Source organism: Podarcis melisellensis (genome assembly GCF_964234715.1).
Source record: "Podarcis melisellensis genome assembly, chromosome: 12".
Classification (NCBI taxonomy): domain Eukaryota; kingdom Metazoa; phylum Chordata; class Lepidosauria; order Squamata; family Lacertidae; genus Podarcis; species Podarcis melisellensis.
In genome coordinates, this window is record NC_138544.1 from 17494673 (window position 1) to 18641723 (window position 1147051).

Here is a 1147051-nt window from a genome sequence, read left to right on the forward strand (position 1 = left end):
TACCACTCCAGCGGGAAGGTAAACGGCGTTTCCATGCATTGCTTTGATTCGCCAGAAGCGGCTTAGTCATGCTGGCCACATGACCTGGAAGCTGTACGCCGGCTCCCTCGGCCTGTAAAGCGAGATGAACGTTGCAACCCCAGAGTCGGTCATGACTGGACCTAATGGTCAGGGCTTCCTGTACCTTTATAGACAGGTCCACACACTTCAAGGCACACACTGGGTCAGCATCCTGTTCTCACAGTTGCCAACCAGATGCCTGTAGGAAACTCGCAAGCCAGATTTGAGCCCAAGAGCACTCTCTAGGGGTGGAGCTTGGTAATATGGTGCCCTGAGCGAGGACACAATTTGGTTATTGAGCTTTCATCCTGATTTGTTTGTGGAGAAGTTGTGTCAAAACAAGTGTTATCCCACACTTCCCATTGCATTTGACTGATGCTTTTCCTAATTTCAAAAAGTCTGATCTTTGGGGAAGCAGGTTTGTTGCATAAGTCCCCCCAATCAATTATAATTGTGCAATTTGAATTTCCTGATGTCTGAATCCCACCCAAAAGTAGTGACCCACTGAAAGTACCCTAAGCCTACAGTGGGCTAGTTTGGGAAATATTTTCAGCTTTTGTCCTGGCCTTATGCATGGAGCCAGCAAGTCAATTCTGCCTTCACCAGTCCCACTCAGCCAGTCCGAATGATGTCTATTGGTGTGCAATCTTAGCTATGTGGGGCAAAATCACATAGTGTATTCCCCAAAAATTCAACCAAAAAACATACCTGAAAGCTGTTTACACCAATAGGGGGGAAATACCAAAGAAAAAATTATTAACTCCTTCTGAGAATGCACTTGGATGAATTTCTGACCATTTAAAGTGGTACAATCTCAAATTTCAACAATACTGTCTCCAGGATTTACAGCTTCATTTCATCTTGATTCTCATTCATTTTCCTAACTACTCCACTATTTGTCTTTAATTACTCAGTTCCAAAAAATCACTATGCCTATTTACAATGCATACAACGAAGTCTGCAAAATGTGTTATAGAAGGCATCCAATATGCATATCGATGCAAATATAGAAGTAAAGCAAGTATACTATACACATAATAAAGGTTAAGGTACTCTGACAGTTAAGTCTAGTCACAAACGTCTCTGGGGTTGCGGCGCTCATCTTGCTTTACTGGCCGAGGGAGCCGGCGTTTGTCCGCAGACAGTTTTTCCGGGTCATGTGGCCAGCATGACTAAGCCGTTTCTGGCGAACCAGAGCAGTGCATGGAAACGCCGTTTACCTTCCCGCTGGAGCGGTACCTATTTATCTACTTGCACTGGCGTGCTTTTGAACTGCTAGGTTGGCAGGAGCAGGGACCGAGCAACGGGAGCTCACCCCGTCATGGGGATCCGAACCGCCTGCCTTCTGATCGGCATGCCCAAGGCTCAGTGGTTTACACTACAGCGCCACCCGCGTCCTAAAGTGTAACCGGAGAATGCTAAACACTTGTAAATGGTTTTCATGATCAATACATTGTACTACCATAGCAATTAGGAATTTCAGCACATGACTTTTTTGCTCTTTGCGTAATCACTTCCACTAGTTCAGACTCGTTCTTAGGAATTCATTCATTGCTGTAAAAAATGTTTAGCCTCAAGGAAGGGCATTTACAAAAGGTTACCTGCCAACAGATTTTATAAAAGTCTGAACTCAAATCGTCAGGAGGGTACCCTGCATTTTGCTTATTTCCTTGACATAACTAACTTGGATTATATGTTGCACATAATTAACAAGAGTATTATCAGTTCCTCTGTATAGAAATCAAATTGTTACATTCCATATTCGTTTAATAATTCATTTATGTTGAACAGAATTCCTGAGATATAAATTTTATATTTATGTATACAATGAGAAAGGTGGGCAGTGACAGAATCGCCTTCCCCACATTTCATCCATTAAAATGCATGTCTGCAACCTGCACTGGTGCATATATAAGCTTGAAGGCGATTGCAGAACCTTGTGTGACCAGGTATCCTGCTTTTTCAGGATTGACTGGGAGTTCCACCTACTTTGTAGGCTTGTACTTAAGGGCAGTAATTCTAGACACAGGCATGGAGGATAAAGCTATAAATGGCCACCAGCCATGACAGCCATTTTCTGTCTCCACTGTCTGAGTCGATAAGCCTCTGAATACCAGCTTCCGGAAATCACAAGTAGGAGAGAATGATCTTCCTCTCAGGTTATGCTTGCAGGCTTCCTATGGACATCTGGTTGGTCTCTGTGAGAATGGGATGCTGAACTAGATGGGTCATTGGCTGTACCAGCAGCAGGCTCTTATGTTCTTATATGTATGTTTGCAGAACGTAACACTGCCCACTGTCATCATATGTGTGGAGATGTGCCCTAAAGTGTGAAAAGTGAAGTTTGCAAATGCCAGAGATTATCATTAAAACTAACCTTGTATTTCCTCCTTGGCACGTACAGTCATACCTCATGTTATGTCAACTTCATGTTATGCTCTTTCAGGTTATGTCCCGCGGCGACCTGGAAGTACCAGAAAGTGTTACTTCTGGGTTTCGCAGCTCGCGCATGCGCAGAAGCACAAAATGACATCATGTGCAGAAGCAGTGAATCGCAACTCACATGTGCAGACGCGCCGATGCGCGTTGCGTTCTTTTCATGTTGCAAACGGGCCTCCGGAACGGATCCCATTCGCAACCAGAGGTACCACTGTATATATAAACTTCCTATGCCTTCTCTAGTTAATCTCCTGATTTGCAGCATTAGGGTACATGTGGAACTCCAGATCGAGTTGATGGTGACCAGGAGCAAGTATTGCCAACCAAAATACTCTTTGGTTAGATTTCAACTGGGCAGGAATCATTTCAAACCACTTTACTACAATGCTCTTTGAGTGAAGCTTCTTTTGATCGCTGCCCAGGGTTAGAAGCCAATTCAAAATGTGGTGATCTGGCCCATAGTGTTGTTGACATTACAGATATGCTCCAGGTCTTCCTTGATAAGAAATGTTTAAAATGTAAATAAACATGCAAGCGACAATTCAGTCTGCACGTACACTAGGATTTCTCAAGATTTCCAGCATTTCTTCTCATTCATTTGTGTCACTTGTACCCAACAACTGAAAATAGTATATACATGCTTGCCTTTAAAAATATCTCTGGGTCAGTCAACATCAGGAAGTACCCATAATTATACAACAGAATGTTATCAAAAAGTTCTTATACAACTTGGCAGAAGCCAGACATTCAGAAGACAACTAGGTTCCTGAAGTACTGTTCACTGTAGGTACCACTATTGTATTTGAAGGTTACTGTTGATAAATACAGTATTGGTTACTGGTTTGCATTTGTTTGTTTTTATTATGTATTTTGTATTCTCGTTTTGTATTTTTCTTTTGTGAACTGGCCTGGGATCTTCGGACGATAGGGAGTGTACAAATTTAATTAATAATGATCAAAAATGGTTAGAGGGCTGGGCTATGACTTGGGAGACCAGGGTTTGAATTACAACTCAGCCCTGAAATTCACTGGGTGACCTTGAGCCAGTCACCATCTCTTAGCCTAACCTACCTTACAGTGTTGTTGTGAGGACGAAAGGGGGGGGGGGAAGAACCATGGACACCACCTTCAGGTGCTTGGAACATAAAGGTGCTGTATAAATGTAATAAAGAAATAAAATAAATCTCACAGTATTATTTTCTGCTATATCCACCAGTTGGATCTTGAGCGAAAAGTGTGTTGAGTTTTGCAAAACTGGCAGCAGAAATGCGTTTTTACTTTTTTGCACATCTATATTCCAGGAATAGGTTTGAAATAATATAAATAGATGGGTTGCAGGCACAGGTATTCTTCTCTGCTGCATATATTCTGTCCTTCGAGAGTTGTTCAAGAAAAACATGGCTCCGTAGATAGATGGCAAAATTTGCCGTGTGTCAGAGCCTAGTCCCATATCAAATGTAGCAACCACAGTGGTATACTTATTTTTAAAATCATCATTCCACATATGGAAAACATTGAAGATAATCTTCAAATAGGTTTTCAAGGCTTTTGAAAATGAATTAACTTGCCCTCTCCCTTCCCTCCCCAGCCTCCCAGCTTATGCGCCGATTAGAACGTAAGAAAATTTGTTCTTCAGCACATCCAGTCCAGTAACCTGTTTCTTGCTGTAGCCTCTGGAAACAGTGGTGGAGGAAGAGGAGTGTGGGGGGAGCGCACCGCCCCTGGCAGCATGATCCCGGTGGGGTGCCATCGCGGCTGCCCTCCCCCCGCCTGTGCTGGGCGCCACGCCCCCACAGGCAGCATGCCATGCCCCCAGGACGCACACCACACCCCTGTGGGTGGCATGCCATGCCCCCAGGACGAGCACCAGTCCCACCCCACCTGCTCTCCGCTCCCTGGTGCCAGAGCATGAAGCTCTGCCACTGATGTACAGTGGTACCTCTGCTTGCAAACAGGATCCGTTCCGGAGGTCTGTTTGCAACATGAAAAGAGCACGTCTGCGCACGCGCTGGTTGCGATTTTCCGCTTTTGTGCATGCATGTGATGTCATTTTGCGCTTCTGCGCATGCGCGAGCGGCAAAACCCGGAAGTAACCCTTTCCGGTACTTCCAGGTCACCGCAGGACGTAACCTGAAAGAACGTAACATGAAGTAAACGTAACATGAGGTATGACTGTAGGCACAACTGTTGCTCCCTGTCAGCTGGTAGTCGGAGCAGGCATATCACTCCTGTTATCCGAAGGTGACCCATAGCCATCTTGACGAATAGCCATAGATAAACTTTTTCCTTCATGAATGTGTCTAATCCTTTTTTAAGACCACCCAAGCAAAGTGATTGTCACACCTCATGGAAATTCCATACATTAATTACATGCTGTGTGAACTATTCCCCCCACCCCCAATACTCGTTCAGGCAGGAGGCTAGGAACCTCAGAATGGGTCCCTCTATTACCTGTTCTACCTGTCTATTTGTGATAGATAGATAGATAGATAGATAGATAGATAGATAGATAGATAAGTAATTAAAGGCATTGTAAGTTTCCAGCCAACATAGGTTGTGTGAGGTCCCTTCTCAACTCCTGCCCCTTCTTCTTCCAAGCAGTGAAAAGTTTTGGGGTGCCTTTGCAGCAGGGGTGGTGAACCGTTACCCAATGAAGGGCCATTGACCCATTGGAAAAAGTCAGTCAGGGGACAGAGCCAATCATGGGCTGGGCCAGACCCAAAAGTGGACAGAGAGATTGTCAAGTACAGTGGTACCTCGGGTTACATACGCTTCAGGTTACATACGCTTCAGGTTACACACTCCGCTAACCCAGAAATTGTACCTCGGGTTAGGGACTTTGCTTCAGGATGAGAACAGAAATCGTGCTCCGGCAGCAGCAGGAGGCCCCATTAGCTAAAGTGGTGCTTCAGGTTAAGAACAGTTTCAGGTTAAGAACAGACCTCCGGAACGAATTAAGTACTTAACCCGAGGTACCACTGTACAGTATGCAGGCTCTGGGTGTGTTTGCTTTTTTCCAAAGAAGTGTGTCTCAGAAACATTAATACGCAGTTCTACATCTGATCCAGGGCAATATTTGTTCATTTTCCCCAAGTTCCCCACTCAGCTCTTTCTCTAGACCAGAGGTTCCCAAATTTATTTGGCCTATTGTCCCCTTTTCGGGGGGGGGGATACTCAGTGCCTCCTGGAAACCTACCTTCTTTAAGCAAACAAAACAATCGCTATAACTTTAACTCCATATTACGTCCGTAAGCATCAATACACAACAGATGAAACATGTGCAAACGGTTTTTCAAAAATTTCTTCTTTCTTTATGCTCCTACTGCAGTCCAGATCAACACTGAGGTCCTCTCTCTGGCAGTGGTGATAGCGACTTTTGCTCTAAGTGACTGCCCCATGAGTGAAAGACCAAGTCACCTCCAACTTGTAGAGCCTTGCACTATAAGACTGCACGTTTTACAACAACCTGTGTGCCGTCTAGCACAATTGATTCCTGTTTTGTAGCTTGCAGCTCTCGCTGCAAATAGTATCTTTAGCAAACCAGGCATGGGTAATCATTAAAATGTTGTTCTAACATGATGTATGGGAGAGTTTCTCTTTAGTCCCTTTTCAATTAATGGGAGCTGTTACAGTGATGGATTTGAAAGGATATCTCCTTAATGCTGGTGTAAAGCTGTCTTTGTACTTTAATTACACGTCTCCCAACATCTCAGGGCTGTTGTCTCATCTTGCCCCTTGCTCGCTGGTGAATGAAGCAGAGAGTGGTGATGCTATCCTGACTCATGTAGCTGGGATTAATGATCTCATTTCATGGCTTGGGATACAAAGATACACTTTTAATACAATGGTTGTTGGTCGAAGCATGGATCCAGGGGTGCTAGTTAAGATGGCGTGCGGGAGAGATCGTAGTAGTGAAGGAAAGCAATTCAACAAAATACAAAGTTTTGTTTTTGGAAACATTCAAGGTTAAATTACTTTAAACTCTGTGCCAAGGCCATCTCTTAATACCTTATAAAACTATAGCACTTTTTTTCCAACAGACATATTGCATCGCCCACCCCACCCCAGCTAAAGGGGTGTGCAACTTTGGCATTTCATTACATCACTGTTTATAACAATAACTGGTATGTTAAACCAGTGAACTAAGCAGTTAGATATGAGTGCCTGAGGGAAATCATAGTAAAGGTCAAGGGACCCCTAGCCATTAGGTCCAGTCGTGACCGACTCTGGGGTTGTGGCGCTCATCTCGCTTTATTGGCCAAGGGAGCCGGCGTACAGCTTCCGGGTCATGTGGCCAGCATGACTAAGCCGCTTCTGGCAAACCAGAGCAGCACACGGAAACGCTGTTTACCTTCCTGCCAGAGCAGTACATATTTATCTACTTTGACGTGCTTTCGAACTGCTAGGTTGGCAGGAGCAGGGACCAAGCAACGGGAGCTCACCCTGTCGCAGGGATTCGAACCGCCGACCTTCTGATCGGCAAGTCCTAGGCTCTGTGGTTCCCATGAGGGAAATCATACTGGACCTGAAAAACAGGGGTGCTTGTACGTCCTGCTCCACCCGTGACCTCCTTTACAAGTTTCTGTAACTTTTATTTTACACTTGGTCCACATGTTTGGAACTGAATTTTAATTTGTGGCAACTGGAACCCATAGAATGGTCAGGGAACCCCTGATGCTATAGTCCTGATAAAATAAGTAGGTCTCTGGACTTGAACAGGGAACTACTGTTCTGGGAGACCCATGTAACATGTCTGTCTGTCTGTCTGTCTGTCTGTCTGTCTGTCTGTCTGTTGGTGCTCTATAGGTGTTAGAGATATATTTTGTTACATGTGTCCTAGTGTTGTATGTGTGTATCAACCGTAACCAAATGTTTGAAAAATTAATTGTCCTTTCTGCATATTTATAACTCTGTGCATTGGTTTAGTTTCTCACGTTTTGCTTCCGCAACTTACAATCCCAACACTTTTCTTTGTTCCTTTAACAAAAGAGAACGAATACAAGCCTCGTGTTGTTGAAGATGCACAATCTACAAAGATCCTTTTCTGAAGCAGCAAGATAGAGATTTCGTTGCTGATAACTAGCACGCACTGCTGAAAACATACTTCAGAATGAAAAGGTCCTTTTAGCGGCTTATCTGCATGTTGCTTCCCTTGTGTGAGAACTATGTGTAAGGCCTGTTCCTAGTCACGGGGTGGGGGGGTGGGGGAGGGAGGCTGTGTGTGCAGCCCGGCACTCTATGCACATTTATTCAGAAATCAGTCCCATCGCATTCAGTGGGATTTTCTCTTAGGTGGAACTCCAGCTACGAGTCATTTTGCAAGACTATTGAGAGCCAGTGTGGTGTAGTGGTTAAGAGTGACAGACTCGTAATCTGGGGAACCGGGTTCGCGTCCGCTCCTCCACATGCAGCTGCTGGGTGACCTTGGGCCAGTCACACTTTTTTGAAGTCTCTCAGCCCCACTCACCTCACAGAGTGTTTGTTGTGGGGGAGGAAGGGAAAGGAGAATGTTAGCCGCTTTGAGACTCCTGAAGGGGATTGAAAGGCGGGATATCAAATCCAAACTCTTCTTCTATACAGGGGTGGCCAACTCCCAAGACACTGTGATCTACCTCATAGAGTTAAAAACTGGCAGTGATCTACCCTCTTTTTGGGGGTTCAGGTCAAAGTTGTTTCCTTTAAGAAGGAAAGCCCTGTTTTTTTGGGGGGTGCAGGCCAACACTGTTGAACTTTTTTTAGGGGAACCAAAGTTGTTGAGCTTGTTTGGGGGAGCCAGTGATCTACCACAGACATCAAGTGATCTACCAGTAGTTCACAATCTACCTGTTGGATGTGCCTGGTGTATAACATGAAATTGTAAACACAGACACACACCCCGCCAGCCCTGAATCTGAATTAACTTTCATCCTCTTGAGAAGGAGAGGGTAGAAATCAGAAGCAGCATTCTTTTGCAAAGAACAGTCAAGTACCACTAACCTACTGTCAGGGAACTGCCATCGGATCAGGGGTGAGAGGGGCAAAGCCGGATGGATTACAGAGAGCCTCCAAAGATCGTGGGAAGCAGCACCTCCTCAGCGGAGGAGAGTAACCACGCCTCCAGTGGAGAGGAGCTTCAGGGCTCGGAGGAGGCGAGGCGGTGCCAGGGCACCTTGCCCGGGCAAAGCGGGGAGGAGAGACGTCCTCCATTACCCACGCCCTCCTTGCGCAGTAAGCTTTCGCGTCAAGAGGGGAGGTGCAGACTGGGTGTCAATAAACTACTCTGCTGGGGAAGGTTTAAGGACCGCCCACTCATGGATTCTGCCAGTGAATGAGCCAGCCACGGGAGAGTTGCGCTCTGGACAGATAAAGTTTATTTTGGCATCAAAAGCAAGGCTTCACAGCCGAGCAGGGAGGCATCTGCCTGCTTGCTCTCAAGCAACCCCTTGGAACCATAACACTTACCAACAACAGTATGTACACGGGTGCTTCTGGGACATCTACCTGGTACTGTATGGGATATTTAGACTAAAATCAGGGTGGGGATTTCGTAATGGTCTGTGAATCGAAAAAGGAATTTTTCTCCTAGAATAATCTTGTGTTGGATACACCAATGGGTATGAGATGTATTCAGTCATGAAACCAGAGGTATGGGACGTGTTTTCTGACTACAACTCCCATCATCCCTGATGATCCCAGCCATGTTGCTGATTGGCACTAGAGTCCAAAAACATCTTGACAGCTACAAGTTATTCAACCCTGCATTAAATACCATCAATGTGACCTCAGAGTGCCCATCTACAGAGCGAGAGACCTGTTGTGTCTCCAAATAAGTAACTTGGACTTGCTTCCTTATCAACCAGACTATTAGAGGGCAAGTGGAACTTTTCCCCATTGGAACAATTCATCCCCATGTCAGATCAAACTACTTTTTTTAAACTCCCCTTATTTTCAACAGTGGTTTGCCCAGTGGCATAGTGTGGGGGGTGCAGGGGGGGCCGGCCGCACCGGGCGCAACATCTGGGGGGGGGCCCGCTCCACGGGTTAGGGGGCACATAATCCACAGGTTAGGGGGCGCAAATTACTTGCCTTGCCCCGGGTGCTGACAACCCACGCTACGCCACTGGGTTTGCCAAGCAGAAGGGAGTGGGGCTGCTGTTATTTTCTTTAAAAAAAAATTTAAAGCTTCCACATGGTTCTTTGGATCACATGGTTCTTTGGATCCTGGACTATGTGCTATGCTTCCTTCTTTTCCAAGATTTGGTCATTTGTGACCTCACACTAAAGAGCATTCAGATAAAATATGACAAAATCAATCTGCTTTAAAATAATCTTCATGGGGGTGAGGAGCTACAAAACAGTAACCAAACACTCAGTCTTGAGCATCTACGTGTTTGTCAATTGATTAGAGAATTTTTGTTAATTAACATATTAACTGAATAATTAATTGTTAGCTTATTAATTGTTAAATTAATGGAGCAATTGCATACTCGTGCATTTTTCAACGTCTTCCTATAGGTGCCTTCCAACAAATAGATCTAGCTGAAACATTTAGCTGATGATGATGATGACGATGATTTATTATTTATACCCCACCCATCTGGCTGGGTCTCCCCAGTCACTCTGGGCAGTTCCCAACAGAATATTAAAAACACAATAAAATATCAAACATTAAAAATTTCACTAAACAGGCCTGCCTTCAGATGTCTTCTAAAAGTCAGATAGTTGTTTATTTCCTTGACATCTGATGGGAGGGCGTTCCACAGGGCGGGCGCCACTACTGAGAAGGCCTTCTGCCGGGTTCCCTGTAACCTCACTTCTCGCAGGGAGAGAACTGCCAGAAGGCCCTCAGAGCTGGACCTCAGTGTCCAGGTTGAAGAATGGGGATGGAGACTCTCCTTCATGTATATTGGGTGGGCCAAGGCCATTTAGGGCTTTAAAGGTCAGCACCAACACTTTGAATTGTGCTCAGAAACATCCTGGGAGCCAATGAAGGTCTTTCGGGACTGGTGTTATATGGTCTCGACGGCCACTCCCAGTCACCAGTCTAGCTGCCACATTCTGGATTAGTTCAAGTTTTTGAATCACCTTCAAAGGTAGTCCCGCGTAGAGCACATTGCAGTAGTCCAAGCGGGAGATAACTAGAGCATGCACCACTCAATAATAATAATAATAATAATAATAATAATAATAATAATAATAATTTATTATTTATACCCTACCCATCTGGGCGCCACTACCAAGAAGGCCCTTTGCATGTATGCATGCAGACTTTGGGAAGGGATTGATTGCTGTTTTGCAGTGTTGCATCAATTCAAGGGCTAACGAACAAAGTACCGGTATAACTCTATAAAATATAATCCTGTTGAGGAAAGTTGACCACATTCTCACTGTGCATTTAAAGCACTCTTGTTCTGCTTTACGAGTCATGACTTCTCCCAAAAGAACCCTAGGAACTATAGCTTGTTAAGGCTCTCCTGACATCTCTCAGAAACCTTAATTAACTACAGTGGAGAAGCCGTGACTCTTGAAGGGAAATAAGAGTGCTTCCCATTTCTTGGGGAGAGAATGGTCACATCCGTAGCATAGCGTATGGACAGAACCATCCTCTCCCAAAGAAATGTTCGTTAAAGGCAATGTCAGTCCAGGTTGCAAAGGATATCAGGGAAATGGAGCCTGAAACTGTAGAGCATGGGTAGGCAAACTAAGGCCTGGGGGCCAGATCCTGCCCAATCCCCTTCTAAATCCGGCCCTCGGGCGGTCCGGGAATCAGCGTGTTTTTACGTGAGTAGAATGTATGCTTTTATTTAAAAGGCATCTCTGAGTTATTTGTGGGGCATAGGAATTCTTTCATTCCCCCCCCCAAATATAGTCCAGCCCCCCACAAGGTCTGAGGGACGGTGGACAAACCCCCTGCTGAAAAAGTTTGCTAACCCCTGCTGTAGAGGAACAGCACAAAAACTCCCTGCCCTCTTCCCAGTTTCTGTTCTGTAGGACAAAAAAGACACAATAGAATTGCAGTGGTACCTCGGGTTACATACACTTCAGGTTACATACGCTTCAGGTTACAGACTCCGCTAACCCAGAAATAGTACCTCAGGTTAAGAACTTTGCTTCAGGATGAGAACAGAAATTGTGCTTCAGCGGCGCGGCGGCAGCGCAAGGCCCCATTAGCTAAAGTGGTGCTTCAGGTTAAGAACAGTTTCAGGTTAAGAATGGGCCTCCGGAACGAATTAAGTACTTAACCCGAGGTACCACTGTACAGTTGTTGGTCCAGAACCTCAAAGATGTGCACCAGCTCTGATATTCTTGGCTTCTTGGCTGCGGGGGAGCAGTAAGGTAAAGGTAAAGGGACCCTTGACCATTAGGTCCAGTCGTGGCCGACTCTGGGGTTGCGGCGCTCATCTTGCTTTATTGGCCGAGGGAGCCGGCGTATAGCTTCTGGGTCATGTGGCCAGCATGACTAAGCCGCTTCTGGCGAACCAGAGCAGTGCATGGAAACGGCGTTTACCTTCCCGCTGGAGTGGTACCTATTTATCTACTTGCACTTTTGACGTGCTTTCAAACTGCTAGGTTGGCAGGAGCAGGGACCGAGCAACGGGAGTGTTGAATAGTGGGTAGACATGGCAAACGACACAGCGATTTCTCCAAAGCAGCTCTTTATTTTGTAAGCTGGAACAGAAAACTGAACAGCAAACAGCTCAGCCGGCCTGCTTTTATCGGCAGCCAGCAGTCAACATTGTAGCAACAACAACCCAGGGTTTCCTGCCTAAAATAACTGACGTGAACCTGAGTGAAAACTATCTACAGTATCCCCCTGCTGGCCCAGGGTGAGAACTTCAGTACATAACAGGGAGCTCACCCCATCGCGGGGATTCGAACTGCCAACCTTCTGATCAGCAAGTCCTAGGCTCAGTAGTTTAGACCACAGCGCCACCTGCGTCCCTTGTGGGGGAGCAGTAACTGTGCCCTATTGTACTGTCCTAAGGCAGAGGGTCTCTGTTGCTGCAGAGGCTTCCTCTTGAGGTCTTGTGCAGAGCACAGCCTGCCCCCAAGTACTTGGCTTTTATAGTATAATGCAGTACAGTACTGTAGCATGAATCCCTATTTTGGCTTCCCGTGCTGGATGGAAATACAATTTGTGGAAAGAGAGGCATGAACAAAGCATCAGTGTTGTGTAAGAGTGGCTGAACTGCTAGTGTGATTTGCATAGTGTATGGCTTCCCTTTGGGGATGTTTTTACAATTAGGGAAGAGAGACAGAGTGGGTGAATTTGATACCTAAATGCGATAGGATATTATTGGACAAGTTTAAAACGTCTCTGCGTGCTTTCAAGCCACACAGGTGTTTTTCATCTGGCGTAGGTGTTTTGTGCAAGGCAGAGCTTTAAGATATAAATTCAATATGGTTGGAAATGCAAGTCTTGTGTCTTGTTAACTTCCAGATGTGAAGGTGGCTAAATTCATTCCAGGAAATGTGGAGTGAATATAGCAGTCCCTTTCCCCTTGTCTTATACTTACTGATTTTATACTTCATGAAATCAGCCCTCGGTGGACTCCAGGAAGTACAAAGAGAGCAGTCCAGCAGAAGTCAGAGATGCTGAAGCCTTGCTGAGATGAGTGGGATCAAGAAAGCGTTCAACTATATGCACCGTATTTTTCACTCTAGAAGACGCACCAGACCACAAGCTTTTGGAGGAGGAAAAAAACACAAAAAAATATTCTGAATCTCAGAAGCCAGAAGAGCAAGAGGGATCGCTGCACAGTGAAAGCAGCAATCCCTCTTGCTGTTCTGACTTCTGGGATAGCTGCGCAGCCTGCATTCGCTCCATAACACGCACATTTTTAGGAGGGGAAAAGTGAGTCTTATAGAGCAAAAAATACGGTATTTCCTAAGTTTCTTCAAAGTGCACCTGGGGCCTGGTGCAGTTGAATGAAGTGGCATTGGACGTTTCCCTAATGAAAACAATGCTTCAAAATAAGGAGCTTATGGTGTGGCGACTTACAACAACCCATTTAAGGGGAGCTGGTTCTTCTGCAGCAGACTTTGGAAGGCATGCAGAATGTGTTCCAGCTGGAGCCAGAGGCTGAACGGAAGTTGGAGTGGACTGGATGCCACTGTGAACAATAGGGCCTCTTGCTGCTCTCCCTTAATTGTTTTGTTGTTCATTTATTTCCTTTGCTCTTGGTATTTGGAACCAATTACATACACAGCGATTAATTTAAACAGCATGATTAGCTGACTGGATTTGGGCAAACGTTCGAACTGCGACGTTTCCGACTGTCACTATCAATCTGATCCATTTAAGGTCGAAGTGCGCGCTCTCCGATCCCAGAGATTGTCGCTGAAAAACAAAGACTGTTGAAAAACTCACGACACTTTACTTATTGCTGCTTTTTACACTGCGGCAATCTCTAACATGCCTGATGCTGAGGAGGGCATACCTATCGAGGAATCTCTAGCCTCATGATTGCTCATCTCAAATGCACAATTCAAAGTGTTGGTGTTGACTTTGAAAGCCCTAAATGGCCTTGGACCTGTATTCCTGAAGGAGCACCTCCACCTCCATTGTCCAACCCGGACACTGAGGTCCACTTCCGAGGGCCTTCTGGCAGTTCCCTCATTGCAAGAAGTGAGGTTACAGGGAACCAGGCTGGGGAGGGGGGCTTCTCGGTGGTGGCACCCATTCTGTGGAATGCCCTCCCATCAGATGTTAAGGAGATGAGTAATTATATAACATTTAGGAAACATCTGAAGGCAGCCCTGTATAGGGAAGTTTTTAATGTTTGATGTTATACAGGGGTACCTCGGGTTACATACGCTTCAAGTTACATATCCTTCAGGTTACGGACTCCGCTAAACCAGACATAGTGCTTCAGGTTAAGAACTTTGCTTCAGGATGAGAACAGAAATCGTGCTCCAGCAGCACGGTGGCAGCAGGAGGCCCCATTATCTAAAGTGGTGCTTTAGGTTAAGAACAGTTTCAGGTTAAGTACAGACCTCTGGAACGAATTAAGTACTTAACCCGAGGTACCACTGTATTATGCTTTTATATGTGCTGGAAGCCATCCAGAGTGGCTGGGTCAACCCAGTCAGATGGGTGGCATATAAACAATAAGATGATGATGATGATGATGATGATGATGATGATTATTATTATTATTATTATTATTATTCATCATCATTCCATTGACTTGAAAAGGAATAATATAAAATGTAAGCTCTCTGTCATGCGTCATAGGATCCAACCTCCATGCCAGGAACAAATAAGACAAGGAAGTTCTTACCAATTGCTTTTTATTCAATGTTCACACAGAGAGGCTTAGAAAGACAGCCTCTTGGAGTAATGGCGTTGCTCTGAGTAAATCTCCCCTCCCCTTCTCTCCCACTTCCTCATTCGTCATCCCTTCTATGGCTGGCGCTGAGGGCCTTTTGCTCCTGAGCCCTTTGCCCTCCTATTTTTAAGGCTTGCCGCGTTCTGGGAGATGGTGGGTATGGAATGCTTTCCAGTGATAACGTGTCAACCAGCTGCTCCAGCTCTGCCTCCTCCTCCTCTCCCATTATTTCCCAGCTTCCCCCCACATCTTCCTCTGAGCTGTGATCTCCCTCAAACCCATTGTAATTCTGAACTACCTCCTTGTTCTCTGGAAGGGTCAGGCTGGGGAGGCGGTCTCCACCATTCCTCCTCTGCCCAGTCCCTGACATTGCCATGAGAACACAAGGGGCACTTCCACACTGCAGTTTTGCAGTGGACTCAGTACTCTGCATGCATGCAATATTTCCCCCAGCATCTACACAGTGTGTCACCCACATCAAAATGCCATCCCAAAATGCCACTAGAGGCGGTTTTAAGGTAGCACAACCAGTGTGGTTGCGCTGGGTGCTGCACTGCAGGGGGCGCCACACCAATGCCATAAGACACATTTTCTGCTTCAAAACCCCCACCAGGAAAGTATAACTTGGGCCTACTTTAACACCGCAGCACAAACTTTGAAATGGGCTCCACGCAGTTAAGGGGTAGCATGCATCTCTGTGCTCTCCTCTCTTCTTCCCTTCAGAGTTTCACTCGGGCTCCCTTTGAAGCCCCATTCTTTGCAGCTGTGGTGTATATCTCATATTTCTTTCTGCTTCCTGTGCTTTCTCTATGGAAGCCATATTTCCCCCAGGTGTCCATGCAGTTTCTCTAGTCCTTTCATCTCCCTGCTTGCTCAATCTTGGGTGAACCAAGCAGAGAGGGAACCCAGCAGATTCTGCAAAGGATGGAAAAACCAGCCTCTGCCACATAAGCATGGGGTTAATTATATTTATTGCACAAAAAGTGCACTAAGTTTTACGCACTTCGGATGCTTTAGACATTGGCTTGTTGCAACTATTTCTCAGCTGGACGGAGACAATGGAAACTGGTGGGTTTTTTTTAAAAAAGTAAGAGAATCTGCTTAATTATTAGAAGCAACAAACAAGAACGTGATAGGTTCACCATCAGGAGCATAACCTATCACAGATCATCATATTGTGCTTTATCTCTCTGCAGTTGTTAAGCCGGCTGCCAAAATAAGTTCCTGACAACACAGTATCTGAAGCTCTGCACCGTCCCAACTGTGGTAAAGGAAAACACGTCCCTGCTCTGTTGCTATGTACATTGGCAGGCACACGGTCTATCCAAAAAGCTGAGCTCAAAGCCCTCCAAAAACACCTGCCAGCAGACTGTTGGGAAACGTTGCTTAAACAAATATATCTGCCAACTTTCCAGTGCTATCAATTCCTCTGTGCCAAAAAACAGGCATTATTTTAAACCAGGCATGATGGATAACAGGAATTGGGCCGGGATAGAGATGAGGCACAGAATGTGATTCAAATTGTGTCTATAATCGCCCTCAGAGTCACAACCATGTCGCAGTATATAAAAGTGAATTGGGCCCAGCTTCTTCATAGAAATAGACAGTCCTCTGGAGAGAATTGTTGGACCAGGAACAAGTTGAGGTTCTAAGTTCCCTTCTTTCACCATGGGAGAGTTGTCTTATATTTTGTACTGAGTCGTCCTAGCAGTCTTTGGATAACCCCAAAGGGGGGGGGGAGAGATTTATTTATGTATTTATTAAATATCTATACCACCCTTCATCCAAGAATCACAGGGTGGTTTACAATATAAAAACACAAAAATACATACCATAGTAAATAACAAACTAAAACAACAACACCCCACACACAATGTATAAAGGGCCATAATTAGACAAAGACCTGTCAAGTACAGGTCTCTCCCTTCTGGTAGCTCACAAATAAGAATTAACAAGCATCTGGTAGATTTATAGTCTTTTTATTACAGTATCATGTTGTGAGCACAGACCAGTATCTCTCTGCAAGGATAGCAGTTGCTCACTCTGACTCCTCCCCCCCCTTCCGCAGCAGGAAGCACACCAACGAGATGACCCTCTTCCTCTGCATCTCCTTTGTTCTTTGACACGCTTGGACCTCCAGGTTTGGGAGGGAGGGAGGGGTTTCCCCCTACTCTCGATCGATGTATTGCTCAGCTGCTCCCTCCCTTCTGGTTGCTTACCTACTATCTCAAATCTGAGTAGCTCCTCCCTCAACTGTGCAGCTTCTGTCTCTGCCTGTCTCTCTGCTTCTGGAAACGCTGAGAATGGGTGGTGGTGAATATCCCCCCTCCTCTTATGAACCAAGCTGATCTGCCTGCTGCTGCATTCCCCAGCCTTCGTCGTCATAGTATTCCCTGACAAGGCCTGAGAGAAGGAGGATATTTTTGCCTGGTGCCTAAAGACAGATAAGGAAGGAGCCAGGCGAGCCGCCCTGGGGAGAGCATTCCACAAGCAGGGAGGCACCACAGAAAAGACCTGTTCTCGTGTCCCCACCCCCTGGACCTCTTACGGAGGAGAAACACAAATAAGGACCTCAGATGAGGATCACAGAGTCTGGGTTGGTTCACATGGGGAGACACGGTCCTTGAGGTATTGCAGTCCTGAGGCTGCATACAAGATTAGGAGCTAGACTGGGATGGGGAACCTGTGACCTGCCAGATGTTGCTGGACTCCCACCAGCCCCAGCCAACAAAGCTAATAGTCAGAGATAGTGGGAACTGCTGTCCAATAACATCTGGAAAGCCACAAGTTTCTCACCCCATCCCTGTTGCAAGACAGTTAGGGAACATTACTCTTCCATGCGATCTAAAATCAAAGCTGCACATTTTATGCCATCAGCATAAAGTTCTTTAAGCTCTGCCTATGGGGGCGGAGGTCCATATAGTTATGGTTTTCCCAGTAGTGATGTATGGAAGTGAGAGCTGGACCATGAAGAAGGCTGATTGCCGAAGAATTGATGCTTTTGAATTCTGGTGCTGGAGGAGATCAAACCTATCCATTCTGAAGGAAATCAGCCCTGAGTGCTCACTGGAAGGACAGATCCTGAAGCTGAGGCTCCAATACTTTGGCCACCTCATGAGAAGACTCCCTGGAAAAGACCCTGATGTTGGCAAAGATGGAGGGCACAAGGAGAAGGGGACGACAGAGGACGAGATGGTTGGACAGTGTTCTCGAAGCTACCAACATGACCAAACTGCGGGAGTCAGTGGAAGACTGGAGTGCCTGGCGTGCTCTGGTCCAGGGGGTCACGAAGAGTCAGACATGACTAAACAACTAAACAACAACAACAATTCCTGGAAGAAATCTAGTTTTCCTAATCAGCATCTGCAATGGACACACATATATATTTTCAAAAATACAACTACTATCGCAACAAAATTGGGGCATAGTATCTTAAAATACAAATTTAACAAAGCAACACAGGGTTGCGGGTTGTTTTATTATTGTGCAAGGAAGATTCTCAGTATCTTGGTCCCTCAGCCCATCTTTTAAAAGGATATGATTCAAGAACAAATAGAACACTCTGAACTGACTGAAAAATGCGACACCTTGGGATTCTTCTCAACGTTTGAAGTTAAACAGATGTTTAGGAAAACAGATGTTTGCTGAGTTAGGTTATGTGGTGATATTTGGAGACAAGGTGAACTGGGATCTAATAATGTGCTACAGAATTTGTAAGGGCAAGGTGCCCATGACAAAAATCACCAGAAAAAGTCAGCATGGTTTTGTTTTGCTTGTTTGAACTGACTCATTGGATATTGCTTCAGTGAGGCTGAAAAGTTTAATGGATGCAGCTAGAAAGACTCACAAATGACAGTCTCTGTATTCTATGCTTGGAACAAAGTTCCTTGCGCAACAAGATACATGTAAATTACATCATCGTCGTTTTGGAAAACAGATAGGGGGAAACAAAAAAACAAAGGGAAGTTCCCCCACCCACCCAACCTAAACTTGTGTTATTCCATTTACCACATCTGTAACCTGCATGTCTGGTTTAGAGCTTGGCTTGAATCTGTATCTTGCCTGGATTGGTCCATGACTTCCTGTAAAATCTATCTACGGCTCTGATGGTTTATTCTGCCTCCAGCAGAACCAATTCTGCAGAAGCAGCCCATGCATGGGGGCAAGTCTATATTGATTGCCAGCCTAGTGGACAGGAGAAAATCCACATTAACCTCATTCCTTGAAGAAGGAGAATCTGATCTTAGTATCCTGACACCTGACTTTGCATTCCCCCCCCCCCCAATGTGGTTAGCCAATAGTGGAAAAAGCATTCCACACACCCTCCCCCCATTTTTCAGTTTCCTTCCTCCCATCCTTCAGCAGTTTTGAATATATGTACCATTATTTGTAATTTAATAAAGTTTTTAAATGGGTTATTATTTACCAGCTACGGTACCTAACATGAAGATGAATTGAGCTCCGTGCACAGAATGTGAAAAATCAACATGTGGCTTTTTGCAAGTATGTAATTTCATCTGGAAACGTTTAGTTCCATCCCATCCTGTCCAACAAAAATCAATAGGATTGTTGCTTCTTGACTTCAGAATAAATCTCCAGATAACCCAAAGGCTCCCACGTTCTAGCCACAGTTCCATGCTTCAGCACGAATGTAACATTATGCATAATAAGGAATCATTTGATACCTCTTCCGCCCTTTTTTGAGGGGTAAAATTGCACAGGTCAAGCCATGGCAGCATTCTTGAATCATTTTCATGGTCTCAAACAGTCTTCAGCACAAATCTGGGCAACACTTCCTTCAAGATCATCACCCCATGGAACCATAGCAGCAATAGGAACAAAACCAATAGAAGGAATCTCATTGCTTCTGTGAATTGACCTGAACAGAATAGAACCTGGGTAGCCATAGTGGTGCCCTCTAGATGTTGTGGACTACAATTCCCATCATCTCTCACCATTGGCTCTGCGTGCTAGGGCTGATGGGAACAGCAGTCCACAACATCCAAGGACACCACATTGGCTAAGGCAAATCTTAAAAAATGTAGTATAAACACTGACAACTGGGAAACACTGGCCTACAAGCGATCCAGTTGGAGAACAGCCTTTACCAAAGGTGTCATGGGCTTTGAAGACACTCAAACTCAGCATGCAAGGGGAAAACGTGCTAAGAGGAAGGCACGCTTGGCAAATCCACACCGGGATCAACTCCTGCCCAGAAACCAATGTCCCCACTGTGGAAGGACATGTGGATCCAGAACTGGCCTCCACAGTCACTTACGGACTCACTGTTAAAACCGTGTTTATGGAAGACAATCTTACTCGGCTAAGAGTGATCACCAAAGATTCTAGCTTAGAATGTGATCCTGGTGATGCTGAATCCACGTTTTTCATATGAAAGACATTATGAACACAATATGATGAAAGGAAGCCGCTTGTTTTGTTTAACAAACTGGGTATAATTTATTATTTATACCCCGCCCATCTGGCTGGGTTTCCCCAGCCATTCTGGGCGGCTTCCAACACAATATTAAAATACAATAATCTATTAAACATTAAAAGCTTCCCTAAACAGGGCTGTCTGTTCCAACAAAGCATACAATGTCCCCCAATGGGTCAGTGATATGCCGAAGAGAGAGAGAAAAATACCGTACTTTAAATGGGATAAGTGAGTTGGCATGAAGAAGGCACATGCAACAGGCTGCAATCCAATATGTGCTTCACTGAGAATAAGTCTCATTTAATTCAGTAGGACTTCTGAGTAGACATGCAATAGATGTTACACTGCAATCCTACACAGGTCACCCTGGACTCATTCGGGAGGAAGGATGGGATATAAATTGAATGAATGAATAAACAGACTACTCGGAAGTAAGTCCCACTGAGTTAATGGGACTTACTCCTTGGTGTGGCCTTCTACCTGCTGCTGGACCTCAACTCCCATAATCCCTAACCATTGGTCATGTTGACTGGTAGTCTTTGGAATTAAGAGTCCCGCAGCATTTGGTTTCGTTTGCTGTGCACCAAATGAATGTCCTAACTCCACTGATATTTATTTATATGTGGGTTAAACTACAGAGCCTAGGAGTTGTTGATCAGAAGGTCGGCGGTTCGAATCCCTGCGACAGGGTGAGCTCCCGTTGCTTGGTCCCAGCTCCTGCCAACCTAGCAGTTTGAAAGCGCGTCAAAGTGCAAGTAGATAAATAGGTACCACTCCGGCGGGAAGGTAAACGGCGTTCCCATGCGCTGCTCTGGTTGGCCAGAAGCGGCTTAATCATTTGTCCACATGACTCGGAAGCTGTACGCTGGCTCCCTTGGCCAATAAAGCGCAACCCCAGAGTCAGTCATGACTGGACCTAACGATCAGGGGTCCCTTTACCTTTACCTTTACATATTTATAGTCTGTTGCCCAAAGATGATGAATGCGCCACCCATCTGTCTGGGTCACCCCAGTCACTTTGGGCAGCTCCCAAACAAAATATTAAAAACACAATAAAACATCAACCACTAAAAGCTTCCCTGAACAGAGCTGCCTGCAGATGTCTTCTAAAAGTCAAATAGTTGTTTATCTGTTGGACATCTGATGTTCCAACAGTAATGAGACAGCAAACAACATTTTAAAACATTAAGTGCAATAAAATAACGTAACGTTTTAAAAACAACTTGAAAGAGAGCAAAAGCCAGAAATAAAACATATTAGCAGTCTGATCCTATACACATTTATGTCAGCAGCAACAGTAAGACCAGCAATAAAAGTAGAATCTGTTATATTCTAGGGATGACAAAAAAGGATGTTTAGTTGTTACCCAGAAGCACTGAAGGCGAGTTCCTGAAATGAAGAAGGAGGCCCATCATAGGTGGTTAACAAAAACTCCCCTCCACCCTAGCCAACATTGTCTCAGTGCTTGGAATTATGGGAGTTCTGAAGCATCTGAAAGTTCTCCAGGTGTTGTTGGACTATAACTCCCATCAGCCCGAGCCAGCTTGACCAATGACTAGGTATGATGGGAATTGAAGTCAAGTAGCATTTGGGGTCTATGGGTTCCCCATCCCTGATATACTTTGTGGTATATGTTTGATATATATTTGTGGCATAGGCCTATTAACATCAGCGGAAGTACATTTTAAAATCTACCTAGAAATAAACTCCTTTGAGTTCGATGGGGCTTAATCCTGGGTAAGTGGTGCAGTCTAAGACTGTAATCCTAAAAGGGAGTAATTTTCAAGTACAGTGCTACCTCGGGTTACATACGCTTCAGGTTACAGACTCCGCTAACCCAGAAATAGTGCGTCAGGTTAAGAACTTTGCTTCAGGATGAGAACAGAAATCGTGCTCCGGTGGCACGGCAGCAGCAGGAGGCCCCATTAGCTAAAGCGGTGCTTCAGGTTAAGAACAGTTTTAGGTTAAGAACGGACCTCCAGAAGGAATTAAGTACTTAACCAGAGGTACCACTGTATAGTCATACCTCATGTTGCGAACGCTGCAGGTTACGTCTTTTCAGGTTGCGTTCCACGGCGACCCGAAACTACCGGAAAGGGTTACTTCTGGGTTTCACCGCTCACGCATGTGCAGGCACTCAAAATGACGTCACGCGCATGCACAGAAGCGGCAAATCGCGACCCATGCATGCGCAGATGCAGGTTACGTTCCTTTCAAGTTGCGAATGGGGCTCCGGAACTGATCCCGTTCACAACCAGAGGTACCACTGTAAGCATGTTTGGGACTGATTGATTGATTGATTGATTGATTGATTGATTGATTTTAGTCCCACTGACGTGTGCAGAGGAGTGCAATAGAGATGATCAAGGTGTTTTGGCATCACCAAGATTACTGGCAATGTTTGTAAAGGTGCTGTTACTAAAGAAAAAATCATATTGACACCCATTGTACTAAGGCAAACATGAACAAGCCTAAACTCCAAAGGTCTTGGTGTGCTAATCTGTGGGTACTTTATCTTGTGTGTTATGTACTCCTTTGGGCTGATAGGAAGGCTGCAATATCTCTGCGGGGCTACTGAGTGGCCTTGCTTTTATAGAACTGTCTGGCTGACTGTATAGTAACTCATAATGTTTACATTTCTTGTCTTAGAAAGCTGCGATATGACCGGTTATTGAACTGTGATTAATTTTATTTGATTGAAACATGCCAAAGCGTGTGTGTGTGTGTGTGTGTGTGTGTGTGTGTGTACATGTACTCTCAGTAACCAACTCTGGAGATCTCTCTACAAGGAGCTCTCCATTTCAATCTGATGACCTATCCCTTAAAACAGGGGTCAGCAACCTTTTTCAGCCATGGGCCGGTCCACTGTCCCTCAGACCATGTGGTGGGCTGGACTATATTTTTTGCGGGGAAATGAACAAATTCCTATGCCCCACAAATAACCCAGAGATGCATTTTAAATAAAAGGACACATTCTACTCATGTAAAAATACGCTGATTCCCGGAATGCCTGCGGGCTGGATTGAGAAGGTGATTGGGCCGCATCCGGCCCCCGGGCCTTAGGTTGCCTACCACTGCCTTAAATAGAAGATAAATTAGTTATCTCCTGCCTATATGCAAGTCTTTCTACTGATGGCCAGTGTTCATAATTATTTCTGGAGTGGTTGTTTCTTTGTGTTTAATGCTTCCTCGTGAAATTGTCTTTTGACAGGGAACACATTGCTAGCTAGCCTTTTGTAACTCCTATAAAAATTTGATGACTGAAGGCCAGGGGTTATGGGAGTTTTGTTCAACCACATATGGAGGGAACTGGGTTGAGTATCCCATCCATAGATATTTTGCTCAGACTAAGTGGTTGTTTTGACAGGGATTGAGGATTAGGAAATGACTGAAGACAAATGTATTAAAAGGTAAGTTTTGGTCTGTGGGAACTTTTCATAGGCTGAAGAAAAGGAAAATTCTGCAGCTGCTGGACAATTTACATAGATATTTAGATGGACCTTAATAGCTATGCCACAATATACTTTCTTACCACCACCATCATCATCATCAACAAATAATCTCCATCGATATATATCTCATGTGCTCCTTGGTTTACTAATTCGGATGTAATGCAGAGATTGCTTGTCCTTTTTTAAAGGGCACACAGAGTCACACATTGACGGGGCAGCCAAACCTCTGGGAAATCACAGGGCACAGATAGCCTTGCCGCTACAGATGCCACTTCTATAGGCTCATCAGGAGCATTTTCGGGCCAGGACAGCGATTACTTTATTGAAGCAATCCGTGTGCGACTAGGTAGCAAAGAACACTATGTGCTTAAGCAAAAAAAACCAAAACCAATCCCCCAATCTCATTTTTCCATAAACACGACTGGGCAACAGAGACATAACTCTTTTTAATGCTGTCTCGATGACTTCATTTGCTAAACATTCCAAAGCTCACCAGAGATCATGTGATTCACTCTGCTTCACTCAATCTGGAAACTGATCTGTCCTTTTGATTCGGTAACAGCGGAAAGGTCATTTATCAAACCTCCACAAGGAGTGCATCTATGGGGGCACAACAGCCCTGAAGGCAGGTTTTGTTCTCTTCCTTATAATCCTCTCCTCTTTGCTATCCTCTCCCCTCCAGTCACTGTATATTTGCAAACAAATAGTTACATTCATATGCTTCAGCATCAAGTCCGATGATATGAATACTCTTTCTCTATATGAATATATTAATCTGTATCATACTGATTCAGACGATGGTTCCATCTGGCTCATTATGGTCTATGCCAGAGGTCACCAACCTTTTATGGGCCCGGGGGCACATCAGAAAGTGTAAGAAACCACCAGCCATGTGAACTACAAAATTTCACACAGGGGGGGGGGGAACTGTTGATGTTCACAACCAAGCAACTCCTGCAAACAAGCAAAACACCTATACATACCACAGACAAAAAAAGCAGGTAATATATCCCCCTCAAAGGCAACTCTCACAATAAAAAGCCCAGTGGTGTAGCATGGGTTGCCAGTGCCCGGGGCAGCATGGAGGAGTAGGTGGGAGGGAGGCTGAGTCTGTATGCACATTCACCTGCCTAATGTCACCCAGGAGATTGCAGCCTCAAATTTAAGATAAGAAGAGTTGTTCCATTGTCTGGAGAGGTCACTTCCTGATTCGCACAGAGAAGCCATTTTCACACAGAGAAGCCGCTCGAGCGGCTGCCATTTTAAGAGTCCCTCTCCAGAGCCCTTTTGCACACTGCTCATCATCCCACCGCTGCCACCGTCGGCAGCCCCTGATGCTCGCAAGACACAGGTAAGCAGCCACCGGGGCTCGTGGTGCTGTTGCATCATTTTTTCTTTTCAAAATACAGTGGTACCTCAGGTTAAGAACTTAGTTAGTTCCGGAGGTCCATTCTTAACCTGAAACTGTTCTTAACCTGAAGCACCACTTTAGCTAATGGGGCCTCCTGCTGCCGCCGCGCCGCCGCTGCATGATTTCTGTTCTCATCCTGAAGCAAAGTTCTTAACCCGAGGTACTATTTCTGCGTTAGCAGAGTCTGTAACGTGAAGCGTCTGTAACCCGAAGCGTATGTAACCTGAGGTACCACTGTATACAGCCCTCCAAAAGGTCTGAGGGACAGTGGACTGGCCCCCTGCTGAAAAAGTTTGCTGACTCCTGCCCTAGGTTGTCCAGACAGTCATCTGGTGGACTGAGCAGACATGTTGTAGAGGGAAGTGAGGGGCAGATGGGGCTCATCAGCCTGGGAAGGTAGCCCATCTAGGAGAAGGAAAACTTTGATCCTAAACCTCCACTGCCTTGAGGAATATCTTCAGGAGAGGAAAGGCCTATGGAGTAAACCCTTCACAAACCCAAAGTCAAGTCCCTAAGATGGTTGGATGGCGCCTTGTAAGCCTCCTTCTGGCAACTCCTGCAGGTGGTGGCAAACGTTTTGCTCTGTTTTCCTTTGGACCACCTCAGTGAATCTGGGGGTGGTGGTGTCTTGTTGTCTGGGCATTTCAGGACCTCCATATACACTGCCCAGGTTTGCGCCCTGGAGAGGTTACTTCGGTGCTGCTAACACAGCAAAACAACAACAACCCAGGAAGCGGCAGCTATGAGTTCCGGGTCTCTACAGCCACAGCAAGTGCTGTGATTCTCCAGTGCTTTGACTTCACCTCCAGAGGCGCACTCCATTGTCCCTTGAGATAGAATCATAGACGCATCGCATATGCACATAGACTTGTGGCATAATTGGGTTGGAGAGGGCAAAGTGTGCCCTCATGTTTCATTCAGCTCATGGATGCCCAAGACAAGCACCTGAAAAGGGCTTGTATGAGCTAAGGATAGAAATTGTGCCATATTTAGCCACATGCTCGTCTACAGGAGAAAATGAAGGTGGTATTAAGAAAGATGCACTGTACTCGCTTCTTTGTAAAAAAATAATAATAATGTTTTTAAAACAACAACATTCCTGCCCCACATTGCATTTTAAATGGGACATGGACCATTTGATATGAGAAATGCACAGTACAGTACTTAAAATATTCTTCCCTTTGGGCCTCCTCTAGACTGCAAGAGAGTAATAACTTCTTGAGCTTCAAAACAACTTGTGCTGGGAGTTGAATTGGGTCTGGGCCCAACAGCAGCTCCAAGTCAAACAAGCCCACCAAATGCCCAGTGTACCTTTTCCTGCGGTTTTAAAAGTTGGCCCACTTTATCGTAGCTCACTTCCTCTTTCCATGCTCTCCGCTCTGAAGTCAGAAGAGCAGGGCATCAAACACTTGGCAGATCTGTACAAAACAATCATACTGTTGCTAAGGCTTGGGATCTCATAAGCCCAGAAGAAGTGATCCACTTTTGGAATATTTTGCCCACTCAGTCACTTAGATCTGGGGAACTGGCATTTCTGAATGGGCAACAAAGTGGTCATTTCACATTTGAAAGAATTTGTTTCTTTTGAGTGGCGGCACCTATACTTTGAAACTCCCTGCCCATTCATTATGCCACAGATGCTGTTTGGGTTTTGGAGCCTGTCCCATCACCTCCTGGCAAATAGAAGGGGAAGAAATTGAGGCAGTGAGAGATTTTACTTTCTTGGGCTCCATGTTCACTGAAGATGGTGACAGCAGCCACGAAATTAAAAGACGCCTGCTTCTTGGGAGAAAAGCAATGACAAACCTAGACAGCATCTTAAAAGTAGAGACATCACCTTGCCAACAAAGGTCCATATAGTTAAAGCTATGGTTTTCCCAGTAGTGATGTATGGAAGTGAGAGCTGGACCATAAAGAAGGCTGATCGCCAAAGAATTGATGCTTTTGAATTCTGGTGCTGGAGGAGACTCTTGAGAGTCCCATGGACTGCAAGAAGATCAAACCGATCCATTCTGAAGGAAACCAGCCCTGAGTGCTCACTGGAAGGACAGATCGTAAAGCTGAGGCTCCAGTACTTTGGCCACCTCATGAGAAGAGAAGACTCCCTGGAAAAGACCCTGATGTTGGGAAAGATGGAGGGCACAAGGAGAAGGGGACAACAGAGGATGAGATGGTTGGATAGTGTTCTCGAGGTTACCAGCATGAGTTTGACTAAACTGCGGGAGGCAGTGGAAGACGGGAGTGCCTGGCATGCTCTGGTCCATGGGGGTCACAAAGAGTTGGACACGACTAAACAACTGAACAACAACAAAAAAACCCCTTTTGGTTGCAGCAGGCCTACCAAGGCCTGTGATTTTCACAGATGATTTTAGCAAGTTTAAAGGTTTTAAAATTTTATTTTGTATTTTAAAATGTTTGACGTAACTTCGTGTGATGGGACGATGAGCTGCTTGTGCGTAAAATGCAAGTCCCTCAGAGTTTGATCAGGTTTTCAAACCTCTGCCTGTGACGGAGCCCCTCCAGCATGGCTGCGTCAATCACTAGTAGAATCCGAAAGTGGCTGCTTTCGGAAACGTTTCCAACATAAAAGCTCCTTAACGGAAACACGTCGTCTGGCCTCTCGGCGTGACAGTTTCCGTCGAGGTGTGGGTGTCCCTATAGGAGGTCCTGAGACCTCCCCACTGGTTTCGCTTGAAGCGTCTCTGAGCCATCCCTCCGACTCACTTTCCCTTGGAGTTCTTGCTCGCCCTCTACTGGTTCCCTCTTCCGCTGCTACTGCTCTCTCAACCTCAGGGAGCCTTTGCACCTGCGGCGCTTTAGATGTCAGTTCCCTGACATCCACCTCCCCTCCAGGGCCCCCTTCACCCCCTCCCGTCTCCTCTCCTACTGGCGGTGAGGAGGTAAAACCCCTGAAAGAACCTCCCTCATCTTCCGACGTCGCGAACACTTCCTTCCACTTGTTGCTGTTCCTACTCTCTAGGTACTCTTCGTCATCAGAGTCCACTCCATCTTCCAACTCCGACTCCGCGAACCCTTCCATTTCCTCTTCCTCATCGGTGGTGCCGAAATACTCCCTCCTAAACCTTGCTATAGGCTGAGGTTTCCTCGGGAACCTTTGGTGGAACGTTTCTGTTAAAACCTCGTCATTGACTTCCTCTGCACTTACCCAGGTGTTTTCTGACTCCGGTTCCCCTTCCCACGCCACCAAATACTCCACCTGATTACCCTTCCACCTGGAATCGAGGATTTCCGCTACATGGTTGCGGCGTTCCCTCTCTTCCAAGGCTGGTCCCCTGACGTGCTCCCCTTCACGTCCCCCCCTGTATGGTGACAGTAACGACCTGTGGAACACTGGGTGCAATTTCATGTGGTTGGGTAATCGGAGTTTGAAAGCTACCGGGTTGACCTGCTGAATCACCTCAAAGGGTCCCAATCTTCTGGGCCTCAGTTTCTTACAACCCCCTTTGAACGGCAACCCTTGGGTTGACAACCACACTTGATCCCCCACCCTTATGGTTTCACCTTCCCTTCTGTTCTTGTCTGCCTGCTTCTTATATTGTGCCTTGGCCCTTTCTAAGTTGAGCTGGAGCTGCTGATGGATGGCTTCCATCTCTTCTACAAAATGTTCAGCCGCTGGAACGCTCCATCTCTCCCCTCCTTCCCCTGGAAATGCCCTGGGGTGACACCCGTAATTAGCCAAAAAGGGACTCATCCCTGTGGACACATTCTCCGCATTATTGTAGGCAAATTCTGCCAACGCCAACTTTTCGACCCAATCGTTCTCTCTGTCATTGACATAACACCTAAGATATTGTTGAAGAATGCCATTTGCCCTTTCCGCCTGCCCGTTGGTTTCAGGGTGCCGGGCAGTTGAAAAATTAACTTCCACGTGTAGCAAGCTCATGAGCTTCCTCCAGAACCTGGAAGTAAATTGTTTGCCTCGATCTGAGATCACCCTCGAGGGAGCCCCGTGCAACCTAAAGATATGTTCCACAAACAACTTCGCCGTTTCTTCCGCTGTGACTGCATGTGAGCATGCTACAAAATGGCACATCTTAGTTAACAGGTCTACTACTACCATGATGGCTGTTTTCCCCTTGGACCTTGGCAGATCCGTCATAAAATCTATTGATATCGCTTCCCAAGGCCGTTCTGGTGTGGGTAAAGGTTCTAATAACCCTGCCGGCGCCCTTCTTTCCCCTTTGGCTCGCTGACATTGGTCACACCCTCTTACATACTCCCTTACATCTTCCCTCACCTTAGGCCACCAAAATTCCCTGGTAACCAACCACATGGTTTTGTGTTGCCCAAAATGTCCCGCCGTGGGGCTATCATGCAACTGCTTGAGTACTCTCCCCCTCAATTCACCTTCGGGTATATACAGTGCCCCTTTGTAATACAATGCCCCATTTCTTTCCTCAAAACCTCCGGGGCTCTCGCCCTCCCCCCTGAGACCTCTGAGCTTATCCTGGGCATATTCATCATTTTCCGTTTCCTCCACCAGTTCCCGTTGCCCCACCAGCGCCGCCCCACACACCCAGCGGTCCTCCGGGATGACATGTCTCTCTTCGATCACCTCCTCCCCTTCCCAATATTCTGGTTTGCGTGAGAGCGCATCCGCCCTGACGTTTTCTGGGCCTGGCACATAACAAATCTCAAAGTTAAATTTGGAGAATTCCTGTGCCCATCTCACTTGTCGTTGGTTGAGCACTCGAGCTGTTCTCCAATACTCTAAATTTTTGTGGTCGGTGCACACTTGCACCTTGTGTTGTGCCCCAATTAATAAATGTCTCCACCTCCGGAATGCTTCGTGAATGGCAAGTAGTTCCCTGTCATACACCGTGTAATTCCTCTCGGACTTATTCAGTTTCCGCGAGAAGAATGCACACGGTCTCCACTCCGACGCACTCCTCCCCGGTTGAAGAAGGACCGCCCCTATAGCCCGGTCGGATGCATCTGTTTCCACTCTCATGGGTTTTTGTAAATCCACATGCAGAAGTTGTTCTTCCGAGGCGAAAGCCCTTTTCAGTTCTTCAAAGGCTCGATCCGCCTCCACCGTCCAAACAAATTTCTTCTTGCTGCTGAGGCAGTCGGTGATGGGCGCCGTCAAGTGGGCAAAGTTCTTGATGAACTTCCGATAAAAGTTCCCAAACCCCAAGAATCTTTGCACGTCCTTCTTGGTCTTCGGTGTCTTCCATTCCAGTACCGCTTGAACCTTGCCTGGATCCATGGCCAATCCCTTGTCTGACAAGCGGTACCCCAGGAATTCCACCTCCTTGGTATGAAACTGGCACTTCTCCAGTTTCACCCACAGCTGGTTGGCTTGCAGCCTGCCCAACACTTCTCGAACGTCCCTCACATGCTGTTCCTCATCTTCCGAATACACCAACACGTCGTCTAAAAAGGCCACACAGTTCTTGTAGAGCAAAGGTCCCAGAACGTGGTTTATAAAAGCTTGAAAACAGGCGGAGCCCCCTTGTAGACCGAAGGGCATAACGAGGTATTCAAAGGCTCCCAAAGGGGTAAACATGGTGGTCTTCCATTCATCTCCCTTCCTTATGCGTATCAGATTGTACGCCCCCCGTAGGTCCAGTTTTGTAAAAATCTTTCCCTTCCTTACTCTGGTCAAAATGTCGTCAATTCGGGGCATAGGGAAAGCCAGGGGCTCCGACACTGCATTGAGGGCCCTGAAGTCACACACCAGTCTCGGTTTGTCTGTGTTCTTTTTGTCCACAAAAAACACTGGGCTGCCCCCCACCGCTCGGGACTCTCTGATGAAACCTCGCTTCAAGTTTTTGTCAATGAACTCCCTCAGCTCCTGCATCTCCCTGTCTGACATGGCGTACAGCTTGCCTACTGGGAGTTGGGCCCCTGGGAGTAGGTTGATTTGACAGTCAAAGGGTCTATGCGGTGGCAGTTTGTCTGCTTCCCTTTCGCTGAATACGTTGCTCAGATCTGCGTATTGCGGGGGCACCTTCCCTTTGCCCATCACTTCCATCCCCGCTAGGGTGACTCTGTCTCCTCCCGAGACCTTCCCCTCCTTGCAGTGTTCTAGGCAATGCGCTGACCCAAAGGAGACCACCCTCTGATGCCAGCCCACTAGCGGATCGTGTAGCGCCAGCCAGCTCATCCCCAAAATGATGGGCGCTCCTCCCAGGATGGCCACATTAAACGCTATCTGTTCGGTGTGCCTTGCCACTCTCATTATCATCGGGACAGTCTGTTGGCTAACTTCTCCCCCCAACAGCTCTCTGCCGTCAATCGTAGTCACCTGCAAGGGGTTACTTAAAGGGATGGTCTGTATCTGGTGCTCAGCTGCAAACTCCTTACTCATGAAATTACAGGAGCTGCCTGAATCCAAAAGCGCCTTGACCTTTAGTGGGTGTCCGTTTGGCAGTTCTAGTAACACCTCTATCACTAAAGCAGGTCTGGGAGGTTCTGGCATGGGCACTTTCATTGCTCTTTGGCCTGGCTGCTGTGCCCCGACGGTGGCAGCCAGGCGTTGGCTTTTACTTGCTCCTTGCTTTCCTCTTCCTTTCCCCCAACAGCTCCTGCCATCCCTTGCCATTCCTTTCTTTGTGGGCAGACTCTGGCAAAGTGCCCTGGCTGTTGGCAGAGATAACATCTCTTGGCGCTCTTTCCCTCCTTCTTCCGCCCTTCACTGGGATTTGAAACTGCGCGCGCCCGCGCTGTTCCAACTTCCATCGGCTCTGCCGGCGGGAAAGATGGCTCTGGAATGTCTGGAATGCGGAACTCCCTCCAACGGTCTCCTTTCCCTTCCCGCCTTTCCAAAGCCCTCGCCTCCTGGCGCGCTCCTATGGCCAGCGCAGATTTGGTTAATTGGTCCATAGACTCCGCCCTGGGCCCCCGGGAAAGCTCATCTTTGACGGTTGAAGAAAGCCCCTCTTCGAAAAGCATTTGGATGGGCTCCGCCGATAGGTCCCACCCCAATTTATGAATCAGCATAGTAAATTCAGTCCAGTACTCACGGACAGATCTGCTTCCTTGCTGGCAAGCCATTAACTGCCTTCGCACCACCCCCTGCTCAATATCGCTGGAAAACATCAGGTCCATGGCACGAAAAAACTTCCTCGTGTCCTTTAAGATCTCATTATTCGCTGCCATCAGGGGTCTAACCCAATCTTTCGCCCCGGATTCGAGATGGCCAATCACATACGCCACTCGCGATTCCTCGTCGGGGAAGTCATCAAACTGCAAGTTTAGAGCGTATTGCATCTCTGTTCTAAAGGCATGATAGTTCCTGGGATCCCCCCCGAATTTCTGCACCAATCCTGGTACCTTTCTGGCGAGCGGGGTGGTTTTCTCCTTTCCCTTTTCTGCATCCTGAGCCCTCCTCTCCTCAAGCCTCGCCGTTTGCAGCGCCAACTGGATCTCCAACGCTCTGTACCTTTCTTCCAGGCTTGGACCCCCTCCAGCTGCTCCTGCACCCCCGGTTCCGGCTGGGTTGCTCATGATGCTTCTCTCTGCACAAGCTGGCTTTCGGTGACTTTCGGATTGCTGTGATGGGACGATGAGCTGCTTGTGCGTAAAATGCAAGTCCCTCAGAGTTTGATCAGGTTTTCAAACCTCTGCCTGTGACGGAGCCCCTCCAGCATGGCTGCGTCAATCACTAGTAGAATCCGAAAGTGGCTGCTTTCGGAAACGTTTCCAACATAAAAGCTCCTTAACGGAAACACGTCGTCTGGCCTCTCGGCGTGACAGTTTCCGTCGAGGTGTGGGTGTCCCTATAGGAGGTCCTGAGACCTCCCCACTGGTTTCGCTTGAAGCGTCTCTGAGCCATCCCTCCGACTCACTTTCCCTTGGAGTTCTTGCTCGCCCTCTACTGGTTCCCTCTTCCGCTGCTACTGCTCTCTCAACCTCAGGGAGCCTTTGCACCTGCGGCGCTTTAGATGTCAGTTCCCTGACACTTCGTTTTAATGTTTGCTTTTTTAAAATTGGTATTTTAAAATGAATATTTTGGACAACCTGTTTTAGACAACCCTCAGAGGTCTTCTGTTCTACTAAGGGGTGTGTACATTTTGTTAAATAAATACATAAATAACTCAAATAAACAGAAAGTGAAAAGAGTACCAGTGAGGCCTGTGCCACAAATTGTAGCAAAGAAGAGACACAGATTTTTGTAGCCTAAACACAACCAGTCACCTGGGGAAGCAATTTCTGTGAGTGGCCAGCAGCACTTGTTTCTAATCTCCAGTTGTTGTTGGTTTTTTTAAAAAAAACTGCTCTAAATTTGCCTGAATTCAGAACAAGAATTCTAAGTAAATGCCTGCCAGTCTGAACCTGGTCTCTTCTATTACAAAATTGCCAGTGTTATCAGAAATCAGTAACCAATGTTACCTATAACTACATAATGTTTCCCTCTTCCTCCCTACCTCTGAAATAAGAAGAAGAAATGGGGTTTTTTGAAACTAAGGGTTATTTTACCAATACTGGAAGAAAATATGCTTAAAACTTCAGCCAGTCATACTTCTTCTGGGTACCAAAGTTCACAGTTTTCCTTGAGGTTCTTCTAGCTGAATTCTTTTCCTTTATGGCATCAAGTTATTTAAAGGACAGAAAACCCATTCGAGTAGGAAAAGAAGTTTTAAATGATCCCTGGTCATTTATTTCAGTGTTTAGGTAAGGAAAGTGTACTGGAAAAGGAAGGGAAAGTAGAAGGAGGGAATGGTGGACTTGAAACAAAGACATTTAGGGTTCAGGTCTTCTTATAGCTGCAGCCCTTGGAAGAATTCCAGATCACCATCCATCCAAGTGAAATTTACACACCACGAAATTCCGGCAAAAGAAGAATGGCAGACAAAATTAATGGACTATGCAGAATTGGACAAAATGACAGGAAGGATTCGAAACCGGCGGGACCAGAAGATTTACAGAAGATTGGAAGAAGTATATGAATTATTTGAAGAGCAACTGTAATCAACAAATTACTCTAGTAGGACTACAAGCAGTTTTGTAAGGAGAAATATACGAAGTGTTACAAAGCAGAAAAAGATAGAGATATTGGTTATGAGTTTGGAATGTAATAGGGAAGATAAGAAATGCATACTGAGAGATTAGGTTGGAAAATTTTCAGGCAGGATTGATGGAAGTCAAAAATTTGAATAAGATGTGAATTAATTACTGTTGAAAATGATATGTTAAAAATACTAATATATATATATACTAATATATATATATACTAATATATATATATATATATATATATATATATATATATATATATATATAAATAAATTACATACCACATTGCCATTGTAAGTATAAAATCCAATGCTGCCCACTGCCAAGTTTGTCTTCCATAAAACCTCAATAGTCCACAATTTGATTATGCAGGAGGGCATCTACCTAGCATGTATTATCAAGACCTGGGTGGGTGACCTGGGCCTGAGAGATACTGATGTCTCTGTTGTGTCTACCAAAGTTCTTGCTGCAGCACCAACTTTAGTTCTGTCACTCAGGGGAGAGTTTCGGGCATGATGGCTTCATCATCTCCTATCCAAAAAGTTGCCAACCTTTGAATTCCACGGCCACCATTGGGTTTTTCAATGAATGCTGTAGGTGTCACCCATTCTGGTCACATCTTTGCCTCCTCTCAGTGGATCAGTGCCACCCTAGATACAGAAAGAGAGAACGTGTGCACGAAAACACTTCACTTTCCCTAAGGAATCTGTGTGAAAGTTGCATCCAGTAGAATTAATCTGAACCTTGATGTTATGTACTGAGTTGAATAGGCAGTCTGATTGGTCCTAGAACAATAGGATTCAGAATGCAGCAGTCTGATTGGTCCACAGGAGCCACCCAATCCAGCTCCAGGTGGAAGTGAATCCGCAACCTGATTGGCCTACAGGAGAATCCCGGAATTAGCCAATCACGTGGGGCCCATTGTGTAAATGATGTATATAAAGCAGACATTCTGGGGGAACTTCCATTCCTCCTCACCACTATGAGCTGAATAAAGAGCATGAAATCCACTCTCGACTCTGAGTATATTTCACTTGAAAATCACATAGAGCTGAAAGAGGAAGTAGGAAAGAGGGCCACACTTCCAACTTCCTCTTTGTTATGTACTGAGTTGAATAGGATCCAAAATGCAGCAGTCTGATTGGTCCTAGAACAATGCAGCAGTATGATTAGTCTGCAGGAGCCACCCAATCCAGCTCCAGATGGAAGTGAGTCCACAACCTGATTGGATTACAGGAGAATTCCAGAATTAGCCAATCACGTGCAGCCCATTGTGTAAATAATGTATATAAAGTAGATACTTTGGGGAAACTTTCATTCCTCCTCACCACTATGAGCTGAATAAAGAGCATGAAATCCACTCTCAACTCTGAGTATATTTCACTCTTCCAGCTTTGTGTACTTTTTAGTGGAGGAAAGGAAAAATAACCACCCTCATCACCTCATGACCAAGGGGACAGTAAGTGTGGGGGCTCAAGACACAGGACCTTTCTCAATTAAAAGGCTAGGTGCTTTTTGTTTAATGTTCAGTTCATAGCTATGTGTAATTCTTGCTGGGCTTTTTCAGTGTACTGCTGATATGCTAAGTGGCATTATGAGCTGTGTTTTTCCTTTCTTTCCCCAAAGTGCCTGAAGATGGATTTACATTACGTGTCAGACTCTAAAGGCATCCTTGGAACACTTACATATTTTTCTTGGTGTAAATAATTGGAGTAGCGTCAATTGTGTCAGCGATCTGTTTACCCAGGATACAACAAACACTGCAGGGGAACCATAACTGTCACATTAATAAGGTGCATTAATAAAATGACGTGAGTGTGTACGCTAAGTTTGTATGCTGTGGTTCAAAGTTAAAAAAAATGTTTGCCAGCCTTTCCAAAGCTTAGGCTCAGCCGGGAGGGCCGTGTGCCTTCTAGTTGAGAATCAGCTTTGGGGAACGCAAACAAGGGCAAAGCAAATGTATGTTGACGATAAGACAAATGCGGAGAGGAAATAAACAAATGTGTCAACGTGTTGCTAAAATAATGGAAAGAAATTATAAAATGCTTCTTAGTCAACATCTACAATCAGTCATGGGTGAACGCTGAGCAGTGTGGCACAGTGGTTAGTGTCAGGCTAGAACCATGGGACAGGAGACATGGGCTTAAATCCTGACTCAAGTCATGAAATGCACTGGGTGATCTTGGGCCAGTCACTCTCTATCAGCCTAAACTACAACACAGAGTTGTTGTGAGGATAAAATGGAGAGGAAGGAAACTATGTACACCGCCATAGTTGAACTCTTTGGAGGAAGTAATAATAAATAAAGGGTTGTATCCAACTAAGTTTTCCTCTGAGTGAGGAAATGAATAAACCTCAGGTTAGTCTTGCTCATTAATTCCAGCTCTGAGCAGGACTAGCATTAAGTACAACCCAAATAAAGAACTATTAAGCAGAGAAATAACTTATTTTTTTGAGTAGAGGTCTTGTCCCAATTAAAAGAAGGAAGGCAGCGAGAGAGTGAGAGAGATAACGCTGTATATTGACAATAAGTAAAGTGGGCAGGGAGGAATTTGAAGAATGCAATTATAAAAACATTAAGACTACCTGTAGAAATGCTTTTAGATGCTTCAGAAGCAAGAAATAAACCAGGGAGGTGGCCTGACAATGAGACAAAGGTTCTGAAAGGTTATCTGAAGTATCTGAGGGATACTTCAGAGAAGTTAAAACACATTCATTACACTGATCATGACTATGGGGAAATGCTGGCCAGATACCTGAGACTTGGCAAATGTTATGTTTCTTAAGAGTGCAGAAGAAATGGTAGGAATGTAAAAGTGCCCCCTGCCCCCCCCCCATATATATGGGCCTGGGGCAAATATAAAAATTTAAGAAACAGTCATGGGTACCGCAAAATAACCATTTCGCTGAGGAGAAAATGGTGGTGCTCATAAACACCTCCCCCCCCAATTAGGCAAAACACCTGCTAAAGCAAATGAAACATGGAGAAGAAGAAAAAGCAAACAGCTCCCCTCCACACAAAAAACCCATGTATGTAAAATGGTAAAAGTGAAGGACCCCTGGACTGTTAAGTCCACTCAAAGGCAGCTATGGGGTTGCAGCGCTCATCTCGCTTCAGGCCGAGGGAGCTGGCGTTTGTCCACAGACAGCTTTCTGGGTCATGCAGCCAGCATGACTAAACCATTTCTGGCACAACGGGACACTGTGATGGAAACCAAAGCACACGGAAATGCCGTTTACATTCCCGCCAAAGTGGTACCTATTTATCTACTTGCACTGGCATGATTTCAAACTGCCTGGTTGGCAGGAGCTAGGACAGAGTAACAGGTGCTCACCCCATTGTGGGGATTCGAACCGCTGACTTTCTGATTGGCAAGCGCAAGAGGCTCAGTGGTTTAGACCACAGCACCACCTGCATCCCTTTACCAAACAACAAATAAATATCAAATGGGGAAGGGAAAGGGACAAGGGTGGTGTCTGATGGTGCCATGTTGGAGATCCCAGCATTAAGGAGAAGAGCAACAAAGTGTACAGCCTGATTAGGTCAATAGCATCCCCAATGCTGGGCCCTAGGCATGTCCAACCCAAGCTGTCAATTTTTCCCTTTTCTTGCGAGGAATCCTATTCGGAATAAGGGAATTTCCCTTAAAAAAAGGGGAAAGTTGACATCTGTGGTCCAACCAATAGACACATTTTGTAAAACATTTTATGCAAGAAAATAAAAAGTGTGTGTGTGTGTGTGTGTGTGTAGAAATTCATCACAAGCTGTTCAGCCTTACTGTGTACAAAAACCACCAGTGTGACAGATGAAGATGAATAACGCAAAAATAGAAAACCCTGAATACTGCCATTTTTAAAAGATGTAATTTAAGCCTGGGCCTTCATATTATTTGGATGTGAATGAATTGAACTCTGTCATTCAGAGATGTAAGATGAAATTGCACTTTTAGAAAAAGATATGAAAGAACTGGAAGGTGGGGAATTAATATTCATGTGCTCATAGACCCTAATGACAAACGATGCCTCAGATGTAGATTGAAAATTGACTTCCATTTGCTTATGATGGGTTTTGTATTTTAGGATATTGGAAAAAGGAACGAGAGAAAGGCAGGCCCTGAAATATCTGTTATTAGACGTGCTAGCGGTAATTGGAATATGTATCCATTTTCTTTACTTGTCTCTTACCAGTTTTGTGAATGACTCATAAATCACAGATGCTGAATCCAGCCGGTACTTGGGGGATTCGCAACCAACCAGCTGAAACACATACCAGTGTAAAAAGTAAAGTTCAGACTGTTTCAAAGTATCTTCATTCTTGACAGCAGCCTAACATTGCACTATGTATGCAGTAACACTGCAGAAAGAAAGACATATCGGATTATGCTAAGGGCAGGACAGATATTAAAATCATAGAATTGTAGAGTTGGAAGAGATCCCAAGGATCGTGTAGTCAGGGGCGAATGACGGCGTTGTGACACCGGGGCGGCAAACCACTATGTACGGCACATGTGTGGCATCGCTGTACATAACGACGCCACACATACTCTGTACATAGTGGTTTGCAGCTGGTGCAAGGATCCTCTGCTCGCGGCTGCAGCGGCACGATGGCTGCTCGCGCCACCACAAGCCCCTGCAGGGTGCCTTCTTGTCACCCAACCCAGACATGGCACCTGGGGCGTATCACCCTTGTTGCGATGCCACTGTGTGTAGTCCAACCCCCCTGTGATGCAGCCAATTCATTTTAAGCACCCAATCCATTTTAAGAGTCCATATGAGTGCTGTGCCAAAATCTGCCCTGCAACTTCTCAAGTTTTATTTCCCTTCAAAAAAAAGGGCTTGCCTTTTCCCGCTCTTTTTCAGGATGCTTTACAAACTTTCAGGTTTACATTCATATATATATATATATATATATATATATATATATATATATATATATATATATATATGGTGTGTGGTACCTCAGGTTAAGAACAGTTTCAGGTTAAGAATGGACCTCCAGAACAAATTAAGTTCTGAACCTGAGGTACCAGTGTGTGTGTGTGTGTGTGTGTGTGTGTGTGTGTATCTCGGCTGTGAGAGCCAACTTATTTTATCATTTCAGGGTGGCCAAGAGTGGTGTATGTCTGCTTCGTCTCCTTTCAACTGTTCTTCTATACCAGAGTTTTCCAAATTTGGGTCTCCAGCTGTTTTTAAACTACAACTCCCATCATCACTGACAACTGGGCCTGGTAGCTAGGGATGATGGGAGTTGTAGTCAACAACAGGTGGAGACCCAAGTTTGGGAAAACCTGTTCTACACTCTAAACCTTTCCCAGTGCTTCCAGGCTCTCTGTTTTGGGGCGGGATTCAACCACATACCAGCAAATTCAGGTTGCGCAAACCAGCTCCCCCCAAAGATTGGATTTTCTGGGATAAGGAAAGCGGTGGGGAGATGTGAGGTAACACTGTACACAAAATCTCCTCTGAGAGAACAGCACACCACCCAGACCCATTACTCCCAGTTGCAGTTGCTATATCAGTTGCAGACTTTGGAGCCTTACTATAACCATTCACAGCTCAGCTCAGACCACCTCATGGTTCCCCCCTCTTAATTTCCACATCAAAAAAATTCTGAGTGGATTTGTATTGAAAAATCCCCACATGGAAACAGGATGGAATGGACTTTAGTCCCAATCCTTGGCCTAAAAAGGATTTCATCATTCATTGACGAAGCTCAATTCATTGTTGCTCATCCCAAGAATATATTGGGACCCCCTTAAACTCAATCCCACCCACCTGCCATGAAAGAATCCAACAAGAAATAATGAAAAACAGATATAGGAGATTGCACCCTCCTCCTGTAGATTCTCCCTAATGCAGATTTATTAGTATTTCTTCACACGTGTAATTTGCGGCAATTTAATGACATTTTGGCAGCAGTTGCTCTTGTTTCCGGAGCAACTCTTTGTTTCTTCAACAGCATGTTTAATCTTTTAAGGATCATTGGATTAGATGTTTCCGGAACCATGAAAAAAAGAAATCGCCATGTTATCTACTAACGGTCTTCTCTGCAGTCAATAATTTGCGCTTTATGAGTTTATTGCACGCTGACAGAATATCTGTTCCTGTTTACCTATTATTTAAGTGAAAAAGTCAGGAAACATTCTAAAATCATATTCACTGGCATCTTTTGGAATTGGACGGCTGGCACTGCTGATGTAATGATTTTCTTAAAAATAGGGGAAAGTATAACTATAACATGCCTGCCTCCAAAACTCACACTTTCTGTGAAATTTAGGCAGCTCTCCATTTCCCCGTATATTACAGTTTTGGCTTATGCATGGTTGCAGAGTTTTGTTATTAAGTTCTTAATTCAGCCATTATTTTCCACCACTCCACAATGCAAATAAAATGGCATCTGTGAATACATTGTAGGTTCTATCCAGCTGCTCTGCCGCCCCTTCCAATTTCACCCTCCATGTGGGCTTTGTGTCATTTAGGGAGTCCATTACTGGTCTCCTCAAAATTCTCTCATTTTCTCTCCCTCCTCTTTCTACCACTAGCAATAATCACCGCAGGTGAGAATGATCCTGACCACCCTGGGGGGTAATGAGCAAAAGGTAAGCACTTTTACATGCCATGGGTTTCAGTGGGAGAGAATGCTCATTAAATCTGTTGAATTCAAAATTACTCTTTTAGTTCAGAACGTCAGGCAAGAAGCGACATGACAGAAATGTATTAAATTCTGCGCAGTGTGGGGAAAGTAGACAGAAAGTAGTTTTTACACCTCTCTCATATAGCACTAGAAGAAAGCATTTCTTCACAGAGAGCAGAGTTTAACTATGGAATTCACTTCCCCAAGAGGCAGTAACGGCCACCAACTTTCATGGAGGACCACACAGATTCATGGAGGAAAAACTATTAATTGCTCTTAAATAAAAAAGAATTTACAGTGGTACCTCGGGTTACATACGCTTCAGGTTACATACACTTCAGGTTACAGACTCTGCTAACCCAATTTGGTTATAATCAGTGATTTTTTCCGGGGGTATGTAGGGGTATGCGTACCCCTAAACATTTTGTGAAACTAATGGGAGAAGAAACTAAAATAAATAAATAAATAAATAAAATGGTGAATCATCAGTTCCATTGCTACCCTCAATGGCAGCCTCATTTCCTGTCACGGTGTTTCCTGAGTCTCAGACTGAAGCGGGCGTTTAATGTGTGAAGTAGGATTTGGGATCTAGCATGGTGATTGGTCAGTTTCGTTGTTACCACCTCCGATGGTGGCTTCATTTCCTTTCCCAGTGATTGTCTTGAGTCAAAATGAGAGCACAATGGTACCTTGGGTTAAGTACTTAATTCGTTCCGGAGGTCTGTTCTTAACCTGAAACTGTTCTTAACCTGAAGCACCACTTTAGCTAATGGGGCCTCCTGCTGCTGCCGCGCCGCCAGAGCACAATTTCTGTTCTTATCCTGAAGCAAAGTTCTTAACCTGAAGCACTATTTCAGTCTGTAACCTGAAGCGTATGTAACCTGAAGCGTATGTAACCCGAGCTACCACTGTACCCCCAAACATTTTTTAAAGAAAAAAGTGCTGGTTATAATAAGGCTTACGTTGGATTTTTGTAATTGAAAACTAATAAAAATTATTGCAAAAAGAGAGAGGGAATGAGTGTGACTTAACCGTTAAAAGGGTTGAGGTGACCTGCGTTCAGATCCATTCTCAGCCAGGAAGCTCACTGGCAGAGGAATCTTATACATGTTTACTCAGAAGAAAGTCCCACTAGGTTGACCCAGGTGTGTTTAGCCTGGGTAATCTTGGGCCCAATCACTATTACACAGCCTAACCCTCACAGATTTCTTGTTTTGTAAAATATGAAAACGAATCCATCACTTTTAAAACCTACATAACTGGGCATATTTAAAATAAAGTCGGCTCAAGTGTCTTCCCTCCCTCCCTCTTCTCTCTTTTGCAAATGCAAAGTAAAAAAAGCAGGAAAATCTGATAACGCATAAGGACTCCTCTGAGGAAGATTTTAAAGAACCATTAGAGCCTTAAATCACTTCAACTAGTTGGAAGAAAGTTTAAATTTCTAAATAGTAAAAGAGAAAGAAAACTATTCCAGGATCTTTTGAGTATCTTCCTGATTGCAAGGGAAAATCTATGAGCGCTTAGCAGCAATTTAAATTTGCATTTTCAGTTATCCCTGCTGAGGCCATCTAAGATGAAACAGTAGGTTTAAATGTAATTTACTGCAGGAACTACTCAAGACTGCTCTAGCTACACACACAGAACTTGCAATTATTTTTATGAATACTCCTTTGCCAATTGCCAATTTAATTTTTTTTTTTAGCGGGGGGGGGGGGGAGGGGACCTAACTGCTTTAAACCTTATTCCCAGTCAGCATATTAGAATAAGATGCCATGTGTTGAAAAAAGTACATATCTGACAGTTTTGCCCCCAGTAAGGCAGATGAAAAGAAAAGCACAAAATCTTGTGAGGTAAACACTTTTTTCCCCAGGAAAGACAGATGCTAGCACAGTTTTTATGCTGAACAATACCTCTAGTTCTGCCCCCACCACTTCTCACACAGAGAAGTTAACTCTGTGTTGGAAAAATATTGTGTGAAAGCAGCACGAAGTCTGTAATAGTGTGGGACACCAGGGATTTCTTCTCGGGACCCTTAAAATACAGGGGACGGCATGGGAGGGGGGCTATATGAGATTCTGGAGCAGAATTCGGGCTTTGTAGGCAAAACATGCCAGGTTCAATCCTTGGCAGACCTGGGAAAGAATCCAGTCACTGTGCAAAATGGACGAACAGTCTATTCTGCTACAAAGTAGGTTCCTGGTTTCCTGTTTAAGAAAAGGCCTTGGGCAGAATTAAAAAGAATAGATAGGACAGGTAGGATTATTGGCAAACACCTAAAGAATTTGTAGGGCGTGTGCGCTGAATCTGTAATTCAGATCTATGCATATTTATCCAGATGCAAGTCCCATTCGACTTACTACCAGCCAGGTGTGTTTAGGATTATAGCACAATGGCAGACCCTCCAAGTGTCCCTATTTTCCAGAGACGGTCCAAGATTTACAGAAGCCATCCCAGTTTTTGATTTGATCCTGGAATGTCCATCTTTTCCTTAGGACGTCCCAATTTTCATTGGAGAAATGTTGGTGGGTATGGAGTTATGCGAGCCCCCTGAGCCAAGGAGGTAAGTAACTATACAGCCTTTAGAAGACATCTGAAGGCAGCCCTGTATAGGGAAGTTTTAAAATGTTTAATGTTTCATTACATTTTTATGTATTTTGGCAGCTACCCAGAGTGGAAGGGGCAGCCCAGTCAGATGGGTAGGATAATGATGATGATGATGATGATGATGATGATGATGATGGAATAGGACACCCCTATTTTTATTGGTGACACGGGTGGCGCTGTGGTCTAAACCACTGAGCCTCTTGGGCTTGCCGATCAGAAGGTCGGGGGTTCGAATCCCCGCGACGGGGTGAGCTCCTGTTTTTCGGTCCCTGCTCCTGCCAACTTAGCAGTTTGAAAACATGTCAAAGTGCAAGTAGATAAATAGGTACCGCTCTGGCGGGAAGGTAAATGGCGTTTCCGTGCGCTACTCTGGTTCGCCAGAAGCGGCTTAGTCATGCTGGCCACATGACCCGGAAGCTGTATGCCGGCTCCCTCGGCCAGTAAAGTGAGATGAGCGCTGCAACCCCAGCGCTGGACCTAATGGTCAGGGGTCCCTTTACCTTTACTTTTACTATCCTTAACATTCCCACAAGCAGACTCCCACATTAAAATCTGCCCCTTCATGTTTGTTTAGCTACAGTTCCCCCCCCCAACCAATTGAAGGAAACATTTGGAGGTATTAAAAAGCAGAACTAGAAACTAAACAAAAGTGGCAGGATTGTCACCAAGGTCCACACTTCTGCGGGTTCTCAGCTAGGGAATCTGCCATGAATTCTGAAATGTGCTGACTACTGTCAACTTCCATGCACAGCTGTTTATACAGACCTCCGTGGTTTTGTTTGGATAAGAGGCATTTGACCAAAGAAACCCCACCCCTGCCCTTTCGACAAGGCTGTTGATATAGCTCGCTCTTTCACCGCCTGCAGGAAGTCATGGGCAATGATGCATTTTAATGTTCACCATTTTGCGTCCTGCGATGAACCATAAATATTCAAGGCGCATAACATCAAGTCCAACATGAGCAACACTTTGGGATGGGAGATCTTTACCACAGCTGCACTGCACACACGTTTCCTCTGCTTTCCATCCTATCAGATACACATTATGAAATAGAATAAAATGTGAATTAGGTAAAGATAAAGGGACCCCTGACCATTAGGTCCAGTCGTGGTCAACTCTGGGGTTGCGACGCTCCTCTCACTTTATTGGCCGAGGGAGCCGGCGTACGACGTACGGCTTCCAGGTCATGTGGCCAGCATGACTAGGCCGCTTCTGGCAAACCGAGCAGTGCATGGAAACGCAGTTTACCTTCCTGCCGGTGTGGTACCTATTTATCTACTTGCACTTTGACATGCCTTCGAACTGCTAGGTGGGCAGGAGCAGGGACCGAGCAACGGGAGCTCACCCCATTGCGGGGATTCGAACCACCGACCATCTGATTGGCAAGTCCTAGGCTCTGTGGTTTAACCCACAGCGCCACCCGGGTCCCAAAAGATGTGAATTATCTAGCACCAATAAGAGATCAGAGCAGGACTGCAGGATCTGATGCCCTCTGTTGCTGGACTACAGTTCATGCACACCCTGCCCATTAGTTATGCTGGCCAGGGTTAAAGAGGATTGAAGTTTATCAACATTGGGAAGTTTCCCATTTCTAAAACACCTGACAGGGCAAAATCTGTTATACTTTTTTGTCCTAGAATGAGTACCTATAGCATGTGATGGAGAAAAATAACATGGTGTACCTGACACAGTGGCAGACATTTTGCTGATGAACGATGCCCAAATTTTGCCCTCTTCACAGAGAATGGGACTCACCTGCACTCCCGCAATACGTGTCTTCATATTTTTCCATCTATATATTTCATGGGTTGTGTTTTTTTAAAGCTTACTATTGCCTATCATATGCTTCTATATTTACATGAATAATTCTACCTTAAGACCAAGCCTGACATCACTCAGAAGCATGCCAGGTTTATTTTTAATTAATAGTTGTCATTGGCGAAGGGTTGGGGGGAGGCATGGCGAACATTTTTAATTGGGATTACAAAGTGCAGAAAGGGGAATATTACCTCTTCTCCCTACAGACACAATCCCAATGAAAATTTAGCTCCCTTAAATAATAATAAGAATACCCTCCTATTTACCTTCAAAAAGGGATGAATCATTATATGGGGGAGGGCAATTTTCTCTGGGATTGTGGTTGGGGAGAGAATGTTCTTCTTCCCCTCTCCATGTGCTGTAATCTAAATAAAAAACCCCACCTCCCCCATGCCTTCTATCATTTTCCAAAAAGGGGAGGTGGACCTGGTGTGCTTATTAATGGTGTGTTTAGTACAGGGCTGGATTAAGACCTTTAGAGGCCAATATACATCTAATTCAAAACTTAAACAAGAATAAAACGTAAAATGAAATTTTACTTTTCGAAATGAAACGAAACCTACAATAAGATGAAAAATAAAGTTTATTTTTGTAAACTTCCACTTTACTTATATTGGGGAGAGGATCCTGCTTTTTCTAACTGCAGTTCTATCAGAGCCTCAAAAATAATCTTACGTCACACATCTACTTCTAAACTTAGTGGATCTAAGGCATCCAGCTGGCCTTGTTGCGTAGTTGTTCCGTTGTGATTTCTAATATATTTCAACTGAGAAAATGAACGCTCAGCTGAGCAATATGGGACCATGAGTGTTAAAAATCCAGCAATGGGAAATTTCTTTGGCGCCCTCCTTCCCTTGATGCCCTAAACATGTGCTTATTTTGCTAAATGGTTAATCTAGCCCTGGTTTAGAATCATGTTTAGCAATTGTTCCTAAGTTAACAAATAATGTTTTCTTTAAAAAAAACCCCAGCTTTGAATCTGCACTGTACAAAATACTTCCAAAAGCTTCCTGTTCCCCACTTTCCAGTTGTTCTTGTCCTCAAGCCTCTCCTTTCAGAGACACAGCTCTCAGTGGGCTGTTGCTTCTACACAGTTGCAGACAGGGACAGTGCCTTGCAGCTTGTGATATCCAGAGACATTCTCCCAGAGCTCATTTGCCTGGCTTCTCTGAACTCTCCACTCCTCACACCTCTGCAGGCACATCTTCTGCAGATAACGGTAAAGGACCCCTGACAGTTTAGTCTAGTCACGAACGACTCTGGGGTTGCGGCGCTCATCTTGCTTTACTGGCCAAGGAAGCCAATGTTTGTTCGCAGACCAGCGAACAGCTTCCGGGTCATGTGGCCAGCATGACTAAGCCGCTTCTGGTGAAACCAGAGCAGCGCACGGAAACACCGTTTACCTTCCTGCTGGAGTGGTACCTATTTATCTACTTGCACTTTGACGTGTTTTCGAACCGCTGGGTTGGCAGGAGCTGGGACTGAACAATGGGAGCTCACCCCGCTGAGGGGATTTGAACTGCCGACCTTCCAATCGGGAAGCCCAAGGCTCAGTGGTTTACACCACAGCGCCACCTGCACCCAGCCTTCTTCTGCAGATAAGACTACATAAATATACACTTGGCACAAGCATGCATGCAAAGCAAGCATGCAAAGTAGGTGTCCACACTCCAGAACAACCCACACCAACCCCATATCCCATCTTCTCTTTGAGGGGCACAACAGCTCTCTTCCAAAAGGAAATGATAACTAGTTGTGAGTCTCAGTCAAACCCCCCCCCCCCCCGTTTTCCAGCCACATTTGCTCACACCGCATATTGTTTCCCTCCAGCTTTGGGTTCTGGCCAGACTCTAAAACCCATGCATTTCTGTCTTGATGTCTACAGTTAACTTGCATTTCTTCATTATCCTTTTGCCAGCTGGTGATATTAAAATATACCATGTCATAAGGGACTGTATCAATTACATGAGCATTAAAAAAGAAAAATCAAAGGCAAGAGCAGAGGCAGTTTTTCTCCTTTAAAAAATGAGCAAGTGCTTCTTATAAAATATTATGCTTCGCACCCCCCTCCAAATTGTAGCTTTTTCAGATGACATATGCTGAGTACGAGTATTCCCCACAAGCTGTATGTGCTTATTGCCTGAATGTTATTTCAACGTATGGTCCGTAAAAAACAGGGGCCAGCAGGTAAGGGCTGCTCCACAAGTTAGGTGGCAGGTGAGCATGAACACATAATGTCTGAATGAGACCTGAATGTCTATATTATACATGAAAGCCGTGTCCCAAGAGCTGCCATTGGCTACAGTTCCCTAAAATATACGTGTTTCACAGAGACTAAGCCTCTCGTTTCATAGGTAAGGGTATTCCATGGGAATGATGGGTTGAGACAAAGAGCTGTTATAAAGAAAAACAGCTCCTTTTCCCTTATGGGGTCCCCAAGAGCCCATACAGAGTCCTTTTTTAGGTTCTCTATCGGTAGGAGAAAATAACAGAGGCAAACCAAAGAATATTGAGAAGCAAAGCAGCTAGTAAGTCTGATCTTTATTAAAGCTGTTGCAACAGGGTGCTCCCCTCACACGCAGGAGGCAGGAAGAGGACCCCAAACCATGTGCGCAAGCCCTTATATAGACTTTTGAACTGCCCACCCTGGAGCCCAATACCACCCCTTCATATATCACAGAAGGGGTGTAGCTCAAGACCACCCCCCAATACATCATACATCAGAGAAGCAGCAGACTACAACAGAAATCTGAGTGTGTTGATTTTCTCCTGTTTGCCAGGTTACCTGATTGGATTACCTGGGCATCATGGCCACGCTCTTGTTATGATAACTACTGTACTCTATTCCTGAATCCAAGTCACAGGCTCACCCTATTCATATCTTAAATGTGCCCTTGAGACAGGATTTGTGAGCAAAGAGACAATGGGCAGGCTCCCCATTTCCTTCGACCTTGCAGAGAAATATTTGAGGTCAATTTGGAAGAAACAAAATGGTTTCAGGGTTTTTCTTGTACTGATTCAGACATGTGGTTTACATATTTATGTATGTGTTTGCCTGGTACATTTATTGTATATCTTAGACCTTATAATTCTTATGACAGAGCAATGCCATCTGATACATAAAGCCTGACTTGCCCCCGAAATGGGTATCAAAACCATAAGCCAACAGTAGCCAATTTTCTTTTGACTACAACTCCCATCATCCCTGACCCTTGGCTGTGCTGGCTGGAGCTGATGGGAGTTGTACAGTATTCCAACAGCATCTGAGGCCTCCCAAGTTGGCTGCCCATGTAATAAGCTGTTGGTGAGACATTCATATGTACTGTGAAGTCTGATATCTTTCTTTTCCATCACACTACAATCCAGAAATGCCTCACTGATGTCAGCAATGGCAGGGGCCATAAGCTAAGAAGAGATCATGGTATACTGTACGTATACAATTCTATCATTCCAATAAGAAGCAGATACATAGGCTGGCAATAATTGCAGGTGATATTGCGTTCCCGCTTCCATGCGTTCTTCAGTTGTGTATCATTAGGATACCATGATGTTCCTTGAGGTGGAGGAGCTAACCCAGAATGAGGATAGCTTGGATAGCTCAGCTGGGGAGAGTGTGGTGCTGATGACGCCAAGGTTGCAGGTTCGAATCCTATATGGGGCAGCTGCATATTCCTGCACTGAAGGGCTTTGGACTAGCAAATTCTCAGGGTCCCTTTGATCTCTACAATTCTCTGAGATGAGGTAGCAGCATTGGAGATGGGAGGGAGATTTGGTTCAGTTTGCATTCTAATGTGCAGCTACATAATTTGCACTTAAACAAAGGGGAAAGCAAAATGAAGCCTATCCTTTAGAATTGGCATTTCCCCGGAAGTGATAGAAGGGAAAGTGAAATTACTGAAAGCCGCATACAGCATATTATTAGAATGGGAGATGAAAGATGAAGAGGTAAAATCAGTTATGATTAAATGGGCACAAGATGTAGGTCACAACATTATGATGGAAGATTGAGAAAAATTATGGAAAACTGATTTAAGATTTACAGATTGTTCCCTATTGAAGGAGAATTACATGAAGGTGATGTATAGATGGTACACAACACCAGTGCAGTTAGGGAAAATGTACAAAACTAGTTCAAATATATGGTGGAAGTGTAAGGAAAAGGAAGGGACATTTTATCATATGTGGGATTGTAATGTAATTTTAAAAAAACTGGGAAATGTTATACAATGAATTGAAGAAAACGTTCCTGTCAGAGCCACCCGTGTGGTCCCAGCTCACAAGAGACCCAACTCCAATCCGGTTTATTTACAGAAAGTCTTTATTGAAGATCATGGTTGCGTTTACACTCCATCTTTGTGACTCTACGTCTGTACCGTTAGATCGCTGCAGTACCCTCTGAATCTGTCCCGCCTCGGCACCAATTTAAGAGGCTTGTGCTGGACCACCTCTTCCTCTCTTTCCTTTTCCGCAGGGTCTTTCTGCCCCCCTGGGTTCCCCCTCGCCGGGACTCGCCCGAGGCTGAATCCTCTGACGCCTCCGCCCCCCTCCTTCTCGCTTTGGGGCCGGGCTCCTCCCCAGGGCTCTCCTCACTTCCGCGCGCCTCTACATTTGAACTTGGCGCGCGTACGTTGCTTCTGACCTTTCTCTCGACCGCTACACTGCTCCCGTTGCTACTCTCCACCCCTTCCGGCTGAGCGTCCTGCTCCGATCTTCTCCCCCTGTCTCCTTCACGCTCTGCTCCCTCTGACACCCTGGTAACTCCACCCCCTTCACTCCGTTCCGGCTGAGAAGCTGGCTCCTGTGTCCTACTCCTACTGAGGCTTCTCCCTTCGCTCCCCTGTTCCTCCCTGCTTCCCCCTTGGCCCCCCTTTGGTCTGACCAGGGGGGCTCCCTTCTGGGAGTCCTCTGACTCACTGGACAAACTCATGGATGACCTTTGGTCATCGTCATCCTCCTCCTCATCTCTCTGGGATTCTTCCCCCTCGCTCTCTGTCTCCTCCCCCATCTGCTCTTCTCTCCCTGAAACCCTGACAGTTCCATTTACCATTTGTTAAAAAACCCGAGGCATTTTTGTTGGGGATTGTAGGGAAAGACCTGCCAAAATAATCAGCTAAATAGTTTGAGGATCTATACAACTTTGTAACATGCAGCAGTCTCAGAGAAACCAAAGACTGGAACTGAGGGAAGTTGGGGGGTGAGGGTGGGTGGGTTTTGGGGGGGGAGGAAAATGGGGAGAAAACAAGGATGATATGTTTTTGGATAATATGTCTTGTTTTAATTTTGAATAAAAAAAAACTTGAAAAAAGAATTGGCATTTCCCCAAACTGCATGCAAAAATTTGTATACTAGGAGAAATCCCCATATCACCCCCCGTCACTGTGTCCTAAGAAAGGGCTGGGGTGTTTTCTCCCCATAAATCAGGGCTGCTGCATTATTATTTTTTAAAGTGCAGATTTCTAATCTGCGCCAAGCAACTCCTGAAGGCAGCTGTCTCTCTCACACTTAATGGCTGACCTGGCTGTGCTACATGCAGTCATAAAGCATTGGTGTAGAGGATATTGTGTTCATTTTCACTAAGCTCATGAGGAACCCCACGAAGGTGAGGGGGAGTGAAAAATCTCCCTTGCTCCAAGACTGGTGCTTTACAATTATCTGAAGTGTGTGTGTGTGTGTGTGTGTGTGTGAGAGAGAGAGAGAGAGAGAGAGAGAGAGAGAGAGTTGAGAAAAAAGAATTACAGTATTCAGGATTGAGGCTGGGAGTGGGGGAAATGATATCTAATATTCTGCATTCTCCCTCAATTGAAAAGCATTTTGAAACACGGAAACAATAGTAGAATTGTTGCCATCAACAATACTGGTCAAGGCTTCAGTGATACTCATACAAATCATGAACAATGCATTCATCAAGTTGGAAAACTGAGGCTTTGTGTGATTGAAAAGAGCGCTTTTGAAAAGTAATTGAACAAATGTACTTCTTCCCTTCCCTTTTACAGTGAATTCCTCGGGGGTTAGCAAAATGGCAAAAGGCTACATACTTTATTGTGCATCAGCAATTTTTTGCATGTGCAGCGCTACAGAAATGAAACTATAGCTTTGTTTCACAAGGAGTTTCCTCAGCCCACAGAGTAATAAAGCAATTCTTCAAGCCAACAAAGATGGAGTATTTTAACCAAAGGACATTCCTCGGAGATGAGGCTCGCTGCTGATTAGAAAAGGCCCATTCTGCAATTAAAATGGTGCCGCCAATTTACAACTTGAAATATTTGGAATGGTATCACAGAAGGCTCAGAGCAGCTGTCAAGGAAAGATGGTATTTTCTCATAAAGGCGTCCTTCAGAATATGAGCTCCCCTTCCAGTTTTGCCTAGTAGGAGATATCTTAAATGATCCTTAATCGTCAATATAAATCAGAAAAAATCATAGCAGAACAGACAGCCCAGGGTTAGTTGAACTTGTACAAAGCAGCAATTATTTGCTCAACAACCTCTCTAATGGACTTGTATCAGGGTTTTTTACTTCTTCGTAAGTTCATGCCACATAACAATAATGGATTTTTAAAAGTGCTTGCTCTTTTGTTTCGGAAACAGATTTATCATTCTGTGTTTTAAATGGATGAGGAAAGCCTACCGTAAACTAAAACGTTTAACTCCACCAAAAAATATTCTTGATCGAACATAGATGTCATAGGAGAGACCTATTGGGAATGTCTCACTGTGGCCATAGTTCATTAGTTTAATGGCAGAGGCCTAGGCACCTCTGTTTTACAAGGTATGCTCCCCCTACAGACACTCCAAGTGTCCCTATTTTCTAGGGACAGTCCCAGATTTACAGCAGCCATCCCATGTTTCTGATTTGATCCCAGAATGTCCTGCTTTTCCTCAGGAAGTTCCTATTTTCATCAGAGAAATGTTGGAGTGTATGATAGGACGTCCCTATTTTCGTCAGAGAAATGTTGGAGGGTATGGAGTTATGCGACATCAACCCCCCCCCCAAGCCAAGGAGATAAGTATACCTGAAGAAGCGTCTTCACCCCCATCGTTCTGCCCAGACGCTGAGGTCCAGCGCTGAGGGCCATCTGGCGGTTCCCTCATTGCGAGAAGCAAAGCTACAGGGAACAAGGCAGAGGGTCTTCTTAATAGTGGCACCCACCCTGTGGAACGCCCTCCCATCAGATGTCAAAGAGATAAACAACTACCTGACATTTAGACGACATCTGAAGGCAGCCCTGTTCAGGGAAGTTTTTAATGTGTGACATTTTAATGAATTTTTAATCTTTGTTGGAAGCTGCCCAGAGTGGCTGGAAAAACCCAGCCAGATGGGCAGGTTACAAATAATATATATATATACAATCTTCAGAAGACATCAGAAGGCAACCCTGTAGAGGGAAGGTTTTTTTTAATGTTTAATGTTTTATTATGTTTTTATATATGTCAGAAGCCACCCACAGTGGCTGCAGCAACCCAGTCAGATGGGCGGGGTATTATTATTATTATTATTATTATTATTATTATTATTATTATTGATGTCCCTATTTCCATCAGAGAAATGTTGGAGGCTATGGCCCTGTAATTTCCATAAATTATTCCCTCCCACTACAACAGTGGTAGCTGGGGGTGGGTGGGGGCAGTGAGCACACTTGAAATTTTGAGAACGTGTTGTGAGCACCAGTCACAAAATGGCTGCTGTGGGGGCATTGCATGGAACAACATTGCTATTGTAGAGTTGTTACTTAACCACAAAATGCCTGCCATATCCAAAAGAGAAAGAGAGAGGACCACAAGATGCTGTGTGCATGCCTTTTCATCTGCCGCCCCATCAACGGGAAAAAGAGCATCTACATCAGCCAATGCTTCCCTTGCTGACAGAAGCTCTTTGCACCTTCTCTGTTCAGAACAGGAGGAACAGAAGATGCTCAATCCTGGTATACGGTGAAATGTGGAGATACCTACAGGGGCATGTTCAGGAGGGTCTGAGCTGCTGCAAAAAGGAACTAAGCAGAACGAGCAAATGGTCTCTCATGTATCTTGGATTTTTGATGACATATTTACCAAGTCCTTTCATAGGAGGTACTGGTGGGAGCACTGGCATCCATGAGACCACTTTGGTGTTGTCTGCACTCCAGATTCCCCGCCGCCGACGCCCCATCCCATGCCATTCCGGGGGTCCTCCAAACTTGAGTTGCGTTTCAGAGGACACAGTGAAGCAGAAGGGGATGTGAGAGCCCCATTGCCCAGACAGCGTTTTGCTTGCACTTCTTTGGATTCAGCTCATTGTACAGACCCAACAATCAAAGTTCAGAATCAGAAGAGTTCCAGAGTGTTGTAAACAAAATCTGCCCTTCTTCCCTTATGGGTTATCCAAGGGCCCATATGGAGTCCTTAAGTGGGTTCCCTACATCACAGAAGGAGTGTAACCCAAGACCACACCCCACAAACATCATACCTACGTCACAGAAAAGGTGGTCTACAACAGAAATTTGAGTGATGTTCATTCAAAAACATTGTTTTTCCTGTCCAGCAGGTTCTTTGATAATTCCTTATCTGATTGCCTTTCCTAGTAGTTTGGCCATTCCTTTGAAATGGTGATTACCCAATTCCTGAGACAATGGGAAGGTTCCCTCACCCCCATCCTCCTTGCAGAGAAAACATTTGGTCAGTTTGGGAGTCAAAATGGTTTCAGGACGGTCTTCCTGTGCTGCTCCATATATGTGGTCCACATATCTATGTATGTGCTTGGTTGGTACATTTATGAACATTTATGATATATGTTGTTGTTGTTTAGTCATTTAGTCGTGTCCGACTCTTCATGACCCCATGAACCAGAGCACGCCAGGCACTCCTGTCTTCCACTGCCTCCCGCATTATGATATATATAAGACCTTAATTTTTTTATTACAAGAGCATTGTGTTTCACCACCCCAAAATACAAGTGGTTGTGCAACCGACTATGCCTTTTATGCTACGCAGCCAATAACTGTGACTGTGGGGTCCAGGAATGGTGGAATCATCATGAGAATCTCTGGGCATTGCAGTGAATGTTAGATGGAAAATCCACTTGCAAGCCTATCAGTGTAATCAGTTGCTGAGTATAACGAAGTACCAAATAACCTTCCTGGGATTGCAGCCAATGGAACAAATTTTCTCTGGCTTGGCAAACGAGAGTCATTCAGCAAAAGGGAAGAAGAGAGCAGGTGAAGGAAAGGGAGGTCTGGTTTTGTGGCTGTTTTGCACTGCAACTGCGAGTGTGAAAAATCTGGAATATCCCATTTGCACTCTGCTGGTTTGTACGAACAATGATCTCATCGCCACCCAGCTGCCTCCCTTCAGCCCATTACTTGGAGCAAATTGCATGCTGCTTCAACATTTGACCTTGGAAGCATTTTTAAGAGGTAGGAATGAAAATCCATTAGATCTGAAAAATGTGGGGGGAATTATTTTTAAGAGGGTTTGTAGAAAATAAAAAAAAACAGTATAGGAAATAGCCTGCTAAACAACACAAATACTTTCTAACCGCCCAGTGGTAATAAACAATCATTAGGAAGTCAGGTATAATTTGAAGCATGTTTATAGAAGATCAACGTTTAAGTTCTTAAACCTTTAATGAATCAAAATCACCGACCTTAGACTTCAATAGATTTGTGCCCTCCCAAGTGGGGGGCTTAAAACCAAAGTGGAGATCCCAGCAGAAAAGATAGGTGGGATTCTGCTTATGATAGCAGACTGTTCTTGGGCCTTTGAACCAGCTTCTACTTTGAGCCCCCCAAAAACGGGCTACAGAAGGTATGCCGAACCTCTAGAATAGCGTGAGAGGTAGTGAGGGAGACTGCAGGAGGAAAGGGACAAAACTGATTCTGTAGCCCACGTGCTGCAAGTTTATTTGTTTTTCAAAATAACTACAGTGGTACCTCAGGTTACATACACTTCAGGTTACAGACTCCCTTAACACAGAAAAAGTACCTCGGGTTAAGAACTTTGCTTAATGGGGGGTGCAAGGGCAGGGGGCTGCCCCAGGTTCCATCATGGAGGGGGGTGTCAAAAAGGAACAATTACTGCCCTACTAGGGCGGTTCATAAAAAACTTTTTTTTTAAAATGCCTGCTCCAAAGGTCTTACTACACTAGGGATTATATAGCTATACAGTGGTACCTCAGGTTACATACGCTTCAGGTTACATATGCTTCAGGTTACAGACTCCGCTAACCCAGAAAAAGTACCTCGGGTTAAGAACTTTGCTTCAGGATGAGAACAGAAATCGTGCTCTGGCAGTGCGGCAGCAGCAGGAGGCCCCATTAGCTAAAGTGGTGCTTCAGGTTAAGAACAGTTTCAGGTTAAGAACAGACCTCCGGAACGAATTAAGTACTTAACCCGAGGTACCACTGTATTCTAATTAAGACTGAGCTTTTCAAAATGGACAACCATTGAGGGAAGGATCGGTCTTCTAGGACAGCAATTTTTTCAATTATGAGCAGTGGGAGGAACATGGAGATATGTAGACTGTATCTAGCATTCCATGCCTTTGGAAGGGGCAGGATCTGCACAGCATTAATCCTCCCTTCTCTTTGACCACAGATATATCAGGGATGGGAAACCTGTAGCTTTCCAGATGTGGTTCTTCAACATCCATCAACATCACCAATGGTCAGGGATGGTGGGAGCCAAGGTCGGTCCAGTTGTTAGGCAGAATGAGTAGGGGGCATCCCTCTACCATCTCTCCTGACTCATTCTAAGCTGGATGCCCTCATTCTGCAAAACTAGTTGACATTAGCTGCAGCAGAATATGCTATCCCATCCCCGGTCTTCAAGTATGACTTCACCGCCAGTCAAAACGGATTCTACCCATGGAATGGGATGGCACCATATTCCCTTTTTGTCTCTGGCGGCAAAATGTCTTGGGCTGACGCTTATGGGAACTTTAGTCCAACCACATCTGGTTCCCAATGGCTAAAACAGGCAGTGATATCATTCCAAGAAAGGAAGTAAATAAACACTTAAATTTCCAGGCAAGACATTCTCCTTTGGGCTGGAGTGGTTGTTGTTTTTTAATTGAAATTCACCACAGCTCACTGACGGTGCAATTCCCAGATAAATCTAACTTACAGCTGCTGCCTTTTTCCCCTTCCCAAAGCTCTCAGGAGTAATGTTTCATGCTGGATATGTTGGCATCTGATGAGGACTTTGGGGCAAAAGAGTACCATTTTTTTCCAGAACTTCCCATTGGAGCAATGCTACATCATCATGTAGGGTGTCTTTAGAGACTGAGGTTGGGGAACAGCAGTTGCCAAATAGAGAGTTCTGGCTGTGGATACCTATAACAGCCAATTTTAACCCCCATCCTAAGATTCACAAGAACCTAGAAAGTATCATTTCGAAGAACAGCATTGATTACGTAATACAGTCCTACCTTGGTCTTCGAACAGCTTAGTTCATGTCACAAACCCAGAAGTAGGTATTTCAGTTTGCGAACTTTGCCTCGGAAGCTGAACGCTCCTGCAGCCAATCAAAAGCCGCGCCTTGGTTTCCGAACTTTTTGGAAGTCGGACGGACTTCCGGAAAACATTCTGTCAAAAACCAAGGTACAACTGTACAGTAATCAAAATTGTGATGGGCAATCTTGGGACATCCATTCTGATACTTTTCAAAGAGACTTTAATGATTGGCATATTCAATAAAAGCAACAACCAGCTTTTAGAATTAAATCACTGGTGAACTTTGCTTTCCATCAAATATCTATTGCTTTGTATTTTACTTTCAATTAAGCCTGCCATTTGACTCAATGCTGGAATAAAGTGTTAATTGTATGGAATGTCTTTGATTTAGCAGATGTTCGGCCAGTTGTAAAATCTGATATTAATTGCTTCTAAAAGAGAGTCCACTGAAAGCAATAAGGACAAAACAGATACTGTTGTGCCGTATTCCTAAAAATTAGAGCACAGTTTTATTCTCAATGCATTCTTCCATTCAGAAGACAAAAGACTCCTTTCCTATATTAATACAAACCATAGCTACGCACTCTCATGATTTAAAGATATCATTCTTCTTTTACAATTCCACATGTCCACACAAAAAACCCGCTGAAGTGAATGTTATTTAAATAGAAAGAGGATAATTGTATGATGCAACACAAGTAAGAAATTAGGAGGATACCCTCTTTCCATAAGAATTTGGTCACGCGCATTCCTAATTCCTGTTCAGGACTCCTTGATAGTTAGACCTCATTTAAACTACAGTGGTACCTCGGGTTACATACGCTTCAGGTTACAGACTCCACTAACCCAGAAATAGTGCTTCAGGTTAAGAACTTTGCTTCAGGATAAGAACAGAAATCGGGCTCCAGCGGCGCGGCGGCAGCAGGAGGCCCATTAATTAAAGTGGTGCTTCAGGTTAAGAACAGTTTCAGGTTAAGAATGGACCTCCGGAACGAATTAAGTACTTAACCCGAGGTACTACTTACTTTATACATTTAAAACAGTATCATGCCCCTTTAAACAGTTGTGGCCTCCCCCCAAGAACCCTGGGAAACGTAGTTTGTTAAGGATGCTGATAGTTGTTGGCGGTGGCGTAGCGTGGGTTGTCAGCACCCAGGGCAAGGCAAGTAATTTGCACCCCCTAACCCATGGATTTGTGCCCCCTAACCCGTGGATTTGCGCCCCCTAACCCTAACCCCCAGATGTTGCGCCCGGTGCGGCCGCCCCCCCTGCACCCCCCACGCTACGCCACTGGTTGTTGGGAGGACCCCAGCAGACAAATTATGTTGGAGAATGCTAATTTCAAGTGCGCCAACAAATTTCTATTCAAATTCAAGTTCAGAGTGGAAAACATTTTTTAAAAAAACCTATTTAGCTCACCAGTTTCTCTAGATTATTTTGCATCTAGGCTGTTTTCCTAGCCTAATTTCTCCTCGAGGGCTCAATGAATGTTAAATTCAATTCATACGCTGCATTAGTTGTGCAATTACTTTCCTTTCCTTGCTTAAAAACATGCAAACTATTATTATTATTATTATTATTATTATTATTATTATTATTATTAATTCTTTGGTTAACACCACATTTCACTTGGGGGGAGTTATCTTGAAGGGATCTTCACTAAAAGGTACAGGACTCCAGGAGATGATGTTTGAGAACAATTGGTGATCATAAGGGCTTAGGAAACTGTTCCCTGGCTAGGTATAGTCTACACCAGGGGTCGGCGTCAGAGGATGGGCCAGAGCATGTGCTCACGCGCACTCTTCCGGGTCGGAGGAGCGCCCGTGCGCATGCGCACACACTATTTCCGGCACTCCTCCGACCTGGATGTGCGCCGCATAGCTGTCAACCTTCCCATTTTTTGGCAGGAAATTCCCTTATTCCAGCGCCGTTTCCCGCTGCTTCCCCAGATATCCCATAGACTGTCCCCGGGACAGGTGAGGCTGCTGATCCTTTCTTTTCAAATCTGAAAAGCACACGCTATTTCCAGCACACATCCAGGTTGCGGGAGCGCCTGTGTGCATGCGCACAGGCGCCATCAACCCAGAAGTCAGTTCCTGCACCGCACTGGTAAGAGCGGGTGGCGGGGGGTGGGAGGGGTCCCCATGGGCTGGTTAGACGAGCCCCATGGGCCGCTACCGTGGGTCCATGGGCCTTATGTTGCCGACGCCTGGTCTACACTAATTGCCAGTGGCGTGCCAGGGCTTCAGAGAGGGGACATCTCCAAGCTTACCTGGAGATGGTGGGAAATGAAATCTATCAAGTGTGTGGCACATGGAATTGTGTCTTCCTGTTGCATGAAGAATGGGCTATACAGTGGTACCTCGGGTTAAGTACTTAATTCGTTCTAGAGGTCCGTTCTTAACCTGAAACTGTTCTTAAACTGAAGCACCACTTTAGCTAATAGGGCCTCCCGCTGCTGCCACACCCAAGCGTATGTAACCCAAGGTACCACTGTACACAGATGGCTACAAGTTTCCAGGGCTGGCCTAAGACAATTTGCTGCCTGAAGCAAGTGGTGCCCTCTGCCCTCCGTGGTACACAGTGCCCAAGGCTGGTCAAATTATTGTGGCACCTGAGGCAGAAAATCCTGTGGGCAGCCTTCACCTTCTCTGGCAGGGAGCACATTAACAATTTGCTGCCCTTTCAGGACAGCTAAGATCAGCTGCTTGAGTTGGCCTTCTCATTCTGTCCAGTGACAGGACTGGCCCTGAGTATTTATAATATGAACTTTCAGAGTGTGGTCCAAGATTTTTCTCCTGCTCTGCTGAACCAGAAGCAAACTTTTTTTTTGAAACGGATGCCTAAATTGGAACTGTGGGCCCTGCAAATTAGGTGAGTACAAATAACCTTCACCCCCCAATGTGAATTTTTGACTTCAAAATAAGCCCGGTTCCATATTGTGGGTTTTGGAAAAAATTGAATTTCCCTGTAGTAAGCTTAAACAAACACTTTCTTCTGCTGAAGCAAGGAATGACGCATTAAATGAGCTGGAAAGTTTTCTTTTTCTTTTACTGTCAAAACAATTTCCAACCTTAGACTAAAGGAGCTGGATGTAAATAAGCCGGCGGGTGGGGGTGGGGGGTTGTGGAGCACAGCTATAGAGAACATACCGTATGCAAATATCAGGCACAACAAAGACGCTGATTTTTTCTTACGTCTGAGACTATCTCAGGGGATGTGCCAGCATAATGCACTGCGCAGCATGATGCCTGTTTAAGTAAGCTCATGCATTAATGAGTCCTACTTTGCAAAACCTTAATGAATTGTAAGCTGGTTTTTTAATTGTGGACAAAACGCATGAGTGCAGGCTCCCCCCTTTGTTCTTTTTAAAGGTCTCTCGATTATGAGATTAACTTTTTTTTGTAAGCGCGTGGTTATTCTGAATCTATTGTTGATGTGGACATGGGGCAGTGTGAACGGCCAATATAACCTGCCCCTTTCATTTAAGGAAAAGAATCAATACTTGGACCAGTGGAACTGGTCTGGCGCGTTAAGTGGGGATTTTGTAGGATCTGCTCTGATCCTCAACACAGTAGATCTCTCCATTCCAAGAACAATTTTACTATAAAATTAACTTACCATATGATTTTTATTCAGGTACGGTCCTTTCATTAGAAATGGCCTGTTACTGCCCAGGATAGATTTAATGCTTGACCTGCAGACTTTTCTCTGTCTGCTTCAATCAAATCTAACTCAAGAGTTGGTGTAGCAGAATGACTGAGTATGACCTGTGAGCCAGGAGGAAATCCCTGGGACTCATCCCGTCTTATGGCTGAGACAGACATAATAGGGGAAGCTTATCTCTTCACCTGATCCATTCCTATATAAAATTGTTTGTGTGTGTTGTATGCGTCTGATTTTTACTTAGAACTTTCAGCTCAAATTTGAGGGTCTGAGGGCTTCTAAGGTTTTGCTGAAAATGTCCATTGGACTTGTCTTTTGTACAATTGTCAACTGTGCCAAATTTGGGCAAAAACAATACCCCTCAAAGTCTCAGCATTTGAGATTCTTAAATTAATAAAGGTAAAGGGACCCCTGACCATTAGGTCCAGTCACGGACGACTCTGGGGTTGTGGCACTCATCTCGCTTTACTGGCCGAGGGAGCCAGTGTACAGCTTCCGGGTCATGTGGCCAGCGCACGGAAATGTCGTTTACCTTCCCGCCGGAGCGGTACCTATTTATCTACTTGCACTTTGATGTGCTTTCAAACTGCTAGGTTGGCAGGAGCAGGGACTGAGCAACGGGAGCTCACCCCGTCGCGAGGATTCGAACCACAGCCCTTCTGATTGGCAAGTCCTCAGCTCTGTGGTTTAACCCATAGTGCCACCCGCGTCCCTCTTAAATTAATATAGAGGCCTAAAAGGCTGCATTTGTGCTTGAGATTTTCCACACCTGTTCCCAGAGTTTGGAAGCAATGTCAGCACCTGGCATTGCTACTTCACTAAAAAATACAGACTTAGATGCTACCAAGCATTTTGGTGGCTGGCATAAATATCATCACATGAAGCCAAGGATGATGAGTTGTTCAACTCTTATATTCACTGCTTAGGGTGAAAAACATTGCCTGCCACCTGCTGCTTCTCTCAAGTTCCATTCTAATGCAAACAAGACTTGAGAAATTTGATTGGTAGATAAAAATTGGGAGATGTGATTTTAATCAGCATAAAAAAAGCTCCCACCTGTATGGCTTATCGAGTCTAGAAGGGGTTCATTGCCATTATGGGACCTGCACTGCCATTATTACAAAACATGCACAGATAACCTCAATTTAGGAAAGTAATTTTGTTCAGATCAAAGAAGCCCATTTAAAGATACCCTTAAAATTGCTGAAAACACTGCTTTAGTGCATTTTAACAACTGGAAATTTAATAGGATGTTAAATTTTTGACTGTGCTTTTCACTTACCGGCCAGGAGCAAGTTTCTTGCTCAATATCTTAAGGGAATTGCCGATGATACGATTGAAGCCAAACTGAGATATCTACTAATTGATGATGACCCCCTAAAATCACTCATGGTTGCCAGATTCCTGATCAGCGTCCTATCCCTAAAGAAGAGAAACAGTCTCCTGTGTGATTCGGATAACCCCTTTAAACCATGACCTATGTTTTAGGTGATATCACCATTGTTTTAAACCATGATCTATGTTTTAGGCGATATCACCATTGATATCCTTGATTAATTTATGAGCAGAGGGCGATGTATAGGTTACAAATTTATTGTAATGTATGATGGTGGTTTTTGTTTTTGTTTTGCTTCGGTTACTATTTGTCTTTTGTAAGTTTTGGCGATTTTAAATTTGGAGGTTTAAGTATAATATGTTGGTATGGGAAACTGTCGTGTAACAGGCCAACGGCCGTAATAAAGATCAATCCAATCCAATCCAATCCAATCCAATCCAATAGGATGTTCAGAAGGAATGGAGAACTGATTAAACAACACGGGATAGCTGAGAACAGCAGAAAAATTCAATTTAAGGTTTGGCTACCTTGGAATGCATTCAGTTAGCCAACACTTTGAATTTTCACCATAAATTTAGAAAGCTTGTAAGACACTGCTCATGTTCCTCCCTCTCTCACTTGTAGTCTGTATTGCACTGGGAGCAAACACTTTTTGTACTTATTGGAATTTTCTTGGTTATTTGTGTAGAGCCATGGGAGTCAGCAGGACAGTCATGAATCATGGGTCAGCTGCTTCATGTAGCAACAAAATGACACATTATTTTCCACTGGCAATAAAGGGGGGAGCCAGTGCTATTGCGAGCACCTCCCCATTTGGCGAAACCATTTGGCAATGAAATGTTTCCCCACTGAAGTCCGTGAGACATCCTTCACTTACACCCAAGCATCTGTGGACAGTCAGTGCCTTCAGTAGACCCCAAAATGACCCACTGGTTATTTGTCTGGAGTGAAAAAGTGTTCCATTTCCTCTTTTGTTTTGCAATCACTGAACAAAAGGAGTGCATGATATAGAGCAAGCTTACCATTGTTGTGCATAGGTCAAGGGCAAATGGATTTGTGGCTATGGACTATTTAGCGATGAAGTCAACATTACTTTTGTGTGGCTGATATACCCTGCTATTTGTTAAAAACCATGTTAGACTCTAACCACAAGAGAGTGGAAAGCATTTATTACTTAAAAATTGGAAGAGAAATGACAATATCTACTTTGAGTTCAATTCGCTGCCTAAAAGCTTGCAAAAGTTCAAGGAAACTCTCAGATCGTCTATAAGAACATCAGCTCCACAATGGAAGCATTACTTTTATTCAATTTGTAGACAACTGGACGATTCCACTTGAAACTTCAAGTACTTCCAGGCTCACATGAGAATTTACTCCATTGGTTAATTAAATATGATTAGGACATGATGCTTTTGAATTCTGGTGCTGGAGGAGACTCTTGAGAGTCCCGTGGACTGCAAGAAGATCAAGCCTCTCCACTCTCAAGGAAATTAGCCCTGAGTGCTCACTGGAAGGACAGATCCTGAAGCTGAGGCTCCCATACTTTGGCCACCTCATGAGAAGAGAAGACTCCCTGGAAAAGACCCTGATGTTGGGAAAGATGGAGGGCACAAGGAGAAGGGGACAACAGAGGACGAGATGGTTGGATAGTGTTCTTGAAGCTACCAGCATGAGTTTGACCAAACTGTGGGAGGCAGTGGAAGACAGGAGTGCCTGGCGTGCTCTGGTCCATGGGTTCACGAAGAGCAGGACATGACTAAACAACTAAACAACAACTGGACATGATGTGAGTCCTATTTCTTTCAAGGGGATGTTGGCCAACCCTCCTAAAATTCCCTGGAGTTCTACATACTGTGTCAAATACAGAAATGAATTTTGAAATGATTCTGCCATCAAATTTCTCAGCTCTAAATCATAGGAGCGAGTGCTGTACATTTTCCCACAAAGCAGTTAATTCAGGTGCAATTTTGTGTCTTCACTGATGTGCAGATGCAAATGGCACATTTTGTAGCTTAACTATATGACTTGCAGGTGCAGTCCCATGGAAAGGCTTGCCAACTTTTTAAAAATTCATTTGCACTGAAAGAGAACATTGGTCATAAAATATTATCTTCACAGCAGTTCTGGAAATTGGATACCAAATACAGATTAAAACCAAGGTCAGAACTGTTAGATCTTCTATCACACACCACAGTAACCAGATTGCAATACAGAGATTTTCCCTTTTCTTTCAGTTGGGAAATTGAACTGCAGCTTATTCCACCTGTCCTTCTCCAGCTCTGTTAACTGCCCCTCTTCTCCCTCCCTCTGCCATTGTGCACCGGAAGTCCCAATCATTCATGTCGTCACTGAAGTTTATAACTACTTGGTTTGGCATACTAATTTCCCCAACTTGTGTTGCTTCACTCTCAAGGAGAATGCTCAGGAGAGTGAATGGTGAATCTCCAGATCAGGATGAAAAGAGATCCGGGGGTCCCAAGCCCTATTAGTCAGATGCACAGAAGTTATTTAAAGTTAAGCCCCCACCCACAGGGATTGGGAACATGTGGCCCTCCAGATGTTGTTTGACTCCAACCCCCAGCATCCTCAGTCAATAGGACCAGTTGCCATGGATGATGGGTATTGGAGTCCAAGAACATCTGGAGATCCACAGGTTCCCCATTCTTCCCTGCTTTGCCCCTTCTCAAAATCTGGTTGCTGTGAACTACATGATGAGACCAGCCTTTTTATGTGGTATCTTCACTGTTTGGGGGCAATACTATTTTTTTGCATTGGTTGTTCCCCATGAATATTTTTTTTATATAGAAACAAAGACACAAAACACCTCTTTGATATCTGTTTGGGTGTGTGTGCTGAAGATATGAGCATTTCTTTGCCGTGATGGGTACTGGGAACTACATTTCCCACAGTGCAATAGGATAAAGCAGATTTTGTGATGTCATCTGTGGTGGCATGCACCATAATTTTGAGCCATGAAGGTACTTTTAGAGAACAGATACTTTCCCCTTTCATGTTTGCTGAGAGAGCTCACAATTACTGAGCCAATTCTGAGTTTAACGGAGTTGAATACGTTCATTGTTTATATATATATGAGAAAAGTTTTCAATTATAAAGCAATAAAACGATACAAGGAACGCGGGTGGTGCTGTGGGTTAAACCACAGAGCCAAGGGCTTGCCGATCAGAAAGTCAGTGGTTTGAATCCCCACAACAGAGTGAGCTCCCGTTGCTCTGTCCCAGCTTCTGCCAACCTAGTAGTTTGAAAGCATGAGGTGCAAGTAGATAAATAGGTACCACTCCGGCAGGAAGGTAAATGGCGTTTCCGTGCGCTGCTCTGGTTCGCCAGAAGCAGCGTAGTCATGCTGGCCACATAACCTGGAAGCTGTACGCCGGCTCCCTCAGCCAATAAAGAGAGATGAGCTCCACAACCCCATAGTCGGCCACAAATGGACCTAATGGTCAGGGGTCCCTTTACCTTTACCTAAAGTGAAACAAAAAAGGGGGGAAAACAAAACACACAGCTGTGTAAAGGGGGGGCAGGAATATACAGTGGTACCTCGGGTTACAGATGCTTCAGGTTACATACGCTTCAGGTTACAGACTCCGCTAATCCAGGAATATTACCTCAGGTTAAGAACTTTGCTTCAGGATGAGAACAGAAATTGTGCAGCAGCGGTGCAGCAGCAGCAGGAGGCCCCATTAGCTAAAGTAGTGCTTCAGGTTAAGAACAGTTTCAGGTTAAGAACAGACCTCCGGAACGAATTAAGTTCTTAACCCAGGATACCACTGTATACAAAAATACCCTATCCCATAGATTCTTTTATATATTTGATATTATTATCCTAATACTAATGTAGCCTACTAAATTTTGTATAAATTTGTTCCAAATATTGTCATATTTAAACAAGCAGACTCTTTGTCTGTAAGCAGTCCGTTCGTAGGTTGCAAATGTTATCATATTATCAATCCACTGATTAAAGGAGATCATGTCTTTACGGAGTATGCTCATTGTTATGACTGTTAAAAATTATAGAAGATGGAGAAAGGGGGAAGAATCAAACATCTGGAGGATGCCAGGCTCCTCAGCCCTGCACTATATCAGCTACAGCTAAGAGATAGTCTCTTGCCTATGGGCCACCTAATGAGTTTGTGGCTGAAGCAAGACCTCAACCCTTTCCTGCTCGGCCACATGCCGCAGTAAGTGAGGATGAATGATACCATTCAAAGAGACTTCACCGACAGTGTAAAATGCACGCAGCACTGAAGACGTTATGAAACGCTGTGTTTTCGAGATGTTTCCCCCTCATATTTATTTGCTCTGCTATTTGCTCTGTCCAGCATTATTTTTATTACTTGTTTCCGACTGTATACTCAGCCTGCTGTGCCCTTCCAAAAAATACAAATTATCTCCGCCGCAGCCACAAAGAGACCTTCAGCAAAGGGCTGGATTTTGACGGCATGAAAGAAACATATGTCGAAAATGGACTCTCAAGAGCGATTGTGCCAATGGAAGCAAAGTAATGGAAACTTACAGCCAGTCCTAAGCGCATAATGTGGAACTACAACTGTAGCCAAGTGAACTGGCTTCCAAGTAATTCATTTATATGCTAGCATGCATGGTGGACACCCTGTGTTTAATTTCTCCATTTCAGCCTCAGCTGATGCCACAGGAGCTCTGAGGTCTGGGGATCAGAGGATATTTCTATTATCATGTAGATAAGGCTTCTTTCTGATCCAACCTTGTTTACAGGGCTAATTTTACTACTGTTACTTCCCCCATCCTATGAGAAAAGTTGCTAGTGGCATGTTTGTCCTCCCTAAACCCTTTGGGTGAGTTTCAGCTTCAGGATAGATTAAGGAACAGCTAATAATGCAAAGTGTGTTTAATCGAGTTCAAACAACAGCACTAATAGAAATACTATAAGCTTTTGTTTTAACAAAATCAATTTTCACAGTCTTTATCAAGGGTTCACAAGGCTTACTGAGTGAGTCTCCAGTGCACCAAGAGTTTGTCTTGGTAAGAAATATGGTTGATTGACACTCAACTCCTGTGCATTCAGCAGCGTAGTAACCACTTCCAGCACCTGGGGTGGAGCTTTTTTTAAAAAAGAAAGTTGTTTTTGGAGATTAGCCAAAGTTAAGGAGCTTTTTGGGGAAACATAACCAAAACTTCTTTAGCTGCCATTTTGAAGCACGGACAGCGGCTCCAATGCCCTGCAGCTCCCTTGACACCCAGCAACCCCACCCACCCCACAAAGGCACCCAGGACCTACATAAAAGTTTTGCATCCACATAATTAAGGTACTAGCCTAGCAAAAGCACTCCTGATTAAGTCCCACTGATCTCAAAGTATATGTACAAAGTATACATACAAGCATAACATACATAAGCATATATATATCTTTTCATTGTGCAAGATTAAACGGCTTCTTAAATTAAAAACAATAGGTATTCTTAAGTCAGCATGAATGCTCATGAGAAACTAGTCTTCTAATTAAAGAAGAAGAAAATTGGCGCTTCTTGTTCCAGGAATTGTTTTGCAGTATCACAGCTGAATATGAGCACTTTTAGTTAAATTTTTTTTTTTACCCATTTGATGTATTTTAATACACGCTGGAACATTTGGAAGGACTTTCAGCAATTACACAAAACGTACTGCCTTAAAACCAAATCAATTTCTAAAATCCTCATTTAATATATATTTATGTATCTATAATCTAAAGTGCTAATCTTTGAGCTGTCATCAAGTGCATCAGGTGCATCCGCCCTGGGTGTCATCATTGAGGGGGGTGACATTCGGCACACAGCCCACCCATGACTCCCAAGCCTACCCTAAGCTGTGACCCTTCCCCCTTCATTTTGACAGCTCAGGGGAGGCTTGGGAGTCACGGGTGTGCGGTGCGCCATTGCCCACCCCTCCTGGGCTACTTCCTGGTGTCAAAAGGAAGAGTGAAGTGAGGAAGGCTGTAGGCAAAGCGGTGCAGCTCCCTCCCCCCGCCCAGGAAGCAGTCCGCCATGGGTGGCTCACTCCACCCCCCCCATGGGTGTCTCGCTCTGCCCCCCGGGGCGCCTCACCCCCTGGGGTGCTCACCGTTGACGGCAACCCCCTGGGATTATCGCCCCGCCCCCATAGCCCTGTGGATATTTTCACCCCCTCCCATTGCAAGAATCTCCTGACAATGTTTTCAGAAGGGAGGGGGTGGAAACTGCTCTTTGCTTCTTCCGCTCCTTCCTGACTTTGAAGTAGTCTGAGTGTTATCTGTGTAGAGATAAGATGACTGCATAAGAAACTGCAACACTCATGCAGTCCAAAAGCCTCCTCTAGTCTTTAGTTTATTTTTAGTTTGCAGTACAGTGGTACCTCGGGTTAAGTACTTAATTCATTCCGGAGGTCTGTTCTTAAACTGAAACTGTTCTTAACCTGAAGCACCACTATAGCTAATGGGGCCTCCTGTTGCCGCTGCGGCGCCGGAGCACGGTTTCTGTTCTCATCCTGAAGCAAAGTTCTTAACCCGAGGGACTATTTCTGGGTTAGCAGAGTCTGTAACCTGAAGCGTTCGTAACCTGAAACGTATGTAACCCGAGGTACCACTGTAGCTGTAAGAGAATAAAGAAGTTATGCCTCAGAGCTTTCGTTCGTGTAGTTCATACTCTGCTGACTTTGGTGCTCACAGCTCAATGTTGTGGGTCTGTTGCACTTCGACCTGCTCTCCCGCAGTGGAAGGTCTCTGGAAGTGCTTCCGAGTTCGCCTAGCCCAGTCGGGCAGAAGAGGTTAAGCCCAGTCATTGGCACCGGATCAAAGGTGAAGCTGACAGGCCCCGCCCCCAGGTGCACAGCATGTGTGCCACTCCAGGTGCCAGAGCAGCTAGCTCCACCTCTGAAAAGAAGGTACTTTTTATCATATGTGGTGGTCATGTAAGGTAATACAGTGGTACCTCGGGTTACCAACACTTCAGGTTACAGGTGCTTCAGGTTACAGCCTCCGCTAACCCAGAAATAGTACCTCGGGTTAAGAACTTTGCTTCAGGATGAGAACAGAAATCACGTGGCGGCATTAGCTAAAGTGGTCCCTCAGGTTAAGAACAGTTTCAGGTTAAGAACGGACCTCCGGAACAAATTAAGTTCTTAACCTGAGGTACCACTGTAAAGGCTTTCTGGGAAATGATATATAATGAACTGAAATAAATGTTTAAAAGAACTTTTGTAAAAAAACAAAACAACCAGAAGCCTTTCTATTAGAAATTATTGGTACTGATATTCCAAAGGATCAGAAATGACTCTTTATGTATGCGACAACAGCAGCACGGATGCTACTAGCCCAGAGATGGAAAGAAGAAAAAGTCCCTACCGGAGAGGAATGGCAAACTGAGCTGTTAGACTACGCTGAAATGGCAAAACTATGAAGCTATGACTGTGAAATAATGTGCAGTTGGAAATGTTGACAATAGGACTCATGGAGGGGATTTGAGGGGAGTCTCAAGATTCAGAGACATCTCATTTTAGGGATATGTATTTGGTGTTGCAATTAATTTACATTTGTAAAATTAAAATGATTTCAAAAAGAAAGGAAAAAAGAAACAGCAAGCAACAACAACAACAAAAAACAATCTTGCTGTGACTGTATGTGTGTTTGTCTCAAAATGTGTGTGTGCTTGTGAGAGTATCTCCTGAGAAGGCACACTGAAGAGGAAGACTCCCTATTGCATGAAGATTTCACTTGAATAGTCGAAGAGTCAAGAGTCTTCTGTCAGCAGGGAGAGTTCTGTAGCTAGTGATTTAGAAGATTCACATCTACCTTTCTGATCCCCCCCTCCCCAGCTAAATTCAATCTTTTGTTTTTTAAAAGGTTCTAAGCCACCGTTCATCCAAACAGATTCCAGGGCTGGGCACAAGAGTTCAAATACAATATAATAAAAACAACACAATATCCTTCATTTCAATGTAAGATGGAGAGGCAACTCATGGCAGAACTATGAAGCAAGAGAGAGACAATGACACCATTCGTTACAGTCATCCCAGACTAATTTGTGACCTACAGTGAACACCACTTAACCTCTGCAACCTTTGTGTTGTCCTTTTTTTTAAAAAAGCTATTGTTTGCAGAAATAACCACAGTACTTTTGCATGGGAATGTACAGGGGAAAATTCCTGCACTCTTTTACAACAAAAGCCTGAGGGGACACACATCATTGCCACCATTGTATGAAACTCAAAACACAGGAAGTTGACCCTTTTATCGCAGGAGGAAGAGGAGGAAGACGTTAACAACATAGACAACAGAGAAGGCAAAGCCGACTCCCGTTAGAGTAGATTCCAAAGTAGATTGGAAAGAAGTGGAAGGAAAGAAAGCAAATAATTACCAGAGTTCACACTGCCACACCACAAAGGAAGAAAAATGAGCACCCTTATCGCAGATGGGGTTGATAGACTGGATGCGTGCTGCATTTGTTGTTAAATCTCTTAGTTCATTCTGTGTACCAAAGCATCAAGACAATATACAAAGCCCAAGGAAATGTCACGCATTTCCTTCCTCCTGTGTCAAAACATGTTGGAGTAAGGGAGAGGGAGGAAAACATGGAGGGAGATTTGCTCTTTAGAAAAGGCACCCTCTGTGTTGACAAAGAGGATTTGTGTCTCGGGGACACAAACTAGATGTGACACACTGTCACAGATGTCTTTCTTCCAATTTGCTTTTTTTAATTAACAGCAGCCTTGGAGACTGTAAGTAGGAGTGGAAGAATGGGGGCTGTTAGCATATAGTGAAGGCGCTGCTGAGATATTCTTTCTAGGATGTTATGGGGCACCCTTTACATTTTCCTTCAAAGATGGAGAAGTAGCTTGGGGAAGAATGGTTTTGTCTGGAGAAATGGCCAGAAGGAGAGTGTCGAGCATTTTTCTCCACCTTTTCCTGCTCCTGGCTGTAGCCTCTTTTTTATTTGTTATTTCTTAAATAAAACTGGAGAAAGAGACTTGCAACTTGCATGTTAGTTTGAGCCATAGAACCAGTTCAATGTGGTGTAGTGGTTAGAGTGTTGGGACTTGGGAAATCAGGGTTCAAATCCCTTTCAAGCTCACTCAGGGCAAGTCACAGTACAGTGGTACCTCGGGTTACAGACGCTTCAGGTTACAGACTCTGCTAACCCAGAGATAGTACCTTGGGTTAAGAACTTTGCTTCAGGATGAGAACAGAAATTGCGCGGCGGCGGTGCAGCGGCAGTGGGAGGCCCCATTAGCTAAAGTGGTACCTCCGGTTAAGAACAGTTTCAGGTTAAGAACGGACCTCCAGAACGAATTAAATTCTTAACCCAAGGTACCACTGCATTTCAGCCAAACCTACCTCATGGGCGATGGATCTACAGTCATGGTTTATAACATTAAGGAAGGGTTAAGGAATGGTTTTCATAATGTAGATGGACACATTACGTCCCACTTTTTACATTCCAAATGCAGTATTAAAATGTGACACCACAGGGCTACAGAGCAAGCAGGAACCAGCAGCAGGGAAGCAGCGTTTTGACGGACAAAACAAGGTAAGAAACGCTTTTAATCTACAAGGCTGCCCTGTGACGTTTTAGAACGATATATCTAATACCGTTCTAATGACGTTAAGCAGGGCAGTGTAGATCCAGCCAGGATTGTTGCAAGGATAAAATGAGGAACCCATGCAGGCCATATTAAGCTCCACGGAGGAAAGGTGGAATAGAAATGCAATTTAATACATAAATAAATATTAAATTGCATTTATATTCCAATAAATGTTGTTTCTCTCTATTATGCCAAGTGTCCCAAAAAACATGTTGCTTGCTATGATTTTAGAAAAGTGTGGTTAATGCTAAAACAACCTGTGCCTCGCCAACTGGGCACAGGCTATGTATTGTAGCCTGCCTGCAACCAGAGAACCATCTGGCTTTGCTGACTGAGCAGGACTGCAAAAACAGGCTTGCCCAGTGCCTTGGAGATAGTTTGGTAGGTTCAGCTTGGTGGGTCGTGCCCCATTCAGTTTCTGAATGTCAAGATTGTGTCTATTGAAATTTAGCAGCTTCCCTGGTTATATCATTAGTCTTGAACTCCAGGTTAATTGTCATGACGTTTCAAAAAGAAGTGCTACTCTTCTTTGGGAAAAAATTCTTTCCAGTAAGGAACGAACAGGAAGTGGGTCCATCTGGACTAGAGGTGTTTAGGCTAGGGATGGACAGATCTCTCTATTGCTGGTTTGTGTCAGCTTTGCATGTATTCATTTGTCAGTCTGCACTGGAAAGAGAATAAGACTGCAGTCTGATATCGGAGGTCTGTCCACCTCAAATAATGCTGCAGTGACAAGATATGGTTGGCAATATTATAAACTTAAGGAGGTATTTCCAATGCAGCGTGAAGGACAAGATATATTTTTGTTTATGTAATTTTATGTATTACTCCATAAAATGTAAAAGAAGGGCAATCTAAAAATACATCTCAAGTTTACCTTTAAAATTTGGAGGATATTTAAATCCCCCCTGCAAAAAAACCGTAAACAACTAATTTTCTTGATTTACCTGAAGTGAAATGTTGTTTGCATTAAAAAATCATTTGCTTTTCTTTAAGAACATCACTTACTGGAGGAATTTAGATGTTCAAGTTCCTCATCCCTGGTTAGCCCAGACATTTTTTCCCCATACCTTTCCTATGATCCACTGTCTTGATTGCACTCTGAAAAAATAAAATAAAAATGTTATTGTGTTATGTTTGAAGAAACCTGTGTGTGTGTGTGTGTGTGTGTGTGTGTGTGTGTGTGTGTGAATGTTGTCCGGGATCCATACTGCCTTATCAATGATTAGCAAGTGTCATCTACATAAGGGGCTTCATTATAATCTCATCTCCTAGTATTAGCCTGGCTAAATCAATAAATTTACAATAAGAGAAGGAAATGGCAACACAAATTCTTTTTTAAAAAACAAAGAAAAAACCTAACACAGTTCTTAATTTCCTGCAACATATACTGTACAGGAATTCTGTGTGTTCTTTAGAGAATAATGGCAAAAATTAGGACCGCTGGGGGAAACTAGTTAACAGGATTTACGTTGAAATTATCTGGTATGAATTGAATATATTAGAAATAATGAATCATTACAAGCCGGTGCTTTTGAATGCTAAATCCTCATTTAGTTTAAATATACTGGCGCTGCATAGGAATGATCTCAGAGGGTAATGGGAAGCACAATAATGACAGATTACTCAGTTCGCTAACTCCCCTGATTAAAATCTTTCTCAATAATGAGCGAACCAAATTAAAAAGATGCATGATGTGTAAACAGATACAGGCCATATTTGTTAAACTTTGGAGCAGTTCAATACACTGCTTTTTGGAACCAGCCTAAACAACCAGCTAGAAATAGGTACATATTGCCATCTGCTTATGTTACATGTTGCTGTGAACCTTGAACCTCCATGGTATCATGAAGAGGGCAAATGTTATCCAATTTATTTATTTTTCTGAGACTCCTAGCTACTTCTTTGTCTATGTGGAGCCATAGAGCTCCATGGTTCTCGGCCTACCTCTGGGGAGACCGTTGCCATGGCTGCAACTCCTCAGCAGGCCTCACTGTAGGGCTGTGTGTGCTCGTGCGCTGAAATCATTGGTGGAGTATCACAGTGTTGTGCTGCCTAGCCCTCCGCCGCCACCACTGCCCCACATGTCAAATGTACCCTGCCTCGGCCCAATATACCTGAAGGAGCGTCTCCACCCCCATTGTCCAACTCGGATACTAAGGTCCAGCTCTGAGGGCCTTCTGGTGGTTCCCTCACTGCAAGAAGTGGGGTCACAGGGAACCAGGCAAAGGGCCTTCTTGGTAGTGGCACCCTCCCTGTGGAATGCCCTCCCATCAGATGTCAAGGAAATAAACAACTATCTGACGTAGAAGACATTTGAAGGCAGTCCTGTTTAGGGAAGTTTTTAATGTTTGATGTTTTATCGTGTTTTTAATATTCTGTTGGAAGCCACCCAGAGTGGCTGGGGAAACCCAGCCAGATGGGCGGGGTACAAATACCGTATTTTTCGCTCTGTAACACGCACCCGACCATAGCACACACGTAGTTTTTAGAGGAGGAAAATCCGTAGGCATGCCACCTGTAGGCATTCCCTCCATAACACGCACAGACATTTCCCCTTACTTTCTAGGAGGAAAAAAGTGAGTGTTATGGTGCAAAAAATACGGTAAATCCTCCTCCTCCTCCTCCTCCTCCTCCTCCTCCTCCTCCTTCTTTCCTTCACAATGGCTGTGTATTTTGATGGCTCCCACTTTTGGGCACAGTGCTTGGACTCTCTGTTTGAGGAAACCCAAACGCTTTCTTCAAGAAGTCGGCACACAGTGTAAGTGTTAGCTGAGGGTTATGGGATACACAATTCATAAATCTATTCCAGGGTCCAAGAACCTGGGTCCAACCCTCCAACTCTCCCTCTGCCTTTGCCTCTGCCTCCAGTTTGGCTGGCTAGCCCTGCCAGTTCACCAGTGGCCTCCTCAACTACCATGGAAACAATGCTCAGTGGGTGAAATGGAGACTGGCCACAACGTGGCAGATCCCTCCCCTGAGTCATCGCTCGAGCTCTTCCAAGGCTCCCAGACCACTGAAGACATAACATCTTCTCTGATAAATCTTGCCCCATTCTGAATGTCATCACAGGGCCCAAGATAGTGACTGCAAAAGCTCCCCGTACGATATCTCTTTTGGTGGAGAAACCAGAGCAACCAAACGCATGAGGGTTGACGTGAATGTACGTAGTGTCCCCTCAAATGATTGCTTAAAGTGCAGCCAGTTCACCTCCAACTGGCATGTGTGGCAGTTTCCACCATGCATACTGTCAGCAGAGTGCCAAGCTAGCTGCCCCCTCACATGTGGCTTTTGAAATGAAAGGTCTTCCTCAGGGTCCCTTCCAACTCCACCATTCTAGGATTCTAGAATTCTTGTGCCATCCTGCTTCTGAGGCAATGGGGAATGGTTGCTAGATTTAGCCTAGAGAAGTCTGAAAGGGGACACGTTTTCTTGAAATGCCTGAAAGGCTGTTACACAGAAGAGGGCAAAGTGTTGTCCTTTGCAGGATTAGATATCAGGGAGTAGAAGGCAGGATTGGACCATCTAATGGACTTAGGAGGGAAGCTTTTGGCTGAACATAAGGAAAACCATCTTGATGGGCAGAGCAACTTGACAATAGAACCAGTTGTTTAGTGGAGTTGACCTCCCACACTGGAGGTCCTCCAGCAGAAACTAGATACCCGTCTGCTGAGCATGCTCTAGCCCTGGATTTCCTGCAGAGTACAGGATGTTTGGACTCTATGATCCACAAGGTCATTTCAAACCCTGCAGTTCTATGGTTTTAGGTCACTGTAGCATGAGTGTATTATTTCTGGGCTGGCTAATGAGGCTCATGATAACCCCTGCTTCTTCCAAGGCTGTTCCCTCTCTGTCCAATCTTCAGTGGTCTTTCCCTCAGTCGAGGATCCCTCTCCTGTGTCTGGTCTAGAGGCCCCAGCAAGGTAAAGCTATCTTTTTAAATTCTGATCCTACATCATTTTAATAGATACATGGTGTACAAAACCACAGATGAATGGCCCAGACCTATGAGTCAGTTGCTTGCAGCGCCACATGCTGATTCCAATATAGCCCCACCCATACATTGATTGGGACGTGGGTGGCGCTGTGGGTTAAACCACAGAGCCTAGGGCTTGCTGAACAGAAGGTCGGCAGTTCGAATCCCCGTGACGGGATGAGCTCCCATTGCTCAGTCCCAGCTCCTGCCAACCTAGCAGTTTGAAAGCATGTCAAAGTGCAAGTAGATAAATAGGTACCACTCCGGTGGGAAGGTAAACGGCGTTTCTGTGGGCTGCTCTGGTTAGCCAGAAACGGCTTAGTCATGCTGGCCACATGACCCGGAAGCTGTACGCTGGCTCCCTCGGCCAATAAAGTGAGATGAGCGCCACAATCTCAGAGTCGGTCACGACTGGACCTAATGGTCAGGGGTCCCTTTACCTTTATGCATTGATCATCATTGATCTTAGCTTTGACAGTACTGCAGGCTACAGCATGAGAGATCCTGAACCCAAGTACAATGTAGATCCTGGAAAGCAGCTGAACTCACTAAGAGACATATAGGAAATTCCATGTTCTCAGCTCTTTCAAAATGATCTGCCTGGCCAGGCGGGTTTTGCTGAACAAGGGCTGTGGGGTCATAGGCCGAAGGTCAAAACAGATAACTACCATCATCAGTATGTGGGGAAATGTATTAAAAGGTTTGTACATGACTATGAGTAACCAAATAATTACTTACAGTTGCTTGTGGGTCACACCCACATTAATCCTTCTTGTTTTGGCAGTTCTGGATAATACACAACTAAGAGATGTGGAATGAATTTTGATATAAATCTCGGTAGCAAAACACATCATTCTTCGGAAATGGGAAACGGAATCCCTGCTGACTTATGCAAATAAGACAAAGAGAAAACTCTGCATCGCAATAATAGGAGAATGATAATTATATGCGGTGATCCTCACTGAAACACACACACAAAAAAAGCACAACTTTCCAATTTAGACAACAGGAATGAAGACCGGTGAATATATGCAAATAGTCTGCAGAAATTTCAAACTCTATTCAGCAGAACATCCCTCCCACCCTTGGTATATTATGCTTGCAGGGATGGGGCCGTTCTAAGATATGAATTACATTTAATAAGTGAAATGATTTATGCCCTCAAAGCATTCCGGTTGTAAGAAAGCAAAATCTGAAAGCCGAAAATGTGGATCTGAAATGTCAGCTTCAACATCCAGAGTTTTGACAGATGATTTCTCAAGGTCATTACTCTCTGGTCTCGGAAATGATTTGCAGAGACCAGCACTTTGGGGGAAGAACCAGGGGCGTACGAAGTGGGGGGCAAAGGGGGCGGGTCGCCCTGGTGCCACTCTGGGTTTTTTTTTTTACAAGATGGCCACTGCCTCCCCGCAGCTGTAGAGCGGCCGAGGGCACGCGGCGTCCGTATGGGCTGCCGCTCTCACGGCTGTTGCAGATGCGCACTCCGTATGGTTGCCGCACACATGCAGTCCGTACAGGATGCGACACATGCGCAGTCCGTACAGGCTGCCCTGCCCCGGGTGCCGGAGAGGGTTCCTCCGGTACGGGGAAGGACCACAGCTTGGTGTTTGGAGGCACGGAAACGCTGTTTACCTTCCTGCCACAGCGGTACCTATTTCTCTACTTGCACTGGTGTGCTTTCGAACTGCTAGGTTGGCAGGAGCTGGGACAGAGCAATGGGAGCTTACCCCATCGCGTGGATTCAAACCGCTGACCTTCCGATCAGCAAGCGCAAGAGGCTCAGAAGTTTAGACCACAGCGCCACCTGCAGATGTGTGGTAGGTATATGATCTCCCAGTAGTAAGAGAAACAACTCTGGGAGGTTTTTCCCATAACACTAAACTATGGCTTGGCATTACAAAAATAAGTCACAGGCTTGAATACTCCTTCCTCTTTCCTCTTCCACCACTGCCACAAAGAGTGTTGTTCTAGATTAACCACAGTTTATCATTATCCAAACCCTAAACTGTGATTAATCTCAACTATGATTTCTTGACACGAGCCAATTTCTAAACCGTAATTTCAAGCTGGCTTGCTTCGACAAACCATTGTTAAGTTAACCACAATTCTGGGAGTTCAGATGACCTAGCATGCTGTAGCTAATCAAAAATGGAAGGCAAAGTTTGCTATCTTTTCCTTGTGGAACTTGCAAGCCTGAGAGCTTGGGCTCCTAGCGTCATTTTCATAAATGGACTTGCGTTACTTCTGAATCTGCCCACTGTGTATATGCTCAAAGGCACTCACAGCTTAGCTACCCATGACCTTGAATTGACCAAGCCAGACTCTGCTAGCCCTGAGAACAAATTCTTGTCTAAGCCCTAGCAAAATGTAAACTTTAGGTGTTAGTCTGAAAATCCAGAAAGCAGCCAAGTCCCTTAACGTCTTGGCAATGACACTTGGTTCATATTAAAAGCACGTATTTCAGTATGTTTCTAGACTAAGGCTAGTGATCTCAACACTTCAGTACTTTGCAGGTAGAGATGCCATGCACATCAATAACACCAAATTGAGACATTTGGCATGAACACAGCTGGATGGTCTGTGCCTCAATTAAAGGTAAAGGTAAAGGTATCCCTGCCCGTACGGGCCAGTCTTGCCAGACTCTAGGGTTGTGCGCTCATCTTACTCTAAAGTCCGGGAGCCAGCGCTGTCCGCAGACACTTCCGGGTCACGTGGCCAGCGTGACAAGCTGCTTCTGGCGAGCCAGCACAGCACACTGAACGCCGTTTACCTTTCCCGCTAGTAAGCGGTCCCTATTTATCTACTTGCACCCGGGGGTGCAAGGTTGGCAGGCGCTGGGACCGAGCGACGGGAGCGCACCCCACCGCAGGGATTTGAACCGCCAACATTTCGATCGGCAAGTCCTAGGCGCTGAGGCTTTAACCCACAGCGCCACCCGCGTCCCGCCCGTGCCTCAATTTGTCTGATTTAAAAGGCACCCCAAAGAATTTCTGAATAGCCAAAGAGTAAGATAAGATATTTGGTCTGTAAAGCTATTGTCTTTTGGGTAACAGATGAATAATCGATGTGTGAGATGAAACAGGGAAAATGTATCTTTATCTCTGCAGTGACTGATTAATCTGTCTTGTTGCATTAAAATGGAAATATATTTCAATTTCATAGTTATCTCAAAGAATTACATTCTGCTCACAAATTAATGTCCTTTCCCTCAGTTTGAAAATGAATATGTGGGAGGGGAGAATATTGTTTTACATTTTTTCCCATTCTCTCTGTCCTCTACCCACCGACTCACCCAAATCACATTACCGGGTTCTCTTCTTCTACATATTTCTCAGTATTTACTTTTGTTTCTTAAAAATAACAAAGCTACAGATTTGGCACAGTTGCAGGCAGATGCATCAATCAAACACACAACACAATGCTCTAGCTGCCTCCTCAAAAGCAAATCCCTAAATCAAAAATCTCTGACTCAAAGGGGGCTTCCTCCTAGGTTAGGTGGATAGAAAATCACAACCTCAGCCTCTTGTCTCTTCGGATTCACAAAGTTCAAATTCCTCAAGCACCCCTGTTTTACAGGTTGCTGCTTTTTGAAGTCCTTGTTTTATTATGTTCAGTTTATTTTTCCTCTCTGACTTTGTTGTTGTTGTTTAGTCGTTTAGTCGTGTCCAACTCTTTGTGACCCCATGGACCAGAGCACGCCAGGCACTCCTGTCTTCCACTGCCTCCTGCAGTTTGGTCAGACTCATGTTTGTAGCTACAAACATGAGTCTGACTTTGTTACGACAGCTTATTCCGTTTCCCTTTTCAAATAACTTATCCTTCTGGAAAATGGACGCAAATGAACAAGGAACTTCATACAGTGAAAAAATTCTTTCTTTAACTCAGCGGGCATTTCCCTCTCTTAAAAAATTCCAGTGTCAGACTATAAACCAGGGCATTTTTTTCCCCTGTGACGTCTACTTCATTCTAACCTTTCCTTTTTCTCTTACCATTCTGAAGGCCTTGCAAAAAGTTTTGCACCTACCTCAAACTGTAGGAAAAGAAACATTCCTTAACAAGCAGTCTAGCTTTCTGCCAAAATTAAGGGGTTCTTGTTTGTTATGGCATGTCTCTCTAACACTGCATTTCCATTCTCCGCTGGGGTAGTGCAAACCCTGCCATTGACTTGAAAATAATTAGATAGTGGTAGCAAGGGTGTTTTTCTTCCTTGCTCTTCAAACTAACAATTCGACTCCCTTCAGGAGCATCAGACTTTCAAACTGAATAATGACGGACTTGAAGGAAATATCAGTAAGGATCCCAGCAGCAAGAATCTAGCTCAAACATACTGGAATCCAATTTTCCTGGGGAGAGCAGCTCTGTCTTTTAAAGCCACAATAATCCTTTCTACAATGTATGATGTAAAAGGTAAAGGTAAAGGGACCCCTGACCGTTAGGTCCAGTCACGGATGACTCTGGGGTTGCAGCACTCATCTCGCTTTACTGGCCGAGGGAGCCGGCGTACAGCTTCCAGGTCATGTGGCCAGCATGACTTAACCACTTCTGATGAACCAGAGCAGCGCACTGAAGTGCTGTTTACCTTCTTGCCGGAGCGGTACCTATTTATCTACTTGCACTTTGACGTGCTTTCGAACTGCTAGGTTGGCAGGAGCAGGGACCGAGCAATGGGAGCTCACCCTGTTGTGGGATTCGAACCACCGACCTTCTGATCAGCAAGTCCTAGGCTTTGTGGTTTAACCTACAGTGCCACCCGTGTCCCTATGTGGTGATTAGGATGGGCAAATCTCTCAGTTTCAGTTCCTCCACGTTCCTCATTTTTCCAAGTCTAAATTCATCTATCCACATTCCCACATTGGTTTGTGATTATTATTAATTTTTTAAAGGCCTCGTGAAAATGTGCGATTTAGTGCAAACTTCTCTTCATGTACACGTGCTCATATGCACCTTTCCCTGAATGTAAACATTTTTTACAAACTCATCCCTAATGTAGAGCATTTTCTGTAATATATATACATCCATATGCATAGTTTACCCTAGTATATGCATTCTGGCTACAGAACTGTTTTCTCTCCTTGGGATAAAAATGAAACTTGACTGTGAGAAGTTGAATTTGAGTCTGGCAGTGGCTCTTCTCATCTTATATAGGACCATGCTGTTAGCTAGAAATAACCCTCGTTGTTCAATTTGGCTTGCTCCCAAGGAAGCAGACACAGGACTGCAAGCACAATCTCTTTTAGGAAACTGAGATGGCAAATAGCAGTGGCAGCAGACACTGATATACTTGTTAAATAGAATACGACCGTCATAACCTACCCTAACAGTTCTTGCAGGGTGTAAAATGTGCAGCTGCGGAGGAATTAACTGATATATTAAACACATTTTATTTGTGGAGAATTATGGGCCTTTCTAAAACTCCTCTGCTCTTGTCACCTTTACCGGGGAACACGATGATTATTCCTGTCATGCTGTGAAATACAATGAGGAAGCAGGAAAATTGAGTCATCAGTCGAAATACACCAAAGATAGCACACAATTTGTCAAAGTTACCCGGGGATGTTTGCAAAATCAGTTTTTGCTCAACCTAAGCAAATTAAATGTAATAGCATTTAAGAATGGAGCTCATTTTCCAGCCGGTCCCTCCAGTGTTGTAAAATGTAGAATATGTGATAGACTATAGAAAGTCATGTCCAAATGAACTATATATAAGTTCATGTCCCCGTATTCTATCCGGACACATTGGCCTGATTGGTATCACAATCCAGTACATAAAATGATGGAGCAATCCTCTTTGAAATCTGAGCACAGCAGCTTTCTGGACGAGTAGTTGGCACTGTGAAATGAAAAACAAAACGAAAGAAAAGCTAAGAATCTCAGGGACTCTTCAAGACAGGTAACAAATTTATTGTGGTGTTATTTAATGCAGGTTTTGGTTGTTGTTGTTGTTCTGTAATCACACCAGGACACTTAGGGTGGCATACTGCTTCTTTTATTATCACAGTAATCTAGTGAAGTAGGTAAGGCTGAGAGATAGCAGCTAGTCCAAGGTCACCTTGTTTGCTTCATGGCTGAAACCCTCCTTCAGGTGTCGGCTGGCAAATAAACAAAGGGGCCTGTAGGAATGTGTGGGGCTTGTTCTGCCCCCCCCCAGAGGCATAGGAAGGTCAGGTGGTACCCGGTGCAGAAAATTTATTGTCACCCCCCTCCAACATTGATTTATTTTTTAATTTTTTGCCTGCAAAAATAGGTTTACATTACAGTGGTACCTCGCAAGACGAAATTAATTCGTTCTGCGAGTTTTTTCGCCTTGCGAATTTTTCGTCTTGCGAAGCACGGATTCCCATAGGAATGCATTGGGGGGGAAAAGGAAACAAACTTGCAAGACGTTTTCGTCTTGTGAAGCAAGCCCATAGGGAAATTCGTCTTGCGAAGCAACTCAAAAAACGAAAAACTCTTTCGTCTTGCGAGTTTTTCGTCTTACGAGGCATTCGTCTTGCGAGGTACCACTGTATTTCATATTTTCTTACAAAGGAATGTGGATTATGGGCCTCTGATAACAAGGAGGCGACTGTGGACAGATACTTAAATCTACAGGATGGGTTGAATTTTCAGCCTTCACGACATATGAAAACGGCCAAGAAAACAGTTATTTTCGTGGAGGAGGGTTGAGATATTAACTGATATGCATGAAATTTCAGATATAGCTATATAATCCCTAGTGTAGTAAGATAAGACCTTTGGAGCAGGCATTTTCAAAAAAAAGTTTTTTATGAACCGCCCCAGTAGGGCAGTAATTGTTGCTTTTTGACACCCCCCTCCATGACAGAACCTGGAGAAGCCCCCCGCCCCTGCCCCCCCATTTTGCTGCATATGTGTCACGAACCAATTAGACAGAGAGAAATGATGGGAGGAACCAGTTGGGGGACAGCCAAGGAAAGAAGGTGTCAGTTTTCATTTCTTAGTACAGAAAGTATTGACCTGATGTGTAGAGATCTTTTCTATTCAGTTTAATTCAAGAAGGTTCTGGAGGCTTCTCTGTGTGCAAGAAGCAAGCGGAAGATTCATGATGCTTGGGTTGCTCCTTCAGAGAAGCTGAGTACAGCTGGTTTCAACTGGTTCTGTTATCTCTTTCTGTCAAGGTCACGCTGACCACAATAAGAGACCAGAAGGAGCATGGCTTTCACTCTCTCTCTTTCTGTCCCTCTTTCGTTCTGATGTTCTGTACATAGTGTGCTTAGTGTTAAGCAGTGCTTTTTTTTTCTTTAAAAAAATATTTAAGGCTACTCTCATTTTCCTACTCATATTGAAATACTGCCCCTCAATGAGGCCAAACTTAGATTCACAAAATGTTTAGGGGTATGCGTCCCCCCAGGAAAAAAAGGCACTGGTGTTAAGGTTTTAGATTTATTATAAGTTGTTGTAAGTTTAAGTTACGTCTGCTGCAACTGGATTTCTTATGGACAGCGCCAATTCTGAATGTACAGTCGTACCTCGGGTTACATATGCTTCAGGTTACATACGCTTCATGTTACAGACTCCGGTAAACCAGAAATATTACAGATAGGTAGCCGTGTTGGTCTGCCATAGTCAAAAAAAAAAAATTCCTTCCAGTAGCACCTTAAAGACCAACTAAGTTAGTTCTTGGTATGAGCTTTCGTGTGCATGCACACTTCTTCAGATACACACTTCTTCAGATACACAGATACACTTCCGTGTATCTGAAGAAGTGTGCATGCACACGAAAGCTCATACCAAGAACTAACTTAGTTGGTCTTTAAGGTGCTACTGGAAGGAATTTTTTTTGTTCAGAAATATTACCTCGAGTTAAGAACTTTGCTTCAGGATGAGAACAGAAATCGTGCTCCGGCAGCGCAGCAGCAGCAGGAGGCCGCATTATCTAAAATGGTGCTTCAGGTTAAGAACAGTTTCAGGTTAAGAACAGACCTCCAGAATGAATTAAGTTCTTAACCTGAGGTACCACTGTATTGGATTTGTGACCATTATTGTCAGAGACTGCCTCCAGGTCCCAGCTCACAGAAGACCAACGCTAGCCAGCGGAACTGTACAAAGTCTTTATTGAAGTTTAGTTCCCATTTTCAAACCCTAGCGTGCATCTCTACGTCTAGACCCTAGACCAGCGAAGCCTCATCTGAGTCTCCGCCCCCTGTACACCAGTTCAACACTCTAGCCTTACTCCACCTTCTGCGTTTCTCCTTCCGCCTCTGGGTCCTACTACCCCCCTGGGTGCCTTCCTTCCTGGACGCTTCGGATGCGGACCCCTCGGACTCCTCCCCCTCTCTTCGGCGGGCTTTGGGACCCAGCTCCCTCTCCGGGCTGCTTATGGCGCCACCCTCTTGTACATTCGAACTTGGCGCGCGCGCGCTGCCCCTGACCTTCCTTTTGACCGTTTCCTCGCTCTCTGATGCAGGCGTGGCTAACCCTGACTCCTGTCCTTCCGCTGACGGAGAGCTGCCTGCTCCCGATGCCTGGGGCTCCTCCCCCCTACTGCTCTCCGGTGGGGAAGCTGGTCCCGATTTCCAGCTGCTGCTCTCTGAGCCCTCTCTGGCCCCTCCCTCCTGGGGTGTTCCCCTTGGCAACCCCCTTGCTCTGATCACGGGAGCCCCTTTCTGTGAATCCTCTGATTCGCTGGAGAGACTTAGAGACCTCGGACGGCTATCATCGCTGACTTCTCCCTCGGATTCCTCTCCCTCGGTCTCTAATTCCTCCCTTCCCTGTCCCTCTGCTCCTGAACCCCTGACATCCATCCCCCCCTCGAAGCCCCCCCTTCCCCCCTCCCCTCCTTCCGGTGTGGGTACTGGGTGCTCCGTCGTAGCGGGGGTGCGTGCAGGATACAGTTCGTCCCCCATGTACTCGTCGACATCTCTCTCCTCTGCTTCCATCTCTCTGTCTCCGTGCTCGAACCCCACGTCTTCCCCCAACACGTCCATGTCCGTCTCGCCCCCCTCCCCCTCTTCGGGTGATCCCAGCCAAGGACCACTCAGCCACTTCCTGCGCCACTGCTCCTCTGGTCGATCGTCCCACCAATAAGAGCTGTCTGAGGCAGACCCCGGTGGCGAACCCACCCGGGAGCTCGGGACTGGGGCCTGTTCTTCGTCCGAGTCGAACCCCTGGAATGTGCTGGCCGAAAGAGTGGTTGTGAAGAGCCAGTCGTCGAAATACTCGGCTGGCATGGGCCTGTGTGGGAAGAGGGCATGAAACTCCTCTTTGAGCAGCGGCTCCTCCAAAGCATAGTCCGGAACCCAGCTGTTCGCAGTGGCCGGGGTACCCTCTCTGGCTAGGAGATATTCTACTCCTTCTTCCCCCCATCTCGAGTCTAAAATCTCTGTGACCTCGTTGATGTGCCCCCTCCTTGGCGACCCCCCCTGTCTGGGCCCTTCTCTGGGCGTGTCCGGTGCTGTGTCTGGCTCCTGAAATCTATGAGGTGCTTTGTAGGGCGTGAGCACTGATCTATGGAACACCGGATGCATCCTGGAACCCTCCGGAAGCGCTAACCGGAAGGCCACTGGATTGACCTGTGCCTGGACTTGGTAAGGTCCTAGCTGCTTATGTCCTAGCTTCTTCTTCGCTAACGATCTGGTCGGCACTGCTTGCGCTGCTAACCAGACCCAGTCTCCCACCTGTATGTCTTCCCCAACTCTTCTGTGTCTGTCTGCCTGCACTTTGTATGCGTGTTTTGCGAGTTCTAACTGCCTCCTGAGCTGTTCGTGGACTTCCTGCAACTCCGACGCTAAGGCTTCCGCTGCCTGTGGCTCCCCCTCCCCCACTCTCTCTAAACTCGGGAAGGTTCTGGGATGCCTCCCGTTGTTGGCAAAGAACGGCGTCACCCCCGTCGACACGTGCTTCGTATTGTTGTAAGCGAACTCAGCGAGTGGCAGGTAGTCCACCCATGTCGTGGGCTGCTGATTGGCGTAGCATCTCAGGTACTGCTGCATGATGGCGTTGACCCTCTCCGCTTGTCCGTTGGTCTGTGGGTGTCTCGCCGACGCCAAATTGACTTTGACGTTCAGAATGCCCATCAGCTTCTGCCAGAAGTTCGAGATGAACTGTCGCCCCCGGTCGGAGAGAATAGATCGTGGCAGACCGTGAACCTTGAACACGTGGTCAATGAACAGTTTGGCGGTCTGCTCTGCCGTGGCTACCTTCGCACACGGAATGAAGTGTGCCATTTTAGTAAACATGTCCACCACCACTAGCACTGCTGTCTTTCCCCTCGAACTGGGCAGATCCGTGACGAAGTCCAGGGCCACCCTCTCCCACGGTTCAGCCGGTGTTTGCAGCGGTTCCAGCAATCCCGCCGGCGGTTTGTGAACTGACTTGGCCCTTTGGCAGGTGTCACATCTCGCGACGTAATCCGCGACTTCCCCCCGCATCTTGGGCCACCAAAAGTCTCTGGCTACTAGTTCGACAGTCTTTTCTTTGCCAAAGTGCCCGGCTGTGGGAGCGTCGTGTAGCTGCTGCAGAACCCTTGCGCGGAGGTCGTCTCCCGGCACGTAGAGTGCTCCCTTGTGGAGGAGCAACCCATCGCGTATCTGGAACTCGTCGGCCCTCGCTGTGCCCCTGTGCACCTCCTCCATCCTGGCCTGTGCGAAGGGGTCTTCCCGCAGCGCTCGACGGACGGCCTCCAGGTCCACGGTTGCCGACGCGCATGCCCACGCTTCCGGTGCGAAAATGTGCTTGGCCGCCGGCGGTGCCGCCTCCTCCAGGTATTGCGGCTTTCTGGACAAAGCATCCGCCATCACGTTGTTGTCGCCCGGAATGTACTCTATCTTAAAGTCGAAGTCCGCGAAGAACTCCGCCCATCTAATGTGTCGCTGGTTGAGGAACCTAGCCGTGCGCCAGTACTCCAGATTCTTGTGGTCCGTGTGGACCTGCACTGTGTGTCTGGCTCCGATAAGGAAGTGCCGCCATGCCTTGAACGCTGCATGGATGGCTAGCAACTCCCTGTCCCAGATGGTATAATTCTGCTCCGACTTGCTGAGCTTCCTCGAGTAGAAGGCGCACGGCCTCCAGTCCCCCTGCTGGTCTTGTTGCAACAGGACAGCTCCCACGGCTCTGTCTGAGGCGTCTGTCTCCACCCTCATGGGTCTGCTGGGATTCACATGCAGCAGCTGCTCCTCTGACGCGAAGAGCCGCTTGAGTCTCTGAAAGGACTGCTCCGCTTGCTCCGTCCAGATGAATTTCTTCTTCTTGGAGCTGAGCGTGTCGGTGATGGCCGCTGTCTGCATGGCAAATCCCTTGATGAACTTGCGGTAAAAGTTGGCAAAGCCGACAAACCGCTGGACTTCCTTCCGATTGCGTGGGCTTTTCCAGTCCAAAACTGCGCTAACCTTGGCGCTGTCCATGGCGAGCCCCTTGTCTGACAGCTTGTAGCCCAGGAAATCCACCTCCGTCACGTCGAACTGGCACTTCTCCAGCTTGGCGTACAGCCTGTGCTCCTTCAGTCTCTGCAGAACTTCCCTGACATCCCTCTCGTGCGCCTCGCGCGATTCTGAAAAAATCAGGATGTCGTCCAGGAAGCATACGCACTTCTTGTAAAGGAGCCCCGCCAGCACATGATGCATAAAGGCTTGGAAAGTGTGAGAGCCATTTTGCAATCCGAAGGGCATAACTCTGTATTCGTAGGTGCCCAGTGGCGTGAACATGGCCGTCTTCCACTCGTCGCCCTCGCGCATGCGAATCAGGTTGTACGCCCCACGTAGATCCAACTTGGTGAAAACGCGTCCTTTCCGCACCGTCGCGAGCAGGTCGTCTATCTTGGGCATGGGGAAAGCTGAGGGCTTGGTTTTCGAGTTTAAGATCCTGAAATCCACCACCAGCCTCCGTTGGGGCGTGTCCCGCTTCTTCACAAAGAATACTGGACTGCCTCCCACCGCTTTCGACTCCCGGATGAACCCACGCTGCAAATTGTGATCTATGAACTCCCTGAGTTCCTGCAGTTCATCCTCAGACATGGAGTACAGTTTCCCCGTTGGCAGCGTCGCCCCCGGCAGGAGGTCAATCTTGCAATCATAGGGTCTGTGAGGAGGTAGCTTGTCCGCCTCCTTCTCGCAGAAAACCTCCAAAAACTCCGCATACTTGTGGGGTACTGCTTGCAGCGTGCCCAACTGTAACTGCGGGTCCTCCTCTTCCTCCTCTGGGCTGGGTATGATGCAGTGTTCTGCACAGTAGGAGGATCCAAACGTTAGTTGGCGCTGGTACCAAGCCAACGCTGGGCTGTGCCTGTGCAGCCAACTCATGCCTAATACTACAGGCGTGTCTGACAGTTGGGTGACATTGAAGCTGATGACCTCCCGGTGATTCCCAATTTGCATCACCATCGGCGGCGTCTGCTGCACCACCTGCCCCCCTAGCAGTTCCCTGCCATCCACCGTGACAACCTTCAGGGGCAGCGTGGCTGGCAGTAAAGCTATGTTGTGTCGTTGAATGAACTCCAGTCCTATAAAGTCTGCATTACTGCCAGAGTCAATTGTGATAGGCACTTCTAAGGTGAGTCCATTGGGCAGCTGGAGCGATGCGGTGAGCTGCACCACTGGTTTGGGCGGGAGGGGGTCTGTGGGCTGCAAAATCTCCGGGGACTTCTTCACTGACTTGTCTGGCTGGGCCCCAGTGCCTCCTATTCCAGCCAGACTTCGTCGTTTCCCTGCTGTGGTTCTCTCTGCTGAGTTGTTTCCAATACTGTCACTGAGGCTGCAGTTTGCTTGCGGAGCCTCTGGGGACACTCTTTCGCCAGATGCTCCTCACTCTCACATATATAGCACTTCCTGTTCCTTCTAGGCAGCTTCGGTTTTACTGCTCCCGGTGTTAAGGCTCTATTAGCTGAGAGAGCCCTAGCACCTCCAATCTCCATCTGCTCTTCGCCCCCTCCCTGTGGAGGCGTGGACTGCGCACGCGCTGTCTCTCTAGACAAGAGGGGGGGCACCCTCCCTGGTGTGCGTCCCCAACGTCCTTCTTCTTTGCTCCATGGCCGTTCTTCCTGCCTCACCCCAATCGACAGCGCTCTTTCCACCACTTGCTGAGTGGTTGTGGGTCTCTCTCCCCGTGCCATCTCATCTTTGATCTGTGGGCTCAATCCCTCCAAAAAAAGGTCTCTAACTGGCGGAGAATCCTTATCCCAATTCAGCGCGTTGACCAATGCAAAAAACCTGGAATGATACTGCCTGACGCTGGCTTTCCCTTGTCTTAGCCCAAATATGTCCTTTCTGGCAATATCAATGTCTATGTTTGATAAGAAACAGGAATCCATCGCCTTAATGAATGCATCTGCGCTTTGGAGCGCTGGATCCTTGTCCCTCCACAGATTTCGCAGCCATGCTTTCGCGTCCCCATGCAAATGGGACAGGATGAACCCCACTTTCTCTTGCTCATCTCTAAAGTCTCTCTCCAACAGCTGCAGCGCAAACAGCACGTCTGCTCGGAAATTGGGGTACTGCTGCAAATTCCCATCAAAATGAGATACAATGCTGGCTCCTCTTTTCCCCAACCCAATCCCCTCGGATCTGGGTCCCGGTAGCCCCTGCTTCGCAAGCCCCTCTAACCTGGCTTGAAGATCTCTGCAGGCAGCCGCCGCTTCTTCCTCTCTCTTCCTGGATGCGATTATTTCAGCGCTGAGTTGTGTCACCGCTTCTTGCAGGGAAGCTATTTTCTGTTCTGTAGTCATCTCGCCTGACTTTTGTGAGCTCGCAAGGCACCAGTCTTCTGCCCTCCCTGCCTCGCTCCCGTAGCGATGCTTGAGGCGAAGAAAACCGGTGAAAATTTGAGATGAGGCTTACTGTCAGAGACTGCCTCCAGGTCCCAGCTCACAGAAGACCAACGCTAGCCAGCGGAACTGTACAAAGTCTTTATTGAAGTTTAGTTCCCATTTTCAAACCCTAGCGTGCATCTCTACGTCTAGACCCTAGACCAGCGAAGCCTCATCTGAGTCTCCGCCCCCTGTACACCAGTTCAACACTCTAGCCTTACTCCACCTTCTGCGTTTCTCCTTCCGCCTCTGGGTCCTACTACCCCCCTGGGTGCCTTCCTTCCTGGACGCTTCGGATGCGGACCCCTCGGACTCCTCCCCCTCTCTTCGGCGGGCTTTGGGACCCGGCTCCCTCTCCGGGCTGCTTATGGCGCCACCCTCTTGTACATTCGAACTTGGCGCGCGCGCGCTGCCCCTGACCTTCCTTTTGACCGTTTCCTCGCTCTCTGATGCAGGCGTGGCTAACCCTGACTCCTGTCCTTCCGCTGACGGAGAGCTGCCTGCTCCCGATGCCTGGGGCTCCTCCCCCCTACTGCTCTCCGGTGGGGAAGCTGGTCCCGATTTCCAGCTGCTGCTCTCTGAGCCCTCTCTGGCCCCTCCCTCCTGGGGTGTTCCCCTTGGCAACCCCCTTGCTCTGATCACGGGAGCCCCTTTCTGTGAATCCTCTGATTCGCTGGAGAGACTTAGAGACCTCGGACGGCTATCATCGCTGACTTCTCCCTCGGATTCCTCTCCCTCGGTCTCTAATTCCTCCCTTCCCTGTCCCTCTGCTCCTGAACCCCTGACAATTATACTCATTTGTCTTCAGTAACAGTAAAGCTCTGCTGGATGAAATACAATTGCCTCTGATCTATTTTTGGGGGGGAATCCTGCAACGTGTTTAAGTTGTTACTCTGCTAACTATACATTGGAATCTACTCTGGACCAATGCTGTGTAGACTTTCAATGACAGAAGGCGCAGTTATTACATCACATGGGTCAATGTTCCGAACAATTTTTAGAGACTTGATGCAGCAATTGTTACTCTTGGCACAGAATGCATTTGCTGGCCCAGTGCTATAATCTGCTATTTATTTACTTATTGTGACAGAAAACAAAAACAGGACCACCAAGAAATCTCCATGTGCGGAAGCTGTTTTGAAAAGCAAGGGGTTCTGTGGAACTTTCAGTGATATCCGAGCGTTTAGTGAGGCAAAGTGAAGAAAACTCTACAGACACAGAAAGGCATGTTTTGCAGAACTCAACTGGTTACACATGACTAGAGACTAAGGCTGACATCCAATTGGGACATCTTGCTTACACAACAGACATTTATCCTTTCTGCTCTTTCCTCAGCCTCACCCCCACACCCCGAAATCTGCTCCAGAGAGTTGAAGGCCCTTCTGGAGCAGAATGAGGGAGGGTGCTGGAGGAAGAGGAGGAAAGGGGTTCTATTGTGTCCACTAGCACGAAATTGGGTATTGTTCCCATAACAGGACAGAAACGCACACTAACACATCCAAGAAACTGCAAGTGAGTAAGCTTCACTCTCACCACACCCAGTGTCTGAAAAGAGTTGCAGAGCTCTTGCACAACCCTTCAGAGCCCTTTCTCAAATTAAGCCACGGGAATGGATCTTCATTATCCGCCTTCTGCCAGAAGAAATTTCTGGAAGTTTACACAGAAAGGTCAAAACAATTTCACAAAACTCTTACGACTGGCTGATGTGGGACAAAACTTGCACAAGACATCCGCAAGCTTTCCGAGGAATTCAATAACGTTTCAGCTTAATCACTCTCGAAAGCTTAAGGGATTATGCAATTGGAAGCGATCATTTTCACAGAGACAAATCAAAGCCTCGCACTTCTGGGAAGTGCAACAAAGAGCGAGGGATCTCTGACAGCTGTGGAGCGAGCAGCCGCCGTTGTTGTTGGAGCCTCTCTGACTCACAATGAGGTGGACCCAGTAAAAAGCTTTTTAAATACTTGGCAACTTCCGCAGTCGGGAGTGACTCAGGGGTTCATCATTACAAACCTCGCTGTGTGCTAACCGATGGAGAAATGTTATGGAAAATAAATAAATAACGCAGCCCCAAAGGCTTGTCTTCTTTGCTGGAATTTGGGAACAAAACGCTTGGCGCTCACCCTACAGAATGTTGCAGACTGACCTCTGTTCCCCCCTACATCAAGGGGTGGCGGTCTGTCTGACCAATGGCATTTGTATATCTACGGATTCATGCCAGGAACAGAAAATCTTTGGAAAACTGCTCAGAAAAGCTGTATCTGCTTTCACCCCAAGCCTAGCTGGTTTTTTTTTTAAAAAAAAAAAAAGAGAGAGAACTAGGGTAGGAGAGTGCAGAAATGAAAGGCCGGCTGCTAAGAAAGAGCTGAACTCCCATCTCACCTGAAATCAATGCATTAATATCCCAGAGAGAGCATGAGGTTGTTGTTGTTTTTACCGTGGTACCTCAGTTGTCGAACGCTTCAGAAGTCGAACGTTTTGGTTTTCGAATGCTGACAACCCAGAAGTAAATGTTTCCGTTTTCAAACGCGCCTCAGAAGTCGAATGGCTTCCAAGGCGCATTTCTCCATTTTTTCATTGGATTTTGCCGACTGCCTATTGTGCCTCAGTTGTCGAACGTTTTGGAAGTCGGACAGTCTTCTGGAACAGATTACAGATACCACTGTATTATTATACCCCACGCATCTGGCTGGGTTGCCCCAGCCACTCTTGGTAGTTTCCAACACATAAAAACATAATATAACATCAAACATTTTAACTTGCCAATACAGCGCTGCCTTCAGACGTCTTCTGAAGGTTGTATAGTTTCTTGGCTCAGAGGTTGCAAAGCTCCATACCCTCCCATACCTTCTAAAAGTTGTTTAGTTCTTTATCTCCTTGACATCTGATGTGAGGGCATTCCACAGGGCAGGTGCCTCTACCGAGAAGGCCCTCTGCCTGGTTCTCTGTAGCTTCACTTATCGCAGTGAGGGAACTGCCCAAAGGACTCTGTGGTAGGATAGAATCATGGACTCATGGAATTGTAGAGTTGGAAGGGACTCAGCTGGATCATACATAAAAACTTCCAAGGAAGAGTCCACCACATCCTGAGGGAGACCATTCCACTGTCCAACAGCTCTTACTGTCAGAAAGTTCTTCCTGATGTTTAGTCAGAATCTCCTTTCTTGTAACTTGAATCACTTGGTTTGAGTCCTCCCCTCCAGAGCTGGATAAGGCTGCTGTGGTCTCTGTACAATTCATGGCATGCCTTCCTATGTAAGGTTCCGGACAAGAAGCCCATTTGCCCACCATAACAATGCCCATGTAAGAGAGGAAAAGCTGTCCTACTCCCCAACAGTTCTCGGATGAAAATCGGGATGTTCTAAACAATAAAGGGATGCAGGTGGAGCTGTTGGTTAAACCACAGAGCCTAGGACTTGCCAATCAGAAGGCTGGCGGTTCGAATCCCCGCGACAGGGTGAGCTCCCGTTGCTCAGTCCCTGCTCCTGCCAACCTAGCAGTTCGAAAGCACATCAAAGTGCAAGTAGATAAATAGGTACCACTCCGGCGGGAAGGTAAACAACGTTTCTGTGTGCTGCTCTGGTTCGCCAGAAGCGGCTTAGTCATGCTGACCACATGACCTGGAAGCTGTACGCCGGCTCCCTCGGCCAATAAAGCGAGATGAGCGCCGCAACCCCAGAGTTAGCCACGACTGGACCTAATGGTCAAGGGTTCCTTTACCTTTACCTTTATTATTATTATTATTATTATTATTAGCCAGCTTCCAACATATATAAAGCATAATAAAACATTAAACAGTAAAAAACATCTGTATACAGGGCTGCTGTCTGATGTCTTTTAAAAGTTGTACAGTTACTTCTATCCTTGGCTCAGCGGTCACATAACTCCATACCTCCAACATTTCCCTGATGAAAATAGGGATGTTCCAAGGAAAAGCAGGACATTCCACGATCAAACCAGAAACCAGGATAGCTTCTGTAAATCTGGAAAATAGGGACACTTGAAAGGTCTCAGTTGTTGGGAAGAGGCAGCAAGTTGTTGAGCCTCACAACTTGTGAGGCTCTGCGCTCTGATTGCCTGACGTCTCGTGAGAAGTGGGATTAAGGCTGAGATTTCATAAGATGTTGAAAAAGAGCCAGGAATACAGTCTACAAAGCCCTCAGCCCCTGTAAGCCTGATTAAGGGTGGAAGAGGAAAGCAACACCCCCATACCTCTCTTCCTTCATCACCAACCAGCTCAGACTTCCTCATGTGTCAAGCTTCTCTGGTAGACTGGGGAAGCAGGGTTTTGAAGGCTTGATTACCTAGTCCCTCCCAAGGTGAGCTAAGCCTGACCGGACAGTTTACTCTATGGTCTTAACCCCTTCATGCATTAATTAGACTTAAGCGTGTTAGTTATATGAGGCCAGTTATCTCAGGACTTTAACATAGCCCTATGGAAACATGATTTAGCTGCTTTTCCATCCACCCCTTTTCTGTAATGCATCCTTCGTCAGAATTGCATGTGGGTGAGCAGTTTCTTTTATATCTTTCAGGATTGCTGTAAATCTGTGCATCTTTGCCTCTGCTCCTCCAGGCCTGTATAATCCCAGGTGGGCCAGTTTGCTGAGCCCACGTTCTACATCAGATACAAAGTCCATAACCTTGACAAAGAATTCAAGCAGTAAGCAATCAATGAGGCGAAATCCATTTTGAGAATTTGGAGGACGGAGCAGCTCCTCTTCATGCCTTGCTGAGAAGGCAAAATTATCTCCACAACAAATTACGTTATCGTCTAATAGCGGAGAAAGCTGCAACTTAATTAAAAGGATGCATGCATGTGGCTACGTGGAGAATCTGAGCTCTGGGGAAGTAATCTCTTGGAGTTTCAGCAAAATGCAGAGGTACTTTGGCCCATTTCCCCAATTCTCTCCTCTGGGTTAATTCCTCCTTAATTCTTCCTGGGTTGAAGTCGTGTGTGTGTGTGTGTGTGTGTGTGCGCGCGCACACACACACACACACACATATATATATATGAATGAAGGCAGCCCTGTTTAGGGAACTTTTTAATATTTAATGCTGTACTGTACTGTTTTTAACATTTGATTGGGAGCCGCCCAGAGTGTGGCTGGGGAAACTCAGCCAGATGGGCGGGGTATAAATAAATTATTATTATTATTATTATTGCACAATTATTCTAAAAACAGCTTCTGGTTGAAAGTACAGTGGTACCTCGGGTTACACACGCTTCAGGTTACATACGCTTCAGGTTACAGACTCCACTAACCCAGAAATATTACCTTGGGTTAAGAACTTTGCTTCAGGATGAGAACAGAAATCATGCTCCGGTGGCGCGGCAGCAGCAGAAGGCCCCATTAGCTAAAGTGGTGCTTCAGGTTAAGAACAGTTTCAGGTTAAGAACGGACCTCCGGAACGAATTAAGTACTTAACCCAAGGTACCACTGTACTAATGAATTAAAAAAGGAAAACATTCAGAAGCCCAGAAATAACCTGGAACGAACAAATTGACTTGCTAAATGTCCCTTGTCTGAATCTCTGGAGCTGCTACCAATCAGTGTGGACAATACTCAGCGAGTTGAGCCAATGGCTTCACTTCGTATAAACCAGATTCCTGATTTCCTTTGCAAGAGCCTCCAGCCATGACGGTGCTTATTCTTTTGCTGAAAGATACGCTTAGAACAATATCATTGCCTAATGACAGGCTATCGCACTTCAGAATAAACCTTGGCAGCCGCTGTGTGTGAAATTGCAGCCTGCCCACCGCATGGTGTCTTGGTGGTCACACGCACGCATTCCCATGCAGATGCGCTACAGTCAAGATGCATATTCCCCCTCCCACAGTAATTTAACTTCTAGAGACCCTGGAGAGGGAGCTGAACCTTGCAGAACAACAACACAATGTTAACAAGGCATCGCCAAAAAGCTAAGGGGGTGGAAAGAGTGACACAGTAGGGGCAGTGATTTTACCCAGAAAAGGTAACAGAAAACAGGGGCTGTCCGTCGTAATTAGAGACAGCTGGATCTCATGAGCTTACCCCTGCATGATGGACAGGCAGACTCTCAAATGTTATTTTTATAGGACAATACCGCAATCGAATTATACCGTCACAACAGCAGTGTGTTCTTTCAAGGCTCTTTCTTCTGGCCCGAGGTAATAAACAAGTCAGACTCCACAGCAGTATCTTCTATTTATATCAGGAGCTCAGGTTTCTTCTTTGTCACTTCCCAGCACGGCTTCAGTCCCGCGGCCTTTGTGTGTGAGCCCGAACAACCCCTATTTAGGTTTTACATGCCATTTTCCTCGTTGGCTCCCTTCGGTGCCTCTTCAGAGACGTCGCTGCCATATTTTCACCTAAGCTAGACAGGGTTTTTTAAAATATATATATATAAAAAGAAGGGTTCCTGCCAAGAATGGCTTTAGACATCATCAGGCTGCAACAAGCCAGCCTACTAGTTGACACCTGAAGCACTGTTGCTTCACTGGAAATAGAAAAAAATGCTCCTCATAGACATTTTCTTTTGTCTGTGGCGGTAACTTAAAAACAACGGTCTCTTTATTGAAGCCAACTTGATTCCGTATTAAATTAATCACCCGCATCCAAGAGGGGGTAAAGGCTATAAAGTGAAGCACGGACGAACAGGAAATTAGAAAGCTAAAATTACCTGTTCTGTTCCCTCAGGAAGTCACCTATATGCTGATACAAATTCATGTCTTCTGCTTGCGAAGGTAATCCCACACCCTCAACGCAGACGAGAAACGCTTCAGCACACTCAAAGTAAGCCCAACTTATTTTTATTTTATTCATTTGTTAAATCTGCATACCGCCCTTAATCTGTAGATCTAAGGGTGGTTCACAACATAAAAAATACAACATGAAAACACAAAATACATGAGAGAAACAAGAACAAGAATCACAAACCCTTAAGCCTCCCTCCCTCCCCCACAAAGACAAATGAAGGAAAAGAGAACCAGGAAAGCTCCAATAGCCCTATTTATTTATTTATTTGTTGTACAGTGGTACCTCGGGTTAAGTACTTAATTCGTTCCGGAGGTCCATACTTAACCTGAAACTGTTCTTAACCTGAAGCACCACTTTAGCTAATGGGGCCTCCTGCTGCCGCCGCGCCGCCGGAGCCCAATTTCTGTTCTTATCCTGAAGCAAAGTTCTTAACCTGAAGCACTATTTCTAGGTTAGCGGAGTGTGTAACCTGAAGCGTATGTAACCTGAGGTACCACTGTATTTGTAACCCACCCTTTCTCTACAAGGTACCCAATGTGGCACATGTAGTCCTCTCCCCCCTCATTTAATCTTCGCAACAACCCTGTGAGGTAGGTTAGGCTGTGAGGCAGCGACTGGCCAAAGGTCACCCATTGAGCTTCATGGCAGAGTGGGGATTTGAACCCTGGTCTCCCAGGTCTTATTTTCACACTCCAACCACTATGCCACACTGACTAACTGGCATGAAAAGTCAAGTGACAGAAGGGGAGGAAACTGACAACTTGGTGTGAGGAGGGAATAGACTGGAACAGGACATATGGCAAGAAAATAGGGTGAATCTACACTGGTTGGTTTTAACGTTAAAAATGTGTTATAAAAACGTCACAACAGAGGGCGCTGCAAGGCAGCAATCTATTGGCAATGGGAAATTGCATTGAGAGCTATATAACAGGGTTTTTTTAAAAATAGCCTTTAATAGTGTTTTTACGTATCAGTGTAGATTCAGCCCTGGTCACAAGGAGAAGCAATTTTTGAATGTTTCCAGGGGAAGAAGAGAGGGATACATTTCTTAATAAATAAGGGTGGTATATAAATCTATTGATAAATTTAATAACAGAATCACTCCACCCTGCAACATATTGTTTGTGGGCTACAGAGGCAGTTTTAGGATAGCATGACTTGTGCGACTAGAGGGGGCGCCACAACAATGCTGTAGAATGGATTACAGGGGGGTTGGTTTAGCATCACGCAGGGCACCACTGAAATCTGAGAGCTCAAAGTCTGCCACTGCCTCAAGTATACACCCCATTCTAATATATGTGCATTACTTAAAAAGGTGTTGTTCAATTAACATCACAGTACCAAAATAGAAAGAAGCTGGACCATAAAGAAGGCTGATCGCTGAAGAATTGATGCTTTAGAATTATGGTGTTGGAGGAGACTCTTGAGAGTCCCATGGACTGCAAGAAGTTCAAACCTATCCATTCTTAAGGAAATCAGCCCTGAGTGCTCACTGGAAGGACAGACCGTGAAGCTGAGGCTCCAATACTTTGGCCACCTCATGAGAAGAGAAGACTCCCTGGAAAAGACCCTGATGTTGGGAAAGATGGAGGGCACAAGGAGAAGGGGACGACAGAGGACGAGATGGTTGGACAGTGTTCTCGAAGCTACCAGCATGAGTTTGACCAAACTGCGGGAGGCAATGGAAGACAGGAGTGCCTGGTGTGCTCTGGTCCATGGGGTCACGAAGAGTCGGACACGACTAAATGACTAAACAACAACAACAACCAAAATATAACAACAATATCAGCAATATAAAGCGCATAATATAACTATCACATCTTTAAAAAAGTAGAACATTATCAGCAAAGGTGATGAGAACAGGAACACCAGATAAAACAGGTCCCCGCTGAAAGCAACACAACCTGACAAATTAAAAGCCTACTGGAATATCCCAGAACTATCCCCAGCCCCCCAATAAAAACTAGAGAAAAGCAATCAAAGATGGCACCAGCTGAAACTCATGGGGCAAGAGAGTTCACAGTACAGTCGTACCTTGGAAGTCAAACGGAATCTGTTTGACTTCCAAAACGTTCAGAAACCAAAGCCCCGTCGGACATTCGGGTTCCAAAGAACGTTGGCAAACTGGAACAGTCACTTCCGGGTTTGTGGCATTCAGGAGCCAAAACGTCTGAGTACCAATGCTTTCGGGATCCAAGGTAAGCCTGTATTATTATTTTTTAATTCTAGATTTTCAAACACAGGGAATGTATTTGCTGAATCTCTATACTGCCCTCCATTTCAATAAGTTACGAGGATGGATTTTATGTAATGACGTCTTAGAATATTAAAAAGTATAATTAGAAGGATGCATTTGTTTTCCTCAGCTCCACAAGTAAGGATATGCATAAATGTGAACGCTGTTTTAAGAGGCAACATTCCCAGAGTACTAGATGTGGATGAATGCAACAATTGGTTGGTACTGTAGTGATCTTAAGGGAAATCACTCTAATATCCAGAACTGGATGTCATAAATATTCAAACAAGTGGGAGCTACAATAAAATGTTGCAGCGTGAATCGCTTCTCCATGACATTCAGCTCCATTTCTTCATGGATGTGGCTCCCATACTGCTCCCCGTAAGCATTTCATGTCCTCATTGCAGGGCTGGATTTAGTTTTGATGAGGCCCTAAACTATTGAAGGTAATGGGACCCTTTATATGTCCACAGTGGGTGGCGCTGTGGGTTAAACCACAGAGCCTAGGACTTGCTGATCAGAAGGTCAGCGGTTCAAATCCCTGCAATGGGGTGAGCTCCCATTGCTCAGTCCCTGCTCCTGCCAACCTAGCAGTTCGAAAGCACATCAAAGTGCAAGTAGATAAATAGGTACCACTCCAGTGGGAAGGTAAACGGCGTTTCCGTGCGCTGCTCTGGTTCGCCAGAAGCAGCTTAGTCATACTGGCCACATGACCTGGAAGCTGTACGCCGGCTCCCTCAGCCAATAAAGCGAGATGAGCGCTGCAACCCCAGAGTCGGTCATGACTCAACCTAATGGTCAGGGGTCCCTAACCCTAACCTATATGTCATATGGTAATTTATGGACCTAATACGTATCTAAAGCCATTTGCACATGCAGAATATAGGCACCCGATATATAGCAAACCAGTGCTATATATGAGCAAACCAGTGATATTTTAGGGAGCAGGCTAGCAGGCGGGGGCCATGACTTACATCATAGGAGCCCACACAACACAAAACACTGTTGCTGTATGTAGGTTTTATTTTATTTGTTTTTTATCTTATGTTTTGGAAATGTACATCCAGTGTTTTATTCCTTTTTTAAAAAAAATTGGCTCCCTAAAGAGTGGTGCCCTAAGCTATAAGTTGTTTAGCTTATACGTAAATCTGGCACTACCTCATTGGGTTGGTTTTGCTACTTCCACTCAGTTCCCCATGTAGTTTAGTTTTTCTCCATCCCCCCATTTTTTATATATTTTTTAAAAAATGTCCTCCTGAACATCTTGGAGTTCTCCCAATTGGGAAAGATACTTCCTGCTTGGGTTTGGAGGCTGCCACTTTGGAAACATTTGCAACAACATTCAAGCCTGAATGTCAGAAACAGAAATAATGATGGATGGGTAGATATATATTTAAGCTGTCACAGACAATTGTTGAAGATATCATTCCTTTCACATGGATTTGCTTCATGCCGTCTGCTCATGTCACATGATAGCTAAGGCTGTGAAAGAATTGTTAAAAACAAGTCCTGAAATCATAGAAATTAACATTGTACATCTTCTTGGCAATTTTTTAAATTTATTTTTTTGCGGGGGGGAAATTGTTGTCGAAGAACTGACATCAAACTTATCAGTAGTGGCAAAAGGCTACATTGGGACAAACTGAAAATTCGTTTTAACCCTTGAAGAAGAATAAAAAAAAAAATAACTACTCACTCCAGATCCTGAAGCCGAGGCTGAGGCTCCGATACTTTGGCCACCTCATGAGAAGAGAAGACTTCCTGGAAAAGACCTTGATATTGGGAAAAATTGAGGGCACAGGGAGAAGGGGACGACAGAGGACAAGATAGTTGGACAGTGTTCTCGAAGCTACTAACATGAGTTTGACCAAACTGTGGGAGGCAGTGGAAGACAGGAGTGCCTGGCGTGCTCTGTTCCATGGGGTCATGAAGATGTTGGACACCACTAAACAACTAAACAACAACAACAAACCAATCACTCAGTTAACTTACAGTGGAACCCTAAAAATGCTTACTCAGAATACTTTTTCACTTCAATGGGCCATGCTCCCAGGTAAGTAGGTATCAGATTTCATTCCTTGTTTATTAGAACCCCATGACAGTAAATGTTTCATTACATTGTTGAAAGACTAAATATGTTTGGTGGAAACTGGAATTATAATTTTACAGGCAATGCTCAAAATACAATACAAAGACAACCTGGGGGTCGGCTGTTAGTTCCTGGCAGAACATCTGTTTTGCATGCAGATTTCAAGTTCAAATCCCCTCATCTCCAGTCTAAAACCCTGGTGCATTGCTGCCAGGTAGTTTAAGTAAAGGGACCCCTGACCATTAGGTCCAGTCGTGACCGACTTTGGGGTTGTGGCGCTCATCTCACTTTATTGGCCGAGGGAGCCGGCGTACTACTTCTGGGTCATGTGTCCAGCATGACTAAGCCGCTTCTGGGGAACCAGAGCAGAGCACGGAAACGCCGTTTACCTTCCCGCCAGAGCAGTACCTATTTATCTACTTGCACTTTGAGGTGCTTTCAAACTGCTAGGTTGGCAGGAGCAGGGAACGAGCAACGGGAGCTCACCCCGTCCCGGGGATTCGAACCGCCCACCTTCTGATTGGCAAGTCCTAGGCTCTGTGGTTTAACCCACAGCGTCACCAGGTAGTTTAGGCAATACCAAACTAAATGACTTGGCTTAAGACAGATTCCTATTGTCCTCCTATTCTTCTTTCGCTTCCCTGAGAAACACTGAGGAGCTTCTGCCAATCAGTGAAGACAATACTCAGCTAAATGGGCCAGTGTTCTGACTCACTATGAGACAGGTTCTGGCGTTCCTAACTATTTCCTTTCAATATTTTCTTTTTTAAAAGAAAGAGTTCTGTGGAGATGATACCACATATTCCTTTGCATATAAGGTCACTGCTAGGGGCACACACTGCTAGGGGCTATGTCTTGGAAAAGTTTGGTGGCATTATCTTGCAGTGGGATTCAGAGACTGCTCCTCAGAAGAGGAAAGGCTTTTCCAAGTAGCCACGAGTGCCAAGGAAAACATTAAAGCAAGCTCTGCCAAAACCCACTAGCATTTGGAACATCAATGAGCTGAAGGAAATCACTAGGAAGAAAGATGAGTTTAAAGATAAGTGTACAGTTTTGAATGAAGATGTAGGAACGGGTGTGAGGAACCACATATGTGGTCGGCAATATGTTCCTTTACTTTGCTGTTTCGCTGGCATCCCTGTTTTCCTTTCTGTGGTTAGCAAAATGCTGCTCCCAGCTTTTCCATTTGAATTAAACGCCCGCATTCTGCAAAACCCATTTGTAAAAGCACTTTAAAAGTTAAGGCCCATCTCTCTTTTCAATTCACTCCTATGGAGTATGACCAAAAAATGAAAACATCATGTTCTTGGAGGAGGTATTTGGGTCCCACTCATCTGTGTGGGGTTTATTTTCCACATTTAGTTTTATCGCCTGTTTCGTATTGCCAACATCTGTGAAAAGAATTCTTGTTACCTTCCCATGGTTAAAGTGATCAGAGCACCACAATAACTTCTCGTTTTGCTCTACAAAGCTTTTTCTTTTTGAAAAGGTGGCATTTCTTCCCCTGCCTTCTCAAACTTCTCTGAGCAGAATTCACTAAATTTCAAGTTCAGATGTGACACAGAATAAGAAAGGGATTTTTTTCCCCTGTTATGGTTTAAATGCTTTCAGAATTCTCTCTTGACTGTCTTCCTTCTCTTCCACTACTTTTGATCTGCTTTGTCTTTTGTTAGCATACATTTGAAATATTCTTTCTTCAGATGACAGGAACTTAGGCAAGATCTTGGCTCTCCCTCAATGTATTCACAGCAGCTTAAATAAGGGTTGGACTTTTCGCTACATAATTAGAGGAAGAGAAGGGAAATAAGTACACCAGTGCTTCAGAAGGGGGAACACACATCTGGAGAAGTGGCTTTGGAGTGTTGTATTTCTTTACGCAATCCAAAAGTGAGGTAGCACTTTCTTTAACCATGAACTCTGATTCTCCCTGCTGTGGGAATGCTCTAAATAGCTTGTGGTTTAGACTTCCCAGAGTTTGAAGAGGCTCTGTGCTCCCCAAGTGTGTTGGAGTGCAAATCTAACCAGTCTATATTTTAAAAGGAGAGGAAAATAATCCCAACATGGTTCTTCTGGGCCTCACAGTCTCCATGCACCATATTTGCCACACACCCTTCCTTCGATTTATTGTGTAAAGATGGGAACTCACACTCTTGCTGTTGGTTCAGGGGATTGCAGGCCTATCTCCCATAGGGCTTCAGAGCGTGCTTTGATGGATGATGTGGAAAAGTTATCTTAGTCCACAAGTAAGTTCTTTTATTATTATTATTTCTGATCAAAAGTTAACAGCCTAGCTTTTTGCACCAGGGAAGGATATTCCGGAACCTCCAGGAAGTTAATAATGAGCTACTTAAAGCCCTGGTGGTTTGCGAGACATTGGTGGATGAGATTAAAAATGTTTATCAAATGAATGACACCAAAGGGAACTCAAGAAAAACTGTTATAAGACACCTTGAAAGCTATTGTGAGAAGCAAAGTAATCAACCGTGCTCTGTGCGGGAAGAGAAGGGTTTTCAGGCAAAAGCAACAGCTTCTCTGAAACAGTTCAAAGACAAGAAAAACAACATGCAAAAACAACAAAAAGCCGGGAAAGATACTAAAAGAACTAATTAATGTCTGAGGTGAACATATTGCATTGATCACAGTTAGAGTCAGAATATTATGAACAAAGTTAACTAAGCGCTAAGACCGTAGCAAATGAATGCCAAACTCGAAGGGTGGGGAGTGACATATTGATGTCACAATGAATAGAACAAAGGGAACATTAAAGTTGACCCGTGCACCGTTGGGGAAAACTTTGGCAGGTTTTTTTTCTTTTAATGAAAACGAGTCGAGAACAATGCCCATTTGATTAGAAGACAATTTAACAAAGTGCACTGCTTACAAAAGAACGGAAAACGCTGCTGAATGTGTGCCTCTCCTAGTGAAAACAAAGAGCTGGCGTGTGTGTGGAACACTTTATTGATGTGAAAAATCACAGGTCCCGTCCCGGGGGCGCTGCTTCCTCTGCCAAGAACAGCTATGGCGCACAAACATAAGGCAATAGGCAACTTTAGCTGCTAAAGATAATGAAGCCCACCCCCAATCTTTGATTGGATGGTATCAAAGAAGGAAAAATCAGAGGGAAATCTAAGCCCTGCTCAGGCATTCAAAGAACACATAGATTCATAGAATCATAGAGATGGAAGGGACCTGCGGCAACATCTAGTTCATTCCAAATATGCAGCTGTCCCATCCAGGGATCAAACTTGCAACCTTGGCATTATCAGCACCACGCTCTACCCAACTGAGATATCCATAAGGGAAAAAAGGTAAAGGTAAAAGTAAAGGTAAAGGAACCCTGGATGGTTAAGTCCAGTCAAAGGCAACTATGGAGTTGCGGCACTCATCTTGCTTTTCAGGCCGAGAGAGCTGGTGTTTGTCCACAGGCAGCTTTCTGGATCATGTGGCCAGCATGGCTACACCGCTACTGGCACAATGGAACACCGTGACGGAAACCAGAGCGCATGGAAACACTGTTTATCTTCCTGCTGTAGTGGTACCTATTTATCTACTTTCGAACTGCTAGGTTGGCAGGAGCCGGGACAGAGCAAAGGGAGCTCACTCCGTCGCGGGGTTTCGAACCTCCAACCTTCTGATCGGCAATCCCAAGAGGCTCAGAGGTTTAGACCACAGCGCCACCTGCGTGCATGGGGGAATAAAGTGTAGAGGAACGTGCCTACATGCATGCAGGTCCCACCACAGACCACAGTCTTCTCCGTTATGGCGAGATGAATTGTGCTTCTGCTTAAACTATGGGGATTATTTCTAAATGTGCATAAATGCATATATCCTGATGAATTAACAAGTCCAAAACGATTTTATTTTTTTTTGAGGTTAGAGAGAAGCGACAGCTCTATATGGTTCCTATGAAGCCTCAGGTCTACTGCCTTTAATTTAGGGGAGATTTGGTAAATCCCTTTCCCCCTTAACAAAGAAGTCCAGGACTTTTCTTATCCTTAGGGCCCCAGGCACAAGTAAACAGAGCTTTCAAAGTCAGGCTCCCCCCCTTCCTCCTCCAACCAATTAATTCCTTTCTCGAAGTTCACTCAAAACCTTGCCCAACTATCCAATCCGCTCCTTAGTGTCTCCCACACTTCCAATCTGTCATTGCCTGTGATGCTGAGATAAAGGGAAATTGCCGCCCAATTACACCTTCCACACAGCTGTGTTTACTTCCAACTTGGGTGGGGGTGAATTGGCACAGCAAAGAGGTCTCTCCAGCTTCGGTCAACATATCAATCAGCATACACAAGTGTTGTGCAAATCTGTCTTTTCTGTGGTGATGCATATTTTTGGGGGTACCAATGTGGGCACTCTACGTAGGCTGAATGTTCTTTGGTTTCTTCAAACCAGCAAGTCCTGGGCCACAGTGAGTGGTGTTTGCCTCTGCCACTAGATACTTCCGAACTCTCCTGACAAAATCAGCGTCATTGACAGCCTGAGAACATACGGTCAACATTTCTCCGATGTAAATAGGGATTTCTTCCTCTTCTTCTTCTATTCCAACCCCACCATCTGACTGCATTGCCCAACCACACTAGATGGCTTCCAACATACGGTGGTACCTCAGTTTTCGAACGTAATCCGTTCCAGAAGGCCGTTCAAATTCTGAAACATTCAAAAACTGAAAACTCAGTACAGAAGCCTCAAAATGGAAAACTCAATACGGAAAACCCAATATGGAAGCCGCGTTTCATGTTCGACTTCTGAGGAGCATTTGAAAACTGAAACATTTACTTCCGGGTTTACGGTGTTCGAAAACCGAAATGTTCGTCAACAGAGACGTTTGAAAACCGAGGTACCACTGTATATAAAAACATAATAAAACATCAAACCTTATTGTGCCTGGACTTCCTTCCATCCCTTCAACGCTTTTCATGTCTCAAATCTTTTCTTACAGTTTCTTATTTACACTCCATCCACATCACAAAATTTACATTAATCCTGGTACAGTTTTAAAATTCTTACAATTACTCCGTATATATTCAACAAATTTACTCCAATCCTTTTCGAACTTTGCTTCTTTTTGGTTCCGAATCTTATAAGTCAATTTCGCCAATTCTTTGTATTCAAACATTTTTGTCTGCCACTCCATTAAAGTTGGGATTTCTTGGGATTTCCATTTCTGAGCCACTAAGATTCTAGTGGTGATCGTTGTGTACATGAATAGTTTGTAATCTTCCTTTTTTAATTCATCCCCTGTTATCCCTAGCAAAAATGCTTCTGGTTTCTTTGGGAAAGTGTATTTAAATAGCTTTCACAGGGCTGTGGCCACGACTGGACCTAATGGTCAGGGGTCCCTTTAACAACTACTTCTTCTTCTTCTTCTTCTTCTTCTTCTTCTTCTTCTTATTCGGCAGCTTCCAACATATATAAAACATAACAAAACATTAGACAGCAAAAAACATCTGTATACAGAGCTGCCGTCTGATGTCTTTTAAAGGTTGTATAAGTTACTTATCTCCTTGGCTCAGGGGTTGCAAAACTTCATCCCCTCCAACATTTCTCTGTTGAAAATAGGGATGTCCTAAGGAAAAGCAGGACATTCTGAGATTGAATCAGAAACTAGAATGGCTTATGTAAGTCTGGGACTGGAAAATACAGGCACTTGGAGGGGCTGTGAGAACCAGGATATATTTTTGAAAGGTCTAACAGGGTACCAATCGGAATGGCAACCTCTGCCACTGTATAGTTAGAGGGGAAACTATTCAAGCAAGGCGATGTGAGTTTATTTTCAGTAAGCCATTAGAATTCCAGTATGCCCGATGTAAAACACCTCTCCTAGGAAGACTAACATTCTTTTCTACCTACGTCAAACAACAAGGAAAAATAACTAGCGAGTTCCTGAACCTTGAATCTCAGGTCATAAAATTCAAAGGAGGAAAAAAGACTTTCACTGAAACCAAAGGAAACAGCCCAATTCGACAGTGGAAGCTGGAGTGTGACAACACATGTTTGTGCAATATGGCCATATATGGGAACAGAGCATGTAAAAAGCAGGCACTGAAAATAATCAAAGGTTGAAAATGTTAGTAAGCCTACTAAATTGCCAAGAATCAAAGAAGTTGCCTTGGCTTTTAAAGGGACCCTTGACTGTGTAATGAAGCCTTGGATGAGAAAAAGCACCGCTGACCATTTCAGCTTTACCATTTCATATTTGAGAAGTAGCTCGTCAGAAGGACTGCATTTGCAAAAAAGCAAAGTGGTGGTGCATGTGGCGTTTGCCCACTCATTATGGAGATGTCGTACTGGGGGGCAGAAAGAAAGGGTTAATAGGTTGGACCAATAAGAAAGCCCAGGGGCAGAGCCTAACTGTGTTTAAGGCTCAATGCAGCGGTTTTGGCAGTTAGTTCAGTTGGTTTCTTGTGGGTGGGAGGCATAGGAGTCAGAGTGAGTTAGAGACAGAGAGTGTAAATCAGATTACAGTGTTTCAAAGTACCATATTTTTCACTCCATAGGGCGCACCTAGTTTTTAGGGGGGGAAATAAAGAAAGAAAAAATTATCCAGCTTGGCTTCCTCTTTAGCCACGCACAACCTCTCCAGCTGGGAGAGGCTGCGCGCGGCTTTGGCAGAAGCCAAGACAGCGAGCGGGATAGCGCTGCGCTCCCCGGGCTTCGGGCTGCAGGCTGCTATCCGCAAGCCTTCGGAGCCCGGCGGGAACTCCTGCTGTGCTCCGAAGGCTTGTGGATAGCTTCCTGAAGCCTGGAGAGTGAGAGGCGTCGGTGTGCACCGACCCCTCTCACTCTCCAGGCTTCAGCGAAAGCCTGCATTCGCCCCATAGGACACACACACATTTCCCCTTCATTTTAGGAGGGGAAAAAGTGCGTCCTATAGAGCGAAAAATACGGTATTTAAAACTTGTTTGCATTCACAATACAGTGGTACCTCTGGTTGCGAACGGGATCCGTTCTGGAGGCCTGTTCGCAACATGAAAAGTGCGCAACCCGCAGCGGCGTGTCTGTGCATGCGCATGATGTCATTTTGTGCATGTGTGAGCGGCGAAACCTGGAAGTAACCCTTTCTGGTACTTCTGGGTTGCAGTGGGACGTAATCTGAAAGAACATAACATGAAGCGGACATAACATGAGGTATAACTGTAAACTGGAATCTTTGTTAATACTGTTAAGTTGTGGGAGAACATATCAGACAACACAGCGATTCTTCAAACAGCTCTTGTTTATTCACAGGCCAGAACAGAACTGAACTGAAGGGTTCAGTTAGCCTGCTTATATAGAGCTCCAGTACAGTGTAACTGTAACAACTTTCTAAAACTATCCAATCACTGAACATCACTTTCGATCCCTTATTTGCATAACTATCTACAGTATCCCCCTGCTGGCCCAGGGTGAGAACTTCAGTACATAACAAATACGTTACAACCGGACTGAGTCTGAATATATTACTGAGGAAACCTGGTTGGTGGCAGTGGAAGAGATAAGATGTGGTGGTGCAGGGTCAATAGTCCGTGGAACGACCGGGGGCTCTGTGCGAACGCCACAGTGCAGAATGAGACTTTCAAGCTAATAGGTAATAAAACAGCCCCCTGTTCAGGATTCATAGAATTGCAGAGTTGGGAGGGATCCCAAGGGTCATCTAGTCCGACCCCCCTGCAATGCAGGAATTGCTACTAAAGAAGCCACGGCAGATGGCCACACAACCTCTGCTTAAAAAACCTCCAAAGGAGAGTCCACCACATTCCAAGTGAGTCTGGTCCACTGTCCAACAGCTCTTCCTGTCAGAAAGTTTTCCTGATGTTTAGTCGGAAGGTCTCTTTTTTTGTAACTTGAATCCATTGGTTCAGGAGAAAACAAGCTTGCCCCCATCTTCCATGTGACAGACCTTTAGATATTTGAAGATGGCTCTCAAATCTCTCACTCTCCTCTTTTCCAAGCAAACATAATTATAATTATAGTTATAATTATAATACAGTCATACCTCATGTTACGGACGCTTCAGGTTACGTGTTTTTGGGTTACAGACTGTGGGAAACCCGGAAGCACCGGAACGGGTTACTTCTGGGTTTCGTCACTCAGGCATGCGCAGAAGTGCTAAATCGCACTTTGCACTTGCACAGAAGCGCCGAATCGCACCTGCGCAGATGCGTTGCTTCAGGATGCAATCGCTGCAGGTTGCAGATGTGCCTCCGTCACGGATTACGTCCGCAACCCGAGGTTCCCCTGTATAATAATGATGTATTATTTATACCCCACCCATCCGGCTGGGTTTCTCCAGCCACTCTGGGTGGCTCCCAACAGACAGAATATTAAAAACACGATAAAACAACAAACATTAAAAACTTCCCTGAACAGGGCTGCCTTCAGATGTCTTCTAATTTCAGATAGTTTTTTATTTGCTTGACATCTGATGGGAGGGCATTCCACAGGGCGGGCTCTACTACTGAGAAGGCCCTGTAACCTCACTTCTCGCAGTGAGGGAACCACCAGAAGGCCCTCAGATCTGGACCTCAGTGACCGGGCTGAACATACCCAACTCCCTCAACTGTTCCTCATAGGGCTTGGTTTCTGACCCTTGATCATCTTGCTCATTCTCTTCTGCACACCTTCCAGCTTCTCAAGATCCTTCTTAAATTGTGGTGCTCAGAACTGGACATAGTATTCCATGTGTGGTCTGACCAAAGCAGAACAGAGCAGGACTATTACAGTGGTACCTCGGGCTACAGACGCTTCAGGTTAGAGACTCCGCTAACCCAGAAATAGTACCTCGGGTTAAGAACCTTGCTTCAGGATGAGAACAGAAATTGTGCGGCAGCGCAGCAGCAGCGGGAGGCCCCATTGGCTAAAGTGGTACCTCAGGTTAAGAACAGTTTCAGGTTAAGAATGGACCTCCAGAACGAATTAAGTTCTTAACCCGAGGTACCACTGTATTTCCCTTGATCTGGACGCTATACATCTGTCGATGCAGCCTAGAATAGCATTTGCTTTTTTTCTGCTGCACCAGACTGTTGACCCGTGTTAAGCTTATGTTCAACTAAGACCCCTAGATCCGTTTCACATGTACTCCTGGCAATCCAGATGTCCAGTTTTAACAGAATTAGACAGCACTGCTACGTATACTTACCTGGGAGTAAGCCCCAATGAAGACATGCACAGGACTGTAAACATGTATAGAGTTATGCTGCAAGACACGAAAAAACCTGCTATGCACTGTAGAATTCAGAAGGACTTGATTCCAAGTAAACCTACATAGAAATAGACTGCAAGATTACTGCCTCTTTCTTGTTAGGGCTTCATTGAATTCTTAGCATGCAGATCAATTTATGTCTTTTGTTCCAGGCTCATCAGCTAGGCATTGTGCCCTTGGGACAGGCATCCCTGAACTCAGCCCTCCAGATGTTTTGGGGCTACAATTCCCATCATCCCTGACCACTGGTCCTGTTAGCTAGGGATGATGGGAGTTGTAGTCCCAAAACATCTGGAGGGCTGAGTTTGGGGGTGCCTGCCTTGGAAGCTAGAAACATGGATAACAATCCCCATCTCATCATATGGGAGCAGGGGAATCAGAAGTACACAGTGTTTATGATTTAGCAACTCTTTCACCATCCCGATTGTGTGAACAAAGAGCTAGTTAATGTTGCTTAGGAAGGGACTAAGCCACATTAATTCATCTTGTGAATGTCCTCTCCTGTAACGGTTCAGGGATCACTGGATTCATGAAAGCTCCTGTTGAATGTTTGTATGAAACAGTCTGTTTGTGCAATTGGTGTTGCAGCAGATCAGGATCTGCCAAATCTTTATTACCAGATTTCCTGTATTAATTACAAAAGGAAAAACAAACAAACAAACAAAGGAACATTTCATGAAATCCTATCTGGTCACTGCCAGTACCCTATTCAATTAGGCAGTTAGGATCTATTGCAGTGCAGTCCTATGCATTTGTACTCAGAAGTAAGTTCTGCACTAAAATCAGTGGGGCCTGCTCCCCATAAGTGTGTGTATAGGACTGAACATTCACAGCTTCATGTTTACTGGCAAACTGATCCATTTGCTTTTCCCGTCATTGAAATATATAAATTATATATAACATACAGTACGTGCTCTCTGAGCCCTGTAAAGTAGAAACAAAGCCAGATTTTAAATATCAGCAAATCCGCAATAAGTAATGGGTTGTATTTGCTGATTTTGCAGCACTTTTACTGGCATGTGATGGACATTTGCCAGTATTTTTTTTAATTATTATTTTAAAACCCAGCTGTTTGCAGTGATTCATTTCCTTACATTTCCCCAATGACCCATAGCAAACCAGAGCAACCCTTTTGAAAGTAATAGTTGCCAAGATTAGTGTTGCTTTTTAAAAAAACAAAACAAAACTCCCAGGCTTTTAGAATTGAGTTTGTTAGGTGATTTCCCCACCCTAACCCTTGGAGTTAAGTTGCAGCTATTCCCACTAATAAAAATAGAATTCCCAGTGGACAAGTGTAATAAGTACACAATGCACTATCTGGTTAGGATACTAGGCCAATAGCCACGAGGGCCTCTTCATGAATTATCTTTCAAAACACATGTCTTCCCATGGCCAAAAGGCAGCCAGTTATGAGCTCCATACAGCTGATATAATACACATATCTTAAACCACCCAATGTGGGGTGTGTGTGTGTGGCTATGAAACAGGTGCACTTTGAACCAGCGCTGAGTGAAAGGGGAGGGGCGTTTTTTTCTTTTCATGAACAAATACACTTTGGCAAGCTTTCTATTTTGGATGAAAAGGGCAAAAACATTTCAAGGACATGTGTTGCGTCTTGTGATCAATTATGTTCCCTAATGCTACGAGTGAGAGTGACAGAAGACTCATCCGTACTGGTGAGTTATAACAATAAAAAGGTGTTATAAAAGTGGGACACCAGAGGGTGCTGTAGAGCAGCAATCTGTTGCCAATGTGAAATTGCATTGAGAGCTTTTTTATGGCGTATTCTTATAGCGTTTTCCAGGTCAGTGTAGATCCAGCCAGAGTTTGGTCCAGGCTCTGAAGTGATAGTGACATGGAACACCTGACAAAAGCAAGGGTGGTGTAGCAGACATGTTTATGAGCATCCTGACGCCCAGCAGACATGAGGGCACAGATTCCATCTGCCTTCATTATAATTCTGATGATTGTAGTGAAACGGAAAAACAGCCATCAGACATTTTTTAACTAAAAGGCAATTTAGCCCAAGGCACATTAGCAGATGGCCCAGATAAATAGGGAAAAATAAGTCGAATGCAGAGAGAAAAACGGAATACTCAGTTTCCGAGTTCTCTCTGTCTCTCTCTCACCCCCAATGGTAATCCATTTAAACTATGCAAAACTCTACTTAATCTCAAGTGCTTCTCAGAGGGCGCGAGGGGGTGAAAAGTGGCCTAGAGCAAAAATTTAGTTACCTTTTCCCAATAGGCAATAAGATCTCATTATTTCAGCGTCACAGTAATGAAATGCAGAGCTATGCACACTGAACTTCCCATGCACAGGGGAACGTAAGGCAATATCCAGGATTTTATATTTCTGAATGCAGAAGAAAAATAATATGAGGATGTAGCCACAAAAAAACCCCCTGACTTTCTCTTTCAGTATCTCTCTCCTCCATCCCATCCTAAAGAAAAAATAAAAAGAGCTTTTGCACAGCAGAAGTATGAGCAAGGAAGATTAAATGAGGAAAAACTAGAACCGTACAGAGTTCCTGAACCCCTAGAGGTTTACATGTACAGGCCTTCCTTTCACAGGCATCTCGGTAGTGATGCCTGCCCTGCGGAACGCCCTCCCATCAGATGTCAAGGAAATAAACAACTATCTGACTTTTAGAAGACATCTGAAGGCAGCTGTGTTTAGGGAAGCTTTTAATGTTTGATGTTTTATCGTGTTTTTAAGACAGAAGTACTGTTTTGGGGGGACAGGGGGCGGGCGGTTGTGGAGGACACCCTGGTCCTGAATGGGGTAACTGTGCCCCTGAAGGACCAGGCGTGCAGCCTGGGAGTCATTTTGGATTCACAGCTGTCCATGGAGGCACAGGTTAATTCTGTGTCCAGGGCAGCTGTTTACCAGCTCCACTTGGTACACAGGCTGAGACCCTACCTGCCTGCGGACTCTCTTGCCAGAGTGGTGCAGGCTCTAGTTATCTCCCGCTTGGACTACTGCAATGCGCTCTACGTGGGGCTACCTTTGAAGGTGACCCAGAAAATGCAATTAATGCAGAATACGGCAGCTAGACTGGTGACTGGGAGTGGCCGCCAGGACCACATAACACCGGTCCTGAGAGATCTGCATTGGCTCCCAGTACGTTTCCGAGGACAATTCAAAGTGTTGGTGCTGACCTTTAAAGCCCTAAACAGCCTCAGTCCTGTATACCTGAAGGAGCGTCTGCAACCCCATCGTTCAGCCCGGACACTGAGATCCAGCTCTGAGGGCCTTCTGGTGGTTCCCTCCCTACAAGAGGTGAAGCTGGAGGGAACCAGGCAGAGGGCCTTCTCGGTAGTGGCGCCCGTCCTGAGGCACGCCCTCCCATCAGATGTCAAGGAAATAAACAACTATCTGACTTTTAGAAGACATCTGAAAGCAGCCCTGTTTAGGGAAGCTTTTAATGTTTGATGGTTTATCGTGTTTTTAATATTCTGTTGGGAGCCACCCAGAGTGGCTGGGGAATCCCAGCCAGATGGGCGGGGTATAAATTTATTATTAGTAGTAGTATTAGTATTAATATTAGTATTATTACAAGAGTTAACTTTTCCTACCATCTCTGCATCTTGAGTGCTGACGTGCACCTGAACCAGCCCTGGCACATAAGCATCTGCATAGTGCTGTTCAGGCCTTTTCTCCACAAATATATATATTTTTAAAGTCTTCAGAAGGGTGTGTGGGACGACTCTGCAGACCCTGCCGTGTGCACTGCCCCACTTGACATAAAGGTATTCTGCACAGGGTCTGCAAAGATACAGCTCTCTGTGTGGAGGTGCTCCAATTGTTCAGGCTCCCAACCGGAAGGTCTGTCTGAGCATGCAGCCAGCACATGTGGCCAGGAACAGCCACTTCTGTGCTTCTGTACATTTACCTTACACGTAGGGATGATGTGAGCAAGGCTTATTCATTTATTTACTTTTAGGACTCGTATCCCACCGTCGACAATAGAAGAGGCACAGGACAGGTCACATTACATAGAATCAACCCAATACGTCCATGGGCACCAGAATTAGATTGAAAACCAATTGTTCCTCCACCGTTCAACTTAGAATCATAGATTGTAGAGTTAGAAGGGACCACGAGGGTCATCTAGTCCAACCCCCTGCAATGCAGGATTCTTTCACCCATTTTGGGGTGAAACTTTGGGGAAGTTTTTAACATTTGAAGTTTTATTCTGTTTTTAGTTTTCTGTTGGGAGCTGCCTAGAGTGGCTTGGGAAACCCAGCCAAATGGGCGGGGTATGTATGTATGTATGTATGTATGTATGTATAAATAAATAAATAAATAAATAAGTAAGTAAGTTGTTGTTCTTCTTCTTGTTGTTGTTGTTGTTGTTGTTAAACCCACAAACTTGGGATTAAGAGTCTCATGCTCTACCAACTGCGCCATCCCTCAGTGCCGAACTATATTAAAACAAACTGAACTATATGAAAACAAACAGAAGTCGAAAAGAAGAATCGAAAGCTGCTTTAATAATAATAATAATTATAATTATAATTATACTCCACCCTCCCTGGCCAGAGCTGGGCTCAGGGTGGCTAACACCAGTAAAATTACAGTAAAAACATAATGGGGGGGAAACCAATTTAAAATACAGGTTAAAATGCAATTTAAAATGCAGCCTCATTTTAAAGTAGCCCATAGATCAAAACCATAACGGGAGGGAAACATAAGGGTCAGACTGAGTCCAAACCAAAGGCCAGGCAGAACAGCTCTGTCTTGCAGGCTCTGTGGAAAGATGTCAAGTCAGATACTGAGTCAGATCATTGGGCCTTGGAGCTCAGTATGTCTACACTGACAGCAGCTTTCCAGGGCTTCAGGCGGATTGCTCTGCCAGCCCTGCTTGGAGATGCTGGGGATTGAACCTTTGACTTTCTGCATGCAAACCACATGCTCTACCACTGACTATGGCTTTCCCAAGTTCCCAGTGCTAGCGCCAGCCTAAGTTCCAGAGGAATAGAGCGCTCTACAATGAAGATGCTGCCACTGAGAAACTTTTCTGAGTTTCAGCCATTCACTAGGTGTGTCTCAAAGGGTATCTGTGGCTCATCTCAGCTCATGGGAGGACAGGATCTCCTTCAAGTAACCGTTTCATAGCATGAGGTCGTAGCTTAGGGGTGGAACCTAGAGAGCTGCTGCCAGTGCTCCTGTAAGGTGAACCAATGGTCTGACTTGATATACAGCAGCACCATTGTGTGTCTGTTGTGAACCATGCCCTTGATGCAACCCAAAAGGTCTTTCAGTGTGGTGTAGTGCCAGTGTGGTGTAGTGGTTAAGAGGTGGTAGCCTCGTAATCTGGTGAACCGGGTTCGCTTCCCCGCTCCTCCACATGCAGCTGCTGGGTGATCTTGGGCCAGTCACACTTCTCTGAAGTCTCTCAGCCTCACTCACCTCTCAGAGTGTTTGTTGTGGGGGAGGAAGGGAAAGGAGATTGCGAGCCACTTTGAGACCCCTTAGGGTAGTGATAAAGCAGGATATCAAATCCAAGCTCCTCCTCTTCTTTCTTTTTAGGATTAATCCAAACCATACAGCCAAATGCTCCCATCTATTTTGATCTTGTTCTCCATCAGACATTCCATAAGCCATACTGTTAAATATATATATATATGAACAACCTTGAAGGTAATCACGCTGCATAGGGTATTTGTTTTACTAGAATGTCAAGACTTTGGAAAGTTTTCAAGGTCATCCCCCCCCCGCCTTGAACAAATACCATTATCAGCTCACTGAAGCATACCATAGGCAGATGGATGAGATTTAAACATGGACGTGAAAACCCCCAAAGCCCACCCTCAACCCTGCTTCTCACGTTTATACACGCAGGAGACAATCAATGGGAACTGTCATGTCATTGGAATAATGCCAACTATCATTTTGGGCAAAAACAACAGGAAAATAACAACCCCAGAACAAAACACACAAAAAAAACAAATCACTGTGGATTGGTTCCAAAGCTGTTTTTTGCCATGTTGAAGATGCCACCTATTCATGGCAGTTCTGCCTTATATGACAGCATTATATGAGATAAGTTAAACTATATCTAGACATGGTCATCCCCTAGTAGGAAGAACTTGCACGATCTTTTGGAAGCATAAGGATCATAGAATTGTAGAGTTGGAAGGAATCTCAGCTAAAGCATCCATGACAGATGGCCATCCAGCCTCTGCTTCAAACCCTCCAAGGAAGGAGAGTCCACAACCTCCTGAGGGAGACCGCTCCACTGTTGAACAGCTCTTTCCTTCAGAAAGTTCTTCCTGGTGTTTAGTTGGAATCTCCTTTCTTGCAACTTGAAGTCCTATCCTCCAGAGCAGGAGAAAACAAGCTTGTTCTCTCTTCCATGTGACAGCCCTTTAGATGTTTGAAGATGGCTACCATATCTCCTCTCAGTCTCCTCTTCACCAACGTACCTAATTCCCTCAACCATTCCACATAAGGCTTTCTAGACCCTTGATCATCTTGGTCACACTTTCCAGAGCCTTGATCATCTTGATGTTCCAACTTGTCAATATCCTTCTTAAATGGTGGTACCCAGAACTGAACATTGTATTCCAGGTGGAGTCTGGCCAAGGCAGAATAGAGCAGGACTATCACTTCCCTTGATTGAGACACTATACTTCTATTGGTGCAGCCTGGAATAATATTAGCTTCTTTTTTCCTGTAGGACATGTACAAATATCTACATATACAGCCTCTTGCACAAGGCTTTGTAAAAGTGTTTGCAGAAAAGTGCCTGCATGTGTTTTCTTTCAACTTAAATTTGTTCAAATGGCACAAACTATTGCACTGGAATCATTCTTCAGCAATAGTCAGGGATGATGGGAGTTGTAGTCCAAAACATCTGGAGGGCACTAGATTGGGCAAGACTGATCTACTCTCCAGTCAACATAGGAGTAGCTGAGAAGAACTTTTTGGTGTCTTCTAGAGCAGTGTTTCCTAACCTTTGGCCTCTAGCTGTTTTTGGACTACAACTCCCATCATCCCTAGCTAGCAAGACCCAGTGGTCAGGGATGATGGGAATTGTAGTCCATAAACAGCTGGAGACCAAAGGTTGGGAAACACTGTTCTAGAGGTTCCAATTCTTTGATGCAGATGTTTCATCCCAGGTTTCATGCAAAGAAATCACACTTCATTTCTTGTTTATGGTTAATTGCAGGCACTTTTCTGCAAACGTGAATATTTTATCAGGTAGACCAGCCTTTCTCAAGCTTGGGTCTCCAGATGTTCTTGAACTACAACTCCCATCGTCCCTGACCACAGGCCATGGCGTGGAATGATGGGATCTGTAGTCCCACAACATTTAGAGACACAAGGATGAGATACAGATGATGTACAGTTCTTTCACGTAACATGTTCCAGAAAGGGCTTCAGACTGTGTACATACCATACAATTAAAGCACTCTCCCCAAAGAATTCTGGGAACTGAAGTTAATACCTCATGGAGCCACAATTCCCGGCACTCTTAACAAACTCCCAGGATTCTTCTTGGTGAAAGCTTTATATTAAAGATTTTCTTGTTTTACAGAAGTATGTGTAATGTCTCTCGTATTTTTTCTCGGCTGTTCATGTGTGTTTCTTTGGTGGTGAGAGAGGTTGGGGTTGGCCTAGGGTGTGGTTGTTTGTTTGCGATTGGCTGTGGTGATCTTTATATGTAATTTAAATGTATGGTTTGTCAGCAGCCACATAGTGACAGCTTAGAAAAGGCATGTATGCGGTCGATGGAAACATGACAGCTTTTAGCGTACAGTAATCAAGGCTTCATCACATCATAATATCTCGGGAAAGAGCATATGACAGCCACATGATCCAAAAAACAAATCCACTAGGATTCGTGGAGATAAAATGCATACCAGATGAATTCACAAAGGATCGCATTAATAAAAATAAAAACAAAAAGTTGTACAAATGTTTGCATTGTGATCTCAGCTATCAAATAAAAATCAGCCTAATGTGCTAATTTAATTACTTTGCTGTTCTCGCCGCTTTCCAACCGAGCTCTAATAGTACATGTTTGCAACATTACATTCTGCACAGGACATTTGGCATGCGGATGAGCTGAGCAGTTTTTGCTTGTAAAATTTGTCGCCTCTTATTTTCTGAGACGTCAGTTTTCAGTGCTGGATTTGGGGCCAATAAGCGGCCATAAAACCATGTACCAGTTATTACAGCAGCCACTTGCCTGTCCCTGAAGTTAGGTCATGCACCACCGAAAGAGAGGTGAAATATACTCGGAGTCAAGTGTGAATTTCATGCTCTTTATTCATCTCATAGTAGCAATGAATGAAACTTTCCCCAAAAGGTCTAGCTATATATACATTATTTACACAATGGGCCCCACGTGATTGGCTAATTCCGGGCTGCTCCTGTAGGCCAATCAGGTTGCATATTCACCTCCTCCAGAAGCCTGGTTGGCTGCTCCTGCAGGCCAATCAGGTTGCTGGTTCACTTCATCCAGGAGCCTGATTGGCTGCTCCTGCAGGCCAATCAGGTTGCTGATTCACTTCTACCTGGAGCTCGATTGAGTGGCTCCTGTGGACCAATCAGACTGCTGCATTCTGGACCCTATTGATCTAGGATGCAGCTCAGTACATAACAACAGGGCACAAAAGGGCAAATGTTTGCATTGAAATTTCTATGTGTTTCCAATTGTATGCCTAGCTGCAAACGTAGATAAAACCACTGAGATACCCTAGGCACCCCAACAAGCCTTACATTTCAACGTGCGAGTGCAGTATCATAGAACTCAAAAATATATCAAAACTTCAAAATGCGAACATATTTAGAAAATACAAAAAGCAAGCCTAAGCTTTCCAATTAAGCAAGTTGCCTGCAGAAAAGCCTTGAACAAATTACATTGCTGCTAGAGCTTAGCACTGATTTTCATTGAAAGAACAGACATCAGAGAAAAAGTGGGGGTGGGGAGGCAAAACCTAGCATTTGTTATGCCAAAAGGCACCTCCCACCTGCCACACCCCCCCCCCCCCGGAGCCTCACTGCTGCTGCAAACTTCAATAAACTATTAGTATTTTTAAGTAATTAGCAGAGGCATTAGCAGTACTCCTCATCCTCCATTCTGAGCACAATCGCACTCTAGACTCCCGTTCCTTCCATCACAATCTGTAGTTGTGCAGAACCAGGGAGGGTGTTTGATTCAATTAGGGTTTAATTCTATGAGGTTGGTGGGGTGGTTTTTTTTTTGTAAGCAGATTTTTTTAATGGAAAAGTAAAGAAACTATTTTCAATGTGTATACAGAAATCTATTAAATAATTGCATAAATATAAATGAGCGCACCTCTGTTTTATTATAATGCATTTTAATGTAAGATACTTCCATTTCAATAAACACAGTAAATAATGCCCCTGTATGCATTGTCCTACATATTGTGGAAACATTTAAATATTGTGACGGGGTATTGTTTGTTTCGTTATTATGTTATGTATTTTTGTGTTTTTATACTGCCCTGTAGGTAAACTTAATAAATAGATAAAATAAATAATAAAAATAAAAACGTGCCGCCATTTTGCATGGCCACACCAATCAAATCTTTGCATTCCACCCCTCCCCCCCACTCTGCAACACAAGCTAGTAGGTCATTTCTCCTCAGCTGTGTTTCAAGCTACATTCTTACCTTGCTAGGTAAAGGTTAAAAAGTGCGGGTGGCACTGTGGTCTAAACCACTGAGCCTCTTGGGCTTGAGGATCAGAAGGTCAGCAGTTCGAATCCCTGCAACAGGGTGAGCTCCCATTGCTCTGCCCCAGCTCCTGCCAACCTAGCACTTCGAAAGCATGCTAGTGCAAGTAGATAAATAGGTACCACTGCAGCGGGAAGGTAAACGGCATTTTCGTGCACTCTGGTTTCCGTCACAGTGTTCTGTTGCGCCAGAAGTGGTTTAGTCATGCTGGCCACATGACCCGGAAAGCTGTCTGTGGACAAACACCGTCTCCCTCGGCCTGAAAGCGAGTTGAGCGCCGCAACCCCATAGTCGCCTTTGGCTGGACTTAACCGCCCAGGGGTCCTTACTCAACACACCAAAGATGGGGCATGAATGTATTCCCTCAGTGCCTATTGTCTGATTTGTTTCCCCATGTCTGCCACCCACCTCATCCCCTAACTCCTCATCGAAATAGGTCTCAAATGTACTCACTTCAACTTAACCATGGCTTGCACTTTCAAATCAGATAAAAGTTGGATTTGAAGGGAAATGCATCGAGGAGCAATATTTCCCCAAGAATCTGTCGCAGGATGCATGTAGACTGTGGGCTAGCTTCATGCGTACTCTGCTTCGAGAAGTTGCGGTGGGAGCCCACCAGGTCCACAGTAATAGGTCCAAACTGTAATGTGTACACAACCAGGGTTTGGATAAGCAATTCCCTGACCCTGCACTGAACCTCTGAGCCTGCAAAGCTCCAAAATTCATCCATCACTTAACCACAAGTATCTATAGACTTAGACACAGTGAATCGCCTCTTTGTTCCAGGATATTTGAACTGGGATTTTCCATATTGCTAGGATAAGAGTTGTTATTTACTGAAGTTCTCACCCTGGGCCAGCAGGGGGATACTGTAGATAGTTTTCACTCAGGTCCACATATGCAAATAAGGAATTGAAAGTGACGTTCAATGATTGGATAGTTACAAAAAGTTGTTACTGTTGCTTTGTAGTTGAGCTCCATATAAGCAGGTTGACTGAACCCTTCAGTCCAGTTCTGTTCTGGGCCTGTGAATAAACAAGAGCTGTTTGAAGAATCACTGTGTCGTCTGATATGTTCACCCACAACTTAACAAGAGTTAAATTGCTTGGGATTCTTTTAGGAGTTTTCCTCTACCCCTGACTTCCCTCCTTTTTGAGCCTATTGTCACCTGTGACATTCTCCACCCTTCTACAAACTGTTCTGCAGATGTTTTTCATAGAAAGGCTGATGTGAGCTTCTCAGACCCTTTTATGATTGTTTGTGCTCCTTCACAATGAGCACAGCTGCCTTTGTTTCAGCACAGAGAATCCCTCTCTGCTGCTTTCCGCTAGTTGAAAATGCACCCGTGCCTTTCAGTGTCACGGCAACTTAGCGCAAGTTTTAATATCTCTAACTGGCCACTGTGGCTCAATTGCATTTCCAGTCAAGAGAGAGAGAGAGAGAATGTGCATTTAACTGGGAAGAAATATAATCAGCAGCAAAGACTATCATCGTTCCCTCTATTTCTGAAACAAGTTTTCATGCCCTTGTGCATATTTATTCCTTTATTTCTACACTTACATCCCACATTCCCTCCAAGGAAAACAAAAATCCCCTCCATCCCTCTTTTTTTAAATGAAGACATGTGTGATCAACCTTTTAAGCGATAAGGACTTGTGTGGCAGAGACAACAGCAGTGTTTTTGTTTTTCAGGGATGTGAGGCACATTTGATTTTAACGTGAACCTGCCCGATACCTGAATCAATACACGAACCAAAGAACAGCTGTCCTTCAATATCAACATTTCTCAGAACTTTGCAATGCAGTTCTCCAACCAAAAAACATTTCTAAAACTGTACATATTCTTGGCCACAATTTAATTCATTTTTTTAAAAAAAGTTCATGAAATTATCCTTCCCAGGCTTATAGGTCATGTCTGCCATCAAATCTCTTTCTTTCACATACTTGGGCTCTCTTACAAGGCCAAACTGGACAGGATAGTTATAGTTTCTTGTGCCTAAGATATTTTGTGCTAGACAGAAGAAACATTTCACTTCTCCCATGCTTTTGGCTTATTAAACCATTTGTGTCCTTTTAAACTGGGGGGGGGGTATTGTTTTCGTTTGTTATTATGGTATGTATTTTTGTGTTTTTATATTGTTAACTGCTCTGTGATCTTCAGATGGTGGGAGATACAGAAATTAATAATTATAATAAAACATGCAATTTGCCCAATCACATTAAAGGAGAGGGTGCACAGATTGGAATTGTGCCTTCCCCATATTCCCACGTTTCCAAGCACAATTCAAAGTGTTGGTGCTCACCTTTAAAGCCCTAAATGGCTTCAGCCCAGTATACCTGAAGGAGTGTCTTCACCCCCATCGTTCAGCCCAGACACTGAGGTCCAGCTCCGACGGCCTTCTGGCGGTTCCCTCACTGCGAAAAGTGAGGTTACAGGGAACCAGGCAGAGGGCCTTCTCAGTAGTGGCACCTGCCCTGTGGAACACCCTCCCAACCAGGAAATAAACAACTACAGCGGTACCTCAGGTTAAGTACTTAATTCGTTCAGGAGGTCTGTTCTTAACCTGAAACTGTTCTTAACCTGAAGCACCACTTTAGCTAATGGGGCCTCCCGCTGCGGCCACGCCGCCGGAGCACGATTTCTGTTCTCATCCTGAAGCAAAGTTCTTAACCCAAGGTACTATTTCTGGTTTAGTGGAGTCTGTAACCTGAAGCGTATGTAACCTGAAACGCATGTAACCCGAGGTACGTATGTAACCCGAGGTACTTAGGGAAGTTTAATGTTTGATGTGAAGCCGCCCAGAGTGGCTGGGGAAACCCAGCCAGATGGGCGGGAGATAAATAATAAATTATTATTATTATTATCACTCTCGGTCTTGTTACTCAAACCCAGTCCTGAAGCAAGTGAGTATTTACATGCATCCTTGAAAGACAAGGAAAGTGTCTACCAGATTTTATGTTCCCCCACCGCTCATTTACTCATGCCAGCCCTTGGGAAGAAGCACATCAACACATTCTTGCTGTGCATTTGGTCGCTATTTGCTTTTTGGGTGTATTTAATCACATATTCCGAGTCCCGCGTTTAATAATCTTGCACATTCATTATCCACCACTTTGCACCTTGTTAGTGAAGCACATCTTCAGAAGGACAATGATGGCACCCAGGAGAAATGATACTACACAGGACATCACAAAACACAGTGTTGATAGCAGGCTCAAGAGAATGCTGGAATAATGGTGGCAGATGCCTGCCTGGGGATTCGGAAATTGGAAAATACCACACTTGGCTGCCTCTGTGAATTGATTCCAGGTGGTCACCTTCACCACTAATTATGAAGGGACCCTTGGTAGGCAATGCTAATGAGACCCAGGGGGGAGAAAAGAATTCTTCTGCTAAGTTCTCAACCTTCTTGGGGCTCCACAGCCTGGATGAAAATCTTCTTGTCAGGTGAAAGATTAGAAGGAACACCTTATCAGTGGCATCAGGAAGGTGGGACTTTGGTCAGTCCGGTAAGTTTTTGTATACTTGTGTTTCCCACAAAGTTACAGTCATGATCTGCATCTTTAAAAGTAAATAGTGAGGGTTTTTTTTAGAAAAAGCCTGAGGGATTCCAGCTTGAATAGAACCAGACATTAGTGCTTAATTAATGTCTAGCGTGAGGGCGGGAGGAACTAATGGTTATTTAAATAGAATAAATAGAAAAAGCGCACATGGGCTCTCTCTGCCACTTCCAATCAATCTGAAAGGAAGTCTCCTGAAGAGCTGTTTTGCTATTGAACACTGTTTTGTAATTTTGAATTATTATTTTTTTTAAAGAGCCAGGGCACTTGGGCCTTTAACGCTGGCATGACAGGTAGAAATTTCAACATGTGCAGCTTTCACCACCTCAGAATCTCTATGCTGAGCCATAATATATGCACTGAATTTGTTTCATTTGTTTATTATACAGTGATACCTTGGTTCTTGAATTTAATCCGTTTCGGGAGTCCGTTCGACTCCCGAAACGGTTGGAAAACCAAGATGTGGCTTCCGATTGGCTGCAGGGGCTTCCTGCACTCAATCAGAAACCATAGAAGCCACGTTGGACGTTCGGCTTCTGAAAAATGTTCGCAAACCAGAACACTTTGCGACGTTTAGGAGCCAATTTGTTCAAGAGTCAAGCCATTTGACTACCAAGGTACCTCTCTATTTCTGTGCCTCTTTTCAATCAAGTGAGTCACAAAGTGGCTTACATACAGCAAATAACCACATAGTAGAACATCACACTTGCAGCATGAATTACAGAAAATAACTCACAAATCATCCATAAAAGAACCGCCGTCTATAAAACATTCTTAACTAAACAACTTTAAAAAAATAGATCAAACAGTACAACCACAAGAAAAGTCGTATTATAAAATTAGCAAAGTGTTAGAGCACTCATAATGCACAAAACAATGTTAGCAACATTCACAAACGGCCAAAAGGAAACGAAGCACTGCTAAATTCACACCCACCGACCCTCCCCACCCTGATGACTCATAGTCGTCCACTCAGATCATCACAAGACACATTCACATAATGGCTGTGATAGCAACTTCCTTCTGAAAGCTCCAAGGGCTCTGAGGACTGGAGGGTGGGTCAAGGCAGGCGGGACAAGGCCTTTCCTGATAGCCAGCAGAGATATCCATCTCCTTCACATTAAAGGTGCAGGAACGCCACTAGGAAACCAAAGATGGCAACCATATGGCCAAACTGACACACTTAGGCAAGCTTTTACAAAACTCATTATAAAAACTGGCAGCTTGGAGCAGACCTCTTGCCAAACTCTTGTTCAGGAAGACGTGTGTGTGTGTGTGTGTGTGTGTGTGTGTGTGTGTAGGAAGTGTGTGTGAAAGGAAGGATGAGATATAAAATCAAATAATTAGCAATAGCATCATTCTATTGTTGAGTCACTAGGTGCAACTGGATTGAGTGGAACCTAGGTGGATTCACGAGTTTCCTAAGACAGATAATAAAGTTTGTCTAACTCCCTGACTGCCTGTTGTGTCTCTGAGCTAGGGATGGGAAATCAACTCAAATTCCCATCCACCCTTGCCACTCTGCCCAATGGTTAGTGTCAAAGATTATGTTCTCCCTACTATGCTGTTATTTATTCATAATATATATGGAAATTTCCATCTGTTCTTCATCTTGCCTTTGCATCCAATTTTTTTCCCAGGAAATACCAAGTCACTCATTGTTACAAGCTGCTTCATTTTTAACTTTTTATTAACCCGTGTCTACTCTACAGTTTATAAGTTTTATTACTGTGTCCAATTTTGAGAAATCTGCTAGGAACGTGAATGCAGATAGATTTGTTATGCATGAGGACAATTTACTGAATCGGGTATGAGATGCTGTATTGCTGCCCATCGTACGCTGTCTGTCCTGGCTCCCTCCCAAAACACAACGACTCTTACCTGCGTGTAAGACACAGATCTTTATTCAGGCAAGTAATGGCATGAGCTCAGTAGTAGGCAAAGCAGGAGGAGTCAAGAGTTCATGAGGCGGGCAAGAATTTCAGAACTGAACAGAAGCGACAAATATGTCCTAATATGTTCCCATGCCCTTCATGCCAAGCTTTTTGAGATGAGGCTCTTTTGCCTTGTGAGAATGTTGAGTTTGTAAACCCATATTCAATTTGGGTGGGAGAGTCTATGGAGGCACCTTCTGGCCCTTGGTGACCAGATGAGCCCTCCCCTTCCGACTGCGGTTCAGCCTCTGCTTGTTAGGATATAGTTCCGTTCCACCTTAAAAGGGACAGGCAGGACTATTGTGTGTCACATGCCTGTTTACATTTCCAGCACAGTCTGCTGGGAACTTCCGTTTTGTATATAGCTTTTGTGTTACAGTACTGCTATTTTGCTGGACACGAAGGGAAGCAGACATGTTTTTTTTCCCCTTTGTTCCTGAACTATGCTGAATAAAAGCTTGTAAATATGCTTACACACATCTCTGTCTGCCACTTCTGTTGCGGAGATTTATTCACTCTGCTAATTAGCGTGCTTGGTAGCTTCAGAAGGCTACTGAGGCCCGAGTCGCTGACTGATTGATGCTGTACTGGAGATTGTCCAGCTGTCGGCCGGTGGCTGGAGCAAGCTGGGGACCTGCCACATGCCCCCGTCTCCCCGGCAGTATTCCAACAACAGGATTATGGGCCCAGATCCATGGCGCTTATGGGAGAGTAAGACTGCTGATCACCCCTTTAGCTCAGCCATCCCCTGCAGTGGTCAATGCCCCACTCAGCTCTCAATGAAGCTTTTCACTCTGCAAAAGGAGTGGAAAAGAGAGAACATCCGTCCTCCACTCCCAGTTCCCACGATTCAGCTCCCTTCTGCTTCCTCCTCATCAGTCTGAGCTTGTCAATCCATCCTTGATCACAAGGAGGGCTCAGGACTCATAACACTGTGTTGGAATCCAGCAATAGTGATGCTAAGATTGTAGAAAAACCTGGTGCCATGCCTGGCTTTTGGTTTGGAGACAATTTACATTAAGAGTGTTGTGTTGTTGTTTAGTTGTTTAGTCGTGTCCGACTCTTCGTGACCCCATGGACCAGAGCACGCCAGGCACTCCTGTCTTCCACTGCCTCCCGCAGTTTGGTCAAACTCATGTTAGTAGCTTTGAGAACACTGTCCAACCATCTCGTCCTCTGTTGTCCCCTTCTCCTTGTGCCCTCCATCTTTCCCAACATCAGGGTCTTTTCCAGGGAGTTCTCTCTTCTCATGAGGTGGCCAAAGTATTGGAGTCTCAGCTTCAGGATCTGTCCTTCCAGTGAGCACTCAGGGCTGATTTCCTTCAGAATGGAGAGGTTTGATCTTCTTGCAGTCCACGGGACTCTCAAGAGTCTCCTCCAACACCATAATTCAAAAGCATCAATTCTTTGGCGATCAGCCTTCTTTATGGTCCAGCTTTCAAAAAGTGAGAATCCAGACACAAAAGTTGTCAAGCTTTTTCCCCTTTTCTTTTGGGGCCAAAGATTTTGCAAAAACTCCAAATATAAGGAAACTCGCCAAAAAACCAACACTTCAGACAGGGGTTGCCATACACCTAAGTTTTCCCGGATATTTTCTTACCGCTTTTCAGAAATTCCGGCCTATTTTTGACGGATGAATCCCGGATACTTCTGGGAAATCCCAGAAGTATGTCAGCCCTAAATAAGAGGGACCCTGCTCCCTAGGTTGTTTTTATTCTGCATTCCTTATGATTTGTGCTTTTGATGGTGTTGTGGATGACAGAAACATAGACAAGGGAATGGATGGGATGTGAATGCAACAATGCAGGAGCACTGGGAAAGCACAGAACAGCAATTGTTAAAGTAGGATGATGGGTGGGCAGTTCAGTATGAATCTGCTTCAAATGCACTATTGAAGCACTAAGGACATGTTGCTACATAAAGATAAAGGTACCCCTGACCGTTAGGTCCAGTCAAGGACGACTCTGAGGTTGTGGTGCTCATCTCGCTCTATAGGCCGAGGGAGCCAGCGTTTGTCCGCAGACAGCTTCCGGGTCATGTGGCCAGCATGACTAAGCCACTTCTGGCGAACCAGAGCAGCACACGGAAACGCCGTTTACCTTCCCGCCAGAGCGGTACCTATTTATCTACTTGCACTTTGATGTGCTTTCGAACTGCTAGGTTGGCAAGAGCTGGGACCGAGCAACGGGAGCTCACCTCGTGGCGGGGATTCGAACCAGTGACCTTCTGATCGGCAAACCCTAGGCTCAGTGTTTTAGACCACAGCGCCACCTGCGTCCCTATGTTGCTGCATACACTTGCAATAAAAACAGTCTGGGCCCAGGGACAACCATTCTGTTATTTTCCAGTCATAGCTTTGCAATGGCAGTAGGCATCTGTGTTAAAGAGTGTGTGTATTAAACAATAAAAATTAAGCAAAAATGTGATGCTTGCCAAATATATTGATGGTAGGCCACACTACGTTACAAAGCCCTCCCATCAGATGTCAAGGATATAAAGAACTACGCAGCTTTTAGGAGACATCTGAAAGCAGCCCTGTATTGGGAAGTTTTTAACGTTTGACATTTCATCATGTTTTGATATTTTGCTGGAAGCTGCTCATAGTGGCTGGGGAAGCCCAGGCAGATGGGTGGGGTATAAATAAAATAATAATAATAACAACAGCAATGTTGAAAATACAGCAATGAAACCTGGGGAGTGAGAGTCTTATCTGTTTTTAGGTAAGATATTGAGAGACACCTGCAGACCATGCAACATGGTAGAACGTGTAGTGAGCCCAGACTCCCTGCTCCATTTGACCGATCAAGATGACAAATTTACCTACCATTGCAGTTGCTATGTCAACACAGTGCGGACCAACAGAAACAGTGAAACGGCTGGACAGCATCAAGGTTCCTACATGCCTGCTTCCTGCCGCAGGCAAACTTCCCAAGCGTTAGGAGCTGTTGTGGCATTTCAATAGATCAAAGGCCTTGCGGCAGGTGTTCCTCCAGCTGTTCCTGTCCAAGTTTTGCTTAACTGAATCACAAGTGATGAAACTTTTTGTGGGTGGAAGCTAAAAGACAGGGCAAGTCAGAAACTAGGCAAATGCAAAAGAGTGTAACAGCCTAATCCTAATCTTGCTTACTCAGAAGTAAGTCCGATTTAATTCAGTGGGGTTTCTGCCTACATAAATGAGGTTGGGATTGCAGCCTGAAGCTATAATCTTAAAGGTATTTTACTGGTATTAATCCTACTGAATGCAGTGCAATGCAGTTCCTAGTAATATTTTTACAGTTTACAGTTCAATCCAAACCATTGAGTTCTATTAGGTTTATTCCCAGGTAAATGGGGTTAGGACTGAAGCAGTGGTTCCTAGCAAGCTTTAGGAGGTGGGCTGTAAATCTGAGGCTGCAATATATTATGTTATGGGAACAGTTACTTGCATGCTCTGTACATTATGGCTGAATCAAATGTACCGTATTTACTATCAGCTCCAGATTTGAAGGGCACCTTGGTCAACAAGATGCTTCCAGTGGGTTCACTCCTTGAATTGTTATAAAATCAGTGTTTTTTCATGGGAGCACTCAGGGGTATAGGGACGCAGGTGGCGCTGTAGGTCAGAGCCTAGGACTTGCTGATCAGAAGGTCGGCCGTTCAAATCCCCACAATGGGGTGAGCTCCCGCTGCTCGGTCCCTGCTCCTGCCAACCTAGCAGTTCGAAAGCATGTCAAAGTGCAAGGTACCGCTCCGGCGGGAAGGTAAACGCCGTTTCCGTGCGCTGCTCTGGTTCGCCAGAAGCGGCTTAGTCATGCTGGCCACATGACCCAGAAGCTGTACGCCGGCTCCCTGGGCCAATAAAGCAAGATGAGTGCTGCAACCCCAGAGTCGTCCGCGACTGGACCTAATGGTCAGGGGTCCCTTTACTCTTTACCTTACTCAGGGGTATGCTGTACCAACATCTTTTTTCTAGAAGAAAAGAACTGAATAGAAAACTCATTGGGTTTTTCGTTTTTTAAAAAAGATTGCCCCTGAGGATATGCAAAAACACCATTCACTCATCTTCGATTAGCCAACCCCTCAGAAAAAACATTTAGTCCGTCATGAACCCACCACCAATCAATAACCCTCAGGTGTGCGAGTCTTCCTGAATTCTGTTATTACATGGAAAGTGTGGGGGGGGATCTCCACCAACTTCCTAGCCGATATTTGCAGTATTATGAAAGTCATCCCCAACCTTCACATATGAAAACAATTCACTGCTGCTAGGTTTTCTCTCCTTCATAGAAACAAACACACTGTTCTGAATTCGTGGCTCTTTTCCTCTCACCTGCACTCAATAAGTGTTTGTTCATTCCCTAACCCCACGTTCGAATTAATTCCTCTTTTTCCCACTCCCCCAACCTTGGAAATCCATTTGTCTCCTAGTTATTTCCCGCAGAATGAATTGTTCCTTTCCCTATATCCTACGTACTCCCAAATTAATTGCTCTTTTCCAAGTCCCCTCAGGGTATTCATTGCTTCGTCTTTGCCTCACAGCCCAACTGTTCAAATGTAGGGTTGCCATATGTACAGATTTTTCCTGGACATTACTGGGATTCCAAAGGCGGCATTGACATCTGGGGGGAATTTCTGAAATGTGACGTTTTGTCCTAGATCTTATGCAAGTTTAACAACTTTTGGGGTGTCCTGGTTTTTACTTTTTGGCAACCCTATCTAATGCTGATTTATTAAATACCTTTAAAAAGTGGTGGACCTAAGAATACAGTAATGGATTTTATTAATAAGATCTGCTTGAAACGATCACAAACAGCTCAACCTGCCACTGCCTCCCCACTACTGTTTTGTTTAGAAATTTGTGGGCGAGATTAAGAGCATAAGAAAAGCCCAGCTGTATCAATTAAGGCTCATCTAGTCCAGCATCTTGTTCTCAGAAGATGCCCATGGGAAACCCACAAGCAAGACCTTGGTGAAACTTGCTGTTTCTAGCAACCAGAGGACTACTGCTTCCAATCCTGGAGGAAGTACACAACCATCACATCTAGTCAATACTGACTGATAAATCAAATTAATAAAGGATAAGGCTCTCTCTCATATATATATTTAGATACCACTTCATACTAAAGACCATCACTGTGGTCAAACAACCAATACAGTATATATAACAAACTATGGGGAGCCGGCGTACAGCTTCCGGGTCATGTGGCCAGCATGACTAAGCCGCTTCTGGCGAACCAGAGCAGTGCATGGAAACGCTGTGTACCTTCACGCTGGAGCAGTACCTATTGATCTACTTGCACTTTGAAGTGCTTTCAAACTGCTAGGTTGGCAGGAGCTGGGACCAAGCAACGGGAGCTCACCCCATCGTGGGATTCGAACCGCCGACCTTATGATCGGACCTGGAAGCTGTACGCCGGCTCCCTTGGCCAATAAAGCAAGATGAGCGTCGCAACCCCAGAATCAGTCACGACCTTTATCTATGAAGCCGAGAGATGACAATGCCATGCAAAGCTATAATCAAATACAATAAAATAATAAAAAACACAGCAGCACATTTTGAAACATCTCTAGAGTTGGGATCCCTTTCCTCTTTGTGCTCCCGTTTATCAAGGCACAACCTGATTCACTACACATCACACTCACATTCTGCCTTCCAGCTCTACAAATCATAAAACATCTACTACTCACTCAGTTGTGGGGAGCATCAGGGAGGAGGAGAAAAGCGTGGGATAACCATACTCACATAACCAACATGCTAAAGTCTAATTAAGACATTAAGGGGTTAATACGATAGAGTAAGCTGTCCTGGAGGGCTTGACTCACCTTGGGAGGAACTAGGTAATCAAGCCATTGTTGCCCAGCTGATGAAGTCAGCAGGTGAAGCCACTCATGAGTTCTTAGACCAGTGATTGAGGGACCACTATAGCTAAGCCTAGTTTTACTGCCTGGGCAACGTATTTTCTGAATGCTGCATGGATAAAGCACGTGAATTGAAGAGTTTGTAAGTAGACCATCTCTAACTGAACCAAACTTGTGCTGTTTTTCTAAGCTTTGGGGAAAAGGGAAGTTTTGGAACTCGCAAGGCGTAATTTTAAAGGTCTTATATTTTCATGCTGTGGTTTGCTGCATGTTTTCTGATTTAAAATTTCTGCTGGGGTTTTCTCACCCAGGAATACTTGCTTGAAACCTGGATTGTGGCACCCAGGAAGGCATGTGTGTGTGTGTTGCATTGCATTGTGTTGTGTTGTAGTGGGTGCAATCTCTTGTTATCAGGCCTAGTGGTACGCAGCCAGCATGTCAATACTTGTGGGTGGCAAGAGTTGTAGTTCGACAACGTTTGTAGGCTCCATGCTAGTAACCCTTGGCCCATTCACAATGGTAGATGGTACAGTTGTCCATTTAACTGGAGATTCTGGAAATTGAACCTAGTAGTGAAGGAAGGTGAAGGCAGGTGGCCCCACCTAGGCCCGAAGTCACCCTCCACCAAAGCAGGCTCAAAGCTTCTCAGAGCTTTTCAAAATCATTTTTCTCAGCAGCTAAAAGGCATTAGCTAAGCATCAGAAACATTTCGCTTGCTGTAACTAAAAAGATTGCAACAAAGGTAGGGAACACAGTCCATTGTTTCTCTGGCCTTTCTCATGCCTTCTGGCCTTGCTAAAGAACCACATTGCAACTTACTTTCTGTCCGGGAACTATGCCAGAACAAGAGATTGAAACATATCTGAACACTCTGAAACCCCTTTCCTGGGAAGAGTCCCAATAGTCCCAAGACAGCTTTCTGTTCATGCTCAGAGGGACTCCTGAGGGAGGAGAAAGGGGGAGGGAACTGGAAAGGGGTATATATGCTTGTGCACATGATTGTGAACTCATGCATGCTTTTTGTGACTTATCACACTTGCTCCTTCTACCAGTTCATGGATGGTAGAAATAAAAGCCTTTTCTCCGAAACTATTCCTTGAGTGTCTGTTGACTCCCACTTTCCTTTCCCAGGCGCAATGTTCAGTAGCTTCTGCTTGAGACATTCATTTTTCTGCCGCTGGTCTTGGTCTTCAGAGAAAGACAGTTGTGTGGCCTACAGCACAGTGAAACAGTCTGAAAGATTCAAAAGCATAACAAGATCTGTGGGATGGGCTACTGCATTCAGTTTAGGTTTCCCCACCCCCACCCCCTCCAATGGCATAAAACAGGGGTTAGCAAACTTTCAGCAGGGAGCCAGTCCACTGTCCCTCAGACCTTGTGGGGGGCCGGACTATATTTTGAAAAGGAAAAAAAATGAACGAATTTCTGTACCCCACAAATAACCCAGGAGTGTATGCCCCAAATAATAATAAATCCGAATTTTACAGGAAATTGGAAGAGAAGCTTTGGGAATTCGAGAATGGAAAGATAATTTTGATGGGAGATTTGAATGGAGTTAGATCTATTGAAATGGATAACCCAGAGATGCATTTTAAATAAAAGGACACATTCTACTCATGTAAAAACATGCTGATTCCCAGACCATCCGCGGGCCGGATTTAGAAGGTGATTGGGCCGGATCCGGCCCCCGGGCCTTAGTTTGCCTACCCATGGCATAAAATATGGCCATCGTTTTCTTCGATAGGCTTCGTTAAAGTGTTACTGTCTCATTTTTAAAACTTTGGCCTTGTGGAGAGCATAATTTCATTGCTATGATTTCCCTAAAGTATGAAAATGTTATATAGCAACATTCCTAGAAGTTATACGGCTTCTTGGAATTCCAGTCCTGTAAAATGGGGCCTTGGTTGTTCTCGTATTTGTGGGGGTCGCTGCCAGGAATTGTAAAAGTTCAGAACTTCATGCTAGTAGCCTGTTGTTGAGAATTGCTGAGGTCACATTGTACTGAATTAAGTGGAAATGTGTGTGTGTGTGTGTGTGTGTGTGTGTGTGTGTTGTACTGGCCATTCAGAAAAGGATAATAGCCAACTTGTTCAGGAAAAAGCTCTTCAAACCAGTGGCCACAATGCAGAGTTAAAATAAATAAGTTTAAGTTTACTGTGATTACCTTTGAGGAAATGTAGCCTCAAATATCGTAATACAGCTTTAGCAATAAAACAACCTTTTTTAAAAAAGGAAATAAATGAAGAAAATGCAGCTCTGAATAGCCCCTGTGAATTTATCATAATACACACATATTTTGTGTGTTATTTTTTTCCTAAAATATATGCATCCATATGCATACTCTTCATTAGTATATGCATTTTGGTACACATTACTTGGCTGCTAATGTCACTGCTAATGTCAGAGATCGCTCAGTTGGTTAGAGCGCAGCGCTGATTACACCAAGACTGCAGATTTTACCTCCGTATGGGACAGCTGCATAGTCCTGCAGAGGGTTGGACTAGATGACCCTGAGAGTCCCTTCCAACTCTTCAATTCTATAACTCTAAGTGACAATTTTAAGTAAGAACTGGCCCCTGAGCAAGGGTGGATGGATCTGTCAGTTTTGGTTCTCCATTTCTCATTCATTTATTTCCTCCTCCCTCCTGATACATTTACTTTCTATGCTGCATCTTTTAGACCAGTGACGGCCAAACTTGGCTCTCCAGCTGTTTTGGGACTACAATTCCCATCATTCCTGACCACTGGTCCTGTTAGCTAGGGATGATGGGAGTTGGAGTCCCAAAACAGCTGGAGGGCCAAGTTTGGCCATCACTGTTTTAGACTGAAGGCAGGAACTGCCTTGTTTTTATTGATCTGCAAGTGGCTATGGGGGCGGGGCTGTACAGCAGATTAACAATTAGATGGATAACAGAGTCTTCCGAGTTATGCCTGGGCAGTCCATTTGTTTGCAAAGCTCATTGGATGATCACTGTCTCCTATCACACAAAATCCCTAAAGTGGAAATCTCATGTATGTTGCTGCTCTGAATATCTTGGCAGAAGGGCAAGGCACTCACATAACAAACAAACAAACATTAATGGATTAATTGATGGTTTTGCTGAGCTTCTGCAGGGTTAACTACCGCTAGCGCAGCTCTGGAAAGCTGCCAGTGATTCCTTTGAATTCAATTACTAACCATTTGCTGTTGCCATATATCTGTTTCTCACAAAGCACCTTTGCTTAATGATGTGAGCAGTCACCAGATGGTACGTTGATATTTCAAATATTTTGGCAATCGGACAAGATAGTTGGCCTTCTGAGCGCCTTTAATGCAGAGACGGGGGACCTGGACCTGTCTTAAGAAGTTGCTGGACTCAAACTCCCACCAGCCTCAGCCAGCATGGAAAATGAGAAGGCATGCTGGGAATTGTAGTCCAACATTATATAAGGAGGGATACAGGTTCCCCATCCCTGTTCTAATGGCTTTGATGGAATCCTGACCTTAAGGGATGGTGGTGTCGTGAAAATGCAGCTTCTCCAAGGTAGGATTTCACTTACATTAAAAAATAATTATAATTATAATTTATTATTTATACCCTGCTCATCTGGCTGGGTTTCCCTAGCCACTCTGGGCGGCTTCCAACAGAATATTAAAATACAATAACCTATTAAACATTAAAAGCTTCCCTAAAAAGGGCTGCCTTCAGATGTCTTCTAAAAGTCTGGTAGCTGTTTTTCTCTTTGACATCTGGTGGGAGGGCATTCCACAGGGCAGGTGCCACTACTGAGAAGGCCCTCTGCCTGGTTCCCTGTAACTTGGCTTCTCGCAGCAAGGGAACCACCAGAAGGCCCTTGGCACTGGACCTTGTCAGAACGATGGGGGTGGAGATGCTCCTTCAGGTATACTGGACTGAGGCCGTTTAGGGCTTTAAAGGTCAGCACCAACACTTTGAATTGTGCTTGGAAATGTCCTGGGAGCCAGTGTAGGTCTTTCAAGACCGGTGTTATATGGTCTCGGCGGCTGCTCCCAGTGACCAGTCTAGCTGCCACATTCTAGATTAGTTGTGGTTTCCGGGTCACCTTCAAAGGTAGCCCCACATAGAGTGCATTGCAGTAGTCCAAGTGAGAGATAACTAGAGCATGCACCACTCTGGCAAGACAGTCCGCGGGCAGATAGGGTATCAGCGTGCGTTCCAGATGGAGCTGGTAGACAGCTGCCCTGGACACAGAATTGACCTGCGCCTCCATGGACAGCTGTGAGTCCAGAATGACTCCCAGGCCGCGCACCTGGCAAGACCACTGATAAAAGGGTACCTATGAAGGATGCCTTGCTGTTTATTGATTGAATGAATTCTGCTGCAGTAGTACAGGACCTCTGGGTCAAAACCCCAAACCCCGACTGTCTCAGGAGACAATGGAGGAGTGATGCCTTTGGGAGGGTTGGAAGGTTGCAACGCCTGCTGTGGCTGTAGGGAACCAATGCAGGAGAGACCTGTTTTGTTGCAGCTGGGGCGTCCGGTTGTGTTGCTGCAGATGTGCCATGCCATTTCTTCTCTCTGCGTTCCTCCCAGCGGTAATTCATCCTCTCATCCCTCAACTGACAGATCAGTTGTAAATGTAGATTCAAAGTGGGGCTCAGGTCCTTGTGTTTGGGGCGGGCGTTCATTTTGGAGTTTGGGCGGCTTGCGATGTGTGTGAGAAGGTTGTAAGGAGGAGGCTGGTATGACACGTTTTCTGAATTTTCAAATTGGGCCAGGGAGGGGGAGCTATTTTGAGATATAGATAGATAAAGGTAAAGGGACCCCTGACCATTAGGTCCAGTTGTGACCGACTCTGGGATTGCGGCGCTCATCTCGCTTTATTGGCCAAGAGAGCTGGCATACAGCTTCCGGGTCATGTGGCCAGCATGACTAAGCCGCTTCTGGCGAACCAGAGCAGCGCACGGAAACGCCGTTTACCTTCCCACCGGAGCGGTACCTATTTATCTACTTGCACTTTGACGTGCTTTTGAACTGCTAGGTTGGCTGGAGAAGGGACCGAGCAATGGGAGCTCACCCCATCATTGTGGAGATTCGAACTGCCGACCTTCTGATCAGCAAGTCCTAGGCTCTGTGGTTTAACCCACAGCACCACCCGCATCCCATAGATAGATATCATTAATTTAGCCCAGTTCTAGATTGAATGGGTTATTTGCCCATTGCTAGCATGGAGGCATTTGAAGAATTTGCCTGTTTACTTGGTGTTCTCAAGAGATATGCTGGGATAGCTCAGCTGGTAGAGCATAAGACTCTTAATCTCAGGGTTTGAACCCCACGTTGGGCAAAAGATTCCTGAATTGCAGGGCTTTGGATTGGATGGTCATCGTGGTCCCTTCCAATTCTACTATTCTATTGGCCTCTTGGCCCTTGCTCACTTAAGAATATGGCCCTGAAAAAGGGGGTGAGTACTCTCAACTTGGTCTAAGGAGCAACTGTGAACTTGTAGAAGCAAATAATAAATGGCTCAACTAATGTGTAACACTGCTAAGATCGAGCCAAGAGCTTGATATTCAATGTAATGTACATATAATCCCAAACACTGGCCTCAACTTGCATTGCTTTTCTAACAAAGAAAGAGGCATGCACAATAATTGTGCTGAAAAAATGGTGCCTGCTTGGGCCAGAATATTTAGCAAGGAGGAGGAAAGTGGCATTTGGTACAATAGTAAAGGTAAAGGGACCCCTGACCATTAGGTCCAGTCGTGGCCAACTCTGGGGTTGTGGCGCTCAGCTCGCTTTATTGGCTGAGGGAGCCGGTGTACAGTTTCTGGGTCATGTGGCCAGCATGACTAAGCCGCTTCTGGTGAACCAGAGCAGTGCATAGAAACGCTGTTTACCTTCCCGCCAGAGCGGTACCTACTTATCTACTTGCACTTTGACGTGCTTTCGAACTGCTAGGTGGGCAGGAGCTGGGACTAAGCAACGTGGCAGGATTCAAACCGCTGAGCTTCTGATCAGCAAGTCCTAGGCTCTGTGCCACCCGAAAAAAAAGTACCATTTGGATTTGTGCCACGTGTGCTAGGAATTTGTGGAAAGGCAAATCTGTGGTGAATCCTAAATGCAAGCTTGTGCATTTAAAAATCACTAGGCAGCTTTCCTGTGATCCTGTGGCTTAAAATAGCGCTGACTGCTTGAAGGATTGCTGCTGGGCTCTATAAAAGAGACAAATAATCACAATGGAATTGATTTGTGAACTACGGTCTGGTATAGTGGCTAAATGCTCTAAGAGTAAGAGATAAAAGAGAGGAAGAAAGGGGGCTTTTATGGGGACATCTGCTTTTTGCATATTTAAGATTCAAAGCACAAATACAGGCATGCCATTGAAATGAGTACTGTACATACTAATTCAGCTTACAGTCCTGTTGTAAAAAGTGAATCACTTCAAGTTCAGATATAGTGTAGCTCTATGTATCAGAGTGTACCAGTGTGGTGTAGTGGTTAAGAGCGGTAGACTCGTAATCTGGTGAACCGGGTTCACTTCCCCGCTCCTCCACCTGCAGCTGCTGGGTGACCTTGGGCCAGTCACACTTCTTTGAAGTCTCTCAGCCCCACTCACCTCACAGAGTGTTTGTTGTGGGGGAGGAAGGGAAAGGAGAATGTTAGCCGCTTTGAGACTCCTTCGGGTAGTGATAAAGTAGGATATCAAATCCAAACTCTTCTTCTCTATGCACCAGGTGGGGCAAACAACAGACACAGGATGGAGTATTGGTGGCCCTCCATAAGTTGCTGGACTACAGCTCCTATCATTCATTACTGCTGGCCATGGTGGCTGAGGCTGATGGGAGATGGAGTGGCATGAGTTCCCCACCTGGAGGCTCACCTGTTCCCTTATCCCTCTATTTCCCCCAGAGGAAAGTAGGCTTTTCCAAATCCTCAAGTCTTTGTTTTGTAATAGAGAGATATCAAAAGTCAACACATGTTCAGTGCTGTTTCTTGCACATCCATTCCTAATTCTCCCTTTCAAATGGCTATTGATTGTGCACCCCCAGGGACACGGGTAGCACTGTGGTCTAAACCACAGTATGGAGACTGATATGTAAATCTGGGGACTGTCCCTGGGAAACAGGGATGTCCGGTAACCTTAAACCAGAGGTACTACTGTAATAAACCAGCATTGGATAGGGTTGCCAAAAAGTGTAAAACCAGAACATCTCAGAAGTTGTTGAGCTTGCCTAAGATCCAGGACAAAGTGCCACCTTTCAGAAATCCCCCCGGACATGAAATCCCGGTAATGTGCAGGAAAATCCAGACGTATGGCAGCCCTATTGTTTACAGGCTTAGGGACATAGGAAGCTAGCCTTTCAGTGCTTCTCAAACTTGGTCTCCAGCTGTTGTTGGACTACAACTCCCATCATCCCTCACTAGCAAGACCAGTGGTCAGGGATGATGGGAGTTGTAGTCCAACAGCAGCTGGAGACCCAAGTTTGAGAAATGCTGCAATGGAATTGGACCATTAGTCTACCCAGCCCAGTATTCTTAACACTTCCTGCGTCGGGGACATAAATCCAGATTAGGTTGTTGGTTGTATACCTTCAAATGCTGCGGAAGGTTCTTTTCAACCTTCTCCTCTCACCTTCAGCTTAGAGGTGGCAAACGATCCTTTCATATATTTAGCGCAGATTTCTTTCTCCGTTATCTGACCGGTGCAGCGAGGAAATGGCATGCCTCTTGTTACGGTAGTGGCTACGAGCTGTCATAAAATGGCACGCTAATTATTCTGACGCCTGTACTGGAGCACCTCTGCAAATGAGTTCCACCTTACGGGCCCTTCCAGCATTGCCTTGACCTATCACCACCGCTTTCAAATTAACTATCCGTATTCCTCATTTTCGGTTCCCAGATTCCCCGCACGCATTACATCACCCCGAGTCCAGTTACAGTCGGATGCCAGAACTGCAGCTGGGAAACACCAAAGGTGGGGATTGCAGAATAAGCCAACACCTCAACGTTAGGCTTTGACCAGATTTTAAGATAACATACACCGCTGCAAACAGGGCAATGGCTCCCTGTTTATTTCCCTCTTGCAGACGGTGCTTTGAACACCCAGAGGCCGGCAGCCTCATCAGCGCCAAGTGGCCAGTGATTTATTAAAAGCTGAGCTGCAGTATAATTGTGCTCACCATGTGGCTAATAAGCAGCCGCTTGGAAAGAAAGCTGGAGGGGGGGCGGATGGACCAGGGACTTTTCTTGGGATAGTTTCAATGCAGCCATCGGCATGTGCCAAAGCAGGCACACACACACACACACGCTTAATGGATTGAAGTGTGCCTTGAATGTTAAACAGACAGGAACCTGGCACCTTCTGAGTTGGTATAATTTCATGAGGCAGAAGAAGAATATATTAATGCTAAAATAGCTATGTGTGAGTGAGTGAGAAAGGAGAGAGAGAGAGCAAGTACTTTTAATATTATAATTTGGAAGGCATTTGAGTGCACCATTTGCAAATCTGACAGAGACCAGAAATGGAGTGGCTTTTCCATTCTTGTCACTGAGCTCAACAGTCAGAGCCAGATCATCATAGTAATAATTAATTAATTAATTATACCCCACCCATCTTGGCTGGTTTTCCCCAGCCACCCTGAGCGGCTTCCAACGGAATATTAAAAACGCGATAAAACATCAAACATTAAAAACTTCCCTAAGCAGGGCTGCCTTCAGATGCCTTCTAAAAGTCAGATAGTTGTTTATTTCCTTGACATCTGACGGGAGGGTGTTCCACAGGGCGGGCGCCACTACCGAGAAGGCCCTCTGCCTGGTTCCCTGTAACCTCACATCTCGCAGTGAGGGAACCACCAGAAGGCCCACAGAGCTGGACCTCAGTGTCTGGGTTGAACGATGGGGGTGGAGACGCTCCTTCAGGTATCCTGGGCCGAGGCTGTTTAGGGCTTTAAAGATCAGCACTGACACTTTGACTTGTGCTTGGAAACGTCCTGGGAGCCAATGTAGGTTTTTTGGGACTGGTGTTATATGGTCTCGGCAGCCGCTCCCAGTCACCAGTCTAGCTTCCACATTCTGGATTAGTTGTAGTACAGTGGTGCCCCGCAAGACGAACGCCTCGCAAGACGGAAAACCTGCTAGACGAAAGGGTTTTCAGTTTTGGAGGCGCTTCGCAAAATGAATTTCCCTATGGGCTTCCTTTGCAAGACGAAAGCCCATAGGGAAATCTCCGGGACAGCGGGGAAGTGCAGCGCGTCTTCCCCACTGTCCTCGGACCTCCTCCGAAGGCTGGCGGTGGGGCGGAGAGACCTCCTTCCACCGCCAGCCTTCGGAAGGCTGCTCCGAAGGCTGGCGGTGGAGCGGAGAGACCTTCTCCCCGCGCCAGCCTTTGGATGGCTGTCCTGAAGACTTGCGGTGGGAGGAGGGTTTTCCTTCCCACCGCCAACATTCAGAATGCTGTTCTGAATGTTGGCGGTGGGGAGGAAAAACCCTCCTCCCACCGCAAGCCCCGGGAACAGAAGAGAAGCGCTGCGCGCCTTCACCTCTGTTCCCGTACCTGTCCTGAAGGCTTGCAGTGGGGAGAAAAGCCCTTCTCCGCACCGCCAGCCTGGCAAGCAGTCTCCATAGGAACGCATTAATTGATTTTCAATGCATTCCTATGGGAAACCGTGCTTCGCAAGACGAAAAACTCGCAAGAAGTAAAAACTTGCGGAACGAATTAATTTCATCTTGCGAGGCACCACTGTAGTTCTAGTAACTGCTGAGGTCTCCTCAATGATAGGTAAAAGGTAAAGGTACCCCTGCCCGTACGGGCCAGTCTTGCCAGACTCTGGGGTTGTGCGCCCATCTCACTTAAGAGGCCAGGGGCCAGCGCTGTCCGGAGACACTTCCGGGTCACGTGGCCAGCGTGACATCACTGCTCTGGCGAGCCAGAGCTGCACACGGAAACGCCGTTTACCTTCCCGCTGGTAAGCGGTCCCTATTTATCTACTTGCACCCGGAGGTGCTTTCGAACTGCTAGGTTGGCAGGTGCTGGGACCGAGCAGCGGGAGCGCACCCTGCCGCAGGGATTCGAACCGCCGACCTTTCGATCGGCAAGTCCTAGGCGCTGAGGCTTTAACCCACAGTCCTCACAAAACTAGATGACCCATCCACTTGAGTTCCACATCCACTCTTTGGTTTCAATGCCTGTTGCCTTGGAAACCAGGGTCATGTGCATAACTTAGTGACTGATGCTCTGTAACAAAAATTAGTTTAAAATGCTGAACTAAGCTGTAAGGTGGGGGCTTTGGTTTTGTGTGTGTGTGTGTTAAAAAATCCACAATTTTCATATGGGATTCCAGTACATAATTTTTTTTTCTTTTATTGATATAATACAACAATCTCTAATTATTTCTGTTGCTCACAATTCAAATCCTGCTCGCTAATTGATCGTATTGTAACAGTTCTTTAAACAGTCTAAAAAAGCCTTTCATTCTTCCATAAAACAGTAGTAGTTATTAAGTTCTCTTATTTTAGCTGTTAGCTTTGCTGATTCAACATCGTACATCACCTTCCTTATCCTTTCTTTTTTGGTGAATAGAGAATCCTGGCTGCTGTAGTTCCATACATAAACAACTTAACCATCTTTTTTGGAACTTCTGACCCTATAATCCCTAGAAGAAAAGCTGTGTGTGTGTGTAATCACTTTAAGCATTTTTTATCTCATCATATATCATTTCCCAAAATTCCCTTGCTTTCTTACAGTTACACCACATAAAAAAGGACCACTTGTTTGTTTGCACTTCCAGCAGTTATTAGGAACCTTCTTGTACATTTTGGATAATTTATCAGGTGTTCAATAGCACCTACGCAGGGGTGGAATCCTTTGTTTTCCCTCTTGTACAATTTTTCCTGCAAAGGAATATTTGCATGATGAAGCTGCTTCAGTGAAAATATTCCCAAACCACCTGGATCATCAGAGACACAATTGTGCTGCCTCCTTGACTTGAAATACCTGAGATTTACTGAGCTGTCATCTTGGATGAGTCATCTTGGATCAATCATCTTGGGACGTTTTCAGGAAACCACTTCAGAACAAAGAGCACCATGTAGAGATTATCTTTCGTTTAATCTTTGTTTTGCAGGCGTTTGCTTGGCCCAGAGCTCATTCTTCTGGCAGAATCTGAAACCCAGGAAAGCACATGACGGAACAACAGGAAGGAACACCATTTGAACATATTCAGCAAAAGCAAACCCCCCCATCGCCAATTCTCCATCTATTTATTATGCTCCTTTCTAATCAGCACAGAGAGGAAACATGCAGAATATCCTGTGATCACCTATGCATTATATGCTAAACAATCTGCAAGAGGCATTTTCCCACAAATCTGGAAGGATATTTCAGCACAAGTGCACGTAGGGAATATATTAATCTTAGACTGCTGCATTGCAGTGCTGTAAAGAAACATGGGAAGAAATGAAAAGAGCCAGGAGGTCACTATAAGGATGTAGGGCAGCGATTCATAGCAGAGCTGCACTGCTTTCCAGTTATTCCCCTCTGTTGCAGAGTGGGGTGTGCTCCACAGCCTGACCTGGCTCACCTAATAATAATAATAATAATAATAATAATAATAATAATAATATTTGTATCCCGCCCATCTGGCTGGGTTTCCCCAGCCACTCTGGGTGGCTTCCACAGAGACCAAAAATGCACTAAAATGTCACACATGAAAAACTTCCCTGAACAGGGCTGCCTTAAGATGTCTTCTGAATGTCAGGTAGTTGTTTATCTCTTTGACATCTGAAGGGAGGGCGTTCCACAGGGCGGGCGCCACTACCAAGAAGGCCCTCTGTCTGGTTCCCTGTAACCTCACTTCTCGCAGGGAGGGAACCACCAGAAGGCTCTCGGCGCTGGATCTCAGTGTCCGGGCTGAACGATGGGTGTGGAGACGCTCCTTTAGGTATACAGGGCCGAGGCCGTTTAGGGCTTTAAAGGTCAACACCGACACTTTGAATTGTGCTCGGAAACGTACTGGGAGCCAATGCAGATCTCTCAACTACCCACAGGTAGTTGAAGTTAGATTCAGCTGCCAATCCATTTGGCTGCTTTACAATGGAGACCCCTGGCGGCAGGCAGAGTGGGATGGCTCACCCCCCCCCTAAAAATCCTGGGCCTAGGACTCTGGACACTGCACCCCCTGGGTCCCCCACACCATGCCCGCGCCCTCACTCTCGACAGAGAAAAGGCTGTGTTTCTCTGTGAAGCACTTCAGAGAGGCCAGATGGGTTCCTTCCGTCCAGATTCAGTGGGTCCGAGGAACCGCAGCCAAGGTTAAAAATATGAAAAAGATCTGATCACCCCTATTTAAATTTCTGAGGGAAGCGAGCAAACTTTGCCACTCTTAGGTCAGATACTTCCTGAGCAAGCGCAATTAAATCATCTGAATATTTGGCTGGCTTGGTGCTATTATTCCTCTCGTGTCCCAGCTGCTGGGGAGCAGTCTCAGGGCAAGGCCTTTGCCTCTGTGTCCTGCTTGTGGGCTTTTCCAGGGACATCAGCTTAATCACTGTGGGAAACAGGATGCCAGACGCGGATGGTCATTTGGTCCGATCAAGCAGGCTCTTATTATATTTCAAAGGCTGCAGTGCTGAAATCGCTCCCAATAGTCTTGGAGAGACACAAATAGGGCTGCTTCGTGGGTCTTGTTTACTCCCTGGGATGAACATGAGGCTCTTAATCTCAGGGTTGCAGGTTTGAACCCCACATGCATAGAATCATAGAATTGTAGGGCTGGAAGGAACCCCAACGGTTGTCTACTTCAGCCCCCCGTGATGCAGCAATCTCAGCTAAAGCATCCATGACAGATGGCCATCCAGCCTCTGCTTCAAACCCTCCAAGGAAGGAGAGTCCACAACCTCCTGAGGGAGACCACTCCACTGTTGAACAGCTCTTACCATCAGAAAGTGTTTCCTCATGTTTAGCTGGAATCTCCTTTCTTGCAACTTGAAGCCATTGGTCCGAGTCCTATCCTCCAGAGCAGGAGGAAACAAGCTTGTTCTCTCTTCCATGTGACAGCCCTTGAGATATTTGAAGATGGCTACCATATCTCCTCTCAGTCTCCTCTTCACCAACGTACCTAATTCCCTCAACCATTCCACATAAGGTTTTCCAGACCCTTGATCATCTTGGTCACACTTTCCAGAGCCTTGATCATCTTGTTGTTCCAGCTTGTCAATATCCTTCTTAAATGGTGGTACCCAGAACTGAACATTGTATTCCAGGTAGAGTCTGGCCAAGGCAGAATAGAGCAGGACTATCACTTCCCTTGATCAAGACACTATACTTCTATTGATGCAGCCTAGAATAATATTATCTTCTTTTTTGCTGTAGGACATGTACAAATATCTACATATCCAGCCTCTTGCACAAGGCTTTGTAAAAATGTTTGCAGAAAAGTACTTTCCATGTAACAGCCCTTGAGATATTTGAAGATGGCTATCATATCTCTCCTCAGTCTCCTCTTTCCCAAGCTAAACCTACTCAGCTTGGGCAAAAGATTCCTGCATTGCTAGCGGCTGGACTAGATTGCCCATGGGGTCCATTCCAACTATGACTGTAGATGAGAACTGGGTTGTAGGGGTGTGCATACATGCATGTGTGCTTTGCTGCACACCCATATGCAACTTTAAGCAAGTTCATTTAAATGGTTGTGGACTGCTAACTTTTAGTATTTGCAACGTGGGCTTATTTGAAGCCCGTTCATTTAGCAAGAGACGCAAATCTTGGAATGCTTGACTGACTCTCGTTTGACATCAAACTCATCTGTGATAGCGGTACTTGCATTATGCTAACGACATGCCACAACAAATATGCCAATCAGCCACAGCTCCCAAGCTCATTATCCACATTCATTGTGGCTCGCAGATCGCAGCTGTTGCCCAACCTTGCCCTAAATGACACGTTCCCAACCAAATCCATCGTTGGTGGTTAGTGCTTTCTGCAGCCATTCAAATGTGATAGCCCTTCCCAATCACAGAGGACGACTGACAAAAGGCATTTGGCGACAAGTGGCAGCTTTTCTGTTCTGAATGTGCAGATTTCCAGTTTTTTTGCAGAACCGAAGCTTCACTTTGGAGACTTGAGATTGCATTTTTTAAAAGTTAGACAGAAGGGGCACTTCTGCAATTCCCAACGGGCCCTTTGCCAGCTCCTCAAATCTGTTAGTCCCAGGAGAAGCTTTGGAATGGAAGCTCATCCAAAACAACAACAATGATGGAGGAAAGTTGTGTAGGAATCTTGCGCATCATTTCTAACCATAAATAACGTTTCATTTCATTTTAGCAGCATGACAAAGCAAGGAGGTAATGAGCCATTATGGAAACCCCATCTGTTGCTCATCAAGGGATAGGCTTTCTGCTAGTAGATTTATTTAGTGGGGAGGGGGAAAGCAATACTGGCCCTCTTATTGTTAATGAGACATGTGCATCTCATGGCCCAAGCTGAAAATATATCCTCCTATATCGCTTCACTGTCAGTCTACATGCAGTACCATGTGCTTTCACCATAAGGCAAACAAAGACAGAGGAATGCAGAAAATTCAGGCTGAAATGAGTGGGGGGGGGAGAGTTAAAAGTGAAAGAAATTGGCTCAGGGCCAATCGGCATGTTCCAATAGCCACAGGGCTGCATCCTCATGTCATGTTCATTCTCCCTGGCTTAATTAGCACTGTTTGAAACAAGATGCGAACCAAAATACAGCTATCCTTTGAAAGCCGCACTTCTCTGAATTTTGCAACGCAGTTCCTGGCCAAGATGATGTGCCCCCAAGTGCACGTATCAGTTTGCATAAAATGCATATATTGGTGAAAATGACACGCAAGCATGAATTACAGTAAGGGGAAATTGCCGTAGGGAGATTGTGCATATTCGTCGAGACTGCGTTAAAATGTGCTAGGAAATATTCGATCTGAAATGCTGGTGGCTTTTCCCGAGGGTTTTAATTTTATTTACAAAATTCCCAAATAGCTGTACATATGCTGAATTTATGATTTGAAAAATGAGAAATGTAGAAAACGGACAAATTTGCCAATCCCCACTTGGCTCTCAAAGAATTACAGACACTGGAAAGAAAGATGGATATGTACATCCCGTACCATGACTAACAGCTTTAACAGATCTATGCTGTTGGGCGAAAAAATTCCTTTATCTATCCAAGCAGGTCCATTTACAATGCCAACAGGTACATAGTAAGATTATCACTTGACAAGCTTGGCTTTGTGGGCAATTAATCCATTCATTTACTAAGAAAATTCTACTGGCAGTCATTAATCTTTGTTATTTCACATGTTCAGATTCATCTTTTGAGTATGCAGTGTTGGGGAAAGCTGCATCTGTTAAAATGTTTGCCTGTCGTGCAGCCTGCTGATGGATCAAAGCCACTCTCAGGAAGATGGCATTCCTGCTGACAAATGGGACCTGCAATGAAATGTCATACTGTGCAATGCTTCTTTCCAGCCTGCCAGTCACATCCTTTTTCCGGATACTCCATTTCAACCTCTCTGCCATGTTGGGACTCCCATATACAGTGGTACCTCGGGTTAACTACTTAGGTGATGGCCTGGGAATCAGATTCAGAGGCTGAACCTGAGGAATCCCAGCCTGCACAGGAGTCCCTGCCTCCAGGACCGGCTGAGCCGGGGCTTGAACCTGAAGATGTTTAGTGCTTTCATTTTATGGATCACTAGTCTCATTAGATAGTAAAATTCATGTTAAATTGCTGTTTTAGGGGATGTTTTTAAAAGTCTGGAACAGAGTAATCCGTTTTGCATTACTTTCTATGGGAAAGCGTGTCTTGGTTTTGGAACGCTTTAGGTTTGGAACAGACTTCTGGAATGGGTTAAGTTTGAGAACCAATGTACCACTGTATGTATATATATATAAATAATAATGATGATGATTAATATAATATAAAACCCCAATGTTCCTACACAAAACCTGTCTATTTCCCTTGCTACTTGATTCACCAGCTCCAAAACAGCTTTTATTTGGGAGGACACGAGCTCATCAATTTCCTTCTGCCTCTCTCTGATGGAGTTCAATGGTTGCCTCCTCAGAGGCTTGCTGTGGGAACAGAGTTTTGATCTTTGCGAGCCTTGAAAGCAACGTGATCAAATGGATGATTGAGGGGATTTGACAGATGTGCAGCTGTATATTGTGGCTCATCTGCCCCCTGACTTCGTTGCTCATCTGTTTCCCTTGTCTCTGAACACACAGAGAAAACAGGCGAAGGAGATGAAAGTTGCATTTCAAGGTGTTGCCATTTACTATCCATGCATGAAGTGGTGTAGCAGCAGAAACCAGAGCATAAACACAAAACGGAATCACAGTTTCCCCATTGGGAAGATTTCCCCTCCCTATTGAACCATGCACTTTGAAATTGAGAATCCAGCTTGCAGCATCTTCAAACGGCTCTGCCCTTCCCTGGTCCTGTGGCCTGTCTAGGCAAGATCACTGCAAAAATCCTGCTGTGCTGTCTGGGGCTAATGGCCTGGTTGTACTCCAAAAAATTTGGAGGGCCCCAGAGTCGGAAAGGCTCCTCTCTTCCCAGTGCCACCCTGGGAGCAGAAGAGTTCTCCTTTCAGGAGAGTTCTTTCTTTTCAAGAAAGAAAAAGGGTACAGTGGTACCTCGGGTTACAGACGCTTCAGGTTACAGACTCCACTAACCCAGAAATAGTACCTCGGGTTAAGAACTTTGCTTCAAGATGAGAACAGAAATCTTGCTCCGGTGGGGCGGTGGCAGCAGGAGGCCCCATTAGCTAAAGTGGTACCTCAGTTTAAGAACAGTTTCAGGTTGAGAATGGACCTCCAGAACAAATTAAGTTCTTAACCTGAGGTACTACTGTCCTTAAATATGCAGTCTCCAGTATTACCGGCCTCAGACTTGGATTGTGGCAGTCTAGATCCCCACTATTGTTGAAGGCATCCTACCCATTTTTTACTGTGATTTTACACTTGCCCTTCATCCCATACCCCACAAGTGTTCCAGAAAAAGAAATGTTTCTTTCCTGTGAGAGCACGGCGGCCATTTTGGGCACTGTGATCTCGTACAAATTTGCACTGAGACCCGGCCCTGAAAAAGTGCTTTTCTCTAGGTTGTGATTTCATGCTTTGCCACCAAGACATGGATTTTCATGCGACGTGAGGGCGCAGCCCCGAAAGCAGCACATATTTTGGGCCCTGTGATCTCACGTGGGTCACATGACTCTCATGGGAGCGTGAACTGGAAGACGTGCATCCCAGTTGGGAACTTAACCATGTTGGAGTCAAGTCAACCAGTGTGTTCTCTGCTTTATCCTCAGAAAAGTATGCTTTGTGACTCAGTGGGGGGGACACATTGAACTCGGGCCTTTCTGGTCAAAGTCTAGGTCGGGTTCTCCTTCATGGAGAGCACGTGTTGCGGTGGGGGCAACCAAGACGTCCCTCTGTTGCTGGGTGGGTTAGGATAGATGGCCATGTTTCTGATTGGGCACATCTCAGTCGTTGGGAAGAATTTGGTGTAGCAATTTTATGATTGACTGTTGAGGAGCTATTTATTCCCTGTGCGCAGCATTGTGCTTCCTCTTTTCGCTGCACACATTAGATCACCTGCCCACCCTCCCTATATTTAGGGCTGTTCGCATTGACCTTGCTATGTCTGTCATGAGGTCGTCTGCTTTCGGGGCAGGAGCCTGGTAGGAACTTTGATTGGCTGGTGCCATTTGGTTTTTGCCTACTGCGTAGCAAATCATCACAACTTGTAAGGTTGTGGTTAAAGGTAAAGGGACCCCTGACCATTAGGTCCAGTCGTGACCGACTCTGGGGTTGCAGCGCTCATCTCGCTTTATTGGCCGAGGGAGCTGGCGTTTATCCCCAGACAGCTTCCGGGTCATGTGGCCAGCATAACTAAGCCACTTCTGGTGAACCAGAGCAGTGCACGGAAACGCCGTTTACCTTACCTTCCAGAGCGGTACCTATTTATCTACTTGCACCGTGATGTGATTTCAAACTGCTAGGTTGGCAGAAGCTGGGACCGAGCAACGGGAGCTCACTCCATCACGGGGATTCAAACTGCTGACCTTCTGATCGGCACGTCCTAGGCTCTGTGGTTTAACCCACAGTGGTTAGGCATTGGTTAATTTTGGTTAGTGGAGGGGGTATGGTTGGCTGTGCCAGCCCCTCCAATGCTGCTGCTGCAAGGATATTCCATTAAAGGAATCCAGGGGCTCGCCATGCTCTTGTCCAAACCCCTGTCAAGGGGCTAGGGCTACGCAAGAGCCCCTGGGAGTATTTGGGGAGAGGTGAGAGCCTGGCGCCCAGTTCCATTTTCTCCCCAAAATGTTTTCCCTTACTGACTTTCGCAGGCTTGCAGATGTCAGTTCTGTTCCTACCTTTAGGCTGGAACAGATACTCACGAACCAATGCCTAAGCAACCACTCACATGCTGTAATCAACAAAGCTGTGACCAAAAATTATGCCAAAAACCTTTAAACAAAATTCTGCGTGAATTGTCTCTTTATTTGAGGGTGGCTATGGGGAGACCTCGACACGCAAATGGCTGCATCACTTTGGTTCTCTATCGAGCCAACAGATCCCACATTTTCCCATTCTGTTTTGGGTGGTTGCTTAACTTTTCCCAGGCTGAGAGATTTTAATAAGCAGCTATTGGCACATAACTAGGCAGCGGACCATAGACCAATTACCTTGTCCCCTCAGGAAGCACACCAGGTTCCCTCTTTATCTGACACCCTGTTGTGCCTTGGTGCTTTTAAGTGGCATCTCTAAATTAATTAAAATCAAGGAAGCATTGAGCTACTCTGGAGAGAAACATCTTCAATGACCTCGTCTGGATCCTATTGATATCACACAGTCTGATGAAATGGCATACTAGATTGCATTTCAATGGGAATTTATTGTGGAGGAATTTCTGTGAGCTCCATGATCTGGGTCTTTTGTCAGGTTTCTCATTTCGTTTCCCCCCTGATGTAATGTAGGAGACTGTGAGAAAGTGGGTTGGTGGTGGCTACCGCACACAAGACAAGATGACTACTGGGCCTAATTAAATGGTCTTTAATTAATTATTAATTAAAAAATGTAACACTTCATATAATTAAAACCTGTAAACAATTTACATAAAAAATGACTTTCTCCCCTAAAATACTTTCCCCCCTGAAAGCGAGTGTAAAAAGAAGATAAAAACAAAAATACAATTATTTATCACAAATAAAGCTGAGTGGTTTAATGGAATATCTCACATGACACTTGACGGTTAAAGCTGAAAATGCTTCTGAAAAAACTCCCTTTTCATTTCTTTGACTTTGGGGATTGCATCTTCCTCCAAATGAAATGCAGTTGAGCCCAAAGGATGGTTGAAAATAAATAAATAAATAAATAAATAGTAAATTGTCCCTATTAGTATACAGATAATACACCAAACATTTGTTTGAGAGAAGAGAGCAAAACAACTTGGATATTTTGGTTGTCGTCTGTCGCCTTGCATCATGTTATGTTTAGGATTCTGTTCATTTACGGTACTCTGCCCGTTGACCAGTGGTTATGGGTTGTTGTGGATGGTGTGAATGGGTTTGTTGTGGATGGTTTGAATTTTAATATCCAGGAAGTGAAACAAATTTGTTATAAATTCGTCCACATGGCTGTCAAAGAAAAGAAAACAACTCGATGAAAATGTCAGCTTTGCCAATCCTTGGAGGTGGATTATTATCTCACAAGCATGAGTATACCCAGAATGAGGGAAGCATTTTTGTAGGAATGTTTCTTGACTTTGGCTCAACGCTTTCCGCTTCCCCTGTATATGTGCAAGTACCTACCTGACTTAAATAACTACCAAACTTTTAGAAGACATCTAAAGGCAGCCCTGTTTAGGGAAGCTTTTAATGTTTAATAGGTTATTGTATTTTAGTGTTTTGTTGGAAGCCACCCAGAGTGGCTGGGGGGACCCAGCCAGATGGGCAAGATATAAATAAATAATAATTATTATTATTATTATTATTATTATTATTATTATTATTATTATTATTATTATTATGAAGATGGCCAGGCAGCATTTTGAAGGTCCAGCAATGACCTGACCTGAACTGAGCGGCTGGGAGATGCTATTTTAATACCGCACAATGCCACTAATGTCGTGCTGCTGTGGTGCAGCAAAATTTTAAAAAGGCAGCTCATTACAACATTCAGCATTGTGCATATCAGTGTTTTTTTCAGCACAGCAAACAATTGTTCTTTGTTGCTTTATCTTACAGAAATTAGATCTAAACCATCCAAGTTTGAAACAGCTTCAGTGGATAGAAACAAATGACACTCAAGATCAGCTGTACGCTCGCTTAATTATGACGAATTCCATCACATCCTTTCAATGGGCTGGATCCAGACTAGGCTGGTTGCACATCGTCCCCAGTGAAATTCATAATGACCAACTTGTCTCATTGATTTCATTGGGGCCAAAGTGCAACCAGCTTAATCTGGGGCCAGCCCAGTATTGGGGGCACATAATGCACATTACATATCTTCCCTCTTTCAAAACATCTATAAACTTTGCCTATATTGTCGTACATCTTGCCAACAGGGTGCCTGTGACACTTACTGAAATGCTGTTAGAGTACGGAGTACATGTGAGTCGTGTTAGCATTAGCAGAAATGGGTTCAAGAAGGCCAATTGATTCAGATTACCATGGGCAGCACACGATGAGCTTTTACTTGTGCAACAAATTCATCAAGTAGGTTTACGGGACTTTATTCCTGGGTCAGAACTAGTAGAGCAATACAGTCATACCTCATGTTTCATCCACTTCAGGTTGTGTGTTTTCGTCTTGCGTCCCGCAGCAACCCGGAAGTACTGGAATGGGTTACTTCCGGGTTTCGCCACTTGCGCCTGCGCAGAAGCGCCAAATTATGCTACGTGCCTGTTGAGTTGTGGGTGTTTCACATTACAGACGGGCCTCTGGAACGGATCCTGTCCGTAACACGAGGTACCACTGTGCCAAAGAGGGTAAATGGACTGAGAGCATGTGATAAATGGCGCTCTAATTAAGTCAGCTGACCCCAGTGCCTGGGTCAGGCTGGCCTGCCATTGGTCAAAGTCTATTTTGACGTTTGGTCTGAGGGAGCGTGCTGTCTTCTCAACCATATCTTGGATGACAGAAATTCACGCTTTTGCCGAAAGGAAATAGGTTTTGTGCTTCCGCCCAAATATGTGAAGTCAAAACAAAAATAATCACAGGATTAAATGGATTGTAATGGCTGAGTACTTTTAAGGGCTAATATTCTTTGGCACTCCTCCTTTGCCATTTTTCCATCTGGAGATAATTGTGTGATATCATGCAGAAAGCCAAGACATAAATCAGCCTGGCTACTGAGCAACACGGAGAACTTCAGTCGAAGCTCATGAATGTGAAAAAGTAGTGCTCCATTTGCAACCATATGCCAGCCAAGACAACAAGAAGAAAAAGGAAAGGAAATGGAACAGTGGTTGATGGGCAACTTCCTAGTTGTTTCATGAGCAGCAATAATTATGGCGAAATTACTTTTGGGGAAAAAAGTAAACTCCTTTGGTTATTTCTTGAAGCTATTAAGTTCTCCTGTTCAACCCACATCTCCAAGTGTTGTTTTGAAGGTGCAGCGCTTACCCATACAGTCGTACCTGGGATCCTGAACGCCTTGATACCCGGACGTTTTGGCTCCCAAACACCGAAAACCCGGAAGAGAGTGTTCCGGTTTGTGAATGTTCTTTGGAATTTGAACATCCTATGGGGCTTCTGCGGCTTCTGATTGGCTGCAGGAGCTTCCAGAACGGACTTCCAGAACGGATTCCGTTCGACTTCCAAAGTACGACTGTATTTGGATACTAAAGGTCATTGGAGACTTACTAACTTTCAGATTTCTGTGCCCTGAAGCAACAGTTGTTGATAGTCTATGGTGTGTCTCCTTGAGAGCTGATGGCCAGAGGCAATCACGTAGCCAGTTATGACTTACCCCTACGTGTAGGATAAGAATAAAACAGTTTGAGACAGCACTGCAGTCCTCTATGCTCTTACCTGGCATAAGTCCCATTGAACTCAACAGGGGTTTGGGCTCTGTGAACTTCTCAGGGTGGTAACAGTTTCACTAGAGATCTGATGTGGGAAAGGTGGGTTTTGGCTGTCAAGGGCGATCAAGCCATGCTTGTATATAAATTCATGGAAAATTAAGCTATTAATGGCATCCAGCTATGTACTTACCTCCAATGGTAGTTTGCCTCTGAAAACCACTAGCACATGGGGAGAGTGCTGTTGTGCCCAGGTCTTGCTTGTGGGCTTCCCATCTGGTTAACTACAATGAGAACAGGAAACTACAATAGATGGGCATTGGTTCTGGTCCAGCAGATGTCTTCTTATGTTCAGCCACTTAGCATGCAGCACAGGTGAATAAGAGCATCATAACAATTGTAGAGCTGCTGTTCGGAACACGGAAAGGGGCCTAAGCGGAAACTTCATCTTCTCTTGCTTTCTTGTAAATCTTGAGTTCTTCCCTGGACTCATTCTATCCCGCCTCTCAACACACCACCAGCCCTCTCCAGTTTCCTTATATAGCCATGTGACTCACATTATAAGAGTTTCAAAAGCAGGATAAATAGTTAGGGGTAGATAGGAATTTGCAAGTGGCTGAGCAGCTTCCTTGGGCTTGTCTCTTTAGAACTGACTCGAGGACTTCACCGCATCCAAGATGAGCAGCTTAATTTTCCATCTCCGACATGCCTAAAAGTCATCATTTCATCATCATGTATATCTGAAGGAGCGTCTCCACCCCCATCGTTCTACCTGGACACTGAGGTCCCGCACTGAGGGCCTTCTGGCGGTTCCCTCACTGCGAGAAGCCAAGTTACAGGGAACCAGGCAGAGGGCCTTCTCGGTAGTGGCACCTGCCCTGTGGAACGCCCTCTCACCAGATGTCAAAGAGAACAACAAGTACCAAACTTTTAGAAGACCTCTGAAGGCAGCCCTGTTTAGGGAACCTTTTAATGTTTTATGTATTTTAATATTTTGTTGGAAGCCGCCCAGAGTGGCTGGGGAAGCCCAGCCAGATGGGCGGGGTATAAATAATAAATTATTATTATTATTATTATTAGTTATTTGTATTTGTATGCCGCCTTTCCATAGTTAGAAAATGCTCAAGGCGGCTTACAACATGACAAGATTTACATAATTACCAACATAACAAAAGTCATAATAATTAAAGCACATCAAAATGTACACAACCAAATTGATAACAATTTCCTCATAAATCATATAATCTAAAACTAAAAAATACAACATTGATATCAATAAAAATTTAAAATGACATAGATAAAAAAATAAAAACAAATTTTAAAAGGAGCCATCTCTGCTGAGCAGCAGCAGCACTCCCTTCAGGCCCCAACTTAAAATCTATCATTATTCTAGATTTGTTAGCCATTTGTTATCTGACGGTCTCCAAGCAACCTGTCATCATTTGCACTTGTTAGTCACTTCTTACTTGAAGGTCTCTAAGCAACTCACAACACATTAAAAACATAAATATAAATACATTATACCATCAAAACAAAAGAAAACAAACCCTGCAACAGCCGCAGGAAGCTCTGGCAGCAGGCTAGTAGCAAAACAACACCAGTCTATTAAAAGCCTAGAGAAAGAGGTAAGTCCTTACCTGGAGCCAAAAGGTAATGTCGCCAGGCAGACCTTACTAGGACCTACCTCAATGGTGAAGTCAAACACCTATTTAACCCTGTGGCTACTCAAGTCTTATGAATTCCCTTGCTTATAGCTTATCTGGTTAACTTCCTTTGTAGAGTGGACATAGCTATAACCTATAAAGGTAAAGGTAAAGGGACCCCTGACCATTAGGTCCAGTCGTGACCGACTCTAGCGCTCATCTCGCTTTATTGGCCGAGGGAGCTGGCGTACAGCTTCCGGGTCATGTGGCCAGCATGACTTAGCTGCTTCTGGCGAACCAGAGCAGCGTACGGAAACGCCGTTTACCTTCCAGCCGGAGCGGTACCTATTTATCTACTTGCACTTTGACGTGCTTTTGAACTGCTAGGTTGGCAGGAGCAGGGACCGAGCAACGGGAGCTCACCCCATCACGGGGATTCGAACCGCCGACCTTCTGATTAGCAAGTCCTAGGCTCTGTGGTTTAACCCACAGCGCCACCCGCGTCCCATAGCTATAACCTAGACAAGCTTTAAATGCAGCTGAGTTGATAGTTAAAAGATGCAATATGGAAATAAATGAAACATGGAAAAGAGGAGATTGAGAGGCGATAGATGGCTATCTTTAAAATATCTAAAGGGTTGTCACATGGAAGATGGAGCAAGTTTGTTTTTCTCCTGCTGTGCAAGGTAGAACTCAAACCAATGGAGTCAAGTTATAAGATAGAAGATTCCAAATAAACATCAGGAAGAGCTTTTGGACAGTAAGAGCTGTTCAACAGTGGAACAGACTCCCACAAGAAGTGGTGAGGTCTCCTTCCTTGGAAGTTTTTAAACAGAGGTTGGATGGCCACCTGTCATGGATGCTTTAGATGAGATTCCTGCATCTCAGGGGGGTGGACTAGATGACTCGTGGGGTTTCTTCCAACTCTATGATTCTATGAATTGTTCGTGAATATGATAATGCTCACTTAAGTGTTGGAAAGTCATAATTTAATGTTTCGTTTTTGTTAAAATCAACCAGGGCCCAGCTGATCCTTCCATTAGGCAGAGAGAGACAGAGATGTTGCAGGCCAAGGAATGGTAATGACATATTGGTGGCAGGGATAGGCAAGAATTTTGGTTTAGTTTTTCAATTCTCTAGGCAATATGTAAACCAAAACACAGCTATCCCTTAGAAATTTGTATTTCTTCAAATGTTTGTGATGTAGTTCTCCAGCCCAATGATGGGTACAAAAAGCTATACATTAAGGTGCATAGGTGAAAGTAAAGGGACCCCTGACCAATTAAGTCCAGTCATGGCCGACTCTGGGGTTGTGGCGCTCATCTCGCTTTATCGGCCGAGGGAGCCGGCATACAGCTTCCGGGTCATGTGGCCAGCATGACTAAGCCACTTCTGGCGAACCACAGCAGCGCACGAAAATGCCGTTTACCTTCCCGCCGGAGTGGTACCTATTTATCTACTTGCACTTTGACATGCTTTTGAACTGCTAGGTTGGCAGGAGCTGGGACCGAGCAATGGGAGCTCACCCCATGGCGGGGATTCGAACTGCCAACCTTCTGATCGGCAAGTCCTAGGCTCTGTGGTTTAACCCACAGCACCACTCACGTCTCGTTGCAGGGAAATGCACATATTAACGGGGGAAATTGGGTAAAATTGATGGTAACTGCAGCCAGACATGTTATAGTGAGTAATTGGGAAAATGCAGAAGAGCTAGGGGTGAACCAATGGAGGAAAAAACTGAATAATATTATAATTTTAGAATATATAACTGTGAAGATACACAAAATGAAAGGGTTTAAGGTCAGTGAGAAAGAGGAGGATTGGTTTGAGAAGATACTGAATTATTTGGGTAGGTTTGAACAATTTGAGGCACTTAAAATGTTAAAAGTTAAATAAACCTTGTGGATGGAGGAGTGTTAACATATATAGAATTGTACATATGGTTGAATTGAATATGTTGTTATTGATTATGTATACCCAATGTATCAGCTGCCTGGGGGGGTTCACTGTTTGTGTTTTGGTTGTTGGTAAAAAATAAAAAATAATTTTTAAAAAATGCTACGTAGCTTGCCATCTCATCACCCATGTTGAAATAAAATTCTATTCACATCTGGTTGACATAGAAGTGGGACAGCCTCGTGTAGATGCCTTGAAACACCATTGAAAGCAGTGCCTTTTTGTAATTTAAGGAATCTAAACAAGGGCATTTACCTGGGCAGCCCTGGGGAGCAGCTTGTCCCCCCCCCCACTTAGTAACTTCAAATCTACCTATGCAAAATGGTTTTAGTGCAGGAAAGATAGACAAGGAAACAAAGAAATCTGTACCCGACCGCGCCACCAAAGTAGGAGCTTGCTGCTGGAGGAATGCTTTTTGACCTCTTAAAGAGGGTCACTGTCATTTCCCCCCAGCGCTCAGGGATAAAAAAAAACTGTTCCAGGCATTTGAGTGGTTCAGAAGTGTCGAGCCACAAGAGATGATAAGATTACAGGAAACCCAGGCATTGTATCGTGATTCACAGCGGCCTGCGATGTGGAATTCAAATTCCATCAGGCAAACACACACCCATCAGTATTTCACAGATGAAAATAAAGCCACTCTTGTGTCCTTCTAACAGCCTTATTCACACACCAGGGATCAAAGTTTCTGCCTCCGCCCACTCACTTCTGCATATTTCCGAAGCCACTGCCCCCCCCCCCCAGCGCTGCAAACTCAGACACTTTCAGTAGCATTCCTTATCTTAATAGGCAGTTACATGAAAGATTTTGGGGGAAGAAAAATGGCACACTGTTGAGGGTTTTTTTTAAAAAAAAAAAACAACAACATCTATATGCAGTAGAATCAAGACTCGCTCCGAAGTTAACTTTCAGATAATTCTCATTATTTAATTCCTTTATTATCTGACCCGACGTAGGTGCAAATCTTCAGAGGGTCTTTAAAGGAAGGAGGCGGTGTTTCAGATATTTTGGCTGTTTAGGGCTTTAAACACTCTGGTGAGCAAATTGAATTGGGTCTGGAATGAGTATGCCGCAAGTGCACTTGTTTCAAAACAGGAGTTAATAATAATAATAATAATAATAATAATAATAATAATAATAATAATTTATTTGTACCCCGCCCATCTGGCTGGGTTTCCCCAGCCACTCTGGGCGGCTTCCATAGAAACCAGAAAACACTAAAATATCATACATTAAAAACTTCCCTGGACAGGGTTTGTGTTAAGCGGTTTGTGAATGGAAGCCCAGCCAGGAATCTGGGTGCTGCGTTTTTTGACCAGCTGAAATTTCTGAGTCATCGATAGCGGCAGCCCCACGTACATCATGTTGCAACCATCCATTCTGGAAATTGCCAGAGCATGGAGTGCCATGGCCAAGTCATCTCTGTCCAAAAGAGGCAGGAGTTGGCAATGCAGCTGTAGCTGAAAATAGGCACTCGTCACAAAAGCCACCTGAGCCCACATTGAGTCGGATCCAGGAGTCAGTCCCAAATTGCAGACCTGCTCCTTCCAAGCCCGTCCAGGACAGGTCATTTCCCTATCTCCTGGTCAAGAACTCAGACCACAATGTTGGCATCCATCTGTCTCTCTTTTTTAAAAAAATAATAATAATAAAGTTTTCCATTGTACATTTTCCACAGTTAAATGTCTACCAATAAAACAATACATTCATTGACTTTCTTCCTCCTCCTTCCGTGGTTCTTTTAATTTTCCCATTACAGTGGTACCTCGGGTTAAGTACTTAATTCATTCTGGAGGTCCGTACTTAACCTGAAACTGTTCTTAACGTGAAGCACCACTTTAGCTAATGGGGCCTCCTGCTGCTGCTGCGCCGCCGGAGCACAATTTCTGTTCACATCCTGAAGCAAAGTTCTTAACCTGAAGCACTATTTCTGGGTTAGCGGAGTATGTGACCTGAAGCGTATGTAACCCGAAGCGTATGTAACCCGAGGTACCACTGTATTACTGCATATTCTAGTAAAGGTAAAGGTAAAGGTACCCCTGCCCGTACAGGCCAGTCTTGACAGACTCTGGGGTTGTGCGCCCATCTCACTTAAGAGGCCAGGGGCCAGCACTGTCCGGAGACACTTCCGGGTCACGTGGCCAGCGTGACATCGCTGCTCTGGCGAGCCAGAGCCGCACACGGAAACGCCGTTTACCTTCCCGCTGGTAAGCGGTCCCTATTTATCTACTTGCACCCGGAGGTGCTTTCGAACTGCTAGGTTGGCAGGCGCTGGGACCGAGCAGCGGGAGCGCACCCCGCCGCAGGGATTCGAACCGCCGACCTTTCGATCAGCAAGTCCTAGGTGCTGAGGCTTTAACCCACAGCGCCACCTGCGTCCCCTCAACTGCATATTCTATTTCAGCTATTTATTTCCCCCTCCTTTTTCATATTACCTCAACTTGAATTATACTGTTGAATTTGCCTTAATCCTGCTAGCGTTTTCACTTGTTTACAACTGTTTTCCAGATATTCCAGCAAAAAAAGTATAATCCATTCCTCTTTATAAATTCGATCTTCTTGTTCTCTTATTCTGCTGGTTAGACTTGGTAACTCTACATATTCCATCATTTTAAAATGCCATTCCTCCTCCTGTGGGACCTTTCTCACCCCTCATTTTTGGGCAAAATCTGAGCTGCTGTAGTTGCATACACAAATAAGTTTTTTTTCTGACTCCTGGGAACCTCCGTCTGCACCATTCTTAAAAAGGAAAACCTCTGGTTGGTTGTTGTTGTTGTTTTGGGGGGAGGGGATGTTCTTTTAAACAACTTTTTCATCTCATTGTAAATCATTCCCCAATAATCCTTAACTATTCTGCATGACCACCACATAGGGTAGAACAGGCATAGGCAAGCTCGACCCTCCAGATGTTTTGGGACTACAACTTCCCATCATCCTTGACCACTGGTCCTGATCGCTAGGGATGATGGGAGTTGTAGTCCCAAAACAGCTGGAGGGCCGAGTTTGCCTATGCCTGGGATAGAGCATCCCTTCTACATCTTTACATTTGCAGCATATACCTGATTCAGATTTGCACATTTTCACTAATTTACTCGGAGTTAAGTACCATCGATATATCATTTTCATGTAATTTTCCTTTTCAATGTGTAACATACGGTAAATGTTAAGTCCTCCTTCCATAATTTCTCCCAAAAGTCAAATTCTATATTTTGTCCTAGATCTCTTGCCCAGTGAATCATTGATGATTTTGCCAGCTCATCTTTTGTTTCCCATTCCTATAATAACTTAAACATTTTATACAATTGTCTCCGGGAAGCAATGGAGTGCGCCTTTGGGGGTGAAGTCAAACCACTGCGATGCAGCACTAAAACCCATCTTTTCAGTATCCAGCTTGAATTTAGAATGGGGTTGAAACCTAAAGAATGGCAAATTTCAGAATTCGTACTAACACCGTTTAAAAAGCGCTCCCTACAATCTCTCCAAAAGACAAAATTCGGAGGAAACTTGTTGACGAAGGGCAGATACCAGTTAATAGGACATTTGGAGTATGTGCACACATAATCGTAACCAAGGACTTAGCAGAGTGAACATGGTCTAAATGAGGAATGACCTTGAGATGTTTTTCAACTCAAACTCCCATTAGGGAGTTGGAATGATGATCAGGGATGATGGAAGTTGGAGTTCAGCAAAACTGGAGGGCAACAGTTCCTCATCCCTGCTTCACCGGAGAGGCTGAGCTTTTGCCCAATTCTTGCATTAACTGGCTGCTTCCCACACTGCTCCAGTAACCTACATAATTGTGAATTTTCTTCTTCTTCTATTTTCAAACTAGTATGCCATTCCTCTATTTGATTTACAACATCAATTTCAGTACAAGTAAATTTCATCCATCAATCGATACAAATTCAGATTAAGCTCAGTACTTTTTAAATAATAATTTTTATTAATTTTCCATTTCAATCCAATAATAGCCTCATTAAAACAATACCAAATTAGAATACAATTACTAATACCAATTGTTCAAACACCAAATTATATAGGTGGCCTCCCACATGCTAGAATTGATGGTTTGATGATTTTCTTCATTTCTGAGTTCCAAAATCTTATTCATTTCAATTACATCCCAGTCAAAATAACAATCCCTTATACGACAACTGCAATATTAATAACTTCTATTCATGTTGACACATTAAATGATTTATAAATCTACAAGTGAGGCACTCAAACTATATCCTTGTTCTTCCTGTGTGTGGCAATTATCCTGTCCGTGGTGTTTATTCCAGGCCTTGTAAAATGTTATGTCTATCTTTTCCCAGTTGTTGCCGTTCTCCATCATGCCTTGGGCGGAGATGATATCCCATTGTTGTTTCAGAAATTTCTCCATTGCTCTGTTCAGATTAAGCTCAGTATTGCTCGTTAGAGTGTATCTGTATCTCCAAATAGATATGTAATTGTGAAGCTACATGGAAGGTTCAAAATTCCATATTCCAAAGGCACTGGTACCCAGAAGGTAGACTGCATACTTTGCATGCAAAAGGTCTCAGGTTCAGTCCCTGGCATTGTTGCTTAAGATTGGGAGATGCCTTTGCCTGAAACACTGGGGAGCTGCTGCCAGCCAGTGTTGCCATTATTGGGCTAGATGGAATCTGTATCGGGCAGCTTTCTATATAAAGGTAAAGGTAAAGGGACCCCCGAACATTAGGTCTAGTCGTGACCGACTCTGGGGTTGCGGCGCTCATCTTGCTTTATTGGCTTCTGGGTCATGTGGCCAGCATGACTAAGCCGTTTCTGGCGAACCAGAGCAGCGCATGGAAACGCTGCTTACCTTACCGCTGGAGCAGTACCTATTTATCTACTTACACTTTGAGGTGCTTTTGAACTGCTAGGTTGGCAGGAGCAGGGACTGAGCAACGGGAGCTCACCCCGTCGCGGGGATTCGAACCGCCAACTTTCTGATCAGCAAGTCCTAGTCTCTGTGGTTTAACCTACAGCACCACCCGCGTCCCTAGCTTTCTATATACATTGTTCCTAACTGATGTCAGACGTTCCTGTGTAAACAAAGCCCACAAACAGACCTGTTTATCGACCTCCAGTAACCAGCACTGTTGTATACCGAACAACCTATATTTAACAGGGGGAAGTGCGGAATTGACCAGCCTGAGCCTGATAATATGAGGATAGATTATGCATTGTACAAACTAAATCAAATAGTAAAGAATGACTTGAATTCCACACTGCCATCTGGTGATGTTACGCGGAATGGCAAATATTGTATATGTGTGCATATGTATGTGTACGTACAGTATATCTTTGTTTATATCTATATAAACGACCAAACTAGATACAACAATGGTCAGCCCAGTGGACTGGGTTGTAACTGGAGGTGTGGGGAAGCTATAGCATCCACAGACAGGAGGTGACTCCTTTGCCAATTCATGTTTTCCACTAGAAATTGGATTCTGTATACAGTGGTACCTCGGATTAAGAACTTAATTTGTTCCGGAAGTCTGTTTTCTTAACCTGAAACTGTTCTTAACCTGAGGTACCACTTTAGCTAATGTGGCCTCTTGCGGCCACCGTGTGATTTCTGTTCTCATCCTGAAGCAAAGTTCTCCACCCAGTGTACTATTTCTGGGTTAACGGAGTCTGTAACCTGAAGCACCTATAACCCGAGGTACCACTGTAGCATTCATATAATCAAAATGGTGATGATAGATATAGATGATAGATAGATAGATAGATAGATAGATAGATAGATAGATAGATAGATAGATAGATAGATAGATGATAGATAGATGATAGATAGATAGATAGATAGATAGATAGATAGATAGATAGATAGATAGATATGAAACCATATAACCTATTCTCATTTCTGCAAGTGGCTGCCCTTGCTCATTATTGTTTGCACATAATTTGTCACACAAAGCTGAATACAAATAAAAACGAGCTGATAGATTCTGCATTCATTTCCCTTAGCTTTGGATTAGCATCTTGGTGCAGCTATTAGCTGCTAACTAGTGAGAGAGAGACATGAAAATAGCCGGGCTAAATCTTTATGGTGCAAGGCCAAAAAGCTTTTCACGGCTCCTCACTGGCATTTCCATAATTACTGATGGAATCGGTGAGCAGTTGTGGCCAATGTCCTCTCCAACCCCCCTTCTCAGTTGGCTAGGACAGGAGGCGAAATGCTTTCAAAAGTAACTTAATCTGCTTGGCACAGACAAGGTTCTTTTGAAGAGCGCGAATGTTTTGCCACTGCACCAGCCTAAACGAGAAGTATGCTTCGGTTATTTAATTAAAGCCGATTGTGTAGGCTTCCATTAGCTGATCATCCCTCTGTGGTCGCATTGGATCATACTGGTGCCACTGTTGAAGTAGATTTGTGTACAAGCGTCCATAATGCTGCCCTGTTGGAAGGGGAAAACAGAGAGGGCCATGAAAGGACTTGGAACTTAGCTGGTTCACGGAGGAGGGAGGGAAGACAGAGAGACAGTGAATATCTTTCATAATCTAAATTCTGACTGCCTACTGCCAGCAAGGCTGAAACAGTGCCTGATTGTCCGAGGTTAGCATGAGTTCATACAGGGAATACTTGGCTGTATTTGCCCGAGAAAAGGCTTGGTTTTCGTGCTTAATGCAGCGCTGACTTCGGTTTGGAATTCTGCAGATACAATTTGTGCAGAAACAGCCTCCAAAGGAAAAGCGGTATTTGTTTATTTGATTTCTCTCCCACCCTTTCTTTCCAAAGACGCTAAGGGCAGCAAACAATAAAGTAGTAAAATAAAAACCCCACTAAAATGCAGCTAAAATCAACACGTTTCAAACAATTAAGAACATCTGAAAGCAGGGGAAAAAGACCTCCATCGAATTCTGAACTTTTAAATTTCCTTTTCCGTGGCCTCATATCAGCGTGGCAGTGACTTTCTGAAGATGAGGGGCATTTCTCAGCTGCTCAGCTTGCACTGCTATTTCCTCATTCTTGGGGCATAAAATATGCACTGTAGCAATTTCGCAACAAGATCCAGCCACGCATCATGCCGGCTCGCAAATCAAACTGTGGCCCACATGCAGCTGGCATTTAACACAGAGGTGTGCATGTACAAAATCGGCGTTTGCAACAAATTTTAGGCTGCACACCCAAACATTTTCTCAGCAGTGAAGCAAATTGTCAGCAGGCTGCTCTACCCGTGAGTGTCAAGACTAAAAGCACTAAAAGAAGAGTAAACTAAAAGAGAGAGAGAGTAAATTACCTCGCTTGAAAGCTTTGCCAACCAAGGTGGCATAATGGACAGAGTGGCTGTGGCAAGGGCCAAATTAAAATCCTTACTCAGCTGTGAGGCTCAATGAGCCAGTCCCTATGGTCTCAAGGTTACCCTACTTCACAGGGCAGCTGTGAGAATACCGTGGGGAGTCACAGCATATATACCAACTTGAGGTGGTTGGTCAGTGAATGAGATATAAATGCAACAAATTTCTTTCCCCATTTCTAAGATTGTACATGAAATTCAGAATGGCCCTCATAAATAGAGCCATGGACAGGAAATCTGGGGGGGAAATAGTTTGATTAGGCTTTCATTTTCATTACAAGCATGAAAAACAACAACAACAACAACAACAACAACAACAACAACAACAATTTTATTATTTATACCCCGCCCATCTGGCTGGGTGGCTCACAGCATATATCGGAACATACTAAAACATCAAACATTAAAAACTTCCCTAAACACGGCTGCCTTCAGATGTCTACTAAAAGTCAGATACAGTGGTACCTCGGGTTAAGAACTTACCGGTACTTCATTCCGGAGGTCCGTTCTTAACCTGAAACTGTTCTTAACCTGAAGCACCACTTTAGCTAATGGGGCCTCCCACTGCTGCCATGCGATTTCTGTTCTTATCCTGAAGCAAAGTTCTTAACCTGAGGTACTATTTCTGGGTTAGCAGAGTCTGTAACCTGAAGTGTCTGTAACCTGGAGCGCCGGTAACCCAAGGTACTACTGTAGTTGTTGATTTCCTTGACATCTGATGGGAGGGTGTTCCACAGGGCGGGCGCCACTATCCAGAAGGCCCTCTGCCTGGTTCCCTGTAACCTCACTTCTCACAGTAAGGGAACCAGCAGAAAGCCCTTGGGTCATCTGCTTCCCTTAAAAATGGTCCAGCATCTTCAGTTAGTACTACAGTATGAGACTGTTGGGATGGGAGCTGTTGTCCAACAAACCCCAAAGGACCTAGGCAGGGGAAGGCTGCCTTAATGAAGTGAAAACTAAAATCGCAACTGAATTCTCTTCAGTCAAATCATGAACTGAAGAAGTCTGGTTTGAAAAGATTCAGGAGTTGTCTGAAGCAACGTGAGTCTCCTCCAAATCAGTTCGAAGAAAACCGGGCTGTTCCTGAAACTTTGGGACCAGTTCAGGGGAGCACGGTCAGTGTCTCTGCTGAAACTAATATGTCACCTCTAGCTCTGAAATGGTTGTGGACGCTGCCGTACAAAAACGCTTCAGAAACTGTCCACGTGGCAACTCAATGCTTATCCTGCACTCCCTGCAGTGAAGCACTTTTGCCTGATCAAAGGTATTCACCAAAATACTCTTACACTGGAGAGCCAGTGTGATGTAATGGTTAAGAGCGGTAGTCTCGTAATCTGGGGAACCGGGTTCGCGTCTCCGCTCCTCCACATGCAGCTGCCGGGTGACCTTGGGTGACCAGTCACACTGCTGGGTGACTGGGTGACCAGTCACACTTCTCTGAAGTCTCTCAGCCCCACTCACCTCACAGAGTGTTTGTTGTGGAGGAGGAAGGGAAAGGAGAATGTTAGCCGCTTTGAGACTCCTTCAGGTAGTGATAAAGCAGGATATCAAATCCAAACTCTTCTTCTTCTTCTTAATCAAGGGGTTGGTCTGAGCCTCTGAAACGGGTCTTGGCGATGCAGTCGAGTCACAGGGAAATTGTGCGAAGTGCTGGGGTGATCAATACAGTAGCACATCATTATGCTGGTTAAGCACCCCCCTTAAGTTCTCTAGTCCCTGAAGGTCTTCTGAATATGTCCATAGCTGAATGTGGCTTCCCTTTGTGCCAACAGTGATAAATGTGTGCAGGAGCAAGGACTTGGAGGTCAAATAAAAGAGAGAGAGAAAATGGGGAGCTGATACTGCATTTCCTACACACACACACACAGAGAGAGAGAGAGAGAGAGAGAGAGAGAGAGAGAGAGAGAGAGAGAGAGAGCAACACAATGTAGGGACTTGCTGTGCAATAATATATACACTTACCTCTGAGCAAGCCTCACTGTGCTCCAGGGGGCTGTCTTTTGTCCAAACATGTATGCGATTGCTCTGCTAGAGCTTTAATTCACACCTCTTTGTACAAAATGCAGCTAGATTATTCATCGCAATTCTTCTCAGCCAAGCTATCCCCTTTCATGCAATGTTTGTGTGCGATCTGCCTTCATCTTCCCAGGTGATCAGACTGAGGGGAGGGAAGCACACATCAACGCTGGGATACAAAGGGAGCATGACAGATGTGTTTATATAATGAACAGCGAAGGGGAACCGTATTATATAACTTTCCTTCACGATTCATCGTGCAAATACATCTGCTGTGCTTTCTCTTTTGAGCAGTTCCACAGCCGTTGATTATGCAAAGACGCGTTTACACGAGTCATTCCGCTAAGCTGGACAATTTGCTCGGGGGGCAATTTGCATCTCCCTGAAGTTATGACACTTCTTCCTCTGTTTGTAAAAGGTGTGCGTATTCCGAGCAGCATTGAACACCCGGCATGGGATAGATTAAATCAACCTTCAACAGCCCTAGTGCCTGCCAGGTATTTTGGACTCCAGCTCTCATCGGCACCGGCCATATGGAGGGCACCAGGCTGGGGGAGGCTGGATTAAACCACCTATCACCAATAAAGGTCCATCATTGTAGATGCTGATTAGGAAAACTAGATTTCTTCCAGGAATTAGCAGGCAACAACTAAGGATGAGCAAATCAGTCAATTTTGGTTGTTTTCAGCTTCCCTGTTCATGTGTTATGTATTTGTATATAGATATATCCTCGGGGGGAAACGTGACAGCAGTTTACTGTGCGTTTCTCTTCATATGCACATTTTTGTATGATATATTTGCACGTTTTTACAAGCAATCATTGTGTGCTATTTTCACCAATATGTTCATTTTTCACGTACCCTCTAATTATACCCTTTTTAAGTTGGGAGAAGGTCACCACAAAATTCTGAGTGAAAGGTGTGTTTTTGTTTACATGTTGTTTAGTGTACACACACACACAAGCACACAACATTTTGCCATGCTTAAATAAAAATGCAGGTGGCGCTGTGGTCTAAACCACAGAGCCTAGGGCTTGCTGCTCAGAAGGTTGGCGTTCGAATCCCCACAACAGGGTGAGCTCCCGTTGTTCATTCCCAGCTCCTGCCCACCTAGCAGTTTGAAAGCACGAAGTGCAAGTAGATAAATAGGTACCACTCCAGCAGGAAGGTAAACGGCGTTTCTGTGCGCTCCTTTGGTTCACCAGAAGCAGCTTAGTCATGCTGGTCACATGACCCAGAAGCTGTCTGCGGACAAACACTGGCTCCCTCGGCCAGTAAAGCAAGATGAGAGCCACAACCCCAGAGTCGTCCATGACTGACGTAACGGTCAGGGGTACCTTTACCTAAATAAAAACCAGGCAGCAGAAACAGAAGAAGATTAAACAAACAGAACAAGGACACCCATCAATTCTCCAGTTTTTGCAAACATTTTTACACTCTAAAAAAGTATGAGTACCAAGGCGTTCGGCAAGCAAGGTAGGACTGTAGGAGGACCAACCCCAAAGTTGCAAAATAATACACTTTTTAGGTCTCTTGTTTAGGCTGGACATTAAACAAAAATAGTGAAAGGGTGAGAGAATGTTTTGGGCATGGCAGGGATGCTATAGTGTGGGCCACAGCATTATTTCAGAAAAGTAGAAAATGTAATTTCACAATTGAAAAAGACACTTTTGTTATTTGTGTATGTATGGGATGGGATCCTGGTATGTGTTTGGGAGTTTGTGCCAGGGGCAATGCTTGGCTCCTGCTTGCAAACAACCTGCAGTGTGAGCCAGAGTTGCACCACTGGTATTAGTTTGTGACACACTTGCTGAAATGTTTGCCCACTGGATCAGCGATATTTGTGTTCCATTGACAGAAGGATTTATCTGTATTTAACTACCCTTGATTTCAATTGGACTCAAGCGCTCCTTACAAAAAAAAAATGTGTTCTCTATGTGTTCTCTATTCTGTCATTACTATCAGTTAAACTTATGCAGAAATTTGCTTTCTTCCTTAAAGTATTGCAAAGTCTTCTAGGTCAGCCCGGCATTCTTTTGAAAATGCTATCCATTTAGTACAGGAAGAAGGCTTGCTTTCTCCACCTAGTGGCTCAAACATAACAATGTGGAAAAGTACATTTTTCATTACAGTATAATAATTGTCAGATAAATAAATACTTAAGTAGCAAATCCATAATAGTCCAAACCACTGCAGTATATTCAGTATGCTGCAACTTGGCCTGTTATTGGTTTATTAATGAAGAATTTATCTAATAGCCATTTCATCGCAATTTTAAAAATTGTACTTTAAAAAACCCCCACACACCATGTGTTTCCTTAACTCTGTTTTTGTTGCTAGGTGTGGTGTTAAATATTATTTTTGCTTTTGGTTGTCTACGTTCAATCATAAGAATAATGTTTGTGTATTAAAGTAACATGAAGCTGGAACACAAACAAACAAATTTATTTCAACAAATGATTGCTTTTTAAATAAGTACTTAAGCTTTCATGAACACATCAATTCTATTTCTGAGATTAAAAGTGAGCATCTTATTAATGTACAGGGTTTCAAACTTTAGCATAGCAATCCTCCCCAATCTGGAAAACACTTGAATGAATGAATGAATGAATGAATGAATGAATGAATGAGTCTTTATTTGCATCGGCCATAGCAATAAAACAACAATACAATACAATACACAAAGAATAGAAATAAAAAGTCAATTATATAAAATACATTTTAGGGTTTTGACTCAATAGTCAAATAGTGGATCTTCTTTTAATTGCCCCAGCTAAAAACCTTGCAACCTTTGCTGTCACCTGCTCATCTTGATCTGCCAAGAGAAAGGACACTTTGGCAGTGGTTGAGTGACCGGGGATGGACAGCAAAAGGGGTGATAACCTCATTCCTCAAGTCTTTTTAAGAGTGCAAGCCAGAAGGGCATGCACCACCGATTCAGTACTGCCTTCTCCACAGGGACATAAGCGTTTTTCGTGTGGAATCTGTTGGAATCGTCCCTCAAGTACAGCCGAGGGCAATACATTCAATCTTGCGAAAGTAAAAGCGCGTCTGTACTCAGCGGCGTAGCGTGGGTTGTCAGCACCCGGGGCAAGGCAAGTAATTTGCGCCCCATAACCCGGGGCAAGGCAAGTAATTTGCGCCCCTAACCCCTAACCTGCCGCCGCTGCCAGCTTCTTGCTGCTGCCTGGGCCGGGTATTCAGTTCTACAAATCTTTGGCGCTGGCTTGCTCCATTAGTTTAACTTGGGGGGGGTGAGAGAGAGATTGCAATCGTACTATGTGCACCGAGAGGGGGGGCACGGTTGTAACGCAGTGGGGGGGGGAGAGAAGAAGAGAAACTAGCAGGAGAACCTTGATTTCCCTCTGCAGCTCTGTGGGGAAGGAGGGCGCAGACTGGGCTCCTTCCTCGCCACAAGATCCCTCGGCTGGCCGGGCCCAGGCCCCGCGGGGCTCCTCCGCGCTCCCCTCCCCCGGCCGGCAGCGCCTGCAAAGGCTGCGGGTTCCGCTGCACCTCCGTCTCTCTTTCCACTGGTAGCGAGAGCGGGTGGGAGGAGGCCACCCGGGAGCCGGAAATGGGCGCCAAATAAGGAGAGCGGGGGGCCTGGATCCTGGCCTTGTTTGGCGCTTCCCCTTGGCCGGTCGCCCAGCCAAGCCCGCGGCGGCGGCGAGGCGATGCCCGCGCAGGGGGGCGCCCACCCCTCGGCCCCCGCCCGGCACTGCCGCCCCAGCACCTGCCCGCTCCTCCCAAGGGGCCTCCTCTCCCTCCCGCCTCTTCGCAGCAGTCCTCGCGGGGCGGACAGGCTCGACTCTCCCCTCCCTCTTGCGCCCCATCCCGCGCCCGATCCTGGCCAGGCTCCGGCTCCGGACCTCCTTGCTGGCGCCTGCTGCTCCCCCTGGTCACCCAGCCCGACCCCTCCTCCCAAAGGAGCTGAGCCCCGAGGCTCTTCGGCGACTCTGGAGGTGGCGAGTGCGCCCCCCCAGATGTTGCGCCCGGTGCGGCCGGCACCCCTTGCACCCCCCACGCTACGCCACTGTCTGTACTTTAGAATTGCTAGGTTATGCAGATAGGGTGCTAGAGAGTCGAAATGGGAAGGGCGGAAATAGTCAATACCATGGGCAAAATTTCCTTATTGTGGCCAAGTTGTTCTGACGCTCGATATCATTTAGGCATTGACAAATCAGACTGCTTACTTTACTAAAACCCAAAGTGAGTAGCTGTTGTGGTGATAAACCACAAGAATGAAGTTTTTGATAGGCAATTTTAGTCCAGGTGTGCTTGTGACAATCTCACAACACTAGGATATTAGACCAGGGGGGAATTGAGTTTAGGCAAAGCCAATAGTTAAGTGTCCTACACCAGATCCGTAATTCTACCGAGGGAAGATTAGCCTCTAGGTGAACTGATGTGTTTGGGACGCAGGGTGGTACAGAGAAAATTTGCCTTAAGAACTTTTGAGCTGGCCCAAATGTGATTAGTTTTTGCTTCATGTGACCACTGAGTAGATAGTAGAAATGAGGGAAACTCCAGGAAATGCTGTCTATGATTATTCCTCCTGTCCAGCGTGTGACAGGTGGACTCGGGCAACGATTCAGCTTGTACAGCTTTTTTAAGCAGCCATTACAGATGTGTAGGAATCATAGAATCATAGAGTTGGAAGAGACCACAAGGGCCATTGAGTCCAACCCCCTGCCAAGCAGGAAACACCATCAGAGCACTCCTGACCTATGGTTGTCAAGCCTCTGCTTAAAGACCTCCAAAGAAGGAGACTCCACCACACTCCTTGGCAGCAAATTCCACTGTCGAACAGCTCTTACGGTCAGGAAGTTCTTCCTAATGTTTAGGTGGAATCTTCTTTCTTGTAGTTTGGATCCATTGCTCCGTGAGTAGTCCCACAGGACAGACTCTCCGTGTGAAGTCGCTCCTCATGCCCAGGTTTTTGAGCATAATGAAGCAATCCTTTTTTAAAAGTTTTGAGTGATTTGGTTTACCAATTGCTTGTTTGTAATGTTTCTGGAACACCCTAGGGAGCTACTTCACCCATGCGTTGCAGGTTCGATCCCTGTATAGGACAGCTGCATATTCCTGATTCGAAGGGGGGTTAGACTAGGTGACTCTTGTGGTCCCTTCCAACAATTCTATGATCCTATGACTCTTTCCCAACTTGGGGGGAGGAATAGTGCCTTCCTTAACACAAACCTCTCAAATGAAGGGTAATGTGCTTCATAAGATCCGATGTTGCTAGGTTAAATATCTTATGCTTTCCTAGCAGAGGCCCCGGTAGAAACCTCAAAACGGCTCCTTGTTTAATCCCCTGCAATACTGATCTCTAAAGCAAACTCCATTTATCTGGCCAAGGGGACTAGAAATAAGGATCAATAGGAGACGAGGACAGATTTACCAGGATGTCTGGGCGGGGGGGAGAGAGGAATGTATTTCACTTCCATTTACATGCTGCTGCTGATCGCAGCTACAAATACATAAACATCTCTAGATGCCTATTTACTCAAAGATCCATTGTAAGCTTCTACTTTGCCTCCAGTTGGAGGAAGGTTGCAAAAGATGGGATAGGAGGCCTGGTTGCTGCAGCTCACGGCTATTAAAAAAACCAACCCTAAGCACCCTAAATGCCTCATGCTGACAGATGCAGTCAAAAGAGGCAAGGTAATAGCTATTAAGCCATCTTCACTGTATTCTGCAGGTGCTTTTATTCCCTCCCTCCCAAGCCCCTGTTTTGGCAGAGGAATCTAGTGGAATAGGGTAGCCAACTTTTCTTTTCTTCTTTTAATTTTTATTTATGCGTTTTCCGTTTTTTCCATTTACGCATCGTGTTTCCTCCATGCCGAATAAGGGTGACCAACTTTTCATGCAGCCTCTAGAATTGTGTGCGTTAACAGTATTGTACAGTTATCATATTTATTTATTTTTAAATTAAATTTCCATTTTGTAATATTTAAGCACATCCTCTTTTCCACTTTACTTCTTTTGCTCATATGAGCCTATCGACTTCCCTCCTCAAGGTTTTCAAAGTTCAATGTATATCATAGCATTTGTACATTATCCATTTCACTCATTCAAAATATCACCATTTTTGAATAAATGTAAAAGGGTAGTAACCATTACCATTATAAGTCTTCTTACCACCCTGCTAGTGTTGTTAATTGCTTACAATGGTACTTCAAGTATTGTATAAATTTACTCCAGTCTTTTTGGAAAGCTTGATCACGCTGGTTTTGGATTTTTCCAGTCAGCTTCACCAGTTCTGCAAAGTCCATCACCTTCATCTTTTGTTGGTATTTCTTGTTGCTTCCATTTTGGGGCTAAAAGAATTCTGGCTGCTGCTGTTGCATACATAAACAATTTTTGGTCTCCCTTTGGTATCTCTTCTCCCACTATACCCAATAAAAATGCATCGGGTTTTTTAACAAAGGTATTCATTATACATTTTCCTTAACTCATTATATATCATTTCCCAATATTCTTTTACCTTATTACAAGTACACCACAATGGTAAAAAATTCCTTCCTTTTATTTACATTTCTAACACTTCGAACCTAGCAGTTAGAAAGCACACCAATGCAAGTAGATAAATAGGTACTGCTCTGGCAGGAAGGTAAACGGCATTTCCGTGCGCTGTTCTGGTTCGCCAGAAGCGGCTCATTGATGCTGGCCACATGATCTGGAAGCTGTACGCCTTCTCCCTTGGCCAGTGAAGCGAGATGAGCGCCACAACCCCAGAGTCTGCCACGACTGAACCTAATGGTCAGGGGTCCCCTTTACCTTTACCTGAAATATTAAAGACTTAACAAGTCTCTAAAAATGTCAGAAGCACCTCCCAACTTTCACAAACAGAGAACAGGGCTGCACAGGTCAGGATATGTTTGTTCCAGCTCTGAATTAAATATTTCTCCCTTTGTTGTGAAAAGCATTTAAAAGGCGCAGCTACGATAGCCTGTCCACCCCACCCGGCAATTAGTTGTCTTCTCTAGTTGGGTGGTTTGCCTTCCTCTGATCAACACTGGTGTGTAGCTGAGCCAATTCGAGATAAAGAGTTCATAATAGCAGGGCAGGAAACCTGACACAGGAAGATAATGATCAGCTTGCAAGCCTGGGAAGAATGTATACTTCAGGCAACAGGGCTGCTTAATGGAGTATGGATGGCTTGTTATGTCAAAACGATGCCCAAAAAGCTATGTTTTGCTGACAAGCAAAGGCTAAAGGTATCTCTGGATGTTGTTGGACCACAGCTCCCATCAGCCCTGGCCAGCATAGCCAGTAGTCAGGATGGTGGGAATTGTAGTCCCCCCAGCAACCAGTTCTAGGCTGTTTCTAGACAAGAGGTTCAATAAATGTGCCAGCTCCCTGAAAGCTGGTATTTGTGACCTGAGCAAATGCATAATGTCTCAGTTTGAGAAAAAGAAAGGACACACCAATCTTTCTTTTTGGTTTATCCCAGCCTACAAGCATCATGGGCCCCCACAGTAGGATTTCCATACAATGGTACCTCGGGTTAAGAACTTAATTTGTTCTGGAGTTCCGTTCTTCACCTGAAACTGTTCTTAACTTGAGGTACCACTTTAGCTAATGGGGGCTCCCATTAACTAAGGTTCTCAGTCCCATGCTTCCTTCATAATCCTGTCTAGAGGTGGGAGCTGCTTCCAGTGTGGTGTAGTGGTTAAGAGCAGTAGTCTCGTAATCTGGTGAACCGGGTTCGCTTCCCCGCTCCTCCACATGCAGCTGCTGGGTGACCTTGGGTCAGTCACGCTTCTCTGAGGTCTCTCAGCCCCACTCACCTCACAGAGTGTTTGTTGTGGGGAAGGAAGGGGAAGGAGAATGTTAGCTGTTTTGAGACTCCTTCGGCTAGTGATAAAGCAGGATATCAAATCGAAACTCTTCTTCTCCTCTTCTTTCTTTTCTCACCTGCTAACGCACCATGCTCACCATTTTAAAGGCTCCCTTCCGCCTACCGGGTTCTAACTGCCCTGGGAGGGAGGCTTTTGTAGGGGGAATTGGTGGCCACAAGAGTGTCTGAATCACTTCGCTCACCTTCAGGAAGTGCCTCTGGACCTAGATATTTTAAGTAAAACAGAAACATCGCCACCTGCCCCCACCCATCTTTCCCCTCCTCCACCTCTTTCCCCCTTTCTTCCTAATGTCTCAACAAATGAAACTGATTTGTACAAATGTTACATAACAAAAAAAAAAAAAAACGAGAGAGAGACATTGCACATACTTTTGTAAATCAAGAAAATCTTTAATAAAAATACATTTTTTTTAAAGTGCCTCAGGGGCTTCACATGCTCATTTCACATACATGAGTTTTGCCAAGATGTCTCTGAGTTCAATCTCAATTATCCAGGCACAACAGAAATTGTGAATTGCACCCAAGTTAACTGACCAGGGTAAGTTTACTTCAATTCTGTTCGGATTCTAAAACAGGAATTTTCTTTTTTTTGTTTTTGTTTCAAATTGCAGAGAGGACACATATCATTGATAGTATCTATATATTATCAGCGTAAGCCGTGTTTTCTAGTTTTGCCTTGTTTTAGGTTCCTTTTTGGGCTTTTGTAATGCCTCGGGGTGCCATTTATAGGGCTCAGCTTATTTTTATATATACTCCTTAAATGTGATTTCATTTCCTGCTTGGTCAAAAGCAGCACGAGAAAAAGTGAGCCACATATTACTTTAGCTCCATAAACCATTCCCAGAAGTCACACACCAAAAGAAAAGTAAATACAAATCCAACTGTGCCAGATTTGGTTTTGATTTAACAAAACAGATCTCCCCACCCCCCTGACTTCATCCAGGACCTTGTAGAAACCAAATTCTTTGCTATGTCTTCTTCCCCCTCATTATCACCTGTCAAAGTCTAGTTTCCATTCATTAAACCCACCCTAATATTATTACATCAAATAAAATCAAAGTTGTGGGGTTTTGTTTTGTTTCTAACACAGTTGGCTCTGAGTACTGTATTATATTTCAAGGCAAGGGGAAAAGCCTTTATTTCTGTACATTTGTTTATTTTGGCAATTGATGCCTCTTCCTCTTGTGCCTCAAAAAGCTGGTTTTTAATAAAACAAAAGCTTCAAAGTCTTTCTTACAGTTTGAAGTTAAGAGGGAAACAAGTCAGAAAAGGACTGGCCTTCTAAATGAGCAGGGGAACCTTAGATCATTAAAGGAGACTGCTGAGTATTTCATTGTCTACTTCTCAGCTAAGGCTACCATCTTACCTGGAGAAAACCCCACTGAACATAGTGGATAGGTTGCAAGCACCATTTACAGTGGTACCTTGGGATACAGATGCTTCGGGTAACAGATGTTTCAAGTTACAGACTCCGCTAACCCAGAAATAGTACCTCGGGTTAAGAACTTTGCTTCAAGATGAGAACAGAAATCTTGCTCCGGTGGCGTGGCAGTAGCCTGAAGCGTATGTAACCTGAGGTACCACTGTACTAGAAGTGAACTCTGTTCCCAAAAGTTCATCCTTATGGGGTGAAGACACATGAGAAGGGTATCAGCAAGTACAGTGGTACCTCAGGTTACATACACTTCAGGTTACAGATACAGACGCTTCAGGTTACAGACTCCGCTAACCCAGAAATAGTACCTCGGGTTAAGAACTTTGCTTCAGGATGAGAACAGAAATCTGGTGGCAGCGGCAGCAGCGGCAGCAGCGGGAGGCCCCATTAGCTAAAGTGGTGCTTCAGGTTAAGGACAGTTTCAGGTTAAGAACAGACCTCCAGAACGAATTAAGTTCTTCACCCGAGGTACCGCTGTACTCACATCATGAAGTTATACCCATGATACGACACCTCTCTTTACCCTGGCATTTAATACTTGAGATATGTGATTTCAAGACCCACCCTATTCCTGTGACTATAATATGCTTTAACTGTTGTTGTTGTTTTTTGAAAAAATAATTCCCGAAATGTACATTTTTGTAACCCACTCTGGGGCGTGCTGTTGAAGGGCACAATAACAAATAAACAAATACTTTTCCCACAGTCAGCAAAACAAAACAAAAAACAGCAAGCCTTCATTGCAGAATAGATTTCAGACTCATTTGTCTCTTCAGTGACCTGTTGATTCTCTAACGAAAGCAAAGTGGGAATGGGTGGATTCTGTCAGGGAGCGCCGTTCTCCTGGGAGATAAAGGAAAAATCTTTTTGAGCAGAAGTCATCAGGTTTTTCCACCTTTCTTGACAACTCTGAGTAATTTATACCCTGATTTTTGTTGGAAACATTTCCAACGATAAAGACCGTATGATATGAGCTCTAAGCAACAACCAGCAGTCCCCCCCCCCAAGTAAGGTCACATCCCATAGGTGTGTCATCCCTCTAAAGGGCCAACGTCAGTCTTTCCAACGTTATGCAAATTCTAAGTGAATGACACCTGTCAAGAAGATGATCAGGCATTTGTGAAGATTTTTATGCTCATCAAGCAATGACTTTAAGAGCACTTACCACACTTTGTAGTAAAATGTGTGGTAAAATTATTGTCTCTGTGGGCTTTACAACACATTTTACCATACACTCACACCTGAGCTGTTGTAAAATAGTCATTATTGGTTGAAAGAAAGCTTTGTGGGTGGGGAATTCAATTTGATATAGTTTGATCATCTGCGAGGGCTTCTTGTGATATTAAGAATTTTACCACATATCTAGCACTGATTCATTCTTCAGTAAAAGGTATAAGGGAAAACATGTGTGGTATAATAGTCATCTATATCCATTCTGAAAAATTGGGGGCTGAAAACCATAGAAACAATTTGTTCATCATGCTGATATGGGTTAAACCACAGAGCCTAGGACTTGCCAATCAGAAGGTTGGTGGTTCGAATCCCCGTGACGGGGTGAGCTCCCGTTGCTCGGTCCCTGCTCCTGCCAACCTAGCAGTTTGAAAGCACGTCACAGTGCAAGTAGATAAATAGGTACCGCTCTGGCGGGAAGGTAAACGGCATTTCCATGTGCTGCTCTGGTTCACCAGAGGCGGCTTAGTCATGCGGGCCACATGACCCGGAAGCTGTCTGCGGACAAACGCCGGCTCCCTCGGCCCATAGAGCGAGCTGAGTGCCGCAACCCCAGAATCGGTCACAACTGGACCTAATGGTCAGGGGTCCCTTTACCTTTACCTTATATCCATTCTGAAAAACTGGGGCTGAAAACCATAAAAACAATTTGTTCATCATGCTGATAGATAGATGATAGGTAGGTAGGTAGGTAGATGATAGATAGATAGATAGATAGATAGATAGATAGATAGATAGATAGATAGATAGATAGATACCGGTAGATAGATGATAGATAGATAGATGATAGTTAATCTGACCCATTTGACTGAGTTCCCCCAGCTATTCTGTGCAACTTTAAGCAATTACTTCCCATTCTTATCTATATCATTCATTTATTTTTATATTTAATGAGATGTATAATGTGCTTTTCTCATGCAAAATTGAGATGGGAGCTAAGCCACTAAGGAGAACCGCACAACCTTATAGATATTATTTTATTTCTTTGTTTTATGGGAGCCACTTCAGAGCAACCCTCTCAGAATGGTTTACAAAAATACAATATAACTCGCCCCCCCATAAGTAATCAATTATTAAAATGAGACACACACAGCACAGCAATAAAGTAAGATTAAAACGCTGGCTTATAACCTCATCAGATGCTTAAATGGTCTGGGCAACAAAAACTTTTTTATATGTAACTGAAAATAAGGCAGGCTCCAGCCTCACCTCTATTTGGGTAGTTTGGAAGAGAATTCTAGCGATGAGGCTTCAAAACAGAAAAGGCAAACAATTAAACAGCATAAAATAAAAAACCCCAAAATACAGTATTGGTAAGCACAATATTCAGTCAACTCCAGATTTCTAATTCAAATCTTTTTTTCTTTTCTTTTTAAAAAGCAATTGTAGTAAAATAAACTCTATTTTCTAACTAGTCCTAACACTTGATATAAAATTTTTTAGATGAGTTTCAGCAGCTTATATATGAAAGCATTGCATCTTTCTTCCTGCTACTTTTATGGGTTCCTTCCGTTGAGTATAGTATGGTAATTTAATTCACTGAAATTGTAAGTGCTTGTATGCATTACTGTGTGTTTAAATTTGATTGGTTTGTAACTGAACTCTAGAGAGTTCTCTAGTAGTTCTCATGTGATTGTCTAACGTTGGCCACTTGTGAGGTATCTGGTGAAGGAGAGACTACATTTTTTGTGAAGCAAGATGACTGTTTTAGTGTCCACTGTGAACACTGCTAAGTTGAATCGAGTGTTGGAGCGCTGCTTCTCTGCTTGAAAGGTAAAGGTATCTTAAGAATTTTTGTAAAATTTTGGAATGAGAAGATGTCAAGGGCTATGAAATTAGAGAATTTATAGCTGTTAAAATCTAAACTTAAGAAAATTTAAAGAAAGTTGTTCTTTTAAAATTGAAAGAAGGATTGTTTAAAGCTAATTTAAAAAATAAGGGTGCAGTGATGGGAAGGTTTGGGGAAGTCATGTATGTTTGTTTGTATGTTTTTCTTTTTCTATTTTGTTGTCTATTTTGTTTTCTATACTGTTTAAAATGAATAAAAATTTTTATAAAAAAAAAAAAGAAAGGTAAAGGTACCCCTGCCCGTACGGGCCAGTCGTGTCCGACTCTAGGGTTGTGCGCCCATCTCACTTAAGAGGCCGGGGGCCAGCGCTGTCCGTAGACACTTCCGGGTCACATGGCCAGCGTGACGAAGCTGCTCTGGCGAGCCAGCACCAGCACAGCATACGGAAATGCCGTTTACCTTCCCGCTAGAAAGCGGTACCTATTTAACTACTTGCACTTAGGGGTGCTTTTTGAACTGCTAGGTGGGCAGGAGCTGGGACCGAAAGACGGGAGCTCACCCCGCCGCGGGGATTCAAACTGCTGACCATGCGATCGGCAAGCCCTAGGCGCTGAGGTTTTACCCACAGCGCCACCCGCGTCCCGCTTGAAAGGTAAAGGAGAAGGTAAAAGTGGAAATCTCTCATAGGAGCTGCAAGGCATGACCTAACAGATACAGAAGGCTAAGTGCAGAGCTCTGGAAAGAGGAAACTACAGTTGTTTGGAAGTTAGAAGAAGAGACTATAAACCCATGCTTGGAGGAGCATGCGACTGTGAATATTATGTTTTAATTCATCCATAAGTATAAGTTCTGGCAATTAAAGTTTTTGAATGCTTAAGTCTAGGTAGTGGTTTAATTTCCAAAGAAGGGTGTTAGTCATATATATGATTTGAGCTTCTTAGCTGATTTCGCTACTCTTACTTCAACACCTTCATGGAAGGGAATAAGCAAAGCTTCTCCAGGCAAAACGAGGATAATACATTTAAAACTTATTTTCATATTGGGTGGGTGTGGGTCAAGAAAGACATTTGGGAAGGCAGGTGATCAGTCAGGTGAGGCTCCTTCATAAGTACAAGGAGGTGATATTTTACACATTGTTTACCTCACAGAAGTTAATTTTAAGAGGTGTCCTTGGGGGAATGTCTCCCTTCCTTCCTGATAATGGTCTCCGAGGGTGAATCTGTCTATTTTGTGGATTTATGCAAAACTCAGGCTACATGAGCCAGTCACCTTGCTGCTATAGGACAGCCTTTGCTCATATAGTGATTCTTAAGGAGAAATTTCAATGCTTTGCATTTCATTATAGGTGCTTACCACCCAAGCTTCCCTGATGGATTGGCCCATATAGTCTAGCTGCTCTCTCTGCCTCGTAAGTCCACCCCTCAAAGCTACTTCTGTATAGGGTCTTGTTGCAACTTAAAACAACATATTGTTATGTTTTTGTGGGGGTTAGACTCCTACAACTTTGGTGTATGTGTGTTAAAACTGGGACCAGACCATAAATCTCTGGACTCGGTACGTGTTAGATTTTAGTTAAGTCCAGCATGTGGTAGGATTTAATTAAGCTCTGTGTGTTAAGCTGGATGCTGGATCCTGTGCGTTAAACTTATTGCAAGGCCCATGGTGTGTGTTTGAGCTGTGTACTGGATGCTTTTAATTCACTGGAATTAGCATGGTGTGAAAGAACTAATTTAGCTGGACAAACTTCTCAAGTTCATAGAATCATAGAACTTTAGAGGTGGAAGGGACCGTAAGGGTCAATACCCCAAACCCTATGTGATGAAGGAATCTCAGCTAAAGCATCCATGACAGATGGCCATCCAACCTCTGCTTCAAAACCTCAAAGGAAGGAGAGTCCACCTCCTCTCATGGGAGTCTGTTCCACTGCTGAACAGCTTTTACTGTCAGAAAGTTTTTTCCTGGTGTTTTGTCAGAATCTCCCTTCTTGTAACTCAAACCCACTGGTTTGCGTCCTACCTTCCAGAGCAAGAAAAAACAAACTTGTTCCGTCTTCCACGTGACAGCCTTTTGAAGTTGTATATTAGATCCTTCTTAATATTAGGGAATCAACAAGTGTTGAGAGATAATTGTTAGACTAATGCCCTTTGAGGTGTTAGCCTGGGGTAATGGGCCATTAATACAACAGATCTAAGGGATGGGTCCTCTATCTGTGTTAGAAAAAGGCCAGTGGTTGGGTTAGTAAGGTTGAGAGGAAGCTGGAATATGACTTGAGAGAGCAAGGGTGCTCCTGTGCCTATAGGAGAAGCAGGGTACTCTTGGAATGCTGGTGCCCTGAACTTCCCCATCTTAGGCTCAGGCTGTATATATGTGTAAGTAAACCATATATCATAAAGACACCACAGTCTCTGCTGTGCTTCTTCATCCAAAAGGAGACACAGACCCTGGTAAACATGCCTGGAACTCCCTGTAATCTCTCACTGCTGTGGAGATTGGGGGTGGCGTGTGACAATATCCTCACATGTCCCCTAAATCTTTCCTTTCCTGTGTAATCATGATGCCAGAAAGAGGCACCACAATTTTTTTTTAAGATTCCAAGGAAGGATAGGAAAGTGCTGTGTGGCTGCAAATGTGCAGAAATGCTGGCTTCAGAAAGCAGGCCAAAGTGTGGACAGAGCCTTTCAGAGGTAACTGGTGTCAAATCGAAAGGGCATTTCCTGTGGCAGAATTCAATAAAATATAATAAAAAATATTTGCAGCTGAGTAGTGGGGATGCTATTCATTATAAGTAGAGGTTCCTTTGTGTGTGCTTGTGTGTAGAGCTTTTGTTATGTCCTGAAGTTCTCACCCTGGGCCAGCAGGGGGATACTGTAGATAGTTATGCAAATAAGGGATCGAAAGTGACGTTCAGTGATTGGATAGTTTTAGAAAGTTGTTACAGTTACACTGTACTGGAGCTCTATATAAGCAGGCTGACTGAACCCTTCAGTTCAGTTCTGTCCTGGCCTGTGAATAAACAAGAGCTGTTTGAAGAATCACTGTGTCGTCTGATATGTTCACCCACAACTTAACAGCTTTCATTATTATTATTTTTTGTGAGGACCAAAGTGCATTCAGTTTGAATGATAAAAGGGTGATTTTCACCATAGACTTGTAATACTTGTAAATATAATTTATAATGGTTTATAGTTGTCTTGCTGCACAATAATCCCCCATATCATAAGCAGGCAGGTATGGTGTGCATGTTGTCCAAATTCAAAAGCTCGATTAAGAAGCCAAGGCTGGCTTTGGGGAAGTATATGGATATTAGTCTAAAAAAAATTTCCCCTAAAACATTGCTCACAGTCGTACAAGTAGTGTAAAGATGGGAGGGAGCCATTCCTAAGCAAACATCCCATTTAGATCATAAGATATTTACAAGGATCTGTTTTATTTTGTCATTCACAGCACAGTATCTCTCGGTGTGGCAAACAGAGGCTTTAAAAAAAAAAACACCAACCACCCTGGATTCTGAGTTTATGGATAAACTTTTTCCCTTTTTCAAGGCATATATTTTTCAAAGTACATTTTAACAACAATACTAAAGGGTCTGTCCTTGAAGTACTTCCTACCAGTTCAAAGGCAGAAGAGACATTATTTAAGCTGTTGCTTTTTCAGCTAGCAGCAAGAAAATCCTTTCAGCTTCAAGCAGGATAACATAGCCAGGACTGATGAAAAAGGAAGAGACATCAAAGTCTTTAATTTTTCTTTCTTCTGTGTGGTAGCCAAGCATCCTGAAACAAACTATTATTTTAACACGTTGTGTATTGGAGCCAAATGGAAAACTTAGAACCGGATCATTTACTGACTGAAAAGGTGACCAAGTCCCTTTATTTTTCAGTGATCTAAGTTGCATGTGGGAGATCTGTGGATCAGGATGAATAGGTGATCCGGATTAATTAACTAGCAGAAGAAGATGCTAGTAGTTCTGTGCAGAAATTGTGTTGTGTCCAGTGCTCGTTATTCTACTCTGAACAGACACATTGAAATTAATGGACACGACTAATAATGCAGGTCTGTTCATGTCACTGGGTCTACTTTGAGTAAACCTCAGTTGGCTACAACCTTATATTTTCCAAACATCGCAAGAAACACACCTCTTGTTTTGCAGATAAGTGTCCTGCACTTACAATGTCTGTGTAAGGGATGGTAGATTGTTACTTTATCTTTTAAAAGGATATTTGTAGAGCTGGAAAAGGTGCAGAAAGGGGCAATGGAAGCTATCAAGGAGAGTTGCTATATCTTATTTGAATTTAATCAGAGATAAGACGTCTTGCCCATGTTTGCACATTCACACTGCAAACCTATTTGAAATCAATTTAGAACTTGCATGTGGGGGGCAAAGAAGAACCTGCTTCTATAACTGCTAGATGTAAGTTGTATGACAACTGGAAATAATAACAACAACAACAATAATAATAATAATAATAATAATAATAATAATAATAATAATAATAATTTATTTATACCCCGCCCATCTGGCTGAGTTTCCCCAGCCACTCTGGGTGGCTTCCAATCAAGTGTTAAAAACAATACAGCATTAAATATTAAAAACTTCCCTAAACAGTGCTGCCTTCAGATATCTCTTAAAGATAAGATAGCTGCTTATTTCCTTCACATCTGAAGGGAGGGTGTTCCACAGGGTAAGTGCCACTACCAAGAAGGCCCTCTGTCTGGTTCCCTGTAACCTCACTTCTCTCAATGAGGGAACCGCCAGAAGGCCCTCAGCGCTGGATCTCAGTGTCCGGGCAGAACGATGGGGGTGGAGACCCTCCTTCAGGTATCCTAGGCTCAGGCCGTTTAGGGCTTTAAAGGTCACCATCACACTTTGAATTGTGCTTGGAAACGTACTGGGAGCCAATGTAGGTCTTTCAAGACCGGTGTTATGTGGTCCCGGCGGCCACTCCCAGTCACCAGTCTAGCTACTGCATTCTGGATTAATTTCAGTTTCCGGGTTCCTTCAAAGGTAGCCCCACGTAGAGCGCATTGCAGTAGTCCAAATATCAGATAGTTCACATCCCAGTGTATAACTGCAAATAAACTACAGTGGTACTTCTGTTTACGAACTTAATTCGTTCCTGAGGTCTGTTCTTAACCTGAAACTGTTGTTAACCTGAGGTACCACTTTAGCTAATGGGGCTTCCTGCTGCCGCCGCGCGACTTCCGTTCTCATCCTGAGGTAAAGCTCTTAACCCGAGGTACTACTTCCAGGTTAGCGGAGTCTGTAACCCAAAGTGTTTGTAACCTGAGGTGTTTGTAACCCGAGGTACCACTGTCCCTCCGTCCTTCCCCCCCTCCCATTATATCCTCCCTGCTTGTTCTTATTCCGACTTGCGCCCTTTGCTTTTCCTGCACTGCTTGCTTCCGGTTTTCGCCCCGTCCCCTAGCTCCCTCTCTGAGGCGGCATCCCTTTGCAAGGTTTTAACAGTTCTCAAACCACACTTGTGTTGCCTATCGGCTGCACTTGAGAAGGCTGCGTGGCTCCTCTTCAGGCGGCGGCTGCTTATTTCGCACACCGAGACGAGGCATTATCTGAAGTATCAATCCAGCACAGCAGGGGAAATTATGGAACACAGCCTGAAGGGGAGGTCGATGACACAAAGCGCTGGTTTGGAGCATCCTGGCTCCTGTTTAACCTCTTAAAACAAGGAGGTTAAGAGAATTCACCTGGTAAAGATACCTTAGAGAAGCGGGATGTTCTTTAGAAAAGGATGGAGACAGGTACATAAGAGCCTTTGTCATAGTCCCTACACATTTTTAACCAAAAGAAAAGGGTCAGAAAACTTTTTCAGCAGGGGGCCGGTCCATTGTCCCTCAGACCTTGTGGGGGGCCAGACTATATTTTTTGGGGGGAGGGAAAAAAAAGAAGAATGAATTCCTATGCCCCACAAATAAACCAGAGATGCATTTTAAATAAAAGCACACATTCAGCTCATGTAAAAACACCAGGCAGGCCCCACAAATAACCCAGAGATGCATTTTAAGGGAAAGCACACATTCTACTCCTGTAAAAACACGCTGATTCCTGGACCGTCCGCGGGCCGGATTTAGAAGGCGATTGGGCCGGATCTGGCCCCCGGGCCTTAGTTTGCCCACCCATGGACTCTGAGCTCACAGCTGCTCCCCATACCTACGAAAACCATCCACAATATGTACATGTAAGCGCCCTTGCTTTACTTTTTTCCTTGCCACCTGAAGGCGAAGCTTTCTCCTTCTATACGTACAGTTTAACTTGCAGGATTAAAAATAATATAATAGCACACTTGAAAAAAGAAAGACTTCAAGCTGGGAAACGTTCAGGGTTCTTTATAAACCGTCTCCTTAATCCAGAGGTTTATATGTGTAGCAGTGGGCTGTTGTGAATGAATATCCTCCTGTATCTGCCCAGCCAAACAAATGATGCAACAAATGTATGAATCCTTTTTAGGGATCTGTGTTTGTGTTTTCAAGAAACGAAAGAGCACTGTGGCAGGGCATGAATGGGTGTAGCCTACAGCTATGACAAAAATGCCCCCTGCCCCCCAACTTCCATCCCAGCAAAAGTGTTGGTGGCCGCAGGGTGAATTTGATTTAAATAAGTCAATAATACTTTATTTAAATCCTTTTTTTTTTACAGAAAGACTCATTCTTGCTAGTATTGTCTTAATATTTACAACCAGAGGAAGGTTTCATTTCTGAAATAATAAATTTTCAGAGTAGTTTTTACAGTTATAGCAAAAATTAGTGGTTTGGTTCTACTATTAGAAATAAATAGACTGATAATTATGACATTATTGTGAGGTTTAATAAGTTAACTGTTTATATTTACACAACTTTTCTGCTGTACTTTATTGGAAGGAGAAAAAATAATCCTTTCCTTAGTAACAATTTAAACAATTTATTTAACTAAAGTAATAGCATATGTATCCATGCTTGTTAGCTGATGTTTTTAAACATTTTTATATATATAATAAAACCTTAGACTGAGTTTTAGCACATGTGAAAAACTTAAAACAAATCCTCATTTCCTGCTGATTAGCCTTTGGACTCTAACGTGAACAGAAAACTATCTTTAGGAAAAAAATTCTCCAAAAGCATTTTATTTTAAAAATCCAATTTAAATGGGAAAAAAATTATTATGGGACTTGAAGTCCAACATCATCTGTAGGGCCCCAGATTCCACAGCCCTGATTCTGGACTCTGAGGAAGCTGACAAGGAACTCGGCTACCTTAGTAAAAAAAAAATATGAATGCATTACGAACATGCAACACCAGATGGCGGTGGAGAGCATAAAACTTTTCTATGCTATTTTACATACCGTTTTTTCTTTCTTTTGTTACAACGTTTAATTTCTTACTTACTTATAGCATGTTTTTCCCTGTGTGTAGATCTACCCAAGATCAACTTTGATGGCAGCAATTACTTTTTTTAAGACGAAGGGCACAAAAGGTCACAGTGCCAATTGTTTGCATTCTATGTCCATCCCACATGCCTGATGTGGTAACTGATCCACAGCCACCATATATACAACATGTATTCTTGTTTTAGTTCCTGACTTAGAAGAGGATGCTACTTAGATGCCTGTTTCTTCATGCAAATCACCTACACTGGCAGCAGTCAAAATAGCTCCTTTTGTGGAATTTGTATATCCTATCCCAACAGCAGGGACGCGGGTGGTGCTGTGGGTTAAACCACAGAGTCTAGGACTTGCCGATCAGAAAGTTGGCAGTTCGAATCCCTGCGACGGAGTGAGCTCCCGTTGCTCGGTCCCTGTTCCTGCCAGCCTAGCAGTTCAAAAGCACATCAAAGTGCAAGTAGATAAATAGGTACCGCTCCAGCGGGAAGGTAAACGGCATTTCCATGCGCTGTTCTGGGTCGCCAGAAGCGGCTTAGTCCTGCTGGCCACATGACCTGGAAGCTGTACGCCGACTCCCTTGGCCAATAAAGCGAGATGCGCACCGCAACCCCAGAGTCGGTCACGACTGGACCTAATGGTCAGGAGTCCCTTTACCTTTACCTTTATCCCAACAGCACAGAGCAGCCTATGGCAACCTCTGGTGCCCAACCATAGCTGGGGCTAGAGTTGCAGTCCAAAACATTTTGAGGCCACCAGGTTGGCAATGGCTGGCAGAGAATAAGTGGCACAACGGTGGCTTGTTACATGTTCACATTACCACTTAATGAGTGTGAAAGAGGAAAGCGCAAAATATGGTCTGAAGCTCAACATCAAAAAAACGAAGATCATGGCCACTGGTCCCATCACCGCCTGGTAAATAGAAGGGGAAGAAATGGAGGCAGTGAGAGATTTTACTTTCTTGGGCTCCATGATCACTGCAGATGGTGACAGCAGCCACGAAATTAAAAGACGCCTGCTTCTTGGGAGAAAAGCAATGACAAACCTAGACAGCATCTTAAAAAGCAGAGACATCACCTTGCCGACAAAGGTCCGTATAGTTAAAGCTATGGTTTTCCCAGTAGTGATGTATGGAAGTGAGAGCTGGACCATAAAGAAGGCTGATCGCTGAAGAATTGATGCTTTTGAATTATGGTGCTGGAGGAGACTCTTGAGAGTACCATGGACTGCAAGAAGATCAAACCTCTCCATTCTTAAGGAAATCAGCCCTGAGTGCTCACCGGAAGGACAGATCCTGAAGCTGAGGCTCCAATACTTTGGCCACCTCATGAGAAGAGAAGACTCCCTGGAAAAGACCCCGATGTTGGGAAAGATGGAGGGCACAAGGAGAAGGGGACGATAGAGGACGAGATGGTTGGACAGTGTTCTCAAAGCTACCAGCATGAGTTTGACCAAACTGCGGGAGGCAGTGGAAGAGTGCCTGGCGTGCTCTGATCCATGGCGTCACAAAGAGTCGGACACGACTAAACAACAACAAACCACTTCAGGGCACAGAAAAGTCCATCCCTGTCCTCCCCATGTGTGCTTTGAGCAGCAACACATTAAACAGTAATATCTTATTAAAACAACTACAGCATACCTATTGTATATGTGAACACAAATTGAAAACCTAGCATTGAAAACACACAGAGTCCACACTAAAGAGGAGTAAAAAAACCGAGTATGGATACAGCCTAAATCTTCTTTAAGTAAAGGAGGCACTGGTGGATCATATCCTTTTGCTGGTGGAATGGCATCAGAAGTTGCATTAAAGTTTTAAAAGTTGTTTTGCATAAGCAAAGGAAAAACCCCAAATCTAGATGGGAAAGCTAGAAATATAAAAGCATAGCCTACTGTTTTAATTGCATCACAACAGCAGCGCCATTTAACAGAGTGGCTTCCCGCGAAGTTACAAGTGAGATAAGGGGCGAACAATATTTTTACAAGTGAATTATGAGCAATAAGGATGATCCAATAAAGGCATATGAGTGTGATTTCTTAATGCACTATGTCTGCAATAATCAGCCTCCGTGCAGCAGCAATGAGGCAAACGTACTTCAAAGCACCATTAGATTATTGAATGCGCACAGTGGGCTTGCAAGTGCACTTACAGCTCATCAAATTAAGGCCCCCCCAAAAGGACAAATGGAGAGCAATCAAGGCTGCAAAGCATCTCATTTGCAGGGGTGCAAAGCCCAAAATGATATGATTAAAAATGTATCTATATGCTTTTAAGGAAATGACATTGATCCCTGAAGGAGTAAATAGTAAAGATACCCCACCGCCCTTGTTATTGCAAGCTTGGGTAGACGGAGATTGTGCCTGTGTGTAACCTCAGAACGATATCTGAAAGAAACCGCCACATGGAAAAGTTCTCCCATGGCACCTCTGTGTGTGATGGCAGCAATAGGAAGCAGCTCCTATTGGGCCGATTGTCCCAATAAAACATTTAAGGGGGCCAGAACCCCACAAAATTGATGGGCATTCCCATTCAAATTTTTTGCATGCGATTTGATTATGTGCGGCGAGGGGCTTACCTGCTCCCCCAATATTTCTTTGTTAAACTTTTATTTATGCAATTTTAACAGCTTTTATAAGGGACGCAATTGGCGCTGTGGGTTAAACCACAGAGCCTAGGATTTGCCGATCAGAAGGTCAGCGGTTCAAATCCCCACACAGGGTGAGCTCCCGTTGCTCTGTCCCTGCTCCTGCTAACCTAGCAGTTCAAAAGCACCTCAAAGTGCAAGTAGATAAATAGGTACCACTCCGGCGGGAAGGTAAACGGCGTTTCCGTGCGCTGCTCTGGTTCGCCAGAAGCGGCTTCGTCATGCTGGCCACGTGACCCGGAAGCTGTACTCCGGCTCCCTTGGCCGATAAAGTGAGATGAGCACCGCAACCCCAGAGTCGGCCATGACTGGACCTAATGGTCAGGGGTCCCTTTACCTTTAACAGCTTTTATATGCACATCATACAGTATCCATCACTTCTCTCTTTTGCTAAGACTTCCCAAGTCCACCTCTCTGCTGTATTCTAGGGAAATCTTGATCTGCATGTCCAGAATTGTCAAGGGGAATGAGAGACTCTCCTATGAAGAAAGGTTGCAACACTGGGGACTTTTTAGTTTAGAGAAGAGGCAAGCAGGAGGGGACAGGCTCAAAGTTTATAAACTTATGCAAGGCATGCAGAAAGTGGAAGGTGAACAGGGATATAAGTAATACTGTTGACTGCTGAGGAGAGACAACCTGGAATCACCTTTTGCAATTCCTATGCGTTTAGGAGGTTGGGGTTCACCTTTTTTTGGAAAAAGAGTGCGTTGGTTAATGGAGGAACATTAAATGGGCATTAAGGCCGTTGTGGAAAGACTTGTGGGTGGCAAAAGGGAGTCAAGCTGGATTGACCTAAGGTTAACCAGACGTCCCTGTTTCCTGGGGACAGTCCCCGGATTTACAAATCAGCCAACTGACAAAATCCATCTATTTACTAGGAAGTTGAAAAGTCTCCCCGGATTCATTGAAAAAAATCTGGTAACCTTAGATTGACCTCTTTCTCTGGACTGTTTGATGTAGAATCCAGAGAGAACTAGGCAGGGGGGGCTAGAAGGTCATTCTGTGATGCAGGAGAGAATGGCATTCCTAGAGCCTGAATGGTTCAAGCATAGGGGGGAAAAGGTAAAGGACCCCTGGACGGTTAGGTCCGGTCAAAGGTGACTATGGGGTTGCGGCGCTCATCTCACTTTCAGGACAAGGGAGCTGGCGTTTGTCTACAGATAGCTTTCCGGGTCATGTGGCCAGCAGGACTAAACCGCTTTTCCTGTTCTAAACAACACATGAACATCTCGATTAGCTGGCTGTCCTAGTCTCTCTCAGCACTGCTGTAGGAATTAGAACTACAGTGGTACCTCGGGTTACATTCGCTTCAGGTTACAGACACTTCACTTTACAGACTCCGCTAACCCAGAAATAGTACCTCAGGTTAAGAACTTTGCTTCAGGATGAGAACAGAAATCGTGCTCTGGCGGCATGGCAGCAGCAGGAGGCCATTAGCTAAAGTGGTGCTTCAGGTTAAGAACAGTTTCAGGTTATATTAAAGATACAAAAATGGATGACTCTCAGAGACGCTGAAGGAAGTTCAAAACAGACACAATTTGTTGTATTCGGGTTAAAATGTATAACTGGATGAAAATTAATAAAAAATTATTGAGAAAGAAAGAACAGTTTCAGGTTAAGAACGGACCTCCGGAATGAATTAAGTACTTAACCCGAGGTACCACTGTACTCCATTTACACTGCTCTTAGCTAATACTTGTGTGCCAGATTCCTTCAATATAACTGCGCCCTTTGCAACCCCGTTTTTTTGACGTTCAACTTCTTATTTCGCCGCCTCTGTAACAGAGTCTTCACAAACCTTCAAAGACAGGGTAGCTAGGACAAGGTAGCAGGAAAGAGTTGATAATCTATAACAGACGGTGGACTGTTCTGTTTCAGGATAAACTCCCTATGATAATACCGAGCAACAGGTATCACAGCTGAACCGTGAATGGCATTATTATTGTAGGTCAATATAAAGATGTTGCCTTTGGAATCAATAAATATGTTGCCTCTGATCTCATTTTGAGATCTGAAGATGCAGCCATTGTCTACAAAGGGGCATTTCTGGCTGATCTGTTCTTCTGTGCTCCAGTTGCACCCCAAATGAGATTTCAAGAAATGGGACAAGAATATCAGCCACACCAGTGGCTTACTCTTTTAGTATGTGCTGATCTAACTGAACCCAAAGCCCTGGCTTTAACCACGTACATGCATGTCTACAGATTAATAGCGCCATCTGCTGGAAGGAAGTCAACACTTCCTGAATATGTGCTAACTTAGAAACAACAGAGAAAATAAAGCAGAGTTTAGTAACTGGCCCTAACTCTATTCCTTATCCAAAGGACAGAGAAGGAGATAGAGAATTACACAGTGAGATGTAAGCTGATCAGCAAATACATTCAAATAAACTTAATAGCACTTTTCATGAAATTAAAAGCATATTTCTGCTCTGTGCACAAACATGACAGGCATTGATGAGGCTGCCAATCATTGAAACAAGGTGAAGGTCAAAGTGTTTAAGAGTGACGGATAAACAACACATAACACACAATTGCAATTTAATGAGGCAACTTGGCACACTTCTTCATAAATGCATCTGAAATTCATTGGAATTTAGTTCAGTCTGAACATGGATACCCCACACAGCTTGCCTCCTGGCTGAGGAATGGTAAACACAAGTAATAAATGATAAGGAGTCACATTCTGTCACTCTCAACCATCAATTAAATACTGAATAGATGCTGTCCTGCAGAGGCAAAGGACTGCCAGCTGTCTTGGCCAATGCCAGTTTCCATTAAAACCTGTTACTGAAGGAGCTTGTCAAACCAGGGCATCACACATGAATCAGGGCTAACAGGCTTACATTGTGAGGGGGCAACCCCCCCACTTTGTAGAAGGGATCCCAGTCCAGCTGCCCTCCCCCCCAATCCACTGCTCATAGGCACTTAATGCAAGGCCATTCAAGATTCAGCTCAGTATCATACCACTTTAAACAGCCATAGAACCCCCAAGGAATCCTGGGAAGTGTAGTTTTTTTACAGGTGCTGGTCCTTGTTAGGTCCCAACTAGGGAACACGGGTGGCGTTATGGCCTAGACCACTGGGCCTCTTGAGCTTGCCAATCAGAAGGTCGGTGGTTCGAATCCCTGCGACGGAGTGAGCTCCTGTTGCTCGGTCCCTGCTCCTGCCAACGTAGCAGCTTGAAAGCACGCCAGTGGAAGTAGATAAATAGTTACCACTGTGGCGGGAAGGTAATTGGCATTTCCATGCACTCTGGCATTCATCACAGTCCTCTGTGCATCAGTAGTGGTTTAGCCATGCTGGCCACATGAACTGGAAAGCTGTCTGTGGATAAACGCCGGGTCCCTCCGCCTGAAAAGCGAGATGAGCACTGTAACCCCATAGTCAAATTCAAATGACTTAACCATTTAGGGGTCCTTTAGCTTTTTACCGGGGGGGGCACTATTTCTCTCACAGAGATACAGTGGCCAGAGTTTCCTGGGAAGAGGGATTGGTTGCTAAACCACACTGGGAACAACCCCTCTAACAAACTACAATTCACAGGATTATTTGGGGGGGGGCATGACTATTTAAAATGGGATGATACTGCTTTAAATGTACAATGTGGATGGGATCAAAGTCCCAACGACACTTAACAGGACAGATTAAAATATACAGATGTGATTTATGCAGCTATATCGCCACTAAGCAGCTTCCTAGTCCAAAAGCGTTTTTAAATACGTACCGTCCGGAGTGTCTGTGGGTTGTTGTCACTGTTGTGGTGCAAGGGAAATAGTTCTGTACTTTACCGAGATGTGCTGATGACATCGGCTAGAGAAATTTGTAGCTTGACTCCAGAGTTGACATGGTCTAGGAACTGTACCGATTCAGAATGGGGGTAATTTTAAGGACATCCTTCAAATTCACATTATTTGCCTGTTGTTGTTGTTTACATTTTTTGGTCTGTTGTGTGAACGGTGTTATTTGAACTTTAGGCCTTTTGCTGTTTACATTTGATGCCATTTTAAATGTGTTGTGGGAGGTTGTGGGGAGGGATTTCGTTTTGTTTTGTTCTGGTTTTTATTATGTATTTTATTTGTCATCTTCTGATGAAGGACAGTTAACAATATTTTAAATAAATAAATAAATAATTTTTAGGGCCCATTACAACAACAAGCAACAACAACAACATATTATTATTTATAACCCACCCATCTGGGTGGCTCCCAACAGAATATTAAAAACATGATAAAATATCAGACATTTAAAACTTCCCTAAAAAGGGTTGCCTTCAGATGTCTTCTAAAAGTCAAATAGTTGTTTATTTCTTTGACATCTGATGGGCGGGCACCACTACCAAGAAGGCCCTCTGCCTGGTTCCCTGTAACCTCACTTCTTGTAGTGAGGGAACCACCAGAAGGCCCTCGGAGCTGGACCTCAGTGTCTGGTCTGAACGATGGGAGTGGAGTCGCTCCTTCAGGTGTACTGGGCCGAGGCCATTTACTAATTGGAGTAGGGTAATATCCATGTTATTTCACATCTAAAACCGTATTGAATTCTCTGTAGAAATCAGGGTCTACTTCATCCTAGCTATCAAAGCTCACCTTGCCATGGAAAACCAGTTTTAAGAATCTACTGACAGCAGTTACTAGATCGGTACCTGGCAGAGCTGTCTGGAATGTGCTGTTTCTCAGCTCAACTGCTGCTCTCTCAAATACTAATCAGACATAATGTTAACGGCATCTATGATTGGCATTATTCTTCTAAGTACTTGTGGCACCACTTGCTGCTCAAATGATTCATCTTCGCTTGAGAGGAAGGAAATGGGCCAGGAGACAGTACAGATGTCTCTGAGCAGAAAATGACAGATAAGGAATTGCTTTAAGGGTTATATGAGCTATTGTTACAAAGCAAACAATAATCACAGAATAGTAGGGTTGGAAGGGACCGTGAGGGTGATCTAGTCTGACCCGCTGCAATGTGGGAATCTTCTGCCCAATGTGGGGTTAGAACACACAACCCTCAGATTAAGAGTCTCATGCTCTACTGACTGAGCCGTCTGGTGTGGTATTCTAAATTCAGCAAATTCAGTTGAAAGGATCACTTTAAGAAAAACAGTTTTTAAAGTTTAAAAAAACTTCTAGAGAACATGAGACTTCCTGCTGGATTTGAACAAAGGTTCATTTACTTCAGAATCCCATTCTTCACAGCGGTGACCAAAATGCTTCTCAAAAGCCCATGTGCAGGGCATGAGGCTAGGATGCATGAGAAATTTGATTTACGTAAATTCCAGGGTGACCCAGCCCAATTCACATCTCCTCTAGGCAGATGTGTAAATTGGAACATAATTTCACACTTCTCCAAATTTACAAACATATTATAAAACTGCAAAAGTGCCAATATGTAACATGCAGATGAAGCATTTCATGAGACCAGATATGGGACTGAGAAACCGATCACTGCTGTAGTTATATAATATGTACAGGCTTCCAAATGATAGTATTGTTTTGGATGTAGCCCTTAACTCCTGGGATCCAGAAAGTACCTTAGGGAAGCTGGCTAGCTCATTCTGTGATTTTTGGCAGAGCAAGGCTAAAAGATAAGGCTGTGTTGCAATCTGCTATAACTCCCTAGACATCATTTCACAAAGGCACTCTACACGAACAAACACATATCCTTAAATATTATCCAAAAATAACTATTTGGCTAGCTGGTGGTTCAAATCCCTAAATATCTAGAAAAGCATTTCTGGACTGCATTGGGCACTTCCAGCAATTTAATCAAAAGAGCCTAGTGTCATGGAAAGAATCATAGAACAGTCCTTTGTTGTCTTGACACTGCAGGGCTTGCCCATCCTAGCAGAGAGTTTCGAAGATGGTGCGATTGGGTGGAGCTAGGCTGACGAATTTCTATGCATCACGGGTATTGTTCAATGGTATTGGAAGCCTTGGAAGAGGGGAAGAATGGTGACCTTGCTGCACCTTTTATAACCAAGAAGTATCACAAGGCTGATGGTCGCAGCAAGTTCTCCATCAGCTGTGGGCAGCCTTTAGTTTTCCAGATGTTTGTGAACCTCCCATCGGCCCCAGCAAGAATGGCCAATGGGAAGGGATAGAGCAAGCTGTAGTTTAGCAACATCTGGGAAGCCAAATGTTCCCCATATGACTCTATTAGAGAAAAGTTGAGCTCTCAGCAGAGGTGGGTCAGGATATAGCTGTATCTCCCCAGACCAGACCGTTTTAATCTCTTTGCTAGATGTATTCAGGAAATCCAGTGTCTCAGATAAGGATTCAAGGTCCTGATTCTGTGACACACCCCTTAATAATACGTTGTAGCGCTGGGCAACACCTTCCCCCTTCCTGGATTTGATTTGGATTTGGGCTTCGTTGATCTTGAACCCAAATTAGACTCCTTTGTGCTTCTGATGACATATCATGGGGAGCAAGAGAGAGTTTGAATCTTCTGAGCCCTCCCTCTGACCTGGCCGCAGTGCCATTGCTTCAGTAGAAATGGAGATAGCAGCAAGGAGGGACGCAGAAGACCTCCTCCTTCTCCCTCCTTGGTCCTTGGAAGTTAGAATTCTACTATGGAAGCTTCCCAGGTGTAAGGGAGGGCAGAAGAGGGTCGGGCTGGGCAATATACAGTGATACCTCGGGATAAGAACTTAATCCATTCTGAAGGTCCATTCTTAACCTGAAACTGTTCTTAACCTGAAGCACCACTTTAGCTAATGGGGCCTTGCGCTGCAGCTGTGCAGCCGCCACGTGATTTCTGTTCTCATCCTGAAGCAAAGTTCTTAACCCGAGGTACTATTTCTGGGTTAGCGGAGTCTGTAACCTGAAGCGTCTGTAACTCGAGGTACTACTGTATTGTCCAAAACCGGTTTGAAGTCCATATTGCTTTAATAATTTTTGACCTGGCAATATATTGCAAATTGTGATGTGTATTAGGGTTGAGTGATTGTGATGTCTGAAATAAGGATGTTACTATGTAGAGGCTAATGGAATAATGTCCTGGCAATTGCTACTATTTAGGGGCCTAAAACCAATACATTTTTACTTATCTTTAATATGTTGTTACTTAGAATCATAGAATCATAGAGTTGGAAGAGACCACAAGGGCCATCGAATCCAACCCCCTGCCAAGCAGGAAACACCATCAGAGCATTCCTGACATATGGTTGTCAAGCCTCTGCTTAAAGACCTCAAAGAAGGAGACTCTACCACACTCCTTGGCAGCAAATTCCACTGTCGAACAGCTCTTACTGTCAGGAAGTTCTTCCTAATGTTTAGGTGGAATCTTCTTTCTTGTAGTTTGGATCCATTGCTCCGTGTCCGCTTCTCTGGAGCAGCAGAAAACAACCTTTCTCCCTCCTCTATGTGACATCCTTTTATATATTTGAACATGGCTATCATATCACCCCTTAACCTCCTCTTCTCCAGGCTAAACATGCCCAGCTCCCTTAGCCGTTCCTCATAAGGCATCGTTTCCAGGCCTTTGACCATTTTGGTTGCCCTCCTCTGGACACGTTCTATTTACAACTGTTGTTTTACGATACAGAGCAACAGGGATGGAAGAAATCAGGAGAGAAGCAATGATTGGCTTCCCACACCCACACCCACACGCACATTACAATTTTTTACATAGCACACACACACACATCATGATTCGCGATATATCGTCATGTTGAATATTATGAAATCAAACTGATTTTTGACAATGTATCAATACATTGCCCAGCTCGTGTGTGTGTGTGCACGTGCACACGCTATGCTAAAAAGATGATGTAAAGATAACCGTGAAGCCAGCCAATGCCTCTACATAGCTCCATCCTTATTTTAGGCATTGTGATATATCGGTATATAGCGATATTTAATGGGGGATATTATATCACAATGTTGAAAACCAAATATCGCTCAGCCCTGTCCGTGCTAACATGAGTGGGTAGAAGCAGGGAGTTATGGGGTCACTTGTTCAGAATGCTGGTGAGCTTTATAAGCATGCAAAATTCATATTAAACCAGATCCCCACTTGCATGTAGCCATGTGACCCTGATAAGAGGAAACTTTCATTCCTGTAGCTAAAAACCCAAGACAGTGCTGTAACATTTGCCTGCAGCTCCCTTGAGGCCCAGCTAAATTTCAGCTCCCGTCCATATCCATAACTCTAAAAAGACAAATACTATGGCTCAAGCATCCCCAGAAACAGTATAACCACTTAACGTATATAAAAATAAATCAAAGCACTTAACGGGTGGGTATGCAGCATAAGCACAGCATAAGAACAGACAATTTTAAGTTGAGGAAAAGAAACTATATTGAAAGGAAAGAGGAGGTGGTCGCTCCTTGCGGGTATCTGGAGAACGGGCAGTTTAGATGAAAGGTCAAACTGCTAAGAGAGCTTGCTAGGAATAAGTTTGTGTGCTGTTGGGAATTCCCAAAGTAACTGGGAAGGAAAGCAGAAGTTCAACTTTGTTTTTGTCTTATCGTCCAAAGTAGCATATTCCTTCCACTTGGAGGGCTAGCTTTGTTTTTTGTTTTAAATTACCAAATAGCTATGAAGAGGGGAAATAGAGAAAATGCTATGTAAAAAAAGTGAGATACCACTCCCTTAAGCAGGCTAGCGTTGGCATAAGGAGTGAAGCAAGAAGTACATAATGCAGATATGCTTGGAAAAGAATTGGGCTGCCTTATATGATTCTGGAGTTCATGTCAAAGTAGCACAGCTACTAAATAGGAAATCTATTCTCACTGCTATTGACAGTGCTTTTCTTCTAGGGGAAAAAGGTATCAGTACTGCGTACTCTTGAGTACCCCCCCCCCCCGGAAAAAAAGCAATGGTGTTTCGCTTGGGTTTGTGTGTAATGGTATACACAATTTGTTTTATTGTCGCTAGAGCGTGAGACTCTTGATCTCAGTCATGGGCTTGAGCTGTACATTGGGCAAAGATTCCTGCATTGCAGGCAGTGGCATGCGGCCATTGGACTAAGGGGACTAGGCTAGTCACCTTAATGTTTCCCTGGTGCTCCCTTCTCAAAGCCCGGAAGGCTTAGGGAGGAAGGTGCGAGGCTCTGATGGGTCCAAGATCCATCCTGCCATCTTCCCAAAGCACATCTGGCTTTTGGAAGGTGACAGAAGGGCTTCAGCATCCTGTCAGAGCCCTGGCACCTCTTTCACAAAGCTGGGAAGCTTCTGCCTGGTTTAGGGTGGGAGGTGCAATGCTCACATGTGCGACGACAAATGTCACACTCATGACATTGACCCCTCACGCCCCTCACAAGCTAGAGCCTCTGGCCCTAACTGTTCCCCTTTGAAAAATTTCACTGCGTGCCACTGATAGCAGGGGGTCCAACTTCCAACTCTACAATTCTACGATTCTAAATCTTCTGTTTACATTAAGAAAGGAATAATGGGGTGATATAGAGCTGCGGTGAGGAACCTCAAGCTAAGTGCCTTTTCCCGTTCTTTCCGTCTAGCCTTCAAGATTACACCAGGGTGGAATCTATACACATATTAAAAAAATAAAAACGAAAATGTGAAAATGCTGTATTTTAAAAACGTTTTGAAAAAATACATTGAAATTTGCATAGCTCACTTTCACCATCTAGTGTCACATTTGTATATTGCAGTTTACAACACATTTTAAATGTTTAATTTGCAGCTGTGTGGCTGAGTCCCAGGCCATGGCCCCTCATCATCCAGGAATTGTTTTGCCTGGCTGAAGATCTTCCTTGAACTGAAGTAATGAATGCCTCTTGCTTCCTTGGACGAAGGGTGGAGGTGTGTGTGTGTGTGCGCGCGCTGAGAAACCTCTGGAATGCAGCCTACTCTTCAAAGGTAAGTCTGACATCCACATCTCTGCTCATGTTTGCCTTGTGTCCATCCCCCCATTGTAACCCCCCATTGCCTGTGGTTAAGTATAAACGAAAAAGCGTGTCCTTGGGGGTAGACCGAGGGACAAAAAAGTTAACGCACAAATATAAAGAGGGAAGGTGTCCATTAATGTTAAGATAATATATAATTAAATAATTTTAAACTTCTGCACTAGAAATATATGGAAAAGTCAGCCTTTAAAAATTACGCCCAGATTATTATAATTTCTGTGTATTTCAGGGTCTTTTGAGCTATGTTACAATAGTGCAATTATCCACAGAATACACTTTCCTCCTTCCAAACTCTGAGATTATCTCAGTCCAGATGTTGTGACAGTCTTTATTTCTCAGGAGGATTTCAGAGGTCTCACTCTGACCCGTTAGTTGGACACTGTGCCGTCCTTCAGTTTGATCCATGCCAGCCACAAGAAAACACAAAACTCAGTGCTTTTCTTTAGTTTTGTTTTTTTATTGAAAGCTTCATCAAAGAAAAGAGAGGTTTAAACCTAACATCCACTGATCTACAGAAAGCCCCAGGATTGGGAAAATGGCAGCTATTAGGATTGTGGTACAAACAGAAATTTAAAAAAAAAGAACGAGGGGGAAACCCTCCCCTCAGCAATACAGAACTTTTCATGACATTTTGAAACATTAGCACAAAGATGCCCTTACAAGTCAGAATCGTTATCGTAATTCCTTTCAGAGTTCTTTTGGGCTGCGCTTTGGGAACTGGGAGGCCTGCAAAGGGTGTTTTCCATTTACTGGGTAGGAATTTAATCTCGTTTCACAGCCCTGGTTCCTTGATTCGATTTCATTTTAACCAGGCGGGAGCCTTTTCATTTGAAACAGAGGGGGGCAGTTTAAAGTTTGCTGTATGAAATATTGACACTTCCGGTTTTATTACAAGAAACTTACTTCCTTGAGGTGTATATCAATGAGGGGAAGAAGAGCTTGTTCTTAGCATGACCATTTAGGCCAGCCTAGTTCTGCCAATCTTAAATTTGCAATCTCCAAATTAGTAACAGTGTGTTTTTGTAAGACCAATGAACAAAACATTATTTTTTGTGTGTTGTAAGATAGACTAGGCCCATGATGTGTCTTTGTCCAAATATTCACCTGAGTGCTTCTTTGTAAAGGTTGTTGGTCAGGTTAGGGATGAATGAAGGTTGGATATAACAACCCAACACATGATGATTTTTTTTAAATTTCAGCTTATATTATTGGCTTTTTGCTTGTGACTGGGACATTTGATTTGCTTGCCACAAGGAGATACAATCACTGTGGCATACCTCTCCCTTCATTTCAATATTCAACCAAGGTATCAATTAGGATATCAAAGGGATCATTTTGACTTTTCAGATGTAAAAACATCTAAGGGCAGCACCTCATATACTTTATAACTTCACAGTGAAGCACTAAAATTTCTATTTCCCCAACTGCAAAGGCACAGCATGAACAGTCAACCTACATGTTTCAACCAATTCAACCAAGTTTGCTGAACTGGCCCATGCAATTTTTCAGCTTTTAAAAACCTATTGACCCAAACCTTTTAGATGCACAAAACTTCTTTCCAAAGTAAAAAAACAAAAACAAAATCAAGTTAGAAAACACAATTATAATCTAGAACAAAACCCTTCCCTCCCCCAGATTTTGTTTTCAGTAAAAAAATCTTTCAGCATCAGAATGTAGTAATAATTCGGGACTAATAGCAGATCATTCACAGCTCCTAACAAACAGTTATTAGGATGGAAGAACCTCAAGTGTAATAGCTGTCAAAATATAAACCCATTTATGTAAACACAAGAATTTTAATCCCCACAGAAGCAAACCCGACATTCACTTTACAGCATTTGTCAAACATTTCCATTTATTTTTTTTAACAAAGAACATGTCAGTAAAAGTGAAAATACTGTTTCTTTTCTGTAGTCTGAGGTATGAAGAGGAATTTGAGATTGGAATCCACTTTAGGTGATATGACAGTAGAAGAAGGGTGTTTTTTTTCCCCCTCCTAAGAGAAATAACCTTTCTTCTGATGTTTCATGATTCCTGAAACTGCTCAACAAGGACTAGAAAGATCGGATCAGTCACTGAACTTCCTTGTATGCACATGGGCGCTTACATGCATGATTATGTTTATGCTTTATTCAAAATGAAGTAACTCACCCACCGCTGTAGAGGAACAAGATAGCGTTTTTTTTTTTAAAAAAAGGAGAGGTTCTCTGAAACATGCAGCGTGCTTTTTCCCCCTTTGCAATGTCATCACACCGCTAGAATATCCTTGGTCTAACGCTGAGGACTTGAAAATCCTTTATACCTTTGTACATCAGAACCAATTTCATGTTAAATAAAGCCTTGAAATGAAATGTTGGCCATGTATGACTCAAACACAACTATCTTCAAATTCCATATTTGGTCTCATCACCATGTGGATTGATTCATTATGTTAAGCCCATAATCACACTTTTCACATGACTTTTACTATACAGGTAATAGTCCCAGAGACTATACTTAAACCTGTTTCACTCATGTCAGCCTCAGCATTAAAATGATAGGGATGGTGGCTGATAAGCCACCTTCAGGCTTAAAATCATGAACCAAGGCAACTTTCTACATATTTCACATCATTTCTTTAATACCATAGACAACATAATTTAGATCAAAATACTGTGACATATTAAAAATAAACTTTTATTACACTGCAGGCATTCTCAAATCTGCTGAGTTTGGTCGCCACACATACATAAATAATATCCTTCCTTCTTATTTTTGATAACGTAAAATGCATTTTTAATGCTTAGGCTCACTGCAAAATCCCTTGTTTGCCTGTTCACCACTTTTCTTCCTCAGATGTGATCACCAATATTGCAGAACACAATGGAATTACTTCAAAATATCTCTAAAGTTCTGCTTTGAACTACTGCAGTGAGACACTTTAAGCTTCTTGGCAAGCCATGCAGCTATGAACCCACAACCAGGAACACTTTCAGGGTTCACTGACAGAGGAATCCAAAACCCTTGGATGCTACCAGGGGGCCTTCAAAAAATAGAATCTTATAAGACAACTGCGTAATTTTAAAAAGTCTCTTTTCCAGCATTTTAAAATCTTACCCTTTGCTCCGTAACTAGTCACCATAATCAAATACTTGGATTCAAATGAATTGGCAGGAAATCAGCTCAGATCAAAATACTTTTGCTGAGCGGAGGTCTGGAACTGCTGAAAAAGCCATAGAATCCTTCAAACCATTTGTTGCAAGATAACATCAAAATTGAAGTCTATCTTTTAAGGCCCAGTTCAGATGTCGTCACAGTTGTGTGGCTAGTCATCCAAAAACTGCTTCTCGGCAATTCCGTGTTGCCTTGGCAACATGTGGAAGATGGAATCACAACTGGATAACCCTAATTGAGTTGTTTGCATGCCAACATCCAATCATCCACCCAGCTGATGCTGATATTGGCATTTGATGGGCTCCCTCTGCATTGCTTTTTGATTGGTGACCTAATCTGTACATTTAAGGTGCAGGATTATTAGATCAGGAAGAAGATGAAGTTATGGGGACTTCCATGTGTCTGTGTAAGTGCCCGTCTGTGCAGGTGACAATGCAAGGTAATTGGTGGGTGCTCAAAGAAGGGATCCAAAAAGAAACTTGTTTTCCTTCAAAATACATTACTGGAGCAAGGTATTAATCAATAGCGAAAGTTTCGCAATTCCTTCTCTCTATAGGATATTAAGGGGTTAGATATCCCTGCTAGAAACAGTCACTGATACTCACAAAGAACTTTAACACCGAGCACATAAAAATCATTACTATCTGGGTAGACCTTGCGGAGGTTTTGAAATGCAAAGTCTATGTATATTGAGGTTGCAAACTTGCAAGCACCTTTGAGGGGCATCAGACAGCTTACAGGCCCAGCAAGGCTCAGATCTCTTCTAACAGCAGCCACACCATGTTGTACTGAAAACGGCTTTAAAAACTGGAACCTAGTTTTGGGGGGAAATAAAACTTCTGTGGTTGTGCAAAGCAGATAACGTAATTCTAAGGATTTTTGAACTTGGACCTATCTAGGCCAAAATGTAAATATTCAAGCACCATCTCATTGTCCATGGAAATTCTGGATTTTATTTTAGTTACCAAGGGAGAGTTGGATAAAGACTATGCTCCTTCACTAGAGGAAGAAGAATCTTGTTTTCCAACTTGCCATTTATATTATTTTGCGCATTCGGGTCTGCATATTAAGTTCCTAGCATCTTGCAGCAACTGAACAAAGATCTTGAGAACCCACTCCCGGAACAAGCAGGAAGACTCATAAATGTGAAGCAAATCAAATTGTTAATAAAACTAAATTTAGAATCAAGATTCACCCTTGGGGATTTTTTTTTTTTTGAGGGGGGTGTTCAGTGGCCATTTATGCCAGTGCAGCCCCGAACATATTATGGTTTTACTTCCAGGCTGTTAGCTGATCAGTTTATCAAAGTGGATCTATCAATGTCAGGTGATTTATAGGAACGGATAGTTCTTTCTTTTCCTTTTGCCAAACAACAAAGAAGTAGGGTGTCTGAAGGAAATTAAACAATTGAAACAGCTTTTTTTAAAAAAAACACCTGAAGTGATGATATGGGCTATTTGCTGCTGCCGCCGCCCCACTGACAACTTAATCTTCCGTGATTTAACCGTATTTGCTGAACCAAGTCAAACAAAATGAGAATGTATAAATAAAGCAACAGATTTCTGAACAGAGGAATCGGGAAGGTACTTCAGCATATCCCATCAGCCACACGGTAGCTACCTTGCAGCCTCACTGTCAACAGCAATGAGACTTTTCTTTGCACCAAACTAGAATTTGTACAGGAACAATTTTTTTTTAAAAAAAGAACAAAACAATAACGCGTGCTTCTTTCATATTCAACAAAATTGTGCCACAGAAGAATAATCTCTATTTTATACATACAGGAAAAAAGATACAGCATTAAAAGGAAGAAAAATAAGGCTGGCTTGATTATTTTTCCCATGTCCCATCCAACAGGCACACGCTTTCCAAAGGAAAAAAAGAGAAAATAATCAAGTGATGATCACAGAAAGCAAACAGCAGTGGCAAAGCACATGAAAGAAAGGAAAAAGCTAGAGATCTTTACATAACATGGAAACTCTTCCCATGACCCCAGCGCTGTGGTCCTTTTGAGTCAGAATAGTCCATATGTAGTAACTGGAAAACTACATGTACTTTTAGAATCTCACATAGCCAGGCCCCCTTGTCTATAATGGTTGGCTAGATGGTTTCACTGTTTTTAATTTTTACGTTTTTCATATTGAACGTTGCATATTTAGCAGCCATTTGTTTGGGTAACCCAATCCCATCCCCACCAAACAAGAGATACGTACATTAAAAATAAGGAAACACTTTTTAGCATTCTTAAAAAAATACTTGATTCTTTAAAAAGTCATTTAAAGTAACCATGGACTCCGTGGACATTCCTCCCACAAACTTCCTATCCTATCGCTGAGGCTTGTGTGTTTCATAGGTTGCAGCCTTAACATCACAACTGGGGCCATTGAACCTGGTCGATTCAAAGGAAACCTGTTTTAGCATTTATATATATATATATATATATAATATTATTGTCACTTTTCAGTATGGTTACCCTGTTTTGAAGACACCACTGTCATTGCGGTGAACCCATCATCATTTAACAGCCCCCCACCGCTGCTGCCACTGGAGGCCATTTCAATCATTTGGGCTTTGTTTAAATGCTTCCTTCGCTAGATCTTTTTGCCTGCTACAGAGAACAGAAATCTTCTACTTTGGTGCCTCATTCATCAAGCGTGGTGGCAATATTGGAGCAGTAATCTCCAGGAACCTGTCCAACCTCTATGGGAATGCTCAGGCTTATGTTATGCTTAACTCCCCTTCGTTTTTAAACCGTGTTTACACAGCAGAGATTCCCAGTGGATTGTGCTGCTTGTTGAAACTTACTAGAGAACAAGGAAGTTGGAAATGAATGTAATGCATACTTTTAAAACTTTCCACATACACTTATAAGGGAACTGGTAAAAATTTGAGGCGCCTTCTTCACTGCCAGTCTTAAAATTCTCACTGCATGACACCCTTCCCTTTTTTGGGTGGCGGAAGGATAATTCTCTTAGGCCCTCCAATATATAGACTCCATAAACTCTTTTATCATTTAAAAATAGGGTTTCTTTGCCAATTCAACGTACTTGCTATTGTCTTTTGCCTAATCAAACTAATTAGTGATTGTCAGCAAACATATTAAGACAACAGAAAGCCAGTTAGTACAAAGTGGTTGTTAGCTTCATGCTAGCATGAGAGAACTAACCATTTTAATCTTTCTTCTTGCAGGGGAGAGTTAAGACGAAAACACCAACCGTCTACTTTTTAGAATCATCTTCTAAGTGACTTGAACAGACCACCAAAATGCAAAATGGAGATGGCTGGTTTTGAGCACTGGAAGATGACCCAGGGAGGAGGAGGAAGAGGAGGAGGAAACGAACCTGTGAGATGCTGAGAAGAAGGAAGACCGTAGGTTCAGTACAAAAGAAATCGGACAACGCAATGGAAAAGCTCAGCAAAGTTTAAATGCACCTGGGTAAGAACAGCTGGCGACTGATATCTTTCTCATGCTGTGAAATTCCGCTAAACATTGCTAAGTACCAACTACTCAGAACTTTCATTAGAAGCCTAAGCATATAGAATGTACAACACCAGTGGAAGGTAGTTTAAACAAACACAAAGTTAAGAAACTGGTCCGGCCATGTAGGTCAAATAAAGATATTTTTTTTAAAAAAAATGAAGAAATAAGGGGGGGGGGGGAGAAACGACTCTATCTTCTGGACTGCGGTAGGTTGTCATTTCATCTTTGGTATAAAATAGGCCATCCATAGGCTGCGTTTGATCACAACTAGGAAAGACTACAGAAATTGTCAACAATTTCTTCTAGCTATTGCTTTTTTTTTTGCACTTTTTTGACCATAAGCTCCTATCTACTTAAGTCCCCCCCCCCCGCCCAATGCTTTTAAGCTAGGTGTTTGCAATGTGACAAGCTAAGCAGACTAAAAACTTTTTAAAGCTCATAAAAAAGACTGCAGATAAAAAGCACTAATGCTTTTGCCAGCGATCACACTTTGTAAATTAAAAAAAAAATCTCCATTCTGCAAGAAAAAAACCTGCATTCCTTAAAATGCAAGTTGATTCCCCCCCCCCATAGTTCAATAATTTTATTGTAAAACACTTTAGCTTTCTAGATTCTTCTCTGTCAACACTAAGAAAGTTCATAAAAGTCTGCATGTTTTTCAATTCTCGAAGTCTCCACAGTTCCTTTATCAACAAGTTTTCTTCGAAAGAAGAAAAAGATCGTTTTCTGCTAAACTGTACAGCTTTTATATATATTTTTTGTTCATCCTAAAAATTCAGTCTGTTGAACTTCACCAGCTGATGCCGTGGATGTTTGAATCCATTTTCCTTTCTTCTACCAAGACGTTGACAGCTTGCCTTGAGAGCCTTTGACGTCCTTAAAATTAAGGCAATTAAGATTCAAGATAAACCTTACCTAAACATTTCTAAAAAAAAAAAAAACAAAGAAAAATGAACCCAAAATAAAAGACACACTGGATTTCACGGAGAAAGGGGAAAGAGTAGCTGGATTCTTGAGGAAGACCATTAGTTTTCATCTCAGCTTGCTCCCTCTTGACATCATCGGTTCTCTGTTTTTGTGTCTTTTTGGAAAACAAAAACAAATCTATCTACACTTCCAAGTAAATTCTGAATTTCAAATGTTCATCCAGATAAAAGACCAACCCAGTGTTTTGCCGTGGGTTTTTTTTTCTTTAATAAAAAAATAGCAAAAATAAAACTATCAGACTACATGACTGAACAATCTGCACAGCACATAGAAACACTGTTTTGTTTTCGTTGGGTAAGGTAGAAAATTAAAAGAAAACTCTGTTGATGCCTGTGCAAACTGGATGCCAACTTCTTGTTCGGTGAAGTTTCTCCATTCAAGGCAAACTTTTCAGACCGACATTTTTCAGTCCTGTTTATTGTCTGCAAAAACAATTGAATTAAAGTAATCATTAAATCAAAATAATCCTGCCTACCTACTTTAAAAAAAAAAAAATCCCCACCCCTTGGCTATAACCAAGCTGAACTTACTTAGCATAGGGAGAATGCAGAAAATGCAAAATGCTTTAAAAAAATACATTGAGACTAAAGGATTATAATAAGTGTATCTGTAAAATTCTTGAAATGCCCTGGGCCCTAGAGATCACCTGGTTGGTCCAATCAAACTTTCCCTTAACACTCCCCAAAATAACCCACTACTGATTTGCAGACAGTAGTAAGGCACACCTTGTATTTATTTACCTGTCTAATTCAAAAGGAGGACAGTGGGTGAGATCTGCTGACCTAGAACCCCATATATCATAAATGGATTTAAAAGTGGGGGGGGGGGGTATAGAGATCTGAAAAATAACAGCAAGAACAAGTCATTGAGAGACAATGGAGTGAGCCTCTGGGGGGGGGAGGTGAATTCAAATCCCAGGAGAATCACAGCGCCTGCTGTGGCTGAAGACTGGTAACTCAAAACTGCGGCCTCCTATGTTGTTTTTGCAGCACTAAAGTGACCTCTCTGAAGTGCAAGCCTGGGCAATGTATATGGAGGTCCTGGGCTGCCCAGACAACAAGACCCCCCTCTCGGCCTCACTGATATGGTGCAAAGGAAAGCAGAGGCACCAGCTTGGCTGCAGGAGTTGTCGGAATCCCTTAGGGACTCCACTCTAGATTTGCGCAGAGCTTACTTCTTAGCCTCCCGAAAATGTCCCGCAAGGCAGCGAGTATAGATCAAGGAGACAATAAATTATAACGAATAGTTTCCAAAGCATTTTGCCTCTATTTTCACTCTCCCTCAACTCAGTCACTTATTTCTCTCTAACTCTCTTGACACGTCTCTGCTGAACTTCCCACCTGCCACTCTCTGTAACACCCCCTGCTGTCAATAATTTCTTCACTCATCCTTTCTGTTAGAATATATTTAATGGCATGCATCTTCCTTTGACCCAGTGAAGAATTTTATAATCGCACAGAGAACCCAGAACTCTGCCTGGCACTTTCTAAGATAATCTTAGCTCCTTCTACCTCAGAAGCCGAGAGGAGTGCCTGACCATACAGAGACTACCTAAAACTATTGTCTTATGCCAGACAGGGGTGCCATATCCCATTTTGCTTTGCCCTGCTGTCATTGCCGCCACTACCACTATACCTGCTGCTGCTGCCTCTTGCGTGGACTGCCCACTCTCACTTCCACGCACCCTGCCAAATCCACTGCTGGTGGAGAAGCACCGCCACTATCAGAGGCCATTTCAGGCAACATTGTGCTGATTTGGGGCGAGATCTCACCCAGTGCCGTGTGAGATCTTACACACTTGGCAGGATTTCCAGTATTCCTGCCATTGCTGCTAAACCAGGGGTGTCGTATGGTCTGCTGCCAGCACCACACGTGCCTCAAAATCAGACACAGCAAAGGATTTTCAGCAATAAGGGTGTGACGTAATACTGCTCCTAATAAAATTGTGTTGCTTACCACGGTAAGTGCTTGTGCACAATGCTACCACAGTACTGTATGCTACAGCAATAACAGACAGTTGTGCGTAGCAGCTTTAAAGGGACTACAAAACAGCGCTGATAAATTAAAAACAACTCAAGATGCACTAATGGCAGATTTGCACATCACACTCAAAGCACATTCAAAGGATATGGCGCCTCCGTCCAAAATCTGTGAAACTGCAGTTTTCTCCTCACAGAACTACAATTCCTAGATCATAGAATCATAGAATCATAGAGTTGGAAGAGACCACAAGGGCCATTGAGTCCAACCCCCTGCCAAGCCGGAAACACCATCAGAGCACTTAACAAAGTTCCCATGATTCTTTGGGGGGAAGCCATGTGCTTTTAATGTGTGTTGAATGTCCTTTAAATGTACGGTTTGGCTCTGCTCTAAAACAGAACACAACTCTGAGTGTGCAGACAATGGGGCAAGTAGCAGCTGCCCTAGAAGAGCAAGGAAGCTGTGTGTAGAGTAAAAAAGAAAGAAAGGAAATAATAGTAAGGTTAAATCAGTCAGCTCTATTTATCCTTCCCACCTAAACCCAAGGAAGCTGCTTCAGTGCTAAACTGGTGTCTGTCATCTGTAATGGATTGGATGAGAGGGAACAAATTGAAACCTAATCCAGACAAGACAGATGTGCTTTTGGTCAGCCGGAAGGCGGAATAGGGATTCAGCCTGTGTTGGATGGGATAACACTCCCCCTGAAGACACAGGTTTGCATTTTGGCCTTGCTTCTGGACTCAGCCCTGAACGTGGATGCCCAAGTCTCTGCAGTGGCCAGGAGTGTATCTGCACAATTTAAGCTACTGCAACTGTTGAGCCTGTTCCTTGAGGTGTCTGATTTGGCCACAGTGACGCACACCTTAGTGTACTGTGGCACGCTCTATGTGGGGCTGCCTTTGAAAAGTGCTCAGAAATTTCAATTGGCTCAAAGAACCGCAGCCAGATTGTTGACCAGGAGCAGACAGCTCCCTTGCTACAGCAGCTCCATTGGCTACCCATCTGTTTTTGGGCACAGTTCAAAGTGCTGGTTATGAGCTATAAAGCCCTACACAGCTTAGATCCAAACTAGCTGAAAGACTGTATTCCCTTATATGAACCTGCCCAGGTTCTGAGATCTTCAGCGGAGGTCCTTTTCTGAGTTTCGCCAGGGCCTTCCTGGTGGCTGCTCCCAGACTTTGGGACTCCCTCCCTAGAGAAGCTAGATTGGCTCCCTCTTTGCTGTCCTTCTGCCAGCAGGTGAAAATGTTCTTGTTCAAAGAGGCTTTGGGGAACTGACTGTTTTTAATGAAAGGGTGGGCACTGAGCTGATTTCATTGTTGGTATGGTTTCAATAGACTTAATATATCTTTTCCCTGTTTTTAAAATGGGAATAAAAGACAGGCCCTCCTTCTCTCTCACACACACATAGGTAAAGGTAAAGGGACCCCTGACCATTAGGTCCAGTCATGACCGACTCAGGGGTTGCGGCACTCATCTCGCGAACCACAACAGCGCACGGAAATGCTGTTTACCTTCCTGCCAGAGCGGTACCTATTCATCTACTTGCACTTTGACGTGCTTTCGAACTGCTAGGTTGGCAGGAGCAGGGACCGAGCAACGGGAGCTCACCCCATCACGGGGATTCAAACCACCAACCTTCTGATCGGCAAGTCCTAGGCTCTGTGGTTTAACCCACAGTGCCACCTGCGTCCCTACACAATGCATAATTGTTTTTGTCCTATTAACCGGCGCCACTTCAAAATGTTTCCTCTGAATTATGATGTGTTCCCGATTCACATTCGGTGAACGCCGTCAACTTACTTTGACTGTTGGTAGGAATACGTGGGTGCATGTTCACTGGACGTTTCCACAGCCATCTGTTGTTGCTGACCACTGGCTTCCTGTGATGAAGGTGCTACTGTCTGTGGAGAGGTATCGGCGACAACACCCTGAGGAGATGAACAGGAGCACATTACTGCCTGTAATAACACCAGCAGCATACAGGAGAAAAGAGGCGGTATATAATCTCACCAGCTTCATTATTTCTTTCCAGGTGTATCATTGCATTATTTTGTGGATTGTCAGGGGTAACAGAAGCGGCATGCTGGTAGGACACAAAGGCTACACATTTAATAGAGAGGCATGCCACGACTGCAGCTTTCCACTGAAGACCTGCAGAAAGCTCTTCCATTACAAATGTAGTGTTTGAAATCCACACTCTCCAGACTATTCTACTTCGTCACATACGCATGGCTGGTCTGATTTGGATCACACTCAGAGCGATTTAATATTTGACCCAATGAGGGTGTTCCCTTTTTCGTTGCCGTGAGATCGGAATCCAGACCCACCAGACAGGCACGTCGGGTTTGCGACACACACAAAGTGCACTTTCTGTATCATGCTTTGGACAACAATGCAAGGGCTTTTGGGATCGTTTTTAAAAGGTAATTTCTGCATAGGTAATGGAAAGATGAAACACGACAGCATTATGAAGTGATTTGCTGTGGCTTGTAAAATTAGAATTTGATGGAAAGTATTTTTTGCGGGAATAGGTTTTTGCTCTTTTGAAAAACATTTAAAGAAAACATTTAAAAAATAGTTCTCAGAAGCATTTCTGGTTTAATTTGTGATTCGGTGAAGGCATATTACTGATTTAAAATAGCTTTGTTATTGCGCTTCCACATGCATAACTTGTAGCAATAGCTCTAAAAACCTCAAATTGATTCTTTCTTGAATCCTATGAAGATTATTATTTTTCTGCTGAAGAGGTAGCCAATTAACGCTCAAGAGTTCCAAATTCAGAATTATCATCATTATTTTTTCAAAAATATATACCAAGGTGTTAGTTTATAAAGGTTTATGAAGAGTGTTCAAACAGAATGTAAGGATTAAAGTTGACAGCAAAACATGATAGAGAGTGAAAAACCACTGTACTGCAAAGCTTTCAAAAGAATGGATAAAACAGTTGTGAGGTGATCACTGGGGAGAACGGCTATTTGCAGGCAACACAGTGTAGAAGTCTCTTATGCAGAGCCCAAATATTTATAGCAGAGGTGTGCCAATGCGGCTTCTTGGGGGGAAAGCATCTTCAGCTATCCAAGGAGTGACAGTTGTAAACGAGGCATAGTTCAAGACACCATCACTGAGTCCATGCTGTGCCCATCACACACACACACATATATATATATATATATAACTGGGTGAAAAGTAGGCTATGATAAAACTGTGAAGAACCAAAAAGGAAACACATGGATTTAAGAGTGAACACCACCTTTCTTCTCCCTTCAAGGGTCCCCATTTTTCCTTATTGTTTGTTTGTTTGTTTGTCCAGAAGGCCTTATGAAGATGAACAGCAGCAGAAGTCAGCTCTTCCGGGTAGCTGGTGGTCCACAGTGCCGAGCAAATACTTACTCATTAGACTGTCAGCAGCAGGACTCGGCCCCAAGGAGGGAGGGAGCAAATCCTTCATCAAGGATGAAAAAGCACCCAGTCAGTGCAGCAGCCCCCAGTTCTGCATATATACAAGAGGAAGGCTTCCTTTGCTCAGTCACGATTTCTGGGCTTTCAGAAATCAGCTATGGGCAAAAGCCTTATGCTAAGGAGAGCATCAAACCTCCCTCTTTTTTTTTGCAGTCTTCTTTTCTTGAACCTCTTTTGTGTTTGTGGTCTGACGTCTGGTTTTGGTTACCTGTTCCTGTTGCCACCTCCCTCCCCCCCCCCCCATGAAGACTGAACTACCCAACAGAAGGTTCCATTTCATCTTCGGTGAAAACTAAAACCAAAGCTGTGTATTTCTCCAAGGGGAGCTACACCATACAAGCAGATGGTCCCATCCTTAAAAACAGTTGAAGAGATGCTTCCCCAAAGAGGTGAAACAAGGTGAAAACACAAGCAAAGTGGACTTACTTCAAGAGGGACAGCTGTTGGAGGCACAGGAGTATACTGGGGGATGTACGTCCCTTGCATAGGAGCAGCAGCCGTCATATACTAGAACAAGGCAAATGCAAAATTGTTGTAGAAACAGTCATTGTACTGCACCCAATTATTTTCAGCAAGCAGCATCACATAACCTTGGGGCTTCTAGTCTACTGAGCAGTTCCAATGTGACAGATGAAGTGTGGGTTACAGTGATGGATTAACGTATAAGCTAAACAAGCTACAGCTTAGGGCCCCACTCTCTTGGGGGGGGGCCCAAAAAAATTAAAGGGGAGGGAACTAGATGAACATGTATTAATTGTATTTCAGTTCAACATTTACTTTGATAAAATACATATTTTGTTATGGGCAAATGGCTTTAAATACCTATTAGGTCCATAAATTACCATATAGCATATATTCAACACAAAAAACAGCAACAATTTGTTGACAAAGGACAGCTGGACAGATAAAGGGCCTCATCAAACCTAAATCCAGCCCTGGTGGGTTGCTAAAGCATTCCGATTCTAAATGAATTCAGTCCAACTAGCTAATCCATGGAAATGCCATTTACCTTCTCACTGTAGCAGTACCTAATTATCTACTAGCACTGGCATGCGTTCGAACTGCTAGGTTGGCAGGAGCTGGGACAGAGCAATGGGAGTTTACTCCGTCGCGGGGATTTGAACTGCTGACCTTCTGATCGGCAAGCCCAAGAGGCTCAGTGGGTTAGACCACAGTGCCACCCGCATCCCAGCGTGATCCCCTCCCCTCTGGTGGCCACTATTAAGCCCAGAAGGGACGCTACCATTGGCGCTTAGTAAAACGTTTCTCCTTGGCCTGATGGCAGCCTGTGGCAGGTGATTTTTGTCAGGACTGTGGTGGTTGTGGAGGGAAAGAATTAATTCACAGCACTGTGCTTCACAGAAGCAAAAAAAGTCACACACTGCCTTGCCGACTGCTATACATTAAAAAAAGAGAGAAGAAGATGTAGGCATTTAGCATCATGCCTATTTGGGCCCAGAGAAAGCTAAGCATTCATGTTTGATAAAGTGCTAGCACAGGATAGCATAGCATTTGGTCTTTGAACCCTGAAGGTTATTTCCCACCTGACCCCTGTACGCATTAAAAATGGAGGAGACTAACACCCCTTAGGAGTAGCATAAGTGAAGCCTTTATGATTCCTCCTCAGTAAGTAACTTGGAGATTCCAACTTGGTGCCACGCATTCCCAAACCTGTTTACTTTGCAGGAAAAGTCACCAAACTGACATTCATGTAATTGATCGCCACCTTCATGCAGTCTACCTTACAGCTATTTAAAATGAGAACAATTAAGTGTCTAGAGACCTGGAAAGAAAGGGGGGGGGGAATAGCAGGGAACGCCAAAGAAAGAAAAGGAACAGATGTCTCAGAGCTTCCCCTTCTATAGCTGAGACCGCTAACTTGATTTCCTTCTACGCATGAATTGTTTTTAATTTCCAGGAAGGCGTCTTAGCTATCAACATTAGAAATCCTCCTGAAAAGCTCTTGCCCTCAAGTGCTATAGAAACATCCTTAATTATGAGTGTTTTTCTGACACTCTTACAGCATTATTCCCTTCCTGTATTGCTTGTAGAGGAATTTGGCTGAAGGCAACAAATTACTCAAATCCTTCAATGTCCTATCAATATTAAGTCGTCACATTGCTTTGTTTCGCCATTCTCTCGCTCACTGACAAAAATACTCATCCACGTCAGCAAGAACACCTCCAACACCTGTTATCTTCAGAGAGGCACAGAATATCCAAATGTTCCCTAAATGTGGCTTGGTGGGTCTTAAAATGATTAAAATATGGACCAGATTTACCTGCTGAAATAGGAAAAGCTAAACACCTTTTTTAATAAACATGCCTTAAAACATCTCTTTTCAAACGAGCCTTGAATTCTTGCACCTACACCAACACCGTGAGGTAGAAAAAGAGTCACAGTGGAGGGAAGCAAAGAAAACACGAATATTTTGATACTGAAATCCATGCAGGCAATAATATCCTGATTTTGATGGAAGTTCTGTCTGACAAAGTTATGTCATGGTGCAGCCTAAGGGTCAAGGAAGGAGTGTGCTGGTCTGGGAGGTGGCCCTTTTCATGACAGACCTGGAGAAATTCAAAGTTATCCAGTGTCCGTGTCAGCCTTCAGAAGAGCTGAAGTGAGAAGCAGCAATGGACCAGATGAGACCCATTCCTACTTTCATTTAGTGCACACTCTGGGGGGGGCAGGTGGTGCAAATTCTTCAGAAACACCATGCTTCTGCCCTGAATTTTCACGAGGTGCAATTTTCATAGCAACAACAGGTGCCTTTTCCAAGGAGGAGCCGCCCATTGTTTTGTGGGATTTGCAGCCACTGCTCCCCGCCTCCTGTTGCTCAGGCACCATATATTCTTAAAAGGGCTTCTTCACTGCATGAAAGGTAAAGGTAAAGGGACCGCTGACCATTAGGTCCAGTCGTGACCGACTCTGGGGTTGTGGCTCTCATCTTGCTTTATTGGCCGAGGGAGCCAGCATACAGCTTCCGGGTCATGTGGCCAGCATGACTAAGCCACTTCTTGCGAACCAGAGCAATGCACGGAAATGCTGTTTACCTTCCCACCACAGTCGTACCTATTTATCTACTTGCACTTTGATGTGCTTTCGAACTGCTAGGTTGGCAGGAGCAGGGACCAAGTAACGGGAGCTCACCCCGTTGTGGGGATTCGAACCACCGACCTGATCAGCAAGTCCTAGGCTCCGTGGTTTAACCCACAGCGCCACCAGCATCATAATCCTAGTCAATTGGGTAACACAGAATTCATCATCAGATATGGTGGCCAGGGTTCTGGGGACAGCTCACACCACAGAATCTTAGAGGTCATCCTATGCATTCTGACACCAAATATATTTCTACATGCCACAAGTAATGGAGCTCTCAAGAAAACTAGTACATGAAGATGTTCTACTTGAATCCCACAGGGTGACACTCTAGCTACATTACAAGACACATCTGTTTTTGCCAAGGAAAATATTCAGCCTAGACTTTCTCCCTGAGGGAGGTACTATAGTTCTCACACAATTACTCCACCCTACTCCTATGGGCAGATTCAGGAATGACGAGAATGAAAACAGCCATGACTTGAAATATAATGTGAGATGCAGACCTACATTATTGGTTCTAGGAACTCTGTATATATAGGGCAGATTACTGGGAATTAGCCTTACTTGACTAATGGTGCTTGCCCATTATACTTTGTCACAAGTATGCGCTTCATTGATTTATTATATTTTAAATACCACGTTTTCCTCCAAGAAGCTCAGAGTAGTGTACATTCTCCCCCCCTTCTGCCCCCCATTTTGTCATCACAACAATCCTGCGAAGTAGGTTGGACTAAGACACAGTGACTGGCCCAAGAACACCCAGTAAGCTTTATAGCAAGTGGGGATTTGAACCCTGGTCTCCTAGGCCATAGTGCAATACTCTACCTATGACACCACACCTGCTCTGCAAAAATCTTGGACACAATTGATTTATGGCTGCTTCCTATAATGGCCGCACTATGAAAACATTACCAATTAAAGCAGACATTTTGTTGTTGAGCAGTACTTTAAATGCACAAGGTGGTTCATAAATACATACTTATCCAATACAGGATGTGATCCTATACTTATAGGAAATACCCACTAATTGCTAACAGCTTTGTTTCAGCCACAGTAATCTAGTGAGACCTCTGTACTGAATTTATTAGAAAATGAAGCTTTCTCTAGAATAGGGATAGAAAAAACAGATGCAACAAAATGAATAAGGTCAAACAGATTAAAATAAAATTTGAAATCAGGAAGGGAAGCACACCTGTGAATTTAATGAGGGTTTATATCACCTCCTGTTTTGCTCCCTCAAATTTTATCTAAGGCAGGAGAAAGGTCTGCAAAGGGGTACAAAATGTTGTATTGGACAACATTTCTTGTTTGGACTGTGCTCCTCCCATTAAATCCTGCTGTGCCACAAAGACCAGCAAATTCCACAACACTCAGTGCATCCTCCCCACTGGAAGCAGCCTACCAGCCCAAGGTCTGCAAAGGGGTACAAAATGTATTGGACAACATTTCTCATTTGAACTGTGCTCCTCCCATTAAATCCTGCTGTGCCACAAAGACCAGCAAATTCCACAACACTCAGTGCATCCTCCCCGCTGGAAGCAACCTACCAGCCCAATCTGTTGAGTGCTTAGTCAGAAAAAAGTTGAGTGCCATGAGATTGAGTCCTTTCCTGGCTGATGGCCTGGCAGTGGAATCTCCGACCAGTGAATTGTCTCAACGGGCTCTATTGGAGGGATGCACCATGCTGTCTTAGTGCTGAGCACCACTTTGCAGAATCCAGGTGATTCACCACTAGCACTCAAACACTTTTAAATTGCATCAAGCCATTGCCCCAGAACACTTTATCTGTTATTGCTTTATATGCATGCTCAGTATTTGTTTTCTGGAATTAGGTTACAAATTGCTTTTGAAAGGGCGAGCAGAAGAAAGAATGGGGAAAGTTCATAATTTATTTAGGAGACCACTGTAAGCAGATGAAAACATTAGCAGGATTTTAATCCCACTTGTAATGTAACAGATATTATGGACAATCTGGACAGATACAAAACATAGACTATGAAATACCAGGCAGTTGGAAATGATCATAGGACCCAAGGAGTGGACTGGAGTGGGGGTGTCGTGAGATTCAGAGAAATCTCATTTTGTGGATATGTATTTGGCACTATAACTAATCAAATAAAAATGTTTGTTTTTTTAATGAAAGGGCGAGCAGAAGCTGGTGTGCTTGTTGTTTGAGAGGCAGCTATCTAAGATTGGTAACCACCACAAAGAACTGCGATTAATCCTCAGCATTTTAATTAATGCTCCACGGAGAATCTAATTTACATGTAGACACAATTTCTGCACACCCAGAGTAACTTTTATCCTCACGCAGACCACGGGTGGGAGAAAAATCAGTGTCTGAAGACACAGAGCCCCAGAGTGGGGCAGTTTCACGGTTAATTGTTTCCTTATGCATCTTGCCTTGCACATCTAATAATAATAATAATAATAAATAATAATAATAATAATAATAATAATAATACTTTATTATTTATACACCGCCCATCTGGCTGGGTTTCCCCAGCCAGTCTGATTGCACTAACACATACAGATCATAGGTGTCAACCTTCCCTTTTTTTGCGGGAAATTCCCTTATTCCAGCGCCGTTTCCCGCTGTTATCCCGGATTGTTAAATATCCCGTAGACTGTCCCCGGGACAGGTGAGGCTGCTGATACCTTATTTTCAAGGCTGCTGATCCCTTATTTTCAAATCTGAAAGTTGACAGCCATGATACAGATATGTGCCTGTTTCCTTGTTCAGGTGGCCCTCTGGAGTGCAATCAATCCCACTTTGAGGGGGCCTCAATGTATTTGGGAGTGGGAGGGAATAGAATGCCACTGAAGTATTTTCTTACAAAACCAACATTTTATCTGGGGGAAAGTTTCAGCACCAATTTGCCCACCTAGCCAGCTCATAAAGACAGCCATTTAATGCCGCTGACTGCATCGGCCCCTTCTACTGCCCTCCTCAGTCTAAAGGCAAACATCAGTGCTGGGAATTTTAATGTAAAGAAGCATTTAATGAAATCAGCGCTGGGGGAAAGAAAGCAATCCACTTCTATGGGAAAGGAATTAATCAAGTCTTGTCTCCACATTGAAATTTCAGTGCGCTGATCGTAAATAATTTCAGACAGACTGAAAGAGACACACTACTTCTGGTAAATGCTTGATGGGAAAGGAAGTGAGCAATGGCTGCTCTGGCTAAAGTTTCATTCAGTATAGAAATATATTCGGAGCAAAGCAAAGAGGGAGGAAAGGTTGCAGGAAAGAAGAGACAGAAAACAGCAAGATGCAATGATGAAAAAGAAATGGTTTCAAGATTCATACATTCCCACTCCCCCCGTTCTGAATGTTCCTCATGTCACATAATTCTCCCTAAAGCCATTAAACACAGCAATCCTATGTATGCTAACTCAACAAGTGCTATTATGTTCAAAGGAGATTACTCTCAAGTAAGTGTGCACTGGGTTGCAGCCACTGAAGAGCAAATTACCGTAATTTTTTTGCTCTATAAGACTCACTTTTTCCCTCCTAAAAAGTAAGGGGAAATGTGTGTGCGTCTTATGGAGCGAATGCAGGCTGCGCAGCTATCCCAGAAGCCAGAACAGCAAGAGGGATTGCTGCTTTCACTGCGCAGCAATCCCTCTTGCTGTTCTGGCTTCTGAGATTCAGAATATTTTCTTTCTTGTTTTCCTCCTCCAAAAACTAGGCGCGTCTTGTGGTCTGGTGCATCTTATAGAGCGAAAAATACAGTATATACCTGTCAGGTAATTGTGATGACTTAAGTCTGAAAATGTTTGCTCACTATGTACAATGGGTGGCAGTCTTTCTCCAATGCTCCCCCATCGCTTATTTAGTTGGAAATCATTTAAAGTAAACTGATTCCATGTTGGCTGGCATATTGCAATTTCTTTTTTCTGCGAGTTTTTATTAAAAGGGCTTATTTCTAGTGGATTTGTTAAGGTGCCTTTCCATTTTGCTAATGAGAAAGCTGAAGGCCATTACCTGTTCTGATTAAGATCTTACTGGGAAGAAATGTGATGTGTACATTATGAGGACGTACATAAAGGAAATATGTAGCATATCCAATCAATCAGCGGAGAGGCTGAGAAAAGGGGGGGAAATCATATTCTCGTTCTGTGAATAATACTGATGGAAAATGTTGGGAGGATGGAAAAAGAAAATGCATTTGAAAGGTGACTCGTGGGCATCAACTAAAATTATATTGGTATGATGATCAAGGTTATTATTTGGGAGAAATGTAATTAACAAAATGAAAAATGAAAGTAACAGTTGTCATATTTTAAAGCTTAGTGACACCTTTCATCCAGAGCATATGTAATAGTGATGTCTGCCAAAAATTCTAAATAATTCTATATAATTGAAGATGGATCTGTGAGACTCTTGTTTTAAAGTCTATAAAGAAGAATTTATGAAGAAATTTGCTTTCAATTAGGAAGGCTTGACTAAGTCTTAGTGTGGGAGACAACCAAGCAGCTTAAAACACCACGTAAAACACCACAGGAAATGGTTCTGTGGTCTCTCTGTCTTTCTGAACCTGCATAAAAGGCTTCAGCTGACATAGAGGAAGATTCTGTGGCCCACTGATCGGTTAATCTTCCAGGATAACCAAGAGGGGAAATAGTACCACAGAGAGCACTTCAGACAATGCAGGCAGACAGATATGCAGGCAGACAGAATGGATGATCCAGCAGAGCTTTTCCATCTTTACCACCTCCAACTATAATCTTTGCCACGATGCAGGATCTTTTGGAGACTGAAAATGGTTTCGAAATGAGAACCGTCTGACTATATTTCAAGGCATAGCCTGAGCCCACCATAGGATATGCACTGCAAAACGGGAGCTGGGGGTGGGGGTGGGCTTGATCTGTGTCTACACACTAGCAAAGCTGACAAATCATGCAGAACAGCACACAGCTAAATTTTCTTAGTTAACCTGAGACGTGCTCCAGACTTGCGTCTTATTGTTGACAGAAGACAAACTCTTTATCTACTTTCTGCACACATGCATACTTCAACAAAGCTCTATCATGCCCTCCCTCTATTCACCCTTTCTCTAAAGTATAGTTCACATATATGACATCAGGGCAGGTAAAGATGTGGCTTGCACCACCGACCAGCTGATCAGTGGCACCTGCAAAGCCCATAGCATGCCCACCTGACAAACACAGCCCACAGGGTAAGGGAGAGAGAAGGTTCTGGCCTGCTAGCCAGATCCAGTTCCTACCCTTGTCCTAGTCTTTCAAAAGCTGTTCATCAACATTCAAGAATTCCCGCTCTGTGCCTATGCTCCATACATGCTCAAGCAAGTAGTACATGATGTTCTGTTCTCAAGACCACAGTACAGGCTTGTTGAGGAATACACGTTCCACAAGGCTCCTGCAGGATCTGATTGTTTCTTAGGTTCCCATCACTCTCATTCACTCTTAGGCTTCGGCATGTTAGCCATATGGCATTGCAGCCGACAGAAAAGCTCAAACATCTTTCTCCTATACCAACCGGTGTTTATTGGCAAAATCTTCCCCATCTATATTAAAGCTGTTTTCAAACAAGAGCAGTTACAATCTCTTGACGCAGGCAAATCATTTGCAAATGCAAGCCTGCCATTTGCCAGCCGCACATGGAACGGGTTTCTCTCTCTGAAAAGTAGGATTGAAACAAAATAAAAAGTACTTCCCCCGCAAGGATTCCCATTACAAAGACTAGCTTTCATTGTTCTAGGCTTATTATGTCATCATATATACCTAAACCGTGTTGAACTTCAAAATCAATAACGCTAATGTTTTAAAGGTATGAGGAGAGAGTATTTTCAGAGATGAAAAAAGAGACTCAGCAGTTCTCTCAATTACGGGCTGATTTCAGAAGGTGATGAAGTCTGCCTCTGGAGGTGTGAGTCAACCAACCCAAAGAGGAATTATAATTGTACAAACTGAGACAGCAGCTGCTTATCACTCATCCTGGCCTCAGGACTGAAACTTTTTGTTAACTGAAAAAGATCACAGGAAAGAAGGCTAGGAAAATAAGACTGTTGAGAAAGAAAATAAAACAGAGACAGATGCTGTCCTATCCTATCACTACCACAAATAACAATGTTAACACAACTTTCATATTTACCATTAATGTTTTGATTATAAACCACTAGTAGCTATTTAAGTTCTCTGTGTATCTTAATTTCTGTTAAATATAACTTGATGAAAGTAAATATTTTATCACAGCCCACCCTATTGCTATGGCCGTGTTTTGTTTTAGCAATTATGTTAAATTTTAGATTGTTGTAACCCACTCTGGAGTCAGCTGCTAAATGGCAGGTGAGAAAAATTAAATTAGGGGTTCTCCAAAGCCAGCTTCTCCCCTACATTAAGAAAATGTCTACACAAACACAGCATCACTTCAACCCACTGAAGGGCAACTCCGGAAAGAATCATTGAGGACGGTGAATGGGAGGCAAAGACAATTCTGAAAAGATCAGCGATTCTGCTATACGCAATATTCTGTGACTGAAAGCTGAGGTAATAGGAAATATTTTGGAGGAGCACCTGAACCTCCCTACTCCTTGGAATTTCCTCTGATCCAATAACAAACATAGGAGCTAGGAAGTCCCACTAAGAAGCTCCTGGGAAAAGCTACATATCTATTGGAATTGAGTCATGAATGGCTACCCTCCACTCTCCTCATCCAACGAACGTTCACTGGAATGAGAAAGTGAATTGACTTCATCTCTCTTAGCGCCTCTTTTACGTTACTTTCTCTGCGACGAACTTGCTGGGAGTCTTTTGTTTGCCCATATAAACACTCAGCTGAGGCAAATATTAGAGAAAATTCTTAGAAAGCAAAGGCTGAGCTCACGAAGGCAAACATTTGCGCTAGCTGGCTGATTTGCAGAGTCGATCCAATTCAGCTGGGGGATATTTTACTACAAAACCTAGGGCTTTGAATGTTCAGAGGGGGGTGGAGCTCCAGTTCTCTGCAACAACACATATCCCCTCCCCATGACAAGCTAGAGCAGGATCAATTACACAACACAGACAAAAATATGGAAACCTGGGATTTGATTTATTCCAACCACAGAATTTCCCTTTTTGCCTGGGTGGGGGGCTACAGACAGCAAAATGCTTCCTTTTGGTTTCCAATTATAGAATACCTAGCTCTCACTTTAATCCATTTTTAGAAGAGTGTTACCAAGTGCACATTTCCCCCCTGCAATGTTCTTGATGTGGGGGGGGGGCGAGATTAACATAATGGAATGAATTATTTACTCACTTCTCATCAAAGATGCCCAATCACTCCAGCCACAGGGGATTGGCAATCTATGTTGTCAAGCGTTAGGAATTATTCCCTTTTGTAAAATTATACGCTACCTGTTGGAACTGTTTGTCACAAATTCTATTATTACCATTTAAAAAACAACAAAACCAGGGGAAGGGTCTAGCTAGCTTGTTTTCATCCTCATGTTTATCCTCATTTTAAATGCTGTGCACAAAAAGCTGTTTCTACTACACTAATTTTAACTCTGGCATATTAGATATTCATAAAAAGCACTTGTTTAATATATCATTATATCAGTAAGAAAAGCGAGGGAGAGTAAAAGAGGCTCCACGCCCAAAAATGGAAGGCAAGAAAAAAGTGAAGCCTCAGGTTTTAAATATTTTTTTAGCTATGATTGTGCTCTTAGAGCAAGTTTGATTTTTACAGTCACGTTAGTTAGTATGTTCTTTCAATCATTGTGTGTTCCAACTAGCCTTAGGGTGGGCACCCAGGGGCCTCATTTGACAGCACTGTCCCTTTGGGCATTGTCTTGGCATATACATTGTGTCTTGACCTGATTGGCATCCTATATCCTTATAAAATGTGACTCTTGGGGGGGGCTGTTATTGGATTATTGTTCTTATTTTCCGTGAACCGCCGTGAGACCTCCGAGTATAGGATGATATATAAAGTCTAATAATAATAATAATAATAATAATAATAATAATAATAATACTACAGTCGTACCTTGGATGTTGAACGGAATCAGTTTTGGAAGTCTGTTTGACTTCCAAAACATTCAGAAACCAAAGCGCAGCTTCTGATTGGCTGCAGGAAGCCACATTGGAAGTTCGGGTTCCAAAGAATGTTCACAAACCAGAACAATCACTTCCGGGTTGCGGCGTTCCAGAGCCAAAACGTCTGAGTACCAAGGCATTTGGGATCCAAGGTACGACTGTATACACATTCCCTCTCTCATGTACATCATGGCTTAATATGTCATCTGAACCCAAGACTGTAGTTAAACTTCCTCCTCTTTAACCACATTCTGTAGTCCAGAACAAACCTTGGCTACAGTCTGAAAAAGCACAATTCACTTGCTCCCAAGGCACAGGAACCCACTGCACCAATAGTTCAGGAACCATATGATTCCCTTGAGTCTTAAAATCAGCCATTAAGAACTTTTGCACAGCACAGCTCTCGCTAAGCTATGTTTGACGTCCAACATTTTGACAAAAGTAATTACGGTGAGACACCGCTGACAAGGCGTGTTCAAAATCTCATTTTTCATCCTGAGCCAATGAAGAATTTCACGGGGGAAACTGTACGTAATACCTCTGAGTGCTACAAACTGGACAAATTCATAGTGCAACCTGAAAAATTATGAACTTCGGCATCACGACATGGTGATGCATAGACTGCTGCACCTTAAACAGAGTGGTACGAGGACACATTCTGTATCTGTATCCAAAGCCCCCTCTGGACATTATGAACAGGGAATTACAACATGAGTTGCAACATGAAGCCATGCACCTTGAACACTTCACCCCCAACTTTCCCTGAGGATATTTCTCATCATAGGAATACCATTGGTCCACCTAGTTTTGTAATATCTACGCTGATCAGCAACAGTTGTCCCTAAATGGCCTCGGCCCAGTATACCTGAAGGAGCGTCTCTACCCCTAAGTCCGGACACTGAGGTCCAGCTCCAAGGGCCTTCTGGCGGTTCCCTCACTGTGAGAAGTGAAGCTACAGGGAACTAGGCAGAGGGCCTTCTCTGTAATGGCCCCTGCCCTGTGGAACACCCTCCCATCAGATTTCAACAAAATAAACAACCATCTGACTTTGAGAAGACATCTGAAGGCAGCCCTGTTTAGGGAAGTTTTTAATGTTTGATGTCTTATCGCTTTATTATTATTAATAATATTCTGCTGGGAGCCACATGGGAAAGCACATTTTGATCAGGAACCGATAGTGTAGGGCTCCAAGCTGTGTGGAGGTGTTTTCTTTGTGTTTTGCTTAAGGGGCAGCATTACTCTTTTGTTTTCTTGCTACTTGCGATTGATTTCTATTTCTCAATACAGTGGTACCTTGCTTCTCAAATGCCTTGGTGCTCAACCAATTTGGAACCTAAACACTGAAAACCTGGAAGTAAGTGTTCCGGTTTGAGAACATTTTTCGAAAGCTGAACGTGCTCTGTTTTGAGTGCCACGCTTCCATTTTGAGTGTTACGCTGAGGTTCTGTCAGTTTTTGCTATTTATTTTGCATTTTTGTTTTGGCAGCTTTTTTGTTTTGTTTTTGTAACTGTGTGGAACCCAGTTCAGCTGATTGATTGAGTGACTGCAGTACATGGTTTATTGCTTTCGTTTTATGGATCACTGGTCTCATTAGATAGTAAAATTCATGTTAAATTGCTGTTTTAGGGGTTGTTTTTAAACATCTGGAACAGACTAATCCTTTTTGCATTGCTTTCTATGGGAAAGTGCCTTGGTTTTGGAACACTTTGGCTTTTGGAATGGACTGAGTTTGAGAACCAAGGTACCACTGTATAGGAAAGACAAAACATCTGAATACCAGGGTGATCAGGTATTTCATCGCTTCCAATCTTCTCTTGTTCCAGGAGCCTTTTATGCCTAGATCTTCAAGGACTTTATGCCACATCTTGGCTTGTAATGGCGGGATGTTAGGTAGATGGACATTGCAATTTTACCTCACATAACAGATGATCAATAAAGAAAGTAAAAGAGCTTCCAGATTTAGACCTGATGAGAGAGCTGTTAAAAATGTGCAGCTGTAACATCTCTAGGGGCTACACTGTACACACTTAGAATAAGAGGAGCTATATTTTCATTTTAAAAAGAACTTTGGTAAGCATTATGGGATTTAGTTGATGTCATAAACCGTGAATTATCAAAGCATGCAGAAATCCAACTGCAGATAAGGAACAGATCTAACAAAGCAGGTAGTCCACGGAGGGCTTTTGGTGACACTGTAAACCACCAGTGGCTGTGGGTGATCCAAAGAAAATATTAGATACGGAATATGTAACAAGTTTGCTGTGCCGCTTGAGATGTTATCAAATTTGGGGCAACAGCAGAAGCTAACAGAGTAAGAGATAAGAAAATGTGTCCTGGAATAACTAGTTTGTTATTCCATGGAGGTATTGCCAATGACATTGTAAGTCGGGAAAACAGAGAGAGCATTTTGCAGGAAACAAAGAGAAAAATCTCGGTTACATGATTGATATATTAAAAAGGGGATGGGGGAATTAAATAGTTTATCTAAAAGGGATGTACTCCTGTAAGCATGAGCACCTTGGTGCTGCTGGGCCTTACACACAAATGGCATCAGAAAATCTCCTCTTTCAGCCGTTTCCCTCCTCATTACACCCCCAAACTGACAAATGGCATGAAGCATTGAAATTGAATAATTTAAAAGTGGATTGGTGCCATTTACTAAACTATTTCGGATTTGGTTCTATCTCCTGCTTGCAGATTCACTGTCCCCTGTAAGGCCTGGCTGGCTTCTGTGAGGTGGGGTTGAAAAAAAGAGAAGTTTTTCATTTCCTTTTTAGGGCCTTTGGATCCTGCAGATTAAAAGCCCCTGGTGCCCTCTCTTATTGGGGGGCTTTCTGCTGGCACAAAACCCACCACCGATAGCTCCCCCTACCAAAGCTGAGGGCTTTTGTCATGGCAGCAACACACCATCCTAAGCCCCAAAGCTATCAATATTGGGGTGGGGGGTGGAGCTAGGACTTTTAGAGCTGCTTTTATTTTTATTTTTTATTTTACTATTTATTTGAATGGACTGTTGCTGTTTTTGTCAGCCATGCACTTTGCATTCACTTCAAAAAATATTTACTACACTGTATTTGTATCGCTACTCCGGCTATGCAAATCTATGTTGAAAGTGCAGAAAATAAATTACGTACGATAGATCAGTCTACCAGTAAAGAGGCTCTGTAAACGACTCAGATAACTTTTGTTGGCATCTGCCTGTCTTGTGAGACTCCAGGGGTGAAGTCAATCTGGTGGAGAATCACAGTGCCTCCTGCTGTAGCTCCAGGGACCAGCAACGTGTAACTGCAGCCTCCTGAATTGTTTTTGCTGCGTTATCAGCACCAAAGTGACCTCTCATGGGTGCAGGACTGGGCAGTGTGTATGGAGGTCTTGGGCTGCCCAGGCGAAAATACCCCGCTCTCGGCCTTGCTGATGTGGTCCAAAGGAAAGCAGAGCCATACATTTGGCACCAGCTTGGCTGCAGGAGATGCCGGAAGGAGGGGTACAAGGCACCATCCAACCGTCCTAGGGACTCTATTCCAGATTTTTGTAGGGTTTACTTCCTAGCCTTTTCTTCTCCTGAAGATGCAGTGTGTACCAGATAGCTTTGTTGTTGTTGTTGATTAGTCGTTTAGACGTGTCTGACTCTTCGTGACCCCATGGGCCAGAGCACGACAGGCACTCCTGTCTTCCACTGCCTCCCGCAGTTTGGTCAGACTCATGCTGGTAGCTTCAAGAATACTATCCAACCATCTCGTCCTCTGTGGTCCCCTTCTCCTTCTCCCCCTCCATCTTTCCCAACATCAGGGTCTTTTCCAGGGAGTCTTCTCTTCTCATGAGGGGGCCAAAGTATTGGAGCCTCAGCTTCACGATCTGTCCTTCCAGTGAGCACTCAGGGCTGGTTTCCTTAAGAATGGAGAGGTTTGATCTTCTTGCAGTCCATGGGACTCTCAAGGGTCTCCTCCAGTACCATAATTCAAAAGCATCAATTCTTTGGCGATCAGCCTTCTTTATGGTCCAGCTCTCACTTCCATACATCACTACTGGGAAAACCATAGCTTTAACTATACGGACATTTGTTGGCAAGGTGATGTCTATGCTTTTTAAGATGATGTCTAGGTTTGTCATTGCTTTTTTCCCCAAGAAGCAGGCGTCTTTTAATTTCGTGGCTGCTGTCACCATCTGCAGTGATCATGGAGCCCAAGAAAGTAAAATCTCTCACTGCCTCCGTTTCTTCCCCTTCTATTTGCCAGGAGGTGATAGCTTATATAAGTGCAATATTAATGGGAACAAATAAATAACAAATGAAATGAAAAGAGAAACCTGGGGTGGAGGAAAAATGGAAAGCTCCACTGCTACTAACCCCTAACACCATCATGCCTCACAATTTCCAAAGCTTCTGTTTGACAAGGAAAGATTCAATAAACTTATGGCCAAAAATAAAATTAAAAAAGCAGATGTTCAAGTGACTCTTGCTTCTTTTTTTGCCACATGCTATCTTGTCTCTGAAGAAGATTTCTGTGCACCTCTCCACACAGGGGAGATGTACATTTCTTTCCCCCTGCTCTCAGATGAAACATTTGGCAAAAAGCTGTTGTGCAAGCCATTTCACTCTCTGCCACAGGTTTAAATGTGTGAAAGAACCTTTGGAAATGCTTGAGTCCACGGACTGTGAAGAATCTGAGCTAAAGTCCTTAGTAGAAAAATACCTATGGAGAGCAGTGTTGCAAATTGGCTTTTTCATAGAACGGTAGGATTTCAAAGTATTCCACTATTCTTACAGTTCAACATGGACACCCCCCCAAAAAACACCCCTATTTGCACCAACCACCAGCTCTAATGCTCTTTTAAATAAATGCACAGGGAGAAGAGATGTAATTTCTGAAGATTCATGTTTCCAACAAAATTCAGCTGTTACCTTAGAAGGATGTCCTGCCTTGAATAATTTTCATTTCAAAGTTCTGCTTAAAACAAATGGTGAGATCTTCATGGGCGAACCGGAGTTTTCACCTGAGCGCCCCACCTTGCCCAAATTCAGCACTCAGCAGCTACGAAGTGATTCTAACTCATCATAAATCTCACTTGAGGGGGGAAAATATGAGTACATGGATTTATATATTACAGTGGTACCTCGGGTTACATAAGCTTCAGGTTACATATGCTTCAGGTTACATACGCTTCAGGTTACAGCCTCTGCTAACCCAGAAACAGTGCTTCAGGTTAAGAACTTTGCTTCAGGATAATAACAGAAATCGTGCTCTGGCAGCGCGGCGGCGGCAGCAGGAGGCCCCATTAGCTAAAGTGGTGCTTCAGGTTAAGAACAGTTTCAGGTTAAGTACGGACCTCTGGAACGAATTAAGTACTTAACCCGAGGTACCACTGTAGTTCAATTTTCCTTTTTTATTGGACAATAAAGACACACCACATCCAAACCAACTCAAGAGCTGTTTCAGAGACCTGTTGTTAGTTGTGAGACTTGTAGAGTTATATTACTATTGCAAATACATGTCTGAAGCCTTGAATCTGTTGGACTCTTTTCCCTTATGAAAGGAGGCTATTGTGGCAGTTTCTCAAAAGGGGATAATAATCAGCCAGCAGGACTGCATATCTCCCAGTACTATGGTAGGATGTTAGCGGGGAGGGGGTGTTATCTCCAATACTCATTGGAAGTAGAAGTGACAGCATGTTGACATTAAAGCTTCCTTCAGGAATAAACTTTACAAAAGGGGAAATATTATACAGCAAATAAATGCTTCTGCCGAGATGCCTGAATATTGCTCTTGATGCCTCAGAAATGCTATTGCTGAAGTAAAAGAAGCTAAGTAACTGATTCTGGGAACTGTGATCAGGCTATTTGGTTTTATTTTTCAAAGGAGGTTTTATATTGTATCCCCCATTCAAGCTGTCAATCACAGCTTTTATTAAACCACAAAAAGTGATGTCAGATCAATGGTGGTTTAAGACACATTATGAGTGACAGCCTGATGATGAAGCAATTTCGGAATCCTTTTATTATTAAACATAGACTAATGCTTCTCTCCCTCTCTTTCCACCCCACTCCCAAGAACGCATTTTATTGTTTAGGGTGAATGATACACACGAGTCTAGCTAGGCAAGGCGTAAGTTAAACAAAAGTGCTGACGTTCATTTTTATACAGAAAATATCATAAATATCACAATTAAAAGGAGCAGGTGTAAACTGGGAGATAATACCATAATACTGTTACAGATTGGGGTGCCCAAGTCTATTAGTGAAATTAGTAAATGGTAATATGTGGATTATTGAATGGAGGATTTCAGGCCAATGGAAAATGCAGGCCAAGCTTCCTTTCCACGCCAGTGCCTCCCCTGGGGTGACAAAAGGTGCTGATGACCCACATCAAAGAGGAATCCCTGGGCATGGGCAGACAAAGGTTCCCACGGTGCTGGAGAGGGGAAAGGCTGTGCTCACAGGGAGTTGCCTCTAAAAACTAGGCTTGGGTTAGGAGGCAGATGGGAGGATCTGCTTGGAGCAGAGGTGTACTGGGAAGAAGAAGGGGAGGCCATGCAGTCAGGGCCCTCTTGGCTGCTATCTGGAGAGGTATGGCTGGCTGCCTTAGACTCAACTTGGCTGATGCAACAAGAGAAGCAGGGAGAGGCACTCTGGAGGTGGCAATGCTGTAAGAACTGCAACCCCTTCCACCTACACTCAGGTTGTATATGTCAGGGGTAGCCAACTCCCAGGAGATTATGATCTACTCACAGAATTAAAAACTGGCAGTGATCTACCCCCTTTGGGGAGGTTCAGGGCAAACATGTTGAGCTTTTTTTAGGGGAGCCAAAGTTGTTGAGCTTCTTTGGGGGGAGGCGGTGATCTACCAGTGATCAGCCACAGAGTCCAGTGATCTACCGGTAGATCATAATCTACCTGTTGGACGTGCCTGGTATATGTGAATAAACCAGGTATCTTAAAGTCACTACAGTCTCTGCCATGTCTTGATTCTCCATGAGAAAAACTACCCTGAGTGAGCGCCTGGAACCCCCTGGAATCTTGTGCAGAAATTAGGTGTTGGTGTGTCCCCTTTGTGACAATGCCAATATGCTTCATAAGCTTCTCTTTCGTGCAGAAAGTAATGAGATATATTAAAGGTAAAGGTACCCCTGCCCGTACGGGCCAGTCTTGACAGACTCTGGGGTTGTGCGCCCATCTCACTCAAGAGGCCAGGGGCCAGCGCTGTCCGGAGACACTTCCGGGTCACGTGGCCAGCGTGACATCGCTGCTCTGGCGAGTCAGAGCTGCACACGGAAACGCCGTTTACCTTCCCGCTGGTAAGCGGTCCCTATTTATCTACTTGCACCCGGAGGTGCTTTCGAACTGCTAGGTTGGCAGGCGCTGGGACCGAACAGCGGGAGCGCACCCCGCAGCAGGGATTCGAACCGCCGACCTTTCAATCGGCAAGTCCTAGGCGCTGAGGCTTTAACCCACAGCGCCACCTGTGTCCCTAATATATGAGATATATTAGACAATGCTTAATCAAGAAGGCAGGTCTTCTCATTCCACTTCTTCCCTACTCAACCTCCTGCAAGGCATCAAAGTTGGCCACAAAAGGGGACTGCAATAGTTCCACATTTTGAGAACTGGACTCCATGATTCTCATGCCTCTTCCAGTCCGGCATTTGTAGTTGCAAAATGACTCCCGGGTCTTATCCCAAGACTTAGAACTAACAGAGCAAAACTGTGGGAGCTGAGAATGTGCTGTCAATCTTTATTTGTGTGTCTTTTGTGATTTTAGTCACTGATGGGTAAGGTCTGCTAGGTAGTTACCTAGCAACTATAATATGCTTCCTCCAACCACTTTTCCTAGTACAGCAGCAATCTCAAGAAGAAGAAAGGACCACGTCGCGCCATAAGAAACCTCCAGCTATCTGGGATTTCTTTGGAAAGAAACCATTATGTGGATTTACAAAACTTCCCCTTCCTTTCATTAGTTCCAGTGATGAGACACTCTGCACCGGAGTTGACACGCCATCATTCAACACGGCAACGTGACCTGATTCTAGAGCAGGCAGTACATGACGGGGGAGTCAACCCCCTGCTTTCGTTCCTAGAGGTGAACTTTTCCTACTCGAGTATTAGCTTGTACATCTGACAGCAAACCTCGCACTCAGATTTTGTGGCACAGGTGAAATTTGTCTTTTAGAATTAATTAGGCCGTGAAAACACTTTGCAAGTCTGCATTTTGGATAAACACAAGTCTGTATTGTATCATTAGCCTACCCCGTGTTTGTTAGTACACTCCCAGCCAAATTGCTAGCAAGGAAACTCTGAGGAGGGCAGTTTTGGCTGAAACATATGCTATGCTGATTAACAAAATGGTTTGTCAAAGGAAGTGAATGTATGAATGCCTTTTGATAAAAGTAGTTTGCATATTGCAAGCTTTTAAATTAATCTGGGACAGAATGCAGCAGATACTAATGACGCAGAATAGTTCATTACTTTCTGGCTTGTTTGTTGAAAACAGCTTGTTGAAAGGTAGCCAATGGTCCTTTATAGCACCCTCTTGCAGATTTTTAAAGGACAACATTAGAAGTGTGAGCACAGTGGAAATTTATTGTTCGTGCTTTGTATCTGCCATAAAATGTGATCCTGTTGAGATAATTACAGTCACATTCTTTTCCTCATCTGGCTGGAGTCATATGGATTGCAGTGCCCCGAAAAGACTCTGCTCTGCAAAACAGAGTAGGGCTTTTCTGAATTATATAGAAACTGGCTCAAAGTAATTAATCCCAAACTATTGATAAAGACCACAGCCTGCTGAGAAAATAATCACAGGGAAAGGGTCAGCGAGCCTCTTGCAGACGTATTAACAGAGAATGCATTTTTGCTTAGAAAAAGCTCCCTGTAGGTCGAAATCTCGAAACATTATTCCTGAAGTCTGTAGTTAAAAAAGTGGGGCCCCATAAAATTCCCTGAGATGTTTGGTTATTTTAAGATGTTGGGAATTATTCCATGCTGCTTTTTTATTGGTAGCAGCTCTCAGTCTAAGCTGCCGACTCAGCTCTAGGCTCATCGGCATGGTAGGGAAGAACCCTGAATTTAAGGTGAAAATCAGATTCTCAAAAGGTTTCCTTTGGTATATTTTTGGTATTACTTTTGTTAAAAGTAATTGTACTATGTGACACTTAGAGCACTTTGTGAAGACTCAATCGAATGCACAGGCAAAGTGACTCACAGGTCTGGACAGCAGTACCTTAGAACTGGCTAAGGATACAACTAATTCTCTTCTGTCAACTCTAAGTTCCACCTCAACCATGACATTGGTGCCACAACCACTGACTGCCCTGCGCAGCTGTAGAGATACGCAACCCCTGCCCCTAAGAAATGTAATCAAAGTTCTATTTTCACTTCCCTGAACATTCACAGAAATTCACCCAGGTTGGGATTCGCAAAATTCACATGAGTATTTTTCTTTAGGCAAAATTTGGTGGCGAATCTACCTTTCAGTTCCTGTTAGGCCCAGGTTGAGGGGAGATAGAGGGGAGAGAAACATCATTTCAACAGTAGCACAAATAGTTGGTAGAGCTATTAATCGTGGGTTGTGGGTTCGAGCCGCACGCCAGGCAAAAAGATCCTGCCTTGCAAGGGTTAAATGACCCCTGGGATCCCTTCCAACTCTACAATTCTATAGAATACTGCTGGAAATATACTCCTGCAAAACACTCTGCACTGCTGTAGTTAAGAGTGACTCTTACGGAGCATGCTGTCAAATGTTAATTAAGCTTTTATCTGCACAGGGTTGGTGGACCAATCTAGATTGAAAATGAATGAATGAATAGCAGCGGGCGGCAAAGGGAAGAATCTAATAGGTACTTGTGGGGTTTGACCAAACACCCTCTCCTGAAGCTGCTATTTAACCCACAGGGTAGTGGCGCCGACCCTGTGGAACGCCCTTCCAGCAGATGTCAAATAAATTAACAACTATCTGACGTTTAGAAGACATCTAAAGGCAGCCCTGTTTAGGGAAGTTTTTAATGACTGATGTTTTAATGTACTTTTAATCTTTTGTTGGAAGCCCCCCAGAGTGGTTGGAAATCCAGCCAAATGGGCAGGGTATAAATAATTATGATTATGATTATTACTACTACAGGGGAGTGGCTCCTTACATCACACATTTCCTGTCCTTCACTTTTGTGTTCAAGTTACTGGCGAAACCATATTAGCCGATAATCAAAACTATTGTACAAATTGGCAATTAAAAACACACACCCTACAACCTCTACGCCAGGCATAGGCAAACTCGGCCCTCCAGATGTTTCTGGCCTACAACTCTCATCATCCCTAGCTAACAGGACCAGTGGTCAGGGATGATGGGCATTGTAGTCCCAAAATTTTCTGGAGGGCCGAGTTTGTCTATGCCTGCTCTACACTTAATAGATTCTCAGCTCTCCAACGTAATGTCTGTATAAATGCTTACTAGCCACTGCAGCAGCCCTCAAGTCAATAAACTGAATGTGTGGAGGCAAAACGAGAAGTAGGGGAAATGCTCAAGACCCACTTCTGTTGCCTGTATTTCCTGACTTGAAGCGTTTAAAGGAAATTAAAACTACCACTTCTATCTAAACAAATGGAATGCTTCTTTCACATCTTGAAACAATTTCAATACTTCTAAATAGTAGACCTTCCAATAAAGAATTTGGGGTTAGAATTTAATGGCATCATAAAAATTTACACAGCAGTGTATCCCGGAAAGAAGTTAATATACAGCATGAAACAAGCACTGCATTTTGAAATATGCATGTAATATGTAAAAAACTTTTGGTCCGGATTTCTATATATGGACATATAAATGTGGAACTCTTTGAAGTGGCCTTCAGAACTCCCTATAACATGCATTGCAATAAATGGTTTAGGGTGACTGCTGCATGGCTTAGGGTTGCAATGTATTGCAAGATGCAGGCTTGTTTGTGATCCGGAACTCACCAAAACCCTAAAATGTATTTTATATAATAGACTTTTTATTTCTATTCTTTGAATATCATATTGTTGTTTTATTGCTATGGCTGATGCAAATAAAGATTCATTCATCTGGAACTCACAACTCTGGAACTTGTTAACGAATGAACTGACAACGCATGTATGAAAGACTCGAAAAGACAAGAAAATCACTACGTTTATGACTGACACACACACACACACACATATATATCTCACATAAAGAAAAAAAAGACATTTTTGTTTTTAGTTAAAGAAATATTCATCTGTAAATGTAAGTATTCTGAATCAAATCTTACAGGCTGGAAAGAGGCAAAATAAAGGCGGAAAATTGTCTTAGCACTGCTATTTATTGTTTTCTGCTGTTGTCTTTACTGATTCTTGTTTTTATGACCTACTTAAACAATTTATGGGTGGTGTGTGTGTGTGTGTGTGTGTGTGTGTGTGTAACATACTTTTTACTACATGACTGTATGCACATGGTATTCTAAATTCATGACACAACCTAGACCTCACAGTGAGAATGAAATTGTAACAAAAGCTAAGATAATGTGAGAGGGAGTTCTGTAACTGCTTACACTGGAAATGTCATTTCTGGTTATTATACTAATTCTTGACCCCTAACCCAACACTAACCCAAACCATGACTTAGCATGAACGAGTAAAAATTTGGATTCCCAAAGCAAATATAGTGGAATGTTCCTCTCTTGTTTTTTATGCTACGGTACTATCCAGGTTTAGTTTAGTGTTATGTCCAAGCCCAATTTTATGGTTTGACTCCCCCAGACAAACCATGAGTGGTAAACCAAAGTCTGTTCACAACCTGTGGTTTGTCTGGGATGAGACAAACCATGAACCTGGAATTGGATGTAAACTAAACTATGGCTTAGCCCTAGGTAGCGTCACAGCAGCAGAACTAGACGGGGAGGAATAATCTTCACTCCGGGAATCCACATGGTTGCATTACATGTGAACTGGATACTTCTACATTAGAAAAAATTTTATTAACCAAATACTGAAAAATTCCCAAGCATCATAAAGATTTCTGCGTGTTTTTGCCTGGGGGAGGAATAACAGTGTCTGCAAATTATTTTAGTCAAGAGAATTATAGGGAGGGGAGATGTTTTCTTTTCTAAAAAAGAAACATAGTATGGATCCAATTGGGTTCAGCTAGTTTATTATTGAAATGGACGTTCCTATTCATTGCTCTCCAATGTTACATCAAGTAGAAATTTTACTTTGTTCTCTTCATTTGACGTCATACTGCAATTAGAAATTTATTTTTAAAAACGCTATAGAAAGACACAAGTTTTTTAGCTATGGAAATGTTCTAGTATTAAATATAAACATATTGATTAACTGGAAAACGACCTTGAGATTCTAGAAAGTAGTAAAAAAGAGAGAGATAATTTGAAGCATATTATTTAAGCTTACCGTTCCTGTTGTGCCCAAAGAAAGGTGATTCATTTGTTGTGTCAGGGGGCCCATCATACTTGCTGGCTGCATGGACATTGTGTGGTCCATTGTTGGCGTTAACACAGCACCCTACAAACACACATAGGTTCTATCACAATGTTTACTTCAATTTCATATTTAACGACCCAAAACAAAATTCACCACATAAAACACATCTGATTCACACAAATGACTAGATACAGGGTGAGGGGAAAGAGAGGGAACCCACCAGATTTTGGAGCACCACTAAAGTGCAGCAAATTGTCAAATGTTAAGTTTGTTATTATTTTAACCAATATGGGGAGCACTTGGCTTTTCTGCCAAAATCTTTCATCGAAGGGTTTATTTTTAATCAACCTGAGTTACCGTCACAACTAAAGCCAGAAAGCAAAATGTCAGAGCAACATTACTGTTGCTTCAGGAATTATTATTATTGGTGTTGTTGTTGTTAAATTGAATTTGTATGCTGTCCTATCCCCACAGGTCTCAGGGAGGTTCACAAGCTAAAATCACAATATAAGAAACACAAAATACATAATCAAAAGAAAAACAAACAACTCAATAACCCCCTCCAACACATTTATTTATACACTGCTATTTCATAAAATACATCAAAGCTGCTTACAACAAAAATACATAAAACGTTGACGCCACTGCAAGCCTATTATATCCCAGTTCCTGAATTATATGCCAGCTCCTAATATACGCCATATTTTTCTTCCTACTCTTTACAAAGAAATACGCATAGGTGTGTAAACACCAGAGGAAACCAAATGCTCCTCACTGAACCTTTAGAATAGCCTACGCAAAACAATCTCATTCAATACTATTCTCCACAAATGCCCCTCTTTCTTTTCATATAAAAACTCAGTGGTACAACTTAGCATGGCAAATTAGTATATTTTTCCAGGTGCAAGAATGTATCCTCATGAATGGCATTTTAAAGTTTCTTGAAGGATCCCACATTGTTACAAATTTTTAAAATACAAAGAGCACTTATGTGGGGCTCATGTAAAGACATGTATACATGCAGTTAGACTGTTCACATTAATTCTTGAATAGAGAGCTTTCCCTGCTTTTCAAACTTTGGATGAGTGCAACTCCCTGTATGCTGCACAGGATCTGACCACAGTCTATAACGGCCTTGGCCCAGTATACCTGAAGGAGAGTCTCCACCCACATCGTTCAGCTTGGACACTGAGATCCAGTTCTGAGGGCCTTTGGCAGTTCCCTCACTATGAGACATGAAGCTACAGGGAACCAGGCAGAGGGCCTTCTTGGTAGCGGCGCCCACCCTGTGGAACACCCTCCAGTCACATGTCAAGGAAATAAACAACTACCTTAATCCATAGAGCCTAGGGCTTGCCAATCAGAAGGTCGGCAGTTCGAATCCCTGCAACGGGGTGAGCTCCCATTGCTTGGTCCCTGCTCCTACCAGTTCGAAAGCACATAGCAAGTAGATAAATAGGTACCACTCCAACGGGAAGGTAAATGGCATTTCCGTGCGCTGCTCTGGTTTGTCTGAAGCGGCTTAGTCATGTGGGCCACATGACCTGGAAGCTGTAGGCCGGCTCCCTCGGCCAATAAAGCGAGATGAGCACCACAACCCCAGAGTCGTCCATGACTGGACCTGATGGTCAGGGGTCCCTTTACCTTTACTCTTAGAAAACATCTGAAAACAGCCCTGTTTAGGGAAGTTTTTAATGTTTGATGTTTTATCGTGTTTTTAATATCCTGTTGGAAGCTGCCCCAAGTGGCTGGAGAAGCCCAGCCAGATGGGAGGGGAATAAATAATAAATTATTATTATTATTATAAAATAATGTGCACAAGGTGCTACATTGCGTAAAGATAGGGAGAGAGAGGTGATAGCTATGTGATGATGAACAAGAGGAATAACTGATTGTGTTAGGCAAAGCATACATAATAAGCCTATGGCAGGAAAGAGGAGGAAATTTCTTACCCATCTACAAATCTTGCTAGGCTAGCATGAATTCCTCCACCTGCGCTCATCCGTTAAGACATCAGTTCTATACAAAAAAGAGAGGACCATCCTATGGTTCTTCAAAGATACCGCAGAGCTCAGCATCTTGTTAGAGTTAAGAGCCTCAATTAATACACAAATCTGCTTTGCCAACAGAAGAAGAAGAAACCCACAGATGAGACCCAGAGGTGAGTGACATGGGCTTGTTTATTTTCCTCAAGAGACTGAGAACATAATATTCCTGGCTGGCTAAAGGCTCTTTGAAGACATGAAAGTCACGCATGTGGTAGGCATTCACCTTTCTGCCAACTCCATTACAATAACGTCAAACACCAAGGGACTGACTGATGTTCAGAACAGCATCACTACTACAACGTATTGCAGCACCTGTGATTTACAGGCAGACATGCTATTCTCGACACAAGACACTGAGGTAGATCGCTTGGGGGGGAAAGCTGGCTGGCTGGCAGGGGGGCAATGTCTGCAATATGTTAAGTCTCTGAGGTCTGAATGGCTCACAGACACACCATTTTGCAAGTGTCACCAGGCTTATTAAGGTGAATGTTACCCATTTCCTGCCAAGATAAGAGCACATTAACTGTTTGATGCAAAGCTCTCCGTATGAACCCCATTCCCTCCAGGTCTGGGGTCTGCTAAATAACTGCTGCTTCAGGGACCATATTATGTGGACACAGTGATATTTTTCTAGAAAAAGAGGTGCCAGAACTGACCGTGAATGCCCCCCCCCCTTGTTCTCTGATAATGGCAAGGGCACCCACCTGAGAGGTGCCAGAACTGAGTTGTGGTGGGTTCTGGCTGAAAAAACCCCCTGTGTGACGACAGATTGATCCCCACAAGAATGAGAGTTCAGAGTAGTGGGTCCTCCACATGCTGTCCGTTTTCACACACCCTCAATGCATTTCCAAAACAGGTGATCACGTCATTATTCTATTCTGCTTTTGGAAGTTAGTCCCTGATAGATTATTTTCTGCACCTCTTGTTACTTTAATTAATGTTGTATCTTATTTAAAGGTAAAGGTACCCCTGCCCGTACGGGCAAGTCGTGACCGACTCTAGGCTTGCACGCTCATCGCGTTCAAGAGGCCGGGAGCCTGCGCCGTCCGAAGACACTTCCGGGTCACGTGGCCAGTGTGACGAAGCTGCAACTGGCGAGCCAGCACCAGTGCACAGAAACGCCGTTTACCTTCCCGCTATAAAGCGGTACCTATTTATCTACTTGCACTTAGGGGTGCTTTCAAACTGCTAGGTGGGCAGGAGCTGGGACCAAACGGCAGAAGCTCACCCCGTCGCGGGGATTCAACCGCCGACCTTACGATCAGCAAGTCCTAGGCACTGAGGTTTTACCCACAGCACCCCCCGCGTCCTTATTTACAATTATATTATCTTTTTTACAATTATATTAATTCCTATGTGTGGTTGTTAGATAGTATTGATCCCCTTGGCAGCTGTTTTTGAAAAGCAACCTAGAAATACAGAATGAATGCTCTCTTCTTTGGAATGTCATCTCTACAAACAATATTTTTTTAAAACACTGCGTCCTGTTCTGATTTGATTATTATGAACTTTTCGGAGAACTTCTGACTGAAGATCCTTTCACCATGAACGATAACCCTGTTGCTTATTCTTCTTTCAAACAAATGATTTCCAGGGTTTGAGGCAATACCATGCAATATCCTTTATCTAAAGGAGACTGTAATTTTCTTGGACGTTCAATGTAGCCTGAGAATACAAACCATCTTCAGAATTGAAGGCTTGCAATTGTCTTGGAATATGTGTTGCTCAGACTCAGCTCTCCTGCATTAGTTATCAAAATGATTCAGAAAGATGGGAAATGAGAGTAATCTGGAGGCACTCTTCATACATTGTGCCCTAAGGCCAAGATAAATTTGTTTGTTGAATTTTTTACTTACACCCACACCCACACACCAGTTTCTTCTCTGTCCCTCATAATGACCTATCAAAAAGCATCACTGACAGATTACCCCACTGCCAGTGGCAGCTACTGCCCTTTGGCACTGGTAGGGTCAGAGGGCAGGTTGGCTATCAGCAGGAAAAGCCCGGGGTCGCAACAGGTGGAGCTAATGGTAGACAGATCCAGCTAATTATGGCACTCTTCCTATTACCCTCTTCCCTTGCACAGAGACAAAGGACTCTGCTTTTTGCAGAAAAAGAAGGAAATGAAGATATACACATGCAAATACACACAAACACCAGTTCCATATCCTATCGTATGCAGATGATCAATTTAAAGCCTGTAGCCATAAGAAATATTTGACTGTCAGAGGTGGCTGCAGCAATTAATTTCAGAAGTCCCCATGGAAAGCAAGAGGGGGAAAGTGTGTGTATACATGCGCAGGAGAAGAGAGCGGAAACCTGATTTGATTGTGTAAATTAAGGACACAGCTCATCAAGGGCAGGCAAGAATGGGATGTCTTGAGCATATCCGGTGCCGTGGTGCAAAGATCCTTCCAGCGCCACCCCTCGGCAACTCCAAAACAAGGGAGGGGGCGGTGGAAAATGTCCTCTGCCTCCCCCACCGCCACGATCCCTGGCATGGTGGCAGGGAATCAAGCAGGAAAACGTGCTGGCGGACATGCTGTCCGGCGTTGGGGCTAGAACTGCCTTTCGCCAGGAAGGAGGAGGACAACGACCTGGAGCAGAGCCGCCTTTAGTAGATGCAGAGGCTTGAGAGGGAAGCTGCGCGCCCGCCAGCCATATAGTTGGTGGGGCACAGCTCGCGGGCGTGCAGGGAAAGGGGAGGCTGCCAGCTTCCCCACTTGCTAGGGTGCCCCTGAGAGGCCAGCGCTCTGGCGCAATGAACCACTAAGACCAATGGGAAAGACGGCTCTAGGCAAGAACAACTTTTGCTGGTTAACTAGTGTAAATCCAAGCCACTGATCAGGTTATCAGAAATAACAATCCCTTAATCGCTTATACTTATATCCACCATTCTTTTAGTGCCACTAACAACATCCTCTTAAGTACTGTCATGATACCAAAGTCCAGAAGCCTTTTGTGCTACCACCTGCAGAACAGTGCTAGCAGCCATCTTCCTTCGGATCACAGTTCTCTGGATACCACCCACAAAAGAAAAAATATTTACTTGGGCAATTCATATGCTGCTCAATTAACAATCGTTTCTAAGCAGCGTACTAGAAACTCAGCACAATGCAAATAAATATCAGTTAAAGTTATAAAATCATAGTCCTATTAAAATGTCTGCTGGGATAATAATAATAATAAAGTATTCAGAAGGTGCTAAAAGTTCAACAGGGAGGGGCACAGTTTGACCTGGGGTAGCTCAGTTGGCAGAGCATGAGACCCTTAACCTCAGAGTCGTGGGTTCGAACCCCATGGTGGGCAAAAAGATTACTGCATTGCAGTGGGTTGGACTAGATGACCCCTGGGTCCCTTCCAACTTCACAATTCTGTGACCTCAACTGGAATGGGGTTCCATAAAATTGAGCCAACAGGGCAACACACAGCTCCTGGTGGATATAAGCTGAGTATCTGAGCCATGGGGGGCCACTAGCACTTACCTGAGGTTGAGGTTAAGCAGCATATATAAATCCAGGGAATATTTAAGGATTGTTCTCAATCATTGTTTTTGCTTTATCCGCCCCCCCCCTTACAAAATAAAAGAACTGATTTGGGGTAACTTTATGTTTCAGTAACAATTCAGTCTTAATGTTAACAAAATTAAACTGTGTGCAGCAAGGGGAACTGGATATTGACTCTCAGCTATTAAAAGCTCTTAGTGATGAGCAAGCCTGCCGCCCTAATTCAGTTCATAACTGGGTATGGCAAACTGAGTCATTCCCTTCTCCCTACTGCTCCTGAAAAAGATATAGCTCGATCAACTGAAAGTCCCTGCATAACTGCCCAAATCCCCTGCCACCATCCACGAACCCTCAGTATTCCTGGAAAACTACGTTTCTCAGAACTAACAGTGTTTAGGTTGTTTGTTGGAAAGTAAAAAAGAAAAGGAAAAACAGTTATAACTCTTAATTTAATTCCTTCGTACCGAATACAAGCATATTGAGTTAAAAACTTCCCAAATCCAGAGTATAATTCTTGCCTTCAAATATCCCATACACATTATATACTGTGCTGAAAATACGGTGCTAATATTTTCATATTAAAATGAAAAGCCATTCCATGCAAGCAAATTCATATATATTTTTTTCTATTTCTGCCCCGAAGAATTTTTCTCCAAGAAGTTGTTGAAAATAACTTCTTACTTTGCTGCTGGGCGTGTGCAATCTGATCCATAATTATGCACATGATAAATGCAGCAAGACTAATCACTCTTTCAGAAGATAAACGTGTTCAATTACATGATAAAGTTTCACAGCTACCAAAATGTTTGCCAGAGTATGGGAATATAGCCTAATAATTATCACACTTAGTGCATCCTGATGTAAAGAAGTTGGACTTCTCCTATAAGACTGTTTCCTACCATTAGTTGGAGGTGACTTTGCTCCACCCTGACATCTCATGGTATCTGCTCCTCTCCATGTGGCCCGTTTTGGACCAGCAGCATCAGTAGGAGTGCTGTATGCTATCACTGAGGTGCTGGGCCACTTGGAAATGTGGGGACGCGGTTTGGCTTTTGCCTGTGCCTTCCCGCAGAGGACCTTAAGGTCCATGAATAACCATAGTTTAGAGGTCCCTATGAAAGTCAGACTATCCTCCACCAGGGCCAGGGCCTTTTCAGTGATGGCTCCGACCTGGTGGAATGCACTGTCCCATGAGACTAGGGCCCTTCAGGATTTAACCTCCTTCCATCGGGCCTGGCCTTTAATTTGAATTCAAGCTGATCTTTTATTTCCCTTCTCTTCCCTCCCCCGCCCCTTTTATGAAGATCACCCACTCTGAGACCCCACAGCTAATTTTCCTCTGACCTCCTCGCTGGCCCAAGTAGGACCAATTCAGCCAGCTAGCCCTGGGGATTATCTAATTTTTAAAAAATTGTTATTCATGTTTTTATACTGTATTTTATGCTGTTTTTATAATTAAGTGTTTAAATTTGTTGTTAGCCGCCCTAAGCCCGGTTTTTGAACTGGGAAGGGTGGGGTATAAATAAAAAAAATAATTTATTTTTATTTTTATTATTCCCCATGTTTCTCAGCTGGTGTTAAATTCTTTGAGGATCCCCATATCAAGGCATGGGGTCATGGTGTGTTTGGCGCTTGCCTTTTCCCACCTTGCTCCTCGTGTCTTCAGAGACATGTAACACCTAGAATTCTAGTTTTTAAATGTGCACTAAACATCAGGCTCACTGGGGGAACATGCAATGTAGCAGCTTTATGGTCCTTCAAGTTCAAAGGTGGGACTTTTTGCCTTCCCCACTTTGCCTGGCGTTCATATTAGGCTCTTTGGGAGTACATGGCGTAGAGGTTTCTAAGCCCTTACTTTGATCTAACGGGCTTTGCACCCTGGCTTCCCTCTTCATTCAAGTTAATGTTATAAGGTCTCAAATATAAATTAAATGTTCATAAATGCACAAGGCAAACACATACACAAGTGGTATATAAACCACGTGTCTGAAATAGTACAGGAGAGCAATCCTGAAGCCATTTTGACTGTCCCAAATTGACCTCAAATATTTCTCTGCAAGGAGGAAGGAATTGGGAAAGCCTCTCCATTGTCTTTTGCTTACAAATCCTGTCTTAAGGGCATATTTGTGTATGAATAGGGTGAGCCTGTGCCCTGGATTCAGGAACTAAAGGATTTTTTTCCGTGCATAATTTTTTATTGGTTTACAAAAATCAAAATACAAAACAAACTATATCAGTACTCTTACTGTTTCACAAAAAATATAAAAGAAAAAGACTTCCTTCGGCCTTTCCACGAATCGTCCATACTACAATAAACAATAAGTCCGCATTTCTTTGTTTGTAATGCCGTAAGTCATTCTCGTTCGTCTGTTTCCTTTTGGCATTACCCTTTACTTCTTACAAAGCACCTTTGAAGCCCGCTAGTGTTATCTGTTCATCGGTTAAGCTTTCCAGATATTTCGTAAAACTTTCCCAATTTTTAACAAACCTCTGATCTTTTATATATCTAATTTTTCCTGTCATCCTGTCCAACTCCACATAGTCTAGTAATTTAGATCTCCATTCCTCCATTGTCGGTAGACTCTCCTGTTTCCAGTTTTTAGCTATTAGGACCCTTGCTGCCGTTGTTGCGTATTGGAACAATTTATGGTCTTTTTTCTTTATCTCCATTCCTACCAAGCCTAGCAGGAACGCCTCGGGTCTTTTAACAAAGGTATATCTTAACATTTTCTTCATTTCATTATATACACTCTCCCAGAACCCTTTGACCTTTTGGCATTCCCACCACATATGGTAGAAGGTCCCCTCCCTTTCCTTGCACTTCCAACATTTGTTACAGGATCCGTACATTCTGGTTAGTTTAACCGGGGTCAAGTACCAGCGATAAAACATTTTCATTAAGTTCTCTTTGAGTGACACACAGGCCGTAAATTTGAGGTGTTGTTTCCAAAGTTTTTCCCACTCTTCGAAATATATATTGCGGCCAAAATCTCTAGCCCAGTGTGTCATTACCGCCTTGACCTCCTCATCAACTAAGTTCCAATCCAGTAGATGCTTATACATTTTAGATAAAATTTTTATATTATTCTCCAGAATCTCGGTTTGGAATCTAGATTTTTTGTCGGCATATCCTTTGTCTTTGACATCTTTTCTAAACAAATCGTTTATCTGGTGGTAGTGCAGCCAATCATATACTTGGGATTTAACCTGGTCGTACGGCCTCATTTTCCACTTTCCTTCCTCCTTCATTAGCAGTTGTTCGTAGGTTGCCCAGTTGGCTCTCATGTTGGTCTTTTTGACAGACATAACCTCTAATGGAGACAGCCATTGGGGTGTTCTGGGTTCTAGCGCGTCCTTATACCTTTCCCATACCTCCATCAGTGGGCCCCTGAATATATGGTTCCCGAATCCTATGTGTCCTTTCTTCCGCCCATGCCACAAGTAGGCGTGCCACCCAAATCGAATGTCGTGACCCTCCAAGTCTAGCACTTCCCTATCTTCCAGTTTTATCCATGTTTTAACCCAGCATAAACATGATGCCTCATAGTATAATTTCAGATCTGGCAGGGCGAAGCCTCCCCTTTCTTTCGTATCCGTCAATAATTTGAATTTTACTCTCGGCTTCCTCCCCTGCCAGATATATCTGGAAATCTCTCTATGCCAGGCTTTGAATATCTTTGTACCTTTGATAATCGGGATGTTTTGGAAGAGAAATAAAATTCTTGGAAGTACCGACATTTTAATTGTGGCTATTCTGCCCCAAAATGACAATCTAAGCCGACCCCATGTTTCTATGTCCTTCTTAACTCCTTTCCATACTGTTTCATAGTTGTTTTTGAATAGATCTATATTTTTTGGCGTTACCCATACCCCTAGGTATTTCACCTTCTTTGTCACTTCTATTTCTATTTCTCTTTGTAATTCCTCAATTTTATCTACATGCATGTTCTTAGCTATTATTTTTGTTTTCCTTTTGTTTAGTTTGAAGCCCGCTACTTCCCCGAATTGGTCGAATTCTCCGAGTACCTCTTTTATTGAATCCAGTGGATCTTCCATTGTTACGACCAAGTCGTCTGCAAAAGCCTTAGTTTTGTGTTCGTGCTGGCCGACCCGGATTCAGGAACTAAAGGATTGACTATCACCAAAGAATGGCCAGGCTGAAATCAATGACCATTATCAGGTATCCTGGTAGATAGGATTTCTGCTGTAGACCGCCTCCTTCTGTGATGTATGTATGATGTTTTAGGGGGGTGGTCTTGGGCTACAGGGTAGGCAATTTCAAAGTCTATATAAGGGCTTGCGCACCATTGTTCAGGGTTCTGTCCTCCGTCCTGCGTGTGGTGAGTGGGGACCCTGTTGCAACAGTTTAATAAAGTTCAGGCTTACTACCTCTGCTTCTCAATATACTCTGGTTGGCCCCTGTTATTTCTCCTACCGATAGGGAACTTACTTAAGGACCCTATACGGGTTCTTGGATTCCCCATAAGGGAAAAGGAGCAGTTTTCTCTTAAAACAATGTGAAGGCTCCACACTGTGGACCCGGTGTGACCTTTAGAGCGTGTTGGAACGCTGTTCATCTCCATTGCCTGCAACTTCCCTGCTTTCCTAAGAGATACTTTGTCAGCACGTCATCCATCACACCCTCATCTGCTTATTGAAGCTGCAATGTGGTTGATTTTTCTGGACCATGTCTTAACAACCAGGGGATTTTATAGCACTACCAAGTACACCAGTAACTTCTGCAGAAAAACTACTATAGTATCTAGTAAGAAGTTACCAGAACAGATGTACCCTCAAACAAAAGTGCTGCCTTACTCACACAACTAAGAGATAAGTTCCCAGCTCATACACTGGGGGTAGGAAACTCTTGGACCCCAGAGAGGTTCCTCATTTAGCCAATGGAGAAAATGGAATGCAAAGTTTGAGTGGAGTTAAAAAATAAGTGTTTCTGTTGCCACGGGAAATATCTCTGTGTGTGATTGTGTCTCTGTGTTAAGATTGTGTTGCTTTTTGTGGATCTAGCCTCACCTGATACTGGAATGCAGCCCAAAAAACATTTCACTTGGGTAATGAGACCATCAGCCCCCAAAAGTTACCCTAGGATCTCCCCATCATGTTCTCCAGGTGTCTTTCTTGTGTCTTGTATCTATGTCTCAGCTCATACGGGCAAAGTCAGTGGATAAGAGTCCATGTTGCTAGCCTTTGTACTCTGCTCAGCACAATCCATGTGAAATCTTATTTGCCAAGCAGAGAAACTTATCATATGATCTCAGTATTTATTTATTTTGATATTGGTTCTGTTAAGTAGGTCATTTTATGAGATGAGATGGGAACATTCCAGCTGCAGATCACCAGTCTAATCTGTATATGCATGTATAGATATGCAGAATGACTTACCGTATTTTTTGCCCCGTAGGACGCACCGGCCCATAAGGCGCACCTAGTTTCATTGGAGGGAAAATTATTTCCTCCCCAGGCGCGGTGCTGGGGCGGAGAAAGCCCGAGCTTCCCCCGACCCCAGCCCCCAGAACAGGCAGCTCTCCGCAAGCCTTGGGAGCCCAGCACCAGTCTCCCACAGCTTGCGGAAAGCTGCGCAAAGCCTGGAGAGCGAGAGGGGTCGGTGCGCACCGACCCCTCTCGCTCTCCAGGCTTCAGCGAAAGCCTGCATTCGCCCCATAGGACACACACACATTTCCCCTTCATTTTTGGAGGGGAAAAAGTGCGTCCTATAGGGCGAAAAATATGGTAGGTTGCTAGCACAATTGCTGTTACGGATAGGTAGCCGTGTTGGTCTGCCATAGTCAAAACAAAAAAAAATCCTTCCTGTAGCACCTTAAAGACCAACTAAGTTAGTTCTTGGTATGAGCTTTCGTGTGCATGCACACTTATTCAGATACACACGTGTATCTGAAGAAGTGTGCATGCACACGAAAGCTCATACCAAGAACTAACTTAGTTGGTCTTTAAGGTGCTACAGGAAGGATTTTTTTTGTTTTAGCACAATTGCTGTTCTTGATTAACGAAGATCTGGTTGCTGGTTTGAATCCCTGAAAAGTTGGGATCAGAAGGTGGCTTACGTTGATGGGGAGGAGGAGAGGAGGATTATTTTCACTATGGTCCCGCTGACTGTGCTCATTAATTAGGACTACCCAAAATGAAGGGTGTTTGTTTATGTAAAAGACTGCTTAACTGCTGAGCAGTGGTCCCTGCAGAGCTCACCTGCTGTGATGCTGACTGTATAAGCTTCATCCCCTGATTTCAAAGGAATGTAAATTTAAGAAAGCAATAGATCCATATGCAAAATAGTTAGCCATTGTTGCTTTAACTCGCACAGTTAATTGAATACATCAAATGAAAGGCATTCCCTGCTTAATTTGACCCCCTCGGAAAAAAATCAGATACCCCTCCTATCCAGCTACAGCTGTTCATAGGACAGATTATGTTAATGTTATTTTGACCTAGATCAAAAAAGAAAGTACCAACATTTTCAAAAGTTTGACGGATTACTTGAAGCTCCTGCCAACCAGAGGTCCCATTCCTGGTCTTAGCTCCTAACTGGCCAAGAGGTTCAAACGTTTTCTGTGCTGGCTCCCATTTATGGAATGCTCTCTCCAGGGAGGTTCAGCTGGTGCCTTCATTATACATCTTTAGGTGCCAGGCAAACGTGTTTCTCTTTAACCAGACCTTTGATTGACATCCAATGTCCTTTTAAATTGTGTTGGAGAGGAAGGGGGTATTATTGGGTTGTTCTTGCTTTTAGTTTTATTACGTATTTTACGTTTTTATACTGTGATTTTATCTTGTGAACCACCCTGAGATGTGCGGGTATAGGATGGTATACAAATGTAATTAATAATAATAGTAATAACAACAATAATAATATTTTTCCCCCCTGTACTCGATGCTTGTAGATCACTGTGTGTTGGAATTATCTTACCGACTCCACTGCCCATATTCACAGTCCATCAAAAGCTAACTGTAGTCTAGTGTCATATAACTAATAGCTTACTTAACTTGTTCCTTCCACCAGTACATCTTTCCTGCATTGCTGTGTGTTGTTCACAAATATATTTTACATAGGTATGATATATATGCAGAGGTGGGTGGATCTATTTCTGATCAATGCCACCTTCTGTTTACTCATGAGTATACTCCTGAGTATACCCCCATCATCCAGCCCGGACACTGAGGTCCAGCTTTGAGGTCCTTCTGGCGGTTCCCTCCCTGCGAGAAGTGAGGTTACAGGGAACCAGGCAGAGGGCCTTCTCGGTAGTGGCACCTACCCTGTAGAACGCCCTCCCGTCAGATGTCAAAAAGAACAACAACTACCTGAATTTTAGAAGACATCTATAAGCAGCCCTGTTTAGGGAGGTTTTTAATGTTTGATGTTTTATTGTGCTTTTAATATTCTATTGGGAGCCACTCAGAGTGGTTGGAGAAACCCACCCAAATGGGTGGGGTATAAATATATTATTATTATTATTATTATTCATTCTGTCTAGTTTCCAAATGATTATTATTACTATTATTATTTAAAAGATCTGCATGAAAACTGCTCAAAATACACTTTTCTAAATGCATTTTGATATGTTTTTGAACCAAAAACTACGCTGCAACGTTCAGGAAGTATCAAACTAGGTAACTAAATTCTTGAATGTGTGGATCAGGTCCATTTGTACTGTAATTCAAATTCACCAAGCATCCTTATACAGTGGTACCTCGGGTTAAGTACTGAATTCGTTCCAGAGGTCCGTTTTTAACCTGAAACTGTTCTTAACCTGAAGCATCACTTTAGCTAATGGGGCTTCCTGTTGCTGCTGCGCTGCCAGAGCACGATTTCTGTTCTCATCCTGAAGCAAAGTTCTTAACTCAAGGTACTATTTGTGGGTTAGCGGAGTCTGTAACCTGAAGCGTATGTAACCCAAGGTACTACTATATATAGGTTAATATACCCACTATATACCCACTATATCAGCCAATATACCCACTATATCAGCCAACAACAAAAGTTAAAAGGTGAGAAACCTAAATAATGTACGGGCAAAATATTTGTGCTGTTAGTGGATTTTGAGGATACAGGGACAAGATTCAGAAGCTCAAACTGGAAGGAACTGAATTTAGGCAGAGGTATAAAAGGTAAACGGCGTTTCCGTGTGCAGCTCTGGCTCGCCAGAGCAGCGATGTCACACTGGCCATGTGACCCGGAAGTGTCTCCGGACAGCGCTGGCCCCTGGCCTCTTAAGTGAGATGGGCGCACAACCCCAGAGTCTGTCAAGACTGGCCCGTACGGGCAGGGGTACCTTTACCTTTACCTTTTTATAAAAAAGGTAAAGGTACCCCTGCCCGTACGGGCCGGTCTTGACAGACTCTAGGGTTGTGCACTCATCTCACTCTATAGGCCGGGAGCTAGCGCTGTCCGCAGACACTTCCAGGTCACGTGGCCAGCGTGACAAGCTGCATCTGGCGAGCCAGCGCAGCACACGGAATGCTGTTTACCTTCCCACTAGTAAGCGGTCCCTATTTATCTACTTGCACCCGGGGGTGCTTTCGAACTGCTAGGTTGGCAGGCGCTGGGACCGAGCAACGGGAGCGCACCCCACCGCGGGGATTCGAACCGCCGACCTTTCGATCAGCAAGTCCTAGGCACTGAGGCTTTAACCCACAGCGCCGCCCGCGTCCCCTTAGGCAGAGGTATACTTTACAGTTAACGAAAACCTCACATTTAACCATATGAAAAACTAAGTGACTAAAGCAAGGCAGTCCAACATGTGGTCGGAGGACAGCATGTGGCCCTCAAGGCCATTTTTGTGGCCATCAGCAACATTTGATGCACCCCCCACCCACCCACAGCCCTTATGCTACCTTCCCAAAGCTGGGTAAGCGAGGCACTGGGCTTTGCGAAGGAGTTGGGTGGACTCTGGGACCCTGCCAGAGCTTCATGCCTCCTTCTCAAAGCCCGGTGACTTGCTTATCCAGCTTTGGAAAGGCATCATGAGGGCTGCAAGGGGGGCATCAAATTTCAGTCTCACTCCCTTCTCCAGAGCGACAAAACAATGTGCAGCCCGCACATCCAAGTACTATTGCAGCCCACTTCATATGAAAAGTTGGGCTGCCCTGCCCTAAAGAATCGATCAATCAATCAATCAATCAATCAATCACTAACTAACCCTAAATAAGAGATTTGAAGGAGACCGTGTAGCACCTTCTATATTCACTAATGCTGCAACCGAAAAGGAGATTGCATATGCTAAATGATTCACAGAGGACAAATAATAATATATGCCTATATTAAGGTACAGTGGTACCTCGGGTTACATACGCTTCAGGTTACATATGCTTCAGGTTACAGACTCCTCCAACCCAGAAATAGTGCTTCAGGTTAATAACTTTGCTTCAGGATAAGAACAGAAATCATGCTCCGGCGGTGCAGCAGCAGCAGGAGGCCCCATTAGTTATAGTGGTGCTTCAGGTTAAGAACAGTTTCAGGTTAAGAACGGACCTCCGGAACGAATTAAGTACTTAACCCGAGGTACCACTGTACAATATGACTTCACAGGTAACCTATTAACATGACTATATAGACTAGGAGCCAAAGATCTACTCTAAAAGCAGATCAGAAGTGTTTGCATGAGGACTCTAATGCCATAATTACAATCAGATTGCGAAAGCTTCCTCAATTTCAAAAGTGGTTTGCCTGTGGACTGCCAATGTTCCAAAAAATGCAGGAAATGTCTCTTCCTTTGCAGATTCTGACATATGAAGAGTGATGCTGTCTGGTGCAACAATCTTCTTTGAGGTTTTCATGGAGCCTCTGACCTCAGATATTCAAATGAATGCTCATTGGAAACAATTCTGTGGGAAAGCAGAGTGTCACCAATGACTGAATATTTTAGCTGTGTCATGTTTTATCTACAATTTGAAGAAAAACTGGTTTGTTCTTCCCGGCACTTGAAACAGAACTAAAATTATCCTCCTTGCATTCCCTTTATTATAAATAAAGAGTTTGATAAAGAAAACGAACACCTCTTAAGATCTCCACACACCCCGCCTTAAAGGACTGTAGGTTTTCAATATATATATATTTAAGTGAATATGAGCTATTTTTCTGTTAAGAGAGATGGTTGGAAAATATAGATGTCTGCTAATACGCTCAGAGTAGTGGTATTTGAGTGCAGCGCTATTTTGAAGAGCTCAGTACGCCTATCACATTATCATGTATTCATCTTGTAGGTGTATTCGTGGTTTCATTCCACAGTTCCTCGCATGGTATTTAGGAATGCTGCTAAAAAACTTAATACACACCTGTGATGGCAGCCAGTCTACTAAAGGGATATGGCAGCTGGTAAGGCAACTAGCTGAAATCACTGGGGGCTGCATCACAAGAGGGAGAAGATGATGTTCCACTTTCTGGTGCAAGGAGATGGCAGTAGATGGGCTGGCAGTAGGGTGGATAAAAATCAATGATATATTTTTTAAAAAATTGGGTTTTTTTATTTAAATTGGATTTTTTTAAAAATTAAATCAGATTTTTAAAATAAAATGCTTCTGGAGGAAAAATCTTTCTAAAGATAGTTTTCTATTTAAGTTACATTGTAGTCCAAAGGCTATTCACCAGGAAATAAGGATTTGTTTTAAGTTTTCCATGTGTGCTGAAGTCTAAGTTGTTTAAAAAATAAAATTGTTTAACCATATCAGTTAACAAACATGGATACATATGCTATAATGTTATTGTTTTAGTTAAATAAATTGTTTAAATTGTCATTAAGGAAATGATTGTTTTTCTCCTTCCTGTAAAGTACAGCAGAAAAGTTGTCCAAATATAAACAGTAAACCTATTAAACATCACAATTTCATAATTATCTGTCTATGTATTTCTAATAGTATAACCACATCAGTAATTTTTGATACAACTGTAAAAACTACTCTGAAAATTTATTATTCCAAAATTAAAACCTTCATCTGGTTGTAAATATTAAGATTATATATTTCTGCGTGCACAGCTACTGACATCAGCAGGACCGACTATCTTCTCAGCAACTGTACACTTGAATGGTGCTGCACCTCCAATACCACCTTCTGATTCCAAACAGTATGGGTGGGAATTCCTGATCCCACCCTCATTGCCACACAGTGAACACGGCTGCCTAAGTCCTAATGAGCTGCAAGGTGACTTGCTTCCAAACCACTTTTTACAGCTCTGTAGTCACAGGATAGGGCAGATCTTATAGGAAAAAGAGAATGAAAACAGTGAATACAGTGGTACCTTGGGTTACATACGCTTCAGGTTACATACACTTCAGGTTACAGACTCTGCTAACCCAGAAATAGTGCTTCAGGTTAAGAACTTTGCTTCAGGATGAGAACAGAAATCGTGCTCTGGCGGTGCGGCAGCAGCAGGAGGCCCCATTAGCTAAAGTGGAGTCTGTTTCAATATGGTAGCTCTCCCTATGGTGATTAATGCCCTGGCAACACCCAGCCTTGACAGTTGCAATAAACCCTCGAAGTTTCAGCAAATGCAGAATGCAGTGGTCCAAGTGTTGACAAGGGACTAGATGCTCAGAGTATATTCTACCAATTTCTGTGCCATCTGTATTGGCGCCATTCAAAAGGTTGGCTGTGACCTTTAAAGTCCTGAATGGCTTGATTCCAAGTTACCTGAAGAACCACGTCTGCCAATACAAACCTGCCAGAGATTTAAGATCAGCAGCAGAGACCCTAATGTGTTTGCCTTTCAGCGAGAGAGATCAGGCTAGCGAGAATGAGAGATAGGACTTCTCCTGCCCCTATTACGGCCCACAGTTGTGGAACTCCTCCTTCTTCCAAGAGACACAGTCAGCTCCCAACCTTGCTACTGTTTAGGCGAAGTCTGAAAATGTTTTCATTCATGACTTCCTTTGGCAAGAGTGTGTGATAGGTTGGTGGTGTGGGTCTCTGTTTTTACCCGAATGACTGGCATATCAAATAGAATTAGAAGATACAAAATGTTAAATGTTAATTTCTATGTGTTGTAAGGTAACACGGGAATAAAATTTGAATGGTGCCATACATTATGAATAACTAGTCTATTTTGTATTTATAGCAGCAAAATGTACGGCCACATTTTAATCTAAAACCGCTGCTGGAATCATGACAACATATATTATAAAAATAGATTTCAGCCACCTGTAGGTTAATTTTATTCACATAAAGTGATCACTGCATTCTACTATACATTGTATGCTTTACATTCGTTTCCTATGAATTTATGGTTTTTTCCCCAAAAAATCCCTAAAAATATATCTCAGTTATTAACCTTCACTATAGCTGAGCTTGCACAGACTACATATTGTAAAGCATATTGTGCTGTGTATAAACTGTCAAAAGCCCATGATTGATCGATCTGTAATAACCAACGTGCATCTACCTCTGATTGATCCGCTTTAGGCAGTTTCTCCTCCTTTTTGTGTTTAGCATGTTTGTATAGTCCTGAGACACATACTATTGATATTTTTTTTATTATTACCTGAAAGCAGCAGAAGAAAAAGAATAGGCTTCTAAATGCAACAGCCCCCAAACAGAATACTGTGGGAATGCCTATGATTTATATATGGTTATTTAAGATGAAGGAAAATCTCTAGATTTGGCTCAGTATTGAACAGTTCGTGCTGCAAATGAACACATTTTCGGGGCATTTTCAGCCACTGAGTCGCATGGACAGAAATGAATTTCTACTGCACTTTGTTGGGGGTGGTGGAGGGGGAAAAAAACTGGCATTAAAGCAACGCTATAGCAAGAAAGAGTTAGAATAACAGTTATTAGGAAAATCTCGGGTTTCTTTATGAACGTGTATTTTAATATCTTTTTTAATTCGATGTAAACCTTCTCCCAAAACTGTTTTACCCTTCCGCACTCCCACCACATGTGGTAGAAGGAGCCCTCTACCTTTTTACACCTCCAACACTTATTGTCCACCTTGTACATTTTGGCAAGTTTCATAGGTGTCAAATGCCACCTGTAAAACATCTTCATAACATTTTCTCTTATCACAGTACACGCCGTAAAGTTTATCCCATCTTTCCATAATTTTTCCCAATCCTCAAATTGAATACTGTGACCTATATCTTTAGCCCAGCGAATCATTACAGATTTAACTTCTTCGTCAGCCAAGTTCCAATCAAGCAGCATTCTATATAACTTAGATATATTTTTCTCTTTGTTGTTAATTATCTCCGTCTGGTATTTAGAGTCTTTGTCTGCATAACACAAGATATAAAAAAGGAAGATCGTAGACTGGTATATTATGCGGTTACGGCAGCAAGGGTTGTAATAGCGCAAAGGTGGAAACAACAAGAAATCCCGACGGTGGAGGAGTGGAGAGGTAAATTATCGGAATATGCTGAGCTTGATAAGTTAACGGGGAGAATTAGATATTTAAAGGACCAGATATTTACCAGCGACTGGGGGAAATATGTAGACTACTTGGAATACGTTTGTGATGGAAAAATAACGCTCAAGGGATTTAAAGACGTACTGTAACAGACTAGAGGTTATTGTGCAAAGAAAATAGAGAGTAAGAGTAGACATAACGACAATATAAACGAAGAAACGCGGACATTAATTTTGGCTACGAATGACTTGCGATTTAGCTGAAGGAAGTCCTGAAAGAAACAACTATGTGAAAGAAGTGATGTAAAAATATCTATTTGATGTATTGTTATTCGTGTATATTTTTCTGTTCTCTTTTTCTGTTTTTTCTTTTTCTTTCTCTATTTTGAAACGCTTAATAAAAATTTACGTCGAAAAAAAAAAAAAAAAAAAATAGAATAACAGTTATTGTACAAGTCAACTTGTTTGGCTTCCAAAGCTATTCATCTAGGGCTTGGCTGCTGTATTAAAGGTGCCCAAGTCTCACAAGACTATTCCAAGAAGCTGGAATTTGCTCTTGCTGGAAACTGCCAAGAATCAAATTGCGATTATGTGCAGCAAACTGTGGTTCTTTCACTTGATTAAGCAACAAATATTTCAAATATATAACTTCTGGTTGTGTACGTGAGGGGGAATTAAAGAACCTCTTAATGAGGGTGAAAGAGGAGAGTGCAAAATATGGTCTGAAGCTCTACATAAAAAAAACAAAGATCATGGCCACTGGTCCCATCACCCCCTGGCAAATAGAAAGGGAAGAAATGGAGGCAGTGAGAGATTTTACTTTCTTGGGCTCCATGATCACTGCAGATGGTGACAGCAGTCGCGAAATTAAAAGACGCCTGCTTCTTGGGAGAAAAGCGATGACAAACCTAGACAGCATCTTAAAAAGCAGAGACATCACCTTGCCAACAAAGGTCCATATAGTTAAAGCTATGGTTTTCCCAGTGGTGATGTATGGAAGTGAGAGCTGGACCATAAAGAAGGCTGATCGCTGAAGAATTGATGCTTTTGAATTATGGTGCTGGAGGAGACTCTTGAGAGTCCCATGGACTGCAAGAAGATCAAACCGATCCATTCTGAAGGAAATCAGCCCAGAGTTCTCACTGGAAGGACAGATCGTGAAGCTGAGGCTCCAATACTTTGGCCACCTCATGGGAAGACTCCCTGGAAAAGACCCTGATGTTGGGAAAGATGGAGGGCACAAGGAGAAGGGGACGACAGAGGACGAGATGGTTGGACAGTGTTCTCGAAGCTAGCAGCATGAGTTTGACCAAAGTGTGGGAGGCAGTGGAAGACAGGAGTGCCTGGCGTGCTCTGGTCCATGGGGTCACAAAGAGTTGGACACGACTAAACAGCAAAGAAAAATAGAAATGCTGCCTCACTGCTGAACATTTCGCTCAGTATTGTTAGAAGCAGCTCCCATTCAACTGATGTCTTCAAAGGCGCTCTCTCTCTCTCTCTCTGGTCCTGTCTGTAGCAGATGTTTTGTATCACATACTTGAACGAGCTAATTCATCTGCAAGGGATCGCCCACACTGGCTGGTGTGCATCCAGCTGTGAAAATAGCTCAAGTGTCATTTGCGGACACTTTCATTCCATTCTTCTGATCTCATAGGAACTCAGTGACCACAACCAAGTCCAAGAGAGAGAGAGAGAGAGAGAGAGAGAGAGAGAGAGAGAGAGAGAGAGAGAGAGCAAGAGAGGGGGAAGAATTGAGAACATTCACATTCACATCCTTTAAAGAAATTTCCAGCGTGGGAGTAATGTTACTTCAAGCAGGAAGCATTTTTTTGGAAAGGAATGCAGCTGATGCCAGAGGAAGATAATACTGATCTCCTAGTGGTGGTGCCTTTGACACAAAAATGAGCCATTTCGTATTGAAAAGCTCAGGGACTGCATCATTATGATGGAGCTAAGAGCACCTGGCTAATTCGATGTCCGCAGGACGGTTCAATCAATCACTACTTCTCACTAAAAGCTACTGATTCCCATTACAAGATGCGTTAAGACATAATACAAGTTCACTTCACCACGCGAGGACTTTTCTATACCGGGAAGCCACTTTAATATATTTCTGAGCTAGAAACAAAATCAATTTGAATTGTTCTCTAGTGAATCCATACCCTGTTAATAGCAGCACAGCCACATTAAAATTTATTAGTAGAGAAAAACAATATTCTAAGTCTATGAAGGAGTCAGTTGTCTTTTGTTTTTGTTTTTTTAAAGTGACCAGATGAAGCATCTAATGGTAATGAAAGTCAGACTATCTGGAGATGCCTTAAAGTCAGCTGGGATTACTCCATCACAGATCTAAATTTGTCTGTGAAGGTACAGATATTGCCTTATTAACGTCCTCATTTAAAAGAAACAAAAAGAAATTACGCATTCTGAATGTTCAAAAAATAGAGTCAATCCTTTCCCCCCTTCATTATACTCTCATATATTCTTAATGAAATTGATGTTACACAATAAAACTCACTATGTCTGACTGTGATATTACTGCTGCTATTTCAAAGATTGTTTTTTTTAAAAAAAAATAGAAAACAATCCATTTTTGGATTATCCATACTTGCATACCAATTGCACACCATTGGAACTGTGCAACTAAGAACATAAGTCTCGCTTTGAAGCTACATTTGAACCTAGCCCAAACGAAGAAAATTCATAAATATGCCTGGCTGGTTCCCTAGCTTCAGCAGTCTTTAGGCAACCAACACTAATACTGCTTTAACCAGTTGCATAGGGCATGGTCAGGTACTGCAAAATGATACCTCTGTGTTCCCGGCCAATCATTCACTAGGAGTGGCTTTTACAATGCCACTAAACTGTGCAGGACCCATCATTGTCTCATGCCATATGATTTACAACAGCTGGGTTATTGAACACTTAGAGGAAGACGAGGTCTTACCTGTGAAACACAGCAGAGCTGTGGATCGTACTCTGAAACTCTTTTTACCTTTTAACACTTCCAAGAAGACGCCATCACAATATTTAAACGCAATATATACTGTGCAGAGGAATACAGGAAGTGCTTTCTACCTTCTAGACCCGTATTTTCTGTTTTGACTAGCAGCAGTTCCCGATTAATCCTTCTAACTGAAGTTTGCCAGGAATTCAAAGCACATGCTCTGCTGCTGCTACTTTGTACAACCCAAAGTTACGTGAAGGTTTCAGAACCCTAAAGGCTTCCTCAAAATATTCGTGCCAAACACTGGTGAGGTTTGAATGCTGTATCAAATCCTAAAGACTACTGGGAAGATAATCCATGTTTGGGAGAATATAGGGCCAGTCCACCAATGAGTGCCTCTGAGGCCAACTTGCCTTATCTGCCAGAGATTTGGGGTCTGGGGGCAGTGGGGTGATGCATACTCAAGTTCAGGGAGTTACTAAAAAGGGGGGTAGGGATAATGGCTTGTCCTTGACCCAGCAGAGTATTGGTCACCCTTACAGTGTGGGACTTCCTTGTTAGTTATACAGTGGTACCTCAGAAGTCGAACGGAATCCATTCCAGAAGTCCATTCTATTTCCAAAACGTTTGGAAACCAAGGCACGGCTTTCGGTTGGCTGCAGGAAGCTCCTGCAGCCAATCGGAAGCCACAGAAGCTGCGTCAGACATTTGAAATAAATAATAATAAATAATAATAATAATAATAATAATAATAATAATAATAATAATTTATTTATACCCTGCCCATCTGGCTGAGTCTCCCCAGCCACTCTGGGCGGCTCCCAATCAAGTGTTAAAAACAGTACACAGAACATTTGCAAACCAGAACACTTACTTCTGGGTTTGCAGCGTTCGGGAGCCAAAACAGATAAGTACTAAGGCGTTTGACAACCAAGGTACAACTATACTCAGTTCCTGTACCTACAGTATGCTACAGCAGGTTTGGTTTAATGTTCAATAATGTGATCCTTATTCAACACACTTGTACATGTCTGTGTATCTATTTCAGCCCTCAGCTGAAAGTCTGTACCAGCTTGTTCTACCAGTTTGGGTGGCATTCTTCATCTTCCCAAAGAGAGGGATAAATTCTGTACTGAACATTCTGGGCATTTTCCAATTCGAACTGTAGGTGAATTCTCATCTAACTGTTAGACGATCATCCACAAATTAGAGCATGAGGAAGGCTGATGTGACCTCAATCTGACATACTAGTCCCAGAGAGACATTGCCAATTACTATCTTGATTATCAGGGTGATTGACGCGGCAGCCCTTGATTTTCTCCCTCAAGAAATACTGGAAGATTGCTCTGCTGAGTTTTGGTACCGGCTAAGTTATTTCAGCCTTATATGTTTTAGCACGCTCATTTTCTAAGAATTAAAATGCACAGAATTTTGAGAGATTAGTTGTCAATTTTATTTTCATGTTTTATGTTTATTTTCTTGTGTAGGTGAACCTAATTATGTTTCATTTTGGATACCAAACGTATCTGTCTATGAAATTTATGCTTTAGTTTCCTTTATCTTTTCTATTCAGATGCAAATGTGCTTATAATTTAACTTACAATTTACGTAAAGTAACTATAGTAATGAGATAGTTCTGTGATGACACACAAGGAGCTTAAATTATTTAAGGCTATTGCATCCAAAGGATTAAAATTATATGTTGCAATCTGGAGGCTTTCCAATAAAGCAAAATAGCCGATAGTAAATTAAAAGAACAACATGTCAATGGAAATAGCTGAATATACACTATCTATCTATCTAGAAGCACATGCTTCAAGGTTACCTTTAGGGTAACTGCTGGGTAAATTTATGAATGGGTTTCAGAAGTCATTGGTTAGTTTAGGGGAAACCCTGGTTGGTTTCAAAGTTAGGAATCCATAAAGGATGAATCTCATGAAAACACTGAATGATATCCCAAAATGCAAAAAGAGATGGAATCCATTCTCTGTGGTATGTCCCACAGAGGAACTTATGGTCTTCAAATAAAAACATCTTGGAGGTCCCAGGCCACAGAGAGGTTAGGCTGGCCTCAACTAGAGCCAGGGCTTTTTCGGCTGTGGCTCCGATCTGGTGGAACGCTCTGTCACAAGAGACTAGGGCCATGCGGGACTTGACATCTTTCCACGGGGCCTGCAAGACAGAGCTGTTCCACCAGGCCTTTGGTCAGGGCACAGCCTGACTCCCTCCTTTGGCAATCTTCACAGAATCTCTAGCTCAATGGTTGCCATCAATTTGATTTGAATTAATTTTATAATGAATGATTTTAGAATTTTGTACTATTTTATTGTTGGTAGCCGCCCTGAGCCCGGCTTTGGCTGGGGAGGGCGGGATATAAATAAAATTCATTATTATTATTATTCTGAAAAGGAGGGGTCATAGGTGTTGACCCCTAGGGGCCGAGGCGGTTTCAGCCCCCTGAATGTATTTTCCAGAGGGCGTTCAATTTCCAGAGGGCGTTTGGCTCCACCCCCTGGCTCGTCATGACATCATGTAACCCCCCCCAAAAAAAATATATCCTATGAAGAAGCTGGCACCTCTGAGAGGGGTGAATTAGATGAATAATGTGGCATGCTCATAATTATCTAATGTTACTTTGGAAGAATAATGTGGCATCCTAACTATAAGGCAAGAGCTCAACATAGAACACATCAGACTATTGGTCCTTTAGCTGTGTACTGTCTGCATTAACAGCCAATAGTTCTCCAGGGTTTGAAGCAGGGGTCTTTTCCAGCCCTACCTGGAGATGCCAGTAACTGGACTAACCCCAGTTACCTGGGAGTAAGTCCTACTCAATTCAATACAGCATACTTTTAAGTAAACATGGTTAGGAGTGTACTGTGTGCCACTATGCAGAATCATATCCAAGGACTGCCAGCATGACAGTAAGCTCTATTCTGTGAGAGGGATGAAGAAATGCTTGGTTTTTAATACTAAAATCCTAAGCATTTCTTATTTTATTTTTTGCAGGAATGCAGGCGATTCAGGCTCAAAATAAATGCCCTAGCTTCCAAAACCTGATTCACTGCTGTGTATGTAAGGGTCACAATTCTAGAGCGTTAAGAAATATTACAGAATGTATTTTATTTCTACCTGTAACCAAGCAAGGAATTATCAATGTAAGTGAGGAAAATATGTGGTTTAAAGGGGCTGACATCCTCGCCTCCAGCTTAGGAATAGAAATGGCTCTTGCATGTAAATTGTAGAGGCTCGAATTTATGTTGCAGATTTCAGCACAGTTGAAATGACTGCAGACTGTGTGTGAGAGAGGTCTTAAAAATAGCACTTGGAGGGCAGCAGCGGCAGATGAGCCAGAGTGCTACAAATCAGGATTAGAGTAATATTGCATGTAGGTATGTTATATCTATTCTACGCATATTTACTCCAAGCCACTAAAAGTAATTCCCATAATTTCATGCACAGCAAAACCTATTATGTTAGCAGATGGGCATCTATCTATCTATCTATCTATCATCTATCTATCTATCTATTATAACAGTCATACTTATGTTGAGAAGTGAACTGATGCTCCCAGAAAACAAAAACAAAAAATAAACCAAAGCCTCACTTTGCACATTTCTATCAGTCTCCCACATCTCCAAATCAAGTAGACAAAAATTGTCCAGTGGATTAAGTATATGACTCTGCAGACTTAATACTTTCAAACTGAGCCGCTTCTGATAAAACTGTTGAAATCCAAAACGGGAAACAATCAAGGGCTCACCGTCACGAGGAGCAAGGCAAAATTATTTACCAGACAAAATCTGGTGGCTGATTGCCTTTTCATAAGCCACTGTTTATCAAGTGCCCTGTCAGGTCATCTAAGCACACCAGGAACAAAGCCCCGAATAGTGGTGCAAATTTCACTTACAAAAGTGATATTCGGGGTTATGTTAAGAAAATACCATTTTATGCCATATATTGCAGAAGAGCTGTGCAAATTTGCAAATACTCAGTGGGCTCGATCCAGAAAGGAGGAAGCGTCTTTGGATCCGGCTAAATCTCAAGCCATCTCACAACAAGTCTTCCCCATTATCTTGCAAGACAAGTGGAAGTTACATACTTATTTCTTTTTCAGTGAAGCTGTCACAATACTAAAGTTTGGAATTTTCACCATATCGGATAAGCTGTATTTTTTTTTTTAAAAAATGCTTTAGAGAGCACATAACAGGAGTCATCCAAACCAATCACAGTAGTTCTAAATGCCATCTCTGATTCACTGCTTGTATCCCTTTGAATATTTCAGCAATTCAGTACGGCTCCTTCCTCTCAACAATAAAGACCCTTTTTATTTTTTAAAAGAATGAAACAGGAGTAGCAGCAGATGTGCTCATCCTGGCAACTGAGAATACACAGGAGTGCAATTCCTCTGCTCTCCCCAATGTAATGATTCATAGACTACACAAAGTGTACTTTACTTTGCAATTCCCTTACCATCATTAACGAGCACAGAACCCTCCCAAGCAGCATACCTACTAACATAATATTTCCGTGCAAATCAGACCGAATGCTGGGAGCTCCCCTAAGGGATGTCCTCAGCACACCTGACACCTGGAACCCACATAGGGACTTGCCCTGATCCCCTTGCTGGCAGAATAAGCAGACAGGGAGATTTAAGGGTCAACACTCCAACCCAGGAATCGTTACACAAAACCTCAAACAGCATTGTCCCAATTATTTTCTGGATCCTATTCTGCTTAAATTTCCAGTTTAGCCCCAAATTCTGCAACCAGTAGTACAGGAACCCATCATCAAAATGTCAACTTATTATCACTAAGGATTTGCTGCACATCTACACCTGAAGCACACTAAATTTATCATAACTATTAGCGGGGTTATGCAGAAGGATAAGCTACCCCGTAACACATAAAGTGACCTTGCACTTAGTTAAATAATTGGTCCTTGTAACCCACTGTGACAAACAGCTTTCCAGGGTCTCAGAGCAGAGGTCTTTCCAATCTACTGCTACCTGATCATATCAACTGAAGATGCCAAGTATTCCACACAGGAATGTATGCATAACACGTGCTCTACCACTGAGCTATGGCTCCTCCCACAAGCCGCCATCATCATCATCATTTATTATTTATACCCTGCCCATCTGGCTGGGTTTCCCCAGCCACTCTGGGCAGCTCCCAACAGAATATTAAAAACACAATAAAACAGCAAACATTAAAAACTTCCCTAAACAGGGCTACCTCCAGATGTCTTCTAAAAGTCAGATTAAACCTCAGCCTGGGAAACTTCAATACTCAAGAGTTCCTACACAGCTGAAAACTGAACCGTATTGCCCTTGGCTGTGCATATGATTTTTAACTACAATGCATGTTAGCACCACACACAACAAAGATGCATGGAATCTATCAACTCGGATCTGTCTAATAACTATTCCACTAATCCTTGGCTTTTTTTGCAGCTGATATTACTCTCAGTAAATTCTCAACTAACTTGAGTAACCACGGTAAACCTGCCACAACCATGAAATTCAAGTTCCACTAATTCCCAGAGAAAAAATAAGAAACAAGAAAAGTATGCATGTATGCTCACTTACTGTTGGTTGCATAACGTATGACGGATGAGGCATCCATGAAGTACTCTGAACCTGTGTATCAGAAAGCACTATATTAGAACAATGGTGTAAAAAAAATTAAAACCACACACCCAAATTTGGCAATAATCGTGCTTTGAATAAAATACATAGCAAACTGAAACTTGCTGTAGCACTTTGGAAAATGCTGCAGCCGCATTGCTGCAAGTTAATGGATGTAACTTTTTTTCAGATATCATCTATAGATTTGCGTTTTCAATCTTAATAGCAGGGCCTTGTTCATAGACAGGATTGATGCTGTGGGCTCAGATGCATCCTGCAAACTGCATGGCAGCAAATCTGATCATCCTTCTGGTCCCCAACGGTCCACCTTGCAGGTAGGAGCACAGGTGCAAGGTTGATGCAGGTGGCAGCCCATAGAGAGAAATGTTGTGCGAAAGTAGAGCCTGATAAACATAGCCGTCAACCGTCCCTTATTTGGTGGGAAAATCCCTTATCCCAGTGCCTTGTCCCGTTGCTGTCCCTTATTGAGGATGTCCCTTAAATTGCCCGGGTTTCAAAGGAAGCAGCTCCTCTCCCTCCCTCCCTGCCGGCCAGGGAGGAGGGAGGCTCCAACTGTGTTGCTTGGCTGTGTTGCTCACCCAATAAGGAGTCTAAGAACGACTGGGGGGGTGGAGCTTGCATGCCTTGTGCCGATCAAATCGGCCGCGTTGCCTGGGGACTCGCCTTTGCTCAGTGCTTCCCAGCAGAGAGGTGACGGTGGTTTTCCTTGCTGCATCCCCTTTGCCGGGTTGCTGCGCTGTGGGAACCACCGCTTGAGGCTTCGTTTGGCTGCTGGCTGGGCTTTCTGCCTTTGGCTCGGAGGGGCTCAGAAGTTGAACATACCTGTGCCTGGAAAACCCCTTATTTTGGCTGCTGGTCCCTTATTTTCAAATCTGTAAGTTGACAGCTATGCTGATAAATGGGCAAGCAATGCTACTAAAACTAACAAATAATGCTGAATATTGTAACTAAAATAGAGCCAGGGCAAGTTTATGTCGAGAGGGCATATTCCCCTGGTTTATGGACTTCAGGCTACTTGACTCACAGCTTTGTTCTGAGTCAATGTACACACAAGAGATGTACACACAAACAAGTGTACTACTGACAGAGGCTTTTGGTGTTTGTGATAAAATTAATCGACTTCAATCAAAGCAATATATTACAGAGTTAGACAATTAAGGGACAGTTTTCACATTACATAAATGGGCTTCCAGGAAAATCAATCAACTCAAGAGAATGATGGCTAGCATTTACTCAGGAATAATTAGCATGCTCTTGAGCAAGAAATGTGCACATCCTATGTTGACCAAATCCTCTTTAAATTAAAAGCACAGTTCAAAAGTTGAGAAGCATGATTCCTAAGTAACCTAATTAAATTCTCATTGGTAGGAAGTTAAAAGTTCAGTAGCCTTTCAGAAAATATTCCAGTTTCTCAATGAATACTGTCACAGCCCTTAGGTCATAGGATAAATATTTTTCAAAGAACAGCTAGAAATATAGGAAGCTGTCTTATAACAGGCCTATAGTCCAGTGTTGTCTACTCAGAAGTGCGCTGTACTCACTGTTTGTTGATCAATTTACAGAGCTCTTACTATAACACAACATACAACAGAGGAACATGATTCTAGAGAGCCTGAGCAAATCGTGTTCCATAAGGGAGATGATCATACTCCCCAAAGTATGTCATTCATGTCAACTAGAAATCAAGCAAAATACTCTGGTGACATTGCAGCTTTCCCATTCAAGTTGTCTGAGTCAGTAAGTATCAAAGTTCACTCTGACTATTGCTCTGACAACTACATTTCCTTTGGTGGCATTTTTAGTAAATGTTTCCGATTTCCCTAGCAACTTTGCATTGTAGAAGTGATAATAGAATATGAATAACTAACTGCAAATAAAGTAACCACAATTTGCAGTGTGTGTGCGTGCGCGCGCGTGCACATTCCACAAAGGCTCTTATTTTTTCAAATATTGATTATCAGCGTTTAGGACTACATGATATCGGGCGCTTGCCACCAATTGGTATGAATTCTCATAAGGGGATGATCCATTTTCAGGCAGCGGTAAAAGTGATGATTTCGAAATAATCGGCAAATACCACCAAGTGAATTTCAAGCTTGGCTAGGAAGCATTGCCACTTGGTGATGAGAAATGGAACTGCACGTTTTCTTTGAACTAGGAAATTTCCTTTCCAAGTTCTGTCTTTGCTAATTCATTTGATAAGTCTTCTAGAGAGGAAACAGTCTGCGCCCTTCTTTTTGCCTTTGTGGATTTTCATCCTTTTAAATGTATATCTCAAAAGGCATTTAAACATCATCTTCTGTCTTCCTTTCTTGAAAAAAACTTTAAAACCTTTTAAGTTTACACCTACTCCTTCTGGGTCGTGTACTCATTTCCCCCCCTCTCGGTTTTGTTTGACTAATACTTTCCCCCTCATTCCACAGAATCTGTTTTAATTCCTCAGATGTTTCAGAAACAAAAGTTGTTCCCCTGTTTCTGCCCATTGCGCTCCGTATCTTATCTACCTATTTCACATAAAATTCTTTTGCTTTTATGTACTCCCATAACTCCTGAAACATCCTTAGGCAGAAAATTCAAAATAACTTCCCTAACCTCTTTTGAATAACCCATATTTCTTCGCCGCCTTTATTTGTTATTATCAGACTTCATAGCCACCAAAGCTGCAAGATTTGTATCTTACCTGCCCGCCTTCCCTAAAAACAAATTAGAACTTTTACGCTATATATTCCCTTGTGTTCAGTCACCTCATCTATTCCTGTGACTGACATCCTCTTCTGCTGACACTTTTGTTTATAAGAAATCCTACTATCTCTACCTCTAGCTTCCTTGCATTTCCTTCAATATTATCCTTCCTCTCCTAGCTATCAACATGGCACTGTCCCTCTGATATACTTAGAAAACACAATCTCAACAGAATCATCTGAGGCTAAATAACAGAATTCCCTTGAGGAAACATATGGTACTATCTCTAATATGAATAACATCCAGAACAGGCTTATGCAGTTCCGTAGTACATGAGGCTGCCTTTGAACATTGCAATTGTTCAATACAACAACCAGACTACACCCCAGAACGGATTGGTCAGAAAAGCAGCCAACCCTGTGCCCCCCCCCAAAAAATCCCATTTTATAATAATAATAATAATAATAATAATAATAATAATAATAATAATAATAATAATAATTTATTATTTGTACCCCGCCCATCTGGCTGGGTTTCCCCAGCCACTCTGGGCGGCTTCCATAGAAACCGGAAAACACTAAAATATCATACATTAAAAACTTCCCTGAACAGGGCTGCCTTAAGATGTCTTCTGAATGTCAAGTAGTTGTTTATCGTTTTGACATCTGATGGGAGGGCGTTCCACAGGGCGGGCGCCACTACCGAAAAGGCCCTCTGCCTGGTTCCCTGTAGCTTTGCTTCTCGCAATGAGGGAACTGCCAGAAGGCCCTCGGCACTGGACCTCAGCGTGCGGGCAGAACGATGGGGGTGGAGACGCTCCTTCAGGTATACTGGGCCGAGGCCGTTTAGGGCTTTAAAGGTCAACACCAACACTTTGAATTGTGCTCGGAAACGTACTGGGAGCCAATGTAGGTCTTTCAAGACCGGTGTTATGTGGTCTCGGCGGCCGCCCCCAGTCACCAGTCTAGCTGCCGCATTCTGGATTAGCTGTAGTTTCCGAGTCACCTTCAAAGGTAGCCCCACGTAGAGCGCTTTGCAGTAGTCCAAGCGGGAGATAACTAGAGCCTGCACCACTCTGGCGAGACAGTCCGCGGGCAGGTAGGGTCTCAGCCTGCGTACCAGGTGGAGTTGGTAGACAGCTGCCCTGGATACAGAATTGACCTGCACCTCCATGGACAGCTGTGAGTCCAAAATGACTCCCAGGCTACGCACCTGGTCCTTCAGGGGCACAGTTACCCTATTCAGGACCAGGGAGTCCTCCACACCTGCCCGCCCCCTGTCCCCCAAAAACAGTACTTCTGTCTTGTCAGGATTCAGCCTCAATCCATTAGCCGCCATCCACCAAATGGACTGAATACTTCCTCCCAAATGCTTCAGCTGTTCAGTGAAAACTATATTTTGTATTGGGTGCAAATGCTGTAGTTTCCACAGAACAACTGAGGCACCTGAAAGGACTGTTCATGGTTTTCAATTCAGACTGTAGAAAAACTTTGTGGGAAATAAAAATAAACATGTTTGTCTCATAATTTTTAGAGCATTATAAACAGGCAAATTTGTATTCCGAACCAGGTAACTGTGTGAGCTTTGCCAGCCTCTGTAATTGGACAACTCATTAGCCTATAAACGTGGGACCCTAAGTATATTAAAGCCCATCTATTAAATATGCTTATCTATCTATCTATCATCACAATTTCTGCATGAACTGAACCTGAACAAAATCAGTTGTCTCCTTTAACTCAGTCCCTCAATATTTAACTCCTATTGCTCACAACTGATTTATTTGTTCTGTGGTGTTTCTACTCTTTTCTTATCTGATACACACGTGGTGATGGCCAGTTATTTGTATGACAGATATTTGTATGGCCTGGTGATGGCCAGTTATTATGCTACACATTAATAAGGGCTATTTGATTTGGTTTTGCATGTAGGAAAAGGAGAATCACTGGCATACAAGTCAGAAAACCAGAATATAATCTAGGAAAGGGTTACCTTTTCCTTTTGTTCAAAGTGGCTTTTGTCAAATATCCTTTTTTAAGGCACTATGTGCTTTCATACTCAGGGATACAAAAAGCTAACAAATCTTTCTATGCTCAACTAATAAGCATTTCTGTAATCAAGTTAAAGTTATATAAATCCACTGACTGAGAAACCCCTGGTGAACAAAGCATATTCTACAATGTGCTATTACTTCTCATACCATACACAGGACACATAGATCCGTTAAGACAGTATCTAAAGAAAGGTGAGAAAATGTTGCAGGACTGACTGGTAAAGTGTTGAAGGTAATGCAAAACATAGTATTCGCTTTAATATAGCAAAAATGTGTTAGTTTGGAAGAGAAAACTTAAATTGCACTGCCACCTATTGTTATGGGTGAACTCTCATGCAGAGGAAAGAACTGTGTGAAGTCCTAGACTTGCTTCTGGGCACATGGTGTTGAGAAGGCATCCTGGACTTGAAAATCATGAAGGTGGGGGAGGTCCCTTTCATTCCCACGGGAATGGTTTCCTCATTACTAGGCTCCCAATCCAGACTGGGGCCCCCTGGGTGGTTCCTTTCAATATGCCCCTTGCAGTTTGGCCCTATGTTTCATGGAATTAAAGGTAAAAAGTAAAGGGACCCCTGACCATTAGGTCCAGTCGTGAACGACTCTGGGGTTGCGGCGCTCATCTCGCTTTATTGGCCGAGGGAGCGGGCGTACAGCTTCCGGGTCATGTGGCCAGCATGACTAAGCCGCTTCTGGCGAACCAGAGCAGCGCACGGAAATGCCATTTACCTTCCCGCCGGAGTGGTACCTATTTATCTACTTGCACTGGCTTGCTTTCAAACTGCTAGGTGGGCAGGAGCTGGGACCGAAGAACGGGAGCTCACCCCGTCGCGGGGATTCGAATCGCCCACCTTCTGATCGGCAAGCCCTAGGTTCTGTGGTTTAGACCACGACGCCACCCACGTCCCTTTCATGGAATTAAGGAGGCATGAAAAAAGAAAAGTGCAATTCTCTGGTAAACGCTATGCAGAATGTTTATTTTAAGCAGTGACAGAAGTTGTTGCAGGAAATATTGAACAAAACGTTGCCAGATTAAGGCAGCACAGTAGTCAGGGTGGAAGATACCCTTGGGAGTAGGAAAGCCCAGAATACATTATGTTGATAATACAGGAAACCTTTTTAAAAAAATGTTTATGATTGTTTATTACAGCTCGCCACTTTTTTTCTTAATGCCAATCTTCATGTGTGGTGGAGTAGTTAAGCGTGCCTGACTAGGACCTGGGAAACCAGGGTGCAAATCCCCGCTTGGCCATGAAACTCACCTGCCTTGGACCAGTCTCTACCTCTCTGCCTAACCTACCTCACAGATTTATTTGTGGGGGGTTAAATGAGGAAGAGGAGAATCCTGTGCACCACTTTCAGCTCCTTGGAACAAAGGTGGAATATAAATGCAATAAAATAAATACAGTGGTACCTCTGGATGCGAACGGGATCCGTTCCAGAGCTCCGTTTGCACCCAGAAGCGAACACAACCCGCATCCGCGGGTTGCGATTTGCCGCTTCTGCACATGCGCGTGACGTCATTTTGACCATCTGCGCATGCGCGAGCGGCAAAACCCGGAAGTAATGCGCTCCGTTACTTCTGGGTCGCCGCAGCACGCAACCCAAAAATACTTATCCTGAAGCTACTTCAACCTAAGGTATTACTGTAAAATCAAGTTTTTAGTTTATGGGTACTTTTAAAGAGAAGTACATCTCACTGGGCAGATATAACAAACACAGAGCGAAGCATTAAAACCCAAAGGAGACAAAATATATTCTGGCAACCTTCTACCCATTTCAAAAGAAAACATCCTATGTGTTATGTACTGAAGTTCTCACCCTGGGCCAGCAGGGGGATACTGTAGATAGTTATGCAAATAAGGGATCGAAAGTGACATTCAGTGATTGGATAGTTTTAGAAAATTGTTACAGTTACGTTGTGCTGGAGCTCTATATAAGCAGGCTGACTGAACCCTTCAGTTCAGTTCTGTTCTGGCCTGTGAATAAACGAGAGCTCTTTGAAGAATCGCTGTGTCGTCTGACATGTTCACCCACAACTTAACACTATGTATGATCAACTTTGGGTAGGACTGACTGAAAAAAAAACAGATTTATCTGAAAAGCTGGTTCAAATATGACGAATGGATAATAGGGTTTATTACTAAAAGTACACCTAGATCTTGAACGCACCAGGAATTTTAGAACAAATATGCACATATATTTTAAACGCTACCAAAACAGTTTATATAACAGCGTGACTAAAGTGTGCAGCAATTCACCATGCTGACATGCAAATCACAAAGACTCACTTAGGGATACGGGGGGCCCATGCAGTTCCAACATACCTGATATGTAGAGACAGGGGAAGCAGCAATGAATGGCGTGATAGATGTCTGTGGAATCATGCGGTTTGTAGCAATGCTGTACGGTGAGGAATAAAATCTGCAAACAAAAACAAAACAAAAGGAAGAGTCTTGAGGTGATGGACTGACATGCTGCAATGAACTGTTTCATAGCCATTAACAGCCAAACACAAACAGGAGTCCTGCTCCCCACCCCACAAAAAAAGAAAAGAAAAACAGCAACCCAGTGCCTTTTTCTTTTCACATGTGTTGGTCAAGAAGCTGGGAACAGCCCTAACTGCTGCAGCTCACTAGATCCACCACAGCAGGGTGCAACACACAGCTGGGCCAGAGGGGGCATGGATTGGCTGCAGCCTGAATCACTGACACAACACCCACCTGCATCTAAGTCAGGCATAGGCAAACTCGGCCCTCATGTGTTTTGGGACTACAACTCCCATCATCCCTAACCACTGGTCCTGCTAGCTAGGGATGATGGGAGTTGTAGTCCCAAAAATCTGGACGGCCAAGTTTTCCTGATCTAATTTAATTGGGAAGATGAGGGAAGAGAGACAAGCAGAGGCAGCAACCAATGATGGAGGTATAAGGGCAACATTATCACAATCTCGGAAGCGACCAAGAGAGTTGAGTAGAGGTACATTTAAGGCAGGGATTGCTAAAACAGAAGACTTTAAGTGGAGCATCTGCACAGTACTGAGCAATGGAAAGGAACTGCCTATAAAATGTTGGCTGGTGATTAAAACTCAATGGAGCTTCACAAGAACCCTTAACAAATGGTGTAATGGATTTGTCAAGTTGCTTCAACCAACTTGAGCAGACTTGAGGCTCCTAAGTAGTTAGACTGCTACATTTTTCTGGGCCATAGACAAGAACAGTCGGTTCTTTGGCTCATGGCCATGATGTTGGGAGAATAACAAAGAGAGAGGGGAAGAGGGAGAGAGAGAGCTTATTTTATTACTCAGGTTTCCAGCAACTTTAAAGTCAGATGCCAGCTAAAAAGTACAAACTTTCAAATACAACAGAACCAAGACGTACAAACTTTCTTATCTAATTCACATCTTATCTAATTCACTTGTTGCCCTTTGGAGGGGAGAATGGGATGGGCACGCTATGTTTGAAATATAAAGAGAATGGAGGATGCCATAGTTTGATTGATTTGCAATCCCTATCAGATAGAGATGGATAATTAAAACTATCAATTAAATCATTCTTGACATGGGAGCAGAATTAAATTACGCCTTCCTACTCTGCTTCTTATGACATCAACTCCAACTGTAGAAGCAAAATGTGTTTCTTTTTGGGGGTGGGGGTTATTGGGTTGTTTTTATTTTATTTTATTTTATGTTATGTTATTTTTATTTTGTTTTATGTCTCTTGTGGTTTTCTGTTTTGATTTTATTCTGTGAACCACCCTGAGACCTCCAGGTATATAAATTCAATAATAATAATAATAATAATAATAATAATAATAATAATAATAATGGCAAGGCGTGACCTATGCATATGTGAGAGGATGAGAAAAGAATGTGCTGGAAGTTCCGCAGGGCATCAATGGCTGTTTCTGTTTGAACCACTCGCCTGTGATACTGGAAATCCCTCGCCCCAATGAAGGACTGGGAGAGCTGTACAGCGGTACCTCAGGTTACATACACTTCAGGTTAAATACGCTTCAAGTTACATACGCTTCAGGTTACACACTCTGCTAACCCATAAATAGTGCTTCAGGTTAAGAACTTTGCTTCAGGATAAGAACAGAAATTGGGCTCCGGCGGTGCAGCAGCAGCAGGAGGCCCCATTAGCTAAAGTGGTGCTTCAGGTTAAGAACAGTTTCAGGTTAAGAACAGACCTCTGGAACGAATTAAATACTTAACCTGAGGTACCACTGTACTTGAGGAAGGGGAGTTTGCTGCTTCCCTCCCTTAAAACCTTAGCAGGAACTAGGACCATGTCATGTATGACTGCGTAGCAGAGTTTACTCATCCACTTGGGGAGAGCACAGAGGGAAAAGCTGATGTAATAATATAATAATATCTCACCCATCTGGCCAGGTTTCCCCAGCCACTCTGGGCAGCTTCCAGCAGAATATTTAAAAAATGAGAAAATGTATAAAACTTCCTGATACATGTATGTAGCAGTCAGGAGGACCACATTCTATGGAAAGTATTGGGGAAGAGATGCGTCACAATCTGGGCTTGCTGTATGATGAATCATAGAACTGTGGTGTTGGAGGGGTCCCTGGGGCTCATCTAGTCCAACCCCCTGCAATGCAGGAATCCAGCCCACAGCCGTCCCTGGGACTCGAACCATTAACCTTCTGGTAAACAGCCAGATGCACTTACACCTTGCGCCACCTGCACTCATATTGGCCTAATTCAATGGAACTTTTCAATGAAGATAACCACTTGTTGACTACAACTATTATTATTAATCGAGTGATCTTCTGTAGCCACTGAACTACTTCAATGAAGTGCACTACTGCTTAATTGCAAGGACTGAACTATCAATCATAGAGAACTCTAGTCATGATTTACTGTAATCATTTGAGTCTTTTATTGAACTGAGCATGGTTTAATTACAGTTAGCAGATCTTCAAAGGTTGAATAGACAAAATAATTGAACGAATCCAAATGAAACTCACAAGTCTTTGTTCTGGCAACAGATGCATAATTGAACAACCTAATTATGTGCTGTATCAGTTGGTAACGGATCGCTAAACCAAGTTAACTGATGGGTAGAGGAAACAGCTCTGATTCTCAGTGACCCTCAAGGATCCCAGATAGAGATCTTTCAGATCACTTAACTATGTGATCCTTTTTAAACTGGAGATGCCAGAGACAAAAAATGGAACCTTCTACGTACATGCAAAACATGTGCTCCACTACTGAGCTTTGATCTCTTTCCAAGTGTTGGTGATTATGTTCGTTGAGCAATAATGATTCACTAACTATTGATGGGAAATCGAGGCATTTCATCATTTTTTTGTCAAGCAAAGAGCAAAAGGGGTAGTTTCTCTACTGAGAAAATACACTTTGAGGCTCAGGAGTAATTCCCGAGTAGTTCAAAGTCCAAACTCAAGGGGAATCTAGGCTATCTGGAAGAACAATTTCAAAGGTTTAAAAGGATTTGACATTCAGATGTCCAGCTGCCATTGGATTAGCCTAGAGGGCTAATGCAAGTTCAACCCATTGAAGGACAATGGCTAGAGATGTCTCTGAAATCAGCATCTGCAGAAAGGAGGCTATTTTGAAGGAAATGTGAAATGATGACCATTTTGAAATAAAAGGTAAAAAAATAATAATTGAGGTTGCAATAGGTACACACCCATAAGCACTGACGATGTGTCTGAATGGGGGGGGGGATGTAGCAATGAGACATTCCCTATTAATTAAATATTTTTAGAATGACACTGGGTCTCTGGAAACAAGATGGTAGAAGCTTGTTGGGTCTTATCTATAGTTGAACAACGTTAAACAACAGAGGACGTCCCGACTGATTTTACACGTTTGACCAACTTGCTAAAACAAACTTCTCCCTCTGCTTTTGTTTCTAGCTCAAATAAGAAATTTCCTTCTAAGGATAATTAGCCTTTGACAGTTAATTCCATTTCTATATTACGTCCCATTTTTCCTCTGTCCTTTTCTTGAACTGAGCAGCAGCTATACATAACAATAAATAAGACCTTGTCTGTGAACATCAAAGGACTAATCTGCCTCTAAAAAGATGGAAAACTGCAAGGCTAATGAGAAGGAAAACGTTGGTATTATCTGCCTCCATATTAAAAGAGGTGGTAGAAAGTCACTAAATTAGAGAAAATGAATTTGGCAGAGAACAAAAATAAATACTGCAAATAAATAAAACAAAACTTTAGCCTGGAAGAGCAGCTATAATGACGAAGGACAGGTTATTCTGGAACCCTGTATTACTTATTAAAACAGATGGTAGATTTATCTTTCAGTGAAATCTGCAAAAATTTACGATTCAAATAGCTTGATGACTGATTCCTTTGTCAAAATGTTTTCAATATAAATGTTTGTATATAAATTTCCCCTCGGCTCTTTTTGCTGGCCCATGTAGGACCAGCATGGATAGTTGGCCCCGGTGAATATTTGACATTTTCTCCCCTTATGGCTTTGATATATAGGCTACCACTAAAATGAGGCTGCATTTTAAGCTGCATTTTAAACTGTATTCTAACTTGTATTTTAATCAACTTGTTTTTGTTTTTAATGTTTTTACTGTATTTATATTCAGTGTTAGCCACCCTGAGCCTGGTCTTGGCCGAGGAGGGTGGGTATAAATAAAATTATCATCATCATCATCATCATCATCATCATAGAATCATAGAATCATAGAGTTGGAAGAGACCACGAGGGCCATCGAGTCCAACCCCCTGCCAAGCAGTAAACACCATCAGAGCACTCCTGACATATGGTTGTCAAGCCTCTGCTTAAAGACCTCCAAAGAAGGAGACTCCACCACACTCCTTGGCAGCAAATTCCACTGTCGAACAGCTCTTACTGTCAGGACGTTCTTCCTAATGTTTAGGTGGAATCTTCTTCCTTGTAGTTTGGATCCATTGCTCCGTGTCCGCTTCTCTGGAGCAGCAGAAAACAACCTTTTCCCCTCCTCTATGTGACATCCTTTTATATATTTGAACATGGCTATCATATCACCCCTCAACCTCCTCTTCTCCAGGCTAAACATGCCCAGCTCCCTTAGCCGTTCCTCATAGGGCATCGTTTCCAGGCCTTTGACCATTTTGGTTGCCCTCCTCTGGACACGTTCCAGTTTGTCAGTGTCCTTCTTGAACTGTGGTGCCCAGAACTGGACACAGTACTCCAGGTGAGGTCTGACCAGAGCAGAATACAGTGGCACTATTACTTCCCTTGATCTAGATGCTATACTCCTATTGATGCAGCCCAGAATTGCATTGGCTTTTTTAGCTGCCGCGTCACACGGCATCATTATCATTCTAACTTTGTAATATATGAAAACATTACAATGGGGGGAAAACTTTCTTTTGAATGGTCAAATTATGTGCCTCCATATAGTTCTATTTGTTACAATATTACTAATGAATTAAGTTATAGTTTTCCTTTCCATGGGACCTGAAGGGCCCTGCCTGCTCCTCTCCACTTGGCTTGGGGTGGGGCCTGACAGGATAAAGGACTGCTGCTGCTGCTGGGCAGAGAGGGCTCCGTTTTTGTTTTTCAAATTGCTTTAATTTTTTTACCTACATCATTTTAAATTGTGATTGATATTGATGCTGTATTCTTAGTTTCAGATTTTAAGATTTATGTGGAAATTGTTTTCCATTTGGTTGTGTACTTTTTGATGTGTTTTATTTATTGCCTACGACTTTTGTTATACAGTGGTCGCTCGGGTTGCGAACGTGATCCGTGCGGGAAGCACGTTCACAACCCGCATCTGTGCATGCGCGGCTTGCGATTCGGCACTTCTGCGCATGCACAAAGCGCGATTTAGCGCATGCGCACCCGCCAAAACCCGGAAGTAACCCGTTCTGGTACTTCTGGGTTTAGACGGATTTGTAAGCCGAAAAAATGCAACCTGAAGCATCCGTAACCCGAGGTGTGACTGTACAGGGGTACCTCGGGTTACATACGCTTCAGGTTACATACGCTTCAGGCTACACACTCCACTAAGCCAGAAATAGTGCTTCAGGTTAAGAACTTTGCTTCAGGATAAGAACAGAAATGGTGCTCCGGCAGCACGGCGGCAGCAGGAGGCCCCATTAGCTAAAGTGGTGCTTCAGGTTAAAAACAGTTTCAGGTTAAGTACAGACCTCCAGAACGAATTAAGTATTATAGAATTTCTCAAGAAATAATAATAATAAAATATAATAAAAATGCAGATGACATATTGTATTCAGTGCAGGACAAATAACATGAAACATGTACCAAAACATATTTTATAACATTTATATTTCATAACATAAAAAATAATAACGGTTGTAACAAAATGATAAACACCAAGTCTATTTCCAGATTCCATTAAAAATATTCAGGAGGTCTAAATTTGTTGCTGACTCTAGATCTAGCAGAATTGACAGTGCCTGGTGCATAAAGCTTGCCCTTTCTGATTAAATTTCTGCAGGATTCAAATAATTATTGTATTTTAGTGCCAAATCAAACAATCTCACCTAACATATTCAGGACCTTTTCAGTGGTGGTTCCCTGTTTGTGGAATGCCCTCCCTCGTGAGGAGCATGTGTCTTCCTCATTATTGACTTTCAGGAGAAATCTGAAAACATGTATTGCCTTCCAATAGTGGCCTGGATCCTATCCCCACCCCCCCTCTGTAAACAGAAGGAACCTCTTTTCAGGAAGGAGAGTTCCACACAAGTAAAGAGTCCTTGTGTAGGAGCAATTCTCATTACATTAAAAGTCACGCCTTTTGTTCATGAACTGAAATCTCAGGATCCAAGCTACAGAATCCGCATAGAGATGTTTCTATTTGAAAAAGCTATGGTTTTGCAAAAATAAAATATTTAATGGAATGTAGTCATTTCATACGGTGATTTACTAAATGGAATGATTTTTTTCCATTACATAAAGTGATTTGTGTTGCCATGTGCATGCAAAGTGAAGAGAAATAAAGACCTCCCCAAAACACAGGTACAGTGGTACCTCAGGTTAAGTACTTAATTCGTTCCGGAGGTCCGTTCTTAACCTGAAACTGTTCTTAACCGGAAGCACCACTTTAGCTAATGGGGCCTCCTGCTGCTGCCGCGCCGCTGGAGCACTATTTCTGTTCTCTTCCTGAAGCAAAGTTCTTAACCTGAAGCACTATTTCTGGGTTAGAGGAGTCTGTAACCTGAAGCGTATGTAACCTGAAGCGTATGTAACCTGAGGTACCACTGTACACAAAAATCTTATATGGTCATTGGTCTGGTAGACAAAACGTATACATTATTAATGATATTGGATACCACATCCCATAATATTAAAGAGGACAAGAAAAGAGTCTGCCCTGCAACATCTCCAGTACAATTTGAGAATGGATTTGAAAACAGTCTTTCGGGAAATTGCGAGTTAAAACATAAAGGAAGGTGATTATAGATCACCAGCGACATTTGAGTCCATGTATGTTAAGTAAAATTTAAATAAAGATAACTGCTGAAGCTAAGAACATGTTAAGTCAAATTTTGTTAATATGTCTTTGGACTTCTTCAGCTAACAGCCTATATTGGATAAGAAATTTAAAATGTAATTTAAGAAGTTACAGGATAATATTTACCAACAGATATTGTTCTGATGCTTGTGAGGCACCTTCAACAAATGAATAACTATAATTTGGAAATGGTAATATGTTTACTTACTGCAGTATGCATATGCTGCTGAATATTGGGGTGGGATTGATCAGTCACCATTGCTGGATTGGTTTTTCTGGATCTGGGATCTTATATATATGCCTAACGTTGCAATATACACACTGACTTGAGAGCATAGTCATGTCTAAGACTGCACTGTAATGATTCAGATGAGAGAACTCAGTGGGACAATAGGTTTATTCAAAGATGGAGTTTATTAATCACTTATTAGAACTACTTGAATGACAACATAAATTCATATAAGCCTGTCCCGTCCCCCAACCTGATACCCTCCTGATTTTTTTAGACTATACCTCCCATCATTCCTGACCATTTGGCTGATGTGAGTTGGAGGAACAAACCTCTTGGGAGAGGCTGGTTTATTTTCTCTTGAAGTTTAGAGCTTACAGTTAATTAAAGTAAGCAATCGGGCATTTAGTTGTGTTGAGATGGGGACAGTGGCAGGGAGAAAAAGAAGAAGTCAAAAGTAATCTGACAGAAATTTCATTTCAGTAATAAATAAAAAGTAAGATTTCAAAATATGTGTGACAAGCATACTAGGCTCTGGGAAGGGGCGGAGGAGGAGGGGAATTAAAGAAAACAGCAGTAAATTTCTCTTCAGTACTGCCTACACACTAAATGCTTGACAACAAATGTCTGTGGTTTTAGCTTTCAAACATAGCTGGGTAATATTTTGCAGGTGTCCTATTTATGAGGTAATGAATGAGGAGATAGGAACATTTTACACACCACTGGTGCTCTTTGGTCATCAAGCAGGAGCCTTTTATTTTTTAAAAAAGTGGGTTCTGAATGCATTTATATTTCACTGGCTCACCAGGAATATTGGCGAGTTCTCTCTATTTCATTAGCACTCCTGTGTTGGCCACTAGGACTGGACACTGGTTTCCTGACAAATTTTGGTTTTAAGTACATAAGCAAAATGAATCTAGAGATGCTAAATGAAAATGATCAGTACATGATTATAGTACTGGGATTTATAGGGTACTCAGTTTGAAAATGAAATAAATGTAAGTAAGCCTGCAAGTAACCAGAACTGTGTGTTTTTGCTCTTTTCTGTTCTAATCCTTTCTATCACATGGACAATATTTCCCCCTAAGAGGTTAAAAACATTGCCACTTAGATGGATGCAGAAAGACTGTAGAGGGTAAGAAAGTATACCAAGAGGGAAACGTCCTACTTGAACCTCCCAATACTCCTACCTGGGAATAAGCTCTTGGTGAATCACATTTGATGCGCCTTTTGCAAAAAAGGCTTGCTTAAGCCCAGGACTTGATAGGCAGCTAACCATTTCCTTTTCAGTTAAAGAGAAGCAGTTATCTAAATAGCATTTAAGCCTGGAAAATACATACTCAAGCAACAGCAAGGAGCAAAAAACATACACACACCACATGTCTCTCTCAGCTTTCATGTCAAGGACTTTTCACCGTAATAACTTGCAAATGCTCTCTTATAAGACTTAAGATAAAATAGGTATTCAGACGCTCATGCAGCTTCCTAAGCTTTCAGGAGGAGAAGACAAGATTTCGTTGCTTAAGGAGAATTCAGTGGTCTGGTAGGAAGGACATAGTACTTGGACGTAAACAAGTTTTTTCCTTTATTCATTTCCTCTTAAAGAATTGATCTTTTTTCCTCTTCCCTCAATTTTCCAATTTTCTAAGCCACCTTGGTTGGGTTTTGGATTTCTTTTGGCATTGAAAGGTGAGGAATACATACATTTTAAAAATTCTTCCTCACTCACTCGTAATTATTTCTACCAAGGAACGTTTAGAAATCCCATTTCAGACCAATGGAGAAGCAAAAGGATCAAAAGTTAATTCCCATTATCTCCTAGGTTGCCTGTTTTATAGCTTATACAATCTTTGTAAGATGTTAAGACGACATCCGAAGAGTTGGCACACTGGAACCCTGTCCTGTCTTTCTGGTTTCTCCAGAGCTTTCTAGTCCAAAAGAAAGACAACTTATTGCCCTCTTCACCTGCTGCTTTATTAGCCTTAGCAAACCTCAAAAAAGGTTCTCTTCCATCTCTCACAGCAGCTAACTGCTCTGACCTTTGCATATTCTCTTCTAACACTGCTTCTGATTGACTCCACCAAATCTCACAAGATCATACAAAGGGTGTGGGTGACATTTTTCTAGCCTAAGGACCACATTCCATTCTAAGCAAAGCTTTCAGTGGCCACATGTGAGCAGTGGGCAGAGGCAAAAGTGGACAACCTTTGTAAAATTTTCCTTTGTACAGCAGGCTAATTTTACACACACACCTCTCAATTCTCTATCCAGGTCAGCAAGCAGCATTATAGGAGTTCAAGACACTCAAAACTGGCTACTTTTCTTTTTTAAAAATGTATTTGATAAGAAAAACAAATAGAATTCTCTAACTTCCAAATGTAAATTCTACCTTATTGCTAGAAGTGTATTGTTCTTTTATGATGTAAAGTTATGCTTCATGCTCTTAAAATGTTGTAAGCTGCTTGGATGTTCCTTATGTGGCAAGTGGCTAATAAATTGAATAAATAATGGTGAGGAAGATGATCATCTTAGCAACATGAGATTTACAATTCAAGCAGCTAGTGATAAATAGATCTTTTTCTATATCCCAAACTGTTCTACTACAGCAGCATTTGTTATGCTATTACAGTAGTCCTAACTACAAACATTTTAGCTATGACAATATTGCTTTCAAACATAAATAAATGCCATTTCCCAGCTAAACCTTTAGACCCAGTCTCTCTTCCCATTACTCTACCATCATATCCCCCCCCCCAATTGTCTCCTAGTATTCCTCCTGTCAGTTCTGTTATCACTTGCTCCCACCCTCAACATACCAAAAGGGGTTTTCCTCAGTCAGTCCAGGGAATGCTCCCATGTCAATCAAGTGTACAATTCAAAATTACCTCAAAAAACAAGGCATCCATTTTCAATCAATCACAGAACAACTAAACAACAAGACAACAAGCCCACGGGATGTTACTACTGCCCCAGAAAACACTTCATTTTTTATTTTTATTTTGTCACTTGAGAATTTCATTATTTTACACCAATAGCAAGAGTAAGTGCTCTGTTTCACAAGCACCATCTGGATGTCTAAATGCTATGAGAACTTATTGGACCTGGCCCAGGACATTGTTAGTATTAAAACAATGCAGCTCACCCCCCTCTGCCATACATGTAGGCTCTTCTAGCTAATAATGGTTTCACTTGTCTCTTTTAACGCTCAAAAGGTTTTGAAAACAGGAACACTCAATATCAGTTGAAATTGGCATCCAGACGCATAATCCCAATGAATTAATAGACAAGAAAATACTCTAGTTCATAAAATGTGTTGTGGGAGGGTAAGGTTCCTTGTATGGCAAAACAGGGGGAAAAGGCATAATGAATTATTTTTAAAAACCCAGTAAGTTCCACAATCTGACATGGCAGACTTTAAAAGCATGTGGCTAGGGTGGCGCTGTGAGTTAAACCACTGTGCCACTTGGGCTTGCCGAACGAAAGGCCGGTGGTTCGAATCCCTGCTCCCGTTGTTCGGTTCTAGCTCCTGCCAACCTAGCAGTTCGAAAGCATACCACTGTGGCGGGAAGGTAAACGCCGTTTCCGTGCACTGCTCTGGTTTCACCAGAAGCGGCTTAGTCATGCTGGCCACATGACCCGGAAGCAGACAAACACCGGCTCCTTCGGCCTTTAAAGAGAGATGAGCGCTGCAACCCCAGAGTCGTTTGTGACTGGACTTAATTGTCAGGGGTCCCTTTACCTTTTATACGGAGTAACACACCTGACAGGAGATCATTTATTTATCTGTAACTACACTCCGCAATCGTAATTTTGTTCTTTGATATACTAACATCTTTGCTGTATATACACAGGCTACAAGGACAGATTTACAAACGTCCTTAACAAGATAACACCTGGTTTACAACAGAGTTCTTCAGGACACATGGCTGATAACTAGCAGGCAGTTCACATATTTCAATGTCTACATCAGAGAAGGAAGCCACGGTTGGGAAATGCATCATCGTTTGTCCTATACAGGCTGTATTTCAGTGCCAAAAATTTCACTACCACTATGTCTTTATGAAGTTGCACAACGCCAATGCCTCATATTTATCCTCAGAAATAAACATTATCTCCTTGCGTGGCATGCCCATAGGTAGTTCTGACAAAAAGCTCATGAACAATATCCCTGGGCTAACATAAAGCTTAAGTATTACCAAGCATTATTACATTGGAGGCTTTCATTGCCCTGATATCAGATTAGAAATGAGAAAGATGAGTTGGAGCCAGCAAGTCTGTTTTACAATAACCATGCGCAACCCTTTCTGTGGATGACAAGGCAGGGAAAGATGTCATCCGTCAAGTTCTCTAGAGAGGGCTGTGTGAGATGGAGCCAGTGAGAGTGCTGAGAGGAAAGAACCATCATGAATCAAAAGCCCAGTACAACCTCCAGTTTCTTGGAAATTCAAAGGAGAAATTCTGAGGCACAATTCTGGTGATGAGATCTGGTGATACCCCTGCTTGGGAGTCACCAACCCATGCATGGAAACAACCCAAAATGGCTCCCTCATGCATGTATTGTGTATAAATAATAAATTATTATTATTATAAATTATTATTATGATGCCTACTTTATGTGCACATGGAGAATCTCTCTCTCTCTCTGACAGAACGAGAAGCCAATGTGAACTGCGATGTTGTCATGGAGATTGTCCACACAGGAAAATGTATATTATTGAGAAGCTTACAATTTTATCTCAGTCACTCCCCACGAATGGGAGTACTTGAACTTTCAAGGGAGCCATTACTCCAGAGTAAAAAATGTTTCTCTTCAAATGAGTGTATCTTTCTTCAAGAGGGTGGAGGATAGGGTTTGGGACATTTGCTAGTTTTCGCTAAAAGATGACCAGAAACACCTTTAAATGGTGATTTGGAAGTGTAAAATGCACTGATAAACGCTGCCTGACAAATACCTGTTGTTAGAAGAAGAAGAAGGGGAGGAAGAAAGACCTTTGGTATGAGGGGCATTCAGGGGAGAAATGATCCTTCACAAGTCCTGAAGATAATTTGAATATGTATGCTTCTTGAGTGAAGGAACTAGGCATACTGAGGGAACTATCTATTGCCAGAACATATCTGCTGTCAGGGAAAGAGAATGACTTCTTCTCCAGAGAACCTACAAGCCTACGTAAATCTGCAGTTGCCAAATGGATATGAGAAAAGGCTTCACAGTCAACTAGATGATATAAACAACAGGATGCAAAAAGGGGGAAAAAAGAAAACCAGCATTTATGTTTGACAAGCTAGCTTAAATTTGTTTTCAACAGCATTTTTGTGGGTGACTTGTTCTTAAAATGATTTTTTTTTTTTTTGCTGGAAACCAGTCGGGGGCAGGGGGAGATCATGGTGCTATGTAGTATTTTTTAAATAGTAAAGTATATGCTACTTACCCATTCTGAATAGCGGCCGTGGGGTCATATGTCAAGGCCATGCCAGCCTGTACACAGTTAGGGGGGAAAACAGAAGGTTACTCTTTTTATATCACACATACACACAACAACCAACGAAAAAGGGGAGAAATTAGAGAACCCACTATATAATCCTTTTTCCCCATTTTTGGTCTTAAATTGACTTTTAGTGCTTTTAAAAACTTGCATTCTATTGATGTCAGTTTTGTGCTGTGCCAAACGCTGCTTCTATTTTCACAAAAGTCTTCATTCACCATAAAAGAGGCATTGTTGTTGTTGTTTTTCTGTCTCTCTTGCCGAAAGCGGAGGAACTTAGAAGAAATGTTGTGGTGCCTGTGTGCAGGTTGTGCTTCACAAATGTGAGTGGTGCCTGGGTGGTCTTTTCCCGCTTTGAGTTAAAACAAAAAAATCCCATGCATGGCTCTTTATAAAACGGTATATCGTGGCAAGCCCTCGTTGGCTGACAATTTCAACCCCCAATGTTGTGTGACTGTTGTTGGACTCCAATTCCCATCAGCCACAGGCAGTATGGCCAATGATCAGGAATGATGGGGTTGGACTCCAGGAACCTTTGGAGGGTTGCAAGTTATAATATTTCTCTGGAGTTTATGAAAGCCCTATTTGTGCTTAGAGGGGTTTGAGGTTCTTTGTACAAAGCTTATATCCTAGAATCCCCATGTGGCTACAGAATGGTCTTTCTAGGAAGCAGCGCCAGAATGTACTACGTTATATGAGGAGCTCATAGGTGCACGGAGAGACCTCAGGAATTGTGGTGGCTTTTTTTTTTGTAATGAAGTAGAAAAATGACCATTTGGCCACTTCATACATTCAGTAAGCAATGTGCAAAGTTCTCTCCTTGCAAACCACTTGGTTCACCTTCACCCTCTTGAATTGCCCCTAAATATGGAGGTGAAAGATGCAACCCCATGCAGATATTTTTATTCTCCAAGAAATAGGATACAATTGCCCGGTAAATGTGTTCTGTTTATTTCCACTGAGTTGCACCTTCTGTGCTGTCTGTTATTATTATTTTTTTAGCTGAATGTGTCAAGCATTTAAAGCGCTCAGTTTAGAGCCCATGATAGCAATCATGCTTTTCTATATTGGAGACTTTATTCCTGTTGTGGATCAGAGCCATAGCTAGGTGATCCTATGCCCCTGGCAGAACCATCCAGATTGCACCCCCTAGCCATGGACAAATTAACTCGACTTTCCACCTCTCCTCCAATCCCCCCTTCCACCCATTCAATTCCTCACACACTTCACCTTGTAATGAATTTTTTCACAGAAAATCCAATATTTATTTTTTTAACCAATTTTGAGCCCCCCCACCCCGCCTGCACCCCTGGAGGGGGCCTTTCTCATCACCCCCTAGCTGCAGCCCTGCCCCTTATAGACCATGACTAGGATACAAACTACAACAGTTAAATGGTGTAAAATGTAAGCTGGTTCACATTTATTTCCTTCTTACAGACAAATGATCAGTTACTAAACCAGCAAAACTATGTTGAGACACAATTATTATTAGGCCTGGCCAGTTATGTTCAGTGGTACTGAATTGATAACATTACCCCAATGACTTGGGATGTTGCTTTTAAAACCAGCAAAAACAAGATAAAACTGCAATGATGGTAGCAGCAACCACTGACATCGCAAAATACAGTTGTGCTACATATTACCCCGTTTATTCTGCGGGGTGTTCAGATCGTGTGATAATGTTTAAAATGTAAAAGGAATCAGAGGAACTGAGTGTCAACTCTTAATGCCAACCGTGGGCCAATCATACAATGCAATCCATACCATTATTGGTTATTTCCCTTTTGGCTGACAGTGCTGACTGGCAGAGCCAGCGTGGTGTAGTGGTTAAGAGCAGTGGACTCGTAATATGGGGAACCGGGTTCGCTTCCCCGCTCCTCCACATGCAGCTGCTGGGTGACCTTGGGCCAGTCACGCTTCTCTGAAGTCTCTCAGCCCCACTAACCTCACAGAGTGCTTGTTGTGGAGGAGGAAGGGAAAAGGAGATTGTTAGTCGCTTTGAGACTCCTTAAGGGGAGTGAAAGGCGGGATATCAAGTCCAAACTCCTCCTGTAAACTGATAGACAGTGTGTCATCAGAGGTCTATACGCCTTTTGTATGCTTGTCTCCATCTTCTTCAGTTGGAAAAATAAAAGCAAACAGCCTGCCTACTGGTATGAACTTGTAATTTAAGTACAATGTCAGCCTGACAAGGTGAGCCATACAGAAGAGGATGACTGGCACACATAATGACCCAAATAAATGAGATGGACTATAACTTGAAAGCCCAGCCAGAAAGCGAGATGCCAGGTAGAAAGTAAACAATAAGGAACTGGAAACCAATAAGCATGTGGTAGACACATAAGGAAGAGAAGAGGAGAGCAAATGGGTCATAGGAATTGTTTAAAAGTTGTTAGAAACGTGGGGGATGATTTGGCAAAAAGAGAAAAAGAAAATAAATAAACAGAAAGCGAATAAACCTTCCTCATTGTAAGTATTCTGAGCTAGAAGCTCTTTGAAGAAGGATGGAACCAACAGTCCAAATGAGATTTGGTTTAAACATTCCTGTAGTAAAATAAGCTTTACTCAGTGGGTGAGTTAACTTGGCATTAATCTTTCTTTTGATAATTTATGACAGTTTTAACTAAAAAAAAATACTGTGTGATTAAAAGGCTTACAATTTTTTTTAAAAATAAAAAATTTTAAACAATAAATCAAACATTTAGACATAGCATGTTATGAACATACAGCTGTACGTTCAAGAAATAAGATGTTCTCCCCAATGAAACACGCTGAGAGACACTCATTTCAATGTACACTGATATGCTATGAAAATAATGTTTCTGGCTTCTATTAAGGTTGTGTGTGCAGTTTTGAGTAAGACCTGTATGGGACTGAGTTAGGCCAAGCCAAGTCAGCTCCAAATCCACAAACATGTTTATATAAAAAATGGTTCAGGAATTCAGAATTCTTTCCTAGCAGTTATCCCCTGCTAAGCTCTGTTGCCTCTTACTAGGCAATCCCTAGGATTACCTTTGATGCTGACACCCTTTTTTGAAAATGGCTTGTATTTAAAACCACACTGCGCGTAGCTGCAAAATACATTTCAATGCACACTGCATGAAAAATAAACATGACATTAATGGAACTAGTGTATTTGATTTTAATACAGTGCCTGTTCCGATCTATTATAAATGCTTACAGCTGACATTTCCAATACCGGGTGCTCAGAAATGGTAGCCATTTATGTTAACATTAGAGAAGCTTGATGAATTTGATCTTTGTGAATTAGGTTGTGAAGTAATCTGATCTGCACTCCTCGGACTAATATGCAGATTGAAATATTACCACCCTTCTGATTTTGCACTCTTCCAAATTCTCCTCAGCTCAAAAAAATTCCAAAATGCATTTAACAAGCATATTTTAGGATACAAATATTTAGAAATGTACAGAGAGAGAGAGAGAGAAAGTTTGTTTTATTTATTTTTATGTATTTATATGCATTATGTACATATTTTCATTTTAAGAAATAAAATAAAAATGTACATCAATGCAAAATCAGGAAGAAATGGATTTATGAACACAAAATAGGCACACGTCCTGAACTGAACCATGTTCTCCTTGTATCACTATCGCTATCACTGCTACCTGCTAGCTCATTGCATGAGAACAGGGAACCAGATAAGAGAGGCAGCTGGAGAGGGTGTCAAGGGGCTGTGATCCACGATTGACCTTCTGTCAAGATGTCATCAGGCACATAATGATATCAACTCTTGATGTTAGCCCTAGCAATAATGAAAGGGGAAAGGAGTAGGCTCACTGGGAGGGGGAGCCATTCTTTCCATACGCATCTTATTCTATTCCTCACTAATTTTGCTTTGGTTGAAGCATAAAAAAGCAAAAATTAACTAGATACTGAAGGAGTTAAGAAGCTTGGAAAGATTAAGCTTACACCCAATCTGATGTGAATGTTATGAGTCCTTAAAGATCTTTTCCGGCATTTGTTATCTTCTGATTTGTACTATTTATTACAGTATCTCCTGACTGTCTCCAGGAGAAACATTGCTTTATAGATGTACCTCCCAGATTAGCTCCAAATCACCTGGTATTCCAACAGAGGGCCAGCAAAATCCCCCAAAATCAATGCTCCATAGGTCTGAGGACCTGCAAGTGAATGTATGAAATAGAAGAACCACGTGTGCTTTGTGCACTGGAACTATTTGAACTGACACAGCTAAACATTATGGCTGTGATCCTAAATATAATTAAGTGGAAGTAAATTCCAAGGAAATCAACACGACTCAAGTGCTTAGGTTGAGACATATGGAAATGTTCTGCCAGGATTTTCTGTTCTATTTCTCACTAGCCTTATTTCTCTCCCTCCTACAGACCACCACTGCTTGTTTTCTGATTCACTACAGAGCAGGCATCCATAGTACGTGCCAATATTCATGATGAAAGAGAGAAGTTACCACAGATACCAACAAGAAAACAAAAAATTCAAATCCATCCTGATTTCAAGGACAAGCACCCTAACCCATCTTCACCCAGGAATCTTGTTGGCTCAGCCCCATAGGAATGCCCATTATAATTGTGAACATGATTAATGTCCCCACATTGTATGACAGATTTGGTATATTTTGGGTCGGAGGAATGTCAACTGGGGCCAATCTGCGGGAGTTCCCAGGTCCCTTAATAGTCTTGTGCATAGAGCCAAGAATAAAAACTCAGCCAGCTATCAGACTGAATCATTTCTGTCCATAGAGGACTATGGAGCTCAATCCAGTATTACCTGTCTGCTTGGAAGCATAAAACAGCCTGTGTCTGAGATCTGAAATACACCCAACAGAGACCTGCTAATCATTTCTAAATGCCTGCTGCTCGTAGAGAGAAAAGGACTGGCACCAGGATCAGAAACTTTGACTTTCCTGCAGCTATTGACTTTACAACCAAGTAGGGAAATCCCAATCTCCCAAATGACCTCTGTATATTTCTCTCTTAAAATTGCTAGAGGGCATTGAGTGGAAAAGTAATAAATGGTAGGTCAAAAATGAGAAAGTTAAAGGAACAGTTGTAAGAAAAGTGTCTCTGTGTGTGTTTGTTTCAAGGATAATTCATTCTTCTTTCCATGCTTGAGCACATACAGTACATAGGTTTGCCTCCTGATTATTTACAAAGGAAGTCCTAGCTCTAGATAAGCGTATTAAAAGTGGCAAACAGAGGGGGAAGAATGAAAGAAGCATCTATGATCCCTTATCTGCAGTAAACTACTTAATTTCATCCTGGTCTAATCTCAGGGAAACTCATCATCAGAGTTATATGACTGGGTTGCTCATGACTCTATTATTGCAAAGAGATCAGTCTCCGAATGCATTATATAGGCTATTGCTGTGGCTCATTTAAGTCCATTTTCTACTTAGATGTATAATTTCAAAAAGCCAATGTAAGAGCAATGAATCTTTTGCTCTTCCTAATCTAACTTATCCAGTTTTGTCAAGTATGTTTTTAAAATCACAGTCTGATTCTTTGTGGTCTAAACCACTGCGCCTCTTGGGCTTGCTGATCGGAAGGTCAGCGGTTCGAATCTGTGCGATGGGATGAGTTCCCATTGCTCTGCCCCAGCTCCTGCCAATCTAGCAGTTCGAAAGCACTCCAATGCCAGTAGATAAATAGGTACTGCTGTGGCAGGAAGGTAAACGGTGTTTCCATGAGCTCCGGTTTCTGTCATGGTGTTCCATTGTGCCAGAACCGGTTTAGTTATGTTGGCCACATGACCCGGAAAGCTATCTGCGGACAAATGCCAGCTCCCTCAGTCTGAAAGCGAGATGAGCGCCACAATCCCATAGTCACCTTTGACTGGACTTAACCATCCGGGGGTCCTTTACCTTTTTACCATATACACGGGTGTATCTTTGAAGGAATTTTGTGTAATACAGCACCAGAATATTCACTATATATTTCTAATCATTTCTTATAAAAATACACTGTACATATGCTGTCTACAGATAAATAATTTCAACCTCAAGTTTTAAAATATCACTATTTTCAGTCAAATTTATCTGCAGCCGATATCAATATTCAAACTGGAAATACAGAACGTAGAATTTTTTGAATTTTCATGGAGCTGCGTTTGAAAATGAGGCAGAACCTCAATTTGTGCAAAATGCACCTGCCTGACTGCTGACAAGTGTAAGGTGAACGGATCACAGAACAGCAACTCTGTACCAGTTACATTGGCTTGTTGTATGCTTCCAAGCTCAATTCGAAGTGCTGGTTTTCACCTGCTTTTTATAGCTCAGGATGCCCATATATTAAGGAACACCTCTCTCAGAAAGGTCTAAACACCAGGAAGAACTTTCTGACAGTAAGAACTGTTCGACAGCGGAACAGACTCGCCCGGGAAGTGGCGGACTCTTGTAGGAGCCAACTCCTAGGGGCTGTGGGGGCTTCGGCCCCCACAATGAAATATTTGAGGGGGGCAGGCCCCCACAAAGTTGATGGGTATCCCCATTCATATGGGGTGTGTCAGATGGTAGTGGTGGTTGCTCCTGAGTAATCAGTTGGGACTCAGACCTGTCTTTTACAGGTTTTATTTTGGTGCAAAACTATTGACAGTGCAGAGCCACAAGTTCATGTCTGCCTCAATCGCTAGCAGAATCCGGGAGTGGTTGTTTCTGGGACTTCCCCCAACATAAAAGCTTCGTCACCCCCAGCCTTTTCCTTCCTTCTTTGCATTTTATACCTCCGCGCAGGGTGGGCAACGGAAGGGGCGTGCTTCCCTCCTGGCCAGCTTGGCCAGGAGCGGTGCTGAGGCTCCCAACAGCATCCTCTGGTCCTTTCCCCTCTTCCCCACTGGAGGTGTGGCATTCCTCACCACAGGAAGAGGAACTGCTTTGTGAGATTTTTGGAGGTTCCCTGTAACCCAACTGCCCCGCTGCTTCCCTACTCTGTTCCAATGGCAGTACCCTGACAGGGTGTGTGTGAACTGCATCATGTGATTGATTATGCAGGGCGGGGCTTACCTGGGCCCTCACAATATTTTATTCAAGTTGGCATCGCTGTGGACCCTCCATTCTTGGAGGTTTTAGGCAGAGGTTGGATGGCCACCCGGTTGAGAGATTCTTCCATTGCAAAGGGTTGGGCTAGTCTATCCTCAAAGTCCTTTCCAACTCTACACTTCTGTGATTCTATGAATCTACGAACCCACCCAGACCCTTAGATCTTCATATGAGGGACTTCTCTGTATCCCTCCTCTGAGCGCAGTTCAAAGGGTCATAACAAGGGAGACGGCCTTTTCAGCTGAGGCTCCCCACCTGTGGAATGCTCTTCCCCCACAGATGTTGGCCTGAAACTTTTAATGCCAGGCAAAAACTAACCTTTTCCCAAGCCAATGATGGACCAAATTGGTTAGGGTTTTTTAATGTGCTTTCAAATTTCAAGACACTGCAGGGTTGGTGGGGGGCTGCTTTGAATGATAAAAAGGTTAGTGTTTTATATGACTCCCCTTTTTATGCTAGAATGAATTTCTGTTTTTGAAAAAATGTAAGTCACTTGGAGACCTTCTTAGGTAACAAGTAACTAATATGTTCCAAAAATGATGATGATGGAAGGGGAATTAACAAAAAAAACCCCAAAAAACAGGGGACACATTGGGTGAGTGCAAGTGCCTTCTGCCCACAAAACAACACTTCTGCGTCCAAGGTGTGCCTCAGCTTCACAAAGTGAAAAAGAGTTGCCATGATGACACATGTTAAGCATCTTATAAACACAAATGCTATGATTATGTGCCAGAAACTTTGTGTAATGTTTGAAAGTGTGGTGAGTAGAAAAAAAGTAAACACTGGGATAATATTGTCCCTCTCATGTACAGAAAAGCTACAGAATCGAGTTTGGAAGCAGAATTAAAGTAAATTATCAAACCTTCAATTCTAGCACACGGGGGGCACCTAAATTGTGTAATTGGGTATTTGATTGATTGATATGGGAATTGATATTATAATTTGGTATTGATACAATGAGGCATATATTGGATTATTGTTATTGCAAATTAATAAAAAATATGTATATAAAAAAGAAAAGCTGCAAAATCCATAAGCATACGTAGTGCAGTAGGTTACCCAAGGCACAATAGTGAGTCAGCATTATTGACCCAAACCCTAGTGTGCAACCCAGTAAAGTTGATACGATGGGCAGCAATGGCATGTATTGTGTAAACACAGACTATCAGGGTTGTGGACCCTACAGAAGCATTAGACTGGTAACAGGGAGCGGCCGAGACCACATAACACTGGTCTTGAAAGACCTACATTAGCTCCCAGTACGTTTCTGAGCACAATTCAAAGTGTTGGTGCTGACCTTTAAAGCCCTAAACGGCCTTGGCCCAATATACCTGAAGGAGCATCTCCACCCCCATCATTCAGCCCAAACACTGAGGTCCAGCTCCAAGGGCCTTCTGGCGGTTCCCTCACTGCGAGAAGTGAAGCTACAGGGAACCAGGCAGAGGGTCTTCTCGGTAGTGGCACCCACCCTGTGGAACGCCCTCCCACCAGATGTCAAAAAGAACAGCAACTTTTAGAAGACATCTGAAGGCAGCCCTGTTTAGGGAAGCTTTTAATGTTTGATGGAGTACTGTATTTTAATATTTTGTTGGAAGCCGCCCAGAGTGGCTGGGGAAACCCAGCCAGATGGGCGGGGTAAAAATATTATTATTATTAGCAAGTGCTATATAAGTCTGTCTTCAAGGACTTTCCTGTTGCAGTCTGTCATACCAAGGCCGCCGTGGGTGTTCCTAGCTCAGCAGATTCTTCAGCCAATGTGCCACGAAGGCTCTAAAAGGAAGCTTATTGGTCTTGGGTCACCAGCATAATAGCTCCTTTGAGACTATTCTTCTTCAGTCAATGTTGTTGCCACAATGGCAATACTTGGGGGGATTTTTGTTGTAACAGCACATGGCAACCACCTTGTGAAAGTAAGCAACATATATGTTTTCCAGAACATAATCCCTGTCGGTCTTTGTAAGTTACTGGTAGTGCTTAAGTATGTCCCACTCCAGACTGAAGGTCCATAACGTATCTGCCAACACTATCAAGCCACATTCTTACTTTGTAAAGGGCAAAATGTGGTTGGAAACTGCTAACCATTTTAAAAAACCACCAGTTATTCGCCATTTAAAACACACACATACAAACAGAAAACATCTAAATTTAAAAATAAATAAATCTGTTTTTGAAATTATATTAGAGACACACCCTTTTATAACCCAAATGACAACTGCTAGGATGCTCCCTGGTTTAAAAATATGCTTTCGCTAATCATTTCCATGAGAATGTGAAAGAATTTGAATGAGATTTACTCCAGTGATACAAATGGCTCAATGTGCTACTAAGATTAAAAAAAAGAAAAAAATAGGACCAAGCCTATTTCCTCTTTTCTTCCATAAGTACTCTGTGATGCAAAGCACATATGGAGCTCATCACACCTAAATGTTTAGAAGAATAGAAATGAGAAGAAGGTAATTAAAATTAGGCTGTTCTAATGGCCTTGTGGGAAACTAGTACGTCCTAATATTGCATTTTGTTACAACAGAGACAGAGCAAAAATCCTAAGTATGAATAGGTCAAATTTGTTCCCCTTAGGGGAATGTATGTGGCCTTTCATTCCTTCATGCATTTCCCAAAATACAGCATCCTAAATATCAGCAACAGCACACCTCAACTAGGAACAATCCTGCCCAGGTACAGAACGGTGGATATGCTAGCTGTAGAATTCCTACATGCCCTGTGTTACAGGCATGTCCTCACAATGGCTTTTTGTTAACCTCCTTTGTAGTGTGCCTCTAGGAGTATGGAAAGTATCTTTGTAGATGCCAATGACGGAAAGCCAGCTATGCAGACGACTTGATGAATGCAACTCCTACAATGGTCCCATTAATTATGTATACTGCTGGCCTAATAATGAATGGATCTGTTGGAATAAAATATCTGATTTCCTGAACTAAATCACTTGAGTTGGATCCGGGCAAAGTTCCTACTGAAATCAAGGAGACCTAAGTTAGCCATGATTGCAAATTGATTTCAACTAAGTGAAACTATACGTAGATCCAACTAACTCTCTCATATAGGTGTCCTTTCCATTTTATGAGCATTGCAATAGAAAACAGTATTGATAACTCATCTGTACAAATCTACTGCCCCTAAGGCTCTAATCAATGATCCTTATGCTAAATATATGTATTTTTGCTCATTTAATACTACTGAGTGAGAACACTAAGGTTAAATGCATTTAATGCATGGTTTTGTAAGGCCCTTTCTTAATATGTACCGTATTTTTCGCTCTATAGGATGCACTTTTTCCCCTCCAAAAATTAAGGGGAAATGTGTGTGTGCCCTATGGAGCGAATGCAGGCTTCTTGGCTTCAGCGATAGCAATGCAAAGCCTCCCAAGCACAGAGGGAGCGCTCCCTCCGCGCTCCGGAGGCTCTCCCGGCTTCAGTGAAAGGAACCCAAAGCCTGCAGAGTGCAGCGAGAACTCGCGCTTCAGGGATAAAGCAAAAAAACCCGGTATTTATCCTTAGACTCATTTGACCTATTTTGTATTCAGGTCCCCCAAGTCAGCTCCTCAATCACCTCAACCCAAATACCCAAGGCATTACTGAAGATAATTGTGACTCACCTCTCCTTCTCTTGGCCATGGCCTCCCATTCTGCGTGTACTTGCTTTGATTCTGTCGTTTCTTTTGCCCTCCGTCAGCAAATTTGCACAGCAAAGGTTCTGTTGGGGCTGCGAAGAAAGGAAAAGCCAGGTCTGTATTAAGGCAAAGGCAAAGGACCCCTGGACGGTTAAGTCCAATCAAAGGCAACTATGGGTGATAGCCACCAATAGCCACTAATATCAGTGGCTATTGGTAACTGGCTATATGGAAATGTCATATTCAGATGCACTAGGGTAGGGGACAAAACAGAGAAAGGCTTTTGCATGCCTGTGAGCTTCTGGGATGATCTGTAGGCCAGGACAGAAAAAAAGTTACTAGACTACAAGGACCTTCAGTCCAAGACCTTCCTAGGTTGATAATAAAATTGCTCAACTGGAGTTGTAGGGCTAGCCATCTATTCTAGTTAAGACATTTGTGGCTGGCATTAGTAAAGCATAAACACTGCCGCTCCCCCCCCCTTTTTTTTCCTTTTGGTGGGGAAAGAAGAGAGTAGACAAGCTTGTCTGAGTAATATGTTTTCACTCTTCCTCTGTGTATCTCAGCACCCTGTGCTTACATATTTGAGTAAGTGAAATAAATACAAGGAGATCAAAGGAGGCTTTTGCCAAACAATCAAATTAGCTTAGTTCCCCCCATTAAATCCTTATAGCTTAAGACAGCTGGCAGATGACCTTCTTTATGCTCCCCAGCTGAGATCCCAGTCTTTCATCATAAAACAGTCAGCACAGCTAATGTACAACTGTTCAACGAATGTTCAAAAGGCTTCAGACCAAAAAAACAACAACTCCTAACATGCTGGCATGAAATAGTACTGAAAAAGAAAACAAATTTATGAAAAAGACTGAGCCAGCATCCTTTCCCAATTCTTATTCTTCTTTTTTCAAAAAAACAAATCAGAGATGTTTACTAATAAAATAAAAAATAAAAACATCTTGATGAATGAACAAGAAATATCCTTAAAAAGGTTAGATGAGGTATGGCTACAGAGAAACTTAGTTACATATTTGGTGGTCATTTCCAAAGGTAATTTGATATTGGGCAAGAATCCTTAGCTGTATAAAACTCATCACAGAGTATATGATCCCCTTAAACCCACTTACAATTTTGTTGGATAAGTTGGAGAAAGAATATTCCAAATACACAACATGAATAGGCATCTTGTTAACAGCAGCCAAATTTCAACCGGCTTACAACAGAGACTTGCCAATGTATCACTTATAATATATCTATGTAAATCAGAGTTCCTTTGCATCCTAATTTCCAGGATGATTTATTGGAGAAACGGCTCTCATTTCTGGTGACTGTAAAAAGGGATTTATAAAAGGACTGCTCGGTTCAGTATTCTATTCCTTAAAAAATATAATCTGTTTAAAAGTTGTTGGTGAAGGTCATAGCAATTTGTAATATATGTTGTGCTAAGCTTTCAGTAAATTTGATCTCTGGTGACTCTGAATAGAGAATATGTAAGCAAAAATCGGTGGCTATGCTTGAAATGAGTGCTTAATGAAATGTTGGCTAATGGATTGTTATTTTGTAACTGCAAAATCTTCGGGTGGGGAGGGAGTGCATGTTTGTGTGTGCATATATGTATTATTTGAAAGATTATTGGCCAGTTATAGCCCATGGAGAAGGATGTGATGTTGTGCCACTCTATATTCCACTGATTGCATTAAAAAGCAGTGGATTTCAATATTTTCCATAAGGTGTGTTTGTGCATGAGCAAGTGGTTTGTTTTTAGTTGGGGATTTCGCTGAAAGTCATTGTGATAAACTGAATGCGGACAAGTGCTACACATGCTGTACTAACAATCCCCAGATATATACAGTGGTACCTCTGGTTACGTACTTAATTTGTTCCAGAGGTCCGTTTTTAACCTGAAACTGTTCTTAACTTGAAGCACCAATTTAGCTAATGTGGCCTCCCACTGCTGCCGCATGATTTCTATTCTCATCCTGAAACAAAGTTCTTAACCCGAGGTACTATTTCTGGGTTAGCAGAGTCTGTAACCTGAAGCGTATGTAACCTAAACGTATGTAACCCAAGGTACCACTGTACACTTCACGCAACAGATTAATTATGTCAATGATGCAAGCTGACACAATAAGATGGTAATTTTTCAGTATTTATCTTTTCCTGTTTGGACCTCCAAGAGTGTGGGAATTTAGAAATATATGGCTCCGGTGAGTCCTTACATAGAAACAAGTACAGTTGTACCTCGGGTTAAGTACTTAATTCGCTCCGGAGGTCCGTTCTTAACCTAAAACTGTTCTTAACATGAAGCACCACTTTAGCTAATGGGGCCTCCTGCTGCCGCCACGCCGCCGGAGCACAATTTCTGTTCTTATCCTGAAGCAAAGTTCTCAACCTGAAACACTATTTCTGGGTTAGCGGAGTCTATAACCTGAAGCGTATGTAACCTGAAGTATATGTAACCCGAGGTACCACTGTAGCTATAAAGCTCCGATTTCACTGATGTCCTTGCAGAACTTAAAATCACCTTTCAGTGCCAATTTGCTGGTCATACCCCTAGGTAGTTTCAAGTTACAGAAAAATCACAGGTAAAAGACTCCTCAAAGACTGGTTAGCAATACAACAGCTGCTTTATATTGATGCAGTAGTTAAGACAAAAGAATTATTGACAGATTGGTTTTTAATCAACTCTGCGATTCTATGAATTCCAGACAGGTCATGATTTCAAAACCAGTTGGCCAGAAGGAATGATGGGAAGGTAGTAGCTCCAAGAACAAAGGAAATGTCAGAAGACCCAAATGCCCCACAAGTCAAGCCCCACAACTAAATGGGATGCTATATGCATATCTGCATCGAACATGCAGGTTTGCATCACCTTCGAGGCTCAATGTTCACAGGATGAGAGCAGGCGCAGAGGAGAAACTAACATAATGTAGAAATAATTTAAATGATACCCAACAGGTTTTACCTGAGAGTGTTTATCTTCTGTATAATAATAATAATAACAACAACAACAAATTTATACTCCGTCCATCTGGCTGGGTTTCCCCAGCCACTCTGGGCGGCTTCCAACAAAACATTAAAATGCAATAATTCATCAGATATTAAAAGCTTTCCCAAACAGGGCTGCCTTCAGATGTTTTCTAAAAGTTGGATAGTTGTTAACTTCCTTGACATCTGATGGGAGGGTGTTCCACAGGGCAGGCGCCACTACCGAAAAGGCCCTCTGTCTGGTTCCCTGTAACCTCACTTCTTGCAGTGAGGGAACCAGAAAGCCCTCGGAGCTGGACCTCAGTGTCTGGGCTGAATGATGGGTGTGGAGACGCTCCTTCAGGTATACAGGACCCAGGCCCTCTTATTTCAATATAATATTTGTGTCCATATACTTTCCTTCTAAGGTTGAAACCTATGCTATACACATTAAAACATTGTTTTAAAATATGTTGTTGGTGGTGGTGGTGGTGGTACCCAACTCATCTGACGGGGTTGCCCCAGCCACTATGGGCACTGGAGTCAACATCAAATACAGCTGGTGCCTATTTTACCTCCTTAGTGAAGTCTCCACCCCATTCCCCGCACCTCTGTGAAGGGGCTTGCCACATGAGTCTAATGGTTTTTCCACATCACCACAAAAAAGGGGCTTGCAATAGCATGGAAACGATTACTGACAGCTATAAGGCAAACTGGTTTTTTGTGCACCAGGCCAGTATCATAAAGAAAAAGATATATCTATCCCGTTTCCAGATGTCTCTTACGCAAATAAACTCTGGCTGGAAAAGAAAATCTTAAAGATACAACTCTCTCGTTTAGTATATTTGAGCTGGTCCTCTATTTTATATTTATTTATAGGCATTATTTATGTACCAGCCTCTCATAAAATATCAGGGTGGCACAGAGCAATATAAGCACATAGAAACCCATTAAAAGCAGTACAAAACAACCATTAAAATGAAGGGCTCCACAATAATATTTTAAACAACTGCATAAGCCTGTCGGCATAAAAAAAGACTTCAAGAGGTGCCTCAAAGTCCAGATGCCTGCTGAATCTCTGCTGGAAGAGCGTTCCACAGCATGGGGCGAGTGATACTGAATACCCAGTATACCCCTCTTGGCTGATCCTCTACAATGAGGGTTATACAAACTGTCATTTTGGGAGAGGAAGGTGATTTAGAAAGAGCTGCTCCTTTGTTCGCATGGTTTTTCCCTGCGCTTGACTTTACTATACAATCAGATATATTGTGCTCCGCAGCTCCCAATGCCTGCGTCCCAACTATTCCAAATCCAGATATCTTCTCACGCAATAGTTGGGTATTGTAAGACTCTTGGTGGGAGGGATTGTGAACCATGGTTGTCCCTCCAGCCAATATCTAACACCCTTTTCTCTGTCTATATAAGACAGAGTTGTCTCTCCAGCCAATATCTAACACCCTTTTCTCTGTCTATATACTGCCAGCTTACCCCACAGGTAAATCTGAATGCATAGAGTCCTGATCTCTAAGACTGAATATGCATCCTCAAACCCTCCAATTGTTCCTATTAACCATGCACAGTCCTGGATTTACAGAAGCCGTCCCAATTTCTGATTTGATCCTGGAATGTCCCGCTTTTCCTTAGGGCAGGCATGGCCAAATTTGTCCCTCCAGCTGTTTTTGGACTACAACTCCCATCATCCCTAGCTAACAGGACCAGTGGTCAGGGATGATGGGGATTGTAGTTCAAAAGCAGCTGGAGCGCCAAGTTTGGCCATGCCTACCTTAGGGCGTCCCTATTTTCACTGGAGAAATCTTGGAGGGTATGGAGTTATGTGACCTCCGAGCCACAGAGTTAAGTAACTATACAACCTTTAGAAGACATCTGAGGGCAGCCCTGTATAGGAAAGTTGTTTAAAATTTTATTATCTTTTTATATATGTTGGAAGATGTCCAGAAATGTTGGAGGGTACGTCTCTCCCGCTTTGCCTCTTTCTTGTCTGTGTTATGGCCCTGACTGGAAACAGGAGCCAGGAGACTGAAGAGGAGGAAGCTGCTGAATCTGAAAGACTGCCATTGTAACTGGGTAAAGAACCCAGGCCCTGGCTGTGAGCTGGAACCTGTCAGCCAGGAGACATTTCACCCTGCTCACACCAGTGTTCAAAACTCCCATTGTCCTAGGTGCATTTTGCGACAAGGAATTTCATAAGCGCAAGCAGTTTCTGAGCATCTTACTGCACCCAAGAATTCAGATTAAAACTGCAGAGTGGAAGGAAAGGAAGACCTTTTCCTGCCTCCCCACTTCCAGCCACTCTTTGAAGAATGGAGAACAGACCCTCTTAAGAATATTAGAGGGGAAGGCAGGGGAAGCATGGCTTTGGTTTTTTCCCCAGTCTTCAGCTGAAAACTAGACCATGTGAAAAATGAATATAAGATTTTAGCTGCAGCTCATTCATTTTCAGCTTAGACATTCACTTGTTGCACCCATGTTGTTGTTTAGTCGTGTCCGACTCTTCGTGACCCCATGGACCAGAGAACGCCAGGCACCTCTGTCCTCCACTGCCTCCCGCAGTTTGGTCAAACTCATGCTGGTAGCTTCAAAAACACTATCCAACCATCTCGTCTTCTGTTTTCCCCTTCTCCTTGTGCCCTCAATCTTTCCCAACTTCAGTGTCTTTTCCAGGGAGTCTTCTCTTCTCATGATGTGGATAAAGTACTGGAGCCTCAGCTTCAGGATCTGTCCTTACAGTGAGCACTCAGGGCTGATTTCCTTCAGAATGGATAGGTTTGATATTTTTGCAGTCCATGGGACTCTCAAGAGTCTCATCCAGCACCATAATTCAAAAGCATCAATTCTTCGGCGATCAGCCTTCTTTATGGTCCAGCTCTCACTTCCATACATCACTGCTGGGAAAACCATAGCTTTAACTATAAGGACCTTTGTCGACAAGGTGATGTCTCTGCTTTTTAAGATGCTGTCTAGGTTTGTCATTGCTTTTCTCCCAAGAAGCAGGCGTCTTTTAATTTCGTGACTGCTGTCACCATCTGCAGTGATCATGGAACCCAAGAAAGTAAAATCTCTCACTGCCTCCATTTCTTCCCCTTCTATTTCCCAGGGGGTGATGGCACCAGTGGCCAAGATCTCAGTTTTTTTGATGTTCAGCTTCAGACCATATTTTGCACTTTCCTCTTTCACCCTCATTAAAAGGTTCTTTAATTCCTCCTCACTTTCTGCCATCAAGGTTGTGTTGCGCCCATAACTTAGGTTTAAGGTGCCATTTCGCTCCTAGCTTTCACATCTCAGTTTCTAACATTGACTCACACTACACTAGGAGCCTCGTACTCCCCAATGTAGGCAACACACAAGGTTAGAGATGAATGAGAAGTGTATGAATGCTAAACATCCTGCAAGAGAACTGCCCCTTTGAAGACTTCTCAGGAAGTGGGTGCTCTCTGGGCATGCAAGCCTGACCTAACATCTCATTTGAACTCAACTTTGTTAGAAAAAGCCTATATCTGAGCTTAGCTGAGGTCTCACACAACTGCATGCAAGGATGTCTCTCCTCATTAATCTGCAAAACAAGATGATGGATGCTGAGTTAAGAGGACCAAGAAAGAAGGTCAAAGTTGAAAAAAGATGTGGAAACACTATCCCAGTAGAACAATGGCATTGAATGAATACTGTAATCACTACGTTCAAATTTAAGAAAAGAAGAAACAGCACATGTTTTGTTATGCAGTCAATACCAAAACAATTACATCCAAGTACACATTACAGCTTCTCTTATCATCTCGTAAATCATAAAGTGCTTCTTTGTACAACTGCAGACCTTACTGCAGATAGGAACAGGTAAACTGCGTGAGAATGAGTGCAAAAGGAAAGACATTACTAAAACGGAAGAGATAAAGCTAAATATGTAAAGCTGGACCAATTTGTGAAGCGATTTTGTGATTTTGTGAACAATGCAAATTGTTTCTTCTGAATATTTAAAACAAGAGTTTTGCGAAGAAAGAAAATTTCTGTCCATCTGAACAGTTTGTAAAATCTTGCCGAGACGATGGAAATGAAGTTAAACTGTGTTGTTTGATTGTTTCTTTAACAGCAGATTTATGAAAATGAGGGTTATTGAACAGAATTAAGCCTTACATTAAAATGTTTGTATGCATGCTTAGGGGAATACCAAGTGTGATAGGCACTCTGATTTAGTAAAGACTCTAGAAGTATAACAATCTTTTATCATTCCAAGACTGCAAACCTGAGCATATTTCTTTTGGGAGAAGGTTGCATTGAGGTCAGGGTTACTTCCTCAAGTGGTTTATATTCAAGATGCTGTATCACTGAGTGTGGCATCAGCCCCATGAAAGACTATAGCTTAAAAAGTTATTCTATTACATTCTTAATATGTGTGCTGTTTATACCTAACGTATATCCTTGTGACCCAAGTCACTAATTTGGTATTTTACTTAAAAGCTATCTGAGATACAAAACCTTACCATATATTTTTTTAATTCATTTATTAATTAATCACTTAAATGCTTTAAAATTTAGATGCATTTAGATACGGGTATCAATCTCTCAAAATAATTTATGACATCTGGAAAGATACAATGGATACAATACAACAGAAGATCAGCACAGGAGAGCATTTTATAAGCCAGTTATGTCCAACTTTGTTAAAAGTGTGCCCCCCCCCCCAAAAAAATCAGCAGACACAGGAAAAGATAACAGAGACAAAAGTTTGAGGTGGATCAAATGCTAGAACTGGACAATTGTGATAGAAATAAGTCCCTTCCCTAGTATGAATTGCTGCTGGATAAATGAGATACCTCAGAACCAAAATTGCAATGAAGCACTTTTGCAAGTATGGCAGAAATAATTTTGAGGGGACCTCTGAGAGTTTATAGACTGTCCCGTCTCTGCAACTGGGATGAGGAACCTCAGTCCCTCAGCCTAATTTCACGCAGCCTTCAGATATCTAGACATTTGAGGCCTACCCTTGCTCGTCAGACTGCCCCCCTGAGAATCTCTTCCTAGTATCTTGGTGGTAACAGGGATGAAGCTGGAATATTGTGTCAGGAGAGATGATGGCAGAGGTGATGTCCAGAGGTTGTTCTTGTGTCCTAATACAGTGGTACCTCGGGTTACAGACGCTTCGGGTTACAGACGCTTCAGGTTACAGACTCTACTAACCCAGAAATAGTACCTTGGGTTAAGAATTTTACTTCAGGATGAGAACAGAAATTGTGCAGCGGCGGCGCAGCAGCAGGCCCCATTAGCTAAAGTGGTGCTTCAGGTTAAGAATAGTTTCAGGTTAAGAACAGACCTCCAGAACGAATTAAGTTCTTAACCCAAAGTACCACTGTACAGGGTATGAAAGTGGGTGTGAGAGTATCTACATACAAGAGGTCACCGTGTTTCAGCGGTGTTGTCCTGAGGATCTAGAGTTGCAACCTTGTGCCTGGAAGAGTATCCCCAAATCTCACCAAATTCAATGGGAAGTCCGTGTTCTTAACTAGCAGCAAGATGTCAGCTAGCGCTGGGCGATATCTACTTTTCAAGATCGCGATATATCACCAGCTAAACATCACAGTTTACTGATGCATCACGATGTCTGAAAAAAGGATGGAGCTATGTAGAGGCATTAGCTGGCTTCAAAGATATTCCTGCGTCGTGATTTTTGCCGGTGCCTGCATTTTGTGATTTGCTGCCCCATGCAGGAGGCAGCAGATAGCTGAGCCAGCAGAGGTAACAGGGACTGCAGGAATTGAGCCAAGCATTGGCCAGCTTCACGGTTTCTCCCATGCTGGTTTTTGCATAACACACACACACACACACACACACACACACACACACACACACACATCAAGATTCATGATATATTCCCCTCTCAAAATTTTTGAAACATATCATGATATGGACTTCAAACCAGTTTTGGATGATATATTGATATATCGCCCAGCCTTAAAGTCAGAATATTAACTCTATTGACAGTAGGTTTCATGAAAAAAATGTCCTGAAACTATATATTCCAGAGGTGTTTCACTGACTCCAGTGGAACATTAGATTAGCCAGGTTCAGTATTACAGCTTCTTAAAAACAAAATAACGGTTCCTTTGACCTCTTTTAGCAAAGTCATACCATCTGATTTGAATGAAAAACGATGCCATGTTATTTTACCATTATGCTATTATGGAACAGAAACAAAGTCAGCTTTCATCAAATGTACCAGCCGAATTTAAATGATTTCATGTACTTTAATTTACTGCAGAAGATCATATACCAATGGCCTGTGTTGCTTTCTAGTTCACGTCTAATGGAAGTAAAATAAGTCTCTAGTAAGAGGTGACCTACAAGCACTTGTGGTCAGCTATTCCACCTCTCAGCAATGTCTTTAATGTTCCCCTGAATGGGCGGGGGGACCTTGAAAATGCAAGCTTTTATGCCACAAGAAATACATCACTCTTGTTTTTTTTATCTTAAATCTATTTTCTCAGTTAATAGCTTTTGATATTGATCACTTTAGACATTACTATTATCCTATCAGGTATCATGTAGAACATGAACTGCTAATGCTTGAACTGACACAAGAAATTACTTTTGATTTTCCTATTATGGGCTATTTAAAAGATCCATTTAAAGAAAGCATTTCTATAAACAATAACATTGTCACATTTATTTCCTTTCTGTCTAGCATTACAGGAACTAGCATGGGTAAGATGAAAAACTCCCCCACCCACCCACCCAACACACATCTGTTTTCATTTCCCATAGAAATCAAGGCAAATCTTGGCAAACATCTTAGTCAATAAACAGCCCCCCTTCTCCATATTTGCAATTGCTCTATTTTTTTCTTGCTAACTAAGACTGCTTGGGGCATTTTTCACCAGTGTTTCAGCATTTGTATAGGTAGGCGTTAGACAAAGCTTATGAAATCTAATATAAAATGAGGAAGGAATGAAAGGAGCACATAGTCTATCATCTATCATCTATCTATCATCTATCTATCTATCTATCTATCTATCTATCTATCTATCATCTATCATCTATCTATCATCATTATCTATCCATCTATCTATCTATCTATCTATCTATCTATCTATCTATCTATCTATCCATCCATCTATCTATCATCTATCGATCTATCTATCTATCTATCTATCATCTATCTATCTATCTATCTATCATCTATCTATCATCTATCTATCACCTATCTATCATCTATCTATCACCTCTATCTATCTATCTATCTATCTATCTATCTATCTATCTATCTATCATCTATCTATCTATATCTATCTATCTATCATCTATCTATCTTCTATCTATCACCTATATCTATCTATCTATCTATCTATCTATCTATCTATCTATCTATCTATCTATCATCTATCTATCTCATCCATCTATTTAAAATTTGTATACTGCCCTTCATTCAAAGATCATAGGGTGGTTCACAATATAAAAATACAAAATGAGAATGCAAAATGCATGATAAAACCAAACCAAACGAATAAATCCCCTTCCACGGACATACGTTAAAGGCCATAGGATGCTAATCAGCCAAAGGCCTGGTTAAAGAGAAACGTTTTCGCCTGTTACCAAAAGATATGTAATGAAGGCGCCAGACGAGTTTCCCCAGGGAGAGCATTCCACAATTCACAAGTCTATTCATTAGCCAATCCTGAGCATTAAAGAAAGTCTGTGATGTAGACTTCTCCACATTTATTTCCTAGCTCTCCCACATTCACTCAGAGTTCCATCTCTGTTTGTAGAAACTTCTATGTAAATAACTGAAGCTATGTACGTAGGGCCCAAGATGTGTACCCCCGCTTTTTGTGGTGTCTGAACAGACTGTTGATAGCCTGATCTTCAACGTAGTAAATTGTGCAATAAAAGAAAGCAAACAATGCAGCCTCAATAAAGCAAGTGAGTGGGGAAACAGCACAAAACCCTAGCGGTGCATCAGCATATTTTCTGATAAGCCATCATGGTTTCTTACCTAAACCAAGGCTTATGAGGAGCAAGTATGGCTCTCTCTAGACGAACTGAATCATCAGAACAAGAAAATAGCTGTGTTAGTTCAGTTATTAGAATGCTTGAAGTTTAAATTATGATAATTAAAAAACGTTTATTGGGGGGAAACAAGCAAGTGCACTTTTCCAGCACATTCTTAGCTCATAACATGACCCTCTTTTGCAGCTCTGGAGTGATTCGCAAGGAAAAAAGTTTTACAATGAACACAATTATGCAACTGTTTATTTACACCACATTTCTCTGCTCTAGGCTTTCGTTGTTGTAGTTCAAACCCTTGACAGGTAGATTCCACCAGACATTGAGAACATTGTTTCATTTAATGTGGTTTGCAACACACACACACACACACACACCTTTCTAAAACCTTTTGCATTTCTACAAAAGGTGTGTCTCTGGCTGGAGAACTTATAGTGATCTATCAACAATGCCAGCTCTGTGGAATTGCAATTTATTCAGATGTCCTTCCCTGTATAGCAGAAAGAAATAACCTGACATGCTAACAGACAGGTTTCTATTTAAACAAAAAGAATGGGGGAAAGACTTTAAGAGATAGCCTCTTAAAAACAGGTTTTTGACTTCGCTCCTTGAATTCCCCTGACAAAAGTAATGAGTGAGGTGACAGGAAACCCAATATTAATTCTGCAAGTTCTAACTAGATGTGCAGGAGGGTCTAAGTGTAAGGAATGGAGCAGGAATGCACAGCAAATAGGCAATTATTTGGAGTAGAAGAATTCTATGCCTGATGATGAGCTGCCCATTTCTGCTGTTCGGTGCTGGTTCTACGGAGACTATAATCTTGTATGGTGATGCCTGAATTCAATCTTAATGCCTGATATTGAGTGATGAGAAGCTACAGGGATTCTTGTGAGATTCACTGTTAATGGGTTTAACTCAATTGGTGCTCCTGCCTTGGATATTTTATAAATATTCAGCCTAAGCTACGTGACGCGAATACCATCCTGTCACCATGCACAAGGCTGAACTCAGCCGTTTAACAAGGTGCTCATTCCTCTGTCCTCTTGCCATTTTTGGTTCTGTTATTTCGCCCCTTCCACTAGAAACCTAAAAAGTCTCCACAGGGACCCAGCTTTCCTTGAAGAAAGAGAACAGCAGTACAAGAGCATTCGAAGGCCGACCCTGAACTGCTGTAGGGGTGAGCTATAACACACCAGGTTTTTTGACTGCATGAAAGTCCTCGCTGTGCACCGAAAGGAAGCGCCGGGTAACAGAGTCTGACACAGACAATAACTGCATCTGGTTCTTCCTTGTTAACAACTTATTTCTCATTTACTACAGGAGAGCCAGAGTATTCCCCTCAGGTCTGTTGCTGGAATGTTGCAATTCCCCAGCACCATTAACCAGAAATTTTCGTTATTGGGGAAATTCAGTTATCGCAGAATATACCCAATTATAATGCTCCAGAAGTTAAAAAAACAAAACATGAATTCCATGAGTGCGAATGGCCACCAAAGTGTGTTGACTTTAACACACACCTTTGGGGAAAGGTTAAACCACATTCACAGTTTAGACTAATCCTGGCAGGAAAAAAATTAAGTCCACGCTCTCCAGACATTGTCACCACATCTATACAGCATCTTCTTTTTTTCCACAGTGCAATTTTTAAAAGGGATTTCATGTGTACAGGTCCTGCAGCTCCAGGGACAAAATAGTCGTGTCTGCATGTAACACTAAGTCAAATCAACGGTCTCAGGGGTGGGGAAGACTTAAGTGAATTTGCTTGCTCCTCCTCACTCCTTTTAGTTCAGGGCTATGTGGCAGCTATAGGGGCGCGGGTGGTGCTGTGAGTTAAACTGCAGAGCCAAGGGCTTGCTGATCAGAAGGTCAGCGGTTCGAATCCCTACGATGGGGTGAGCTCCCGTTGCTCGATCCCTGCTCCTGCCAACCTAGCAGTTCGAAAGCACGTCAAAAGTGCAAGTAGATAAATAGGTACCACTCTGGCGGGAAAGAAAATGGCGTTTCTGTGCGCTGCTCTGGTTCACCAGAAGCGGCTTAGTCATGCTGGCCACATGACCTGGAAGCTGTACGTCTGCTCCCTCGGCCAATAAAGCGAGATGAGCGCCGCAACCCCAGAGTCAGTCACAAATGGACCTCATGGTCAGGGGTCCCTTTACTCTTTACCTTTTTATGTGGCAGCTAAGCTAAGGTTTGGCTTAATGTTTCATCTGAATGAGGGATTGTGGTTAAGCTCTCTTCTCTCTAGGAGCCAGCATGTCCACATGGTTCCTGCCATGCTTGAATCAGTCCAAAGTTCGACTAGAGACTTAAGACAGAAGCAACCTATTCTTAATCGAAAAGATTACATGGAAAATGTGCTACCCTTTCTGTTGCACTTTTAGAAGTTAGAGGTTTAAAAGATTATCATTCAGTTATGTTCAATGACACAGTAAGAGTTGCATTTCCCTGATGATAATTGGGGTACAGCTTAGTTGTAAAACATTTAAAATCTCACGCAATCTGTTGTTCTAAATACAAAAGCAACTCACAATCAAATCTTGCATACGTCTAAATTATTTTATATAGTGAAATGCACAATTATACATAATGCAGAGATTTATTTCGTTTTGAACTTACTTTCTCCAGTGTATAGTTGTATAAATTTCAGTCATTTTAGCCTGGTCATGCAATAGTATATGACAGTCAATGTAGGTGCTCCAGAATAATACCAACAGTTCAGAAACTAATTGCAATGGCCATTTCCCCAGTATAAAAAACAAGAAGAAAACATATAAAGAAAACATATATATAAAAAAACATATATAAAAAACAAGAAGAAAACAGTAAATTCATCCTTGATTGAAATTCAGTTTTATGTTAGAAGGTTCTCCAATAGTACTTACATTCCAGTTGCAGGCGCTACAATCCTATGCACATTTACCCAGGATTTAAATGCTACTTAACACTGAGAAGCTTACTTCTGAGTAAATGTGCAAAGGATTCCACTGTAAGCGAACCACCAGAATTTGCAATCCTATAAGCCAACAGAATTTCACTGAGCACTATAATTCTACTTCCATCATACTGCTCACTGGAGCGCAACTCAACCTATTATTAAAATAATTTCATTAGTATTCTTGTTGCATCTACTAGGTCTTTTGACATGTCAATTTCTGGGAACTGATAAGCACCTGTCACTCATTTTAAAAAACCCAGCAACCACAGAACAGCAAGGTATAGTAAATAAGCTTTGACATTTTTTTAAAAGCTAACTAACAAAAAGGTACAAATACAAAGGCCTTAAAAGATCTGTCAGCAGAAGCAAGAACTGGGATAACGTGCTTTTATTTTATCATAACAGCAGGTAAAACCTTTGAGCAAAACATTTGCCAACCTTCCCTTGTCTGAACAAGAAAATGTATGAGATATTACAATGCATATTAGTTTCTAGTTAGCATCTTTCTCACACCAGGGAACTTTTTAATAAGAGGCAGCGATGGAGAAATCAATGTTGGGGTTCTATGGAAGATCCTTTATTAATAAGGATGGCTTTGGTGATTGATTTGCTGCAAACATGAGCTTGCAAATAAATTGCATATGACAACAACATTAGCATTAAAACAAACACAAAAGCGAGGAACTGCAAAATTGTAGTTAGGTGGGAAAGTTCGGGTTGGGGGGTTTAAATAAAAGGCATTTTCAACAAGATTTCCCCCTGGAAGGGTAATCAGAGGATCAAAAGACCCCCAAATGTCGACTTTGTTCCTATTAATATATTACTGAAAAAAATGCTTCAAAAAAATTGATGACATAAGAACATATTAAGAATATAAGAAGAATCAAATCAAAGGCCATTCAAGTCCAGCAGCCTGTTCTCACAAGGGCCAACTAGATGGTTAGGGGAGTGGGACATGAGCAAAATAACACTCATGACCCTGTAGCCACTAGAACTCGGTGGCAATTGAAACTGGTTCATGTTTATACTAATCAACTTTTGTAGATTCACAAAAAAGGGAGGTCCATCTTCAATGCAAACATATTAGTTGTATCCTCATTTGAAATATTCCTCCCTGTGCAAAAATAAACTTGTACTGTAGCAACCCACTCAGATGGACAGGGTATGAATTTATTATTATTAATTACTACTACTACTACTATAGCTTGATGAGGGTAGCCTAAGAAATTCTGAGCCTATCACAACTGCAGTTCCCAAAGCAGAGAGAAAGGTTACAGATCCAGTTTTATTTGATAGGGTAAAGGTAAAGGGACCCCTGACCATTAGGTCCAGTCGTGGACGACTCTGGGGTTGCGGCGCTCATCTCGCTTTATTGGCTGAGGGAGCCGGCGTACAGCTTCCGGGTCATGTGGCCAGCATGACTAAGCCGCTTCTGGCGAACCAGAGCAGCGCACGGAAACACCGTTTACCTTCCTGCCGGAGCGGTATCTATTTATCTACTTGCACTTAGACGTGCTTTCGAACTGCTAGGTGGGCAGGAGCAGGGACTGAGCAACGGGAGCTCACCCCGTTGCAGGGATTCGAACCGCCGACCTGCTGATCGGCAAGTCCTAGGCTCTGTGGTTTAACCCACAGCGCCACCTGTGTCCCATTTGATAGGCTAGATCCTTTCTAAAATACTTTCAGGCACAGAAGCTGAGAAACGATGCATCATTAGTAAAATACACAGAAAGTTGCAAGCAATCATCACTTCGAAATCACATTTGAGCAGAACGTAAAAGTGGATAGTTCTTTCTATACTCAATCCATACTCAAATCAAGGCCCCCAATGTTTTGAGCTTCTAGATGTATGGAAGGGGAATTGTGGCTTAGAGCTGCCTATCTTCTCAGCACTCAGCTTCACATGTTTATGTAAGTTTGTCTCCAGGATGTAGCAACCTCTTAAGAGAAACCATAGGAGCAAACTACAGTTAGCATAAACTATGGTTTGCAAAGCAGCTTCAAACCGTAGTTTAAAATCCTGGTTTGGCAGTCACCTGCCAGTTATGTTTCATAAGAGAGCAAAGATTTAGAAATAACACCAAACAACTGTTTGGGTTTTCAATCTGTAGCTTGGCTGACTGTAACCATATAATAAATGATGATGATAAACTGGTAGGTAATACTATGGTTAAATCACCCAACATTGGTACTGCATAATAAATAGGAGTTAACTTTTTATCATAAAGCAGTATTCACATTAATTATGATTGGACAGTTCTCACCAGCCTTTTAAATTCTTTGTTTTATTACCTATGCACAAACCATTACATACAGGCTCTGTGAGCTGTGGAGATAATTTTTAAATGTAGAATGGAAATCAGAGAAACAAAAGATCACTTAAAACGATAGGTATTCAAGATGTGAGATAAACGTCCGTGAACTCTAAAGATAATTTTAAAACGTAGAATGGAAATCAGGGAAAGAAAAGATCACTCAAAAACACAGGTATTCAAGATCCCAGATAAATGCCCATGTTTCACGACTCTAGTAAAACAAAAGGAAACTTTGAAAGGCAGCAAAGAGATGAGAGAGCCAGATGAAGATGGCATTAGAAGGAGACGGACGGCAGATGAATGTTTGAATGTTTGCTATAAGAGGCAGCTGTTTATGCAATTCATTTCTGCTTCAAAGGTTCTGAGATGAAAGCTCTTTTCTCCATCTAAAGTAGTACATTCCATTGTAACATTGCAGCCTCATAAGCCTTTCCAGCTTATCCTCTGTAACTCATCGCTATAATCAAAATGTTAACATGAATGACCCAGAAAGCATGCAGTCTCTCAGCATCTACACAAAACTACCTTTGTCAGGCCACATGGGATTACATTTCTGTAGCACAAGGTGCAAAAGATCCCCTTGCTTTGAATGACAGCTACACTGGCAAGTACAGGTGTTATAAATGTCCGCCTTGCAAGTATCAAAATTCTTCCATTATACTATAAATTGAGTTGTAACTAGAAACTCTATACTGTGCCATTTTCAACACACAGCCTGGCCTTTCACAATGCTGACTCTGGAGGGGGTAAAAAGTTTAGCAGCTTACTTTTAAGTTTTATTTTAATTCTAACTCAAGGATTTTGATACTATTACAAATACATGTAATAAAATACTTACAACTTATTTAACTTTTGCATGTGTATGTCCAGAATGAATGTAATATTATTCAGAGCAGTTGACCCTAAACTTTTTACTAGTAATCCATGCTAAGATTTTCTAAAGTCCAGAATTTCACTCAGAATACTTCAACTTTTATCTTTAGAGGCAGAAAACGACCTGAAGGCCCAGCACCTGAAGGCAACAGCAGTATATAGCTATTACCTCTATGTCGTGTCTGTAGGCTTCCCAAAGGCATCAGGTTCCCCACTGTAGGAAACAGAATGCTTTTTTTTTAGCCTTTACACCCCAAATGAGAAACTATGGTTTGCTTAAACTGCAGTTAGCCTTTACACCCCAAATGGGAAACTACGGTTTAATGTTGATTTACCAATCAGGATCCAACGTCAAACTGTGGTTTAAGATCCTAGTTAGTAAACCAATATTGAACCACAAATTCTCGTTTCAGATGTAATAGGTAACTGTGGTTTCAACTAGGATGTAAGCACCGAGGGAGAGAGCGATGAGAAAGAAACATGCTGCCCCCTTTCTAATTTCCAGCTTCTAAACTGGTTTAAGCTGGGTGTCTGAATAAGGCCGGTATTGTCCAATGGTTTGGGATAATTCAATGTCTCCAGTTATCAAAATATTACATACATGTATCATGCAAATCTGACTGCACTCATGCATTGCAATGACAAAAACTTTTATTGTGCTCCTATGCATGGTCAAGGTTGTTTTTATCTGCAGGGTAGCTTTGCATATTCTCTTTTATTTTGCCAACACTGGTTTAAAGATGATGAAGATAATTAAAGGAATAATTTGCAGTATGATATAGTGTATTCAAAGAAGATCTGGAGCAAATAAGTGTTTATCTCTTCTCTAGATTCTTTGAATGATCATTCAAACCTTATATCACATCATATGTGAAAATTGGTGTTTTGACATATGGCTTGTTTTTTAAAAAAAACACAACCAAAAAACCCCAACAACCCAGTATCTATAACATTATTATTATCATCATCAGGAAAGTCTGCTCAGAGGCTATGAGACAATGTGCTTGACAATATCGAAGTCTGCATTTCAGGCACTACTATGAATACAAACTGGATATAAATAATTGCACTTATTTAAGGTCAATGAGCAAGTGCATTGAGAAAGAACGCATATATATTTCAGTGTGTTTAAGGAAGACACCAATAGGTCTCTGAAACAACTATATTTGCATTCATGGGCTGCTATGCAATCAAATATATGTTTACACAAGCCTCTTTCCAACACATTTATTTTGTTATCATTAATAGAAAACATTTGCCTAGATAGCTTTAAATTTTCAATCTCTCATTTTGACTCGAGGGCAGCTTTTTTATGCTATCATGCTGCAGGATTATAACGGTGAGAGATTACCTGTTTCATTATTTAAAGTCTATTTGAAATATTGTAAGATCCTACTGGTGGTTGCTTATCCCATGTAATCTACTGGGAAATTGTCAACATTTACATTAGCACAAAAACAAACAGCTCCGCAGAAAGAAGCAATAACCTCAATCTGATTAGTTAATCAAGCTGAATGATATTGACCTGCCTTCATATAAATAAAGAATAGCAGGAAGGAAATGGATTGTATAATGAGACCCTATGCCAGTGGTTGGGACGCGGGTGGTGCTGTGGGTTAAAGCACAGAGCCTGGGACTTGCTGATCAGAAGGTCGGCGGTTTGAATCCCCTCGACGGAGTGAGCTCCCGTTGCTCAGTCCCTGCTCCTGCCAACCTAGCAGTTCGAAAGCATGTCAAAGTGCAAGTAGATAAATAGGTACCACTCTGGCGGGAAGGTAAACGGCGTTTCCGTGCGCAGCTCTGGTTCGCCAGAAGTGGGTTAGTCATGCTGGCCACATGACCCAGAAGCTGTACGCCGGCTCCCTTGGCCAATAAAGTGAGATGAGTGCCGCAACCCCAGAGTCGGTCACAACTGGACCTAATGGTCAGGGGTCCCTTTACCTTTACCTTTTATGCCAATGGTGGCGAACCTATGGCATGCGTGCCAGAGGTGGCACTCACAGCCCTCCCTGTGGCCATGCGCACCATCGCCCCAGCACAACGCCAGCTGAAGGTGAGGACTGCGCATCAAGTCCTCAGCTCAACTTGAGCAGCTGAAATGCTATGTGTGCGGCGGGCCGGGACAGGAAACTCCACAGCCGGAACAGGATGCGATACCTGTCAGGACGCCAACTCTCTCCACATTTATTTAATAATATTGTTGTGTTCCAGGCACTTAGTGGGAGGAGTGTTGCTACTCCACAGGCAGAGCTATCCCGCTATACCCTACAAGCTTTGCCAGGGATGACACATTTAAGATGTGTACAATTTTTGCTCTCACTTTCCTGCTCAGTGCCCCCTTCTATTCAATATGAAAATATTCTCATTTCCTTCTTTTGGCTCTCCTGTGGATTCTTGATGCAGCTGATGGCCTCAGGTCAGAATGTGTCCCTGACAATAAATAACTACTTCTGCTTTTCAGCAACCCTTCTCTAATGCAAAAAGAAATTAACAACTACACACAAATATATATAGCTTTATATCCTGCAGGGACAAGCTGATTATCCTCAATTAGAGAAAAATAAATTAGAGTATACAATTTGCACTGCTAAACCTCCATAAAGGAGAAACTTTCATTATCCTCTGAGGGTCAAGAGAGCCCTTAGGGTACTAATGAAGAATTTGCAACTAAAAGCAATAGGATTAACATAACAGACCTCTGTGATCAATAGCTGCTGCATCAAGAATGATTTCCAAAGGAGCACTAAAGGCAACTGATGGCAAACTTGTGGATTATTGGCAAAGACCTCTTCCCTTTCAGACAATGCTCTGCTGGGGGGAAAAACCAGGCTGCTTGCTATCTCCTGTGCATTAGAGAAAGTTAAGAAATGATTTGACATTTTCATAAGCCAGGTCATCAGGAATGACAGGAAACAGTGGCAACTGGATGCACAATTGGCCTGACACTTTTGTCATGTCCACAGGAAAACTTGTGCAAAGAAATGCACAGGCTATAGATGCACGTACAGTGGTACCTAGTTTTGAGTCTGGGATCTGTTCCGGAGCCATGGACGCTAGACGAAAGGGACACTCAACAAAGCGCTGCTCTGCGCATGCGCGTGAGTGGTTTTGTGCTTCTGCGCATGTGTGAAGCATGATTTAGCGCTTCTGCGCATGCAGCAAACCCAGAAGTTACCCATTCTGGTACTTCTGGGTTTGCCGTGGATGTTCAACAAAACGGACGCTAAATGGGGCGGACTCACAACGAGGTACCGTATTTTCCGCTCTATAAGAGGCACCAGACCACAAGACGCACCTAGTTTTTGGAGGAGGAAAACAAGAAAAAAAATATTCTGAATCTCAGAAGCCAGAACAGCAGGAGGGATCACTGTGCAGTGAAAGCAGCAATCCCTCTTGCTGTTCTGGCTTCTGGGATAGCTGCGCAGCCTGCATTTGCTCCATAAGACGCACACACATTTCCCCTTACTTTTTAGGAGGGAAAAAGTGAGTCTTATAGTGCAAAAAATATGGTACTACTGTACTGTCTTCACATGTCCCCTTTCAGGGGACACACAATAACAACAACAATCCAGAGTGTTCTCCTCTTCTGCAGTTAAGAAGGAGTTCATGATCCCTTGCCAACTGCTTGTGCCTCACTAGGAAGCTCTGCCCTCTCACTGCAAGAATACTGGTTTTCGCAAACTTGTGTGTCAACTCCCTGCTAGCAGATGATTCCTGGTGTACAATGACTGCAGACAATTTAATGCAAGATACCGCAGCTGAAACATGTGAGGCAAACATGAAATGGGAGGAAAGGCTTGGTGATCTGACAGGCAGCTTGCACCATAAGTTGGCCTTGATTTTAATGTGTTTATTTTGGGTTTAATTTCAAACTTGGATATTGATCTGAAGGTTTGGATGATTTCTCTCAATCTTCCTTACAGCATATTCTGCCTCAATTACTTTCCATAAGGAAAACAACAAGCAATATTCAGTGGCTCGCTGTGTATAAAACTAGGGGAAGAAGGGGGACTTAGCTGCTGAACATGCTTTAATGTACATCATTCTCAAGAGACACACACATGTGTAAGTTGCTCCTAAAAGAAGGGCATCCAAAGTATTCTGCAGCCTTTCCACAGATCTCTGAGAGCACGGAGAGGTAAAGTGGAGAGCTCCACAGGGCCAAAGCAACCTGTTTTACAAATCTTTACTCCATGCCATTTACATATAAGAAAGAAAAAGGGAAGAAATGATGTCTATGCATTTGCCTCCCCAAACATTAACACGTATATGAAGGCATTCAGAATCTGCACTAATACAAAATCATATCCCAATGCTACTGTGGTCAAGAGGTCAATGAGGCAGCCATGAAGCAGGGCTGCCACACGTATGGAATTTCCTGGACATATCTGGGATTTGTCCTTCGGAAATAGCGTCTGGGTGGAATTTCCAAAGTCAGTTGGAACAACTCTCCCCGCCCCACAAAAAAAGAAATGAAAAAGAAAAGCTCAACAACTTTTGTGTCCAGATTTTCACTTTTTGAAATATGGCAACCCTGAGTTAAAGCTATGGTTTTCCCAGTGGTGATGTAGGGAAGTGAGAGCTGGACCGTAAAGAAGGCTGATCGCCAAAGAATTGATGCTTTTGAATTATGGTGCTGGAGGAGACTCTTGAGAGTCCCATGGACTGCAAGAAGATCAAACCTCTCCATTCTTAAGGAAATCAGCCCTGAGTGCTCACTAGAAGGACAGATCGTGAAGCTGAGGCTCCAATACTTTGGCCACTTCATGAGAAGAGAAGACTCCCTGGAAAAGACCCTGATCTTGGGAAAGATGGAGGGCACAAGGAGAAGGGGACGACAGAGATGGTTGGACAGTGTTCTCGAAGCTACCAGCAAGAGTTTGACCAAACTGCGGGAGGCAGTGGAAGACAGGAGTGCCTGGTGTGCTCTGGTCCATGGGGTAACGAAGAGTCAGACACGACTAAATGACTAAACAACAACAACATGAAGGGAAGTGGTGAATTGCAGTCTGAGAGCAGCTTAGTCTTTCCTTCAGTGACAAGTTGCTCAGGCTTAGGAGCTAGCTGCAAACCATAAGACCTAGTGGAACCCCTATTGGTTCCTTGTCACATGATCCCTTTACCTACAATACCGCCCTCTGGCTATGTGCAGTGGCAGTGCTGATTAACCTCACAAGCACCATAATCTGCACTTCAGACCATCTAAATAAGACGTGTTGCTTGAAGGTCCTGAGGTGGGCTGTCAGCCTGGGATTCTCCTTTGGGGGGTAGTGCTAAATTGCCAAACTAGGGGTGAGGAAGGTTTCCAAGTAGAGATGCTCTTTAATTTGCAGTACCAGTTCTCCGGCTGCATACTACTGAGTCTCGGTCTCAACTGGAAATACTTTCCTATTATTTTAGCTCCAACTCAAGAAAAGAACATTGCCTTTCTGTTTGCGCATGCATGCTTCTAACGTCTATAAAATCCTGGATCTTAGAACAATTGGGGGGGGGGGACTACACAGCTGTAACTCATCAACATAGTCCATTCTTCAGCATATCTAGAGAGCATGATTAATGTTTAGTTTGATTGGTATGTAGGCCACACTGTGGGTTTGTTTGTGTGTAGTATGTGACTGGAGAAGAGACAGCAGGAATAAAGATAGAATATATATATATATATATTCTATAAAGAACAAAGGCTTCAAGGGAGAAAGATACATCCGGAAGGAAATGTCTGATGGCACTGAAAGGATGACTCATTCTAGAGACAGATGGATTTAGATATATAGATAAGACAGTACATGCTGAGACAGAAGCACCGAGATAGACATCATCATACATACATAAAGGAGGGATGGGGCGAAGAAGCCACACCTTTCTGCAGTTAACGAGTCTCCTTGCCTGCCTTCCTGCCCTTGTCTAGAATGTAAACTCTCCATGGAAGTGAATGTTAAGAATTTTAATGAAGTGTACACTTTAAACGTATTAAACTGAATTATGCAGGAAAACAGCAGGACAGCAACAGATGTAGAGATCTGAGGGTGACATGCTTAGTTTCACTTGATGAATGTTTGTTTTGTTGTTCTGAAAAATTAATGTAATTAAATATTTAAAGAGAACAAGCAACGCTTAAATTGACTTGGGATGGATTCCTTTCTTCCAAGAGCACTTAAAAAAAAAAAAATCTCAGCCGCATTTAAATTGTTGCGGGGGCTTGATCTTGAACCGTCCATTGTTGCCCTGCAAACATCGCAGTACTGTTGCAGAGAGTAGTTTGAATGTTTGGTGACGCCATTGCCATTTTTAGTTTTTGCCAAGGTAACTGAGAGAAGAGGATATTCACTGCCTCCTGTTTTGCAGAAATAAAATCAGGAGTTTTCATCCTCAATTTTTGGTGTGTGTGTGTGTGTGTGTACATGTACCATGGGCATTCATTCATTCATTTATTTTACTTTTTGTGTTTTATTCATTTTATATACAATCTTTACAATAGAAGACTTTAAAACCAAAATAAACCAAAATACAAGCAAGAACATGACTCACATGTTTTCATTTCTTCCAAATTCTTCTCAGATTTCCTTATTTTACTGTTCAGTAATGTTAGTCTCCTTCTTTTGACTCCTTGTTCTTGACCTCTTAAACCACATATATATCCTTAACAATTTTCCAAATACTGCCCTATACCTCCCTCCCCCTATGCCGTTACTTCCCTACACCCATGTGAGATCTTCTCTACATAATATCGCTTCTCGTTGTGTTGACAGAGGTTTGTATTTGTTGTTCCATATATGTTATGATATCGTCTTATATCCTTGCACACTTTAACTATTGAATATTAAATTTGAGCTCCAAAACCAAATCTTTTCATATATTTCTTTACCCACTCCCACTCTTTGTGAATATTTTGATTAGAACAGCCTCTAATTGTTGCTGTTAGTTTTGCCATCTCAGAAAATTCACAGATTTTTACTCGCCATTCTGAGATTTCTGGTATTTTTTCTGTTTTCCATTTTTTTGCCATCGCTGTTGCATAAAGGAATATATTCCTTTTATCCTTGGGGATGTCACTGGATATTAAGCCCAGCAAATATGCTTCCGGTTTTTGGAAACTGAACTCTTAAATATCTTCTTGAACTCTATATACCATGGACATTTATTTACCATAAGTACTGCTGAAAAAATACTCAAAAATCAAAGCAAGCACAGTCAAGTGAATAGGACTTCAAGTCATTGAATCCTGTTTAGGGAAGTTTTATAATGACTGATGATTTAATGTATTTTTAATCTCCTGTTGGAAGCTGCCCAGAGTGGCTGGGGAAACCCAGCCAGATGGGTGGGGTATAAGTAATAAATTATTATTATTATTATTATTATTATTATTATTATTATTATTATTATTATTATTATTATTATTTTGTAGATCCAACTGGTTTGAGCAAGTCCTCCAAACCAGGACTGAACACAAATATCAAATCATGGTTTGAAGTCCTGGTTTGGAGATCTCAGTCAAACCATAGTTTCCCACTGCAAGCCATGATCTTTACTGGTAGTGGAACATGGAACAGTATGATGACCTGGGCAAGGGAGACTGGGGTTCAGTCTTCATTCAGCCATGGTGCTAGCATACCATGGGCTGCAGTCATGTTTCCAAACCATTAGGGGGGTGCTGGAGACAAGTCCTAAGCCTTCAAGCATCCCTTCCCTCCTCCCCTTGAGTGAACAGGTTAATAAAACAACCTGGCTTGATCCTGTTTAGGGAAGTTTTTTAATGACTGATGATTTAATGTGTTTTTAATCTCCTGTTGGAAGCCGCCCAGAGTAGCTGGGGAAACCCAGCCAGATGGGCGGGGTATAAGTAATAAATTATTATTATTTTTATTATAAATAATAGTTTGTAGATCCAACTGGTTTGAGCGAGTCCTCCAAACCAGGACTGAACACGAATATCAAACCATGGTTTGCAACCCTGGTTTGGAGAGCTCAGTTAAACCATAGTTTTCCACTTCAACTATAATGACAAATGAGCTACACTCTTTCCCATGTCTTCTTTCAGATCTAAGTTCCTTTCAAGGTTCAGATTAATTCTACTGGATCTGACTTTTATACAGATCCCTTGGGAAAGTCTCTGTGTATGCTCTCTCGCTCTCTCTTTCTGGGGAATGATCTGAGAGAGAGAAGTGACCAAAGAGAGTAGTACTTTTGTAACTCACTCAAAAAATGCAAATATGAAGAAGAGTTTGGATTTGAATTTGATATCCCACTTTATCACTGGTTGCCAGCTTGTATAGCCAACCACAAGTGAAAAGTTATATTTTAAATGTAACAGTGACAGATAGTAGAAAGGGACTAACTTGAAATCATATAAAATATCCAATGGCTGATAAAAATAATAATGCCTAGGATGCTATGATAAGTGAGATGAAGCGTATCATTGGAAAGAATAGACCTTATCCTATCCTTTCATTCTGGGAGAGCCTGATTTGGGGAGATTTCCCCCAATCCTTAGCAGCATCCAACATTGTTCAGGAGGACGACCCCCCCCCCAAGCCACTAGAGCAGCTTTCTTGGAGTACAGGTGAGGAATAAGAAGAGGAGGAGGAGTTTGGACTTGGTATCCCGCCTTTCACTCCCCTTAAGGAGCCTTAAAGCGGCTAACAATCTCCTTTCCCTTCCTCCCCCACAACAAACACTCTGTGAGGTGAGTGGGGCTGAGAAACTTCAAAGAAGTGTGACTAGCCCAAAGTCAAAAGCTGGTACCACTGCCATAGACATCTGCTGATGGAAAACTCTTTGATCCAGTGAAGGGTTCTGTCAGGTGGAGGTTTGTGTTTGGGCCATAGTTGCCAACTTTCCCCTTTTCTTGCAAAGAATCCTATTCAGAATAAGGGAATTTCCCTTAAAAAGGGGGAAACATTGACAACTATGGTTTGGGCTCCCCCTCCCCCAAACACCCTTTCCCCTGCAGCTTCCCACCACTTTCCCTACAGTTACAAAGAGTGACCCAACTCCCTAGAGAAGATAAAGGATATAGGGGCTGGCAGAGACGAGTGGATTAAGGAAAGTCCCCTCTGCCCCCTTTCTACTCACAGAAGCCTCCACTGGAAAGAAATGTGCTGTGGGGTACCAGCCCTCACAGCCAAAAGTGGGGCTGTTCCTTTGAAGGGGGAATAAAATCACACAGATGCACAATACAATCCAGCTATTTCCTTCTTCTTCTTGGCAGCTGATAAGATCATGAAGAGAGCAGCATATTGCATCTTTATACAACAGCGCTTGGGGAAAGAGGCACAACGGATTTGGAGATTACCCAAAATAGTACACAAGAGGTTAAGCAGATGGATTAGCTTCCCTTAATGCGTCCTATTTGATAGACCAGGGTGCTTTGTGGGACCGAGAGAGATTGCACTCAACAGACTCTGGATAGTAGGGGAAAATGAGCACCTGCTCCTTGAGGAACACGTTGAAAATTAGATTATAGATTGCAAATCAAATAGAGCTGCAGCCACTGTTAACTTCATTGTCTCAATCTCTTGCCTTCCATCCCACATTTTTCTCTTCTTACATGGTCCTTTACAGGGAATCCTTATATTTAGTACCTGATTAAGGATACTGCCTTTTCAACCCTGGTATCTTCTTGTATCCTAGGAAACATCAATCTTTCCCTGGCGTACTGTTGTTTTGGCACTGCTTTCCCCAACAGCACACTCAGGGACAGCAGAGGGACATGGCTGAGAGGCAATGTGATGGCAATGGTGTTTCAGGACCATTGTAGTCCTTGAAATAGCCTGTTGTGCTATATAACTGAGGACAGATCACTTGAGAGACCTCCTTATCCCTTATACACCTAGGGCACTGCATTCTGCTGGATAATTTTTCCTTAAAGTCCCCAAAATATCAGAAGCCTGCTCCACAGCAACTTGTCTCTGTTCTATGGAACAGCATTCCTGTGGAGATACAACGTGTGCCTACTATATTCAGTTTCCTGAAATAAATTGAATACATTTTTATTTTGACAATCTTTTGTAGTTGGAGAAAAAGTCTCCACCGTAGGTATTAATGTTGTGTAGTTTCAACCCCCCTTTTCCCAATGTTCTTTCGTACTGCTTTTTAAACCATCTTAGCTATTTTTATGATAGGTCTATAAATTGGAAAAAGGTATAATAATGATAAATTGGAAAAGGCATAATAATGATAATGATAATAATTTATTATTTATACCCCGCCCATCCCCAGCCACTCTGGGCAGCTCCCAACAGAATATTAAAAGCATGATAAAACATCAAACATTAAGAACTTCCCGAAACAGGGCTGCCTTCAGATGTCTTCTAAAAGTCAGATAGTTGTTTATTTCTTTGACATCTGACGAGAAGGTGTTCCACAGGGTGGGCGCCACTACTGAGAAGGTCCTCTACCTGGTTCCCTGTAACACCACTTCTTGCAATGAGGGAACCGCCAGAAGACCCTCGGCGCTGGACCTCAGTGTCCGCGTTGAACAATGAGGGTGGAGACGCTCCTTCAGGTATACAGGACCAAGGCCGTTTAGGGCTTTAAAGGTCAGTACCAACACTTTGAATTGTGCTTGGAAACGTACTGGGAGCCAATGATTTCAGGACTGGTCTTATACGGTCTTGGCGGCCACTCCCAGATAGTGATAGGTCCACTCTGATTGTTCTCTGAGGGGCATGATATCCCGCTCCCATTTCACTCCAGAAATGAAGAACCTGGATGTTTTTAATTGAACATCATTCAAAAGTTTTGCAAAGTAATAAAGCCTTTGACTACGGTCTCAAGTGAACTGCTATGCAGAACAGAAGTGCTTCCTGTTGCTCACTTCCCTGGTAGTTACTGGGGTGGTGGAAACTGAGAATGTTCTTGTTAGACACGCTAGCCGGCCTTCATTGAACATGCCTGGCAGAATTTAGAAATGCTAGGAAACATGGCAGCATACCTTCCTATGTTCCAGCATCTCCAAATGGTGCTGCACATGTTGATTGATTGATTGATCTTTATTACGGCCATTGGCCCGTCACACCACCATAATGTACTTGAACCTCCAATTTTAAAACCGCCAAAACTTACAAAAAAACAGACAAGAACCAAAGCAAAACAAAAACAAAAGACCAACATCATACATTACAACAAATTTGTAGCATAAACATCGCCCTCTGCTCATAAATTAATAGAAGACATCAATGGTGATATCACCTAATTACATCCTAAACATAGATCATGGTTTAAAGGGATTATCCGAGCCACACAGGAGTCCATTTCTCTTCTTTAGGGATAGGACGCTGACCAAGAATCTGGCAACCATGAGTGATCTTAGGGGGTCATCATCATTTAATAGATATCTCAGTTTGGCTTCAGTCGTATCATCGGCAATTCCCTTAAGATACTGAGCAAGAAACTTGCTCCTGGCCGATAAGTGAAAAGCACAATCAAGAATTATGTGATGCAACGATTCCGGTGCCCCACAATTACAATCACATAAGAGCGATATCTGTCCATTGGAGAATCTATTTCTCAGCACGTTCGATGGGAAGGTGTTGAATCTTGCCTTTACAAAGGCATATCTATGAGCTGAGGAAGTTAAAGAATTCAAATAGTTTGGGAGCCTTAAGAGGGGTAATAAACCAAGATTTAGAGGTGAGCAGGTACCATTGCCCAAGATCATTTTCTGCTGCAAGTCCATCTCCTCTAGCTTACAGGTTACTGTTCTTTTAGCTGGAACTATGTCCTGCTCTAGTAATTTGGATGGGGAGATTCCCATTGCCGTTATTTTCAGCTGTAAATTTTTTACCCATGGGCTCTGGAAATCATCTCTCCACATACATTGTATCAAGTACAAGTTTGGGAGATTGTGCCATAGAGATAACCAGTGACAAAGAATGTGCTTCCACAGAGCATTTTCCAGGGATACAATATTAAGTTCCATGCGTAACGCTGTATTACTTACACAGTTGGGCAGTTTCAATATCCCTCTTAAAAACTGATTTTGAATGACCTCCAGGTGAGATAGGTTGGCAAAAGTCCCCCAAATTGAGATGGCATAGGCAATTGTCGGGATCACCTTGGCCTTGAAGACTTTCAACGCCGATGGGATATGAAGGGCCCCATCAGTGAAGAAGAATCGCAAGATCGCCAAGGAGATAGATTTGGCTCTATTTGTAACATAGGCTACATGGGCCTTCCATCTGAGGTTATGTTGTAACCAGACTCCCAAATATTGGAATCTATAGACTTGTTCGATGATTCTCCCATCAATTCTCCAATTATGGAGTTTCCGGCTCTTTGAGAAAATCAGGATCTTAGATTTTCCATAATTAATTGTAAGGGAATTTGCGTGACAGTATGATCCAAAAATTTTTAGGGCCCTCCTGAGACCTACTCTAGAAAAAGAAAGAATGATTGCGTCATCCGCATATAGTAACAAGGGGCAGCGATAAAGTGCTAGGCGGGGTGCATGAATCCTTTCTTGGGCCTCTATCAGGGGAGTCCTCATGTCACTTATGAACAAATTGAACAGGAGTGGAGCCAATATACAACCCTGTCGAACACCTCTGTTAATGGGAATTGAATTCGTGAGATCACCCTCCAGGGTGAATCTCACTCTGGCCGCTGAGTTCTCATGGAGTTTGATTATTAGCCAGAGAAGCCTTCTGTCAATGCCCCAGCGGGTGAGTTTTTCCCAGAGGATGCTCCTGGGGATACTATCGAATGCTGCCTTTAGGTCAATGAATGCCACACAGAGTTGGCCACCTTTTGGGGTGGAATATTTCCAGGCAAGATGCTGTAAAATTAGAATATGATTAATTGTTGAATGTTTTGGGCGGAATCCAGCTTGTTCGGGCCCAATTAATTTTCTCTCTTCGGCCCATTGGATTAGTCTGTTCAACAGGGACCGGGCATACAGTTTCCCCACTATTGAGAGCAGGCTGATGTTCCTGTAGTTCCCCGGGTCATCTGGTGAGCCCTTTTTGTGGATTGGAATGATAACAGCGTCCTTCCATACGTCCGGAATCATTCCAGAGTTGTTAACTGCATCGAAGATGTTCGCCAGGACCTTGGCCCACCAGTCCGCGTGGTATTTTATAGCTTCTGCCGGGATCAGGTCTGGCCCAGGCGCTTTCCCTGTTTTAAGGTTGACGATCAAGTCATGGATGTCTTTCGGATCGGTAGGGGGCCAGAGGGGAAGCTGATCTTGAAATTCGTCTCTTGTGTTAACGATACAGTCAGTTGTGGCAAAGTAATTTTTTAAATAAGATTCCCAAACCGGGGCGGGAATAATAGTTAGAGGGTATCTTTTAGTTCTTTTATTTACCAGGAGCCAAAATTGTCTGGTGTTCCGTGATGATGAGGCTTCTATAATTGCCCGCCATTGATTCACTTGCCATTCCAGTCTGGCACCTTTTTGAATTTGCTTGTAGGCCAATTTTGCTTGGAAATATTCTTTTGGCAAGCCCGTTGCCCCAGAGGCTTTATACTCTTTGTAGATGTTACCAAGAAGTTGTCTAGCCTGTTTACAAGCACTGTTGAACCACAATGCACCTGTCTTCCTTTGTGTTCGATTTATTATATGCGTCGGGACAGAGAAAAAAGACGTTAGATCTTCCGACAGATTCGAGAATAGTCTTAGGGTTTGGTCATAATCATGATAATCCTCAATTAAGCCTGAATATGCTTGTTTTAGTCCTTGTTGTAAATATGCTGAGAATTTTTGAGCCTGTAGTTCGGACCATTTTACACTTTTGACTTGCAGTACTGAGTTCGTAATCAAATGTGTTGGATGTCTGTCTCCATCTGGGGTCCAGTCTATAGTCATTGTGGCGACCAACGGTAGGTGGTCGCTCAGTTGAATATTTTCAACTTTAAAATGGGAAAATTTGGGGAATATATCATGAGATACCAGCATATAATCCAGGACACTGTTTGCAGAGGGGCTTATGTGTGTGAACTCACCCGGTATGTCAGGCGGGCAGTTCCCGTTTAGAATCACTAAGTTTAGACGTAGTACCAATTGGTAAAGAAGGGTTCCTGCTTCATTTACCCTTTTGTCTTTGGAGAGTCTTTGATTATGGAGGGAGAGGTCATTAATGAATTCAGGGGTTATCCACCATTTGGCTTTGGTTAAGGACTCCCAGTTTGTTGCAATGCGAGCATTGAAATCCCCTGCTATAACATTGGGTGTATTGGGGTGTTTGGAGTGACAAAGAGTAAGATGTTCCTCCAAGATTCCCCATTTATTGTATAAGTCTGCAATGTTGCCTCCAGGGGGAAGATAAACATTTGTTATAACAAGTTCAAAGTTTTTCCCCGTAACCAGGGCTGTAATTGCAAAGGTGGAAGCTTTTACAAGCGTGAGTTTTGCCTGTATTTTCAAGGAAATTGCTATAACTAATCCTCCACTAGGCCGGCCTCCTTTAGTAGACGGGCATGCCGGTAATGATGTAACATCAAAACCATTAATATCTACTCTCCCCTCTTCCCATGTTTCCTGCAAGAGAATTACTTGGTGTGAGTTTATTAGTTTTACAAAGTCCGGGTCAGATTTTTTCCCCTTCCAACCTGCTATGTTCCAGCTTAGAAGGGAGAACGGGGGAAGATTTGACTGAGGTTTGGGTAGTCACAATGGGGAAGGGGGGAACGCTGATCTTGGTGGGTTGTCAAATTTAAAGAAGTCAGTAATTTTCCTTTGACTAATGGTAGATGGCTTCTCTCCTTTTGGTGCAGGTGTGCCTCTTGAGCTATTGTGAATAGAGATAATATTTGACGTTTTTAGCTGTCGGGCCCGACTAGACCCTGAAGAGGCTCCTGCCAAGTCCGCTGGATCCGTCCTCTTTGGGGATCTAACCGATCCACTTGTGATCATTTGGTTTATATGTCCTGCTGGGTCTTCAGTCCATTCTGTGGTGACTCTCGGCACTGTGGTGTCTTCCTCACATAATTGTTGGATTTTTGGTGGAGAAGCCTGACTTGAGGTGGCCACTGCCCTCTCAGGGCGTGGATGGTCTTCGATGTATGTTGATTCCAAGTCCGGCATGGAGGGGTGAAGGGACAACGATTTATCCAGGGGGGTGTTATCCTGAGTTCCATTCTTGGATTGGTTAATCACAGAGGGAACAGATAAGTCTATTAAAAGGAGGGATGAGTTACCAGCGTGAAGGGGAGGAGAAGAGTCTGCCTCCAGCAATGGGACCTTCCCATCTACTGCAGAAGGCACCTTATATGCTGGGTATTGGGGAATTGTTGTTTCCACCTCCATGGGGCATGGCACCGCTAAATTAGAGTGGGTATCATTCGTAGGAACTCCGTTGCAGGCGATCCTTAGGAGCTGAAGTTTAAGTAAATCCAGCCTATTTATAATTTCTTGTTGTTCCATCGCTGGTAACTCTCCAAAGGAGGCGATAAGCTCTCTTTCCTCCTGGGGTGTCAAAGAGTTACTGGCACACTCGTAGTGTTTAGTTGTAGGAGTGGGGGTACTATGAGACTGGCCCAGACATGGGGTGTACAGCTCAGCCCTCTTTTGTGGTTCAGGGCGGGAGGGTTGTACCGTCTCCTTGGTTAATCCCTCCGATAGGAGGGGTCTAATTTTGGAACCCATGAAAACTCTCATTGGAAAAATACCAAGATTATTCCAAAAAACTTTTTGCTTAAGAATAAGAGAGGGGATTTTTGCAGAGTGGAAAGCCAGCATCATTCTCTGTTATCTGTTCTGGCGGACTAAGGGAAGCACAGCACAAAGATCTATTTGTGATGCCTCGAGTTTTAGAAGCCATCTGAGGTGCTCTTTAGTCCCATGTAGCGTTGTCCAACTTAGGTCCCTTTCCCGGAAGGTTAGGGAAATCTTCCTTGGGTGTAGAATCAGGGATTGGCGATTCAGTGCGGGGTTGAGATTGTATTTGCAGTTCTTCATACAATCAGTGTTTGGTGGAGCTTTCTGCCGGCGCACTGGAACATCTACTGCCCCATCTTGGGCTGTCTGTGCCGGCTGGTCATCCAGTTTTTGCTGAAGGCTATGCAGCTGAGAGGATAGGCCGTCAATTCTCTTAAATATACAGTTTAGAGTTCTAATTATTAGATGGAGTTGCTCGCATCCTGTGCAGTCCGATTCGGCTACCAACTCCTCCTTCGGATAGGGACCATCCCCATTTGTGTTACCATTAGCGTTTCCAATTTGTAACGTCTCAGGGGCCTCATCTTCTGATGTTGTTTCAAGGGCAGTTAGAGGATCAAAACGATTTTGAGTTGCTATTGAGTAGGTACATTCCTCGGGGCCTCTCCCTCCTTTAGGTGAACCCTTTCTTAATTGCTTAGGCCTCGGAGAGGATAATGCCTCGTCAGAGTCTCTTGGACGTTTTCCGTGACCCATAAATCAATTTTGCAGGAGAACTGTCATGGGCACTGTGCTGGGAAGCTCCTTAAATCCTTTAGTCTTCCTCACAAGAATACTACCACTTCCAGGAGAGTGGTGCCATAAAATTACTCACAGTAAGGCAGTCAGTTCAAGCCTCTTCCTTCCCCTCTTCCTTGTTCCTAGGATTTTCGAGACAGCTCGGTTCCAGCAGTCGGGCAAAATTCACTTCGTAGTATGCAATAAACTAAAAGCTAAAGGAAAGAGCTGGTCGACAGGGTAGAGGATTTATGCCCAGGAGAACCTTTCACTTGTCTCTCCCAGTTAGGGAGGCGGCGGCAGCCGTGGCGGCAAGTCCGGGCGTCGGAGCAACCCAGATAAAAAGAAAACAAAGATAACACAAGTAGCGGGGTACTAAAAGATACTAAAAGACAGCCAGCACAGCCAGCAGATCATTAAAACTCACGGATAAAAACAAGGGAGGATAAAAACCGCTTAAAACCACTTAAAACTTTGATGAGGGTAAGCGAAATTACCCGGAAACTACCTTCGCCGCCATGTTGGATCCTCCCCTCCTTTACTCAACAAACAAAAAAGGGCACATGTTTGTAGCACCATCTAGTACTTTATTCTGAAAATGTAGGGCAAATCAAGTGTCCAGGGCTGTATCCAATGCCAGCTATACTCAGAGTAGATTGATTGAAATCAACAGAGCTGACTAACTTTGGGGCATTAATTGCAATCGTCTACTCTAATACTTAGTAAGTGTGCTTAGGTTTCTGCAACACCTATGCGCAACCACACAGAAAGAAATAATAGTAATAATGTGGTGGAATAAGCAAATGCTATAAGCAGGAATCCTAAGATAATGCTACTATTCAGTAAAAGGGAAAAAAAACACAGAGAAATGTATCTCCAAATAATTGCATCCCTCTTGCTCTTCCAAGCAGTCAGGCAAACATTGCAAAAGAAGGCAGGAAATAAAGAATGGACAGTTAGAACAAAATAGCCTGATACACAAGCTTTGAAATATGAGCTGTTAGTTTTGACAAAGAGAAAGAAAATGTTAATGAGCTGAATGGATTAACTATTTTTTAAAGAAATGATTCTGTGCAGAATGCTTACAACTATTCAGAATGGGGGCTAGCCAAGGGCAAGATGCCTTTTCAAGGGGGGGCGCAATACTAGTGAGGAAAATATAATAATTATAACCCTCAGATTGGGATTTTCACTCCATCTAAACCTCTTCATCTTTCTGCATTAAATTGAGCATGCTAGAACACCGAGGCTATCCAAGACCACACAATTACAAAATGGTAATAATTGCAATATTGATAAAATCTGATAACATGAAGAACAATGCGGGTGGGGCGGGGTTTCCCTTATATAAACACAGGAACTGGAAATGTCTGACCAGTTCAGAGGACTGCTAAAACAATTTCTTGCCTTCACCGCTGGCCAATATCCTAAACATTTTCCCCCTAAGGTGCACTGAAGTCAATAATTAATGTAGCCATTAGCTTACAGACAGGAAGGAACTTAGACACTTACTGAAGACATGAAAATTAAACCAATTTTTCTATACTTTGGCTAGGAGTCACCAGCTCACTCGGTAATGGAATTCTGAAGCGCTGCAGCCCACCCTGACTCGTTCACACACAATTTATGCTAAGATAGCAACCACCAAGTCATTTCATGATGGTTTATTTTCATGATGTGTATTTTATACGAGAAAGCAAAGGAAGTTGGAAACCGCCAGCAATCCCTAACATGTGTTGCCTTTAACTTGCCGCTTCTGTGAAGAGCTGATCTTTCAGTATGGCAGCTCCTCTGCTTTTGGAACTGGTCCTGCCAGAGATCTCCTCAGTCGTTATTCCTTCCATGCCAAAGGCTACTTTTCATTTGCAAAAGAGTGGCCATGCTTCGACAAAGGCCTTTCGCTGCATGTATACATATAAGTGTGTTTCTGCAGGTTATTGGCATTTCCTATGGCGTGGGTTAAACCACAGAGGGTTAAACCACAGTGGGTTAAACCACTTGCTGATCAGAAGGTCGGTGGTTCGAATCCCCACGACGGGGTGAGCTCCCATTGCTCAGTCCCAGCTCCTGCCAACCTAGCAGTTCGAAAGCACGTTAAAGTGCAAGTAGATAAATAGGTATTGCTCCGGTGGGAAGGTAAATGGCGTTTCCGTGCACTGCTCTAGTTCACCAGAAGCGGCTTAGTCATGCTGGCCACATGACACGGAAGCTGTCTGCGGAGAAACGCCAGCTCCCTCGGCCCATAGAGTGAGATGAGCGCCGCAACCCCAGAGTCGGTCACGACTGGACCTAATGGTCAGGGGTCCCTTTACCTTTACTATGGCACTGAGTGGTTCAGCATTTCAGCCAGCCGTATGATGAAATCCTATGATTGGGACCACAGGCGCCCAGTCGAAAGATCGTAGCTGCAAACATTCAGTGCATAAACAGCACTTGAGCTGGAGAGTGCAAAACGGGTGCTTTGAAAAACTCCCAACCATTCCTTTTGGGGTGTTGCTCATGGCTGCTTGCAGTTAATGCATTCCTGTTCTCCACTGCTTGATTAAAAAGAAGTAAGATGCCTGTCCTTCCAGTCAATGATCTATCGTGGCAATGGAAATGTTTTACTGCAGAGAGATAAGGCAAGGGGTCTGCCCCTGGCCGTCTTGGCAACAGGATTGTGTTCTTCAGGGCCTAGGACCCTCGTACCTCCGGGGCACCTCTCCCGGTATGCCCCACGGAGAGCCTCAAGGTCCATAAATAGCAACACCCTAGTGGTCCCGGGCCCTAAGGAAGTTAGATTAGCTTCAACCAGAGCCAGGGCCTTTTCAACACTGGCTCCGGCCTGGTGGAACGCTCTGCCTCATGAGACCAGGGCCCTGCAGGATCTGATTTCTTTCCGCAGGGCCTGTAAGACAGAGTTGTTCCACCTGGCCTTTGGCTTGGAGCCAATTTGATTCCCTCTCCCTCTTTCTTTTTTCTTTTTCCTTTCTCCTCCTGTGATGAGGCTGCATTTTAATATTTCAATCTTTCAGCATTTTAATCTTGTTTCTAAGTTGAGTGAAGTTATTTCCCCCTGAATTTTCCAACATTCAGTTTCTATGAATGTTCCCTGCAGGATCTAATTTATTCCGCAGGGCCTGTAAGACAGAGTTGTTCCGCCTGGCCTTTGGCTTGGAGCCAATTTGATTCCCGCCCCCTTTCTTTTTCCTTTCTCCTCCTGTGATGAGGCTGCATTTTAATATTTTAATGTTGTATTTTAATCTTATTTTTAAGTTGTATTCATTCAATTTGTTTTTATTATTGCTTGTTAGCCGCCCTGAGCCAGCCTTGGCTGGGGAGCGTGGGATATAAATAAAAATTATTATTATTATTATTATTATTATTATTATTATTATTATTATTATTAGGATCACCCTAGCTTCAATGTATGTGTGAGAGAGCCCTTCCCTTTTCTACTCAGCACTAGTGAATCCTCAACTATTGCAAACTTTTCAGCACTGGGATGGTGGTTCATTTCACACTTTCTTGCCCTCACCCTTGATGGATCTCATCTATATTTCGAGGAGAAAGCTGCAGAGCACCGTAGGAGACAGAGACTCCAGTAGCAAAATTATGCATTGTGGAACATGCAACAAATAGTGGCCAAGGGGGATCTATTAACTAGCAATCAAAAGATAATTTAAAACATGGGAGAAGACAACAGGTGCCTAATGGATGGAGCACTGAAACATCTGGCAGAAACTTCTGGGTATAAAATGATACTGTTGTTCAGATAGCTTAATAAAAGGCCAAGCACTTACTGTCTTCCAACTCTACAGGATGGCATGCTTTTGAAAAATAATAATTTATGCTGTAAAAATTATCTGCAATGCTGCTCAAGGGACTGAACTTACAATAGACTTAGTATGTAAATAATTCTGTCCAAGAACTGAACCTTTCCATCACAGCTGCAGTTGACTTCCTGCAGGTTAGATGCACCCCCAGCAAGATCCATACCATGCAACTGACTCATTTTCTCAGGCTTGAGACTGGCACTGACAAGACTACAGATAAACTCCGGGATCATGTCACTGCAAGGCTGTGTCTTATCTTTAATAAAAAGGAATATTTCTTCCCACACGTGGCCACCAACAAATCAACAGTTCCTTGCTGACTTTCAATTGCTACATATTCATTGACAATGTCTTGTCCTTATGGGACTCTTGGCTCTTCAAAGCTAAGGAGTTTGTGTTCACTTCGATTGATTATTGAAAAAATTATCATTACTTCTAAATAACTAGCCAAGTGAACACTTTGTTTTTGAAAGAGTGTGAGAGAGACAGAGAGATGCAGAGAAGAGAGCTATTTCTTTTTGCAGTGGAAAGCCAATTAAAATGGCTCCAATATGGAAACTTCTGAAAAGTGTCATACTTCTTTTTAACTTTAATTATTCACATTCCTTTGAACCTTCAAGGAAAGGTTTTGTTCTAATCTAGGGAGAGTGCTAGGGAAATGTTATAACTTAAGCAATACTCTAATACGAAGACTAATGTAGGAGGTGTGGGGGGGAGGAAGGAAGATTGATAATAATAAAAAAAGATGACTCAATATGACGTAGCTGATTTACAGTGTCAGGGGACATTCACGGAGAGCCATTAGGAGCTCTTTGAAAAGAAAATCTAAGTCATATTTGAACTTCAAAAGATCATGCAATCTGGGAAATATCATCCAGTTTCTGATTGTAAATATTTTATAACTAAAGCTCTATTAACTCCTCAGTGCTTTAAATCCAAAATGTTTTAAAATGACTTGAAAGCCTGAGGAGAATACAAGAGAAGAAGAAGAAAAACACACACACACGGAATAAAAAGAGATGATGGCAGCAGAAGCTTCATGTTAAAAATGAAGTAATTGCCTTCAGTACAAAATGTTCACAGACAAGACTGTCTGAATGGGGTGTACTTGCAGCATTTTCTGACACCCTTTTTATCCTCACCAACTAACTAAACAGGGCAAATGCTGGCATTTTATTCAACCAGTTTACCTCATGCATGCCCTGTCATAGCTTCCATGATACATGCCTGTGATGTCATCAATACATGCCTGTGATGTCATCGTGCCATCCAACAGTGTCAGGGCGTGTCATCAAAAGTTGCAGTGACCCAATGGTTTACATATTTCACATAGTTATATACTACTTAATACCAAAACCAACACTCTTAATACCAATAATAACACTCTTTGCACAGGCCACAGGGGAGCTTACAATAAAAAGAAGGAAAAAACAAATTAAAATCCAATTTAAAAAACCTACAGTCCATCAAAACGCCAACAACAACAGAGGCGCCATCTTCTTAAGAGGATTGAGGGGGCCTGGGTGCGACGCCATGTGACGCCATGCACGTGATGTCCCACAACACCCTGATGTTGCGCATGCGATGCCGCGAGGAGCCAGGGGGCGGAGCCAAATGCCTCCTAGATATTGACACTACCACCCAGAAACTATCACCCCAGCCTTAAGCAGCCAGGTGCAATCTTGGGGTACCACGTTAGAGGAGTCGATGTGCAAGTATCTGTCCAGAAGCCAAGAGTGGAGCAGATGGGCCATACAGCTTCCCTCAGCTGCCTGGGGCGGGCCACCTTAGCAGATGCATGTCTTAAGTGGCCCTCCACCCCTGGCACAACCCTGCTTAAGTGTTGGCCCTCCATCTGGAGGCTGGTAATGGATATATACCCAATGCTTGTGCCAATAATCAATAAAAGCTGTGGCCAAGTTTAAATCCCATAACTTTGTCCTGCCTGGTTTGTTTACTCCTGCTGTTGCCTTGGTTTCACGATCTGGGAGGGCAGGGTGGTGGAAACTAATTGGCAGCCAGTGCATTCGGGACACAATCAGTGTAATATACTCAAAATTATGAGCAACCTGTCCACTGAATTCTGCACCAATATGGAGATTACAGCTAGACCAAACTTCCCCGTTCCATACAATCTGCAGTTACAAATGGAACTGTATGTATGTATTGGGAGAGCAACTGAACAACTGAATAACACAACTGTGAAGCTGCACAAGGGAAACACACCTACAACACAATGGGAATGAAGCAATTTGCCGATTTGACTGGCAAAGAGTTTAGGCAGAAAATGCTTAGATTCAGTGTTGAGCAGGTGCCATCATTGAATAATGTTCCTGGCAAAACTTGAGATCATTGAATTGGAAGTATGTTTTTATTTATTATTATTTTTAAAGAATGTTTTAATCTGTTTCTGCTTTGCTTTTGATTTGGAATTGTATGTCTGTTTACAGCCCTGGGCTCCTTGAGGAGGAAGGGTAGGATATAAGCAATAACAACAACAACAACAACAACAACAACAACAACAACAACAACAATAATAATAATTATAATTTATTTATTATACCTCACCCATCACACTGGGTTACCCCAGCCACTCTGGGTGTCTTCCAACAAAATATAAAGGAACAAAACAGAACCTCAAACATTTTTAAAAGCTTGTCAAAACAGGGCTGCCTTCAGATGTCTACAAAAAGTTTTGCTTTTTGACTTCTGATGGGAGGGTGCTCCACAGGTTCCCTGTAACTTCACTTTTTGCAGTAATGGAACCGCCAGAATGCCCTCAGAACTGGCTGAACATAACTCATGTGTAAGCTGTGGTTTTTAAAGTATTATGATGCCTAATGGGTATGGATAGAGGATAAACTGTTAGATATGTCAGAATATAGAAGAAAACTACCTCCAGGAGAGAGAACTGGTAGGATGTCCTTCATGGTAATTCTTCCTAATGTATCGCTATTAAACAGCAATCTGAACAGCTAGGGTGAGAGGCAGGAAGACAGAAATGTGCAAAAAAAGGAGAAAAGCTTCTTGTTTCTAAGGATAAGAAAATAAAAAACTAAGATGCTACTAGTACAGAACTTCCTAGTAAATCTTCTGGCAGGATATTAAGTTTTATTTCAGTTACTCTTTCTAAGGAAATATATTGCTCTTAAGTGTGTAATTTCCCATTTTGAAGCTATTTCTTAGGAACAATAATTAAAGCAGAAGAAGGCATTAAGAGGCCTAAGAGAAATATTCAAGCTTATGAAAGAACATGAAGCAAAATTAAATGTCCAAAACCGGATGAGATGGATTTTCAATATCAATACCAAAAGAGCCTTATTGAGGGCATGATATGGATAAACATAGCAATTCCCATTCAATTTAAATACAGGTTGCTGTTGTTTTTAAAAAGGAAGGTATATTTGGTGCTGCTTATTGTTGTCCCTCCAGTTTCTCATATTTTGAGAGCGATCAAAGCCAAAAAGCAAAAAGAACTTTGGGAGAAACTGTCCGTCGTGAGGGGAATGAGTCAAATCCACTACTGGAAAGGTTACATGTTTCCATTAAAAGGCTCGTTAGCAAGTAGGAGAGGAAACCTGGAATAAACAAGATGTTTCCCCAAAGATGAAATCTGCTCCGTTCTGTACAGACTCTTCTAATAGTCCGCCAGGAATTCAGGTGAAAAGTGTGAAGCAACTGTATTTAACCTCTGACTCATTGGTAAATCTTTTCTCGCAGCCAGACAGCTGGTCAGTATATTAGCTAATATCTAAAAACTGATATATATCTGTATTATTATTATTTACACACACATATCCCTCTGTCTCATGCTCTCAAGTTTCCGAATTTCCTACTTAAATTCATAAAGAGGTCACAGCAATAACTAGAGCCCATTTTCCCTTTCATGCCAATTATTGCGGCACTGGGAGGATAATTTTCAGACTCTGATTGTGCCTTTCCAAATACACTGGGAGACTTGATTCTCTTTGCCTCGCCATGCAGGAAGATCAGTAATTGCCTGGAGGTGGATAACGCATAATGCTTCTATCTTTGCTGAGAGGCATAAATCCAGGTTTATTACAGAGATGTATAAATTGAGTAGAAGCTGTGAGGGGAAACTACATGAATATAAAGAAACTTCTACTTAACCTTTTCCCCTCCCTCTCGTCTTGGAGGAAGTAAAGGACAAGCTAAACCCACCAACAGGGAATGGAGCAATTTATAACTTTTCACTGTATCTTAAATATTGTTATTTCTTTTCTTCGGTCTTTCTTTCTTTCTTTTTTTGCTGTGTGAGCTCTTAAGGAGTATAATAACCAATACAGTACAACTGTCTCAAAGATGTATTTTGACAGCACCCTGCTTAGGTAATTACACCCAAATGCTCGCCCTATACAAATCAATGAAATGGTGGTAATTCCCAATCAATCATATTTACAGATCCGCAATTCTCTCTTACAAGGCTAGAGGGAGTTCACTGAGTCACTTTCCAGGGGATTTTTAGAATACAACAATATCCCACTGAGAAGCATATCTGAGGGTGAAGAAAGCAGAAAGCCACTGGATAAATTAGAATTCAAAAACGGGGTTTGATTTCTACCATGTACACATATGCAATCAATCCAATCTGTGATCATTAAAATCAAATTCTACCAGGCGGCATATAAGCACATTTGTAATTTAAATATACCATGTAATTGAGGTGCAGTTTTCTCTTCATACCCTTGTTTTCCTAATGACAGACAGCTAATGTAACTGCTTTAAAATATTTTCTACATAAGCATCTCAGAGCACCCAGACACACCTATATGGGGAAGAGAGATAAGCATTTAATAAAGGAATCTGGAAATGTAATGTTCCTTTTTGCAAAACAGACAGAAAGGTGCCATCAGGAAGATTAGCTGGAGGGTACATTAAAAAGCCAAGTTTATCTGCTTACACTTATACAGTATATATCCTCATTCAAATTTCTCCTTTTGTGAGAAAGCTCTTCACAAATGCCTCTTCCCCACTTGACACTAGAGGGTAAAAAACTACAGCAAGGCTGCTATTTTTCTGCACCAGCTTTTTATATTATTACTCATTTAGATACTTTTATACTGACTTTTCACTTCCAGACTGGATATGCCCAAGGTAACTTGCGGAACAAAATGAAAACCTAACCACAACATCAATAAAAATGCCATGCATCTAGATCAAATACAAAAAGGAGGCAAGAAAAACGTAAGAGACTTGATCTAAGCGGAAGAAAATAATATGAAGCAGATAAATGAGAGGACTGCCGGAGGAGAAATAGTGATAAAAAAACTGGGAGTTTGGGGGATAGCCAAACCTCCTAAAACAGGGAGTTCAGCATCTTAGATGGGTGGTCTCTCCTCAACTCGTAGGATTAATTCAGAAGTGATCTGGGATCTTCCAGAAAAACCAGGGACCATTTTTCTGCTAGCCCCCATGTCCCAACGCACACGCCTTATTAAACAGTGGTGGCAACAGCAGCTATGATGGTAGAAAAGAACGTGGAATTATGGGAGATGTAGTTCTGCCAAGGGCTACATCTTTTCAAGGGTTCTATTTTCCAAATGGTATGTTAGTACGTTAATCAAAATGTTGGCATAACAGCTGGTTATTCAAAATGCTCAGAACTTCCGGGTTGGCGCCATAGCCGAATGGCGGATTCCCTCCGAGCTCCGGAGGGAATCTGCTCGACAGGGGTCGGGTCCTGCCGCGCCGGCGACGCGGGGACCCTCAAAGACCACGGGCGCGGAAGCCCGTGGACCTGGTGACTTGGCGGGCACCGTTTGTGCCCCCGACCCGCGAAGGAGCCTTTTTAAAGGCTGCGGAGCGGGGGACGGGGAGCGGCGCGGTGCTGTGAGTCTTCTGCTTCCCCTGCCGAGCGAAGCCGCATGCCATTCGACGGAGAGCGCTGACTTCTTCTTTTGAAAATTTGGACTAAAATCTAAAAACAACAACCCGTGAGTAATTTTGATATTGGACTAAAAATTTTCTTGGATCCGGTACGAGCGGGGGAGGTGCAAAAAGGAAGTCCGTCTCCCCCCCATTGTATACATTTTAAAGCAAGGATTTGACAACTAAGGTCGAGAGAAGAGCCTTTTCTTTATTGGATAAAAGTTATTAATTGCACGGATTGATAGCATAAGTAATTGTGCTGGAGGAGAAGGGCTAATTTTTTGAATTAAAGTGCCACCCATCCCGGGACCGGGAGTGATCCGCGAGAGGAGCCTGCTGAGGAGATATAGAAGATTTTGACAGCTGTCAAACTAGCTGTCAAAGTCGGAAAAAATAAAGAACTTTGTTTCTGATGTTCTTGCTGGTTACATTAGATACAATATAGTTACAAATCGCAGAAAATAAAGAAGAACTGAAACAAATTAACTTGGCTTTTGGGCTGGAAGTGAAAGGAATACTGAATAACCAGAATCCCTCTAGTGGGGGTTCAGGGACATTACAAAAATGGAAATAGGTCAAAAAATACTAGCTGACCTGGATGAGGTTATTTTTCTCGTGAGAAAGTTGCGTGAGTCGCAAGAGCAAGGTCATGTTTTGTCTACAAGTGCCATAACTTTGAAACCAACAGTAAAGGAATCTACTGAGTTGGAAAAGGACTTGATGTACAAAACCCAGGCAGCTGAACAAGAAAAGAAACTTGAGAAAATTGAGGAAGTGGAGAAAGAGAAATTTGTTGAACAGGAGGAGCAGGAAGGAGGGGCTGCAATGTTGCAGAAGGCAAAGGAGAGCCAGAGGCCTGTCAAGATGGACATAAAAGAAAATAAGAACTGGATGATAAAAACTGGGTTCGAACTGGAAAATGAGGAATGGAAAGATCTCCTTTTGTGGAGATCTGAAGATCTACGGTCTATAAACGTGAGGTTGCCAGGCTGATAATAGATGGACTAATGGACAATGGTTTGGGGATCAAAACCGGGGGAAGGGAGGGTGGGGTTTGGAAATCCAAAGGATGTACAAAAATAATTTGATTCTTTCTATCTTTTTTCTTTTTGTGTTGTTACTAGTATTAAAATGGGGAATTCGTGGAAGGGAAACTGGGTCGATCTTAGAAAAAGTCTTTAAGCATAATGATTGATGTATATAAGCTAAAGTTGATATATAAATTGAATTTAATATAACAACAAACTAAGGTTAAAAAATTAGGGATAAGAACTTGTTGAACAAATTTTTGGTCATGGAATACAAGAAGGGGAGGCGAGGGGAAGTTGCGGAAAAAAGGTATTGAAAATATGGATTGCAAACGTTGAATTTTTCTTTTTTTCTTTTTTCTTTTTTTTGTCTTTATGTATTACTTGAAATTCTAATAAATATCATTTTAAAAAAAATGCTGATCATAGCTGCTGTTTATCCCCATTCTTCGTCTAAGTACTGACTTGCTTAATAATGCTTATCCTTGTTGCCCATCAAAAGGCTGACCATTTAGGAACCCAATAGGATTGGAGCTTAGACCTGCAAGATGTGGGGCATTATCCCCACTGTTTGACACAGCTGTAGGGAGAAAGAGGGCTTAACTCCCATTCAGGGATTCCAAGGCCTTGCTAGGAATAAGACAGAAATTTCGTTCACAATTCACAGCAAAATTACCAAACTGACAGTTCTTGAAATAATATGCAAGCTGAAAAAACCAGCCATCCTTCAAAATTTCCACTCTCAGAGTTTTGCAATGCAGTTCTCCAGTCAAGTAATGTGTGTGCAAAAATGCATATAGAATGTGCATAAAAATGTATATATATTTGCAACAATAATATAGAAAAGTGCATTACAGAAAATTGCTTACAAAATTTGCATTTTAGGCAAAATACACTAATGCATATATCAGGAGAAAATTGCACTAAAATACTGGGGAATTTTCATGAGCTCTTTTTGAAAGAAAGAAAGAAAGAAAGAAAGAAAGAAAGAAAGAAAGAAAGAAAGAAAGAAAACCAATGTAGAAACCCATAGAGATGTAAAGACAAGATTGGGGGGGGGGGGAATGAGAGAGAAGTCATAATTTGACAGATTCACTCGTCCTTATTCCTTCCTTGCCTCCACTCTAGAGTTCCTGTTCAGAAGCCAAAACTTGGAAGTTGAGTTCTCACTCACTCCCAGTTCTCCAAAAGCTAAAGGACACTGAAATAGTTCCTGAGCCCAAACATGATCTCTGTGAATTTAGTTCTTGCAGCATCATTGGCTGCTGGAAGCTCTGCCATAGCATGAATGCTGGATTTTGGGGTTGTAGGTAACATTATGTAAGTTTTTTTGTTTTTTTTAAAAAACAGCCCATAGTTTCTAGATAATTTACACATGGCGCAGTTCCACCTAACACTTCCTTTGGATGAGAACTCTGAATTCAATATTATGCATATAAAACTTGGGGAAATCCTACACTTAAAAGTCATAAAGCTGCTGCATTTACGGCCAGCTGACTCACATATGCTAAGAGCATTTTATTACTGAGTGATGTGGGAGATTGTTTACAGAGGACAAGGATTCTGTTGACTGGAAATCTGCTCAAAATCATTGCTATCCTTCGCATTTCCATCGGGTGTAGCTATGATATTAGGCAGGTTCATATCGCAACTACTGCAATTGCTAGACAAGAAATGTCCATCTGATGGTATCTTTGTATGCAGAATTGTACCACAATATTCTGTGTCCGATCTTGAGTTTCCCTAGGATAACATGTGAATACTCACATACATTGTTAATTAATATTTACTTAACCAGGGTGTGGGGTGGGTTGAGTGGCTCTTCCAATGGATGTATTTTTTTTGCACTGAAAGGTTGGATGCCATCATCAGGGATGCTAACAGGATTTCCTGGGCGCATTGGGGCACCTGCACCACCATCATGTGCAATCTATTGACAAGATCTGCTGCTTATTGTTTACAACTTGCCAAGATGTACACAACCTTGATCTCCCGGGAGGAGGTTTTTTGTTTTTATTTTTACTATGCATTTTGTGGTTTTTATATTGTAATTTTATGTTGTGAACTGCCCTGAGATCTGCAGGTGAAGGGTGGTATGCAAATAATAATAATAATAATAATAATAATAATAATAATAATAATAATAATATTCTACTCCAAGTGGCCATAAGTGCAACACAACATTTTCTGTGACTTGAAGGTGACATACTTTTCCAATTCCGATCATCAGGATTCACATGTAACTACTGTTTACATGCATAAGTCAACCTAGATTTTGCACATAATATGTAAACATGCCCACATGCATTCTCATTCTGCTCTCCATTTCAGTAAGAAAAACAAATAAAAATGTGGGAAGCTGTAATTGTGAGCAACACAGAGGAAACACTACAGCAATTCAAGCTCAATCTAAAATGCTGTAAAGGTAAAGGGACCCCTGACCGTTAGATCCAGTCGCTGTGGCATAAAGGACGGTAAATACATTGATGGCAAGTAAGAACTCATGATAGTGGGAAATGGGTTCAGTGACCTCTCTATGTAATGAGATTCCATAGGTTGAATTAAATCTATTTCCCCTTTATCTTCCCCCACTCTCATTTTCTCCTCCCCCACCCAGTTTATTTGGTTTGTTTGATTAATATACTTAATGTGGTGGTGGGGGTGTCAAGACCTAAGACGTACAACAGCACAAATTCAATGCAAATTGAGGAGAGAGAGAGACCAATATGTGAAATGTCAAGTCAGAACTCTCCTCAAGAGCCATTTGTGGAAAAGGAGCTTCCAGAAATGAGCCAACAGTGTGACGCGGCAGCTAAAAAAGCCAATGTAATTCTGGGCTGCATCAATAGGAGTATAGCATCTAGATCAAGGGAAGTAATAGTGCCACTGTATTCTGCTCTGGTCAAACCTCACCTGGAGTACTGTGTCCAGTTCTGGGCACCACAGTTCAAGAAGGACACTGACAAACTGGAACGTGTCCAGAGGAGGGCAACCAAAATGGTGAAAGGCCTGGAAACAATGCCTTATGAGGAACGGCTAAGGGAGCTGGGCATGTTTAGCCTGGAGAAGAGGAGGGTAAGGGGTGATATGATAGCCATGTTCAAATAGGTATCTGAAGAAGTGTGCATGCACACAAAAGCTCATACCAAGAACTAACTTAGATGGTCTTTAAGGTGCTACTGGAAGGATTTTTTTTTGTTTTGACTATGGCAGACCAACACGGCTACCTATCTGTAACATGTTCAAATATATAAAAGGATGTCACATAGAGGAGGGAGAAAGGTTGTTTTCTGCTGCTCCAGAGAAGCGGACACGGAGCAATGGATCCAAACTACAAGAAAGAAGATTCCACCTAAACATTAGGAAGAACTTCCTGACAGTAAGAGCTGTTCAACAGTGGAATTTGCGGAGTCTCCTTCTTTGGAGGTCTTTAAGCAGAGGCTTGACAACCATATGTCAGGAGTGCTCTGATGGTGTTTTCTGCTTGGCAGGGGGTTGGACTCGATGGCCCTTGTGGTCTCTTCCAACTCTATGATTCTATGATTCTATATTTTATCACACAGAGAGAGAACACACAACACTTACCTGGCACACCAGGGGGTGTTTTCAGGTATTTCCCATTAAAATGCTGAATAACTACTTCACATTTTTCGGTAGATTCCATCCTGAGAAAGAGAAAAAATAATAATAATTATGGAGCATCGATCAGATGACAGGTATCAAGAAAAAGTCACGCAATATCACTTGATAATGAAACGTGCCGCCTGCCTCCATTATACTGATGCTTTAACAGGAATGGCGATACTTTTCTGTCTGGATGCATTGGTTTTGTACATCCAAGTCTCTGTGTCAGTTACACTTACAACATTACCTTTTTGTGTGTGTGTTCTGAAAATCACGTGGGCGTAGGAGGAGGAGGAGGAGGCTGGATCAGGTCAATGAACCATCTTGTCCAGCATCTTGATCTCACCATGGCCAACCAGATGCCTATGGGAATCCCACATGCAGGGATTCCCTAGCAACTTCTAAAACTGGAGGTAGTACATAATCAGAATGACTAATAGCTACAGATACTCCATGAAACTGCCTAATCCCCATTTAAAGCAATCCGAGTTGGTGGCCGTCACTCCCTTCAAATCCACACAATACATACACACACACACACGCGCGCGCACACACACACACACACACACACACATATATATATATATATATATATATATATATATATATATATATGCAGGTTTTGGTGTCCTCGGGTGTCTTCCCGTGTAAAAGTTGGGGTGTCTAGGCGACGTTTCGACGAGGTCTCACTCGTCATCTTCAGGCTGGTGCTTTCGGCTTCTTGTTACTGGAACAGAGCAGGATTTCAGTGTTTGAGTTCCTATAAATACTGTTGAGGGGGTGTGGTGTATAGCCTCCAATGTTCTGGGCAGAGAGGAAGTTCCCAGGCTAGTGTGCCTTTTCTTCTTTTGTTCCTTAATTACTTGAGGGATATCTTGAGTGATTTCTTGAGTGATATCCTGAGTACCACTTAGGTGGGTCATTAGGTGTGGATTAGTTGCTAAAGTCTTTGTGTCTTGACCTCTTGAACTTTGTGAAGAGTTTTTCTGAGAAGATGGCTGTACTGCACTTAGTTGTGCTCTGGCTTGGCTTCGTGTATAGGGGCGAGCTGTGGTTTTGTGGCCTGTGTTAGCCAGATCTGTGTAGGGATTGCAGGGGGGTGCAGCATCCGGAGGTGCCACCATGGTTTGGCTACTGGATGGTGTCTGTAATTTATCTGTGGAGAGGGTCTGGGTTTGGGTCTGGTGTGGTTGATTGGTGATAGCGTTCTGTGTGCCTCTGGATCTGGTGTCAGTTTTTGTGGGGAGGGCTAATTTCCAGATGTCTGGCAAGCGGGATGTGTCGTCACGCTTGTTCATGTTGTGAGGGTGTTTCTCTATCTCGATGGCTTCCATGATTATTCTCTTGTGGTGATGTTCCATGTTAAAGAGCAATTTGGAATCTGCAAAATTAATTTCGTGTCCTGTTTCTTTCATGTGTTGGAAAAGAGAGGAAGTTTTTTCTTCTTTTTTGACGGCATTCTTGTGTTCTGCGATACGTGCATTTATTCGTCTGTTTGTTTGTCCAATGTACGTGGCTGGGCAGACTTTGCAGGGTATTTCATAGACCCCTTGGTTTTCCAACTGGATTTTATCCTTGGGGTTTCTGAGGATATTGGCTATTTTTTGGTTGGTGCAAAAGGCTGTTTTGATATTGTGTTTATGGAGGATTTTGCTAATTTTATCTGTAGTGCCCTTGATATAAGGAAGGAGGGCCATGCCATTGTTTTCTTCTGTGTCTTGGTTTTTGGGGGGTGTTTCTTTTTGGATTAGCTTTGTAACCCTGTTTTGCTGGTATCCATTGGCAATTAACACATTTGAGAGATTCTGTAACTCAGTTGTCAAGTGGTCTTTGTCAGCCAGGCGTTTGGTTCTGGAGATGAGAGTCTTGGCTATGGAGTTTATTTGTGCAGGGTGGTGGTGTGATTGTGCATGTAAGTAGCGGTTGGTGTGTGTTTTTTTCTGGTAGATAGTGTGTCCTAGGGAGCCATCAGGTTTTTTGTAGATTAGGACGTCAAGGAAGGGAAGTTGGTTGTTGGCTTCTATTTCCATAGTGAATTGTATTTTGGGGTGTAGGCTGTTGAGATGTGTGAGGAAGCTATCCACAGATAAATTACAGACACCATCCAGTAGCCAAACCATGGTGGCACATCCGGATGCTGCACCCCCCTGCAATCCCTACACAGATCTGGCTAACACAGGCCACAAAACCACAGCTCGCCCCTATACACGAAGCCAAGCCAGAGCACAACTAAGTGCAGTACAGCCATCTTCTCAGAAAAACTCTTCACAAAGTTCAAGAGGTCAAGACACAAAGACTTTAGCAACTAATCCACACCTAATGACCCACCTAAGTGGTACTCAGGATATCACTCAAGAAATCACTCAAGATATCCCTCAAGTAATTAAGGAACAAAAGAAGAAAAGGCACACTAGCCTGGGAACTTCCTCTCTGCCCAGAACATTGGAGGCTATACACCACACCCCCTCAACAGTATTTATAGGAACTCAAACACTGAGATCCTGCTCTGTTCCAGTAACAAGAAGCCGAAAGCACCAGCCTGAAGATGACGAGTGAGACCTCGTCGAAACGTCGCCTAGACACCCCAACTTTTACACGGGAAGACACCCGAGGACACCAAAACCTGCATTCCTGTACCCGTGAAAATCTACGAAAGCATATATATATATATATATATATATATATATATATATATATATATATAACAAAATTATAAAACATAGCACACAATTTATCACAAATACATTCTTATTGGACTTCCATCAGGACCTCTGATAATCCTCCGTCTTGTTCACTTCTTACGCATTTCCTAACAATATTGCCTTTATATCTTTAACGTATCCTATATCCTTCTTCATTTTTGCAATATTTCTAATATTATTCCTCACAGAGCTTCTTGCAAACCTACAAACGTCATCTGATCATCACAAATACTTTTCAAATAATCCGTAAATTTACTCCAGTCCTCAGTAAACTTCTGGTCCCGCCGGTTTCGGATCCTTCCCGTTAGTTTATCAAGTTCCGCATAGTCCATTAATTTCATCCTCCACAAATCCACACAATACTTTTAAAGCACATTTATTTTTAATATGTTTGATTTTTATTGCTTTCCCAATTTTTTATTTATTTTTTTACAAATTTGACCTCTCATTAATTCAGATTGAAAAAAATGACTCCCCAACCGGCCATCTTGACGTTTCTCTTCCCACCCTTATTAGCTGCTCAATTTTCAAATGACATTTCAAAAATATTTTAACATCTTATCTCCCCACCCCCACCCCCAGTTTTCTTCCTCTTCGTTTCCCACTGGCTGCTCATTTTTCAGTTCCTGCTAGACTTTTACTATGTGCCTCCAAAGCACATGACTTCCTGCAAAGAACCCTGGTAACTGTAGGCTGTTAAGAGGACTTGGAATTATAACTCTGTGAAGGGGAAGCTACTATTCCCAGGGTTATTCTGAAGAAGTCATGTGCTTTAAAAGTGTACTGTGCATGCTATAAATATACAGTGCAAAGAATTATTTCTGTTTACCCTGAATCTTCCGGCATTCATTTTCACAGGATGGCCCCAGATTTTACTATTATTATTATTATTATTAATAATAATAATAATAAGAGAGAGAGAGACTTTTCCCTATCCACTTTTCCTACAACATGCACAATATTTTATTAAAAAGTCTCAAACGCTGCAATTTTTCCTCAAAGGGAAACTGGCTACTTTTGGCATTCTAAAAACATGTTTTACTGAGGTGCAGGCTACAATAAACTTTGAATGGGCTGTGGTGTTCCTGGCATCCTGCATTCAGGAGAAATGGGGTGGGGGGTATGCACGTCCCCCCTTCATAAGTGACCCTCTGTTTCCCAGACAATATCACCATTATGAAATGCTCCCTGGTAAGACCTTCAGTCGGGATAATATATTCCCCCCCACCCAACTAAACTTCCTCAAGCACAATACAAGCAATACAGAAGGGAAAGTTAAATCAGCCGGGGTAAATTGTGGAAAATATTTTAAATTTAAACTTTTAAAAAAGATTTAAATCAGTCCATCGGAACAAAACATAAGGATTCTAATTTTCAAAATGGCAGTAGTTGTTATCAGAGCGGTTTCTCCTGAGGAAAACAACCCCCCCCCCCCGACATTTTGGTCCTTCCTGCAATTTTTTGCTGTCTGAAGAAAAGCTCTGAGAGCCTGAAGTAGCAAGTTGGTTGAGGGAATCTTACCCCCTTACCAACTTTACATTTCTCATTTTCTGAGGCCAAAATGATTGTCTTGTTCTGCATCTGACAGTAATTCCCCTCCCCCTATACTTCAGAGGTCCAATTCTCCAGAAGAAACGGTCACAAAAAGCTTTCTGCTAGCTGAATCTACCTGGGTACCACACTTCCACTTCCACGAGACAGAAGCACCTAATTTCCTTTAACACCACATTTTGCACTTTCTGCTCATTTCCTCCTCCCCTCCTGATCTTCTCTGTTTCCCAGACACCTTTAGTTAGCATGCAAATAGGGATCATGATGAAAACCATTACAGTGGTACCTCGGGTTACAAACACTTTGGGTTACAAACACTTTGGGCTACAGACTCAGCTAACCCAGAAGTAGTACCTCAGGTTAAGAACTTTACCTCAGGATGAGAACAGAAATTGCGCGGCGGCAGCAGGAGGCCCCATTAGCTAAATTGGTACCTCAGGTTAAGAATGGTTTCAGGTTAAGAACGGACCTCCGGAACGAATTAAGTTCGTAACCAGAAGTACCACTGTATTTTCAAATTTGGTACTGAAACCAGGCTTGGTTCTGTGCTTTGGGCTCAGTACTGTAGCAACTTGCATAACATTCTGTGTGCATCTAACTGATTTCACAGTGCCCCTGTCCCCTTTTCCAAACTTACACTTTGTATGCAAAAACAGAATATATACTAACAAATCAATTCAAATCAATTCCAGTTGCCTACCCTGGTCACATACTTCCAACAGCCCCAAAAGTTTTTAAATCCCCTCAAAACGCCTTGGCTAACCTTAAAACATACTTCATCCACACTGCTCATAAAAGGGAGCTGCTATCAGCCCATTTCTGCTTAAAAGCTCCATCCCCGCAGACCAGCCATACCAAGCTGTGAAAATCGAAAACTCATATCTGACTCTGAAAGAAGATCTGGTAGGATTTCCCCAAAGAAATGATGCTAAAGGGACAGTATGGGAAGTTCCAGCCTTGCAAACATGTTATCAACCTTTTCCATTTTCTCTCTCTTCCCAATACTGGCCGCCACTTGAATTTTCGACCCCCAGCTTGCTGCGCCTCCAGCAAGAACACTGCTAGAAATTCAACGTATTTTCACATAGCTTGCCTCAGCTTCCTTCCACAGTGCATTAACATACAGCCCCCAAAGGCTGACCCAAAAACTCAAAAATATGCGATATGGTAATATGCATTCTTCTGGAGTGCGAAGATGCTCTCCAGAGTGTCAACACGGGGTTTGCATTCTCCTGTAGCGGTTTTCAGAGGCAGTTTGAAAAATGTGAATAGGGGATGATTTAATGGTATCAAAATGCATGTTACTTTATTTCAGGAGGAGGCACTAAAACTGTCCCTCTTGACTTGTAATCATGGCAATCTTTTGTACACCTGCTTTTTGTTTTGTTTTTTAAATGCTGCCACAACCACGTGGGCTATGGACTTTTCGACAAAGAACAAAACGACTGATGCTGAAGATTGTTCACTTTGGCTTCATTCAGATTTAACTAAGCGTACGTCGGCAGCAAATCTATAGAGACTCTTGTCTCTGAAAGAATAAATGCAATAAAAGCCTGTTTTCTGTAGCTGCGGGCGTGGAGTGTCAAACCATGTTACGCTGCACCACACAGCAGTGACAATTTCATTTTAATACATGGGGGCACCTCCTTAACAACCCAAAAGTATTCCCAAGCAATGAAGGCAAGGGAGAGGCTGCCAAATGAAAGAGCGCCTGTACGCTCTGTGCATTTTATGTGGGAAGAAAATAAAAGCGAAGCCCACAGTGCTCTAGAATGACACACACACAAAAGTAAAAAAGTGGGGAGGCCCAGATTTTGAATAGCCACCTCAGAAAGAACGAGTTCATTTTCTTCTCAAGTTTCACAATTAACAGCTTTCAAATGCTAGGGCTAGCTATCTGTAATCTGGCACACACTTCACTTGAAACAGACACTAGCATTATCAAATCCCATCTGAAAACGAAGCACAATAGACAAAGCTGTAGCGACATACTCCTTTCAAGCGCAGTGCTCAATAGCTACAACTGGGCCCATTTTTCTTCCACGTTACCTGAATCCTTTGGAGCCACCTAGAACAATGTTGTAGCAGGCAGTCCACGACACATTAAGCCTGGCTTCAGATCACAACACGAAAATTCACACATTCCGCTGGGTCCGCTTGAATGCCAGAGAGATATTTGCAATTGCTTTATATGGGACACGGCTTGCTGAATTAACAGGATGGCATCCACTCTACGAAACATCTACCTTATATATCTCCCAGCAGAAGCATATACACATCCCCCCCCGAATATACTCTTCTAAAATATACTTTTGCTGTATTTTACAGAAGCTAACATATGTAAGCTATTTCATTAGTGACCGAGAAACCCATCCAGTGAGCAAAAATGTCTAAAACATATAATGAATACTGAGTATTCAAAAGTACTGACCACCACTGTGCTTCTGCAGCCCTATCTATCTGTCTGTCTATCATCTATCTATCTATCATCTATCTATCTATCATCTATCTATCTATCTATCTATCTATCTATCTATCTATATCTATCTATCTATCTATCTATCATCATCTATCTATCTATCATCTATCTATCTATCTATCTGTCTATCTATCTATCTATCTATCTATCTATCTATCTATCTATCTATCTATCATCTATTATCTATCTATCTATCTATCTATCTATCTATCTATCATCTATCTATCATCTATCTATCATCTATCTATCATCTATCTATCTATCTATCATCTATCTATTTATCATCTATCTATCTATCTATCATCTATCTATCTCTTTAAAAATATTGGCCCAGTGTTGACAAGAGCTCGCATAGAGGGTATTGCATTGTGAGAAAATGTAAATGGCTTGGCAGAATCCAGTAATGTAGGGTTGCCATTAGCACAGATTCTAGGCTGTCATGGTTCCACTACAACTACTATTATATTCTGTGAGCCACCCTGTCAGTCCTGTGTGGATGGACTCACCTGCATCATTTAAATTCCATCGCTGTAATGTGTGCCCATAATGTATACACGGCAGTTGTTACATTGTGCGGATTATTTATTTATCATTAAATTTATATCCCACAAAGGGTAGCAAACGTCCAAGTGATTAAACGATAAAGATGTCATAAAAACAATTCCAGTACAGATGCAGACTGGGAAAGATCTCAGCTTAAAAAGGCTTGCTGAAAGAGGAAGGTCTTCAACAGGCACTGGAAAGACAAGAGAGAGAAGGCACCCATCTAATATTCTTCTTCTTTGGCGATCACTCGTAGCCGAGTAAGATTGTCTTCCATAAACACGGTTTTAACAATGAGTCCATAAGTGACTGTGGAGGCCAGTTCTGGATCCAAACGTCCTTCCACAGTGGGGACATTGGTTTCCGGGTAGGAGTTGATCACGGTGTGGATTTGCCAAGTGTGCCTTCCTCTTAGCACGTTTCTCCCTTGCATCCTGATTTCAAGCATCTTCAAAGCCTAAGACACCTTTGGTAAAGGCTGTTCTCCAACTGGAGCGCTCGCAGGCCAGTGTTTCCCAGTTGTCCAGGGAGCGGCTTGGTTTTACTGGTGAATGTGCTGGGAAGTCCAATGATGTGGGCCTGTTCTTCAAGGTCTGCACTGCTATGTACCACTACCCAGTAATCCTGTTGCCTCTGGGGTTGGGAGTGGGAATGGGCATGTGGGGCCAGCTTCTGCTGCTGCTGCTGGAGGGCCCTCATTTCCAAGGGAGTCCCACAGCAGTACTTTGCCCAGGGTCTTGAAACCTGGTGTTGGCCCTGGAAGAGCCATAGATCACAGGCTTTGTAGGATAGTGTGCAGGCTTTTTGAGCATAAGATTCCAGATCAAATCAGTGGTGTCCTCCTTTAAAGTGCTATGGGTGGCACACCTTGGAATGCTATTTTGCCTGAGCTTGTGGTGACCTACCAAACGCAGCAGACCGCAGATGTGCTTGATATTGATACGTGGTCATAACAAGGCAACCTCCTGATCTCTTCATCACGAGCAGACCATCATTCGTTTCGATTCACAGATATGCCCAAAGTTTCATGTGAATTAGCCCCATCTGACTCAAAAAGCAAGCTATATCACATATAGACAGACAGACAGTTTTAATTCTACCAGTGCTTAATTGTTTCCCCCATGTTTTTAGCAGTTCCTATTTTATCTGCAAGCCACCTCGAGTCCCATTCGGGGAAAAGGCGGGATAAAAATAAATATATAATCAGCAGCAGCTGCTGCACAGAAAGTGACTGTCAATGCCTCTCTGGCTCACAGAAATTGAGAAAAATACCAGGAACATCCGAAGAAATATTACTTTAGTGAAAGTTTCCGCTGTGAATTTGTGTACCCATGATGCTTATAAAACATAAGTGTTGAAAGTTAGACATTCCAAGTTGATAATTTAAGCCAAATGCCAGTCACAATCTTTGTGTTAGGGATAATATTATATATATATATATATATTCAGAATATCCTGTGGATATTGGTTCCACTGGAAACCATAATTGACCCAACATGGTCATTAAGAATTATGAAAGTAATAGGGAGCCTGAACAAAGATAACAAAAATAAATACTACATGCAGAGACCTTATGGAACTAAGTCAACTGTACATGATCATTATGCCAATTAATTCAAACCACAAATGAAAAAGACAAAATATGTATTACAAAAATAATGAGATGATTAAATGAGTTGCTAGCAAAATGTTGGAAGCCTAAAATAATAGGTTAGTGGAACAACTGTGTAATTTTCCTTCACTGCCATACAAAATATATTATTCCAATTTCCTTTCCTTTCCCATTAAAAGTACAGTATAAGTAACATCCTTATAAATTGACAAAATGTTTTTTAATCCTGATCCAAATCCCAAGTCCATACCTCTAGCTTATTATTGCTCTTGGGATTTGAAGTATTATTCCTAAAAGGTGATAGGAAACTCTGAGATATCAATATCCCAAATATCAAACCAAAAGCATATTTATGACTATAAAACATTTAAAAGTGCGCACAGGCATTATGGGATGTGGCACACTAAAAAGGTTACTATGGGAGCACGGGTATCTATCCAAATTTCATATTTTGCAGTCAGTGATTCAATCCTGCAAGTGAACCGTATGTCTGGATGTTTATCATCAAGTCATAGTAATGCATACAATTCAACTCCCTACAAACAGCTCCCCTGAAATTTCTAATGTATGATTATGGAATGCATCTGGTTTGCAGAGAAGCCAACAAACTTATCACGACATCTCCCAAGGTGCCAGACAGCCTTAAAGAAACTTCAGAACATGCCATGATACTTAAAAGCAAACAACGGAGAAGATCCAGTCATTCGGCTTCACAAAATGTACAGTGATTGTTAAATGTCTGATCTAGCTACACATGCATGCATGAGACCTAGTGTAAAAAAGGGGGGGGAAGAAACCAAAACCTGATGATGAGACCACTCAGCTGTCCAGGGAGACAATAAGGCAGGCATAGGCAAACTCGGCCCTCCAGATGTTGTGGGACTACAACTCCCATCATCCCTAGCTAACAGGACCAGTGGTCAGGGATGATGGGAATTGTAGTCTCAAAACATCTGGGAGGGCTGAGTTTGCCTATGCCTGCAAAGATGCCCCCCCCATTCTATTCTCAAAGGGATGACCTGTACAATCATATTTTAGGGAATCTTTCAATATCTGAAGGACTATTGTATTTTATTATTGTGTTGGAAGCTGCCCAGAGTGGCTGGGGAAACTCAACCAGATGGGCAGGGTATAAATATTATTATTATTATTATTATTATTATTATTATTATTATTATTATTATTATATTTCTGACTAGAAATATATCAGGAGCTGCTTAAAGCACCCTTGGTATAGGGCCAAAGCTTTCAAATGTGTATGTACCCTGGAAAAACTGAATTTCTACCTTTGACATAGCTACGTGCCCCATATAGCAATATTGTTCTAAAGCAGTTTATGTTCAACACATTTACTAGTGTTTCCTGAGCAGGGAAATGGGTAGCATAAAACATAGCCAGGCACTGATTGATTTATGTTGCCTTTCAGTTTAAGTATTATACTGGTACCCGCTAGCACTGCAAGAGATGAGTGTATGGCTGTAAGCATTTCCCTCATTTTTTCCCTTTCTCTCTCTCTCTCTCTCTCTCTCTCTCTCTCTCTCTCTCTCTCTCTCTCTTCAGAGCTTTATGAGTCTGCTATAAAATGTCACTTGGGGGTGAATTTTGGAAGGTCAATTTAAGATACAAGACGTCAGCCCCCCCAAAAAATAAAAGTTATAGCGCCTACTACTTCTGCAAACTTCCATCATTAAGAAACAGCTTCAGAAAATGAAAGTTAGTTGTCCGTAACTGTCATTTATCAAGAACAACAGCTCTTTCTACACTAGTGATAAAACTCGAATCCATGTCCTGTAATGGAGATTCTACTGCTTAGGGATATGTTTCCCAGTGGAGGTCATGATGATGCACCTATAATACAATTTCAGATCATAAGATGCACTCTCATCTTTCAATGGGATTTGCACTGCTAAGAGATCTAGCTTCCCAGTGCAGGGAGGAAGATGGTGTGGCTTTAAAGCCAATAGGTACTTACACAAGTGTTTTGTGTTTCCACATAGCAGCTTTAAAAAGAAGTCTGCATATACCCGATAATGATTCTGTATGCAAGTGCAAACCATTACGTGGGTATTTCTGAGGTTAGTGAGCTGGAAGAGGGAAGTATTTATTGGAACAAACAAATCGGTTTTGCAAAGCCCTTGGTGCATTGCGTTTTTAACTGTTTTTAATCATCTTCAGCATATATTGCTTGAGACAGTTGTTTAGAAGGTGATCCATAAATCAATAATGAGGATAAATCAATATATCTTTCTTAGATTTGTGTGCTGGCGCCAACAGAAAATTCGTTCAAAGCCTTATAGCCACATGGAGGGTGATTTTCATCCAGATTGTGGCTGGGAAAATAAGGGCTATGACTCTCTGCTCCATACATGTTACAAACCCAATTGCAGTCTTACTCTCCCTCCCTTCCCTCTCCAACACTGCTTGTAATTAAAGAAAAAACACACCTAGCTGCACACTATGGATTTAGTATAATGTGCAGCTTTGTCCTCAGACGTGCCATAATTTTATTCTGCATAAGCTGTGAAGTAGCTCTAAGGAATGGGTAGCAGAACTATCCCCTGCTCTCAATCTCCTGTTTCTGCAATGTTTTGTCTTTGTGAACTTTATGTATTTACAATCGGCACTTCCATAAAAATGTTTTAACGTGGTATTCAATATATTAGAATAAAATCAGGAAAAGGCATCCGTAAAAGCAACATTATAAGCATCAACAAAGCATCGATAAATACCGATTGGTCAAAAAGAGAAAAATAATCTTGCAAAAGCCCTTCTAAACAATATACCATATTTTTTGCTCTATAAGACTCACTTTTTCCTTCCTAAAAAGTAAGGGGAAATGTGTGTGCGTCTTATGGAGCGAATGCAGGCTGCGCAGCTATCCCAGAAGCCAGAACAGCAAGAAGGATTGCTGCTTTCACTGCGCAGCGATCCCTCTTGCTGTTCTGGCTTCTGAGATTCAGAATGTTTTCTTTCTTGTTTTCCTCCTCCAAAAACTAGGTGCGTCTTGTGGTCTGGTGCATCTTATAGAGCGAAAAGTACGGTAGTTTTCAAAATACATGGGAAAGGAGGGAGGGGTTGTTCCTGCCCAAAATCTGCTGGCAGGGAGTCTGGCAGGGCAGGGCCTGACACACCAAGGACGCAGTGCCTCGTGAAAGCCAACCAAATCTCATGGGCATGGGGAACCAGCAGAAGTGCCCCATTAGAGGACCTCTGTAGGTGAAACATAAGGAATCAGAGGGTCCTTAAGGCACTTTGGGCCTAAGTTACTTAGGTCTTTGTGAATGAACACAAGTACCTTGAACCTGGACCGGTAGCAAACTGGCAACCTGTGAGCTTTCTCAGCAGTAATCTGCTCATGTGTGCCGTCCAGTTGCAGCTTCTGGACCAAATACAAGGGCAGCTCCACAAACAGCATGTTACAGTAATCAAGGCTTGAGACTGTCAATGCATGGACCACTGAGGTCAGGCTACTGTGGTCCTGTAATTATTTCAGCTGGTAAAAAACCATCCTGGTCACAGAGGTCATCTCAAGCAGCAAAATAGCTCGGGCATGAATTTTTCCATGTACACAAAGAGCATTTCAACCACACAGCAGGCAAGGCACACATCCCAGAATAACCCCCAGCGCTGGCTGCCTTTATACTTCATGGAAACACAGTTTGTGCTACTTGGTGCTTCTGAAAGTGTATATTCCACCTTGTCATCTCCTCCCCTCCCCAGTCCCTGTTAAATTCATTCCCGTGGAAAAAAAACCCAAGCTTTCAAGCGCAAGTTAATGTTCCAGATATGCATCTCCCCTTAGCAAATGTATAATAAGGCAAGTTAATGAATTCACTGGGAGGAGGCAATAGAGCCTCATCCTTCAGTCTGTTTTGCCATTTGAATGCAGACCCTGTTATTTTAACATCTTCTTCAGAGCAACGTTCTTTTGCATCAAGGACAAAAGGTGAAATCACAATGCCTATTAACTTATGACACCTTATTAGCACAGGGGAAACCTGCCTTGCTCATGATGGACTAAGATATGTTGCATCACACAGGTACGCATGAAATAGCTGCTACTGTTTTACTTGCTCATCGGAAGTCCCTCGCCACGAGGGGTTCTTTAAAGCAGCGTGATTTTGCTAACAGCAAAAGCAAATTTCACGCAAATCATTTTTGTGAATGACAACAGTTCTTTTGCTTTTCATTTCTGCCTTCTGATTAACAGATTTTCTTTTCTGCATCTGAAGAAAAGCAGCAAAAAGTGATGATGTAAAATGAAAGTATCATCACTTGTTTTTTTTTTTAAAAAGTGGTGTCTAGACTATATTCAAACATTTTGAGAAACTTGCATCTTTAGTGAAAACAGATGTGCTTTTTTCCCTACAAGACACTTTTGGCCAGTCTGCCTGTGCTGTATAACAGCCATAGATCACACATTATATAGATGAGCACATCTGCCAAGGGTTTTCTTGGGGGATCAAATAGTTTCATTAACTGCATCCCGTCCATCTACCTAACCCAGTCTTTCTCAACCTGTGGGTCCCCAGATGTTGTTGAACTACAACTCCCATCACCCCTAGCTAGCAAGGCCAGAGCTCAGGGATGATGGGAGTTGTAGTCTAACAACATCTGGGGACCCAAGTCCTGCCTCCATAGTAGATCAAAAACAGGCTAATACAGATTGCACAGCCCAGATATTCCAAAACCCAACGTGAGGTCGTATGGGTTTGTCTTGCCCTCACAAAGCACCTTTTTTAAAAAAGACAGGTTCTTATGAGCTTTGATGTTGACCCTGAACACTAAAAAAAAAAGCAAAAGCAAAATAATTAATGTATTTGCTGGGACAAAATGATAACTCCTACTATAAACATGTTAAGAATTTTAGCATAAGGTTGTTCTTTCGTGCATGATGCTAAAACTTCCTTCCAGGATCCAGTATGTTAGTGTGTGCATAGTAAAGCACAAAAAAAGAGAGAAGAGACATTTTTTAATCAAATGTTCATTCTCACCAGTCTACAGTCCAACTTAACTATAGACATAAAAGGTAGAATTCAATGCTGGTCCTACTCAGAGTAGAGTCACTGAAGTTAATCGACATAACTAACTTGGGCTCATTAATTTCAGTAGGTCTACTCTGAGTATTACTTAGCTGAAAACAACCCACGGTGCCTAGTTTCTCTGGCATTTCTCAGATAGTAAGAAACCTTCTGTGGTTGGTTATCAATTATTACAATCCACAAAAGAGAAGCAAAAAGAGGTAAAAGCGCTATCAATTTCCAGCATCTTGGCTCAAGAAATAAAAATTGAACATTAGTATTAGCAACTTCATCTCCTATTAAACTCTTCAGGCAAGTCTTCTAGATGCCTGTCAAATTATTTGGTGACATAAGCCAAGGTGGAGAATATGTTAATGTTCCTTGATGGAGCATAACTCTAGAGTATACTTGTATATTCGTGTAGAATATTTATAAGCAGTTTTTGTTTCTGAGAAAGAGATTAGCTGGGACTGGATAACTTCCCTTTGTTTGCAGATGTAGCAACACAGACATTCAACTTCATGATATTGCTCTAAGTCACAGCACTATCTTCCAAATGCCTTACAGGGAGGCTACAGAACCTCATCTAGTTCAGATTACACTCCCGCTTTCTGATTTTCCTGTCATTAAATTAAGAAATATCAAGCATAATCATATACAGGAGCTTGGACAGAATGACATTTATTCTTATTAGTGTTAAAATTAAACTGCTATCTAATTATCCCTGATTATTTTACTGTCATTTTGCTAAATAAAATAAACGGTGTTTTCAAGCAAAGCCACACAATCTGATAAAGCTCTCCTCCTCCTCCCCTGTATTCTATAGCCACAAGATCTCAGAGCAAAGACAGCACTTGCAAAAAGTCCAGAGCACATAATAAGAAGAGAAAGAACTCCTGCACACAAGTCAAGAAGAACAAGGTTTTCACCTGGCGAAGCCGACTCCTCTACTGACGCCATTAGCATCTCTTAATATTCTGGTGGAAATGACATGTCCAAAGGGTTTCAGCATATTCTCCAGCTCCTGTTCGTCCATGGAAATGGGCAAGTTTGAGATGTAAAGATTTGTGGGGTCTTGCTCTTGTTGCTAAAGAAAGAAAAGAAACCCAAACACAAACAAAACAGCGTTATTCGATTCAGCACTATCAGAAGAACAGTCTTTAGCTATAGCTACGCCGCAAGAGTCACAAAAGCAATAAGCACAACTGTTTTTTGAGGGGTGGGGGGCAGCGCAAAGCAGTCAAGAAACATCAACATTATTTGCTGGTGGATTCTAGCTCTCCCAATGAGAAAGAAACATGGCCACCATTGAACACAAGAGCTCCAAGCACTGCAAAATCAAAGGGTTATAAGGGTGAACTTTGGGCTGGGCTGTGAACCATGAGCTACAACACTGTGGTGCTTTCAGCAGCTCCTTCTGTCCTGTTTCACAAGTGGTGCTTTTGGTACTTGGCACAAAGTATGGATAAGAGGGGAAACTAAACTACTATAAGAAGATAGATACATGGGCGTAGCCAGGGTTTTTGTTGAAGGGGGGGGGAGGCTTGGATAGATGATAGATAGCTAGATAGCTAGCTAGCTAGGTAGATGATAGATAGATAGATAGATAGATAGATAGATAGATAGATAGATAGATAGATGGATGATAGATAGATATAGATAGATAGATAAATAGATAGATAGATAGATAGATGATAGATAGATAGATAGATAGATAGATAGATAGATAGATAGATAGATAGATAGATGATAGATAGATGATAGATAGATAGATAGATAGATAGATAGATAGATAGATAGATATCAGGGGTAGGCAACCTAAGGCCCACAGGTCGGATGCGGCCCAATTGCCTTCTCAATCTGGCCCACGGACAGTCAGCATGTTTTTACATGAGTAGAATGTGTGCTTTTATTTAAAATGCATCTCTGGGTTATTTGTGGGGTCTGCCTGGTGTTTTTACATGAGTAGAATGTATGCTTTTATTTAAAATGCATCTCTGGGTTATTTGTGGAGCATAGGAATTTGTTCATTGTTTTTTTCCCAAAATATAGTCCGGCCCACCACATGGTCTGAGGGACAGTGGACCAGCCCACGGCTGAAAAAGTTTGCTGACCCCTGATATAGATAGATAGAAGATGAGAGAGAGAGAGAGAGAGAGAGAGAGAGAGAGAGAGAGAGAGAGATGATAGATATATAGAAGATAGATAGATAGAAGATAGATAAAAAGATTGTATATGTACCAGAGGGTACCTCCTGAAACTGCTTTTAAAGACTTTCCAGAAAGGCAACATAAAAGCATGTGGCAGTTCAGCAGAGGACCTGATAAACAAGATAAACTGGGGGGGGGGGGATAACTTCAGCGCATAAATGAGGATGATTCTCACATGTATACATACACCAGGTATATATTCCACATGAACAACTCCACAATAACTCCATACAGTGTACGTGTTCACAAATATTCCTGCAAACATGATTTATCAGTTGTCACAACTAAAAAAACAAACCCTCCAATCCAAAGGAGACAGAGGAGCAGACAAAAGCAATTATAAAATCACACAAAGCCTCCTTGTTTAGATCAAATAGGAGAGAATCCTCAGGAAACATGCATTTTCTGATGTACCGAAATCTCTTGATGGTGCTGCAAAAAGCGAAGGCTTGCCTTCTTTTCGATAGCAGGATGTTGAATTATGGTGGCATTGTCGTACGAACACTGCAAGCCTGTGATCAGTATTTGGGCTGTAAGCTATAAACTGCCCACCTTTGAACTAAGATGATATGTTTTATGGACTAGCCGTTGGGCCCACAAAAAAATAAGAAGGGCACCATGGACAAAAAATATTGCTTGACTCAACCGGAGGCGAACAGCATAAGCAACTGGCTTTAATAGTTATCTTCTATAACAGATGTGACACAACTCTGTGAGTCCGCCTGCCTGTCTTCTCCTCTGGAACTGTTCTGCTGGTATGGGAAGGAAAAGTACCATCAGAAATATGGGTTGGACAGGAAAGTAACAGACTCTGTCTAAGGAACTGTGGCCTTTCATGTGGGAGAATCCCTCAATTGCTCTTGTTCCCTAGGTCAGCATAGGGCAATAGTATTGTATTCCACTCTTTTGGTGGAGGAATTATGACCCAAACAGGAATTACTCCAATCTCCATCATTTCAGAAGTATTGGTGTGCATAATAACAGATGGCTGGATCAAGCCATTGGTCCATTTAATCTAGCATCTTGTTCTCTTTGCCATTTATTTAGACCATTTATTTATCACTGATCCTTCATAAGAACCTCAAAGTGATTCAAGGCAGAAATATTTGATCATATTATCAAGAAACTTGCAACCTTCATGTCTTAAACACCCACTAACATTTCCAGCAACGTTTGAAGTACGGCTGAAGTTTTCTCCTCATACATTTTGGGTTTATAAACATAATCCATCTGTTACATTTGGCACATTTGAAGGAGAAAAACAAAGTATAGGTGGCCATCTGAGGACTAGATTACTACAGTGTTTAAGTCAAATACAAAATCTTCTTAACTCCTTATAACACTTTATGGATGAACCAGGCAAATGTAGTAATTCAGTGCTAGTAGGAAGCTTTCTTCTGGCATTACACACTGCTCCGAGACATCTGGTGGTTGCAGTGGAATTGCAACTTTGGTGCCAATATGGCCGCCAAGCCGTGAGCCAAATGTACCCACAAAACAAGGAAGCTTTGTCTCCCGTCCGCCTCCTTCGTTCATACTCAAAAGCAAATGAAGCATCACAAAATAAACAATCCTCCCAAAAGAGTGAAAAATCAAGACTTGTTTCCTTGTTCCTAAACACAGCCTACATTCTAAGGACAACTGTCCACCAGTGTGCTAAGAATGCAAGAGAAATAATAATAATAATAATAATAATAATAATAATAATAATAATAATAATAATAATAATTTCTTAGTTCTACCCCACCCATCTGGCTGGGTGTCCCCAGCCACTCTGGACTGCTTCCAACATAAGATTAAAAATACATTAAAACATCAGTTATTAAAAACTTCCCTAAACAGGGCTGCCTTCAGATGTCTTCTCAAAGTCAGATAGTTGTTTATTTCCTTGACATCTGATGGGAGGGCGTTCCACAGGACGGGCACCACTACTGAAAAGCCCCTCTGCCTGGTTCCCTGTAACTTCGCTTCTCGCAATGAAGGAACTGCCAGAAGACCCTTGGTGCTGGATCTCACAGAACCAACTCATTGGCAAAAAGGGTCTCTTAATGTCATTGTCCCAAAGCACCTCTGCATGCACCATGTGCTAATAAGCCTGTTTCCTATGACTGGCTGCTTTAAAATGTCACCCAGTTCAGAACTTAGCTAGCTGTGCCACAATCAAACACAAAAGCAGAAGCCATGCCCCCAGGGCACTCTGCGCTTTACAACATGACTGATTTTACCTACGGAAACAGTGAGATGGGAAGGATCCTGAAGCACAGTATTTTTGTTTTTTCTGCTAACCAAGCAGACAAATGAGTACACAAGTTAAGTTTAAGTGTATTATTTATAACTACAGTGGTACCTCGGGTTACATACGCTTCAGGTTACAGACGCTTCAGGTTACAGACTCTGCTAACCCAGAAATAGTACCTTGGGTTAAGAACTTTGCTTCAGGATGAGAACAGAAATCGCACAGCTGCGGAGCAGCGGCAGCAGGAGGCCCCATTAGCTAAAGTGGTGCTTCAGGTTAAGAACAGTTTCAGGTTAAGAACGGACCTCCGGAACAAATTAAGTACTTAACCTGAGGTACCGCTGGACTGTATATCTCAGGGGTTACAAACCTCTTTTGGGGCGGTTGGCACATTTGGAATGTACATTCAATGCATATTTTCCCCTCAAAAAATTATGGGCACTGTAAGAGTGTCTCCACCCCCATCATTCAGCCCCGGACACTGAGGTTCCCCTCTGAGGGCCTTCTGGCAGTTTCCTCCCTGCGAGAAGTGAGGTTACAGGGAGCCAGGCAGAGGGCCTTCTCAGCAGTGGAACCGGCCCTGTGGAAAGCCCTCCCATCAGATGTCAGGGAAATAACTATCTGACTTGTAGAAGACATTTGAAGGCAGCCCTTTTTAGGGAAGTTTGATGTTTTATTGTGTTTTTAATATTCTGTTGAGAGCTGCCAAGAGTGGCTGGGGAAACCCAACCAGATGGGTGGGGTGTTTGTGTGTATATATATATATATAGGAAGAGAGAGAGAGAGAGAGAGAGAGAGAGAGAGAGAGAGAGAGAGAGAGAGAGAGAGAGATTGTTAAAGGTTGCTGTGCATTGTAACTGTGAGGGGCAAACTACAGCACCCATAATTCTCTGAGGAAAAGAACTGTGAGGGGTGCACTTTGGCGCCCGTAATTCTTTGAGGAAAAGAACGTGCTTTGAATGTGCTATAACAGAACAGTGTGTACGCAGCCCTAGTGTGTGCGTGCAAGAGAGAGAGAGAGAGAGAGAGAATGAATGAGAATGTGTATATGTGAAGACAGGTGTGCACAAATCTCATGCCAGATTACGGCTGGCTGGCTGGCTGGCTGGCTGGAAACGCAGTCCAGCAAATTAATGGTATGTTAAAAACAATATTTACACTAACTGCAGCGTGAGAGCATTTTAAGCACTTGGCACCAAGCACCTTGCTGTGAGAGCCGAGCTTGAGAAACAGTTAGGAACATTTGTGTAGGGGATGTGGCCAGAAATTCTGTCACTGCTGCCAGTGAGGAAGATCTGAGTCAAGCCTCCAGAGTTGTGCCAAGGAACTCTTCTGGGAGCAATCAAAACTGATTCGAGCTGAAATTCTCCACATGGCTGAAGCCGAGACACTTTGAAATAAAAGAGGAGGGGGCGCAGAGACTCGAACATCCGGCTATATTGTGTGTTGGAGGATAATGTGAAATGTTGAACAAAGTGTTATCCACTTCATTTGAGATAGTCCTTGGAAACGTCCATTTCCAGCATATTAGCAACACGTACAGAATCAAAACAGACCAGTCACCCCTTAAAAATACATTAAGAAGCTCATTGCTCTCTTAAGGTCTCATCATATGACATGCTTCTGCTAATGGGATATTATCACAGAAACCACCCCTATAGTGGGAAAGAAGAATTCATAGGAAGAGATCCTAAGAACAGCTTTAGAATATACAGCAGACCCTCCAAAGATCCCTGCTATTTTCCAGGGACGTCCCTGATTTAGAGAAGCATCCCGGTTTCTGATTTGATCCGAGAATGTCCCAACTTTTCCTTAAGGTGTCCCTATTTTCATTGGAGAAATGTTGGAGGGTATGGAGTTATCTGAGCCCCAAAGTATCTGAAGGCAATCCTGTATAGGGAAGGGTTTTTGGGGGGTTTTTAGTTATTTTTAAAGGTTAATGTTTTATTATGTTTTTATATACGTTGGAAGCTGCCCAAAGTGGCTGGGGCAACCCAGTAAGATGTGTGGGGTATAAATAGTAAAATTATCATTATGGAATGGGATGTCCCTATTTTCACTGGAGAAATGTTGGAGGGTACAATAAGGCTGCACAAAATAGGACCTTGGGTTGGCTATCTTGGCTTTAAAATCTGGTAAACAGGCCATTCTGGTAGGCGAACCAGCTGGGGAAATTTCCCCTTTTGTGGATACTGCTGCAAAGGAAAGAGACTCAGTGCTCTAAATTCTTTTTTCACATACACAGGCTACAGAATCTAGAACAGCTGCCACATACCACCTCTCGGCTGTTGTTAAGAATTGGAGGCAAAGGTAAGAAGGAGCGGCCACGGCTGTAGTGCTGGCTTCAGTGAGTAAGTGCATGGCAAGGAAAAAGAGGTCAAAGGAGGACCAGAAAGGTACAAGGTAGTGACAGGTAGCTACAGCATTTCAAGTAATTGGGGATATGCTTCAGAACACCCTGTGTTTCATATTTTCTTATTGTGGTAGAGTTTCCATCTGGATTATGTTGTGCTCTGTGGGCGTTCCCTAGCACATGCCTTAGCTATTGTTTGCTGGCACACTACTACTGATAAGCTTCTGCAACAGTTGCATGCCTTGGATGAATGGGCAACCTCTGTCCCTGCAGGTGCTGCTGAACTACAACTCCCATCATCCCTGACCATTTGGCCAAGACTGATGGGAGTTGGAGTCCAAGACATCTGGAGTACCACAAGTTCCCCAACCCTGCCTTGGATAAATGGAGTGTTTTCTATAGTCTGCAAGGCTTCACCCAGCAGACTCTGACCCATGCCTTACCAGAACATCAGAAATTTTATGTCAAGGGGTCACAACTCTAGAACTCATTAGTTGCATTGTCTGTGTGAAACCAAACATGCAGAACCTTTGTCACATGACATTTGTTGTTTAGTCGTTTAGTCATGTCCGACTCTTTGTGACCCCAGGGACCAGAGCACGCCAGGCACTCCTGTCTTCCACTGCCTCCCGCAGTTTAGTCAAACTCATGCTGGTAGCTTCGAGAACACTGTCCAACCATCTTGTCCTCTGTCGTCCCCTTTTCCTTGTGCCCTCCATCTTTCCCAACATCAGGGTCTTTTCCAGGCAATCTTCTCTTCTCATGAGGTGGCCAAAGTATTGGAGCCTCTGCCCTTCCAGTGAGCACTCAGGGCTAATTTCCTTAAGAATGGATAGGTTTGATCTTCTTGCAGTCCATGGGACTCTCAAGAGTCTCCTCCAGTACCATAATTCACATGACATTACGTTTTGCTAAACTCACATCAGAGTATATTTAGGCTAAATGTAACTACCCAATGAATCTCCCAATAACTCCATACAGAAAACACTCTTCTAACTCTTGCACTTGCATATTACAAAGTATAGTTTAGATTTGTTGTTATTTGGCATGCACTGATATTGATACAAAAAAGTATTTCCCTCAGCCCATCAACAAAAAGAAGCCACCTGCTGCTGACAGGAAACAAATAATTGATTTAACAGTTATTTTAAAGGAAAATACCACTTGTTTAAATATGTGGTTAACATATGTCCACGAACCAGCAATTTTAAGGATACTAACTATAAACAGAAAATAAAAAACCCAACTTTTTGCAACAAAGAGTGCCATTGTTCCTATAGTATTATATTTAATATATTGGCACTAATGTTCAGCTTGCATAGTTTATATACACAGGCAAATTCTCCTAAATGAACTAACGGAGACTGATGCTTAGTAAATGTGTTTACGAATGGTGCCCCCAATTCCAAAAGTAGATATTGCTGAAAGCTGTGCACCGGCTGGTTTGTTTACTGTATTTGTCGCAGAACCCTCCATCACACATATTATCTGCCAATAATGATTGGATTTTCTTCTCATTTTTGGTTGCAAGGGAGCCAGCAGTGGACTGTGTCTTTCAAACATAATATCAGATCTGCGGTTTGTTAGTTTGTTTTTTTATTGAGCACAAAATATTGACCTAATTCAACCAGAACTATCATAAGCCAGTGCAGAGTCTGGTTGTCTCGTTTTTTATGCTCTTTTAATTCTAAGCCAGTCTGTTAACCCCTATTTTGACAGCTGCTACTGATGGAAAGAGAAATGGCTCCTAGCTTATTCACACACTGGCTCCCACACAAAGCTGCATGTTCATGCCAAGGCGCATGGCTTGTGTAAGGAGGCCCACACATACCCTTCCCTTCACACATAGAGGAATTCATATATGAAGCTGCACATTTACAACTGAAATAAGCAAGGAACATTGAGCAGATATGACTCTACACACCCCAATATCCTCAGAGGTGTGCAAGGATGTCCTGAATCAGAGACACAGACAGACTCCAAGCCTCTATTTGGAGTGGATACTATGTCAGGGCTGGTAGCCAGGAGGGCAACCTGGGAGGCAGGTTGGCAGCTCAATAGCCCAGAAGGAGATTCCAGAAAGCGTGGAACAGCTCAACTGGCACTCAATGACATGTTCAGGCAGAGGAGCCAGGCCAGAGGCAGCAGTAATATAAGCTGCTGGAACGCCAGCTGCACCCTTTTCTGCAGTACGCTAACCTGGTCACAGCCATTCATGCTTTAATAACCTCCAGACTAGACAATCATGACATGATCTACATCAGGCTGTCCTTGAATAGCATCCAAAAAACTTCAATTAGTCCACAACACCACCACCAAACTTTTGAATCCACAATTACCTTTTGCTCGCTCTTTCCAGGCACAAGTTAATGCTTAAAAGCTCTGAGTCTGATTGTTTGCTTTTTTTTTTTTACCTGGAGTTTTCCCACAAAAACCTGCACTTTAGTGCTCAATCGGAACAAACATGCAGTTGGATTTGCTGCAGATTGCTGTTTGTTCCGAGTGAGCTTTAAAGAGTGGGTTTTCATAACTTTGCCTGAAAAGAGCAGAGAAAAGGGAAGTGAGGACAAACCTTGAGTGTGTTGACTCTGATCCTTTACAAGCTGATTGGGTTGCTTCTTCATTTTATTTTTTTCTCAATCTGAGGCACTGGTCCTTATTTATAAAGTCATTTAGACATTTGTGCAAACTTACAGTGGCCTCCCTTTTAGCAGCCGAACCGTTGATTATAGTTCTTTAGTTGTAAAAAAGGTTTTTTTCAGCAAACCGCAGCTATTCTGTGCCTTGGTCACAAAGCAACGTAAGTCATGCATCTGACTATCATTGGTCATGTTTAGAAGATACTTAAGTGAAATCAGAGCTGCAACTACAGAGGTCCTGGAATGGCCAGCCTGCCACTTCAGGATTCTTCCATCCCTGCTTCCTAGTACTGTTATCAGAAAGCTCATAGATTGCAGAGGAGAATTTCACACACCGCTATGTAGCTCCTGTGTAAAGCCAGAAAGAGTCTATCTGCATTTGAACACACACAAGTTCTGTCCGCACAATGAAGAAGGCAGAAGTCACTGATTACACAGATTGAGCCTATGCACTTCTAACAGAAGTGGGGAATCTGTGGCCCCACCAGATACTGTTGGACTCTAATTCCCAACAGCCCCAGTCAGCAAGACCAAGGGTCAGGGATGGTGGGAGTTGTAGTCCAGCACCATCTGGATGGCTGCAGGTTCCCCCATCACAGGCATATAGTTTATTGGGTTTAAATATTATACCAAAAGCTTGGGGTTTGGCTAGCAGAAACACAATAACCCCTCACCCCAATACAAAGTCAGACTTACGAAATGTGCTTTATTCTTCTTTCCAAATTGAGCCTCGAGCTATTCTAGTTCTGGAGACAAAAACCATGCAAGCAGCAATCTAACTGTTCACAAAGTAAAACAATGAAATGACTTTAAACTTGTTAGGCCCTTTGCATTTATGTTCTGGCTGCTCCAATTTCATTCTCCACCTCTCTAGTTCCCCTCACCAAGAAATTTCTGGCCATGGAGCCGAGGTGAATGGAAGGACACTAAATGTGCAGTGTGGGGAAAGTGTCAGAGGTTTTGAGAGACTTTATAGGGCTATATTATTGCTTGACCTTTTGACCAGAAGCAAACACAAACCACAGTTACATCCCAAGTGATTACTTGTAAAGACAGATGAATGCCTCCTTTTGTCATGTTTTACTCCAGCTCTTATAAGCCATAAATGACTCTGAGATCTTCATGTCTGGGAATTCCTGTTGGGATAGAGGCTTGCATGAATTTAGCCAGAGTTCATTTCATATTGCTTGCCTGCGGATGCAGTTAGTCATTTTTATGCAGAAATGGGAAAGTCCTAGCATTTAAAGATGCATCCAGTAAATCTCGTTTGTTTTTAAAGAATGAACCTTTGGGGAAACAATCTATATAAACATTCCCTTAACAAAATGAAATATGATAGTCACAGGTTTGTTTTGGAAAATGCAGTAGAGGGCCATTGCTTTAGGTTATGACCTAATCACAACGTTGTCACAAACATACATACAAATTAAAGATAATTGAAGAACCAGATTATGTGAGATTGCAACAGCATTTTTTTTAAAACTACCAATACAGCTGAACAGTGGTTCATCTGAGGCCTCGGGAAGCCGGGGGAAGCCTTTCGGGACAAGAAGATTGTCTCAAGTAGGTGGACTTTTTATTTATTTATAATTGCGGGGATATAGAAGCTACTTTTCTGCCACCTGTGCACACAAGACAGCTCACAAATAAGGCTAAAACAGTGAACATCCAGTGAAACAATACAATAGTAAACAGAAGGAGTTTAAAACATTCCTATGAAACGTGGCATTCATTAAATGGGTACTGGAATAAGGCTGCCCTCACTGTCCATTGGAAAGTGGGCAGTGAGGGCACCAAGCATACTTCTGTAGGCAAGCTGTTCCATCGTCAGAGAATCACCTCCTGTGTGTCATGCTCAGCAAAGGAACACAGAGGAGAGCCACCATGAGTCCCAAGACAAGGGAGGACCGTATTTCTCGCTCTATAAGACGCACCCATTTTAGAGGAGGAGAGCAAGGAAAATAATATTCTCTCCCTCTCTGTGCAGCACCTCTTCAGCAAAACGGGAGGAGGAACAGAAAGGGATCCGTTTCTCCTCCCGCTTTGCTGAAGGGGCGCTGTACAGCTTTCCCTCTCTGCACAGCGCCTCTCCAGGAAAGCGAAGTCAGAACAGCAAGAGGGATCGCTGCGCAGCTAAAGCAGCAATCCCTCTTGCTGTTCTGGCTTCTGTTTTTTTTTTTAATAAATTTTTATTAAGATTTTCACAAATTTTTAAGATAGTAAACAAAACATAAAACATAGAAAACATACAACACGTATAATTTCCGATCTTAATTTCTTATAACTTACTTTCCCGACTTCCTCATGCCTCCCCTTTCTGTATTCTCATGTCTAATTAATTGATCAGCAAATCCTTCCCTTACTTTCAACTTAATTTTGTTAACCCTCATTTTCTTTTATCATAACCATTATTGCTATTTAACCCCTAATTTTCTCATCCAGCATCAATCTAACATTCACTAATTTTTGAATATTTCTTTAAATAGTCTTTAATTTTTTTCCAATCCTCTTCCGCCGTTTCTCTTCCCTGGTCTCGGATTCTGCTTGTCATCTCCGCCAAAGCCATATAGTCCATCACCTTCATCTGCCATTCTTCCACGGTGGGTAGATCTTGTGTCTTCCAGTACTTTGCAATAAGTATTCTAGCTGCTGTTGTAGCATACATAAAAAATGTTCTATCCTTCTTTAACACCAGTTGGCCGACTATGCCCAGGAGAAAGGCCTCTGGTTTCTTATGGAAAGTATACTTAAGTACCTTTTTTAGTTCATTATAAATCATTTCCCAAAAAGACTTAATCCTTGGGCACGTCCACCAAAGATGAAAGAATGTTCCTTCAGTTTCTTTACATTTCCAACATTTATTATCGGGCAAATGATAGATTTTTGCAAGTTTGACTGGGGTCATGTACCACCTGTAAATCATTTTCATTAAATTTTCTCTTAAGGCATTACATGCTGTAAATTTCATCCTGGTGGTCCATAACTTTTCCCAGTCAGCAAACATAATGTCATGACCAATGTCTTGTGCCCACTTAATCATTGCCGACTTAACTGTTTCGTCTTGTGTATTCCTTTTCAACAGCAAATTATACATTCTTGACAAATTCTTAGTACTGGGCTCTAACAATTCAGTCTCTAGTTTTGATTTTTCCACCTGGAAGCCAATTTTCCTGTCCATTTTAAAGACTTCCATTATCTGACAGTAGTGAAGCCAGTCTCTCACTTTCCCTTTTAACTTCTCAAAACTTTGCAATTTCAATCTGTCTCCCTCTTGCTCCAGAATTTCCCAATATCTCGGCCAGTTAACTTCCATATTAAGTTTTTTAACAGCTTTTGCTTCCATTGATGACAACCACCTTGGGCTGTTCTGGTTTCTGGGATAGCTGTGCCAAGCTTCTTCAGGGCAGGGGGAGCGTTCCTCCCATTGCCCTGAAGAGGCTTCACGCGGCTATCCCTGAAGCCAGAACAGTAAGAGGGATCGGTGCGCACCGATCCCTCTCGCTCTTCTGGTTTCAGGGATAGCCACGTAAAGCCTGCATTCACTCCATAAGATGCACACACATTTCCCCTTACTTTTTAGGAGGGGAAAAGTGCGTCTTACAGAGCGAAAAATATGGTAAGTTCATAGGCAGGTGAAAACAACGTCTAGGAGGAGTTGTTGTTTTCGTTGTTATTTATTAATTACATTTATTAGTCATGTGATACAAATAGTCTTAAGGCAACTTAATAAGGTAAAATTCAAACAGATAAAATCAATTAACAGCCAATTTTGTTTAAAAAAGTGCAATACAAAATTCCTAAAATGTCCATCCAACAATACAATAAGAAGGACAAGTCCCGAAGAAGAAGAAGAAGAAGAAGAAGAAGAAGAAGAAGAAGAAGAAGAAGAAGAAGAAGAAGAAGTTCTACCCCATGGGTAGGCAAACTAAGATCCAGCCCAATTGCCTTCTAAATTCGGCCCGCGGACGGTCTGGGAATCAGCGTGTTTTTATATGAGTAGAATGTGTCCTTTTATTTAAAATGCATCTCTTGGTTATTTGTGGGGCATAGGAATTCGTTCATTTTTTTTTTTTTTGAAATATAGTCCGGCCCCCCACAAGGTCTGAGGGACAGTGGACCAGCCCCCTGCTGAAAAAGTTTGCTGGCACCAACCCACAAAAAATGAGCACTGCACTAGAGGCTAGTTTAACTATCAAAGTCATTGATAGAATAGAAATGTCATGGTCTGGCATCAAAAAGGGACAGTGATGGTGCCAGGCATGTTTCTGCAGGGAAAGCATTCCACATACAGGGGGCCACCACTGAAATAGCCTATTCTCACAAGGCCACCCTCTGTACCTCCTTTCAATGAGGCACATAGACAAGGGAGTCTGATGACCACAGGGACCAGGCTGACCAAGGCAGACCTTGAGCTGCATAAGGCTTTACAGTTCAAAACCAGTACTTTGAATTAAGCCTGGTAGCCGGTGCAGCGACACCAGAATTGGTGTGATATGGTCAGATCTTCTGGTCAATAATCTGGTTGCTAAAATCTGCACTAGCTGCAGTTTCTGAACTCTCTTCAAAGGCAGCCTCAAATATAACCAGTGCTTTTTTTCTGGGGGGACACAGGGGTACGCATACCCCTAAACATTTTGTGAATCAAAGTTTGGCCTCACTGAGGGGCAGTATTTCAACATGAGTAGGAAAATGAGAGTACCCCTAAACATTTTTTTAAGAAAAAACGCACTGCAATGTAATGAATCTAACCTAGAAATTACAGAGTGATGTCTCAAAATCAATCGATGCAATATACTCTGTGGTGCACATGTTTAAGTTGATTTTGACTGTTTACTTTTTGTGTTTCAAGGAATAGCAGAAGCAGGTTTGTGCCTGGAACAACTGAAGGAGAAAATTTCACAGAAACACTCAGGAATGTTCAACACAGCAAAGGATTCCGGAATATGACATTGGGCCCTTTCCCCTCCATCTCCATCCCAGTTCCAATATAATAAAACTATTTAATGAGAGGGGTGGCTGGGTGTCGGGGGAGAGGTTATTGAAGTACACCTTTGTGAGAAGCACTGCCGCCCCCCAAAAAAACCCCAACAACCCCAGAACATTGCTTTCTAATTTCCTATAACAGTTTGCAGCTTTTCAGTGGTGAACACCTTTCCTTGCCTTTTGTACTATACAACTTGTCATTTAGCACCAAGAAAAGTGATGAAATTTAAGTGATTGGCAAATGACCTTCAGTCCTTCAGAGATTCTGTTAAGGCACTTCAAAATGAAGGACACTTGTTGCTTTGATATGGTAAAAAATGACTACTCAGAGAGAGAGAGAGAGAGAGAACAATTTCTTCCTTGGCCGTATTCTCCAGATGTTTTATAAAATTAAAGCAGGTCATTTCCAATGAATTCAAGATTCCACATTTTGAAACAAAACCATTATGAACTCAGAAAGCCTGTAATCCGTGAGAATTCTGCCATTGTCTAGTGCCCAAATTCCACCCCATGCCTGCAAGGCAATCTCACAGGGGCGGGAGAACACAGCAAACCTTCCCACCCCCAAAACACTATTCATATAATTTATGAGGCAAAAAGATTAATGATTTATTACCAGGCTCATTAATCAAAAGAGACGGAGGGAACGAGAAAGAGTGTGTGTTTTAAAGGACCAATTCCACTGTTCAAGTCAATTAGGCCCTGTAAAGCTATTACACTGCGAAGAAGTTGCAATATTATCAAGGCTTCCCCGAGTGTATTCAGAGTATAAAATAAATGCTATTATTCAGGAGATACTGAATTGCTAAGCTTCTTAAATTTGTACAATTGGGAACCTGCAGTACATTAAAATGCTGAAGCTCATTAAGGCCCCTTTCCGCAGCCTTCGAATCATTGGCATTCACAGCAGTATTTAGAACAATAAAGCACCCTCCCCCCTCCCCACCCCACCCCACAGAAAAGCACCGACTTCCGTTCCTTCAGCTCTGTTTTAATGAATCACTGAGGCAGAACTTGTACCCAACCTCTCAGGCAACTTCTTGTCTTTGGAAACAAGGGAAGAATGTAAAAAGAAAATGCTAATAGCCCAAGCAGAATGAGCAAAATTTGCCAACACCGCCATACGCAAAGAGAGCCTCGACAATTTAGTTAACATTGATCTCTTGGTTAGAGTGTGTAATTTAATTTTCTGCCTTTGCCAGTAATAAGTAAATCACCTTCAAAGTTACAAAACAACCTGTTCTGCTCCATGAGCATTTGAAACTCGGCACCCCAAGAGAGAGGCTGCTTCCTTAGCTGTCATCCTCCGTTGTGAAGGGCAAGGAATCAGTTGCCTCAGCGCTTGTTATCATTAATGTGAAGAGCACTTCATCTTTCTGTGAGCCCCAAGTGAGGTGGTGGGGAGAGGGGTGGGGGAGAGAAATCTCTCTGTTATTCTCCTGGCTGCGGTGATTATCCCACCTTCCCCACATGTGGCCATAATAAAAAACTGAAAATCCTATTCATCGTTAGTTAAATCAAGGCATTACCCCTATCATTATGAAATTCTGTGTGGGAAATCTACTTTGTGAAGGGTGCAAGCTGGCCAGATTTCAGAGAGAGGAAAATAAAGAGTTAGCGTAGTTTCAGAAGCATGCTTTGATCAGCGAGAAAGCTGTTTGCGGCATCTCCCCGCAAACCACCAACGTCTTTCAAGCTTCCCCTTTGGGTGGGTTTAGAAAAGGTAGAAAACTCCCCGGATGCTGCAGAGGTGTCCCATCCTCTGTTCTGGGGAATATCTGATGTGCCTTTCTCAAGTTAGGAGGTTTCAATGTTCCGGTTTTAATTAATGAGCGTTGAAGTAAGGGCCAATTGTGCAGGTCCTGTGTCTATTCTGCAGAAGGAAGTTCTGGAGCTAGATTAAAATGTGAAGTACTGGATGGAAGAAAAATTAGCAAGGAAAGATAAGAAGAATATACAGTGGTACCTCAGGTTAAGTACTTAATTCGTTCCGGAGGTCAGTACTTAACCTGAAACTGTTCTTAACCTGAAGCTCCACTTTAGCTAATGGGGCCTCCTGCTGCCGCAGCGCCGCCAGACCACGATTTCTGTTCTCACCCTGAAGCAAAGTTCTTAACCTGAAGCACTATTTCTGGGTTAGCCGAGTTTGTAACCTGAAGCGTATGTAACCTGAGGTACCACTGTAAATTGTATAATGTGGAGGAAATCCGAGTGGGCGCAGAGGGAAGTGGGAGGAGGGAGAAAAGAATAACATGATGGATTGAGGAAATACAAATGTAAATGTATGGGGGGTGGGGAGGAAATGGTGTTGGCTTTGGTACATTTGTATGGTAATGTAATATGTGAAAACCAAGAAAGAAAGAAAGAAAGAAAGAAAGAAAGAAAGAAAGAAAGAAAGAAAGAAAGAAAGAAAGAAAGAAAGAAAGAAAGAAAGAAAGAAAGAGGTAAGTTCTGGAGCTTCCCAAAAGTAAAAATGGCTGTTACCAAACTCACCAGGTGAGGGGCAGCTGAATTGGGGAGCGGGGGAGCATGATGAAAAAGAGATATGAAGAAGGGAACTGCTATAGGTATGTGGGGAAAGGAAGGTGGCCATAGGGTGGTGTGGGAGCCAACAGCTATACCACAAGCATGGACACAAGACCCCCTTCAGAGCTGAGGAAAGAGAACAAATGATATGCCACGAAATTCCAAATAGCTCAGAAGTCTAGGGGTGAATCGAGAGAAGGCACTGCCTCTCATTCTCAACTATAATCTGCAATATAGGATAATGCCAGCCTAGGCTTCTTGTAAGAATTACTGATATAATGCAAATGAAGCACTTTTGGAAGCTTATGAAAAGTGCTACATATTAAATGCTAAGCATTATTCCAACACCAAGAATACATTTCAGGGTTGCTGCTACTGTATCGGAAACCTCTATATTTTACACTGATTTCACCGGCAGCCCTAACATCACACTGCCCTAAAGAGAAACACTGTAGTGTAGTCAGTCAGTGGTTTAGGGTCACAGCAGGATTAATGCAAAGCTCGCTGGGTGACCATGGGTCAAACACTCTCTAAGAACATTGGAGCAGCCTGTTGATTCAGGCCAATGGGCCGTTTAGTCCAGTTTTGTGTTCTCACAGTGTTAAACCATCTCTCTTCCTACATGAGAGTAAAATGGGGAGGGAGAAATAATCTAGTTCGCCTTGTGTTCCTTGGAGAAAAGTCAGGATATTAATGTAAAGATAATTAGTAACCACACGTGGCCTCACAGAATAACAAAACTGAGGCAAAAAGAGCAATAGGGCCTCAAAAGAACTCACAGAAACAGTAATATCTCATTTGTGGGTTGAAAACTTAAGAGTGCATTCCAAAATCAGGTCCTCTGCAAGTTTTCTTCTCATTCCTTTGATTTAGAAGTGTTGCACAACCTTCTATTTCATATTCCAATTATCTGGTCAAAAGCCTTTAGCTTTCTTTTTACTTACACTTCCCAGGTAAGGAAATGGTGGCCTAGGCAACAGAGAGAGATATAGTCTGTTCCCAATGTCTCAGAAATTCTGCAATGGGAAATGCCTGTAAACCCAGGGCTTTTTTAGAAAAACAACAACGCATCTCTTTTTCTAGAAAAATAGCACTGTGTAAACCTATCTTGTAAACTGTCCGTCTCAAATTGTGGTTTAAATAACTACCTTAGCATGAAAGAAGTTCTGGAAATTAAATGTCAGCGACCAGTGCCTTCAAAAAGTTATGAAAAAGCGATCAAGACTTTCTTCTCTGGATCACAACCACGCAGCACTGAGGGAAGTGTGTTTGAACTGCAAATACTTCAGGGAGAAGAATCCTCAAGATTTCAAAATCAGTGAAGATTTTTAGAAAGCTCCAGTACATCTGACATGTTTCTTCCCCTGCTTTAAATCCACTTGGTCAATTTTCAAAATACGGCTCCTGTCTCATCATTTCGCAGCAATTGCCAGCTTCTCCTTTGCCTGTGGCTGTTCACAGCTTTGCAAGGAGAAAGCAAAGGGCTGGTGAGGGAGACGACCGGATCTGTTGTGATCTGTTATATTTTCCCCTCTGACGAGAGGGGAATGTCTTGCTGCCTGATGCTGTGCATCATTCACAAACAGAGAATGATTTCAAATCTTTTTGTTTAGTTTCCTGTCCCAAGGAAATAAGGTGCAGAGCAGACCTGTAGTCTAGTATAGTTTGTTAGAAAGAGGTTCCGTTACTTCTGGGTTTTTTCCGTATATGGAATTCTGCTCTCGTTCCCACCCAAACAACTAATACTTTTAATAAACCATTTTGTTATTTCTAAGGTTTTTGTTGTTTTAATAAAAGAAGTCTAGCTCTCCTTCCCATCCCCTGCCTCCACAGTCTTTCCAAGACACAGAACAATCACCCATTATTATATAAATGCCTAGACAGACTAATTGCAGTAACCCTGGGGACATGCAAATCTGATGCCCTTTTAAAATGCGTGTTTTTTTGGGGGGGTGTTATTGGGTTGTTGTTTTTCTTTTGATTATATATTTTGTGGCTTTATATTTAATTTTGTTCTGTGAACTGCTCTGAGATCTCCGGGTATAGGGTGGTATATAAAATTCAAATAATAATAATAATCAAAGAAATACTTGATGTTGGGCACTCAGAAGAGTAGCAATACTGTAAATACCAATGCCCGTTACATAAGTGAAATCACAACCCTGTAAGGAGAATTAAAAACAGTGTTTGGGGTGGTTTTGGGGTTTTTTTGCAAATTGCCAGGCCAGGCTGAGATATTGTACCAATTTCATGAAATGTTAAAGACAACTTTGAGTAACAATAACGTGATTGGAAAGACGAACAGGCACAGATGGCAAGCCCTATCCCTATCCAGAAGGCATATCTACCTACTTCCTAGACAATTTAAATCTATCTACACGAGAAAGAAGGGTGAAGTTGCCTCCCCTACTCCAATTCTGCTGAAAGTGGGCTTGCGTGTATTTCATGAACACAATTATATGTGTGTGTGTGTGTGTGGACGCGCAGGCACATGCGCAAGACAAATTTTCTGTGGTGGCATCTCATCTCCTGATAATTGAGAGATATAGCTAGGTGTCATCAGCATATTGAAGACACTTGGTTCCAAATCCCCTAATAACCCAAGGGACCCCACAAGGTGCTTCTCCTAGGGCTGAGCAGAAGTCGCTCAATGCTATTCTCCGGAACTGTCCCTGGAGATGGGAAGGAAACTACTGCAAACAGCTGTTTGACCTGCGACTGCTGGCATAATTGTTATTACTGTTACGATCACCTCTTTATTTTCTATTTTTTTTCTTTATATTTTAAACCACCACCAACCTATTTTATAGAAATCCAAGATTAAGAGAGAGTAAGACACACATTTTGCATTTCTTAAAAAAGTGCCAATGTTGCAATGGGCAAGAAAACTGTGTGGTCCAGCCAGAAAATGATTGGTTGGCAATAGTAACGGGGGGCTCCGGTGTTGATCGGGAATCCAGTAAAAATGAATGAGAGCAGCATCGGGGATGAAGTGAAGATGGCGGGGTAACATCCTCAAACCTGGATCCTTGACCCCTCAATATCTATCTGCTATTTGCACCTTTCTTCTGCAGTTTGGCGTGAGAAAGCCCACTGTGAAATGTTGGAATTCAATCTGCATCCAAATCTCCTTCTGCTAAGCACTGCTCTGTACACACTGCCACATTTCGTTATAAACAACATTTTTGGCACATCTGAAGTGCCCTCACACTTACTGCAGCACAGATGATAGGTTGTTTGTGTTGCTGATTAATAACATATGCATGTATTAATGCCTGAGGTGAAAGACTTTAAAAATGCATAATTACATTCAACATGAAACAAATGATTCAGAGAAAATAAATATTTTGCCTTTAGTCATCATGGTGTTAATTTACGCTTATTGCTAGCTAGCAGTCAGTTCCAACATGACTCCTTCCTTCCGCTAGAAGGACTTCAATGGAGAACTGAAGTTAGAGATCAAATATCAAGACAAAAATTCAGATTAAAAATAGTCAATTCCTGTGTGTTTTCTTCACCCATTACCGGGCATGAGAAATGTTCCTCCAGACCATCATCTGTCAAGGGCTCTTAATGACTGATTGCCCACTCTCTGAGAATTATCTAATGACTGATTGCCCATCTCCTGCACAGGTGTTGTGTTGCAGCAATTGCAGAGAGTGCAGCTGTGATAGCTGGAGTAGAATGAACAGTGCTAAGAGCTACACACAACTTTGGTGTCTGTGTTGAAAGACTGCATCCTTAACATGGAAACTGCATGGCCATACAGACAAGTCAGCTAACAGAAATGTATTTTAGGAGAGTTGAATGGGGGCTTTCGGCAATCCAAAATTAAACGTTTTTCATTCACTGCCACCAGCTTCTCTTAGTCCACATGGCTTGCCTCTGGCTTTTCAGACTCTTAGTTGATGCTTTGGGGCTTGTCCTGTCCCAGCGGTGCCGCTGGCCTCGAATCCCACCAGCCTCTGGTAGGCCTACCCTGACAATTCTCAGAATGCTAGGCTTAGGGGAGGAAACAGATCTGCTATAGTGCTCTGTGCAGTTGGTACAGCACACAGTCTCCTGGTTGCACCAAGATGTAATAAAAGGATGGTTGACTCCTGGGATAGCTCCGTTGGTAGAGCTTGAGACTCTTAACCTCAGGGTCAGAGGTTCAAGCCCCATGTTGGGCTGCATTGCAGGGCGGTAGGACTACATGACCCTTGTGGTCTTTTCCACCACTACAATTCTATGATTCTATAAGCAGCCTAGCCAATGAACAAGGAAAACAGCACTGTTTGTTGCAGAAACAAGCATCTCTCTCTCTCCTGGCACAGCCTTGGAACTTGCATAAAATGCAGACAGCCTTAATAGGGAAGCATAATATAGCACAATGGTGACATTGGTGATATAGGCAGATTTGGCTGCAATTTCACTCTCAGCCACTTGAGATATATATATCCAATGCAGTGACTATTGTGTTTTAACAATAGTCAAATAAGCATCTTATGATTTTTGCAAGAAAATGGGGCAGCTGCTCATTATTGATATTGGTGTTTCAGGGTATTAAAAGGCGAAGCAATAGATCGCTCCAGAATCAAATCTATTAGAGAACGCAGAGTCACAAAAGAGCTCCTTCCTTGAAACAGCAGGTAAACTAGCACAAAGCAATTTTAACTGAATGTCTAGGAACTGGTTGCCAGCTTGTATAGCCAACCACAAGTGAAAAGTAATATTTTAAACGTATCAACGACAGTTAGTAGAAAGGGACTAACTTGAAATCATATATATCAAATATCCAACGGCTGATAAAAATAATAATGCCTAGGATGCTATGATAAGTGAGATGAAGGGTATCATTGGAAAGAATGTTTATTATCCTATCCTTTCGTTCTGGGAGAGCCTGATTTGGGGAGATTTCCCCCCATCCTTAGCAGCCTCCTGTGTCCTATCCCACATTGTTCAGGAGGACCACCCAAACCACTAGAGAAGCTTTCTGGGAGTGCAGGTTAGGAAGAAGAAGAGGAGGAGGAGGAGGAGTTTGGACTTGATATCCCACCTTTCTCTCCCCTTAAGGAGTCTCAAAGTGGCTAACAATCTCGTTTCCCTTCCTCCCTCACAACAAACACTCTGTGAGGTGAGTGAGGCTGAGAGACTTCAGAGAAGTGTAAGTAGCCCAAGGTCACCCAGCAGCTGCATGTGGAGGAACGGGGAAGCGAACCTGGTTCACCAGATTACGAGCCAATACATTTTCTTTCCATGAACTTCTTTTAAGGGTAGCCCCTCGCGCCGGGCAGATATCCGCAGCCTGGGGAGCCCTGCAGGAATTCCTGCAGGGCTCCCTAGGCTGCGGATAGCAGCCTGCTGCCCGGCGCGCCCTGAAGCAGAGCACCCCGCACTTGGGGCAGACATTGGGCAGCCCCACAAGCTTGAGCTACAGCGGGGAGGCGGAGCGCTGCCATACCGCTGTTCCCCGACCTGGTTTGGATTCCCCAACCTGGTTTGGGGGGGAAATAAAGAGGATTCCCCCCCTTTATTCCCCCCCCCCAAAAAAACTAGGTGTGTCCTATGGGCCAGTGCGTCCTATGGGATGAAAAATACGGTACCTTCATCAGGCTCTTAAAGTATGAGCCACATTGACAACTGGAACTGCTTCTAGGAGACAGGTGAGCCTTTTACCACCTCACCTGGATGGACGCTGTGTCATCCTAGGAAGGATATATGCTAAATACATTACAGTCTCCATCAACCTTCATTCCAAGGAAACTGAATCCTGAGTAAGGCCTGGAATCTGAAGTCTCTCACAACTCACGAGACAGGTGCGTGCAACAGTATAGTTGTTTTCTACAGCTCTGATACTCTAAAGATCTATAGGCTAAAAACAGGGACGCGGACTTATAAAAAATATTGGGGGGGCCCGGGAAAGCTCATGAATAATAAATAAGCTCATGAATATGCAAATAAAGTGGCGCCGCCTCCTCGTGAGCGAATAGGGGAGAGCCTGCTGCGCCTATTAATCAGCTCCAAAGGAAATTGGGTGGAGCTTTTGCTCGGGAGGGAGGGCAGGAGGCATGCAGCCCGCCCCTCCCTGTGCATTTTGGGCTGGGGGAGGGGCGGCGATGGCGCTCTGCTGGAGGGGCGCCGGAGATTATTGGGGGGGCGGAGCCCCCCCAAACGAATTTTTGAGGGGGCTCGGGCCCCCTCAAGCCCCATGGAGTCGGCGCCTATGGCTAAAAAATCTTATTATGCTACACACCAAACACGTTCTTTTGCATCTGATGTTTCCTGATTCCCCCCACTCACTACAGAACGAACTCTTAAGAGAAAAAGAAAGGCAATGGTTATGTAGTTTTACATCTAATCACAACTGAGGCTTCAATTATATACATACTTACTTGGGAGTAAGCCCCTCTGAATACAGTGGACAAAGTAAACATGCTTAGGATTTCAAAGATGTGAGAAAAATCACAAGTAAACCAGAAAAGGTTGGGAGGATACAAAATCCCATACCAAGTTATGATACTTAATTGTATTCAGCTCTCAGAATGCTTTGTATTTAAGGATAAATACAACAAAATTAAATTTGTGCACCTTCTAACACTTAGTAAGGGAAATTATGCATTTCCCACACAGCCCTATGCCAGCTCCACAGGGATTATATTACTATTTATTGTTTTCTTTGCTCAAATAAAACACCTGTCAGGGTCATCTATTTGAAGAATTTTTAATATAGCAGCCTTACACTATGGAGAGTGAAGAATGTTTATTCTGGTTAGATTGCTAGCTTTCCCCCTCCCTTCCACCCCCGAGGTAGGTGCATAATGATTTAATAACAGAAACAGCATGCCCACAAACCTCTGCACCCCATATTTAAATAAAAACCTAATATATTTGAGATGTGGGTATCAGTTTGTACTGCTACTTCAAGATTTCTCCATTATGAATAGAGCGGTATCCCTAGGATACGGCATCCTTCTTTTCTAAAGTCCTGTCTTGAAGTGTCAGGAGTCAAAGAATTAAAAACAAAGGCAGCATAAATTGCTGTCAATCATTAAGCCCTTTCATCTGCTCTTGACTTCAAAAGGCATTCTGTTTCCTAAATGGAGGGATCAATCACCCCACATTACATCTGCTGTTAGGAACAATACCACCACACTGTCAGCCCCAGGGACAGATAGTTCAGACACATGTAATTTAACATTCAAGGCAAACCAAACAAATATATTCAAAGGAGTCTGTTTGTGAACCATACCTGTTGGGTGGAGCCACATCACATTGTTCTCGCTTTAAGAGCTACACAGCCTTTTTTCCAAGACAACAGGAAGCATCTCTCCCAGCCTGGTCTCCACGGACAGCCCTGTGCTATTAATTGCTTATTTAAGGCTGCAGTTCCATGCACACTTAGTCAGAGAGAGTGAGCCCTGTTAAATCAGCAAGTCCTGATTCAGGGTAAGCGTGCTTGGGCCAGTGCTGCAAATTCACAACCCGCCTAAACTGCAGGATTTCAATAAGTTTTGAACAAATCAGAAACGTCCAGCTAAAAGCTCATAACCAGAGTTGAAATATCATCATTATCTAACGCTCTAGCACTCCAAAAGCCAGTACAAATAACAGGCCTTCCAGCTCTTGTGAAAGGTGATCTGGCTAGGGCTTAGGGCAGCAAATTTCGCCAGGGGAGGAAGCATCTCTGTGTGCCCCTGCTGCCCTGATGGATAGCGTTGCTATTGGTCAGTGTTAGAGGCCATGAAGAGACTCGGGAGAAGGAAGCACTCTCCTAAGTAAGTTATTATTTCTCTTTGACAAGCAGCAACACGTAAAAGATAAAGTCCTCACCTCCCCAAGCCGCATTCCTGCGGCTGCTGCTACTACTGCTGCTGCGAGTAATAAATACCAACACCAACACACAATTACAATTCTGTAATTGTTTCAAATTTACTAACCATTTCAGGCATATGGGACAACTGTCATTGTTTGGACTATTCTGACACCTCTGTTTCTAACACAGCAAACTCTTGGCACATATTTTATTAATTTCCATCCCTTCTGGAGTGATCCCAGCAGCTGAACAAAATGGATGTGCAATGTATAGACAGTGATAGGAAAAACCTATCGGCGAACCTTACCCAGCATCTAGAAAAGGGCTTTCCATGAAGGGTCCAGGCTGGACGTAAGTTATCACCATCTAACAAAAGTCTTAGGTGTGAACTTACTAGGATAGTTTGCATTGCATCATATCCACTGAGTTCCTGTCAGATGGTTAAATACATGTCACGAAGGCATCTCCAACCTGTCAAATATTATTTTAGTAAAGTGTTATGTTTAGTAAAATCTTACTTTATTTATTACATTCTGTGTTAGCAAAGGAATGACTCCTAAACAAATGCAAAAAGCATATTTGGTTTAATTACGATAGGATATGCTTGCTTGCTTGCTTGCTTGCTGTCTGGCTTCTATTCATTTAGAAGGGGTGATATGATGGCTGGATTCTAGGCACTCCTTGCATCACATATGGCACAGGGCTTTGAAGGATCAATTAGGCAATTGCAGCTTGTGGCTGGCACATGCTTGGATCAGGGATATGGCCCAGTATACCTGGAGGAGCATTTCCACCCCCCTGGTCTAGCCTGGACACTCAGGTCCAGTTCCAAGGGCCTTCTGGCCCTTACTGCGAAAAGTGAAGTCACAGGGAACCAGGCATAGGGCCTTCTCAGTAGTTGCACCTGCCCTGTGGAACACCCTCTCATCAGATGTCAAGGAAATAAACAACTACAGTGGTACCTCGGGTTACATACGCTTCAGGTTACATACGCTTCAGGTTACAGACTCTGCTAACCCAGAAATAGTGCTTCAGGTTAAGAACTTTGCTTCAGGATGAGAACAGAAATTGTGCTCCGACGGCGCGGCGGCAGCAGGAGGCCCCATTAGCTAATGTGGTGCTTCAGGTTAAGAATGATTTCAGGTTAATTACAGACCTCCGGAACGAATTAAGTACTTAACTTGAGGTACCACTGTATCTGTCTTTTAGAAGACATCTGAAGGCAAGTTTTTGATGTTTCATGTTTTAATGTGTTTAAATTTGTTGGAAGCCGCCCAGAGTGGCTGGGACAACCCAGTCAGATGGGATAGTGCTGGCTTGCACCACAGGGCCTTTTGCTGATTTATCAAGTCATACACATGTTCTAGAAGGAGGCAGGAACGAAGATATTGGAGATATACTTCAGTGGTCCAGACTATGGAAAGCCTGGGGAAAAAAATAATTAAGACTGTCATTTGGTTGGTTTTTTTAATTTTAGTTTACTGTTTTTAATTGGATTATGATTATGATTTGATGGATATGTTAACTGACTGTTTTTATTGGAAAATTAATAAAAATGATTTTTAAAAAGTCATACACATGTTCTTGGGGCATGGGCAGAGTTCAAGCTAAGCTAATTGCTTATAGCGTCCATGCACACTAACATATACTGAAGACAACAGAGGCATTTTCGCACACGCAATACTCTGGTCGAATCATTATGGTGGTTTATTGTTTTGGTATGCTGTGCTTTATTACTGAGCCTAAGCTTCATGGATGATTTGTTCCTGAACCTTAGCAAAAGCAGGAGATGGCAGCCACAAAGGAGTAGACATGGAACCAAGTGTTCCTCCTAAGCTCTTGGACAGATCACGTCAAAAGCGAATGACGCAGCCACCGACAGAGTGCTTAGGGAGTTTAAGGTTAGCTAATATATCTTTGCGTTACACCGACATCACTTTGAAGTAAAGCTGGAAATGGCCGTACTCCACAGTTTTCCCACTAGGATGTCTTTTGTGACATCTTCTCAACCTGCCTTCTACTGTCAAAATTATTGCATCAACAAACAAGGAAGTGGGGACGCATCAGGTCCCTTCAGTACAGCTGCACAAGCCTCCCCAACTTGATTACGTGTCACTGTTGATTGATGTCATAGCAGTACCTTGCCACATTCTTAGGGGCAAGGGAGGGTGGAGGGAGAGGAGAGCATGAGGACTAGAGCATGTATGAATAACTTATTTCAAAGAGAATCAATTACCCTTGCAGCCTATTTCATTGAGGGATGAGAGGAGCTGCAGCCATAATTGCATATCTTGGGAATACGGTGCTTTTTCAGAAAGTTAAAAAAAAATTCCCCCAGTTTTTTAAATCGTTTTCAGTCATTTCCATTTCGTTGCTGCCGGTAAATACTATCCCTCACTTCAGGTGGTAGAACTTACTGGGCAGACCAAGGCTGTGCCTAGCAAGGAAACCAACGGCATCTACTTCAGACTGCCAACTTTGGATGGACCAGTGCTTTGAAAGTTTCCATGGTGGTGGGATCTGACACTGGACCTCTCTCCCAAGTGCTGGGAATTCTGTCTTCAGTATCCAAGAGTGGGAGACCTGATATGGCTATGGGAACACCCTTCCAGGAGACACAGAAATGCACTCCTTTAAAAAATAGATATTTTTTTTAAAAGCCTGGGGAAATAAAAATTATTTCGCCAGGTGCCAGAAAGGTAATTCAGTGGGCCCCAGGTGAGTCTCTTCGCAAAGGAAGTCTGTGCAGGAAACATCCAGAGAAAAGCTTCATAAGATGATATCAAAGTCTACTTTCCTACAAAAGACTTGTTCGATATTTAGCAGGCCTGCTTTAAACCACATCTCTGTGAACTGCCCTGCTTCATTAAGTGGCATTAATTTATTAAGCATTCAGATGGAACCATTGTTATTTTCCTCAAATTCTAACTTTATTAAGCATGGGCATTTTCTTCTGTCAGTTACATTTAGCTTTTAGGCATGTACTTAAGTATACTGGAACAATGTGAACTGTCAAATATATGGCTATATATCGAGGGATTTGTAGTGTCTGCATCTGAAAATCAACTCGACATAAAGCTGCTATTGAGAGCCTTTCCACTCTCCCAAAGCACCATTGCTTCCTAGTCTCAAACAAGATTTTTTCCCAAAAAACCCCCCCAAACCCACAGAGCTCCACAAGAATAAAAGATGTGCTAGTGCCTGAAGGAGATTTACATTTCAGCTCCAAAAGGAAATACAAATTTGACACTCTGTGATTCAGAATACTACTGAGAAATAGAGGTGCCAAAACTGCTGGGTTTTTAAGTCTTATATTTGGTCCCAAATCTACCAGTTCAACACCTCTTAGCTCTCAAATACTCATATATCATAGTCCATACACGGCAGGAAACATCTAAAACAAATACATTCAAGTATTGTGCCCAAATAATCTAGCAAAACAGAGCTTAGGCGCTCAAATACAAAGGAAAATATACCAATACAAAGGAAAATATGCCAATACAAAAGTAAGGAGGTGGAAAGATTATCTAATGTGATATTAGCAGAATGGTTACTTCCATAGCTTTATATGAAATATGCATTATATGGAAGATGAATGCTAGTCCTACACAGAGTTTCCCATTGAAGTTAATGGATCATTGACTCCAGTGGGTCTACTGTGAGTAGGACCTAGTTTTAACACAACCCACAGATTCCAGCAAAACATGGAACTTGAGAAGGTATGCATGTATTCTGTGGATTCCACAGAAAAGCGTAAGGACACCTGGAATCTTAAGGAAATGTGATTTCAGCTTTGTGCAACCACCAGAGAGGCACCATGTTTGCCAAGTAAAACACCTAATAGAACCAACAGGAGTTTCACACTAGGTGACCGGACCTCTGTGTAAATCAGGTTTCTGGAAACTATTTACATGAATGGATACAAAGCCTTTTAACTCTTGCTCTTTTGTTTCACGCCACCCTAAAGGTTCGATCATATCTAAGTTTGAAATCTCCTCAGAGAACCCACTGGTGGTCTTAATACCGTTCTTAGAAGCAACCAACTTCAAAAAGGGGAAAGGAAAAAGAAAGGAATTGTCTTTCTTTTGATAAACCTCCACAGGAATAATAAAAACAGCAACAAAGGAGCAACCTCACAAGCCACATAAGGCTTGTATTAACAGGCCAATGCAAAGCCATCAAAAATAATTTTAAATAAAAGAAGCAATTGGATGCATCTAGCTTTTTACATGTGGGGAAATCTGTGCGTACTTCAGCATATCAGAATACTGCAGTGAGGACATTTTCTTTGAGGAAGAAAATCAAAACAAGTAAGAAATGTGTGAGAGGGCGATTGTTCCTTCTGTGTAAGATACTACATGTAAACTAAAGAAACAATGCTTATATTCAGCAGGTGCACAAACAAACCTCTGTAATTGTTAACAAAGTAAAATTTAAAAAGCACCATTGCTTAGTTCTAAAGTTCTGAGTACAATCCTATACTTTCAAATGAAGCCACTGGGTCTCTATGCTTCTGCGTTCCTGCTTTTTAATGCACAAATAGACACACATGCTGAATTTACTCTTCCACCAAAAGGAACGGGTTGAGCCTTGTGTGCGGTAGTGCTCTGTGCCTGCAGCAAATGGATAGAGCAGGGCAACGGAGGATGAGAATGAACTAAAGCAAGCCTAATTTATGTGGAGTGGTTTTCCTAAATCTACTATCCAAAGAAAGGGCTCTCTTGCTGTGATCACAAATAGCGCTACTTTACCACATATTCAGGGGTGGGAAGCCAGTGGCCTGTGAACCAACATCTCTGCTATCCCTTCTGCCAACATCTCTGCTATCCCCACCCCTCCATGCCACGTTGGCTTCACAAAGTCCCGGTTCCCACCTCGCAGACACAATTATGTGTCATGCATCCCAGTTCATTCCACCATGCACATGTACCTGAGTGGCACATCACAGTTATGCTACCTTCTTTAATGTTACTAAGGAGTTGCTTGTGTTGCTTCCACACAAGCCTTGCTGAAATAAATGGAGGCTATGCAACAGAAGCACCCAGTGGCCTGTGCTTCAAGAAAGGTATAGGTAAAGGGACCCCTGACCATTAGGTCCAGTCGTGGCCGACTCTGGGGTTGCGGCGCTCATCTCGCTTTATTGGCCAAGGGAGCTGGCGTACAGCTTCCGGGTCATGTGGCCAGCATGACTAAGCCGCTTCTGGCGAACCAGAGCAGCGCACGGAAATGCCGTTTACCTTCCCACCGGAGTGGTATCTATTTACAGTATATACTTGCACTTTGCTGTGCTTTCGAAGTGCTAGGTTTGCAGGAGCATGGACCGAACAATGGGAGCTCACCCCGTCGCGGGGATTTGAAATACCGACGTTCTGATCGGCAAGTCCTAGGCTCTGTGGTTTAACCCACAGCGCCACCCACGTCCCTCAAGAAAGGTATATTGGCGACTTAATTATTATTCTTATTTTAATCTATTGAAATTACTAGTAAATGTAACTTCAAATCACTGCAGCTTTCAAGGCTATGAAAGCCTTTTCAGGTCTTCACCTGATAACAACACCTTCAGTACAACATCCCTTGGTTACAGTGATTTAAATGGTGATCCCAAAAGCATCTTATTGTGCTTGGAATGGCATCACCTAAATCATGAACAAATATCCTTCCCACAGAAAGTAGGAGCAGGGTCTCTTTTTGAGGTATGGAAGACATGTGGAGAGCTGTCTGACATAATCACAATCACAACTTGTCACGCTGTAGTTCCATAAACTCAATCTCCATTGTTTCTGGATGTTCTTTTAACATTCCCTTCTCTCTCTGTCCCCCCCCCCTCTCTCTCTCTCTCTCTCTGCTTCCTCCCACATGTTCCCATTCTACAATGATATGTGGTTCAGGTAAACAGCTTTCTGCCATTCAGCATATATGACCCAGACATCTCCTTTCTTCTTCTTCTACTTCCAGTTCCGACTGTGCACCAAACTTCAACTCCAATTCTTCACGCATGACGTCCCCGGGACAGAAAACCTGCCAACAAACTTGTATGTGATTGCATTTGTGTGTTGGCTCTCCCCTCCCTGGAACAGCCTGCTCTCGTGCACTGTATTTGTGCATTTCTGCACAGTTTGACTTTGCTTAATTACCAGTACTTACAAGAGATACAAAACTTCAACAACTTTGCCTCTGCTCATGTTGATTTGCTACTATTGAGTCCTCAATATCTTCTCAACAGTCATCACTGGGGTGTGAATATGTGCTGGATCATCACCTTGTCGTGGTGAGGGGACTTGCACGTTCTTGTGACCCTTGTGAGTGAAGCTGTTGGAAGTCTCATACACCCACCAGGGTCACCCAAGGCGGTAAGGTCAAAGGGGAGGAGCTAGACAAAGAATGATCCAAAAAGTCCTCAACAGCAAAACAGGTGACAGTATGTTACAACGACTGTGAAGGTGGATGAAGGCTGCAGCAGAAAATAATCTACCCGTCATCGTGACTACTCATGCCATCAGAATAGAGCCTTACTGTGAAGCCTGTGCATTGGCCAGTGTGCACTGATCTGCACACATAAAACAAATTCACACACAGGTACCTTCCAAAAACCCAAAATCTTGTTTGTGGAAGACAATTTTACTCGGCTATGAGTGGTCGCCAAAGAAGAAGAAATACATACAAACGTAACCAGCTCAGAGACAGGAGTGGCTGGCTTGAATGAGCAGCTGCACACATCTGGCCTCCCAAAGGCAGCATTGCTGCAGCTTGCTAGGAATAATAATAATAATAATAATAATAATAATAATAATAATAATAATAATTTATTATTTATACCCCGCCCATCTGGCTGGGCCTCCCCAGCCACTCTGGGCGGCTTCCATAAAAACCAAAAATACAGTAAAATCACACGTTAAAAACTTCCCTGAACAGGGCTGCCTTAAGATGTCTTCTGAATGTCAGGTAGTTGTTTATCGCTTTGACATCTGCTGGAAGGGCGTTCCACAGGGTGGGCGCCACTACCGAGAAGGCCCTCTGCCTGGTTCCCTGTAGCTTTGCTTCTCGCAATGAGGGAACCGCCAGAAGGCCCTCAGCGCTGGACCTCAGCGTCCGGGCAGAATGATGGGGGTGGAGACGCTCCTTCAGGTATAAGTAATAATGTGGTGTTCCCAAAGTCCACATGCCCAGTTTATCTCTGAGCAAGAGCAGTCAATGAGAAGGGGCAGCTGTATCCACCTGACCTCCTAGCAGTAGTATCGCTGTGGCTTACTAGAAGGGAGAGGAGCAATTTGGTAGGGAGGTTGGCATTGTGTTGGTACGCTGGTCGGAGCCAGTGTGTCCATACAGCTCGGACATCCCTGTTGCACACCACCTTTTGCCTCAAGCAAGATCTCAATGTGATTTACAAAATAAATAAAAACAATAATTGAACATAGGTTCCTCTGATTAAAAACATGTCCTTCTTCGTTTCAAAGGGTGAAGCAACTCTGTCAAAAGTTATCTATACTTGCATAGATGGCCCAAGGATACTTCACTCCCATCGCTCAGCTCAGACACTGAGGTCCACCTCCAAGGGTCTTCTGCTGGTTCCCTCACTGCGAGAAGTGAAGTTACATGGAACCAGGTAGAGGGCCTTCTTGATAGTGGCACCCTCCCTGTAGAACACCCTGCCTTCAGATGTCAAACAGATAAAGAACGACACAACTTTTTGAGGACATCTGAAGGCAGCCCTGTATCGAGAAGCTTAAATGCTTCATATTTTACTCTGCTTTTATATATGATGTAAACTGCCCAGAGTGGCTGGGGAAACCCAGCCAAATGGGCAGGGTATAATAATAATAATAATAATAATAATAATAATAATAATAATAATAATACACAGCAATGGAGACCACTGGAAACCTGTATCAGATGTCCATGCCTGATGAGTCAGAGTATTTGCCAATCACAATCCAGAATTTTCTGGACCCTACCAAATAATTTCTATTAAATCTGGTGTCAGTGTGACTGGAATTCGACTAATCTAGTGAGCAAGTGAGGTACCCTGTATGCTGATTCCAGCATGCTAATTCCTGATTTCTAGAAACTATCACACTTTTATTTCACTATACTTTTGATTAGTTTTAGTTTTGATTAGCTTTTTGCTGCTTTTGATTGTATCCAGTATCATATATTTGATTTCTTTGATCCTGTTTCCAACAATATGCCTGCCCTTGCATTGTGATATCTTTCAATTATTATAGCTTCTGACATGTAACATTTTATAACTCTCTGTGCAAGGACTTGGTACATGTTCTGATCACAGAAAGCCTCATTGTACATGCACATATTGGTTGTGTGACTTTGAAAAATGGATGGCATACATTAAGTGATTGATATGATATACCTCTGCACAAACGTGCCAGGGCCTGGAATGGCCTGGGTATGTTGTACTCTCTCCCTGGCCTCACTTGGCTTTGCCATTGATGCTCAGCAAAGTTTAGCAGCCAATTTGATCCGACAGATTCTGAATTTAATCATGATATTCCAGAAGGTACCACAGAAACCTGGTCCTCTGCTGGAGCTTTTTGGGAACAGAACAAAGCAGCTTTACTCATCTCATGTAGAATCTGTATATTAGAAATAATGAAGTTTCCTCTTCTTCAAGTGAATCTTGACAAGATAAAAACATTAGTGACTTGAAATATATTCATGTATTTCCTGCAATGCATTAGATTTCTCCCTGAATATTTAATCATGCTACTAGCCTTCTCAGTAATAAACCCTACATTATCAGCTAATGTTAGAATCTACTCATGGTTTGCCTTCTGAAAAGAATTGCCACTATGGGGAGGGGGAACATTTTGCACATTGTGTTTCTCACAATCGAATGCAAAACATTTTACATGTTCTGGTTGCAAATACACCTCCCTGATCTGTGTGGCTATGAGATGCATGACTCTTGCAAACTCATTTTGTTCCATCGCATGGGGAGGGGGAGATCTCTCCCTTCCCCAATCAACCTATGAGGACAGCTCCATTTTCCACACAAAGTCCCTGAGAGAGCCCACTTTCAAAGCAAGTGGTATCTGCCAAGCACACCATAAAGCTGTGTCTTGGTTTATAGAATAAAAAAGATGGAGAGAAAGTTTTAAAAGCCTTTGGGCAACTTTATATAGCACTGTAAATAGAGAAAAAAATGTTACCTGAAAAAGTCACTTGATTTTCCTACTCCAGTCCTGAAAGTTCACATACAAAAACTGTGGGGACACTTGACCCGGCCCCTAGCTCCAGGGTGGACTTTTTCAACCATCTCAGAGTAGTCCCATCAAACACAATTTCTAAAAAAAATCTTCTAAAAATATCAAGAGATCATCCAAATTACATATTTAAAAATAGCTACTTTTGCTTGATACACAATGGGAAGCTGAAATATTTGAATCCCAATTTACCGTAAAATACATTGGTCATATTGTTATAACCAGCAGGAGCAGGGAGGGAAGAACTACAAAAGAGATTTCCTATTCATGGGGTTTTTTTCATGGCTCAAAGACTTCTAAAACATTATCACTTCTCTCCAGCTTATATGTTTGGTGGTTATAAAGAGCTGCTGTTCCAATAACAACAACATACTGATAATGTTAAGAGTGCCTAATGGCTTCTTACACACGGTGGTTTGGGGGCACTGTACTTGAAAATTCTCCATTCAGTAAGACGATGCATTATCGTTTTGATACTACTAATGACAACAATTTTTAGCTCAATATTAAAGCTATTAACATACGGCCATTTGCAAGAGCGTACACTCAAAACTCAAATGGAAATCAAAGGGTTTGATGAATTTCACAGTTATCAAGCAGATGTTACAGGTCCTTATTGCACTGGTTGAGGTCAACTGTCTTGTCTTAATGTCTACATTTTCTGTAAACATTGCATGGTTATCTGCAGGATGCTTTGCAATTTAAAGTGGCAGGTGTATGATTAAGTACAAGACTTCACAAATTCAATTCTGTGCCACACTACAGTCCTGCTCATCAGTGCTAAACCATATCTGGTAGCTGTTCTGGGCATTGTCCCATTCCGTAAGTGCCAGCATGTTTGCAAAAATTGACAACAAGGGGGAGCTTATTTTTCAGCTACCATTTTGCCTTTCTGTCAAAATGTTTCCAGATATTGGACTGATCCGGAACAATGTAGTAAAAACAAAATGATGGCTGCAGCAGTCAGCTTCTCCCATCACCAGTGGCAAAAAGAGAGGAGGGAGAAGCTGAAGATGATCCCTACCACTGGGGAAGTTAAAGCACAGAGACCTAATGGAAAGACTGGAAGTCACTGCCTATTCATTCCCCTTTTGCATTAGTTTTGAAACAAATGGAAATAGGATCCAGTGTGCCCTATTTAATTCAACTTTTCATTCTCCCATGATGAATGCACATCTTTACTCCGTAAGCGAACATTTCCTATTTGCAAGTCTTATGAAATTTTGATGCTGCTGTGCTATTATGGCACGGATAGGCCTTAAGCCCAACTTTTAGCCTAGATCTAAGAGCCAAATTTGAAATTGACATTGCTGGTGCCACTTCAGTTATAGCCTATGATAAGAATGCAAAGGATGTTCTTCAAGTAAGCAGTAAGCGCTCAGAGCAATTTCAAAGAGTGGGATATACTGCGTAAGCGATTGCTAATAGTCATGTTGTGTTCTCTCTCTTGCTTCAGTGTATCAGCAATAAACTACATGTGCAATTCTCCTTCACAATGGGAGTATTCAAGGGAATCAGTACTTGTAAACGAGCTCTACTGAGGGTTCATTTTACCAATTTAAGATAAACCATTTTGTGCATTTAACTCTACTTCCCTGGTAAAATTTCCCTAATGGAATGTAGTAAAACTCACAAACCATCAGATCAACATACACAAGCAAAATTAAACCCCAGAGAATGTGTTGCTTTATTATTAGTAGTATAGTTTTAAATATTCAAAATGTGTGGGTCATAAAAATATGCTTAGGGCAATGTTTTCTCATAAGTTCATTTGTGCATTTTTAATAGATTTTAAGCACTAAATAATATCCACGCAGAATCAAACAGCAGTAGCAATGATCGGAGAAAGGTTCTGATAGTCCCATACCAAGAGTGTTCATTTTAATGTATGTTACAGCCAAAAGATGCCGTAGGCAAAAAGGAAGCCATTTAGAAGCCTGAAGCAATTTATATAATGCTTCAAAATTCTATATTAATTCCCACCAGAAAACACACATGTGTGATGGAGAAGGGGTAGGAAGAGGAAACTGCTGGAATTTTCCCACTGAACCATTACAAATATTCTGCATTCTTGGAAGACAAAGCATTTGATTTCATTTACAGGAGAGAACATGGAGTAGTGCAAAAAAAAGAAAAAAAAGAGGGATCTTCAGTGATGGATGGCTCTCTTACTGCTCTGATTACAGAACCCCCGCTTAAATCCTTATTTTGGCTTCTCATCTGCTCCCAGATCCAGCACAAACCCCTTGTGTTTCTCTTGAAAACATCCCATGGTCTTGCCACCCCTTTATTTCCAGATACATTCCAGCCCTCACCTCCTTTCCCTTTGCTCCTCCAGCTCCACTACAGTTTGAAGGCCTCCTGCTTCCTCAAAAGACTCCAGCCTTTTTCCCTATCTGCCCTATCTGCCTTCCTTCTTTTAAACTCCTCTTCAAGACTTATGTTTCTCCATTAAGTCACTCGCTCAGCCCCCTAGTTCTCATGCCATACTTCTGCCACTCAGCCAAAGGCAACACAACTGAAACTGCCACATTTTGCTTTCCATTTTAGCCCTGCCTTCCCCTACTTCCCTCTCTTCCTTCTATTCCCCCCCCCCTCCTGTGGAAAATTTTAGATTGTAAACTCCTTAGGGCAGAGCCATGTCCTCTTGTGCTTAGTGAATACATCGCCACTGACCTTGAACATGTTTTTCACGTGTCCTAAAGTGTTCTTCTCAAGGTGTGTTTAGTTCTCCTCCTCCCCATTTTATCCTCACACAACAACTCTGTGAAGTAGGTTAGGCTGAGGGTGAGTGACCGGCCCAAGTAAGCTTCATGGTGTGCCAGTTGGTGGATTTGGCTATGTGACCAATCCCATATTATTATAACTTTTGGCAAAAGGACCAGAGCAGAAGCATCAACATTGGGCAGCAAAGTGCCGGTACCCTGAAGTTCATCTTACCTGAAGGTGCATGGGGGAAACAGGCCAGTGAGAAGGCTAGACACCAGGGGTTGCTTTCTGTGATAGTAAAACGTAAAAAGGTAAGAAGAAGAGGAGCTTGGATTTGTTATTCTGTTTTATCACTACCCGAATGTTATCAAAGCGGATAACATTCTCCTTTCCCTTCCTCCCCCACAACAAAAACTCTGTGAGGTGAGTGGGGCTGAGAGACTTCAAAGAAGTGTGACTGGCCCAAGGTCACCCAGCAGCTGCATGTGGAGGGGCGGAGACACGAACCCAGCTCACCAGATTACGAGTCCACCGCTCTTAACCACTACACCGCATTGGGACCATAAGCACCATTCCTTCTCTGGTGAACCGGACAAAACTGGGGATATTGGCGAAGGGCAATAAGGCCCCAGGTTCAATTCCTGGCATCTCCCGGTTGGGCTGGGAGAGACTCCCTGTCTGAAACTCTGGAGCACGGATAATAGATAGGTAAAAAAAGGTAAAGGACCCCTGGAAGGTTACGTCCAGTCAAAGGTGACTATGGGGTTGCAGCGTTCATCTCACTTTCAGCCTGAGCGAGCTAGCATTTGTCTACAGACAGCTTTCTGGGTCATGTGGCCAGCATGACTAAACCGCTACTGGTGCATGGAGGACTGTGACAGAAACCAGAGCACACAGAAACGTCATTTACCTTCCTGCCACAGCGGTACCTATTTATCTACTTGCACGGCATGCTTTCAAACTGCTAGTTGGCAGGAGCTGGGACAGAGCTCACCCTGTCTTGGGGAGTCGAACTGCCAACCTTCTGATCGGCAAGCCCAAGAGGCTCAGTGGTTTAGACCACATCACCACCAACAGGGGTGATAAAACCAACAAGGGTTGGTTGTCCAAAATGAAAACCTACGTCACACTTAACTCTCTGAAGGTAAACAGATTGTTGATCAGGGTTAACTTGGAGTGAGCCAATTTGTGCCAGGGAACATCCCAGCTGCCTGCCTACGCCAGTACACTTGGACACCTCAACAGGAAGGGTTACAAAACCCATTCTAAATTGTTCTTAATAGCTAGAAGGCCAGGCAATACACATATAACAAAGTTTTGGCCTGTTGAGATCTCAGCTATTAGCGCCATCTTTTTAATTCCTTGGATGCCGCCCTACAACAACGAAAAGCTGGGGACACCCTGTTTTGCTCTATTCTTGATTGCAAAGCTATCTGCTGCAGATCAGCAGATCTGCATTATTGCTTTGGGACTTTATAACACCTTCACAACATCTGAGAAAGTTGCTATTCAGCCAAGCTCTAATCTTAATTTTTGGTTTGAAACACAAACTTGGTAAGAATAACTCTGAAACATTTGGTCGTAGTTAGCAATAAGCATTACTAAATCAGCAGTATTGGCTGGCAAACTAACCGTCCCCAAAGCATTTGGGGGGGGGGAGCAAAGGACAGATTTGCTTGAAAAGCAGTTACATTATCAAGTCTGGCACTCTGTAGAGTAGACACAGAAGCCTGGTCCATGTTGCTTCATAGTAGCTGAGTTTTAGATTCCCTGCTCCCACTACTCAGCTGACACAGTTTTATGGGAGATAGTATAAGGAACTGAGCAAGCCAAGAATAAGCATCTGACTAAATGAAAAGCTATGTAGAGAGAAAATTCTCACACAGTGATGTTCTTTCAAAAACCCATGACTTCACTCTTCCTAGTATTAGCCTGAGAGGAAACCAAACAAAACCAAACATTTTGGAGAGTGAAACAAACAAACAAACAAACAAACAAACAAACAAACAAACAAAAAGACTAGCATCAAAGATCAATGACAAAACACAAATGCGTCACAGGCAATGCCCTGGTTTAATTTAGCAAAAGAACATACCATATTCCCAAGGAGCTATTTACATATTAAGCAAATGCACAGAAAATAAATGACTTGTAAATTTTAAATTAGAGCTAGGCTGGTGTTTTCAGTGCACTTCTCCTCCTCCCAACAATTAGGAGGGTGGAGAGAAACCACCCCTGAACACAGAAGGGAGGCAGAAGAAATTATGTGAATACTTTGATAGAGGGGTGTGTATTGTTTGTCTTACTTACCTATAAAACAGCAGGCTTCGTTTTGCAAGATTTATAGAACAGGAACCCTTGGCACCTCATAGTATTTCATAGTAAAGTAAACCAAACTTCTCCCCACCAAAAGCTTCACAGAATTTCCCCCCTTTTGCAGCCTGTTAATAACCCCTCAAAAATTGGCCTCTTTTGACTAGAATGGCTGCACCATCTCCTACTTTCACAATAAGTTCCTCAGTTTGGTGTCCTAAACAACCTCTCAGTCCACTGACACCATCACAAAATGCCCCATGATAGGTCATGAGAAGCTGTAAAAAGCTATTGGCACAGCTGAACCTACCCCAACCCTTACTGGTGCTGTACTTGCAAGTACGCAGAAACCCAAAGCAGTTCTTGTCATTCACGTAATATACAGTATACAATCGCTGTCCTCACAACATCAGCCAAGGATGCTCTCTTGACCTCATGCACCAAGTCCACCATCTGAGATGCAGCTTGCTGCAAAAGGACATTCTCTGCACTGACACCCAGGAACTCCCTGCCCTGGAAGGTCTATTTAACCACTTCCCTGTGCGTGAAAAAGCTGAAAACGTCTATGCTCTGGCAGCCGTGTGGCCTGACCAGTTCCTAAATTAGCATGTTTGTGACTCATTATCTACAGCTGATTCTATTGGTGCTCAGGAGTTTTGAGATTCAATGATGTGAACAGCTTGGGTGTCTCGAATATACGTGTGAATGGGGAGCTATAAGTATTTAAAATGAAAAAAACAAAACACATTATGAGGGCTAGAGAGGCTCTCTCAGGATATTTGAAACAGCTTGGGTGTCTTGAATATAAGTGAGAAAGGGAAACTATAAGTTTTTAAAATGAATAAATAAAACACATGAGGGACAGAGAGATATTTGAACCCCTCTTAGCCTATATTTCATTGATTTATTAAGCTCTGGTCATGTGAAGCCATGTTGCCCAAGGCATTCCTTTCTTCAGCAGGCCACCACACTCTGTTTTACCTTAGAAACCAGACTGAACATTATCTACGTGATACTTTCATAGGAAACCAAGGAAAAGCAATACTGAATTGGGGTGGTTGGGTTTTGGACAGTGCTATATTGCTGCAGTAGCATAGAAATTAGGCCTAAGTATACATGCATATGTAAGCAGAAGATTAGCTGGACAACCAAATATCTACTCAAGCGCATATATTAAGAGAAAATAGAAGACAATCTTCTAGACAGCAAACATACTGTACCTGTAATGCATGTCAGTGTGAATAATTTTGTGGCTGCTGGCTAGAATATATTCCGCAGTTCATTTTGTTTTATCACATTATTCATACTTCCTTTTCCCTGGAACGAGCAGCCCTCTTCTTATATGACTATATAGTGCAGTGGAACGAATGAGCTCAAGCTTATGATTGATTCCTTAACATAACTGAGGTGTTCCTGGTTTTATTCACCTTTAAGGGGGGGAAAAACCCCAAACCCAAACACCCTATTTTATTCATTATTCTCTATCTCCCAACGTGGCTCCAAAGTGTCGGCTACAGAAAAACTACATTGTGACATGTTAATTCTGCTCCCGAGGAGGTGAACTTTCCGGCTGCCAATTTCACGATAAGGAACAGAAATGGCCAACACGCAGGCACAACACGGCAGCTCACCAACTCAGAAAGCAAATTCCCAGAAATGTTCGCTGGGAGCTTATCACCTCAAGCATTCCACTTCTATTGTGCTTCCCCAATGCCAGATTGTGAAACGCCACTGGGAGCAAGTCAGCCTCGCTGCATTTGTATTTCCTCAGTCTGTTAGAAAGGATTTGAGAACAGCAATTGTTTCTGTTGTACTTAAAACTCTACTACTACAGACTCAGATAAAATGACGTGGGGACCCAACACTGGGGGCATTTTGGACTACCCCCATATTTAGGGCCTATACATAAACAGCGACAGACAGCACACAAACCCCAAACTTGACTTGGAACTTATAATGGCTGAGCTGTTTTCCTAAAATGTTGAGAAACAGCTCCGTTTATAAGTCCAATTATGAGTTATTCTTGGACACAAGTGAAATAAATAAAGACATCACCAGAAGGCAATTGAGTCTAAATCTTTTCCTCAGCCGCTCATGTCTTCTCGAATTCCCTCACTTGGCAGGTTTCCCTTCCCCTTAGGCGGCTGCAGTGGTTGTAACTGTGGATGTTGGAAGGCTGTTCCCTCCTCTACATAATACGTTGGTCACTTGTGCAGCAGCCATACAGACAGAAATTGATTTTCCCAGCAAGCCTGATGAACATCAGGACACCTAAGCAAATTTCAATTTTTCAGGGTCTTTGAAAAATGGCACCCAACAAAGATAGGGTTGAGATAGAGTGAGAAGTAGGGACTGAACCGCCATTACCGTGGAAGTCAGGTAAAAGAGAGGAGAAAAAAAGGAGGTGGGTGTAGGGGTTCTTCTCTGGTTCAGATTGCAATCCAAACCTGAATTATTGGGGTCACAATTCTCACCTTGGATTGGAAGTAGTAGGAACAGTAACAAATTTCATATTGCACATCATGTGATTGTAAACTTTGGTAATACTGAGTGGTCACTTAAAAAGAGGAAATGTATCACCACAGAAAAAAGACATGAGGATGCAGATGTGCATAAAATTTGCAAATGCTAATTAAGGTTTACATGCAAATTTGGAAATAATTACTGTATACTGAATATAAATACAATCTGTCTCTCCATAGAGGAGAAGACAGCTCAATCTGCTACCTGTTGATGGACAACTTATTTAACTTTAAACAAGACTAGACTGTCAGCCATTTGCATAGCAGACAATTCTTTGACGGTCCTTCAAATGGAGAACTGCCCTTCATAACATAAATCCCAGTAGCAATATCAATGTAAAACCCATTAAAAAATTTCTCAGCTCCAACATACATATCCTCAGCTTCACTTACACATCAAGTCAGATCCTTCATCTCAAACACATCCTGCAATATTTAAGAGAGGCAGATGTGTGATAGCAAACCAACCAACATTTACTTTCATGAGACTGAATGAGACTCTAAGGCATTTGTTTTCCCTTCATATGGGTCTTTGCCATTCATATAGGGGGCTCCTTCGAATACAGGACTGACTGTCCCCTGTAAAACACCTTCACAACAACATGTTCATCTGTGCACAGTTGAGTTTCAAAGTCTGTCTTTCCTTGTTCTACACCAAAATACTTTTTATCCAGTTAAAAATCTCTAACTGCATGTGAGAAAACCACTGAAGATCATAAACGTCCACTATCAGTTCCCTTTTATAGTCTCCTTGACTGTTTACTTACTTACAAGGAGACAATAAGTAAACAGTTTCCATATTCCAAGTTGTAGGATGGTCATATCTCAGCCATTACGGACTCCATAATTGGCATAATGACTAATTGAACCCTGGCAACTCCACTTAACTGTCTGTGAAGTTTGTGCTGTATGAGCCTATTGAAGCATTATCTGAAATTTCTTTTCCTGTTCAATATTTTATAAGTAAACAGCAGGAGACAGGACTGACAGCTGTGGTGGATAGTCTGTATGGAAACAGAACCAAATAAAGATGGAGAGGATTCGAGGGGAATCAATTTTCCCCTTCCAAAATGCTTTCAACAGAAAATTGAGATGAATTCTCTTTTATGGAGCACTCTCTCATCTTCCCTTTGGAGCACTGAAATAAATAAAAACCCACCCAGCACATTTAAATGAAGTTAAATTCAACAAAGCCAACCTTTTCACCATTTTTTTGTGTTTGTTCACCTAATACATTAAGACAGAAATGAATGGGTAATGGAGGTGCTGTTTGTAAGGTGAAAAAAGTGACCAGCTGGAAGAATGGTTTAACAGCAAGTGAAGGGTGTCAACTGGACTCTAAATAAGAAATGATGTGGCCACGTGAGGAAATGATAATGATCGTATGTTTGGAAAATTAATAAAAATAATTTGGAAAAAAAGGAGAATACAGATATGAATGGGCGGGGTGTAGATGTTCCTTGGAGGTTTAAATATGGATACAAACTCTACTCCATGGTAAAACACTTATTTGTTTTTAGGGACCTAAAGGTAAAGGGACCACTGACCATAAGGTCTAGTCAAGACCGACTCTGGGGTTGCGGCGCTCATCTCGCTTTACTGGCCGAGGGAGCCGGCGCACAGCTCCCGGGTCATGTGGCCAGCATGACTAAGCCGCTTCTGGCGAACCAGAGCAGCACATGGAAACACTGTTTACGTTCCCACCGGAGCAGTACCTATTTATCTACTTGCACTTTGACGTGCTTTTGAGCTGCTAGGTTGGCAGGAGCAGGGACCGAGCAACGGGAGGTCACCCCATCGCGGGGATTCAAACCACCGACCTTCTGATTGGCAAGTCCTAGGCTCTGTGGTTTAACCCACAGCTCCACCCGCATCCCAATAGGAACATATCTTACTGTAATACTTTAGACACCACACAACGAGCCATGTGTGTTATTTCACTGTGGTAAATGGAAGTGATCCCCCCACCCACCCACCCACATTTCAAGCCAGGAGAGTCCCTTAGTCTCTCTGTTATTACAGTTTAGCTAAAGCTGTCATGCAAAGATGAGGGCATTTATTACTAAGTGGCATTAAAAGGGGGGACGCTTAACCCATCATTGAAATGCTTACAGCAATGCATGGAGAAATCATCCAATATGTGCTGGCAATAATTTATGACACTGGGAAAAAAATGCTATCATCTCTTTTTCCACCCATCTGTGGTCTGGCTTTGCAAACTGCAAGCCCTGAGGAGCAAGTTTGATATAATACAGCTAATGAGAATAAGTGAGCATGCGGCAATGTTCTTCAAGGGTTATGCTGCTGAGTCTTTGACTCTTTATACTTTTTAATTTCCTTGTACAAACAGCACAGGGAAAATGGCAAAATCCATTTGGCTGGTCTGTAGTACAAATTAAATCCTTGATTAAATTTTGGCGATTACTACTTTGGGTCCTTCTCTCTGTCTGTCTCTCTCTCTTTTCATTTAAACATTTTTTAATGCATTTGAATAAGCTCCTTAATCATGATTCTGGCAATCTATTGTATATGAAAACAGGCTATAATAAATACTAGAAGGTAGCCTGATAAGACAAATGGAAAGACAGAGAAGCTATTATATATAGAGGCAGTTGTGTGATCCAAAGGAGCTTTCCATTTCGAGAAAAGGCTTTGCCATAATGTGTGTTTTTTTAAAAAAAATTGTTCGGCATTCTCCATTGTTCTCTATTTCTAATATTTAACAGTTATTTTCTTTTTAAATCACTGTTCTTTAATCCAGATTTCCCCAACCTGGAGGGTGGTCTGTAACAACCGTAAGCAGTAGAATATGCACTTTGCAAGGAAAAGGTCCTCGTTTCCACCCCCAGCATCTTCCAGTAGGACTGGAAATGCCCCTTTTCTGAAAACTTTGAAAGCCACTGTCAATCAGTGAAGACACCACTGAGCAAGAAGGACCAGTGGTTGCACTCAGTACAATGCAGCTTTCTATCTTCCAAAATTTGTTGGTATGCAATTCTCATTATTCCTGACCGTTCGCCATGCTGGCTGGGGCCACTGAGAGTTGCAACCCAAAAGAACTTGAGGGTACCAGCATGGAGAAGCTATCATAAACTATTGATAATTTTAAACTCTATCGCCATGGCTAGTTCTTTTATTGTGTGAACATCTTTGTACAGACTTGTGAGTAAGACGAACATCATTCTCAATTTTTAAATGGGGAAATGGGACCTAGAAATAGGGCCAGATCTGAAAACTACCTATGCTTCCAGAAGAAAAGAGATTACAAAGCAAGTCTCTTGAGTTCAAGTCCAATATTCTACTGGGTAACAGGTAACGGTAAAGGACCCCTGCACGGTTAAGCCCAGTCAAAGGCGACTATGGGGTTGCGGCGTTCATCTTGCTACAGGCCAAGGGAGCCAGTGTTTGACCACAGACAGTGCCTGCCCTGTGGAACACCCTCCCTACAGATGTCAAGGAAATAAGCAACTGTCTTGACTTTTAGAACACATCTGAAGGCAGCCCTGTTTAGGGAAGTTTTTAATGTTTAATGCTGTATTGTGTTTTTAATATTCGATTGGGAGCCGCCCAGAGTGGCTGGGGAAACCCAGCCAGATGGGCGGAGTATAAATAATAAATAATGATGATGCTGATGAATGGCTTGTCTTTAGCCATATTAGTATAATGTAGAAGTAGAGGGCCCATTTTCTGTGGTTTTCTGTGTTCCTAAAGTTTTAAGTCAGTGTATCTGTAGTCTTCAGAAATGTATAATGAACTAATTTAGTCTGTAGGCACCTTGTATGCACACAAACATAGTTCATCAATTCATCAAATGAGGATTATTAATGCCTTGGTTAACACTTTCAAAGATGTATCGCCTTTTAATTGCCTTCTTAGTTATGCCAACAAAGGTTCGTATAGTTAAAGCTATGGTTTTCCCAGTAGTGATGTATGGAGGTGAGAGCTGGACCATAAAGAAGGCTGATCGCCGAAGAATTGATGCTTTTGAATTATGGTGCTGGAGGAGACTCTTGAGAGTCCCATGGACTGCAAGAAGATCAAACCTCTCCATACTGAAGGAAATCAACCCTGAGTGCTCACTGGAAGGACAGATTGTGAAGCTGAGGCTCCAGTACTTTGGCCACCTCATGAGAAGAGAAGACTCCCTGGAGAAGACCCTGATGTTGGGAAAGATGGAGGGCACAAGGAGAAGGGGACGGCAGAAGACGAGATGGTTGGATAGTGTTTTCGAGGTTACCAGCATGAGTTTGACCAAACTGCGGGAGGCAGTGGAGGACAGAAGTGCCTGGCGTTCTCTGGTCCATGGGGTCACGAAGAGTCGGACACGACTAAACGACTAAACAACAACAACAACAGTTATGGGAGAATCCTTTTTGGAACACCCATCATTCATTTCCCCCTAAATTATATTCTCTTTTTGCTATCTCTTCTTTTAAGTGCTCTAAAGAATCCTTGCGTCTTTTTGAGTCCTTGTGAGACACTGCAAAAAGTGAATGAATGAGGAGATGATTCCACATACCCCATAACTCTTCCCTGCCCCTTTCCTTCTACCAAGCTGACTTAGCGGTTCATATGAGGGCAGCAAGGTCTTTCATTCCACTGGCTCCTATTAGCTCCTCCTATTAGCCTTTGCCTCCCTCCCTTGGTCTCTCTCTTTCCGGATACCTGGAATGCTGTAAGAATAGCAAGAAGGTGCAAGAAGACTGGGAGATATAGTTTTCCAGGGCTATACAGTGCAAGTGGACGTAGCTCCCTGTCAGGTAAGGGAAGAGGTGGTGCCGATTCTGAAAAGCCCATCGTGCCAAGATTTCCCTCTGTATACCCCTTTACTAAGCACTCCTAATGTCCAGTATTTTGGAAAGATCGCTTTGCAATCTACTGGGCTGCCATTAGCAGTCATAATATTGTACAGGGGCTAGTGGCAGAGAATAACCGAGGAGTTTGGCTAGGTTTTCTCCTCTGTGGCCTGGCAGTGTCAAAGTCTATTGACCTCTAGAACGCGTTGCCAAGCTTGTCTGATTAGTCTGGCCATTTTTGGCAGAGCTCAGTTGAGCAGATGGAGGAGTACTCATGTATCTTGTAGGTGAGCAGAACATAAAACGATGATCAAGTTAACTGGGGAATTTGTTGTTTAGCAGTAGTAATTCTGTATTATCACCTTTCTGCAGTTCCATTCAGTGTTGTAACTTTTACAGCTGGCAAAGCAAGCGCAAGGTGTTCTGGAAAGTTTACAAAGCACTGACATTGGTAGAAAACAATAGCCTAGTGGTTTCCAATTCCAGCATGCCCATTTTATATCTGGAATTGAATGGCAGTGCTTTGTGGTGGTTCCTGCACTATCTGAATGCTCGCCTTCAGAAAGTAGTGCTTGAGGAATGATGCTTGGTCTCTGAAGCCTTCAATGTGGCTCCAGTGGTTGCTTATCTCCCACACTGTTTAAGATCTATATGAAACTGCTGTGTGGGATCATCTGGAGATTTGGAGTGTGTTGTCATCAATATGAATATGACACACAGCTCTAGTTCTCCTTTACATGTTCGGTGTGGCAGTGGACGTGTTGGATCAGTGTCTGGCTTCAGTAATGGACTGGATGAGAGCCAATGAAATGAAACTCAATCCAGAAAAGAATCTCCTGACCAGTTCTCCTGACCAGATGTTTAACCGGTTATGGAAGAGATTGCACTTCCTCAAAACGAGCAGGGGCACAGCTTGGTGTTACTTACTTATTCTTTCAACAATTTGTATACTGCTTAATCACAGACACCTCTAAGCAGTGTAACAGGAGTCCCAATACAACCCAGCTTGTTTCATTCAAGTCATTGTGCTACCACACCCAAATATACTAAGCAGCTGCTCATAAGACTGCAGTTTCAGAAATACAACAGCATGTCTAGATAGCAGTTAGTATGGACCAGCTACTATTTTATGGCGTGGGTTTGATGTTGAACATCTGTGGACCCAACTGCACCAGATTATCTGATCAATTATGGAACAGCTAACAAGTGCTTTCTCCCTGCAAAAATTAATCATCTAATCCAAATCATTCATTATTTATAATTTTATGTGTGTCTTGTTTTTGCCTTTTTCAGTCCATGACACTATTTGCACATTATTTCAGTAAAGTCAGACAAACAGGCATATTTTTTTGCCTTTTTACCACCACCTCCTCCCTCTCGATCCGGCAGCCATCCCAAAAGCATGCTGAAGTTCCCCGAAGTCTATGAGAAGAGAGCAGGGAATCCAGAAAGAAGACAGGTGCATACAATGGCCCTCTTTGTGCAAATATCTAGCTTGTGCGATGCAATGTAAAAAGTTCATTGTGATTCAAGCCAACATATTATTCCTTCTCAGCCATTCCCTAAAGGAACAGTGTTTGACAGAGCTGAACAGATGCTACATATTTACAGATGTAAATGTATTAAAAAATTTAATGAATTGTGTCACTTTTAATAAAATTAATATTTAAAATTCTGAACATTTCAGACATTTATTTAGACTTCTAATATAGATCCACAGCACAATGCAACCAACCATTCCCACCATTTTACCACCTGCCCAATGCAAAGGAAGGGAAGCCTCTCCCATTCCCCTCTCAAGTTAATGGCATGTTGCACTGTGGCGCCAGGACTGGCTTCGTTGCCCCTACAAAATGTAGTTTCCCCATTACTTTTTCTGCATGGTGAAGAACTATTTTATTGGACACCATAGCTGCAAAAGGAAAACTCATATCACTTTGAGGGGGTGGGGCTGGCGATGCCAAACTTTGAGCTGAAAAGCATGGAAGATCAAACTTTTGGCTCACGCTTGGGTTCCCCTCTGCCTCCTTTTATATTCTGACTCCAAACCTGCACTGAGAAGCATCACTGAAAGATATGAATGGCACAAGAACCTGGAGAGACATATATCGGCCATTGACTCAGGCAAGTCTACACCTCAGAATTAAGAGAAGCATCACAGCTAAGTGGAAATTGGAATTGCATCTAATGTAAGCATTGGAATTGCATCTAATGGAATGGAACTGCATCTAATGTAAGCAGGAAACGCATCCAGCCAGTTCCATGCATAGAGTAATAGAAAGAAAAAGCATCTGCAATGCCGATTCAGGATCTGAGGGAGGTAGAATTCATTGGTGAATGACACCAACTTAATTCAGACATCCTATTTCTCAGCTATAGGCTTGCATTCTCTGCCTTTTCCTCCTTCCTCCCTTCTTTCCTTCCTGGACTTTCTCCCCCTTCCCTAGTTTGTGTTAGCTATGCTTCATTCAAACAGCCAGTTTGGAGCTAAGACTTAAAATAACCAGGACTTCTGGCAATCACAGCTTAGTGTGGAACTAAGTAGATTTGCAAACCATGATTTTGGGCAGTTCTGGTGGCCTCTGACTTGAACATCATGGCAAACAAAGTGTAGAGTTAGCTATGCAAAGGAGGGGGGAATCTGGGCACCCGAGTGAAGGACAGAAAGAGGAATCGAGTCGGGACTCCATGGCATGATCCTGGTCACAAAATTAAAAATGGGAAATGGATTTGGCTGAACTGAGATGCTAACTCTGTAGAAAACAGCAATGTTGAAAGAATCAGACTAGCTGTAATTGGAAAATGTGTTCCATAATAAAACACAATACGAAGGCATTATGGAAGAGACAGAAATAAGACTAATTTCTATACTATTTAGAATGCATTTGTTATTGAAGCCTCAAGAATACTAGCCAATGATCTAAGAAATTGTTGAAGACGTTTAAATTATTCACTCCCCCGTCCCCATACCTCTAAGCGCAAACAACTAATGCTTATTTACAAGAATTGCTTATGCATTCTCAGTTATCGAGCCCATTTCCATTAGCACTTGGGGAAAATAGTATATGATTTATACTGACAAGCTCCTAGTTGTACTTAACTTGAATGTAGGCAGTGACCTATCTGCATGATTTATCTGTTTGTATGAAACACAATTACCATAAGAACATTTCTGAAATAATTCCCCTTTCATATGTTGATATTAGGTTTTATGAAAAAGATGTCAATACAGGGTCTTGCGTGACATACTGTATTTCAGTTGAGTCTTTCATCTTCCCAATCACTGTAAGCTTAAACAGAAAACAATACATATAATTTATTCAATCAAGAGAGATGAGCTGAATAAAATTTGGTATAATTTTATCTTTTTTTATGGTTACCCGAACCAATGTATACTATAATCATGCAACCTTGCTTTACCCAAAGGAACAAATGTAATTCTTTCGCAGTCTGTGGAATATTAAGTTATCCTGAATACATCTGATATTACCACTAGATAGCCAAATGCAGTCATAACTAAATTTAGCAACTGTTAAAATGTCAATCCATTACAGAAGGCTCAGTCTAGATAAAAAAGAGGACCACCTAAACTTCATACACAATTTCCTGCTCATATCCTGCTATGTTATATATGTTCGAGTGGACAGAACGGGCAGTAATTGCGCCCTAATCTCGTGCTGCAGTGGGTCGCAAACCACAACCCTGTGTATAACTAAAAACTGAAAATGTTTGCACTAGAACATATCCCAACAATGCAGAGAACATATGGACTTCTTCCTAATCATATCCAAGCAATAGGCTTTTTGTAGCTAGAGGAAACCTTCCCATGTAAACAGCAGGTTTGTGGTTCCTCAGTTTGGATGAGGACCATGGTATGGGCAAAGGATTATAGTCCTGCTATTTGCCCACTTCATGGTCCCAGTCCAGTTTGTGGGCCCTCACACCTGATACTGTCTAAATAATAAAATTATCAAACTCACCCCAGGGTGGGGGGAAATGTCAACAGCTCCGTGCCTGGTCTGGCCCTAAATTATTTCCATTTCATTCCTGCTGAAATAAATGGGATATAAAGTCATGGTTGACATATCCTGTTTATTTCAACAGGAACCTAAGTGCAAATAACATAAAGCAAAATCCTGTACATCTGGGGTGGGTTATGTTTTCTTAGCAGAGTTCTTTCATAGGTGACCTTATTGGGGGGGGCACATGCCAGGGGAGGATAGAGTAAGAGGCAAAAGTGGGGCAAAAGTGGGCAGAGCAATGGATGAAGCTCTTATTTTTGTGTGGTGGGCTACATTCCAGCCATGCAGAAGTCAAAGGTTTACACACACACAATTCCAAGTCCTAGCCAAACAAGAGGCATCATCACAGTTCCAAGACAAATTCCACCCAAACTAAAGCATTCAGCGAGGCCATGGACCAGTGAGAGGAAGTGGCCTGGGGAAGTGGGTGGTCCAGCCTAGGGTATCCTTCCCCAAACTGATGCCCTCCAGGTGTTTTGGACTACCATCAGCCTGTGCAGTTGATGAGAGTTGTTATTCAAAGCATAAGTTGTAGTTCATAGCACCAAGCTGATGAAGGGTGTGTTGGAGATTCATTCCCTGTGTCTGCAGTCATGGGATTGTTGTCTACCACATGGCGGTGTATGTTTTCATTCCACAGCGTGGGAAGTGATGGAGACAGGATGTTTGTGTTACTGTGTTCCATGAAGTGGGGCTATTGTCCTTTGTTCGCACTTTTTGCTGTCTGATGAGAAAGAGGCAAGAGCTAAGTCAGAATGCTCCGAGTGTATTATATGTAAATAAAGTAGATTAGCCAAAATGCTGTGCTATTGGTTCTGTTATGCAAACTGTGAATACTCTGCGGATCCCTAAGTATGCTGATGTCTCCAAGGCATCAGTCACTGTGATGTTTGGGCAGAAGAAAGCTTTTGAAGCTCCCGAACGTCAGACCAGGAGGGAGAGAACATGCCAGTAGGGCATGTGTCTCTACCAAGGTCCTACACGAGAGTAGGACACTCCTAACAGAATGGCCTAGGGAGAGTCCTGATGGCTGGACAGAGCATACTGAGGGTCACATTTGACCTCCAGGTTTGAGGTTCTGCACCTCTGCCATACATATTAACTTGGAAATAGTTCAATGGGATAAGGCTGCATAGAATTAAAGGCTCACCTCATTGCGTTGGTAAAAGACAGTCAACATTGTATGATATGTCAAAGCTACACTTCAGTAGTGGCGTACATGCACAAAATAGGCTGATTCTACACACTTTGATAGGCAAAGCATATGTGTCGAAGCGAGAGCCACGCCCATCACTACGAATCTTCTACTGTATAATTATCCTGGGATAAAATAAATGCAAATCAAGGTCCACTGGTCTTGCTAGTGTTTTTTGATTCCCCGAGCCTTCAACATCACACTCCCCTTGTCTTCTCACATGAAAAGAGAAAAGTATGAACTGAAAGCAATGACTGGTATTCAATATAAGGATCACTTAAAGAGCAATAATTCCATGAGTCTAGATTGGAGGAATGCAAGCAAATGCTCAACAAATTGCCACACTCTGCATAAGCATAGTGATGCCCATGCAACAACCAGACCAGAAGCCAGAAGTCTTGCAGTGACTATTAAACCTACAATACATTTTCACTTAAATTGCACTAACAGGTAAGACAATGATGACCTTTCATACTTTCTTCCATAGTTACAACTATTTCATTAATGAAACCATGATCACTGTAGATTCTGAAAAGCTGCATACTCAGCCCAGAATACATATGTTATCACTGTTACAAATCACATTTCTTCTATTATAAATGGCCCGAAGGGAAAGTCCATCTCCTCTCACTAGAGGGCAATCTTTTTAAGTCTAGGTTCTTTGCCCCCACCTTCCATAACTTAAAGCAGCCAGCTCATCACTTTGAAAGCAAGAGCAATTAAACACTCGCACTAGAACTGTGTCCCATTAGATCTCTTCCACAGGTACTTCTCCGTAAACAAGATCCGCAGAAAAAGACATCTGCTTGGAGAGCTGGGTTGTAAATTACTATTTGAATGCTGACAGAGCTTGGAAAAATAACCAGCGGTTTTAAGTGTTATACCCAGAGAGGTGTATTTTTTAATTAATTGCAAGAGCTGACAAGGCTTGAAATCAAAATATTTTTCAGGTGCTGAACCTGCAAAAGCCTTTTTTTTTTTAAAGACTTCGTTGTTCGTTAACTTTTCATGCAGTATTTAGTTTTAACATGTGACCCCCAGCTTCTGCCTTGAGAAAGCGGAATATGGGCTGAGAAAAAGCTTAAATTCCTTGCAAGCATGAAGAATATATTTCAGTTTGGGGAAAAACAAGCCTGGCTTTGTGGTGGGAGCAGATGAAGTATTTGCGTACACGGGTGGCGCTGTGGGTTAAAGCCTCAGCGCCTAGGGCTTGCCAATTGAAAGGTCGGTGGTTCGAATCCCCGCGGCAGGGTGCACTCCCGTTGCTCAGTCCCAGCGCCTGCCAACCTAGCAGTTCGAAAGCACCCCCGGGTGCAAGTAGATAAATAGGGACCGCTTACTGGCGGGAAGGTAAACGGCGTTTCCGTGTGCCCCGCTGGCTCACCAGATGCAGCTTTGTCACGCTGGCCACGTGACCCGGAAGTGTCTCCGGACAGTGCTGGCCCCTGGCCTCTTAAGTGAGATGGGTGCACAACCCCAGAGTCTGTCAAGACTGGCCCGTACGGGCAGGGGTACCTTTACCTTTTACCTTACATCATAATTACACATTTTCTAATATTATGGGTCCCTCTCTCCTCCCCCTTTTCCATAGACAGTTAAATATTCCTAGTACATATTACACTCATTTGTTCTGAAACTGGTGCTAAGGTACACCCTCTCCCCTCTGTCGTAGGTCAAGCTGCAATCATTTGCACAGGTGAGAAATTATCCTGATGCAACCATGACTGTTCATGTTTATTGAGCAGACCACTCTGCAAGCAAGTAGTGATTATATATTAGTGGCCAATTTTGGGGAAACAGAACTTTGTTCAACATTCCCTCCTTCTCTTTATACTGATAGATGCTGTATTTATGACTGCATTCATACTGAAATTACACATGCTGTAATAAATGTGTTTTGTTTTTTAAAGTACCACAAGACTCTTCCACTGCTCAGGGGGAAACTCAGCATATAAACACATAAGACATTTGACATATTCCACAGGGCTTTTCTTCATTTTGCTATCTTCAAAGCCCCAAAGAGACCTTGCTAGGTTGCCTCTAGTGCTCCCTAATTATATGGTTACATTTAGAATCCACACTTTGTCCAGAAGGTGCACAGACAAGAATATAAATGTAGAGCCAGTGGAAGATAATTCTGGCACTGCTGATATCCAGGCGGGGAAAGGTAAAGAAGAAAGATGCAGCTGCAAAGGAACATCTGGGAGCCTTAACGTATGCTCCTTGTGGCTTCAATTTTGATGCCTTTTAAATGGCCTGTGGTGGGTGAGGCAGATCAGGATCCAGTCTACATGCTGGAGCCTGTTCCTGTCCTGATTTATATTGAACCAAACCAAACTGGAGGATAAGCTATTACAAAAGTTGCTGGGGTATGAATATCAGATTTTTTGTACAACGCTTAGATATATTGTTGGGACGTGGGTGGCGCTGTGGGTTAAACCACAGAGCCTAGGACTTGCTGATCAGAAAGTCGGAGGTTTGAATCCCCGTGATGGGGTGAGCTCCCGTTGCTTGGTCCCTGCTCCTGCCAACCTAGCAGTTCGAAAGCACGTCCAAGTGCAAGTAGATAAATAGGTACCGCTTTGGCCGGAAGGTAGACGGCATTTCCGTGTGCTGCTCTGGTTCACCAGAAGCGGCTTAGTCATGCTGGCCACATGACCCAGAAGCTGTACGCCGGCTCCCTCGGCCAATAAAGCAAGATGAGCGCTGCAACCCCAGAGTCGGTCTTGACTGGACCTAATGGTCAGGGGTCCCTTTTCCTTTACCTTAGATATATTGTTAATATGTTAAGTTGTACAGAAATTAAATAATCAAATCAGTCAAGTATCAAAGAGAGAATAAGCCATGTCAATACATGTTTACATACATTTTACTATTTGCTTATTCATTCATTCATTCATTTTATATGTATCCGGATTTTCCAAACAAAAAAAGAGAGCTCAAAGCAGCTTGCCACATAGAAGTATTTCAAAACAAACACTATCAGGCTATTTCATAATAGCATAGCAAAACACCAAAATAACAGATATACTAACATTCGAAAAACATGTCAGTACTATAAATAAAGCAAGATTACTGTCAGGGAACTGACATCAGAGCGTAAAGCAGAGGCAGGGCTCCAGAGCGATGCCGGAGAGGGAACCAGTCGGGGGGAAGGATTTCAGCGTGACACCCATAGAGAGGAGAGGGAGATGGAGGAATCGGTGTCAGGGCTCCAAGACCCTTCAACCGAAACCAGCGGAGAGCGCGCTGGCACGCCCTTGCTGTCCCCTTACTTGCGCAGACGCGTTCCGCGCAGGGAACATAGGAGGAGACTTGGGGTCAAACAGCTTTTATGCTGGAAGAGGTTCAAGAAACGCCCACTGACGGATTCTGCAAGTGACTAACAGGTCACGGAGGGCGAGCTCTAACCCTAAACATGGTTGAGCAAACGTTCCAACTGAACTGGGGGCAATTTACGCACGAGTAACCCACCCATAACCATTACAATTACATATACAACATTATGCCTCCAACAGCAATAAGAAGCAGCCCTTTCATGATGCTGCTCACTGTCCTTCTCCTGCAGCAACACACATACACACAATGCCCTGGAAATGTGTGTCGTTTTATTTGTTCAAATGAGGTTTTTTTCTCAACGTGATGATGAATTCAGGATGTTCTTAAGCGTCTTTCTCACAGGTGTCATCTCTCCCCAATGACACATCTGCATGCACACGCACACACATTCACACACAGAGATTCCCCAAGGGAAAGCTACACTTCAGGTGATCACACAAGCTTCTTGCAGTTTGAAGAATGAAGCTTTTAGAGAAAAAGCAGGCCGCAGTTAACAAGACCTGCATGCTTTCTTGTTTGAGTGCGCAGACTCCCTCAGGCACGGAAGCTGAACCAAAGGACAATGTCTTTAGTTTAAGAAAACTTAACAAGATACACTCAATCTCTAAACATATTGCTATTTCAACCCAATACATTAAATGAATGTTTTTAGGAAATAGGCTATATAGCTGAATTTGCACATACTCTCTCAATCAGCAGCAGCTCTATCTAGAGACTCTACTCTCCCTGTAGTCATTTCTTTTTCTTCAACACTATTTACCCACTATTTATTTATTTCTTACATTTATGCCCTTGTCATTCCTCGAAGGAAATCTATGTGGCGTTTTAGCCCCACACAACACTCTGTCTTATAAGTTAGATTGAAAGGAACCCACAGAGTTTCACAGCAGAACATGAATGGAGATTTGCCACATCCAAAGCTCAGCATTACGCTTAAAGCACTACTTTCCAAAATCTCCAGTGAGCAATGACTTTTGGAAAACACTCTGCTTGTCTCCTCTGAAAACCAGCCAAGTCTTATCAGAAAGAGCCCTTTGGTCTCCCTATGTGCAAAAGCAGGGATACAGTCCCAGCATCCCACAAGAAAGCTAAATTATTCAGAGTTACAATAATATGAGAACAGCACTCATGTGTATAAAGGTAAAGGTAAAGTATCCCTGGACAGTTAAGTCCAGTCAAAGGCGACTATGGGATTGTGGCGCTCATCTCGCTTTCAGGCTGAGGGAGCCGCCGTTTGTCCACAGACAGCTTTCCAGGTCGTGTGGCCAGCATGACTAAACCGCTGCTGCCACAACAGAACACCATGATGGAAAACAGAGTGCACGGAAACGCTGTTTAACTTCACATCGCAGCGGTACCTATTTATCTACTTGCACTGGCAGAAGCTGGGGCAGAGCAACAAGAGCTCACCCCATTGCAGGGATTCAAACCACCGACCTTCTGATCAGCAAGCCCAAGAGGTTCAGTGGTCATAGGTTTCTGGGACATGCTTTCAAGCACACAGATGTGCTTGAGTATCGAAGATAAGACATGGTCTTTCATAGTGGAAAGCCAGGGATAATATTTTCATAGCATATGACGAACCTCCGATTTCAATTTTTAAATGCTCACTGGTTTGCCTTGCAAACACCTTGATTCTCACTCTGTGACTTTATTCTTCTGGATTTCCAGGGAGGGTGTCTAACACCTACAACACTGAACCATAGTAACAGCTGCCAAATTAACTAAGATTGGATCCCTTCGGACAACCAGCTTCTCCTAGACTACTAACACCAGAAGACAGAAGAGGGAAAACATTACACATTGGGAAAACCGATCTCCAGAATCTACCTTCAGGATTGTAATTTTGCAGTACCTGCCTTTGTCTGCTAAGCTCCTACCAGATAAATTTATGTAAGGCACCAAAACCACTGTTCCTACTGGAGATGGGTCAGGGTTATTTTTCCCTTGCTCCTCTGGGGGAGTCAAACAAAGCACACTAGTCCTGCAACCTCTACTTGCAGAAAACAACATGAAAACTGGGGGGGGGGGGGGAGATGGTCAGGAGAGATGGAGGTGTGCTAACTGACTTACATGGCCAGGAAATTATTCCTTCCATTTCTTGTCTTTCTAGATGTGATCTACTGGAAATTAGGGCAAACTTTTCCAGGCAAACTTCTTTTTACCACAACACCAAACAAACCCTGATCTTCATTTAAAAAACTAAACCAAACCAGGCCTAAGTTTGGAAACCAAGGCGTAGCTTCTGATTGGCTGCAGGAAGCTCCTGCAGCCAATTGGAAGTCATAGAAGCAGTGTTGGACATTCAGGTTCCAAAGAACGTTCACAAACCAGAACACTCACTTCTGGGTTTGCGCTGTTCAGGAGCCAAAATGTTCGACTCACAAGGCATTCGGTATCCAAGGTATCACACATACACACACACACACACACACACAATATTTGAATATTGAAAAGACAGCAATAGTATTCAGAATGCTGCTATATATAGCTTTAAAATGGCACTTAGCAAGAAAAGATTTGCAGTTTACGTGTGAGATAACACACACACACATTATCTATATATGCATGCATACTTTAGATTTGCTTGTAGAAATTATCTGATGAAAAGCAAATATTTTAGAATCCGACCTCAAACATTTATACTTGCCAAGAAAATAGATGTAGTAATACAGAGCTTAATCTATCTCAGTTAAAGTGCCATTTTCAAAAAGGAGACTCAAAATAAACACACACACACACACACACAAATTAAATCTGATAACGGGAAAATGGGAGACCCTGTATATGAACACCCCATTATCATTCTGTCTCAGAGTTCAAAACACATGGCTGTTTCTTTGTACAGAGAGGCACTCTGATAATTCATATACACCAGTTAAAGCCCCTTTATCTTAGCTCCTCTACAAAGGCCCTCTTGTAACAGGAAAATTTCTCTGCCATCACCAGGCACTGGGGCAAAGAATGAGCAAGACAGAAACTAAAGATCTATAAAGCACGGCTCATTCAGCAGATATTAATTTTAACAGTCGAGTCACACAGCAACCAAACATATCGAGACCACTGCTGAAATTTAAAAGCACTGGGAAAACATGAATGAACTTGGCAGTCGCTGCCTGCTCAGTAACAGACATGAGAGTGAGGGGTTCAAGTGCCTATCAGAAATTTAGGGTTTGCGCCATGCAAGTGCTCTGTCATTCTGGCTCTACAAATCCACTTGGAAAAAAGAAACCTGACGTTTTGCTTTTAGGAAAATGGCAAGGGAAACAGATGGGGTGAGCAAATGGTTAACTGGTAGATGTGTAAACACGACACAGGCAAATCAGGACGAATTCTCCTTGTAAGACCGCCCCACAAATAAATCAGAATGAATATTCAAGAAAGATTGGATGTAGTTTAACCTCTTTGCAATCTGTGAGCACTTGCATCAGGATGAATGCTCAATGAAACCTAGAGAAGCCCCCAGTCTACCTTGGCTCTTGCAATCACATGCTAACTTCAGGGGGAGAAAGTAGATTTGCCAGGTTCTTAAGTAGTCAACTCTCTGTTTGGTGCCTGGGGTTGCTGTTGCCAATCAGAGTAGATGAAAATGAGCTGACTTAATACAGGGCAGTATGCAGGGTGGATAAAAATCAATTATTTTTAAATAAACAAATAAATGCGGATTTTTATTTTATTTTAATTGGATTTTTTTTAAAAAAAAGATTGGATTTTTAAAATAAAATGCTTTTGGAGGAAAAATCTTTCTAAAGATAATTTTCTATGGAAGTTACATTATAGTCCAAAGGCTATTCATCAGGAAATAAGGATTTGTTTTAAGTTTTTCATGAGTGCTAAAACTCAGTCTTCAGTTTTTGTTTTAAGTTTAACCACATCAGTTAACAAACATGGATACATATGCTATAATGTTGTTCCTTTAGTTAAATAAATTGTTTAAAATGTTATTAAGGAAATGATTATTTTTCTCCTTCCAATAAAGTACAGCAGAAAAGATGTCCAAATATAAACAATTAACTTATTAAATCTCACAATAATTTCATAATTATCTGTCTAATAGTATAACCAAATCAGTAATTTTTGATATAACTGTAAAATTTATTATTCCAAAAATGAAACCTTCTTCTGGTTGTAAATATTAAGATTATTCCAGCAAGAATGAGTCTTTCTGTAAAAAAAGAAAAGAAAGTAATTTAAATCAAGTCTTACTGACTAGTGATTTAAATCGTGATTTAAATTGATTTGATTTAAATCAAATCCACCCTGGCAGTATGTTCAGTATGTTCCTGTTCAGGAATTAAGCCACTGTGGTTTCCTGTAGGGGGAAAGTTTTGTCTGCTTAGATTCTGCTGACGTTGGCCGTCTGGAAGCAGACAGTGACTAGTCAAGCAAATTGTTGAGCCAGGAAGCAGGTAGGCTGTCAAGCAGGTGAGTGGACAAGTGGAGATGGGCAGTCTGAGATAAGTCTGCCACGTAAGAAAGCCAAGATTTTAAAAAAAATTATTATTATTTTGATGAGTTGAGACTGAGGAGCTAAGCTAGAACTAGAGGCTTCATAACCCTGACATTGCTTTATTGAGCATGAACGTCTGCACCGGGGAATCCTCTGCGCATGCAACTCTAATCATGCAGACATCCACATGTCCTGGATTTATAGTTGTGCATTGGTGCTCCTGGAGAAATGCATTTGCATGAACAGGTTGCAGTTTGCCACAAAAGAAAGCCAAGGTTAAAAAAAAAAAATATTTTGAAGAACCGTATTTTAAAACAGGCTTCTTTTTAAAGGTACATGACCTTTTATGGTGTGTTTTCCATGTGATTCGGGAATTTAAAATGCAGAATCACAGTTACTATGAAAATTATAAGAATAGCTGCTGAGTATTTTGGTTTAATAAATGTTTCTATTCCTGGTGATGGTGGGTTCGTTTTTTTTTAATAACTTGCCATAGATTTTGCTAGCTCAAGCAGAAATATCCTTAAACACCCAATCTCAGCATTTTCTCCCATCACATAACATAAACTGGGTATTTCAGAGTATCGTTTCAGCATCTTATACATTTGAGGGTGGAATTATGAAATAATTTCCCTTACGGCCTGACAAGAAAATGGGAGGGGGGCAGAATGACAGGCAGGATAAATGCCGCTGTCACACAACCAGCACACAGTAGAATCATGCCCTGAGAGCTGTTTGCTTTTTTTAAAAAAAATAAAATTAAATAAATCTGAATTTTGTCACAACACTAAATGCTCCCCCCCCCCATCTACCCGCAATTCCCACCAACATCGGCACTTTAACACAGATATGTCACATTTCTTGACAACTGGCCTGGAGACAACATGGCAGTCTTGCAGTAATCATTAGAGAGATTGTTTTCAACCTGTCATTTACTTTGCAGCCTTACCTGCGTACACAGGCAAAGCTTCACTCTGGTGTGCAATGCAGGCTGTTCACATTAGTGCTGTTTCGTTCCCCCTTAAAAATAAAATAAAAAGCGAACACACAAAGGTGCCTTACTTAAAGTTCATCTGACTGCTTCATCTAACCAGGGCTGCTTAATTTCACCAGTCACACCTGTTCCCTAGCTTCGCTACCTACAGACCTTCCAGGTGGAGGTGCTGGGAAGTGAATCATCAGCCTTTTGCATGCAAGGCTTTGCTGGCAGGGACTTGCAGGTCCAAGCCCCTTAACAAACATTACCGTATTCTTCACTCTATAAGACGCACCAGACCATAAGACGCACCTAGTTTTTGGAGGAGGAAATCAAGAAAAAAAATATTCTGAATCTCAGAAGCCACAACAAGAGGGATCGCTGCGCAGTGAAAGCAGCAATCCCTCTTGTTGTTCTGGCTTCTGGGATAGCTGCACAGCCTGCATTCGCTCCACAACACACACACACACATTCCCCCTTACTTTTTAGGAGGGGAAAAGTGAGTCTTATAGAGCAAAAAATACGGTAACTGCCATGAGAAGCACCAGCGACTTCTAATACTGAATTGAGAAGAAGCAGAAGAATCTGCTTCTAGCCATAGCAATAAAATAAAATGTACTGAAGACAGAGGTAAAAAGTTAACTATAGAAAACACATTTGGGGGGTTAACATCATGAATCAAATAATAGATCTTATTCTAATTGCCCCCGCTAAAAACCTTGCAGTTTTTGCTGCCACCTGATCATCTTGATCTGCTAAAAGAAAGGACACAGCAGAAATGGTTGAGCAGCAGGCATGGACAATAATAGAAGGGTAATAACCTCACTCCTCAAATCTTTATAAAGAGTGCAAGCAAATCTCAATTTACTGAACTGAGATTGTAGCTGTTCTGGAATAATTTACCCAGAGTGCAAATGCTGGATTTTATCTAATCCCTGCCTTTCCACCGCACTCTAGTCACACCCTCAACATACATTTAAAACATGGCAAAGGATGCTGGGAACTGCAGTTTGTTAGGGGCAGTGCTCTTGTGGGGGGGCGAGTGTCGGTGCTCACCATGAAGTTGTTAACTTTTAACATTTGGAAACATGAAAGGTTCCGGCATTGTATACCCTTGAATACCCCCCGGGGGGGGGAACATTGGTTAGGGGTGTTAGGAGTTGTAGCTCTATAGGTGGTAAACTACAGTGGTATCTCAGGTAAAGTACTTAATTCGTTCCGGAGGTCCGTTCTTAACCTGAAACTGTTCTTAACCTGAAGCCCCACTTTAGCTAATGGGGCCTCCTGCTGCCGCTGCGCGCCCGAGCACAATTTCTGTTCTCATCCTGAAGCAAAGTTCTTAACCCGAGGTACTATTTCTGGGTTAGGGGAGTCTGTAACCTGAAGTGTACGTAACCTGAAGCGTATGTGACCCGAGGTACCACTGTACAGTTCTCAGGGTTCTCTGAGATAAGTCATGTGCTTTAAATACACACATAATATAAACACACATTCACTTGGTCCATTTAGCTCAGTATTATCTATTATCTGTGCTCCAGAATTTCAGACAGGGAAACTCTCCCAGCCTGACCTGCAAATGCCAGGGCTTGAACCTTGGGCCCTATGGCCCTTCCCCAATATTCCCAGGTTTGTCTGGTTCACCAGAGAAGGAATGGTGCTTATGTTCCCAATGGACGGTTGCTCCTTTCTTGCCAAAAGTCATCAGTTAAGATGCCGTGAGATTCTCTAAAATAACTGGAGAGCGAGAAAAGCCTTTTACAGCTAATGACTGGAGGAGAATTTAGGTAGAGATTGCTGATGAAAGGGATGAGTGGGGAAAGCAAACAAGTTCTAACAGATACACTTCACCATCTCTTTTTCTTAGGGGGGAGGGAAGGATGTTCCTTCTGTGTTTACCTGGGACTGCTCTGGCCTAAAAGCTCATCCCTAAAAGCTCAGCATGTGTGGCTCCTAATGCACAGGAAATGTGATTAGCAGTCTGAGTAAGGCCCAGAATTACTCCCATTCTGACTAGATTACTGGATAATTAGATTGGTGGCACTCTTCCCTGACTGGGCTGTCAGATTAAATCCTGCTGTTTTTCTTCAGATAACTGTCATGTTCCACAATAACAAACAGAGATCGACAGAGAGGGAGGGAGGGCTTCTTCCCCTTAATGTTCAAAGGATGAAACTGTCTTTTTTCTTTCTTTTTCTTTTTTGGCCCAGCCAGTGAGCCGATATGAAAATTGTCCACAGCACTTACCAGTTCATTCAAAATGCCATTATGTTTGATTAAAGCATACCTGGCTTGACAAACCTGATCAGGAACGTTTAATGGGAATTGATAAATTGAAATCACATGGTTTTATGTACTTCGCCTCGTGCTCACTTAAAGGCAAGGCAAAACCACATAATTAATTTTAAAGGAAGCGAGAGGGGGGAGTTTTGTGTGTAGCGCCCTGCCTCACCCCCCCAAAAAAAAATTCTGGCTGTAGTTAATGTTGGAGAAAATTCTCCTTAGCAAAGGATAGCAATGGGTCCCTGACTAAAACACCAGCCTTTGCAGGTGCCTGTTGATGCAGATTCCTGATGCCAACCTTGCTTGTATGGGTGATTAAAATGCAACGCTGCATTTGTTGTTTAGTCGTGTCCGACTCTTCGTGACCCCATGGACCAGAGCACGCCAGGCACTCCTGTCTTCCACTGCCTCCTGCAGTTTGGTCAAACTCATGCTGGTAGCTTCGAGAACACTGTCCAACCATCTCGTCCTCTGTCGTCCCCTTCTCCTTGTGCCCTCCATCTTTCCCAGCATCAGGGTCTTTTCCAGGGAGTCTTCTCTTCTCGGGAGGTGGCCAAAGTATTGGAGCCTCCGCTTCAGGACCTGTCCTTCCAGTGAGCACTCAGGGCTGATTTCCTTCAGAATGAATAGGTTTGATCTTCTTGCAGTTCATGGGGCTCTCAAGAGTCTCCTCCAGCACCATAATTCAAAAACATCAATTCTTGTGGCGATCAGCCTTCTTTATGGTCCAGCTCTCACTTCCATACATCACTACTGGGAAAACCATAGCTTTAACTATGGTTTAACAGACCTTGGTCAGCAAGGTGATGTCTCTGCTTTTTAAGATGCTGTCTAGGTTTGTCATAGCTTTTCTCCCCTTCATGGATCACTGCCTTGCCGTGGCGAAGGGGCTTGAATAACTCAGAGAAGCTATGAGCTATGCCGTGCAGGGCCACCCAAGATGGACAGGTCATAGTGGAGAGTTTTGACCAAACGTGATCCACCTGGAGCAGGAACCGGCAAGCCACTCCAGTATCCCTGCCAAGAAAACCCCATGGACAAAGGCAACGCTGCATACAGGGCTTTTAAAGATGCACAAAATGACTATCCATCACTGAGATTGTGATAAAGTCTATCCATTTGCCTAGAACTAGGAACAGGCAACTTTCAGGGAAGACATGTAGAACTCTCCTTTAACCACATAAGCACTGAGAATAATGTCAGCATATAGCAGTTCAACTGATGCTACGTACCCACAACCTCAATACAGCTCACCCTATGCTGTGGGACGCGGGTGGCGCTGTGGTCTAAACCACTGAGCCTCTTGGGTTTGCTGATCGGAAGGTCGGCAGTTCGAATCCGCATGACAAGGTGAGCTCCCATTGCTCTGTCCCAGCTCCTGCCAACCTAGCAGTTCGAAAGCATACCAGTGCAAGTAGATAAACAGGTGGGAAAATAAATGGCGTTTCTGTGCACTCTGGTTTCTGTCACAGTGCTCCATTGTGCCAGAAGCAGTTTAGTCATGCTGGCTACATGACCTAGAAAGCTGTCTGTAGACAAATGCTGGCTCCCTCGGCCTGAAAAGCGAGATGAGCACCGCAACCCCATAGTTGCCTGTGACTGGACTTAACCATCCAGGGGTCCTTTACCTTTTACCTATTTACCTATGCTGTAGCTCACCATAGTTTATAGTACATACACAAAGGAAGATACAGTCCTACCTCCAAAGAAATCCATCTAAATCACAGGTAACCATTAGGATGATATAATTAAAACTAAGTATAAAAATAAATTGTATTATTAAAATCCACCTTGAAGGAGCCCTGGGCAGCACACACACATAAGACAAGACACTTAAAGTTTATTTAAAATATGCAAGACACAATACCCCACATTTGTCATTTCTAGACCATACCCCACAACCCCTTAGTTGCCTAACCGGTTTCTGAAGAGAAGAAGCAATCCAGCTCAACCCTACCCCACTGCTAAACCCTTCATTCTCACTGTCTTCCTGCTGTTCTATTTTACTGTATCGCTCAGGGAGAGAGCATAGCTGAAAGCCCTAGTTTCATATTCCCTAGTATGTCCAGTTGAAGGGAGATAAAAACCTGCTGCCAGAGTCCCTGGCGAGTACTGCCATTCAGAGTACAGAAAACTGGGCTAAATGGACAAGTACTCTTTCCTGGTATGAGGGAGCTTCCTATGTCGGACTAGATGATCCCCAGGGTCCCTTCCAACTCGACAATTCAGTGATTCACAGAATTATAGAATTGTAACATTAGAAGGGACCTAGAGCGTCATCTTGTCCAGATCCTTGAAAGGCAGGAACCCTTCCCACAGCTGTCCCTGGGTGGGGTCAAACCACCAACCTTCTGGTGAACAGCCAGGCACACAGACCCATTCTGCCATCACATAGTTACTCATACTTAAATCCTACTGCAATCAGTGAGAGAGACAGAGAAGGAGGAAGAGAAGGAAGACTGTAGCTCAGGGGCAGAAGTTCTGCTTCGCACACAGAAGGTACCAGGTTTGGTCCTCAGCATCTTCAACCAGGGCTGCCCAAGACCCCTGTCTTAAACCCAGGAGAGCCGTTGCCTAAAAGGTAAAGGTACCCCTGCCCGTACGGGCCAGTCGTGTCCGACTCTAGGGTTGTGCACCCATCTCACTTAAGAGGCCAGGGGCCAGCGCTGTCCAGAAACACTTCCAGGTCATGTGGCCAGTGTGACGAAGCTGCTCTGGCGAGCCAGCACCAGCGCAGCACACGGAAACACCGTTTACCTTCCCGCTAGAAAGCGGTACCTATTTATCTACTTGCACTTGGGGGTGCTTTCGAACTGCTAGGTGGGCAGAAGCTGGGACCGAAAGACGGGAGCTCACCCCGACGCGGGGATTTGAACCGCCAACCATGCGATCGGCAAGCCCTAGGCACTGAAGTTTTACCCACAGCGCCACCAGCGTCCCAAGCTGTGCCTAGCTGTGCTTAATGCTGAGCTGGATGGACCAAAGGCAGCTTCCTTCTGAGTAAACGTCCTTCCTTCTGAGTAAAAACAAGCTTCTGGGAATATGCCCCACTGCAGTCCGTGTGGCTTGCTTTCCTAACAAACGGGTGTACAAGTCCCTGTTGTGAACGAAAATTGCAAATGGTGCAATACTAAAGGTAAAGGTAAAGGGGCCCCTGAGCATTAGGTCCAGTCGTGGCCGACTGGGGTTGCGGCTTTATTGGCCGAGGGAGCCTGCGTACAGCCTCCGGGTCATGTGGCCAGCATGACTAAGCCGCTTCTGGAGAACCAGAGCAGTGCACGGAAATGCCGTTTACCTTCCTGCCGGAGCGGTACCTATTTATCACACTTTGACACGCTTTCGAACTGCTAGGTTGGCAGGAGCAGGGACCGAGCAACGGGAGCTCACCCCGTTGCGGGGATTCAAACCACCGACCTTCTGATAGGCAAGTCCTAGGCTCTGTGGTTTAACCCATAGCGCCACCCGTGTCCCTGGTGCAATACTACTGGCATTCTTTTTATGTCAGTTTTTACAATTGTTATGTTAGAGGTGAATGCACATGCAGGCCAAATGAAACACACAGTGCTAAATGCACAATGCGCAGCTACAGTTCTTTTGTGATTTATTACAGAAACATAATTCATATTGGGACAGCAGTGCGCTGGAAGGGGAGGCTTAACAACCCCCCCCCCATGCAATACGGAGGATAAAATCCACTCCTGCCACTGTATGAATATGAGGATGGGGGGGTGGATTCCTATTGGTCTCAGTGGAAACTTTTTTCCTAAGCCACGTTTTATTTGGGGGGGGGGGTATTTTTCTCTGTAAGAACTGCAGTCCCCTCCCCCTGCACCTTTAATTTAAAAAAGAAGAACTAAAGATGTAGGTGTATGCTACTGATTTAGTGTACGCAGACACACAACTACGCAGGATGGAAACATAATTGTTCAAGGAATTATTCTAAATGAAGAAGAAGGGGGGAAAACCATAAACTTGGGAAAGGGGCATTCAAAGGACTTCATGTGCTTTCGGTGCTGGGAAATGCCCAGGAGAAGACAAGCTATAGCTTTACCCTTTCTAAAATTAGGCCTGTGCCACTGACACAGAAGCTCTTTGTAGGAACCAGGGTTATACAGGTTCTCTTTCAGCTCTCCGAAAGGTCATTTCAGGGCACAGAATGCAGAGCCATATGGGAGTCAGGACTCCCTTTTCATATACCGTCCTGACTAGAGCAAAGAACTCAGAATCTAAATACATAACAGACAGTGGATACCTAACTTTAGGCATATGCCTTAAATCACATGTACTGTACTCAAATTCTCACATTATGTCCTGGAAAATATGCCGCTTTATGCCTCACTGAAACAATATATTAAGGGGGAAACAGTGAACAAATTCCAGCTGCATTTAGAATATGGGACTAGCAGGGCATTTTTTATTTCATCCTCCCCTCTAAAAAAGTGAGGCACTTTCTGCATCTTACACTGCACACATGTATGTACAAATTATAAACTATACTCTGAGGTGTATGGAAAAGTAAAAAAAAACTAGTAGATATTCAGATGCTAAATATTCAGAAACATCAGTAGTAAAGATGAAATAAACAAGTGGGCGGGGAAAAGAGAACCTAGTTATATTAGCTTTAATCAAGTGGTGGATTATTCAGAGAAAGGTTTAACTGCAGATCAAAATACAACCACGCAATAGCTATAGTCTAATCAGGGCCGTCTTAGCCATAAGCGCTAGGGGTGCGGGGCACCCGGATCTCAGGGGCGCCAGGCCAAGAGTCCGAGGCCCGAGAGTTGAGTCCGGGGAAGAGCCCGTTGGTTGGTCGGAGTTCCGTGACAGGCTCTTCTGCTGTGGGCTGCTTTGTGCTGCGAGTTCGGGGGCAACCGAGCCACTGAGACGCTGAGGTGGCTGGCCGGTTCCACCCTCCTGCACGCTTGGGACTGGGCAATTGGGGAGGCACCAGGAGGGTCTTTGCACCCAGGCACCGCATATGCTTAAATATCAGTCTTATGTGCAAATATCAGTCTTTTTTGCAGTTGTTTTTAAAGCTACACATATCAACGGAGCACAAAGCTTCTATATGTAGTTCAGTGATGAATATTGGCTGGGAAGGTGGAAATGGAGGCAATTTAAATAGGATAAAGGACCATACTGGCATTGGAATGGCAATTTAAAAAAGAAAGGCAGAAAAGAAACCACATTTTTACATGAAATAACACCAAAGTGTCATTGGCTGCAACAATAAAAAAGTTGGAATAGACTCCTTACTCACAAAATGACAGGATAGAAAACTAGTTACATAGTTTGGGTGGCTCATATTTCTGATTCAATATAAAGTCTAGAAGAAGGAAAAAGAAAGCTGGACCAGCTAATGGTCTGAACAGGTTCCGGGTTGCATGGACAAAATCTAGGGCAAATTTTGCCAACTAGGCCACATAGCAACATTGCCCCCTGAGGCTGAAGGGCATACTGGTATGCAGACTACCTAGAACACAATGTCAATCTCAGAGACAAGTTTTTCCTCCCAGTTTGTATCCAAAGGGAGCAGATATTTGAACATAGCAGATAAAACCACTATGGCTTTTCCACCTTGAAATAAGACCCGCAGGCAGACGACACTGGCGCTGCACTCTTGAAATCAATACCAGTGCAGCTTTTGAAAATATGGTACTTCTACAATATTGATCACATTTCTGCTTGTTCACTTTTTGAAGCCATCAAAGAACTTCCCAAACTGATAAAAAAGCAGTCATCTTACATTTAAGAAGAGACTTCATTCAATAGCATCTAAAAACTTTTGATGAGGTTCTGACATATATTGTTGTTGTTGTTATTATACTAGCCAATTAAATATTTTACTTAATTCATAACCATTACATTGATTAGTCAATTTAGAGTTAGGTGACTAATAAACAAAATCCAAATTGGTGGACAGCCTGCAGAATATACATAACCCAAGGCTGGAAAAATAATGCTGATTTGTGGGTGACATCTTTAGGAACCCTAAAAACCGATACAGGGAACAGTGTGAATCACCTTGAAATAGCTTTAACCAAAATATGTTAGTCATCATTGCCATGCTGTTATTTTATGTGGCTCCCTAAAACTCATTAGTACCAATGAGCACCACTATTGTTACTGAGGCAATGAAGTTTTTCTTAAATTAGAAACAATTGCATTTTGCACACACAGGGTTTCATTACATAAACATAAATTGGCCATTTGTTAACAGACCACCTTTCCTTTCCTTTCCTTTCCTGTGCATTGTATTCTGCATTCTTTACAACATTTCCCTCTTATACTCAAGTGCAATAAAAGGGACTAATTAAAACAGTACTTTATACACCTTTGCAGAAAATTGCATCCTGCCGCGAGAAGTTGGCCAAACCAAAATAGCCGTACATTCACGAACAGTGAGGTCCCCGCTGGGCAAAAATACTGACTCCGCAAGAAAGAGACAGCGACATTTTAAGCTACTCCCAACCGCTGCAGCAAATGGAGACACGACTTAAAATGGTAAAGGGTTACTTTCTAAGGCAGGCTTCCTCAACCTCGGCCCTCCAGACTACAATCCCCATCATCCCTGACCACTGGTCCTGCTGGCTAGGGATCATGGGAGTTGTAGGCCAAAAAACATCCGGAGGGCCGAGGTGGAGGAAGCCTGCTCTAAGGTTTCACTTAAGCAATACTCAAATGGTTCAAATTCCCACTAAAATATTGCACTGTGACTCACCACAGTGGTCCTCCCAGAGTCCATTTATTGGCTTGCAATCAGATAGCCGAGTGAAGAAGAGGATGACCCATAGGACTCCCTTGTCAGTGGATATTCAGAGCAGTCGTTTTCAACCTTTATGAGTCTACAGCTCCCTTGACCAACCAGATTCTTTCTGCGGCTCCCCTGTGGGAGCCCCTTACACAGGGGTCCCATTACAGGACACACGTAAGTGGGGATTCCCCCCATTCCATCCCTGCCCCGCCCTGTTCTGCCCCCACCAGCTCCCCTGAATGCTCCTCACAGAGAAAGAGGGAGAGATAATGGAGGAAGATATGGGCTGCAAGTTAATGAAAGGACAACCTCCTGGGGCAACCCTGAACATTCCCCAAGTCTCCCCAGTACCCCGTTGACAAGCAAAGGTTTAGAGCAGGCATAGGCAAACTCGGCTCTCCAGATGTTTTGGGACTACAACTCCCATGATCCCTAGCTAACAGGACCAGTGGTCAGGGATGATGGGGATTATAGTCCCAAAACATTTGGAGGGCCGAGTTTGCCTATGCCTGATTTAGAGGCTTAATAAGGCAGGGACCCATCACAGTTCCACGGCTCATATTAACAGAAAACAAAACTGTCGGTTCAAATGATTGTGCTAAAGAAGATGTGGCTAAGCTGTGGCCTTTCAGACGTTCCTGGACTCAAAGTCCTATTATCCTCAGCCAGCAAGGCTAGTGGTCAGGGACGGTGGTAGGTAGTCCAACAACATTTGGAAGGGATAGGTTAGCCACCTTTGTACTAAAGGACAGGCAGTTAAACAATTAAGTCCATTCAAGCGCTGATGACAATAAATAGACTTAATGCCAATTGAAGAATTAATTTCGATAAATGTGAGGAGAGCGTAATGCAAATAGCAATGTTGGAACGCCAGGCTAATTTGAGACTGCCAGAAAAAAAAAGAAAACAACAACCTTGATTTGCTTTCAGTACGACACACCCCTTGAAACCCGACCCTGTGGTTTTTGAGCCAACAAACAGCAGTTCTATTTCAAACGTGAAGTAGTGCCTTAGGCTACAGCTTTACACCACATTATCTGACAGCATTGTTGTTCATATCTTCACATCCTTCCCTAACCAACCAAAGGACATGGATAATTGAAAGCATAAAACAAACAACGTATCAGTCCAGTTTCTTCTGCACCGACTTCTAAAAACACAACCAGAGGTTCCAGCTGACATCACTGAGACCAGAACCCACTGGGTCACTTGTAGTACACCATGTAGACATTCCCACCCCCCACTACCCCAGGGGTAGATGGATCACCCTATTTTCAATCTGCTGCCCGTTTCACATGTGTCCTCCAATAAGCTTATTCGGCCCCATTCCCACATTAATGTGTATTTATTGCTTAAAACAAATATGTATTAAAATCAATATTTGAATTATGTGTTTAATTTTACATTCAAATTTACATAAGCCTAATGGGGGTGAGATAAATTCATGGGCTGCCGAATTATTTTGAATACTTCTGAGGACACCAACATTTTCAAATATCCCTGCAAAAGTAGTTCTTTTGAATGGTTTCCTTCCCACACCGAACAGGGAAAATATTGAGGAAAGAACAGATCAGTTCTTGAAGGAACATATCTCTTACCCACAGGAACACTGTCACTACTTTTCTCCTCGCTAGCAAACATCCCTGAAATAAGTTTGTGTCCTACATTAACACAGGATAAACTACATGGGTGGGTGGAGCAGAATAATTTCACCTCCCCCCACTCTTTTTAATTTTTAAATTTTCATTCATTTCTTTTCCCATCTGTATGAATTGCAGTTGGTGGGTTCCACTATAATGATATGGTCCAAAAAAAGAAATTCAGACTTATTTTTGCATGGTACTGAACAATTCTCAATCACACCCAGCATAATTTAACTATGCCATTATATAAGAACTGTTAAAGATAATTCTGCCATTCACTGGCAAGCACAGAAAATGTCGATATGCATATTTTATGCAGTATTTATTTGGCTAAAAATAACCAGCAATTTAGTTAAATAACTAAAGAGAAAGTGATCAGACTCCCTTGTGTTTTCCCCTCCATCTCTTCTAGGTCTTGTCTGAACCAGTCAAATCCCTTTTTGCACAAGGATGTTTACCCTCAAAGGGCTCTCCCAACAAAATGAACGTAAATGAATAGGTTCATTAACACTCTATTCTCCAGACCTTTGTTCACTACAAGGCTTGCTGGTGAGGTCAATGCTCTCAGGGGGAAAAAACAAAACCATGAGGAAGCTCTAATGTTCTGAAGATGATAAAACACCTGGTATCAAAATTGGAGTCGTTTCACTAGCAATAAACAGCTCCAGGCTTCATATGAGAAAAGATAACCCAAATGTTGTTGCTTTTCCTTACACACACACACCTGTCCGAGGGAACAAAAATAGTAGCACACACTGTTTACAGACAACTTCTATGGTAAATTGTCTCTCTTGCCGGAATGAAAATATGTGGAACGTCCTGAATCAAGGAATATAGATCTTAAGCGCCCTCTCCCTTTAGGTTCAGTCTGCTCTTCCCAGAAAACAGGGAGAGGGAGAGAGATAAGACAAGGAACTTTGCTCAACAACTTAAGGAACTAAAATACAATCATTACAGCCAACATCTGACTAAATAAATCTTGGCTGCTTAATCATATTCGTTTTCGCCCAGTGATTAACCATCCCTGAAAACGAATTTTACTGAACTAATATTAAACCATTCTTAAATAATTAATTCTAATGGTGGTTGTCATTGGGGGGTTTCAAATCTTCTAGGATAACTTCCTTTTTTCCCTTTTGGCATGCTCCTTCATAGCTTCAACAGCAGTAGCTTTGGTGTAAACATTAAGAAATATTCTATCCTATCCTATCCTATCCTATCCTATCCTATCCTATCCTATCCTATCCTATCCTATTCTATTCATTATTTAGCTCAGGAGTGGCTAAGCTGTGTCTTTCCTGATGTTGATAGACTTCAGCTCCATCAGCACGACCAATAATCAGGGATGATGGGATTTGTAGTCCAACATCATCTGAACCTCCCACCATCCCCGATTATTGTTCATGCTGGTTGGTGCTGATGGGAGCTGAAGGCCATCCATTTCAGGAGGACCACAGCTCAGCCACTTGAGACACAGACAAAGCTATTTACGTACACAGCACACACACCTTATGAAGAATGAGAAGGCAGTTCCCTGCCCTGAGGAACTTTCAATCTAAGAAAAAGACACACAAAGACTAAATAGAGGAAGGGCAGGTAGGCAAGGAAAGGAAATGCTAATATTTCAGTTAGGTATATTTCCGCTTAGTTATAATAAGGCCATAGAGGTTTTGCAAAAGGAACCACAGAAACCTGAAAGCTATTTTTAGGCGTAAGTGAAAGCAAGGGGGAAAGGGCAGAAAGATTTGAGGGATGGGTGGTTAGAAGGCTGAGGATGGTGAAGCTAGGTGGGGAGAGGACAGAAGCAGACACGGGTTCAGGATTTAATGGTAGAGGCCATGGAGGGTTCTGAAGGTCAAGATGAGCAAGTAGCAGACAGGAAGTAATGGATTTAAGGAGTGGGGTCATGTGGTAAGAGTGATGATGAATGATTTTGGCAGCAGAACATTGGAGAAGGGGAGGGGAACAAAGGGAGACCAGAGAACAATGCTGTCCAGGGTTGTAAAGACTGTGGAGGGAATAATTGGGTGCACTCTTCCCACCTTGGATCAAATCTATGCTTCCAGGTGTCATAAGAAAGTTGCAGAGATTATGCAGGATAGTGCGCACCCCAGAAATGATCCTTTTCATCTTCTGCCTTCTGGAAGAAGGTACAGGGTTATAATGACTAGGACTAGCCACCTGAGAAACAGTTTCTATCCAAATGCAATTTTGGTTTTAAACACAGTGTAAGGTAGTCTCTATGGGAGTATATTGTATTTAATTATGGGGTATCAGAGTTTTTAGGGGGCTAACCAGGCTGGGATAGCTGGGATAGCAGGCTTGTTGGTTTTTGAATGTCTGGTGTAGATTTTTTTCAATTTCGTTGTTCTGTATGGGACAATCACAATAAAGATTATCGTACTGTATCGTAAAGAGAAGACAAGACAGCATTAGTCACTATGTCTAGGGCATGAATCAAATCTATGATGAAAATACATTAATTATTATTTTTTTAAAAAAAACAATAAGCGACTGGTATTTCTTATCTATACACAATACTGGAAGAGAAATTATGTTATAATCGTCATTTTAATGGCTGGGTTTGAGCAATAAGGCTAGGCCAAAATTTTAAGCATTCCCCCCCCCCCAAAAAAAAAACAGTTGCTAGAACAGGGACACATTCTGAAAATTGTTTGGAGACACAGCTGCTTACCCTTGCCTTTTAATAATAATAATAATAATAATAATAATAATAATAATAATAATAATAATAATAATCCTAGTAGACATTTTCTTTCTGTTTCTCTCTCCCCACACACCCCTGAAATGGTTCTTATTATATTTCAACCATAAATAGGCTAGAAAAATTCAAAGACCATTTTGGCCCAGACCAAACTAAGTCACATAGATCGAAAATATCTCCCTATGCCAAAAGTTAAGACAGGTTGTTGGATTATTTTTTTTCAGTACAGAATAGCTTCAAATGGAGAGATTGTTTCGTCATCCTTATGTAGAAACATGTAAGTATTTGTCCTATGAATTTTAAAGGCCAAAATATTAACAGTGATCCCTAATTCTGATTGTCATTGGTCTCCAGCCGTCCCCTCTATCACATTCTCTCTTGCTACTTTGAACAGATTACAGGATGTGTGGTCAGCATGGGGTCTTATATTGCTGCCTACCTCTTGTTTCTGAACTCCATCGCACCCTGTGAAAAATCTAAAGGACAGGGACTTGGCCTTTCTAACCAAAAGTCTCAATGGATGTTCGTTTCCTGTCAATGTTTTTTCAGTCAGTGGTGTGGCTTTGTGACCTTCTCAGCACCTGGGAAGCACATTTTCGACTTTGGAAACGTCTATTCTTCGCAGATTAAAGAGCACTTTCTGGATGGCGATCACAGAAAGTTGCAGAAACAGATGGGACAATGATCTGTCCAGATTTCCAAAAGCTCACCATGAGGAGGCTACTTACAGAAAGAAACTTTTTCCTGGAGGATCAAAGGAATCTTTGTTTTCCCTCCAAAACTCAGTCATACGAGGTCCCTTAAGTAAACAATTACATGACTACAAAATATTCCCCTTTGGATAGTAAATGGAGATGCGACTTAAGCAAACAAAAAAAGATAAAAGATAATGGAGGTCTGAATAAGGATTTAATAAGTAATGGTCTGATAAACAATCAACCCCAGGGTTTCTCTTCCTAAGACAGAGAAAACCTAAAATCTTTTCCGAAATTAACGGTAATGTATCTCTATCATAGAAGCCAATTTTAGTTACAACTCACTTTGAAACCAGTGGTACAAGTTAACCTTGTGACTGAAGGTGACATAGGTTCTTTCTTTCTTTCTTTCTTTCTTTCTTTCTTTCTTTCTTTCTTTCTTTCTTTCTTTCTTTCTTTCTTGCAGATCCCAGCACTAGTTATCCAAATAGGGGTGTTAAAAAGCCACCTCCAAAAGTACCCTAGCTGGGGTATTAATACAAAGGGAAACTTGACAATTGTTTATACGTGCTAATAAATATGCCCTATTGTATAAACTAATAACTGGAACATTTTTTTAAAGCCTTCTGATATTGGTAGCTGCAATTTCTAAAGTCAAAAACAAGGTAGAGAATTATCCCAAACGAATTTCTTAAATATCCCATTATTCTTTTAAAACTATACAAGGCGAATATAAACACCACAAAGTATATATACATTATCCATGCCATAATATTGCCCTTAGCCCAAATATTACATTTAAATTGTGCCCATCTTTCCAAGTCACTAAAACCCTCCTTTATCAACCTATTCAAAACTGAGTTAATCATGCAATTATTTATGCAGGTTACAGCAATTTATATTTAAAAGCAATGGATCTATGCCCTTTCCTCTATCTCCACACCCCATTTTAGAGTCTTCTTGAGTTAAGAATATATGACAGGTTTTTTCCCCTCTCAGCGCTGTTCCAGCTCTGAGCTGACTTGACAGTTTCCAACTGATTTCCTAGGATAGCTCTGAACGGAAATAATAATAATAATAATAATAATTTATTTATACCCCACCCATGTGGCTGGGTTTCCCCAGCCACTCTGGGTGGCTTCCAACCGGATATTAAAAACAATACAGTATCAGACATTAAAAACTTCCCTAAACAGGGCCACCTTCAGTTGTCTTTTAAAAGTAAAATAGTTGTTTCTTGCCTTGACATCTGCATGGTGGGTTTTGTTTTGTTTTGTTTTGTTTTGTTTTTTTAGTTGTTTTGTTCTTTTATTTTGCTATTTTCCCTTCAGACTCCTTCATTCAGTGGTACCTAGTATCCATTGGGGTTGGTAGGGAGGAAGGTAGGGAGCTGAACAGTAGGTGGCGCCAAAGCCAGTGACTGGCAGAACTGACTAATTCTAGTTTTGCCCCCACTCTATAGAGTGTTCTACAAGGGCAACGCTGAGATGAAAAACACTGAAAGTAAGGTGGGAGCTACTTTTATTTATACATATGCAAAACTGCAAAACAACAGAGAGTTCTCTACTTTTCTATCCTCACATGGCTTGTGTCAGAAAGGATCCAGAGCACTGGGAATTTTGGGAAAGGGCCCAGTAATAACAGAAATAAATCAGTAGGGCTTGCTAACGTTTTCCGTTACAATGTATGTCTTTGTTGTTATAGGTGTTTTCAGATCCACTAAACGCCTACATTGTATTGATTTTGAGGCAAACATTGCTGAACGCTCTTCTCTATTTCCAAGAAACACTTTAGTACAGCCAGACTTATATAATGCGGCTTCTAAATAAAACAATTTCATCTCTATTTTCCGTTACTCTAGAAGTCCATAACATTTCCAGGCTGGTAATTTTAAGGACCATTGACAATAATATTACTTGGCTCTGTGTGTGTGTGTGTGTGTGTGTGTGTGTGAGAGAGAGAGAGAGAGAGAGAGAGAGAGAGAGAGAGAGAGAGAAAGCTCCCCGATTTATTCAACTACCTCCTATCTTTTACACATACAGTGGTACCTTGGTTTCAGAATAGCCCTGTTTACAAACTATTCAGTATACAAACTCCCAAAAACTGGAGTGTTCCGGTTAGTGAACTTTACCTCGTCTACGAATGGAAGCCAATCGGTGGAAGGGCACCGGCGGCGGGAGGCCTCATTAGGGAAAGGTTTAGGAACAGATTTGGTTTAAGAAATGGACTTCCAGAACGGATTAAGTTCATAAACCAAGGTACCACTGTACAGTGGTACCTCAGGTTAAATACTTAATTTGTTCCAGAGGTCCGTACTTAACCTGTTCTTAACCTGAAGCACCACTTTAGCTAATGGGGCCTCCTGCTGCAGCCACGCCACCGGAGCCCAATTTCTGTTCTTATCCTGAAGCAAAGTTCTTAACCTGAAGCACTATTTCTGGGTTAGTGGAGTGTGCAACCTGAAGCGTATGTAACCTGAAGTGTATGTAACCCGAGGTACCACTGTACACATAAATAAAAGCACACATACAATGCAATTGTAAACACGACTACCTGGGAGTAGATCCCATTACACACAGCTTACTTCTGAGTAACCATGCACTGGATTGTGTAGTTAAAATAAGAGAGAGAGAGAGAGAGAAACCAAACTAGAATGCTATATGACATTATAATATGAAAGAAGATGGTAAGAGAACAAGGGAGAAGAATGGAGCTTAGGATATAGCAATGCATTGCTTCAACCATAGGGATCTTTCCAAACATGCTTGTGCAGGGGCAGGTGTCATTTGAAAGGCAAAATTGGTGTGGATAAGGAAGGAGGCTCGCTCTCCTTTGATTATCCCCTGCAGATACCTTCTGCTGGCTCCAATGTGACTTACATGGCTTATTCTCTCAGGAACCTCTTGATGCTATGTCAATAGATCTGAGAGTAAATTTACCCGTTGTGATGCTATTTGATGACTTCCCAAGAGTTGTTTGGAAGAGCACTGGGGAAAAGTCTTAAGACACAGGGGAAAATATCGCCCGTGCAGTAAAGGGTTGCCGTGAATACTATCTCTACTCAGAGTAGGCCCAATGAAACTAATGGATCTAGGTTAGTCATGCTCATTAATTTCAGGGAGTCTGCTCTAAGCAGTTCCAGTGTTGGATACAGCCCAGTATTTTCATGTTCCGTTGGTTTGTGCAAATTTATTGCTAAATGCATAGTGAAGAAACGTGGGTGGCTTGTGCTAGCAAAAAAAGAGAGTGCCAAGACGAAAACAACGCTGCGGAAATATTTCTCTATGTTGTAGACATGGGTTCTCCATCTGTGCTCATGTGAGTTGTGAAAAATCAAATTTCTCAACTTCGTAAACTTTATCACAGCTGCTGTGAATACTAATTGTATTGGCCTTGGGGTGGGGGGGTGCTTCTATTTGCTGACCCAGGAAGTCACCTCGGAAACCTTTGCTACTTTATGCATAGAGCTGTTTCCTCCATCAAAGTAAATGGATAAGGATGTACAATGGTACCTCTACTTATGGACGCGATCCGTTCCGGGATACTGTTCGAACCCTGAGAAGTCCGTAAGTAGAGCGCCGCTTCTGTGTGTGCGCATGACAGATCGCTCCTGCGCATGCGTGAAGCAGTGAACCCAGAAGTAAACACTTCCAGGTTTGCCATGTTCGAATCCAGAAAAAACGCAACTTGAACCTAACGCAACTAGAGCTATGACTGTACATGTAGACACACACACACACACACACACAGAGAGAGAGGATCTCCCAGCACCCACATTACCTGAACAAATGGAATGGAATGGGACAGAATGACTGAATTCATTTTTATATTATTTTCTTTTCAACGATCTGTGTCTCAGAAACAAATAAAACAAGCAGCGTCACGTAAAATGTGATCTTCACAAACGATATTTTAACAGAGGTAGCGCAAAGGCTCAAAGTAATTTGATTTGCGAAAGGAAAATCGTAATCTTCTTATGTTGGGAATTGATAGTACATAGCAAGTTCCTCTGTAATCGCGTTTTAATGTGTATTCTCCTCCTACTATGGATCATTTATATCAAAGGCATTATCAGTGAAGTTACTGTTTCTCCTGACAATGCTACCCTTTCTAGAATACAACTGGAGGTCATTGGTATCCCATCGAAATGTATGAAAGAGATGCTTGTAGCAAACACAGAGGAGAAGACTCGTGGGGAGTGGGAGAGGAAGAGAGGGAAAAGAAGAAAACCGAACACAAAAAAGCGATGGGAGGAAATCACAGGCACAAATTGTTAATAGACACCTAACAACCTGGAAATGTGCCTTTTGAGCAATATTTAACAAATCTCCTTAGTTTGCAGATTAGCTTCACTGCTGGCTGCATAGCTATAGATTTGGGGGTGGGGGTGGGGAGAAGATCAGTGCACAGAGATATACCATCATCAACTATGCATTTTTCAGCCCTGATACCTTAAAGAAAAATGCGTCAAGTTTTAGGATTGCCATTCAGGATGTTCTTAAGCAATAGAAAGAATGTTCAAGACCCACAAAGTCATAATCTTTACCACCTCCAACCAAGGTCTCAACAGTCCCAGTCTCATGACGATGGCGAAAAACTGGATTCTAATTTGAAAATGTGGATGAAAACTGCAACACATTTTGTATCAAATCCAACATGTCAACATGTTATAGTCATCTGAACTTTTTTTAAAAAAGAGATTATGACAATTCACATTGCAAGTCTCGGCTATGCATTTTTACTTACGAATTAAATTCAAGATTGCAGTATTGCATTTAGCAATTAGAAAGAATGACTACAGCATGGGGGCAATCCATAATTTTTTATGTGCATTAAAAGCCCATTGGAATTTATAGGGCTTGAGATCTTTCACTGTTTGCTTAAGTTCGATTCATCCCCCTTGGCCTTATGGAGCTATATGGGGCAAGGATTTCCCTGTTATCTTTAACGTTGTTGGAGCATGCTATGATTGCACAAAGGAGATACACACATAAGAGCTGTGTCTGGCCACTCTGTGCATGCAGCAGACTCTGGCACCTGTAGTGACCCACATGGATAAGCTTGCAATGGCCATACTTATCAGAACAACCCCAGAGAGAAATACTGTCCTGGATGGTTAACTACAGTTTAATCTAGTAATCACGACCTTACACTTGCAAATATAGCTACAAACTGTGGGCAGCTGCAGATGCATTTTAGTCTTCCTACTTGAGTTGTATAGCCTTGACTTTGCTGATATCTCCAGCTGCTTATCTCGTGTCTTCCTTCAACTAAGAGAATAAGTTTCCAGTAAACAAGATCAGGAAGTGTTCTGATAAGGAAATGGCAGGTCTAGGAGAAATAAGATGCGTAAAGCACTGAACGGAAGAAAATCTTGGAAATTAGTCCAGCTAGGGGCTCCCCATTAACATATAGATTTGTTTGTTTGCAAACCACCCTAATACAGATAGAAAATATTCTGTATATCATAAATGATGTAAACTATTTGCCACTGACCGCTATCAGGTGACTGATTTAGCAGCTGGTTACTATGTTCTACGATGTCAGCGACTGATTTTGCATGTGTGTGAAAGTTGTTGAATTGTTACTTATGGCCTTCACAATGGGGTCAAAAGTGTGAGTATTTGAGGGGTTTCCTGAAAACAGCATGCAGAACAATAAGGCATATTTTGGCAAATTATGCTACTTTGCAAATACAGTTTGTTCACTTGGTCATTTTTCAATATACAACTTGAAATTACTTTTCAACGTGATTTGCATGCAGATCAATTGCCAGTTCTTCTGATGCTTAAAACTTTTTAATAAGATATATTTAGAATAGGAGGTTACCAAATAAAAATAAAAAATAAGACATTGTGTGATTGATCCAGCACCAATCTCCCAATGTGCGTATCATTCTTAAATAAAACTGCAGTCCTAAAAAAAACTATACCAGTCTGCTTGCGTAGCCTATTGGCATTAAATGCTATGCGTATGCTTTGATTTTGTTTTCCTTTTTTAGCATCATGCTGCATCTAACTAGTTAATGTGATGGGCAACTCCCCCCCACCCCCGCCAATGTTTTAAGTATTTGCCTAAACTTAATACAGATGTACCCTACACACCTTTCATTTATTTTATCCAATTGACAATTTATATTTGGCCTTCTGTCCTACAATTAATTTACACTGATTACACAATCCATCCTTGGACAAGGATCTTTTCCCTTATCCAACAAGAGAGGTCCATACACACCCAGAGCCTTCTGCATTGCCACTGCACTGCACACCTGAATTTGTATAGCCATATCTCAACGTTAACCCAAACCTTATAACTCTAGACAAGGTAGATAAATGGGAATTCCAAAGGCAAGTTTATTTATTTATAGCAATTATGTCCCACTCTTCAGCCAAAAAAGTTTTCCAGAGTAGCTTAAACTGAGACAGTCCCTGCTTGCAGGCTTACAGTAAGATGATGATGACGACACACAAAAGCAAAAAGGGACAAGGAGAGAAGGGGAGGGAACAAAACTCAGGCACTGATTCTGAAACAGCTGTTCTTTTTATATCCAACTTGCATAGTTCAGGGATAGGAGGTACCAGATAGAGCCGGTCTTTCAGCAAAGTGATGGAATGAGCCCTGCTTCCCATCACTCCCACTTGAGGCAGTCTATGGAATGGTTGACCCCAGGTGACACTCTGACCTGGTAAGAGTTATCATGTTTTATTAGAGATGGGGACTGCAGCTCAGTAGTAAATGAAACTATGTGTTGTCATATATATATATATATATATATATATGCAGGTTTTGGTGTCCTCGGGTGTCTTCCCGTGTAAAAGTTGGGGTGTCTAGGCGACGTTTCGACGAGGTCTCACTCGTCATCTTCAGGCTGGTGCTTTCGGCTTCTTGTTACTGGAACAGAGCAGGATCTCAGTGTTTGAGTTCCTATAAATACTGTTGAGGGGGTGTGGTGTATAGCCTCCAATGTTCTGGGCAGAGAGGAAGTTCCCAGGCTAGTGTGCCTTTTCTTCTTTTGTTCCTTAATTACTTGAACACAAGAATGCCGTCAAAAAAGAAGAAAAAACTTCCTCTCTTTTCCAACACATGAAAGAAACAGGACACGAAATTAATTTTGCAGATTCCAAATTGCTCTTTAACATGGAACATCACCACAAGAGAATAATCATGGAAGCCATCGAGATAGAGAAACACCCTCACAACATGAACAAGCGTGACGACACATCCCGCTTGCCAGACATCTGGAAATTAGCCCTCCCCACAAAAACTGACACCAGATCCAGAGGCACACAGAACGCCATCACCAATCAACCACACCAGACCCAAACCCAGACCCTCTCCACAGATAAATTACAGACACCATCCAGTAGCCAAACCATGGTGGCACCTCCGGATGCTGCACCCCCCTGCAATCCCTACACAGATCTGGCTGACACAGGCCACAAAACCACAGCTCGCCCCTATACACGAAGCCAAGCCAGAGCACAACTAAGTGCAGTACAGCCATCTTCTCAGAAAAACTCTTCACAAAATTCAAGAGGTCAAGACACAAAGACTTTAGCAACTAATCCACACCTAATGACCCACCTAAGTGGTACTCAGGATATCACTCAAGAAATCACTCAAGATATCCCTCAAGTAATTAAGGAACAAAAGAAGAAAAGGCACACTAGCCTGGGAACTTCCTCTCTGCCCAGAACATTGGAGGCTATACACCACACCCCCTCAACAGTATTTATAGGAACTCAAACACTGAGATCCTGCTCTGTTCCAGTAACAAGAAGCCGAAAGCACCAGCCTGAAGATGACGAGTGAGACCTCGTCGAAACGTCGCCTAGACACCCCAACTTTTACACGGGAAGACACCCGAGGACACCAAAACCTGCATTCCTGTACCCGTGAAAATCTACGAAAGCATATATATATATATATATATATATATATATATATATGAATGAAATTATACATATAAAACATAGCAATTTCAAACATTAAAATACAGAGTTCTTTCGAACCCTTAGACCTCCTTCCTTCCCTCCATGGGTTCCATCTTTAAGATTAATTTTACTGCATCTTTTACCCTTAAAATGGTAAACTATGTGTTGTCAATATGCCATGGGGTTTCAAATGGCACTAGGTAGCTCAAATCAATGGACCAATATCGGAAGGTTTTGACTGAAACACTGAGGTCCAGCGCCGAGGGCCTTCTGGTAGTTCCCTCCCCACAAGAAGTGAAGTTAAGGGAACCAGGCAGAGGGCCTTCTCAGTAGTGGCACCCGCCCTGTGGAACACCCTCCTATCAGATGTCATGGAGATAAACAACTTCCTGACTTTTAGAAGACATCTTAAGGCAGCCCTGTAAAGGGAAGCTTTTGATGTTTGATATTTTATTGTGTTTTAATTTGTTGGAAGCTGCCCAGAGTGGCTGGGCAACCCAGTCAGATGGGATAGTGCTGGCTGTCTCAAGTGTAGACTTACCTATACGGTATGCCATCTTGTGCACCGCAGTCTTTAGCATATACGCCACCGGGGTGCAAAGATCTGCCCAGCACCCCCAAATTTAGTTTAGCCCCTAATTAACTTTTATTATGATGTAAGAGTTAATTTCACGTGCACAGAGCCATTGAGAATGACAAACGCCGTCGTTGGGTCTGACAAGTGCCGCCGGTAATACCTGGGTATTACCAGGTAAAATACAGGTAATACCTGTATTTTGTTTTTCCAGCTTGATCAAAATTATTTATTATTTCATAACAGGTAGATAGTTAAGGGCTTAGGCGGCTTCAGCGGTGGGCGCCTGGCGCCCCCCCCCCGGAATTTGGTGCCTGGGTGCCCCACACCCCTTGCACCCCCGGTAAAGACGGCCCTGATCTTGTGTGATCTAGAGCCTATTCAAATCTAGCTACAGTACTGGTTATTTAAGATGTAGACCTCAGACTGTTCAGGCTGCTTTCCCCTTCTCCCTCCAAAATATAAGGCCCGTAAAAGGTCCAGGCACCAATGTGATTTCACTGAATAAAAACTCAGGTTTGAAGAATGTGCTTTCTAAAGTGATTTTACTACCAGGGATGTAATGAGTTTTACAGGGTCTCTTTGTTAAGCTGCCCTGACAATCTCCATTTCCACTTGCTTCAATCATATTAACAGAAGCTGAAGTTCATAAATAGTAAAATACTTGTGTGCTGAGTCAGTGTTTTATAAAACAGATCACGGGCACCTCACCCAGTGTGTGATTTCATGTTTGGCCTAGCAGAGCTTGTTTAGGGCCAAACAAGATGGCTAAGGACAAAGAAAAGTATCTCAGTCACAAAACTAAAACCTGGTTTGGCTATGCGATCGACAACCTCTGTTACTGATGTCGGAAAGCAGACAGGAATTGTTCCAGAAAAAGACGTATTTGGCATTTGTTATGTTGGGATGGGGGGCGGAATGGGAACACGGGGCAGAGAAGGGAAAACAAAGACCAGAAATGTCCACTTGTAACACACTTAGCAAAGCCCTGTTATTTGATCCAGCAAAAGTTCCATACGTGGAATCTTATTAAACTGCACGAAGTCTGGGCTGCTAACTGAAAGCAAACCTCTTTACGAGAGCCCTCTTCCTTTGCGTTTAATCTGCATAAGCTTTGCACCAGCTGAGCTTCGAGTTAGCTCAAATCTAAGGTTTTGCAGGAAGATCTTGGCAGGTTCAGAACTGGGAAATGGAGCAGCATATTAAAGTGTACAGATTAGCCCGAAAGCATTGCTGTTAGAAAGCACAGTCACAATGGCTACGTTTTGTCTGTTGGATAGGCAGTACGTCTCTGAATGCTGGGAGATGGCATGGTATCCAGAGCAGGATACTACACTAGATGAGCCACTGGCCTGATTCAGAAAGCTCTTCATATGTTCTTATTTTATTTAAAGTATTGATATCCTGCCCTGCACAGTTTAAGGTGGCTTACAACGTAAATCATAAAACAAACAAACAAACAAACAAACAAGATTTTAGTGATTTGTAAGGAAAACTTAGGATGATTAACTGAACCAATGCAAATATTCAAATACAGCTGGAAACGTGACTTAGAACATGCATTCCTTAATGCTCCTCAGTAAAACGGCCTCTGTCCTGTATACCTGAAGGAGTGTCTCCACCCCCATCGTTCAGCCTGGAAACTGAGGCCCAGCTCCAAGGGCCTTCTGGTGGTATCCCTCACTGCAAGAAGTGAGGTTACAAGAAACCAGGCAGAGGGCCTTCTCGGTAGTGGCGCCCGCTCTGTTGAACGCCCTCCTATCAGATGTCAAGGAAATAAACAACTATCTGACTTTTAGAAGACATCTGAAGGCAGTCCTATTTAGGGAAGTTTTTAATGTTTGATCTTTTATCGTGGTTTTTATATTCTGTTGAGAGCCGCCCAGAGTGGCTATGGAAACCCTGCCAGATGGGAAGGGTATACAAAATTGTTGTTGTTGTTGTTAAAATCTCAGCTCATGCATGATTTCATGGATTTGCCACAGACAAACTAGAATCTAATTATCTCAGCCTCTGTTTCTGATGTATTATGTAACTGTTGTATGGTTTTATGATTGCTGTATGGGCCTATATGATGACTGCAAGAATTTGTAGTGCAATCCTAACCACACCTACTCAGAGGTTTTATCAAATTCAGTGGGGCTTACTCTAAGGTAAGTAGGGATAGGGATAGCACCCTGAGCTAATGTGATTCAAGTACTATATCAATAATACCTGTTCACATTCTTATTCTTTTTAGGTCTTAGCCACATTCGCAACATACAGAATGTCAACATGTGATCAAACCATATGCCTTAAAATGAAGGGGGGGGGAGAATTAAATTAAATTAAATTTCCTGATGATTTGACACATTCAATGTATTATGACCAACCAAGTCAAATTATTATGTTTGAGTAATGGGAATGGAGACATTAAGGTCCACAGATCGAATCTTTCTCTTTTGATTTTCACAAGGCAGCAGTCATCAAAAGTCATGGAACTAATTGGTGGAACAGTCAGTGAAAAGGACAGTGTATTTCTGTTACTTATACATGTGATAGATACATTTCGGGCCACAATCCGCTGGGAGTGCAGAGTACACTGTCCTTACATTTCAGTGGGGCTCCGCAGAACACCTTTCTGGTGGATTGTCCCCTAAAGGTTTACTAATTTACAGCTCTTAACATTTTGTCTGAATTGTGTTGTTAAATTTTACATGCAAACTATATTTGCTCCCGTGGCATTTTCTTTCCTTTGGTGTTAAGCATCTCATCAGAAATAAATCCAGCATCTCTTCAGCATTTATTACATCCTTGGTACACATTTCCTACTATCAAAATACAAATGATGAGATAAATAAACAGCCAAAAAAAGACATTCACCACCCACTATTAAAGCTACATCTGAATAAAATTTCAGCCTGCTTCAAACATTACCTTTATAGTATAGCTGTCATCGCATGATGATTGGCTCCCACATTACACTGGCAACACCTGAAGGCCCCCACCAGTGGGGTCACTCTGATGGTACTCCCCATTGCACTGTTAGTGCTCTGATATAAAGGGGACATTTGAAGGGAAAGTATCCATGTGATCCCAATAACCTATGTGAGCCTCTGAAATTACAGATACGACATGGAATCCAACCATGGCAGAGTAGCATCGATTTGAACTGGCCGTTTAAAATTTACATCAACAGAGACAAAATCGAAAATGTCAAAGAAGTCGCGTTGAAGTTGAAAAGCCCTGACCCCCGCCCCTCCAAAAAAACTTATTCTGGTATTCGTTGGTTCAAACACAATGATCGCAGTCCTATAAATTATGTTTGATCTTGGCTCAAAGAATGAGCTGTGTGCCCATATGCTCCCTTCTTACCTTTCCTGCCATCATGCATGTGGCTTCAGCAAAGCAATTTTGGTTTCTTGAGCCACAGTTTCCTATGATGTTTGAACAGACAAACTGTGGCTTGTGGGTTCCATCCAGATCAGGATATGAAACTGGGAACCAACCCTATAAAGACTTTGCAAATGAAAACGTATTTGTTAAGTGTATGGGCCCAGGCATCTTGTCCATGGCATGTTCTGACCCCTCCTCCTATAAACAGATCTACACATTCTACACCTACAAAAAGTTCTGCCCAAACAGAGAACTGTGTTATTTGCTAGGTTGCCCATTAGCCTCCATATTTAGAACTGCATTAATTTTCACACTTATCTATTAGCAACTGATCAAGCTTTAGTATCTGTTTTCATGATACAATGATTGGTTGCTCCTATGCAGACTATCTATTCCTGCTTAAACAAGTTCTCCCTGCCAGTCTTGAGTTGCTGGAGAGGCTTTTCATCTCATCCATAACAGTCTCATTTAGCTCAGTCGGATTCAACCATCCATTGTTTTTTCTTCTATAGCTAGGTATTCGATCAACTGCATTTTCTTATGCTATTTGCTTCTCAAGTTGCATTCAAGTTATTAATGAAGATTGATTTACATGAAAGCGTGGGCTGCATGTGAGTTTGGCTGACTGGGCGCAGCCTCCCATTTGTTGAGGCCAAAATAACCAACTGATGAGATGGGAAATTTCTCATCTGGCCAGGTCAAAGATGGAATTAACATTGAGAAACTAATGCAGCCCATCTGAACAAACTGCTGGCAAGACAAGCTATAAGGTCACCATCAGTGACTGCAGACAGTTATTATAATAATCCTTCATCTTAATAACCAGATGTTCCTTCCAGCACTTTGATAATTCAATGTGCAGATGTGAAAGGCATGGGGGGGCGTTGACAAAACAACAACACAGTACTTAGAAGTTTCTTAAATCATTTGCTAGAGTCATCATGTCTGCATTGGACCCTCCTGGAACATTAAAAAATATACCTGCCATGTGAACTAAATTATATTTGTATATGTTTTCCCTTTCTCCTACAGGCTAAACTAAATGCAACGTTCTCTTGGCACCTGATGGGCAGCTTTAAAAGAAAAGCCTATTGCATCAGCCTGATCATTAGTAGGATCAGAGCAAGCATCGAAGGGGAATTAAATCCTTTTCTCTCCTGCTGCGGCTCTGAGGAAAATTCCTTTTCTGAAACTGATACTTGATTTACAGGGGAAATCTCCCATTGGTGCCAAGAGCTGGCACAGAAATTGTAGCATACACTGGTCAAGTTACTGTTACGTACTTCTTCTCTTTTTAACCACTGTGTGTGAAAATCAATTTCCTTCTCATACAATGTCGGTTAAATTCATTTGCAATAATCCCATGTATCTTGCGTTGTTATTGCGTTTTGAAAAAAAGAATAAGTATGAGTTCAAAGTTTTCTGCCCAAAAAAGATCTACAGAATACTAGGACAGTGCCGAGGTAGCAGATGATTCTGCCAGTAAATATGTTTTCTACGAGTCTCAATTCTGAATACAGTACGCTGTTTTCACAGCAGGGTGATTTTTTGCCGTGGTATTGATGTGAAAAAAGAACAAACAAACAAGTAATTAAAATATGGAAACGCTCAATTCTTTAGCAAAGCTCCAGAAAAAAAACCCCTACATTTTTTTGGCCTTTTGCAAACTTTAACACATTTTTACAATAATGCCTCATTTTCGACTTACTGGAAACAGTATTTGCGAGTCAGTACAGCTGGCAGAGAACATGCTGCTTCCCTTCAGTGTGACTCTGGGTGCTTTGCTGCCACACAGGGGTAGCAAGGTTGCCTAGGGAGGTGGGAGCCAATCCGTGCCATCACAAAACATCAAAATAGGGGCAGGGCTCTCGAGGTGGATTGGAGTGAAGCAGGGCTGTCTTTAGCAGATGTGGCGCTGGGGTGAAAATATCCGCACAGCGCCCCCAAATTACCATGGATAGAGGGGGCGTGAAGCTGCGCACTGCCAGCCATTGGGGAGGGGGCGCAACTGTCCCCCATGGCGCTGCAGGAAAGCAATCCCAGCAGAGGCTTGGGAGAGAAGATGTGCCCCATCAACCATATAGGGAAAGAGGCTGAGAGGCTCTGAGAGGCTGAGAGGCCCTGAGAGGCTGAGAGGCCCTGAGAGGCTGGCACCTTGGTGCAACACACCACTAAGCCCTATGGGAAAGATGGTGCCTAGTCCACCATTCCATCTTTCCTGCCTCTATTCCAAAATGTGTTTTAAACCACACAACTGGAAAGCAAAATATTATGCACACTTACTTGAAGTAAGCCATGCCTTGGGCATTTTATAAGTGAAGGTGGAGTATAAATTTAAAAAATATAAACTCACTGCAACTTGTGTCAAATAAACATGCTTTGGACTGGACTTCACAGCCCCTACCACTTCCACACATTAGTTTACAATACAGTGGTACCTTGGGTTAAGAACTTAATTCGTTCTGGAGGTCTGTTCTTAACCTGAAACTGTTCTTAACCTGAAGGACCACTTTAGCTAATGGGGCCTCCTGCTGCTGTTGCGCCGCCAGAGCACGATTTCTGTTCTCATCCTGAAGCAAAGTTCTTAACCCGAGGTACTATTTCTGGGTTAGTGGAGTCTGTAACCTGAAGCGTATGGAACCTGTGGTACCACTGTACTGTATGTCCACCAAATGAGCTGTGGGACGTTGGTCTGGTCACATATCTAACCCATATTTTTTTAAAGGACACAGATAAAACAAGCACAGGCAACAAACTGAGATTTCCTTCATGGTCTACAGCCTGCCATGGCTCTAGCTGTGTTACAGTGCAAAACTAGAAGGAATCTGACCTTTAAATAAAATCACTGTGCATGAATCACTGTTTATGAACGATATATATACTGCAAAGAAAGAAAACCACAATGAAAAGGAAATTAAGGATATGCCTTTTCCTGGCGCAGATGAGAAGCCATAGCTTGCTTTGCATGCAGGATTCTCCAGTTTCAGTCCCTGGTATCTCCCATTAAAAGGTCCTCCTGTAGTAGATGTGAGAAGGACCTCTACCTGGACAGCCCTGCCCGCTGCCGTCAACAACCCTTGTAAATGGGCCAGTGGCCTGACTCTGGATAGAACAGCTGCATGCCTAAGTCTGGATTTCAACAGTGGAGCAAGAAGAGAGCAGGCACACTGCAGTGTTAAAGCTATCCTGAGAAGGATAGTACCTACCCACACTTCTGAATGAAACACCACCCTGGTCTTGTCTCTTTGCAATAAGCATCTATTGGTGGGGCAAATAGCTCTTCTTTGGATGCGACTGGAGCATGTACTTGCCCTGATACAGTGGTGAATGCCTGCTGGTCTTTACATGGGCCAATGCTCTGGGCTCCTTCCAATCAAGGCCAACATCCAGAAGAAGGCAGCAGCCACCAACCTAGATGGCATTGAAGCAGAATTAGACCCATTCATGGAGGTAGGGCTACCTGGAAAACAAATGCAGCCCTCATCCTGCTTCTAGGGCTCTCATAGGCATCCTACTGGTGCAAATAGTTTTCAGATCTGTGTCTAATAATGAGCATATCTGTCATTATTGGTTTACTGGCCTTCTCAGTAATGGCACCCACCTTGTGGAATGCCCTCCCATCAGATGTCAAGGAAGTAAACAACTGTCTGACTTTCAGAAGACATCTGAAGGCAGCCCTGTTTTAGGGAAGTTTGTAATGTTTTATCGTGTTCTTAATATTCTGTTGGGAGCCACCCAGAGTGGCTGGGGAAACACAGCCAGATGGGTGGGGTATAAATAACAATTTATTATTATTCTATTATGACTGGCAGAAAGAGGATGCTGAACTAGATAGTACTTTGATCTGGTGCATCATATGTTCTTAGTGACTCATAATGAAACATGCAGAATGGGTAACTCTTTCTCACTTTATATGCAAACATTTCTGGGTATAATAATGCTGAATGCCTCTATTTTCAGTTCTTGGGCTGAAGTGGTAGTGGAGAGGGAAGCAAGCCTCGGGTATCAGAAGTTTGGGGGACACTGGTCCAGCACTAAAGCAAATTGTGCCTCAACAGTTGCAGTCCCAGCACAATCACTAAGATCAATTAAAAAAGCATCATCACAAAAAGGCCACTCCAGCCCAATGTTATAATACAAAAATGAGTACACCTTGCAGAAAACATCCGATCTGGTTTGGTTTCCCTGCTTTTAAAATGCCGCTCATTGCATATTATTGTCAGGCATCACTGCTTACATTTTCAAAATCAGCAAATAATTCCAATTTGAGGAACAGAAATTTTGCATTCTTAAACTGCTGTGCATGGTTCTTTTAAAAATTAGCCTGTTTTTGACATGAAGGGGCAGAAGGAGTTGTTACCACCTGCAATGCCTATTTCTGGTTGGTTAAAACAGCCAAAGAGCAAAAAAAAAAAAAAAAAAAGTACTCTAATGGGCATAGATTTTTAAAGCTGCCTTGCTTTTCAATTTCTCCTTTAAATGACAAACCCCAAACCCAGTGAGAATAAGCTTTCGTTTACAGTAAGAACTTGGTATCAATGATTTTTGAAGTGCAACATGTGTCATCTCTCTAATAGGCATACAAATATCGCTCTTGTCACAGACAGCATCATCCCTTATGTAAACCCAGCAAAGCATCAGCGAAGCACAACAAGATAGAAACAGTCATAAAATATCATTTATAAGCACCAGGGAAAAAGTCTACAGCTCTGAAGAGTGAGCTAAATAATAAAATACTGGTGCTCTCGTTCTATGTGGTGCTTTTTCAGTTAGAAGCTGCCGGTTCGCTTTTTTCTTTCTTTTTCGAAGGCTCCCCCGCCCCCCCAAACTGAACTTTGGTATCAATAGTTTAATGAAAATATCAGATCTCAGATGATGCATTGAGGAGGGAAAGCACACAGGAATTTGGAGGATAACTTGGTTCTTTCCCAAGTGGTGCTTTAGATAAGAAAGTACCAGTGCTTCAGATCACAAAGAACAGTTCAGTATACCCTTAGAACAAGTTCAGAGAGATGCCCCAGCAGTTAATCTAATTGTGGAATGGAAAAAGAGTTCAGCCTCTCCAGTATTCTCCATCTGTAAATTACATACTCAAAGATGAGTGCATTGGGTTGTGAATGATAGCACAGCCACAAGCTTTTTTCTCTTTTTTAAAGAGCTCTTTAACTGAGCCCAAAGCTCAGCAAATAACCAATTCTACCCAACCCTCATTTTTATCACAACAAAGGCTCAAAAATAATTAAAATACTGAGCTGAGTCTCATCCCTGCCTCCCCTCCACACAGCCTGCCCTGAAATGCAAGAGAGCCATGTGATTTGTCTCATGAAGGCAGAAGTTATCACAAAAAGAAACGTTTAGATCCAGCAGCCACAAAGAGACGGGGGCAGAGAGCTTCCGGAGATCTCTGCAAATTAATGCATAAGGAAAGAGATTTCCCCTCTCCCCTCCTCCCCTGCTTTGAGTTTAATTTAGAAATGAACCAAAACAGTCGAGGCCACCAACATCAGCCAATAAAGAAGGCTGTGTTAAGGCTATAATTGACCATATTGGCTGTACTTGGCAGATCACACACCGGACTGAAAACATCCTATGAATAAATGGGATTGCAGCAATTTAAGCTATCTTCAAAGAAACCTCTGCCTTGAACAGCTTCAAAGTGAAGGCAGAAGGGGACTGCACGAGTAGCACTTTATTAGAGGACGAAGAAACAAACGAGAATTGCTAAATGGAACCTGCAGGTTCAGAAGCGGGATATTTCTGTTTATCAGATGACGGTGCCAAACAACAGGGCAGGGTTGTTCCTTCTTGTTCTGCATGTAAGCATCTTGCTAGCCACTGTCAGGAACAGCATCCCGAACTGCATATGCATCCCAAGCGATCTCTTCTTACCAACTTTTACAGTTCAGGAGCCTACACAGCAGTCCTATGCAAGCTTACGTACCCATAAGTAATTCCCACTGTGTTACTCCATAAAACGTGTGTACAGGATTGCAGCCTCATTCATTCTCCTTCCTTAAGAAGGGTAAAGCACTCCCATTATCTGGTGCACACAGGGAAACCACATGAGAGAAGGGCACAGATTTGTGAAACAGGAAACCACAAGTGGGATCTGCAACAAAACAGTATGGAGGGCTCCTTTCCAGGGTTCCAGCCCGCCAAACCCTCTTTCAAGATACTGTACTACATTTAACACACACAACAAGCAAACTTTCTATTTCCCCCAACTGTGGCCAATGAGCATGCTCAGTTCTCAGTGGGCCATGATTTGAGGTTCAGTTTAGGAATCGTAGCTAGAGTTGGAAGGGACCCTTAGGATCAAAAGGGATCAAACCTGTAACCTTGTTGTGATCAGCACCATGCTCTAACCAACTGAGTTATTTAGGCAGGCATATAACCATTCGGATATCTGATTACAAGGGCTTCTGTGCCATGAATGGTTTAAAAGGTAAAGGAACCCCTGACCATTAGGTCCAGTCGTGGGTGACTCTAAGGATGTGGTGCTCATCTCGCTTTATTGGCCGAGGGAGCCGGTGTACAGCTTCCAGGTCATGTGGCCAGCATGACTAAGCCGCTTCTGCTGAGCCAGAGCAGCGCACGAAAACGCCGTTTACCTTCCCGCCGGAGTGGTACCTATTTATCTACTTGCACTTTTATGTGCTTTTGAACTGCTAGGTTGGCAGGATCAGGGACCGATCAACGGGAGCTCATCCCATCGTGGGGATTTGAACCGCGACCTTCTGATTGGCAAACCCTAGGCTCTGTGGTTTAACCCACAGCGCCACCCGCGTCCCGTATGAATGGTTTAAAGGTAAAGGTAAAGGTAAAGGTACCCCTGCCCGTACGGGCCAGTCTTGCCAGACTCTGGGGTTGTGCGCCCATCTCACTTAAGAGGCCAGGGGCCAGCGCTGTCCGAAGACACTTCCGGGTCACGTGGCCAGCGTGACGAAGCTGCTCTGGCGAGCCAGAGCTGCACACGGAAACGCCGTTTACCTTCCCGCTAGAAAGCGGTCCCTATTTATCTACTTGCACCTGAGGGTGCTTTCGAACTGCTAGGTTGGCAGGCGCTGGGACCGAGTAGCGGGAGCGCACCCCGCCGCGAGGATTCGAACCGCCAACCTTTCGATCGGCAAGCCCTAGGCGCTGAGGCTTTAACCCACAGCGCCACCCGCGTCCCTAGGTTTAGCCCTGAACAAATAAGGACTTGAAGGTCTGAAGGTTGTTGTTGTTTTGGTACATCAGCAAGGCTCAGGGTTCTCCCAAGCCTGTCGATGTCTTGTGTTGGGATAGTGCCGTTGCCTACATATGGAGAATGAGTTCACTGTCAACATATACATACATACATATATATATATATATAGGCTTGTAAGGCATTAAAACAAATTGTTGGCATATAACATCACAACAGCTGTTGTGTTGTGAAGAACATAAGAAGCTTCCTTAGTCCAGTTCAGATTGTTTGTCCGTCTGGTCCAGTAATGTGCTGCCAGTAACTGAACCCAGGGCCTTCTGCACACAAAGCATCTACCCCACAACTCAGCTAGATGGCTTTCCCAAAGAATAATTGCTTTGGCAGGTATGGTCCAGGCTTTCAGCTTGCTTGTGAGGCTTCTATACTAGCCAAGATGCGGGTGGCACTGTGGTCTAAACCACTCTAGGGCTTGCCAGTCAGAAGGTCGGCAGTTTGAATCCCCAAGACAGAGTGAGTTCCCATTGCTCTGTCCCTGCTCCTGCCAACCTAGCAGTCGAAAGCATGCCAGTGCAAGTAGATAAATAGGTACCTCTGTGGCAGGAAGGTGCGCTCTGGTTTCCATCACGGTGTTCCGTTGCACCAGAAGCGGTTTAGTCATGCTGGCCACATGACCCAGAAAGCTGCCTGTGGACAAACGCTGGCTCCCTCGGCCTGAAAGAGAGATGAGCGTCGCAACCCCATAGTCACCTCTGACTTGACTTCACCATCCAGTGGTCCTTTACCTTTTACCTACCAGCCAATAGTTGATTGATACATACACGTATTCCACGCTACCCAAATGCCTTACGATTTCTGACACTCTGCGGAACATGTGTGTGTTGCTTCCGTTGAATATCACTGCATGATGTGATAAAAAGTTACGCCTGACTGATACATTTTATCTGCGATGGGTGCTTTCATGTACGGGTGCCACTGTGGTCACTGATTGGCATGTATAGGCAGACTCTGCACTAGGCAAGCAAAGGGCAAGGTCATAGCTCATGTTTTGTGTGCAGAAGGTTGCAGGTTCAAGCCACAGCAGATGGGGCTGGGAAAGATTCTTGCCCCAAACCCTGGAGATACATTGCCAGTAGACAATACTGAACCAGATGGACCAAGGGTTGTATCCAACTAAGTTTTACTCAGAGTAGTCCCATAGATGTTATCAGCCCTACATTACTCATGCCCATTCAATTCAACAGGTCGTCTCTGAATACTACTAGCACTAGATACAACCCCAAGAGGCTCAGTACATGGCAGCTTCCTACGTTCTTGCAGACAAAACCAAAATCTTCCAGCAAATCATTTTTTTTATCAACTATTGTATTCCCTCCAATTATCTGATTAGAACACAGCACCCTCTTGACCTCAAGAGGCAGCTGCCATGATTATCTAGGTGTAAAAAAAGATGGAATAATTTCAAGCTTCTATTGTTGTGAGATTCCAATTTGAAACTTACACAGTATAATTCAAAATGAATTCAACAGAATTATTCATCGCATTAGGAAACATCTCAAGTATTAGTGCAATGGTGTCCTAGATTCCCATCAGGCTCCTTTTCACAACTATTATGCTGGTCTTTAAGCCCCCAATTCAGTACATTATTTAAGCCCACACTGACATTTAGCTATACATGTATGTTTAATTAAGGCCACTCAGAATCAAGCATATGCCTTATTACTTTACTAAATCTTACTCGTCTATAATGTAAGAGTTGAAATTTGAGTAAGGTTTTGTTAATGGCTTTGGTCTGGTCTCCATTTGAAAGACGGGGGAGCTATTAAAAGGATGGAATTGAGTTTGGGATAAAGCCATTATTCTTGTTGCCAAACAATCAAATTATGAAACAAATTATAACAAATGGTGTAGAATATGGATCCTGCAGAGTGCAGTTCCAGATAAATAAACTGAGCTGATAAGAAGAAAAACATAACCATACGTTTCGGAAAGACTTGGAGCGCTCTGTGTTTAATAGCAAAACCAGCTGAAGAACACCACCTCACAAAAGCGAAAGCACTGGGATTTTAGGAAATGTGAAAATGAACAGCAGCAGCACACGTTCAAAGTCAGACTCACCCAAAACTCGGCATAATCGCCTCAGAGATAACCACAGCTATTTGCTATGCTTAGAATAGGAAATAGTTGTGGTGACCCAGAAACTATAGAGTGGTCAAGCTGTCTTTTTAGAAACGACTCAATTATGAGCCTGTGGCATTTGGAGATGGCTGAGGAGGTGGACCTGATCTCTCCTAATCGCCCTACTTGCCACCCCAACTTTCAATCCCTAACCCCTGTTAGGGTGTCAGTCCTATTTCTTTTACACACACACACACACAAGCACACCACACACACACAGCCTCAATGCGAGCAGAAGGCATTGTTTATACATCATGACTTCCTAAAAATAGCGGTAGCTCGTTTCAGCAATGCCAAGCTCTTCCCTTTGTGCACCAATGTGAAACTCTCCACTGCAATGAAGGAGCAGTCGTACGGGCAAGTTGCCACATCTGAAAACTTCGAATTGGGGTGGAGAGCCCAGCTTGCCACAGGGACATCCTTAGCTTATGCTTGCAAAGCCCATTTCAATGAAAAGCTTGCAAATGCATTGAGAGGTCAGTCAAAGAAATATAGTGTGAAACTAGTGTGGCCAGAAGGAAATCAGCCCTGAGTGCTCCCTGCAAGGACAGATCCTGAAGCTGAGGCTCCAATACTTTGGCCACCTCATGAGAAGAGAAGACTCCCTGGAAAAGATCCTGATGTTGGGAAAGATGGAGGGCACAAGGAGAAGGGGACGACAGAGGACAAGATGGTTGGGCAGTGTTCTCGAAGCTACCAACATGAGTTTGACCAAACTGCGGGAGGCAGTGGAAGACAGGAGTGCCTAAACGACTAAACAACAAGTGTGGCCAGAGGCAGGGTGCAAGAGTCAAGCTTTCCCCCTTTCCTGCATTGGCAGAGCAGGCCCAGGGCAAACTGAGAAGAAATGGGTCTTGGTTTCAACCCAGAAATGAACTCACCTCATCTGGAAACCATGGCTGCCACCCAGATGGTAGTGGGGGTGAAACTGCACCCCAGTTCTTAGCAGTGACCAAAGGTATAGGGAAGTCACTGGCTGGTGGTGAGAAGTTAGGTTTTCAAGGGTTGCAGAACCTGAAAGGCAGGCAATGCTGGAGAGCAGAGTTTGATTTCAAACTCTGAGCTTCCATACTGTGCAAGTTGGAGGCTAACCAGCAAAGTCTAGACCAGGCTTCCTCAAACTCAGCCCTCCAGATATTTTGAGATTACAGTTCCCTCATCCCTGACCACTGGTCCTCCTAGCTATGGATCATGGGAGTTGTAGGCCAAAAACATCTGGAGGGCCGAGTTTGAGGAAGCCTGGTCTAGGCTAGAGGGCAGATACTATGGAGCACTGGTGCTAGTCAGAGGCTTACTGAAGGCTTCCTGCACAGACATTATGTGTTCTGGTTCCCACCTCCATGGAGATCCGGGAGTTACAGGAGCAGTGTTCTGCTTCTGATGCCACACTCTGCTAAGCCAGAGGTTCACTGCCTCTGTAACTGGAAAAGTAGAGCTCAGAGCTCTACTCAGAGCTGTGGGAGACACCAATTATGGGTACTGACTGGCAAGAAGGAGCAAGGAATTGACAACACACAACCCTTTGGGTTTTTTTCTGCTCTTCATTTGCCGCAATGGCGGACAAGTCCTAATTTATAGAGGATGGTCTTCTATCTGAACAGCTATCTTCTCATCAAAGGGGTCATTTCTCTGAAGGGGCATCGAGTCCAAGTGCAGTTTAAAGACAGCAAACCATAAAAAGGGAGCACTGGGACTCTGAAGCTGGCCATCAATAGAACCTGGACAGAAGCAGGTCACTTGCTCGCAGTCTTCCCCACTATGCAATATAGTTTACATTTTTATCTAAATTATAGCAATTATATATCAAGGTGTGCCTTTACGTATAAATAATAATTTCCACATTTTATGAGCATCCTCTTTTTGTCCTTTCATTTTGGCGACACATACTAAGTGGCCGCACTAAGTCCAGGGCTATGACAGTCTTCCTGATTCCTCTCGTGGCCAGAACTGTTCAACAGACTTAATCTCTTTCTTGCCTTGCCAAGGTCCCAGGTTCTGGACCTGCAGCTGCCTTGAATCCTGACATGTAGACAAACATGCACACAGGCCATATATAATTTTTGCTTATTGATTTATCAGACATTTACTGATTTCCCTTCTGCAACTAAAGCTACTTAGCAAGGGAGCATTGCAATGCCTTTTCTAACAAACACCTATGGGGAAAAAATTACTGACCAGCTCTAGATATAATGACACAGCATTTTTAAAAAATGCTAGCTTCTGCTCTGCACAAATGCAATGTGCTGAACTTAAATTATTACCAAAGAGTTGGCTGCAGTGTCCTTGGCGATTTAAGGCATGCTTTCCAAGGCTGGAACGAACACATGTCGCAAACTGAGCACCGGGTTCTTACACTTCATAGCTGCGGTTGAACAACTCACACATGTGGTGTTTGGAGTTTCCTCAGCACGAAAGGAAAATAGGCATCGCTCTGCAATGCTTAACTCATTTGTCGGATTCGTATTTCCTGCTTGCCAGATATAAAAGGTTTGAAAGCCATGCACAACATTTTCCAAAATACCGCGTTGTCTAAGCACTCCAAAGTGAGTGCCCTGTTTTCTCCAGCTGACGTACTGCTCATTTCTGTAGTATAATGTTTTACCTAACTAGAGCTGGGAAACAGTAAAAAATAATAATTTATGATTAAGTCTGATGCCATCTCAGCTAGTGTTACACTACATAAAGTGATCCTAATTCTCCTGCAATGCATATCAAAGTAGGGCCAAGGGAATTCACAAGAGCCATCAAAGCAGCATAGAACAGATTTCATATGAATACATTGTCACATGACTTGCTGGTTATCTCTTCTGGCTAAGTTTCCTGGGAAATTTTTCATAGTCAAGAAATCTTTCATACTTATTCATGAATCATCTTGTTTTATAAAATGAACTCATTCATTCTTTTATTTTCCTAGCCCATCCAGTGCATTGCATCACGGCAGGCACTGAAACACAGGGAAACCGCTTAGCCAACAAAGAATTCTCACTGTTGACTCTTCCCCAAATCCACCAGTCTCATTCCACAACTCCTGGATTCTGTCTTCACTCCACCTGCTCTCTGCCAGACTCTAGACTACCCCAGTTATCACACAGACAGCTGTATGAAATCAAGAGTTGAATAAATGCTATTAAATACAATTTTACTTATTTATCTGATAGTTTTTCATCCTGACTTTTAGAAACAAATCACCCATTACATTTTTGCAAAGCAAACCTAAATGGGGCAGATGATCAGTGGATTCACCACCACATCTCATCATCATCAACCTTTTATTCGACCGTCAGTCAGAAAAAGTACATGTGTCAATACACCGTTAAACATCCAGGAAGATTTTAGAGCTTAGCCAACACTAAAATGGGCTAAACAGATAGCCCCATATCAATACAGTCAATTATAGTCTTGCGACGCTTAAAAGCTAAAAAAGAAATTTGGCCACCAAGGAAGGTATAGCTCTAGTGACATTATTCGGCAAGTGTAAAACCTGGTTTTCTCCGGGTAGGAAGCTAAATTGACATAGGAGTGGATCTATAAAATTTTGTCTAAGCTCTGCATCACCACCACATCTAAAGTACTGATGACTTGTGGCTGTCAGGGTAGATGGTAAAGGTGGGCTTTAAAACATTTAGCTATGACCGCTAAATGACTGATGTGCTTGAAGACAGGGTCCCATTAAACTTTGAATCCTGAAGAACATACCATCTTATTTGGAAGCATTCTGTGCTCTATCGGCCACAGGAGAAGTACCAGCGGCAGCTTCCTGACTGCCTGGGCAAGGCTCATTCATTCATACATACATACATACTTTTCAAGTTTATACATTTCACAAATTTTATACATTTCACAAATTTTACACTCATTTTGACATTTCAAAACCTGACTTCCACCCCCCCCCCCTCTTTCTGTGGTTCCTTAAATTTATTTTTTAATATCTTCTGTATATCCAAATTAATTTGCTCATTTATTCATCTTCTTTCAATATATACTGTTATAAAACTGCGGGTTGTTACAATAATCCTGCCAATGTTTTTATCTGTTTATAATTTATCTGTAAATATTCATTTCCATTCTTTGATTATAAAAAAAATATTGCTATCTTGATTTCTTATTCTTCCGGTAAGTTTTGCCTTTTCCGTAGATTTCATAAGTTTTTGTATCCATTCTTCATTTACTGGGACTTCTGCTTCTTTCAGTTTTGGGGCAAGTAACATTCTTTCCGCTGTAGTACCACACATGAATAAGTTTTTATACATTTTAGGTAGTTCTGGCCCTATAATTCCCCAAAGAAAAGCTTTTTTATTATTTACAAAGGTTATTTTAAACACCGTTTTCATTTCATTATACAGTGGTACCTCCAGTTGTGGACAGGATCCATCCCGGAGCTCTGGTCGGATCCCAAGGTTTTTGCAATAGGAGGTGCCTGTTCTGAGCATGCGCACAGTGCGGTAGAGCATTTCTGCGCATGCGGCAAAACCCAGAAAAATACTTCCGGGTTTGCCGTGAGCTTAACCCGAAGGATATGAATCCAGAGGTGCATGCAACTAGAGCATGGGTAGGCAAACTAAGGCCCGGGGGCCGGATCCATCTCAATCACCTTCTCAAGCTGGCTTGCGGACGGTCCGGGAATCAGTGTGTTTTACATGAGTAGAATATGTCCTTTTATTTAAAATGCATCTCTGGGTTAGTTGCGAGGCATAGGAATTTGTTAAATTTCCCAAAAAAAAATATAGTCTGGCCCCCTGCTGAAAAAGTTTGCTGACCCCTGAACTAGAGGTACCAATGTATATCATAGCCCAGTAAGCCTTAACGTTACTACAAGCTTACTACAGGCAACGCTCAGCCTGCAGTGGATTGCTCCCACCCAACACACACCAGTGGTGTTGCCTCCATGCTGGTCAACATGGGGGATGGGGTTATAAACTTAAGAGCTGTATCCAATGCTGCTGTTCCGACTGTGCAGCAGATGTCCACTTGTGCAACAGAATTTCCCCCATTTCACACTTGCAGCCCCTTGCACACCTTCAAAATCTGTTGCAAGCACTGGAGGACCCACTGGAGCAGATGTTGGTCGTTCACGGGGAGGGGAGAGAAAGCGGGTGCCCTGTTGGCCAAACATAATACTGCTTGTACAGCACTGGATACAACTTGATTAAAAAAAAAAAATACTTACAAAATAAAACCTATTAGTGGCTTGTTTTTAATCAGGCATAGGCAAACTCGGCCCTCCAGATGTTTTGGGACTACAACTCCCATCATCCTTGACCACTGGTCCTGTTAGCTAGGGATCATGGGAGTTGTAGTGCCAAAACAGCTGGAGGGCCGAGTTTGCCTATGCCTGTCTTTAATCATTGTTCCTGGTATATCTCATAGATCGTCATCCTTATTTTCTGTTGAATTCTTGATGATTGTATATTGTATTCCAGGCAGTCAAATATGTTTATTTGAAGTTATCCTTTTAGTCATTCAAAGTGTTTTTCATTGATTATCCAACCGAGCAGCTCTACTTATCAGTCCTGTAGCCGGCATACAGCCGGTTGGAAAACAGTTATTTATTTATTAAATTTGTTGCCACTGTGCATGGCTTGGTGTTCCTGTGAAGTAGGTTTAAACACAGTCTGATGATAAATACCCAGTGAAAAAACTGTCAAGTGCCTGGGCAGAAGAAAGTTGACTGGAGGTCAGGAATGGGAAATTTCAAAAAAATCGGGCTTGCTTAAAAGTCTTCTTCCTCTGAAAAGTATGACAGAGCCATCACCGACTTTAACTGCAACAACTCTGGGAAAACTATTTTTAAAAAATGAAATAAAAAGTACATGAAATTTTGTGAGTGTAACCACTGAAGACTAACACAAAGCAGTCAATGCAAGCTGTTCTGCATATTGCCTTCAACTCTTTAATGAACAGTACTTTTGATTGAGTGATGGTAACTGAAAATAGCTCCTCTGAGGATTTTGTGCCAAAAATTAATTTGACTGATGTTTATCTGATGTGGTATTATAAGGAGCTTCCATACCTGATTAGGTTTTTTTGGTGCAATACCAAAAAGTTTGGGTGAGGGTGTGATGTACATTGATTGATTCATTACACAAATGTTTCCTGTCTGTGTTGTGTTGTGTTAGTGGACTTACGCACGGTAACTTAAAGTGAGTTTTTAAATAATAATAATAATCCTAATAGACATACATTAATATTTTTATGATTGTCATTATTGCATTATTAAAATGAACATCCCAAAAGTGTTACACAAGGGCTTTCCACCTTCTCATGCCGCCTAACCTTGGTTTCCTTACATGGTGGCCGGAAACATTAATTATTTAGCCTTACTTTTTTTTTAACGTTCTAAAGTTTCATGATAAACAGCTGCTTAGCTCCTGGGAGGCCTGTTTTGGAGGAGAACAGGAGGATTTGAAGCAAAATAGCAGCCTAAGCAAGCAGCAGAGAGAGGAATCCTTTTTGCAAAGTGGATGGTACCTTCCTTTTGCCTTCATCCCTGAAGATCCATTGCATGTTAATTAGGAATTATTATTGAGACAGTACGTCTCAAGCCTAAGTATAAGTACTATTTGAGACAGTTAATGCTTTCACGAGATGGACAGATTTTTATACTGTGTTTTTGTGTGCAAACATTCTATATAGCAATTGGATAGGAACCTATACTTCTAACAGATGTTGAGTTCCTCATCAAACGCTCTGGAATGTCGTCAGCCTCATTACAAAAGTATTCCGAACAATTTCCATGCTGCTTAAGTCTCCAAAGTTTCTATGGAGGTCTTACTTGGTCTTTATGGTGTAAATGATGAAAACAAGTTTACTGAAGCCTTACTATGGCTCTTAATGAATGCTTTGCTTTAGAGAAAAATGAGATAATTAAGAAGATTAAAATAGCAACTCTGAAGTTTCAACGCCAAAAGATTCAGATTTATTATCCTGCTGCGATATCGTAAAAAAGTGGCCGGGGTGACAGAGTCAAAAGAACTGGTGTTTGAATACACACACACCCATCACCCAAAATGGGATCTAGAATGCCGGGGTTTATTTATTTCAACTAAATAATAATAATTGACATCAAGTGCAAAGCTAAGTAGCCTTTAGATGGGTAGTAATTATGTAGTAATTATCAAGAAGTTATTCATAAAAAGAGTGGGAGGGAGCGTTGCAAACTGAAAACCATCATCCTGACTGCAGAACTCAAAGCTTTCTATGCAATTTGGCCCTGGTTTCTTATATCATGCGTGTTTATATAAATTTATTTCTTAGATTTCCCGTCTTTTTACTCCACAAGGCATCAGTCTACATCAGTGTTCCCCAACCTTGGGTCTCCAGCTGTTTTCAGACTACAATTCCCATCATCCTTGACCACTGGTCTTGCTAGCGAGGGATGATGGGAGTTGTAGTCCAAAAAGAGCTGGAGACCCAAAGTTGGGGAACACTGGTCTACATGGTTCTAGCACCTCCTCATTTAATCCCCATAATGACTCTGTGAGGTAGTTTAGGCAGTGATTGGTCCAAGGTCACCCCAGGAGCATCATAGCTGAGTAGGGATTTGAATACTGATCTCCCAAGGTCCATGTTTGACACTTTAACCATGATGGCAGAGATGGAATTCCATCTACTCATGTTGTCATGTACGTACTGCTGTGAGCTTCTCAAAATGATCTATAATACATTGCTGAGGAAAGGTTTCTGGAAGCAAAGCAGAAACCACTGGATACCTCTCCTTGGAAAATGTCCGTATTTAATATTAAGCATCTAGTTTAAAGAACCAATATTTGGGCTAGGCAAAAAACAACACCAACCTATCAGTGCTAAATGAAGAAAACTGGCTGACCAGATAAATTTGGGAACATCATTCGGCTCCTCCATGATAATATGACAACAACAATCACAGATAACAATGGCTCTCAAAGTGAACCATTCACAGTGGAATCAGGTGTTGAACAGGGTTGTGTTATTGCCCCAACTCTATTCATTATTTTCATTGCCATGATCCTACACTTTGTCGAAGGGAAACTCCCCACCCGAGAAGAAATCATATATCGAACAGATGGAAAGCTCTTCAATCTGAGCAGGCTGAAAGCAAAGAGTAAGGTTACCGTAACTTCCATCACAGAGCTTCAGCATGCTGATGACAATGTAGTGTGTGCACGCTCAGAGGATGACCTCCAAACCATCCTAAATATCTTCTCAGAAGCTTACAAAAAGCTTGACCTATCACTCAACATCCAAAAAACCCCGAAGTGCTACACCAACAAGCACAAAATAACTGCTCTGCAGCGCCACAAATCCAATTTAACGGTGTAATGTTGGAAAATGTTGATTACTTCTCCTACCTGGGCAGTTATCTTTCCGCAAGAGCAGTTATCTGGGCAGTTATCTTTCCACATTGATGCCAAAATCCAGCATCTCCTGAGAGAAACGTGCGAAAGGGAAGGCACGCTTGGCAAATCCACACTGTGATCAACTCCCACCCAGAAACCAATGTCCCCACCGTGTAAGGATGTGTGGATCCAGAATTGGCATCCACAGTCACTTACAGACTCATTGTTAAAACATGTTTATGGAAGACAATCTTACTCGGCTCCGAGTGATCACCGAAGAAGAAGATGATTTGGGGCTAGGCAAGAAACAACAACAACCTATAAGTGCTAAATTAAGAAAACATTCCTTTAAACAAGATGTAGAAACAATCCAATCTCCTTTATTTTGTCCACATCTTCTTGAAAACCTCTTTCATGATTTAATATATGGCCCTGCCAAGGTCTTTTTCACACTGAGATTCCAAACTTCAGCTTCAATACAAGATGCATTGAAACCAACAGCTTTCTGTTTGTGGAGTCACTGAGGACATTTATCACCATTACCATTATTTCTGATGCTCATGCTATTATTTTTGCTCATGTACCCATAACGTAGTCACTCAATCACAAGAAGGTATGAGCAGGATTGGGAGAACCCTGCAATTTGTGGAAATGTAAAAAGTCAGTGGGAATAGGGTGGGACAATGAGCTAGTAGTATTTCTACTCAAACTTAAATACCAAGTTCGACCTAGAGGAGTAAGTCATGAAAACTGATTGAAAGGTGTTAGTTAGTCAGTTAGTTACAACAAGATACAGAATAATATCCAGCCTTAGGTTTCCTATCCACTGAAAGACAGAATGCAGCATTGATAGCAAACTAGAGTACCACTGATACCTGGGTGTTATGACCTCCTCACAGGTACTGGGTTCAAGTGACAGAAACTCCAGTCGGCTTTCCTTGGATGCACAGAGTACAGTCACCACTGGCTTCAACACAGGCAATGGTGCAGAAGGCAACTGTAGACTATGGGCTTAATGGCCTTACAAGCCTCCCTTTCTAGGTGACAATGTGCTTCACTTACTTCACAATGTGATACACGGTCCCTTCTGCATTGGGGGCCCCCTCTTGCTCATTCCCCTGAGTGGCAATGGACTTCTTCCCAAACACTGTGCTATGTTGCTGTGGTTTTGCAACGCTAAAAACAATATTAGCTTAAAACAGCAGCAAACCAGGTGCTCTCCTTACCACCTCGCCCAGAAGACCTCACACTGAAGATGGCCTTTCCTATAATATTAGAAAAATGCAACCTGTGCTGCTGATAGAAGTTGTGCGACTCATGCAACACCTTGGCGATTAATATACACAGAACAATAATTATACATACTTTATCAACCTTCTGAGAAAAATACAAAACATTTAAACAAAGCCACAAAGACTTGCGAATTACCCAGCCTAAAAGGAACTTATAATGTCTGGTTTCAATAGATTTTTTCAAATGCTTAACTCAGTTTATTAGAGAAGTTCAGTCTACCTGCAAGCCCCAGTTAAAGGGCCCCATCGGGCGCGAACAGCGGCCTTTTGATTATTTGGACTGCCAGGGCGAAACAGGTGCAAAACGCCGGCACCCTACCATCTACAACTTCATTGTCTACAACTTTATTAACATCTATTAAGGAAATCAGCCCTGAGTGCTCAGTGGAAGGTCAGATTGTGAAGCTCTGAGGCTCCAATACTTTGGCCACCTCATGAGAAGAGAAGACTCCCTGGAAAAGACCCTGATGTTGGGAAAGATGGAGGGCACAAGGAGAAGGGGACGACAGAGGACGAGATGGTTGGACAGTGTTCTCGAAGCTACCAGCATGAGTTTGACCAAACTGCAGGAGGCAGTAGAAGACAGGAGTGCCTGGCGTGCTCTGATCCATGGGGTCACGAAGAGTCGGACATGACTAAACGACTAAACAACAACAATCTACAACTCTACTAGCACCTTTCCCATAATGTAGAAAAGCGAGGCAGGCCAGTTCTGACGCCACCAATGCAACAGTAAAAAGAAAAAAAAAGGAAAGGAAAAATAAATAAGGGGGCATGAGCAGGAGTGGGGCAAAGGTTGGCCGGAAGAGGAATAGCAGCCGGGCAGCAGAAGAGCACCCACCTCAGGCGGCACAATCGCTTATGCCACGGCTACAAATCTTGAGCTGGCTTTCAATACTCCAATCCACTTGTCTCAAATGCCTGCATGTGCATAGTTGTGGTTTCAACAGTGGAGAACAAAAGATGAGATAAGCATAGGGCAAAAGAGGAGCAAGTGGAGAACTACTGAAGGGAACCACTTAGCTTTTGTCAGGAACTCTGGGTTCAGTAACTCAAAGGCACTTCACCTCTCTTCCGGTATAACTCCACTTCACCCTTATTCAGGTACAACCTCAACTTTAATCCTCTTCTCGTTCACCATTTTTGTCCCATTTTTTTGAAATGCAGATAATGCTTGCTGCAGCCTGCTTCACAGTGACCTTTGGAGACTTAATTAATATTGGAAGTATGTAATGTGAGATTCTCAGGTGAAGGAACTACAGGAATTCCAAATTGCATCAATATTTCATGCTTTCTGCATTGAGATTCCGATCTTGGCTGGCATAATCATTCAGCTAATTCACCCTTATGGCTCATTTCCATAAGCAGCCTCAGAAAAAAGTTTCAAAACTTCTCTGGCAAAAAAGATTCAGCGGAAGCAAAATCGCTCTCTTTCGAAAAAGTTGTCAGGAAAGGTAAATCAATTGACAGGTGTCAGTTTTCAGAGGGCGTCTACTCCAGCCACATTTGTCCAGCTGTTGCCATTTCTATGAAGTACTGCCCATCATTTGTGGGCAATGTCACTACATTATGTGATATGGGTTACCCCCCCCCCCATTATATAGTGATATGCTGTGCAGGGTTTACAGCTAAAGACCTTTTTTTAAAAAAAGAAGGATTTACCTGATGGATGACCTACTCACTTATGGGGCAGGAAATGTTTTTTGGTTGCTTTTTAAAAATAATTTGTAAATATGGTTTTATTGCTTTTAGAGTTTACTCAAGTTATTTTATTGTTTTTTGAATTTGTGTTTTATTCTGGAGTGTTTAAATCTTGCACACTGCTTCAATCTATTAATTGTTGTTGTTAAAATATGTATACCACCCTTTATCTGAAGATCACAGCAGAAAAATACAAAGTGGCCTATGAATACGATAAAAAGCAGTCTATGAATTTGTTAAATGGGGGGGGGGGGAATGTTGAAATCTCCGCCTTAGGTTACAGGGGATCAGTGTGAACCAATTCATTATGCAAGTTATCTAGTCAAATGGGAGGTTTATACTGTAAATATATGTGTGTGTGTGTGTGTGTGTGTGGAGGTAGAGGTAGAAGTAGAGGTGGAGGTAGATAGATATATAAAAAATTCTACCCCAGCCACTCTTGGGAGGCTTTCAACAGAACATTAAAAACAGAATAAAACTTCAAACATTAAAAACTTCCCTAAACAGGGCAGATAAAAGTTCAGATCTTAAAGAACTAAAGTCAACTTGTAGAAGGGCCTGCATATTCCAAAATCTCTCATACTGGGCCCTCATATTTCCATAAATACAAATCAAATCAAATATTTATTATTGTGGTCAATGGCCAGCACCAAAGAACAAGATAAGAAGCACATAAACACATTATCCGAATGTGTGTAATAGAGAATAATAATAATAACAACAACAGAATAAGGCAGAGTGAAATAAACGGGGCATCAACAACTTAAAAGATGTACCGTAATCATGTCACCAGCTCCAAAGAAGAAAATGACAAAATGTCTGGAATCGATCCCTGATGGGCTTCCATAAATACTGTTTGTTTGAAAATTGCAATCTGTTCAAAATTTGGACAGAAACTTCTAGCTCTTCAGATGTTCTTTGGACAGAAAACAAATCGCAGAACAACACATCTTACTAAGGGTGAATTTACATGTTTATATTTACAGAGGTCTCTAACTACAAGAGTACAGAGCTCCGAAATCTTTTGTGCTTGCTCCTAGTTGAGCGCATTGGAAGCAACCCTATGGCAAAACCATGAATTTGAGGTATTTAGAACAATTTCATTATCTGCACTCCATGGTCGCATCTCAAGGTCCATTTGTACATAATAGGCACATCTGACAGCAAAGAGTTTCACCAAAAACATTTTGGGGGTAAGGCAAGATAGAAATTGAAAATATAACACAACAATTTATTTAGATGACTTATATACCACCATTAACATATGTCAATTTACACCAAGGTCAAACAACACCCACACACCCACACCCATATATAAATGTATTAAAATCCATAAAATAACATGATCATTAAAATGCAAAGCACAACGACACATAACAATTTAACTAGGTAGCAGTTTATTAAGTGCAGCAGCAAATTAAACCTTTTTTCCCCCTAGTCAGGTGTCTCCTCCAAATGCCTGTTGAAAAAGATGTGCTTACAAACCACCCCAAACTATATAAAGATGTGGCCAAATACACCTAAGAAGGGAGGGGTTCCGCATGTGAGGAGCCAGCACTAAGAAGTCTCTTCCCAGGACCTCCACACCACACACTTCAACCTGTGTAGGGCCTCATCTGCTGATCTTAAAGCATAGGCAGTTTGATATGAAGGAAAGTGTTTTTGCAGTATTTGGGTCCCCTACTTTTGAGGTCTTTAAATGTTAAAGTAAGCACCTTCAATTGGTCCCAGAAAACAATTTGCAACCAATGCAGACACTTCCAAATAGGAGCCATATGGTTGTGGCTGACTGCCCCTTTCAGCTGTGATTCGCACTCGTTGCAATTTCTGGTCCATATTCAAGGACAGCCCCAGGTAGAATTAATTACAATGGTCCAACTTGGAGGTTACTAAAACACAAGTAACCATGGTTACACAGAATGTGGCACAGATAAATGCACATCATTTAATTAGAGTTAGGGTGGATTCTAGTGCCCCCCCTCCATAATCAATCAATCAATCAATCAATCAATCAATCAATCTCTTGTTCTTGGACACCAGCCAGTGCCCAGAGCAACTACCAATAATATTGAAATACAATGCAAAGAAGATAAAAACAACAATTAAAATTTTATCAACCAATCAACAGCAATCTTTAAACCACAATGAAGTCCATTGTAAACTCTCTGCTAAATTGAGCAATGAACCACAGTCTGGTGAAATGCAAGCATTTAACATGACACCTAAATGTCAGCAATATGGGGGACAATCAGGAGACAGTTGCATAGACAGAGGGGCCACCACTGAGAGGCCTCTGCCTCGTGTTACTGCTGCATGGACTTTGTCCACAAGCATGACCTCCCATGCAGATTTAAAGCACTAGCGAGAAGGTCACGGGGGATTTATCTTATATATTTGCTTATCTTTATTTAAAGCATTTGCATATCACCTTTCATCTAAGCAATCTCAGAATGGCAAGCAATAGGTATACATAATGAATTATTCATATGCAATAAAACCATACCGTTCGGCAGAATATGAGGTGGCAGCTAGAAAATGCACAGCAGGCTGAGAGAGTAAGGAAAATAAATTGCCTGGGGAAACAGAAGTGTCCCAGAACCTGGCACAGCCAGATCATTTGAGATCCCCATTAAAAGGAGGTTGCTAAAAATAATTTAATCTGCAATGGGCTCTACAATCAATACACAGTCGCCAAAGTTCTTCATGCGTGCAAAAACCAGGCAATCTGTGTGTCCCCGCTGCATTTTGCCAAGCCAAGATTCTCTGCTGGAGAACCAAGACATGCAAATCTATAATGCGGATTTGTCTTCTGGGGTATCCAGCAGGTGCACTCGCTGGATCCATCAATTGTCCGATACTGCATGCAGCCTCTCATGACCAAAGGGAAGCCCCTTAGGATCTCAACGTCTGCATATACTTTGCAGCTTCAGCCAAGGGCACTGTCTCCAGCAACTTTTCCCCCATAAGCCATCTCAGGTTTATGCATCTTGGTGCAAGGCTTGACCGAGCCCCAAAGTATTGAGGCTGTGCAGTAACCATGCACCAACTAGCCAGCCCTGGAACACACATTCCACCTCTCCACTGTCATATTTCGGGCCTGGATGTCAGTGCTCTTCCCATCTCAAGCATATTATTATTATTATTATTATTATTATTATTATTATTATTATTATACCGCCTTATACTCGTAGATCTCAGGGTGCTTCGCAACATAAAAGCAGAATATAAACAAAACCAGAAAATGCACCATAAAAACAAAGACAACATAATAATCCCCCTTTCCATGTTTTTAAAGGGCATCAGATGTCAGTCAGCCAAAGGCCTGGTTAAAGAGGAAGGTTTTCACCTGGCACCTAAAGGTGTATTAACCTTGTCTTATGAAGGATGGCAGGAGAGTGTTATGGAACTTAAGAGCACCACGTTTCAGGACCCGGGCAAATCACAGGCACCACACACATTGGCAAGCCAACAGATAAAAGAAGATGAAGAAGAAATCAGTAGAGTCAGAAGACAAACTTGTGTTGAGTAATAAAACAAGATGGCAAGAAATCCTGATTTAGAAAACAGCAAGGAAATGGAACAATCCCACAAAATTATTACCGCAGAGAGTAATGCACAACATTGCAAGGTTAAGAATGGCCTCTCATTGATCTTACCTTTGCCATTTGCGCTTGAACTCCATTTGCTTTAAGAGATGCTACTGCCTTCTGTGCTGCTGCTGGGCTGTCAAAATCTACAAAACCATAACCTTTAGGGGGGAAAATACAGAAGTATTCATTAATACCTTCAAAGAACATCCAACTTTTTAAACAACTTCTCTCTTATCAACAACGGCTTCCAAGTTAGCCCTGCTTCCTCTATCTACCAAATGACATTTCTGAGATAGCGAGACAGAAAGGAGTCAGCAGCCACCCCACTGTGCCCTATGTTCTCTTTTTCCAGGACAGTTCCTCTTTTTCATGAATATGTAAAATGAGAATCGTCATAGCAATCCGTAGTTAAAAGTATAACTTGGCAAAGGTGTTCTCCTTTTTGCTCTTCAAAAGATGGCAGCCCTAGCTAGATCCAGTTCCATGGCCTGCTAAATTACCCCTCCCTGAACTTCCGAACTAAGAATTAGTCCCAACGCTTGCTTTTTTCCTCTTCCCTCCCATTCCCATTTCCTTTTGTGCCACATCTTTTAGACTGTAAGATTATAGTCTAATTAGATTATTTCTAATATCTGTAGTCTGCTCTGGGAGTCTTTTTTGACTGAAGGCTAGGGTAAAAATACTTCTATATAAACAAACTGTTTTTTCACCTCCATCTCTTTCCATGGTTCATTTTACATATCATAAATACCTGCATATTTTAATCTTTCATTGTTGCATCCATCAAAACCTATTTAAACTGTTGGATTTATCTTAATGCTGCCAACGTTTTCAGGTGTAGACAATTTCCCCCCAATATATTCAAGAAACGTTTTCCAATCTTCTCTAAACTTGTGTTCTTCTTGTTCTCTTATTCTATATGTTAAGTTTACAAGCTGCACATATTCTGCCAGCTTAAGTTGCCCCTCTCCTTTGGTTGGGACCTCGCTTGTTTTTATTTTTGGCCTAACAAAACATGGGCCACAGTAGTAGCATCAGTGCTTTTTTCTAGGGGAACCCAGGGGTACGCATACCCCTAAACATGTTGTGAATCTTTGTACTTTTATCCATTTACTGTATTTATTTTTCCAGATTTGAACTTTAAAATGGTGATTTTCTTGAGTCAAAATGAGACTACCCCTAAGAGGGGGAAAAGCCCTGAGTAGCATACATAAATAACCTTTTTTGACACCTGGGAATTTCAGTCTGAATTATCCCTAACAAAAAGGACTCGTTGTTGTTTGGAAAAGTACTTTTAAGCATTTTTTTTCAGTTCATTATGGATTATTTCCCAATACCTTTTTACCCTTTTACAAGCCCACCACATGTGAAAGAACGTTCCCTCAACCTCTTTGCATGACTTTCCCTATCACCTCAAAACTGAGATAAAGGTAAAGGTACCCCTGACCGTTAAATCCAGTCACGGACGACTCTGGGGTTGCATGCTCATCTTGCTCTATAGGCCTAGGGAGCCGGTGTGTGTCTGCAGACAGCTTCCGGGTCATGTGGCCAGAGCGAACCAGAGCAGTGCATGGAAACGCCGTTTACCTTCCCACCGGAGTGGTACCTATTTATCTACTTTGTACTTTGATGTCCTTTCAAACGTTTTTGACATGCTTTTTGAATGTGCTAGGTGGACAGAAGCTAGGCTCAGTGGTTTCGACCACAGCGTATCTCATGTTTACTACATGAATCTGCTTGTGAATATTAACAATGAATCTCTAGGAAACAATTTATGACATTCCATCATTCCCCTCTCGTCAGCCATGGAAAACTACATTTCTTCTTTGGTGAACATGGCACTCATTTCAGAGTACTCTTAGTATAATGATGCACCCAAGAAGCATTGCATTCAAACCTATTTTGGACCTTTAATACACATTGTATGTTTTTGGAATATATGTAACATGTCTCTCAGAGAAAAGCCACAGCTTTACCTTCGCCCTCCCCTTAATCCTTGCTGCAATCCATATAGCAGACACCAACTTGCCTGAAAGCTATAATAATATTAGCACTAGAATGCTGATAGCTTAACAGCTTTCAGGCAGACATCTCCATTTACTGGGTCAATATGCATTAATACAGAAGGCAGCCACAAATATGTGGCTACATTGACTGTATTGCATTTTTATCCATAAACCTTGTGCATGAATCAGAATAGGGAGAGGTATGTAAACACCCTATTAAAATCCCACAGTCTATCAATATTGAAATCCCAATATAATAAAATGCCAATCCCAACCCTATATTGAAGGTCAGATATCTTATTCAGGCCTCATCATGGGACTGAAACTGCCTTGGCCGCACTGGTTGATGATCTCCGGTGGACTAGGGACAAAGATGAGAGCTGTTTCCTAGTTCTGCTGGATCTCTCAGCGGCTTTGATACCATCGACCATAACATCCTTCTGTACCATCTGGGGCTGTGAGCTGTGTGTGACACACCACACCCTTTGAGAACCACTGGGGTAACCTTACGGGATCCCACAGGGTATATCACTCTGCAACTAGTCCTTCTGAGTAGACATATGCAGGCCTGCACTGTAAGGCTGAAATCCCATTTAACACACTGGTACCTACTTCTGTGTAGACATGCACAGGATTGTCTTATAAATGTATACAGTCGTACCTTGGATCCCAAATGCCTTGGTACTCGGACGTTCTGGCTCCCGAATGCCACAAACCTGGAAGTGATTGTTCCGGTTTGCAAACGTTCTTTGGAACCCCAACGTCTGACGGGGCTTCCACAGCTTCTGATTGGCTGCAGGAGCTTCCTGCAGCCAATCAGAAGCCGTGCTTTGGTTTCCAAACGTTTTGGAAGTCGAACAGACTTCCAGAACGGATTCCGTTCGACTTCCAAGGTACGACTGTATTATGGAAAGGGCAGGGAGACAGCCAAGGTAAGGTTCTAGCAATGGACACTTGTCCTTGTTCCAACATTCAAAAATTCAGAAGGGGCAAATACTTGTTTTTACATACGGACCACAGAGGGGTCCCTTCCATTCTCTGACTAAGGATTCTTTTCGTTGATCAACTGACACAATAAAGGCACAATGGCTTCTTTAGATATTTTATAATAAATATTATAACAATATAGTGAATGAATAAATACGACAAATATTGGTTATTTGTTCCCTGTCATTGTCTATAGAGCCACAGCAGGTGCTATAACTCTCTAACAGTTAGACTTTCCTCCTGAAAGTCTTTCCCACTCTTCCACTCTCTCTCGAGACAGATGAATGCCAACAACATAACAAATAAAACACCTTAAAACACGTTGTTGGGTTTTTTCCTTTAAAAAAGGAACATTAACACACCAAGGGTTTCCGGATCCTTTATTACTGAACAAGTATTAAGAATGAACAGCAGGTCTTCTGGTACAGTACTCTGTTGAAAAGCAATCATCACAGCTGAACTCTTGCAAAGCACAAGTACCTTTAATTAACTTTAAGGCAACTTTGCACAGCAATTTAATCTAGCAGCTCCCTTCTTGCAGGGTTTCCTTGATCATCAGAAAGAACAATTCCAATGTAGGGGGTCAGACAGCATGAAGAAGCAGATTCACCATCACATCTACAGCCCCGCCGGCTAGGGTGGAAGGTGTTTGGTAGAGGGCGGGGAGTCCCTAAGGCAGCCTTTCTTAACCTTGGGTTGTTCCTGAACTATGACTCCCATCATCCCTGACCACTGTCCATGGTGGCTAGGAATGATGGGAATTGTAGTCCAACAACTGGAGACCCAAGGTTGAACAAGGCTGCTCTAATGGGATCCACCTCTGCTGCCTGCCCAGAAATTTCCATTGACTGCCAACCACAATAGCTTCCCGCCTGCCAGGTCAAAGCTTGGGACTTTCACTGCTCCAGAGCCTCCATAGAGTTCCCCCACTGCCACCAGCAGAGAAGCAGCTATGTGCAACCCTAATCCCTCTCCCATTGAGTCAGGATTGCAGTCCTGACAGTCAATGCAACCATTTATAAAATATCAATAATGGAGAACTTTGACTTTGCAACTGAGATACGCAGTTTTAAGAAATCCCACCTTTGCCCAGGATTTATTAGCCCACTTTATGCGACCAGGAACAAGCTGCAGTGCATCTCAAGCTCACACACACTCCCTGCCTTCTGCCCCTTTGGTGAGAGCTTCTACACTCAAACCTCGGTTGTCGAACGTAATCCATTCCAGAAACCCATTTGGCTTCCGAAATGTTCGACAAGAAGGATCAGTTTCCGATTGGTTGCAAGAGCTTTCCACACTCAAGCGGAAGCCATGTTGAACGCTCGGCTTCCGAAAAACGTTCGGAAACCGGAATATTTACTTCCTGGTTTTCGTCGTTTGGGAGCCAAAACGTTCCAAAACAGAGCCATTTGGGAACCGAGGTTTGACTGTACTACTTAAAGAAGCCACAATTCAATGTTACATCCACACTCAGGCACTACGGTGTGCTTTAAACTAAAGACAATTTGAACAACCAGGGATCAGACTGAGGGGTTCACTGTTCTCCCCTCCTGAGTGGAGGAGAAGAGAGGCATTTATTCCCAGTCACCTAAACTCGGGGGGGGGGGTCTAGAAAAAGTGGTGCTGGAATTTGTTGGGGGAGCATCCAGCCAAAGTTATTGAGCCCTAACGCTAAAGAGGTACCAGTGAGTTCCGCTTGGAAAAAGCCCTGCCTAACCCACAGATGACTGAACTGAAATGATGTGGGGTCAAGCCTTCAGCTTCAATTCCACATCTGCAAAATGGGGGAAAATAATTTGCACAAGAGAAAGCACAGTAAAAAAAGACTGTACGAGTTGCATTAGAAATTCTTGACAAATTACCAAAAATACGTAACTCCTAGTAGTAGCAAACAAATGGAAACACATGACAGCGGCTCTTCACCTGTTATACAAGAGAGATCTGGCATCTTCCCAAGAGTTCCATAACACAACAAAATATTATTATTTTGCATTTTGGACTCTTATTCCCCCCCCCCACACTTTTTAGGAAGAATATTCATATACACATAAGAAGTCCAGTGCAACGTTACTGCAGCTGCCTCCCTACAAATGCTGCCACCAAAAAACACAAAAACATAATTAGCATTATGTTTTTATGTTTTAATTAGCTGTATTATATTCCCAGCCATACTCCTTTTTTTTTAGTCTTCTCACAGCATGTTACAAAGAAATGAACTTGTTATACACAGCAGTCCTAAAAAGTGTTCTGCAGCGAAGCCGTGAAGTATGAATTACTAAGGCCATGATCCCCAAAACACTTGTTCTGAAGTAGCCCAATCACTTTTATTATAGAATTAGTAACTGTAACAATGTTGAGTAACAAAATCTATGAATCACGTGCAGAAATAAGTCCCACTGAGTTCAGTGGGGCCTACTTACATGTAAGTCTACAAAGGATTCTAGGTCTAATTAGCATTTTGCATAATGTATTTACATATGTCAGAAATCTTTACCTGAAGGGGTTGAAGACAGCTATTGAAAGAGAAACGACACACAGACTTATCAATATAGTATATGAAACTGGTAAGAATGGTTCAGCAAGTATGTTTATGATATGTCTAGCTGGCAGTGATATTGGCAGAGATTCCACCACAGGCAGTTTAGCCACATTTCACACAAATTAAGATACAAGTGTAACCGAAAGATGTAATAGTGCTTGGGAAGAAATGGAGGCAGTGAGAGATTTTACTTTTTTGGCCTCCATGATCACTGCACATGGTGACAGCAGCCACAAAATTAAAAGATGTCTGCTTCTTGGGAGAAAAGCAATGACAAACCTAGACAGCATCTTAAAAAGCAGAGACATCACCCTGCCAACAAAGGTCCGTATAGTTAAAGCTATGGTTTCCCCAGTAGTGATGTATGGAAGTGAGAGATGGACCATAAGAAGGCTGATTGCCGAAGAATTGATGCTTTTGAATTATGGTGCTGGAGGAGACTCTTGAGAGTCCCATGGACTGCAAGAAGATCAAACCTTTCCATTCTTAAGGAAATCAGCCCTGAGTGCTCACTGTAAGGACAGATCCTAAAGCTGAGGCTCCAATACTTTGGTCACATCATGAGAAGAGAAGACTCCCTGAAAAAGACTCTGATGTTGGGAAAGATTGAGGGCACAAGGAGAAGGGGACGGCAGAGAACGAGATGGCTGGACAGTGTTCTCGAAGCTACCAAGTTTGACCAAAGTGCGGGAGGCAGTGGAAGACAGGAGTGCCTGGGGTGCTCTGGTCCATGGGGTCACAAAGAGTCGGACACGACTAAACGACTAAACAACAACAACAAAGGGTGGCAATTTATACACAGTGCTATTTTTTTCTTGAGAAAGAGGTGCTGGAACTCACCAAGAACACCTTCCTTCTTCTCTTATAATGGCAATGGCACCCACCTGAGAGGTGCCAGAACTGAGCTCTAGTGAGTTCCGGCTGCTGCAAATAGATAGGGCTGCTGCAAATAATAATAATAATAATAATAATAATAATAATAATAATAATAATAATAATAATAAATTATTTATACCCCACATATCTGGCTGGGTTTCCCCAGCCACTCTGGGCGGCTTCCAACAAAATATTAAAATACAATAGTCTGTTGACCTACAACTCCCATCACCCTTAGCTAGCAAAGCCAGAGCTCAGGGATGATGGGAGTTGTAGTCTAGCAACATCTGGGGACCCACAGGTTGAGAACCACTGATCTAGAAGAATGTTAGAAGAATTATGCTGAAATCAGACCAAAGTCACATCTGGTCCAGCCTCCTGATCTTAGATGGGCCAATGAGATGCCTATGGGAAGCCCACAAGCGGGAGACAAGCAGAACTGCAACCTCCCCACTTGTGCTCCCCAGTAACTATTCCCAGTAACAACCCACTATGGGAGCTTGTTGTTGTTGTTTATATACCACTTGTATCTTCCATGGTTCTCAAGGTGCTGTACATGGTTCTCCTCCTCATTTCATTCTCAAAACAACCCTGTGAGTTAGGTTAGGTTAGGTCACCCACTGAGCTTCATGGCTGTGTGGGGATTCGAACCCTGCTCTCCCAGGTCCTGGCTCAACACTCTAACCGTTATGCCAGGCGGGCTCAAGGTAGTTCACAAACATCATAGCTAGTGGTCACTGACAGCCTTAACCTCTATGAATTTGTCTCTTTTAAAGCCGTCCATGTTAGTACCCGTTATGGCATCTTGAGATAGGTAGCAAATTTCATAGCTTAACTATACACAGTATTAAGAAATGCACAGGATCAAGAAATACTTTTTGACTGCTCTGAATATTCCAACATTCACCTTCCTGGATGAGCTCAACTTCTAGTGTCCAAACTTTTTTTCAAAGAGGGCCAGTTGTGACGAAGTGAACATGAGTTGTTGGCCTTTTTTGAGGATTGAAGTTGTTCATCTTTTTTTAGGATTTACCCCAGGAAATAAACTGCCACAGGGGCCGGATTAAGCCGACCGGAGGACCGGATTAGGCCCCCAAAACGGACTTTGCACATGCCTGGAATATACATGTATCTGCTTTCTCCACACTATGAATAATTTTGCAGATGTCCCCTATGATGAAATACTACTTTCTAAGCTAAAAAAAGACCCTAGTATTGTAAAAAAAAAGAAAGAGGTGAAACATGACTTCTAAAGCGATGTCAGAGAATTCCAACATATACAGGAAAAGAAGGAGAAGTTATTGTTGTTTGTTGTTTTATGTCACAAATGATACATAATGAATGGGAATATATATATATATATATATATATATATATATATATATATATATATATATATATATATTGTCCAGTGGCACCTTAGAGACCAACTCAGTTTGTTCTTGGTATGAGCTTTTGTGTGCATAAATAATGAAATAATGAATGGGGTTTGTATTACATGCTTTTGACATTTCCCTTACACTGAAATGAATGTTAAGTATATAAGTTGCACAAAGAGTTACGTAGCATATGTAACTTGCGTGAAATAGCACATGGCGAGACAAATGACGTAGAACTTGGCAGAAGCCAAATGGAACCAGCACTGTGATGAATGCAGGTCAGAGAAGAAATCCACATGGACAAAGGTGCGGTTTCTCAGAAGCAAGTACCACACTCGCTTTGGGAGGAATGCCTCCAACTCTGAAATTTAATATGTATATAACTTTGTCAAGACTGTCCCTTGTGTTTACTAACCGCTAGGAACCCCCTCCTGAAAGAAAGGAAAACAAGTGACTAATTTTACTTAGGCTTTATGGCATGCAGAGGAAAAAAAACAACTGTGAATCTATAGGCACCAATCTGTGTATGTGTGCATGTAGGGGAAGCCCACTTAAAGACACAGCAAGTGGACTTTTATGTGTGGCGTAATAAGCTCTATCTGAACTCACAGTCAGAAACTAAACAACTATGTCTCCCATAACCTAAATGGCTGCTGGGAGCCTCCTGCGCTCAGTTTCTCAATTCCATAATTAACTTGGCAGCAGGTTCAAATGAATTAAAACTGAATGTCACTATTTTCGCAACAAATCCCTCATCCTTGTCTTTTTCTGCAGCTTGTCAGAAGAAGACCAGCAGAACAGCAATTAGTGGTAAGCAGTGCAGTGAAAAAGAACCAAGTATACACTAATTAGGACACTCACCAAGCACATTCGTTTCATTGGCAGATTTAATCAATGTTTTCCTGAAATGCCTTAAATCTCTTATGCTAATTTAAAGTTTTGTTATTATTGTTCCTTTAAACACAGATGGGATGCCTGGAGATTTTCAAGTGCTTTCCCGCCCCCTCCCCCCTCAAAAAGGCTTTCTAAATATTATGCCTTACATTTAACTGCTTGTCCATGTTTCACAGGAACAGATATCATGAAATTGCAACAATTTCATTCTCAGATACCTAAGAATATGGTAGGCAGAACTGGGCAAACTCAAATAATGGATAAAAGGTAAAGGAACCCCTGACCATTAGCTCCAGTTGTGACCGACTCTGGGGTTGCGGCACTCATCTCGCTTTATTGGCCGAGAGAGCCGGCGTACAGCTTCTGGGTCATGTGGCCAGCATGACTAAGCTGCTTCTGGCAAACAAGAGCAGCGCACGGAAACGCCGTTTACCTTCCCGCCAGAGTGGTACCTATTTATCTACTTGCACTTTGACATGCGTTCGAACTGCTAGGTTGGCAGGAGCAGGGACTGAGCAACGGGAGCTCACCCTGTCGGGGGGATTCGAACCACCAATCTTCTGATCGGCAAGTCCTAGGCTCTGTGGTTTAACCCACAGCACCACCTGCAACACTCAGATGTGAGCAATGTATGAACATTATTTATCTATTAAAACAGTCTTACGCTTTTTTAAAAAAACAAGAAATGAGATTCCAACTAAACATCAGGAAGAGTGCTGTCTGACAGCAGAACATTCTCCCTCAGGAGGTTGTGGACTCTCCCTTCCTTGGAGATTTTTAAGCAGAGGTTTATATGACCACCTGTCATGGATGCTTTAGCTGAGATTCCTGCATTGCAGGGGGTTGGACTAGATGACCCATGGGGTCCCTTCCAATGCTACAGTTCCATGATTCTATGAAATCAGTTAGACTTTAGCCATAGGTTCATATCTTGGGACCAAGTTAGTTACACTTTTTTCTCATTCATTTCAGTGGAACCCAGGTTTAATTAACTTCGTCAGGACCCAATTCATAATTCCAGATTCATAATGAAATATGCATGTTTAAATCTCTGTTTATAATAATAATAATTTTATTATTTATACCCCGCCTATCTGGCTGGGTTTCCCCAACCACTCTGGGTGGCTCCCAATAGAACACTAAAAACAGAATAAAACTTCAAACATTGAAAATTTCCCTAAACAGGGCTGCCTTCAGGTGCCTTCGAAAAGTCAGATAGTTGTTTATTTCCTTGACATCTGATGGGAGGGCATTCCACAGGGCGGACACCACTAACAAGAAGACCCTCTGCCTGGTTCCCTGTAACCTCACTTCTTGCAGTGAGGGAACCGCCAGAAGGTCCTCGGAGCTGGACCTCAGTGTCTGGGCTGAACGATGGGGATGGAGATGCTCCTTCAGGTATACTGGGCTGAGGCCATTTGCAAGTAAATCAGCCTAGCTCAGGGGTCAACAACCTAAGGTCTGTGAGCCACAAGTGGTCCACGGGGGTCGTTTAACCGGCCCACAAGCCACGCCCAAACCGAGTCGCCCACTTGGCAAGTCCCCGTGCGCTGCGCTAAACTGATGCAGCACAGCAACTCACTTCCACAGCACCAAAAATCGTGTCTGCGCAGACACAGACGCTGAAAATCGTGGGCGCGATCCGGCCCCTGGAGGAATCTCCGCTGGAGTGAATTGTCCCAGGCAAGGTAAACCTTACCAATCCCTGGCCTAGCTGGATCAGAGTGAGAATCTAGCATACAGCCCATAAATAGACTTATTCAAAAGTGGGCAGATAACCAGAAATAAAGCGAGTACATCTAGAATGAATTCAATAATCTATATCTATACAGTCCTGATAATGCGTCTTCCTTCCTATTTTCAAGATTTGTGCACTCACTCCATGAAGACTTTGCACCATCTGTTCTATAGCAAAGTTTCTTCTGGTTTACATCATGTGCTTACCTAGGGTATCTCTTAAAAGTAATGTGCATCCCAACTAGCAGGTAGTGGGCATAAAAAGTGATTATCTGATAATTTACTATGCAAATTCCAGTGATTGTTTTATGCACAGTGGATAAAGAATCAAATTAAAGTCTTATAACCCTTGGAAAATTAGCGTTAGCAAGCAGAGAGGTTGATTTGCCCTTGAAAACTAAATTACGAAGTGCAAATTGTGTAACATTCACATAGCCTGTACCATCTCTGACTACATAAACGTGCTAACCATGAAACATTTTGAATTATTAAAACGCATGATTTTAAGTTAGTAGTTAACTTGCAACTGGTCAGATTCCTGTGCTAATAGATAATTAAGAGCAGCTGACAGCCAAAAGGAGAAAACATTTTCCACAACCCACAGAGGATACAAAATCATGGTCGAGGATATATTTATTTTATTTAGAATGATTCCCAAGGCACCCAGTTTGTTACAGAGGCAATATATAAACTTGAAGGTTTTGGTTCCCTATTGTTCATTTGGGGAAATTTTCACAGAAAATTCACCCTCATTATGGTACTTAAGCAATATAACCGCAACCCCGCCTCACATACCCAAATTTTTCTTTCATTGTAGTGGCCATTTCCTTCATTTGTGTTTAAATTAAGAAAGACCAAAGTTTTAGCCCCTGTAGATTTAGAGATTCATTCATAAAGGTGAGGTCAGAGTGTATTAAAAGGCTGAGATCTACATGCCAATTCTAGATTCAGGATTGAGTCCCTTCGGGGCTAACTCCCAGGTAACTACAGGATTATTTGCTTGGACATAAGTCCTACTGTCTTCAGTGGTCCTACTCTTAAGTATGTGTGTTTAAGCCTGCAACCTTGATGCAGATTAGGAGACAAGAGCTATTCTCTGCTTTTACTTCAACAACAGAGGAAAGATTTTCAGCAGAAGGCCTTCCTAAACAAGGAGACTTCAGCCAAATGCCAAAAGCTGTAAAGTGTCAGGGCTTGGTAAATCTCAACCAAAAATGCATTTTACATTGTGGGTGCCAGCACCAAAAAGGCCCTACTCCATGTTGACATGCCTCAGAGATAACTGAGGAATGCAGAGTTCCATGGTCCTCAACAAAGGCACTTAGTTCTGCCCAACATTTTTTTGGGGGGGCTCATTGCATGTGTGTGACCTGGCGGGGCCTTCCGCCACCACTGGGAGTCCCAATGGGGAGCACGGCCACCACGGGGAGGCCTGACAAGGCCCTCTGCCAGTGCATGGAGGTCCAGTGTGGCCTGTCGTCACTGTGACCCGATCCCTCAAGATTGTGGGGCTCAGTCCCATCCCCACATAGTTTGGAGAGGGGTGGGTTGTGGTGTCCTCAGCCCCAGAGTTGGTGCCTATGGTGCTCAACTATTCAAGGTGCACTCTGACATAACACGTGCAGATGAGCCTGAGGAGTCTCCACCGTTGTTTCTGACTGCACACCTATCAACTACCCACAAACCTCTGTTCTTCAGCAATTATCCATCTCAAAACAGCAGAAAGCATTACTGGCAGCTTTCCAGAGGCAACAGATGCTCTTCCCAATGGTGGAAGACTGGGCCTTCTCTATCCCTCAAGAGGCCTCTGATATCTCCCTGATTTCTCGCTGTTTTAGCTACATCGCCACTGTCTGCCTCACCATATATTGTTTACTTCTACCACACTACCCTTGAACATCACCCTCTAAAATTCTCACAGCCAAACTCATCAGGGACCTTTAGGTGTCATAGTTAATATATACGCACTACCTGTAGCCAAAGCTTCCTTTAAATAAAAGCAGAAAGGAGCTGCATAGCTCTGCTACTCCAGATGCTGAGGCAGTTTCAGTGGCCAGTAAGACTAGACTGTTAATTAGGACATTATTTTATTATTTAAACATTCTGGTCTTCATGAATTTTTAGTGTTCAGCAGATTAAAAACAGCATTAGGTCGACCTAGGTCATATGACGACAGGATAAACGAAACATCCCAAATATTAGCTGCCACTGAGACAGAGGAAATTTGAATTCAAGAAGCTGGGCTATGAATTGGCGAAGGCAAAATTTATTTCCAACCCGAAGTGAACTTGTCGTTTATGTCTTTCGCAGCAGCGGTGTTCAAAGCAGAAGTAAACAGGATGGAACTGACAAGAAAGAGTGAACTCAGTGAGCACACCCAACCTACCGTGCTTTATTGGAAGTAATATTTAGAACAATGAAAGCAGGATGCTTTGGCAAGTGGCTGAGGAAAACATGCAACTAAACCAAATTGATGAGCCTGTCATTACTTTGATCACTCTGGGGGCGGAGTGATGAGGGAAGCCCCTTGTGTAATAAAAAGGTTTTCATTAAAGCTATACATCTACCTGGGGCTATGGGTTTCAGGTATAGCCATCTGAGTGCTTTTCTACAACTGACCTGCAATTTAGACAAATAGATATATTATAAGTATGAGACAGAACCCATAAAATACACTCTCCCACAAACAGGGGTGGTTTTACTCCCACTTTATAAGACACAATCCCCTTATCTGTTTGAACACTCCAGGTACCCTGCTGAAACTAAACATACATTTCATCACCATCTTGTTGCAGTTAAACTGGCAGTAAACATCAGTTGATAAACCTGGCAGTAAAACAGAAATATATATATATTTAATGCTAACAGATGGCAAGGAGTTGCTTTGGACATTGTGATGTTGGAAGAGAGAACAGGAAGCACAAATGTCTTGCGCTTCAGTTTACTTGCTTCCTTCTCCATCTCATCCAAAACCCGACGTTTACATCACCCTCCTGGGCTCCCCCTCACATGAATTTCCTCGTGTGGCAGGAGGATGTGAGAATGCTATTTTGGGTGAGCCAGTGGAACAGAAGAACGTTTGCAGTTTCTCTTCCTTCCCTCCCAACGTCATCATTTTTGAAGTGGACCTGGCATTTCCTAGGACTTGTTTTTGGACTCCATATGGGAATACGAAGCTGTCTTATGCAAAGTCCATCTAGTTCAGTTTTAGCTACCTGACTAGAAGTGCTTCTCCACGAGCTCAAACAAGTGGTCTATCCCAGACCTTCTCCATGAGACCTTTTTAACTGGAGATGCCTAGGATTGAATGCGGTACCTCTTTGCATGAGTGTTGCCCTTTCCCAAATCTCTATCACTGGTTGTGCCATACATATCACATGCTAAACCTTTAACTGGAGATGCTGGGAACTGACCTTAGGCACTCCTATATATACAGTGGTACCTCGGGTTACATACGCTTCAGGTTACAGACTCTGCTAACCCAGAAATAGTGCTTCAGGTTAAGAACTTTGCTTCAGGATGAGAACAGAAATTGTGCTGCAGTGACACGGCAACAGCGGGAGGCCCTATTAGCTAAAGTGGTGCTTCAGGTTAAGAACAAAGAACAGTTTCAGGTTGAGAACAGACCTCTGGAACAAATTAAGTACTTAACCTGAGGTACCACTGTAGAACATAAGCACTATCACTGAACTATAGCTGCCCCAGGAAGAAGTGAAATCTTGAGCACACACACACGTGTGGTACATTGGTTCTCAAATGCCTTGGTACTCAACCAACTTGGAACCCAAACACTGCAAACCCGGGAGTGTTCTAGTTTGCAAAAAAAAATTTCGGAAGCTGAACGTGCTACATTTTGACTGTTGCGCTTCCAATTTGAGTTCCACACTCCCATTTTCAGTGTTATGCTGTGGTCTGTTTTGTTTTTGCAGGTCTTTTTTTGTTTTTGTGACTGTGTGGAACACAGCTCAGCTACTGATTGATTGATTGTGTGACTGAAGTACATTGTTTATTGCTTTTATTTTATGGAGCAATGGTCTAGTTAGATAGTAAAATTCATGTTAAATTGCTGTTTTAAGGGTTGTTTTTAAAAGTCTGGAACGGATTAATCCATTTTACATTACTGTCTATGGGAAAGTACGCTTTGGTTTTGGAACGGACCTCCGGAACAGATTAAGTTTGAGAACCAAAGTACGTCTGTGTGTGTGTGTTTTGTGTGTGTGTGTGTGTATAAATAAATATTGCTGTATTTTCTGTTTTCTGTGTTTTCTGTGAGAAGACCATTGGTCTTCTCAGAAATGGTTTTCACAGAAAACCATTGGTCTTCTCAGGATCTGACTTTGTGGTACAGAAAGCTAAGCACACTATTCATAACTTGGAATGCTTTCAAAATTTACCTCAAGTTTTCATAATTTAAAACACCAGTCTGCTTCAGTTTGATTGCATTACTTAGAATCACCTAGTGGCTGAAGATTGGAGTATTGAAGCATCTTAAAGTCCTAAGTCAAAGTTGTGCAAACTCTAAATAAGACATAGCTATATATTATTCTCTTTCTGCACATGTTGTCCATTTTCTCCCAGTGATCAGTTTCACCTTATCACAAAGGAGTTGGGAAATAGAACCTTGCACTTCGTCCCTTTCCCAAATTTTACTGTGATGTAACCTGCTGGTTTCACAAGCTCCAATATCCACGAGCTCCTGAATCCTTCAACAGGGATATCCATGGAGACCTCTCTTTGCTTAATATTTTAAAGACGTATATGAGAAATGGATCACAATAGCCTAGCTAGTCACACAACATCAGAAAATGCTGGGAAACCTTCGGTCTAAATGTTTATGTATTATAATTGAGCATTCAGGTGAAACAACAACAAAACCTTTTATAGAACTATAGCGGGCACACAAAAAGGTCTGATAAAAACACTAGTATTTTATCCAAAGGGGTCTTTACGGTTTTTAAATATACAGAGAAATGTGTACTGGAGGTTCTGCATCACTTTAGACAAATCCTGAACTGAAATAGTCCACTTCAGAGAGCTTCAGGTGTCATTCAAAGTGAAGCAGGTTCACTCTGAATTGGTCTAAATCTGGCCTGTTCCTAAAGTTTCAGGAACGATTCTGCAATACGTGTCTAAGAAGACAGGTGCTTCTCTCAAGCTCTCCCCCATGGAGGTGGGTACAGTTTCGCAACTGATAGCTCTAGCTTCTAATCGCAGGGAACTTTTTTACAAGTGCTCATAAATGGCAGCGCTTTTGGCAAGAATGTTGAAGTATTGTATCATAACTGAGTGATCTCTACAATGAATGCAATTTTCATTTTTAAAATGCCAACAAAACCACGAGGATAAGAGCAAATCCCTTTTTATCAGTGAATTTTAGCTTTAAAAAGTGCCTGGCATGAAAAGCACCTGTCTAAAATTTTGAAGGATCCATTCCCTGCAAACTTCATCCATTTCTGTCTAAAAAGCGAGCAAAGCTATAACAATTGGCTGATTTCCCTATCAACCCTTCAGGGAGGCATTGGGGTTTGGATTAACAGATTTTCCAAAGTTGAGGTTCTGTTTCAAACTTGAGATGAAGTTGGTGTTCTCCAAATGGTCCAAGCCAAATCAACCTGAAGTAGGCTCTGAACTAAAACTTCCCTTCGGCAAATACTCCTATAGTGAATACTTATCCACATAAATGCACACAATAACCTCCCACAATGAGAGAGGTGAAAACAACGCAAGGTTACTTTCCCCTCTCAGGGATGTCCCATTATTAAACACTTTCCCCTTTCAGCTCTTCAACTTGATCAGACCACAAGCTGTTTGTGATCCCATCTACTCAATTTTACCACTCCATTAACTTATATCTGATTGGGAGACCTGGGTTCAGTTAGGCATTGGGGGGGAAGGCTTTTCACCCTGCAGTGAAATGTATTTTCTCCACCTCCAGGCATAAACTCATTCTCTGCTTCAGAAGAGCTATTCAGCAGTTAATCACATGGGTGGAATAAAAGCAGGTGTTTCCTATTTGAAACCCAAATTGAGCCTACTGCAGGAGGTATGAAGAACATATGAAAAGCCCTGCTGAGCAAAACCAAACTCCAATACCTTGCTCCCCCCCCCAGTGGCAAAACAGCTGCCTCAGGAGAACAGATCCACAGCAACTGGTCAAGGTGCCTCTTATCCTAGAGGTAGCACATAGCTAGCATAGTTGGTAGCCATCAATAACCATATCTTCCATGAATTTCTATGAATTCCTGATACGAGACCCTACCTGCCCGCTGTCTTGCCAGAGTGGTGCATGCTCAGGTTATCTCCCACTTGGACTACGCAATGCGCTCTACATGGAGCTACCTTTGAAGGTGACTCGAAAACTATAACTAATCCAGAATGCAGCAGCTAGAATGGTGACTGGGAGTGGCCGCCGAGATCATATAACACCGGTCCAGAAAGACCTATATTGGCTCCCAGTACATTTCTGAGCACAATTCAAATTGTTGGTGTTGACCTTTAAAGCCCTAAATGGCTTCGGCCCAGGATACCTGAAGGAGCGTCTCCAACCCCATCATTCAGCCCGGATACTGAGGTCCAGCTCCGAGGGCCTTCTGGTGGTTCCCTCACTGTGAGAAATGAGGTTACAGGGAACGAGGCAGAGGGACTTCTTGGTAGTGGCGCCTGCCTTGTGGCATGCCCTCTCATCAGATGTCAAGGAAATAAACAACTATCTGACTTTTCAAAGGCACCTGAAGGCAGCCCTGTTTAGGGAAGTTTTTAACGTTTGATGTTTTATCGTGTTGGGTGGTGATTCCAGGCAAGCAGATTTCACCAAAACATCAGGAGAAAACATCTTCATGATAGAAGCTGTCTGTGGAACAGGCTACCTTGAGAGATTGCGGCTCCCCTAAGCTAGAGTTTAGACAGGAACGTTGCACCTCCTTTTTGTGCTGACAATTGTTTCTTCCATTCCCAAATAGCAGAGGTGGGATGAGGAATCTCGCTTTTTTCCTTTTAAGACAAAACTGTGTCTTTGAAACATCTCAGCACATATCCTTTATTATTTACTGGATAAACTTACTCATGTTTCACTTTGTACCTGTTCCAAGCTGGATGGACAAATTACTCTTTTTTCTTTTGCTTAGACAAACAACTATGCTGAATCCATTTGTTCTTTAAAAAGAGTTAAATATTACATCACGGTGAAATAAATTAATTGACCTGTGCTGTGAACAAATAAATCACCAGGCCCAATATGCAGCTTCAAATTTGCAGCTCATTTCAGCAAGCAGGCTTTGCTCTTTCTTAACATATGAGTTAAGTAAGCCTTTCTGACAGGTGTAAGAGCCTCTTATATCACTTGCAAAGCTATGGTAGCAAGATATGACAGAAAATTAGGAGTAGTCATAGTATCAGATGTTCCATATCACCAAGTATCATAACAGAAAGGCTTGGTACACCAAATAAAAGGGAACATGTAGTACAACCAATAAGTTTTTTGCGGGGTAGGAGGGAAGGATGACATAACAAGAACATTCAGCTATGCCAACATTCTTAACAAAAACATGTACAAATGTCTATAGGATCTCAATAGCAAAGTGGCTGATTTCATTAATCCAGGGTTACCGATATAAAAATGACTTATAGCATTTCTAGATGGCAGTTTTTTCGTCCACTTTGCAAATGGTTTTGCCTTCCGGTTGTTAACAGATGTACTCTGCTACTTTCCCCTACCTGCACTTTCCTGGCTGCCATTTTGAATTTCCCTGTCCATCATGTTGCTAGAACTTGCCTGAACGAATAACTTCTTTCACATAATTCTAGGTACTGCAGTGTAGAATTTGGCTGCTCCATTGGTCTCCTTCAATATTTCATCTCAATATATCCCTTCTCCAAGGCTTAGGACTATCTAAAGCTACTCCTTCCATCAAGCTGGGTACCATGAATGGCCACAGCTCTCCATGGCTTCCCCAAAGAGACTAAAGGTTCCAGGAAGAGAAGATGTCCTTGAGGTCCTTGTTAAGTGAATATACTTTTAAAGACAAACACAGAGAAACATGATGATCATACCGTGGTTCATTACATTGGAAATGAGGAATCCCTGAGTTCTCAGATATCATTTGACTACAATTCCCCAATGATTCCTTTATTTGGCAAATTGCTGGTTAATATTCCAGAAGAAATTGTGGTTAAATAAATAGGAAATAATTTTAAAGAGATGATCTGATATTTGTTGGCATCCATCTGTCAAGAGGCAGGTGAAGTCAACCCGATATCTCTATATTTTTAAATGAGATACTCATGAGGGGTGGGGTGAGTGGGTGGGGGAGGAGAGGAAGGGAGAGAGACAAAGGAAAAAACTTGTAGGGTTGGGAAGTCCAGAAGAGTTTGTTGTGTCCAACATGTGCAAGATCACGCTAATAATGTTCTGCTGGGACCTCTATCATTTGGGTCCTTATGGGTGATGTTCCATGATTTGCACATGAGGTAATGTTACACGTGTTTCAGGTTTAGAGGCATTTTTGTCAGATACTAGAAGTAGACTAGACACCCCATTGGTTAAATGAAGATGATACTCCCCCTTTAAAATGCAATGCCCAATGCTGGTTAATACAGGCTACCCAAATATTTGGCATTGATAATGCTGGCCTTGCTTTTACTTTATTTGTTTCTACAGCCCTGTCCCCAATCACTGCTCCTTAATGACTGCACCATTCCATTTATAATTATTCACTGAGTCTGCATGGTGACAAGGAATGTCAGTGAGCATGTCAGCTTTGGTGCTGAGAGCCAAGCGGAGCAGCACTCAAAGCTTGATGAGTAATCAAGGCTTATTTAATTGTAATTAATTTGTCACCACCCAGACAATTTGAAAACAAAATCAAAACATGCAAGTACCAGATAGGAGCCAGATGCTGATCCCACTAACACTCTATCACAGTTGCACCAGCTTGCAAAGTCAACAAGCCATTCCAAATTTATACCAATATAAGTGCAAGTACGAGAATACAGTCAGCAAAACATAATCAACAAAGTGACAGTCCATTTCAATGTTCCCTTCCCCCTCAATTTCGGGAAGCTGAAGAGAAATCTCTCCTCTGTTGGGTCCCACACTCATTTAGTAACACAAGTGAAAATCTGTGCTAGGACAGATAAGTTTAAAAATCCCAAGGTTGGAATCCAGGCACCAAATCGTCCGCCAGAAACCAACATTCTGAAATTTTGGGGGAACACTTACTTTTGAACCCATGCATTTCCTGGGAAAATCTTTGATGGAATAACTCAGGTCAAACAAGCCACTCTATGCGGGGCTGCCCTTGAAGCTGTCCCAGAAACTCCAGTGGGTGCAGAATGATGCAGCGAGGCTCCTCACAGGGTCTCTGCCATGGGAGCATATTCACCCAATGCTTTTCCAGCTGCACTGGCTCCCGGTGGAGTACAGGGTCAGATTTGAGATGCTGCTTTTGACCTTTAAAGCCCTTCACAGCCTAGGACACTCGTACCTACAGGACCGCCTCTCCCGGTATGCCCCACGGAGAGCCTCAAGGTCCATAAATAGCAACACCCTAGTGGTCCCGGGCCCTAAGGAAGTTAGATTAGCTTCAACCAGAGCCAGGGCCTTTTCAACACTGGCTCCGGCCTGGTGAACGCTCTGCCTCATGAGACCAGAGCCCTGCAAGATATGATTTCTTTCCGCAGGGCCTGTAAGACAGAGTTGTTCCACCTGGCCTTTGGCTTGGAGCCAATTTGATTCCCTCCCTCTCTTTCTTTTTTCTTTTCCTTGCTCCTCCTGCGATGAGGCTACATTTTAATATTTTAATGTTTCAATATTTTAATGTTGTATTTTAATGTTGTTTTTAAGTTGTATTCATTCAACTTGTTTTTATTATTGCTTGTTAGCCACCCTGAATCCAGCCTTGGCTGGGGAGGGCGGGGTATACATAAAAATTATTATTATTATTATTATTATTATTATTATTATTATTATTATTATTATTGACTCCAAGCTACTGCAATGAATGCTGTGACAGAATATGGCATAATGACAATTCCTTCTTGAGCAAAAGTTTCAAATTTAAAGGACAACACAGATAAGAGATTTAATTCTGAAGAGTCCCGGGACAGTTTCAAAGATCCTGGTTGTCCTTTATCACAAGATGAAATTGACCATCACTCTGTAAAACAACTGGATATATTAGTACCTGTCGTCGGGTGATTCTTCTTCTTAGGAAGTTGGTAAATTTTAGCCCATAACTACAGATTGCAACACTGCGGCTACTACTCATGGGCATTGACCACAATGACACAATTCAGTAGCAACCTTTTGAACCATGCATGGTATGTACACATGCCTCCTAGTCCAACAATGCGTAAATAGAGAGCACCAAAAGAGGCAATAAAGAAATGTAATGTTATTTCAACTGGTGCCACCCTTTGCCTTCTGAGAACGACAGGAAGGAATCGCCTGCAGAGACCGGGAGAAAGTATCCTTCACAACTTGACAGTGACACAGAGCAATAAAGTTGGCGCTTCGAGAGAATTTGTCTAGCTTCAACTTATATCCACTGGGTCTCATTATGTCTTGGCCTGTGATATTAAAGAGCTGTCTAGCATCAAAAATCTTGGGCCTGTATATTTATAGACTGCTCAAGTCACCTTCCAACTGATACTTTTAGAGTCTAGTTTCTCTAACTAAACATATTGAGTTTCCTAACTCTGTCTCATTTCAATCTAGGCTCCAGACATCAAACTTGCCCCCGTGGCTCTTCCCTGAACGCTTCTCAGTTCTTTTCTGATTTTGACCTGCGGCTATTGGAACAAGACATGTGGCAGTTTCAGCAATGGCTTCATTAATTCCACAAACATGGTCATCATTTTCCCTCTCACCTCCTTACTTGATATTCACCCTGTTGAAATGCTTTTTAAGGTAATTGGTAGGCCATTAATTAGGCTCAAGAAATCAGTACAGCCGTGCAGTGTGCCTTTTTACTTTCACACAAATCATATGGCCACATCTACTTATCTTTTAAGATAATTATTTATGAAAGGTGCTCCGTCAAATATTCATATTGGGCTATAACAACTAATGTGTGAATCACTTTAATGGGAAATTGCTATCGATGCTACAACAGTGCTTGGCAATATGTTTCTCCTCACATTAAATGAGCAACTAGCAAAATGTGAATTTTCCTGAGCCAAATCCTTCTCAAAGCTACTTTGCAGCAGGAGGGTTTGCCTGAATATCATCATGCTTTTGGACATAAGCTTTCTTGTATATAATGTACACTGGACATTTTGTCCAGTGTCAACTGTTCAGATGTTTGCAAGTTCACATGTTAGGGGGGGGTGAAATAAGAAAGATAGTTCATCACTTCCTTAGAGGACATGATTGCAGTACTTTCTGTATACCATTTCTTTGTTTGCTTGAGCCAAGAAGTATCAGAAATAGTCACCGAATACTACCAATTCATTGTATAATTAGGGAAATTCCACCAAATTGTGTTTGTTACACAACAGCTTGACTGAGCCAAACAGCTGTCCCAGATCAGCTCTCAGGGTGATGCTTTCTAAAAACAGAACCGTATTTGGCAAGGGAAGCTAGCTGATCAAGCAATTGACTTGACTGCATCTATTAAACCCAGGAGTAGCCTTGTGCACAAGGCTGTTATCTTTTGTGGTTTATATGGGTCACAATAAAAATCAATGAAGATACAACCCCCATCCAGCAACACACATTCATACACACACCATATTCACTCCCAGAACACCCAAGGAAATCTGTGTCAAATTTATGGGAAGACCAAGTGAAATCATGTTGTTTTCCATGAAGAAAACCTAGTGACAGCAACCCCTAATTAGCTGTCGGTGATCAAAATGTAACACACAATTAAGGATTTATAATATTCTCCCTCTCTCTGTCTGTCTCTCTCTCTCTCTACATATAACGCTGGCCGGGCTTGAAAGAAGCTGGAACCCAACAAGGCACCATCTTGGCTATTCCTGATGCATAACTCTATCTTAGATCTTAAGGAACTACAAACACTGTGAACTTGCAATTTTGGAGCACATGTGTTCTAGGATATCAGAGTAATGTCTCCCTTTACTGGTAGTATTTGTGATAACTCAATACTCCTGCCTAAGTGCACACCCTTAAGTTTGTCACTATCGAAATTCATTTTATTAGTTTGGGCTCAGTTCTCCAACCTGTTAAGATCATCTTGAATTCAATGCTGTCTTCTGCAGCATTAGTTACACCTCCCAGCTTAGTGTCATCTGCAAATTTGATGAGCATTCTCTTGATTCCTTCATCCAAGTCATTTATAAAGATGTTGAACAACAACAGGCCCAGGAACCCTGCCGCACCCCACTTGTCACTTTTTTAAAGTACAATGAGGAACCACTAGGCATGTACTTGTATTCTCAAGCTTGATTATGATCCGAGCCAGAGGCTGCTTGGTTTGGGATACAAACTGGATATTCTGAACCCTTCCTCCTATCAAAATCCAGAAACTTCTATAGTCCAAAAAACACAGTGGGACATAAGTAAGGATTTGGGCACAAACCTGAACTCCTATTTGCACATGTCTGAAGATGTTGCTCATTACACTATAAGTTCAATGGCAAGCATGCAATCAGCAGTGTTGCAAACTTTTCTCTGAGGTTTTTTAGCACTAAAATATTTCACAATGGCCTGCTCCTGTGACAGAATTTCCAAACAGTAACACAAATAGCTAGCTGATTTAAACGAGAGCTTAGGAGCATTACATCAATCAGAGGAAGACCACACTGTATGAGAAAAATACTTCAATGTAGATTTCAGAATAAGGAGAAAAAAGAAGGGGAGAATTCAATAAGATTGTCTGTTTACTACAAATGTTCACTTTCCAAGCTTACTCCTGTGTATTAACTCCAATTTAAAATAGATCACAGAAGCATTCTTCCATCTGACACTGATTTTCATGAGTCTCTGGAAACAAAGGCAACAGAAAGCATATTCCCAAGATGTTGGATTCACACAAAACTGAACAAATCAGGAACAGATCTTTAAAACACACACACAACGATTTCCCTATGGGGAAGAAGGGGGGAGGGAGTCATGAGAATCTGTCACTACACCTGTCTCTTCTTTTGTAGGTAAGTGCAGTAAAAAAACTGTTACTAGAAAAGTCATATAATCCTTTTTGTAGACTTTCTTCAAGCCAACATGTATTCACAATTATTCAAGATAGACTATACAGTCATACCTCGGAATTCAAACACCTTGAGTCAAATGTTTTGGCTCCCAAATGCCGCAAACTCAGAAGTGAGTGTTCTGGTGTGCGAATGTTCTTTGGAACCCGAATGTCCGACGCGGGTTCCTGCAGCCAATCAGAAGCCGCACCTTAGTTTCCGAACATTTTGGAAGTCGAACAGACTTCAAGAACGGATTCCGTTTGACTTCCAAGGTAAGACTGTATATTGTAAATATCCCAAACATGCCTTAAACGTGAGTAATCTGATCTAAATTTCAAACTATAACGGGTGAGTTTGTTCAAATTTCTAATCAGCTTGCATCGGTTTATTTTCCTGGTGCTCAACACTTCTGTACTGATATATTTGTTTCGTCACTGCTGACATTTAATGTAACAAAACAGCTGGTGGGCTGTTCCAATTCAATGTGGGAAATTCAACCCAGTCTCTGCTTCTTTGGTCTTCGTTACCCACTTAGGGATGCCAGGTCACACTACTGCCATGGGGACATTAGAAGCCATATCTGACAGAATTCCTCTTGGATGCAATTCTTAAAATGGATAAGCAAACAACCCAGCCAGGATCAAGCCCCTAGCTCTCTGGCTCACAGGCAAACCTATCTTCTGGATTTTTTCCCCTGCCAACAGTGCACAACTTCTTGTCTTCTTCTTTTTCTTAAACCTCCCATCATCCTTGTGCCCCTGCTTTTCAAGTACCATTTCGTTCAGCCACTCAGCCATCTTACATAGCTTTCCTGGCTTCCAATAACATACAGCATCTCGTGGCTGATATGAGATTTCCCTAGAACCCATTTACTCGCTTGCTTTTCCTTGTTGAAGTACCCTATCTTCTCTGCCCCTTTCCTCAGCCTCTTTCTCAATTCTCCCTTCCTCATTCTATTAGTTACACTACACCCCTCTATGAGTAACCTTCTGCCCTTAAAACTTCATTACCTTCCAGTATTTGGAACCCACCCTGCCCTACCCACAAAGCCATTAGTCTGTTGGGATTTGTGTGGTCTTTTAATGCAAGTGAAACTGACAGATTTCTTCCCTTCAGAGAATGCATATCCCAACATTCCTACAGCAGCTGGAAGGCAAGAAGTGCAGCATAACATAGACATTTCAGTCTTTCAAAAGTGCAACTGAAACCAAAACCAAATTTAAAACTTGGCAGCATTTTAGAATTCAAGTTTAGATTTCAAAATTTGAGCTCCAGAGGTGTTTTAAAATAAACTAAATATAAGGCAGTAATAATAATGACCAACTTTTTGGCTTCAACTTTTTACAACGTTCACACACACGTTTCACCAGTTTATAACTGGTACAGGTAGCCCTCAATATGTGTGGGGGTTGCTTTTTGGGTCATTGTGCACTTATGTGATCGTATGAAATTATGTGAAATCTCATTTTAGCGATGTCTTTTATGAATTTTTCAGGTCGCCTCTGGGTTTCGGTGGGACTTGCAGGTGAAAATTTCAAAGGATTGGGCCCATATAAAACTCAAGGGGACAACTTACAATCAAATAAATACAACCTATATTCAATTTCTTCTAAGCATCAGAAATGTTTTCATGTATTATCTCAGGGGATTTATGAACCCTGTTCAGAACAAAAATATGCAGACCATCTAAAGGCTTATCTTTTTATCTGTTGCAGAATTCACAGTACAACATAATTGTTTTGTTTTCGGATGACTGCAATGAAAATATTAGGTTCATGCGCTTCGGTTGAACTTTTCAACGTCTGAACATTTTGGGTTGTGTGGGGGCACACAGAGGTTAATGCTGTTGCATTTCCTCTGTAGCTCATATCAATGGCAAAGTCTTTGTAAGTCCTGTAATGATCAAACTCGGGAAAAATCTATGGCATTCTTAACTTACATATCCGGTCACTCCTGTCTCCTGTACTGAAATAGGGTTGAGTGAGACAGACTCACTTCCTTCCTTTTGTAACCTAATTTAATATAAGATTGTTCTGTGATGGTATATTTTTCCCCTTCTTGGCAAAATTTTCTCCCCATGTCCTAGTAACCACATTCTAGGAACTACAGTATTCATTTGAGACTTCAATTTTATTAGATTCCCCCGATCTCCTCTAAAACCCCACCAACTTTCCTAAACCCAATAGCAGTACAGTACAGAGTAGGTGGGAAAAACCTGTTACAGATAGGTAGCCGTGTTGGTCTGCCATAGTCAAAACAAAACAAAATTCCTTCCAGTAGCACCTTAAAGACCAACTAAGTTAGTTCTTGGTATGAGCTTTCGTGTGCATGCACACGAAAGCTCATACCAAGAACTAACTTAGTTGGTCTTTAAGGTGCTACTGGAAGGATTTTTTTTGTTTGTTTGTTTTGGGAAAAACCTGCTAAACTTGGCCAAGCACAGACAAGAAATTCCTACTTATCTCTGAAAATCCTGCACTGTAGCTGAGGGTGGGCTTGATGGTGTTAGGGAAAGCCACAGAGGCCAAATTGGGAATGACTGGAAACAACTGGCAACAACATGTTCCTTAATAAGACGGAACTTACCCCCTACGAGCTAGACTGAAAACGTTGCTTAAGGAAACTGATAAGATTTTATAGTTCAGCTTAATGAATAGTAATTTACTGGTATACTCAGTTAAAGAGAGGGGTGGGGAGATGCAGTATTCTTGCCCAAAGAGCATCACGTACTGCTTTTAATCTACTACCCACTGGAACATTGAACTCTATTCCGTGTGAATGACCTGACAGAGAGCCATGAAAAAAGGCCATCACACGGCCAACAGGAAGCAAGCTGGGACAAAAGGTCCAAGTTTAGGAATGCTTTTTTCTGGGGTCTATTTTGATCTAAAGCCTACTCAGATTTTGTTCTTGGGGAACAGCCAACAACAGAAGAAGGGGAGGGGAACATACTCTGGGTAACTGAGCTCCGATATTTTCTGAAAAAGAAAAGAGAAAAGAGAAAAGAGAAAAGAGAAAAGGGAAAAGGGAAAAGGGAAAAGGGAAAAGGGGAAAGGAGAAAGGAGAAAGGAGAAAGGAGAAAGGAGAAAGGAGAGAAGAGAAGAGAAGAGAAGAGAAGAGAAGAGAAGAGAAGAGAAGAGAAGAGAAGAGAGGAGAGCCAGTGTTTTGTGAGAAAGCAAGATTAAGAAAGATTGGGGCTTATGAAAAATAATGGATGCCTCTAGGCTTGTTTTCAAAATGTGTTTCTTATTGACTTTTTGGGCTCAATTAAAGAATATGCTCTTTTGACACTGTCCACTATGCATCAAGATACAGCCAATTCAATTCTAGCAGTCAAGGTATGCTCACGTATTTATCAGAGCCTAAATATTAAGGATGCTATTGAAACCACAGACAAACAGAGGACAATTGCTTCCCTAAAACCTCAGCCACTGTAAACAAAGGTATGCAAAGCTACTTTAACAAATGAACATGACGGTTCCTCATGAGCTGCCCAACTTTGTTTCCAATTTAACAACAACAATAACAATATTGAAATCTCTCCTTTTTTAGTTTACAGTGGAACTGGACCAAATTTTTAAAACACAGATCTGTCACTATACTTACCATAGCATGATAGAAGGAAATCAAACAGAACTTATTCACAGGTATCAATCAATTCAAGATTGTGGCTCAGCTGTAGTCTTTTTTCTTATGATGGAATGAAGTAGATCGCTAGAGGAATGTGTATGTTGCCATTATATATGAGTGATAACTTCCAAGAAAGTTGCTAAATCAACACAAAATTAGTACACAGGGGCAAAAATGACTTTTATGTAAAGTCTCCCTTGCACTACTTCTTTTTCTTTAGATTAGTTCTCATTGTATGCCATGTTGAAAACTTTCAATAAAAATATTTAACAAAAAAGAGAAAAAGAAAATGCACAGCTGTTTGTCTGTCCTGCTAGTAGATGCTCAAAAGCAATGTATATATTGGTTTAACACGATAGCTATCAATATATAAGGCATTGAAATACCCAATTTCAAAGTTTGCAAAGGACCCTACTTTTTATAGTCCATGACAAAAAAACAACAGTCAGGGCAAACAAAAGCCTAGGCTTACATATAATAAAATAAAGACTGAGACTAACAAAATTTGCTAATCAAAAAATTCCAGCTCATACTTTTAATCTCTAAAGAACAGTTTGCCTCCTTGATTGTAAATGTTTATCAGTGGCGTAGCGTGGGGGGTGCAGGGGGGGCTGGCCGCACTGGGTGCAACATCTGGGGGTTAGGGTTAGGGGGCGCAAATCCACGGGTTAGGGGGTGCAAATTACTTGCCTTGCCCCGGGTGCTGACAATCCACGCTACGCCACTGTGTTTATTTCTATGCTCTTCTGAAATTGGCTTCTTTATCTCAAGCCTCACCTACTGGACCAAGAACAGATAGATGTACCAGTGAGAATGCAAACTAAGACTCCACAGCACAGCACTTCCTTTCAGCGTCTGCCTTCTCAAATGCTGGGAGTTATTCTGGCGAACAATTTGGTGTTTTCCATCTTCTCTGCCTGTGCACGAGGCACATCAGGAGATTTGACCCAGATGTCAGTGCATTTGTAGTGGGGAAAAGGAACTTACACTGACTGTTGAGTGCTTAATAAAAGTTTTGCATGGTTTCCTGCAGCTGTTTTCCATGTGTCCTGTCAGGATAGCTGAGCGCTTCACCATTTAACAAATTAATCCAACATGCGAAAAATGGTGAAAATGCAAAAATCTGCATGCCAGTTTGATGTGAATTTAGAAGACAGCAGACTAATACCCTAATCCTATGCATGTTTACTTAGAAGTAAGGCCCACTGAGTTCAATAGGTTCAATAGTTGATTTCACCATGAACTACATTATTGTGAAATCCATTCCCCAAATTAGATTCACAACAACAGATATACAGTGGTACCTTGGGTTAAGTACTTAATTCTTTCCGGAGGTCCGTTCTTAACCTGAAACTGTTCTTAACCTGAAGGACCACTTTAGCTAATGGGGCCTCCTGCTGCTGCCACGCCGCCAGAGCACAATTTCTGTTCTTATCCTGAAGCAAAGTTCTTAACCTGAAGCACTATTTCTGGGTTAACGGAGTTCTTAACCTGAAGCATATGTAACCTGAAGCGTATGTAACCCAAGGTACCACTGTACATTTTAGAGTGCATCAATCTGATTGGGTTCATCATGGTCAACAAGACCCCATAAAAATCAAGAACAGCCTACAACAGGTTGTTATATTTATTTCAGCATTGTTTTGTGTACATACACTTTGAATGTTTCCCAATCTAGCATTTCCTTGGACTTATCGTCCTAGAAATAGTTTCCTGAATGATAAATAAGTGGAAAACAAACTTCCTGCTTAGCTATACAGGACATTGCTGCAACCTAAAATAGTTTTTGGCAGTAATTGCGTATTCTACAAAATATGTCAATACCGCAACCTGTATGAACTCTTCACATGGGGTATATATATTAGTCAAATGTTACAAAGAAAATCCAAATTTGCAAAGAAAATTTTCTGAAAGTGGGGGGAAGGACATGGGTGTGTTGGGACTCCCCAAGGTTGGGCAAAACCTAGCACATGTGATGATTAGTAAGAATTATAGAGTATCATTTTTGAATTATGGTATTGGAGGAGACTCTTCAGAGTCCCATGGACTGCAAGAAGATCAAACCTCTCCATTCTTAAGGAAATCAGCCCTGAGTGCTCACTGGAAGGACAGATCCTGAAGCTGAGGCTCCAATACTTTGGCCACCTCATGAGAAGACTCCCTGGAAAAGACCCTGATGTTGGGAAAGATGGAGGGCACAAGGAGAAGGGGACGACAGGACGAGATGGTTGGACAGTGTTCTCAAAGCTACCAGCATGAGTTTGACCAAACTGCGGGAGGCAGTGGAAGACAGGAGTGCCTGGCGTGCAATGGTCCATGGGGTCACGAAGAGTCAGACATGACTAAACGACTAAACAACAACAATAGAGTATCATGATGTGACCTGCAGATTGGGGTGTTGCATCCTAGAGAAGTAAAATGCCTCTCTAGTATATTACATTGAATGCTGTAGGGTCAGACATGTCCATCTTCAAGTAATCCGAGATCTACTATCCAGTATTATAAACTGGCCGTGATCTACCACACTATCCCATTGTCATTAGGGGCGGGGGATAAGGTGTTGGTGGTCAGGAAACCCCCCCTTTCTTTCCTTAGCACGGATTTGCAGTCAATTCCATCGCCTTCTTCCATGTATTGCCCAAATGGAGGTGATAGCTGATCAAGTCGCTCTGCATGGAGGAAGAAGGAAAGGCACTCTCCTTTTATCCAGCCTCATCCCAAATGCGGAACATCGGCACCCCCGTGTCCCCACTTTCCTTTGCTCCCTAGGGGGAGCCCTGCACCCTCTCCGCACCATTGTCATTAATATTATTCGGTGTTAAAAAGTGGGTTTTCCTGGGGGAAACAGTGCGGCAACCCCCCCAAAAAAGCGTTCAGACATGACACTGTGCAAAAGGTACATGAGAATGAGCCCAGAGAATAGCTATGGAGTTTGGAAAGCACTCCCAAACAATTCCACAAGCAGATGCTAAAGAAAGTTGGCTGACTATCTTGCAATATTCGGTGCAAATGAGAAAGAAACTAAATGGGAATGCAACACAGCTCTAGAGAAATGCTACATGGATATTTAATTAGAAAGCTGATTAGGTTAGTTATGTTGGTGTGATCAGTCCAGCGTAAGGAAAAATCAGAAATACTGAACAAAGGGGGAGGGGCAAATGATAGTCTCTATTATAAAGGGGTTCATGATGAAAAAGGAAGGATCAATTATGCTAGTGAGGGCGTAGGATCCACTGCTGAGCTTTGTAACGCATTTGGAGCATTCAGGAGGCAGGGAGATAGCAAAAGGAGGACAGTTTGAATATATAAAGCTATGGAACAGCACATAGTTGATGTAAAATCTGATTGGGCCCAGATGTTGCAAGATTTCATTAAATAAGCACATCTTTCCCATCATCAGACCTCCAGGTTTGCAGGATTATTGCAATATTAGAAACACGAGAATGATCTATACTGTTTAGGCCACAGCACTCAAAATAGGCTTCTAAAATGTTCCATAATTTCACTGTAACACCATTCATTGTCTTGGTTTGGGGGAAATAGGGGCAGTTTGGGAGATAGGAATTAACCGGGGACCAATTTAGTAACTTGGGACCAGTTTAGCTGCGATATCTCCTTACACTACATGTGCCCACTCAGCCACTTCAGTCAGCAGAATTGGCACTACTACAAGTGCCACATAGTACCTGTTCCATACTTGTAAGAACTCGATTATTTATTGTGGTAGCATCTACACTTTTGAACTCCCTGCCTATTAAAATCAAGCAAGCGCCTTCACTGTACTCTTTTCAGCACCTGCTAAAAACATTCTTGTTTAGGCAAGCCTATGCAGATGCTTAGGAAGTTGAGGCAATTTTAATCTATTTTAGTATTATAACCTTTGTACATTTTAAAATATGGCTGTATCCCCCCCCCCTCGGTTTTATTGTTTTATCTTTTTTAAAACTGCTTCAGAATTGGGTTGTTGTTTTTTTTAACAATCAAGCAGTGTGTAAATTTTATGAAATAAATAATAATTAAAATAAGACAATACACCGGAACAAAAATTAGGGAGAATCCCATTCATGAAAGCATTTGCATGTTGAGCTAAGCAAATATCAAGGAGAAGATTTAAATTCATTATACCTAAAATAAAAAGACAAAGAAAAGGGGGGAAAGAAGAAGAATTAATTAGAGCGGCGCTTGGGGACCTAAGGTAGCAATAAGGAACTGCACTGAGATTAAATTATAAAATGCAAAGTTTAAAACGGCTATAAAGAAGACGCTCTTGCTAATGAGATTTATTACACCAGGATATGAGTTCCCAGATGAAAAGAAGAAACCACTCCCTGGAGTTATTGCAGAAATAACATACAAATACATACTGTGCTATACTCTAAGGAACAACAGAACACTGGCAGGGAAACTAGGCTAGCCAGAAATGCTAAGGCGGTTATATCGACCAGCCTGACATTTGCTTAAATTCACTAAAAGAGGCTCACCTTGTTACCTGCTGAATGGAGATAATGGTGAACAACAAAGTGAACCGACAATCCCACTACAACAAACTCATCTCCCCTGTGCTTTCACAACTTCTGAGGATTCCATGTACATTTTGGTCATGGGACTCACTGGTTGTGCGATTGAGTTCTGTGGTTCGATAATTACCAGAAAAGATATCATCCTTGAGGGAGACCGAAAACAAAACAAAACAAAACAAAAGAGAGCCAAACAAATGAACAAATTGCACTGAGGAATAAAAATGGCTTCCTTAAGGCCTCCCTCCATGTAAGCCTAGAGCAGGCATGGCCAAACTTGGCCCTCCAGCTGTTTTGGGACTACAGCTCCCATCACCCCTAGCTAACAGGACCAGTGGTCAGGGATTATGGGAATTGTAGTCCCAAAAACAGCTGGAGGGCCAAGTTTGGGAAATATGGTCTATAGAAGGAATACATCATTCTACCACTTGGATTACATTCAAATGACAATTATTTTTTCACACCACAAACAAAGAAAGGTCAGAATGTTTACTCCTAATAGGTGGCAGCCACTCAGGTAGGGCAGAAGACATAAGGGTTCGCTACAGCTGACCAGGAAAACAAGGAGTTGGGACGATGTGTTCTTGGAAGAAAGAGGGGCAGAATAGTCAGTATGTTTATCTGAGATGGATGGCTTGAAAGTAGATCCTGTACCAAAAGCTTCCAGCACAGGGAATGATAACGGGTCATTCCACACCAAATCACCTGATTTTAATATTGACCATGATTTTCTTCAATTCTTTTTTACGTGTAGATACATATGAGATAACCTCAAATTAATGTTTTAAGATTTTTTTGGTCCAAAATTGGGCACAGGAGAATTTTTTTGAAAATTTCAATTTTCACGCGATTTAGGCTAATGCAATTTCTGCGTCAGTTTAGAAAAAACCTCCCGTTTCACTCAATTCTTCAACCGATTGAGCTTATTTTGGTATCAAAATAAAGCTCATTGTGCTCTCTTTCAAAACAAGGTATAAAAATGGTATTAAGTGCCACAGAAAAGGGTCACCGACCATTCAAAATGAATTTTATTCCCGGTAGGGTTGATAAGTCATAGCGCCCAAACCAAAACTAACACATGTATCCTACTTTTGTTGTTGAATAGGCTAACCATTTGGCATGGAATGACCCTAACACATCAATGAAATGCTTTCTGAACAAGTCTTCTTCTTCGTAATGTTTCTAGGTTCTGGCTTGCAGATGATTTCAAACAAGCCACGTCAGAGGTGAGGGACCTTTTCTCTGGCAAGGACTGTATTCTTCTGCAGGCAAGCTGTTGGGGTGTTCATGTCACTTGTGGGCAGGGCCAGAGCTGATGGAGGGTGGTTTGCAGCTTTGCAAAACTACACAGCACTCTCTCTCTCCCTGTCTCTCTTCCAACCCTCTCTGCCCACTGTGTGCCCTCTGCCACTCCATGTCCTTCAGTCTGTGTACCATGTCACCCCATCTCCTCCCAGGCCATATCCTACCACCGGGAAGTGCTGCTGGCCTCTGACAGCCATACCATAAGTTCTTTCCAACATCCAATTTGAATTTACAATTATTATTTTTTACTCTCAATGTATTTTTGCTTCCTAACGTCTCAGCAGTTTTAAAATGCCACATGAAGCAGATAAAACAGGGTTGTGTGTTAATTCTTCCAAATATGAAGTTTCTCCAGCAGGAAAACAAAATTGCTTCATGTGTGGTAGAACAAGCAATTAAAAAATGAGAAAGTTCAGTTTGTTTTAAGAGCAAAACTGCCTCCCGTTAATATTTTTAATGCCCTCCACTACTTTATCTTGCATCGCGGCTAAACATTACAGTAGTTGTGAGATTCCTGCAGAGATCAGGAGGGGATAAAAAAACACCATCTATAATGACTTGCAGGTTAGATACCCGTGTGTGTGTGAGGGGGGGAAAGACAGGTCGAGAGTCATAGCATTTATCAGGAAATGTGAAACTTTAAACTGGAAGCAATTTGTTCAATGGCTGTTTTGACCATACAGGCTTCCTAATCTCAGTTCCCATAAAGTTTGGCTGAGATCCAGCTGGAGTGGTTAGTTTCAGCTGCGTAGATATCGTTCACAGAGGAAATAAAAGGATTTTAAACCCTGAAATAATTTCCTTTGGTTCTCAGCTCATTCAAGAAACATATCCTCTTGGTCAGTGATATCTCAAAACTTAATTTCAGCAGCCTGGGCTTTAGAAAGGAAGTCTTTGTGGGATTCTAAAAAAAATAAAAATGGATAGCATTTTTCTTTTTCTTTTTTGCTAAGGTTCCATCCCCCCTGCCCCGAACTGTAGAAAACAAATTATAGGGATGGAAAGCCGTCATAGCTACTTTTATTATGATGGATTATTACCGGAATCCCATTTGCTCTATTGTTGGGCAACAGATATTAAAATCAGGCACACAGAGAATCATAATTAAACAAGCAATAAAGTTTTTTTTGCAACCTGAAAAGCAACACGCAACCTCCATTTGCTGTAAGGTATCTCCTGTCACATATATTGTGTGCGTACAATTACATGTACACAATAGTTACGTATGCAAAATGGCCGACTACAAGTGTTTATCCATGGGGGAAATGGGGATCTCGTGGTCCTTAAGATGCTGCTAGACTCCAGCTCCCATCATTCCTGATCACTGGTGATACTGTTTGGGGATGATGGGAGTTGGAGTCCAAAGTGGAGGGCACCTGATGGACACACGAACACAGTAGCATGGGCATCCATCCAGCTTTGCATAGGACAATATATGATGGAGATTTCCTCTATCTGAAGATCTGTCCTGTCCAAGTTTTGTTTAAAGATTAAAAAAACAAAACAAAAAAAACCTATAAAGGGAGAGCAGGAGCCTTGACCACAGTTCTAGACCACAAACAGTCTCCACCGGTCTCCACCATGGTGAGATGTATTTATATTTAAAATACAGACATTATTTATACATAAATAAAGTAGCATGTGCAATTTTTATGTGACTCTTAGTGATGTATTTCTAGTTAATATACAGTCATTATTTATACATAAATTAGCACATGCATTTTTCATGCCATTTGTTCTCTTTTAGTAATGCATTTCCAGGTTTTTTTGTGGGGAAGGGGGCACATTAAACAATGGGTCACTCGTTTCTCATTTAAGGATACAGCTTGCGCTATCTCCAGGCAGCCACAATTCTCCTTCCCCTTCCTGTGCAGCAAAAAACCTTGATGGTGATAGCTAGCACAGGGAAGGATCTACAGAGGACGAGCCTGGGAAGCCTGATAGCTGTGTTCTATTGAATTTCAGAGAGAGTGAATAATGTTGCACCGTCCTCTGAAGTGCAGCCACGCCTCTGGACGTCCTGCTACCCATCTTCATTTGCTCTACGAGAAACTCTGCTGCAGACTGGTGATTTAGAGCACTGGCTGGGAGCAGCATCAAACCGTGTTAATAAAACCATTACCAACACTCATATGGAGCTTGATTCAGTGCTCCAAGCTTCCACAAACAACACATCATATGCACGGCAAAAAATAATAATGAATGGTACCACTACTGGGCAAGGAAAGTACTAGTCAGACCTAATCAAATACTTGGCAAGAATAAAACCAGGCCTTGAGTTCCATTTCTAAACACTGAATGTGCATAGAAGCAGCTCATCAGCATTTGAATATTTGTCTATTACTCCCAAAATATATAGCTGTGGAAATTTTAAAAATTCCAAAGCTGTGCCACCAACACTAGTATGTTTTCAGACTCCTAATATATTCTAAAATCTTAATTTCTCTAGCTGAAGCCATTATAGAAAACCAGAAATTTTATTATACAGATCCAGTAAAAGCAAATTAAAATGGGAAAAACATACAATTTCTAACATACATGGAAGGTATTTATATAAACTAATTAAGAACAGAAACAAGCTATGTTGTACTCGCCCCAAACAGACACCCAGTATGACCAAAGGAAAGCTATTCGATCTAGTCCTAGAAAAGAGCAGCTGATATTTCGATAGTTAGGTTATCCAGATAATCGGCATGACTACCAGCACTGGCGGGGAAAATAGGGACATATCAGAATCAAATCAGAAGCTAGGATGGCTTTCGGAATTCGAGGACAATCCCTTTAAAATCGGGACACTTTGGAGGTATGCTGGAAATCTAAATTATGCTCTTATGGTTCAGTCATGAACATGTTTGCTTGGAAGTCCAACCAATTCAAATAGATTTAACTTTTTTTATCTGCGCTCCGGCTACAATCCTATGCACACTTACGGAGGTAAACAGAACCCCCCTTGAACAGCGGTGGAGCAAGCCGATTGGGTGCCTGGGGCGGTGCATGTGCCCTGCGCCCAGGGGCAGGGCCAGCTACCCATGGGGGTGGGGCCAGCCAGGGCAGGACGCTCCCTGGGGCCTCTGAATCTGCCTGCCTCCTCCCACTCAGCCACCCTACAGCTGGGGGGGGGGGAGGCAGCGGGCAGACCATTTGGGACAGTGCGGAGCCTGTGGGCAACCAAGCCAACGCGTCACTCCCAAGAGAGACACGTGGTTCGGGTGCACTGCAAGCCCCCGCAGTGAGTGCTTCCCGACATTTTGTCGCCCCCCCCCCAGTGGTGACACCCAGGGCGATCCACCCCCTTCCTCCGCCCCTGCCCTTGAACCCAGTGGCACCTCTGAGCAAACATACTGCATGTTATAACACAGGGTGGGAAATTATAATCTCTCTCTTTTGCCAAGAAAGTGGTTTGTTTGTTTTTCAGAGTTACAACCAGTCCCTTGAGGGTGAATTGGATTGGGGCTACACCACTGGGGAGGGGGGAGATCCACCCATCTCCCCCATACATACTTTCTGCACATGTAAGGGATGCGGGTGGCGCTGTGGGTTAAACCACAGAGCCTAGAACTTGCCGATCAGAAGGTCGGTGGTTCGAATCCCTGTGACGGGGTGAGCTCCCGTTGCTTGGTCCCTGCTCCTGCCAACCTAGCAGTTCGAAAGCACGTCAAATGTGCAAGTAGATAAATAGGTACCGCTCCAGCGGGAAGGTGAACGCTGTTTCCGTGTGCTGCTCTGGTTCGCCAGAAGTGGCTTAGTCATGCTGGCCACATGACCCGGAAGCTGTACGCTGGCTCCCTCGGCCAATAAAGCAAGATGAGCGCCGCAACCCCAGTCGGCCATGACTGGACCTAATGGTCAGGGGTCCCTTTACCTTTAAGGGAGTCCAAGCCTAAGCTGCACTGGGCCGAGGCCATTTAGGGCTTTAAAGGTCAGCACCAATACTTTGAATTGTGCTCGGAGGTATGTGGAGTCATGGGGCAGCCAGGTAAATTTCTGTTTGACTCCCATATTTTGTCTCCTTAAACTCTTATTCATTATGACAAAGTAATGAACCAGAGACACATAAGCAACGCATGAAACACTAGGTTTACAAAGCAGCAAACGTGGGGTTTTTTGCGGTTGGAACGGAACAGCTCTAGAATCAAAACATGCAACTCATTTTAGTGTATGTAAATTCAAACCAAATGTTACATGGAATGTCTCTCCTCTTTGCATTCCATTCACTTCTCTTCCATTACAGGAACGCCAAACTGAAGAGCAGAATGTTAGGAGGACAGGGGGAAATATACTATCTAAGCAGGAACAGATACGACATTCCTGTTTTTACTTAGTCCTGTGGTCACATGTGCTTACAGTCACTTACTTCACAGCTGAAAGCCTGAGTTCTCAAGCCTTAATTAGAAAATCTCATGTTGGTATGAGGTTTACTACCAGAAAAATGGCTGATGACAGTCCCTGCTATATGCACGCTTGCCAATATTCCAAAATCCATAGAACTTTCTCCCCTGCTCACATGCAGCAAGCCCATAACTAAGAAATCATCAGCTGATTGCCTCCTTTACTGCACACAGGCCTTAATAGCGTAGTATGGCTTTAAGTATATATATATTTCTTACCCTCTCCCATTGTCCGCCTCCATCTTGTGACGTCTTCTCTCTGAACCATTAAAAACCTGATCTAGATTTTATTTTTATAGGGGGAGGAAGTCAGATATTTCCACCATTTCCTAAATTCATATCACATTCAGAAATGTAAAATAAAAAGCCACAATTGTGAACAGCAGAACTGTGTCTTTTGCAGTTGATGAGCTGAGAACATTGCATTGCAATGCAATGGTAAAAGACTTACTTTAGTTTTTGTCTCACACATCCCAATCCTATGCATAATGATTCATGGGTCCCACTGAGTGCAATGTGACTTACTACCAGATAAGGGAGCACAGAATTATAGCTTAACAATTACATGCTTGAAATGGGCCACTTGCAAAGTGCTTTTCTTTTTAACCGACTCATTCTTTTGTCCATTTCTCCCAAGATGGAACTCACGGTGGCTTGCAACATTTCAAAACACTGTTGTAAAATACGAAGTAATAAAAACAGACTAATTAAAATAAACCAGAACACATTTGGAACCAGTATTAAAATACAGTTTGCCCTGACATCAGCCCAGCAGTCAGCATCATAGGCACCTTAGTTTTCAAAGGGCTGTCTAAATAGGAAGCTCTTAGCCTGCCGGCAAAAATCCACAATATGGGAACAGGCACAGAAAGGCTTTCTGGTTTCACCACCAATCATGCCTCTTATGTAGATGGGACCAAGAGAAGGTGCTTACCTGAGGATCTTAGCACCCAGACAGCTTCATAAAGGGAGACCGGATCTTTCAAGTAGCCTGGGCCCAATCCAACTTGCAATAAACCTTTGCAAAGAGCTTAATTTGAACAACTGAGCTCTTGCAATTGGGGAGAGGGGTCACCCCTTAATTCATTTCCTTTACTGGCAGCACAAACCTTGGTAGCATTCCATATACTGGGGGGGAAATCAAGCAACGTATATCATGTCTTTTCTCAGGGCAGAAAGGAATTCACCTATCATCTCTTAACTTTTGGATGGCTAGGAGTGTCTGTTATCAGCTTACTTAGATAGAGCAGCTACATTCCTATGTAGGAAGAGGAGATCTTGTCTTGGTCAACTGTACACGTGTTTAAGCTTTGAAGTTGAATTTTGCTTTTGTTAGGTTACTATTGCTTGCAACGGGTTACAGTGGTACCTCGGGTGAAGAACTTAATTCGTTCCAGAGGGCCGTTCTTAACCTGAAACCGTTCTTAACCTGAGGTAACACTTTAGCTAATGGGGCCTCCCGCTGCTGCCAAAACACAATTTCTGTTCTCATCCTGAAGCAAAGTTCTTAACCCGAGGTACTACTTCCGGGTTAGCAGAGTCTGTAACCTGAAGTGTCTGTAACCCGAGGTTACAGACAAATATTTTGTATTTGGAGTGTTTTCTTATTTATTGCAAGCTGCCAAGAAAATTAATAGGCTGTAGGGTGGCACACACAAATGTTGAACCTAAATAAATGCATGCACTTGTTCCAACCATCCTAGAAAACTGAAATAATCCTATAACTGTGCTCCTTCTTCTTCCCCTATTTTTAAGTAAAGAAGAAACCTCGCTTGTTTTGTTAAAGTGTCCATACTTGCATACTGCGCTTGCTGGAGAGGCACTGTGCTTTCAGTGCTCTTGAAACTGGAAGAACAATCCAACAGCAACACGATATCCCATTCTTCAACCACTCTTAGATAAAACCTTGCCCTACTGAGGTCAATAGTGAAATTCACAATTATTTCAGCTGATGGTAGCATTCCATCACTGGTGCTTTGCTCATTATTTGATTGTTTACTTGCTATCTTCTTCCCGTGAATGAAGACAGATGGACACTGTCTTCCAAACAATAACTCAAGATACTGCTGTGTTATGGTTTGGGGTGCATTTTCTTTTTAAATTGCCATTAGCGGCAAAACTATTAGCAGAGCTTCTGTGTTCTGTTCAGGAATGGGTCCTTTTCTTTAGTGTTTCAAGTAGGTCTCACTGTTGAAGCAGAATTATGTTTTCAGATAAGGCTGATAACTACAAATCTTCTGTTGGAGGGAAGGATAAAAATGAAGGTTTGCCTTGGGAGGCAAGGTTCTTTCTCTAGCTGTTTCCCCATTCAAAATTCAGAACAGATTAAACACATTCTAGATTCTCTTTCATTTTAGTCTGCTGGTTCACTTTACAATGCAATATTTGGATGACTTGTTTCCGCACACTGATCCCCTAACCACAAATGGGACCCTGAGCCACAGCTGTTCTGCCTCACTTCTGTTATCCTCTTACACACCTTCTGGCAGATATGAATGGCATCTAAAATTGACCGTGTCATCTTGAAACACAAACTAAGATTATGCTGGCGTGGCCAGGATGTCTATTAATGCTTTGTTTTTAGTTAATTACCCACTGAGAAAAAAACCAAAACATTTCCCTTTATCATTAAGACAAAAATAGCTCCACAATCATAACCGAAAGTCGGAAAACAGTGGGAAGCAAAAAGATTATTACTTCTCTGCCTGTTGGCATAGCAAAAAGTGTAGACTTAATTTCATTGATGAGCATTCTGGAGAGTCTATTGTGAGTAACACAAGCTGTTATAGTGGATTGTTGCAAGGGCTTTCAAACTTTATTGATCTGGGGCTGAAAAAGCAAAAGAAGCTACCAAGCACCCAATACAACAACAATGCATGAATTGCTTCCAGGTCACAAATTGTGGAGGTCTCTTATATTTTGGGCACATTCAAATTCGGGTGGACTTCTAAGCTTAGCATGCAACAGAGTGGGGGGGAAAACAAGAGTTAACTAAAGCAGTCACTGTTAAAATGCCAGGTCTTGTGTGAAGAACCTGCAATTTCCTAGGAGTAACAAATTTAACACAGCAAAGACTAGTTTGGCTGGAAAATGTTTTTTTTTTTAAAAAAAAGGGCTGTCAATTAAACCTGATTAACATCTGAATTTATTTTCCCCAACTGTGTATATAATATTGTGGGGTAGTGACTATTATATCAGGAGCACTCTCTAACCTATCTCATGCACTAGACTAGAACATTTTGAGGTTTTTATAGGTCTGAAAAGGCTGCTAAACCCAGAAGTGCATTTATTAAGAAGAAGAACATAGTACAGGAAATAGGCTCCAAAAAGTTATGTTTCAGGGAGGGAAAAAAAAGTGAAGAGCCTGGGGAACTAATTAGGATGAAGCTGCCTCTCCCCAAGATTTGACCTTAAACCCTGGGAGAAAACTATACACGACTTATGACAGAATACAATTTAAATGAAATCAAGGATCTCATTTGCCACAAGTTATTCCTGCACCATATGTGAAGCAACATTTGACCATTATTTTAAAAGGGGTCAGAGTCCTCAATTACACACACACACACACACACACACACACACACACACACACCTGCCAATTTTCAGAGATGCTCCAGCTCCAGTAACTGTAAGGGTGGTCTTGGTGACATGTACAAATGTACACAATGTGAAGACACTGAATTAATTAACCCAACAAAGGGATTCGAGTGTCCCATTCACCAAGTCCCCAGTTTGGTGCCAAGACCCGATTGGCATGCAGAATACCTTCAGGCAACCACGAAAGATGTCAAAAGTACAAGCACAAAGGAAAACAATCTACCTGCTTATTGCCGCACCTGTATTTGCTCTCTAATTCTCCTAAAAAAGAGTGTATCTAAAGAATCCAACCATCGGATAAAGCTGCTACAGTGTTGGAGACAAGCTGACCAGTGGGCCAAGTTCCAAAGGCTGATGAAGTTAATGGGACGCAGCTGCCAGCTCCAAAGCTCACACTGGCACTTGTGTAAAAATCCAAAGGGGCACAGTTAATTTGCACAACTGGGGGCACATGGTTTTGACAGCAATGTGCACAGAATTGGACCCTGCTGGGAGTACAAGACTCCTGATGGCTTCGCTCACAAGGGTCAGAGGAACATACAAGCCCTCTCACCACGACAAGGTGATGATCTAGCGAGTGATCTCTCAAGGCAAATCTTTTAAAAAGTGTAGTATATACACTGACAACTGGGAAACACTGGCCTGCGAGCGCTCCAATTGGAGAACAGGCTTTACCAAAGATGTCATGGGTTTTGAATACAGATAGGTAGTCGTGTTGGTCTGCCATAGTCAAAACAAAAAAAATTCCTTCCAGTAGCACCTTAAAGACCAACTAAGTTAGTTCTTGGTATGAGCTTTCGTGTGCATGCACACTTCTTCAGATACACTGCCTTGGTATGAGCTTTCGTGTGCATGCACACTTCTTCTGAAGAAGTGTGCATGCACACGAAAGCTCACACCAAGAACTAACTTAGTTGGTCTTTAAGGTGCTACTGGAAGGAATGGGTTTTGAAGACGCTCAAACTCAGGACGCAAGGGAGAAACGTGCTAAGAGGAAGGCACACTTGGGAAACCCTCACCATGATCAACTCCTGTCCAGAAACCTATGTCCCCACTGTGGAAGGATGTGTGGATCCAGAATTTGCCTCCACAGTCACTTACGGACTCACTGTTGAAACCATGTTTATGGAAGACAATCTTACTCGGCTACAAGAGAACTCCTGGTCAAGGTTGCCAGACAACACATATTTTTGGTATTATTGTCCTATAATGGGTTAACCCTAAATCAAGGTGGGTGGCCCCATACAAGTGCAGAAATGAACACAAAGTTCTGAAATTGGTGGTGCTGCGGACATGATCCGATATACTGTGCTATTTTATACCTAGAAGCATCTTCTCGTGCTGTAAGCACATAATCTGTTTTATCAAAAGACCTTCAAGAGAACTGTAAGGTCACCTGCCAATCCAAACAGTTTTCTGCTAAATCTGATATTTTACCTTGCCAAGCCCTCTTCAAATCAGGAAAAGTGCCTTTAAGTACCTATTGCCCTGGGAAGCAAGTCAATACTATTATCTCAGGATTACATTTAAAATGTTATAATTGTTTAAGGCACAGCAGGGAAAAATAAACTTACTGGAATTTATCTGCAGTGATAGTTGAAACAAAAACTGAAGGAGATAAGTGTCAGAGACTACTGACAAATTCTAGCACATATTAAATGCCTACCGTTCTACAGACATAGGTCCTATAGTCAAGCTAGGCTACCAAACAGTATAGAGTAATTGCTAATTGTCACTAGCTAGTTAATGAAATCTCCTACTACAGTAACTTCCAAGACTTGCTTTCTTAGCAAATTTGGAAGAACTTAAGTCTCTCTCTCTCTCTCTCTCTCTCTCTCTCTCTCTCTCTCTCTCTCTCTCTCTCTCACACACACACACACACACACACACAAACACACCCTGTGCTCCAGAGTCTGGATTAGTATGGATTCTTCGGTGCCAATCCTGAACATGGTGGCAGCACCATGGGGAGAAGGCCTATCTGTGTTAAATTTATAAATGAGCCAACTATTTCCACACTTTCACAGTTTAAGTATCATATATATATATATCTATTTTTCAGGGAGTTCCTAGGTTATTTTTTTATGTCACCAGTAATGATACTAAAAATTTAAAGGTAATAGGCAAAAGAAAATAATTAGGAGGACAGGATTACCATCACACCCACCAGACATTTTGGCGGCTAAACAGTACAACTTTTTTTTTAAGCTTCAAAATCCAAAGTTTTGCAAATTATTTACTTTCTGCGAGGTCCTTTCTACTCCAAAGGGAGCTCTGATCTCCTGCCCAATGTGGTGAGCTTAGAGTCATTAAATAGGTATGAACCCATTTGGTTCAAATTTTCCCACTGACAAAAATGTCAGTTGGGAGAAACATAAATAAAGTAGCACGTTTATTTCAATTTTTTGCTATACCCAATAAATAAAATTTATTAGTGAAAGAGGTTTCGGCACAACTTAGCCACTTTCTCCACCACTTTTATTATGTCACATGGACCTGTTCCATATTGCTATACTCATCCAAGTCCCTCAACATTAAGAACAGGAAAACACTATGGCAGTTCTTCATATGTTGACATATAATCATCACCCACCTTGCAAGGTAAGGCCCCAATTTAAGACTGGTGACATTATTGAAGTTCCATGACACAAAGTCTATGCAAAAATCCCAGGTTACCTTGGAATATTTCAGCATGAGGCTCATAATTAGTGGCAGCTAAAGACCATCTTAGACACCATCTTAAAAAGCAGAGACATCACCTTGCCAACAAAGGTCCATATATAGTTAAAGCTATGGTTTTCCCAGTAGTGATGTATGGAAGTGAGAGCTGGACCATAAAGAAGGCTGATCGCCAAAGAATTGATGCTTTTGAATTATGGTGTTGGAGGAGACTCTTGAGAGTCCCATGGACTGCAAGAAGATCAAACTGATCCATTCTTAAGGAAATCAGCCCTGAGTGCTCACTGGAAGGACAGATCCTGAAGCTGAGGCTCCAATAGTTTGGCCACCTCATGAGAAGAGAAGACTCCCTGGAAAAGACCCTGATGTTGGGACGACAGAGGATGAGATGGCTGGACAGTGTTCTCGAAGCTACCAGCATGAGTTTGACCAAACTACAGGAGGCAGTGGAAGACAGGAGTGCCTGGCGTGCTCTGGTCCATGGGGTCATGAAGAGTCGGACATGACTAAACGACTAAACAACAACAAAAAGACCATCAAACCCTGGTGCATTTTTAGTCCCTTTTCAGTCCAACTGACCACAGAGTTTGCTCTGGAGCTGGGAAGAAGAGGCTCTCCAATCTAAAAATGGGCTGGTGTTTCTGCTGATCTCCTCCACTGGTCTGGCCCCAGTTGGCTCGAAGTATGAGTGAAGTATTACTAAAAAACAAAAACACCCTTCCAGTAGCACCTTACTGGAAGTATTACTGTCCCTTTTGCCACATTCCTCTGATATCTTTAGGCCACATGGACTTGTGCAGAACTTGGGGATTCATCATTGCATTGCATTCAACAACATGGCCTTGTTCTGATACAAGCCTTGAGCTCACATGAAAGGTAACTTGGACAAAACTTAACACTGGGGACCTCCTGCACCCCTACCCCATGTTATCATGGAACCACAGAATTAGAAATACAGTGGTACCTCTGGTTACGAACTTAATTCGTTCCAGAGGTCCGTTCTTAACCTGAAACATTCTTAACCTGAAGTACCACTTTAGCTAATGTGTCCTCTCGCTGCCACCACACAATTTCTGTTCTCATCCTGAAGCAATGTTCTTAACCCGAGGTACTATTTCTGGGCTAGCTGAGTCTGTAACCTGAAGCGTCTGTAATCCAAGGTACCACGGTATGTTACTTAAGATTAGTAAAACTAAGAGCACCAGGCCGCTTGGGGGATAAAACAAGGAGGAGCAGAACCATGAGCACCACCTGGAACTTATTGAAGGAAAGGTGGAATGTGAATGTAAAAACAAGTAAATAAATATCAATCTGAAGTTTTGTGCATGTGAGGGGAAATGGTACCTGACAGCAACTAAATTATTAGGAATGGGAGATAACTGGCTTCTTAAAAGAACTGCTGTTTCTGGGAAACTTTCTGGAATCCATGCAAGGCCCATCTGTTCACACTGTGAACAGGGGAAGAGCATGCTGGGTCTGTTTTACATGCTATTTTGAAATGTATTTTGGGGGGCTATATGCTCTTTTTAGTAATATTAGCTTTTTAAAAAAGTTAATTTATTCTGTTTTGCTCTTTTATTTATTTGTACTCACAGCTCACAGCTTTCACCTAACACCCAGGGTAGGTAAGTATAATATACATTAAAACCATAAAATCAAAACAACAACAACAACAACAACAACAACAACAACAACAACAGAACAAGAAAACTCCAAACCAGAATTGCAGTGCATAGCCATGCAGAGAATCTGGGTAAAGAGGCGTATCTTGACTAACTGTCATACAGAATAAAGTGATGGTTGAAAAATCCACTACAGAAGGGAGGTCTTTCCACAAGCTGGGAGCTATCACAGAGAAGGCCCTGTCCACTGCCCCTCAAACCACAGACAGTGGTGGCAGCAGCAGCAGCAGGGCCTCCCCTGCAAATCTTAATTATCTGGACACGTGGACATGGGAGGAGGAACTGCTTCAGATATTTGAGGACCCCAGTCATTTAGGGCTTTAAAATGTCAATATTAATACCTTGAATTGAACTTGGTAGTGAATTGGCAGTGATGTTGCTGGTGGCTATCACACACACACACACACACACACACACACACAACACTAGTCTTGAAAGATTGCACTGGGCACCGATTCACAACCAATTGGATGAGATGGGCCTTTAATCTGAGATTCAATACACACACGCCTTTGGTTTGGAGCTTGAGAAAGAAAGCCACATATGTATGAGAGGGAATAAAGAAATTATTTTCTTCATCTTCCCAGTAAGAACCCTCTCCCTCCCCACACGTGTAATTAATTAAGGAAAACCAAGGTATGCAGTGGCATATTATTTATGAACCTAACATCCAGTCTGGGCCCTGAGCACACATCACTCGGTCCGCCTTGGGTTGTTTTCCTCCTCTTAGGGTTGTTTTCCCTTTATTTCTAAAAGATGTTTTGTACTTCTGCAAACCTCGAGGTTGTCTTGTGTGTAGGTGGTGCCTCTTTGGTTACAAAAGGAATGGCAAGCGCCAGGTGCCTATCAGAATGACCCTCACAGGTGGCGCTTAGGACCCTCTCTTATTCTCCCATGTCCCGTCCATTGCAGTTCCCAAGCAGATGTACAGGGCTAGCCAGAGTTCTTGATTAAACCAGGAAATCAAACTGGCATGCACACAGTTATAAAAAGCCTGCAAGGCCAGATGCAGAGGGCAGTAATTCATGCTCTGAGAAATGGGCTTGTATATTATGGCAGATGAACATTGCCATGAAGTATGGAAACAGTGTACGGAAACTTCCACTACTCAATCCCTCGGAACACTTAGCTATATCAGAAAGGTGTTGGGGTATGGAGGATTATATGAGAATTTCCGCCCTCCCTTCCCAACAGGTGGGCGAGGTTTGCAACACTGAGCGGACTTACCTGGTTGGGTGCCTCCCACCTGCGATAGGGTGGCCATCATCCCGCCCCCGGCCTGGGAGGACGGCTGGGGGTGGGTCGAGGGCCAAGGGAAAAGAGGCTGACCCCTTTGGCCAAACCTCACTCTGTTTCCTCCTCTTGCAGGTTCAGGATGTGTTCCTGTGAGCAGCCTGGTTGAGGTAAGTAATTTTGGTTTCTTTTGTTAGCTGGGCACTTCGCCAGGCCCGAGAGGGCAGCGTGTGCCCCAGCTACAGGCCGTTTACCAGCATTTTTGTTGTTTTCAGCAGCGGTGGCACTTGGGAGGGAACGCAAGGCCCCTCGGTTGCTTCTGTTCACCATGGGGCGCTTCGTCAGGCCCAAGAAGGCGGCGTGCGCCCTGGCTTTAGGATACACGGTGGCCTTTTGTTTTCAGTGATGGTGGCGCTGGAGAGGGGGTGCAAGGGAGCGCTGGGGAGGGGGTGTACCTGTTAAAGAGTTGATTGTGGGAGTCCCAGGCCCTAGAGCGGTGGCATGTAGGTCACACTCCTGGCCGAGGTAAAGTGGGAGGGCACGCTGTGTAAGTTCGTGCTTTACAGTCCCCTCCCACTGCACCTCATTGCCCTGCACATCCTCAGTCCCAGTCGGGCTGAGAGGGTTACATGCCAAGGCCTATGCCAAGTTCTGAAGTTGAATAAAGTTGTGGCCAACTTGAACCCATACAGTGGTACCTCGGGTTAAGTACTTAATTCGTTCCGGAGGTCCGTTCTTAACCTGAAACTGTTCTTAACGTGAAGCACCACTTTAGCTAATGGGGCCTCCTGCTGCTGCTGCACCACCGGAGCACGATTTCTGTTCTCATCCTGAAGCAAAGTTCTTTTTTTTTAAAAAAAATAATTTTTATTAAGGTTTTCCAAATTAAAACAAATAAAATCCAATTCATAAACTTTTTCCAATATCCAGGACTTCCCCTCCCCACCCCCTCTTGTGTTCCAAATCTTCCAAAAAAGCAATAATATTCAACAAATTCTTATTCCCAAAATACACTCATCATCAATAACTCAATTTATCCAAATTTCCATCCCCTAAGGTCGACCTATTCCCTTCCACGAGTTCCCCCCTTTCCAATATAGTACAGATGAAAATAAAATAAAAACAAACAATAATTTTACAACCTTTGGATTCCAAATTTCCCTCCCCTCTTTCCCTGTTGCGTTCCTCCTATCCCTCCACTTCTAATGTCTTCCTGATGAACCCACATTTCACTAAGCCCACATCCCTCTGGTTCTTTACCGGTCTTTTTTTTTTTAAATTACAGATGTCCAATCATAGAAGGAGTCTATCATAGGGGGCCCATTTCTTCTATCCAGATTTTTATATCCAGGAGTATAAACTCCAATTTTATCCATAAGCTTGTCAAATCTGGATATCCCAAATGTTCCCACTCCAGTTCTGTCCAGTTCTTGTTGTTTCCTTGTTCTTGTCAATCACTCTCCTCCTTTTTACTTCCCTGTTCCCTCACAGAAATGTTCTTTTTCCAAAGGCTTCTAGTGTCTCTACAGAGGCTTGTTATTCAGGAGCAAAACATTACATCATGTTCCTTTCATTTTTCAACAGATTAATCCATTGTTTCCAGTAACGTGTAGGCCTCTGTAGACAAAATAATGTTCCATTTCTGCAGTTTCCCAGGAGATTAAAAGTTCTATCCAACTGTTCAAGTTTCCCGTCGAAAACACATGCAATGTCCCTCAGCTCCTCTAGGTGGATTACAATAACAAAGTTCCCTTCCAGATCACATCCGCCAGTCCAAATAACTTATAAATCCTTATTTAAAACAATTTATCTCCAATTTATAACAAATGTAACCGGCAAAGTCCTCATAACAAAGTCTCAATTTCATTCTTCCGTTTTGACAGCTCTTTGACAGCTGTCAAAACCTCCGTTATTCTTCTCCAGGCATTTTCACGAATCGCTCCAGGGATTCCGGGGGGGTTGCTTTTTAATACGAATTCCACTTTTCTCCTCCAGCTCAATCTTATAAATTTCCCTCGCGAAGTTGCTAGTTCGGCAAGATAAGGTTCCTCTCGATCTTAGTTATCCAGTCCTTTGTTTTGGCTCTTCTACAATTTGGGGGGGGGCTGACTTCCTTTTTTCCACCTCCCCCGTTCGCTCCAAATTCTAAAAATTTATCCCTCTTTTTAGTCCATATTCCAATTACTCACGGGTTCTTCTTTTGGGTCCAAATTTTCAATAGAAGAAGTCAGCGCTCTCCGCCGGATGGCATGCGGCTGCGCTCGGCAGGGATAGCAGAGGACTCAAAGCACCACGCTCCTCCCCGGCACCCGATCCGTAGCCTTTAAAAAGGCTCCTTCACGAATCGAGAGGGCGCTGACGGTGCCAGCCGAGTCTCCATGTCCACGGCCTCCGTGGCCGTGGTTTTTAAGGGTCCCCGCATCGCCGGTGCGGTAGGACCCAGCCCCTGCCGAGCAGGCTCCCTCCGGAGCTCGGAGGGAGCCCGCCATTCGGCGATGGCGCCGACCCGGAAGTCCTGAAGCAAAGTTCTTAACCCAAGGTACTATTTCTGGGTTAGTGGAGTCTGTAACCTGAAGCCTCTGTAACCTGAAGCATCTGTAACCCGAGGTACCACTGTACTTTGGTCTATCGTCTCATTCTTTTGGGGGGGTAGGCTCCCCCCCAAAAGAATGAGACGATAGCGCATGTGCTCGCAAACCTTGCAGCCCCGCTGTGCATTTAAGATACATGTTTGTTGTCGTTAAATTCTTCAGTTCCCCTTCCCTGACCATTCAAATTAGCAAATAAAAGAAATATGCAAATCATAAACCAGGGAGGCAACAACGAAAAACTACTTCTCAACTTTACATTTTAATGTTTGCATCTGATTGTATCATGTATCTGTTTTTCATTCTTCCCCATATGCAGTTCCGTTCCTTGCTTTATTCAATGATTTTGGGCCATTCCACGGTGACAGCTCTTGTTTTGTTTTATGCAGTCCTATTAGAGTATGCTCGCTTGCTGTTGTTATGCGTCAATTACCGGTAGTACCCAAGGAAGAACAGTCTCAAACGAGAGGCTTCATCAAGAGGCATCCCCAGTGAACCCTTTCGCAGCAAGTGAAGATATTTCCTGAGGTCTGATGGCTCAATTCACAATTTTGTGTGTGTGTGTGTGTGTGTGTGTGTTTTAAAATAAAGACTGTGGCAATTCTCTATGCAACCCTGTGCATGTTTACTTGAAAGTAAGTCCCACTGTGTTCGAAGGGGCAAACTTCCAGGTACGTAGGCAAAGGACTGCAGCCAGCAAATCGGGTTTCGTTGCTATACAGTTTACAGAGAATGAACTTTACATCTACACCAAACGTTTAAGCCATCAAGTCTGCTTAACAAGAGACTGCAATCATGACACTATACAGGCAGCACACTCTGCTGTGAGCTCCGGGTTTAATATTAAACAGCAAAGCAAATGCTAATGGGTCTACTTTGCTTCTGCCTAGTTGCTGTTGCTATCACCTCCTTCTCTTCCAAGCTGGGAAACCAAACACCCAACTGCCTCCTTACAACTAGGAGGCAAAGGTGGTAGCACTAGCATCCAGGTGGATGGGCAAATCCTTCACTGGGTCGCTAAAAGCACTTGTTTATAGTGTTATGAGGTGTGTGGGGGGGGAGATGTAGGCTGTATGCTTGCACCCCCTTCTAATTCCTGGATCCAGATGGGATTTAATTCCTGGAATAACCAGGCTAGCTTCCTGGTGAGGTAATGGCCCTCTAAGTATGGGCCATTAAGGTAACAAAGGAAGTGTCGCTGTGCCAGATAACAAAAGGGTGGGGGCCCCTTCCTCAGCTTTCTGGTAGTTAAAATAAATTAGAATTTTTTTTTAAAAAAATTGTTTAGTAGCACCTTAGAGACCAACTAAGTTTGTTCTGAGTATAAGCTTTCGTGTGCATGGTAAACCTGTTTGCAGGTAATGAGACATATGCTAATTGCAGCTGTTGTTGTTGTTCTTTAGTAGTTTAGTCGTGTCCGACTCTTCGTGACCCCATGGTCATCTGCATACTATCACTTGCTTTTTCCTGCAGGACTAATTGCAGCTGTTGTTGTTGTTCTTTAGTCGTTTAGTCATGTCTGACTCTTCGTGACCAAATGGACCAGAGCACGCCAGGCACTCCTGTCTTCCACTGCCTCCCGCAGTTTGGTCAAACTCATGTTCGTAGCTTCGAGAACATTGTCCAACCATCTTGTCCTCTGTCATCCCCTTCTCCTTGTGCCCTCCACCTTTCCCAACATCAGGGTCTTTTCCAGGGAGTCTTCTCATGAGGTGGCCAAAGTATTGGAGCCTCAGCTTCAGGATCTGTCCTTCCAGTGAGCACTCAGGGCTGATTTCCTTCAGAATAGATAGGTTTGATCCATCCATTGAAGTTGTTAACAGTCGTAAGCAGGTTTACCATACCCATTGAGTCAATCACCCATCTCCTTCTACCTTTCAGAGAAAAACTCCACCCCACCTTCCCACTATATGTAAAGGTCTGGTGACTTCTGTTTCAGTGTATCTGAAGAAGTGTGCATGCACACAAAAGCTTATACCCAGAACAAACTTAGTTGGTCTCTAAGGTGCTACTGATTTTTTAAATATATATATATATATTTATGCCGACTGCGTCAGACCAACACGGCTACCTAACTGAATCTAGAAGTTCTGGTAGTTAGAAGGGCAAAGGACAGAGCTGAGAACTATGTTAGCTAGAAGCTGGCAGCTAGTAACTGGCCGGCTGCAGGCTGGGCAACTGGGAGACAGAGCCATTGGGGAGTCTCAAATCCTCACTCAGTCATGAAGTCAATAGGGCCAGTCATCTCTCTGCCTAGACACCACAGAGTTACTGTGACAATAAAAATGGAGGGATCACATGTATGGCTTTGAGTCCCTTGGAGGGAAAGCGGGGTATAAATTTTATAAATCAAATGCAGTTATTTATTTATTTAACCATTTGTTAATTTAGCCTATTCCTAACACACTTTTCAGTCTTAGAAAAGACTCTCAGGGTAGCTTCTACGTTAAAACAAAAAACAAAAATGTGTGTGCGTTTTTGGAGGAGGGGAGCCATTTTCAAAGTTACCAAAACAGATGTGCAGAGAGAATCTTTCCTGTGTGTCTATTCAGAAATTATTTCAGTGGAGCACAGAACTTCAAAGTAGAAAGCAGCCCAAAGCCAGATATGAATAACAGGAATAATAAAAACAGAATCTCGTAATAGCAGCAAAAGCAAACATCGCAATCCCACTGAAAGCACAGGAAGCAGGACACATTTCACCTGGCGCTTAAAACTTTGCAAGGTTGGTGCCAGGTGAATAACACCAGGGGAGACTTCCATGTGTGCATAAGAAGAGCCTGCCAGATCGGGCCAATGGAGAATCGAGTCCAGCATCTGGTTCTTGCAATGGCCTGTGGGAAACCTTCAGAAAGGACCTGAGGTGGGGTTCCAACGCAGGAAAACCCTGAATCCCACCACCTTCCTCACTTCCAAAGGTAGGGCAATCAGTGGTATTGTAAATTTTGAAGTGCAAGAGCTCATCTCGACAGCCTTCATAGCCATGCCCACCACGAGAATCCAGGCATTGATTCACTTATACATTGACTCACAACACACAGGAGCAGGGACGCAGCAAAGAGCAAGGCTGTAATCCTATGCACAGTTTTTCTGGGAACTACTGAACTCAGTGCTGGCTGCTTAGGTTCAACTTGTGAAACACACGAGTTTCAACCAATATATTCCCTCCTCCGAAATGCAAATCTTTAGCTTTTCCTTAGAAATGCAAATCACGATGCAAGGAAGTGTTACTACCATTTGAACTACGTGTGTGAAATGGGAACGCCATCAATGAAAAGATGTTTCCAGCCTCCACTTATTTCCCCTCATTCTTGGACTTTGCACTGCAAACAAGCTACAAAGCCCTGTTTAGGGAAGTTTTTAATGTCTGATGTTTTATCGTGTTTGTAATATTCTGTTGGGAGCTGCCCAGAGTGGCTGGGGAAACCCAGGCATATGGGTGGGGTATAATTAATATAATATTATTATTATTATTATTATTATTATTATTATTATTATTATTACTACTACTACTACTACTACTACTACTTGTCAGAGGAAGAAGACTCTGCATTGCAGAGGGTTGAATTCTATGATACTATTAATTTCTCTGGTGTTCTGAAAAAAGACCAGTAATTTTGCACACACACACACACAGTCTTTTCCCTTCACTGTACTAATGGGAAGCACCTCTGAGGAAGATCTGTACAGTTTAGCAGGGGAAAGGGGAACTTTTAAATATCCTCACGCTGTCAATGTTACAAGAAAGTAGAGTGAGTTCTCCCTGGAGTGTGGTTCTGCAACAGCTCCAGACAGACTGTAATAACCTTGAGAAAACCCTCATTTAGCCCCCCCTAGGTGAGTTGGCAATTGGATATTCGCACATGTGCTCTAGCTACTTGCTCTCCATTGAGCAAATTATCAGATATGTATATGATGGGGTCTTTTTTTGGGGGGGGGACTTCTATTCTAAAGTCTTATATGAATATAGTTTTGGAAGTAGGACTCCTCTCACATCCTCACTAGAGAATTACATCATGATAACTGAAGTAATTTGGAAAGATTTCCAGGGGGGAAAGGATGTGTGTAGGTAGTATAATGAGATCAAAAAGCGAAGATAAGACAGTGAAGCTAATGTGAAATGCTACTCTGATCAGAAATTACAAGGCTATCAAAAACCCAAGGTTCTCAAAAGCTTTTGACTACGCACAGTAACCTTTATGTCATTATCACCCACTGCTCAGTCCAACGCCAGTAAGGATGCCTTTAAGATGCCGAAGATGCAGGTGATTCTGTTTCGAGAATATGTCACAACTGATTTAGCATGCAGACCCGTGCCTCCAAATTGTGGGTCCGACTCACTATAGTCTAACAAGGAGATGATGCAATTTAAATGACCCAAAGGATTGTGCAGACTTCTGTTCACTCGTCATACTTACCAAAAGTATGCCCTCTCAGATGCTGTTGGACTACAACTCCCATCATCCCTGAATGCTGCCAGCACAGGCTGATGAGAATTTGGACCCACAGCATAGGGGGACACCAAGTTTGCTGTAGCTCATCCTGCAGAGTCCTCTTTACCTAACCAGGAACCCATATTAAAAGTCCAAGCAAGAATGACATAGCTGAAGCGAGAAAGACTCCACTGGACACACATTTTTCACTTGTGCGCTACCTTCCATTTTAGACATACAGTGGTACCTCTGGTTACGAACTTAATTCCTTCCAGAGGTCCATTCTTAACCTGAAACCGTTCTTAACCTGAGGTAACACTTTAGCTAATGGGGCCTCCTGCTGCCACCGCACAATTTCTGTTCTCATCCTGAGGTAAAGTTCTTAACCTGAGGTACTACTTCAGGGGTAGCGGAGTCTGTAACCTGAAGTGTTTGTAACCCAAGGTGTTTGTAACCCGAGGTACCACTGTAATTGAAATGCAGGCCTGCATTTAAAGATTCAAGACTTGCCTGACACCCCATGTACTTTGGGCCTGAAATCCAGTGTTGGCCCAGCCTCCGTCCCCTCAGCTTGATTTAGGAGGGACCCACCTCTACAAGTTAATTCCCACTTTGGATCTGAACCACAACTACTTGTGTTGTGTTGTTCACTACTTGTGAACTTCGCTCTATTCCAAGCAGACACCTATCGTGTTCCCAAACATGGCAGAAACCCTCCCTGCTACCTGCTTTTTTCCAAACGCAGAACTCGCCAAAGGATGATGAGATGGCTTCTCAACAACCTCCCTGTGGCCTGGATTGTCACACAAAAGGATTCGACACACAATGAAACAGAGAGGCATCGGAAACGCAGTCCCCATGTTGCTTGATTTAACTTCTGGAAATGATATTGTCCCTAGCTCCTTATTTCAGTGAGCAATGTCAAGAAGCAGTAGCAGACCTTGTGGAGATGTAGGTGGAGCCTTGCTGCTCTCCCAGCTTCTGAACACTGCATGTGACGGGCAATTGCCAGAAGGAGAAAGGGGCACAGGAAGGACATCGGTGCCCCATCTATGCTGCTTCATGGGGCGCTACTGTCAATAACACTTGTGAGAGTCAAGGCCTCTCTGCGCGGCTGTTCCCACTGACTTAGTAAGGTAGGGTCTTGAGAAAGGGGATGGGCAGTAGCAAGGAAGGCCAGAGAAGAATCAAGCCCATTCCAAAGGGGACCTGAACCACAATGGCGTCAGATTTGAAATAATTGTGGTGGAAGTGCAAAACATGTCAATCAAAGCCGCCACTACTCCTTGATATCTGGCACCCTAACAAGTTAAGACTATAATCCACATTTGTTATTTCTGTCTGAGCAACGGTTCCCAGACAGAAGATTAATGGTGGATACCGGACGTGCAAAATGAATATTTTATGGTATAAAGATGTAAACTGCGCTGCAAGAGTCTGAACTCCGGTGAAACATCTCCCCACAAAAGAGATAATGTGTTGATAAATCAATTACAAATTCCATTATTACGCTTTAGAACAGGGGTAGGATATGTGGTGGGGGGTTTTTCAGGCCAAAGGCAGCTTCTCCTCATAACCAACCTTTCAAGGAAGAGCAGGAGGGCAGATGAAAAAAGCAGACCACATTCCAGTCGTGCAAAGTTTCACCTCCCTGTAGCTTTCCACACACAAATTCACCCATGCAAGCAAGCAAGAGGGAGTTCAAGGACACACGCCTACCAGGGCAAAAGCACTTGGGGATGGTGTGGAAAAGGACAAGTGAGGGGAATGGCCTGGGGTGAATTTTTAGGGAGAGACAGAGAAGCCTGGAAGGCCAAATTCAGCCCCTAGGCCCAAGTTCACCACTCCCTGCCATAAGTGTATTTTGCATATTAAGGGGGGGGGGAATAAAACATGTAGGAATAAAAATATTATGCAGGCAACCATACTATGCCACACTGATGCACCCTGCATTCAGATTCATTTAAACGACAAAACATATTTTAAAGCATTAGCCATTAAATGAAAATAAACTGCAAGAGCTACACAGATTCATTTTCATTCCACTACGCCACTATTTCAGAAGCGATGCAGTTGGGCCACAGTTAACATTTTCTTATAAGAACAGAGCACAAGATATCAAAAGAGAGAAAAGCAGAATGAGGATTTGCTTGGGAAAGCTTTCCCAAGAGTTTCAAATTTTTACATAGGAAATCAATTTGCATCACCGATAATATTGTTCAAATCAGATGACACTGTGTGGTTAGGAGGTAATTTACTTTGCTGCCGAAGCAATTTGATAGTTGTTCTGATTTGTGATTTTCATTTTGTTTGTTAATGAAAAAAATTAATGAGCAATGTTACTGGAAGTAGAACTCGAAGCCACAGCATTATTAAACATGTTTTCAATATATTGTACATTATGTTGATTGCACCGCCAGAGTCTGAACTTTTGCAGCACAAACACCAGTCAATCAATCTGATGTGGAATTTGCAGGGAGGACTTTTGGCACTTACCTTTGCACTGATTTGTGTTTTTGTCTAGAATTGCTTTTGTGGATACAATTTTCCCATACCTGAAAAACAAAAGTAGGGGGGGGGGCGGGGAGAGAAATAGGGATGTTCATTTTATTGTTGTTGAAAACCTGATCCAGTTGTCAAGCATACTTAAAAGAAAAGGAGACTTAAGTGCTCCTGAAAAGTGCAGCACAAACAATATTGTATGGTAATGTCCTGCATGCTGTATTTGCATTTCTCACCTGACCTTCAAAAGCTACCCTTACAAAGGTGGTTAATTTTCTATGCTTGCACTTTGATAATCAACAAAGAGACCAATTACAGTGGCAGATTTGGGGGATGTCAAGGCAAACAAAGATTTTTTTTCCTGAGTGTTGATTAGATCAGGCTAAACCTGTGTTTTTTCCCTTGGTTAAATGAGATGAATGGGTGATTTTCCAAGACACAGAATGGACCACTCTCTGAAATTGGCAATGCCAGAGTGGAACATATGGGAGACTTTCAGCAGCCAGCCCAAGGGGATGCCTGTTTTCAGAACACACCGCATTGATTTGTGTGCAATTGCGCATGGAAGGATTTTTAGATTTTTGGGGTGGAAACGGTGACTAAGGGAAGAGAACATTATGGAGGTTTGTAAAATTATGACTGGTGTGAATGGAGGGAATTTTTTTCTCCCTCTCGAAATATGAGAACTTGGAAGGTCGCCAGATTGCATTTATTTCTTGACTTAGCACCATGCCATTGCCACAAAAGCTGTGCTAAGAAAGGTACAATCAAAAATCACTATTGAAACAAAATTAAAAGCTATTTCTAAAAATCAATAGTCTAAAAATGCACTTAAAACCAAATAACTGCATACCATAAAATTAAATCAAGAAACCTTCAGCCAATACTAAATGCCCTCCCAGTTTTTAAATAGACACTGAAACACCAAGAGAGAAGTGGCCGGACACAATTCTGATAGAAGTAAAAGCTGGAATTCCACAAAAAGGGCTTATATTTTTTCTTCTTCTGGAAGAGACTGTCTGGGGCTGATGGGAGTTGGAGTCCAGCAGCATCTGGGAGGGGACCACATTGGCCACCCCTGCCCCAAACCATGTAGCAACTCAAAGGTCATTGTCAGCACTCCGAATTGTGTCTGGAAGCCAGTAGGGAGCCAGAATAAGTCCTGTCCTGGTAAAAAGGCAAGTTGCAGGATTCTGCATTAGCAAAACCTTCCAAAGCATAATGATGCCCAATCTTTGTTCTGTGTGTGAAAGCTCTTCATACAATGTATATGATAATGCACTTATAGAATATGGCCCTTAGCTTAATCTTCAGTGGCATCTCGCCAGAAGCAGCAGCAGCAGCAGCAGCAGCTGTGCGGCCCTGGAAGTGGCTGGTAGTAGGGTACCAGCAAAGGCAATGCATTGTGGGATTTCACCACCCAAGATGGCTGCTTCAGTCCTTCTCATGGGCAAGGCTGACCCTGCCCTCAGGGCTACCCAGCACACAGGTTAGGAGAGACATTGGCCAACAGTTGGGCTGCCCACTAATAGGATCCTTGCTCTGTCCTGTGCAAAATCCTGATCTTCTGCAACCAATAAAGTTGTGGTCATGTTTAACCTACACATACCCCATCCTGTTCATTGCTCCAGATCAACAGGCCTTACACACCTGGTGCCCAAGGAAGTATTCATAGCAGTACTTATTGTCCATAGCAATAAAACACTTAAATGTCAATGCAATGGTGTATCCGAATTAATTGGAAATGCCGTACTTTTCGCCCCATAAGGTGCACCTGACCATAAGATGCACATAGTTTTTAGAGGAGGAAAACAAGGGGGGGGGGAAATATTCTGAATCAAATGTTGTAGGAGAGGAGTTTTACGTGGGGAGGGAAGGAAAAACACTGGAGGGGCAAGTGGCACATGTGGGGTGTGTGGAGAAGGAGGTGGCTAACAATGCAGGAGAGGGATTAAGGGGAGGGAGGAAAGGGAGGCAAAAGTTCTCCCCCACCTACCCACCCAAGCCAGCTCTCTCTCTTTCTCCCACCTGCATGTTTTCCAGCTGCCTATGCGTCCCTGGCATGCTTCCCTGGACGCCGCCGCAGCACTGGAGCATGGAGAGGAGGAGGCGGAGGCAGCAGCAGTCAGTTGTGCTCCTAGCCGCCGGAAGCTGATCCGGGTGGGTTGGAGCCTGCACACAGTGTGGCTAGGAAGGAATTAGCACGAAGGACACGGTCCTTTCCCCTCTGCTTGCCATGAAGGTAGGAGATTTCCCTGCTCCTTGTTGCATTCGTCTGCCACCAGTCTCCTTGCTCAGCGCGTTGCTTGCTGCAAGGTGACGCTGCCGCGGCCGGCACTGAGCAATGGAAGCGGAAAGGATTGTGTCCTGCTGCTCATTCCTTCCTAGCCGCATCACCTCGCAGCAAGCAGGTGCGCTGAGCAAGGGGAACGGGCCACCGCTGGCCCGATCCGAGTAAACACAGCAACCGAAAACACAAGTGGGGGGGAAGACCCTGAGGCAGAGGGCAGGAAAGGAATTGACTGCAGCTGTGTGCTCCCTGCCAGAAAGGGGCAAGAACAAAAGGAGGGTAGCAGAGGCTGACTTTAACCGCCCAGTTAAAATTGTACGCGGCAAGGAACTCAAAACAAAATAGGAGTCACAATTGAATCTTTAGGAAGGCGCTACAATAATTAGGCACGGTGAACAGACGATAGCCTTGGGGTGCCGTACAGCGATAAAGAGGCTGCACACACAAGGACACTCAAACGCCCAAATGCCCCCTTTAAGCACACATTCTCCTGTGCACCAACATGACTCACACACCTCTACACACAGAGCAAAATATGCCCAATGCAGGAACCCCAGAAACCTCATCTCTACAGCCTTCCCTCCTCCGTGACGCACAATCTGATTTCTGCCCCTGCACTTGGGCGATTCAGCTCCAGGGACCGCACATTCACTCCATAAGACGCACAGACATTTCCCCTTACTTTTTAGGAGGGAAAAAAATGTGTCTTATGGAGCAAAAAATACGACAAGTTTTTCCTAAATAAAAGTTAATAATTAATTGCAGCCTCCAAGACCCCAAGTTCTGATAATTGGTCATAAATGGAACAATAACATCTGATAACCAATTTTTCTTGCTTAGATGTCTGGCGCTGTAATTTGTCTTTGGGGATATGGCTCTTCTCATCATTGCAAGCGATGCAATTTTAATTCTTGTCACGCAGAGATACCAAAAGGGCATTACACAATGGGAATCTACATGCAAATAGCATGGAATGGCATAATGCATAACAGAGCTGGCCTGCTAATTTTTAATACTAACCATGGTTTGTTTGTTTGTTCTTTTTTTTAAAAAAAAACACCTCTAAAACTAACAATATTTAACTCTGTATTCTCGTATCTCCGTGTTTGTGTGCTGCACATGTGCAGATTTTCAGTTTGAAATTTCACAGTCTTCTAGTCAAGTCCATAAACCTCAATAGGTCTGTTCTGAGTTGGAGTAGAGTTGAATGTCAGCCTCTCTCTCTTGACCTTCATTCACTGTCACTGACAGGAAGCTCCTGCAGCCAATCGGAAGCCGCAGAAGCCCCGTCGGATGTTCGGCTTCCAAAAGAACGTTCGAAAACCAGAGCATTCACTTCAGGGTTTCGATCGTTCAGGAGCCAAAACGTTCAAGAACTAAGCAGTTCGAAAACCAAGGTATTTAGAAGTTGTCAAGGCCAATGGCTAGCACAATAAATTTGCTGCTGATATTTTAAGAATTCTTGATTTCTAAGTTGTTAGTTTAAGATTTTGCATGGTTTATTATATTATATTATACAAGCAACCCACCTCCAATTGCATGGGAGTTGCGTTCCAGGTCATCACACGCAACAGTTGAGTGTATATAAGCTCATTATGCCTTGTCCTCATCATGCCCACACTCTGGCCACTTCTGAGTCACTATGATACACATGTGCGCAGTCATGCATCAACGGAACACACGTAAATGTTGCCTGTACTTTGCTTCCATAATCTATTGGCAATTCACAAGACTCTTTTGTCCAGAAAATATTGTTGCTAAAATATGCACCAAGACGTAGGAGTTGCATTATCTTAAATAATTATCTACAATAATTATAAAAACCAATCCATCCTTGCCCTGATATTTCACATTAAAAGTTAATATATGGAACAAGGCTTACTGAAGCAATATTCCTCAGCCAGCAAAGTTTGATTGATGTCTTGTTCAGAAATGTCATGGGGGAACGTGGTTGTTGTTTTTTAATCTGGTTATGCTACTGATACAGGAGTAATTAGATTTCCAAGGCCTCCAACAAATTAAGCAATTTGGAAGTAAAAATAAAAGGCAAATGCCTTGGCAAATAAGCACAGAAATATGTACTGGTTACATGTGAAAGGAGAATAATATGCTGCAATAATTACCAGTAAGAAGATTGCAACATAATCTTGTTATAATAGGAAGCAATGCGACAACATACACAATTCCACCCTACCCCCCTTTAAATAGCTGGGTGAATGATTCTGTGCTCAAACCATGATTTGGGATGCACACATAGAGTATTCACAGAAGATCTGTTTTAAGATAATTATTGGTAATTAGAAAATATGTGGATTTTCTCATTAAATTCAAGACTGCTTGGGAGCAAGCGCTTGGAGATTACTGCTAAAGTTTTATTTCCCACCTTATCATAAAGACTTAGACAGCAGATGGAAGAGAAGATCATAGGGTCTGCATTTTAAAGCAAGCAAACCTATTCTGCTTTCTTGGACCATGGATCAGAACACCGTTGTCAATCAGATCCCATACGTCTCTGAATTTTGTGAGCCAGTTTGGTTTCAGATAAGTATGCACACAAAAATTGTATTTTAGGGAAACTGTATTGGAAAGCATACAAAAAAGTGTTATAGAAGTAGTACCAGTGAATGCAGTTTGTACACACTTTATAATTTAGATTAAGTTTTTTCACATCTTTTAAAGTCATTAAAGGGTCTAGACCTTAAACTGACTGTATGCAAGACTGAAATGAAACAGAAATAGGGTAATCTGCCCTTTCTTAGTCAGACCAGCCAAAAGTGCATTTCCCATTATTTTAACGTCATGTAATATTGCTTTTGCAAGAGTTAGTAGGCATAATTCTCTCTGGATTCAGCATACTAAGTTCCTATTGAGATCAATGGGAACCAAATGCTTAACTCTGTTTCTAAATTTCAATGACTTCCCAGAATTATTTCCAGTTACTATGCCAATGACAAGTGGATTTCATGACTGTGTGGCAATTTAACTTGATCGGTAATTTAACCTGTGGTCTCCTGTGTCCTTTCACTGGATATTCCTAAAGCTTAGTTCTACAAACTAGTTAACTAGAGAATTATTCCAAATGGCTCAGGTACTTGGGACAAAAGTGAAACACACTGTCTTAAATTCACTTACTCTACTCCTTTGCTGGTATAGCCAGGGCTTCTTTTCATCTGGAACTCACTGGAACAGAGTTCTACCATCTCTTTGCAGCGTACTGGCAACTGTATAGTGGAACAAGGCCCAGAACTAAACACCTTTGCCCCCCACCCCCAGTTCACCAATTTAGGGTTGTCTGTCAAAAAAGAGTGGGAATTCCTGCACCTCTTTTTCTAGAAAAAAAGTGCTGGATATAGCTGCCTGTCACTTTGGTGATTTGATACAGTACTCACAGCCATTAACCAAGGCTATAATCCTGCACTCAGTTCAGCTGCTTAAATCTCACCCACTTCAATTAGCTTCAACCAATCTAAATGGGTCCCACGTTGCAGCTTAAGACAATATTCAAGAGAGAATGTGTTTCAAAATGGAAATAATGGGCAAAGTAGCTCCAGAATTTCTCCCAAAATACAGTATGCCCGCCAGCTGTCAGATCTCCACTGAAATATGTTGTTGTTTGTTTTATTGTATTTCTAAGGATTAGATACTGGTCTATGTCAAAAGAGGGTAGAACTTAACAAACAAAAGGACAATATCCAACAGAACACATCTGCTAACACAAGGACTTGCAGCTGTGCAAAGGAAATCCCCTTCCCTCTCCCTGTGCAACCCCTAAATCTGTTCCCCTACCCTAATCCTCTGGAACAGGTTTACGGGGCGCACACACAGGGAAGGGAAGAGGACAGAGAAATCCCACTGCACATTTGAAAGTCCCTGAGCTAGTGGAACTGGTTAGTTGGACATTTCTCAATATTAAATAAATAAATAAATAAATAAATAAATAAATAAATAAATAAATAAATATAACACCTATACAATACAAATACAACTAAAACAAAACCATGTAAAAGCAATTCAAATAAATCATGTCCTCCTCCCAGAGAGCACGTATTGGGGTGAGATCACCAAAACTGACCTCACTGCTGTTGTGGGTGGGAGCGATTGGAGAGCCACAACAACCCGATTGTAAGGCTTGGCGGTTAGGCATTGGTTCAGCGGTGGTGGAAGGCATGTGGTTAGGCTTATTTATACCCCGCCCAACTGGCTGGGCTTCCCAAGCCACTCTGGGCAGCTTCCAACAAAGTATTAAAATACAGTAATGCATCAAACATTAAAAGCTTCACTACACAGGGCTGCCTTCAGATGTCTTCTAAAAGTAGTTGTTTTTCTCTTTGACATCTGGTGGGAGGGCGTTCCACAGGGAGGGTGCCACTACCAAGAAGGCCCTCTGTCTGGTTCCCTGTAATTTGGCTTCTCACAGTGAGGGAACCGCCAGAAGGTCCTCGGCGCTGGACCTCAGTGTCCGGGTAGAATGATGGGGTTGGAGATGCTCCTTCAGATATATTGGACCGAGGCCATTTAGGGCTTTAAAGGTCAACACCATCACTTTGAATTGTGCTCGGAAACGTACTGGGAGCCAATGTAGGTCTTTCAAGACTGGTGTTATGTGGTCTCGGCGGCCACTCCCAATCACCAGTCTAGCTGCCGCATTCTGGATTAGTTGTAGTTTCCGGGTCACCTTCAAAGGTAGCCCCACATAGAGCGCATTGCAGTAGTCCAAGCGGGAGATAACCAGAGCATGAGCCACTCTGGCAAGACAGACTGCAGGCAGATAGGGTCTCAGCCTGTGTACCAGATGGAGCTGGTAGACAACTGCCCTGGACACAGAATTGACCTGCGCCTCCATGGACAGCTGCGAGTCCAAAATGACTCCCAGGCTGCGTACCTAGTCCTTCAGGGACACAGTTACCCCAATCAGGACCAGGGAGTCCCACACATCTGCCTGCCTCCGTCCCCTCAAAACAGTACTTCTGTCTTGTCAGGATTCAACCTCAATCTGTTAGCCACTATCAATCCTCCATGCATTCCGTTAAAAGAATCTAGGCGCTTTCCTTGCTTTTGTCCGATCCCCTTCCAGGGGTTCGGGCCACGCCAGAGCCCCTGGGAGCATTTGGGGTGAGTTGAGTCTGAACCTGGTCCAGTGCTCCCCGAGGATGTTTTTGTTATTCTAAAGCAGCAATGCGGCAGCAAGCAAAGGCTATAGCAGCCAAGTCTGCTGCTTGTGGCTGGAAAGCCAAACAGGAAGTTTGTGACTGTTGCCATGGGAACAAAGGGGCAGTCCATTCTGTACTGAGCACCGGATGTTAGCTCAGTGGGTTTGTCATATGACCTGTGCTGGAAGTACATGGGTGGAGTTTATTCTAACTGCTGATGAGTGCAGACATGTTTTCTCTGTACTGAAGTAAAAGACAGGAATAAAAGATGTAAATAGATTTCTGTCTGCTTCTTTCCCCTCCCTGGGGACACCAAAGGGGAGAGAGGAGCAGTTGGTGTGTTTTCCTCACAGCCTGAGGAAAATCGCCGGAACGGACCTCGCGTATGTTTTATCCTGCCGGGAGTCGCCGGAGGGAGGTCTAAAGAATTCAGCCGGTGCCTGAACAGATAGGCACATACCTCAAGACGGGCTTGAATTCTAACAGTTTTCCCAGAGTCCAGGCGTCAATGCTGCCCTGCTGAGCTCAGGTGCAACTAGTCATGAACCAATGCCTAAGCAAACCACTCACAATCTGTAATCAATAAAGTTGTAACTTAACTGTACATAATTCATAATGGGCAAGGCATACCAGGCAGCATATAAAATCATACACAATGTAATAAACGCCACCACTCAGCCCCTGCAAAATTGCTCATAACGGAAGTGAATGTCTCAGGTGCAACTATAAAACACAACGAAGCAGTCTTCTGAAAAATAAGGAAGAAATCAGTAGTGGAACACTTCTCAGTGTACAAAACTAGCCGTTAATCCCACCCACCCCCTTACCCAAAGAAAATGGCAAACCCTTCCAACTCTCAACGTGGGAACTAGCTTTTCCTTTCTCTCTCACCCTGTGAAATGTCCGCCTCTCGCCTAAGATTGTCCCACCATCTATCTGCCACTGTCCATCACCTGCTATAACGACAATCGCTTTGTGAAACATAAAAGCTTTACAAATTTGCAGATGAATCTGCCCACTCAGTTGGCAGAATTGGCACTTGGCCAAGTACCACATAAATACCCACACCATGTCCATAAGAACTCAGCCGTTTAGTGTGGCAGCAACAAAACTTTGGAACTCCTCGCCTCTTGATATCACTGTATTCTTTTTGTCGCCTGCGAAACATATTCTTATTTAGACAAGCTTAGCAAGGTCTTTAGAAATATATATGAGTTTTTATTTCTTTTAGCCTGTTCTACTGCGATTTTAACCTTCTGTAACTGGAGTTGTAAATTTCTTAAGCAACAAATTTATTGTTTTTGTAAGCTTTGATTCTTTGATTATCAAGCAGTATATAAATTTTAGGAGCTAAATAAATAAATATTAAAAAGTGGCTTTGCATTTCAAACCCCTATTTTTCTACTTACATGTTTTTCATTATTTTTATGTCCCTTAAAAAAAAATAACCAAAACTACAAAATGTGATTGCAGCAACTATTTAAAAAAATAAAATAAAAGGCTTACAAACCCACCTTTTCACAATGAGCTCAAGATGACTATACCATTGCATAACTTGGGCTATAATCCAGTGCCTATCTACCTAGAAATAAATTCCATTGAAAGCCATTAGAATCACAGAATCATAGAATAATTGTTTAGTTGGAAGGGACCCCAAGGGTCATGCAGGAATTTTTTGCCCATAGTGGGGCTAAAACCCACAACCCTGAGAATAAGAGTCTCATGCTCTACCGACTGAGCTATTAGATTTACTTCTGAGTAGACATGTAAGGTGGGACGCTGGTGGCGCTGTGGGTTAAACCCAGTGGCGTAGCGTGGGGGGTGCAGGGGGGGCCGCCCGCACCGGGCGCAACATCTGGGGGTTAGGGTTAGGTGGCGCAAATCCACGGGTTAGGGGGTGCAAATTACTTGCCTTGCCCCGGGTGCTGACAACCCACGCTATGCCACTGGTTAAACCACAGAGCCTAGGACTTGCTAATCAGAAGGTTGGCGGTTCGAATCCCCGTGATGGGGTGAGCTCCCGTCGCTCGGTCCCTGCTCCTGCCAACCTAACAGTCTGAAAGCATGCCAGTGCAAGTAGATAAATAGGTACCGCTCTGGCGGGAAGGTAAACAGCGTTTCCGTGCGCTGCTCTGGTTCGCCAGAAGCGGCTTAGTCATGCTGGCCACATGACCCGGAAGCTATACACCGACTCCCTCGGCCAATAAAGCGAGATGAGTGCTGCAACCCCAGAGTCGGCCATGACTGGACCTAATGGTCAGGGATCCCTTTACCTTTACTAGACATGTATAGGATTATGCTGTCAAAATATAAACATCAAGAGAGAACATTACAAGGCACATTAAAAATTTTATTTTTTATTTTTTAAAATAGCATTTGTGTGTGTGTGTGTGCATCTGTGTTTACATGTGTACAACCAGTGACTTAAAGCCCTACCATGGGGGGAAGTGGGGGCAGAGAGAATCACTAGAGGATGTTTTCTAGAATTCAGAGAGAGAAGAGTGAAAAGACTGAAAATACTAAATATTCCTGCAGGTATACAAATCTTGGGACACCAGGATCCAGATCAGATGATAAACTTCACCCAATCTCTGGGAAGGATAGCAAGTGCTCAAAATACAGTAGTATTTCAGCCACATGCAGTTTTTGCCAAAAATGAACCAATAATCTAGCTACAGCCTCAGGCTGCAATCCTATACCCATTTAACCTCTGGGTAAGCGGCATTAATGGGACTTACTTCTGAGTAAGCATGTGTAGGATTGCACAGCGTTTAATCTAAGACAACGACTCATTCTGCATTTTATATGGCTTTTCCATTCAATCCATTAGTCTCCCCTTCGCTTTTTTAAACATATAGTGCTTCTGGGTAGAAAAACAGAATAACATAAAACTCAATTTTTCAGAGAGAGAGAAAAGATGAAAGTCTTCTACCACCAGGGACTGTCAACAAACAAATCACTGCAAGTTAAGCATTTTATAGAGTTCACGCAGTGTGTGCAAGAATCACACGTGAGCCTAGAAACTTCTTTTCATTATTTACAAATTATGGATGTCTACTTGTCTGGGCTTTCTATAGTAATAATTATTTGTGAAATTCTAATACCAGTGCTTTTCCAGATGAGTTTATTCCTTTCAGAAATTATTTATAGGAACTGTATCAGAGGAAGCTTTCGGCTCATTAAATATTTCTATTCACTCTATTTTCAAGGGGGATATATCAAGTTTTATTCATTTCAAAAGGGTGTATTTAACACCTCAAAGAGGAAACTCGAACACATTTTTCTCTGATGCAATTATTTCAGCCGAAACAAATAAAACAACCATAACGTAATTGTGTTTTATAGTAACAAAATCCTGCACTCTGTAGGCTACCCATTGCTTTTTAAAAAAATAAAAAAATGGTATTTGTTGGTTCCACATTTCTCCTTGACTGAGATCTAATTTACACTTTTTTTTTAAATGGTTATGTCTCTGTGAGGTAATGTTGCCACATTCATTTAGTGTGGTGATTTCATACTGAACAAATGCATCTTTGCTGTATTTTGGCCCTTTTTTGAACTCCATGAGCTATTAAAGGCTAAGTTAATAATAGTAATAATTTTTATTGTTTATACCCCACCCATCTGGATGGGTTGTCCCAGCCACTCTAGGCAGCTTCCAACACATATAAAAACATAATATAACCACAAAGACTACAAGAATTAAAAAGTTGTGTTGTTAATATATATAATTTCTTAGTTTACAAAAATATGTGCATTGTCTCTTTCTCAAGATGTGTTTTCTACTGATCAGTTTCACTTGTTGTGAGACTTTAGTATTGCATACAATGTTGGGTTAGGAAGAAAAGAGAGGGAAAGAGGGGGAAATGGCGAGTGGGTTGGGGTGACAATGCTTCTATTCTAGTTAGTGTTATGTGTAGGGTTTTCTGTCAGCGTCTCTTGTGTGGGTTCTCTTACTATTTGCTTGTTGTATTTCCTTGGGGGAGAGAGAGGTTGGGGGTGACCTAGGGTGTGGTTGGTTGTCTTTGGTTGGCTATAGTGAGATTTGTTTTTGTGTGTGAGCGGGGTATGTGTGTGTTTTTGGACCAGGTTAGCCATATTGACTCGTATGCTGTTGGCGGATTCTTGTTGTTGTGTTGTTGGGCTGTGTATGTGATAAAGGGGAACCATACCGGGGTGAAGGTGTCTTCTCCTATGAGTTTTTCTAATAAGGCTGTTTCCCATACTCTTTGATACCATTGGTCCATGCTTACTCCTAACCGGTCTTCTCCAGTGTCTGGCTATGATGTTTCCAGCTGCTGAGAATAGATGGGTTATGAAAAGTTGCGCTCTGGTATCTTAAATACCAGCTCCTGCTGAGGGCACTTCAGGAACAACCTATGTGGGTCTTAAGAATACGGCACACTCCTAATTAACTGTGCCAGAATGCAATGCACCCACACCAAATAGTTTCTCCTTTTCCTGATCTGGATCCAAAATACTGAACTGAAATCTACATTGCTCCATGCAAATGAATATCCAGCTGGACATATGTGAATCAGCTTTCTTCAAGGGGCCTTCAGAACACCTCCGCACACTATGGCAAAGCCAAGGATAGAATTTCGGTCCTGCACGCCGTAATTTCCTGTCTTTCGCTAATCTGCACTAGGCCCTAATGTTATAATAATGTCATTTTTGTGTGGGTGTGATTGAATTATCCACAGCATTAAGAGGATCTGAGGGGTTACGAGAGCACATACTTCTCAGCACACACAATTACCAAGCAGTATTAAGCCCCATCCGTGCGCCTCCAGTTAGCAGAACTGGGAGACAGCGACGTCATGAGACAAAAGAGCACTTTACGGTTGGCATCAAGCCTGATCCGGCAAGCCCTGTGCATAAAAAAGCTCCCACTGAAGTAAGCGAAAGCCCTCTTCCACAAAGTCCACAGCATTATTGAAAGCAAGCGGCAAATCTTCAACATTCAAAGTGGAACATGTTGACAGGTTGGGTGGCTGCTTCTCTCTCATAGAGGGTCGTGCACGAATTGTAGTCACTCTGCAGACTTTAATGATAGGAAGAGATTGAAATGTGTCCTATTTCTGGGGAATGTGAAGAAGGCCCACTGAGATTTGAAAAGCGCAGCCTGCCTGTTAGCGAAAATTCTTGCTGCAGAGAATTGCTGCAGGGAAAAAGGGAGCAAGCAAGGGAAAAATAAAAGAAACGGACCCCCAGCTGTGTTAAAGTAAGCCGGCAACACTTATCTGCCTTAGTTGACTGTGAAGCTTTCACTCACACAATCCATAAGGATCTAACTGAGGAAAAGGGTGGCCTTTATTTTCATTAGTCCAATGGTGTTGTGCTGTCATGCAAAGTCGTATTTCAGAGCTATGGGAATGCATTTGGGTGAGCCCAAGGCTCACATGTTTCCCCATCTCCCCCCCCCCTCCCGTGCATGGTCACAGGATCGGAAGATCATAGAATCATAGAGTTGGAAGAGACCACAAGGGCCATCGAGTCCAACTCCCTGCCAAGTAGGAAACGATTTTCCATACGTTGTGGCTACTTGTTTCCTCCAAACTAAGAATGGTGCTTAGGGTTAACTGTTGTTTAAGGAAACGATGCGGGATAATTAATGTAGAAGTTGGTTAGTCTCCCTAAATCACAGTTAAACTAATCACAGTTTTTCTGGTTTGGGACATTAAAAAGTACAGCGGAACCTGAGTTTTCGAACATAATCCATTCCAGAAGACTGTTCATCTTCCAAAACGTTCAAAAATCGAGACGCAAAGGGCTGTTGGCAAATTCAATTGAGAAAATTGAAAAAGATGCAGCGGAAGCTATTAGACTTCTGATGCACGTTCGAAAACAGAAGCATTTACTTCCGGGTTTTCGGCGTTTGGGTTCCAAAACGTTCGTCAACAGAGACGTTTGAGAACCGAGGTTCCACTGTAACTGGTTATTTGAAAAGTCCAGAGCTTTGGGCACATAATGCAAAACCTTAGTTTAGTATTATGTATGAACCAGATTAGCGAGTAGAAGGGATGGCCAAATTTGTCCATTTTGATTTCCCTCAGATTCTCATTATTCCAATCTTAAATTCAGTTCACATTTCTGTAGCAATATAACTTCTAGCACATTTGCAAAGCTAAATAGGGTCTGGTATGGTTTCAAATTGGATGGGGAACCAACTGCATGTTGAGATTTCCTGCATTGCAGGAGGTCGGAACTACATGACCCTTGGGATCCATTCCAACTCCATGCTTTGATGCCGGTTCTTTCAGTTTGCAACTTAAAAGAACAAAAGTTCTCAGAAAAATTCATTAGCATTTTAAAGTGAATTTCTCCTAATTGACTTTTTTATTTTGCAATTTTGCCTAATATACACATTCTTACAAAGCAATTTTTGCTAACACTTTACCCCATTTTTTGTAGGCATGATTTGGCTGGAGAACTGTGCTGCAACATTTGGAGAAGTGCAATTTAGGGGAGTTTCGGTTTGCTTGCTGCTTCGGAAATTGCAAAATATGTAGGTTCGCCTCTAAATGCAACTTGACTCTCTCCCCCATCACTGGCGAAGAGTTACGTACATGGGTTTCCAGTGGGCCCAGATGCCTAACATGCTACTCAATGTCTGGTGCAAATGTACGGTAACTCCTCACTTGCTGGCAGGCATCAGAATAATCTGTTGATAGGCTAATATATTGAACCTATCACACAAGCAATCACTTAGACATGCAATCAACCAACGTTTTGGAGCAAGTCCCACAAGCATGGTGACCTGGAAACCACCAGAAATATGCAGCACTGCACTGTACTCTAGCCCAACTTAGTACCTTTTTATACATAATGAATTTGGATACCATATGGGCTCAGCAATTAATTAACGGCTCAGGACTGCAATACCTCAAGGACCGCCTCTTTCCATATGAACCTACCCAGACCCTGAGATCACCTTCTGAGGCCCTTCTTCATGTGCCTCCTCCTCAAGAGGTCCAAAGAGTGGCAACATGAGAACGGGCCTTTTCTGCTGTGTCTCCCCATCTGTGGAATGCTCTCCCTAGGGAAGTTTGCCTGGCGCCTTCATTACACACCTTTAGACGCCAGGCAAAAACATTCCTTTTTAACCAGGCCTTTGGTTGATCCCATTTACATCCTATGCCCTTTTAAAATGTTTTTTTTGGGGGGGGGCTATTGGGTTGCTGTTTTTATTTTTATTAGGTATTTTGTTATTTTATATCTTTATTTTATTCTGTGAACTGCCCTGAGGCACCTGGGTAGAGGGCGGTATATAAATTCTCACAATAATAATAATTGTCAGGGAACTGCCATCAGCTCAGAGGCGAGAGGTGGAAGGGCAGTTGTGTTATAGGGAACCTCCGAAAATCTTGCGAAGCAGTTTCTCCTCTGGCGAGGAGGGAAACCCCACCTTCAGTGGAGAGGGAGTGGTGGGAGCAGGGGATGCTTGGAAGAGTCTCAACACTGAGCCTGAGCAAACCAGAGGGGAGGGAAGTCCCCCTTTGCCAGCGCCCATTCTGTGCAGTAGGTTTAGGCGAAGGGAAGGGAGAAGGTTGGGGTTCACGCAACTGTTATGCTGCAGGATTCTGCTAGCAAGTGAGCCAGACATGAACTTGAGACGCTCCTCACTGTAAATAAGGTAAAGGTAAAGGTACCCCTGCCCGTACGGGCCAGTCTTGCCAGACTCTAGGGTTGTGCGCTCATCTCACTCTATAGGCCGGGAGACAGCGCTGTCCGCAGACACTTCCGGGTCACGTGGCCAGCGTGACAAGCTGTATCTGGCGAGCCAGCGCAGCACACAGAACGCCGTTTACCTTCCCGCTAGTAAGCGGTCCCTATTTATCTACTTGCACCCGGGGGTGCTTTCAAACTGCTAGGTTGGCAGGCGCTGGGACCGAACGACGGGAGCGCACCCCGCCGTGGGGATTCGAACTGCCGACCATGCGATCGGCAAGTCCTAGGCGCTGAGGTTTTACCCACTGTAAATAGTTTGCGCTAATAATAAAGCCTGGAAAAGACAAGTCGGAGTCTTGCCTGTTTGCTCTCGAGCAACCACACCAGTACCTGACTAATAATAATAGTAATATCAATATCCAAAATATAAGTTTTTGGGTGTGTGTTTAATACAAGGGGTCCTAAAAGAGCCTGTTGCCAGATTTAGGGCACTGGGTAGTATCCTACTTCCACGTGCTGGAGTTCCACTTACAGTGGATATGTTTGCAACTACATCACCCACCCACTGGTGTCACCAATATGGAACTTGGTCCTGTGAAAAGGCATCAACGTATGTTCACATCCTCCCAGGCCCCCTTGCATTGAGCCAGCCCGATTCTGAATGGCTGCCATTCAGCAGAAGAATGAAAGCCCAGGAGCCAAACGGGGGTCTTTGTTCAAAAGCGGAATGGGCATGCAGCTGCAATAACTGGAAGAATTAACAGCCAGTGGTTTGTTCTTTTTTTAAGGTGTTGCTAGAGCAGCATAAAAAGGCTAGGGACCTCCACATAATTAAGAACCCCCCCTCCCCGCCTTGTGTAAAGTGTAATAAAGATGACAGCAACAGACCAAACAATTTCAGGAGAGCTATAAAATATTTATTAGGCCGCCTTCCCCTTATTACACAGTACAAGGCCATTGTTTTCAGCTTACTGGAGATGGCAAAAGAGAAATCATACAATAAAATAAAATAAAATATTTGTTTCAGTGCCGGCAATATTTAATAGCCGCATCGTTACAGCCTGCCCTTTTCTTCCATCAGTGAGAATTACAACCACATCTTAAAGAGACCCTTTGTACAATGAGTGAGCAACAGAATTATCCTCTGTGCCCCTGGGTTGTTTTTGTTGTTTTTCCTTTCTATTAATTGCTCTAGTAGCTCAGTGCTATCTATATTCTCTGTTAGAAAGTACTGTGCCTGTGTGATTGTATAAAGAAGCAAAACTGAAAGGTGTTTTCATAACCCCCCCTCCCAACTCTCCATTTTCATTAGCGTTGTTTCCTAACTGTTAGGCTAAAGCCTGTGGACATACACAAACACAACACCAACAAACACCATTCAATGAAGCTGTGATCTGCACATGTGCAATGACTGTCTCAGATGTACACACCTCAGCTTAACTGCAATCTTAAGTTTTCAAACTAGATGGAAGGTGCAAGTGCTCTGCGAGTGCAGTTTCTCCCGAATGAATTGCAGAGTGTTTGAGGACTGGGACATTCACAGGGAAACCAAAATGCTTGTTTACAAAGCTATTGTACTACCAACCTTACTGCACGCTTGTGAAACGTGGACCGCTTATGAATACCATCTCCAACTCCTCAAAAGATTCCATCAACGGTGTCTCCGAAAAAATTTACACATCACTTGGGAAGACAAGCAAACTAAAGCCAGTGTACTGAAGAAGCAAAGATCACCAGTGTTGAAGCAATGATTGTTCAACATCAACTTTGTTGGACTGGTCATGTTGTGAGGATGCCTGACTATCATCTTCCAAAGGAACTACTCCATTCCAAAGTTAAAAATGGAAAGCCTAATGCTGGTAGTCAACAAAAGAGGTTTAAAGACTCTCTCAAGGCAAATCTTTAAAAAAATGTAGTATAAACACCGACAACTGGCCTGCGAGCGCTCCAATTGGAGAACAGCCTTTACCAAAGGTGTCTTGGGCTTTGAAGATGTTTGAGCTCAGGACAAAAGGGAGAAACGTGCTTGGCAAACCCTCACCATGATCAACTCCCACCTGGAAACCTATGTTCCCACTGTGGAAAGGTGTGGATCCAGAATTGGCCTCCGCAGTGACTTACGGACTCACTGTTAAAACCGTGTTCATGGTAGACAATCTTACTTAGCTACGAGTGAAAGAAGAAAGAAGGTTTGAGGGAAAGCATTATCATCAGGGAATATTTCTCAGGAAACTGTAGAATACATATGGATTGTGGCTAAGGTGTACCCACGATGGAAGTGGGAGTGCACTGGAGCGAAAGTAAACATGGAACATGTGCAAAGTGCTCATTGCTAAAGCAGGGAAGAACCTTCTCTGCCAACAAATACCTCTTAAGTAGCATTATAGCTGCCTGATTTCCAAATATAAATCATACATAAATGCTTCTCAGTCAAATAATTCCAGGAAGTTACCAAATACTTGGAATAAACATTGCTGCGTTTTGCATGGGGCAAAGCTCTTGTTGCTGCTTGTTCAAAACGGCTGGGGGAGAATCTAGCTATTTGGAGTACAATGGCATTTTTGTTTTGTGTACTGATAGCATGGCACTATACTGAAGGCATCAACCCCTTATTCTGTTTCCCCTTGTTAAAAGGGAGGCCATATGCTTAAACTCTGAGTGCTAGCAGAAACCGATGCTCAGAATGTTTGGTTTTTCTGACGTTTCATTATAAATATTATTACTAGTCACGTTATGGCATTAAGATAACATTTCTGAAGAACTGCTCCACATCTTTTCTGCAGAGAGCAGGGAATAAAGATCACTTTCTACTCTGTGACCACCATGGAAATCAAAGGCGAATGCCACATTCTTCTCCTAATGCCTGCACATTAGTAAATACTGATTGGAATTAGGTCCATGTGGCAAGATGACAAGGGTTCATTTTATTTTTTTAAGTTGGTTAGGAAGTACAGCTGAAAATCTAGCACAGACCTCATGTTTGTCTCTTGTACCTGCAAGCGCATTTCACACCAGATAAGTGCTATAGGCCTGGATTCAACTAGCCCAGCAGGCTAGCAAAAACCAGTGCGAGGGGTCCTGCTAGTGCAACAGGGCTTTTCTTCGTCTCCTCCCTCCCTCCCTCTCTTGCACTCTCTGTATCTCCCCAATTCCACTCTGGAGGTCTACTCCCAGCACAGTACACAAGGAGAGGGGAGGAGGAAATGTTCCACCTGGCAAGAAGAACTGACAGAATAATCAAAAGAGCACACACTTAATCCCTCCCACGGCTCCCTAGTCTGGAACCTGTAGACTGTCATATCTGAGGGATGCTAGCCAATCACAAAGGGCATTATTCCGCTCCACTCTAGAAATGGCCAAGCAGGTTCACTGAGAACATATGACATGGTAGCATGAACTAAAGTGCTCCTTGGGGAATTATACGTGAGTGGTACCGAGAGATTCGTAAAGTGTGAATTGTAGGTAGGGGCTTTCCAAGCCTCTCCCTCCTGTATGGGAGTAGTGTCCGGGTGGAAATTAATCCAATGTCTGGGAAAATCCAGATATATGGCAGCCCAGATTGGAAGAGCCGTTTTTCCATAATAATAGCTCAAACTAGCAAAACTAAAGAAAGCTCAATAACTCCCCCCCCCAAAAAAAAACCTCAACAACCCTGGAAATGTTACTTGTCGAATCCTAAATAAAAATCAGTAGTTTTAAAACAAATACAGTCGTACTTTGGTTTTCGAACAGCTTAGTCCTCGAACGTTTCGGCTAGCGAACGCTGCAAACCCGAAGTGAGTGTCCTGGTTTGCGAACTATTTTTTGGAAGCCGAATGTCCGAAGGGGTTTCCGCGGCTTCCGATTGGCTGCAGGAGCTTCCTGCAGCCAATCAGAAGCCGTGGTTTGGTTTCCGAACGTTTTGGAAGTCGAACAGACTTCCAGAACAGATTCTGTTCGACTTCCAAGATACAACTGTATACATAACGAAACTACATGTAAGATTGCAAGTTAAAGGTAAATGTCTGGGTAGGTTTGCCTACATAAGATTTTCAGCAGGTGCTGAAAACAAGACAGCCACAGAGAATAGCAATGAGCAGGGGAAATTGGTGGATGAAAGGGGCAATGCCAAACATTTGGAGATGGGGAGACGATGGAAGAGGCTAGGCTCAGTCATGACAGCGAGTGAGCTTGCTATGGAAAAAAATTCTTCCTTTATTTTTCTTCAGACCTAGTTTTTTTGTTTTTGTTTTGAGGATAAATGGATGTGCCAGGAGCATGTCTGCTACTTTCCAGGAGCTGATTTCTCACCCTGCTCTTATAGACATATTGGACCCAGTTTTAAAATTTATGGTGGAGGGTGTCTTCTAAAAGGGTAGTCTAAAAAAAAATTAAACTTAGTAAACTGAAAAGGTGGGTCAACATTAGCTCACCCATTCTCACAGTAGAGAAACTTGTGTGTGTGCGTGCGCACGCACGCATGTGTATGGGGTATATGGATTTTCAGACTCTCTCAAGAATCTAGCATTCAAAGAAGTAGACAGGCCATTCCCCCCCCCCTCCCTCAAATCTTCCCATGCGTCATCTGCCTGCATTGCATGACTTTCCAAGAGGAGAAGAGGTGGGGAGGATTGCTGAACTCCAGAACACTCAAAAGCACCCAACTTCACTTAACAGTTTGAATCCTCTGCTTATGCTGACCGGCAGAGAGACAACAAGCTGCGAAGTTTCATGTTTCATCCTGGAAAGGGGTATAGGAGCAAGCAACCGGGACTCCAGATGGAGACATATGCAGCTGCTATTTGTTCTTTGGCCTGGGTAGGCCATGGGTGCTTTCAGATTCTCAAACATTTACATTAATAATAAGCAAACAGCTCAGGGCCTAATGGACGTATCCAGCAGTGCTGCTACGGTTGATTGGCCAGATGCAGAAAACAGGCTGGGGGAGAGCAGAAATGAAGAGGATAATGAAAGAATAGGAACCACCAGTGTCTCCAAGAGGTCAGAAGACACTCATTAAATGTGCTTGCCTTCCTGGTTCCTTGATGTGGCTGTCCCTTAACCCCCTGATAAGCAAACCGCGAGTTGTTAAAAATTAACCAGCATTGCTTTAAAACAAAATAAAATCCCCCCCAACCCAATGCATTTCTGAACAGGAGAGCAACAAGCAGTGACCACTGATGTAACCCTAACCGATGGGTCTGCTTTTGTCTGGATAAATAGCCCTTTTTTTCCTCTTAGGAAATTCCAGGAGCTGGAATAAACGTTTATCAGGCAAATTAGGCAAATGCCGAGGTTCCAGGGGGAGACCTTTGAGACAGGTCTCGCTTTCATGGGTAGTTTATAAGCTGGCCCTTGCCCGAAGGTGAAAAGGCAGGCCATGCTTAGACCGTGCTATTAAAATACTCGGTCACCCTATTCGGGGCCAGGCAGGAATTTTCTCTCCACTGAAATTGAGCCTGTCTAGCCCATAGCAACTGTCACAACTTGTAGACAGACAAGTCAGGGCGGAGAGTGGGGGTTGGGAGCCTTCCCCCCACCCCCATAAAATGAAGTAGGGTGCCCCATTAAAGGGATCCAGGGGGAGGTGTTTCTGTCCAGACGGGGGCCAATGGGCCATAGCACTCCCTTTGATGGCAATCCTGCATTTGATGTATGTCATAGGGAGATCCTTAAGCCAGGATCAACTCTGACAGTTCATCAACCAACAGTTGGGCTTGATGATACTGGATACACACCCAATGTCTACACCAAAACCTACCGACATCCGTAATCAAGAAAGTCGTGGCCTGTTTAATCCCAAGATATGCACCCTGTGTTTGTTGTATCTGTCCCTGGCCCCCCGCAGCTCAGGGCTCACTGTGCCTTTGCCATCAACCAGCTGTGTGCACTTCTACATTACAGCCCGGTAATTATTTCTTCCTATCCAGTCCAATCAATCACTTCCATCAAACTAGAAGAGGTGCCTAATTCTTGAGAAGTCCTCTTATCTGTTCTCCGATTACGTGCCCTTAATCTTCAGCTCACCTGTGCACATATAGGAAAGGTCTTGTGAGGAATGCTGTGAGTCCAGATACCAGCAGCCGAAAGAGATCCCCATACAGCAGATTAACTTTAAACTCTGGGATAAAAGGTCACAAAATGCTGGAAGCTTATTAGAAACATAGGAAGGTTCCTTATACTGAATCAGACCATTGGTCCATCTAGCTCACTATTGTCTACACCAGCGTTTCCCAAACTTGGGGTCTCAGCTGTTTTTGGACTACAACTCCCATCATCCCTAGCTAGCAGGGCCGGCGGCCAGGGATGATGGAATTGTAGTACAAAAACAGCTGGAGACCCAAGTTTGAGAAACCCTGGTCTACACTGACAGACAATGGCTCTGCAAAGTTTTGGAGAGGGATCTTCCCCAGCCTTAACATGAGATGACAAGGATTGAATTTGGGATTTTCTGCATGAAAAGCAGTGCTCAATTACTGTCCCATGGCGCTTCCCTGACTATTTCTCCATAATGGACTATTCCTCCATAATGAAACTCTGGCCAAGTCTCTGCCAGAGTTATAGATCTGTTGCCGCCGTCACCACCTTGAAAGCAGAGACCAGTGAGATCAGGGAACTCAATCCCATTTCCATCAAAGAAGACAAATAAAATATATTTTCAATCACAACAGGCAGTCTTTCAATCTTTACAAAGGATTTCTTCTAAAAATACTGAACTGAAACTAATCTCTCTGCATGGCTTTCCTATGTGCCTTTCTTTCGGAAGGTGCGAGGAGAAGAAGGAAATGTGCACACAATCCATACACAGTATGTGCTTCAGTGTCGGGGCTCTTTCCGAAACAAAAGAGTTTAAAGAAGAAAAACAGCCACATTCCAGTGGGGGAAAAGGTGGCTAACTTTCTAGACAAGGACTTTGACAGGTGTGGTGTAGTGGTTGATATGAGATTACAAGACTACCGCTCTTAACCACTACACCACACTGGCTCACACTGGACCACTACCTCCTGGGCAAATGCAGCAAAAATAGGAGAGGGAGAGAAGTGTGCCATCCCAGTCTTGTAATCTGGGGAACCGGGTTCGCGTCTCCGCTCCTCCACATGCAGCTGCTGGGTGACCTTGGGCCAGTCACACTTCCTTGAAGTCTCTCAGTTTTGCCAGTGTGGTGTAGTGGTTAAGAGCAGTAGTCTTGTAATCTGGTGAACCGGGTTCGCGTCTCCACTCCTCCACATGCAGCTGCTGGGTGACCTTGGGCCAGTCACACTTCTTTGAAGTCTCTCAGGCCCACTCACCTCACAGAGTGTTTGTTGTGGGGGAGGAAAGGAAAGGAGAATGTTAGCCGCTTTGAGACTCCTTCGGGTAGTGATAAAGCGGGATATCAAATCCAAACTCCTCCTCCTCCTCCTCCTCCTCCTCCTCCTCCTCCTCCTCTTCTTCTTCTTCTTCTTCTTCTCCGGGTCTGAGCTTATTTTGTTCTTTCTCCTTATACGGCGCAGAGTTTCAAGTCCCAGAAGGGACTTCCTGCAATGCCTTAGGCCAGGCATGGCCAAACTTGGCCCTCCATCTGTTTTCGGACTACAACTCCCATCATCCCTAGCTAACAGGACTAGTGATCAGGGATGATGGGAAATGTAGTCCCAAAACAGCTGGAGGGCCAATTTTGGCCATGCCTGCCTTAGGCACACGCTGATCCAGGGCTCTGTACTATTCGATGAAACAGAAAGGTATTGGGAAGACTGACTGATTGCCTGTTAAGGTTCATTTTGAAGCTTGTTTCCAGTTAAGTAGATTATTGCTGGAGGTAGGTGGGGTAGTGGGGGTGAACGGCAGGATGCCTATTCATTTGAATGGCCCTGTATTATTTTGTCAAAAAGGCAACCCTGACGGACAAATACCAAGCATTGTTTTTACTTCTATGACATCTCTACCTGTAGCAATGCGCAAGGTATAAAACAAAGTGTCATGGGGAACTACCCTGTGGAATATCTTCCCTTGGAGGTTCAGACGGGCACTAACTTCTTCTTACAGGGGGTGCAAACTGAAATAAAATACTATGGGGGCCCAGGTAATCCCCACCCCACATAATCGATCACATGGCACAGTGTACACACACCATTTGAATGGCAATGCCTATCAACTTGGGGGAGGGTAGCCCCCTCTAATTTTTTGTTGTGGGGGCCAAGGAGTTGACCCCTAGGAGTTGACTCCTATGCCTCTTGCAGTTGAAAAATACCTATTTGCCCAGATGCTTCCTGATCACTAATACTGAACATTTTATCATTCCTTTCTACCTAGCTATTGGAGGCTTACAACCTAATTAGAAACACACTCTGTGACAAACCTGTTATTAAGAATTGCACAAACATCTAAAACCAGCAGCCAATTCACAAGAAAGCAAACTAAGCAAACCAAATCCTGGTCAAATATGGTTTTTAAAAAAACACACATAAAAAACCTGGTGCCTAGGTAAAGGTAAAGGGACCCCTGACCATTAGGTCCAGTCATGACCGACTCTGGGGTTGCGGCGCTCATCTCACTTTATTGGCCGAAGGAGCCGGCGTACAGCTTCCGGGTCATGTGGCCAGCATGACTAAGCCGCTTCTGGCAAACTAGAGCAGCACATGGAAACGCCATTTACCTTCCAGCCGGAGCAGTACCTAGTTATCTACTTGCACTTTGACGTGTTTTCACACTGCTAGGTTGGCAGGAGCAGGGACCAAGCAATGGGAGCTCACCCCATTGCGGGGATTCGAACCGCCGACCTTCTGATCGGCAAGTCCTAGGCTCTGTGGTTTAACCCAGAGCACCACCCGCGTCCCTTACCTGGTGCCTAAAAACATACTAATAAGTGTTTTGTTTCCTAACATACAGAAAGAAATAGAGAGGCTTCTGTACATGCAGAACTTTGTATATGCATCAGAGATCCAATGATGTTTGAATTACACAGCCAACTATAACAAACCATGATCCATACTTTGGTAATAAACTTGTGAGGGAATAGCCTGGCTTCCCCCACTCCCCGATCGTTTAATGCCCTGTGATAATTTAATGTTTCCAACTGAAAGTCGGGGGGTGGGGGGGGGAGGGCAGGATAATACATGAAACGTGGCCAAGAAATATCTAAGATGTTTAAGGCTACATGCATTGTGCCATTTCAACCCACACACTTGCAGTGTGCCAATCATACAGTTGTGCCACTCTCTGCATTTTCTTAACATCCAATATTTCAGAATGAATCCATTTATGTCTAGCTTTGACCATGTGCCATTTACTTCTGGCTCCCATGAGCTCTCGCTACTGGTGTTTGAAGCAAGACTGCACACAATGTTAGCCACAATCCACATGTATCCTTGAAAAACAGCGCTGTCTGGTGCATTTTCCCTCAAAGCACCACCCGTCTGATTTGTAAACGCAAGCTGCGGTCAAGCTGAGGGGTGTACATTTGAGACAGCCATTGCACATGAGCGGATGACGTGCATGTACAGACGAAAGCTTCACTGAATAGGAGTTTGGTACAGCAAAACAAATCAGGTAACCTTCTCTGGTGTGTAAGGTAAAGGGACCCCTGACCATTAGGTCCAGTTGTGACCGACTCTGGGGTTGCGGCACTCATCTCGCTTTATTGGCCGAGGGAGCCGGCGTACAGCTTCCGGGTCATGTGACCAGCATAACTAAGCCGCTTCTGGCGAACCAGAGCAGCGCACGGAAACGCCGTTTACCTTCCCACCGGAGCAGTACCTATTTATCTACTTGCACTTTGACGTGCTTTTAAACTGCTAGGTTGGCAGGAGCAGGGACCAAGCGATGGGAGCTCAGCCTGTCGCGGGGATTTGAACTGCCGACCTTCTGATTGGCAAGTCCTAGGCTCTGTGGTTTAACCCACAGCACCACCCGTGTCCCTCTCTGGTGTGTACAGCAACATAAAAAACACCATGGAACACAACCACAAATGTGTACAACAGCATCTGTCTCCTCTGTCAATATAACCTGTTATGCCAAATGTTGCCTCTGAGAACTGGCATGGTGGTAGAAAATGAGGCAAGCATGCATACCTAACAAAGTTGTTTCTCGTGAGGACCATTCAGGCAGCAGATTCGTTCCACACAACAGAATAAGCAGGAAATGTACTCTACAATGTAGGCCTCAAGTGCCAGGGGTGCTATTTTTCTAGAGAAAGAGGTACCAGAACTCACCACAAATGCCTCCCTCATTCTCTCCCTCGCAATGGCGCCCACCTGAGAGATGCCAGAACCTACCTGAGGGGTTCCAGGATGGAGTTATGGCTGAAAAGAAGCCCTGCCCTGACTTCAGAAGCATGATGAAAGGGGTCCCACAGCCTTTGCTCTCTAGATAGCTAGCTTCATTAGACAACAATTGTCTCCACCTGCAGCAGAGCTCTGAGGAAAGGCTTGGTAACAGAGGGGATCATCACAGAGTACACTCCTGCTCATTTTAAAGGAACTGAAACCCAAGGAAATTATTCTGTTATAAAATAAGCAGCTAACTGTGAGGAATCCAGAACAACAGAGGTCTAAAGGAATCCTGGAGAGTATTTCTGTTTGAAGAATTATTGTTAAGGGTTTTTAAAATGTGAAATACCACAAAAGCTAAGATGCTTATAGCCAGAGAATTCTAGATACTTTTAAAATACTTTGGCACCAGCTCTACGACTCTGCTCAAGGTTAAAATATTAGAGCTGTTTAATTCAGTTGTGGATTGCTGATCCAGGGCTGGCAACTCATTATTATTATTATTATTATTATTATTATTATTATTATTATTTCAACATGTTACTTCTAAATAAACACAGAAATGGTTCTTACAGATTCCCCCACAACTGTACTTCTAACAGTAATTTAATATGAGTAGGATTTTTTTTGCCAACCATGATTTATTTTAATCATGAAACACTGTTATACCTCTGATGGTGTCCCAACCTGGGTTATATAAAGGCTTTTTCTGTGAGCTTTTTTGCAGTCAACAGTGTAATAATCTCTTTGGGGAATAAGCATTTAATGTTGTTTTATTTAAAAGTATTTATATCCCACTTTTCCTTTTAAACTGTTCAAAGTAACTAACAAATAAATAAATAAACAACAGAGTACTGAAGCATTAAAATGTATCAAAATATTCTCGAGTTTACAACCAGTTTTATTTTTAAAAAAGCAAAAGAAAACAGAGAAATAGCCCCCGCACATAGTTTTAAAAAAAACACAGGAAGTGCCCATCAACTTCCATGGGGGTGGAGCTATGCAAAGTGACTGCAGAGTAAAGGATTCTCTAGCAACTAACATGGATAAAGTTATCAATGCAATTTTGTTGTCCTTGGAAAAGAATGGGGCTATGACTCAATGAACAAGCATATCTCTGGTAATGGAATGTGGCTGTTACTGAGTAAAGGCAGCACCAATGATAATCATGACAGCATGGATGGTCATAAACTTAGGGAGCCATGTTTCTCCTTCAGACAACTTCATCTGACTACTACTCAGATTTCTTTGTCTTTATGTGCAATTGTTTGCCTTTATAAATTAAAGCTCTTTGACTTTGGTCCACACCTTACAGATATTAGATCTGGTTGATTGACACAGTATCTAATATAAATAAGGAAAACAAACTGGGTAGTAAAATAACAGAGATAACAAGACAATTTTGCTGTGATTGCAATCAAGTCATTTACTCTATAGCAGTCCTATCCAGAGGTACTGAAACTGTTCAGGTATAAATGGTTTGAAGATTGAGGTAATCAAATTCATTCAAATTTATGGTCAGAGGAAAATACTAGTTTAGAGGAATGACATTCCAAGTATGCAAAACTATTAAAACATTTTTTTTTCAAATGTGGATGGTATTAATAATATTTAATTAGAATTTATTTATATTACCAGATCTCTCACTTAAGAGTTGATTTCCAAAAAAGCCAACAGGGCTAAAATGGAGTAACTGTTTAAAATGCTGTCTCAACAAATATAATCTTATGCTGGCCCTGAATCAAAGATGTTAGTTAAGATCACTTCTGATTTTGGACAAGTTTAGTTTTGAAGAGGGAAAGTAATCTGGAGAATTGTCATGCGGTTTATACTTCAGTGCTCCAAAGCTGGCCAGAACCACAGAAAGTTAAGCATTCTTTAGCTCAGTAATATTAAAAAACAACAACAGTAATACATATTAATGAATGTGCACTAACACCGTGTTGGACATATTCCACAAATGGAGGCCTTTCTTTCTGTAGAGCAAGTATCTCTTTTTAAGGAAGTAAATCTGGATCCATGATTATATAATAGCAGAGATGGGAAACTTGCATCTTTCTGAAGGTTGTTGGACTACAGCTCCCATGATCCCTGGCCACTGGTCCTGCTAGCTGGTGCTGATGGTAGATGAAAGTCCAACAACGTGTGGAAGGACACTGGTTTACCATCCCTGATACAGGGCTATATACACTTACAGAAAAAGGTATCTATGAAATTAGTACTTTATAAAGCTTTGCAAACACATAGATTAAACACTTTGGGACAGATGTGGATTAGGGGGGGAAAGATTCGAAAGGGGTAGACAGATGTTTTGGGCACATGCCTGAGAAAACACACAAGAGGGGAAAATATGATTGTTGATAGCAGAATTCGTTTAATCAGACTGCTACTGGTCCATTTTATAAGAACACAAATGTTCTTGTGGCATATAGTAAATATATGTATAATGAAAATGAAACTGTAGGTGAAATATGTATTTAAATATGTGTACATATCTGAGGAGGGACGCAGGTGGCACTGTGGGTTAAACCACAGAGCCTAGGACTTGCTGATCAGAAGGTCGGCGGTTTGAATCCCTGCGATGGGGTGAGCTCCCGTTGCTCAGTCCCTGCTCCTGCCAACCTAGCAGTTCAAAAGCACGAAGTGCAAGTAGATAAATAGGTACCTCTCTGGCAGGAAGGTAAACGGCGTTTCCGTGTGCTGCTCTGGTTCGCCAGAAGCGGCTTAGTCATGATGGCCACATGACCCGGAAGCTGTACGCCAGCTCCCTTGGCCAATAAAGCGAGATGAGCGCCGCAACCCCAGAGTCGGTCACGACTGGACCTAATGGTCAGGGGTCCCTTTACCTTTACCTATCTGAGGAAGTGGACTGTAGTCAATGAAAGCCTATGCTATGATTAATTTCTTAGTCATTATGGTACCACAGGAACATGCTGCAACAAATTAATTTTTATTTAATTAGATAGATAGGTAGATAGATATATGACAGATAGATGATAGATAGATGATAGATTGATAGATTGATAGATAGATAGATAGATAGATAGATAGATAGATAGATAGATAGATCACCTTTATCTTCCAAGGTGACGCGCATGGTTCTTCTCCCCCCCCCCATTCCATTCTTACAACAACCCTGTGAGGTAGGCTAGGCTAGGATATGGTGAGTGGCCCAAGGTCACTCAGTGAGCTTCAAGGTTGAGAGAGGATTCGAACCCTGCACTCCCAGGTGTTAGCCCAACATTCTAACAATTGTGTCACACTGGCTACCCCCGCCGGAAGCAGGAAACGTAGATGCCTTTCTTCCACCGTAAAAGAGCCTACACATTCCTCAAGATCAAATGTAACGCAGCAAAGAAAAACCTTCCAGCAACATTTTTTCCCCTTTTCCTTATTTACTTGGTTACCATTGAGTTCATGACGACTTGTTTTCTTGTACAGTAGTTCTATCTGCACTGCTTGACAGACTACTGTGACAAGGTTACCCTTAAATTGATAAAAGGTTTGATGGTGTCGATCCATTTGTCAAAAATGTCTGGCATTGTGCGTAATGGACTCTGCAGCGGGAGTGTCACTAGCATTCCAGCTGGCTATTTTCTATTCAGTGCGCTGCACACATCACACACAAAAAGGCACACCATCGAAATGCGGAAGTGTCAGGAGGCTTAGATAACAATGACACTTATCAAACATGAAAACCTACTTTCTTTCACTCTCCAGAACTACACACCAATTAAGGCCAATTAAAACTGTACTAAGTGCCATCCCATTCTTTGGAACCATATAAATAACGGCCTTTATTAACAGCAGAGGCTTAGAAAAAAGGATTGTTGACAAAAAAACACAAAAAGCCTAGTTGAGAACTTTCCCCACATTCATTAAGAAAGGGTTCTCCAGCCTCATATCATTTCCCTTTATATTTGCTGGGCTTAATGATGGGGTTGTGATGCTCTCAAAGTCTGTATAACCTTCAGAGCATAATGGCAAAAAGAGGGATACTTGCTACCCGCCCACACTCACTGTCTAAGTTAGAGGGAGTGAATCTTGTGCCACAAAGCATGCAAAACTCCAAGTGTCTATTTACCTTGTGAATATGAATTAAGGCTGTGGATAGCTCAGACGGTAGAGAATGAGACTCTAAATCCCAAGGTCATGAGTTCGAGTCTCACGATGAAGTGAAAGATTTCTGCATAGCAGGGTTGGACTAAATGACCCTGGTAGCCCCTTCCAACTATTCAATTCTATGGTTTTGTGCACACTTCCTGGGAGCAAATCCCATTAAAGACTTAGTTCTGAGTACACATTTGAATTATGGTGCTGGAAGAGACTCTTGAGAGTCCCATGGACTGCAAGAAGATCAAACCTCTCCATTCTTAAGGAAATCAGCCCTGAGTGCTCACTAGAAGGACAGATCCTGAAGCTGAGACTCCAATACTTTGGCCACCTCATGAGAAGAGAAGACTCCCTGGAAAAGACCCTGATGTTGGGAAAGATGGAGGGCACAAGGAGAAGGGGACAACAGAGGTTGGACAATGTTCTTGAAGCTACGAACATGAGTTTGGCCAAACTGCGGGAGGCAGTGGAAGACAGGAGTGCCTGGTGTGCTCTGGTCCATGGGGTCACGAAGAGTTGGACATGACTAAACGACTAAACAACAACAACAACACATTTATGACTGGATGGCACAGAAAGTGGCTGTCTTAGGGATTCTTATATTCCAGCCTTGCACAGAACTGGGCTAGTTGACCCACAGGGTCCCTTCCAATTCTACAATTCTATGATTCCATAATTCTAAAAGAACTTACAAGGGCCATAAAGTTTGCTGTGCCATATGTCCCATGGACTGCAAGCTACCCTAGACAATCACAACAGACCTGTGCTATTAGGCATTTCCCTTGTGAGATATGGCTAAGGTAACGAGCAAATAAACAGAAAAAATGTGGGGTGTTTTGGTGTGGTGGTTTTTTTTGAACTCTTGAATGTTAAAATGCCAGCTGGTATAAATTAGACTACTGCTAGTTGTGTTTTTACACCTGTTGTGGATTAGACCATGTAATCTTTTCTGAAATTCCCTGCGACTGTCACAAGTGAAAAGACAAATGAAAGCATGGTGTTGGGGGCATATCAGAGAACTGCAGATCTGGGAGAGACCAAAGAATATTGTTTATATGCTGTAAGTTTATTGTATGATCCTCCAAATATCACCTCCCCAACTCCTAGGTCCATGAACTCTTGCCTGTATAGTTTAGTCTGCCACAAAATGGGGCTAATCTGAAATGCAGTCCCCCTGGCAAACCAGGGCGGTCATATTTCGGTGAATTGGAAGCATGGAGGCAGGAAATATTCAGCAGTAAAACCTACTGAAACTCCTCATTGCTCCAATCAGCTAGCAGCCACCATTTCCCCTCAAAACTCCCCTCTCCAGACATGGAAAAAACAAGAATGGCTGCTTCCGGGCAAATGGAACTGTAAGGAGCTTTGGAGAGTTTCCCACCCTGAAAAATCAAATGTCCCCAAAATGTGAAAGGGGAGAAGTGATTTCATCCAAGCCCAGCCAAAGGTTGGCCAAACCTTTGGATGGTTTTAAGTTTAGAAGTGGAATGGCAAAGTGGCTACAGCATGGGGCAGGCCTGGACTTTGGTAATATGGCACTCTGAGAGAGAACAAAACTTGGCTCTCCCCCCCCCAAAAAATATTTCTTATTTTCACTATAATTCATTTTGGTACACTTGCATTTTTATGGATCTTCTAAGCAGGTACCCGTATAAATACAGGTGGCTATTGTTGTTGTTGTTTTGCGCCCCTTAGACTCAGCACCCTGTTTGGGGGAACTGTCCACACAACCCTAAATCCGGCACTGTATTGTATTAACTACAGGAACACCCAGATTTGAATACCACACTCAGCCATGAAGCTCACTGGGTAATGCTGGGCCAGTTACTTTCTCTCAGCTTAATGTACCCCGGAAGGAAGGAGGGTAAAATTAGGGGAAGGGAGAATTGTGTACATTAGTCTAGAACAGGGGTCAGCAAACTTTTTCTGCAGGTGGCCGGTCAATGTCCCTCAGACCTTGTGGGGGACCGGACTATATATTTTTTTGGGGGGGGGGGGTGAACGAATTCCTATTCCCCACAAATAATCCAGAGATGCATTTTAAATAAAAGAACACATTCTACTCATGTAAAAACAGCAGACAGGCCCCACAAATAACCCAGGGATGCTTTTTAAATAAAAGGACACATTTGACATGTAAAAACACGCTGATTCCCGGACCGTCCGTGGGTCAGATTGAGAAGGCGAATGGGCCACCTCCGGCCCCCAGGCCTTAGGCTGCCTACCCCTGGTCTAGAGCTACTTGGAGCAAAGGGAGGATATAAATGTAATATGCAATCAAAGATTTTTCAATCATTTCATTCTTTTTTAAAATTGATTTTCGAAGTACAGGCATGTATTAGATACTTTGGATACCCAAATTCTTGTGCATATTTTTTTTTTTCAAGAAGATGAATAGCAGGAATCTGCAAGCAGTCTCCCTTCTCCCCTAAAAACTTTCAGGTAATTATATTTTAGTGGATATATCTGGGGTTTTAAGACCTGTGAATCTGTGGTGCTACTGTGAGCTTTGTTTTATGGCCACTGGTTTCATGCTGTATTAGATTTCATGCTTTTATTTTTTAATACAACAGTTTTTAACTTTCATTATAAGCTGCCCAGAGACTTACTGGGTGGCATGTAAACAGTGACAGTAAAATAAAGCAAATATGTAAGCAGATTAGACATTTTAATGGCTAACTCGCATCTTTGGCCATTCTGCGCTATACATTCGATCAGCAACCTATTTTCAGCCTATTCAAGCAGCAACCTATTTTGTATTCAGGTAAGAAATAAAACCATCAAGTTTTATTGGCCAGGCTCTACTACGTATTCTTCTGTTCTTAACAAGATGGCAACCTGCCTATCAAATTTATAAATATGAAGGAAACATGCAAGCAGACGTCTCCATTCAGAATGAAGCAAGGCCCCTGTGGTGGAGATTGGGTGGCTGGATTTGCAGAAATGTTTGGTGAGCATATAGGAAATGTGGGGCATTTAAGTGAGAGGACACTGCAAGGTGAACGACGTGGCAGGGCTTTGTTGCAGAGAAAGCCAACCCCTTCAAGCTTCCAAAGGCCATGGGTGCATACTCCTTCCAGAGGCAGATTTAAGGGAGCATGGCCAGATCGCCAGAATAGAATTGCACAGTTGGAAGGGACTCTGAGGGTCATCTAAGTCCAACCCCTACAACTCAGGAATCTCAACTAAAGCATCCAAGACAGAAGGCCATATAAGGTTGCCATATTTTGAAAAGCAAAAAAAAAAAAGACACTTTTCCCGACTTCTACTTTTAACTATGGATCGCTATGACGACTATCCATGAAAAAGAGGATGTGTCCTGGAAAAAGAGAACATATGGCAAGCCTACATCCAATCTCTGCTTAAAAGTCTCCAAGCAAGAGAGGCCACCACTTCCAAAGGGAGTCCGTCCATTGTCAAACAGCTCTTGCTGTCAGAAAATTCTTCCTGGTGTTAAGTCAGGATTTCCTTTCATGTAACTCGAATCCGTTGGCCTCTGGAGCAGAAGAAAACAAGCTTGCTCCATTTCCCATGTGACAGCCCTTTAGATAGCTGAAGACTGCTGTCATATCTCCTCTCAGTCTGCTCTTTGCCAAGCTAAACAAATCCAATTCCTTCAACCATTCCTCCCAAGGCTTGATTTCCTTATTCTTTGTCATTTAGTTGTCCTCCTCTCCAAGCATCCCAGCTTGTCAATATCGTTCTTAAATTGTGGTGCCCAGAACCGGACACAGTACAATCCTTTAACTATGTCTTTATTCTATATTAAATTGCACTGTTTTGTCTTTATTCTATATTAAATTGCACTGTTTTGTCATTTTGTTTTATATATATATAACAAAATGACAAAACAGTGCAATTTAATATAGAATAAAGACATAGTTAAAGGATTGTACTGTGTCCGGTTCTGGGCACCACAATTTAAGAACGATATTTAAGAACGATATATGGTGTCTTGGGCTCCTTTGTGAGGAAGGGCAGGATGCAAATTTAATAAATAAAGTGAAAATGAAAATAAGTTTGGTGAAGAAGAAGAGGAGTTTGGATTTGATATCCCGCTTTATCACTACCCGAAGGAGTCTCAAAGCGGCTATCATTCTCCTTTCCCTTCCTCCCCCACAACAAACACTCTGTGAGGTGAGAGAGGCTGAGAGACTTCAGAGAAGTGTGACTGGCCCAAGGTCACCCAGCGGCTGCATGTGGAGGAGTGGAGACGCAAACCCGGTTCACCAGATTACGAGTCTACCACTCTTAACCACTACACCACACTGGCTAAGTTTCATTTCCCCTGCCAAGATGCTCCAACCCAACCATCTGCTCAAAGTTCTTGCTCAATGTTCTTGCTACACTGTTCAGTGTCGGCTTCAAGCCAAAAGCAGCATACAAACTCAAATAACTTTATTTGAAGTTCAAAAGGATGCAACATGAATAGGAACAAAACAACAAGCACAGACAACAAAGCATGTCTATAGATCCCTGCTAGCTGCAGACTCACAGCTTTAGACCCAACTATCAGGAAGTGATCTTTGAAAAATTAAGCAATGCTTCCTTACTGAATGGTTCCATACATCACACACCCTTTGCTCCAGCTATGGAAGCTCCTCCTATGGCTCTAGATACTAGGACACCTCTGGTTAGCGGAAATACAACAGAGAAGAACTGTGGTTGCATCCCTTCCGTGTTGCTTTCCCAGTGTCACTTCACTGCTGGAATCAGTGTCTTTCCCCACAGTCATTATTAAGGCATTTCCACCAATAGAGAGGCTTCTGCCCATTTCCTCTGCTTAGCCAATCAAAATATTCACTACCAGCATGCTCCCACTGCTGTCTCCAGCATCGCTCTCCCACCACCGAAATGGCTGTCAGGCCCAAAAGGAGGCAGAAATCCAAACAACAGAAAATCAATGTAAAGGAGGGGCTGACACAAATGTGAACTTTGGGGAAATGCTGCAGAGCCAAGGCAGAATTGCGTGCTGTTGACAGAAAGAGGGGCCGCTCGAGAGCTATAATTGAGTGATTATGGCCTTCTGTTTAAAATATAAAAGTTGACATGGGCTAGGGAACTAAAGCAGACCTACTGAGATTAATGAGCATGACTAAGTTAGGTCCATTAACTTCAACAGGTCTACTCTTGAGTAAAATGCAGTTGCGCACCACCCAGTGCAATTACGGTATAACCAGGAGTGAGGCACATACATTAGTCCATCACAATACTTCAATGCTTAAAGGTAAAGGTACCCCTGACCATTACGTCCAGTTGCGGACGACTCTAGGGTTTCAGCGCTCATCTCGCTCTGTAGGCTGAGGGAGCCGGTGTTTGTCCGCAGATATCTTCCGGGTCATGTGGCCAGCATGAATAAGCTGCTTCTGGCAAACCAAAGAAGCACACGGAAACACCATTTATCTTCCCGCCAGAGCGGTACCTATTTATCTACTTGCACTTTGATGTGCTTTTGAACTGCTAGGTTGGCAGGAGCAGGGACCGAGCAACGGGAACTCACCCCGTCACGAAGATTTGAACCGCTGACCTTCTGATTGGCAAGCCCTACTCCCCATTCGGAGGATGTGGGTGGCACTGTGGTCTAAACCACTGAGCCTCTTGGCCTTGCCGATCAGAAGGTCAGCAGTTCAAATCCCCACAACGGAGTGAGCTCCCATTGCTCTGGCCCAGCTCTTGCCAACCTAGCAGTTTGAAAGCATGCCAGTGCAAGCAAATAAATAGGTACCACTGTAGTGGGAAGGTAAACGGTGTTTCCGTGCGATCTGGTTTCCGTCACGGTGTCCCATTGTGCCAGAAGCAGTTTAGTCATGCTGGCCACATGACCCTAAAAGCTGTCTGGGGACAAACACCAGCCCCCTCAGCCTGAAAGCGAGATGAGCGCCACAACCCCATAGTCATCTTTGACTAGACTGAACCATCCAGGGGTCCTTTACCTTACCTTTTTTACCTTTACTCCCCATTCCAGGAGGAATAGGAGATGTTTGGCAGTATGAAAGCAGCCATATTTTTTTATTATTCATTTGAAGGGGAGATCATGCTGGAGTGGAGATATATGTGCTAAGGAAAGTATTGGCTGCCAGGAATATGCTCACTATGTGTTCAGAGGCAGGCATCTCCCCTTCACAGTTCACAAGCTTCTCCACAACACACACCATACAAACACTCATGTCGCAGTGCCATGTGAAGCAGATTTAAGACTTGCTTTCTTCTGGAAAAGCGGGTAGCGGAGGAGGAGGTTTGCTGCAGGGAGCAGCAAGCACAAATCTCTGTGAGCTGCCAAGGGTTCCCCCATAATTTCTCTTTTAAAAATTCCCCTTTGTTTGGTTGCATGAATACTGTCATTCAATGTTCTCTGCTATAGCGTTCAGTTGCAGAGAGGTATGCAGAAATAAGACACCGATATATTTCAGTCCCTCCGTTTCGTTCCAATTAAGAAGATTTATGGTAGCTCTTGTTCAAAAGAACTTAATTTTGATCCAATGCACTAATCTGGCAGCGTTAAGATTTTCAAGAAGCCATTCCGCATATCCTAAAAAGTTGCTGCTGCAATAGCAGAGCGGGGACTTCTATCTGTTGCCTGCCTACCATACCCTCTCTTTTTCAACCCCAGCAAGTTTCCCTAGCAACCACTAATGCACCCCCCCACCTAGGATCAAGCAGCTGCCTCTCCTTCATACTCTCCAAAGACTCTGCGGGTCAAATTATGCTTCTTCCCAGCTCAGGTTGTCAGGAAGATTTTTATCACACTTGAGCTAAAAAGATGCAAGTTATCCTTTACCGGGTGCCGCCACTGTCAGCTATACCTTGCACCTAACTACTTCATTTGCACATAAATAAACCTGCCTCTGCGAGGTTAGAAGCTGCTTGGGACAATTTGTCCTTGTAGACGTGACACTCAGGCACATGCCTTAGCCGCCGGAAGGGTAACAAATCACTATACTTACGGCTGGCACAGCTTGATAAGGTCCTGGTCGGTGGTGCCGGGTGGAAGGCCTCGGATGTACAGGTTGGTTTTACTCAACTGCTCGCCGCCGCTGCTGCTGCTGCTGCTGTTGTTGTTGCTACTATTAGTACTGGGGCTGGGCGGAGCCATGGGGTGGGGAGCTGGTGCATAGGAATGCTGAAAACAAGAAAGATCATTATTGGCAAAAAAAGAAGAAAGAAAGAAAAACCATCAGTGGCATTACAGGAGGCAAGAGTGTCCTCCTAAGCGATCATGTGTATTTAATGGCAGCTGTGAAGCAACTTCCTCAACCCAAGCTTTTATTGCAGGCCGACATGGTATGAACTAGTTTCCACCTGTCAGGAGCGGGTCAGCAATAAATCACATGGAATAATTTATTAGAAGAACGAAGATCTGTTCAGGAGTGCCAGGCCTAATGAGCATAGCAACTCATCTCAGTAGGTCTTGCTCCTATGAGGCAGTTGCGGGGACTGAAGATCCCTGCCTTCACACAACTAAGTCTCCCTCTCTCTCAGGTCCTTCCCAAGCAATCTGAGACTACGCCGGTGTTCTGTCCTCTTCATACCTCTCCTGGTCCTGGGAAATGGGGGGGGGGGGGAGGTTGTAGCAGCAAGCGGGGAAGATACCCTGACTTCTTCACCAGCCTGACTCATCTCTGCCTCTTGGCTTCTCTCCTCGCCTGCTACCCCTTCTGCTTCTAGACTTCTCTCTGTCACAGACTCTCCCTGCTCACTAAACCCTGTTACCTCTTCAGCTTCTGACACCTCATCCTCCTAGGCTTCTCCCTCTGACCACTCATCACTGTCCCGCCACCACTCCTTGGGCTCTGAGCCGCCTTCTTCCCTGGGGGTTCCACAGCTGATGCCTCCCACCATTCCTCTGCGTCCAGCCAGTCCATGAAACCACCCCCTTGAAGCTGAAATGATTTTAGTAAGACATCAAAGCAGTGGTGGCCCTTGGGGACTGGAATGGCAAAAGGCTGGGGTGGGGGAGGCAATGGTAAGGAGAACCAGAGCCAATGACAAGTGGTCAACTAATGCTAGTGATGTCACTGTCCTCCTCTCTGCTGAGTTCTGCAAGAAGAAGAAGAAGAGTTTGGATTTGATATCCCGCTTTATCACTACCCGAAGGAGTGTCAAAGTGGCTAACCATCTCCTTTCCCTTCCTCTCCCACAACAAACACTCTGTGAGGTGAGTGGGGCTGAGAGACTTCAGAAAAGTGTGACTAGCCCAAGGTTACCCAGCAGCTGCATGTGGAGGAACGGAGACGCGAACCTGGTTCACCAGATTACGAGACTACCGCTCTTAACCACTACACCACACTGGCAAAACTGAGGAGGAGGAAGTTGACAGCCATGGCAACCCCAAGGGTTGGTTGGTTGTAAAGAGGCAGACAATGAAGAGCTAGCTAAGTGCATCTCCCTGATGGACTACCCTCCATTGCATTTATGGAAGCACCATGCCATTGTCTCAAGGTTAGACTTAGGCCACTCCACTGCACTGAACATATAGTGACAAAGCATATAGATAGATATAGATATAACTTCATACTGATTGTAAGCCACCTTGGATGCTCCTATCTACTACATACAACAGAAAAGCAGGATATAAATTATTTCACACAAGCCACCCAAGATATGCCTGAAGTCAGAACATGTAATGCAATATATATTCTCAAACTCGAAGGAGACAATCTAGGGCTAGATGAACATATAGTCTATGAGGCAGTTTCCTATATTCCTGTGACTGGCAAACTAAATCTGTCCCTCTACCTCCGATACTGAGCATGTGCTGACTTTCAACCTGTTGTCCAGGTTGTGATATACAAGGAAAAGAGAATTAAAAACAAAAACACATTATATGAGCTCACTCTGGAGGATAGTAAGTGAAAATGATCAAAGTTCATTGCCTAGAATAGCTGTCAGAAAGAATGAAGTTACTGCCAAAAGTTCAATCAAGTAATATCATCATTAAAACCCCTATCACTGTCATGGCAACAATTAGATATGTTAATAGGAAATAATCTCAAGGATGTGAGGTTCTGGAAATTAAGAACAACCTTCTGCATCCCGGCAAATACAATTCCCACCAGCCTCAGTCAGCATAACCAATTGTCAGGGAAACATGGTCCAACATGGGGGGAGTGAATGCGGTCTCCTTCAGATGCTGGTGGGCTTCAATTATGATTGGCGCCAGACAGCACAGCTAGTGGTCTGGAACAACCTGACCACATTGACTAGCTCTGCTTTGGATGTCATTAAAAAGTCATAAATGAATCACAGGTGGTGGTGGTGTTCTTCAGAATTTGTATGTTGAGAATGGAAGTATTTCGAACCGGAGGAGATAGAGGAAGATGCCAAGGAACAGCAGCAGTGCCTCTTATCACTTCAGACAAATGAAACACGGCTGAGATAAGAGATGGTCATTGAGAAGGTTCTGACAAATGCTGTGATTCAGCACACTATATGTACTGTTTGAAAACACCTTGTCCCAGTGGTTCTCAAAGGGTGGTGTTGTGGCAGGAGAGAATGGCAACGGTGGCAGGAAGATTCAAGGACATTCAAAGAAACATTTCAGTGTAGTATAGTACAGTATTATATCAAAGTATTTTTTCTTCTATTTGCAGAATACGGATTGATATTTTCAATATGAGAGCAGGAACATCAAGTGATATTGAGGACAATCCTAGTTGTACTTTCCATTTTCTTAAAAAAAATGGTGTGGTGCAAGCAAATTTTATTTTGAAAGTGTGGCCCAGAGAGAAAAAGTTTGAGAATTACTGCCTTATCCATTGTATTGTATTATGAGTATTTATCTTTTTAGCAGTAGGACTATTATCCCACATCATTTATACAGCACTGCATATGTTACCTTAAATATAATTGTCATGGCATGATAGTCTTCTTCACTCTGTTGTGCCTAGCAAAACGATGGCAATAATTATGAAAAATTAACCATGGAATGACTGATCTCTTCCAAGGATGAGCCCGATAATAATTGCAAATTAATTAACAGTACCTTAAGGTCATATTTAGATACTGCAAAGAAACATCAAGTAAGGAAGTTATTGTTTTTAATTTATCTGACATTGTCAACTCAGCATTGTACTTTGCAAATAAGTGCTAACAAAGTAATTATCTCAAAAAATGTATCATTTTATTTTTTTAAATAGCAATTCTCTCTGAGAATCCAAAACAAGGAAATGGTTTAGCTGTTTTTGAACACAGCTGGAATTATTGCATGCCTTTCATCGAGAAAATATTATCTATCATAACTAAGTCTATTCAGTTAGTTTTTCACTGGGGAAACAAGGGGACTTATCAAAATATCAGTGTCTTGCAAAAGAGGAAATAAAAATGGCCAATTTCCATCTAATGGCTAATTCACACAATACTCCTTTTATCCCTCTGAGCATTCCCTAGATCCATGAACAAATGCTTACAAGAGTAATTACATGTGGGTAATTAATCACAGACAGTCAGAAACAATTCCTGTGACCATAGTGGTACCCCATTCCTGAATATATATCTGGCTGAAAATGTGCATCAACACAGCTACTAAAATCCCACCTTAAAGGTAAAGGTAAAGGGATCCCTGATCATTAGGTCCAGTTGCGGACGACTCTGGGGTTGCGGCGCTCATCTCACTTTACTGGCCGAGGGAGCTGGCGTACAGCTTCTGGGTCATGTGGCCAGCATGGCTAAGCTACTTCTGGCAAACCAGAGCAGCTCACGGAAACGCTGTTTACCTTCCTGCTAGAGCGGTACCTATTTATTTACTTGCACTTTGGTGTGCTTTCAAACTGCTAGGTTGGCAGGAGCAGGAACCGAGCAACGGAAGCTCACCCCGTCACGGGGATTTGAACTGCCGACCTTCTGATCAGCAAGCCCTAGGCTCTGTGGTTTAACCCACAGCACCACTCGCGTCCCTAAAATCCCACCTTAGTGCTTTCTAAACAAATGATAAGAACATAGATTTATGCCTTTAGGTCTGCGCAAAGGACAGTTGCTCTGAGTCTCATCCCTAGAATGTAAACCACTTTTTTAAAAACACAAGTAGTATGCATATGCATATGCATATGTATATATATAGAGAGAGAGGATAAATAATTAAAATGCACATCTCTCTATCTCATAAAATAGCTTTGCCCAATTCTCCAGTGGTGCAGCTTATGATACTTGCCAAGTTCATCATGGTACCATAAACATGCACTGCTATGCTGCCAGTGCTTCCTGAATACTCTTCTGATTACCCTTCCATAAGTGGCTGTGGCATGGCAAGCACATGGGATGGTGCATGGCACCCTGATAATCTCTCTAGGAGGTGCAGTGATCACAGAACTAGAACTTTTAAAGATATTCAAGAAGGACACATGCAACACAGGCTAATCCAGTGTTTCCACAAACCACGGGGGTTCTCTGTATCATTATAAACGCTGAATCATTCACGGGGGGTAAGTGGGAATACTGTACACATGAGAACTATAGTCCAGCATACCTATTCTAAAAGAATTGAAAAATCATTGGGTTAAAAGAGAGAGGGGGGGGGGGAGAGAGACTGACTGACTGACTGACTGACTAATTATAGAATTGTTGGGCTTCACCATTCCAAAAGTTAACTAAAAATGAAGTGTTCTGAGTGACTCATTATTTCAGTCCACCCAGCTTTGGGGCAGGGGATTGAAATGTGTGCCCCCTCTTCCCCGTTATTTAAAGATGAGGGAAAGCATACTGTTAGATTCATTTCACCTGGCTACAGACAGAGCAAGTCATTCCATTTGAGCACTCTGCAGTAAATAAACTGGCCAATGAGCAGAAGTAATGAAATGCTTCAGCTTCCTTATCCAATAGCTAATGATCCGTCAATGCTGAAAGAGAGCCAGTTTTGTTGGGGGAAAATAAAGCAAAACATTTCATCTGATAGGAGGCTAAAGCGGCAGTGTTTTACCGCTGTTATATCGGTCCACATTTTATGTAAGAAACCTTTGATCCCAAACATTTTCCCCTTCTACTGATTTATAACTTAAATACTTTCCTTACAACAGATGACAGCTCTCTCCCCCCTCACCTGTTACCTCTAGATGAAAATCTCAGTCCTCGTTTAAGATTTTTGCTTTCTCACCCTGACCTTCTGTTTCCTTGACAGATATCAGTTTAGCAGCTTTGGAGGAGCTCTGCATATTCCAAGTGCCTCCACAACTAACCTTGGTCAACTGGCCATTTGCACATATTAACCTTTGTCTATCTGTGAGATAGCCCTGCGCAGTGGCATAGCGTGGGGGGTGCAGGGGGGGCCGGCCGCACCGGGCGCAACATCTGAGGGTTAGGGTTAGGGGGCGCAAATCCACGGGTTAGGGGGCGCAAATTACTTGTCTTGCCCCAGGTGCTGACAACCCATGCTACGCCATTGGCCCTGCGCACAATATCCTTGAAGTGAATGTTGATTCTTATCATAATAAACTAAAAAAAATTGCACAGTGTAAGAATGAACACCATCCATTGCTTGCATAACCACATCTGTATTTATTGTATGAAGGAATCTGAGAAGATCACGCTGTAATTCTCTCTGTGAAGAACATCCTTATAAATCCACTTAGTGGGATCATTTAGCTCTCCCAGAGTTGCCCTGCTGGGCATTCAAAAACAGAAGTATTGTCTTTATAGTGAATAGAAAGGGATTATATTCTGGTACGGACTGTGAGTAGGGTTCGTAACTCCTCTTTAACCTTCCTCTTAGCAGCTGACCTTCCTCTTAGCAGTTTACAGGAACACAATGTTGACTAGTGTTCAGCCTTTACAAACATCTTGCTCCATCCAGATATTGTTATAAAGCAACCATTTGAGATGAGAATAGAAGAATAGAAAAAAAAGCCACTCATTTTCCCCCTGTAAAGTGTTATTTTCCCCTAGGAAAATTCTATCTGAAAGTATGTGCTTTTCACGCAATCCGGTGCATGCCAAAGGCCAACTGTTTGCTTTCCACAGCTATCTTTCAGAGAGAGTTGCCACTAGCAGGAAGGATATGTAAGATCTAGGTAAATGTAATTCATAGCAGAATCACGGAAATTCACCAATTGACAAATGAATTGATAAGAAGTACTCTGGTTTGCAACTGAGAAAGAGGCACTGCTCAAAGGAAACATTTCAGCCTTTTACTTGCCAGGGCTGCTGGTCTTGACAGATAAGCAGTAAAAGCACATTGCCCAGCTGGACAATATCTTTTTTATTTACACTGTATAAATAATTAGTTTCATTGAACTTTGCTAAAGATAGAGAAAACTGTTTCATAAAGGGTTGCAGCCTGACACTAAATGAGATGATTTGCTTGAGGATAAACAGCCCCATATTCTAATATGTCCAATAGAGTTCAGTGACCGGCAGCACGATCATCAGCAGGATTTGAAATGTGAACTTTTGCTACTCCCTTGCATTGAAGGATGACATTAATATAGCAACCCAAAAAAAAAAGTCTCAAAGAGGCATTAGCCTCATGGACCAGATTGGCTACTTTCCTGTAGGAACTAGAGTTCTTATGCCTTCATCTCTGGTCCCAGGAAACCTTCCTACCTTCAGGAAAAGAAGTATTTGGACCTCATTCTTACAGTGAAATACAGCTCAGATTACCAAAATGATTTGAGATTATTATTCCCAGAGGCCAAAGGAACAAATATAGGAGCAGTGATGCTTCCAGAACTGCAACATTTATTTTACTTTTTTATTATAATGCATATTATTTTAAGACATACTCCACCTATTAATGCTATTGAAGGTGGCTTAAAATATTTAAAGAAGAGCTTTCCAAACTTTTCATGTTGGTAACACACTTTTTAGACATGCATCATTTCGCGACACAGTAATTCAGTTTTACTAGCAAACCAGAGGTTTAACTAACCCCTGGGAGGAGCATGGAGTGTGTTTGCGCGACACACCTACACACTGCAACCGACACCATAATGTGTCACGACACATGGTTTGGAAAGCTCTGATTTAAAGATTGGTTCCATTTAGGTTGGCACAATAAAATGGATTAAAGAACTCTGCCGCTCAATGATTTTTTTGTGGTTAGAAAAGTGGCAAGGATATGCACTGAAAAGTGGGGGATGAATGAACAAACAAACCAGGATAAATGCTCGAAAAAGACAATACATTGCCTAACCTCCACACCAGCTATGTGCAAGCAAATCAGGATGAATGATCAATACACAGGTCATCTGGAGGAGCCCAGATTCACCGTATGACAATATAACAGCATTAACAGCAAATCATAAAATAGGCAGGCACAGCAAATGACAACTTCATCCACTAAGTGGACAAGTAAAAATCCCTAGCCTCCCAGGTTAAAAACCTGCCAGTATGAAAAAGTCTTCACAAGTCAACAGATGGCAGCCAGAGAAGAGACCATCTCGAGATCACTGGGTAAACGGTTCCACAATACTGGTGATACCACTAAGAAGGCCCTGCCTACCAGCTATGCTCACACCATAGAAGGAACACAAGGAAGGGCCTCTTCATCTGATTACAAGGAACAGGCAGTCTTCTTGAATGGGCGACACAGAAGCTAAACCAAAGGTTAGCTTAGTGTATCATCCAAACCGGGGATCACTGTACAGTGGTACCTCAGGTTAAGAACTTAATTTGTTCTGGAGGTCCGTTCTTAACCTGAAACTGTTCTTAACCTGAGGTACCACTTTAACTAATGGGGCCTCCCGCTGCCGCCACATGATTTCTGTTCTCATCCTGAAGCAAAGTTCTTAACCCAAGGTACTATTTCTGGGTTAGTGGAGTCTGTAACCTGAAGCATCTGTAACCCAAGGTACCACTGTAAAGGTCTTTCATCTCTAAACATGATCTCTAGCCAATCTTTGTCCTATGGTTAAAAAGACCAGGAAGGAGCAAAACAAGACCTGTTTTTAGCGAAGGACCTCCTCTATATGGCTTACCATGATGTACAAAGCAAGTTCATGTGTAAGGCAGAAATACTACTAAGTCTTGCCATTGACAAATACCATCAAGTCTCTGGTTGTTAAGTCTTCTTCAGAAACCATTAGATTTTCTGCAGCTCATATTTAGGAACATTTGGCTCACATGCTATTTTTCCTTGTTCAATTGCACACTCGGTGATGGTCATTATGCCTTTGCAATAAGTGGTAATATCTGAGGAAGCCCCAATGTTCAATGAAATTAAAAGCAAAAACATTCCACCTCCCTAGGCACAACGCTCAAATTGACCCTACAAAACAACAAAGCAACGAAACAGAAACAGAAGCACAAGATCCCTAATGGATAATTGCACTCACAATGATATATCACTGAGTGAAAATGGGCAAAAGATTATGCCAAAGGGAACATTTGCAAACACACTTTTATGCTTACGCAGCTAATTCTCTAATCAAATTTTATACCTCACCAAACTCTAGTAAGCAACGTAAGAAAAATGAAGGTACTAGGGCTAAGATTCTTAGTGGATTATATTACCCAAATGCAAACCAGCAATGGCACAGAAATGCAACATATAAGGGTGAGTAGGTTAATACTAATACTACTACTATTACTTTTAATTAATTGTTTTTTATGAAGCATCTTGAAACAATAAGGCATTATTTGTGTGAATGCAATTAACATGCATATTTATGGTATGTAAATAGTGCTAGGGAAGCCTGAGAATCGTCAGGACCTTGGTGGGTCAGGAAGTTTAAGTCTCTCACACAAACCCTGCCAGGGTCTTGACAAAAGCCCCTTCTCTGAAGCTGCTGTTTGCATTTCAAGGGAATGTGCCATTGTTGTGAATGGACACTTCCTCTGAAATTTAGGTGACTGCTTTTCGTTTGGACCTCAGCATGGTGAGAAAATGTGTGAGGCTGCCCAGGCTTCTCCAAAGCTGCTATTTACAGAAGAAACACACGTGAGCGAGCGTAGATTGAACTAGTTCAGGTACGAGTTTTCTTTCATGCTCACTAAACATTTGTTTTTCAGCAGATACTTTACTTAGCAAAGTTGTCTTAGACTCCTTCCCTTCCCCAGGGCTACAACTGTTTTGCACAAAGATACAGCAACTCGGGCTTTCAGAGGATCTCCTGGGTGCAGTGGCGTAGCGTGGGGGTGCAGGGGGAGCTGGCCGCACCGGGCGCAACATCTGGGGGTTAGGGTTAGGGGGCGCAAATCCACGGGTTAGGGGGCGCAAATTACTTGCCTTGCCCTAGGTGCTGACAACCCACGCTACGCCACTGCCTGGGTGCTTTGGCTTTCCCAATCGCAAAGGCCATGTTAAAAACTAGGCTGTGGGACATAGATTGCCAGGAATTAATCTCAGCTGCGGAAAAAACATGTTCCCCTCTTTAGTTTCGACTCTCTTGGGTGCAGGAATTTAACCTTAATTATTTACAATTTTTATTTAACCCACAAGAAAGAAGGGCTTTTTCACTGGCTAGGTTCAATTCTAATCCTTCTAACCTCCTTTGGGGTAGGTTTGTGGGTATGGCAGAAGGAGACAGGATCTGCCCATGTGATGCCCACCTGGTGGAAACTGTAGCTCACATGGCTCTTAAATATAAAGTGTATGATGATCTCCGCCAACAATTTTTAGACCATCTATGTATTCCATAAAGAAGGCTGATCGCCGAAGAATTGATGCTTTTGAATTATGGTGCTGGAGGAGACTCTTGAGAGTCCCATGGACTGCAAGAAGATCAAACCTATCCATTCCTATCCTATCCAACCTATCCTAAGTGCTCACTGGAAGGATAAATCCTGAAGCTGAGGCTCCAGTACTTTGGCCACCTCATGAGAAGAGAAGACTCCCTGGAAAAGACCCTGATGTTGGGAAAGATTGAGGGCCCAAGGAGAAAGGGACGACAGAGGACGAGATGGTTGGACAGTGTGGTCGAAGCTACCAGCATGAATTTGACCAAACTGTGGGAGGCAGTGGAAGACAGGAGTGCCTGGCGTGTTCTGGTTCATGGGGTCACGAAGAGTCGGACACGACTAAAGAACAAAAACAAAAGCAAAAAATGTATTCCAACACGGAAACCAGAGACAGAGGTTATACGCTTCTTATTACGGGGGAGACCAGGAGCTCACCAAGACAGTAGCTAAGTTCCTCTATTTGATTCTTGTCGCTGAAGTACGCTACAGGATCCTGCCCTTACTGGAGACCCACAGAGATGAAATAAGATTGCCTGCCTCTTCTTCCCTTTGGCAAATGACTGTACTGTTGAAATGGTGACAAGGTCGCACTGGCCTATTTATTCTGAATGTTTGTAAGTGATGCCAATAAAGGTTTGATGATGAACTAGTTCAGGCTGATTCGAGTGACTGGGGGACTCATCTAAGGCAATATGGGTATCCTCTGAGGATCCTCAACCCAAGACTTGGAGCCACAGCAGTACTCCTAGAATCATCATATTTTCCCAAACTCTTCATATAAAGCCAGGAGCAAGGAGCAAGGGAGAGAGGAGGGGTTGTGGTTTTCTTTATGACAATTCTAGTTTCTAATCAGGGATTTTATTTTATTTTTGAAGAATGCACTTACTTCCGATCAGAGTGCTTCTCAGAAGGATGTAGAAGGAAGGAACTTGTCCGCTGTCCAGGGGCACTTCTATAGCACAGCTTATTTTCATATGAATTGCCCGCCAAATAGGGCATAGGAGGGGGATATGTGAATCATTTTTTAGCCACTCCTAAACTCTTCAGTGCCGTCCTTGCAAGAAATTCTGTGCACCCACCAGTCTTTTTGAAACTGTATTTATCCCCTCAGAATGGACTAGCATACTGTCAAATTCAATCCAGTTTGGGGGGAAAATTATAAGTAGCTTATAGTAGGTTCTGTTAAAAATAAGCAAAGCAAAATTTAAAAGGTGCCCAGCACAAAAATCCCTGCACCTATTTGTCTGAAATTTAAAATGTTTTGGCAGCTCAAAGGCAGTGGGTGAGAGACTACAATGTCTGCAAATTTCATCCAATTCAGTCCAAAGGAAATGGATTTGTAGACTTATTTATATCCAGTGAATGGGGAGAAACAGAACTTTGCTTTTCCTGAGGCGAAATTCTGATTCAGACCAAAAAGCAAAATGAGCAGCCAGCAAAACCATCCAAGCCAAACTGGACCACTTTCCAAATCATGTCATGAATTAAATTTCCTGTTTAGTTCACACCAAATATTATTATGCTACTATTCGGATGTCTTTAAATGCAAATAAAGAACCCGGGAACGTGACAGGATGGCCATTCTCAAAAAAAGAAAAACTGAAAAATATTAGTGGATTTCTGTCATTTGATCAACAGACCAGATTTATGTTTATAAGGCTAAAAAGCTTTAAGCCACTGCTTTATGTGCCTTTTCAATTTCCTAGGTCTAAATCTTGTCACGCATAGGAAGCAAGCTGTAGGTATCTGTCAAACTTTTCTTGGAAATCCCCACCTCCAATTGAACTGTTAGGTGAGTTACCAGGCATAAATTCCCTTATTGTAGACATGACTTCATTCATGCTTTACCCATCTCCACTGCTGGCGACCTGGGCCCAGGTGGAATTTGTACTGACAACCAGCTTGAAGCAGTAACTTGTTGCTTCTTGGAAACTTTTGATTTTGGTGCTCCCGGAAGCAGTTTTCAAGTTCCTCCCATCTGGCTTGAAACTGGAGATGCTCTTGGCATTGTCTGTCGCAAGACTTCTATTCACTTTTTAAATACTTCTTGCCCTTTTCTTATCCCTCTGTCTGGCGGCCAGAACCACTTCTTTTGCCTACATCTACTTATTAAGGGGGACGCGGGTGGCGCTGTGGGTTAAACTACAGAGCCCAGGACTTGCTGATCAGAAGGTCGGCGGTTCGAATCCCCTCGACGGGGTGAGCTCCCGTTGCTTGGTCCCTGCTCCTGCCAACCTAGCAGTTTCGAAAGCATGTCAAAGTGCAAGTAGATAAATGGTTGGCAGGAAGGTAAACAGCATTTCCGTGCGCTGCTCTGGTTCGCCAGAAGCAGCTTAGTCATGCTGGCCACATGACCCGGAAGCTGTATGCCAGCTCCCTCGGCCAATAAAGCGAGATGAGCGCCGCAACGCCAGAGTCTGTCAAGACTGGACCTAATGGTCAGGGTTCCCTTTACCTTTTCACTTATTAAAGTGTGAAGCACCTGCCTTTTCTTTGTGGAGGCAGAGTCCAGGTTGAATTCCAGCCGTGATTCAATTTCACCACTGGTTCCATGCTGCCTTAACTAGTTCCTAACTTTCACTATTTTCTATGGCGTGTACGTTCATTTCATTTGCATGAAAACTTGAAAGAGTTCACAATTAACTGGATGAACAATTGGGGTAATTTGTGATTTTTAAGGTGCATTCAATTAATCAACCTGATTGAAATTTGACTTAAAATTAATTAGACCTCGATTGCAATTGATTTCCAGTTCATGATCATATGAATTGATTCCTGAATTGATTCCCATGAATGTTTTTGTCACGCCCCTCTCCCTGCAACCTGACAATAAATTTGATCATTTAAACCCCACTTCTGAGTGTGATTGAAGCTCTTTTTGCCTCCTAAGCAGAGAGACCAAGATAGAGGGGCAGCACCGAGAGAACTATCTTCATTTCTTAAAAACACATCCTGTGTTTTATGTGAGCTCCGATTCCTATAAAAAAACCCCATTTATTTTTCATTTCAAAACTGCATTTTTTTCTTCACACTGTTTTGACTGGGCTAGCCAGTGAAGAGGAATAATTTGTGGGTTCTTTAATAAGAGGTTTATAAATAATAACTGACAGTCTGGAGAAAACAGTAGTATAAAATCCTATCACTTTTATAAGTTTTTTAAAAAGAAGCTTTGAGGGTGAACTGAATGGGAAACAGGGGTTAGGAAGCAAGTTTGCTTGTCCATCAAGTGGCAGATATTTTCAGCTACGCTAAGAGAAAAATTTCACAACCCCGTGTTACTTTAGTTTAGAAAGATTTACGACCTTTAAAAGTAGGAAGGACAGACAGTACAAGATTACAGTAATTAAGGCAAGAGATACTAATGATTGCAGAAGTGTCTTGGCAGTGAAATGCATTTTGGCAGAACTGAATGCTAAGGGTTCATCCTGGAGTCATAGCCAGAAACAAGGTATGTAGAGAACTTGGTCAGTTTTGGAAAAGATGAACAGAGAGATAAAACTAAGTAGAGAAACTGGAATTTTCTGTGAAGCTAAGACATGGATGAAATACAAGGAAGTAGATCAAACAAGGACAAAATAAAAATAAAAATAATAAACTCAAGACAAAGTAGTCCAAAGCAGTGCTAGATAAGCACAGGAGTGAGACAATCTTTTTGGGAAAGGCTAATCATTCAGAACCATTCCTAATGTTCAGACTGTAGTAAACTCAACCCCCTACAGCTGAGGTGCTGGTACTTTTTTCCATTGCTGAAGAACAAGGAAAATTAGAGGTGACACAGAAAGACGTGCTGAAGTTAATTTAGAGGTCCCTCCTCAGGTGAAACGGGATGCAGGTGGAGCTGTGGGTTAAACCACAGAGCCTAGGACTTGTCGATCAGAAGGTCGGCAGTTTGAATCCCCGTGACGGGTTGAGCTCCCGTTGCTCGGTCCCTGCTCCTGCCAACCTAGCAGTTTGAAAGCACGTCAAAGTGCAAGTAGATAAATAGGTACCGCTCTGGCGGGAAGGTAAACGGCGTTTCCGTGCGCTGCTCTGGTTCGCCAGAAGCGGCTTAGTCATGCTAGCCACATGACCCGGAAGCTGTACGCCGGCTCCCTTGGCCAATAAAGCGAGATGAGCGCCACAACCCGAGTCGGCCACGACTGGACCTAATGGTCATGGGTCCCTTTACCTTTTACCTCAGGTGAAACAATGAAGATATTTCAAGGGAAACAAAAAGAATAGCCAAATTTCTCAGGAGAGACCACCTGACAGACCTGGTGTCAACATGAATGCAGTTGCTCATTAGATATAGTCATTCAAATCTCACCAGCATTAGCTGGTCCAGTCTGGGAAATAATATCATATAATGGCCAAAGTTGATAAAATCTGGGACTAAAGGTGGTAGTAACTTTTGTCTAAAGCAAAATATAAGGCAATTTTCAAGGTTTGTTAGGGAAACATACGAAATATTTGAGAAGCACTGGGAAAAGCAAAAGAAGTTTGGAAAAGTCTAAAAAAAATTGACATAAGTTTTCTACCTCTCCCTAAGGAGACTAAAACTTCCTTTGTTTGGCTGCTTCAGAAACCAGTTCAAATGGCAGGTTTTTATTTGTTTTTAACACAAAGGATTTCTGAAAGGTCCTTTGCCTGGGACCTTGGGTGCTGGACTAGATGGGCCACTGGGCTGATTCAGCAGGCTGTTTTTATGAATAACCAATGGAAATCTGCTAGAGATGGCTCCAGTATCAACAATTTGTCAATATCAACAATTTATGAATGAGAGCAAGCTCAGTTCTGCACTAGACCAGGCAACCTCGTGGAGTATCCTTCAAATTTTAGCACCCATGTCCCTTACCTTTCATCAGTCAAGACAAGATCACAAAATCTAATACAAAAAAAAGAGAGCGATGGGAAAACTGATCCTTATATTCATAATCATGTCTTGCAGTACCTTAAAGCCTAACAGCTTTATTATGGGGTAGACCATTCCTGTGGATTAGGCCGCACTTATCACATATACTGCCACAATAATCTGGTATTATAGTAACACAATAGCAGAAAGAAAAAGAGAGCATTAAATGGTTGGCTTGTATTTTGAGAGCAACACATTTACCATAAACCAATAATTAACTCAAAGAGTGGCAAAGGATTTTTATTAAAAATGGGGGAAATGAGACGGTAGCGAGGAAAATTAAAGGCTTTATTGTCATTTGGATATTTGTTTAATGTGGTGCTTTTGACACATTTACCTTCCAGGCTTCTTTATAACAAGCCATCATATAACCTCTTTAGTCTTCTTGAAACAAAACCAGTCCCCCCCCCCCATTAAAATAAATAAATACACAACAACATCCTTTGCTGTTAACGTCTATTAGCAAGCATTTAGTACTGGTAATTTGCATTAAAGTACAAAAAAAAGTCATCTTCTTAGCATTCGTTTCAAAACTGTCCTCGGTGCAGTGATTCATGGAGGAAATTAATAGCTATCATTTTACTAGCAACAGTTCAGCAGTAGTCTGCTCAAGAAATGTTTTTCTTGGTTTGAATGCAAATATCACAGGATGTAGGGTTTCCATCACTATCTGGTTGCTTCCTGGAGTAAATGATTCCCCCAAAGGAGGTGCTGTGGGTTAAACCACAGAGTCTAGGACTTGCCGATCAGAAGGTCGGCAGTTCGAATCCCTGCGACAGGGTGAGCTCCCGTTGCTCGGTCCCTGCTCCTGCCAACCTAGCAGTCTGAAAGCACGTCAAAGTGCAAGTAGATAAATAGGTACCGCTCCGGTAGGAAGGTGAATGGCGTTTCCGTGCGCTGCTCTGGTTCGCCAGAAGCAGCTTAGTCATGCTGGCCACATGACCCGGAAGCTGTATGCTGACTCCCTCGGCCAATAAAGTGAGATGAGCGCCACAACCCCAGAGTCGGTCACGACTGGACCTATTGGTCAGGGGTCCCTTTACCTTTTTAAAGTAAATCAGGGGGGAAAGACTGCATCCATGTTTAGGTTCTAGGTGTGTGTGTGAATACATGTTCATGTGTGCAAATTAGGAATGGAGGGAAATGTCATTCCGTTTTCATTCCTAAAGGAATTGACCTAATTTTCTCTTCCCAGACTATAACGCAGAATTACCCTTCAGATTTTGCACTTCTCTAAATTTTCTGATACAGTTATCTACAACAGCATACACTGAGAGGTTGCATACACAGCATACATTTAAAGCACATAGCTTCCCTCCAAATAATCCTGGGAACTGTAGTTTGTTAAGGGTGCTGGAATTGTAGCTCTGTGAGAAGGAAATTCCATTTCCCATAATTATTTGGGGGAAAGCCATGTGCTTTCAATGCATGTAGCTAAGATAAAATATTGATTTTATATATTTTATAATATTTATCTTTTTAAAAAACAAAAAATGATAATATAGAACAGGACAGAATGGATTTATGAATATATACAGGTGCATTGGACATGGTCCAGACATGGGCTGAGTCGTCCATCCATATGCTCACACAGGAGATAGAACTCCATGCATTTCACATAATTATTTTTTACAAATCAGAAATCATACTAATCAGAACTCTAGGAGAAATAATTCCAGATTCCTACCCCCCTGACTCGTACTTTTACAGATTTTTTCCCCAATCGGGACTAACACAATACAAGAAGACAGTGGTACCTTGGTTCCCAAACTTAATCCATTCCGGAAATCTGTTCCAAAATCAAAGCGTTCCAAAACCAAGGCATGCTTTCCCACAGAAAGTAATGCAAAATGGATTAATCCGTTCCAGACTTTTAAAAACAACCCCTAAAACAGCAATTTAACATGAATCTCACAAGACCATTGATCCATAAAATGAAAGCAATAATCAATGTACTGTACTATAAAATAAATAAGTCAGTATTGTAGATGATAAAAATTAAATTTATTTTTTTCTTATGTGCACTGATGATAGTCATTGTTTGGATGGGGGGGGGGCTTTTATCCATTTCTGCAGTCACACAACCAGTAGCTGAACTGGGTTCCACACAGTCAAAAACGAAGTAACAAGCCACAGTCACAAGTCAGTCCCATAAAACAAAGAACAAGTCACAGTCAAAAAAATGAAAAAAGCCACACAAACAAAAACACAAAAAAGAGCAAAAACAAAACCTCCAAATATCACCTCTGTGTTGCGTTGGTGCTCGGGGCTCAGCAGCCGAGAGACTCAACAGGAAGCCTCTGATGAGCAGCAGGGGACTTCATTTACAAATAGAACACACTCAACAGGAAGCCGAATATGTTCTGCTTCCAAGGCAAAGTTCACAAGCAGGAACACCTAATTCCGGGTTTGCAGCGTTCTATTTCCAAGTTGTTCATAAACTAAACTGTTCTAAAACCAAGGTACCACTGTATGTTTATATGAAGACTGCATTTCTTTTAATAATAGTTGTAATGGGAGTTGGGGTTGCTTGTGCGTAAGCCACAAACCGCTCCACGCTGGTTGTATGGCTAAACCTTTCCCTGGCTTGACAGCCCTTAAAACTCGGCTGTCTCAGTCACTGGCAGAATCCGTCAGTGGGCGTTTCCTAAACTTTATCCAACATAAGAATTCCTTGACTCCAAGTCTCCTCCTAGCTTCTCTGCGCGGAAGCTTTCTGCGCAGAGTAGGCGTGCCAAGCGGAGGTCCTGTGCTCTCCCCGCTGATCTCACTGGAAGAGTCTCGGAGCCTTCCCTCCGAAGTGCTTTGAGCCTCCCCTTTCTTCCTGGTGTCCCCTTGATTTCCTTCCCCAGCGGAAGCTCTCCCTCTCTCCTTGCTAGTTCCCTCTCCGGCATCATTGGGGAGCCCTACCTCTCCTCTTGGCTCCGATGGCAGTTCCCTGACAATAGTTAACAATTAGGAAGCAACATTGTCTCCGAACTTTGCATTCTTTGTCTCATAATTCTACATACCTTATTGCTATTAATAGCAGTTTAAAAAATTAGACTTTCTCTGCAATTCTTCCCAATTTTATATACATGGCAGCTGCATCTGGTGAGGACCTTTGTGGACAATATTCAATTTGCATGCACAAATGCTCATAGAGTTTAGGGAATGTGCAGGGAAGCTTGCATTCAGCTGGCAGTGCCAACCACCTTGGACTGTGGTGTCTATTTCTCAAGGCTCAACCAAAAAAAATCAAACCCAATATTCTCAGAACGATGGAGGCAACCACAGCATAAGGACCCGGGCTGTGGCTAAGATCTTCTCGGAAGTAATAAGAAATACAGTGGTGCCTCGCAAGACGAAATTAATTCGTTCCACAAGTCTCTTCGTCTTGCGAGTTTTTCGTCTTGCGATGCACGGTTTTCCATAGGAATGCATTGAAAATCAATTAATGCGTTCCTATGGAAAACGCATTCCCCCGACCTCTTCTGGCGGGCGGCATTTTAAAATCGCCCGGGACAGCGGAGGACTTCTCCGCTGTCCGGGGCGATTTAAAAGCCCCTGGGAAGGCAGGCAGGGGGGACAAAGGCTTTCTCGCCCCGCCGCTCGGCTTCAGGACATCGTTCCGATGCCGGGCGGCGGGGGGAGGCTTTCTCGCCCGGCCGCCCGGCTTCGGGACATCGTTCCGATGCCGGGCGGTGGGGGGAGGCGTTCCTGCCCCACCGCCCGGCATCGGAACGATGCCCCGAAGCCGGGCGGCTGGGGGAGGCATTCCTGCCCCACCGCCCGGCATTGGGACGATGCCCCGAAGCCGGGCGGCTGGGGGAGGCGTTCCTGCCCCACCGCCCGGCATCGGGACGATGCCCCGAAGCCAGGCGGCTGGGGGAGGCGTTCCTGCCCCACCGCCCAGCATCGGGACGATGCCCCGAAGCCGGGCGGCGGGGGGAGGCTTTCCCGCCCGGCCGCCCGGCTTCGGGACATCGTTCCGATGCCGGGCGGCTGGGGGAGGCGTTCCTGCCCCACCGCCCGGCATCGGGACGATGCCCCGATGCCGGGCGGCGGGGGGAGGCGTTCCTGCCCCACCGCCCGGCATCGGGACGATGCCCCGAAGCCGGGCGGCTGGGGGAGGCGTTCCTGCCCCACTTCCCGGCATCGGGACGATGCCCCGAAGCCGGGCGGCGGGGGGAGGCTTTCCCGCCCGGCCGCCCGGCTTCGGGACATCGTTCCGATGCCGGGCGGCTGGGGGAGGCGTTCCCGCCCCGTCGCCCGGCATCGGGACATGGTTCCGATGCCAGGCGGCGGGGGGAGGCTTTCCCGCCCCGTCGTCCGGCATCGGGACATGGTTCCGATGCCGGGCGGCGGGGGGAGGCGTTCCTGCCCCACCGCCCGGCATCGGGACGATGCCCCTAAGCCGGGCGGCGGGGGGAGGCTTTCCCACCCGGCCGCCCGGCTTCGGGACATCGTTCCGATGCCGGGCGGCGGGGGGAGGCTTTCCCGCCCCGTCGCCCGGCATCGGGACATGGTTCCGATGCCGGGCGGCGGGGGGAGGCGTTCCTGCCCCACCGCCCGGCATCGGGACGATGCCCCGAAGCCGGGCGGCGGGGGGAGGCGTTCCTGCCCGGCCGCCCGGCATCGGGACGATGCCCCGAAGCCGGGCGGCGGGGGGAGGCGTTCCTGCCCGGCCGCCCTGCATCGGGACGATGCCCCGAAGACGGGCGGCGGGGGGAGGCTTTCCCGCCCCGTCGCCCGGCATCGGGACATGGTTCCGATGCCAGGCGGCGGGGGGAGGCTTTCTCGCCCCGTCGCCCGGCATCGGGACGATGCCCCGAAGCCGGGCGGCGGGGGGAGGCGTTCCTGCCCGGCCGCCCTGCATCGGGACGATGCCCCGAAGCCAGGCGGCGGGGGGAGGCTTTCTCGCCCCGGCGCCCGGCATCGGGACATGGTTCCGATGCCAGGCGGCGGGGGGAGGCGTTCCTGCCCCGCCGCCCGGCATCGGGACGATGCCCCGATGCCGGGCGGCGGGGGGAGGCTTCAAAAGCCGTCCGGGGGCTTTTAAATCGCCCCGGACAGTCCCGGGGCGATTTAAAAGCCCCCGGTTAGGCAGGCAGGGGGGGCAAAGACTTTTGCCCCCCGCCCGCCTTGGGAAGAGGTCCAGGACCTCTTCCCAAGGCGGGCGGGGGGGGCAAAAGTCTTTGCCCCCCCTGCCTGCCTTCAAAAGCCGTCCGGGATAGCGGGAAGCGCTTCCCTGCTATCCCGGACCGCTTTTAAAATGCTGGCGGTGGGGAGCAAAGCCTTTCGCCCCCGCCGGCCTTCCTGGACCTCTTCTGAAGTCCGGAGGGGGGGAAAAGGCTTTGCTCCCCACCGCCAGCATTTAAAAAAAGGTCCCCGAGATTTCCCTATGGGCTTTCGTCTTGCGATGCAAGCCCATAGGGAAAATCGTCTAGCGAAGCGTCGCAAAACCCGAAAAACCCTTTCGTCTTGCGGGTTTTTCGTCTTGCGAGGCATTCGTCTTGCGGGGCACCACTGTAGAAACCTACATGCTCTGGATAAAACAGAGTGACCACCTTGGAATCTTTTCCCTGTATTTCCATTTTATTTTGCTTTTGAAAATGTTTTTGTGGGTCTTTGGACTGAAATAAAGAATGTACGTATGTAATGTATTATGGAATAAGCTGTCACGGACCAGAGTCTACATTCATCACATGAAGTCGACTTTAGCCCACAAAAGCTTATGCCACTAAAAAAATAATAATAATGTTTTTATGACTACCTATTTCAAGACACTGAATATTTATGGTTACTACACCTTTATAAAGACATTGAATATTTATGGTTATTCTAACGTTACCCCGAAAACTGATGTAAAAGTTAATTTAAGACTTCCATTGCTTTTCAAATTATGTAAATACCCATGCAAAAAGTCCAGTTTCTGATGGACGTGAAATATTAGCACCATCGAAATAGATGAGCTAGAAAACTATCTGCACAATGGACAGAAGAGCAGGGCATCTGCTGTGGACAATGCTACAATTATCTCATGCATCTGAACACCGCTGGCACGAACGTCTGACTAGCTGCTCTGCTCACAGTATTGTATTCAGGCTTCTTACATGTCACCAGGAGGAAATTAAAAAAGGAGCTGTCACATATAAGATACACCTCCAAATGATATTCTGTTGATAACGTGCAGTCCTTGCTGATCTAACATATGGGGAAGAGGAACGTTGTATTTATCTCCTTTGATTACACACAGGAAGAAAAAAAACCCAACATTTCGCTTCCCACCCCTTGCCTACTAATTCTACCAATCACCCACTGCAGTTTCTTTTGTTGCACTATTTTTATCTACCTTCTCGAAGCTCATTGAATAAAGCTTTGTTTCCATGCTTCCTTTGTGGAAATAACGAAAGCATCATCTTACCCTCGCGACCTGGCAGAAAAAGTAGAAGCAAGTGAGTGGCTCCTTTCCTTTGGTGCCTCTGTGGATTTGTAGCAAAGGTACAGAATTGCTGTTATTGCTATAATTTCCCTCTAGGGATTTCAGTGCGCGCGGCAAGGCACACACGCAGGCATACTTTCAAGCCAGGGAAGCGGCGCTGGGCCTGTTCCAGGTAGGCTGCCTTAAATCCTTATTTCCGCTTGCAGATCAGTATGCTAACTTCAGCAAACGTCTTTACGACCTCGGTCCAGTATATCTGAAGGAGCGTCTCCACCCCCATCGTTCTACCCGGACACTGAGGTCCAGCACCGAGGGCCTTCTGGCGGTTCTCTCACTGTGAGAAGCTAAGTTACAGGGAACCAGGCAGAGGGCCTTCTCGGTAGTGGCACCCGCCCTGTGGAACGCCCTCCCAGCAGATGTCAAAGAGAACAACAACTACCTGACATTTAGAAGACATCTGAAGGCAGCCCTGTTTAGGGAAGCTTTTAATGTTTGATGTATTACAGTATTTTAATATTTTTCTGGAAGCTGCCCAGAGTGGCTGGGGAAGCCCAGCCAGATGGAGGGGTATAAATAATAAATTATTATTATTATTATTATTATTATTATTATTATTATTATTATTTACAAACCGTGCACCTCCAAAATCATATTGATTAGTTATCTGGCCTCACCTTGCCTAGTGACTATATGATTTTGGAGGTGCACGGTTTGTAAAGACGTTTGCTGAACTTAGCGCGCCTCAGACAGCAGGGTCCACGGGGGGAGCAGATCCCAAGGTTGACCCTTCCTGATTCTGATCTTCACTCAACTCTTCTTCCCTGGCAGGAAGGGGGAGTGCCCCATTTTGGGGTGCACCTCAGGTGCCAAAATGTCTCTGGCCAATGCTGTCACTAGGATTGCCAAATCCATCCTGGTCTTTCTTTTATTAAAGGGAAGGTTTGCATAGAAGGTTTCCTGACAACCTAGCAGTTCGAAAGCACGTCAAAGTGCAAGTAGATAAATAGGTACCACTCTGGCAGGAAGGTAAACAGTGTTTCCTTGCGCTGCTCTGGTTCACCAGACGTGGCTTAGTCATGCTGGCCACATGACCCGGAAGCTGTATACCGGCTCCCTCGGCCAATAAAGCGAGATGAGCGCCGCAACCCCAGAGTTGGCCACGACTGGACCTAATGGTCAGGGGTCCCTTTACCCTTTACCTTTGCATAGGCTCGAAGTATTCTGAGATATGATAAAGCCATTATGTTTCTGTGGTGGGGGGTTTGGCATTTAAGAAAATAGAAACACTCTGTCTGCAATGCCTTACATGTATCTAAACAACAATGTGCAGATGAGTGTTCACTCTGCTGCTAGACAGGTGGCTGGGAGGACCAAAGGTATAAGACTGCGACAAGGACATATTCATCCACAGCACACCTTGTGCTACCCAAGGGACAGGCCCCAAGAGATCACATACTTTCAGTTAATAGAGGAATCTCTTATCAAACATTAGGAAGGTCTTGCATAAAGAACACACAGCTGCTGCTGCTGCTGCTGCTGCTGCTGCTGCTGCTGCTGCTGCTACTGCTACTATGGGAGTACTGAAATTCAGTGGTGGAACATCTGCTTTGAATGTAGTTCAACCCCTATCATCTCCAGCAGACTCAAGGTGTGAAACTGGCAGTCACTGTTGACAGTACTGTGCTAGATGAGCCAATGGTCTGGCCCAGCAGAAGGCAGCTTCCTATACTCCTATGCAATTGTATGGTAGGACCCCCAGATTCCACCAGAGTCATGTTTATAGTTTTTGAACCCAACACTGCTCAAGGAGCAAAAAGCTTCACTGGAACGAAAAGGAGAGAAAGAGAGAGATTTCAGGGAATATATCACAGATAGCAGTAATCCTAGTTCCTGCTGCTTAAGTAACAGACAATTACTGGCAGTGGGGTTGGAGAAGAGGAAGAAGAAGAAGAGGAGGAGGAGGAGGAGGAAGAGGAGGAGTTTGGATTTGATATCCCGCTTTATCACTACCCAAAGGAGTCTCAAAGCGGCTAACATTCTCCTTTCCCTTCCTCCCCCACAACAAACACTCTGTGAGGTGAGTGAGGCTGAGGGAATTCAGAGAAATGTGACTAGCCCAAGGTCACCCAGCAGCTGCAAGTGGAGGAGCGGAGACGCCAACCCAGTTCCCCAGATTACGAGTCTACCGCTCTTACCACACTTAGTAGAATAACATACGAACCTTAACTACCCCTGTTAGAGGAAAGGACAGCCAGGACAGCCACTTCTAAAGTCACCAGTCCAGAGCTTGGGCTGTAATTTCCATGGGCCCCTGATAACGGGAAAGGAACACGAACACAAGACACAAGGTGGTGTTTACTTGTCCGCATGGCATAACCTTCAGCCACCCCATCATTATTTCCAGCTACCCAAACTTCAATAGGCATAGTTGATGATTTACCATGATCACTGGCAGGTCCCGTCTACACCAAGAGGTCTTAGGACCTGTTGTATCCCACTCTGGTATTGTTTTTTACTTTCATGTCTCACCCCACTTGTACTCTGAACTCCCAACTTGCTATCTTCATTCGTTTCTTTCAAACATTAACATCCTGCTCTTCTGCGAAGACATACACCGAACTGGTGTCTCATTCAGATTCTGGCCGGCTTCAGATCTGTTTCGCTCCCCCTCTCCCTGCTTTAAATCCTTCGTCAAACAGCCAACCATCAAGACGGTAGGCAATTTGTTAAAGTAACCTGTTGCCCACATTCCTAGACATTATTTAGATTTCTCGTAGAAACACTGTCCAGGAACAAGGCGATCACTCCAGAAAGATACAAACCTCCCCCATTCCTCTTTTCTAAATATATATATTTTTCTCTCTAACAATGCTCTGTGCATGTGCGCAAAAGGAGGGGAACCACATATCACCGAAAGTGTCAGGGCGATAAAAAATGTATGGCTACTTCCTTAGAGATTCCGAGAACATTAGACACTAGAGGAAACTCATCTGTCTGGGTATCTCAAGGACAGTTTCCCACATGAGGATCCAGGCTAGGAAATGTCACAGGCACTGACAGATGGGTCTCCCTAGCCTCGAACAACCTAATGGAGCTTTTCGCCAATTTGCATACTTGCTGTCGCTGGATGAAATTGGTATGTGTCAAGGACATTAAACAGGCCAAAGAGAAAGTGTAATAGCCTTGTACACAATATCACTCCTCACCGCTTGCCTTATATGTTAGGAAGGGGGAAAGGGGGGTGGGGGGAGGAAAAAAAAGAAATATAAGAATGTTTTCCTTGACTGCTGCTCCGAGGTCATAAATCTACCCTCTTTGGAATAGAGCATCAAGTTCAGCTCCATCGCTGCCTGAACTAAATATTATCACTCCTATTGTTTAAATCCATTTTCTTTCTAAACCATCCACAGTTCCAGAGATGGGCTAGATAGGTTTGTCTCTTTAAACTGACACCTGACAAATGGCACGCTCAGGAAGCAAATGGCATACGATAGAGCAGCTACCTATTTTGCTGCTGAGGAACCCCACTGGAAGCACGCAATGAGCCAGAAGGGCCAGAGAGAGCCAGAGAAGTACTTCAGGTGCAAAAATTTGGGACATTTTACAGGATTGCAAGGAAGAAAGCAGCTGCAAATGGTGGCCGTGAAATAAGTGCACTTAATTTGACTGACCCACCAAATAAACGAGCATAAGCGAGAGATCCTTCATTATCTTTGTAATTATATTCTTAAGTGAACTTTGCCACAATGAGGGAGAGAAGCATTGTTTTTTGTTTGTTTTTAAATCAAAATGATCTCTCTCTCTCTCTCTCTCTCTCTCTCTCTCTGTGTGTGTGTGTGTGTGTAAGGGGGGTGTAAATGTTTTCCCTGGCCATCATGTAATTTTTTAATGTTCCCTCTACTTACCAGGAAGTAGTGATGTATGGAAGTGAGAGCTGGATCATAAAGAAGGCTGATCGCCGAAGAATTGATGGTTTTTGAATTATGGTGCTGGAGGAGACTCTTGAGAGTCCCATGGACTGCAAGAAGATCAAACCGATCCATTCTGAAGGAAATCAGCCCTGAGTGCTCACTGGAAGGACAGATCCTGAAGCTAAGGCTCCAATACTTTGGCCACCTCATGAGAAGAGAAGACTCCCTGGAAAAGACCCTGATGTTGGGAAAGATGGAGGGCACAAGGAGAAGGGGACGACAGAGGACGAGATGGTGGGACAGTGTTCTCGAAGCTACCAGCATGAGTTTCACCAAAGTGCGGGAGGCAGTGGAAGACAGGAGTGCCTGGCATGCTCTGGTCCATGGGGTCACGAAGAGGCGGACACGACTAAACAACTAAACAACAACACCACCACTTACCAGGAAAAGGTAGTAGGAAGAACAGAGAGTTGATAGCTATACAGTATACACTATAAAATCAGGAGGCCCACAAAGCAGAGCTCTGCTTCTGCTAGTCAGGGCCCCCAAAATCCTGGCGTAGGGGTCATTTTCCATACAGTGAATTGAAAAGAGCATGCAAATTTTGCAGCCAAGAGTTCCAAATTAGTACTCCTTGTATAATATCCTTCATGTGCATATAAATATGACCTCTGAGTTTGAATGTTTGGCTTCCTAAATTTGCTCTCTTGGTAAAGGATTTGTGGTGTTTCGTTTTGTTTTTAAGCGGAGTTCATAGGCACATGCTGAAGAGAATAAAATATTCTGACTGTACCTGACCTTTACCTTCCAGTATTTTAAAACAAAGCTCTGGTGACTAAACAGTGCCAAGCTGTGAGATTTCTTGAACATCTGTTGAACAGCCTTAACTCCTATTCACTTCAGAGGGAAATCTGACTGTTGAGCACATTGCATGATTGGCCTCTTTAATATTAAAATCTCATAGATGGCTCCTGCTTCTCACTTCCTCCATGCAAGGATAGATCAATACCTACTGACTTCTACAGAATGTCTTGCAACACACCTGATAATTGCAAACCTCTCTCACACACACACAAAAACAAACACACATCCATTGGCTTTAATTAAAAAACCTCATAAAAACTTAGTCTGATTTCATTATTAAACTACATCTTCACCTAATGATACAGGTGTACCTCGGGTTAAGTACTTAATTCATTCCGGAGGTCCGTTCTTAACCTGAAACTGTTCTTAACCTGAAGCACCACTTTAGCTAATGAGGCCTCCTGCTGCTGCCGTGCCGCCAGAGCACGATTTCTGTTCTCATCCTGAAGCAAAGTTCTTAATCCGAGGTACTGTTTCTGGGTTAGCAGAGTCTGTAACCTGAAGCGTATGTAACCCGAGGTACCACTGTACTGTTGTTTGGTGGCATGCAATTGGTGTGGGGTTTTTTTGTTTTGTTTTAGTAGACATCAAACTGAAACTGAGCTATGCAAATGCTCCTTTAGGAAGGCTGCAGATATGGCAAACCAACTTCTACGTAGCAAAATGTCCCACCTGATTATAATTGGTGGAAGAGGTATATTTCTTGAACAGCAAACAACCTGAGCAAAACGGCATGTGAGGCAACAGAGCATACTGTGAAGACATTGGGTTGTAATCAATTGTGTCATTTGACTGATAGAAGGATTTTTGATCCAGCAGAGGCAGCCATCAGCAGGCAGGTAATTTCCACTGATTCTTCCCTTTTTCCCGTATCTGATTTTCTGAATCAGAAGGTTGGGGGACACTTTGAAATAGCACAGTAAGCGGCATGGGGAGGCTGCAGGTAAAAGTGGAACCTTCATAAAATCTCCTCTTCCATTCATTTCGTGAAAACTGCACTGGATCAATGAGCAGAAGGGTACAACTGGATACAACCAATTCTATCTACATTGAAAAAGCTATTTTCTCACTTAGCTTCAAACATGTTTTGTCATGCAAATGATGACTGAAATATTAGTGTCAACTCTAAAACAACTATTCACACATGAACAAATCTCATGGATCTAACTGAACTTACTTTTTAAAAAATGGGCACAATCTTGGAACTCCACACCAGCAATTGCTTTGAATAAATTTCATTATATCATCATCATCATTATCATCATCATCAAATGAATAAATAGCATTGCTCTTGTACACATGTCAACATGAAAGCCTAAGTAAACATGAAGTTAAATTCTGTGAATGCAATTCACACAAACATTTTCTTGATACATAAAGTAAGGGAAGATGGAGAAGTCTTAAGACTGGTAGGGAGGGGAAGTTTTTTCCCGGCCAAGTTCCAGACAAAAATCACATCTCAAAAGCTGAGTCTGTATTTCAAGCTAAACCTGTTTAGATAACAAACATATACATCAAATGCATTAATGCAATCAACATCACATCCAATTAAGCCAGTAAATATTCAGGGAGCACATTCACACCTTTGGTTTGGGGGAGAATGTAGGTTTTCCTATGATCAATTCAAGAGAATTGGTTCCTTAATGTTGTGACTCCGCTAACCCAGAAATAGTACCTCGGGGGCCCATTAGCTAAAGTGGTACCTCAGGTTAAGAACAGTTTCAGGTTAAGAATGGACCTCCGGAATGAATTAAGTTCTTAACCCGAGGTACCACTGTGCCTGAAAATAATTCTCACAGAGCAATGGGGCTTATTTCTGAGTACACACACATAGGATTGCACCGGACAGCTAACATGTATATAACCTGGGCTGTTTGTACCTGCTGCACTAACAAGTAGTACAAGATAGATCAAGATGAATTCCATAATATTTCTAATCGCTGACACATCCTCTCAAAATAGTCAACTCGGCATATCTGTTGTAATGCTCCTAACCGCAAGAGGGAAGGGAAGAAGCACTCAGGGGTTGCTTACAATGAACAATGCATTCCTTGGTATTCTAAGATGTGGATTTCATCACCTGAGTTCAGTGCAAAGGTTTGGAGCAAAGGTGATGAGAAATCCAGGAGCCAGCTGAAGTATCCCATGAGACTGGGACTACCTTAACCAAGACAACTTCAACAGAACCTCAAGCATCTTAAAGCGTGACAATTTTGGAACAGTATGGGCCATGTTTACTCAGCATAACCAGGACTTCCATTTTCAAACTGCATGGAAGCTGATTTGAGATAAAGCACATCAAAGACGAACATTTCTCTAAAAAGCTGCAGGATACAGGTGGATTGTGGCTAATGTCATGTTAACCCTGCTTTAAAAAAACAGTGTTGGGAGTACGCTAGAGCCTCAGTAAACAGTAATGTGAACACACCCTAAGGATCCAACTAGTTCCCAGTGAGCTATGGAGAGGGGAGCAGAATTTCTATGACAGACTAGGCGTTTCTCTTGAAGAGACAGGCCACACACACTATATTATTCCCATTGGTCTCCAGTGAGGGATAAGTGGTGTTCTGTGCTCTAGATGTATATTTACACCTGACTTGTTTCTTGAGCCTTTTACAACCCAACTGTGTTAACCTATCAGAAAAGAAAATTAAAAGAAAAGGGCAGCATGAATTATATACACAACATTGACGAGCAGGCTGACATGATTTCAAATATTGGTACATGAATCAAGGAGCCAGTTTTCTAATAGAACAATGCTATTATTATAAAACTGATAAGTGAAAAGAAAATTGTAATATTTCCTCTACAGCTACCACAGAGTTGGAAAGAATTAAATTTCTATCAAGATCAAATAATGGAAAAAGTAAAACTACTTTAATTAAGAATGAAAGAGGCGCTCAGCTAACTCCACCAACTAATTTAAACCTGATTTGGACAATATTCATCACCGCATCAGTGGTTATTTATCACTCAACTCAATAATCTTCAGTGTCAAAATGTGCTAAAATCTATTAGATCTGCTACATTAGGCTTGTGCCTAAGACTCATTCACCAAAATGATTTGTTGTGTGTGCACTGATACCTAATCAAAGTTCAGCATCTTGGAATTTGTGAGACAGACAATTGCTGGTCTTGTCATTAGCATCAGGTGCTCACCGTGACTGCATGTTTTGAGGATGACATTGAACCTAGGATCAATCTCACCTTGCCTCTTTTAAATTATTATTTTAACAGGTAAATTCTAGGTTATGCATATGCATTGTGGACACTCCCTATGAACTAGGAATTATAGATTTGCGTAGCTGCACAAGGAGTCAAGAGCATCTGTGTTAACACCAGAGGTCTTGTGTATCTTCTTCAGTGGGCCAATGGCTCAGTGACACTGAGGTTGTCTCTGCTAAACAAACAATCTACAATAAGAGGGATGCCCTCTGGAGACTTTCAGTTTCAAATGGCATGAATTTCTGTATCTTTTTGATCAATGATGCATCCAGTATTTCACTTCACACATCACTTGGTCTCCACTGTTGCTGCACCTCTGCTTCCAATATTCTAACCTTTTCCCTCACTCAGCTCTTAAATTTATTCTTCTTTCTATTTTATTTGGCTGATTTAGCAAACTGGCTTCTTGATCTCATCGTTCCCCTCTTCCCTTCAGGAGATGACTGCTTTTGTTAACAGTTAGAAAATTAATTGTTCAAAAGTTATAATTAACCAAACTCAATAAACACTTTTAAATACTTTTTTTAAAAAGGCACTGCACCAGTGAATAGTGACAAAGTAATCATGTACAGGGTACACAACTGAAGGGAGAAAATAAGCATCCCTTCACTTTATGGAGAGCTGGTCCAAATAATACAGCTTCCTTGTGGATTATTGCTAGGTAGAAAAGCATTTGGGGGCAGTAGTCATCCACGTGAGAGCCGCAACATTTCAACACATCTTTGAAATCGTATAATTTTTGTTTTAAAATGATGTAAATTCTTATTTTGTATGCCATAATTAAGTAGCTAGCACTTCCAATTACAACAATAAACCCAAGGATGTATTGGCTTAAACTTGGGTATAAAAAAATAAACAATTAAAAGACTTGCTACCCATCTCCTCCACAGCACCTTCCCACCTTTGCAAAACTTTTGCCTACTAAGAAGGTGAGGTGGAAAATTTTGTTGGGAGGAGGGTTGAATATCATTTTCTTTTGGGTAAGTAAGTAAGTAAGTGGATGATAGATTAGATAATTAGATAGATAGATAGATGATAGATAGATAGATAGATAGATAGATAGATAGATAGATAGATAGATAGATATAGATAGATAGATAGATAGATATAGATAGATGATAGCTAGATGATAGATAGATAGATAGATAGATGATAGATAGATAGATAGATAGATGATAGATAGATAGATAGATAGATAGATAGATAGATGATAGATAGATAGATAGATAGATAGATAGATAGATAGATAGATAGATAGATGATAGATAAATAGATAGATAGATGATAGATAGATGATGGATAGATAGATGATAGATAGATAGATGATAGATGATAGATAGATTAGATAGATAGATAGATAGATGATAGATAGATAGATAGATAGATAGATAGATAGATAGATAGATAGATAGATATAGACAGACAGACAGACAAAGTGGGGAGGGTTCCCTTTCTTTTCATCTTAAAAACCATTTAAAATCACCAAGCAGCTTGGTTCCAAGCTCAATTGGCTTCTGCATCAGTGCCAGATTTACATATAAGCTAAACAAGCTACAGCTTAGGGCCCCACTCTCTTGGGTGGCCCCCAAAAAATGAAAGGGGAAAAAACTGGGTGTACATTTCCAAAATATAATATAAAAAACAAATAAAATAAAACCTACATACAGCAACAGTGCTTTGTGTTGTGTAGGCTCCTATTTGCTATGTGCAAATGGCTTTAGATACCTATTAGGCCCATTAATTACCATATAGCATATTCAACACCAAAAACAGTGACAATTTGTTGTTGACAGCTGGACATATAAAGGGCCCCATTACCCTCAGTCGCTTAGGGCCTCATCAAGCCTAAATATGGCCCTGTCCTGCATGCTTTGAAAACGGCCCAGTGAATATCCTGCCCCAAGGAATATTTGGCACAGCTCTAGTCTTGAGCCAACCACATTTCATCCTTGCCTTTTGTTTTTTTATAAGCTGGGTATGCAACAAAACAATCACACAGCATCTTCACATGCCCAGCACTGCACAGGGGAAAAAGCTTTCTCAGTTCAACCTTTCTATTCAACCCTTAATGAAAGGAACTAATAAGCCAAAGCTGGCAACAGTTAAAATGCAAAGACTTAGTGCTGCCTTGAAAATTAGATACTTGTGAATTCTGAAGCTGACCTGACCCATATCTCCGGGACTAATCTAGGGATCGGAACCTAAGTTATTTACTAACTTTTGCACTTCCCAAACATTCAAATGCTGTTGTCAGCCCCCACAAAAGGATCAAAATACTTTTTTAAAACATGCATATTTCAAAAGAAGTCCAAAATGCACATTTAATTGTAATGTTGCTGTTGTTATTGTCCTTTATTGGCATAAGATTAAACAATAAAATCATACAAAGTCATCCAAATACATTGATAATCCAAACACATACCTTATATAAGACTAGATAGCTGGACAGCCACCACTGAACAAATCAGGAAACTTTAGATTTAGCTTTAAAGATTGCGGCTGAATACCCCGAAACAATCTTGGTAGTTTTGGGAGTATCATCCCTCAACAAATATTGGATTACAGACTCTTTGTAAATCAATATTTTAAGATGTAAGGGAGTCACTAAGAGGGGTGTCAAGAAGAAGGCAATCCAAAATTATGTGAGGAATTGTATCTGGTTTTTTTTTTTATTACAGGGACAATTTTTGGTAGGGTTTTTTTTTTTTATCCAATGGAGAAATGAGACAGAACACATGCAAAAAAAAAAAAAAGTAGCACAGGCCCGAAATAGATTGATTTGTCCATTCCAAGCAAGGACGCTAACATCTCATATACAAAGCAAATTTATTCCACAAGTTGCTGGAAAGGAACAATCCCTCCTCGTCCTCCCACCCCCCTCCCCACACGTACTTGAAAACAAATCCAGCAAACTAGATCAAAGAAAACACAGCTTTCCTCTTCATTATGGCGTTTAACTGGAGGGGATGTGTGCGTGCACTGGAAACAGCCCTGCAACTTCGAGCACACAGCATTACTGACAGAAGTGCTGTGAAGTACAAAGCTGGAAAGCATAGCTCACCAACCACAATTTGTAGAATGGTTTCGAGATGAGTAATTTGGCGAGCCTTCCCCCTTTGCGTCCTGCATTCTTGGGTTTAAGGAGTGCTTACAATGAGGTCTGGAGCATCAACATGCAATCTGCAGCGCTTCCCCCCCCCTTTTTTTTCTTTTTTTGGCTTGCCTTGCTTCAAGGACCACCCATTATGCTGGTTTGGGTGCCTCTCTTTTTTGCACTGTAAAAGCGTCTGTCAAATGACTGTCACGGCGCAGAGGCTAGAAACCAAGAGAAAGAGTCCAAAATATAGCATAGAACCCAGTGTCACGTCATTCACCGTCTACAAGAGGAATTCATAGCAGGCTATAAAAAGGAGAGTTCTGGACCTGGCAGCTCTCCACAAGTCTTTACAATTAACAAGCTAGCTCATTGTCAGGGTTGTTATCTAAATTACAGCCTAGGCTTCTCTGCTAACATATTTTCCGACTTTTAAAAACACTATATTGTACAGTGCTTAGCACAAAGAAGCCTTTCTTTAATGTACATTAATTCCTTGTTTTTAAAAAAGTTAACTGCTGTAACTATAGCCTTAAGCTAGGGCCCGACTAGACTGAACTCTGAGGGAAGAAAAAAGGAACGGATATATATATATTTTGTTATTGTTTGTCTTCTTTTGAAGCAGTGGCGGCGCAGAGGGAATTTCGACTCAAAGGTTTTATTTGTGACGCGCTCAGATCAAAACACCCACCACATTTGGGACCTTGGGAAAGATCAAGCAGCGCGTTTGAACTCTTGGAAGGCAAAAAGCACCTACTAACCTCTCTTTATTAGCAAGCATTGAGAAGGCTGACATGAGACACTTGCTGGATTGGTCCTTATCCAAATTGCAAGTTTGCAAATCTTGAGATTAAGAAATGCCCAGTTATACATTTCCTTATTTCATTACTTTATTTCTTAATACTCTACCCTTCATTAAAAAAAAAAATTATGGCAGCTTTACAAAAGAATTTTCAAAAATGGTGAAGCTAAAAGCAATCTCAATAAGTTTAGTTGATCAACAACAACTTAATTTGGAATATAAGTTGCTTTATATTGAGTCGGGCCACTGGTCTATCTAGGTGAGCCTTTCTTCCACCGGCTGGCAATGGCTTCTCCAAGGTTTCAGACCACAGTCTTTTTTTTCTCCAGCTCTGTCTGGAGAGGAACCTGGGACCTTCCACATGTCAGAATAAAATCACACAGAGAGAGGAAACAGCCACCACAGCAGAAATCGTAAATAAGCCAGTTAAATATTAGGGGTTTGATCCAGACTGTGCCTTCCACATAAGGAATTGCAATCATTCCATAATTTCTGACAATTCCCACTTTCCCCCGAAGCCCCCACAACATTCCCAGAGCAGTTTTTCAGGCCACACAAGTTAGTGGAATCAGAGGAAATCATCTTCCTTCTTCCTCCAATGGGAGCATCACGTGAGCTGTGTGTTCACAGGAGTGCCGGATCTAAGCCCATGAGGAAATGCAGAGGGATATTGTGAGGAAGGAAGCTGAATTGAAGTGGGTACAGATTTGTCATTTTGTGGTCTCCCTCTCACACACTCACATCTCTTGTCTCTCCTATGACACCCGTATCAAACAACACTACTTTTTTCCTGGCTTGTCCTCTGTGAGGGAAGAACACGGCTCACAAAATCCATTCTTGCCTATGAACCTGAAACTCCCATCTCTTCATCCTACGGGGAATGTAACAAGTTTCCTCCTGTACTAGGAAGCTCCTTAGTTTAAATTCATGGTCCTGACTCATGATAAAAATCTAAGCTTAATAGTCTGCTATGTGCTTATACCTAGAGAAACAGACAAAAAATGAATGAGAGCAACCTTCTTCTGTTCTTCATGTTTGTTTTCTGCATTATGTGCTGTGCGCTATACATAGCAAATAGGTCTCTGTAATGTGTCTTAATAACAAATAAAATCCCTAAAATTAATCTTGTTCAAGAGTCTGTTAAAGCATCTTCTCCAAGGAAAATCCTTTTTCTTGCCTATCATTTTTTTTCAGAGCGTAGTGCCAGACTAATCCTCCTGCTTCCATTACATTATTTTGCCCCTTAGAAATTGTAATACTTGAAAAAGATTAAGCGTTGTCATATGAAAGCCAGACTATTATTTAATTTCTTTTAAATATCTTCTTCCTCCTCGGTGCCCCCTCTACAGTAAAATGGCTTCATCATATCCTTCTCCTAAATGAAGAAAGGGGCCTGAAGTACAAAAAAAATCCACAAATATTATTAGCCCATCTACAACCTTTAGTGACCCAGCTAACCACACATGCCAATGTCAGTTATTTGTGGCTCATCTACAACCTGGATTTATGAGCTAATTTGAATGGTTCTAGCTCAGAACTTATCCACTGGCTTCATTTATTTTATTTTAGGCACTTATTGCCCTATTCTTCAGCCCACAGGGCTTACTGAGTGGCATGCAATGAAAAATTAAAATCAGTAAGAAGCTCATTCAAACAAACTTTAAAGCAGAACACATTAAAAAAAAATCAGCAGTAACATGGTCTTAAAACAGGGGTCAGCACCCTTTTTCAGCCGTGGGCCGGTCCACCGTCCCTCAGACCTTGTGGTGGGCTGGACTATAATTTTTTTTGGGGGGGGGGGGGAAGAATGAACGAATTCTTTCATTCTTTCAAGGACAGAACTTTTTTTATGTATGCAACAACAGCAGCAAGAATACTCATCGCGAAGTATTGGAAGACACAAGATTTACCCACCCGGGAAGAATGGCAGATGAAGTTGATGGACTATATGGAACTGGCGGAAATGACTGGCAGAATCCAAGACCAGGGAGAAGAGTCGGTGGAAGAAGACTGGAAAAAGTTTAAAGACTATTTACAGAAATACTGTAAAATTAATGAATGTTAGAAAAATGTTGGAATGAAGTTATATGGCTTTAGTAGAAATGTTATAAGGAACTAAGTACAAATAGATTATTAATGTATTAAAGGGAAAAATAAGGTTAGAATATGTTAAGATAATTACAGGACAGAAAACAGAGGAAGATGGAAAGGAATTGCTGAAACAATTAACTGAAGTGGAATACAAAATGTAGGTGTGAGGAGGTCGTTGAAACAAGTGAATGAAAGATAAGATATTGAAATTGTTTGATGTATCTTAAATTGTTTTTGTTTTGTTTTGTTAGTTTAATGTCTTAGTGTTAGTGTTATGTAGTGTTTTTGTTTTTGTTTTTGTATTGTACTGTATTGTTTTGTTTAACTTTTTTTCTTTTGTAGTGTTTTAAATTGTTGGGAAAGTAATAAATATTATTTTTTTAAAAAGAAAAGAATGAACGAATTCTTATGCTCCACAAATAACCCAGAGATGCATTTTAAATAAAAGCATACATTCTACTCATGTAAAAACTCCAGGCAGGCTCCACAAATAACCCAGTGATGCATTTTAAATAAAAGGACACATTCGACTCATGTAAGCAGATTCCCAGACAGGGCCGGATTGAGAAGTGATTGAGCCGCATCCGGCCCCTGGACCTTAGGTTGCCTACCCCTGTCTAAAAACCACATCTAAAAAGTCTGGGCTAATACAAAGCTTTTCACCTGGCACCAAAAAGAAGAAGAAAGACTCAGGTCCATATGAACTTGCCTGTAGAATATGTTCCAGAGAGGCAGAGCACCACAATGAAAAAGGTTCTATTTCCAATCACCAACCTCATCTCCTGCAGAGATACCATTTAGGGTTGTTATATGTCCTCTTTTTCCAGGACATGTCCTCTTCTTCAGGGGTAAGATTTCTGCCATGGCAGATTTTTTGAATTTGCCAAAATGTCCTCTTTTTCTTTGGTAGCAAGGGAGCACGCGCGCACTCGGGAACTGACGTTCTGGGAGTGTTAAAATTGGACAAGAGCTAATTCAGTGTTTGGCCATAGAAAGGATCCTGCAGGATCCAACCAAAGATCTTGCCGTCAACATCAGAAAGCTCCCATCCTGTGGCTCACCTACTGTGCAGAAAGGACCTTCGAAGATTATCTCAATAATTAAACTGAGACACAGTTGTTAGAGTTTCTAGGCTGAACCCATAGGAACATAAAAAGGATCCTGCAGGATCAAACCATAGGGCTATCTAGGCCAGCATCTTCTCTTCCACACTCCATTCCCCCCCCCCCCGCCATAGGCAACAACAAATGTGTCCTCTTTTTTGCTCTTCAAAATATGGCAACCCTACCATCTTTCAGGGGAGTGCAGGTGGCGCTGTGGGTTAAAGCCTCAGCGCCTAGGACTTGCCGATCAAAAGGTTGGCGGTTCGAATCCCTGCGGCGGGGTGCACTCCCGCTGCTCGGTCCCAGCGCCTGCCAACCTAGCAGTTCGAAAGCACCTCCGGGTGCAAGTAGATAAATAGGGACCGCTTACCAGCGGGAAGGTAAACGGCGTTTCCGTGTGCGGCTCTGGCTCGCCAGAGCAGCGATGTCACGCTGGCCACGTGACCCGGAAGTGTCTTCGGACAGCGCTGGCCCCTGGCCTCTTGAGTGAGATGGGCGCACAACCCCAGAGTCTGTCAAGACTGGCCCGTACGGGCAGGGGTACTTTTACCTTTACCTTTACCATCTTTCAGACCATGATCATAATACCCAGTCAAGTTACTTCAGATAGAGATGATTCTTAAATCACCTTGGTTGCAAGTCTCTATGGGTTTTAAATACTGTATAAGAACCAGCACTCTGGTGCTCAGATACTGACTAGAAGCTATTGTCATTGTTTACAAACTGATGGGATATGATCCATATGACCAGAAAGTAACAAAGCTACTGTATTTTGAATCAACTAAATCAATTTTATCACACCCAGATAATTTTTTTTGAACTAGTCCAAAAGGGGTATACTATAATGTGGACAACTGTGGCCATCAAGTTATCTCTGTTCCCAGTATACCTGGTGAAGCAATAATCAAATAAATACTGAATTTTGCAGAAATAATATGGTATATCGTTCCTGTATATGCATCAAAACCTCCCATTATGATCCAGCATGGGCTGAAATCAGATTCAAATAATATATGCCCAATTGACCCAAGTATAAAAGAAAAGGGTTTCTGTTTCATTGATTTTATTAGAATATATGCATTAATTAGAAATAGCTTTCCCTTTGACTACTTAAGCAAAAGGGTCTGAATATCTAAGTAGTTGATTAAGTTTAATATATTAACACTGGTTTTAAAAACTATTGAAATAAATTTGATGGAACTTTTCTTATTCACTTCCTATTCCAGTGTTTTAATTTCAATAATTATCTCTCTCTGCAAATATAATTTACTTCTCTGATTAAAAGAGAATCAAGCTGATGAACCAAGCTTCCCTTCTGGTTGCCTGGAAGCAACACCTGCCTACCACAGGTGACTAAGGAGTGACTATTTACATCCTCCATATTTTTTTTGAAAATTGTAGAAATAATTGGGACCTTCAAAAACAATGGCACATACATTTCCAACCCATTTACAAGCCCTTGCTTGAGAATTTAGATTCCTGTCAGGACCTCGACTTGTCACCACAGACAGCAAGACCAATAAATATACAGTGGTACCTCAGGTTAAGAACTTAATTCGTTCTGGAGGTCTGTTCTTAACCTGAAACTGTTCTTAACCTGAGGTACCACTTTAGCTAATGGGGCCTCCCGCCGCCGCCACGTGATTTCTGTTCTCATCCTGAGGTAAAGTTCTTAACCCAAGGTACTACTTCTGGGTTAGCAGAGTCTGTAACCTGAAGTGTATGTAACCCGAGGTACCACTGTACTCCATAAAGAAAGAAAGTGGTTCTCAATAGGTTTTCCTGAGATAACAAGCACTGAATCTACTTCATCATCTGATCTGACTGCATATAACAGAGGTGAATCAGAAGTTGAGTTAGAAGCTGGAAGAGTCAACATACCCAACCCCAACCCAAGAGCCATTTCTACTCTACTGCCAGATCATGTTTTGCTTTAATCTTTCTCCTCATTATATTCTGTTTATTTAGCAAGATTTATTTTACACACACACACACAAACACATGCAGTCTAAACAACATGGCATAAAATATTTATTTAAAATAGCTGCAAATAAGACACAGTGGTACCTCGGGTTACGAACTTAATTCGTTCTGGAGGTCTGTTCTTAACCCGAAACCGTTCTTCACCTGAGGAGTGCTTTCGCTACTAGGGCCTCCCGCTGCTGCTGCACCACCACAGTGTGATTTCCGTTCTCAGCCTGGGGCAAAGTTCTCAACCCAAGGTACTACTTCCGGGTTAGCGGAGTTTGTAACCTTAAGTGTTTGTAACCCGAAGTGTTTGTAACCCGAGGTACCACTCTACTATCAAGGGCCTCGTCTGTACATGCAACAATGTGGTAGAATTCTAGGGCAATTGTCCACCTGCTCTCAGAATGAATTACAGCGCTACAATTGAATGAAAAAGTCCATGGAAATATTAACCAATGGTACAGCAAAACAGCTGTACCTTCATGTTTTATTTTTATTTGCAGTTCCATGTGTGGAGCCTTTCAAGCACCTCACCTGTAGTCTGAAATCTGGGGTGGGGGCACCCTTAACCTTGCCACTTATAGACTACCGTATTTTTCCGTGTATAAGACACACCCGTGTATAAGACGCCCCCTATTTGAGGCGACTCCAATTAAATAAAATCCCCCCAGCTGCACTATCCGTGTGTAAGACAAGCCCAGATTTTGAACATTATTTTACAGTAAAAAAAAACACCTAGTCGTATACATGGAAAAGTACGGTACATTGCTTTCCGTTAAGTTCCTTTCTTAATACAAGCAAGCCATTGTCAACCTGCTCACATGGCCAAGGCTAAGTCGGTGTGGCTTTGCAAAATGTTTTGTGATTTACTGAAGGGACAGCCACATAGCTCTGCGTCTCACTTTGAGAGCAGCGTGATGGAAGCCCGTCTGATGGACAGACCTACGATAACAAGGCAGAACAGCTTAACGAAGAAACTTCATTTGCCCCAAACAAGGTAATTTGAGCTAACAAGAAAGAAATTCTTTCCCCTTTCCCGCTAACAGCCCTGAAGACTCCTGACAACACTTGGGACTCTAAGCTTCACTCAGAGAAGCCCTGGGCTCAGTGAGACGCACTGTTTCACAACTCTAAGTGACTGGAATGTGAGCATCTTATCACACATTTTCATTTCGACCACAGGTTCAGAGATAGAATCTCACTACCTATATTAATACAGCCAGTCACTGTAGTCTTATTATCACGGCATGCAGTGGGGTGTAACTTTACTATAATAAAGAAGAGCATTAGCTGCATGGTGAATAAATCCAGCTGGAAGGGAAATACATCAAAGGTCTCTTCCTGCAACAGTGCCAGGTATGACTGTTTCTGAACTAACTCCCTTTTTCCCCTCTGGTGAATCTTTCTGATATGAAAATACTTTGCTTTAGGGAAATTCTTTTCCTATCAAATATCATTTGCTCGTAATAGCCCATCAGCCCACCATGTTTCTGATCACTGAGTTGTCTTTCTCCTTTCTGCTTCCCATCCCACCCTCTTGCGTCTGAATCCGGAGGGGTTGAGCATCAGTGCCTTTAACTTGTCACCTGCACTGATTTTTAAAATCCGCTCACAGAGCAAGAGGAGTTTTCCTTGCAGAAGTCGTGGGAATAAGGTCGCACCGAGAGTACCGGTAATTCTCAGCTACCTCAAGGCCTCCATTCAAGTCATGGGGAGAAATACCCAGGAATTTTGTGGGAAGAAGAAAAATCATTCATTAAGTGCAGAATGATTGAGAGCTATGGAGAGAATTGAAAGGGTATTTATAGAGTTTGTTAAGTCTTTCAGAAGGTGATACACCTTCCCTTTCCAGTTATCTGGAAACAGAAGTATTTCCATCTATACCAGGGGTCAGCAAACCTTTTCAGCAGGGGGCCAGGGTCCATTGTCCCTCAGACCTTGTGCGGGGCTGGACTATATTTTGGAAAAAAATATGAACGAATTCCTATGCCCCACAAATAACCCAGGGATGCATTTCAAATAAAAGCACACATTCTACTTATGTAAAAACACCAGGCAGGCCTCACAAACAACCCAGAGATGCATTTTAAATAAAAGACACATTCGACTCATGTAAAAACACGCTGATTCCCGGATCGTCCGCAGGCCAATTGAGAAGGCGATTGGGCTAGATCCAGCCCCCGGGCCTAAGTTTGCCTACCCATTATCTATACCATTGCTAATTTGATGCCATTGTCTGCCTCATGTAACCCACAAGGTTTACCAATGCCTCAGTTCCTTTGTGGCTTAGTCACCCATTTGGCAGTCCGCACAACTTCCTTCTCTTCTTCTAAGCTCCATTTTGAACCTGCTCACACAACCAAATACCAATGGAACGTCAAGATTCTCCCCCAGCAAATCTACTCGATAAGATTTTGCCTTGTGCTTCCTTTTAGGGATACTCTTCTCTCAATGTTTTCTGCTGAGATTTGTGTACATTAGCTAGCCTACTACGCTGCTGTTGCTGAGTATCTTGGCCTGAAAGTCACTCATACTGAAATCGCAGCATGCAGTGCACCGTTAAAAGATACCTACAGATTTGTATCAGCAATGCACTTTGTGTAACATAGCATATCAATATGCTTGTGCTGACTTCTTAAGAGATGCATGAGCAAGTCCCTGTATGAAAGACAGTTCAATGTAGAAAATAATGCAGAACCTAAACATAGATGTCAATCACACATATAATTTTTCCCCCCAGTGGAGGGATGTTGTTGTTGTTGCATTAGATGTATAAGCCACATTTCCACATAATGCTAAACCATGCCTTAGTATTACGCGAACAAGCATCAGTGAGCCCAAATTAAGTACTGGACTCCCAGGCTTCCCATTCCCTTCTCCTCTTACAGGGCTCTGGGACAAGAATATCAGCTGAGTTACGTTCCCTTTTAAAAGAATCTCAGCTAACTGCTGAAACCTGGAATCCAGATTTAAAACAAATTCTGGTCTGTTTCTTAAGAAGCTTGCTTATTAAATTAGCCAGAGTTTGTTTTAAACCAGCAAAAATAAACTAAGGTTCTTTAACAGTAAATTCAAGTTCTACTCCCGAGTTCACGGGGAAAGAGATTGGGGAGTAGGCAAGCCCAATGATTTACTTGGGCTCATTGAGGTTCATCCACATAGTGCCAAACCATGGTTTAATAGTGTTACATGTTAGCTAAGCCACATTGTCTGAAGTATGCATAAGAAACAATTTAAGCACTTATTAACTAAAAGCATAATTGCGGTTGATAAAGAACAGAGCTACTATCATCATGGTCTCTTCTAAATCCGTGATTCCATAAAATAAATGAAGGTTTGATTTAAGGAAATGAATCCTAAAAAGAAGATAAACTCAACCTGAGACGTTAGAGGGGTGGGTTATTGGCATTACACAGCAGGGCAAACAAATAGGTAAAGCATTCTTTAGGTATTATACTAGGGGGAGAAATACTGCTGTATATAAAAATAAAACACACATAGCTGTATGTTATATAAATTTGTGTGCTTGTGCTTATAGCAATTAGTGTTTAAAGGTGGAAAATAAATTTCTTTAAAAGATTTTATGATATTCAGGGTGAGCAAAAAATGTATTACTAATCAGATTTTTCCCACAAATAATGAACACCTTGGAGGAAGCTTATTTGTATTATTTCAAAAATTTGAAGGCAGTCGGTTTTTTAAAGTTAACATATTACGGATGAAATAGCTGACACCACAGCAAATGCTGCAAGTAATGTCAGCATAAACAGCATAAACTACTGTTACTTGGAAAGGTTCTGCTCTATACTGGAGGACCTTGCGTATAATACTTAAGATTAGAAGATCATTTTTCTAGCCAGTAACTGCCTTTCAAATGACAAGAGTTCCCCTTGCACTGTCCTGTATCAGCAGTTCTGCAAATGACTCCTCTTGCATTGTAGGTCACGAAAAGTGCCAACGCAAATATCATTCTGATAAGACAAAGTTAGCAGGCATTAAGCATGTTGCTTGTGACAGGATCACCAAGCCAGAGTATGCCGTTTGGGAAGGGAAAAGGAACGGCAGCCATCCTTTCGGGACCGAAAATAACCAGGGATCAGATCAAGGAGAAGAGAAGTGAACTGAAATGTAGTCATCCGAGTTAATTTTATCTAGCGCAATCTCCGCAAATACCGCAAAGGCCTGTTTCAGCATTTCTGGACCATGTAACTCAGACCTGTGGGGAAAATTCATCCCATCTCAGTTCTTGCCGATCCACCTAGATGATGACGACTGGGAAATGCATGTTGCAGAGGTGACTTTCTGCAGTGAGCACAAGGGTATCCAGCCTGTGCTATATATTCCTTGGGCTATAGCATGCCAACAAAGAGAAATGCTGTCTAAACAAACCTGTAAAAAACATGTGATCCATTTCATGTGAATGACCAAAATGCATTTAAAGTGTTGGTGATTATCTTTGGTGCTGTTCCACAGATTCCTCTGACCAATATTCTACGGATTTCCACTTACATTAGCTCCTGCTTAAAAGATTAAGCAGCGTGATTAGTCAGTCAGCTGCCAATTTAAAACAGCAGGCTTTTAAAAATACAGAATCTCGTAAGACTGGCACAAACAGAGCGGTTTTCAACAGGTTATGTACATTTCTTCATACAAGCAACAAAGCCAGGTTATATTCCTTTATCATAAACTAAACCATAAACTGAATTCCTAGAGGATTTGTATATAATATGGAGTCAAAGGAAGTTATTTCTACAAAAAGTTTCATGATTTCACCTATGCAGGGTTATATGGTGGCTTAATTTATTTATTTACCAGCAAGGTATTCCTTTCACTGGTAGAAACATCTCAGTTTTAAAATGCTTGCGTTGCTGCTCAATCAGAATAGTTATCTGACTCTTCTCATTGCACATCCTGTCAACCAAGAGCCTACTGAAGCCACAAAGAGATTTGAAAATACAAGGTGAAGTTTGTTTTTGCTTTTGCTTTTAAAATCTCGCAGGAAAATATCCAAGTAAGTGAGATTTTGGTTTAGATTTGCAGCTCCCACTCCACTTTTCAGCATAGCTTACATGCAAAGGAATTGGCAACCAAGTTCTTTAGATAATGAGACCTCTGAAAGTGCTTTCAGCCAAGACGTGCCTGACAATGTTAAGACCACCTGTACATCTATCTCAGTGTGCAGAAGATAAACCATCTCAGCTGCACATTCCTGACAAATAAATACTAAACAGCAGTACCTCAGCGCTTTTGTGATTGCACATCCCTGCCCCAAACCCATCACACACATTAGGTTTATTTCCTGCTACCCTGATCTAGTTACAAGAAGGATTGTTTGATGAGCGAGGCTGAAATCTGAGCATTTTGAAAGCTTCCTTGCAGCTGAAAAAACAGCCACCACCATAATTCTGAACTGTTTTGGATCTGTGCTACTTGCATGACTGACCTCTGTCAAAGCAAACAGTTATTCAGTCTGCTGTCCTGGGAAGACGTTGCTCTGGTACTGCTTCAGTGACCAAATGGTTGATGGAATTATACCCAGCATAGGTAGCTACTGAGTTCCTTTTGCATGAATTCAGATTCAAATTCACTTTGCATCTATGCCAAGAGCACAAATGTCAAATACTGTATTTCTTCTGGGTTCCAACAGAATCATGTCTACATGGTTACTCCAATATTAATAAAACATTTAAGGCAGCAATCCTATAAACACACACCTGGGACCAAGCCCCATGGAACACAATGGGACATTATTATTATTATTATTATTATTATTATTATTATTATTATTTGTAGTACTGTCTTTCATCCGTAGATCTCAGTGCGGTTCACAACATAAAAAATGCAAAATACAAAATAAAAGTAAAAACAAACCAATAATCCCTCATTCCACAAGACATTTAAAAAGGGCATTGGATGTTAATCAGCCCAAGGCCTGGTTCAGGCATAGGCAAACTCAGCTCTCCAGCTGTTTTGGGACTACAATTCCCATCATCCCTAGCTAACAGGACCAGTGGTCAGGGATGATGGGAACTGTAGTCTCAAAACATCTGGAGGGCCAAGTTTGCCTACGCCTGGCCTGGTTGAAGAGGAATGTTTTCCCCTGACGCCTAAAGCTGTAAAATGAAGCCAAACCTCCCTGCGGAGATCATTCTGCAAATGGGGAGCCACTACAGAAAATGCCCTTCCTCGTGTTGCCACCCTCTGAACCTCTAGTGGAGGAGACACATGAAAAAGGGCCTTAGAAGATGATTTCAGGGTCCAAGTAGGTTCATATGGAGGGAGGAGGTCATTTATTGTGTGCAAGTTGCAACAATAAAAATAATAATTTTACCCTGCCTATCTCACTGGGTTGCCCCAGCCACTCTGGGCAGCTTCCAGCCGCTGTGCACAATTAGTGGCTTGCTACCACATGGAACTGATGAGCATATACAATGCTGTGCAGATCTATCCTTCTTCCTGTGTTTCTGGCAGCGGTAATAGGAGATTCTGCCTGTTAAACCCAAGGGAGGCTGCTCATTAGGGCAAACAGAGCACTGCACCAACAACCGCAGTTAAGCCTCAATGTCTTTCGTCTCAGTGCTGCCATCAGAGAATTCAGCAGAGAGAACGGGGACAAAGCTAGAATTAGCCGGCTCTGTCTGTCATTGGCTCCCGTTCAACCTTTTGTTGAGTTCCATGCCTTCTGCGCTACCAGTCTCAGTGGACATCAGTGGACATCAGCCTAACACTTTTTAAACCATTGCACAGGGATGTAAAACAGTTACCAAGAAATTGGATTTAGCCCAGCAGCGTAGCTGAAACTGCTCTAAACTCAGCCTGATGCCTTGCTGTTTCCTAGACCACTTTTGGTCCTCAACTTGAAGCTTCACCCAACATGATGGATTGTGCACTTCCACTGCTTTCTCTGCACACTCTAGACTCCATTGGTACTGAGCTTTCTTGGGTCCAAGCATCCCTCTCTCTTTCTCTTCCACCATCTTGAATTGCTTAGCTTATTGCAGTTCCTCTCACTTCGCTATGACCTTGTTTCCTTTTCCCTCACCTTTTCCACTCTTCCGTTATTTCTTCTGTTATTTCAGTACTCTTTTTCCTTGGCCTTTCTGTCTCCTCTGTCTTTGTCAGTCTGCTCAATCTGTTTTTTACATAACTATATTAATACTCTTTCTGGCCTGGGCTGCTGGGAGTTCAGTAACAAATGGAAGGCACCGTATTGGCTACTTCTGTATTGTCAGTTCTCTCTTACCTCATACTTATTTATCTGCTCTTCTATCTACGCTCCTTTGTGGTATCCAGTCATTGCCTTTCAGCCTATCCTACCTCATAGAGTTGTTGTGGGGATTAAATGAGGGTGAGTACCTTGAATTCCTTGGAAATGGGGTGGGTTATAAATGTAATAAATAAATAGGTAAAACTTGGTTATGCCATCTTAAGAGGTGTCAAAATGCACAGCAAGTGAACAAACAGCTATCCAAAATACACAGTAAATTATATCCTGTGTTCTCGTTGTTGTTGCATCTGCACATAAACCTAGCACTTTAAAAGTCTTTTATAGCACAACTGCATGTATGTCTACTCAAATGCACATCTCCTCGAGTTCAACATGGCTTACTTCCAGGAAACTGGGAAAAAAGGAGCGCAGCCTTGAATTCACAATTTATTGCAAAATATGAATTTCTAAGCACATTTTGAGCCGAGAGCTGCATAGGAACGTTCAAGAGGTGAGAAAGTGCTTCAAATTTGCACATTATTTATTTGCATAATTTATTTTCAGTTTAAGATTTTTTTGGGGGGGGGGAGGGAACCCAGAACATGTGAATCAGGTCACTCTATGTCTGAAGAACATACTCTTCTAACAAGAGAGCAGGCTTTCTATGTGCCAACAGCAGTGACTGGTCAGTCAATAAGCCTAGGGCCAGAAGAGATGGGCATTCCAAGTGTGGTAGAAGCACTTTAAAAGAACAGACATTCTCTGGCCGGACAATGAATGCCTCAGAATGCCATTTCGAACCGCTTTTATGTCTGCCTGTCTTCCCTTAGAGCCCTACGTTCCGTCCTGGCCACTCCAGCCCCTTGCAGAAGAGTACTTTTTCGTTTGAAATTCACACGCCACGCAAGCTGAGAAACCCAGCCGATGCAAAACAAAAAGATCACCTGATCAACATGTTACTCTTCGTGACATCTAAAGCACAGTACGCTGCCACATTTCCTATTTTGAGACCGGGGGGGGGGGGGGCGTGGAGAGGAGAGAGAAAAGAAAAGCTAAGTCTCCATTCTCACACAATAGCCGAGTCTTTATCTGATTAAAGAATGAACTGCTCTGAAATCTAGACTAAACATGAAATATTTTCTTCAAAGTATTTTACAATACCATATTCAAAATGTTCTTTTCCAATTGGTCACACATGTCTCGGCTTGTAGGATGGAAGAGAAGCGCCGCGGAGGGGAGGGGAGGACTGGGGGGGGGACAAAAGCAGCTGGCAAAGTTTGATCCCTCCTGCTCCAACCGTAAACTGAAATCTTTGGCCAGAGACACAAGTGCGACTCGTGCTTGAAAAGGAAAAAATGGTGCCTGGCCTCTCTATGGTGAGCCGTGGTCTAATTATTTCATCCTCCGCCGCTAAGAAAGGCTATTTTGTCCTAGTGTGCACAGGGGAAACTGTCTGCTTTACATTATATGCTTTCTGATGCACACCACTTACCAAAAAAGGGGGGGGGGATAGGGGAAGAGAATGCATAGTGCAACATCTGCAATAATTCCAGAAGGAACACAGAGCCGGCAAACAAGATGGTTATTATTGCCCTGATCTTTGATGCGGAGCCATTAACTTGCATAACAATGGAAACGGAAACTCATAAGCTGCAGCCGCCGCAGCAGTCATCCTGCTCTCGAATTTTTTATGCCCCTCTTTTAAAATGTCAGATGCTCCTGACAGCTAGTTTCCAGACGTGCAAGGTAAGAAATGTTTCAATCTATGTATCCCTGTGGTCTCTGTCTGCAGAGCAACTTATGACTTCAAACAGCCTTCAGTAAACAGTCTTCTCATCACTCCAGCCTGGGCTGAATTTTAATCAAGGTCCTTTAAATGCCATTGAACAAATCCATATACTATGGATTGCTTCTTGTACGCCACTGGCCAAATGCTATTTGCTGTGTCATTTATTATGTTTAGAAAACCAAAACAATTTTGCTGTAATAGTATAAGTTATGGCCGTCCGGGCGCCCAAACGCAGCCATTTCGGATGAGTTACGCTTCTGTCTGGCTGATTTACACACCCATTTGTAGGGTGCTTTTAATTATGCTTTTAGCAAGCTGTACTTCAGGCCTCCCAAACATAAGTCACACTAGAGAAAGAGCCAACTTTCCTTTATCACATCACAATAATTTTTTTAAAAAATCAGTCGCAACTTTTAAGCTTTCGGTATTCGTGCATGCTTTAGCAAAGCATCGAAGTCCAGCCCCAAAATGACGTCCTCGAAACCATAAGGTGTGGCTCTTTAGAGAAAACAAGAAGAAAGAGAGGCACGGATTCAGAACAGGGTGGCAGGATTTATGAAAGTGATATTCCAGTCTCTGAACTTCACCCGCACACCAGTAGCCCTGACTCCAAGGTAGGGGCTTATTTTTCAATTATAAAACGATTAATGTGTTGCAAGTAGATATACAGCCTCAGCATAAACTCATTAGACACCAGAGGTTGGGGGGGGGCACGTGAATGTGGACGTCATTTGACTGCTCTGTTATAAGAAAAAACTGTATCGGGGAAGAAGAAGCCTGCAGACTGCTGACTGCTACAGTTCTTCCCCCCCCCCCCCCGATAAGTCAATTAATCAAACTTTCCCTACTACCTGTCAAAAAACCAGCTTGGCCTCTTTTGCTGAAATAAGGGAAGGAAGCAAAGCGCTCCCTCTCTCTCTCTCTCTCTCTCTCTCTCTCTCTCTCTCTCTCTCTCTCTCCCTCTCCCTCTCTCTTATACTGCAATTTGACTCGCTTTGGGTAAGGAACAATTCCAGACATTCAAAAGTAGCACAAAACAGTGGCAAGTGGTTTTATTATAAAGCAATCTCATCAACCTGCTTCCTGTTTTCTCCCACTTTCAGGAGACACACACTCATACACAGGTGGTTTCTTTTAAACCTGGGAGACTTTCAAAAACAAAAGGAAGTTGGAACACCGGGCAGCAGCCAAGAGACATCACGCTCACCACAGCAATGGCAATAACCCTTGACGTCTGTCACCTTCTCTCTGAAATACTGTTGCCCACAGCGCTGAAGCAAACACCAGTGTGGGACAGCCTGTGGCTTTTCTCATTAATTGCGGACAGTCTTCAAAGCATGGCATGCCAAATTGGGCCCACACTCATCCTGCGGCTTCGCTACGTAGCTCTCACACCCTATCACCACAGCCATTGGGTTTGGGATCTGGAGAGAGAGGGAGTTATGTGAAAACCCGGATTAACTCACCCACATCGTGGTCTACCATATATATTAAAGGCAATAATGAATGTGGGTGGAGTTGGTTTTCCCACAGTTGGCACTGCCATAGGGGGCCAGGCGGGGGAGATCATAAAGGCCCAAACTCTTGCCTCAGACTGCAATTCTTTGCAAAGGTTTCTAGACACAAGTTTGCTGATTAAAGGTGGGACTTGATTCCAAGTAAACATGCACAGGGATCACATTGCTGATTTGTTTGCAAACTTTCAAATGCACAGTGGCTTAAACAGCGTCACTCAGATCTAGCAGTTTAAATAATAATAATAATAATAATAATAATAATAATAATAATTAATAAATAAATAATTTACTACTTATGCCCCACCCATCTGGCTGGGTTTCCCCAGCCACTCTGGGCAGCTCCCAAAAGAATATTAAAAACACCATAAAACATAAAACATTAAAAACTTCCCTAAACTTCCCGTCAGATATCAAGGTCTTCTAAAAGGTCTTCAGATGTATTCTAAAAGTCAGATAGTTGTTTATTTCCATGATATCTGATGGGTGGGCGTTCCACAGGGTGGGCACCACTTTAGCATTCTTTTCCTGTGTTGATTGCTAATGGCGAGGCAATGGCCTAAAGCAGCCCACTCTCACCTTAATCCAAGCCTTTCCTAAGCTGGTAGCCACACCTGCTAGCATTCCTTGTTGGGCAATGACTATGAAACCAAGAGTAGGAACCCCCTCTCCCCCCAAAAAAATTATTGGCCCAATCTCACAGATCTTAGCAGAACCATTGCTTTTTGCCAGCCCTGCAAGATATATTCCCTGGCACACCCATCCATCCCCAGTGTTTGAAATTTGCCAGGTACATTTTGCACCTGTCTGTCGGCCACTTGCAACCAGGTGAAGATGTCTGGGTGCCAAGATGGCACCTCACATCTCCACCACCTGGAGATTCCTGGGGATCCTTGGATATCGACACAAAGCAACACATCCTGTAGAATTCTATCTGTTATATTTTATCTGTACAATCAAGGTGGATTTCAGGAACCAAAAAGTTGTACTGGAAAAGCCACCTGGGCCAAAAATGCCAACTAAACATTCCATTTTGGTGACTGTAACCCTGGTTTAAGGAGCCATTTGGCCACCTAGCTTACATATCTGAGTTTCCAACACTGACCCAACCCTGGATAAATGTCAGCTGCCTCATGAACGTTGTAGGATCAGGGCTTCCAGAACAAGAACAGAGAGAGAAGGAAGCAATCCCGTAGCTCCACCTATACACTGTGAAGTTTGAATACTCCAGTGAGAAGACAGAATTATACTGAAGACAATACACCAACTAAACTGAATTAATCTAATGAGTATCACAGCACACTAGAAACTTGCTGAGCCACCCCTTTGCTGAACACCTATGCCCATTTGTATAACCTTCCTCAAGCTATAATTATCCCACCGCCTGGAAAGGACTATCAGACTGCAAAGCCAGAGCTTTGTTTTCTCCTGCATTACAGCTATGAAGCTAAACTGGGGAAAGGGTACCCTAATGAGAAAGCAATTATTAGGCGAAAGCTTCACCGAACGGTGTTTGGGGCTTTTCCGTTCATAGAATGGGAGAGTTGGAAGGGACCCACGAGGATCATGTAGCCCTGTAATGTGGGAATCCTTTTACCCAAAGTGGGGCTCAAACCCACAACCCTGAGATGAAGAGTCTTGCACTCTACCAGCTGAGCTATTTCACATTCAGTTCTTTCTTTCCTCCAACTGTGGCCTCAATCACAGCAGTGCTGCCCTTACGCAAAGTCCTTACCCAGCCAAATTCCCACCACCAGCAGCTGCCTATAACTGCTTCATTGCAAGAGAAAGTTGCCTTGCAACTGAAAGTCATTGGCTAGTAAACTCAATTGGAGTCTGCTGCCCAAAGTGCTTCCTTCACATCTCTTCGTGAGCATGAAGATTCCAAGCTGTTGCACCAATAGTTGGTGCTGTCTGCATCAGCCTCACTCACATACGATTTGTTTCTTAATTATTATTATTTTCTAACCACCCTTCATCTTTTACCAGATCCCAGAACTGTGTCTAATAATCCCAAGAACACTGCAAGGCCCTCCACATCCATACAATGCATTGGAAGCCCATTTAAAGCACATGACTTTCCCCAAAGGATCATGAGAACTGTAGTTTTACCCCTTGAGGTGTTAGCCGACTGTGAATGCTGGAAGGTTTTTTTTGTCTCCGCCCCCCTTTATTGCAGCAGATAACTACTGAAAAGTAGAACAGAACATAGGAGGCATTTTCACCTGAATCTTAAAAAATGTCTGTATACATAGAAACTTAATTTATTATTCTAATGAGTTTCGCAGCATGAGAGTCTCTCGGGGAGACGTGGCTGTATGCATTTAATAAGACTGCAGAGATTGGGACTATTCCTGATGGGCATACTGAATCATTTCCAAATCATCTTTTTATAGCAAGCAACATATAAATTATGTAAAAAGGCATTTAGATAGATACCATCTAGTCTACTGGGTTGTTAACCCTTCTCTGTTCCATTATCCATAAGCCTGAAAAGAAACCAATCTTAACATCAAAGGCATGCTCACTTTATTCCCATGAGGTTGATTTCGTTTCCAGTGACTAAAGTTGTCCTGGAACTGGCAGAACACATGAGAAGCACACTCTGGTCTTTGTAACCAGCCAGGGAGGCTGTGCATCTCAGCAAAAGGAGCACCAGCCTGCTCCCATTCTTTGCCCCCCACCCCCAAAAAAAGATGCTACAGGGAGCTTGCTTCCTCACTCCCTGCTAGAAAACACACTTGGCTGCCTTGGAACTGCAGAACCAAATGGGAGCATGCTCTGGGGTGAAGACGGAAGAAACAAGTTCTGCATTATTATTGTTTTTTTGGTAAAGAGGGATAACCTGTTTGAGATGATAGTGAAGCAAAAGAAACTTATGCACACCATAAGAAGCAAAACCGTATTGATACCACCTTCAGTGCTTTATAAATATAATTCACCCTCCCTTTGTATGCTTCCTAAAATAGGTTAGCATATTTCTCAACAGGACCTACTGATGATACACACTAAATTCTACATAATACTGGAGCCAAAGCATCCAACAATAATCTAGGACTGTCTGGAATTTCCCAGACTTATCTGTGATTTATTCATTGAAAATGGCGTCCGGGTGTATGGCAACCTATGTTGGAAATTTGCAAAAACAACAATTTTCAGTTTTTGAAATATGGCAACCCTAATCTAGAATTGCTTGATTAGTAGGATGCCAAGCTTGCTATCTGGATTTAAGAATGCAACTGTTGCTTATGTTTTCAAGACCCAGTGTTGTGAAGACTAAGCATGACCCAGTGAGGTGTGACAGAAGGTTTTGCCTACTAGCCAGCTTCTGGTGATTCCAGCTGAGGTAGCTTTTCCTTCCACAACTGTTAGCACCAGTCTAGTTAAGAAGACCAGCTTCCCCTGGGAGAAAGGAAACACAACAGTCTGCTGAATGCCCCAGCATTCAGCTCCAAGTAGGGCCAACTAAGGTGGACCTTTTGGGTCTCCGTTTAAGTGTCCCCACAAACCTACTTCTAAACCAGCTCACCCTGAAGAGAAGAAGCAGAGCATCTGGAGACAGGCAATAATGCCATTGTCAGGTACTGTAGGGCTAGGTACCTATGGATCAGGTACCTATGGATCAGGTACCACTAGAGGTGCGGGTTGGAGGAGGAAGCTACAGGCCATTCTAGATGAGAGACAGAGGTGCCTACAAAATTGGGTTCTCTGCCGCACCCAGGGCTTATTGGCAAGAACTGGCCTCCTGCCTCCTCTCCCCATAGGACCAAAGACACAGGTCCCCAAAGCTCAGGGAATAAAATGGTATAAATCTCCCATAATACTATAATACTAAAAGTAATTTATTATTTATACCCCACCCATCTGGCAGGGTTTCCCCAGCCACTCTGTGCGGCTCCCAACAGAATATTATTATTAATAACAATAAAGCAATAAAATTTCAAACGTTAAAAACTTCCCTAAACAGGGCTGCCTTCAGATGTCTTCTAAAAGTCACATAGTTCTTTATCTCCTTGACATCTGATGGGAGGGCGTTCCACAGGGTGGGCGCCACTATCAAGAAGGCCCTCTACCTGGTTCCCTGCAACCTCACTTCTCGCAGGGAGGGAACCGCCAGAAGGCCCTCAGAGGTGGACCTCAGTGTCCGAGCTGAATGATGGGGGGGGGGAGACACTCTTTTGGGTATCCTGGGGCCGAGGCTGTTTAGGGCTTTAAAGGTCAGCACCAACACTTTGAATTGTGCTCAGAAACATACTGGGATGGCACACTTATCTCCCTCTCCTATTTTTGCTGCATTTGCCTAGGAGGTAGTGGTCCAGTGTGAGCCAGTGTGGTGTAGTGGTTAAGAGCGGTAGTCACGTAATCTGGGGAACCGGGTTCGCGTCTCCGCTCCTCCACATGCAGCTGCTGGGTGACCTTGGGCCAGTCACACTTCTGTGAAGTCTCTCAGCCCCACTCACCTCACAGAGTGTTTGTTGTGGGGGAGGAAGGGAAAGGAGAATGTGAGCCACTTTGAGACTCCTGAAGGGGAGTGAAAGGCGGGGTATCAAATCCAAACTCTTCTCTTCTTCTTCTTCCTGCTGAGAAGTGTCACCAGTTTCTATACGACTTGCTTTTAGTGTGCAGAGGGCTGAAACATACTCCAAATTGTCACAAGCAGCCAGCACACGGCAGTGGGTATGGCATTGCACTTGCTCTTGCTGCTGCTGTAGGTGGTCAGAGGGACAAGGTGCCTGAGAAATATCCTTCACCCTCTAGTAAGCAAAGCCCTAGCTCTTCCTCTCCTACATAATATCAAACAGTTGCAAAACTAGATCCACAGTTGTGTCCCATTCACAGGCAGCAAGAGTGGGGAGGGCCTTCTCGGTAGTGGCGCCCACCCTATGGAACGCCCTCCCATCAGATGTCAAAGAAATAAACAATTATCTGACATTCAGAAGACATCTGAAGGAAATAATAAACTTTCCTGTTTAGGGAAGTTTTTAATGACTGATGTTTTAATGTGCTTTTAATCTTTTGTTGGAAGCCATCCAGAGTGGCTAGGGAAACCCAGCCAGATGAGCAGGCTATAAATGTATTATTATTATTATTATTATTATTATTATTATTATTATTAATCATATACTACTGGTGAAGAGGGAGGTGGAACTATTCAACAGTTCAAAAAATATATCAGAATCCCACCCCTCTGGAAGAGTTATGGCCCAGCTCTAAAAAAAAAAGAAGTCGTCTTGGCCATGACCATTTTGACATTAGAGTCAAATGCTATTTGGAAGAGCATTCTCAAGTCCAGACAAAATCATTACACCTCAAATCTAAACAGCAGCCTGTCTCTAATCCGTATTCAGATCTCAGCATCACATCCTTGGCCCATCTCTAATTATGAGTAACCTTGATTTGATTTTTATCTCAGTAAATAGACAAGCTGGGCGCAAACAGTTTTCACACCATGTCTAGAGACTAGATAATATGTATCTTTTAGATATCTTTCAAGAGTGTTCTTTTTCCCCTTCACTGCACATTATTAGCTTTGCAAGGCTTGCCCGAAAGTAAAGAGAGTGTTAAAAAAAACAACCACCGGACACTCGCTATTCTTTTCTCATCAGAAATGTCTGCGTGCTTCTGGTGTCAAAGACGTTTTGTCAGTTTACCAATAAAAGAGACTGTTATTCATAAATGCTAGCTAAGCGGAAACTGCCAGAGACTTATGAATACTTATCAGATTGTGTGAAAGTTGCAGTCCTCACACTCCTGTCTGATTCTCAATGGTAAGAAACTTCTTGGTGTCATTTGGGAATGAAAGGATGCTGTTACTATTCCAAAAAGAGTAAGCTAGCCAGACGGTACTCGTCTGTGAAAATAGTCTGTTGGCGAACCATTTTTATTCGGGTATTTGGCACCAAGAAATTGTCTATTGGTAATCATACTTTTTCCTATCTATCACACCAAGATAAACAATGAAAATAAATTTTCATTGGAGTTTTATAAAATCTTTATGTTATCAACACCAGAGGACTCATTACAGTGAACATATTTCTGAAGAATAAATATCAGAATCTCCCTTTGTACATCTTCTGAATAACTGCTAAAATATATATGCCTTTTGACCCTGTTTACATTTTCCTTTTATGCATAAATTTGCTTCCATTTCCAATTAGAAATGTTATAAAAGTAGCATGTTAGTTTTCCCCTGATGGAAAACCAATTTTTCCTGTGGTTTCCCCATTGGGTTGAGATTGAAGACATAACAGGCTCACACAAAATATTACAAAAAATAGTTTGCATAACAGATGCATCACCTGCAATCTGAAGCAAAAACTGCCCTGCATTAAATTAAGAGTTTCCATATTTCTCACCTTTAGGGCAAACTCACCCCCCCCCCACCACCACCCCAGTTTCTTTCTGATTTTCTTTCAAGAAAAGATGTAGAACGCCTGATAAGTTTCTACAAAAGAATTCACCAATGCAACAAGTCAACCATGCTTGATTTTTATTTAGGGAAAAACCCACAGATGAGCATTTATATACTCTGATGACTTCAATATGTATACAGGAAGATTATATTATGTGGTCGGTGGAGAAAGGATGAATACATTTCATCCAAAGCTACATAGTGACTTTGAATGGAAAGAGAAATAATTCCAAAACAAAGAAATGCCCCTTTCTTATATTTTATTTTTTAATCATTTGTAACTTGCTCCCAGACTCTTCCCACAAGACTTAACTGTTATGAGCACTCATTCTCTGATCTGCTGAATGGTTTAAGCTTTGCCATATTGCCTCAAGAAATTTCATGACAACTTAAAAGGGGGGGATAGGGATTGCAGAATCTGAATAGAATCATTACCTCCAATTACAAGCTACAGAGGAGCTCTCCCCAACTCCTCTCCCCACCCTATTCTTTTCCTTATATAAGGTAAAGGTAAAGGGGCCCCTGTCCATTAGGTCCTGTCGTGGCCGACTCTGGGGTTGCGGCGCTCATCTCGCTTTATTGGCTGAGGGAGCCGGTGTACAGCTTCCGGGTCATGTGGCCAGCATGACTAAGCTGCTTCCGGCAAACCAGAGCAGTGCACGGAAACGCTGTTTACCTTCACATCAGAGTGGTACCTATTTATCTACTTGCACTTTGATGTGCTTTCGAACTGCTAGGTTGGCAGGAGCAGGGACCGAGCAATGGGAGCTCACCCCGTCACAGGGATTCGAACCACCGACCTTCTGATTGGCAAGTCCTAGGCTCAGTGGTTTAACCCACAGCGCCATACAAAGCTTAAATACAGTTTTGCTTTTCATAGACACTTATTTGCAGCAGTTTTTGCTTTGTTTATGTTTGGAATCTTTGAGGCACCATTAAGCACTTTGAACATCTCCACTGTGGTTTGGGCTACCTCCAACAGGTCCTGCTTTGTCTTAGAGGACCCAGAATACCTCTGAAGTAGCCCACTTCACTTTGGGATTCATCCACATCCACTGAAAACCCCTAATACTCCATGTACAAACTGCATAGCCTTCAGAAGTCTTCCTTCCTTACAAGCCCATCAGGATAAGAGTCTGGACCAAACTTTTCTCTGCATCTAAAGTATTGCTGTTGGGAGCTGCAAGCTGTTCTCCTTTTTATGTGACAAGTAAACTGACAAGCTGTATCAAACAGGGAGGCTAGACCCAAGGTCTTTAGTATGCTAGGACAGTTCAGGAGGCTTTGGTCTAACTCCCTTCAGCTTCACAACTCCCATCTGGAATTCCTATTTTCATATTAGCAAGGCAAGTTTGGGTCCTTCACGCTTCTGGAATAAATAAAGCAAAGCAAAACTGCAGCAAAGCCATATGAGCTATGCACTAAAACAGATATTTTTTTTTGTAAGGATTAGATTGGCTGGTATATATATATAAAGAAACCATTTAGTGACTTTTCCTCATAGTTTCTAACTCAAGAGTCCCAATTTGCATAAATTCAGTAAAATGTGCACATGATATTAGTGTAGTACCTGCAAGCAGCAAATCTGGATTCAGGGGCACAGATAAGTTAGACCTATCATGTGAACCATTCATGAGAAGAAACAGTTCCATACTATTCTGTGGTGGCCAGGGCATATTTGAATTGCGTCCAGTTCTGGGTGCCTGTCATGACCGATGAACTGGACACTCTCACAAGGCATGGTGGACAACTCTGGCATGTAAGGGAATCTTTCAAGGCACTCCTTTAACCCATTCCAGACAGACAACATGGCCTTAACTCTACCTTCAGACTCAGAAGATGAGTCTCAGCTGCACTGCCTGCTTATCGGCTTGCCTGCAACTTGTAATACAAACCCAGGCAAGGCCTCTTTAAGGCATACAACCTTCTCAATGCAGAGAGCAGTGGTTGGAGCAGAACATGCATTATCTGTCTTTATAAAGTCCTCTGGAAACATCTTCCCATGTGTAGTGAAAGAAGAACTCTGGGAACTCTCCAAAGTGCTGATATGGTTTTCTAAACTTGTCAGATCTGTGATTCCATCTACTGCCAGCTACCCATAACATGACCCTAGCTTTCCCTTTAGTAAGCTTCAGGCTCTCTCAAACAGGATAGCACCACTTTTTAAGAAGGGCATTGACAAATGTTGGCTGCTACTAAACTACAGCACGTCCAGATGATGACCAGGATGGAGAAGCTAGGTATATACTGGAGAAGAAAAGATTAAGGGGTGACATGACAACTGTTTTTAAATATCTGAAAGATTGTCATGTTGAAGACGAAGACGACTTCATTGCTGCTGTTAAACCATAATGGATGGGTAGAAACTGCAGGGTTCCAACTAAACATTGGAAGCAACTTCCTATCTGTAAGAGCTGTGGACTATGAAGCAGACTGCCTTGGGAAAGGTGAGCTCTCCTTTTTAAAAATCAATTTTTCGATACAAACAATAACTGCAATAGAACAAAAACCATAATAACAACAATTTGACAATTCAGATTTGAATACACTGATATACATATGACTACACATTTTTAAACCAATATTTCCCCACCTCTCTCTTCTCCCCCTACTTCCCACCATTATCCGCCTTATCACTTAAATATTCGTTCATTCTTATTTTGTGTCAACATGCAATTCATTCGTATGTAGCTAATCTGTCCATATTATCAATCCAGGTTTCTGCCAGCACCCAGACCTGTTTTTCCGGAGTTCCCGACCACGCCCGGCTTCTGCTTTGGACCCTGCTTCCCCCTTGGTGGACAGTCTCCAGACCCTCGGCCCAGGACCGGACTTTGACCACGCCTCACGGTAACACCCCCCCCCCGGGACCAGCACAGCAAGATTCCTGCCCTGAACAGAGGGTTGGACTGCACGAACTCCAAGGCTCCTTCCAAGCCTAAAATTATATGATTCTGAAAACAATGAATGAATGTTTGGTTTTACTTTGTATGTCCTCCAACAAAAAAACTTATCCAAAGGAGCGCCTTTAGATCCAAGTGGAGGCAGATCCAAATTATGCTATCATTGGTCGCCACATGGATTTTTCAGGAAAGTGCTGAAGGTAACTGCTCTAAATAAATACAGAGAAAGAAGGAGGAGGAGGAGGATAATGTCCATTACCGATGGGACTTCTTTGTGTGCTTCCAGAGGGATCTGGCTGGAAACAGCATTGGAGTAGATGGACCGAGCTTGGTGATCCTTATGACAAAGTAGCCATTTTCACTCAAGGAGGGATTCACAGAGTATGTTGTTGGCTGAAGGAGGCAGGAAAACGATAGAAATTGGTGCCAACAGGGGAATGAGGATTGTTTTCAATCATAATGGGTGCTATACACAATTGTTTGCCTCTACATAATAATTTACTACATCATTACTCAAGTGCCAACAGCTGCATGCCCCTTGCTCTCTCCCCATTTCACATTGCCTCCATTTATCTTAACCTTTGCCTGATCAACTCTTCACTTTTTATTCTTTGTTGTCTCCATGTCCTCATTATTTTCTCTGCCATTCCTTCCCTCTATTCCCAGGAGAGGCTTGCTCACACCCTAACCTTCTTGTTTTCCCCCATAACATGTGGAGCTTTCATACACACATACCACAAAGGATTTAATTACTTTCAATGGCCAACACAAAACACATTCCTTCAGGAAGGTTTCAGTGAAGTGTGTGTGTGTGTGTGTGTGTGTGTGTGTGAAAGGGAGGGCATTCACCTCACCTATATTTCTTTTATATTTGGGAGGCAAATATATGGTAATATTCAGCTAAGTTTTACTCTGAGTAAACCCACTAAAATCAATTAGTATTACAATGGTACCTCAGGTTAAGTACTTAATTCGTTCCGGAGGTCCGTTCTTAACCTGAAACTGTTCTTAACCTGAAGCACCACTTTAGCTAACGGGGCCTCCCGCTGCCGCCGCGTCGCCAGGGCACGATTTTTGTTCTCATCCTGAAGCAAAGTTCTTAACCCGAGGTACTATTTCTGGGTTAGCGGAGTCTGTAACCTGAAGCGTATGTAACCTGAAGCGTCTGTAACCCGAGGTACCACTGTGTTCAAGGACTGCCTCTTCCCATATGAACCAACCCAGACCATCTGAGGCCCTTCTTCATGTGCGTTCTCCACAAAAGGTCCAGAGAGTGGCAACACGAGAACGGGCCTTCTCTGCAGTAGCTCCCCACTAGTGGAATGCTCTCCCCAGGGAGGCTTCCCTGGCACCTTTGTAACATATCTTTATGTAAAGATAAAGACATTCTTCTTCTCCCAGGCCAGTGTTTCTCAAACTTGGGTCACCAGCTGCTGTTAGACTACATCTCCCATCTTCTCTAGCTAACAGGAACAGTGGTCAAGAACAGCTGGGGATCCGTTTGAGAAACACTGTCCCAGGCGTTTGGCTAATTAAATGATCTATGGTCTTTTAAACTGGGGGGGGATTCTTTTTATGTATTTTTCTGTTATTATATTGTAAGTCCTAGGATTTTCAGAGGAAGGGTGGTATGAGAATTTAATAAATAATAATAAAATAGGTCCATTGATTTCAATGCGTCTACTTTGAGTAAAGCCACCCCTCGGAATTTACAACTCTTTTTAATCTGGGATGTTTGCACCCATGTGAATCTTCAATTTGCATATGAAGGTTCAGGGGCAGCCCAGTTAGCTTCAAACTACTTTAGAGAAGACCTGCTTTGCGTCTCTACCCCCATCATTCAGCCCAGACACTGAGCTCCAACGCCAAGAGCCTTCTGGTGGTTCCCTCACTGCATGAAATGAAGTTACAGGGAACCAGGCAGAGGGCCTTCTCGGTAGTGGCACCCGCCCTGTGGATTGCCCTCCCATGAGATGTCAAGGAAATAAACAACTATCTGACTTTCAGAAGACATCTGAAGGCAGCTCTGTTTAGGGAAGCTTTTAATATTTGATGAATCACTGTGTTTTCATATTCTACTGGAATCTGCCCAGAGTGGCTGGGGAAACCTAGCCAGATGGGCGGGGTATAAATATTATTATTATTATTATTATTATTATTATTATTATTATTATCCAATGAAGCCTGAAACTTTGCAAAGCAGCCCACTTTGGTTCTTGATTGGGCTTTCTCAGAAGCAAGTGGACACCTCCGTCATTATTTATTTTTGTTTAGATGTTTTATACCCTACACCACCCTTGACATAAGTCACAGGGCAGCTTTCAACAAGACAAAGAGAAGAAAAATACATAACAGAGTTCCGTTGTTGGGGGCTCTGACCCTGTTATTACCTGGGAGGGTGACCTCCAGTGACCTGTGTACCCGTGTCCTCACAAGCACACACTAGCACTGCACACAAAAGCAACGGGACTTGTGCTATTCAAATTCACGCCTAACAACTCTGCATCACTTGAGTACACAACAGATATCTGTTACAGCTCTATAAAGCACCTAGAAATAAAAAGGCTTGCAATAAAACTGTAAGGCTGCCAGGCCTGCTGTTGGTCAGTTGCCAATGGTAGTACAATTTCGGTGGAATTACTCATGCTTATGCATACTGCACACAGACTTACCATTTGCAAAACCAGCTTCTTAACTTGTAAATTCTTTGGGGCAGGAAATTCTGTATGCCAATGACCCCCCCCCCCAAAAAGGGGGAAATCAGAGAAAACAAACTGTTTTCATTCCAGCCTATTTTCTCAGTAATCATTTCAGCAAAGTGTTACTTCACGAGACAGCCCAAAATATAAGTCTGTGCTTATCAAAGGAGAGTCTCAGTTTAAAAATAGCACCATAGCACAAATAGATATCAGGTTTTAGGGCACTGTTACATCCGCCTTACCATAAGGTTACAGTGCAATTTTTGGCCCTCCAGATGTTGGACAATGGTCAGGGATGAAGAGAGTTGCAGTCCGATTACATCTGGAGGGCCACAAGTTCCCCATTCAATTGTGTGTAGCATTGCAGCCTCAACTGAATGTTTGTGAGTTTCAATAATAAGTTCTCCAGATGTTACCAGGCTTGGATGCAAGAGCACAACAAGGACTTTTGCATCACCTGATCCTAGATGGAGGCATCGGCGACTGAACCTCAATCTTCTGCATGCATAAGATATGCTTTAACACCAAGAGTCTGCTGCTCTTCGGATCCAAGTGTTTAATGTTTCCATGAGGTCCCACGAGACCACTATGGTCTCAAAGTAAATCAACAACTACCCGGTAACTCCCTATGGGCAACTACCATGAATGTAATAATCAAGATAGAAAGGAAAATTTGAGATTCTTTATTCTAAAAGGAAAAAAAGGGGGGGGAGATTGCTTGTTTTTTATTCCTTAAATAAATCACAGTTCAGTCATGGAAGGCCAAAAGAAAACTGTAGAAGTCCACTTGCTAAAACTGTGTCATGACCCACCATAGAATGTTTTGATGAGCTGCATAAATTAAAGTTTCATTTTCCTAGTCGTAACAAATGCTTTGTCTAGTTGGATGGACCATGAAGAATGGTGAATTTTTACAAGCATCATTGGGGGTGGGAAAGAGAGAAGGAAAGAGAAAAGGGGAGGGAGGGAGGGAGGGATATATTATGAGCCTTGCAAACGATTTTGCCCGAAATGATGCAGCACGGATATCTCCTTTTGGGAAACATATTCAGACCCAATTCGTTTAATTGACAGGGAAGTCCAGAGAACAAAAAGGAAAAGACAGAAGTAGACTTTTTGCTAGAGTGGGCTTCTAGGTTCACTATGCACATTGCCACTGTTATTACTGCTTATATTATTATTATTATTTCATTATTATTTATTAAATTTGTATACCACCCTTCATCTGAAGAGCCCAGGGCAGTTCACAGCATAAGAAATATAGCACATGTGCCCAAACCTGTGCGTGTTATTGTCACTTTATGTATACCACTGATGTCCAAACTCGGCCCTCCAGCTGTTTTGGGACTACAATTCCCATCATCCCTGACCACTGGTCCTGTTAGCTAGGGATGGTGGGAGTTGTATATCCCCAAACAGCTGGAGGGCCAAGTTTGGCCATCACTGATGTATACAGTTAACCCTGTAAATCAGATTTAGAATAATAATTATTTTAAAAAATACAGCGTAGGAGTGGAGCTGCATCTATGCTTGTTGCCTCTGATGAATAAAATGACACTTCTATTTCAAGTAAAAGTAAACTTTGTTTTTTTAATTTTTTTTTTAAAAATGCATCCGTTTCCTTCTCCAGAAATGAAACACATTTCTCTGCCTCGGGTAGTAAAAACTGTGAGATTACCCATTCTCTGCCCCAAGCAGTAAATTGATCTCACATTCCAGCCAAACCAGTGACCATCTGAAACCCCTATATGGTAGTAGCGGCGAGGATAGTTGTGGCAAACCCTGGGAATTTTGTAGAATCCATATAATTTACTATTTCCTGTGATTCATCAAACTTCCTTCTTCCCAAGAGAAATTAGTTACCACTTATTTATACACAAAGTTCAGTCACAAAAAAAAGAAAAGAAAAAAAGTTAACAGATCCTTTGGCGGAAGATGCCTGCACTCTCCGAAAAACAACAACAAGGAAACAAAACATGGGCTGGGAACAGAAATACAGAGTCTAGTTCTTAAAAGTACCGCTTGCAAATAAAATGGCTGGAAATCAATCCTTCGTTCTAAGAGGGAAGACGAATGTATGAACCGCTAGGAGTTAAGCACTTTCAAGTACCATTGACCTAAACCAGCTAATTTGTCCGGAGCTCCGTACTTAACCTGAAACTGTTCTTAACTTGAAGCACCACTTTAGCTAATGGGGCCTTCTGCTGATGCCGAGCCGCCGGAGCACGATTTCTGTTCTCATCCTGAAGCGAAGTTCTTAACCTGAGGTAATATTTCTGGGTTAGCGGAATCTGTAATCTGAAGCGTATGTAACCTGAAGCGTATGTAACCCGAGGTACCACTGTACTTAGGACATTTCTCTCTAGCCTTTCTTTCCATGGAAGTCAATGGATGATGGCATCTATTGGGTTCCTAGATGCTTTAAACTGCTAAGCATCTTGGGCTTGCCAATCAGAATGTTGGCGGTTTGAATCCCCGTTGCTCTGTCCCAGCTCCTGCCAACCTAGCAGGTCAAAAGCACACCGGTGCAAGTAGATAAATTGGCACCTCTGTGGCGGGAAGGTAAACGGCATTTCCATGCGCTCTAGTTTCTGTCACGGTGTTCCGTTGCGCCAGAAGCAGTTTAGTCCTGCTGGCCACATGACCGGGAAAGCTGTCTGTGGACAAATGCTGTCTCCCTCAGCCTGAAAGCGAGATGAGTGCCGCAACCCCATAGTTGCCTTTGACTGGACTTAACCGTCTGGGGTCCTTTACCTCCCCTCCTTTACTTTCCAAGCACTGACCCAAACCTGCTGAACTTCAGGAAGGTTGCTAAATCATGTCCCTTCAGACCATGCCAAGGTCTGGCCAGTGGAACAAGTCGGAGCAGAATTAAAACCTCACAAGCTGTGTCTACACATAGGCAATGCACCACTTACAAACAAATGTCTGGCTACATGATTCTCTCGCCATGTCTTCTAATAGAAAACTCGGGTAGCGAGTGCCATTACGGTTGTAGCCAAAAGCAAGGAGACTGAGAAACAAGAGGGTGATATCAGTAAGTTTGCAGAAGTACGCTTTTAAAAAAGGAAGGGAGGAAATTCCTATGAGAAAGAGCAACTGAAGAAGAAGGAGGAGGAGGAGGAGGAGGAGGAGGAGGAGGAGGAGAAGGAGGAGAAGGAGAAGGAGAAGGAGAAGGAGAAGGAGAAGGAGAAGAAGAAGAAGAAGAAGAAGAAGAAGAAGAAGAAGAAGAAGAAGAAGAAGAATCCAATGAGGACAGACATTTGAGAGACTGTTGGGAAAAAGGGTGGGTGATGGTGGAAAAGCCCTGCTTACAAGAAAACAGCAACCTGGAACCATGAAAAGGTGTACTACTTTTTATGAGGGAAAGTGAATGGCAGTGTTTTCTTGACCATCTGACTTGTCTGAGTGTTGTTGTTTTTAAGCTGTCTCTTGCGAACTGAAAATGAAAGACTACAGAAATAAAACACCTCACAATAGTAACATACTGAAATGAAGCCCTACTTGAACAACTTAATATAGTACATTACAACTAGGCGGCATTTATTATACTGAAAGTTGATGGCATGCAGGGCAGTTCCAGAGCATTAGCAGTTATGAGACACAACAGAGTTCTTACACTATGGCACAACTGTGCAGTTCTGATTTGAGCGCACTTCTGATTTTTGAGAGGGAAGTAAAAAAAACCACAACCAGCAGGAATTAATCTCATAGCTATTGGAGAGACGGGAGGGAGAATTGTGCTCTCTTTTATTTCATTTACAGAGTCCTCAGAGTTCTTTCTGGGAAGCAGAAAGTGGAAAATGCAGCACGTCTCAGCACAGCGACCCATGTGTCTAACTGTTGATGGGCAACTTCAATGTCCCTGCTCTTCTCAGTTTCTCAAACTAGGTTTTGACTGAACAGCCCTTCAACTATAAGAAGACTACAGATAGAGAACTGTAAAGTAGGACACATGCCACCACAACTGGAACAAGCTAGGCAAAGGGTACTTCTAACCACAACAGTTGCCAAGCTACCAGCCACAATACCAGGCCCATAAGCATCCCCCCAAGAACCCAAATCCAGAACTCTCTAGGTAAGCGTCTAGTAACCCCCTCTCTTTTTCGTGATTTTTAGTATGTTTTAAATTAGTTCTCTAGCTGCGCACTTTTTACTATATGTATATAATTTTTTTATATTCTTAGAATGTGAAGGCCTTTTTTAAGGCAGGTTATGAAATCCAGAAGACAAAATAAAAACAGAGACTTCATACTGTGAAACTTGCCCTGAAAAGTGCTCACACTAATATAGTATTGGTATAAAATGCTTCTTTGGTGGTTGTTTGGAAGCAACCTAAGTATTTTCATCAACATTAGGAACTATCAGCTTTGCATATGCAACATTACCTAGGAGAGCAAATGCATTTCAATAAAAGCTCATTTTCTTAGATTCCACTTTTGTTTTTATTTTATTTAGAAAGATTTACAAACTGTTGAATCCAACAGCTTTCTAAGAAGATGACACAAAGCTAAAATACATCAAAACTAATTTTGAAGTGCATAAAATAATTATTTAGAACACATATAATCTTAAAAAAGAAATTAAAAATACAAGTAATTAAAGTATATGTCTTGATAGCCATGCTGTAATAATAATAATAATAATAATAATAATAATAATAATAATAATAATAATAATAATAATAATGTTTCAGCAGGCTTCTAAAACAATATAGAAAGGGTGCCTCTCTAACTGAAACTTTTATTTTAAAAGTATGTTAGGTCTGTAAAAACATCTGGGTTCCAGTTCAATTCTCTTTCCCACATTCTACACAATTTTCTTTCCTTTTTTAACTCTTCTGTTCTGTTCTGATCTAATGTATTGTCCTAGCTTTTTCTTTTTTTCTTTTAATGTCAACAGAATTTCTCCAGCCCCAAATTAATCACTTTAATTATGCTGTCAACAGCTGCATTAGGGCTTCATATCAAATCTGTTTCTTTAGCAAGATTCTGTAGGCATACGTTTTTATGCACAACCTCTTCGTATAAAAGTAACACTTACTGAAATACATACTGAATTGGGCAACCATTATATATAGTGCTTTTTTTTCTTTTAAAAAAAATATGTTTAGGGGCACTCATTTTGACTCAAGAAAATCACCATTTTATAGTTCAAATCAGGGAAAATAAATATAGTAAATGGACAAAAATACAAAGATTCACAAAATGTTAGGGGTATGCATACCCCTGCATCCCCGCCCCCAGAAAAAAGCACTGGTTATATCTACATCTCTCTATCTATAGAGAGAGATACAAAATATATTTGTTATTCATAATCCACCTTTACATCACAACCAAATGGAAAATTGAAACAGCTTACGAAAAGAACCAGGGAAAACATGCTAATAAAGTTTTCTTTAAAAAGAGTGGGGATGGTGACTTCTCTAAATAAAAGCACCATGTTTTTTGCTCCATAAGGCACACCTGACCATAGGGCGCACCTAGTTTTTAGAGGGGGAAATCAAGAAAAGAAATATTATTTCCCCCCCCCCAGCCCCAAAGAGCAAAGAAGCCGAGACAGTGAGTGGGATCCATCCCGCTGGCTGTCTTGGCTTCTGCCATAGCCGCATGCAACCTCTCCTGGCTGGAGAGGTTGCGCACAGCTAAAGAGGAAGCGAGGACTGCGAGCAGGATGAATCCCACTCGCTATCTTGGCTTCTTTAGCTGTCTATGGCAGAAGCCATCCCACTCGCTGTCTTGGCTTCCTCTTTAGCCGCACGCAGCTTCTCCGGCCAAGAGAGGCTGTGCACGGCTATGGCAATTCCCCCACCTCCCGCAAAAGCCCACAGGAGCCGCGCACCCTTTAAGGAGCGTTCGGCTCCTGCGGGCTTTTCTACGAGGAGGGAGAAGGGACTGAGTGGCTGCGTCCCTTCTCCCTCCTGGGGAAAAGCCCGCAAGAGCCGCACGGAGCTTGTGTGCGGCTCTTGAGGGTTTTCCCTGCCTGCCTCCCCCCTGCATTCGCTCCATAAGATGCACACACATTTCCCCTTACTTTTTAGGAGGGAAAAGTGTCTTATGGAGCGAAAAATACGGTAAGTAGCATACATGCCTGGCTTTGGATTTAAAACTAAAAAAAAACAAAAAACATATAGTTGTCACATTTCGGTAAAAAATAAGGCACACAGCAGAAAGAATTGCTGTATTTTTCCGTGACTAGGTTTTCCCCCTTAAAAATGTCAAAAATTAGGGGGTGTCATACTCTGGGCCACCTCCCCCCGTTTTCTTAAATCCGAGTCCCCCAAAATAGGGGGCATCTTATACATGGGGGGCGTCTTACAGACGGAAAAATACAGCATTAGAATTTAGGTGTTATAGGATATCTATATCTATCTGTATCTGTATCTGTATCTATCTGTAAATAACTGAAAGAGGGTCTGTGTATTGGAACTGTGTGTGTGTGTGTGTGTGTGTGTGAGAGAGAGAGAGAGAGAGAGAGAGAGAGAGAGAGAGAGAGAGAGAGAGAGAGAGTGTATCCTGAATGACAGAAGAAGAATGAGCAGTCAGGATGCATGCCCCCAGAAGCAATTTAGTCTCCTTTCTTCATGGTATGAAAAATGTGGCTTCCTGTTTCTCTGTTTGCCTTAGCAAAGCAGTTCCAAATTGGTAGAGTTTCAAAGCAACAAAAGCAGACAATAATCGGATCATGATTTTGCTCCACTCTCCCTTCACCTGTGATGTTTCTTTCACCCTAACAAAGAACCCTACAAAAGGCAGCTTGCAAAGGTAGAAATCACAGAACAAAAGGATGCAAATTGCCACCTATTACCTTTCAAGCACTTTTCAAATAATAATGGAGCCTAGATAAATGATACAATTCCAGCAAATAGCTGACTTCTGCTAGAGCTAACCACTCAATCTGCAAAGGGAAGACCTGGGAAGTTAAGTCCATGCTGAATTATTGGAAGAACTGAATACAGTCAACAAATCAGTATTTTGAATAGGCAAAAAAGAAAGAAAGAAAAGGGAGGAGTTAAATGCGCTATATATTTGGAATAGATTGTGAAGATAACCTTGTGAAATGTTATGGGAGAGACAAACACAAGACTTGCACTGGTTCATTTATTATTTGATGCCATTACTCTTCCTTCAAGAAGCACGATGTGTGATCTCCCACCCACACAACTTACAGGGCAAGACCTGCTCAACACTTTGGGTCACGAGCACCGCTATTCAGGAAGTAGTTGCTCCTGGTTGCTACCTTTGCCCCGGGATGCAAGCAGAAGTTACACGCCAGAGGCGAACATGCAGTGGGAGGCGCCATTAGCAAAAGCGCTCCTCAGGTTAAGAATGGTTTCGAGTTGAGAACGGACCTCCAGAACGAATTAAGTTCGTAAACAGAGGTACCACTGTATTAGTTTCTAAAATTAGCTGAAAACATTTTCATTCTCCGTATTATCCAGGTACGTGCAAGAAAGGGGGTAGATAGTGGCTGTCCCACAAATGTCGGATTCCCGTCAACAATCACACCAAAACCGAACAGTAAATGTTATTTTTTTCTCCAAGTGGAAAGACAGTCCATGTCCTCAGACTTACAATCTAAAAGACATCACGCATGGAAAGGGGGGATGGAGGGGGAGAAGGGGGAAAACAAAACTCTGCCAGTAGCTAATTCAAGTTAAAATTTATATAAACAACCAGCTAGGATAGTAACAACTGAGAGAGCCTTATGTCCCTAGGTGACAGTTGCAGGATGGTCATCAAGAGAGAATGGGACAACCCTAATACTTCTATCTCCCTCTTTCTCAGCAGCCTGATGGAATGGCTGCCATTAAGTTTCAGCTGTTAAATTGACCCATTATAATATACTTTTGTTTCTGTTCTTTTCCTTTGAGCAGTAGGGAGGAAAAGGTGTGAGGTTTCAGGCACACTTAAAAAAAAAAAAAAGTAACTAGTACTTGTGGAGAAGAGTAAAGCCCAAGAGTTTTTAAAATCAGAGACTACAGCAGACAATTGAATACTAGGACTCTGTACTGCTATTTCTTTTGATTTTTTGGAGCTAAGCTGTGAATGTTTTAATACTGTAGGGAACACTGCAAAGCTACGCTGAAGGGAAGGACCCTTATCCAACACACAGGAAACCTCGCTGTTAATCACCCCCCAAACATGGGGGCTGATTCTGAAAACTGCTGAGCACAAAGTAGTCCCTGCTGTCCTCATTAGTAGCTTTTGGGTGCTCAGCACCTTTTCAAACCAGGCCATGTCTCCAGGTCCCTATATTACCGCGCGGCACAATCACGAATCTGTTGGTAAGGGCGACGTGAGAATTTTTTCCCCTTAAGACGAAGTGAGTATATTATTTTCTGGGATCTATAGAACATAACCGACAAAGCATAAACTTCACAATAAGTGTTAACTAAAGAACTTCAACTACAGTGGTACCTCGGATTACATATGCTTCAGGTTACATACGCTTCATGTTACAGACTCCGCTAACCCAGAAATAGTACCTCGGGTTAAGAACTTTGCTTCAGGATGAGAACAGAAATCGTGCTCCGACGGCGCGTCAGCAGCAGGAGATCCCATTAGCTAAAGTGGTGCTTCAGGTTAAGAACAGTTTCAGGTTAAGAATGGATCTCCAGAATTAATTAAGTACTTAACCTGAGGAACTACGGTATATCCAAAAACACGCACAGCCCAATGCTATGTGTTCAATGGGACTTGGGAGTAAGTATGCATAGGATTGCAGCCTATGACATTAAGTTGTACCAAGTTAATAAACACACCACCCTTCCTAACAATCTAATGCTAGGACAAACCTCAGAGAGTGGACTTCTACAAGAGGAGCTAGCTGCACTGAGCGCTGTACTGCAAGAGATGCCAAAATAATGCTCTAGAATGGAACATAAAAAGCAGCATAATATCAATTTTTAGTGTCACACAGAGTGATGTCTGAAAGTCCAGTCTGCCAGTGCTAGCTAACTCAGGAAAAACCACGGGGTAAGACACTATAGGACTGGGCACAGAACTACGTTCCACAATACCATTAGCTGGAGGTACCTTGGTGCCAGCAATCACTGAAACAGGAGCCTGATACAGCACACACATAGTTTTCTCAGGTCCATTTCCTACATTATCTACCAAACCATACTGTATCCCCAACTTCAAGACAGTTCCTTCCAAATTTAAGACACAGAGATAGGCATCCTCTTGACGCTTCGATACACTGGAATTCCTTTACCATTTCCCACCAAATCCTAAAACTGGCCAACTTTCCAAAAAGCTATTCTAACAGACTACTCCAAAAAAAAAAAAGACACCACAGGTCTAAGTGGAGGCGTTACAGCACAACCCTAAACTTTTTCTTTTCTTTCAGAAGCAATTCCCATTCAGTTCAGTGGGACTTATTCCCAGGTAAACAGGAATAAGATTGCAAGAGAAATTGTGGTTCTGTTGAAGTAACGCTCATAATTCTTCATGCACTGTCACACACACTGAAAATAAAATAAATATTAGAACTCTGGTTTAAATAATGTGGTTTCTAAAAACCAAAGCCAAAAATATCCACCATCTATTCACACAACCTCCTATGTGGTATGACCTAAGGTTGCTACTTAACTTTATATCCCATAAATTAAAGGCAGTCAAGGTGCACAGATCTCTCCTCCCTGCTAGCACCTCTTTTTTGCATAAAGTAACATACTTTCTCATCCTCAGAAATTCAGCAGTCAGTGCTATACAAAAAAAAACTAAGTTCTGCAACATATATCATGTAATATATACTAGGAAGATATGGGGCAAATGTTTGAGGGACACGATGAACCAAAGCAAGCATTACAGTAGTAATATGGATGAGTAAATATGGGAAACAGAGATAACTGAGTGGATTATTTGTAGGGATTAAGAAAAAGAAATTTTCATTCTTGTTGGCTTTCCTCAGAGGTTTGTACCATGTTTACTATTGTAAAAACCCAGTCTATACTGAGGTTTTAGAATGAGCAAGGCTGAAGCTTTTCCCACTTCAATTATATTTGGCCAAAACTGGCTATTGTATACAGTGGTACCTTGGTTGTCAAACTTAAATTCGTTCCGGAAGTCCGTTCCAAAACGAAAGTGTTCCAAAACCAAGGCGCACTTTCCCATAGAAAGTAATGTAAAACGGATTAATCTGTTCCAGACTTTTAAAAACAATCTCTAAAACAGCAATTTAACATTAATTTTACTATCTAACAAGACCATTGATCCATAAAATGAAAGCAATAATCAATGTACTGTACTATAAAATAATAAAAGTGTGTTTTATTATTATTTTTTCTTACCTGCATGGATGATAGTCATTGTTTGGGTGGGGGGCTTTTACCCATTTCCACAGTCACACAATCAATCAATCAATCAGTAGCAGAACTGGGATCAACACAGTCACAAAAACAAATTAACTGAAAAAGCCTCAAAAACATCCCCCCAAATAAATAGCAAAAACAAAAGCACCAAATATAAGCTCCAAATATCACCTCAGAACACTGCAATCGGAAACGGAAGGCTTGAATTACAATGGGGGTGGGGTGACACAAATTAGCAGCGCAACAGGAAACACAGGGGGACTCAAAATGGAGCACATTCGGCTTCCAAACAAAAGTTTGAAAACCAGAACACCTACTTCCGGTTTTGCAGCGTTCGAGTTCCAAGTTGTTTGTGAACTAAGCTGTTCGAAAACCACTGTATTTTAAAACTGGTAGCGTAAAGATACAGTAGTGAAGTAGTGGACACAAATGCAAGAGCTTGATGAAATCTAAAGCTGAGTTTCTAAAAGCATAAAAATGAAGACCCAGGATGTCACAGTGAAATCTCAAAGTAAAAGGGAAAGGAATTACATAATGAGATTAGAACCTGCAGTCAGAGCAAAAAAAATGAAGCTGCAAAATGAGCAGCAAGCATGGAACAATATTACTGTGCATGTGTTTTAAATGAAAATAACAGCTATGTAGATATAGCTTGCATATATTGTTGTGCACTGCAATGTGGTATTGTATGAATTGGTGGCATGCGTTTATAAATAAATACATAAGATTCCCACCACAGAGCTGTGGCAGAGCCACAAAAACATATTTGCCCATCAGATCATGCTTTAAGAGGCACCCTTGTGTCCACAGCAGAGACTGAGCTTGAATTTCCCAGGAAAGCCAAACAAGAGTGCTTGCTTTAATTAGGAAAGAATATGCCTTCTGGAGGAACTACATGGCTCTGTGGGGCAATAAATGGCCAAATTAGAGGCATTTTCTTAAGTAGGTATGGCACCAGTTTCTGGGGGATTAATTACGCTTATCCGGGCTTCTTCATGTTTGTGGTTTGCTCACCATTATCTTACCAGAATCAGAACTGCCTTGAACAGTTATCTGTTTCCTTGGTTTTATCTCAACAATGGTTGTACCCATTGCTCAGAAGAATGCCAAACTACCTACATATAGGTAGTATAAAAGGTAAAGGGACCCCTGACCATTAGGTCTAGTCATGGCCAACTCTGGGGTTGCGGTGCTCATCTTGCTTTATTGGCCGAGGGAGCCGGTGTACAGCTTCCAGGTCATGTGGCCAGCATAGGTAGTATAGGGCGCGTACAAACTTGCATTTGAACCAAGTGTTTTTAATAACCTTCTGCCTACAGTGAATCAGATCTTCTTTAGCCTCTAAGCAGACTTTTTTCCATCTCTCTGCTGACCACTAGAACACACATAAACTATATCGACCCTGAACAATACTATTTCAGCCAGGACCCCCTGACCAGTGCCTTATAATTACCTTGATCTATGCTATCCCGTTAGCCCCTACCCACGAGGTAATGAGAACCAACAAAATGTCTGATAATTGGCCCATCTCAACTTAACCTGCTGAATCTTCCAGTGCAAGCCAGAAGGGGTGGTTGCTACCAGCATGAAAGGTTTAAATGAAGAAGCCTTCCCCACCCCACGATAGCCTATGACCCAAATAAAATGATTAGCCATGATGGCCATCAGTAAGGAGCAGCTTTCACGGAAAAACAAAACAAGACAAAAAACAAAGGTCTAACTGTGAACCACGAAGGCCTATAACAGCTCTCTTATTACTAACAACAGGCTGCATGTGAAGTAAAAAGCTTCAGCTGGAATTGAACTTTTCATCACTCACTTTCACCTACTAAAAACCATAAATTTACCCAAACAAATTTCTGTTTTTTAAAAAAATATTTGCACAACACTTCCCATCAGACATTTTTTTTTAAGATTCTCCACATACAGTGCAGAAGGTTCCTAGGTATTCCGAAGTGGCCTTCCAAGGAGGGGAAGGGAGTGAGGACCTTAAAATCCACTTAGAACATCAAATATGACATTAAAATAGTCCCTGAGATGATTAATGAGAATGGTTCTGTTCTGTTCGCCAGCTCCAACTTGCCACGTGGCTGAATGAAATGAATTGTTGCATGCTACTCTGTTCTATGATATGGTGCTTTGAGAGCGGAGGGTGGGAGGGAAGGTGAAAATAATAATAATAATAATAATAATAATAATAATAATAATAATAATGGTAATAATTTATTTATTGCAGAGCACAAAAGCGAGACTGAAAAAAGGCAATTAAATCCATGCATCTTTAACAGTTCGTTCAGTACAAGATGGTTTTAATAAATGAAGCATTTTTAATACTAAAAGCTATATGTACAAAAGTTGAGGATTGCGTACATTGCATTTCAGTAATTTTCAATTCTAGCCTCTCTGTTTCATATTCATTTACTCAAGGAAAACAGAAAACTTGGCATTTTCAACAAATCTCAGTGCACCACAGAAGTCCTTTCCAACTGCAATTTTAGTTGCTGGCAGATAGTACAGTCACTATGTGCCACAGAGAGAAATGTTCTCGCCATCCACCCTGGAGGAATTCTATATCCAAGACAAGTCCATACATTCAAATAACAATAATCCCAACTAGACCAGTGGAAGAAATGGAAACAATTTCATTAAAGTATTTCCCCACACAAAGATCTTTGCCTAAACTGAGACAACACAGTAATGAAGAGAGACAAACTACCACAATCTGATTGCATTTGATGAAGTAGGCTCTAGTCCACAAAAGCTTATACTATAATACATTTGGTAGTTATTAAGATGTCACTAGATTATTTCTTGTTTAAATTGACTCAGTACCTGCCACCAGTTAGGGAGCATCTCAAACCAGAAGAAGATTAAAACAAAGGAAAACACAATTTTCAATACAATTTACCTTAGCAGATGAAACAAATATTATTTCTATCAGCTAAAGGACATTCTGTGCATGCAAGGAATAGGTTTATTTTCTTTCTTATGTTCTACTTTCCTCCAAGCAACATTAAAATATATGCTTATCATCAATTCCTTTCTACAAAAAAATTACACTCAAAGTAGCTTAGAAGAACATGAACACAAAATCAAGTATTTGAATAATAGTTTTAATAACCTTAGCAATAATAAAACAGAAAAAATACAGTAAGTGTAACAGCATTCAACAAACATGTCAATACTATATAAATACAGCAACATTACACATCCTGGGAGTAGCTAAAACAACTAGGAGAGTTTCATATTGGACCTATGATCTATTTGATAGATGTACCAGTCTAAATACAGGGACGCGGGTGGCACTGTGGGTTAAACCACCGAGTCTTGGACTTGCCGATCAGAAGGTCAGCGGTTCGAATCCCTGCGACGGGGTGAGCTCCCGTTGCTTGGTCCCTGCTCCTGCCAACCTAGCAGTTTGAAAGCATGTCAAAGTGCAAGTGGATAAATAGGTACCGCTCCAGTGGGAAGGTAAACGACGTTTCCATGCGCTGCTCTGGTTCGCCGGAAGCGGCTTAGTCATGCTGGCCACATGACCTGGACACTGTACGCCGGCTCCCTCGGCCAATAAAGCAAGATGAGCGCCGCAACCCCAGAGTCGGTCACGACTGGACTTAATGGTCAGGGGTCCCTTTACCTTTAGCTTACCAGTCTAAATATGATCCAGAGTTTTCTCACCTCATTCTGCATAATATATATTCAGAGCCTGTCAGGGGTTTTTTAAAGCATCCATTAGTGTCCATACACTTATTTTTCATCACTGTCCCAACACTTGCATGCTTCTGGTTATCAGAAATATGCTTCATTCTCCTTTTGCATGTCGATCTCAGGATATGGACTGAAGGCACATGATATAGAAATCTTGCTGCAACAAAGTAAGATTGGGCCTGGCCAGGAATCTCACAGAGTTTTGTGGTGAAACAAAAGGGAGAAGTAAAAGCTAAGAAGTAAACCCCGTACAAATCCAAAGTGGAGTCCCTAAGAGGTCTGGATGGAGTCTTGTACGCCTTCTTCCGGAAACTTCTGCAGCCAAGCTGGTGCCAAATGTATTGCTCGGCTTTTATTTGGACCACATCAGCGAGGCTGAGAGGGCAATCTTGTACTTTGGGCAGCCCAGGACCTCCGTACACACTGCTCAGTCTTGCTTACTAGAGAGGTCACTTCAACGTGGGTGGCAGCAGTTACGAGTTACCGGTCTCTGTGGCAGCCACTGCGATTCTCCAGTTTGACTTCACCCCCAGAGGCACATTCCTTTGTTTCTCGAGACAGATGCATGCTCACAAGTGTTGAGAATGTGTGTATTTGTGGATGTGTATATAAAATGTAAGCCACTTTGTAGAAATTCCTCTAGAAAAGCAGATTATAAATCTCCAGTGTGATCATGCGAATCCATAACTGGGACCTCAGATTAAATAATAACAATAACAATAATAATAAATTTATATCCCGCCCATCTGGCTGAGTTTCCCCAGCCATTCTGGGCGGCTCCCAATCAAATGTTAAAAACAGTACAGCATTAAATATTAAAAACTCCCCTAAACAGGGCTGCCTTCAGATGTCTTTTAAAGATAGGATAGCTGTTTATTTCCGTCACATCTGAAGGGAGGGTGTTCCACAGGGTGGGCACCACTACCAAGAAGTCCCTCTGTCTGGTTCCCTGTAACCTCACTTCTCGCAATGAGGGAACCGCCAGAAGGCCCTCGGCGCTGGCTCTGAGCACTCCTGCTAGGTTTTACCAACGTTGAATAATTGTTGAAGGAGTCCTCTGTTTGAAGACCCAAGTCCATTTTAAAGGAAAGAATCCTAAGAAGCAGTGGTGGCTGGTAATATTTAAGTGTGCAGAACGTCATTCCATCCATCCACACATCGTTTTATTTGTAAGCCACTTTTCCACCCAAAAAAGAAATCATGCTCAAAGCGGCTTACAACGAAGGAAACAGGAATGCAGTTCCAAATCAAACACAATAGCATAATAAAACAGCAACACATTAGCAAATATAACAACATGCAAAACAACATTTCAGTACTATAAATAGTACATTGCATTCATTACATTAATAACAGCCAGCAGCAAAAATAACAAGGGAGCTTGACAGTTTCACCTTGGTTCTTGAAACACCCCATCCATGATGTTGCTCACAGTCCCACTCTTGCAGCAGCTTCTTATAAGGAGAGGCGCAACTAGAAACACCTCCCTGTGTTGCTCTGGTTCTTATGCACTGTGCGCATGAATGTCTTGATAGGGCAGGCAACCACTGTGGAGATGTAGCCCATTTCCTTTGCAGGAGGGTGAAGTCCTCCTCTGAGTATTGCCCTTCATTTCACTCATCGGCTGCTCTTTTATAACTTGGTTTTCTCCTGGCACTCTGGGGTTGCTTTTGCACCTCATCGCTCTTTTCAGAACTTCCCCAGCTTACACGCCCAGAAGCAATGACAATGTCTGCTGGGATGTCTTCCGCTTTGACAAAGTCTTCCCAATAGATTTATGGATCCTTTTGCTATGTAGCGAGCATCTCTCAGTCTGAGTGTGATGGACCAAGTGATGGTTTGCTTTTCAGGTGGTGGTTGTTTGTGGGCTCCTACTGAGGTTCCACACGGCCTCTGGTTCAGAAGGTTGGCCTGTCCACTTGGTGTTGGACACACAATTTCTCTTGAGTGTTGGATTCTTTGTTTTCAGTGGAACTGGGTACAATTGCTGTTTTCATCTCCCACGCTCCCTGTCCCTCCTTGTGATCTCTTTACAGGAGACTCCTCCTCACATGAGACAAGATTCAAAGCAATCATCTCTATTTGGGGTGCTGCTTTTCCTTTCTGCAGTTCTGCACTACACTTCTCATTAGATTACTACTAGTGGTAACCAATTTTGGGTTAAAGCCACGGATAGTTTCTTAAGGGGAGAATTTGAGACACTGGCAGATGAAGCAGCCCAGAATCTAGTAACACAACAAGAAGGACTCCCTATATTATCCTGATTGATTTCCAGCCATTTTGCTGGAGACTTTGGGAAATCAGTTTAGAAGAAAACCTAGTAGTGGACGCTCGGGTTGCAAACGTGATCCGTGTGGGATGCATGTTCACAATCCGCAGTGGCACGTCTGCGCATGCGCAGGTTGCAATTTGGTCTTCTGCGCATGCGCAAAGCTCGATTTAGCGCTTCTGCGCATGCACAACTGCCGAAACCCGGAAGTACCCTGTTCCGGTACTTCTGGGTTTCAGCGGGTGCATAACCCGAAAAAATGCAACCTAAAGTGGCTGTAACCCGAGGTATGACTGTACTCTCTTTTTTGACAACCTTTTGGAGCAAACTGGTCATTCATAACATAAGAAAAAAATGCTTCTTTTCCCAATGATTCTTCTGCGATAGTGTTTTTGGCATCAGCTCAAGTTCACAACTGTAGCTGCTGCTGAATAGCTTGCTAGCCCCTTCAAGATCTCATTCATTCACACAAAGTCTCTGTTGTCGACGTTTTGCAGAAATTATTCCAGTTTCTTCTTGGCACAACCTTCCATTCTTACGGGGTTCAGCCATCTTCCACATGGCTTGACTTTCCTATGCAGAAATGTTGCGCCTCCTTCCCTCTCTCTGGGGCAAAATGGAAAATCAAATAAAACAGTGAAAAAGAGAGAGAGAGCACTCTGCTTACAACATACCCAATGACATGCAATGGAATCCACTGTCTCCTTTCTCTCTTAAAAATCAATTATTTTTTGCACATCTATGTTTCCATGAAAGGGGGCCCAACTACAATTTTTCGAAGGGCGGGGGAATGACTCAATACCTTTTATAAAGAAATTAATCCATACCACATGACATATGTTTCTTGTTGGAAGCAGATTCACATACTTTTTCTCTGGAAATACTATGGAATTCACAAGGCCCAGATCTATGTTGACTGCCCTACACCACCCAACAGCTACTGCAACTTATAATTAGGCAATGGTTAACACAGAGTTTGTTGCAACACAGAGAAAAAGCTATGTACTATTTTGCCTCCCAATTCTACATTATTATTTTTTAAAAAAGAGCAAAACTATTTAGTAAAAAAAAGATATCCATTACAGAAAAAGGCTTTTTGCTTGCTCTTCTCTCTCATTCCGGCAAGGCCACAAAACAAATACAAAACTAAAGTAAGAAGCACTCCCTGTTGCTTTCCCTGGCCTTCAGGGAAATATCTCTGACCATGCTCAGAACCAATGTATTCTTCCGATTTTTGAAGCAACCCAGACTCCTCGCGTATCTGCTATAGCAGCTGTGGTGAGCAAGCCTCATGAACAACAGAACAAGAACTTTCTTATCAGGGCTGAGTCTCTGGCAGCTCAATCACTCACAAGGTTTTCCTGCTTAGATGAACATAAGGTAAAGGTAAAGGACCCCTGGACGGTTAAATCCAGTCAAAGGCGACTATGGGGTTGTGGTGCTCATCTCGCTTTCAGGCCAAGGGAGCTGGTGTTTGTCCACAGTCAGTTTTCTGGGTCATGCGGCCAGCATGACTAAACCGCTTCTGGCACAACGGAACACTGTGATGGAAGCCAGAGCGCATGGAAACGCAATTTACCTTCCTGCCGAAGCAGTACCTATTTATCTACTTGCACTGGCGTGCTTTCGAACTGCTAGGTTGGCAGGAGCTGGGACAGAGCAATGGGAGCTCACCTCGTTACAGGGATTTGAACCACCCACCTTCTGATCAGCAAGCCCAAGAGGCTCGGTGGTTTAGACCACAGCGACACTTGTGTCCCTTTAAATGAACATGGGGAGGAACTTCACTGACATAGCAGTGGATTGGGATTCATTGCGTAGTGCAGATAATCAAATGGCCAGAGAACAGGGGATTCACAGAAATGCCCCTGTAAATTCAATAAACAATGGGTGGGGACAGGCTTTGAGATTCTGAACAGGGCATTAACCTTCAGCAGGAGGGTTCTGCCCCAGTAGCCCAGCCTCCACTGATAAGAAGGAAGAGAAGTTGCCAATCAACAGCAGTAGTAGCAGTAATAACAATAACAACAATAATTTTATTATTTATAGCCCACACATCTGGCTGGGTTTCCCCAGCCACTCTGGGCAGCTCTCAACAGAATATTAAAAACACAATAAAACATCAAACATTAAAAACCTCCCTAAACAGGGCTGCCTTCAGATGTCTTCTAAAAGTCGGATAGTTGTTTATTTCCTTGACATATGATGGGAGGGTGTTCCACAGGGCGGGTGCCACTACCAAGAAGGCCCTCTGCCTGGTTAGCAATCTAGACAGTAGACTTGGCAGGCATGCAGATCACAATCTTCCACACTATAGTGAGATGTATTGTATTTCTATTTAAGTCATTGAAACTATTTCTAAATTTGCATCTATACATATAGAAGTAGCATATACAAGTCGGTGTCCTTTTGGGTGACACATTCCCTCTTTTTTAGTGATGTCGATAAGTGGCCACCCAATTTACACATGGTTACTTTACTGCATAATCTTGAAATTAGCTGCAAATTATCCTCTTGCCCAGCCATATTTCCTATTGACTGATTCAAACCACAGCAGAAGCAAAATCTGTGACCTCAACTTGAGTCTCACATGGCAGAAAACGGCTTCTTTTGATGGTGAACTGAGGCCTAAACAATTTCATTAAGAACAATATAATCACAACAAATGGGAAAATATGTTCTCATAACATAACAGCGTACGTCGTTAATGCAGAATCCAATTTATAGAATGGAGCCCCCTGTACACACACTCCCCCACCCCAGTCTCTATACCACACAAAATAGAACAAATTCCGTTTTTGCACAAGGGACAGGAAGAAAAACAGATGCAGTACTGCGAGCATAATTTGAACATTTACCCATTTTAACAATGTCAAGAATAACTGGAAAGCACACTCTATTTTCCAGTGGATTACAGCTGAGATGGAAACCAATGGCTAGCAGTATAATATATACCATTAAAGCATAATTGATGGATGTTAGGAAATGAGTATGTTTGTCACCAAACAATACTTTTATTGTAAAACGATTCCAGCCCATGCATGAAAGATTCCAAATGCTAGTTCCAGTAAAGCATTCAATTTGATACCAAGATCTTTATCATATTATTTCATGTGAAGAAGAATTATACAGCCAATCTATTTGACAGCTTTTCATAGGAAGAACAATTCAGGAAAGACAAATATGGCCAGCTTATTAAGTTACACATCCAAGCTCTAATGTCTTGGAGCTAGGCAGAACAAAATATATTTAAATCATTTTTTAAAGGGCTGAATTGAAGAGTTTGTAAATCAAGTAATAAGATTTTAATGAAAGCTGCAATTTGCTTGTAGTTAGAGGAGACATACAGTATATATATATCCTCAGCAATATTTGTGGGGTTTTCTAGATGTTCAGCAACCTTTTTTTACCCAATGTGGTAGTATATTTTAGATTGTTGTTTTTTTAGTTATCATACTGCTTTTCACATCTGGCTAGGTCTGAACGGATCAGTACAGTTTTGTTCATTTTATACCAGGGAAACCTTAACAATGGTTTTTAAACAGAAGACAAACCAGACTCTAAAATTAAGACCAGAGTAATTTGTTGCAAAATAACTCTGAGGATTAACTGCATCTGGTTTTTGATCTAGGCTTACATTTGACGTTCTGAAAGCAAATCCTCCACATGCCCGCTGACTCCCTCAGAGGAACCGAGGAGAGAAGGTTCCCTTTGCTGCTCAACAAATAGAAATACACTTTCTATATAAGAAAGGTCGCAGAGAATAAAAATACTAAATCCAGTTAACAGCGTAACTCATTCTGTACCACCGTGGCCTGAATTAAAATGTTCCCTGACCAAGCAACGGAAACTCAAAGATAAAGACCAGCTCAGGCTTTTCAGCATACAGTGGTACCTCGGGTTACAGACGCTTCAGGTTAAAGACGCTTCAGGTTAACGAATTAAGTTCTTAACCTGAGGTACCACTGTATACTGTCGTGGTCTATTATTCTGCCTTCTAGAGAATCACATTTGTGATGGTCAAAGAAGAGTCAACCCAGAACATTTTGGCACCTGATGGCAGAAAAATAACTTTGCTGCCTCTTCATGACACCAGAACCAGCTACCCAAGACAGCTATGTTACTTTCTCCCTACTGTTGGGGTCAGTCCTAGCCACATTGAAAATCAGATGGGAAATATGAGTAAGTGTACAGAGGCCCCAAGATTTGATTTGTATCTGTGTATATGGTTAAAAATTCTCATCTGTTTTTGAGTCACTTAGTGCTCTCCTTGCTTTGATCTGCGTTCCAAACTTTGCAGAAGGCCACAGGACAATCTCCCATGCCTCCAGCAGCTGATGCCTGCAGAATAAATGCTACCCCCCCAAACCAAGCTGATGCGGGAAAAGGTTCTAGTCACATGCTGTGTCAATTCTGATATGCACGTGTAGTGCTCCTCCAAATTTAGGAGACACCTTGATGGGTAGAGGAAGGGAAGTCATGCGCATTTCTCTAGAATCATAGCTAATCATTGCAGAGGGAGATCTCAATGAAAACAGAGCGTGAGTTAAGGTATATAAAGGATACGTTTCACTGAAGCAACTCTTCATGTGACCATAGCCTACTAAGGGCTTGAAGACTGCTCACGCAGCTGTTGTTTTGTGATAATTGCAATTTTTTGTGTTATAATGGTTTTTTTCCACCTACTAATCTTTTACTGGTACTTCATATCTGACTGTTTCCCCTTATTTTCACATTTCTGTATGAAACTGCAAAAACTACCCTACAATTACTTGCCTTTTTTCCAGTCAGTTCACCATTAATTTCATGAGCAAATAGAACATAAACATAGTTTTCTTAATTTGCTATAATTGTTTTTCAGGCAGACATTTAAAGAGATTTCCAAACTCTCCTGCAGAGAAGGAGAGGGACTAAATAACACAAGCCAAAAAGGTTTTACGAATAGTGGAGAATATATAATGGTTTTATGCAGGTCAAGAACCAGGAGTCGGCATTGCCAGGCATCCACCAATGCCAACATCCCATCTGTGGGAGCCTCCTGACTTTGCTATTCTTCTGGCCTGCTAACAGCTCTCACTAAGCAAATTAGCAATGTCAGAAGCAAAGTGCAAGACCAAAATCCCTCACTATCCTTGCCCTTGCCCTTCTGAAAGTTCAGGGACACATTTCAGCTCAGCAAAAATATTTGGGTTCAAAGCAGGGCCAGAAAGAGAGATGTGAGGAGAAGGAGAAGCCAAGGAGGCAACAGTTGGCATCCTTTCTTGATCAGAGGATCCCATTCCTGGTCTGGCTCATTGTGTGGATTCAGCCCAAAAAGGTTGAGTTAAGCAAATGGGCAGCAGCAACAGAGATAAAGATGAAGTGATGGGGCTGTGGTCTAAACCACTGAGCCTCCCAGACTTGCCGATCGGAAGGTCAGCGATTCGAATCCCCACGACAGGGTGAGCTCCCGTTGCTCTGTCCCAGCTCCTGCCAACTTAGCAGTTCGAAAGCACGCCAGTGCAAGTAGATAAATAGGTACTGCAGCGGCGGGAAGGTAAACGGCATTGCTGTGCGCTCTGGTTTCCGTCACGGTATCCTGTTGTGCCAGAAGCGGTTTAGTCATGCTGGCCACATGACCTGGAAAGCTGTCTGTGGACAAACGCCGGCTCCCTAGGCCTGAAAGCTAAATGAGCGCCACAATCCCATAGTCACCTTTGACTGGACTTAACCGTCCAGGGGTCCTTTACCTTTATACTACCCAGTGACCAGCAGTCTCTCCCAAACCTGCAGATGACACTAGTTCAATGAGATGTTTTTGTTTTCTTCACATCCTTTCCATATCACTGTCTCACCCTTCCTCTTTATGACATTGGACAAGCTGAAGGGGGTGGGGTGGGGAAGATTTTGTCAGCAATTAAAGTAATAAGTATGCAGTGTTAAGAGAAGAAGAATGTAATAAGATGCAAATCTTTAAGCACACAGATCAGAAAACCTGCTTCATAGCAGTTTTAATAATTTAAGTAAAGATCCTTCATGAATAGCTAAAAACCAAACATGTTTTCCGTTACGATCCAAATTTTACTCGACTCAGAGATTAGTATTAAGAGTTCGCCCAATGTTTCTCAAGAATGTTGGTGTTAACTTTCAGAATGTGATTTGTTTTAACAAAGCAAATGTGGAAGAATGAAAAAGGCTGTAACAGAAGTATGAATAGATTTCATTTGATATTTCTTTTTGCAGAGTGTTGGCTCACCCCAAGAATAGTGGGGTGTGTGTTATATTGATTCAAGTTTAGCACTTATGAGGTGTTTGCAAAGGTCCAGCATCAAATGACTCTACTGTATGTTAAGGTTTGACACACTGCAGGAACCTGTGGATAGAAAGAAGGTCTGAAAGTGGTGTGCTGAGAATTTTAATAAATTCTTTAAAGCCAGGCAAATGCTTTCTAAGGAATGGGTTGCGGGTTGGAAAAGAGAAAGCTGTTCTCTGGCTGAATAGTTTAAGAGATGACCCATGACAACTTATTTCCCCACAGACGTAACAGTTCTATCCCCAAGTTTATTCTTACTAACTATGGAAATTCTTAACAATCAAAAAAACAAAGACTTCTGTGATTTCAAATCCTTAACCATTCTGAACATATTATTCAATGAGGATCATCTTATCTTATGGTTTTAGTTACGAAGCTGCTACCTGATTTGGGGGAAAATGCTTAAATAATGAGGAAAGCAAACAAAATCACTGCACTTTAGAATGGACACATTTGTCAAGCCCAAGGTGAGGCAGAAAAAGGATTATGCTGAAGAAGCCAGGACACGAGCCAAAAACAGGTCAAGCGGCAGGGACAATGGAAGAGCAACTCTCATACATGCCAAAAGGATGCCAAACCTCACAAGAACCTCTGCTGCTTCCCGGTCTATTCATCTCTTGAGAGACATAGTACATTAGTGAGTAAACAAAACATAGCCACCGGGGAGGCAAGAAAGATAGCAACACACATTATATTTAACCGAGTATAGTGATGATCAGAACAGAACAAGTTTCTAAGAGTGTGAGATGTGATACCATCTTTAGAGACTAAATCTTGTCACCCAGTGCAAACAAGAAATATATCTTGATTTTAGGGAAGGAATAATACACAATCGGTTTCAACGAAGCAGCAGGCATAATGAAGGGTAATTCCTAGTATAGTTTCAAGCCAGCCCAAACAATACATTTAAAGACCATCTTGGTCTAGTAGTCCAATGCAGCCCAACACAAGATCCCTGTGCCAGCCCAGGACGACGTCTCTCTCCATCCATTCCCTTGGATGTTCTGACCCATGAAGCCTGGTGTTCTAGACTATCTTGATTGCATACATACACAACAAAATGACTGTAACACATAAAATGACTCCCAACACATAAACTATAATTTTGATTGTTTTATTGGAGAGGAAGAGAAGGAGGTAGCTAACAAAGGAGAAAACTGCATTGATGGTGGAGGTGGTGAAAGAGGTGGGAGCAGGGGTGCCAACTTGAATAAAATACTGAGGGGGGGCAGGTAAGGCTTGCCCCACATGATCAATCACGTAATGCACTACACATGCATACCATTTGAATGGCAACGCTCATCGATTTTGTGGGAGCCCAGCTCCCTCAAATATTTTGGCTCCTATGGATGGGAGAGAGATACTCTTCTACGCAGTCAACTGGTAGAGTACTTAGATGGTCAGGAATTCTATGTGATGGTCTTTACCAACCAAACTGCTGGACATAGGCTTCCAGTGTAACATTTATAAGCACCAACAGTGCAATATAACTTGCAGTGAGACAGGCATCACCAAGTTCTGCTCCACATCTGTCACCTATATTTCTTCCAGTTCATTTGGAAGCCGTCCAGAGTGGCTGGGGCAACTCATGATGATGATTACATTTTCTGTTCATGTATTGATATCAAAAGTGATTCTAATTTCAGCTGTCTTCAACAGCAATTTCTGGGTGTGTGGGGGGTTTTTTTTGGGGGGGGGTAGATTAAATTTATTTAGTACCGTTCATTGTTATGGCTGGCATTGCTGCTTTGCTTTTTTTTTACTGCCAGACAAAAATCTCCTTACTACTGTATTTTACAGGAATGCACAAATAACTTCCTACTAAAACAATGATTTTGAATTCCTCTGGTTCACCTGCTCGAAATAAGACTAGAATTATGGAACTAGGGTTGATATCCTTTTTGACATCTTAATTCATGTAGTAGATGCTGTTGCTCTGTATTTTCTATAATTATCTCCCAGGTTCTCTCTAATCCTGTACAACTCTGGCAGCCATACCTGGGTTGTGTTGATTTGATAAGCACTACATTAATTTGACTATTTCCATCCTTGTTACTATACAGCCCAGGTGGGCAACACAATTTCATGTGGGTAGCATATTCACCCTTGTTTCTGGCTCTGCCCACAACCACATTTCTGACAGATTTCCCTTAAAGGAACACGGTACTCAACAAAAAATACTGCCTGCTCTGCTATACTGGGCAAAGCAATGACCCTTTTAATGCTTTGTATGGCATGGGACCAATACTTAAAAGAACCACCTTTCTCCCAGATGAATCAGATTATCATCTGAGGCTTTACTCCGCATGTCAGATCTGTAAGATGTCTGTAGGATAATCTCAAAGGAACAACCTTTTTCTGTAGTGCATGAAATGCACTTCCCATAAAGGGCTGCCTGGCATGAACTTTGCCACTGTTTTCATGCCAGGTGAAGACATATTTGTTTTCCTGGGCATTTGGGCAGCACCAATAATAAGATGTTTGCATTCTGACTATGGTTTCAGCGTGGTTATTTATTTATTTAGGCTGCAAATCACTTCAGGACATTTTGCAGCAGGAAACCTAGACTTTATTTGACTTTTTTTTTTTTTTTGAGAAGACGTGTTGAATTTAATCATCATTATAGCTAGCTATATACTGTATATATCACATCATAGACTTTATTTGACTTTAGCACTATGGCCTGGTAACAGTCCCACCCTGATCGCTGTATAAAGATACTTGCAGAAAGTACAGGGAATAACTCTGCATAAAGCTTTAGCTCAGCTGGCTTGAGGACCCTCCCAAGCTTAGTCAGAAAACCAGGGATAATAGAGCTCCTTTGCTTTGAAGACACCGTGGCTTCTCTGAGATGAGCCCTTGAACTAGCTCAAGGAAGCTCACACAATTCCACACACTTTTAGCATCTGCTTTTAGGGACCTTTACATAGCTCTGCCTGGTCTCTGATTAACATCTAGGACTTGGATGAAAAGCAGAGAAATACTTTTCCAATTGTGTGCAATTGGACATAAAGGTCTCCCTAACTACAGATGCACGTTTTGGCAGGAAAAATTACAACACCTGAAAATTCAGCCCAGCTCTAGATATATCTAGTACAGATTACTGTGTGTGTGTGTGTGTGTGTGTGTGTGTGTGTGTGTGTGTGTGTGTCTATATATATATATATATGAATGAGACTTCAGCATATTGATGTTATATGTTCTATACTGTATGATACACATTCTTCGCATATGACAAATAAAAGGAACACCAGAATGAAGTGATCACCTCAGCCAGTGGATTTTGGCTGCCATGAAATGGCAGAAAATGGAAGTTACTTTTTAAATTTTACTATCAGTATTGTATTATTTTTTTTACTGCCAGGGAGGTAGAGATGTTTATTTAAGATGGCTATCCTTGGGTACTCTGCACCTCGACCTGGGAGCTTGACATTTATTGGATTATTGCAATGTGTTCCATGTGCAGCTGCCCTTAAGGACGACTCAGAAACTTCCATTGAACCAGAACGCTGTGGTCAGATTACTGGCTAGGGTTTTTTGTTTGTTTGTTATTTAGATCTTACATAACTCCAGTTTTTAAAAAAGCTGCATTGGTTCTCCATTTATTTAAAGCCCTAAATTACTCAGGCCCCAAGTATCTGAAAGACTGGCTCTTTCCCAATAGATGCTCTTGCTTGTTAAGATTTTGGCAGTTCCACTATCATCAAAAGTTTTTTTTTTTTTTGGGGGGGGGCTTGGCAGCCCAGGAGAAGACATTCTCTGTGTCAGCCCCCAAGTTGTGGAACTCCCTCTCCAGAGACATGTGTCCGGCAACTTCATTACAAAACTTTTGGTGAATGCTGAAAAGACACCTCCCCCTGGTCTTTGACATCCTGGTCTTTGAGACTAGAAAAAATTCAACATTTTTCTAGTCTCAAATTGTCCTTCTAGGATCCAAATTGCTAATGTAACATTCACTTAGTCATGATATGATGAGGCCCTTTTTGAGGCAAAGTTGTATATTTTTAGAGTCCGCTCTATTTTTTGTGTGAGAGTTGTTCCAAACTTTTTTGTGTGTTGTATTTTAAATTGTTGAAACCCACCCTGCCACCTATGGGTAATGAATTCAAATAATAATATTGTATTAATAATAATACTGTATTTGTACCCTGGCCGGAGCCGGGCTCAGAGCGGCTAACATCATAGAACTAATACAATGTGCATAAAAACAAGCAATCAATTGATTAAAATGCGTCCCAAAATTAATTCAAATAAGTTAAAATTAAAACTGGACAAATGACAATCCTCAGGTTCAAATAGAAAGCGGTTAATACTCGCCAGGACCAACTGTTTCCACTGATATTATAAGGACCTGTGAGAGGGCTGGGAACCCTCCTGCGTGCTTGTTCTTATACAAAGAGAAAATGAGTCAGACTGAACCCTGACCAAAGGCCTGGCGGAACATCTCCATCTTGCAGGCCCTGCGGAAGGATGCCAAATCTCGCAGGGCCCTGGTCTCTTGTGAGAGAGCGTTCCACCAAGCCGGGGCCACGGCTGAAAAGGCCTTGGCTCTGGTCAAGGCCAGTCTAATCTCCCTGTGGCCCAAAATCTTCAGGGTGTTGTTATTTGCAGACCATAAGGTCCTCCGTGGGACATACCAGGAGAGGCGCTCTCATGGGTACGAGGGTCCTAGGCCGTATAGGGCTTTAAAGGTTAAAACCAGAATCCTGTACTCCATTAGGCAAAAAAATGTCTTGGGCCAGCCCTAGAGCTCTATTAGCTCCATTAAAATACCACCACCCATAACAAACTTTCTAATTACACAAACAAGGCACCTTAAGTCCTTAATCCTACACATATTTTACTTGGTCGTCCCTCCAGTAACCATGCTTAGGATTTCAGCACTGAAGTCAAAGAAGAGGAGCATTTGTTGCTTAATGCTTTAAATTCACAAGGGCATATAGAAGCTTCACAAGACATCCTCAAATGTCTACTAAGCATGCCCAAGTTAGCCACCTTAGACTTTTCTCCTCTCCAGTGCTTACCCCCACAATTGATTCCCCCCACCCCAAGTGCACTGTTTTCTTTATGCTTCCGGGTATAAGTCTGCATCACCATAACCTTCTGAGGTATAAACAATGTTATGATGATAAATGTCAAGGGGGAAAAACATGGAACGTCAAATCCACCCACTTCTCAGAGAAGCTAGTTCCAACTTCCAGTAGAGTAAACCAATCTATTTCACAGACTTTGGCTCCATCCCAGAATAACAAACATAACACAAAATGTTATTCCAAATATATATATATCCACAAATATTAAGCTCTTGAAAGGTAAAAAATAAAAAATGCACTATTTAATTCAGCATATGGACTTTCTCCCCCATCACAGAGTAAGTGGTGATGTTGTAACAAACATTGGCTGTGTCAACTCAAATGCATTCTAAGACCATGTCAGAACAACAGCACTAATGAAGTCCATCTGCAACCGAGAGAGGAAGTAACTGATACTGGGGAAAGTTGCAGGGCATTAAAAGAAGAGCCAATATGAAACTTAATTGTCTCTCTGCTTTCCTTCAGAAGCCAGATTCATTTTTCACAGGATCATTATTATTCTCTTCCTGGAATGAAATGACTTCTATTCCAGGAAATAATATCAATCTAGTATTGGACCTGCACTAGGGAGAAGCAGATGAGAGAGAGAGAGAAAAAATACAGCAGACTTAATTGGGTTTAGGGATCAAAAGAGGCATATCCGGGTTTCATTTCGCCATTTTTCTAGTCTCAAATTGTCCTCCTAGGATCCAAATTGCTAATGTAATATTCACTATTCATGATATGAAGAGGCCCTTTTTGAGGCAAAGGCTTGATCTGTTTGAGTCTGTAGTAAACTTAAAATAAAATTGGGTGTGGGTGAGGAGGTAATCCTAGAACTTAAAATACCTATCTCCTTCTGCCATAATCCAAAACTGTATGACTGAAAAGTCTTTGTCCATGCATGGCAGATCACGCAGTATGGATCAGGGCATAGAAACCAGACGTCTCTTGCCAGTAAAGCTTAGAACAGTTGCTCAGTCCCTAATGCTTTGCAGACATTGCTTCAAATCTCCTTTAAAGTTTCATTTGGTAAAGTCTAGGCCAAGAGTGAACAAGGCACAACCAATGAAACCCAAGCATTTCCCTGGGAAATTTTGTGTTGGCTACAGGTACCTCTTGGTCTTCTTCAGATTCTCAGCTTTTGAACAAAATGTTTATAGAACTGAAAAGTGGGAAATGTCTAAATACCTTGTCCAAAAGACAGGACTACACATTTTTTTCTTAGAACACCACCAATACTTTTATCCACAATCCATCAATGCAGATACAACAATAGCCATAATTAACACAGCGAAGGCAGGATAAACTCCACATGCTGGGACTGATGCTCAGCAATGACAATGGGATTTTAGGTAAAGGTAAAGGGACCCCTGACCATTAGGTCCAGTTGTGACCGACTCTGAGGTAGTGGCACTCATCTCGCTTTATTGGCCGAGGGAGCTGGCGTTTGTCCGCAGGCAGCTTCCAGGTCATGTGGCCAGCATGACTAAGCCGCTTCTGGCGAACCAGAGCAGCGCATGGAAACACCATTTACCCTCCCGCTGGAGCGGTACCTATTTATCTACTTGCACTTTGATGTGCTTTTGAACTGCTAGGTTGGCAGGAGCAGGGACTGAGCAATGGGAGCTCACCCCATCACAGGGATTCGAACTGCCGACCTTCTGATCGGCAAGTCCTAGGCTCTGTGGTTTAACCCACAGCGACACCCGCATCGCACCAAAAACCCAAAATAGTGAGTGTGTGCCTTATCTCAGCGGGGAGGTTGTTCCATGTGTTGTGGGTACCACAACAAAAAAAGGCTTCTGGTTGTTAGGCCTACGCAGCCTGTGGAACAACCGGAAGGGTCTCATTTGAATATATTAGTGGCCACTTAGATCTATACAGAATAAGTTATTTCCTCTGATAATGTGGTCTCAAGGATTATGGATTTGCATGCCATAAACAGCCATTCTGCGTTGGGAAATCTCCTTCCATTGCAAGTTGATTGTTTTGGCAAACTATATATTAATTGGAACATCTGCTGAAGAATGCTGTAAGATAAATTCCAAAGGCCATATTTTGACATCTCTCACGTCTAAGGCGAATATTTGTACATTATGTTGATTACATGCTTCACAAATATTCAGGTTAAGTGCAGCAACCCAGCTCATTAGTCATTTCTTACATGGTTCTACATGCTGAACAAACCTGTTCCCATTGTTGTTCTAGGACCTTGAAATTATCAGATGCTGAACCCATCCCATTCTGCCAAACCTGACACAAAACAAAGATTCATAGAATATCCCAAACTTGTTACTCGCTGCAGGACAGAAATACCAGATTTTGACAGCACCCTATAGTGAGAGAGAGATTGAAGCTTTTTCTTTCTCTCTCTTTCGCACCCATGGAACAATGATATATTCCTGCCTAAATAACTGCCTTCTGAAAAGAACGCTGGAACATGGATCTGGGTCTTCCTGACAATGTAGCAGATGAAGGTTTAAAAGAGACACATGTCATATATGCCTGAAAGGGACATCTTTATGCTTTGAAATGGCATTGTGCTGTGCTGATAAAGTAGTATTGTTTGACTACAGCAAGAAGACAGATAGTCTACCTAGTGGGTGTTTTATCTTGTACTGCAAGGAACATGTTCAAGAAGGTTTCTTTCCCAATAGAGAAATAAAAATGCAAAACCTCAAAAGTCTCATTTGTGGATAGAGAAAAGGAATACATCACCTACGTGACTTCTGAAACAAAACTAAGGAAACCTTTGGGAATGTGCCTCCGACTTTCCCCCATCCTAATTTTTTGCTTATATTATTGCCTGCCTTGCTGCTCATTTTAATGCCTTTTTACTCACAAGTAAGTCCCACTAAATTCTCTGGGCTTACTCCCAAGTAAATATGCATAGGATTGCTAATATACTAATATAATTTCTGTGTTAAAGCCCTCTTTGGGTGTTACCACTAAGTGCTATGAAAACACTTGAGGAGAGGCAGCAAGGTTGAGCACACTGGCTCTGCCTCAACTCATGCAGGGTGACTGTGTAAAGGGACTCCTGTATTGATACAGGTACCTTCCCTTGGTTGACAGTGATGGTGAGGATGAGCGTTGGCAGTTGTGGAGCTAACATGCTCATCCTCACTGCCACCATGTGTGTCTTTGCAGCACATTACGATAATAGGGCTAAAGATGGCTGAAGCAATGGGCAAATCTGTGGGGGAAACAGCAAACGACGTGATACTGTATTTATGTGTACATTTATGTGCACAACTTTATTTATTGTTAGATCTAGAAGTACCTTCAAGCTCAAAAATATAGAACTGCTACAAACCCATGTTGGAAATGTGAAGAGAAAGAAGGCACCTTCTACCACATGTGGTGGACGTGCAAGAGGCCAAAAGCATATTGGGAAATGATTTACAACGAGTTGAAAAAAATGTTTGAAAACTCTTGTGGAAAAAACAGAAGCTTTTTTACTAGGAATTTTAGGTCCAGAAATACCAAAGGAGCAGAAGAGACTGTTTATGTACACTACGACAGCTGTGCGGTGCTATTTGCCCAAAGATGGAAGGAAGATAAACTACCTACAAAAGAAGAATGGCTGATAGAGATGATGGACTATGCAGAAATGGCGAAAATGACCAGGAAGATCAGAGATCAAGAAGTTAATAAATTTAATAAAGAATGGGGAAAATTTATACATTACTTAAAAGAACATTTGTAAACAATTAAAAACATTGGCAGGATTCTAAAAAAAAAACACTTGCAATGTAGCGAGAACCATGGTGAGAACTGAGTATTAAGAAAATATGGAGAACATTATAAGATGCAGTTGGAAAAGAGTAACAATGTAAACCATGGAGGGAAGTCTGGGAATTCAGAGAATCCTATGTATACATGATTATGATTTATTTGTGATGATAATAATTGTTAAAGATAAAAATGAATATTTTTATTATTATTATTATTTTAAAGAAGTATCCTCAAGCTATGGATCTGCTCCTTCCAGTGGAATGAAACTCCATCCAGAATAGGCCATCTCCTCACCTCCCAGACACAAGAACTCAGAACACATGACACCTCTATCTTTTCAGGATTCAGCTTCAATTTACTGGTCCACATCCAGCCCATCACCACCTGTAATTGCCTCTCAGGATGTAGGTGGAACAAAGAGATGGAGCTGGGTGTCATCTGCATATTCGTGAAGGCTCACTCCAAATCTCATGATGATGATGATAACAATGATGATTAAAAATTCTATACCACCTTTTATCTGAGGATCACACAGTGGTTTGCAACATATAATTGTAGGTATATTTCTAGATCTACAAATGCCTAGGGAAGAATTTCATACCATGTGCCTATCCCCCCCCCCCCATTTGGATTCCACTCTCCTTGTAAGGAGCTCTGGTAAATGTGCAGCACAATCCTACACACATTTACTCAGAAGTAGGCCATACTATTTAAAACAGGATTTACTTCCATTTAGTCATTTGCTGCTCAGTGGGGTCATCCCAATTTTATCTCCCAACAACCCTGTGCGGTAGGCTGGAATGAAAGAGATCATCCAGTGAGATGTGCAGAAATCTGAACCAACACGTCGTCGACACTATACATCACCCTGACATCCAGCTCCCACTTTCCTGTTCTGCAGCATGCAAAGGACCCAAAACAAGCATGCCCAGATTAAGCAAATAAGTTTAGCTTGTTCTGGCAGTGTGCTGCATAAACTGGTGTTCCATGTGGTTCACAGCCCACGTTGGTGTTTGTGGCAAATATCATCTACGCATTAGAGCAGATGAGAGAAAGAGAGAGAAATGTGTGTGTGTAAACTGCTAAATGTACAAAGATAGGATAAGTCAGGTGGGATATAATAAGCCCCTAGCTCCTCATCAATCTGAGGCGCTGTGTGTGTGTGTGTGTGTGTGTGTGTGTGTGTGTGTAAGAGAGAGGGTATTTACTACTGCTATTTCTTGACACTGGTAATTTGTCAGGGACAGACTTGGAATAAAAAGGTGAAGTTCTGACCTGAGAATGTTCCAGGAAGTCAATGCCAGATGGCTGAAGCTGCAGGGTCTCACACGAGCAGCGGCAGATTTGCAAGGAAGAAGAACAGTCTTAGCCTCGCTCACAGTACAGTGGATCTGTGAACCACTTCTCCTTAATACAGCCTGACAATATGACTCCTCCATTAAAAAATAAAATAAAATCTCTCAGGTGCACCTTTTGCCTACATTCTTTTTAAGGTAAAGGTAAAGGTACCCCTGCCCGTATGGGCCAGTCTTGACAGACTCTGGGGTTGTGCGCCCATCTCACTTAAGAGGCCAGGGGCCAGCGCTGTCCGGAGACACTTCCGGGTCACATGGCCAGTGTGACATCGCTGCTCTGGTGAGCCAGAGCTGCACACGGAAACGCCGTTTACCTTCCCGCTGGTAAGCGGTCCCTATTTATCTACTTGCACCTGGAGGTGCTTTCGAACTGCTAGGTTGGCAGGCGCTGGGACCAAGCAGCGGGAGCGCACCCCGCCGCAGGGATTCGAACCGCCGACCTTTCGATCGGCAAGTCCTAGGCGCTGAGGCTTTAACCCACAGCGCCACCTGTGTCTATATATATAAAAAAACACCCTTCCATATTTAAGAGGTGTGCTGTTTTTCAGCTGGCTCAGTAGCTGCTTCATTGTTTGTTTGAAGGTGTTTGAAGTTATTATGCTCTCCTTTGGCAGGGGAGAAGATGCTCCTCGAAGCAAGAATTATGTTTCTGAATAGCAGTTAGGAAAGGACCGGTAGAAAAGAGGACATCACCAGTAGGTCTTAGCTATCTTTTGTTCCCATGTAAGCATGAGCATCTTCTGCTATATAGTGGTACCTCAGGTTAAGAACTTAATTCATTCTGGAGATCTGTTCTTAACCTGAAACTGTTCCTAACCTGAAGTAGCACTGCCACCGCGCAATTTCTGTTCTCATCCTGAAGCAAAGTTCTTAACCCGAGATACTATTTCTGGGTTAGCAGAGTCTGTAACCTGAAGAGTCTGTAACCTGAAGCGTCTGTAACCTGAGGTACCACTGTAAAAGGTTCTTAAATCTTTTATTTTGAGGAGTGACACCAGGACTTAATTTGAGCAAGGTCCTGGTCCTGGAAGTCAGTTTCAGCACCAGGGCTCAGACCTGGAACCAGGGACAACCCAAATCATTTTGCTGCCTGAGGCAGACTGTCAAACAGACTGGTGTTTGAATATTAGTTCAGTGCTAGTGGTAGGATAACATCCTTCATAGCACCTGAGCACAGCATGCTAGCCTAGGGGCACAGGGCAGACTGTGTGGCATGCCGCGTGTATAACTCCACCTGAGAAGGTCACCTCACTCTGTATAATGGCAGGGCTGGCACTGCTTGGAACATGCAAAATGGGAAAGGAAGGCATTTGCATTAGTCTCACCCATACCTGCTCCTATCTCAGAACCTGCAAGGACAGGCATAGGCAAACTCGGCCCTCCAGATGTTTTGAGACAACAATTCCCATCATCCCTGACCACTGGTCCAGTTAGATAGGGATGATGGGAGTTGTAGTCCCAAAACATCTGGAGGGCTGAGTTTGCCTATGCTAAGATATGGGGTGTCCCCCCCCCTAAATACCACTACTTCTGCTCTTTGGAGATACATTTGGGTAGACAACACTATTAGGCTGGTTTCATTCCTCTGCTCTATGTTATGGAAACATTCAGAACAAGAAAAAACTGGGTTTTGATTGTGTGTGGCACCTAAACCCTTGATTCTTTTTATGCCATGGTTTTCTTTTAATTAAAAACTCTGAAGGCACAAAACCCAGGCAACATAGAGCCCTCCTGACTTTCCTCCTGACACAGGAAGAGAGAAGGCCTGCAAGATACAACTAGAAAGAAAGGAGGAGGACTTTCTTTCCAAGCATTTGTAAGCAAAATGTGCACAAGAATTTGAGCCAAACAATAGCAATGGATATGTTAACTAAGCTGTCCAAAGATCGTCAGAATCTATCGACAAATGCATTACCTGCTTGGCACTTAATACACGACCAGGAGGATGAGATTCTGAGTTGCTCCTAGGCATCTTGCCATCCCAACACATGGCCAACAGACTCCAGAATCACTGATGGTAAACTGGTTAATTTACTTATTTCGCAAAATTTATATACTGCTTTTAAGGTAAAAAAGAACCCTCAAAGCAGTGAAAATGCTTCAGCAGTAACTCCAGAACTGGAGCATTATCATCACATATGAAGCATGCATGATAACAGCATGAGGACATTCCCAGCCCGGTCCAGCTTTCCATTTACTTGTTCTGTCTACATGCCTGTGCTGAAAGGGCTGTATGGGATCAAAGCGGGTGGCGAATATTATCAACATCCTGCAGCTGCATTCAGGTTCTGAACCTGGCGGCCAATGGAAGGGAGCAGAGAGGCAATGCAGCAACTGAAAGGAACAGTCTATGGGTTTTGCCTGCTGTTGAAAAAGACTCACAAGTAATTTCAGTCTGATTAACACCTCCAGATATACATTCGCAGGGTTCTATATTCTCTACTCAGTTCAAGAAAGTCACCTCATTAAATATCATCCAGATGTGTGCACACAAAATAGTAATGTGAATGGATTTGGGGGGGCATTAATTTAGTGGTAGAAGTCGTGTTATGCATGCGAAAGGTCCCAGGTGGCATTTGCAGGTAGGCTGAGAAAAACTCTTCTCTGAGACCACGGAATGTGCTGCCATCTTCATTCTCTGGAGACTGACACAACAATACAGGTGCAACGTGGCACCTAAGCAGGGTTCCCTGCTGATGGGTCAAGCTTCTTAAAGTTTCCAGGAACAGTCACTACACAACGCTTTGTGATTTGCTTTCCCTCCAGGGCTCGAGGAAATCCTGGAGCCAAACACAGAAAACACCCCTGTGGCATCGGATCACTGGAGCTGTCAGAGCTGTCAATAGTACACAAAGGCAAATCAAAAGCAAGCCATACGAACTTTCAGGATGCCACTGTGTGCAAAATATGGATTTGTTGTTTATGCGGGGAGAAAGACATGAGGCTCGTTGCTTGCTACAACGGCTCTGGGTATAATGGCTGGGTTTGAATGCATTTCACCTTCAAGTATGCAGCAAGGAAACCTGGTCTCATACAGGTTCCCAGGAGATAATGAGAAGATCTGAAACAAGCTCCCCCCGCCCAAAGAATGAACACATGTCACTAGAGCTTGGCCACCCCTGCTTGCATGGCTAGGCTGTTGAACTCCTTGGCAGAGGCCATTGCTGCAACTCCCGTTGTCTCACTTAGCCCCCTCCATCTCGGCCACTGATCAGTCCTCCACTCTCTTGCCCCACTGGGATCCTCCCCTGCCAATTGCTGAACTGATTTGAGGCCAAGAAGCAAAGCTACTTCCATAGAAAATATCTGAGATTTTGCAGGGAAGAAGAAGATGACAACAGAAGAAGAAAGGTTGGCTGCCTCTTTCACTTTTTAAAGTCTTCTGGTGCTACTGTTTGGGCTCCAGAAAAACCTGCTTATGTGTGATGGTTCTTTTCCTCTTTCTCAGTCACCGAGCTACTGAAAGCCACACGATTCTTTCAGGTGAGCGAGGAAGCCCACAACAAACTCAAACGAAGTCCTCTGCTGTGCTCTGAAGGTCACAAGAACGATGTGATAAGAAAAAGATACATCCATTCACCAGGCTTTGTTCTCAGAGCTGCATCTCAATGGAATAGGGAGCTAGCTGCCTTCTAAAATACAAAAGGTGAGCTTTCCACCATCACTCCCCACCTATGTGGGTTTTTCAGAATTTTTTTTCCATGTCAAAATATTCTGGAAAACCTACAACACCCACATTTTTAGACCGATTTGCACTGGAAAGGTTTCAGTTTGCAAAAACAACAACAACTGATGCCTGAGAGATTGATGTAATTGAGCATGTTTATTTTATTTGTATTTAGTAAACAAGGCTTAAAAACATTGGAACTGCCAGACTTGCCTAATATCGTACTTGCCATTGGCACCCATTCATTGTTACGAACGAAACTTACGAAATGGAAAATTTTCCATGGAAAAAGAAGGCACTGGAAAATCATGTTAAGGAACGATTGTACCAGAAATTGCAAGGAGGCAGCATACTGGACTGTGACCAAAACCATTTTAGGAATTGCACACCATGATTTGAAAACAATCTTCAAACATGAGAGGATTCTTCTCTCAGAATACGACTCCAAGGAAGGGGCAGATAGCTCTTCAGATTTGTTGCAAGTTTCCAGTTCCCATCAGCTCTGGCCAACATGGCAAGTGGTTAGGGATGAAAGATTTTGCAACATACATTTTCATACCTTCCCTAAGGAGATTTTTACTGCAAGGTCGGAGTGTGGAAGCAAAAGCAACACATGAATTGCAAAATGGTGTCAAAGTTCCACTGCTGGGCCTCCTTAATAAAAACTCTGCAAACAACCACTCTGATGCAGCTTTGAAAGCTACTAGAATAATCACAGACGTCATCGGTCTATGAAACTTCCAACTTGATTAATCTGTTCCTCCCCAGTCATTTCTTTAGAAGTCCAGGCATTTGATACACCCACTTGCACATGCAAACAAACAAACAGGTATAAACAAATTAATTCAGTCCTCCTAAAGGCTGGAAAGAACATCAGAAAAAATGGAAGATGACTGCAGGTTTTTCAAATTATATCAGAGTGTCTACATTAAACAAAATACCTACACCAGATAAACATCCAGGATTAATTTATCAGTAGAACATGGAAAATGATGGATTATTCTCAAGCTATAGAAAATATTCCCCTTCCAGGGAATGATGCCACAAAGCTGTCAAAGAAAGTCAAGAACCTTGGCATCTTATCTTCTCCTTAGACTGTGGGTAGCCAACCCAGTGCCTTCCAGATGTTGCTGGAGCCAGAACTCTCATAATCCCTGACCTGGGGGTAAAGGCCAAACATGAAGCATAATATACAGAATAACTGAAGTTGCATTAGATATCTGAAGTTACGGGATGTTATAAATAACATCTCCAAGAACAACAAATGTGTAAAATAAATACAGCTTCAGATTATTATAAATATCTCATCAATATTTCCTTAATTTTAAGGCAGCTTCTCTCTCTGCTGCACTTGAAAGCTAAACATTATAAATAAATGTGAACCACTTGACGCATAAAAATACTTCTATTATCCCATATGTGTGAAGGTTCAAAATAGAAGTAAAATTGGTTTTATCTGTGCTTTATAATACATCGGCTACAGCATTATTGAAGTGATGCTTCTAATATCTGCATAGATATCTTATAACCTCTTTTATAACCATTTCCCCCCATTCTGACAGTATATCTTTGAACTGTCTCCTCCACTTAGCATATGTATTTACTTTTTAAAAAATGAACAAGCAAACCCAGCAATAGCTATTACCTTTGAACCACCAGCCAGACTTTTCAGAAGCAGGCTTGTCATAGGCCCAAGTGGTTCTGACTTCCTCCCTTCCCTTTTCTATTGATCCGCCTGGCATAATGTTGGGATATAAGTGAACTTTATATCTTGATCCATCTTCATTCTGTCTCCATTAACAATTGAAAGCTAATATGTTGATCTGGAAGAAGGTTGGAAAATTTTGCACCAAAATTTGATGACCACTGATTCTACAGGAATCACAGACATGATGAGCCTGTTTGCATGGAGATGCTAAACCACGGGTGTCAAACACAAGGCCCACGGGCCGAATCCGGCCTGCCAGACCTCGTCATGTGGCCCGTGTAGCCACCGCCGGTCTTCACCTTTTATTCTCACTTTTTTTTTGTTGACACAAGAAAGCCGCCTCTTCAGCGCATGCGCGGCAGCCTACAAGCCAGAGAACGTCTGCCCTCTAGCAGCGCCGGCCGTTCTACACAGGAAACCTCCACTTTACATGCATTCAGGAAACCTCCACTTGTTTTTATATTGAGCGCATGCCATCCTGCGATGTGACAGATCCAACGGCTGCCTGAACCCTTCTCTCCTGTACTGTAAGTACATATGATGTATGTGGGGGGGAGGGGGGTCTGCTTATTAGGGGGGGTCTGCTTATTATTCTGCTTAAAAGTCTGAGCGGTAAACTTTGGATATACTGACCACTTCCGTGTCGCCAAACTGCTGATGCGGCCCCCGATGAATTTGAGTTTGACACCCCTGTGCTAAACCATGGTTTAGCACTGTGTTCACAAGCTAGGATAAGCCTGAGTGAAAGCTGGAGCCGGCAGGTTTCCACTTCTCGTTGCTTTCTCCCATGTGGCCATGAGAAGGACTTCACTAGCATTTACTTTCAAAGAATCTTGACTTCTTCTTAAGCATGAATCAGAAATTGTGGTTCAAAACAAACATACAAAGAACATTTTGGGTTAGTTAAGCAGGCCAGCTTTGGAGGTGCCCCTGTTTAGAAAACAGTCAAGTGTTGTTTTTAAGCCACAGTATTGGTTTGAGCATAAGGAGAAGAAGCCAGGATTCTCTGAATGTGAAACTAACCACTAGTGGTGTCTGAGCTTGGGTGCATGAGCTTGAGGCTTTGCCCAGGTTCTTTCCAGTAGCTCATGTACTTTGTGCTTATGACATTCCCAGGCTCCTCTACAAAGCCCTGGCTCCTGGTATAACCAAAAGCTAGAAGGCAGGGATCACACTCTAAAAACAAAACACCCTTTCTGCTTATCTGTGATGAGGACAGACAGGTGATCAAACAGATGCAGCTGCCTCACTATGTCTAGCCAGGCTCTTCTTGGTCACTGTTCATACGAAGGATAGTGCTACTGGTCCCTAACTACAGTTGTTGTTGTTTAGTCGTTTAGTCTTTGTGACCCCATGGACCAGAGCACGCCAGGCACTCCTGTCTTCCACTGCCTCCTGCAGTTTGGTCAAACTCATGCTGGTAGCTTCGAGAACACTGTCCAACCATCTCATCCCTTCTCTTTTGATCTTCTTGCAGTTTATGGGACTCTCAAGAGTCTCCTCCAGCACCATAATTCAAAAGCATCAATTCTTCGGTGATCAGCCTTCTTTATGGTCCAGCTCTCACTACAGTTCCCCAATATAATTAAGGACAAATCAGGGTTCCTGCATCTTCAATAGTTGCACAGAAGATGGAATTTCAGAATGCACAGCTTCCACTTCCCTGTGCATGACAAGCAGTAACTCTCCAAATTTCTGGTTTGACACAGCTCTTTAAGGAAGGGTGGGCAACCTGTGTCTCTTCATATGCTGTTCGACTCTGCAGCTCCCATCAGGCCCGCCAACACGGCCAATGGTTGAGGGATAGTGGGAGTTATAGTTTAGCAACAGCTGAGGGCTATTTAAAAGATATGGGAACTTGCCCTGCCCTCCTTTGCTCCTGCACCCTGATCTCAGCTGTACTACAGCTGAGGCCACAATTACAGGGCTCGTTGGGAGAGAGGGCTCCATTTGAAAACTGTAATCCAGCACCAATGCCAAAAGAGAAAGGATATAAAGAAAAGGCTATAGCAGAGGTGTTAAGCCTCAGCCCAGTATACCTGAAGGAGTGTCTCCACCCACATCATTCAGCCCGGACACTGAGGTCTAGCTCCGAGGGCCTTCTGGTGGTTCCCTTACTGCGAGAAGTGAGGTTACAGGGAACCAGGCAGAGGGCCATTCAGTGGTTAAAAGCATGTCTCACCTTTGTAATATCTATGCAAAATGTATTTTTCTCTTTTGAATGCTGCAGATAAAATGCTGCGAGAAGTGAGGTTACAGGGAACCAGGCAGAGGGCCTTCTCAGTAGTGGCACCCGCCCTGTGGTGCGCCCTCCCATCAGATGCCAAGGAAACAAACAACAACCTGACTTTTAGAAGACATGTGAAGGCAGCCCTGTTTAAGGAAGTTTTTAATGTTTGATCTTTTATTGTGTTTTTAATATTCTGTTGGGAGCTGTCCAGAATGGGTGGGGGTATAGTTAATTATTATTATTATTATTATTACTACTACTACTATTATTGCAAAAAACTAATGGAAGAGAATCAGCTCAAGAGGACTCAGAAATGGAGGCGCTCGATGCAGATTGCTTTTCTGAACAGTCACATCACAAAGGCACATTCTGCATGATGCTTTGATCTTCCTTCCACTCAGGACAGCATACCTATAGGAGTCTCAATAGGAGTCTCTCGCAAGCTCCACACTCTCTCAAACGGACTCTGTGTTCAAAGACATTTTCGACAGAAAAGCAGATCCCTAATTACAGTGGGGTTGCTACCTTTGAGCTCTTGTGGGTCACTCACCCAGCCATTTGAGTTGGGAATAATTGGTCATAGCAGGGGAAAGGACTGATTAAATGGTTGAGATGTAAGCCTGCAGCGTTTGCTAAGCAGGAAAAATCAGAAGCAGGACAAATCTCAGATAGAAATGTTCTCCAACATTTGACAGGTGAAAATCATTTTGCTTCACATTAAAGCAAACAAGTGTTGTAGCGGCACCATGAAGTGAATAGGCCTCTGCTTGGAAGCTTAGCGACATAACCAAGGCCACTGTGAAATAACTACGGCCTGTAAACCACAGTGTCCTTTCTCACTTCCTCTCTCTTAATTGGCCATCGCATTGTGTTGTTACATAGTGTTCTTCCTTTTTGGTGCCAATATTTTCAACCAGTGTGGGCTGGTTAGAGTGTAGGAGGATTTACAGCTCAGTTGGTTAGAGCACAGTGCCGGTAATGGCTAGGTTGCAGGTTCGATCCCCATATAGAATACAGTCATACCTTGGTTTTCGAACAGGCCTAGTTCTTGAACGTTTTGGCTTCCAAACGATCAAAACCCAGAAGTGACTGTTCCAATTTTCGAACGTCGTTTAGGAAGCCAAACGTAAAACGGGGCTTCCGCCACTTCCTCGCAGCCAATCAGAAACCATGCTTTGGTTTTCAAACGCTTTGGAAGTCGAACGGACTTCCGGAACGGATTCTGTTCGACTTCCAAGGTACGACTGTACCTGCATATTCCTACACTGCCGATGGTTGGACTAGGTGATCCTCAGGGTCGCTTCCAACTTTACAATTCTGTGATACCAAGACATGAGAGACGAGGGTTCAAATCCCCACTCAGCCACGAAGCTCACTGGGTGACCTCGGGCTAGTCACTGCCTACTTCATAGAGGAGGAGAAACATATACACCACCCTGAGCTCTTTAGATAAAAAGATGGGCTATAAATACAATAAATAAACATAATACAGTAATAAATATTTCCATAAAATATATGCAGCACATTGACCACATCTCAGCTGTGACTTAAACCACACTGAGAGCCTGAACAAATTACTCAACACCATACAGATCCTTCTAGAAGCAAGACAACCTACCCTGGCTGCCAAGCTTCCAGCATCCTCAAGAAACATTCTCCAAATTGCCATTCCGCTAAAACCAAAATGCATGCTCTCCTAGGCGGTTAGCCTTCACTTTTAAAAAACAAACGAATTTTCACTCCATAACTATTTAAAGAATTTGAACAGTTAGTAAAAACACCTGTATAATCATGAGAGCTGGCACAGAATCAGGACAGCTCAAGGCGGCTAGAACACATGCCTGTGAAAAGTACAGTTGCAAAGCACATAAAAGCTGTGGCGGCAATCCTACACACTGCCTTCTTCTCAAACGACAGGAATTGCATGAGGGCAGGGGGGTAAATGTACAGGAGCACTGAGTTCCAGGTTTCTTCTGTATTATTTCTGACCCCCCCCCCAAGCAACCTGGAATGATTTTGAGTCAGAAAAGGACTGGGGAGAAAGGTTAATCAGCCTGTTAGTGTGCACCATTGTTTCCTGAAAAATTCAGATCTTTCTCAGGCTGCTTTGGGTTTTTCAAAAAGGATGTGGAAAAGGATCACAAGACTCTTTGCAAGACGCAAGTTGAGGCTTGGACACAATCCACCGTAAATCCATTAATAGGAATTCAGAGAGAAGCCATCCCCCTTCAAGAGAATTTTGTCAATGAATTTCCAAAAACCAGGACAGAACTGTGGTAATTGATTTATCAAGTCCTGAAATTCATCCTTCTTATCAAACTACCCCAGGTAAGAACACATGGGCATTCACAGGAAAAATCATGGCTGCTTCACTTCTCCCTCAATCTTCATATGGCTCAGAGAGAGGGTATGGTTTGGATTAGCACTATGTCCAAACCCAGGCTCATGGTTTGCCCCCACCACCACCACAATGCACCACTTGCGGTAAGCGAATTAACTCCTGATAGCTCATGGTTTTTCTGGAGTAAGGCAAACCATAAATCCAGGTTGTAAAGCTAAGTGGAACCATGACTTAGTTCTAGGCAACATGGCAGCAGGAAAACTGGGGAAGGAGCAAAGCAGTTGTGAATTTTCCTGTGCGTACCCATTCATTCTCACTTAGCCATGGTTTGGCTTAACAATATGTGAGAATTGAGACAGTGTCCAAGTGAGACATTTGTATTTCACTTGTACTTCCCAATCTCTGGTCTGCTGCTTGAGCAGGGCAGCTCTTCCCCACATCTTAACCAAGAAAGACAGAAAAATATGAGAGCTTTCCTTATTGTCTTAGAGGCAATCTAGATCTGCTTAATAGGATGTAAATTATGCATACTCCATTAAGTAAATTTGTTTTCATGTAACGCCTACTGAATCTGCTCTTAAGAAAGCACACTTTTCAAATTTTATTCACAGCCAATATAAAACATATGAACCAAATATGACTAAGGAAAAGGGTGAGGGAAAACTGAGGGGGTAAAAAACACACACCCAAAAAAACCCCAAACACCCTAGCAAGATACACAGCATGTGATACCCAGGAGCAGCTGGCTCAAATCATTTCTTATGTATCTTATGTTGCTTATTTAACACCTCCCAATAAATAATTATTTTTACTATCCTGTATTATCCCTCAAAGTAACAAAGTATCACAGGCGCTGGCAATTTTCCTAGAGCAAACCTCTTCTGTTAATAAAAATTAATCCCTACATGAAATGTTTCTAAGTTTACAAAGTCAGAGGCTTTTGTTCTTCTGGCTAGGACCTACTTGCACGGTCACAGTTGGAAGATGGAGAACGGGAACAGGAGCCAAGAGTATCTAAGCTGGGAACTGCAGAATGGGTCTGACTGCATCCTTGTACTGATATCGTGCAATAGAGCTGCCTGCACTTTCTTTACCACGCTGCACAAAACTGCTTCCCTTGCCGTCTACTTGGAGAGACTCAGCCAAATGCTTCCTCATTTTTTCATAGGTGCTTTCTTTCGCAACCTGAAGGCGGTTTTACCTGCAGCTCAGTGGCAGCTCATTTCCCAGGGTCTCTAGAAGCTAAATATCCGAACAGCTCGGTGCTCAGATCATACTTCTAGTGCCCAAGTAGGCAAATGCGCCAGTTCAACATGTAGCCCAGCAATTCGCACACTAGAGCTGCAGTTCACATAATAGGCTGATTCTTCAATCTTTGGTCCCCAGATGTTCTTGAACAACGCCCATCATCCCTGACCACTGACCATGCTGGCTAGAATTGATGGGAATGTTAGTCCAACATCTAGGGGGACCCAAGACTAGGTTAGTCACAATCTCACAGGTTTGTGGTGAGGATAAGATGGGAATAATGCACGGCATCTCAAGCTTCTTGGAAGAAGAGCGGGGCATAAATGTAATGATACATTTTTTAAAAAATTGAATTGTTGATAATGTATTGTGCTCCCCTCGGGATATCATTACACACATACACATACACACAGAGACACAATGAAAGAAGCACATTCTTGGCTTTCAAATCATGGAGGTCGTAGCTACTGTGGAAATACAGTGGTACCTCCGGTTGTGAATGGGATATGTTCCGGAGGTCCGGCCGTATCCTGAAGTTTTCACAACCAGAGGACTACTTCTGCGCATGCGCACGGTGCAGTTTAGCGCTTCTGCGCTTGCAGCGGCAGACCGCTTCTGCGCATGCACAAGCAGCAAAACACTTCTGGGTTGGCAGCATTCGCAACCCGAGGTTTACGTTACCCGAGGGTAATGTAACGCGAGGTTCCACTGTAACTACAACATAAAGCAGGTTAACAGAGCCATCAGCAATGTATGATACTGGTTGGGGTGAACCTCATATACATCACCTGCATTTTCATCAGTGAAGAGTTGGAAGGTATGTTGTAATTGCAACGAAGCTTTCTCTCAGGAAGGTGCTTAGGATCAGTGTGTCTAGACTGCTAGATCGCACTGACTGTTTTGTTGGATGCATGGCTACAAGGAGACTTCGTCTCCTTTATTTTGGTTACGGAACATACAATGGTACCTCGGGTTACATCAGGTTACATACGCTTCAGGTTACAGACTCTACTAACCCAGAAATAGTAAAAAGGTAAAGGGAACCCTGACCATTAGGTCCAGTTGTGGCTGACTCTGGGGTTGCGGCGCTCATCTCGCTTTATTGGCTGAGGGAGCTGGCATAAGGCTTTCTAGTCATGTGGCCAGCATGACTAAGCTGCTTCTGGCAAACCAGAGCAGCACACAGAAACGCAGTTTACCTTTCCGCCAGAGCGGTACCTATTTATCTACGTGCACTTTGAGGTGCTTTCCAACTGCTAGGTTGGCAGGAGCAGGGACTGAGCAACGGAAGCTCACCCCATTGCGGGGATTCAGACCGCTGGCCTTCTGATTGGCAAGTCCTAGGCTCTGTGGTTTAACCCACAGCACCACCCGCATCCCAACCTCAGGTTAAGAACTTTGCTTCAGGATGAGAACAGAAATTGTGCTTTGGCGGTGCAGCAGCAGCGGGAGGCCCCATTAGCTAAAGTGGTGCTTCAGGTTAAGAACAGTTTCAGGTTAAGAACGGACCTCCAGAACGAATTAAGTACTTAACCCGAGGTACCACTGTATTCATTCTCCTAAACAGTAAAGGCTAGTTAGGTGTCATCAGAACTAAGGAGGGGCTGTAATTCAGTGGCAGAGCATCTGTGTGAAGAAGGTCTGAATTTCAATTCCTGGCATCTCCAGCTATGGCTAGGAGGGACCTCAATCTATAAGCCTGGAAAACCACGGCCAGTCATTGTAGACATAACTGAGGGACAACTCTGACTCAGCTTCCTATGTAAACTGCAGGACTGTATAGGAGCCATTTATGCAGTTCAGCATTTTCCTCACTTAGCCTTCCTAGAAGGATGGCTTTCATTTGCAAGCAAAGTGTGTAAGAACACTATATATATAGCTAAATAACCAATGTAGGTAATTGACCGGCGTCTCAACCAAAAGAAAGACAGAGAATAGATTGGGGATCTGCCATACACTTCCCATTGTAAGTGTCTTGTTTCTAGCCAAAGTTTAAATGAAGAACTTCTTTTTTTTTTTAAGAGTCTGAATAGGGAAAGAACTTCCTGGAATTAATAAGGATCCGAATGGTTTGAATAATTATAGTTGAACAGATTACTTTTCCCCACCCTCCAACCGTTTAGATAGCTTGTCTTAAAATAAATAAATAAATAAATTCCAAGATGTTTATAAAAAATGCATACTGATTTATTCTCACATGTGGAATTCCCCAAGACATACTCGCTAACGTTCCTATTTGTATTTTAATGCCTGCATTAGTCTTCATTAAATATGAAATCGCGCTTCCGAATCCTGGACATATTAGAAGAACGTCAGCCCTCTCTCCTCTCTCTTCCTTCTACTACATGGTGTTAAATATTTCATGGTTTGTTAAGGGATAAAACAAGAGATCACTAAACACAGCAAAAGCCTCAACACTTCTATCGTAAATCAAAAGATGGAGGGACAAGTTTGTGCACTCCATTCACTGGCGGCAAACCAAAGGCCCGTCGTAGGAGAAGGAAAAGAGAGATTTATTAGTTTGTTTTTGTTTTATTATGTATTGTTACAGGCCACCCTGATCGCTGCTGAGTGGCAGCAAGATTCCAGGGGTCTTGGCACTTGACCACGGTTCATGTTTCCTTTGGAAATGCACCGTGGAGACTGTGATGTCTTTATGATCTATGGCTTATTTACACATATATACAATCTGAGCCTAGATGGAGCGATGGCAGAGCACTCACTTCCTATGAGGGGTCTTTCTTAGCAGCACAGCATTGGATTCAGAGGCATCCTAAGCCCTTGTGTCTTCTCTGCAACAGCCTGCTCTTGCCAACCAGACAGCATAGCTGTTGCCCTTCAGGCTCTGCATGGAATTCCACCTACTTCCTCCTCTTCCTGCTTCCCAGAAGCCCTTGCAGAAAAATGACTTCTCGGTTTAAAAGGGTGCACGTCTTCCCATTCCTCCTCCATGCCGGCATGTCTTCTGCCTGGCCGATGGCGGCCATTATCAAACAAACCAAGACGTTATAAGCCTTTCATGTCCTCCAGCGAAACTTTGCCAGGCTGGCTTCATGAGGAAGCGAGTTGGTGTTATCACAGCCCTTGCTAAATTTATGAATTTACGAGTTTGCTCAAATTCTGACCCTTCACTGGATGTAGAGATTCTTGCATACCCTCCAACATTTATCCGATGAAAATAGGGCCATCCTATTCAACAACAACAACAACAATGATTTTGTTATTTATACTCTGCCCATCTGACTGGATTGCCCCAGTCAATCTGGGCAGCTTCCAACATACTATAAAGAAATGAATAAAACATTCAATATTTAAAAACTTCGCTATACAGGACTGCCTTTTGGTGTCTTCTAAAGCTTGCATAGTTATTTATCTATTTGGTTCGGGGGGGGAGGGGTCGCATAACTCCAAGGAAAATAGGGACGGTCTTGAGGAAAAGCAGGACATTCTGAGACAGCTTCTGTAAATCCAGAACTGTCCCTGGAAAATAGGGACACTCTGTTATCGGGTGTGTGTGTGTCTGCCTCCCCCTCATTAAGCTCATAACAGTATTTTAATGTTGTGGACCTCCCTATGATCTTCAAATCGAAGAACTGTATACACATTTAATAAATCAATTAAGATTAAAACTACATTCTCCACTATTGTTTCTGCTTCTAACAGCATCCTTCCACACCGGGAGTTTCTGACAAGCTTTTCCAGCAAACCAGGAGAAGGCCCAAATAAGAATCACAGATTTAGTTTCCACAGCAAGAAATGATTCCTTGTCTTGCAAAGCAAATTCAGCGACAGCAGCTTTTTGGAGGCCAAGAAATAAATAAATAAGAAGGAAATCAATAGAAAGCCCACGCATGAAAATAACCTTTGCTCCTTAATGTGCAAAAATTCTCAAGGCTACTTTTTTCCATTTATAGCTGCCACGAGCTCCCTAGAGCATCTAAATTTTGAGGGGTAGGAGTGGGATTAGAACATATTTAAGCATTGATATGTGTCACTCTGTCAGTCTAACCTACCTGACAGAGGAAAACATGAGCGAAGTGGGGGGACGGGACTCTGTAAGATGTCCTGAGCTCCTTGGAGTAAGGATATAATATAATATTTTAAATAACTAAATATAAATGGGGCTTCTCACCATAACAACAGAGTGACAAGTAGCAAGTCTCACTCAGGCAGCAATCCTAAGCACAGTTATTTGATCCCACTAACAGCCTCAGTCTCCATACCTCATGGGAATAAAGTCAGAACAACAATAAATTGGCTTTGCAAGCAGACCTGCTCTCATCCTTGAGAGACAAGCAGCCTCTGTAAAAGGGGAAAAGCAGTTCCATATCCTTTACAGCGAGATTTTAATGCTCACACAGTAAGTTTGGGATGCCCGGCATTTTATGGTCCAGAGACACATTTGGAAATCTAAGGAACTGTTGAGGGCACCACAAAGAACTCATTTCACACAAGAAAAAAATGGCGACCTTCAAACTCCAAAGAAGGTAAGGAGAAGGTTAAAGTGAGAAGTCCTAGCAACCCCGGTATCACCCAATGAAGGCTCATCTCCATTTTTTTTAATTAACAAGGTCCTGAAACATGCAGTCTTCTACCTTGACTTGCCTGTTATTTTGATTCTACAATGTGCCCTGACCCAAAAGCAGAAAACACAATCATACTACAAAAAAGCGTTATATTTTGGTCACCATTTCGCAGGTTGATTTTTAAAAAATTCTTTTTATTTAACATAATATTCGTCCAGGTTATGTTTCTAATAGAAGACCACCATTGCTATCAGATACATCAGGCGAAGGAACTTAAGGCATCATAAACAACATTTACTGATGATAACCTCTAAGAAACATGAATCATTATTTATTATTTTTTCAAAATTGTACAGCCATTCTTATTAGTATGAAAAATAAAATACTCCGTTCTGCAAATAAAAAGTAAGTGTGTTTTGCTTGTGTCTTGATTACATGAATTTGATGCACAAACTTCCCTGCAATGGCAATTTCCAAAAGTTTACTGCATCGCAGGTCATTAACAAGAGTTCTATTGCTCTTCCACTGTTGTGTTATCCCATACCTGCTAGCAAGTAATGTGAACCTAATCAAGTCCTTGAATGCTACACACACACCTTAAGTCAAACAATGGAAGCCACATTAATAAGGTGCATTAATCACATTTTCCTCAGCTTTGGTATTGATCTCCTTGAGAACCTAATCCCCCTAAAATCTCCCCCTACCTGCAGGTACTCCCACCACCAGTGCTAATTTTTTTTTTTTTAGGAAAAGAGGTGCCAGAGCTCACCATGAACTTCCCCCTTGTTCTCTTAGAAGGGCAACGGTGCCCCCCTGGGAGGTGTTGGAATTGAGATGAAAATAAGTCCTGCCCACCAGAGTCATATGGATAGACTATTGTTCTCATGTGTTGCAAAGGCAACTAGGCTGAGTTGTCATTAGTCTTGGGCCATGAACATCTTTGAGAAACCATCACCACTACCATGGGAAGAATCATTATGAGTTTTTTCCATTCGAAAAGGGTCAGACATGCTCAATCTGCTGTTCTAAAATCTGCTGCACCTATACCGTTGGGTTAGACCAAAGGCCTACCCAAAATTCTGTTCTCACAGTGGCCAACCAGCTTCCAATGAGAAAAGCCTATACAGTAAGCAGGACCTCAGCACAGCAGTACCATTCTTGTCTGTGTTGCCCAGCAACTAGTGGTCACATGTATGTCGCCTCCAATATAAAAGGTCATATATAGCTATGACTATATATAGCCTTATCCTTCATGTATTTGTCTAATTCTCTTTTGTAGCCATCCAAGTTGATAGCTATCTCTGGTAGCTCATAGTTCACCCTAGGAGAATACTTCCTATTTTGCTTACATAAATGGAACACAATGACTGCTAGACAAAGAGGTGTCACAAAGCATGGCATTACGCGGGCACTACATAATCTTTCCAATTTAAGTGCCAGTAAAGGAGATTGCAAACCTTGGTTTTAAATTTTGGCAAGGTTCTTTTCATGTTTTAGATGCATCATGCATCTAGCTCGTTGAATATTTCATCAGTGTCATGTAAATACAGTATAACCCTGGAAAATGCTTTATAACACACAAACCTGATACATTCATTTACACATGCAGTTTCAATTCGCAATGATTTATTCTGCCGAAGATGCCAACTTAGAGAAGTACGAGCTATGAACAAAGCAGTGCTTGATTCATATCCAATGGAAAGAAAAGCTCACAACTGCGTTCTTATATAAATTTTAATCACAGTGAAATGAGGTCATTTCCCTATGTAGCAACATAAAAATAAACACTCACCACTGACTAACACAGATAAAAGATATGTCATGGAGAAACTTATTACTCTACAAAAAAACGGGGTAACTCTATATGGAAACAGGCATAAAACTATGTACCTTTCACCAGACGTCTTCTCCTAGGCTGACAACCCAAAAGATGCAGCATTTACACAGACTGGCTAATACAATTTTAACAAAATAACATAATGCTATTTTAAAGTAAAAATAATGTTTGCATTTCTATAAAAATTGATCTTATCAATCCTAACTTTCACATACCAATATTTTGTGTCTATTGTAGCTGTAGAGTCCTTCATCCAAACTTTTGTGCTGCCATTATCACACTGGAAAATTGTCCTCCAAGAAGCCCTTTGTCCCATGTCAAGAATGCAGCTGACTTAAACATATGAATGATTAGACAAGGGTGGTATCCTTCGGATGTTGTCCACTCCCATCAACCCAAGCAAGCAGAGTCAATGATCAGGGAATGATGGGTTGTGGCCCAACACCTAAAAAGCACCAACCAACCAGATGTTTTGAAGTACAACTCCCATTGGCCCCAGCCACCTGGAGGGCATGTTGAATCCATCAGAAGTCCAAGGTATTTTCTAACACAATATATATTTCCCTAGAGCGATGGAACAATCGAAAATATGCGCAGATATGTGCATCTGCATGCTGACTGCTGCCCACCACCCATTTTTTGTGGCCTGCCAGAACCTTTATTTGCATAGCTCCAAACAGGCACCCAAAACGCAAGTCTTACAAAGTGCCTACTGGCCACCTGGCCTGTGAGAAGTCCTCAGCCTGGTGATTCACAAGTTCTGAAAGCATGGCAATAATGCTATTGCATGCTATTCACATGTTTTTGGTTAGTTTTCTCTTTATTATTCAAAGAAGAAATGTTCAGGAAAGGGTGTGAATAATGGAATAGCAATAGGATAAAGACTCTTGTCTGAAACCCTAGATAGCATCAAGATAATATTGAGCTAGATGAACCAATGGGTCTGACTCAAAATGGCAGCTTACTGTTTTCCTATCAAAGAAATCCTTAAATGAAAACTTTAGCAGACAAGGGAGGGAGGGAAATGGGACAGAAGAACAACGCCAGCAAGTGATGCCTTCTCAGCAAGACAGGACCTTGTAACTAGATAATTTCACAGCACAGCACACCTGTAACTTTTCAAAAGGACAGGCTGAAAGTGAATCAACATTAACATGCTTTACATTCAAATGACTTTCTCAGACATCTAATGAACATTTTTGTATCTTTTTTCCTTTTCACCCTATACACAGCTATAACAAGTAAAATCAAATGAGAAGAGACAGATACATGCCCAACAATACAACCTAACCAGGAAACAACAGAACATTTCCCCTAACTACATTATTTTTCTTAGTCACTCAAGTCATTTTTTTGTTTGGTTTTGTTTTTGCTGGAGTTCTTCTTTTTCTGAAAACCTCGAGTGCACTACCTCACCTGAAACAATCACGTTTATTAAAATAAAGTTTTTGTTCGGACTCTTATTGTACTTCAAAAGGGTTATATGCTCATTTTTTGCATTTCTAACAAGTTACTGAGCTGAGGCAGTGAGAGTTAAAAGAATGAAAGTCACCACCAGACCAATGCAAACCAACAGTATTAATTCAACTAGGCATTAATTCAACATTGTGCACCTTCAGAAACTGAGCATGTTACCTAAAATAGCCTATTTATATCTGCTCCTCTACTAAATGTGATGATGCATACAGCATTACTATAAAAGTACAACAAACAGCCAGTTTTTAAAAGGAAGAGCATATAATATCAAGACCAGCTCCAGAGGATGGCAAGGCTGGGCATTTTTCAGGACCCCCACACCAGGAAAGTGCCCACTGCACTAAGAGTGCCACCATATATATATATATATACACACACACACACACACATATACATATATATATATATATATATATATATATATATATATATATATATATATATATATATATCAAGCCCTGTATGAGAAAACCAACACTTTAAATGAATTACAGCAGAAAGAATATGTTGTACATTAAGAGGTCATTGAAATAACAGTGGTGAATGAGACACAAAAAGCTTGATAGAGTTTAACAAGGAAAGTGATCCAGAGTTGTGGCACTACCACAGAAAAGACACTGTTTCCCCTGTTCAGGACATGAAGAACTGGCACAGAGAGATAGGGTTTTGATTGATCTTCATTCCAGGGCAAGCCTATATATATAAGACCTGAAGAATAAGGTGGTGGCTGTTTTTAATTATTATTCTCAATAGTAAGCGTACATGCAATTTCAGAAGCCCTATCAGTTTGGGCTGAGATTCAGATAATCTCAGAAAGCGACTTGAAAGCCATGGGAGCGTTCATTCCAAGTTCATTTGGAGTAGAATTAAGTCTCTCTCCAAGTTTTGCATATTTAATCCCGTTCATTCCCCTTCCTTCTGCATGAAGAGACTCCCATGTGCAAATTGCCTTTCTGGATAGAGTATGAATGCATGCACAGGAAAATGCTTCACGGAATGGTGTGCATGTGTTGGGAAGGTAAGAATATTACGCCCTGCGCCTGCGTGTGGACACAGCACCGCACTCCTGCCTGTGCATGCAGGGCTTCCACTGCTGGCCCTGACAACAGAACCAGCTTTTTAGAGTCCACAAGGAGGGGCTGATGCAGGCATCTCCCCTCAACAAATGACCATCACTGTGCAAACCAACTGCAATATCAAGTCTCATATGCAACTGCGTAAGTACACTCTGCTACTGTGCATGAAGATATATGAGCCATTGTCTGTACAGACCACATGGATCACTCTCCCCTCTGATCATCTCTTCAGCAGTCCACTCAAATGTATCACAATGAAAAGACACCCTCTCGTTCGTTCCCAAGGTCGAAAGGGGGGGGGGGTGACATAAGTAGAAATTGGAACCTATACACACACACTTCAACATAAGGACAGAATATATAAATAAATAAACCTACCACAGACATAATGACAATATAGGATAACTGTCTCTCTTCCAAAATAGGACAACTGTCTCTCTTCCATATCTGCATCCTATTGGTATATTACAATAGCCTTAATTCACACATGCTTTTGATATTACTGCATTTAATCGCACACAGCTGCAGCTTATGAGAACTCTTAGAAAACAAAAAGGGGTTTTAAAAAGTCAGCAAATTCTGGCGAAACTTTTGCTATTATTTACCCCTATAACCATTAGCAGTGTTTTCATTATGGGGTGGGGTGGGTGTGACAGGGCGGACACCAGTTGTTGTTGTTGTTTGAAATGGAGTATCAATTTGTGATAACTTGGAAAGAACACAGATGTGCATGAGGTTATGAACACACCATGAGCACGCATTGAATTCTGTTACAGTGGACCCTCGGGTTACGTAACCTTCGGGTAACGTAACTTTTGGGTTGCGAATGCGGCAAACCCGGAAGTGTATACTTTCAGGTTTTGCCACGTGTGCATGTGCAGAAGCGCTCTATTGTGCCGCGCATGTGCTCATAAGTGGCGCCTCTAGATGTGGACTTTACAGGGTATGTACGGACCCCCAGAACAAATTAAGTTTGTATCCGGAGGGTCCACTGTATTTAGTTATTTAGTTATCTACTTGCTTCCGCAAGTAACACAGCAGTCTCAGTAGTGTTCTATGAGGTCACAAAAGATACGCTCAGTTAAAATTAACTAAATTTAGAAAATTAACTAAAATTAGAAAACCCATCTTTAAATACCTGCTGAAATAATAAAAAAGTCTTCCTCAAGTGCCTGAAGTTCAGCAGGAAGGGGCTACATCTGATCTCAGCCACAAATGAGCTCCGCAGAACTGGGCCCACAATCTTGAACACATGTGTTTTTTAAAGTGTATGTATATCAGAGTAACACTTTAAACCAAGTACATTTGCTCACCTGTCCCCTTGCCATCACTGCTGCTGCCTCTTCATCCTACTGTGTGTGTTCACATGAACATCCCTGGGACCTTCTGTATACTTGTGATGGAGAAGATCTTGGTTTCTTCTATCCACTAACACCTCGAGTAGCAGGTAATGTGAAAGAACTTTGTGGCGAGACCCTAGAGCTGGGCTACAGCCAAGGTGGTGCCCATAGCGGATGTTGCAATAGGACACCTATCATACTTGACCACAAGTCATGCTTGCTGAGTCCAACCAACATCTGGAGAGCATCAGCTGCCTTAGAGAGCTGCTACAAGTCAAAGCAGACAATAAATAAGCTAAAAGCTCCTAGAGTTTGTTACTAGAGGGGAAAAAGCACCCCACACCTATTGCTTGAGATGGAAGCATCCTACCCTAGAAAAAGAGGCGTAAGATGCTTGGTTCCACCAACAGGAGGCAATGGAACAGCCAGCCAGTAGCCACATCATCGACTAGCCACAAGAGAGAGCTTAAAGCGCATTCACAGCTCTGTGTACCTCTTTTGAATGACTACTTGTATTTTCCCATGATGGACTTCAGATACCTTAGATCGGGGTTGTGTATGAACTTGAAACTCCCTTCCAGAAGTACGACTAACGCAAAGCTAGACTAGAAGACATCCTATCATTTCAAAGTTAATGTTGTCCATTGACTGTTACAATGAGACCCAAAGTGAACCCAAGGTGCTCTTTCTCATCTGCTTTTCATGCAAATCAGGGCACATTCTTGGAATTAAAGCGGCTGTTGACTCTTTAACTATGCTATGTGTAATATGCTGCTATGCATCAACAAATATTAATACTGGGTATTTGCTTTAGCAAGGTCTTTATCCTCTGAACTTCAAGACCTGATTTGGCGAATGTGTAGACGTGCGTCTTTTTTTCAGGGGGCAAAACCATTTGCGTGTTTTATAAAGCACAGCCCTATGGCAGGCATAGGAGTATAAAGTTGACTGGGGTTTGGAGGCAAGGGAGAAATGCAGCTTCTCATGCACAACAACCTGAAAGAATCATCAAAACATGATTCAAACATGCCGTGCCCTTGATATCAACAGAAATAATTGTAAGCCAGTAAGTATGCGAAAATTATGTTGGACAAGTCTGCATTTCTCAGTTTCTAAGGGAAACAAATTTCATGCTTTCCTATTCCATATCAAAAATGATGGCATTGTGCCAAGGCTGGATGTTAATCCAAAAACTTTACTACAATCAAAGGTCAATCCATTATTATCCATGTATTTTAATAAAAGGTTCCTGCTCTGGCAGCTTTGCGAGACATTGAGAGGGGTGGGAGGTGGGGAGGAGAGAGGGAGACAGAAATGCTACCATTTATCAACCCAAACAAGGACTTAAGTGAATACCAACTTCATTCCTGGAAATGCATTTCTCTCTATTTGCACACATTTGCCTCTACTTTGGCACTATAAGCTCCAGCAAGACTTTTGAGCCCTGGCGGCTATCCAAGCTGCAGATGGTTTGAAATGCAGCCTGAAATCAGTGTGCGGTTGATGAAATACTCCTTACACCTGACCCCTACTTCACACCAGGCACCAACACACTAGCTGAACACCACCAGTCAGAAGAGGGGGGGAAAGCTTTGTCAGGCATCTTAGTATCTGGAAGTCTCTCCTCAAGGCATTTGGCAAAGCCAGATGGCCAAAACAGGGGGAAATGCAGTAAACTGAGAAACGAGCACTTGATTAGTTAGATGGGGGGAAAGAAAGCAGGAGGGTGGTTAGTTTTGTGGTATATTTTTAATGGTGCATAGTTGTTATTGTTCTTAAAAGTGGGGAGCTCTTGCAAGTTTGCACAAGGGGGAGTTCATTTTATGTAAAACAGTGACTTAAAAATGCTTTTTAAAAAAGCAACCTGTTTTGGGAAAAACACCTTTTACATTTCTCAGAATTATACACACGTTTCTGGTGATCTCCCTCCTACAAACTCATAGCTACTGGAGGTGATTTAGGGATAAGCAAAAGTAGCCACACAAAAATTCTCAACAGTGATATACAAAGCAATCTCTATCTTCCATTTGCTGCTTATGTGCCTATTGGGGTTGCTTTTCAGAGTCTTAGGGTTCCAAAGAAATAAAATCTCAATGCTGCATACAATATCCACATTCATGTCATTGAAATAACATCTTTGCAATACATTTGTTCCCATGACATGATTACAACCTATACATCTGTTTCACTGTATTGCACACAGCTTCTTTCTGAAGTTGCAGTTGTTTCATCCGAAAGCGCAACAAAATGCCATGTGACTTAAGACAACATTCAGAATTTTCCCAAAGCAGACAATAGGCTAGAACTGAAAACCCAACACAGCTGATCTGAACGTACAGGTGAGCAGGACTATACTAATGGCCAGTGTTTCATCCAGGCTTCAAATTATTAAGCCAATAACCATTCACATATAACTATGAACCGAAACACCACTGCTGAATTGACACACTGCTGAAAATAGTTACTCCCAAGTGAAGAAAACAGAACGGATTCAACTCCAATAACGAGCTTTGGTAGAATTGTTTCCAATATATAAATGTCAAATCCTTTCATCTCAAACACAAGCCACCAAACAGAAGGGACACCTCTTTCTTCTCATTGTTAGCAATGGTTTGTGCTACACAGCTAAACAATCCCTTAATTTTATTAATTATGTTAACAGCACATAACCCACAGCAATAACATATATATTTTTAGCATGAGTTCCAAGCATACAGTAAATCAACCTGTTTTTGTGTGACAAGCATGAATCCTTTTTAAAATATGGTTTTGCAGTCTAAGGCCATATATTCTATTTTACTATGGAAGCAAAATGTGTTTGGATGGAATTAGATTCATAGCATGTCTGAAATAACTAGTCTGGGGATGAAGATTTGTCTACAATGCTGCTATAATTTCAATATAAATTAGCATGGACAATTCCCCATCAGAAAGAAGAAATTACATGACATTTTCACTAACGTGTGGAAAGGAGAGACATTTTTGGAAAAAAAAACCACATGATCTTTATATCCGATTAGGCTGAGTTTGCCCAAACTTAACATTTATATTCTAACACAAAACATTTTATTTCAGGAACTCAAATCCAACTGCATGCATTCCGTATTCTGCAGAATGTGTAAGATAGGTGACCCATCTGATAACAATGGCTTAAGTGTGTAGAAAAAGGCAGACATTAATTTTGTAACAAATCCTGAAGTCAACATTTCATCTGGGCACCATATAGGAATACTTTAAAAACAACAGAGCCAGTGCCCATTTACACTGTAAATGTGCAGTGCAACCTTATTCATGTTTACTTGAAAGTAAGCCCCATTGTGGGCTTATGCACTTGCAAGTATGTTTATAATGGCAGCTTTCAAACTGTGAAGATTAAATAAATAAAAAACCTGGAGGAAAACATCGAAGATATACTGTATTGAAAAAGGCAAGCCACATTATGAGTGCTTCATGTGTTACACATTAATATCTTGCAGCTCTCTGTAATTTCTAATAACTGCACTGCCACTAACCTATGTATTGATTTTCAAATGGGAGTTCATATCGGTGCACATTCTGATTATATCATTTTGTTGAGTTCCCTCAATATTAATAGTGATATTCCTGGTATGGATGAAGTAATTTGGCAATATATTATTATCTATTTCTGTGATAATGATCACTTTTACAGTTATTTGGTTACCAAAATATTAGTCTGACAGAAATGATTGCTCTATTTTTTTTTAAAAAAAGTCCTATAATCTGATGAATAGCTTCAAGGAAAAGATAGCCAGACATTGCCTGTCTGCACTGCTTTAAAATCTTTAGTAAGATACCGCAGAAACATGTATGTGTATTCATTGTATTGTATATCCATTATGTACATTTGTTTGGCTTTTGTTTGTGTGTGTTCATGAACAAATACATGTGTGTAGCTACTAACAGACATGAAGTAAAAGAAAACTTAACGCTTCTGTGTTCAGGTTTTTTCACTAGAACCCTGAACAGCTTGTAACAATGTCTATATTTATGAATGTACCCACCTAATTCAACAGCAATAAAGAAGAAAAAAGCATGTTTAAAAAAATAATATTCATTCATACAGTGTTATATACTCTATTGTTAATCCATATTTTAATGCCTCTAACCATTTTTTTAAAATGTCAAATGCTTTGAAAGAATATTGGCATCCTCAAGGTATAATTTAAGAGAGCCCTTTAAAAAAAATGTCCCTGTACAAATAAATGGCTGTTATTATTTTTGACCCATCCACAAGGTTAGGCTTTCCCCAAAGCGTATTTTGCAAAGTAGAAACAAGGAGTTCCAGAACAGCAAGAGTGGCTTCATTTCAACTACATCAGTAAAAGGCATGGAATGTCTCATCAAGTACTTGAAGCTATTGTTCTTTCAACAACAACAACAAAATCCCTATAAATTGTTCCCTGTCCTTCGCTTGCCAGGTTTTGAGGAATGCCATGTGTCTCATACCCATTCCTGCAAACAGTTAAAACTATAGACAATACTGTATAGCAGTCAAGCTAGCTACAGGCTTCTGCTGAAGTAGTAGCAGCAATATATACCAAATCGTCACAGAGGTAAAATGCAATTTGAATCGACCTTGAGAAGGAGAAAAAGTGACAACAATTGTTCAAAAAAGGGCTTGATGTGGCACAAAGATTCCTCAAGTACTGCAGTATACCAAATTAGTGGTACCCAGGTTAGAAACGAAAGAGGTTCTCATCACATATCCTTGTGAGTGCCAGATACCTAACTACACGCTTGTTGCTCATGACTGGTCATTTCATATCCTGAGAGGTCAAACAATAAATCCAAACTGAAAAGTGATTCCAGAAGTGGTAAAAGTGAACACAGCAAGAGAAAACCGTGATGATCTTGCCACACCCAGAACCAAAAGCACCGAATGCTCAGTCACCCACCCACCCCAAAAAGCATTGCACCCCATGTGTTTCAACTGGCTCGTCAAACATGTTACAAGTTTGTATTCTTCCGGAAAAGCGTTCACATATGTTAATCAGCAATTCTGAGGTCAAACTTTGAGGTAGTAATTTTTCAAAAGATGGCATGAAAATGATTCATGTTTGCGAGCATGTGTGGGAGGGTGAGAGGCATAGCCGTATTTTGGAAAGTTCACTAATAATATAGGTTACCGGGAATACAACTAAGCAGCAGCAATAGAAAAATATATATACAATGCACTATTTAATTCATTTTGTGGTGGGGTGCAGTTCAGTCTTACTAGCAGATAAAGGCCGGACTTGCTATTTGATACACACACACACACACAACACAAATTGAGAAAGACACCTCAACCAGGGTCCCTGCTTTCTTTTTATAAGTAGCGAGCACTTATTTGCAAACCTTTCAAATACAACACAGTGCATGCTCATCCCATTATCAATGTTTAATAGAACCTCAGACTGGCAAGCACAAAAACTCCCAAGGATTTTATTAGGTCATCTCTCTGCCCTCCCTTAACCCCGGCCGGGCTTTCACATGTGTGTCAAATTAAAAGTTGGGAGTGCCCACAATGCCTCTCCTAACAGCAAAAAAATGCTTTTACCACTCCAAACGCACACAAGCTCAGATCACCTTCCAAAGTCCCCTTAAACCCACCAGGCGCAGGGCTGACACTATCCAGACAGTTCCTGCCGCGTAATGAGGGTGCTACCTGGGTACTGCTGGTTCATTTTAATTAAAATAATGTGTGTGTCTACACACACACACACGTACACCCCTTCGCTCCCACCCACAAGCACAAATAAAAAGATCTCGACTAAACAAAACCTTCCCCCCCCCCTTTCTTTTTTGCTTTTAACACACAGCAGATTGTTAAATCCATTCTGACCTTGCTAGTTCCATTGATTGTCATTGCTACTATTAATAATAATAATGTTTTCTCTCCTTTGGCTGCATTTGTTGGGCATTAGTTCTACTCCTTCATGATTCAGAGAGAGAGAGAGAGAGAGAGAGAGAGAGAGAGAGAGAGAGAGAGAGAGAGAGAGGAAGGAAGGAAGGAAGCATGCCTGTAATTTACGCCAATCAACTATCCATCTTCCACTAAGTGCCTAATGGTATCATATCGACGCTGCTGGACAGCCCCAGGAAGTCCTGCTTGCAGTACACCCACCACGTACCTTGGTTTGGAGATAATGAGGGTAATAGTAAGTGTACTGAGGGTACATTGGTTGCTGTTCCAAGCGTTTGCCCATGTAGCTGGAATCTTTATCTCCGATGCAGGGAAACTCGTTGACAAGACTGTAGAGCCTCAGGCCTTTCTTCCGCTTAAAACCCCACTATTCCTGACAGTACGGATGACTGGTGAGAGGCGCTCTTTTTCTTTCTTTCTTTTTTTTGTGTGTGTCCAGACTTCCTTGCCTTCTAAACCGCTCGCTAGTTCCAAACACAGCAAGAAGCAAAAAAAAAAAAAAAAGAAGGGGGGAAAAGGTTTTTGTGGTTTTTTAAAAAAAATGAAAAATGAAAAAATTGCAGAAGGAAGAATTTATAGCTAGAGAGATGCAAATATATTCTTGCGCTCTTCTTTCCACCCCTCCTCCCTACACAGCGGGATTTTCCTGCCTCCCACCCGCTTTGGCTTGAAGTAATGTCAATTGCCAAGTGTCTGGAAAAGGTGCGCGGGGGGGGAGGGGGGATTCCGGTTGGAGAAATCAGGAAGACCGGGTTAAAAACTCAGGATCTCTGCAGATCAGCGTCCTCGCAGATCCTTCTCCCTCCACCTTTTTCTTTTTTTCTTTTTTTTTTGCCAAAAAGGGGGCGGGGAGCGGGGGGTTTTTTGTTTGTTGGGAGGGAGGGAGAAGGGGGGAAGAAAAAGAAAAAGGGGGAAAGGGGAAAAAAAGGCGCCTTGGCTTGCGAGAGCCTAGTTGCTGCTGCCTCCCTTGCGGAGCGGCATGGTGTTTAAGGTCTCGCCTTGCCTTTCATTCAAACCCCCACCCCTCCTTCCTTCCTTCCCTCCAGCCGGTGGGTGGAACTCCACGGCCAGCCTCTCCCTCGAGAAGCAGACGCAGTCCAGAAGGCTGCAGTATTTCCTCCAAGAAGGCTCGCTCCAGCCCCTGCTGCAAGCAAAGCCCCGCTTCCCTCTGCTGGCTATCGCAGAGAGCAGAGCGCTTTTACAGCAACGCTGCCGCTGCTGCTGCTGCTAAAACCCAGGGAAAGGAGGAGGAGGAGGAGGAGAAAAGGAGGTGGGGGCGCTCCGCGATCGCATTTCTCAGCCTTCTCCCCTGTTTGCAGACTCTTCTCAAAGTTACCCCGTGAAAACAGCAGCACGGTAGCTGCCGCTTCAGAAGCAAAGTCAAGCCAGGGAAAGGAGAAGGGAAAAAGCCTTCCTGTCTCTTTAAATAACAATACTTGCCGCTGCCACTACTCCCTTTTCTCCTCCAAGGCACTGGGGAAGCACCTCAAGACGGGGTTGAGGGTTTTGCCTGTATTTTGAAAGCTGGAGAGAGGGTTCCCCTAAGGAGGACCTTTGCAGCACTTCCAAGAAAAGGGACTGCGGGGTTTTTAATTAGTATTATTCCCCCCAAAAAAGCGCACGCTAAAGCACAACACGCATCAGGAAAGTCCCTCCAAAAGAGGCGAAAGAATGGGAAGCAGGCATTCAGGGCTGAAAACGGCTCCTGGAGAGATGCTTTGGCGAGACTGTGTGTTCAAAATTAAAAACCAGTCGCTCCCACTTTGGGTGAACTTTTCGAGATCTACAATAAAGTATATCCATTGCAGCCTGGCTTAGCCAAATAGTGAGCCATATACTTCAGGTGTGGGTTGCTGGGAGTTGCGTTTGGGTTACTGACTCAGGATGTTGCTGGCTTGTGAAATTGAAGAGTCTGATCCTATGCCTATTTGCTTGAAAGTAAGCCCCACTAAATTCAATCCCTGCAAGTGGATCCCAGCCTTAGAAGGAATTTGCATGCGAAGGGTTGCATCCAGGTGGTCCGTTTCCTGAGCCTTCATCCAGATTTCTTTGCACGAAGTTTGCAGGAAGGTTAGACAACTCCAGTTGTTTCTTGAGGATTCCATTCTGATTTGTGTGCAGAGAGGATATATGATGTTGCATCAAGTAATTGTTACCCTGCACTTTCCAGTGCATCTTCTTCTGACCTTCCTTATCGCAACATGTCCAGTTTTGCAGGATGTTTTTTTCTATCAAACCAGTGTCTTCATGGGAGAATCTGGCAGGAAAACATGCTCTGCCATATTGAATTCAGCAAGATTTACTTATGAGTAGGCATGTATAGAACAACACTGTGTTTGAGGTGGTTCAAGTTCAGTGCTAGCTACTTCCAAGCAAGCATGTAAATGGTTACACTCCTGTAAACCAAGAAGGTAATTCTATATTATACTACACTGGATTGGATCCAGCTAGTCCCCTTTACATCCTGTTGACAAACTTAAGTCACACTGATTTCATCACTATCTTATATCCTTAGAATAGAATTGAAGCATCTGACTTAGTCTGCATCGAGCCTGATATATGGTCAACCCTCCAACATACATTGGGAACCGGGGCAGAAATATGATGAAGCAACCCTAAACATAATTGCTAGATTGTAAATCCCACTGCAATCAGTTGGACTTATGCCTGAATAGCCATGAACGGAATGGGGCTGTTGAGTTCTTAATTTATTCCTCACACATCTCTATTTATCAGAGCTAGTTCTCAATGCTCCATCATTCTCTGCTATTGTGGGTGTCCACTACAAGAGAGTATAAACTGCAGCTACACAGCTAAAACGACATGATTGGATACACACTTAATAAAAGAAAGCCCTACACTTAGGAGAACTCAGCTGTAGTGAGGACAAAACTTGCTCTCCATACCTGATAGTTTGTGTACTGTCTCACTGGCTGTGGGGTGTATATGATAATTGTATCTCCATGCACAGTGATGTGCTATACCCAATGCAGGTGGCGCTGTGGTCTAAACCACTGAGCCTCTTAGGCTTGCCGATCAGAAGGTCAATGGTTTGAATCTCTGTGAAAGGGTGAGCTCTGTCCCAGCTCCTGCCAACCTAGCAGTTCGAAAGAATGCCAGTGCAAGTAGATAAATAGGTACCACTGAGGTAGAAAGGTAAAGGACGTTTCTGTGCGCTCTGGTTTCTGTCACGGTGTCCTGTTGCGCCAGAAGCAGTTTAGTCATGTTGGCCACATGACCCAGAAAGCTGTCTGTGGACAAATGCTGGCTCCCTCAGCCTGAAAGCGAGATGAGCACAGCAACCCCATAGTCGCCTTTGACTGGACTTAACCGTCCAGGGGTCCTTTGCCTTTTACCTTTTACCTTTACCTATACCCAACCCCTTCAGTTGCTGTCAACAGGAAAAGACTGTTGCAAACAAACACTTCCACTAATCCCACACAAACTAGTATGGTATTGGAACTGACTAGTGTAGATGCAAGAAGCTTCTTGTCTGCTCGATTTCACTCTGGAAGGAAACTTTTCCATCCCCAACCCTTTTAAAGGGCCACATGAGCATGTTTGAAAATATTCACATATCCTTCAATATCATGTTTATTAATTATTATTATTAAACCCCAAATACTTATAAAACTGAGTCAGACATCACAGCGTGAGAGGAAAAAGGAGACGCTATATTACTTATCATAAGCACTATCCAGTAAGCGCCACACTAAACAGTTAATAAAACCAATTATACATATTAGAGATGCAAAAACCTGCAAACAGGTTTTACCAGGAACAATGATGTACAACAACAAAATAAGAATGTGTGCAGTGGGCAACAATATTTTTTACCAATGCCACATCTCAAGTCCATGGAAATATCTATTGTCTGTACACAAGCTATGTGTGTACAGACTCCTTTACACTGCCACTCCATTCACAGATCTATCTTCAGCTTTGCTGACTGAGTTTTGTATATAAAAAGAAAATAAAACAGCACTGCAGCGGTGGTTCCTTTTGTTTTTATTTAAAGCATGTGTAATACCCCAGTTGGACTGTTGTCAGCTGCTATATTATCAAGCAAATTGTTAAAGGGAGGGGGAAGGGAATCTTTTTTTCCCTTTTTTTTTTAGGGGACACTTGTCAAGGCTGGATAGGGCTAAAATTAGACATGCCAGCTGTGTTTTGGTTTGTGGGCACATGCCTGCACGTGATATGGGCAAGCAAACATCATACTCTGCATCACATTGCCAGTCTGCTGTTATTGTACTAAGCTAACCAAAAGTAAAAAGGAAAAGTATTATTGAAGTATTGTGTAATTTAATACACTCAAATATGATATGACATGACATGATATATAAGATGATAATCCAAAATATCAATATAGAATAAATAACATTGATTAAACTGATAATATAACAATATGGTGCCTGTATTTATAATGAATGCTCTGATGACTACTGGTGATCTGTGGATCTAAAAATGATGGCACTAGAACATGGGTAGGCAAAGTAAGGCCCGGGGGCTGGATCCAGCCCAATCGCCTTCTAAATCCAGCCCACGAACGGTCCAGGAATCAGCATGTTTTTACATTTAAAATGCATCTCTGGGTTATTTGTGAGGCATAGGAATTCTTTCTTTTCTTTTCTTTTTCAAAATATAGTCCAGCCCCCCCCCCAAAGGTCTGAGGGACAGTTGACCAGCCCCCTGCTGAAAAAGTTTGCTAACCCCTGCACTGGAATACTGTACACTGGTTCACAAATATCTAAATCCTCTATAGTAATAGTGAATGCTTCTCCCAATCACCATACCTTATGTAACCAAAATGGCACCATCTACACACAATAGCTAAGTATCCGTGGGGTTGGGGGAAATCACAAGGCTTCCAGAAGTACAGACTATTGGGGGGGGGGGATACTCCACACAGCAACATTTTGTTACAGGTCCAACTTGTTTAGCTCATCTTTTCAGGTTTGACTGAGTGCTTTAGTATCAGTTCGTCTCCCTCTTAAAATCACAGCCTGTCATGTTTGGTGAGTTTGTTGTCAGGTGATTGCTTCGCCATTATTTACTTTGAAAAGTAATCTTTAGGACACTGCTTAACTAGTTAAAGCGTTCGTCGCTGCAAAACGTTAAGGAGTACTCTCTGTGTTTCCAAAAGTTACAGCTGTGAGAAAATGTTGGAAAATGTGACACAAGTGTGCCATAAAGTTTTGGAAACTTAAGGCTAATAAAAAAGAAACCAAAATGTATTTAGTCTAAGACTTAGGATCAAAGTATACTAAAGCAAGCAGAGAACTATTCAAGGCAGCAGGTTTCAAGTCATTTGTGTTATGGTGCCTTGGAGAAGGTTATTTGTGCAGCAGATGGCTGGCTAATAGTCCCAGGATGATCTCCTGGTGCTTCATGAATGGATGTGCTCTTGGTAGCTGGGAATCCATCTGAGTTTGGCTAGAATAGATCTTTCATCTAACAAAGGGGCAGGGAACCTGTAGACTTCCATGTTTTTAGACTCCAACTCCAATCAGCCCCTGCCAGCCTGGCCAATGGTCACAGATAGAGGGAGTTGTAGCCCAACAACTTTTAGATTTAGCAGAAGGAGGCATTAAAATAATACCTTTATTGTCAATGTACAACCTGTGTACAATGAAATTAACTGAGCCCCCCCCTCCCTTCCACACAAACACTCAATCTCATTGCACTCTGTGTGCTTGTCGCACAACACACCAACCTCAAAAGTCAGTTGCACTATATTATTTTCCATTCAGCAGCCTAATAGCCCACAGATAGAAACTGTTTCTTAGCCTGTTGATACGACTGATTATACTTCTAGATCTCCTACCCGAGGGTAGAAGATTAAAGAGGTGCTGGCCGGGGTGTGAATCGTTCCTGAGAATTTTTCTCGCTCTCCTGAGGCAACGATCCCTTGCGATGTCATCTAGCGGGCTCAGGGGACAGCCCATGATATCATGTGCTGTGTTCACCACCCTCTGTAAAGACTTTCTGCCCGTGACTGTCAAGCCAACGTACCACACTGTGATACAACATGAGAGGACACTTTCTATTTGTGGACCGGTAGAAGGAAGCCATCAATTGTTGTTTAACATTGTTCTTTCACAAGACCCTGAGAAAATCTTCCACTGCCTCCCACAGTTTGGTCAAACTTATGTTGGTAGCTTCAAGAACAACCATCTTGTCCTCTGTCGTCCCCTTCTCCTTGTGCCCTCCATCTTTCCCAACATCAGGGCCTTTCCAGGGAGTCTTCTCTTCTCACGAGGTGGCTAAAGTATTGGAGCCTCAGCTTCAGGATCTGTCCTTCCAATGAGCCCTCAGGGCTGATTTCCTTAAGAATGGATTGGTTTGATCTTCTTGCAGTCTATGGGACTCTCAAGAGTCTCCTCCAGCACCATGATTCAAAAGCATCAATTATTTGGCGATCAGCCTTTTTTATGGTCCAGCTCTCACTTCCATACATCACTGCTGGGAAAACCATAGCTTTAACTATATGGACTTTTGTCGGCAAGGTGATGTCTCTGCTTTTTAAGATGCTGTCTAGGTTTGTCATCGCTTTTCTCCCAAGAAGCAGGCGTCTTTTAATTTCATGACTGTGTGGGTAGCATGCCTTATTTTAGGCCCACTACATTATTCAAGGGCATATCCTGCACTAGAGAAAACCCTGAAGTTGACCTTGCAGCATAAATACCAATAATGCAACAAAGAAGAGCTTTGGGCAAGAATGGACCTTGAACTTAGCTGTATGGAATGTCATCGTTATATCTGCCTCTAAGTTCTCTACACCAGGATAACTTTTTGGGAATTTTTGTTGCCCTAAAACACCTGCTCCACTTCCACACTTCGTTTACATGTGCTGCTTTGATTAGATTGTCATTCTCCCCCCCCCCCCACACACACACTTTTGGCTGGAGTTTGACTATTATGTGTTGTACTAAATTCCCAATCAATCAAATCACAAAGCAATGCTCCATTTGTAGCCAGAACACAAGTTGAACAACTTTATGTTTTCTTTGGTTCTGAACCCAAAGAACCCTCTTGTCTCCCGTTACAACATTATCCTACAATCTTTCAGTGGTGGATAATGATGACTCGCGTCAGTATGCAGCAGCCTTTCCCAAGCTTTTAACCATATTCTGCGCTCAGTTACTATGACTTCAGAGGCTTCTACTTTATAACCTGCATCTGAAAACAGTGATAATCCAGTTAAAGTCTGCTCTCATGATATTTTCATGACATGTGAAGGAACTTGCTGCTGCTTTCAGTTTTGCTATGTAGGCAGTAAAAAGTAATGTGGCGCAATATGCCCCAAGCCATTGTCTCCATAGAGACGTTTAACCCCCAGGGGAAGCACCTGTATAATACTTTAGAAAGGATCTTGTTTCCTACATAAATTCAGTCAGGTTATGGGGAAATGAATACATATGGAATATGGGCATCGTAATAGCTTAACTGTATGGAGCTGGCCCATGGGGATCCATTTCAGATGCTCTTTTTGCTGGCATTCACCCCAACTCCTTGTTAATTTCACAATATAGACTCTTCAACACTAAACCTCTACTTTCTTTTGTCATGGCTGATGATCAGGTGGCAAATGAGGCGCCGAACCACAAAGCAAACAAGGAGCCTGAGAGCTGATCAGGTGGAGGAGCCAGCCAGAGTCTGCAGTTTTATGGGACCAGATGAATCCCCATTCACCTTTTGTATGTATCACCTGATCTTTGTTGAGCAGTCAGCCACAGTAGCACTCTATAGCCATGAACAGCAGTGTTGCTGAAGTTCAACAGAGATCAGACCAGCAGCTATGTCCTCTTGCCAGCTGCTATGGTTATACAGAGAGGCTGGGTCCTGCTGCCAGAGTTTCCAATTCAATAACCCCAACACTTTTACCACACTAGCAGTGGAATAAAACTGTACCAAATGAGAGTGCCACTCCTCAACAGAGCTCGGCTCCTTGGAAATTGCCCCTCTTCAACAAACAGTAAAAGCTACAGTGCAAGAAAATGAGTGATGGGTTAACCCACTGCCACAGAACACGTCATGTTGAGTCAAAATACTTCAAAAAAATTCCCCCTAAATGAGGAAAAAGCTTGGCTTACTACCAGGCAAGGTGATTGAGTAGGTGGTTGCACTACTGGAGGATGTGGACCATTTGGATCCCTTCCAGTCAGGATTCAGGCCTCATCATGGGACACACTGGTTGATGATCTCCGGCAGGCTAGGGACAAAGGTGAGAGCTGTTTCCTAGTTCTGCTGGATAGCAGCCTTTGATAAAATCGACCATAACATCCTTCTGGACCGTCTAGAGGAGCTGGGAGCTGGGGGCACTGTCATACAGTGGTTCTGCTCCTTCCTCCTGGGCCGTGTCCAGAAAGTGGTGTTGGGGGATGAGTGTTCAGACCCCTGGGCCCTCACTTGTGGGGTGCCTCAGGGTTCCATCCTCTCCCCCATGCTTTTTAACATCTACATGAAGCTGCTGGTAGAGATCATCAGGGGGGTTGGGCTGGGTGTCCATCAATAGACAGATGATACCCAGCTCTACCTCTCTTTTAAATCAGAACCAGTGAAGGCAGTTAAGGTCCTGTGTGAGTGCCCTGGAGGTGGTTGGAGGATGGATGGTGGCTAATAGATTGAGGTTGAATTCTGACAAGACCGAAATACTGTTCTTGGAGGACAGGGGGCGGGCTGGCGTGGAGGACTGCCTGGTCCTGAATGGGGTAACTGTGCCCCTGAAGGACCAGGTGTGCAGCCTGGGAGTCATTTTGGACTCACAGCTGTCCATGGAGGCACTGGTCAATTCTGTATCCAGGGCAGCTGTCTACCAGCTCCATCTGATACGCAGGCTGAGACCTTACCTGCCCACAGACTTTCTCACCAGAGTGGTGCATGCTCTAGTTATCTCCCGCTTGGACTACTGCAATGCGCTCTACGTGGGGCTACCTTTGAAGGTGACCCAAAAACTACAACTAATCCAGAATGCGGCAGCTAGACTGGTGACTGGGAGCGGCCTCTGAGACCATATAACACTGGTCCTGAAAGACCTACATTGGCTCCCAGTACGTGTCTGAGCACAATTCAAAGTGTTGGTGCTGATCTTTAAAGTCCTAAACGGCCTCAGCCCAGTATACCTGAAGGAGCGTCTCCACCCCCATCATTCTGCCCAGACACTCAGGTCCAGCTCCGAGGGCCTTCTGGCGGTTCCCTCACTGCGAGAAGCAAAGCTACAGGGAACCAGGCAGAGGGCCTTCTCAGTAGTGGCACCCACCCTGTGGAACACCCTCCCACCAGATGTCAAAGAGATAAACATCTACCTGACATTTAGAAAACATCTGAAGGCAGCCCTGTTTAGGGAAGTTTTTAATGTGTGACATTTTAATGTATTTTAATCTTTGTTGGAAGCTGCACAGAGTGGCGGGGTACAAATAATAAATTATTATTATTATTATTATTATTATTAGACAAATCTGTAACCTCACGGGCCCAAAATAACATCCAGAACCTCCTCCTTCTATAAACTACACATACCCATCTAGCTGGCAGATGCAGCAATGCTTCAATCTCAAGGAGACAGAAGGTGGTTTGTCCAGTCTTTCTCTGCCAGTTGAGTGTGTTGCGCAGCAGCCTGCCAGCGGGCCCAATATCTTGGTGGATCTTGGGAAAGACAGTTCCCCTTAAGCTCAATGGCCCTCAGAGAAACACATCAGCAAAAACATCAGTGTAATAGCTGTAACTGACTTTGATAAACAAAGGGAAATTCTGATTACAGAACAGATTGCTGTATCTAGTTGGGTGTCTAGACTTGAAACCAACGATAAATCATCAAGTAGTTGGAAATTCAAAGCCACGGACTGGGTGTATTTCCTGGGAGATCAGGGTTCAAATCCTCACTCAGCCATGAAGCTCATTGGGTGACCTTGGGCCAGTCACTGTCTCTTAGCCTCACAGGGTTGTCGCACTGATAAAACGGGGAGGAGTGGGGAAACCATGTTTGTGACCTTAAGCTCCTTGCAGGAAAGGTGGAATACAAGTTAAACAGCTAACAGCTTATCACTGAAGGCTATGCAGCTGCCTCTGATCACAATAAATAGACAAGCAAGCAAGCCTCTGCAGAAGTTCAGAAAAAGTAAAAAACAAAGTTTATGTATGTTAACTCCAAAACTGGCCTTATGAGAAAATGTTACATTTTTAGTTAGGGGCAGGGGCAAGAAGGGGAGGACATGACAGAGATGTATAAAATTAATCATGGTATAGAGAAAGTGGACAGGGAGACATTTCTTTCCTCCTCTCATAATAACAGGGCCCAGGGTCACCTATTTGAACTGAATGCTAAGAGTCAGGGTGGACAAGAGGCTGTACATTTTCACATAAAGGTAAAGGCACCACTGACCACTAGGTCCAGTTGCGGACGACTCTGGGGTTGTGGTGCTCAACTCGCTTTATTGGCCGAGGGAGCCGGCGTACAGCTTCCGGGTCGTGGCCAGCATGACTAAGCCACTTCTGGCGAACCAGAGCAGCACACGGAAACACCGTTTAGCTTCCCGCCGAAGTGATATCTGTTTATCTACTTGCACTTCATGCTTTCAAACTACTAGGTTGGCAGGAGCAGGGACCGAGCAACGGGAGCTCACCCTGTCACGGGGATTCAAACCGCTGACCTTCTGATCAGCAAGCCCTAGGCTTTCTGGCACCACCCACGTTTTCACATGGTGGTATGGAATTCACTGTCAAAAGATGTGGTGATAGGGACCAACTTGGGCGGCTTTTGAAAAGCTATTCCATGCAAAACAAGGCTTCTTAATGGCTCTGAATCATGCTGGTTATATACTCCTTCCAGGATCAGAGGTGACACATGACTCTGAGTAGTAGTTACTGGGGAGAAAAAGTGGGAGAGTGGTGTTGCCGTGATGATCTCCTTGTAGGCTTCCCATAGGCATCTCTGGTTGCCCACTATGAGAAATAGGATCCTGGACTAGAATAGTCTGAGCCAACAGGGCTCTCCTTATGGTACAGAATCATAGAGTTGTAAGGGAGCATGAGAGTCAGATGGTCCCAACTCCTTTGCAATGGAATTTTTTGGTCATGTTGTTATATCATAGCTGTATACCCAAGTTATATAAATATCAATGCAAGGTTGTAATCAGCAATCACAACTAATCTTAGTAACTGAGTAAAGGGAAAAAGATTTCAAGATTAAAAACCATTTGCTTCTACCTACCAGGAGTTTACTGTCTTGTCTATAGTACGTGGGAGTGAAATTCTTTATACAGTATGACCAAACAAACAAAAAGAAAGATTTGATTCCCCAAGATGCTAGGCGTTCTTAATTTCCACTGAAGTCACTTCATGGAATGGGTCCCTTGGTGAGTTGACAAATGGAATAAAAATGTGAATGCGATTTGAAGAAAATGTGAGCGACTGAAGGGGGAAATAAATTTTGGGGTGGAATGCAGATAAACAGTTATGAAAGCAAATTCAGATAACGGGAGCTGCTCAAAGGCTGCTGGTGCTAGAAAATGTAAAAAATAAAATAAAACTCCATCTGCAAAATATAGACATCAAAAAGATCATCTGTGACTCAGGAGCACACTGCTTAAATAGAAATCCCTTCATTTTCTGCCCTGTGCATCTGAATAACAGAATCAAATTGTGAGCTCAAATAGAAGTTTGCCTGCAGAGCGAGCGCTAAGTGTCAATGCTTCAGCAAAGAAAAGGCAAGCTGTTCAGTCCCAGTAAGCAACAGCTGGCTAACTTAAGAACTTTCTTTCCCCGCTTTGGATAGCTACGATCAGCTCAAGAATGAACCCACTTGTGAGCAGCCTAGGAAGCAAAAGCCCGCAAGTGAGTAGAATTCCAATGCACCTGAAAGTAAAACCTGAATCTTAATACCACCTGCACAGGGAAACCTCATCATGCAATTGCCAGCACCAATTAATCCAACATTTTACTGGTGCGTGGCCAAGGGGCAAGTTGACTTCAAGGAGCAGAGCCAGTGAGGTAGAAACATGGGAGAAGTGAGTCCAGGACCTCCCCACACGGGATGCAGGCATGGAGAGGGTGCAAGTGAATATGCAGTACATAGAGGCATTGATCACTTGTGTTTAATTCATGCTGTTCTGCCGAGCTGCAAAGGGTCATGGGTTCAAGCCCTACGTTGGAGAAAAAACCCATGTTGGGCATTGCAGAGGGTTGGACTGGGTGATCCTCATGGTCCCTTCCAACTCTACAATTCTATTATTCGATGAAAAGCAAAACAAAGGGGCGTAAGTATGCTGAAAGACAGCAGTCAACCCACCACTTTTTCAAAATGGATGGGTGTAAAATCCACATTTCTCCAAGAAGTGACCTTCAATTTCTGGCTCCTCTTAGGAGGCCAGTATCCTTAAAAATGAAAAATTGGCAGCCTTAGTCTCAGATCAGATTAACTTAATCTCAGATCAAACACATTAACTATAGATGTTTCAAGATGGCAGCTTCTCATGACACACTGGGGAGCACAGGAAGTAATAATAATAATTATTATTAGTTTATTATTTTTACCCCATCCATCTGACTCGGTTGCCCCAGCCACTCTGTGTATCCATAGTGTATCCAAGTAAAAGGGAATTATCTATACTTATCCCCCCACCCCACCCCCTTTCCATGATGAGCTCTGCCCTTTCTGAACTCAATGGTGGAAGACTTCTGCATTATCTGCAGAGCTCATGCTAGATCTGTTTTGGCTCAATGTGAGGACCAATGGGAAGCTTCAGCTGGTTAGGCGAATCCTGCCCATAAGCAGTTTTCACGCACCAAAGCTAAGAAGAAAACACGATGAATCCAACCCTCCTTTAAAGCAGGAGTGTAATATTCTAGAAGCATTATCCAACATCAAAATAACATCAAAGCTGTCTAAAGGAAAGCTAATGCAAAAATGCTCATCTTCAGCATCTGAAAGCAATCTGCCATCTACTAAAGAAATATAAGAGTTAAAAGACACAATACTCAGATAAGTATGATATTGAGCTTATATTTTGACACCCTCTTTATGCTTTTATTTTTCTTTATTTAAGAGCTGTTTTCTAAAGAGTCCGCAATGATGTCTGACAGCTTGTTTAAAATGGGTTACAAGAAGAATACTGATTTTATTTCTAGTCTTTTCAACATATTCAATTCAAATACTTTCAAACTCAGATGTACCAATACAATCTTTGGAATCTTGTAGTTCATTCAACAACCTGTATCCTCTCTCTCCACCTCCTCCCCAATTAATCTGACTAAAATCCCAGCAGCAAGATGCAACAGGATCAAAATTTCTACAAATCAACAGCATCAGAAGCAGTAGTTTTCTAGTAATAAAATCTGGTAACGACTTAAGTCTCCCTATGAAGTGGGGAGTCTTTGATGCATATGTGCTCTGAAGTGCAGCATATTTAAAAGTAGCACTTTGTTTTTATTGTAGTTATACTGAAATTCAGAAGAGGACGTTTGGACGGCAAAATTCCAGAGAGGGGTAGGATTCAAAGGTATTTTCCTCCCCATCAACCAAAACTTGGGGTAGAGATTGTATACTGCCTTGGTAGACCCTCTCTGCATTGCTGGAAGATGTTGCATCCTTGCTGTCCTGTCATTCCAATGTGATTTGGGAATAACAAAGGAGTTTTAAAAGCTCTGAGCAGCTTAGGACTACAATACCAGAGGACAAGCTTCCTTTGTATCAACCTGCCCACTTTCTGACTTTATCTAGTGAGGGTCTTCCAGTGCTTCGAACAAACTACTTCATATTCATTAATTCAAATATTTCTGCATTACACTTGAAAGTAGTTCCTATGACTTCCAGGTGAAATGAATGTGAATTTATTTCCTTTTTGCAGTGGAACTTGGGGTGGTTTTTAATTCAATTCAATTTTCAGCTTAAGGATCATTAGGAAGGAGGTCACTGATGCTCACGGCCCTTACAAGTATTCATTACAAGCCCCAAGCTACTCAGTAAATAACTGCTGCAGGTTGACTGAAAAGGTGTGCTGTGAAACTTAAATATTAATTTTATAGCAGACAGGAAGAATATTGCTCATGTGCTGGGGCTGCAAATGTGCTAACGCAAACTTCTCCATCATGAAAAACAAAAAAAATTTCCTTCCAGTAGCACCTTAAAGACCAACTAAGTTAGTGCTTGGTATGAGCTTTCGTGTGCATGCACACTTCTTCAGATACACATCTTTGTACTACAACTTCCATAGTCTCTTACCATTGGCCATGCCGGCTGGGGCTGAGTTGAGTTGGCATACAAAAACATCTGGAGGGCCACAGTATTCCCATCCCCGAACAAAAAAATGGGTGGGCCTCTTGCAGTCCTTTTTCTAGAATCCCTCATGGTCCATTATTGTACAAAGCAAGGGGCCCGTCTGCAAAGTAAGGGGTCCATCAGGATCACTCTACAATTTTATCCTTCTTGAGTTACCCAAAAGTCACTATAGAAAGGCAAGCACTTGCAGCGCTACAGACAGCTCCTGGTGAGCAACTCACTGCAATGAAGCCTAGAGGTAAACTGAGGCCTGGTGAACCTCAGTCTCCAGTACACCCTGCTAACTCCACCTTCCATCCCCATGTGGAGAGATAAGAGTGGAATGGTGTTTGCCCACCATTGGACCTGCCCATGTATGCAGCTTCCCAGCTTACTGTCCACTGTCCCATGCAACCTTAAATGATTTATTTATTTTTAGTAAAAGTTGCCCACCCCTGCTGTATAACATGGACAATGCACTTGTGGGTCCTTATTTTCTATCCTGTACAATCTTTAAAGAACTCCAGAAGCTTGATGAAAAGTTTTCTGGCTAACTAGACAACCTTGTCACCAAGCTCATAAAGCAAGGAGGGAATCGAATCAAGTATCTCTTAATGTATAATTAAATGCCTTAACCATTCTTTTCTCTTTTCTCAAGATTTTCTGGGTAATGCTCTCAATGAAAGTCAACACTTCCCCCTGTTGTTGTTATATTTGTTACTCGCTTTTTCTGGCCCTAAGGCAACCTTACAAGCAACCAACCAACCAACCCACCCTTTCTTCTTTGCCCTCAAGGGCTACACTTTGCCTACTCAGAAGTCCCATTGGGCAGCAAGAAGGGGCTTACACCTAGCTAAGAGTATAGGATTCTAACCTTAGTTTGGCTCCAGCTCATGACATTTCTATAGAGAACTTCTAAGTAAAATATTTCAATATGGAATTGGAGACCATTAATGATGTTGGCCCTATATATGCCTAGAAGTGTTAAGCACAAACCATGAAGCCAAAGTGCTAGTTTTGTGCCACAAAGATCAAGATTTATTTTATTATTTTTTGGTTGCATTTATATGCTGCCTTTTCTCTGAGGAGCTCAAGGCATTTTACATGGTTCTCCCTCCCCTCAATTAATCCCCACAACAACTCTCTGAGGTTGGTTAGGTTGAGAGGAAGGGACGGGCCCAAGGTCACTCTGTGACTTCATGGCTGAGTGGGGATGTGAACTCTGGTCTCTCAGGTCCTAGTCCAACACTCTAACCACTATACCACACTGGCTTAGAAGTGTGTACCAGACATATCCAGACAGCAGTCCTGTTTAACACCCCAACCCAAACTTTGTCATAACCCCTTAAAACTTCAGCCAAAGTTTCACAATAGTTTTGTGCCACAAACTGAGAGTTTGTGCTGCCATCTGCAAGTGTGTACCTGATGTATCTAGTTGGAGCTCCCTGTTAACATCCCCTTGCCCTCCCAAAAACCTATGTGGCAAAAACAAAACACCCAAGTACTGTACAAAACTAGGATGTTTTGCTCCAATACAGCAACGTTGGTTTCTTTTTGGGGGAAAGAATAATAACACATTATTATTGGGGTTTTTTAAACTGGCAGTGTTTGTAAATGAGAATCCTTCATGTTCACAGGGAGCTATTTTCAAAGGTAATGTGTCAACTGAAATGCCATTTTCCCAATACAAAACATATGCGCAGTATTCAAGAACTACCTATTCATGACTTAAAAGAGCCACAGTATTAAAGCTTGCCTTAAATGGAGAGCAACGAAACATCTGAGCTTGCCATTGTTCCCCAGACAACACAACATTTCTAGGTAGCGTGTAGGCTTGTCCGTATGCCTTGTCACTCTAGCTACTAGGGTCACCAAAAAAAGCTGCCACAGGTCCCTAAGCCTCTGCAATAGTCAGCCTGACCGGAATCCTAATTTGTGCTGTGCAGCAACCTTTGCTATGCAGTCTGCATGTTTATATGCATGTTGATCTCTTGACATTTGGTAAAAAGAAATTCTATTTGCAATAAAGAAGTCACAGCTTGAGGCAGGCTTAATGCAGTCTACTAGCTGATTGCTGCCAGAGAGAGGGTGGGGGGGAAAGAGACCCACTGTCAGGAGTGACTTTGTACATCAGGTTATCACAGTCTTCTGCAGAGTTAAGGTCACAACTTTAAATAAGGCACTGCCCGTGACATATAAATTACAGCATGGGTAAAGCAATACAAACACAAGAACGTATGTGTGTGAGTGTGTTCAGGACCCAAAGGTATGAGCAACCTATTTCCATTTTCATCATTTCATCTGCAATCTGATCCCATAACTATGGGTGGCCATATTCTGCACTCCTAGGGCATTCGCAATATGGTACAAGCAAATGATAAAAAACTACTACGGTATGTTTTTGTATGCTTTGTTCTCCTAGAAAGACCCACATTTTCAAAGCAGCAGCTGCACTGCTGGGGTGAGTAGATGGTAGCCAATGGAGTAGACCAGGCATAGGTAAACTCAGCCCTCCAGATGTTTTGAGACTAACAATTCCCATCATCCCTGACCACTGGTCCTGTTAGCTAGAGATGATGGGAGTTGTAGTCCCAAAACATCTGGAGGGCTGAGTTTGCCTATGCCTGGAGTAGACCAAACAAATGCAGCTGCTTTACACGAAATCCAACCACTGGCCTTTCTAGCCTGGAACTCTCAACTTTGACAGGCAGCGCCTTTCAGAAAGATCTCGGACAAAGATCATTCCCAGTCCTGGTACTGAAGGTGGTTTTGGCTGTAGATGCAAAGGACTAGACCCCAAATCTTTTGAATGCAAAGTATGTGCTCCGAAATTGACCAAATGAAGAACTGGCTTCTCAGTTTCTGCACTAATTTCAATTAAATAGAGGTGTTCCCAGCAAAAAAAGCTAGAAACTGTTTCCATGTCCCCAAATCCCCATCTTCCACTTGCAGACCATGAGGTAGGGTGTGTATCGCTTAAGTGTTTTCTGAGGGGCAAATAAATGGGTGGCGTATATCCAACAGTGAACTTACCAAAACCTTGCCAGTGAATGATCATTTCCCCCCCACAGAGGTATCAAATGAGGGCAGGAACTGTGCAACAAATAGAATCACTATTAAGCCGAACAGAGTTAGGGCAATGCTTCCTGAACTTGCTCTAGGCCTGCTGCTGCTGCTGCCAAGAGTTGGGTAAATTCATTCTGTCTTTTTGTGACCACCCCATTCCTCACGGAAACGGCATCCCCAACTTCACAGTCTTATGTATGGGGGAGCGGGATTGGAGGCATTTGGGCTCAACGCCACAACAACAAAAGCTTATTTCAAGATACAGCCATTGCAATACTGTTATTTTGTGCTTTGCGTGTTCATTCAAGATGTTAAGTGCTACATTTAGCTATAATCTCAGAATTGTGTTTGAAGTGCGCCGAGTTCTCTTAGCAGCCACTGAACGCGCTTCAACTGCAAAACTTGGTGCGTTAATTCTCTCAGTGAATTAGCATCACCAGCAGTTAGCAACACGAACAGTATTAGAAATAAATTTGAGGGGAGGGCAGTGAGAAAGGCAGAAATAAGATGGGGAGAAAAATCAGAGACTTTCTTGCCTTAGGGGAGCAATACTAATCGAACGCCAGGGCATGAAGTTGCCTCAGAAGCAATAAGTCCTGTGGAGAAATAACAGTCCTGACAGCACCAACAAGTTACTAATTCTGGCAAGAAAGCTGCGTTAGGGGAGCCACAGTGGAAAGGATATAATTATATCATATTACAATATAAAACCATGAACAAAACTCATAATGCCATGAACGTCTGATGTCTTCCAAGAGAAAGCAGTGCAACACAGAACATTTTCTCGAGGCACTGGATACAGTGATAGCTCAACAATAAACGGTAAGTTACTTGTAATGCGATTTGCATCTCTAGACCAGCAAGACCGTTAACATGGGCCTCGATTTAATAGTTTCAGGAATCGTGCAGATGCACACCTAGAACTCTGGGATATCAGGGGCTTCTTCATTCCCCGCAGTGTCAGAGACAGCTCCACTAGGAATGGGGGCACTGAGAAATTCAGTGTGAACTGATTTCTTTGTTGTTGTTTGTTGTTTAGTCGTGTCCGACTCTTCGTGACCCCATGGACCAGAGAACGCCAGGCACCTCTGTCCTCCACTGCCTCCCGCAGTTTGGACAAACTCATGCTGGTAACCTCGAAAACACTATCCAACCATCTCGTCGCCCCCTTCTCCTTGTGCCCTCCATCTTTCCCAACATCAGGGTCTTTTCCAGGGAGTCTTCTCTTCTCATGAGGTGGCCAAAGTACTGGAGCCTCAGCTTCACGATCTGTCCTTCCAGTGAGCACTCAGGGCTGACTTCCTTAAGAATGGATAGGTTTGATCTTCTTGCAGTCCATGGGACTCTCAAGAGTCTCCTCCAGCACCATAATTCGAAAGCATCAATTCTTCGGCGATCAGCCTTCTTTATGGTCCAGCTCTCACTTCCATACATCACTACTGGGAAAACCATAGCTTTTACTATACGAACCTTTGTTGGCAAGGTGATGTCAGGTGAACTGATTTCTAATTTCCCCTGATACCAACACTGATACAATGCCAAGAGCAATGCCAGTATGCAAACTAAAATTTAAGCAACCTAGGTCTGTTGTCTCAGTTGTTCTACTCTGAGCATAACTTACTTGAATATTAAAAAGGTAAAGGACCCCTGACAGTTAAGTCCAGTCGCAGGAGACTCTGGAGTTGCAGCGCTCATCTTGCTTTTCTGGCCAAGGGAGCCGACGTTTGTCCTCAGCCAGTTTTTCCGGGTCATGCAGTCAGCATGACTAAGCTGCTTCTGGCAAAACCAGAGCAGCGGCGGAAACACCATTTACCATATTTTTTGCTCTATAAGACTCACTTTCCTCCTCCTAAAAAGTAAGGGGAAATGTGTGTGCGTCTTTTGGAGCAAATGCAGGCTGCGCAGCTATCCCAGGAGCCAGAACAGAAAGAGGGATTGCTGCTTTCACTGTGCAGCGATCCCTCTTGCTGTTCTGGCTTCTGAGATTCAGAATATTTTTTTTCATGTTTTTCCCCTCCAAAAACTAGGTGCATCTTGTGGTCTGGTGCGTCTTATAGAGCAAAAAATATGGTACCTTCCCGCCGGAACAGTACCTATTTATCTACTTGCACTTTGGTATGCTTTCGAACTGCTAGGTGGACAGGAGCTGGGACAGAGCAACAGGCAAGCCCTAGGCTCAGTGGTTTAGACCACAGCGCCACCCATGTTCCTTACTTGAATATTACCCAATGATAATTTAATCACTTTTAAGATGCACTTTTAAGCAAAAGGAGGAGGAGGAGGAGGAGAGAGGAGAGAGAGAGAGAGAGAGAGAGATCAACAAAATGGGCCTATTTCAGTCATACTATCCATCCCCACCAAATATATTATCTAACTCATGGGTAGGCAAACTTAGGCCCAGGGGCCGGATCCAGCCCAATCACCTTCTCAATCTGGCCCGCAGATGGTCCGGGAATTAGAGTGTTTTGACCTGAGTAGAACGTATGCTTTTATTTAAAATGCATCTCTGGGTTATTTGTGGGGCATAGGAATTCATTCTCTCCCCCCCAAAAAAATAGTCTGCCCCCCACAAGGTCTGAGGGACAGTGGACTGGCCCCCTGCTGAAAAAGTTTGCACAGGCAACAGCAAGGACTGCTCCAGTCAGACTCTCCCCTTGGCTCTCAGGACAACCTTACATTTTATATCCTTCTTTTGTTTTGATAACTGAACATTGGAAGCCTTGGCAGAAAGACTGTGTAGAAATACAATGAATAAAAAAAGGCAAAGGGTCCATGTGGTGCGGTGGTTAAAATACTGAGGAGACCCAGGACCCAATCACCACTCAGCCATGAAGTTCACTGGGTGACCTTGGGCCATACTCTCTCTCTTACCCTCGCCTACCTCACAAGGTTGTTGTGAGGCTAAACAATGTATTCCACCTTGAACTGCTTGGGAGAAAGGCAGGCGATAAATGCAACTGATTAATTGATGGGGGTCATGAGAAGAACTAACTCTAAACATATGTATACAAAGGAGCATACATTCAAAACCATTTCTGGGCAGTTGGAGAAATTAATTTTCCAGAACATATTCCGCATAAATCACTCCAGGAAGCATCATCAGCATAAATGGACTTACAACAAGATCCACTCAAAGCTGAAGGGATACTGATTAAGAAGTGAATACACAGGTAATAAGGGGGGTAGGAGTCCATCTCCAATGCAGTTTTTTCTCCATTCCACAAGGGTGGCCTTTGTGCTCTTCATTCTATTTACAGCTGCATTGCATGGCAGATACTCCTTGTCATTCAAAAGAAGTTTGAAGTCCTCTAAACAAGTTCCAGAGGGTAACCTGCATTCATTGCAGCAATGGAATAGAATACTGCCATTTCACAATATACTACAGATTTCACAGCTGCTTAAACATGTATAAGTCCACTATAAAATTAACCATCTTGGCCCAATTTTTTTCATTATCCTTTTAAATGGCCCAGAACCTCCTTCTTCCTTTAGTTTAACTTACTTGTTAGCATGCTAATGTTTGCTTTAAATATTTTGCATGGAAATCAGCAACTATCTGAGTTCACACTTAAAGTAGCAAAGCATATTCCATGGTTTCTTCTGGTAAAGGAAAAGAAGAAGGAGTGGTATTCATTAACCGTCTTAGAAGAATAGGATATGATGCATGCTGCTGCCAACTCGGCTGCCCATAAGGCTTCCGGCCCTTTCTCTTTAATATTCAATTAAACTGGAAGGGATATCACATAAAATACAGTGTATGAGCGCTAACATTCTAGCCCTCCAAGCATAACATCAAACGAAAATACATGGGGCAGAGGTAGGAATCTCCATTTATTTTCCATGTAGCAGGATCTCTTAGAACAGTGCTAATTGTCAGTGAGCTTGAGATGAATGGGCGTTCCTTTGTTTAGCTGCATTAATGGGCAATCAATAAAGAAGAGGGGGAAGTAATGATTTCTGCTCAAGAAACAAAACAGCCAAATTAAAATAATTTTATTATTCTTTTAATTGTGTCCGTTTTATGCTAGCAACATCTATTCCCCCCCCCATCACAAATATGCAATGCTCTAAGCATCTCCAAAGCCGGGAAGAAGTAGAAAGACCTGTTCCCATTTTACAGATAAGGAAGATGCAACCGAGGCATGCAATCAGGATGTCAAAAATCGTATTTCAACGGTATTACTTATATGACACATTTTATTCTTTCACTGGTTTCATTCTTCTAGGCCCTAACCAAATATTAGGAAACATATGTAACTGACCTTGGTCCTTTTAAAGAGGTGGAGGAGTCCTTTGTGAAGGGGCAGCTTGGAGCTGGGAATGTATTTCTCTGCTCTATGCCACTGTGTTTCCACATCCCCAAGTTCCAAATGTATTTTGCCCCCTGAAAACATGCTTGGAGTCTCCTGAGGGGAAACGGGCTCAGGGCAAAACACAGGAAACGATTCTATCAGGTCAAACTATTGCCCCTTCAAGCTGTGTTGCTGAGAAGCTGTTTCAGCTGGAACTCTGCACATGCTCCACAAATATGCAACCTTAGTCATAGCTAAGGCTGCTGGATATATCTGATGTTGTTAGAATTAGTCTAAATTTGGGTTTTCTGGAAAAGTGCCACCACTTTCCCTCATGAGGGAGCTGGTTGTGATTTGGGATTGTCAAAGACCTGCTTATGACCATGTGGCGGAAAATTTGTACTGCATTGCTACGCTTGGTAGTGATATAGCGCTGGAGTCAATTAGCTTTTAAGGTCTCTTCCGTTCACCGCTGTCATTAAGGGAATCAGCCTCGGCGTCAGAGTTAGCACCTGTGAGGAGCTTCTTCTTACAACAGGGCAGCTGGGCATAATGATAAACAACCATAAGCTTGCAAGTCCCTAAACTGTCCAGTGTGGGGGAAAGCTGCTGCCAGAAACCCTGGAAAGTCACTACAAGTCCAAGCAGATGGACCTATGGACTGATAAGGCCTGTATTCCTTCCACCCCAAATCAATCTGCAATTGCTCACTACTGTAGCTATGGGAGCCAAGCTCTTATGCAGACCCCATTTATTTCAGTTGGGTACTGCCCATAACTCAGTGGAAGAGCACAGGCTCTGCATGTAAAGAGCCTGGGTTTATTTGTTTGTTTAAATAAGAGGTTTTCAACCTTTTTGAGTCCAGGGCTCCCTTAACCAACTACATTCTTTTTGAGGCACCCCTGTGGGGCTCAGGAGCCCAGTTATGTCGCCCCTTGCCTGCAGAGCTGGCAGCCTCTCACCCTTTTTCAAACACCCTCCCTTGTGGAGTGTTCCCTCAGCCTCCTCTCCTTGCGAGTCCTCTGGGCAGCCGCTGCCGCCGCCCCTGATCTCTGAGCCGCCCGCCTTCACCCCAAAGAGAAGTGCCTTCTAGAGGCACCATTTGCCTGTGGAGCTTATAACCAGGGCTGCTGCAATAAACAGCTGTGCAAGCCTTGGGGAGGCAGAGATGCCAGAGGGCGTCAGAGGAGGGAGGGAAGGAAAGAGGGACAGAGGCCAGTGTTGCCAGCAGCACCCCTGACCATCATTCAAGGCACCCCAGGGTGCCACAGCACACTAGTTGAAAAGCACTGGCTTAAATGATTGGTTAGCTTGCCTGTCAGCTAAAAATGGCTCCCAGATCAGCTTACAAATCTTTTTTTTAAAAAATAAGACAGCCTATGACTATAAAGATATGACATGAAAGGAAAATGGATTGGAAGGGATAAGGAAATAATCAGACTCAAAGTTCAACTGGAAATCCCTGGTATCTCCAATTCAAATACAGAGACTGATGGACAAACGGTACATGTGGCAATTTCCTATGTACAGTGGTACCTCGGGTTACATATGCTTCAGGTTACAGATGCTTCAGGTTACAGACTCCACTAACCCAGAAATAGTACCTCAGGTTAAGAACTTTGCTTCAGGATGAGAACAGAAATCACGCGGCGGCAACGGGAGGCCCCATTAGCTAAAGTGGTGCCTCAGGTTAAGAACAGTTTCAGGTTAAGAACGGACCTCCGGAACGAATTAAGTACTTAACCTGAGGTACCACTGTATGGCTTTTACAAGGTAATTTACTAATGGATGGAGCCTTCTAAAATTAAGAGCCTATCAAAGATGGAAAGAACTGAGGCACTCTTATCTTCTGGAAATTATAACCTGATCCTCAGTTATCTAGACGGGATCCCAATATAAATCAGTCAATAGATTTTTATTGTTTATAGCCAATGGCCATCACAATAGAATATAAGCACAAATCAAAGAGCTACAGAAGGAAATACATTGCACGCACCAGACCAAGAAGTTACCTAGGCTGAAAACAGGTGAGTTTAATGAAAGCCTATGTAACTCAAAGCAACTTCAATTCCTTGTGCATTGGTGGAACTGGGCTGTGTGGATTAGTCTTCAAGATGCCCAATCCCATTTTTTTATGCCAAGAAAGGTAAACACTCTGACATTCATTCAGGGAATTTCATTTTCTCTGTGTGTCATAAACCGGATTTGCACCTTGTCTGGAATCAATGTGCACACGTCCTAATTTAAACTGCTTGAGTCCTTGGATAGGTAACCCTCGTCTGAAACACCCGTAAATGCGTGTCCTACAGGACATTAAACTTGCTCTTTTCAGAGCATGCCTGCCGTGCCAGCCTTGTACTACTAAATTTTGAAAGAACCAATTTGTGCGTGCTGAAGCGGAGTGCAAAGGACTCGCTCACTCTTGCGCTGCATGCTTAGAATACATACAAACTTTATGTTTGTCATTCGACATGCTGAGCAGGTAGGCCTCTCCTTTCTAATCTCATCAATGTCAGAGCGATTGTGAAACCAACAGCTGTGTCGGAGCAATTGGAAAAATAGATTCAGAACAAAGGGGAAGACCCATCCCAACAGGGCTTCTCCCTCTAGAACGTAAGCTCAGCTCCAGCAGAACGTATAAATATTTCATTCACTATTTTGTAAAGTATTGCTCCTGCGGTTCTCTCCCACCCAGCTCCCGACGCTCCCGCAAACAATGCTTCCGAATGTTTCGATTGGATTTTGATTTTATGACATTTCTGCGCCACTTTTCGTTCAAATGAATCCCAAAGCGGCTTACAAACATTAGATAATAACAAATGTGATAGAACATCACAAGCGCAGCACAAATCATACAGAACAATTAACAAATCAAACAATTTTTTGCTTGAACATCTGGCTATTCACTGAGCTATGTAGACAATCAGGGGAGAGCAATTACCATATTTTTCACCCCGTAGAGCAGACTTGCCCATAGGGCGCACCTAGTTTTTTGGGGGGGAAATAAAGAAAAAAAATATATTTCCCCCCCAGGCGCAGGGCTGGGGCGGGGGAAGCCCGAGCTTTCCCCGACCACAGCACCCAGAACAGGCTGCTATCCGCAAGCCTAGGGAGCCTGGTGGGAAGTTGCGCCGGTCTCCCCAGGCTTGTGGATATCTGCCCGAAGTTGCGCAGCTCTCCCACGGCTTGCAGATAGCTTTCTGAAGCCTGCATTCACCCCATAGGACGCACACACATTTCCCCTTCATTTTTGGAGGGGAAAAGTGCGCCCTATAGGGCGAAAAATACGGTACTAAGCTAAACCATGGCATCCGATCCAATGACTGCTGAAGCTAAGCAGGTTTGACCCTGGTCAATGGCTGGATGGGAGACTGCCTGAGAACTTGATATATGCTCCCTGACTTCCATCATGAAAGAACAGCAGGATGTAAGCTAAAGATGATAGATAGATGATAGACGATGATGATAGATATAGATAGATAGATGATAGATAGATAGATAGATAGATGATAGATAGATAGATAGATAGATAGATAGATGATAGATAGATAGATAGATAGATAGATAGATAGATAGATAGATAGATAGATAGATAGATAGATATAGATGATAGATATAGATAGACAGATAGATGATAGATGGGATATGGATGACAGAGAGAGAGAGAGAGAGAGAGAGAGAGGGAGAGAGAGAGAGAGATGATAGATGATAGATAAAAAGGTTGCCTTGCCCAACCTGTTGCCATACAAGATGTTACAACTCTGATTATCATCACTGACCAGTGGCCATGCTAGCTGGAGTTGTCATAAGTTGGAGTCCAATGCTTTGTGGTGAAAAACCATGTTGGTGGAAGGCTGATTAAGCCCAGTGAGACTGATTGGTTTTGATTTTCTTGCTGTAATGAGCAGGTCCCTGTATCATATTACAAACTCTTTTTGAAAAACTCCTTAGTTCCAAAAGTGGATTACCAAGGGAAAAAAGAGCCACTTTTAAAGAAACTGGACAAAAAGTCATCTTGGGCATAAAAAGTAGAATTAGTAATTGTTGTAGTAGTAGTTGTTATCTTTCAGCCTGCCATTCACCAAATGGTAAAATGGACACGGGTGGTGCTGTGGTCTAAAACACTGAGTCTCTTGGGCCTGCCGATCAGAAGGTCAGCGGTTCGAATCCCCGCAATGGGGTGAGCTCCCATTGCTCTGTCCCAGCTCCTGCCAACCTAGCAGTTAGAAAGAACGCCAGTGCAAGTAGATATATTGGTACCGCTGCAGCAGGAAGGTAAAAGGCGTTTCCATGCACTCTGGTTTCCGTCACGGTGTTCCGTTGTGCCAGAAGCGGTTTAGTCATGCTGGCCACATGACCCAGAAAGCTGTCTGTGGACAAATGCCGGCTCCCACGGCCTGAAAGCGAGATGATCGCCACAACCCCATAGTCGCCTTTGACTGGACTTAACCGTCCAGGGGTCCTTTAGCTTTTCTTTCTTTTTTCAGCAAATGGTCCAAGGGCAGGTTGCGATTAAAAACAAAATATGCGATCATTAAAATCATAAAATGACAACCTCAAAACCAACCAATAAGGAAACCAACAGAACAGCAGCACTGAGCAACTTATTGAAAAACTTTTGTAAACTGAGACATAGCAATGCCAATGTACACATTAATGGCATGTACCTATGCCCAGCCTGCTCTCAGCTTCAAGCCGCGCTGCTGTAAGAGGGGTTTAAATTTAAGAGGTTTAACACAGATATTCACAGATCTGCTGGAGGGGTTGTGCGAGGACTTCCAGCTTGGAACTGCCAGCCATACTGCCTTGAGCTTGAAAGGGAAGGAAATGCATGAGTATGATCCCCTGAGAAGCCTTCTGCCTACAAAATTGACTTAAGGGGCTGTTGTGAGTAGGGGCAAGGGAGAGATTTGATTCTGCTTGCATTTTAATGAGAAACTACCCAATGAGAAACTGCCCGATTCACACTTCTCACATCATTATGGGAACCAAAACACAGCTATCCTTCAAAATCCGCACCTCTCTGAATTTTGCAATGCAATTTTCCAACCAATCAGTGTGTACAAAGTGCATATAGCAGTCCAAATATGATACAAAGTGCATATAGCAGTCCAATAATGATATGCATTACATTAGGAAAAACTGCTGGCAAAAATGTGTATATTAGTGAAAACTGCACACAAAAGCTGTGTATTAGGAGATGTTTGCACGAGGTTGCTGTTTGGATCCTGGCCATTGTGCCATATTGTATTTCCATTATGCATTTTGACTGGGGTGCAAGATTTTTTTTTAAAAAAAAGTAATTTAAAAATAAATAACATTATGTTACATTGCTAACAAGGATTCTGAAGAGCAAGTGGCTCTCGCCTCTGGAAAACTCATGAGTAATGAAAACATTTGAACTGGCTATCAGAGAAATGTTAAAAATCAAAGACAGCTTTGGACAGAGCAAGAAGCAAAAATAGCTTTAAGAAGATTGTTATTAGTAGTACTAGTAATAATTTGTAACAATAAAAAGGTGGGGTAAGGGGTTATTATTATTGCACTTAATCTGATAGCAAATGGGAAGACTCCAGGGAAAAAAATGATGTAGTGAGAGTTCAAATACTGTACTAGTAAATAGAAGCAGCCTTTCAGACAGATGTGCTAAATGCACTTTTTAGCATGCTGCATTTTATCAAACATTTAGGCTCACAGCATGTTCCTAACATTTTCTCCAGAAATGTAACTCTCTAGAATGGGGAGTACCAACTTCTGTGCCAAAGTGATGTCATAAAAGACCTTAGGCCAACCTACTGCAAAACATACTTAATTTTCTAAACAACTTCAGCAAAACTGATGAGGATCAGATGCAGCCCCTTCTATCTACTCATGGTGATTAAGATAATTCCACAGTAGAGAGTAATTGGGTAAAAATTCAGGGATCCTGCAAATGAGTGAGAGAAAATATGATGCAAAAGGAAGGTAAGCACCATTATTTTCCCTTGTCAGAAAACAAACTGGGTATATTTCCTCGTCTACAATTGTCAAGTGGATGCAGGAAAGTACACTTATATTACCAGAGTTCATGTTTCAGAAAGGGAAAACACCCAACCCCCTAACTCAAATTGGGAATCTTAAATGTTTTAGAAATTTTAGCAGACACTGACATTTTCTAAAAGCCAGATATATGTGGAGAAATGTCTGATCTCTACAGGAATTCAAGTGTCAGTCACCAAGCCGAATTTCCTAAGCACCTGTGGCTACCTTGATTTCTGCCATTTTAAGATTATTCCAGGATAAGCAATTGCATGGTCACCATGCCAGTTTGCCTAAGAAAGGTAACCACTCCAGGACTAATGACTTCCTCTGTGATGGAAATCTGATATTCTGCTTCGAAAATAAAATTGAAAATAGACTCCCGCTATGAAATAGCATGCTGTCTTTAAACACCTGAAGTGACTTCTGCTTGTAAGTACTGAAAAAAAGGAAGCAATCATCTATAATCCTAATTTTGGATTGTTTCCAATGTTAACCATGCTCAGAATGGAGATGACTAAATTGGATCCATTAATTTCGGTGGGCCTATGCTGTGTATAGCTGAGTTGGAAAAACCCTTCAGGTTGGAAGGGAATCAGATCTAAGGAGAACCATTCAGTATCCAGGTAACTGTGTGCTACAACCAGGCAGCAGGTGGATTGCAGAAAGATGCTGAAGGGTCAAATAGCTCATGCAGCCAAAGCAAGCCCACATGCTGAAAGAGAAGGCTCTTTTCTCACTTCTCAACAGACATTTCATAAGGAATCCCAACATGACTGCATTTCGGAATTCCTTCCTCATCTGTTGCCTGATCTTTTAAATTGGAGATGCCATTGATTGAATGTGGGACTATGTACATGCAAAGTATGTGCTCTTATCATAGAGTTAGGCCCACTCTTTCTTTGAAAATGAAATAATTTATCAAACAGTTATCTTCTGTGCATGCAATCGGAGAAACTGGGAATGACATTGGGGGGGCAGTCACACTTCCCACTCCCCGTACAAGGCCTCTGAGAGCGACAGAATGTACTCGAATCCCATTCATAGCTGTCAACTTTCAGATTTGAAAATAAGGGGCCAGCAGCCTCGAAAATAAGGGATCAGCAGCCAAAATAAGGGATTTTCCAAGCACAGGTATGTTCAACTTCTGAGCCCCTCCGAGCCAAAGGCAGAAAGTCCAGCCAGCAGCCAAACAAAGCCTCAAGCGGTGGTTCTCACAGCGCAGCAACCCGGCAAAGGGGATGCAGCAAGGGAAACCACCGTCACCTCTCCGCTGGGAAGCGCTGAGCAAAGGCGAGTCCCCAGGCAACGCAGCCGATTTGATTGGCACAAGGCATGCAAGCTCCACCCCCCAGTCGTTCTTAGACTCCTTATTGGGTGAGCAATGCAGCCAAGCAACACAGTTGGAGCCTCCCTCCTCTCTGGCTGGCAGGGAGGGAGGGAGAGGAGCTGCTTCCTTTGAAACCGGGAAATTTAAGGGACATCATCAATAAGGGACATCAGCAGGACACAGCGCTGGGATAAGGGACTTTCCCGCCGAATAAGGGACGGTTGACAGCTATGATCCCATTGCTTCCAGGGAAACCTGGTCATCAACTCTTCTCAAAATCGTGCAACGGCAAGAAGTTCCCACTGGTGTTTATCAGCTGCTCCAGGCTGTGGGTGGCTGGAAGACTTCTGCAGACTGGAGTTTTGTAGCTTTTTTTTTTTTATTTAATGATGACAAAGGCAGTGCTGAAGCCTTCGGACCACCTCATAAAGGAATCCACCCTGACTGAATCAAGTGAGTCCGCTTTTGAATCAAAAGCTCTAAGGATTCCTTCCCCTCTCCACTCCTTTTATTGCTTTTCATTGCTATAGAAGTACATACTTGTTTTTCAGAGGGGGGGGGAATTGTATGCTGCATTTTCCCTTTTTGCATACCACTACAATGCTTTTTTGTACCGTTGGTATTTCAGATCCCTGTACCCAGGCGCACTAAATCATAGCCCTGGCATACACCTGTTATAGTTTTATATTCATATAACAGTATTTGTTTTGCTTAATTTTTTCCACTGCTTTTATTCAAAATGCACTAGGTTATCTTATGGCGTGTGTGAGGCTCAACTTGAAGTTAAATTGGCATACACAGGGGGAATACATTTCTATGCCATCAGTGACATTATAACAAACTCAAGCATCATGTTCAATTTGAAAAGAAAAACAGCAAGACGAGTGCCCTGTCTATACAGCACCTGCTTTCTTACTTGGTCATCTCTCATCTGTTCAGCAAAACTTATATTGAGAATGTCCAGCATGGCACACAAGCAATGGATATTAAAGTATGGAACATGACTTGAAATCTCCAGCACATTTTGAAAAAAAAAAAAAAAGCTTTTGGGTCTCCAAAATTTAATCCTCTGGAATCAGAAGCAGTTCACTTTGAAATTTACACTTATGCATTTTCTTTGGGCTTGTTTTTTTTAAAAAAAAAAACACGTGTTCCGCGCTAAGAGTGTAACGCACAATAATGGAATATTTAAAGATGCGGCCAAATTGCTATTGATCCTCCTCAAGTCTGTTGCCAGACTCTATTCGTTGCCTAACATTTCATAATGTATTACATTCTCTGACAAGATAATTGGAACTTTTTGGCTTTACGTAATTTTGCAAGCATCCCTTTTCCCAAAAGAAGCATCTCTCTGAGAACATGAAAAGGCAGCCTGGGAAATGGCCACATAAAAGTTAACTTTTGGTTCTCACAGGCCAATGAAAAATTACCCAAATATCTACCCCCAAAAGGGGCAGAATTTGACAAGCATGTGGGACTGCTAATATACCATACCTTTGTCTGGTACAATTACTAGGGGCATCTGGTAAGACGCAAGATGTGTGTAAGACTAAAACCCTGACTCTCTTCCTATTCACAGGAACTCTCCGGTTTACACAAAGCCTTCCTTACTCATTGCAATGCCAGTCAGATCCAATTGTCTGAGCGAGCCACAAGGGTGTGAATAGGGAAGGCTGGCTTATTAGCCGTTTCACCCATTAATTACTGAGAGCATTCACAGATTATGGGGCAACAGGATGGACCCAAAGTCTCTGTTCCACAAATGGAAGGAACATCCATTAAAAGCGTAGGGAGTCATATGTGAGTGAGAAGACTCCTTCGGTGAATGGAACTTTTGCTCCTTGGATCTCATTCATTAGGTTTAAGTCACATAAAATGGTCAACCCAGAAAACGTGTTGGGTGACCAATCTGTAACAGCCCATAGGAGCAGACAATAAAATCTGTGACAAAATCCATGCAATTTTTTTTATTGACCTAAGAATGTAATTTCAGCTAACTGGGCATTTGGACTGGCACCATGTTTCATGTGCTTCAAATGCAAATGATGTTTCTAAATATGATTTATATAGAAATAATAATTTCACTATCTTTTCTATTCCATTTGGGATTTTACACACACACACACAAATATGGACCTGATGACATTGGAGAAACAATAAACTAATTACCATTCAAGCTGCGGGGGAGGGGAATCTGTAGAGCAATGAAAAAGAGAAAGATAATGAGAAAAGTTGAAGTGAATTCACAATATGCATGGAATGGAAGAACAATCCATTCATGATTGCTTTGCAAGTAATACAATGAAGAGGCTTGAAGCCACTCCAGCTTTATCACACAGTTGTGGTGTTGATGCTATTGTTCGATGTCTTCTTCAAAACATTGTTTTTTAATCTATCACCACCTTTCAGCTTCTATAAATACTGGGGATTAGATAAAAGAAAAGCAGTTTCTACAAATATTTCTGGCAATGTTAAAAAGCACCCATGCTTTTGACAATAAGAATGGGGATGGATTTGAAAGCGTCAAAAGTGTTCCATTCCTAAATTTTAGTTAATTACTCTCAGTGATGTTGTGCATAGCCACATCAGATTCATCCAGGAAGCCTTGTCCTTTCCCTTCAGTTGACTTCACTCGTCCTCAAGGACTTCATTGTGTCATCGTGTTCTGATCTTATTGCTTTTTTCACTCTTTTAATAGCCATGCTTTTTGACGGGCTTGATTCATGGTATAGTTTAACTAAGGAGGTTTTAATGCCCTGGAGAATTGTTACTTTTTTTAAAAAAATGAATTTTATAATTCATTTTATAGTTTTATAGTTGTAAACCGCTTAGAATATAGATAAATAAATGCCAAATCTTGATATGGGCAGACTATTGAGGCAGTGTATAGTGAAGCAACATGCAAACATAGGGATGAATCAATCCATCTCGGGTTACATACGCTTCAGGTTACAGACTCCACTAACCCAGAAATATTACCTCGGGTTAAGAACTTTGCTTCCGGATGAGAACAGAAATCGTGCAGCGGCGGCGCAGCAGCAGCAGGAGGCCCCATTAGCTAAAGTGGTACTTAAGAACAGTTTCAGGTTAAGAACGAACCTCCGGAAGAATTAAGTTCTTAGCCTGAGGTACCACTGTACTAGCAGTGACAGGAAGGAATAAGTCATAGACAAATATCAGGTTTGCAAAAGGTGTGTTAGGAAGACTCTTGTGGCAGGAATTCTCAATTATGTTTATCTTCTTGATCAGTGTTATTCAAATGTTTGGGAGGGGGAGATTTCAAAATGCTACCATACATTCTGAGGTGGGGGAGACTGTGGCAGACAGAAGTCCAGCATCAGAGGAAGAAGAGGAAGCAGGAGGGTGGGAGGAAAGAGGCCAAGAGGCAGAGAGGAGTCAGGCTGATAAAGAGGCACGGTTGTATCCCCTTCCTGCTGCGACAAGCTCCCCTCCCCACTTGTCTCCCAGAACCAGAAGAGGCATGAAAAGAGTGGAAGAGAGGTTGTCTTCACGCAGGCGCAGCTTCCGATTGCTTGGGGAAAGCCCTGGAGAGAAGGGAACTTATATGGCTGTGAGGAAATGGGGACTTCCGGTCTCAGCATGAGGCAAGACCTACTGGGGATGAGCTGCTGCGCTCATTAGGGATGCCAGCCTGCCACTCCGCCAAGTCTGTGAAGATTCTGTTCTTGCTAATAAAGAGTTAATTCCAAATTGAATGGTGTGATTTACTGCCTGCTCACTCCTGTCACAAGCCTATTGTGGGTAAGAGTCACCACCCCTTGTTCTATACACTTTTTTTTGCCTCTAGCCCCCATCCCCGCTGACAAGTGGCCCCTGGAATTTTGCCCTCTAGGGAATGTAGTCCTTGGGCTGAAATCTCCACCCCACCCCCATCTAAAATCTCTGGGGGGCACAAGGTTGAGGAAGGCTATCAGCCAGTGACAACTGTGAAATTGATCTTCCTTACAGTTCCCAAAATACATCTTTCTGCTGCTTGCTACCTTCTGCTGGAAGGCTGGAACACTTATATGCAAGCCCAGGCTTCCTCAACCTCGGTCATCCAGATATTTTTTGGCCTACAACTCCCATGATCCTTAGCTAGCAGGACCAGTGGTGGGATGATGGGAATTGTAGTCTCAAAACATCTGGAGGGCCGAGGTTGAGGAAGCCTGTGCAAGCCCATACACACTTAGACCCATTTCATTGGTCTATACACAGGAGAATCCTTAAGACAGTGGTTTTCAACCAGTGTGCCCTGGCACCCTGGGGTGCCTTGAGTGAAGGTCAGGGGTGCTGCGGGCAACCCTGGCCTCTGTCCCTCTTTCCTTCCCTTCCTCCTCTGATGCCCTCATGTCTCTGCCTCCCAAAGGCTTGCACAGCTGTTTGTTGCGGCAGCCCTGGCTACAAGCTCTCCAGGTGAACGGTGCCTCTGGGGCTGGCCAGGAGTGCTTCTCAGGCTCTAGTGGGGCAGTGTGAGGAGGCACCTCTCTTTGGGGCAGGGGGGGCATTTCAGAGACCAGGGGCGGCACCAGAGGCTGCCCTGAGGACTACCAAGATAGGAGGCTGAGGAAACACTCCACAAGGGAGGGTGTTCGGAAAAGGGAGAGGCTGTCGGCTCTGCAAGCAAGGGGTGACATAACTGGACTCCTGAGGAGGAGGAGTTTGGATTTGATATCCTGCTTTATCACTACCCTAAGGAGTCTCAAAGCAGCTAACAATCTCCTCTTCCCTTCCTCCCCCACAACAAACACTCTGTGAGGTGAGTGGGGCTGAGAGATTTCAGAGAAGTGTGACTGGCCCAAGCTCACCCAGCAGCTGCAAGTGGAGGAGCGGAGACGCGAACCCAGTTCACCAAATTACAAGTCCACTGCTCTTAACCACTACACCACACTGGCTCCACAGGGGTGCTGCACAAAGAATTTAGTTGGTCAAGGGAGCTGTGAACTCAAAAAGGTTGAAAATCTCTGTCCTAAGAGATTCTGCCCTTGATGCTCCTTCAGTTGCGCAGTAGAAAATGGCACATCACAGACAACACTGATGCTGAGTCTAATATATTTCATAAAGGTCTAACTTGGTGCTCTGAATCCCAAAGAGAGCCACCACACTGCCCCAAATTACTTACCCTGAATTGTTTTAATTTTTCATTTGGTGCTACTCAAAATTCAGCTCTTCTCTTTGGCTATGTGTCTGTTTACATAATAAACTTTATTAGTTCTCTTTAGACTGAGCTGTTGCTTTTGACTTTTAGCTGAGTCATTTTTCAGTAAATGAACAAAGTCCGAAGAAGTTGTCTGATGAGATTTGCTTTCTTATTTTATTATGAATACTTTGAAGATTAATGGAGAGCAGAGGTTTTGCAGGCGAGCTTTTGCCCTTATGTCACCTCTAATATTCCAAGAGCCACTATCTACCGGACAGCCTAAATTGTTTAGATTGGAGATTCAATTTTGAAAAGTTTCTGAAAACATATTGCTAACATTTTTTGCTTGACCTGGTCGTACTATACCATTGTTCCTGCACTGAAGCAAAACTGTGTTGCTGTATAAGGTTGTCTTGTCATCACTTAACTCTACAATAGCCTCAGCTGAGTTCAATTGTGTCATTTAGAAGTGCCACAGTTGAGGACTATGTTTTAATGTGTCCGCAACCCCAGAGTCGTCCGCGACTGGACCTAATGGTTAGGGGTCCCTTTACCTTTACCTAATCTTGAAATGAATCACACAACTGTTTGGGGGAGAATAATAAAGCTGACCAAAAAAAGAAGGTGGCAGTGGTGTGTGGTCAGTGGACATGGGGGACTAGACTAGTCCCATAAATGTTCCCAGTAAAGTAGACTATTAAAGTATTAAAGTCTGGAGCCTCCTTCCCAAAGCCTGGCAAGTTTCTGCCCTTACAATCTAGTGCCTCTGTTCCCCTATGGAAAATTTCACCACGCACCACGGGAAGAAGGGGTAACTCACAGCTTTGGTTGTGCAACACTGTTTTCCTGAAACTACTTTGCAAGGTAAAAAATATGTGAAATTATATTTTTTGTTACATTCTACCTCAATATAGTAAGGGGAGAACCCATTTTTTAAAATAATAATAATAATAATAATCTTGCAGCAGCTGCCTTTGATTGTGCTGGGAGTGAGCTACCGATGAGAACCAGTGACCATTAGGGAAGGCACACAGCTCAGTGGTAAAGCACATCCTTTACATGCAAAAGATCTCCAGCTCATTCCTGTTATTCTAGTTAAAACAGTCAAGAAAGTCCCCTGCCTGAAATCGTGTAGAGCTGTTGCCAGTCACATTATACAATACTGGGCTAAATAGACTATCTTGTTATAAAGATCTTCCCATGTGAGGCCTGTATACATTCATTGGTCTATGGCAGTGTTTTCCAAATGTGTGTCTCCAGCTGTTTTGGGACTAAAACTCCCCATCATCCCTATCTAGCAAGACCAGTGATGATGGGAACTGTAGTCCGAAAACAGTCGCAGACCCAAGTTTGGTCTGGGGATAGGGAACCTGCAGCTCTCCAGATGCGGTTGGAGAGATAATAATAATAATAATAATTTATTATTTGTACCCCGCCCATCTGGCTGGGTTTCCCCAACCACTCTGGGCAGCTTCCAACAAAGATTAAAAATACATTAAAATATCACACATTCAAAAATTCCATAAACAGGGCTGTCTGTTCAAATGTAGTACAGCAACATTTGAAGGGCCATAGGTCTGCCCCCCCCATAAAGTATATACTCCTACAATCAGAAAGTAGTTGGGGGGGGGAAGGTTTAATGCAAGAAAACAAAAGCTAGATATCTGTTTTCACTGGGGAGAATTATAAGGGAAAAAGGGAAGGAGTTGTTGAGGGGGTTTTTTGGGGGGAGGGGTTGGCTCTCAACTGTACTTCATGGTGATGAATGTCACATATTTTCTTTTTTTAAAACAACAACATGACTTTCCAATCCCAAATTAGTTTGCAAAGCTGCATCTACCCATACTTCTTAAGTTAACATTTGGAGAGCAGCCAAGACTTCGCTGAAAATAAGATGTCCCTCAAAATGCCATTGACATGAGAGATATGCATTACATCCCACTATAAATCAAAAGGCCTGTGTGTTAGATTCCTATTTTCATTGTTGGGCTTATTCATACGTACAACTTAGAGTGGGCTGGGGGAGTGACAATTTGATGTTTTATTATGCATTTTTTAGGGAGCACCCACATGTATAACGGTGATCTAGGCCATCATCCCTTCAATGTCTCAGCAATCTTTTAATTTTTCACACCCAACAAGTAAAGTAGTACAGTGCTACCTCGGATTACATACGCTTCAGGTTACAGACTCTGCTAACCCAGAAATAGTGCTTCAGGTTAAGAACTTTGCTTCAGGATGAGAACAGAAATTTTCTTTGTAAACTTCTGGGAACAGCTATGGATTCTGTGGCCTCCTGTGGCCTCAAAAGAAAGCTTCTTCAGCCATGTTAAAACATAGGTGGTACCACAAGACTGGGCCCTACAAGAATGGCATCACACAAACCATTCTGCAAATTAAATAATCAACCAACCAACCTGTACAGGTGGAATGTGATATAGTACATAGTATTTCAAATGATTGCTTGAAATATGTATGTGCTGTTGTTCTTTTCAGTGGGCACAAAGCATGCTAAGAGTAGCAATTTGGAGCACTCTGGTGGGAATGGGGCTGGGACCACTGACCATGTTCCCCTGCACATCCCTGTCCTCCACGATTAGGGATGAAGGCCTTTATCTTGTTCTCTTTTCATAGGTTGCCCACATAATTCAGGGCCCTTATGGGATAGGATTAGGGGCTAGTTCCCATTTCAAACCTTCCTCCTATGTATGTATGTATGGTGCAGTGAGAATATGAAGTGGGGAAACACCTAGGAAACATGACCCCGCTCTTCCCCTAACATGGGTATAATCAAACGAGAGTGGAACACCCAAATAATTTCTCCTCATCAAATCCCTGAGATGCAGGCATTTTAAATCTACAAAAGTACACCTCCTTTTTAATGGTCAAGGCAAAAAAAGAACAGTACAGCTGGCCTTCACAGATATGTTGACTACTACTTGTGCATTCTGAAAGTGGTACAGCAAAGTAGTATTATCAGACAGCTTGTTTAAATGAGTAATGCTTCCTTTTTTTTCTTTCCCTCCCTCTAAAATTTTACTTTACGATCATACAATACTCAAGCTCCTTATTGCTCCGCTGCAACTTTATTTATTGCCTGTATATTTTAGAGGTATCAAGGGAAATAATAAAAAAATCCCTTGAAATCATTCATATATATATATATATATATATATATATGCTTTCGTAGATTTTCACGGGTACAGGAATGCAGGTTTTGGTGTCCTCGGGTGTCTTCCCGTGTAAAAGTTGGGGTGTCTAGGCGACGTTTCGACGAGGTCTCACTCGTCATCTTCAGGCTGGTGCTTTCGGCTTCTTGTTACTGGAACAGAGCTCTGTTCCAGTAACAAGAAGCCGAAAGCACCAGCCTGAAGATGACGAGTGAGACCTCGTCGAAACGTCGCCTAGACACCCCAACTTTTACACGGGAAGACACCCGAGGACACCAAAACCTGCATATATATATATATATATATATATTCGCCACAAGTCATACTTAGGTCCCTGTCTTGCAAAGCTTTGGTAGTAAAAAGGGAACTTAGCTTCCAAAAAAGCATCTACTTTTCAGAGTCCCTGATGAACTTGTTTTTCCTGAACTGGAGTCTTGCAAATGATGCATTAAGGACAGAGGTACTATGGTGCAAGTGAAACAGCTACCCCCACCTGAGTCTACTTTAAAGAGCTTCAGGGTATGGCTGTGTCTATGGAGCAAACAAACAAGCAAACCTCCATGCAGAATGGGGTTGTTATTTTTTCCATGCCACCACAGTCCACTTGCCCTCCTACTATTCTCATTCTAGCAGTTTGGCAATTTTAAAGGTAAAGGGACCCCTGACCATTAGGTCCAGTCATAACTGACTCTGGGGTTGCGGCGCTCATCTCGCTTTACTGGCCGAGGGAGCCAGCGTACAGCTTCCGGGTCATGTGGCCAGCATGACTAAGCCGCTTCTGGCGAACCAGAGCAGCGCACAGAAACGCCGTTTACCTTCCCGCCGGAGCGGTACCTATTTATCTACTTGCACTCTGACATGCTTTCGAACTGCTAGGTTGGCAGGAGCAGGGACCGAGCAACGGGAGCTCACCCCGTCACAGGGATTCGAACCACCGACCTTCGGATCGGCAAGTCCTAGGCTCTGTGGTTTAACCCACAGAGCTACCTGCATCCCCTTTGGCTATCTTAGGCAATGGAAATTACCGTCTCCAATATACTGCTGAGAAAGGCCCTAGATCAGCAGTGAGAAACCTCCAGCCCATCAACCTAGTAAACTGTACAGGCAAAGGCACAAGGCTTTGCAACCCCTGCCAGTCATCTGATGATCACCTCTTGCAAACTCTGCTTCCTTCGCCCATACAGTCTGAAATCAAATCACATCAGCAAAGGCTTTGTAGGCACCTCCAACCAGCTGCTAGGTGGTACCTGCAAACTGTGCTTTCAGCAGTATTTATACTTGCCCAACACCTGATGTGGCCTGGGTCAAATTAAAACTTTGAACCTGGCCTATGTGAATCCTGTGCACATGTTTTAGCAGAGTTGTCAGGTACTGTTGACCATCTGCCTCCATCAGTGGTCTAGCTGCCTAATTCTGGTTGTCTGAGAACGTATTGGTGAGCTTCTGCTATATGTATGTGTGCATGCATGTAGCACACTGAAGTCAGAAAGGAGTTACTTTCACTTGCTTTCCAGAAGAAAAAAACCAACTATATACGAGTTTGAGAGTAACCTCATCAAAACCCATTCTGGAGCCCAGAGTGTGATATTTGATTAAAATTAATTTCAAAACATAAACTGAAAATTAGTTTTCTAAATATTTCTGCTGTTTTCTATTATTCCAACACTCCAGGATTATGGAGTATCAGTATACCTGAAGGAGTGTCTCCACCTCCATCGTTCTGCCTGGACACTGAGGTCCAGCAGTTCCCTTGCTACGAGAAGCCAAGTTACAGGGAACCAGGCAGAGGGCCTTCTCGGTAGTGGCACCTGCCCTGTGGAACGCCCTCCCACCAGATGTCAAAGAGAAAAATAACTACCAAACTTTTAGTTGACATCTGAAGGCAGCCCTGTTTAGGGAAGCTTTTTAAAATTATTTTTTATTCATTTTACAATACAAAAAATATAAAAACACATAACACAATTTTTCACAAATACATTTTTTTTGGAGTTCCCTCGGCTCTTCTGCAAATCCTCCGTTTTGTTTAGGGAAGCTTTTAAGGTTTAATAGGTTATTGTATTTTAGTGTTTTGTTGGAAGCCACCCCGAGTGGCTGGGGAAACCCAGCCAGATGGGCGGGGTATAAATAAATTATTATTATTATTATTATTATTATTATTATTATTATTATTAGACTCCAAGATAATAACAACTAGGTTGGTTGTCCTCCAATAACTAGGTACACCTTGCTCAACTCTCCCCACTAAAAAAATATTCCACCCCAGGACCAAAGCTCAAATGTTGCCATTGAGCATATCTAACTCCTGCAATATACAGCTAAATCTGTACTGCTGCCAATATTTGTCTGCCCTGACCCCTGCCAGAAGGAAGACAGGCAGGTTCACTGAAGGATAAATCCTGAGTTCTGTTCCACTGGGTTGCGTCCAAGTGGTTATCCTATTTCTTTCCATATTGTGGGATCTTCACGTAGGACAGAGAGATTCATCCTTGCTGAATTTGTGATGTACAACAAGATTGAAGTCTGCAGCGAGTTGGTTCAGAAAATCCTAGTGGAATCCCGACTGAACCCAATTCAACTGTTGTCTTGATAGGGTGGTAAATAAATCTGAAAAACCCATTTATGCTTTGTTATCCACCCCGCCTCAAAAAAAACACCCCCCCCACCGACTTTAAAAGTAGAAAATGCCTTTCCTGAATGCTGAGACTTGCTATCCACTCAAGAAACCGGCACCCTGTAGTGTGTGAAATGATAGTACGGAACACATTTTTCTGGGCGCGCTGGTTATATTTCTCATGTATTCAGTGTGACATAATTCTCCTATTAACACAGTTATAGGGCATCTTATTGCAACTCCCACCTCTGCATGAGTGTTTTTTTGTTTTTACGTCAAATATCAAAGATGCTGTAGGATAAATAATGTTCTCGCTAATAAAAATAACCAGGTCCCAGTGAGCTTAACACTATGGTGCACAACATCACAATAATACCCACACAGCTTTCTACTGTTCAGAATCTCACATTCATTCATGAAGGCCTAACATGTTTTCCTATAAACTTGCAGGAATTACACGGGACCTAATATAACACTACCTAAGGCAGAGCTAATAAACTTTTAATGCTTCAGCCCACCAAGTCTATAGCCTGAATAAGCAATATTCAACAGCCCCCGCCTGTAAACCATCCAGTGTGCAGAAAATTCACTTTTTCAGGAGAGAAGATAAATGCAGGGTGTGTGATGTGTGTGTGTTAAAATCCCAGAGTCCATACTAATGAATTTCTGTTTCAGTTCTTTAAAACATGTTTTTAAAATATACAATGAAACATTCAGAGACTTGAGTGATTTACCAACCCATCCCTATCCAAAGGAGAAACTGGATCTGAAATTGACCTCATTAATTATTCTACTGTGTTGACTTAACAAACAAACAAACAAACGTTGGTGCTGATTATTGCACAGCCTCCCTATTGTAGTAAGGTCTGAAAACCATACTCATATGTTTCATCATTATCTTTCTATTTCATGGCCCCATTTTTTACACAACCTTTTTACACCAAGTTCACATACTACAGCAGACATCTAAGACTGGAAAAATGAAAACAAGGAACCCAAACTCTGCTGGCCCATCTGTGTATGCTTTTATGTTGGAGTGCACCAAAGGTACTATTTTAAATGTACAGTGGTACCTCCCGTTGTGGATGGGATCCGTTCCGGAGCTCCGGTGGGATCCCAAGGTTTTCGCAACCAGAGGTGCCTGTTCTGCGCATGCGCGTGCAGCGAAACCCAGGTAAATGCTTCCAGGTTTGCCGCGTGTCTATCCCGAAGGATACATAACCAGAGGTGTTCGTAAGTAGAGGTACCACTGTACTATACTCTTAAACTAGGTGACCTCCAAGATCGCTTCCAATTCTAGATCTGGGGAAGAGGACTGCTAGTGATGGGTACATCCCTTTGTTACCCAACTGCCGGTCGGAAGGATGGTGGTTCGAATCCGCACGATGCAGTGAGCTCCCGTTGGTCTGTCCCACCTTCTGCCAGTGCAATTAGATAAATAGGTACCACTGTAGTGGGAAGGTAAATGGTATTTCCATGCGTTCTGGCTTCCATCATGGTGTTCTGTTGCACCGGAAGCGGTTTAGTCATGCTGGCCACATGACCCGGAAAGCTGTCTGCATGGACAAATGCCGGCTCCCTCGACCTGAAACAAGATGAGTGCTGCACCCCATAGTCACGTTTGACTGGATTTAACCATTTCCGTGTGCTGCTCTGGTTTGCCAGAAGCGGCTTAGTTATGCTGGCCACATGACCTGGAAGTTGTACACCGGCTCCCTCGGCCAGTAAAGCGAGATGAGCTCCACAACCCCAGAGCCGTCCGCAAGTGGACCTAATGGTCCCTTTCCCTTTACCTTTTAACCATCCAGGAGTCCTTTGCCTTCACCTTTTACCTAAATAATTATCCAAGTACAGGTGATTACCATTTTTGGTGCTGTGCTTCTACGAGCAAAATATAAATCCAAGGACATCCAGGAAAGTAAACAGAAAGTTATCAATGTTTATGACATATGTCAATAGTCTTCAGAGGATTCAGTCATGGCTTAAAACTCAATAGAACCTACTTCCAAGTAAATGTGTATATGATTGAAGGACATTTCCTCAAGAAGCACATATATTTTATGTTCAATTTTTAAAAAGAAAAGAGGGAGATTAAGACTCCAACCATATTCCAGGTTTCCTGAGAGTGAGCCCTGCTGAACTGAATTGGGTTTATTTTTTGAGTAGGTATGCATATAATTGTGCTGCTAAGGATGTATGTGTGATGGGACGATGAGCTGCTTGTGCGTAAAATGCAAGTCCCTCAGAGTTTGATCAGGTTTTCAAACCTCTGCCTGTGACGGAGCCCCTCCAGCATGGCTGCGTCAATCACTAGTAGAATCCGAAAGTGGCTGCTTTCGGAAACGTTTCCAACATAAAAGCTCCTTAACGGAAACACGTCGTCTGGCCTCTCGGCGTGACAGTTTCCGTCGAGGTGTGGGTGTCCCTATAGGAGGTCCTGAGACCTCCCCACTGGTTTCGCTTGAAGCGTCTCTGAGCCATCCCTCCGACTCACTTTCCCTTGGAGTTCTTGCTCGCCCTCTACTGGTTCCCTCTTCCGCTGCTACTGCTCTCTCAACCTCAGGGAGCCTTTGCACCTGCGGCGCTTTAGATGTCAGTTCCCTGACATCCACCTCCCCTCCAGGGCCCCCTTCACCCCCTCCCGTCTCCTCTCCTACTGGCGGTGAGGAGGTAAAACCCCTGAAAGAACCTCCCTCATCTTCCGACGTCGCGAACACTTCCTTCCACTTGTTGCTGTTCCTACTCTCTAGGTACTCTTCGTCATCAGAGTCCACTCCATCTTCCAACTCCGACTCCGCGAACCCTTCCATTTCCTCTTCCTCATCGGTGGTGCCGAAATACTCCCTCCTAAACCTTGCTATAGGCTGAGGTTTCCTCGGGAACCTTTGGTGGAACGTTTCTGTTAAAACCTCGTCATTGACTTCCTCTGCACTTACCCAGGTGTTTTCTGACTCCGGTTCCCCTTCCCACGCCACCAAATACTCCACCTGATTACCCTTCCACCTGGAATCGAGGATTTCCGCTACATGGTTGCGGCGTTCCCTCTCTTCCAAGGCTGGTCCCCTGACGTGCTCCCCTTCACGTCCCCCCCTGTATGGTGACAGTAACGACCTGTGGAACACTGGGTGCAATTTCATGTGGTTGGGTAATCGGAGTTTGAAAGCTACCGGGTTGACCTGCTGAATCACCTCAAAGGGTCCCAATCTTCTGGGCCTCAGTTTCTTACAACCCCCTTTGAACGGCAACCCTTGGGTTGACAACCACACTTGATCCCCCACCCTTATGGTTTCACCTTCCCTTCTGTTCTTGTCTGCCTGCTTCTTATATTGTGCCTTGGCCCTTTCTAAGTTGAGCTGGAGCTGCTGATGGATGGCTTCCATCTCTTCTACAAAATGTTCAGCCGCTGGAACGCTCCATCTCTCCCCTCCTTCCCCTGGAAATGCCCTGGGGTGACACCCGTAATTAGCCAAAAAGGGACTCATCCCTGTGGACACATTCTCCGCATTATTGTAGGCAAATTCTGCCAACGCCAACTTATCGACCCAATCGTTCTCTCTGTCATTGACATAACACCTAAGATATTGTTGAAGAATGCCATTTGCCCTTTCCGCCTGCCCGTTGGTTTCAGGGTGCCGGGCAGTTGAAAAATTAACTTCCACGTGTAGCAAGCTCATGAGCTTCCTCCAGAACCTGGAAGTAAATTGTTTGCCTCGATCTGAGATCACCCTCGAGGGAGCCCCGTGCAACCTAAAGATATGTTCCACAAACAACTTCGCCGTTTCTTCCGCTGTGACTGCATGTGAGCATGCTACAAAATGGCACATCTTAGTTAACAGGTCTACTACTACCATGATGGCTGTTTTCCCCTTGGACCTTGGCAGATCCGTCATAAAATCTATTGATATCGCTTCCCAAGGCCGTTCTGGTGTGGGTAAAGGTTCTAATAACCCTGCCGGCGCCCTTCTTTCCCCTTTGGCTCGCTGACATTGGTCACACCCTCTTACATACTCCCTTACATCTTCCCTCACCTTAGGCCACCAAAATTCCCTGGTAACCAACCACATGGTTTTGTGTTGCCCAAAATGTCCCGCCGTGGGGCTATCATGCAACTGCTTGAGTACTCTCCCCCTCAATTCACCTTCGGGTATATACAGTGCCCCTTTGTAATACAATGCCCCATTTCTTTCCTCAAAACCTCCGGGGCTCTCGCCCTCCCCCCTGAGACCTCTGAGCTTATCCTGGGCATATTCATCATTTTCCGTTTCCTCCACCAGTTCCCGTTGCCCCACCAGCGCCGCCCCACACACCCAGCGGTCCTCCGGGATGACATGTCTCTCTTCGATCACCTCCTCCCCTTCCCAATATTCTGGTTTGCGTGAGAGCGCATCCGCCCTGACGTTTTCTGGGCCTGGCACATAACAAATCTCAAAGTTAAATTTGGAGAATTCCTGTGCCCATCTCACTTGTCGTTGGTTGAGCACTCGAGCTGTTCTCCAATACTCTAAATTTTTGTGGTCGGTGCACACTTGCACCTTGTGTTGTGCCCCAATTAATAAATGTCTCCACCTCCGGAATGCTTCGTGAATGGCAAGTAGTTCCCTGTCATACACCGTGTAATTCCTCTCGGACTTATTCAGTTTCCGCGAGAAGAATGCACACGGTCTCCACTCCGACGCACTCCTCCCCGGTTGAAGAAGGACCGCCCCTATAGCCCGGTCGGATGCATCTGTTTCCACTCTCATGGGCTTTTGTAAATCCACATGCAGAAGTTGTTCTTCCGAGGCGAAAGCCCTTTTCAGTTCTTCAAAGGCTCGATCCGCCTCCACCGTCCAAACAAATTTCTTCTTGCTGCTGAGGCAGTCGGTGATGGGCGCCGTCAAGTGGGCAAAGTTCTTGATGAACTTCCGATAAAAGTTCCCAAACCCCAAGAATCTTTGCACGTCCTTCTTGGTCTTCGGTGTCTTCCATTCCAGTACCGCTTGAACCTTGCCTGGATCCATGGCCAATCCCTTGTCTGACAAGCGGTACCCCAGGAATTCCACCTCCTTGGTATGAAACTGGCACTTCTCCAGTTTCACCCACAGCTGGTTGGCTTGCAGCCTGCCCAACACTTCTCGAACGTCCCTCACATGCTGTTCCTCATCTTCCGAATACACCAACACGTCGTCTAAAAAGGCCACACAGTTCTTGTAGAGCAAAGGTCCCAGAACGTGGTTTATAAAAGCTTGAAAACAGGCGGAGCCCCCTTGTAGACCGAAGGGCATAACGAGGTATTCAAAGGCTCCCAAAGGGGTAAACATGGTGGTCTTCCATTCATCTCCCTTCCTTATGCGTATCAGATTGTACGCCCCCCGCAGGTCCAGTTTTGTAAACATCTTTCCCTTCCTTACTCTGGTCAAAATGTCGTCAATTCGGGGCATAGGGAAAGCCAGGGGCTCCGACACTGCATTGAGGGCCCTAAAGTCACACACCAGTCTCGGTTTGTCTGTGTTCTTTTTGTCCACAAAAAACACTGGGCTGCCCCCCACCGCTCGGGACTCTCTGATGAAACCTCGCTTCAAGTTTTTGTCAATGAACTCCCTCAGCTCCTGCATCTCCCTGTCTGACATGGCGTACAGCTTGCCTACTGGGAGTTGGGCCCCTGGGAGTAGGTTGATTTGACAGTCAAAGGGTCTATGCGGTGGCAGTTTGTCTGCTTCCCTTTCGCTGAATACGTTGCTCAGATCTGCGTATTGCGGGGGCACCTTCCCTTTGCCCATCACTTCCATCCCCGCTAGGGTGACTCTGTCTCCTCCCGAGACCTTCCCCTCCTTGCAGTGTTCTAGGCAATGCGCTGACCCAAAGGAGACCACCCTCTGATGCCAGCCCACTAGCGGATCGTGTAGCGCCAGCCAGCTCATCCCCAAAATGATGGGCGCTCCTCCCAGGATGGCCACATTAAACGCTATCTGTTCGGTGTGCCTTGCCACTCTCATTATCATCGGGACAGTCTGTTGGCTAACTTCTCCCCCCAACAGCTCTCTGCCGTCAATCGTAGTCACCTGCAAGGGGTTACTTAAAGGGATGGTCTGTATCTGGTGCTCAGCTGCAAACTCCTTACTCATGAAATTACAGGAGCTGCCTGAATCCAAAAGCGCCTTGACCTTTAGTGGGTGTCCGTTTGGCAGTTCTAGTAACACCTCTATCACTAAAGCAGGTCTGGGAGGTTCTGGCATGGGCACTTTCATTGCTCTTTGGCCTGGCTGCTGTGCCCCGACGGTGGCAGCCAGGCGTTGGCTTTTACTTGCTCCTTGCTTTCCTCTTCCTTTCCCCCAACAGCTCCTGCCATCCCTTGCCATTCCTTTCTTTGTGGGCAGACTCTGGCAAAGTGCCCTGGCTGTTGGCAGAGATAACATCTCTTGGCGCTCTTTCCCTCCTTCTTCCGCCCTTCACTGGGATTTGAAACTGCGCGCGCCCGCGCTGTTCCAACTTCCATCGGCTCTGCCGGCGGGAAAGATGGCTCTGGAATGTCTGGAATGCGGAACTCCCTCCAACAGTCTCCTTTCCCTTCCCGCCTTTCCAAAGCCCTCGCCTCCTGGCGCGCTCCTATGGCCAGCGCAGATTTGGTTAATTGGTCCATAGACTCCGCCCTGGGCCCCCGGGAAAGCTCATCTTTGACGGTTGAAGAAAGCCCCTCTTCGAAAAGCATTTGGATGGGCTCCGCCGATAGGTCCCACCCCAATTTATGAATCAGCATAGTAAATTCAGTCCAGTACTCACGGACAGATCTGCTTCCTTGCTGGCAAGCCATTAACTGCCTTCGCACCACCCCCTGCTCAATATCGCTGGAAAACATCAGGTCCATGGCACGAAAAAACTTCCTCGTGTCCTTTAAGATCTCATTATTCGCTGCCATCAGGGGTCTAACCCAATCTTTCGCCCCGGATTCGAGATGGCCAATCACATACGCCACTCGCGATTCCTCGTCGGGGAAGTCATCAAACTGCAAGTTTAGAGCGTATTGCATCTCTGTTCTAAAGGCATGATAGTTCCTGGGATCCCCCCCGAATTTCTGCACCAATCCTGGTACCTTTCTGGCGAGCGGGGTGGTTTTCTCCTTTCCCTTTTCTGCATCCTGAGCCCTCCTCTCCTCAAGCCTCGCCGTTTGCAGCGCCAACTGGATCTCCAACGCTCTGTACCTTTCTTCCAGGCTTGGACCCCCTCCAGCTGCTCCTGCACCCCCGGTTCCGGCTGGGTTGCTCATGATGCTTCTCTCTGCACAAGCTGGCTTTCGGAGACTTTCGGATTGCTGTGATGGGACGATGAGCTGCTTGTGCGTAAAATGCAAGTCCCTCAGAGTTTGATCAGGTTTTCAAACCTCTGCCTGTGACGGAGCCCCTCCAGCATGGCTGCGTCAATCACTAGTAGAATCCGAAAGTGGCTGCTTTCGGAAACGTTTCCAACATAAAAGCTCCTTAACGGAAACACGTCGTCTGGCCTCTCGGCGTGACAGTTTCCGTCGAGGTGTGGGTGTCCCTATAGGAGGTCCTGAGACCTCCCCACTGGTTTCGCTTGAAGCGTCTCTGAGCCATCCCTCCGACTCACTTTCCCTTGGAGTTCTTGCTCGCCCTCTACTGGTTCCCTCTTCCGCTGCTACTGCTCTCTCAACCTCAGGGAGCCTTTGCACCTGCGGCGCTTTAGATGTCAGTTCCCTGACAGTATGTAACATCACCTTTAACCTCAACACAAACACACAAATTACACACACACACACAAAGCTAAATGTTACTTGTTAGTCCAATCAAATCCTGATCAGGAGAATCGATAAACACCAAGTCCCATTGAAGGGTTTATTGTTTTTCAGAAGCTAGTTCAAGATAATAATGTACAATCAATTCACGGCACCGTTAAATCTCCCCTCCAGGATATTCATGGGCAGATATTAATTGTCATCACAGCGGTAATGAAGGTATGTTTGGAATGTTTAGACTCTAAGTGATGACGTGCATGTGCTCTGATGAGGCTTATCGTGTTGTTGTTGTTGTTATTATTATTACTCTTGAATACATAAACCTTGGGGTGATGTTATTCCCCCCACCCCACCCGTCTCTCTTGAGAAACTATAAATCTATCCTTTACGCAAAACCAGATTTCCTGTGAGAGGAACCCTTGGAATGAAACAGCAAAGCACAGCATTTAGCGTTTAAAGTTTATATCAACATCCGTGCAGGACAAAGGTAATTTATTCTGTGAAAAAGGGTCCCCTTGCTACATTTAATCAAGTTAAAGAACATGGGAAAGTGCCCTGGACTCACTCCCCCCCCCACCCCGTCTGCTTTTTGCAACTGAACTATTGAAAAACAATTTTCTTCCCATAAAACACCTTAAATCCAAAGTCTAATTAAGCTATTCAAACACGGCTAAGCTGAGAAACAGACTTATCTCTGTTCACTAAGTTTTTCATTTGCCATTTTGTGAAGGGTGGAGAGAATCAAAATTGCATTTACCCTTCCTTGATGGCATACAGTGCTTTCACATTAAAAGATTATTTTCTTAAACTCCCATAGACTGGACTCGACTGTGCTTGGGAAAAGTACGAACAATACAAAAGAACCTATGTTTATTGAAAAATGAGGAGAGAGCATAGAATAAAACCAGCACAGCCCATGACTGGATGGTCACAACAATTTAGAAAAGAACTGAATAGGTTTGGGTAGAAAAGGCAAGGTCAATGCATTCTGAAAAATCCTATTTCCTGGTGTTGGGTTTCAGGACAAGCATGCCTTTGCGTCCTCACGGAGAGCTGAAGCAGGCGGGAAAGCATTTTTTATTTTATTTTACTGACTTATAAACCAGTTCACAACAAGAAGCTACTGGGTCCTATACTACAAGACAAAAGGCAGAAACTCTAAAAGCAATACAACCATTTCTACAATTAATAAGCTGACTGGCTCAAACTGCAGGGGAAGCCTCCTTAAACAAAAAAGATCTTTAACAACCATTTAAATGTCAAGAGTGTGGCGTTTGGAGTGTTAGGGGAGAGGTAGTACCCCGGGTTGTAGCTAGGGGGTGGTGAGGTGGGCCAGAGGCGCAGGCAATGGGGGGGTGCAAAACTGACCAAAAATATGTCCATAAATATAAATATCAGTTATTGCCTCATAAGAAATGGTTTTAAATAGAGGGTGAATTGAATGGGTGGAAGTGGAGGAGAGGTGGAAAGAAGAGCTAATTTTTCTGTGGCTAGGGGGCACAATCTGGACAGTTCTGCCAGAGGCGCAAGATCACCTAGCTACGGCTCTGGTAGTACATCTGGTGGGGAATACAACATACTCCTTTTGGTGTAGTTTGTCTACCTTTGGTCCCCACCCCACACTCAGCAATCACCTGTGGCTTCTAGGCCTGGGCGATATATGAGGGGCAGAACATGATGGCGGTTTCAATCAGCAGAATATGCGTGCAAGCAGGAGGGGTGCAGGGATCTTTCAGCTGAAAAGTAGGGGCTTTGCGCTGAGCAGCCTCAATCCTGCTCCTGCTCACTGCAACATCGGGGCTTGCTCAGTTGGGGGCAGGAGCCTTTCTGCCCCACAGTTGAGCAGCAGGCTGGGGCTAGCTGCATTGTCCTCAGCCTGCCAGATACTGAGCTGAAAGCACCTCAGCTCAGCTGAGACAGTTTCTCCCAGCACCTCACCAGCTGGGGACAGTGCACCTTGTTTCAACATCGTGGTTTCTCGCCAAACCACAATGTTTTGCTGGTGATACATCGCGCTGTTGAAAAAACAATGTAACTGCTGCAACTTTCTAAAACTATCCAATCACTGAACGTCACTTTCGATCCTTCATTTGCATACAAACTATCCAATCACTGAACGTCACTTTCGATCCTTCATTTGCATAACTATCTACAGTATCCCCCTGCTGGCCCAGGGTGAGAACTTCAGTACATAACAAAAACCTAACATCGCCCAGCCCTAGTAGCTTCTAGAGGTCATCAGCATGTGAAAGCAGCCATCCCCTGTGAAACAGCTTTGAGTGGACAGCAGAACCAGGTGCGGGTAGCTGATGGGTCTCAAACCCATGGTGAGTTAGGGATTCCCCTGCAATAATATAGGCAGATTGAGCGGACGAGACCAATAGTGGGTCCAGCCATCAAGAAGGTGAATGAATTTTATTCTTTCGGTCACAGACCAGTTCCAGCCCACATACAATATCAAGGAAGTCATAAAACACAATAGGGATACATTTGAATTTGCAATTAGGTATAACAGGGACAATACAGATATAGCAACAGTTACAAAATATATAAATTAAAACTTAGTCACTAACATATAACCTAAAATTATCATTTAAAACCTTAATCATTATGATAGCACAGCTTGTTCCCTAAGTTTTATGGCAATTGCACAGAATTTGGCTACCCTTAACGTGATCTCAGGATCCTTGTCCTCTACCAGGGATTTTAGACATTGAAGTTCGGATTAATTTGGAGATTTTTGCATAGCAGGGGTAATAAATACTGAGTGTATATCCCTGTAGAAACGGCAGTGTAACCAGGCATGAGAGACAGTTTCTACCTCCATCAAGCCGGAGGGGCAGACTCATTCCATTTATGGTTTACCCTCAAATCTGCCCTGCAATAAGGCAGATGGCAGCACGTTGAATCTAGCGAGGGTAAATGACAGTCTGTATTTAGGTATTTATAGTCAAGAAGGTGGTTTCTGCAAGTGCTGTAAAGGGAAATGAGGGGCAGATGGGGCTTGTCAACCTGGGAAGGTAGCCCATCTAGGAGAAGGAAAACTCTGGTCCTAAACTTCCGCTGCCTTAAGGCTATACTCATTCAAGGGAAAGGCTTCGGGAGTAAACCCCAAGGAAAAATCCATACCTGCTGCCTTGTGGGACATCTCTGGGAGAAGACTAAGGAGTAAACCCTACACAAATTTGGACCCTAAGGTGGCTGGATGGCACCTTGTACACCTCATTCTGGAAACTCCTGCAGCCAGGCTGGTGCCAAACGCATTGCTCTTTCCTCTGGATTTCACCAGCAAAGCCAAGAGGGGGGTCTTGTCATCTGGGCAGCCCAAGGCCTCCATACACACCGCCCAGGCTTGCACCCCAGGGAGGTCATTTTAGTGCTGCTAACACAGCAAAAACAACACAGGAGGCTGCAGTGACTGATCTCTGCAGCCACAGCAGGCGCTGTGATTCTCCAGCAGTTTGACTTCTCCCCAAAAGGTGCACTCCATTATCTCTTAAGACAGACGGGTACCAACAACAAATGTCACGAGGTTAGACACCTGTCTAATTTGAATCTGTAACTGATTGCTAGAACCTAAAAGTCGGGTTTCTAGTACAAAGTAAGCACGCTCCTGGTGCCTATGATACCTTTAGCAGCGCCCCATCTAAGGAACACAGTTACAGGGATACATGGAGCTAGTGAGACAAAACATGAGCATTACATCTAAACTGTGGGTACCAAGTGCCAAGCCCAAACATCCATCTCACAGCGCATTATCCTATGCCTTGGAACTCATATCGCTGATTATTGTCACAGACCTTACCCTTTTGTGCAGAAACCACAAAAGAAAAGGGAAGAGAAAAAGCACTGAGCAGGAAGCCAGCTAAAGAAACAGTCCACCACAAGGATGGCAGGCAATGACACTGGGAGCAAGATGTTCAACAAGCTTCTGCACTCTTGAAAGAAGCAGCAGCAGCAGCACCCCTTTGCAGACATCTATAAGACTAAGCTGTTAGTATGCAAGGACTGCAGGCTGTCCCTCCCCACACAGCGCCACTTCTTTTGATTGATGGCTAACTCTAAGCTAAAGATCCCAAGGAGTGCAAAGAATGCACATCCCTCTGTGCATCATTTCTATTTTGCAGGCACACTTACACTTCATGAAACTAGCCACAGATCAGATTCACAGTGGGCTGCTTGCCATGAATGCTGTCTGTGGTGTTAGTGTGTCCCCACCCTCTCTGGGCTGATCATAATCTTGCCATACATCAACTGCTTTTCTCCCTATCACTGACGTAGGGCCAGTTTTGAAATGTGAGGAAGTAAACAAGGATAGGAACTTCCTCCGAAGACTGCCAAGAATGCCAAAAAACAACACACCGACAAGTTCAGGACTAGTTCTATAATTATACACAGAACACACCCTGCTTCCTTTCCACCCACCTAAACTCCTTCCTCTCAGGTGCTCCGTGTTGTGCACTTTGTTCAAAAAGACAACTACTGATTTATGCAATTAAGAAGTTTGGCTATGACGGTTCTGGGTCTTCAATAGACACTACAATGCACGGAACACGGTACAGTAATTGGTTTGTGAAGTCATCGTTCCTTCGCCCTGGTTCCACGGGGCTCACTTTCATGGTCTAGGAAAAATTCCACCCAGTTGTTGCTTGGTGAGTAAGTGTAAATGCTCCTCCTCTCTTTGGCCACTAGTGTACAGTGTGTGTACTTACTAAGCATGGATTGAAAGAAAGCGGAGGCAAGGACTCCCAATTTTTACAAAGGCTGTTCATGTTTTCTCAAATCAGCAGGTTTCATCAGTTGCAATAAAAAAAAAAAGGACATAGATTTGCACAGAATTTGTAAGTGTACGGTCGTACCTTGGAAGTCAAACAGAATCCGTTCCAGGAGTCTGTTCTACTTCCAAAACGTTCAGAAACCAAGGCATGGCTTCCGATTGGCTGCAGGAAGCTCCTGCAGCCAATTGGAAGCTGTGGAAGCCACGTTGGATGCTCAGGTTCCAAAGAACATTCGCAAACCGGAACACTCACTTCTAGGTTTGCGGCATTCAGGAGCCAAAACGTTCGAGTCACAAGGTGTTTGACTTCCAAGGTACAACTGTATATGGAAATTTAGAAATATTAAATAGAAATGCAATCTATCTCACCATAATGGGGAATGCTGTGACCAGATGGCTGGGTGCCTGCTCTCACATATTTAAACTGGACTTGGACCAGGGAGCCCTTCGAACAGGATATCATCTTCTAGAAGTAGGATAGAAAGGCAACCTACCACTGCTGTGCACAAATAATAAGGTTATCTCTAGTAAACAGTAGATCACATTTCCAGAGAGAAGGACAGTGATCTATTCTTGACCTAAGATAATCAGAAATGGAATTTGACTCCAGAATTCCTTGTGCATGTATACTTAACATAAACTATGAATCCATGCCCAACATGCAAGTCCTCCCTATTTGACAGCATTATGACTTAAGTGATGGAACAGCATTGACCTCTTTAACTCTCCCTCTTAACTGGCTTGCAGTAGAGGTTTCAAATAGGTGATCTTATAATGTTTCTGAAAAACAATTGTCCTGTGAACCATCCCTTGGAGGCTAGATCATGCTCCATCTTTGGATGTAGGGACAAAAAGATAAAAATACATCGCAAGACTGGCAGCATTAATGCAAGTTGTTTTCATACCAATAAAACTGAGACAACATGCCCCTTTCCTTGTCGAGACTTGCGTGTTTTTCTCTGACACCTCTCCCGTCTTGCCATACAGCCTGGAGCCAGGATGTGGTAAATGATTTTGTGTTGGCTGCACCTTCCTTTCTTTAACGGAGCAAACCTTTTCTCAAACTGTATTATTTTATCCTGGCTTCCACCCTTCCCATGCATTCAAAACATATTATGACCTCCTTTTCATAGATGCTTCTAACTTACACTCTAAACACGTTTCTCATTCTACTCAGTAGATGCGGGTGGCGAATAATGAAAACGAATTGTACAGTATGGCAATATTCATTTGCAGCAACAGAAATGGCAGAGCTTTTAACAAGAACCAGCATATGGAGTAGCAGTTATAGAGTGTCAGGCTACGACCTGGGAGACCAGGGTTCAAATTCCAGCATGAAGATAACTCCGTGGCCTTGGGGCAGTCACTTCCTCTCAGCCTAGCCTACCTCACAGACTTGTTGTAAGGCATGAGAAAGCCATGTACACCACATTGAGCTTCTTTGTGGAAAAGTGGGATATAAATGTAATATCAATATAAAGTATGGGGGTGGGAATCTTGTACCCCAGTGCTCACTGATTAACGAAATTCTTATGTAAGAAAGAAATGTTGGACTGCCATCTAGATATCATTGTTGTCCTACATCAGAGCTTTCCAAATTGTGTGTTGCGACACATTAGTGTGTCGGCTGCCGTGTGTAGGTGTCTCATGCAATCGCTTCCCACGCTCCTAGTAAAACTGAATTACTGTGTTGCAAAACGATGCATGTCTAAAAAAAGTGTGTCACCAACATGAAATGTTTAGAAAGCTCTGTCCTACATATTTACTGAGATGCAACAAAACATAGTCAAAGAACAAACACACAAATACAGAATCTAAATCCAACCACCAGAATCCAGCAACATGCACAGGACAGAATCACATGCAAAGCACAGCGAAACACGAGCACATAAAACAGCTGCCACCAAAATTCCAGCAACTAAAGGTGTTTAAAACTCACATGGAATGTAATCCATATAACGGAATAAAGCGGCTCTTTGGGACAAACCTGCAAAGTCTGGGCGTGCACCTGGTAATCAGCATGACAATATACTGAAAAAGAATCTTAAGTGCTTAATTGCATGTACACATGTGAAAAGGGCATGCTGGATCCAATTATACCCGAAAGTTAAAGAAAACATTGAATCAGAAAGTTCCATCAATCTAACCACCTCCATTCTTTCTCACTGTCTCATTTTTATTGCATAGGATTGTATCCAGAATTTGCCCAAGAATGCAAACTCCCCCGAGAGAGTAAAGCCAAATGAATTCAATGGGACTTACTTATGTACATATGTATGTACAACCCTGTATAGGCAGCCCTGTTTAGGGAAGTTTTTAATGTTTGTGTTTTATCATGTTTTTAATATTCTGTTGGGAGCCGCCCAGAGCGGCTGGGGAAACCCAACTAGATGGATGGGGTATAAATAATAAATTATTATTAAATTATTATACGTACATAATTTTATTTGCACGCCATCTTTCCACAGTTCAAACCATGCTCAATGTGGCTTGCATCATAAAAACAATACATAACTACAGCATAACAAAAGCAGCCGTAAACAATAAATAATACATTAAAAAATACACAACCAAACTGAAGAATAAAAAATAAGAGTAGAAATATAGAAACGTTCTGTGAGCTGGCCATGCTTTCGCCACAATCAATGGGACTGAATTCTCGTCCTGAGCAACTTAATAAATGTCAATGGGACTAAAGCATAACCAATGAAATCCACATTCAGCCCATTGCCAATTCCTTGTTTTTTTAACAATTGTATTATTATAATTATTTTTTAAAAAAACCTGTTTCCATTTTTATATCCTACACAAAATTTCTATTTGCACTGAGCCCCATCTACTTTTCAAATTAGTTCCAAGTGTATGGAGCTTCCAGCTGCGGCTCCACAATTATGAAAACCTTCCCTAAGGAAGCTTATCCAAGTCTGATTTTATCTTGTTTTTAGGAAAATGTTGAAGGCATTTTGTTTTGGAGCAGCACTCAAGAATACATAAACAGCATTGGCTACATTTACCTTTTGTCATTTGAATAACTAGTTTTATACTTTTCTTAGCTACCTAGAGCTGTGCCCATGCTGGTTGGAAAAACAGGGGTTATAAATAGTGTAAATATAAATACATAAATATATGAATCGGTCTCTCTTGTGTTTAAAAAGCAAAATATTTGAACCATTAAGAGGGATTTAATGTTGCAGTCTTCTGATCTGTGCAAGCATTTCGACTTCCCAGACAGAACAACCACCCCTCTCCCCGCCCGACCCTCCAAAGCAATTGTGGGGGGGAAATGCAAGTGGGAAAGGGCAAAGAGGGAAGAAAACCCCAGGTATATACTGGTGAGAACCCAGTGCACCAAGTTGGTTGATTCCAGTCCATTGTAAATTCCAGCATGTGACCGTTGAGTTTAAAACGATAACAAAGAACCAAGAGGCTTCAGTTTTTTATAAGAATGATTGCTGGGTTCATGAAAAATTTACTGTTTTCCAAAGGATGAGAGAGGATTTATTTTAAAGGTCATGCTTTACATACGCCTACTCATAGAGAGAGTAGGATCCAAAGGTGACAAATTTTCTGATGTTGCACAGATTTTTGCAATCATCATGTCATGAAAGCCCCATGGAACCCGATTAGCTCCTTCGGTTTCAACCCTCCTCCCCCCCCCATTTTTTTATTTTTATTTTTTAATCAGAAAATCTGTTCACACACTTTCCCGGTCCAAAATGTCCTGTTTAAACCTGTGAGTGGGTCCTACTGACATCAGTGGGACTTGCATCCAAGTTGATAGGTACTGTAAATGATTTGCGCTCTTAACTGGAAGCTTTTGAAAGGGAGTTTTTGTTGAAAAGAGTACCTTGTATATATAATGACGCTCAAAAACTAGCAAAGAGCAATGTCTTTGAGATTTGGGGAAACAATTGTTTCCTGAGTTTTATGCTGATGCCACAACTTCCAACAGGTTTGGAGGCGTGTGTGTGTGTGTGTGTGTGTGTGTGCACGCGCGTCACAAAGTTTTGGCTTCAGATAGCCGAAATGTCTTAAAGAAGCTTTAACATGCTTCCTGTCTATTGGTAACGTAACATGATTCTTTCGACTGCACTGCCATATGTGGGGGTTGGGAAGTAACGTCCTGACTATATGAAGCCATGATGCAGGAACACAGCTGGCTATCCCCCAACCTCAAGCCTTTTCCACTTTGCTGTAGCTAATTGTGTCCCCCCCCCCCTTCTCTTCTTCAGCAAAATGCATTTCTAAGTGCAAGCAGACATTTGCATATATGTTCTGTTTGCATCATGTCCCATTCTGATTCTGCTGTATGCGCAGGTTCAGAAGTACTGGTTCCTTATTGGCCAACCGTATGGGGAAGTAATACAAAAAATTGGAAATAACCAGCATAGCTTGTACATGTCTGTAGCAAAGAACCAATTCATGAACGAGCTTTTACAATGGAATTTGAAGGGTCAGTGGCTAAAGTCTCTACCATAATCCCTGCAATCACCAGATAGGACTGGGAGAGACCTGAAACTCTTACCAGTCAGTGTAAACAATACTAAAGCAATGGTCTGACTCAATGTAAACTAGTTGTCTAATAGTTTCAGGGGATAATCTCACATTCATTGTGTGCAACTAAAGTAATAATTCTCCTAAGCCTCAGAGGTGGGCAACTTGTAGCCTTAGGGCTGCATATGGCTTCAACCTCAATTTCATATGGCATACAGTTTAATTTCATGCTGGTGGCAAAGAGAGGGAAATCGTAGGAAAGGGGGTGAGAGAGAGAGAGAGAGAGAGAGAGAGAGAGAGAGAGAGAGAGAGAGAGAGAGAAAGGAACAAGGGAGAGAAAGATAGAAAAGGGGGACAATGTTGGCTCTGGCATTACAGTACTCGCCTCTGACACAGTAAATTTGTGTGTGTGGGGAGTTCCAGAGTTTGTGGGTGCTAGATTTCCCTAAATTCCTGGATTTAGTAAGTGTTAGAATTTAATCAATGCTTAGAGAGTTAAACTGAAAATCAGACACTTAAATGGATGGACTCAGCTTCCTGTGTTCAGGAGACTACATGGGGTAAGAACAATAGGAAAGTGATGAGTCATTAGGAATCTTGCCAGAGAAAGTGGTCTCTCCTCCAACTCAGAGTTAGTTAGAAGACAACAAGGCAGAGTTTCAAAAAGAGTTTAGGGATTGGGTTTTTGCAGTGATGCTGAGCAGAGGGACGGAAGTCCATGCTAGAATCCAAAACTGTGGCCATGCGAGAAGCAATAACCTCTTGGAGTGTAATGCTTTGAGCCTCTCCATCGTAGGCCAGCCAACAGAAACAACAAAAGTTGTCCATACTTATTTTGGGGCAAAGGGAGAAATGGAATACCTGTTCTGGTATTGTTGTGAGAGTCATCAACTGTACTGCATAATGGCGCTTGACCCTGTCCAGCCAAATTATTTAGGGGAGAAAGACCCATCTTCTACAACACCATTTCACCTCAAGTGGCTACAACATGGCACTGATAACACCAAGGTTGCAGGTTCAATGCTGCTACGTATGGGGCTGCTGCATATTTCTGCATTCCAGGGGCTGGACTAGATGATCCTCAGGGCTTTTTCCAACTCTATGAGTCTATGATTACTTCAAGCAACTGCAGTCGTTTTAGGCCTGAATGAAAAGCCCTGATCCACCATACCGTGTCACCTTGTATGCCTAAATTTTAAGGATGATCTGCTACGTCTGTTTACAGTGGGGAGGCTCACACAATGCATCCTTTCAACATTTTAACTGACCCACATAAAGTAAACGCTATGTGAAGCAATGAATTGAACTGGCTGATGGAGCACTGCATTGAATTATATTCTCCTTCCCACAGCTCAGAGGTGAATAATTACACCTGTCCCACTTGGCGAGACGAAAGACACTAAGTAGTGGCTGTATGGGAAGAGATTTAAAGAAAAAGCAATGTTCATAGTCAGGTAGAAAAACAACTTACTCTGTGAGCCTGATACTGCAGCCGATGAAAAAGGGAGAAATTCTACTATTTCTGACTTTGATCCCTCCCCCGTGCCCCCCCAAAAGGCACTTGGGTCTGGAAAAATAATTTGATAGTAAAATATATTAAGTATAAGGTGCTTCTCAAACATTAAAGACTGGGTCAAGGATCAGCAGTCCATCCCTTCCAGAAAACCATTCCAATTCTTTCTTGAGTTCAGAGAAGAAGGCCTGATCTCTTAAGGATATGCTGCACCAACTTGAGTACAGTAAAACCTCCACAAACATCCACCTTGTCTAGCGTCCATTCTGGTGAACGTCCGCAGCAAACCCGGAAGTACCAGAATGGGCTACTTCTGGGTTTGCCACTCACGCATGCGCAGAAGTGCAAACAGCTCCACGCACGTGCGCAGACGTGGTGCTTCGCCCTGCGTCCTTTTCGGCTGGCGGCCGAGGCTCCAGAATGGATCCCAGCCACAAAACAAGGTACGACTGTAATTGTTTTCTTTGAAATAGGTGAGTAAATGGAGTACTGTACAGTGGTACCTCGGGTTAAGTACTTAATTCGTTCTGGAGGTCCGTTCTGAACCTGAAACTGTTCTTAACCTGAAGCACCACTTTAGTTAATGGGGCCTCCTGCTGCTGCTGCGCCGTCAGAGCATGATTTCTGTTCTCATCCTGAAGCAAAGTTCTAACCTGAAGCACTATTTCTGGGTTAGCAGAGTCTGTAACCTGAAGCGTATGTAACCTGAAGCATATGTAACCCGAGGTACCACTGTATAAACTAAGCTAGGAATCCTACAACACCTTCAGGGTTTAAGGATGCTCTCTGACAATGCCATCAATGGCAACTGCCTTAGTCGCATTGCAGACACTTCCTTGCTTTAAGTGGTTATAAACCCAGAGCACAATGGGCCTCTAACCAAAGTGATTCAGCCTGCAAGCATGGGTCGCTGCTGATGGTGCACTGAATGTCACTGCGCCTGAAACAGTTTGAACACATGACTGGAATGAAAACAAGGTAAGTACACAAGGCAAGTGCTTTTCCCATTCATGAAATGGATTAGTGGGGGTGAGGCAGGCAAAGTTACGCCAACTTCCTTACCACTTTACCAGTCAAAATTACAAAATGTTTGTGGATTTCATATATATAATCTTTTTAGAAAAGAAGAGAAAGTTACTCAATCCAAGCTTTTAAAATTTATTCCCTAACGTAAAATTTACAGGGACAACACATCTTGTTTATTTTATGTGTAACTCACAGGGTATAAAGGCTGGGTGAGGAAGTTCTTCCCTGCCCTCCAAGTTTTTAAATTAGGGTTATTTTTCCATCTTCCAATAAGAAATATTTTCCAAATAAAAACTGGGCCTACACTGAATCCCCCCACCCCAACTAATAGTTTCTTTAGGAGGTTTTGAGGCGTGATCTTTGGCGTTCAGAAAATACTTTTAAAGTCTCTGTGTTATATAGTGCTGTATAGGTTTGTTATATGGGCAGATTATTCATAGCAGTCTTGTGCTGAAGCACTCTACGGGTACAATATCTACAGATGCAATTCTCGTTTGTCTGCTTTTTTAGGCAGCTATCAAACTCAGAAAGAAAAAGTATATTCCTCTTGTCCTTAGATGATTATGTTTGCTGAGCAATAAGCACTTATGCTTGGAAAAGCAGACTGTGTTGTTCTTTTTATTTATTTACTTTCAAAATTATTCACGGCCATTCAGAATACAGTAGCTTCCCATGGCACCTCGTAAGATTCAAAACAATTGGAAACCGTATAAAATGAAAGCAACATGATCACTGGCTTAATAGGAGCATAAAGCTATTTCAGATCAATATATCATTATCATAGCCGGCCATAAGACTAAAAATGGAGAAAACTGTCCATTGCATCCCCTCATTAAGCGCCCCTATTTTTTAGAGCCTGCCTAAACACTATCAGAGCTTTATAAGTAAAGGTAAAGGGACTCCTGACCGTTAGGTCCAGTCGTGGCCGACTCTGGGGTTGCAGCGCTCATCTCGCTTTATTGGCCGAGGGAGCCGGCGTACAGCTTCCGGGTCATGTGGCCAGCATGACTAAGCCACTTCTGGCGAACCAGAGCAGCGCACTGAAACGCCGTTTACCTTACCGCCAGAGCGGTACCTATTTATCTATTTGCACTTTGATGTGCTTTCAAACTGCTAGGTTGGCAGGAGCAGGGACCGAGCAACGGGAGCTCACCCCATCGCGGGGATTAAAACCGTTGACCTTCTGATCGGCAAGCCCTAGGCTCTGTGGTTTAGACCACAGCGCCACCCGCATCCCATCAGAGCTTTATACACTAGTACTAACACCTTGGATTAGGCCTGGTAGATCCCTAGCAGTGGTCCCCCATTGAACTGCTCCACACACCAACCTGACAAGCCATATTCTCCACTACACTAATGGCAGTTTCCTGACCGTCTGCAGGGACAACCCCCATAGAACACATTGCAGTAGTCCAGGTGGGATGTCACTAGAACATGGACTACTGCAGCTAAGCTATCCTGTTCCAGAAATGACTGGAGCTGGGGATGAAAACTCCTAGCCACAGAGGCTACTTGTGACTCCAGTGACAGACTGGGACCCAGATGTACTATGAACATGTTCCTACAGGGTGCAACCCCTTTTAGACCAAGTTGTACTACCTAATTCCTGAATATGACAACCACCCATTCACAGAACGTCCATCTGATTGCAATTCAGCTTCAGTTTATTGGCACCTATCCAGTCTTTCACTGTTTCCTGGCACTGGCCCAATACCTTTGTAACCTCTCCTGGTTCAGATGGAATAGAGAGATGCCTCAAATCCCTAGCTGACCTCTCCAAACAGTTTCATATAGATATGGAATAACACTGGAGGCAGACTATACTGCTGTGGGACGCCACAGCCCCAAAGACATGGGACTAAGTAACAGTCACCCCAGTGCTACTTTCTGGCAGCAACTCTTCAGGTAGGAAAATAAACACTGTAATATAGTAAACTCCAACTTCCAACTCCCTGAGTCATTCTAGAAGGTGTCAGAAGTCGCTGAGAGATCAACCTTTCCTATTCTCCTAGTAAAGGCTGACCTAGACTAGAGCACTGTCCTCATAGCTCTTCCTTCACACCTCACCCCACTGTATTTGCCACCTGAGGCAGATGCACCACTTTGCCTAATGGTAGAGCTGACCCTGATGAGTATACAGCTTCTCCAGCAGGTTCCTGGTTGAAATAGCACTCAAGTCACGTTTCAGACATGGTGGCTGGAAATGATGCTGTGCCTCTTACATCTTGCTGCAGAATCATGGGACTTGCAGTCCATCTCATGATTTCTGCACACCAAGGATGCCTAACCTGTGGCCTTCCAGTTACAGGTAAGTAGCTGTGTTGGTCTGCCATAGTTGAAACAAAATACAAAAAATTCCTTCCAGTAGCACCTTAGAGACCAACTGAGTTTGTTACTGGTATGAGCTTTCGTGTTGGTCTCTGAAGAAGTGTGCATGCACACGAAAGCTCATACCAATAACAAACTCAGTTGGTCTCTAAGGTGCTACTGGAAGGATTTTTTTTTTCCTGTGGCCTTCCAGTTGCTTTGGACTATAAGTCCCTTCATCCACAGCCAGCATCACAAATGGTTAGGGATGATGGGGATTGTAGTCCACAACATCCAGAGGACAGTGTGTTGGCTTTCCAAGTGTAACTTTTTTTTCTAAACTGAATACAAAGATGTAAACATTCACATGAATTGTGAAGTGCCCATTAGACGAATTGCTGGACAAAGTATGTATCCCTGCCCATGTAGGTAACAGATTTTTCTGATGGTGTTCCCCCCTGCCTCCCCGCTCCGTAATAAAGCTAATCCCATATAAAGTAAAATTGGGTAAATTACCTCGGCTAAACCGATATATTACCCATTGCCTTGTCCCTACAACCCCTGGAAAGAAGCTCAATTTCAAAGGTTAATAGTACAAAACAAATATGCCCAGGCAGCTCAAAAGCTTGAATGTAAAATATATTTGCAGGTTTTTCCCCTCCCCAGTGATGTTTTAAAGACTCTGGCCAAGTTTTAATGGGCTGTCACACACGAGCGGTTATGAAAGACTTACAATGAACCAAGCTGATAAGCTGATTTGATTTGAATTAACTGCATGAGATTGCTGCTTTGAAAAAGCTGGCCTAAAGAGGCAGCAGCAAAAGCAATCTAAGAAGCCACTGGGATGGTTTGCTTCAGATGCAAAGAAGTGTGGAAGGTTTAGGTAGGGTAAGCTAATTGAGAGATGCGTTTGTTTGATCCTGACATCTTTTCCCCTGAAGGAACCCAACACAATAGATCTGTAGGCGCTCTATTTATTCTTTCCGCAAAGCGTCCTAATAAGCCGGTGTTTGTGACTTTGTTACTCTAAGATGGTTTTCACAGATAAACATTTTTTTAACAAAATAAAAATGTCAGCAGTTAGCATTGGAAAGTGGAAGGTTGCCCTGATGTTGCCCCAGGTGTTCTCCTGCAACTCTCTATATCAGGCATAGGCAACCTAAGGCCCATGGGCCAGAAGCGACCCATGGGGGTTGTTTAACTGACCCATGGACCCCACTGGCCACTCGGTCGGCTCCTGTGCGTGGAGCAGAGCAGGGACCACCTTCCGCGACGCTGGGCGGCTTCCCATTGGCTGCAGGAAGCTCCTCCAGCCAATGGGAAGCTGCACGCGCCTCCTACATGCCAGAAGGAGCGCTGGAAATGGCGCTTATGCATGCATGCGTGCGCACACAAGCACACGCGTGCACCCCAGCCCACCGTGGCGGCTGCAGGATCGCGAACCGGCCCATGCCCAAAAAACATTGCCGACCCCTGGTCTATATTGATTTACCGTATTTTTCGCTCTACAAGACGCACCAGACAATAAGACGCACCTAGTTTTTGGAAGAGGAAAACAAGAAAAAAAATATTCTGAATCCCAGAAGCCAGGACAGCAAGTGGGATCGCTGCGCAGCAATCCCGCTGGCTGTCCTGGCTTCTTGTTTAGCCGTGCGCAGCCTTTCTTGGCTGGGGGAAAAACCCCAAGAGCCGCACACCCGCTCCATGCGGCTCTTTAAAGGGAGCACTGAGCAGAGCCTCCCAACTGCATTCGCTCCATAAGACGCACACACATTTCCCCTTACTTTTTAGGAGGGGGGAAGTGCGTCTTATAGAGTGAAAAATACGGTACTTTGCAAATCTTGGAGCCGTGCTTTTTCATTCATGACTCCAGGAAGCTTCTCAAACTCTCTCACTCTCTCTCTCTCTCTCTCTCTCTCTCTCTCTCTCTCTCTCCCTCCCTCCCTCCCTCCCTCTCCCTGTGTGTGTGTGTGTGTGTAAGAGGGGGGGAACCTCTATCATCCAAAGTAAGGAACATCCAAAATAGTCTTTGAATCTGTGATGTGTCATGTCCACGGAAGCAAAAGCCTAAAAAAAACCAACCCCTGTGCACAGAGCCAATTGGCAGGATAGTGAGAGTTACACTACACTCTGCTGTCCTTAGCCACAGGGTGCAGAATTGCAGCCATTTCTTGTTAGGCAGCCAAGGGAGTATGCAGACATTCTCACTGATTTAGGACCTAACTGTGCATCGCTGGGGAAATGGGCAATTGCTTAAACTTAAGCCATGCCCATCTTCTTGCAGGCCGTTTTAACTTCGTTCATTTACACTATTTGTCAAGAGCACTTCCACTGTTCTCTTCTCTAACATTTTTTAAGAGATGTGGGAGAGTTCTGGAGGCGCTCTTCAGCAATAACTAAAATTAAAAGGAGTGCAGAAGTAACCTCTTCCAGTGCAAAAATTAGCTGCATTCCACAGCACTGCACTTAAATGTGCTTTCAGATTTGCCCAGCGATTCAGAATTAGAATTAATTTCCTAATGCAACACACGCTAGGTAAACTTCGTAATGAACTTTCCAGCAAACCATTTCATGAAGAAGATCACAAGCCAAGGTTGTGCCCTCCAGAAGTTGGATTCCAGTGTCCCACAGCCTCAGCCAGCATGACAAATGTGTGAAGATGATGGCAGTTGTAGCTCACACCACCATGTTTATTTTAGTATGTATAACTTCCACCTCTCTCTCTCTCTCTCTCTCTCTCTCTCTCTCTCTCTCACACACACACACACACACACACACACACACACTCAGTCTACAATATCCAGAAACTGTAATTAAAACACCAGTAAAACTAAGTAGACACTGGTTGGTTAAAAGAAAAAAACTGTGTTGTAAAGGAGTGCGTAAACAACAACAACAAATGTTTTAAGAATATTTCTGAAAGAAGGGAGGAGTGGTTCCTGCTGAAGCCATGCTGGTAGGGAGTTCCACAGGGCAAAGGCTAACACACCAAAGGTTCAGTCAGTAGTGAAGAGCCAGTGTGGTGTAGTGGTTAAGAGTGGTGGATTCGTAATCTGGTGAACCGGGTTCGATTCCCCGCTCCTCCACATGCAGCTGCTGGGTGACCTTGGGCTAGTCACACTTCTCTGAAGTCTCTCAGCCTCACTCACCTCACAGAGTGTTTGTTGTGGGGGAGGAAGGGAAAGGAGATTGTGAGCCGCTTTGAGACTCCTTAGGGTGGTGATAAAGTGGGATATCAAATCCAAACTCTTCTTCTTCTCAATCGAACCTCAGGGGCATGGAAAACCACCCTTTGTATCTCATTGTTCCACAGTTAAGACAAAAGCCTAGGCTGGATCACCTGCTCTGTCTACTAGAAAGTCCCCAGAGTATTCAGGATTCCATCAGGATCCATAAATATCTGAGGGTGGGTCATCTTAATCAACTTTAGGATAGCTGTCATTGAGTATAAACTTCACCAAGGAGTGTTGTAGACTGGAAGCAGTTCACACAATCTCAAATTGTTCAAAGACACCTCAACGTAATATACAAGAGAGAGCATGCATTGGCATTATTGGTGAAATGCAACCGATGCTAAGAGAGCCACTTACACTGTGAGTTACAGGGCACCATACAATTATTGATGCATTTTGATTTGCAAACTACAATGAGAACAAGCCACGATCATGGGCAGAGTTGCAAAAGAAAAACCCATGGACCTATCTCATTGACCTCCTCAGAAAGTGTTCTCACACACGTTCATCAAGTTGGCAACTGACGTGTACAAAGCAGCCCTCACAACCACACACCACAGATGGAGCTTCCATAAAGCTGACATCACGTCAAGCACAATACTTTTCAAACACAGTGTGGGTAGAAGGCAAGATTATGTAATCAATATCCCGCCCCACTTCAGGGGGGCCATTGTGAACTGTGTCACCTGGGGCTGCTCTGGGATGGGGGAATACCTGAAATGAGGAAAGGAATCTAGTGAAAAATTCCTCTCTCCATTTCGGAGTGATTTTCCCTCTCCTCCTGCAACCGCAGGTGACACAGCCCACACAATATAATAGGTACTCTTCCTAAGGCTTATTTTGGGGTGGGGATTTACACCTGACTGTAGGGGGGATGAGGGGAATAAAAAATATCCATTGAGTCTTCTGCTCCCATGTCACACTGGACACTACCCAAAGAACACAACTTACGAACTCATCTGTGAGTCATCACATACCAAGTTCAAGCTCACCCAGGGACAGCTGTAGGCAAGATTCCTGCATTGCAGGGGGTTGAACAAGATGACCCCATGGGCCTCTTCCATCCCTACAATTCTAGCCTAAGTCAAATGATATATATGCATATGTAAATCAGCACTAAGGGCAATATGTTGCATCTGCCATGAATGTGCTGCAGAAAACACTTCCATGGAGATGTTCTTGGCCAGTGTTGGCCAATGATGTGGAATGGGGTAAGCCACAACAAAAATCTGGTGAGCATTCCCAAAAATTAGGAGGAAGGGTGGAGGATATACATCACAATGTTCCTGACAGCATTCCTGGGGCTTGCATAACATCTGTTCTCACTCTTAGATTCCTCCTGAAGCCAAAACACGTAGCCTTTTCTTTAGCACTGCACTAAAGTTTTGGAAAGTGGTCCCCAAACTGTTTTCATAATGACAGCCATAATTGTCCTTTCACAGATATCAAACTAAGAAGATGAGGTGAGCATTATGTTCTCAGCTCTTTCCCAACTGTTCACTACTTGTTTAGGTACAAATATGTTCAGCAGCTTAGCACAGAGGTGGCAATTATGTTCTCTATCGAGTGTGCTGAGCAAATTGACCAAAGATGATGACAGAAGATAATAGGTTCTACTGAAGAACCATTATAATTAACGAACACTCTACAGACTTTTGGGCTCAACAAATAGCCATTTAGCTATGCTAAGTCTCAAAAGTTAAAGACGAGAATAGAAAACAGTTAATACACCTTCATTACAACTAATACAACTACTAATTCATAGCCAGTGCCTCATCTTCACAGAACACAGAACACAGATGCAACAAGACCCATGGTGAGGAAGACAGTATATGGTCGTAGAATGACAGCAGTTGACCCACATAAGGACAAGCCACGTCCAATTACACTGGCATAGAGGAAACACTGGTGAAGCCCAATCATTTGTCAGTATGTGATGACAAGTCTTAATACGTTTCACCGACCAACAGGATGCAGGTTGCTATAGTTACTCACCGCAGTGTGTCCAGCACAGTAGGTGTAGCTAGCATGGGATTGGTAGTGCAAGCTTGTCCTTGGGAAAGTGTATGTGTTCCAAAGAGGTTGGCTGCTGCTCCACTGGGAACTAAAGCCAGGACTCATGGTCACTCGGTATTTACTGTTTTGGTACGTTCTCACTGTGGAATTAGGCTACCGAGAGAGAGAAAGAAAAAAGCAAATGTAAAATGCAAATACTTGGACTCCACATAAACACACACAATGTTGCATAGACATATTTTTTTTCTGCAGAAAATGAAAGAATACTGGAAAGTCAATGAAGCTAAGAGTCCAGGAATGCTGTACTGGGGAACAGTTACTCTCCAGAGGACAAAAGAGAAGTGGGTCTTGTAATCGCTTGCAAATGAAGTTTACCTGTGACCCCACCCCAGAGGAGGCACAGAGATGGCGACAAGCAGCAGATGGGCAAAATGCCGCAAGTGCTGACATTCACAATCACTTTGCAAACTGTTATCAAATCAGCTTCTGAAAACACAGAGATACTGTATGTTAAGTTGTGGGTGAACATATCAGATGACACAGCGATTCTTCAAACAGCTCTTGTTTATTCACAGGCCAGAACAGAACTGAACTGAAGGGATCAGCCAGCCTGCTTATATACAGCTCCACTAGAACACAATAGTAACCATTTTCTGTAACTATCCAATCACTGAACGTCACTTTCAATCCCTTATTTGCATATATGGACCTGAACTATCTACAGTATCCCCCTGCTGGCCCAGGGTGAGAACTTCAGTAAATAACACTGTACAATTCCTCTAAGGGGGCCACTTTTGCATCACCAAACAACAAAGAAAAAGTAAGGAAACCAATTTGCATAATACTGGCATGTGCTGATTTATTTATCGGGATGAAAATTTAAGAATCAATACTATACTTCAGATGGAAATGGCATCTCACCATAGTGGATAAGACTTTGGCCAGGTGATTTGGGTGCCTGCTCAGTCTGCTCAGTCTGCTGTGCAGGTGCTAATTGTTGATAATAATTTCAAGGCTCCTCCTCTCCCTTCTTAGTGTTATTTGCCTTAAATCTAGCTGGGACCTCTCAGGACTCCCAAGAGATAACTGTAAAGTTGGAAACAGGGTCCTTATAAATTCCTTGCACTTGCACCCTGTTCTTTCTGACATTCAAGCCACCCTGAATGAAACCACACCTTCTGTTGGCTCTAATTGTGCTTTATAAATTGTAAAATGCACGGGTGGCACAGCTAGCAAACACAATGCACATCGACTTCTGTCATGCCTTCTGGTGCATGCTTATTTCCAGCTGATGAGGAGAGATCCCACCAAAGGGCAGACATTCCCCACACTACCCTCAGCAACACTTTATGGTATCTGAAGCAGAGGGCTGCTCCTTTTTGGTTCATGTCAAGGGATTCCTGTGGTGCGATTTCTACAGATTTAACTTACAACTCTCCAAACGCAAAGCATACAAATGAACATTAAAAGCTACCCTAAACTCTCATTAGTCACAATATATGACAAGGAGTTACTTTGTTCATTCTGAAGAGGTTTTTGGAGAGAAACACTGCCCTCATACTTGAAGAAGATCTTCCCTCCACTCTTCAAATAAGCCTTTTATAGGGCTATGAATCTTGGCATATCAAAGGAAAGGTTTCACTTTAATTCCCCAAAGGAATGCAATATAAATTCTCTTTTCTTTGGCCTATCTCATAAATTCATCAGAAAGAAATTTCATCTTTCCCAACGAACAGAGCACTGGGTTCTGGATGGGGCTGGGATCAGAAGAGACCGGATAGACATTCTAATTTATTTATTTATTTTAGAGAAAGATTTATAGACCGCCCCCTAACATAAAATATCAAAGCAGTGCACAACAAAATATGGAAGTACAATAAAATGTAAACTACCATAAACATGAGACAAAATAAATATGACTACCCCATGCTGAAAAAGTTTAAACAACTCAAGATCCTTTCAGCATATGAAGATGATGTCTGAAAATTAGCAGTGATGTTGCCTGCTGACACAAAAAGACCAACTTCTAGTTGAAGATAAAACACTCCAGGGATGATCTTGGTGATCAAACTAGGACATAAGGGCTCTAGTGGTCCTTGGGGTTTGTATATCTACACAGTAACCTTGAACCTGGCATGGTAGCATATGGGCAGCCAGTTCTAACGTTTTAGCGTAAGTGTCACATGCTCTTAGGTGTCTTTCCCCATCAGGTGTCTAGCCACTGCATTCTACAATAACTGGAGTATCAAGACCAGGCCATAGAGCACATTGCACATTGCAGTATTCCAGTCTCAAGGTTCCCAGTGAACAGTAGTCCTACTGTGGCCAGCCTGTTCTTAGCCAGGCATGGCTATAGCAGTTGTACCAGAGAAAGCTGGAAAAGGAACACACCCAAATCCTAAACCTGGAGTGGATGTTTTCTAACCCAAGGTCCCTGAAATCAGTCGCTGGAAGTAGGAACTGTTGACCAGGCAAGGCCAGAAAGCAGCTGTTGACCAGGCAAGGCCAGAAGTGCAGACTCTTCATATTTATATTAAACCTGGCCAATTCCAAAGCTTCATACAACCTGCCGATTGCAGAGTACAATGTGGCATGATCCTATGAAGAAGGCAGTTAAAGTTGTGTGAAGTCTTAGGTAATTCACCAAGATGTAGGTTGTGAGGTTCCCAGTTCCTGGAGGGTTGAGGGGTTTGTTGGTTTGTGTGTGTCCTAGGAGACCGTAGCTACACATATAAAGTTTTACTCTTACATACCAGCTCCTTGCAAGAGTTTACCCAGTTCATGTAACATCACCTGCCTTATCAGATGCTATGTTTCTCAACTTGCAAACAGTAATCATCAAGTAATATTGTGAAGCTTTTAAACAGGGCACAAGCATGGACAACCAGTGCAACTAAGGCTGTGATCCTAGGCATACTTAAAAGTAAAGGTAAAGGGACCCCTGACCGTTAAGTCCTGTCGTGAACGACTCTGGGGTTGTGGTGCTCATCTCGCTTTACTGGCCGAGGGAGCTAGCGTTTGTCCGCAGACAGCTTCCAGGTCATGTGGCCAGCATGACTAAGCCACTTCTGGCGAACCAGAGCAGCACACGGAAACACCGTTTACCTTCCCGCCGGAGCAGTACCTATTTATCTACTTGCACTTTGACGTGCTTTTGAACTGCTAGGTTGGCAGGAGCTGGGACCAAACAACGGGAGTTCACCCCATCGCAGGGATTCGAACCGCCGACCTTCTGATCGGCAAGCCCTAGGCTCAGTGGTTTAGACTACATGGGATTAATCCCCATTCATCACAATTAGGTGATGCTTCTGAGTAAACGTGCTATACACAGAGGGTTGTGATGAGTCCAAAATAGGAGGTGGATAGCTTTGACAACTAATGCCCATTGATTATATCCAACCAAGCTATGAGCTGATCTAGTTTCCTAAGGTCTGATTTGAATAGCAACATTCATTACTCATCTAATGGCAGGTCCTTGCTCACAGCAAATGGACTATGTGACTTGTTTATCACGGAGAAAGTCCTGTTGGTTCTCTGTGCCATTGAAGACCCAGCAACCAGTGGTTGTTTTTATTGAATCATGGCATACTGCACTCTTAATTCATTGAAGGACTGTTCCTTCGATACTTAAAAAGCCCCCCTCCCCAAATATTTAGAGAACAGCATTCAGCTTCAAAGCTGACAGACACTTAAACTGTCAGAAAACTGACTGGTCCAGGCATTTCATGCAGCCTTTAGGTCAACACCTGCCCATCATTTACTTGCACGTTTGCACCTAAATAATATGCATAATTTGGGCAGGAGATTATATATTTTGAATCCCATATGCACTATATCTGCAGTCAGATAGTTCAAAATGACATAGAAGCACCACTGATCATTAAAAGATTTGGAGAGGACACATGGAATAAATTAATCATTTCTCTTTCTCTCCCCCCTTAGTATTTCCTTGCAGAAGGTACTGAAACCCTTAATTGACTACAGTCTATAATTATTTTTTTATCCCAGAAAATTTTCAAGTAGATTCACTCCCTTTTTACAGTTGACATATTAATGAGATAGGTCAAAACTCTCTTCCAAGTTCCACTATTCCATCAGACTTCAGAAGAAGTGTGCAAATGACTTCCAAAGTTGAGTCCATGCTGTCTTAGCTGCTAAGCCTTTAAAATGAACTTCTCAGAAGTATGAGCGGTCTGGGGGAAATGACATAAATTTGAGTCTCTCCAATCCCTAGATTATTATTATTAAAAGCATTCTGCCTTTGGCTACTTCGTCTGTAGTTCTGTAAAAAGGAAGAAGAAGAAGCCACAAGAATTGTGCCTGGAGATTCTTATTAGGCACATTTCTCTTCAACCACCAGCATATTCTCTTTTGACTCCCCAGAGGAGTCCTGGATGTGAAAAAAAACCCACTGCAGGAATGGATGACATTGTTGTAGGTGCCTCTGGCTGAGATGCAAGATGCCCCAACTTGAAACATGCCCCAGTAGAGATTGAAGGCCTAATCCACAAACGACTGGAATGATACAATATGACCAACCCCCCAATGATAATGTATGCTTCCTTGAACAACAAGTTGGGAAAGGGGAGAAGGGGAGAAAATCCTTTACTCCGAATTGCATGTTGAGCTCACTGATGAGTAGAGATAAACATCTGCTAACTATTAAAAGTTGAGCAAAATAATAATAATAATAATAATAATAATAATAATTAGATCTATGAAGCCAGTTAGTTCATCTTGTCACACACGAGCTTGCCTTTAATAGATAAGAATGATAATGGATAATAAGGTTTAAGGTGCTGGTTTTAACCTTCAAAGCCCTATATGGCCTAGGACCCTCGTACCTACGGGACCACCTCCTCTGGTATGCCCCACGGAGGACCTTACGGTCTGCAAACAACAACACTCTGAAAATCCCGGGCCCCAGGGAAATTAGACTGGCCTCGACCAGAGCCAGGGCCTTTTCGGCCGTGGCCCCGGCCTGGTGGAACGCTCTCCCACAAGAGACTAAGGCCCTGCGGGATTTGACATCTTTTCGCAGGGCCTGCAAGACAAAGCTGTTCCGCCAGGCCTTTGGCCAGGGGGCAGTCTGACCTATTTTCTTTTGTATAAGAACAAGCATGAAGGAGGCCCCCCCAGCCTGTTCACAGGTCCTTATATGATCAGTGAAAACAGTTGGTCCTGGCAAGTATTAACTGCTCTCAGTCTTAACCTGATAACTGCCATTTGTCCCAATTTTAATTTGCCTGAATTAATTTTAAGATGTATTTTAATTAATTGATGCCTGTTTTTATGTATACTGTGTTATTTGTATGATGTTAGCTGCTCTGAGTCTGGCTTCGGCTGGGTAGGGCAGGGTACAAATAAAATTTATTATTATTATTAATAACAATAATAATAACTCTTTACAAACGACAGCTCCTAGGATTCTTTGGGAGAAGCAATTACTGTTTAATGCAGTATCATGCCACTTTAAATGTCTGGTGTGAATCTGCCCCAAAACTGTGGTTCCATGATGCACATGTACAAGCTAAGTATGCATCTATTCCTACCCATCCCCTCTTTCCCCTAAACTGCATCTTAAAATTATCAGGGGTTCAAAAAAGTCCCTTCGCTGCTAATGCTGTTTAAACCTCAAGGTTCCCCCAACCCTCACATGGGGAGAAAAGGGTCGAACCACAGGGTGACACATTTGAAAAGGACAGAGGGGTTATCCTTGTTATTCAGCGCTGATAAGCAGAAAGATTGCAGAGCGAAATATTTTGAGCTTTTGCCAGGTATATCCTGTGAAGGGAATTTGGAAATAAAGTTTTCAATTACAGACAGCACTACCAAGCCTTTGGCGAAACAACTGTGACACAAGCAATTAGGGAATCCAATATAACAGGCAGTCTTAATGGTTGAGATAAGCTAGCTAAAAATATTTCCTTGAATGCTCACTTGAGTGCCATTTCAGTAGTATTCACTCGAAGCTTCTTTTATCTTGAGAGGTTACAGCACACACACAGGCAGGTAACTAGTGCAATATGCTGTATGGCTAACTTCTACAGGAGATACCCGAACAGCATGTCTACCAAAGTCTCACTGAATTCAGCACAGCTAATTTACAGATAAGTAGGTTAAAAATTGCATCATAAGACTGTCATCACAAACTGGGTGAGAGCAAAAATGCAATTCAGGTTTATATTTATTAAGTTTTTTAGGGATTAGATTTCTATAGCACCCTCCATCAAAAAGATTCCAGGTCTGTTTACAATTTTTTAAAAATAGGCAGTAGGAGCTATAACAATGGATAAATGCAAAACCATCTTGCATCCCTCTCCTCTATCTTTACTTTTCCCCACAAGGATAACTCCTAGGAAGAAGAAGGAGGAGGAGAAGAAGATGATGATGAAGGAGAAGAAGAAGAGGAGGAGGAGGAGGAGGAGGAGGAGGAGTTTGGATTTGATATCCCACTTTATCACTACCCTAAGGAGTCTCAAAGCGGCCAACAATCTCCTTTCCCTTCCTCCCCCACATCAAACACTCTGTGAGGTGAGTGAGGCTGAGAAACTTCAAAGAAGTGTGACTAGCCCAAGGTCACCCAGCAGCTGCATGTGGAGGAGCGGGGACGCGAACCCAGTTCACCAGATTACGAGTCAACCGCTCTTAACCACTACACCACACTGGATCTCATATGGTGAGGTGGAGTAAACAGAATTTCCCTGGCCCTTTTGCTGTAGAGCAGGAATGGCTACCCTGTGGCCCTCAAGATGTTGCTGGACTGCGTCTTCCATCATGCCTGATCACTGACCGTGGTGGCTAGAGCTGATGGGAGCTGGAGTCCAATAACAACTGGATGGCCACAGATTAGCCACCAATACTGTACAGGAATCATGGGCTGTAAGAGTGACCTCTCTGGGGTGCAAGCCTGGGCAATGTGGAAGGAGGTCCTGGGCTGCCCAGACAAGGCTCCCTCTCAGTCTCACTGATGTGATCCAAAGGAAAGCGGAGCAATACGTTTGACACCAGCTTGGCTGCAGGAGTTGCTGGAAGGAGGCATACAAGGTGTCATCGGACCATCTCAGGGTATCCATTCCAGCTTTATGCAGGGTGTACTCCTCAGACTTTTCTTCTCCCAAGATGTCCCACAAGGCAGTGGGTAAGGATTGTTCCTTGGGTTTTGCTCCCAAAGCCGTTTTCATGAACGAGTATAGCCACAAGGCGGAGAAGGTTAAGGATCAGAGTTTTCCTTCTCCTAGATAGGCTACCTTCCCAGAGCCCCATCTGCCCCCATTTCCCCTTCCAGCATTTGACTTCAACCTCAAAGGTGTGCTCCTCTATTGTCTCGTGAGACAGACAGATGCCAACAAGTCCCATGATTCCACAGCAAAATAGAGCAGGTATAGTATCATTCCCAGCTCTAGAGAAGCCCCGGAGGGCTTCCTAAAGCCCAAGGCTGAAAAACATGACATTGGAGGTTGTCCTCTGTGTCAGAAAAAAAATCTGTCCATCTTTAATGCAGATTTATGAAGCTTACAAAGATTTTAAAGAGAGAGAGAGAAAAGGGGGGAAGAAATGGGATTGTTAGGCTTGTTTGAAGTACACATTAAAAAGAAAGGACATCTGCTAAGATTGGTGTTCCCAACACATTTCAATAGTGTCTTTATCAAGGGAATTATGCATATGATTCCTTCATAACTCTGCACAATAAAGTTCCATACTCCCTTTCACTTTTTTGCTTCCTTGTGTTTTTGAAGTACCTAGAATCACAGAGGCATGCCAATTTTTTAAGTACCTAGAATCAGACAAATAAACCATGACATTTTGGGGCCTGAGGCAGATAATCAAGATGCCTTTCCATGATGGTAAAAATAAAACAACAAACTAAATCATTCACAATTTATTGCCATTTCATGGTACCCAAAACCTGCTGCCTGGGGTGGATTGGCTAATGATAGGGAGCCCTGTCAAATATAGCAACAGCCATCTATAATGTATGTTTATTATAGTACTATTAAAATCCGGGCTTCCTCATGACCTTCCCAATCGAGCCACAGTACCATCTGAAGCCTACACACAATCATACACAGACAGACACACAGACACTTTTAACCAGAAATACTTGAAACTCACGTGACTAGTAATTCTTAAAAAAAGTAAAAGACTAGGTTTGACAAGCAAAAATCAAGGGAGCTCTTAGGCAAATCAGGGTAAGATTAAATAGAAATGAGAAAAACAGTGATGAAACAAAGAATAATAACATATTCCTGCACTAGGCCATCACATTTTTAGTAATGATTTCCAGAGGAATAGCCATGTTGGTCTGTTGCATCAGAAACAGTAAAGAAACCTGTGGCACTTCAATGATTTGCAAACTTTTTATAAGCTTTTGTGGACCACAGTTCACTTTAACAGGCATATGAAGAACTATCCTAATGCATCAAGCGTCGTCCTAATTGTTATCCTGTAGCTCAGAACAACAATTTATGCATTTGGTGAACCAGACTGTGATCCCCACAAGCCTGTGCCTTAATGCATGCGTTAGTGTTTAAGGTGCCACAGAAAAAAAATGGTGTGTTTTTTTAATATAATTTTTTTTAGTGTTTCAGAACAAACACATCAACACAGAGGTTAAAACCATACTGTAGTCAGATCTCAAAAACATCAGTCCCATTTCTCCCCCAGCATCTACTGATCCACTCTCCACCCCTTTCCCAGAGAGTGTAATATCATCAGCATATCCAAAGTGTATTCATGATACTTGGTTATGGCAGGAACAGACAGAATGAAGTAAAGAAAAGGGATTCAGGCCTGAAAGAGCCAAACATTGTCTTGGATCCAGTCTATGACCACTTTGCATATTCAGATGTTCAATAAAGGATTACTATGTCCCCAGAAATGGATCTCACTCCCTTTGACCTTTAAGTACTCTCATTTTACAGGTGAGCTTTTCAAATAAATCCACCCTCCACACCTTTTCACTACCAGTAATCCAAATTAGGAAATGTAAAGTTCTTCCAGATTTTGGCTATGGTGGATGAGGCTGCTAATAAAAGATAGGAAATAAAATCCTGGTCTTTCAAGCCCTTATCAGACCCATCAAACAAGCTTAGTAAGGTCAAGTGTTGAAAATTCTGAGACATTTCGCTTTGACCCCCAGAACTTTTGGGTCTTCATGCAGCTGCACCACATGTGGTGGTAGGTGCCAAACCACTGGCACGCCCCACCAGCATAAAGGAACTGTACCAGGCTTCATAAATGCCACTCTTCTGGGCATTAGATACCAGCCATGCAAAAGCTTTAAAGGCAATTCCCTAGATTGTGCTGAGATTGATCTAAGAGGTTCAGAGCCCCTCAGCTTTGACCAGTCCTCTTTGTTTGTCTGAATCTGCAACGTCATTTCCCACATCTTTCTCAACTCTTTGTTGTATTTAGCGTATTTCTGGTTTTAAATAAGGAGCCTTGGATTTAGATGGACACTCAAAAATTACTTTGCACTTTCTTTGTGCTTCTGCTGGCAGCCACTGTCAACACGCAAATAAAAAAAATCTGGCATAAGGTAGGGGGGGAAACATAGCTGCCATTTATATTTGTAGCTTTCCCCAAAGATTGGAAAAGCCACAGTGGAGCACAGTATCATAATTTTCAAAATACTCCTGTATTTTATGACTTTAAATCCTTGAGAATTGCTTTGCCCTCTCACAATATTTTTGCTAACAACATTTTAACCACAAACACCCACAAATTCAACTAGATTTGTGTCAACAAGGGGTGGGGGAATCTTTGAAACCTTCCTATGTTTAAAGTCACAGGACTGTCTCTCGTCTTGTGACATTTCCTCCTCTTATGCCTTTTACAGTTTCTTTGAGTGGCATAACGAAAGTACAGCGACATATGAAACTCTTGCCTTCCCAACATATGCTTGGAAAAATTCTTTACAAGGTCCCCTGTGTTAATGTTACATGACAGGTTGAGATGTTGAATTCCATAGAACAATTTATCAGAGTAAACTGGGCTGCAAATGAAGATACTGGTATACAGTGGTACCTTGGGTTACATATGCTTCAGGTTACATATGCTTCAGGTTACAGACTCCGATAACCCAGAAATAGTCCCTCAGGTTAAGAACTTTGCTTCAGGATGAGAACAGAAATCGTGCAGTAGCGACATGGCGGCAGCAGGAGGCCCCATTAGCTAAAGTGGTGCTTCAGGTTAAGAACAGTTTCAGGTTAAGAATGGACCTCTGGAACGAATTAAGTACTTAACCCGAGGTACCACTGTATATGTGTGGCTCTCATGCTATAGGCACTGGAGTCATCCCTCACGTAAACAATTATCATTCATATCAGCGGTCCCACACCAGCGCATGGTCTTTGCACTCCTGTTGCTGCAGATCTACACAAACAAGGACTGCTGTTGAGGTGTCAGACTGAATAAACAGATTGAATAACCAGGTAGAATAACTTCTGCTATGGCTGTATACAAACAAACAAACAAACAATCTTTATTACGGTCCAGAGACCAACAAAACATTACAAATCAATACAGAGTTCATACAGCCTACCTCCAGGTTAATCAAGCACTTTGTTTGGAATATAGGGCTCATTTGTTCTTTCAACCACCGATAAAAACTTTGCCACTGCCAAAGTTCTAGCTTTTGTCCGGTCTTCCAGTAGGAACCTGACATAGTGAGCCTCTGACTTTCCCGGGAAAGGCACCAGCAAGGGTAGTATCAGTTCAGCCCTGGCCTGCTCATACTTCGCACAATGTAACAAAATATGATTTATGGACTCGATGTCTTGAGCACACGAGCAAAGTCTGTCCTGGTAGGGAACTCCTCTCAACCTACCATCCAGCACTGCAGAGGGGAAGACATTCAGTCTGGCCTTGGTGAAAAGGCTTTGATAGTTAGGTACTGTCAGGTTTTTGATGTAAGGTGTTAACTCAAAGACATACCCATATTGAACTCCTGCTGCCAGTGGACTACAGACTGCGTGTGACCGAGATCGCAAGTCACTGTGTGCATTGTCCCATAATCTTTGCTTTAAAGCCTTTTGGGCGCCTTCATAGCCCAGGTAATACAGTTGGGGGGGAGACAGACCAATAGAGGTGGCTTTTTTAGCCATGGTTTTCTGCCATTTGCTGACAAATTCCTCATTGGTGATATGTTGGTACAGACCCTTCCCTAGATTAAACACTGAAATCCTGAGCCAATGTCTTAGGGCAGCCCACCATGCTCTAGCTGAAATTGGGCATTCACCAGCTTCCAACAGAAGTACGGAGTTGGGGACGCAGTTAGGTACCTGCAGCAGAGATCGTATGAATTTTGCCTGAAAGCCATCTAGCTTTGGCAGGTCCCCATTATGCCAGACATTTGCTGCATACAGGAGTTGGGAAACGGGCTTTGCGTTGAAAACCCTTAAGGCTGCTGGAACATATTTGCCGCCCTTTGTGAAGAAGAATTTATGTATGGCTAGCTTTGTAATCTCCGCCTTTTGAAGGGAGGTTTGCCATTGGCTGTATATAATAATTATATTCGTCTTCTCTTCTTTGGCGATCACTCGAAGCCGAGTAAGATTGTTTTCCATAAACACAGTTTTAACAGTGAGTCCATAAGTGACTGTGGAGGCCAATTCTGGATCCACATGTCGTTCCACAGTGGGGAAGTAGGTTTCCAGGTGGGAGTTGATCATGGTGAGCGTTTGCCAAGCGTGCCTTCCTCTTAGCACGTTTCTCCCTTTCGTCCTGAGTTTGAGCGTCTTCAAAGTCCAGGATACCTTTGGTAGAGGCTGTTCTCCAACTGGAACGCTCGCAGGCCATTGTTTCCCATTGTCGGTGTTTATACTACATTTTTTAAGATTTACCTTGAGAAAGTCTTCATATTTCTTTTGTTGACCACCAGCGTTACGCTTCCTGTTTTTAAGTTCGGAATAGAGTAGTTAAATAAATATATTAAAATGTATCAAACACAAGAAATGTACAATTACTAGGTTCTAGCAAAATGCTCACAGACTTTCCTGCATACTAGGTTGGCTCAGATGGAATGCCAAAGCATGGTTTGGTGGTATGTGAAGAAGCCTTGTAGCAGTGTACTCCCTCCTCCTACTTCCAGTCCCATTACACAAATAATAGCCTGCCCAGTACAGACAAAATGAGAAACTATGGTTTGCCAAGAACCTATAACCAAGGGATCAGTTTGTGTCAAGGGAGGAGGGAGAGCAGGAAGAAAGCCTGTGTCTGAACTAGCCCACTGTCTTCCCTGTTGCATACATAAGCAGGCAGCAAAATATCTTGGGTCAACATTGTTCTCTTGCCTATGTAATAGGTGACTCCTGCTGTCTACCGGCTGCTTGTAATAACTTCTGAGGCTGTAGTAAATTCTGAAGTGCAGGAACTCATAATGACTGCCTCCATAGAAACACCCCAAGGAGAATTAAAAGCCATGGGGTGTTTGTGTGTGACACATACCAAAGAACAACACTATATATACATCATAATACTCCAAATGTATTAGGATCAGCATGCATATTTAGCTGGGTGTAAGCTCCATTGAACTCAGTTGTGCTTCTTTCTTTCTGACTGCAAAGATCCAACTTGTAAAATACATTGAGCTTTAAGGGGGAATCTTTAGGCAGCTGAAAAGCAGCCTTTAGTTTTTAATTAAAAATGCAAATCATCTTGCAATAACGTGTTTCCATTTAAACTGCTAGCATGAAGTAAAAACGCCATCAAAAGAAAAGAAAAAAGAAGCATTAAACCTCTGCTGGATTATTATATTTCACATTCTCTGACTTCTTCTATGTCTGGGGTCTTTAATGTAGCGCCATGGGCAGCATGGTACCCTCAGCTTTCCTTCTGTGAAATGGGCATATTGTGGTGCCCATGACAGTTCCATATACTTACAATTGTTCCCTTTGGCTAAAAAAAAATGTTGGGAACCCTTTGGGCTCTATGCTAATCTGTTACAAAGGAAATTGAAAGCCTCATTATGACTTCAGCCAGTGGCCAGAGCAAAGAGAGTCCTCCACTTACCCTGGCATTTTAATAGATGATCCCTTGGAATCCTCTTCCACTACACCACTGATGAGGCAGGACAGCACTAGGCTTTGTATAGATGAGCAAGTCTTCCTGGATCAGGATAGATGTGTCTAATCTTTTGTATCTCAAAGGATATGCCTCTGAGGCAGCAAGTCAGTGGTGAAGAACCTTTGCTCCTCTAACAATGCCCATCCTCCCTGATCATTAGCTGTGGTAGGATGGGAGTTCTAGTCTCCAGCAGGCATCGGCAAACTCTGGCCCTCCAGATGTTTGGGACTACAATTCCCATCATCCCTGACTACTGGTCCTGTTAGCTAGGGGTGATGGGAATTGTAGTCCCAAACATCTGGAGGGCCGAGGATTGCCTACACCTGGTCTCCAGCAACATCTGGAGAGTCAAAAGTTCCACACTGTTGCAATACCTGTTTAGGGGAATGATGCATGCAACAGTTTTCAGATGGGTACCAATCTTGTCTATGCACAGTTGACTATACAGTCTTACCTTGGGCTACAAACGCTTCGGGTTACAAACTCCACTAACCCGGAAGTAGTACCTTGGGTTGAGAACCATGCCCCAGGATGAGAACGGAAATCACGTGCCGGTGGCGTGGCAGCAGCGGAAGGCCCCATTAGCAAAAGCACACCTCAAGTTAAGAACGGTTTCAGGTTAAGAACGGACCTCCGGAACGAATTAAGTTCGTAACCCGAGGTACCACTTTAGTAGGTCTGCAGAAGTACAGCTATAGTGGTTAAGACATAGCCCATGGGCCATACCTCTTCCCCAAGCAATTTCTGCTACCCCACTCCCCAACAATGTGGTAGCTGTATTGGGGTTTATCATTGTTATCCTTAAAGACACTTATTTATTTTGCTTGTGGCAGGTGGCACATTGGGTAAATGGAGAGATTTCAACATCTCCATCAAGATCAATACAATGAGGGGGATGAATTCTGCCCCTGTTGCTGCTGCTAATGAAATCAGTCCAGCGAACAAACAGGTAGGGAGTGATGTTGAACTCCAGCGTCACAGTGCTGTGTGCAAAATTTTGTCCTCTCCATCAGACGAACCTAACAGTGGGGACATGATCACCACCCGCCCCCTGTTTATCAGATCGATCTGATAAGCAGGGGAAAGTGTTATGCTGAAGTTTAGGTGTCTGACTTTTCTCTTTCACTTATACATACAGAGATTCCCATTTCCTGCTCCTCTTGTGCTTTCCAGGTGAGGTTTTGAAAAGGTAAATAGCACTGAAGGAAGCCCCTGCTGACACAAGTCAGCTGCATCAGGCTGAGGGAACCATGCAAGCCAGAAGAGGGCAAAGAAAGCTCCTGTTCTTTGGCATCCATGTGGTTGTTGTTATTGTTTAAGCAACATCTGCTGCAGCTGCCTTCAGGCAAGTTCCTTGAACTGTGTGCTTGTCTACCTGCTTGCCTGAATGTACGTATCTGCCTGCCAGCCTCTCCTGCTGAGTGTGTGTATGTGTATCTGCCATTCTGTGTGTTAAGTGTGTGTCCGATCTATATGAGTGTTAAATGCTATGTGTGCGGTGACGGTGTGTGGGTGTCCCAGTGGGGGGGGGGAGGCAACATGTGCTGCCCATCTTCACTTTGGCCACGCCAGGCATGTGGCTGTCTGAGGGGTGGTCAACTATGAATTTGGCATTCAGGCTGAAAAAACTTAGCTACCCCTGAGTTAATGGATCTCAGAGGTCTTAGGGAGACTAGCATGGGATATATTTTTAGGGTGCACTAGAAAGACAAGAGGTAGAATACAAATCAGCTCTTTGGAAAGGTAGAGAGAAACAGTTCATGTATTATGGTATAAGATTTGAACACAGTTTCAATTTAATTCAGAATATTGTACAACACTATTACAATTGTATGGTCTGATGCAATAGCTGTTAATTTTCTTGACCACTGTATTGCCAGTCTTTTGGCATTAGAGGGCAATGTCTGCTGGAAGGACTGATCAAGCTATCATTACAATATTCCTCTCTTATGAAATATCAGTGATGAGCAGAGCACCTCTTCTTCCCAGGCTACAAAATTGCTGTTTATACAAATTATACAAATTCTTCCACATCTTTACTAATCTTGCTTGTTTATAAAGGGATTAGAGAGATGGAAGAGATAAAACAGTGCTAAGCTCTTCTTGAATTTGTTTTCAACATTAAAAGTATTCAAAACAATTGGCTATACTGACTGTGGACGCTTTAAGTCTTCGGTATCCTGGAGAGGAGAAAAATTATGCAAGGTATTCATTAAAAGACAATAAAAAAATTGGATGAGGCAGCATTAGATTCTCATTCCGGTTTATCCAGTTTCATGCACAGAAATAGTGTGCTAAATCTTGGCATTACAAATTATTTTTCTCAATACAGCAGAACTACTGAATTACATTAATTATGCCTTCATAACCCAAGGTTAGATTCCATTCCATGTCAATTTCACATGCGTTCATTCACAGAATCATAGAATCACACCCCCTCTGTGCTTTAATCTATATGAAAATGTTATTCAATACATATGTTATCTCAATGTATGTATTTCTGCATGTATTTTGTCCTTAAATATACCACATTTTAATGCATTTTGCTCTGTTGAGCTGAGAGCTGCACGGTCAGAAAGAAAATTACTTTCCAATCTGTGCATTATTCCAGGAGGTGCAAACTAGGTCGGTTTGCTTTAAAAATGTGCAGAAAATGAAAATTATCCATCCATAGATTAGACAGCTGCATTGCACACCATATAGGACCACCCTCAGTTATTCAGAAGTCCATGCTTGGTACAGAACACAATAATTTATTTCCAATAAAAACTTGCACAGAATTTCAGTAAAAGCATTGTTGAAATTTATGGTAATGACAACAACTAAACAACAATAACCTTCCCAGCCCCATCCACTGCCCCACACTTGACTTTGTGGAAATCAGCAGTAGGAAGAGCAAATGTATCTAGCTCCGTTTATTCTGTGTTGTATTGCCTTCTGAAACAAACACAAACTAAGGAAATCAGTGACAAGAACTCAAATCATACACCATCAGTCCTGGTGGAATCAACAGGTACTTGTGTGGCAATCATGAGAGCTATTTATAAGGTCTGAGTTTGCCTCTAGTGAAGGCAATTTAAAAAAAAAAAATAGGAGAGGCAGAATTGGGAATGGAAAAAATATATTCTGGGACAATTCAGTATCTTTTTGATATGTTGTCTCCCCGCTCTCTTTCTCTAGCTTCTAGTTTCTCCCCACCTCACCCCCCAAATAACATGATATTACAGGGATGGGGACCTCATAGTCATCCAGATGTTGCTGGACTCCAGCTCCCATGAGCCCTGGCTGCATGATCATTGGTCAGGGATGAAGGCAGTTGGAGTCTAACAACATCTGGAGGGTCACCACTCCCCAACTCCATGCCTGAACCTTCTCAGAAAATCTTCATATTGGCAAATCAGTCCATCCCAAGCAAAACAAACTACAATACTGAAGTCTGCCGTGCATCCACGTCACTGCAAAATAGACCTGTTAGGCAAAGTGCTGCTGAAATTACAAAAGCTGAAGAGATGGTAATCACAGGTTTTGCTGCATTTTATTTAGGATTGTATGTGAATCAGAGGTGTCCTCATGCATCTTTCTCAACACTCCTATTGCTCAGTTCCTGCTGCCTTATTTGATTAGCATGAGTATCAACATGCTTTTGGCTGTTGCCTGGCCATGGACGGGGACAATTAAGTGTGGTTGATTGGTTTTGCAATTTGGAAACTATCAGAGTGAAGTATAAGTCAATTACCTATAATTAGCCAAGGGCTTAAATCTCATGCACCCTTCCTTGTCAAGCATTGCTGCTACTCACCATTATTTTTTAATTTAGCTAGCAAGAGGATCAGATCTCATTTCCTATTGTACAAAATCTTTCATTCTATTGGTTAAAAGCCCTTTTGCTTGCCATAGAGGTGATAAGTGATGCAAAGCTAACAAGCCCAATGGTATTTGCATAAATTGCTGAGTGAATGCTGATATCCCCTCATGGACATTCAAATGGATGAAGAGTTCTGTGTAACTTGAAAATTTGCTGCCAATATTATAAATGCCATTTTATCCAATAAAAAAACCACCCTATAGGTCTTCTTCTTAGGCACAAAGGTGTGTCTATATGTTTGCTTGCAGCTCTCAAGCACCCATTAAGTGTTTGTGGGGTGGGGTGGGGGAAACAGCTAACACCCCCAAATCTTGAGGAAACAAGTATAAAAGTGGAGAAAGAACGAATACCTCAGTTCTGTATAATTTCCCTAAAATAGTGGGAATGTCACTTAAAGCTATTGATATTTCAATACAGGTCAGACATACCAGTACAACAAACCTTTCCACATACATAAGCAAACTAATGCATACAAACTCAATACAAAGATAATATTGTAAAAAGACAAATCAACAGATGTGATAAACAAGATAGTCAGAGAAATATAAATTGGTAATGAACTTCTATCTTGTGCCTAGTGTTCATTAGAGAGTTGTTAGACATATACATCTTAAGGAACTCAATCTGAATTAGACCAGGATAAAATTAAGATATTGAACCGAATGGAGCACCTTTTCTGTTTAAGTGGCACTTATTTGCAATTAAGGTGCAATAGCTTCTATTTGATATTTAAATAATTCATTTTCGCTCCCATGATTATCTTGCATATTAATGGGAAACCTTTCTGGTAATAACTTGATGACAAGCTACATGAAGCTAAGTAAATGCCAATATATAGAGCACATAGGCAGTGGACTAGAGGAAATATTGCCTGTTATAAGCTAAACATTATTTATATTCTGATCATCTAACTCATGGGTAGGCAAACTAAGGCCTGGGGGCCAGATCCGGCCCAAGGACAGTCCAGGAATCAGCGTGTTTTTACATGAGTAGAATGTGTCCTTTTATTTAAAATGCGTCTCTGGGTTATTTGTGGGGCATAGGAATTCGTTCATCCCCCCCCATGTTTTTTTAGTCTGCCCCCCCCCCCAAGCTCTGAGGGACAGTGGACCGCCCCCCTGCTGAAAAAGTTTCCTGGCCTCTGTTTTAACTGGTGGTGGTGGTTCTGTTGTTAGCTTACACTTCTTTTGTCTAGTAATAGTAAGGGAAGATGTGCAAATGGCTTTAGATACCTATTAGGTCCATAAATTAGCATATATTCAACACAAAGAAACAGCGACAATTTGTTGTTGACAAAGGACAGCTGGACATATAAAGGGCCCCAGTACCTCCAGTAGCTTAGGGCCTCATCAAACCTAAATCCGGCCCTGAGCTTAACCACAATTTTTGGTTGTATCAGAGGAACACCGCCAAAGGCCAAAGGCAGAGGAGATGTCATTGTCAAGAACCAACCAAGGAGAAGCTATTGTACACAGACAGTAAAGAAGAAAAAGAAGAAGAGGAGGAGGAGGAGGAGGAGGAGGAGGAGGAGGAGGAGGAAGAGGAGTTTGGATTTGATATCCTGCTTTATCACTACCCTAAGGAGTCTCAAAGCGTCTCACAATCTCCTTTCCCTTCCTCCCCCACAACAAACACTCTGTGAGGTGAGTGGGGCTGAGAGACTTCAGAGAAGTGTGACTGGCCCAAGGTCACCCAGCAGCTGCATGTGAAGGAGCGGGGAAGCGAACCCGGTTCACCAGATTACGAGTCCACTGCTCTTAACCACTACACCACGCTGGCTCCCAGCACAAGGCAATGACTTCTATTTTACATGTCTTAAAATATTTTGTGCAAAGCATTAAACTGACAATATTTCCTCCCCACCCCAAACCAACACAGCATATGTGATTTTGCAACACGTATGCATCTTGTCTGCATATCGTTTTAAGTTATCAAATTGCATAATGCACACCATGTCTCCTTAATGCTCATCAGCACAGCCTGACACTCATCAATCAGGTCGTCAATGGTTGAGGCGACGTGTCAGCACATCAACACAACCGCCCTATCCAAAGACTGTGCTTCCTGTACACTTTGTACATTTCGAAGAAGAGCTTAGCTTGAAAAAAGATCAAGCTGAATTGGCACACCAGCTTCACAAGGCATGAACAGAGAGAGGATGGAGAGTCATCCAGCTGAAACTCCAGAGAGGAAAACACAATTGGTAGTGTTAACCTTGCCCAGCTTGAGCTTTCATGGCTAGGCAGCTGTAAGTCAATATGTCTGGAACGTCTACATTTTACAAAAATCTAAAGCTACTGCTTTCCACAAGGATAAGTATCAAAGTGGCATGTTGCTCGCTGGTTGTTCTTTGCAACTGGATTTACAATAAAGGCAGTCAGAGTGTCAGCTAATATCTATTCAAAGAGAAGATGGCAACAGTTGAAAGGCACAAATAGGCACTTTGGGAAATTGCCTAATGATTCATCAACACTCAGACCGTGGCCAAACTTTGCAACTCTGTTCATTCTTAAAAATTTTAGAAATGTGATCGTGCTCTATCAGATTATGTGGACCCCAAACTATTGCTCAAATTGTGAGTATTTGCTTAGCAATAATTGCATTTCTACCAGACAGGTTCCATGAATATAAGACAATAGCAATTTTGAACCAAAACTGAAGTATAATTACTCGTTTTATTTTTGTTATTTGAGGGAAGATCTTGCTCTATAATGTCCATATAACTATGTTTTTTCATATACAGTATTGAAAATACAGGATTAACAATAGTTTGGTTTACTCTGTCAGCTCTTTGATTCTGCATACTTAAGAGTTGCTGATAAATTCACAATTTACTATTAATTGCTCTTAAACAACTACCTTGAGAAGGAGACTCTTCCATTAAGGCAAACAATTCACTAAGAAAATTCAGTAGAAAAATGAAAAAGAAAAGTAATGCTTGTGAGTAATATAAAAGAAAAGGAGAATACTTATTAAGTTTCTCTTGGGTCAACACTTTCTAACTGTCCTTCTCAGCGTATTACCACATTGTAAAGAAATGTTTTCAGGATAACATACACCAAGTTTAAATGTTTTAAATAAGGCAACAGAAAATGCATTAATAGGGCTTTGACCCCAGTGCCTGAAAGTAACAAAGGAAGGAGATGGCAGGATGCAAGTTTTTTAAATAAATTAAAAACAAACAAACTAAATAAGTTATATCTGCTCACTTGGTATATCATCAATGCACCTGCAAACATCTATCCAAGTGTAGATACGTTGTCCTTCCTAGTAACTGCTAGTGCTAGTCAGAAAATTGTCAATGTAGTGGAACATGTAAAAAGGTAAAAAAAATACTGGGAAATGATCTAGAATGAGCTGAAAAAAAATGTTTAAACAACCTTCCCAAAAAGACCAGAGTCCTTTTTGTTGGGAATAATTCAGACAGAAGTTCCCAGGTGTCAGAAAAAAATATATATTTATGTATGCAACAACAGTGGATCGAGTTTTGTTAGCCCAAAAAATGGAAAGTAAGGGAAGTCCCAGGCAAAGAGAATTGGCAACTTGAGATGATAGAATATGCAGAACTTGCAGGTTTAACACAGAGAATAAGAGAGTAAGAAGCACACAATTTTAAAAAAGAGTGGAAAATATTTATGGAGTACCGTGGTACCTCGGGTTACATACGCTTCAGGTTACAGACTCCCCTAACCCAGAAATAGTGCTTCAGGTTAAGAACTTTGCTCCAGGATGAGAACAGAAATCGGGCTCCGGTGGCGCAGCAGCAGCAGGAGGCCCCATTAACTAAAGTGGTGCTTCAGGTTAAGAACAGTTTCAGGTTAAGTACGGACCTCCGGAACGAATTAAGTACTTAACCTGAGGTACCACTGTATATGGAGAATAATTGTACACAGCTGAAAGCACTAGCAGTATTAAGATAAAATCAACAGTGTAATTAATGTCTGAGTGATGTAAAAGTGGAGAACTGATTAAAATGGTTATAGCAAAATATGCAGGAATGATAGATAAGCAAAATGAACCAGGGAAGGAGGAGGGAAGTCACTGGATATTTAACAGCATTTAAAATGTTTACTTTGTGATGTAAAACTGAAAATTCAATTATTATTATTTTTTTAATGTCAGTGTAGTGGACAATATATAAGTAGTAGTGGCACCATTGGGCAGGTCAACATTAGTAAAGAAAATTGGATTAGCTATATCATAGCTTTCCACTAATGAACTGAGGAAACTAGCTCTGTGTGCCATGTTATACAACATTAAGTGTTAGATGCAGGTTTTGATGAATGATTTCATTGTACTGAACCCTACCGCGATCTTGTATATATGCCAATAAAGGTTTGAGAATATATGTAGTTCTCTGTGTGTGTTTGCGCAAGCACACACAGCTCTAACAGAAGGGTAGGTATCCTGTGGCTCTCCAGAAGTTGCTGAGCTACAACTTCCATCATCCTTGGCTAGTTGGGGCTGATGGGAGTTGATGGGCCACACATATCTGTTGTTGTTTTTTAGTCCTTTAGTTGTGTCCGACTCTTCGTGACCCCCAGAGCACGCCAGGCACTCCTGTCTTCCACTGCCTCCCGCAGTTTGGTCAAACTCATGCTGGTAGCTTCGAGAACACTATCCAACCATCTCGTCCTCTGTCGTCCCCTTCTCCTTGTGCCCTCCATCTTTCCCAACGTCAGGGTCTTTTCCAGGGAGTCTTCTTTTCTCATGAGGTGGCCAAAGTACTGGAGTCTCAGCTTCAGGATCTGTCCTTCCAGTGAGCACTCAGGGCTGATTTCCTTCAGAATGGAGAGGTTTGATCTTCTTGCAGTCCATGGGACTCTCAAGAGTCTCCTCCAGCACTATAATTCAAAAGCATCAATTCTTCGGCAATCAGCCTTCTGGGCCACACGTATAAGTCTGATTAAACTTCTGTTTCTGGGGTCTCGGATGGTTTGGCACGGCCATGCATTTATCTGCATGAGAACTGAACAAAACTTTCCTCTGGTTCAGATTTGAGACAAGAGTCCTCTCCCCACAGCCTTTACAGCCTTGGCATTCAGGCAGTTGCAATGGTTATGGAAATTTCAAAACTTTTCAGCCTGCTCTACCGATTCTAGAAATGATCCGCTGACAAGCAGCAACCTTCTATCAACCACAGATATTACTGCTGCTGCAATACTGTTCCTGTAGTTGAGTTCAGTGTCGTTTATGGTTTTGTTAAACAAAAACCCAATGCAAAATATAGATCAAGATATACTTAGCGGTTGTATACTGTGTTTCTGTCTAAAAATGGCCCCATTCAACATATAGCCTGGTTGTTGTATTTATTTCCACATTATGTTTTCTGTACCTGTTTCCAACACTAAATGATGAGACTTTGTTAACACTGCTGTTTCATTTATCTGTACAATATAAAGCATCCTTTCAGGGAATTTAATGGCCCGTGCATGAAGGAAAGGAAAGGGAAAACATCAAAGGAGTAACTGACCCTTGGCCCTAAAACAAATTGCAAAGCCTTCCTAGCATTTCAGCTGAAGCATCTCCTTGTTTTGTTTGGGATTCTTTCTTTTTTTAAATGTGTCTGCACTACAAATGAAGATGGCACTAAAAATATATATTAAAAGGATGTACAACCTGGGTGCAGCTGATTAAGGCGTCAGATGTCTGCAGGTTTAAAAGGATGATATAATCAATACCTAGTTCTATATAGAATAAACTGTGTTGATCGTGCTTGAGTCTCTTGATCGCTTGGTGTTTATTTACAGTATATTGATAAGATAGCCTTGATGCGGGGCTGTCCACCAAGACCTTAGTATTAAAGTCAAATGTAAACTCCGAGGAAACTTCCCAGGACTCTGGCTGTTATTTCCAAAGTGTACAAAAATCTGTATGCAAGGAAGCAACTGAAGACTGTCGTCAAGAACATCATTATTCAGATAACATAAATGCAGGAAGTGTCGAGAAAAGCACAGGTCTGGTGTGATGCTAACAGTCGCAAAATGAAAGTCAAACTGAAATTGCACCAAACCATTTCCTGATAAAATCTTTTTTTTACCCTTGCTACCAGTCATAAAGCATCCCTGCCAAGGGTAAAAACGAGAGTCAAGACTATTCCAACTAGACTTTGCATAAACCTAGTATTAATTATTCTGAAATATTGAGAATGAATGGCTCTACATGGTCAGAAAAACGTGTGGTTTTGAATGCAGCTCCCCTCTCAGCAAAAGCGGTATACTGAATGGGCAAAAATCTTGGAAGAGTTTCTATTTTTGCCCCATCCCTTTGTGAATTACAGCGGCACCTCGGGTTACTGACGCTTCAGGTTACAGACTCCACTAACCCAGAAATAGTACCTCGGGTTAAGAACTTTGCTTTAGGATGAGAACAGAAATCGTGCTCCAGTGGCGCGGTAGCAGTGGGAGGCCCTATTAGCTAAAGTGGTACCTCAGGTTAAGAACAGTTTCAGATTAAGAACGGACCTCCAGAACGAATTAAGTTCTTAACCCGAGGTACCACTGTATGTGTGTGAAGAGGGAGGGTTTTGTGCGTTGATGAGGTCATGGGGCCATGCCTCAGGTCCTGCCCCTGATGCCTCATGGCCATGCTTTGCCTCCAGTAGCTGCATGTTGCAGGTAAAACAAGGTAAAGGACCCCTGGACAGTTAAATCCAGTCAAAGGTGACTATGGGGTGCAGCACTCATCTCGCTTTCAGGCCGAGGGAGCCGGCGTTTGTCCACAGACAGCTTTCCGGGTCATGTGGCCAGCATGACTAAACCGCTTCTTGTTCAACGGCACACCGTGATGGAAACCAGAGCACACGGAAACGCCATTTACCTTCCCGCCACAGCAGTACCTATTTATCTACTTGCACTGGCATGCTTTTGAACTGCTACATTGGCAGGAGCTGGGATAGAGCAACGGGAGCTCACCCCGTCTCAGGGATTTGAACCGCTGACCTTCTGATCAGCAAGCCGAAGAGGCTCAGTGGTTTAGACCACAGCGCCACCCACTGCATGTTGAGTGGGGGTGTCTGCAGGAGGGCCACATCCTATGCACAAGCATTATTGGTGCTCTATGCACATGGGCTTCTCTGCTGTAGACACACATGCTCAAAATGTGTGGTTGCTCAAGGGAAGTGCCGGGGAGCCCCAAAACATCAGGGCAGCACCAAGAGTCAAATCTGTGAAGGGGCTTCTGAGTACATTATTGTCAGACCAGAAACTGCAAAGTCATTAATTAATGGAGGGTATAGGCAACAGAATATGGCATGATGTCAAGTTTCTATTATTTTGGTTTGGTTTGGTTTTTAAAAATAATTGTATTGAAACCTACTTTTATGAACCAACAAACTGCAAACATATGGATTATAGCACTCCAGATACAAGAAGAAGAAGAGTTGGGTTATCACTACCCTACGGAGTCTCAAAGCGGCTCACAATCTCCTTTCCCTTCCTCCCCCACAACAAACACTCTGTGAGGTGAGTGAGGCTGAGAGGCTTCAGAGAAGTGTGACTGGCCCAAGGTCACCCAGCAGCTGCATGTGGAGGAGCGGGGAAGCAAACCCAGTTCACCAGATTACGAGTCTACCGCTCTTAACCACTACACCACACTGGCTCCCAGCACAAGGCAATGACTTCTTGGAGGCCAGGGGGACAAATTCCTTATCCCTGATCTAAAATAGCCTTTTGAAGTCCATTTCCTTAAATCTTACATATGGTATCCTTGTTGTCTACAGAAAATGATAGTGCTAGCCTTGACCAGTGATAACTTCTCCCCTTCTTGCCACTGGATGTGTTTTTATGCTACAATAACATATTTTACATTTAATTTTACTCCTGCATGCATATATGAAGTGAAATATTTCCCCACTCACCGTGCCTTACCTTAGCACAAGACAAATCACAACAATGAGGCCAGATGGAAGAAGGGCTTCCCTCCCTCCCCTTAATGACAGAAAAATAGTCTTAAATGATAATTAGTCACAACTAATGGACTCCGTAGCATGCAAAGATTGTAACAACACACTGTGATAATTTATGCTAATATCCCCCTAAAATGCAAAGACATGTTTTAAGAATACAGCACTTTGGACTTTTGATTATGACAACATGCAAATAGGCAGATTTGCATAAAATAACTGCTGCTATCTACTCTCTCAAAATACAACCTCTGTGCACCCAGACTTGTGCATATATGACAGCAATTGTGACTAAGTCTTGTACCACTGCTACTACCATAGCATCTATGCTTGGCAAAAAGGGCCAAGCTATTCTGCTCTCATCTATGTGGCCCCAAATCACCCATCCATATTTCATCCTCCTAGGAATCAAAAAGATCCTCAGTGTAATGCATAAGTCCTATACTGTGACCTCACTCATGCCACACAATCAGTTATCAATTTCGGGGAAGAAGGCTGAACAATGATGGGTGGGTATTGACCTACATTCCAGTCCTACTGCAGATTAACATTTTCTGGTATGGCATAGGCAGAGAATGCTTAAACCCAATTGGAATGAACCTTGACTATATTGATTTGACAGCTAAGGTTTGGCCAGCTTGATAGTACTAAGCTAGCAGCACCCTTCTATATTATAACAATGCATTTGAATTATTGCGCATTAGGTTGTATTTTATGATAGTGTTTAATGTTTCAATGGCCAATGTGTTTGGTGTGTGCAGCCACATCCCGGCTTCATTTACCAATGTACTCCAGTTATCATGTGAAAATGACATTCTGTGAAGAAGTTATGTAGGAAAAGCAACTGCAATAGGATGGTCAGGGCTGGCTCTACCGTTGGGCAGAGTGAGGCAACTGCCTTAGGTGGCAAGTGCTCAGGGGCAGCAGGATCCCATAGCTGTCCCTCCTGAGCTTCTAGCCATTCCACTCTGTTGTCACATGGCTTCTCCTAGGCCCCCTAATCTGGCCTGCTGTCTCAGGCTTGGTGTAGGATGCTAAACTGTCACCAACACTGAAGTAAAATTCAACTGCTAGAGCAGTCAGTTTCTGTATATGGAATTGGGGGTGGCCGCCATCTTGTCCTTTGCCTCAAGCAGCAAAATGTTGTGGACCGAGCCTGACTAGGGTCTTTCCAAATTATAATCTTCATTTTGAGATTGCAGAAACTACCTATAGGTGTTGTATTGATGGACCAAAATAACAATAAAAACAACAACTGCACTTGCTCTACCAAATCCTGCAAGTTCCAGCTCTAGTAACCCCTGTCTTCCCTGTAGCTTCTTTGAGCCAATGTTTGAAACTCCCACTGTTCTAGGCACATTTTGCGACTAGGAATTTCATTAGCACGAGCAGTTTCTGAGTTCTGGGTGCAGTACTGAGCCCAAGATTTCAGATTTAAACTGCAGAGAGGAAGGAAAGGAGGACCTTTTTCTGCCTTCCCACTTCCAGCTACTCTCTGAAGACTGGAGAAGAATATTAGAGGGGTGGGCAGGAGAAGGACCAGACCAGGGGTTGTCAACCTGGTCCCTAACGCCCACTAGTGGGTGTTTCAGGATTCTAGGTGGGTGGTAGGGGGTTCTACGGCACAAGCTGAATCCTCCTTCCATCGAGCACTGGTAGGCAGTAAGGAAATTTTACCATCAAGAAAGATGCATTAGTGGGCAGTAGTTATTATAAAAAGGTTGACTATTTTAGCTACAGTTCATTCATTTTCAGCTTTGTATTCTTATTATAAAAAAGGTGCTCCTGGACATTATGTTGTTGTGTCTGTAACCCAGGTTTAAGGTGCCATTTAGCTCCCAGCTTTCATATCTCAGTTTCTAACACTGTTTTGGGTTTATAAGAACTTATCCGTTGCATCATTCCCTATAACAGAGACATTCCTTTGTCTTAAGTACACAGAAGGACTAGGTCTCCCTTCTTGTCTGTCTCTAACCCCTACAGAAAGAAAACTCTTTAAAGAACTTACAAATCTGGTCAACTAATTAAATAGGAATGGTTCCCTTCTGAAAAACAAAAATTGCTCTGTTACTTCCACCTCTTAACATTAGCGCGCACGCTCTCTCCCCCTCTCTCTCGCAATTAAGAAAGGGTATATTGTTCTACATGGATTACACAGAAGGCTGGATAGTACTAGCTAGGGAAGAGATAATAAAAAAAACAGGAAATAATGGTTGAGTGGGTTCTGATTCATCTCTAATATCATCCATTTATTTTGAAAGTACACATAGTGTGAATCTCCAGGACCCATTCTGGTTACCCTATGAGTAACCTGGATTGTTATTCATATTAGAGCTTCAGATCCTACATGGTAATTCCTCAGGTGCAGAAATTCCTCAGAAACTGCACTTTTGCACAAGTCTGTGCCTGCAGGAGAGCAGGATTTGTATCTATGTACAAAAGTTGGAAGCAATTGGAGCAGGGCCAATTTTTTTAAAAAAGTTGCCTTAACTGGTAATAATTATGAGTGAATTTGGGGGTGGGGTTCTAGGTAGCCCTAGGATTTCCCTTTAACCGGTTCTAGGTAGCCCTAGGAATTCCATTTAACAAAGAATGTCAACTGCCCCTACCCATTCTGCAGGGGAGGGTACAATAACCATTGCATTTTTCCAGCCTGAAATGCAACAAAAAGGAGGAACTTGGGAGTGTTATTCAGTCTTTACATAACCATGTGTGCGGACAATACAGGAATGAAGCTGCCCGTGCCAAAGTCACCAATGAATTACTGTATTTTTCGCTCTATAGGACGCACCAGACTACAAGACGCACCTAGTTTTTGGAGGAGGAAAACAAGAAAACAAATATTCTAAATCTCAGAAGCCAGAACAGCAAGAGGGATCTCTGCACAGTGAAAGCAGCAATGCCTCTTGCTGTTCTGGCTTCTGGATAGCTGCGCAGCCTGCATTCGCTCCATAAAACGCACACACATTTCCCCTTACTTTTTAGGAGGGAAAAAGTGAGTCTTATAGAGCAAAAAATACGGTAGATTTGGGAGAAAGGAGATGTCTGTGCACACACAGCCACCAAAAACATATTTGGCTTTGACAGGCACCTGATTATTCAGCAGCAGTGAATTCTAAAGAGAGGGAAGTTGTTATTGGAAAGGTCCCATAAATTCACATGAGAGGGAGTACCCCCGTTTAGGGGGGCATATTCAAGGGTACGGCTTTCCCGTATTTTCCGAAAGAATTCTTCCCCCATGAAGGAGAATGTGAAGGAGCACTTCACTGCCTCTTCTCCTCATTTCACTAATAGCTGCTCTGAAGGGCACTCTGTGAAGAGTGCAATTATGATAACCTATTTCTACATGCTTTTACGTGCTTTTGTCCAATGTCGGATGTAGCGGTTTATACAAGACACGCTGCCGGCTTAGAATGACCAAACAGTTCTTTATGCTACAAGCATCTGTGACTTAAGAAATGATCCTTGTTCTTTGATACAGGCAGATATGAGACAATTATCTAGAAAGAGGGAGAGGGATTCTTTTAAAGGGGAGGGTGGTGTCCAAAAAAAATAGCGCCAAGATTAATACACAATTACTAGCATTTATCTTAGCAGGGGTCTTTATTCTTATCAAAGAATAAAGTTTTTTATTGGGACACGTGCATTTACAGGGGAGCAATCAGAATGGTTTTTACACATGTTGGTGAAAATGAGTCCAATTATTATGGCAAAGGCAACACTGATCTGCCAGAAATTTGGTGCCATAGCAATTTTCTCACCCTATTCAAGATGGTTGTAAATAGAGGCCCCTTTAGAAATTAAAAGCAAAGCAGAACAAAACTTTCAGAGGAATCTCAGACCAAAAAACATTAAATCTTTTTAAATTGGCTTTAAGGAAGTTTTAAAAACACAGCATGTGTCACGAAGAACAAACCAAGGCACAAACCCAGCTGCCCTGTGATCAAAGCAGCCTCAGCAAGTGCACATAGGATTGTGACCTTAATGATGTTTGCCAGTGTCAGGAAAACGCTTGTTCACAGAGTTAAAAAAACAAAAATGGTCTCTTTGTGACATTCTGTGTTCCCCAAAATGTCACAGTGGAAAGCCCACTTTTCAGGGAGAATGGAAAATAAGGAGAAGTGGAAATACTTCTGGAAAGTATACTTCTGGAGCCCTGGAAATAAGGAGAAGTGGCAACTGAGGCCAATGCAGCCGTGAAGCCAGACACTTGGCACAGTTACTGCTGGGTGCTGATACAATTGGCTAGCCTGGATGTCTTTTTGAGGAAAGGAAGGGTAGAAACGTTTCAAGCAAGCAAGCAAGCAAGCAAATAAATAAATAAATAACAAGTCTAGAACAAAGCTCAAAGTTTGATGAGGATGTTAAGTTGTGGGTGAACATATCAGACGACACAGCGATTCTTCAAACAGCTCTTGTTTATTCAGAGGCCAGAACAGAACTGAACTGAAGGGTTCAGTCAGCCTGCTTATATAGACCTCCAGTACAACGTAACTGTAACAATTTTCTAAAACTATCCAATCACTGAAAGTCACTTTCAATCCCTTATTTGCATAACTATCTACAGTATTCCCCTGCTGGCCCAGGGTGAGAACTTTAGTACATAACGGAGGACATGAGAAAGGGTAAGCTGTGGAGGAGAGAAAGCCAAACTGTCAGGGGTCCACTACCCCAGCAGCCACTCAAGCCTGCACTACTTGGAGTAAGTGTCTGGATCCAGATGCTGCCATTTTGATTTCCCACAATGCTTCAGAGTGCCACCACACTCGTGTCATTATGGGAAATTTAAAATGATGGCTGCTGAATCCAGGTGCCTGTCACTGCTTCCAAGGAAGAAGGAGAGACCACCAGAAGACATTTTGACCAGAGCCCCCCAAACCTGGAACCAACCCCTGAAGATTTGTTTGGGTCACCTTTCAAAAAAGGTATCTAAAACCATCTCTCCCTTTAAATACATCCATCCATGTAAAAAAAGCAACAGGTTGTTACCACAGCCCAGTGTTTCTCAAAGGGCCTGAAACACCACACTGGTGTGGCAGGAAGATTCAAGGACAACCAATATTATATTTTGGGAATGGTTCATCTTCTTATGTAGATGCATTGTTTTATACTTTCTAGAAGTCCCAATGTCATATTATAAAGTTGTTCTAAGCAACAACTCTATTCCAAACTTAAAAATGGAATGTGTAAAGCAAATGTGTGGAATGTGTGAACAAAAGAGGTTTAAAAACTCTCAAGGCAAATCTAAAGAAATGTAGTATAAACACTGACAACTGGGAAACACTGGTCTGCGAGCGCTCCAGTTGGAGAACAGCCTTTATCAAAGGTGTCGTGGGCTTTGAAGATGCTTGAACTCAGGACGAAAGAGAGAAATGCGCTAAGAGGAAGGTACGCTTTGCAAATCCACACCGTGATCAACTCCTGCCCAAAAACCTATGTCCCCATTGTGGAAGGATGTGTGGATCCAGAATTGGCCTCCACAGTCACTTATGGACTCAATGTTAAAAACGTGTTTACGGAAGGCAATCTTACTCGGCTACAAGTGATCGCCAAAGAAGAAGATAAAGTTGTGTTCTTTGTTAAAAATTTAGCACTTGTGGAAGTTGTTTCTTTTTTGTTTTTCAATGTATTTCTTATTTAAAAAACAACAACATTGGTGTGGTGCAAGAAATTTTTTATTCTGAAAGCATGCCCCAGAGAAAAAAGTCTGAGAACCACTCCAGTATGTCTCTTTCCCCTGAACACACAGACAGACAAAGTCACCACATGGGAATAAGCTACAATGCCAAGTCAGTGTTCCATTTACTTCACCAGTTTTGGCTTAGCGGGCTACTTCGCAAAGCCCTTAAGTGTGATGATATTAAAAACTCGTACTATATCATCTTTTCTTGACTTTGCTTCAAATCTCACCATCTACTTAAGTAATATGCATTGTCTGTTTTGTTTTGTTTTTCAATTGCCTCCCATACTGAACCTATTTTAGATCACACTGCTCATTCCACAGCTTGGAAAGGGATTTGGTTCAGCTTGCATTTTAATGTGAACTTAGCCAAACCAAAATCGACAGAATCATCACCCATTGCAACCCGCAAAGCCCTTCCATTCCTATAGCTGTACAGCTATCTGTTCCTTGTCGTGTCAGGACCACGATGTGGGAAACATCTTGCTTTTTTGTGTGGCTAGTTTTTACCTGGTAACATAGATTCAGAGCTCAGTACTCTTCTAGACCCTTCAAGTGTACTTGTTTTCCAGGGACAGTCCCGGATTTACAGAAGCCGTCTCAGTTTCTGATCTGATTCTGGAACATCTCACTTCTCCTTAGGGCATCCCTATTTTCACTGGAGAAGTGGTGGAGGGTATGGACCCCTGAGTCAAGGAGATAAGCAACTAAACTAAACTAAACTAAACAACCTTTAGAAGACATCTGAAGGCAGCCCTGTATAGGGAAAGTTAAATGTTTTATTGTGTTTTTATATATGTTGGAAGTCACCCCAAGTGGCTGGGGCAACCTAGATGGGCAGAGTTAAAGAAAAATTATTATTATTATTATTATTATTATTATTATTATTATTATTATTACTACTACTACTACTACTACTACTAAATAGGATGTCCTTATTTTCATTGGAGAAATGTTGGGGGAGGGGTACGCTCTTATACTGCAAATTCAATTGCATACTCACTTATCTGAAAATTTGCCCCAATGCACATAGTATGACTTACATGCAGAGAAACACATATGCTGTGCAGATCAAGACTTTACAGTACTTTTGATGAGCAAGATGCAAAGTGATTTACAAACTTAAAGTAAGCATTACAGTTTATAATTCACCATGCATTGCTAGGAATAGTGCAAATAGTTTCCTTTTCTTGGGTCTCAAGTTCCAACTGAGACTGTAATCCTGTGAGCACCTTTACCTGGGAGAAAGCTCAATGCAGTAAAACACATACAGGGTAATGCTGTAAAACACCCAGCCAGGCCAGCCAGCACAGAAAATGTTTTGGTAAGATATTATCTGCCAGTAAACAGCTCCCCTGGAAAATTCCCTAGCTTATTGGAAGTAGTGTTTCATGTTAAAACTGAGGAGCCTATAAGAAACCTATTTAACCAACAGAATGATATTATGCAAAGAAGCCAATAAGGTAGTTGGGGGGGGGAGAGGGTAATTCGTATGGAGATATTAATAGATAACCTTCGAAATATGAGAAAACCAGTTACAAAACATTCCCCTGCTCTGCTGGAGCGGAGGGCGACGCTGCCCCTTTAAGTGAAACCAGCTGTAGTAAACCTGCCTAACTCTTCTGGAATGCAAAGTGCTCTGGGATTCTGTCTAGTCAGGGCTCTGGCACCAAGACTGTGGCAGCTTTTTTTATTTTTCTGTGGGCAAGCGGCTTCCTCACATTTCTGTTATTTTATCCTTAAAGATGTTGCCATGGATACTGGCATGAAAATGGCACCTGGCCAGTCAGATTGTGACAAAAGCATGTAAGGGTAAGGAGTCCAGGGCTTTAGGAAAACACTGAAGTTTAGATAGCTTTATTTTAAAACACACACGCACACAAACTGTATTGTGCTAATCTGAATGAAAAATATTAAAAGCTCTTTTCTCTCCATGTCCCTATATAGCAGTCTATCAAGGAACGTTTAATGAAGTAGGTAAATACCAACCATTAAAAGTAATCCATCACAGCTCGTGAACACCCAGTTAACGAGTATCAGGTTGCATAATATCTATTTTCCTGTGCAAATGCTGTTAGGAGTGAAGTTAAAATGACACAATAAATGTAGGTGTTTATTTCCTAGAGCAGACTGATTAATACAAATGTGCTCCAGCCAAATTGCATTCTAGTAGAAACTGAAATAACATAGTTTCCGGAGCCATTTTCTAATATGCAATGTGGAAAGTTTTATTCTTTTTTTCACTACACCCCCACCAAAAAAAAAAAGCCCCCAATCCTAGCAACTCATTGGGTATTATATGCAGAATGAGTGACTTGTGATTTAATTATTCCCATGTTCTCATGAAATTATATAGATTCTAGCTCAGCCTTTTCCAACCGGGTGCCCTCAGCTGTTTCGGGCTACAACCTTATCGTCATTCAGAAAATGTCTGCAGCGCTAAATGAGTGCAAGCTGGAACCCTGAGCATTCAGTTCATGGGGTCAGATTGTGCACATTTGGCAAGGCTTCCTGTGGCAAGCATGCTCTGAACATGCAGGAATTGTTAGCTTCTTACATAGGAACAGTAGTTTTAATATTCCAGTGGAATAATCTAATAATAGTTTTATCTTAGGATGGCATCCTATACCCATTTGGTGGCAAACAAGCCTTGCTATCAATGAGTAGGTTAAAAAAAAGATAAAGGTAATGGACCCCTGGGTGGTTAAGTCCAGTCAAAGGTGACTATGGGGTTGCGGGCGATCATCTCTCTTTCACGCCAAGGGAGCCAGCGTTTGTCCACAGACAGCGTTTCGGATCACATGGCCAGCATGAATAAACTGCTACTGGCGCAACGGAACACAGTGACGCCGGAGGGCAGAGCACACAGAAATGCCGTTTACCTTCCCGCCACAGCGGCACCTATTTATCTACTTGCACTGGTGTGCTTTCAAACTGCTAGGTTGGCAGGAGCTAGGACAGAGCAACAAGAGCTCACCCCGTCATGGGGATTCGAATGGCCGACCTTCTGACTGGCAAGCCCAAGCGGCTCAGTGGTTTAGACCAGAGCACCATCCGCGTCCCTACTTTTGAGTAGACACATAGAGGGTTGCACTGTGAATGCCTAATCAAACAGAAAGGAAGGCCATATTTTACAGGGCCACAATTGTCTGCATAAGATTAACTACTACTACTACTACTACTACTACAACAATAAATAAATAAATAAATTAAACAGCATAAACTATTGGGATTTGTTCACAGCAATAACACTACCACGGAGGGCTCCCCTAAAAGAAACAAAGAAGAAAGACAGAAAAACTTACAAGAATAAAGCAATTTTCCTACTAATTTGTGTGTATGTGTGCATGCACATGCACATGCACACAAACAAAATTAGTGACTATCTACTGTTAAGCTTCACTAATCCATACAAAAAGACTCTGGTATATATATACTTTTCAAGACTTGTGAAATCCAACATATATATCTTCTTTTATTCACCAGGAAAGTGTCCTAAGAGCAATTCATAGGATTTGCCACTTAATACCAGAACATGCTTCCCCAAACTGCTTAATTTAAAGCTGGAATTAAGTCTCTTGATGCTCGCAGCATTTATATGAAGGCACCATAATCCCACAGAGCGCATACAGCAAGCATTTTAAAGCCTGATATTTAATAGTGTTACTTTTTTATAAAGCGCATGCATATATTTCACATATTCTGTTGCCATTTTATTTTCTTGCAATTTTGTTTTTGAATAAAAGACAGAATTCAAGGTATTGGTATTATTTCTAGCGTTAATTTAGAGAAAGGACAATTTACAGCATAAAACATTTGATCTCCAATCTATTTTGCGCTTTACTGGTATGAATGTACACTAAACAAAGGAATTTGTCTAGATTAAAGTATTCGGCAGAGCAATCCTGTGATGGGACGATGAGCTGCTTGTGCGTAAAATGCAAGTCCCTCAGAGTTTGATCAGGTTTTCAAACCTCTGCCTGTGACGGAGCCCCTCCAGCATGGCTGCGTCAATCACTAGTAGAATCCGAAAGTGGCTGCTTTCGGAAACGTTTCCAACATAAAAGCTCCTTAACGGAAACACGTCGTCTGGCCTCTCGGCGTGACAGTTTCCGTCGAGGTGTGGGTGTCCCTATAGGAGGTCCTGAGACCTCCCCACTGGTTTCGCTTGAAGCGTCTCTGAGCCATCCCTCCGACTCACTTTCCCTTGGAGTTCTTGCTCGCCCTCTACTGGTTCCCTCTTCCGCTGCTACTGCTCTCTCAACCTCAGGGAGCCTTTGCACCTGCGGCGCTTTAGATGTCAGTTCCCTGACATCCACCTCCCCTCCAGGGCCCCCTTCACCCCCTCCCGTCTCCTCTCCTACTGGCGGTGAGGAGGTAAAACCCCTGAAAGAACCTCCCTCATCTTCCGACGTCGCGAACACTTCCTTCCACTTGTTGCTGTTCCTACTCTCTAGGTACTCTTCGTCATCAGAGTCCACTCCATCTTCCAACTCCGACTCCGCGAACCCTTCCATTTCCTCTTCCTCATCGGTGGTGCCGAAATACTCCCTCCTAAACCTTGCTATAGGCTGAGGTTTCCTCGGGAACCTTTGGTGGAACGTTTCTGTTAAAACCTCGTCATTGACTTCCTCTGCACTTACCCAGGTGTTTTCTGACTCCGGTTCCCCTTCCCACGCCACCAAATACTCCACCTGATTACCCTTCCACCTGGAATCGAGGATTTCCGCTACATGGTTGCGGCGTTCCCTCTCTTCCAAGGCTGGTCCCCTGACGTGCTCCCCTTCACGTCCCCCCCTGTATGGTGACAGTAACGACCTGTGGAACACTGGGTGCAATTTCATGTGGTTGGGTAATCGGAGTTTGAAAGCTACCGGGTTGACCTGCTGAATCACCTCAAAGGGTCCCAATCTTCTGGGCCTCAGTTTCTTACAACCCCCTTTGAACGGCAACCCTTGGGTTGACAACCACACTTGATCCCCCACCCTTATGGTTTCACCTTCCCTTCTGTTCTTGTCTGCCTGCTTCTTATATTGTGCCTTGGCCCTTTCTAAGTTGAGCTGGAGCTGCTGATGGATGGCTTCCATCTCTTCTACAAAATGTTCAGCCGCTGGAACGCTCCATCTCTCCCCTCCTTCCCCTGGAAATGCCCTGGGGTGACACCCGTAATTAGCCAAAAAGGGACTCATCCCTGTGGACACATTCTCCGCATTATTGTAGGCAAATTCTGCCAACGCCAACTTTTCGACCCAATCGTTCTCTCTGTCATTGACATAACACCTAAGATATTGTTGAAGAATGCCATTTGCCCTTTCCGCCTGCCCGTTGGTTTCAGGGTGCCGGGCAGTTGAAAAATTAACTTCCACGTGTAGCAAGCTCATGAGCTTCCTCCAGAACCTGGAAGTAAATTGTTTGCCTCGATCTGAGATCACCCTCGAGGGAGCCCCGTGCAACCTAAAGATATGTTCCACAAACAACTTCGCCGTTTCTTCCGCTGTGACTGCATGTGAGCATGCTACAAAATGGCACATCTTAGTTAACAGGTCTACTACTACCATGATGGCTGTTTTCCCCTTGGACCTTGGCAGATCCGTCATAAAATCTATTGATATCGCTTCCCAAGGCCGTTCTGGTGTGGGTAAAGGTTCTAATAACCCTGCCGGCGCCCTTCTTTCCCCTTTGGCTCGCTGACATTGGTCACACCCTCTTACATACTCCCTTACATCTTCCCTCACCTTAGGCCACCAAAATTCCCTGGTAACCAACCACATGGTTTTGTGTTGCCCAAAATGTCCCGCCGTGGGGCTATCATGCAACTGCTTGAGTACTCTCCCCCTCAATTCACCTTCGGGTATATACAGTGCCCCTTTGTAATACAATGCCCCATTTCTTTCCTCAAAACCTCCGGGGCTCTCGCCCTCCCCCCTGAGACCTCTGAGCTTATCCTGGGCATATTCATCATTTTCCGTTTCCTCCACCAGTTCTCGTTGCCCCACCATCGCCGCCCCACACACCCAGCGGTCCTCCGGGATGACATGTCTCTCTTCGATCACCCCCTCCCCTTCCCAATATTCTGGTTTGCGTGAGAGCGCGTCCGCCCTGACGTTTTCTGGGCCTGGCACATAACAAATCTCAAAGTTAAATTTGGAGAATTCCTGTGCCCATCTCACTTGTCGTTGGTTGAGCACTCGAGCTGTTCTCCAATACTCTAAATTTTTGTGGTCGGTGCACACTTGCACCTTGTGTTGTGCCCCAATTAATAAATGTCTCCACCTCCGGAATGCTTCGTGAATGGCAAGTAGTTCCCTGTCATACACCGTGTAATTCCTCTCGGACTTATTCAGCTTCCGCGAGAAGAAGGCACACGGTCTCCACTCCGACGCACTCCTCCCCGGTTGAAGAAGGACCGCCCCTACCGCCCGGTCGGATGCATCTGTTTCCACTCTCATGGGTTTTCGTAAATCCACATGCAGAAGTTGTTCTTCCGAGGCGAAAGCCCTTTTCAGTTCTTCAAAGGCTCGATCCGCCTCTGCCGTCCAAACAAATTTCTTCTTGCTGCTGAGACAGTCGGTGATGGGCGCCGTCAAGTGGGCAAAGTTCTTGATGAACTTCCGATAAAAGTTCCCAAATCCCAAGAATCTTTGCACGTCCTTCTTGGTCTTCGGTGTCTTCCATTCCAGTACCGCTTGGACCTTGCCTGGATCCATGGCCAATCCCTTGTCTGACAAGCGGTACCCCAGGAATTCCACCTCCTTGGTATGAAACTGGCACTTCTCCAGTTTCACCCACAGCTGGTTGGCTTGCAGCCTGCCCAACACTTCTCGAACGTCCCTCACATGCTGTTCCTCATTTTCCGAATACACCAACACGTCGTCTAAAAAGGCCACACAATTCTTGTAGAGCAAAGGTCCCAGAACGTGGTTTATAAAAGCTTGAAAACACGCGGAGCCCCCTTGTAGACCGAAGGGCATAACGAGGTATTCAAAGGCTCCCAACGGGGTAAACATGGTGGTCTTCCATTCATCTCCCTTCCTTATGCGTATCAGATTGTACGCCCCCCGCAGGTCCAGTTTTGTAAAAATCTTTCCCTTCCTTACTCTGGTCAAAATGTCATCAATTCGGGGCATAGGGAAAGCCAGGGGCTCCGACACTGCATTGAGGGCCCTGAAGTCACACACCAGTCTCGGTTTGTCTGTGTTCTTTTTGTCCACAAAGAACACTGGGCTGCCCCCCACCGCTCGGGACTCTCTGATGAAACCTCGCTTCAAGTTTTTGTCAATGAACTCCCTCAGCTCCTGCATCTCCCTGTCTGACATGGCGTACAGCTTGCCTACTGGGAGTTGGGCCCCTGGGAGTAGGTTGATTTGACAGTCAAAGGGTCTATGCGGTGGCAGTTTGTCTGCTTCCCTTTCGCTGAATACGTTGCTCAGATCTGCGTATTGCGGGGGCACCTTCCCTTTGCCCATCACTTCCATCCCCGCTAGGGTGACTCTGTCTCCTCCCGAAACCTTCCCCTCCTTGCAGTGTTCTAGGCAATGCGCTGACCCAAAGGAGACCACCCTCTGATGCCAGCCCACTAGCGGATCGTGTAGCGCCAGCCAGCTCATCCCCAAAATGATGGGCGCTCCTCCCAGGATGGCCACATTAAACGCTATCTGTTCGGTGTGCCTTGCCACTCTCATTATCATCGGGACAGTCTGTTGGCTAACTTCTCCCCCCAACAGCTCTCTGCCGTCAATCGTAGTCACCTGCAAGGGGTTACTTAAAGGGATGGTCTGTATCTGGTGCTCAGCTGCAAACTCCTTACTCATGAAATTACAGGAGCTGCCTGAATCCAAAAGCGCCTTGACCTTTAGTGGGTGTCCGTTTGGCAGTTCTAGTAACACCTCTATCACTAAAGCAGGTCTGGGAGGTTCTGGCATGGGCACTTTCATTGCTCTTTGGCCTGGCTGCTGTGCCCCAACGGTGGCAGCCAGGCGTTGGCTTTTACTTGCTCCTTGCTTTCCTCTTCCTTTCCCCCAACAGCTCCTGCCATCCCTTGCCATTCCTTTCTTTGTGGGCAGACTCTGGCAAAGTGCCCTGGCTGTTGGCAGAGATAACATCTCTTGGCGCTCTTTCCCTCCTTCTTCCGCCCTTCACTGGGATTTGAAACTGCGCGCGCCCGCGCTGTTCCAACTTCCATCGGCTCTGCCGGCGGGAAAGATGGCTCTGGAATGTCTGGAATGCGGAACTCCCTCCAACGGTCTCCTTTCCCTTCCCGCCTTTCCAAAGCCCTCGCCTCCTGGCGCGCTCCTATGGCCAGCGCAGATTTGGTTAATTGGTCCATAGACTCCGCCCTGGGCCCCCGGGAAAGCTCATCTTTGACGGTTGAAGAAAGCCCCTCTTCGAAAAGCATTTGGATGGGCTCCGCCGATAGGTCCCACCCCAATTTATGAATCAGCATAGTAAATTCAGTCCAGTACTCACGGACAGATCTGCTTCCTTGCTGGCAAGCCATTAACTGCCTTCGCACCACCCCCTGCTCAATATCGCTGGAAAACATCAGGTCCATGGCACGAAAAAACTTCCTCGTGTCCTTTAAGATCTCATTATTCGCTGCCATCAGGGGTCTAACCCAATCTTTCGCCCCGGATTCGAGATGGCCAATCACATACGCCACTCGCGATTCCTCGTCGGGGAAGTCATCAAACTGCAAGTTTAGAGCGTATTGCATCTCTGTTCTAAAGGCATGATAGTTCCTGGGATCCCCCCCGAATTTCTGCACCAATCCTGGTACCTTTCTGGCGAGCGGGGTGGTTTTCTCCTTTCCCTTTTCTGCATCCTGAGCCCTCCTCTCCTCAAGCCTCGCCGTTTGCAGCGCCAACTGGATCTCCAACGCTCGGTACCTTTCTTCCAGGCTTGGACCCCCTCCAGCTGCTCCTGCACCCCCGGTTCCGGCTGGGTTGCTCATGATGCTTCTCTCTGCACAAGCTGGCTTTCGGTGACTTTCGGATTGCTGTGATGGGACGATGAGCTGCTTGTGCGTAAAATGCAAGTCCCTCAGAGTTTGATCAGGTTTTCAAACCTCTGCCTGTGACGGAGCCCCTCCAGCATGGCTGCGTCAATCACTAGTAGAATCCGAAAGTGGCTGCTTTCGGAAACGTTTCCAACATAAAAGCTCCTTAACGGAAACACGTCGCCTGGCCTCTCGGCGTGACAGTTTCCGTCGAGGTGTGGGTGTCCCTATAGGAGGTCCTGAGACCTCCCCACTGGTTTCGCTTGAAGCGTCTCTGAGCCATCCCTCCGACTCACTTTCCCTTGGAGTTCTTGCTCGCCCTCTACTGGTTCCCTCTTCCGCTGCTACTGCTCTCTCAACCTCAGGGAGCCTTTGCACCTGCGGCGCTTTAGATGTCAGTTCCCTGACAAATCCTATAATATCACGACACTGGGGGACTCTGTCTGTTTCCGCAGTGTATTTTCGCTCCATTGCAAGTGTATTCCACTGACTATCTAGGTTTTTCTATCATGGCATTGGGGGACCTGCTATTCTGCCAGCATAGCAAGGTTTCTGCCAAATCCTATGCCTTCTCAGATGGCAAATACAGGATTGAACCCTTAATCAGTCATAGAATCATAGAATCATAGAGTTGGAAGAGACCACAAGGGCCATTGAGTCCAACCCCCTGCCAAGCAGGACACACCATCAGAGCTTTTCTGTAAAACACTGAGATAATAGCATCTGCCATGTATACTGTACATACTGATCTGTAGGAAAGCAAACACATTTTCTTAGAGAAGATTTTAAGTTCACAATGGAATGCTTACATGCCATTTAAACTACTTTTTTCTGGTGAGGTAAGAAAGGATTTTAAGAGATGAATCCTATGCATGTTTACACAGATGAAAGCCCATTACGGACAATAATTCCTGCTCGAAGTCCTTGCTAAATATATTTAGGATTGTTGCCTTAAATTATTGATTATTTATTTAAAGAATTTATGAAGCACTCACTATTCAAAAAATGCATCATAAAAATATAATAAAAGCAAGATGCAAAGTTAAAACAATAACAACACAGTATATCCGTCTGTAAAACCAACATTGAACAATCTCTGCCAGTGCTACCCCGATATATTTTAAGGAATAAAAAATTATTAAGGAGGCATCACCTTAAAGAGGAAGTTGTTGGTATTGTACCAACAAGAGAGTGCATTCCAGTGTGTGGATGCCAACACACTAAAAGCTGTGCTAAATTAACTTCCGGAGCATATGGCTCCCACAAGAAAGCTTCACTGGATGACCTAAGAACTCCAGCAGGATCATATGGGGAAATGTGATCTTTCAGAAAATCAGGTCTTCGACTCTTTAGTGCTTCATATACCAGAAGCAAAATCTAGGGACTCCACCATTTGTCAGGCACAGTGTCTGGTTCTGCATATTCCTAATTACTTGTATTCCTGAAGAATCTCATTCACAATATGGAGTGCAGGGGACCAAGGGTGGTAACCAGCAATATTGATTTGTTTGCAAACAGGGTGGTAGATAAAGTGGAAGTTGGATCTTCAGTCACATACTCTTATCATTTACTCCAGTTCCAGTGCACTCCCACCACTGGTGTTTGAAGTGACATTAGCCACAATCCATCCCTAGCCTGTAGCTTCTTAAGAAATTCTACTGCTGTTTGATACATTTCACCTCAAACCTTCTTTCATCTGATTGGAAAACACAAGTCACAATTAAACTGAGGTGTGTCCCTTTGAGATAGACCCTTGTGCATGTACAGATTAACAGCTCAATTGAATTTGAGGTTACGTAAGCTTCAAGATGTGCGTGCAGCAAACCCAGAAGTATTTTACCGGGTTTCACCACACGCACATGCGCAGGTTGTGGGAACCTCGGGATCCGACTGGACCTCTGGAACAGATCCCATCTGCAACTAGAGGTACCACTGGTACTAGGGTTGCCATATTTCAAAAGCTGAAAACCCAGAGCTTTTTTTGGCAAAGTTGTTGAGTTTCTGAGCTATTTTTAATTAAATTTGCCAAAATCTACACATCCACAGGCTGATATGTGTCTGGATTTTCCCAGACATTTAAGCGATTTCTGCCCGGATATTGCTAACAAGTGCCGAATACCAGCTATGTCTGGGAAATTCAAGATGTATGGCAACCCTACACTGCAGTTCTATATACTTGATATGCATAGGGTTGCACTATAAACCATTTGTTTTTATTATGAATAAATAAGGGATAAATGAGTAAGCTCAAACCCACATCCCTCCCTTGTATACAAATTATGGCTAGCTGGTTATCTGGCAAGCCTTAGGAGAGAAAAGTTTGTGCATTTTCCAGTGGATCATAACTCCTAACTGATTTTCATGGGAAACCCTCCCAAATCAAAGCTAAGCCCATCAAATTTCATCTTCTGGCCCCTAGCAGTTCTTCAGCTTCTTCGACTTATTACAGAGCAAACAAAACAAAACAGCTCCAGATAAAACAAACAATCCCTTCTTTCTGAGCCTGTGAGATAAAGGTTTCAGGAAGGTATACATGACTGCAAATACAGGATTACAGTAGTAACATGTTCGTGGTGTGTTTCCGGCCCCCCCTCAAAATAAACTATTTGCGGCCACATCTACTTGAACGCTGTTGTTGGATATAATTTATTCTGCTCAAAATCCGACAGCATGTTCAATTCTGTCTATTGTGAACTCTGAAGACAGGTACCAATTCACTGTGTTTTGCACAGCGGAGCCAGGTGCATAGATTATTGGGATTTAAAATATATCAATCACATTCAAAGAGAAAACATAATTTATATATATGATCTAGTGTGTGGAGCCGTTGCTCAAGATTGCAGCCACGCCATTCTATTTCCCGCCTTTCTATTTTCCACTTTTCTCTCTTAATAATAATGCCAGCATCCCATGGCTACAGAGTAGACTCCTTTCTGATTAGGTTGTGGGTTGTGGGTTTTGTTTTGCTTTTGCTTTTGCAATTGTGCAAGCCTCCTGATAACAACCCGCCCCCCCGCCCCCCGTTCTGCAAAGCTGGCACCATTTTGGCTACAAAATGAACAGCACACACAGCCTGGGCATTGGAAAAGTTATGTCCCAGTTAAACTGGAACCTTGGTCCTCTAGGACTCAGTTTGCTTCAGGAACAAGACGAGACTGCAAGTATCTATAGTTGTTGTCTAGACAAGTACAGTGGTACCTCGAGTTAAGAACTTAATTTGTTCTGGAGGTCCGTTCTTAACCTGAAACTGTTCTTAACCTGAGGTACCACTTTAGCTAATGGGGCCTCCCGCTGCCACCGCGCAATTTCTGTTCTCATCCTGAAGCAAAGTTCTTAACCCGAGGTACTATTTCTGGGTTAGCGGAGTCTGTAACCTGAAGCGTATGTAACCTGAAGCGTATGTAACCCAAAGTACCACTGTACTTCTTCATACAATGCGTAGTTAAATTATGGAAACTGCTCCCGCAGGAGGCATTGATGGCCACCAACTGAGATGGTTTTAAAAGAGGATTAGACGAATAAATGGAGGATAAGGCTACCTGTGGCTACTAACTCTGACATACATTTCTACCTCCTTTGCTGGAGACAGTAGACTTCCGAATACGAGGTTGCTAGAAATGGCAGGAGGAAAGGGTGTTATTGCATTCAGTTCCTGCTTGTGAGGTATCTGGTTGGCCACAGTGAGGACAATATGCTGCTCTAGGTGGGCCAATGGCAACAGGCTCTTCTTATGTTCTTTTGACTCTAGTTTGAATAAATCTATGACATCTGATTCAGATGTTTTATCTCCTAAATCTGTACACATGGGAGATGGTTGCAATGTACCTAAAGGCACTCATCTTCAGCCAGATTGCAAAGTTGTTGTAAACCATCCCATGTTCTTTGAGTGAAGGTTAGCATGTAAATCTAATAAATAAACAAATAAATGAAATAAGAACCCTAAGTAAAAAGCATTAACTAATGAGAAACTCGGATATGGGCTTCAAAAACACCTTTCTGGGCTCAATACCACAAAGATGTGTCTCAAATAATTTTTCTGGCCACAATTTAAACAAGCCCTTGGTGGGGATCAAACTATAAAACAGATTAAAATAGTGTATCTATGCTGAATGGTTGCAATTGGGAAAGAGACTGGGAGATGCCATAGGAAACATGTTGATATCAGTATAGTTTTGAGACTGGAAAGTGAAAACAAGTTCCAAGCCTAATTCCATAGTCAATTTAGTCAACCCACATCCTCTCCTTCTCTAAGACCTGATGCAAGCAGATGGGAAAGCAGAAAACTGAGTGACGCATCACAAGCAATGCACCTACACAAGTTTTGCTTACAAGAGAAGCCTTTGTATTCCAAGCTGTATTTATCAATATTTGATTTAAACATCTGTGCTTGCACATTTAATGGACAAAACCAGATGGGGATCTTCAGGAGCACATCTGTATTAATTAAGACAAAAAAGGCGAGCCAGGCCCAGAAACAGCCAACCATGTAAACAAAGGAATAAATTTGGTTGGACTGTAAACATGGTAACCTTGTGTTGCATTTTGTGGCCAGCAACAGGTTTAGTTTATAACACACAGCACTGGGAAAGTCATGTTTTTATAAACTGCAGGCACAACCCTTGTGCGTGTTTACTCAGAAGTTCTATGGGTTTGATTAAAAAAAAAGATCAATTATGTATTTATTTGTTAAATTTGGACCCCACCATTGTACAACATGGTGTTCACTGAATGGGTGCTCAATCACAAATAAGTGTGCACAGGATTGCAGCCTTAATCATTTGAGGAGGGGTGGAGAACACCTCCAGGTGTTGCCGAACTACAAGTCCCATCATCCCCGTCCTCTGGCATGTCTGCTAGGGCTGATGAGAGTTGTAGGTCAACAACATCTGGAGGAAAAGGTTCTCTACTCTGGGTTTAAGCCTACCATTACTGAAAGTACAAGTTCCTTTCTGAAGCTACACTTCATTGATGGCTTTCAGAGACCTTGACTATTAGGTTATCATTAATTTGTGAAGACTACTACTTCATAAACAATGAACCCAGAGAAAGGTAATCACTAACTTAAGTGCCATTGATCACAATGGCGCTAAAGCATGGCTAACCTATTCAGGATCCAAACCACAGATTTTATTTAAAGGTGAAACATTTTAAACTTCAGGGTGGTCTCTACATGTCTCCCTGTTCTTTGTAACCCGAACTAAGCCCAAATGCCACCTGACTTGCCTATTAAAATCCGAAGCTCTCATTATTAAGGGAATATTATAATTACACTGACCAGCATCCCCAGATCTTCTCCCCTCCTCTGCTATTTTCTGCTGAAAAATCTTCATGTACAACCAAAGATTTCTCATTACGCCCCAGCATTATGATCATATGCTTTTGCACGACTGGATTTCATCAAATTTCTGTTACTCCATTACATGAAGTCATCTGATTAATTCTGCATAATTTCCCAATTCTTTTCGGTATTAGTGATGCCTCCCACCCAGTGTTCCCATCATGCATCATCAATATATCCCTACTGGCAACACCCCCAATTAAGCCACTGAATGAATGAATTCCCTAAAATGGATCTTTAAGCAACTTCAAGAGACCCTACAGAAGTCTCAAGGGATTTCTGCTCTGGAATCCTCTTTCCCCACACACAGACCTAGCTCTGTTTTCCTGTAATTTTAGTCCGGTTTGTGTTTTATAAATCCACAACCATTTTACAACGGCTTAGAAAACAAAACAAAACAGTAACAATTTCAAAGTCGAGACTGTCATTTGACAGAACATGAAGAATGGTCACCAGGCAAAATTTCATTTGCTCCATGTCTCAGTCATCTAATCAAATTTCTGATGTCTTTTCTAAAGTTCAAAAGCAGCTTAGGGGTGGGGTGGGAAAGGCAACTGGCTATGCGTTTTAGAATTCCTCCCACCATGCCGTTTTCCTAAGCAAAATGCAGTTTGCCAATGAAACTACTAATAGCTTTGCTGTGGGCAGGGGGCGGTGGGAAGCAAGCATAATATGGATCCCATCTTTTTCATCCCAGCAAGAATGCAAGTGGATTCAGATGGGGGAACTGCACGAGAGGAAGATTTCTCCCAACACTGTGGCCATGAGACACACCCCACCCTAGGGACCATGCCCAGCATCCCCTCAATCTTGTCAGTGCTTCTGAAGGTGGCTAGGAAAGTCATGGAAGTGGGGGAAATGTCCTTCATTTATGAAGGGGTCCTCCATTTACCCAAATATTTTGGGTGCCTCCATTCTCTGCTATGAATGGTCAAATCTGTTAGTTTCAGTTTCTCTGGTAAGCGGAGATAGTGTTCAGTCTGAATGATCTCAGTTTGTGATTTCTAAACCAGGGTTTCTCAAGCTTGGGTCTCTACCTGGTTTTGGACTACAATTCCCATCATCCTTGACCACTGGTAGCTAGGAATGATGGGAGTTGTAGTCCGAAAAAACAGCTGGAGACATACGTTTGGGAAATCATGTTCTGAATCATAATATTGCTACTTTCAACATCTTTTTTCTGTTTAGTATTTACAATTTTGCAGGTGACAATTTCCCTAATATAATTCATTCCCATCTTGTTTTCATGAATATATGCATTTTTTATGTACACTTTCCCCAAATATATGCATTTTTTTGGTGGGAAAACTGCAGCACAAAATTCTGAGGACTGTGAATTGATTTGCCTATTGGTTGGAAAATGCAATGTGACTTAGGTTCACATTATCAGGTAAACTGAACAGCATTTCTCCCCATCCATAGTCTCTGCTGTGTATGTTTCAATTGCACTTAAGTTTTAGTAAAAGACCAGATAGTGTCATAATCCCACACACACTGAAGCAAAATCTCTGCAGAGTGAATGCCTTGTTAACCTTTTGCATTATCTCAGGCTCCCAGATAGGGAAAAGAATACTGATCAACTGGGGAGCTATTGACTGCTCAGCAATTGCAGTTGATGCCACAAAACAGGATTCACATAAAAGCCACAGCAGGTGAAAGAAAAGTAAAAACAGGGCAGACTGCCTGGGGCAGAGCCTCTTTGCCTCACATCACATGGATATTTCCTGAAGCAATATATCAGTCAGGAGTATTATGTGTCAGTTTTGGACTGAAGCAATTTTAGCTCAGATACAGGCCAGCATGACAATACAACTGATGGCCACTGTAGACAGTTTTGTTTTTAAAGCAGGTTTCCCCAGATGTTGTAGGACTAGGATAACCACCATCCCTGACAACTGGTTGGGGATGAAGGGAGATATAGTCCAAAACATCTGGAGGGCACCAGATTGAAGGAGCCTGTCCAACTGACTGGGGTTTTCTCTTCTGCATCATGCTGCTGTTTTCTTGTTGGTACTGTTTTAGATTTGTCACTGCCTTGTTGTTTGTATTTTTATTCTTACTGAAATCTGCCATTTAGATTGTTGGAAATTAAAATGGTTTCTGTGTGGAGTGTTCTATCTCTGAATGGAAAGATTAGTTAAGTTCACAGGAGGTGATGAGATCCAGCAGTAGTGCTCACAGAAGAAAGAGATGGGGTTCCCCCCATCTCCCCTTCTTCCTACAGCTTCCCACACCACGTTTACACACTTTCAAGCCAGCAGCAGACTGAGTTGCAGCTCCGAATGAAGCCTCAGTTTGAGAATAGCTGCTGCTGAAGCAACATGTAAAATCCAGTCTTAAAGAGTCTCCAGCCAGAGCACTTCATGGAGCTCTCCAGGCTACCACAGAAGCGACATCACCTCTGTATTGTTGAGGCTGCCCTCAAAACAGAGATCTGCAGCCTGAACAGCAACTGCAGCAATGCACCAGGTCAACCATACAATCAAGTCAACCTCAGGCAGCAGGATTTACCAGGGAAGCAGATCCCAACGTAGATCTATATTCAGGGCTGTCCCATCCATGAAGCAAGGTAAGGTGGCTGCCTTAGGTGACAGGATTCACCAGGGTAGAAGATCCCAATGCCAATCTTTCTTCCCTGCTTGTTCATGATATAGATTTACCCTCAGGTAACCAAATGGGACGCAGGTGGGGCTGTGGTTCTAAACCACTGAACCTCTTGGGCTTGCCAATCAGAAGGTCAGCGGTTTGAATCCCCGTGATGGGGTGAGCTCCTGTTGCTCGGTCCCAGTTCCTGCCAACCTAGCAGTTTGAAAGCACGCCCAAAAAAGTGCAAGTAGATAAATAGGTACCGCTCCCACGGGAAGGTAAACGGTATTTCCATGTGCTGCTCTGGTTCTGTTGCACCAGAAGTGGCTTAGTCATGCTGGCCACATGACCCGGAAAAACTGTCTGCGGATAAACTCCAGCTCCCTTGGCCTGTAAAGAAAGATGAGCACCAGAACCCCAGAGTCCTCTGCGAATGGACTTAACTGTCAGGGGTCCTTTACCTTTTACCTAACCAAATGTCTTGGGCCAGCCCTGGCTTAGAGAAATCTGCCTGATCCAGTTGGGGAGACACAGCCCACAAATAGCTACGTCTCCCCCAGGTAAACATAGCTGTCACAACATGTCATTTCAAGTCTTGATCCTAACATAAATAGCTACACATGTTGTTGCCGTCACAATTTTGCCTAAAGTGGAGTTCAAAGCTAACTTGGGTTTCCAAAGCCATGCAATGCAACTTGGGGAATTCCTAGGGGAGACAAAAGAATTGCAAAATGTCTCAGGTTGATTTCACTTAGAATCATAGAATCATAGAGTTGGAAGAGACCACAAGGGCCATCGAGTCCAACCCCCTGCCAAGCAGGAAACACCATCAGAGCACTCCTGACATATGGTTGTCAAGCCTCTGCTTAAAGACCTCCAAAGAAGGAGATTCCACCACACTCCTTGGCAGCAAATTCCACTGTTGAACAGCTCTTACTGTCAGGAAGTTCTTCCTAATGTTTAGGTGGAATCTTCTTTTTTGTAGTTTGGAACCATTGCTCCGTGTCCGCTTCTCTGGAGCAGCAGAAAACAACCTTTCTCCCTCCTCTATGTGACATGCTTTTATATATTTGAACATGGCTATCATATCACCCCTTAACCTCCTCTTCTCCAGGCTAAACATGCCCAGCTCCCTTAGCTGTTCCTCATAAGGCATCGTTTCCAGGCCTTTGACCATTTTGGTTGCCCTCCTCTGAACACGTTCCAGTTTGTCAGTGTCCTTCTTGAATTGTGGTGCCCAGAACTGGACACAGTACTCCAGGTGAGGTCTGACCAGAGCAGAATACAGTGGCACTATTACTTCCCTTGATCTAGATGCTATACTCCTATTGATGCAGCCCAGAATTGCATTGGCTTTTTTAGCTGCCGCGTCACACTGTTGGCTCATGTCAAGTTTGTGGTCAACCAAGACTCCTAGATCCTTTTCACGTGTACTGCTCTCAAGCCAGGTGTCTCCCATCTTGTATTTGTGCCTCTCATTTTTTTTGCCCAAGTGCAATACTTTACATTTCTCCCTGTTAAAATGCATCTTGTTTGTTTTGGCCCAGTTCTCTAATCTGTCAAGGTCGTTTTGAAGTGTGATCCTGTCCTCTGGGGTGTTAGCCACACCTCCCAGTTTGGTGTCATCTGCAAATTTGATCAGATGCCCTTGAGTCCATCATCCAAGTCATTGATAAAGATGTTGAATAAGACCGGGCCCAAGACAGAACCCTGTGGCACCCCACTAGTCACTCTTCTCCAGGATGAAGAGGAACCATTGATGAGCACCCTTTGGGTTCGGTCAGTCAGCCAGTTACAAATCCACTGAGTGGTAGCATAGTCAAGACCACATTTTACCAGCTTCTTTACAAGAATATCATGGGGCACCTTGTCAAATGCCTTGCTAAAATCAAAGTAGGCTACATCCACTGCGTTCCCTTCATCTACCAGGCTTGTAATTCTGTCAAAAAACGAGATCAGGTTAGTCTGACATGACTTGTTTTTCAGAAATCCATGCTGACTATTGGTGATCACAGCATTCCTTTCTAGGTGCTCACAGACTGTTTGCTTAATGATCTGCTCCAGAATCTTCCTTGGTATTGATGTCAGACTGACTGGGCGGTAATTATTTGGGTCCTCTCTTTTCCCCTTTTTGAAAATAGGGACAACATTTGCCCTCCTCCAGTCTGCCGGGACTTGAAGTGGGATTCAAAAATAAATCTGGGGAGGGGTTCTCCCTAGGTGAAACATTTGAGGAAAATGAAAAAGAAAAAGTTTCAAGAGATGTACCAATTTCCCCAAGGGACTTCCATACATTCTTAGCTACACCATCAACAGCCCAGTCTTGTTGTATAGCTAGGCATAAGACCATTTATTTCAATGAACTGATCCCTGCATAGGGCTGGAGTGCAAATCCAGTAAAAGAAAAGGCCTGAACGTTTATTAGATAACCACAATATTCACACGGACACTCTTTTTAGGAGAGAGAGAGAGAGAGAGAGAGAGAGAGAGAGAGAGAGAGAGAGAGAGAGGAATCTATTCTCAAGTCATGGAAAATGGGCATAACACCTAACATTGTCCTGAAAGTGACTGATCCAAAACATTATAAGCACCAATAATTTTGAGGGAGATGTATATAATAAAGAATGCAAGCAGCTTTACCTCTTTTAGGAACCTGATTTACCACAATGAAGCTGAATGGTGTGTGTGTGTGTGTGTGTGTGTGTGTGTGTATCCTTCCTTATTTTCTGGTAGGGACTCAAGGTGGGTTACAGCTAAAACAGAAACAACTAAAAACACGGGGGGGACGCTATCATTAAAAAACAATTAAACATTATATAATTGATATTCCCTCTGTATATGTTCTATTAAATATTTTATTAAAACATAAAGACCATTACAATAAAAACATAACAGCACCTACCCTTTGCTTAAAACAGTTAGTTCCCAAAAGCCTGTTGGAAAAAAGAAAGTATTCACCAGGTGGCAGAAGGATAACAAGGAGGGACCCCATCTAATTTCTCTAGGAAGGGAGTTACAAAGTCTTGGAGCAGCCACTGACAAGGCCCTATCCTGCATCTTATGTTCTAGGGTTGCCAGCTTTTTTTTTCTGGCAGAGCATCTATGTTCCTACTGGCTGCTGGACATAAATCTGGCAGATGAACTTCCATACCCCTCTGCCTTTTCTCTGTACTGTGAAGAATATTACCTGTTACTTTTAGTAGCAGTTGCTGCTTGAGGAGCAGCTGTTCACGTTACAGAAATCTGCCAGGAAAAAAGTTGACAATCCTAGAGCTGTTATATATATGCTTCCCTTCGCCCTCCTCACCACTGCTATAGATTTGTGAAGCATGCCACAACGCCAACTCAATAGCTTATCCTCTAGCGAAAAGTAGAATCTCCTCCTTTATGCCTTTTCTATTTTAATGTGCTGTTAACAGATGGGGTCTGCGAAATAATGGACACTTTACTGTTTCCACAGCAGTGGAATTGCTTCGAAAGCTGCCTGAGCTCACTTGAAAACTGTATTTCCACTGGGAGTAGCGCCTGAGATTCTGTCCTGCTGATCCATGTGGATTTGCCTCTTAAGCACAGATCCAGCACTAAGTAGCCCCAAACAGGAAGCACCCAGATTGCCTGTCATTTCAGAAGGAAAAGAAAAATCAGCAGGTGGAATGAAGTTCTTTAGCAGCAGTAAATTCAGAGAAAGCCTGACCTATTACCAGGCTTCAGAGAAAAGCAAAAGAGTGAGCATGGACTTAGAGAATTCCTTATGCACATCAATAACTGGGGTTGACGCGTTTAGGGTGAGGGAAATTTCTAAAAGATCATTCAAGTCCCTCAAGGTGAGATAGGTTTTCCTTGTTTCTTAGGGAAACATATTGGGCAGAAAACAGCTGCAAATTAATTTCCTCTTCCTTTTCTCCTAATACAAATATTCACAGCAAAAGTTGTATGCATGTTTTACCCTTAAGTATAACCCACTGGGCTTGCCTCTACTCTAAATAAGTATGTCAGGTTCCTATGTCTTAGTATAAATGTGATAACCATCTTCTTGGTTGGTATCATGACCACCTCTTCTTCAGCATCAAGAACTTTCAGGGTTGTTTTTTATCTTATTTATCATCCTCATAATCCTTTTGAAATTATACACCAGCTAAACAGGTAAGCAGGGTCCTGAACCCAGATCTTCCACATCCAAACCCAGCACAGCATCCTGAAGCAGCTGGTGGATTTCCAGTTGGTCCTGTTGATTACCAGGAGATAGGGAGGGAGGGGCAAAGTGGTGGAGAGTTCAGTATGGTGAAAATGCACCAGCACAGTCAAATTTGCACTCCTGCTGATGTCTTTACCCTGCAACACATCACTGCTGCCTTCCCCCTTCATCTCTGCCTCCCAGTAAAACAGCAGTGAGCGCTGCTACTCCACCATTCTGTCTGCTACTGTAATTTACTACCAAGACCCCAACAGGGCCTACTACCAACACCTGGCGTAGTGATCTCAGGCAGGCAAGCAAGCTCTGATAAGAATTAATGAGTCTCTGGCAGTTTTATGTACGTTTATTTACAATTTACATCCAGAGAGCAGCTCTGGGCCTGCCGCCATTAGCTACGAGTTGGTCACTCTGAGTCTCTGCCCCGTCACAGCACGAAGGGTGCCAAAGTCCAGTCCTTCCTCTCTTACACTTCCATTGCATTTTAACCCTTTCAGCTCTTCTGGTTCAAGGAGAAGATGGGTGAACCCCCCCCCCCCACTATCAAACGAAGATTCCTATAAACAATGACTGCCTCCTGGTTGCATAGCAACCCCCTCAATATCATCTATCTCCTCCCCTCCCTCTGACTGTCAGCTTTCTGAGTCTGAGAACTCTTGGTAAAGGGGCCCCAAACTAGGCCAATCCTGCTCTGGCTGTGGCTGTAATTCCTCGTCTCCAGAGTCAGACTCTGTCTCCATTTGTACTGGCATTCCTTCATCTACACTACAGGGGTCAGCAGGGGGTTGGTCCACTGTCTCTCGGACCTCGTGGGGGGGCCAGACTATATTTTGGATGGGGGGAAATGAATGAATTCCTATGCCCCACAAATAACCCAGAGATGCATTTTAAATAAAAGCACACATTCTACTCATGTAAAAACACGCTGATTCCCAGACCGTCCGTGGGCCAGATTTAGAAGGCGATTGGGCCGGATCCAGCCCCGGAGCCTTAGTTTGCCTACCCATGATCTACAGAGTCTGACCCTTACCAGGCGTTCTATTCAGCCATGTCCGGACACCTGGTAAAGCATATTTAATTTTCCACAATGATCTGATGGCTCTCAGACCCAGCTGTATGGCACTGCCTGGAGAGGCCCAGCTATGTAGAAGGGGGACCCACTGGAGTGGACTTTGCCCATCCTCGCTCAAATCTGGAGCTGAACCCATCCAAATGCAAAAATCCAAGAGACCCCAGAATGCTGAGTTGCTTCACTTGTTATGCAGTGCCTAATCTTGTAGGAATTAACATGAGATTGCCCTATGGACCACAAGTTGTGATGCTTCCTTTGTGTACACGTTACTGCATGTACAAGCATAGGAAGACATGGTCTGCATGGCGTCCTTTGCAGGACGTGTGCACATTAGATCATCCACCTACTGCATGTGTCATATGTGGGGTTCACATTAACGCCTGCTTGCTAATGCCTCCCCAAGAAACAATACTTAACAGAGGTCTGAAATCTCTATTTAAGCAACCAAGTGGCCTTTCAGAATGTAAGAAGCTGTCTTGCTTGAAGACTAATCACTCATCTAGCCCTCTGTTTTGTTCTCTTTTTACACTGACTGGTAGGGTCATCTCCATGGTCTCAAACATTGGTTGTAAGTCGCTTTGAGATTCATTTGAATGAAAAGCAGCATGGGAATACAATATCAAAGCAAATATGATCACTTGTTCCTTGAATCTTTCTAAATTGAGATGTCAGGGGTTGAACCCGGCCCCTTGTCTGTGTAAAGTGTGTGTTTTCCATGTTGTCTGCCAGATGCCCTCTGCAAGTCCATGCTTCCCGCAAGTAATTATTACACAGCTTAGTTTCTCCGGTACTGGCTCTACGAGCATTAAACTGAGGCGAAAGCTGCATCCATTCCAAACATTTTATGTGGAATCTTTCATTCTGATCACAAAAACTAATCCACTCTCTTCCTTCCCATAAAACGCATTGCATATGCTTAAGTAAGCATTTCTCATTCCAAATCCTACAATGTAGAACTAAACTGACACAAAACCCAATGAGGAATAATGACCTGCGTGACACTAAGTCCTGTTTGTATGCTTACAAGACTTATGATACAAATGTAATGTAAAAAAAAAAATGGGGGGGGGAGAAAAGGCATTCCTCTAACTATGCAGGCACTATCACCGCTTTCCCTCTGTAGCGAAAAACTCTCCCCTTCCTTCCCCATCAAACTGCCTCAGTTCATCAGGGATCTGCCTATCGTATGGCGCTGCTATTATGTGGAGGCAGTATAGATGTAGAGGAATGTTAGATGAGAAGTGGGTGTGCAAAAGCTTGGTTGGCACTAAGGGGAGAACAAGGGGGAATTGAGATCACCCTCTTAATTTCTCCTGAAGTGAGATAGCCGTACTTTGACCCAAGTGTTGCGTGGAATCTTGTAACTGCCCTGTGCACGTAAGCTTATTTTAAAATGTCAGAGATTATTATAAAATATTGAATGTGGAGAACAGGTACAGAGGCAAAAAAGAATCTGCACTATCCCAAGCATATTGCATGTGTTGGTAAAAAAGAAGAAGTAGTAAAGTCGACTATTGGGTGTGACACTCATCTCGCTTCAAGTCGAGGGAGCTGGCGTTTGTCTGCAGACAGCTTTCCGGGTTATGTGGCCAGCATGACTAAACCGCTTCTGGCACAGCAGAACACCGTGACGAGTGCCGGAGTGCACGAAAACACTGTTTACCTTCCTGCCACAGTGGTACATATTTATCTGCTTGCACTGGCACGCTTTCAAACTGCTAGGTTGGCAGGAGCTGGGACAGAGCAACGGGAACTCAGCCCGTTGCGGGAATTCGAACCACCAACCTTCTGATCAGCAAGCCCAAGAGGCTCAGCGGTTTAGGCTCAGAAGACAGAGAAGATGCAGAGAAGGCCAACACCTATGATTTTAGAGCCAAATCTAATGTGGCCTTAATTGTGTGATAGCAACAGTAGGAGCTGTCCAACAGTGGAACAAACAGGCTCCCTCAGAAGATGGTGGACTCTCTTTCACTGGAGGTTTTTAAGTAGATGTTGGATAGTCATCTGTCATGTATGATCTAGCTGAGATTCTGGCATTGCAGAGTGTTAGGCTGGATGACCCTAATAGTTCCTTTCACCTCTACAATTCTATGATTCTATGAGTCTATGAATAGTTTCTGAACTGAATAGCCTAAGGGTGGCGAATCTGTGTGACCTTCAAATGTTTTGGACTTCAACTTCCAGCATCCATGAGACGTACCGTGTTTCTATTTAAATTATAGAAGTGATTTCTAAATTTGCATCTATACATATAAATTAGCATGCATGCATTTTATGCAAATTGCACCATCCTTATTTCCTCTTTTGTGGTGACCTGTAAGTGGCCATGCTGCGGGAAGTGAGCATAAGATTGCAGCTCGTGGTGGCCAATACAGGGAATTCATTCTTCGGGGGGCAAAGGATTTTTAAAACCACTAGAATGGAGAGAGTTAAACATTAGGAAACTCTGAGAGAAATGTCCTAGATTCAGCAATTGAATAAAGGTGTCCACTGCCTTTCAGTTTTTGAAGAGAGAGAAAAGGCTGGACAGACATCTGGCTGCAATACCCTAGGTATAAGATGTCTACCAGACCTCTTGCAGCTGTGCAATTTCTTTTCCTGCTAAATTTTGTTAACAGCTCCAATTTGTACAGCTTGCCGGTTGTTCTGGTAATAAGGTCTATATTTTACTGTTCATCAGTGTACCTAAAAGGTGCATTGAGCCACACACACTCTCTCTCACACACACTCACACACACACATTAATTCACGCCAGGATCTCCATTAGCAATTGCGGAAACACAAGAATGACTTTGTGCTCCAAATGCATGCTTAACTGTGGAGAACAAGCCGAACTTTGCATCTCAAATCTGCCGAGTAAATTTGCACTCTGTTTCCCTGACGGCCACTGATGAAAGCACACAGCTTCAGAATCACGCAGTCAAATAGTGCAATTACCAGTTTTATTTAACTTAATTTGCAGAATTTTCATGCATGCTAATGAACGCACACTCAGCCAACTTTGAACAGAGCTGCCACTTACTTCAGAATACAGCATCTTTCATACGAAAGGTCATGAATAGCTTTCAAAAGAATTTTCTTTAAGGTAACACAGGAGTTCCTACCATTTGCAAAAACGGTAGCAAACTTAGGCAAAGGCAAAGACCTAATGCACATGGAAATCTACATCAGTTTCATGAACGTAGAGGCAGATTCATGCCATAAATTTTGCTGCTTCCCTTCCTCCGTAGCAGCAGTTACCCCACAAAGGATTACTGGCATGGAGGCAACTTATCATCAGTGAATTTTAAGAGTTGTAAGGGACACTGGGGGTCACCTATTCTGACCCTATGATCTTGCAACTACAACATCCCTGACAGGTGGCTGTCCAGCACCAGAGAAGTAGAACCCACCTGCCAAATATTGCATTTCCATTATGGTCCCTTGCTATCTCAATAGTATTGCTTCTTCCTTCTTGAATTATAGAGTTTAATATTCTCCCCTCCTCAAAACTATGGCTGATCCTTAATAATAATTGTACATCTGCTTTCAAGCCACCATATACAATAATACTGATGCACAGCGGAAATGGAGGAGCCTGAAACAGGATTCTGGGTACCAGGATGATAAGACAGCCAAGGTCAGCCTTTCCTAAAAAAAATAGCAAATGTTCTTGGTTGATTAGAAGCAACTTCTACAAATCTTCATTTACTCCCCATCTTTCTGGTTTAAAATAGGTGGCCATATCACCCCTACTTCCTTCAGCAGCCATTGGTGCTACTGTATGAAACAAAATAAATCCAGAAAGTCATAGAAAACTCTCAACAAATATCCATTTTAGGGTTACTCTGTCGTTTTAGCCCTATTCAGTTATTATTTGCATGAAGAGGCAATGTGAGTATAAAGGGGCACAGCCTTTCACCACTGTTGTGTGTTTCTGGAGACAAAGGGGTTAGGATTTCAGGGTGGGTGATGCAAGTGAACGGGGGGGGGGGGGGGAGTGTCCATTCTGCAAGCAGTTTGGCAAGCAGAGAAGCAGGATGCCAGAATATGATGTGGGCTGGCTGTATCAGGCTGGAACAAGAGAGACACAGAGCATGGCCTTTTGCTGGTCTTTGAATTCCATGTGGCACTTACAGAGGAGGTGTGAATGCTCTGCAATCCCTTCATCTAGGTTCAGGACGTATACATGTGTAAGTAAACCATATAGCATAAATCCAGTTACAGATAGGTAGCCGTGTTGGTCTGCCATAGTCAAAACAAAACAAAATCCTTCCAGTAGCACCTTAAAGACCAACTAAGTTAGTTCTTGGTATGAGCTTTCGTGTGCATGCACACTTCTTCAGATACCATATAGCACTTCTTCAGATACCATATAGCATAAAGACACCACAGCCTCTGCTGTGCCTCATTGTCCCAAAACGGAACACAGGTCCTGGTGTCCCTGGACTCTTGCACCGCTGATATCCCTGGACTCTCGCATTGCTCAGCAAAGATGGGGTGGGAGGGGAGTGTAACACTATTAAGTAGATTAATAATTTGATCCCCATGTTGCCTTCTATTTCTACATTAAAGTGAACTGGTTTTTGGAGAAGACTGGGAATATAAAGATCATTGGGAAAGGTAAGGTAAAGGACCCCTGGACAGTTAAGTCCAGGCAAAGGCGACTATTGGGTGCGACGCTTATCTCGCTTCAAGCCGAGGGAGCTGCTGTTTGTCTGCAGACAGCTTTCCAGGTTATGTGGCCAGCATGACTAAACCGCGACAGGACATCATGATGAGTGCCAGAACGCACAGAAATGCTATTTACCTTCCCGCCACAGCGGTACCTATTTTTCTACTCGCACTAGTATGCTTTTGAACTGCTAGGCTGGCAGGAACTGGGACAGAACAATGGGAGCTCACTCCATCGCAGGGATTCAAACCGCCCACCTTCTGATCGGCAAGCCCAAGAGGCTCGGTGGTTTAGACCACAGCGCCACCCGCTCCCAAAAGATCATTGGAGGCACAGTCTAGTTCTAGAAACGTGATTGAATTAGCAAGTAGACTAGGGTGCCTGATCTGCTGTCAAAGGGCTGGATCAGATATGGGTCCTGAGATAGAAAGCAGATGAGTGTCTTGGCCAGCAATCTTACTTGCTCACTCTCTCTCTCTTACTCACTCACTCACTCTTTTGGTACATACAATGGGGAGGGGAAGCACCTGCCTTTCTTCATCATTTAGTTGGAAATCCTTCGGAGAGTCTTCCTTTATCCTTGCATAATTGCTGTATGTTGAAAAGGTTCAGGAAGTGGTGGCAGAGTGAAGGAGGAGGCCCAGGGAAGCATGCCCACGCAGCACAATGGTTTATTTAATTAAACTGATCTATTGTAAAAGTCAATTTAATTACTGGAGAGGGATTCGTTAGATTTTGCTTATGCCCCTAGTTATTTAACCTTGCTTTGTACCTCGCTCACAAGGAAGAGTCAGAAAACGAGGTCAACTTCTTGTGTGCTCTCTTTCTCTCTCAAACACACATAAAATATGTTAGAGGTATGCCCAAACTTTGGGTACATCTGGACATATCCAAGCAAAAGGTTTCCAAAGAAATCTAGACCACTGTAGAAGAGAAAATATATTTTATTCACTAGTATTTATTTATCTGGAGAGAATTTGTATGCCACTTTAGACCCAAGGAGCCTCTCAAAGCAGCTTACTAAACGCATTCTTGCCGTACATCCAGAACAGAGCAGAAGCAACATGGTATATGTAGGGTGCCAAGAGTAGGAAAATGTGAAAATGTACACGCTGATAGTATTTATTATCTTTTTAAATTTACACTGGCAAACTGGTTTCTCTCTCTCTCTCTCTGCAACATGCACTGAATGACACTTGCAGTGCGGGGTGTGTGTGTGCAGTGAATACAATTAAGCAGAGAAGCTCATTTCCAGTGGTCTTACTCCATGAAAATCAGTTGCTGAGAATGAAAGGCCCTGCTTCCTCACAACCATCTACCGTATTTTTCGCTCTATGGGACGCACCCGACCATAAGACGCACCTAGTTTTAGAGGGGGAGAATAAGAAAAAAAATTCTCCCCCTCTCTGCACAGTGCCCCTTCAGCTAAGTGGCAGGAGAAGCGGAGCCCCTTCCATTTCTCCTCCCGCTTCGCTGAAGGGGCGCTGCTCAGAGAGGGAAAGCTGTGCAGCGCCTCTTCAGCAAAGCAAAGCCAGGAGAGCAAGAGGGATCGGTGAGCACCAACCCCTCTTGCTCTCCTGGCTTCAGGGATAGCCGCCTGAAGCCTCTGGAGTGTAGTGGGAGCGCTTCCGCTGCGCTCTGGAGGCTTCGCGTTGCTTTCGCTGAAGCCATGGAGCCTGCATTTGCTCCATAAGATGCACACACATTTCCCCTTAATTTTTGGAGGGGAAAAGCTGCGTCTTATAGAGCGAAAAATACGGTAATTCCCTTCCTCCCCAGTGCTTTTTCCAAGCAATCTGAGACCATACCTGCATGCAGCCAACCTCCCCTCCACCATTTGTTATGCCTCTTCTGGTTCTGGGATACAAGGAGGGGTGTAGCTTGTTGCAGCAGGAGCCGAAGACAACCCTGACCCATCTTCACAAGCCTTACCCATCTCTGCCTCGGCCTCTCCTGATTCAGCTTCTGCCTCCGATTCTGGATTTCTCTCTGCCACAGACTCTCCCAGCTCACTAAGCCCTATTACCTCTTCAGCTTCCGACACCTTCTCTGCCCAGTCTTCCTCTTCTTCCTCTTCCCCCTCTGACCACTCATTGTGGTCAGACTACACCTCACCCACCACTACACCCACCACTACACCTCAGGCTGTGAGCCTTCTTTCCATGGTGGTGCCCCAGCTGGTTCCTCCCACCATTCTTCTGCGTCCAACCAGTCCATGACAGCTTCCATTGACATATACACACAAAAGCATTGGTTCATCAAACCCAGGCTACACCAGGGATAGTGTCTTCCAAGTGTTGTTGAACTACAACTCCTCTTAGTCCTGCAAGACATTGGTTGTGTTGGTTGGGGCTAGTGGAAGTTGAAGGCCACCAATATCTGGAGGTCATCACACTGGCTATGCAGGCAATGGGCTCAGGATTTCAAACAGGTATCTTTCCCCACCCAACCTGGGAACTGAAGCTGGTAACATCTGTTCAAAAAGTGTGGTCCATCATGACACTTTGGCATTTGAGAGGTTCTCTCTCAAGCAACTGGTTTCAGGTCCTTCATATCTAGAGTAGACTACTGAGTAAATTGAGTAAATTTCTCTTCTACACAGGCGTAACAGTTCAGGGCAGCAGAGAGACAGACTTGCAGGCAGATAGAACCTTATTCTACAATGTCCCACATCATAGCGACATATCCAATATTCTGAAATACAAGTTTCCTGTAGCTGCAATAACCGCAAATCCAAACTTTTTAAAGTTAATATAAACTTCTAATAAGAAATATTTGGTTTGCTCTCAGCAATTTTGTATGACAAATTAGTATGAAAAAGTAATTAGAATAAAATGTTGACCTGACGTGACATCTCCTTTTCCTAAATATGAATGTAACTGAATTATACATGCATAACTAATTGCTGCTTCTTTTGACCTATTCGATTCATTTGAGTTTTGTCTTACAAATGGTCTGACATTTAATTAGCTTATCTTATTATATTATGTAAATAATACCTGTAAGAAATAACCAGATCATTCAAATTGGATGTTACCTCCTCTGTAGCTGGCATCCTTCTAAACTTCCAATTGAAATTTAAAATAAATAAATAAAAGTTTTAAAATTCCAGTAAAAATCAATTCAATTAAAAAGAGCACCTTCATTTGATGTTCAAGGGTCAGTAACTCTCTGAAAGCCCTTTCAGATATTTAGAAATAAGACCTGTAGTCACTGCTACTGCTTCCATTTAGCTAAGTGCTACACAGTCATGTATCAAAATTAAACCGAAATGCAGCAAAGAATAAGAAAATAAAACAAAGACAAGGCATTTCCAAGAAACACAAAAAACAGGAGGCACAGAATGCTTGCTTTTCTTCTTTTGGCAATTCCTGTTAAAACACAAAGAGCTCATCAACACTGGAGTTCAGGTAGCAGGATACACTGGGGCAGCAGATCCCAATGCAGATCTTTATTCAGGGCCGGCCCACTCATGAGGCAAGGTGAAGCAACTGCTTCAGGCAGCAGAATCCACCAAGTCAGCAGATTCCAATGTCTGTCTCTCCCTCCCCCTTGTCACTGATATAGTTCTCCTCTTACTCTTCCCTGGCTGGGGGATGCGCTATTTTGGGGTCTACCTCAGGTGTCAAAATGTCTTGGGCCAGCCCTGCTTGATACTGCTAATTGGTCACCAGTACTGAAGTAATAGGGACACGGGTGGCGCTGTGGGTTAAACCACAGAGCCTAGGACTTGTCGATCAGAAGGTTGGCGGTTCGAATCCCCGCGACAGGGTGAGCTCCCGTTGCTTAGTCCCTGCGCCTGCCAACCTAGCAGTTTGAAAGCACATCAAAGTGCAAGTAGATAAATAGGTACCGCTCTGGCGGGAAGGTAAACAACGTTTCCGTGCACTGCTCTGGTTCGCCAGAAGCGGCTTAGTCAGGCTGGGCACATGACCCGGAAGCTGTACGCTGGCTCCCTCGGCCAATAAAGCGAGATGAGCGCCGGCAACCCCAGAGTCTGCCACGACTGGACCTAATGGTCAGGGATCCCTTTACCTTTACTGAAGTAATATTCAGCTACTAATCCAGTTTTCATTGGTACAACAAATGGCGGGGAAGGGAAGGGGCGCCATCTTGATCTTCGTGTCAGGCAGCAAAATTTCTTGAGGCAGCCCTGGGGAAGGAGCACTACCATACTCCTCCCATCGTCCTTGTTTTTAGGAGTAAAAAAGGACACTTAGGATAATGGCTCCCCTGCTATGCAGGTAACACCAGAAAGGCCCCCCAGAAAGAGGACTAATATTGTCCTCTAACCACCAACTTCTGCAGATTTAAACTGATGAGCCTCTCGGGGATCATATATGCTTCATTTATTTGGAGAATATTTAAAGCTTTGTATGAATAAATGAAAATATTACAAGAAGGTTGGGTATAACCGCACTGGAAAGGAGCTGACAAATTTCACCAGCTCTTCTGCATCAAAGTACATTATATTAAACAGACCCCCAAGGCAAACTCCATAAGTAGTTTATCACCACGCGAATATATTCGCGCCAAAGAAATATAGCTCAATCTAGCACAGTCACTGAAATGCCATTTTAAAATACAAAGTCCATTATTCATTGTTTAAAAGGAAGGCAGAGATGAGAGATGAAAAAATCTACACTCCTCTCATACCAACATGCCTAACAGCAGGGCACAATCTTTGTGGGGTGCTTTTCATCACCTTGGTAAACACAAACTTTTTTGTTAAAAGGGGGGGGGGGCGGTATCCATGTCCAACTTGCAGAAATCTTCATTTCACTTAACAGCAAATGAACCAGAAACAGATTGTTCTCAGCGCATTAGAAAGTTGCATTTACAAAAACACAATAAAGACAGAACATAGCAGGAAACGTTGAGATAACTGGAGCACTTGGTGAGTTAAGGGGCAGGCTCTGACCTACTGTGACAAAAAAATTACTGCAATTTCACATATCGTGTATTACCCTCTGAATCACTGGCACTGGGTTAGTCATTCAGAATTCAGAATGAAACAACCAAGACCAGATCATCAGATAGCATATATCAGTGTAACTTCACTACATCCAATGGGGATGTACTGGGCTCAATCAACTCAGTTTAGCAAGAGCAAGCTGACAGGAGAAACAGGCTTGCCGCTCCTGTTCAGCTGAAGGGAAGGGGAAAGGGATGGTATCTAGGGCTAGGCACCCAGAGCCTGTCAGAGGACCCACCATCAACTCAAGAAGCTGCACCCATCTCCCAATGGGAGAAGTACTGGTTGGAAGCAGGAGAAACAGAGTGCAAGAGCCACTTGCCACTGCCTCCTCCAGGCACCTCTCTCACAGGATGATGGGAACTCACTGCCAAGGCAACATTGTGGAGGCACGCTCCCATTTCATGATAGGATAGGGCAGCATCTCTCTTCTGCTCTGCTCTCTCTGACAAATATCCAACACAGGCAGTGGCATGGAGGAAAGAAACCATGGTGTGCAGTTAGGATGGGGAAAGGAGCTACGATGGAGAGAAGGAGGAAGCCACAAAGAGAAGGGGAGAGGAAGGGAGTCACAACGAGAGGCCAGACACTCTGCGCTCAAGGATGCCACAAAAACGTGCAACAAGTCCTGAAACAAAGCAACAGCTGTGTATTGCTCCAGGTGTGTAGGGCAGTTTCTACAGCCTCCCATAGGCTTCCTGAAGAAGCCACCCACAGTCTGTATCATTATACCTGAAGGAGCGTCTCCACCCCCATTGTTCAGCCTGGACACTGAGGTCCTGCGCCAAGGGCCTTCTGGCAGTTCCCTCACTGCAAGAAATGAGATTACAGGGAACCAGGCAGAGGGCCTTCTCAGTAGTGGAACGCCCTCCCATCAGATATCAAGGAAATAAACAACTATCTAACTTTTAGAAGACATTTGGAGGCAGCCCTGTTTAGGAAAGTTTTTAATGTTTGATGTTTTATTGTCTTTTAATGTTCTGTTGGGAGCCGCCCAGAGTGGCTGGAGAGACCCAGCCAGATGGGTGGGGTATAAATGATAGCTTATTATTATTGTTTGGATTGGAATGTGTGGGCTGGTGGGGGGTGTCAGGTACCACCTTCTCTCTCTTCAAGAAACAATCAGAAATGTGAAGGTGTTGACTCAGAACCCCTAACACTGATCTCCTGGCAGTGGGTAAACAGAAGAGGAAGGATCCAGTTTCAGTGGTAGTATATCTTCTTTGCATGCAGATGGTTCAATCCCCAGCATCTCTTGGTAGGGCTAGGAGAGATCCTTGTCTGAAATTCTAGTGATCCCCTGGCAGTCAGTGAAGACTATATTGAGCTGGATTGGCCAATGGTCTGACTCAGTATAAGTTATTTCCCTATGTTCTTCTTCAGGATTCCTCTTTGCCTTAGTTCCCACTCTACTTATTGTGATGTGGACACCTCTGTTTGTGCCAGCAGTGGCCCTGAATCTATCTGCTGCAAGTGCAGTTGTCTATGCTGCGACCACCACTTATAGAGCAGGATCTCAGCTTTAACACTGCTAGAAGGAGCATCTAGGTTAACCAACCCTAGGCTGACATTAACAATGTGGATGGGGCAGGCCAGGAAAGAAAGGGCATTTATGTTGACTTGTGTTCCATTCTAGAGGGGAATGAGAATCAATGTTTTCTCAAGTAGAAAAGGGCAAAATCATAAGGAAATAAAAATGTGTTTTCAAGCTCCCAGTAGGGTATCGCAAAGAATGAAAAACCTGAGAGCAATAAACAATTGCTTGCCAGTGTCTATCTAATTTCAAGAACCTGCCCGTAACTAATATGTATTTGGTCACCGAGGGGAAGTGAGAGGGTAGCAGGCACTAAGAGGAAAAAGGCAATGACACGATTCCTTAGAAGGAAGGGAATGAAAGGAAATGCCTTCTCTGATTGCTACATCTGATCTGCTAAAAAATGCATTCACCATTTTCAATGTCCAGCATTCTTCTTTAATCTGAAAGGTCTGGTGGAAGTTTGCCATCTTTCTGGACATAATTCCACAAATGCTGGGCTCCTCTAAGAGGAAGGGCAGGATATAAATTGAACGCATAAATAAAGGGGAAAGTAAAGTTATCTACAGTTAAAAACAAGCCAATAAAATTGACAATGAAAGTCTATAAGCAGGAGTTGGGGATTCAATGGCCCTCCAGAGGTTGCTGGACTCCAGCTGTCATGAGCCTGAGTCTATACGGCCAATGGTCCAGGGTGATGGGAGATGTAATGCTGCAATATCTGGACTCCATTATAGAAAATAAACCATTAACCAGAGCCAGTGTGGTGCAGAGGTTAAGAGCGGTAGACTCGTAATCTGGGGAACCAGGTTCGCATCTCCGCTCCTCCACATGCAGCTGCTGGGCGACCTTGGGCCAGTCACACTTCTTTGAAGTCTCTCAGCCCCACTCACCTTACAGAGTGTTTGTTGTGGGGGAGGGAGGGAAAGGAGAATGTTAGCCGCTTTGAGACTCCTTCGGGTAGTGATAAAGTGGGATATCAAATCCAAAATCCAAACTCCTCCTCCTCCTCTTCTTCTTCTTCTCAGTACGGTAAGTCCTACTGATTTTGATGAGGCTTGCTCCTAGGTAAGTGGAAAACAGACTACAGACTAGCTCACTGGCAAAACAAAAAGGAGAGTGCTTCTGCATTTGTGTCCTGCTTGTGGGTTTCGCAGAGGCCAGAGGCAGGTTTAGGGTAGCAAAACCAATATGGCCACAGCGGGCGCCACACTGCAGGAAATCCCACAACAATGCTGTAGAATGGAGCACATGAGATTGGGGGGTGGGGTGGGATTGAACTGAATTTTAGCATTGCACAGGGCACTGCTGAAATTTGAGAGTCCACCTAATTGGGCTGCAGAGGCACCTAGTTGGCCTCTGTGAAAAAAGCACGCTGGAGGATTTGATAGGCCTTTGGTCTCACCCAACAGGACTCTTCTGTCCTTACTAGTCTGAGGCACCATAAAGATGAGTGTGACATAAACTTCCGTCATCTAGTTCTCACCTGAGTATGTTCTCAATTGTCAGATATGAAACACACATGCCAATGGAGCAGAAAAATTGTAAACCCAAAACCCACGACATGCAAGAAGAGGTCAATGCTGCAATAAATTTATTAGACTTAAGGTTCTGCAACACATCTTATTATTTTTACGGTAACAGGGTAACACAACTACCTCTTCATAATTACTTTTCTACAAAATAATCAGTTCATCACAGATTGGTTTAATTCCCACCCTCATTCCACTGCTAGCTTCTTTCTCTTTCAGATGATGTGATGACATGGAGAAAATTGTTCAATCTACAGTAGATGCACATGAATGGCTTGCCATTTTAAGGCAGCCATCACGAGAAGAAACTGGAAGTAGCTTCCGAATAGTGCTGGTATTATGTGCTGCAATCTTCAATTAGTTGTGGAGTAAGCAGTTTGAACAGAAAACCACATTATAATTCTAACTCATATAACATGAAAGTGTTGAATGACTAGGCAATCTCTCTCTTTCTCTCTCTAAAATGTAAAGACAACTGCAAACATTACACAGCAGGTGGTGTTGCTCAATGAAGGGACTGTAAGGTATGAAATTACTTACATTCTGAGTGACCCTAATCATGCAGACAGTTGAGATGCCTTTTATAGGAAAGTGTGTCAATAGCAATGGGTATCCTCTATGCCTGTTGTCTTTGTCCATGGAGTTTTGTCCCAGTAGTGATGTATGGAAGTGAGAGCTGGACCATAAAGAAGGCTGATCGCCGAAGAATTGATGCTTTTGAATTATGGTGCTGGAGGAGACTCTTGAGAATCCCATGGATTGGAAGAAGATCAAACCTATCCATTCTTAAGGAAATCAGCCCTGAGTGCTCACTGGAAGGACAGATCCTGAAGTTGAGGCTCCAGTACTTTGGCCACCTCATGAGAAGAGAAGACTCCCTGGAAAAGACCCTGATGTTGGGAAAGATGGAGGGCACAAAGAGAAGGGGACGACAGAGGACAAGATGGTTGGATAGTATTCTTGAAGCTACCAGCATGAGTCTGACCAAACTGGGGAGGCAGTGGAAGACAGGAGTGCTCTGGTCCATGGGGTCACGAAGAGTCAGACACGACTAAACGACTAAACAACAACATCCTCTATGCATTCCGGGCCATCTATGTAGTAAGTGAATTTCAATCATTGTGGACCTTTCCATATCTGCACGACAATGATCTTAGACCCAGAGGTGTTTTGGTGGTCTCCAAGTGTTCTGAGCCGAAAATGCATTTCTGGAGATCCTCCTTGCTGCTGCCACCCCACCCCCGGTTAGTCATCTGCAAGAAAACGTCTACTCTTCCCTCAGGCACATAAGGTAAGGCTGTCAGACCCTCAGTCATCAGCCTTTGTAACCCAGACTACAATACATCATAAACAGAGAGAACATGTACTGCAGAAAGATGTTTCACACCTCTAGATGACTCATGAAATGAGGCCAAACCACATTCTCTAAAGTGGGAGGCAAAAAGAAAAGAAACAGAAGCGACAAAAGCACTGTCTAGTAATATAATCTGGGTAAAAATTCCTACCAGACCCTAACATATATTTATCTAGATATCAATATTACCGTTAGTCTCTGAAAGCAACTAAAATCCATTAAAGGATTCACCTCAAGGAAAATGTGATTAGTCACTGCTCCAAAATGTCAACATCCTTTCCATGGTTTCCTAATGCCCAGGAAAAGGACGTAAAGACCATAAAGAAAAAATGCACAATATTTCATGATCCTGATGAGCCGCAAGTGAAATGCCAGTTATAACAAGATCTATTTCAGTCTCATAACTTATAAAGACCTTTCTTCTTACAAGTAACTGTCTCCAGCCTGCATGTGGCTCCTAGCCCTCTTTTCATCCCATGTGCAAGTCCCAGCTTAGGACCCTCGTACTTACAGGACCGCCTCTCCTGGTATGCCCCACGGAGGAACTTACGGTCTTCAGATAAAAACATCCTGAAGGTCCCAGGCCACAGAGAGGTTAGGCTGGCCTCAACCAGAGCCAGGGCTTTCTTGGCTGCGGCTCCAATCTGGTGGAACACTCTGTCACAAGAGACTAGGGCCCTGCGGGACTTGACATCTTTCCGCAGGGCCTGCAAGACAGAGCTGTTCCACCAGGCCTTTGGTCAGGGCGCAGCCTGACTCCCTCCTTTGGCAATCAGCTCAGAATTTTTGCTTAATGGTTGCCATCAATTTGATTTTAATTAATTTTTATAATGAAATGTTTTTAGAATGTTACATTATTTTATTGTTGTTAGCCGCCCTGAGCCCGGCTTCGGCTGGGGAGGGCGGGATATAAATAAAATTTGTTGTTGTTGTTGTTGTTAGGTTTCTAGTCCTCATTGCCGCAAAGTCTAAAAATGTCAGAGTATGCTAATAAAAGGAGAGAAAACAGAAAGGGATAAAGAATCCAAAAGTTCAGGACCTGACCCCAAATGTTACCAGACGCATAGTTTGACATTTCAAAAGTATATGATGAAGAACATTAACTGAAGAAGAATAAAAGTGTTTGTGCTTGGCAATGGGGCTGTGTATGGAGCAATTCCCCCCTAGGCAAATACTTTCACACCAGATACAATCTGACCATTAGTCCTGCCATATTGCATTACTGTATTTGGAAAGGAGGGGAGGGATTTCAACTCAGCAAATAGGTTCATTTGATTTCTGAATTTGGTTTTTTACTATTTGCTAATGGTGTGTCCCCTTTGAAATACATATTTATCCAGCAGACTACATTATCCCTGAACATGCCTTTTGTTCCAATATTTCGTTCTGCTGCGGGAGTACAATAAAACATGGGCTGCCGTTAATGTAACTTAGTGAATAATGGCGTGCGGCTAATTTTCAGCCATGAATGATTAAACAACTCATACACAGTATATGTGCATAAAAGAGCTACTTCCCCACACTTACATTAGATTTGATTTGAGAAGCCACTCAGGCGAATCTACCCACATGCCAGTACGCGGGCAAGTTACTGTACACGGCCATTATTCTTGAGCAGTCACAACCAAGCGTGGCATACAAATTTAGCAGCAAGGCTGCAAGCCAACACTCCTGGGTGAAACAAAGTACAGGCACTGTTGTTGTGCAGCCACCCACAGGTACCATGTCTCAGTATGCCTCCACACAAATGACACTTTGTGATTTTCTCCTGCAGCACTGCCCCTGTAGAGCAACAGTTCCATATGTGATCAGGCACAAACTTCAGGGCTGCTGGATTAGCAAACCTTTATGAGAGGTGCAGCAATAAAACCGCTGGCACATTTACAAAGCTAAGCAGGGTCTGGTATGGTTTCGAATTGGATGGGGGACTGAGATTCCTGCGTTGCAGGGGGTTGGACTAGATGACCCTTGGGTCCCTTCTAGCTCTACAATTTTATTTTTCTTTTATAAAACAAAAAATATTGGAAAAGTTTTAAAAATGGAAAGGGAAAAGAAAGCCAAGAGGAAAAAAGGAATGGCTAGGAGGATGGATGACACATCAAGTTCAACTACCACAAAACATGATGGATGCAATACGGTACGATTTGTCTAAGTAGGAAAAAGCAAAAGCAAAGAAGGAAAAAGAAAGCATAACATTATGCAGTATTTCTCAACAACTGCAGACTTAGCTGTAATCACTGGAGAGAACAAGCCATTGCTATGGTTTGAATCTAATAGAATATAAAAGGGTTCTGATGTGCAGCTATTCTTGACATAATACATAACATACTAGAAGAACAGTGCCAAGACAGAAAGTACTTTAGAACCAGAATAGTAATAGTGATAATGATGATAATGATAATTTTACAATGAAATGCTTTAAAAAAACACCCTGATTTTGAAAAATACATAGTGAAAGAATTAAGTTATTTTGAAAAATATACACATAAACTTGCAGAATCATTGACAACCATACCTAAATTATTATTCCCTTCATATCAAACAACCAAATACGAGCTGATCTGTGGCTTGGAAGACAGCATAGGGAGGGCATAAACAGATGGGCAATTTCCGCAATCAACAGAGGAAATGACACAGATGTGCACTGGGAGTTTATTTTGTTGATTATATTCACAATCTAGACTCAAGTGGTTCTGTCCACATACAGTGACCGTGTAACAAGACGACAGAGGAGGGTTGAATTCAATTGGTGTGGATTCGGATAAATATATAACCACAACCACAAATATGAATGAACAGAGAGCTACCCGATTTCGTCAGCTCAGGGTATTGTAGCAGTGACCAAGGCAAATGTAATTCTGGTAAGAAACTGTTAGAAAACGAATTCAAATTATTATTATTTTAAAATGGTGTGTGTGTGTTTTCAAAGCGTAGATGAATTTAGAAGACACTTGTGCAAATCTGGGCACCTGCTCATTTACAGAAAGGATGCAGAATTGAGGAAGAACTTGTTGGATAACATCTGGAGGGACACAGGCTTCCCTCCCTTGATGGAGAAAATCTGGCAATATATATTTTTTAAGGCAGGCGCCCCCCAACTCGGCCATCCAGATGTTTTGGGACTACAATCCCCATCATCCCTGACCACTGGTCCTGTTAGCTAGGGATGATGGGAGTTGTAGTCCCAAAACATCTGGAGGGCCGAGTTTGGGGGGTGCCTGTTTAAGGGGAGAGGCATTAACATGATCAAGGTGAAGGCTTTCTGGTGGAGTGTAGCTGCAATAAAACGTGGCCACACCTGGCTCAAAACAACAACACCTGGCCAGGACTAAATGCTGAAGCAAACACGAAGACTTACTTTAAATTCTCTCTCCGGATTCTGCCACAGAATTATTTTACCTCCTCACTGACTGAGCAGCACTTTCTGCCAGTTCCCATCCCAGACTTTAATGCAACAGATCCATCTTTCACAGACGTTCCCATCAAACACAAGGTAACGAGGAAGGCAAACTGTGCCAAGGGATGACAGAAAGGGTTGTGGATGGAAAAGGATTCGAGAGACTTCCCGTGTCAAGAGGCCAGCTCTTTGTCCATGTCTTGCCCAGCTCTTTCCAGAAATGTATCTTTTTTTAAATACACACATACACACCAGAAATCTAATAGGCAAATGAAAGAAACAGCCAGTTCCCAGGCATCATAAACTGGCCAATTAGCCACTTGGCTATAAATTAAATTAACTCCTAATTACCAGAGTTCAGGAGGGGGGAATTATATTCTTGCCAACGTTATTTGCAAACCAAAAACTATGGTCTGAAGCCATCCCCTCCCTCTTCTGCTCTTCCTTATATTCTTGCTATTTTATTTTGTTTTGTTTCTCTTAATTCTTAAAGAAAGCAGAGTATGTGTCTTTAAATCCCAAGCAGCCAGTACATTAACACAGACTCTGAACTATCACTCCACAGCCCTTTTTCCCGATGAGCTGCCTGAACATTTCCAAATTGCCACAGTCTGTTAATTGCTACACAAAAGTTATCGCATTAATGCAACATGGATGCCAAGAACAGTTTAAATGAAGTTAAATGGGTAGAGAAGGCCTAGTACTTTCCATTGTTCATCTTACAGACATTCAGCGAGTTGTATAATTGGGCATTATAGCATTTCCCACTCATTTGATTCACTGCGGTATTGCCCAAGCTTAACAAACATCTGCAAAACAAAAAACCACACACACAACAAGAACTGGGAATGAATGGAGTCAGGAATGCTTCAAGAAGAGAAAGTGGGGGGAGGGTGGGGGGAGAGAAAGAAATAAAGAAACAATGCAGTAATGGTAGCATTTTTGTGTGTGCGAAGTATATCAATCATGCTTCCTCCCGGTGAAACTGAAGTAGGAAGTTGCTTTATCAGATTGGGTATAAACTAGAAATCCAGCTTGCTTTGCCAGGGACTGAGCTGTCTGCTTTTGATCAGAGGAGATGGAGGAGGTGGGGCAATCTGAGCACTGTCCCTTTAATTTTGCTATTGGTTAGACCCAGTAAATATAGTAGCTGCAAACAACTTACTAAATCGCAATGGTTCCCTATTAAACCGTTACTGGTTTCTGAATAGAACTTCTCAGGATTTCTTAGGCTGTAATCCTATGCAAAGGGAAGCAGGTGGTGCTGTGGGTTAAACCACAGAGCCTAGGACTTGCTGATCAGAAGGTTGGCGGTTTGAATCCCTGTGACGGGGTGAGCTCCTGTTGTTCAACCTAGCAGTTCGAAAGCACGTCAAGTGCAAGTAGATAAATAGGTACCGCTCCGGCAGTAAGGTAAACGGCGTTTCCGTGCGCTGCTCTGGTTCGCAAGAAGCGGCTTAGTCATGCTGGCCACATGACCCGGAAGCTGTACGCCCGCTCCCTTGGCCAGTAAAGCGAGATGAGTGCCACAACCCCAGAGTTGGTCACGACTGGACCTAACGGTCAGGGGTCTCTTTACCTTTAATCCTATGCAAACTCAACCTTGGAATAAGCTCCACTGGACTTATTACTAGAGATTACTTCTGATTAGAACCACATAAGATCTTATTTATTTAAATACGTAAACAAGCATTTCCAGGTGACATACAACAACATAAAAAGCAATGAAAGTGAAATCATAATGCAATCAGTAATCCAAATAAATTGTAACTCTCAATAGGCATTGAGAACCAATGAAGGCCAAAGTAAGAAGAAAGTCTTCAGAGGACCCATAAAATTCGTAGCTGCTAATTTATAAACATAGGTGCCAATTTAAAATGATTGCTACAATTTAGACAGAAATACAATGCACCTCATTCTGGTGATGAAGACTGTGACCAGGTGCATCTTCTTAGTTCAGGTACATCTAGTACAGTGGTACCTCAGTTCTCAAATGAAATCCATTCTGGAAGCTCGTTTGGCTTCCGAAACATTCAAAAACCGAGGCGCAGCTTCCCATTGGTTGCAAGAACTTCTTGCACTCAGCGGAAGCCGCGTTGTACGTTCGGGTTCTGAAAAATGTTTGGAAACGGAAGCATTTACTTCCAGGTTTTTGGAAGTAAACGTACGACAATGGAGGCATTCAGGAACCAAGGTTCCACTGTGATATAGATATCCCTTCACAGTTGATGAGCAAACATGCATGAAAACATGAATATTACATCCCTGATACATACGAAATCAGAAGGTGGTGTAATATTAAACTGTGGGAAAACCCTGTGTGTTAGAACTTGAAAACGCTTCCCTTTCCTTTATGAAACTGTGGGCAAACATTTGATCACACCTTTATTGAAAGATAAAATTGCCTCTGGGACCTGAACTGAGCTACAGGTTGGCAGCTGGCCATCCCTAATCTAGAATGATTGTCAGTTATTTCACAGCGCTATGTCTCGCCTCGAAATACTGACAAAATACTGATAAAACAGTAGGTCTTCTTCCATATTATTTGCACAAGCTCATCGTAAGTAAGTATTCTGGAATTATATTGCTATGAACTTGGACTGAGCATGTTATATTTATCTGGCAACATTGTGTTATGACTATTTGCAACAATTATCCCATGAGATAATCCTACTATGGCTAACATTGCAACAACCATGTCAGAATTTTAGAGATTGGCTCAGCCGCATAACAGATCTCAGCCGCGTGGCAGATCTTATAAGAATATTTCCCCAAGAAGACTGCTGTAAAACAGAAGACAACCTTGTCATTTCTTTTCCCTTATGAAAATATCCTAGAATCTCCAGAGGAGATCCTACTGTTATAACTGTTAAGGTGTTTTTGTTTATGATAAATTTGATATTTCATATAAATTAAAGAGTTCATAAGATGAGCATCAAATATTTAAGCAAAGGAGGGGGAAAGGAATAAATGGGGTTGTTTTATTATTTATTTCATTCATACTCTCTTCTATTCCAGTAGCTTTTGTAATATACTCCTCAATTCAAGTACTTAATTAGAATGATTTCCATTCTCCCATTTGCATCTTTATGCATGTGTCATCAAAACAAAAGCAAAAACACCAGTGTAGTGAGAGGTGGCCGATACTGCACTCTTGTAAGCCTTAATGCATAATTCAGGTGCAATTATATCATTTATCAATGGCCGTTTCATTTTTCTTCTTCCAGGTCAAAGGTGGTGGTAGAATTAACAGCTGTGATACATCTGAACTCCAAGAACCTTTATATTTCTGACAGTGTTAATTCCCCATTGTGTTTCTAAATACTTGATTTAGAAAAGACTTTGCAAGTCCTTTGGGATCTTGTTGGGTAGGTGATGTCACATTTTATGCCTCAGAAGAATAGTTTTAGTTTGATCCAACATTCTGTTCATCAGATCACAGGGATGCAGTTGTTTCTGGACAGGCTTATTTTGGAATTTTTGATAAGCAGAAGTGATAGCAACATTTCGGCTGTAAAAAGTTGAGTTCAAAAACATCAAGACTTGGAGAAGCATGGGTGGTTGAGGGTGTGTGGGCCGGTATCTTCTACAAGGCTAAATTACAAGGAGCCTCCAGTTTACAAAAGCTGGAAGGAACAACTTGTTGCCATGCCCAGTTTGAAAGCATACCAGTGTGAGTAGATATATAGGTACTGCTATGGTGGGAAACGGAATTTCCGTGCGCTCTGGCACTCATCACGGTGTTGCGTGTGCCAGAAGTGGTTCAGTCATGCTGGCCACATGACCTGGAAAATCTGTCTGCAGACAAATGCTGGCTCCCTCGGCCTGAAAGCAGAGATGAGTGCCGCACCCCATAGTCAAATTCTACTGAACTTAACCATCCAGGGGTCCTTTACCTTTTCCCTTACCTCCAAGCATCCAATAGACCACTATGGGAAACAAGATGTCCTAGCTAGACCTTTCAGCAGAGTTCTTCTTACGTTAGGTTAACAAGCTAGTAAGTAGCAGTGACCCAATGTCTTTCCCCTTTCTCTTCTCTTTTTTTCACAGCATAAAACCAGTTGTCCAGAGTGCTGGGTCAAGCACGTCCCAAGGGCTCATGTATTCTATACAAATCACAAACTCATTCTCTAATTGTGGTTCCAAAATGGCACCAAAATAGCACCATCCATGTACAAGATAGAGAGAGATGTCAGTGGGTACAGTGGAACCCCAACGTATGTGTGCGAGAGGAAAATAGTTAATAACCAAACCCTAACAGGAGTTGAATCCATAAACAGCCCAGTGATGACTTAGCATGCTCAATGGGCCTGGAATGCTGGTTGACTGTTGGGAGTTGAATGGAGTGTTCTGGGAAAGGGAATGGCTGGCTGGAATCACCAACAAAACCACTCCGAGCTGCAACATTTTATTTGCAGGTTCCACTCACGTTCTGGCATTTCCCCCATAACATTTACCAAATGTGAGCATGATTTCGTCCATGGCTTGAGCTGAATACGGGAGAGAGAAAAACAGAAGCCTTCAATAACATGAATCGTGCGATGATTGATAAAAAGTCTAGATTTAACCCTAGAAGCTTGAAGCTCAACCTTGGGGCCTGTTTCCAGTGACAGAGCTCAGCCCTAGGGGTTCTGAGTCTTTGAGGAGTGCTGTTCCCTCATCCCTTCGTAGACCTAGTGCTGCTGCTGCACACCTTCAATTCAGGGCTAAGAGACCAGAAGATGTAACTTTTCAAGCAGGCAAGCTTGAACTCTGGCGTCTTTCTTTTTCAAAATTAAACACTGGTATAAGTGTCAAGCATGCTCTGCTGCTTTGGAGTAACAGTAATAACAGGATCTCTCAGTCAGACTGCCGAAGAACATTATTCCTCCAACCAAGCAGATACAAGGATCAAGATTTCCGTTTTACAGCAACATGGCAGCTTTGCTGACTAAGTAGATGTTCTGCTTAATCTCCATAGGAAACAGCGGCCAAGAATAGCTCTGTGCCTGTTAAAGTTATGCACTGCACCGCTGCGTTCGTTGGGGAGGGGGGGATACGCAGGGACATCAAAGCCACTCACCCTATCTTATGTTTTAAAATAAATTATTTTAAGATCAACCTGTAGGTGATGTATTGCAAACAAAGGTGTCTCCGTGTGTTTTTTGTCACTTCAGTGCCCTAGGCCAAAGATTCTGGTCTTTCAGATCCAAAGGCACAGGGCACAATCTTACAACTAGTACTGAAGGCCTGGTGTCACAAGGCTGACAGGAAGATCAAGTCATTCACAGATCAGAGAGGAAGACAGGAAGTTAACATGAAGTTAGTTTATTGAACTGGCATACAGCCCCTCCTTCGCTCTGTAGCCTTCTCAGTCAGGGCTCCTCCCCTGTAAAGTCCCAGGAGTCTCTCTCTGTGCCTATCTGGCATGGTGCCTGGCAACATGTATCATCCTTCACGTTCTGGGGCCGGAGAGCCATCAGCAGAGAACCTGCCATGGTGGATCTGTGGGAGACTTTCAGGGTCTGGCTCTCCTCTGTCAGAGCCTGCATCCAAACTGGAAACCTCACCACACTGCCCTGTGCTGAGTCACCTGCCTTCTTTTCCCTCGCCATGATCCCTCAAGCTTCCTGCTTCTAGGACCTCCCAGCTTGACCTCTCCTCTGAGGTGTGCCCAGTACCCCACCACCAAGATCCAGGATCTAAGTTGTCTTCTTCTGTGCCTTCCCTGGAGAGCCAGTGTGATGTAGTGGTTAAGAGCGTGGACTCGTAATCTGGTGAACTGGGTTCGCTTCCCCGTTCCTCCACATGCAGCTGCTGGGCGACCTTTGGCTAGTCACACTTCTCTGAAGTCTCTCAGCCTCACTCACCTCACAAAGTGTTTGTAGTGGGGGAGGAAGGGAAAGGAGATTGTGAGCCGCTTTGAGACTCCTTTGGGTAGTGATAAAGCGGGATATCAAATCCAAACTCTTTTTCTTCTTCTCTTGGGTAGGTGATTTCCACCACTGTTCCTCATCTTGCCAGTCCTTGACACCTAGGAAGAAGTTGGATGGCTGGCTTTTGAGCAGAGCCTCTCTTAGGTGCACTGAGTGGAGCAGCTTCAGTCAACTGCAATTTTAGTCAACTGCAGCAACCCAATGACTGCAAGTGGAAATCGTACAAAAGTATAGTTTAGTATGACTTGAATGAACCAAGGTGAGCCTTGAGCTCAGACGCTTCCTCCTTCTGTCTTGTCTTCTGGCACAGCCACTAGGGGCAGTTTGGGAAAATTTTGCTTTCATCTGTGCTTAGCTTCAGCATCCCATCTTGTCCGCACTGACAAAGTGGGATGACTGTTAACTGTGGTTTGCTTGAAATAATAATAATAATAATAATAATAATAATAATAATAATAATAATAATATTTCATTTATATCCCGCCCTCCCCAGCCGAAGCCGGGCTCAGGGCGGCTAACAACAATAAAATAATACAACATTCTAAAATCATTTCATTATAAAATTAATTAAAATCAAATTGATGGCAACCATTGGGCTAGAGTTCTGTGAAGATTGCCAAAGGAGGGAGTCAGGCTGTGCCCTGGTCAAAGGCTTGGTGGATCAGCTCTGTCTTGCAGGCCCTGCGGAAAGATGTCAAGTCCCGCAGGGCCCTAATCTCTTGTGGCAGAGCGTTCCACCAGATCGGAGCCACAGCCGAAAAAGCCCTGGCTCTGGTTGAGGCCACCCTAACCTCTCTGTAGCCTGGGACTTCCAATATGTTTTTGTTTGAAGACCGTAAGTTCCTCCGTGGGACATACCAGGGCCCACTTGAAATAATTAGGGATGCATGTTACTCCCTCCCCCCCCCCCCGCATCAGCTCTTTGGATGGACCGCTTGGGTGCAAGGATAAGTAAGGGCAGCAGTGCAGGGCAGCTGCTTTTGAAGGGGAGCACTTAGAATCCCATGTGCAATAGCACCTGGCACAAAATGACACAGCGTGAGATGCCCAGACAGCAATAAAGCAACACAACAAAGTGCAACATTAATCTCTGGGCTAATAAGGTTATAAAAAAAAATTAAAGAAATCTTATTTCCTAACAACTTGAAGATTCTGTGTCTGTTCGCTGTCCCAGGCAAGGAAGTTCAGCTGACAGGCAGCTGAATTTATTGTACACTTCTGGCTAGACTACAGTAATTGGCTTCACCCAATGCTCTGAAATAGACCTTGTTGCATGATGCTATATTAAGTTTTCACAGCTTCATCTGGTGTATATTTTTGACATTGCTCTCTCCTTGTTCCCCAGAAGTGCCGTCAATCCATTCCATTCATCCTTGTTTACACACTTTCAGTAAATTACACGGGCAAATCACCCCTCCGCAGTGACTTCGCTGCCAGCATGTTTAGCTCTGCATTTACATAAGGCACGTTGAGTTTATAGACTCAACTGGAGAAGATAAAGAGAAAACTAACAAAGTTGTAAAAATGACTGTTCATTAATGCTGCGACAGTGCTCACAATAAAATATTTACTACAAACATTTTGCCTCCCTCTTGGTTTAACTGATCTCCCCTTCTCAGAGTTTTCATCCTATAACGCTGATTACCTGACGAAGGCCGGTGATTAACAGAGATAACCTTTGGAGAAAACACCCAAGATGAAATTAAACAAAACGGTTTGTAGGCCTTTCCCTAGTAAATGTAACTAGATATGAAAGAGGAAGCAATTGATTTCACCGCTACTATAATCCTGCAGTCATAATTGACTGAGATTGTGAGTTTAACAAAATGTGTCCATAGTCCTATTACCTTTTTAAAAAATGCATATCTGGGCAACAGATTAGATGCCCATTTTATTTACTTAATTGCATTCTGGGATTCCTGCCCCCCCCCCAAATGAATACAACCTGCAGCTAAACAGAAAATAAGTTATCAAGAGAATTGTTCTAACACAGACGGATAAACGAGGTCAACACAATAATGTGTCAAAATAAAAAAGCTGGACACTCAATAAGGTTAGTGTTCTAAAGCAGGGGTCGCTAACCTGTAGCCCTCTGGTCCAACAACATCTGGAGGGCATCATATCTGCTGCTCCTATAGGCATTTTATTTACATTCATACATCAATAATTCCATCCTGCCACAATCAGCAAACCACACAAGACATAAAATCAAGCAGCCCCATTTTGAGACTCTAGCTGAGCTTTTATCCGCAAATACCCTAAATCATAGAATTCTAGAATTGAGTCCCAAGGGTCATCTAGTCTGACCCCCCTGCAGTGCACAAGAATCCTTGAACCACCAGCCTTCCAGTTAACAGCCAGATACACTGACCCGTTGCACCACAGGAGGGTTCGAATGGATGCAAATACATTTAAATGACAGAAGTTCTTACTGAAACGGGAGACTTTACACACACATACGTCTCCGCTTTGTGCAAAACAAAAAACAACACAATAGTGTACCTGGCAACATCAGTTTCATAACCCTTCGTTAGCCCTTATGAAGGAAAAGGCAAATGGTATTTTTAAGGTTTCATAACGTGTCAGGTGCTGGAGAACTAGGACAACACAGGTAATTTGTTTCATGTTTCTTACATTCTTTAAAAAATATTCAGATGTACTACTTAAGTAAATAGACACCTATAAATGAAGTCACCTGTCTAGACATTATTGACAACATTTTGCAATGTACATTAAGACTGCCAAAACAGGCCAATTTGTCCTCATATTTCAAAGCCAGAAATCACAACTTATTTCAGATTCATTTCCTGTCAGAAGAAGTCTCAGTGACTTCAAATTTTTTTAAGCAGAATGAAAACTTTTTTTTTTTTTTTTGTGGTTCCTAATACTGCCTTCTTGGAGGTGGTGTGGGAAGGATAACACCATTTTCCTTGCACCAATAAGCCATTTTAGATCCAAACAGCAACAGAATTATGCCTGTAATCTACTGATTAGCACAGCGCTTAGGATGTGCTGCAGCCAGTCATACAAAATTTATGTATACGATGGTTTGCTAAGGCTATGAAATGCTGACAGAGGAAGTCATGCTAAGCTATTGGATGACAATAAATGGTGAAAATGAGGATAACAATAAAATATTGAAAATTAATAAAACAATGTCCAATTTATTGAGGGCTAAACAGCATGTTACAGGATGCTTACTGTGCATTCAGCTAAGGGAGAAAGTGGGCCATAAATTTGTTTAAAAGGCAGACTAAGTCAGCTTGAGCGGTTTAAATACTTATATACTCTGAGTGTATGGATGTTCAAGGTAGCCTTTGAAAGAAAAATACAAGTGAGAAAACTAATGCCCTTTGGCATTTTTTAAAATAAAGTCTGTAAAACTACAAGGGTGTAGCTGCCAGGATAGATAGCATTAGTCCCAAAGAAGCTTTTCTTTTCAGCAACACAGATAGACAGACCTTAGATTGATTCCATCAATTGGCCAAGCAAGTGGAAAGACTTCTGCCTTCATCAATCTATGTGGCAACTCAATCAACAGGAATATTTCCAGGGGAAACAGAACCTCTGTGGCTTTACATTTACAGTTGTACCTCGGAAGTCGAATGGAATCCATTTCGGAAGTCCGTTCGACTTCCAAAACGTCCAGAAACCTAGGCGCAGCTTCCGATTGACAGTAGGAAGCTCCTGCAGCCAATCGGAACCACGGAACCCGTGTCAGATGTTCGGGTTCCAAAGAACATTCGCAAACCGGAACACTCACTTCCCAGGTTTGCGGCGTTTGGGAGCCGAAACGTTCAAGTCGCAAGGAGTTTGACTTCCGAGGTACGACTGTACTAATATCCCAACTTTACACTGTTACCAGCCTTGGTTTCCAGGTTAATATTCAGGGCTTTTACCTGGCAAAGCCAGGAGTCAATGTAAGACTCAGCAGTTCCACTGGGTGTTTGACTCTCCCCAACTATCAGGTCAGCATGAGTCCCTCTTAGCACTTCTTATTTTGGAAATTAAGCACTGATGGAAGTGCAGAGGTCTCTCATATAACCATATAAAATCATTCCTATTACACACATCATTTCCCACACAATTCCCCCTTTATCATGTGCCTAAGGAAACAAACAGGTGCTGTAGGCACCTAAATGAAACCCCCTGTTTCATTTTTAAAATTTACTGAAGATCTTGTTCTTATTCAATTTCTCAATTTTCTGTCTGACAACTTAGTTAGGTCCTTTCCAATCTGGCTTTTGTACTTGTCACTCCACTGAATCTGCTTTTACTCACATCTTCCATGATCTCTTACTTGCTAAATCACACTCTTTGCTTTTTTAAAATTTGATTTAACTCCAGCTTTTGAAACCATTGATCCAGCTATACTCTCATCATTACGTTCTCTGGGTACATTTTTGGTTTCATTCTTATATCTTTTCCCCCTGTATCTATTAACAGTGATTCTCCATCCCTCCTCACATTTATTTTTTTAACTGGAGTTCCTCAAGCGGCTTTCTAGGATTCTCCTTTTTATTCTCTTCTTCTTGGAGCAATTCTTTTTTTTTTTAATGTTATCAATTGTTATCACTTTTGTGACGATGACCTTCAGCTGTACTTTTATTCTTCTGATCTTGGTCTTCCTTCTCTAATATTTCTACATCTCGTGTTGCTCTATTAAGTGTCAAGCTAAATGTTGGGTTATTATGTTGTCTCCTTTTCTGCACTTTTGTTAAGAAGAAACATCTCTGTATTCTGACACCCTGGGTCAAACTGCAGGATTTGTGAAGATATCATAAGTTATATCTCTCTGCATGAGTAGATTTTACTCATACTTAATCTCTGTGCCATTTTGGGGATCTGGATGTGTGCAGTGGTACCTTGGGTTACAGACGCTTCAGGTTACAGGCGCTTCAGGTTACAGATGCTTCAGGTTACAGACTCCGGTAACCCAGAAATAGTAAGTTGGGTTAAGAACTTTGCTGTTCTCAGGATGAGAACAGAAATTGCGTGGTGGCAGTGCGGCAGCAGCAGGAGGCCCCATAAGCTAAAGTGGTACCTGAGGTTAAGAACAGTTTCAGGTTAAGAACGGACCTCCAGAACACTGCCATCTAGATCTGGGGTAGGAAACCAATGGCCCACCAAGTGTTGATGGACTACAACTCCCACCAGGCCTTACCACTGACCACGCGAGCTGAGCCTGATGGGAGCTGGAATCCAACAACATCTGGAGGGCCACAGGTTCCCTACCTGTCAATCTGCGCCACACATTTGAAGCACTATTGTATCACTTTTAGTAGCCATGGCTTTGTTCCCTTCCAGCTTTCTGATGCTATGTGGTTTGTTCAATTTACTGCTATTTGACTTCACAATGTTTGAAATTATAGTGATCAGTAGTAGAAACAGCAGTAAGTAGCTAAATTTGTAGCCTGCCTTTCCTCCCAAAGGAGGCCAGGTCAGAGAACAGCAAAACAATAAACAATACAGCATTTTTAAAGCGTTTAAAAACAATCAGGTGTCCTCAAAACTAATCCCAAGGTTGCCAGGAAAAATAGCTTTCAGCCGCCAAATGTCTTGGTGAATAGGAACGTTTTAAAATTCTGCTAATCGTGGGGGAGGACAGATGCATCTCATCAGGGAGGACGTTCTACAAGTATGTAACCACTACCAAGAAGGCCCTGTCATGGATCAGCAGCAGCACACAGTGGTGGCACCAAAACAGGCCTCCGCTGCTAATATTAAGGTCTGAAATGCTTGCTACTGAAGGAGGTGATCTTTTAGGTAAGGGGTCAGCAAACCTTTTCAGCAGGGGGCCGGTCCGCCGTCCCTCAGACCTTGTGGGGGGCCAGACTATATTTTTTTGGGGGGAGGGGAATGAACGAATTCCTATGCCCCACAAATAACCCAGAGATGCATTTTAAATAAAAACACACATTCTAGTCATGTAAAAACACCAGGCAGGTCCCACAAATAAGCCAGAGATGCATTTTAAATAGAAGGACACATTCTACTCATGTGAAAACACGCTGATTCCCGGACCGTCCGTGGGCCGGATTTAGAAGGCGATCGGGCCGCGTCCGGACCCCTGGCCTTAGTTTGCCTACCCATGTTTAAGCTACACGGTTCCCAAGCCATTTAGGACTTTGTTTCGCTAGTGCTAACACCTTGAATTGGGCAGCCAGTACAGCATTTTCAGGATGAGCGACACATGGTCCCATTGGGCTGGCCCACTCACCATCCCGGCACTTGCATTCTGCACTAGCTGCAGCTTCTAAACCATCTTCAATGGCAGCCCCATGCAAAGGAGAGCATTCTGTGTCCTAGCTATCATCTATTTTGATTATCCAGTTCATGCCGTGCTTTCTCATCCCCTTCGCAGCCACTGGCAATTCTGGCTGCGGAACAGAACAAAATAACCCCGTTTCATTTTGCTTCAGTTCTAAGCAGCCCTCCGTTTCCACGCCATGAAATATTATTCCATTCAGGAGGTCTATTTCCTACAAGGCTATGTACTAGGAAAACAACCTTAAGTCAAAGAAGGCATCGGAAATGCCGCTTCGTCCCGCATCTGACCTGCCAGCTTCTCCACATGTTATTACCAAACACACTGATGTCTCTGCCATTTATTCTATTAGGGAGGAACCCAGTGCTAAAGAACCCACTGACAACCAACACGACTAGACCTTTTACCAGAGGCTACAGTCGGGTCTGGGGAGGAGGTGGAGGAGGAAAGATGGGGTAGCGGGGGGAACACACTTCCTTTCATTCCAGCCAAAACACACCGAGCGCAGATTTCATCAACTGTTTTGCTGACAGATGTATTGCTGTTTTCTTCACATCCTTGCTTGTGGTTTATGCCTCTAATCCCTAACAAGATCCATCAGGGGCTTGCAAAACTTCAGCTGTTTGCGAATAGCTCACAAAAGACATCTTCACAAAAGGCTTAAACATTCTCCACAGGAAACAGCAAGCTGGGGCAGGGGAAGAGGGGGCGGGAAAAGTGTTACAGGAAACCTTATTTACTTATGGAAAAACCTAGCATGGCAATTTCTGTTTTCCACGAATGGCTTTCAGTAACCTCAGGAGAAAAAGCAGCTACATAGTCAAAGGATAAGGCTTAGTTTAAGGTATACATGGCATGAAATAATCCTAACAAAATTAGAAATTCAGGTTTGCCCCCTTACCCACCACACCACCCTCTCTGAGTACCAGTTTGTGAAGTCAAGCTCTCATGGTTGTGCATTTGACAAGATTATGAATTGAGCAAGTGATCTGCAGCGCAGCTATTTACTTATTTTGCTTATAAAGTATCGCAATAATGACAGTAACGGTAATATAATTGTTTGCAACTCTGGACTGTTTTTCGCCTTCCTGCCAAACTCCGCTTGATTTATACGTAAGGGGAGGGGGACAAAGGGAACTAAAAAGCAAATTTCAGCATCAGGGTATGTGAATTACTGCTGCAAACTATCAACTTATATTCACACATGGATTAAGGTGACTAAAGAGGCAATAAAAATCCATTGCCTTCCTGTATTAATAATGCATATTTTATGTTACAAGTTGATTTCATCGACTTTCACCGATGAAAGTGCATTAGCTTTGCCCAAATACAGATCCTCTCATGCTATTCTTGGGTTTAGAAGCCGGGGGGGGGGGGGAAATCTCATACATATCTATTAGTAAGCAAGCCACTGAGGTGCATAATTATGACTAAACAGATTTGAAAAACATTAAAAACTCATTTTGTCAGCAGCATCATGCCACCAGCTCAATTAGAGCCTAAACTATCAAATCATGTACAAGGGCTCAGTTCATAGCAATAAGTCAAAATGTCAGCGTATACACATGCTGTGTGTGGTATGTAAAATAAACAACTCACCACAGTTCATTATGATGTTAAGGCAGCATGCTAGCTCTGTCAAAAGGCACTAAAAAGCATCCCATTAATAGCCATTATCCTCATGCCCCCATATTGACTACCACTAGCACAGGGTAGCAGATTCAGCCAAACTTATATCAGGTATATACACGCATGGAAAGCTCAGTTGGTTGGAGTGTGGTGCTGATAATGTCAAGGTCACAGGTTCAATTCCTGTATGGGGCAGCTGCATATTCCTGCATTGCAGGGGGTTAGACAAAATGGCCCCAGGGTCCCTTCCAACTCTATGGTTCTATGTATTTGGATGATATTCTTTCAGAGTCAAGTCCCACATGAGCTTTGGCTTTTTAAGGAAAGCATTTGAATGGGTAGAAAGCGGGGGGTTGGGTGGGGGGCTTTGATGCTGCCTGTCAACAGTGAACACCTGGACAGGTATATAGGACACCTTGGTGACAATCTTCCCCACAACTGTTTTCCAACTTAAATTACAGTACTTCTTTCTAAGTTCGCATCTACACATACAAATGAGCACATGCAAAAGTTATGAAATCTATTTTCTCCTTTGTCCCCTTCTTTTAAAGGTGTAACCCTATTTCGTTGTTTTTCTGGAAGTTTTTAATGTTTGCTGTTATACTAGATTCAGGTAGGTGTTGGTATGACACAGTCAAAATAAAATTAAAAAATTAAAAAATTGTCCAGTAGCACCTTAGAGACCAACTAAGTTTGTTCTGGGTATAAGCTTCCGTGTGCATACCCAGAACAAACTTAGTTGGTCTCTAAGGTGCTACTGGATAATTTTTTAATATTGTTATTTATTTTGACTGCTGTTTTGCTGCGTTTTTATATGTGTTGGAAGCTGTCCAGAGTGAATGGAGCAACCCAGCCAGATGGATGGAGTACAAATAATAATAATAATAATAATAATAATAATAATAATAATAATAATAATATCTTCCATTCACTGCACTGCACTGAAGGGCAGTATGGGTACAGTGGTTCCTCGGGTTACAGACACTTCAGGTTACAGACTCCGCTAACCCAGAAATAGTACCTCGGGTTAAGAACTTTGCTTCAGGATGAGAACAGAAATCGTGCAGCAGCAGCACGGCGGCAGCGGGAGGCCCCATTAGCTAAAGTGGTGCTTCAGGTTAAGAACAGTTTCAGGTTAAGAACAGACCTCCAGAACGAATTAAGTTCTTAACCCGAGGTACCACTGTATTTCAAAAACAAGCAAACAAGAGAAAGGAAAAAAAGACTGAGCCAAGAGCACATGCTGACTCTGAAAGCCGAGGTTGACAAGAATCTACCTTCAGAGTAAACTAAGCTCAGGCTCCAACACAAATGATAATAGCCAGGAGATCTGACATTAAGAATGACACACTTTCCTTAACACGCCCCATTATGCCAGGGCGACAGACTCTTTCATTGCTTTCACATAACTAAGTGACCTTTCCTCTGCCGTATGTGCTCCAATACTTCCAATACCTAAGCAAACTAGGGAGAATTAAAGGCAAAATATCAGCCTTCACTTTCAGTCTCCCTCCCCATTATCGGATTCTGTCACAAACATTATGAAGTGGCTGTGCGTGGGGGTTTTTTTTAAAGCACTGTCAAGCTCTCAATGGCCAGTTTGCTCACAAGAAGCCTGTGAGCATTTAATGCAAGTCACGTTATGTAACAGAGCGTAACAGAACAACACTACAGTGGTACCTTGGGTTACAAGCACCTCAGGTTACAAATACTTCGGGTTACAGACTCCTCTAACCCGGAAGTAGTACCTTGGGTTAAGAACTTTACCTCAGGATGAGAACAGAAATCGCGTGGTGGCGGCATGGCGGCAGTGGGAGGCCCCATTAGCTAAAGTGGTACCTCAGGTTAAGAACAGTTTCAGGTTAAGAACAGACCTCCAGAACAAATTAAGTACGTAACCAGAGGTACCACTGTATTCCTAAAAGTCTATCTCCTGCTAAAGGTCTGGAACCTGCTAAAGAAAAAGTCTTCCTCATAATCGAGGGCAGAATTCCTAGTTCACCTCAGTTTACACCTCATTTGTGCCTATGTTTTGTTTGGGCTAGTTTATATTTGTATGCACATCATTGTTATACAGTGGTACCTCGGTTTTCGAACGTCTCAGAAGTCAAATGTTTCGGTTTTCAAACGCCAAAACGCCAGAAGTAAATGCTTCTGTTTTTTAACATGACTCAGAAGTTGAACGTCTTCCACTGAGTGTTTCTCAGTTTTCTCGATTAAATTTGCAGGCCACCTTTTGCGCCTCATTTTTCAAACATTTCAGAAGTTGAACGGTCTTCCGGAACGGATTACGTTCGAAAACCGAGGTACCACTGTATTTAACAAAAAATATGGAAGAATAATGAGAACAAATAGAATCATTTGAACTAAGGGTTGTCTTCAACTAGCATTTACTCAGATTAGACCTATTGAAAAGAATGACCATGACTATCTTAAGTCCACTCATGTCTATGGGTCTACTTTGAGTAAAGGTGGGTTGAAGACAACCCCAAGTAAATATATGACATTGTTATATATTGAATCTATATATGGACGCTGATGCATCCAGCCTGGTCTTATGAGCTTTCACTAGCAGTGAGTTTCTGGGGTGTTAAGCAGAGGTCTCTACTAGTCCTCCTACAGTATGTGAGGTCACTTAAGTCGTGGTGGAGAACTTTTGGTCCTCCAGCTGTTGTTGGACTCCCACCACCCTTGACAACTGGCAATGTGAGTAGCGCTGTGGTCTAAGCCACTGAGTCTTTTGGGCTTGCCAATCGGAAGGCCAGCAGTTCGAATCCTTCGGGGTGAGCTCCTGTTGCTTTGTCCCAGCTTCTGCCAACCTAGCAGTTTGAAAGCACGCCTGTGCAAGTAGATAAATAGGTACCACTGAGGCAGGAAGGTAAATGGCGTTTCTGTGAGCTCGGGCACTCGTCACAATCCTCTGTGTGCCAGTAGCGGTTTAGTCATGCTGGCCACATGATCCAGAAAGCTGTCTGTGGACAAACACCGGCTCCCTTGGCCTGAAAAGCGAGATGAGCGCCGCAGCCCATAGTTGCCTTTGACTGGACTTAACAGTCCGCTGCCTTGCGATGCTGCAAGTTGGAGTCTCATAACATCTGGAAGGCCACAGGCTTCCTGTGCCTGAGTAAAATGTATATCCACCCCCCTCTCTCTTTTTGGGGGGAAGGAAAGTAAGAAGCAAGGTTGGTTACTGGAATCACAAGTCTCCAGCTATTTTGGTGGGAATGTGCTTTCATCGGTATAAGAAGAGCTGGTAAGTGGCTTCTAGCTTTACTGTTCACATTAAATTGTAAATGGAGTGCCCAATAGACACCAGCCCCACTTGTTTCACTCGCTCTCATGTAATCTGATTGCTTGGAAAGATCAATGCAACAAATTATAAGGCATCTTTGAAGTCACTATTTGATCAGATATGAAATATGTCATGACTGGTAAAAAAAGCATCTTTATGTACTACTGCATTTTGTTCTATTAAGCAGCCATTGGCAGTATGAATGAGCCGAGCAGCTCTAACATTCAGAATATCTGCCCTTTGTCTATAGCATGCAATCTATTTTCATTCATTTTCTTTACAGACTTAAATGAGCAGATGTAATTCGGTTTAGATAATGCATCACAGCTGCAGTAGGCAGGAAAGAATAGGAGAAAGTAATTGTTCCTGAAAGGAGGATACAAATGAATCAAATGCGTCGTATTTGTGCAATTCAACTTGGAATTTCTCTCTGTCAACTAGGATGGAGTATGCATAGCAACAAATCTTTCCCCATTACAACTGTGTTTCAGTGAAGTAAAACACAAGGTTGAATGGATGAATGAGTGTCCTTCTCACGTCTAATAACAGAATGAAGGGTGTCCCCCCTGTTTTACCCTTCTATGATTTTTTTCCCTGTTACAGTAAACAGAGCCACATTAATTTCCACTGAGACTGTATCAACCGCTAATCTGTCTAGTTTTTGGATTTGTCCCTGTAGGACTTCAGGTTGCAAGCTGTTTCTGGTAATGTCTTCCTCATGTTTACTCAAATGCAGTGTATTGAAATGCCCTTGGCGTATTTAAATGCATTGCAAAATGCTTCAAGTAAGGTAGGCATCCCCTTGCCTGAACTATGGCTTAGCATGAATGCGCAATGCATGTAGTTTCCAGGCTAGGAGACGATGGCCACAGTGCTCTTCCTTCATTCTCCCGCTGCTGCACTACCATGGTTTGGCTTAGTGTGTCGTCTGAACCTGGTTTGTCATGGCTTGTCTCCTCTGGAAAAACCAAGCTGCAAATCAAGAATAAATCTTAGTTACCGCTTATGGTTTGTACTTTTCCAGACAAACCACAAGCCCAGGTTAGGAGGACATGCTAATCGTTGCAGCATGAAGGCAGAAGGGCCAGGGGAAAAGCAGTAGCTGCGATCTCTTCTCCAGAGATTTGCATGGTCACCTGTTCTCATAAAGGGTTATGTGAAAACTGGGTCATGGTATATATTACCATTCAGCTCCTCGGGTGGTATATCTAGCAGTAAAAGGGGCAAGGTGTGATGAGCAATGCAATAATAAAGAGAGGAGGATTCAACAGTGCTGTGCAAATTATGTACTAGGCCCAAGTCAAATCTTTTGCCTCTTCCTCAGGTGCAATGTGCTTAATCCATTCAGCAGATAACTAAGACTGTCCTCTAAACCAGTGGTAGGTAAGCTTCAACCCTCCATTGCTGCTGCAAATGCCTCTCATCATCCCTGGACATTGGGCTATAAAGGCTTGGGCAGATGTGAGCTGGAGTCAAGCGACTACCGAGCCAAGCAGATAAGTAACTATACAACCTTTAGAAGACACCTGAAAACAGCCCTGTATAGGGGTTTTATTTTGTATTGTTTTTTGAGACGCGGGTGGCGCTGTGGGTTAAACCACAGAGCCTAGGGCTTGCCGATCAGAAGGTCAGCGGTTCAAATCCCCGCGACGGGGTGAGCTCCCGTTGCTCAGCCCCTGCTCCTGCCAACCTAGCAGTTTGAAAGCACAAGGTGCAAGTAGGTAAATAGGTACCGCTCCGGCGGGAAGGTAAACGGCATTTCCTTGTGCTGCTCTGCTTCGCCAGAAGCAGCTTAGTCATGCTGGCCACATGACCCGGAAGCTGTACGCCGGCTCCCTCGGCCAGTAAAGCAAGATGAGTGCCACTACCCCAGAGTTGTCCACAACTGGACCTAACGGTCAGGGGTCCCTTTACCTTTTTATAGGGTTTTTAAATCTTTTAATATTGTTGGAAGCCGCTCAGAGTGGCTGGGGCAACCTAGTCAGATGGGTGAGGTATAGATAATATAATTATTAGTAGTGGTAGTAGAATGGAATAGGAGGTCCCTATTTTCATTGGAGAAATGTTGAAGGGTATGAAACAACACATAGAAGACCGCAAGTTTCCCATACCTGAGTTAAAAGTATATTTATCCCATCCTTTTAAAGAAAAAAGGAAGGAAGGAAGGAAGGAAGGAAGGAAGGAAGGAAGGAAGGAAGGAAGGAAGGAAGGAAGGAAGGAGTGTTGGTTAGTGGCATCGCACTGGTTCGCAGCCAGCACAGCCAGTTTCTGCTATAAAAGCACATCTGCTGTAAACTGGCTTCCCCTGAGCACAGTCCTGGAGAAAAGTTAGTTGCGCAAATGCACTTCTACAAATTATCTGAAGTGCTGGAGGTGGTATGTGCCTCTCAAAGCTAGCTGCTGGGAATCACAAGATGGGGAAGCACTATTGCACTCAGGTCTGGCTTGGGGATTCACCATAGGGATCTAGCCACATGATGGCGGACTAGCTGAGTCTTTTATCATACCATCTTCATTACTCGCAGGATCCTCAGTCTCACCACAGTCCTCTACTTCTTTTCACCACCAGCACCAAGGAAGTGGAGTTCAAATGAAAGCCCAATAGCTGCATTATCCCTTCCTCTTTTGTATCTCTACACAGCTATTAAAATTGTTTGCTGCCTCTTTCTGAAGATAAATCTGCTTTGTTACCTCAGCCCACTTCACTTGTCACATGATTTATTCATCCACTGATATTCAACATTTGGGAACAGAAGGCCATAAATCTAAGCAACCCTACGTAGGAGTAAGCACTACAGGACGTACTGGGACTTACTTCTGAGTAAACATGTTGTATAGAATTGTGCTGTAAAGTCAGAGCAATTTATATTCTGGGTTTTTGTGTGTGTGTGTTTTTAATCAATGAACACTAATAACATATTTGTAGTATTGATCAACAGTTTTCATACTACTGCGGAACGTCAGGAAAGTAAATGTGGGATCATTAATGACAATGTACATGACTAGCGAGTAAATTGCCCGGAAGGAAGAAAAACACAATTGGTGAGTAATCATGCTCCTAACCACCTATAAACACACACACACACACACACACACACACACACACACACACACCTCTGCAATCCAAGGGCTCATCAACTGCATACAGGTTTAACTTCAGGAACACATGGTGCTACAGAACCATTCAGTCTGGGACAAAGCTCAGTTGGTACAGCATGAGACTCCTAACCTCAGGGTTGTGGGTTTGAGCCCCACATTGGGCAAAGGATTCCCGCATAGCAGGGGGTTGGACTAGATGACCCTTGTGGTCCCTTCCAATTCTATAATTCCAATGGGCTCAAAATATACAATATACAGAAGCTGATTCCGTTCAATGGTTCCAGTATTGTGCTTGCTTCTTTGGGAAGCAATCCGTTTCTACAATAGCTGCATATGCCCACTATCGTCCACATGGACATTACGCTCTAGAAGTATAGCCCGCAATGAAACATTGCAGGTGGACTGCTCTTGCTCATGGCTGTCTGGCTAGAAACCTGCTCATTTATAGGATGCCATTCCCCGCTCTGCCCCCCCCCCCCGTTTCCCATTCTCCTCCCAACACCTGTGTGCCTTCAACAGTCAGCAATCGATTGTCCCCAGGCAACTTAGTCGCCACTAGGCTGATTTGAGAGGGTTCCCCTTAATATTCCCCCCTCCCTAAATATTGATGTGTACTTCTGCAAACCTAGGAGTTCCTGAATGCCTGCTGATACCCCCTACTTGTGAGTGGATCTTCAGTTGTGCACAAAACACATGGGTTGTGAAATTGAACCAAATGTTCTCAAGGGAGGACTGAAATTCTCAAACAGTTCAGGAAAACAGTTCAGAAAGAAATTCAAAGATATATCAGAAAATTTATTCTGAGCAATTCAGCTCAGCTCTAATTTATTTAAATTTATGCAGGTTGCGTGTAAGTGGAAGACAAACTTTAACATTCCAATAAGGGAGCTACACCAGCTACCATACTCTTGGAGGCAGCACCCTGTGAAACCACCCTGGGGGTAATTTTATTCCTAAAAGGCAGCTTAGAAATTTATTAAATACACAAGAATGAATAAATAAGATTCTCACAGAGACCAAACTCAGCTCTCCATGCATTTCTCTTTCTCAGCCTTGTTCAAACTGCACTCTCTCTGTTTTGTCTCTTCCTATGCAGACACCTTGCTCACCCCACTCCAGCTAGAGGGAGAATCTGGCTGAATCATCTCTTCTGACCATCTAGCCTTCTTAGCTCCCACAGAGACACATCATTGGAACATCACAAGCTATCAACACTCTTTTATCAGCTCTTAAGATGCTAGCCGGGTATTGCCTGGGGCAATCCACACTGATAGTCTTACTCACAGGAATCTGATAGCAAACCCAAGGTAGCAGTTGAAAGGATAATAGCACAGGTGAAAGTGGATTGATAGCATGCTAATAGAGACTTTAGGTCTGGCCTGAACTGTAGAGTTGCTCTGTTCAACAAATCCTCTGAATGCCTGGAACAGAGGCAGTACACATTTTCAGCATGAGATGGAGAAATCCTCACTTTGTGAATCATACTGACCCATTTGTCGGATATTGCCTTCAAATGAAAGTGACCAGCATTACCTATGTTACATACGGAGCGTTCAATGTTTTATGAAACGTTTTTATTTGAATGGTGTCTCTTTTTTTGTAAGCTGCCATGAGAAATTTCAAAAATAAGATGGTGAACAAATGAAACTATTATTATTATTATTATTATTATTATTTGCAAGATAAAAATAAACCACATGTATATTTAGTTAGAAGTTTCAGCTGTGCTTTAATGGGCTTGAGTAAGCTTGCTTAAGACTGAAGTCTGAATCGTTCAGAACTATCTTATTTGATTGCTCATATGTCAGTGTTTCTGAAAAATCCATTCACACAGGAAAATGGGTGACGAAGCTAAGGACTTCTGTCAGGCTCATCATCAACACCCATCAGTTCTGCACAGAACACACCTTACATGGGGTTTGGGGTAGGTATACATCTGATCTAGCACTTGGGTCAAATTAACTCTGGACTCTTCCCGTTATATTATGATCCACACAAACAAATCATTGAGGAGGGGGAATCACCCCCAGTCTAGCCTCTGTTGGCTTGAGATTTTTTGTTTGCTTACTCAATGGGACTAATTATGTATGTGTTGACAACTGTATTGCAATTCATGTGAACCACAGAAAATAAATAGCCAGTTTCTCTTGGCCCATAGAGGCCAAAGTCAACCTCAATCCCCACTTTTACTCCAACATGAATTTAGAAAACATGAAAGAAAGGTTAGTATAAAGTCAGAGGAAGTCAATTTAACTTTAACATTCCTTAGATGCACCAAAGGTCACACTTGTGTAGTTCAATTCAATTTTCTATGGATTCTTTTTAAGATGTATATGGGAGAGGCTTCATTGAGTTCCCAGCATGAGGCAAAGAAAATGCAGACAATATGAATTGGCGCCATAATCTTGTTTGTTCTTGGAAAACTATTTTCTAAATGTGTAAGTAAACAACAAAGACCCTTAGAGGACCACATGGAATACAATCTATGATCTAATATAAATGTTTTGCTGAGCCCTAGCATAAAAAGAAAATTGTGCCTTGGGATTTCTTTACATAGCTGTAACACTTTCTTTTTTCTCTCCACTGGTGGTACTGGCATTTTAATATCCACCAGGCAAGTCTATAGACTTATTAGAACCAAAACACTAATGATAAAGTTTTACAATAAAGAGATAAAAAGGGAAAGGAGATTATAAAACAAAGGACAAAACGGAGGAGAAAGATTATAATGCATGTGGTATAATACTGGAGGTGGAGAAGCAGTACCACAGGCATGTTTTAATATAATAGGACAAAGCTTTTCCAATAGATGCAGAATGACTTCAGATTTACTTTCAAACAACATTCCTGCTAGTTAATCTTTCAACCCTGTTCAACTGCTAACAGGATTTTAAAGCTCCAAAACAATAATCTTGAATATACGCTTATCTTTTTCTCCCAGGAAAAGCAACCAAGAATTAACAATGCACTCTAAAGTGGATTCAATTGGGCATGTTAAAGGTGCATCTTTTAATTTTTGAGTGTATTTGCTATCAACAGGCAACAGCGTGCTGCACGTGTACAATGAAAGAACAATATTCAATTACATCTTTGCCTTAAGCAGATCAGTAGGAATCTACTGACAATTTCAGCATATAAAACTAATTCCAACTGGAAAGCACAGTAGAGTCCTTTTATAAAATTGTGTTCTATAGATTCCAGTAGATTCTGCATTGAATGCACCAGGTTGCTAATTATAAGGTGTCTTAAAAAGTCCCCCCAACATTTTGTAATAAAACGTATACCCTGACTCCGCAGAGGCAGAGCGATGCGGAATGGCTTTATACAGTGCTTTGGCTCTCTATGGCTGACAGTAATCACAGTGACTTTGTTCCAGGTTAACACCAGAACTTGAAATGAATGGAATGTAAATAACCTGGAACAAACATTTTCCATTGATTCAGTGTTACATAGTCATGACTAACTTCAGCTGAGTTGAGGCAATTAGCCTTTTTCCAGCATGGTGATCCGGTTTTCAGGAAGCACACGGAGAGGCAGCAGTGGAAACTAGTCCAAACTAGTCTCTTCACAGTCCAAATTAGTACGGGTGTTTCTGATGGCATGGAGAAATTTGTGTGATGGCATGCGAACAGCTTGCAGCCACAGCCAGCCATTCAAAGTACCTCATGTTTTGTGGTCCACAAACACCACTTGAATTTTATTGATCGTGATGAAGAGCATACACAAAAAGGCCTCAACCATGAATAACATTAAACAGATTTTTTTCTTCTTCGACATAAAGGATGATTAAAAAGCAGTATAAAGGAATATTACCTGATGTGGCTGTGAACTTGACCATCTGCTATACGAGGGAGCACCTGAAGTCTTGTTGGCTGTGGACTTCTTGAAAAAAAAAAAGAAAAAACGTAATTTTTATTACTACAACAACAATACTTTCTTATACCCTGCCCATCTCACTAGGTTGCCCCAGCAACTCTGGACGGCTTCCAACAAAATATAAAAAGACATAAAGGAACACCAGACATTAAAAAACTTCCCAATACAGCATGTCTATGAAAAGTCATATAATTGTTTAACTCTTGGATATTTGATGGCAGGGCATTCCACAGGGTGGGAACATCTCATGAGAAGCCCCTCTGCCACTTCACTTCTCGCAGTGAGGGAACCACCAGGAGGCCCTCGGAGCTGGATCTCAATGTCCGTGCTGATGCTTGATATAATTAAGCTTTCATAGATTTCCATAGAGCTCTGTGCCCTTACCACAGCAAAAAGACTGATACTGATGAACTGGAAAAATAAAAACGCGGCTCCCTTCTACAATTGGATTGAAGACTTATACAAACATGCAACATATGGACAACGTGCATATAAAGGCAGACTTGCCGTGGAAAAATTCAATGATATTTGGAATCCACTCTTACAAATGCTGTAATAGGTTAAGATCTGGTGAAGTACAATAACAACTTTGTAAAGTAAATAATAATAAAAAAGCTTTCATCGAATTCTTTAATTTCACCACTGTTCTAGGCTAATATAAATCTACAGTTATTGGATCACAGCACACAGTGGATCAAGGCAATATTGTCAAAGTGCTTGTGAAGAGAGGGGTAACCCGTGGGCCTCAACAATATGGAAGCAGCACTCTTGCATAGTCAAGTGCTGTCCTCCTATAACCAAAATATTGTCTTTCATTTATCAGAGACACTAGTTTTGGTTTTGCATTACAGTGGTACCTCGGGTTACATACGCTTCAGGTTACAGACTCCGCTAACCCATAAATAGTACCTTGGGTTAAGAACTTTGCTTCAGGATCAGAACAGAAATCGTGCTCCGGTGGCGCGGCGGCAGCTGGAGGCCCCATTAGCTAAAGTGGTGCTTCAGGTTAAGAACAGTTTCAGGTTAAGAACGGACCTCCGGAACGAATTAAGTACTTAACCCGAGGTACCACTGCATTCCCTTGCTTAAAGTAGATTCTGAAGATAGGTCTGTTGGTGTGGGGGGGAACTGGTAGGGCAGGAATAGACCACTTCACTGAATCTACATGCTCTGTACCTTTTTATAGATGATCAAAACACAAGTGACAGTTTTAATCCACCAAGAGTAAGATTAAGTCATGGATATTTGGAAGATGACACTATGGCCTGTTTTCAGTTTAAACAGAGAGGTGCCTGGTATGCTGGTTGGAAGAGGGAACGAAAGACTCAATAAGTGGGAGCAATGTTATTAAAGGGATAGAAAATAGGGATGGCTGAATCGGTCAGTTTCAGTCCTGCGTTTCTCCTTTTCCCCAATCTTAAATTTGGTTCTCCACATTTCCACATGAGTTTGCAATGTTTTTTATTAATTTAAAAACTCCTCATGAAAATTCACCAGTATTTATACAAATACCGTATAGACATTTCTGTAAAGTTAGTCACCTAATTTAATGCCAATGTTTGCATCCCCACTTTTCCCTAATATGTGCATTTGTAGACACATCACTTAGCTAAAGAACTGCATTGCAAAATCTGGAGAATTTCAAAGGATTGCTGTGTTTTGGTTCACATACTGTTATGAAACATATGAGTAAGGTTTGCCTTTAAATGTGAATTGAGTTTCTCCCCCATCCATAACCAGGAAGCAGGTATAGAACTTGCTTACTAGGTTACCTTATTTCCAGATAAACTGTCTGCCCCACAGCCATTCAGGAATAAAACCAAAGTGTAGCCCAGATACAGAGATGCTTCTTAAATCTCATTACACATTGACTGAAACACATATGAAGGGGTAGGGCGAGAAAAATCCTTGCTCTGAGGCCCTTTTATTGGGGCCATATTTGCACCGTCTATTTAAAGCACAATGACATGATAACACTTTAAACAGTCACGGCTTCCCGATGTTGAAAGTTGTTAAGGAACTCCTGTTCCCTCAGAGTGGTTTCCAGAGTGGTTTAACAGTCAATCCGTCTTCCCAGGGAACTCTGGGAATTGTCGTTCTGTGAGGGGAATAGAGCTCTCCAGTTGACACTGCAAAAAGCAGCAATGCAGTTCCGAAAGAAGACACATTAATCCACTTGTAATAACCTGTTTTCTTGTTGCTATTTTTCCTGAAATTTAAAAAGGCACTCATACGCTTCATTCCATTTTATACCAAGGCTCCATTATATACTGTCTTTTATAAGCACTAAAGGCCTTGAAGCCACTATTAGTGTAAAATACTGCTGTATTACGGAATTATTAATATGGCAACTGCCTCCCTTTAATCCAAATTACTTTAATTAAAAAGATAAAAATTTAAAAAGCTCCAGACAGCTCCTTACTAATGAAACCATCAGAATACAAAAGAATGTTTAAACAGTGAGCTGGATGGTTGGGAAAAAAGTAGATTCCTTCAGAGATAGTTTTAAGAAAATACTGCGGTGTGTAGAAAAAAATGTAACTTCCAGAAAATCAGGAACAAAGGATAGAGAATTCAAGTAACCTACTCCCAACAGAACACATTTTGAAAAAATTCTTCTAGTAACACTTCATATTGTGATTCCCCCCCCCTATTTAGAGTACATTGGTAGCATCAAAGCACAATCTTGTTGAATGTTTTGAGGAAATGTAGATTCCAGGTAAATGCAAACAAGAATATATTCATATTTTTTTCTGACTATGATTTGGTTACCTAATTTATGGTGCAATCTGATACAACGTCTACTGAGAAGAACGTCCCATTGACTTCAGCGGGGCTCACTTCCTGGGAAGGAGATAACACCCAAACTTTCTCAACAGTTAGTGAATTTCTTTTAATCTGTTCTATACTAAGAACTGTGATCAGTGAGTTTCCTTTTTTCTTAATCTGTGGTTTTGTTTAAGGGCTGTGTGGTGTTCTTCCTTTTGGTTCCCAAACAATATTTGAAACAAACAAGCAAACAAGAACAACATCATAATAGAATGGATTTAATTCCAAGAGACTCCAAGGAAGGAGTAGAACACTGAAAAATTAAACCTCAAGAAACTCACGCTAACAACAAGCAAAATAGGATGTGATTGAGTTGTTTCTCCTATGCATTGGAAGGGTATGCTGGTTAGCCGCACCCCTTGCCACCTGAACGTGACTTGTGGAAGTCAGTTGGTGGTTCACCACACCTCAACCAGTGTGATGTATCATCAGAGTATGCAGAACCCCAGGAGAGTCCTCAGAGAATTCCTGCTCCCAGCAAATGGCTTCTTCCAGAGTCCCTGGTTAACGGAAAAACTCCCCTCCCGCACAGTTCAAAGTAAAAAGGTGTTTATTGTCTCCAGACTCAAGACAAACCTAATCGCTGCTATCTATTATAGACCAAGGGAACATGGGTGGTGCTGTGGTCTAAACCACAGAGCCTCTTGGCTTTGCTAATCAGAAGGTCGGCGGTTTGAATCCACACAACAAGGTGAGCTCCCTTTGCTCTGTCCCAGCTTCTGCCAACCTAGCAGTTCGAAAGCATACCAGTGCAAGTAGATAAACAGGAACTGCTGTGGCGGGAAGGTAAACGGCGTTTCCGTGCGCTCTGGTTTTCCTCACAGTGTCCAGCGGTTTACTCATGCTGACCACATGACCCAGAAAGCTGTCTGTAGACAAACGCCGGCCCCCTCAGCCTGAAAGCGGAGATGAGCGCTGCAACCCCATAGTCACCTTTGACTGGACTTAACCGTCCAGGGGTCCATTACCATTACCTTTTACTATAGACCTTTATTCCGGTCTTCAAAGTACAGATACATATGTACAGAGAGAACTACTAACACTATCAGTGTGCTAGCTAACTCTGCTGTGTAAACAACAACTCACAGTATCTTCCCCTAACTCTCACAGATTCAGAGTCAGATCCTGACAACAAACAGTACGGCATCAGGACATGCAACAAGACCTAATGAAAGCAATGCCCTAAAAACTATTATACCCATCTCTACATTCCTGAACCAATGGGAGAGTGAATGACTCAACAAGTCATACACTCAACCTCTCTGGGGTTGCTATGGTAACTCAGTGTACCCAGCCCCCTTATTTCAGAACGCAGTGGATGTGCTCCTCAAGACATGAGGCCAAGCACTGCGTCATTTAAACCACTGTTCACATTGCACCATCATGGCATGCTCAGCAGCCGCAGCTGCCCAAACTACTACTGTGATTTGACCAATGTATGAAGAAGCTTAGCATGCATACATTGGTACACATCTATTTCAGACTTATCTGTTGTATGTAAAGTATTGAGGAGGGGTTAAAAGGAAAAGGTACTATTGTGGGCAGTAATATCAAAGATAACTTTCGTTTTACAGGAATCAGTGCAACAAGAAAAGGCCGGAACAGATACGGATATGCCAGTCATTTTTTAAAAAATCCATTCATTATACTTATTCCATCAAAATTCATCAGTTCAGAGTCTCTATGGAACTGCGGGGATGAGCTTTAATGGTCTGAGTATAATGAATGGATTTATGGGAGTATAGCATCTCATTGGCAATGAATATCTACAGATATGTTATATATCTGTTGAATTTTTTTACCAGCAAATAACCATTGAGATGTTCAAATCATTTATTACTGATGGGATGGGGGGAGGGAGGAAAAAGGAGAAAAAAATCCTTAGACAGGTTGAATTCCTGTCAAGATTTATTGATTAGCATTTCCAGACTTCTGTTCTTTCCTTTCCTTTTTAAGGTATTACATTTTATTTGAAAGCAAGATTATTTAGTACACCATTTTTATTCAAAGCAAAATAGAAAATAAGACAGGAAGTTATAGTGGATGGTCATATTTGTGGATCTTTCATTTCATAAAATAAAACAAAGCTATTGCTATCAGCAGGAAAAGCCCAGGTGGTAGAGCATCTGTTTATCCAATCACAATGCCTCAGGTTCAGTCCCTGGCTAGAAGTCTGGAGAGTCCATCTCAGTCAACAAAGACGATACTGAACTAGACATTTAAGATGAAGGAGATATTAGTTCTATCTCATTTACACTTCCCAAACCAATAAGCAAACTGAAACTGAGGTATCCTTTGACATTCATGCTTCTTCAAATTTTCTGATGCAATTTTCCTACCCAAAAATGTTCACAAAAACACATATATTAGTGAATATAAAGTCCCAAAATGCCATTATACTAGGGGTAGTTAACGGTACTTCCAAAACCTAGGTAAAACTGTGTGAAAGAATTGGTGGAAATGTGCTTTAAAATGCATACACGTTTCCATGAAGATTTTTTTGGGGGGTGTATATGCGGTGTGGATATGGGGTGAACTGCACATTAGGTTGGGGGCAGGAATTGAATTCATCCATTTCTACTAGATTGGCAAATGATTTGATATGAGGGCTGATTTGGTTTAAGGCAACTTCCTGTATTTCAATGAAATTAATTCTAGATCACGTCTGAGTGGCTAAAGGTCAATGATGAAATGTATTTTAGGGTTGAGTAGACAATCTTCTACACTGCCACACTGTCACAACTGGCTACATGAGCCTCCGCAATGATCACATTACAACAATGCTAATGGGTTCTCGTTAAACAGGTAAACGAAGAAGCATCCATGGGGTACGTTCACAGTTAAGAAATAATATGCATGTTTCCTCAGAAGTAATTCAGCAGGACTTACTTCAGAGTAGACATGGATAGGATTGCAAGTGACTAACTCCCATCAGTTTCAATGCCACCTATTTTTGCTGATTGTTCCTCAGAGCCGAACTTGCTTATATGGCCACAACTTTTCCCATCTGCCTTACAAGCTACAAATATAAATAGAACCTCATATAAAATAAGATGGCAAAACAGTGATAGCCCTACTCTGGAGCATAAGACCAGAACCAACGGATTCAAGTTACAAGAAAGGAGATTCCAACTAAACATCAAGAAGAACTTTCTGACAGTATGAGCTGTTTGACGGTGGAGTAGACTCCCTCAGGAGGTTGTAGACTCTCCTTCAGTGCATATTTTAAAGCAGAGGTTGGGTAGCCATCTGACACGGATGCTTTAGTTGAGATTTCTGCATTGCGGGGTTTTTGACTAGATGACCCTCCAAATCTACAACTTTACGATTCTAGGATTCCAAATCTACAATTTTATGATTCTAGGATTCCAACTGATTTTTTTCCAGGACAGTTACACTATCCAGTTTCATTGGGCAGCCTAAAAATTATACATAATACAATTCACTCTGTTTCGTGGCATTCAATTAATCTGAGCAACAACCTGCAAAATGATTTTAACATCAGGTCAATGGCCCATCTTGTCCAACATCCTGTTCTCACAGTTGCTGACCAGGTGCCGGCAAACAGGATTTGAACACAACAGCACCCTTGTCCCTGTGGTTTCCAGCAACTGGTAATTTTTAATTTACAGACCAGACCACCCACCTCCACCCCCACCCTGATGCAAAAAGGCAAGGTGCACTTAGTAGCTGCAACTTAATATTCAACAGACTTCTCACATTCTGCTCTTTTCTTGCAATTTTAACACTATATAAACAACCCAAGGAACCTGTGGAATTGCAGCGTATAAACTGAGACATTAAATACATTGGAAATGGAAGCTTTGTTTCACTGCCAAATATTTTTTGGGCACAATCTGCTGACCTTTCCTCTCATTCAGACGCCATTCAAAGGAATGGAAGCTCCTTGGTGGACTAAGTCCTGGATTCCTTTGCTGAAATGTTCACTCCTTCTATAGCTCATTCTTATTCTCTCCAAAGCCCGTCAAAGAATCTAAATCATGACATGGGGAAAGGTTAGACAGGCATTCAAATTTGTCTGTCACTGCAGGAGAAGTGATGCAATGTAGGGACTGCAGCAGCAATAACAGTGAAAATCTATCATTCTTACTTCTTCAAGCACCCCTCCCTGCAATACGACAGAAATGCATCTCAGCAGTAAATTCTTCTAAGAGCCCCTTAAATCTATCATGCTAATTGCAAATGTGGAGTAGCCATTTGTCTTGTCCTAGAAGTATCGTAAGACGCAGATTTGTGCTTTGAAAAGTTTCAAGGAAGAATCCCTAGGCGGCTCATAGCATAAAACTCTATAGACAGTAGCGACACTGCACTGGACTAATATTTCTGAAAGAACACTGCAGAGCAGTTTAGGGATTTAAAAAAAGAATTAAAGTGAGGAAGATTGGTAGCCACCGAGCATGTTCCTGCCCTGTGTATATGCAGACAAAAATGTGTTTGTTTCATATGACCATTGCGTTTTAGATTCAGGGACAAAATTCCTACCAAAGAGTATTTTTGTGACGAGTAATCTGTTGCTGTTTTTCCAACAATAACAGCAAAACGCACCAGTCTGCACAAATGTGAGGTGCAAAAAATATTCACAATGCACAGTAACCATTTCAGATTACGGTAGTTCCAAAAATATGATGAAAGGCTGCCCTCTTCAGCCAAAAGTTGGGAAAAAAGGTGCCAAGAGGGTCTAAATGTCCTTTAGAGCAAACATTTGGGGAAAACTTTACTAAATAGTCTATATTCCACTGTACTGTACAACAGTTAATTCCGCTGAAGTGGGAAATACATGCATTCAGTAATGTTTGTGTAGTAATCTATATTTATACACAAGAAGTAGGGAAGCTGGTATACAGCAGAAATGGCTTAGTATGCTGGCTAATAAGGATGTAAGACAGCATCAATTTCCATTCTGCCCTGTATTTTATTTTCCATGCGGTTTTTCTATATATCCTCTTTAATAACCACCATGGATTACCTTTTGGTTTTTGTGTGAGGGTAAACTTAGATACTTGGGAGACTCAGGTAGAATTTGAACAAATAAGAAAGGTTTGTTTTACAGCACGAAGTTGATAATACAAAGACTGTGTCAGGAGATATAAAATTCTTTCAGGAAACAGTTATTTATACTGAATATAGTAGATGTTACAGGCTTCTAAACAAGCTTAGTTGCTTACGCTTCAGTTAGATGTTACAGGTTTCTAGACTAGATGGTAAACACTTAGCTCATTTGGACTTATTTTGGTTCAGTTCTTTAATTTAGTTGTTGTATAGGTTTTATACAGCTTGATGCTTTTGTTCTTAAACAAGCTCAATGCACAGCTTAATACTTTGGTTCCTAACCAAGGTGGTTATTTTCCATCAGTTACTTAACCTTTCAATAATCACACTCCTGAGGTACTTCTAGCAGTGTAACAGACCAGGAGTCCCCACACCCCTCTTAACTGGTTTGAAATTCTTCTTTTTCTGAAAGATCTCTCAGCTCCTGACTGAAATGAGACCTAAGTAGACTGTAACCTCACAGCTTCTACTTCTCCCGCTCAAACTCAGCCTCCCAGTTAATATTCTCCCATGACACTGAACACTGTCTTCCAATCTAAGCTCAGACTCCTTTCTCTAGCTGCATGTATTTTCCTCAGAGTGGATGTTGCGCACAGACCAGAACCAACTCACCAACTCACACCCTTCAACTATCTAAACTCTCTCTCAGAAACTGCTCCTTTTATTTTCCCTCCCAAAGTTGAGGCTCCACCCCGCCTCCAGCTAGAACTCTCGATAGCCAATCAGAGAGCAGCTCCAGCACTCTGGCAGAATAGTAGCCAATCAGAGAGCGGCTCCAGCATTCTGAGGCGCTGCATCACCCGACTCTGCTCTAGCTCAGGTGTCCATCACACCTACATTTGTACTCAGTTGTTCAAAGGGGACCGGGTTCCCTGCCACGTAAAAAAATGTTTGAGCCCACAAGTAACCCCTCTCAGCCCATTGAGCTGCCATGGCAGTCATGGGGTATGCTTGTAAGGGAATTAGTAGTGAAGACATTGGGGAAAGCCCAGATAGCCCTTCTTTTCCATACCATTAGAGTGGCCCAGGCATAGTGACTTTGTATGTTCATTATTAATATGCTGTGTTTTTAATGATTGAAAGGGCACTGTCGAAAGAGGGCCTTGATTCTACATTTTTTCTCTTCCACAGTTATCCAATTCTTTTTCGCTCAATCTAATGGCAAAATGTAAACACTTCATTACATAATTGTTATGTCATTGCACACCATTCATTTCAATGCAAAGGAAACCCATGCAAATTGGGAAATAAGGCATTTATTGATTTCTCTTCTAGACATGGACAAATAAGCAAACAACAACAATTTCTGCTCCCCTTTCTGTGTTGTTGTTTTTTTGTTGTTGTTTTTTGGGGGGTGGAATTCTCTGACATCTCTACTGGCTAAGAAGCACAAATTTCTTCGTTCAAATCTTGTCCCTGCCATTAGCTCCCTAGGTGGTCTTAGACAAGCCACTGTCTCTGAACCTCAGGCCTCATCTGCAATAAGGGCAATAATAATACTGACTTTTATTGTGGGATTGTTGTAAGGATGGCAGGACAATAATGAATGTGAAGTGCTTTGAACACCATTTTGTTTGTTTGTTTGCTTGCTTGCTTGTTATCCAAACTGTCCTCCCAAAGGGGTCCAGGGCGTAAACAACAAGCCAAAAAAATAAATAAAAACATACTGAAAACAATTAGAATACAAACCTCAACTTTAAAAGGCTTGTTGAAAGAGTAGCTGCCAAAAAGACAACAGAGACAGTGACTGATTCATTGCTGCTTATTTAGTACGATGACTTATTTAATTGCTTTTTAAAAATGTTTATTAAAAAGCAATCGGTGGTTTTTTTTTTAACTGTATCTCTTTTTAATTTATGTTGTGAGCTGCCATGGGTCCTGCACTGGGAGAAAGCAGGATATAAGTGTGTGTGTGTGTGTAGAAATGTTAAGCATTATTAAGCATAAGTGATGCATTAAAGTCAGGAGTAGGAACTGTGTTGACCCTCAGTTGTTCTTTGATTGCAATTCCCATAATTCCATGCTGGCTGGGGTCAATGAGAGTTGGAGTCCCCATAGCTGAAGCGACACAGATTCCTCATACCTGTATTAAAGGATGCCTGGTTAAGTTACTTCCCTTCTAAATACTCTACGTGAATATTAGTGGGACAGCTAACCATGTGCTGAAATGCAGAGCTGCAATTAATGGAGTTGTTTCAGTCTCTAGTGTTTACTTAAACTGTCATATATCTAAGTGCTCTGAACAATCACGTGAATTTTCAGTAATTGGCTCTTATCACATTTGAATTTGTAACAACTATGATCAGCCTCATTTATTTGAAGCAAAATTGTCATTCTGGGATTTTACAGCTGTTTCTAAAAAAACCTAAAATGACAATTAAATTATTATTCACTTTACATCTATCATGCATTGCCAACATCTATTTATCGCAACAGAACCAGGGGTAGAAGTCAAGCTAAATACAGGCTTCTCTATGAAGCAAATCTGATGCTGCGACGTCTAGTTTATAATTCGCATATTTCAATGACAAAAATATCTTTACAAGCTGACTAGAACTTCTCATTTCAACTTCAGATGATAGAAAAGAAATTTTAATTAAAACAGAATAGAATGGACAGTGGGGACATGTTGTTTGAATGGTCCGGACCTTTTTTTTGTGATCAGGGTGGAATAAGCACTGCAATTTTCTTTTGCAAATATACACCATGACTTCATCTGAAAAAGAAAACTAAAGTATTTTTTAGTCAATTGTGGGTTGTTGATTTCTGTAAGTCCACCCCCGTGTCTCCCCCCCATGTACTCCAGGATTGTACAAGGTGCATAAAAGGTAAAGGTAAAGGGACCCCTGACCATTAGGTCCAGTCGTGGCCAACTCTGGGGTTGCAGCACTTATCTTGCTTTATTGGCCGAGGGAGCCGGCATACAGCCGGCGTATAGCTTCCGAGTCATGTGGCCAGCATGACTAAGCAGCTTCTGGCGAACCAGAGCAGCGCACGGAAACACCGTTTACCTTCCCGCCAGAGCGGTACCTATTTATCTACTTGCACTTTGACGTGCTTTCAAACTGCTAGGTTGGCAGGAGCAGGAACCGAGCAACGGGAGCTCACCCCGTCGCGGGGATTCAAACCGCCGACCTTCTGATCGGCAAGTCCTAGGCTCTGTGGTTTAGCCCACAGTGCCACCCGCGTCCCACTAAAAGGTGCATAGCCCTCCAGATTTTGATGGACTACATCTCTCATCCGTCCCAGCCAGTATAGCCAATGGTCAGAGATGAAGGGAGTTGCAGTCCAGCAATGCTGGGGACGGGGAAACACAGATCTCCCAACCCCTACTATACTCAGGTCTACAGTTCTTCCAATCCAGTATAACATTCACTGCTGTAGTGTGCTGCATGCACAGTGTACAGACACGAATCCATTCATTAAAATGAGAACAGATCAGTATACACCACCAGATAAGAGGCATGCAAATCAGCTTTTGTTTCCTACACCAATATACCGTATTTTTCGCTCTATAAGACACACCAGACCACAAGACCTACCTAGTTTTTGGAGGAGGAAAACAAGAAAAAAAAATCTGAATCTCAGAAGCCAGAACAGCAAGAGGGATCGCTGCACAGTGAAAGCAGCAATCCCTCTTGCTTTTTCTGGCTTCTGGGATAGCTGTGCAGCCTGCATTCACCCCATAAGGCACACACACATTTCCCCTTACTTTTTAGGAGGGGAAAAGTGAGTCTTCTAGAGCAAAAAATACGGTAATTGGAACACTTTTTGCAAGGCAGGGCGGGATACTGTGGAGGATTAGTGCCTATAAGAAACTGATGGGTTGCACATTTATACCTCTGATACAAACTTCCCGATTCTGCTTGTTCATTTGTTTGCTTGCTAGATCTTTAGTTGGGACCAGATGCAAAATGCTGGTTCAAGGGGCACAAAAGAAGGGTGTCCATGGGCAGATTAAGGGTGTGCAGGAGCAGAGCATGGATCCGAAATCCCCGCCCCCTCCAAAATCCCCTGACATGCACCCAAACCTGGAAGAAAACTATGCCCACCCCAGGAAGAAGAAGAGTTTGGATTTGATATCCCGCTTTATCACTATCCAAAGGAGTCTCAAAGCAGCTAACATTCTCCTTTCTCTTCCTCCCCCACAACAAGCACTCAAATAACCCAGAGATGCATTTTAAATAAAAGCACACATTCTACTCATGAATGCTCTGTGGTCCAAAATTAACTACAGTGACTTCTCTGTGATAAGGCACAAGTTTTTGCAGACACTGCTTAGAAATTATTGGTTTTTTTGGAGTGGGAGTCTCAGCTGATAAGTACAAATCTCTTTCAGCTCTGTCACTTTTGTCAATTCCCTACCGATTAAGATTCACAATAGTGAGCATCCCAGGGCTATCTCCCTATCTAGGCTGCCTCAAATGGTACAAAAAATAATAATATATGAATGAAACAATTAATTAAAAGGAAGGCATGTCATTCACAACCATGCTTTTAGATTATCTCTGATAAAATGCCACTCAAATGGAAATAGACTAGGGACACCAAGTATGAAAGAAAACCAATGACAGGAAGATAGAAAATGTTGGGTTTTTGGCTCAGTTGAGCCATTTACCTCTGTGTAGCACATACACACACCATCTGGTTTGCCTTTCGAGCTCAAGTGCACAGGCCAGCTTATATACATTGTTTTACTTGAAATATTTCTAAACCACCCTCCCATGTTCCTTGAGGCAGCTTGCAAAAACTCTTACAACCAAACCCTATGAGGTAGGTTAATCTCAGATATAGGGACTGGCTCAATATCAAATCTGGTGTAGCAGTGGTTAGAGGGCTGGACAAATACTGGATGGTCCAGGATAAAATCCTCGTTCAGCCATGGACCTAGCAGGATGAACTTGGGCAAGCCTCTCTCTCTCAGCCTAACATATCTCTAGAGAAGATTTAGGAAATCAGTTTCTATTAGTTCTAATACAGAATCACAGGCAACGACGTATTTAGGCGTGTCCGAATGACATGCAATTGCACACACGTGAATGGCGTCGAACCCGGAAGTAACCCCCAAACGTCTTAAAGACACCACAAAAAGGGGCAGGGCAGAACGGGCTTACATGCTCTCCACCAATGTGTGCAGGGGTCTGGAACATAACTGTTAGGGAACTGCCATCAGCTCAGAGGCGAGAGGTGGAAGGGCAGTTGTGTTACAGGGGAGCCTCCGAAGATCTTGCAAAGCAGTTCTTCCTCTGGCGAGGAGGGAAGCCCCGCCTCCAGTGGGGAAGGGGCGCAGGGATCAGAAGATGCTAGGGAGAGCCTCAACACCGAGCCTGAGCAAAGGGGAGGGGAGGCAAGTCCCCCTTTGCCAGCACCCACGCTGTGCAGTAGGTTTGCGCGCAGAAAGAGGAGAAGGATGGGGGTCACACGCCTGTTGTGCTGGGGAAGGTATAAGGACCACCCACTCCCAGATTCTGCTAGCGACTGAGCAGACATGGACTTCTGACGCTCTGCACTGTAAGATAGTTTGTACAGATAATAAAGCCTGGAAAGGACAAGTTGGAGTCTTGCCTGTTTGCTCTTGAGCAACCACACCATCACCTGACAATAACCCTCGGGCAAAACAAGGATTGCTTGTACCTCATCTATGCCCATCCCCAACCACTGTGCAGATTGGAATGTTAACTATCCTTTGGTTTTTTTACTTCTCCAAATTTTGTAATAAAATGTGCAGCTCAAAAAAAGAGAAAAGAGGAATATTTTAAAATTAGATATATTTAGAAATGTGTACACTGAGATAAAATATGCAGTGAAATAATATTTTATGATTAGAATGCATTTTAGGTTTGTGTTTAAAATACATATTTAAATACAAACAGAAGGCAGCCCTGTTTAGGGAAGTTTTTAATGTTTGAAGTTTTATTATGTTTTTAGTGTTCTGTTGGGAGCTGCCTAGAGTTGCTGGGGAAACCCAGACAGATGGACGGGGTATAAATAATAAAACTATTATTTTGATTGATTGACTGATTGATTGAGAGAGAGATTCATGCAGAAATGGGGTGGCACACATAATGAATGCGCAGACGTTGGAAATAAACTGATCCACCCATCCCTACCTACTCTTAATAGACTGCTGAGAGGATAAAAGGGAATGGAGAACCATGGGTGATGCCTGCAAGAATAGCAAGATATAAATGAAATGCATAACAATGAGTCACCCATTTGGCATCATTGTAGAGCAGGGATTTGAACCCAGGTCTCCCAAGCCAACACTATCCACGACACCAGAGGTGGCTTCCAGATGTCGCTGGGACTAGAACTCCCATCATCCCCAACCACCGTCCATGCTGGCTGGGCCTGATTGTAGCTGTAGTCCAAAAACATATGGAGGGCAGCAAGGTGGCTGCCCCTATACTTGTTATCGTATTGCCTAGAGCAATGCTATCTCAGGGGTAATAGCAGAAAATGAAAGCAGTCTGTGCCAGCAAGCTATCTGCTGGGATCCCGGCAAATGCCCAAAGATGCTGGCCCTGCCCTCCAGATAGGTAAAGGTAAAGGGACCCCTGACCATTAAGTCCAGCCGTGACCAACTCTGGGGTGGCGGCGCTCATCTCGCTTTATTGGCCAAGGGAGCCGAGCTTCCGAGTCACGTGGCCAGCATGACTAAGCTGCTTCTGGCGAACCAGAGCAGCGCACGGAAACGACATTTACCTTCCCACCTTCCCTACCTCTTTATCTACTTGCACTTTGATGTGCTTTCGAACTGCTAGGTTGGCAGGAGCAAGGACTGAGCAACGGGAGCTCACCCCGTCGTAGGGATTCGAACCGCCGACCTTCTGATTGGCAAGTCCTAGACTCTGTGGTTTGCCTGCCAGATAGCACTAGCCAAAGTAAACTTGGTAGGTGACTGATGCTAAGCAGTTGCTCTTACCGGCAACTTCACCTCTTGAGATTGTGTTGAAACGCTCTGACTTAACCTAACTTCATCATAGGACAGTTTACTTGTTATCACTCATGTCTGAACCAGCAAGAGAATTTAAGTAGATGTTTTGCAGCCACATCTTATGGCAAGATGGGGGAGCCTGTGGTCCTCTGGATGTGGTTGGACTTCAATTCCCATCAGCCTCAGCCAGCATGATGGAAGTTGTAGTTTGGCATCATCTAGAGGCATAGCAGCGGAGGGGGCACAGGGGTGGTTGCCCCAGGAACAAAATTATTAGGAGCAAAAAAATTCAGCACCCCATGCTGCTTCAATAAAGCTGCACACTTCCGTCACTGAGCTCTCTTGAAAACAGCTTCTTCATGTAAACCAGGAAGTGACCTCTCCAGACAATGGAACGACTCTTCTTTTCTTATCTCTGTGGCTACAATCTCCTGGATGACTTGGACACCATTACACAGTTGAATGAGCATACATACTCTGTCTGTTTCCCTCCCTCCCACCTGGCAGCCCTGGGCACTGGCAATCCACGCTATGCCACTTGCAAGAGGTTCCGCATCCACGTCTTATGGCATGGCAATGGAGTGTATTTATGCTGTGCTGAGAAGAGCTGCTACAAGCATACGCTTAGAATTAAAGACATAGTGATTTTGTTGAAGTCTTTCCCTGCCTTCATGAATTTATAATCCTCCACTGGCATTAACCTTGGGCTTTTAAACAAGTCACCTATTCTGAATTTTTGTTTTAGGGGCAGCGAACAGTATATATTAAGTAGTCATACAGAAACTAAATCACGGTTAAAAAACTCTGTGAACAATATAGATCAGATTGTGCTCAGTTAGCCATTACTCTTGGGTGGTAAAGATTTGGTTTGTAAAGGAAGGTGTTAGAGATTGCAAAGCATAGTTATGAATGGGCTAGTCATTTTCTTCACTATATGATCCAGTTTCAAGTACAGTATAAGACAACAATCTTTAAGTCGTGCAAATATATGATGAGCTTCCAAAATATTGGTAATTTGCCAGTGAAGCCCATTACTGCTCTCATATACCTATCAAGACAATGCTTTATTTATGTTTCTCGGGAACAAGCTCCCAAAAATTTGCTGCAGTTGGTTTGATTTCCTAACAATTAAAATATAGCCCTTTTATCTCCTTCAGGTATTCAGTTTGCAGTCTAAAACAAAGATGAACACTGACATCTTAGCTTTTTTCCAGTCAGCATCCCTGAGTATGTTAATTTATCCCTGCAGAGAAACAGAGGGGTGTCCACATTGTTACTCTTAGGGTCTCACACGCTCTTAAATTGTGAAACTGCTCCCACGACGTTAACATGATTGCGTTATGGATTTTCCAAAATGACAGATTATGGGGGGAAACTGAAAATTAAACTTGATGGTGTTCTGCAGTGTGCATATGCTTTTAATTTCTCCTTTCCCTCCCCCCCCTTCTAACAGGGATATTTAGGAGGAGTGTGGTAATGCCAGTCATTTCGTGATTGTGTGCAGTGTGCGAAAGTGAAGTCACATCATTGAAATAATACAAGCAGGTAGATGTGCCATTTTATGAAAACTACCTACCTACCTGTAGCTCGCTGTTGGCATTAACCAAGCAAAAATAGATGAAAGGGGCAGTAATTTAAATGATTAGAAAAAGTACTGCATTATAATCTGAACAAATACTTCCCCATTTAGTAGTCCTTGAAAAGTAAACTAATTTGGCTATTTGTTTGTCATCCGACAAAGAATGTGTTCACGCCATCCTTCTCCCCAAAAGTTTTCCCAGCGCACCATGTAACAATAAAACAACACTTGTCTATTTATTACGTTTTTCTATCACCCTTCCTCCAAAGATCTCAAGAGAGCGTGTACAGTATGTGCCTCCCCCTCATTTTCAGTGTTAGAAATTGAGATACGAAAGCTGTGAGCTAAATGGCACCTTAAACCCAGGTTATGGGCGCAACAACATAATGTCTAGGAGCACCTTTTTTAATAACAAGAATACAAAGCTGAAAATGAATAAACTGCAGCTAAAACATTACGTTCATTTTTCACATGGTCTAGTCCTTCCGCTGCCCACCCCTTAATATTCTTAAGAGGGTCTCTTCTCCAGTCTTCAGAGAGTAGCTGGAAGTGGGGATGCAGAAAAAGATCTTCCTTTCCTTCTACTCTGCAGTTTTAATCTGAAATCTTAGGTGCCCAGAGCTCAGAAACTGCTTGTGCTAATGAAATTCCTAGTTGCAGAATGTGGCTAGAACAATGGGAGTTTTGAATGCTGCTCATATTTGTCCTTATAACAACATTATATCAAGTAAGTTGAGCCAAGCACCATTTCCCAGCCTATGGTCAGCCATCAAGTTTCATGAATGGGTGTGCATCTGGTCCGCTCAGTTTAAGTTTGACACTCTATCCACTATATCACAAGTGGTCTCCCCCCTCTACTGTCCCTGCAACAATCATGTGAGGTTGGTTAGGCTGAGTGTTTATGAACCCATGAGCTTCATGGCTGCATCGGTATTCAAACCCAGGTCTCCTCAATCCTAGTCCAGCGCTCTGCCACTGCACCACAGTGGTAGTGATGGGAATCTCCTTGTCAAAATTGTATTAGAAAAGGCTAATATATTACAAGCAAAATAAATCTGTGGATACAGAGTTACATTAGCGGCCAGCATTTGGGAAGAAGAACTTTCTCATTTATGGCAGATTATTCTCTAAGTGTCCACTCCAGGCCTGTAACTATCTAACTTTCAAATCCCTCCCTCCTTTTTTAAAATCATTGGCAGGATAATAAATTAGATTGACCACCAGCTAGGGAGTTAAATGTTCGTGCTTTTATTACGTTGGCTTCTTTGCAATTTTCAGCAAGTTTGATAACAAAATGTTGCTAACATTCCTTGAAGAACTGGAGTCTCAGCCCAGAAAAGCATGATGAAAACACACAGCGATAGTAAAGTTTGGAGCAGGTCAGTTCAACTAAAAAGGAGATATCAACGCAGCTCCTTGGAAACGAATCCTACCTTTAAAAAAAGGATGAACATGTAGGAAATGACCTCTGCTCCCCATCAATTCCCTAGGATACTGTAGAAGTAACTGAACCACAGCAGAGTACAGGATTCAACTTAGTTCTGAACACAAAACATTCAATTTGTTTTTATCTCAAGAAGTAAGCAAGCAGAAAGATTTGGGCCATGTGTCTTGTCATGCTTGAAAAAACTAAGCATGTCCTTAAAACATCACCCTTTGCCAGTGTCTGACGACAGACGTTGGATGAGCGCTTTCCAGTTTCCCCACAACACAGTAGCTTTTTACAGTCACCGTGAAATCCGATCCGCAGATAACTACTAGGTTATCTTTTGCATTAACACGGAAGGCTTGAAGGGCACATCATCTTGCTGAGCAAAATCTGATCTCTGCAAAATAGCGTTCCCCCAAACTGATGCCTTCCAGATGTTTTGGACAGCAACTCCTATCAACCCCAGCCAACATGGCCTAATGGTCAGGAATGATGGGAATGGAAAACTGGGCAAAGGACTTAGGACATAACATACAAATGGCAGATTGGGAGAGGCAATGGAGAACAGATTTGAAATGCACAGCATGAAAGAAAATTATATGAAAATGATGTACTAGTAGTATCTGACTCCTACTAAGTTATCCAAAATGTTTAGAACAAGCTGAATATTTGTTGGAAGTGTAAAGAAAAGGAGGGTATCTTTTATCATATGTGGTGGTCCTGAAAGATAACAAAGTCTTTTTGGGAACTGATATACAATGGACTGAAAAAAATGTTTTAAATAACATTTGTTAAAACTGACTGGGAGACTCAGGAATCAAGAAGATCATGACTTTTTAAAAGAATGGGGGAAATTTATGATTTACTTAGGAGACCATTGTAAACAAATAAAAATGTTGGCTGGACTTTAAAAATAACTTGTAAAGAAATAAAAAATATGGGTAATTCAGAGAGATGAAAACTGTAGAGAATGGGAGGTTAAGACAGTGCGGCATAATGGTTAGAGTGCTGGACTATGACCCTGGGAGACCAGGGTTCAAATCCCCACTCAGCCTTGGGACAGTCGCCATCTCTTAGCCTTAACAGGGTCGTTGTGAGGATAAAATGGGGAAGAGAAGAACCATATACACCACCTTCAGATCCCTGGAAGATAAATGTGGTATATAAATGTAATTAAAAAATAAGTACCAGATTAGCCCCAAGTTGTGGACTATTAGCACTGACAGAATATTATGAGAGGGAATTTCTACTTTGGGTCGTATCCTGCCAAGCAGTGCAGTGGTGAATTTTACCACCATTAGCACTCTCTCCCTCTGGGCTTGTGTGGGCGAATGAAGGAGGAGGATTGCTATATATTTCAAAAAGTAAAACCCAGGACACCACAAAAACTGCTGACCTTTCTTTAGGAAGACCCCAAAGTTGTTGAACTATTTTTTTTACATCAAAGATGAAAGGGGGGGGGCGGAACCCTCACAATTTTTCAACTGACTTGCCTAAGATCCAGGACAAAGCACCATATTTCAGAAATCCCACCTGGACATCAATTCTGCCTTTGAAATCCCGGTAATGTCTGGGGAAATCCGGACGCATGACAGCCTTAAGTAGCTTGTCTTGCTGCTGTCATAGGATGCCCCTCTCTCTAAAACAAAAAAGGGTCATGAGCACAATAATAATAATTTATTATCTGTACCATGCCCATCTGGCTGGGCCTGTCTAGCCACTCTGGGCGGCTTCCAACAAAGATTAAAAATACATTAAAATGTCACACATTAAAAACTTCCCTTCCGATGTCTTCTAGATGTCAGGTAGTTGTTTATCTCTTTGACATCTGTTGTATCAGCCACAGCCTTTGCTACAGTAGACTATAGGGTGGCTACCTCTGCAATGGGCCAAAAGACGTAAAAACGAGGACGCAGATTTGAATATGCGAATTTATATGCTAATTTAGAAAATGATGAGTACAGTTAATCTCATTGTAACTGGGAGCACTATCAGCATAAGGCAAATGAGGTGCAAACAGTTTTGTTTTGGGTGCATCCTCCTGGAACCTGAACAACATCAGACCATCCCTATTCCGATTTTCACTTGCACAAAATTAAAACACAGCAAGTAATTTCCACAATGATTCCCACCTGCTTGCAGAATGATAATCTGTTTGAGCAATGGGACTTCCAGTTTTTCCTCTCCCTCCAGTCTACTCCAGAGGGCCCTACAATCTTCTGAAGCAGATTTGGAGACTCGTGGGAGGCTGTGAGGGGAAGATGAGGAGGAGAAACTCCTTGTTTCCAAGACCAAGGAGGTACCAGATACAGATTTAAAGAAAATGAGGAGAACACCCCAGACATTCAAATAGTAATTTCTGTAACATGCTACTCAGGTATCTTGTTTCAAAAGGAAGAAGAACTCGCCTTTTAAAAGCCAAACCTTATAATAATTGCTTAACAGCAAACGGTTTTTTCTGGTATGCAAACCCCTTAGGGAGAAAAGCGTCACATGCTGGGGTTCTGCTTGCGCTGGAACTGCTGAAGGCACAGGAGCCTTGCTGGGGAAATACTTGGCAACCCTAGTCATAACATGAAAATTGCTCTCCGATCCGAAGGAACTGAGGCAGCCCCCTAGATGAGCTCCCTTGTATTTTGACAAGTGTGTTATGGTTCATTTTCTCACTTTTCAGTGTTAATCACAAAATCTGAACCAGTTTTCCATAAATCTCTGTAGAAAAATACATTTCAAGTGTGCGCTGAAGTGTTTTGAAACTACTGAAGCACTCAAGTCACCGTCTGTCACTCTGAGTGGCACACAGCAATTTAAAATTACTGAAGCTCTTAAATTAAGTGCTTAAATGTAAAGGTGATCACTACTCTGGGGGTATGAATTGTAGAGCTATCCGAACCATCAGAGCACTTCAATTTTCTCTAAGCAGGTCATTTTGGGGAGTGATAAGGAAACCTTTGATTGCCCAGAATACTCTGATTTAAGGATAGCATTTAAAGTTCTCAATTCATCTTTACAAGCACTTTTGTTTGGGTGCCACATAACTCCCAATCAAACTGACCTAAAGTGCTTGAACTCTAATTTGCCTCCCCCTTTTAATGAACTATTTCCTCCTAATTTTCTTTTCTTGCAAACGAAAGCCTGTATTTTAAAGGGATTCTGCCAAGTTTGCCTGCAGACCATAACTAGAAGACATGCTGGCTCAGGAAGGTACCATGTCAACTGGTGGCCCATCGACATGATGGCTTCCTTCATGATGGAAGCAGCAGTATCCCAGTGCCCCACCCCCACCCCACTGTTCAGGTAACATAGGAATTGGACTTCAGGCAAAGGAGCTTTTCCAGCCTCCTATTGTTTTCCCTCTCACAGGAACATTCAGGCCCAGTGCTAGCGGTCAGCCAGGTTGGACACTGGCCAAGGGCCCTAGGTTTTTGGAATGAGTCCTCACTGGTCCAACTGCCCTCCCTGATGGAGCCCTGGTGTCTTTTCAACAGTGGGCAGAGTAAACATGTGGTGGCTACTGAAAGCAGAATGTCGGCATTGTGCCAAGGGCACCTTGGGAACACTAAACCTGAAAGAAGAATTTGAAAGCAGAAAGTCTTAAGAAGAAGAAGAGTTTGGATTTGATATCCTGCTTTATCACTACCCTAAGGAGTCTCAACGCGGGAGGCGCTGTGGGTTAAACCACAGAGCCTAGGGCTTGCCGATCAGAAGGTCGGCGGTTCGAATCCCTGCGACGGGGTGAGCTCCCGTTGCTCGGTCCCTGCTCCTGCCAACCTAGCAGTTCGAAAGCACGTCAAAGTGCAAGTAGATACGGTAAATAGGTACCGCTCCGGCGGGAAGGTAAACGCCGTTTCCGTGCACTGCTCTGGTTCGCCAGAAGCAGCTTACTCATGCTGGCCACATGACCCGGAAGCTGCATGCCGGCTCCCTTGGCCAGCAAAGTGAGATGAGCGCCGCAACCCCAGAGTCGGCCACGACTGAACCTAATGGTCAGGGGTCCCTTTACCTTTACCTTTACCTTTAAGGAGTCTCAAAGCAGCTAACAATCTCCTTTCCCTTCCTCCCCCACAACAAACACTCTGTGAGGTGAGTGAGGCTGAGAGAATTCAAAGAAGTGTGACTGGCCCAAGGTCACCCAGCAGCTGCATGTGGAGGAGCGGAGACGCCAATCTGGTTCACCAGATTACGAGTCTACTGCTCTTAACCACTACACCGCACTGGTAGTTTCCATTAAACCCTTCTTTTGTTACCCTCTCAGTGCCATCAAAAGGGATGAAGCATTTCATTCAGTCTGCATAAACATGCAGAGGCAGGTCAGACCTTTTGGCCCCCAGTGCAGTCCCAATCCAGTTTAGACTTCCCATGGATCCTTCTTTTTAAATGCAAATTGCAAGTAAGGAGACTATAGCAGGGGCATGCATGTGTGTGTGTTTGTCTCCACAGAAATCTATAGCTAGCTAGATAGATACATAACAACCAAAGGTAGGCTCCGGAGGACTGAGCAGAAAAGCTGCAGACGGGAGTGAGGGGCAGATGGGGCTCATCAACATGGGAAGGTAGCCCATCTAGGAGAAGGAAAACCTCTGTGTCACGGTCCGGTCTGTGGGCAGTCGAAGTCCCGGCTGAGGACGTCAGGACCGGGGACAAGATGGCAGGGTGGGAGCAGGAACTAGAGTCCAGAAGCCAGGGGTCCAAGGGTCAGGAAGCAGGGAGTCACAAAGTCAAGGGTCCGAGGGTTGAGAAGCAAGGAGTCAAGAAGCTGAGGTCCGAGGATCAGGAAGCAAGAAGCCAAACGCAGCAAGGTGGGAAATGAGTTGCTGTGTCAAAGAGCTGAAGGGAAATGCTGACCTTCTATCCCTTCCCGGCTCTTGCCACCAGGGGCTGTGAGTTACCAAGCGGCCTCCCCTGTGTGGCCGTGCCTTGCCTCTCCAGAACAAACTTAGGAAGGCCCCAGTCCTGCGAAGCCCTACCGGTCACAGGGCCTGGCTCCTGCACGCACTCCTGACGCTCTGCTGCCTTGCAGGACATCTTCAGGAGAAGAAAAGGTAAAACAGTAAACCCTATACAAATCTGGAGTGGAGTCCCTAGGACAGTTGGATGGTGCCTTGTACACCTCCTTCCGGCATCTCCTGCAGCCAAGCTCGTGCCAAACGTATCGCTCTGCTTTCCTTTGGACCAAACCAGTGAGGCCAAGGGGAGTCTTGTTGTCTGTGCTGCCCAAGACACTGCCCAGGCTTGCGCCCAAGGATGGTCGCTTCAGTGCTGCTAACACAGCAGTTTGACTTCAGATGGATGCCAACCATAATATAAAACCACACACATTGCAGGGCTCCCGTCTGGATTGGTCTCTCAGTCCCTGCTATTTGCATGGAGGGAGGGCACTTCTCACTGGAGTGAATGGGGCTTCAGCCCCAATGCAAACTGCAGTGAGATCATGTTTATGCACACACATGGGAGAGAGGCCACATCAAATTTTGACTCTGGCCATAGACGCCATTGGCATGCAGACCCAAACACATTACGCCTTTGAGGAGGGAGAAGGTTTCCCACCCTCAGTTCAGACAATACTCAGTACTAGATGGAATAATGATCTGATTCCGTGCACAGCAGCCAGGTTCCCATGCTGAAGTTCAAGTTTCCAGCTGGAGTGAAAACACAGCACAGTGCAATGCTTTTTTGTCACGTCAGAGAATCTGTAAAGTGTGTTGGGGAAATTCTGGCAGGAGATCCCATCCAGAGAGTATCGTCCAGTCCAGCCTTGGCTGCAGGCCCAGAGAGGCCCCAGAGACAAGGTTAAACATTCAGCCATACCTTAAGACCTAAGTGCAAAGCCCAGAGTCTTCCTGAATTCTCAATGCCTGTAATTCCCTGGGCATTGTTGCATTTGCAGTTTTCTCCTGCTCTTTCAAGGTTACTGCAGCTCAATCGTTTGACTGCTCTGTATCAAGTTCTATTGCTTTCAAGCACATTATTTTTACACCCTGATTTCCACTGCTCCTGTATCACATACTGGCTACAGTCCTCCTTCACACACACAACAGGCACACTTGGTTTTGTTACATCGTGACACAATAACCTGTTAAACGCAATATTATATTTAATATGTTTGTTGATTTTAAACTTGAGCGGGGCATGGTCAGGACCATCAGGGTATTATATGAGGGATAACCAGCCAACATGCTGAAGTCTAATGAATGCATAAAGGGGTTAATACCATAGAGTAAGCTGTCCTGCCAGCTTAGTGAGGTCACTTTGGCTTACCTTAGGTGGAAAGGGTAATCAAGCATATGTTGTATTCAGTCACCTGAGAAGCTCAGCACATGAAGAGACAAAGCTGGAGCACATGGCTCTCACAAGCCATGCTTCCTATACCAATAATTTAGGAACATCTACCAATGTAACATTTTGCTGTCTGTACAACTTTAGCTGAATGCTATAAGGAAAAGCACATGAACCAGACCTTTGAAGAGTTTGTAAGTAAACCAAATTTTAACTTAACAAATGTTTGATCTTCTATGCTGCCGAAAGAGGGAAGTTCTGGAACTCACAAGGGCATATTTTAAAAGTCTAACAGCCTATATTTATGTGCTCTATTTTGCTGCATATTTTGTGATTTTAAATCTCTGCTGGGGTTCTCTCACCAAAGAGTATGTGCCCCAAACATGGATATGGCATCCAGAAATTCTTCCCTTTTACACCTATCTTATTTTATTTTTTCCTTTAACCAACATTATATCCTTTCCCCATGACACTGTTCCAACAACAACAACAAACAGCCCCTCATAGTATTGATTATCACTGGGGGCAATTTTTTGTTGTTGAGCTCATGCCATTGAGAGAAAGGGTTGACCACTCTACCTGAATGCCTACCACTACCTCACAGCTGCAGTTTAAATATCCAACTACTAAAACAACAACAAACAGATGTGTTAATTGTATGCATATCTTTTGCCACAGTTCAAAGGGGTGGTAGAACTGAATCACGACACATCACATCACTTTTTCAGTGTCCTGATGAGCTCACCCAAGCAGGGTAGAAGTGAGGGTGGGATGTAGTTCCTGTGCTTCTTCCTTATCCTTTTTCAAGGTTTTGCTGGCTCATGATGCCCCTCCTCCTGGAAGGGACATTCACTATGCCCACTCGAGGGACATAGTTGCATCCCTGAATAAGAGAGAGTGTTAGGGGACTGAGGCGGCTATGGATCTCCCCTATCTCAGCCTTTAGTGGCATCAAAGAACTTAAGAGCATAGCACAAGTCCTTCTGGACCAGACCAAAGGCCCATCTAGTCCAGCACCCAATTCTCACAGTGACCAACCAGATATGTTAAGTGAAGTCCACAAGCTGGACATGTCTAAAGGACTTTTAAAGCCATCCAAGTTGATGTCCATTACTACATCTTCGGGTAGTGAATGCCATTGTTTAGCCATGTTCCGCCAGGCCTTTGGCCAAGGCACAGTCTGACCCCCTCTCTCCTTCTGTAATCCTCATAGAATTCTAACCCACTGGTTGCCATTAATCTGATTCTGAATTGATTTTAGAATGTATTTTAATTAATTGACTGTGTGATTTTATGTACACTGTGCTATTTTTACTTGTTGTTAGCCGCTCTGAGCCCGACTTTGACCGGGGAGGGCGGGATACAAATAAATTATTATTATTATTATTATTATTATTATTATTATTATTATTATTATTATTATTTGCTATCCTTTTGACTGTCCTGAATCTTTCAATATTCAGCTCCATTGGGTGACTTCTAGTATTACGTGAGGGAGGGGGAAACCCTCTCCTATCCACTTTCTTAATACCATACATAATTGTAAACACTGCTCTCATGCCCTTGCTTACTCACCGCTTTTTCCCTAAACTAAAAAGTTGCAAAGCTTGTAACCCTTTTTTTTCCATAGAGGAGCTTTTCCAGCCCCAGGACCATTTTGGCTGTCCTTGTCTGAACCTTTTCCATCAGTCTGTGACATTGTTTTCGAGGTGAGATGGCCAAAAACACAAGCAGTATTCCAGATGTGAAAACACGATAGATTCGCATAACAGCATTACAATATTTGGAGTTTTATTTTCAATCCTTTTCGTAATGATCCCTTATACAAAGTTCACCTTTTTAACAGCTTCAGCACACTGGATCAACATTTTAACGGAACTATCCACCAGAACCCTAAGATCTCTTTCCTGATCAATTATTACAAGTTAAGACTATAAGTGTGTGTGTGTGTTGCACCAATGTGTTAAAAAAGCACCATAAATTGCATAACAATGAAATATAACATAAATTCTGAAACTAATTTGAACCACCACAGAATAAAATCAGAGAAAGCCAATAGCAGAGGACAGCAGTGCAAGCATCTAAAAAGCACCAGCATGTGTGTGTGTTTTGCTGAAAAACTCCTTGGAGAATAAGATTTTACTATTTCTTTGTTTAGATAATTTATATACTGTACTGCTTAGCATTTTTCCCAATAAAAAAATCTCTTAGTGGTTTACAAGTATCACAAATTGTTACCAAAACAAGTCAGAAAACAACAAAGACATTCTAAAATGTATCCCTTGAAAACAACACAGTCAGCAGCTGAACAAGATAACCTTTCCAGAAATTGGAAAATTCCTGAGTAAAAAAAGAAAATAAGTTTTTTTTAACAGACATTTAAAATATCCAACCAAAAGGAGATTCTAGAATCTCTTTTAGAAGGGTGTTTACAGTTGAAAAGGCCTGTTTGCTCAAGGTTTCAAGATGTCAGAGTCTCTGAGGAATGCAAAGATAAATGTATCCTATTGCATGGGAGGCAGTGTGCTAGGTACCCTTGTTCTGCTAGGTATTCTTCAATTGGGGTGCCACTACTGAAAAGGCTCTCTCCATAATGGCCATCTGCCTCACCTGATTTGGTGGAGGCACCCAAAGAAGGGCCTCAGGAGATGATAACAACAATAACAAATTCAAATCCTTGCTCAGCCATAAAGTTCACTCACTGGGTGACCTTGGACCATTCACCATTTCTTAGCTAACAGGGTTGCCATGAGGATCATGTGTGATAGCCCACAACTATGCACATTGCCAACTAAGCTCACTCAAAGAAGGGCGTTACACAGTTTGATATCACAGTGTGATTATTAACGACGATGATGAACCTTGTCGTGTTACATATGTATCATTCAGTTAGCACAACGCCATATATCCTTCCGTCTGGTGTGCAAATCAGAACTTCAGAAGGCACGCTAGCAATGTTGTCAGGTGGAATAAAAGCACAGATAAAATACTGGCTTAAGAGATAAAGATGGCTGACAAGTGTTAGATATAAATCTAGTTCACTCCGGAAGCTAGGTACTATATTAAGTGATGCAGCTGGATAGTATTTAAGAGGGGAACATCTCAACACACAGAACCATCTTATATTTACTATGCTCTTATAGCTTTTTCCAAGTACTATCATCAATTTTCCTGTTCCCGTCAAACCAAAGTCTTATTCCACAGAGCTTACGTCATTTGTATCTCATCCAAATGGCAGCAGTCTTGTGAGTCAAGAGTTGTCTGTGATCTGGCCATGTGCAGTTTCACTGTGTTTGGCCAGCCAGCCTCTCATTGCATCACCTTCGTTTTATGTACACATCTTGTTAGATGTCAACGTAGGCTATCCCTCATTTTGCACACATTCATGTTGAAAACCACAGGGTTATATATCATGCCTTTCCAAGTTACCTGTTTAAAAGAAACAGGCAAAGAGGTCTGATTAATTTTTAGACCGTCCAGTAGGCCATGTCTGAAATCTGGATCCTGGCCAAAGCGTTGCAGCTTGAGCTCCTCTTCTCCACTTGTAACTCATCCAAAACAGAGGTGTGAGTTACATTGCTGCTGGATCTGGCATATGAAAAGCCACCGCTTTTGACCTCCCACCCAGTGGTCTCAAGCGGGAAACAGAAATGCTTAATTTACAAGAGGATCACATCTGGCTTATTTTGCTTCTTGGCTCTGCACATATCACACTGCTGCAGGCAGGTTCGACAAGGACTCTGCCAGTGTCAAAAGTGGGAACAGTGGTCTGGGCAGGTATTGTTTCATAAATTGGGGCTGGATGAATCCCTAGCCGGAATTAAGATTGCCGGAAGAAATATCAACAACCTCAAATATGCAGATGACACAACATTGATGGCAGAAAGTGAGGAGGAATTAAAGAACCTCTTAATGAAGGAGGAGAGCGCAAAATATGGTCTGAAGCTCAACATCAAAAAAAGGAAGATCATGGCCACTGGTCCCATCACCTCCTGGCAAATAGAAGGGGAAGAAATGGAGGCAGTGAGAGATTTTACTTTCTTGGGCTCCATGATCACTGCAGATGGTGACAGCAGTCACGAAATTAAAAGACGCCTGCTTCTTGGGAGAAAGGTGATGACAAACCTAGACAGCATCTTAAACAGCAGAGACATCACCTTGCCAACAAAGGTCCGTATAGTTAAAGCTATGGTTTTCCCAGTAGTGATGTATGGAAGTGAAAACTGGACCATAAAGAAGGGTGATTGCCGAAGAATTGATGCTTTTGAATTATGGTGCTGGAGGAGCCTCTTGAAAATCCCATGGACTGGAAGAAGTTCAAACCTATCCATTCTGAAGGAAATCAGCCCTGAGTGCTCACTGGAAGGACAGATCCTGAAGCTGAGGCTCCAATACTTTGGACACCTCATAAGAAGAGAAGACTCCCTGGAAAAGACCCTGATGTTGGGAAAGATGGAGGGCACAAGGAGAAAGGGACGACAGAGGACGAGATGGTTGGATAGTGTTACTGAAGCTACCAGCATGAGTTTGACCAAACTGCGGGAGGCAGTGGAAGACAGGAGTGCCAGGCATGCTCTAGTCCCGAAGAGTCAGAAACGACTAAACGACTAAACAACAACAAGCTCAGTGGCAGAGCACCTCCTCTGTGTGCAGAAGGCCCATTGTTCAGTCCCTTGCATGTCCAGGTAGGTCTGGGAGAAAAAAATATCTGAAATCCTGGCGAACAACTTCAGCCAGTGTTGCCAATATTCAGCTAGATCAGTGTCTCCCAACTTTGGGTCTCCAGCTGTTTTCGGGCTACAGTTCCCATCATCCCTTGCCGCTGGTCTTGCTAGCTAGGGATTATGAGAGTTGCTGTCCAAAAACAGCTGGAGACCCAAAGTTGGGAAACACTGAGCTAGATGGACCAAGGATCTGACTCAGGATGAAGCAGCTTCTTATGGTCCTTTAGTACCATAAAGATGCTGAAAAAAGTCACTTTAGACCAGGTTGGACTATTTATTCAGCTGGCCCAGAATTATCGATTCTGGCTGGAAACCACTCACTAGGGTCTCCTGCAGAGGTCATTCATATCACTTGCTACCTGAGATGTTAGAGATTGAATGTGGGACCTACTGCAAAGAAGAATGTTGTCTACCACTTAGCTACAGTACCTCAACAAAATTTCCAGGTTTCTTGTGCCGTAGCCATTCTTGCATAGAAAATAAAACTTAATATCTCTCTCTATCAAAGTAAACCTTTTTTGGGGGTGAGGGACCCTGAGTTGTTTGAATTCACTGTTTTATTACCTTGCATTTTATCAATAATAAATAATAATAATAAATTTTATTTATATCCCGGCCTCCCCAGCCGAAGCTGGGCTCAGGGCGGCTAACAACAATAAAACAGAACAAAAGTCAACTCCCAGTTTTCACCTTGGTTTTTAACTGCTCGTTTCCTCCTGCTATTTTCCTGCTGCAGCTTCCCAGAGAGTAGCCATGTTGAACTAAAATAATTGCCATCTGCAAATTTGTTCTTCTGTTTTTAAACATAATAATAATAATAATAATAATAATAATAATAATAATAATAATGATAAAGATGAAAAGTCCTTGGGCAGAACTAAAAGCCATGCAGTGCTTGTCTGTCACTACACTCAAATTCCTCTAACCAGCTCTTAATCCATCACTATATGATCTCATTGTCATGAGTTACTTGGCCAATTGCTTTTGAAAGCCTCAAACTATATAAAAATGCTGGCTGTTTATTCACTGGAATTGTTTAGTTTGGATCCTTCACACGCAAACGCCTTTGTATTACAACGTATGGGATTTCTTAGCAACAAGAGTTTCCACTAATTAGATGAGCGCTCTCTCCCTCCTCTCTCTCAATCTCTTCCTCAAATTTTGCTTTGAGAAACAGCACATCAGGCAAATGCACACAATACATTGCTTAACATGAATGTTGAGAACAAATACAAGAGGGGAGCAAATATGCTAATGCTAGCCACACCAAGAGGCTCTCTTTGGCATGATACCCTAATTAGTATTTTAGGCAGTTCAGAACAGGACTGGATTTTACTCCCTCCTCCAGTGTCTTTGAAAGGAAGCATGAATCAAAAAGCCAGAATCTCATTTTAATCAAATTGCACTGATTATCTGCTATGGATATGAGGGAGGGAGGTTAAAGAGCTCGCACAATGGAAATATTTCCAGATTAATCTGACAGTGAAAGAAGAAAGCTGTAATTAATAAAAGCAAATGAAATTACATTGTGGTAATCAGCAAAGGGCTCGGATAGGGCATGCAGATTACAATAACCAAAAGGTTACTATGGACTGGGCTCTTGTTAATCACCTAAGCCATTCATGCAATTGCACCTCTATCTGTAACACACCCGTGCCTCATTTTTGCCCCTGAAAACATTAATAATGAAGTAGGCGGAGATTCCCCCATTTAAGTGAGATGCGTCTCACGGTCACCACACTATGCTGGCTGTATTTACAGCTGCAGTTACAATTGTACGTGGTGGTATAATGAAACATGGCTTACCTTTGTCGGCAAAACAGTTTTTTCCTAGATTGTGCTGCCATCACCTTCATATAATTCTAAAATATGACCTTATGGTCCAGTTTCAATTCATCTTCCTTGCTCTGTGTTCGGGAGCCTTGATCCCTCCTCCCTGCCATTCACAGACCTGCTCCCTGCCTTGCTGGCCTTGCAACACCTGGCCTGGGAGGGTGGGGCGCGGACTGACTCCAGCTACAAGGCTGCTGAAGACACCTGAGACTATCTTGGCTGTGAGTCCTCAACCGTGCCTTGCAGGGCTTTTCCCATCTGGCCTGGTCTTTGTTGGAAGCCGCCCAGAGTAATAATTTGTTGTTGTTGTTATAGAATGCCTATCAAAAAGGACTGTTCATGGTTCCCATTCTTTCCATTTGTGTTCAAGGGGAAAATGTGGATCTAGACCAAAATTAAGTCATGATTTACTCCCAGTGAAACCTATGGGGCAAGTTAGTCACAACTTATCCAAGCCTCACTAATTTCAGTGGCACTAGCAAGGGACTAACTTGGTTGGAATCTCACCCAACCAAGTTTCTCTTCAGCTTTGTTTAATTGTACTCAATTTACAATACGATGAACCACTGCAATGTATCAGATAAGATGTGTTTTGATTGAGACCAGAAGGTGGTGACTTGACATCTCTGTTCACTATAAAGCTCACTGTCTGACCTTGGCCAGTCACCATCTCTCAGCCTAACCGACCTCACAGTTTCTGGGGATAAAGTAGTGTGAGGGATGACAACAATGTAGGATATTCTGAGCAGCATGGAAATGTGATAGGAGTGTGACAACTAACATTAACAATATAGTGATGGTGACACCAATGTTATTGTTTAGTAGTGTCTGACTCTTCATGACCCCATGGACCAGAGCATGCCAGGCACTCCTGTCTTCCCCTGCCTCCCACAGTTTGGTCAGACTCATGCTGGTAGCTTCAAGAACACTGTCCAACCATCTTGTCCTCTGTTGTCCCCTTCTCCTTGTGCCCTCCATCTTTCCCAACATCAGGGTCTTTTCCAGGGAGTCTTCTCTTCTCATGAGGTGGCCAAAGTATTGGAGTCTCAGCTTCAGGATCTGTCCTTCAACTCAGGGCTGATTTCCTTAATAATGGATAGGTTTGATCTTCTTGCAGTCCATGGGACTCTCAAGAGTCTCCTCCAGCACCATAATTCAAAAGCATCAATTCTTCGGAGGGTAACACCAATACTTCCAAGCTATAAAGGAAGATGGCTGGCTGTGATATTTGTCAAGATTATTGATACCAGCCAAGCAAGTGGCCAAGTTTCATGGCTGTGTCCTGAATCACCTGAAATTATTATTCATGATTTCCTATTCCTGGCCTGGCAGCAGATGGCTTTGTAATGCGGTACAAAGTCTGCCATTACATTCTCCTTTCCTAGGGCTATTAGTTTTGTAGGGGATTTAGATTAGAATTCGTGAAAGTGCAATAGGCAAAGGCAATAAGTACTGGGACAGAAGTAAAATAAAGCTCGCTTGAATCAATGGTAATTTCCCTGCTTCGTGAGCAAGCTGACAGCAGATGTGGCACAATGCAGATCAAAAGACGAAAGAACATCTGAGAGTTCAGATAGTTTAGAAGCATAGCATCTGTTGCTTATGATGTGTCTCCCCCCGCCCACGTCCAACACACAATAACATACTTCACAATGTACAGTAGCTTCAGTATTGTGTAAGCAATAGTTGCCAAAGAAGATCTTTTAAGAGCTCTGCAAGTCTTGGTTTTTTAAGCTTCACACTACAGAACTGAAATTAATTTTGGAAGCGTGAGAAACTGGGAGAACTGAAATTGACAGATCCCTTCTCAAGAGGTAAAATCGGATGCAAATAACAATCATTACACCAAGTCAATTCTGCAACCCTCTGCTGCCCCAAGGGCTCTTACTTTCTTATTACAATAATTTTCCTTTCCTCTACTTGCTGCCTAGAATTTCCTCCCAGGGAATTTATTTTAAAAAAACACACACACATTCTTTTCAGTCAATGAACAAAAAAAATCTAAACAGTAACAATAAAACAGAAAAATAAAATAAAATAAATATACAGCAATCCCTAGATCTAAACCCAAATCATAAAGTCAAAGTGTGAACATAAAAACCCCAAACCCAAATAGCTACAGGAAACGACCAACTAATGCACGTCCAAAAGACGCATGACTGTGCATGCATGCATAGTGCTGAACCTGGAAGTGACTGAAAATGTCAACCAAAACGCAATGGAAAGGGTGCGCTTATATGTACTCTGCCGATGCATGCAGAAGATGGGAATGGAAGCCCCATGCGAAATGGTCGTCAAATGTATAATAATAATAATATATTTATTACTTATACCCCACCTATCTGGCTGGGTTTCCCCAGCCACTCTGGGTGGCTCCCAACAGAATATTAAAAACACAATAAAACATCAAACACTGAAAACTTCCCTAAACAGGGCTGCCTTCAGCTGTCTTCTAAAGGTCAAATAGTTGTTTATTTCTTTGACATCTGGTGGGAGGGTGTTCCGCAGGGCAGGTACCACTACCGAGAAGACCCTCTGCCTATTCAAAAACATCGTTTATTTTAAAATTTCTGATAAACAAGCAAAAAGAAAGAGGCAAAGACTTTTAACTGCCATGACTTTGCATAAGAACCCAAGAGGACCAGGATCAGGCCAAAGACCCTAGTCCAGCATTCAACACATCTTGCTCTCAGAAGAAGAAGAAGAGGAGCTTGGATTTGATATCCCGCCTTTCACTCCCCTTAAGGAGTCTCAAAGCGGCTAACATTCTCCTTTCCCTTCCTCTCCCACAACAAACACTCTGTGAGGTGAGTGGGGCTGAGAGACTTCAAAGAAGTGTGACTGGCCCAAAGTCACCCAGCAGCTGCATGTGGAGGAGCGGGGAAGCGAACCCGGTTCACCAGATTACGAGACTACCGCTCTTAACCACTACACCACACTGGCTCTCACAGTAGCCATCTAAAGGGAAGCACATAAGCAAGACCGGAGTGTTGCTCTGTGATTGCCATTGTGATTCAGAGGCATACTGCTTCCCGTTGGGGAGGGGGAAACCATGGATTGCCAATTTGGATGCTGCACCAAGACCCTGTTAAAGTTCACACATTGTGACTTGGCATGATAGTTGAACTGAGCCAGAGGAAGGAGAAAGGGAACTGGGTAGGGTGTTTTTCATCCCTTATTGATGCAGAGCTCTTGCTGATTTATCTGTTGTGTTATGATTATAAATTAATAAGGATAGGGGGGACATTAATTTTATTAAGTTTATGAATTTCTCAGTCACTGGCTCATTGTCTGCTCTTTCTAATCTCTGCATTGTGGAACTTCAAAATTTATGTAGTGTACACACAATGTGTGTGCAATGTATTAACTCATCTGGACACATTCATAGCAAAATCAATTAAAATGTTGAGCAATGTACATTATGAAAGGAAAGCAATTTCAAGTGAGACCTAAATTACCTATTTGTTAGCAAATTCCCAGTTATTTGTATTTGCTTAGAATCCTCGTTCTTTGCCCAAAGCAATCAGACACAAACAGCAACAACAACAACACCCCCCGATGTGCCTGTTTCTTCTCGTTTCAACCACTGTGGTGTTATTCTCTGTGTCTTTTAGCTGAATTTTCTGAATTATTAGTATTCCTTGTATATTCCACCCATGCACGGTGCACACCAGTACTCTATGTGGAAAGAGGTCCTGTTCACGTATTGGGTTGTTATTATTATTTCATATTAATATGAAGCAACTCGATCCACACCACCTACTTTAAAAGGCTGATAATAACAATAATAATTTATTATTTATACCCCGCCCCTCTGGATGAGTATCCCTAGCCACTCTGAGTGGCTCCCAGCAGAATAATAATAATAAGCGATAAAAGATCATATATTAAAAACTTCCCTAAACAGATGTGCCTTCAGATGTTTTCTAAAAGTTTAGTTGTTTATTTCCTCAACATCTGATAGGAGGGCGTTCCACAGGATGGGTGCCACTACTGAGAAGGCCCTCTGGCTGGTTCCCTGTAACTTCAATTCTCACAAGAAGGGAACTGCCAGAAGGCCCTTGGAGCTGGACCTCAGTGTCCAGGCTGAAAGATGGGGGTGGAGACGCTCCTTCAAGAATACTGGGCCAAGGCCGTTTAGGGCTTTAAAGGTCAACACCAATAGTTTGAATTGTGCTCGGAAACGTACTGGGCGCCAATGTAGGTCTTTCAGGACTGGTGTTATGTGGTCTTGGCTAACAGGATCCACAAGGATGTGCTCTACGGGGAACTGGCTTCAGGCACCAGGCCCGTTGGCAAACCAACTCTGTGTTACAAAGATGTCTGTGAACGAGGCACGAAGGCTGGCAACATCAACCCCACTGTGTGGGGATCGCTTGCAGATGACCACAGTGCCTGGTGGCAATCAGCGAGGTTGTGTATCCACAGCATCCATTGACCCTCACAACACGGTGCGCTGAGAGACAGTGACTACCCCAAAGTCACCCAGTGGGCTTTGTGACTGAGTTTGGAGATTTGAACACTAATCTTCCAGGTCCCAGTCAAGCGCTCTTACCACTGCTCCCTACTGATATATATCACCAATCTGATGAGGTCTATGAATGTGCCACACAGTTTAAGCCAATTCAATACGAAATGCCACAGGTATGGTAAGATTAAATTGATCCTCCCTGCCTCCAGTTTTTCTGCAGCCATATCATATGAAACACACACAGCTCAACACTGAAACCTCACATATCCTGCCCCATACTGAACCCACAGATGAAGAGCCCCAACATCACATTAAATACCCTCCCCCCACCATATCCATACACCCTAAAACCCTAGATTTCTCCCTCATGTGGAGACTCTCCCCACTCCCTATCTCACACTCCAATTGCCCCCACATATCCTACCCCACACTAAAACCCATTATACACACTCCACCACACACACACACGACTCTGGTTTGCCTGGATGGAGAGAGGTGTGATTCTGCAGACAATGGCTTTTGCATAGTTGGAAAATAACCTACCATATAAAGGTACGTGTCACGTCTGTTGCCCCACCCACCAGTGACACGAAGACTTGCTGAAGGTTGCCCATGAGACAATGTGGTCCTTGAGCTAAAAGATTCCCCACACTTGCTTGTATCATTGCAAGAGGAATCCTCCCATGAAGGGTAAGGAAAGCAGCTGAGGATCTTGCTAAAAGTCAACTTCTACAGTTCTCCTTTTTAAAAGAACAACAAATCCATCCTCCAGAGCTCTTCAGCAGGCTGCCTCCTGGCCGGCTGGCCCACCTTCTTGGAAAGCCCTTTTGAAGATGTCTCCTTAGATAACACCTTCCAAAACAGCATTTCAAGAAGCTTGGTCTCGGTCCAATATACCTGAAGAAGCGGCTCCACACCCATCGTTCTGCCCGGACACTGAGGTCCAATGCCGAGGGCCTTCTGGCGGTTCCCTCATTATGAGAAGTGAGGTTACAGGGAACCAGGCAGAGGGCCTTCTTGTTGGTGGCACCCACCCTGTGGAATGCCCTCCCACCAGATGTCAAAGAGAAAAACAACTACCAGACTTTTAGAAGACATCTGAAGGCAGCCCTGTTTAGGGAAGCTTTTAATGTTTAATAGACTATTGTATTTTAATATTCTGCAGCTGGAGAAACCCAGCCAGATGGGCAGGGAATGAATGAATGAATGAATGAATGAATGAATGAATGAATAAATAAATAAATAAATAAATAAATAAATAAATATTATTATTATTAAAGCTGGAAAGTCAACGAGAAACTGCTATAAAGGAAAAGTGCAAAAGCTAGAAAATGCACAGCTAAGCCATCTCATTGAGCTTTTTAATGTAAGTGCAAGAGACAACACCTTCACACACACACACACACACACACAACCCCATGCAAGCCCCCATGAAAATGCCATCCACGTTCTCCAACTCGAGAGAACATGGGGGAAATATCAGCACAGCAGTACCCAAAAGTCTGGAGGTGTGTGTGTCCCTGCCAGATGTAGAAGTGTGTATCAGGCCATTTCCTCTTCAACAGCATCCACACAGAACCTCCAATTGTGTTCAACGGATTCTCAAAGTTAAAGTGCAGATTTCAATTTGGAGGAGACAGCTCCTAAGGAAATGAGAATGAGGAAACCCATCCATCTCTCCTAATTCCTCCCTTCCCGCACATCTCCTCCTGCTCCTAAGCTCTCATAACTCATGTTCTTTTACACTTCCAACTGATTCCTCACTTCTGTTCAGATATGTCGAGGGAATCGTGGTTATTTTTAAAGTTACAAAATGATTCTTATCACTGTCACTAGCAATATTTGAGATGGAGAGGAAGGAGGGACTTCATTATCTCGACAACGTCGGCAGTGAGTTGTCAGACAAAGGAAGGTTACTTGTAAAATAAAATTTTGGAAAAACAGATTCAGCAACTGCACATCGTTACATGGCTATGAAGCTCATCCTGGGGGAAGGGGGGTTGACAATTACATATTTAAAGACCATAATAGGACTGCACATCTATCGCAAAGCCGTGATACAATTGAATGTAGATGTCTACGCAGCCATCTGGGGAGTTTGATACATATAATAAAAGAGTCCCATTTCACAGGCATGCTAAGTAATGGAAAGACACAGAGTTTGCCCATTCATCGCTATTTCCAATTTCGCGAATGTCACTGCGTTGTTGCACCGACGAGAAGGGGGAAATTGTAGCAATTACACATGGGAACCAAATTCCTCTCTCTCTAGGAAATCCCACTTTGTGTGCCAGCTCTTTTTATTTGCTCACTATTATATTGCCAGCAGTTGTTTCTGCTGTTATGGAAGAAGGGAATGACCCAACTCGCTTTAGGAGGCGAGAGAAACAAATTATCATAGAATACAAAAAGAGGCAAGTGCTGGCTGGCTCAATTGGCCTTCAAAAATCAATCAAAGGTGAGAAATAAGTATGATGGAATTCGTTTTCCATAGGGAAGCTGGTTCTACAACACTGTAAATGTGTGAGCGTGGTGGTATCTCAAAACTCTTGAACGTGTGAGGAAACCTTTCTCAAAGTGACTACCTCCTGGAAACTGCAAGTCCTGGGTGTACAGTGGTACCTCAGGTTACATACGCTTCAGGTTACATATGCTTCAGGTTACAGACTCCACCAACCCAGAAATATTACCTCAGGTTAAGAACTTTGCTTCAGGATGTGAACAGAAATCGTGCTCCCATGGCGCGGCGGCAGCTGGAGGCCCCATTAGCTAAAGTGGTGCTTCAGGTTAAGAACAGTTTCAGGTTAAGTACGGACCTCCAGAACAAATTAAGTACTTAACCCGAGGTACCACTGTAATCTGAAAGGATCTGATGCAGCAATCTTGCCGAAGTTAAGCTGGTCTGGATCTAGTCAGTGTCTGGATAGGAAGTGACCTGGGAATCCAGTGAACCCCACCTTGAGGGTTGCCAAGGAAGGAAGGCAGCACAGAAACAAAACTTCTGAAAAGGAAGATCGCTTGTCCTAGAAGTAGAAAATCCTTCTTGATCTCAAGAGACAATGCTGTTATACTCACCTGCAGTTGTCTTCTAGTGGCATACTGACCAGAAGGGACTACAGTTGATCCCAATAACATTTTGCCTCATGAACCAGGCGCTATGGTGCAGCCTTGGGCTAGTTGTGTTTTTTTAAAGTATGTTTCACAAACACACAAAGCTAGGATTTGAACCCAACACTTCCATGGTCCAAGCCCAACGAGCTCTACTTGACCACTCCATACACATACGTTTGTGCAATCATCATTTCCTAATATGGGTGTTAGGGGAGGGGCAGAATCTCTGGTGTGGGACACGTCATGCTCCTCCCGGGGTAGTTTATCAACCTTTGGTCCCCACCTTGCACTCAGCTCTCATTTGTGGCTCCTAGAAGCTGCCAGTATGTGACAGTGGCCACACCCCAGGAACAGCTGCGATTGGCCAGATAAACCAGGTGAGAGTATCCAATAATGGTCAGGGCAGCAGCATCTGCCTGTGCTGAAGAGGGAAGTGAGGGGCAGACGGGGCTCGTCAACCTGGGAAGGTAGCCCATCTAGAAGGAATACTCTGATCCTAAATCGCTGCTGCCTTGCGGGAAATCTTTGGCTAAGGAGTAAACCCTACACAAATCCAAAGTAGAGTCCCTAAGATGGTTGGATGGCACCTTGTATGCCATGTATGCCAGCGTGGTGTGGTGGTTAAGAGCAGTAGACTCGTAATCTGGTGAACCGGGTTCGCGTCTCTGCTCCTCCACATGCAGCTACTGGGTGACCTTGGGCTAGTCACACTTCTTTGAAGTCTCTCAGCCTCACTCACATCACAGAGTGTTTGTTGTGGGGGAGGAAGGGAAAGGAGATTGTGAGTCGCTTTGAGACTCCTTAAGGGGAGTGAAAGGCAGGATATCAAGTCCAAATTCCTCCTCCTCCTCCTCCTCTTCTTCTTCTTCTTCTTCTTCTTCTTCTTCTTCTTCTTCTTCTCCTCCTCCTCCTCCTCCTCCTCCTCCTCCTCCTCCTCCTCCTCTTCCTTCCGGCAACTCCTGCAGCCAGGCTGGTGCCCATCGTATTGCTCTGCTTTCCTTTGGATCACATCCGTGAGGCCGAGAGGGGGGTCTTATCATCTGGGCATCCCAGGACCTGCATACACACAGCCCAAGCTTGCACCCCAGGGAGGTGACTTCAGTGCTGCTAATGCAGCAGTTTGACTTCCCTCTTGGATGTGCGCTCCACTGTCTCTCGAGTCAGGCAAATGCCAACAACAATTTCTGAACAAAAACGCTATCAAGTAGGCTGCAGGGATAAAAGGTATTGAGCCCTCCAGTTCTCACCTATTAGTTCTTATTCAAACCTTATGACAGGCAACATAAGGCACTTCAACATTCAAACTGCTTTAACACACTGTATGATCTACATCGCAATTGAGATGCATTACACAAAATGATTCACTGTCTATTTAGCAAGCGTAGCATTGATCAGGATGCCAATTAAGTGGATTACAGTCCATCAGCAATTATTTTAAACTGAATGTGAGCCTATTACTCTTTAACCAGGCTTATTATTTACCAAATGTGTAAGAAAACTATAAAGGTATTGCTACCCATCCCTTCTATGTATTCCTTGGACGTACCGTATTTTCCCGTAAATAAGACGCCCCCATGAATATTTTGGGGGACTCCAAATTAAGAAAACACCCCTCAGAACTACCCATGTATAAGACAAGCCCCAATTTAAACCTAATCTTTTGGTTAAAAAAAAAATCCTAGTCTTATACACGGAAAAATACGGTATATTATTATTGGAATCTAATGTAATAATGCAATAGCAATGGAATCTAAGGGAACCTGGATGCAGGAAACACAGGGAAGTGCTGAAAAATGTTTGTCCATCAGAGTGGGGATGGGGGGCCCCCTCTGGTTTCTCAGAGATGCTCCCCAGTTTGGCTACCCAAGATCTCTGGCTTCCTTTATGAGACACTATAATTTGTTCTCCTAAGGGTAATGGGCGTGGAGTCGCCATCACTCAGTGCAAGCACACAAGTTTTGCAGAATAGTTTTAGAAAGCAACTACATCTCCACACCTATCTATAGATGAGATAAGCAAATAATGTGATGGAAAGATACAGCTGGGTAGTTTGCCAGATACCACTGATGTATGCTGCTGCGATTCCACTGAACTCAGAGACCTGATCCAGAATTTACACAAGCAAAATTCAGAAGTTATCTCTGCATGGCTGTCCTAAGACGGGAATTCTTCCCTATGTATAAGGATAGGTGAATATGTCAATTTCTCTAAGTTTCGTGGGTTCCCCCCCCCCCCATATGAAGTTCAGTCTCCCACATTTCCTGTTTACAATTTTCTTGTTGTTTTTAAAGTCATCATGAAAATTAATTAGGACTTCATTGTGAACTTCTCTTAATTTACACATTTTTACACAACAGTTCTCTGTACTATGATGCATTTTTGTAAGTCCCGCCCCCCAATGAGCTAGGAATTTATATGCACATGATATTAGTTGTATATATTTATATGCACACTGTGATTCAGTGGTTCAATAGATACTGTTTAGGATCATTTAACGGATAACGAACATGCCGTTGTTTGCACTATTGCTTCACCTGGGCTGAAAGAAAGGAGAGCCACACAATCAGTAGAAACACATGGCATGTTTCTTGCTGGACTATTTCAGTCTGTTTGAATGATTTCCACATATGTATTTTTTTAAAGCCCTGCTCATGGCAAGTGAGCATTTCAGGGGAAAGGATTCTACCATAGTCTGCTCCATGACTGGTTAGATTTCTTTGCACAGGGAATTTACCGTATTTCATTCTGCTTATCATGTAGATCAGGATGAGAGAAAGGAGTCTAAAACCCCGAATTTTCCTGGAGTATAAACACTCCTACCTCTAATTCATCTTTTATGCAAATAAAGAGATTGAAATTAAGTCTGTTGTTTTTAATTCCTATTTATTTCTGGAGTATAAATTCCGTTGCAGGCAATCATTCCTGCAGATTTTCAGAATCACAGATTAATTCTGTTATTGGTTATAGTTTTACTTTATAAATTTCTTACAATTTGTGCTTTTTTTCACCGCAATATTTTTGTATCTCATTGTGGACAGACTATAAGTACACACAGTGAATAAAGGAATAAAACAATGAAAGTCGGTAAAGACAGCTTTTACAATCCTCAAACTGAGAGACAGTCATGTCTGAACAAGTGGCTTTGTGTTCAGTGGAAGAACTGTCAGCATAAAATTATGAAAATGTTAAAATAAATATTTTTCAGTATTTAAAGTACAATAATAAAGATTAGTGCCCTATTGTACCAACTGCCTTTTAACATAACAGCATTTCTCTGTTTCCACGAAGATTCCTAAATCTGCTCAGAGACTTAATGGATAACATAATTCATAATTAATAATCGAATTGTCCACTCAGAGAAAACCTCTAAAGAAATCATAACGCCTGTGAGAGAATTTCTGGGTAGAATGTTTTGTACCTCGCAGCCAGAGTTGGCACAAACATCTTGCCAGTGGAAAGACTTTCCAGGCTGGATTTGCAAACACATTACTTGTCTGCGTAATTGACATAAATGAAGCTAACTAACAACATAATTTGCATCAATTGAACTAGACCGGTTAAAGCACTATAATCTAGCAGCACCATTCAGTGTGCCGTCAAAATTTCGCAGAATTTATTTATTTATTTAGAAAGCGATTCACGCCCAGCAGTTTGCAATGCAAGGCAAATCTGTCATATTGGGATAACGTCTCTTTCCATCGAGTAGCCCTGCAGGAGGGGAGCCTTTTTCAGCCCATGCCTTTTTGTGGGGAGCCTTCTCGGGGATGCATACCAGTAGTGGGTCAGGGTAGAGGCAACAGTGGGCGGAGCAATGTTGTCACTCAATGTCTTTGCACGCTTGGTGACATTCCAGCCACACAAGTGTCAGAGGTACAGACATGCATTCCCCTTTGAGAGTTTACCTTTCCTTTATATGTGGAGAACCAGTCGATTCCCCTTCAACCCACTGCCACCAAATTCCATTCCTTTCCATATATAACTATGTTTTTTTCTTTAACAATCATGCTAAAAAGTGGGGAAGTGGGGATCGTCTCGTACATGGGTAGTGCATAGAGTGGACGTTTGATTGGTTGCGTGCGTGTTATTGGTTGCTGCGTTAATGGGTGATGTTGATTGGCTGACGCTCTGGCAGTTGGGCAGGTGATTGGCAGCTGGCAGCTTCTGCCGGTGATGGGACAGAATGGAAGTGGATTTCGTGATGCGTGTGGGTGAGTGATTTTCGGCAACCCCCTCAAAATAAGCTCAACAACTCTGTGGCATCTCCCCTCATTTTATTAAATTTGAGTCCCCAAAAATAGAGGGCGTCTTATACATGGGGGCATCTTATAGATGGAAAAGTACAGTATACTATACTGCTTATTGATGCTTTTAAACATATCGATGCTTTTAAATATAGCTGTGGTATTTTAGTTGTGATACAAAACCAGCCAGACACACTTCCACAATTAAATAAAAGTTAACAACATATTATTTATTATGAGACAGAAATGTAAATGAGGTAAATGAAATGTAAATGAGGTACTTGCAATTTGTTTCTGTTTCTGTAAGACTCATGTTTGCACTAATACGGTTAATATTTACAGTCAAACCTCGGCTGTCGAACGTAATCCATTCTGGAAGACTGTTCAACTTCCGAAACGTGCAACAACCGAGGATCAAAGGGCATTCGGCAATGGAGAAAAAGAAAAAGAAGAAATACCCCGGAAGCCATTCAGCATCCGAAAATCATTTAAAAACTGAACAGTTACTTCTGCGTTTCTGGCGTTCAGGAGCTGACACGTTCCAAAATGGAGGTGTTCGAGAGCCAAGGTTTGACTGTATTTAAATAAGAGTGACAGAGGTTTTAAATAAGACTGGCTGGTAAAGTGTAGTTCCTAGCCCTATTTAATTTACAAGCCGTTTTCTGGTCAGCTCCAGATGCTCCTTGCTAAATTCTCCTCACAGCTTAGCATCCTTATATGGTCTCACTGCCAATCATAAGCCAGAGATTTAGCTCTTTGGGGGCCAGGGAACCTGACCCTCTCCAGCTGCTTGATGAACTACAACTCCCATCAACGCTGACCACTGGTTATAATGGAAGGGGCTAATGGGAGGGTCCCATCCTTTTAGGGGGGAGAAGTAAAACTGATTCGCAGAGTTACTAGTCTCCTGCCAAACACCACTGCACATAGCTAACATTTACTGTAAACACATCAGACTGACTTTCCCTGAGTGAAGTCGTGGACAGAAGACTGTACATATGAGCGAAATGATATGCTTAAGTGATACCCTGGGTGCCCTGCTCAAATTATGGACATCTGTACACACCCTAAGATATTATCTTATCTAAACGTTGTTCACCAAAAACCATATTAGCTGAAAAGTAATCCCTGGAAAAAAGACAGAGATCATGTTGTCGTTCAACCAAACCGATGTTTTGAGCTAGATACAATCTGGTATAAGTAATAAACAGCAGACAACTGCTCATACTTCCCAGGTCATTGTGAACTTTAAAGAAGCCCAGTTCACTGATATTTCTTTAGAACACAGAAAAAGCAACAGGAAGATGTGCACGTTCAGCAGCTTTACAAAATTCAGCCAAAGGCATTTGGCAGCAGACAAAATAATAATAAAAAAATAAGGTGCAAGCTAAGTTGCATGCCAGTTGCTGTACAATTATGCAAAACCGAGAGCTAGAAACCAATTCCTTACAAAGCCACAAAAGGGAATTATGGGAAATAGGCACTTAACCTTGAAGTCTCCCCACCCAATCTTTGAAGGTGTCATAATAGCCCTCTGCCCAGAAAAATGCTTTCATAAATGGGAATAATTTCCTGCCGTTGCTCATTCTCATGATGTCACTGCAAGCTTTGCAAAAAGTGAGACCCACACAGAAGGCCACATTCCCCACAGCCAAGGAACAACGTGAGGGATGTCATTATTTATTTTTTACAACATGAAGCGTGGTGGATGTAGTCAGCAGTCCGTTTTGTCAAGCAAGATCCATCGATATAAGCAGGTCTTTGGGTTTCAGGTGTACTTGCTAGACTTTTCTAGAAGGAAATATTGGCATTGCTTTGTGGCTCACAGGCAGGGAACTCCTGCACCCTTAATAGTTGTAAAGGTAAAGGTAAAGGGACCCCTGACCATTAGGTCCAGTCATGGCCAACTCTGGGGTTGCGGTGCTCATCTCGCTTTATTGGCCGAGGGAGCCGGTGTACAGCTTCCAGGTCATGTGGCCAGCAAGTCTAAGCCACTTCTTGGTCAACCAGAGCAGCGCACAGAAACGCCGTTTACCTTCCCACTGGAGTGGTACCTATTTATCTACTTGCACTTTGATGTGCTTTCAAACTGCTAGGTTGGCAGGAGCACTTAGAAGAGAGAATTTCAGGTGTAGTTTTTCATGCTATTAAAGATGAAGGAGCCCCACCCAGCCCCACAGTCTTCTTTTGCATCTGGTCACCCTCTTTGTGACACGTAAAAGCAGCATGAGAAGTGGGGGAAATCTGTCTGGTTCTTTCTTTACCAGAAAAAAAACAACAATATGCTGGTAGCAGCTATTTTACTTGTAGGCTGAGAGTGGTTGTTTGTATACTTTGCTTGTACCATGACCTGAAATTAGCACCCTCTCTATTATTATTTTATTTACACTCATAATCACTTGACATTTTATCCTAGTATCAATAACACAAAACTGCATCCAAAAGGGAGGAAAGCATTAAAATTAAGATGCAGGACACATCTTACCAGCTAGATGTAAGAAATTAATTAAGGAAGATATAGGATGAAGCGCAAGGCCTACACCTACAGCTTTCCTGCTAAAATGACACTGTGCTTTTATAAAAAAGCATCTGAAGGATACAAGAGATATTGGTATTACTTCAATTCTAGATGGCAGGTGTGCGATCTCCTTAGAGACAGGACACATTCTGTCATCCTGATGCTTAGAACGGCTCAGCTCTATAGCCTTTTTTTAAAAAAACAGGCACAGCATCACTGAAATGCACTCATCTTTCCCCAACAAAGCCACCCCATTCATTGCAACAGAGCCAACCAATCAGTATGTGCATTTTTTGGGTGGTGGGCACACATAGCTGAAACAAAAGGAGTACGTGCCACTTGACCTCAGCAGATACGACTGAAAAGCAGCTATTGTGCAAGAGATGGAAGAAGACAGCTTCAAAGTTAACTAGGGAAATATAAAGGAAATGTGTTTTATGACAACTGTTAAATTAATTTATTCAGGAGTAAACTGAAGGAGGACGAGTCCTGTCAGAATGTTGAACTCTTAATTTGGGTGAGGAGGACTTCCCTGAAGGAGGACAAATGCCTGCTCCCACAGGAATTGGCCTCATATGAAGTCAATGCAGCAAAAGGGAGAACGGGGGGAAGGGGGGAGGCTGCGAGAAGGGAGGAAAGAGGTAGGACGAAAAGTTTAATGTCCAAAGTATTCTGAGTCTTCCAGGTGCATCATCAGGGAGCTTGAAAAGTACAGTGGTACATCAGGTTAAGTACTTAATTCGTTCTGGAGGTCCATTCTTAACCTGAAACTGTTCTTAACCTGAGGTACCACTTTAGCTAATGGGGCCTCCCGCCGCTGCCGCGCGATTTCTGTTCTCATCCTGAAGCAAAGTTCTTAACCCGAGGTACTATCTCTGGGTTAGCAGAGTCTGTAACCTGAAGTGTCTGTAACCCGAAGTACCGCTGTACATCTCCACTTTTTTATACCTTCTACCGGGGAGTAGACAAAAGACTGAACTTCTGCATTTGAAGCTCCCCAATGAAGGACCTGGGAGATCCAAAACACTTTGGATATTGAACTCCCCTCCCCCCACTCTCATACCCTCCAACATTTCTCTGATGAAAATAGGGCTGTCCCAGTCCATAATGATAATTTTACTATTTATACCCCACACATCTAACTGGGTTGACGCAGCCACTCTGGGCACCTTCCAACATGTACATATAAAATAATAATCCATTAAAGATTTTAAAAAACACCCCGAGATCTCTGGGTATAGGGTGGTATATAAATTGAAACAACAGCAGCAGCAGCAGCAACAACAACAACAACAACATTTCCCTATACAGGATTGCCTTTAGATGGCTTGGGGGTCAGATAACTCCATAAAGGTAAAGGTAAAGGGACCCCTGACCATTATGTCCAGTCGTGGCCAACTCTGGGTTGCGTCGCTCATCCCGCTTTATTGGCCGAGGGAGCTGGTGTACAGCTTCCGGGTCATGTAGCCAGCATGACTAAGCCGCTTCTGGTGAACCAGAGCAGCGCACGGAAACGCCGTTTACCTTCCCGCCGGAGTGGTACCTATTTATCTACTTGCACTTTGACGTGCTTTCGAACTGCTAGGTTGGCAGGAGCTGGGACCGAGCAAAGGGAGCTCACCCCGTCACAGGGATTCGAACCGCCGACCTTCTGATCAGCAAGTCCTAGGCTCTGTGGTATATGCCACAGCGCCACCCACATCCCAGAAAACTCCATGCCCTCCAGCATTTCTCCAATGAAAACTGGGACATTCCAGGATCCAATCAGAAACTAGGACAGTTTCTCCAAATCTGGGAAGTCCCTGGAAAATAGGGACACTTGGAGGGTCGGCACTCTGCATACTGTTTTTATACAAAGTCAAACCATTGGGACAGCTCTGGCTTGGTGCTATCTACATTGCATGGCAATGACACCTCAGAGTTTCAGGCTAGCTTCTTTTTCTGGCCTTGGGCATTATAACCTTCTTCAGAAACCCTACCTTTGGTGGGCGATGGCAGGGAGAGCACCTTCTCAACAGTGGCACCACATTATGGAACATCGACCCCAGTGAGGTCCATTTGGTGCTTTGCTTGTTCTCCTTTAGCTGCCATGTCAAGATCATTTTGACTTTATCTGCTCAATTACTTATTTTATTGTGTTTTACTGCTGCTCTTGTTTTAAAAAATCCCTCTGCTTTAAGATGTTAGGTTGTTTTTTTATTTAACATTTTAAGCGTGTTCTATTTTGTACCACATTTATCAGGCTGATATTCCTCAATATTGCAAGTGTTTTTCCCCTTATACTAATGATTTGTGGTTCTACTGGATTATTTGATGCATACAAATGTACAGCTGCACGTGCTTGTAGCCCCAAAAGAGTGGCACTGCTGTTATTCTAACAGTGCCATCCTATAGATATGTCTTCTCATATAGAAATCCCATTGAGTTCAGCTAGATTTTCCACCAGATAAAAAAAAAGGTAAAAGGTAAAATTAAGTCCAGCCAAAGCACTCATCTCGTTTTCAGACCGAGGGAGCTGGTGTTTGTCGACAGACAGCTTTCTAGGTCATGTGGCCAGCAGGACTAAACCACTTCTGGCACAACAGAACACCGTGACAGAAACCAAAGCACACGGAAACACTGTTTACCTTCCCGCTGCAGCGGTACCTATTTATCTACTCGCACTGGTGTGCTTTCAAACTGCTACATTGGCAGAAGCTGGGACAGAGCAACGGGAGCTCACTCCATCTTGTGGATTCGAACCGCTGACCTTCCAATCGGCAAGCCCAGGAGGCTCAGTGGTTTACTGGTGAAACTCGAAAAATTAGAATATCGTAGAAAAGTTGCTTTATTTCAGTAATTCAACTTCAAAGGTGAAACTAATATATGAGATCGACTTATGACATGCAAAGCGAGATCTGCTTCTACTTCTCAGAGGTCCAATCTTGCTCGATTTGGAATCCTTGTTTTGCTGATTCCCTTGAATATTCTAATTTTCTAAGATGGTTAATTTGGGGTTTTCATCAGCTGTACGCCGTGATCATCGCAATGATAACAAATCAAGGCTTGACATATCTCGCTTTGCATGTCACGAGTCTATCTATCGCATAGATTAGTTTCACCTTTCAAGTTGGATTACAGAAATAAAGGAACTTTTCCTTGATATTCTAATTTTTCGAGTTTCACCTGTAGACCACAGCAGCACCCACATTATCCTCCAGATAACTGTGCTTAGCACAGCAGCCTTGCAGCACAACCCTATGCATGTCCACTCATAAGTAGACCCCATTAGGTTCAATGGAGATTACTCGGGTGAGTGGGTATAGAATTTACCCTGTGGATCTCCATAAAGACAATGTTTTGCAAACTGAGAGAAGCGGGTTGCACATATTTGGAATGAAGAAATATAACATACTAGAAAATAAGGAACAGCTGGTTAATACATCTTTCTTACACCCATTGGTTGTGCTTTCTTAACGACACACCTGGCCATCTTTGTTTCCATCACAGTAGGCAAGCTTTCCCCGGCGTGAGGATGCCATGATGGGGAACGCTGCATCTATTTAATTTCTGCTATTCATGTAGCCATTAAAAATGCAGACCCTCTCTCGCGGAAGAAAGGGAGGGAGAGGAAGGAGTGCAGCTCAGTAGCAAATTATAAACTTTGTACACAAAAGGTCTCAGGTCTCAGCACTACCAGGTGGGAAAAGACTACTGTCTGGTACCCCAAGGAGTCACTGCCAATCAGTGTCCAAAATACTGAGAGCTAGACAGACCAAATGGTGTGACATGGTTAATAATAATAATTTATTTATATCCCACCCATCTAGTTGGGTTTTCCGGGCCACTCTGCGTGGCTCTCTACAGAATATTAAAAACATGATAAAACATCAAACATTAAAAACTTCCCTAAATAGAGCTACCTTCAGATGTCTTCGAAAGGTCAGATAGTTGTTTATTTCTTTGACATCTGATAGAAGGGCGTTCCACAGGGCAGGCGCCACCACCAAGAAGGCCCTCTCCCTATTTCCCTGTAGCTTCACTTCTCGCAGGGAGGGAACCGCCAGAAGGCCCTTGGAGCTGGACCTCAGTGTCCGAGGCTGAATGATGGGGGTGGAGACGCTTCTTCAGGTATACTGGGCTGAGGCCGTGACACTTTGACTTGTGCTGATAAATTACTACCCCTTCTTAATTGGGGGTGGGGGGGGAGCTAGAATGCTGAAAAATTGGTAGCTACGCTGCTATAATGTTTGGCAAAAGAAAGCAACACGCCATAAAATTTATGCAGCCCTCCTGCTTTTATGCTCCTTGCAGAAATATACACCATGCCTAACACGGGGCTGCTGGTCCAAATATGTTGTCAACAATACGTGTTCCAGTGTGTGCCTGAAAATGAGATGGGCCGTGCACACAAGTTCTGCATTCCTGGGCACATTGTCTGCTCTTCAGATTAGCACAAAGGTCTGAAGAGGGTTTTGAAGTGCAAGCAGTCATTTAGAAGCTTCTTCTGCATCTGAAAACCCTAAGGCGGCAAGGTTCCCTCTCATGAGAGCCAATGTAGTATAATGGTTAGAGAGTCAGACTATGACCTGGAAGAGCAGGGTTCGAATGCCCACTCAGCCACAAAGCTCACTGAGTGACCTTGGACCAGTCACCGCTTTACGGGCTAAGTTACCTCAATTAGGTAAATGCAATTAACAAACATTTTGTATGCACTTTTCCCATTAAATGTGCATTTTTCAATGCATTTCAACAACGACAATAATTTTATTATTTATACCCCACCCATTTGGCTAGGTTTCCACAGCCACTCTGGGTGGCTTACATAGCATATAAAAACATAGTAAAATTTCAATGCTTTTTGACACATTTATTTCTCCCTAAAATATGCTGTCTGAATACTCCCCCCCCCCCCGCAACACACAGAAAATTCCTATTTTTCTTCATGTTTTGGGGAGACTTAAACTGCATTGCAATATCTGGAGCTTGCTTCTGAGTAGACATGCACAGGATCGTACGATAAATAGATGTTTATGACTTGCAAAGGAGACCATCAAGTTGGAATCATTCCTAAACCTTGAAAGTTCCATTAAATATTACAAAACAGTTCTGAGACCAAAGATGGCATTGAAATGTTCTCTCTCCTGCTACTAAAAGTTTTCATAGCCTTTTACAAGGAATATAATGAAGATGTAAATTATTTTGGAGCTAATTAACTCCACCTGTTTATTTCCTTCAGTGTTGAAAGGTGTCACCCCAGGTAATAATTACTGAAAATTGCATACTACTCTTTTGCTATAATGGAGGGAAATTGCTTTAGGAGATTAAGGAAATGGAAACGTCATTGAGAAAGTTTTTTTTTTAGTTAAAAAAAATCTTAGTTTAAAAGTACAGTTGAATTCGTGGTAATGATTTTTGCTGTAATTTGGTAATTATTTAAAATGCATTTGCTGAGTCTCCTAAATATCATGCATTAAAATTGCACACAAAACTAGGCCTAGGAGACGCTTTTGAATGCTGAGTGCAGACAGTGTGTGCAGTGTTTTGTGACTTATGGCATAATTCAATAGTAGAACTCTGCTTGAAGAATGTCCCAGTTTCACTTCCCGGTATCTCAAGGAAGGGCTGGAACAGGCCTTGTGTGACTAGAGAACTGCTGTCAGTCAGTGTTAAGGAATATTGAACTAGATGGACCAATGGTCAGACTCAGTACAGTCGTACCTCGGAAGTCGAAAACCTTGCAAGTCGAACGTTTTGGGTCCCAAACGCCATAAACCAGGAAGTGAGTATTCCGGTCTGCAAACCTTCTTTGGAACCCGAACGTCTGATGTGGGTTCCATGGCTTCTGATTGGCTGCAGGATCTTCCTGCAGCCAATCAGAAGCCATGCCTTGGTTTCCAAACATTTTGGAAGTCAAACGGACTTCTGGAACGGATTCCGTTCAATTTCCAAGGTATGACTTTATGAGGCAGTTTCCTATCCTCCTATTATTCATGGTCTTATTGAGTACAATGAAGCTTCTTACTTTCTGTGATATTATGCTGTCAGATGAGGTGTTACAAGTGAAAAGTGCCTGCTGAAATACAATTATTTCATGCAGTAAATTTTGTGATGCCTACCAATGGCATCACAATGGCACCAATGACTACCTTTCTTTATTTCAACGCATTCGTAAGCTGCTCAATATTTTTTAAACCTCTCAGCGGTGTACGTATAAAAACAAGATCTGTTAAAATGAAACAGGAAATCACACTAAAGTTGCTAAAACCAGTGCTAATTTTCTAGAAAAACAGGTGAGGGATGAACTCACCATGAACACCTCCCTTGTTCCCTTATAATGGCAATGGTGCCCACCTGAGAGGTGTTGGAACTGAGTTCTGGTGAGTTCTGGCTGGGAAAAAGCCCAGGCCAAAACAATATAAAAACAGAATACAAAGGCAAATAAAACAGAGATTCAGGGGGGATTCATAAACATAAATCAGGGTCCAATTCAGGTAAAACTTGGGCAAAAAAATGAAGTATTTGCAAAGTACCTGAAGCAACTGGCGGTTGTGACCTTCACGTATGACAGAGGGAAGGGCATCCCCTTTGAACACATTGGCAAGCTTTTAATCTGAAAGTGGGTCTGGAAGGGTAACAGGGAGGATTTTTTTTCCAAAATAAGAAACAATATTTGCCTACAAACTGAATACAACTGAAGGTCACATGTTCAACTCTGGACATCACCAGTTGTTCATTATTAAATTAAATATACCACCCTTTATCCAAAGATCTAAGGGCAGTTCACAACATAAAAAGGTAAAAAGGTAAAGGACCCCTGCACAGTTAAGTCCAGTCAAAGGCAATTATGGGGTTGCGGCGCTCATCTTGCTTTCAGGCCTAGGGAGCTGGCGTTTGTCCACAGACAGCTTTCCAGGTCATGTGTTCAGCATGACTAAACCACTTCTGGCACAACGGGACCTCGTGACAGAAACCAGAGTGCACGGAAACACCATTTACCTTCCCGCCACAGCAGTACCTATTTATCTACTTGCACTGGCATGCTTTCATACTGCTAGGTTGGCAGGAGCAGGGACAGAGCAACGGGAGCTCACCCCGTTGCAGGGATTCAAACCGCCAACCTTCTGATCGGCAAGCCCAAGAGACTCAGTGGTTTAGACCACAGTGCCACCCACGTCCCTTTCACAACATAATACAGGGTAAAAGCACAAAATAGTTAAAAACAAAACAGAACAATAACCGCCCTCCTAGAAACACATTTAAAAGGCTGTAGGATATTAATGTTATTGAAGAGGAATGTTTTCTCCTGACGCCTAAATATGAAAAATGAAGGCGCCAGGCAAACTTCCCTGGGGAGAGCATTCCACAGACGGGGAAGCCAACTGCAGAAAAGGCCCTTTGTCATGTTGCCACTCTCTGGACCTCTCACGGAGGTGGCACATGAAGAAGGGCCTCAAAAGATGATTGCAGAGTCCAGGCCGGTTTTATGGGGAGAGGCGGTACTTGAGGTATTGCAGTCCTGAGAGCCATTTCAAGCTTTATAGTGTCAAAGCCGGCACTTTGAATTGGGCCTGGAAGCTAATTGGGCCAGGATCGGTGTAACATGCTCAAATCATCTTGCCCCGATGGTGAGCAACCTGGCCACCAAATCTCTGCGCCAACTAAAGTTTCCAACCTGTCTTTAGGAAGTGATAGGAAAGGCCTAAGACCCTGGATGTCTGCTGCCTGCTATAGTAGGCAATACTAATCTTAATTGGCAAGTAGTATGACAGCTTCTTATGTTCCTACAATTAATATAGACCCCACTTCTGATGAACCTCTACTACAGCCTTCATCAACCTGTAGCCCTCCAGAGGACACTAGACTGGCAAAGTCTGCTCCAGGTATTATTTGGGGTTTTCAGGGTGCCTATTATTATTATTATTATTATTATTATTATTATTATTATTATACACAACCAAAACTGATCTCTCTCAATATTTTAAAAAGAAAAAAATGTCATAATCATATAGACAAATGTTCACCATGTTACCTAACCAGGTCGGACGATACTGCTAAATGACCAACACAGTAAGTACAATATTTCATGTTACCTTACTACTTTCTTGGGTGTCAAGTATCAGAAAATGATTGATCGTAAGCAACTCCTTACAGCGAAAGTAATACAAGTATCCTCATGGAAACAGCTTTATTTGAGTATTGCAAGAGGGAGAAAGAGAGAGCGGACTGACAGGTACACAAGGTGGGCAGGTAAAAGTATAATGCGTTTTTGCCTCTACCTCCTTTCATAAATCATGATATTCTTTCCAACAAGGTCTGGTTTAGGGGGAAATTACACTTTTTCTCCCTCCGAAACAGGAATGTTCATCACCGGAGTTCCAATCCCATGAAAAATTATCATGGGGGGGCATGGGCGGGGAGCATAATTCACAACTGATTTATGGCAAAATTGATAGAAGTGAGGGGTTCCAGCCAATCGCTTGCTTCAAAATATCCTCCAATCTCACATCCTGACTAAAAGCTTTGCTCAAAATGGCTTGGGTAATTTAAGTACCAAAACAGAAGGCATTAACCCAGCACACCCCATTAATCATATCAGTTGCTAGGCTAAGGGGAGGCCAAAGGAGGGGGGGAGGAGAAGCACGACTGTAATCACACCTGGAATAACCAGAGAAGACCCTGGGTTTGTTGCGGATGCAACTTTTAACTTCACTGCAACTATCATAACACTGTGTACGTTTCCAAAGCACATTTCAAAGTGTTGGTGCTGACCTCTAAAGCCCTAAACAGGCTATGGCATATTCCACTGCAGGATGCAGCGATACTGATCACAAAATCAGAATGCTTTAAGAAGGGTTAGGCAAATTAATGGAAGATAAGGCTACCAACAGTTACTAGTAAGGTAAAGGTAAAGGGACCCCTGACCATTAGGTCCAGTCGCAACTGACTCTGGGGTTGTGGCGCTCATCTTGCTTTATTGGCCGATGGAGCCGGCGTACAGCTTCCGGGTCATGTGGCCAGCATGACTAATCTGCTTCTGGCAAACCTTTTACACTGAAGCGGTCCCTATTTATCTACTTGCACTTTGATGTGTTTTCGAGCTGCTAGGTTGGCAGGAGGAGGGAGCGAGCAATGGGGGCTCACCCCGTCGCAGGGATTCGAACCTCCGACCTTCTGATCAGCAAGTCCTAGGCTCTGTGGTTTAACGCACAGCGCCACCCGCGTCCCATAACAGTTACTAGTACAGATTGCTATATACTATTCCAGAACCAGAGGCAGTAGGCCTCTGAATACCAGTTGCTGGGGAATCCAAGCAGGAGAATAATATCGCTGAGAATGCCCTGCCTGGGCTTCCCAAAGGCCTTTGGCTAGCTAAGACGAGGACAGGATGTTGTAGTAGATCGACCTTTGGTCTGATCCAGCGGCGGCGGCAATCATTCAACAGGGTTTATCTCCCTTCCCACGCTTTATAGAAGTCAACTCTCCAAGCGGGTGCTTGAGGCCGAAAATAGGAAGTAGCTCTACTGAAAAACCATCACTGATGCGACACGATACGCTCACGGTGTGCGATTTCCCATGACGACTATTTCCTTTGCTGGACCAGGTTGCATGAACAAAAGCTGCCTTATTTCTAGGTTTTTTGGCATTGCCGTATCTGCACTATAGGCCTCTAGGTCACTTTGATTTGCATGTAGACAAATAAATTAACTGAAGCACACACACACACGCACAAAGCCAGAGCACCCAAACACCCCACAAGATGGAACAGAGTGGCACAAGATGAGAAAGCTGATGAAATATGCCAGACAGTTATACAAATGACTAATTTCCCCAGAAATATGACGAGAGAGAAAGAGAGAGAGAGAGAGAGAGAGAGAGAGAGAGAGAGAGAGAGAGAGAGAGAGATGTGTGACTTTGAAATGACAGGATTTTGTGCATATGAAAGCAAGGAGAGAGGGGTGAGTGTGTGGAAAATGAGCAATTACTGGAGATGAACTGATTTCCCTAAACTCTGCAAAGGCTGGGTATGCAACAGCTGCAGCTGTCATCTCTTTAGATGAGGGAATGGAGAAGTGGTCCTTAGTGAGACCCCTTTTTTTAGCATCTCTTGCATCTTGAGATGCAGCAGGGTTAGGGGTGACTGGGGAACAAGTGATGGAGGTGGCCCATCCAATTTGTGGAACGTCCTGCCTAGGCTTCCTAGCGCTGATGCAGATGTCCTTCTGGCACCAGGCAAAACCAGAAGATTTTAATCCCAGAATATCATGGGTTGTTGCCAACAAAGTTTTACTCAGAACAGACCCATTGGAATTAACATGTTAGACCCATGCCGGTCATGTCCATTATTTTCAATGGCTGTTCTCTAAGGATAATTAATGCAGCACACAACACCATTTTTTATTAACTTCTGGTTCTATTCTCAAGGGTTTTAGTTGGGTTTTATCCAGGTTTGTGTTTATACTGCTGCGATCCAGTTTTCATTATGTATATTAGGCCATCTTTCGTATTTTTTGGAAGCTGTGTAAGACTTTTCTTTTTGAGGGGAAGGCTATACACTTGCACATTTAATTAATCTCACAGTCAGTCAAATGGTGTTTTGCTGTTCAAGTGTGAGATTATCAGGTATATCCCCAAACGACTGCCTCAAAAGGATTTAAATTAAGCCTATTAAGGGACCAGTCCTATGGTCCCTGGGAAGGACATCCCAGCAGATTTCCCCTTCCACCTGTGGAGGAGAGGCGGTGTACTTGTGGAAGCTTCCTTATTGTGGAAAACTCTGCAGTCATCTCCATCTCCAGTGGCACAAGGACAAAAAAAGAGAGTGTGTATTGCTATGATGCTTGGATACTAAAGGATCCAGTGCCTCACCATTTCCTTGGCATGCGCCCAGAAAGGCAAAAAAAACACGAAAGCCAACTGAAAGATAAATTGGAGGGGGAGGAGGCAGCAGCACCAAAATTATCTGGGAGGATCCAGCCTCTTTCCATCTTCCGCCCAGGTAATCTTAGATATGGTAGTTCCTCCACCACAAATTCTCAGCTCCTCACTATGGAGAGACAGCTCTGAGAGGTTGCCATCCTACAGCCACTTACCTTATCATTTCCCTTCAAGGGAGTTCAAGGTGCCATTTACAGCCGGCCTCACAACAACAATTGGTATGGTAATAGGTTAGGAGCGCAATCCAAACCCCTGGGCCTGGAGGCAGTTGGTGACTTCCACCACGTCAACAGTTCTGCTGCAAAGGCCTGATGGGGTAGAAGGTTGTGCAGATGGGGATGGAAAAGGCCTTTGCTGCACCACCAGAGGCTGGCAGAACCAATCAGGATTGAGCCAAAGCCCTGCAGCATGCTGGAGTTAGGCGTCCCATACCATCTTATATATGTCTACCTCAATGAATTCAATGGGACTTATTCCCTGGTATCAGAGAGCAGGGTTGCGACCTAAAGTACTGGAATTAGAGCGACAGAATATTTCAGAGTCACTCTGTCATACTTGTGTGTTTGCTTTTCCTTTAAAAAAGGGGAGGATATTTTGTTATCTGGATCTCCATACCTTGCAACTCACATCTCAGGTAATGCTATATCTGTATCCGGCATTTGATGAAGCAAGCTGAAATGTTCAGGCCGCTATGAACCATTTCAGATCCCAGTCTTTTTAGCTCTACTGGAGAAGTGTAAGTGCACTTTACAACTAAAAACAAACCCTTTAAAAATATGCAGCAGGTCTGAACATAGGCCTGTATTTTATTCTTGATCTCTATAAATTTATATACACACACACTACTATATACAGTCGGTTTAGAACAAAGATCAAAATATTATTAATTTGGGTTATTTAACTTGATGCAGTTGTCTCAGATGAAAGAGGAACACTGGCTTTGTAATGCGATTTTTCATTTGACAATATTGTAAAAAATTTAACATAGCGTTAGATGAAACAAATTGTACGCTACAAGAGAATAAAAAGTTTCAGAGGATATTGTCCACTTTTGGTTTCCTGATTTTAACACTTGAAACAGGTTGGCAATATATCCCTGCACGCCTGGTCACAGGTTTTGAAATTCTTCTGGGAGATATTTCCAGTTAGGGATCCTTCAACAATATTCCTGAAAGAGAAGAAAAGAGAATGGAAATGTTAGTAAAGTGAACATATCCATCTCTCTGCTAATCAGAATGAATTTACAGCAGAAGAACTGGCTAAATGTGAACCCAAGAAAGGATCTTGGTGGGGTAAAAGCATGTAAAGTCAGAAATCTGGAGAAGTATGCAATTTCAGTGGGTTGTACCCAACGAAGTCGTGGTGTGAGTGTCTCCTCCCACCTCATGCTCCCTGCAGCCCTAAATCTGTTTCTCAGGACTAGGGATCCTTCAGATCCTCGGTCCAGTATATCTGAAGGAGCGTCTCCACCCCCATCATTCTACCCAGACACTGAGGTCCAGCACTGAGGGCCTTCTGGCGGTTCCCTCACTGCGAGAAGCCAAGTTACAGGGAACCAGGCAGAGGGCCTTCTCGGTAGTGGTGCCCTCCCTGTGGAATGCCCTCCCACCAGATGTCAAAGAGAACAACTACCAGAGTTTTGGAAGACATTTGAAGGCAGCCCTATTTAGGGAAGCTTTTAATGTTTGATGTATTACAGTATTTTAATATTTTTTTGGAAGCCGCCCAGAGTGGCTGGGGAGGCCCAGCCAGATGGGCGGGGTATAAATAATATATTATTATTATTATTATTATTATTATTATTATTATTATTATTATTATCATTATTACAGATCTGGACTGGGGAGCATATGAGGGAGGAGAGGGGAAGGGAAGGGAAGGGAAGGGAAGGGCGAGTGGAAGTTGTTCCACTCAAGCAATGGCTTTGTTGGAAATAACACTATTTTCTTTTGGGAGGGGAGAAAGGGGATCTAAGGATAAATTGAGGAATGCCACTGTTTGCTAGCAGAAAACAGTTACCTTACCAACACACATTCTTCCACAGCAGCTACAAAGCAATGAGCAAGCTGATATGTACCAAATCGAATTATTTGGGAGCTTTAACAGAACTGCAAAAGGCAACTTGCATTCAGAAAGACTCATAAACTGATTTAAAAGCCAGTTTCATATTGGGGGAGAAATACTTCAATGGGAAGTTTCCACAAGTTTATGTCCAAAGTGCATTTGTCTGACTCCAGAGGAAGACCAAAGGGCAGGGTTAGAATTTCAGAATGATTCTGCCAACATGGGTAATTTGGGACAGTAAGTGAGGAATGAAATTCTACGAAAGGAAAATACATAAGATGGTCAGAGGGAACAGACGACAGGGATGCTACACTTTTAATAGTTGTGTAGAACTGCACAACTATTAGGGGGCAGGAGCCCTGTCCTCTTTTGCACCTGGCACCCTAGAGACATAAGAGTATATTACAGATTACACCTGTGATGGGGGAACTGCCGATCAACTACAAATTATCTGAAAGACCACCTGCCCTTTTATAGACCTGTATATCATCTTATATCATCTGGGGAAGTTTGATTCATGGTACCACACCCGAAAACAGGCATCTTCTGCTACTGACTCTGTACTGTACCATACCCTTCCTTCTACCATATGTGAAACATCATCCATCATTTGCTTCAGGCATCTTCTAAGTACATATATTTTTGCTCATAAGATTGGACCCTGTTACCAAATTCCTATTTTTAATTTTTATAATACTGTTTAACTGGCTTTTTATGTTGAATTTTTTTTAAATAATATTGTTCATTGTTCCATGTTTTATTTTTGTACACTGCTTGGAGATTTTAAAATATTAAGTGGCTTAGAAATGCTTTTAGATAATAAAAGTAGTATTATTACACTTGGGGAAGAATAAACACCCAAGTGACAAATGAATGGTAAAGAACCAAGCAGAGCTGTTGGTCAAAAGGATGCAATGAGGCGCCGTGAATTGCAAACAGGAGTCCAATATTGGAAACATTGCAAGGATGGCAAATGCCCTCTGCCACAAATTTAGCAGAAGCATCATCTCTAACAGGCAGATTGAGGAGCTAGACTGCTCCACTTGGCAGTGATTTGGTCTCCATTGGAGAAATGTCTTCTCTGAAGCTAGATCTGAAGAGGTTTTGAAAAGCTTGTGCAAGGCATAAGAGGAATCATTAAAGGCAGGTATGACCTCCCTGATCAATTCTAACCTCATTAAGGTGATTAAACACCATCAGCTGATCGCCCCTTGCTCCACTCCCGCGATTACCCCATCCTTTTCTCTGCTCCCCTAATATAATCTATGCCAGGCACAGGCAAACTCTGGCCCTCCAGATGTTTGGGACAATTCCCATCATCCCTAGCTAACAGGACCAGTGGTCAGGGATGATGGAAACTGTAGTCCCAAACATCTGGAGGGCTGGAGTTTGCCTATGCCTGATCTATACAAAGGCTGTGTTAACTTCAATAGTAACCTCAGTGCCTCCCCCACTTTTTTTCTTTTTTGAGTGGGAAATGAAAGGATGGATGTAAACAGTAGCAGTTTCTTGTTCAGCTAAAGAAAATTTCAAGGAGACCCTATAAAATAATAATAATAGCAGACACTGATCCTGGTCTAATTGTGCACCAGTCTCTCAAATAACAATTAGTGAACACAAGAAGGTGGAAAGGAGTTGCGCTTTTGGTTCAATTTGCAGAAAGGCAAAATCTGGGTTGCTAGATGATGGTGATGATGGGTAGGATTTGGATCATTCCATGCACCCAAAGGGGCTCTGGACTCAGATTTCATGAATGCCTTTGCTCCAACCACCATTCTGAGACGGCTGAAGTTGACCAGAAACTTGGAGAAATGTCAAAAGCAGCATGTAGAATGTCACAGGGGCTGTGCGATTCAAGGTGGGTGGGGAATGGCAAAAGTCCCACTGGGTTTGCACAAGCTTTAGGCATGCCTAAAGCAACTATTTTGGCCCTAGTCATTAATTACAAATGGGCTTGGGGGCGTTTCAGATGAAATAAGCAAAATATGGAATTAGGAGCAGTGGGGATCTGTGGCCTGGGATCCAAAGAGCTTCTTGGTAGCGTGGTCACTTAAGTACTGCCCCCATGGGATGAATTTTTTTAAAGGGGGAAGGTGCTGATTTGCATATAATGTGCATATCCTGATTAATCTGCATAGCTGCAGTTTGGAAAAAATTATTTAAACCTAAATGACAGTACAATGCACCTCACCATAAGTGGTGGGAAAGGTTGTGACCGGGTGACCCATATTCCACGGGGTTGGCCCAAGATATTTTGCTGCCTGAGGCAAAGAACAAACTGATGCTCCCTCTTCATCCCACAAGCAAGGACTGGCAGTTTAGTTTTAGTTCAACACTGGATAGTTTGGGAGTGGGTAGGACATATGGCAAGTACAGCGCTGTCCTTCAACTGACAAGAGATGCCCAGGGAATGCTTAGAAAGAAGAGCCAGGGAGCTACCATTGCTGCTGTCCAATATTTGCTGCCTGAGGTGGTTGCCCCACTTTGCCTAATGGCAGGGCTTGCTCCATCTACTGTCCAGGTGTTGTTGATGGGGAACTCCCAATACCCTTGTGCTGTCCCCTTCTAATGGTTCTTCATCTTCAAGCTGGGCATAGTCCAGACAGTCCCTCAAACATAGGGCCTTCCTCAGGCAGCCCTTCAAACAGAAGACTGCAAAATTAGGAACTATCGCTCTAGGAAAGCTGGTTCCCCGGGGCTCTCAGTGATAGTAGTTTCACAGTGCTTGAGCTCATAGAGAACCAAAACTTTCTAAAGGGAAAGAACAGAGAAGGGGAGAGACCTAGGACCTACCACACCAAAGGACCCCAGAGGCTGCTGATTTAAAACACAGTGGTCAGATCTCTAGCAATGAACACACAGCTTCTGAATACACATAGCCATCAGGTGGATATTTCAGGGCTAGTTCTCAAATACAGCCATGGCTGAAAGAGACCTACTATGCTATCTTAAATGCTATACAGTTGTAGGAAAAGGACAGCAACTCCCAAGCACAGTTCAAAACTAATTAGTGGAAGTTGTTTTAGTGTTTCAGGCTCATAGCTTTAAAGAAAAATCCAGCTGAATGTATTGTATGAATGAGAAAACCCCACTGTGGGGAGCTGAGTCGTTAACTTTGGAAGCCCCTTTGGAGATGATGCTCTACTGACATTGTGAGAGGATTGCTATATTTTCCTTTCAAAGGGAAACTTGCAAAGGAACTCCCATGTGAAGCTTTCCCCGGCACAAATCCCATGCTAAGCAAGTCTGCACTCACTGCATTTCTGACTGTTGCGCACAGAGCCTTTGTCAGGGAAAAAGCCAGCATTAAATGTTAAATGTGCAGGCCACATTTGCTTTAAATAAGCTACTGTTCTGTGGACGTCACCTGCCACCCATCTAACTTTCCAGATGACCAATATCCTAGTCTGTGGACCTCATATATGGCATGGGCAGGGAGAGACTCTGGCTTGAATAAGGCCAAGTAGGTGTGTGGAACCTTTGGCCCGCCAAAGGCTGCTGAACTGCAACTCCCATCAGCCTCAGCAAGCATGGCAAATGGCAAGGGATGTTGGGAGTTGCAGTTCAGCAACATCTGGAAGGCCAAAGGTTCCCCATACCTAAGGTTCACAAAAGGATGGATAGGTGAGATACTAATGGTTGCACCCATGTTTCAATTCTTGGTCGGTCAAAACCTGTGTGCACACACACACGCATGGATGTGCCTGTCCTTTACAACCAGGTTGGTTGGTTCTTCGCAGAATAATACAATTAAATTCCTGGCTGAAATTAACACCAGAACATCAAGTTCAATGTAAAGGCAGCAGGTGTGCCTCTGTGATAAATCTCTTTAGAAAGGGGCACAAAAGCTGTTGAACAGATGCAGTAATCACAATAATTAGAAGAATTGTGTTGCACAGGAACTGGAGGGAAAACATGAATTGAAGTCCAAGTTATCCTACTGAGCAGAGACAGGAAGGCAGGAAATCTCCCGAAGGAAGAATTCATGGGGGAGTTTTCTTCCTAAATAATACAGCATCCATTCCATAGGAGTTAAGTAGGAAGAAAACAATGACATTTGCTCATACCTGTACACTTTTATATACCAAGGTGCTTTATTAAAGGTTTCATATTTAGGTAGGTCTATTATGCAGTCATGTAAGATACCTGCTGATAAAGGTTTTGTCTGGCTTTTAAAAATAGCATGTGTTTGAATGATTTAAACAGTAATTTTAGTAACTAGCAATGCAGACTTAGACATGTCTACTCAGAAGTGCCATTGTGGTCAATAGGCCTTATGATCAAGTAAGCGGGTATAGGTTTGCAGTCTGAAATCTGTATTTTCAACAATATAAATAGCTTGAAGACAAAGATTCATTTTATGGTCTAGACCAGGGGTAGTCAACCTTTTTATATCTACCTCCCACTAATGGATCTTTCTTGATGGTAAAATTTCCTTATCGCCCACCAGTGCTGCAGTAACATGAACCCCCAACCACCCACCCAGAATCCTGAAACACCCACTAGTGGGCGGAAGGGACCAGGTTGACTACCCCTGGTCTAGACAGCGTAGATACAGACCAGGCATTTTCTGATTCAGAGGTGGGGAATCTATTGACTTCCAGGTGAAGCCAGACTACAACTACCTGACCACCCTTGACTGTTCTTCCTGGGACTGATGGAAGATGGACCCCTATTGTATCTACAGAGCCATGTTTCCTAACACCAACCTAATTTCTTCCAGCACGTTCATCTGCTTTGTCGAAAAGGGCTGTTAACTCATCAGGAAAATGGCATGATAATTTTTTCAGACATGGGGCTAGCTTGGTGGCATCTGCATATTAATATTAACAAAGGAACGCCCTTCATCAGCATTTCTCAGTGGGGGAGAAGTAGCGAAGGGACAGCCTCAACTCCCACACTCCACTAGATCTGACACAGCTGGACACAAGAGGATGAAACTTGGCTGCCAAAGCAGCCTAAAGATGTTGGCTCGGTCCCTGAATGCAAAGGAGGCAAGGGGCAGGATGGAGGAAGGAGAAGTCGGGACTAACTGCAACAGCAGCAGCAGCAAATGATGGAGTTTTCAGGGGAACTTCACAGAGGCAGCAAGAAAAGCAAGATGAGGGTAGATGCATGTGGTTGTTAGTCTAGCAACTGCACAGGCCTGGAGACATCTGAGTGCAAGAATAGATGTATGTAAAACTTGGTATGGGAATTAAGCCTCGCAGGAATAATTAAGCCTCAGGGGAACCTGCATGATGAGATGAGATTCAGATCTCCTCCAACAAAGGAGAAAGTGTCTCATCAAATCTCCTCTGCAAAGTTGGATTCTGAAGGGATCTTATCACTCTGTTGTGTCCTTCAGGGAGTATGACGCTTGCATGTCCATAAAACTGACCTCACGGACCTACAATTGCCAGTACTGTTAACAAACTACAGTTCCCAGGATTCTCCAGGACTGTTAAAGTAGTACGAGAATGCTTTAAAAGTATAGTGTAGATGTGAGCCCTAAATAAAGAGTTCTACTAAACCATTACATTTAAAGGGAAGCTCTACAGGAGATAAAGATTGCTAAAATTCAAGAGCCATTTTTTAAAAAACAAAAACAAAAAACGGTTGTTATTTTTGCTCATTACAGTTTTATAAAGCCTTAAAGGCAGCAGTAAGACCAATCTTTGGTCCATGAGGCCATTTTCCCCAAATCGTATCCAGGTGTAATGAAATAATATGTAATGTCAGGTATGTGGCAGGTGAAGACACATCTGCAAAAGGAGGAGGAGGAAGAGCCTTAAATTGTGTTCCTGGTTGTCCCTAGAAAATGCTGGGCTCACATTTGGCATCTTTTAAATTTGGCACCAAACACAAGCCCCACTGGGACTGGTTCCAACACAGGATTTCCTGACTGGAGCTCTTGGGTGCAGCAGATCCGTGGCGAAAAGCAGTGCTGACTGCAGCTTCTGCTGGGATCAGCAAAGGGATCTTCCTTTGCAGCCTGCCATGAATTCAAGCCAGCTTGCAAAGAAACTTTTTGCAGATTCCGCACACTTATCTCCAAGGGTATGAATATAATGGAATGGGCCCATACTTGCTGGCTCCATCCTAGCCTTGTGCTCCCGGGGGCAAAGGAAGCTAAAGGACAAAGAGCCCTGAGGCCAGTTGCTGGTTTTGTTGCAATTGTTGTATAGTGAGCTGGCAATCCTAAGCGGCCGGGGGAAGGGGCGTTCCTAAGAAATACTGGAGAGTGGTCTGATTTTCACACACTGATTTGGCCTAAACCAGGGGTCAGCAAGGTTTATCTTGCCTGGGCCGGATCGGTCCCGCGGAGATCCCTCCCTGGGTTGGATCGTGCCTATTTTTGGCGTCTGCACATGCGCAGACGCAATTTTCGGTGTCTGCATCTGTGCAGATGTGATTTTCAGCGTCTGCGCATGCATAGACGCAATTTTCGGCACCGCAGAAGCAAGTCCCCGCACTGCGCTGCACCGGTTTAGCACAGCGCACAAGCTGGAAACTCGGTTCAGGGGAGGCTCGGGGGACGGTCAAACGACCTCCACGGGCCGCTTCTGGCCCATGGGCCTTAGGTTGCTGACCCCCGGGCTAAACAATCAATTTTTAAGAGCTTTGGGTTTTTCAGTTGTGCTACAAGCAGATTTGAATAGGGGGAGTAAATGAAACTGGTGTGATTCTGGTGCTGCTCTCCTGATACCCTGTAATACATGTTCAGCTATACTAAGTAGATTGCAGAACAAAACAAAGAAATCCTAAGCCTTCAAATGAGGACTTTTGAGTCTATAAAAAGCTTTCTGGATTTCCGACAGCTCAGCAAACACAACGCCCCACGATGAGAGCGGGGTGTGTATATTTCTCCAAATATTTTTTTTTCTAGCAGCACGGCAATGCATTGACCTACTAATTCATATTCAGATTGCTAGTCCTAGAAGCACACACCCAAAACACAAAAGCTGCATGATTATGCTTGATGAAGAAGTGCCAATTGAAAACTGAAATGGCTTATGGAAATGCAAGCAAAATTCCCCAGGTTTAAGCCATTTCTCATTCATGTCCAATAGCCGAAGCAGATGATTTTAATGTGTTTACAGTCAACTCATTAGTTGGGAGGTACAGTATATGGAGGGGCAAAAGAGAACTCTAGCACAGAAACATGTATTGAATGGTGGTCATTTCTTACCATAGTCAATGAACTCCTGTGGATTTCAGTGTGAATCTCTGAAAAAAGAGAAAAAAAGTTTTAAAACCTTCTTTAGCTAATTAAGAGTTTAACTTTTTTAAAAAAAAAAACTATTGGCAACATAATTCTATATGTTGAGTTAAATAAATGAATACTTATCTGATTGTTTCCTGGGATCCTTTTGTGCTTGTAATTCTTGAGTTAAGAGGAATTTTGTTTTAAAATGTGTAATTATGAAGATTTGGAAAAAGGAACTTGAGAGCAAATTACAGCTTGGCTTTAAGAAGTGAAATCGTTCAGGGTTCAACAGTAAATGCTGGTGCTTCAAGTCATACAGGAAAAGTACAAGGTAAAACAAAAAAAAGGATAATGTGCATTATGTGGCCTGTAATAATATTCTGTCTCAGGTTTATAGTGCAATGTGGCAACTCTGGTTGACAGAAGGGAGAGAGCATCCTCAATCACTGGTTAATGAAATAATGAACATGTCTTGGTCAAGTATTTTCTGACAGGGTTTTTTAAAAGCTTAACTGCAGATCTTTCAAATGCTCCTAAAGTACAAAGGTTGCAGAATATAGCCTTTTAAGAGGTGCATGTTACAAAGCAACACCCATTCCCATCAATCCCTGTTGTCAAGGTCACAGCAGCCAAGGCAAAAACTTCATTGCCTTTCTTCAGCAAGAACAGAGTAAGAGCAGGAAACTCTTGACTTTTCACACACACACACACACACACACACACACACACTACCTCAAACTATATACAGTGGTGCCCCGCAAGACGAACGCCTCGCAAGACGAAAAACCCGCTAGACGAAAGGGTTTTCCATTTTGGAGGCGCTTCGTAAAACGACTTCCCCTATGGGGTTGCTTCGCAAGACGAAAAAAATATTGCATCCCCCCGCGGGTTTTTCCCGCTTTTTTCGCCCTTTTCTTAAGCCGCTAAGCCGCTTATCAGCTGTTCCGCTGATAAGCCGCTTAACAGCTGATCGCTGGAAGCCGCTTGACAGCTGTAGCGCTAATCCGCTAAGCTGTCAATGGGCTTGCTTCGCAAGACGAAAAAACCGCTATACGAAGAGCCTCACGGAACGGATTAATTTCGTCTTGCGAGGCACCACTGTACAATACTGAATAACTGGTGCAAATTGATCCAATTTGCATTGCTCTTGCTAACCAGATGGAGGGAGGGACTGGAAGGGACATAAAGTTGCACCCACTGGTCACAGGAATCTCTTGACTCTGAGATTTCTCCAGTCTCTGCCCATGCGTCCCAGTTCTTATGGTTACAAAGGAACCCAGGTTAAGGCAACAGGTATCTCAAACTAAGGAAATGTCATGGACTTGTTGGACGCAGAAGAATGGTGGGAGGAACCAGCTGGGGAACCACTAAGGAAAGAAGGCTGAGGGCCCAGATAAGCAATAAGTTCCCCTTCCCCTCTGCCTCCCAGAACCAGAAGAGGCATCAAAAGGGTGGAGGAGAGGTTGGCTTCACGTAGGCGCAGTCTCCAATTGCTTGGGGGGGGAACCCTGGAGAGGAGGGGATGGTGTAGGGAGGTGGGGACTTTCAGTTTCAGCAACTGAGCCATTGGGGCAAGACCTAGGGATGAGCTTCTGTGCTCATTAGGCCTGACACTCCTCCAAGTCTGTGTAGATCGTGTTCTTGCTAATGAAGAGTTAACTCCAACTTGCAGTGTGATTTACTGCTGGCTACTTCCTGTCAGCAAGGCAAAGGATCCAGCATAACACTCAAGCAAAGAAAGCTACTGACCTGGTATCTACAGCTCCATTAAAAGTGGGCAAGCCTCTTCTAAGACAGTGCCTGTGATTTGCATTTCTTAATAAGTACATGTATTTAAAATAAGTATTATTTATTTAAAATAATGTGCTGCCAACTTAACCAGGGGCACCTTTTTAGTGGATCAAATGTTTTTCAGTTAATTAATCTAACCAGCTAATCAACTAAACGTTGCAACCCTGCTCAGCAGATACCACGACAATAGATTAAGAGGAAGCCTATCAAGCAGGAATACCATTAAGAGTAGACCAGGGGCTCCCCACATTTCAGAGCTTTGTAATTGTTCCTCTGTAGCACGTACATGCCTGGCAAGCTCACAGGTTCTATGCACTGAATAGCTGTAGTTATAAACAAGGAAATCAGCTTGCGTGGCGGCACATGCCAAGAAAGGCACAAGTCCCTTAGCTTAAGAAGAACAATGCCGACTTAGCCCCTTTTAATTACGAGAAAACCCAGAAAACCACTGCTTTTTCTGCCATTTAATTTCAAAACCCATTATTATTGTCATCAGTATTTCTAAGGACAAAGCTATAGCCTGTTCTGAAAACCTCTTTCTCTGCCTTGCAGAAATAAATTCCCCCAACCTATAACTGAAATGGAACATGCTACGTAGGAATTTCACACTTCCTGTAGGAAATGCATAATGTTTGAAGCCATCCTCAGTGGATTACTGGGAAGGGCACTCCGGCTTCAGCTTACAAAGCACTGCTAGAGCATGTAGAGTTATTGATTTATCTTACAGAATTCTGCTATGCAGTGTAGTTCTTTCTGATTTAGCTTTTATAGCACTGCGGGGATCATTTAATATTTTTTTTTCTCCCCAAAAGACCTCTGATGTACTTTATTAATCAGAACATGTACCTTGCATCAAGTCAAATTTTAAGAAACAATAACCCGGTTCGGATCTAAAATACCGACTTCTGGACACTGCCCTTTGCTCGTATTTATTGACTCCTCCCTGTTCATCTTCTCTCTCTATCTTGCTTTAATCAAGTAGGATTGCAGCTTCAGCTAAAATTTCCTTCTGAAGAAGAAATGCACTGATGGTCAAGGTCGATGGAAAATTGACATTTATGACCAGCCATGTATTTCCTTCTAATGCCTATGCATCTACAATTCAGGAGACTTTCTACAGGTGGGGCTATAATTATGGTTCTCCAACTCCCATCCAGCTTCTTTCATCTTTTTGTTGTTGTTCTACAATTCAATGTAGTTTTGTTGTTGTTGTTAAGTCTTATGAAAAGGTGGTGTCAGGTTAAGTGACAGGGTAGAGGGCAGAGAAAGGGCTGGTTTAAACCAAGGACAGCCAACATGGCCCCTTCCAGATATTGTGGATTACAAATCCCATCATCCTTCAACCATGCCCATCCTGACTAAAGGCTGGTGGGATTTGTAGTCCTTCTAGAGAGCACCGTGTTGGCTACCCCTGGCTATCTCTTTCTTCCCCAACAGCCATTTTGTGCCTCAAATTCCCATACCCCTGGTTCCTTTTCTCCCCCCAAATGTGAAAGATACATGGATCTCTGTGTTTCCATCCGTCTGGAAAAAGAGCAGCTAGGGGAATGGATTGAGTAGACAAATGGCTGGGAAAGAAAGAGAAGGTGTGTAGAGCATAAGGTTTGTATCCAAGAGGCACTGGCCAGGTTCAATTCCTGGCATCTCCAGGTAAGGCTACGAGAGATCACTGTCAGAAACTCTGGAGAACTTTCACCTGTCAACATAGATGACACTGAGCTAGATTGACCAATACACCAACACAACCTTGACCTTCTTGTATTCTTGCTGTTCTAACATGACCAGAGCAGAGTGGGATGAATCCAGGGGGAGAATGTCAACTTCCTGATACTTAAGAGCTAACCTGTACCTTCTTGAATCTACCTGCACATTTTTCTCTTGGCAGAATATCACATCATACGCCCATTCTCACCCCCACACCCCTTCTAATGCAGTATTCATAGTGGCCTCTGTCCCTTCTTGCACCTTCCTGCGGATTTTCACACTATCAGATCTCCCAGCTTTTAGTAACAACACGTACAGAATTGTTGTAGCACTCCATTATGCACTCATTAAATTTAATGCATTCTTCTGAACGACTTTCCTAAAGGAATTGCATCTGACCCTCTCTCTTGGCCTTTTCTAGGGCATCTGTTTCATGCTGTTCCCAATATCACCACATCTTCCTATCCCACAATTTCAAGAACCATCCCATCTGTTAAACCTGTCACTTCTGAAAAGGAGCCTTTAGTCTCTGCCTTAACAATATGCACCACAAAGTACTTCTTTGCCTGTGATTATCCATCGCTTTCTTCTCCTATTCAACACTTGCTTCTGCATGGCCCAAACTAGCCTAAATACCGTATTTTTCCATCTATAAGATGCCCCCATGTATAAGAAGCCCCCTATTTTGGGGGACTCAGATTTAAGCAAATGGGGGGGGGGAGATGGCCTCATGTATAAGATGCCCCCTAATTTTTGATGTGGGTAAAACCTCAGTGCCTAGGACTTGCCGATCGCATGGTCAGCGGTTCGAATCCCCGCGGCGGGGTGAGCTCCCGTCTTTCGGTCCCAGCTCTTGCCCACCTAGCAGTTCAAAAGCACCCCCAAGTACAAGTAGATAAATAGGTATCGCTTTATAGCGGGAAGGTAAACGGCGTTTCCGTGTGCTGCGCTAGTGCTGGCTCGCCAGAGCAGCTTCGTCACGCTGGCCACGTGACCCGGAAGTGTCTCCGGACAGCGCTGGCCCCCAGCCTCTTAAGTGAGATGGGCGCACAACCCTAGATTCGGACACGACTGGCCCGTACGGGCAGGGGTACCTTAATTTTTGAAATCATTTTTTAGGAGGGAAAACTTAGTCTTATGCACGGAAAAATACAGTATATGGGGAGGGACTCTGCCCTACAACCACACATCAAGGAACTCACTGGTAGCAACAACAACAAAATATTATTACTTGTACCCTGCCCATCTGACTGGGTTGTCCCAGCCACTCTGGGTGGCTTCCAGCAGAATATGAAAGAACACACAATATATCTGACATAACTCCCATGTCTACAGATTGTTAAGCATGTTGCACAAGCAGCATACATACCTTTTGAGGCAATTGATGAGGGCTTAGAACACATGTGACTCTCCAGATGGCACTAGATTCCAATTCTCATCAGCCCTAGGTCAGCATGGTCAATGGCTAGAGGCAATGGGAGTTGTAATGCTGCAATATCTGCAGGGCCACAGGTTCCCCATCCATGTCTTAAAACATGGCTTCCCAAACGGGTCTCCAACTGTTTTTGGACTACAATTCCCATCATGCTGACCACTGGTCCTGCAAGATAGAGATGATGGGAGCTGTAGATAAAACCTGGCTTAGAACTTCATCACTTCGAAAGTCTTTCCACATAATTGCCCTCTGAGGCAGATATAAATGTTATTAAGTACTTCACAAGTTATGTCTCCTACATCTTTTAAGACTATGACAAAAAGAACATCTATGTTTGTATTTGCTATGAAGAGAGACACATTATATTGACCTTAATTTTCAGCTGCCACCAAGTCCTGCTTCCATTTCAAAGCAGATTATTGTAGTTTACACTTGTGAGCAAATTACCAATAACAGGTGGTTGTTGTTGTTTTAAAAAAGAATTGTACAGAAAGGCTGGAAGTCACTGAGAATTAATAATTATTACTGTTGCTACTCAGTTGTGCTTTTGTGCATCTCCTTCACACTTTGTTAACTTTCAGCTTTCTTTATTATCAACTAGTGTAGGTTTTAAATGGTGAGATATGAACCTCAGAGTTCTTATTCTGTGTGGCAACCAAAGTCATATATTTAATAAAGCAAAACTTTAACCTCAATCTTGAGTTTTGCTGCAGTTATAGCTTTTTGTTATCAGGAAGCTTCAAAAGGCCTGAAGTGCCGTAAAACCTTGCTAAGCTGTGTGTTTTGTTTTTTAATATCTATCTATATCTATATATTTTAAAGGAGCCATGATAAATAAGCCCACGTCATGCATTAAAAGAAGAAGAAGCCTTGTTATCCTCAGGGATTGCTTTATTTTTCTAGTTATTTCCTTATATGTGTGTGTGTGTGTGCGCGCACACACACACACACACACACACACAGTGGTACCTCTGGTTGCGAACAAGATCCGTTCCGGAGGCCCGTTCGCAACCTGAGGCGCCATATTTGTGCAGGTGCGCGAAGCGCAACTTAGCGCTTCTGCGCATGCACGAGCGGCGAAACCCGGAAGTAACCCTTTCTGGTACTTCCGGGTCACCGCGGGATGCAACCTGAAAAAACGTAACATGATGCAAACGTAACATGAGGTATGACTGTATAGTCTTCATATTTTAAACTTTTGGTTTATGAAAATGCATATAACAATCCCATTATACCTCCCCATATTTTTATCCCACCATTCAGCCATATATCGTCACCAAAGAATGGTTTGCATCAATAAAAAGAGAGAGGGCGGAGCAGATATACAAGGAAAGGGGAATGAAGTCGTTGTTAAAGAACAGAGACCCGGTGGGTAACACTGGAACAAAGTGGTGAGTTGTAAATGAGCATCTATAGCCACCTGGCACCAGGTAGGTATTCTCATAGTTGTACAAAGGTGCTGCAGCTGACTTGGCAGACCTTGCTCCTCTGATGGGCGGCAGAATAAATTGGATAATACCTCCTCCTCTCACTTCTACAGTCTGACGGCAACCCCTTTCGTCATTTGCCATGCAGCGCCACTGTACATTGCAGAAGATGTTAAGATGTGTTTGGAGTGACTGCCACACCTGTAGTGCCTCTCACCTTTGCCATATGTAACCTGGAAGGATGTCAATGCATTCGCACTACCTTGGAGATGTGCACACTCCGGGAGAAGATCATAGGAGGCAGACAAAGGTAAAAGGTAAAAAAGGTAAAGGACCCCTGGACGGTTAAGTCCAGTCAAAGGCGACTATGGGATTGCAGTGTTCATTTCGCTTTCAGGCCGAGGGAGCCGGCGTTTGTCCACAGACAGCTTTCCAGGTCATGTGGCCAGCATGACTTAACTGCTTCTGGCACAACGGGACACATTTACGGAAACCAGAGCAGTGCATGGAAACACTGTTTACCTTTCTGCCCCAGCGGTACCTACTTATCTACTTGCACTGGCGTGCTTTCGAACTGCCTTTAAGGTAGTCCTTTAAAGCGCTATGATACCACTTAGAACAGTCATGGCTCCCCCCTGCCTCCCCCCAAAATGGGAGCTGTAGTGTGTTAGGGGTGTTGAGAGTTATTAGGAGGCGCCTATTCCCCTCACAGAACTACAATATCCAAGGTTCCCTGTTAAACCACCCTAGGACTTCTGCTGGTAGCTCTGTACTCCTTTAATTGGTGCTGCTCTGCACCCTCACTGAACGTTTCTGCCTAGCTGTATTACAACGCTGAACTATGATAATGCTTCTTGTTTGTCTGGAATGGAGAATACAGAGAGAATGTGTGTAGAAACTACCCCACTGTACAAAGGTTAATTCGTATTTGTTGCTCTGCTCCTGCCTACGGCTTGCAAGAAAGTTGCTCAGAAGGGGCTCCCAGGGTGAAAATGGTTCTCCATCCCCGATGTAAAGCTAAAAAAAGAGCAAAATTGGGCAGGTGGAGATCGGCCTTATCTTTACCTTTCTGGTACATGGACAGAAAGAAAAGAAAAACACACGCTAGGCCACCCCAGCCACCTAATGGTGGCTTTTCCTGGCATTGAAGGACTGTGTGGGTGCAATGACGCTCTTGGGTTAATGCACAATGCCATGCCTTAACTCTGCAGAGGTACAACCACTGCGTCCAATCCTAAAATGGTTAATACGGCAGCAGTGTCTGGTGTTTTTTTTAATTTAAAAAACTATTAACTATATTTTGATGATTATATGACATCTCCTGTTTTTAAGGTCTATTTTATTGCTATTTTTCATAAATATCTCATGCCCTTTTATGCAAACTGCGTAGATTTCTAAAAGTTAAAGCCAGCAAAGGAATACATATACGAAAATCTACCCCAAAAATGGCAGCCTGCGTTCACTCACGCCGAGTAGAACCAGTGCTTTTCTTCTAGGAAAACAAAACAAAACAAAAGGTTCCAGTACTGCGTACCCTTGAATACCCCCAGGAAAAAAAAGTACTGAGTAGAACTGATTTGTAGAAAGGAGCTTTCATGATTTGAAAACAGAGACAGTGTGTGTACTTTTGTAACCCAAGAAAATCTTTAATAATTTTTTTTAAGTACATTTTAATTAAAAGCGCAAGAAAGCATCCAGATTTGATAAGATTTCTCTGGTGAAAACCACAATGCAAGGAATTATTAAGGGAAACGGACATTTGTCTTGGATTCCCCCGGTTCTGAAAAGCGCAAGTTATTTCAGGTCAGCATAGATGTATGCTTTTAATCAGAGAACTTTGGCTGCTTTTCCTGGCACTGAGCAAGGAAACACACTATAATAATCCCAACAGCATAGGCAGTGGAATGGATCAATGCATTGGTTAGGATAATAACTTAAGAGCACTTGTGCCTTATATGAGGCCGCAAGCTTCTTCCTGCTCTCCGTGCTTCCAATTAGAATTTAGGCCCTCATTCCGGCTGGATACAGCGGCAAGCCTTGCAGACACCTAGGGCTAAATAAGCCAACCAGCAGAGGCCAAGAGGGTTGTCAAAGTAGGGTACATTTAATATATTGAGTTGACAGAGAGCAACCTCATTATTGCTGAAACGTGCTCTCTTCCTGCTAACCTCTTTGATCCTCTGTCTCCCGTGCCTTTTCAAACCCCCTCCCCACAGCTCAATAAGGATTATTCTCCCCTGCACACTCATAAGGGTTTTTAAAGCCTGGGTAGTTGCATTTTAAGAGCTCTACCTTAGTCATAATAATCCCCCGGTGCTGAACGAGATGCTGGAAAGGCGGATGAGTTGTTTATTCATAAAGCTCCACAGCTCCCACCCACAGGGCTTTCCACCGGGTTTCTGGCGGGAGCAAGAAACCTAGTTGGCTTAATGAGAAATAACTGCATAGCCCTCACTATGCAAATATCTACATTCTGACTCGCTGAAATAAAGAGGCGGGACCATGCAAGGGTCAGGAAGTGAGGTTCTCCATTGCAAACCTTTTGCTATGCAATGGTCTTTCTTTTCCTCATTTAACTTGGAATGGCCAAGTCTGTCCCTTTTGAATTCCCTTAATTTCTCTGTTTCCCAGTCTTTAATTCAGTCCATATTTCCAAATCAGTTTGCAATCCTCCACCCAGCACCAAATCCTTGCAAAAATCACCAGCACTTTCCTGCACATCTCTTTTCATATACACAGGATGTCATTTTAGCTTAATATACACATTTCTGTCAGCACGCTCCCCCGTTGTTGTTTTTTCATTATTAATGGCATTTTCACCAATGCATCCATCCATTTCAAAATGCACATTTCCCCCAAAGTTAGGTATACAGTGGTACCTCGAGTTAAGTACTTAATTCGTTCCGGAGGTCCGTTCTTAAGCTGAAACTGTTCTTAACCTGAAGCACCACTTTCGCTAATGGGGCCTCCTGCCGCCGCCGCGCCGCCAGAGCACAATTTCTGTTCTCATCCTGAAGCAAAGTTCTTAACCTGAAGCACTATTTCTGGGTTAGCGGAGTCTGCAACCTGAAGCGTATGTAACCTGAAGCGTATGTAACCCGAGGTACCACTGTATTTCTTTGGCTGGACAACTGCACTGCAAAATTTGGAGAAGTGCACATTTTGAAGGCTAGTCATGATTTGGCTTGTATACTGTTCGGGGAAGAGTGAATGAAGTAGGTTCGCATAAAAATGCAAATGAAACCGAATTCCTGCCTCCGCCCCTACATTTGACATCTCATAATGAGGTTCAACACCCTCCCACTTTCTCTTTTGCATTCCCACAAACACTCCCAGACACTCCCTCCGAAGAGCGTTTTAGATATTCGTATTCAGAACGTTGGCAAAACAACAACAAGCGGGGAACTCATCCATCAAACCGAATTATGCACTCACCTGATCCGGCAAGTGAGATCTGCATGCAAAAACAGGTTTGCGTGCCTGCAGCTGATCCATATTGCATCCAGGGCAATGAAATGTTGCTCAGAATCACTCGGTTCAATTTCTCTGGGAATGTGTGAGTGAGTGACAGTGACAGAGAGAGAGAGAAATGACTTGCACGTGACTAGGGCTGGATTGTGGCCCCTGGTAGCTTTTCAACATTTCAAAAATGATATTAATGCAAAGTCATACTCTAACTTTTGTTTGTTCTGCTTTTGGTTTAGAATTATAACCTGAAGTCATAAATTATATACCATTAATTTAAATTATATAATTATCAGCACCTTTCTGGCTACTAAAAGCTAGTCAATGTAAGGAGGCTATAAATTGCCAGGCCTTGCTTAGAGAAGTCTCACTGAAATGAATGAGCATGAATATGTTAGGGCCATTAATTTCAGAACGTCTAACTCTATAAATACAACTTAAGTTAATAGCACACTAAATCTGGGCTTTGGAAAAACACAAAAATAAGGGATGCACATTTGTATCTCACTGATTACAGGGGTTTTGGGGCCCAGTTTATACTTTCAGTGCAGCTTAGTTAACTATAGTCCATTTTCCCAATTAATTGCCAAGTTGGCTTGCATTTAGACAGAAAGGTATTTAATGCATATGATGCCATAAAAAGCTCAAACCTTAACAATAACCCAAAACACTGTGCTACAGTGCAATAATGAAGCCAGCAGTGGTAAAACCAAGCAAGAAACTGACCAGCCAGTAAACAGAAAAGGCATGGAGAAAAACTGTAAAAACATTACTGGTGCATGGTTCAGCTATTTTTTTCTGAAGCATGTTCAGCAATTGGGACAGAACAACTGAGAAGGCCCTTTCTCCCAGAACCGCTCATCTCATCTCCAATGACAGAACAGTACCTTTAATGAAGTTCTCAGCAAACAGGCAGATTTTATAACCACACTACATATATAACTAAGGGATGCAGGTGGAGCTGTAATGTAAACCACTGAGCCTCTTGGGCTTGCCAATCAGAAGGTTGGCGGTTCAAATCCCTGTGAGGGGGTGAGCTCCCGTTGCTCGGACCCTGCTCCTGCCAACCTAGCAGTTCAAAAACACATCAAAGTGCAAGTAGATAAATAGGTACCGCTCCGGCGGGAAGGCAAACGGTGTTTCCGTGCACTGCTCTGGTTTTACCAGAAGCGGCTTAGTCATGTTGGCCACATGACCCGGAAGCAAGATGAGCGCCGCAACCCCAGAGTTGTTCGCGAGTGGACCTAACGGTCAGGGGTCCCTTTACCTTTACATATATAACTATGTAGCATCAGTGGGCATCAGCCCAGCACTTCTTACAGTGCAAAGTAATACAATACAATAATTGTATTATTGCATTGTATTGTAAAATTTTGGGAATCTGGCACTGGGGTTCTTGCTATATTGAGGGACTTGGCAATGGTTCAATGATGCCAACCTTCTGAGAGAACTTAGAAACATATAACTAATCACCCCTAACGCTGAATGCCCATTTTTGCACTTGACTGAGTTCCGAACTATTACACCACCAGCAACCATAGTCAGTTTAAACGATGCCACCTCTCTATGTGAACATCCCCCCTCGAGCATGTATAACCTTATTGCCACTGAATCTCAACAGCCATTCTGCCAATCAAACGCTGACAAAAGGCTTTGACCGAAAGTAGTAAAACACCTGTTTGAAGATAATATTCGGGAAAGATTAGATAATCTTCAGGGGGGAAATTGCACCAGTTAGCCTGCTATTCATTCAAACTCAACTGGCTTTACAGCAAAAGCAGTGATTCAGCGATACATCCCCCCACCCCTTCCCGAAAGGTTCTTACTCCTGGCAAAGTCTTAGATGCACATGGTCAATTGCACATCAGATTTAGGTAGCTTGTGCATGATTTTCTCTGCTGGATACATAAATCGCTTTCCAGGAGATAAAAATCAGGAAGGGATTAGCCAGGGATGAATAAGTGATACACACACACACACACACACACACACACACACACACCCCTTCTGAATTTCTATGAGAAGCTCGATATACACACCCCTTCTCACATTACAAAACATTTGATGGAACTCGCTACTACGTGTGTGTGTGCGTGTACAATTAAAAATCAGGAAGGTTTGCTCCTGAGAAGGGAAGCTGACATGATCTATTGATCATGAGAACTGCTCTCTAGTCAAGTATCCACTTCTGTGGCAATGGATGTGCTTCTGAGACAAGGGCGAACAATTCCCTCTAAGAGCATTGCTTGTGTTTGAGACAAAACAATACCTGTAACGTATCACTGAGGACCATTAATGTAACAAAGTACCTGGTAACATTTCACCAGAGGATAACGGGAGATTCCTGAGAGGAGCCGCCATGGAACGAAGGCAACTTTTCAAATCTATTTATCAACCACTCAATGTTCTGGTCTTTTAAACTCAAGGAAAAACAAATGGAATACAGGAAACAATGACAGGCAATCAATAGACAAAGACAAATAAATAGAGCTGAACGCAGACGTCTGATGCTGGTGCTGTGTGGCGCATAAAAGCAGCCCGGAACAATTTGAAACCGAATCAAGAACTAAGACCATTTGGCCCAAGACAGTTTGCTTCCAGGCAACCCTATTACATGTGCAGAGGCCAACTGGACTTGCAGCTGATGGTAACTTCAGCTAAAGAGGGACAGGGATAGATCAGGCAGAGGTAAATGGCCTGGTGGCTCATGGGAAAGGCTGGAGGGGCTCTCACTGTTCCCTGAACCTCACAACCCAGCAAGCAGCTGTTTCACTTTGCCTAATGGTAGGGCTGGCCCTCTTGCAAACTAAGCCTATGCGTATGAGGTTCATGCAAGTCATCTCTTTCTTCCTTGCTGCTCATTACGCCTAGAAGTGTCGCCCAGGAAATGTGTTGCCACCTTTCTTGTTTCCTGCAAATCCTTCCTCAAAGCCCATCTTTTCCATGAAGCCTTTATCCCAGCTCCTTAGTCCCCGTTAGGACTGGGAAGATCGGTATATTTCCAGTCCATGATATAGCTTCACATGCACTTATTCATAAGTCTGTTCCATCCATGGGCTGTGCATCCTGGAAGATCTGCTGCCTGCTTTTCAGGTTTTTTTCCACCTCGCCTGGGAAAATTGACTCCAGCTACAAAAAGGCTGGGGAAGAGGGTTGCTGTTGCTATTTTGCAACTTTATTTTAGATCTTCTTGCAATTTATGTGGAAATGGTTCAGTTTGGTTGTGCATTTTTTAAACGTTGTAGTTATTGTTTATGACTACTTTTGTTATGCATTTTTTCATGTTCTAAGCTGCACTGAGCATGGTTTGAACTGTGGAAAGGCAGCACACACTCACCACCTATTCCTTCTCCTGCTGAACTAAATGAACTGCAGAAATGCTGCCCTGTACTCCCAACAAATTAGGAGCCCCTTTTAGAAGTTTAGGAGGGTGTTCTAAATACTCAGGGAACACATATATCTTAGCACCTGACTTGATAGGTGTGTATATGTTAAGGGGAATGAGCTGAGCTGAGTAGTTAATAAGCATAACAATGAGCCAGACCTCACAGAGAATGTGCACACAATTCATCAACGAAGAGAGAACTGTGCACATTTCACAGGCAACATGCATTATCTTCAGCAGGCCATGGAGAATGTTCACATTTAGGTGGAATTTTGTACTGGTCATTATGCATAATCCCCCTTAGGTCTTGGGGAATGTGCACATCTTGGCTGCGTTTTGTAAATTCTACATAATCTCCAAAACGCCTTGGGGGGGGTGTACATTTTGTGCATTCTAGGCAATATGCACATTCTTCAGTCAGTATGTGTTGTCTCCAAGAAACATGCCTTTTTTTCTTATATGTGGTTGAGAAGTGTGTGATCCGGACCCCCTGGGCTGCTTCTGACCCACAGCCTAATCTTACAAGGCCTGCAACATACCCTGCACAAGGGGGGGTATAAGATATAAAACATACAATTCTGGGCAGTCTCATAGCGAGATGTTGAAATTGTAGCAGAGTCGTAGACATCAACACCAAAACATTCAAACACAGGAAAGAGAGTTATTTCACACAGAATATTTTTTTCTGTTTTGTATTAATTTACATTGTGTTTGTTCTATTGTAGTCCAAATTTTTGCTCGTTCTAATCTTTACGGCTTTCCCATTTTATACTTAATGTAACATCAGTCAATGTCAGTTGTTGGGCAGTATAAAAAAGACTGCTAATAAATAAATAAAGCAACCAATCCTAATTCGGTAATGCAGCTGTCATCACTGCTAACGGAATTTATCAAATGCAGATTCAAGGACTTTTAAATGATGAAGACAGAAGCCAACATATTTTAGACCAGTCCTGAGGCTGCTCTGCTATTAAAAGGGAAGAATTGAGTCCAACAGAGACCAAATTTAAGCTAGGGGAGGCTGGCACTGTGTCATTACATTGCTATTAATACCACTCAAATGCACTGAAAATGTACTGAATGGTACCTGATGATCTAGTGTGAGCAGATATTAGTGCTAGATTAGGAATGCTACTCAGGCCCACTAAAGATATTGGAACTGTATGGTCTGTGCAGCAGCACTCTAAAACAGAGAGGGAAAACTTGAAAGAAATTTGGTATTTGTGTTTTCTCTTTTTTCTTTTCTTGCTGTATCAATTAAAAAAGAAAAAAGAAGTCATACCAAGCAGCAAATAACACAAAATATTAAACTCTAGGGAAAGTAAGAGAGCCATATTAAATCACAGCACAATACAGGATTAAAAGTATCAGATTTTAAAAGTCGCTGAGGATAAAAAAGTCTAGCACCAAAAAGACATTGAAACAGACCACAGGCAAGCCTCTCTGGGCAGGATATGCCATAAACAAGGGGCCACTGCTGATAAGGCCCTGTTTTTTTGTAGGTACAAGGTATGCAATATCAAACCTTACGGAGGCACTCCGATAAGGCTTCCACTGATGATCTCAGGGCACCCACAAGGACATGCAACAAGAGGCAATCCTTCAGATACCATGGTCCCAAGCCATGACTCTGATGATGATCTATCTAATCTTCTAATCTAATCTAACCCATCTAATCTTAGAGGAATCTTTTACATTGTTTTTAGCTCTACATTTAATGGTATACTTAACGTATTTTACTGTGTTTTATGTGCTGTGTTTTCTTCTTATCTTCTCTACCGGTCATTGACCAAAATAAAATATATACATTTCCACATCAGTTATTTTAAAATCCCCGTGAAAAATGTTAAGCATTTTGGTTCTAATTCCTAATTCACATGGGTTAATATGCAATTTTGCCTAATATACACATTATTGCAATGCCAGTTCTCCATTACAGTGCATTTTGTATGGTTCTTTTCACTAATATATGCATTTTATTGACACTTTTGTACACATTATTGGCTGGAAGGCTGCTTGCAAAATTTGGAGAAGTGGGAATTTCAAAGGCTGTTTCAGTTCTATTGATTCGGAAAGTGCAAATAAGGTGGGTTTGCTTTTAATTAAGAACTGAATTAAAAATCCCCCTTCCTTACTTAAGAGTAGACATGTACAGGATTGTGCTATAAATCTCTCACCAAAGTCATAGCTCTCCCCCTCCTCCCTCCCCAAATATAAAATCCGATGCAATAATATTTCTTGCCCTTCCTCACTTTGTTATTAAATCTTCCTTGAATTACTGTTCTGTATTTTTGCCTTGGGCCTTGAAACTGATGCATAGTGGTGTTTTGGCAGGGAAAGAATAATCTGCAATATTTCTAACAATATAACTTCTAATTAAAAAATGGCTACATCTGCTAATTAATATGTTTCCAACAGAGAATCATATGTGCATATGCTCCGGCACTTAGAAATACCTGTCATTAAGATTGCAAGAGTTTCGATTCTATTTAATCCTCAGACAGAATCTAAACCTCCACAAGGACAAAAAGCAAGGCGGGTGGGGGGACGACGACGACTGGGCAATTATCTACAATAGCTCTCGATCCAATAACTGGGAGAACCCAGCATGGGGTGTAGGATATATGATATATTGCTGCATCTGCAACTAAGCACGACAAGGACTCATTAAAAAAAATTAAAAATTATGTGAGGGCAAATGTTCTTTTTAGGCATTTCCTGGACCAGAATGATTGGCTAAAAATGGAATGTAACCATTCCTAAAGATTATGACATGAGTTAAGTATTGGGAATTTAGGAAAACTGTTCCGGTTGCCTCACCTCAGGAAGGGGATCGTAGAGCTGGAAAATGTTCAGAAAAAGGGCAACCAAAACGAGGTTGGATTCACCAGGTTCCTTCTTGTCCCCATCAGAAGGTAAGAGCATCCCACTCCACACAAGGGACTCAGCTACATTGGTAAAGAAAAACTGCTTTACATGCGTTATAACAGATGGCGCTGTGGAGCCCCGTCTTTCTCCAACGTGATTTCCCTTTATGAAGTTTAGAACGCATTTTCCTGAAACGCGTTTTTGATATGTCTAGATCAAGCCAAGGTGGCTTTTACAGAATGGTCTACTGCAAGGTTACCAGATTTTTTTCAATGAATCCGGGGACACTTTTCAACTTCCTACTAAATAGATGGATTTATGGGGCTGTCCTCAGGAAACAGGGACACCTGGTAACCTTAGTCTGCTGTTTTACAGAGTTTATTGTGCTGCTTTTTACTGGTTTTAATTATTGTTGTTTACGAGGTTGTTTGAATGAATATGTAATTTGAATCGTGTGTGTGTGTGTGTGTGTGTGTGTGTGTGTGTGTTTTAACTTTGGGTTGTATCCAATGCAAGTGCTACTCAAAGAAGCCCCACTGAAATGAATGAATCTAAGTCAGGGGTCACCCATGCTTCCACTTGTCCCCTGCCTAGAAAACATAGAGCTGTGCAGCTTTCCACTTGCCCTGTTACTTTCGCAGGGAAAACCCACTCTTTAGAGCTAAATCGAAGCAAATGTCAAGTTCAAGAAAACAGAAATTGCCATTTGCTCCGAAAGAGTAATAAAGAGGGCAATGCAATGGGACGAGAGGAAGTGTGGATAACCCCTCTGTCATGTCCATTAACTTCAATCAGCCTGCAACCCTATATAATTTATTTGGGGGGGGGGTTTACTTCATTGCAAGTTGCTTTGGTTGTTATTTTCACAATGAAGTCTGATGCAATTATTAGCAATGCTTTGTTAAAGTAAACTAGCCAGGGACTCTCATCTCCTGCAATAAAACAATGAAAGGAAGGAGCTAGTCAAAGCTGTAATCAGTTGTGCTTGCAGCAACTGACTTTTCAACGCACCCACCCACCCGGTTTTACTGGCAACTGCAAATGGAGAGCGGTGCACTTCATTAATGTCTTGATCCCTATTATGATCACATGGCATAAAGCTTATTGCAATTACCGTTCCTTGGTTGGCGGAAGCAACCACCATTTTAAATCGAGTCACTGAGTCAGACAGGGTTTCTAAATTATTCTTATTGACTATAATTTTCAATTAGAGCAAATAAAAGCATTAAATGACCTTTAACCTGGTTTCTGCTCTAACAGATGAGGGCTAAATTTATTGTGACAGCCCCTAATCACAGGCAGCGCTGCCTGTGATTCAATGGGTATCTCAGCCACTGAAGGCTGAGATGGTTAGGCTGTTGCGTGTTCAGACCCAGAAACCTCCCCCCCTAAAGAAATTCACGCGTGACTCAAAGCAAAAGCACTCAGGGGCCAAAGGCCCCGTGAGGCAAAAGCCCCTCTAAAGGGGAGGAAAGGAGCAAAATTAACAAAGGAGGGCAAAGGAAATAAATTGGATTTGGGAAACAAGGGAAAATGGAAAGATATCACCAGGACAATCCGTCAAAGGTAAATCTCTCTCTCTCGGCTGCACAGAGGACATGCTGTTGCTGTTCCGAATGCACGCGCCGAAAGAGGAAGCTCTGGGTCACATGCATGGGTATATATAGGTCCCTCGATCCGTTTGGACTGCGCCCCATTGGCCAGATTGAACCCAGCATCAAGGAACCTACCAATCGGGTGTTGTGGCTGACCAATCTTACCCACCCACAACACAGGGGTTCAGTTTCCAGGTCTCACCACAACATGTGCCCTCTTTAAGGGAGGACACAATTTACGGGAGGAGGTCGTATTAGAGAGGAACACTTGCTAGTTTTGTAGGGAGTGGAGGCCTTTTCCGGCGACAAAACTGACACTGCTGTTGCACACAGCTTTACTATTGCCTCCAAAATAATTGTTCACACTGAATGCACCATTCTCCAAGCCTTAGGGGGAATGAGATGTCACGAGAGACACAGCACAGCTACAACCCATTAGCTTCTCAACTCCCTCGCAATGTCTGGTTCCATGACTGCCAATGTGCAGCAATCATTGTTATGTTCTTGGACTCCAAAACCTATCAGCCCCAGCCTGCATGTGCAATACTCAGGGATGATAAGATTTGTAGTCCAGCTACATCTGGAGGGCACTATGTTGGCTGGCCCTGGTCTACTTTACCCCAGACATCACGTCATTGCACTGTATATTGTTGCAAACTCCTACTAGCCAATCATACACTGCGTAGCACAACAATGCTGTCATGTTATGGCTTGTGTTAAACTTAAAATATTGTCAGATAATGACAATGTCAGATAATGTATCATATAAGTTCCACTCTTACTGCTTAGTGTAGTGTGAATATGTATGTGTATTTTGGTGACTGTATTATTATATGGCAGGGGATTGCAATGTTTGTGAGATTTTCATGACATACAGTGGTACCTCAGGTTACATACGCTTCAGTTTACAGACTCTGCTAACCCAGAAATAGTGCTTCAGGTTAAGACCTTTGCTTCAGGATGAGAACAGAAATCATGCTCCAGCAGCGCAGCAGCAGCAGGAGGCCCCATTAGCTAAAGTGGTGCTTCAGGTTAAGAACAGTTTCAGGTTAAGTACGAACGAATTAAGTACTTAACCTGAGGTACCACTGTACTGCATTTGTGCTGCATTAGATGTATTTTGGTGGTGTTTGTTTTGTGGTTCTGAGTTGTTCTACTGAGGAACATTGTTCAGAGGCATTTAATAACAGCTACTTAAAATGTGAGAATATTATTATTATTAGCAGTAGCATTCTTTGATTCTGAATGTGAAATTTGCATTGCATTTCTTCTACTGCTTCTCTTTTTTTGTGGGTACAATGTTATTAGCGTCTAAATTATGATTCGGCTTCCACATGTGTCTCAAGGAAATTTACAAATATATCAGAAAAACAGCTAAAAATAGTTTTGATGCGAATGCAAAATAAAAATTAAACACAGATTTTTACAAGGAATGCAGAATGAGCACCTACAGCACCTAAGACGTTTTCCTCCAGCTGGAAACGCTTGTCAAAGCAAAAGTGCAATGTAAACATTGCATTTGTAAGGTGCTTACGGATTTCTGTTGAAATATATACAGTATACATTAAGTAATTAAATATATAAAACAATTATCCTTGGTAAAGCCATTGTATTAAAGGGACACAAGCTATAGAGAAAAATGTACCATGTGTCAAGCTCTTTATAACACACACACACACACACACACACACACACACACTGGCAGCACTTTGTTCATTTTTAGTTGCTCAGCTGCACATTTTATGCACCTGTCACTTTTTGTTCATTTTGGGACATCGCACTGTGCTGTATCATAGATATATAAAAGAAATGAAAATGATCATCAAATAAAGAACAGGAAACAGAACCACAGGAAATATTTCCTGTCTGAGTTAACACAGCCTTCCTGATAGCATTCCTGTACGGTGGCCAGGGTTGGTAGGAGGGCAGTGCAACTAAGTGATAAGCCCACTGTACCAATGCCATGGGATACAGGAATGTGGGGAAGGGGACAATGGAGATGGAGAGCCGACAGGTGAGCCGCTAGAGGGAACAGCTGACTGGCTGCGGAAACCGTGGGTGGCAGGCCGGCTCTACCATTAAGATCAGCCTTGGGTTTCATGCACCTTGACTTGCAGAGCACGGGAGTGCCATTTGCAGCTCTGCCTCAGACAACAAAATGTCTTGGTGGCCGTCATGCTTTTCTGGAAGTTTGGCAGGAGAGCGGGGGGGAAGGAGTCTGGGGCTACAGGCAGCAGCGCCCGAAACATTTCCTCAGCCAGGAGCAAAGACTGAAACCCACTCGAAAAGAAAGGCAGAGTCATGAGCAAGAGCCCACTCAGTAGAGTGTAGGGATTGGAAAAGGAAATGGGAACCAACTTAAAGGGCTTCCTGTAAGAGGCATATGGAGAGTCTCCTGAACTGCTTTCTCAGCAAAAATGGAAGCATGAAGGAAAAGAGCAATAGGTGCTTCTTGACTTCTGAAATCTTGGACAACCAACTAGAACGTGCTGTGTGAAGAGGGTTCTTTTGAGGGCTGCAAGGTTACACAAACCCTACAACGTTGTCTATGTAGATTTTATAGGTGCCATGTTTTGTCATACTCCAGCATGGTGCAAAAACAAAAACCCACAATTTATGCAGGTTGAAGGGGGCGGAAATATGCAGATATGGGAAGGCTTGGTTTTCAATGGCTCTCACTGGTTTTTCAACAACCAAAGTGAACAATATGCAGTGGATAGAACCAATTTGGCCAGAATTGTCTAGCCAACTCCACCATTAGGCAGACAAACACAACTACCCCGGACAGCAGATGTTGAGGGGCAACATCAGCCCCCAGGCACCCCTCTCTGTTGCCATGTGCAGCCTCAGGGGCGGTGGAGGACACTAGGTGAACAAGTAAAAATTAGAGTGACAGTCCAGTCTGCTTCTGTACACAGAGAGGGGATGAAGCACCATTTTGCCCTGTGTGCAGGCAGCAAAACGTCTTCAGCCGGCCCTGTGAAAGTCTCTAGTTACATCCAGAAAAGCCATCGCTGCCTTTTGACTAATTCAGCACTGCATGTTCAGATGGAGTGTCAAAGAAAAACATTGCGCTGTCAGTGCCTACAGAATAGAAATTACTCACTTTATAATCTCCCGAATTTCTCAATTTGCATAAAAATAACGATGCTGTTGCCAAGGTTTTCAGGCTGAAATACTAAGTTAGATAGACCCGCTATATATTATGGCAGACTGATTATTGAATATAAGATGAGCTCTGAATGCACCCCATAAATTCAAATTTAGGAGAAATCCCTGTATACAAATTAGAGCGGAGCTTCACCTGTGCTTGGGAGTTTTTGCTTCTTACAAAGCCTGGGTTGCCACCTATGTAGCCATACTGAAATTATAGACAGCATGGGTGTGCATTAACAGCAAGATCCTGTGTAGAGGTTTGCTCAGAAGTAAGTCCCCCTGTGTTCTGCTTATTCCCAGGGAAACGTACCCTGAAATGCAGAAATGGATATGTTGCAACAATTTCTAAAAAAATAGGTAGACACTCATCCAAAAGAGGTGCTGGAATAAGAGATTCCCTAGGCCCAGAATGAATGAAAACATTTGACTGAAATGTATATATGTATGTATTTAAACTGTAATATTGTTGTGGTCAAAGGAATCCGGCCTCCTGTTCAGATCCCTTACCAAATGCCGATAAAAGAGGGGTTTTCATTTCCCGCAGCCTGTTTGATATACCACAGACATTCCCGCACATGACATTAGGGCACAGCGTTGAATGCACATTAATTTTAAACATGTTAAACTCGGTGCAGTACATCAATATCGACATCTGACATTTTATATGACCCTCCTATGCAAAAGGAGAAAGTACTCGGAACATGAAAGAGCTTATTCTAATGGAAAAGCTTTTTAAGACACATCACTCAAAAATGCGCTATTTCTAGTGACAGTTTCAACTTCAGAACATGGTTCCTTATTCTCCAAGGCACTTCAAACACCTTATTCCTTTTGTTAGGCCAATATGCTGTGTGTGCTAATGACGACTCCTGTAACTGGCTGGAGACATTTTGCTGCAACTCCGCTTCCATCCCACAAGTACGTCCCCGCTTCCATCCCACAAGTACGTCCAAAGATGCATTTTAAAAAATAATTTAGAAAAAGCTTTGATGCAATACAGAGAAAGAGAATGTCGAAATACACCTCATTATTGTACACTTAAATAAGATCAAAATGCTAAAAATGGAAGACAAGCAGCTAAGAGTGCGAAAAATGACTCTTGGGGAATTGTTCCCTAACAATGCTCCCACCAACCCCATTCTGCATTGAGCATCTGGATTTGCCATCACTCCCAGCTTCAGCGAAAAGGTGGGTGTTATGTACTGAAGTTCTCACCCTGGGCCAGCAGGGGGATACTGTAGATAGTTCAGGTCCACATATGCAAATAAGGGATCGAAAGTGACGTTCAGTGATTGGATAGTTACAGAAAATGGTTACTGTTGCGTTCTAGTGGAGCTCTATATAAGCAGGTTGGCTGAACCCTTCAGTTCAGTTCTGTTCTGGCCTGTGAATAAACAAGAGCTGTTTGAAGAATCGCTGTGTCGTCTGATATGTTCACCCACAACTTAACAGTGGGGCTGTGGCTGCATATCAGAGCACATGGCTGACATGCAGAAGGTCCCGGGTTCACTCCACATCACGGCCAATGAAAAGGAAAGGTAGCAGAAAACAGGTCTGCCTGAGACGCCGGAAGAATGCAACCAGTCAGAACAGACAAGCTAAGCTAAGAGGACAAATAAGCTGATTGTCAATATTTTGCGGGAGGGATCCCAACGCACAGTGGAAATTCAGGCTCGTGCAATTAAAGTGGATGAAGGCACTCTATCACCCTAGCGCAACATTTTGTTTTTTTAAAGGATTTCCTGTGGTTATACACTAAGAAGTGCAGGATGGACAAATGATAAATAGGAAAATGTATATACACTTGGAAAGCTAACCAGGATGAATGTCCATTGTCATATAACATCCCTGCAAAACAAATCAGGACGAATGCTCAATACAGAGCGGGCAGAGTCTTAACTTTGCACAAGCCTTTATGCAAGCAAATGAGGATGAATGCTCAAATAAGCAGGTTGTCTGGAGGCAACTTCTTATGTTACAAAGAGGTGTGCAAAGAAAACTAGTCCAGAGGTGGTCGGCGCAAAAGCACTTTGACGGAAAAAGACCATCTCAACACACACCTGGTAGGGTGGACCTTGTTTAGTCCTTATCACAGAGCTTGACTACTCCAGTTACAGAAATGTGGGTGGTAGTTATTGCCAATAGGGGTTTTGTTGTCGTTGTTGTTTAGTTCATTAAATTTATAACCTGTCTCTTCCATTTAAATAGCTCAAGGCGGCTTGCATCAAACAACCCACTCCAACGGTGCAAGCCTAAATTAAGATTACCAGCAGAAGCTATAAAGTGCCAAAGCCTGTCTAAAGAAAAACCTACAAATCTCTAGAAGCCCATCTCAAGGGAAGTAGCTTAGGCTTTCAAAAAAGCCTTCACCAGGCTGTTTTTCACTGTGGGTTTCTCTAGAGGAGGCAATGTGATAGCACGGCCAGGGCCACAATTCGGAAGTCTTCCCACAAAGTAGTGCCTGTGGCGTTTGCCTATTCCTTGTGATTATGTTTGTACAGGGGGGTGGAAATGGTTAATGTAGATTGACCAATGAGAAAGCTCAGAGGTGGAGCCTACCTGGTTTTGAGGCTCAGCCCAGGGGTTTACCAGGGGGAGATAGAGGAGTGAGAGTCAGACAAGAGGCAGTAAAAATTGAACATAGTGGTTGTGACAATAGAGTGAGAGACAGGGATAGAACTGAGAGAGAAGAGTGTGACAGTGTGAGATAGTGCCACATCTAGTTAAGGACGCACATTTGAGAAACCGTTCTGAACATATTTAAAACTTGTTTGTTCTTCAGTAAACTTTAATCTTTGTTGTTGACTTTACAACCCGACTGAGACCCAGTATTTCACCTGAAGAAACCTGGTTGGTGGCAGTGGATGAATAAAGCAGTAGTGTACAGGTCAATAGCCTGTGAAACGACCAGGGGCCCTGTACGAACGCCACAGTGCCATTCAGATGTTTTGGACTACACATCCCATCAGCCCCAGTCAGCATGGTCAATAGTCAGAGACGATGGGAGTTGTAACCCAAAACATCTAAAGAGCACCAAGCTGGATGGTCTACAAATTTCAGTTCATAAACGAACAAAAGCTCCAAAAGTTGCATCTCCTTTTTACTGTAGTTTGTATTTTTTATTGTGCATACGTGTGTGCATATATGAAAAGAAAAAGGAATGTGTGTGTGTGTGCACAAACACACATAGAGACAGACAGACAGACAGACAGACAGACAATCATGGTGTGGTGCCTTCTTCCATGAAAGCAGAGGTGATGACTGACCCTACATCAGCCCTTCCTGAACCCAGAGGTATCTATCTATTTAAAATCATTTATCATAAAATATATCCAATTTACCTATTTTATTTATTTCATAAAATTTACAAACCATTTGATTCTACCTCAAAGCAGTTTATCAAAAAGGTAAAACAATAAAATCAAGGGAAGATGTTTGCTGTTAAACTAACAAGTTTGCTTAATGGCTTCAGACAGATATACACACAACAACAATTGACTTAATATTTCCGTTTTGCTCTGTTTACCATTCATCACCATTTGTACACAAAGCAGAATGAATAAAAGATAAATATAGAGGGAGAGTATATATATGTTTGTTTGTGTGTGTGTGTGTGTGTCTCACATCACAAGGGACAAAGGTGTAAAACTGCCAGAAGACCCAGGAATCCAAACCTTTGATTCTCAATCTAAACATAATGTATGAGATTTTGTGAAAGCATGAGGCTATGGGCTGATTGTAAAGTAGGGATGAAGAAGAACCCGGTGCTCTCCTGCTGTAAATCAAACACAACTCCCATCATTCATGCATTCATACTGAACTTCCATAATCCCTGAACACTGGTTTTGCTGGCTGGGTCTGATGGGAGCTGGAGCGTAACAATATCCTGAGGACCACAAGTTCCCCATCCCTGACCAGATGGGAAAAGTCTTCCTCCTTTCTCCTTCCATCATAGAAAGGAATTCTTTCATCAGAAGAAGATGCTTCTGTTAGAAGAAGGGAACCTATCCTACATATATAGGCCCCATACTACTAATGAATAGCACTCACTCTGCAAAGCCTTTCCTTACCACGGGATATCAGGTTCACCACGTTAAATACTTCCGTTTGTCCCTGGGATTCTCTAGCTGAAGGAAGGAAATATGGCCATATATTATATTTCGTGCGGTTAGATCTACCGTTGTATATTCCTTACACATTAGTAGCAGCATTTAGCCATGATTTCTCAACTCCCGTTCCCTAAGCAGACTTTTGTTCTTGAATTCCCATGGAAGGCAACACGCTGCAGTCGGTGACAGCGACAACCCCGGACTGCAGCTTCCTTGCCCTTGCTCAGCTGTGCATCCTGCAGGCGTTAATGGGTTTTATTTCCACTCACTCTGATCTTGGGCCACACAAAGAGTCTTGCTACTGACAGCGCTGAATAGAGGATCAACCTCTGTGTGGATGAAAATCGTACCCTTTTTTTTTTTTTGCACTAGATAAAGAAAGATTGCAGAGGTAGACATGAAAGTAATGAGCTACAGTGGGGCACAATGTTTCGCTCCTAAGCAAGGCAGCGCTAAAATGCTCACTAATAACTCCAGTCATCACTCCCTCTGGACCTTATACTCCTGTGCCTTGACATAAGTTATAGACTCATTTGGCCACTGAAAATTAGAAACATGGGAATCTGCCTTATTCCAGGTCAGACTAGTTGCCCATGTAACCTAGTACTGCGCATTCTGACTGGCAGCAGCTTTCCAGGGCTTCAGGCACAGGTCTTCCCCTTCCCTCCCTACAGGATTTCTCCAACTGGGGTAAGGATTGAACCTGGAAGTATCTGGGAAACACACTATGACCCTTCCCCATACTAATGATCCAGGAAACCAAAATGTTTGTTTACAAAGCTACTGTACTACCAACCTTACTGTATGCTTGCGAAACATGGACCACTTATAAACGCCAGCTCCAACTCCTCGAAAGATTCCATCAACGGTGTCTCTGAAAATTTTTACACATCATTTGGGATGACAAGTGAACTAATACCAGTGTACTGAAAGAAGCAAAGATCACCAGCGTCGAAGCGATGATTCTTCAACATCAACTTCGTTGGACTGGTCATGTTGTGCAGATGCCTGTTGATCGTCTTCCAAAGCAGCTACTCTATTCTGAACTTAAAAATGGAAAGCGTAATGCTAGTGGTCAACAAAAGAGGTTTCAAGACTGTCTCAAGGCAAATCTAAAAAATGTAGTATAAACACCAACAATTGGGAAACAGTTGCCTGCGAGCACTCCAGTTGGAGAACAGCCTTTACCAAAGGTGTCATGGGTTTTGAAGACGCTTGAACTCAGGATGCAAGGGAGAAACGTGCTAAGAGGAAGGCACGCTTGGCAAGCCCTTACCATGATCAACTCCCACCCAAAAACCAATGTCCCCACTGTGGAAGGATGTGTGGATCCAGAATTGGCCTCCACAGTCACTTACGGACTCATTGTTAAAACCGTGTTTATGGAAGACAATCTTACTCGCCTGTGAGTGATCGCCAAAGAAGAAGAAGACGACCCCAGATGAACCCAGAACAGACAAATGCTCAGCAGGAAAATGGCTTTGCTATATTTTCACAGGCAGGTTTGGAGGTTTTCTGCATGAGAAAACAATTGCAAGGATTACATGCAGAGAAGCATGAGCTTCCCCCTTGCACGCACACACATATTAAGAAGCTTTTGTGTATCTCTTGAGTGAGTAGGGGCAGACAATGGACCGGATTTCCCTCAATATCTTTATCAACATTGTATCTTCACTTCCTTTGTATTGAATGATGACACCCTATTGAGCAACTCACTCTTTGGGAGAAGTTAAAGCACAGTGATAAACATACTTCTCTCTCCCAGACAGAGATCCACTTGGCATCATGCCTTTGTCTTGGTTTGAAGTTGTTGGGGGGGGACAGTTTATTTATTATCTGGCCAGACACACTCTGCAGAAGTTTGAGAATCCCACAATTATAAAAAATTCAAAGCAGAGGATGCTGCATGCCACACAGGTATTAAACACACACACAAAAATATCATAGAAGCAGTGCTCCTGCAGCCAGAGTATAGGAAGATCTGAGTAGTAAATTATTTGTTTTCTTTTGCAAATACCTACAGCAGTTACTGAGGGACGCGGTTGGCGATGTGGTCTAAACCACAGGGCTTGCCGATCAGAAGGTTGGCGGTTCGAATCCCCACGGCGGGGTGAGCTCCCGTGGCTTGGTCCCTGCTCCTGCCAATCTAGCAGTTCGAAAGCATGTCAAAATGCAAGTAGATAAATAGGTACCACTTTGGCGGGAAGGTAAATGGTGTTTCCGTATGCTGATCTGGTTTCACCAGAAACAGCTTAGTCATGCTGGCCACATGACCCAGAAGCTATCTGCAGACAAACGCCACCTCCCTCAGCCAGTAAAGCGAGATGAACGCCACCACCCCAGAGTCGTCCGCGACTGGACCTAACAGTCAGGGGTCCCTTTACCCTTTACACTGATTACTGGCTATTGCATTTCCATGGAATGATAAATATCCCAGCAACACAGAAGCAATATGGAACCTAGCAACACCATCCCAAACGTTACTCAGAATTACGGTCGGTCCCACTGAATACAAAGAGACTTGCTCCCATGTAAATATGCTGAAAACTGCAGCCTAAGTACATTCTCACATGTGATACACTAACAGCACAATCTTATGAATTGGGCTATTGGGTTGTTGTTTTAATTTTTATTACGTATTTTGTGGTTTTATATCTTGATTTTATTCTGTGAACCACCCTGAGGACCCCCCCCCAAGGTATCGGGTGGTATATAAATTCAATAAATAATAATAATAATAATAATAATAATAATAATAATAATAATAATAATAATAACAACAACAACAACAATAATGTCTACTCAGAAGTAAACCCTCCTGACTTCAGTGGTATTCTCAGATAAATGTGCATAGGAGTGCAATCTATGAAGCACATTTAAGACACTTTCATTAATTTAGCATCACAAATGAATGCTGTACATACAGGAGGAAATTTAGAAGAAAAACTGAATATAAATTCCAACGAATAGCCTATTTAAAACATTGCTGATTTAAACCTCAGGTGTGAAACAGATCCTAAGTTGTTCAATGCAAGCACAAAAAACCTGAAATCTCTTCAGAACTACAGAGCAACATTTTCAAAAGCATTAAACACTAATTGGTGTCCATCTGTTCCAAGCTGGTGGACAGCTCCTGTATTCTAGTTCTTTACTTTGGAAGATGAACTGCACTACTTTTATCAGAAATTATATTAGGAATATGCTCATATGTATTAGCGAATGTTCAAGAAGGAACTGAAGCATGCTGTTTGGACCGGAATGTAATTAGTCAAAGGCTCTCTGGCATGAAAACTCTGTCCACAAATCTCTGGTGTGTGTTGTTATTCAGAAGCAAACTACCTGTGGCATTAGTCACTATATATAAAATCACCATGTATAGTTTAGCAGTAACAGGCAGGCAAGCCACAAATGATCAGGTGACCCTATGCAACTTTGCACAGAAATTAAGTCCCACTGTGCACAGGATTGCAGATGGTTGAATTTATTTCACAAATCACGATTCCACCCTTCAGTAACAGGTAGCAAGAGCAGCTAACAAGAATGAATTAAGAAAACATTCTAATAAAATCATAAAGCAGCAGCAACAACAAAAGCATTGTAAAAACAGAAGGTATAATTGAGGCCTAAACCATGGGTAGGCAAACTATGGCCCGGGGGCCGGATCCGGCCCAATCACCTTCTAAATCTGGCCCGCGGATGGTCAGGGAATCAGCATGTGTTTACATGAGCAGAATGTGTCCTTTTATTGAAAATGCATCTCTGGGTTATTTGTGGGGCATAGGAATTCATTCATTTTTTTCCCTTCAAAAAATAGTCCGGCCCCCCACAAGGTCTGAGCTGCAGTGGACCAGCCCTGGCCTAAACAATCAAGTTGTGGGAGTTCAAAAGGAAATCAGAAAGAGGTTGTTGAAAAGGTGAAGGCACCAGGTGAGCTTCTCTGGGGAGAGTTTTCCAAAGACACGATGCCACAAATAAGAAAGCCCTCTTCCCAGAATGTTCCCGATACACGTCAGACAGTGGGAGGCACCAGTGGCGACAGGTAATCCTTCTACAAGCCAATTCCTTCCCCAGTCAGTCCACCGCCATGCCATGCAACACTTGGGACTGAGGTTGTGGAACCCCTTCCTCTTGGTTGCCACTCAGTGGAAGTGGCTGGTACTGCAATATACCCCAACCCACCAGCCATCACTAGCGCATCACACAGCTGGCTAAGCAGAGATATGAAATCAGAACCTGCAAGGTTTTCAGAAGGTAATACTTGGATGCCTGTACAGAGATACATTATTTTTTCCGTGGCAAAAATTCCTGGGAGTGAAACTTACTTGTTCCTGCTCCTATTGCTCTAGCCTTGATCAGCACCTTGACAACAGTAAGAAGAAAATTGGGGAGGGGGGGATGAAAACCCTTGCAAGGGCAAGCGTCTATGAAGGCACAGTTATTCTCCGTAGCCTGATAAAATCAAAATGTGAAGTGAAATGGACTAGCGAAGATCAAGAGCAGCTTCTGGTCTAGTTAATTTCACTCTGAATGAAAACTAGGCAATTTTTTCTTGTAAATCCACACATTAAAAATGTCAAATGACATTTCAAATGTAAGTCTCGTGTTATGGAGGGGACTGTGTTATTCACCTTGGACATTATCCATGGCAGACACATCAAAATGTAGTAGATATTTTGCAAAATGTGTATTGGAGCAGAGATTTATTCCTGCTTTTTTTGTAGGGTATCTGACTGACTGGAAAAAGGGTGACAATGGGTTGGGCTGCAGGAGATACCACAACACCTCCAAGTTTCTAAGAAGCAAGTATCTGCAGACACTCAAGTAGAGGTTGAAGAGCTGGCATTTGTTCTATTAGTGCAGCTGAATTCAGGGGAGACAGACATGGTTTTCTATTGTGGTAAGATGTGCCCTTTAAAACAATGGACATCTGGCAGCCCCTACTGAATTATACTGGAAATATCAGACTTGCTTCAGGTGCAGAATGCTCAATGAATTATTTGGTCGACATTTTTAAGGACCTCATCGGCACTTCCTGGACTAATCAAAGTCCAGCTATCCTTTAGTTTTCACACCACCAAATTTTGCAGTAGAGTTATCAAGTCAAAAACGTGCAAAAAAAAATAGCAGATAAAATGTACATTTGTTAATAAATTTTAATAATATTTTTTATTATTTATACCCCACCCATATGGCTGGGTTGCCAGTAGTTAATATTCACACCCAAATGCCTATTTTACAATAAAATGGATACAAAAGTCTATATTCTAGGATAAGATGCATCAGACAAAATGCACATTTTAGGGTAACACGTACATTGGGGGTAAATAATACACATTCCTGGGTCATTTAAAAGTTAATCTACAGACTGACGCATAAACAAGAGAAAACAAGAGTTAAGAATGAAAAAATGCAAGACCGGGTATAAGCCAATCCATACACCCTTAGCTCCAGGGCATGAATATAAAAGCTCACGTGTTAATAGACAAAGCTGTAGTTACATAAAATGTGTGTTCTAGGGCATTCTCCATGTGGTCTCTTTCTTGTTCATTATTTCTAACTGTGCAAATGTTTATATAATCAATCTCTGCACATGCATACAAACACTCACTGACACACCTCACTCCACTCTGTAATCGCCTCTACTCAAAATAGTACCTATTTTAATGAGATTCCCCACCCCCACCCCATTACAATAGCATTTTCTGCACTTGCCCCAGGAATCATCATCGGTGTGAGTGGCTTTTCAAGCTTCATCCACTTATTGATCATTTGGCTGAAAAAAATTCAAACAGCTGTTCACGCTCAGTATGCTTCCGCAATTCTTTTCAGCAACCAAGTAATTTTAAAAAATAGTGTATTTATTAGTCCCTTTGCAGAATCCCCCAACATTGCATGAGACTTGACAAAGCCATTATGAAGTCGAACCAAAGGCTCTCTCTGCTAGTCTGCAGCATGAGCTCAATTTAAAATAATTCAGAAACGGATTCTGCAAGAACCCTCTTTTGTTAACATCGTTTCTCTGCATTTGGGAGAAGCTGACGAACCAACTTCATTAGACTGAGCAAAAAAGCAATTTTGAAAAGGTAACGGAAAGACAGTGCATGGAAATAGAGAATATAGAAACAAAAGATGTCCTTCTCACAGGAATTAACTTGAAACACAGAGGTAATGATTTCCTACTGGAGATCTAACTTTCCCAGGTCTTAATAGGCTTCCAAAAGAAGACACATGACAGTGTCCACTGCAAATTGTCTTGGTGATCTAGAGTAACCAGAGCTTACAGGTCAAGGAAGGCATGCTCTATTCAAAATAGGAAATACCCTTCCTCAAGTATTATGGATTAGTAATTGTTTTGCTCACTATTTGACACAAGCTTCAGCTCAGTTCCATACTCATAGTGAACATATTTCAGTACAACCTGAACACCAGCCCTAGCCTAGTTTTGGTTGTGTTTCATGGTTGTGTTGCATGGATAGATTAGAGAACAATGTTGGTATGAAGTCTTGGAAGCCTCTAACCCAGGCACCCCCAACCTGCAGCCCTCCAGATGTTTTGGCCTACAACTCCCATGATCCCTAGCCAACAGGACCAGTGGTCAGGGATGATGGGAATTGTAGTCCAAAACATCTGGAGGGCCGAAGGTTGGGGATGCCTGCTCTAACCAATGGACAACTATTTAGAGACCCCCTGTAAGACTCTGGGAGGGTCAAACTAGCGACTCTGGTAGTGGAGCCCTGGTGCCTTGCTACCAGAGGATCTTCCAGTAGCACACAAGGGGGAACGCCAGATTGACTCCGCTGGTGTGCCATGCAGCCCCTGTAGCCCCCCCCCCCATCCAACTCACCCTCCCAGCTGACGCTGCTGCCAGGAGGCTATTGCTATGACTGCCTCATTGGGTGAGCCCTTTTCTGTTTTAACTGTCTCTACTTTCTTTCTGACAACTCTGTTTAATTCCTAGCAAGCTGGCTACTGTCTACTGCACTGTCAAAGAAACAACCTCCCTGAATTACTCTTTGCTGCTTCCTCCATGGCCATTCTGCTGCCTCTGAAACAGCTCTCCACCTTCTCTCCACTCAAAACCTGGGTTTGTACGTTTCTGCTTCAGCACCTTTCTCTTCCTACCCATTAAACAGCTCACTTGATGTTTCCCATAAGAGAGAGTTCCTTCTCTCCCCTGCCCATCATCTCTGTTGGGGTACAAGGCCTGGTCCCCTTCTAGTCCCTCCCTATCGTTTTCTCTTCCCGCTGCCAGACTTTATTCTGTATGATCTGCAAGGCAAGAGTGATGCTTCTAATGCTTATGCTAACCTGTAAAGTACGTACAATTCGGAAGATTTTTTTTAATGCCTGGGGAAGTTTTTGAAAACTACAGAGTTCTGATGAAATGCCTTATAATGAAAGGTGTTGTTTTCTTCTGTTTAATAGTTTGAAGACCCCTTTAATCATTGATGAGCCACTTTTTGAGATCTGCCTGAAAAGAAGTACAGTGGAACCTTGGTTCTCAAACTTAATCCATTCCGGAAGTCCGTTTGACTCCCGAAACCATTCGAAAACCAAGGCACGGCTTCTGATTGGCTGCAGGAGCTTCCTGCACTCAAGCGGAAGCTGCGCCAGACATTCAGCTTCCAAAAAATGTTCAAAAACTGGAACACGTACTTCTGGGGTTTTAGTGTTCAGGAGCCAATTTGTTCATCAACCAAGCCGTTTGAGAGCCAAGGTTCCACTGTATATAAATTCTTTAGGTATAAATAGATTCTTATCTGTTTTTAGGCCAGCTCTAAGACTGGAGCATGTTCTTCAGCTTTCAAGCCTTGACTTGAGAATCACAGAAAGGCTGAGTTGGAAAGGGACCACAAGGGTCATCTATTATAACCCCCTGCAATGCAGGATTTTTTTGGCCCAATGTGGGTCTCAAATTCACGATACTGAGATTAAGAGTCCCATGCTCTACCAACTGAGATATCATTCTACAAATCAATAGGGTTCACAGATGTTTTGAATATGCCTCCTGAAATATCAACAAATCATTGCAGGTTGTACCACTATAGACTGTCTGGAAACCTTGGCAGAAACTGCAGAAATACTGTCCTGCCTCCCAGCTGCCACCTTTGAAACTACCACCACAACCGCCCAGCTTGGAAAACCAACATTCACTCCCTGCAAAGAGGGAAACTATGGAATACTTTCCTGTAGAAAGCCAGCTCTCCAGGGAGACTTAGTTTTGTCTCTCTCCAATATACTGTTTTCTACTCTCAAGCTTTGCTTTGCTTTTTACATGAGAAGAATTCAAAAACATTTTGCAGGATGTTGCCTTGCTCCTTAGACCTGGATTTAAAGCCTGGCTTAAGCAAAAGTTAACCTCGTCTTACGCAAAGGCAGTATTGCAGCACATTCCTACAAATGTACTCCTATGTAAATCCCACTATTTTCACAGGGGTTTACTCTAGGAAAGTATCTGTAATATTGCAGCCCTACTGACTCACTTCACAAGATAGCTTTGAGCACGACTGAAGTGAGCATCGCACAGATTTCACACTAAGAGTGCTATAGAACAACTAAGTATGCAGCGTTTCAATACAGTGAAGAGAGACTGTGTGTGTATGCCCATACATGTGCATGGTGTATCAATTTGGAAAATGGTCGGTTTAATATTTTGAAATAAATAAAACAGAAGTGATTTAGTTGCTGACAATCAGTGGTATTCTTAAAGAAGACCTGGAACAGTTTAGCACTGGTGAAAGCACTGTAAACCCATAATTGATTAGTAGTTCCCTTCTCCCCACCCCCAGTCCCAGAAACAGACTTCTTCAGGCAATAAATAAGGTAAGTTCAGCTTTGATACCGGGCACCAAGAGGAATGCTGTCATCATGTTATTTGAAAGGCAACACCAGAGGGAAAGCTGTACTGTTAACTGTGTCAAGAATTTGCTCACAAACACAACAGAAAACCCATCTCAGCGGAAGGCTCAATTACGTATGTTTTAATTAGCTATGAATCTCGCCAAGCATCATCAGTGTCGTCTTTTAACCTGCAGGCACACATTATTTGACTTCCTGCTACCGGCTGCTAGTAAAACATTAGGCAGAGTGCACAGTACATCTAGAAGTAACTACTGATCACTGATTTCTGCTGATGGCATGCTTTTGAAATGCTGAAGGCGTTGTTTGGCACAGCCGCCAAACATTTCAGTAGTAGCTCTCGCTGTATATTTAATTAATGCGTGCAAGCTAATATTTGAGGAATATGCACAAGTTGGAATGGTTTTGTAGGCCTGAACAGTCAAAAATTTACTAGCACTTACTAGAACACAGGAGACCTTAGGAAGCTTAAAAGCAAGAATGCAAAATTGGCATTCCAGGTTTTTTGAGCGTGGGGAGGAAAGAGATCTTAATATTAGTAGTAATAATAATAGCAGCAGCAATGTTAGAAAGTAACCAATACAAATAGAGGCACAAGAATTAAATGTAGTGTTGTCAACCAACAGCCTCTAGTGTGTGTGAGAGAGAGAGAATTCAGTAGGATGAGTATCCTTTTCTGTTGACGATAAAAATTAATGTCCTATATAGTTGGTGCATAATGTTTACTTATATAGCACAGCAAGGTGGAGGCACTCAATTGACACAGATCAGAAAAGATGTAATTCCAGGTGCAACTGGAATTTAATAAGGAGTAAAGGATCTGTTGCTTCATAAACACTACTTTATTGAAGTAACTGGATTCTCTTTCCTTTGACCCATGTATAAATTTTTGTGGCTGCTATCCGTTTCTCCATTGGTTGGTTGAGTGGTTCTTTCCTTATACATCTTTTAATACAAGCATCAGAACTCTCCCATGAATGTGAAAACTACACCATGAAAACACACCAGTTCCCAGGATAGCGTAGCCATTCATATTTAAGAAGGAAACAACCTACTACTAACGCCGCAGTCGTCCACAGCGGATAGGCAACACACGAACTCCAATGGAAGGTTAGTCAACTTTTGCAGCATGCAAATATTTTCACTCGATCAATAATCCACATTCACCGTTGTAGGCAAGCTTAGGCCATTGTGAGCATCTCTGCTGCAAGCACACCAGTCCTTCCATTTATGAAACCCATGCTGGGAAACATTATTGGCAAGGCAGGCATACCTACAGACAGGAGGACTGATCAATGTGTTTCGCTAGCATTATCTTTAGCAGGGACATGCTCCCCTCTCTTTGGAAGCCTGCTTCAGAGAATTCGCAGAGCAGAAGATCTATCAGCACCACCAAGGAAGGCAAGGCTGACCCATTTCTTTCAGTTTGCCAAAGGATTCTTGCTCTTGATACAGGATGAAGCAGCCCATCTACAATGACACAGCAAGGATGTAGCAGCAAAAAAACCCAAAACCGTGCAGGCTTTCCTCCTCTCCCTTTGATATCTATTCAGCACATTCTAGGCCCGTGTTCCCTATATGCCAGAGGAGACACTTCAGCAAGGGATCTGCTGTTAAAGCAAACTTTTGAGCCAGCAGTTTTTCCTCCGTTGTCGTTGCAGTTCGTAAAGCGCCCCACCCCTCACCGCGCCCTCCCCACTGGACCCAGAACAACGCTGCTGAAAAAGAACCACAATCCTTTACAGAGAAGGGTCCCACCCTTAACAAGTGGCTCTTTCAGACTTCTTAATCTTGCCTTGCCCTTAAACCACATTAGGACCGCCCTTGTCTGCGCCGATTTGGGGAAGCAAGGAAAGAAAAGAAAAGCATCAAACCGGGTGGAGAATGATAAGAGCACTTCTAAAACATAAGTTTTTGAAAAAATGCATAACAACGCATACATTTAGGCTTAATATCCAAGGCACCATTTCTGCACGGAGAGACGTAGGGCTCTTTTTTTTTTTTACTCCCCTTCCTCCCCCATCCACGATCATTTGCTTCCTATATCCAGATTGCTCTCCCCCACCCGGCTCGACCCTCCCAGTTTCTCCAAGGCGGCTTTCCCCACCCCCACCCCACCCCTCCCGTGCGCGCTCGGCGATTTCCGCCTCGGCAAAGGGGGAAGGACGCGGAGTTGGTGGGGGAACCTACCTTTTTGTCTTCCTTCTCGCCGCTGTGCCTCTTCTCCGGCTGCTGCTGCTGCTGCGCGCTGTCACCAGCGCTTTCCCCTGCCTGCCCATCCTGCTGCTGCTGCCGCTGCTGACAGCCTCCAGACCCCTGCGCGGCGTGGGGGATGGGCTCCGGGCACGGAGAAACTCCCCGAACATCCATCTCCATCTTCCAAGCCGCCGGATTTGCAAACAAAAGCAGCCAAGGAGAAAGAGACTTTCCGCCAACCCGGCGTCTCTCTCCCTCTCCAAATCTCTCTCTCTCTCTTAGGATTTGATTCCCCTTCCCGGGTTATTGCGCGTGCATTTATTTGGCATGAAGAATAGGAAGCCGAGGAGCACACTCACATGGTTCCTCTCCTGCACCGATCCGGCGCCTGCGATCTCATGCACAAACACACACTTGAGATCCTCCAGACTTTTGCAGCCAACGTGTGCGCCTCGCTGTCTTGCCGGCGGCGGGTACGGTGGCCTCCAGCCGCCCCTTAGCAGCGAAAACGCCCGCGAAGCGCGCGCGGTCCCCTGCCAGACCCAACTCCCACCGGCCTCCTCCTCCTCCTCCCTCGGCGAGGATTAGAGACTTGGTGGTGGTGCTACTACCGCCAGCCGGGGCTTCCAGGCCCGGGCAAGCCTTTTGCATGGGTTGCTCTGACTGAATTTACCCCTTCCTCCTCCTCCAACGCTTCTCCTTTCTGTTTCTCTCTCTTTTTGGTTAGGGGAGCCTCTGAATGGAGAAGTTCGAGGCGGCGTGAGGGAAGGAGAGAAGCCGCCGAGGGGCTTGGGAAAAGGGGAACTCGGGGGTATCCTGAGGAGAATGTCGAGGAAAAGTTAAAACGCCTCTGGCGCGCGCAAATGCACCGCGCGCGCCCCGCCCTGTCGCCACAAGGACCCCAGGCAGGCGCGCGTAAAGGGAGCCGCTGGTTTCAGTCCCGAGCGGTGGGGAAGAGGCTGGTTTATGAAGGAGACAGCGGGCCCCCCTCGCTCCCCCCACCTCTTCCAAGCCTCTGTGTCTCCCTGATGCTAATCTCCGCGCTGTGCCCGCGCGCGCGCTCCTTTCTCCGTGTATCTATACATATATGCGCAAGTGGAGCTCCCTCTCCAGACGGCCAGCGCAGCGCATGAGGAACTGGAGTAAAGGGCGGGCGTGGAGGAGGAGGGGGGAGCGCGCGCGCGGGTGAGAGAGAGAGAGAGACGCCCCCCTCCCCGCGCACGCGCGGCTTGATGGGCTCTGCTGATTGATTCTTCAGATTAATAGTTGCTGTTTCTGAAAAGAAGGGCGAGCCCAAGCTCAGGGGCTTCTTTGGAATTCCAGCTGTGAAAATGTGGAGTCATCAGGATGGGCGCCTCTGGGCATGTGCAGAGAGCCCAGAGAATTGCTCTGATGTGGTCTTATACCTACACTTTAAAACCTTCCGTTTTACAAGTGTACCAAAAATAAAAGTGAAAGAAGCTTGTATGGTAGAAAAGGTAAAATGGGATGTGGGTGGCCCTGTGGTCTAAACCGCTGAGCCTCTTGGGCTTGCTGATCAGAAGGTCGGTGGTTCAAATCCCCGCGATGGAGTGAGCTCCTGTTGCTCTGTCCCAGCTCCTGCCAACCCAGCAGTTTGAAAGCACACTGGCGCAAGCAGATAAATAGGCACCGCTGTGGCAGGAAGGTAAATGGCGTTTCTGTGCACTCTGGCTTCTGTCAAGGTGTCCCGTTGCGCCAGAAGCAGTTTAGTCATGCTGACCATGACCAGGAAAGCTGTCTGTGGATAAATGCCAGCTCCCTCAGCCTGAAAAACGAAATGAGTGCCGCACCAAATAGTCGCCTTTGACCGGACTTAACTGTCCAGGGCTCCTTTACCTTTACCTTTTTACCTATGTTAGAAAAGAGTGGGGAGGGAGGACAGTAATTGTTTTTAATTTGGATGGGCAGTTGCGCCTGGAACAAACATCATCAATATCACAGCGTGGATAGCTTCATTGGTGCTGATAATGCCAAGGTTGCCGGTTCAATCCCTGTATGGGACAGCTGCATATTTTTGCATTGCAGGGGCTGGACTTGATGACACTCAAGGTCCCTTCCAACTCTGCAATTCGACAACACATTAACTCTGCCAACACATCACCGTGGACAAATTTTACAGTCCAGTTGAGGGGGGATGACATTGACGCAGGATGCTTGGATAGGAACTGAGCTGGGTGCTCCAATGGAGATTTGTCCTCTGGGTTTTTCAGCAACTTGAAAAGTACCTGTGTGTATGATGTTCCCAACAAGCCAATAAATAGTTTTAAAGTGTTCTCTTGAATGAAAGCCAAGCTTTGATCTGATCATTCTTAAATCAGGACTCTTTTATCAGGTGACTAGGCTGCGTTTCTAAATATAAATTTCCAAATATAAGCTAACATTGCCTTAAAGAGCTGCCATTGCTGCTTTGGATGTTACCTGGAAACATACACCGACAATTTTTAGCATACATTTTTTGAAAAAATCCACAGTATGCATGGTTCTAAGGAGAAAATGTCTCATTCCATGTAGCTGTAGAAAATTTTCCCGGTTCATGGAAACTCGCACGCAACCCTGTTTGCATCAGCTGATGCCCTGACCCAAGGATATTCTGAGAAAATGCTCTTTGTGTAGCATGACATGGAGCCCTATGGAACTTTGCCTCTAGAACCAGAATGGCTAAAATGGTTTGTTAGCTTGCATCTACACTGGCAGATCTTGCAACTGAAATAGAAAGGAAGACAGCCAGGGACGAAACATTAGCAGTGCCCCGCTCCTCTATCAAAGATCCATCATAACCCACCCCCCCCCCTCAAAAAGGCAAGCTGCATTTAAAAGAGAAACCATTCACCTTCTAAGAGCCCATCAAAATGCCTGTACTTCTACTTTTCCCCATATAATTTTTATTAAATTTTCTGTTTTACATTTTAGAATATTCATTTAAACAACCTTAAAAATATCAGTGACTTCCTTTCTTCTCTTTCCATGGTTCATTTTACATATCATAAATCCCTGCATATTTTACAAAAACTATGCCATTCAGTATTCCATTATTACATCCTTCAAAACTTATTTACACTGTTGAATTTATCTTAATGCTGTCCACGTTTTCAAATAAACACAGTTTCTCTCCATATATTCAGTAAACATTTTCCAATCTTCTTTAAACATAGGTTCTTCTTGTTCTCTTATTCTTTATGTTAGGTCCACAAGCTGTGCATATTCCAACAGTTTAAGTTGCCATTCTTCTTTAGTTGGGACTTCACTCGATTTCCATTTTTGGGCTAACAAAACGCGAGCTGCAGTAGTAGCATACATAAATAACCCTTTTTGACACTTGGGAATTTCCATCTAAATTATCCCCAACAAAAAGGACTTGGGGTTTGTTTGTTTGTTTGTTTGTTTGTTTGGGAAAGGTACTTTTAAACATTTTTTTCAATTCATTATGGATTATTTCCCAATACTCTTTTGCCCTTTTACAGGTCCACCACATATGATAGAATGTACCCCCAGTCTCATTGCGTCCCCAGCAAATATCTGATTCAGTCATATACATCTTTGCAAGTCTACTCGGACTTAGATACCATCTGTAAATCATTGTCAGGTAGTTAAAATGCCTGTACTTGAAGGCTTCCTCTTTCTGCTTCAGCTAAATATTGAAGGTCTTCCTAAGTGTGTGCATGTTCCATGAGCTTTGTACTTAAGCACAAGACACCAACTACAATGAGTCACATGCAGGCAGGCATTGGAGAGGTGGAGCACTCTGTCCCTCCTCTGGACCCAGAATACAAATACAGGGAGCTGTTGCAGAAGTGATAGAGCTATACCTTCTGTGTTAGCCTCTAGCAGGTCAGTAATGTTTTTCTGGCTAGTAACTTTTGTGGGTTTCTTAATATTTACAAGGCTGATTCAACACATAAAGGTAAAGTGACCCCAGACCATTAGGTCCAGTCGTGACTGACTCTGGGGTTGCGGCGCTCATCTCGCTTTATTGGCCGAGGGAGCCGGCGTACAGCTTCCGGGTCATGTGGCCAGCATGACTAAGCCACTTCCGGCGAACCAGAGCAGCGCACGGAAACGCCGTTTACCTTCCCACTGGAGCGGTATCTATTTATCTACTTGCACTTTGACATGCTTTCGAACTGCTAGGTTGGCAGGAGCAGGGACCGAGCAACGGGAGCTCACCCCGTCGCGGGGATTTGAACCACCGACCTGATCGGCAAGTCCTAGGCTCTGTGGTTTAACCCACAGCACCACCCGCGTCCCGATTCAGCGCATACATAATGTTTAAACCTTTTTTTTAAGGTGATCTTTTTAAAGATCATTTGTTACACTGCTGTCATGCCCTGAACAACAACATTTTCTTTCTATATCCCCATTTAAATCGTTGTTGTTAGGTTGTTGATACAACTATCCAGAGAATCCTCTCTTTTTTTCATACAAGCATGATAATGTCAAGGTTGCAGGTTTGATCCCCATATGGGACAGCTGCATATTTCTGCATTGGAGGAGGTTGGACTATTATATTATTATTATTATTTATTCAACTTATGCACTGCCCTATACCTAGAGGTCTCAGGGTGGTTCCACAACAAGACCACAAGACTAGATGCTCCTTAGGGTCCCTTTCAGCTCTGCAATTCTATGTAGAACATGAATTTGCCAGCCGCTTAACAGCTTTTGGTCTGTTCACAGTTTCTTCTATAGACTTGCATCAGAGGAGTTGTTTAATGTCTTACTGTAAATATTCCTTGTTGGGTGCACCCGGTTCTGCCACCCTAGACCTAAATTGTGCTAATATGTGCAGCCTCACAAACATTAGCTGGGTGACAGATTGTGCAACTAATACCATTTTAAAGCTAATTAAAAGTGTTGTCTTCTTTGTTGCTTTATTGATTTACACAGCAACTTTTGCCATAGTTGCTAGCCACTTGTTTACAAAGTTAATAAAATGATAAATTACACCCAAGTCTCTCTGTAATGGGGGGGACAATGAAGAATTGGTGTCTTCTTGTTGTTAGAAAATAAAATCAGACCCAAATTCTCCAGCCCCTGAAGCTAAAACTAAAACCAGGAAAAGGGCTGAAATAAATATAAACATCTTACCGTATGTGCCTGAACTTACTGGAGTCGGGGTTTGGCAGAGTGCCAAGGCAAGCCCATTCCAAAAGCGTGTACCCACAAGGAAGGAGGAGTCCTCAGTTGATCCTGAAACATTTAACCCCAAATGTCAACAAGGATCTTCTGAAAAATCTGGGTGGTCCACACACAGTCAGATTCTAGGTCCCCGCCCCCCGTGTTTATGTTTCAGAGGATAATGATATCTAATGCTAACTTGGAAAAGACTTCTGGTCTGCATTGTCTAATGGGTAGGCAAACTAAGGGCCGGAAGCCAGATCCAGCCCAGTTGCCTTCTCAATCTGGCCCGCGGACCGACCAGGAATCGGCGTGTTTTTACATGAGTAGAATGTGTGCTTTTGTGGAAGGTAAATGGCGTTTCTGTGTGCTGCTCTGGTTCCCCAGAAGCAGCTTAGTCATGCTGGCCATATGATCCAGAAAAACTGTCTGCAGGCGAACGCCGGCTCCCTCGGCCAGTAAAGCGAGATGAGTGCTGCAACCCCAGAGTTGTTCGCAACTGGATTTAACAGTCAGGGCTCCCTTTACCTTTACCCTTTTTATTTAAAATGCATCTCTGGATTATTTGTGGGGCCTGCCTGGTCTTTTTACATGAGTAGAATGTGGGCTTTTATTTAAAATGCATCTCTGGGTTACTTGTGGGGCATAGGAATTTGCTCTTCTTCTTTCCACAATATAGTCCAGCCCCCCACAAGGTCTGAGGGACAGTGGACCTGCCCCCTGCTGAAAAAGTTTGCTGACCCCTGGTCTAATGCTTACTGTACATTTCTTTAGCAAAGACCTTGACTTATAGCAAGCATGGCTAACTTCAACCCCTGCTAATGCTGTTGAACTCCAGCACCCAGGAACCCAGCAATTTGCCCATTGCCACCCAGTGAACTGTATGGGTCACTGAGGGTGTTAGCCAGAGTTTCCTATGTCTTAGCCCAATCATACCACACTGGTTCTTAACGCACAATGTGAAATGTCAGGCAGAAAACATTTAGTGTTCCATGATCTATCCTCAGTATTTGTGGTGATAAATTTGGAGGAGCTATTTTTCAGCACTACAGCTTAGAGCTTGTTTTCTTTCTTTTTTTTCTTTTCCTATACTTTACATAAATATTCCATCACACTTTGCAATCCAACCTTTCAGAAGTGGGCGTAGAGCCGAAATGTGAGACTCATAGTCTTTTATCAGCTTGTAAAACATTGGCTGCCTTTGCAGCTCAAACATGGCAGGCAATTGGATGGAACCCTTGGCTGTGCCATTTCCAAAGAGAAAACTGTTGTGGACAACAACGACTGGCTTGTCACATGAACGGAGAAGTGGAAAAATGGGAGCACAAGCCAATTCAGCTCAATAGTCCGGCGTCAGCTGAACAGAACTGTGCAAGTCCATGACCTAAGAGAATCAGCTTGGAATACTTCTCCCTGTCTTGGTCCAAGAGAATGAGACAACAGCTGCCTTTTATTGGAACAACATGTGTGGGTGAAAGAGCATGTAGGCATTCCAATTCAAGAGAGATCTTTGTAAGTCTGCTGCTGCATTCAGATAGCAATTTATTCCTGACATTTCCTTACCTGTTAATTTCTGTGCTTTTGTTTGATCTTTCACACAATGCAAAATCCACATCTGGAAATCTGGCAGAATCTAGCTGGTGTACGCTAGGGGAAAATTACATACAAACACATGTATATTATTAGGAGGAATTTGCACTAAAATGCTTATGAATTTTCATGAGAACTTCCCCCCCCCAAACTGACGTGAACTGAGCTTAAGAGTGGGAAGTGAGAAATTCGGCAAAAATGGAATTGAGAGGTTTGCCCACTGCTATTTTTCTAGAAAAAGAGGTGCCGGAACTCACCTTGTTATCTTAGAATGGCAATGGTGCCGTTTTAAATGTCATTAGGATGATAGTAGATACAGTGGTACCTCGGGTTACATATGCTTCAGGTTACATACACTTCAGGTTACAGACTCCACTAACCCAGAAATAGTGCTTCAGGTTAAGAACTTTGCTTCAGGTTGAGAACAGAAATCGTGCTCCGGCGGCGCAGCAACAGCAGGAGACCCCATTAGCTAAAGTGATGCTTCAGGTTAAGAATAGTTTCAGCTTAAGTACGGACCTCCGGAACAAATTAAGTACTTAACCCGAGGTACCACTGTATAACATTCTATAACCTTTAACATACATTTTCCCTTTGCTAGTGGCTCGCTGCTCTGCAGCGCCCTCTGGTGTCACATTTTAATAAGACATTATTGACGTTATAAATCACGAGTGTAGACCCGCCCCCATGTGAGTTCCAGCTGGGGGGGGGGGAGCCCTGGATTTGCCCATCCCTAGCTTTGTGCAAAAGCCAAATCCCTTCCAAAAGGAAGAGGGTTAAGGAACATCTCACAAATTGGGCCCTTACCTGTGAGGCTGTGATGGACTGTGCAATTACGCAGGAATGCCAAAATAAAAATTCAGAATTGTGGTACTGCTAGCAGAATTCAACATTTGAAAAACTGGCTGGGTTTTTAAAAGCAAATTTCTAGTTCTCGGTGCTTTGAGGACATGCCTGAATCTATGTGGCCAATGTTTTGTAATGGCTTCAACTATGCAACTAAATGCTATTTTGTAAATGTCTGCTGAATCTCAGGCTCCAGAGAGATTACTAAAATAGATTTCTGGGTTTATTTGTTTTATTTATTTATAGCATTTGTACCCCGCTCTTCAGCCAAAAAGACTCCCAGAGCGATTTACATAAAACCAAGACCAGATACTCCGTACCCGCAGGCTTACAATCTTTGTTTTTTAAAAAAAAAGGTTGCATTTGGACTTCAGTGCTATACAAACTCTCTGTAATTAACAATCCCAAATGTTATGGTACATAACAGTGAGAACGTGGGTGGGGGATTAAACCTTACTTAAAATTGCTCAGTTTGAATAATTTTAAAACTTGGGATTTTATTTTATTTGTATTGGTGGAGGGGTGGGGGAATAGCACTGTAAAGTACACACAACCTTTCCTTGGTCTTTAGAACGGAAGGCCTTCCTCACATCTTGCCAGGTACAGTGGTACCTCAGATTAAGTACTTAATTTGTTCCGGAGGCCTGTTCTTAACTTGAAACTGTTCTTAACCTGAAGCACCACTTTAGCTAATGGGGCCTCCCGCTGCTGCTGCGCCGCCGGAGCACGATTTCTGTTCTCATCCTGAAGCAAAGTTCTTAACCCAAGGTACTATTTCTGGGTTAGCGGAGTCTGTAACCTGAAGCGTATGTAACCCGAGGTACCACTGTATGTGGCAGAAGAGAGAGAGGCATCAAAAGACTGGCCAGTCTGGGAAGGGGTCTCAAATGACGCAGAGGCACTTTTCAGCCTCCCAGTTGGTGCCTGAGTCTCTATGCCAAGATTTTTGATAGACAGTAAAACCAAGTCTCTGGTGCATCGCTGGCAGCAAGGGCAGCTTCTGAGAGCTGCTGACTCTACATGGCTGATAGAGGGAAACATTTTGTATCCGCACGAGAGAAATACCATCTACAAAGCAGCCCTTCATCTGGCTACAAACGAAATGCTCTGCCTTTCTGGTTATATTTGTTTGTTCATTTTGATTTCTGTACTACCCTTTTATCACATGTGGGCCTTCTGGGGGCATGGGGGGGAGGCAAGTATTAAACTAAGGTTACCAGATTTTTTTCAATGTATCCGGGGACACTTTTGAACTTCAACTGATTTTGTATGGGGACGGATTTGTAAATCCAGGGACTTTCCCCGGGAAACGGGGACATCTGGTAACCTTACGTTAAACCCAGGCGCTTCTCCATTAACACCGTGAAAAAACAGTGTAGCAAATTCAAAACCAGATTAAAATAAAACCAAACTGTACAACTGGCAGGCATACTTCTGTTGTGTTGGTTGTATTCGATGGGGCTGTCTAAACATAGACTATGAAACCTTCTTCAGAGTTTGCATTGTGTCGCAGGGTGTAGAAGCCACAATGGGCATTTGAATCGCTTTGACCTTTTACCACCCTCAAACAGTTTAAATCAAAGACTTCCTCGTGTTGATTCAAACTCCTTGGGGCCTCCGTCAACGCCGCCATATCTGTCAGCTGGCGCTCCCAGCTCTTGCAGTCTGGGTTGTGCAGGGCTGCTTCCTCAAGCACAAGTCGGCCTTATCGATAATTCCCTCTGTACTATACATTTCAAAGCAGATGACACAGATGTACATCGAGTCGTTTCCCCATCCACCGATCTCGGCTCCTCTGAGGGGCTTTCGAGCAAGCCCGCAAAACATCCAGCAGCCCAGAGGAGACTGTCATGCTTGAGCTTTTACATACAGACCTTCCGAGATTTGCCTTTGTCTACATTTCCAGACTGCTAACCTGACAGAAATATCCTGCAGAACAACCCAACTCTACCAGGGACAGGGGGAAAGACCACCAGACTCCTTTACGCAATTCTCACAGGGGGCAAAGACTTCGGATTTCTTTTGATGTGAACGATACCAGCCGCTTTAATTCATGTTCAAATTTGTTTTGTTTTTTGAATAGTACATCTGTGAAGCCTCTGCTCATTTTTTTTTAACGGTGTGATCTAAGGCTTTTAGCATTTGTATTGTGTTTAGCAGAATAACTCAAGGCCAGCCCTATCCATGTACAGTGGTACCTCGGGTTACAGACGCTTCAGGTTACAGGCGCTTCAGGTTACAGACTCTGCTAACTCAGAAATAGTACCTCGGGTTAAGAACTTTGCTTCAGGATGAGAACAGAAATCGCACAGTGGTGGCACGAAAGCAGTGGGAGGCCCCATTAGCTAAAGTGATGTTTCAGGTTAAGAACAGTTTCAGGTTAAGAACGGACCTCCAGAACAAATTAAGTTCTTAACCCGAGGTACCACTGTATAAGGCAAGACAGTTAAATCAGTGCTGGTCATTGTGGGGCAACGAAAGGATGAAACCCACAAGTTTATATTCCCCCCCTCTCCTTTTGAGCCAACTCTTACTTGCAGAATGCAGTGATTTCTATGCTGCCTTTTAGGGCAAAGCCTTCAGAAAAGGTAGCTTACATAAAAACAACCATCAAATATTGCGTCATGTAGCAATAAAACCAATAATTCAAGACAGCATTCGAAAACAATCCACAGGCTAGAACATAGGAAGATCTTAATGAGTTTGAATACGAATTACAGTTTTTAGAAGGTACTTCATTTGTAGAACTGAAACATTAGGGTAACTTCAGTACTTACAGATATTAAACTATCACTTAGGTGGCATAAAAGCATGGCAATAGCCTGGGATGATGGATGTTGAAGCTCAGTAACATCTGGAAGGGCCAAAGTTTCCCCACATCTGATACTGAGATTTATTTTTTAAAATATAACAAGTTGTGTTGATTTTTCAAAATACAGGATACACAAAAGGAAAGTTGCTACAGATACAACAAAATTACCCTTATGGAACAGATTTTCAGTCTACTAGGTCTTACCAAAGGCAAGTTTGTGAATCTGGTGGCTGCCATTCATCAGTTCATTCATTTGAAAATTTTATAAAGGGCTCCCCAATCTCAATGAAACCATCCACATCTGATACAGAGAGATGTTGAAACTAAAAACAAATTGCTGAGACAGAGGAAGCATATATTTGAGTACATTCTGCACGTGGTGAGCATCTGTGAGAGTTATCTTTAGCAGAGTTTTAGTTCCTTTCAATTATCATTGGAGCATGTTGTACATGTTGTACATGTAGCCGCTCTGAGCCCGGCCTTGGCTGGGGAGGGCGGGGTATAAATAAAATATTATTATTATTATTATTATTATTATTATTATTATTATTATTATTACTTTTGTTAATGGCCTTAAGGTGCAGGTAGGAACTTTCCCTTCTCTTTGTATTCAGCAGTTTTGCATTTAGATTTTTGTATAAAGCGGGGTTTTTTATCCTATATATTAAATACTGGAACAAAAGCTCATGTCTTGCAGAAGGCAAGAGTTTACCATAGCAACGCATTCATTATTTCAAATGACAATGCACATAGGGTATGAGTTCTTTACAATATTAAAATGGATTTGGGATAGTGTACCTTTAGAAATCCTGCTTAATTATAAGCAAGTTGATTTATCAGTTAAACAGGGATAGGAAAATGGAGAGGCATTCATGCAACTTAATTGAAAAAAACTCAACTGCCCTGATGTTCTGAAGACGCTTCGAGCATTTTTGAAGGCTTGGGCTTTTTTGAAGGAATAGTTGAATCACATTTGGCACCTTCCTTTTCAGATGCCTGCATTAATTTGTACCAAATATATTCTAATTAAATGACTATTTTTATGCTGAAGTAACTTTTAAAAAACAGCACTTCATAGAATGCTGAAGTAACTATGAAGTTGGTGTATATGTGGTGAGTAGTTTTGAAAAACTTTCCTCCCTTCACTTCTGAGTTATGTTTAATAAAAATAAAAATATGGCATACTGTCTTGGGTATTCTAATCTTTTTCGTCGCTTACACTGGAGGAATAGGAATAACACCTCTCTTCCATTATCAAACATGGAACATAATCCACAAGGACAGCCATCGGCAACCTTTTCTCGGCCAGTGGGCATGTTTTGAATTTTGAAGAAAGTGCCATGAAGCCAGTCACAAAATGGCTGCCGTGGGGCATGGCGTAACACAAAAAGACTGTCACATCTAAACCAGCAGAATATGCAGGACACAAAATGGTGCCCGCATGCTCTCCCACCAACCACCCAATCAACAGGTGTGTGGGGTTTTTTAAGGCATTCACATCAGCCACTGCTGTGCTCACTCACAGGCAGAAGCTCTTTGTACTCCTCCCTTGTTTAGAATAGATGGGAGGGAGGGTGTTCACTTCAGTGGGGCTTATGGGATGGAGTGGTAGCCTAATCTAGTTTGGTAAACAATAGCCAGTGGATATGTGGGGAAAGGATCTGAAGTGTGACCCCTTGCTCCCAAATTACAGATTGGCTGGATGTGTGGAGAGTAAGCAAGGACAGGGATTCTGGTAATCATGAATCACGCCAGGACCCTTTGTGATCCAGCATCAAATGATGTACTCACAAATGATATCTGAACCTGCTCTAAGGGATAGATAGCCTAAGGGATGATTTGCTGATAACGGGATGTCTCATGGCGACTCCCAGTACAAAGAGCTTCAGCTGTCTGAGCTCTCTTCAAAAAGCCAACATGGCACCCGTTTGATTTTCAGCAGGAAGTGTCAGAAACGTTTTCCTGTAGTAGATTATACACTAGTCGCAATCCATTCCCTCAGCAAACCTACCATCTGCTCTACATATTGCCCACATCAGATGCCTCTGCCAAGAGCAGTTTAATGAATACAGCAACCATACACTACCTAAGACAGCATTAGAAGCTCTTATCTGTGCAGGAAAAAAGGCGAAGAAAAGCAATAAGGGCCAAGAGCAGATGAGTTCAACATCTGCTGTTGTGCACAATCTCCTTCTCAGAAGCCTGAGTGTGTCATCTGTAAAGCAAGGCCCACAGGGATCTATCCTATGGGACAGCAGTCAATATAAACACAAGGAACAATGGATACAGTTTGCACACTGAAAGTCCATACATAAATCTATTAGGCAGCATGGGAAGCCTGTGGCCTTCCAGGTGCTATTGGACTACAACTCCCATTATATTTCCCTGTTGGACATGCTGGCTGGGACTGATGGGTATTGGAGTTCAACAAGATTGGGAGGGTCATTGCGTCCCAACCTCTGCTGTCAGGAGAGCTAAAGTTCCATCCATTCACCCAGTCCAGTCCTGATATTTGTCTCCTACAGTAGCAAGCCAGATGCCTTTGGGAATCTGGCAAGCATCCTGGTCTCTTCTTCTCCAACTGTTCCCTCTTCTGCAAATACCTGGATTGAAGAGTGAACATTTTATAGCAGTCTGTGTTTGGGGGAGGGGGAGGGTGTCTGTATGCAGTAGCCAAAGTGTCAAGACTAGATGAAAAAAATACCAGTTTGAGTCCCTGTGCAGGCATGGAGTTGTTGGTCTGCCCTGGAAAAAGTCACTATGCCTCATCTTAAAGTTCCCATTTTTTGAGAGTGAAACAGTGCTCCTTGGAGGATGAGTAGGAGGCAAACATATCAGTATTACATGCAAATCAGCATCAGCATCACCATCTCTTCTCCAGCCACTCTGCGTGGCTCCCAACAGAATATTAAAAACACGATAAAACATCATACATTAAAAACTCCCCTAAGGTTGCCTTCAGGTGTCTTCTAAAAGTCTACCTCTACTTCTCAATCTAGAATATAGATGTTTATTTAAAGCTATCATAATCTGGGGCTAGATTATTCTCCAAGCTGAACCACAACGAGTGATTTATCTTATATGCCTTCTATTACCTATCTGAACATAAACACACTCTTCACATATTTTTCATTAAACGTATTGCTCATTCAGGGCAGTTTCTTCCAACATTTGTTCAATTTATTTCCCCTTTTAGATTTGCCACATTACATCTCATTGTTATTTCTCCTTGGGCAAAATGGTATGTGCATGGTAAAGAGGTAATGCATACAGTTAGTTAGGGAATACCTAGTTTGACTAGGCTGCTGGAGCTTTGCAGGTTCAGTCAGAAATCAGCCCCGTTCAGTTCAATGTGGCTTCTGCCCTAGTAAACTGGTTTAAGATTGCATCCTCAGTGTTCCCCAGGCACTTCTAGATTTTATCCCAAGACATAAGAAAAAAGGCACCATTTCTCCTCCTGGTCTTGTAACACCCCATCACTAAATGATAACCCATAGAGAGCAATGATAGATAAGTACATAGATAGATGATAGATACATACATACATACATACATACATACATACATACATTTTTTTAAAGACATCAAACTGGCATAAAATGAGAAAATAGAGAGTGAGACACACAGCAGGTGCATCATGATGCTGGGGACAAAATAGATGGGGTGTCAAATGTACATTATATTGACCCAAATATAGGCTGCATGTCTAGCCCCCCCCCCAAAAAAATGGCTTACAAGAAATGTAAGTGCAACCTATATTTGAGGGCAACCTGTATTCAGATCAGTGCAATTTAACTTGCCTTTTTCTCTCCCTTTTAAATTACAGTCAATAGGGAGAGTGATCAGGCCAGCATACAGCGAGGGGCTTAACTTATGGTAACCACCCTTTCCCTACGTGGTCCCAACGAAAATACTTTCTGCCCTGGGTTGCTGTTTGCCCTGGGAAGGAAGATGCTGGCGGGCTTTGTATTTCTTAATGGAAAATGTTTGTAGCCCTTACTGTGCAGGTGGGGAGATTAAAATGTGCATGTAGGTTTTGCAAAAAGCAAAAAAGCGTGAGCTTTTCGTGGTGGTGTCAGTTGTTCTGCAAACTGTGCTCAATGAAGTTAATTTAAGATAATTGCAACAGTTCAGTGCTGAAAACTCATCAATAGCTTTGAGAGCCAGTGCCAAATGTCAGTCAGGTGAAATGAATGACAAAGATTGCTCCCCTGATCTTTTCAAAGCCCCGTGAGTTATCTCAGAAAACAGTGTTTTAATTTTGAAGGATTTTTGTAATCCCTGAGAAGCAGGTCCCTACTCCCTAAGAAGTTATATGGAAACAGCCCGGCTAACTAACCAAAGACCAGGCATTTTGAGGACAGATAGAATGTAAGCAGACAACAGCAATGGACATAAAGATCATAAACTGGAAGTGAAATAAAAAAATGCAGGTCAAGTGCAATTAAATGGGGCATGGCACTGTCAGCTCCCTGAAAGCCGTAAGGGTTAATGCTCAAACTCACCTTTCCTTTTATAGGATGCAAATTGTTCACACCGACAGAGTTTTGTTCATTCATTACTCTTTTACTAGCAAGGAATCTATACACACAAAAGCCAACTCACACATAACCCAATGTCGATGGACACGTGCAGGTAAGGTAACCTTGGCTGAAGCTTGTGGCTAGTGAAGACTAGGAACTGGTGCTTCTGTACATTTCAGGTGCTCAGTTTTCCAGTCGGAAATGAAGTACTCCACATTTCTGTAACAATTAGCAATAATAATAAATCCTCATGGAAATTCATCAGCATTTTAGTGCAAATTTCTAACAATAAACACATTTTTGCAAAGTGATTTCCCCTAATATAATGCATTTTGCACGTTATTGTCACTAATACATGCAATTTTTACACACTTTACCCTTGTACATGCATTTTCGTACACCTTACTTGAGCGGCGAACTGCACTGCAAAATTCAGGTAAGTGAAAATTTCAAAAGATGTCTGCTTCAGTTTGCATTTCATTTCCAAAGGCATGAATTTGGTAGGTTTGCCCTTAAATGGGAACTTAACTGAATTTGTTCCCTATCCCTAGTGAGGGGATAGGTTCCCATGAATCCCATTTCAGATAGCACGCTAAGCTAAACTGTGGCTTAGCCCAAACCAATATAGCAGAAAACTAAGAACAGAGAATTGCAATGCAACTGCAACAACCTCTCTAGGAGTTGGCATATTCACATGGTCCTGGTAAGCTATGTCTGACTTACCATGTCAAGTGAGCCAGCTCATAGACAACATTGCAGCATAAGCCTTCAACTGTCAATGAATATAAGACTCAACATAGCAGCCCACACAGTGTGTACTATGACCCCATTAGAAAAAAGCCTGGTGAAAATTGCATATTATAGGTTTCTATTTCCCACATTTGCTTATAAGCAGCAAATTTAGAGCTATATACCTCCATTTTTCACTCACTTGTATTGGAGGCACATTCTTTTTTTTCAAAGGAAAAAAAGCAATACATGAAAATTGAAGCCTAATAAAACAATTGAACAATACGATGATCTAGTGCATTTGACTTCATTCACGTAATATGAGAGAATTGCCTGGAGAGCAGGAGAGAAGGAGAAATGGCTGTTATTGTAAATTGCAGGGGCCTGCATTAGCCAGAGGATTGGTATGGTGGGGGAAAAAATCTCTGTTCTGTTAAAGCAAAGTATCAGAGATTACTGGCAGCTTTGAGTGGCTCTGCACCTTATTGATTTCTCACACAAGGCCAGCGTGCACTACACACACACACACACACACACACAATCTTACAAGTTCTATGAAATCAAGTTGGCAGCTCCTTTTATTTTTCCAATGCGGCACATTCTAGCTTAACTAAGTGGATGTATTCATCGGGATGTTGCAAAATGTCTGAAGTGTTGAGTTCGGAGATGGATTCAGACATATCTGGAGGAATTTGTTTTGTTTTTTAAAAGGTCTTTCAGGAATTTGGCTCCAAAATTTCCCAACTGCAAAAAGGAAAGCAAGGCTCCTGGTCCGGCAGTAGTTCCAGAAGCTACTGTGTCTGTTAACGAAAAAATTCAAAACTCCCCTGTCTTTATCTTATCTACATGCATAGGATATTAAGGGTAATTCCCAAGATCTAGACAAGAACATTAAAAAAATTAATATTATTATTGGTATGGGGCTACTATGGGTGGGAGAGAAACATGATTCAATTTGCATTTAAAGGCAAACCTCATTTGCTTTTTCATATATGAACTAAAACTGAGCCATCTCTTGAAATTTACACATCTTTGAATTCTGCAGTGCTGTTCTCCAGCCGATAAATGAGCCATGAGGTCACAGTTTTCGCCAAAACCCCAATTCACTCAAAAACGGTGCCAAACAACTGCAAATTGCCCCCTGCAGTGATCAGTGCAGGAGGCACGTTCGCAACCCGCAGTGTTCGCAACCAGCAGCGCCGCGTCTGCTCACGCGTGGGTCGCAATTTGGCACTTCTGCGCATGCGCAAAGCGTGATTTAGTGCTTCTGCGCAAGTGCCAAAACCCGGAAGTAACCCGTTCCAGTACTTCCGGGTTTGGCGCAGTGCACAACCCGAAAACGGGTAACCTGAAGCGTCTGTAACCCAAGGTACCACTGTATAACAATTTACCTCTTAACACACTTTCAATCTCCATTCTAACCAATCGGTAAGTATTAGAGCACATCCTTTGCAAGTAGGACATCCTAAGTTTCAAGCCCTAAGTATCCCCAGTTCAAACGATCAGGTGATGTGAAAGACCTTTGTCCAAAACCCTGAATAACTGCTGCCAGTAACTATAAGCAGTATTGGGGTCGAACGTGTGTCTGCTTTGGTTTCTTATTTTTCCAATCTGAAGTTCAGTTCTCCACAGTTCCACACAGTTTGTGATTTATTTATTTTTTAATGCTCTCGTGAAAATTAATCAGCATTTTAATAGAAACATTTGTATGCAATTTGCCTAAGGTACACATTTTTGCAAAGCAATTTCCCCCAAATAATGCATCGTTTTATATCATTTTCACTAATGTGTACATTTTTTATGGGCACTTTACCCCAGTACCTGCCTTTTTGTTCACAGCGGACTGGAGACCTGCGCTACAAAATTAGGAGAAGTGCAGTTTTTGAAGGACAACTGTGTTCTAGTTCTTGTATGGTTTTGCAGCATGTGAGTTAAGCAGGTTCACCTTTAAATGCGAAATGAATCAAACTTCTCTCCAATTCCTGGCTGGGGAAAATAGCCTAATCTGGTATGAAATGTTCCATTTAGCATTAGGACCAGGGAAGGCACCTGCGTGCTGCCTTGATGGTTGCGGGAAGAGAATGCTCTGAATAGGCAGAGGACGTTTAGAAGTCAGTGTTAGAAATAAAGGAAAAGGGAATCAGAAATAGAAGTAGCAGGGCAGGGTAAACATCAAGTCACAGCTTTGTGCCCGTGGAACGAAGTGCCAAATTAGAAGGATGGAACAAAGCCATAGGTTGTCAAAGAACAAGGTAGGTTTTGAAACAGGAACAGCTTGAGAAATTAGCTAAGGGAGGATCAAGGCACAGTTAGGAGGCAAGACTGGATAGTTTTCACGAGTCTGATCTAGTCAAAGAACATTGGTTATATCTGAAGCACATGGCCTCAACAGTGCAATCCTAACCATGTCTGTCAGCAGTTGCAGCCATGACTCTTTGCAGTAACAGCTGGGTTTTCTTATTTAGTCGTGAATGGTGGTCGTGCAAGTAAATAGATCTATTCTGCCTTCTGGCTGGTTTTCTCATTCTAGAGACTATATGCAACTATTCTTTAGCATAGGCTTTCAGAACCTGTGGCCCTCTAGATGTTGCTAGACTGCTGTTCCCATTGGTCCCAGACAGGACGGCCAATGGTAGGCGTGATGTGAGTTCAGCAACCTCTGGAGGGTCACCTTCACACAATCCTAACAAACCTGAGTAAGGAACAGCACTCGATTAGTTCTTCTCTGCTTTAAGGTAAAGGTACCCCTGCCCGTACGGGCCAGTCTTGACAGACTCTGGGGTTGTGCGCCCATCTCACTTAAGAGGCCAGGGGCCAGCGCTGTCCGGAGACACTTCCGGGTCACGTGGCCAGCGTGACATCGCTGCTCTGGCGAGCCAGAGCCGCACACGGAAACGCCGTTTACCTTCCTGCTGGTAAGCGGTCCCTATTTATCTACTTGCACCCGGAGGTGCTTTCGAACTGCTAGGTTGGCAGGCGCTGGGACCGAGCAGCGGGAGTGCACCCCGCCGCAGGGATTCGAACCGCCGACCTTTCGATCGGCAAGTCCTAGGCGCTGAGGCTTTAACCCACAGCGCCACCTGCGTCCCTCTTCCCTGCTTTATATTGTGTTAATTTAGTGATCTAATTAGGGTTCAGATTTGCACATTAGCAACCTCAATGGGTCAGGAAGTGAAGACAACCAGTGATAAAAGATCACTGATTCACAGACTGTAATTGAAACAAATCAGTTGGGTTTGTTGATTTACAATGCTTCATTCAAATCATATTATTATCTAAGACAGCAATTTAGTCCTTAGAAAATAATATGGATTAGAAACTGCATAATAGCAGCATAATTGCATTGACAAAGTAATAAAATCCATTTGAGTGAGAATTTTGGGCTTGCTGATTCCTATTCTAATGGAAGACATGGTCATATAGTTTAGCAAACAGACTTTCTAAATTTCACAGCACGTCCAAATTTTTAAGTTCCCTATGATACATAGCATTTTAGAAGAAAGCTCATAATTAACCATATAGAGCTGGGGGAGAGCAAGTGAAAAAGAGCTGGATAGGCAGCAACTGGGGAAAAAGAGAGGAAAAATTACTCCCTGTATACCCGTTAATTGATCAGGGACTAGAACATAATTTTCCACCCTTTACGTCAATGCTCCCATAAGATGCAGCCTACGAATAGCCATGATGTAACTGGGGAAAGGAACTGGGATCCTTCTTTTCTGGTATTTCTGTATTTAGGGCATAATCACTTAGAAATATTCCAGCATTTTCTTTCAAACAGTTCAACAATGTTTATAATTCCACATCCATTGTGATGATGTTGGGTATTCTTTATAACAGTTTAATAGGAAGGGCTTTTTTTCTATCTGGAACTAACCAGAACTATGTTCCGGTACCTCTCAGGTGGGCGCCATTGCCATTCTAAGAGAGGGCGGTGTTCATGGTGAATTCCAGCCCCTCTTTTTCTAGAAAAATAGCACTGTTAATAGGCATTATTTCCCTTTTTCCTTATCATCAAGTTCTAATCACCTCAAGATGCCACAGTTTCACACAACCGTCATTTAGAGTTAGAAAGAGCTCCAGTTTCCACAAAATAGCATAGAGACAGTGGCGTAGCGTGGGGGGTGCAGGGGGGGCCAGCCGCACCGGCCGCAACATCTGGGGGTTGGGGTTAGGGGGCGCAAATCCACGGGTTGGGGGCGCAAATCCACGGGTTAGGGGGTGCAAATTACTTGCCTTGCCCCGGGTGCTGACAACCCACGCTACGCCACTGCATAGAGATGTACGTTTCCATCATGATCCATTAGAGGATGATTCCTTAGTCCTAGCAGGGTCCAAATTAACCTATGACAGAAAATTGGCTCCTGTTCTATTTCACACAGCTAAAAAATTAACATCACAATTTGGATAGGAGACCTCCTGAATTTAGCCAGGCATCCTGCATATGGAGACATGTTCAGCATTTAGCACTGTTTCAAATCTTAATAAACCTGATTGAAGAGGATGAATACCAAATGATCCAAAGTCCTACACCCTTTGATTGGCTCCTCATTCCCTTTAGTCCACAAATTAATCAGCGTCTATGGCACATGTTATGTACCCCTAATAGAAACAACTCACATTATCCAGATTATAATGTTCCAGGAATAGGTGTGCAGTTAAATGACTGCATAATTCAATATATAGTTCAGTGAAACAAAATCCTTTTCTGGACTAAATACCCCACTATGCTACTGCCTTGGTACCCTTAGGTTCTCCATTGGATTCTGTTGCACTTCTGTAAGGAAATGATCATACAACATTGGCTTTCACTCATGCCCAGTTGGGATAGGGTTGTGGACATGCAGGTCAACAGGTATCGTCTGAAGGTCTTTGTGCTCATTATGTATCACTGAATGTCTCCTTAGTCCTTTATTCCCTCCCCACACACTTCCCAGACTCCTGTTATTTGACTCAAATTCTGTTATTTGTTATTTGACTCAAATTCTTCCCCAGTCTTGCTTACCTATCCTCCAGCTCTGGCTTTCTCAGTCCAGGTCCTGCAAAATTTTGCCTCCCAGATCCTGATGTTAACAGTGGTCCAGCTCTTCTTTTGCATTCTGGCAGATTCCTGGCTCCTGGTTGCTTTTGTTAGGCTCATCGCGATACTACCAAATTCCTTTGGTATGATACACTCAGCTTGGTCAACTGCTTCCTCGCCGACTCGCCTCTATGCTATATTTTCTATAAATATCTGTGGCAAGTCATTAATCCTGTAAAGACCATTTGTACTATTTATCTTTTTAAAAGGTCTGAAGCAGCTTAGGAAACTAACTCCTTATTTTCGTGAGATGTAGACCTATTCACAACTTATAGGCTCTGGCATTGGTTTTTTTGGTGGGGTGGGGAGGTAGGAGCTTTAAAATATTGTGTTGTTTTTTTCTTCATCCATAAGTGGGCTCCTTCAGACATCCTTTTTATTGCACATTCATGATTTGTGCTTATAATGCTACCAGGATGGTCACACATGATCCTGCTTTTAATACTGTTCGTGCCTGCAAAGGTTTGGGGATGGTCACACAGTTTTATTTCAAATTAGTGTATATCACATTAATTCCTGTTGAAATCCTGACAGCAACAATGTGGTAGCACTGGGGAAGCATCACCGAATAAACTAAAGTAGAGGAAATCCACCATTAATGCACAATTATTGTGCGAAGAATATATTGCAGAATGCAACCACAGTAAAACACCAGTCTGGAGAGGCCCAGTGACTGACGTGTAGATAGCTCATGTGACCGTATTTTGTGTGGTCTAGTCTTCACGAATTGATGTCTCACATAATGAACTGATCCTGTGGGTACTGTTATATGTCATTACATCACAATTCCCTTCATCTTGGCTTAACCTATTTCTGAATCTTGTTAGCTGAGTCAAGTGATACATGGAGTTGCAGATCGACACATAAAAAAGATACTGTGAATTTACCTATAGTTCCTACTTATAATACCACAGACAATTTGTCACAGTCATTACTATGTATCTTTTAGCATCTATCCAAAATGTAAAGCATGACTACCATTTATGAAAGGACACATCTTTAAACAAAATATTCAGCCTCCAAGGCTGTGTTGCCTACAGATGAATCCCACTGAGAACAACCCAATTGTAATTATATATGTGGAATAAAGAAGGCATCAGTGGTTCATACTAAAAAAGCCATATGGCTGAGGATGTAAAGCTGAAATTTCCAGCTAAAAATTCCTAGAAGATATTTTTATATGACTTCCTGATGAGTTGCAAACAACTCTTATTTTTTGGAAAGCCTGAGAAATACAATGCTTAGAATCTCTCTATATTCAAGTAAAATAGCTCTTTATTTCATTCTGATTTATAGAAATCTACAATTTGCTTAAAGCCAGAGAGAGAAAATAATTGTCAGGGGAAGACATCTAAACGTGCATGACTGTGCTATTGGATTCCACTTTTTAATCTGAACACGGACTAAGTTTGATATCAATTTTATCAATGAGCAGGCCAAAAAAATTTGTTAAACTTCACAGTAACTATATTGTTGAACTGCTGTTAAGGATCTCCCTCTATATGTGAAAAAGAATGCACTCTAAAGCTGTAAATAGTATAATAGGTTCTCTCTTATCAGCGCTACAAGCTGTCTTGGAATTCAGCCATTAAAGACTCTATTTCCTTAAATCTGTCTGTTATACTCTCAATGCACTCTCCAGCCTTGAAAGCTTTTCCATCAATTATAATACAGTCCTCTTGGGCGTTGATTTCCATTGGCCTTTTTTCAGTATACTCCAGGCAGAAGTTAGCTACCTAAAAGGGGGAAAATATTCGTATTCTAAAATTAAATACAATTTTGCAACAGATAATCTTCACCTGATACAGGAATGGAGAGCTACCAGCAGAAGCAGCATTACACATGGAACACCAATCTGAATGCAGTTGTTTATCTAGTATCAGCTAGTAGTGCTTTATTATTGTTATATTATTATTATTATTATTATTATTATTATTATTATTATTATTATTATTATTATTTCTTCTTCTAACGCAGATGGGAATTACAACTCTTCTTATTCAGAAGCTCTTCTTCCATTAAAGTTATAATCAACTAGTGCTGGATCAAGGTCATTGGTTCCTAATTTATGTTTTAAGGTAAATTAACCTTCAAATCTCCATACTGTAAAATGTATGGAAGAAAATTGGGTGAGGGCCACAGCTCAGAGCACATTGTTTGCATTCAAAAAATCCCAGATTCAACTTCCAGTCCTGGGTTGGACAGACTCCTGCCAATTAGTGGCAGCCACACTGAGCTGGATTGAGAAATGGTCTACACCAGCTTCCTATGTACCTAAAAATGTGAGTTCATGTTTACACACCATACATAGCTGTCAACTTACAGATTTGAAAATAAGGGACCAGCAGCCTTGAAAATAAGGGACCAACAGCCAAAATAAGGGACCTGAAGCCTCACCTGTTCCAGGCACTCCAGTCTTCCTGTCCTCCTGCAGTCTGGTCAAACTCATGCTGGTAGCTTCGAGAACACTGTCCAACCAACTTTGTAACCAGAGGTTCAGCTGAATAGAATCTGAATCACATGCACCACAAGGCCTATGCAGCCTCAACTTAAGATGGCTCCCCGCCCTGGCTTTGCACTGCAAAGTTTGCAGCAGCATGTGCAACAAAATGGCGTCCAGCATTCAACCCCCCCCCCTCAGCTTGCATTAACTAGCCACACACAAGACATGCAAGCTCCACCCCCCAGTTGTTCTTAGACTTCTTATTGGGTGAGCAACACAGCCAAGCAACACAGTTGGAGCCTCCCACCTCCCTGGCTAGCAGGGAGGGAGGGAAAGGAGCTGCTTCCTTTGAAATTTAAAGGGACATCATTTAAGGGACATTTAAGGGACATCCATCAATAAGGGACAGCAGTGGGACATGGCACTGGAATAAGGGACTGTCCCTTCAAATAAGGGACACTTGACAGCTATGACACCATATGCAAACAGACATTAAATCTCTCTCTTTCTGTTTTTTTTTTAGAAAAGTGGAATGCTATTTTTTAAACCTTTCACAAAACTGTCATGTGAACAGGCTGCAAATACTGATTGATGGATTGTTATACATTCACACTGTTGGATAACCTTATGTGAGTTATTGAAGGTCAACGGGGGGAAACGGTTATAATCCCTCCCTTCATTTCATTTTCTGATTCAGCATATTGGATGGATTAACGGCAAGAAAGATAACTGTGGGCTTTGCTGGGAAGTGGTACACAAATGTAACTAAGAAACAATAAGTAAAAATTTAACTGCAAACTCATACTAAAAGGTTGCTACTTTCCTGGTTCTGGATAAGAAAGTCGTGCAAATTTCAGAACAAAATTCAATGGCATTGTATCATGTTTGATACATACAGAGGCAGCTATAGGGCATAGCTGAGGAGGGCACTTTCTCAAAGCCTGGTGCAAGCACTTGCCCAGCTTCAAGAAGGAGGTGCGAGGCTCTGACAGGGTCCTAGAATCATCTTGCCTCCTTCCCAAAGCTGGGCAAGCACTTACTGGGCTTTGGGATGGAGGTAGGAGGGCTCTAGGACCCTGCCAGAGCCTTGTGTCTCATTCCCAAAGTTGGGCTTAAGCCAGTGCCAAGAGGGCTGGGAGGAGGGCGTCAAATGTTGGTCTAGCACAGGGTGGCATAATACCAAGGTCCACTGCTAATCCAAGTCCTTCTATGACCTACAACATAATTTACATTTTCTGTGCGTTCTTGGAAACAGTCAGAACACTTTGCATGGAGTAGCTTTTGAATGCGTGCACTAGGCTGAAGTTGCTAAAATGCTACATAAGTATCTAAATAATTGTAATGTTGCAGGTTTGTTCTCTAGCATGCCTGGAAAATGTTCAGGAATTATATTGCAGCAATATCAACAATAATAATTATAATTTATCTTATATTTTACCCTTCCTTCCTCCTTCCATAAAAACAAAGAACTAAAAATTCTCAGAGTGCCGTAAGTTCCTCTAGCCCTTTAAAAAATATGGAACTTGGTTTGGCAGAGGAGTATTATAGTAGTAGCTGTTTTGCCTGTTTGTATGCAGATATATGCAATACAAATAATAACAAGGTTATCAGTGATTGCAGCTTCCCTGGTCTGGGATCCCGGTGATAAATATTTCAAAAATGGTCTTGTTAGATGCATGCACTTCTACTTATTGCAGGGTGTACACTTTTAACTATTTCATTTTTCAAACAGTCTTATAATTCCCTAATATATAACCCTTTAGCGCCTGGTGTGGATGCTTTTTGTAAGTACATTAAAAGATAAGTAGATATTTCAGGTTGTGTTTCTAAGCCAAAAATAAGGATTCTGCTAAAGTGGTTTTTCCAATCATTCGTAATTAGTAGAGAAACTATGAATAATTTATACCTCTTCTCTCCCATTATTGTTCTCTCCATCCACAAATGATGCCAAAGATGGGTAGGAGGGGGCAGCAACATGCTTGAGAATGTGGTCCAATTCTTTTAGTATCATTTCTGTCTCAGAAATACCTAATAAAAATGGCAATATTTTAGCTTACATATACATTGTACATTTATGCAATGCTATTTATTGTTCAGTCGACTGCTTGGACTACAAGTGTTAAGTGGAACGGGCAAACATTCTAATTCTAGATACGAAAAGAAAAGTGTTTCCTATGACATTACAGTGGTACCTTGGTTCTCAAACGCCGAAAACCTGGAAGTAAGTGTTCCGGTTTTGGAACGCTTTTCGGAAGCCGAACGTCCGATGCGGCTGTCAGCTATTTTTTCCAGGGCACCTGCACCAATAAGATACTGAACCTTGGTTTTCAAATATTTCGGAAGTCAAACGGACTTCTGGAACAGATTGAGTTTGGTGCTTTTGTTTTTGCTATTTATTTTGCATTTTTGTTTTTGAGGCTTTTTTGGTTAACTTGTTTTTGTGACTGTGTTGAACCCAGTTCAGCTACTGGTGGATTGATTGTGCGACTGCGGAAATGGATAACCCCCCCCCCCCATTCAAATAATGACTATCATCAGTGCAGGCAAGGAAAAAGAATCAATTTTAATTTTAATCATCTACAATGCTGTCTTATTTATTTTATAGTACAGTACATCATAGCTGTCAACCTTTCCCTTTTCTTGCGAGGAATCCTATTCGGAATAAGGGAATTTCACTTTAAAAAAGGGAAGCTTTCACAGCTATGCAGTACATTGATTATTGCTTTCATTTTATCGATCAATGGTCTTGTTAGATAGTAAACTTCATGCTAAATTGCTGTTTTAGGGGTTGTTTTTAAAGGTCTGGAACAGATTAATCCATTTTGCATTACTTTCTATGGGAAAACGCGCCTTGGTTTTGGAATGCTTTGGTTTTGGAACAGACTTCTGGAACGGATTAAGCTTAAGAACCAAGATAGCACTGTACTCCTATGCAACAAAATGAAATCAAGTGCTCTGACTGGGGTCAACCTGACTGGCTTCTGGTGGAAACCCCATTTGTGCTAATCACTTAACAATTTAAGGATGCAATTCTAACCTCACTTATCTGGGAAGTAAGACCCACATAATTCAACAGGGCTTACTTTTGACTAGACATGGTTAGGATGGCCATGTGAAAGACAGATCCTACAACTCAACCAACTGAAGCAAATAGTTAGATTAAATGAGTGCATTGGTGCCAAAATAGAGTTAATGAACATTATTCCAACTGTTTCAGTTAAAATAAATTGCAGATAGAAATTACTAGTAATTACAATCCTATTTATTTGGAAATGTAAACAAAAATAGTAACTTCTTATCATATTTGGCAGACACACAGCATGTAATTTTGGTCTGATATTAAAATAGCAACAAACAGAATGATCTGATTTGTGGTAGAGTTAATCCAAATATAAATTGCACTAACTTGGGTAAAAAAGACAAAATCTTTTGTTGACACAGTGTGAAATGATTGCATAGATGATTAAAATGGGTAGAATAATGTACACAAAGTATTGGAGGACAGATAACATCCCAAGCATGAATAAAAATAAATTATGAATGTAAATTTTCTGTAAAATTAATTAATTGCATTTACCGGTAAGTTACAGATGAAGATTATGGGGGGAAACTCCCCCCCCCCACAAAAAACCCCTAAAATAATTTCCAAAACTATTGGGTCGCATCCAACTAACCTTTACTCAGAGTAGACCCACTAAGTTAATGTAATAATAATAATTTATTTATACCCCACCCATCTGGCTTGGTTTCCCCAGTCACTCTGGGTGGCTCCCAACATAATATTAAAAACATGATACAACATCAAATGCTAATAACTTCCCTAAACTGGGCTGTCTGCAGATATCTTCTAAAAGTCAGACAGTTGTTTATTTCCTTAACATCTGATGGGAGGGCATTCCACAGGGCGGGCGCCACTACCGAGAAGGCCCTCTGCCTTAGCCTTGAGATCTAATTATGTACATTCACCTGTAGCCTCTGTTAGTGCAATGGCACTTCCAGTTTCTCCCTCCATCCTCCATTCTCCCAGAAAGATAAATCTGTTCTGAGGGTTCTCAAAAATACCAGAACAGATTTTGGAGTTAGGCAGGGGGCTGGAATGGGGTGGAGAGGACAGAGAAGTGCTAGTGGATACTCCTTGTGCTGTGCTGGATCATGCCCATACACAGGATTGTGCTGTTAGTCTGAATACAACCCTGTGTTTTATTTATTATAATTATAATTGTTAATCTTGTCTTGTTTGATTCTGCCTTTGCATATCTATTTTTCTGATAAAATATTGTCTAATTTGTCATAATCATCACCGCCATCATTTCTTTTAAAAAGATAGAAAGAAGGTTCTATCACAGCTACACTCACTTCTTGCCCTCTCACCAATCCATCTTTCTTGTGTACAGTTTGAATCTCTTTACTTTCCAAACTTTGGTTTCAAGTGAGGTGAATGATAACCATGTTCAGTGTGTTTGGGGTAAACAATATTCTCATTATGATACAATTAGCTTTTGAAATTTTCAGAAGACAACTATATTTGAAGTAAAAGCAAACAAGCCAAATAAATCAATATGAAGATAGAAAATTATTCTTTGTAACTTTACTGGTCAAAATATAAAGTCTCAGTTGTGTTCTTAGAAGCCAGAGTTAATTAAGCATCAAATAAAACCTTACAGTTAGGGTTAGATACAATCTAATCCAATTTTCACTGGTGTCATCCTTTAAAGTTACCTTAGGAAAGCTTTAGATGTGTTAGATATCTAGTCAATTTAGTGCATGACACTCAGAAGCTACTGATAGCAGGCTTTACACTGAAAAGGTATTTTTTATGGCTTATTCAGCTGGTACTTATTGTGTTAACCTCTATGCACTATTAGTCACACTAGTTACAAGTGTGTCAAGGTATGGCTTCCATTTACTGAGCAATTAAGAATGGTAGGTTATGTGCTCTTTTCAATGGAGATGTAAAATTCTGTTTCTGGAGATTCACACAAGCTCAATGCTATTTTGATATCGCACTGAAGAAGTGCTTCACAATTCTTTTCACTATAAAAACGAATTATTGTCTTCTTTGAAACCCATCTGTCAATTCTAAAATCCAGGCTTGAAGGGAGGGGGGAACCCTTGTCCCCATACTACATTTCTCTCAATAAAAAGGTAAAGAGACCTCTGACCATTAGGTCCAGTCGTGGCCAACTCTGGGGTTGCGGCGCTCATCTTGCTTTATTGGCCGAAGGAGCCGGCGTACAGCTTCCGGGTCATGTGGCCAGCAGGACTAAGGCGCTTCTGGCAAACCAGAGCAGCGCACGGAAACGCCGTTTACCTTCCCGCCGGAGCGGTACCTATTTATCTACTTGCACTTTGACGTGCTTTCAAACTGCTAGGTTGGCAGGAGCAGGGGCCGAGCAACAGCAGTTCACCCCATCATGGGGATTCGAACTGCCGGCCTTTTGATTGGCAAGTCCTAGGCTCTGTGGTTTAACCCACAGCGCCACCCGCATCCCTTTCTCTCAATATCCACTGCCTAATAGCTTTCCCATCTAGACTCCTCCTGCATAATACAGGCACAGGACAGAAAACCACAACTATGTCATTTATGGTTGCCAGAATTCTTTAAGCTTTTTGCTACGCCAGATTTTCCAAAACCCACAGAAATCAACAGCATAATCTGCATGCCTTTTAATGAAGTTGGATGGTGCCCTTTATTACTAGTCATAATATCAGAACCAGGAATTTTTTTTAATGGGCAGCCAAACCCAGAATGGGAAGTTAGAGGGAGGGAAATGGGCAGTTCAAAAATTCAAGTCGTGTAGACGCTATTTTATGTTAAGTGATGCAAAAAGTGTCAACAATATGAAAAGTAAATTAAGTAGTCCAGTCTCCCCTAGGACTCCAGACGCTGATCAGGCATACCAATTTTTCCTCTCCCTGCCAAAGGCAGTGTCCATATAATCCAATCCTTCTCTCCACAGAGTATTCCTAATATGAAAGCAATCCTTCTGCATTAGAGCTGTCAAAATCCAAGTTTGGATAATTTTCTCCCAATTATTACGAAGGAAAGCATGTGTGTGCACACAAGGAAAACACACAGGTGTGTTGTAGTGGGACATGCATTGCCTGCGAATTATATTCACATACCACTGGGCAGTTCCAAATTTTCCTTTTAAAAAGCTCAGCCTTGAACTGATGGGGAAAGTAGAGAGGAGTTAAGGCTGTAAACAGAACTTTAATAAATGTAGTCAGCAGATACTACTTCTGTCTGCTTTAATGTTAGCTAATACCCCTACTGCTGTGATTTAGAAGAACTGGGGCAGCAGGAAGCATTTAATTTACAGGAGCCTCTTGTAGTTATTGCAAGTATGGCTGTCAGCATACTAAGCAAACATTTTGTACACCATTAAAAGAACCTAACAACACACTTTTATTTTGGAAAGACGGGGAAAATCACAACAACTCTCATGCTAGCTAGCAGAATTAAAAGTTCTCTTGAATGTAGAATATCCTAAACAATCAATATAATGTAATTTCTCACAGTAATAGGATGCCTTGCATACGTGGATTATTTCAATCATCATGCCCTACAAAGCTTTACTCCCTCAGTCACTATTGTTTACACGTTATACATATTTAAAAGGTATCTAGAAGTCAATACATGGCTGTTTTAGACTATCAAGCCATTACGTGATAATCATTATCACTGTGTAAAATGGCTATGTGAATCCACTAGGAAATACAGCTTGTTTGCAATAATATATGAACTTGCACCTAAGCCAATTTAGAGCATTACAGAAGACTCACATGGTAGAATGAAATCAAGACTGAAAGGTACCTTTACACTATCCAGAATGTACAAATTGACAACTTTCAAAATGTTGCATATATCTCAGAATGTTCATGATTATAATAATTTGCAATATGCTTCCCAATGTTTTATGCACGTAGAACTGGAAGGAAACTCACTTATAGAACATGAAGTATATCCTTTACTTGAGAAATATTATTCCTGCCTAAAATTTCCCTGACAGATTCCAGATATAGGATTTTCTGAAAGGATCTGAGAAAAGAAATTCAGCTTCATTCCTGGGCAGCTTGTTGGATTGTTAATCATTTATTAAAGTTATGATGCTTTCCTAAGAGTTTAACGTATCTATAGTTTATGTTACCTGTATCTTTTATCTATATTTCACAATTCCACCTCTGAACCATTTGTCAATTGTCAATATACTACCTAAATTCTGTCAGCTAAAAAGTGAACATAGCATTATTAAATCAGTATTTTAAACCTGTTCTGAATAGACAGCTTCTCTTTCACTTTCTCTCTTTCTCCTCTTTTTTATTTTTTGCTATCAGGCTGCTCATAATATAACCTGATAGCACAGTATTTGTGTGCCACAAATACAACATTGCTGAATCATGTTCAGTTTGCTATTATCTGCACGCAATCACAGCAATGCTGCTGTTGACTATCTTTCACCTTGTACATATTATTTCTCCTCCCCCTTTTCTTTTATCTCTGTCCCTGCATCTTTGTTAAAAATTCTGCCATCAGGAGAACAGCTAATATCTGGTCTTTGATACCGAGCAGAGAAGAATAGGCAGAAGATATGCAACTGTGCATGTTTTACTTTAAAAGAGATGGGTTGTATTTTTAAAATAATGTCTAGCAATACATGCTGTGATCTGTATGTTTCCATAGCTGGTAACAGATGTAATAGCCTGGGAGCTCATTATGAAGGGCCTGCCTTGCAGTATGGATCTCATATACCTTAGATACATTAGGCAGCAACTACACAATAAAGTTAAAATTGGACTTGTCAGCATTGAAATGGCTTGGATTTGCAGCAACTCAGAGGGCGTATTAGAGAATTTGCATTGAGCTGACAATGGAGGGAAATGTAAACATGATCATGGTTAAACCTTGGGATTGGGGGAAATCCTGTATAAGCAGTCTACAGGCTGGCAAACAACTTCATCTTGCCAAGTGTACTGCTCTTACCTTTTCCCAATTGAACACAGCTTTATAATAAAAGTCTCGGGTGATACAACAGCAGCTATTCCTTTCCCTGTTCCCTTTCAATGACTTTGTTCCTTGACCCAACTGAAGATGTGCCAGTTCAACAGGGACCAAAGATAATAAATGAAATTTAGTAATTGATACTTACATGGGAGTAGCTAGGATTTATGTTAGGGGGGCAGAACCTCAGTTAGTTAAGTATTTTTATCGATTTACTTGGTTTAGGGGAGGGCAGCTGTCACTCTGCCCCGCCTTAGCTACAACCACGAATGCTTAGATATTGGTATTTCATGCCTCCTAATTTGAAGTACAATATTAGAAAGCATTCTCTGAACTTTGTAGAAAGCCAGCTTTAGAATCAAATCTGACTGCAAAGCCCCTTTAGCCCGACACATTTACGTTAACTGTTTCGTATTATTTGAGAGGTCCCCTATAGGCCTGGTCCCTGATTCAGGTCAATCACTTATCTGGTCCACTAAGGCAGGCATAGGCAAACTTGGCCCTCCAGATGTTTTGGGACTACAACTCCTCATTATCCCTGACCACTGGTCCTGTTAGCTAGGGATGATGGGTGTTGTAGCCCCAAAACATCTGGAGGGCCGATTTTGCTTATGCCTGCACTAAGTTCCTATGCCCCTTAATACTTCCCATAATAACCTGCTACCACCATGTACTGATTTACAAAAAGCAATTGGACTCCCCTTCTGTCTACTTAGCTATATAATCCAAAACCAGGATGCGGAGGTGAGATCTGCTAACCTAGGATTGTATCCACAGGCAGCAGTATCCATGGGCAGCACTCTGCTTGCACAAATTCACAAAATCACTTCTCCTTCTGCTTCCCCACTGAGCTACTGTGATTCCATGGAATATTCAAGTACATTTTAATTTCTGTTTGCAAAATACTTACTTAACCATTTTTGATTATTTGCAAACAACGTGAAAATGTTACTGTCTATGTACACTTCCCAGTTTCTTTCCGTATAACCACACATATATGGCTGACATAATACTATATTTCAGAAACAAGAACTAGTTTTCACAGTGAAAAGTACATGTCCTGTATCCTACTTAGATATGAATAAATTCTTTGAAAATATGACTGTCCTGATTTAATATATTGCTACACATTTATACAAACCTAGATTTTCATCTGACAATACATCTTCTGAGCCCGCTATTTCAAATGAACTTCTTAATGTTATTTTCCTAAAACACACACACAGAGAGAGAGAAAGTTGATGTATTTGTTGTGAATATCTAATCAAGAAGAATCAGATAATATTTGAAACATATACTTCTATATGCAGAAAGCATTCTCTTCCAAATCCTGCCTTTATACGAGAAGAGTATTGCTAGGTATTTGTGAAAAGCACCTCATCTTTAAAACCTTTTCGGTTACTACTTGTAGGCATAATTTATCACAAACCACTTGATCATTTATTAATAGGATTATGTCCCTTTGGTGTCCCCTTGATAAGAGGAAATGTTAGAAGGGGCAATTTTTATCTATAGTTGTATTGAGCTAAATCTTTAAACAATAATTGCAGGCTAAATTTTAGTCACTGTTTTTAGACATTTTGCATCCACTAATCAAATAGATAAATAGTCTAAATTATGTGTGAAAGTGACCGTCTGCTCTAACTAAACAAAAATAAAAGCTTGTAAGAGACAAGTTGAATGTTTAATCTATAAGCATGAATATTAAATATTATAGGGCTTGATCCTAAATGGGGTGAGAGTGGGAATCTGAAGGAAATTTAACTGCCCACTCAGAACCTCAGAAGTGAGGTTGAAGAAACACTCTTTTGCTCCTTCATCTGTTTTGAAGTTTCCTGCTTTTAAAAAGTTTTCTCTCTACCGAAAACAACCCCCCACCCCGGAAAAAATAGGGAAGTATTTTGTTACCCTAGCACAAAAAATCCGTATGCTCAAATTCATATATCCGCCTTGCAAACAAATCAGAACGGTTGCTCAGTAGAGACCAAACATGGTGTAACCACCACATAAGCTCTGTGCAAGGAAATCAGAATGAATGCCAAGTGCCAACAAGTGTAAAAATCGTTTCCCTCAGCATCATGGGAGCCACCAGGGCATTTTTCTCAGCCGGAACTCACCAGAACTCAGTTCTGGTACCTCTCAGGTAGGCATCATTGCCATTATAAGAGAAGGAGGAGTTCATGGTGAGTTCCAGCTCCTCTTTTTCTAGAAAAATCACACTGGGAACCACCATTTTATAACAACACCACTTGGCACAGTAATCGTAGTGTTAATAGGCTGCTGAAGGGATGGTTTAAAAAAGTAACCAAATAAAGTCAAACTAACCCAATGGTTACCTTTTCTTTCTTCCAATTCTGCAACTACTTTCCCCTCCACAAGTTTTTGTCCAGGTTCTTGTCTAAGAAACATAACAAAAAAAACATACTTTGAAGCTTTCCGTATTTAATATTTTTATTTAACACGATGTTATGTTTGCTGCTGGGATCAGTATGCCTGTGCTAAACTTCCCTCGCACACCCCAGTCGTGTTGTTTCAGTCAGATTCTAAATGTGAGCCACGGTCAACCTGGTCATTTCCCCCATCTTCACCAGGAGCCATCACAGACAACGACTGGGGACTGAGAATCTTACCATTTGGGTAGCACAACCCACATAGGGAGTTTTACTAGTTGAAACAGCTGGCTGGGGGGGAATTCACCAACGCATGGTGGTGTTTGACCATACCTTTGTTGAAGGTTTAGTTCAGCTCTTTACTCTTTCTGTAAAAGTGAAGCTGATTCTCCTCTACGTCAAAAACAGCTGTGCCCAGTATTTTATTAGAATTCACAAACTCATAAAATCACTGCTCTCCCCCCCCCCCCGCTTCAGTCCACTTTACTCCCATCACATATTTCGGTCAACACCTGTCCAAAATGTATGCTGGTTACCCATTTGTATAATGTCAAAAAGTGTTACCATGGTAAGGTGACAGAGGTGTTATGTTGTTTCATTTCTAAGTGAGATTCTAAATTTAAATTCTCTCTATATTTATCTCTTTATTTTCTATATTTATCTCTTTAAACTCTCATCCCCTCCCCCAAAATTGTTCACTTAAAATTTTGATTAAGCATAATGCACAGAGAAAATAGGAAAATGTATGAACTAATGGGACCAACCTCAAATTCAAGCAGATTTTAAATAAGCTAAGGAAATACTGTATCTCAAACAAGGTTGCAAAAAAAAAAATCAGGTATGAGATCGGTGAAAATGAAACAACTGTGTCAGACAGGTTATTATTATTATTATTTATTGTGTTTATACACTAACCTTCGCCTGGAGGATTCCAGGACGGTGCAGAGCATAATAAAAACAACCATTTACACAGAATAATTTAAACGTCTAAAAGCTACACAACTAAAAACAACATTAAAGCACAACAGCACAATAATACTGCTAGATTTAAGGAAGATTTACCTCCCCAAAGCCTGGGAAAGCTCGCATGCCTTCAGCTGATTTCTAAAAATTAATAGTGTGGGAGGCAACTGCACTTCCCTAGGAAGTGAATTCCACTATCAAGGAAATGCCACTGAGATAATGATAACAGCACCACAACAGCGGCAGCAACAACAACAAGAACTTGAAGCTGAAAGTGTAACTTTGGTTTGCAAACGAGTAGCCTCCACCAATCCATTAAGAATGTAAGAGTACATATTAAATCTTACATTTTTTCTGCAAGTGATCATGTTAGATTTAGTTTCAGCTTCTTTATTCTTTACTACATCTGAAAAAAAAGGTAAATGAGCAAAAGCAATAACTGAGTAAAAAATAGTTTACTGGCAAACAAAATTACTTTTCATAGTTATTCCAATCTGTTCTCTAATACATCAAGTTGTAATAACAAGACATAGTACTGGTATAAAAAATTATTTTATTAAATATATAATTATATTATTACGGATTGAATGGTACCTTTCTGTACTGCTATAACTACCTGCACAAGATTTCCAGATTTGCACCAAACACACACATGGTTTAATCTGCTGTGGCCATAAGAGCCAACTCCTGGGGGCACAGGTCTCTTTGCCCCCCAATAAAAGATTTGAAGGGGCTGCCCCCCCAAGTTGAAGGGCATTGCCATTCAAATGGTGTGCATGTGACACATCTTGTGATCAATTAGGTAGGCCGGGGCTTACCTGCGTCCCCCCCACCTGTGGAATTGTTTTACACAGAGCTATCACCTCTGGTGGCGCTGTGGGTTAAACCACAGAGCCAGGACTTGCTGATCAGAAGGTTGGCGGTTCGAATCCCTGCGACGGGGTGAGCCCCCGTTGCTCGGTCCCTGCTCCTGCCAACCTAGCAGTTCGAAAGCACGTCAAAGTGCAAGTAGATAAATAGGTACCGCTCCAGCAGGAAGGTAAACGACGTTTCCGTGCACTGCTCTGGTTCGCCAGAAGCAGCTTAGTCATGCTGGCCACATGACCCGGAAGCTGTACGCCGGCTCCCTCAGCCAAGAAAGCGAGATGAGCGCCGCAACCCCAGAGTCGGTCACGACTGGACCTAATTGTCAGGGGTCCCTTTACCTTTATCACCTCTGGTGGTCGTGTTTTGCAGCAGTGGATGGTTTTGGGGGGCTGTGTTGCTCACCTGACCTCCATTTGCTTATGCTGCTGTTGCTGCTCCTTACTGGAAAGTAGAAGGGAAGCGGGCAGGTGGTGGAGAGGTTAGTGCCGTGGAAGTGCACTGCCAGAAGTGCCAGAATGGCTCTTCCAGTGCCTTTGCACCATGCTGCCTCACCCCTCCTCCCAGTAAGCAGCACCAGCCTCACTATCTACAACTGATATGTTCTAGAGATGTCCACATTCAGGATTATGACACGGTCAACATGGATGAGACATCTACAGAAAATACATTGTGTGTTACAAGGAGGACCATGGCAGCAATCCAGCCACTCCTTGAAGGGACACAGGTTGTGCAGAATCAATCCCCACATATCAAACGGGTGCATGTCATGAGCGCTAAGAGTAGAATGAGCGCTAAGAGTAGAAGACAGATAAAGGAGCAAGGGTCACAAGCAATCTGCATGAAGCACTTATACATATAAAGCCTTAGTTTTCATTTAATAATTTGAAATCATTATATTACTGTATACTACAATTACTAGTATATTACAATTACTGTACTTGGGAAAGAATCCACTTTGCATACAAACAAACAATGAAGTCAATATATAGAGACAGAAAGCCAGATAACTGTACCCTTTTTTGAGAGGTAGCACATTTCAAGCCTTTGCTGAGCAGAACAGGCCAGCAATTTGTTTGCTTCTTCTAATGCACTTTCATACCAGACTTTCCCCCTCTTGTATACATTTGCCTACAGAAAAACACACACATTATATTAGTTATCAAAGTACTAGTACTATGTTTCTGAAATTACAAATACGTGCAAAAAAATATGCATGGACTCAGCTAGTCTTGGATATGTTACATACAGCTGCAGTTGCAAATATATATAATTATATATTTATAAATCTAAGATTATGAACCCATTTTAATATCCCTCCCCCAAATGGAAACATGCATTTTTTTAAAAATTAGCTATCCATAGCAGTTTTTAGAACTTACATGAGGCAGAGACACACACAGCTGACCCGTTTTTGGCAGTTTTGGGGTAACATTAAAGGACAAGTTGTCTATTTCTCTCATTTAAATGAGGAAGAGGATTATTTGATTTTGTCTCATAGATCAAAATGTATTTGCCTCATCCTGAGTTAGGTCCTGTTGGTAGAGTTTTGAACTCTTCATTTTTGGGAGCTTATAAATGAATGTAAATCCAGACACCTGCCTTGGCTACACTGTGAAATCCAGTATCAACTACATATGCAATCAATCATTTTTAAAAATCCCATGTCATTTACAACTTAATAATTTAAACATGGGCATTTGAAACAACACATTAACAGTGAAATTCTATACAAGTGTACTAGGAAGAAAGCCCTATTGAGTTCAAATAGTTGTACTGTAGATATGACTTTAGCCCAAACCAGTAAAAATATGCTGTTTTACTAAGTTTTGTACTAACTATAATTAGGTCTTTGAGAATTATTTTGCTTTGAGTGGAAAGGTAAATAAAGTGAAAGTGAAGTAAAAATAAAGCTGTTTTGAGGGCTTCCGGTGTGATGAAGCACTGGTGAGAAAGAAGTCTCCTGTATTAATGAAAAAAGGAATACAGCATAGTTTAGACAAGGAAACTGTAGTTTACAGTGAACTAGGCCTGTGGAAGCTGAACTGTAGAAGCCACGCAATTTTTCACATGGTCTTGAACATGCCCAGTTCTGCTATGTACAGAGCCATTTATTGGTATCTAAACTATGTGTCATAACCATTTCAACTGTTATGCAATCTCTCTTGTAGGCTTAAGGCACAATAGTTAGCAAAACTATGAGCATGACCTGGAACCTTTGAAACAATTAACTTCAATGCAGTACTTGCTGATCAAACAATATATTGCAACTTGGTAATGCTGTTTGTTAGCATTTGCATTTACTGAACTGAAATGAAAGTTGGGGGGGGGGAGAAGTCTTTAGAGGCAAAGATGAAAGGCTCCTATTCTTAATTTATACAATCCCAAAATATAGGCTATATGATTAAAGAGATTTAAGTTTAGAGGGTTACCTTAATATTATAGAAAACAAATCTAACAGAAATGCCTTTAGCTTGTTGCTAGGCACCAGTAACTAAACTCAACATCTAATCCCTGCTTATGCAGAAATTGTAAATTGCATTCTCCTTGATAATAAAGAGAACTGATTAGAAGTTATTAATATTTTCTTTCTTTTTACCATCATCTTGTCAACAGACAGTCTATTTTTTGAAGCACAGCTTGTTGGATTAGTTTCCTACAGGAAGATACAGTTTGTGTAGGGGAGCGTGGAATCTCAATCTAGTCCTCTATAGACAAAAGGCTGCTTTCACCAATGTTATCTCTTCAGAGAAGGGAAGGAAACAGTTTCTGCATGCTTTCTTGACTACTGTCTTGGGCCCTGCTCTTCTTTAGTTCCAGGGCTGCTCCTACCATTAGACAGAGTGAGACAGCTGCCTCGGGTGGCTAATGTCGGAGATGAGAATCCTTCTACCATTCCCTTTGCACCTCTTAAGTTATTCTGTTGCCCTCAGGTAGGGGAGAGGATGTGGTCCTTTCACCAAGTAAGATCTGGCTTTTGCATTTGGAACAGAGAGGTGCCATCTTGACCTTTTCCTCAAGCAGCAAAATAACTTGTGTTGGCTCTGCTCAGTTCTGATCAATGCTATACCCATGTGGTACTATGAATTATGAAACCTGTACAACATAATTTTCTTCAACTAACACCCCTGCAGTTACTAGTTATCTGAGTCCAAAGTGCAGATAAAATATTTTTATTTTTCCTGTGTTTTATTTATTGAGATCATGTAGGTAAGGTGGCCATAAGTTGCAGGCTTACTGTACTACCTTTGACCAGGAATATCTGCCCTATCAATTGTTTAGTTATTTATTTACTATATTTATACAGATGCCCCATAATATGTTCTCTAGAACCCCCACAAAGCAAAGAAACAAACCATACCACTCATATTCCAGCAAATGTGGATTTATAAAAAGAAACACATTTTATATCCGGGAAAATGGAGTAAAGGAAGCAAGCAAATTATTTATGTATACTGTACATCTTGCAGTTAATGCATAAAAGCAGCCTAAGAAACACTTTAGAGTTCTAGTTCAAAGTTGAGATAATAAAGCGCTCAACTATAGTACCCTCATGGGTTTATGGATCAGCTCCTAATACACAAGGTCACTTTGAACCTTTCAAAAAATATATATAATTTCATTTTCCTACCTATCAAAAATGGTTTCATCTCTTTCTCTTATACAAGCTGACTCATCTGTCTTGGGTATACCCCTTTCACAATAGGCTTGTCTCTTTATCCAGATCTCATGTACCCCTTTAAAATACAAATGCGCTACCAAGCAGAGTAAAATGGCTAAAAGCAGTGCTATTTTGGGAGAATTTGGAACCGGCGAGACCAGAGATCTACCGAGGACTGGAATAAATTTACAGAGTATATTAAGAATATTTGTGAAGGTCAATTAACGCTTGTAGGTTTTCAAGAAGCTCTGGGATAATAATGGAAAGAAATATTGTTTTATAATAATTGATAAGATTAATTTGGTTAAAAAAACTAAACAATATAGATGTAAGAAATGTGAACAACTGTGAAAACATGAAAATTTTCAGATAGACTGAAGGAAGTCTGAAAGTGGAAAGAGTAGAATTGGATGTATAACTCAAACGGAATGTCTTTTTTATTGTTAAATTTGAAAACTTTATAAATAATTTTTTTTAAAAAAAAAGCAATGCTATTTTTTCTAGAGAAAGTGGTGCTGGAACTGAGTTCTGGTGAGTTCGGACTGGGGGAAAAAAAGCCCTGGCTAAAAGCATTTGTTACTGAAACATTTAAGATTGCATTGCCTTGTAGACATATGGTCCTGGGCTCCCTGTTTCTCTTCAGACAGCCTTCAAACTTCTAGGTCCATGCAAGGATGATCTAAGGTATCTATACAACTGCCAGTATTGGGAGAATTAGTGTGCACAGTGACATTCTAAATCAAAACCAAAAAACATTAACGAAAGGTTTTCCACCTCAACCATTGCAAGTAAAGCTTCCAAGCACTGCTCTCATGGGGCCTAGACCAAGTTCTCAAACTTGGGGGGGGGGCACCACCCCCTTGGTTCCATGAGCTACTCCCCAGCGCCCCCTACCTTATAAAAAAGAATATTATTTTAAATAGTGGTTTGCACTACCCACTGAGGAACATCACACAATAAAAATCAACACAGTAAAAAATCAATTGCACACTTATTCAAAACCTAATTAAAACTAGTTTAATTTCCTCACAAACTTGATCCGGTGATACCAGCTTTTCTAACTGTTATAGTCATTTGCACCTCCAGCTGCTGCCCCCATGCCTCTGAGTGCCTCCCTAGGTAATCCCACCATCCCGCAGGGGGTGGCACCCGCCCCATTTGGGAACCACTGGCTTCAACTTTTAAAAGTCAAAATACAAATGGAAACGTGTTTTGAAAAGTCAAAATACTTTTGAAGCATGTCATTTTTCAACACTTAGGCTGTGTACACACTCCCATTTACTCTGTACCCAAGGCACTCTGTGTCAGGAGTGTGTGCAGGAGCCAGGCCCTGTGACCGGTAGGGCTTCGCAGGACCGGGGCTTTCCTAAGTTTGTTCTCAAGAGGCAAGGTGCAGCTGCACAGGTGAGGCCGATTGGTAACTCACAGCACCTGGTGGCAAGAGCCGGGAAGGGATAGAAGGTCAGCATTTCCCTTTGGCTCTTTGCCACAGCAACACACTTTCTGCCTTGCTGCATTTGGCTTTTTGACTCCTGGCTTCCTGACCCTTGCTTCTTGACTCCTGGCTCTCTGACCCTTGGCTTCCTGACTCCTGGCTTCTGGACTCTTGTTCCTGCTCTCACCCCACCGTCTTGCCCCTGGTCCTGATGTCCTCCGCCAGGACTTTGACCGCCCATAAACTGGACTTTGACACTCCGACTGATAGTTTGGGAAGTAGTTTACCCACAACATTAGACACAATCTGGTGGTGTTGTTTTTTAATGAATTACTGTTCTGATGTGTTTTTCTCCAGCCCAGCTTCGATCCAAATTGAGAAAAATAACAACCTGGTTGCATTTTACACCAGTAATGTGTTGTCATGAATGAGCCACCTCCCAGGGAAGGGTTGCTGCCAGCGGAAGACAGCAGCAAGGAACAGAGAGGGTTAACTGCCATGCAGGATAAGCATCAGCTTGTGCCAACTCCACCGCCCCTTGGAATGCCGACCTACCGATAAGGGAATGGCGGGGAGCCAGCTAGAATGCAGTCAAAGCTCTCCGGAAGGAAGAATTAAGAGACAGCCTCTCGGAGAATGGGGAAGAGTAGGGTGCTGACGCACTCAGTCTGAGGTCTCCACGAATGGGAGGGCTCCAAGATAGGAAGTAAAAAAGATGTGTGAAGCGAAAGTTCAGTTGCTTCTAGTCTCACCGGAAGCAGGCTTCAGAAGGGTCATCATGACTGATGATGGCAGGGGCTGTGTTAGGGCCATCCGGAGTTGTCTGTTTGGTTTGACAATAAAACATCCTTTTTAATTACGCTCGCTGTGTTATCAAGCCAGGGACTGGACTCCTGACATGTGCACACAACCTTAGTTAGCAATTCTGCCTTAGGAATCACATTCACAGATGATGTTGTGAACCCAGAAGTTTTGTTAAGATCTCATGCACAAATAGGATCAATGACATGATTTTATTATTATTTTATTCTGGGTTGGTAAAGGCTTCAAAAGGAATAGATGTGGGAAAGTTATTAATTATGCCCTCATTTGGCCTTTAGCCTTGAATACTACATTAAAAAATAATCAAAGGGCCAGTAATAGCACGGATCGCAACAAAGGGGACAACATATGTACCCAGCACACAAACACTTTATTAAATTGTTTTTGCTTTCCTAAACTTCTGAAATAAATGTCCCTGTAACAAACAAATAAAAAGGGGAATAACGTTAGTCCAAGCCAACCTCAGCCAAAATGACAACACTTTGGAAGGAAATCAGTTTTTCCATGCTGTAGAATCACTTAAGATTACAAATTGGTCCTGTGCATGTTTACTTGGAAGTAAGGTCCAATGGATTGAATTAGACTTTATTTACATATAAATTCATCTAGAATTGTAGCTTTAGGAGACATTTCCAAGCTTGGTGTCATCTAACAAGGTTGAGCAGCTGGTTAGCTTCCCATTCACCTCTCTGCGTTTGGGAAAATCAGAGTGACCCACAACAATTATGCAGGCTTTCCCAGTATTGCTTTTTTATTTTTTTACCCACTTCAGTTTCTGGTGCAATCCGTTGTCTTCAACTTACATACAAGTCTTACTAAAATGAATGGTGTTGCTTCAGAGTAATACTTGATGAATAATGCTGTTACCCCAAGCCAAGGCTTTCTATTAACATCCTTTTAACTCCCATTATTATTAAACTCTGAGTTAAATACAGTTTAGTATTTTTTTTAACAGACCCAGAGAAATCAATGGGATGGAATCTAAACTTAAGTCAACTTTAGCACAGACCCACTAAAATCAATGGGATTAAGTTGGAATACATGACTAATTTAAGCATGCCTATCTCTGAATCGAACCCTACGTATTCTGTATAGCTGTCCAAACCATGAAGCTGTTCAAATAAGTGAAGCTAACTTTTTAAGTATACGCACCATACAAAAGTAACTATTTGCTCTTTGCAAGGAATGCTCTGCATCCTCGTTGCGTGTGTGCATGGTCCTCCCTGAACATGCAACTTTATACTGTGTAGGAGCATACACAGAATAGAAAAGGGTAATTATTTTAATAAACCGAATGAACTACACTGTTTGTTTGCAAGCTTTCTATTTATTTATTTTTTTAAAAAACCCCAAGCACAAATGTTAAGAGCAAAAATTAAAATAAATTGTGTTGTTAGATCTCCATAGTTGGTTCAATTAACATAATCTTCCTGAAAAATCACCTTTATTTCAGAACAGCTAACGCACGCAAAATCCTAATTATTTTAATTCCCTTAATTGCTCCAAATAACTATGCCTAATGAAAGACCCGTTTGCCCTTTGAATACTTGTAATTAAAAAAAACAAAAACAAAACTAGAATTATGATAGCAAAAGTAGTCATCCTTTTGTGTGTCTATCAAGGCGGATACATGCTAATTACAAGAGAAGACGTCATTCACAACCTCTTCAGTTTGATATAGTAATGTATGCACAACAATTATGTGCACACATAATGCAGTAATGCACACTTTTTAAAGAAATGACATTGTGATGAAATGTGTATTACTTGATTTAAGGTATTTTCTTGACAGTACAAGCATACAAATAAGGAATTTCCAAGAAAGTTATTTACAGTACAAAGGATTCAAGCTAGTGTGTTTTCAATATACATGTGCGCCACCTTGTGGTGAAATACATATTTTAAAAGATCATCTTAAAATTTGATTGCAAGGAATCTGAGGGAAGAAAGAACCTAACTTAAGGGTAGGAAACTTGTGCCTCCTCCCCAAGTTCATACAAAAGGCCTGTCCCGTCCCCCCAACAAAAATTCTGGCTACACCCATGGCAAGGTGGATGCTGAACTTTCTCCCTCAAATTGTTCTTTCCTCACATTGTTTCTCTTCCATATTTTATCCCCTAAGAGGAGTTACATCTGGTCTCAGACATCCATTGGGACAAAAACAGCTAAAGATAGTCTTCCTATCCAAATGTGTTAGTAGAAGCTGCACTGCCTTTCAGAACACTGTGTTCACCTCTGGTAACTTAATTTCTAAAAGGATAACTGGAGAAGGTACAGAAAGTAGCAACTAAAATGATTAGGGAAATAAAGTAGTGGCTTTACAATGACAGAAAGCATGACTAAGGGGATACATGATATAGATTCATAAAATGTTGAAATAGGTAGAGAAATCATTCTCTCCCTAAATTTTAGCTTCCCAGCCCATCCAATAAAATTGCTCACTCGTTTCAATTAAAATAAGCAAAAGGAATCAACTTGTGCAAACCATAGCTAAGAAACAGTGATGGCTGCTAAATTAGATGGAAACTTAGTACAGAAAGTCATTGATCTGAAAGTCGATTAGCTGTGATAGTAAATAATAATAATAATAATAATAATAATAATAATAATAATAATAATAATAGAGGCTCCATATTCAGGCATCATACTTTTAATAACCAGATACTGGGGGAAATTACTGGAGATAGCCATCTCCATGGTTACTCAGCTTGCAAGCTTCCAAACATCTGACTTACTGTTTTAAACAGCATGTGCAACTAGATAGGCATTTGATGTAATCTAATAAAGCAATTCCTAGGGCTTAAAAAACCTCACTATAGCTCTTTCAAGATACCTCATTTGTGTATTCCAGCTTAACCATTTCAAACTCTAATCCATTATCCAATTAAGATGACATACAGATCTAAGCTGATTATGCAGTATATGTTTAAATCCTAGTTCTTAGGTTTTAACTGAACTGTATTTCAGGCTGTAAATGATTTTGGAATCAGAATGAAACTTCCTTTTAAAAATAAAAAGCTTTTCAAATATTCCACTTAGTAGAATTATCCTATTTTGTATTGATTATTCTATTCACATTGGGGTATTTTTCCTCTACAAAACTTATTTCTCACTCTGTGTGTGTGTGTGGGGGGGTGTTTATAACATATCAAAAAGATGAAACAAATATCTAGAAGTAGATATCTAAAAAAATGTCTTTTCAGCTTAAACAGGGTACTGCTATTTTTACAGGCAGATACAATCTGCTTACGTGACTAAACACTTCCAGAAACTGACTTAACTATTCAAGAAGTGCTTTCAAAGATTGCATTTTAAGGGAAATCCATGTTAAATGAGCTAATGGTACAAGGGAGCGTCAATTATGAGGCATCATTTATTATTTAACTGAAGTAAATTTGAGGTACAGGGACGTGGGTGGCGCTGTGGTCTAAACCATACAGCCTAGGGCTTGCCGATCGGAAGGTTGGTGGTTCAAATCCCCACGATGGGGTGAGCTCCCGTTGTTCGGTCTCAGCTCCTGCCAACCTAGCAGTTCAAAAGCATGTCAAAGTGCAAGTAGATAAATAGGTACCACTCCGGCGGGAAGGTAAACGGCATTTCCATGCACTGCTCTGGTTTCGCCAGAAGCTGCTAAGTCATACTGGCCACACGACCAAGAAAAACTGTCTGCAGACAAACGTCGGCTCCCTCAGCCAGTAAAGCGAGATGAGCGCCGCTACCCCAGAGTTGTTCGCAACTGGACTTAATTGTCAGGGGTCCTTTACCTTTTTTTAATTTGAGGTACCAATGCCACTGAAGTTTGCTAGGCTCAGCCTGGGAATAAACTTTGGGGGCTTGGCAATGCTTACTTCAAACAGGAGATGAGCATCAGAAGCCCACCACAATTTTTTTCACAGCTTGAATTACGATCTTTGGTTAATCCTGCTCTGAAGGGATACGCCCATGGAAGCTACTGCTGGAGTGCAACGGTCCCTAGCTGTAGTTGCTCTCAGTACTAGTTTATTTGGTGTGCAGTCTCAGAAACGTACTCCCTGCATATACCAGTGGCCTCCCTCCCTTCTACCTTGGCTGCTTTCTGAGACTGCAACCAGAAAACTGCTGCTGGCAGGAAGGGTTTATTATCTGAGCCTCATATTTAGTTGGAAACAGATTTAAGTACTTTTTAATCAGTGGAAAATTCACCAAACAGCTATACATCTATAGCACATGGATTCCAAACCAGAATTGATACATAGATCCCAACCCAGAAATTTCAAAGGCAACGTTATTTAAACTTCCTTTTACAAAGTGCAAATTATCTGGATTTATAAACAGGACAGAAATTCACCAAAAGTAATTGACTTGGCAGCCGTCACTGAGAATCTTTTGGGCAGGTTCCATCAGGAGAAAAGAGCAACTGATTTTTGAAAAGCAATTTCTAGATCATAATATTAAATATTCAAACTTTTATTTGGAACTTCAGAATAACTCAGGAACTTATAATTAAAATGCTTCAAACTAAAGCACAGATAAACTCTAAAATGCTATATGGGCCCCCGAATGGCAGCATCTCCCAGATGGATATTTTACATGCACATTCAAGTGTTATGATCTCACACCAGTGAATAGGGTAAGTGCAGTACAACTGACTTACCAGCACTGACAAAAAATAAAAAGATACCTGCATTTTCCTGGAGCTGTGACAACGAAAGCAGCAAACCCAAAAGCAGGCAAAAGTATTCAGATGTTATCAGAACCAGAAGCTGGAGTGGACTTAAAACATGGTACGTCAAGCCTTTAGTTAATATTTTTACTAGATCTAGTTAAGACAATTTTATTAAACTAAGCTTTCCTTAATGGAATGCATAGGATAACAATTTCTAAATATCTCTGAAAATTATTAATTGGTAATGTTTCTGGGTTTCACATTTTATCTCTGCCACCTCTATTTTTAAGACTAATCTACTTTATGCATATGCAATTATTCTGGCCAGTAATTAAAAGATATGAATGTTTACTTCTTGTTGTTTTCACTATAGTGTGCTTTATTATTATTTTGTGGTGTTTTCATATCTGTGAAGATAGTAAACCACTTGGGGATAAAGGAAAATATCAGGAACAGGCTAATTTCAGAAACCGACAAAGGAATTCACAATGTCAAGAAGCCTTTGGGTCAAGTGCAATTTGTGGTAATTATATCTGAGTTAATCTTAATAGCAGGCTTGTCTGCTTATAAAGTAGAGCCACTTCTTGATCAACAGAGCACCATCCTGTGTTTAGAAGCTGTTTGAATCATCTATGAACCCTACAACTAGGCTCTGTAACCACCCTCATTTTTGCCATCAAAATGTAGCACTATTGCTTGGATACATTTGAGGAGCCATACAGTTGTTTCAATAACTATTGCCTAACCTAAAACAGGCTTCCTCAACCTCAGTCCTCCAGATGTTTTTGGCCTACAACTCCCATGATCCCTAGCTAGCAGGACCAGTGGTCAGGGATGATGGGAATTGTAGTCTCAAAACATCTGGAGGGCCGAGGTTGAGGAAGCCTGGCTTAAAAAGTATAAAATAGTAAGTTGTTACCTGTGCTATTTATTCTGGAGCAATGATTACCCATTCAGCTAGAGTATTCCTTTAACGGTAGAAGTTTCCCCCCACCCATACCTAGCTGGCAGTTAAGTCATCTGTTTATTAGATGTTGAGACAGAATCACAACCATTTCCCTATAATACATAATCAAAAAAGCTCTCGCAAAGAAGAATGTCCTGAAAATAGGATACAGAGAGAAGTACACAGCAGAGGTCAAATGTTGTGCCAATATATATATATATATATATATATATATATATATATATATATATATTACTGTATTTATTAAGTAGTGGGTTGACAAAGCAGACGACACAGAGATTTCTCCAAGTGGTTCTTTATAGTAAGCTGGGACTGAACTGAACTGAACAGCTCAGCTGGCCTGCTTTTATAGGCAGCTGGCTGTCAACATTGTAACAACAACATCCCAGGATTTCCCGCCTAAATTAACTGATGTGGACCTGAGTGAAAACTATACCCAGGGTGAGTACTTCAATACATAACAGTATTCATATGCGGCTTTTGGAGTAGCTGCCTTAAAAAAGCCAGGAAACTTTTAAAAGCAGTGATAGCAAGCATTTTAGAATTGGGGTGTTTCAAGCGACAAAGCTGCAGCGCTATGGCAGCACAACTTGCATCTGCTGAAATTCCCTCTTCTACATAATTCTTAACGTGAACCTACATTTCCAGAGGTTGGGCATTCCTGTCCTAAAGGATGGCTTATGAATACACAAATGTGTGAAACCAATAGATCATTAGCCTGGTGCATGTTCCAAGAAAGGTTGAATAAAGACTGTAAGCTGGTGCAGCTGAAGCTAAGCCACATTTACTTCCTGCAAATAGAGCTATAAGATTATGGCCTTGAGTGGAGACAGTATGACAACAGCCAAATAAAGACTGACTGTGTATATCTGCTTTCAGGCTTTTCCGTCTCTCAGATAATGACATGGAAAAGGCCTGAGAACAGTCATCAGTCATTTCTTTAGTCAACAGTGACTGTCCTTGAATTTGGTAAGGGAAGAAGAAAGGAGTAGATTTGCAATGTCACATAAAAAGAAAACAGGCCAAGTAGAGAATGAAAGGAAGAAGAAAAAAATATGATGGAGTTTCAAAGATCAATCAGAGGACAGAAGAGCATTTATTGATAGGCAGGCATTTGAAGTGGAAATGGCAGAAATAAGAGGAGATTTAAGGGTGTTTTATCAAACTACTAAATGATTGGCAGGAGATTTAGCTACAGAAGAGTTCATACAATAAATAGGAAGAAACTTTACCCACACTAAAAGGAGCAAAAGAAAAGATTTGAGCAGCATTTTTATGTTGTACCAAAACTAACACTTAACTTTGATAACATAAAAAAGTGAATGGATCTTGACATTTGCTGTTTGAAAACCACTGCTGACAGCTGAATATTAAGGAGGTAAAAGAACATCACACCACAACCGCTCAACAGAAGTGAGTGGTGAAATCAACTTAACTGCTTTTCCAGCTGCACTGGCTCCCAGTGGAGTACAGGGTCAGATTTAAGATGCTGGTTTTGACCTTTAAAGCCCTTCATGGCCCAGGACCCTCGTACCTATGGGACCGCCTCTCCTGGTATGTCCCACAGAGAGCCTCAAGGTCCATAAAGAGCAACACCCCAGTGGTTCCGGGCCCTAAGGAAGTTAGATTAGTTCCAACCAGAGCCAGAGCCTGGGTGGAACGCTCTGCCTCATGAGACCAGGGCCCTGCAGGATCTGATTTCTTTCCGCAGGACCTGTAAGACAGAGTTATTCCGCTTGGCCTTTGGCTTGGAGCCAATTTGATTCCCTCCCCCTCTTTCTTTTTCCTTTTTCCTCCTGTGATGAGGCTGCATTTTAATATTTTAATGTTTCAATATTTTAATGTTGTATTTTAATCTTGTTTTTAAGTTGTATTCATTCAACTTGTTTTTAGCCACCCTGTGCCCAGCCTTGGCCGGGGAGGGCGGGGTATAAATAAAATTTATTATTATTATTATTATTATTAAAACCATTACAGTTTTTTCATCAGATTGAATGGGAAAGTGGTTACAATCAAAACTTCCCAACCGTGATGCAACTAACCACATAAATTGACTTGGGACTACAAAAATATATTGAAATATATTCTTCAAAACCCTCTCCAGCCACAGATGTGGACTTACAGCAGGTGATGTGGAAACATATCCAACTGTTCTAACACGTACAACAATGTGCAAATGAGGAAACAAACTGTATACACAGCCTCTGATCCTGAAGCTAACATATAGCCCTTGTGACTAGTAAAAACAAAATCCGTAAACGCTAGCATGTGTATGGAAAATCCATCTGTTGGTAGACAGCTAACTTGCTCAAAACTGTTAGTAAAGGTATGTTGACAGTTTAATTCATGCTTTACTTTATAGACGTTTAGACTGCTTTTTAGGCAAGATTGTTTCTCAAAATGGTTTACAGCCATATACAAATACAGTACATGTCCATAAAATCCACCAGCAACATTATTTTAAACAGTTTAATGTATCCAATTCCATCCCAAAAGCATTTAGACCAGCATACCGAAACAAAAAGTCACACACCTCACTCTGAAGAACAGCATCCAATATCTTAGGTTAAAAGGCTTTTATATAGTTATACTACTGTTGTTGTTAAACACATTATATTCTACAGTAAATAATAATACAGTGGTACCTCGGGTTAAGTACTTAATTCGTTCCGGAGGTCCGCTCTTAACCTGAAACTGTTCTTAACCTGAAGCACCAATTTAGCTAATGGGGCCTCCTGCCGCCGCCGCCAGCGGAGCACGATTTCTGTTCTCATCCTGAAGCAAAGTTGAAGCACTATTTCTGGGTTAGTGGAGTCTGTAACCTGAAGTGTTTGTAACCTGAAGCGTATGTAATCCAAAGCATATGTAATCCGAGGGAGCACTGTATACTGTTGTAATCCTGGCAAAAATTGTGCTTCAAAAATCAATCTGTGCATATCCTATCTTCCTTTTTTTGCCCACAGTTGCTGCCACAGCCCTCAATGATGGGGCATGAAAATCTTAATAACCTTTTTAACGCAATTTTCTTTAGATCAATTTAGAATTTGGTACATTTACAGACCCCATCAGGTCCGGCAGGCTTCACATTATTAGCTCGATATATGCCATTTACATAGATTTTTTAAAGGCTTATAATAGCAGAACCTTTTCCATGCAGAAATGTATGGAATTTTCAAAATAAATCTACAGCCACTAACCAGAACTGTGAATCTTGCAAGTTTGAATCTGTGTATTATTTAACAAATGGGTGAAGTCATCTCTGACAGTACCAACCATCCTTTGGAGAAATGGAGAAACCAAATTCATTTCTCCAGCTACTCCAAAGAGAGGATCATTGGAATTTTGGCCTAATAATTCATCAGCTGTCGGGGTACAAATGCCTAGAATAAAGCAAGCAATACATAAATAAATAAAAACCAGTTCTTTCAAAAATTACCTTGCTGACCATTCAAGTGGTAGGTGTAAGCTGCCGTACATTGGAATCTATAAGTCAGAGGTAATGGGTGTTCTGTATAACCCTAAATAATTTGTTGACAAATCTAAATTTTCATTCCCAACATTCTGCTTCTATGATGTGTTTTTTTGTTTTTGTTTTTTAGTTATGAGGGAAGTTCATACCTAGCAGATATGTATTATGTGGTTTTAAAGTTATGATCAATAAGGAAAAAAAATACAGTTTTAAAAGCTCCTACCTTAAATGAGCTAGAATAAATGCTAATATATTTTATAGCAGCCCAGCTCCTAGAATGGGGTTTTCCCAGGAATTCTACATGATGACTTTCAACATCTCCATCCGAGTCGTATGTTACATACTGTCCATTAGTAGGATCAGGACAAAGAATGGCAGGCCATCTTAAAATAAAATGTTTTCAAAAAATCAGTTTGGGGAAAGAAAAAGCATATAATACACATGCTCCCAAATATTTTTTTTAGTCAGAAACATCAATAACTGGCAACTTTACACACACACACACACACAGCAGCAGCACAGGGATCTTTAATAACTTGTCTTTCAAAATAAAGGCACATTGCAGAGCAATCCTATGTACTTGATGGGGATCTGCAGTACAGCATTCACAAATCCACAGCCTGCTAGTTTGGCATGGCCAGGCAGGAGCTGTGTGTACATGGATATTTTCATCCTGTTGCAAAAAAAGAAAACGAAATCCTAAAATAACCATGTCAGCTCCTCGACTGTCATAGTTAAAGGCTCACTTTGGGGGCATGTTAAGAGAATGAGGAATACTTTAGTCATCTAGGTCCAAGCCCATGCCTGACAAGCTGTTGGAATACCTCATTTTGGAGCCCACCAACAGTGCGAACAATGCTAGTGGTACATTTACACCCATGGAACTTTCCTCAGGTACATTGGGGAAGAACCTCCAGGGCTGACCTGCTGGCACAATGCCCTTTCTGCTGGTGAAGCAGCATTTCTGTCACATCCTATGACTCTTTAGCCAGCCTTATGGGGAGCTTAGGATCGCTCCCCTACTTGCTTTCCTTGTTCTTGTGCTTTCCTTGTTCTTCTAACATTTGCTTATCATGAACAATCTTTTTTTAAAACAAACAAACATGTTTTCCACTTTCTCCTATTTTTTTCTGAAGCATACTGTTTTGGTATACTTTTTAACTAGGCCTCCTGAGACAATATCAGAACAGAATAACTGGAGTAGAATGGAAAATTGTTTTATCCCCCATTTTTCAAGGCTAGAATTGTTTTTATGTCTTCTCAGACTACTGCATTCAAAATATATAGTGAATCTGTGTTACCTGCAATTACGGTAAATGTTAACTTTTTAAACCTTACCTTGGCCACCGGTACATTTTCACCAAAACTAAGCTTCCTAGAGGAAGCTTTGAATACACATATTTTAATCCATGTTTTTGAAACTGAGACTCCTCTGGAAAATGTTCTTCAGAAACAGAACAGTTGTTAAACCAAGGATCAGGATTCATATAACAATACCATGGTTCATTAGGAGCAATATGCGTTGCATCATCATGTGATAAGATTCTCCATTTTAAACAGCTGCTGTTCTCACACTGCACCCATACTTTATCGAAATAAAAATTATGCTCTGTTATAGAATCCATATAATATAGGATCTTCACTCTTACAGGTCACAGCTTGATGAATACTTGTGTCCTCTGAAATATAAAGAAAAGAACAGCATCAAATTAAAACAAATCCAAAAACCCAAAAACAAATAGCTACTATTAAACTCCATTAATCATAAAGCCCTAGCTAAGCTCTCAAAAGCAAGTGATAGTTGATGGAAACTGCAGAAAATTAGCACATATTGACCTATTTCCAGGGTAAACTAGAACATCTACTAGTCAAAACATTTATGAAGAAAAAATATGCAAAAGGGGTAAGGAAGGAGTAAACTTTAAGAGAACAAAGTAGATACCAAAATTAAATGCGAACAACCCTTCATCACTATACCATTCCTAGAAATGAAGACTGAATAATAAATGACTGTACCGACACCTTCCTTCCCTTAGCACAAGGATGAAAAGCCTGCAACCCTCCACAGGCTGTTGGTTGTTATAACAACCAGCTACTTACTGTTTTTGTGAAAAGTCATTTTGCATACGTATAAGCTCTAACTCAGTTGTCTAGTATTTGCATTATATTGCCATTTAACCCCAACCTTTACATTTTCCCTTCCTTTACAATCATGTTTTATATGCATACGGTAAGTTGGGAGCATGCTCCATGCATCTGATGAAGTGGGCTCTACTCTATGACAGCTTATGCCATAATTTGTTTGCCTTTAAGGTGTCACTAGACTCCAGGCGAACCTTCTCCAACCTATGGCAGATGTTTTGGACTACAACTCCCATCGTCCCTGACCATTGGCCACACTGGCTGGGGCTCATGGGAGCTGAACTCCAGATATTGAACTCAAATATCTGGAGAGCCACCGTGGGTCCTCACTCTCGCCCTAGCAAACGGTGATCAGCAGTGATTGATCTTCATCACATACTGATGGCTGTGTGGCTATAAACCATTGCTCACTAAAAACCATGGCTATTGTAGGCCGAAAGGATTGTAGAAATAGGGCCATAATATGAGGTTCTACCCAGATAAAATGGAATCCTTGGTTAGGAGAAAGCTAGAGACTAGAGATAGTGGTAAAGCAGATGAAGTCCCAGGTGAGACAAAATAAGTACAAATGGCTTGTGATGAAGCAGATGATGGCCCACATAGCTCAGTAAAGAGACTGGGAGTCTCAAAAACTGGTGGGCAAGAGGTGTATCGCTTTCATATTTTGTCTACCATTTCAATACCACAAAAGATGGGAATGAACATTCTATGCAAAAAAAAATATATTATGTCTTAGGAGTGTATTTAGGTTGTCATGCTGCAAGGAGCAAATTTAAACTGTACTTTTCAACTCACTGGTCATATGAAAATACCACACTAAGCCTTGGTTTAGCACAGGGGTAGGAACCTTTTTAGCCTGGTGGGCCAGATTGTCATCTGTCCCCACCCCTGTGGGTCAACTTCGACATGTGGGCAGTCAACCCACCTGTCAGTCATCTGATTTCATAATGACATCTGGGAAATGGCAGGTAAGTTGTCCCAACCAGCCGGTTGCCAGGTGCTTGGGAAGTGCAGCACAAGGAGCCTTGCCAGCCTTACACTCAGAAAACATGTCAAGCTTAGGGCTTGGGAAATGGTTTTCCGCAGCGACCACCTGCCTGATTGACTTCCTTGTGTGGAACTTGGTTGCACAGATGATCCAGCCAAGATCTCTTGCTGCATTTTGACAAATATAGCATAACATGAATAAGCTGCAAGCCTTGGGCTCCCCTTGCTCCCCTTCCTCCCCACATGACCAAGCCGACATGTTTGGAAGTTTTTACGATGCCTGGGACTGATTCCAAAAGACATGGAAGGCATCAGCTTGTCGAAGACTGGTTTAAAACAAGCCAGGTGACTTCAGGTGTTTTTATGGGTTTTTATTCTGGGAACTTGGGTGATTTAGGGTGCTTCCAGATGGGCATTTACTGGTGCTGTTCACGCATGTAAGTTTTTTTTACAACTTCCATGTACCCTCAGCATCAAAATAAAAGCCAGTATTATTATTTTTTAATAGTATGCCAATGGCATGCTTGTGGCATCTGAATGATTCATTTGAGGTAACTTGGGTCAGATTACCTGAGAGAACACCTTCTTTTATATAGACCTACCACCGTTCACCAATATCTTCAGCCGACACTTTTCTGATTGTACCCCAAACTGTGGAAACCAGGAGAGCCTTTTCTGTGGTGGCAGCTACCTTGTGAAATACTCTCCTAGCCGAGGTAAAGTTAGAAGAAGAGTTTGGATTTGATATCCTGCTTTATCACTACCCTGAGGAGCCTCAAAGCGGCTAACAATCTCCCTTTCCCTTCCTTCCCCACAACAAACACTCTGTGAGGTGAGTGGGGCTGAGAGACTTCAGAGATGTGTGACTAGCCCAAAGTCACCCAGCAGCTGAATGTGGAGGAGCAGGGAAGCGAACCCTGTTCACCAGATTACATGTCCACTGCTCTTAACCACTACACCACACTAGCTCCAACAACTACATAGAGTTTCCAGCCCTTGCTTAAAACACACTAGTTTGCCTTTTTTTTTTTTTACCAGAACAATCAGAAGACCAAATTATTACAGTAATAAGGAATGGGGGAAATTTTATAATTTACCTGAAAAACCATTGTAAACAGCTAAATTTGTTAGTAGGATTGGAATAACACTTGTAGTGTGATGGTGAATTTTGGACATAACGGAGATGTAAAAGATTTGGATTATATTATAAAATATTCAGGAGGAAATGATTTACAATGGGACCCACAAAGGGGAGGAGGAAAGTCCAGGAAACACTTTTAATCTTGTTTTTATGTTATATGTTGGATATGTGATAGTAAAACTTTAATCTGAAAAACCAAATAAATAAATATATATAAAACACTAGTTTGCCCAAGCATTTTCCCAGGCATTGACCCGTGGCTGCTATGGGTGTTGGTGCTCATTACATTTATACTTTGCCTATTCTCCTCTCCATTTCAATCCTCACAACCCTGGGAGGTAGTCTAGGCTGAGAAATGGTGACTGGCCCAAGGTTACTTAGCGAGCTTTATGGCTGAGGAGAGACTCGCACCATGGTCTCCCAAGCGCTATGCCTATTATTATTATTATTATTATTATTATTATTATTATTTTAAATGTTGCTTGCTGCAAATATTTTACGGCTTATGGAATCCTCTCGACTACAAAGCATTATAAAGAAGTGTTTTAAAAATAAAACAAAACCAAGCACCCAAGCCCTTTGTCTGGGAGCATCCTGGCACTACAGACCTAAGCATGCCTACTCGCGAGTAAGTCCCACTCATTCCAGTGAGACGCACTCCAAGGTCAGGGTGGACGAGGCCGTGGCATTAAGAAACGAGAAACAGCCTCCCCTCACGACACGACCTCCCCAGAGACGAAGCCCTGTCAGAAACTCGGCACTACAAATCCCGCCATGCTCCGCGCGCCCCGCGCTGCACGCTGGGAACGGCGCCCTTCGCCGTCCGTTTGACCCTTGCGCAAAAGTTAAAGGGGGAACGGAGCCACGTGGGACTACAAATCCCGGCGTGCCTCGCTTCTTTGCTGGGGCCGTCGCGAGGCTTTGGTTTCCAGCGCGGAGGTGGGGCAGCGGCGGCGGCCGTTGTGAAGGGTCACGTGAGGCGGCCGAGATTGGGCGGAAGCCGGCGCTGCGTCGAGGGAGGCGGGGAAGAGAAAGGGAAAGGGAAAAGGGCTCCTGCGGGCGCTTCCGCTATTGGCTGCTGCTGCCGCTGCTTCTTCTTCCGCGGCCGCTGCTGTTGCTGCTTCTACTCTCGGGCTGGGCGGAGAACGATGAGCGTCGAGAGGCGGCGGCGGCGGAGGAGGAAGAGCTTTGGGGGCTTGGGAGCGGGGGCCCCGTCGCCCTGCTGAGGGAGGGAGCCCCGGGAAAGGCCCGCGATGAGTTCGCTGTCCGCAGGTAACCCTTCGCTGGCTGCAGGTAATACCCCTTTGCCCCCTCACGCCGCGCCTCCTGCGCCCGCTCGCCTTGGCCCCCCTCCCCAGCTCGCTCCCCGCCACCCCTAGTATACCTGGTGGGGGGGAAGGGGGGCACCCGCGTCCCTTTCCCCCGCAATTTGCATCGCCCACCACCAGATCGTGGCCTGTTTCTCACGAGACGGGGCAGAACAAACCCGTGTCTGGATGCAACTGCTGCAAACCGTAGGCAGGCGGGTGGGGGAGAGAGGGGGTGGCTCATATAATTCACATTTACTCTAAAGTCCCCCCATGTCGAATGGAAGGTAGCGCTCCATGGTGTGTTTCTCGGACAGCAGGCAGCCTAAGCGGCCCTCTGGACAAATCAAGCGAACTAGCATGTCGGTGAACCTCTCGCCTAGCCCTTTCCCTCCCCTAATGTGCTGCCGATGTGTGTAGAGAGTTTAATGGGATTAGAACAGTGGTTCCCAACTTTTATTTTGGCCGTGCCTCACCTAAGCATCTCTAAAATCCCGAATCCCCCCCCCGACATATAATGGTTATTATTCAAAAAGTGAACTCCTATTCATGTGGAGGAAGCCACTGTTAATAACGCATTCTTGAATTGCCCCCCATAAAAATCAAATTGCCCCCCTGCGGGACATGTGCCCCACATTGGAAACCATATAGAAGGATCCAGCTGTTAAAGACAAACGATTGATTCCAGCTTCTCTCTCTTCCCCCCCCCCCCATGCCAGCTGGAACGATCCCTGCTTACTGTAATTGCAGTATGCGGTTTTTATTGAATGGTTTTGCTGCACCTAAGTTTGTGGTGCAGCACATAGGTATTGTTTTAATAATGTGCATGTCTTAAATAAATGCTTGGTCGTGTGAAGTGTCGCAGCTCTGACAAACATCCCATCTCTTATGTTGGCCTTAAGAATGTGGAGCCTTCCTAGGTCTTGTCGTGGTGGGAAGCTGACATCTTGCAAATGCCCCTACAAGGCTGAAGAAATGTGCTTGTTTTTGCTACAGACTGGGAAGTTGGGACAAATTTTGTGATGATGCACACTTGACTGCCTGCTATGTGTGTGTGAATACAGATGTTTATATTGCCCTTCACCCAAAGATCTCTGGGCCATTCACATCATAAAAAGACATAAAAACTGGAGCAAAAACAAAACAATAACCCCCAACACAGAGCACGTTTTAAAGGACATGTTAATCAACTTAATAAAAGTGTTTCACTAAGTTATTCAGTATGTTGAATTAAACTTTTAATGTGACCCACAACACAACACTTGCTTTCCTCGCCTTGAAACAGTCACATAGGAAAACACAATTCTGTAAAACAGTCTACAATGTTTCTTCCTGTATCTATAGCTTCATACCCCTCTCCTTGTCAGCTTTGTAGCACTTGGAATTGGAGATCAATGGGGAAGGACAGAAGTCTTTGCCCACAGTTCATGCCCAAAGAGCACTTTCATCTCTCTCTTGCCTTAATGGGTCAAAGCAACTGTCGAGGTTTCTTTCCATAACTACTGACCTCTGCTTCTAGTCTTGACTGCTTTGCGTCTATCCTTAAATCAAGTGACTTCTTTTACGGTTGCTTGTAAAGTTGCAGGAGACTCTGGGATGGTTTCTCAGCTGTGTGTTCATTTTTCCTCTCCAACCTCCCACCTAAGAAAGATATGGAATTTTACTAGGTCAAGTTGGCACCCTTCCCCCTCCCTTGCCAAAAAAAGGGAAGAAAGTTGGAGCTAGCCCATGCACCATATACTGTTCAGAAAACTCAACATCTATGTAAAATAGGAAAGGACTTGAGACTTTGACTTGGGTGCAAGAAGCCGAAGGAATTTGGTGAAGGGACTTGGCTCTTACTCCGGGAATGTTTAGTTGAAGAAGTTCTTATGTAAACAGTACTATCATTAGAAGATTTTTTTTGGGTAGACTCTTGTTCCCAAGCTTTGCTTCTCCAGACCATGATATAACTTTAGAACTTTTGAAATGAGATATAATCCAGAGATCTCTTCAACAACTGCCTGTAAAGTCTTCATAACATTAGATATTGTTACATGTATTGTGCAGAATCCCATTTCTCAGACAAATATTTCCAAACAGTCATTCTTTTCAACTTTAAATTCTGAGATCATAGAACTGTAGAGTTGGAAGGGACCCTGAGGATAATCGAATCCAGTCCCCTGCAGTGCAGAAATATACAGCTGTCCCATACAGGGATCAAACCTGCAACCTTGGTGTTATCAGCACCACGCTCTAACCAACAGAGCTACCTTCCTTTCCACCATACAAGCATTCTTGCATCTCTTGTCTAAGAGCACTGTAAACATCTGATTCGAACACTTTATTTACTAAGACAGGTTGGAAACCGATGCTTTCTTGTTGAACTTCCTGTTTTAGAGGTAACCTAACATTTCTCATTAGCTTATTTTATTTTTTCATGAAAGGAGGAGGTTGTGGTTTATGTATGTGTTTAAATTATGCTCTGATCTCACCAAAAGGAAGTTGCACCAAAAGGAAATTCCCTGGACCCTCTCTTTCCCTTCTAAACTTTGGAATAGGCATTTCAACACCATGAGTGGATTTCAAAATATGCATTCAAACTGAATCAAAGCTAGATGTAGCTCGCCAAGAGTGAAAAATAAACACTAAATCTGTAGGGAGAGGGGGAATCAACTGGCTGGTTTAGAATCAAATTTCAGTTGAAGTGTGTATTGATGCTGTATGGATTCTAAGCTGTACGGCTCACTTTCAAATGCCCCCCCCCCCGCTTGCCCACTGTACTATAGCATATTAATGGAAGCTTTGTGGAAGGAACCCTTCCAACATGTTCTTGATAAAAAAACAAAACCAAATAGCTATTTTTATCATCAATACTTTACCATCATCTGAGAGCCATTTCAGAATTTTATAGTGGGAAATCTACTGTAAGCTTGAGGTGATATTTTCTGGTAAAGGCTAAACTATAACAAGTGCTCTACAGCATTTCTTCCAGTTTGAAAGATATTAAATGCTTGTGATATATACTTAGGATCTTTCCTAACAACATGCCTTTTTTATTCAGCTGCCATGGATGAACTAGCTGAAGATGACATTTATATTTTGAACCATGAAAAAGCAGACACTCATCCTAAGCAAGATGGAGAAATTCCTACTCCCGTGTATTCAGGCGAAGAGTCTGTTGCTTCACATTTTGCACTTGTCACTGCTTATGAAGATATCAAAAAACGACTGAAAGAGACAGAAAGGGAGAACTCCCTCTTAAAGAAAAGAGTAAGAGTGTTAGAAGAAAAGGTAAGTAACTGTTTAACATGCCTTTTTGGGGGGCAGAAATGATAAGGTATCTTAAGGCTGCAGTGCTATGCACAATTGGCTGGGAGTGATTCCTATGGAACCCACTGTAGAAATGGCTGGGATTTCCCTGTGCACTTTACATGTAAAAATAGTAATTGCCAAACGTTTCAATAGCAAAACATTACTTTTCTGGTATGATGATAATTAGTACCTGGTTGTTGTTCTTTAGCAACGAGTAGGATAATTGAACACAAAGGGGATGGTAGGAGACTTCTTAATAAAAAAATTATGCACCATAATGCAAGAGGCTGTCTTCTGCTGAGGCAGACCATGGGTGACACTGTGGGTTAAACCACAGAGCCTAGGACTTGCCGATCAGAAGGTCAGCGGTTCGAATCCCCGCAACGGGGTGAGCTCCCGTTGCTCGGTCCCTGCTCCTGCCAACCTAGCAGTTCGAAAGCACGTCAAAGTGCAAGTAGATAAATAGGTACCACTCCGGCAGAAAGGTAAAGGGCTTTTCCGTGCGCTGCTCTGGTTCGCCAGAAGCGCCTTAGTTATGCTGGCCACATGACCCGGAAGCTGTACGCCGGCTCCCTCAGCCAATAAAGCGAGATGAGTGCCCAGAGTCAGTCATGACTGGAACTAATGGTCAGGGGTCCCTTTACCTTTAGGATAATTGAACACAAAGGGAATGGTAAGAGACTTCTTAATAAAAAAAATATGCACCATAATGCAAGAAGCTGTCTTCTGCTGCGTCAGACCATTGGTTTATGTAGCCCAGTTCTCTCTACTTTGACTGGCAGCAGCTATCTGGAATTTCAGAGCAGGTTCTCCCCCAGCTATATTGGGAGATGCTGGGGATTGATCCTGAGCTGCTCTGTATGCAAAGCTGATGCTGTGTACAATGAGCCCACGGTAAACCCATGTTTCCTGGCCGACAGTTAATTTGTTTCACTTGAAGTATTGAAATTTGATGCTCTTCAAGTAACAAAGCTAGGAAAAATGTAATTTTGGCATTTTCCTCTAATCGTCTAGGTTCTTGGCTCCCATGTGGAAGAAAGCACAAGCTCCATTGGCCGTGAGCAGGTTAACAAAGCCTACCAAGCCTATCGAGAGGCTTGTATTGAACGGGATAATCTGAAAAGTAAACTGGATAAAATGGTACGTGCTTTGCAGTAGGTTAAAAGAAAGATACCATGTGAGTGCGGTTTATAAAAGGATATTGTGACTTTGATGTTAGGTTTCTAGCCAGTTACGCCAGCATCGCAGGGGTTTGGACCGGAGAACTCTCAGGGCCCCTTTTAGCTCTGCAGTTCTGTGATACTAAGCTGGGTAGGGAGTTTGTGGCCCTCCAGATGTCAATATTATTGTTTTTAAAGATGATGATGTGGTTTATTAGATTTGTATGCCACCCTATACCTGTAGATCTTGGGGTGGTTTGCAACTTAAAATCACAATATAAAGCGCGCCCTACAAAATAACAGTCGTACCTTGGATCCCGAACGCCTTGCAACTCAAACGTTTTGTTTCCCAATCGCCGCAAACCCGGAAGTGAGTGTCCCAGTTTGTGTATGTTCCGTGGCTTCCGCTTGAGTGCAGGAAGCTCCTGTAGCCAATTGGAAGTCACCCCTTGGTTTTCAGAAGTTGAACCGACTTCCGGAAGGGATTCCGTTCAACGACCAAGGTATGGCTGTATATAATACAAAAGACAACTCAATAATCCCTGCTTGCACAACAGCCCCACCCAGCATAGGCAGAAGTCAGGGATGATGGGAGTTGTAGCCCAACATCATCGGGAGAGTACCAGATTCCCTACCCATGCTCTAAGGTGTAAGAGACTCAAGCAGGCCAGATCATTCTTCCCTGCTTACGCTCCCTCTCTGATGTACTATTTTCTTTTCCAATTGACAATTATCTCTGGTTACTGGAGGCCACTGAGCATACTTGGTCCTTTTTAAAAGTTTTCCTTTTTCCTTTTCTTCTTTGGCAACCTTTTGGTTTTAATTTTTGGGTTTGTTTTTACTTCTGCATTCTTCAGAAGTCACCCAGCTATTCTTGTGTCTCAGTCGTCTTTGAGTGGGCACATTTGGCTCCAACTCTGTCAACACTCAACCACCTGGGTTCACTATTAAAGGAAATGCTGCAGAAGTTTCAGATTACAGAATCCTTCCAGAGATGCAGTGTGCAGCCAGTGACCACTGGAGGAAAAACCCCATGTGGTGCAGAGAAGGCAGAGGACAGATAAAAGCAAAGAATAACAAACAAAGAAAAGTGGTGGTTAATTTGGAATACCTGCTAAGTAATTGAGCTCAGTTGGAGAGCCTTACCTCATAGCCACAGGATCTGGTATTGTGCCTGAAGAAAGAGTGCTATTTTTTGTACTCTGAAAGGTTGCAGCATTTACCGTATTTTTTGCTCTATAAGACTCACTTTTTCCCTCCTAAAAAGTAAGGGGAAATGTGTGTGCGTCTTATGGAGCGAATGCAGGCTGCGCAGCTATCCCAGAAGCCAGAACAGCAGGAGGGATTGCTGCTTTCACTGCGCAGCGATCCCTCTTGCTGTTCTGGCTTCTGAGATTCAGAATCCCCCCCCCCTTGTTTTCCTCCTCCAAAAACTAGGTGCGTCTTGTGGTCTGGTGCATCTTATAGAGCGAAAAATACGGTATATCTGATCTTGACTTCAGGGCTTTAGAAACCGAGTATCTGACAGCTTGGCCGATTCTTCAAGAAGTAGAGCTGGCTAGCATTTAGTTCTAAGAGTTAGGCATGTATGGATTTTATTATTGATTGGAAAGCTGGACAGACTAAATCCTGGCAATGTGTTCCTTCCCCAAACTAGATGAAAGAGAACACCGAATCCCTGAAACATTTGAATGAGCAGTTGCAGTCCAAAGAAGTGGAGCTCCTGCAGCTCAGAACTGAAGTGGAAACTCAACAAGGTGCCCCTTGTCTCTCCGAGTGTAAATTTATGTGCTTGACTACGAAGCTGTACCTCTGTATCAGAAGGCCTGCAGCCAGTATGCATACATTTATGCTAACGTGTTCAATTTGCATAAAGGAATATTATTACAGATGACTGTTCAGAAGCAAAACGTTATGGTGTTCGTTCTCAGACAATTATGGCTGTGTGAGAGAGATGATGGGGCTGCATTTCCTGCCCCTGCCTCCTTTTCTCTGTCGGTTTCATTTATGCATTTTGCTTTGAAAGATTTATAATCCACATTTTGAACGACATAGCTAAAAATACACAAAGCTGAATACAGTGTAAAACGTTGTAAAATGATCTACTTATAACAGCTATAACATCAAAAGCCAGCACTAAATAGACAGTAAAACAGTAGAAATAGAAAGCAGTCCTAGACATTGTAGCCCCCATTTATAATTACAAGAGCAACTTCATAATACAGTGGTACCTCGGGTTAAGTTCCAGGGGTCCGTTCTTAACCTGAAACTGTTCTTAACCTGAAGCACCACTTTAGCTAATGGGCCCTCCTGCTGCTGCCGCGCCGCCGGAGCACAATTTCTGTTCTCATCCTGAAGCAAAGTTCTTAACCCGAGGTACTATTTCTGGGTTTGCGGAGTCTGTAACCTGAAGCGTATGTAACCTGAGGTACCACTGTACTGTGATAATAATTATATCCCGCCCATCCGTGTTTCCCCAGCCACTTGTGTGGCTCCCAACAGAATATTAGAAACATGATCAAACATTGAAAACTTCCCTAAACAGGGCTCCCTTCAGATGTCTTCTAAAAGTCAGATAGCTGTTTATTTCCTTGACATCTGCTGGGAGGGTGTTTCACAGGGCGGGCGCCACTACTGAGAAGGCCCTCTGCCTGGTTCATAATCTTGGCTGTTAACTTTGCCATGTAATGCATTGCTTCACAATGCTGGGAAGGGTAGGGGGTGTGCGCTTTTTTGGAATTCTGAGAAACCCCAAAATAATAGTTTTAAAAAGTAAGTTGTTAAAATCAGTGCAGTTTTGGCAGATTCAGTCTGCCATCTTGATCCAGAATGACAGCCGGTTGGAGCCAAACATAGATGAAAACACTGATACTAGGAACCATCATACAAAATTTGGTTACAGTAGCTTGAGGAGTATCCAAATGCATAAAAAACAAACAAAAGGCATACAACTTTTCAAATTATATAGTTGTAGTTTACACACACACACTCTATATATATATTATATGTACACACACACAAACATACAGAGCTTTTCTGCTGTAACAGGCCCTAAGGTCTCCCTTTTTTAAAAAATCTGCTGCAACAATGCCACATTTCACAGGTTACCAAGGAGCAGGGTCTGTGTTGTTAGCCTTATTAATCCTTTGGCATTAGCATCGGGTGTTACATTCATATAGCCACACCCTTTGCATGCTCCAATTAGCATGGACAGTGCATTCTCATACAGGAAGTGCCTGTGCATATCTGGGAATTCCCAGAAATACCTCCTAAATTGACCTCTGGCAACGGGAAGCAAGCTTTTCCTTTTCCTTTTATGTTTACATCAGCCCTGCACACAACTTGTTGACGTGGACCGATTATGCAAGGAGATCACGTGTTTGTGCCATAGGCACCGTAGCAGCTGAAACATTGCAATCCAATAATGTACTTCTGCCATACGTTTGCATTGATCTAACGGCTGCTTCTTGCACGTTGAAATCTTCCCTCCACTGTCCACTACACCTTGTCAAAACTAACACCGCTTGCATAGGAAAATTGGTAAAGTGGTGTGCAACATCAAAATACAGGACAGGTGTAATAATAAAATTGGTCAAAGCGTCACTAAACATGACAAACAATGTTTATTTTTTTAAACTCACATTCCAAAGCCCTTTCAGAAAAATATGTTTTGAAAAGTCTTGATTTTTACTCCCAGCCCTTCAATAAGTTCCCAGGGTGGCTTACAAAACATTATCATTACAGTAAAAACAAAATAGAAGCTGTTAGTATAAAAACATAAAATGCCATAACGAAATACCAAATTATAACCAAATACCAAGCAGCGTAGGAGCTTGTCTGCAGGATTAAAAAGCATGGTAAAATAAGATGCTTGCTTTGTGCCAAAATGACTCTGAGGTATGTGCCTGGAAGAGCATTTTATGGTTGTGCCAACACCGTGTATATCCTTTCACCTGTAATCTGTGCATCAGATGTTTGGTGCTTCCAAAGCAGACTCTTGGGTGAATGGTAGCACACACAGAGATAAAATGTTCTTTGAGAGCATCTCCACCCCCATTGTTCAGCCCGGACACTGAGGTCCAGCTCCGAGGGCCTTCTGGCGGTTCCCTCCCTGCAAGAAGTGAGGTTGCAGGGAACCAGGCAGAGGGCCTTCTTGGTAGTGGTGCCCACCCTGTGGAACGCCCTCCCATCAGATGTCAAGGGAATAAACAACTATCTGACTTTTAGAAGACATCTGAAGGCAGCCCTGTTTAGGGAAGCTTTTAATGTTTGATGTATTTATTGTGTTTTTAATATTCTATTGGGAGCCGCCCAGAGTGGCTGGGAAAACTCAGCCAGATGGGTGGAGTATTATTATTATTAATAATAATATAATATCATTATTTATTACGGTATCCTTATCCTAAGTAATGAATGCCTTCAGAAGTCAAAACCAGCACTTTGAAATGAGCCACACGTACAGCCTATAGCATATTACAAAAGACCCATAAAGTTACATGGAGTTCCTTGTACATATGAACATCTGTGAATTATTCCAGTGCCACATGTTTCTTAATAATGTGATCACTCTAATTAAATTCAAAAACGTCCGAGGTTTGAATTTTGGGCCTTTGCTATGCTCATGGGAGCATAACTTTGAATCCAACCACGCCATTCTTAATGTCTGATTATATTCTGATTGAATGATAAGTGTTTTTTCATATTTCTTTGCAGTGATGAAGAGTCTGAACTCTACCCCATCTAGCTGGGAAATAGAAAAGCTGAATAATGCCCTAAAAGTGCACAGTTTGGAGCAGGATTTGGAGAAGCTGAGGGAAGAATGCAATGATCTTAGAAAAGAACTACAAAAATCTGTTCAGAAGGTACTGGTGCATTTTGGCTTCTGTTGCGGAGATGGTGTGTGAAAATGTAAAATTTAATGTTGATGCCCTTCTGTTGTGGAAAACTAATTGTAATAAGGGTATTGGCCAGTGCTGAGGCAGTAGTTGTGAAGCACACCTAAAGGCTTTAAAAGACTTGGTGAGATTTTCAGCTTCTGACTTCCATGCCAAACTGCTTTTGAAGGTAGTCTTTTCAAAAGAGATTTGTCATGCGATTGAGCAAGCCCTCTGTCCCCCTCCCAGAGTTATTTGCATTTGCAGAACTAATGGTTTGTGTGTTGTTGTTTTTAATTCTTGCCAGTTATCTGCCAAACATGTGTTCATACAACTATAGTGTATTTTCCTCCTTAGTACTTAGTTATCTGCATGAGGGGAATGCAATGGATATGCTACTCAGCTCTGTTTTGATGCTGATTTTTCTGGCCTCCTCATGCCTAGATAACTACACACATTAGTAGGTGCTACCTCAAGTTGCAGTCTCAATTGGTTTTAAAGCCGCAAAAGATGAATTGCCAACAGGCTGGGAGGGATGGCAAATAGAATGTCATGGCCCTGTCTATCACATCGGTTTTGTTTGATGGCTAATCTGTGAATCTGCTGATTACATCTACCATTATTTTGGTTTAACATGACAACTTGGTTTAACATAAACGTCTCTCACATAACAGAAACTGGATTGCAAATTTCAAGAAGCTCCACTAGATGGAGCTAAGCACAAGATGTTCCCCCCGTTAGCTAGCCCTGCAGATATCGAAACTGGCTCCTTTTCAATCCCATTGCTTAAAATTTGCTGAACTGAGCATGTAATTTATGGTGCTTATTTGTGGGTTCTGTTGATTTGGGTGGGATTATTCATAAATAATCCTTTCTTCCAGTTGTTTCCCTGTAGAAGCTGATTGAAACGTAATTTCATTACGTGTGGGTTCTTGTCACACGGCCACGCTATTCTACTTCAGTAAACTCCCATCTGTAAGTGTAGTATGACTCAAGCAAGTTCACCCTATAATCACTATGATTATATTGAAGCTAAGTGCAAGCACTATTGACAGCTAGGAAGTTCTGATTTTTTAGAATGAAACCGCTGGTTGGAAGAAAATTCAGAATTGATAACTGCAGCTGTCACTAGCTTCTGAATAAGGATTTTTGCACATGTAGTTTATCTAATGTGATTAGCCTGTGTGAGTGATCCTTTTTTATGATAGTAATCAAATAAGTGCTACTCACATGTGACTCTGGTGGTGTAACTAACCTTGACAGGGTTAAGGACTAGAATTCTTCTCGCACCCCTGCACACCAGACCCATTGAATATCAATCACAAATTGGAAGAGAAGTCAACATACATTACTTATCCCATTAAAAAGTACTTTTTAAAAATTCTGTTCACAGTACTACTACAAATGCAGCTGCTCCATACATTTCTTTAATAACATTTCCTTTTCAATTCATTTCCTAATGATCCCTAGTATGGAATTTGCCTTTTTTTACAGCTGCCACCCACTAGGTTGATGTCTTCATGTTGTCTCCTTTGACACCCTCATTTCCTAGCCAGGCATATATGTGGAATTAATATTTTTTGTCCCAACCGGCATCACTTTATACTTCTTGCACTGAATTGCATTTTCCATTTCCCTCCCATTTTCTAAATTTGTAGCGGTCCCCCTGAAATTCTTTCTGCTTCAACAACCCTGAACAATTTAATATCGTCAGGAAACCTGCCCATCTCATTAGCAGCACATATGCTGCTAATATGTATTCCTTTTTGTTCTCTTCGTTCGGACCTCAGTTTTTTGAAGGAAGCTTTCTTGCCTCTAATAACATGTTAACCGGAACTCTATTATCACAATAGCTTCTAGGTTGTCATGGAGGGGACCAGTTTTATCCTCAAAAGTGCTTTTCAGGCTTGTTACAGCAGGACTTTGAAGGTTCCAATACTCTACTTTGCCATGTTAATAAGTCCCATGCCGCTTGGCATCACTGTGGTGGAGGCAATGAAGTATCAGCACTTGGTTGATTCAAAATGTCATTGAAAGCCTACCTCACCACTTTCCGACTTTGCTTTTAAACCTTTCTTGCTTCAAGTAAGGCAGACTTTTCCCATTCTTTTTTCAAAGCCAAATGTTTTGTTTCCCCCACCAGGTTGTATCCCAGGAAGGAATTTTAACAAATGGAGAGTGTATCCAACAGCAGATAAGCATTCATAGGTATGTAGATCCCATTAACCTGTTTTAACTTTATGCTAGGTTAGTCATCTCTGTGTTAGTTCTAAGGGAGATGACTTAAATCCAAAGATGGCACTACTTTGAAGACATGCTAAATTGGGAAAGATATGAACACAGTTAGGCATACCCTAGTGACATCCAGGTAGAGCATGTTAAACTAGTTCACTGTGGAACTGCCTTTGAAGAGTATTCAGAACTGACAGTTCACCCACTATGCAAAAGCAGGGCAGGACTATCCGAAGCATGTTAACATGCGTCTTTGAGATGGCTTTATTGGCTTTTAGTTGATTTTGGCTGAATTCAAAGTGCAGATTTTGTCACTTTTTAAAGCCCCGAGCAGTCCGGGACCAGATAACCTTAGCATTTTATTCTCTCATATGAGTCTACCCATTCACTCTATGGAGGTCTTGCTCTGTGTTCTCTTGACAGTAGGCGGTTATATGGAACAGGGGCCTTTTCAGTGGTGGCACCAAAGCTGTAAATTCTCTCCCCAATGAGGCTTGTGTCACTCTGATTCTGATAAGCCTGTAGATTAGGCATGTCCAAAATCCGTTTTGGGGGCCTAATCCGACCTGCCGTTCAGTTTAATCCAGCCCCCTGTGGCTGTTTATTTCCTGGGGTAAAATTCCCAAAAAAGCTCAACAACTTCAATCCTAAAAATGGTCAACAACTTTGGTTGGCCCTCACGCATGTTCACCTTATCAAATCCTGCCCTCTTTGAAAAAAGTTTGGGCACCCCTGTGTAGATGATGAGTGAAAAGAATTACATTCCATATTTACAGTACACTAAGTGCTGTGTTTTCTCATTCTTCATTGGCTGCTGCTATGTTTTCTTTCATTGCATACTGAGATTTTTATTGATCAAAAGATGTGGAGTAGAAATCTTAAAATAAACAAGCAATCTGTGTTGATAAAATAAGTTGTTAATTGTGGGAAACCTATTAGTTATGAGCAATGGACAGGATGCAACTAAATAGTTTGTGCTGGTGCAAGGTTTAGCGTTACAAATTTAACGCTACAAATTTAACCGGAACAAATTTAAGTATTGTGTGGGGAGGAAATGTCCTATTGTGCAGGGAGAAATCTGTGCGTTAATGGAATGTTTACCATAGCACTACATTGCATAAAACTCAATGGCTCAGATTTTGAAGGCAAACTGGTTGCAGTATATCTGATACATGAGAATCTAACCAGTACACAGTTGTATAGTGAATCACATTAATAGGATCCAAAAATCCTATTTGCAGCTGAAGGCACCTCCCTGAGGTTCCACCCCTAAGTGCTTGCAAGTTGAAGTCCTTTGCGTGGCGAGTTCCCGCCTCCCCCCGATGGAAATAAAGACACATGACACAAATATTTAGGTTAATGGGCAAAAAATGACCACAACTTTATCGGTTACAGGAATTGGTCCTAACCGACTATCCTGCTTCAGCCCGATTGCTTGAAGACCGGGAAGGGTTAACCACCAGTAGGGGGAGTCCTGCTGATGCACATCAACTAGGAACTCCCCCGGGGTCACCGCTCGGGGGCGTGCCTTACGCCCACACCTCCATAGGCTTCGGACAGGGCCACGCCCCCCAGAATCCTTTATCGGACTACCCTTTGATATTCGGGGGAGGTGATGGCGCTTCCTCCCCCCTTCATCTACATGACAATACCCCTACCAATACCTAACCGCCAATGCCGAGGAAGTTGTGTTGATTTGCTACAAGGTAGGCAAAAAACCAAGTGGCTGGTGCCAATTTGCCAAGTGGAAAAAAATCCTACCAGGCCCCTTAACGGTGACCAACTGAGGTCCATAGCCAGGTCCAAAGGAAAACCTAAAGGGCGGGAGGGTGGGAAACCCGTTGAGCTGAGGTGGCAAAAGTGGGAGATCCCTGGCCGAGCAAGTGTGATATCGCACAAGCCATGCCCCCCAGGCCAGCCGATTGGCTGGCCAAGGGATGACGCGGCCGGGGATCCCCTCAATCGCGCGGAGGCTGAGAGCCAGCCCCCGCGTACATGGAGAGGGCGTGAAGCCAGCAAGTCCACCTCCTCTCGAGTTCTGGAGTGGTTTTGTGGTGCAGCCTTCCTAGGCATTTGCTCGATTCTTCTTTGGCCCTCTTGCAACATCAGATCTAGCTTGATGTGAAACATCTTCACAAATCTCAAGTCTGAGTTCAGGTGACTTATAAGAAAGAGTGGCTTTTCTCTAGCGCTTGCAGTCAGCATTGAATGTGGATGAAACCAAACTTGAAGCACGTTGGAAGAAATAATACAGGCCTTGTGAAATTAAGGGAATCCATCACATTGTCTCTACCAAATTGCTAAATTGCCCTTTCTGTAAGACTTTATATGGTAACGTATTACTTGAAGCTCTTATTTGGAATGCTGCACAGGGCTGTCTTGTTTTTCTGCAATTGCTTCTTGCCTAGCAACCCTCCATCACATTGTCTGGTGGAAACTGCAAAAGAAACCTGTACAGCTGCAGAACAGAAATAACCTACAGGAGCAGTTGTCCTGGAGACAATTAGTATAGAGCACACAACCCAATCTGTGACCTTCTCTCTCTTCAAACTGCTGTTGATGTAGTTAAGCCTCTTCTAACCAAGCCCTACCTCTTCCTCTAAATATTGAGAAAAGAAGTAAAATTCTTATTTATGTTTTCAATCCTCAGAGATGCATTTTCCCTTGTTTTCCACATGAGGGAGAAGTAGGACTTGGTTAGAAGAGGACATGATCACTATTCCGTGGCTTGCATTGGAAAAAATGGAAGGAAAGGCATTTCATTGGGCCTCCACTATGTTAATAACCCATATGGTATATCCTTTATTTGTCTTAATGAGCTAGCCAGCTAATGTTTTTGCTTCTCCAGAACAATGTTCAAATAGGTAATTTGCTAAGTGACACTTTGAGCCCTTCACTCTATTAAAATAAGTTGTGGTTTTTTTAAAAAAAGCATCTCTCTGGTAACAGCCTGGTATGTAAATTAGCACATACAGACTTTTATGTTAAAAATCCAGCTATTTTATGTAATTCACATCGACTGTGAAAACAAGTCCACAGCTCTTTTCACACCTAGAGGAAGTTCTTTGAAATGTTTCTTTCAGCAAGTACCCTTTGCTTTAATATGAATGTCAATATTCACTTACCTAATATTCTTGTGAAATATTTGTCACTTGTCAGTGACACAAGAGATTCTTTGAATACGAATTGTTGCTTATCGGCAGCTAAGCACTTCGGCAGATAGGGCTGGGCGACTTCGTTGCCAGCGGAAATTATTTTGACTAGATTCATATAATTTGTGGTGGCGAATTCTTAATAATTGCTTTTATTACAATGATGGTAGCCGTAAGCAAAAAAAAACAACAAAAAACATACTGCACATTAATATATCTCAACTAAAGCACACTGAATGACACTGCAATAGCTTTAAAGAAAAGCAACATATGAAAGCTTGCATCTTATGAGCTTCTGTTTGTTGGTGCAACTAAGAAATATTGGTGTATACAGGATATAACACCTGACCACTCCTTATTAACTCTCTAGAAAGTTTTGTATATCTTTAAGCTTGTTTGCGGTGTCAGGATTCCTGCTGGGTCCCGTCCCCCCCCCCCGCCCCGAAGTCTCAGGCCAAAATTCTGCACCTTCATTTTTCAGTTGCAATTTGGGTTCTGGGGTATATTATATCCACCCGTACAAAGCACAGCAGCAGAACTCATTATGCTGCTCCTAGTTTGGAGAGAACTGCCCTAATTGTTACAGTTCTTGTTGGTCAATGTGTCTTAACTGAAAACTCTGCAGTAATTGAGAGTTTTAAGGGATACTGATACACACAGTTGGAACTCCAGTCCATCAGTGGGAGAAAAGAATATTCAAGAATGTTTCCCTTGTGTGACAGCATCCTGCTTTTTAAAAGTCTTGCTTCAACAAAGAAATACAGGGTTAGCAGATAAGTTAAGCTAGCAGTTGGGTGCACTGTTTGCTTAAACTGGTCATCAAACATCACAACTAAGCGTGGTCTCTACTTGACTGTAAACTTGTGTATTTGCCTATTATTACGTGCTTCTTGACTTCTGCTCTATCATTTCTGGGTTGAAGGAGATACTTGTAATTTACCTGAAATGCTGCTTCTCGAGAACTCTGTGGCCGATCCGTTATCTAAGAAGACTGGTGAAAGCAGTTTCCTATATTTATGGGGGAACTCGTTACCCAAAGAGTGTGAGGGGACTTTTGCCAGATGCAGTTCCTGTGACGTGTTGACTGGATATTTTCAGAGATGCAAATACTCTGTGGATGTTGACAGAAATATATGACCTGATCCACATGGGAAACAGAGTTCTTGCCTTTTTGTAATATAAGAAGCAACTGAGTTGTTCTGTGGAGACTGATTTTTTTGGGGGGGGGGATGTGTGCTGGGCAGTCTGAATCAGAGCAATGTTTTATCTAGAGTTCAGACTGTCGTAGTCTGTACAAGAGCAACGTCTTGTGCTTGTCTCTGCCAGAAGCTACAAATTGCATTTTTCACAGAAACTAGGTGTTCTTCCAGTTATGAATAAGGCTTTCTTTCTGCATGGGCTTTGTAATGCTAAACACCACTTCAAAGTTAGGAGGTGATACAATGTTAGTCATACTTGGAGGGGATCCATTGAAATTAGTGGATTTAAGTCATACTCTGAGTATGACTTGGTTAAATATCATTCCGTTAATTACTTGTTGGGATGTATTCCTGTCCTGCAAAAGGAGTGCTTCTGTTTAGCCAGCCTGGAAGTGGAGCAGTGTGTTGTCTGGACTTTTTTTTTTTTAGGTGGGCAGGGAGAAATGACATTTTTCACCTTCTCTAGGACTCTCTCCTGCTGACCTATATAATTTCTGGTCCCAAACCTGAGTTGCACACCACCCCAATCTCCAAGCAGTATGAGATTTGAGGGGTTCCAGGTGCTTACTCCAGGTTCATGTTTCCTTTTCAAATGAGGCACTGTGACTATGGTATCTTTTTGATATAGGTTAAGGTAAAGGACCCCTGGACAGTTACGTCCAGTCAAAGGCGACTATGGGGTTGCAGCACGCGTCTTGCTTTTCAGGCTGAGGGAGCTGGTGTTTGTCTACAGACAGCTTTCTGGGTCATGTGGTCAGCATGACTCAACTGCTACTGGCGCAATGGAACACCGTGACGGAAACCAGAGCACACAGAAACGCTGTTTACCTTCCCGCCGCAGCGGTACCTATTTATCTACTTGCACTGGCATTCTTTCAAACTGCTAGGTTGGCAGAAGCTGGGACAGAGCAACAGGAGCTCACCCCGTTGTGCAGATTCGAACTGCCAACCTTTTGATTGGCAAGCCCAAGAGGCTCAGGGGTTTAGTCCACAGTGCCACCCGCACCCGCGTCTTTATGATATATGGTTTATGCATATATACAATCTGAGCCTACAACTGACAGTATCACAGCATTAACACCCCAAGCAGGTCTTGGATGCGAGCAGAAATCAGGTCTTGGATGCGAGCAGAAATCAGACGTATCTCCCTCTCAGAGACTTCAACCTGCTTCTTCCTTCAGCTCCTAGCTTACACACACACACACACACACACACACACCCTCAACTCTGGCTTTTGTCTTTCCTAACTACCAGCATGTAGAGGGAGCAGGACTCATTCACTTATCATCTGGCACAGCGCCACTTCCTTTGTTACCTTAACGACCCATAGCTAGAGGGCCATTATCACACCAGGAAGCTAGCCTGGCTATTTCAGGAATTTGAATCATTAGATTGTTAGATTTTAAAACTTGCTATATACGGAAATTATAGGTGTTGAGCAATTTCCGTTGCTTTTGTTTGATTTGCTCATTGCAAACAGCTGAAAGTCTGTAAATTTTGTTAATGAACCTGATTTGCAATGGGGGTTGAATAATTTTGATTACAACTGTTTACATGGAAATAGTGCTGTGAGATCTCTCCTCCCCCCGCCCCCCAGCCAGAATTACTTTTGTTTAGAGCAGCTTTCTGTAGATCAATGTAGTACAGGAACTGAGACGTACAGCAAAGCTGAAATGTTATAACTTCTAAAATGTTTCAGTGAAAACGTTCAGCAAGCGTACTGGGAGTTGAAGCGGGAGATGTCTAATCTGCATCTGGTGACGGAAGTGCAAGCGGAAATGCTCAGAAAACTGAAACTGACCCCATCTGCAACCAAGAAAGGCAAGTCAGAGTTTGCAGGATGAGGTCTTGGAAATGCAAGTCGCTTACCTAAGCTGCATCATTTTGGAGTACAGCTGCCTATTGCTTCTTCTCAAAACCTCATCAGTTGAAGCTCAGAAACCTCCGTTTTCTCTCTTGACTTCCGTCTCATAATGGTCAACTTAACACATAAAGGTGTTGCTGATGGTTGTTTTTTTTAAAAAATGTGGTTTTTCTCTTCCCGTGTGGCTTTCTTCCTCGGTCAAGTGTTGCTTATTTGTACGAGGCTGAGGTGTGAAGTTTAGTTGTATTTGACCTTTTTTGCCACAAGTACTTCATATTGGAAAAAGCACCAACAGACATTTCATTTTTCAAATGCATTCCTGTATAAATAGTGTTCTCTTAAAACAAACCAAAGCAGGTGAGGCAGACCCCCTTGCCCCAAAAGAAAATGCATGCCTCATTTTCCTTAGCTGTTTACTGGGACAATTCATTAATCCTCAGGGCTGCTTTATACACAGTTAAACCTCGACCCAGAAAGCACTTCTACAATTTAGGCATGAAATTCACCTAACCAGCCATGTCAGGGGAAGCCCTGTGCAAGGACGTCCAGTTCCTCTCTTCTCCCTGTGCCTCCCCCAAATTATTATTATTTTTTGGTGGGGACAGAACCCCCTAGAATAGTGCACAGTGGGAGGAAGGGTTATTGAGAGCCAGTGTGGTGTAGTGGTTAAGAGCGGTAGTCTCTAATCTGGGGAACCGGGTTCGCATCTCCGCTCTTCCACATGCAGCTGCTGGGTGACCTTGGGCCAGTCACACTTCTCTGAAGTCTCTCAGCCCCGCTCACCTCACAGAGTGTTTGTTGTGGAGGAGGAAGGGACAGGAGAATGTTAGCCGCTTTGAGACTCCTTAAAGGGAGTGAAAGGCGGGATATCAAATCCAAACTACTACTACTACTACTACTACTACTACTACTACTACTACTATTCTTCTTCTTCTTCTTCTTCTTCTTCTTCTTCTTCTTCTTCTTCTTCTTCTTCTTCTTCTTCTTCTATTGTTCTTTGTGGACCACTTGGAAGAACACAGCGTTAAATTCCACCCTAGATGCCCTTAGGGTGTTTGCTGGACTACAACTCCCATCATCCCTGGTCTATGGGCCTTCCTGTTTGGGTGGCGATGGAAATTGGGAGTCCAGCATCTGCAGAGCACAGCTTCGTCATCCCTGCTCAAGAACATAAAGCAGTCACCTATTTCCATGCAGCTTTGAACCAGCTAATTGGCACAGGCTCACTGGTTCAGCTATAAAGCAGGGGTTGAGTGTTAACTGTTAACCCACAGGGGTGGAACCAAAACCCACCCCCGACTCTACATCCCATGCTCTGTTGCTTTAAGGCTCCCCTCCCTCTTTGCTGATTTACATTGGAGATGTGAGGAGAGCAGCAGAAGGCTGGGCTGTTAAAGTAGAGGGTGAGCTTTTCTCCTGTCACCCTCTTTTTTAGCATTTCTTCCTCGCGCGCAGACACACACTTTTATAGCTGAACTGGTGAGTGTGTTCACTAAGCAGGAAGACGTATGAGACCTAGCCTGGAGGGGAACAAGCAGCCCTCAAGAAACCACAGCAAGAAGCTGCCCTCTCCTTTACTCTGTCACCTCCAGAAGTCCCATTCAATGAGAAGATTGGATTTATCCCCCTATGTAGGTGAGGTACTTAATTCTCAACGAGTTAAAACAGTGGGGTATTGAGGTTCTTGCAGAACTGAGTTGCAGTAAAGCCAAATGAATGGACAGAAGTTAAGAAATGCATTATAGGTAATTGGCTTTTGTCTACTGAAATAAAGTATAACAATTGTATTAGTTTTGAGTGTCTCTTGTGTTAATTAGGTATTTTCTGCTATTTCCACAGTGCCATCACATGCTCCTGTTCAGTGTATTGAAGACCTTGAAAGGGACACCACAGATCTTTATTTAGCTGCTTCTGGAGCTGTGTACAAAAAGAGGCTACTTCCGCCGAGTGACCACACTTTCAGCAATGTTGTGTCTTCCCCCTCGTGTACTGACGAGAGACTTGTCCCAGTTCACGACTCTCCGTTTCAGGAACCTAATTCGTACGGAAAGAGCTCTCTGGAAGATAATTCTTGGGTCTTCCCAAGCCCTCCAAAACCTAGTGAGACAGTGTTTTGGGAAACGAAAAACAGAGCGCCTCACTTAAACTTTCCAGGAAACAGTTTGGATCACTGTAACCAAAACTGCCTGCACAAGAGCTAAGAACTGTGGAACTTGATTTAGCTCTGAATGGGCTCCCATATACCTAAGAGGAAAATAGCTAATGAGAAGGAGGGTGAAAGTGTGGTAATCCAAGCAGGATTTTACTCTTGTCTAATTTTGAAAGCAGGCCATGTACATCAATAGAAACTGCGTATGGTGTAAGGCCTAGAATACACGAGTCAGTCTTCGGATTGCACTCCCGCAAATTACTAGAGTATTAAGCCTCCGAGTAAAGCAAAAGTTGTACATTGCAGCTAATTGTGTGAATGTTGCTTAAAATACAGTATCTTCAGACATTTCTACAAGCTTCAAGAATGTTCTTCCCCCTCTCCTTTTTTGACACTGTCTCTTCTTTCAGGCCTCTCAGGTAAACAATGGAATGTGACGTAGGTTTTACCTCCAGTTCTGAAACAGTGTCTGGTTTTTGTTCCCTACTCTGTGGTGTGCGTAGGGAAGAACAGATAAACGATTGAAGTGATTGTGACTAAAACAATAAGCCAAATGAGTAGATTTGCTGTCTCAGCTGTGTGTCATCTTTAGCCTTACAGTGAAGAATCTAAGGTAGTAGAAATGGAGTAGAAATCTTAAAAAAACTTAATGGCAAATACTTCCTTCATAAATAGTGGTGTTCTGGTATGATCCTAGCCAAAATGCAGTGACCAATCGGGTGCCTATCTGCCAGTTACCAAAAACTTTGCTTTATGACTCACTGACTGCTTTGATGTAGAAACCTCCAGGCGCCTTAAGCAGGAAGAACTGCAATATGATAAATGCATTTAATCTATGATAAAATTTATGTCCTATATTCATAAGGTGCATTGAAATGTCAGAAACATTATGTACATAGTCACTTGATATTCTAACTATTGGCAGTCAAATAATTCTTAAGCTCCTGGTCTCTACCCTGTATTACTGATTAGCTGAAATTAAGATTTTGTAGCAAAACCTATTAATCAATATTGATTTGTTTTCAAGCAGAGAATAGTGGATGGTTTCAGAGCCTGTTAATGTCCAGGTTTCCAGCAATACTTTTTCCTCCTTGGCCTTTTGAGATGCAGTGGAGTAAAATTCTCTCATGTTGGAAAGGGCTGGTGAGGGCTGACAACACAGTGAGAGATCAGCTCCGAGTTTCCCTAGTTCTGTGCCAGAATCTCATCTGATCATTTCAACGGTTACAAATTAATGCATTATGCCACCCTCCTCCTTCCTTCCCAACTTGGACCTGAAACACGACTGGGGAAAAGTAAAATCTGCACTGGACCTAAGAGATCATGGGTGAGCAACCTGCAAGCCTTGGCCCAATTCCAAAAGCCCTCTGCTGATGCTCATATCATCTGGTAGCATAATGTCCCTTCCTGGCGCCCTGCTGAGTGGAGAGGAAAAGTATTGCCACACCCAGTATTGACTCTGGCCCTGCCTGCTTTTGGCATGTGGCCCCTGACAGATACCCCAAAGGAGACAGAAAATGTTCTTCACCCCACTTAAGATGCATGTTCTTAAATAATAAAAATCACTTGCCTGGGTGCTGTGTGCCAGAGCAGTGCAAGCATATCAGTGATTTTCTGTAAAAGGAAACGTGGCTAAGTCTTCCCTTCCTTGCATTGCAGTTTAAATATTTATTCTTTGTCTCATACTGGAGAGAGTTTTATCTGTGGAAGAGGGAGAAAGGATGACTTCTACTGTGTTAGTGAATGGCATACATAAATAAGGTACACACCATTCACCCGATATTCGCTCACATAACCTGGCTTGTCTGTGATTAATGGAAATAGTGTCAGATGCTGGAATTTATTCTGACCAATGAACATAGCTGACTCAAGGGAGTACAATCTCCTGAAGAGTAATAGAACAGAATCCAATATGCATAAAATAAATCCAAGTCACTAGACTTTAGCTGATAGAACCAACTACCTGTGTAATAACAAAGCAGCAAAAGCCATTTCTCATGTGGCTGCAGAGCTCTGATGTGTTTCTCAAGGCTGCTTCTTGAGGTTACAGGGACTTGAATAAGTATCACTGTCCAGGACACTGACACAGTTCACGTTTTAAACAATGTACTGGAGAAATGGTCGTATTTTTAAATAAATTATTTTTCTTTGAAAGTGGCTTTCTATAAATTGATGCAAGTAGTCATTATTTTTTTGACTGCTACGTAGCTTTTGTACCTCAGAAATGTCCACAACTGCAAGATGCATGAATGAAACTTTAATATCTGGTGCGCAATTCTACACCTCAGCAATCTCGTCGTAGATTTTTATTTTTCTTGCTGGGCTGCTTGTTGCTCCCTTACTGTGCATAGTAATATTCATATAAATACATTGTGTAGGTCAGTGTTTCCCAACCTTGTGCCTCCAGCTGTTTTTGGACTACAATTCCCATCATCCCTTGCCACTGGTCTTGCTAGTCAGGGATGATGGGAGTTGTAGTTCAAAAACAGCTGGAGGCACAAGGTTGGGAAACACTGGTGTAGGTAAATGAATTCCTAAGTGGGAGGAAACTTGTATGTTTTATGAGGTGCCATGAAGTTGTGGGAACATTAACCAGCTCAGTTTCTTTAGGTGAGCTACTCATTGAAGTGGTTATTCTTTCTCTTTCACCTTCCTATTCCATACATTGACACATTAGTCTAGGCGTTACCATACCAAGAAATCCTTGAGTCTATTTTACATGATTTGTGCTACATGAGTCTTAACCTGCAGAAGTCCAATAGTATAAAGTGTATGGTTTGCATGCAGAAAATGCCACACACAATCTCCAGGCTATGAAGATAAAGTTGGGAAGGATCCTGTTAAGAAACCCTGGAGCACAGAAAGCCTTTGCAGTGCCCTTTAATGTTTCTGGCCTGCACATTCCATCCATTCTTGACCGTTCGCCATGTTGGCTAAGGCTGATGGAAGTTGTAGTCCACTAACAGCTGGAAGGCCCCCCCCCTTGGTATCTGCTGTTCTACATAGATAACAGTGAGTGGATGGACAAGTGTCCTGGTTTAGCATAAGGGCAACTTCCTATGGCTTTTTCCACTGCTGTAGGATACAGCAATAAAAAAGATGGGGCTAATTTAAGGAGGGAAACCAGTAGCTTTTAGCAGGGGAAGAATGGCTGTAATCTGAATTTGCCATTCAGTTGCTTCTTCCTCCCTTCCCAAGCAAAACCTTTGAGTTTAAAATCACTTCGGAACTTGTGAGTTTGTGAAGCATTCATGCATTGCTGTTTTAGCAAGGTCTTCAATTAGACAAATAAGGCTCTGCCCCCTTTAAGCATTTTCTACTTTTTAAAAAAGCAAAGGCTTCCTGCTCTGGCTTTTTGCCTTGAGGTACCATAGAATGTCTAAAGGCTGCCTCGTACACAAATCCAGCTGGTCTGATCAATATGGAAGTAGGTGTGAAAGTTGGAAATTCCCAGAAGTGTTGAAAGAGATGCCTCTGCAAATGGGTTAGTTGCAGGATTTATTTATTTTTTTAAAAAAACAACTAAAGAAAGTTTTGTTTTAAATTTGATTTGGTCAGCAATGTGCTTTGCTGCATATCCAATTATCATTACAGAATTGAACTGAAACAAATACAGTGGTACCTCAGGTTACATACGCTTCAGGTTACAGACTCCGCTAACCCAGAAATAGTACCTCAGGTTAAAAACTTTGCTTCAGGATGAGAACAGAAATCGTGCTCCGGCAGCACGGCAGCAGCAGGAGGCCCCATTAGCTAAAGTAGTGCTTCAGGTTAAGGACAGTTTCAGGTTAAGAACGGACCTCCAGCACGAATTAAGTACTTAACCCGAGGTACCACTGTACACTAAGTTAGGGTATGGTGAATAAAAATAAGTGGAATGTTAAAACAAACCTTTTATGTTGTGTAGTTAGTATAGCGATACTTCCTGTCTGGACAGTGAGGTTTACAGTATCATGCCATTGATTAACAGCGTTTTTACGCTTTCCTATCCTGCACTTTTACAATTTATCCCTACCCCCTTTCCTTTACATCAGAAATAGGAAAGTTGTGACTGTCCAGAAGATGATGAACTCCAAACTCCACTTAGCCCCAGCCAGTCTGGCCAATCCTTGGCAACAATGGGTGTTGCATTCAAACATGTGGGGGCTACTGCTCCACACCCCCTTTTTACGCTGATCCTCTTGCTCTCTTATTTACACTCCAAAACAAGACGCTCAGTGCCTTTTTGCCCTGCTAGTAAGTTCATCTCAATTCAAGGAGCTTCCCCTGAAGAGATGGAGGAAAACCGCAATGGACATTTGAATGTATCTTGACTTTATTTTCCTTCACAGTTCATGGCCTTATGAGTAAAAACCAGGGTGGAGAGACTGCAGGAGGAAGTGAGGATTAGAGTGCCATGCTTGGCGTATACACAAATCAGTACAACTTCTGCAAATCCCTGGTAAGTTGGAGCAGGGCTTGTAGTATACTTCAGCATCAGCTGGTGTGCAGAATTTGGGCACACGAGCCAGTTCCCAAGCAGAACTGAAGAGTCAACTCTCCACCCATCCGCTTATCTTGCTTTCTGCAGCCCTTTCTACCTGCTCTCATGCCTGATGTTACATATGACATCAGAACTTTTAGAAAAATAAATGCGGTATCTTGAAAAAAAATAGTATACATTTAGCTTAAGGTGTCTGGGAAATTGCTTCTACTGTGGATAAAAGTGTATAACTGAACTGGAATAGTTTACCTTCCTTGGAAGACTTTTCATTTGAGGTTTTAAGGAGAGGATCGCGCCTTCTGGCTTCCTGTATTACAATATGAAAGCATACAAGCTCCATTTATTTCAGCAAGATTGGGTTAGGGAAAAGTGATTATAAGATGTATTCAATTCCATGATATCAAAGGTATATAAAGTTAAAGTGTCAGCCAAAACATTTAAGACTTTGACTACATGCTTGTAGGAAGCCTCTGCTGCTTTCGACGATTTCCTGTTTCTCTGAACTCTTCCCTTTGCTTCAAATATTCAGCCTTGCATTCTTCATAAAACGCTGGATCATTGTAGCTAAAAGACAGGCAAAATGCATTCATTAGGTCTAACAATTTCTCTACTCGATTTTAGTTACTAAACTACTTAAATACATGTAGGAAATGGTGCAGGGAAAGCAACAACAGCGAAACTGATTCTGTGGTAGGTATTCTATGTGACTGCAACCATAGCTGGTGTTTACTTCTTGCTCATTTTTAAGAGAAGGCAACTCATCAGCCTGCTGTTGCAGAGATGTGTGAAATGTGTGTAGGAGACTGCATTTATACCTACACCCCACAACCACAAATTGATAGTTCTTGTTGAATTGCCTGCAAGGGTGTGTGTGTGTGTGTGTGTGTGTGTGTGTGTGTGTGTGAGAGAGAGAGAGAGAGAGAGAGAGAAAGAGCGAGAGAGAGTGTAAATCACCTTCCTTCTAATACTTAGCAGTTGGACCTTCTCTTTTTATCCTGCTACAAATGATGGGGGAGGGGTGTAGAATGCAATATATGGTTCAAACTCATACGAAAAGAGGAGTACGAGACAGTGGCGTAGCGTGGGTTGTCAGCACCCGGGGCAAGGCAAGTAATTTGCACCTCCTAACCCGTGGATTTGCGCCCCCTAACCCCCAGATGTTGCGCCCGGTGCGGCCGGGCCCCCCCTGCACCCCCCACGCTACGCCACTGGTACCAGAGAAAAAATAGTACTGCCTTGTTAATTCTAGTGTCTGTGCACTTGCAAAATGGAACTTCAGATTGTCCGCCTTGCAACCCTCCATTACACCCTCAATCTTCCCCAGAGAGTTAGGCATGGGGGGGGGGGGGGAGAGATGAATGTGCTGTTGGAACTAAGGCTCACACAACATTGGATTTAACCCTGCGTCCCCTTAACAAAACAGGCAACCTCAGAGCAGAAGGATGCATTTCACAATAGCTGCTTTGTTCTTAAAACTGACTAGAAACTTACAGCAGGAAGGCTCCATCACTTCCCAAACAAGCCTCTCTGACTGTTGTAAGTGGCAGTTCTCACACTGCCAGGAAGTTCCTCTGAATGTTTAGTCAAAAAACCCTTTCTTGTAATGTGAACCCATTGGTTCAGTTCCTACACCCTGAAGCAACGCACATTTGCATCCTACTGTTGCATCCCTTCAAATATCTGAAAATAGTTGTCATATCACCTCTTAATCATCTCTTCTCCAGCCTAAACTTTTCATCATAGGACTGGGTCTTCAAGCTTTTTAATGTGATAGAAGGTGCAATGGTATAACCTAGGTAGATGCTTTATTAAGTAAGTGAACCAGAAGGGTAACAGCCCATACAAGTTATACACAGGGCATATTTTTTTCTAAGTACTCAGTAGTATGGAATAACTTTTTTTTTGCTTGCCACGGCAGCCATTTTATGCTGGCACACCTGACACTTAATATAAGAGTACTTGCATCTCATTTGTTACAAAAAAGAGCACTGTTAATACTAGTATAGATACATTTTGATTTTGTATCATATACTACCTATTGAGACTAAGATGATCTATCTTGTCAGCTTCTAGAGACCACTTTATTTTTAGTCCTCTTCTAAATTAGCGCACACACACACACACACACACACACACACACACACACACACAGGAAGAGGTATTAGATTACTCTTCCTTTAATTTATTGCTTGGTGTGGACTTATCTCCATGCATTGTACTTACTAGCCGGTGACGCATTCTTTCAGGGCTGCATTTTCTTCTCTGCATTTTACCACCATCAGAATGCCTGAATCCTGGCAACATTTGGTGAAGGCTGAAACAAAATTTGGGACAACTGGGGTTATACTGAATAACGTGTTAAGTGTAAATAGGTTGTGACCCTTGCTCTTGATCAGTAGTCTAATACAACTTCACTGCAGCAAAGTACACATTCAGCACAGTGGTGTTCTTAAGTTTCTGAAAAATGACAGAGGTCTATCACACAACTATCGCCCTAAATACGTGGAATGTCACTTGTTTGAAAACTGCTTTGTGCACTAAAGCAGAATGCAGTACTGGTAATACTGTAGAGTGTTTTTGCGCTATTGACTGGCCACAGTATTAGAGACAGTATTGGACTACAGGGATATTGGCTTGATTTAGGAATAAGGTTTTACATCAGAGGTGATAAACCTGTGGCCCTTCAGATGTTGGAAGTCCAACTTCCACCAGCCCTTGTCAGTATGTCCAATGGTGAGGGATGAAGGGAGAATCTGATGATAATGCCTATCTCCAGTCTATTAAAGAAAAAGATTGAATACCATCTCCTCCTTCACTACTATACATATTACATAACAATTTGCCTAATGTGCAGGAAGATTTAGATAGTTTTCAAACAAGCAGTTTTGCCAATGCACAATCTCAAGGACTGTTCCACAGTACAGCATGTAGAAGTGTTTAAAACAACAACACCCACCCCACCTTCATTTGCTAGTAAATTACTCTTCTCCATCTTTGCACCGTGAGTTTTATCAATTTAACTGTTACAACGAACTTGCTCCTATTACCAAGTGATGTAATATTCCATACAAAATGCATGTCCCAAAATAGTTCAACAAAACAAAACAAAACAAAAAGCAACATTTATATCGGGGCCGAAACAAAGCAGTCCATATTGCCCCAATAAACCAGCTGTTCTATGTAACATGGGTTTGGTATACAATCTTTCTTAGTCTGGATGAATAATAAACACAGTGTAGGCTATACATTCACACAGCCTGACCTTTGATTGTGCTAGCTTCTGCTAGGGTAGTAGTGGAAGAGGGCTTGAAAGGGCACAGTATTGTAATACCCTGCCATCACCCTAAGCTTGCCAAACAAGGTTTCCGCTCTTTATCTATTCCCCTTCCCGGACAACTTTATGTCCTTACTAGAGCACATGGGGAAAACTCCAAAATTCCTCTAACCCTTCCCAGGAAGCTCAGCCAGATATTGCCCGCCACATAGTCTCGCTAAATAATATCACTTTTCCATGCTGAGGTAGGGAAGCAGCCAAACTGTGCTCATGAGGGATTTCATCTTGCAGCAGTAGCTGAAGGTCTCAAGGCTGCCTGGTGATCAACCCCTGGTGCTGCTCAGCTTCGAATGACTAGCAACTCTGCCGTCACTACATTGGTGCACTGAAAACATATGGACGTAAGAAGAGCCCTGCTGCATAAGACCAATGGCCTACCTGGTCCAGTGTCCTGTTCTCACAGTGACTAACCAATGCCCATGGGAAGCCCACAAGTGCAGGAGCACAAGAGGAGGAGAGAAGGGCCCCACTGTTCTGATGGTGTGGTTTTTTTAAAGGCTGTTTTATGGGTACTCTCCAAATGCATCAAATTATTCCAGCCGTTAAAATTTGCATTGGGAAGCTGTCCAAGTCACTGATAATGCCTGATTGTATTAGTTGAGAATAAAACAAGCCTTCACGGAGAAGTATTTTCTCACTTGGTGACCGCTCTGATCTTCAAGCTTAGCCACTCCTGGCCTGCTGCCTTGAGCTTTTTGTAAGGTCTTTCTCACTTGTTTAGCAACAAGGTTGTAATTAGGCTCCCCCCACACCCCCGCGCTTCGCACTGTGTAACAAATTAACACTGCTCATACTTGGGAGTGATCTTCAATACTACTAAACTATTTATGAAACAGTATTTATTCTGTAACAAATTCAAGAGGTGAAACCCTTCTCCTTTTCATACTGCTTTCAACAAGTCAGGGCCCGTGTGATAACTAACACAGCTAGACTTTGATTAGCATTTTGCACCGCTGATTCCGATGGACCACTTCACGCAAGCCTGTTTTCTTTTGCAGATACAACTTCCGTGTCTGAAAGCCCATTGTGTCTCATGACGTGCGATAAACACACACATGTATTTTGCCATATGCAAAATCCAGAAGGTGACCAGCTCTCGTATGGTTGTCACTCAGGACTTCTGGCATGCAAAAAAGCACTCCTGGCATTTTCTATGAAGCCAGAAGTGCTCTGATGGCAAGAGTGCTATTATTTATCTTCCAGGAAATTCCTGAAAAAGGAATATTCTGTCTCCTAGTGGGCTTGCAATAGTTCTGATCAGTGTTGAATCCGGAATATAAATGAGAGCTCTGGTGTTTAAGGGGATAGTTTAAATAAAGAGCACTTCTGATCAATGAAAACTGTTAACCTGCTTAATTGGGTTAAAAAGATCTATTTAAAAAAACAAACAAAACCATGTCTGCATAAACACTGAAAATGGCAAGCACTGAGTTATAGGACATTTCTCTCTCACACACAGTAAGGCAGGCATAAGAAACCTGTGGACCTTTAGATGTCATTGAACTCCGAAGTCCTCCATTAGCCCCAGATAGCATGACCAATGGTAAAGGATTAATATCAAGATGTAATCCAACATCATTCGGCGCGGGGCATCCTACAATAAGGAATGCCTCTAAGATGTCATATACTGCTTAATCAAAATATCTCTAAGTGGCATACATAATAAGATTGTGCCTGCTACGATCATATGCAGATCATCCCAAAAAAGAAGGATGCTTTTTTCTTCAGTACAGTTGTTCTTATGTATATGCAAATTCAACTGATGAATGAATGAGTTAATAAACTCAGGCTGCTATGCTATATATGCTTTAGCTGGTTGTAAACCCCATTCAATATAGTAGGTCTTACTTTGGAGTAAACAGATTTGGGATTGCATTGTCAAAAGTAAAATGCATTTTCTTCAGTGACAATCCTGTGTGCTCTGCATTTAGACATGTCTGAGTTCTGTGCTGGTAGCCAAAAGCAAGACCAAGGAATCTAGTAACCTAAAAACGTTGAAGCCCTCCATTTCACATCTGGCTCTTAAAATATAATGTGTATCCTAGATATACAGTGTTTCTCTCATTTCATATAAACACAGCGATATAATAAGCTGTAAAAAATGTTGATGGGATTCTCGAGCTTAACATTTGGTCTAGAGAGCAATTGGATTTCTGCTTTCCCACTGGCACTGGCCAGCTTTTCTTCTTCCTTTTGCAATCATTCCCCCTGAAAGCTGTGAAGTAAAATACACCCACATGCACACCAAATAAAATAAAAGCCGAAGACAACAGGAGGTCCCTCTCACTTGTTAGCTCACCAGCTTCAGTTGGTTAAAGGTGTGATGTCCTACTGAACGGAGCCTGAACTGCTACAGAGAGCAAACCCCAGCTTCTGAGCAGCCCTGCCTGAGCTACACACAGCCGCGGCCACGCACACAGGAAGCATCATTACAAAGTGATAAAACTGCTTCCAGCTATATGGTTTTAATGTTGTTAATGCTAACTAAAAAGGAAAAGAAATGGGGAGGGAGAGCAGGCACGGGGATATAAGAATCCTACTATGCGAATGTATCGCACAGCTTAATTGCTGGCTTCTGTATCCCAAACCCTTTTAAATCCCGCAAATACTGGCGGGGGCGGGGCGGGAGGGAGGGGGAGAAGCTACAAAAGACTAGCTACACAAATGTAAACTAGATTCAAGTCCAAAAGCGCTGCACCTCTCACTTTTATTAACCGATTTTGAAGCTTCTTTTCTCCATGCAGAAAATTCAGAACAGCTAAAACTGAAATCCACTTTGGGGGAGGGGGAATAAAATGGATTCATAAATCAAACAGAAAGCTAGGTGTATACAACTCCCAAATATTAAAATTAAGTTCCAGGAAATCAACCTCCTACTCCCTGTTCAGCTTTACTTATTTCCCATGTTGTCAATAGAAAGCTCATCAACTTGGAGGACAGACCAAAGATGAATATTGCGTTCCCCATGTTTTCACAGTATTTTCCACAAGCTACCAATTGAGATAATAACTGGAGGGCACTACCCTTTTCACAATCAGGCGGCAATCTGCTGACATATACTGCATGCTGAGTGAGGAACAGTTGGCCTTTCAAGTCTAGTCTCGCACTGCAAGAAAAGGAGGGACGAGGCTATCCAATAATCCATAAACCATCGTTTGTATTTTTGAGCCTACTCTTAAAGAAACAACAACAACCCACAAGGTGTGTAGCAAAATAATGAAACTTAGCTTCCTGTGGTTTTATTTTTGTTTTTTAAGTTACCATATAGCAGATGTGGAAAAACATGCAGCTTCTGTATGGCTGCACGTTTATGTGGCTTATTGGTTTAGAAATGTTGTTTCTCATTTAAAAAAACAAAACAAATTGCTTTTCCAGCCTTCATGGGTGTAGAGCTATGTTTAGAAGCATACAGTGGTACCTCGGGTTGCATACGCTTCAGGTTACATACGCTTCAGGTTACAGACTCCGCTAACCCAGAAATATTACCTCGGGTTAAGAACTTTGCTTCAGGATGAGAACAGAAATTGTTCTCCGGCGGTGTGGCAGCAGCTGGAGGCCCCATTATCTAAAGTGGTGCTTCAGGTTAAGAACAGTTTCAGATTAAGAACAGACCTCCGGAACAAATTAAGTACTTAACCCGAGGTACCACTGTAGTAGCAAAACAGAAGGGGAAAAAAGCTACATTCATGTGTTATTTTTGTTTATTAACATCATTTATTTATTTATTTATTTATTTATTTATTTATTCTTATTTATTAAGTTTGCATACTGTAACACTTATTTTATGTGAATCTAGTAATCTCTATTTTTGAATGTACATATACCTGCTCAACCAAGTAATCTGGTTAATTCTACTGTTTGAATCATTTTGAACTTCCATAGCAACTAGTCAGTCACTTACTGAAGTAAATTATAGAATCATAGAGTTGGAAGGAGCCCTAAGGGACATCTATTGCAGCTCCCTGCATGACAGTATTTTAACTAGATCATACATGACAATCTCTGCTTAAAAATCTCCAAGGAGAGTCCATTACCTCTCATGAAAGTCTGTTACACCACTGAATACAGTGATACCTCTGGATGCGAGCAGGATCCGTTCCAGAGCCCCGTTCGCATCCTGAGTAGAACGTAGGACACGACTGCGCGTGTCAAGTTTTGCTGCTTCCACGCATGCGCGTGACGTCATTTTGAGCGTCTGCGCATGCGGCAAAACCCGGAAGTAACGCGCTCTGTTACTTCCAGGTCGCCGCGGAGCGTAACTTGAAAACGCTCAACCTGAAGCACATTTAACCCAAGGTATGACTGTAGTTCTCACTGTAAGAAAGTTCTTCCTGATGTTTAGTTAGAATCTCTTGTAGCTTGAAGCCACTGGTTCATGTCCTAGCCTTCACAGCAGGAGCAATCAGGCTTGCTCCATCTTCCATGTGACAGCCCTTTAGATATTTGAAGATGGCACTGTGTATATATAGCAATGAATGTGCTTTAATAGAGCTATACTATTTGCCCTCACAGAGAACCATCCACCCTGCAAAGGTAAGTCACTAAAGGTAGTATTCCCTGTTTTACAGCTACTGAGCCAATTCAGCAGGAGTGTGTGGCTTGACCAAACCTATTAAGTTAATAGGCATCTTTGCAGCCAAGCATCCCACATACAAAGTCACTTTATAGCACTCAGGTTTCTACAAAAAGGAGGTTCAGTGCACAACTATAGAGGGGGTGGTGTTTTGTTTATTTAAAGAAGGCAAGATTCACAGGCCAGGAAAGCTCAAAAAGTGGTGTTGTGCATGCCTTTTAAAATTGATAAGTCCTATAATATTTAATACGCAAAAAGGTATCCCACTGTTGGTTATTTGGGTGTGTCAATTTTGTGGAAGTGAGGAACTTTCACAACAAAGTATTAACTTGATTAAGTTGTTTTTGAAACAAGAAAACTGATGCTAATCTCATGTCAAATTACTTAACGCCAACTAGCATTTATATAGCACTTCTGAGAATATTCAAAATGTAACATCTCCGACAATCCCTGCACCAACCTTGTAAAGTAGATCAGTGTTGCTATTCCCTTATGCAATTTTTATTTTTTTATTTATGTATTTATTTTACCGAGAGAGGCTGTATAGTTTAAAAGAACATCAAACAACTTATAAACTGAAACATTGTAGAACCGTCTTACTGGATCTAACCAGGATAATCATTCATTTTGGGTAAGTTCAAATAGTCTATGGAAGTACACAAATGGAGATGAGTACCGTCCTCACCTGCTTTGCTAATAAAGGTTTTGCTGCTGTTCACGCTAGAGGAACACAGTATATCAAATTTTAAAATCTTCATAATGTAATAAGAAAGTGTCTCACTCAGACTTATGATTTAATTGTAATTCTCCCCTATACACTTAGCAAGTAAACCACTGCCAAAGTAACACTGGCGATCTTAGGACCTGCCTCTGTGGTTTATATATAAAGGGTTTACAATTTTACTACTTAAGAGCTGGTCCTATGGAGGTGTTACCTCACCATTTATATTTTCTTCAACACTTATGATATTGCTATCACACTCTTAAAATAAGAAAATCTACCATGAACCAGAACAAGCTCAAAGTTAGCCCCCCCCTCGAACCAAAAAGAAAAAAAGAAAAAGAAAAAAAGCATATCCCCTAAGATTCACATCATTCTTTTTTGCTGTACGATTCAATTTGGGGGTGGAGAGAGAGAATCTGGAGTGATTAGGTGCTACAAAGTATTGGGTATTTGAAATCATTTATTTTTTAAGACATCTAAAGGCTCATACTTAATGACTGAAGCTATAAACATGCTGATTTTTAAAAAATAAAATAAAAACAAAGTTATGTCTTTGACTTTGTGATTTATTAACTTGTTATTTTGAAGATTACACATTGTGCAAAGAATGGATTTACGGGTGCATTTAATGAGGCAAGTAGAAGGTACAGCAAACATGAAAAGACTGTTCTGAATTGTCGTGTGTGAGCTATTTGATATTTCTGACACAGTACAAAAGGCGGCTTCTCTGTAGATTGATCACGGTTCGGTTAACATCACTGAATATCTAATACCTCCAACTCAATTAATTCTCACCTGATTAAGATCAGACTGATATTCAAACTAAATCATCTCTCCAGTCAAGTAGAAATCAATATTTCTTATTTTACTTTTAAATTATAGCAACAAATAAAATATACACATTGCCGTGTGCCAGGAGTGGCTTTTCCCAGCTTGGCCCACTATGGCATGCATAACAGAGCTGATTAAAGAATTATTCTAATTTGAGCAAGGACATATAGAAAAAAACAATATTAAATCCGAATATGGCGAGATGGAAAGAAGTAATTATAGGGCAAGCAGAAGATTGACATAGCATAAACTCTTATTCTCTAAAAATTTACCTCATTTGTCAGATCTGAACATCCATTTGCCTTCGCGTTCATGCCTGCCACACTATGTTTATAATCCCATATTAAATAATGATCCTCTACCCTACCTCCAACAAAGTCCCTACAACAAACCCAGCACATCTTCCTTAACAGAACCATTTCAGAAATTGGCACGTGTGGGAAACTCTAGAGGGACAGGAGAAAGAAAGACCAAGAGCCTACTAAAAATCAAATTCTGCTCAAATTTAACAGGTCTCTCTCTCTGCCACCCCCGCAATCTAACCTTACTCCACAACGCAGCCACTTTATTTCCTTCTGGTAAACTGGGGTATTCTGAGCTATAGGCTCTTGTAGACCAATCCTACATATGCTACCACTCCAGCAAATACAGTGGTACCTTGGTTCTCAAATGCCTTGGTACTCAAACAACTCTGAGCCCAAACACTGCAAACCCGGAAGTAGGTGTTCCGGTTTGCGAACTTTTTTCAGAAGCCGAACATACTCCTTTTTGAGTGTTATGCTTCCGTTTTGAGTGCCACACTTCCGTTCTGAGAGTTACGCTGAGGTCTGTCAGTTTCTGCTGTTTATTTTGCATTTTTGTTTTGCGCCTTTTTTGTTTTGTTTTTGTGACTGTGTGGAACCCAGTTCAGCTACTTGATTGATTGATTGATTTATTGATTGATTGATTGATTGACTGAGTGAGTGACTGCAGTACATTGTTCATTGCTTTCATTTATGGATCAATCATCTTGTTAAGATAGTAAAATTCATGTTAAATTGCTGTTTTAGGGGTTGTTTTTAAAGGTCTGGAACAGATTAATCCATTTTGCATTACTTTCTATGGGAAAGTGCGCCTTGGTTTTGGAGCGGACTTCCGGAACGATTTAGTTTGAGAACCAAGGTACCACTGTACCAGTTTGCGGCACTAGAGCAGCAGCTGAAATTAAACGGCACAGTACTAGTCACTCTAGGGCAGGAGTACCCAGGATGATGTTCTCCAGAGGTTATGGACTACAGTTCTCATCATTCCTCACCACAGGCCATGCGCAGCAAGGTTGGGGGTTGGGAAAAACTCACTAGCACACCATCCTCAGTGACTTTCAGCTAACACATACAAGCAGAGTTACGACAACACAAAGAGAACAATAGGGGAACTAGAAAAAGGGATGGTTCCGAATCTTCAGTTTCTTTTTGAACTGTCAGAAGTGCACATGTTCATTATTACATAGTATTTGCAGTGAACACCCCATTTTGTGACCTTGTTTTGGTTTTTAAAACAATCTTTTAATTATTGCACGGATGCTTTGCCACAAAAGACAAGCAAAGTGTTATGGTAGTATAGTGTTACAGCACCAGAATCAATTATTATAGTACTATATTGTTATAGCGCTATCTTTTCTGGCTTCTTTGTTTTAATGAAAGCGTTGTAGTAATAATTAAAGGCAGATTCAAAATAAACAAATGGGGCGGTCGTTTAGTGAATGTGTGCTAAGTTTCTTTCTCTTTTTTGATATTTTTCCATTTTTTTAACAGTGTTGTTTACATTTAAATCATTTTCATTTTTTTACACATATGGAATATGGGATTACTTGAATCCCTGGGCTCCCCGCCCCCGGGTTTCCAATATTTGTCTAGTCTTTCTACTGCATCTAATTACATTTTTCAAATTGTTTTAGGTTCACTTTTAAATTTAACCTTATTACATTTTAAGTGCTATAACAATCCTGCTAACATTTTAAAGTATCTACAGTGATTTCTAGGGTACTCTATAAATTTTCCCCACATTTTATTAAATTTCTTATCAACTTGGTGTCTGATCTTCACGGTCATTTTTGCCAATTCGGCATAGTCCATCATCTTGGTTATCCATTCTTCTTTGTGTGTGCTAAGATTCAACTAGCCCAAGTCACAGCAGCTATGTCATGCCCACTGGTGTGGACAGAATGCAGTGGGGTGCATATATAGCAAAATGCAATACAGTGGTACCTCAGGTTAAGTACTTAATTCGTTCCAGAGGTCTGTTCTTAACCTGAAACTGTTCTTAACCTGAAGCACCACTTTAGCTAATGGGGCCTCCTGCTGCCGCTGCGCCACCGGAGCACGATTTCTGTTCTCATCCTGAAGCAAAGTTCTTAACCCGAGGTACTATTTCTGGGTTAGCGGAGTCTGTAACCTGAAGTGTATGTAACCTGAAGCGTATGTAACCCGAGGTACCACTGTACTCTCAATAGTATAGAAAGTCAATTCCAATTCTAGCTTACAACAGAATAATAATAACTGGGTAGTTCTAAAAGTGACCCATATGGAAGCAGCAGCCTTGGCCAAATGCATCTTGTCGCACTCATGAAATGCTTCTCATTGAATTCATAGCAATTTCTGAGGGGAGAGACAGTTCATGTTGAGCTGAAGTTGCAGGACACCCAGAACACACCAAGTTCCCCAAGAATGACCTTTCCAGTTTCCAAAACTGTTTTTAGAATGACCTGGAGGAGAGCCAAGAAGTTGTTCACTAAACCAGAGATGATCTGCCTTCCCAGAAAGGGAACTAAATTTAGTCCCGGCCTAGAAAGACGAGTGCCGGGCAAAGGAGTTAATTGGAACTTTAAAAGCAGCCTTGGCAAGGCAAAAGGCCGGTAGTAAAATTAATGAAAAAGTAATAATGAAAACAAAAGCAATACCCAGGAAGCAACAAGCCTTTGACACAGAACTATCTGCAAAAACAAAGACCAAGTGAGTCTGTGTCCTTTCTCTGCAGATCTTTGGGGGTGGCGCATTTTCAGAAGACCTGCTTGAGAATTAATCCCAATTTGTTGACAGAAAAGTTAGCTAGATTCAACTGCAATGGTAAAAACACAGCTTTTCCAGTCCATTTCACAGGAGTGCCCTGATAAAGCCAGGGCAGTCCCTTTATGCAGGTATGACATTAACACCTGGCAAATTCAGGTAAGCTCCTACACCATGAAACACTTCTTAGAGGACTAAGGGGATGGAGGGGATCCTACTCAAAGGTGGCCCCCAGCTGCGGGTTTCCTGCTCTGTTTTCGATGCAAAATGCTTCAGAAAGAGCAGACTCCTGGCATTTCACACCATTTTATCTTCTAACGGAACTGCATTTGCTAGTCATCTCTCACTAGCTTCAAGCCCCTTCCTCGTTTACACACAAAGCCTGCGCACTGATCTCAGAAAAGTGAACAGCAGGTAGCAAAGAATCCATTTCTCCTTCCTGCTTCAAATCGAGACTAGTCCATTCAGTTAGATATGCATTGTTTGGGGTGCCTCTGGGGTAGGCCCTAAAGAGGTGTCAGACAGAGGGACAAGCCAAACAAGCAAAAAAGATTGCAGGGAAAGCAACATTGACTCAAGGAGAAATTTCAACTGAAATATGAGATCACAGACCCAGGGCCCGTAGATTAATTGTGTGCAGGTGACTGGCGCTGTCAAGCATCTGACAGCACCAAGTATCCTTCTCCAAGAGGCACGTCTGCAGATCTAATCCAGGTTAATGAGCAACACCAACTCTGAAACTAAAAATATAACGGAGATCAATCTGAATGCTTGAGATAATCATTTACAACCGCAACCCTCGTTGAAGAAACGGAAGAGTATAACATGATACTGTGCTGTGGATTCAGAACACGCAACAGCGAGCAAAAGGCAGCAGGAGCAGAGACTGATTGGAGAAAGACGTAGCAAAATAATGAGCAATATTTATTTATTAAATTTCTATACAGCCCTTCATTTGAAGATCACAGGGCATTCTACATTATAAAAACACTAAAATACATACCATAACAACAAACAAAAACAACCCCCCCCCCAGTTTAAAAGGCCATAGATGGTTTAATTAACCAGAGAAATGTTTTTGCGTGGCGCCTAAAGTTATGCAATGAAGGTGTCAGGCGAGCCTCCCTGGGGAGAGCACTGTACAAGCTGGGAGCCACTGCAGAAAAGGCCCATTGATAAGAAATGAGAAGCTGAGAAGAAATAACAAGAAATAACACATTTTCCCTGTTTCTCTCCCAATAGAGGTCACCATACAGGGTGACCAAAGCAGTTTCTGTGCCTAACTGGGTCTAAATCCTGATTGAAATGGATCTGGAAAATCAGTTTCCTCCAAGAGCACCTGGATCTGGTCCGCAACCACCCACTCAAGGACGTTGCTCAAGAAGGGGAGTTTGGCAACTGGCTGGCAATTACTTACAATTTTCCAAATTCCAGGAGAGTTTTCTGAGGAGTGGTTTTACCAATGCCTCCTTCCAGCAGGCAGGGATCACGCCTTTTCAGAAGGAAACATTATTCACCTGCCTAACCCAGCCAAGCTGCCCCCTCCCTGCTAGTTTCATGCTGTGCCTCTTATAATACCTGTATAATGTGTATGTGAACAAAAAGTGTTATTTTAGACTACAGTCATACCTTGGTTTTCGAACGCCTTGTGAGTCAAACATTTTGGCTCCCGAACACCGCAAACCTGGAAGTGAGTGTTTCAGTTTGCAAACGTTATTTTGGAACCCAAATGTCCAACGGGGCTTCTGCGGCTTCTGGTTGGATGCAGGAGCTTCCTGCAGCCAATCAGAAGCCGCACGTTGGTTTCCAAATGTTTTGGAAGTCGAACGGACTTTGACTTCCATTTGACTTCCAAGGTACGACTGTATTTGTCTCGTGGCCACCTTTGTCCCACACACTGAAAGTTGGAGACATCTCTGACAACCAAAGGGACCACAACACAGTTTGAAAGATACTGAAGATACTTAAATCCCTCAGAAAATGTCTTAAAACCAACTGTGTTTTGGCACCACAATATTAGACCTATGAGAGCTGGTTTAGTCTAGTGCCTGTGGCTAAGTGCTGAGGAAAAATACCCTCATTTAATCCTTGCGTCAGCTAAGAACTGACTACAAGTGGCCTCTTCAAAATTACTAACATAAACAAAGTTGCCACATTCCAATGCATTTAGCCCTCCAATGTTTTTAGAGAATGTGTGAACATGCCCTTTTCCCTCGTGCCCTCCTTTTTAGTAGGCTAAACAAGCCCACTGGGGATATCATTCTCCAAAAACACTCATTTTATAGACTTTTCCTTCCTCACGTCCCAACACCTGTAAAAATGAAGCAGGCTTTGTCAAGAAAGAGGTCTATATTTTGTGACAAACATACCTTTTTCGCCTATTAGGCTGGTCCCTTTCAAGAGCGCCAGTAGATTAGTTTCCTGTTTCCATAGTAAGAATTCTTGACCAGGGTCTGGAAGAGGCAGAACTAGAACACACACAAAGTTCCCCTACAGCTATCTCCCATCAGTGCTTAATGCTACGTTAACCTGTGTCAAACTGCAACACGGCAACATAGCCTCAGTCTCAGTTTTCTCATATCCTGTAGGATCAAGTGCTCTACAGTTGGGCAACAGCAGGTGTGATATAGAATATAAAATGGAGACAGTTTGTAGCACTAAGCCTTCTAGCTGCAGCCTAAATTGGTCTTCAAAAGGCTTAGCGTCCGTATGCAAGGCAGGGGGGGGGGGAAACCTACGAGATTCTTGGTGGTGAACACACCTCTTTCCACCACCAGATGGGGATAAAGCAGATTATATATAACCGATGCCTTTAAATTAGTTTATCTGTACAGAGGCTTTTGTAATCCAAACTCATGCTACAGCCACCACTCTGAGGCATATAACTCCATGTTTCACTAACATCTCCTACTACTTTTCATGAGAGAAGGCTTTCTTTTCAATGGAAAAGGTGGAAGACAGAGCTTCTTCTACCATTTAGTTGAAACAGAAGAAGTTCTGCACCTATTATTATTATTAATTAAATTTGTATACTGCCGTTCATCCACAGACCTCAGGGCGGTTCACAACATAAAACTACAATATAAAAAACACAAAATACACAATAAGAACAAAAACAAACCAGTAACCCACAACACATTTAAAAGGGCATCAGATGCCAAAGGCCTGGTTGAAGAGGAACGTTTTCGCTTGGTGCCTAAAGGCATGTAATTAATGCACCAGGCAAGCCTCTCTGGGGGAAACACTCCACAAATGGAGAACACCTTCAGAAAAGCCCCATTCCTGTATTGCTACCCTCCAGAGCTCTCGTGGAGGAGGCACATGAAGAATGATGGGTGGCTTCATATGGAGAGAGGCAGTCCTTAGCCGTTTATAGGTCAAAACCAGTATTGGGATTAAAAAGAACCCGCATGTTTTTCTACACTAATGAAGCATCACACTTAAAAAGATGAGGAAATAAGCGTAAAAACACATATCTTAATTCCTTCCCATAAAATATCTGAAAGCAACTGCACAATAAAAACAGCCACACAATTTCATATATTAAACACCATCTCTAGGCCAATGAAGATACAGTCTGGGATGTATCTTTCCACTTGCTAAAAAAAGGAAGACAATGGAAATGATGCCTATCTGAGACGTACATGAAGTGTACATGAGCCCATCAGGTGAAGAGCACATTATAAATACTTGAAAGATGATCCTTCAGCACTTCCAAACTAGCATGAATATTGATAAAATCAAGAGTATTTCCAGGTTGTCAAAATAAAATGCCTCCTAACACAGCTAAATGTGCATCCATTTTATTTTATATAAATCTTATCTCCTTAAACTGTGACTGTTATCTCTTTCTCTCTCTCTCCCTTTTAAAAAAATACAAATGAACAATGTATTGTACTGCTATATGAAATCCTCTAGAGGGCAACTAAGTTTCAGAGTAGGCCTAAACAATCAGTTCCTTAATTATTTTAAAAAGAGCCCCCCCCCATGTCTTTAATTTCACCAATGCTTTATTTCCAACTCTACATGTATTTATTTGGAAAAAAGCCCAAATGAACTCAATCGGACTTACTTCTGAGTAGACATGTATAGGCTTGAGAAGTCAACTGCCTAAAATCATTACGGGGTGAACAATTTTAAAATAGGGAAAAGTGTTGGAATGAAAGAGAAGTAGTCAAAACTAGTGACTGAGACAGAGTGACTATTTTTTGGCATGGAATTTTTGAAATAGCTTCCATTACAGAAAATGGTGGAAGATCTGTATATTGATCAGACTATTTCCCTCAAAGTCACCTAATTTGTACAGTACAAATTAAGCAACCAACACTCTTCCCATTTTTATTTTTATTTAAAAAAAATACATTTTTTAGGTTTTGGAAATGACACAATGAAGCAAATGTTTAACAAGCTAAATACAAGTGGTATTTTTCAAATAACTGGTGCAAGACTTTAAAAAAGGACATTTTTATTTTGCACTATTTGCCTTTCAGGCTATCAAGTTACTACTGCAAACTATTTTTTTGTTGCTGGTAAGACCATATTAGTTCACCATTAGAAAGCTGAGTCAACAGCAGCAATTGTAGATGTTCCAGATATCATTGGGATGGATAAACTGACAAATAAAGTGTGATGAAGGAATGACTCTGAAGTTTCTGTGCAACTAACTGCAAAACGCACTCCGTTTATTCTGTGCTGGAATGCCCAATGTAATAATGTTAAGACTGAAAAACGCATGGAAATATTTTTTAAAACATTTTTTAAAGGAACAAACCTTAGAATACCATACAAAGATTAAATGAAGTAAAGGGCTTAGTTACATGACACTCCATAGGTTTCAATAAAGAAACCTACTTTGCCAGTGAGTAGCAGCTGATTTAGGCAGGAAGCCATATGGACTGACAAAAAGTGCTGCCAATTTACTGACTATTTTTTCCTTTTCAGTTGCTCAGCAAAATCTAGTTCTAAAAATGCAGTTCTAAAAGCTGGCTAAATAGAAGTATTTTCCATTTGACAAAGAGCTGATTAGCACCACTTTAAATATTAGGAATTCGAATACACGTAGAAAAACTACTGCTATGCTAGGCTGCATCAAGAAAAGCGTAGTGTCCAGATCGAGGGAAGTAACAGTGCCACCCTATTCTGCCTTGGTCAAATCACACCTGAAATACTATGTCCAGTTATGGGAGCCGCAATTTAAGGACATTGACAAGCTGGAACATGTTCAGTGGAGAGTGACCAAGATGATCAAGGGTCTGGAAACCAAGCCTTATGAGGAACAGTCGAAGGAGTTTGGTTTAGCCTGGAAAAGAGGAGACCGAGAGGAGATAGGATAGCCACCTTCAAATATCTAAAGGGCTGCCACATGGAAGATGGAGCAAGCTTGTTTTCTCCTGCTCTAGATGGGAGGATGATTAACAAAACCAATACTCCTGGCAAACTGGGAATATTCCCTCCCTCACCCAACTTTAGGATAGTCCACCATTCTTCAGCAGTTTCTTTTTCTTTGAGGAAAAATAAGTGGCTCACGTACACATGTAAACTAAGCTTTAATAACACTGTAACAAAATAACGTAATGAGAGAGACTAAATACAGCAACATGAAACTCAATGCAATAACATGAGGCAAGTCTTGGTCCCTCTTAACTGACATTCTTAACTGAACACACTGAAGGGAGGGGCATAACACACAAGCCCCGCCCACCAGATACCAAAAATTCTACTGATCAAATGAGGCCCCAGTGTTTTTCTTACACTAGAGCAGGCATAGGCAAACTCTGGCCCTCCAGATGTTTTGAGACTACAATTCCCATCATCCCTAGCTAACAGGACCATTGGTCAGGGATGATGGGAATTGTAGTCTCAAAACATCTGGAGGGCCGGAGTTTGCCTATACGTGCACTAGAGGCTAGGACTAAAACCAATGGCTTCGAGTTACAGGAAAGCAGATTCTGAGGTAGAACTTTCTGACAGTAAGAGCTGCTGGGACAGTGGAGCAGACTCCCTTGCAAACTGGTGGGCTCTCCTTCCTTGGAGGTTTCTAAGCAGAGGTTGGATGTCGATCTGTCATGGATGCTTTACTTGAGATTGCTGCATTGCAGAGGGTTGAGAGGAACCCCTCTCAACACTACAATTCTATGCTTCTTGTTTACTCTTACAAGCAACTACAATTAGATTGGCATGGGGATCTCTGGAGCCGTTTTATAGGCTAAAACCAGGGACAATGAACTGGCTTTCCAGATGCTGTTGGACTGCAACTTCCACAATGCCTTGCCACTGCTCATGCTTGCTGGAGGCGATAGGAGCTGGAACCCCATAACATCCAGCAGGAGGGGACCCCCCCGACAAGTTCCCAACCCCTGCTGCCTTACTTAAAACCATGTGCGCAGAGATTCAACAAGATTGAATGAGGAATGTGCACCAGTTACCTGGTGGTCCAAGGCCATGTGTTAATGTTAGGTTAACATGCATGTCCTGTAAGCCAATGACCTATACACCATAATTCAAAAGGTACACCGTATTTTTAGCTAGGCTAGGTCTGGCTGAGTGGTTTGCTTCAGGCATGTCAAATCTCATTCTTCTACACCTGCCCCATGTATGCGAGAAAAGATTTAAGCATGTTTTGGAGAGGAATAGTGCCATCAGTTATAGTGCAGTGTCTGAGCTTGATAGGCACATTATTGTTTGCAGTATCTACAGTTATAGGTTAATACTAAAACTTATTTATATAATTGAAGTGCATTTACAGCTTACAGAAAGGCAGCAAAACCAACCAAGAGTCTTGTGGCACCTTAAAGGCTAACAGATTTTATTACAGCAAACTTTCATGAACCACGGTACAAATTCATCCAATCTTAAGGTGCTGCAGAACTTTGTTGGTTAAAAACTCAGAATTTTGTAATTTAGAAAGTGTGGTGTTTTTTTTTAATTCTGAAGGCACATAGTCTAATAGCACAGTCCAATGTCCGCAAAGAATTAAAATTCAATGTGGCTTACGCCCAGGTAGGTGGGGTTAGGAGGGCCGCTTAAACTGTTGACAACTGAAGAGAAATAATGGTTCCTTTATTAGGTCCACTGACATCATTTGTTGGAAAGCCATTCAATTGACTGGTAGCTTTGAATGCAAAACGTGGATTACTTAAATGGGTAGCTCTTTTGATCAAAAGCAGAAGCAGTTTTCCAACACTATAGTAAATAATTTCCATGAAAAGATGCATCAGATTCAACAGTAGAAAAACAACCTATTTCTAGTGTGAAAGTAACCTTAGGGCAGTGTTAATAATTTATACTCTATATAAATATTTACACATATGTACAGAAAACATAGTAGGACCTTCCTGGTGAAATTTATTTATGTACAAACACACAGATAACTGCATTAGTCCACAATGTAGAATGAAACAAGGGGGGGGGGACCGAAGCAGCTTCTGCAGATTTCTTTAATGTCAGGCATATGTAGCAGTTATAAAGCAGATTTCTTGACTGTAAAGCATATGTCATTGCCAAAACAGGAGAAAGAAGCCCCCCTTTTCTCTTATTTTCATATTACTGTTGCAAGCATTCATCAACAATACGCATTCATATGCAGCTATCCTAGCAACATGTCACTGCTATATTATTTTTAGAGTGTCGAAGTGACATATGCCACAGTATTTGCAGATATTTCTATTCTCACTTAGAAGTGCAATATTAATTGCTCTGAAACAAAACCAAGTAAAATCCTCAAACCACCACCAATGACAGACTAACTAGTGTAAACAAGTAACCGAGTGATACATTTGGGGAAGCAGGGAGAGGACGAACAAGGGAGAGACTGGGGAATCAGCAGATGCTGCCTCCATGTTCCAAATGCTTTCTTTGGTCAGATTTTATGGTTTATTAAGACAACTTCTAAATATTTTGCAAGAGTTTAAGCAACAAAGAATGCCTATAGCGGAAGAGCATGTGCTCTGCTTATGTAAAGCCCCAGGTTCAGAACCCTCCAATCTTTGGCGATTTGGGATGAAGTGAGAAAAGAAAAAAGAGAATTTGCGTCTCCACTAGTGAGTAAGCACAAGAGTGAATGCAAGGATTCGTTCATCTCTCTGCAGCAGAAGTCAAAACAGAAAAATCTAGAGATGGAGTGAAGGGGAAAAGGAGCATAGGATATTTACACACAACTGAATTTTCTTTTCCAGCATGGTAGACCTGAAAGGGTGTTGGACCAGATGATTCTGGTGGTCCCTTCCAACTCTATGATTCTGTGGCAGTAGCTCTGGGCAACTGTAAACTGGGGAGTGGAGAATTGTGATCATGCCGCTAACTCCACCCACAACATCTACATTGCGATTATGACATCTGTATAGAGACCAAGTGTACACTGCAGTGCCATGCTGCACAAGTCATGAAAGTGAATCCTATGCAAGCTGGGATCTGCATGTGCGGATACAGATTATATGAAGGAGTGTAGTGACAAGCACATATAATCATAATTCACACCCCTACCTACAGACAATTTGTTAAAAGCTATTGCGTTTACACACTGCCAAGTACACACCGCCAAAGACAACCTATTACACATAATAGTGAGGGCATCTAAAAGCTACAAAAAGCTAACACAGTATTGCGTGCTGTCTGGAAAGAATACGCAAATATAATTTAATAAGATCCTCAAATATAGCTATGCTAGCCAGTAAATATCATCCCTGGACTAAAAAAAAGGTACTGTATTGTGCAAAGTTTTGCAATAAAGCACTGCCAGATACTGCGCTCCTTAAATGCTTTAAGGGACAGGGGGAGAATAGATTGGAGTGATTCTTCAGGCATTCAGAAACTGTGTGAAGTAATCATGCAACAAAGCAACCGAAGTGATGAGTATGCTTAGGGTTGTAGCCAACCAAGTTCTACTTAGAGCATGCCCAATGAAATTAATGGACCCAAGTTAATCATGTCTATTTATTTCAATAGGTTTACTCTGGGTAGAATGAACTTTGGACAACCTGTAGATTTTCCAGGGTTCCACAACCACAGAAGGCCTGCAGGAGTAGAAGAAGCTCTCTGCTTCAGAAGGTCGCCCTCCAACTTAGAGACAGTGACCAAATGGGGAGGACGTGAAGTTGTGTGCTTTTTTTTCTCCTTCTCGCACCCCTGCATAATTACTTGATTCTCAACATCCAAAGATGGCTTGGGAGAGGTCTCCAAGGAGGAAGGAGTGCAACCTGAATACAGCATCAGAAAAGTATCTCTGTGTCAGTATTTGTTGGAAGTATTTTGGTGCCTCAGGAAGAAGTCAATGTAAATGAGACATTGTAGAGAGAATGTGGAGGAGCTCCGGGAGCAATACCCCCCATTCATCCACCTTCCTTTGAAAGAAGTGCCTTCAATCCTTACGCTTCTCAGCAACCCCCCCCCCCTGCTCTTTTAAGCCACTGCTGCTTTATTGAATCAACGTATAGCCCTTAGAGGTCCTGGGCCCTAAGGAAGTCAGATTATCCTCCACCAGGGCCAGGGCCTTCTCAGTGATGGCTCCAACCTGGTGGAATGCTCTGTCCCATGAGACCAGGGCCCTGCAGGATTTAACCTCCTTCTGCAGGGCCTCTAAGACAGAGCTATTCTGCCTGGCTTTCAATTTGAATTTATCCCAATCTTTTATTCCCCTTCCTTCCCTCCCCCTTCCCTTGTATGAAGATTACCCACTCTGGGATCCCACTTAATTCCCCCCTGGTCTCCTTGCTGGCCACAATAGGACTAATTTAGCCAGCTAGCCCTGGTGATCATCTAATGTTTATTGGATGGATTTTCCCCTAAATTGATTTTAAAACTTTGAATTTATTGTTATTCACACTTTTATACTGTATTTTATGCTGTTTTTTGTTGTATCACAATTAAGTGTATTAAATTTGTTGTTAGCCACCCTGAGCCCGGTTTTCTGAATCGGGAAAGGCAGGGTATAAATAAAAAATTATTATTATTATATTTTAATGTTAGTTTTTTTAAATTGCACTCTCTCTCTCTTTGCATCACATTCTTAATGGATTTAGCAATATAATTCTATGTATGAAACTCAGTTTTCATCCTAAGCATCAATTGAAAGCCCAAGCACCTTAACAGTAAAGTCTTGTGCAAGAACCACAGGCATTAATCAACATCAGTGAAAGTAAAGAGAAATCAGAGGAAAATACATACTTGGGTCAAAAATAAAGGTTACAAGCTGTGGTACAGGTCTGGGGATTTTAAAACCAGAGACGAAGCGGTGACACTGAACTCTAAAACCTAGATGACACAGTGATGGTGGTCATCTCAGCATGATGACCATTATCTGAAAGGCAAAGATTTTCATCCCTTTTAAAAGCACTCTGAACCTGGCCACCAGTTTTTCTCCATCCACTGAAACACTATGGAGCATCTATGAAGTTCTGACCTTGACTGAAACCCTGCTTCCCTTCTCACCAGGACTAAAACCCATTTATCTCCTAGAAAGGTCATAATGGCAGCAATACACAGGACACAAGGAACAGCCTAGATCAGTGGTGGCTAAACTTGGTCCTCCAGCTATTATGGGACTACAACACCCATCATTCCTAGCTAACAGGGCCGGTGGTCAGGGATGATGGGAAATGTAGTCCCAAAAACAGCTGGAGGGCCGAGTTTGGCCACCACCGGCCTAGATTATATTCCAGAAGTCATCCTAGAAAAGCAGTCTTACATGTCAGTGACTATTTTCCAAAGATGTTACTGAATAAGAAACAGAGAAGGTTTGAACTTTCCCCCAGCCTTCTTCAGTGTGGAAGAATCTACCAGCATCAGTGTCATCTAAAACACAGAAGCTCTTTGAGAAGTCTCACTGGGGAAATTGAGCAGCTTTTCAATACCTTCTCTCTTAAAGGACACATAATTGTTCTTCTATGGATGTGAGTCTGTCAGTTCTTACAAACCAATCTTATGATTTACCCATGGGACTCAATGAAGACTTACTTTCAAGTAAGCATGCATAGGATGCATGTTGTTTATGGGCCCAAAGAATATTCCTGCTCCTGAACCTAGATACTCATGTTAACACATCACCACACTGCTCGCATATCATTAGAATAGCTAATGATAAAGATGTACTTAATTAGCAAGCTACTGTTTAAGCCTCAGGAGTTGGTTGTATCAGAGTTCTTGCTGCGGATATTAATGCAAATATATTCAGGGAATGTGTCAGGATTAAACACCTCTCAGTTAATGGCGGTGTTTTAACTTGATGGCTTAACTACCTACATTATAATGATTAAGATAGTAATGGCATATTGACCCCAAATTATTCAAGTCTTGGTTAAAGCCCTAGACCAATGTCAATTGTTTAAAGAACCAAAATGAGAGATAATTGAGGAGATACAAGTTCATCTGCCATCATGCTTGCCTTCTTTGGACATTACACTAAAAATCTGGATAATGAGAGAGATGCAATTAAAACTTTATTGAAGGTAATATAAAATTTAAGACAGTGCTGATAGGAGTAAGGCAACCTGGCTGAAATTGATATTCATTAGGATACTCCTTATATGAATAGGAAGCATTTGGACTTTGTCGTCTTTAAAAGAGCCCCAGCTGGTAATGGTTGAAGGTTAATGCCTTACCCCATTCTGTTCAATTTTCTGTCCTAATTAGTCATCTAAATCTATAGCTGTGAGCACCAAGTGTCTGTGCTCAAAAGAAACTAATTAATGCTAGCAAATTAGATCAAGTCCAAAGATCCAACAGCCAAACTCTTAAATGCTCCTTGTTAATAGGAAGTGTAGCTGTCAATAACTGCTGTTGGTGGCTATAATGAGGCCTCTTTCTTTCACTGAAAGTGATTTCATTTCTCTTTGTCCTCGCAAAAGCTGTTCCATTCCCTTTAAGGAAAAAAAAATACATGCAGTTGCGGTGTTAATGTTAGCTGCCTGACCCATTTCTTGCGATCAGCTGGGTTGAAATGACATGGAAAAACCAAACAGGGGAAGTCTTTGCTCAGCCACACCTTTCATTTCAACCAACTTTCCTTGGAATCCCTAATACTGGCCTATGAGTATCTAGGTTTTCTCCATCAATGAACGCAAATATCCAAATGAACCGTAGCGACATATAACTGTTTAATGCAGAAGGTGATATCACCCACAGCATAAGGAATTCTGTCTGAAGTATAGTTTTCACACAGTTTCTCTAGGATGCTTCACACATTACAATACGGTATTGAAGAATGCACACTGAAGCTTTAGCACATACCATTGTCTACTCATAAGATGAGATGTGTTTATACGAGTTTATTTCACTATGCTTCCTGAATTGCATGATGTAATGATAAATGCAGATATGTAGCATGAAGCTACTCTACTGGTAGGGAGTTCAAACGGCTACATGTGAAATATTTAGTGTATAGCCAAACAGGCTGTTAGTTTAACAAGCCAGCTTCATAAACTATGGCTTGAAATTGGTTAGCTTTGAAACTGACCAGAGTCTGTGACAAACCAAGATCCCTAGACAAGAAAACACAACAAAATGAGATTCAGGAAAACTGATACTCAGGAAGTGTGTGAATAGCACAAGCCTGAGTCTCACTTCGGCTCATGCCAGTCATGTGCATCCTTCTAAACTATGGAAAATACTGCCTTTCATTTTCATCGCCGCTCTTTAATCCCATACTTTATAAAAACAGAAATAGAATGAAACAAAAGAATAATTGTGACACCACCACTAGTATTTGATTTAAAGCACACTCCAAAAATTAAGAGGGAATAGCATACAATACATTGCTTGGTTCAAAAATCAGTCGAGCATTTTGCAATGCAGTAAGCCAGCAACTTACATGGGGGTTACATTTGGGGGAATCGCATCTAAAGCCAAAATCACATACTAGTCAAAGCACAGTGGGTTCAATGGCAGATGGGATTGCCAATGTATTTTTACCCTGGACACCTGCCCCCTTTCTAAAACTATTTTGCCAACCACATAAAGCTGAATGGGCACAGTTAAATGCAGGTAAACTGTGGCATTACTGTATTGAAGAAATGATAAACCAAAGTAACAGTAAATGTGGAAGTGAATTTACAGGGTTGTTTTTTTAAAGCAGCTTGCTAATGCACTAGTATCTCAGGCTCTCAAAATATTTATTAATTAAATTTATATCCTTCTAAGGAGCTCAAGGTGGCATACATGGTGCTCTAGGGTTAAACCACTAAGCCTCTTGGGTTTGCCAATCAGAAGGCTGACAGTTCGAATCCCTGCAAAGGGGTGAGCTCCCGTTGCTCTGTCCCAGCTCCTGCCAACCTAGCAGTTCAAAAGCACAACAGTGCAAGTAGATAAATAGATCCTGCTGCGGCAGGAAGGTAAACGGCGTTTACATGTGCTCTGGTTTCCATCATGGTGTCCCATTGCACTAGTAGCGGTGTGGTCATGCTGGCCACATGACCAGGAAAGCTATCTGTGGACAAACGCCAGCTCCCTCAGTCTGAAAGCAAGATGACCACCCCAACCCCATAGTCGCCTTTGACTGGACATAACCGTCCAGGGGTCCCTTTACCTTTTACCTTTACATGGTGCTCTCCACTTCCCATTCTTTCCCTACAATGACCATACAAGGTAGGCTAGGCTGAGAGATAGTGAGTGGTCCAGTACTATCCAGTGACCCTCATGGTTAAGTGGGGATTTGAACTCAAGCTTTCCCAGTTCCTAGCCCGACACTCTAAACTATATTACTCCGGCTCTCTTAGCACCTCAAGTCATCACATCAAACTGTGTTAACGGCACTTTAGATCCCCATGTACTTGTGCCAAGACATTTCCTCTGCCTTAGCCTCTGACACATATTATGTTCAGTTAATAGAACCTGGTCCTTTTTTTTAATTAATAGCGAGTAGAAGTGGTGGGCATAAACCTATCCCAGCATGATGCTACTAAGTATTTCACACATTTCCTTATCTGTGTTTCTGATGAGAGAACACAAGACATTTCTAAAGTGTGTGTTTTTTTTTCCAGGTGTCCTTGGGCATTTAAACAGGCAGTGCCAACATCTGCCCAAGGATTTGGAATTGCTCTCCTTTTATGGAGCTTGATGTGTCAGGTGCAAGGGTCATGCTCTGGTGCAGGTGGCCCCTAGAGGGACAGATAAGATCCCAGCTACTAGTGGACTGTTGATTAAGTGTGTATTACTAAAACAATGGTTGACATTGGCCTGACTCTACTTTAGGAAAGCCTGAAGTGGTGTTTCATCCCATCAACTTTACTAAGTATCAATGCTGTCCCTGGGGAGAGGAAGAATGGTGGCATTTGGAAACAGCCTTTGCCAGAATACTTTCCTAATTATAGCTGTTCGGCTTGGCCAAGTATTTGTAACTGTATGGGTTATTCTGCAATCCATAGATCTATGACTATCACAACTGCACACTTTAAATATTCAGAATACACTTGCTTTTATTAAAATGTGGCCATTTCATCAATGAAGACCCAATAACAATGGAAATAAACTCCCCTTTTGAATCCCATCATAATTTTCTTTTAAACCCGCCCCCCCCATGTCAATAACCAATTATTGAGGACAAAACACAAGTAGAAAATGATGTATATTTTGGGTAACCTAGGGAATGACTGTCCAACATTAGCATTGTTTGCCATGTGTTTAAAATGATTCCCAGCATTCGGAGCTCTCTTACACTGTTCCAGAAGACACCAGGTGACCACAATTTGCAAACCGTCTTCCTAGATTAACTCTCCAGACTTTCTAGTTTGCAGGAACCCCAAGCAAAAAGGATTTTTTTTTGTTTTCTCACCTAATTTGCTCTCTCTCCTCTCATTTTATTTACCCCATCAAACAAAAAATATTACGTTAATTTAAGCAAAGGCTGGTCTGAATGAATGCCTACAAATAATATGGATCAGTACAACCTAAAGCTTCCCCAATATATATTTTTTAATCAGCCAGTCAGTAAAGCATGGAACTTTAAACCTCAGGGTCAAAGGTTTGAGCCCTTTCTTGGGAGTCTTGATGAACCTTGTGGTACCTTCCAACTCTATGGTTCTATGTAGGTAAGAAAAGGTAAATGACCCCTGGACAGTTGAATCCAGTCAAAGGCAACTATGAGGTGTGCCACTCATCTTGCTTTTCAGGCTAAGAGAGCCCTGTTTGTCCACAGACAGCTTTCCGGGTCATGTGGCCAGCATGACTACACCACTACTGGTGCAAGGAGGACCATGACGAGTGCCAGAATGCACAGAAATGCCATTTACCTTCCCACCACAGCAGTACCTACTTATCTACTTTCACTGGTTTGCTTTTGAACTGCTAGGTTGACAGAAACTGGGACAGAGCAACGGGAGTTCACCCCGTGGCACGGATTTCAACCGCCAACCTTCCAATCGGCAAGTCCAAGGAGCTCAGTGGTTTAGACCACAGCGCCACCCACTCCCTATCTAAGATAATATTGCTGGTTGAGCTTAAAGATCATCATGGTCAATCACAGGGCGAGAGGACAGGGTGCTGGGCTTTACAGGTCTTCATTAGTGCCTTCAACAGAGTCTGCATGGTAACAGAAGCCAGTGGACTGAAGACAGGTGTTATGAGCTTCTGAACTCTCTCCTTCAGAAGGCAGGCCACAGCAGACTGTGCACATGTGAAAGTCTCCAAAGAGTCATCAGGTGCAGAGACACACAAAAGCCCATTTCCCCACTTTATTGAAAACGTGACAAATCATTGTTGTAACCTGGATATTCAGGCTTTAGTGAAAGTGAGCCTAGCACAGGAAAAGGTGACACCATGTTTGCATACTCACTAGTGTGTTTTGCAGATAAAATCGCTCAGATTCAGAAGGAGGTAGACTCCACCGTGGGAGCAGGGCCAGGGCGGGAGAGTGCTAGAGTTCTGTCTGGTCCTGTTACATGGGATCAATTCCAATCTGTTACCTCCGAGGATGTGGACAGGCTGCTTGGACGAGTGAAACCGACCACCTGTCTCCTTGATCCTTGCCCATCCTGGCTGATAAAAGCGAGCCGGGAAGGGCTGGGCGATGGGCTCTGCGGGGTGGTGAATGCTTCCCTCTGTGAGGGAGCCTTCCCAGACCCGCTGAAAGAGGCGGTCATTAAACCGCTTCTTAAAAAAACATCTTTAGACCCGACCAATTTGGCCAACTATCGCCCAGTCTCAAATCTGCCATTCTTGGGCAAGGTGATTGAGAGGGTGGTTGATGAACAACTCCAAGCACGCCTGGAGGAAACGGACCATTTGGATCCCTTCCAATCGGGATTCAGGCCTCACCATGGGACTGAAACTGCCTTGGTCGCGCTGGTTGATGATCTCCGGCGGGCTAGGGACAAAGGTGAGAGCTGTTTCCTAGTTCTGCTGGATCTCTCAGCGGCCTTTGACACCATCGACCATAACATCCTTCTGGACCGTCTAGAGGGGCTGGGAGCTGGGGGCACTGTTATACAGTGGTTCCGCTCCTTCCTCCTGGGCCGTGTCCAGAAGGTGGTGGTGGGGGGTGAGTGTTCAGACCCCTGGGCTCTCACTTGTGGGGTGCCTCAGGGTTCTGTCCTCTCCCCCATGCTTTTTAATATCTATATGAAGCCGCTGGGAGAGATCATCAGGGGGTTTGGACTGGGTGTTCATCAGTATGCAGATGACACCCAGCTCTACCTCTCCTTTAAATCAGAACCAGTGAAGGCGGTGAAGGTCCTGTGTGAGTGCCTGGAGGCGGTTGGAGGTTGGATGGCGGCTAACAGATTGAGGTTGAATCCTGACAAGACAGAAGTACTGTTTTTGGGGGACAGGAGGCGGGCAGGTGTGGAGGATTCCCTGGTCCTGAATGGGGTAACTGTGCCCCTGAAGGACCAGGTGCGCAGCCTGGGAGTCATTTTGGACTCACAGCTGTCCATGGAGGCGCAGGTTAACTCTGTGTCCAGGGCAGCTGTCTACCAGCTCCACCTGGTACGCAGGCTTAGACCCTACCTCCCCGCAGACTGTCTCGCCAGAGTGGTGCATGCTCTAGTTATCTCCCGCTTGGACTACTGCAATGCACTCTACGTGGGGCTACCTTTGAAGGTGACCCGGAAACTGCAATTAATCCAGAATGCGGCAGCTAGACTGGTAACTGGGAGTGGCCGCCGGGACCACATAACACCGGTTCTGAGAGATCCGCATTGGCTCCCAGTACGTTTCCGAGCACAATTCAAAGTGTTGGTGCTGACCTTTAAAGCCCTAAACGGCCTCGGTCCTGTATACCTGAAGGAGCGTCTCCACCCCCATCGTTCAGCCCGGACACTGAGATCCAGCGCCGAGGGCCTTCTGGCGGTTCCCTCATTGCGAGAAGTGAGGTTACAGGGAACCAGACAGAGGGCCTTCTCGGTAGTGGCGCCCGCCCTGTGGAACACCCTCCCATCAGATGTCAAAGAGATAAAGAATTACCTGACGTTCAGAAGACATCTTAAGGCAGCCCTGTTTAGGGATGTTTTTAATATGTAATGCTGTATTGTTTTTAATACTGATTGGGAGCCGCCCAGAGTGGCTGGGGAAACTCAGCCAGATGGGCGGGGTATAAATAATAAATTATTATTATTATTATTATTAGTGCAGAGTGCACCAAGGATTGTCCCTAAGTGGAATGTGAATGTTCTTGCACTGAAATGCTAGTTTAAAAAGAAAATAGTTAATGTACAAATTACACATACTTGAATCGAGAGTCTAAATCTGAGACAGACCCTGTAAACAAAGTTGGCTCAATACATTATAGAGCTTGTAACTCAATAGCACTTAATCTCTGATGTAAGGGAGAAAATGAAAAGACTGTTTGCAGCAGAGTAATCAGATTAATAAAAATATACAGAAAGGGAGTTCTCCTTGTTTGTGTTTTAGTCACACCTAGGCAACACAATCAAGTAATATATGTGGAAGTGCAAACTTGGAATACTGTGGATTTAACAATGTATCACAATTATATGAACACCTATATTGAATATTCCATAGCTTTCTTAACAGATTGCAATGCAGTTGGGAATAAGAATGTACTTTTCAATGAACAGCAAAATCAGTGTTAGAGACAACATACATTCATGCATTCATACATACATTCATGTTATTCTCACATGAAACCAACCAGTACAGTGGAACCTTGGTTTTCGAGCATCTCAGAAGCTGAATGATTCGGAACCCAAACACCGAAAATCTGGAAGTGAATGCTTCTGTTTTCGAACACACCTTGGAAGTCAAAGGGCTTCTGAGGCGCATTTCTCCACTGAAATTGCCAACCGCCCATTGCGCCTCGGTTGTCGAACGTTTTGGAAGTCAAACAGTCTTCCGGAACGGATTACATTCGACAACCGAGGTTCCACTGTATTTGGTATGGAACATACAATGGCTTAGGGACGTGGGTGGTGCTGTGGTCTAATCCATAGAGCCTAGGGCTTGCTGATCGGAAGGTCGGTGGTTCGAATTCCCGCAATGAGGTGAGTTCCCATTGTTCGGTCCCTGCTCCTGCCAACTTAGCAGTTCAAAAGCACGTCAAGTGCAAGCAGATAAATAAGTACCGCTCCGGTGGGAAGATAAACAGCGTTTCTGAGCGCTGCTCTGGTTCGCCAGAAGCGGCTTAGTCATGCTGGCCACATGACCCGGAAGCTGTACGCCGGCTCCCTTGGCCTATAGAGCGAGATGAGCACGCAACCCCAGAGTTGTTCGCGACTGGACCTAACGGTCAAGGGTACCTTTACCTATACAATGGCTTGTATCTTAAGTTGCTCTTTTACTCACACAAAGAGGGTCAATTTCTGCCCAACTTCCCCCTCGGCAACACATTATTTACCCAGGGTCACTTAACTGTTAGGGAACAGGTTTTTCAGGGAAGAGGGAGGTACCGTATTTTTTGCACCATAACACTCACTTTTTTCCTCCTAGAAAGTAAGGGGAAATGTCTGTGCCTGTTATGGAGGAAATGCCTATGGGTGGCATGCCTATGGATTTTCCTCCTCTAAAAACTACGTGCGTGTTATGGTCGGGTGCGTGTTATAGAGCGAAAAATACGGTAGCTTACTTCAAAGCTACACATTTTCCTAATAAGTTCCCTTCATGATGTCAACAGCATATTATGGTAATAATTTTAGGATGAAGTCTTGATGACTAGAGAAATGTGTGTATGCACCCACCCTCACACCCAGAGAGATTGGCATCCATCTGTCTTGAGAGACAATGGAGTAGACCTCCAGGCGTTGAAGTCAAACCACTGTGCTAGCTGCAGTGAAGTGACCTCCTTAGGGTACAAGCCTGGGCAGTGTCTATGGAGGTCCTGGGTGGCCCAGGTGACAATATCACCCTCTCGGCCTCACTGGCATGGTCCAAAGGAAAGCAGAGCAGAGGAAAGCAGAGTTGGCACCAACTTGGCTGCAGGAGTTCCTGGAAGGAGGCATACAAGATACCATCCAACTGTTTTAGGGATTCCACTCTGGATTGCTGTAGGGCTTACTCCTTAGCCTTTTCTTCTCCCAAAGATGCCCCACAAGCAGCAGCTAACTCCAGAATACCATTCTCGATGCCACCTACCAATATTTTATGCCACTAGAAAATGCCATAGTCTTTAAGGTACCACAAAACTGTTGTTTTTTGCTACAAGAGGCTAGGGTGATATAAAAATTTAATTAATAAATAAACATGGCTGCCCCTCTGGAAATCTTTATCTTATCAAAGTCAATGGTTAAGCTCCCACTGATTAGTATAATTGGGTTTTATACTCAATATGGTATACTAAACATGATATCCATACACCAGGATAAAAATTTAATATTTAGGAAAAATCTTATATGCACAATAAATACCACCAAACAAAGCATTTAAGATTTTCATACCTAAAAATGTACAATTACTTTTAGTTATTCTTTCACAGATTCTATTTTCAGTTATCCTTAAGTACTTAACCTGGCAATATTTACTGCACATTAAACAACAGAATACAATCTTACTTTGTCTGGGTAACCTTGAAAAAACACACCACAAATGTTAAGCCAAAAGGTCAATGAATTGTAACAGGGTCTTGAATATGTAATTTCAATAGAAGCATGATTGTTCTTTTGCTTTCTGTTAAACATGGCACAACTCTCAAAAGTGTGTTATTGGCTTTTCTTCTGACAAATCAATTGAATTATCCAATGCACACACAATTTACTTGGCTACATCTCATATTAAAAGCATTATAGTACAGAGCTATTTCTATTCTTCATACGCTAACACCACAGTGAATCATGTTCCCAAGTTCTTTAAGTGTCAAAAGTTTCAATGAGAAATACTTGAAATAGTTTTAAGGTCTCAAATCACTGATTGTCCTTTATGCTGATCTGCATACCCAAGGTAACAGCTACAACGTCTGGAAGTACAGGAACTACCCCCAGTTATATGACCTACTTCCCTTGAGTGAATGCTTTCAGCCTCTCTATTTTTCTCCTGTTCACAGGACTTAGGTTATTTTGCAATTTTCACAACATCACACCTCTTTCCCCTGCAATTCCAAAACATATGGGGAGTTGCTCTGCACGTTGGCAGTTTAGCTGAATGCAGAGGTGAGAGTCTTATGCCATTTTCTCGTTCCCTCAAAAGCCATGCACTATTATAAATCAAATTTAACTTGTATAAAGCTCAGTGTTAACTACAGGCAACAAAGAAAAATACAGACTTTATTATTTTAGATCTCTGCCAGTTATTATCATTTTATACAGGTCTGTCTGTGTATATGGCTCCTTACAGAATTCAAAGAGGCAAAATATAAGCAGGTTCCTGCTCTTAAAAAGCTTCCAGCTTGCTTTCTGCAAAGGGAGATACATTCCCGGCAGCCACTGGAATCTCCTCCACCTTCAATCTGAAGATTATCAATGCCTGTGAAGGAGGATCTTTCATGGTCTGACATGCACGGGTGCAATGCAGCGTACAACAGCATTCTCAAGACCGCTCCAATTGAATTTCAGATGGCATAATACTGGATAACCCTATCAGCTTCTTCTAAGGTACCTGACCATTATGTGTTTGCCTCAATGAGAGTTGTAGTATAGAACTGGGTTAGTGATTCCAGGTGGATTGAAGCATCTGACAACTTCAAAAATCAGAACGTCACTTCTCTGCAAATATGCCATTGTGTTGTTATACAGACACTTAAAGGCAGTGGGGGTGAAGAAACAAGGGTACACCCTAAGCTGTTTAGGAGCTTGCAAGCAAGTGCACATGCCCACAGATTTCCAGGTTTCTGGCAATCAAGGTAGCTGGGAACAATATCCTGGCCCTTGAGTGCAAATTAAATGAGAATATTTGTCATTGATGTTTACCACTAGGTTCAGCCCAACAGCATGCCTAATTTCTTTTAATCTATTTTGTGTTGCAGTCATTGTTATGATCCTGTCTTTATCCCTCCCAAAGAAAAGTACGGAATACTTCCTTTCTTCAGTATGGTGCCCAGGTTGCAGCAAACTCTTTTCAGCAAATTATTTCAGCCCAGCATTCTACAATGCATTTTACTGAGCATGCAATAAAGAAGAGAGATAAAAATCACACACCTATGTTCACTGCTCCTATGACAGCTTGGAAAACGATAAAATTCAGGTCACATAAGTGATTAGATTTCGTATTTTGATGAATTCCACTCTCACCTTGTACTTTATCAGAACATAGTTCCCTGGCCTTCTCTCTCATCATTTTTGGAATCAAAACATCCTTTTCTACGTGCCTGAGCTGTGGCTCCTCTGCAAGAGAACAAAAATATTTCTATGTTTAAATGGCAAGTCGCAGGTGAACTGAAAGAACAAGAATGCTGTTTAGAAGGGATGTTAATACATCCAGCGTTCTGAAACAAAACACATGTATCAATGTATAATAACGTCCTATTATCAACAGTTACAGATAGGTAGCCGTGTTGGTCTGCCATAGTAAAAATAAATAAATCCTTCCAGTAGCACCTTAAAGACCACCTAAGTTAGTTCTTGGTATGAGCTTTCGTGTGCATGCACACTGTGTATCTGAAGAAGTGTGCATGCACACGAAAGCTCATACCAAGAACTAACTTAGTTGGTCTTTAAGGTGCTACTGGAAGGAATTTATTTTATTTTATTTTTTTACTATTATCAACAATTCATAATAATTTAATAATAATTTATTATTTATACCCCACCCATCTGGCTGGGTTTCCACTGGAAAATATATCAAGGTAACACTGAAGATGACAATGGGTGGAATTCAACATAGAAAGTCTGCTTGTACAATAGAATTCCCACCCCCACCTTCTCCTGCAGGTCTTCCCACATAATTTTCTGTTGTGGAGGACTGAGAGCAAACCCCAAAGTGATTTAGGCAGCATCCGGTGGTATGTGGGGGGAGCAGAAGGGGAAGTCCTGCCATGTGAATGGATCTCATTCCAAGCACAGAACAACTTATTTGACTCCCACCCAATACCTTCATTTGCTGTATTTGCAAACAATATGCCTAAGGAATCTGACATGCCAGGGTCATTCCCATCTTAATCCTCTGAAGGGCTAACATGTCCAAGGCTGTTCAATGACCAGGATCTGAATTCCATTCGCCATAGCCCCATTCCACTAATCCAGGCATAGGCAAACTTGGCCCTCCAGATGTTTTGGCACTACAACTCCCATCATCCCTAGCTAACAGGACCAGTGATCAGGGATGATGGGAGTTGTAGTCCCAAAACATCTGGAGGGCCGAGTTTGGGGATGCCTAACTAGTTGACTACACCGGCTCATAGCAATATATTCAGAATCAGGTTTTAGGAATATGAACCAATCACACAGAAAAAGCAGCATTATAACTTTCATCTTTATAGAAATAAAGAACAGCAGATAACTTCACAATATGAGACCCAGGAATGATAACCTTTCCATCACTTTAGCTCAGGGGTGGTGAATCTATGACCCTTCCAGCTGCAGTTGGGACTCCAATTCCCATCAACCTCAAACTATCACATGCATTAGCCTGGGGTAATGGGAATTGTAGTCCACAAACAAATTGAGAACCACTGGTTCCCCATCCCTGCTGTAGCTAATATGACACATGCAAAGCATTGTTTTTAAAGCATTTTCAGTTTGTGCACAAACACTGATTGACAGATTGGTGAGACATATAACATACTGTACTAATCCAATTTGGAGGTTACCAAGCCATGGGTGACAGTGGCTAGGCTATCTCTACCTCGGTGGGGTTGCAGCTGGTGTACTTTAACCTGGCAAAAGGTGCAGCATGCCATGAAGTCTCCAATGGCAGAGTTGGAGCAATCAGCATTTAAGACTGCAGACCTGATCCTTAAGATCAGTGGTGTTCCATATGTTGGTGGACTCCGGTGCCCATCAGTGCCAGCCACCATGGCCAATGGTCAGGAATGATGTGGATGTGCAGTCCTGCAACATCTGGTGGGCCACAGGTTAGCCACCCCTACTTTAAAGGGAGTACAATCCCATTCAGAACAGGTTGAACACCAGCTTCCAAAACATATGAACTACCCATTAATACTGTCTTTTCAGGGCTGAGCTTCAGCTTAGCAACCTTCACCTGGTCCATTAATCATTCCAAACATCAATTTAGCACTCATGCCTTGTTCCACAGGAAGGTAACAGTTGGAAGATGGTGGTCCCTGTTTGAGAGGCAGGGTAGAAAGGGTCTCCCAGGGTGGGAGGCTGGGGGAAGAAACAGGCTCCCAGGTGGGAGCTGGGAGGGTCTACCTTTCTGTGTATGGATAAAGGATATGATATAATTGTGATGAAGGGCCTTTAATTATTTTTTGTTTCCTCTTTTCTTTATCTAGTTTGACTTTTATTGTATTTTATGTTGAAAACTTTCAATAAAAAATTAACTAAAGAAGAGGAAGAAAGAGTTTAGCAGTTGTACCTAGGGGGGAAAAAGGGTTGCATATTATGGGACATTAGCTCTTCTCCTTGACAAAGAAAAACCTGCGAACAGCATTCTGATAAAACAGGCCAGAAGTTAATGGGAGGCAGAGATTGCTACATATGAGTGGCTTATTAGAACCGTGAAACTCTCATTTTATTAACCACTATGCAGCTTGGTACAATCCTATGCACAGTTTCCTGGAAGTAAGCCCACTGAATTCAGAGAAATTTCCCAGCAACTGAAACATACGCAGGATTGGTTCCTTTACTAGTTCCTTTAGCTGCTTTTATGTAGGTTTGTTTCTAAAAAATAGCCCAGAAAATTGTATACATTTGTGTTTTCCATAAGTTTCAAATGTTGAGATTGTACTACCTTAGATTCGCATCAATTCAAATTAAGAGAGAGTAAGGATGACAACACCAGGGAAAAAATTTCAAAGCTTTAACTTCTCACTATTCTATCATCACCTTGAAGTCAATTTTCACCTTTTTCACTGGCTGAATCTGTTATCTTACATTTTGCTTTGGGGCTCATGTGTTCTTGCAATATAGCAGTACTGGATTATGAGAATACTGACAAGCATGTTTGCTAAAAAGAAAAAAAAGTCACAATGCTTATATTCTTGTAGGTTGGGGATCAGATTCTGTACCAATTCTGTAACATTTTGGGGAAACATAAAAGTAAAAACATGAACAGAAGGAAAGCGCAACTATATATGTTGGCTATTTCAGATACAAAACAATATAATTAGTAGAGAAGGGGAGAGTTGTTTCTGCAAGTAATTTCATCTGACCTGTTTTATCTACAGTCATCTTAGAATAACCAGCTTAACTGCTGAGAGATGGCAGATCAGACAGCCCCCTGGGAATTATAGGAGCTTCAGAGAAAATATTGTTGCACAGAAAGTACATTTTACAGCCATGCATTCTCTTCTTGCCTTTTGCCAAGTTTTTTTTTTAAAAAAAAACAACAACACCCCCCAAACAAATCCACTCTGAGCCATGCATGTAGAAGGCCAAGTTTAACCACCTTACTTACATAGCATCCTATCATATGCCCTAGAGTGGCTCACTGTACTTAACCTCTGACTTCTTTCCGAACCGATCAATTGGAGGGTGAACTGGAAACGCATGTCCAGATTTGTCATAGCTTGAGAAGCAAAGGTAGCTTTCCCCATCTTATTCTAATGCTAATCAATACAGCGAGCCTGGGGTGTGTGGGGAAAGGGAACTTTATCTAGAACAGCTTACCCTCCTTCCACATCAAGCCAATTTTTCTATGTGGTTGAACCTTCAATCAGTAAATTAAATGCAATTAAATGCAAGTTACATCCGCAACAAAATGTTGCAGTGTGGAATACTGTTGTTCGATATGCCAGCCTTCCCGTTTTGTTTTGTTTTTTGCTGTTTTAATTGGGTTTTATAAACAAGAATGATGTTATACAAATAAGTATACCAAGTTTTATCATCTCATTTGTATATCACAAAAATAGCATAATAAATGTGGGAAAATATCCACAACATATGTTCCATTATCAGTGGTCAACTGTATGAGTTCTTGGTTTATGATTTGGTTTAAACGATTTGGAGGAAGAGGAAGAAGAAAGAAAGAAAAAGGGGGGAAGAGGTGAAGGAGGGAGTGGCCGGTGGGGTGGGATGGTTATGCTTCTATTATTCTACTTAGCGTGTGTGAAGGGTTGTGTCAGTGTTACTTGTATGGGTTCTCTTACTACAGTGGTGCCCCGCAAGACGAATGCCTCGCAAGACGAAAAACCCGCAAGACGAAAGGGTTTTTCGGTTTTTGCGACGCTTCGCTAGACGATTTTCCCTATGGGCTTGCATCGCAAGACGAAAGCCCATAGGGAAATCTCGGGGACCTTTTTTTAAATGCTGGCGGTGGAGAGCAAAGCCTTTCCCCCCCCTCCGGACTTCAGAAGAGGTCCAGGAAGGCCGGCGGGGGCGAAAGGCTTTGCTCCCCACCGCCAGCATTTTAAAAGCGGTCCGGGATAGCAGGGAAGCGCTTCCCGCTATCCCGGACGGCTTTTGAAGGCAGGAGGGGGGAGCAAAGACTTTTGCCCCCCCGCCCGCCTTGGGAAGAGGTCCTGGACCTTCGCTGCCGCCCGCCAGCATTTTAAGATCGCCCCGGGACAGCAGAAAAGTCTCCGCTGTCCCGGGAAGGCAAGCGGGGGGGGGGAAGCAAAGACTTTCGCCCCCGCCAGCCTTCAGAAGAGGTCGGGGGACAGACTGTCCCCGGACCTGGTCTGAAGGCGGTTTCCATAGGAACGCATTAATTGATTTTTAATGCATTCCTATGGGAAACCGTGCTTCGCAAGACGAAAAACTCGTAAGAAGAAAAAACTTGCGGAACGAATTAATTTCGTCTTGCGAGGCACCACTGTATTCACTTGTATTTCCTTGGTGGTGAAAGCTTGGTGGTGTGGCTTAGGGTGTGGTTGGTTGTCTTTGGTTGGCTGTAGTGAGAATTGTTTTTGTGTGTGAGTGGGGTATGAGTGTGTATTTTTGAATCAGGTTAGACAGATTGATTTGTATGCTGTCAGGGGATTCTTGTTGTCGTCTTGTTGGGCTGTATATATGATAAAGGGGAAACAAACTGGGGTGAAGGTGTCTTCTTCTATTTGTACCCGTGTCAATTTCAGTTTGTTTGGTTAGTTTTTCTAATAAGGCTGTTCCCCATGCTATTTGATACCATTGGTCCATGCTTACTCCTGACAGGTCTCTCCAGTGTCTGGCTATGAAGCTTCCCTTTTGTGCAGGGGTCAGCAAACTTTTTCAGCAGGGAGCCAGTCCACTGTCCCTCAGACCTTGTGGGGGACTGGACTATATTTGGGGGGGGGGATGAACAAATTCCTATGCCCACAAATAACACAGAGATGCATTTTAAATAAAAGGGCACATTCTACTCATGTAAAAACACGCTGATTCCCAGACCATCCACAGGCCAGATTTAGAAGGCGATTGGGCCAGATCCGGCCCCCGGGCCTTAGTTTGCCTACCCATGTTCTAGCTAGCGGATGCCCTTCCATTCCCTGTCCCCACTCCCCGTTTTCCAGCCTTGCGCAAGCTACAATTCCTGCTGCAGCCTTCTATAGAAAGCCGTTTCCAAACACTCTTCAAAGGCTGCCAAACCAAGGGCACATTATATTACCCCTTCCAAATCAAGACACTATCTAGATATGGATTAAGGCAGGGGTGAGAGAATCTGTGGCTTTCCAAGTGTTGTTGGGACTCCCAGCTCCTATCAGGTCCTGCCAGGGATGATGCAAGTGGCCAGGGATGATGCGAGTTGGAAACCAGCAAGGCTGGGAGGGCCACAAATTAGCCGCTCTTGAGATAAGGAGACGAGGCCCTGATAATCAAGGAAAGGATGCAGGGACACGCCATGCAAAGCTGGGAAAAGGTCCTCTTGGTTGCAAACAGCACCTCCTGAGATTCCTAGAACAAATTCCAGCAGGAGAAGAGGAAATGACACATTGAGCCCTGAGAGCTCCCTACCAGGACCTGTTTCCTAAGTATGTATGCCAAGGACTGCAGCATTAGTGAAAGTCATAAGACCAAGCAAATTACAGGGAATTTCAGACTTGAGTGTTTTGGCTTGCAAAGTACAAGTTCGTCAACTTTCTTAAACGCAAAGCGTCTTTCTCTCTGTACACCACCGTCACCACTTTTATTGTAACCTCAAACAGAGATAGATATACATGACAGCGAAGGTAAAGTGGCAATGGCAGTCACTTAAGGAGTTTAACATTGCCAAAGCCAAGCACATTTTCAGCACATATTGCTGCTGGAAAGAATGGTCCCAGGAGGAAGATCTCCAGCAACCATGTATCAGTCATACACTTATTAGCACATCACCAACCACAGGTGAGAATGTGCCTTGACAGAACCGGGCATGTAGAACTCCTCAAAAAATAAAAAAGTGTTTTTCTAGCAAAGGTGAAAACATGAGAGAGAAGGTTTGCACCCCCCGGTATGACACTGTTGTAGTAGGGGGAAAACAAAACAAATAAACATGAGAGCTAAGCGATGAACATAAAACATGTAGCTGGATTCTGGATGAGAAGAATAGAAAGGAGTACAGCCAGTGCTGCTGAACCTGGTCTATGCTTTTTTATTATTATTTATTATATTGGTATACTGACTTATGGGACGTGGGTGGCACTGTGGGTTAAACCACAGAGCCTAGGGCTTGCTGATCAGGAGGTCGGCGGTTTGAATCCCTGCGACGGGGTGAGCTCCCATTGCTCGGTGCCTGCTCCTGCCAACCTAGCAGTTCGAAAGCATGTCAAAGTGCAAGTAGATAAATAGGTACCACTCTGGCAGGAAGGTAAACGGCGTTTCCGTGCACTGCTCTGGTTCGTCAGAAGCGGCTTAGTCATGCTGGCCACATGACCCAGAAGCTGTATGTCGGCTCCCTCGGCCAATAAAGAAAGATGAGTGCCGCAACCACAGAGTTGTCTGTGACTGGACCTAACGGTCAGGGGTCCCTTTATCTTTACTGACTTATACCTGTAGATCTCAGGGTGGTTCTCAACTAGGGTGCTGGTGTAAGAAGCCAGAAGCAGGCCTTGGGCTTACATAGTATATTGACGCCCCTCTTGTAGTCATTTCCCCACCCCATGTTAAACATGGTTAAAACCTGGGCACTAATCTTAACGGCTAATGCTAGCCTGGGTTTGCTATTAGCCAGTGTTTTGAAATCAGTTTCAAATACTGTAGTATTAACCATATTTAAGTTTGGTGTCAACTGCCTTGATTGTTTTGAAGCCATCAAATCCTCCTTTAGACAAGAGTGGGTACAATACATTTTGATCTGGATTCTCTAAGTTAGAAACAAGATGATTCCTCATATCAGCAAAAACAATCCGAGATAGAATTGAAATACAAAGGGAGTCAAATAACACAGAAAAGTTGGCAAATGTGAGGCATACTGTATAGGAATGTAAGAGCTGCTAATAAAATATTTTGGAGATTCAAGAGTGAAGAAAAACCTGATGACCAATTGTGAGGTCTGCTACACCCAGCCCTTCTCCTGGAATATATTACTTCCATAGAAGACAAACCCAACAGGAGTTAGTTTGTCAGTCCCTTAGATTTAGGCTAATCATCACAATTTTTAACAGGCCAATTTGAGAGTAAAGCTAGAGGCAACTTTTTTCTGTGAATGTAATTAATGTGTCATTTTTTTAAAAAAAGTAACTAGAAGCTGGGGTGAGGTACAGTAGGCAAGACCTCTGAATGAGGAGAGTTTACCTTCCACCCAAATCCAAACACCATGGTCAAGATTAAAATTGCCTTCCTGAATCTATTTACATGGGAACAAATGACTCAATTGGTTTACATAGCAAAACCATTAAGTTATGAAACTATAGGAAAGGTTAAGATTATGGTGTTATGCAAGTTAAAGATTATCGACACCAGTTGCAAATGGTTGAGAAATGTAAAGAAACAATACAAAACCCAGCCCTACCCTGAAAACTTGTTACAGGATCACTTATAAATGCCATAAACAAAAAAAAACCTACAGCCAAAATACAGACAAACTGGCCCTACTGAAATACAACTTCCTATGTTCCCAGGTGTGTTTGCCTACATGCCATCTTTGTACAAACTATAACTAGCAGTAGTGGTATCAAAGAAGCAAGAATCGTAAGCAAAGGCCACTGCTAAAGTGCAAATAAAATGTGTCCATGAATCCTAAGAAATAATTTGAAAAACAACAACAACAAAGAGGATCAAGCTAGTCCTGAAGTATAGTGACAAGTTCACTGTTCCCTTTTAGCACCAACACAATCTAGTACACTTGAGAACTGGTATAGCATAGCTGGGCTATACCAATCAGGAAGTATTACATTTGCCATGAACTCCCAAGGTAAGCCCCTTTCTCTAGCCTCAGTCCCACTATCTGCATTACAAAAGATAATACTACTAAGTGTACCTTATTATGTATTATATTTATTTTAATGCTACACTACAATTACATTCCCAAGGTGGTTTTGAAAAAGATTAAGTCAGTTCAAATATAAATACCAGGGTTTGTGAGAGAGACCAAAATCCATAAAATAGATAGCAGTATTAAAATAGTATCTAAAAAGCTTGGGAAAACAAAAATTCTGTGTCCGTCATCAGAAGGCGAACAAGGTAGGAGACAGAAAAAACTTTCTGGGGAGCGTAATCCACAACCACTACCAAGAAGGCCCTTACCAGTAAAGCATGTTGAATTTTTCAACTTTCAAATTCCAAAAAATGAGGAGGGCTTAAAAGTTGTATCATGACTTGGGAATTCAAAATATGTTTTGGTTCAATTAATATAATTTAGCTTTTTTGCTTGGTAAGTAAAATGTGTGTAAAACTGCACAGAAATCATTAAAAATTCTTGCAGTTATATTGTATATTAATATTAATATTAAACATTACCTTACATTTTCAGAAGGTAAAACTAAAGTTCTTTGGTTTTCCAAAAGCTGTTTATGTGCTTCTTCACCAAATGTAGATTTACCAAGCTAAATACTGTTTGGTCACAAAAAAATAATAATAGCAGATTTGAATCCCCCCCTCAAAGAAACCATATTTTTAAGACCCTTCACTGAAGAAGTTTGCAAAATTTAAGTTTTGCCCCCTGAAATGACACCCCCCACTACCAGGCTATTTTGTAGAGGTAATGTTGAGTGTTCTTCATTCATCTAAATTTAAAAGTGGAACAACCTTCTGAGGCATTCATCATAGAACTGTAGAGTTGGAAGGAATCCCGGGGGGGGGGCATCTAGTCCAACCCCCTTGCAGTGCAGGAATCTCAACAATCATCTTATAAGTCAGACAACTACACCCATTTCATTAACGAAGGGAACTAAGAGCACGTGAGGGCTGGGAGCCCTTGAATCGGCGGCAAACCCGTGAACAAGGGTTCACACGTGAAGCGAGGAGCAAGTTCACGGGTCTGGACTGGCAGCTCCTCAGCCTAACCCCCTTGCACTCTCATGTCCCGGGCACGTCAAGAGGAGGGGGTAGCAACCGCCCCTACCTGCTGCACCAGGGGCAGGCTCCATGTACCAGCTTCCCTGCTTTAGGGGCGGGGAGGGAAGCGCCTCAGTAGCTACAGAAGTCGCGGCGGCACCAGCAACATAGTCATAGTCCCTCAACCTTGGGGTTTTTTCTAAGCCACACACTCTCTCGGCGCATGCGCCGGCTGCGGAATTCGAAGCTCCAGCGCGCGACCCGTCGGCCTCACAGCACTACGGCGCACGCGTCGAAGAGAGGGAGGGCGAGAGCAGGAAGCGGAAGAGAAGGAGGAGAACGAACGGCGTGGGAGGGCGCGTGCGCGTGGAAGGCTAGCGAAGGAAAAGGCGGGGTTCTACCTATTGGGGCGGGGCGAATGCCGGCTTCTTAATGGGAGGAGCTTCGGAGAATAAAGCGATAGTGACGTCACCGGGACAAGATTGTCGCCTGGAGAGGAGAGCCCCTTAAAACCAGTTGGGAAGGTGGCTGTTGGGATTGTTTCTTGTGAGGCAAGGAAGGAAAAACAAACGCCCATACTTTTAATACACACACAAGTCTTTTAATAAATACATCCATTAATAGAAGGGAGAACAACTAATAATCAAGGAGATAGACCAATGTGAACGTTGAAGCAGGCATTATCACCAAACCTATCAGCTCAACAATTACTAAATATGGACATGCTTTCATAACGTAACAGTTTTCACAGACTCGAATATAATATTATAGTTTGGGGGTCAGCCTGGTTGGGTTTTGCTGCTCCCTTAGATTCTTAACAGCTATTTGGTTGTGTTCACAATATCTGAGGATAGCCTCAATTATTTAGGGAGTTTTTCAGAAGAACATGCCCCACTCTTGTATTATGACTTCACGTTTTAAAGCACAGTGCTGGGGCTTTGGCCCCATGAGATTTCTTTTATCCAGCAGTTTTGCTCTCGGACTGGGGTGGGGTAGGGCGGGTTTACCCCTGCATTGTTCACAAAAACTAGTTACGTCATTGTGACCCCTGTGTAAAGAGTCCCTTCATTTTCACTTCTCTATTAAGGTACAGGAGTGAAAGAGTGTTAAGGCTGCAATCCTAAAAATATATGGTAAAAGGTAAAGGACCCCTGGATGGTTATGTCCAGTCAAAGGCGAATATGGGATACGACGCTCATTTTGCTTTTCAAGCTGAGGTAGCAGGTGTTTGTCCACAGAGAGCTTTCCAGACAGCATGACTAAACTGCTTCTGGTGCACGGAGGATTGTGACAAATGCCAGAGCGCACAGAAATGCTGGTTACCTTCCTACTACAGTGGTACCTATCCATCTACTTGCACTGGTGTGCTTTCAAACTGCTAGGTTGGCAGAAACTGGGACAGAGCAACGGGAGCACACCCTGTCATTCAGATTCAAACTGCTGACCTTGTGATTGGCAAGCGGTCCAAGAGGTTTGGACCACAGTGCCACCCGTGTCCCTTAAAAATATATATACAGTACTTAGTAGGGAGCAAACTCTACTGAACAGAAAGTAACTGTGCATAGGATTGCACTGTGAGAATTGTAGTACAGTACTGTAGTTTGTTAAATTGTGGAAAGATGGCTGAAGAGAGATCTTTCCCAAATTATGTCTGCATTGGGCCAGAATGAGTTTCTTAGCACATGCACAAAGGTGCGCACACACACATGTACAAAAAAAAAAGTTTTAGGAGCCACCTGAGATGTCTGAAAAGTGCAGTGCAATGACAAAGAATATATTTTCCATTGCACAAAATGTGGCTGATCATAAATAGCTCCTGCTTGCAGTCATTTCTCTGTTTGTCTACCATTCATATTGTCATTTGATTAGTTAATCATCCATTTTCTAAAGTGTGAATGTGTTTTTACACTTCAAGCAAGACAGTGTTAACTATGAAACTATAGATAGCAATGGAGATTAATTATCTATTTCAGAAGTCTCCACACCTTTTGCTTCTGAGATAAAGGAGAACTTGTAATCTGTTCAAAGGTTCAGTTATCAAAATAATAACAATAATAAAATAAATTCAAACCACTCTGGACAGTTTGTTGAACTGTATTTAAGGGTCGTCGTCCCCAGGCTGTTTTTATGAAACACATTCTGTCCTAATGGCGTGTGAAGAGACTTTAAATACGCAGCAAAACTGAACTGTTTAATGGCATTAAAAGGCTGAGAGTCTTTGGGGAAGTAATAGCATTTTTCTGATATATTGATCACCATTTTATCATTATTTTCCCAACCACTCCTTGCTAGCCCCCCTCATCCATGTGGGCTTATGTGGAGGCAACTGGCTTTGACAGCATGCTCTAAGCAGTGTGGGGAAACTGGGCCTACTCGTTGTGCAAATCCCCCACAATGCCCCTGTGATGGGCTATGAGGGCTCACTGGTTCCTGTGCTGGCACACTTGGCCCCTTGACTCCTGTCTGCACCAACCAGGCAATAACTCATGAGAAGACCACATGTGGACATTACCTGGAAGCTCCCCCTGTGAGGGAAGAAGTGTTGGGCCTTCTCTACTGGCTTGCCTGGTGGCTGGGAAGGAACCCAGCTGCATTGCCTTAGGCTGAAGGGAAGGGAGGCAAAGAGGGTATATAAAATGCCCCAGGGAGCTGAAAGAAGCCTAGTGGAGACAGAGGAGAAAGGATGAGTGCTGCCTAAATAAGGAGTCTCTACAGAGATTTGAGAAAAGCTCTCCTTGTTTCCTGTGGGGTGTGTGTGTGTTCTTCAGGCTATTTCACAAGCCCCACTGAATGTGGTTAGAGTGGGGTGTCAACAGACTTTGCTGCTCCCCATGGTTGTCTAGGAGGAGCCGTGGGTTCAAGCCTGCCAAGGGCATGGCGTCAGAGGATCTCTTTGAGGGAAAGCCTTCCTTGAGGCAGCTCTGAGAGGAACTGGCTGTTCCCAGTGTTTGGGACTTATTCCTGAGGAGCCTGGACCGAGAAAAAGGACGCACAACACTTTGTAGAAGATGTCTGCTAAAGGGACTTGGGGCTGGGAAGAATTCAGGCCAGGGCTGAAAACGGAAAATATGAAGCAACATTTGTGGAAGAAAGCCTGATATGCAGAAGAGCTGAGGTGAGTCTCTGCCTATTGAAGTATAGAGCATGCCTTCTTTGATGTGTCCTTTCCATAGGGGCAGTGCTTTCCCCCCTAAAAATAAATAAATGTTTAGGGGTACTCTCATTTTCCTACTCATATTGAAATACTGCCCCTCAATGAGGCCAAACATAGATTCCCAAAATGTATAGGGGTATGTGTACCCCCAGGGAAAAAAGCACTGCAAAGGGGTGTAGTACAGCCTCAGAGAGAACATGCCAGGGGCATTGTGGGAGATTAAAATGGTGACTAGACCCAACCAGTTGGTTATTTTTGGAGACGGGGGGCAGAAAAATAAGGATGGGGATGCTTAAACAGGCATCAGCTATGGAGAGGGTGCAGTTGCTTAATAATGTGGGACAGGGATGGGGAGCCTGCCTTCAGATGCTGTCAGACCCACAACTCCCAAACAGCCCTGTCAATGTGCAGGTATTATGTAAGTGCTCCAGCCACAGGTTCCCCATTACTGGTGCTGGGCTTAAGTTGTTTATGGATACCTGAGTGAGTGTCTCCATTCCCATCATTCAGTACAGACACTGAGGTTTAGCTCTGAGGGTCTTCTAGCAGTTCCTTCAATGCAAGAAGCAAAGTTCCGTTTCTTTTCTTTTTAAGTTTTTATTTATACTTTTCAAGTTTATACATTTCATTAGTTTTACAATCAATTTAACATTTTAAGGTTTGACTTCCTCCTCTTTCTGTGGCTCCTTAAATTTCTTTTTTAATATCTTCTGCATATCCACATTCATTTAATTTGCTCATTTAATAATCTACTTTAAATATATACTTATGAAACTGCAGGTTATTACAATAATCCTGGCAATGTTTTTATCTGTTTGCAATTTATCTGTAAATATGTAATAAACCATATCCATTCTTTTATAAAAAGTTTGTTACCTTCATTTCTTAAATTTAGCCATTTCTGCATATTTCATAAGTTTTTGTATCCATTCTTCCTTTGCTGGAACTTCTGCTTCTTTATACTTTTGGGCAAGAAGCATTCTTGCTGCTGTAGTAGCATACATAAATAAATTTCTATACAATTTAGGTAGCTCTGTCCCTATAATTCCCAAAAGCAAAGTGTCAAGGAACCAGGCAGAGGGCCTTTTCAGTAGTGGCGCCTGCCCTGTGAAATGCCCTCCCATCAGATGGCAAAAGTTAAACAATTATACAACTTTTCATAGACACCTGAAGGCAGCCCTGATTCAGGAAGTTTTTAATGTTTGATGTTTTGTTTTGTCCCTTTATAATTTATTGGAAGCTAGTCTGAGGGGCTGGGGTAACCCACTCAGATGGGTGGGATATAAGATGTTGTGGTTGTTGTTATTCAGGTTTAGCAAACGCGTCTGTACACGTACCATCTGATTTTAGCATTGTATCGTGATAAGTATTTTACGGCAAGGTGGAACCTTTAGCTGAAATTACCAGGAGCCAGGACCAACTTCAGTGGTTCAATATGTGGCACTATTTACTCAGAATTACAGGATTTACTGATTATGGGCTTCTTCTAATAGTGTCTCCTCTAGGAATGTTTTTGGAGCATACACAATAAAAGTGTATTATCAAAACTGGCTGTTCATGTAAATTTTTAAACACATTTGTGGGCAGGCGTTCCTGAGAATCTAACACCCTGTTTGGGATTCTAAGGCTTAGAGGCTGCATCAGCCAGGAAGAAAGTAAATAACTTAATTTGAAAAAAGCCATTCAACTTTGATTTAGGCTTTAATATTTTTAGGGGGGAAATATCATTTCCATGTCTGCTGAACTTTAATTCTCATACTATGTTTTCTTTAATAAGAAAATATAACCCAAGCAATGAGAGTTGTTTTCTTACTGGTATGGTGGCATGTGTTTGTGAGTTTATAATATGCTCTGAACCAAGGATAAGGAACCTTTGGCTCGTGAGCCACATTTGACTCACCCCTTCTGCTCTGTGAGGCAGGTTTTTTTCTTTTTTTAAAAAAAACCTTGCTCACGTGAAATCATATGTGACATCAGGGTAGGGCAAAAAAGGAATAATCATAACTTAAAGTGAGTTAATGAGCAGGGTAAGTATGCCTTGTTCCAGAAGCACTAAGCTCTGTTTGGGCAGTGGTTTCAATGGAAATTGTTTGATTATATTCCTAAGCATGTGAGAACCAGCCGGCTGTCAGGTGCTTGAGAAGCTCTGTACCAGGGATATATTTGGTCCTCCAGATGTTGAATTACAGTTCCCATCATCCCCAGTAAGGATGGCCAATGACCAGGGATGGTGGGAATTGTAGTTCAGCAACAACTGTTGGGCCAAAGGTTCCCCATACTTGCTCTGGCCAATGGGCTTTGACAGGTGGGTGGGACAAGCCATCTCTCAATCATCTGATGTCATAATAATGTCAGGTGGGCTATTGTGCCAACTTGTCAAAGTTGGCCTATGGAGTGAGAATCTGACCTACTGGTTGCCCACCTTTTTGTAAACTAAAGATTCCAATTACTGTCTTCAGTTGTTGCAGTTTCTCGTTTTTAACGGCATACTGCAATAAGCAAACTGAACTTTCAGCATATGGCACCGAGAAGACCATATGCAGCCTGTTGACGCTTAGGAGAACCCTTTAATTTTTGTCAAATTCGTAAGAACCCTTAGTCCATGATACGTAACTTTGAAAGCTGTTTCACACAGCCACCATGTTACAACCTTGCTATTTTCACATCGTCAGAAAAGAAGAATGTGAGAACCAGCTCTTATCAGGTGATTCCTCTGTCACCCTCAGTGATGGCCCATCTTCCATCATGATTCCCCGATTCAATAGAACTCTTTCTCCTTAAATTACTGCCCAACCCTGACACACACAGAGTTTCAGACCCCATTATAAAAAAGAGACGTGCAATGAACAATCCTGCTAATCCTGTTTTATTGCAAGGGAAATGCCCCTTCAAGAAACACCTCACATAGTCTTTTCATTTCTAAGTATGGTTGATCTCTCTCTGCTGACTCAGATTCACAAAGATGGAAAGTCTTTGGTATTTCATAGTCTGATAGTTGCTTCCACGCATAACAGAAAATACCTAAACGGAAGGTTGATTTTATTAGGATGGCATAGTTGTTGTAGTGATGGGCCTGGTCTCTCCCAGATTCTTCTTCATCTTCAAACAATAGTTGGTAGTGAGGCTGGTTTAGAAAAAATGTGGTAGGTTACAGGATTCCTTGGCAGTTTGAAGGCCATGTTCGATCTTTTTTAGGCAGGCAGAAGATTGTAATTTCTCTCAGGCTGGTGTCCGTACTTTCCCTTTCTCTTTTCTGTTCTTAGCCTTAATAGCCAGCCATAGAGAAGGGAAAGGATACTTTTTCTAACGAGTCTTGCTGAAGGCAATTCGCCTGGTGTATTTTCTTGGCATGACTTGCCTCAAGGCGGTTTGCACATCTGAGGAAATTATGGAGGGGCGTCGTTCCTTTCTCCTTAGGCGTTCAGCTTCCCCGGACACTTTCCTGTAGATGCCATCTACATAGGAGTGCAACATGCCCCAAGCATCTCTGGTCATTCGGAACTTGTTAGACCGGATCCTCCTTGGCAACTTGGAGGCAGTTCTAATTCTTGGTTTCTGTCTTCTGTATCTTTTCACAGACCTTATAGTTCTCTTTCGGACTGTGTGCCTTCTCCTGGCCTTCCCCCTGTACCGTGGTCGTGGTCGTGGCCGTGGTCTCCTACGTATTAGTCTCCGTGAAGCCATTTTGTTTCACACACCGAGACTGCAAGACTGCTTGTCTGCCTGTCTTAACTGCCTGCCTGCAAATGCCTGAACCTTCATTGGAGGTAAACTCTTATATAAGGCTAGTTATTCAAATGAGCAGACACTTCTGTGCCCAGTGATTGGCTGACTGGAACAAAGACCGTGTGAATTACCTCATAATACCTGATTGTGACCCATGCTGAAATGAAAGAGATCATGGTTTAGTTTGACTAAAGGACTGTGTCCGGGACTTGCCTCATGTTGTTGTATGCTCCAGTTCCCTGATCCATTCTTTGTGATAACAGTAGTATCCCATGACATCAAAGTTAGGCAAAATTCAGTTCTTCAGAAAACCAACATTGAAAAACATTGTCTGAACTAGGTTTCCTATTCCAGTTTGGAGGCAAACTATGGTTTGTGGCAACTTTCCCCAAATGGCTGCTTTCTAGATGGCTTGGACTACAACTTCCATCAGCCCCAGTTAGCACAACTGGGCTAGCTGGAGCTGATGGGAGTTGTAGTCAAAAAACAATCTGGAAGGCACCGGGTTAGGGAAGGCTGCTTTATGGCAACTGTGGTTTGCCTAATAGAGATGCCACATCAGACTATAGTTTATCAGATACCAGCACAAACTGCAGTTATCACAGATTAAGAAGTAAGGAAGAAAATGTTAGAACATGGGTGAAGGAAGTAAGTTCACAAGCGTAAGATTGCCAAGCTATATTTTATGCTGATCATTATTTTAATAGTAGTCTATCACGGTCTAGTCTCTGGAAGGGAAAGTATTGCCTCAGATGCTAACATCAGTATTACAGCACAGGCTGATTTAAATGATTTGTGGGCCATATTCTTCTCTTGTTTCTTTTTCTGTTGCCATGACATCTTACCTCACAGTATGGCTCTTGCATCACATTCTTTTCTAGTTACCTAAACACTGTCCTCGCTTAACCTTTTCATAAACCATGATAACAGGCAAAAGGCCATATTTGTGAATCTTTTCTTTGATCAGGTCATAAACATTTATTAAAAAATAAGATGCCAGAGTGGTTTATAGTGCATTCAAACAATAAAACAGTGATGGTTGCATTCAGGGTATATGGATACTGAGGTCTATGGATACTTGTGGAAAACATTTTAGCTATTTGGGGGTCTATAACAAATTTAAGAGAGGCCCATAGCTGTTAACCGTCCCTTATTTGGTGGGAAACTCCCTTATCCCAGTGCCGTGTCCCTTAAATTTGGTGATGTCCCTTAAATTCCCTGAGTTTCATGCTTGCCCAGCTCGGGAGGGAAGCAACAGCTTGGGGTCTTCCACTGCAAGAGAGAACACGCGACAGAGCTGCCGTGTCTCCATCTCTCCCTTTTCCCCCTTAGGGGCGCATCGTGAGGAGATGCGCAGCAGCGAGCGGGCAGGCAGCCCCTCTCTTGCGAGACTTCCGCCGCGCTGCCGGGGGAAGCCGGAGGCAGTGGCGGCGGCTGAGGAGGCGGCCTGAGGGAGGAGGAAGAGGAGGGGATGGGGAGGGACGCAGAAAGTCGGCGCTTCAGCGGCTGCCATGGTGCCTCAACCACCTCATGCCGGGCTCGCGGGTGGAATGGGCGAGAGTCTCAGGCAGGGAAGGGCCAATGGAACTCCTCACGCCAGGACGACGGCAGCCCCAGCGTGCTGCTTTGCATACCCTCCAACTAGTGCAGCATCTTAATGTAGTGATTTCCCCCTCTGCATCCCTTTCATAACTATTTTTATAAATCATTTGTCCATCCATAGTTCACATTTTTACTACAAGTTTTCTGTAAATCCTACCAATGTATGTAACTCTTTACAATAGCTTTTCAACTAAATTATAAACTTTCCCCATTCTTTATTAAAGAGGTCCTCTTCCTGGTTTCTAATTCTGCCTGTAAGCTTTGCCATCTCAACGTCGTTCATCAGTTTTGTCTGCCACTCTTCTTTGGTCAGAGTTGTAGACCCTTAGGATCATCTAGTCCAACCCCCTGCAAAACACAGTCAGTGGCAGCAAAAGCAGCATGGTTTCATCAGTGGCAGATTTCTGTATAAGCTAAGCCAAAATCCCTTATTTTGACTGCTGATCCCTTATTTTCGAGGCTGCTGGTCCCTTATTTTCAAATCTGTAAGTTGACAGCTATGGAGAGGCCATAACTTGACGTTGCTGTGGTAAATAATGGGAAGGGAAAGGAAAGGTTTGCACTATTTCTAGTCTTCTTTTCCGTTATTAAAAAAGAAAGGGAAATGGCATCAATCCAGTTTAGAAATAATCTTTTACAGGTCACCTTTCTGAGTAATTGGTACTGAGGCTAAACCCTATCACTAGTCAAATCTATTTTTCTTGTGCATTCCGTCTGCAGCACAAAGATGTAAATCTTTTCCAGCATCTTAATCTGTATTCAGATAAGAACCAAAGACTGATTACAGTGTGATGAATCAATTCCCATGATGAGGCATAAGCTTGTGGATGCCTGAGTTTCATCACTGTCTGAAATGTAACATCAGATTATGGAGCAACGTCTAGATTTTAACCCATACATTTTAAAGTCAAGTAATTCCAATCCACTATAATAAAATTCACAAAGATCATCACTGCCACAAAACTTTTATTGTAAAAAAATAAGAAAAAAAACCCCTTTAAAAAACTGTTGCCGTAGAACAGCATATTTCATAGCACTTAATTCTGGGTAAAACAGGTGTGCTCATAGAAACACACATCTGCTTTGAAGCCAAGAAATGCACAAATTGATAATAATTAAAATAATTATTTGAAACATTTAAAACAGATAAGGAAAAGGGATTTGCACCAGAAATATCTAGATTAGAAACAGATTTGGTCAACTCGAAAACGAAAACTCTTTCAAAGGTGTACTGACTTCTCAAGGAGGAAGAGATGAAAACCGCCATGATCAAATGGGCCCAGGATTTCAGGTACAATATAGAAATGAAAAGTGGGGGAAATTATGGAAAGTAAATTGGAACTTTACTGTGTGTTATACTTTGAGGGGAAACCTTCAAAAAATGCAATACCGTTGGTATTTGATGCCATGGAAGCTTTCAAAAATGTACAAAAATGTATCTAGTACTTGTTGCAGATAAACTGGTACTATGTTGCACATGTGGTGGCTATGTAAAAATATTAAGATCTTCTGGGACGACATCTATATAGAACTTTAAAAAATGTTTCGAGTTTCATTTTTAAAAAGACCAGAAGCATTTCTACTTGGAATTACAGGATCAGACATTCCTAAGAATGTAAAAGAAGGTTTTTTTATACGCCACAATAGCAGCAAGAATCTTAATAGTGACTAAATGGAGAAGTGATAAAATCCCTTCCAGGTCAGAATGGTTACAAAAACTAGCCGAATATGCAGAGCTAGCCCAAGTAGCTGAAAAAAATGAAAGATAAGTCAAAACAAGTATTGCAAAATGGGAGGTTTTCAAATCATATCTTAAGATCAATTGTGGTAGTATGAACTTGGTTGCAGCCTTCGAATAACTTCTGTAGTAAGAAACAGGAATATAAGAGAATAATACTTTAATATAAAATGAACAAATAGATTTATGAAATAAGTTTGTAAATATTAAAAGAAGCATGGAGAAGATGGGAAGTTAGATGTACCTTAAGAAGATTTACTGTCAAAACAGATGATTTTATTCTTTTGTTTATTTTGTATTTGGTGTAACAAGTGTCGTAGATGTATTTTTTTTCCGATTTTTGTTGGTGTTTACAACAAAGCATAAACAAAACAAAGCAAAAACAAAAAAATGCACAAACTGCACAAACTGAAGCTAAGGCACTCTGCACATCCTCTTCAGCCAATCTTCTCTGTTTCATCCAGATTTGTGGCTTCTGTCACTTCATTTTGCTATATTAATTCTCCATCTGCCAAACACTTCAGCATGTACCAGTACTTGAATCCTGCTGCATTATTGCTAGTTGATATGGCTTTGATTTATCCACAGAAACTCAGCAAGATCAGGAACTTTTAATGCATTTCAATGCCTGTGGTGAACGGTGGGCAGGTTTTGAATTTTGAAGCTACTGAATGGGAATATGTTTCTTGCATAGCACTTTTCCTTTAACAATTGTAGGGATTAAATATCCTTAGAATAATTCTTATGCTTTAGGACACAATGCAGGATTCAGGTCATACATTTCGTCTGTAATCTGGATAGTCACCTAAATTAATGCCTATCCCTCTCTGGCACTGTTCTATTCTCTTACAATGAAAACCTTGTGAGTCACTGGCAGGTAGAGGCTGGTTCAAAGGGCACTTTCCAAAATCACAGAGGAGAGTTTGACAGGTGGGTGGTCTGCCCACCTGTCAGTCATGTGGTATCACAATGACATCATGTGATTGACAAGCAGATGGCCCCACTCGCTTTCCCGATTTGAAGCCAAAACTTTCTCCACCTGACTCAAATGATAATGCTACCTTGGAATCTAAAGTAATGCCAATCAAAGTTAAATCCTATCAGACCGGCATGGTGCATGTGATCTTTCTAGATGAGTTATTTTAACATCCCTTCTCTAATGTAAAGCACTACAGTAGTCCCATTCTTTAAATCCATTTTATTTAGGTTTTCCTAACATATGAGTGATTTCTGTAAGAGCAACAATAAATTAGTTTACCAGCCTCATATATGAAGATGTACCCCTTTTTCAAGATCACCCAAAGACAAATCAAAATGTTCTTCGTTTGCAAAACATACTATAGGGCTTACAACTGCAATCCTATGCACAGCTTCACCCTTGAAAGTTCTACTGAAAGCAACAGCACTTACATGTCAACGCCTCGGTGTGTGTTGTTGTGTTGTCTAAACTTAGGTTCTATGTGATCAGCTTTCTCTACCCATTGTAGTGGGAAGTGCTCTGTCCTTTGAGACGTTTCCATGAGAGTCTGAATTAGTAGAACTGAGAGTAAAATTCACTCCACGGGTTACTTCTTTACTGGCAGGATTTCATATTTGAGTCTTATTTCTAAAGAGAATAGAGAGTGCTTTTGTAAGCTTATGTAATCAGAATATGTTTTATTTGAGTTGAGAATAGTTCTACTGGTAGCATAACAAATCTGGCTACTCTGTTCTGTTCTGGTGCAGTGTGGAATATATGAGGTTGCTGAGATCTTCTGTCTTAGAGAATTCAAAAATCAAAAAAGAGGGGAGGGGAATCAAAATAACTAAGGCTCAAAACAGACTGGCAGGCGAGCCGGTGTAAAGAAAGTGGCTGGCTAATTGTATTCCCTCATGATCCCAGTCCAAATGGACCAGACGACTTGAGTGCATAAAAGAGCACATGTGCCACGAGTTTGAAAATCTCTGGGAATACTAAGGGGCCTTGTGCCACCCCTGATGGAGCTGAAATTGTAGTGAACAGAATGCTGGAACCATGTTGTATTATCAAAGGACATGGAACCACTTATTCCAACTAAACACTTAGTGCTGTCATGCTGGCGTGACAGAAAATGGCACTAAAGCACAGACGAGTGGCTATTTTAGTTTGGATAAATACACTAGATTGTCAAGCCCTGTTCTTATATCAGCAAAAAGTGTTGGGGACATTTGTAGATATGTCTAAAATGAGATCGCCGTATTTTGCTTAGAAGTAATTTGCCTTCCAAAAAAATGTGTGTGTGCATGCATGCTTTCCCCCACGCAGTCTGAAGCTGTTTTGCTAGATGTACTCTCAGATAGATATGCTATGTGGGAAAGCAAGAAGATAATCCATTTGATGCATATGTAAGTAAGTAATTTTGTAATGCAAGCTAAAAAAAAGAGTGACCCATGCTTCTATGTCAGCTGTTGGGCTGGTTAGTAAGAACATGTCTTCAGAATGTCCAGTGCTTTAATCCCTGACACATGTCTGTTCACAGAGAAATTGAAGAAACAGGATTTCTAGTCTTCTGTATGTTACTTTTTAATCCCATGAACAAGGAAATTCTGTGGATTAGCACCACATTTGGCTGGTTTGCATATCAGGCTCACATGCTCTCTCCTTCTCTGACATGGCTGTGAGTTATTAGAAAGCTTTTTCTTCCATTTTAGATTAAACACACTTTGCCATGTAGTCTGAGCTTGAAGAAACTGTGGTTTATCATAACTATGGTTGGTGGAAACAAGCCAACTTCAAATCATAGAAGTTGACTTCTTTCAACTAGCCATAATTCAGTTTAACCACACTTTAGGGTGTATGAACAGTATTTAACTACAGTTGATCTAAAACTGAAGTTGAAGCTTTGAATCTCTGCCTCATGACTTTGTCAGAAGAGAAGGAGAGGGAGAGCATGAGAGATTCAGGTTTTGTAAAGCCAAACCATGGTTTAGCATAGGATTTTGTTATACGCCATCCCAGTCTCCACAGTAGTGTGAGATTCCTAGTGTGAGATTCTTTACCCAGGTTCTTTATGATATAAGGTTTATTTACACATACCTGTACAACCTGGGCCTACTATGGAGGGCATTACTGTCCTTTTGAATCGCACTGTTGCTTGAGATAAAATATACATCAAGAGATACATACATTTTGCCATGCCCTTCCCTCACTATCCATGCTGAGAGGCGCTCTTTGAGAGCGTATCTTTCCCAGAACAAACCCAAAGCAAGTGTAATCTTAATTTATATGCTGTGCCTTGTATGCACAAACAGCTTTTCCACAGGCTATGCAGACATTTCACAATGAATCCATGCTGATGGAGCACTGGAGAATAACATGATGCCAACCCAGAGAATTGACAGTGGGGCATATATTCAGATTCCTTTAAATTTTTAATTTTTTAAGAACATTGTTATGTATTTCTCTACTAGGGTAGGAGGAAATATCTTGCCAGCAGTGCTGGAATGCCCTTAGGATCCCCGGCAGCATTTTAAATTATATTTTATGCACTGTGAGAAAGGCTGGAGGTAAACCTTTTAGGTGTCTGCACTGTGTATAAAGTGAGAGTGAATAGTGGCTGTGATTTAATCCAAAACTTTTCAGTCTTTTCCTTCCTTCCTTCCTTCCTTCCTTCCTTCCTTCCTTCCTTCCTTCCTTCCTTCCTTCCTTCCTTCCTCTTTCTTTCTTTCTTTCTTTCTTTCTTTCTTTCTTTCTTTCTTTCTTTCTTTCTTTCTTTCTTTCTTTCTTTCTTTCTTTCTGTTTTTATAATCACCCACCATAAGCTGAAGCTATGTATTTTGTGTGTGATTATGTGCACTAAGCCACTTTAACTCCATTCATCTCCAAGATACATTACCCAAATGCAATTTATATACAGGGTGAGTCCTTTAAAAGAGGCCCCGTGGATACATAGTACACATGTTCCACAGGGCCTTTTTTAAAAGACTCACCCTCTATCTATATTTGTGATGCTCCTGCAAGACCCAAGTTGGGAACAAAAACACTGTTGCTGAGGGGTGGACAACAACAGTGCTATAAAAACCTGGATAGATGTACGTTTCATCGTAAGTACCGTATTTTTTGCCCCACAGGACGCACTTTCCCCCCTCCAAAAATGAAGGGGAAATGTGTGTGCGTCCTATGGGGCGAATGCAGGCTTTCACTGAAGCCTGGAGAGCGAGAGGCATCGGTGCGCACCGACCCCTCTTGCTCTCCAGTCTTCAGGAAGCTATCCGCAAGCCTTGCAAGCCCGGCGGGAGTTCCCGCGGGCTCACAAGTTTTGCGGGCAGCAGCCTGCAGCCCGAAGCACGGGGAGCCCTCCCAAGCCTCGCGCGCTGCTCTCCGATGGGCTCCCCGTGCTTCGGGCGGGTGTCCGCAAGCCTTGCGCGCCCGGCGGGAGGTCCCACCGGGCGCGCGAGGCTTGGGGGGCAGCCTGCCGCCCGAAGGACAGGGAGCCCTCCAGAGGGCTCCCCGTGCTTCAGGCGGGTGTGCGCAAGGCTTGGGGCGGCAGCCGCAGCTTGGGGGGGGGGGAAATAATTTTTTTTATTCATTCCCTCCCAAAAAATGAGGTGCGTCCTATGGGCCGGTGCGCCCTATAGGATGAAAAATACGGTAAAAGTTAAAGAAAGCTAAGGTCATAATATGGCAAGGGACTGCTGTGGATTTTTTTATTGTTCTTGATATTTATTTTATAAAGCATAGTGCCTTCTCAGACATGGCAGAGCTCCTGATGACTTCTAGTGGATAGCATATAGGCAGTAGATCGTATTAAGGATCACACTGGCAGTAAAGAGGAGCAGCACCAGCCCAGATAGCACTGTTAGAGCAGCCAGGATCAACACCTCCAGCACTTCCAGTACTGTATTTCCCCCCCCGGTCATGGTGGCTCCAATAGGGGTGCCCCTGCCACCCTCCCCTCTGGCATCACCCAACATATTATTCCCTCTACATTCTCTCCACTAAACATTCAAATAAAAATGAGTGCTGGGCATTTGTTCTTCATTTTATGCTTTTTATAATTTTTTGATATTTTAATTCATTTGTCCACTGCCATGTTTTTATCTGTTGACAGTTTATAAATATTCTTATAAATATAATATAATGTAAATAGAAAATCCAGTGCTGGTTGTAAGAGTACCCCAAGGTTTTCTTGATAACCTTAGTTGTGTTTCAGTGCCTGTTAAAGACTTGCATTACTGATCTTAATACAGTGGTACCTCGGTTTATGAACTTAATCCGTTCCAGAAGTCCGTTCTTAAACCGAAATGGTTCTTAAACCGAGGTGCGCTTTCCCTAATAAGGCTTCCTGCCGCCGGTGCCCTTCCACCGTTCAGCTTCCGTTCTTAGACTGAGGTAAAGTTCGCAAACCGGGACACTACTTCTGGTTTTGCGGAGTTTGTAAACCGAATTGTTCATAAACAGGGCCTTTCTTAAACTGAGTGTATCTAGCTTTTAATAGCATGTTTTTTTCTACTCTGGATTGTTGTATTTGTTACTTTAATTTATTGGTGTTTTAAGATACGTAAACCATTCTGAAATTTGATGATGAAGAGCAGTATATATTTAATTAGTTCAGGTGCTATGATACAGCCGCCAAATAATGCACCAGTGCTATGATGAAGTACTGACCTCAACAAAAGGCACTATAAAATGCTGCTTTAAAGTGCCAGGTAGATGTTTAGCTGGGCCCTCCACACAGGACAGTAAACTCCCCACTTTAGTATTTCCAGGCCCCCTAGCCTCTAACTCAAGGAGTTCTCCACCCCTGATTCCTGTCTCACTCAGGAACCTTGCGATCAACTTCCAAAATAATCCAGAGGATTGTGCCTCTGTCCCCTTGTGGCTTCCTAAAGGGGTGATCTCCTTTGGTTGTGTCCCTTTAGAGTCAGCCTTCATTGGCCCTGCCTTGAAAAGCCTTATCAGCAAGGAAGCTTCAATGCTGAACGACATCTATCACAGGCAAGACTCTCTAACCAGCTTTGCATTGCTGCTCTTCGTTGATGTCCTTGGCAATTGCACAGTCCAAACTGAAGTGGTGAAGGTCAGTCACATGTTCCAAATTTGCTGCCCTTCCTTTCCACTGACTTCTCTTCTTCTCCAGCCGTGGTTCTCACATTTTCCCACATAATAATAATAGAATCATAGAGTTGGAAGGGACCCCAAGGGTCACCTAATCAAACCCCCCCAAATGCAAGAATCTCAACTAAAGCATCCATAACAGATGGTCATCCACCCTCTGCTTAAAAACCTTCAAGGAATGAGAGTCCACCACCTTCTGAGGCAGTATGTTACGCTGTCCAACAGCTCTTACCATCATAAAGTTTTTCCTGATGTTTAGTTGGAATCTCCTTTCTTATAACTTGAAGCCATTTGTTCTAGTCCTAGCCTCTGGAGCAGGAAAAAACAAATTTGTTCCACCTTCCATGTGACAGCCCTTTAGATATTTGAAGATGGCTATCGTATCTCCACTCGGTCTCCTCTTTCCCAAGCTAAACAAACCCAGTTCCCTCAACCATTCCTCAAGGGGCTTGCTTTCAAGACTCTTTATCATCTTGTCCACCCTCCTCTGCACATAGTAATCCAGGTGTGATCTGACCAAGGCAGAATAGAGCAGTACAACCCCTCTTGATCTAGACACTATTTCTGTTGATGCAGCTTGGAATAGCATTAGCTTTTTTTTTTTTTGCTGCTGCATCACCCTGTTAACTCATGTTGAGCTTGTGGTCTATTAAGACCCTAGATTATTTCCACATGTAAGCCAGGTGCACCCCATCTTATATTTGTGCAGCTAGTTATTCCTGCCTAAGTGAAGAACCTGACATTTGTCCCTCTTGAAATCCATTTTGTTAGTTTTTGGCCACTTCTCCAATTTGTGAAGGTCATATTGAATACTGATTCTGTCTTCTGTTGCATTAGCTGCCCCTCCCAAATTTGATGAGCATCCCCTCAATACCTTCATCCAAGCCATTTATAAAGACACTGAAAAACAACAAGCCCTGGACAGAACCCTGCAGCACCCCACTTCTCATGTTTTTTCCAGGATAACAAGGAAACATTAGTGAGCACTCTTTGGCTTCAGTCAGTCAACCAACTACAAATCCACCTAACAGTTACCTTGTCCAGCCCACATTTTACCAAGATATTCTCTGCAAGAATATCATGGGGACTTTGTCAAAAGATCGAGATACACTATGTCTACAGCATTCCCTTGATCCACCAGGCTTATAACTCTACTAAGCAAAGAAATGAGATAATGTTCTATAAGAAATTAGAAGTATTCTATAAGGTGTAGACAGCAGTCACGAAATTAAAAGATGCCTGCTTCTTGGGAGAAAAGCAATGACAAACCTAGACAGCATCTTAAAAAGCAGAGACATCACCTTGCCGACAAAGGTCCGTATTGTTAAAGCTATGGTTTTCCCAGTAGTAATGTATGGAAGTGAGAGCTGGACCATAAAGAAGGCTGATCGCTGAAGAATTGATGCTTTTGAATTATGGTGCTGGGGGAAACTCTTTAAAGTCCCATGGACTGCAAGAAGATCAAACCTATCCATTCTGAAGGAAACCAGCCCTGAGTGCTCACTGGAAGGACAGATCGTGAAGCTGAGGCTCCAGTTCTTTGGCCACCTCATGAGAAGAGAAGACTCCCTGGAAAAGACCCTGATGCTGGGAAAGATTGAGGGCACAAGGAGAAGGGGATGACAGAGTACGAGATTGTTGGACAGTCTCGAAGCTGCGAACATGAGTTTGACCAAACTATGGGAGGCCGTGGAAGACAGGAGTGCCTGGCGTGCTCTGGTCCATGGGGTCAGGAAGAGTCGGACACGACTAAACAACAACAACAAAATAAGGTGTAGAATATTATGCTCACCTGAAGGAAAGACATGTAGACTGTACAACAACTATGTTTACATATTATGAGGACAAAGATTGTACATGAAGACACTTTATTAGGAGGAGTTCCACAAATGTTATCAGGGAGAGGGGAATTAAGCTAGCATACCCACAAGTGATAGCAAAGAACATGTCATGGGTAAGTAAATGGACATCCGTTCCAAAGGAACTGAACTTCATAAGGGCCCTCAATTCCTCTATTTATTTTCCATTTATGTGTATTCCATGGCCATAGGGATCTGTGGCGCTCCAGATCTTGTTGGATTGCAAATCCCATCAGCAATAGTCAGCACTGCCACTCCTGATATAGACCCTCTATGAAACCGATTCCCACTTGTGGCTTGCTCCCACCCACCACATTCATAAGGCACTATTGCTTAGAAAAGTGCTTAGAAAGCATGTCCCTGTGACTTGTCCCCCTTTTGTCAGTCCAGGCACTGCTTTTCTCCATCTCTAAGAAAGGGAGGATAAACGAGCACAGCGTTTAATGATTTAATGAAGATAGTTTATAAGATACTGGTAATCTATTCCTATATTTTGCTCTTTTTTGAGGCATATCCTTCTCTTTGAATTCATTAACTTAGGTAGCTTTCCATAGATGGTGACGAGGATGATGACTTATAGTGGTTCAAATTCTCATTTCTGATCCAAGGGAAGTTTCTCACATTGCCATTTATGCAGACTTTATTGGGACCAGACTTTTTAAAAACTAATTTTCAAAACGGAGACACGCTGACCCACTCTGCACATGCTTCATACAGCATATGGCTGAAGTAAAGAACATCATCTCTTTTGTTCAACGGTGAGGGTTTTAGAAAAGAGAGAAAAAATCCTTCTGGTCCTTTTACTTTCCTGGCCTTCAAATAAAGCTAATTACAAAGGGGGGAAAAGTTGGAACTGGTGGAGAGTGATCATTTAAAGCCATTTCTTTTGCAGAATGGAACAAAAAGAAGTACCGAGGGCATGGATAGGCCCTGGAAAAAAAGAAAAGAGAAAAACCATCTAATGAGGATGTTGAGATAAGTGCTTGCGAAGAAAACTGGCAAAAAAAGAGCTTTTAGTCTAAAATCCATAAATAAGTGGGCATCAGATGGGTACTAGAACATTTATAATAAGAGAGGCCACCAAGCTGTATCCTTCAATGCAAGAGCTGCAACCTTAGAAATCTTATTTCTTAACAAGCTACTTTCTCCCCTTTTCAAATATTAATTTTAAAAAAAGAAATACTTGAAAATTAAGGAGTTTTATTCATGTCTTTGAATCCATTATAGAGGCAGGCACCATCAGTAGGTCTGCTTAAATTTATAATTATGACAGCTGGCCGGCTCCTATCACTCTATGCATGGAGAAGTTCTAAGTGGTTTGGACCTCTGATCTCTTTGGCGACCTTGAAACATGGATGAAATATGCACTAGAGATGTACAGTTTTAGCAAGAAGAGTCACACACAGTCTCCTCTTACAGGCTGCTGCTCCCACCCTTGGCCCTGAATCACTGGGGGCTCGGATCCACTTGGTATACAAAGATGTGTACAGGCCAGATATTTGAGGCTCAGTCTAATTATCCGAGAAGGACTTTGTCCTCACGCATTGTCTGATTCAGCATTTAATGCTGCTCTTGTAGGGCATGAAAGGAAAGGGGAAAAACAAATCTGAAAGGGAAACGAGATAAAAGGAGGAAGAAGGGGGGGAATCTTTTATAGCTCTGTGCTATTTTGATGTCTGCCATCCATTGTGAGCTCTGCTGCTATTGAGCAGGAAGGATGCTTGGTTTGAAGGATGGATAGAATTAGTTGTAGTGACCTACCTGCATGCTAAGCACCCAGCTGCCCTGACCATTTTTCCGCCCCCCCCCCCCTTGTATGTGAAACCACATGTACCTTGCAAACTATTTGGCTTGGGCAGGCTAAATGATATAATCTACTTGGTCAACAACTAACAACCAAACTAGACATTATGTTATTTGAAATCAATATTCATTTTTCCCTGTATGTATGTAGCATCTGTTTGGCGGGGCATAGATGAGGGAGATCTTGAGCAGCCTTGGGGAAAGGAAGGGGAAGGATAAAGTTTAATTATTTCCATTTTTACCATAGTCCTGATAAAATTATCCCCCCACCCAAAACTGCTGGCTGTATTTCAAAGGAAACCTCCATTGGCACTACTGGAGACTTTTTTTAAAAAAACAACAACCCACTGTTAGGGAAATGCAAGAAATAAATATAAACTTTTTTTTTTAAGTACTTAATGCACAAAAGCGTGAGCTGGGAAGTGCCTGATTAAAAGCTTACTTGGGATATCATCACATCAGGTGCCTTTAAGCAAGATGTTATATTAAGACCAAAGTAGATAGGGTACAGGAACGCAGGTGGCAATGTAGGTTAAACCACAGAACCTAGGGCTTGCCGATCAGAAAGTCGGTGGTTTGAATCCCCGCGACGGGGTGAGCTCCCGTTGCTCGTTCCCTGCTCTTGCCAACCTAGCAGTTCGAAAGCTCGTCAAAGTGCAAGTAGATAAATAGGTACCGCTCCAGCGGGAAGGTAAACGGCATTTCCGTGCGCTGCTCTGGTTCACCAGAAGCGGTTTAGTCATGCTGGCCACATGACCCGGAAGCTGTACGCCGGCTCCCTCGGCCAATAAAGCGAGATGAGCACCGCAACCCCAGAGTCGGCCACAACTGGAAATAATGGTCGGGGGTCCCTTTACCTTTAGATAGGGTACAGTATAAGAAATTCATGAATGGGATCTTTCTGGGTTTTCTTTTTTCCTTGTTAATAGTAGCCACAGAAGGCAGAGGACAATTGGGATTGGTACAGCAGTTCTGGAGGGGCTGTTATAAATTACTGTACAATTTTCCAAATTTACATCTGTTTTCCCAGGGGACAAAACATATAGGTGCCCTGCATGGCAAATAGCAGTTGGCAGGCAGTTTTAATTGGGTGGGAAATAGTCCAGGAAAAGGAGTTAAGCCTTCCCAAGCACTATGATCCCATTCCACCCCCATGGCTGCTTTTAACAACAACAACAAAGACCCTAGATTAAGGATACTGATCTTCTTTCCAGGGTTGTGGTAGATACTGTATTTATTAGGCAAGCCTTTCTCAGTCCTGCTATTGTGAATCTCTTCACTGCAGTGAGCTATGGTTCCTTGTACTCTTCCTCAAATTTGGCTGCCAGGTAAGTAGTACAAGGAGAGCCAAGGATGGAAATGAAACCTCTTTTTGATTCAGCATGCCTCAGCGGTCTCAGGACATGGGATTGTTATTGTTTGGACAGGAGAGGGTTAATAGAGCCTAGAGTGCTCTTGGTGACATAACTCCTGTGCTGATGAAGAGTGATGCAAAGAGCATGGAGGTAGTGAGTAGCCCCTCTGAGATGGTATGCTCTACCTCTGCTGTTGCCTATGCTGTGGTAACCTCAAGGTTAGATTACTGCAATGTGTTATACATAGGGCTGCCTCTGAAGATGGTTCAGAAACTTCAGCTAGTACAGAATTTGACGGCCAGGTTCCTCACCAGATCAAGACGGTTCAAGCATATTACACAGATCCTGTTCCGACTGCACTGGCTACCAATTAGTTTCCGGGCCCAATTCAAAGTGCTGGTTTTGACCTATAAAGCCTTAAACGGCTCAGGACCACAATACCTCAAAGACCGCCTCTTTGCATATGAACCTAACCGGACCCTGAGATCACCTTCTGAGCCTCTCCTTCGTGTGCCCCCTCCTTGAGAGGTCTGGAGCATGGCAACACAAGAATGGGCCTTCTCTGCTGTGACTCTGTCTGTGGAACACTCTCCCCAGGAAAGTTTCCCTGGTGCCTTCATTACACACCTTTAGGCACCAGGCACCTGGTTCCATTTTAACCAGGCCTTTGGTTGATCCAATTTACATCCTATGCCCTTTTAAAATGTGATTTGTTTGTTTTTTTGGTGGGAGGGGGCTATTGGGTTGTTGTTTTTATTCTTACTAGGTATTTTGCGGTTTTATATTTTGATTTTATTCTGTGAACTGCCCTGAGACCCCTAGGTATAGGGCCATATATAAATCCAATTAATAATAATAATAATAAGCCCACCTCCCCTGATGTCTGCATGTATAACATAAAAATGGCTGTAGGGAAGGGGCCTTTGCATGAAGGCTTTCATGGGATCCGGAACTGGGCTCCAGTTCCCATGGAAACCTTTGTGTGCATAACTATATGAGCAAAGGCACCTCCTTACAGACAGGGTGGGTGTTAGAGGGCCGAACTGCTGGGTAAAGTCCCACTCCCGGTCCCATGTCCATCAACACAGGAGCTATAATGTGCACACAGGGCTTAAGTGCCTAGGGAAATGCCTGAAAGAGAGATACCTCACACCTGCTGTGATCTAGTTGTCATGTGTGAAGACAAACAGCAATTTGAGAGAGAATGATAAAGTGACAGAGAGCTGACTTTTGGACTCTATGAGATATCAGCAATTTGGGGTGCCAGCTATCTCCCTACAGACCTGGTTTAGGGGCAGTGGGCTTTGAAGTGTTTTCCGCCTAATGTTCAACCAAATTATTTGCAAATGAATGCAAATATTTCAAAACACCAATAAGCCTCCAGTGATTCCATCAAAAGAAAAGCAAATCTGGCTAAGTTCTGCACCCTCACACTTCTCAGAGAAGTGGGGTGAGCATAGTAGCATTAATTTGTGGCTTTCTGTTCTTAGGGAGTCATCAGGCACCACTTTGATAACGCAGATCTTAAAACAAAAAAACACATCCTCTGCCATCCAAGGTGGCAGAGGCCTGAAGGGAGAGGGCAGAGGAAGTAACAGATAGAAAGCCAATGGAATGAAAAATGGCAGGTCCTGGACAAAGAACACTAAGGGGAGCAGTAAACTGAGAGAAAGAAAAATGGGGGCAAAACCAAAGGAAGAAGGGAAGTTTGCCTTTGACACTTGTCCACCTACTGAGATCTAACCATTATTTATCATTACAATTCCATATGCAATGCCATCATGTGGGAGCATTTGCTAATAACTTTAATAATCCATGGGGACGCAGACAGTGGTCTAAACCACTGAGCCTAGGGCTTGCCGATCAGAAGGTAGGCAGTTCGAATCCCCGCTCCCGTTGCTCAGTCCCAGCTCCTGCCAACCTAGCAGTTCGAAAGCACATCAAAATGCAAGTAGATAACTAGGTACCAATCCGGCAGGAAGGTAAACGGCGTTTCTGTGCGCTGCTCTCGTTTCGCCAGAAGCGGCTTAGTCATGCTGGCCATACAACCCGGAAAAACTGTCTGCGGACAAATGTCGGTTCCCTCAGCTAGAAAAGTGAAATGAGACCACAACCCCAGAGTCGTTCACAACTGGACTTAACTGTCGAGGTCCTTTACCTTTCAAAATAAAACATTAATTAAAAAAACAGTGTCTCATATAAATTACACATTATTTTACCACTTCGGCATCAAAATTTGTCATAAAACAATGCACTTTAAAATGGCCCAAATCAAATCTGTTTGCTTGCTTTGCAGTAGGAGGCCGAGATAGCTTAAAATGACAGTGTGACATCAATTTCACGAGACACTCAGAAAACAAATGTGGTTTCTTTCCAGTGTCCCTAAAGTGTCTTCCTTGTCAGAAATACAAATTCTGTTGTCTCTCATTAGCTAATTAAAACAATGTGATGTTTCAGAACTTTTGAAATAAATTAACGGACATAAATACAGTGGTACCTCAGGTTACATACGCTTTAGGTTACATACGCTTCAGGTTACAGACTCTGCTAACCCAGAAATAGTGCTTCAGCTTAAGAACTTTGCTTCAGGATGAGAACAGAAATCGTGCTCCGGTGGCGCGGTGGCAGCAGGAGGCCCCATTAGCTAAAGTGATGCTTCAGGTTAAGAATAGTTTCAGGTTAAGAACGGACCTCCAGAACAAATTAAGTACTTAACCCGAGGTACCACTGTAAAAACAACAACCCAGCTTAAAGTAAATGACAATCTTTGTTACGTATTAGTGTCTTTAAGCCGGTGCTCCCCAAACATCCGTTAGCTAATGTGTATCTTCCCTACAAATTAAAATTAGAAAAAGTTAATGATCCGCTACTGTAGACCATTGGGAGTACAGTGGTACCTCGTTTAAGAACAGTCCAGTTTAAGAATGATTCGGTTTACACACTCCGCAAAACCGGAAATAGTGTGTGGGTTTGAGAACTTTACCTCGGTCTAAGAACAGAATCCGAACGGTGGCAGGGCACCGTTTCCTCATTAGGGAAAGCGCGCCTCGGTTTAAGAATGGTTTTGGTTTAAGAACGGAATTCCGGAACAGATAAAGTTCGTAAAGCGAGGTACCACTGTATCTGATTTGTATATGGTGTTCATAAAATTCAATAATGGTGATGATGATAGATAAGTATTGAAACACTTTTAATGTGGGCTTAACTCTCCAAAATCTATCTGTCTGGTTAAGGCCTAAGAGTGCCTGGGACTATCCACAAGGGTAGAAAATGCAAAAAGTCCCAGGTTCAGTTTGTGACATCTCCAGGTAGGGCTGGGAAAGACTTCCATCCGAAACCTTGAAGGGCTGCTTGCCTGCTAGTATAGACATTACTGAGCTAGATGAATCAATGGTCTGACTCGAGATAAAGAAGCTTCCTATATCTCTGTGGTGATGGCATAGCATGGGAATAATCCACTAAACATCATAAACATCTGATTCATTTCAGCAAGGCTGCCTGAGAAATGCAGCAGTGCTGGATGGATGGTACATTGTGGACACGGTCTTCATAGATTCCCATCACATTCTTAGGGATTAACTAATATTGTCTGTTAAATGAGTTATAAATTATAATTATAAGCCACAGCACTTTAATCAAGCAATCACTTGGGGAAAGCCATGTTCAGACATGAAATTAAGAGTCAGTACAGGGGAAGCCAAGTGCTGTGAATTTATATTGATATCACCAAATCCATTCCTTGGGGACGTTAAGTATGATGACAGATAAAATCAATTATTTCCCTCCTTTCTGGCTTTTCCCTTTTTAAAGAAACAGAAAACTGATCTATAAGCTTATTTTGATACCTTAACACACAAAAATTGCATATTATTGATTGCAATATGAAACAATAAGGCTACTGTACTCAGTCCTGATAATTTACTTAATTAGTTGACTAAGGTGCAGGGTGGGTGTGTATTAAGGTAGTGTGTAAATAAGGGCTTGAAACTAGTTTTCTGTATATTGATTGCCTTTCTGTTTTGTAATGGAGTGTGTGGTTATAAGACTAGAGTTCCTCAACAAAGGAAAACATAGCTTTTTTTCTTCTTTTAAAATTATTTTGTCACATCTAGCTATAATCAAAATTGATCATTTGAATTTCTTTTGCATCCTGACACTTGCACTTTCAAGAAAGTCACAGTATAAACGTAAGGATGATTATGGAAACAGCTATAGGTTTTCATGTTGAAGACTTCTGTCTATGGCAGCAAATTAAGCATCACCAAATGAAAATAGGACAAAATTTCATATTAAAATTGCATAAACCAATTTATGTGAATAGATGCAAATTTAGATGTAAATTTAAAATAGAAATTCACAGCATCTCATGATAGGGAGGAAGACTTTTGTGTCTAGCTAGCTAGCTAGCTTAACACACACACACATACTGCTTTATACAAGTCTCAAAGCAGTTTACAAAATAATAAATACAGTTCACATAACAAGCAATTAAACTGAAAATCTGCATACAATGCAATGCAATGCAATGCTTGGAGCATGTGGCCTGCTACCTGTTTGTTCCAGGCACCTGCTCACCCTTCTTACGATTCTTAATCTTTTTTTTTTTTAAAAAAAAGACTTCTACTGTGCAGCACTTAAAATAGAGGGTTCTTTCAGATAGTCTGCTGATAACCCTTCAAACAGAGGACTTTCCCAAAGGCAAGATGCATTACCAACCTCTGCCCGCCTTTCTGAAGTAGAAATATTGTATACATTAACAGAGGGGTAGCCAGTGTGGTGTTTTCCAGATGTTTTTGGCTCCAGTTCCCATCATCCCAGTCCGTTGGCCATGCTGGCTAGGATCAATGGGAACATCAATAGGACATTACACTGGCGCCTTAACAAGTTAGTCCTGGAAAATATAGCCGGTGCACTTTACCTGTAGGGCCTTAAAACAACAACAACCCTACTATCTTTTTGTAGCTTTTGTTCCCTGGGATCAATGCAAGGATAACAGTCCTACCCAACCATTTTAATTGCAACCCTGAAGCATAGTCAGTTGCAATGTGTCTACTGTTCTGTGACGGAGAAGTGAAGATATCTCTACTTAGCCATCGAAGTGGCTATGCCACAAGGGATCTCTCTCTCTCTCTCTCCCTGTCCCCCAATCCCTCTGTTCTCTTCTCCTATCTCTTCTCCTGCTGTGATTGAGCATTATGAGATGAGTCACGCCTCTATGTGCAAGTCCATGAACCAATTTGTGTGTGGAGTAAATGATACGTATGGATTGCAGAGAACAGGGTTCAGGTCTGGGTCATCACACGCAGAGCTCGCAGCTAATATGAAAGATATAGACCTGGATTACTGTCTGTATTGATTCAGAGAGAGAGAGAGACTTTCATTGTCCTTTCATTTAAGTCTATTTCCTGTGCTATGATCACCATTGTCATTAATGTGGCAAGATCGCTCTGTTCTGTACTTACTTTTAATATAACAAATGCCAATTTCCAACAAACAGCATGAAGATTTTAAACATGGGTAGGCAAACTAAGGCCCGGGGGCCAGATCCGGCCCAATTGCCTTCTAAATCTGGCTCGCGGACTGTCTGGGAATCAGCATGTTTTTACATGAGTAGAATGTGTCCTTTTATTTAAAATACATCTCTGGGTTATTTGTGGGGCATACAAATTCATTCATTTCCCCCCCCCCAAAAAAATATAGTCTGGCCCCCCACAAGGTTTGAGGGACAGTGGACTGCCCCCCTGCTGAAAAAGTTTGCTGACCCCTGAAAAAGCAGGAATGTATCATATATGTCTGTGTTCACATATATATCTTTTGAAATACACCAATAAGGCTAATGGCCAGGTTCTGTATACTTTTTATTATTGTTATAATAGGTTTTTGCGTGTTTGGCCTGCTGATACCTCCCCTCAGACATCACTTGTAAAAGGAACGCTTATTGGGCTTAACCCTTCATGAAAGATAGGCTGCCTAACCCAGAAGCCCTGTTCTTAGATCAGAAATGTATGGGATTGGGCTTCATTTGCCCTGTGATGGTGATACCATCCATTCTGCTCATAATCAAAAGTGTGGTTTTTTTGGGGGGGCATTATTTCACAGGTGGGACCTGCCTAAATGTAGAACCTTAGAAGAGTTTGGATTTGATATCCCGCTTTATCACTACACATTACATTTGTCCCTATTGAAATTCATTTTGTTAGTTGAGGCCCGGTTCCATGGGTGTAGCCAAGATTTTTGTTGGGGGCAGAACCAATGTGATAGATCAATTAGTTAAGTATTTCTATTGTTTTATTTGATTGGGGGCAGCTGTCTCCCCACCCCCCGCTTAGCTACACCCATGCCCAGTTCTCCAATCTGTTAAGGTCATCTTGAATCCTGATTTTGTCTTCTGCAGCATTAGCTACCCCTCCCAGTATGGTGCCATCAGCAAATTTGATGAGCATCCCCTCAATACCTTCATCCTAGTCATTGAAAAACAACCAGCCCAGGACAGAACCCTTCAGCACCCCACTTATCACATTTTTTGCTGGATGACAAGGAACCATTAGTGAGCACTCTTTGAGTTTGGCCAGTCAACCAGCTACAAATACCCCTAACAGTTACCTCATCCAGCCCACATTTTACCAGCTTCTCTGCAAGAATGTAATGGGGAACTTTGTCAAAAGCCTTCCTGAAATCAAGATAAACTAAGTCTGCACCATTCCCTCGATCCACCAGGCTCTATCAAGAAAACAAAAACAAATGAGATTCCCCTACCATGACTTGTTTTTGACAATCCCATGCTGGGTCTATAGAAATAACAGCATTTTCTAAATGCTCTAGGGTCTTTCCTGGTCTCGAGGTCAAGCTCACTGATTGGTAGTTACCTGCTGGATCAACTAGTGTCCCATCTAGACCAGCATCCTGTTGTCACAATGACTAACTAGATTCTTGTAAGAAACCCTCAAGGAGGACCCAAAGACAAGAACACTCTCCCTTCCTGTGGTTTCCAGCAACTGGTATTCAGAAGCATTGCCGCCTATGACCATGAAGGCAGAGCAGAGTCACCATGGCTAGCAGATAGACTGATTCCTGCCAAGCAGGAAACACCATCAGAGCACTTCTGACATATGGTTGTCAAGCCTCTGCTTAAAGACCTCCAAAGAAGGAGACTCCACCACACTCCTTGGCAGCAAATTCCACTGTCGAACAGCTCTTACTGTCAGGAAGTTCTTCCTAATGTTTAGGTGGAATCTTCTTTCTTGTAGTTTGGATCCATTGCTCCGTGTCTGCTTCTCTGGAGCAGCAGAAAACAACCTTTCTCCCTCCTCTATGTGACATCCTTTTATATATTTGAACATGGCTATCATATCACCCCTTAACCTCCTCCTTAACCTACCATGCTTTTAATATATTCTGGTGATAATCTTCACTGCTCTTATATATCTATATTTCTAGGAACTGTTGAAAGATGACCATAAAGAAAAGGAAACTCAAAAGCAGAGAGAAAAATAGCAGTCCCTCAGAACACAGCCTGAATTAGGAGACTATTTGACTATTTAGACTTAAAATGAGTATCACTGTTAAATATATCAAGTCAACAAGAGTCCCCACGCCCTTGTAGAGCATTTTGCACCTATAATCACACATTGAGTCATCATCATATAATACTGCAGAATGGCGAAATTAATGAGCAGTTGAATTTTCAAGGAAAGAACTGAAAATATGTCAGAAACTGCTGATGCATGATGACCTCATTTGTTCATTTCTTTACCTGCATAGGTTTGGATTAAACAAAAATGTGTTTAGGTTGTTTGCTTGTAAGGCTAGAAAATATATCATGTCATAAAGAAGGAAACTACAGTTAATCTTATTTTCACTCATCTTTTATTATATAAATAATAGGAGAAGGTTTTATGAAGCTGTGCCACTTAGGTGTGACCATATTCCCATTGTTTTTAATGGCTCATATTACCATCCTCTGATTCCTTGTGTCAAAAATTCATTGCTGGAGAAAAGGCAGGGACAGACTGGTGAATATCATTTAAACTCCACTCCAGGTCTGCTTGTCCTCTTTCATGGGGCTACATACTGATGGACAGATTGTTCTGCCTTGCAGAAGATGATTAGGCCTGATATGTACAAAAATTTCATCACATCATAAATGTGTTATTTCATATTTGGAGGAGGGCATCCATCAAAGAAAACTTGAAAGAGCTTTAATACTTTTTGAATGTGTTTTATAAAAACATGGCCAGGGAGAAGGTCAAAATTGAATCGCTCTCCCTTGACATTTCATTTTCTACGTGTAAGGAATATTTTTATATGGCAAAATATTGAATCATGTGATTTCCTTCATCTGTGCTCTCAAATGATACGCAGTTCAGGAATAGTTTTGCCATGTGACGATGAGTGTGCCTGATTTTGAAAATTCAATGGCTTAACAACATTACTAAATATATATACTGTATACAGGAATCTAGCCATATGCATTGATCAAAACCAGCTTGGTCCTTGCAGTCACAGTCATGCTGCCACACCTTGACAGTAGTAGGATGCTATTACTTGCTCATTTCCTGTTCACTGTGATATGAAATTCCAACTTTATTGGGGACAATGGACCTATGTTAGTCCTGGCCATTATTTCCACTGGTTCTTCTGGCTCTGCTTTGAGTCAAAGTTAGTTGAATGCAATCCTTAATCTAAAGGCAGAAGTGGTTGGTTGCTGGAATATACATTGGTACCTTGGGTTAATTCGTTCTGGAGGTCTGTTCTTAACCTGAAACTGTTCTTAACCTGAGGTACTACTTTAGCTAATGGGGCCTCCTGCCACCGCCGTGCCACCACCATGCAATTCCTGTTCTCATCCTGAAACAAAGTTCTTAACCTGAGGTACTATTTCTGGGTTAGCAGAGTCTGTAACCTGAAGCATCTGTAACCTGAGGTGTCTGTAACCCAAGGTACCACTGTACTGTAAACAGGATTTTAAAAATTTCATAAGGTAAATATATCTCACAAAATACTCAGTTCTCTTTCTCTGTCCGCCTCTCTCTCTTTCTCTCTCTCTCTCTGTATATATAAGTGCTGTTTTTCTAATTTTATTTTTGCTTTTAGTTCACCGTGCTAGAAAACACACCAATCTTGGGAAATCAAGCTAATGTCTCCCAGCTGTGCAGGAAAAGTGTGAACAGCTCTGTCAAATGAGCTACCCCCATCTCTCTCTTTTTCACCAGACAGCATCTTATACTTGAGCAGTCCCTTCGCATTTGCCTTTTGAGCTGGTGTGACATAACTGCTGTTTCATTGCCGATAGGAAAGTTTCTGTGAGGGATAAGGAACTGGTCTTTCAGCTACCCTAGCTGGGGGAAGGGGGGAGAAAACGGTTTTAGTTGCAGGCCCATTTTACTGGTGAATGGCTAAGGAAAGCTGACAGGATAAGAAAAGGATACACGGACACGGCTCTATCCTAAAGGTTGCTAATTGACCAAGTGGTAATCTGAGGGGAAGTATTATCCAACCTTGAAATGCTTTCGCCAGATTAAGTACATTGCATGTCATCAGTTAACCCATTGAGTACAGTGGCCAAGTGTTTTGACAGTCACATCTGGTACCATAGACTTCCATGTTACCTAATCAATAGTGATGTAGGAAGTACAATAAATAAGCCAATCCAAGTGCTTCTTTGTTTCATGCACAAATTCAGGGGGCATTGGAAAGTCTAACCACAATATTTTTCAAGGGCAGCAGGGCAGCTGATCTTTCACATCAGGTGGGTAGGGAGGAGAATTTAAAGAAACATTTGGTGCAAAAATATGGTAGAAAATACCAGCAGTCACAAAGTTAATATTTAAACTTTTTTTACCAAGCATTTCCCAATATTCCTGAGATGTTAGTAAACTACTGAGAGCCCAATTCTGTGAGCTGGTATTCAAAAAAGGGACCAGTGATTACACCTTGACTGGGATCCAGTTAGACTAGTCTAGACAGTAAAATAAATCAATAATAAGCCCATAATCTGATATGGATTTATGACTGAAGACTTTATCTGATGCTAGTGGGCGGTGCCCAGAGCTGCCTGGGAGTTTTTAGAGACCCAAAAATGCTGTTTTTTTAAGCGAATGCTGTCATTTGTGAGTTTGGACCCATCACACCAAAACGGGTCATGCCAAAATGATGTTTCAGTCCACCATCTTGATTCAAAATAGTGGCTGGTATCCAAACGATGACAGAGTCCACCACCTGCACATTAGGAGTCCTCACGCCAAAGTTGATGATGATAACTCAAGAGGCAGCCAAACCCATGCCACATACCTCTTTAATTACAAATAAAATGCCTCTGCTATTGTGGAGTGATATTACCTTTGCATGATTCAATGCTACTCTACTGGAAATTTCATGAATAGATACTTTATGGTGCTCATACGCGCGCACACACAAACACAGAAAATGTGGCATAAACAGATGCATAATATCAAGTCTCTTGCTACTATGCAATATACTTTATTTACACATTTATCTTCTCTCTTGCTCTTCTGCAAAGAAGTAGCATACATGATTTCCCCTTTTATACTCACATCTATCCAGTGAGGGAGGTTAGAAGGAGAAAGAGTAGCCAGTTCAAGGTCTCTTAGGTCCCATCTGCACTATACATTTAAAGTAGTATCATAAGCACTTTACTCAGTCATGGCTTTCCTCAATATAATCCTGTGAACTCTAGTTTGCTAAAGATGCTCTGAGTTGTTAGGAGACCCCTATTCACATCACAGAATTTCCAGAGTTATTTGGGAAGAGGGACTGAATGTTAAACTACACTGGGAACTGAAGTTTTGTCAGGGGGATATGGGTCTCCTAAGAACTCACAGCATTCGTAACACACTACACTTCTTTAGGGGCAGTCATCCTGTTTAAAGTAGTATGGTGGTGCTTTAAATATATAGTGTATAGCTGGGACCTCAGTGTATTTTATGGCTGAGTGAGGATTTGAACCTACATTTCCATGACCCTAGTCTAGCACTCTAACCCTTCAATCACACTAGATATTTTTCACAGATCAGAGATAGGGAAGCCATGGCTCTCCAGATGGACTCCCGTTCCTTCCACTCCAAATCATGGCCAATGGTCAGGGATGATGGGAACTATAGTACAATAGCATCTGGAAGGCTTCAGGTTCTTCACCTCTGCTTAAGCATTAGTTTTAATCTTTTTATTCTTCTAGTCAGCCCATTAACAAAGGAAAAACAACCCATTTAACAAAGAAAGATGACTACTAGTCTCTTGGCCTCTGTTTCGGTTCACATGGCATGGTCAACATTTCTTAGGCAGAACCCGTTGTGTGACAGTTGTTCATAAAGGTGAAAACAGAAGTGACCTCTTCCAGCATCTCAGTAACTAGGGTTGGGCTTGCACAAACAGCTTGGCATCTGCCGCCACATCTTTAGCGAGTTGGCAGCCTCGGTGCCCTTTGCAGGTTGCAATCAAACCTGCCTTCTACAGAAACCTCTTTCTGGCTGATTAACTTTAATGTAATTTTAATTAAAAACCACAGTGTCAAAGGGTTTAGCTGCTTGAGAAATAAGCACAGATTGTGGCACAGTGGCAGCAGTCACTTGGAAAATGGAAATGCATCCTGACAATATTGTGCGGGGGCCAGATAAACAAAGCTGCAGCTCTCTTACCTCGCACATCACAATAGCAAGGACCACTTACAAAAATCACATAGATCCCTTTGCCGATCTCACGTTTCAGATGTTTGATGTTCTACAATCTCCAATGCACAGTTTCAAATATTATAAAGTAAAATGAAAAAACAACAACCTCATAGCCTTTTTCTTCGGCATTACGTATTTAAGGAGAATTAATAGATCTATGTGTAGCAATTCTTGTTTGTTTTGAATTGCTGAGTTTTTTCTTCGTGGTCTAAAATAACAACTCCCATTCCCCCCCTACCTTAGGTTATGAAGAAGAAGGGGGGGGGGAAACAGATACATCATCCTTCTCCATTCACATCTGAAAGTAAGTTCTATACATGTGATGTTTCAATTTTCTTTGCTGCTAGCTCTTCATGTCACTTGAAGCATTTGAGACCCTTCTTTTATTGTTAGAGAAACTGAATTATATTATAATTTATTTCACTGCATTCAGACACTACTAAACAATAGACAGTTATATATGGTACTTTACTATCTTCATATCTTTAATACACCTTTATTTCATAGTGCAGAAATGACTTTTATCCCATTTGTATAGGTCCATGCAACTGCAGGGACGTGGGTGGCACTGTGGGTTAAACCACAGAGCCTAGGACTTGCCGATCAGAAGGTCGGCGGTTCGAATCCCCGCGATGGGGTGAGCTCCCGTTGCTCGGTCCCAGCTCCTGCCAACCTAGCAGTTCGAAAGCACATCAAAGTGCAAGTAGATAAATAGGTACCACTCCGGCGGGAAGGTAAACGGCGTTTCCGTGTGCTGCTCTGGTTCGCCAGAAGCGGCTTAGTCATGCTGGCCACATGTACAGCTGTATGGCGGCTCTCTCGGCCAATAAAGTGAGATGAGCGCTGCAACCCCAGAGTCGGCCACGACTGGGCCTAGTGGTCAGGGGTCCCTTTACCCTTTACCTGCTTTGTCAGTAGGGCAGTTCCTTCTTGCTGCTCAGTTTCAGTTCTGAGATCTGAAAACTCATCAAAATGTGTGAATTTCAAGTACTTTTCTGCACAATTTTATTTTTTATTTCGATTTGAATAAAAACATTTCTCTGCCACTTTATATTACACTTACCCTAAGCTTTGTACAAATTGAAAACCACATGTATTCAATATAAATTTAAGATATTTAAAATATACGGTATTACAAAATGTATATGAAAATAATAGCTGTGGTGATTCCGTCATGCGTCTTACTGATATTCCTGGTTTGGGAAGGTCTGAGTGAACAGAAACTGTTTTTAGAACCCATCAAGGTCAGTGCATGCCAAATTTGTTATGCATTTTTGGAGGTTTTTAAAAAATAGGAAATCCTATACTTATTTACCTGGGCGTAAGCCACATTGAACTCAGTTCTGCTTACCTCTAGGTGGATATAGATCAGGGGTAGGCAACCTAAGACCCAGGGGCCGGATGCAGCCCAATCGCCTTCTCAATCTGGCCTGCAGACAGTCTGGGAATCAGCCTGTTTTTACCTGAGTAGAATGTGTCCTTTTATTTAAAATGCATCTCTGGGTTATTTGTGGGGCCTGCCTGGTGTTTCTACATGAGTAGATTGTGTGCTTTTATTTAAAATCCATCTCTGGGTTATTTGTGGGGCATAGGAATTCGTTCATATTTTTTTCAAAATATAGTCCGTCCACATGGTCTGAGGGACGGTGGACTGGCCCACGGCTGAAAAAGGTTGCTGACCCCTGATATAGATAGAGGTAAAGGAAAAGGAATTGCAGTGTTATTCGCTGCTTTCCTCTGAGCAAGTAGACCAGTAGCTAACATACATCCTCCAGGTGTTGCTAGACTCCAGTACCATTCATCCCTGACCACTGGCTATGCTGGCTGGGGCTGATAGGAATTAGAGTCCAACAGCACCTAGAGGAACACCTACTCCTGAAGTAGACTGTTAGGTTGCAGTAGCATTCAGAAAGCATATGACTTGACAGTGACTAATAAAACCCTTGAGATGATAACGGAGTAAACAGCTGATTTGCATACTCCAGGCATAAGATAATCAGTGGCATTGTGAAATCTGCCTTGTTGTCTTTTCTTTGTAAGCTAAACCATAGCTACTCCTTATCATTCATGCAGGCACAGTACAATAATCCATGCAACTGAAAAAAGTAGGCAAAACAAGCTGCAGATAATGTAGCATAAGTAAAAAATACCCAGGTTGTGAAAATATAACAATTAAGGAATCTAAGTTGCAGAAAGATGGAACAAGTTGGTAGGTGTTCTGATAAATATTTGTAGGAAATGCTTGCAGTAATCAAAATATTTTATTTTCTGAGAATAGTTATGAAATATTTGGAACCCAGGAAGATTTCAATCAGCTTTTTTGTTCAGTAGAGGAGAATTTTCTCCATCCCCTTCAGATTGCTGGGGCATTTTCGAACAGATGGTGGCTGTACAGGTGGGAAAGTTTCCATGTGAACAGAAGGATCACAAATGTACTTACTGAGAGGATAGACAGAACTATGGGGGAGAGTTTAAAGCAGTAGGCAAAGGGATGGGAAGTCTATACCAAACCCAACAGTGAGGAAGAGGTTGCTAAAATAAGCAGATGGATAGATAGCAGGGAGATAATAATGAATTCTGAAATATGGAATACACCTTTCATAATCAGACATAATGGAGAAGAATGGCCTAATAGCATAAACATGGAGATAAAAAAATGATGTTCAGAATATTTTAAAAGTGCCAGTGTAAGATGCATGGCCAATAAAAAAAAGTAAAAGCAATATTGTGTGCACTTCCTATTATATTAGGCTGATTTGTATACAACACTAAACCATGGTTTAGCATTATGAGCATGACCTAGAACAAGGCTGAAGAAGCCTTGGGCTACATGCTTGCCCCTCTCTTCCTTCGCATCATCCCCCATCATTGGCCATTCTGGCTGGGCCAATGGGAATTGTAGTCCCAAGTATCTGGAGGGCACTAGGTTGGCCACCACCACCATAAACACTTGTGCAGGAACTTGTTCAAAAAGTCCACATTGTGCTATTACACATAAATTATATCACAGTGGTCATGCTTCCACTTGTGAAAGAGGTTGTGCAAGCAGAACCACATATTTGGATTGGTTTCATTTTTCTCACACGAAACAAGGTACAAAACAAAGGTATCCCTTTGGACTCTGACCCGGTAGGATTTGTTCAGTAGGATCCCAAGCAGTTATAGTACTTGTGTTATTGTAGTGTGGAGGCTCTTAAGTGTGATCTGTGAGTCTTGGCTTAAATAATGTTTCAGCTGCAAACTCACTAGGTAGCCAAAGGCTTAGGCAAACAACTATTTATGTTTGTTCAATGAGTTCAAGGTGGCATATATTGAGAAACAGTAGTGGGTATTGGCCTGGGTCATAGACAGCAGTTTGAGTTAAACCCGTAATCAGCAACAAAGAATAAGGCTGCATTCCTAACACAGCTTGTTGTTGTTTAGTCATTTACTTGTGTCCGACTCTTCGTGACCCCATGGACCAGAGCACGGCAGGCACTCCTGTCTTCCACTGCAGCTTGGTCAAATTCATTCTGGTAGCTTCGAGAACACTGTCCAACCATCTCGTCCTCTGTCGTCTCCTTCTCCTTGTGCCCCCAATCTTTCCCAACATCAGGGTCTTTTCCAGGGAGTCTTCTCTTCTCATGAGGTGGCCAAAGTACTGGAGTCTCAGCTTCACGATATGTCCTTCCAGTGAGCACTCAGGGCTGATTTCCTTAAGAATGGAGAGGTTTGATCTTCTTGCACTTCTTGCAGTCCATGGGACTGCACAGTCCCACAGCTTACCTGAAAGCAAACCCTATTTGATTCAGTAGGACTTACCGGTACTTCTGAATAGACACAATGAGGACTGTACTGTAGGTCAGAACTGGAAGATGAACCAGGAGGAAGGATCTAAGAACAAGCCAGAAATCAGAAACTGAAGTGTAATAAAGAATACAGAAGCATACCAAAGCTCAGAAAGCCTTCATTGCTTGAGCAAGTCTCAACTGGTGCAGGAAGCTCTCTGATACTTTTTCCTATCCAGCAGAACAAAATGGCCATCCTGGGTAGGCAAGGTCAATTCAGCGCCTGAAGTTACTTCACTGAGAACCTACAGTTCATCACATGCAGATGTTTCACACACATCTAGCAGTTCTTAACTCTGCCCCATGCTTACCCAGTGTGCTCCATGGCTGAGCTTGAGTCCCCACTTCACCTCACTGGTTCCTGGTGAGGTCCTGTTACCCTCAGTTCACATCACCTTTGATATAGGGCTGATGACTCATTATAAGTTTGTTGAGAAGAGTTCATGTTTCTGATGCATTTAGAAATCTTCACAGTTCAAAATCAATATAAAATATAAATAATAATAACAAAGCTAAAACAAGGTGAGCATCATCATAATAAAAAAAGATCTAAAGCAAGGTGACTATAAGACTTTTTCTAATGTGGGCCTTTTTTTTACAGTGCATACTGAAACTGTGTTAAAAACTAATTAGCGGGCAGCCCCTTCCTCCCCTTATCTCCAACTGGGTGGAAAGCAAAAAATACAGCTGCAGGCTTAAAGACAGAGAATATTTTGTGGAATAAAAAGCTTCTCCTACAGAACCTAAATAAGTTTCATAAAAAGTAAGAACATGCACTGCTTCACCTTACTTTAAGTATCTAAGTTAAAATAATAAACACAAAAATAGGAATGTCTTGTGTGAACAGAAGACAACTCCCTGGTTTAAAGATGACTGAAAATCCATGTTTGTTTCATCTGTAACTAATGAATGTGACTGGTTAAACAGTGTGATTTGATCAGCCGGTGTTTCATGAACCTATGCAAAATTAAACTATTCATATGAAAAGTATCCAATGCTTTGGAATTTCGTGGCTGCCCCTTAACGTGCTGAGCCATTTTCCAGTGATTTCAGTCAGTTGTGGGTTGTAACTTGAGTGGATTATTCTGAAAGGCTGAATCTGGCCGCTGAAACTGGCCTCTGAGGGATGTGATTGTAAACCCCTGCATTTATTCCCAGTTTTATCTAGCTGAAGAATCTGGGCCCCGTGTGTTTGGCAGCCCTGTCTTTGAAATCCCTTTGGGTCCCAGAACCACTCAGCTTTGCCTCTCCATTCTTTCTGAGCTTGTGAACAAGGTTCTAAGGATATTCCACATGGAAGCAGGCAAGTGCTGCTTTTATGATCACCAAGGGATGATGTTTCCCTGAAGCCTTTTCATGTTTCCTGGATAAAGCTGAGCTGCTGCCTCAAGCCCATTTGACTCACATATGCAATTCCCTTCCATAACCAAGTTTCATTGTGAATCTAGAGGGAAATGCCCAAGGGTCTATTCCTCACAACAATGTGGTGTGTGTACAGCATTTTACTGCACGCATGTAAGCCTTTCCTTTATGAATCAAGCCGTAGGTGTTTATCCATAACAACGAAGATATCTAATTGCATGAAATAAAGCACTGCTTTTCAGACTGAGAAGAAATTATTTAAGAATATGAAAGTAGGCTGCATTAAAAAGGTTCAAATCATATGAAATGTAAAAGGCAATAAAAGGGCATCTGTTTACAGAGCCATTTATTCTTGATAGAGTTACTGTGTATAACACTGAATGCAGCAAGTCTGATTTCATAAATGAAAAGCACCTGAATACAAATTTTAACACTTGAACAACTATAGTTTCAGATCCTGATGAATTTAATTGGTGGGGTTTTTTTTGGAATTTCACCTGAAACTGAGGACTGTTCTGAATTTTAAATATGGCGGACTCATATTGTGCATTCATGATGATTTGTGTTCATGATGGTATTGGGGTAGTTACGTTTCTGAGCACATTTCAAAATGTTGGTGCTGACCTTTAAAGCCCTAAACAGCCTCGGCCCAGTATACCTGAAGGAACGTGTCCAACCCAGACACTGAGGTCCAGCTCCGAGGCCCTTCTGGCGGTTCCCTCACTGCGAGAAGCGAAGTTACAGGGAACCAGGCAGAGGGCCTTCTCAGTAGTGGCACCCACCCTGTGGAACACCCTCCCACCAGATATCAAAGGAAAAAGCAGACTTTTAGCAGACATCTGAAGGCAGCACTGTTTAGGGGAGCTTTTAATATCTGAAGGACTATTGTATTTTAATATTTTGTTAGAAGCCGCCCAGAATGGCTGGGGAAACCCAGCCAGATGGGCGGGGTATAAATGAATTATTATTATTATTATTATTATTATTATTATTATTATTATTATTATTATTATTCACAACACTGCTTTCAATACTTTGTGCCTGCAAAAGTTTCAGGAAGGACATACTGCTTCATTTCCAAACTGCTTCCTGCTGAAATCCTATAATGTTTTATGCCACAAATCTTACTGGGTTTTTTGTTCCACTTTTGTTGCACTATGGTGCAAGATTCCCCCTCTGGATAGCAATAATGTGGTAATTTGGGGGGACACCACAGAAGAACTAATAAAGCGCTGCACTGGACAGTCTATTATAAATCCCCTACTAGTGTGCTATTATTGTGTCATGACGTGTTGCAGAATACACCTGTAAAAAAACCACCAATCTGGAGGAGTCCATGGTTCGTGAAGTTGTTAGGATGTCTCTCTCTGCAGCACCGCCAGGTGGCAAACTTGAGTACAGAGGTACCTTGGGTTAAGAACTTAATTTGTTCTTGAGGTCCATTCTTAACCTGAAACTGTTCTTAACCTGAGGTACCACTTTAGCTAATGGGGCCTCCCACTGCTGCCGTGTGATTTCTGTTCTCATCCTGAAGCAAAGTTCTTAACCCAAGGTACTATTTCTGGGTTAGTGGAGTCTGTAACCTGAAGCGTCTGTAACCCAAGGTACCACTGTGATGTTCTTGACCATAGTAGGGTTACCCAGGTAGGAGGGATGCTTTATTATCCTAACAAAAGAGAGGTGCTGGCAACCTTGGTTCACTTGGTGATCATCCATAGAGCACTTGGGTGACTGGCCCCTTTTTTCTTGATGCGTCTTTCTGTGGGTTGCCCTACTGTGCTGCAGAACCACTTGCTGTGCATGAAGATTAGCTGCCATGCCACTTCTGGTCATTATAGCTGGACTTCTGACCTGGTTAGCTTTGCTCCTCCAGGTGGCCTGTACATGGAGCATTCGCCCTGATTTGTTTGCACAAAGTATATGCAGAGGTTATATGATTTCCGCTCTTTATTGAGCCCTCATTCTGGATATTTTGCAGGGAAGTTATATGACAATCAGCATTCACCCCAATTTGCTTGTGCAATGTTTGTATATTTCCCTGTTAACCATTTGTTCACCCCACACTTCTCAGTGCATTTCCCCATAGCATTCCTAACCACAAAAAGTCATTGAAAGAAAAAAGTTGATTTGCTGCACTAGGTTGACAGAGCACTTTAATCTAAATTTCGGGTACGTGCTTGATTTCCTCTCGCTAAATACTCACAACCTAGAGGTGACCTCAGTTTCTGTTGTTGTAAATCCATGCACACCTGGCAATTCCTCTTGTCTCACCTAGATGATCAGTCCCTTTGGGAATAAAAAAGCAAAGTTTTGGTCATTATCAGATGCCAAGACTCACCATTTTGAAGGCCCTTAGAGACAAGACTGTCATCACTCTATTGAACCACTGGTGATACCCCAAGTTTCCAGAGTTGACAGTTAAAATGAATGGCAACAGCATCAAATTCTCCTTTCCTTTGGCTCACAGTCTGGGAGGCTTACACAGTCTTAAGAAGACTCGACAGTGCAAGTGTTATATAAACCAATTATCCTTCAGATACCTGTGCAGCAGGTAGCTCACATTAAACCCACTCTCCAAATGAACAATTGTCTGCGAGAGATTAATTGGAAGCTTTTAAAATAACCCTGAAAATAGGTGTGTTCATGTCAGTTAGTACACTGGGTTGAATTAAAGCATCATAAATGATGTGGTTTGCCTCTAATTGAAAGTGATTAATGCTGACCATGCAGCCTTGCTGTCTGCAGTAGATGTCTTCTGCATACATCTGTGGGGAAGTGGTTAGCACTGCCCTTCCTTGATTTGCACCTCCAGCATAGTGCCAAAACACCTAGAGAGGGGGTGATGATTTATGCAATTAATGAAATGAACCCCCCCCCCCAAAAAAAAATTGTGGGAAAACATTTGCAATTTTGTTCCCAGACACAATCATTTTCTTGTGCTGCATTGGATTTGTTTCATGCTTGGTTGCTAAAAAGATGATTGACTCATGCTGGTGCAGTGCTCATATTGCAGAGGGGTCCAGAAGGGGCCTGCATTCCCTTTTGCTACTGTTCACAGAAGGCTCTGGGGGCAGGATTTGGCTAAATTTGGGAGAAGTCAGGTGGTAGGGCTTGTGTATTTCATTAATTTGGGCCTTTGGCCAATATCACTGTTGCCTTTTATATTACTATTCTGCAACTGACACATTGGGATCTACATGGCTCATGTGTTTCTTAACCTAAAGAGGAATGCATATTTTTTATGGGAAGAGAGTTAACAGAAGGGGCAGAAAGAGCGTAAAAGGAAAAACCAGACACAAAGGAAGTTGGCCTCCTTTTTCTTTAATACTTGTGCAGAAGAGAGAATTTCTGGCAGTGTAGCTTTTCATAGGACATGTGCAAGTAAAGATTCACTTGCCAAAACTCCCTCCTCTCTCCTGTTCTCCTTTGCATCTTGTCACCTTTCACCAGCAATAGCCAACATTGGTACCCTCTAGGAAGTATAACTTCCATCATCTCATATCAGCATGGTCAGTAGTCAGGGATGGTGGAGGTGGATTCCAACAGCATCTACAGGGCCACAATTTTAGTTTGCTGTTGAGGATTTACATGCCTGAACCCATACAAAAAACACATACACAAAACAATCCCTGTACCTAGAAAATTAGGGCTGAAATTGAATTTAATAGAACTTATTTCTGAGTAGACGTCCATAGTGTCATGACTCCTGACACATAGGGCCGAGTTGCAAATGTAAAGTAGAAGCCTAGGCTAGAACTCTCCTCCTGGATAGGTTTGTTTTCTCTATAGTGCAACCTTTGTGTGTGAAAGTGTGTGTGTGAAAGCATTAATTCATGCATTACTCCCACTTGCAGTGGGAAAGAAATCAAAGCCCAGCAACAAACATGCCACCTAATATTCTATTTGTAAGAGTAAAGCGCAAAACATAATGGCATTTCCTTACAATTTGTGCCCAATGTGTCTGGTTTAGGTTCTAGCTTGAAGAGCAGCCAAAAGCTAGGTAAAGGTAAAGGGACCCCTGACCATTAGGTTCAATCATGGCCGACTCTGGGGTTGCAGCACTCATCTCGCTTTATTGGCCAAGGCAACCGGCGTACAGCTTCCGGGTCATGTGGCCAGCATGACTAAGCCACTTCTGGCGAACCTGCCAGAGTGGTACCTATTTATCTACTTGCACTTTGACGTGCTTTCGAAATGCTAGGTTGGCAGGAGCAGGGACCAAACAATGGGAGCTCACCCCATCGCGGGGATTCGAACCGCCAACCTTCTGATTGGCAAGTCCTAGGCTCTGTGGTTTAACCCACAGTGCCATAGTCTAAAACTGTATGCCCTCCTGATGTTGTTGGACCAACCCTTATCAGGCCCAGCCAGCATGGGGATGAAGGAAATGAAGTTCCGAATATTTGGAGAGAACCAAGCTGGAGATGGCTGTTCTAAGATGTATGGGTGGGGTCTAACAAATGGCAAGTGTGTTATGCTTCATTTTTCCCCTTTCTTTCGATGTTAATTCACATACTTCCTCTGTGGGTTTATGTGTCCAATTGCGGTTCATACTAGAAGCAGAAGCAGCAGAAAATCTGTGAGAAAGATTGAATTTTGCATATAATTTCAGAAACCCTTTTAGAAATGAATTAAAGCCCTTCCACATAGCAGGAGAACCCTCAGGCATAATTCTACATAACTATTAATATGCAGTATAAAATATGCAGCATTTTCTCTCTCGTAAAAGCAGTTTTACAACAATGCTAAAGCTAAGTCATATTCAGGTCTCAATTTTGACCTAAGCCTATTTTGACCTTTTTCTTTTTCCACACTGTGAACACTAGACTTTTAATATTCATCAGTCTTGCATGCAAGTGAAAAATTAAGTAGATTTAGATGTGAAATGTTGGATCCTCTATGCATTACATTCTTAACCTAATTTTACATGTAACATTGTAGAAAACAACTTTGAACTTCTCTTATGACATTTTTGTTGTGCATGAATGTTGTTTTATATATGATAGAAAGTGGAAGAATACAGGTTCTGCATTTCTGTTTTACATATGTGATAGGACATCACATGTTTGTTTTTTTAATTACCCTTATTGAAGGGCCAGTCACTAATGAACATTGTCCAGAAGTATTAAGGAGGTTGGCCACTTTGGCACACAAAGGAGGAAAGACATGTTGCAGAAAATAACAAAAGGAAAACTACTAGCCAGCAATCTGTCCTTGAGAGCCAGGCCATTTAGGAGTTGGTGAGTACTTGGTGTTAGTCTTTGTGGAACAATCAGACCAATACTGTGCAATAAGGAATGATTGAGATAGTCTAGCTGTTTCCTCAAATGTGTCTAGCTGTTTCCCCAAATTGTTCTGGTGGTGTCAGTACAGAGTTGCACTGAAATTGGAGCCCTCAGCCCTCCTCCAGTTAGGAACAATGGTCCATCTAGCTTAGTATAACAGTGGTTTTCGAACGCCTCCATAGTCGAACGTTTCAGAACTCAAACGCCGAAAACGTGGAAGCAAGTGCCTCTGTTTTCAAACGCGCCTCGGAAGTCAAACAGGAAACACAGCTTCCGTTTTGAGTTTTCCGTTTTGAGGCTTCCACTTTCTGTTTTCAAAGGTTTCGGAACTCGAACGGACTTCCGGGACGGATTATGTTAGAAAACCGAGGTACCACTGTATATACACAGACAGGCAGAGGCTCTCCATCAATTTAGACAGGGTCTTTTCTAGCTGTAAGCAGAGATGCTGGGAATTGAACCTACAGCCTTCTTCCTACACATGTTTGTAATACCAAATGAAACATTGGCTTTCTGCACACAAACCTGTGCTCTCTTACAACCTCTCCCTAACAACAACAACAACAACAACATAATTCCACTAGGGCTTATAGTAAAACAAATGAAACCGTCAGTTTCTCAAACTGGATTGGCTAATTAATGGTTTGAAGCCAGTGGTTTTAGACTTTGGATGCCGTAAAGCAGAGCAGCAGGTTTTCTTAACGGAATGCTCTGGACTGGAGAATTGCCGCCCCATTCTGTGCAGCCATTCAGTGGCAGCATCACAGTGCATCAGGGGTACAAATGAGAGACAAACTGGATCTGCCAAATAACTTCATTGCTCAAAATTAGTAGGTCTGGGAGTCGCCTCTGTCTTCAACCCTGGAGAGATGCTGTAGATAACACTAAGGTAGGTGGACCAGTGGTATGACTCATATTATAAGGCAGCTTCCTATGCTCCTATCCTTCAACAACAGTGACAGTGATGGCTGATGAATGAGCACTGATTTTAAACGTTGGAACACAGATTTTAGTTGAAGGAGTGATATTTTTTAATATAAATGAGTTTATAGGGAATTTCTAGTTATGTTCGCTGAAGAAGCGTATGTTGCTGTTGTTAATTTTGCTGTCTGGTCTTTGACAAAGATTGTCAAAATCCGGTCTTTGATAAAGATTGATTGATTGATTGAATCCTTCAACAAATTAAATTCCTTTAGAAGCACCTTGTTTCTTTTGGTAGCAGGACTGTAAACACTGGCAGAAAAGAAGAAAAGAGAGCACAGTTCTATGCCAGATAATTTAAATTGTGTACACCAAACTGAGGGTGCCATTTGGCTCATGTTGCAGCAAGACATGCAAATGACTCCAAACCTTCTGAGAATGTTGTCTTCAGCGAAGATAACACATCAGAAAAGAGAGCTCATTCCCTAGGTTGTGCAAAATGGATTTCTGAGGAAGAGACGCATGCCCCTACTCAGAGAAGTATGAATCCTAAGATGCCCTCATCTTTAAACACTTGCTGCCATCTTAGGCACTTGAAGACAAATCAAATAAATATTTTAGTTTGTGAGCACCATATGGCTAACACTTCACATTGCGGTGCCAGCTGCCAATTTGTTTGTTGGTGTTTGGCTTTCAAGTTACTGCCTGATTGATAATGAAAGCATACACTTTCCATTTCTTTGTCAGCAGTTAGAGGTATGTTTTCGAGTTCAAATACAGTTAATGTTGAATGGAAAAAATTAGGCTTATTCCCCACTCCCATTGTTTGAATGAATTGACATATGATCTACATAGTGCATATATAAAATTTTGTCTATAACTGATAGGAATGGAACCACCATATTCAAAGTAATATTTACCAGATACGTGAGAGTAAGGAAGACTACCACCATCATATCATGCATGCTGTAAGCTCTCATTAGCACATAGTTGGTCTTCATTCCTAATAGAATGCTGGTCTAATAGAGAATACACATACAGTCGTACCTTGGTTGATGAACGTCTTGCGACTCGAATGCTTTGGCTCCTGAATACTGCAAACCCGGAAGTGAGTGTTTCGGTTTGTGAACGTTCTTTGGAACCTGAACGTCTGACGTGGCTTCCTCGATTTCCAACTGAGTGCAGGAAGCTCCTGCAGCCAATTGGAAGCTGTGCCTTGGTTTTCGAGCGTTTTTGGAAGTCAAACAGACTTCTGGAATGGATTCCATTCAACAACCAAGGTACACACACACACACACTCCCTATTAGGACTGTATTTCCTTGGAAGAAATCTCAAAGAGGTTACTTGATGGGTGAGGCCATCACCCCATCTCCCTTTCTGCAATCCTTCTTTCCTTCCTTCCTTCCTTTCTGACACACCCTTTCTATCTCCTTCTTGTCCAGTACACTGCTGTGGAAAGGGTAAATCAATCTTGTCAAAGGTCTGAACTGATAGCTTCCCCCCCACTCTTCCTTCTCATGTCACACTATCCATTTCAGCATTTCAACTTCCTCAGCCCCCAGATTTCCCCACCTTCACAAGCTGCAAGATCTAGATGGACCTTTGGTCTGATCCAGCAATAATTTATTCTGCGTTTAATTAGTTTATTTCCCACTACTTTTTTTTTTAAGCCTTTGGTCCTTTATATTTAGTTAATATAATTAAAATATCCAACTTTCTTTTTTCACTTCTGATGCCTTCTGAAATATTGACCAAAACATCTTACTTTGGCTAGCTAAGATTGCCATGAATAACTTGAGAGCATCCATCCCACCTGTGACAAAGTGTGATGAGTTTAAGGGGAGGGATAACATCTAGGTCAGTGCCTACAAATGGAGCACTTGCACATGGAGGTTACCAGATCATCTGTCTCCATATAGTAGGCTGTTTGCCCGTACAATGCACTGCCTTGTAAAATGCATTGGGCATTTCTTCTCTGTTCCTCTTGCTCTACAAATCCATAGGAAAAATGGGATGGGAATATTCCATGACAAAAGTATAAGATCTGCTGAAGAAAGTTTTAAATCAGAACAGAATGAATTATTTCCATTTATCTCCACTTGAGATTAATGCCTGCCCTTCTCCTGTTATTTTCTTCTTCCTGGTAACATATCCGAAGAAATGGCCGTATTATCCCTTTCCAGACTTTTCATGCCAGTGAAATAGAGGTTGTGCTACACCTGATTCTTCTTTTATCCTCTCTTTTTGGAGACGCTGCTCTGATGAGACTTGCCCCACATATGATTGTGGGAAATATGCAGTCAAATCTAACAATTCATATTCTTTCTATTTATCATGTGGAGGGGTTAAGACCATGCAGACCATAGAAAAGTAATTGGTAGAGAAGGCTCCATGTGGTGTCATTTCCCCTCCTCTCCTGGGAAGGAAGAAGCAAAATGAGTACTTCCTGTTCCTTCTCCCTCTCTCTTCAGCCAACCATGGGGGCAGACATGTCTCAAAGTTAGCAACAGTCACCAACCTGAAACTGTTTTTCTGTAAGCACAAGTATTTTACCTTCATTTAATTTAATGCTGTTGTTGGTATGGACGAATGCTTGATTGTGAGTAAAATGTATACTTTAAACTTACTTTTCAATCTGTAGCCTGTTTCTTTGAAAAATGTGGTAACGAAGGGGGAGATCAGCCTAACAGCTAATTCCTATACTTTCAATTAAACCGCCTAAGATGGGATTTAAACTGTTTAGTTCTGTGCTTTTAAATGCAACCGGTAAGCTGATCCTTTTGTCTGTGAACCAACATACATGGGTCTGTAACGGAATGAAATATGGTTATTAAAACCCATCAGTGATGTCATATGTGATGTCAGGTGAGGGGAAGGATAAGAAGAAATCAAAAAGAAGCAACCAGGAGCTTAAAGAGAGTTTCTGATAGTTAACCCTGTCAGTGCTGATCAGCTGAACATAGCTGACAGGGAGTCCGACTGCTATCAGCTTCACTAGAGATTTTCATGTCAAGTGCAACTGAGGGAGGCTTGCTTTCTCTGTTTGGAGGAAGTGGTTTGGATTCAGGTGTCTGAAGAGGGGAAAAGCTCCATTTATAAGGACTCAGGGCTGACCTCCCACAGAGCCACCAGCAAATGCCACCAGTAAGTCTCCTAGAAATCTCCTCTTTTACAATACCAGATGCTTCCACAAACCTGGAAGTTTAAAGCTGATACTGGCTTCTCACATCATTGCCAAGGCTGGCCCAAAACCTTTTCTTCTTGTAAGGGGCTTATCCACACTTACCTCTTTTCAGGCAGAGGTCTGTGCTTTTAACACTGAAATCAGGTCTGTTCCAGCATTCCACAAATTGATATTTGCTCCACTGGGACAAAAAAAGAAAAGTAGGGCAGGGGGTCCTAAGACACAGATGTATAAATTTTCTATCTCAAACCTTTATTGGCATATAGACAAAATTCCAAAAGGTTCAGTACAATACAATCACTCGGCAAAATCTGCATCTAACAAGTAAAATGCTGTTGCATAACATTCACAAATCCTCATTGCATGTTGCAGAAACCTGGCTACTAAGGATCTTTTAAATTGCAGACTGTGTCTGGAAAGAGCAGAGGAAAGGTAAGTGTGGATAAGCCCAAGATGGCACACACACACACCAATTCCATGTACAGAGGACAGTTGCATCTGCAGTTGAATCTTCCTTCAACATCAGCAGAAGGACAGTGTCCTCTACTGCATTGGAGGGCAGAAGGTTTACTTAGGAGGCAGGGCAGGTAGGCTGGCTTTATAGCACACTCAAGTTTGAACTCTTAACACTTTGCTGCTCATCCCTGCTCCCTGCTCCACCACCTCAGCTTATGCTGCCTCGAACAGTTGTCTCACTGTGCCTGATGGTAAGGCTGGCCCTAGCCATTGCCATTGGGGGGAGGAATGGGAAAGCAAAAATACAACAGCACTGGGTTTTTTTGCAGCACTGTCTGTGGACATATGTTGCTTTCCCACTCACAGCAAAGCCAAAAGGGGACCTCTGCTTGCTACGTTGGGCATGATGCAGACGGAGCAGGAATGGGAAAGTGCCATAAACCCATCTTTTTATTTGTGAGGGCTCGGCAGTTCCTAGCTGCAGATGAGCAACAAGCTGCTTTTTCAATGGCTGTTTTAAAGTGTGCCTTAACATTCAAAAGCCAAGAAAAGAATGGGAGAAATTTGCATTTCAAGTCCACATTATAGGCGTTTCAGTCAGTATTGCTAATTGCTTGCACACTTCCCAAATGCACCGGAGTGGACAGGGCTTTTACATGGTGCCGCACTTGGCAGTTCCAGGTTTTCTACTTGGCGCATAACATTTTTGCGAGCCATTTTCTTTTCCCTCCTCAAGCATGGCGTAATAGGCTTTAAGTTTGTTAAGCTGCGCTGCCAGCCCCCCTCCCAGTGCCCTGCTGTTCTATTATATTGAACTTGTAAGCGGGACGCTCTGCCAGCTTCACCCAGATTACTGCTGCAATAAGGGCCCTGCTGAGTGACTAGTGTCATGATAAGTGCTAAGAAGGGAGCTCACCATCTTGGCATACTGTTCTCATCTTATTAAATTCAGCTTTGTGGAAGCAGGGAGTCTGCCTCTCGGTCTGGCTGGCTCTACCTCGGTCCAACTGCTACTGTCAGACAATATGAAATTAGGAGCCACCACAGCTAATGGCAGGTGCTGCACCACAGCTGAGGAGTTGGGGAGGAGGAGGGGGATGAAGAAAGAAAGAAAAGGAAGCAGTGTGTGTGTGTGTGTGTGTGTGTGTTTCAAGCCCTCAACAGATTTAGAACCTCCAGCTTTATATATGTTGGTTCAGACCCTTATATTTTAAAGGGCCCTAAAATTAGATCACCCCTAGGCACTCAGAAAAAGGCAAGGCTTTATTTACATTGGTTAAGATCCTTCTTGAAGGAGGGACAATTGTAAACCAAGGTGGCTAACCTGCAGTTCTCCAGGTATTGCTGGACTCCATCTTCCCTGACCATTGGCCATGCTGGCTGGGAAGTCCAGCAACATCTGCAGCAAATCACATTGGGGAAAGCCTATTTAGAGGTTTAACTCTATTGCAATTATCTGTATGGGTTAGTGATGATCTGGATTTATTCAGGCAAAGCTCTTTGTAAGTTATTCTACTTTTGGTGTGTTTGTATGCAATTTTCATCTGGCAGCGCAGTAGTTTTCCTTCGCCTCTTATGTTTGGACAACAGTCTTTTGTATCATTCTTATGCTTTTAATTAGGTCTTTGATACAGTATTGTCCTTCGGAGACTACTTTTGCTATAGCTAGATGTTTGCCTGAGATGTGATGGTTATTTCCACCTGTGTATTAGGTTACGGATGTGTAATATTCAAAACAGCTCAAAAATATATTTATTTAAAAGTCCAGATGTGATGAGAGATGTAAAATTTGCTATTTGGGTAAAATATTAAGTGGCTTCCTTCCTATAACAAATGTTTTTCAGCTGTCAGAGAATTGCTTGAAAGACTCCCCCTCCTCAGTTACTGCTCTGTCTTCCTTCTGAGTGACACCCCCCCCCCACTGCTATTCATTTTTAAGGATCCCTTGCACTCTAGGTGCAACTAAGAGGGATCAGCATGACTGCTGGTGCAATGCCCATGCTGGACTGTAGAACATATAGCACCATGTGCTTAAAGAAACCAAACCTTTTAGAAACATTTTAATTGAAATGAAATGATTTTTTTGTATATTATACAAAGCAATTATACAATAAATTGAACCTTGTGAGTCTTAATGCTTTACACGTTTTAGAATACTATACTTACCTACATATGCTGGGACACAATCATCAGGGTATGAAAACAAGGCATAAAGCTCTAAGTAGAAGACACTCTCCAAAAAGAGTTATGGAAGACTGGAGCCTGTACCTTGCTATGAGCAGAGTTAACATAAAAGGTGAAATACAACCATGTGCTCAGAAATGTATCCTGTTTTATTTTGTCCCTGTCCAGTTTACTTTTGTGTTTTTTGTTTTAAAAAATTGGCTAATGTCATTTGCCAAATCTTACCATACTGCCTTCACGAAGAAAGTCATTTTTTGCTGTTCTTGCAGTATGTTATCTCTACATGAGCCACATCATTACTAGCTCTTTATGTAGGACTGATTTATTTAGTCCTCAGAAGATAGAGAGCAAGTCCAGTGCTGAGTGCAGTTGAACTGAGCAAAAACGTTTTGCCAAAAATCCTGAACCAAGGCACAACCCAACTTTAATGTTTTAATAATCTGAAAATGAAATAGGCAAATCAATAGGCAAGGAAGGGAAATCCATGAGCAGTCAGCATGCTCTGCTTGTGTACATACCTGGTTGTTTGCCAATATATTAAAAAGCTCCTTATTTAAATTAACTCAAATATAAATTAAATGTGTTTCCAATTTAATGTATACTTGACTGTTTTGATCAAGACACTGATGTAGAGCACAGCTCAACAAGCATTGTACAGTACATCAAATTGAGATCAGTACAAAATCCAGCCTTAAAAATCCACCCTCTTACTGTCGGAATAGCTAAAACCTGGCAGGCTGCAGTTCAGCAGTCTACTTTCTGGCCCTGTCAGTCTTCATAAGAGTGACAAGTTTGATTAGATCCATTGAGAGGAGTGGCTAATATTAAAAAATCACTTTTACTTCTGCCCTTGAAATGGCAGAAGGCAGACTGACAATCATTTACCACTACAATAAAGTAATGAGATGATATATAAGAACAAAGAACTTGGGATCTGAACCAGCAAGATTCTTATATTCTTCTGAATATATACAAATTGTTGTTACATATAAAATATGATATTTGAAATTCTCATCAATATTGTAATATACTTTTTTTAAAAAGCCTTCCTAGAAGTTTCTGGTGGGTCTCATTCAACCGCAACACTGTTCCTACTGAACTCATAAAGGTGCCTACCAATTTAATATTTAAGCATGTACTGAACTTATTTCTGTTTCACCAAAGCTTTTCATAGAATTCATTTGATTGAGAATTGGCCATTCATTCTGTATTTTATGATATTTTAATACTTTTATCGTGCACCACCGTGATAGTTCCTTATGAGCTGGCAGTTTAGAAATCCTCCTATAAATAAAATACATATACAGGAATTAATTTCAAAATTGTTGAGCTACAGAGACAGCATACAGACAGCCCTGCTCGAAGTGCTGCTAGTGAAACAACCCAAATAAATGCCACCTGAAACATGGCTTCCTCAGGTGATATTAGGAGATGAGCTGGTTCATGTAATGAATGGTGTTCTCAGTCCAGTGATATTATTCACACAGGCTAGCAAAAATTTTATTAGTTAGCATTGTACCTTGATTTGCATCCAGTTAGGCTATCAGTGTGATTATCTAATCAAGGGTCTTATATGATCCCACCAGCCTATAGATGTAAGGTAAAGGTATAGGACCTCTGGACGGTTACGTCCAGTCAAAAGCGACTATGGAGTTGAGGCGTTCATCTCACTTTCAGGCTGAGGGAGCTGGTGTTTGTCCACAGGCAGCTCTCCGGGTCACGTGGCCAGCATGACTAAACCAATTCTGGCGCAACAGGACACCGTGACGGAAACCAGAGCGCACAGAAACACTGTTTACCTTCCTGCCATAGTGGTACCTGTTTACGGTATCTACTTGCACTGGCATGCTTCCAAACTGCTAGGCTGGCAAGAGCTGGGACAGAGCAATGGGAGCTCACTCTGTCGCGGGGATTCGAACTGCTGACCTTCCGATCAGCAACCTCAAAGGGCTCAGTGGCTTAGACCACAGCGCCACCCACATACCTTCTCCTATAGATGTGATAGAATGTGGCCTGCTGCATTCCATACTGGCAGTAGTTTCCAAGTGAGGAGCTGAGTGAAGCAACTCGAGTAAAACCCTAAAAGCCACCGTACTGCATAGTTTGATTAGTCTGCAGGGTGATTAAGACCTGATAGAACCTATGAGTACATCAGCTACAATTTGAACACCAGTCTGAACGACCAGTTAACGCCATTGGTCTCTGCCCAGCCACAGCAAAAGCAGCCTCAATGTATGCAGAGATATGCATACATTGTTTGGTGTTTGTTAAACCAGACAATAGCTGTTGGTTAAGGTGAACTGGGATGGCTGCTAGTGGAATATTGAATTGGATCCTGTGCTGGAAATGAGGTTTTATAAAGTATCTGCTGCTTATCTGTTTCATATTCAATGAGTTAAATTGTGTACAGATTTTAATTGTGTAGTTAATAATGCTTTATTGTTTTGGTGCGATCTTTTATTGTAAGCTCCTTTGGGAGTCTCTATAATCCTGAAAAGTGGCATAAAAAGTAATTTAAATACAATATAATAAATAAAGCCCTTTTGAATTCAATGGGACTTGCTTCAAGGTAAGTGTGTATAAGACTGCGGCCTAAGTTCCTGTGACATAATAGTATCAGCAGTTTAATCTTACCCCCCAAATTAGAAAAGCAGTTCAGTCTGCTTCTTTTTTTAGTGCTCCATCAGAATTATTGCCCAAATTATCCAACACAGAATTTGTGCTTCAGGGAACTTTAGAGACAGCCGGGGAAGCTAACAGCAAATGGGAGTTCCTCTAACAAATAGATTCTAATTGCTTTGTAAACAATAATTGTAGGGAATCCTATTTGGGACTGTATCATGACTGGCTTGTAACTGTATAGCACCGTACATGCTAAAAGGGGAGGCGGAATGCTCACGAAGCAAAATGCAATAAGCAATTTCTTTTGGGGGACGAGGCAGATTATAATATCATTGCATAATAACAATGTGCTAATTGCTCCTTTTGACCATGTGCCCGTTTTACTAAGCTTTTGCGTCAATGTGCTCTGTACCCTGAATTACAAAAGTAACGCTGCATTATTTCACGGCACAGCTTTGAAAATCTTGGTAGGACATTATGTATTAGCATTAATTAGATGCAAAAAAGGGGACAGAACAAAGGTACTCACTAGCAGTTTAGAAAAGCCTTGGTGATAATGACACGGATTACAATTGTTGCATTTTCTTTCAACTGATGCTGGAGAAAGCAAACTCTCAACTTACAGCATGTTACACGGAAGTAAGTCCCACTGATTGTTGTGGGATTTGGTTCCAGGTAATGTGTCTGGGAATGCACAATTTGGGATATGGCATTTCAGGATTTTCTCTTGGTAATAAATGCTATACAAAACCCCAAGAAGCATAAGCAATAATTGGCATCAGTTCATTAATTATCTAAGAAACAAAGTGTGAACTCCTTAAAAGGACAACTGGCGTTAATGTTTTTCCAAATATATTTGAAAAATAGCAGTGATATCACAAAAAAAAACAAAATATGGTTGGTTCATGACATTGAATGGGGCAGAGAGTGTGTCATTTTGCCCCATCTTTTGCTCTGAGTTTAAATTCGAGAGATAGTGAGATAGCCACGACTGCCCATAAAATGGATATTCACATATATGATTCGGTGAGTGGGCCTGGTTGTCTGTCTCTGATGTATTTCAGTTTGCCAATAGTTATGATGTTCCCCATGCATTGTTATTTTTGTTCACACTAAAATATGCTATTGTTTTAGTCTATACAAATGCCTAAGAAGATCTTACCCAATAGTTTTTAGTTTTGTGCTGTTTTAAAATGCAGAATTTTAATTGTAGTGATTGTGGTTTTTATAATGCTGTAGCTTCGATTCTTAACTGAAGTGTTAAGCAGTATAGAAATTGCATGAATAAAAACAAATAAAATATGATAGTACAGAGAGCTGTGGCTTTCAAATTGGCCATTAGCTGGGTTATGGCCACAGGATAGGCCTGTAGCTGAGAATAAGTACCCCAGGTTCCACAGAGTATGAAGGAGGACTTGGATTTATTGGTGCATGGAAAGAATCCTGTGCCTGCCCTGAATAGGGGGCATGTGGTGGTAGCTGGGGACTACCTCTCGAGAGAAGTAGAGACAGCGGTGTGTTGTTCTGACATGTTTTCACTGAAGACATGTCATTTCCCTGATGCATGTGTCCAGGATATGCTGGGAAATGTGGTCAGGCTCATAAAGCCTAGTGACTATTATCCCTTCCTGCTAATCAGTGCAGGAATAAACGACACGCCCAGACACAGCTCTGAGTGTATTGCAAGTGACTATGAAGCTCTGCATAAGAAGCTGAAGGGCCATGGGGCACAGGTAGGTTTTTCATCACTTCTCCAACTGAAGGCTGTGACCTAGGAATGGAGAGGCGAATACTGGAAGCGAATTACTAACTTTGCAGAAGACGTCATCAGGAAAGGTTTGGATTATTGGATCATGATCTGTTCTGCAGTGATGAAGAACTTCTGGTGAAAGATAGGTTGCTCCTCACAAGGATTGGGGAGAATGTGTTTGGCAAGAGCCTTGCAAACTTGATCAGGAGGACTTCAAGCTAAGTTCTGTGATGGAAGATGATAAAATCCTTGAAGACAGCATGGTGCCATGTAATGTGGACATGAGCATAGAAAAACCAACATAGTGTCATGTGTGGCTAGGTTATATATCGATAAATTGTCCCAAACTACTTTGAAGTCCATGTCATGATACCGGTTTCATAATTTTTGACCTGGCAATATATCATGAATGATGGTTTGTACATGTGCGCTATGCTAAAATTATGATGCAGGGGAAAATGTGAAGTCAGCCGATGCCTCTACATAGCTCTGTCCTTATTTCAAACATTGTGATATATCAGTATATCACAATGTTTAGCTGGTGATAGACGGAAAAGGGATCCAATATTATCTTGGCAGAAGGAAGACCAGACAATAACCTAAAAAATGAGTCAGCAGTGAAATGCAACAGCCAAAAGTATATAATACAACTGTAGCTTATGTGAACAGAAGTATATTGCCCACATCACAAGAAATCATGGTACCATTGTATTCTGCTTTGGTCAGATCTCACCCTGATCATCTAGTTCTGGGCACTACCATCTAAGAAGGATGTGAATAAACTGGAACATGTTCAGAGGATGTTGACAAAGTCAATGGGCTGGAGATCAAGTCCTATGAAGAAAGGTTGAAAGAATTGGATATGGTTAGTTGGAAAAGAAGCAATTAAGAGGTTATAAGAAAGTCATCTTCACATACTTGAAGTGCTGTCATGTAGCTGGTGGACCAAATTTATTTCCCCTTTTTCAAAACCCACACCAATGTGTTCCAATTACAAGAATTGGAGAAGAACTTGCTGACAGTTTGAGTTGTTTGACAGTGGAACAGGCTGCCTTTGAAAGTGGCCGACAGTCCTTTTTTTGCAGAGGTTTTTAAGCAGAGGCTAGATACCTACCTATCAGGAATGGGGAATGTTTGTTGAATTGGCAGGGAGGTCGACCAGGTTCCTTTGAGATCCTTTCCAATTCTATGATTCTACATGGAAAGGTTGAGAGCTACTGGAATGCATGAAGAATGGATGGGAAGCTCTGCATTTGGACCTCTTAGCCCTCCTGGTCCTTTTCAGCCCCTGATCTGTAGTGAAAAATACACAACCCACCAGCACTACTACCTCCCCCAGAAGAAAAAAGCCTTTGCAAAGGGGTTATCTCTTATGACATGCTTTAAGGGGTCAAGAAAGAACCACTATTAGCGTGATCTGCTCCCCTTTGCAAAGCTGAAATGTTTTCTTTACATAACCTTTTCATTTAGCAGGAGAGCTGGACCTAGAATAAAACAAGAAGGAAAGGGGGAATATTTCATTTTAGCACCTTTCAACATCTGTGCACCATTGCCCACTGCTAAAAATTGCCCATTGTTCGGGACAGAGGGCAGAGGTGGCTTGTGTCAGTGCTTTTTCCCCTCCCGCTGACTGAGCACATACAGTCGAAGTCTTTTCTATCTCCCCTATGCCTGATGTCAACATTAGATGCCATCTTTAGTAACAGCTGTGGCAGGCGCCAAGTGACAGCAAAAGGCAAACAATGGAAGACAGAGCCAAAAAGTTGAAGTCCCTGCTTCCCTCCACAGGGCAGCCATGTTATGTAGAGACTGGCAGTCTGGGCATAGGACACAGCTGTTAAAAGCATTTTAGTTTTCTAACCTGAATCTCTGGGAAACTTGATGATTGTAAGTGACTCAGATAAGCATGTTTCTTCCCCCACCCCCCCCAACTTCCCTTGAAACACAGCCAAAGTGAAGTTTGCAGAGTTTTGACTTCCTAACACTGAATAAGGACAGCTGGATTCAGCACATGGTATGCCAAGGGTTTCTAAAAGGAACCTCATATATGTTGAACAGTTTACAGTACATTGTCCAAATGAAAATGTGAAGCATTGAATTAAATGGTCAAATAAGTCGAATATTTTCAGGAATGCATTGCACGTAGCTGTGAGTCAAAGGGCCCCAAATTACATATGATGTAAAAAGTGTTGTAGTCAAGAAATATATATATATATATATATATATGCTTTCGTAGATTTTCACGGGTACAGGAATGCAGGTTTTGGTGTCCTCGGGTGTCTTCCCGTGTAAAAGTTGGGGTGTCTATGCGACGTTTCGACGAGGTCTCACTCGTCATCTTCAGGCTGGTGCTTTCGGCTTCTTGTTACTGGAACAGAGCAGGATCTCAGTGTTTGAGTTCCTATAAATACTGTTGAGGGGGTGTGGTGTATAGCCTCCAATGTTCTGGGCAGAGAGGAAGTTCCCAGGCTAGTGTGCCTTTTCTTCTTTTGTTCCTTAATTACTTGAGGGATATCTTGAGTGATTTCTTGAGTGATATCCTGAGTACCACTTAGGTGGGTCATTAGGTGTGGATTAGTTGCTAAAGTCTTTGTGTCTTGACCTCTTGAACTTTGTGAAGAGTTTTTCTGAGAAGATGGCTGTACTGCACTTAGTTGTGCTCTGGCTTGGCTTCGTGTATAGGGGCGAGCTGTGGTTTTGTGGCCTGTGTCAGCCAGATCTGTGTAGGGATTGCAGGGGGGTGCAGCATCCGGAGGTGCCACCATGGTTTGGCTACTGGATGGTGTCTGTAATTTATCTGTGGAGAGGGTCTGGGTTTGGGTCTGGTGTGGTTGATTGGTGATGGCGTTCTGTGTGCCTCTGGATCTGGTGTCAGTTTTTGTGGGGAGGGCTAATTTCCAGATGTCTGGCAAGCGGGATGTGTCGTCACGCTTGTTCATGTTGTGAGGGTGTTTCTCTATCTCGATGGCTTCCATGATTATTCTCTTGTGGTGATGTTCCATGTTAAAGAGCAATTTGGAATCTGCAAAATTAATTTCGTGTCCTGTTTCTTTCATGTGTTGGAAAAGAGAGGAAGTTTTTTCTTCTTTTTTGACGGCATTCTTGTGTTCTGCGATACGTGCATTTATTCGTCTGTTTGTTTGTCCAATGTACGTGGCTGGGCAGACTTTGCAGGGTATTTCATAGACCCCTTGGTTTTCCAACTGGATTTTATCCTTGGGGTTTCTGAGGATATTGGCTATTTTTTGGTTGGTGCAAAAGGCTGTTTTGATATTGTGTTTATGGAGGATTTTGCTAATTTTATCTGTAGTGCCCTTGATATAAGGAAGGAGGGCCATGCCATTGTTTTCTTCTGTGTCTTCGGATGCTGCACCCCCCTGCAATCCCTACACAGATCTGGCTGACACAGGCCACAAAACCACAGCTCGCCCCTATACACGAAGCCAAGCCAGAGCACAACTAAGTGCAGTACAGCCATCTTCTCAGAAAAACTCTTCACAAAGTTCAAGAGGTCAAGACACAAAGACTTTAGCAACTAATCCACACCTAATGACCCACCTAAGTGGTACTCAGGATATCACTCAAGAAATCACTCAAGATATCCCTCAAGTAATTAAGGAACAAAAGAAGAAAAGGCACACTAGCCTGGGAACTTCCTCTCTGCCCAGAACATTGGAGGCTATACACCACACCCCCTCAACAGTATTTATAGGAACTAAAACACTGAGATCCTGCTCTGTTCCAGTAACAAGAAGCCGAAAGCACCAGCCTGAAGATGACGAGTGAGACCTCGTCGAAACGTCGCATAGACACCCCAACTTTTACACGGGAAGACACCCGAGGACACCAAAACCTGCATTCCTGTACCCGTGAAAATCTACGAAAGCATATATATATATATATATAACAGCAGTAAGGGAGGGCAATCAGTATCAGGGCTCTTGCACACAAAGAGGGAAGTTAACTCTTCCCTCTGCATCGTGGTCTGCCTCCCAACCAAAGCTGAACGTAAGTAAAACCCTGCTAGATCAGACCTATTGAGTCTAGTATACAATTAACCAGATACCTATTGGGAAAACCCACAGGCAGGACATGGGTGCAAGAGTTCTCTGCCATTGTTGTTTTCCCACAACTAATATTCAGAGCTGTGCAGCCTCTGGTCCTGGTATAGGTAAAAAGGTAAAGGACCCCTGGACAGTTAATTCCAGTCAAAGGTGACTGTGGAGTTGCGACCCCCATCTTGCTTTCAGGCCAAGGGAACCGGCATTTGTCCACAGACAGCTTTCTGGGTCATGTGGCCAGCATGACTAAACCGCTTCTGGCGCAACAGAATACCATGATGGAAACCAGAGCGCATGGAAATGCCCTTTACCTTCCCGCCACAGCAGTACCTATTTATCTACTTGCACTGGTGTGCTTTTGAACTGCTAGGTTGCCAGGAGCTGGGACAGAGCAACGGGAGCTCACCCCGTTGGAGGGATTCGAACTGCCAGCCTTCTGATCAGCAAGCCCAAGAGGCACAGTGGTTTAGACCACAGCGCCACCCGCCTCCCTACTGATAACCTGAAATGGCACTCTTTCAGTTTCCTTCCAGCAATTCTTTGCACTGTGCCATTTCTGAAAATTCCCCCTATACATCCAGAAACTTGATGCACTGCATATGGAAATATGTGTATGTGTGGGGGGTGTTTCAAAAGCCCTTCTACTTGTTGAGATCTGGACCTGTATCTCTGAATTTTTTTCTTATGGGTGTGTTATCTTTACAGCCTATTCTCAGTGATCTGATTCCTAGATACCAAGATCTTAGTTTTTAAGTTGGAATATAATAATATAATTTTACATTTTCATGATCCTTTTCCTAATGAGGGATCCTTTGAAAACTGCAGGACAGGCGTTATCATATTTTTCTCCTTAATAAAAAAGAATTCTCTAGATGGGGTAGGTGACTAAGCAAGCACATACATGGTTCAAGATCCTCATTTGATTATTTTTACTTCAACATTGTCATTGGTGGCAACTTTTGCACTGTCATTTTCTAGGGCAAAAGTAGTGTTTTTATTTCCAAAGTATGTTTATGTATCAAGGCAAAAGATTTAAACTCCATGTTATTCCTGTAGCTGCTATTATTTCAGTGAATTCACAATGCAAAGCTGCACATACTTTTTTAAAAATCAGGGTTGGCAAACATTATTATTCTTATTAGCTTAAAATATGAGGAATGTAGAGGCAGTTGTATAGAATGGTGGCGGGGGGCAGGGGGCGAAAGAGAAATGTCAGTGGCACATCTCGCAAATGAAGTAATACACCTGCCCATCTAAAGGTGCTCTACATAGGACCATTAAGTCCAGGTTCTAAAAGCTGCACCACTGGAACTAGGGAAGGAGAAGAAGGGAAACAGTTGAATGTTTTTATTATAAAGATATCAGCAATGGAAATGTATATTTGAATGTGAATGTCATTTTGGAAATGGTAATACAGTCATGCCTTGGTTCTCAAACAGAATGTGTTCTGGGAGTCCGTTCGACTCCTGGAACCGTTCGAAAACCAAGGCACGGCTTCCGATTGGCTGCAGGAGTGTCCTGCAGCCAATCGGAAGCCACAGAAGCTGCGCCAGATGTTCAGCTTCTGAAACTCATTTGAAAACCGGAACACTCACTTCCAGGTTTCGATCGTTCGGGAGCTGATTTCTTTGGGAGCCAAGGCGTTTGAGATCCAAGATACAACTGTAATTAACATTATACAGTAAATAAAATTATAAATAAATAAAAGCGGCACCACTGCCAGCTTTGGATTTGGCATGACTAACGATATATACTTACTTGACATATCCAGGAAAACGCTATCAAAACAAGGAAGTAGAAAAGCTAGGAGGCAAGATGGAATGGGTCTGCAAAACTGAGGCAGAATTCACTATAAGATATCCATAGCTGGGGGTGGCGAGAAGGGAAAACAACCTGGAGTGTAAGTGACAGTGCTCCCAGCAGGCAGGCTGCTGAACTTCTGCACCTTGCCTCCTCTATGACCCTCACTTCACCAGTCCTCCTCATTCCAATGTAGCCTCACATTCACTGCCTGGTCACCTCCTATTGAACCAAGGTGAGAAAATAAGATGGCGTTAGCTCTATTAACACATTTGCTCAAGTGAAATGGAGAGACGGGGAGTCAAGGCCTTGTCGTGTTTTGCATCAAACTGATGCAACAGGGTCTGCTGGGGCCTTGGGCTTTTGGAGCGGAACCTGGCCGTGGGCAATTAGAACCATCAAGCCACAAAGTCAGCCAGCCACTCTCGACTCAGTGGGAGAAGTTTGGGCTTGTCGACTAGAATTCCAGCTTTATTCTCTCTTTTGAGGGAGCCCTGCAATCAATATGGATCATTGTATAGCTTTCACGGCAAGCAACAAAGAAAATAACCTGTAGTGACCTCATCCTGCATGTGTGGTCAACATAGATTTCATATCAAATCTGGCAACTGGAAATGAAAACCTAAGGCTTTTATGGTCCTTACTTCTTACAACTGTCCTTTTCCGATATTTAACCAAAAGAATCTTCCTGACATCTTTAAAAGCTGATGGCCAGGAAATAAACACCATCCTGGCTGCATAATGTGTTTGAAGCCCTGACTCAATGAAAGTTTCATCCCATTTAGGAAACTATGCTTTTAAATTACAAACTGCATTTTAAACATATTTACAGTATGAGAAGGAGGCATACATTGGGAATCCAACGTGGGGTATTGGATCTGTTGTTTGATTCCTCTTGAGAACAACGGAAGATGCCTTATATGAACACAGACTATTTGTCTATCTAGCTTAATATTGTCTCCACAAATTGGCAGTAGCTCTAAGTTTTCAGACAGAGGTCTTTCCCAGCCCTGCGTAGTGATGCCAAGAACTGAACCTGGGACAATCTGCTTGCAGTTTGATGCTCCACCACTGAGCTAAAGTCCATTTCCTCTTGTGTTTCTACATCTTCCTCCTGGATGTTGATGTTCTTTAGAACAACACTAGCAGGCTGGCCGACAAGAACCCTGCGCTTCATCCTGATAGATTTTGTACCAATTTATTATTCCGGTGCCTCAAATTATGGACACCCACCTTTGGTTCTGGCAATTGACTTTGATGTGTGAAAATGTACCACAAAAGGTTATGCATTTGGTTATTTTTTTAATTACGACATTTATACCTCACCATTTGTTTGTTTGTTTGTTTAACATTTATACAGTGGTACCTCGGGTTACATACGCTTCAGGTTACAGACACTTCAGGTTACAGACTCTGCTAACCCAGAAATAGTACCTTGGGTTAAGAACTTTGCTTCATGATGAGAACAGAAATCATGCTCCAGCGGCGCGGCAGCAATGGGAGGCCCCATTAGCTAAAGTGGTTCTTCACGTTAAGAACAGTTTCAGGTTAAGAACAGACCTCTGGAACGAATTAAGTGCTTAACCCGCGGTACCACTGTATACTGCTTGAGTGTAAACAAAACAAAAAACACCTCTAAGTGGTTTACAAAAATAAAACATTAAAATTATCAATGAAAGCAGTTTTAAAAGTTATCTAAAGACACTACTAAAAAGTTTATTAAAATCAACATCAGTCAAAAAGAGATGGAACACATGTAACTTCTATATGTCAGGATAGATTTGCCTGAACAGAAATATTTAAGCAGAAAATAAAAAGGCTCTCAGAGCAGCCTTACAAAAATCAGTTCTAAGAAATGGTCTCTGCCCTCAGGCTCACAATGTAAAAATACATTGCACCCAAGGAAAAAGGAGTGAGAGGGAGGAAGGGAAGAACAAGCTCAAGGACAAATTCTTCTAGTTGCAGTTTTTATAACAGAGTTATGTAAATTTAGGCTGAGGGGATTTCAAGCTGAGGAGTACTCTGCCAGTTCCAAAACAAGTATTACTATTAGTTCATAGCACCAGAAGTCCAGCACTGGCTAAATGTGTTAAGTACACATTATTGGTGCAGACAAGATCCAAATTTAGCAAAACACTGGAATAATTTGTCATGGGTATAAACAGAAAAAAATAATGAGGAGATGGGGGGGAAGGGTAATAAAATAATAGCACAGTTACCTAGTAAGACTAGAAATTATCTCTCACGTGACATGCACAGGAGCCAACCGTTTTATTCGGGGAGCCCAATAAAATATTTGAGGGGTCTGCCCCCCCAAGTCAATGGGCATTGCCATTCAAATTGTGTGTGTGCTGCATCTTGTGTTCAGTTATGTGGGGTGGGGCTTACCCCCCCCATTTATTCAGGTTGGCACCCTTGGTGCAATGTATGTTCATTTACAAAGTACTGTAACCTTGTATTTCTATGGCCTGTGTTATGTATTTGCTGTGTGGCTACTTATATCGTACAAATCAGATGCAGGTCAACAAAAAGTTGAGCTTATAGAGGAATCCGTTTCAGTCGCATGGATATAATCAGGCACATCTTGCTGCTTCTATTTTATAAGCTACCATGTTGATAGTTTAAAGACGAACATAAAAAGAGCCCTGCTAGATTAGACCACCTTCCTTTTCTCGCAGTGGGCGACTAGGTGCCTATGGGAAGCCCATAAGCAAGACCCAAGTGCAACACCAAGTGATTTCCAGCAACTAGTTTTCAGAGGCATACTTCTTCCAATGCTGGTGGTAGTTCATAGCCAACAACATGAGTAGCAGCCATTCATAACATCCTCCTCCATGGATTTGCCTTACCCTCTTTCATAGCCATCCACGTTCATACATTCATTCCTTTTATTTGTATGCTACTTTTTTTACGCATGCATACATGCGCATGCGCGCACACACCATGCTCACAGCTGGTGGCCATTACTGTGGGAGCAAGTTCCAAGATTTAACCATGCTATGTGAAATTTGATGTTGGCATAGCCTTTCTCCGAAAGACTGTATTGTGTTGAATTCTGTCATTTATACACTTCCCTGTGGCATCCAATTTGCTGACTACAGTACATAGTATTGCACTGCCCGTATTTTAGATGGCTCAGTGTACTAGCCACTTATTTTCTGTGCTGAAGTCGTACTGTGTTTTTAGAACTTCTGAGTTTCCTGAATCTTTACAGTGATTTGTAAGGCTTCCTGAATTTTTACCTGACTATTTAGTAATATACCGGTAAGTTTTACGAGCATGGCTGGGACATATCAACAGGCAATGGGTTTAACTCAGGGCACACCTTCAAAAGGTCACATGTATAATATCTCACAGTAAGTGCCAGTTTGGGTTTTAAAACCCCCACAAAAATTTAATTGTGGAGTTATGCCATCGAACGGATAGCAGTCTATCACAGAAATGAATTTGCATCACAGCATGCACCTCTAATTCATATTATCTATTATCAAAGGAACTCACCAAAATATTACTACAGTGTCATGATTTTGGATAGTAATTGCATAATTATTTCCTCTGTTCTTTTAAGCTAAAACTGCCTTGACAGCCACAGTGGACAATGTTTGTATTCCTCTAATCCCAAGACTCGAAAATTCAATGTGTTCTGAGTGGAGCTACTCTTGTGCCTCAAGAGTAGTTTTAACTGCTGTAAAACACTGATGCGGATGGCCTATTGCCAGCACAAAACTCCCGTGCACAAAAGCTTGCACTAGTTAACCGTACGCTATGGAGCCAGGTTCAAGGTTATTATATTAATTTACAAGGGCCTTAACAACTTGGATCCAGCATACCTCAAGGACCGCCTAACCCCTTATATTCACTATCTGATCAATTAGTGGTCCCCCATGGCTCAGATCCCTGACGTGTATCCACCAGAAGCCATATGTTCAGTATTGTGGGCCCAAATTTAGGGAATGCCCTTCCAGTTAAAGTCAGACAGGCCTTCTCCCCCTTGAACCTCAGGCACCTACAGTAGAATTGTTATATTCTAGCAGGTGTTTTTATTGATATCTGATTTTATACTTTTAAGTGATTTTTACCTTTTCTGTATTGCATTTCTTAATGCACCACTTAGATACAGTTGCAATTAAGCAGTATGTAAATTATTTAAATAAATAAATGATCTCACTGATTCTACAATGGTACTTAGCATCATAGAGTGAGTGGTTTTTTATGGCGTTTCCACCGAAGTTCAAATTAAATGCTCCCATCTTGTTTTAACTGCTCCATAGATGGTCACCTGTTCGTTTTATCAGCCAACTCATGCACATGAATAGGGAGCCAGGATGGTGTAGTGGTTAAGAGAGGTGGACTCATAATCTGGTGAACCGGGTTCGCTTCCCCGCTCCTCCACATGCAGCTGCTGGATTACCTTGGGCTAGTCACACTTCTCTGAAGTTTCTCAGCCTCACTGACCTCACAGAGTGTTTGTTGTGGGGGATGAGGGGAAAGAAGATCGTGACCCGCTTTGAGACTCCTTAAGGGGAGTGAAAGGTGGGATTTCAAGTCCAAACTACTACTACTACTACTCTTCTTCTTCTTCTTCTTCTTCTTGCTCAGTTGTGCAGCAGCTTTCCTTAGGAATAGGAAAATGAAGCAATGTCATGATCCAGGACGACAATGTGGTTCCTTCCCATTTCAAAACTCTCTCTCCTTTCTAGCCAGGTGATACTCATGAGGGAAATAAACCCCATCAGAGGTTCCCCTTTCTACCAATGTGATTCCTTCAGACACATGTTCCCAGGTCAGCATGGGAAGCATATCACAGAGAAGCAGCTCGTGGGAATTGGAACTTTATGGGGTTTCTTTGTTTAAGTTTGGCAAATTAGTTCTCTACACACCTGCTCCACGATTGCCAGAAGCTGTTCCCCCAACACGTTTGTGGAGCCCCTTCTGCTCCGCCTACTGGTGAATTGGCAGCCTGCTGTAATTATTGCAGCTGAACTCCTTCCTTAAGCCTTCACGTCCTTTATTTTGCTTCTTCTTCAAATCTCAGAGGATTCTTGCGTTTCAGATTCTCTCAAGTTTTATTTGGAACATGCATTTGCTTTTGGTGGCTTCTTGTAAGTCTGGCTCTACCCAAATGGCTCATTGACCAGTATGCAGTGATGGAGAAATAATAGATTTCTCCTTTGCTCTCTCTCTCTTTCGTTTCAACCAGCTCAACCCATTTAAGAATCTATACTGTATCTTCAGCCAATAAAAAAACGCCAAATCTGTCAGGTGCCTTTGCTTTAATCCCACTCGTGTGAAAAATAAGATTTATCAGTTATTAAGCTGTTTATTTCTTTTAAGGTATCTAGCTTTGTGTCACTGTTGGTTTCACTATTTGCAAACTGGCTTTGTTATTTTATTGATAGCTCTTGAGTGAAGAACTCTCTGTTAATATATGCAAACTCACAGCTCTCAACAAGCTTTACAGCTCTGTTAATGAGGGGATTAACAAGAGCACGGCAATGTATTTAACCTGCGGCACTAGCTCTGTTTCAATAAGGCTTCAACAGCCTATTAAATGGAGTGGGGGCTCAATTAACCCAGACAAAGGCCACTCTACAGAACATGGCAGGGAGGACCACAGTTAGCATCTGCCTAAGCAGCTTGTTCTGAGCTGGAAATAAAGAGGGTGACATGTTCTCGCCCCGAGCTATGATATAACTGAAATGGTGATTCTAGTTCATCTGGGCTGACTGAATAGGTGACAGCATCAAAACCCACCACTATCTCGCCATATGACAGTCTGTAAAATCCGAGTGCACTCAACGGTCACCCCAGAGCCTCCTGCACTTCGGCATTCAAGTATTGTAACCGTGCCGGAGAAGGTTCGGTGCAGAAAGGTGGTGACGCCCGGGCAGTCTTGGGGCACTCGGTATGAAAAGGCCTTTCAGGATATGTGTGAGGTTTAAACAATTTCCTGTTGGATATCTCCTGGGCATAAAGATGTTGCTGGCCCTCCATCAACATGTTGCTAAAGCTAATGTCGCACTGTGGCATTGTATGGTGTTTACTGAAAGCTGTCATCCAAAATGAATGGGGAAGGAGTCAACAAAAGAGGCAACTGGCTGGTGCCGTCTTCGGGAAAGTGTGTGTATAGTTTTAGGCATGTTGAAGGCTGGGCTGGGCTTTGATTTGTTTCTCTTGCTTGCATTTTTAAGACACAAGGGGGAAGCAGGAACAGGGGAAGGAAATGATCTGTCCATGAAGCCTCATAGAGCAGTTATGGAAACTTTTGTATAAGGATTCACCAGTCTACAGTTACCTTTAGTCTATGGAGGGCAAGGCTACTAGCCGCAATGACTATGTTCTACTTCCGCTCAGCATAATGCCTCTGCATACCAGTTGATGGAGATAGTAGGTGGGCAGAGAGTTGTTGTGCTGTTGTCCTGGTTGCAGGCTTCCCACAGACTAGCCACTGTGAGAAGAGGATATGACTAGAAGGGCCATTGGCTGGATGTAGCAGGCTGTCAGGCGTGGAGTATCCTCTCCTCCCTTGGTAGCCTCAGAGTCAAGAAGAAGAAACAGTTCATATTTTATGGCTTTTTATTCAGTCATCTGGTTGCAAGACGAAAGATCCATGTCTCCACCCATAGGAGACGTTGGCTACTCTGAGTCCCTCCTCTTCCGTCTCCCACAACATCCTGGAAACAACAGGAAGTCTCAGGAGTCACACCCCTCCGCATTCTCTGTTCATGAATGTGGAGGGACCTGCGAGTCTTTGGACTAGGAGGGTCTCCCATACTCTCCAGGGAGGTCTCCGCCGTCTGCTCTCTAACTTCCCCCTCCTCATCCTCCACTGTCCCATAGCTCGGGATTTCTTCATTCACCCCTGTCTCCCTCTCCCCCTGAAACTGCTGGAGACAGGGAGGGCAAAACTTCCCACTCTTCCTCCTCTTCTGAGAGGAGCCCATCAGACAGAGGGCTCATTTCCCATTCCTCCAGTCCCTGACACAGGCTCATCTTCTGCTCTTGTCTTCCTGGCATCTTCTTCGCCAGTGTCTACTGTACAGATTGACTTTGTATGACTGATCATCTTTGAAATGTGGATTAGACACCCCCCAATCTCTATGAAACAAAACAGGCCATCTTAATTTGTGATCTATAGAACACCCTCTGCCCTGTTGAGGTTGCTACCAGCCCTATTTGGTTTCAGACTGTATAATACTTCCTCATTCCTCCTCCTCATCCTTATTATTTATTGAATTTATATACTGCCCTATACCTAGAGGTCTCAGGGCAGTTCACAGGGTTGTTTATTTCTGAATCCCTTTTGCTAGGCTTGTTAGGGACAGTCCGTGTAATGATACACCACACTAGTATTTTATAAAGAACAAGTGAAGAATGAAGAGGTATATTTTAGACTAATAGTTTAATTTTGATCTTTTTTACATGAGCTTTTGTAAGTGAAACCTGTTTCACCAGAAAGGTCATACAGAGATAGAATCATATTTTTAAAAACTCAAAAGAAAATACTTTTCTTAAAATCACTGAAAAAGACCGTGGCAACATGTTTTTTTTTAAAAAAAATTAAAAAATCACAATATGCTCAATTGCCACATAAAGCTTGGTGGAAAAGAAAGGGTTTTGCTAATGGTTGAAAGATTCAGATTTTTATTTTCTTCCGAAAGAGATAAATGAAAAAAATATCAAATGTGTTCTCCCGACCAGTAAATAAATAAATAAATGGAAATGAGTAATAATGTCTTAAATAGGGATAGAGAAGTTTAATTCAGTTAACATTTGAGCCTACCAAATTCAGAATAAGTGAACCAAAATATAGACTTCCTTCAAAATTCACACTTCTTCAAATTTTGGAGTACAGTTTTCCAGTCAGGTTTATGTGTATGGAGATGTATATCCTATGGTAAAGTGTGAATATAAATATACATGTTAGCAAAAAATAATAATAATGCATTACAGTAAGGTACGTTGCTCAACAAAAATGTATATGAGGCAAAATGGCACCCCAAAGTGTGTTTATTTGCAGTAATTTGCACTAAAATACTGCTGAATTTTCATCAGGACTTCTTTTAAAATAAAGAAAGAAATGCAAACTTATATGGAAATATAGAGAACTGAATTAAAATTGGAAAAATGAGAAATTGAGAAAAACTGAAATGGACAGATTTAGCCATCCCTGGCATTAAGTCACAGCTCTGTAGGAGATGGTAGAACTGACCGTAGCTCACTGTGGCTTGTTTGCAAAGCATTTTGAAGATAAAATTGCATGCATCCACCGGGATCTTGGCTCCTGCTGTTACAGCAGGTGAAGCTCAATGGGTGTCCAGAACACTGTCTAGTCCTGTTGTGTTGGATGAGTTTCAGTTGGTAAGGCTCAAGTATGTGGGCAAGGTGCTTGAATTGGTCAGGATGACCACTTGAACTCTGGACACTTGGCCCATTTGGCAGAAAAAAGCTATCAGGGAGGGGACAGCAGGCTGGGCCAGAGAAGTGAATAATGCCTCCCTGCTAGAGGGGGTGGGCCCTGCCTGCTTGAAGGGGCCAGTGGTAAAACCACTCCTTAAGAAACCCTCCCTGCTCTTAGAAAATCTAAGTACGGTAACTACTGGCCAATGACTAATCTTCCCTTCCCCTTATTGAGTGGGTTGTCGCAGACCAGATCCAGGTGCTCTGGGAGGAAACTGATTTTCTAGATGCATTTCAATCAGGGTCTGGGCCTGGTTTTGGCACAGAAACTGTCTTGGTTGCCATGTACGAAGACCTCTGTTGGTTACTGTTAGATTTTTTAAAAAACTTGTTTCTTCGTTGTTGTTATAAGTATGGCTTTTAAATGCTGCTTTTCCATATAATTTATTGCTGCTGCTTTTGTATTTAATGGTTGTTGTTTTTTGGTATTGTTGCACTTTTGTAAGCCACGCTGAAAAGTCCTCAGGAGAGCTGGGAAATAAGTAATACATAACGGCAATCAAATCGTCCTTCAAACGAAATCCTTTTTCTTCCATTGCTGTTCTTTCCTTTGAAAAGGAGGCTCTCAGTTTGACTAGGTGGATATCACATGCGATTTCCTCACTGCGAGAAGTGAGGTTACAGGGAACCAGGCATAGGGCCTTCTCGGTAGTGGCACCCTCCCTGTGGAACGCCCTCCTATCAGATGTCAAGGAAATAAACACTATCAGGATTTTTTTTAATGTCTAATGTTTTATAATTTTTTATGTGTTGTAATCAGCCCAGTTGGGCAGGGTATAAATAATAACATTATTATTATTATTATTATTATTATTATTATTATTATTATTTATTCTAGTATGCAAGTCTGTGGATGTTTACTTGAAAGTAAGTACCTCTGGTTTTGGGGGGCTTACTCACACATATGTATATGATTGCAGAATAAGAGAGAAGAAGTAACAAAAGAGTAATATTATTAAACTTACTAATCTAAACCATTTAGGTATTGTTATAATTATAAACTTAGCATGTGCAGAAATGAGACCAAGTGGTCTGACAGACACATTCATAAATAGTAAGCAGCACTCTTCTATAACTGTGTGAAGATCAGGTCTCATGCAGTTAGATTAGAAATAAGAAGCCCGACCTTCTGCACCCCAGTTTTGAAACAGTGGTTGGCTTCTCTTAGAGTCAGGATTTCACCAATCTTCTGTAAATACAGAACTAATGCTGCTGCTCTGCTGGCAGGATAGGTGTGGGTAAAATAGTTATGACAAGGAGTTTTACCATCACTTGGAAATTGTAGTATATTTGTGAACACATTATAAATTCATAGGAAGTTGAGATTGGAAAAGCCGAGGTCACACGTCAGGTTAACTGCTGAAGGAAAACTACAAACAGTATCAGGTGTAAAATCCAAAACAAGTGTCAGAGAACATCTGTGTGGAGAAAGAAGCAAGAAAGGGCACTTCGGTGAGTGGAAAACTGAGAATGTGGAAGTGTGACAAAGGAATAAATGTACCAGAGACTCCAAAGGTAGCTAAATGGCTAAAGTGATACATAAAGGTGCTAGCTCAGCACCTCTGTCTAAACATGCACTTGCCTGGAAATGGATCCCATTGATTTCACTTCTGCGCTGGAGAGTTTCTAGGCAGGAGCCTCCTGCTGGTCTCCAGACACTACTTCCCCACATGCAGAATTGCAGCACCCCTTCCACATTGCAGCAGGCAAAATGGACCTTTTCTCAGCCCTGCCCCTTCCCCCGGCTGCTTGCATCTTACACTTATCTCCTGCACATCAGTGGGTGAGGATTATGGGATGCAGCCAGGCTTCATCTTGACCATCCCTGTCCCTCTTTCTACCCATTGCAAAGTTCTTCCTTTCTTGTTATGTACAGGTGCAGATAATACCTGTGCGTACCTGCGCACATTTTTCTTTTTATGTGAAGAAGTGCACATTGGCAGTCTGTTTTCATACATGACTGCATAATTTCCCTAAAACCATTCCTTGCTCAACATGGATCTCTAGCTACTCAGTCTCTACTTGCAGGAATCAAAAAACTACACGGCCATGCCAGAACTCCTTAAAGAACACAGCAGGTTCATTCACAGATGCAGGGCTTGATGTAGAAAAAGGTTGTGACTATTCTTATAGGCTGTTAGAAGATGTCAGATTACTTTGACTCTGTCCTGGGGCAACATTTTTCTGTTCCTTTCAACTCCAGCCAGTTCATTGGGAGCTATCTAGGGGTTCTGATCCTGTTTGTCTTAACCTGAATGCCCTTTGCTGCAGTTCCCTGAAAGAGATCATTATCTGATGTGACCTTACCTGATGTAACTCCACTTGCTGTGACTTTGCCCACTGTAACTGACTGCTTAACAATATCAGACAAAATCCTGCTGCTGTACTGTTTAATGGGATCCATCTTGCCAAGAATCTGCCTAATGAACTTTCCCTGAAGTAAGTCTGGCCCCATACTGCATGGATCTTGGGTCCATGATAAAGAAACAACATATGGGAAACCATCTTTACTGAGAAATATGTGGCAAGGGTGGCACTGTGGTCTAAGCCACTGAGCCTCTTGGGCTTGCCTCTTGGTCAGCAGTTCAAATCCCTGTGATGGGGTGAGCTCCCGTTGCTCTGTCCCAGCTCCTGCCAACCTAGCAATTCGAAAGCATGCCAGTGCAAGTAGATAAATAGGTATCATTGCAATGGGAAGGTAAATGGCATTTCTATGCACTCTGGTTTCCATCATGGTGTTCCATTGCACCAGAAGTGGTTTAGTCATGCTGGCCACATGACCCGGAAAGCTGTCTGTGGACAAACACCGGCTCCCTTGGCCTGAAAGCGAGACGAGGGCCACAACCCCATAGTCACCTTTGGCTGGACTTAATTGTCCAGGGGTCCTTTACCTTTTACCTTTACCTAATAGTTGTATGGTGGATTTCCATTATGGAATGCTACCATTAAGCTACCTTCCAGTTTGGAGTCAGAAAATCTACAGCATAAGAAATAGTCCTGAGGATGTCTTCTTCATTAAGCTCTGTGCTTGTCCACTAGACAATAACTTGGGTGGCAACTGAAATAGAAGTTCTAATTTTTATATTTTTTTTGTTAAAAGTGCTTTCAATATTCTACTGTTTTGCCATCTTATTGTGACTTACAATAGAAAGTATCTTGGTATAGAAATCGGCACTACTTTTGAACTTGTCCATGCCAGCTGTTTGGCACTTTACCTATTCCTAAGATGGTAGCCACCATTTTACCAGTGGACACTTTGGGGCTGAGTAGTAAGGCAAAACATTTTAGTGCTTGTGCAATTTCAGTATATCACTTGTGGGCGCTTATTACTATTCCATTCCTGCTTCAAGGGACAACTGAGCCAGTGGCGTAGCATGGGGGGTGCAGGGGGGGCGGCCGCACTGGGCGCAACATCTGGGGGTTAGGGTAGGGGGCGCAAATCCACGGGTTAGGGGGTGCAAATCCATGGGTTAGGGGGTGCAAATTATTTGCCTTGCCCCGGGTGCTGACAACCCACGCTACGCCACTGACTGAGCACATTGGCTGATTTAGTGACAAAGAGGAAGCGTGGAGCAGAAGAAACCATGTTGCATAAATTCTACCAGTGATACTGGCAGGTGCTGCCTATCTGATCCAGAGATGGTTTGTGGGAGCCACCTTGATCAGTCTTTCAACCACTGCAAGACCAAGGACCGTATTGGATGGGGCTGATGGGAGCTGGAGATCAACATTATCTGGAGGGCCACAGGTTTCCTGGGTTAAAGGACCTAAACACTATACCATTATCTGCTTCACAAAGATCAGTCTTTGTTACATGAGCCTCCCCACCCCCACCCCATTTAGATACTTCTCACATTGGAATGATTAGTCCTCCTTATTTTGGACAACAGCTTACTTATCATAGTAGTTGCAATAACTCCACTGCTGGAGTGGAGAAATGCAGATGTTATGTTACTTTCCTGCTATCAAGGGAAAACAGACTGACGTGCTATAATGTTAAAACAAAATTGTCAGAGCCCACTGGAAGTAATGAAGTCTGACAGTTCTTCAGTTAATACAAGGACTATTGGGCCTGTAAATTTCAATTAGGCCTGACAGCAATAGGGTTTAATGTGACATTTATGCGAAGTGGTAGGTTGGTAGCTTTCCTTCACACTTACAAAGTCAAGGATCTCGGGGGTTTTTTAAAAAAGAAAGAAAGAAAATAGGGTTCATCCACAGTCCTTTTCTGTTTCTTCTTCTAAGGATCAACATAAAATGTTTGGGACAAAGTGTTCACACTTGTAGTGGCTGGACTTAGTCACCAGAAACCATATTTATGTAGCCAATAAATGCGTTTTTTTAAAGGCTTTCCATTGTCCTCTGCTGCCCTTCATTCACAAAGGTAATGAACCAGACTACTTGGAGTTGTGACCCCTTTATGAAAACTCTGTATCATTCTTGGATACACAGAGTGCAAGGAGAAATAAAGAAATCCATGAATATACTCCTCCGATTTCCAGGATTGTGGTCACACTTTTTGGAGTGTGGTCCATAGAGTACACTTCTCCATGAAATCCCTTTACCCCCCTGCGTAGTGCAGGATGAATCAAGCATGCTTATCTAAAGTGGCCCTAAAGATGAAAACAGGTATCGGCTTGAAATATGGCTGCTATTTTAAACATTTCATGACCTAGCAGGAGAAGCTTCTGCTACCCAGGGCTGTAGACTGTAGACTGGGTTTTCAGGCAGCCGTGGTTCAGAGCATAAGGCAAATCAGGAATTTGGGATGGCAGACGAAGTATCAGAACCCTGGACAGAGCTCAATAGAGGGTTTCAAGACTGAGGTCCAAAGGCTATAACAGTGAATAGGGAAAGAATGCTTAGAACCTTGCTTTTAATCCATCCTCTGAGAACTATCCCTACCCCAGCCCAGTGGATTTAGGCAGACAATATAACTTAATTTGTGCTAAAAGTTATTAAGGTGTTCTGTTTTTGCCCAGGGAGACTGACATTGCACCCTTCCAGTTTAAGAGCTTGAGGCTGTAACTTTTTTCTTATCTTTAAAAATATAGTAGGAGTAGTAATATACAGGTAATTTACAGTGGTATAAATAATTCAAAGGTATATAAAAATATCATATAAGTAGTACTGGAGAGATTTCATAATATGTTGAAAATAATGCTGGAAGTACCTAAGTATGAGAATAAATGCATTGCATAAATCTATTATTCATCTGTTCCTTTCTTTTAATTACTACAATAATGGTTTATTTGTACTGTACTATCAAAGAGGAACCGATTATTTATATGGTATTATATTAATTTACATTTCCACCTACAATTTTAGGGACCATTTAATATTGTAGTATATATTAATAAAACATTACAATGAAAAAAGTTACTTAAATAAACTTACTTTTAATGTAAAATTATTAGTATTAATTTGTCTAATCTGATATATACTAAGAATCACCACTTAGCCCAGGACTAAATCCCCAGACTGATTGATTCTGATTTTTAAATTAATCAACAGACATTATTATTCAGTTAAACAATGCATCTACTACATATTTTGGTAAGTTGTCTATTCACTATGCATCTGGAGACTTCTTAAGATATCATAACCAAATTTTGCATGATGGTTCCTCAGATCAAGGAGCAGATTTTTGTCTATGCTTAGGTATAATTGGATGCCACTTTGAATCAAGATGGCAGACTCAGTCTTTCAAAACTGCACTGATATTTTGGTTTCTTAGAATTCCGGAGCAACACCAGGTTACAAAATATAAAACATAAAATATACAAACTTTAGAACAGATTAAAATATCAGAGTGTGGAACATTGGGACAACATTCATGGTGCAAAGGCCTCTTGGAAGACTTAGAGACCACCCACTGATTCAAGAAGTCTACCAGACGTCACCTTCTAATCATCAATGCCCAGTCCTGTCCAAAGAGCCCATGAGGCACAATGGGACAAGTCAATAAGCAAATTGTGCAGTTTGCTCAAATGAAAGTCTACAAGTGAACTTGAAAAGGATTCAACATGCTTTGATTAATAGACAGAATGTGATGATAGTTGATATTTATTTGCTTTGGCCGCCAACCATTGCAATTTGTGTTCAAAGCACAACCATCCACTGTGTGGTAAACTAGATTTGTTTCTTGACGCTCTGTGATCTTATCAGTAATCCAGAGATGCAAACAGTATTGCTGAGCTGTGGGAAAGGACTAGGCTTCATTCAAGATCTGTCCAGTTGTGATGCCACTCATGCCTTTGTGAAGCAAGATATGAGCTGCGGCTTCTTCGTTTTAAAAGTTTCTTTTCACCTTACTAAAAATGCCACTCTGTTCTGCGCCCTGATTGGTGAGTCCATCTTGTAAACTGCCAACACATTGACGGATGCCGAATGTCCTCTGACACTATTCAGTGCTGCACAAAAGAGACATTTCCCAACACCTGTGTTCTCAACGGTGCCTCCAGCAAAGCCCCGCAGATGAACCATTCCAAATCTAGGCTGACCTTAACAAAGAAGGAGCCGACATACTTCACTCATAGCACTCAGCAAGCAATCAGGCTGCATCCCAGTGACATTCAGTGTAGCTGCTGGCAACGGCCTTTAATTCATCTGGTATTTAACCAGGGTGAAATACCCCTTGGCTATATCATGTTTGTTGGTGTTAGATGAACCCAGCTCATCTCCTGCTCACTAAAGTTCAGGATTTAACACCAGTCCGTGATTTTTAAGCATTTCAGTTTCCCTACAAAACACTTGTCTTTTCCTTGTCCTTTCTTCTGTTTTTGTTTTCCTTGCCTTGATTTAAAACACACACACACACATACCCACACCCTACCGGCACCTCTGATATTACAGCTATGGCACATTAAAGATGTAGCACACCAGTAATATAATTAGGGGCAGCAATTATAGGAAACCTCCCACCTTCTCCAGATTAAATGTTGTGAAAGACGTAAGTAGGGGGGTTTTCCGGCACAGTAGGGCAATAAATGAGTGTGAATATGTCTGATTTTGTATGAAATAAAAGCACTAATAGCTGCATGCATTCAGAGTTCGCAAGCAAGGGAGACTTCAATCGGAGCTGTAATACTTCCAGAAATAAGCATGCTTAGCACATTTAAGGGTCATTGAGTTGAGTAGGAAATGTAAGCACGTGCTTAACATTCTGCCACTGTCAACAATAAAAAGGCTTAACCTATAGTTGGATTGCTTCCAGTGTCATATTCTGGTGAGAGGATATTGTTATGTTCAGTGTTTTGCAGATGTGTCACGGATGTCACAACTGTTGGCCAGTTTAATTACCTGGCATCTTTGAATCTGCAAAAGTGTTGTCATGGTCTTCATTGCATTCACAAGAGCTGAGGGAGGCGTGTTGCAACTATTCCCATTTTACAGATGAGACTACCCAAAGCCATATAACAAGTCCAGAGTAAACCAGAGTATGTACATAGCCTAAAGTGGCACCAGTGAGTTCAGACCCAGCTATTGCTGGGCTGTCCCATTCTATGTCAGATGACATTCTGGGCAAACAGCAAGAGCCTTCATCCAGAAAAAGCTGGGGCAGCGGCAGTGCTCATAGTCCCATTGCATTCATTGTAGCCTTCTCTTTAGGTACCCGTGTAGAAAAATACAGAAGTCCTATGCATCCTATATAAATTTCTTCCTTTTTTTTAATGACTTTGGCTGCAATCCTATGCACATTTACTTGGGAGTGAATAGTGAGGTGAGGTGAGAATATTCTCCGGAGAATATTCTCTGCTAGAAAATTCTAATGTAAGAACCAGTTTTACAACCCACATTTTAAAAAAAATGTAGTAAATAATAAGTCAAGCTGTGATATTGCCAGTGTAAGTAATGAATGATGAGACTTGTTACTTAAAGCCTATTTTTTAAATAAATTTCTTTCTTGTGACAGTTTATCAGTTATATTTAAATATGTTGTGTGTTGCCTTACTTCTCTAAGCAGATAGTAATATGCATTTCTGATGTTATGTAACTTGTCATTAAGGATTATTTGTGTTTTATTTTCTGGAAATAATAGCATTTTAAAAAACTTTATATTGATTTTATTTATCACTGAAAATACTGTACAGTACCATGTAGATATGCTTATTAAAGAATGTACTCACGTAGCAGACCTGAGTTTTTTAATTAATTTAAAATTAATACTAATAATTTTACATTAAAAGTAAGTTTATTTAAGCAACTTTTTTCATTGTAAAGTAACTTTTTTCATTGTAATGTTTTATTAATATATACTACAATATTAAATGGTCCCTAAAATTGTAGGTGGAAATGTAAATTAATATAATACCATATAAATAATCGGTTCCTATTTGATAGGGCAAGTAAACCATTCTGAACATAGGAGGGTTATGTTTGCTTTCCTGAACCAACTTTTCATTGGAAGAAGGTAGGATATAGTTGACAACTGGCTGCTGTAACTGGAAGCAATGTTGTTGTTTTCGGTTTTCCTAAAGAAAACACTCTCTGTGCTTTTGCATTTCCTTTGTTTCCAATCTATGCGAAGCATTTGGACAATATTTGTTTAATTTATAACCCAGTGGTTTTGAAAGTCCCAGTTGCAGCCCAGTGCTGCCTTTTTGGTTTTTATCACTCCACATTGCAACCAGCCTTCCTCCTCTCAGGATGACAGTCCTGGGATCCAAATGCCAACCTGTGGAAGAAGAATTCCAAGACACAGCATCTGGCTCCATGTACAAGTCCAGTGGCAGCTGGCTGTGATGGGGGTCATGGAGTTGCCTCTGGCTCTGACATGTGGTTCAGTTACTCACTTGATAGGCTCTGTGACCCTTGAGCCCCTTGGACTTCTGCCTTATTCTGACATACCTTTCAATCTATGTAAGTCTGACTTCATAATGCACTTTGCAGTCTAAGTCTTCCTATACTTCCCCCACACCCCGATTTCAGCACACCAGTGCAGCAAAATTTAATACCACAATGTTTGAGGACAATCTGTTCATTGGGCCTTGTAAACATGGGAGACTTTTCCCACATATCCATACACAGACAAACAAATTGTATGAATTGGCACCACAAACCAATTCATTAATAATAGTGTCACCAGGACCCAGAATGGCGGGCCCAGCTTTTTTTTACAGGATGCGACAAGAGTGTGACATAGGACTATTTTTGCTGGGCTTCTAAATGCTTGCTGCAGTTTGTGTTAGCAAGAGGCCTCTGAAAAGACCACTTTCTACTACTGTTGCATATAGTCTTAAACATGAACTAATTGTGAGTTGTGGTGTGTGGGCTGTCTGTAGCTAACCTCAGTAAAGCTGGTTAAGGCAGTTGGTCTGATTTGTCGACCTGGGCTTTTTATTGCACTAATTACTATATTCTTTAGACAATTTATACCCCGCATTGTCAAGGCAGCTTAGATCCTTCAGTAAAGCAATCCATCAAGTGCAAAATGATACAACAAAACACTGAAATAATTTGTTGTTGTTGTTTAGTCGTTTAGTTGTGTCCGACTCTATGTGACCCCATGGACCAGAGCACGCCATACACTTCTGTCTTCCACTGCCTCCCGCAGTTTGGTCAAACTCATGCTGGTAGCTTCGAGAACACTGCCCAAGCATCTCATCCTCTGTTGTCCCTTTCTCCTTGTGCCCTCCATCTTTCCCAACATCAGGGTCTTTTCCAGGGAGTCTTCTCTTCTCATGAGGTGGCCAAAGTATTGGAGCCTCAGCTTCAGGATCTGTCCTTCCAGTGAGCACTCAGGGCTGATTTCCTTCAGAATGGACAGGTTTGATCTTCTTGCAGTCCATTGGACTCTCAAGAGTCTCCTCCAGCACCAAAATTCAGAAGCATCAATTCTTCTGCGATCAGCCTTCTATACTTCTATACCAGCTCTCACTTCCATACATCACTACTGGGAAAACCATAGCTTTAACTATATGGACCTTTGTTGGCAAGGTGATGTCTCTGCTTTTTAAGAGGCTGTCTAGAATTCAATAAAAAAGAGGCAGCAGATCTTTAAAATACAGTTATATAATGGCCTAAAAACATCAGCAACCTGGAATGGTAAATGCCTGCTGGAATAAAAAGATATTTGGGTGGTGGCTAAAAAGATCACTGGGAGAGGGGGCAATTGGGCTTCAGTAGGCTGTGAACCACTTTGAGATCCTCATATGAAGGGCTGTATACAAATATAATAATAGGTAGGGAAGTCCATAATCTTTTTCCGAACAATCTAGTACCTCCCATCCTTTGGAAGCTTTTTATGTTGGCAAGGCAAAATGTTTCCCACATTAAAAACTCAGAATCTGGGTTGATAGTAACTTTAGAAACTCCCCCCCCCCCAAAAAAAAGACAACTAGAAATATGATATAGAGGTATGTGAAATTATTTATGTTACACAGATGCTGGAAACTTTCTGCACTTTCTCCTAATACAAGTACTCAGGGCCACCGGATGAAATTGATTAGCAGTGGATTCAGAGGTTGGAGTAGAATGGAAACCATGTTGTACCCAATAGAGGAGGAGTTTGGATTTGATATCCCACTTTATCACTACCTGAAGGAGTCTCAAAGCGGCTAACAATCTCCTTTCCCTTCCTTCCCCACAACAAACACTCTGTGAGGTGAGTGAGGCTGAGAGACTTCAGAGAAGTGTGACTGGCCCAAGGTCACCCAGCAGCTGCATGTGGAGGAGCGGGGAATCAAACCCAGTTCACCAGATTACGAGTCCACTGCTCTAATCACTATACCACACTGGGCAGTAGTGGCCTTTGAAGTGGGCTGGAGCCACCCCCCTGACACTTGCCACTTACCTGGATAGGTTTGGGGCAGGGCAGTGGCAAAGCTGGGACTGGATAGACACACCAACAACAGAAACATCAGTCTGGCTCCATCAGTACACCTGTGCAGCCCTAATCTCAATGCTACCTTGCCATACCCTCATAAGCTACAGAGGTGCTGGTGAGGGAAAGGTGTCTCCACCTCACCATTCTGGTTGAGGGATCCTACTTCAGGAGAAGATGCCATAAAACAACTTTCTCTTGAAGATTGCATTCACCTCTGCTAATTCCAGCTAGAGTTTACTACAGTGGTACCTTGGTTCTCAAATGCCTTGGTTCCCAAATGCCGAAAACCTGGATGTAAGTGTTCCAGATTTTGAACCTTTTTCAGAAGCCAAACGTCCAATGCAACTGTCAGCTATTGTTTCCAGGCCACCTGCACCAATCAGCCTTGGTTTTCGAACATTTTGGAAGTCAAACAGACTTCTGGAATGGATTAAGTTTGGCGCTTTTGTTTTTGCTCTGTATTTTGCTTTTTTCATTTTGGTTTTTGTTTCATTTGTTTTTGCGACTGTGTGGAACCCATTTCAGCTACTGATGGATGGATTATGGGACTGCAGAAATGGATAAAAGTCCCCCATCCAAACAATGTCTATCATCAGTGCAGGTAAGAAAAAAAAAATTATTTTTTATCATCTACAATACTGTCTTATTTATTTTATAGTACAGTACATTGATTATTGCTTTCATCTTATGGATCAATGGTCTCATTAGATAGTAAAATTCATGTTAAATTGCTGTTTTAGGGGTTGTTTTTTAAAGTCTGGAACGGATTAATCTGTTTTGCATTACTTTCTATGGGAAAGTGCACCTTGGTTTTGGAACGCTTTGGTTTTAGAACAGACTTCTGGAACGGATTAAGTTTGAGAACCAAGGTGCCACTGTACTGCAGTCTCCTAGCAGATGTTGAAATACAGTAGCAGGATTTATTCTAATAAGGGATGGTTCTTCTGAAAGATAAATGTAAACCTTCACCTATCCACCAAGAATAAGAGCAGAAACAGAGTTTAGGTAGACATTGTTGTTCTAGCTATTGAGACAAGAAGTCTTTTTATATACAATAATAATAATAATAATAACAATTTTATTTGAATTTACAATTATAAAATTATAACAGTCCAAATTACATATCCATATTTAGAGATTTCTCCAAATCTCTGGACTTCCCACCTTCCCCTCCATGGGTCCTATTGTACACCCTTTCCACTGCATATTATTTCATAATCCATATTTTATATCTTTCCATATTGTCCATAGTATTCTCTACATTACAAGTGTTATTAGAATCCTGTTAATGTTTTCATCTGCTTACTGTGGTCTCCTAGATAAATTTTAAAAAATTCCCATTCTTTGCTGAAGTTTTGATCTTCTTGGTTCCTGAGCTTTCTGGTCAATTTTGCCATTTCGGCATAGTCCAACAGCTTGATTTGCCATTCCTCTCTGGTAGGGACTTTGTCTTATTACCATCTCTGGGATAGTAACATCCACGCGGCTGTTGTCGCAGAGACAGGAAGTCTTCGTATACTCCTTCCTGTCTAGAATGAGCCAATGGCTAGCCTGGTCAAAGTCAGTCTGGAATTTTCTTCCCCAAGTTGCTGTGGTGATGCAACGCACCACATAGCGCTGTGGTCAGCAATTCCTGACATTCCATGATAAGTCTACCAATGACTGTTTGCCATGACTGCTAAATGGAACTTTTAAGATTCAGAGGTGGTAGTCCCCAGAGCACCACCTGCTGGCGAAGAGGCAAATAGCAGTGAAAGGCTGCAGCTTTTTATGCCATCTGGTTGGCCGCTGCTGTAAACAGGATATCAGATTAGATGGATCCTTGGCTGAATCCAGAAGGGCTCCTTTTGCATTCTTATGACTGCTTTCCCTGTGCTCAAAGCAACCAGGTGACTGTACCTCAACATGTAAGAGCTTACTACATCTGATTTTATGTTATTTTTGCAGTGAACAAAATAAAAGTTTGATCAATAACAACATGCCATATTTATCTTTTCTCTGATGTCAAAACCGAAGCAGGGCAATGGATTAATTACTTTTCGGTAGTAATAACTAGCAATTACTTATGTCCACCATGAAGACACACAGATCTTTTGATTAGGAAGCTGCAAGCTTCTTTTGCAATGATAGACTCTTTGTCAAGTGTTGATCTTCTTAACAAATTTGAGTGGACATAAAAAGCAGCATCTTTGAGGGCTTTGCTGGCCCATCTGGGGTCAGTGCAAAGGAATGGAACAGATTTTTTTATAATTATTTATAAGATGTCTGCTTTCATAACACTGTTACTTGAGTATCTGACAACCTCAGGGGCCCTGTCCAAGTATATCATATGACATTCTGTTGGTCATCAGCAAATATTCCCTTACTGAAGGAAATTTTAGAGACTCAAAAAGCCATCTCACCTCCCTCTCCCTCCCACAGTGTATAATCGCCTTCATTTGGAATGCTTTAAGCAAATTGAAACATAACATACATAACTTGGGAAGGCAAATATTTGGACAGCCTTCACTATAAACATAAATGTATCGTACTTCTTTTTTGCAGTGGAACTACTTTATTATATCAAATCTAGTTCTGACATAGTCAAACCCAGTAACTTCCAGTGTGGGTCATGATTGTTAGCCCACGAATACTGTGGTACACGTTGTGCTGACCATTGTGCAACTGAAATAGGGTTTGGCTTAAGTATGAACATACGCTGTTCTTTTCAACAGTTCATTGGCTATTGGTTCTACTCTCAAGGCCTGCAGTGGGGAACCTAATCTCATGTGACACTCTGTAAAACTTGCTCTGTTGCCCACCCCTCTGAGAAACAGTTCCTCTTCCACATTTTATGTGTGTAAGGGGGGGAGAGAAAGGAGAGGGGGCTGCTACACTGTGAACCCAGAAAACAAATGCTCATCAGAGGAAGAGAAAGGAAGACCAGAAATGGACCTAGTAATTCAAGGAGTAGGGTGATGTCAGGGACTGGACTGAGGAGGAATGGTGGGGACCACCCCTGGTCTTCCTGAACCTTCCCGAGAAGAGGAGGACAGTATAGATTTAGAACAGTGGTTTGCAGAGGGTCATAGTTCAGAGGCTGCAGAGGGGAGAAGCTGGGAAATATTGGGAGAGCAGCAGGAAGAAGCACCACCAGTGGAGAGACAACTGACAGACTCAGTGTCTTTAGAAAGCATTACTGACCCCGCCCCCCTTCCCTGGACCAGGTGTGCATTGAGAGTAGTAGAACAGAAAGCTCAGAGGCAGAAGGCACTGATCAGCTGGCTCAGGGATGACATAGGATAGGAGGGATTGAGGGGGTGGGACTTTACTTGGAGCAACGCCATTACCTAAGAGAGACCGCATTCCTGTCTCTCTCTCTGTGAATATTGAATAAAACACTTGGTAAGAACTGACAGATTTCCCCATCCCTTGGAACGCAGCTCTCAGCAGAAAGTGATTGAGTGAGCAGAATAGGGCATTTTGCTGATGGGGAAGTTTGCATTCATGGGTGGGGAATTCATCAAAGTTGGGGATGGGAATTTACCCACAACTTTTTAAAAAACACACACACCCCACCTCTGGTATCATTTCCAGGAAGACTTTGAGTACTGTACTTTTATTTATGAAAAGTGTGCCATTCTACACCCAGCTGCCAATTTCCAAGCACCCTTCGAATCCATAGCCCGGGCTGGGGTGGGTAGCATTTATTCCATAAGAACATGGCAGAATTCTCCCTCAATGTTTAGCTC

General features: G+C 42.8%; 5 protein-coding genes and 6 long non-coding RNA genes across 30 annotated transcripts in view; 5 read left to right on the forward strand and 6 right to left on the reverse strand.

Moving 5' to 3' along the window:
- Positions 1–94804: 94804 nt before the first annotated feature.
- Positions 94805–204110, forward strand: LOC309353833. Of its 3 annotated transcripts, XR_014162041.1 has the most exons (4): positions 94805–95041; positions 95571–95666; positions 197098–197273; positions 203663–204110. It is a non-coding gene; the product is annotated as an uncharacterized lncRNA (long non-coding RNA). The 3 variants fall into 3 exon arrangements; XR_014162042.1 differs by lacking the exons at positions 94805–95041; positions 95571–95666 and adding an exon at positions 130173–130324; XR_014162043.1 differs by lacking the exons at positions 94805–95041; positions 95571–95666 and adding an exon at positions 141760–141898.
- LOC309353899 lies at positions 138043–141389 on the forward strand. The gene is made up of 2 exons (XR_014162129.1): positions 138043–138117; positions 141266–141389. It is a non-coding gene; the product is annotated as an uncharacterized lncRNA (long non-coding RNA).
- RBMS3 (RNA binding motif single stranded interacting protein 3) lies at positions 204109–940896 on the reverse strand (the record flags this gene model as incomplete). Of its 10 annotated transcripts, none has more annotated exons than XM_081883321.1 (16): positions 939889–940893; positions 838654–838719; positions 744472–744645; positions 556826–557001; positions 520426–520484; positions 464371–464462; positions 354710–354867; positions 339834–339913; positions 292033–292139; positions 281329–281375; positions 268522–268618; positions 261406–261456; positions 233920–234030; positions 210810–210890; positions 208725–208852; positions 204109–205363 (listed from the first exon to the last, which is right to left on the reverse strand). In XM_081883321.1, exons 1-16 carry the CDS (start codon positions 940072–940074, stop codon positions 205357–205359), a joined length of 1620 nt encoding a protein of 539 aa, XP_081739447.1. In that variant the 5' UTR covers positions 940075–940893. The 10 variants fall into 10 exon arrangements, with proteins under 10 accessions (XP_081739447.1, XP_081739445.1, XP_081739451.1 ...); XM_081883319.1 differs by having other exon boundaries at positions 838654–838722; positions 939889–940892; XM_081883325.1 differs by lacking the exon at positions 939889–940893 and adding an exon at positions 845411–845539.
- LOC309353829 lies at positions 510566–514109 on the forward strand. 3 transcript variants are annotated; one of them, XR_014162034.1, is made up of 3 exons: positions 510566–510817; positions 511044–511078; positions 513816–514109. It is a non-coding gene; the product is annotated as an uncharacterized lncRNA (long non-coding RNA). The 3 variants fall into 3 exon arrangements; XR_014162035.1 differs by having other exon boundaries at positions 510577–510878; positions 511050–511078; XR_014162036.1 differs by having other exon boundaries at positions 510579–510817; positions 513886–514109.
- Positions 894855–913040, reverse strand: LOC309353838. The gene is made up of 3 exons (XR_014162051.1): positions 912554–913040; positions 903887–903924; positions 894855–895819 (listed from the first exon to the last, which is right to left on the reverse strand). It is a non-coding gene; the product is annotated as an uncharacterized lncRNA (long non-coding RNA).
- A 2433-nt stretch (positions 940897–943329) lies between the features above and the next one.
- Positions 943330–950721, reverse strand: LOC309353857. The gene is made up of 3 exons (XR_014162082.1): positions 950483–950721; positions 946594–946677; positions 943330–945102 (listed from the first exon to the last, which is right to left on the reverse strand). It is a non-coding gene; the product is annotated as an uncharacterized lncRNA (long non-coding RNA).
- An 11146-nt stretch (positions 950722–961867) lies between these two features.
- On the reverse strand, positions 961868–995409 carry ZCWPW2 (zinc finger CW-type and PWWP domain containing 2). 2 transcript variants are annotated; one of them, XM_081883417.1, is made up of 10 exons: positions 995150–995409; positions 993971–994107; positions 991610–991950; positions 990495–990654; positions 976289–976403; positions 974756–974814; positions 973392–973453; positions 972197–972264; positions 964960–965081; positions 961868–962346 (listed from the first exon to the last, which is right to left on the reverse strand). In XM_081883417.1, the coding sequence occupies exons 3-10, from the start codon at positions 991894–991896 to the stop codon at positions 962173–962175; spliced, it is 1047 nt and encodes a 348-aa protein (XP_081739543.1). In that variant the 5' UTR covers positions 991897–991950; positions 993971–994107; positions 995150–995409; the 3' UTR covers positions 961868–962172. The 2 variants fall into 2 exon arrangements, with proteins under 2 accessions (XP_081739543.1, XP_081739542.1); XM_081883416.1 differs by lacking the exon at positions 993971–994107 and having other exon boundaries at positions 995150–995402.
- A 124-nt stretch (positions 995410–995533) lies between these two features.
- AZI2 (5-azacytidine induced 2) lies at positions 995534–1017926 on the forward strand. Of its 2 annotated transcripts, none has more exons than XM_081883406.1 (8): positions 995534–995834; positions 998892–999121; positions 1000157–1000282; positions 1001960–1002059; positions 1005016–1005164; positions 1007320–1007384; positions 1013459–1013580; positions 1015463–1017926. In XM_081883406.1, the coding sequence occupies exons 1-8, from the start codon at positions 995795–995797 to the stop codon at positions 1015822–1015824; spliced, it is 1194 nt and encodes a 397-aa protein (XP_081739532.1). In that variant the 5' UTR covers positions 995534–995794; the 3' UTR covers positions 1015825–1017926. The 2 variants fall into 2 exon arrangements, with proteins under 2 accessions (XP_081739532.1, XP_081739533.1); XM_081883407.1 differs by having other exon boundaries at positions 995534–995813.
- LOC309353903 lies at positions 996588–1000703 on the reverse strand. The gene is made up of 2 exons (XR_014162132.1): positions 1000612–1000703; positions 996588–997489 (listed from the first exon to the last, which is right to left on the reverse strand). It is a non-coding gene; the product is annotated as an uncharacterized lncRNA (long non-coding RNA).
- Positions 1017927–1020065: 2139 nt separating the features above from the next.
- On the reverse strand, positions 1020066–1063879 carry CMC1 (C-X9-C motif containing 1). Its single transcript, XM_081883496.1, has 4 exons — positions 1063647–1063879; positions 1054361–1054453; positions 1022479–1022569; positions 1020066–1020819 (listed from the first exon to the last, which is right to left on the reverse strand). The coding sequence occupies exons 1-4, from the start codon at positions 1063669–1063671 to the stop codon at positions 1020705–1020707; spliced, it is 324 nt and encodes a 107-aa protein (XP_081739622.1). The 5' UTR covers positions 1063672–1063879; the 3' UTR covers positions 1020066–1020704.
- A 2689-nt stretch (positions 1063880–1066568) lies between these two features.
- Positions 1066569–1147051, forward strand: part of EOMES (eomesodermin) — a 156864-nt gene continuing 76381 nt past the window's right edge. For 2 of the 5 annotated variants that reach the window (XM_081883258.1, XM_081883256.1), the window contains exon 1: positions 1066569–1066694. The gene's annotated coding sequence lies outside the window, so the exon portion shown is untranslated. Of the gene's footprint in view, positions 1066695–1069560; positions 1070501–1096822; positions 1096884–1097795; positions 1097824–1147051 lie in introns of those variants that run through there. The other 3 variants (XM_081883255.1, XM_081883257.1, XM_081883260.1) reach the window with 3 other exon arrangements.

Coding starts and splice junctions, on each gene's coding strand:
- ZCWPW2 (XM_081883417.1), bottom strand. CDS start 991,896: ATGGATTCTATAACAGAGCATAATTTTTATTTCGATAAAGTATGGGTG. Junction 972,265..973,391: donor AGAATTGGAAGAAAGAAAAG/GTAACCATTGGG, acceptor TGTGTGTTTTAG/GAAAATAACATTAAGAAGTT. Junction 965,082..972,196: donor ATTGTCAGATGAAAATCTAG/GTTTGTATAAAT, acceptor CATTTTTATTAG/GTATTTCTGAGACAGAAATG.
- AZI2 (XM_081883406.1), top strand. CDS start 995,795: ATGAGTTCGCTGTCCGCAGGTAACCCTTCGCTGGCTGCAG. Junction 995,835..998,891: donor TAACCCTTCGCTGGCTGCAG/GTAATACCCCTT, acceptor TTTTTTATTCAG/CTGCCATGGATGAACTAGCT. Junction 1,002,060..1,005,015: donor TGAAGTGGAAACTCAACAAG/GTGCCCCTTGTC, acceptor ATTTCTTTGCAG/TGATGAAGAGTCTGAACTCT.
- CMC1 (XM_081883496.1), bottom strand. CDS start 1,063,671: ATGGAGCCTGCCCCTGGTGCAGCAG. Junction 1,054,454..1,063,646: donor GCCTGCCCCTGGTGCAGCAG/GTAGGGGCGGTT, acceptor GTTCTCTTGCAG/AGGAGCCACAGCTCAGGCAC. Junction 1,020,820..1,022,478: donor AAAGAATGCGTCACCGGCTA/GTAAGTACAATG, acceptor CCTGTCTTTTAG/CTACAATGATCCAGCGTTTT.